At 47.8% G+C, this 1,153,433-nt stretch overlaps 5 protein-coding genes, 1 long non-coding RNA gene and 1 other non-coding gene across 22 annotated transcripts; 2 read left to right on the forward strand and 5 right to left on the reverse strand.

The window, feature by feature from the left end:
* Positions 1 to 102,543: 102,543 nt before the first annotated feature.
* NTN3 (netrin 3) lies at positions 102,544 to 197,414 on the reverse strand. The gene is made up of 7 exons (XM_030545676.1): positions 196,939 to 197,414; positions 172,860 to 173,871; positions 155,444 to 155,632; positions 137,662 to 137,811; positions 135,577 to 135,630; positions 108,099 to 108,173; positions 102,544 to 104,725 (listed from the first exon to the last, which is right to left on the reverse strand). Exons 2-7 carry the CDS (start codon positions 173,824 to 173,826, stop codon positions 104,397 to 104,399), a joined length of 1,764 nt encoding a protein of 587 aa, XP_030401536.1. The 5' UTR covers positions 173,827 to 173,871; positions 196,939 to 197,414; the 3' UTR covers positions 102,544 to 104,396.
* A 53,906-nt stretch (positions 197,415 to 251,320) lies between these two features.
* Positions 251,321 to 253,650, reverse strand: LOC115642172 (noggin-2-like). The gene has a single exon (XM_030545623.1). The coding sequence runs from the start codon at positions 252,439 to 252,441 to the stop codon at positions 251,797 to 251,799; it is 645 nt and encodes a 214-aa protein (XP_030401483.1). The 5' UTR covers positions 252,442 to 253,650; the 3' UTR covers positions 251,321 to 251,796.
* A 92,300-nt stretch (positions 253,651 to 345,950) lies between these two features.
* On the reverse strand, positions 345,951 to 940,145 carry LOC115642174 (ankyrin repeat and fibronectin type-III domain-containing protein 1-like). Of its 11 annotated transcripts, none has more exons than XM_030545633.1 (24): positions 940,079 to 940,145; positions 826,578 to 826,711; positions 732,680 to 732,873; positions 717,848 to 718,077; positions 492,603 to 492,643; positions 420,483 to 420,611; positions 374,989 to 375,190; positions 374,011 to 374,236; positions 370,640 to 370,834; positions 370,280 to 370,393; positions 368,864 to 368,961; positions 365,173 to 365,263; positions 362,974 to 363,081; positions 361,649 to 361,748; positions 360,882 to 361,014; positions 359,420 to 359,539; positions 357,628 to 357,843; positions 356,622 to 356,788; positions 355,987 to 356,137; positions 354,924 to 355,092; positions 353,115 to 353,281; positions 351,662 to 351,872; positions 349,596 to 350,251; positions 345,951 to 347,131 (listed from the first exon to the last, which is right to left on the reverse strand). In XM_030545633.1, exons 2-24 carry the CDS (start codon positions 826,667 to 826,669, stop codon positions 346,844 to 346,846), a joined length of 4,098 nt encoding a protein of 1,365 aa, XP_030401493.1. In that variant the 5' UTR covers positions 826,670 to 826,711; positions 940,079 to 940,145; the 3' UTR covers positions 345,951 to 346,843. The 11 variants fall into 11 exon arrangements, with proteins under 11 accessions (XP_030401493.1, XP_030401489.1, XP_030401492.1 ...); XM_030545629.1 differs by lacking the exon at positions 940,079 to 940,145 and adding an exon at positions 771,624 to 771,881 and having other exon boundaries at positions 826,578 to 826,636; XM_030545632.1 differs by lacking the exons at positions 826,578 to 826,711; positions 940,079 to 940,145 and adding exons at positions 771,624 to 771,881; positions 773,326 to 773,527 and having other exon boundaries at positions 349,596 to 350,248; positions 374,029 to 374,236.
* On the reverse strand, positions 720,970 to 721,051 carry TRNAS-GGA. Its single transcript has one exon. It is a non-coding gene; the product is annotated as a tRNA-Ser (tRNA).
* A 43,958-nt stretch (positions 940,146 to 984,103) lies between the features above and the next one.
* Positions 984,104 to 999,964, forward strand: TEDC2 (tubulin epsilon and delta complex 2). Of its 5 annotated transcripts, XR_003998174.1 has the most exons (11): positions 984,213 to 984,343; positions 986,049 to 986,147; positions 987,166 to 987,221; positions 988,033 to 988,693; positions 989,633 to 989,686; positions 991,602 to 991,686; positions 992,084 to 992,192; positions 992,456 to 992,557; positions 995,203 to 995,417; positions 998,836 to 999,055; positions 999,144 to 999,964. XR_003998174.1 is itself a non-coding variant. In XM_030545622.1 (10 exons), the coding sequence occupies exons 1-10, from the start codon at positions 984,159 to 984,161 to the stop codon at positions 999,165 to 999,167; spliced, it is 1,431 nt and encodes a 476-aa protein (XP_030401482.1). In that variant the 5' UTR covers positions 984,104 to 984,158; the 3' UTR covers positions 999,168 to 999,964. The 5 variants fall into 5 exon arrangements, 2 of the variants coding, with proteins under 2 accessions (XP_030401482.1, XP_030401481.1); XR_003998176.1 differs by lacking the exons at positions 984,213 to 984,343; positions 999,144 to 999,964 and adding an exon at positions 984,104 to 984,184 and having other exon boundaries at positions 995,342 to 995,417; positions 998,836 to 998,922; XR_003998175.1 differs by lacking the exons at positions 984,213 to 984,343; positions 998,836 to 999,055; positions 999,144 to 999,964 and adding exons at positions 984,104 to 984,184; positions 993,641 to 993,850 and having other exon boundaries at positions 995,203 to 995,286.
* A 36,658-nt stretch (positions 999,965 to 1,036,622) lies between these two features.
* Positions 1,036,623 to 1,064,900, reverse strand: LOC115642184. The gene is made up of 4 exons (XR_003998178.1): positions 1,064,888 to 1,064,900; positions 1,061,554 to 1,061,559; positions 1,055,757 to 1,055,762; positions 1,036,623 to 1,036,730 (listed from the first exon to the last, which is right to left on the reverse strand). It is a non-coding gene; the product is annotated as an uncharacterized LOC115642184 (long non-coding RNA).
* A 53,384-nt stretch (positions 1,064,901 to 1,118,284) lies between these two features.
* On the forward strand, positions 1,118,285 to 1,146,226 carry LOC115642186. Of its 2 annotated transcripts, XM_030545673.1 has the most exons (3): positions 1,118,285 to 1,118,393; positions 1,134,741 to 1,135,176; positions 1,135,667 to 1,136,399. In XM_030545673.1, exons 2-3 carry the CDS (start codon positions 1,135,153 to 1,135,155, stop codon positions 1,136,381 to 1,136,383), a joined length of 741 nt encoding a protein of 246 aa, XP_030401533.1. In that variant the 5' UTR covers positions 1,118,285 to 1,118,393; positions 1,134,741 to 1,135,152; the 3' UTR covers positions 1,136,384 to 1,136,399. The 2 variants fall into 2 exon arrangements, 1 of the variants encoding a protein (XP_030401533.1); XR_003998179.1 differs by lacking the exons at positions 1,134,741 to 1,135,176; positions 1,135,667 to 1,136,399 and adding an exon at positions 1,145,668 to 1,146,226.
* The last annotated feature ends 7,207 nt before the right edge of the window (positions 1,146,227 to 1,153,433 follow it).

A 1,153,433-nucleotide genomic window follows, 5' to 3' on the forward strand; every position in this document is an offset into this window, starting at 1 on the left:
GAAGATCAGGCATCTCCCCACCACTCGCATCCTCACTGGGGCCGTAAGACTCATCGTGAACACTTGTGTCTATGTATCTCAGGAGAGCTCCTCCCTGTTTAGATAGAAAAGCTTCCTTTGCTTGCTTTCTTTTTCTGAATGCTGCCCCAGAGGGGCGTTTTCTTCTTTCACTCCTGACTGCTGTTCTGTGCCAGCTATAGTGGCTCTCAACACCAAATTGAAGGGGACAAATAAGCAGGCTGGTTGCAGGATCCGAGTGAGGGAAGATATCAGCGTCTTAAGGACCTAATTGGCTCCTACTACTTCAGTTGACTGCCTGTTGTCCTCAAGTGGGTTCAGGGAAGCAGCAGGAAACAGGAAGCTCCCTGAGAAGCTGGTGTTAATCAGTCCAGGCTCCTGGGGGTGCTAGAGAGGTACATAAGAGGCTCCTCCTTTTCTCTCTCCCTGCAGCTCCTGGTGCTTTCTGTTATTCCCTCTCACCTTTTCTCCTGCCTGTTATATCTCTTGTGCCCTCCTTCCTCCAGCACAGCACTCCACCGTCTCTGTGCATCTAGAGCAGAAAAAATACATACGCACCACCAGCAGACACAATTTTCTACACTCTGAGTTCTAGTGGCAGCCTCCCTCCCAGGTCTGGCACCTGAAGCGGCCACCTCAGTTTGCCTCATGGTAAGGCCAGTCCTGCACATAAAGCATTTGTCTTGCCCAGGATTGGTTCTGTTTCACCCAGTAAGGCTGGACTTTGGTTTCTATAAACCTTCCTCTTCACCTGTTGTTTGAAATCTCCTTATGTGTCTGAAGCCCATGATTATGGGTTATCTGCCCATTCACTTGCTTCCTCTGAATCCATTGCCTGCGTCAGCAAGAGCAGATAACAAAGACTCACCTAAACTAACACCACACGGCACAGCAATAGCTAGGTCTCCACCCCAGCCACCCACTGCCCGAGCCCCCCCTCCCCCAGTCAGCCCTCTCACCACTCTGCAATCTAAACAACCCACTCACCCACCTGGAAATATCACCTCAGAAGGCGGGACTGACAACTTCCCTCAAGTCTCTGATTGGTCCAGGCACCCTATTTAAGCCTGACAGAAGTGCCATGAAGCATCTGTGCAACTGGGTAGACAGCCCACCCAGTTGTAGTGATGGACCAGCCTCTCAGCTCTCCTCTGGACTTTGACTTTGACTTGGACCCCCAGCTTGTGCCCTTGGACTGTGATCTCGACCCTTGGCTTCAGTACTTGGACTCTGCCTCCTACTTCAACCCCTGGCTTTGGTACTTGGATTCTGACCCCAGTTTTTGACTCCTGGTTTTAGTGCTTGGATTCAGACTCCAGCCTTGACCCCTGACTTCTGAACTTGATCCCCAAACTAAGGTCTTCTTGGACTCTGTCCCTGACCATGAGGCCTGACTGCCCAAGCCTCAGTTGTGACATCCTACTGAGATAGGAACTTGAAGGGTCAGGAGGATGACAAGCCACTGGGATTTGGCCATGGGAGCTAGAAGAGATGTACCAGGGTGGAGAGTTGCTGAGGTCCCCACCTCAAGTGAACACTGTCCAATTCCCCCAACACTCACCCCTCTTTCCTGCTGCAGATAGGCCACTCACTCACTGGGAAGAAAAGAGTGCCTCTCACAAAGAAAGCAACACAGTGGAAATATCAGTGCTGCTCACAGAGAGGGTGGTGAAGGGGGAAAATAAATCAGTGGTCCTCACAGAGATGGCTGACTTGATAGGACAGCAGCAGAAGTTCACCTATCTTGAGAGTCAAAACTTTATTAAGCTGGAGAGAAAGAGAGAGAGAGAGAGAGAGAGAGAGAGAGAGAGAAAAGCCAAATGTCTGAGTCTCCAGTAAAATATCAGAGAGTCTGGTAGGTAGGTCTGAATGTGGGGTGCAGGGAATGGGAATGGGATGATGATGCAGAGATGGCAGAGGGGTGCATAGAATGAGAGCAGGGCAGGGAGACACCAGCAAGCAGCCAGAAAGTAGGAGAAATGTGGGGACAAGAAACCTTAGCTGGAGTGGCTGGCATGGAAACAGAGAGCGCTGTTGTGCAACATGGAAATGGAGTAGTATGGATGTCTGTATGTGTGTGTGTGTGAGAGAGAGAGGAGGGGACTCTACAAAGTTGTACATTTCTTTAGATAATGTTTTAAAGTTTAACACTGAAAAGTAGCTCACTGCCTTGCTCTCCAGGTCTTCTGTGGCTGCAAATGCTCTGGAAGCATTGGGGTGAGAGAAAAGATGACTGTGTATAGTGGTCTTTTCTGACCTCCCTAGAGGAGATCTGGGTACTTAGATGAGCAAGAATGAAACAATAAAGACTCAGATCCTCAAAGATATTTAGGCACCTAATTTGCATTGATTTCAACTTAGACCACCCTGCTTCTTATTTTTTGCTGTGTTCCTTTGACCCTGTCTTTTCTTTGGCCTGCTTGGACCATGTCTTCTGAAGCTATTGCCAGCTGGCACCTAAGAAGATTCAATTGCATAGAGATGCTGAACTGTCCCTTTGCTGGATGTGCAAAGACCCGAAGACTTTCATAGGAAACATTTGCACACGTGTGCAACGTGCATGAGGGTAATGTTCACAATGCACATGATTGTCTCCTGCCGAGTAGTTATGTGTCACTGGTTGCTGGGTGTGTTTCCTCAGTGCACTGACAGGTGGCAGTAAAGTCCCTGCAAATGGAGAGGCAGCAGGGCTGTGTGTCTCCTTGACTGAGAATGCTCTGTAGCTTCCTCAAGCAGACCTGGAAATGACCATCCAAGGTGGTGACAGCATAGGGAGCTGTTCTGTGCATTCCGTTTAATCAGTGTTCAATTGTCCTGTAGGCCATCCTGCTTAGAGATAGAGGAGAAGGGGGTATGTGTGTGAAAGTCATGTGTTAAAGGGGCTGCTAATCCATCATCCCAGATCCTTTAAATGAAACCTTAATATCTGCTAGAGCTCCTTACACTTCTTACACATCACTTTGCCCTGCTGGCCTAACCACTGAGTTGGCAAATCCCCCATGTGCCTGCTGCAGCAGGTCTGCCTCTGTCAATGGCTTTGTGTTTCTGTGCTAGAATCCTGAATCTAAATCCCTTTGAATTTGGGAGGGCTGTTTCTGTTTTGAATCACGGGATTGAACCTGCCCTATGGCTTTAATTCTGGCCTGGACTTAAAATGAGAAGAAGGTCAATTTTCCTCATTCTACTTATAAGTGTTCTTGTGAAATGTCAGTCCAAATTGATGAGCACAGCTCATGAGATTTCCGTATCATCAAATCTCAGTCTGAACACTGACCCTCATCTGGACCCACACCCAACCAAAAGTTAACCTGGGACCAAACTCTGTCCATGGTTCATTAGATAGTATATGTGTATGGGCATGAGTTGGTATATTTGGGTGTTTGCACTTGTGTCTACTGTAGGCGTTTTGCTAAATGTTGGTCTGCGTCTATTAGCAGCTGTGTGTCTCTGTGTATCTTAGTGTTGCATGTTTGTGGACCTGTGTGAGAGTCTGTGGATCTGTGTGTATTACTGTATTTGGGTGTTTCTATGTAGAGACAGGGCTGCCCGGGGGTGGGGGGGCAAGTAGGGCAATTTGCCCCGGTCCCCACAGGGTCCCCCACGAGAATATAGAATTCTATAATATTGCAACTTTTTTTTTATGGAAGGGGCCCCCAAAATTGCTTTGCCCCAGCCCCCCTGAATCCTCTGGGCAGCCCTTTGTAGAGAGGTGTTCACAGGACCTTGTCAGTGTCTCCTCAGGCAATTCTCCCACCAGTGGCCTAACAACAGGACCACTCTCAAGGCTAGCAACAGTTGAAGCATTAGTGTCAACCGGCTGCTGGTGTTTCTACCACTGTGTCATCTAACCTGGGTCATTGAGATTAGACCAGTGCTGGGCATATTCCCTAAAATTCTCTATGCAGACAAGGCCTAGAGGCACAGGGGCATAGGTGAAGATCCCTTCTCTCTCTTTTAGGGGAAGTGGGAGCTGCCTGCCATGCTGGTGTAGTGCAGGTTCACCTCTCCTCGGGGGTGGGGGCACCTCCCAAGTCCCCTGGAACTTGGATTTCACAGCTGAAGTTCTAACAGACCCCATTCCCTCTCTCACGCCAGTGATATAGCTGCTCTCTGTATCTCTGACTCCATCCCGTGTTCAGCTAAAAAGGAAATCTCCCTCTCCACTGAGCAAAAAGATTTGTCCTTCATTCAGTGTTTCAGCCCCTTCCCCTCTCATCTCCACTGACTCACGCTGCTGTCACTGAATCACTCCGGCTGCTAGAAATGTTTCTTTCCACACACTGAGCAGGGGCAGATTGGAGGAGGTGATAGCAGGGACCAGCTGTGGAGGACTGGAGTGACACTGATAGCTCACTGACAAGTCCCTGTCCAGGAGTTCAGCTGTTGGAATTCAGTCTCTTAAGTGCTCAGTAAAGATGTATGCAGATTCACTGGTACGCACCTGTCTACAATATATGCACATGTATGTGCACACAGTTACACATGTAAACAAATCAGAAAAGCATATAGACTATGCACACATCTATGTATTCATGCTCCAGCGTGGACAAACACATCAGATGATGCAATGCATTGGTAGACATACTCACCAACACACACGTGCTCTTACACATACCACAGATACATGTCAGTCCAGGCTGCTGATCACTTTCCTTAAAGCTTTAACACTGAGCTCTGGACTCTGCTTCAGGGAGTTGGGTTTTTCACTCTCTCATCTGCGTTTTACATGAATTGATTAGGCTGTTCGCTAGTTTCTGGGCTGCACAATGGGACATAGCGCCTTTTGCCTCTAGGTCACTAGTTGAAATCCAGACCTCATTCAGACCGATGAGGTTTTTGCAAGATTGTCACTGCAACATATCATCAAACACCAGCTCAGTCTGCTCCGTGATGCCCTCTTGGACACACCAATACTCTCCTGATGCATGGGAACCTTGGTGGAAACCAGCAGCACTGTCAATGCGAGGCTTTCCTTGCCCTTTTCAGGCTCCCTAGGTATCTCTATTACTAACAAACTCAATCTCACCCACAGAGAATATCCCATTTTTTCTCTTTCTTTGACATGGCACAAAGAAAATGGGTGATGCAGGCTAGCGGTTTCTTCTGAGATTTTCTTCTTGGGATCAGTATGTGTCAGAAACTGACTGAGAAGGGCCTTGGTTGATGCTTTCTGCCATTGCCATTCTCCTGTCTCACACAAACCAAGAAAGGGTGAAGCAGGGCGTAGCAACCTGCATGGAGCTCAGAGGGAGGAGCACAGGTTGCAGGAAGGAAGCCTTTGGAAGAGGCACCAGGAACTCAGTCTAGGCACACATAGCTAGAATTCTAGCTACAGTTGCAACATCTCTGTAAATAGTTTTCTTAATAAACAGCTGGTTTAGAATCTGGAGACCTCCATGTTATTAACCAGCACATGAATATGAAACAGAGTGGCAGCCGGCAGTCTAGTGAGATCCAGGCCAAGGAAAAGAATGTGATTAACAAGAAAACCAGCCACAGCAAAGCAAACCAGCATCAGGGAAGGACTCATCACCAGCAATGGTGGATTTTCAGACAAAAAGCCTTGCACTAGCACAGATGCAAGAATTGAATCCTTATCCAGAGCTGGCTAGGGAGGGTTAAGATGAGCAAATGATGACACATCTTTTTTACTATTGCATTGGGGAAAAAGCATGAGACACTATTGCCAGGAATAAAGTCCAAAACATTGGAACAACTGATTAAGGTGTTTGATGAGTACTGTGAGCCCAGACAGAATGAGACTGTAGAGAGAGAGACCATTTTTAACTCAAACCAAGAAGCAGAAGAGGGAATAGCTTGTTTTATTATGGAGCTGAGAACTCTGGCATCCACATGTAACTTTGGAGACATAAAAGCCTCACTAATCAGAGACAGGATCATTTGTGGGACATGTGATTCCAGCTTACAGGAGAGACTGTCGAAAGAAACAGAACTAACTCTAAAGAAATGCTTCTAAATAGCAAGAGTAGCTGAATTGTCCAGAGAAAGGATCAAAACAATGACCGCTGCTAGTGCAGAACAAGTACACAGGTTAAAGGAAGCAGAACAGAGATGGACTGGCCAAGAATGCAAGCATCTGGGTCCAGTTTACATATTGGGGAAAGCAATATGAAAGCCACCGAGGAAAATTGCCAGTCTCTGGGCAATGGTGTAAGGGGTGTGGGAGACAGAGCCATTATGATCCAATGTCACTGCTACTCTGGGAAGAAAAAATAAGCAGTATGCACAGTGAGTGAGGGCATGGACACTGCCCGGGGAGAGAAGAAGATTGGCAATATCCACACACTGCAAAAGGCTGCCAGCCATTCAACTATCATATTTGCAACTATCCTGTTAGATTAATGACCACTGTGATTCCAGTTGGGTTATGAAGATATGAAGACAGCTGCAAAGTAACTCTACCTATACTGATAAACATCAATATTAGATTGGAGAAATGTAACTAAATGCTGGTTATGTGCTATAAAACATTCTAAGGTCAGAGGGCAAATGCAGGCTTTTGATAAGCAACCCTAAATATGGAGACATTATCACCTGGAGATTACATTACTTGGCATATGAGGGTACTACCCACTGCTGGCAGCAGGGCAGCACAAGCCATGGGTTTGATTGCAGTGCACCTCCAACATCCTCAACATGACAGGAGGGAGAATAGTCTCTGCAGGCCCTGTCCAGCATTGTAACTGAATACTAGGATGTATTTCAAGAAGATGGGCACCTGGAGGGAAAGCTGAAGTTAGCAATAGACCCCCAGGACAGTCTATGAGACTTTTGAAATGCAGCATTCCATTAGCTCTTGTGGAGCTTCTGAAGAGGGGACTGGCAAGCCTGCAAGGAAGAGGCATCGTTTCACTCACGGAAACTAGCCTGGCATGGATCAGCAGCCAGGTAGCGGTGAGAAAACCTCAGGTAAGCTGAGGCTTGGCACTGATCCAACACACTGAGCAGGGCACTGGGAAGACCTGTTGACCAAACTGTCAAGGGCAAATGTGATTGTTGTTCTGATGTCAAGTATGGGTTCTGGGTATTGTGCCAGATGAGCCACCAGCCGCCTGACAGTCTTTGCCAAGCACCTTTTGGCAGGTACCGCTGGGTACAAAGGCTGCTGGGCATCAGCCCAGCCACAGAGATGTTCCAACACAAACTGAACCAGACGCTAAAGGGGTATCAAGACTGCAACTGGTGACATTCTGATTGTAGGAGCAGGAGATGTCATGGAAGAGAACACCCAGGACCATGATACCAAGCTGTGACAACTGCTACACAGGTGCCAGAAGCAGAGTATTGGCTGAATGTCGGCAGGCTGAAGCTGAGGAGAACTGAGGTCCCTCTACCAGATGTCTGTGGTATCCAGAGAGATTCTGGTCAGATCCTGAGAAGCTGAGAGCCATTCAGGAAATGCCCAAACCAAAGCATATGAAGGGAGTCCAGTGATTTATAGGGATCAAGAACTGTCTAGCTTCTGGGCACACCTCACAGAAGTGTGTGAGCCTTGAGACAGTTAACACACAAGGATGCAGTGTCAGAATGGCTATAGACCCAAGAACAGACTCTGGAAAGAGTAAAGAAGAGCAGAAGTGAATCACCAGTGCTAAACACTACAGCCCTGCAAAGCAACCAGAGCTATGGAGTGATGCCATGGAGGCCTAGGAGCAGCAGTGATTGACAACCAGCAGCCCATAGCATTGGCTAGCAGGGCCCTGACAGATGCAGACAAGGGATATGCTCAGATACAACAGGAGCTCCTGGCTGTGCTATGTGGAATGGAATGGTTCCATCACTATGGTGTGATTGGAATAATATAGACTTGGTGGGGTAGCTCACATGACTGGAGCACAGTCATGGATGGGTATAAACTGTTGAGGAAGGACAGGCAGTGAAGGAAATGTGGAGGAGTTGCACTGTATGTAAAAGAGCGGTATGATTGCTCAGAGCTCCAGTATGAAACTGAAGAAAAGCCTGTTGACAGTCTTTGGGTTAAGTTTAGAAGTGAGAGCAACAAGGGTGATGTTGTGGTGGGCATGTGCTATAGAGCACCAGACCAGGAGGATGAGGTAGCCAAGGCTTTCTTCAGACAGTTAACTAAAGTTTCCAGAACACATGACCTGGTTCTAATGGAGAACTTCAATCATCCTGACATCTGCTGGGAGAGCAATGCAGCAGCGCGCAGACAATCCAGGAAGTTTTTAGAGAGTGTTGGGGACAATTTCCTGGTGCAACTATTGGAGGAACCAACCAGGGGGCTTTCTCCTCTTGACCCGCTGCTTACAAAAAGGGAAGAATTGGCAGGGGAAGTAGAAGTGGGTGGCAACTGAGCAGCACTGACCATGAGATGGTTGAGTTCAGGATCCTCACAAAAGGAAGAAAGGAGGATAGCAAAATATGGACCCTGGACTTCAGAAAAGCAGACTTTGACTCCATTAGGGAACTGATGGGAAAGATCCCCTGGGAGGCTAATATGAGGGGGAAAGGAGTCCAGGAAAGCTGTCTGTATTTTAAAGAAGCCTTATTGAGAGCACAGGAAAAAACTATCCCGATGTGTGGAAAGAATAGCAAATATGGCAGGGGACCAGCTTGGCTTAACAGAGAAACCTTCGGTGAGCTAAACACACAAAGTTTAAAAGAAGTGGAAACCTGGTCAGATGTCTAGAGAGGAGTATAAAAATATTACTCGAGCATGCAGGGGTGTAATCAGGAAGGCCAAAACACAATTGGAGTTGCAGATAGTAAGAAGGGTTTCTATGAAAATGATCAGGGGGCTGGGACACATGATTTATGAGGAGAGGCTGAGGGAACTGGGCTTGTTTAGTCTGCAGAAGAGAAGAGTGAGAGGGGATTTGATAGCAGCCTTCAACTACCTGAAGGGGGTTCCAAAGAGAATGGAGCTTGGCTGTTCTCAGTGGTGGCAAATGACAGAACAAGGAGCAATGGTCTCAAGTTGCAGTGGGGGTCTAGGTTGGATATTAGGAAACTCTATTTCACTAGGAGGGTGGTGAAGCACTGGAATGGGTTACCTAAGGAGGCGGTGAAATCTCCTTCCTTAGAGGTTTTTAAGGTGAGGCTTGACAAAGCCCTGGCTGGGATGATTTAGTTGGGAATTGGTCCTGCTTTGAGCAGGGGGTTGGACTAGATGACCTCCTGAGGTCTCTTCAAACCCTAATCTTCTGATTCTATGATCAGTTCCCTTTGGGCACAGGCTGAATATGCAGTCTGAGTCATTAGAAAGCAGCATGGAAGCTACTGCTGAGTGCACCCATGTTCTTGAGATTCCAGAACTATGAGGTGAGGGTAAAGTACTGCCCTGCAAAGCCCAGATACACGGAGCAGGGCTTTCAGAGCACAACACGGATAGCTTCATGGGACAGGGGATGTAGCATGTTGATAGGCTCTAATACTGTCACATTTCAGAAGCGAGGCTTCAGGCAATCCAACAAAGCACTGAACAGGATGGATGCTACAGGCAGGAAATGATCATATTGCAGGGCTAGGCAGACTGCAGGGAGCAAGTGTCACAGGAGCTTACCTCTCCTACCACGGGAGGGATAAGCTGTGTGTGCAAGATGGGATTTTGTTTAGAGGATTTGGCAGTAATCCCAGCAGATTTAAGAGCTGACAGCATGTGATGGCTCTATGCTTCACACCTGGGGATAGACGCAGAGTGGAAATGAAGTTCATTGCAGACGGGGTGGCCCAGATCCTTAGCTGGGGCAACTTGCCACAGCTTCACTGGAGGCAAGGCACACAAGCTGAGGATCTGGTCCAGCCTATCTAATTCCCTCCAAACAAGAAGCAAAGCATGCACGGAGCATCACTTTGTGGTGCAAACCCTCCCTATTGATCCCAGACCATTTTTTGTCCCCCAGCTCTCCCCGTTCCATGCCACAGATGTGTTTGCCCAAGATAGTTACCGAGCAATTTGCCGTCAGTTATAGAGGATGGGAGAGCTGGGAAAGATTTCCTTCTGGCTTTCTCTTAACTGATTCCAACTTGTCCCAATTACAAACTTGGAAGCATCTCATTAGTGGGAAGTGAGGTCTCCGGAAAATTGAGATTGTGGAAAGATTTCTCCCCAGTGGCACAGAGATCAGGGTTGGCCAGCAAGCAAGTGGGTTAGGTGCTTATCATCTGAGTGTGTTTGCTGCCTATTTGACACTTTCCCAAATTTCTCCCTGGGGACACCCAGGCGGAGTTGTGCAATCCTGGTAGATTCAAAATTTCAATACACAATCCCTTGGTCACTGCCTGGGCACATCCCTCGTCACTGTGCTCCACTCTGCTCAGAGATGAGGCAGGGATGGTTTTCATTTCCTTGGCTGAAACTCTTTCCCCACACTCTTGCCCCCCCAAATGATTTTGATTTTAACCAAAAGGAGGTGGAGATGGGAGGGTTGGAGATTTAAGGGCAGCTTTCTGGGTGAGTTAGATGGTAAGCATTTAGAACCACAGCTACTCCCCTACAAACACAAGTGCCTGGAGTGAGGACAGCGAAGATTACATATTAATATAATAGCAAGTAGGCAGAGTGTGGAGAGGAAAGCTGGCTGTAACAGGGTGGCCTTGCCCATTAAGGCCAGGAGGCCTGGGGCCCATCAGCCCTGTTCAGCTAGCCCTGCATTGCTACACCTGCACCTGAGAGGAGCAAAACCCAGCAGCTGAGGCTTGACGGGGAGGAGAGCAGACTACTCTTACCTGGGGGCAGGAAGCCGAATGAGGTCCAGGAGCTTTCTGAGGATTGTGGCTGGCCAGGACTCTCTGTTGGAGGATGGGCTAGAGCCCAGGTATTTGTTGGTGGGCTTTGAGACAGGCTGTTGCAGCTGAGGCCTGCTGTAAGGAAAGGGGATTGGATTCCAAATGCAGCTGGGCTGAGGATTCCTTTGTTTTGTGCTTCTCTTGCACTTTATCTACAGGACTCTGTGACCCTGGATGGGGTTGAATGCTCTGAAGTGTCTTGGCCAGATGGTGGAGTCCTCCCTCTGGCTGGAGTAGGCTGACGAGCATGGTGGGGAAGCTGAGGCAGAGAGCTGCAGTGCCACACTATGCTCCAAGGGGGAGCTTTGGGCTAGTGAGTCCTGTACAGTGGCCTGGTGGTTACATCTGGCCCGGCACTCAGGAAAGCTAGGTTCAATTCTCAGCTCTGCCTGTGTGAGCTGGGGCAAGCCATCTAGTCTCTGTGCCTCAGCGCACAGTTCAAATGGGGATAACAATAAGGTGGTGAGCTCTTTGGGGCTGGTACTGTCCCTTGCTATGTTTGTGAACAGGACTGGCCTTACCATGAGGTGAACTGAGGCGGCCACCTCAGGTGCCAGACTGCGGGGGGGCACCACTAGGACCCAGAGTGTAGAAAATTGTGTCTGCTACTGGTGCATATGTATTCTCTCTGCTCTAGATGCACAGAGATGGAGTACTGTGCTGGAGGAAGGAGGGCACAAGAGACGTAACAGGCAGGCAGGAGAAAAGGTGAGGGAATAACAGAAAGCAGCAGGAGCTGCAGGGAGAGAGAGGAGGAGAAGCCTCTTATGTATCTCTCTAGCACTCCCAGGAGCCTGGACTGATTAATACCAGCTTCTCAGGGAGCTTCCTGTTTCCTGCTTCTTCCCTGAACCCACTTGAGGAGAACAGGCAGTCAACTGAAGTAGTAGGAGCTAGTTAGGCCCTTAAGACGCTGATATCTTCCCTCACTCAGGCCCTGCTACCAGCCTGCTTATTTGTCCCCTTCAATTGCGTGTTGAGAGCCACTATAGGTGGCACAGAGCAGCAGTCATGAGTGAAAGAAGAAAACGTCCCTCTGGGGCAGCATTCAGAAAAAGAAAGAAAGCAAAGGAAGCTTTTCTATCTACGCAGGAAGGAGCTCTCCTGAGATACATAGACACAAATGTTCACGATGAGCCTTCCGGCCCCAGTAAGGATGTGAGTGATGAGGAGATGCCTGATCTTCCAGTTATTCAGAGTGCAGCTACTGCAGCATCCATATCTCCATCTCAAATGGATGTAATCATGCACATTCCTGAAGAAAAGTGCAAGAAACAGCTGCTGCTGAGTTTAGTTCCTTCAGTCTAGATGATCCAGAACTGTGGACCTACTTGAGCAGTAGTCCAAGGGACTTCCTTGTACTGCATGGGCTACAGCAAGTGAAAAACTTCATGTTCCCCAAAGACAATGAAAATAGAAGTTTCCATCCAACACATTACTGGCGTGAAATCCCCAATGGTGACAAAGTGGAGAGGCCATGGCTTATGTACTCAAAAACCAAGAATGCTGCATACTGTTTATATTGCAAACTCTTCCAGTCAAACGTTCCAGCCATACTGGGTTCTACAGGAACAAAGGACTGGAAAAATCTGGCTAGAAATCTGTCATACGATGAGAAGGCAGAAAAACACCAGAGAGCATTCCATAGGTGGAAAGAGCTTGAGATGAGACTAAGGTTAAAGGCCACCATAGATGATCAGCATGAAGAGAAGATTGCATCAGTGTCTCTTTACTGGCAAAATGTTCTGAAAAGGCTCATTGGAACTGTGAGAATGCCCTGCCTCCCCTCTCCCCAGAAGATGCTGGAGGAAGGAAGCGATGCAGCTGTCCTGTGGTATGAGAGGAATTGGGTCTGTTAGCCACTTGCTGACGGGGTAGTAGGCCAGTGGGCCTCCCCCCAGAGAAGACCTGAAGGAAGGCAGGGTCTTGTTAGGTGAGGGGCAGTGTGTAGGTCTAATGCCTAGCAGGGCTTCTGGGAGGCCTGCGTTGGTTCAGATCAGCATCCCAGCCACACGGAGCAGCTGTCAACAGGAGCATTTGAGCATTTTCATGTTGGTCACCGGGAGAGTTAATGCCAGTATCTCAGAACTGATCCCCTCACATGAGAAGTCATTTAACTCCCTGTCAGATCTCACGGACAGCCTTCTGGCAGCCACCCCTCCCCCGGCCACCTGCTTACATGGGGCACTGTCACTGAGAATTACTACAATGCCTTGCAACTGTTCACGACTGATAGCCCCCCATCTGTGCCCTCCTCCCAGAAGCATCTGGGCACTGGAGAGGCCTCTGCCCTATCCCACCAGGAAGATCCCTACCTGAGAGGGCAAGAGAGGCTGTGCCCACCCCACCTGGTCATGCAGCTCTCTCCTGCTCAGCTGGCCTGGGGCACGTGTCTCTGTGTGCATGCTGTGGGCTCTGTACTGAGCCCTATGCATGTTGCTCTGAAAACCAGAAGGTTAATCCAAATCTGTCCCAGGGCAAGGCCCTGTGCTCCTAACTGTGGTACCTATGGCTAAGTTGCAGCACAAGCCTCCCATTCCCTTGATGCCCCCACCTGATAACAGGCTCAGGTAATACTTGGGATTCAGGAGGGAGCCAAGCATCTGTAGAGGGGATACTGTGGGAACAGAGGACTGGAGGAGGTTACCATGGGAATCCAAATCTGACACCTGAAGATGATGCAAAATAGAGGCAAGTCCAGCTCTCCATGGGCTCCCTGCCAGGAAATTGGCTGGTACTGACTCTGACTCAGTGTGGACAAGAGACCCTAAAAAAGGCGGTCCCAAACATTTTACAAGGGTGACCTACCACCTGTATTTTATCTCTTTGGGGGACCCATCATGACTCTGCTTCCCCTAGCCCCCTTGCTCTCGCTCTCCTGGCCCTGCCCATTTCTGCAGCCCAGCCAGCCCTCTCTTCTCATGGCTGGGCTGCATTGCTATCGGCAGCTGACTGTCTGCTAGCTGGCTCCAGCGCCTTCCTCTGTGCTGCTGCTACCCAGGCCCACTCCCAGGGGAAGTGAGAGAGGGATCCGGGCAGTGGCAGCAGCAGCCTGTCCCTGCCCCATGCATGCTCTGGGGTGGTTCCTTTGCATTGCTGCTGCCCAGGGGAAGTAAGAGCGGGGGGAGGGGGAGTACCAGGTGACCCACCTAGACCCTTTCTGTGACCCATTGTTTGGAAAACACTGCCCAAGCACAGTGTCTCATTCTTTCCTTGTGCTCGCCTGTTGGTCTGTCTCCACCACCAGTGGTCTTTTGTTTTAAACTTACATTGGAAGATTTTCGGGACTGGGACTGCCTTTTTCTTCTGTGTTTGTACAGCCCCTTGCACAATGGGGTCCTGCTTCATGAATGGGGCTCCTACTGTGCCACAAATTGCTACTAATTAATTGCAGAGCTAGCTACTGTTCTGATGCCTGACAGTTGCAAACCCTGCACTAGAGTCAAACAGGGCCCTAGAGAATAAGGAAGCAAAGCATAGGAGCAAATTATTACCTTGATTCAGGGGTACCTATAGCTCCTTAAACTTGGTGGAAAAGTATATACGTGGCTCTGCCTCAAGTGCCCTGGCAAAGTACCACAGGATGCTGTGGCACTGGGGAGAAGATATCTCCTCTCCAGCCTTGTGCACTGTCAGAATCCACTGCAGGTGGGGGGTGGGGAAGAGTTTGCCTGTCATCATTAGTGATACATTATCACCATGCATTATCACTCTGGCACTATGGAAATAATAAATAGTTATAATAATTTAAGTCCAGATTGTACCATTGCTTAGGACAGCCTGTGGCTGGGAGAAGGAAAGCTGGGCAAATGGCCCCTCCTGGAGTTATTGTCAACCAAGATCAGAGCCCCCTTATGCAATCCCTGTAGGTGAAGAGAGTCCCTGCCCCTATATAGACAAGAGTGCAGAAGCAGTGGCAGGGACTCGCCCAAGGCCAGTGGCAGAATGGAGACTAGAACCTAGCTCGGCAGTCATAGAATATCAGAGTTGGGAGGGACCTCAGGAGGTCATCTAGTCCAACCCCCTGCTCAAAGCAGGACCATTCCCAACTAAATCATCCCAGCCAGGGCTTTGTCAAGCCTGACCTTAAAAACATCTAACGAAGGAGATTCCATCACCTTCCTAGATAACCTATTCCAGTGCTTCACCACCCTCCTAGTGAAAAAGTTTTTCCTAATATCCAACCTAAACCTCCCTCACTGCACTTGAGACCATTGCTCCTTGTTCCGTCATCTGGTACCACTGAGAATAGTCTAGATCCATCCTCTTTGGAATCCCCTTTCAGGTAGTTGAAAGCAGCTATCAAATTCCCCCTCATTCTTCTCTTCTGCAGACTAAACAATCCCAGTTCCCTCAGCCTCTCCTCATAAATCATGTGCTCCAACCTCCTAATCATTTTTGTTGCCCTTCGCTAGACTCTTTCCAATTTTTCCACATCCTTCTTGTAGTGTGGGGCCCAAAACTGGACACAGTACTCCAGATGAGGCCTCACCAATGTCAAATAGAGGGGAATGATCACATCCCTTGATTCTGCTGGCATGTGTCCCATGCCAGTGCTTTAACTAGTGAACTCTTCTGCCTCCAAGACTGTCCCCTCCTAGGATTGTCCTCCCTTTAGAAACATGAAGCTCTATCAGATGGTGGCCACCTGAACTACTGTGACCGTTGGACTGGTAATTGGCCCAAATGTGCCTCTCTTTCCTCTGGCCTGGTCCTCCTTGGTCTGTTAATCCACCTGTTGCATCTTCTCCTATGTGTGGACAGTGCAGTCTGGGGCCCTGGTTGTCTGCTCTGCTCGTACAGTGGGGCTCTCTTGACACCCGTGCAACACAAAGAATAGCTATGATGGCCTGTGCAGATCTCAGAGGCACAGGGTGACTTCTCAGAGGCCCTGTCTCCTGCCCTGACTGCCCACACCCTAGAGGAACTGTGTTTCAGGCACTTTCTGCCATCTGTGGGGCTCCAGAACATGGAGCAGTCTTTTCAGAAGAGATAACAGCAGCTCCACAACTGATGATTTCACTCTGGAGGTTGATGGAGGGATGATGTGTGTCCAGCCCATTCTAGTTATGACTTCTCCCCATACACCAAGCCCCTGACACATACCGGGTCCCACACAGGGGATGGGATAGGGGGCCTGAGCTGCAGAGTCTACTGACCCTGGAGTCCCTGCAGCAGCGTTAAGACTTGCATTGACCTAGAAGTCTGACCCACTTTATTGAGCTTGTATGCTCCTACTTAGGCTCAGGGGCAGCTCTAGGCACCAGCAAAGCAAGCACCTGCTTGGGGCAGCCCATTTGCAGGAGCAGCAGGGATCCAGCATAGGAGCTGAGAACCAACAGGGGGCCCTGGGAGCTATAGTTCCTTGGTTAGCTCCCTCCCTATAGAACCAGCCCTGGAGCAGGGAAAGAACTACATTTCCCAGCATTCCCTTGGCCATGACCAACAGGAATGGAAGCGGGAGGGAGGGAGCGAGCTATGACCTCATGCTGTAGCCTGCTGTGAATGGAGAGCTGCCCTGTGAAGGGTAGCGGTACCATATTTTAACAATCAAAAAATAGGACACTCTACAGGGAGGGAGCGTAGCCGCACCCTGCCACCATCCACTCCCTCCGACTGCCCCCCACAGAAACCCCAACCCATCTGATCCCCCCTGCTCCCTGTCTCCTGATCACCCCCTCCCGGGACCCCTGCCCCTAACTGCCTCCCAGGACCTGACCCCCTATCTAAGCACCGCTGGTCCTTGTCCCCTAATTGCCCCCTCCTGGGATCCCTGCCCTTAACTGTCCCTTGGGACCCCACCCCCTATCTAAGCCTCCCTTCCCCCCAACTGCCCCCTCCTGAGACCCCCCCCCAACTTCCCCCCTAGGACCCCACCCCCTACCTGTCCCCTGACAAACCCCTGGGACTCCCATGCCTATCCAACCACTGCCTGTCCCCTGACTGCCTCCTGAACCCCTGACCCATCTAACCTTCCCTTTTCCCTGCCCCTGACTGCCCCCCCAAACCTCCACCCCATCCAATCCCCACTGCTCCCTGTCCCTTGACTGCCCCCCCTAGAATCCCCTACCCCTTCTCCAACCCCCCAGTCCCCTTACTATGCCACTCAGACCAGCGTGTCTGGCTCCACGCAGTGCCAGACACGCTGCTGCATACATGCTGCTTTGCTCCCCCACAGAGCCACAGCCCCCACCCCAGCACCTGCCTTCCAGATTTGAATACCTCAAAATTCAGGCGTGCTCAAGCTCAGTTTGGGCAGCTTGCATTCATTTCTCCCAAATCAAATATCCTGATCCACTGTAACTAGCTGTAGAAAAAGTAGAATAAAATTGAGCAAGAAATGCTTCCCAGTGGTTATTAGGACTGGAATTGCTATTTTCAACAGCCATTGCCTTTTTGTTTGTTTGTTTAAAAGGAAGACGGTGATATTGCATTGGCAAATTCCCCATATAAAGAAAGAGTGGAACAAAAGAATAAAAAAGGCACCTCAACTTTTCCTCATTTATGTAGGGTAGTCTTATAATATGCATCCAAATATCCTCCAAATCACACAAGCTGAAAATTGTTCCACTTTACTGCAGTTCTGTAACCCTATGGGAACCAGTCCTGTCTGTGATCTGTGCACATCTAAAATTCCTGCTGAATGACCTGCCTTGGGAGCGAGTTACCAGTGACCCAGGGCTGTGGTGGAAGGAGGGTGCAGGTGGCGGGGGGAAGAGCCCAGGGCCGGCGGCAGGAGGTGTGTGTGGGGGGCAATGCAGGGGGGAGCCCAGCAGCCAAAATTTTGTTTGCTTGGGGCGGCAAAAAACCTAGAGCTGTCCCTGCTTAGACTGTGAACTGCTTGGGGCAGGCTCTGCGTCTCGCAGGGGGCTGAATGCTCCATTCAGAGCTACTCTGTATGCTGGGAGGCTAACTGGCCCCTCCCCATAGCACAGAGCTCAGGACCAGCTCCCATTAGGGTGGGCAGCATCCATAAGCCAGGTGAGCCTTGCGACCGGAATTCCTGTGCCCATGGCCTTACAGGTGCAAATATAGGGTCATGCCCCGCAGTAAAACACAAGGCCACAGCCTCTGTTTGCCCAGAGCTGGGAGTTAATAAACAGCGGGATGATTTAAAGGTGCCCGGGGGGCAGATGGAGCAGCCACATGCTCTCCCCACCCCTGGCGCCCCACTCTCTGGCCAGCTCCAACTGCTTTGTTCCCCTTCCTCCACAGCCTCATTTATTACCCCAGGGCATTCATCGGCCTTGACAGATGCCTTGCAGTAAAGGCAGCCATGATCGATAATCGAAGACAATGGGTTGGGAGGGGCCGGGTGCTCGCTCATGAATAGGCATGAGTCTGTGAGGACATGAGCTTCCTTGCTTTGCAAAAGGAGTCGATTGTGTGGCAGGCTTTTAAAATTCAGGCTTGGTTGGCCTGTCTCCCACCCACCACAGAAACCTATGAGGTGGTTTATTTATTTAATTATCCCCCCACCCTCTCCCTCCCTCTCTCAGTGACAGACCTGGTTCTTTTCACTCCTCGTCCACCCTCTTTCTTTCTTTTCTTTTTTGATCTTCCTTCCTTTTCCTTCTCTGTGTTTTTTTCTCTCCCTGCTTTTGTAAGCAGGGCCATGACGAATGGCGGAGAAAGGCTGGTGCTGTGAGAACCTGGCGCTGCCATTGAGTGAGGGGTGCTGAGCGCTTTCTGCCTTGCTTGGGGGGGTTTGTTTGTGAATTTCATCTGGAGGCTCAAGTGTGGGGGAGGGGGAGCAGTAGAGCTAGGCTATAGAAGTGGCTTTCTTTCTATGGTGATGGGGGGTGTTTGGGAAGGAAACTGGGACCCCTGCGCATAGACAGTGGGGAGTCTTTTAACCCTAGCATTCCCCAGAGTAGGGGGCATTGGCTGGTCAGGTGGAGCTGCTCATGGAAGGAAAACTACGGCTCCCTTGCTGGGATTCAGCAGAGCATTCGTTCTGCCACCCATCTTTGATAATCCCAACACTTCTTACTAGTCACTGTTGGACAAGACTGGGGTAGGGGGAAGCATGGAGCGGGGGGAGTAAGGAATCAGATCCCACCAGCAGCTGCAAAACCCAGGCTGATTTTGTGCTGCATATGCAGCAGCATCTTGCCAAGGAGCTGAGAGCCTGCTTTTGAGTCCTGGTCCTAATTGCGAAAGTCCTCTCCATTGGCTGGGGTCTAGCTCAGAGAATACCTTTTTCTATGCGACCCACCAGTGCAGCTGAGGCAGGTCCAAGGGTCAATCTCTTGGAGTCTGGGACTGCTGAGTGCTGTGTCCTCAGCTGTGGAGTTCACCTCCACCACTGCTCAGGAGCCACCTGGCTTCCACAGAGAGCCAAGGCTGCAGCCTCACTAGTTGCAGCTCAGTGGGAGAGTGGCAAGTTCAGTGAGGTGGGGTTGGATGTTAGTTACATTCAGCTGGCCAGATTCAGTGGGGTGTGCCACTGGAGTAAGTGTCATGCTGGTAAGTGAGTGTGAATATGCCTGAGGGAGTCCAAGTCTAGAGTAGACCTCATTTCTGCTGTGCTGTGACGCATTTACACTGATCAGTAGTGGGTGACCAGACACCAGGTGGGACCAGCCCCTCGGGAATGCCATTGGCATGGGGAGCAGGCACTGCACTGTGCGATTTAACCCCTGGCCTTGGGAGAAGGCATGGCTAGAACACGCTGCACTCAGACCACGGCCGGCTCCAGGTACCAGCTTATGAAGCAGGTGCTTGGGGCGGCAACTCCAGAGCGGGGTGGCACTTTCAGCTATTCGGCGGCAATTCGGCACAGGGTCCCTCACTCCCGCTCAGAGCGAAGGACCTTCAGCTGAATTGCCGCAGATCGCAATCGCGGCTTTTTTTTTTTTTTTTGGCTTCTTGGAGCGGCAAAACCCCTGGAGCCGGCCCTGACTCTGACTGTTCTTGGCTCCCCACAACCCCTTGAGGGTCATCATGGCTGATCTGCGTTTAAGTTGGAGCAGTCCTGAGGCTGCTCTAATTTACACTGGGCTAGTGTTTAGGCCCTGGAAAAATGGCTTATAGCCTCCCTTGCCTCTTCTCCCCATTCAGTGTGCCTGCCACAAGGGTGGAGGAGCAAATAATCAAGGTCCAGGAAACTTTTCGTGTAACCTGTGTGCTGGAGGGAAAGAGGATGGGGTAAGATATAGGCCTTAGACTTGATCTAGGCTCCTGTCTGAATCTGCCCATCAGAGGAACACCAAAGGAAGTGGCATAACCTGTGGTGGGATGGAGATGATGATATTTTTAATTTTAGTGTGCTGTTTATTTGACCCCCATCACTGAAGTATCTGAGCACCTCCCAATCTCTAATTTATTTATCCTTGCAGCACCCCTGGGATTAGGGCAGGGTTAGCGTCCCCATTGTACAGGGAGGGAACTGAGATACAGAGAGACTAAATGACTCACCCAAGGTCACCTGGGCAGTTGGTGGCAGAGCAGAAAATTGAATCCAAGCTGATCCAAGTCCCAGGCAAATGCCCTAATCACTGGTCCATTGTCCCTCTCTAACTGATAATGCCTAAATCCTGAGTAGGCATTGGTTAAATACCCTCTCAACTGCATCGTGCTGCACACAGTTTTGGGCACCACAGTAGGCGAAGCAATTCTCTGAAGGGAATTCAGTGAAGCCTGAGGGGCTGGGTTATAAGAGAAGAGGACAATAACGCTGTATGGCTTAACCACACAATGGTGCCATTATGGCAGGATCTGGAGGTTCCACACTCCCAGGGAGGAGAGGAATTGTTCCCTAGCATGCTCACATTCTGCACATGGTACCAACGATCCCCTGGCTTCTTGAGCTGGTGCTGACTTTGTCACTTGATAACCTCAGCTCTTGTGGAAAGAGTAACCAGCTGCTGCATTTCATTCCAGAGGTGGCTGCCTTTCAGCAGTGGATAAAGTGACCCTGTCATATAGTCTGTATGGCCCAGATCCTCAAGGGTATTTAGATGCCTACCTACTAACTGGAGTGAGGCAGCTAAATACCTTTGAGGCTCTTGCCCTGTCCCTGTTAAGGCCCTGCTTCCTCCCCTACTGACGTGGGTGGGAGCGTTTCCATTGAGTGTGATGGGAAGCAGCTGTGTTCTGAGGACCCCATTCTGCAAACCCTTACTACTGTGGGTAATGCTTACTACCCAGTGCCACCCTGGCGGCAGAGGGTCTGCAGTCCTTCAGGGAACCCTTTGGGCAGTAGTGAGGACTTGCTGTGCTGGGTCTGTGGACCTGTGCCGGCGGCTTCAGGCCCCAGCACGCCAAGCGCATGCTTGGGGCGGCAAGCCGCGGAGGGCACTCTGCAGGTGCCATGAGGGCAGCAGGCAGGCTGCTTTCAGCGGCGTGCCTGCAGGAGGTCCGCCGAAGCCGCGGGACCAGTGGACCCTCTGCAGGGCTGAGCTGCATATCCCCATGCTCTCGTCCCCATTGCAGGGCTGAGCTGCATGTCCCCGTGCCCTTGTCCCCACTGCAGGGCTGAACTGCATGTCCCGTGCCCTTGTCACCACTGCGGGGCTGACCTGCGTGTCCCATTCCCTTGTCCCCACTGCATGGCTGAGCTGCATGTCCCATTCCCTTGTCCCCACTGCAGGGCTGAGCTGCATGTCCCCATGCCCTCGTCCCCACTGCAGGGCTGAGCTGCATTTCCCGTGGTCTTGTCCCACTGCAGGGCTGAGCTGTGTGTACTGTGCCCTCGTCTCCAGTGCAGGGCTGATCTGTGTGTTCCATGCCCTCATCCCTATTGCAGGGCTGAGCTGTGTGTCCCATGCCCTTGTCCCCCCTGCAGGGCTGAGCTGCATGTCCCATGCCCTTGTCCCCACTGCAGGGCTGAGCTGCATGTCCCATGCCCTTGTCCCCCCTGCAGGGCTGAGCTGCATGTCCCATTCCCTTGTCCTCACTGCATGGCTGAGCTGCATGTCCCATGCCCTTGTCCCTGCTGCAGGGCTGAGCTGCATGTCCCCGTTCCCTTGTCCCATTGCAGGGCTGAGCTGTGTGTCCCATGCCCTTGTCCCCACTGCAGGGCTGAGCTGCATGTCCTGTTCCCTTGTCCTCACTGCATGGCTGAGCTGTGTGTCCCGTTCCCTTGTCCCCACTGCAGGGCTGAGCTGCGTGTCCTGTTCCCTTGTCCTCACTGCATGGCTGAGCTGTGTGTCCCGTTCCCTTGTCCTCACTGCAGGTCTGAGGTGGGTGTCCCTGTGCCCTTGTCCCCATTGCATGGCTAAGCTGCGTGTCCCCTGCCCTTGTCCCCACTGCAGGGCTGAGCTGCGTGTCCCCTGCCCTTGTCCCTATTGCAGGGCTGAGCTGTCTGTCCCATGCCCTTGTCCCTGCTGCAGGGCTGAGCTGCATGTCCCCGTTCCCTTGTCTCATTGCAGGGCTGAGCTGTGTGTCCCATGCCCTTGCCCCACTGCAGGGCTGAACTGCATATCCTGTTCCCTTGTCCTCACTGAATGGCTGAGCTGCGCGTCCCCATGCCCTTGTCCCACTGCAGGGCTGAGCTGTGTGCCCTGTGCAGGGTTGTGCCTCGTCTCTCCTCCTTTGCCCCTTGGGCAGCTTGGAGTTCTGGTTGGTGGCCTGGCAGTTTTCAGGCACAGGAGGGCTCATGCCATATAATCCTGCACAACCTGCCCCCCATCCTCTTTGCCCAGTGGTAAAGGAGACGGCTACTGTTTAATCCCATTTGACAGCTCTTTCATCATCTGCCTCCCTCCCTCCAACTTGGCTGTGGCTCATCCAAGGCTTCTTTGTAGCCATAATCAAAGCCTGGTGAGTGATGGCCAGTCGGGGGAGGGGGGAAGAGATGGTGGAGGAGTGGAAGGAGAGTGAGTAGGGAGGGGGGTCCTGGCAGCCCATTCTCTGGGCCTGGAAGAAGGGCTTGCTGCCAGGATGGCTAGCTCCCTGAGCCTCATCTGGAGGGATAGTCTCCCTTTGTTCCCGCCCCTCCCCATGCTCTGCAGGTGTGCATTGTGGGTGGCAGGGTCCATCAGGGGGGTAGGCTGCCGCCCAGACAGTGAGGAGCAGGAGAGAGATTCCCACAGGCTGGCTGGGCGGGAGGGGACATGGCTTTCCCCACTCTGATTACTTGCTGATGAGTTGGGATGCAGATGCTGTGCTCTGGCAGGACAGGATGGGAACAGCGGGAGCCATTGTCTTCTGGGGGGCGGGGACGTGTCCTGTTTCCAGTGCCTTGCAGACACTGGCAGACTGGCAGATTCTCTCTTTTTCACTACAGCCCCATTTACCTTTGCTGGGCTTGTCCTGCCAGGGCTCTCTGATTTGGGACATGCCAGATCTTTGATCCCGGTGCTACGAAGGAGGGTATCACACTGGGGACCCTTCCCAAGGAGCCTTATTCCTTACAATGCAGTAACTTCATCCTTCCCCAGCTTTCCTCCTCCTCCTCCCACTCATTCCTCCTTCCATCCTTCTGCTCCTGTCTCTTGATCTGCCCTTCCAGTTGCATAGGCAAAGAGACAGGGTCCTTTCTTGGCTCACGCCTGTTGCTCCTTAGCCATTTCTCACCAGATTGTACTACCTACTCCTGGCTGTGGCTAATTCGACACTTACTGCTCGTATGCAACTGCAGGAGCCTGAGTCGCGGACATATCTGCTGGCAGGGAATGTCACGATTGAGCCTGCAGGCACTGTCCTGATCTAGGCTTCTAGGATGTAACCTTATGGTAGACCCCCGCTACTAGCTGGCTCTATGGAAGAGGGCAATTTCCTCCAGACCAGAAGCGTGTTGGCAAGGCAGGCCCTGATCCAACATGAAGTCAGGGTTGTAAGTGCATTCACTGAAGGAGGACACGTGGTGGTGGGAGAGGACATGCCTTCCCAATCTCTCTGCTGACTCCCAGCTGCAGTCCTTTCAGATGAACGCTGGCCGTTGCTAGGGAGAGAGGGCAGGTCAGCCCCTCACAGAGATTCCCCAAGATGAAAACAAATGTCTTTTGTGAGGGCAGTTTAAAAACCTCATTGTGCAGGACACCTTGTTTGAGGCCTGTTTAGTGCCAAGTGCTCTGTGTGTGTGTGTGTGTGCGTGTGTGTGTGTATGCGCGCGTGCAGAGCAGGAGACGCAGCACACTTAGTACATTCTGCTGGTGCTTATTTCAAGAGTCTCTTTCCACCACAGAAATGCTGCCTGGGCAAATTCACTGGCTTCTCAAGACACGTGGCCACAGGAGCCGGAAATCGCAGTTAGCGCAGGAGACTGGGAATTAGAACTCCTGGGTTTTCTTCCTGGCTCTGGGAGAGAGACCTGTGTAGTGGTTAGAGCAGGGGATGGGAGACTGGACTCCTGGGCTTTGTTCCCACCTCTGCTACTGACTTCCCACGTGCAGCTCACTTAACCTGTTTCCCCATTAGTATACCAGGGCTGATCGCATTTACCTAGCTCACGGTGAGGTGAGTGGTGATCGCGCAGGTTTGTTAGTTACATGAAGTTCCTCGGATGAAAGGTAGTGGGGAGCTGCATAGTGTTACTATTGCCATGGGTATATTTTAATGCCTAGAGCATCACCCCTAGGGCAGCAAGACTAGACAAGACGTTACAAACCATCATCTAAAAGGTTGCAGAAGATCATTCCCTCTTTTTTCTCTGAGAGAGGGGAAGGTATCAGTACAATGGGCAGCATCTGTGGTTGATGGATTTTCTTTTCTAGGCTGGGAGTAACTGAATCATTCTTAGTGTCTTTGTGTATTTAGAGCGGTACATCTTCAGGGCCCTTCAGTGGACTCTTGCCACCTCCCCACGACACAGCCTTGAAGTTGTGCCCTTTCCAAAAGATCTCAGATGGAGAAGAAGGGCCAGCCAAGCACTGAACATGTCCAGGGCTCTATGCAAGCAGCCATGAGAGCTGGTGGCAAGGATCTACCAAGCATATAGACCCTGATCCTCAAAGGTAGTTTGATTTCAATGGCAGTTAGGAGCCAAAATACTTCTGAGGATCTGGGCCATGTTACTTACTGACCTCTATGGTTCTGCAGTTACACTAACTGGGGTGAATTTACCCCCATTCTCATGCTTCAGAGCGTAAGCTGATCACCAGCCTGGAGTTGGGAAGAAACTCTCGCTGTCTCACCGAGGGCCTGATCTAAAACTCATTGAACTCAATAGGAGACTTTTCCACTGTCTTCAATGAGGCCATTAGAGTTTGGCATTGCCATTATCTAGCACTCTGAGGGCTTTACACCTCCATCTGGCACTGGATCCTGCCAGGAGACAACACCATCGTGACAGACACTATGTTCCTAAGACAAATTGTCATGCATATGTAAAGCACGGAGCTTTTCCATTTTAACTTTACAAATCTCTAAAAAAAAACAGCAAGGAGTCCTTGTGGCACCTTAGAGACTAACAAATTTATTTAGGCATAAGCTTTCATGGGCTAGAACCCACTTCATCAGATGAATGATGTGAAAAAGACAGGAGCAGGATAAATACATGAAAGGATGGGGGTTGATTTACCAAGTGTGAGGTCAGTCTAATGAGATAAATCAATTAACAGCAGGATACCAAGGGAGGAAAAATAACTCTTGAAGTGGTAAGAGAGAGGCCCATTACAGACAGTTGACACAAAGGTGTAAGTAACAGTAAGGAGAAATTAGTATTGGGGAAATTAAGTTTAGGTTTTGTAATGACCCAACCACTCCCAGTCTTTATTCAGGCCTAATCTGATGGTATCCAGTTTGCAAATTACTTCCAGTTCTGCAGCTTCACGTTGGAGTCTTTTTTTGAAGGTTTTTTTTTTTTTTGAAGATTTACCACTTTGAGGTCTGGTATTGCGTGACCAAGGAGACTGAAGTATTCTCCAACTGGTTTTTGAATGTTATGATTCCTGATGTCAGATTTGTGTCCATTTATTCTTTTGCACAGAGACTGTCCGGTTTGGCCAATGTACATGGCAGAGGCAGAGGGGCACAACTCTGAGAGGCCAATTCTTTATTTTTTTTTCTCTTACTTAATTGGCCTCTCAGAGTTGGTAAGACAACTCCCACCTTTTCATGCTCTCTGTATGTGTATATATATCTCCTCAATATATGTTCCATTCTATCCATCCGAAGAAGTGGGCTGTAGCCCATGAAAGCTTATGCACAAATAAATTTGTTAGTCTCTAAGGTGCCACAAGTACTCCTGTTCTTTTTGTCTTTTTCACTTCATTCATCTGATGAAGTGGTTTCTAGCCCACGAAAGCTTATGCCCAAATAGATTTGTTAGTCTCTAAGGTGCCACAAGGACTCCTCGTTGTGTTTGCTGATACAGACTAACACAGCTCTTCTTTGGGTTATCACATGCGTCAAGACTCAGTGGCTAGGAACACATGTTAGCTCATAAACTTGAGATCCTCTTATCTCAAAGGGCACAGCCCACAATTAGCTTATCTGCTGTGACAGTGAGGAACAGCTCTGGTTATCTAGATGGCTTCCTCATGTTGAAAAGCAGGGGAAAGAGCCCCCTAGAAAAACTAAGAGCAAACTTGTACTCTATGGACAAAGTGACCACACAGTGAATGTGCTTTAGACAAACGAAGTGTATTTAGTGTATTGTAAGAGGGGCTAGTAGCACCATCTATTATGAAGGTTGCCTGACACTTCCTATTATAAGACCCTGTCTTCAATTGCTTATAACTTTGCCAAACTTTCACTGTTTGGCTGAAATTTTCCATGCCGAATGTCTGCCTCTGGCTGAATTTGTTTAAAAATTTTTAGTCCAAATGGTTTGGCCATTTCCAAGAATGAGGGTAGGGAAAAATACATCATTTTGCCATTTTAAAAATTCTGATGACCTTTTCTTTGTAAAGCTCCAGCTCCTGTGCTATGGATCAGCAGGGACTTGCAATTTGGTAAGGCTCTGGCCTTTGTGAGAGGGTTGGGGTTTTTTTTTGCTGTCTCTGTGAAAATCCACCTGAATTTGTCCAAGTTATAAGCCCATAAGCCTTTGAAAAATTGCAGTTTACAAATGCTCACTAGTGACTTGTATTTTAGCAGCTAAAATCTCTTAAGATCCATCCTCATGGAGCATGCTTGAGCCTCGTACAGCTCCTACTGCTAACCAGACCAGCTGGCAATACTGGTACTACTGGGGGGAGGTTAAAGGAGACATTTGCATCCCCAGATGATCTTCAAGGACCCCCAAATTATTGTCAGAAAGGCCAAAATATGTACAAAGTTATCTGATGTTAAGCAGCAGATTGGAGAGTCTTTATCCTTTATATAAATTATAAATCATAGCAAAATATTGACACAGTAGCCAAATTTTGCTTTTTAAAGCTCTTAAAACCCAAGACCCCAGACGACCTGGAAGGTTGTTTTTTAAATAGCAACATTCAGGGGATCCTAAATACCCACAATAATGGGACCCTAGAACCAAGTCTGCCAGCTGGCTTGGGAGTCTGGAAGCCCTGGGGTCTTCAAACCACCCTGGGTAACCCCCTTGGTGAGCCTGCCTTGGAGCTGCAGACTGGGATCCCTGGCAGAGGCTGAGTGAAACTGAGATTCTTGTCAGTTTTTCCTCTGCAATAGCAGGAATGTCAATTTCACTCAGCAGTTGCAGGGCTAGGAGAACACATTTTTCTTTGGAAACACCAAACTGTCACCAAAATGAATTTTTTTTTCTGGAATTTCCATTTGTGAGAAATTTTGGGAAAAAATGGTTATGTTCCTATTAGGAATAACACCTAAATTTTAAAAAATTGTAATTTCTTGCAAACCGGGAATCACCAGTTGAGGCTAGATCTAACCCTAAAGCATACACCTGGGGGTGGGGGGTGGGGGGCTGAATTAAGCTTGCACACAGGCCACCTTCATTCTGGCATTGCTAACTTGTGAATGCTTGCCTTTGCTACCGTAATAACGTTATTTAAATATATTCTCTGTGTGTGTAACTAGAGACACTAGAATTGCATCTTTCATTTATACAGCACCTTTATCACAAAGGGCTTTAGGAGCCACATGTGGGAGTCACTTTGTTTATCCTTGGAGATGGAACAGGGCTTTGTTTAACAGTGCACAGCACAGTGGAGCTTCTTCTGAATCCAGTACTTTATGACCCGCAGCCACTACTGCTCTGGACATACCCTTTACATGTCAATTAGCCCACCGTGGAATTGGTCTAAGCCACCAGGGCTAACATCCATGAAACACTCCACATGAATCTTTATTGACTGTGAAGGGTCATGACCTTACTTCTACACATCTCACCCACAAGATGTCACGTCCAGCAGCAGAGCACCACTGGGGAAACTAACTCAGCAGGAAAATGCACGGTTGGCTGATGTGCCAAGACCATTTCCTCCAGCACCTGGGTTTTCTTTGGAGATCTCCCATCTCATCACAGAACTGCCTAACCCTGTTTAGTTTGAAAGATACCCTTAGGGGGACATAGCTACAGGCCATCCTTCGCTGCTAGCTTGTTAATGAGTATTTGTTCATATTATTGTAGCGACTAGAGGCCCCAGTCAGGACCTGTTGTTCTACATGCTGTGCAAAGACAAGATCCCTGCTGCATAGGTTTGAGGCATGCTCTGTTTGTACAGCACCTACCACAGTGGGGTCCTGCTCCATGACTAGGGCTCCTAAGCACTATGAGGATACAAACAAATAATAATAATGAATGCAGCATCAGCTCCCTGTGCAGCTGCTTCATGTTTTTGGGTATATCTACACTACCCGCCAGATCGGCAGGTAGCGATTGGTTTATCAGGGATCGATATATTGCGTCTCATCTAGACGCGGTATATCGATCCCCGAACGCGCTCCCATCGACTTTGGAACTCCTCCAGAGCGAGCAGTGGTAGCGGAGTCGACAGGGGGAGCCGCGGTCATCGATCCCATGCTGTGAGGACGGAAGGTAAGTCAAAATAAGATACTTCGACTTCAGCTACGCTATTCATGTAGCTGAATTTGCATATCTTACATCGACCCCCACCCCCTAGTGTAGACCAGGCCTTTTTGTCAGGTGTGTCTTTGGCATAACTGGTTCCAGGTATAGCCCATTTTTTTGCTATCAGCCTGAAGGTCAGGTCGCCAGGTGTTTCTTGGACAGCCTCTTTTCCGCTTGCCTTGAGGGTTCCACCACAGTGCCTGTCTGGTGATGTTAGTTGGCTGCTTGCCTGGTGTATGTCCTATCCAACCCCACCTTCTCCTTCTGATTTCTTCCTCTGCTGGGAGTTGACAGGTCCTCTCCAAGAGGTGGATGTTACTGATGGTGTCTGGCCAGCGGATCTGGAGAATCCTTCTGAGGCAGCTATTTATGAAGGTCTGCATCTTCCTGATGGTTGTTTTGGTTGTCCTTCAGGTTTCAGCTCCATACAGTAGGACTGATTTCACATTGGAGTTGAACAGTTGAATTTTTATTGCCAAAGACAGCTCTCTAGAGCTCCAGATGTTCCTGAGCTGTAAGAAGGCTGCTCTTGCCTTACCAATCCTTACTTTGATGTCTGCGTCTGTGCCATCCTGCTGGTCAATGATGCCCAGGATGGCCCAGGATAGAGGACTCTGGATATCTGTTGGTGGCGGCCCATACCCCGATTGGGGTGATGGGCATGAGTAAGTGAGTGTGTCTTTGGCATAAATTCAGCAAGGATCAAATTTGTTGGTGACTCCAAAATTGGAGGTATAGCAAATACAGAACCAAACCACAAAGAGGCCAGGAGAAATTAGAGCAGCAGGGCTTCAGATAACTAGGAGAGATGCAGATTTAGGAAGGGGGTAAAGTCCCACATCTAGATAGAATGCACAGATAGCACAGGTACTGAATGGGGAAGATGGAACCCCACAGCCCTGAATTTGTTTCCATTCTGTCTCCTTAAAACTGTCCAGACTTGACTTCTCCCTCCTGTAACCAAGCACTAGGCTTGTTGCAGGGAAGGTGAGGATTAAGATTAGGATTGAGGAAGGGAGATATCCACAAGAGGGTCACTGTGCCAGATTCTGACCTCAGTGACATTCATGTAAATCCAGAATTCAGTGGCATTTCTCCAGATTTACAATGCTTCCTGGATCTGATCTGACTCCCTTTGAAATCAAGGGGAAGATTCCATTCCTTTTAATGGAAGCTGGATTGGGTTTAAAATGAGATCCGAATCTGGCCCTCTGCCTTAAGAAATGATGACCCACACTATGAAAATGTTTGGGAACCACAGTAGCAAGAGTCAGATCCAAACCCTTTCAATTGACTTCAAAGGGTTTGGAATCAAACCCACTGTCTCTGGCTAGTCTCTTTTGGGGTATGTTTACACTGCAGCGGGAAGCAAGCCTCAAGCCCATAGTGCAGGTCTAGGGGGTCGGGTGGGCTGAGGAGCTGCAGTCTACATGCTGATATTTTTAGCCCACTAGTTCAAGTCTTGCTAGGGTGAGTCTGTTGATCTGGGCTGGAAGGCTCATTCCCAGCTGCAGTGTAGACATCCCCTTCATCCCATGTAGCAGTGTACTGCCCCACTCACAGAATGCCTTCATTGTTAGCAGGGCACCCCGCACTCTGCCCTGTAGGGACCTGTGTGGAATTGCAAAGACTCTTAATAGTCTATAATTTAGACAAGGGTGAAGACTGTTTGATAGTCTCCTCTCCAGCAGACACAGCCATTATTTCATCTTCAACCTGTCTTTCCCCGATAGTCCCCTTACTCTTCATCTCACGGCTGAGCTTGGAGGCTGTTCCTTCTCCTGGGACTGTTCCAATAGCCTAGTCCTTGGGAAATCCCTCTTCTCCAATCTGTTTTATGGCTACTGTTGAATTTTTCATTTTACAGTCAGGATCCAGCAAACAGGGCAGATCCCAGCAGCTGCTGCCCCAGCCTGTCTCTGGGCCATCTGGGCATCACCTTGGCTCTGCCAGTGTTCCCAGCCTTGTCTGCTTGTGGGTCAGCTTCTAGCACAATTGACTGCAAGGTCCCTATGCATGGGGTGTCTTTTGTAAGCCACTGCCCTGTCCGCATTCAAGTCTTTCTTAAAGACTCACTAGTGCTGTGCTGCCTCCAGTGAACAGAGTTGACGTGTATGCATTGTCTAGGATTCCTCTTCCCCTAACTTGTCTGTCCTTTGACTGTGAACTTCTCAGAGCAGAGGCCATCCCTCCTAAGTGTTTGGGAAACTCCTAGCATGTGCTGGGCACTCCTATAAATAATATTACTAGAGAACCATTTGACTATTGCAGTATCCTGTCTCTTGGAGTCTGATCCTGCTGAGTGTTGCCAGAGGCAGCTCAGCACCAAATGGGATTTGGCCCTTCACTTTCATGCTATGATTGGCATGAAGGGCTTTTCAGTGCTGCCCCGTCCGTTGTGCAGCAGCGTTTGACTGTGAGCAAACTGCCTGTGCTGGTGATAGCATGAGAGTCTGTCTCCATATGTCACTGATAGGTCTTGGCTGCCAAACTGAATCCCTCAGGGGCTGTCTGTTACCCTCTCTTGACAGTCATTGCTCTCGTCTTCTGTGTCAGAATTGCTGATGATGATGCACAGGCTCTGATGGTCAGCAATGTCTTTGATGTGTGGGTTACTTGTGTCTCTTTTCTCCTGTCCCATGAGAGGCCAGGTCAACACACAAAGCTGTGCTGATGTCACCACAGGTGGGAAACTACACTGTGCAGCTTTGTATGGACACACAGCATCAGTTGTATGCAGTGTTGGTCCAGCCATGTCAGTCCCAGGATTTGAGAGAGACAAGGTGGGGGAGGGAATATCTTTTATTGGTAAACAATCTATTCCATCATGTATTTAGCTGTGACACTCTGACAGAGCTGGCTCCAGGCACCAGCGGAGCAAGCAGGTGCTTGGGGCAGCCAACGGAAAGGGGCAGCATGTCCGGATCTTTGGCGGCAATTCGGCGGTGGGTCCCTCTTGGAAGGAAGGACCTGCTGCTGAATTGTTGCAGAAGAGTGAAGCGGCGTGGTAGAGCAGCCACCGCTGTCAGGACCTAATTAAAGGAAGGGGCAGGGTCTTTGAACAAGAGTCTCAGATGATGACTCTGGTTTCAAATATCAGCTTTGCCACTCTTCTGGTGTGACTTTGGGCAAAACATCTAATCACTCTGTACTTCAGTCCCCATCTGTAAATGATATTTCCTTTGTGCGTCTCGCCTCTTTAGCTTGTAAATAGAGCTGGGCAAAGTTTTTCAGCTGAAACTTTTTTCAGCAAAAAATGCAGATTTGGTGACACTGAAACTTTTTGTGAATTTGTGTCTGTTTTGCAGAACTGTCTGTGTAAAAAAACAAACAAAAGTCTGAAAAAGACAACTTTACAATTTTTCCATTCAAAGTGACTTTTGGTTTTGAAATTTCCTTCAGTTGTACTTTTAAAAAATTTTAAAAACATTTAAAAATGCTCAAAATCTAAATAAAATGGTTTGTTTCAAGTCAAATGAAACATTTTGTTAGACTTAAAACAGATTTTTTTTTGAGCTTTTTCAATTCACCAAAAATTTTGAAATATTTTAGTTTCTGGATGACTGGAAATAAATTCCATCCCCCTTGATTTTTCAGAATTGCCACTGGACCAAAAACCAGTTATTATCACAGAGCTCTACTTCTAAATTCTTTGGGGCAGGCACTGTCTCATGCTTTCTGTTTGTGCTGCACTTAGCACAATGGGGCCCTGATCTCAGCTAGAGCCAGTGAGTAAGAATCCAACAGTAGTAACACCTCTCAGCACAGGAGTCTGATTTCCCAAGCTGAAGTTGACTTTTGGGTTCTTCCTGGAGTAGGCAGTCACCATCTTTTGCTGGAATAAAGCCACTTTGTATATCATAACTTCACTTCAGTCAATCAGATCCTTCCTCTCTTAAACTTTTTGGGCACTCCTTTCATGGTTCGGGATGTCACCTAGTGCAGATTGCTCCATTTCACAGGTTCTTACTAGGGGTGGGCGTGAGGTATTTGGTCTGTATACAATTCTATTTGCTTTTCCCTCCCTTAATCTTTAAGGGGAAAGAGAATCTTGTTTGGAAGCTAAAGGCTAGAAATGATTTATATGTTCATAAGTACAGTGCTGGCTCCCTTTATTTTGGCAACAGCGTTGTTTGCGTCTTTTGAATCATTCCTTCTCCCAAACCCCTCATGAGATATGAATTTCAAAACAGCCAGGCAACCGGATGGCTTAGGAGATTAATGGCTGGCTTCTAAAGCCCTTTACTTCTGGATCACTGCAAATTGGCTCAGGTTGGTAGTGAGCAGCAGTCTTTGCCATCTAATGGATGGAAATCCAGTGACCTGTAAGAAATGAGTTGGGGGAGTGCCTTGGTCTATAATTTCTAGTAGACAGGTGCTCACTGCATAGAAAACACCATCCTACAGGGCAGTGTTAGCAGCAGGGCTAGGAATGGGCTATGGAGCCAACACTGTTGTGATGTTTCAGCCTGTAGGACTATGTCTTTCTCAGCAAAAATCAGTCTAGCTGGTGGTCAGCACTCTGATGAGCACCTAAACAGAGACAAAATGGATTCCAAATTGCCCCTTCTCTTTGTTAAGTGTCTTGTGCCCATTGCCTTGGCATCTGGGCGTATATTGTAATAGCACCATGCATCCCCATTCGTCTGCCCACAATGAGCAACAGTGCTCTTCCCCCATCCAATAGACCTTCCCCCCCGTGAGAGAGAGATCACAAAACTAGTTGTTTTTTGGGGGACAAAGGGCACCTAGTTTAGTCCTCCACAATCTGCCTAGAAAGGCCACCTAGGTTCAGCTGTGGGTGGAACCATACGTTTAGGTCCTCCAGAAGCTAGAGGGGCTGGGAACCAGGCAGAAGCCAATCAGAGCTCAGCAGGCTGGATAAAAAGAGCTGGCTGCTTCTTAAATTCCAGGGGTCAGTTCTGAGGGAAGCTGGGCTTGGGGGAAGCTGGGCCTTGTCAGGCTAACTCTGACTGTAGGTTTTTGTTGAGTCAGTGATAGACTCTATTGATTACTTTGTGGCAGGTGAGGCCCGGTGGCATCCTGAGCTAGATATGAATTTGGCTGCTGTAGGACGAGGTCAGATTCCTTTGTAAGATGCTCCATTGACTCAGATGGGTCTGGGACAGACACCCGCAGCTGGGTGCCATCAAACTTCTTACTGCACATCAGCCACTAGGCTTCACAGGCTCCCCCAGCATTCTCAGATGGCCCCTGACCAGGAGATGGGGTGGAAGAGAATCCTGCAGATGTCTAACTACCCAGGAGCACCCTGAGATCCATCCCCTCAGACAGGAAGGAAGGGAGCCAGAAAACATATACCAAATCCCATAGGGGGCAATCAATACCTCCTGGTCTGTTGTAGCAAAGGTTGCTGATACAGCTAATAAAAATCAGCACAATCATCTTGATCTTTGTCCAGCACTTAAAATGAGATCATAGATCAAAGTCGCCAGCTGACACTGTCTCCATGCTACACATGTGCCACACTGGTAGGGATCCAGGAAGTCAGAGGACTCTGCATGAAGCTAGGGTCGTTCTGCCATAGTCTTCTGAATAACCTTCCTCTGAAAGGGAAGCTGAAAAGCATGGCAGTAACTGACAAGGGCATTAATGGCTTGAGCCAAGGTCTACTTATTACTTGTTTCAGAGTAGCTGGCATGTTGCTATACTGAAGGCACACAGGGTTTTTTCACTACTCAGTTACTGTTAGCTTCACAATAACCATCCTGCATCTGGTCTACAATCTCGCTTTGTACCCATGTTTCTGGGAATGCTTAGGCCTTGGCTACACTTGGGAACAGCAGTCAATGGCCAGAAATCACATCCCACATGAGGACAAGGGCAAGCCAGGGTTTGCACTCATTGAGCTAATAGGGGTTGGTCCAGAGTGCATGCAGATGAGGCTTAGTTTAGGCCTAAAATGCTGATGAGCTCCCTGCTGTTCATGTGCCCTCTCTGATTCCCAGACTCCAGCTTTGGAGAGAGGATGACACAGTGAGGGAAAGAGAGATTCGGGGTCTTTCTAAGCAAATCTTTGCCCTTGTCTGGCAAGTGGAGAGGAAAATAAACTCCAATGAAGGATCCTTTAACTCTCTCTACCCGAGTGAAAATGAATGTGCATCCCCCATCCCGTTGCCCTGTAAATTTCCCTGACTGTGAAATATCTTCCAGATATAGTAAAAAGATGGATTTGGGGATTTTTTTAAACATCTTTAACTGCTGTGTATATTTCCAGAGAGACGTAATAAGCGCTACAGCTAATTTATCTGTGTCTATTGTAAATATTTTCAGGAGATAGCAGAAAGGATTTCAAACACATGGCTCCAAGGATCGGCACATAGCATAAGCAGTGTCTGAGGGACACCTTTAACCCTTTCAGTACTGCATTCCTTCCTCCCCTTTCCCCATCACGGAGCAGATCCCCCGTACACTTGTGCTCCCCAGGACCTCACTGATGTGCATGGACTGGGGTTTGCACGTTTCACCAGAACATTGATTCCTAGCTTCTCTCTCCCCATTTCTGTGATCTTGTGCTAGGGTAATGGGTGTTTATTGTGGTGCTCAGCCATACACTCAGTACCAGGCCTGCCTGAGGGCAGGCAGCAGAGACTGTGGGCAGTGCGAATCTATTCAGGTTTTCCCTGGGGATCACACAGGGGTTAATGCAAATGGAGCCATGCGAGGAGGCTCTAGTGCTGAAGCACAGCCAGCCTGTTGGCCACAGTATGTGCTCCTCTAAATGCTGCAGTCCAGCACTCCTTAACAGCAACCTGGGATATTGGGTCTGCCCACTGAATCCCTGAACGCTAGTTGGGATGGAGGAGAGAATGCTAGGGGCCAGGCTGTGGTGGACTCTGGGTTGTGTGCTCAGAGGTGAAGGGAAGGAGGCGGCGAGCACACAGAGCCCTTGTGCCCCATAGTACAGGCACAGTCAGCACGTTTTATGGAGCCACTGCTGTAGGGTAGTGACTGACTCTTGGAAAGGAACAAGGTGCAAGTATGGCCATGGTCCCTCCCCTCCACGTATACTGCCCAGCATACCCTACACCCACACAGATGGCCTCAGAGCAGCTGCTCCTGCCTATGCTTCATTGAGTCCCTGGCTGAGTGGGCTCATTCCTCTGCCTGCCCATCACCTGGGCTGGCCTGGAGAGTGGACTCTCGTCCTTCCCTTTGATTAGGAATGACTGAGAAATGCAGGGCTTGAGAGGAGAGCAGGTGGAGAACGCGCAGCAATGCTTCAGTGCCCTGTGTGATTGAGTTGCCCTGCCCCGGCTCCCTGTGCTACACAACTCAGTGGTGCCCTCCAGAAGTCCTGCTCCTTGGGCCCCTGGGCCCAGCATTCAGCAGCAGCTGCCACTGGGCACCCAATGATGGCAGATCAGGAGCAAGGCAGAAGCAGTTAGAGAAGAGCAGCGGCAGCTGGTGTATGGAGCAGGCCAGTTAGGCGTCAAGCTGGAAGGTCTAGGACTTGCTGCTAAGGTTGGCAACTTTCCAGGCAAAGCGAGGGCTAAATGTGGGAGGAGCAAAGGTCTCTCGTTGCACGAGCTGGCCTCAGCAGGGACCACCATGAGGTCCCGTTCAATACAGTTAATGTCATGGTATGCCCAGTGTGTCCTGAAGCCATGCCATCCCCAAGGCTGAACAGGCATGCCACAGGGCTTTCTCTGAACCAGGCCGGGGGGAGGATAAACGTGACAGGGAGCAGGGAGAGCAGGAACTCCGGATTGATTTGATTGTAGCCTGAGCTCCTCAAGGTTCTGTTTTGACTGTTAAAAACCTCCATTCTAAAACAAATCCTCCCCACTCCCCTTTGGAACGTCCCTCTTCACCTTGCCAATCTGCTCTGCCTTTGATCCCTTTTCATTTCTCTTAATTGATGGTGATTTTGCCAAGTTGTCCAAAACTTTGTTTCGCCTGGAATTCTACAACAATAAGCCCCTTTCTCTAGCTCCAGCCACATCTGTCCTGCAGCTTCTTGCTCCCAAAACCTTTCCAGGGGTCAGTGATTTCAGAGGAGTCATAAAAGCCTGCCTAGGCCTCCCTCTCATGACATAGCTGGTCTCTTAGGGCACAGCTGGGCTGCTGCAGCTGGGGTGTCAGCCTCCAAGAAGAACAGACTTTTGGAAGGATCTGCAGTAGGGGGCTTGCACTAGGGAAAGATGGAGTTGGGGGCAGGGAGATGTGTGACGAGGTGTCTTGTTAGAAAGGAATATTGTGAAGTCTGGATTTTCCATGCTGTCTGCAGAATCTCTTCTTATTCGGGATGAGCTTTGCGGTGCAGATCCAGATTGAAAAATTTCTGAGTCTCCAGGGTGCTGCAACCAGGGATTTTGGTGCTAGCCCCCTGTAGATATGTCCCCAGCTGGCAATGTTCTGATCCATATGCAAAGTTCAGGCACATTTGGATCCTCAGCCTGGGATCAAAGCAGCTGGTCTGGGCTCTTTTGGAGATCTACATTCAGTTTGCTCCCTGCATTTCAGGCTCAGGTGTCATCCTGGGCTGGAACTGATTCCAGCTTTGATTATATAGGCACCTTACCTGTACTGGGCCAACAGGTGCAATCCTCAGCCAGGGCTTTCATCTCTTGCGCTTGCATTTACCCAATGGGGGTGAAGATTTGATTTAGCTCAGCTTTGAGGTTCACATGTGACCAGTGAATTTGGTTAATTAATTTGGTGGATTTTCATGTTTGTTAAAATGAAGCAACCATTACCCTAGCACAAGATCACAGAAATGGGGAGAGAGAAGCTAGGAATCAATGTGCTGGTGAAACGTGCAAACTCCAGTCCATGCTACCGACACGGTCCTGACATGCAGCATCTGCTGCCTTTCCTATCCTGGGTCACCACACAATTCCAAGGCTCCTCAATCCTGATCTGCAGTCCCCCTGTTGTTCCAGCTTTGGCTTTCCTGCGCAGATACCAAAGTGCAGAGAAAGGTCCACTGAGAAGAGCCTGAGGCCATAACATTGTTAAATCAATTAAACTAACTTCACTGGGCACATCTGAACTTGGTCACCAGAGGTGAAAGGTCTGTAGGGCATTAATTCATTGTGGTGCTCAATCACTGACGCAGCGGCTTCAGGCTTTAGCTTATTTCCCACTTGTGCTGTGTTGTGTTCTCCAGAATGGAAAATCTGGTTTTCTTTTCCTTCTTCACCTTCTTCCCAGTTTTGCTGCCAGGGCAAGTTCTCCCAGAGTCTTTGTTCCTGGCATACATACACGGGTACATGAGGTGCAATACAACACATGGGGGTGAGGCCTTAGAAAGTTAGTTCTTTTCCATACATTGGTTAGAACTTCACCAACCTTAGGAAGTGACTGTCTTGGACATGAGACAGGGAGTTCACAGGCCAGAGGTGGTACCATTTAGTGGTGATCTCACGGATTTTGGAAGAGGATGGCAAGAAATCAGGAGGTGTTTCGATCAAGAAACAACTTGTTGTTCAGACCCATTCCTTCCAGAGCTACATCAAACTTCGTTTGGAAGTTAATCGCAGAACATTATGTTCAGAGCTAGGCAAACAGAGGTGGTGAGGTCCAGTGAATGCAGCATTGAAAGTGGACTCAGGAAATCTGTGTTCTGTTCCTGGATTATCAGCTCATATCCAGACTCAGGTTGGTCAGCTGTTCACTGGTTGTTTAGTGGCCTCAGTCTGCTTTTTAATAGGCAGCATAGGTGTCTCATCCCACAAACCACCATCACTGGACACTAGTTGGCCTCCTGGTTGGCAGTCCCAGTGGAAAGGCTGAAGACTGAAGGTGGCAGTTTCAGTTAAAGGTTGATATGTATTGTTGGAGTGCAGAAAATTTGCATTGTAGCAGTCCATGCTGTCTGGATCCTTGGCTCAGCAGAGCACTGTGTTCTCTGTCACTCATTCACTTACTGCCTGGAGCTAAGCCTTAAGGATCTCCAGTTCCCATTAGCTCTCATTCTCCATTGCTCTGCATCTTGTGTAGGTATTTACATCAGTGCCAGTGGATATGAAACTCCACCAAACCAGAACTGGGCTGGTGTAAATAACAGCACCAAGTAAAGGGCAATGCAGACTCAGGCCCATTGAGTCCCCCCTCATGGGATTTCAGAGCTCTAGCGGGAACAGGTACACTGCTGTTTTTCCTGCCATAGCACGAGTCCTGGTCTGTAGATCCAGGTTCTGAGACGTGCTGTCATCGGTGGGTGTTCTGGTTTTTTTACAGTGTAGACACACCCAGAAATAGAAGAAACACTGCACCCAACTCATAAGGGAAACAAATCACCATGAAGAGTAGGCAACTGGCAATGCAGCTGTTGGAGTGAAGCGGGATCTCTAGGTTAGCATTGCTTCAAAGCGGAAGGCAGGGAAGATATATAATTTAAGAAGAATGGGTCTTTCACAACACATGGTGGGGTGGAAAGAGGGATCCAACTGAAGGGGCAGGGGCTCAGCTTTGAAGAGTTTGGGAACGCTGCCCTAGGGTGAGAAGGAGAAAAGCACTTTTGGGAGTCTCAAGATGTTCACATTTCCTTGCTGGGTCTTTAGGGTAGACAAGTAGAAGGAGCCGAGAGAGAAAGTGTAAGGAAAACTATGCTTGATAATGAAACTCATGTGAGCCAGTGCGTCCTGAAAAGGGAGCAGGAGACCTTTTAAAAATAAAAAAGGAAAAAAAATTCTTGGAAAATGTGATTTTTTTCCCCAATCTCTTCTTTTCATTACATTATTTCATGTTATTGCAACATATACAAAACAGCGACCCAATGCACCTACTGGCATGGGCCCAAAAGAAAAGCCATAAAACAAAGATAAAAGCACTTTAGCGTGGAACCCAACTGAATAAACAATAAAAGGCAAATGTCTTTGCAGTTTTATATCTCTGCCCTTCCTTTAGTTAGAGTCTTTTGTTACTGTCCTCCCTAGTTTGCTTCTCTACAAGCTACTTGGTGCTCCAAGATCCCCTGGGGCTGGGGTGCCCCCTCCCAATCTAACCCCCCCCAGTGAAGCATCACTGACATCATGGTCTGATATCAAGGCAGTGGCTCTGACGTCACCCCAGAAGATATGGAGACATTGTGTTCACAGAAGAATGGAGAAAGAGGAAGAGGTGATGGGGCAAATGGCCCTGAATGTTTCCGTTCAGCCTCCTAACGAGCAGCAATGTTTGGGACCGAAAGCTGTAAAAATAATTTGGAAGGGGGAAAGCGCAGCTGCTCCTGCGAAATCTTAGCCTTGTTTTCTTTTGGGCTGTTTGCTGAAGTAGAAGGTCAGGGAGCACATGTCCATACATCCATGCTGATGGATGAGAAACTGTCCATCAGGAGTGAGGGACTGGGATGTAATTATTATTGTAACACAAATGTGTGCCGATACAGCAGTTATTGGCCTGAAAGCAGGATGTAGGAGAGAGTGTGCGTTAGAGGTTGCAAGGTATTAAAGAAATATCTCGGCAGCGAGAGGAAATAATACAACACTTCTCTCTTTTGTTTCTTTTTTAAATAGTGGAGCTATGCCCCAAATTTCTCAGCTGGCTTTCCTGTTAGGGCCACCTCCTTGGAGAAATATGAAATCAGAGGTGTGGGGGAACGAGCCACCTGAGAAGAAACCATATATTATGGCCGTAGCTGGCTCCACGGTGATAGTGTCTCCTTCCAGAAATCTGTTCCTGGATTGGGTCAACATGCCCTCGGCCAGAGTGGTGCTGGGGCATCCGATTGGCCTTTAGTTGGGGTGTTGATTGTTTGAACTGTTGTAGCCCTTTCTTAGGGACTGTCTGAAGCTGGTTCCTGAATGCAAAACAAAGGCTGCTTTTCTTTCTTTCACCACCATTTGCTCTGCTTTTCTTAGGACAATCCTTGAGGTAAGAGCCAGCCTGGAAATACTAAAGTCTCCTGCAACCTCAGTGGGTGGAGCTGAAATGCCTCCATCCCTGCTAGTCCACAAGGGGTGCTTTGCATCCACTCTTCTTTTCCCCTCAACTGTGTTAATGGGCTCAGGGGAAGACATGGCTGAAAGAGCAGAGCCTGCCGTGGGGGATCTTGAGGCAGCAGTTGGATCCTCAGACCCCCAGTGGCCATGCAATCCATCTCTCAGGAAAGGTCCCTCTTTTCCTGACCACCATGTGGTCTAGTCTCTCACATGTAGCTCCCCATCGGTGGGCTGGATTCAACTTGTATCAAGGGGATGGCATTTTCCTCTGAAATGCTGCTACCGGAGCACCTACCCAGCAGCCCCAGGGCCGCCTGTGCTCCAGGATGAACTTCAGAGAGAAATGCTACTTTTTCCCTGCAGCCAGTGCTCAGCAACACAACTGAGACAGCTGACATGCTTGGAGCTGCATTTACCAAGCTGAACTGGGAGCCCTTCTGGGCTTTCCATAGTCAGGATCCTGAGCAGGAGTAAAAATTAAAATCGGCCCTGTTCTCTGCAACTGGTGCAACATCTGGGAAGGAAAGGAGGATCCTGAAGGGGAAGAATGTCTGTTTCAGAGCTCCCTTCCTCCCCATCCTGTGGAGCCCAGCTGCCAGCTCTAGACCCAGATCCTCTGGACCAGCCAAGCCATGCTCAGCTCACTCTTGGGTGGAGACAGAGTGACGTTAAGGTAACTTGATGATTCTCTGACTCTGTGCTCTCTTATACTGGCTGCCAGTGGCCCACAGAAGCCATTTTGGCAGCATGCAAGGGCATCTCAGCTACTCCTTTTTTTCCTGATCACATCCCTTTGCCAGAAGTTGAAAGGGGTTGGACCAGGAGCTGCTATGACAGCCCCATGCTACTGGACAATTCTCCTTGGATAGGGGAATGTTTAACCAGCCAGCTAAATCAGGTTTAAATTGGGTTTGTGTGCCAATTGGTGTCTATCCGACTTAATGGACTGGGGAATCTATCCTATAAACAGGCCCAGAGCCTAAGCTGGTGTCAAGCGGTGTAGCTCCAGCGAAGGGGGCATATGCTGAGTTACGCCAGCTGTGGATCTAGCCCTAAACTACTTGCTTAGTTTCTGCAAGACAAAGAGATTTGAGGGTCAGAAGAGATAAGTCTGGTTCAAAAGAGTGGAGCCAAACACCCCAGATACTCTGAAGAGTTTGGCTCTGGATCCATATTTTGCCTCTCTTTGAAAGCTGTCTTTGATTGGGCCACAGAGTAAAGCCAAATGAACAGCTGAGCTCCTGTGGAGCTGACAGAGCTGTTGACCATCTGTGAAATTTATGGCTAGTCCATAAGAAAGACCAGGGAGGTTGGTTTGTCCTTAAAAGTCTCTAAAACGCTATATTCTTGCCTATAAAAAAAGAAAAAATTAGTAATTTTAAACCACAAGCAAATGTCTTACATTCCTAAGCAGTGATGCCCTCTGTTTACCACCGGTATTGTTCTCAATGAGCTGGAACTGTGAAAATGAATATTTTCTTCAACCCCATTTGTTACCATCGAAAAAAGTCAGAGGAAAAACAAAGTCATTCAACAAAATGATTGAATGAGAGAATAACATGCAAGCGTGGAAATAAATCTGTCATGCTTGCAGAAATTGATTTAAAATGATACTTTAATGCAGTCATAATAGTGATTAATAATACTCAGCACTTACTGGGGCTTTAGTTTTGGTTACACACAGTTGTCAGTCAGTTTTTAAAAGAAAATATCAGCGTGCCCCTAAAACACGTGGTCTGGTGAAGTACAGGGGAGCAATAGACGGGGGTACAAGGATCAAAATCCCAAACATACTTGTGCCTTCAGTCAGGTTATCTCCAGGCTCAGTAACAACTCAGACCACACAAGTAAAATGGTGAAAGAACTTTTACTGGTTCCACAATATAACCTACAGCAGAGGAATCTGGTAAGCAGAAGAGACTTACGGCTGCCTACTTTGCTGAAGAAACCTTTCTAAGCAAACTGATCTGTCTGCCAGTGGTGAATCCCCCCCTACAGAGCAAGACAGGTCACATGCACTGGAACTGAAGACAAGTGTGACTTGCAATAGGGGACGGGGCACCGCCAAGGAAGCTCACGCTGCTGGCATCCCAGCTGGCACTGGCAGGGCACTGCTGAGGGCAGTTATATGCATCTAGAGAGACCAGGGAATATAGTTTTCATCATCACCATCAAGGGAAACCTGGGTAACAAACAAGAGGAGTTGGAATTGCTCATTAATGAGCATAAATTGGATGCAGTTGGTATTCCTGAAACCTAGCAAGATGATGTGGGTGATTGAATTGGCTGAGGGAGGACTTCCACGTTTGGCCTAACAAGGAAAGAATACACTTCTATTTAGAGACCCCTATACACTGGGCAAGTATGGTTATCCCTACGATGCTGGAGGGTTAGGCCAACTACAGGCCTAGGTATCCACTGAGAGTCTATTGGGCGTAACGCCTGGGGAATGTTCTTAAAAGTAAGTTAAAACTGCAGTAAAATATTGAGGTTTTGGACTTTCCTCAGTTCTGGTGGATGGACAACTGTACTACTCATGGGCTAATCTCTAGTTCTCACACCAGGAGTAATATTTGTACAGGTGTGTTACAGAGCTCTCACCTGGCTGGGACAGACCCCAGGGTAAGAACAGTCATTAATCATTGCTGAGTTTCACCCAGAGCAATGGCTACACCCCTGACAGAGTAGCTGAGTAATGCCTATTAAAAAGCAATGTGTCCATCCAGAGGAAACTCATCCATTGTGTGAAGGTAGGTAGAAACCAGTGTATGGGACAATGGAGAAGGGGGGAACTCCAACTCAGGGAAGAGTAATGCAGGATGGCTTCACCGACGAGTTACCTCCTGGACTCACCTCCCCCACCCCAACCTGTTCCATCTTTGAGCCCTGGGTCGGAATAGTCCCATGGCAGGGATTTCCCACACAAGTTGCATAGTGGAAGGAAACAGGGTTCTCTTTCCCAGACTGGACCCTAAGCAGCAAGGAGTTTGTCTGCTGGGTGAAGGACCCTCAGCTGCCACCGCAGGGCTAAGCCTCAGAAGCTGAACCTATCAGACTGTGTTACGTTTAACAGAAGTTTTGTAAGATGATAACCTCTATTTATGTTTGTCTGTCCATGTCTTTAGTATTCAGAGCATTGTGCAAATCTCTCTTGCTTCCTTTGCATTTAATTAGCAAAGCCAACATAAGTTCCTGACAGGATGGGGCTGAACCCTGCCTTATTGGAGAGAGGCAGGAGATCGAGGAAAGGACTGACCTGGTCCTTTGGAAATAGAGGAACTTGGATTTGCTGGGACATTATGGTGAAAGCGGCTGAATGTCACCGGTGTCCTGCTCACTCAGTGTCAAGGATCAGAGGGGTAGCCATGTTAGTCTGGATCTCTAAAAGCAGGAAAGAGTCCTGTGGCATCTTATAGACTAACAGACGTATTGGAGCATGAGTTTTCGTGGGTGAATACCCACTTCGTTGGATCATACTCCAATATGTCTGTTAGTCTGTAAGGTGCCACAGGACTCTTTGCTGCTTTTTCAGTGTCAAGGGACTGTTTAAATTCTATACTAAGGCTGGCAAAAGTCCAGGGCGCTACTAAGCTGTAAGGCTCTGGGTTACCTTCCCTGTTATTGGGCAGGCTGCTCTGAACTGGAACCCATGGTCTTGAGATACCAAAGGGTGTGACAATCCCCGTTTTAGCAGTAGGGAAACTGAGGCACAGAGAGGGGCAGGGACTTGCCCAAGGTCACACAGCAGGGTTCTGGCAGTGCTAGGAATAGACTGCAGGGCTCCTGAGTCCCAGTCTAGTGCACAATCCACAGGTGCACCCATGCAGTTGTGTAAAATGTTTACTTCTTGGGCTCACCTGTATAATGGGCCCATGGCACAACCTGTGATCAGAGCCCCCTTCCATTGGGCGTCAGAGCTGGATGTGGCTCCAAGTACCAGAGCTGATACTTGGCTCTATGACAGGCCTCAGCAAAACCCCTTGAGCCATCCCTTTGAACTGCTGGGAAGTTTGGATTTCTTTCTGGATCAGAACTTGGCATTTCTCTGTCCCAGGACTGCTAGGGCGCCAGCTGTGTTCCAGAGTAGAGGCAGCGCCTGTTCTGCACTCCAAGGCTGGCCAGGTTCATGGCTATGATGCCTCTCACAATGGCTGTGCCGCCCATTTGGCGCATGAAGGCTGGTCAACATCCCCAGCTTGGCCAGCTCCCCTCAGCTAATCATCATGTTGAGTAATTGAAAAAGCCACCAAGTGTTGGCTAGCAGCTGTCAGTGATGGCAGGAAGACCAGGCCTGCAGGTGTGTGGTGGGAGCTGGCTGGCTGCCTCTGGCTGTGACGGGAATAGGGTTACAGGTGGGCAGCCCAGCAATGCCAGGTTTGCGAGGAATCCACTCTTGGCCTCAAAAGGATGCATTCTTTAGCAACTAATTAAAAAAAAAATTCAGGGGCGGTGGGGGCTGTGGGCTGGGCACACACCTGCTCCGCGGGGACACAGCCAAGCGAGAAAGAGAGACAGGGACAGGAGGATGCAGGATGACAGTGGGAACCAAGGTGCTGGGAGAAAGCAAGGGGGCCCCAGAGGGCTCATCTGTGAAACTAGGCTGGGGGATGGCAGGTGTAGAGGGAGTTGCACAAAAGGATCAAGAACCGGGATCATATGACTTTGCGGCCCCTTGGGTGACTTCTTCCTTTAGCCAGGCACATCAGTGCCAGGGTGAGCTTCCCCACAGCAGTGTCTGGCAGTGCCAGCTGAATGCCAGCAATGTGAGATTCCCCACAGCAGTGCCCAGCAGTGTCAGCTGGATGCAAGCAGCATGAGCTTCCCCACGGCAGTGCCTGGCCCTGCCAGCTGGATGCCAGCAGTGTGAGCTTCCCCACGGCAGTGCCTGGCACTGCCAGCTGGATGCCAGCAGCATGAGCTTCCCCACAGCAGTGCCCAGCAGTGCCAGCTGGACTCTAGCAGTGTGAACTTCCCCATGGCAGGGCCTGGCAGTGCCAGCTGGATGCCATCAATGGGAGCTTCCCAACAGCAGTGCCAGCTGGATGCCAGCAGCGTGAGCTTCCCCACGGCACTGCCAGCTGGATGCCAGCAGCATGAGCTTCCCCATGGCAATGCCCAGCATTGTCAGATGGACGCCAGCAGTGTGAGTTTCCCCACGGCAGTACCAGCTGGATGCCAGTAGTGTGAGTTCCCCACAGTACTGCCATGCCAGTGCCAGCTTGAACTTTGTCAAGATTAACTTCCCCTTGGCAGCTCCTTTTTTCACAGCTAGTATCTAAGGCTACAGTTACCCCACTATGAGCCTCTTCACCTTGGTGTCTTGTAAATACCATAAGGGCCTCGAGCAGTGTGAGCTTCCCCACAGGCATGCCCTGTCCCTGCCAGCTGAGGGTGTCAGATCTCCCTTCATTTCCTTCTCCACTTGCTCCTCTGAATTCACCCTCCACCTAGGCCAGAAGGAGAAGAGACTCCAAAGCGCTACCTCTTGGCTCAGCTGGGAAAGGGGACAGTGCTCCCACTGCTCCCCCACTGTTATGTATTTGGGGTCAGTTCCCTGGCATTGGCACCAGCTGCTTTGCTCTCTATCTTTATGCCACTCCTTCCCTTTCCCCCTCCGAACAGGGGCTGGGACAGGCAGAAGCCTGTCAGAGTTGGATCACACAGAGCTCACTCTGATCCTTGGAGAGGGCAGCAATCCCTATGGACATGCTGCAGCTGGTCTGAGAGTAGCCCTTAGGCTGCTCTAAGTTACACCTGGAGCCATTTAAGCTCCCAGCCAGCCAAGGAACTGGTCCTTTCTTCCCTGAAAAATGACAACGATGTGAAGAGGAGAAAGCATAGCTGTTATAGAACAGTAATGATGGCGAGGCCCTCGGAGGCTGCCCATTGACTCAGAAATAGCCCTGCCTTTTCATGTCTGCTTCCCAAAGGTTATGTGTGTAGGGAACACTTCCTACTTGTGTAGGAGTTCAATTTGTGTGGTTGTGCATAATACCTAGCTCTTACTGGTAGATCACAAAACACTTTACAAGGGAGGTCAGGAGCATTATCCACATTGTACAGCTGGGGAAACTGAGGAAGAGTTGGGAATATAACCCAGGTCTCATAGGCCTGCTATTGATGGGAATTTTCCTGGCTTATACACTACCCCAGTGAAATGGGCTAGCGAAAGGATCTGAGTCCTCACTCCCACGCCCTTTACCCAGAGGCCTGCCTGACCTCGAGAGTTCCCCTTCTACTCTCCTGTGTGTCAAAGTCCTCATAACTCCAACAAGACTTGGTCCAGGGCCATCCTTAGGCATACGCAGCATAATCAGCTGCGTAGGGCTCCCAAAAATTTGGGGCACCCCTGGGTCTTATTTACAACCCTCCAGCCAGTCAGGCAGCAGTACAGACAGCTGCAGCAGCACAGGAGCCAGTGAACAGAGCTGTAAACAGGGGAGTTTGAGTGGGAGTTTCCAGGGGGAGTTTGGGGGAAGACTAAGGCAGGCAGAGGCACACACAGGCTACTGAAGGGAGTGTGCAGCGTTCTAGCAGCGTCTTGGTGCTTGTTGGGGGTTTGTTTTGCTGTGGGTGGTGGTGTTTTGGGTTGGTTTGTGTTTCCCAGATTTACAGGATTTAGGTGGGAAGCCTATGATAGATACAGAGGCAGCAGTTGTAGTGACCCAAGCAGTGGAAGACACAATGAAGATGGCTGGATGTGGAAGCTGTGGCATGTACATGATCCTGGAGGGGATACCTGAAAAGAGTTTGTGTGCATGTGGGATGTGGACCTGAGGCTGAAGAGGATCCTAACAGGAGCAGGAAGGAATCCACTGATTGTCCTTCATGTGGGAATGAACGATATGGCTAGATTTTCACTGGAACATAACAAGGGACTAGGGAAGATACTTAAGGAAATCAAGGGTCAGGTGATCTTCAGTGTGATTCTACCTGTTCCTAGAGAAGGGAAACAAAAGTGTGACAAGATTATGGCGATCAACAGATAGCTCAGGCAGTGGTGCTATAAGGAGGGCTTTGGGATGTATGGTCACTGGGAAGCGTTCATGGACAGAGGACTGTTCTCTTGGGATGAACTTCACCTGAGTAGGGAGGGAAATAGACTTCTAGGATAGAGGCTGGCACAGCTGATTAAAAGAGCTTTAAACTAGGAATTGGGGGGAGATGGTTGGGAGATATCCAAGTAATCTCCATGCCGGATTTTAACATTGAGAGGGAAGAAAATGAAGCAAGAAAGGATACTGTTGTGAGTAGGAGAATGGACATATGGAGGAAGGGTACTGTAGATACAATTCTAATCGGTGATACTGGTGGTAGAATGTCTGGGTCTAATCGGGTAAAGAATGTGAGTGAAGCCAAACGGCAAGAATTAAGATGTTTGTACACCAATGCAAGGAGCCTAGGTAACAAAATGGAGAAACTAGAATTACTGGTGCGGGAGGTGAAACCGGATATTATAGGGATAACAAAAACATGGTGGAATAGTAGTCATGAGTGGAGTACAGGTATTGAAGGGTATGTGCTGTTTAGGAAAGACAGAAATAAAGGCAAAGGTGGTGGAGTAGCATTGTATATCAATGATGAGGCAGATTGTAAAGAAATAAGAAGGGATGGAATGGATAAGACAGAGTCTGTCTGGACAAAAATCACATTTGGGAAAAAAACTACTAGAGCCTCACCTGAGATAGTGCTTGGGGTGTGCTCTAGACTGATGGGATCTGATTTGGATATGGATAGAGACCTCTTTAATGTTTTTAATGAAGTAAATACTAATGGGAATTGTGTGATCATGAGAGACTTTAACTTGCCAGATATAGACTGGATGACAAGTGCTAGTAATAATAGGGCTCAGATTTCCCTAGATGCAATAGCTCATGGATTCCTTCACCAAGTAGTTGCTGAACCAACAAGAGGGGATGCCATTTTAGATTTGGTTTTGGTGAGTAGTGAGGACCTCATAGAAGAAAAGGTTGTAGGGCACAACCTTGGTTTGAGTGATCAGGGGCTAATTCAGTTTAAACTAAATGGAAGGATAAACAAAAATAGATCTGTGACTAGAGTTTTTGGTTTCAAAAGGGCTAACTTTAAAGAATTAAGGAACTTAGTTAGGGGAGTGGATTGGACTGAAGAACTTGGGGATCTAAAGGTGGAGGAAGCCTGGAATTACTTCAAGTCAAAGCTGCAGAAACTATCAGAAGTCTGCATCCCAAGAAAGGGGAAAAATTCATAGGCAGGAGTTGTAGACCAAGCTGGATGAGCAAGCATCTCAGAGAGGGGATTAGGAAAAAGCAGAAAGCCTACAAGGAATGGAAGATGGGAGTGATCAGCATGGAAAGCTACCTTATTGAGGTCAGAACATGTAGGGATAAAGTTAGAAAGGCCAAAAGCCATGTAGAGTTGGACCTTTCAAAAGGAATTAAAACTAATAGTAAAAGGTTCTATAGCCATATAAATAAGAAGAAAACAAAGAAAGAAGAAGTGGGACCGCTAAACACTGAGGATGGAGTGGAGGTTAAGGATAATCTAGGCATGTCCCAATATCTAAACAAATACTTTGCCTCAGTCTTTAATAAGGCTGTCATAAACAGATAGTTAAGGGTTAATAGAACAGGAGTACTTCATGTCTCTTTTGCCTGTAAAGGGTTAATAAGTTCAGTGAGCCTGGCTGTCACCTGACCAGAGGACCAATCAGGGGACAGAATACTTTCAAATCTTGAGGGAGGGAAGGCTTTGTGTGTGCTGTTAGTTTTTGGTTGTTGTTCACTCTGGGGGCTCAGAGGGACCAGACATGCAACCAGGTTTCTCTCCAATCTCTCCAATACAGGCTCTTATAAGTTCAGAATAGTGAGTACTAGGTAGATAAAGCAAGTTAGGCTTATGTTTGTTTTCTTTATTTGCAAATGTGTATTTGGTTGGAAGGAGTTCAAATGTGTATTTGGTTGGAAGGAGTTCAAATTGGTATTTTGCTGAAAAGATTTTAATTTGTACTGGTATACTTAGGCTGGGAGGGTATTCCCAGTGTCTATAGCTGAAAAACCCTGTACCTATTCCATTTTTTTAATTTATAAAGATAATTTTCACTGTTTTTTCTCTCTTTAATTAAAAGCTTTTCTTGTTTAAGAACCTGATTGTTTTTCTATTCTGGTGAGACCCCAGGGGACTGGGTCTGGATCCACCAGGGAATTGGTGGGGAGAAAGGAGGGAAGGGGGAGAGAGAGCCTAATTTCTCTCTGTGTTAGGATTACTGTCTCTCTCAGGGAGAGTCTGGGAGGGGGAGAGAAAAGGAGGGGGGAAGGTGCATTTTCCTCTCTGTTTAAGATTCAAGGAGTTTGAATCACAGTGATCTTCCAGGGTAAGCCAGGGAGGGGAAGCCTGGGAGAGGCAACAGTGGGGGAAAGGGTTTACTTTCCTTGTGGTAAGATCCAGAGGGTCTGGGTCTTGGGGTTCCCTGGGCAAGGTCTTGGGGGGACCAGAGTGTACCAGGCACTGAAATTCCTAGTTGGTGGCAGCGCTACAGGTTCTAAGCTGGTAATTAAGCTTAGAGGAATTCATGCTGGTATCCCATCTTTTGGACGCTAAGGTTCAGAGTGGGGATTATACCATGACAAAGGCTAATGAGGAGCTTAGGGATAATGGTAAGATATTACCAAGAATATTAAAGGAACTGGCACATGAAATTGCAAGCCCATTAGCAAGAATTTTTAATGAATCTGTAAACTCAGGGGTTGTACCATATGACTGGAGAATTGCTAACACAGTTACTATCTTTAAGAAAGGGGAAAAAAACTGATCCAGGCAACTACAGGCTTGTCAGTTTGACATCTGTAGTATGCAAGGTCTTGGAAAAAAAATTGAAGGAAAAAGCAGTCAAGGACATTGAGGTCAATGGTAACTGGAACAAAATACAACAACATGGTTTTACAAAAGGTAGATCGTGTAAAACCAACCTGATCTTCTTCTTTGAGAAAGTAACAGATTTTTTTAGAGAAAGGAAATGCAGTGGATCTAATTTACCTCGATTTCGGTAAGGCATTTGATAGAGTTCTGCATGGGGAATTATTAGCTAAATTGGAAAAGATGGGGATCAACAAGAAAATTGAAAGGTGGATAAGGACCTGGTTAAAGGGAAGACTACAACGGGTCATACTGAAAAGTGAACTGTCAGGCTGGAAGGAGGTTACTAGTGGAGTTCCTCAGGGATCAGTTTTGGGAAGAAACTTTTTATTACTGACCTTGGCACAAAAAGTGGGCATGTGCTAATAAAGTTTGTGGATGACACAAAGCTAGGAGGTATTGCCAATACAGAGAAGGACTGGGATATCATGCAGGAAGATCTGGATGACCTTGTAAACTGGAGTAATAGTAATAGGATGAAATTTAATAGTAAAAGTGCAAGGTCATGCATTTAATAACAAGAACTATTGTTATAAGCTGGGGAGACATCACTTGGAAGTAACAGAGGAGGAGAAGGACCTCGGAGTATTGGTTGATCACGGGATGACTATGAGCCGCCAATGTGATATGGCTGTTAAAAAGCTAATGTGGTCTTGGGATGCATCAGGCAAGGTATTTTCAGTATAGATAGGGAGGTGTTAGTACCATTATACAAGGTACTGGTGAGACCTCATCTGGAATACTGTGTGCAGTTCTGGTCTCCCATGTTTAAGAAGGATGAATTCAAACTGGAACAGGTTCAGAGAAGGGCTACTAGGATGATCCGAGGAATGGAAAACCTGTCTTATGAAAGGAGACTCAAAGAGCTCGGCTTGTTTAGCCTAACCAAAAGAAGGCTGAGGGGAGATACGATTGCTCTCTATAAATATATCAGAGTAATAAATACCAGGGAGGGTGAGGAATTATTTTAGCTCAGTACCAATGTGGACACAGGAACAGATGGATATAAACCGGCTATCAGGAAGTTTAGACTTGAAATTAGATGAAGGTTTCTAACCATCAGAGGAGTGAAGTTCTGGACCAGCCTTCCAAGGGAAGTAGTGGGGGCAAAAGACATATCTGGCTTTAAGACCAAGCTTGATAAGTTTAGGAAGGAGATGGTATAATGGGATAACCTAATTTTGGCAATTAATTCATCTTTGACTACAAGCGGTAAATATGCCCAATGACTTGTGATGGGATGTTAGCTGGGGTGAGATCTGAGTTACTACAGAGAATTATTTCCTGGGTGTCTGGCTGGTGAGTCTTGCCCACATGCTCAGGGTTTAGCTGGTTGCCATATTTGGGGTTGGGAAGGAATATTCCTCCAGGGCAGATTGGCAGAAGCCCTGCGGGGGGTTTCACCTTCCTCTGCAGTGTGGGGCACGGGCCACTTGCTGGAAGAATCTCGGCACCTTGAAGTCTTTAAACCATGATTTGAGGACTTCAGTGGCTCAGACACAGGTTTGATACAGAAGTGGGTGGGTGAGATTGTGTGGCCTCCATAATGGTCCCTTCTGACCTTAAAGTCTATGATTCTATGATTCTATCCCTGTTCTGACCCTTTCTGTAGGCTCCCACAGCTAGCTGCTGCAGCCTGGTGAGTCTTCCTTCAGAGGGGATCTAGTAACTTAAATGTGGAAAAGCATAGAGCCTGCCAGACCTATTAGCACAACACTGAAACTGTTAAAGAGCCATTCAAGTGGTAATGAAGCCATTTAACAGGCATTTGCCAACCCCCAGGTATATACTGTCACCAGTTTCTGAATTTACTGACAAAAAACAGTTGTGCATTACTCGGCGTCATGGCTGAGGGGTGAAAACATTATCTAAAGTTTACTCAGAACACGTTAGTCAACAGGATCTTAGTTTAAAAGTTGCTTTAAAAATATTTAATTAGACGATTGCTAAAGATTATAGAATCACATCTCTAAAAAATCCTTGCATAGATTTTTAGATGCACAATCTGAGTATTCATCTTGAGCCTTACATGCTTGGATCCTCAGACATATCGTTTTTTTAAATAAATCCTTCAAAAGACCCCCCTTATCTAAAATACACCTTTTAATTTTAATTACTATAGTACAAAAAACGTACTTCCAAAGTCTTCCTGTCCTTTCTGTCCATATCTTTCTCCCTTCACCCCCTGTTGAAGAGAGACTTAAAGCGACAACACCCCTTTCCTTCCAGGTAGCAGGACAGATGACTTTCCCTTTCTTTACTTCTGACTATCAGATGAACTAGTTTTAAGAGTACCCTCCAGAAAAATCAGTACCTAGTAAGATATAAAATCCTTTGTTATGCCTAAAAATCTTTCGAAACATATTTTTTAAAGTTGGTGAAATTTCCTAAACATGTCTATTGTTATGGAGATCACACAAAGTAAACTAGTGTTTCCTTTTTCTAAAAGCAATGAACATTGTTATGAACACACTAAACCTCAGTGACAGATTAACTGGATGTCTTTGTTTCTTTGTTTCAATGAGTTAAATATGTAGTAATCTGGAACGGTCACTTTATGAAGGCTTAAGAGTACATTTAAAATATAAAATCAGCTTAGAAATAATTATTAAGAAAATGTAACACAGAGAAGAGCTGCATATTCCATAATATTTAATGTTGTATTCAGTAGGACAGCTGACTTGCCCTTACTACAAAGTTTTTGCAAATAAACCTCTGACAAGCTTCAGGGTAGATAAAAATACCTGTGAGTGTCATTTTTTATTCTTAAGTTTAGTGCTTTTAATTAGATACCTTCTGCATGGCCAGTCTTCACCATCTGGCATGCAGTAGAAAACTTGCTCCGTTTTCTTTTGAAAAAAACCCACTCTTCTGTAATTTCTTTCTAATGTCATTTACTTCATTTGGGTTCAGGGATTTGGCTGGAAGGGGGTGAGCAGGGAGGGGGAGGGAAGAGAGGCAGGAGACAGTGGGGAGAGGGTGGGGCCTGGGCAGAGTGGGGGTGGGGCCTGGGCGGAGCAGGGGGGAGTATGGGCGGGGTCACAGGCAGAAGAGATGGGCTATGGAGCTGGCCTCCCCACAGGGCTGCTTCACTCACTGCCCATGACAGCACGTAAGAGTGGGTTGGCTCCTGCACACCCAGTGCGCACTGCAGTCTCTTTAGGCAGGGGCCATATTCACAGAGCCAAATGCACCAGCGCTGGGCATTCTGCATGAGGAAGAGGGTATGAGGATCTCTGTGGGGAACTGAGACTCTCTCCCGCCGTGAGGTGAGCCGGGCGGCTTAGTATCTTTGCTGCCTCATCCCTCTCCCCCAGGGCTGCGAACACAGGCTGCCGTCAGGCATGGGGCACCAGTTTAATAATACTGCATAGGACTCATAAATCCTAAGGATGGCCCTGGGTTGGCCCAGGATTCCTGGGAGGCTTGACCTTCAATCTTGTTATGGTCATTCAGGGCAGGGGTTAGGGTATCCCCACTCTAGGGTGCTCTCTCCGCACTGGATGCTTCCCTGACCCACTGATCATTACATACAATTCAAAGCAAATACAATTTATTAAACATCAATCAATTTAAAAAATAATGAAAACATGGAAAAGGTTAAAGGAAAGCACATAACTCTGCCGTGTGGCACGGGGACACCACAACCAGCCATCTCTGGAATGTAAGGGAAGTTCAGTCTGTTCCTCACAAGTCCCAGATCTCCTGCTCAGGCCCTGGCTGTGCTGCCGGGATGCTGCGGGTTGGACACTTGCTCTGGCAGTGGCCACATGCCTTCAGACTCCAGGTGGCAGGGCCCTTCTTCCTGGTGTCAGGCCCCCCGTCAGGGTTACGATGCCCCACAAGTCTGGCCTGCAAGGCCTCTTGGCTGGGGGCGTCTCTCTGCACTGGGCCTGCTGCCCAGGATCCCCCTCACTCTCCTCAGCTGCTCACTGCACATGGCTCCAGACTGCTCCCACGCCAACTCCACTCTGCCTCAGCACTGCTGCCGCTCTGCCTCCAGCCCCCCTAGGCTGCTTTTTGTGGCCCCTCTGGCTCTCGTTGCTGCAGCTCGTCTCCCACCATAGGTCTGCTACTTGGGCTGCTTCTGTGGCTCTACTCCCAGCACTGACCTGTTCCCTGGGCTGCCTCTTTCTGGCTTTGGCTGCCATGGCTCTGCTCCCCAGCTCAGCTCGGGCCCCTGCTCTCTCCTTAGCTTGGCCCCATTCTGTCTGACCCAGGCTACACAGTTGCCAACTTTCACACAGTAAATAAGCACCCTGACTTTCACAATAAGCCAAAAATCAAGCTTATCCCATTTCAAAACAAGACAATCCCTAGGAACCCCAGCACTCTATGTGACTAGATCCCCCCAGCCTGCAGTCTGGGCCTGTGGTGGGCCCACTGTGCACCCCTCTCTCTCTCCCCATCCCTTGCCCCTGCTTGCCGGGAGCCGATAAAAAAGAGAAGCAACAAGCTACAAACCAAACAAGCAACAGGCTACAAATCAAAAACTAGCCAACAAGCAACTCACAAGCCAATTAAGTAGGATGACCAGATGTCCCGTTTTATATAGACGCCTATATAGGCCCCCACCCTCCTTACGTTTTTTCACAGTTGCTGTCTGGTAACCCTACAATTAAGCCAAAAACAAGCCCAATTTCTGCGTGGCTTTTTCGTGGGTTTGGCATGTGTGCCCGGCAATTCCAGCTCCCATGGAGGACGGGACCCTCCCCAACCTCCTGCCTCCCTGATTAGCCTGCCCACCCTGTCAATCAGGCTGACCTGGAGCACAGGCCTCTCCCCATTCTCCCTGGGGACTGTCAGTCCCAGGATCCTGATTTTCCATCAATACTTCCCCTTCCTTTTGGTACTGGGAACTAGCCAACCAAAACACCCACACTGAGTTTTAGTAAGGGGCCAACAGTCCCCTTACACAAAGTTCACACATTATTTTCTGAAAATCAGGCAATTTTCTTAATCATTTTGCATAGAAGAAACATCCTACCACCAGACCCATATTTTGAGTTTTCTCCATCATGATGTAAATATTTCACATGCCGCCTCTGCTTTTAAATGATTTCAGGTGGGAAACACATGTCAGGGGCTGGTGAACACAATGTGCCACAATGCAAAGAAATCATGCCCCAGAGACCTAATGAAATGCTGGTGGAAGTTTTGATGGCCTGATGGGTGGAAAGACAGTGCAGTTCTGCAGGAGATCTGAGTTCTGTTCCCATACTGGATGACTGAGAGTCAGTCATTTGCCTCAGTTTCCCCAGCTGTGAAATTGGGATGATGCTCTAAGATCTATGGATGGAAAGTGCTGTGGAAGAGCCAAGTCCTGTTATATTACCTAAACATGAACCAGAGTTGATATTCTCCATGGGTTCTCTGAGGATACCCCTCTCCATGCAGGCTATGCTGTATGCACCCTTTGCTCTGGAAGGTGGCTTGCATGGTGCATGCTCCAAAGCCACCTTGCTGATTCCACAGGGGAATGTGGACATTGCAAACCCAGGCTGAGGAGCTGGATGCAGCCTCGGGTTCCCTGGGCTGTTAGGGCAGGTGAGAGTCCAGCAGGGGATGTACAGTCTCTCTCTACTGTTGTCCACATGGAGTTGGAGGGCTGCAAGAAGGCAATCCCCTTTCCCCAGATCCACTTTCTGCCCCTCACTCTCCCCTGTCTCCTGCACAGACCAGCAGTTCCCAGATGCCCCAATAGGTGACTAATTGATAGATTAGCACCTCCACTCGGGCAATCTGCTCTCACTTACCAGCCCCAGGTAGCACAAGATTTTATAATCAGCATTTTCTGGGGCTGCATTTTTCTACCTTGCCAGTTCTTGGCTGCATCTTGCCTTCTTGCCTTGCCTGGCATGGAGCTTGGCTGGCCAAGAACAAATGCCCTTTCTGTCCTAGCTGAGGGAAACCAAGGATGTAGCCAGCACTCTGTCTGGGGAAAGCCTGTTAGGTTGGGGCACTTCTCACAACCTCAGCCCCTTCCCAAAGAACCCTGCCTCAGGGCCCAGGGGGTGTGGACAGGGAACCTGCTCTCCCTCAGCATCACAGATGGAATATTAGTCATTGGCCTTTGGCTGCTGATCCTAAGAGCCAATATCCCTTCCCAGGAGCTGGTGGCACTGGAACTAGGGGTGCTGGGGGTGGGGCAGCACCCCCCGGCTTGAAGTGGTTTTCATCATATACAGGGTTTAGGGTTCACATGGGGGGCTCTCAGCACTCCCACTATACACACTGCTCAAGCTCCCTGGGGTGCACACATCTGTATCAGCAATGCCAGCAAAAAGTGCATGGGGGAGGGGGCAGGAGGAAGTGGCCTCAGTCAGCAAAAACAGGAGTTGGGCAGAGTGGCACAGATGCTGATGAGATGCAAGGGCAGGAGCTATGCTGTGGGATCTGGCCCTAGAGCAGGGGGCAGGGTTTGCACTGAGGGATGTGGCCCTAGAGCAAAGGGCACGGGGTGCGCTGAGGGATCTGGTCCTAGAGCAGAGGGCAGGGGAATGCTGTGGGGCCTGGCCCTATAGCAGAGGGCAGGGGGTGTGCTGAGGGATCTGGCCCTAGTGCAGAGGGCAGGGGGTGCACTGTGGGATCTGGCCTTAGTGCAGAGAGCAGGGGTTGCACTGTGGGATCTGGCCCTGATGCAGAGGACATGGGGTGCGCTGCGGGATCTGGCCCCAGAACAGAGGGCAGGAGGTGCACTGTGGGATGTGGTCTTAGTACATAGGGCAGTGGTTGAGCTGAGGGATGTGGCCCTAGAGCAAAGGGCACAAGGTGTGCTGAGGGATCTGGTCCTAGAGCAGATGGCAGGGGTATGCTGTGGGGCCTGGCCCCAGAGCAGAAGGCAGGGGGTGTGCTATGGGATCTGGCCCTAGAGCAGAGGACACAGGGTGCGCTGAGGGATGTGTCCCTAGTGCATAGGGCAAGGATTGTGCCGAGGGAAGTGGCCCTAGAGAAAAGGATACAGGGTGTGCTGAGGGATCTGGTCCTAGAGCAGAGGGCAGGGGGTACGCTGTGGGGCCTGGCCCCAGAGCAGAGGGCAGGGGGTGTGCTATGGGATCTGGCCCTAGAGCAGAGGGTGCGGGGATGCACAGTGGGAACTGGCTGTTGGTTGCTGTCTCTGGCTTTGCAGGAATGTGTTTTACTGAATCATATTGTCCTGATCTACTCTCCCTCCGCCCAGTGAACCAATGATGTCAGGCTGGCTAACATGCCCAGACTGGATTTCTCTCCTTTTCTCTCCTCCAAGTCAGTTGCTCTAGGAAGCTGCAAGCTTTGTGCACTGTTACTCCACCTCTTCCAAGTCTTGCACATTATGAAAGCAAATATGTCAATCATAGCACAGAAACTCTGTCAACTAATTGTGCCCTGTGATTACTCTGAGCAGGAGCTCAAGCCAAGCAAGCATATCACAAGAAACCCATGCTGACTGTGCCATGGAGATTCCCACTAATTGCACCGCTGTGTACTGTAATACTTAGTACATATGCACCATGTTACAAGTTAGACGCCTTGCAGTATTGAGAGAATGAGACTGGGGCGGGAGAGACTGAGCCTGGGAGGTGGGTGGGGAGAGACTGCACTGGCTGGGCAAAGAGCCTGGAACTCAGATGAGGAGCATGGGAGGATAAAGACTGGGACTACCTGGGTGAGAAAACTGGGACTGGGATGAGGAACCAAGAAGAGACAGGACTGGGACGGGGCAGAAGGAAGTAAATCCTGGAGGAAGAGGGACAGAAGGGCCAGTGACCACTAGAGGTCTCTCCTCCAGGACTGGGAATGTAATCCAAGGTTCCTTGGGCTCAGTATCTCTCTGGAGTCAGCAAACGAATGTGAAGTCCACTGGCATAGTGTATGTCTCATCCTCCTCTAGTGTAGGTTCATGTAGAAGATTACAGCCTACTACTGCTATCAGTTATTCTATCAGCTCCAGTGGTTGAGGTCTGTGTGGTGGATCTAAAAGTTCTAACCTGCTGATAACTCATGTGGGCATCAATACGATGCCACATGGTGGAATTTCTGTTTTTTCAATCTGCTTTTTAAAAAAACCCAGGGAATTACAACGAAAAACTATGTGAAAAGGTCATTGAGGCTGCAAAATCAAGCCTGTGCAACACACTAACTGTATTAAGTGAACCCATGTCACACTTAGATTCACGGACATGCCTATTATACTAGTACATGCCAATAATACTATGTGACCATAAGCAAATCATCCCATGAGAACATGCAGTTGTACCATACAAAAATATGCAAATTCCATCCAATGTGCACACAAGGTGATTTTCACTGGGGTACTTCCAGCACTGCCACCCGGCTCCCTCACATCTTCAGATTTTCTGTAAATGAGTCGAAAATCCAAGCTGTCCCTGAGAAGAAATTGGTGGTGGCAGGTGGAAGTCTCCTCTCCTAATTCTGATAAACTAAATTAAAGGGGTGGAAAATTGGTATTTCATGCAAAATGCTGGGAAGGTGAAACCAATTCCAGATGCTGTTTCAGAAAGCCTCCCTCTGACATGATCTGCTGCAGATAAACGCATGGAAGCTTGTATTACAAGCTCAGGTCCAGTCTCCTGCCTTATTGCTATTCTATAAATGGAGCAGATGGGCTCCAAAAGACAGCAGGGCTGCCACTGGCTCGAGCAGAGTGCCTACCTTTGCAGTTCTGGAGGCTGAAGCAGCCAGTGGTAACATGGGGGTTGGGATGGCTACAAAGCTCCATCCCAAGCATCAGGCAGAGCTATGCCAAGTCTCACACAGGGAAGTTTGTTGCATTAAACAGATAGGGACAGGAACCCTGTGCTTCAGGACATAAGCCAGTCTCTAGCTGAGGAGGGTTAGAAATAGCTTATTCCATAATGCACCACTCTGGGGTTTCTTACACCTTCTCCTGCAGCTTGTGCTGTCTGCTATTGGAGAGGAGATTCCAGCCTGGATAATGGGCTGCTGCGATCAGCTTTGGCTTATAGCACTGGGCAGCATGTTGCACGAAGCAATGGGTCGCACTAATTGGCAGCATTAGGCAGTGTGTTGCGTGGAACAGTGCGTTCCATTAGGTACATATTTAGGGCTTCATCTTTCAGGATTTATTTTTAGCAATTTTTGAGTTCTGTGTAGATGTCCAAGAACCAGGGCTGTGGGTGGGCTTGGGAGGTTGGTCTTTCTCTTTGTGTGTACACGTAGTACTGTTTCAAATGGCACTACATCAAAGCATGCTAGGGAACCTTTCATGCTCACCAGCAAGGTCTACAGGGACCAATTAATGTACTACACATTAGTGTGCTTTAGAAATCGCACCACATCTCCACATTACTTCTCCATGTAGCCCTTATACACATGCCAGGGAGCAGTGACATTGCCTGTATAAATAAGCTGGACTGGGAAAGAGTTGAAGTCAGCACAAACTGGGTCACCATTTCTGGTGTTTTTCCAGTGTTTATTGGATAAACACCTATTGTATTTGTTTTGCACTGGTGTGTTTATCAGTTAAAACCTAAACTCAGACACCCTAAGTCTGCTGCATTGGACAGCATGTCATATTAGCTAGTCCCAAACTTTGCTTCATATCATAGTTAACAAGCTGTGCTCCCACTTTGATTCAGCCCCTTTAATGAAATCCATATATAACCACTATAGCCAAAATCCCACTCCGAGCTGCTGTCAAACTAGGTCCAATCTCATAGCCCTGACGTCCACAGAGAGCACTTTAGCATCTGTGCACATGTGATTTTTTCATATCTACTTAGAAAGCATTTTAACCAATGGGAGTACAGCATGCAAATATACTACTGCCAGGTGTAAAATGATAGGCTGAGTTATTTCCGACTTCATACAGTTCCACCTCCTTCCTAAGCATGAACTGTTCATAACTGTGGAAATTAATCTGTTAATTTAAACAAAAATCTTGATAGTTTTCCTCCTATTTCCGCTTTGTTTCTTTAACAGACTCTTACCTCACAATCAAAATGCAGGAGGGAGGGAGTATTTTGAAGATAACATAATAAAACTAGGTTTAGAAACAGACATCCTTCAAATACATGAAACATAATCCATGAAACCCCAATACGGCTCCACATGTCTCAGACCTCAGAAACCACTCTCTCGGGGATGTGATGAGACCCCTTTGTGCAGAGGTGTATTTGTCTTGTCCTGTAGCTCACGTAGGGCTTGTCTGGACAAACTCTTTGTTCATGGCAAACTGGGGTGTAAATCAACTTTTCACAGCCTGCCACACACTAAGGCTACGTGTGCACTACGGGCCGGGGCGTGACCCCAGCTCCTGTCCTGTAGACATACTCATGCTAGCCTAGCTCGCACTGAGCTAGCATGCTATAGAAGTATTGCAGCCATAGCAGCACAGGCTAACTACCCTGAGTGTGCCCCCATGGGGTCAGACGGGTTTGGACCAGGCATGGCTAGCCCATGCAGCTGCTTGCTGCTGCCAGTGCCACTGCGGCTACACTGCTGTTTTTAGTGCACTAGTTCAGTTCAGCTAGCACTAGTGTGTCTGCAAGAGCGGAGAGTGTCACCCCAGCTCCAAGTGTAGACGTAGCCTGTGTAATCCCTGATGCTGCACGCTACAGTTCCCTAGTGAACTTTAAATCTCCTCCCTTTTCAAAGTGCACCAGGCACAATTGTGTAGTGTTCCCTGTCCAACATGGAGCAGAACGCTGTACAAGGGTGCATAGTGTCACTGTCCCCATTTTAAAGATGGGGAAACTGAGGCATTGATTGGCCAAGCCACATAACAAAGACGAGACTAGAACTCAGGTCACTTGCCTCCCAAACAAGGGGTATGGTGCTGTCTTAGGATCAGACCCACACGCCATTTAAGCTGGGTTTGGAGGTGTAGCTCACTGGCCTCTTTTGCGGGCTGGCCTGGGACAGCCCAGCTTTGTCTACCTGATTCCTGGCCCTGTGGAGTTTGCTGCCCTTGCCGCATGCTCCCCATCTGGCTGCTGTTTAGTAAACCCAGCGTGTTGCTCTGCAGGCAGCAGCACACCTGCCCTGGAGCTGGGGACATTGCTGACATTCCTGGCTGCCCGAGCCCACTTCCTGCTCCCCCTTCTTTCTTTCGGCTGCAGACTGTTCTGCTCCCACCTCCCGCCGCCTCTCACCCTGAGTTTGTTTTCTTAGAAGGTGGGTCTGGCACTTGCAAAGCTGAACAATTTCCTGCCCCAGAGAACACAGTTCTTTCCCATTTTGTCTCCTTGCCTTTCTCCACCCTGGCGTGGGATTTTCTGTCCTATATGCTACAGTCTCTCCCACCTGTGACCCCACCTGACCTCACCAGCAACTCTGCTGTGCAGTGACCTTGGGCAGATCACGCCACCCCTCTGGGCCTCATTTTCCCCGGGATAATAAAGCTTCGAAATCTCTGGATGGAAAAGGTTGAGGCTTGTGCAAAGCAGCAGTGTTTAGAAGGGTCAGGCTGGGTCACTTGTTAGAGCAGTGTTTCTCACCCTACAGCCTGCAGCCCAATCAGCACACAGCTGTGGCCCATGTGACATCTTCAGGGCCATACAGGTGGTGTATATATTGTGTGGATGCAGCCCACACACAGAGAGATGCATATGTGGACCCACAATGTCAAAGAGGATGAGAATCACTGACTTAGAGGGAATCCTCCAAGGAGCACTGTGACGCTCTGTATCTCGGGGGAACACCCTGCACTCCCATATTCATCCTTATAATGTGATTGTGTGGTATCCAATGCAAAGTTTGTCATGTCCGGTGCCTTCGGAAGGCTCATGATGCACTGAGGATCGTTGTCATAGTAATGGTATAGTAATTGTTGTTACAGTAATGTTATAGTAATGTTATAGGTTATAATTTCTTTTATATAGAAAATGTCTTTTCATAGCTTAAAATAAGCCCAGGCAAAAACTCTCCAAGAGCAGGGGGGCAGTTCACACCTCATTACGGCATGTATGGGACAAACCCAACCCAGCTCACAGGAACAAAGGACTCTGGCCTAGGCAGCAACAAAAGGATCTGTTGGACTCTGGAGTGAGTCACCCCCCTTCCTTTGGTCAGTTTGGGACTACGATGAGGCAATGCTCACCAGACTCTGAAGCGGGGGGAGAGGTAAAGCCAAGAAAGAAGAAAGAACATGATAAAAGGGAGAGACTTTGCCATGCTCTTCCTCTCTCTTCCATCTCCATCTACAGACATCACCACCAAGCAACTGAAGTGCTGATCAAAGGGGAGAGCCTGGCTGAAGAGTAATCAGCTAGCCTGTGGTGAGAAGCATCTAAGTTTGTAAGGGCATTGGAAGTGTTGAGATCAGCTTAGAATGCGTTTTGCTTTTATTTCATTTGACCAAAACTGACTTCTTGTGCTTTGACTTGTAATCACTTACCATTTACCTTTTGCAATTAATACATTTGTTTGTTTATTCTACCTGAAGCAGTATATTTGGTTTGAAGTGTGTCAGAGACTCCCCTTAGGATAACAAGCCTGGTACATATCAATTTCTTTGTTAAACTGACAAACTCATATAAGCTTGCAACATCCAAAAGGCATAATTGGACCCTGCAATACGGAGGTTCCCAGGGTTATGTCTGGGACCGGAGATATTGGCTAGTGTCGTCTGGTTGCACAATCCAAGGAGCAGCTTACATGCCAGAGGCTGTGCGTGAACAGCCCAGAAGTGGGGGTTCTCACAGCAGAGCAGGGTAAGGCTGGCTTCCAGAGTTGGGGATTGGAGTGCCTAGCAGATCACCGGTCCAGATAACACCAGGGGAAAGTCACGAGCACCCACTGCTGCAGGAGAGTGCTTGTACAATCCAGTAGGTCAATCCCTCTGGATCAATATTGACCCAATGGCCTCGCCTAAGACTGAAGCTTCATGCTTCTAGAGAGCTTACCTTTCAGATGAAATGTAAAACCAAGGAGCAGAAGGGGCCCAGGTGATGGTGCTCAGGAGTGGTGATGGGACTGGGCAGTGGTGGAGCTAGGAAGTGGTCGGTGGGGCTAGGGAATGGGGCAGGGTTGGATGGGGAGGAGAAATGAGGCTGGGCAATAGGGGTGACCAGTGGCAGATGGGAGGGGGATGGACTTGGGCAATGGGGTTGCACAGTAGCAGATGGGGTTGCACAGTGGCAGATGGGAGGGGAAGGGGCCGGGCAATGTGGGTGGCCAGTGGGTGACCACATGTCCCAATTTTATAGGGACAGTCCTGATATTTTGGGCTTTGTCTTATATAAGTACCTATTACTCCCCATCCCCTGTTCAGTTTTTCACACTTGGTGTTTGGTCACCCTACCAGTGGCATATGGGAGGGGGAGGAGACTGGGCAATAGGGTTGGACAGTGGCAGATGGGAGGGGGTGGGGGCCAGGCAATGGGGTTGCACAGTGGCAGATGGGACAGGGATGGGGCTGGGCAGATGGGGGGGCCCTGGCAATGGGGTTGGACAGTGGCAGATGGGAGGGGGATGGGGCCAGGCAATGGGGTTGAGTAGCGACAGATGGGAACGAGAGGAGACCGGGCAATGGGGTTGGGCAGTGGCAGATGGGAGTGGGACGGGACCGGGCAATGCGGTTGGGAAGTAGCAGATGCGTGGAGTGGGTCCACTGAACAATCTCTCTCTTCAGATGTGACCCACACAGGAAAACCTTTGAGCTCCCAGTGCTCTACAGCTGTCTCTCCTTCCACCCATCCCTTGCCCCCTTCTCTCCATGCTCCATCTGCCTGTCTCTCCCTTCTCCCCATCTCCTGTCATCTTGCCCCTTTGCTGTTTGCAGCAGGCTTTGTTGGTTTAAGGGGCAGGTTCCCAGCCTGTGAGTGCCAGGCAGGCGTGGTGCTGCTCAACCATTTCCTCTCCTGACAGGGAATGGGACAGCCTGCCTGCTTTCCAGCTGGCGGCCTGCTTCTCCAGGGCTGGAATGCTGGGGCCGAGGCTGGGTTGTGGGGATTTTTCCTTTGCTTGTCAGTGTGACGGTAGCCACAGATATTTGGAGGTAGAAAGAAAACGCCCATAGGGCAGCAGATGGGAACGCCCTGCCTAAATCACTACAGATTCTGCCCGCCGGGAGAGGAGTGGAGCATGGAGCTGGCCAAGCGACACCCCTCCCTGAGCAAGGCAGCCCTCCTCCATTTGGGGGCCCATATGCAATGAGCCGTTGGTGGGGCTCAACCCCTGGTGGATGGATGGTGCCATCACAAACACAGTGCCAGGGCTTGGAGCTTTGGCTTGGCCTTAGCTTCTACATGATAAGTGCTTGGTGCAGAGCCTCACTGTCCTGAACCCCAGGCTGGGGCCTGGCTGGTTCTGAAATGAGCCCAGGCAATAAATGGTGTGTGCTTTGGGGGTCGTTATCAGTGCTGTGGGACCCAGCAAGGGGAGGGAGCACACTTCACATGGGTGCACAAACGGCCTGCTTCGAAGGGCAGGCAGCAGAAAGGGGCCACACAGAGGTCTGGGGCCTCAGTGTACAGGAGACTCATGTGCCCGTATGAAGCACGTTCCATCTCCCTCCCATCTCTGCAACTGGGAGTCGCCTAGTTCCCATCCCCCATGCTGCCTCCCTGAGCCACACACCTGTCCCTCTCCCGCTGCAGACTCCCCAACTCTAGTGCCCACCTGATACGCTTCTACACTCACACCAAAGCATCCTGCTGTGGGCCCCACTGCTGACTCAGCGAGCCTGGCACTAGCTGCTCCAGGCACCAGGCAGGGAATCTAGGTTCATCCCCCTGGCTCTCATGACTGACAAAGCTACTGAAATAGCGCTGGTGAAATAGGGAGCCCTGTGCCTGCTTCCCTGGCCCCTGGCCACTCCTCCGAATGGTGATGGGGCAACAAGGCTCCTGACTCCCCCTGTGACAGGTAGATCCAGCTGTGTTTCTCTGTGGTGGGGGCATGTTTTACTGACAGTGATGTCATTCCTGGGACACGCCCTCCTCCCCAGCTCGAGTTGCATACCCTCCTGAGCCAGAGGGCTGAAGTGAGGCTGGGGCTGCCGAGACACCGCAGCCAGCTCACCCCTGGCACTTGAACCCACCAACACACAGGACAGGCCAGGGGACCCATTTATTCCTGGAGTGTGGCAGGAGCAAGCAGGCTCCAGGAGGGTGTGGATCACAACCTGACAGCCACTGTTGAGCAAAGACATGTGAGAGGGGGCAGCTGCTCTGCTACTGTCAGTGCACAAAGCAGCATTCCTGCCACCATGGCTGATCTGCTCTCCTTGGCATGACACCAGGTGCTGCTAGGCCCTGTGGCCAAGAGGTGAGGGGATCCCACCTCTCAGGGCTGTGCCCTCTCCTGCCCCTGACTGGTATGTCCCAGTTGGCTGAGATCATGCAGACTGCAGTGCCCTGATGGCAGGTGCTGGGCCAAGAGCTCTCCCTCAAACTTGGTCTGGTCACCACTCCATCTGGACAAAGGGGTGCCCGGGCCACATTTCAGTGGTCGCGTCCCCATGTGCCAGGTCACAATGCCACTCACTGAAATGGCCTGGTCTCCTCTCTGTATGGAGGGTGACTTGGACAAATGTCAGTGGCACTGTGATCATGCAGCCCAAGCAATGCTCCAGCCTGCTGCAGCTTCAGCCGTCCTGATTGAAAGCATTCGGGTCATGGCCCCCACAGCTCTGCAGCCTATGGAACTTTGAGCAAATGCAAAACCTTAGGGGGGCATCTGCCACCCCAGTTAGCAGCACTGCACTCACTCCCGGGGCCCTACAGACCTGCCAACAAACAGGTCCTGTCTGAACACAAGGGCTGGTGCCAAGCTCCTGGCCACACTGGACTTTTCTCAATCAGTGGCTGCTCAGCTATTTCCCTCTTCTTCTCCTGGGCTGTGTTTAATTCACACTTCTCCTACCCTCCAATCCCATTCCCAGATTTGCTGCCCTTTGGGACTCTAGTCCCCATCCCCAGGCCCAGTTCCTGCCTATCCACTGCTTCCTTCACTCCAACCAGGGGGTGTGTTTGATTCTGGGCTTGCAAATCATCCCCAGAACATCTCCCCTTTGTAGCAGCTTAGAGAAGCTCCTACCAGTGATGTCTATGGACCTTGGAAACATGAAATTAGCAATCACTCGGATCAGCTCAGGCCAGGGGTACGGCCCGGGATTTGCCTATCACGGTATTTATCCGGCACCCATTGCTGGAGTGTTTAGCTGCTGGGGGCGTGTGTATCCCATGGACACATTTTAATCCCTTGAGGGCATCACTTCTTATGGTGGCTGGCAAGGCACAGTGATTTTCACAGGACCTTCCATTACCATGCTGTTTGGTATCTCTCTCTACTGGCACTTGCTGTGTCAGGGAAGATGTTGTGGGTGCTGGCAGGTTATCCCTGGGGTTCATGGTGCCAGAAGGAGCTGGTTTCTACAGTCTATTTGTGTGAGACTGTTCTTATAATACCACATTTGAATTGATGATGGGAGAAAAGTAATCATGGAAGGGCAGTCCTCTAGTACTGCTTCTGCTCCCTTTGGAAGAAGCATCCCAGCGCAACCCACAAACTGTGACTAAAGGAGCCAATCCACCTGCAATCCAATTTGCTGGACATGAGAGTGGAGGATGCTTGTGGAAAGGGACCAGGCAGCTTGTGGTGGGGCTCAGTCCTGCAGGAGGTTGCCTTGCTGCTGGGGTTGCTATCCTGAGGGCAATGGATGCCATGGTCAGAGATGCAGGCTTCACCCAGTATATCTTACTTCCTAATGCATGTGTTTCACCATGGGACCTTCCAGGTTAGTGCTGCAGCAAAGGGGAGGACACAGCCTGCAGAGTCCCTGTGACTACTCCCTTTTTCCACCCCCATTCTTTGTTGGAATTCAGATCCAATCTTTCCAGCGGGGCCTGTAGCTCAGAACCAGCCCCTGGATCAACTAGTCATTGGGTTCCCTACAGGTGATATTGGGCAAGATTTACTTGCCTGGGTTATGCAGGGCAGATCAGATGCTCTAATGGTCCCTGCTGGCCTTACAAATGGACATGTCCAGAATGGGCCCAGCCATTGAGGGCAGATTCCGAATCGGATCTGAACTTGGTGGCTCAGAAGATGGGGGTGGAGGGACCCAGAAAAGGTAAGAAATGGACTATGATCAGCTGGCAAAATGCAGAGCGAACAGGAGCAGAGACTCTTTCCTGCTCTGGCCTTCCTCTTGGTCTCTGCTAATATTCTCCCTAACCTGCTGCCAACAGAAACCCTGAAAAATGACACGCCTGTCAGGAAACCTCCAACCTGGGCCAATGGGTTTTTACATATCTGCCAATATAATCCGACCTTATCCAAATAACTATAACCCGGACTCTCCAGCTTTGATCTGGTACTTCAGCTTTCTATTTACTTAATTGTCCCGTCCCCGCTCTGAACGGGCTCTGTGCCCACAGCTGCTGCCTTTGCATTCTTTGGGGCTTATTGAGGGTTGCTCACCTGTTTGCCATTACCCAGAGTGCCCCAGGAGCACGGGGCTGTCTGAGTGCGCCTTGCCCCAGCCAAGCATTCGCCGCGGGGCGACCACCTGCTCCGGAGTTTAAACAATGGCCCTTATATGGTCTGCGTCGGATCAATGCTGCAATCCAGTCTGGACCAGGATTTCCTTATCCTGTGATGCAGAGGTATATGGCTTTCTGCTGAGGGGGAACTTATGGGAGGTGACTCCTTCTGTCTGGTATTTTCCACATACTCAGCCTTCCTCACATCAGACAATGGCTGCTGATTACTAGCTCAGCCAAGGGTTAGCTAGGGCCTATGGCCACCACTTGAATATTGCCCAGGTCCTTTTCATGCTTTTCCTTCTTTTCATCATTAGCCATCCCTTTCCCTCCACACCAAAGGTGGCTGTGGACTCTACTTGGTCTCATACAGCCATGTTACCTGCAGCTGGGAAGCAACTTTCGACATGTCTACACAGCAGTTGAGGGTTATGACTGCAGCATATATAGACCTACCCGACCTAGCTTGGATTAAGCTAGCTTGCTAAAAATAGCATAACCACAGTGGCACAGGCTAGCCGGCTGAGTACAAGCCCTCCTGGGACCCTAGGTATGTACTCGAGTGGCTAGCCCATGCCACTACCATCTGTGCCACTTAAGCTACACTTTTATTTTTCATAAGCTAGCTCGGATATTCCTATGCATGCTGCCCTGACCCTTTGGGTCTGTCAATGACAGCATGGGTGAAGACGTGAATTGGGTGAGTGAAACTGCTGCAAAACAACACAGTTCAGCATCCATTAGCAGCAGCCAGTAGAGACCATCATGGATCTAGTTCAATGCAAGACAGGTCATGCCCATCCATCCTGGCCTTGCAGAACCACCAGTGTTGCTTTATGGCCTAGTGGGTGGGAATTTCCCATAGGATGCATCCCACCCAGATTCATGGTGGGAGTGAACTGAAATTTGATTTGCACGAGCACCCCATAACTAGAGATTGTGAGGAGGAGTTCAGGTTTCCACGTACTTGGCATCTTACAGTATGAATATCCCTGCCTTCCTATGCATGGCAGTTTCACACAAGTCTAGCCGTTTGCTCCCACACCACACCACATGTCCTTTGCGTTGACCTGTGCCTGCCCCAATGCTCAGTATAACTTGCCCTCTGCAGCTTGACTGCATCTTGGCAGCCTGTGTTCAAACTGTTGCTTCCTTGTCGCCTCTGTCCACATCACCAAACAGCTTGGTACAAGTGGCTTAGGCTGGGAATTCCAGGGAATGCTGCTAAACAGCAGTGAAGTATGTAAGGAAGGTCTGCATGAGCTCTCCCCTGACATCTAGTGATGACCTGGGGAAGAAGCCTTCATGAACTGACCTTGTTTGCATAGACATATCCACTCTGCCTAAGTGTACGGCATGATGGGCCTGCCCAAATGATCATGTGATGGGTTCGGTCACAGAGACCCCTTGGGACTGTCACGTAATGTGCTGAAACTACCTCTGAGCCCGTTTTCCCTGATGGCTTGGCACTCCAGAACCCTGTCTTGTTGAGCCAGACATGCTAGCCTGCTGCAACGCAGACCCAGGGTCTGAACCACACCCCCAAAACTGCAGACCTAACTGAACACAGCTCAGCAAGTACTCCTGTTTCCAGCACCCAGACACCCAGCTCCCGATGGGATCCAAACTCCAAATGAATTCATTTTACTCTGTATAAAGATGATTCAGGGTAAACTCATAAATTCTCCACCCTCTATAACACTGATAGAGAGAGATGCACAGCTGTTTGCTCCCCCAGCTGTTAATCACTTATTCTGGGTTAATTAATAAACAAAAGTGATTTTATTAAGTATAAAAAGTAGTATTTAAGTGATTCCAAGTAATAACAGACAGAACAAAGTAAGTTACCAAGCAAAATAAAACAAAATACGCAAGTCTAAGCCTAATACATTAAGAAACTGAATACAGGTAAATGTCACCCTCAGAGATGTTCCAATAAGTTTCTTTCACAGACTAGACTCCTTCCTAGTCTGGGCCCAATCCTTTACCCTGGTACAGACCTCATTAGTTCCAGCTCAGGTGGTAACTATGGCAGCCCCCTTTGTTCTGTCCCACCCTCTTTTATAGCTTTGGCACAAGGTGGGAATCTTTTGAATCTCTGGGCCCCACCCCTCCTTCTAAATGGAAAAGCACCAGGTTTAAAATGGATTCTAGTGCCAGGTGACATGTTCTCATGTCCTGTGAGACCCCAAGCCTCCATTCTTTCTGGCCTGACTCACAGGAACACAGGAAGGCTTACAAGTAAACGGAGCCATTTACAACCAATTGTTCTAGTTAATGGGAGCAATCAAGATCCTAAGCCACCATTAACAGCCCACACTTTGCATAATTACAATAGGACCTCAGAGTAATACTTCATATTTCTAATTTTAGATACAAGAATGATACATTCATACAAATAGAATAAACACACTCAGTAGATTATAAGCTCTGGAATGATACCTTACAAGAGACCTTTTGCATGAAGCATATTCCAATTACATCATATTCACACTTATAAACATATTTCCATAAAACATATGGAGTGCAACATCACAAATCACTTTTGGCTGGTGTTGGATCCCAAGTTGCTTTGTTATTGGGGCAGAGATAATAAAGGATTGCTATCCTTGTTGTGTAAATCAAGGGCAGCAGAACTGTGCTTGGCATGCCCTGATTGAGGGACTCACTCTCAACTAAACTTCACTCACTAGGCAGGGAACAGGAGTGCCAAAGCCTAGTGGAGTTGAAAGAGGGGGTGTGGCTGCTTGAGATGACATTTTGCTCTTTTTCACTATGTAATAACATAGCTGTTTAAGACTCAACAGAGAGTCTTTTGTTGCTGGCCAATAAAGCAGAAATTACTAATGATCAGGTGTAAATATTAGCCCTGTTTTAGTACCCTGTCTCAGTCTCTACTAGCAGTGAAGCTCCCCCACTAACAGCTAAAATCACTGAGGGTGCAGAGCAGCCTGTAGAGTGGCAAGTGCCTGGGCAGGGGAATGAGGAAGGTGCCTTTCTTTCCCCCCACCCTGGGATGAGAGGTGAACTCATGTGGATACACCTCTGAACTCTGGGTCTTCCCTGATCAAGAACAACAACTGTGAGTGGAATGCAGTGGAGGGAAAAGGGAGGGGCACATTAGAGGAACTTTTGGTTGCTGGATTTAAGAACCCGAGGCAAAAGGACATGGCCCAACTTACTCCGGGGTGGGTGTTTGGCTGGTTTTATGCATATGAATCCTGCTTGTGGCATTTTCCCAAGTTAATGCTGGGTGACTTTCATCCTTTTTATGAAAAGTTTCTTTTCAACCGTCATTGCTTGCGACAGGGGAAGTATTGCTTCTCCAAGGTGCTCAGGGGTGGTATGTAATTTCCCCACGTTACTGGGTGGGGCTCGAACTGGCTCTGTGTGGTATTGTTTAAAAGGAACCCCTAGACAGTGAACCTGGCCCTTGTCACTGCAGATGCCACCTGTCAGAATGATTACAGGTGCATTGGCCGGGTTTGAGGAGGGAGTCTATGGGGGAGAAACAGAATAGAAATGGGGACTGTAATTCAGATGATAAATTCTCTGCGGCAGAGACTGTCTCTTACTCCATGTCTGTTCAGTGAGGCCCCAACCTGCTTACCAAGAACCACTGATGCATTTGTTCTTGCCTGAAGCTGTGACAGATCTGAGCCCCACCCAGGATGGCTGGGATAGCACGTGACAGCTTGATTCTAACACACCTAGAACTGAGCTCCCTGAACGGGTGGACATGGTAGCACTTTCCACAAGAGCAGAAGTGTTAGCTTAGGCATGCTTCCCAACTCCTAGGCTGTGTAACTGTGTCCTACTGGCCTAGGTCTCTCTGCTCTGCTCTCAACCAGCAGCAGAATCATCAGCGCTTCCTGTCTCAAACTGTCGGGTAGTGTTGCTGTGTTTCAGGGGTGGCGTTTCACCCCAATGGAGGCTGCATTTCTGTAGTGGGTACTAAAAAATTCTTGAAAACACTGGGCACCTATCTTGCTCTGTGGTGATGACAGTGTGAGATCATGACTGTTTGACCTGGTGTTACCTGATTTAAATCAGATGAACTTCCTGCTGATGAACAGTTCTATGGGGACTTTGCTGTCACATGATGGGGGTGCCCTTTTGTTCACCTGCTAGAGAAAAAAAGTTATCAGAAGGTTGTAGTTGTAGTTCTATAGATACATGTAGACTCTGTGGCCTGAAACCCTGAGAGTAGGGACCTTACTGCTGGCATCTATTGGTAGACAGAAAGCAGAGCAGCCCAGAGCTGCTTGAGAACACCGGTGAACAGGGCTCCATTGGGAAGGGAGCTCTCTGCTGGCATCTGTTGGCAAGCAACTGGAAATGACTGCTTGGGATAGGCCTCATTTGCATGTCAGTGATGGGACAATTTTGGGCATTCTGGTTAAATGCAGTTAAGTTTTGTGTTTGGGGCAGGAGAGCTACACCAAATGTACCTGTGGTGAGGGGTCACTCTGACCACAACCACAGTCAGCCATAGCTGGGTTTAGGAGCTTGGCCAGATGGAAAATTACTTAGAGAATTCTATAATGGGTGGGTCAAGAGTGTGGTCTTTTGGCCTCAAGATGAAAACCTTGTCTGTGTCTCTGGGACCTTGAGATAAAAATATTATCTAAATTATATCTGTTCTTATCAGTTTAATATACTAGAGAAGCTGAGCTGTGAGAGCTATAAAACAGCCTATGCTGTAGAACCCAGGTGATGTTGAAGCACTGGATGTTATAGAGGCAGTACTGATGCAAGTGATGATTGTAGGGTAGTTCAGGCTGAAGTTGCAGAGAGCAGCAGCCTACCCAAGGACCTGTAGTCCAGGCCTCCCTACCCAGCAATCAAAGCTGAAATCACCTCAGCTGGGGCAAGTGGCAGAGCCTCCAGAGTGGGGCAGGGCCAGAATTCTTGGACTCCACCAACCCAGGACAACATACTATGAGTGGGGGAGCTGGGAAGGAAGGATGTGGCTAGAACACACCAGCCACTCTCAGTTGCAAGAGAGGGACTGAGGTTGGGACAATTGTTAAGGCATGAGCACCATGGGTGTGGTGGGGGTCTTACCTAATATTATTAATATATAATGTTAATTGTTAATTGGTTAATATTATGTTTAATTAATTAATGGCTGGCTTTCCCAAGTTCATTTTGTTGTCTCCCTCCTCCCCCTTCCCTAAAGTTTTCTTTGTTTTAAATCCTTGGACTCAGTCTTGTGGATGGGGAAGTATTGCCTATCAGCAGTGTCCAGCATGGTAGAGAGAGTTTCCAAGGTTTCTGGGTGGAGGTTCAAGCCAGTGTTATCTTCATGTTCAGAAGGAACCTCTAGAAAACTGAGCCTGGCCCATTTGGCTGTCAGCATCTCGCACAAGGATGTCTCTCTCTCTCTCTCTCTCTCTCAGGTCAGATTAAAATTTGATTTTAACTCCCCCCCCCCCCAACAGCCACCACATTTGAGCATCTTAAAGGGGATGATTTCCAAAAGCACCTAAGGGTTTTAGGAACGTATGTCCCATTGGCTTTCAGTAGGATTTATGCTCCTAAATCCATTAAGCACTAGACATTCTCCCCTGGAATTAATTCTTAAAGTCACACAAAAATGAGGGCCAGAATGGATGCCCCCTGCTCACACTGTATAGTACCTCATGCCACCCAGTCCCACTGTACCTGTGGGAGGGAGAGCAGCAGCATTCCCGAGAAAGGCAGAGACAGCACAAGGGGCTGCAGTGGTGCCCACAGCTGTATGCCCAGCATGCACCATGGGCAGGGCTGGGTCCAGCTTTTTTGCCACCCCAAGTGGCAAAGAGGAAAAGAAATAAAGCCACAATCGGCGGCATTTTGGTGGCTGGTCCTTCCCTCCGAGGGGGAAGCGCCACCGAATTGCCGCTGAAGACCCGGACGTGCCGGCTGCCCCAAGCACCTGCTTCCTGTGCTGGTGCCTGGAGCCAGCCCTGAGCAGGGTGCCAATTGGGGGACAGGGCTGCTGGGGGGGAGGGAGAGGGGGAATGAGGCAGTTTGCCCTGGGCCCCCTGTTTGAAAGAGCCCAGGAGTTGCAATGTCACCGAGGTATGGCCCAGCAGCCCCTCAAACTGAGTGGCGCTGTTACCTGCTTTCCAGAACAGGAAGTTGGGCCCAGCACCATCGGACAGGATCCAAGCTGCAACAGCTGGGGGAGTGCTGGTGTGAATCAGGTGCTAAATATCTGCAGTTTGGGGGCTTTGGGGAATGACGAAGAAGTGGTTTAGATGCATCACACAAAGAGTTATCACCCACATCCCAATTCACTGGCTAATTCCGCGTGACAGACAGCTCAGCTCAGGAAAGCCTAGGACTGGAATAATAATGGCGGGAAAGTTTAGAATTGAGGAGTATTCGCAGTGGCCATGGTTAGGGTCCCAGGCCTAAAATTACAGTACATTGGCAGAGATGTGACCATATGGCACTGGGAAGAAAGGCCCTGAACAGCAGGGAGGGTGCTATCCCAGAATTCCCTTTGCCCACCCTGGGAGAGTGCTATCCCAGAATTCCCCATGACGTATGCTGGGAGGGTGCTATCCCAGAATTCCCTTTGTCTCATGCTGGGAAGGTGCTATCCCAGAATTCCCTTTGTCCAGGGAAGTCTTTCATTTCTCCAGCCATCCCTGGCAGTTCATTGGAATAGTCATCTGATTAACTCCTGGGTTCTGGTTTTTGACATTGCGGTTCATAATTTATAAGCAGGAGCCACTTGTGGAAAAAAGGAATATTTCACTCGCAGGCAGCCCTGGGTGACTCTCCTGGATGCCCCGGCTCAATGATTGATGGGCACCACATTGTGGGCTAGATGGACCGTGTCCAGAGTTCTGCAGAACAGCCTATTCAAGAGCACACAGCCCTCTGATACCATCCCAAGCTGCTGACAGATGGAGCATGTCCAGTGTATGAAGGATGACCCCTCCAGCCGCTGCGCCTGCTCCACTGCTCTTGCTGTTACCCTGGGGTGTCACGGTAGATGGTGTGTCCAGTTTATGAAGGACATCACCTCCTATGGCTATGCAGGGTTCTCACTGAGGGGCACTCCCTCTCTCGCTCTCTCCCTGCATCTGTTCCACTCGCTCCTGGCCAGATCCTCAGCTAGTGTAAATTACTGTAGCCCCACTGACGTCAATGGAGCTGTGCCCATTTACATCAGCTTAGGATCCGACCTTTTTTCCCCTTTAATTCTATTAAAAAAAGATTAATCCAAGTTCCCTCTTTGTGGGAGTGGCTCAGAGCCCACTGGCTGCCTCTGCCCAAATGCCCAGTCTGCAGTTTCTCATTGATGAATTGCTGATCTGTATCGACTCAACAGAGTTCGCCTGGGGAACAATAAAGAGCTTCTCTCCTGGCTGTCTGGGACTCTTGAAAGGGCCAGGTGCCCCTGGGCAGATGCTGGCATGGGGCAGACAAGACAGTAATAACACAGGACCTCAAACACAGGATGAATGCTTAGCCTTTCTGCAGCATGCAGCATTTCAAAGCACTGTGGAAACATGAAGTAATTAAAGAATTATGCTTCCGCCGACAACCTAGCTCACAGTCCTGAGCCACAGCCCCCTGGCTATTCCAGTGCTGATCCCCCACCTAGCTCTGGCAACACATCAGTCCCAACCCCCTACCCCTCCTGTTAGTCCTCAGGGAGGCCTGATGCAACACCTTGCCATGCTCTCCAGAGCACAATCACTCTTGCACCCCGTCCACAGCCGGCCAGATCTGATGTCTGGTGCAATAAGGGGGTTGGGCCATACCCCCATCCCCTTCTCTCTACCTCTCTTGGGGTGTATTGCACCATCGCAGGCAACCCTGGTCTGTCTTTAATACAAGGGCTGCAATTGTGCTGGGACCCTACAGTTGTGCTGGGCCTTTGCAGTTGGGCTCAATCTCTATGCAGTCACTCCTTGCAACAAGCCCTGCTTCCCTCACTGCAACTCCACGGTCTGGCCTGTAGCCTGTGAGCTCTGTGGAGCAGAGCCCATCCTTTTGCCTTCCACAATGCTGAGCATACTGACCATGTTCAACAAATAGCTGACAGGCCAATGCTGTCTCCCCCATTCCCTTGCTGTTCGGTCACTTGTTCCCAACAGAACCACACACAAAATCAATGCCATGTGTCAGGAAATATTTGCAGCCTAATTACAATGCGCCAATGACTTTCTCATGCAGTTATAACTCAGCCAATGGGAATTTAGCCTGAGTAAGAACTGAGAAAGAACTCCAGGCTTTGGCCCAATAACAATGTTTAACTTTGACACAATGTTTTTCATGTGCAATGCAGTCTACAGACATAAACCTCTGGTAAGAGGTAAGCTGATAGCCAGGCAAGTGGAGGTGAGGAACCAGTATGGATGGGTTATTGGGATCATGTTGTCCTCTAGACATGTGACCGTCGCAACACCCTGACCCAAACACTTGGGTTGCAGTTAACAATAGATGATGCAATGATTATTATGACACCCTGGCACCCCCTTATTCACCACTGTCATATAATTAGGATCTGTTTTGTACAAAGTATGCCTGGTGAGATATCGTTTTAAAAGTCTTGATCTGCTAGACATTAATATCTTCTTGAATTGTATGTGTGAAGTTATGAAGTTTGGCTATGCATGTGTTACTGAAACGTGAGGTTGAAAACACTCACAAGCAGCCTTTCAGGTACAACAGTAAAAAGGCCAAACAATGTTAATGGCTTATTGGGGAAATGCACACAAGCATGAGGATTACCCCAGGAACTGGGTACAATAGCAACCTCTCAGAGATAGCACTACACAATGGGAACTGTTTGACCCAGGTCACAGCGAAAGAACTTTCCAGCTCCAGCAAGTGGGAAGAAGATAAAAAAGGGGAAATGACATCATGATAGTACCTCACTCTCCCTACAGCAACACACCTGGAAACACCTAAGGAGCAAAGACAGAACTGGGAGAATTGATGGTTCCAGGCTAAAGGGATTTCTAGCCTGTGTATGAAAACCTGGGAAACCCAAGATGCAAAGCAAAGACTGCTTGCGCCTTAAGAATCTGTTAGCTTGTTTATCACCAGGGTGAGAATTTGCTAATTCATATCCTACCTATGTAATATGTTAAGCTCAGTTTGTGGTTTTATTTATTTACTAGGTAATCTGCTTTGAACTGTTTGTTATCACTTCTAATCACTTAATGATAGATTTTATTTTATGTTTTAATCTAAAACAGTGTGCGTTTGACTAAGGTGTCTGGGGAAAATCTCATCTTGGTTACCGCAACTGCGCATGGTCCTCTTCATATTGAGGGAGAGGCAGACCAGTTGTTAAACCCATAAACTGGCCAGATTTGACCAGGGCAGGACAGTACTGCTCTGGGGTCCCAGGCTGGGAAGCTGATGGTTAGAGATCCTGCGTATAACTGCAGCTGGGTGTGTCCCTATCTGTATGAATGCTGGTAAAAGTGCAGGCTGGAGGGCTTTGCAATTTGTCACAGCAGCACAGTGCAAGAAGGAGCCAAGGCTGGTGGGTCAGAGGGGTCAGTGGTACCCCAGTTCCAAGTGGCACCCTGTAGGGAACCCGTCACAATTATAACTGGTGGGACTGCAGGATGGAAATGAATTGAAGGAGGTAGCTGTGGAAAGAGCAGGAGGAGTGCTGGGGGAAGGTGAAGATTGTCTGGCTTTGCTCAGTGTCACAATCCCATCAACCACCATGAGCTTTTCAAAGGGCATCAGTGGAAGGGAAGAAGAGAAGTGGTGTGAGTGAGGAAATGAAGGAGAAGAGGTCAGAACAAGACCACTTCTGGGACAGGCTACCAACTAGTTCAGCTCCATGATCCAAACATGCTCACTGCAGCCTTACTCTCTTCCCTTTGAAATCACGGGAGCGCATCTGCTCGCAATGCCTCAAGATCACCTGTTCCTAACTGCAGCTGTATCAAGCACTCCCAAGTTCTGCAACTCCCTCAAGTCAGATGAAGTTGGGATTTCCAAGGGTCAAAACTCCAAGCGAATTGTCCTCATAAAAGCTCAGAGCACCAGGACTTTCCCAGAAAGCTCAGCAGGGTACTATTCTGAACCAAGCCTTGTCATAATCTTAATCCCACCAGCAGGGGGGGCCCCAGGCAGCATCTCCGAAGGGAGCCAATCATGAGGCTGAGGAGGGAGAAGGACAGGAGGAGGGGAAAGAGTGGCAGTGTATGAAATTTAGAAGTTTGACATGTTGACATTTCCCAAGTAGCAGCCAGTCACCCAACATCTGGCTGGGTATATTGCGTCTTGCCTCAGAGCAACTCCAGATGTTCGAGAGACCGATTTTCATTATTTTGTTTCTTTCTTTCATTCTTTTTTCCCCCTCCCAGCCACTATTGACTCACTAAATCAAGGGAGACAGGCTTTTAACTTGCTCAAAAGAAATAAACCACTCAATAGCGAGATGAAACAAATTCTCTGTAACTGAGTGAGCAGATGTGTGTTGTGTGGGGACGGGAATGAGGTGTGAGAGAGAGAGAGAGAGAGACACTCACACGCACACCTCTTAACTTTGTGAGCTGCCCAAGGTAAATCAGAAACATGGTACAAGGACTGAATCCTTGGCAAGACTATATGACCAAGAGAAACAGTGAGGGCAAAGTTAGGAAAGTTTTGGATTTGGAGGAAGAAAGAAAGTGACCAATACACGTCTTCCTGGGTCCAGTGGTGGTCCCCTCTCCAATGTAATTGTGGCCAGTTCTTATCTACTCGCAGTGGCTCAGAGCTGAGGTAAAAGGAGGGATGAGTTAGGTGTGAGGAATATGTTTATCTGAATAAGTAATTTATCACTGATGGGGAGCATGTAGTGATCAGCCAAACAGCAAGAGACATAGAAAAAGTGAAAGGGAGAACAAAAAGTGGGGAGGCAAAGAAATGGACAGTAAGAGAGATGAGTGAGAGAAGGGGGTAGGGAGGATGTGACATAAAGATCCAGGGATACAGAGAATTTTAATATCAGAGGGGTAGCCATGATAGTCTGCATCCACAAAAACAATGAGGAGTCCGATGGCACCTTAAGGACTAACAGATTTATTTTATTTTAAAAAACCCCACTGAAGCACCTGAAGAAGTGAGGGGTTTTACCCACGAAAGCTTAAGCCCAAATAAATCAGTTAGTCTTTAAGGTGCTACTGGACTTCTCAATGTTTTTTAGAGAATTCTAGAAATGAGGCATTTTTGTGATGTTCCCTGACTCCTTCTGGCTTGCTGAAGATATCCCAGAATTCACTGTTTGGTGTCATCATAGAGGCACAAATTTCCATCACACACAAAGTGGTATATGACATGACACAAAACTTCAGGTGTTTGTAATGTCCCAGAGTGGTGCATTCTGGCGTATCTTCAGGAGAAGAACTGTTAGCTCATCTAATCCTTCTCCATAGTCAATGCAGGATTGTTCCCTACAACACTGATTGCTTGAGCTGGACTAGTTTTAAGCGTCCCAAGCAATGGAGCTCCCCATCATTTCCCTGTGGAAACTATTCCACGTTCTAACAGGTATAATTGTTAGAAAAATACCTCAGACTTAAATGTCCTCTTCATTCAGTTTCATCCTAGTTATGCCCTCTCCATGCTCAGTGTTTATACTTTGCATGTACCAGTAGATAGCTAGCATGTTCCCTTTCTTCATCATTTGGCCCAAGCACTGTTGGAACATGGAGTTTACAATAGCCCTGTATTTATTTTGTTAGCGCTTGCAGAGCTCTTTTCAGCCCACTCCTGCTCTACTTAAAAATCTGATGTGCCAAGTGCACTCTGATGTGATGGCCCCAATGTATTGGCATGTTGAATGAAGGCTTCTGAACCTTGTGACAGATGCACAAAACCCTAGAAGGGGGCTTGAGTCTGTTGACATCCTACTAAATTGGCTTAATTGTGAAGAACTAGATTCTGCAACCCTTACTTATTATGTGCGGGACCTTAATCTGCAAGCAGACCTGTCTGAACCAGTGGAACAAGTCTCAGAGTAAGGAACTATTCAAAGTGTGTTAGAGTAGGAGAATCCAGCTCTAAGTTACTTGCCCTAAATCAGTGACCAATAAGGCGACCTATAAGGACTATAAGGTGGATAGAAAGCTGGCTAGATTGTCTGGCTCAACAGGTAGTGATCAACGGCTCAATGTCTACTTGGCAGCCGGTATCAAGCGGAGCGCCCCAGGGGTTGTCCTGGGGCCGGTTTTGTTCAACATCTTTATTAATGATCTGGATGATGGGATTAATTTCACCCTTTCCAAGTTTGAAGATGAAACTAAGATGGAGGGAGAGGTAGATACACTGGAGGGTAGGGATAGGGTGCAGAGTGACCTAGACAAATTGGAGGACTGAGCCAAAAGAAATCTGATGAGTAGTTCAACAAGAACAAGTGCAGAGTCCTGCACTTAGGATGGAAGAATCCCATGCACTGCTACAGGCTGGGGACTGACTAGCTAAGCAGCAGTTCTGCAGAAAAAGACTTGGGGATTACAGTGGATGAGAAGCTGGATAAGAGAAATCAGTGTGCCCTCATTGCCAAGAAGGCCAACAGCATATTGGGCTGTATTAGTAGGAGCATTGCCAGCAGATCAAGTGAAGTGATTATTCCCCTTTATTCAGCACTAGTGAGGCCACACCTGGAGTATTGTGTCCAGTTTTGGGCCCTACACTACAGAAGGGATGTGGACAAATTGGAGAGAGTTCAGCAGAGGGCATCAAAAATGATTAGAGAGCTGGGGCACATGACTTACGAGGAGATGCTGAGGGAACTGGGGTTATTTAGTCTGGAGAAGAGAAGCATGAGGGAGGATTTGATAGCAGCCTTCCACTACCTGAAGGGAGGTTCCAAAGAGGATGGAGCTAGGTTGTGCTCACTGGTGGCAGATGACAGAACAAAGAACAATGGTCTCAAGTTGCAGTGGGGGAGGTCTAGGTTGATATTAGGAAACACTATTTCACTAGGAGGGTGGTGAAGCACTGGAATGGGTTACCTAGGGAGGTGGTGGAATCTCCATCCTTAGAGGTTTTTAAGGCCCGGCCTGACTGGGATGATTTAGTTGGTGTTGGTCCTGCTTTGAGCAGGGGATTGGAGTAGATGACCTCCTGAGGTCTCTTCCAACCCTAATATTTTATGATTCTGTGACCTACCCAGCCTTCGGGAGCAATTCACCAAACAACTCCAGAAAGTGCTCACTGAATGCTGAGAACTTGGGCGTAATATCACATGTGCCAGATGGCCTCCCAAGAGACTTACACCTACTAGAAACATGCTGCAATCCTTCAGCTGTAGAGACCAATCTGGAAAAGACCAAGGCCCACATTTTCAAGTGAGTAGTGATTCTGGGGGGCTCGGTATTTAGAAACCCAACTTGAGACACTTTAAAGGGCCCTAATTTTCTGAGGGTGGGTGCTTAGTATCTTCTGAAAATCAGATCCTGTAAGGTCTTTCAACCTGGGCTCCCATAACTTAAGAGGCCCAAAATTAGGAAAAGATTGAAAACAACTAAAACACGTCAAAACTGTGTTGCTGAGACACTGAAATTGAATGCAGCCTAAATTCTACAAACCTGAACCTCGTAATACATGCCTCAGTGATCTTCAGACTCATTATAAAAGCATCCTGGGAGAAAGATGTGAGGGCCTTCTGTGCTATAACAAAACCACAAATACAGTTCACCAACAAAATACTACTAAAATAATTACGCAGAATAATTTAACCCTTTCCATTCATGGGAGCGAAGTCTGGGGTTCTACTGTGCCAGGCCACTCTGGTCCAAACCCAACAGAAGCCCAGCATGTACTGTTCCATAAGAAATACTTATGCAACTGGAACCCCAGCAACAATGGTTCCTCTTCCAAATCAACATAAATTGAAGAGTTTCTTGTGCCACCTCCACCAAGGCAAGGGACCAGAGAGAGAGAGACCTTGAGCCAGTCGGAACATTCTTCCATTGGAAAATGCTGATTTGCCTAAAAGGAACCAGCTCGCCCATTCAGACCCATCTCATTGCCTGGCGCCTCAGCAGTCCATCTACTGGACTACCTTCGTACCACGGCAATGGTGAATAATGGGTCACTGACTGAGAGTGATTTGGATCCCTTGTAAGCTGGGCACAAGAAAACAAGATGTGTTTTAATATGGCTCAGTGTGAATGTGTACATCTAGAAGCAAAGAATTTAGGCCATGCTTACAGGATAGGGGACTCTATTCTGGGAAACAGTGATTCTGAAAAAAGATTTGGGGCTTGAGGTGGACAATCAGCTGAACATGAGCTCCCATAGCGGTGCTGTGGTCAAAAGAGCGAATATGGTCCTGGGATGCACAAATGCAAGAATCTTGAGTAGGAACAAAGAGGTTATTTTACCTCTGTATTTGGTGCTGGTGTGACAACAGCTGGAATACTGGGCCCATTTCTGGGGTCCACAATTCAAGAAGAAGGTTGGTAAATTGGAGATGGTTCAGAGAAGTGCCATGAAAATGAGTCAAGGATTAGAAAACCTGCTTTCTAGTGAGAGACTCAAGGAGCTCAGTCTATTTAGCATAACAAAGAGAAGGTGAAGGTGTGACTAGATCACAATTTATAGGTACCTACTTGGGGAACAAACATTTGCTAATGTGCTCATCAATCCAGCGGACAAAGCTGTAGCACGATCCAGCTGGAAGCTGAAGCTTGACAAGTTCAGCCTGGAAAGAAGGCGTACATTTTTAAGGGGAGGGTAACTGGCCTTTGGGGCAACTGACCAAGGCTGGTGGTGCAATCTCCATCACTGGCAATTTTAAGTCAAGATGGATGTTTTGCTAAAAGCTCTGCTCTAAGAATTGTTTTGGGGAAGTCCAGTGGCCTCTGTTATAAGGGAGGTCAAACTGGATGATCACAGTGGCCACTTCTGGCCTTGGAATCGATGCATGCAGCTCTAGACACAGGAGGGTGTAAGACAGAAGAGAGAGAAGAGGTCATGGGAGAAGGGCAATCAGAGGGCAAACAGAGGAGTGGTACTGTGATGTTGCACTCCATATGTTTATGGAAATATCTTTATAAGTGTAAATGTGATGTAACTGGAATATGTTTTATGCAAAAGATCTCTTGTAAAGTATCATTACAAAGCATATAATCTACTGTGTGTGTGTCATAAACAGATAGCTAAGGGTTAATGTCTCTTTCACCTGAAGCACCTGACCAGAGGACCAATCAGGAAACCAGATTTTTTCAACTTTCGGTGGAGGGAATTTTGTGTCTGAGTCTTTGTTTTCTGTCTGCCTGCTTTCTCTGAGCTTTGGAGAAGTAGTTCTGCTTTCTAGTCTTCTGTTTCTAAGTGTAAGGACAAAGAGATCAGATAGTAAGTTATATGGTTTCTTTTCTTTGGTATTTGCATGAATATAAGTGCTGGAGTGCTTTGATTTGTATTCTTTTTGAATAAGGCTGTTTATTCAATATTTCTTCTAAGCAATTGACCCTGTATTTTGTCACCTTAATACAGAGAGACCAGTTGTATGTATTTTCTTTCTTTTTATATAAAGCTTTCTTTTTGAGACCTGTTGGAGTTTTCTTTTCTGGGGAATTTCAAGGAAATTGAATCTGTACTCACCAGGGAATTGGTGGGAGGAAGAAATCAGGGGGAAATCTGTGTGTGTTGGATTTGCTAGCCTGATTTTGCATTCCCTCTGGGTGAAGAGGAAAGTACTTTTTGTTTTCAGGACTGGGAACAGAGAGGGGGAGTCACTCTGTGTAGGTTCACAGAGCTTTTGTCTGTGTATCTCTCCAGGAGCACCTGGAGGGGGGAAGGGAAAAAGGATTATTTCCCTTTGTTGTGAGACTCAAGGGATTTGGGTCTTGGGGTCCCGAGGGAAGGTTTTTCAGGGGGACCAGAGTGCCCCAAAACACTCTAATTTTTTGGGTGGTGGCAGCAAGTACCAGGTCCAAGCTGGTAGCTAAGCTTGGAGGTTTTCATGCTAACCCCCATATTTTGGACACTAAGGTCCAAATCTGGGACTAAGGTTATGACAGTGTGTTCATCCTTTTTGTATGAATTTATCATTCTTGTATCTGAAATTAGGAATATGAAATGTAATTCTGAGGTCCTATTGTAGTTATGCAAAGTGTGGGCCATTAATGGTGGTTTGGAATCTTGATGGCTCCCATTAACTAGGACAATTGGTTGTAGATGGTTCTGTTTACTTGTAAGCCTTTCTGAATATGTATGTGCCAGCAAGTGGGTAATGAAGTCTTACAGTGACATGTGATCATGTCACCTGAACTGGAATCCATCTTAAACCTGGTGTTTTTCCAGTTAGAAGGAGGGGTGGAGATTCCCACCTTGTGCCAAAGCTATAGAAGGGGGTGGAACAGAACAAAGGGGGCTGCAGTCATGAGAAATCCCCTAGTTACCACCTGAGCTGGAACAAGGACTGTACCAGGGGAAAGGATTGGGTCCAGACTAGGAAGGAGTCTAGTCTGTGAAAGAAGCTCATTGGAACATCTCTGAGATGAGATTTACCTGTATTCAGTTTCTTAAATGTATTAAGCTTAGACTTGCGTATTTTGTTTTATTTTGCTTGGTAACTTATTTTGTTCTGTCAGTTGTTACTTGAAACCACTTAAATCCTAGTTTTCATACTTAGTTAATAAACAAAAGTGATTTTATTAATAAGTGATTAATACCTGTGGGGAGCAAACAGCTGTGCATATCTCTCTATCAGTGTTCTAGAGGGCAGGCAATTTGAGTGTATCCTGTATCATCTTTATACAGACTAAAAAGGATTTATTTGGGGTTTGGATCCCATTGGGAGCTGGGTGTCTGGGTGCTGGAGATAGGTGACCTGCTGAGCGGTTTTCAGTTAAAGCCTGCAGCTTTGGGGGCATGGACCAGACCCTGGGTCTGTGTTGCAGCACAATATCATGTCTGGCTCAACAAGCCAGGGTTCTAGAGTCCCAAGCTGGCAGGGAAAATGGGCTCAGAGATAGTTTCAGGACATCAGGTGACAGTCCCAAGGGGGTCTCTGTGACCGAACCCATCACAGGTACAAGGAGATGGCTCTCTCTGGGAAGGGAGGAGATCAAGGTGGTGTGGCTAGTGTCAGCAAAATGACTGATTTGAATGTAAATGAAAGTGGCATGCTGCTACATCTCAACAGGAGCAATTCCTTCTGACACTGGTGCTTGTTACAGTGTCACGGATAATGCTGGTCCAAGTCCATTGTATTAACCATGATACACAGCACACATAGTCCTAAACAAGAGTAACCAGGCCAGGTCTTTACACTGAAGCAGTACAAACATATAGGGCCTGATTCTACCCCCATTCCCATTGATTTTACTTTAGTCAGACGGATCACAATGAAGCTACTCCTGATGTACACCAGTTTAACAGAACAGAATTCTCTTCTTACACTGTATACTTTTGATGACTTGAGTGTGGGGCTAGTCATCCACCAATATGCCCCATCAACAGGTAGCTCATGAATGCCCAGTTCCCTACATCTCATGGTCTGGCCCAACTCAGTTGTGTTGCATTTCACTGGGCTAGTTGACTGCGAATCCAGGGACAGACACTGGCGTTTCTGGTTCCTGTTGCTCTAGCCACCTAAAACATCTGCAAAATGTGCATGGCAAGCTGGTGGCCAGTCTGCTGCAGCATAACAGCCTTTTGGCCCAGTAGAAGACACTCTAGAGGATCTCAGTGGAAGCTGGGTTCCAACTAGAGTATAGGGACTCAGTGCCGGAAGTCAGAATAGAAACCAGCAAGTCTGACTCCTAGACCGTGTCTTGGTCCACTGGACCACACCAGGAAGCCTGACTCCCTCTGAGTATCAGACCAGACTTTCTCTGTTAACATCAGTCATACTCCTCCATCAGCTGATAGGAGCTTCAGTGTCTGAGGCTGTACAGCTCTAATGCAAAAGACTTCCCAGTGGGACTCCTGCAGAAAGCATCATCCCCAGCCCTGGAGCGAGGCAGCAGAAGCAGAGCCACAGACTCAGAGCAGCAGACGCTGTAGCTGGGAGGGAGGAAGAACCTGCAACAAAAGTGCCTGGTTTGTTTCCCTGACGGTTGTCCAGCCAGCCCTGGGTGGCTCTAGCTAACCTCTATTTGTGTTGGGGATTTAATCCTTGTTGAAGTTATTGCACTGTAGACAATATGAAGTGATGCAGCTGTGGGGCCAGCTATTTCAAACTTAGCTGACATAGCAGGAAGGCTTGTGGGTAAGGCAATGGCCTATGAATCAAGAGCCATGCATTCGTGTCTCCCAGAACCTCCCTCTATGACTTTGAGTCACGTAGGCCCAGATCCTCAAAGGTGTGGAGGCTCATATTCTCCATTAAAATCTTTGCCCTGGGCTGGGTCCTAGACCAGGATTTTCAAAAGAGATTAGTAATTTTGAGTGGCTCCATTTTTGGGTGTTAATCTTGAGGCACAGTGTGGTGCTCAGCATCCAGGTCTGCAACTGGGCCCCCAGAATCACTAGTCACTCACAACATTGCGGCCTCTCTCTGTGCTCAGTTCCCATCCAGTATAACAAGACACAGCAGTGCAGCGAGGATAAGGTCAGGCATATCGGTGATGCTCACAGATATGCAGTGAGGGGGCTGGATAGTAACATAGATTGCAGCAAATGTTTTTCACCTGCCAGACGCTCCATGTTACAACTATTCCTAAACTAACCTGACCTGGGCAGAGCAGTTGTTCCCTGAAAGGCTCATGAGTGCCGGAAATACCAGGGCTTCACACAGATCAGCAGAGTACAGCGCCAAAGAAACTCGGCACCATTGGTAAGCATGGTGCATTTGTGCCTGGACTCTAGTGCGAGCTGAGGGCACCTCGCAGGCCAGGGCACCAGCTTAGCAAGTTTATGAACCTCTTTTGAAAGAAGCTTTGCTAGAGGAGATTCAAATGCTTGTGCCCCACATAGCAGCTATTTCCTGTCTGCCTTCAGCAGCAGAATACAGTGAGCTGGGCCAGCACAAACCCACACCAGGGCTAGAACTGCTGGCTTTGCAGGGAATGTCCCAAATAATGTCCCACATTGCAGGGCCCTGGATTTCTGCCTCTGTCTCCTCCTAGACCCACTAACCAATGCCACAGACTGGGGAGATGACTGGGGGTGGGGGCTCCAAAGGAGTAAATAGTATATTCTCTTGCAACTGAGCTGGTGCTGGGCCAGCAGAGAAATAGAGCTTGGGCCCGTAAGGTGCATAACCTGGGTGGATGGAGCTTGGCTCTTTGTCTCCCTCTAATGGCTGGACCACATACAGCAGTCGATGGGTCCACTGCTGCTAAGAGCAGTGGCACTTGCTTCTTTAGCTCATGGATTGAGAGTATGAGGCTCCAGGTTCAGAGCCCACTAGTGATCTGTCCATGGACATCATAACACCGGTCCTTGTGAGCTGGATGCATTAGGAGCAGCGAGGAAAGTTTGGCATCCTTCAAGGAGCTACCTGGGAACTACATTTACAATAGGGGCCAGAATGAATCAAGGGGGCCATTTGCTTTTCTCTCCCTCCTATGCTGTTGTGCCCCTCCTGGGTAACCTGTGGGGGTGGAGGGCTGGGAGCAGCTGTCCCTACCCACACTGAAGAGCAGGTGCAGGGGAGATCTGACTTGCCCGGCTTATCCAACTCCTCGCTGTGCTGTGTAACATGCCAGTCAGTCCTTGCAGTGTCACTCTCCTCTGCTTGCAGCGAATGAGTGAGAGATGTCGTTTGTGTTACTGTGGGCAAGAGCTGGGGCTTTGCTCCTGATGAGGCAGACGGTGTCAGAGCTAGCCACCTCTGAGCATTGCTCACTTGGGCTGTCAGAGGGCTGGGTGGAGGGTGAAGAGGCAGGGGGTGGCTGCAGCTGGCCCTTTTCTGTCTTGAAGTGCCCCTTATCTGAGCTTTTGAGGCACCATTAGCAATGCAAACACTAAGCATCCAGGGCCTGCTGTGGCCTAGTGCGAAGAACACAGCACTGGAAGGGGCTGGTTTCTGCTCCTTACTCTGCCACTGATCTGTGGCATGGCTGTGGGCATGTCTCTTAGGCCTAGCCTGTGCTGTGTCAGCAGAGTGGGGCTCTGGTTGGCTCTGAGTCTGTTATGATTCCTCCCCTCCCCTCTGCAAGCAAATGGCCAGGCAGAGGTGGTGAGAGAGTGGAGCCTTCCTCTTCCCACCAGCTGGAGGTGCTGGCCTCGCACCAAGGGGAGGGTAGTCGCACTGCTCCGAGTGCTGCAAAGCCTCTGAGGCATGGTGGCCCCTTGTGCCGGATGAAGTGCTAGAGCACGGCCCTGTTTGGTTTGGCCCCTGTGATGGGGTGTCCACCACACCCAGGACTGGAAGGGGTTAAGGGACCAGGTAGGCCTATTAACTCCACAGGCTGCACTTGGAGGGAAAGCCAGGGAGCAGGGAATTGATGGAAAGAAGGCTTAGCTGGGTAGGAACATGTGGCACCTGTAAAGTCAGGAAGCTGGCACCAGACACAGGCAGCAGTTTCTCCCTCGACTGCAGGAAGAGGAGTTGATCTCGAGAGCTAATCCCAAGATTGACCAGTAGGAGGCGCCACACAAGTGGTTAGTGATGTGCTCTGTCCCAGCCTCCCAAAGTGGTGTAGCCTTGGTACGATTGCACCTCTTGCACCATTGTAGCTGCATCACTGCACCATTAAACTGGGGTAACCAGGCAGCTCTGAGATCTGGCAGTGAAAGTGTGTGCACTGTATTATTTAGTAGTCTGTTGGTTCTATGCACTGTCTATATAGCCGAAGTGGAGGCAATGTAAATTTCACCTCTCCTGAGAGGCCCTTTAATACTTGGATGGAAAATATGCATTTTCATACAGTTCTATTTCACAGAAGTCATTCATCTATTTAAAATGTAGGAGACAAGGTACAAAAGACATTTAGTATTGCAGAACCAGCCAAATCTTCATGAGATTTGAGATGTATGGTATGTGACCCAGTCCCAGTTTAAATCTACTCCATTATTGTAAATTCCAATTACATCATGCCACCTATTTTAAATACCGTGAAAACTGGCTCATTCCTCAAGTATGTTTTATATATTGCCACATCCATTTAAAATAGCTGGGCAGTGCATTTTATGGCACATGTGAAAATCTCTCTCTATTTTTCCATCTGGGGGGGTTATAGGATCTTTCAGAATATTAATAATGGAGCTCAGAGGAAATGTTCGACTTGAAGGCAAGAGCAGAGATTTATGGCTGGTGCAGAGAATGCCAGTGAAAAGTCTGAAAGAGCCCTCAGAAGATAAAGACCTGTGATTTCATCTCATGCGCCCTGCAAGTTAATTTTGTGAAACAGACAAGACTGGAAATTTCCTAGTGTAAGCTGGGTAGGTTATTGAAAAGGGCTTTCTCTTAAAGGTGGTGGACTTTTGCACCAGAAGAAAGGAAAGACTGCTACACAAAGTAGAAAACCAGCCAGCAGCTGCATTCTTTTTGCCATCATTTCAGATGTTTTGATGTCTGAACTGCACCAACTTCCACCTTAGATTGGTAGAATTGAACCCTAGATGTTCATTACCAAGAGCACAAAGCCCTGCTGCGGGAGCTAATGGGACCACTCTGCTGCTGGCTCACTTAGCCCCATTGTGTTACAGAAGCGTGATGCAGCAGCACTGGCTGTTGGTTAGAAAGGCTGTGCTGTCACACGTTCAGTGTTTTCACATCCCTGTAGGATGGAAGGACAGGAGAAGGAGGCTGTGACAGAGTGGACCTTGCGTCACATTGTGTGTGCTAAAAACCCCATTAAAGTTGGCAGCAGTTTTGAGTGAGACATGGGACACCTGAGTCAAGGCATTGGTCCCCGTACCATCAGTACTGGTGAGCTTCACACCAAAGATCACCCCGGCGCAGGTCACCCTCACCCAGATGCTCTCCCAGATGTCAGTTCCCACTAGGGCAGGATCATTCCCTGTCGTGCTCCTGGTCTCCATTCCCACGTTACCGCTCATCGGGCAGGCAGCGATCCTCGCCTAACCAGTTGCCGACTCAGACCAGTGTCAGTCGGCAGACTCAGACCACGATGGCTCCGCCCTGGTCTCTGGAAGGGCAATAGTCCAAGTCAGACAGGGAGTTCAGCCCTCATCAGGGAGTGGTGATTCACAGCCGACTCATGAAACTGAAATGGCACCTGCAGCAATGGCATGGCAGCAGGGACAGTGGCATGCTCAATGGCTGTACTGGAGTCCATGGGGAGTGCCCGTTATGCCAATCCCATATTCCCACCAGTCCTCCCTGGCCACCTTGGACAAACTGCCCCCAGCACTGCCGGCACTGGAGTCAGAACACAGTACTGAATCCTAGGCGGGGGCAGTGCATCAGACTCCAGCACCTAGGGAACCTTCCCCAGAGACAGAAGGGGAACCTGTCATTCCCCAGGCGGTGCATTTGTCATTGTCATCTCCGGACGAAGCAGTGGCAGATCCCTCCCAAATGGTCAGCCCCTCAGATGACTTCAAGGAACACCAGGCCCTCCTTAAAAGGGTGGCTACCAACTCAAACTTAAAAACAGAGGAGGTCATGGAGTAGTCCGACAACCCCTTTAATGTTATATCCTTCTCCACCCTGGCCCGAGTTGCACTGCCTGTGCACCAAGGGGTCATTTAGATTGCCAAATCCCTGTGGCAAACCCCATCTTCCATTCCACCTACTTCTAAGAAGGCAGAAAAGAATTACTACCTCCCTGCATAAGGGTTCAAATATCAGCACTCTCCAGGGGCATCACTGGTTGTGTCCGCTGTTAATGAAAGGGACAGGCGTTGTTAGATGTTCGGCTGCATGTGTGTGTTCTCCCTGTGTGCTGCCCCAGCTCTGCACAGACAGCTGGCACAGCAGACCTTGAGCGAACCACCCAATGACCACGGGATCTGTTAAGGTATGAAGGCACCAGGCCAGGTTTATTGTAGACAAAGCATGATAATAGCACCTGACAGACTCTACAAGGATATTAAGACATGTATGCTCATGACAATGGATGCAGCTCAGTGAATGGAAGGACTTTCCATTCCCCTCTCGGCTGGACAAAGATACTCCCTCTGAGATACATCTTTATACTCTGATACAAACAAGTTATGTATTGCCCCTCTGACATAGTTAGTTACTGCCCCCTGACATGGCTAGTTATTACCCATAACCTTGTACATGTTGGTTCAATCAAAACATCTTTATTCATCACACATCTTTTAGGAGGGGGTCAGTGTGTTCCTGTTATCCTTCTTTTTGTACCATCCTTGATATTGGGATGTTCTGGTACCATTCTTCTGGAATGTATTTGTGTGAGTACTCTGTTCCTAGCACTTCTTAGAAATGTGTGTTTCTGCAATATTAGCCCTGTTCTTGCCAGATTCTGTGAACTTGCAAGCAGGCAGAGCCTGACTTTTACTAACTTTTCTTTATATCAGCAAAGCTTGTCCACTACTTTAGCTCAGGCCTCATACTAGGCATCTGATACCAGGCCTTATACCAGGCTTACACCTCAGGCTGTCTTCCTATTACAACAGGCAGGGCCAAGTCAGTGGCATGCCAGAAAAAAAAATAAAAGCACCAAGAGACTGGACTTATTTGGCAGAAAGATTTATTCAATGGCCAGCCTGCAATTCAGGGTGTCTAATCACTAGGCACTGTTAGGCAGGTACAATTTTAACTGTGGGACTCCCTTAACAAGTTCAAAGTTAACAAGTTCAAAGAGGCCCTCCCACAGTACTGATTCCAGGAGTTTGCCGCTTTCACAACCAGGACAATTGGCTATAGATGGCTTTGTTTTACTTGTAAGTCTTCCTGTATACGTGTGTGCTGGCAAGTGGGTAATGAAGTCTTACAGTGACATGTGATCATGTCACCTGAACTGGAATCCATCTTTAACCTGGTGCTTTTCCATTGAGAAGAAGTGGGTGGGAACCCAGAGAGGGACAAAGGATTCCCGCCTTATGATAAAGATATATAAGTGGGTGGAACAGAACAAAGGGGGGCAGCCATCATGAGAAAGCCCCTAGCTACCACCTGAGCTGGAACAAGAGCTGTACCAGGGGAAAGGATTGTGCCCAGACTAGGAAGGTGTCCAGTCTGTGAAAGAAGCTTATTGAAACATCTCTGAGGGTGAGATTTTATCTGTATTCAGTTTTATTACTGTACTAGGCTTAGACTTGTATGTTTTATTTTATTTTGCCTGGTGACTTACTTTGTTCTGTCTGTCACTACTTGGAACCATTTAAATCCTACTTTCTGTATTTAATAAAATCACTTTTTACTTATTAATTGACCCGGAGGATGTGTTAATACCTGGGGGGGAGGGGCAAACAGCTGTGCATATCTCTCTATCAGTGTTATAGAGGGTGAACAATTTATAAGCTTCATACAGATTAAAACAGATTTATTTGAGGTTTGGACCCCATTGGGAATTGGGCATCTGAGTGTTAAAGACAGGAACACTTCTTAAGCTGCTTTTTGTTTAAGCCTACAGCTGCTAGGGGACATGGTTCAGACCTGGGTCTGGGTTTGCAGCAGGCTAGCGGGTCTGGCTCAAAGCAGGTCGGGCACTGAATTCCCATCTAGGAGGGCAGAGAAAGCAGGGGCAGAAGTAGTGGCACATCAGTTGGCAGCCCCAAGGGGGTTTCTGTGATCCAACCCATCACAGGTGCCACCTCTGGTGATTGTAACCACCCACTCGACCAGGGCACAAGGCCTCTTCAGCAGCCTTTCTGGCCCAAGTGCCTATCCAGGACATCTGTAGGGTGGCCACCTGGTTGTCTCTGCATATGTTCATGTTTGATTATGCACCTATCCAGCAGGCTCGGGATGATGCTGGCTTTGGTAGAGCAGTACTGCAAGCCACTAGACTGTGAACTTCGAGCCCACCTCCAGGGATACTGCTTGTGAGTCACCTAGAATGGAATCGATATGAGCAAGCACTCGAAGAAGAAAAAATGTTTACCTACCTTTATGTAACTGTTTTTCTTCAAGATGTGTTGCTCGTGTCCATTCTATGACCCGCCCTCCTAGAAGGAACTAAGATGGCATAGGGTCGGCAGTGCCTAATATACCAATGCATGAGCGTGGCCCTCAAGGGGGGGCGCCACAGCCAACCCAACAGATACAGCTAAGGCAAAAATCTCTGACAACTGTGCAAGTGGGCACACATACACCTAGCATGGAATGGACATGAGCAACACATCTCAAAGAACAACAATTACAAAAAGGTAGGTAACTGTTTTTTATGATCGGCTATGTCTCATTTTTCCTAGATGACGTGTCTTTGTCCAAGTGCCGTGTCTATGAACCCTCTGCCCGATGTGCTGTACTCCTAATAAACCCAAGCCATCTCATTTCATATTACATGTGCTCTTGGGGCAGGAGAATGGAATGGGCAGTGTTTATATGACAACAGAAAATTCTGCTCTTTGGTGTTTCTGGGAAATGGGATTTGTCTGAGATGGAAGCACAAACCATTTATTTTAATTTCGTGTATGCACCATTTGCTGTATAAACAGAGGGCTTACTTTTACAAATGATTTGTGGTTTGTTATTCCATTAGGATCTGATCCTGCATAATGCTGAGGGCTTCAGAGAGAGATGCTAAGTGACTTTGCAGCTCTCCAAAGTGCTCAATAGCTTCCAGAATCAGATGGTTAAAAATCATTCCCTAGGGAGAAAATGAACATAAGGACTTGATTCCCCTCTTCCTCCACTCAAGAATGGGCCATTGGTAGGGAAATTCAGGATGAAATATACAGGGAGATCGCATCCACTCCACCCTCCATCGGTCCGTTTCCATCTAAAACTACCCAGTAACATCTCAATGTGTCTAACCTGGGTGCTAGACATTTTCTTGGGTTCTATTGCTAGCTTCTTTTATAATGTTAGGAACCTCAGTTTCCAAATTGACTCCTGTCTCTCCACTTTAAACTGACAGTAATATATGTCATAACTAGTGCTGTAAGGCTTAATGAATTAACACTTGTAAAGCACTTTGAGGTTCTTGGATCAAATGTTATCTGCAGTTCGGATGTCAGCTTATTCCACCAGATTTACTCTTTGAACTCCTGTAGCACCTTGCCTGAGGTCAGGGCCTCATGGTGCTGGCTGCACATAGGCATAGGAGGAGACAGCCTCTGTCCCAAAGAGTTTACAGCCTGCCTGACAAGACAGAATTATTGACACCATTGTACAGATGGGAACTGAAGCAGAGAGACACTAAGTAAGTTCACTTAGTGTGGGGAGGGATAGCTCAGTGGTTTGAGCATGGGCCTGCTAACCCTAGTATTGTGAGTTCAATCCTTGAGGGGGCCATTTAGGGATCTGGGGCAAAAAATCTGTCTGGAGATTGGTCCTGTTTTGAGCAGGGGGTTGGACTAGATCTCCTGAGATCCCTTCCAACCCTGATATTCTATGATACAGAAGGGATCTTTGGCAGATTCAATAATTTGAACCCAGTTCAACATCTCAATCCCAGCTAGGGATTGGCTCTAGAGCAGGTTGGGATGAAATTTTTTGAGGGGAAAGGGAGAAAGAGGGAGAGTTGGCCCAAAAATGTTGATTCATCATATTTGAAACCATTCACAAAACAGGGTTGGGACTGACAAATTTCCTGACTTGAAAAAGTCAAGAAAAAAGTTTCCAAGATGTTGAAACATTTTGCTTTGACATTTTCACTAGGAAATATCCCAGTTTTCCAGTTCACAATGACTTGTCATTTTGAAATTTAAGCTAATTAGACTGAAAAACTGTTTAAAAATGTCAAAATAAAAAGGAAACATTTTGATGGCCCTGAAACAAAAGAAATAAATCAGCATTTCAGCTCCTGGATATTTTCAAGATCTGGACTTTTCGTTCTGATTTGAGATGGAGAAAAAGTTGAATTCTTGAAAATATGTGCAGGATTCAAAAAACCATTTCCCAGCAAGCTCCAGGAGGATCCCAGCACCTACCACATTGGGGCTTGCCCATGACTGAGGCTCCTGGAAATACAGTAATACAAATAATAAACAACACACAGGGGGGTGGAGCAGGAGGAGAGTTTAGCATTGCTGAATCTATCCAAGTGAACTCCAAAAGCATGGTGCCCAACCTAATACAAGCCATAGCCAATACCTCCTTTTCTGTAGCCATCACAGGAACTTCCTGGCTATGTCTGCACCTCCCCTGCAACCTCATTCCTGTCTCCCAGAGCAGAGCGTCCCTGCACTGCCACCAGGGCCAGCTTTAGGAAGTGTGGGGCCCAATTGAAACACTTTTGGCGGGGTCCCGGCAGGGATAACTTTAAAAAAAAATGTTAAAAAAGGGGGGGTGCGGGGCTGGTGTTGGCTGTGGGCAGGGGGGTGCGGGTACAGGGGGTACAGACCACCCTGTACAGTAAGTGCCCCCTCCTCCTCCCTTCCCCTGAGCCCTGGGTAGCAGCAGCAGCCCAGGACTCAGGGGCTATTTAAAGGGCCCAGGGCTCCCCTGCTTCTACCGCCTCGGCCCTTTAAATAGCCGCCGGGGACGTGGCGGCTATTTAAAGGATCAGGGCGGCAGAGGCAGCTGTAGCCCCAGTTCTTTAAATAGCCCCCGGAGCCCCTCGCTACCCCAGGGCTCTGGGGGCTATTCAAAGGGTATGGGGCTCCCCTGCTTCTAACCCCCCAGCCCTTTAAATAGCCAGAGGAGCCTGGGGAAGCGGCAGGGCTGCCGCAGATATTTAAAGGGCTGGGGTGGTAGAAGCAATGGGAGCCCTGGACCTTTAAAATAGTCCCCAGAGCTCCGCAGCCCTACTCCAGGGTTCCAGCAGTGGGGCTGTGGTGGCAATTTAAAGGGCCTGGGGCTCCAGCCCCTGCTGGGAGCCCCAGGCCCTTTAAATGGCCCCCTGGGGAAGCTGGACTACCCCAGTGCAGCCACCAGCTCTTGCCAGTAAGCCGTACCGGGGCTTGGGCGCAGGGCCCAATTCAGGGGAATCAGCCTAAATCTGGCCTTGCCTGCCACCCTCAGAAAGTCAGCAGTGATATTTACAGGCAGATGTGCTCCCCAGGCCCTAGCCAAGAGAGAGGAGTAGCAGCTAGCCTGGGAGTGACCAGGATCAGAGCTGGGCTATGAGACAGAGTCCTAGCGTGGGATGGTGGAGGTTCCGACAACTCCATTTCTTCCTTTCTTTTAACTCATTCTCTGCATCATTACAACAGTGGGGAAACCTGCGCAGAAGGAAGCCAGTGGGTTTAACCAGACGGCCACTCCCTGACCCCAGCCATTCCCCGCCTTCAACTCCTCCTTACAAAAACACAGGCAGGCCAGCCAATCAAAATGGTTTCCTCATGTTCCCTGTACACTTGGCCTGATGTAGGAAACCTCCCTCGTTTTGCCACCTGGCCTTCCCTTGCTGCATGTGATTTGACCAAGCCAAAGGGATCTGGAGTGGGAGGAGGGATGAGGTGGCCATACCACTGCCTGAAGAGAGTCGCACCTTCATTGGGAAGATGCAACATTAATTGCCAAACCTGACGAAACACCCCACCCCCCCCAGCAACGCCGCAAGCAAAGCAAACACATTGTCTTCAGCACACGTTATACAATTATATGCGTGTTTAACACACTTGCACTGTGCCTGTTGCATCACCCTCTAATGGCTACTCCACAATTAGGATAACAGTCATTCGTTGCTGCCAGTGCATGGAGGTCTAGAGCAACCATTCTCAAACTTTTGTAGTGGTGACCCCTTTCACACAGAAAGCCTCTGAGTGCTCCCCCCCTTTATAAATTAAAAACACTTTTTAAAATATTAAATACTATTATAAATGCTGGAGATGAAGTGGGGTTTGGGGTGGAGGCTGACAGCTCATGAACCCCCAGGTAATAACCTTGTGACCCCCCAGTTTGAGAACCCTTGGTCTGGAAGGTGCCATGGTATAAGGTAAGTTTTATGGGCATAGACTGGGATTTCAAAGGAGTTAAGCACCCAGATCTCATTGAATTCCAATGGGAATTGGGTGCCCAACTCCATTAGTCTCTTTTGGAAATCCTAGCCTTAGTTAACTAACTTCCTCCAAGATGTCAGGGAGGCTCAGGCTGGCTCACTCTCCATCAGTGTCTCTGGCTTTCCTGTGCCTGGAGCTGTGGGGCACAGTGATCAGTGGGCAGCTAAGTAAGTGATGGGGGTGATGACAGTGGCAAGCCTGGATATACTATCTCATCCTGTGCACAGCAAGAGCAATGCTTCTCTGGGAACAGGACACTGTGTTCTGGTCAGATGGCTCCAGATGTGGAACAAAACCCCAGAGGGAATAAGAGTAAGCCCTATGCCTGGTTATGGAGCAAAATGAAAGAGCTGCTTTCCCCTAGAAGGAACCATTGGTTTCACTCCCAGTGGGCAGGAGACAGTGAGGGTCAGGGAAAAGCAGAAGGAAGACCATAAATCAGTTCTAAGAGTTAAAAGTCTGAAAGAGCACAGAGCCATTTATACAGGTCACTTTCTGAGATTATCTGGGTAAATCTGCCCTGCTGGGCCTCAGGCATTTGTGCACCTCAGTCCCTTCTGTTCTCTGCCTGTGTCACAGAACAGCCTCATCTCCTGAGGGCTGTAATACTTTGGTCTTATTGTTGGCTTTAGTGTGCAAGTGACTGGGTTGTGTTGGTGGCCTGTGACAAACAGGAGGTCAGACTGAATGAGCTGATGGGCCCTCTGGCTTTAAACTCTACACATTTCAGGGCAATCCTTAACTCTAGCTCTGGTGCCTAGATATTATGAAAGGCACATTAAAAATGCTGGTGAGGTTAGACAGACAGACAGATTAGATTAAAAGTATGTTTGCAGTGGTGTTGTAGCTGTGTTGGCCATGACTATTAGAGCGGCAAGGTGGGAGAGGTGATATCTTTCACTGGACCAACTTCTGTTGGTGAGAGAGACAAGCTTTCCAGCTCCACAGAGTTCTGCTTCAGGGCTTAAAAGTAAGACACATCAATAGAAGAGATTCGATTTAGATTAACCAAAGAATATTCACTCATCAGGCTGCATGTAACAAACTAAGCCTGACTTCTCCCCAGCCTGCTGGGCCTTTAGAACCAGGAAGTGGATGGGGGCTGGTGGTGTGACGCACTTGGAATTTCAGGGTTGAATTTTTGAGGCTATTAAGGAAACCTGGTAACTCCAGAGTTAGAGGCAAAATCTGTCATGGATTAAAACCACCTTCAGCACTAGCAGTAAATGGCTGTTCTCAGCAGCCAGAGGCAAGGTGCGCCAGGGCTTTGTATGGAAGAAGTGGCATTTAATATGGACTGGAAGAAGGGTCAAGAAGTGACAAAAGTGAGAAAATTTGCTCAGGAAGCTTTTGAGGTTAATATGCCTGCTAGTCAGTGGCACCCATTATTTTCAGAGTCTGTTTCTAAATAGCTTATAAAGGGTTAATAAAATGTTAATAGGTGGTTTAATAAATAGTCCATCATTTATTACAGATTGTTATACAATCCAACGGGTCAACAGATTACACATAATCATCTGTAACACTGCCTCCTGATTTGTTTATAACCCGCTGTCATACATACCGCTCATATCTGTCACATGCTTATAGCATCTGTTAATTATTTATCCACCTTTTATAAACTTTTTGTAAGTGGACCCTTAATGTAAGTGTGACCAGTAAGCGTGTGCATGCTCCATCCCCTACTCGTATCATCGACTCGCCTCAATGGCAGTTTTCTGTGTGGTTACTGACCAGCCTTTCTTTAAGCTTCACCAAGTGGAGAGAAATGGGCTCTTTGCTGTACCACTTTGAGGTCCGAGCCAGCTTCTCAGTTGTTGTATATTGTTGTAAGTCCATGCAGCCATGCTGATCTACACCAGCTGAGGAGCTGCCCAGGCATTTTTCATAATCAAAGGTGGCATTAGTAACAAAGCTATAGGCAATTTTAAAAATACGACAGCACATTTTCTACTGGTGCAAACTGCCCCAAGTCCAGTGATTGCCATGGAGCTGCACCAATCATTGCCAGCAGAGAGTTGGCCCCAGTGCCTGATTTTGGTTTCACTCATACAGCCATGTCCAGTTACTGAAGGAAATGGGGTTGCACCAGAGTAAAATGCGGGTAAGAATGACCTTCACTCCTGTGCAGAACACCAGCCCAAAGTCTAGGCACCACTCACAGCAGGTAGGACTTAATCAGTGTGCACAGGCCCAGGACTGCATGCACAGGGGTGAATTCCATTCTAAGTGAGCTCAGAATCAGGGCCCTTGGTTTTGATCTTGATGGGATCCCTTGAGCCTCCTCCTTTGGAATCCAGCCAGGGTCTCAGTGCCTCCCACCCCACAAACTCACAGATCTTCCACTGAGGTAAATAAGCACATTTACCCCAGCTGTGCTGAGCACCTGCCTTGTGCTCTGCGAGAGGCATTCTTCCAAGTGGGCCTTACTGGTGCAATTAAGAAGCAGCAGAACCCAAGTCCAGGGTAGGGGATGAGGTGTCATCAGCAGTTTAGCATCAAAAGCCAAATGCAAACTGCAGACTCAGGGAAAGAAAACACCAATTTAGGCAGGCAATACACATTAGATGCGTGTTATTAAAAACAATAATAATAAAAAAAGAAAAAGTACATATCTTATATATGTTACACTATGTTCCATAACATTGGTTGTTATTTTTTTACATATTCAACAGTCTTTCATGGAGATGGCCTGGTCCATAGCCTCCCTCCAATTCTTTTGCTCTGTTGCATTTTGGAAACTATTGACAAGACAGACATGTTATAACCTAGAGGTCCAAAGCTGACCTGAGAAGAAGGACAGGGAGATGGTGTTTCCGGCAGCAGGCTCAGCCCACATCATACCATTCTGGGTGCCCAAACATTGCAACATTTAAGGGCAACTTGCCAGAACACCAAAAACTGTCCTGAATCTTCCCTTATATGGTTGTATGTTTAAATACAAAGTAAAGGCATACAGGCATAGACTGAGAGTCTCCAAGCAGCCTAGGGGCTGTAGATACACCTCTTCAATTAGAGCAGCATCTAACTCCCCTAGACAGCTTTGCAAATGGCAACCATAGCATTTACCTGCTCAGCAAAGGAATATGAGGAGAAATGGCTTGTGGTCTGAGTTCACCAGCTGCCAAACCCTACAGTTTTGTCCTCACCTAGCACTGAGAGAGCAGCAGTGAGCTGTGTTTTAGGCTGGGCTGGATTTGACCCTCAGGCTGCAGTGTGGGCACCCAAGGTTCATAAGCTACAGCAGTGAAATCCACCCCTTGTATAGATGGTCAGCAGGCAGCTTCAGCACCTCAGCAGCCCCACTCAGGGTGTAGGTGCGATTTAAGATGGACTTGTGCCACAGCTCTATGTGGGATGAGTTCCCTCCCCCCCAAAGATACAGCCCAAATGGCATTTAGTGCATGAGAAAGTGAGAACTTCTCTGCAGCACATTCACCCAGGAGCATCCATTCTCAGAGATCATGCAAAACCCACCAAAAAAAACCCCTTCTCTTGGTTTGTGCCTAGCAGCTTCAGAATTAAGCCATTACTGTAACAGTTGCACACTTTCCTGTTTGCTTTGAGAGGGTCTTTGTTGCAGAACAGGAACAGCAGCACACGTGCGCACACAAACAGACGCTGTCTCCCCTATCCCCAAGAAACAAGGGACAGCAAAAGTGACGGAGACTGTGCCCACAGAAGCCAGTAGAACAAGCCTCTTTAGGCTTCAGTGGGAGTTGACCGGGGTCCATCACGCCACTGCAGAGGTCTGTGGGCCTGATTCTCCCCTAGCCTGCAACCTGTCTGCTGCAATGGGGTGTCAAGCACTCCCATTCCTGGGCCAGCTCCTCAGCTGGTGTGAAGTAGAAGTGCTTCTATTGCCCTCCGTGGAGTTATGACAGGCTGCAGCAGCTGAGAGTCTGGCCCATTAGTTGGTTATGGGTTGCATGATCACGTTGCACTAATGTAACTGACTGCACACAGGGTAAGGTGGGGTGGACAAGATTCTGTGGCTCACAGACACTGGAAGGATGGGAAGGTAAAGTCACATTAGGCTAAAGCAGGGAATGGGTGCTCTGTGCATTTTCCCCATAGCTGGCCCCTGAACAGATTGTGTGCCACCCTTGTGCTAGCCGGTGCCTTTTCCCCCCACCTGAGAGCACAGGGGCTGCATGTGGAGCGGGAGGGGACATGACATTTGTTCTCACAATGTGGCTGTAACTCACAGGAACATTTTAAACAGAAAGTACCTGTAACATTTAACGCCAGGAGTGAGCGAGTTCGCTCAAAGCCCTGTCAAGCTGCTACATCAACGCAGGTGACTTGAGGGATGAGCAGTTTCTATGCTATGAATGGGCCAGCGTCACAACTGTGTTAGCGACACACTAGTCTGTTACTTGGCAAGGTGCATGTGGCTATTATGTCAATTACTACATTCAGCGCAACTCTGGGAGCCCTACCCCCCATATCATCACCAGCTCACAGGTTAGTAACCAGGCATTGGGCATTCATGCCGCTCCAGTATTCCCAGGAGCCACATTCTGGAAGACAGGTCTTGACCTCCCACTCCTCACTGCAGTAGGCTAGGCAGCCGTCACACTAGCTTATTCTGCAGTCACGCTTTCTGTGCCCCTTTGCACGTATCAGCAGTAGGTGGGGGGAGTGACACAGGATGGAGGGGGCATTGGTATGGCTCAGAGGCCAAAAATGAGTCCTGAAGGCTGCTAGAGTTTTGTTCTGCTAGAATACATTAGCAGGGCCATAAACAAAATGGGCTTTATTTGTAACCCTACAATAATAAATCACTGTACGGCTCCTTCCCTAAGCATAGTCAGAAATGGCATTGCAGCTGCTTACACCAGGCCTGAGTTGGCCCCATGGTGTAAACTGGTTAGGAAATGACAGGTCCTAGCACAGCAATGGCCTTTTTTTGGTGGGGGGGGGGGAACTCCTGAGGTCAGTTACATCAGTGTAAATCCAGGGTACCTCAGGTGGCTTTAATGGTGTTGCTCTGGAATTACATGGGTGTAAATGAGATCAGAATCAGGGCTTTGGTGTTCAGTGGGTGTGCAAAGTATGTGTTACAGCACACTGTGGGTCTGGTCCTGATGACACTTATACCAGGTAAATGAGGAGTAACTGCACTCAAGTCAAGCAAGTTGCACTGGTGTAAAATTGGTATGAGAGTAGAATCAGGCTGCAGTGTGAACTCATAGGCCCCCCTGGAGAAAAGGGTGGGTTTTATGCAATTGATTTCAACAATTGGCCAGGTTATTGGCATTGTAAGTAAGCATGGCCCAACATGTATGTCCCAAGTGACATGAACTGCTGGGGTGGGGAGAATAGAATGTGATTCAAAGACCATCCCATGATGGAGGCTGAATGTAAATAACGTGAGTAGTGACTAAGTGTCAGGAATGTGCATTTCCACTCTGCTCCATGTACTAATGCAAACACAAGGGTGCGCCTGCTAGGACTGTCTGCAGTGAGAACAGCAAAGGCAGGCACTGGGCAAACTAATCCAGCCAGCACACCTTGCATGACCATTTGCTTGTCCAGTGATTCTCAAACTTTTGTACTGATGACCCCTTTCACATAGCAAGCCCCTGTTATGACCCCCCCACCTTACAAATTAAAAACACTTTTTATATATTTAACACATTATGAATGCTGGAAGCAAAGCAGGGTTTTGGGTGCAGGCTGACTGTTCATGACCCCCCCCCCCCCGGAATAACCTCACGACTTCTGTGGGGTTCTGACCCCGAGTTTGAGAACCCCTGTGCTAGCCTGTCTCTGGTCCTCCCACAGCTCTGCAGTTTTGATTTTCAGCAACCCCTTGTTCTGCCAGCCTTCATGGGCCTTCAGTGCATGACATTCCTGACCTCAAAGAGCTTTGCTAAGCCAATTCTGGGACTTCAGCCAGCTCTGCTAATGTACCTTAATCATGCCCCAAAGCACCTCCCGGTGTTCAGTCCTGATCACCATACAGGTCACCTCAGTCTGGCCTCAAAACACTCTCTTCCATTCCTGAGCTCAAAAACAATTCTGCCAGTATCTTAACCTGCAATGGCCCTGTGCCAGGCCTGGGCCCTCACATAGCTCTGCCAACAAGCCTCGGTCTTGAACTGCTCTACAGCGTAACACCTACCTGAGCCACAGGTGCCCATGGCAATTGGTTTACAAGGATCATCCCACCACACTCTGTTTCCAGGCTGCTCTGCTATCTTGCTGCACCATTTCCTGCCCTCTGAGTAGATCCAATCCAACAGCCACCCAGGCCCACTCTGTGCCCATTTGGAATGTGCCTGTGTCAAGGGACTACAATTCCCTTGCCCTGGTGAACTAGAGCTTCTCACCACAACCACCAGTGCATTAGCTTTGCTTTATCAACCCTGCCCCCTTGAGACTCAGAGGGCTGGGGAAGCATAAAAACACTCCAAGGACTCGATCTTCCTGGGATTTCACCTTCTGCCCCCATTTACACCTCTGCAAAACATTGTCCAAGTCCGAATGGCAGCTTTTCACAGTCCTTTGGCCCAGATGAAAATAATGACACTGGGTGAAAAGCAGGGCAGAATCAGGCCCACTGCTGAATTATGCATGTCAAGTCAGATCCTCAGCTGATGCAAATTGGCTGATTTTCACCAGCTGAGGCTCTGCCCCCACAGACATACACATTTTCTGAGAGGATATAAGAGGCCTTTGGCAGTGACCTTGGCTAAGACCAGTCTGCAGTTGGGGGCTGGTGCATGGCAGCAGTGGCTGAATAAACCCAAAGGGTCTGATTCTCACTGTGTCATGCCAGTGTCATACCAGTGAAATCAATGGTGATGTATCAGCATAAACATGATGTAACTGGCAAATCAGACCCTTTGGTTTTTCATGGAACTCCAGGGCTGGAATCTCCTCATACTGTATGCATCTGGAAATCCATGAGCAAGCCATGCACTCACTCCTTACCTATACCAGTATATAGGTTAGAAGATGGGAATGGGGAAGTTAAACCAGGGAAGTCCTCTGGCCTGTGCTATGCAGGAGGGCAAACGAGATGATCACAGTGGTCTCTTTTGGCCTCATAATCCATGAACTGACACCAGGCCAGTCTCAGTTGCTATGGATGGGAAAGAGACTGAAGAGCTTAGACGAGTCCACACCCAGGTATACTGTAGCTGAGCGAAACGCTGAGGACTTATGCTCAGACACTGGGAGCAGGCAGGGCATGGAGCTTACCACCGAAAAGTAAGAGAAATCAGAAACAATGAGATGCCCACAGAAGAGGGGCCGTGATGGACAGGCCTTTTGCTTATATCCTCTGAGCAACTTCAGACCTAGCAACACTGGGCTCATCCTCCACTTCACTCCTCTTTAAAGGCTCGTCTTTACTGTGTTACTTTTAATCAACATTAAGGACACACACACCCCCAGGCACACCCGGGCCTTCACGCACACAAAGGAAACCACCGCAAATATACATTATAGACAGGAGAGTCTGTTCACGCTATATATATATACAGAGTCTCTTGGGAACAGTCTGAAGAATGTGCATAGGGCGGGGACTTTAGTAAGGGACAGACACAAAACCCATCATGGTTTCAAACACTTCCCCTTCTTCTCCCGCCGCTGCAGTTTCCGCAGGCGCCGGGTCCAAGCATCCCGCCATTGGATGACCAGGCTGTTCTTGTCGGCCATAAGTCCTGGCCGGTCAGTGGGGTTTTCGCTGATCCCCATGACAAGGTATTTTCTGCTGATTTGGATCTTGGGGCACTTGCAGGCCAGGTCTTTCATGTGGATCCACAGGAAGTTATCACCACGCTTCACACGCTCGTCGCGGCACTTGTAGACCGAGAGGACGTTGACAGTGAACTTAGCCCAGTTGGCCACTGTCTCCATGTCTAAGACATTCACTTGGACAACTGGGGAAGAGACAAAGAGAGATGCTGAGAGTGGAGCAAGAGTCAGTGATGATACTCTCCTCCCCGACCCCCTTGTTCTGGCAACAGGCAAATTTCCATAGCTCAATCTTTGTGGGATTGTTTCTGCTCTGACAGGGGAACCATCCACCCTCTAAGAAAACACTCTGTCCTGTTTCATTGCAGCTTCTCGATGGACCAGTTCCACAAGATCTAATTATGTCTTTTCACCACAACACTCTGTGACTTGGCATTAGAGACGCTTGGAATTTTTCCATCAAAACAGTTTTTGGGGATGAGAAATGGCTTTATGATGAAAACAAAAATGCTCACAATAAATTTTTCAGTAAAAAAAATTCTAGTTTTGGAAAAATTTCCCTCAAAAAATGAAAAAAATCACCAACTTTTTTTTTTTTTTTTAATGAAATACTGGAAAATTTACCCCCCCACACCACCTCAGACCAATTTTCCAAAATTGCCAGTGAAAAGTAATTAGCATTTTTTGACCAGCCTTATTCAGCATTGCTATCTCCATGCTCCTTAAAGCAACAGGCCCCCAGGGCACAGCTGACTGTAGTCCAGAGGATGACTGGAACTGCTGAGTGCTCAGCAAAGGCAGCCTTCAGGAGCCTACTGAGGCTCCAAATTCCACCAGCACTGCAGGAGAACAAGATGTTGCTTAATTTTCCTTTTCAGACACACATTGCCAGTCAGTGACATTCACCCTGCTTTGGGACTGTGATATGGTTCTGATATTTGCTGGCCAAACATGATTTCATCTCAGGCCAGGTGCATGAGGAAGGGGCAACACAGTGGCAAAACCAAAGTGGAAAGGCAGTGATTTGGCCCTGGAAGACACAGGGCAGCAAAAAGAGCTGGAAGGCCTGATTCTCCCTTCACTGACATTGGAGTTAATTGGGGTTAATTTTGTTGAGGTCAATAGAGTTATGCTGGGGTAAAACCTGTGTCAAGTTACAGAACAAGGCCACATTAAAGCCTCAGACCTCCCCAACCACAACCCAGTAACGGGACTCCCAACAAGCAGTTTTAGCAGTCACAGATGCTTGGCTGGATGGGCTGTGAGTGGTAGTGGATGTCTGTAGCCTGTGACTCAGGAGATGTGCACTCAGTTCCTAGCTCTGTCACAGACTCCTTACGTGACCCAGAGCCAGTCACTTACAATCTCTCTGTGCCTCAGTTCTCCATGGGGAGAATGATGTTTCCCTGGCTCTCAGGAGTGTTGTGCGGATAAAGTCATGCCTATTTGTGAAGTACTCATATGGGGCCATAGGTACAAATAGCAGCTCAGGGACTGAGGAGGAAAATCAGGGGTCACTCTAAAAGAAATAGCCGGAAAGTACCTGGAAATTCGAATTTTGTGACTCAATGGATATTAACTGGCCTGATAAGAGGGCTGAGGGCCAGAGGCTGAGAAAAAGAGACTTTATCTAGCTCCTGAGAGAGAAGGACCGGGCTGCCTGGGAGCTGGCTGAGAAGGTACCTGAAGTGGAGCAGTGCTGGGGAAGGCCAGAGGAGCTGAGGAGCTCCAGCCTAGTAAAACCTCAGGCTGTAGGCCTTGCTAGAAGGCCAAAAATGGTACTAGGGCTGCAGAGGGGCAGCCCAGAGATAGGCCAAGGCAGCAGATGCTAACCCCCCTTGCTGCTGATGAATGATTTACAGACTGCAGTCTGCTGCAGTGAGAGGGGGCTAGATGATGACTGGCAGTAGCCACTGAGGCAAGGTGGGTTTAGAGGGTTGGGAGGTTCCCCTGGGAGGGGAGACCCAGAGTGAGAGGGTACTGCCGTGGGCAGGACCCCTGGGCAAAGGGCACCAGGGTCTGGGAAAGACATAGGGCCAGCGGCAGGCGAGACACTGGCCTGCAGAGGGTGCTCTGGGCTGGAATGAGCTAATTCCCGAGACAACCAGCAGAGTCTTTGTCCCTCCACAGCTGGCTAAAACAATTTTGAATTTTTCAACACTGAAATGATCCACATTTAGAATTCCTTTTACAGGGGATCTACAAGCTCCCATGAGTCTATTATGGGCACACATGGCACAGGTGGCTAGCTGGAGCCCTTCCACTGCAAGTCATGAGAAACGAAAATGGGTTAAAGTTGCAAGAAAGTCTAGCTGAATGGAAGGGCTGGTTCTGGTGAGCTTTTCTCTCTCAAAACTCACATTCACTCCTGCCTCTTCCCCCACTCCCTGACTCAGAGCCATCTGACAGCCATTTCTATTGTTCTCCACCTTGCCAAAACCATCTTTTCAGATGGAGCCAAGGGTTCCTGTGGAAGATCAATCAAACAGCTCTCTCCAGTGAACCTCCCTCCATGCCCGAGTGTGAATGGCCCCATGTCACAGTGATTAACAACGTGCAGTCAGCATCCGCCCAGCCTGGCCTCACAGTGGCGATTCACATCAGCTTTCTCCCAAGACCCCTCAGATAACAAGAGTATGGAGAAAATGTTCTTTGTAAGGTATCTGGCAGGCAGGGAGGGACAGAGGGGGAGAGGGCATGGAATGGTTTAAAAGGTTTGTTTCAATGAATTTCATGCTGGTGGAAAGGGCCAGACTGATAGCTCTAGAGACCGAAGGTCTCACTTTGCCTCCACAGCAGGTACCAGGTGGGCAGTGGCAGCACTAGCTTCCAGCACTCCCTCACTGGTGCACTTCAGCACTGTTCTAGATGGATGGCCTCAAGGAGTGAGGGGCTCACCTAGACTCCATGTGTGTTTGGGGAAGGAAGGCTTCCCTTGAAGTGTCTGGAAAATTGGCCCCCTCCATTAAATTAAATTAACTCTGAGTAATTCTAGCCCTGACGTCAGGTGCAAATCAGAAAATGAAAACACCAAATTCTCAGATTCCTGCCCACAAGTGCATATTCAAGCCATTGGATGGGACAGCCTTTAATTTTTAGAATCTCTAACAGCTAGCGTGCGGATTGCCATCTCTTACAGTGAGGGTGAGGGTCAGCTGAGGAAAGACGGGATGCGGACACCAGTCCGCCACTGGCCAGAGACCACCATCGGCCATCGAACTACCACCAGATGGCAATGACTTTTGGTCATTGCTGACTTTGGATGCCTCTCTGTGAACAGCTGGATCTCTGGCTAGATTGAGGCCTAATAGGAGAGGAACAGAGGGTGGTGGAAGCTTGGATGGAGTAAACACAGACTGCATTCCCCTCTCACGCCAGAAGGGCACGACCCATGTAGGGTAGGGTGGGATATTCAGACAGAACAGGGTGGACAGTCTAATTCTGCTCCCATCCCAGGACTGGGCTCACCCATCTAAGGCCTGGCTGCAGGTGTCCACTGGCCCTTTTCCTCACTCTTCTTCCCTGCGAAGTTGACTTCAGGAAGGAAGAGCTGCTTACCATAATCCTTCTTGCAGTATTTTTTCATATTAATCTTGTAGTTGCCTTTGGCTGGCTTGCAGTACGAATCACAGTCTGCAGAGAAGGAACAGAGCAAACTAAGCACTGAGTAGTTTAAAACAAACCACATACAAGCAAAACCATAACAACCAGGGGCAAGGAGAGGCTAGGGGAAGTTTGCATCTCTCACCTGCAGCACTGTATGCTGGCATTAACAATGAATCACCCACCTGGGGCAAAGACCAATAAACAGCAATATAATTTCATACAGCAGATTTCAGACAAACTGAATCCTCAAACTCTCTAGAGCTTTTGAGCCAGATCCTCAATTGATGAAGCTCCTCTGACTTCAGCTGAGCTCTGCTGATTTACAGCAGCTGTGGATAATAAAACTGTAGAGCTAATAATAAATAACAGCGGTGGCTGAGAGAAATCGAGAGGCACAGATTTTAAACTCTTCAGACAGGGACTGTCTTTGTATGTGTTTGCACAGCTTCTAACATAATGGATTCTGATTGGGTCTCTTGGGATAACGTAATGAGAACATTAAATAATAATAAGGGAGAAAATGTGTCCTCAGCTTAGATTTGAGATGGACAGTGGAGTAATAGAGGCAAGGTGTCCCATGCGGTAGGAGCAGCAAAGGAGAAGGTTCTTGCACCATCAATAGCTAGATTGTGAGAATGAGGCTGATGCTAGCTAAATAAAGGAGCTGGAAGAGAGGCCCAGAGTGGCCAGATCTTCAGCTGATGTAAATCAGCATAGCTCCATCAAAGCCAACAAAACTACACTGATTTACACCAGCTGAGGTTCTGGCCTCCATGTCTCTTAGGATGTGCTGGAGAAAGTCCTAAAGAAGGAGTTAGAATACACTGTGCCAAACTCATATAATTCCACTGAAGTTAAGGGTGTTACTCCAGGCATGAACTTGGCCTATGTAGAATCCTTTTGACCTGTATTCTGATGCAGTCTGATGCAGGAAGTCAGTGGAACTGTCTGTGGCATGGGATGGGATCAAGCTTCCTCGTAGGTGTGAGGAGGCAGGAGCAATGCAGTTCTGCACATGCCAGTCTCTGGAGTGCTGGGAAACAGAGCTGCAGAGGAGGGAGTTGTAGGAGTTCAAGGAAGAGGAGATGCAAAGGGAGAGGTGGTGAAAGCAAGGCAGGCTCACACAGGAGGCGTGCTGCAGATCTGCAAATATGGGGGATGTGGGAGGAGGAGACTGGAGTTGAAGGTAACACCAAGGCTATGGGTATGGAAACAACAGGAATGGCAGAGTCCAGCCACAGATAGGTACATTTGAAGATGTTCCATCTCCCCACCCAACAGCACACCAACAGTGTAGGAGGCTGCTCTGCTCCAGGAGGTGTTTCCCTGAATAACCTGAACACACTCCACCTCCTGCCCATGGGGGGCATTGTGCTGCTGGGATGTGGCCAGGGAGGTGTCCTTTGTGGACGTGCAGCATCATTCCAGGTCTTTGGCACAGCACAGGGCGTTGCGCTCCCTGATCTGGCCACGTTCCATGAGGCTGGGCTCATGCCATAGGCCTTTTTTATGCCTATTGCTGGAAGCAACAGCTTTGTATGGAGAGCAGAGCAGTTCTGGAACCTTTCTCCCCAACGCCTTTGATCCCAAGGATTTCCCAAAGCAGCCCTCTCTTCATTCCTTTCTGCTGTCACCATCCTTTGAACAGCTCAATTTGTCTCTCTCCACACATTTTGCTTAGGTTGTGCTTTTCTGAGCCCATCTTTCTTCCTCTCTTGCAGATTCTCTGTCCAGCTTGGCTTCATATCCCCTGGGACAGGGCAAGCAGTCAATGAAGTTCTCTTTGTTTGTGGGTTGCCAGAGGGATCGGAGAGAAAGAAACAAAACAAAACACCAACCTCCCCATGCCAACTTCCACAAGAAAAAAGGAAGAAAACCAGAAACACAAATGGACCCTGGATCCTGCTGCTCTCTCCCTTTCCACCCTGCTCCCTTTTATTCTGGCCTTTGTGCTGCCAGCTCCAAATTTGTCACTGATAAAAGCAGCTCAGCACGAAGCTAATTCCCCAGGAAAGGGGAGTGAGTGCTGTCCTCTACCCCAGCTTGCCGTGCCCACCTCGGTTGGGCTTTTCCTGCTTTGCTTTGGTCTCCTCTCCCTTTTTATGTAGGGAAGCACAGAGCCACACTCTGGCAGCTTTTCTGACAAAGAAATTTATGCTGGGTTTTTCCATTTCTCTCCCTTCCCTTTTTGAATGAATCTAGTGCTGACAGAGGATGGCTTGATTGCCCGTCCTGGGGCCTGAATCCCTTTCTTTATTAATAGAACAAATACAGTATGGGCAGCAGCAGTGCAAGCTTCCTGTACATCCACCGCCACCAATGGTTCTGAACTGCGACTCTAAGGCACGGCTCTAGAGAGAGAATAGAGTTTGTTTTCAGCGGCCCATTCAGTCCTCGGCTTCTCTGCTGAGTGGGCAGGCCGAGAGCCCTTGGCAATGCTGGTTTTGGGACATAGACCTTTCTCCCCTGGGAAATGGCCTGAGATGGCCGGCTCATTCCACACAGGCCATGGAGCTGCGGCCAGATGAGGCTGACTTTCTGACAGGGGTGACCTGGGACAGAACTTTATGATGTTTATGCCTTATGGGCACAATTCACCCCTGCACAGAGCCTATTTTCCGGGCTTTAGTGGACTTTTGAGTTCTTGTGCAAGGACTGAACTTCACATTATTTTTAACTGTTTTTGGAGAACTGCTCCGTGCTGCTTCTGATCTCGCTGATACTGGCTTTACCCGTCCTGAATTATTCCAGTGGGCTGAAATCTGCTCTTGGCTAAACTAGTACAAATCTAATCCAACTCAGCTGGTTTACACAGCCATGCTGTAGATTTACATCGATGGAAATAGGAGAGAATCTGACTGACCTTACCTGAGTTACTCCTGATTTACCACCAGGGTTTGAAAGACCAGAAGAAAGTCCATAATGTCATTGCTAATGATAGCAAAACTAAACACAACAACATAACTTGAAGTAGCAAGTCTACCTAAAAATCTGAAGGCTAACTGTGAAAGGAACAATGGGCAGATTAAAAGCACAGGAACTTCTTTGTAGTAGTTTAAGAAATTCTGTGGGTCAGATCCTTAATTGGTGTAAATGACTATATTTGGACTCTTTCGTGAGCTAGTTATTCAAGCTAATCAGTTGGAAAGTCTTGGCTCCTGTATAGGAGTTACACCTCTACCCGGATATAACACGACACGATATAACACGCATTCGGATATAACACGGTAAGGCAGTGCTCCGGGGGGGGCAGGGCTGTGCACTCCGATGGATCAAAGCAAGTTCAATATGACGCGGTTTCACCTATAACACGGTAAGATTTTTTGGCTCCTGAGGACAGCGTTATATCAACGTAGAGGTGTATTTCAGGCCCAAGTGCTCCAGACATGACAAGCAGATTTCATCCCAGCAGTTTGGTTGTGTTTATGATAGAGCCCCACCCCAGAAAATGATTTTCCATTTCACAAAATCTTTGGAGAGCTTGACATTTTTTTTCATCCCAAATGAACAGGAAAAGCCGAAATTTCACAAGTTTTCAAAAAACAAAATTCACATTCCCCCCCAGCTTAACCAAAACGTTTTGTTTTAATTTTGACCATTTATTATTTTTTAAAATGTTTTAATATAAAATAAAATAAATTTCAAAACAAAATGTCTGGAAGTTTTGACAGTTGGAAACATGTTTCCCAAAATGAACTTTTATCAAAATCGATACAATTTTGCAAAAAGATTATTTTCATCATGATGGCATTTCTCAATGGCAAATTGTTTTGATGAAAAGTTTTCACCAGCTCCAGTTTATAGGGCACATGTGAAATGCACCAATTTAAGATACTGCGATTTAGCAACTGCCCTAGCTCTTCCGGTGTGTTAAGGCTGCTTTGTACCATTCTGCTTTAAAGTAGGTTGATTGAATCCTGGGAAGCTCACCCAGTGTAGGTATATAACACCCCCTCCCCCACGTCTCTCCTGCCCTGGTGGGGAGCATGGCTGAGGCAAGGAGGGCAGCTCTGAGACATTACTGTGGGGATGCTCACATGTGGGCTAGGCTAACCTGGGTGCTCAGACTCAGGTACTGATCACCCAGGTTAACTGGGCAGTGAAGCCATAGCGTTGGTGTTCGACGTCTGTCCTTAGGCTTCAAATGCAGCATTCAAGGGACACACAAAGTGCGAGTTTGTCCAGAACAGGATTTAGGGTGAGTCAAGAATCCCACTGCAAGTCTCATAGACTCATAGACTCTAGGACTGGAAGGGACCTCGAGAGGTCATCGAGTCCAGTCCCCTGCCCTCATGGCAGGACCAAATACTGTCTAGACCATCCCTAATAGACATTTATCTAACCTACTCTTAAATATCTCCAGCGATGGAGATTCCACAACTTCCCTAGGCAATCTATTCCAGTGTTTGACTACCCTGACAGTTAGGAACTTTTTCCTAATGTCCAGCCTAAATCTCCCTTGCTGCAGTTTAAGCCCATTGCTTCTTGTTCTATCATTGGAGGCTAAGGTGAACAAGTTTTCTCCCTCCTCCTGATGACACCCTTTTAGATACCTGAAAACTGCTATCATGTCCCCTCTCAGTCTTCTCTTTTCCAAACTAAACAAACCCAATTCCTTCAGCCTTCCTTCATAGGTTATGTTCTCAAGACCTTTAATCATTCTCGTTGCTCTTCTCTGGACCCTCTCCAATTTCTCCACATCTTTCTTGAAATGCGGTGCCCAGAACTGGACACAATACTCCAGTTGAGGCCTAACCAGCGCAGAGTAAAGCGGAAGAATGACTTCTCGTGTCTTGTTTACAACACACCTGTTAATGCATCCCAGAATCATGTTTGCTTTTTTTGCAACAGTATCACACTGTTCACTCATATTAAGCTTGTGGTCCACTATGACCCCTAGATCTCTTTCTGCCATACTCCTTCCTAGACAGTCTATTCCCATTCTGTATGTGTGAAACTGATTGTTCCTTCCTAAGTGGAGCACTTTGCATTTGTCTTTATTGAACTTCATCCTGTTTACCTCAGACCATTTCTCCAATTTGTCCAGATCGTTTTGAATTTTGACCCTGTCTTCCAGAGCAGTTGCAATCCCTCCCAGTTTGGTATCGTCCGCAAACTTAATAAGCGTACTTTCTATGCCAACATCTAAATCGTTGATGAAGATATTGAACAGAACCGGTCCCAAAACAGACCCCTGCGGAACCCCACTTGTTATACCTTTCCAGCAGGATTGGGAGCCATTAACAACTACTCTCTGAGTACGGTTATCCAGCCAGTTATGCACCCACCTTATAGTAGCCCCATCTAAATTGTACTTTCCTAGCTTATCTATAAGAATATCATGCGAAACTGTATCAAATGCCTTACTAAAGTCTAGGTATATCACATCCACCGCTTCTCCCTTATCCACAAGGCTCGTTATCTTATCAAAGAACGCTATCAGATTAGTTTGACATGATTTGTTCTTTACAAATCCATGCTGGCTATTCCCTATCACTTTACCACCTTCCAAGTGTTTGCAGATGATTTCTTTGATTACCTGCTCCATTATCTTCCCTGGCACAGAAGTTAAACTAACTGGTCTGTAGTTTCCCGGGTTGTTTTTATTTCCCTTTTTATAGATGGGCACTATATTTGCCCCCTTCCAGTCTTCTGGAATCTCCCCCGTCTCCCATGATTTCCCAAAGATAATAGCTAGAGGCTCAGATACCTCTTCCATTAACTCCTTGAGTATTCTAGGATGCATTCCATCAGGCCCTGGTGACTTGCAGGCATCTAACTTTTCTAAGTGATTTTTTACTTGCTCTTTCCTTATTTTCTCTTCTAAACCTACCCTCTTCCCGTAAGCATTCACTATACTAGACATTCCTTCAGACTTCTCAGTGAAGACCGAAACAAAGAAGTCATTAAGCATCTCTGCCATTTCCAAGTCTCCCGTTACTGTTACCCCCTCCTCATTGAGCAGTGGGCCTACCCTGTCCTTAGTCTTCCTCTTGCTTCTAATGTATTGATAAAAAGTCTTCTTGTTTCCCTTTATTCCCATAGCTAGTTTGAGTTCATTTTGTGCCTTTGCTTTTCTAATCTTGCCTCTGCATTCCTGTGTTATTTGCCTATATTCATCCTTCGTGATCTGACCTAGTTTCCATTTTTTATATGACGCCTTTTTATTTTGTAGGTCACGCAAGATCTCAAGGGTAAGCCAAGGTGGTCTTTTGCCACATTTTCTATCATTTTCACCTATAACACGGTAAGATTTTTTGGCTCCTGAGGACAGCGTTATATCAACGTAGAGGTGTATTTCAGGCCCAAGTGCTCCAGACATGACAAGCAGAAAAGTCTCTGTTCTCATTCCTTGATCAGGCCTGTATCACTAATGCAGTGGGGCACTAAGGGCCCTGTCAGACCAGCGCCTCACTGGGCCAAGTACTGGCTGTATCTGCAAGCAGACTAACTCTCCGTGGGAGAGAATTCACAACAGTAAGTATCAGAGAGCAGCACCAGTCTGAGGCAGACGGCACTGGGGCTGGTGGCAAGAGCATAGCACTGAATCACATCCAGCCATGGGACGGGAAGTTGTCCAGAAAGCTGAAAGGAGAGGAGATGCAAAAGAAGGAAGGGGCAGTGCTAGATGGCGATACATGGCCTAGTGTTAGTCTGAATACAGAGACCTGGCGAGGTTCCGTCTACACTATAATCTTTATCGGTGTTGGAACGGCATCAAGTGACAACTGTGTTGTAACCAATCCCCTAACTGGGTTGTAATTGTGGCACACATGGGGTTACAAGAGACTGTGATGAGTGACAGTTTGCTAACACCTCTTCCTGCAGTGAGTCAGTAGATTATAGTCCTGGGGCAAAGCCCTGGTTGGGGAGAAGAGGTTCATGAGATGTGCAGAGTGGATGGGAAGAGAAGGAGAGACAGAGCAGGCCTGGCAGCTGAAAGGGCTTTGTAGAAACAGAAGTTAAAGCCAACAAGCACTGCCAGGGAGATCTGGCCTGAGAAAGAGCCATAAATCTGAGCCCTTTTTTTTTATTTATTTTTTGGCATAATAATAATGTTTTTAAGTGCCACAAGATGTAAACTAATCTACTAAGTTAGAAAAACATGTTTCTAGGGAATTGAGCGATTTCTATTGAAGAAACCGGGAGGGTTTCAGAGGAAAAAGCAAAGTGCTTTAAAAAGACTAGAAATTATTATTAGTACTATTATTTGTAAAAGCTATTAAGATTTCCCAAAGATCATTCCCCCTTCACTGTGCCACCCCACCATTCTGTCCCAGTCTCCCTACACACAATGCTGCTAGAAGCTCATCAACTGAAGATTAAGCAGGAACATAACACAGAGGGCTGGGGGCAGCATGAGATGCAGAGGTGGAGGAGAAAAGCTGGCAAGTGGGAGGAATGAGAAATGAGGGGGGAAGTGGATGGGGGAGACAGTGGATAAAGTTTTCGAAAGTGCCATGTTTTTAAAGGCATTTCAGTACTTAAAGATGTAGATAGTCATCTAATGGTATCTTCAAAAGCACCGAGGTGCCAAACTCCCTTGGAATCCCATTTGACTCCTACCTGCATCTTTAAGCACCAAAATACCTTTAAGAATCTGGCTCCAAGTGTTTTAGGATCCCATCTCCCATTATCAGAAGGGACACAGGCACTTGCAAGCCCAAGTTTATGGGCATTTTTGAAAATGGGACTTGCACTTTTGAAGATTTTCCCCAGTGTCCCAAGATAGAAGGAGGAGTGACGGAACAGGAGGCTGGAGAGATGAGAGTGTCTCTGCTCTGGTGAAAACCCTGATTCAGCCACAAGCAGCCAGAATTCAGCCCTGCTGCCTTGGTGTTGCCAGTGCCCCCGAAGTGTAGGCAAGGGTGAGCTGTGCTTCAAACAGAGATGGAACCTGGTTAGCTCAATGAGAGCAAACCCCGCCTTGTCCTTGCCAACAAGTAAGAGGCAGCACCACTGCATACACACTGACTGCTGATCTCCAAGAGCTGCCTTGGGCCTATTCCCAAGTGTAACAAGGCAGGAAGAATTGGGGATGAAATGCAGCCAGAGGAGTTGACAGATGGACCAGAGTGGGAAGGATGACTGAGGAGAGGGAGGCATGAAGCTGAGTTTGGGGGGCAGCCAGAGACCTGGTGTGACAGGTGGGAGATAAAAACAAGAGAATACACCAGACACGAAGCACACAGGTGACATCTTCACTCTCCCTGCAGCCTCCCCACTCAGTCCTGGGTTTTGAAGAAAAAAATAAAAGAAAGAAAAAAAACTGCTCTGGATTTATGGTCCTGATTAATTTAATAAAAATGTGATTATGAAAGAACGGAAATTGTGTTTGGAATTAATAATTTAGGCTTTTTTCAACCTCTGTTTTGTGCCGAGGCACATTCCTAGAATATAAAATTAATTTCTACTTCAATTTATGTAAGAAACTTAAAAAACCCAAGAAGCCCTCATTATTTATCTCTCCTCCTCTCCTCCCCCTTCTACCACATGGCCCGGAGTCTCAGCTGTATTCAAACTATTTGATACTGTTCTAGTCATGGAATGTGGCCTTGAAGTGGGGGTACATATACTTTACTGTCCCTTTGCACTACCAGAGCAGTGTAACTGAGCCGCAGTAAGACACAGGCCCCATGTGGGAGGTTATAGCTGGGTGTGACTGCAGTCCAAGATGACATACTCAAGCTTTTACCAGTGTCACTTATTTTGCTCGGATGGAACTGGAATAAGCACTGTTGGCAAAGGGGCAATTTTGCTAGAGCTTGCGTTGTGGCAGCTTCACTTTTCCAGGCCCCAGGATTCTGCCAGTACAGTACAGTGATGTCAGGCACAAATCCTACCCCTACTGATACAGCTACGTCGGAAAAAGGTTGTAACATAGATCTGACCAGCAACATGGGCGCATAGTACAGACAAGACAAGGAAGAGGTTTTCCTCTCATGGGCACTGCTGTAAATCAGGAGTGACACCACTGAGTTAACTGGAGTTACACTGACAGGAGAGTCAGGGCCTGGGCTTGTCTCTTTCTGGGGTTACTCGTTGTGCTGGGCATGGTGGAGACACCGCTCTGGGACACTGTGCTGCTGACCCTGTGAGAGGAGCAAGAGAAACAAAGGGAAGGGACAGAAGGGTAGAGGAAAGCATGCAGGGTGCAGCAAATCTGTTCCAAAGGCAAGACAAAGAAAGGCCTCAAATCAAGTGGATTTCTGGCCCCAGGAGCCAGGGCTGTGCTACACCCTTTATATCACTCTTGAAGGGTAACCCTATAAAAGTGTCAAGAGAAGTTGGACGGCCATCAGAGGAAATATTTCACAAGCACCTCTCTCAGTTGCCAGCTCTCAGAGCACTTTTTCCTCTTCCCAGCTCCCTTGAAACTTCCTGGACATGGTGTCATACATGCTAAGGGAATTTGGAAGGAGGATCAATTTAAGTCTGACTGGCTCCCCAGATAACATCCAGGTAAAACAGGAACCCACCCATCTGCCTCCCCCCATAATAACTACTAGGGCCGCCCAGAGGATTCCGGGGGCCTGGGGCCATCCGTGGCAGGCGGCTCCGGTGGACCTCCCGCAGGCGTGCCTGCGGAGGGTCCGCTGGTCCCACGGCTCCGGTGGAGCATCCGCAGGCACGCCTGCGGGAGGTCCACCGGAGCCACGGGACCAGCGAACCCTCTGCAGCCATGCCTGCGGGAGGTCCACCGGAGCCGTGGGACCGGCAAGCGGCAGGGGGCCCCCCACGCGGCGAAATGTCTAGAGCCGGCCCTGTTCGGCGGCGGGGGGCCTTTCCGTTCTGGGACCCGCTGCTGAAGTGCCCCGAAGACCCGCGGCGGGGGCCCCCAGGTGGCGAATTACCGCGAAGCGGGACCCGCCGCCGAGTTACTGCCGAAGACCGGGTTGCACTTCAGCGGCAGGTCCCGCTTCGGCGGTAATGCGATGGCGGGGGGTCCTTCTGCCCCGGAGTGGAAGGACTCCCCCGCCAGCGAAGACCGGGAGTGGAAGAAGCTCCGGGGCCCGGCCCTGCAAGAGTTTTCTGGGGCCCACGAGCGAGTGAAGGACCCCGCTCCAGAGGCCCCGAAAAACTCTCGTGGGGGCCCCTGCAGAGCCCGGGGCCTGGGGCAAATTGCCCCTCTTGCCCCCCCCCCACGGGCAGCCCTGATAACCACTCTCTCCACTAGAAAAAGAACATGTAGCTGTGAGCTCGGCATTCCCTCCAGGATGAAGAGGATGTCTGGGAGCTGGGGGACCATCCATGGAGTCAACTGTTGCCAGAGCTGAAGAACAGGTGTACACAAGTGTGTGATGGGGGGAGAGTTGACATTTGGGGAGGGGATGGTATGAGGGAGTCTTGTGGGGAACAACCCCGTTGCCTACTGTGTAGGTGACACTAAGACTGAAAGAACGAACCCTTCCATGTGGAAAGGGAAAGCAAAGCAAAGGGACAGCAGCCAAATCCAATCCACAGCTGACGTTCCCTCTTTCTCCACTGGGTGAGGTATAAATGGGCCCAGTGTAAATCCATCTACATTTCCAGGGTACAGCACGCAGCCCTGCTCCAGTGTAGCTAAGCCACTGCACCGGCTGGGACAGAACTGCCAGGGCAGCTGTGGTGGAAGTGAGGGTGAATGGAGGGAATCCTGGCTGTAGGTGAGGGTGTGGCTGTGGGTGAAGGTAAATGGAGGGGATCCTGGCTGTGGCTGTGGGTGAGGGTGTGGGTAAATGGAGGGGATCCTGGCTGTGTGGGTGGTTGTAGCTGTGGGTCAGGGTGAATGGAGGGGATCCCGGCTGTGGCTGTGGGTGAAAGTGAATGGAGGGGATCCTGGCTGTGGCTGAAGCTGAGGGTGAATGGAAGGGATCTTGGCTGTGGGTGAATGGAGGGGATCCCGGCTGTGGCTGTGGGTGAGGGTGAATGGAGGGGATCCCGGCTGTGGCTGGGGTGAAGGTGAATGGAGGGGATCCCGGCTGTGGCTGTGCGTAAGTGTGAATGGAGGGGATCCCGGCAGTGGCTGTGGGTGAGGGCGTGTCTTTGCATGCATAAGAGGGAATGCTGTTTCCATGGCGTGCTTCCTGCTAGATCCCAACCACTCATGGACCCAGGTCTGGTGGCTGGTAGGGGATATGGAGCCAGCTGGTCTCTAGTGGATACTTCCCCCTAATGCATAGGGCACTACAGTGTAAGTCACTGCAGACAGCCTAAAAGGTGTAAGCAGCCCCTGACCCAGTCATGAGGGATGCTTTTGGTAGCAAAACTCTTGCAGGACCCATGTTGACCCAGCCAGGCCACAGGACAGAGACCAGAGGTCCCCACAAGGCTGCCCCATGGATTCCCTGAACCTTCAACCTCATCCATGGGAGCAAATGCTTTCACCCAAGGAAACTCCAAGACGTGCTGCTCTGCAAGGGAAGCAGCAGCATAGGGCAGAAATTGCCCGACTGTTAATAATAAATAACATGATATTCACATAGAACCATCCATCTCTGGGCACATGACTTACAAGGAGAGGCTGAGGGAACTGGGGTTATTTAGTCTGCAGAAGAGAAGAGTGAGGAGGGATTTGACAGCAGCCTTCAATGACCGGAAAGGCGGTTCCAAAGAGGATGGAGCTAGGCTGTTCTCAGTGGTGGCAGATGATAGAACAAGAAGCAATGGTCTCAAGTTGCAGCGTGGGAGGTCTAGGACGGATATTAGGAAACACTATTTCACTAGGAGGGTGGTGAAGCACTGGAATGGGCTAACTAGGGAGGTGGTGGAATCTCCATCCTTAGAGATTTTTAAGGCCCGGCTTGACAAAGCCTTGGCTGGGATGATTTAGTTGGTGTTGGTCCTGCTTAAAGCAGGGGATTGGACTATGTGACCTCCTGAGGTCTCTTCCAACCCTAATGTTCTATGATTTTACAGCACAACACCTAGAAACTTTCTTTGCTGAGACATGTGCTTCATCAGCCTTGTATTACAGCCTAGCACTTGGGGACTTTGCACATTAACACACTACTGGAACTGCTCCCCCATAGGATAGCACCCAGCTGTCACTGGCAATAAGACATGCCACGCATTGAACTATAGCATGGCCTGCAGGAAACCTCCAGCACTAAGACCTGACAGCACTACAGCACTACAGAAGCTCTAGCACTAAGACACTTGGATCACTTCTGTTATATGTCAGGCTCTGGAATTCCCACCACTGAGACACAGCCACAGCCCCTTGGAGGCCCAAGCCCCAGGACACAGTTCGATACTTGCCACTATCTTACAAGTATCGCAGCTGGACACATCACTCGCTACTGAAAATCTCCAGAATCCTGTGCCAAAATTCTGTGCCTTTGATATGGGGATAAGCGCTCATTGGGTTGTGCTTAAAGTTTCTGTCTGTTCTGTTTGCAAAGAGTGAGCTTTTTCTTTACAGGTCCATGGAAATGAGAGACTCCCAATGCTGGGGAGAACCAGGCACAAGGCAGGCAGATCACGTGCCAATGCCGGGACTGGCAAAAGCTGGGCAGTGGTGCCACAAGTCCATTGGCAGGGTGGGGATGTCCCAAGCAGCTGTGGAGCCTGAGTTGATGCCAGTGGAGACCTGGGGATGCTTTGCACCCACTCACCCACCCAACAGTGCGGAGTTTTCTTATATGTTCTAGAATTTAAGGCCAGAAGGGACTCATGGAGTCTGACCTCCCACAAAGCCCAGACCACTAAACAAAATCACTGCTGAGGTACATCCAATAACCCGGATTAGACTAAAGTATTCCAGTCTCTGGAAACTAAACTATCTTGTGCCATAGGCAGAGATCAGGAGGGAATGAGGTGGCACCAATGCCCAAGGCCCTTGCATGGCAGGGAATACATTTTGTGAGATATCCCCAGATGATCATATCACTAGACCACTAACACTCGCTGTGACGGTCTGCACCTCGGAGGAACATCCTACACTGCCATGTTCATCTTTATAAAATAATTGTGTGGTATCCAATGCAAGGTTTGTCATGTTGGGTGTCTTCAGAAGGCTCATGATGCCCTGAGCATTGTGGTTACTGTAATATTATAGTAAGGTTATAGGTTATAATTTCATGTATGTAGTTATGAGGCTGAATATGTATCCTCATGGCTTAAAATAAGCCCAGGCAAAAACTCTTCAAGAGCAGAGATGCAGTTCACACCTCATCAGGGCAGGTATGGGACAAACCCAGCCCGGTCTCACAAGAACAAAGTACGCTGGCTAGGCAGCAACAAAAGAATCTGTTAGACTCTCGAGTGAGTCATCCCCCTTCCTTTGGTCAGTTTGGAACTACGATGAGGTAATGCTCACCTGACTCTGAAGGAGGAGGGCAAAGCCAAGAGGGAAGAAAGAACATGATAAAAGGGAGCGACATTTGCCATGCTCTCTCTCTCTCTTCCACCTACATCTACAGACACCACACCAAGCGACTGAAGCACTGATCAAAAGGGAGAGCCTGGTTGAACCGCAACCAGCCAGGCTGTGGTGAGAAGCATCTAAGTTTGTAAGGGCACTGAAAGTGTTAAGATCAGCTTAGAATGCGTTTTGCTTTTATTTCATTTGACCAAATCTGACTTGTTATGCTTTGACTTATAATCACTTAAAATCTATCTTTATAGTTAATAAATGTGTTTACTCTATCTGAAGCAGTAAATTTGGTCTGAAGCATGTCAGAGACTCCCCTTGGGATAACAAGCCTGGTACATATCAATTTCTTTGTTAAATTGATGAACTCATATAAGTTTGCAGCGTCCAGTGGGCATAACTGGGCACTGCAAGATGGAGGTTCCTAGGGTTGTGTCTGGGACCGGGGGTATTGGCTAGAGTCATTTGGCTGCACAATCCAAGGAGCAGCTTACATGTTAGAGGCTGTGCATGAACAGCCCAGGAGTGGAGGTTCTCACAGCAGAGCAGAGTAAGGCTGGCTCCCAGAGTCAAGGATTGGAGTGACCCAGCAGATCACTGGTCCAGACAACACTAGAGAGGAACCTCACACTCGCTCATCCCCAAATCCTGCCACCACTTCCCCTGGGACCTGGCCATGGTGCTTGGTAAAGGAGGCCACATGTGGTGAAAGCATGAGAACAGGGTGGGAGCTGGAAAGTCCCAAATTCTAATTCTGGCCATGCCATTCACTCGATGTGAGATCCCAGGGCACTGGACTTCACTTCACTTTCCATGCCTCATTTTCCTTCTCTGTACAGCAGGGATAACAACAGCAGCCTACCTTGCAGGCATGCTGTGATGGTGAGTCACTGACTACAGTGTTTTGAGGCCACTGAGCCAGACTCTGCTTTCACTGCACTCACGTACATATGGAGAGATGTCACTGAAATGACTGCAGATGGAGGCTGGAGTGACTGAGAAGAATCTGGCCCGCACAGCGCTATGTAAGTGCTAAGTGGCATTGTGAAGGAATCCCTGCATTGGCAGTGAGGTACTAGACTCTGCTTAGGTTTCTCTAACACTTAGCTAACACCCCCACTGAATGGTTAATTTCTCCCCTACAGGAAGAACGAGTTGGGTGGAGCTCTTTAACTTTCAGTCGGGCTGTTAGTCTGGGGCTCTCACCTGTATCACAACAAAAAGCTTTACTGAAACACAAGGGGAAAATCAGATTAAAAACAGATGCCAATAAACTGCCTTTTTTCTTTCCTCCCCTCACCCCCATAGACACATTCCCCAGGTCAGCCTCTCTAATCCCCTTTCGCTTCTTCCAAAGCGCATACCTCCCCCCGTCCCTCCTCCATCGCCCTGAAACTTCTTTTTCCACTTAACCAAGTCTCCGTAGCTCAGCTTGGAACTTTCACCACCACCAGGAATGATCTGAATGCATCATGCTCAGCAGGGGGACCCAGTTTTGTGGCACGTATCCAGGTGGGCACTAAAAGGAAATAGCTGCCATTTGTGTGAGCGTGGACAGGAGAGAGCAAGAGTGCAGGGGTGTGTGCGTGACAGAGATTATAGATGAGTTTGTGTGTGTGAGACAGAGACAGAGCAAATGTATATGAGTGTGTATTGGGTGTGTCTGTATACGTCCTGTGTGTATGAGACTGTATGGCTACATGGTGTGCATAGGTGGCGAGTTATATGGGCTCATGGTGCCTGGGCTCCAGCAATATTCAGGGCTCAAGAACCCAGCTCCATCAATGTTTGGGGCCAAGTCTCTCCCGCGGACCTGCCTGCTGCCCCCACGTACCTCCCCCGAGTGTCCCCCAGAATCCACTTGCTGCCCCCGTTCGCCTTTCTGGGTCCCTGAAGCAGAGCGTCTCTGTCTCTCCTCTGCAACTCCATGCTGCTTCCTTGCATCAACTGTGGCGCAGGGTCCTACTGCCCCCCATGCCCTACTGCCAGGGCAGGCTGACCCTGAGCCCGCCCTTCCCCCTCAGACCCTGTCATTTTCCAGCGGGACCCTTTACCAGCACAGCTCTCCCCCCTCCCCGCACGCAGTCACTGCTCCTGCCCCACGCTGGACAAGGGGAAGCCCCATGCCCCATCTCCAGTGAGGCTACAGTGAGGGGCGGCAGCAGGGGAGGAGGCAGACATGTGATGCCAGCCCCCACCCCCGGTGCCTACCACAGGGGAGACAAGGGGGCTTCCTGTACCTAGGAGCACATGCTGTGACAGTGGTGTGAGCTGAGTGGGGTGCAGGGGGCAAGTGGGGGAGACCCTACCCCGGAGTTCGTGGCTGTCTGTGGGGGGAGGGCTGGGGGGAATCTTTCTCTCTGGCCCTTGTTCTGGGGCAGCCTGTCTGCACCCCATCCCCAGCCCTGTCCCACCCCAGAGCCCCCTGCACCTCAACCCTCTGCCCCAGCCCTGAGCCCCCCCAAACCCCTCATCTCCTCATCCCCAGCCCCACCCCACAGCCGTCACCCCTGCACCTCAACCCTCTGCCCTAGCCCTGAGCCCCCTCCAAAACCCCAACCCCTCATCCACAGCCCTCACCCCTGCACCCCAGCCCTCTGTCTGAGCCACTTCCACACCCAAACCCCTCATTACGACCCCCGTCCCAGAGCCCTCACATTTTTACATTATTTTAAAAAATATAAAGTAACTCACATAACGTTGTACTTACGTTCCTGAAAAATGCTACTTTAAGTGAAACAATGTTAAGCAAATCCAATTTCCACGTAAGAATTTATGCAAATGGGGAGCATTAGGTTCCAGGGATTTTTTTTTCCAGACAAAAGACTTTATTTTATATATATGCACAGTATGAGCTTTAAACAAACAATTTAATACTTTACAGAGCAATGATGATTGTGAAGCTTGGTTGAGGTGGTGGAGTCACAGGGTGGGGTATTTCCCAGGGAATGCCTTACTGCTAAATGAGGAACTAGCACTTGGCTGAGCCCTCAAGGGTTAACACGTTGTTGTTAATGCAGCCTCACACTCTATAAGGCAGCAGGAATGGAAGGGGGAGGGAGGAAGACAGCATGGCAGAGAGAGACAGAGACACACACCCTGTGTGTGAGAGAGACTTCGAGACATCAGCTGCTGCCAGCCAGCTCCCTCCCTTCTGAGCCCTGTCGTGTCCCCCCCGCTCTGTGAGATGGGGGGATCAGGAACGGGGGAGGGGGACAACAACACCCCTATTCCCTCTACCCCACCTGCACATAGGGTGACCAGACAGCAAGTGTGAAAAATCAGGATGGGGGTGGAGGGTAATAGGAGCCTATATATGAAAAAGACCCCAAAATCAGGATTGTCCCTATAAAATGGGACATCTGGTCACCCTACCTGCACTGCAAGCAGGAGCAGCTCCAAGGCAGAGGGCAAGAACAGCACACAGCAGTGCGTGGGAGGGACACCTGAACTGCTCAGCAATTGATAGCCCACTGGGCGGCAGCCACACAGAGAACTTAGGGGAGCTGATGGGGGGCTGTTGGCCCACTCTGGTTCCAAACCCCCCACCAGCTAGCTCCAATTGGGCTGCTCTTCCTGCAAGCTGTGGACAAAGCAGGCGGCTGCCAAACAACACTATAAGGGAGCATAGCACAACTTTAAACGAGCATGTTCTCTAATTCAGAGGTTCTCAAACTGTGGTCTATGGACCACCACTGGTCTGCAAGCTCCACTCAGGTGGTCCGCAGATAGTTCCCTCTAAGGTGCACTCCTGGGTGGCTGCACATGAAAGAATGAAGGGCCACCCACCTAATTAGTAGAGCTGCGCAGGCGTGGCTCCTCTAATTAGGTGCCTGGACCCTGGAGAAGATGCACACGTCAGGTGAGGTGGTGGCCTTGTGGGGAATAGACAGTAGGTAGGAGGGGGCAGTGGTGTGAGAAGAGGGAGTTGGGGGAATTTGGGACATGCAGGGCTACAGCGGCCAGAGAAAGAGGCTCAGGGCTGCAGCTGCTGGGGAGAGACCCCCTTCCTTCCCAGCTTCAGCTCTGTGGCTGCTGTGGCAGGGGAGAGACCCCCCTCCTTTCCACCCAGAGTTCAGAGGCTGCTGCGGTGGGAGAGAGAGGGAGAGAAACCCCCACCCTCTTCTTCCCAGTCCCAGCTTGGAGGCTGCTGCGGCAGGGGAGAGAGGGCACATCCATCGCATTAGAAAGATTATACTGATATTAAAATATGAGTTGTGTGCTTTTATGTGTAGAACAAAAAAAGTTAATTATTATTTAGGGGTTTTTTTATATAGCACTTTTATCAAAAGCGCTTTACAATAGTTAGCCAACGGTACATACAACATTTGGAAAGATCATTAAGTGGTCCGCCAAGACCCTCAGCAATTTTCAAGTGATCCATGGAAAAAAAAGTTTGAGAGCCACTGCTCTAATTGTTCAGCAACGTAGCAACAAAACAACGTTAACCAGGATGACTTTACATGAGAAGTTACTGTATATTGGTTTACAAGGCAGGTGTGGGGGAGACTTGGACCTGTTCTGGTCACCACCAAAAGTTATACAAACTTGTCACCACTGATTGTGTGTGTGTGTGTGTGTGTGTGTGTGTGTGTGTGTGTGTGTGTGTGTGTGTGTGTGTGTGTGCGCGCGTATGTATTGTGGGCCTTAAACTAGAGTAATTCCACTCATGTCAGTGCATCGACCCTGGATATACACCAAGGTAAATGAGAGAAGAAACAGGCTCTGTGTATGGGAAAATGTATGGGTGTGTATGAGGGTACACCATGCATGTACTCTGTGTGTGAGTGACAGAGAAAGAGAGGCCATTAGCCAGCCAGCCAGAATTTTTGTGTCTGTGTATTGTATATATTTCTGTGAGTGACAGTAGTATGGGAATATGAAGGAGTGCATGAGACAATAAGTGAGTATACATAAGACAGAAAGTGTGTGAAAGATAGAGAGAGTGTGTGTGTGTGTGTGTGTGTGTGTGTGTGTGTGTGTGTGTGTGTGTGTGTGTGTGTGTGTGTGTGAAAGAGAGCGAGAAAGGGGACCAAACCCAGCCCTGGCACAACTGGGTGTTATTCCCATTAATTTGGAGGGCAGTTGCACAAGCTGCATTTGGCCATGTGAGTGTGTGAGTGAGTTTGCACATCTGGTTTACTTCTCCCTGGTTAAAAAAAAAGACGGCATATTTTGTTTTAAGAGAGATGTAACTTAATTAGGTGTTACGGCTGCAAATCTTTTACTGCTGACTTTGAATTCCTTTAAAGCCCTAGGACGCACTCTGCCAGTTTTTTCCCAATTCTAATGGGGAACAAGCACTGAGCAGAAATTTTTTAAAAATAATAATAATAAAAAGAGGGCCCAGAACATTTTATTCCAGAGCTAGCCTGACATTAAGGTGGAATCAGGGCTCAGGAGCGAAAGCCTGGGTTGCTGGAGAAATTTGGGGACTAGGAGAAGCCAGATGGGCAAATGGAGATCTTAGAGAAAAGCCAGGGCTCAGCCAGGGACAGGAGTGGGGGAGGAAAGGGAGGGGAGCCAAACACCTGAAAAGCAGGAGGCTTGAAACAATGAAACACTGTTAACAGATGCCTCAAAGAATGTGACACACCTGCTGTGAACTGTGCAAGACTTTGGAGACGAAATGAATGGGGGAGGGAGGGTGCATGTGGGGTATTTGGGGACTCACCAATGTTGTGTGTAAATCATCACTGCTCTGAGGTGGGGTGAGTGGTTGTGGGGTCCCTGCACATGCTTCCTGGGTTGTATTGTAGCGGGACACTGGCCCCAAGCAGTGGGTCTGCGGTGTGAAAGTAGATGAATGGGTGACCTTGGGTGAATGGCTGCAGAGGGGAAACACTGTGGGTTTGCTGGCACTGGCTCAGGGAGAGGACAAAGGGGCATTTGAGGGGAATCAGAAGAACCAGTGGAAAAGTGGTAAAAATGAGTGGTGAATCAGGACACCAAGGGCCTGCCAAAGTGCTCAGCTATATGAGTGTTTGCAAGGTGAACCTGTACAATGGGGAAAAAAACAAGGCGACTTTGTGGCACCTTAGAGATTAACAAATTTATTTGGGCATAACCTTTCGTGGGCTAGAACCCGCGTCATCAGATGTATGAAGTAAAAAATACAGGAGCAGGTATAAATACATGAAAGGATGGGGGTTGCTTTACCAAGTGTTAGGTCAGTCTAACAAGATAAATCAATTAACAGTAGGATACCAAGGGAGGAAAAATAATTTTTGAAGTGGTAAGAGAAAGGCCCATTACAGTTGACAAGAAGGTGTGAGTAACAGAGCCAGAATGGTACCAAGCAGTCAGTCTCTAAGGTGCAACAAGTACTCCTGTTCTTTTTGCGGATACAAACAAACATGGCTACTACTCTGAAAGAAGTCACCTATTACAAGACAGGCTCAACAAAGAAAGTAACAGAACACCACTAGCCGTCACCTACAGCCCCCAACTAAAACCTCTCCAGTGCATCATCAAGGATTTACCACCTATCCTGAAGGACGATCCCTCACTCTCACAGACCTTGGGAGACAGGCCAGTTCTCACCTACAGACAGCCCCCCAACCTGAAGCAAATACTCACCAGCAGCTACACACCACACAACAAAACCACCAACCGAGGAACCAAACCCTGCTACAAACCCCGGTGCCAACTCTGTCTACATATCTATTCAAGGGACACCATCATAGGACCTAACCACATCAGCCACACCATCAGAGGCTCATTCACCTGCACATCTAGCAATGTAATATATGCCATCATGTGCCAGCAACGTCCCTCTGCCATGTACACTGGCCAAACCGGACAGTCTCTGTGCAAAAGAATAAATGGACACAAATCTGACATCAGGAATCATAACATTCAAAAACCAGTAGGAGAGCACTTCAATCTCTCTGGTCACTCAATAAACAGACCTAAACGTGGCAATTCTTCAACAAAAAAACTTCAAAAACAGACTCCAATGTGAAGCTGCAGAACTGGAAATAATTTGCAAACTGGATACCATCAGATTAGGCCTGAATAAAGACTGGAAGTGCTTAGGTCATTCCAAAACTTAAACCTAATTTCCCCAGTACTAATTTCTCCCTACTGTTACTCACACCTTCTTGTCAACTGTCTGTAATGGGCCTCTCTCTAACCACTTCAAAAGTTATTTTTTCTCCCTTGGTATCCTGCTGTTAATTGAGTTATCTTATTAGACTGACCTCACACTTGGTAAAGCACCCCCCATCCTTTCGTGTATTTATACCTGCTCCTATATTTTTTACTTCATATGTCTGATGAAGTGGGTTCTAGCCCATGAAAGCTTATGCCGAAATAAATTTGTTAGTCTCTAAGGTGCCACGAGGACTCCTCGGGTTTTTTTTGCTGATACAGACTAACACGACTACTACTGAAACCTGTCACCATACAATGGGGGCAGAGTTGGGCCTGCCGGGCACGGAAGGGGAAAGGTGTGGCAGAGAGGTAACAGGAAAAGTAACAGGAAGGTGTAAGATAAAGGAAGGGTACACTGCCCACCCATTGAATGCACATGGGTGTCAGGTACTCTGCTCTACCACTTTCAGTCACTGACACCTGCTGTCTGACTAAATTCAACCTTATTCTCCTCCCACAGAGACAGGCTCTGGACCTGTCCCTCCTCTCACCTACACGCTGTTAAACCAGGGAACCTCCACTGACTTTAGTGGTACTACGACTTATTTACATCAGTGTACCTTAGGGAAGAATTACCCTTCCCCACCCCCACATCACCTGTATACCTTGCATCATTGCACCTGCAATGTCATGGCAGTTGCTCCATTGGATGGCAGGCGTTTACAGAGTCCAAGGTCAAACAGGACCATTGTGATCAGCTAGGCTGACTTCCTGTATTATGCAGGCCAGAGACATGCCCCAAACAATTCCTGGAGCAGAGCTTTTAGCAAAACGGCCAGTCTCAATTTACAAATTGCCACTGATGGAGGCTTCTCCATGATCCTCAATAAGTCGTTCCCATGGTCAGTTACTCTCACCATTAAAAATTTTCACCTTATCCCCAATCTGAATTTGTCTAGTTTCAAATTCCACCCACTGGATCTTGTTAGACCTTTGTCTGCTAGACTGATTAGCAAATGTTTGATCCCCACATAGGCACTTACAGCCTGGAATCTCATCCCTCCTTAACCTTCTCGTTGTTAGGCTAAATCAATCAAGCTCCTTAAGTGACTGGGATGAATATGGCCCAGTGAGTGTTGTGGTTTCAGTCCTGGTAGAGATCATAAAATCACTGCTGTGTTCAGCATGAATGTCAGCCTCCGCTTGAGCTCGGGGGTGGGGCATGGCGAGGGCCAAGTCTGCCCAACACCTGCCCAGCTCTCAGCCATGGCAGGGTCTGTCCCTTTTCACCAGGGCAAAATTCTCCCAATGACAACAGCAATAAAAATCAGAGACAAGCTTAGATTCGAGTCTGCATTTCCCACCACCAGGAAGGGATGAAGTAATGGAAGGCAACAGGAAGAGGCTTTGCCAGATTGCCCTAGGAACAGGACCAGCTGGCAGGGTTGCCAGGTGTCCGGTTTTTGACCGGAATGTCTGGTTGAAAAGGGACCTTGGCGGCTCTGGTCAGCACTGCCAACCGAGCTGTTAAAAGCTACGGCCTGTCCTGGCATTGTGCTGCGCCCTGGAAGCGGCCAGCAGGCCCAGCTCCTAGGTGGGGGGGCATGAGGCTCTACATACTGCCCCCGCTTCAAGCACCAGCTCTGCACTCCCATTGGCCAGGAACCGCAGCCTAGGAGTGAGACCTGCTGGTCGCTTCTGGAGAACAGTGTGAAGCCAGGACAGACAGGGAGCCTGCCTTAGTCCCATTGTGCCACTGACTGGGAGCCGCCAAAGGTAAGCCCATGCTCTAACCCCAAGCCCCAACTCCATGCACCAGCCTTGAGCCCCCCCCAAATCCAGACCCTCCTCCTGAACCCCAAGCCCCTCATCCCTGGCCCCACACCAGATCTCACACCCCCATCCTGCACCCCAACCCCCTCCCCCAGCCCTGATCCCCCTGCAGCCCTCTGAACCCCTAATCCCAGCCTGGAGTACACACCTGTACCCCAAGCCCCACATCCTCAGACCCACCCCAGAGCCCACACCCCCAGGCCAGAGCCCATACCTCTTCCTGCACCCCAACCTCTGCATCAACATGCAGTCCCCTCCCACACTCCAAATCCCTCAGCCCCATCCCCCAGCCTGGAGCCCTCTCCTGCCCCCAAACCCCTCATCCCCAGCCCCACCCCAGAGCCCACTCTCAAAGCTGGAGCTCTCACCCCCTCCCACACCCCAACTCCGTGCTCCAGCCCAGTGAAAGTGAGTGAGGGTGGGGGAGAACGAGCCATCAATGGAGGGGGCATATAGTGGGGTGGGCGGGACCTCAGTGAAGGGGTGGGGCTAGGAATCAGGCTCCCCAGTGACCAGGTCTGCCAATCTGGTCCTGTAGCTTCTGCACCTGCCTCCCCCTCTCCCTCCTTTCAGCAGCGGTTGGGAGGATCCAGGATTGACAACCTGCATAAGAGTTCCCTCTGAGGCCCAGCCTCGGAAAAAGAAGCCTGAGGTGGACACAGCATGCCAGCCTGGAGGGGTTGCAAAGAGACAACCCCAAGGGGATGGATGCATACAGACTTGAGAGACACTGCCACTGCGGGAAGAGGAACCTGAGTAGAGCAGGGCAGGACAAGAATGGCACTGGATTTTTACTTATTTCATCAAAACTGCTTTGCAGTGAAAATTTTCTGACCACTTATGAACCTGAACTGGATTTCTGTGCCCTCCTGGAATGGCCCATAGGTACAGCTTCAGGGAGAAGCAGACCCCAAACCCAATTCCTGGACTGTCCTGTACTCTAGCTCCACCAGATGTCATGGCCTTGATGTAGCTGGGTTCTCTGGTCTGTTACATAAGAGGTTCACAAAATATTACAGGGGGTTCTCGGGGAAAAATTCCCTAATGGCGGACAGAGCTGTCCCTAGGGACCCCGAGCAGGATGGGACACTGAGAAGACTTAACCTTCAAGACTCCTTATAAGAAATGGAAAGAGAAGTAGATATTTTTTGCTGTTTTTTAAATTAACTAGTATTGTTTTTAAAATTATTATGAAGAACAAGTTTAAGCTTTGTTGTAACGTGTGTTGTTTGCCTGGAGTGCTCAAGACCTGAATGCTTGTGTAGGAGGCACTCTTTGAGTTGGCTTCTTAAATACCTTCCTGCTGTTTCACATCTGATACTCCTTGATGAAACACAGGAGCTTTGTCTTATAACAGGCTTATTCAAAGTGATACAAGCTACGAAAGTGAGATCTTGGAAGAGTGTTGCCATTTTCATAATGCAAAAAAATACTGTAATGATAAATAATAATGAATACATGGTGTGTAATAAACATGTCACAAAAACCAATTTTATATTTCCAAGATCACTGCTTTTATAATTTATACTCAGGTAAAGGAGAAAATCCCTGGAAATACTCATTTTTAAGAGGGGGTTCATGAGACTTGACATTTTAGTGAAAGGGGATCACAGGTTGTTAAAGTTTGGGAACCACTGGTCTATTGTCAGCCTCCCCAGCCAGGAAACACTGTCAAGAATGCATCACAGCCCTTATTATTTGTCTAGTTATACTACACAAGTCACTTGATTTACAGAGAACTGTCCCTGTGCCATACTTGTTGCATGAAATGAAGTGTATTTTATAGACACTATAGGCTAGGCTACAAAAATATAAATGTCACTCCAGTTTGACATTATGCTAATATACTCTGAGCCAGCTCTTTATCCAGGGTAAATCACTGCAGCTCCATTGGAGACAGTGGGTCAATGCCCCAGCTATCGGCGTAGCTCCATTACAGTCAACGGAGCCAGGCCAGTTCACACCAGCTGGGAGTCTGGCCCGGGGAGGTAGCTTCACTAGTCCCTAAAACATGCAGCTAACTCCAGCTCACACTGAAGTGACTTTCCTTGGAAAAATAAAGCAACCAACACAGTCAATTTCTGAAGATTAAAAATAAAGTGGGCAGGTGGGGGCCCCACAGATCTGTGGGACTCAGAAAAAGCCCCCAAAACACTCACAGATTGTTGTTGAAAGGTCCACCCTTGATCCAGGCTGGGAGAAGGGCTTGCAAATACTCCAACAGCCACGAGCCCACGTCAGAGGGAGATGTGCAACAACATTCCAACAGCACTAAAAAGCGACTTCACAGATGTGCTTGGGGGTTGGGGGCAGAGATTACTAACTCCACAAAGGGCTAGGGGGAATCTGCTGGGGAGGGATCACTGTGTGACCAGTTTGGGTAAGGCAGGAGGGGTTGAGGAGGCTGGGAGAGATCACTAAGGATCCCCTTTGTTCTACACCTCCAGACTTCATGTTGTTGAGCTACATCCTCCACATGTACTTGGGGGCCATGACCTGTGCATAGGAGCTCAGGTCATGGAAAGCAGACCTGCTTCCATAGGAAAGCAGAAGTGGCATGAGATAACCTGGCATCTTAACAAAACGGAGGTGCTATGATGCAGAAAGCCAATGCTACCCCACCCTGTCAGGGACTCGTCCAAACACGTGATCAGTACAAGGAGACTCCTGATCTCAGCCAGCTATAGGGGAAGCTCTCGAGAAGGTGGCTGGCTGACCCTGAGAAGGTGCTGAGCAGCAGGAACAGGCATTTGGTGTCGTTTTAGCACCATAATCCCCATGTGTGCTATCGACAGGAGTGGTACCCAGGTAGGATGTCTGCTATTTTCATGCTGAGGTGTATGAGAAGACCAAGGCCTTGAGGAGAATAATATGATGGGAAGAAGAAAAAAGTGTCAGAGACCCTTACACTCTCTTCTTCCTCTGCTCTTTGACTAGCCAATAAGGAACACTACAGATGGATACAGAGTGGTTTGGAGGTTGCTTTGGAGACTATTACTATGGCAATAAACACCTCAGAAATACAGGAGACAGACAGATTAGATGGAAGGATTACATGGGGATGGGGAGAAAAATGTGACCTAAAAACAGTATCTCCTCTACCACAGTGATGAGGGAAGCAAAGAGATTGCTTTACTCTTCCACCACCGCATGCGTCAGGTCACAGCCAGCAGTAGAGCTAGTCAGAAGACTGTCAGCTGGCTGCTATATCAGTCTGGACTTTTTATCCAGACTCAGGCACAAACATGGAAGCACTGCGAGGAGATAGCAGCATGCTTTGTGTAAAAGATTCACCACATCTATCTATCTATCTAGGAGCCTGGCCTGACTGAGTACTGGCCCATCTCAGAGGCACAGTTTCTGAAATTGTTTGAGGAGTCCAAACCACCACCTGGAAATCAAACCTGTGCCTTTCTGGGGTAGTGCAAAGCAGTGGAATTGTCTGGGTGTCTAATGAGAAAGACTGTCAACACTTCCCTTTGAGAGACAATTTACCAGGTCAGGCCTTTGCTCAGGTCATCATCCCTCCATGCTAGCAATGCTGTCAATGCCATCCTATCTCTAATCTCTCTCCTTCGATGCGGATGGGTCCCCTGCAGCAGCATCTCCTCTGCTGCAATATCTGAGACCCTATCCAGGCCTAGATTTCAGATCAAGAATCATAGAATCATAGACTTTAAGGTCAGAAGGGACCATTATGATCATCTAGTCTGACCTCCTGCACAATGCAGGCCACAGAATCTCACCCACCCACTCCTGCATCAAACCTGTGTCTGAGCCACTGAAGTCCTCAACTCATGGTTTAAAGACTTCAAGGTGCAGAGAGTCTTCCAGCAAGTGACCCATGGACCTTCGATGGAGATAAGAGTCCATCATATTGAAGGATGATGTTGTGAGGCCTGAGAACAGAAGGTCTTGCTCTTGCTATCATCAGCCTTTGGCTTGTGGACCATGAAGTGCCACCAACCTGCCCGCAGGATCTAGCAGGGGTGGATGGAGTTCCATTAAAACAGTCCTGCTCCTTCCTCTTAGATAGCTCCTGGAACTGTGATGGACAGCTGTTTCTCCTTGTCAAAACACTCTCCTAGGTTTCCCATAGGTATCAATCCTGTTACGTCTCCTGCTTAACTCAGAGCCGAGCCTCCTGTAGAGGCTGAGAGACATTATGGGTTTACCATGCCATCGCTCTGCAGTTGACACTTGGCTTCTCTCTCCCCTTCCCATCAAGTGTGCACCATCACCCCGTTGTCCGAGCCTCTCAGAAAACAGTGAGGCAGCTGGCTCAAGCCCAGTCCAGGAAGAAAGGAAGCTATGCAGATAGGTGGAGGGAAGCCATCGGAGGAGCTAGCAACAGGAGGCCAGTCCTCCATTTGGAACCATGGCTGTTCATGGATGCTCAGAAATCAGCTGTAGCCAGCAATGCTTTCTGTCTGCTTGGGCAGGCCAGGAGCTCCCCGCTCTCAGGAGAATGCCAGGACAGCAACTATGCCAGGCCCTTGTGTAGGAGTGCAGGGATGTGGGGAGGTACCCACCCGAGGGCCAGGCCCCAGCTGGTTCTGAAAAGAGAACTCAACATGTGTCCCAGTGGTGCAAGCTGATCCATTTCTCAACCTGCCACTGGATGACACAGCTGTGGGACAGATGCCATGGCCTGAGAGCCTTGGAACAAGAACAGCAGACTTGGAAACCACATGTTCCCCAAAGGCGGCTGATGCTGAGGCAAAGAGCACTCAGGGGAAATATCTTGTGTTTGGAGAGGATTAAAGAAACAAACCTTCCTGAATCCCTATGTGAGAAAGCACTAGGTCCCCTCCCTCGAGGGGGTGGGCTGCTCCTGGCCAGAGTGCAGGCAAGCTGATAGGACTTCTGCAAAGTTTCTTTGGTTGGGTTCCAAAAATAAATATGATTTAAAACCTCATTTGCACATTTTATTTTTCACTGGAGAAGACCTAGCTGCTTGCTCTCCACAACCAAGCTGGGCGTGAGGAGACTATTTGGTGTTCAATGCCAGTGCACACTTAAATAAGGGGAGAGTGGGGAGTCTTCTGGGAATGGTAAGGGGAAAATACAATTAGACAGGAATAGCTGCAAGGTGCCCAGATAGTGTTCTTTTTATGCCTTTTGAATCCTGGGATTTAGAGCACTCACCTGCTGGCTCTTCTGTGCTGGTGACCACGGAGGTTGGGTTGATGGCAGGAATCTCTGGAAAAGAAGGGGTGAGATTCTTAAGGAAGGGTGCTTGCTTTCCAACAGCGGGGTTGGTCAAAACCTATACCCCTCCCCCGCTTCTGCTGGTGGAGAGTCTATTGCTAGCAGCAAGAAAGGACAAAGCAGCGTCCCCTGTTGGTTTCCTTTGCTTCTGCCATGGGGACATGCCAGGCACTAAGAGGGAGTGCATCAAAGTACATCCCCCTTGTTGTCCCTGCCAGTGAGGCTAGAGGGAGCCCTGGGAGTCATAAGGTTCTCCAGGGGATAAGCCCAGGAAAAACACCCCCCAAAGGATTCATATAGAGGATTAACAAGCTTCATTCATAGTGGGCGCTGGTTCTTTTTTTAGGGTGAATCTAAAATAACTCTACTGAAGTCAATGAGCCAAGACTGGCATAACTCTGATGATTTCAATGGAGTTAACACCAGGAGGGAATTTCACCCACTATAATTAGGACTGAATCTTGGCACCATTGAAGAAAATGAGAGTTTTACATTGACTTCAGTGCAGCCCTTCTCCAGACTTGCACTGATGCAACCAGGGACAGAATTTGGCCCGGTATCCAGTGAAACAGAGCAAGCCACTCTTTTGTAATCAGCTGGGCAGTGTGAATGTGTTACTACTGCCTGTATGAGGGTACAGTTGGAACTCTTCAACCAGAATTCCTGGCCCTGTGCTGGACGCAGATTCTCCATTAGCTCATGTGGTTGGAAAGGGGGCATTCTGTGTTTCGGGAGCATGAGGCTCTAAGTTCTGTCTCCACAGTTGCCATGAAGTTCCAAGTATCCAAGCTGGCAGCACAGCCACAACCCTGAAGTCCTATGTGGTAACGGATTTATTACAATAGACGTTCTGAGAACAAGAGCAGGACTCACCCATTTCCCCCCACTCCATATGGTGGTGTAGGGCACTCAGCACTGTGCACCAGCCTAATCCTACAAATACCATTGCAAGGTATTGCAATTGCAAATACCATGGTCACTCGTGTTCAGACAGCACCGTCTAGCTCCAGGTTGACTAGCCTAGACCATGCAGAGCAGTGACACGCTGGGAGCCCTGGCAGATAAGTGGCAGTGAAGGACAAGGCCAGTGTGTGCTGTGTCATGTTCTCTATTGGCCTGTGCAGCAGCACTGTCTCCCTGCCTCCACCCTGGCACCAGCCATCCTCTGGAAGAGATGTTCTCTGCTCACGTATCAACTCCTCTTCCTAGCCAGTGCTGCTCTCTGGACAAGAGAGCCAGGCCAGGCATCCACTGATCCTGCTGGGAGAGCTCTGCTGTTACTGATGCAAGATAAAGAGGAACTGGAGGCTTCCAGGAGACCTTTAGAGAAACCAACAGAGCTGCCCATCTCAGCCCCAAGAGCCATTGCTGTGCTCCCTGCAGCACTGAGATCAGCAGGTGGAGAGAGATGCCAGCTAGCTGACTCTGTGCACTACGGTCCCCATTCTGCCCCGTTGTGCTCCTGCAAGGGAGCTGAACGAGGAGCATCCTATTCCCATCAGCATAACGTAGCTGCCACCTTTAATCTCTTCCCACTGCTGGCCTCCCTGGGGCACGGAGTATGGAAAGAATCTTACTGCCTCCCCAAGGCTTCCAGTTCAGCTTCAGTCCAGCACAGCTGTGGGAGCTGGGACACTGGCTTGGCTTCCAGTGCAGAGAGCAGCCATGGGGGAGCTAGATGGAAGAGAAGGAAGTGAGTAGAGAAAACCTCTTGTGCAGAGCTCCCACATAGCTGTGGGGTCATTCAAAAGATGTTCTCCAGCAGTACAGAGCCCCTGAGGGTATGGATCCACTATCATGTGGTGCTCCATGAAGGGCTCCTACCCAACTGCTGCCCCACGCCAGCCCTGCTTAGCTTCTAAGAGCCAATGATCTCACAGTCCCTGGAAGCGGGGAAGCACTTCACAGCCTCAGATAACAAAATAGCTATAAGATCTTGCACTTGTAAAGATGGCAAAGGAGGAACTGGGGCTCTAGAACACACAAACATTGGAACTAGGCATTGTTGACAGCATTACTCACTGATGCAGGGAGCCACAGGTGACCGGCTCTGCTGGTAGCCCTTGGCACAGCGATTGCAGGTGAGCCCTGTCACACCATCTTTGCATGGGCACTGCCCGGTGGTCTGGTTGCAGGTTTTACCGGCTGCACCAACAGGGTGGCAGTCACAAGCTGAGAAAATGAGAGAGAAATAGAAACGCTGCTAAAAGAAAAACAATAGATGTATTTCACACACAACCCTCTGTGCTAAACAGGGCATGTCTCTGATAACAGCCATTGCACACAGACTGAAAATGAACAAAATATTGTTAAAACACCATAAATCCACTGGGGGTATTACTCAGCTCATTTAGACCTTCTTTTCTGTTCATTAACCAAGCCTGATTTTCTATGTATGGGTCTGATGTATTCACTGAAACTTTCAGATAAACAATTTTAAACCGAAGGACTGCTCACAACTAGCTATTCATAATCTGGTATTTGTGGCATGTAACTGGTCACCTGAATCAAATAGTATTGCTGCTATTCCCTGATTGGACGACTGAAGTTTTTACACAGAAGAATAATGAATGGTGACCAGCGATTAATGAAAAGTGGCAGGGATTGTCTCTACAGGTGTTTGTACAAAGAACAGCCCCCCTCCAAACACTTTGGTATGCAGGAGCAGGAGCTCATTTGTGTAAGTGAGGGCATGTGTGTGATGTAAGCATTGCACAGGCTGTTTGCACACACACTAATTTACTGCATAATGAATACAAACAGGGCCGCCAAGAGCCGGTTTGGGCCACAGTGAAAACACTTTTTCAAGCCCCCCAGCAAGGGCGGACCAGCTAAATAGGGCCGACGAAGCTGGGGAAGCTGGGCCCTTGGCCCCCTTCTGGACCACCGGGACCCGGTCATTTGTACCGGCTTCCCCCCCAGCCCCATCTCGTCAGCCCTAAATACAAAGGTAGGACTACAGGGCATTGGCAAAGCTGGGTGGGGCATGGAACTGAAATAGCAGGGGCTGGTGCCGGTCAAGGCTAAAGTGCCTTGACAAAACTAGATAGAAGCAGTTTGCAGAACACATGCCTGCACTACATCTAACACCAACTACAGCTAGCAGCCTATCACTTGGATAAACACATTAGCTCCGGTGACAAAATATAAAGGAGACTGAGTTTTGAAACTCCCCAGAGGATTCTCCTGAGAAGAAAGAGCCTTGAGCAATTCATATGGTGTCATGGGAATCTCAAGGCAGGGTGAAACAGATAAGAGTGGGATGGGCCAGGACTGAATTCTGAAGAATGAATTCTCTTCTCACCCCCTCAGTCAGGTATGGGGGTCCACTGGAGAAGCAGCCTCCAGGATCAGAGAAGCACAGAGCTGGAACTCGCATCTCATTCCAAGCACATGGATCTGGCCAGAGGATGCTCCTACTGTGTGTTTCTTTTCATCAAGGGCTTGGAACAGAGCATGACCTCTTTTCAGTTAAGTCTCCTCAGGTTCAGTCCCTAGAGCTCAGAATGTTTGAATAGGCACTTACAGCTGTCTGCCATCATTTGAGCTTCGGACATCAGAACAGCCAATTTCTCCCACCCCCTTCCCTACCTTAGGGCCAACTTAGCTGCAGCTGCTTCAGAGGACCTTGTGGAACCTGGGAAGAATTTCCACAGGCTCTCCAGCCAGCTGGCCCCATCAATTAGCCAATCAAGAGCTGGGGGGGGGGAGGCAGGGTGAAAGAGAGAGTGTTAAGGCTCATTAAAGGTAACTAATTGCAGCCTTGTGAAAGAGGGGCGGGAGTGAAAAAGGAAGAGGAGAGAGAAAGAAATAAAAGGGTTGGGTTTCAGCAGGGAATTTTTAACTTTGGAAAAAATGTGTAAAAAGCGACCCTGGTTTGTGTCAGAAAAAGGGAAAACCATTTATGATACTCTGCTTGTTTTTATTGTTGGCAAGATGAGTGTACATGCCACAGCCGGTGAGCCCAGCATACTGGCAAAGGGGCAGCAAGCTGGAGATCTGCAGGATGCAGTGCCATGGCCAGTGCAGAGCGGGAAAGAGGAGAGGCAATGCCTGTGTCATCACTGGAGATCCATCCATAACAGTTGCTCAGTGTCTTGTAAGCAACCACAGCTGTGCTGCTACTTAGCTCAATGGTCTGGACTCCTCCTTCCTGCCTTCCAGCTACTCCTGGCCTCTATGCTATCTCCCTCTCTCTGTCTACAGATGCAAGAGAGGAGGTCTTGGAGCCTTGAGCAGTGGGTCAGTCTCAGAGGATGAAAGGTACTACAATGAATGGAACACCTGTGAGGTTGCAACACTTTTGCTGATGCAGCAGGAATTTGCTGAACCAAACCACTGACATCCTCAAGGAGGAAGCTGAGGGACTGGGCTGAAAGCTTCAGTCCAGTAATGCTGCTTGCATCATAGCCATGCTTAGCAACAAGACCCATCTTCTCATTCTTCCATAGTGACGGGGTGATTCTCTCTCAGAGGGGATGAGTGCTAGAACCAGGACTGGAATACAGTTTCCACTTTACACACACACACACACACACACACACACACACACACACACACACACACACACACACACTTCCATAGTCCAATCTCCCCTCATCAGAGGACACAGATAAGCTAGAGTCGGGTGGGGGGTGGGTCTCCTGAGTCTCCTGTCTTCATTGGAAGGACCCAGAGTGGGTCTTTCCCTTTCACTCCCTCATCCCAGGAGCTATCCCCAGGGGATGGAAGTGAAGTTATTCCTTCATGGTTCTTGTTTTCACATCTTCCTCTCTGGCTCTAGAGCCATGGGATGAATCTGAAGTGGGTCTTCTTGGTGCTTCCCAGCACATCTGATCTCCAACTCCATGGGGAGGACCAAAACTGGCTCATTCCCCTATCCCAGCCCTACAGCCACAGGGTTTACTCATTCTGTAGTGAGTGCTTGATGGGAGAGTTGCAGGAGGGAGAGAAGCTGCTACACCTGGAGATGACTGTCCCATCAGCCAGCTTAGGACTCGGGCTGTTTAAGAACTGGGAAATGTATCTAGGTTTCCATCAGTGTAATAGTCAAACGTGACTCCAAAGACAAACAAAAACAACTCCCCTTGTGCCCCCCCAAAAGATGTTATCATTTCCCTAATTTTCACCAGATGGGATCTCGTCGGAGCACAGCATCCCTGCTCACCAGGCCTTCTCATGCTCAGCAAGAAACAAGAGCATGCAGTGCCTAATGTGGAACAGATGCCTTGGTCCTTATCAGATCTTGGCTGGGATTGGAAATGGATGTGTTTCTGGCAAGGGTATTTGGAGGGCTCAGCTGTGATAACAAATGGCAGCAGATGAGGGAGTCCTGGCATGGCATGGGGCCTTCAGAAACACAGGGCCTTTCTTCAACCCTAGCATGTTTGGTGCCAGGACTGTGGGGGCCTGTAATGCCTCACTTAGCAATCTATGGCTTCACTAGCTCTCCCGGAAACATGAGGGAGTCAGCAGAGACCCTGAGAAGACCCCTGGGGCCATGTCCTAGGGGGATTCTGTGTGGGCCCCTGGAGCTGATCTGCAATGTGACACTGACCAGGTCACTGGGCTGGACTATGGGGTAACCCAGAGCCAGGCGCTCTCTGGAGCCAGTCACACACTAGCTCTCACCTCGATCTATGGCTCTGACTAGCCCCTGCCCACACAGCTTCTTTATCATGAGGCTTCAGTCTGCAGTGAACCCAACCCAGCACCTTCCCCTAAACCTCACTGGACATGTCTGAGTCCATCCCTCTCACTGCTTCATCCCGTCTCCCTTTCCATGGCCTCAGCTCTGCTCCAGACTTCCCATGGGGCAGCCACAGCAGCGACACACACGCTCTCGAAGGCAGAACTCTGGAAACTCCCACTGAGACTCAACCACCCTCCACGCCAACAGAGCACCGGAAAATTCCCTTCCACGTGAGCAAAGGGATCTTACGCAGGAAGATTGAGATGCAGGGATGTTAACATCTCATAGACGTGATGCAGGTGGTTAGTTATCAGCTATTTCTCAGTCTAGGGGCTTGACTGATGTCAACAACTACAGAGAGCAACAAACTGAATAACTCATCATGCCAACCCTATGGCTATTGACTCTTAATAGCAATACTACTTTGCCTTTCTCTGTACTAGAGCAATGGGCACTTTCATCTCCTCTCTCAACAGATGCCTGGAATGGCTCAGGTATTTTAAACAACTTTGATGATTCCTGTGGCATCTCTGCCTGTTTGTACAATACATGACTGTGACTATGCTGCAGGGGTATCATAGAAGATTAGGGTTGGAAGAGACTTCAGGCGGTCATCTAGTCCAATCCTCTGCTCAGAGCAGGACCAACCCCAATTAAATCATCCCACCCAGGGCTTTGTCTTAAAAACCTCTAAGGATGGAAATTCCACCACATCCTTAGGTAACCCATTCCAGTGTTTCACCACTCTCCTAATGAAATAGTTTTTCCTAATATCCAACCTAGACCTCCCTCACTGCAACTTGAGACCATTGTTCCTTGTTCTGTCATCTGCCATCACTGAGAACAGCCTAGATCCATCCTCTTTGGAATCCCCCTTCAGGTAGTTGAAGGCTGCTATCAAATCCCCCCTCACACTTCTGTTCTCTAGACTGAATAAGCCCAATTCTCTCAGCCTCTCCTCGAAGTCATGTGCCACAGCCCCCAATCATTTTCATTGCCCTCCATTGGACTCTCTCCAATTTGTCCACATTGTTTCTGCAGTGAGGGGCCCAAAACTGGATGCAATACTCCAGATGTGTCCTCACCAGTGCTGAACAGAGGGGAATAATCACTTCCCTCAATCTGCTGGCAGAGCTCCTACTAATGCAGCCCAACATGCCGTGGGCCTTCTTGGCAACGAGGGCACACTGCTGACTCATATCCAGCTTCTCGTCCATTGTAATTCCCAGGTCCTTTTCTGCAGAACTGCTGCTTAGCCAGTCAGTCCCCAGCCTGTAGGGGTGCATGGGATTCTTCTGTCCTAAGTGCAGGACTTTGCACTTGTCCTTGTTGAACCTCATCAGATTTCTTTTGGCTCAATCCTCTAATTTTCATAGGTCACTCTGGACCCTATCCCTACAGTCCAGCATATCTACCTCTCCCCCCAGGTTAGCGTCATCCATGAACTTGCTGAGGGTGCAATTCATCCCAACATCCAGATAATTAATGAAGTTGTTGAACAAAACCAGCCCCAGGACCAACCCCTGGGGCACTCCGCTTGATACCGCTTGATACCGGCTGTCAACTAGACATCGAGCTGTTGATCACTACCCATTGAGCCCGACAATCTAGCCAGCTTACTAACTACCTTATCCAATCCATAGTTCTTTAACTTGCTGGTAAGTATCAAGTGTTGCTGGGGCACTGGCTGCTTAGCCGTTGGTCTAGAAAGCAGTTCTCCATGTCTGTTTCTATGTCTTTCTTCAAGTTGTGTTTGTATGTCTGGTAACTGCTTAGGTTTATGTAACTGAGGTTTCGTTGGAAGTGATGTCCTTAATCACCTGTCCATTGGCATCCATGCTGGAGAAACCAGTCCTTCTATGCGGTCTTGCTACATCCCCCAGGACTACCTCTTTTTCAGTCTGGGTGTCACGGCTCCTATGGCATCTCTTCTCTTTATTGCTGCAGCTGGCACAAGAGAACGTGGTCAGCAGAAAGGGGGACTTGCCAAGATGCACCTGAGCCAGTCTCTAGCCCCACTTTCTGCCCTTTGGTACTGTAAGCATCTGGCATATGTTGGAGCAGCTCTCAGTGTGGGGAACCTGCCCTAAACATGGTGGTGCCATGACCAAAGGAGAGCAGAGAGGTGCATCATGGTACCTGAGCTGTGCTGCCTGCAGTTTGGCTGGATGTCAGGATCTGGCCCAGAACACTGTATGAAGTCACTCACTTAGAACTAACTAATCTAGCTTCACTTGCCAAGAAACAAATCTTTGCACCTAATGCTGAGCATTTTTTGTGTTTGAGAACTTAGTTGTTACTCCTCAACGTTTTTCACTGGAGAACACTCACCTTTTATGGCTTTATTTAAATTACAGGGATTAATGCATAGCCACAGTTTGTTTGGCTTTTCACCTACAATCACTGACTTAATCCTGTAATTGTTCTGTGTTTTCCAGGCTCTTCTATACTACCAAATTCAGTTTTTACATTGTCTATTGGTGGATGGATTACTAGAGTTACTAGTTTTTCTGTCTTAATTCTCCTTCCAAACATTCTAGACACTGTAATACACTTGGGAATTCTGCTGAGATCCTGTCTGTGCTCTGTGTATGTGGTACTTAAAGATCTTCAAAGTTTGGCAGGCGTTAAGTCCTAACACAGGTAGTGCAGGCCCATTTCATATTTGGACAGTTATTAATAGTAATGGTTTTTAAAACCAATTGTGATGGCTACTTGCCTTTACACTGGACTATCCTGTCCTGAATAAGAAACAAGCTTTGCTTCAGATATCTGTACAGTTTCCTTAGTGAGCTTGTTCTATATTTTCCCTGGAATAACACTAGTTGTGCTCCAGTATCCCAACTAAAAAGCTACTGTTCTGCCATTGCCATTTGACTGCATTTGCCAGTCTGAAGCAGTTTGCTCTGCAGATGTTGTACCTACAAGGAGATTGCCTTGCTTTTCTGCAAGCGTTTGAGCACTCGGGGCTTTAGCTATTTGACAAGCCTTTGAAAAATCATCTTTCCTGTGGCTTTTATGGACCATTTCTTGGATCATGTTCTCATCCACAGCTAGCACAGTTAGCTTTGCCTGCTAGAATAGCTCGTAGTCCTATTCTGATTATTATTTTGGGCTTTCTTTATTGCTAGTTGTTGAAATGCTGCCATATAAACTCCTCTCGCAGTGCATCGAGTTGATTCATTTCACTCATACCTAAAGCTTGGCTTGCAAATGGAAATGGCAGCGAATCAGGAATTCTAGCCCCGTGGTCACTCCTGCCTCCTGACACCTGGAAGCCTTCCCCTGGCCATGTACAGGGTGTAATTTATAAACAGCCTTGCTAGTGCACTAAGCAACATACAGCCCATAGGATCTTGGGTACTCCTGCTCTCGTGTCCATTTCAGCACAAGGCTGAGCTGGAGCGGCTCATTAACTGTGCTGCTCTGTATGAGAATTAGCAGGCAGCTGGTGTGGCAGAGATGTTACAGTTCCTATATGGTGGAAATATTGCTCCATATTATATGTATTAAGATCATACTTCCAGGGCCCTTTCACTGTGCTGAGCACTATATAACCAGATAGATCATTCTGGTTACAGAGAACTTACCAGTCAAATTGACAAGATAAGAACACAGTGGGAGAAAGGAAATAGGATGATCCCTATTTTATAAATGCAGAAAGATGAAGTGACTTGCCCATGGTGCCTGTGGTAGAGCCAGGAACAGGTCCAAGCTCACCTGGGTCACAGCAGAGCGCCTTTACCACAAGACCAGCCTCCCACTTGACACAGACAATGCAGCAGAGGATGACCCGGTGCAAGTGTCCCCTGGCTTTGTCTAACTTTGTGACATTCCAGGGGTGTTTGCAAATTCTGCTAGCACTTCAGGAAATGTAGCTGGCAAAACACCTGCCTTTTGCATGCAGCACATACCGGGATTGCGCATAGGTGGCAAGTTATATGGGCTTATGGTGTCCGGGATCCAGCAATATTCAGGGCTCAGGAGCCCAGCTCCACCAGTGTTTGGGACCAGGTCTCTCCCCCGGCCTCACCTACTGCCCCCATGCACCTCCCCCGAGTGTCCCCCGGAGTCCACTTGCTGCCCCTGCTCACCTTCCCGGGTCCCCAGAGCACAACGTTCCTGTCTCTCCCCTGCAGCTCCATGCTGCCTCCCTGCATCAACTGCTGCTGCAGGGTCCTAGTGCCCCCTGATCCCTACTGCAAAGGCAGGCTGACCCTGAGCCTGCCCTTCCCCCTCAGACCCTGTCATTTTCCAGTGGGACCCTCCACCAGCACAGGCCCCCCCCAGTCTGCAGTCACTGCTCCTACCCCACGCTGGACAAGGGGAAGCCCCACCCCTCACCCCCAGTGAGGCTACAGTGAGGGGCAGCAGCAGGGGAGGAGGCACACATATGATGCCAGCCCCCACCCCCGGCGCCCACCCCAGGGGAGACAAGGGGGCTTCCTGTACCTGAGAGGGGCCCTAGGAGCACATGCAGTGACAGTGGTGTGAGCTGAGTGGGGTGCAGGAGGGAAGTGGGGGAGCCTCCCCCGGAACTCATGCTGCCTGTAGGGTGAGGGCTGGGGGGAATCCTCCTCTCTGGCCCTTGCCCCAGGGCAGCCTGTCTGCACACCAAACTCCTCATCCCCAGCCCTGTCCCACCCCAGAGCCCTCACCCCCTGCATCTCAACCCTCTGCCCTAGCCCTGAGCCACCTCCAAAACCCCAACCCCTCATCCACAGCCCTTACCCCTGCCCCCCAGCCTTCTGTCTGAGCCCTTCCCACACCCAAATCCCTCAATACAAGTCTCACTCCAGGGCCCTCACATTTTTACATTATTTAAAAAAATATACAGTAACTCCTCGTTTAATTTGTAGTTATGTTCCTGAAAAATGCTACTTTAAGTGAAGCAATATTAAGCAAATCCAATTTCCCCATAAGAATTAATGTAAATAGAGAGATTAGGTTCCAGGGAATTATTATTACTTTTTTTGCCAGACAAAAGACTATATTTTATATATATACACAGTATAAGTTTTAAACAAACAATTTAAAACTGTACACAGCAATGATGATTGTGAAGCTTGGTTGAGGTGGTGGAGTCACAGGGTGGGGTATTTCCCAGGGAATGCCTTACTGCTAAATGAGGAACTAGCACTTGGCTGAGCCCTCAAGGGTTAACACGTTGTTGTTAATGCAGCCTCACACTCTATAAAGCAGCAGGAATGGAGGGGGGAGGGAGGAAGACAGCATGGCAGAGAGAGACAGAGACACACACCCTGTGTGTGAGAGAGACTTCGAGACATCAGCTGCTGCCAGCCAGCTCCCTCCATTCTGAGCCCTGTCGTGTCCCCCCCGCTCTGTGAGATGGGGGGATCAGGAACAGGGGAGGGGGACACCCTGACAACAGCACCCCTATTCCCTCTATCCCACCTGCACATAGGGTGACCAGACAGCAAGTGTGAAAAATCAGGATGGAGGTGGAGGGTAATAGGAGCCTATATATGAAAAAGACCCCAAAATCAGGATTGTCCCTATAAAATTGGGACATCTGGTCACCCTACCTGCACAGCAAGCAGGAGGCTCCTGGAGCAGCTCCAAGGCAGAGGGCAAGAACAGCACATGGCAGTGCGTGGGAGGGACACCTGAACTGCTCAGCAATTGATAGCCCACTGGGCGGCAGCCGCACAGGGAACTTAGGGGAGCTGATAGGGGGGCTGTTGGCCCACCCTGGTTCCAAACCCCCCACCAGCTAGCTCCAATGGGCTGCTCTTTCTGCAAGCTGTGGACAAAGCAGACGGCTGCCAAACAACTCTATGAGGGAGCATAGCACAACTTTAAACGAGCATGTTCTCTAATTCAGAGGTTCTCAAACTGTGGTCCACGGACCACCACTGGTCCACGAGCTCCATTCAGGTGGTCCGCGGTATGACAGACCCAGGCCAGTGTGGTACAGGAGTCTGGTAGAGGGCAAATATACTAGTCACTGGCTGAGTAGTTTTCTGTTCCCTGAGTGACTAGAGCAGGGGCTGCACTGGAGTAATCAGGAACCTGCTAGAACCAATTAAGGCAGACAGGCTGATTAGAACACCTGCAGCCAATCAAGGCAGGCTAATCAGGGCACCTGGGTTTAAAAAGGAGCTCACTCCAATCAGGCAGGGAGGAGCCAGAGGAGAAGGAGTGTGTATGAGGAGCTGGGAGCAAGAGGGCAAGGAGCTGAGAGTGAGAGACTGTACTGCTGGAGGATTGAGGAGTACAAGTATTATCAGACACCAGGAGGAAGGTCCTGTGGTGAGGTTAAAGAAGGTGTTTGGAGGAGGCCATGGGGAAGTAGCCCAGGGAGTTGTAGTTGTCATGCAGCTGTTACAGGAGGTACTATAGACAGCTGCGATCCACAGGGCCCTGGGCTTGAACCCAGAGTAGAGGGCGGGCCCGGGTTCCCCCGTAAACCTCCCAACTCCTGATCAGACACAAGAGGAGCTGACCCAGACTGTGGGTTCCACAAGAGGGGAAGATCACTGAGGTGAGCAAATCCGCCAATAAGCGCAGGACCCACCAAGGTAGAGGAGGAACTTTGTCACAGCGGATAGTTCCCTCTAAGGTGCACTCCTGGGTGGCCACACATGAGAGAATGAAGGGCCACCCACCTAATTAGTGGAGCCGCGCAGGCATGACTCCTCTAATTAGGTGCCTGGACCCTGGAGAAGATGTACATGTAAGGTGAGGTGGTGGCCTTGGGGGGAATAGGGAGTAGGTAGGAGGGAGCAGTGGTGTGAGAAGAGGGGGTTGGGAGAATTTGGGACATGCAGGGCTATGGCAGACAGAGAAAGAGGCTAAGGGCTGTGGATGCTGGGGAGAGACCCCCTTCCTTTCCAGCTTCAACTCTGTGTCTGCTGTGGCAGGGAAGAGACACACCAGCCTTTTCCAGCCTGAGCTCAGGGGCTGCTGTGGCAGGGGAGAGAGGGCACATCCATCGCATTAGAAAGGTTAAACTGATATTAAAATATGAGTTGTGTGCTTTTATGTGTAGAACAAAAAAAGTTAATTATTATTTAGGGTTTTTTTTACATAGCACTTTTATCGAAAGCGCTTTACAATAGTTAGCTAACGGTACATACAACATTTGGAAAGGTCATTAAGTGGTCCGCCAAGACCCTCAGCAATTTTCAAGTGATCCATGGAAAAAAAAGTTTGAGAGCCACTGCTCTAATTGATCAGCAACATAGCAACAAAACAATGTTAACCAGGACGACTTTACGTGAGGAGTTACTGTATATTGGCTTACAAGGCAGGTGTGTGGGAGGGATTGGGGAGGAGACTTGGACCTGTTCTGGGCACCACCAAAAATTATACAAACCTGCTGCCCCTGGGAGTGCTTGCCTCCCAGGGGACAGCTGTTAAAGATTCAGCTGAGTGTGCAGAGTCATTGAGCAGAGCTCTCCTGGTGAATTGCATGCTGGAGCTCTTCCCTCTCAATCCCCTTCCTCTTCCTAGAACAATGTAGCCTTCCTTGCCATAGAACAGCAGCAGCAGCCAAGCTGTTTCGAGATTCCTATTACTTCCTCACCTAGCAAGGAATCCTGGTGTTCCCAATAGGTCTGAATTAGCGAGCAGTATCCCTGTCTGGGATCTAGGAACATGGGAATGTCAAAAGCCACTGGGAAGAAGGCCACCTCTGCTCCTTTTCTGCCTGGCTTGTAGGCCCTCAGCAGCAGCACACTGAGCCCTGCAGGATCTGTCCCTAGGAGCAACAGGGTAAGCGAGCAGGCTTCCTTTGTGCATCACGGGCTGCAGCTTGGCCGTAAAATCACAGCAGAATTGCCTCTGAATGGAGACACTTTTCATCAGTTTAATACTCTGCAGTTACGCTCTGTGAGGATAACAGAAGGGACTGTCCCGACAGACTTCAAGCTGTTGCTTTTGCCATGTGGATTAGGCAGTCAAAGCTTTGGCACACTTAATTGGAGGAGACTAGGGCCTCTCATGCTACTCCGCCCTCAGCTCCAAATACAAAGATGCCCGAAAGAGGGCCAGCAGAGAAAATGCTCAGAGTCCCTCCCACGACTCAGTGTGTGGAAATAAATTGCCTGATCCTTTGAATACTCATACTCACGCACACACACACACTGTCTAGAGTCTTCCTGTCTGTCTGACGGGCTCCCACAGCAGCTTGTTTGTGTGTGCACATGTATGGTGCATAGGATAAATAGGACATCTGCAAGGAAGGCACCTAAAAATCCCCAGCAAAGAACATAGGCAGGGTAACAACAGTTCCTGCTTCCACAGTGCCAGATTATGATGACTCCAAGCCACCTCCAGCAGGGCTGGGCAAACTGGTTCAGAGAAGATCAGAGCTCCCCCAACTCTCTGTGCAAGACTCAGATGGAACCATGGAGATTGGAAATAGTTGGCTAACTCGCTTCTACCTTTTCCAATTTAGTGTTCCATCTGCTCTTGCTGGTTTGGGCTGGGATCAGCCACAGAAGTGACAGAGGGCTTTTGGAGGACCTCAATGGCTCAGCTGGAGCTGGAACTAAACTCCAAAGACTTCCAGCCTAGCATGTAGCAAAAAAGTTGGGAGAAGCCTCTGACCCATAAGAAAAGAAGAGCTATTTATAAAAGACATCCTGTAATTAAGGCAAGAGAAGGCCTGATTCTTCTCCTAGTGGATTCATAACAGTGCAAATCTGGAGTAAGAGAGATCAGAATCTGGCCCAGTATCTGTGGTGCTGAGCTAACATTGCCCAAGTCTGCAGTGTCGGCAGTGGACAGCATCCAGGACAGCACTGGGCAGGGAGTTCTACAGAGGGAGCTCCAAGTGGCTGATACAATGGCTCCTCCGTGCATGGGGAGCTGCTGTATTGGCAAGAGAAGCCTGAGGAAGCCAGGCAGAGAGAGAGCTTGAAGTCACATTCTGGAGGGCTTGGCAGGCTAAGGACATCGCTTTCTAGCCTCTGCAGAACTGAACAGCCAACCGGCAAAACGTGGGCCACCGTGGGAGGCAGACACAGCAGTATCTGGAGCTGGTCAGAAGCATAGCAGCAGTGGCCTGGGTAGTGACTGAGCAGATCAAGGGTAGGTGTGCAAAGGGATGAAACAAAGGCAGGAATAAAGCACTGCCTCAGCAAACTGCCACCACCAAAACTTTCACAGGGCTGGAGTGAGAGAGAGAGAGGAGTGGGAGAGAATAGTGGAGCTGGGGAGATTGTGTTGCAGCAACAGTTCCTAGAGATCCCCTCCCTACCCCCCAGAGGAAATGACTCAGGGCTTTTTCGAGAAACCACAGGCTGACAAGTCTGCTGCCTGCCCTTCTGCATTTGTGCTGGGTTGCAATATTTAGGGAATACTTTGCACTCAGAGCTGTTTCCTGGGAAACCATATGGCCTGACCAATACGGCAGCAAGCCCAGAGGCAGGATGAGCAGTGTCTAGAGATGGCAGGAACACAGAGACAATGCAACCTGGGTTTAGATCCCAAAACTGGAGACACTGGAATGAAAATCTATGAGAAAGAGACACTGGGTCCCTTTCATACTAGCTCTCATGCAACAAGATCCAGACACGGTCATCACCACTCTCAGTACCAGCCTGAATCCTGCACCATTGCCCTGGCGTGTATATCCTATGCACACACCCACCACAGGTGGGAGACCTCTGGCAGCAGGGCCCTTGCGAGTGACACTGGCTGTATGTAGAGGTTGGAAATGTGCACCTTCCAGATAGTCCACATTGCCCTCCTCCCTTACTCCTCCTCCTCTTTCTTTTCTGCTGATAACATTTTCCTCCTTTGCATCCCTCACTGCTCCATCCCAAGTCTCTCCATCAGATGCAACTGCCGTTAGCATGTTCCAAGCCAAGACTGACCCTTGCCCCACCCCTATGAAGAGGGGTTGGCAGAAGGGGAGCAGCAGGGAGCCAAGGCCCCTAAAGCAGAGATCTAAACACCCCCTCTTCTGTAAGCCCCTCGGATGGAGGAGGGAAATAGAGAATGGCGCAACAGAAGGGGATATATCCCATCCCCCACAAAGCAGACATAGGGGTTTCCCTCTTAACGAAAAGTGTCACCCAAGTGGGTCCTGAGATCCACCCCAAAGAGTGACAAGTCTCCTGCACCTTCAGCCCCATGTTTGGATTCAGAGCTACAGCCTGATTCTGCAGCCAGCTTGGGCAACACCACATCCCTTGGGATAGCAGGGCACTGATGGTCCAGGAGCATCAGACCAGGGTTAGCTACTCAGCTGTTATGCAGAGCTCTCTCAGGCCCTTGCAGTACTCCCAGAGGAAGAAAATTGCCCCTTGGCAGCATCATGGAGTGGGGGTGCACCACAAGCCACTGGGGCACTGCTCCTGCTCCGATGAACCACGTTCCCTCCCATCACTGCAGCAGGACACTCAGCTTCCTTCTGGCACAAGGTGCTCAACATAAACCATACCCCACTTGGCTCCCACATAGAGCATTTCCAAGCCAAGTCACCAAAAGGTCAATGGTGTCTGGAGCAACCATGAAATCCCCCAGCCACAGGACAGCTGATTTCCGAGGTGAGGCACACATGCACGGGGGTCTTGCCAACTCAGCTGCTCCACTTATTAAAAACGATTCGTTCTCAGTTCCTAATGCCCTGGCTGCAAGCAGGTCTCGGCTCTCTGTGCCAGTGCCAGACTCAGTGGCGCTTTCTGCCACTGCTGCTTTTCACTTTATGAGGTGCTTGTTAAAATGGGGACTTTTCTCTCCATGTTGCATCTGCATTCACACCACTTCCCGAGGACAGGGTGGGATTTTTGTACGTCATGCTCTAGGGATGATGAAGAGGCTACCAATTTGCCCAGCACAACGCGACATGCTCAGCTACCTACCTTCAAATTGTTCTAATCTGCCAAAGAACAGGGGCCAAACGTCTATGTTCTAAACCTATTCTGTTGCTGCAAAACTGCTCCCTCCTCCCCAAAATCTTTAGCAGTCACTGTTTATATGTAGGTTCTACATAAAAACAACGTTTTGTGGTCTGGCACTCCTTTGACTCTGCAACACCCATAAGAAAAATGTTCCTCTGCATCCCCTCTCCAAGCCTGCCTGGCCCATCAGCATGTTCCCATCATAAGACTGGGTCAGGAGTGAAGTCCTTCCCAATATGGATGGTCACCTGCCATGATCTGGCACAGGCATCAAGGTTGGAGAAGAAGAGAAGATCCCAACCTCCCAGGCTGGAGTCCTTTGAGGTGGTGAACTGGCTTTCCCCAGCTACCTCTCGTCAGCCTGGGAACTACTAGTTTGTGTAGGGTGAACCTCAGAGCATTGGAGCCATGCTGGCTTGGATGTCTATCCAAAGCTTTTTCTAAATATGCTGCATCTCTCACATATGGGAAACAAGACTTGAGATCCTAAGTGACCAGCCTGGTTTGTGGCTCTGTATCTGGGCGTGTTTGCTTCCAGAACCCATAAGAAAGGTGGCAGAGGACTAATATGAACCATAATGAGGGGCCTGTTTTCTCAGACCTCAAAAAGGATCTGTTCTTGTTGGGGGGAAGGAGGAAGTTGGTTCTAGATTGGTGCACAAACTTGCTGGGGGCTGGGATGGGGAGACTTATTTTAACCACCCATCCCCTGGGCCCAACCCAGCCCCAAACAAGCCAACGGAAAGGCTCCCACCGGCATGACTGGAAGCTGAGAGAACCCTAAAGCCAGCTGCGAAGTGTGTACTGGCCACTGTCTCGCACTGTGGTGAGTGGAAGAGCATTCCACAGCAGAAAAGAAAGACAAGACAAGGCCTGTGTGCTCCCAGCAGCCTCTCCAACTTGTGCAGAGATGTCTTCTTGATGCCAGCAAGGCAGCCCCACTCCCTTCTTGAAAAAGCTTACAGTCTCCATTAGACACAATCCAGGGGAAAAATCCTGGCTCCATTGAAGTCAATGGCCAAACTCACCTTAACATCAGAGGGGGCAGGATTTCATCCCAGGTAAATAGTGTTCTCAGCAGTGGCCCAGGTGATGACAACTGTCACTTGCTCTGTTATATGAAGCACTCCTTTCCTTGGGAGGACTGTGGTCATGCTGCGTCACAGAGGAAGTGTGCTGTGAGGCAGGTTTGAATGACAACAGCTGGCTGTAGGGCTTTGCCAGAGCGAAAGCCAGGGGGAGGATAGGTCCAACAGTGGGCAGAAACCAGTGCAGATCTGATCCAATTTTCAGTGGTGCTGAGCAGTCTAATGTCAGTTAACAGGAATCATAGAATATCAAGGTTGGAAGGGACCTCAGGAGGTCATCTAGTCCAACCCCTGCTCAAAGCAGGACCAATTCCCAACTAAATCATCCCAGCCAGGGCTTTGTCAAGCCTGACCTTAAAAACCTCTAAGGAAGGAGATTCCACCACCTCCCTAGGTAACCCATTCCAGTGCTTCACCACTCTCTGAGTGAAAAAGTTTTTCCTAATATCCAACCTAAACCTCCCACATTGCAGCCTGAAACCATTACTCCTTGTTCTGTCATCTGCTACCACTGAGAATAGTCTAGATCCATCCTCTTTGGAACCTCCTTTCAGGTAGTTGAAAGCAGCTATCAAATCCCCCCTCATTCTTCTTTTCTGCAGACTAAACAATCCCAGTTCCCTCAGCCTCTCCTCATAAGTCATGTGCTCCAGCCCCCTAATCATTTTTGTTGCCCTCCGCTGGACTCTTTCCAATTTTTCCACATCCTTCTTGTAATGTGGGGCCCAAATCTGGACACAGTACTCCAGATGAGGCCTCATCAATGTCGAATAGAGGGGAATGATCACATCCCTCAATCTGCTGGCAATGCTCCTACTTATACAGCCCAAAATGTCATTAGCCTTCTTGGCAACAAGGGCAAACTGTTGACTCATATCCAGCTTCTTGTTCACTATAACCCCTAGGTCCTTTTCTGTAGAGCTTCTTCCTAGCCATTCAGTCCCTAGTCTGTAACAGTGAATGGGATTCTTCTGTCCTAAGTGCAGGACTCTGCACTTGTCCTTGTTGAACCTCATCAGGTTTCTTTTGGCCCAGTCCTCTAATTTGTCTAGGTCCCTCTGTATCGTATCCCTACCCTCCAGCGTATCTACCACTCCTCCAAGTTTAGTGTCATCTGCAAACTTGCTGAGAGTGCAGTCCACGCCATCCTCCAGATCATTAATGAAGATATTGAACAAAACCGGACCCAGGACTGACCCTTGGGGCACTCCACTTGAAACCGGCTGCCAACTAGACATGGACCCGTTGATCACTACCTGTTGAGCCCGACGATCTAGCCAGCTTTCTATCCACCTTATAGTCTAATCGTCCAGCCCATACTTCTTTAACTTGCTGGCGAGAATACTGTGGGAGACCATATCAAAAGCTTTGCTAAAGTCAAGGAATAACACATCCACACAGCCCCTCTCAAGCACCAGGTCCTAGAATCAATCTACATTAGAAAACTTGCAACAGGGGAACTAAAATGGATCTAGTTATACCAGTGCAACCCCTACAATAGACACACCCAAATCAGTACCAGTTGCACTCAAACCAATGTGATAATTGACTGTATTAATCTAAATCAGGTCGAAAGTAATTTCCACCCTTTTAAGTGTATCTACATTAACAGTTTGCCCTGGTGTAACTAGATCCATATTAAATGAATTTAGTTACCTTGGTGCAAGTTTTCTAATATAGACAAGGCTTTAGATATCTATGTGTGTCTATGCATGGGTGCATAGAAGGATGGGTGCATTAGACATCAGAAAGACAGACTAAACGGATGGACAGATGGATTCCATCCTTATTGCCTGGGCAGCTGAGACTCACACGCACCCATCAGTGAAATCCTGGGAGGAAGACAAGCCCAACCTGTTATTTGTCTCCCTTTTGCTCTCCCTTGTACTTCATCAGCTCAGTGGGAAAACAGCAGAGACCTCAGCCTGCAGCCAGAGGGAGATGACTGTCCTGGTGAATGGAGATTAGAACCAGGCAGGGGCAGCAGGATTTACGGGGCTATATAGGACAAATAGCTGCATTCAGAAGGAATTAAGCAGAGAAAAGGTATGCTCCCTTAGACAGGGCAATGGTGCAGCCAACAGAGGAGGAAAGGGCTGGGAGAGGAGGGCTGAGGGGGGCAGGTCCCCCATGCTGACAGATCCCTTTACCTTTGCAGGCCTTGCGGTCCGTGATGGATTTGCTCATGTCCCGGTAGAACCCCTCTTTGCAGTAATGGCAGTGCCGGCCGGCCGTGTTGTGGCGACAGTTGAGGCAGACACCTCCACTCTTCCTGCCTGAGAGTTTGTACAGCTCCATGTTGAAGCGGCAGCGCCGGGCATGCAAGTTACAGTTGCAGGCTGCAAGAGGAAAGGGGAGAAGAGGATGAGCAGGTGAAAAAAGGGCTCAGGAGCCAGAGAAGAGTCCACTCACCCAGCCTCCAACCCCAGGGCCAGATCCACTCAGAAGATTGCCTCAGCCAGGCTGCAGACTCAGAGCCACTGGCAAAATTTCAACTCAAGGCACTAAGCCAGAGGACGCCGGAGTGAACCACCCAACACAGAATGTCAGCAGACGCCTTGAAAGGGAGGCCCAATTCAAGCTCTTGTACTCAGGTGGTGCAATCCCCTGGCAAGGTAAGTGGGGTCAGTCTTAGCTGAGAGGCCAAGGACTGAATGGGCCAAGGAGCCGAAAGCACGGCGCCTGCATCTCCTAGGCATCCTGTGTGTGCAATGCAGGCAGGAGCAGAATGGAAGTAGGTTGATTGGCTACAGATCAGTGAGTAAGGCTGGAACAACTGGTTCAGATCAAATCAATCTGAGCCTTCACCCTTAACTTGGAAACAAACATTTGGAAACTTCTGCTACATCACTCACACTCACACACTATTTTTCCTTTTGCTCTTATCTGTGCCCTTGCAGGCCACAGCTGTGAACAGAATCTGGAGAAGCCAGAAATCCCATGAGAAAACCTGTTCTCATGAGACCACCCTCCCATTTTGCAAACCAGAGGGAGGTGCTGAACCTTTGGCTTTCCCCCTTCGCTGCAGAGAACAGACGCACACTCAGAGGGGATTGCAGGTAAGGTGTTGTAGGTCCCACGCTGACTCCCTGGATGTATTGTACACCCATTCACCACAGTGCCAGGGAGTCTAAATCAATGTAATTTACATACCAAGAAATCAGGGGGTGTAAGTTACAGCCAGGAGTACCCAGATATTCATCTACCCTCCTGTTAGTTATTTTTGTTGCTCCAGATCTTCCATCCAGCGTATCTGAGCTCCATCAGCTGAGACCTGCTTAGGCGCAGTGGACCAAGCGCAGAAGTGACGGGAAAAGAGGAGGGAAGGAGGAGAGACACACTGGGTGGTACAGGGGGAGAGGGCATCTCTCTGTGCACCACAAATGTCAATGGGAGCTGTGCCATGGACTTCAGCCAGAGCAGGATCGAGATTTGAGGCTAAGGGCAGAGGAGATCTCAGGGAGCCGGGAGGGCATCTAGGTTGGTACAACTATGCCCATGCTGAGGGGCAGGAGGCACTGCAGACTACACCAGTCTAGACTGCCTTAGACTTTCCTCTGACAGTTTGGTGTATTCTTATACAAGGCAGGGACTGTCTTTATGTCCTGTGCTCGTTCAGCGCCTAGCACAAGGGGGCCTAGTCCAAACTAGGGTTCCTGGGTGTTATCACAATACAAATAACAACCACCACCATAGAGATCCAGCCAAAATCTTAAAATCTCTGGTGCCCCATACCAAATTAACCCTTCCCAGCCTCCCTTCACCCCCATCCCGCCCACCTTTCTCCAATGAACCTTGGCTAATGGAGCTTGAATCCAGAGAGAAGAGAAAGGGAGGAACCCCTCTCCGGTGGCTGCTAAATCTCGCCCAAGTCCCCTCCATGGGGTGGAAGGAACAGGTGCCAGCCCTCATCACACCCCCATAAACAGGCTCCCCACAGGAACTTGTCTCCACTTGTGTGGGGGTGGGGGGAGGAGGAAGAGGTGAACAATCAACCCAGAAGGCCTCTGAGGAGCTAGGGGAGGGCAGGGCAGTGCTGGCAGACAAAGGACTATGCAGCAGGCAGAGGGGAAGAGGGTTCAGAAGAAGGCAGCTGCCCAGTGCCTGTTGTCTAGTATAGTTCCCTCCAAGGAGCCGTGATCATTGTCTCACTGCCCATTGACTGGCTCATGCTTTGCTGCTGACGGGATGGCTGAGGAGATGGGGGAGGGGAACAAGCAGCTTGCCTCCATGTGTTCTCCAGATGTGTAATATTCTCTATGCCCTGCTGGGCTGGGTGCTGGGGAGGTCGCTGCTGAGGAGCTGGGGCATGTGGAAGAGGGGGGCGGGAGGCCAGTTCTGCCATAAATCACAGACAAGTGCAAAGTGGATGGTTAGAAGAGACAGCCAGCGGAAAGGCCAGCTGGGCACCTGCCATCCTGCTGCCACAGCCTCTCCCCCCTTGCTGCCAACAGATGGCAGTTGCCCCTGGCACAGAGCTACCCCAGAACAGAAGGCTGACTCTGCTTTGCACCCAGCATCTCAGTGGCAGCACACAGTGTGCTTCTGGGACAGATTGGGAGAACCGGGCCCCAGCACTGAGCCACTTGCCATCCCCTGTGTGCCCCTTGCTCACATGGCTTGTGGCTCTGACCTGCCTGTTACAGAGGGCTACACAGAGGCCTGTATTGCTGATTACTTGAGACTCATAACCCCCCAGGAAGTCATTATTATTATCCCCATTGTAGAGATGGGGAAACTGTGGCATGGAGAGGCTAAAGCCCAGCGCCTCAAAGGCATTTAGGCTCCTAATTCCCATTGGAATTGGTGGAGTTAGGCACTTTGTGGTTCTGGGTATAAGTGGCTTACCCAAGGCCACCCAGTGAGTCAGTGTCAGAGAATGGAGACCAGATTTTACTGCCTAACTGCAGCCTTCCCTGGCAGCTTTCACTTTGAGAGGCATGCCCCACCTTTCTGACCAGCCTATCTGCCCATGGCCATGAGCGGTAAGCCTTCCCCGCTGCCTCTCCTGGGGGCACAGGCAGAGTGGGATTCATTCTGGGCTGCACACACCATCCTTGCCACGTCACCAGATCTATGTCACCATAAGTCCAGAAGAGCCTTTTCTGTGAAAAAAAGCCATGGAAGCACCCCACTCCCTTAGGCTCTGCCCTATTAAAGGCAATAGGGGGTTTGCTACTGCTGTTATGGGGACAGGATTGGGCACCTGAAGTGTAAGGGGAGTTAGGTCTCTATGTTTGTTGCTTCCTGGCCTGTCCCCACAGCCCCTTTCCCCAACACCCCCCAGTCTGGCCCTTTAAAAGGACCACCCACCTTGCACTGGGTTGTGGGTGTGGGGGTGGAACAGCAAAGCTCCGTCTGTTGTTGTGCAGTGCCAGGCCCATTAGGGAGTATGACCAGTGCCAGCTGTGGCCAAGGTGCTGTGGTGGAGAGGAAGGGCCTGGTCTCCAATCTGCTAGCCAGACTGCAGCAGAGGAGAGAGCTGCTAAACTCGTTTTATTTTAGATCTCGCCCCCCACACCACACACATACCCTTTATTTTTTATTAGCCGCAGGAACCCAAAAGGGGGGAGGGGGGATTTCAAATCCACGTGTGTGAGATAAAAAGGAAAAAGTGCTGCCAGTTCCTGTTTAACACTCTCGCAAAAAGATAATGGGAACAAGATTTCCTTTGGCGAAACCCAGCGCCCTCGCCCTCTCCCTCCCCCGCTTCTCTGGGAAATTGAGGCTGGGTGAGAGTTTTTCCAGGCATACTGTGAAATTCATTAACATGTCAGCCCAAGATTTAACTGCTGGGCCTGCTTGTCATTGTGTGAAATTTCCTCTCCTATCCCCCTCCCCACCAGCTCCCAGCTTCAATCCTTTGCAGAAGCTGACAGAAGAGAGCTGGGGAGAGTTAACCCCTCAAGGTCAAACAGCTGCCTGCTGCCTATTGTCAAGGCCCCTCTCCCTTGTCTGCTGCTTTCAGGCCCAGCCTCAGAGGTGGAGAGACACTGTTGAATGGTAGGGGTGGGAAACGGGGATCTGAACCACCCTGTGCCTCCTCCCCAAACCAGACCTCAGTACACCGAGAGCCTTTCTGGAAATGGGAAAAATCTCAGTGACATTTTTCTGCCCCCGGTTGCAGTATTTGCCAGTCCCAAAGTTTCAAAAATCACAAGTCAGCACCCCCAAAAATTATGAGATTGGTTTAAAAATCATAGCTTTTGGGTTGACTCTTGGGTTTTGAGCCATTAGAGCTCATATTTGCTCCACAATCATGAGGGACAGAAACTTACTTTTGTTTTAAACCAAAGGCAAGAGTCTCACATAAGCACATGATTTCAGGAGCTGGGGCTTTAAGAAAAGCATGTGATGACACCACACAAGTGGGGGATACTGTTGTGATTTTTCCTTTGTGCATTTGCTGGGCTTTTGCATTTCCACCTTCTGGGCCAGGACCAGGAGAGAAGTGGCAGAAGAGGGAACAAAGCCGTTCTTACAGCATTCCAGCCTAATGGCACTCTCAAGAGAAAGCAGCTCTCAAGGGCTTAGTCCCATGTGAGGGCTCCTTCCTGCAGCGCTTCCACACTGGTCTTGATTCTGCAGGGCACTGAGTGCTCCAACTCACCCAGAGGCAGCAGGCAGGGTGCTGCAGTGGGGCTCAGCAAACCTTGCTTCTTTTCTGGCTCAGCTGGTGGGTGAGTCCCAGCATCTTGTCTGTGAAATAGGGACACTGATTCTTGCCTCCTTTGCCAAGTGCTCTGAGCTCCGTGGCTGGACAAGCAATAGGTGTTAGGAGGGCGCACAGCATCTCCCAGTTTCTGGCAAGTGGGAAGGAAGCCCATTAACATCAATGAGACTGCACCCAGGGGCTACAGGTGCAGGTCCTGATTCTTCAGCTTCAGAAGGGCCTGATTCTTCTCTCCCTCCCTCTCACCGTTGTCCAGGCCTGATCCAAAACCCGCTGCAGTCAGCACGAGGCCTCTCACCGACTGCAAGGAGTTTTGGGTCAAGCCAATAAACGGGAGGGATGCTGTGGAAGTCAGCAGAGTTGCAGTGGTGGCAAATCAGTATGAAAGGAGAACTGGGCTCCGAAGGCTCTGGGGGCTGCTCTAAACTGAACATCTGACTCGGGCTGAGATCCAGCATTGCTGTTGAAGAAGCAACCTGTCCTCTCGCGCAGGGCCAGCTTTAGGCCAATTTGCCCGATTCCCTAGAATCGGGCCCCACGCTGGCACCTTTCTAATTTTTACTCACCCAGCGGCGCTCTGGGTCTTCGGCGGCATTTCAGTGGTGGGCCCTTGAGTGCCGCTGAAGACTTGGAGCGAGTGAAGGACCTGCTGCCGAAGTGCCACCGAAGACCTGGAGCACCACCGGGTGAGTACGAATCGGGCCCCGCACTTGCTAAAGCCAGCCCTGCCTCGCGCCATCCACATGTCCCCAGAACAGGGTTTGTGACCGTAACAAACCAGGCAGGAATGCTCTAGGAGGAGGCTCCTGCCAACTGAAATCAGGGAGCAGCTGCAATGCTGCCCCCCTAGCTTCAGCCTATCTGGGAGACAGCATAGCCCAGCATTGCTTCCCCATGCGGCACCGTCTACACTGACACTTTGCCACCACTGGCCAAGCAGGGTTTCAGGGCTTGTATGACCCTGCAGGTACAGGACATCACAACCACCTCACCCAGGCAGTGATGGAGAACCAGAGACGCTGCTCACCATTACAGCTACGAACCAGGGGCAGCTCCAGCGAGACACCCACCGCACTGCCAGTTGCTCACACTATAAATCTGAGCTGTGGTGGGGCTGCAGTTGGTTCAGCAATGCCAAGTGCAAGTGCCCCGCTTCCACCCTGCTCCTCGCAAAAGGAAGCCCCATTGCAGTATTCCCCTGGAGGTGGATGGGGCTGGGCTGGGGTGGGAGTGTGGAACAGAGGAGGGGAAAGGTCAGGTAAATAATTGGCCAGTCTTGTCCCATTTCCCTCTCTGCCTCCAGTTTAATGAGTGAGAAAGTATGTGCCTGCGGGCCTGTTGCAATGAAGGGAGAAAGAAGTGACTGGGAGCAGCCTAGGAGACCCAGCAAGTTATTGGATCATCACCCCAACTGCATCCCATTGGCCACATCCTGGCCCTGCAGGAGTTCCTGAGCCCATTTCTGACACTGCCTCAAACCTGAGAGGTCCCACGCAGAGTGCTGGAAACCAGGGGACTTAAAAGCAACGGAAAGTATCATCGACTTTACTGAACTCAACCACCAGTGCTCAGGACCAACAGACTCCCACAGATCTGTCCTGCTGGCTTGCACTGGATCTCCTGTGGCACCTGGGATGGGTTCTCTGGGGAAGGCTGCTCCCTGGGCTGTGCCATAGGCCAGGAATCGGTCCAGGGTGCTCCTCCCCCAGGAAATGACTAGCTTGTACTTTTAGAACAAAGAGAAGATAACGTTCTACTTCCATCCCCTAGTCCCCCACAATTTCACCACTGGTGCAGCTTCACTGGTAGCAATCCCAGGAGAGCGAGTGGAGTCAGGGCAGGAGTATTTGAACCATGCAGGACTAGATGACATGAAGTGGGGTTACTGTGCTGGCCTGGAGCTCTTCCCACAGGCATCACTGGGAAAATGCCCGTAGTGTCAGTGGGAGCTGAGTTAGGCCAATGAGGAGCTCCTGATAATCTCACCCATGGGGAGCACCTACCAGCCCAGCACCTTGGCTACTATATTCCCACCACCTCTGCCGCTGCTGGTGGAGTTGCACAGCTGTTGGCCACAATGGGAAATTCTAGGGAAGAGAGCCTGGCATGGATAAGGCGCACAGGGCCACACTCATAACGGTATTTAGGTGCCTAAAGCTACAGATAGGCACCTAAACAACGTTATCAATCTGGCCCCTAGAGACCAGTGGAAATCCAGCTTGGGAGGCCAGGTTTGAAGGTGGCATGTGGTCCATCTGGGGAACTCAAGTTCCGCAAGATGGTGGCTGTGCTAAGAGAAAGGAATGCCTCATTAGCCGGGTGCACGGATCCAACTGGGGAAAAGAGGAGCGGGCAAAGCTTGCAAAGCACGCTCCTCCCATTCTCAAGCCCAGCCATCCACAGCTTCTAGTGCTAAGCAAACAACCTTCCCTGGGCTGTGTGCTGTGACTGAGAGCTGGGCTGGTGCAGCTCACTGTCTGTCTCACATTAATCACTAATTAAAGGCTTGAGCCTTCCCTGCTGTTTGGGTATTAATAAGAATTTAATTGCACAGTTTGGGGCTAATTACATAGTGCCTTGCTTCCTTCCTTAGACGGTACGCCCCATTGAACAATCATATGATAAATTAAACAATCTCATGATCAATTCATTTGCAATAATAGCCTAATTCAACTTAAACCCCCTCTGTCCCCCTTTCAAGTGTCTTTGGGACACTTTAGCCTTCCCTGATCTAGCTGGAAGCTCCTTTGCACCAGCGCTCCGATGCTCCCAGTGCCATGGCAGGGAGAGTAGCCCTGGCAGTCCCAGGAAGACAATCACTAACCTCCTGCTCTCCCCCGGACGATGCCGTCTCCTTCCAGTACAGATTGGCAACACATGAGCACAAACAAAAAGGGTGGGAAGGGAAGTGTGTCTGGTCATGCAGCCGACACTGGGGACAACTGGGCAAGAAGAGAGGATCCCTTGTTCAGGAGATGATGGAGCCCAGGCTGGCGAGGGAGGGTGGAGCAATCCCTCACTCAGGGAATGATGGAGCCTAGGCTGGCAAAGGATGGGTAGAGGGATCCCTTATTCAGGAGATGACAGAGCCCAGGGCTGGTGAGGGGTGGGTAGAGGGATCCTTTGCTCAAGGGAAGATGGAGCCCGGGCTGGTGAGGGATGGGTAGAGCAATCCCTTGCTTAGGGAATGATGGAGCCTAGGCAGGCAAGGGATGGGTAGAGAGATACTTCACTCAGGGGACGATGGAGCCCGGGCTGGCAAGCAGAGGGGAGAGAGCTCCCTGCGTCTGGGAATTCACTGGGAATAATTATTTAACGGAACAGTCTCAGTGAAACTCTAGAATGGCCAGTCCTGCCAAACCCACAATGGATTCGAACTACGCCCCTGCTTTTGCTGGAGGAGTGCCCAGCCAAGATGCTTGCAAGGCACAGTTGCTACTTCTAGCCTGTGGGAGGGGGAATCTAGACCCAAACACCCCCTTCACCTCCCACCCTAAAGAAATACATTGTGCCTTATGAAGAAAAGTCAACAGCCATGGTTGAGAGCACAATGCAGCTTACCATGGTCTCATGTGAGTGCTTCGGCCATTCCCGCAGTCCCCTGCAGGTCTTTATACACTCACACCAGAAGAACTGACACAAACCTCTCTAAACTCACACAGAACCTCGCTGAGGTTCGGCAAAGCCCGGCTCATTTTTCCCTGCTCTTCCAATTTTGTGTGACTCTGAGAACGACGGGGACCAAGTCCAGTGTCAGAATCCCCGAGGAAAGCAGCTTCTCTGACATTTTTCAACCCCATTTGGCAGGAGCAAGAGGTTGGAAAAGCAGGTGAGCTTGTGGACGCTCAATGCCAACAGTCTGAGGTTCAGCCATCGTTGAACTAGTTGGCTAGTAACCATCTCCCTCCACTGAGCTTTACCTGAGCAGCTCTTGGTGGTGCTACACGCTCCATCACAGTCATTAGCATCTGGCCTGTTCTGGTGGCTACTGTCCTTTCCAAAACACCATGGCCCCTCCTTCCTGTCAGAAGGGGTGGGGCCACCCCTGCTCCACAGGTAAACTCAGCCTCCCCTTGCATTCAGTCCTGCTTCCCTCCTACCACCTGGATCCCATATCTCCAGTCACATGGACGGGCCCAGCACAGGCCTCAAAGGGGCCCTTTTAACTGATCTGAACTTTTTCCAGAGTATCCCCCTCAGAGCCATCAGCAGCAGTCATTACCTAGGCTGGACAGCAGACAGACATGGCACCTAGGATTTAAGGCCGGACACTACAGCTAGAAGCTCTTGGCATTTCTCCCTAATCCCACTCTCCACCCTGGCCTCCAGGGAGCTTGTTCTCTGTGCAACAGCAGCTCTGGAGTTGGAGTAGGCAGCAGCCACCTCTGCCTTCTCCCAGGTTTCCTGAGACCTCTTGCTACTGCTAACCCTCTGGGAGAGCTGCATACAATACAGGCAGCCCCCTGACTTGGGTCCTCCGCCATTGTCTGGCTGTGCTCCCTCCTCTGGCCAGGTAAGATTTATCTTCCAGGACAGAAGAGAGGAGGCAACAGCTTCAGGCTACAAGCCAGGCCTTGTTGTGCTACCCCCTTGACACGGCCAGCAATATTCAGCATGGCCTAGGGCTGGAACAACGGTCTCAGGCCATCTACAATCGCAGTAAGTGCAGCCCTGTGAAATAAAACCCCCAATAACATTTTGCTAGAGCATTTGTGCCACAGAGCTCCAAGCACTTTACAAAGGAGGGTAGTCTCATGATCCCCACTGTACAGATAAGTAAACCGAGGCACACAGGGAGGTGCTGCGACTGTGACCAAAGTCAGTGGCAGAGGTTGGAAGAGAAGCCAGGTCCAATTGACACCCAGTGCAGCATCTTATCCGGACCTGGGGAAGGATGCGCAGACAGGGATCCATCAAGAATTTGGGAGGAGGGCAGTTCTCATGCTCTCAGACCTGCGATAACTTATTCTGTGAAGATGTGGAGGGACCAGAGAGTGAGACTGCGGGCTTTCCCCAGCTCTGGGAAGAGCCTGTTTGCACCAGGGAAGTCTGACTCAACTGAAGGAGCCCCAGACACAAAGCTCCTTTTGGCACACCAGACTAGAGTCAAATCCCCACTATGCTGATCGTGTTTCCTTGCCCCACCTGGGGCAACCATCTTGCATCCTCTGAAAGGAGGCTTGCAAAGGGGCAGAAAGAGTGACTGAGGGGCTCGTTAACTTTCCGAGGCTGTAAGAATGTTTTGGCCCAGCCCCAGTCACAGGCCGAGTCCCTCATGCCTCCAGCACGCTCAGTGCCTAAATCTCCTAGGGACGAGAGAGACACGCCTGGTCAGAGAGGAACCGACCCGAGCCCTTGCTCACCGATGTCATTCCATTGCCCTGCATTCCTGGGGTCCAGGTGGGACAGGAGCCCCAGAACCCTGCAGGAAAGGCAGTTCCTCAGCTGGCTGCAGGCTGGCTCAGCCAGAGCTAGGGAAGAAATCCCGCTCACATCCAGCTTGCCTGCTATTTGGATAAGCTGCTGACCCAGCTCTCATAATGCCTGTCTGCTGATGTGCTTGGCTGAATGCTGCTCTCTCGTGGTGGGTCTCCAACAGCTTTGCTGCTGTGGTGATGGAGGCAGCTCTGAGCCTCCACAGTGGGAAAATTGCTTCAAAAATTCTAATTGGCTTTAAAGCCAGTTCTTCTGTTCAAAGGACCTACAGACAATATAGAGCAGGCTCCAGGCAGCCTGGCCTGTTTTTTCTGAAGGGGAACAAAGCCACTGTAAAGGCTCCAGGCCACCTGGAACCAGGTTTACATTATGTCTCCAACCAGTTTTAAAACCAGTTTGAATTTCTGAGATAGTTTCCCACCTATAGACAGGTGCCCTGAGATGACAGAAAAAGAAATGAGCACAGGATGGAGCTGAGAGAGCTGATGGCTAAGGCAAAGGGTTGTGACTCCAGGAGTTGTTCACAGACACTGGTGTTAGAAATTCATTAGGCCTTCGGCTTCCCAGCAAAGCCCAGCCAGCTTGGCTCTTCCAGGAGAATTTACCATTTCACTGGCAAGTGCTGGGATCAAAGCTCCCCTCAGCTATTATTTCCCTCTTGCTCCTCTACAAACGGAATGGATTCCAATCACCGGAGCAAGGTTTCCCTTCTGTGCTCCATTCAGAAAAGTGCTCCAGCCGTGGGGGCGACAATGGGAACAAGAGCTCCAGAATTACCAGAGAGTGGATCAATTACTTCCAGTGGCTGCATCCCGCTAATCCCCCCCACGCAGCCCTTGGTGTCTGCAGAAGCCCTAATGACAGGTTTAATTCCAAGAGCAGAAACCTGAGGAATGCAGCATCTCATACACGCACGCTAACAATTAAACGTGGGGTGGGCAGGGAAAGCCCAGCAAGAATAATTTGCACTTATTATAACATGATCACTGGGAGGAGCCTGCACACACATTCATACCCCTCTGACTGCCCCCCTCAGGGGCTATTATAAAGAAAACAAAGGCCCCAAGCCTATGAAAATGAAGCCAGCGGATCACCACAGGAGTCTCTTGCGCCTGGAGACCTGACTGCAATCTTTCAGCCTCCAAGGTTATTGGAGGGGCTTCCTTCTCTCTTGGCAATTCTGCCCCATCTGGGATCCACCCAGGTGGGCGGCTGGCAAGTGATGCCCATCAGGAAGTGGCAGGGATCTCTCCCACCTCCCTGCAGCAGAGAGAGTTTTAATCTGTAAGACAGTTCTTTGAATCATGCCAAAGCAGTGTCCTGGGCCTAGTCCCCGTCTCACAGCTTCTCTTTCCAACTTTCACAAGAAACTAACAAACCTTACTGCTGAGCAAGGTCCACACTTGCAGGAAAGAGGGGCGGTTGTCAGCAGGTAGGATTGAATCAGGGACCTCTGGAGTTTAGTGTATGAGCCTCTACTGAGTGAGCGAAAAGCCATGAGGCTGTTAGCTAAGGCTATAGAGCAGACTCAATCTCTCTCTAAGTGGTGTCAGGACAGAGCACCACACCCAGGAAGTGTGTGGATTACATCTGCACAAAGGGGCTGGGCAGGGATGCATGTGCTGGAAAGATGCCAGGGTGTTGGGTGGCAGAGGATGGATTGAGCTGGCACACAGGGGTGGCAGAGATGAACAGGGTGGCTTGAGCGGGAGTGGACTGACCTGCTGCCTGGTGGGAATGGTTCTCTGCAGCTTCCTTAGGCTTTGGCAGAATTTGAGCTTTTGCTTTTATATTTTCAAAATCAATTCTCTAGCCCTGCTCACTGCAAATTAAGAAAACCCTCTGAACGTGACCTTTCTGATGGAGTCTGCAGACAGCCTGAAACAGCAGTACTGAAAGGGGGTGTGATCTGCCTCCATTCATCTCAAAGGTGCTTGATTCTGAAGCCTAATGATGGTAAGCTGAATATCAATATTTTTCACTATTTCCCTGTTGATCATTTTAACATAAGCATCCACCCTTTGGGAGCAGGGGATGATGATTGGGCAAGGTACCACCATGACTGTTTGTCCCCCAAGGGACCCGCTGCTCAGGGCATGGGCAATCACATATGGAGCCTTCCCAGCTGACTCCGACCAATACGGGCAAACTTGTTACCAGCGGATGGCTGTTTAATAGCATGAAATAAGCTGGTGGCTTTCATTCCAATATCCTCAGATCAAAAGCAGGCACCACTGCACCATGGCCCATCCCCCACTGGGCCTCCCAACAGAAGTCAAGGAGCCTTGGAGAGTAAAATACCCAGATATACTGGCACTAGAAAAGGTTCATAAAAGAGCAACTAAAATGATTAGGGGTTTGGAGAGGGACCGATATGAGGAAAGATTAAAGAGGCTAGGACTCTTCAGCTTGGAAAAGAGAAGACTAAGGGTGGATATGATAGAGGTATATAAAATCATGAGTGATGTGGGGAAAGTGGACAAGGAAAAGTTATTTACTTATTCCCATAATAGAAGAACTAAGGGTCACCAGATGAAATTAATAGGCAGCAGGTTTAAAACAAATACAAGGAAGTTCTTCTTCACGCAGAGCACAGTCAACTTGTGGAACTTCTTACCAGAGGAGGTTGTGAAGGCTGGGACTATAAGAGCGTTTAAAAGAACACTGGATAAATTCATGATGTTTAAGTCCATAAATGGCTATTAGCCAGGATGGGTAAGGAATGGTGTCTCTAGCCTCTGTTTGTCAGAGGATGGAGATGGATGGCAGGAGAGAGATCACTTGATCATTGCCTGTTAGGTTCACTCCCTCTGGCGCACCTGGCATTGGCCACTGTCAGTAGACAGATACTGGGCTTGATGGACCTTTGGTCTGATGCGGTACGGCCGTTCTTATGTTCTTATGTTCTCTCAACTTCCTTCCAATTAGGAGAGAGGCAAAATAGTGAGCGCAAAGGGAAGGCCTGAATGTGACAGTGTGCTCTCACTTCCTGCCAGCCAGGACTTGCAGCACATCAAAACCATCTGGAACTATCCCTGGGGCTAATGCTGCAGCATCCCATATAACCTTTCATGTTCCTCCAGGGGGCTGTGTTGTATACTGGGGCGATTTGTGCCCCAGTGGCATGACGTGACATCATGAGTTCCCAGTCTTTATGCCATGGTTTACATTACCTGTGCTGGGCCACTCTCCCTCCCCAGCATGCCAGGGGTGGCAGCGCCAGCACCGCAAACTCTGAGAGGCGATGTGAAACCCCCTGTCCAACAACGGGCAGACCAGTTCGCAGTGCTATCAACGCTGGAGGCCTACACAGCTGCAAAGGGCTTAATGACTCTGACGGTACTTGCCTTGTCACCATGTTGCACTGGCTAAGCAGCAGTTCTGCAGAAAAGGACCTGGGGATTACAGTGGACGAGAAGCTGGATATGAGTCAGCAGTGTGTCCTTGCTGCCAAGAAGGCTAAAGACATATTGGGCTGCATTAGTAGGAGCATTGCCAGCAGATTGGGGGAAGTGATTATTCCCCTCTATTCAGCCCTGGTCTGGCCACATCGGGAGTATTGTGTCCAGTTTTGGGCCCCCCACTACAGAAAGGAGGTAGACAAATTGGAGAGAGTCCAGTGAAGGGCAATGAAAATGATCAGGGGACTGGGGCACATGACTAGCAAGGAGAGGCTGAAGGGACTGGGTTTGTTTAGTCTGCAGAGAGAAGAGTAGGGGGGGGGATTTGATAGCAGCCTTCAACTACCTGAAGGGGGGTTCCAAAGAGGATGGAGCTCGGCTGTTCTCAGTGGTGGCAGATGACAGAACAAGAAGCAAGGGTCTTAAGTTGCAGTGGGGGAGGTCTAGGTTGGATATTAGGAAACACTATTTCTCTAGGAGGGTGGTGAAGCACTGGAATGGGTTACCTAGGGAGGTGGTGGAATCTCCTTCCTTAGAGGTATTCAAGGTCAGACTTGACAAAGCCCTGGCTTAGATGATTTAGTTGGGTAGGTCCTGGTTTGAGCAGGGGGTTGGACCAGATGACCTCCTGAGATCTCTTCCAACCCTAATCTTCTATGAAATCACATTTGGCCTGGAGCATTGCACTGGTACCTTGCTATGTTACAACCCAGCAGTACACGGCATCAGGTGACTTTGGTTCCAGGAGCTAACATTGCTAAGCAGGCACCTTACTCCAGCGCTTTGAAACAGACAACAGCAGGCAGTTCCAGAAGAAGAACTGACCCAGGCTTCCTCCTGAAACTCAAACCCATGTCTTGTTTGAGGTCCGCAAAAACAACGTTCAATTCACATTTCTTTGTGGGTTTGTTTCCACCACTGCATTCCTATGATTCAGCTGGGACGGAAACACCCAAATCATCATAACAAAAATCCATCTGTGAGCCGAGACCAGGTTGTTTTGGGAATCTAACGGGATCTCCTCTTTGCCAGGACTCAAATCACAGAACTTCAGCAAAGTTAGTGGAGCCCAAAGAATCCCTCAATGCTTTCCCCATTTTCTGTGGGCCAAATGAACTCTTAGTCTCACTCCAGCACCTCCCATAAAGTCACAGCCTGAGATGCAGGCCTGAGGGGAGATGGGAGTAGGGGTGCCCAGGTTTAAGGGTTGCCTCCAGAATCTCAGGACTTTTGAGTGTGGAGGCCACAGGAGACACGGCTACAGTTCCACTGCCATGCAAGTGACGCTACAGAAGGAGGAAAGAACCTGTCCAGGCAGACACAAAGACAGTTTCTGAGCCCTACTTCTGCCTGGTTTCACTTAGTCAGAAATGTGTAATTGTCCGTTACAAATCATTTCATGTCATCTTTCTCCCACGTGGTGTCAGCCAAGGAGATCATCATGGACATGGACATTCCAGTCTCCCACCAAAGGCAGGTTCTGAGCTACCCCGGGGCTGGATCTGGCCCTTTGGCAATGACAGCAAGCTGAGACAAGTGGTGACAGCCCCAATGGGAACATTAAGAAAAATGTATTTGTAAACCACCGGCTTGTCTGCTGTGTCTGCAGCAGGTCTTGGAATAAGGCACTCTGCAGATCATCCCTGGTCCTGCCTGCCTGGCTCAGGGCTGGAGTCCAGTTGCCAAGACTCATGCCCTCTGCGTTGGCTTCATCCAACCTTCCATCATGACAGCACCTTCTATTTAGGCTGCCTTTGCCCTGCTACCGAGGCTCAGGCTGGGCCTAGCCACCCGCCAAGGGGCGGCCAGCTAAGCCTCCAGAGGTGTAGGACCCCTAGAACTGGGCTGCAGGAGGATTCGCAGGGGTGGCAGCAAGGGAGTGCCAAGGCTGTGCAAAGTGAACGGCCAGGTGAGCCCTCTCCCTTTAATTGGTGCTAATTGCTTAATTTGTTCAGGCTGGCTGGCAAGATGTCATTGTTGAAAGGCACAGAGGGGAAGGTTTGAGGAGCTAATCCGGCTTTCAGCCGCTAAGCCCTTTGGAGGCGTGTGATGGAGGAGCTCTTTCAGGGCCCTTCACAGAGGGCACAAAGCCTGAGAGGGGAAAGGGAGGCAGAGGGGATGAAGTCGACAGGAAAAACTTTCACACGGCAGCTCTGCTAAGCCGCCTTTGTGTGTGGCGGGCTTGTCAGGGACATCTTAAAGGGCCAGCGCTTCTCTCCCTCCTCCTCCTGGCTTTTCTTTTCTCTATCTTTTCAGTTCCATCTGCCAAAGGACTGACCCCAATGGTGGCGGGGGGCGGGAAGAAGGAACAATCTCCTCAGATATTTCTGGAAGGGATGGCGAACATTACCTGCCTGTGAGGAACCTCTTCAGCCTCCTCTCTCCTGGGGAGGTCAGAGGATACTCTGCTGTCTCAAGCATGGACATGGATGGTCAAGGACCAGCCAAGCAGCTCAATGATGCAATCAGAACCCAGAGGTGAAGGTGGGGGTGGGGTGAGGGGTGTATCTCAGGAGGTTCAGAGTTTGGATTTGGAAAACATCCTCAAAACCCAGATCCTGATCTGAATCCCTCAGCCCCCGAGTCTCTTCTAACTTAACAATCCGCTTTACACTGGCTCCAGTGGAGTTACTCTGGACATATACTAGATAAAATAGATTGCTAGAGCCAGGGTGACTAGCAGAAGCTATTGTTAAGCTTGCATAGTTTTTCTCATTTTTATTATTCTCTTTTCAGTTCATGATTTTCCTAAAGTTTCACCGTTCAGTCCAGAATTGACCAGATTTGGCTTCGTTTGCTTGCTTGTTTGAACAAAACTGATTCAACCAGTTTTGAGACTGAAGGGTGGGGGGGAACACACTAGCCTATACATTTTCAAAACAGCAACTAACTCTGTTCTTGGGAGCCCAGCTTTAGCCACTGACCCACAAACCATAATAAAAGTACTCTTGCAATATTGTTTTGAACAGGAAGTGGGGCTCTGGCACATATAAACAATAAATTAAATATAAAAAAACCTAACAAGCTTCTCCAATGTCCTCTAGACACATTCATTAGCCTCCCAAGTGGCTGCATAATCATATGGTTTTCTCCTCCTCCTTTCCCTCTGGTTCCCCTATGAGACTGAGACTTCAATTCTGATTTCACTTACACCAGAGTTACTCTGAAGTAATCCAATTTATTACACTGGAGTAACTCCTCATTTACACCTAGTGTAAGTGAGAGCAGCATCAGGCCCTGATCAATTTTTAATTGTGTTGTAAAGTGCTGTGCTTGACATTTATGGCATCATTCGAGTAATAAATCGTAACAATAACTTCCCAGGGTACTTTGGTGCTTTTGCATCTGGCTGATTCATGGAAGATGCAAAGACACCTACGAGAATGAAGCATAATAAAGGAGGGGGGAATGAGTTACTTGAGCTTTTCCAAACTTCTAAAAAAGTTGAGGTTTGTTATGAATTTTAGGTGCAGCTCTAGTAGGTGTGATGGCGGAGGGGATTTTTAATCTATCCAGCCCAAAGCAGCTGCTCTCTAGGAGAACCCAAGCGCTGTGCTCAGTAAGAGAGTACTTGCTCTGAGAAGCAGAACTCTGGGCCAAAGTGATCCCTGGTGTAACTCCACTGGCCACTCTGGAGAGGCACTGTTGATGAGTGTGAGCTAGGGGATGGCTACAGTGCAATCATGCGGCTTTGATCAAGCTGGCTCAAATAACAATAGCAGTGAAGCCCTGGGCAATAAAGCAGCAGCGTGAGTACATACCCAGAGTCCCAGCCAGCCTTGTGCAGCCCTCGCTGCCTCAGCTTCCCTACTATTAGTACCCACACTAGCTAGATCAATCCTAGCTCAGGTCTATCTGTATGTGCTGCAGTGTAGACATACCCATAGACAGACAGACATTCATCCCTGGCATTGCTCCATTGATCATTCTGGAGATACCACGTTGATGAGCGTGATTTAGACAGACAGAATGGTATCTGAGTACATCTGCCCCTGCTTCTCTGCACACGCTCCCAGATCTGATTGTGGTGGGCGAGGAAGAGGAGCAATCTCTTACCTAGACACTCGTTGGCCTCCCTGGCGTTGGCCCTCTGCCACGGGCGGTCATAATGGAAGGGTTTGCAGCGGTCGCATTCGGGGCCCTCGGTGTTGTGCTTGCAGTCACACACCAGCTTGCTCTCCTTGTCCTTCATGCAGCGGGAGGCGTGCCCATTGCACTTGCACCGCCCCCCGACCTGGAACTCACCCACAGCATAGTAGTATGAAGACGAGCCGGTCCCGCCATCGTCCTCCTCATTGTCCCGGCCCCCCAGCTCCCGGAACAAATGGGGGCGGCTGAAAATGACCCGGATGTCAGTAGCTGTCACCCAGTCCTGGAGCACTGGGCTGTTGTCGAAGTCTTGGGCGGAGGGCCGTCCGTCCAGCGTGCTGAAGGCAATGAGGCCCCCAGTGAGCGGGTACAGATCTGTGTGGCCATCGGTGCACAGTGCCTCCTGCTCATTTTGCTTGGTGACGGTGGCTTTGTTGGGCTTGCCGTAGATCTTCCGGCACTGGGAGGAGTAGTACTGGTAAGGCACCCAGGTCTTGCCATAATCCATAGATTTTAAAATGGCCGCTGACTCAGGTCGGGCCGAGCAGAACTGCAGGCTGACATAAATCACCTCAAACTTCTTGGCCAGGGAGAGGGTGAGCGTGACGTTCTGAGGGGAAAGGTGCAGGCTCTCGGAGCGCCAGCATGTCATGTTGGAGGCAGTGTTGAGGTCCGTGAGGTAAGATGCCGGGTGGGCTTTGCGGGGGTCTGAGGCGTCGCAGTGGCGAGTGGGAGGCTTCCCACACGTGCTGGAGGCCTGCACTTCCTTCCCAAAGGCAGCATTGACAAACTCGGGGATGCAGCGCCGGGGGGCGCTGTTCTCATCGTAGCAAGGGTCAGATGCAGTTTGCTGCACCACAAAGGGGTTGATTGTCTGGGACAGGCCGAACACACAGGCGGTAAGCAGCAGCCGTAAGAGGTGCAAGAGATCCATCCTCGCCGGACAAGCTCTTTCCAAGATACACAAGCCAAATCCTCCCTAAACATAAAGCAAAGGAGCAGTGAATCACACATTCCAACCCCCAAGGTCTGAGCTCCCTTTTGGCAGGTAGAAACGCAGAGGCCAAACCAGTGTTTGGAGGCTGGCTGGGGGTTATGCCGGTGTCAGATGGCAGAGAACAGCCAGAGCTGATTGATTGGCTATTGCCAGAGCTGGCAAGCATGCAAAGGTCTGAGTCTGATGACATCTCTCCTCTGGGTGCCTTTCTCCCACATTGTAACCACGGAAAGCGGCCAGATCTCGTTTAGATGGCAGGGGGGCAGGGTTCTCAGTAACACTTCATTTATGATTATTTCCCTGCTCCATAAAATAGCTTGACAGACAGCTGGACAGATAGCATATGGGCCTGTGGGTTAAGGGAGGAAGGGTGGCCTTATAGCACAGACAATGGGCTGGGAGTCAGACAGCTCTGGTTCTTTTCCTGGCTCTGTTACAAACTAGCACTCTGACCTCGGCCAAGTCACATAAACTGTCTGTGCCTAGGCTCCCATTAGTAAAGTGGAAGTCAGAATATTCCCCTCCTTTCCGGAGGCACAGTGAGACTGGTGTTTCTAAGGCACTTGGAGACCCTCCTCTAGAAGGTGCAAAAAAATTGCAAAGTATCAGTATGAGAAGAAAACAGTGAGTAACTGCCAGCACTACCCAATATAATAACTTTGGCGACACTTGTGCACTTTGTCATACCAGTAAAGTCATTAACACTGAAGCTAATCATACATTCAGAGCTGCTAAAGGTAGGATCACAGGCCCAGGTCTTCAAAGATCAATGGGAGTTAGGTGCTTAAACACTTTCAAGACTCTTGGTCATTGTGCTCTAGGAAGGGGCTCTCACTAACTGGGGACTGGGCACCTGGAAACCTGGATTCTATTCCCAACTCTGCCATTGACCTGCTTTCAGACCTTGGCCAATCACTTACCCCTCTCCTGGCCTCAGTTTCTCCATCTGTAAAATGGGGATAAGGATACTGCCTTCCTTTAAGGCACTTTGAGAGCTATGTGTGAAAAGCTGTGCATAAGAGCTAAGCCTGATTATTATTAATCACTCTGTTGTTACCTTCACCACTGTAGTGTCTGAGCACCTGCAATCTACGCTAAGCGCCTCTGACAACATGCAGGGATTCTGTCATTCTGTGTTTTGGCCACACTTGTACAGTTAGCCAACAAAACCAGTTTGCATTGCACTGAGAGTCAGTGAAAGCCTAAGAATTCCCAGTGAGGAAGCAGCTCATGCTACACTGGAGTGTCCAGATTCCGATGGGGTGCATCAGCCCAGGTTGCTTTCCTGACCCCAATTCAATGCTCCCCTAGCATTTCCTCACTGTCCATTCACGCTGCTCTGCTCCCATTCCCTCCTGTGCCAGTGTCAATCTTTCAATTACTCCAGAACCTCTGATGTCCTTCTCCCCCCTGCCCCCACCCTGCCCCTCTGGACAATGTGCTCCTGCCTGAGGCAGGGTGAGAATGCAGGGATTTAATTAGCTCCTAATGCGCCCAGGAGGGGAGCCAGCCAGCTTCCAAACTCTATGTCCCACATCAAAGTCAGAGGGGGAGGTGTTAACACACCAGGGCTAAGTAGAGCCTACTGGGCAACCATTCTCTGAGAGAACAGGGCCTGTCCCACCCATTGCAAAGCCAGGGCCAGAGTTTATTCTCTGAATGGGAGGTTAATCAAGCAATTTCCTTTCCTCTTCCCTCATCCTGCTGTTGGCTCTCCTGATAGTCACCCATCCTGGGGGGTGGGGGGGAGATGTCTTCAGGAGAAACCTTTGTGAATATAATGGAATGTCAATTGGGGGTGATATTGTGTGGCATTTTTACACTAGTAAAAGCTTTTTCTGCAAGACCTACATGCAGTGAGTCCAGAAAAGAGTGAGTTTGCTGGGTTAGCTTATTTCACTGGGGACCTAGTAGAATAGAGTGACCAGACAGCAAGTGTGAAAAATCAGGACAGGGGGTGGAGGGTAATAGGAGCCTATATAAGAAAAAGACTCAAAAATTGGGACTGTCCCTATAAAATCAGGACATCTGGTCACCCTATAGAGCTGTGCTGGCAAAAGCACAATTGTGCCAGTAGAAGTTATGCCTCCATTAGGAGGGTTTGCTGGTGTAGCTACCCTGGCAATCTTTTTCTATCTGGCTTTGGTTCTTCTGTGCCCTCCTTATCTATCTACAGGTACTTATCTGGCCACATCACTGCAGTGATCTGAGTGCCTCAGCATCATAACGTATTTCTCCTCACAGCCCCCTGAAGAGGTAGGGACTATAGATGAGGCCTTAGTGAAGCAGCGATTGTGGAGTGCATAGACTGGGGAGAACCCACTACAGCAGGGGAAGCCCAGCTTCTGATGCACAACTCCTCACACCACGTGACGCTAATGCCAGGATCCCTTTCTCTATCACAGTCAAGCTCAGCCACGTGCTGGGCTTGTTTTTAGTGTGGCAGGTTGACTCTAGGCTTGGAAATGTCAGCTAAAATCTCCCATTGGTGCTAACCCTGGGGCAGTTCCATGTTAGCAATGGTGGGAGCCCTACTGTAGACAGGCTACAAGCCTCTGTCTGTATTTTAAGCCCTATGGATATACCTATACTGCAAAGAAAAATGCCCAGAGCCGAGTCTCAGAGCCTAGATCAATTGACTTGGGCTTCCAGGCTCAGGCTGTGGGGTTAAAAACAGCTGTGCAGGTATTCCGGGTTTGAGGGAGCATGAAGGGGAGGAAAATATCAGTGAACGTGGCAGGGTGGGGACAGAAGAGTCATGCAAATTGTGACATGGATGAACGTGCTTGACATGTAGCAACTGTTATGTGTGAGTCTGCCTGTGAGCATGTAGAAAATTAAATCCCATGCTTGGGTGAGCAGGATAGTGAAAATGTCTTATGTGATGTCACAGAAATGACACGCATGCTCATCTAGCTCTCACCTTTGCCATCAGTGGCCAAGCTGAACCAGGGGAAGCAATGGTGGGAAATTTAAGCAGAAACTTTCTATTGTACAGGAGGCCTGTGAAAGAGAAACTTTCAACACATATAAAGGGTGAGCTTGCCCACTCTAAGATCTACAGGAAACCATGGATGGCTAGATTGGCCGGCATTTCAGGACAGGTGATTTGGTTTATTTTACATTTCAGACAAGTGGGAATGACCAGGAACCATGGGGTTATGCATGTAGCTAATCTGTGTAACCACTGGATCTTACCTTCATCCTAAATCTCCCTCCCCACTCCCCAGCTTTTGTTTAGCATGTTCATCTTGTTTCACTCTAGGTTTAATTTCTTCCATGCTGGAGCCATGTCTGTCTGTGTACAAACATACAGCACCTAGCACTATGGGACCCTGAGCCTGATGGAGGCTTTTGGGACCTACCTCAATACAGGCAATATATAATAGTGCTAACAGTGACCTGACAAAACAGTGCAACAGGGCATGAAAAATAGGGCTGTAGTGCAGTGATACTTCATAGACTTTATGCTCAGTGCATATCAACCAATGCTCTGTCATTCCTGCTGCTGTGGCTGCCTAGGATCCCCACTGCATTCTCTGTTACTTCAAGGTCACTGGGGCTGCTGTCCAGAACCAACAGAACATTTTCTGTTACCCTGAGGTTCCTGGACAGGGTCAGAGGTGGCAGATGAAACTGGGAGGGGAGACTGGATGAAAAAAAAGCCAACAAAAGCATCTGCCAAGTTGAAAAGGACAAAAATCCATTGGAATCAAATGTTGCAGCTTCTAAAAGACGAGTATGAATGGGCCAACTTCTACTCTTGGTTATACCAGTGCAGATATACAGTAACTCCACTAGCTTAATGGAGTTATTCTGGATTTACATCCACACAGCTGAGATCAGCATCTGGTATAAGTAGAAATGAAATGGGAGAGAGAGAAATCTCAGTCCTCAGAGATAGATTCTTCCACCCCACATCCTAGAATAACCATGTAACAAGACATCTTGACTTTGTATCATTCCACTAGGACATTGCAACATCCCCCTGTTATGGCTTGAAGATGTGCTATTGGCTTTGAAGATGCAGCAAGAGGCGTTTAAACTCTCAGTGGCCCTGTCAAAACTGTGACTGTCTTAAGAAACAGCAGGACAAGCAACCATGCCACATCCTCAGTTCTGGAAAGACAGCCCTGCCCCAGGGAGCTGATGTTTGCTTCTGCCAAACGTAGGCACTTTCCTCTTAAAAGGAGTTTCAGGAAAACAGAGATGCCAGTTGTGATAAATGAGATGGGGATAGCTCCCTTTTGTGGACACCCAGCCAGCCAGTTGGCTATGGAATCCCTCTTGGTGGTGGTTCTCTGCTTGCTTTACCTGTAAAGAGTTAACAAAGTCCCCCAGGTAAAGGAAAGGGACTTGGTACCTGACCAGAAGAGCCAGTGGGAAGGCTGGAACTTTTCAAAATGGGGGGGGGGGTGAATTTTCTTTTGTCTCTCTTGTGGTTCTCTGGGAAAGAGGAGCAGTTATGCTATGAGAAGCTTTAAGCCAGGTATGACCATAAATCATCAGATCATACCTAGAACTACTTATTTGGAACCCCCAAATGTGTAAGTAGATCAGAAATGTTTAGAAAGATGCGATTAGGTTTATTTCTGTTTATTTCTTATGGCTGGTGGACTCCTCTGTACTAACCCCAGATGTTTTTTGTTTTGCTTGTAACCTTTAAGCTGGACCTCAAGAAGGTTATTCTTGATGTTTAAATTTTGTAAGTGTTTTTTTTTAAATCTAGCAAAAGCCTAAGTTCCAGATGTATTTTCTTTCTTTTTGTTTTTAATAAAATTTACCATTTTTAAAAACAGGATTAGGATTTTTGGTGTCCTAAGAGGTTTGTGCACATGTTAAATTAGCTGGTGGCAACAGCTAATTTCCTTTGTTTTTCTTTCTCAGCTCTTCCTTGGAGGAAGGGTAAAACACTTTGAGGGTACCCCACACCAAGGAATTCCCAAGTGCGCCTTTCTGGTTTCAATGGGTTTTTTTGCATTTGGGTGGTGGCAGCATCTACCCATCCAAGGTCAGAAAGAAACTGTAACCTTGGGAGTTTAATACAAGCCTGGAGTAGCCAGTATTAATTTTTTTAATCCTTGCGATCCCCCACCTTCTGCCCTCAAAATGCCAGAATGGGGAAACAGTGCTGCTCTCACCCTGCAAGTCAGGTCAGAGTATTTATTCAGAACAGTAGGAACTGCTACTTTGCAGAATTTTTCTTTCTGCAGATACACCAAGCACAGGTCAGGACAGTCTTCCCAGCAGGCACTTGGCTGGATGGGTCGCACTCTCCACTGACCAGTCCTGGAGCATGCATGTAGGGGAAGCAAAATCACTTTCTTCCATATTTTGTGTTTTTTGTAGTTTTTAAATATTGTAATTTTATTAGCGATGTAGAAAAGATTTCCCTATATCCTTCCCCCACCCCTGTGTAAACCACTGCACAGCCGGTCCAGGCTTGTCACTTCCTTCTGAAGAATCAAGTATTGGAGGCATCATACTCGATGCTCAACCTCTGATCCAATACGGCAAACCTTACATTGCTAAGGCTCAGACTTCATCTCCTTTCACCTTCTCCTGGACACCACTCCTGACACTCACTCCCACTGAAGAAGGGAGCGAGGCTGAGGACCAAGTTCACATGATCTGGGAGTTTTGCCTTTAAAGAACGGAGCCGGCCCTTTGGAAGGAAGCTTGCTCTTTTCCTAATGCCAAAACCACTAACGGGTTGGGAAGCTCCTCCCGTCCCAGCCAAGACACAGCCATGCATCTGACTACTTTGGAACAGCAGAGCTGGCACTGGACTCCTCACAACTCCAGCCAACAGGAGGAGAGAGGCAGGGAAAGGGGGTTCCAATACGTCACTCGGGATCCCCTCAGACTAATCCCTGGACTTGCCACCTATGTGGTATCTATTTTCAGCAGAAATCCATGTCGGAAGAGAAGGGGCAATTTGCTATGTAAACACTGGGGCCTTCCCATACAATAAGACTCGGCACTTCTATGGGACCTTCCCTGTGAGGATCTCAAAGCACTTCAAACATTACTGAATGCAGCCTGAGACAGCTAAGTGTTGTTACCCCGATCTACAGGTTTGGAAACTGAGGCACCAAAAGATCAAGAATCTGGTTGGCCTCTTCTTGGCATGCAACTCTGCACCCAAATTAACCGAAGGTACCAGTGCCAGTGTGCGTCAGACAGATGGATGCCTAATTGCTTGAATCTGTGCATTCAAAACTGGAGAATCTTTTAAAACACTGACCGATGTGCTATTATGCTATTATGCTATTACCGATGTGCCTGAGGTTACCCACAAAATCTGGCACAGGGCCTGAGCTAGAGGCCAGATCTTCTGACTCCCAACTTGTTCCTTTACCACAACTGTCCTCCTTCGATAGCCCCCTGGGGGAATGAGAGGGGATCTGTCTCCATAATATCCAGCCACAGAGGGACGGAGAGACCTGCCTCCATAACCCAGGCTTGCAGGGGAAAATTTCCTCCCCTGATATCCCATCATGGGAGAGAGAACCAGCTTCTCCTCTATCTAGCTAGAGTATTCAGATGACCCCCTAGTATCAGAGCACCGCACAATCTGTAGTATATTTATCCTCACAGCACCCCTGGCAGGTAGCACACAGCTATTATCCCCATTGGGAAGCTGAGGCATTAAGCAGGTAAGGGACTTGCCCAGGGCCAAACAGGCAGCTTGTAGCAGAGCAAGAAATTGAACCCAGGTCTCTTATGCCCAAGGCTAGTACCCTAGCCACCGAACCATCCTACTCAGCATAACCCATATTGGGGAGGGCAGAGAGGGGCTGGTGGGTATGTGCCACAAATCCCATCCCCAGTCTGATGGCAGGGAAAGGCAGAGGCCTCTTCTCACCCTTGCTGTGATTTCGAGGCAGGGATGTGGATGGGAGGAGGCCAATAAACCAGGAAGTTTCTGTCTAATGTCAGCCCCCCTCCTCCAACTTCACATGTCAGGGAGACTGCAATAGGCTTCTGCAGATGATAGAATCATAGACTCATAGACTCTAGGACTGGAAGGGACCTCAAGAGGTCATCGAGTCCAGTCCCCTGCCCTCATGGCAGGACCAAATACTGTCTAGACCATCCCTAATAGACATTTATCTAACCTACTCTTAAATATCTCCAGAGATGGAGATTCCACAACTTCCCTAGGCAATCTATTCCAGTGTTTAACTACCCTGACAGTTAGGAACTTTTTCCTAATGTCCAACCTAAATCTCCCTTGCTGCAGTTTAAGCCCATTGCTTCTTGTTCTATCATTGGAGGCTAAGGTGAACAAGTTTTCTCCCTCCTCCTGATGACACCCTTTTAGATACCTGAAAACTGCTATCATGTCCCCTCTCAGTCTTCTCTTTTCCAAACTAAACAAACCCAGTTCCTTCAGCCTTCCTTCATAGGTCATGTTCTCAAGACCTTTAATCATTCTTGTTGCTCTTCTCTGGACCCTCTCCAATTTCTCCACATCTTTCTTGAAATGCTGTGCCCAGAACTGGACACAATACTCCAGTTGAGGCCTAACCAGCGCAGAGTAAAGTGGAAGAATGACTTCTCGTGTCTTGTTTACAACACACCTGTTAATGCATCCCAGAATCACGTTTGCTTTTTTTGCAACAGTATCACACTGTTGACTCATATTAAGCTTGTGGTCTACTATGACCCCTAGATCTCTTTCTGCCATACTCCTTCCTAGACAGTCTCTTCCCATTCTGTATGTGTGAAACTGATTGTTCCTTCCTAGGTGGAGCACTTTGCATTTATCTTTATTGAACTTCATCCTGTTTACCTCAGACCATTTCTCCAATTTGTCCAGATCATTTCCAGTTTGGTATCGTCTGCAAACTTAATAAGCGTACTTTCTATGCCAACATCTAAATCGTTGATGAAGATATTGAACAGAACCAGTCCCAAAACAGACCCCTGCGGAACCCCACTTGTTATACCTTTCCAGCAGGATTGGGAGCCATTAACAACTACTCTCTGAGTACGGTTATCCCATTATCAACCCATTTCACAACACAGAATAGACCAGTCATGGCACCACTAGGCATGGAAAGGCCTGTAGCTGTGAAGGCCAGAGGGACCATTTATGGTCATCTAGTCTGACCTCCCGCAGAACACAGATTTGTTGACTCCAGCACCACATGGCATTGTGAGAAAACTGATTAAACTCTGACTAAGCTAATGGGCCATGAGACCAAATTCCTTTGGAAATCTTTCCTGCATCATTAACAAACAATCCATAATGCAACAGCGTCCATCCAACAGCACATCTTCATTACAGAGCAAAAGAAGGCAAAGACGTAACATCTGGGCATAAGCCAAGCAGCAATGATAGATGGATAATGGGGGAGATGACCGGAGCCCTTGTCTATTCATGGCCAGATTTTTTAACATTTGCTCTTTGGTTATTTTGGTTTTTATTCTATAATGTTTTTGTAGAGCAAGTGTCATTTTGGGGCAGTGGCAGCTGGACTCCCCTGGAAAACACTTCCAACCTTAACTCTTTCTAAATGAAGTTTTTGTTTGAATGTATGACTTTCTTTCCTCTGCAAATGCTTTGCTTCGTTACCGCCCCATTGCAATGTTGGAGACCTTTAACATGCCAGAAAAATGCTGGGTATAACTGGAGGCGGGGAGGGGTAACACCTCAAAACCCAAAACATTACCAGCCTGCTAAATCTCCTAGAGTCAGGCACCCTGAACCAAGATGCCTGTCTCACTGTGTCCTTCTGTGTCCTGCCCGCACAATGCACTAGTGTAACTATCCTGGTGCAAACCCCTAATGCAGACAACTGCTCCATCACTACAAAACAAGGTTTGCAGCACTGTGATTTCCCTTGGTAAATTGCTTACTAGCAGTAGATTGGGTGATTGTTTCAGTGCAATAAGGCTGATGTAGTTATAACACCATTGCAAATTTTCCTAATGCAGATAAGCCCCCAGCCTCTCTAACTCCTTCTCTCCAAATTCACTGGGCCTTTGTCAGGTTCTCCCTGGTGCTGCTGCTCTAACTGAAATGTGCAGATGGTCACTGGCTTCTCTGTCAAGAGCATTAGTTTAGCCTGTCTGGTGGCTTCCTTCCCTTTACGGGCACAGTCCGGACTTGCAGCGCTGCTGGGATCAAACAGCAAAAACACAGTGGAAGAAAAAGAACAGGATAATGCTGACTGTAGGAAATACTCCTGGCAGGGCCAGCAGACACAGCAAAGCCGCTAGCTGGTCTGCGACTGAACCCTTGATTTATAGCAGGGCGGCTGCTTCGTCAACGCCTCCCAAGGGACAATGGCTGATCTGAGCAAGAGATGAATTATTGTGACTGTGTGCAATCCACACCTGCTCAGCAGCTCCCCCCTCACACACACACACCTCTAGTCAACACAGTCTCCCCCACTGGAGGCCAAGCACTCATTTCACAGCCTACAAATTCCCTTTAATCACCCCCACTTAATAAGTCTTAAACACCCTGCTGAGTGTTGTGGCCAGCACACACTGGATCATCTGACACCTTGGGCAGGGACTTCAATCCCCTTGAGGCTAATCCAGCAGCAGCCCAGACTCAGTACTCCCCAGCCCAATGCCAGCATCTGCTATTTCAGAGCTCATCTCAGGCCCAGACAGAATGAGGAGAGGAAAGCTGCAGGGAGAGAGAGAGAGAGAGAGAGAGAGAGAAGCCCTGCTGATCTCCCATCCCAAGCTCTGCCAGGAGGGGCAGGATGCTGCAGCTGCTCCTCTTCTGTCCAGTGTGCACTGGGAACTGTCCAGCAAAAGAGCACATGAGATCAGTGCTGAATCCTGATCTGAGGACACTGGAAAGCACCACCAGCTGCTCTTCCTCTCCTTCCAAGCTGCTACGAGAGCTAGGTCCTCTTGGCAGAGGACAATGCACTGACAACCCAGCTCACTACATCTCCTACCCAGCAGCAGAGAACCCCAGTGGTAACTCAGTGCTGGCCTGGCGGAGGGCAGTGCAAAGAGGACTCTTGGTGTTTACAGACTCCTTGCTCTCTGTGCAATAGGCTGTCATTCATTTCTTCCCTTCCTACAAACTAACAAGGCTGTTGCCATTGCACACCTTGCTCGGCTGTGTGCGTATGCCACTGCGTCTGGTCTGCCTGCAGGGTGAGTTACACCATACCAGCTGTCCTGGGATGGGGGAGCTCTCTGGGGAAAGGAGCCATAGCACAGGAAGGAAGCTCCTGTTTCTTCTATACCTGTCATTGTCTCTGAGGTCTTATGTCTTGCCCTCCTCTGATGTTGGACACTCCTTGGCCCCGATTCCAGGTGCAGTTCAACCTATTCCCAGGCTAAGGGGAACCTACTTTAAAAATAATAAAGAATCAACCTTTCCAAATGTGCCTGGCCCTGTCTCATGGAGATACTCCCTTTCCAGCACACCCAGTTATCCCAAAGATAGAAAGCTCACCCTCTTATCCTATGGAGACTCCAGAATATATACACTTAGCCCATCCTGTTCTCCTGTACAGAGAGACCCTAACACACACAGCTCCCCCATTATGCCATGGGGAGAGAATCCAACCCAGATATATAGCACACCCTGTTATCCTATGTGCAGAGAGTCCAAACAACACACCTAGCTCCCGTTTTCTCAATGGAGAGAGACTACCACACATGACTTGTCTGTTTATGACACACCAGCATTCCTCCACTACACCACCAAAAGACCCCAATGCAGACAGGTCACCCTACAAGGCCCTGGAAAGCCTCCCTACATCTCACCCTATTATGCTTCAGTTATTTATTACATTCGGAATAGCTTCTAATAGCAAATTCTTGTACAGGATTCATTTGTTCCCAGATGAGATTATCAACATTTAAATTTAACTCTCCCAATGTATCTTACGTGAGCACACGTGAACACGAGCAGCCAGGAGGAGACTGCTTTAAATCAATGAGTGAATGGAGAGGAAGGACAGTCTTGTGTGTAAGGCACTGGCTGGCAACTCAAGAACTGTGGCTTCAAATCCCTGAGTGACTTTGAGCAAGTTACTTAACCTCTCAGTACTTCAGCTCCCCCTCTGTAAAACAGAGATGACAATCTTTCCTTTCTCCCAGCAGGAGCTGTCTTGTCTCTTTAATTTGTAAGCTTTTGGGGACAGGGCTGTCTCTTGCTCTTTGTTTGCACAGTATCTAGCACTATGAGGCCCCAGTCTCAGTGATGATCTACCATAAAAATACTTCAAAAAAACCAACCTTGCTAATATTTGCAAGCCAGAACCCACCAGCAAACACATCAGTGTGTCTTCTACTGCAAAGACACCTTCATGATTCCAAAACTGCATTACGTGCTGGCAGAGTGCTTTGATTTAAATCAAGGCAATTTAAGTCAGCCATTTAAATCACCAAGTGGAAAGCCTCAATTTAAGTCATTAATCAACTTCTTCATTTGTGCCTCAGGTAATTTTCTAAAGAAAGGTATTTTCTCACTGGTCAATATAACCATTAAACTATGCTGATTTGCAGCTAAATAGAATAGAACCTTTACATGAGATTTTGTACATCTTTTTGCAACATATGAGGGTACACAATAACTATATGCATTTAAGCAATTATATGGCATAATATTTTCAGATTCTTATTAATTGTACATTGTTGGTGTGTTAGAAAATGTTGAATGATATATTGCTTATTTACCGGCTAGTTAACTTTTTGCTCAAGATTAGTATCAGGCTGCATTAGGATAGTAATTGGAATTTAATTAAACACACAAAACAGCATATCAGATGTAGTTGTGATAACCAAAACAAGGCGTTAATACATTACAAGATCTATTATGCTGTGTTTATAAAGCTTGACCTCAAAAGTTAGAATCAGGGGGGAAAATCTCTCTTTATAATGAAAAGCAGCCTTTAATGCAAAGTTTTTGATAGCGGTTCATGGATTCAGCATATTTATTTTAATGTTTTAAGGGATTTTAAAATGTGTAGGCCTTAACATGTTTTGTATTAAATTCAGATTTAATTTTAATCAGGTTTATTATTTAAAGGAAAAATATTATAATTTAAATAACAAAATAAAAAAAAATTGAAATTAAAAAATATTTTTTAAAAATCAGATTTTTAAAAAAAAATCTCTGTTTTTCAACACCACTACCCCTGCCTGCTGTCACACAATATTAGTGCAAAACCAGCCCATAGGTGCAAACAGCATAATCCCTGAGCCACATATCTATGGCTCTGCATCACAATGTAGATGGGGTCCACATGTTCACAAAGCAGCCTAACGTGGTGATATAATCCAGGAGTGTGACACACTTGGAAAAATCTCTGCCAAGGAGAAAGAGAGGCAAGAAGGAGGAATCCATAGTGAACGGTCGAAACTCTGATATGGTGCTGCATCTGGGAGGAGCTGAGCACCCTCCTCTCCCATTAACTCTGATGGGAACTGCCCCCACTTACACCAGGCTAAACTCAGCCTACAGAGAGTAAAATCAGAGGCCTGTTAAACCCCGTATCTATGATAAAAATGTATCCCCTAATTCTGCTCGCAGTTACTCCAGTGTAAATCAACCTCTGCTCTACTGAAGTCACCCTGCTGTCAGACAGGAGTGAGACCAGGATCAGGTCCCTGGCTTGTAATGGGTTTTGGCGGCCTTTGGGATGGAATTAGCTCCTACCAGTGTTTCTCCATCTGCAGCACACCATCCTGGAGCGTCTGGGCCATTTTCAGTCATTCCCGGAGCAATAGGCAGACACGCCACTCATATTATGACAAACCCTTTTGGCAGTAACCCCGGGAGATTCCACTCCCAAGGCTCAGTTTCCACAGCACTCCAAAATAAAGAGGCACATCAAAGAGTCCAACTTAAAAAAACAGATCCGCTAGTGAAAGCTGAAAGAATAAACACAAGCACTAGGAACCAACAACGATTAATAATGGGCCCCAGCGGGTGCGACACAGCCCCACTGATTTCAATGGAGCTGTGCCCATCTACCCCAGCTGAGGGTCTGGCCTGAACTCAGAAACCTAAAAGCCCAGACTGTGGCTGATCCTTATGCTGGCATGTAAGGGGGGTCACAATGAGCCATACACCCCCCATCCAGCAGCCAGCTACAATTGCACTGTGCCAAGGTTCCCGTTAGTAGCAACAGGCTGTGGCCAGGGCCTGACCTTGGACCTTGGTTAGATAAATGTTTCTTGCCCATCTCTCTCATTTTATTGGCTTTCTGAGTCACGCTGAGTAAATATTTTCTCTCCCCTACAGAGGAGCACATGCTTCTGCAACTCATTCAGTGGAAGGGCTGAGGGAGAGAGGCAGGACTGGGGCTGGAAGGCTTGGTGCCAAAACATTTGCTTCAGTTTTGGTTGCTGCTTCTGCCTCTCACTTGTGTCAAGCAATGAGCCAATGCTTGCAGACTAATGTATCAATGTTGCAGAGGCCCCACATGAATTGAAATCATTATCACCATCCCACAGACAGAGACCACACGCACATCATCCAAAACTCACCCCAGGACATCAATGAAAGAGATCTGGGGATTGTGGTATCTGCAGGCCTCACCTGCCTATTGCAGATCACGGCAGCTGCAATCTGCTCCATTTGATACCTATTCAGCGTGACCCACAGACTGCTGGCAAGTTACCAGGGAGGCCCATGGTGGGGAGAAAATTTAGGGCAGCCCCTCCCCCAGTTAACATGTCCAATGGAGACTCTGGAGGTTATGCATAGTAGAAAGGACCTGAATGTGATCTCACTCATACCAATATACACTGTGAGTAATACCACCAGCTCCAGCAAGTGCTTTTACTCCACCAGCGGACAGGCTCTGCAGCCACCTCAGTGAGAGCTGAGTCAGCACCTCTGCGGGCTGTGAGAGCCCATCATTAACTCTTTACCAGGAACAAGCCACCAGTGGATGTCTTGAAAGTGCCCTTTGGAGGCCTGAATTCCCACTACAGTTCCAGCTGGATATTTTCCTTGACTTGCTGTCCTAAACTGCCATGTGGTGTTGCTGCACACTGTTAAACAGGTGCCACAATCCACCCTAGAGGTGGCTGCATTTTAGTGGTAAGTGATGTGATTTCCCCTGCTAGTTTATTTTTTAGAGCCTTGATAGGATTTAAGGTTTAAAAGGAGGTATTACATTTTTACATTAGAAATTAGTGTGATTTTAATAATCAAGTAACTATTCCATTAACACCTAAACACACTGCCTCTTAAAACATTTTATAAACACTAACTGTGGATATCCTTAATCTGCATGTCTTAAGGGAGAGAATTTATGGGGCCAGATTTTGAGCTTGACCTTAAATGGAACTTCTGTTTTACAACCACAGTTATGGGGGTATAAGTAACTGCAAGATCAATGTGTGGCATTTAGATGTCTAACTGTATGTCCACACTAGAGCTGGAAGGTGTAAAATTCCCACTTAAGGAGGTATATCTGCACTAGCTCAGTCCAAGTTAGCATGCTAAAAATAAAAGTGTAGCCATAGAGGTGTGAGTGGCCCAAGTAGCTAGCTGCCCTGAGTACCTCTGATCTCGGATAGGACTGTACTCGGTGCAGCTAGCCCCATCCTGCTGCTCGTGCCGCCGCAGCTATGCTCTATGGGTTTGTCTACTCTGCAGCTGGAAGCCAGTGTGCTAAAAATAACAGAGTAGCCGAGGGGAGCCGGGGGGTGGCTCATGCTAGGCAGCTGAGTATGTACCCAGGGGGTCTAAGGCTGGTACTCAGGTAGCTAGCCTGAGCCACCGCCCATGCTATCCCAGCTACACTGGTCTTTTTAGCACACTAGCTCAAGCAACTGGGGTACAACATGGTGCTTAGTTGTCTGAATGGACAGCACGGTGCCCACAGGCTGCAGGTGCAGACAAAGAACTTGGTTTTAAAGCTCTTTCCCTGTGGGTCAGATTTTCAAAGACAGGTGCAATGGATGAGCCAGTAAAAAAAAACAAAATAAGCTAAGCCACATTGGTATCTGCAAAGGACCTTATGAGGGCACACAACAGGTTAGTGCAAAAGAGACCCTTTGTACATAATCCCTATTGTGGGTCAACAGAAGATTTTGAGCCCAGGACCTACAGCACCAGCCTAGTTGAGCAAAAAGAGCAACTAAATTAGCAGACAGCAGTACTAGATGGTTATCCTCTAGGTGGTCCCACCACTAGAGCGGGGCTAATGTACAACAGGCCAGTCTGTTACATGGCAGGTTTGGGGCTCATTGTGCCATCCGTGGAAAATGTGACCATATCAAATTTACTTTATAGGTAATGGGTGATTGTTAATCAAGACTAATTGAATTAGTGATATCAGCCCAGACTCTCTGAACTCCGAGATGAAAAAGGACTGTCAGATCACCATCCATTCAATGCCCCAGGATTGTTCCCCACAGGGCAGTTTCTACTGTTTTTATGTATTGACAAGAATGAGAGTACAGTGCAGATAAAATGGATCTTTTTTCTCTTGGGGCAATGGGAAAATAAAGCTTCATTCCAGGGGATTTTCACAAGCCCCCTTTTCCAGCAGCTCTCCAGGGAAACACTTTCCCTTATTTGGAATTAGTTTGGAAATGGAAAGTCTGGTCTCCCCTCCTGTAGCACTCTTTTGCTTGCCTGGCACACCCCCGGGGATTAGTTCCAAGGATCAGTGAAGGATGAGCTCGTCTGCAAGCTTCACTTTGCTCCAGCAGAGAGCTAAGATTGTCTGGAGAGGAGGGAGCACGTACGTGCTCTGTTACAGCGTGGCCAGGCCCAGTGCCCTCCAACATGAAGATGCTCAATGACAATCAGCAAGAACGTATCCAGTGGCATTGGCGAGGAGCAGAGGGCCTTTCCAGAAATCTCAGTCACAAGGATGTGGGAATCAGATCAAGGTGGTGGTGGGGAATTCAGATTAAACAAGAAATTGCAGATTAACAGATAGATTCAGAAAGAGCCCATCTCCCAAAGTCCAACTGTACTTGACAGGTGTGGGCACCATCCTGTCACCAGCAAACTCTAGTCCCAGGCAACCCCCTTCCCTGGCACCCAGTCACAGGCCTCGGTGCCACATGGCCCTTCACCCCAGCACCCCGTCATGGGCCACGTGGCACCTGACCCCAGCAACCAACTAGATCTGATTAAACTATTCATTTAAAATAATATTGATTATTATTTCAACCCAGAGTTCAGTTAGAGAGCCCTGCCAAAGGAATCCCGACTCTGGGGGCGGTCTATATTATTCACAAGCATTCAACAACTGACTTTCAACCTCTGTGTTGTTTACCAGCTGTTCACTTTGACCATTCAGGATTAATTATCCACTATTTAGAAGAGATGATTGGTCACCTAGGCCAGATGGTATTGATTCTGCACATTGATTGGATGACTGAAGGTTTTTAAAAAGAGGAAAATAAAAGGTGGCACAGGTGGGAATTTGATTCTGATGTTGAAGGGAGAGGGAAGAGGGGTACCCTGGGGAGTGGGCTAGCAGCAGGTGAGGGACAGAGAAGGGATATTGGGGTCTGTAAGGCAAGGGATAGGCAGTGTCCTTGTGTGGAAACGATTTAGATGTGAGAGCCTGAATGGAGGGGCAGCAGTGTTAGAAAGATAATTAAAAAATAAGGAACAACATATAAATCATCCAAGCCTTCATATGACGACTGCTGAGCTTATCTCCTTCTGCTTGGTTTAGACTGGAGACCTACAGTGAATGTTGCACTTGTTCATTAGGCTTAATCTGGCTCATTATTCAGTGCTGACAAGATCAATGTATGGAGTCTGTCACAGTACGCACCCGTTTTCTGCTTGGAAACAGCAGCTGGGGGAGGAGGTTACATTAGAAGCACAGAGGGGGAAGCAGGGACTGTGAAGAAGGTAAGACTGGCTCTAGCTAAAAGTCCCATCCTGCCCTGCCATGCTCCTCTAGCAGTCCATTGCTTATCCCTGGCACAGCGCCCCCCAGTGGCTCCACAAATCTTCTGGAAAAATTCCAGTTCCCAAGTGAGATGCAGCTGGGAATCAGAAAACAGTTGAGGGTAAAGGTAAAACCATAGATGAGTGTCAACTACTGGAGTATGCCCCATTAATAGGATATGTCTGGTACCAGAACATGCAGGGTGCTGTCTAGTGACTAGTCCATATAATGAAAGAGTCCTTTCTCTCTTGCTCCCACCCTGCTCCATTGAAACACATGGTGAGAAATCTGCAGATTCTGAACTCTTCTTTGTAACAGGGGCTCCCCTTAAGTGGTGATCCCTCTAACACGGGGGGCCAGCCTATTTCACCCACAAGTGCTTTTCACTGCAGAACCGGCCCCTCTGCCCTCCCAACCCCTTTTTGGCTCTGTTTTCTGTGCATGTTTAGCCCAGCGTCAGCTGTGGAATGTTTCTGTCCCCAACCTACAAGCAGAATGTGCCAAGACCAAACTCAGCTCCGGCCACGGATAAATCATTCCATGTGTTGCCAGGATAAAAACACAACTGAGAAAAATGTAAAATGAAAGGAAAAACTCCACACAAGCCAGCGGTGGGGTTTGACATAAGGTGGCAATGCAGATAACAGTTAAACCAAACAAATGGACACTGGCCAAGGAGCTATATGCCTGGGACATCACCAACAGCATGGCTAGAAGAAAAGCTGGTGAGGTGCTCCAACAGTACCCTGAGGAGGACCAGAAAGAGACAGAGCTAATGGCATTTCCAGCACACCCATGGGAGAGGGTTAATGGAATGATCAGTGTGCACAGGGGAGGTTGCTAATGGCACATGAACAGCATGTGCTGTATGTCAGTGGTGCTAATGAGGTTACTGGTGTTTCCTTATGTGCTCTGTCCCTCTGGTCCATTTTTAATTTAAATTTCAGAAATCAATACTATATACATATAAACACACACACACACACACCAATTTTTTTGCTCTTGATTTGGTCACATTCTGCTGATTCTCAGAGTAAAATGGGTCTGGGGGCATCTGCTGTTCACTCCACAAAGCATACATGTATGGACACAAACACTATAATACAGGGAGAACATCCAAGAGACCCTTCCCTGGAACAGGCATTCACAGCATTGGACACTACAGTGCATTGTTGCAGACTAACGAGACAGTATTACACAAGCTGTGTGAAACCACAGTGGCACTACTAAGATATAAGTACAGGTAACACTAAACAGAACTTTATGGTTTAAACTACATAGGCTAGATCCTGATCTCAGTTACACCACAATAAGACATAAGCAATTGCATGTAAATGAGCAGAATTACTCCCAATTTATACTTGTGTTCTTCAGAATCTGGCCTAATTTCTCAGAACTTGGCTTACATAAATTTCAGTCTTGACATGGCGGTGGGAGGAGGGGAGAAAGTCTTCCATAAAGAGACCAGATTTCCTATGTTATCAAAAACAATGGAGAGAAATCCGTAGAGGCCCAAACCTGAACAAAGACAGTCACATATGCAGGGAGAGCTGCCAATGAATGGTTGCTTAAAAGCATTCCTATTATCATTAGGAAGCTGTTTTGCAGAGTTTTTAGAACCACACGGAGAGAAAAGAACTGAAACTAGCAAGATCACAATGGCCATCATGATTTTAACCCTGAAATTCTGCCAACTCAAGCTTTGCTCACTGGACTCCCAGAGTAAAGACACCACACAGAAAGGGCAAGTTGGGATGACTTAGATTCACATACTGAAAAATGTATTCTGTTTCAGGGAGTGACCTAGTCTGCTGTATTCACTGACTAGCTCTTCATTCCAGTGCTTACTTATGTGATTTCTCCCACTAACAACACTCCAAGCCCAGCAGTAGCTATAGAAGACACCTGGAACCACTGTTCTTCCAGGAGCGGAAAGCCGGGATAGCGCGGCTGTCCCGACACTAAACCATTTAGTAATATCTAATGGTGCCCGACTTGTTGCTTTACACGACCTTAATCCTGGCCCAGCCGTCCTAAACCCCTTCACACATTCCTGCCGCATTGTTCCACTCTGTCACGTGCTCGCAGGACTATCACTTGGTATGCAGAGGGCTTTATTACTGCTGATCCAATCCCGACTGCTGGGGCTGTGGGATTCTCACAGTTCTGCTGCACAACTCCTATTGTTTTTGCCCCCATCGCGTTCCGTCCAGGAACAAAGTAATCTGGTTTCCATAACGTTCCTTGTTGCCTTTTCATAACATGCCGGGCACAGATGTTTAAAATAGACTGGATGAATATTTAATATGTTATTAATAGATGACAGCTCTTGGCTGGCTTTGAAAGATAGCTCACGTATGGTATGGGGCGGCATATGACAACGGGTCCAGAAATCTATTTCACTCTGACATGAAGCTGATCTAATGTTTCTCCTTGGTTAATGGTAAGACATTTAACTCTCCTTGTGTCACATGGCTGCGTATTGTGCTTGAGTGCAGGCCAAGTCTGTGAGACTTAGAATAGATTTGATAGATGGACTCACATTTTTACCGTCGTGGGCAAGACAGAATATGAAAAACGCTCTAGCGCCCTGTGCAGAACTTGGGGAAAGGTGAGAAGAGAATGAGGTGCTGAACGAACTCTGAGTACTACCAGCTGCTTGGCGAATGTAGTAATACTTAAGCTTTCCTAGGATGCAGAACACAGGCCCTGCTCCAAAAGCTGCACTGCTCTCAGGCCCTGGTATCAACACTCCAAGAGCTGTACTCACTCAAAGCCTGGATTCCCTGATGCCTGTGAACCCCTGCCCTGAGACCCGTGTCCCCTTGGGTCCCAGAACCTGAGCCCCCTGCCCTGACACCTGTTTCCCCTCAGGTCCCAGAACCTGAGCCCCCTGCCCTGACACCTGTTTCCCCTCAGGTCCCAGAACCTGAGCCCCCTGCCCTGACACGTGTGTCCCCTCAGGTCCCAGAATCCCTGCCTGGAAGCCTGTATCGCCATAAGCTGTGAAACCTGCATCCCCCTGGGGCCCCAGTATTCCCTGCATGAAAGCCTGTGTCCTCTCAGGCCTGGCTCTGGGACTCACACATCTCTTAGGCCCTGAACCTACTTCATGCCTTGTAAAACCCAGCTCTGTGCCCAGCACTAAACCTGGACTCCTCTCAGTATGTGGGGCTCACATCCCCACCCTCCCTTGGGCTCATGCTCAGAAACCTCCCCCTCTCCCCCTAAGTTGTGCTCGGGGATCTATATTCCTCTCAGGCCATATACCCTGCTCCAACCCCCAACCAAACCTTGGTCTCTGGGACCTCCACACATAGCTGGGCTGTTCAACAGAAGCATAAAAGCACATCAGCTCCCTCTGTTTTATAAACGGAATATTGCAGAAAAAAGGCAGTCCTTAAAGTTACCTTTGCGCTTGCATTCAACACTTACGTGGAGCCCCTGTCCCTGTGTCCCAGGCCCCTCTTGCCTATCCCCAGAATGCAAACAGACATGCAGGCTGTGTGTGAGGGAGTGAGGCTAAAGCAACAACCCAGAGTCAGCCTCCATCCATTGCAGGTACACAGGCCTGGTCCCCCCAGAGTCAGATAAACCAAAGGTTGTGATTTTGGAATGATGTTGTTTGACTGGTGCAGCTTTGTGCTTGGACACTCAGGCCAGTTTAAACCCAGCTTACAGCAGTTTAGTTTGCATTGCTAAATTCAGACCTCAGCAACTGACACTGGCATAGCTACATCAGTCAGAGGTGTGAAAACACCCACCCCCCCAGAGCGACACAGCTACCCCAGGAAGTGTAGTTGCAGCTGTGCCAGCAGAAGAGTGCTTCTATTGGCAAAGCTAATGTCCTTCAGGGAGGTGGTGTTCCTTCCCTTGCAGAAGCACTCCTTCTGTCGGCATAGGCTGTGCCTACACAAGGGGGCTACATGGCCATAGGCATGTAGGGCAGACAGAGCCCTTGTCCACACTAGAAAAGTATTACTGGCCACACAGCTAGATCACAACAAACCCTTTGAACAGCCCAGACTGGCGTACAAGCACTTCTACCGGGCTAGCTTACAGGAGTACCCTGACAGACGGTGATTTCTGCCAAAGCACTTCTTGTGCTGTTAGAAGTGCATCTACACTAGAGTTTATACCAGCACAGCTACGTTGGTAAAATAAAAGTCACTCCCCCTGCGCCCAACCAACATAGCGATGCTGGTACAAGCTTAAGACAGGCCTTGCAGGCACAAGATAACCTGAGGCCATGTCCACACTACAATAGCACAGCTAAGGCGTCGGAGTTACAGTGCTGCAGCATGACTCTTCCTACAGTGACAGAAGGAGCTGTTCTGTCACTGTGGGAACTCCACCTTCCTGAGCGATGGCAGCTGTGTTGGCAAAACCATTCTTCCGCTGAGCTAGCTGCATCTACACCCAGGTCATGTCAGCAGAGCTACAACACTATGGATTTTCTCACCCCTGAGTGACATAGCTATGTCCACCTAACTTTTAGGTGTAGTCCAGGCCTGGTATAATGAGTTTTAAATGGCTGTAATAGAGTTCGCACATGGAAGTTGCACTAGCTTAACTGCTCTGATTTAGCTTAGCAGTGCAACTTCTGGGGCTAGACAAGCCTGAAGGGTTTCCTAACAAAACCTGCCCTGGGAGGAGAGGGCCTCCTCTGTGTGTAACTTTACTTGGCATATTTCATTCGTTAGCAGCCACCCTGTGTCTCCCACTGGGACTTCCTCACTCAACCCATTCCACTTGGCACTGCTACAGGGCCAGAAGCTGCAGGCCCCGCCGGAATGGGTGGGCTCTGGCCACCCCACTCTGCAAGCTATCACCCAAGAAGAAAGATGCCTGTGTCCCATCTCCCTGGGGTGCATGCCATGGCGACTTGGGGGCGGATATTGGATCAGGCAAATATATAAAGAAACAAGGGCTTCAATAGCCCCCCACCAAACGTTTCCTCCCAATTTACATCCCATCCCCTGATCAGCTGACTCTGAGTCTCTCTCTCACGTACACCTTCCTTCTTTACTCTGCCAACCCAAACGCCCAGCTCTGCCTTGCTGAGCCCCCCGGCCCAGCTGCAGCGGGCTCTGTCGGAGAAGCTACCTGCCCGAAGGCCTTTCCCTCGCCTACCCGGGGCCAAGGGGGAAGGCGCAGAGAGCAGCAGCAGGATAGGAGGGAGGAGCCCCCAGGTCGGAGGCTGAAGGGCCTGTCCCAGCACCTGCCTCCCGCAGCTAGGACCTCGCCGCCGGGCTCCGCACTTGCAAAGGAACCGAAAATAAAACAAGCAGCCGAGCGCTGGGGAGCCTGAGGCTCGCCCCGGAGCTGGCCCAGGGGAGAGGCAGAGAGACCAGCGCCCCGCGCCCTTCCCCATCCCAGCTCAGGCCAGCTCCGATACCGCAGCCCGGGAACTGCCAGGGGCTCCTGGAGCCGGGGCTCCCCGCCCTCACCCCGGGGCCGCTGGAAGTCCCGGTGCGGTGCGGCTGCTGCTGGCACGGGGCCGGGGCCGGCCAGCAGGACCTGTGGCGGTCCCTCGCCAGGCAGGCTCTGCTCGGGGTCCCGCCCGGAACGCGGGGCTCTAGAGCAGCCCAGCTGGCAAGGTCCCGCCCGGGGTGCCCCGCGTCCAGCCCCTGGCGGCTCTCCAGCGGCTCTGCATCCGGCAGAGCCGGACACCGCCTCCGGCTGCGGCCCAGTTCTGCGGACCGGGCCCCGGAGCTCGCTGCCCCCCGCCTGGCGGAAAGCGGAGCCTGTCACACGATCCGCAGCGCCGGGGAGACAGCCGGCTGCTAGAGCCGCGGCGCGGTAGCGAAGGAGCGGGGCGGGCGGAGACTGGGGAAAAGTTCCATCTCTGCTGCGCTTGCGGAACGGGGCCGCGAACGGATCCCACAGGAAGCCTAGGCAGGGGGAGCCCAGAAGAACAAGGGAGCAGAAAAGCATCGAGGCAAAGGAAAAGCGCATTGAGCGGGGACTTAACTTGGAAAGGGCGGAATTAGCAGGGGGTGCGCGCCCCAGATCGCTAGTAAGCGAAAGAAAAGGGCCCCCTCCCCCAAACAAGCGTCGGAGCATTGGGAACGGACAGGAGACAGGACGCAACCTCGCCCCAGCCCCAGCGTAAGATCTCTCCCCTCTCCTTAGAATGAGAAACGCTGTCAGAGACTCGTAGGGCTGGAAAGCAACTTACTGGGAGCCCGGCAGGTAGACGGTTCCTGGTAGCGCGCGGTTCCCAGCAGTGATGTAGCCGAAGGGGTGTAATTCCAGACGTCAAAGCCCTTTTACACAGACGCGGGGGTAAGATTTTTGTTTATTTATCTCGTGGGGGGGTAAAGCAAAGCCAAGCCCCCGCACGGTGTGGTCTGCAGCAGCCCCTCGCCTGGTCCTCGAGTCCCTTGGCCCTTCTCAAGGTTCTCCCAGCTGCTGCACTCCTCTCTCCTGGATCTCACTGAACTGCTGCTGGGAGGGACGAGAGAAAAAGGGAAGAGAGGAAAAAACATAGGCAAGAGGGAAGAAACTGAGCCCCAGCTGCTGCCTTGAAGCGGAGTAAAAAGGTTTCAATAAATCCAGGGGTTGAAAAGAAGGGAAAAGTCAACTCCCCGAGGAAATCAGAAGCAGATTTCAAGACATTTAATCACATGCAGGGAGGTGTGTGTGTGTGTGTGATGTGGCTTGCCTCCTCCCTCCTACTCCAGCCCTCCCTCTGCTCTCTCTTTTCTGCTCTATTGAGAGCAGGGGCTGCCTAAGCCATCCCCATTGCAAGACAAGGCAGAGGGGAAATGCAGAGGAAATACAGGAGGAAAGCAATGTCAAACGTATTTGGAAAGGAACAGAACCAAGTCAGGCCAGCGAGCTGAAAGGGGAGGCGGATGGCAGAGGGGGAGCAGAGGAGAGTGGACCAAAATGTTTTAGGAGAGGGGGGATGCTAGCAGGAAAGCTCGGCAGAGAAAAGTAAGAGTATGGCAAAACAGAGCATGGGCTAGGAGGGGTGGGAGAGTGCCTCATCTCCAGCTCCTTTGCAAAGGGTGAGAACAGGAAACTTTCCGCTTCACAGGCACTTAGATTCTTGGAGGTTCTAGGAAATTGAAAAAGGAGGGGCTGGCCTGTGGGAGGCTGGGCTCAAGCTAAACACTGGGTCTGGAGGGGACAGTGTCAGCAATGTCCAGTACTCAGCTCTCCTGTGTGGGGTGCATTTCCCAAAGGGGTGGGGGAGGGATGCTGTCACATAACCATCATGGTGCCAGAGGATGCTGCTGTGGCCTTTACGCTTTACACCAGTGAACTGGCCTCAGAGACCTGGGTGATGTACACTGGTGGCCTAGGCCAGCGTCAGCAAAGGTGCATCCACAGACACCAGCAGCAAACTGGGTCCTTAGCTAGAGATTGTCTGATCTCATTTGCATATCCAAATAAGCTGCCTAGCTAAATGACACCCTTTATCTTCATGCACATGACTGGTGCAGGGCTCGGACACAAGGGGAGAGGAAAAGCTGCCATTAGACACTGGTTTCATAGATTCCAAGGCCAGAAGGGACCACCAGGATCAGCTAGTCTGACCTGCACAACACAGGCCAGAGAACTGCCCTGAAAACCACAGAGAGGATTTTTCTTTTTCAATCAGACACCATTTCGAAATATTGTAACCCCCTGTTTTGCCTTCCCAAGAAGCTGACAGGACTAAACCAATCTGTGCCTGGACCAGCCACCCACCCTGATGGAGAAAGCCACCTCAACCACTCTGGAGAGCAGGGAGGGCACTAGTGAGCCAACAGCTCAGGAGGCTGTACGTCAAATGGTAATGTCATGCAGAAAGGGGAGCAGAACCATGCCTCGCATCCTGTCCACGTCCTAGATATGAAGAGATCCAGGATTATCTCCTGAAGCCAGATCTTTCCCTGAGCACTTCCAATTCCCAGAACCTGAGGCTTTGTCAGGTGATCTGGTCTACACACAGCCATTATGGTTATGCCTGGAATGGACTTTACCTATTCTGTTTGATTGGCGTTTCCAGGATTTCAAGTCTAGGAATAAAATTCACAAATCAAATGGTCTCCCTGGCTGATCCACATCCAGGTTTTACCATGATCTCCCTATCCTTCAGCCAGTCTCTAGGTCACCTGTGAAATGAATCCAGGATTCCTGTGTAGGAAAAGGTGAAACTAATTTAATCATCATTTGTGTAAGTGAGGAAATAGAGACAAATGGAAAAGCTGGATCTGGATCATTCATTCACTGAACCTTTTGGTGCTAGTATTCATTTCAGTGGGAGAGCTCACAGCTATACCAAGTCACATTGCCAGTCCCTGCTTCTCCGCACTCATTCTAGGGAATGGTTGCATCCCTGGAATCAGCATGCACACATGTGCGATGAGCCAGTATCTAGAAAGTCTGGGTGGGAGGTAAGGAATGCCACGTGCCAAAGCACTGCTAGTCACCTGCTTCAAGGCCAGCTGGAGGACAAAGGGCACAAATATTCTGCTCTAAAGTACAGAAGCCTCCAGGACCCCATTCTTCTCGTGGCACCAGTCATCACCTGTTGCTTACCCACCTCACAACTGTTCAAAACCCACCCCTCCCAACATGGTAAGAGATGTTTTCAGGAGCAACCATCCAGTGGACCCACAGTGATCAAGCCACAGTAGTACTGACTGAGGATAGAGCCCCCAGCTGTGCTGAGACAGAAGTTCTCAGCAAGGGAAATGCTTGGAAATTGAATGGGCTATTGGAGGGCTGCATCCATAAGCACATTTCATCCATCTCATCAGTGAGGACTAGGGTGACCGGACAGCAAGTGTGAAAAATTAGGACTGGGGTAGGGGGTAATAGGAGCCTATGTAAGAAAAAGACCCAAAAATTGGGACTGTCCCTATAAAATCGGGACATCTGCTCACCCTAGTGAGGACACACCCATGGATATCTACAGGCAGAACTCTGAGTAAAAGGGGGAAGAGGAGTCCTGAGAGCTGGGAAAATTAGTTTCAAAGCCCTGGATGTCAGGTGCTTTGCTGGTCTGTTTCAGGCCAGCCATTTCTCTAGCCCCACCTGGTCTATCCATGGTCCCAAGAGGTGGAAACCAGGGAGCCTTTCACCAGCACTGGGAATAAACCCCTAAAAATAGTGAGTGCTCAGCAGCCTGTCTAGTTCAGCCTTTCATCCAGCTAAGTGGGAACAGGCACCTCAGCCGTGCAGTGAAAAACAGGCTGTGAAGCCAAAAGCACTCAATATGCTCCAAATGCAGGAGCTAGACCATCACAGAGACACACAGGACAGTGTTTGCCTTGCAGTCACACTCACAGCCTTGCCAAAGGTGCAGAGATAAAGGACAGTACTCCCCTGGGGGCTGAGATCCCAATGGAGGTGTGTGTAGTGAGGAGCAGGGGAGGGAATGCTTTCGGTAGGGCTGGAACCCCAGTGGAGTCTCAGAGATATAGAGGTAGTCACAATGGGGCAAAGATCTCACTGAGAAAGCAGAGCCACACAGGGAGCATTCTCTCAGGAGCCAGATGGAGACAATTCTCCCCCCAGGACTAGGGTTGTAGCAATGTGCTCAAGTGTCAGAGTCAGCAGGGAGAATGTGGGGCCCACGAGGCATGGCTGTGATCAGATGTCAGGATCAGTACAGCGAATGTGGGGCCCATGGGGTTCAGCTACACTCAGGTGTCAATGTAAGCGCAGCAGGAAGAATGTGGTGCCCATGGAGAATGGATACACTCAGCTATCAGGGTCAGCAGGGAGAACCTGGGGCCCACGAGGAATGGCTGTGCTCATGTGCCAGGGTCAGCAGGAAGAATGTGCTGCCTTTTGGAATGGCTGTGCTCAGGTCTTGGGGTCAGAAAGGAACATGGGGCACACAGGGCAAGGCTATGCTCAGATGTCAGGGTCAACAGGGGAACATGGGGCAAGTGCTGGAGGAACCAACTAGGGGCAGAGCTCTTCTAGAACTGCTGCTCACAAACAGGAAAGAATTAGTAGGGGAAGCAAAAGTGGATGGGAACCTGGGAGGCAGTGACCATGAGATGGTCAAGTTCAGGATCCTGACAGAAGGAAGAAAGGAGATTAGCAGAATACAGACCCTGGACTTCAGAAAAGCAGACTTTGACTCCCTCAGGGAACTGATGGGCAGGATCTCCTGGGAAAATAACATGAGGAGGAAAGAAATCCAAGAGAGCTGGCTGTATTTTAAAGAATCCTTACTGAGGTTGCAAGAACAAACCATCCTGATGTATAGAAAGAATAGTAAATATGGCAGGCAACCAGATTGGCTTAACAGTGAAATCCTTGCTGATCTTAAACACAAAAAAGAAGCTTACAAGAAGTGGAAGATTGGACAAATGACAAGGGAGGAGGATAAAAATATTGCTCAGGCATACAGGAGTGAAATCAGGAAGGCCAAATCACACTTGGAGTTGCAGCTAGCAAGGGATGTTAAGAGTAACAAGAAGGGTTTCTTCAGGTATGTTAGCAACAAGAAGAGGGTCAAGGAAAATGTGGGCCCCTTAATGAATGAGGGAGGCAACCTAATGACAGAGGATGTGGAAAAAGCTAATGTACTCAATGCTTTTTTTGCCTCTGTCTTCACGAACAAGCAGCTCCCAGACTTCTGCACTGGGCAGCACAGTATGGGGAGGAGGTGACCACCCTCTGTGGAGAAAGAAGTGATTTGGGACTATTTAGAACAGCTGGATAAGCACAAGTCCATGGGGCCGGATGTGCTGCATCCAAATGTGCCAAAGTAGCTGGTGGATGTGATTGCAGAGCCATTGGCCATTATCTTTGAAAACTCATGGTGATCGGGGGACGTCCTGGATGACTGGAAAAAGGCTAATGTAGTGCCCATCTTTAAAAAGAGGAAGAAGGAGGATCCAGGAAACTGCAGGCCAGTCAGCCTCATCTCAGTCCCTGGAAAATCATGGAGCAGGTCCTCAAGGAATCAATTCTGAAGCACTTAGAGGAGAGGAAAGTGATCGGGAACAGTCAGCATGGATTCACCAAGGGCAAGTCATGCCTGATTAACCTAATTGCCTTCTGTGATGAGATAACTGGGTCTGTGGATGAGGGGAAAGCAATGGATGTGTTATTCCTTGACTTTAGCAAAGCTTTTGATATGGTTTCCCACAGTATTCTTGCCAGCAAGTTAAAGAAGTATGGGATGGATGAATGGACTATAAGGTGGATAGAAAGCTGGCTAGATTGTCAGGCTCAATGGGTAATGATCAATGGCTCCATGTCTAGTTGGCAGCCAGTTTCAAGTGGAGTGCCCCAAGGGTCAGTCCTGGAGCCGGTTTTGTTCAATATCTTCACTAATGATCTGGAGGATGGCATTGATTGCACTCTCAGCAAGTTTGCAGGTGACGCTAAACTGGGAGGAGTGGTACATATGCTGGAGGGTAGGGATAGGATACAGAGGGATCTAGATAAATTAGAGGATTGGGCCAAAAGAAATCTGATGAGATTCAATAAGGATAAGTATAGAGTCCTGCACTTAGGATAGAAGAATCCCATGCACTGCTACAGTCTAGGAACCGAGTGGCTAGGCAGCAGTTCTGCAGAAAAGGACCTAGGGGTTACAGTGGACAAGAAGCTGGATATGAGTTGATAGTGTGCCTTTGTTGCCAAAAAGGCTAACGGTATTTTGGGCTGTATAAGTAGGAGCATTGCCATCAGATCGAGAGACATGATCATTCCCCTCTATTTGGCATTGATGAGGCCTCATCTGGAGTACTGTGTCCAGTTTTGGGCCCCACACTACAAGAAGGATGTGGAAAAATTGGAAAGAGCCCAGCGGAGGGCAACAAAAATGATTAGGGGGCTAGAGCACATGACTTATGAAGAGAGACTGAGGGAACTGGGATTATTTAGTCTGCAGAAGAGAAGAATGAGGAGGGATTTGATAGCTGCTTTCAACTACCTGAAAGAGGGTTCCAAAGAGGATGGATCTAGACTTTTCTCAGTGGTAACAGATGACAGAACAAGGAATAATGGTCTCAAGTTGCAGTGAGGGAGGTTTAGGTTGGATATTAGGAAAAACATTTTCACTAGGAGGGTGGTGAAGCACTGGAATGGGTTACCTAGGGAGGTGCTGGAGTCTCCTTCATTAGATGTTTTTAAGGTCAGGCTTGACAAAGCCCTGGCTGGGATGATTTAGTTGGGGTTGGTCCTGCTTTGAGCAGGGGATTGGACTAGATGACCTCCTGAGGTCCCTTCCAACCCTGATATTCCATGATTCTATGATTCTCACAGGGCAAGGCTTTGCTCAGATGATAGGGTCAGCAGGGAGAACATGGGGTGAATGGGGAATGTATACACTCAGATATCAGGGTCAGGACAGAGACCATGGGGCCTATGGGCCACGGAAGCTCTCCAGTGTCAGGGTCAGCAGGGAGAACTGGGGACCCATGAGGCACAGCTACATTCATGTGTCAGGGTCATCAGGGACAACATGGAGCCCACAGGGCATGGCTGTGCTCAGCTGTCAGGGTCAGCAGGGGCCCATGGAGCCCATGGGGTATGACTGCACTTAGGTGTCAGGGTCAGCAGAGCAGGGAGAATGTGGTGCCTGTGGGAACAGCTACACTAAGATATCAGGGTCAGCATGGAGAATGTGCTCAGGTGTTAGGGTCAGCAGGGGACCGTGGGGCACACAAGGCAAGTCTGTGCTCTGATGACAGGGTCAGGAGGGAGAATGTAGGGCCCATGGGGCACAGCTGCGCTCAGGTGTCTGGGTCAGCAGGTTAAACACGGGGCCTACAAGGCATGGCTGCACTCAGGTGTCAAAGTCAGCACAGCAGGGAAAACATGGCGCTCACCTAGGTATCTGGGTCAGCAGGGAAAACCAGGGCCCAATGGGGCATGACTACACTTAGGTGTAAGAGCACAGCAGGGAGAATGAGGGGCCCACGGGATACGGCTGTGCTCAGTTGTCAGGATCAGCAGAGAGGTCCTGGGCCCCATGGGGCACAGCTGCACTCCGTGTCAGGGTTATCAGGGAGAACATAGTGCCCACGTGACATGGCTGCACTCAGTTGTCAGGCTCAGCAAGGACAATGTTGTGTCCACAGGGAATGGCTGCGCTTAGGTGTCTGGGTCAGCAGGGGAAGGAGGGGCTCAAGGCACAAGCCTGTGCTCAGGTGTCAGGGTCAGCATGGATAATGTGAGGCTGATGGGGCACAGCTACACTCAGGTGTCAGACTCAGCACAGCAGGGAGAACGTGGGGCCCACGGGACATGGCTGCGCTCCGACATCAGGGTCAGCAGCAAGAATGTGGGGCTGTGCTCAGGTTTCAGGGAGAACGTGGGCCCATGGGGCACAGCTGCACTCATATGTAGGGTCATAGAAGATTAGGGTTGGAAGAGACCTCAGGAGGTCATCTAGTCCAATCCCCTGCTCAAAGCAGGACCAACACCAGCTAAATCATCCAAGCCAGGGTTTTGTCAAGCCAGGTTTTAAAAACCTCTAAAGATGGAGATTTCACCACCTCCCTAGGGAACCCATTCCTCTGCTTCACCACCCTCCTAGTGAAATAGTGTTTCCTAATATCCAACCTAGACCTCCCCCATTGCAACTTGAGACCATTGCTTCTTGTTCTGTCATCTGCTACCACTGAGGACAGCCAAGCTCCATCCTCTTTGGACCCCCCCCTTCAGGTAGTTGAAGGTTGCTATCAAATCCCCCCTCACTCTTCTCTTCTGCAGACTAAATAACCCCAGTTCCCTTAGCCTCTCCTCGTAAGTCATGTGCCCCAGCCCCCTAATCATTTTTGTTGCCCTTCACTGGACTATTCAGTGCTGAACAGAGGGGAATAATCACTTCCCTCAATCTGCTGGCAATGCTCCTACTAATGCAGCCCAGTATGCCATTGGCCTTCTTGGCAACAAGGGCACACTGCTGACTCATATCTAGCTTCTCATCCATTGTAATCCCCAGGTCCTTTTTTGCAGAACTGCTGCTTGGCCAGTCGGTCTCCAGCCTATAGCAGTGCATGAGCTTCTTCCTTCCTAGGTGCAGGAATCTGCACTTGTCCTTGTTGAACTGCATCAGATTTCTTTTGGCACAATCCTCCAATTTGTTTAAGTCACTCTGAAAGCTCACTAGATTGTCAGGCTCAATGGATAGTGATCAACGGCTCAATGTTGAGCTGGCAGCCGGTATCAAGCGGAGTGCCCCAGGGTCAGTCCTGGGGCCAGATTTGTGCAACACTTTTATTAATTATCTGGATGATGGGATGAATTGCGCCCTCAGCAAGTTCGCAGATGATACTAAGCTGGGGGAGAGGTAGATACACTGGGGTGTACGGATAAGGTCCAGAGTGACCTAGACAAATTGGAGGATTGGGCCAAAAGAAATCTGATGAGGTTCAACAAGGACAAGTGCAGAGTCATGCACTTAGGAAGGAAGAATCCCATGTACTGTGTAGATGTGCAGACTCACCCCTGTGGCACCTCCTGCTGGTGACTCCTGGGAATTAGCTCATTCCAGCTCTGGAGCACCCACTGCAGGCCAGTGATCCACCTGTCCTCTGGCCCCATGTCCCTCCCTGGACCCAGTGCCCTTTTACATGGGCTGCTGCCCCCTGGCAATAACCCTTTCTCTCAGGGTCTCCCCTCCCCAGGAAACCCCCACCCTCTATCCCCACCTCACCTCAGTATATGGCTACTGCCAGTCATTGTCTAGCCCCAAACCCTGGGGCAGACTGCAGTATCAGCCTACTCATCACTGGCAAGGTTGGGTTTGGACCTGCTGCATTGACCTACCCCTGGGCTGCCCTCTGCAACCCCCAGTATCTGTTGACCTTGTGCTAGGCCACAACCTGGGGCTTTCCAGGCTGGAGCTCCTCAGCCTCTCCCCAGCCCTGCTTCACTCCGTCCGGTACCCTGTCTCTAGCTCCCTGCAGCCAGGCCCATCTCCCTCTACAGGCAGGGGGAGACTGCTGCTTCTGGCTTCCCTGGCCTCCTTGTAAGGCCCTGTTGTTCAGTTTGGGTGTGGCCCTAGCTGCAGCCACTTCCTCAGTCAGCTTAGCTTTTCCCTGCCACAGCCCTCCTCCTGGCTGTTTTACGCCCTTCAGAGCAGGAGCGGGGTCCACCCTGCTACAGGCTGGGGACCAATTGGCTAAGCAGTAGTTCTACAGAAAAGGACCTGGGGATTACAGCACTGCCAGCAGATTGAGGGAAGTGATCATTCCCCTCTATTCAGCACTGGTGAGGCCATACCTGGAGTATTGCATCCAGTTTTGGGCTCTCCACTACAAGAGGGATGTGGATAAATTGCAGAGTCCAGCGGAGGGAAATAAAAATGATTAGGAAGCTGGGACACATGACTTACGAGGAGAGGCTGAGGGAACTGGGGTTATTTAACCTAGAGAAGAGAAGCGTGAGAGGGAATTTGATAGTTGCTGTCAACTACCAGAAGGGGGGTTCCAATGAGGAAGGAGCTCAGCTGTTCTCAGTGGTGGCAGATGACAGAACAAGAATCAATTGTCTCAAGTTGCAGTGGGGGGGGGATCTAGGTTGGATATTAGGATACACTATTTCACTAGGAGGGTGGTGAAGCACTGGAATGGGTTACCTAGGGAGGTGGTGGAATCTCCTTCCTTAGAGGTTTTTAAGGTCAGGCTTGACAAAGCCCTGGCTGGGATGATTTAGGTGGGAATTGGTCTTGCTTTGAGCAGGGGGTTAGACTAGATGACCGCCTGAGGTCCCTGCGGGGCAGGGGTCTGCTCAGGTGTCAGAGTCAGCAGGGAGAACGTGGGTCCCACGGTGCACGGCTACCCTCAGTTGTCAGGGTCAGCAAGGAGAATGTGAGGTCTAGAGGGCATGGCTGCACACAAGAGTCAGGGTCAGCAGGAAGAACGTGGGTCCCACAGGGCACGGCTATCTTCACGTGTCAGGATGAGCAGGGAGAATGTGGGGCCCATGGGGCAGGGCTGAGCTGAGCTCAGTTGTCAGGGTCACCAGGGAGAATGTGCTACCCACGGGGCATGGCTACGCTCAGGACTAAGCTGCAGCAAGTGCAGGTGCTGGGTTAGCATAGTGCACTTGAGCAGAACTGGATGCTATGTTGGCCTCTCTGGACAAGGACATAGAGCAAGTGAGGACAAGCTGAAGGACCATACAAGGCAAAGACTCAATGTAGATTACTGCCAGAGATAGGTCTGTTGTAGCTATTAGGTGAAAGTTACTACTAGCTGCTTCCCAGCCCTCTGCCTTTACCCAGCCCCCCTGAGGAAAGACAGTCTGGAATTCCCCAAAGATCCACCATGGTGGCATCCTTCCTGCTTGTGTCATTAGCAAGGCAGGGCAGTAAGCCCCAGAGGCAAGCTTGGGCAAGCTTTCTGCACGCTCAAGGAATCTGCTGGATGGTGCAGCTGGGCTGGCATGCCTGAATATAGGTGTTGGAACTACGGGTGCAGCTGCACCCCCTGGCTGGAGGGGGTTGCCATCATAGAAAGGACTTACAGTTCAGGTCAATGGCTCACAGCACCCCACCATACATTGTTCCAATGCCCCTGTGCCTGAGGATCATTAATAAAGACCCAGAGATTCAGCATGGAGACTCTGAGAGAATCAAATGCTGGAACACTGAGTCCCTCAGAGCTCTGCCCTCCCATGACGTGACCGACGTATCGCTCAGTCCTCACCTCACAGGCATAGGCAGCTGGGAGAGAGAGAGAGAGCACCCTCTGGTTTCAGGCAGCCGCACACTGGCAACTAGGTCCACTGCCCAGCATCGCTAGGGCCCCTTGGTTTCTAACCTCACTCTCCAGTGCCAGCACAATGGGAGCAGTTCAACTGGCAACAGAGGGCAAGACTGCTCAGGGCAGGCGAGTCTCTCCTTCACCAGAGCATGTTGGACGGCACAGGGCAGGCCTGGGGCTCCAGGCTGGCTGAGCGATGGAGGAAAGCAGAGAGTTCGGGCTCATGCACTGAGCCTGTCAGGGCCAAACTTGTCAGATTCTCTCTGTAACAAGCCTGGGCCCTTAGACCTCTACTGCCTGTCAATATAGAATACCAGATAGGCCTTGTGCTAGGCAGCATGTGAGCTGTAACAGTCCCAGCTGCATGTCTGTCACAACATGCAGCTTGCACAAGGGTGAGGGGATTGTTTGTTATGGAAAAACAGTCACAGCCCAGTTTAGAAACAAGCTTTTTTCACCATCTTTCCCACTGAGCCCCTCTCTTTCGCCCTGCAGCCATGCCACAGGAAGCACTGCCCGTCTGTCCCACGCTTGGAATGCTGGCACCAGAGTCCAATTTCTGAGGTGCCCAGATGCTACGGCAAGAAGTGCCATAGGCATGCCCTTCAATACAGAAAATGGGGGTCAGTGGACTAGCTACCGTGAGTGCAGACACTCCGTTGACTGCCATGCAGCTTTCCCTGGGCTAGTCTGCACTCACCTGGCTTGGGGATCTTGACCAACTTGGGGATCCAGTTGAAGAACCCAGCCCTTGAATGTTCCCTGCAGATTCCATCTCAAGTCTGAGTGGGGGGAGGGAGGCAGGGCTTCTGGCAGCTGGGCTTGCTGGGGTGCTGAGTTTGGCCTGCAGAGGGAGGACACTGGACTGTGCTGCTCTCATTGCTCCCTTAGCCAGCACCACATTCAGCCTTCTACCCCTGAGAATGCAGCAGAGCCGGGGCTGAGCAGCTGCTTGGGCCAACAACAGGCCAGAGGAATCAGGAAAACCAGAACGAGGTCTCTTTTGTGAGAGGATGACCTCTACATGGGCATCTCAGTGTCCTGTCCTAAGTCAGGTGGAGCTCAGAGAGGGGAAAGCTAGGGATAATCTAGAGCCAGGCTACGATGGCTTTAGAGGAGGAGGAGGAGAGAGAAGAGCTGAGTAGAGAAAAGGAAGAAAGAGGGGGCTACTGCAAGGGTCGGGGAGAGGGATGAGACCCAGGGAATATATAAAAGTATAAATCCCAAGGAATCAGGTCAGTGAAAGGGGAAAGATGCTGGGGGAAAGCAGGAGAGAAGATGGTGTCCTTAAGTGCTGAGATGACCCATGGAGCGATGGCATGGGGAGGGAGGGGATACTGCAATACCCACACGGACCTGAGTATAGGACTTCATCCCTCCTCTCACTCAGTGGTGGGGAGGTGAGTTTATATGAGCTTAGCTTGCCCTCTAGTGGGCACCTGGGGGATTTTTGTGCTTATCCAGTAAGCTCATGGAAGCCAGGCTGTTAAGGTACCCTATGGCTATCCCCACTAATGGGCAGCCCCATTTTGCTCGAGGAGACGCACGTGTTTGGCATCATGCACAGTGCCCTGCAGACGGAGGTCACCACGGTGTGGGTGACTGCAGGAAAGTCCACCGCGGAGGGAAATGGGTGCAATGGGCAAAGGCCAGCTCACCTCTGATGCCTCTGGGAACTCAGAGCAACTGACGACCCAGAAACATCCCCAGTTCATGAACCCCGCTGGTAAAAGGAGCATACACCACTGCTCCCGGAAACCTTTCCGCTGCTTCTCCCTGCCCACCAGCACTTCCCTGAGGTTTGGGTCAAGTCACCCAAAGCCTCAACCACCTCTATGGCCTGACAAAGCAGGGGCTGCATCATCTGTGTTTGGCAAAAAGCACAGAAATGCACACCAGTGTCAATCTATGGAGAGCACTGCAGTTCCAGCTACCTCTCTGTTGCCCATACTGGCCTTGCATGCACATTTTACAGGCTGGGGGAGAGAGCAGAACCCATACATGAAAGCACCAGGGGCAGAGAAGTCACCTAGTGCCCTCTAGAATCATCCTGAGAAAGAAAAACAGAACCATCTGCCAGAGACAGGCCCTGCAGGCAGGGTGACTACACCAGGTAGGTAACAGTATCACATGCCACTGCCAGGCATCACCCTGCACTTCCCAACACACTTGAGATGCCATGGGAAGCTGACATTGGCCATGTCCTCAGGTCATCAGGCAGGTATATACAAACCGCCCTGAGACATTTCATAGAATCATAGAAGATTAGGGTTGGAAGAGACCTCAGGAAATCATCTTGTCCAACCCCCTGCTCAAAGCAGGACAAACACCAACTAAATCGTCCCAGCCAGGGCTTTGTCAAGCTGGACCTTAAAAACCTCTAAGGATGGAGATTCCACCACCTCCCTAGGTAACCCATTCCAGTGCTTCACTAGTCTCCTAGTGAAATGGTGTTTCCTAATATCCAGCCTAAACCTCCCCCACTGCAACTTGAGACCATTGCTCCTTGTTCTGTCATCTGTCACCACTGAGAACAGCCAAGCTCCATCCTCTTTCCCCATCAGTGGGTTCACAGTTGTGATTTCTGAAATGGAACAGTACCAGGTTTGCTGCAGTTTGGGGCCAGAAACAAGGCAGAAAAAAAGGGAACGTGTTGGGCCCGTCCAGCAGGGTGGGAAATACCAATTCATCAACACGGCAGGTTAACAGTCTCCTTTATAAAGGCACTCTCAGCTAAGGCTGCTGCTGGGTAGAGCCTGTCTTCACCAGAATCTCATGCCTGCTGCAGCTCAGCCTGGAACCAGGACAGAGCCAGTATTCCTGGAGCCTGGGAGATGGGCTCCAAAACTGGCAAATGAACAGGGAAGGCAGGCTCAGAATATTAACATATAATGTCACCTCTCTCACACACACTGGACAAGAAGGATCAGTTGGTTCACATCACAATTTGCCTTAAACAGCCCTATACAACTTTTGGAGGTGCAGGGTAGGGAAGGTGAGTGACTTACTTATGAAAAGACAAGTCACAGACAAGCAGCTGGATCTGGGTCTCACTCACAGCACTATAAGCTAAACTGACATCACCACAGCAAGTGGTACGAGGGGGGGGAAAGAGAGGACAAGTGGGCCCAAGGAAAATGTTGACCTTATGGCTTGTTCTTTCCCTGCAGCTATCCAGAAAACACTAGAGGGAAGACACAGGCAGCAAGGTCAAAGACGTGGACTTCGATCAGCTAGACTTGTTATGGCTATTAGTGGGTGGTTATTTTCAGCGCTGTTGCTGATTATTAAGAGCAGCCTGGCCAAAGGGTCCTTTGCAGAGGACCACGGTGCAAACCTGGTTCTCACAATTATAATAGACAAGCTGGTCCAAGCCATGTTACAACTTAGGTCAGCCACAGCTGACCAGAGCAACTGTTCGTAACCTGGGTTGTCTTGGCACCTAAAAATCTCTATGGAATTTTTTCATCTCATGCCATGGGCCTTGTCTCCAGTCCTCTCCCTGATCTTCCCCCTTATCTAGCTTCCCTAAACTCTGTCTGGCCCAACAGACTCATACTGGAGTGCAGGAAGACCATTCAAATAGCCAGTAGTACGGTCATGACCCTAGTTTGCCACTCCAAAATTGCAGCCAAGATCTTGAGTTATCACATATCTCCAGCATCCCTTGGGAGTACAGGATGTTGACAGAGAGCATTGCACCAGCATTCATGTGTTTGTCTGAGCTCCCTGCATTCACATTTGGGGTCATTCTTCTGCTAAGGGGACACACCCTACCAGGTCTTCATTAGTGGCATAGCAGTACCAGAGCCCAATTTGGAGATCCAGGTATCTTATCCAGGCACCGTGAAGTCATGGGCAATGTCTCACTAGGGTCTGTTCCAATACCTGTTGAAATCAATGGGAATCTTCATTGGAACAGGCCTCTTACTGAGCCCAAAAATGACTCATGGCCACTAGGTGGCCCTATTTCTCCACAGCCAGCTAGATTATAGCCCACTAGATAAGGAAAAGGGATGCTGTTCTGTATTCTGTCAATCTCTCTGCTACATCTTTTCACAGCTGGATATTGCAGCCTGGTTTCTCCAGTCAGCAGGATATGGGAGTCTTTTCACAACTCTAGCAAGGCCCAGAATGGCTTCTTCACTCTGGGAACAGTTCACTTGATATAGGTAATTCATGAAAACTTGTAACTGGGAATGTCCCCAAGTGACACTTGCACTTCAGCCAAAGAAGCCGCTGTATAAATTAGTAAAAGGAAGTGTACTATACAGTCTCTCTCTCTCTCACACACACACAGCCTCCCCCTACCTCCCCCCCCCCACTTGGAGGAGACATTCTGAAAAAATGTGAGTTGCAACTCCCTCTAGTGGCTGGTCCACTACAGGATAAAAACCTAGTACTGCTGTCAGCCAATGGCGTGCACCTTAGCTCACGTGACAGCGGTTTGTGCTGCAGACTCCTCAGTTCAAATGCTGCTGCTGACCCAGACAAGACTACATGTACCTAAGTGTGAAACCCCCTTTTGGATAATGCTCTGCGTGTTCTGTCAGGCTAGGAGCTCTACTGCATAAGGCCGGGGAGGAGGTGTGTTCACATATGCTCAGCCCTGTGAGGAGAGGAGCTGGAAGGATCTGGCTGACGTGACTGAAGGCCAGGTTTTTAAAGGAGGTCAGGTGGCGAAGGATGCAGACAGGTGCCTAAACACTTTTAAAATCTGGCCCCAGTTGCCTAAAACCAGTACCCAGTTGTATGCCCCCCACCACTGGCCTCACTTTGCTGGCACATGAGAGATCTGGATCAGTAGCCTGTTGGCTCATGTATTGCCTGGGAAGGTTGTTGCCTGCATAATGCACCATAGCCAGCATGGCAGGGAAACTGGCTTCAGTCAGACAAAGTGGATTGCTTGAGTCCCTGAGGCTCCTTTGAAAATCCAATTCAAAATTCTGGTCTGGTCCAAATTCTGCGTGGGGACTTGGCTTGGCTCTTGTTTGATGCACACCAAGTCAGCCTGTCATGTTTACAGACCTGAACAGGGATTTTCAAAGAGGCCTCAGGCACTTGCCCGAATCTGCTTGAATTTGAATGGGTCATGGTGCCTAACTCCCTTAGATGCCTTTCTTCATGCAGGAACACTTGGCACAGCTAGATCACTAGGACAACACAGGGCAGACCTGGGGAATTTCTCCCTCTATCCTTGGGAAAGGGCAAAGTAAATATGGGTGCCTGACCAAGCTGACCAGTGCTATTGCAAATATCTGTGCACATGGGTAAGACACTTCAGGCTGGAGCCTTCTTTCACTTATATCAGTGAGACTCAGGAATAGCTCCACCGAAGATAGCAGAGTTACCTCAAAGTCAAATCAACATGAGCTCCAAATTTATGTCCACATGCCAGAGCATTTGCACCTGTGCAAACGTTTCTGACATCATTGCTTGAGAAAAATCTCACCACCACCAGGTCATTTTACGGTACCGCGGTGCAGCACAGCTGGGAAGTGCAGGCAGTGCAGCTCCCCTGGTCAGCTGGTCCTCTCACTGCTCTCCCACAGTGCTGAATACTGCAGCTTGCCCCTGAATTTAGTCTCCTGTGGTAAATCACCAACATCCTGGCAAATCCCAAAGGACACCATCTGCATTGACCTCTGGCAGGGTGCTATCATTGATATAGTTGCATATTCAGTTAATATCCATTGCTGGCAATCTTGTCATGCCACCAACATTTTTGCCACCACCACTCGCCAGCCGTGTAACAGCATTCCCTGATTTGGAATTCATCAGTCTTCCAATCTCATAATATGTCCATACTACAAATACCTCCAAAACCAAACCAGTGCTGATGGAGGCGGTTGCTTGGTTTGGCTTCTAATGTCCTCTGGTTAATCCTAGGCTTTTACTCCAGCCAGAATGAAAGCCATCTAGCAGCTAACCCTTGTGGAGCACATCGACCTCCTTCAGGTCCACCCATTTCACTGCCCAGCAGCGGAAGAGAGTGTGGCACCAAGTACATCCTCAGTTGAGGCCTCTCAGAAGCTAGATCAAATGTCCTCGTTCACATATGACCTGGAAATGAGCCTAACTGGAGAGGAGCCTCTCCATAGGGACAATCTCAGTCTCAAACAAATGGGAGAGCTGGGGGAGGGAAGGGGGCAAACAGAAAGCTCATAAGGAGAATGCAGGGAACAGAGATTAGAGGAAAATGGGAGAAGAAGAGAAAAGAGGAAGAGAAAAAGAAGTGAGCGTGAAAAAGGGAGAATGGACAAAGGAGAGGAAGAAGAAAGGTGACAGTGACAGAAGGAGAAGACAGGAAACAGGAGCGTGAAGGAGGAAGCAAGCAGAAAGAAGAGCATAAAAGGGGATGAGAGAGTTTTGTAACAAACTTAAATTCATTCCAGACAATGTCCAAGGAGCCCTGGCAGCGCAGTTTGAAACAAACCCTGCCTTTGATTTTATTAGTTCATTATATGTTCTTTGGGACAATGATTCACATGTTGGCTGGGTCAGATTTTCCCTTGTGTCACAAATGAAGAGGGGACCGCGAGATGGATTTGTGTGGAAAATATGCCCTCAATTGTTAGGTAGACTGCTTTGTACCACGCAGAGAGCCCTGGAGAATGGTCTCCTGTGCTGCCCAAGGTCTCCAGAAATGTCTGTGTACGCACGCACGCACGCACGCACGCACGCACGCACACACACACACACACACAGAGTCACTCTCTCTCTCTCTGATAGGAACAAGAACCAAAGATATAAACAGATAGGAAAAAGCCACCCTGGATGTTTTGCTTCTTCAGTCCAGAGGAATATTGCTGGTTGGGGGCAGGCTAAGGGCAGGGGTAGGTAACTATGTAGAATTCTGATTAATCTTGGGAGATGCAACCAACAAAAATTCACAAATATCCCAAAATGGAAGGGTCTAGCACTATGCTGTCCATGGCTGTATAACCGCCAGGATCTTCTTTGTCTTATGCTGGACTGTCCCCAGAGCTATACCCCCGGAGCACTCCTCTCGCTGGGCCCAGGATAGGTCTGTCCCAATGTCTGTAAGCCCAGGAAGCCACTGTCCTCAGTAGGCTAGATTCTGATCAGTTACACCAGAGAAAACCTGGAGTAATGCTATTGCACTGGGGCAGGGGGGCACATTTCTCACATTAACTCTCATCTCAACTTATCGGTTGTCGCTGCCTGAAGGTGCAAGGAGCTATTTGGTGGGTTTCACACAGAAGGTTGGTTGGAAGCATTCATGAACATATTCAATACTTTGTCTGAAACCATATCACGGGATGGCACTACAGATCTTCAAAAACCACCAATTACTTTTTTCCAATTTTTAAAAAAAAATATTGTGAAAATAATGATATTTAGAAATTATCAATTTGAAAAATATTTGTTGGTTTAAGGCAAAAGTTGAACTGGAAACCAAAACTTTTAGGCAATTTTTTTCAGGTTTTCATTTCCAGGATGTCATCTAAAAGGCAGAAATGAAACTGTTTACAGCACTAAGCTCCCGAACTGGAACTGTAACAGACTCATTAGCCTCTTTGGGGGACCAGCCACCCCAAGTAGGCGATATAAGAACAGACAAGCAACAGACCCTTGCATGAGCAAAACAAAGAATCTGAACAATCTGAAACTCCTTTCACAATTTATTTCAGAACCAAATGAATTTCAGTTTGGGTCAGTCATAGCACTGCCATGTGACACCAAGTAACCAATCAAAAGATACACCGTGTAATAATGAATAACAAAACAAAAAATGGTCTGTGAAACCACCAGGAGGCTGACAGCTTTGTGTTAAGTTTTCACCAATCACAGTCAGCATGACTGAAAATATTGTCAGTGGTCCCCGCCCCTCATCTGATGTGCACCTCGCAACACCCATTGCTGCAACCGAGGGCTGGGTCTGAATCAGGTGGCTGAAGGTCATCTGACAGCCACCCATAAAAGGCTCCTATGCAGGAGGCATTGCCTTGCTCGCTGCGGGAGAGAGACCAAGGTTTGGGAACATCTCGGGTGGGTTGCACGCCTCAGCCTGCAGAACAGCTGCCTGAGAAGGAGCAGCAGCAGGCGTGTGGTGAGTTTCTGTGAGCAGCGAGAGATGGGGAGCACAGCTGAAGGCCCAGTTAGGAGAGCCAAGCTGATCTTGAGGAGAGTCATGTGGTGGCAGCAATGGGGATGGAACTTGTGCATCACACAAGGCCGATCAGAAGTAGTCCTGGGATGGAGAGTGAGGAGGAGCTGGAGGCCACAGTGGATGGTCACTCCCCTGTCTGGAGCCTGAGGCAGGAGCAGAGTGAATCTGGGCTCTCCTCCTCAGCAGCACCCTCTGGAGGCAGGGTGTATAGAAAGGACCATGTGCAGAAAGAAGGAAGGAACTGCTTGCGCCTAGGAGAGAAGAGGGAACACTTTTCTTTCTCATCAGGTGTTAAACTAGGGGGGGGAGATACATGAAACGTGTGTGTGCACATCCATGGGAGAGTCAGAGGGGAAACTGAGTCCCCGAGTCTGGGACTGGAGAGCCCGACCCTCCCACACAGCACCTTTTTTGGCAGCCTCATAAGAGACACAAGGGACTGAATTGTCACAAAGTCTGAATTATCCTCCTGCCCCAAGAACAAGTTGCTCCAGGTCAATTGGGTGATGAATCCTGGTCATATGTCACCTGAGGTATGTGGTGCGTACACTAAGAAGAGTTGAGACAACAGCTGGCAGGGAAACTTGCCCTGCCACCACTGGAGCTAATCTGAGGATAAATAGAGAACCTGACTCATCAGGATCCTTCACCAGGACTAAATTCACTTTAGGAAAATCAGGGTTTGAAAAAGAGAGAGAGAGAGAGCATTCTTGAGGAAACACTCATTAGGATGGCTCGTCTGGTTGTCATAGTTATCTGGGGGCCAAAGGAAAAGGGTGTGGGCTATGATACACGCCCACAGTAATGCAGAGGGAAACCATTGCAGGATAAAGCTTTAAAACAACAGAAACAGAGAGCTCGTGGTATTTCTTGTGGTCAGTGGGTAAGAATGCCAAGACAATGTGGCATGACAGCAAAAGAACAGAGGGTAAAAGCCTAGTTTTACAATTAGAGGTTTTAGAACATCCGCTGGTATTGATTAACTACACTCATTTTTATTTGATTTTCTTATATGGCCCATACGTAGCATTTTTTAGCTTTGAAGCACTTTACAACCACCAGCTAATTCATACTTGATCTCAGACTAGAGGATTGCAGGGTTGTATCAGCGGCAGGGTGGGGAAGACTCCAGATTGGGGACTCCTGTCACTGGGGTTTCAATCCAAAGAATGATGCTGAATGCTAGTTAAGCTGAACAAGTAAAACATTATTACACATTGTACATGGCTCTGTCTGTGCGACTGAGTTGCCCAACTCCCCCTGTTCCCTGTCCCACTGGGGTCCTGTCACTAATGGTCCCTCTGACTCCAGTTCCACTGATCACAATACTCAGGGGTGGACCCATATAACTGAGTTCCCTCACGTCTTGGTGCCCCCTTGTGGCCAAGCATGGTGTGGCAGCTCTCTCACTGAGCTAGCATCCCCTGCTGATGGCTGCTCTGGCATTGTGGCAGTTCCTCTTCCAGTGACCAGGCTGGAGGTCCGAGTCACCATTCAAAGCCCACCCGTTCTGGGCTCAAAACTGTCCAAATTGAAAGTCCCCAAAATGTCTTTAAACACAAGCAAAAATTCTTCCCGCTCTCGGGCTCTTCCTTAGCCTATCTTCAGCTCAGCTTGTGGCCCCCTTGCTGGACTCAATAACCCTTGTACACCCCCTTTCTTGGGACCCATAGGGGAACCCAGGCCCACCTTCTACTCTAGCATCTGGCCCATAGCCCTGCTCTTTAACCTGTGCTGAAATTTACCCAGGTCTACTTCCTACCCAGCCTTGCAAATTCTCCTCTGGGTGTCTCCAGCTCTTTCCTGCTCAGGCAGGGCCTCCCCCACTGCAACTTGAGACCATTGCTCCTAGTTCTGTCATCTGCCACCACTAAGAACGGCTGAGCTTCATCATCTTTGGAATCCCACTTCAGGTACTTGAAGGCTGCTATCAAATCCCACCTCACTCGTCTCTTCTGCATACTAAATAAGCCCAGTTCCCTCAGCCTCTCCTCATAAGTCATGTGCCCCAGCCCCCTAATCATTTTTGTTGCCCTGCGCTGGATTCTTTCCAATCTGTCCACATCCTTTCTGGGGGGATGAGCAAAACTGGACACAATACTCCAGATGTCACCTCACCAGTGCTGAATTGAGGGGAGGGATAGCTCAGTGGGTTGAGCATTAGCCTGTTAAACCTAGAGTTGTAAGTTCAGTCCTTGAGGGAGCCATTTAGGGATCTGGGGGAAAAGTCTGTTGGGGGGTTGGTCCTATTTTGAGCAGGGGGTTGGACTAGATGACCCCCTGAAGTCCCTTCCAACCCTGATATTCTGTTAATAGAAGGGAATAATCACTTCCCTCAATCTGCTGGCAATGCTCCTACTAATGCAGCCCAATATGTCATTAGACTTCTTGGCAACAAGCTCACGCTGTTGATTAATATCTTGTCTGCTGTAATCCCCAGGTCCTTTTCTGCAGAACTGCCACTTAGCAGCCTGTAGCAGCACATGGTATTCTTTCATTCATCCTAAACTCACCAAAGATTTCACATGATCTGCTCTGGCTGCCTTTGGGTATCCAGGTGATTCTTATGGTGCTAATTTAGAACCTATCTATCTGAGAGACACCTTGCTCCCTGTGCCAGACAACCAAAGTTGTGATCTGCAGAGACACTCCAGTTCAAGCCCCTGATATAGGTGAGAAGGGGTTGCTCATCTATATGGCTGGACGCTGGCTGTGTGGGGCCCATGGGTTTGGAATTTGCTGACTCCCTCTTACCCCCACCCCCAGTGCAAAATAGCTCAAATCTGATTACTTTCAGGGCATGCTAAAAAGCTCATATTTTCCCCCAGAAATGTGAAAACACTTGGGGAAAGAGAGAGAAGAAGGGAGAGAGGGGAAATGCTGGAAAGGATTTGATCTTTACATTTGTTTGGTTTACTGGTAGTGGGTTCTTCTGAGTTGCCTTGCTGCACATTGGGTATTTAGTTTGTTGTCTTTTTAAGGTTTAGCAAGATTGCCTAGAGTGTGTGGATAAGCGTTCTCATTCTTTTTATTGTTGTGTGTACAGCTAAATAAATTAATCCATGACACATGACTAGGGTGTGAAAACTTACAGGTGGCTCTTCTGAATATACACAGGGAGCAGAACATTTTTCAAATTTCAACAAAAGATGTGAACGTTTCAAATTTGGATGGAAAAACAGAGGGAAAAAAATGGACTAAATCATCACAATTTCTTTTCCTGACATCTGACCTAGTGTAGAGTTGGTAAAATGTTTCTAATTTCAAGACATTTTGAAACTTCAAAATTTGGCCAAAAACAGGAACGTTTTTGTTTTTTTTTTAAAAGTCTCAATTTTTCCCTCGTGTCCATAGTCACTTTTCTGAGTGGGCCCACACTGTCAATAAGACAACCATTAGCTGAAAAATCTTGCAGCCATGGCTGAAGACAAATCACATTAGCTGGAAGAAAAAAGCAGACTTTGACTTCCTCAGGGAACTGATGGGCAGGATTCCCTGGGAGAATAACATGAGGGGGAAAGGAGTCCAGGAGAGCTGGCTGTATTTTAAAGAATCCTTATTGAGGTTGCAGGAACAAACCATCCTGATGTATAGAAAGAATAGTAAATATGGCAAGCAACCAGACTGGCTTAACAGTGAAATCCTTGCTGATCTTCAAACACAAAAAAAGAAGCTTACAAGAAGTGGAAGACTGGACAAATGACCAGGGAGGAGGATAAAAATATTGCTCAGGCATACAGGAGTGAAATCAGGAAGGCCAAATCACACTTGGAGTTGCAGCTAGCAAGGGATGTTAAGAGTAACAAGAAGGGTTTCTTCAGGTATGTTAGCAACAAGAAGGTGGTCAAGGAAAGTGTCGGCCCCTTACTGAATGAGGGAGGCAACCTAGTGACAGAGGATGTGGAAAAGGTTAACGTACTCAATGCTTTTTGTGCCTCTGTCTTCACGAACAAGATCAGCTCCCAGACTTCTGCACTGGGCAGCACAGTATGGGGAGGAGGTGACCAGCCCTCTGTGGAGAAAGAAGTGGTTTGGGACTATTTAGAACAGCTGGATAAGCGCAAGTCCATGGGGCCGGATGTGCTGCATCCAAGTGTGCCAAAGTAGCTGGTGGATGTGATTGCAGAGCCATTGGCCATTATCTTTGAAAACTCATGGCAATTGGGGCAGGGGGTCCCGGATGACTGGAAAAAAGCTAATGTAGTGCCCATCTTTAAAAAAGAGAAGAAGGAGGATCTGAGGAACTACAGGCCAGTCAGCCTCATCTCAGTCCCTGGAAAAATCATGGAGCGGGTCCTCAAGGAATCAATTCTGAAGCACTTAGAGGAGAGGAGAGTGATCAGGAACTGTCAGCGTGGAGTCACCAAGGGCAAGTCATGCCTGACTAACCTAATTGCCTTCTATGAGGAGATAACAGGGTCTGTGGATGAGGGGAAAGCAGTGGATGTGTTATTCCTTGACTTTAGCAATGCTTTTGATACCGTCTCCCACAGTATTCTTGCCAACAAGTTAAAGAAGTATGGGCTGGATGAATGGACTAGAGGGTGGATAGAAAGCTGGCTGGATCGTCAGGCTCAGTGGGTAGTGATCAATGGCTCCATGTCTAGTTGGCAGCCGGTTTCAAGCGGAGTGCCCCAAGGGTCGGTCCTGGGGCCAGTTTTGTTCAATATCTTCATTAATGATCTGGAGGATGGCGTGGACTTCACTCTCAGCAAGTTTGCAGATGACACTAAACTGGGAGGAGTGGTACATATGCTGGAGGGTAGGGATAGGATACAGAGGGATCTAGATAAATTAGAGAATTGGGCCAAAAGAAGCCTGATGAGGTTCAACAAGGACAAGTGCAGAGTCCTGTACTTAGGACAGAAGAATCCCATTCACTGTTACAGACTAGGGACTGAATGGTTAGGAAGCAGTTCTGCAGAAAAGGACCTAGGAGTTACAGTGGACAAGAAGTTGGATATGACTCAACAGTGTGCCCTTGTTGCCAAGAAGGCTAATGGTATTTTGGGCTGTATAAGAAGGGGCATTGCCAGTAGATCAAGGGACATAATCATTCCCCTCTATTCGATATTAGTGAGGCCTCATCTGGAGTACTATGTCCAGTTTTGGGCCCCACACTACAAGAAGGTTGTGGAAAAATTGGAAAGAGTCCAGCGGAGGGCAACAAAAATGATTAGGGGGCTGGAGCACATGACTTATGAGGAGAGGCTGAGGGAACTGGGATTGTTCAGTCTGCAGAAGAGAAGAATGAGGGGGGATAATATAGCTGCTTTCAACTACCTGAAAGGGGGTTCCAAAGAGGATGGATCTAGACTGTTCCCAGTGGTAGCAGATGACACAACAAGGAGTAATGGTCTCAAGTTGCAGTGGGGGAGGTTTAGGTTGGACATTGGGAAAAACTTTTTCACTAGGAGGGTGGTGAAGTACTGGAATGGATTACCTAGGGAGGTGGTGGAATCTCCTTCATTAGATGTTTGTAAGGTCAGGCTTGACAAAGCCCTGGCTGGGATGATTTAGTTGGGAATTGGTCCTGCTTTGAGCTGGGGGTTGGACTAGATGACCTCCTGAGGTCCCTTCCAACCCTGATATTCTATGATTCTATGAGGACTCAAACAGCAGCATGGGAATTAAGTGACTACAGGGATTCTTTGGGGAACTAGGTCCAGGGAACTGGACATAAATTGAGACAACTATTCCATACAGGCCTTCAGAACATAGGCAACATAGCTAGAGGAGCCTTACTGGGCATCAGCTAATTCGGGGTATCTATGGAAGGCATCTTCTTTCTTCTGTCCATGATATCTTTGGGTGAGCTTCTAGTGACCACTCTCCTAGTAGATGGAGAGCCTGCTTTGTCAGTCCACCTTGGAATAAAGGGTAGGAATAAATGGTAAATTTTTAGAATGGAGAGGGGTAACTACTGGCGTTCCCCAAGGGTCAGTCCTAGGACCAATCCTATTCAACTTTTTCATAAATGATCTGGAGAAAGGGGTAAACAGTGACGTGGCAAAGTTTGCAGATGATACTAAACTGCTCAAGATAGTTAAGACCAAAGCAGACTGTGAAGAACTTCAAAAAGATCTCACAAAACTAAGTGATTGAGCAACAAAATGGCAAATGAAATTTAATGTGAATAAATGTAAACTAATGCACATTGGAAAAAATAATCCCAACTATACATACAATATGATGGGGGGTAATTTAGTTACAACTAATCAGGAAAGAGATCTTGGAGTCATCATGGATAGTTCTCTGAAGACATCCATGCAGTGTGCAGCAGCAGTCAAAAAAGCAAACAGGATGTTAGGAATCATTTAAAAAGGGATAGAGAATAAGACAGAGAATATCTTATTGCCCTTATATAAATCCATTGTATGCACACAGATGTGGTCTCCTCATCTCAAAAAAGATATACTGGCATTAGAAAAGGTTCAGAGAAGGGCAACTAAAATGATTAGGAATATGGAATGGGTCGCATATGAGAAGAGATTAAAGAGGCTAGGACTTTTCAGCTTGGAAAAGAAGAGACTAAGGGGGGATATGATAGAGGTATATAAAATCAGGAGTGGTGCGGAGAAAGTGAATAAGAAAAAGTTATTTACTTGTTCCCATAATAAAAGAACTAGGGGCCACCAAATGAAATTAATGGGAAGCTTTAAAACAAATAAAAGGAAATTCTTCTTCACACAGCGCACAGTCAACCTATGGAACTCCTTGCCTGAGGAGGTTGTGAAGGCTAGGACTATAACAGAGTTTAAAAGAGAAGTAGATAAATTCTTGGGGTTTAAGTCCATTAGTGGCTATTAGCCAGGATGGGTAAGGAATGGTGTCTCTAGCCTCTGTTTGTCAGAGGGTGAAGATGGATGGCAGGAGAGAGATCATTCGATCATTACCTGTTAGGTTCAATCCCTCTGGGGCACCTGGCATTGGCCATTGTCAGTAGACAGGATACTGGGCTAGATGTACCTTTGGTCTGACCCAGTACGGCCATTCTTATGTTTTTATGTTCACCTTGGCAGTCTCTGCCCAAAACAAAAGGAACGTTCCCATGAAGAACAAGTCCATATAACCCAGAAGAAGAAGGACACTGCTTCTGACTTGTACGTCTTTACTGGCTAATGCATGCTATCACTATAACATTGTCTGAATGCAAGGATGTGATCATGCCAGCAAAGAAGCGTAGGGCAAATAGACCTTTTCTGACTTCCATGGTTTGAAGCTATTGATATGAAGCTCCATTTCCCAGTTGGACCATAACATCTGAGTTGTGGTACATCCAGCATGTCCTGACCAACTCTCACCCACCCACTCCTGTAATAGATCCCTAACCTCTGGCTGAGTTACTGAAGTTCTCAAATCATGTTTGAAGACTTCAAGTTACAGAGGATCCACCATTTACACTAGTTTAAACCTCCAAGTGACCCAGGCCCCATGCTGTAGAGGAAGACAAAATCCCTACCAGGGTGTCTGCCAATCTGACCCAGAGGAAAATTCTTTCCTGACCCCAAATATGGCAACCAGTTAGACCCTGAGCCTGTGGGCAAGACCTACCAGCTACACACATGGGAAAAAATTCTCTGTAGTAACTCAGAGCCCTCCCCATCTAGTGCCCCACCACTGGCAATTGGAGATATTTGCTACTAGCAGTTGCAGATTGGCTACATGCCATTGTAGGAAGTCCCATCATACCATCTCCTCCATGATCTTATCAAGCTCAGTCTTGAAGCCAGTTAAATTTTTTTTTCTCCCACTGCTCCCCTTGGGATTCTGTTCCAGAACTTCACTCCTCTGATGGTTAGAAACCGTCATCTAATATTGAGCCTAAACTTGTTGATGGCCAATTCATATGTTCTTGTGTCCACATTGGCACTTAACTTAAATAATTCCTCTCCCTTCCTGGTATTTATCCCTCTGACGTATTTACAGAGAGCAATCATATCTCCCCTCAGCCTTCTTTGGTTAGGCTAAACAAACCAAGCTCTTTGAATCTCCTCTCATAAGGTAGGGTTTCCATTCTCAAGCACCCTCACACCTTCCCCTCTTAATCACCACAAGCACCAAAGGAGGGAAGGGGCAGGGGTGGCTCAAGGCCCCAGCACGCCAAGCGTGTGCTTGGGGAGGCAAGCCACTGGGGGCGCTCTGCCGGTCGCTGCCAGGGCGGCAGGCAGACTGCCTTCGGTGGCTTGCCTGCAGAGGGTCCGCTGGTCCCGCGGCTTCGGAGGACCCTCTGCAGGCACGCCGCTGAAGGCAGCCTGCCTGCCGGGCTTGGGGCGGCAAAATGCCAAGAGCCGCCCCTGGGAAGGGATCAGCAACTGCAGGACTTTTGCAGTTACATTCTACTGCAGCTAGCGCTGGTGAAGGGACCTTAGATACACCCACAGAGTGAAGTCTATAAAACTAGGATTCTCAAGCTGCGGCCATGGAGCACTTGTTGAGGATCTGCAGATAGCTGGTTAGAATAAACGATTATCAATCTGTTATTATTTGTACAGCAGTTGCGCAGGGTTCCCAGTCACAGAACAGGACCCCCTTGTGATAGGAGCTGTGCAAACACAGAACCAAAACTCAGTCTCTGCCCCAAAGAGCTGGCAGCCTAGGAGTCTGTGCACCAGCAATAATACATGAGGCCTGCTCTTCCTGTTTTTGTTTTTGATCAACTTGTATTAAAAGAAGCTCAGATACACTAAATACTTTCCTAATGTTAATTTTTTTGCATGTAAGCAATTGCTTTTGTCTGATAATAAATGGGAGAGGAGGTGTTCCCTGCTGTGAACCAGCTCCAGAGCTCAGCTCTAGTCTCTGCTGCAAGACCAAAGATGTTGAGGCACTTTGGTTTGGGCATATTTCACACTTAGCAGAATTGCTGGGGAAAGCCAGGAGGTTTTTAAGATGCTCTCTCCAGAACCTGCTGGCATGGTGTGACCTCTGAGAACTGATGGGGAGCTCCAGCCATGCCAACGAGATGACACACCAGCTGGACATGTCTGTCAGGGATATTGTGCCACTACAGTCTTAAATCTGCTGTGCCATCTTCCTCCCTCCATACCTGAAATAGCCAAAAACGGGAACAATGACAATCTCTGCAGCATTGACAAGCATTGAAATGAAAATGATAAATTCATAAGAACATAAGAATGGCCACACTGGGTCAGACCAATGGTCCATCTAGCCCAATATCCTGTCTGCTGACAGTGGCCAATGCTAGGTGCCCCAGAGGGAATGAACAGAACAGGTAATCATCAAGTGATCCTTTCCCTGTCACCCATTCCCAGCTTCAGGAAAACAAATGCTGGGGACACTCAGAGCATTGTTTTGCATCCCTGCCCATCCTGGCTAATAGCCATTGATGGACCTATCCTCCATGAACGTACCTAGTGCTTTTTTGAACCCTGTTATAGTCTTGGCCTTCACATCATCCTCTGGCAAAGAGTTCCACAGGGTAACTGTGCGTTGTGTGAAGAAATACTTCCTCGTGTTTGTTTAAAATCTGCTGCCTATTAATTTAATTTGGTGACCACTAGTTCTTGTGTTATATGAAGAGGTACATTACACTTCCGTATTTATTTTCTCCACACCAGTCTTGTTTTTATAGACCTCTATCATATCCCCCCTTACTCATGTCTTTTCCAAGCTGAAAAGTCCCAGTCTTATTAATCTCTCCTCATATGGAAGCCATTCCATACCCCTAACCATTTTCATTGCCCTTCTCTGTATCTTTTCCAATTCCAATATACCTGTTTTGAGATGGTGTGACTAGATCTACACACAACATTCAAGATGGGGGCATACCATGGGTATATACAGAGACAATATGATATTTTTTGTCTTATTATCTATCCCTTTCCTAATGATTCACAACAATCTCTTAGCTTTTTGGACTGCCACTGCACATTGAGTGAATGTTTTCAGAGAACTATCCACAATGACTCCAAGATCTCTTTCTTAAGTGGTAACAGCTAATTTAGACTCCATCATTTTATATGTATAGTTGGCATTATGTTTTCCAATGTACATTATTTTGCATCTATCAGCATTGAATTTCATCTGCCAGTTTGTTGCCCAGTCACTTCGTTTTGTGAGACCCCTTTGTAACTCTTCACAGTCTGCTTTGGAATTAACGATCTTTAATAGTTTTGTATCGTCTGCAAATTTTGCCACCTCACTGTTTACCCCTTCTTCTAGATCATTTATGAATATGTTGAACTGTCCTGGTCCCAGGACAGACCCCTGGGAGACCCCACTATTTACCTCTCTCCATTCTGAAAATTGACCATTTATTCCTATTCTTTGTTTCCTATCATAGAATATCAGGGTTGGAAGGGACCTCGGGAGGTCATCTAGTCAAAGCAGGACCAATTCCCAACTAAATCATCCCAGCTAGGGCTTTGTCAAGCCTGACTTTAAAAACCTCTAAGGAAGTAGAAAATCTCTATCTTTTAACCAGATACCAATCCATGAGAGAATCTTCCCTCTTATCCCATGACATCTTACTTTGTTTAAGAGCCATTGGTGAGGGACCTTGTCAAAGGCTTTCTGAAAATCTAAGTACACTATATCCACTGGATCCCCCTTATCCACATGCTAGTTGATCCCCTCAAAGAATTCTGCAGATTTGTGAGGCATGATTTCCCTTTACAAAAACCCATGCTGACTCTTCCCCAACAAATCATGTTCATCTATGTGCCTGACAATTCTGTTCTTTAGTTTCAACTAATTTGCCTGTTACTGAGGTTAGGTGTACTGGCTTGTAATTGCCGGGATCGCCTCTGGAAACTTTTTTAAAAAATTGGCCTCACATTAGCTATCCTCCAGTCATCTGGTACAGAGGCTGATTTAAATGATAGGTTTTACATACCACAGTTAGTAATTCTGCAATTTCACATTTGAGTTCCTTAGGAACTCTTGGGTTATACCATCTCATGACTTATTACTGTTTAATTTATCAATTTGTTCCAAAACATCCTCTACTGACACATCCTTCCCAGGGGTAAAGCAGAGAGCCAGTTCCAAGTACCAGTATACAAAGCTCTGCTGTGGACAGCTGATGAAAACTCAGAAGGGCTAACTCAACATGCTGTTTGGTCAAGTACTTGGCTGTCGGGTAAGGAAGAGTTAACATCATAACACTAACAAAGCAGCGGAACTCCATCAAGGCCTTCCAGGCTAGTGGGACAACAGGGTGAGGGCCCTTGGTGTATTAAAGACCCAGCAGAATTAGAGCCAATGCAGCAAATAAAATACAGGCTCTCTAAAGAAGTGTGATTACTAGCGGGCTGACCCCAGAGAGTAAAACTGTAAAGGATACTGGGCCAGATGGACCAGTATCCTTTACAGTATACTGGGAGACCAAAGATCATTGTTATGAGTGCGGCCAGCAGGGGCATTTCCAATGGGATTTCCCCTACATGGATTGCAATTACCAACAGGCATGGGTGGCCAGCCCTCGGGCCCAGAAGAAGGCCCCAGAGAAACTCGGGGTTCCCATGCAGGTAAATGGGACACCTACAATGTCTCTGATTGACTCTGGCTGCAGTCAGACCATCATCCGGCATAAGCTGATCCTCCACTCGAAGGAGAAGGACCCTGAATAAACTTACAGTGTGTCCACGGGGACATGTGCTCGTACTCCACAGCCTGGGCGACACTAGGGATCTCGCAAGGCAACGCGGCCCTGCAGGTTGGCATAGCCCCTAAATTGCCCTACCTGGTCTTCCTGGGGCAGGATTGTCCCTGGTTCCGGGAACTTTTACAAGAATGTTCCCGCTACCTGCCGCTCTGGGAGGCAGAAATGGCTGTGCCGGGGGGACTCCTTGGCCAAGGCCTGGACGACAACCCAGGAGAAGGACCTTCCCAAGACAGGGGGCCCCAACCTTATCCCCCACTAGCAGACTCAGGCACAGCAGTAAAATAAGGGGGCCAAACTACAGAGTTTTGAGCCCAGAGATCAGGTACTAGTGCTATTACCCTCAGCCGAGTCCAAACTCCTCGCTAAATGGCAAGGTGTCTTTGAGGTCACCTGATGGTTTGGACCCATTGATTACGAGGTCCTACCACCCGGGTGCCATTGGGCAACGTGCATTACCACATCAACCTACTGAAGACATGGAAGAGTAAGAAGGCCCATCTCATCAGTCCATACCCATCCAAACCTGAGCTGGGACCTCTTGTTAACAGACCCCCTTGGGGCCAGACCAGTAGCAATGGGTGAGGGACTCATTTAGGCCCAACAGGAGCAGTTGCAGGATGTCCTGTGGGCTTTCCCCAAGGTCTTATTGGCTCATATGGGATGGACAACACTTGCAAACCATCATATCACCACCGTACCGGGACAAAAAGTACCCAACCCTCATAGACCTCTGCCCCAGAGGATGTGGGAAGCAGTGCAAAGGGAACTGGAGACCATAGTGGACCAGGGAGTAATAGAAGAATCGCATAGCGAATGGCGGAGCCCAATAGTCCTTGTCCCGAAACCAGATGGTTCCATCTGGTTTTGCATAGACTTCCAGAAACTAAATGAAATCTCCCATTTCAATGCCTTCCCCATGCCACGGGTGGATGAACTCCTGGAGAGACTAGGGGGCACTAAGTTCCTATCAACATTAATCTGACTAAGGGATATTGGCAAATTCCTCTGATGTTGAACTCCCACCCTAAAACGGCCTTCCCAACCCCCTTTGGCTTGTACCAATTTAGAACGATGCTGTTCGGACTGCATGGAGCTGCAGCCACCTTTCAACAACTCATGGATCTACTGTTGCAGCCTCATGGGTGGTACACTGCTGCCTATATAGACAACATCGTCGTGTACAGCACATGTTGGAAAGACCATCTCCAGCATCTGTCCAGCATGCTACAGACTTAAGGACTGTGGTCTCACAGCAAACCCCACCAAATGCCATCTCGGGCAGCCCGAGGTGAAGTACATAGGGCGAAAGGCAACTTGGGCCCCTAGTGGACAAGGTACAAGCCCTGTGAGATTGGCCCACCCTGACAACGAAATGGGAGGTTCAACAATTTCTGGGCCTCGCTGGCTATTCTTGTTGGTTTGTCCCAGACTTTGCATCTTTGGCTACCCCCCTGACGGAGCTAACGAGGAACTTGCGCCCTCAGCAGGTCCAATGGTCCAATGGTCCAATGAATGTAAGACAGCCCTACAGGTATTGAAGGAACAACTGATGAGAGGACCTGTCGTGATATACTCAGATTTCCAGAAACCCTTCATCTTGCAAACTGATGCCTCTGAAGGGGCCTCGGGGAAGTGCTGTCACAGGAACTTGTTGGGGAGGAGCATCCCGTATGACCCAGGTATAGACCTGAATCGTAAGTTGTTTCCCCTAGAAACCTGTTATTCCACTATTGTGATGGAGGCCTTAGCCATGAAGTGGCCAATAGATGCCCTATAGTACTACCTACTAGGTAATACCTTCCGACTGGTCACCAACCACACACCCCAGCACTGGCTAAATAGTATGAAAGACACTAATCCACAAATCATACAGTTGTACCTGGCACTGCAACCCTATGACCTTCAGGTATTTCACCACCCTGGGACATCTCACGCCAATGCTGATTTTTTTTCATGGCCAGGAGGAGAGGGGGCTGAGGGAGTGCACCAGCCGAGTGCCCTCTTAAGGGGGAGGGTGTGTGACGGGGTGTACTCACCCCACACCAGACAGGAAGAGGTTAACTCTTCCACGCCCCCATGGCCCTACTGGGCATGCTCCAGGTGCAGTGGCTGTATAAAGGCAGGCTGCCCAGTTCAGTTGTGGCTGACCACTGGAGGGGAAGGATGTAGCACTCCACAGAAGCCCAAAGCGCTGAGGCCCCAGCTGGTGCCCAGAAGGGATCGGAGATGCCAGGAACAGCCTCTGCCTAGTAATCTGAGGATGCTCCAACTACTGCCACCAGAACCACAGTAGGAAGTAGTCCAGGGGGGACTAGTCATAGTCCTGGACATAGACAGTGTGTTACACTTGGATCCCCGCTGACCTCAGTGGCGGAACCCTCTGCCAGAGGGCAGCTCATTGCCCTGTGAATCAGGGACTCCGCATTGACTCTGTCCGCTAGGCCTGCCTACCCTGCAGCCCAGGGACTCCTCGTTGACTCTGGCTGCTAGGCCTGCCTACCCTGCAGCCCAGGGACTCCTGAGAGACTTTGGCCACTAGGCCTGGATGTGCAGCGAACCAGGGAACCACTATTGATTCTGACCATTAGGCCTCGAGACCCTGTGAATCAGAGATGCCCTATAGACTCAGGCCACTAGGACTTGACCTCATGAACCAGAGAGTTGCCACTGACTCTGACCAGTAGGCCTTATTACCCTGTGATGCAGGACAATCGTATCAGTATAAGTTCATTGGGCGACCTACCCTGAAGAAATGGGCGCTCAAGGGATGGGGTCTACTCACCCCACCCTGGACAGGGACCCCCACCCTGTCACAGACACAAACAGCTGAATGACACTGAAACATCATGTGAGCCCAATTACTTCATTCTCAGTGTCTGGTGAGAATAACATCTAAAGGGGAATGCAGGGGGTTAATACAAGTAACTGGTCAGTGGTGTGTGCAGGGGGATGCCTGAAAAGGTTAAAAAGCTTCAAGTTCCCAGTTTTTTGTTTTTTTTTTCAGGGGAAGCATGGGCCCAGGACAGAGTATCCAATGGGGGAGGTAACTCTGGAGCATACTTAAGACTGTCAGTTTGTTAGGACAAGGACCATCTTTGTGCTGTGTGTTTGTACAGTGCCTAGCTCAGTGGGGTCCTGGTCTAGGACTAGGGCTCCTGACCACTACAGAAATGCTAGTAATAAATAACACTGAAATATGGAAAGCACATGGGCAAAACAAAAGGGTGCGTCCACTACTCTTAATGGCTTTGATTGAGGAAAACCACTCAGAGCTCCATACACAGCAGTTTAAACCTGATCAGACACAGCCAGCCAGGAGACTGTCTACGTTTGGTAGTCCTCCAAGCACAGATACTCCAAAGTGTTTCATTTCCTCACTCTCTTCCTCATAAGAGCCCTTGGACGTGCAGCCTTACAATCCCATATGGCAACGCACTTCACCATTTGGCCACTAGGTGGGGCTCTCTTTCGCTGAATGAGCTTTCCAAGCTATCCCCAGCTCTCAGGGAGGTAGCCCAGAATTACTCCCTTCCCTGAGACAAATGCAGGGTCAGCTCACGTATTAGGACAGAGCTCTCCAGTCCCCCAGGTCTCCACTGCCCACAAACAGCCCTCTTGTGGGGTGAGCCCCCACGGCTAGACTCAGCCCCCCTTTACACCTGCCCTCAGAATCCTGGGCCATTCAAGACCAAGGAAGTATTCACAGAGAAAGGCCCCTTTCTATACTTGGTGTGTTTCAGGGACTGCCTTCACCTGGGACAAACCTTATCCCCTTGTGTGCCCCTGTGGCTCTGCAGGGGATTGGGCTAGAAGGAAGCTCAGTCTTTTGCTGGACCTTTTTTTTAATTGAGTTCAGAGCGTGCAGACTTGCCCCCGACGAGCCTTGGAGCCAAGCCTTTTCCATCTTACATGCCATTGTGTCCCCTGCTGAACCAAAGGGATTTGGAACTACCCCTGCAAGCTATTCTTACTCTTTGTGTGTCTGGAACACTGAGCCGCCGCCACCATACACCATGAGGTAACAGCGCCAGGGAAGAGATGGGTGGTCAGGGCTGGATTTAATGATAAAGGCTCTGGCGGGAAAGGAACTGGGGGCCTTTAGTGCAACATTCCTAAAAGACCCTCCTCAGCCTAACACAGAGAGCACCTGTTGACCTTGCAGACCCTTGAATGTGCACCTCGGAGGGGTCTGCGGCAGCACTCGGATGGCACATCACCATGGATAGGGTGACCATATGTCCCATTTTGGCTAGGACAGTCCCCTTTTTCAGCTCTGTTCCGGCCATCCCTATTTTTTCACTAAAGCTGGGCATTTGTCCCTGATTTGTGCAGGCAATGCTGCCTTCAGAGTTGTCCCCCAGGGCAGTAGCCCCCTCTCACTCCAGCTGCAAGGCAGAGCAGAGAGAGGCTGCCAGTGATCAGTTCTGAAGGCAGTGCTGCCCACCAGCAGCACGATGGGAGAAATTTGCTGCTGGCAAGCAGTGTTGCTTTCAAACCTGTCCCCCCGGGCAGCAGCCTCCACTCTCTGCCTGGACACTACAGGTAGTTCTTATATCTGGGTCAACCTGGGACTGCTGTCCACTGTTTGCATCACAGGACAGTGAGGAGTTTACTTAAAGGATTGTACCTCAGAGAGGTATAATCCCTCTCCAAGCAGCCTGGTGTTCTGTAAAATGAGTGTGCTGACGCATTAGAATGGTGCACTCCTCCGAGTGTGACTGTAGTCACTGTCTTTGAGAAGGATGCACAAAGAGTACGGTGAGTGACAGAGTGGAGAGCAGAGAGCTGTGGATGCTGCCAGGGGTGTCAGCTCTGAAGGCAGTGATGCCTGCCAGCAGCAGCAGAGAAATTTGCTGTGTACAGGCAACGCTGCTTTCAGAGCTGACCCGCTGGGCAGAAGCCTCACTTGCCAGATGCAAGGCAGAGCAGAGAAGTAAGGGTGACATGGTATTGCCACCATGGGTAGTAGGTTTGTAAAAATGTTGGTGGTGCCCAGAACCCCCCCCCAACTCTGCCCACCCCAAACTCTGCCCCCCACCTACCTAAGGGTCTGGCAGGGGGGTTGGGTGGGCGGAGGAGTTCTGGGGTGCAGGTCCTGGGCTGGGGATCAGGGTGCAGGAGGGGTGCAGGTGCTGGGATGGGGCAGGGGTGGGTGTGCAAAAGGAGGTGAGGGGTGCAGGCTCTAGGATGGAGTTTGGGGGTGGGAGGGAGTGCAAAGGGAGGGGTGCGGGATTTGGGAGGGAGTCTGAGGGCAGGAGGGGGTGTATGGGAAAGGGGATGGGGTGCATGCTCTGGGAGGGAGTTTGGGGATAGGAGGGGGTGCAGAGGTGAGGGCTGTGGGGCTGATGATGAGGGGTTTGGGGTGTGGGAGGGGGATCAGGGTTGGGGCAGAGGATTAGGGTGCGGGAGAATGAGGGCTCGGCCTGGGGCTGGGGTTCATGATGCAGGGGGCTCAGAGCTGGGGCAGAAGATTAGCGTGCAGGGGGATGAGGGTTGGGAATGAGGCTGAGGGATTCATGATGCAGGGGGCTCAGAGCTGGGGCAGAAGATTAGCGTGCAGGGGGATGAGGGTTGGGAATGAGGCTGAGGGATTCATGATGCAGGGGGCTCAGAGCTGGGGCAGAAGATTAGCGTGCAGGGGGATGAGGGTTGGGAATGAGGCTGAGGGATTCATGATGCAGGAGGGGGCTCAGGGCTGGGGCAGAGGATTAAGGTGTGGGGGGATGACAGCTCTGGCTGGGGCTGAGGATGAGGTGTTCATGATGCAGGATGGGGCTCAGGGCTGGGGCAGAGGATTAGGGTGCAGGGGGATGAGGGATCTGGCTGGAGATGAGGGGTTTGAGTTGTTGGAGAGGCTCAGGGCTAGGGCAGAAGGGCAGGGTAAGGGCAACCTGCCTTGCCATTAGTGGTTGGGAGGCACTAGGACCCTGGGGCAGCAGACAGCAGTTCCTGCCGGCTCTGTCTAGGAACCTGCTACTCCGGCAGCACAAGCAGGCACAGAAGAGGCGCGCTCTGCTTTCTTTCAGGCAGGGACGGGGAGGGTGGGGGAGACTCGTGGGGGGGGGGACGCGCAGCGGGAGGGGTGACAGGCGGAGGCCAGGCCACTCCAGGCAGGGAATGGGCAGGGCCGGGGGGAGACCCGCGGGGGCCAGGGTCTGCTCCAGGCAGGGCCGGGGGAGAGACCCAGCTCCAAATATTGCTGGAGCAGAGCCCCTGGCCCTAAATATTGCTGGAGCTTGGGCACCACAAAAGAATATAATCCGCCGCCTATGATTGTCACTCTTACTTCTGCACTGCCTCAGAGTTTAAGCCTTCCTTACTGTGAGGCTCAATGTATACTCCTGGGGGAATTCTGCATCACTGCACAGGTGTAGAATTCATATCCCCCACAGATTTCTTTGCTTCCCCGCAGAAAAATGACTTCTGATAGGGAAGCCACATGAGTGGTCATGTGCTCCTCCCCAGCAGCCCAGGCAGGTTGGTTCAGATGAGGGAGAAGTAAATCACAGCAGGGAGGGGCTGGGCAGTCCTGTCTGTGAGAGAGATGCTCTGTCCCTCTTGCTCAATATTGTAGCACTTTTGACGTGGAGGGGCAGGGCTTAGGGGTGTTTCTGAGGAGGTAGGTGTGGGGCAGACTCTGTCCCCGCAGGCAGAGCAGAATGTAGTAGCCTGCCTGCTTAGTGAATTGTTCCCATTGTCTCTGTGAATCCCCCAGGAGCATAAAAGAGGTATAAAAAAGCTCCTTTACATTGCAAGAGTGTGTAAAGGACAGTATGGCCTTATAAATGCTTTTGGTGATTTAGTGATTAGAGCTGGTCTCAATTTTTGGACTGAAAAAATTTCCTATCAAAACGTGCTCTTGAACTATCTGTTACCTTTCCGGAGATGGTCAATGGCCAATATAAATTGTGAGTTTGATTCCCTAGCCCTTACTTGCTCTTCAGTTGCCTATGATATAACACTGAGCATGTGGCTGCATATTTTTGTTGAATAATAACTAGAAATAAAGGGTCAAACCTAGCTCCATTACTATTAGAGAAAGGGGGTTTGGGGATTTACTCCAATGCGCCCCACTCCCATTCTCCATCCATTGTATTGTAGTTTAAATAAATTTTCAAAATTGAAACCAGTGTGATTATATTGCTTCAGTTTGACAAATAAAATATGCAGAATTTTAAAATATTGTGCATGGAATTTTTAATTTTTTGGTGCACAACTTCTGGTTTTTTGGCTGAGAATTCCCCCATGAGTAACTACAGAATGCTTTGAGCAACTTGACCAGGAGGGTGTATGGAAGCACTAGAGTAATTTTCCTGCTCAGTATAAGGTCAGCAGCAAGATGGTAGGAACCCCATTTATTGATGGGCACAAAACATGGCTCAATGGATTGTCAGCATCAGCAGGGTTGAAGGATGCTGCACGCAGGTCATTGGATGGGGACTAGTGGCAGTGCTCTAATTTGAATGTTGATTTTTGTTGGTTAGCTGCATTGCAGCTGCAGGCTGAAAGCAGCGTGATGATCTCTTCACAAATCCAGTGTTTGCCTAGGAAAGGGAATATAGGAAGGGTTTTTAAAGCACATTTTGTAGTAGGTAAGAGTCCCTGCCCCGAGCGAAACAGGCTGCCTGCCATAGAGGCAGACTGCTGTGCCCAGCTGTTGGGCTGAGCCAGTGTTCAGAGAATGCCTTGTGAAGGAACACTTGCAAATCAATGCTACCCTAGTGTTTCAGATTTACCAGGCCTTAGAGATCTCTGGTGTAAATCCTTTGACTTGGAGATTAACTTGGCCCATAGCAAGGAATTGGTTCAGCAAAACAAGGGCTGTCAGGAGCAGGGTCCCAGCCAGAGGCAGCCTGACATCATGTATCCAAAAAATCTCTACAAGGAGCATAGACAGTTCATTCACACACATGTTCTCCGTTGTCAAGGGCTGGTTATCTTTGAAGTAAGGATGGCAATACCACCATGCAATCCTTCCTTCTGTGCTGCTGCTGGCGGGGACACTGTCTTCAGAGCTAGGCACCTTAGCAAGCAGCTGATGCTCTCCATTGCCCAGCTGTGAAGGCAGTGCTGCCAACAATCACATGATGTTGCCAGGTTATGATTTTGTTCCTTTTTGTGGGGGGAGGGGCTTGTGCATACCTGCGTCCTTGGAAGAATCAATAGTCTGTGTGTAGTTATTTTTTGCTATAAAAATGTCTAGGAGATGTAAGCAGAGTCAGGATAAGCTCTACCCTGACATCTGGTGGAAAGAATTTCAGAGAGTGTATTTGCATAGGCACGCCTACCCTATCCCAGACTGCTGAGCTGTGGGACTGCTTGGTGACAAATGACTCACCCTCAGTTGGGTGGTACATGCTAGACAAGGGACATGGGTTCCAAAACCCAGTGAATTGAGAGAGGCTGGGGACAGGTATCTGTGCCTGGTGGCGCAGTTGCCTTGTGGAGCCAGAAGCACCAGTTCCACCCCCTCCTCTCTCCACTGTGGAATGTCAGAGTTGATTTTTTTATTCCCTCAAGAATCTAAATACAGGTTACTGAGCTGAATTCACTTTGGGCTAATGGTACACTAGCACTGGGGCTCCCCCACTAAGAGCTGACATCACTAAAGAACTGAAATAACTGAGCTGAGCGTGCTGAGTACTGTGCTAACTAGTGGGGGAGCCTGAAGATATACTGTGGAACAGAGCAGCTGGTGGAGTGGAGCAGTTGCGGGGACGGCTGGAGCGGATCACGGGACAGCTGGTGGCAGCAGAGCGGAGTAGCTGTGGGACGGGTGGAGCAGCCCACAGAACGAGCAGCGCCGAGCAGTTTGCAGAGCAGCTCATGGAGCAGAGCAGCTGGTGGAGCGGAGCAGTTCCTGAGGACGACTGGAGGAGCAGAGTGGAGCAGCTGGTAAAGCGGAGCAGTTCGTGGAGAAGGCAGAAGCAGAACCCACGGAGAGGCAGGGCAGTTGGCCCCGGACCATGTAAGGTGCCCCTTTCTATCCAGGCTGGGGGGAGGGACTTCTACAGATAAACTCTCGAACTCTGGGGTGGCACTGACCAGAGACTTTTGGGTTGTTGGACTTTGGGGTGATTGGACTTAAAACCCTAAGGGGAAAAAGGACACTGCCATTTAAACTGTCCTTTAGGGGCACCTTACGTGGTCCGGGGCCAACTGCCCTGCCTCTCCGTGGGTTCTGCTTCTGCCTTCTCCACGAACTGCTCCGCTTTACCAGCTGCTCCACTCTGCTCCTCCAGTCGTCCTCAGGAACTGCTCCGCTCTACCAGCTGCTCTGCTCCATGAGCTGCTCTGCCATCTGCTCGGCTCTGCTTGTTCTGTGGGCTGCTCCACCCGTCCCACAGCTACTCCGCTCTGCCAGCCGCTCTGCTGCCACCAGCTGTCCCCGCAACTGCTCCACTCCACCAGCTGCTCTGTTCAACAGTATATCTTCAGGCTCCCCCACTAGTTAGCACAGTACTCAGTGCTCTCAGCTCAGTTATTTCAGCTCTTTAGTGATTTCAACTCTTAGTGGGGGAGCCCCAGTGCTAGTGCACCATTAGCCCAAAGTGAATTCAGCTCAGTAACCTGTATTTAGATTCTTGAGGGAATAAAAATCAACTCTGACATTCCACAGTGGAAAGAGGAGGGGGTAGAACTGGTGCTTCTGGCACCACAAGGAGACTGCACCCCCAGGCACAGATACCTGTCCCCAGCCCCCTCTCAATTCACAGCGTTTGGAACCCATGTCCCTTGTCTAGCAAATACCACCCAACTGAGGGTGAGTCATTTGTCACCAAGCAGTCCCACAGCTCAGCAGTCTGGGATAGGATAGGCATGCCTATGCAAATACACTCTCTGAAATTCTTTCCACCAGATGTCAGGGTAGAGCTTATCCTGACTCTGCTTACAGAAACATCTGTGTAATTGTAATGAAGACTTCCAAAAACAGTTCAAGTTTTTTTAAAAAGACACTTCAACATTGGACAGCAGCATAGTTATATGTGAGATATGTGGAGCACCTTTCTCCATGGCCCACAGTGGTCGAAATGACATTACCCAGCACTTTCAGAGCAAGAAACACAGAGATGCTGATAAAAGTAAGTGTTTAACACCAAATGTTTCAGGATTTTTTCTGGGGCAAGATACAGAAGCTAAAAAAGCACTGGAGATCCGCCTTTGAGTGCACCGAAAAGTTTGAGTGGGCTCTGCTGAGGAATATACTGCAGTGGGAGCAAATGCAAGACAGCCTCGCTGCACACCACACTAGAATTCCCACCTTAAACAACGTTGGATGAAACTTGTCTCTTTGATGAGTGGTTTAGTGCAAAATCGTCTCCAGTTGTCTTTCAGACTGGAACCATCAGAGAACACCCATCACCAAAAGGTGGCAAAAGATTTTCCAAGAGATGGATTGTACTGAAGTACAATACACAGATCTAGCCAAGGCTGTGGAATTTGTGCTGTCTCTGCCTGGTACTACAGCACCTGTTGCACGTGTCGTTTCAATTGTGAATGATGTGTGGTCTCCTGAAAAAATCACGTCTCAATGTCTTCAACATGCAAGCTGTCTTGTGTGTGCAAGTTAACTTGTCTCTAGACTGTACTGCGTTCAATGACAAGTGGCTGAAAGACAAGCAAATCCTCAGAAAAATAGCATCATCAGAGAAATACAACTGCTATCAAGCAGCTTCACACCCTGAAGAATGGCAAGACTAGGAACAATGTCAGTAACTACTGAGTTTTAAGTTTAAAATATATGAAACCATGAAATAAGTGAACATATATATAAAATATATGAAACTGCCTTATCTTTTTTGCATACTGTAAGTAAACTCCCCTGAGCACTGACCATCTCTTACCGGTGTCCTCTTTTCAGTTTAGGGAATCATGATCACCCTAACCATGGATGGAAAGACAATTCATGTGCTGTGGCCAGTATACAGTGAGTATGTGCTCTCTCTTGCAGGCCCTCATCCAGCCATGATTCTAAGACAGGCCTGCACAACATACGGCCTGTGGGCTGCATGCGGCCTGCGGCGGGGAATCAAAGGGCTCTGGGCTGCCCACAGCCACGGGGAGACCAGAGGTCTTTAAATTCCAGCCGCAGCCGGGATTCAAAAGGCTCTGAGCAGCCCACAGCGGCAGGGAGCCCAGAGCTCTTTAAATGTCAGCTGTGGCCAGGATTCAAAGGGCTCTGGGCTGCCCGTAGCGGCAGGGAGCCCAGAGCTCTTTAAATCCCATCTGCAGCCGGGATTCATAGGGCTTTGGGCTGCCCGCAGCGGCAGGGAGCCCTGAGCCCTTTAAATCTCAGCCACAGTCGGGATTCATAGGGCTCTGGGCTGCCTGCAGCAGCAGGGAGCCCAGAGCCCTTTAAATCCCAGCCGCGGCTGGATTCAAAAGGCTCCGAGCTGCCCGCAGCAGCGGAGAGCCCAGAGTCCTTTAAATCCCAGCCGCAGCTGGGATTCAAAGGGCTCTGGGCTGCCGGCAGTAGCAGGAAGTCCTGAGCCCTTTAAATCTCAGCCACAGCTGGGATTCATACAGCTCTGGGCTTCCCGCAGAGATTCCCGGCTGTGGCTGAGATTTAAAGGGCTCAGTGCTCCCTGCCGCCATGGGCAGCCCAGAGCCCTTTGAATCCCGGTGGCAACTGAGATTTTAAGGGCTCAGAGCTCCCCACAGCTGCAGGCAGCCCAGAGCCCTTTGAATCCTGGTCGCGGCTCCAGCAGATGGGCTGGGGCTGGGACTTAAAGAGCTCAGGCTCCCCTCATTGGCAGGAGCTCTGGGCCCTTTAAATCCTTGCCCCAGCCCCACAAAACTCCGGGTTCCCCCAGCCGCCGGAGCCCCGGGCCCTTTAATTTGCCCCTGACAGCTCCTAGCCACCTCTTCAGCTGGGAGCCCCTGGTTGATTTAAAATCAAGTATCACCACCCCACCCCCAACCTTCCTTTTTGGCCCACAGCTGTTTTGGTGGGGCGGTGCTGGGGAAGGAGGGTTTGTTTCTGCAGGGCTGGGCGGTGCTGGGGTGGGGTGTTTCCACGGGGCCAGGAGGTCCTGGGGGGGGTGTTTCCACGGGGCCGGGGGGTTTCAACCCTCAGCTGTTTTCTTTGGAGTAATGTGGCCCTCGCCGTCTTACGAGTTGTGCAGGCCTGCTCTCAGAGGTGAGGAGGATGAGATTGCCCAAGCTAGAAATGGACTTCCCAAGCAGTGGTTTCTCTGCTGTGGTGACTCGTTCTCCTTTCTTACCAGCTAGAAGTAGCCACACTTGCCTCACTGAGCAACAGAGAGCTGTTCAATGCTGAGTTTTAACAGCCTCTTTCATAAGAGAGAAGACTCACGAAGGAGATACTTCCCCAGCTGGAGAGTTCCTCCTCTGCTGCCCTTTCCTTCTTCTATGGGGATAAGCTGCAGCTTCTCTTGAACCCAGCATTGCATCCGGGGAGAATCAAGCAGCTCCCAAATCATTCAGTGCAAAGTGTCCACAGAGCTGAGCATGGATTCTGACTACCACTGTGGAGCCATGGCTTCTCCAGGTGGAAGAAGAACCACTTGTGCCAGCCCAAACTGCTCCTCAGTAAGAATGGTCACAGCAAAGATAGCACCCACTTTGATTCCAGCAAACCACTGAGTAAGGCATGAGCTGCCAAAGTGTGGTTCATGCCCACAACATTCTACTTCTCTTGTCACTGTTAATGCACAGAATCTGCAGCCCTTGGTCACTACAGCTCCCAGCATGCAATGCTCCATCTTGTTCCAAAGCTTTATGGGTAGGGCCCTACCAAAGTCATGGTTCATTTTGGTCAATTTCAAAGTCATAGGATTTTAAAAATCTAAAATGTCATGATTTCAACTATTTAAATCTGAAATTTCACCACCTTGTAACTGTAGGGGTCCTGACCCAAAAAGGAGTTGGGGGTGGGGTTTGCAAAGTAATTGTAGGGAGTGGGGTTGTGGTACTTGCTAACCTCACTTCTGTGCTGTAGCCCGTGGTGGGGCTGCCTTCATAGCTAGGCGGCTGGAGAGTGGTTGCTGCTGGCTGGGAGCCCAGTTCTGAAGGCAGAGCCACCGCCAGCAGCAGCGCAGAAGTAAGGATGGCAGGGTATTGTATTGCCACCCTTACTGAGAGCTGGGCCCGCAATCAGCAGCCACCACTCTCCAGCCACCAGCTCTGAAGGCAGCAGTGCAGAAGTAAAGGTGGCATGGTATGGTATTGCCACCCTTACTTATGTGCTGCCTTCAAAGCTGGGCCCCCAGCTCTGAAGGCAGTGCAGAAGTAAGGGTGGCAATACCGCAACCCCCCTAAAATAACCTTGCGATGCCCCTGCAACTTTCTTTTGGGTCAGGACCTGCAATTTGAGAAACGCTGGTTTCCCCCATGAAATATGCATAGTATAGGGTGAAAGCACACAAAAGACCAGCTTTCACTGGGGGGGAGACCAGATTTCATGGCCTGTAACGTGTTTTTCATGATCATGAATTTGGTAGGGCTGCTATTTTTGGGTCATGCCATTCCTCCTTCATGGGGGTGCCGCCTAGTAAAGCAAAGGGCAGCTGCAATCTGACACATTTTATGGAAATTATGTGTAGTCCTTGGACTCCTGGCAAATTATTGAGTGAACCTCAGCTGAGCAAAGTTTGGTCAGCCCTGATGTCTGAGAAGGCACCTCCAAATATGATACCCCCCACCCCCACAAAGAACTGCCATTGGATGTTGCAAAGCTGCACACGCAAACATGCACCTTCACTGGCATTATCTTCTTATTAACAGTCAGAACCAGCCTCTCTGCTACCCAAGTGCCTGGAGGAGGATAACCAAGTTTCTGGAGGAGGTATCCGGGGTGGTTGCTGGCAAGGGCATAGGTTCCCTTACATTCCAGAGCAAGGAGGCAAGAGCAAGCTCTGTGCTATGGTGCTGCTTGCAATTTTAAAGCAGTCCAGCTTATGGCCTCATCTAATTTACTTGATGAGATAGTGCCCCTGCCCAAATGAAGCAGATGAGCTGAGCCTGGGGTGACTCCCCCATCCCTCACAAACAGCTTTTGGAGAGAAATGGTGCATTTTGGCAGCAAATGGCGAAGAAGCATGGGAAGCAATATCAGGGGGAGGAAGGCAGCCACTGAGGCTGACGCATAGCTCTCAGCACCACCCTCCTAGAACAACATTCAGTTGCACGTGTATAAACAACATCTTGGATCGAGCCAGCATCCGGGATAACTTGCTCCCCCCCAAATATTGCTACCCACTCTTCCCTCATTAGCAATGGCCCTGGGGTCCCACCTAGTATGGAATAATTGCCCCATCTTTCATGCTGCACTGCCTTCATGCTCCCACTCACACTAAAGGCCCTCTCCCCCTATGTATACCCCATACCCACTCACCCAGAGATCTAGCCCTCACTTGCTTTCCAAACATTATTGCTGCTAATGCTGCTCTCACTGTGACTGTCAGGAGCAAAAGCATAGGGGATGCATTACAATGGTGACTGATTGGCAGGTGGAAACTTCTGGGGACATCAGTGGGGCTGCAGGATAACAGGGCTAAATTGTATGAAAAACTTTATCTTTTCTCAAAAATAGCCTGAACCAAAGCCCACTGAAGATAAGGAGACACTTCGCATTGACTGATTTAGTTGGGGATTGGTCCTGCTTTGAGCAGGGGGTTGGACTAGATGACCTCCTGGGGTTCCTTCCAACCTTGATATTCTATGAATTCCATGAGTTATGGATCAGGCATTAAGGTTTGTACTGTGTGAAGGATCAGTGGCAGAGGTGAATGACTCCTGGCAAATGCCACTCTGGTTGCTACCCAAGGGCCGATAACTGGTTATCTGCTTTCCTATGCTGTCCTGCAAGGCAGACCATTCACCACCAACATTATCACTGGAGAGAGAACATTTGTTTCTATAGGGTCATCTTTATTTCTAGAGCCCTTTGCCAATACTGGCGTGTTATGGGTAGAGGCATAGCTCCCAGGGGCAGCTCTAGGCACCAGCAAAGCAAGAACCTGCTTGGGGCAGCCAGTTTGCAGAGGCGGCAGGGATCTGGCATGGGAGCTGAGAACCAACAGGGGGTCTGGGAGCTGTAGTTCCTTGGTTAGCTCCCTGCCTATAGAGCCAGCCCTGAAGCAGGGAAAGAACTACATTTCCCAGCATTCCACTGGCCACTACCAACTGGAAAGGAAGGAGGGGGACCTCATGCAAAAGTGGAGAGTTGCACTGTGAATGGTAGGGAGACCGTATTTTAACATTCAAAACACAGGACCCTCCACGGGGAGGGAAGCCCCACCCTACCACCATCCACTTCCTCCGACTGCCCCCCACAGAAACCCCAACCCATCCAAATCCCCCCTGCACCCTGTCCTCTATCACCCCCTCCAGGGACCCCTGCCCCTAACTGCCCCCCAGGACCCTACCCTCTATCTAAGCACTGCTGCTCCTTGTCCCCTGATTGCCTCCTCCAGGGACCCCTGCCCCTAACTGCCCCTTGGGACCCCACCTGCTATCTAAGCCTCCCTTCTCCTTGTCCCCAACTGCCCCCTCCTGAGACCCTCCCAACTCCCCCCCGGATCCCACTCCCTACCTGTCCCCTGACAAACCCCTGGGACTCCCATGCCTATCCAACCGCTGCCTGTCCCCTGACTGCCCCCCCGAACCCCTGACCCATCTAACCCCCCCTTCTCCCTGCCCCTGACTGCCCCCCCGAACCTCCGCCCCATCCAACCCCCCCTCCTCCCTGTCCTTTGACTGCCCCCCCAGAACCCCTTACCCCTTCTCCAATCCCTCAGCCCCCTTACCATACCACTCAGACCAGCGTGTCTGGCTCCGTGCAGCGCCAGACACGCTGCTGCATACATGCTGCCGTGCTCCCCCGCGGAGCCCCCACCCACCCACCCACACACACACACACACCCAGCACCTGCCTTCCAGATTTGAACACCTCAAAATTCAGGAGTGCTCAAGCTCAGTTTGGGCAGCTTGCATTCATTTCTCCCAAATCAAATATGCTGATTCACTGTAACTAGCTGTAGAAAAAGTAGGATAAAATTGAGCAAGAAATGCTTCCCAGTGGTTATTAGGACTGGAATTGCTATTTTCAACAGCCATTGCCTTTTTTTTGTTTGTTTGTTTAAAAGGAAGACGGTGATATTGCATTGGCAAATTCCCCAAAGGGAAAGAGTGGAACAAAAGAATAATAAAGGCACTTCAGCTTTTCCTCATTTATGGAGGACAGTCGTATAATATGCATCCAGATATCCTCCAATGACACAAGCTGAAAATTGTTCCACTTTACTGCAATTCTGTAACCATATGGGAACCAATCCTGTCTGTGTTTTGTGCACATCCAAAATTCCTGCTGAATAACCTGCCCTGGGAGCAAGTTACCAGTGACCCAGGGCTGCGGCAGGAGGAGGGTACAGGTGAAGGGGGGGAGAGCCCAGGGCTGGGGCAGCAGGAGGTGTTGGGGGGGCACTGGTGTGGGGAAGTGGGGAGCCCAGGGATGGGGCGGCAGGGGAGTGGGGGGAGGGCACGGAGGGGAAAGGGGAAGCCCAGCACTGGGGCGGCAGGTGGTGTGGGTTGGGGGGGGAGAGCCCAGGGCTGAGGCAGCAGGAGGGTGCAGGGGGGAGCCCAGGGCTGGGACGGGGGGCAGCCAAAAATTTTTTTGCGTGGGGTGGCAAAAAACTTAGAGCTGGCCCTGATAGCTCCATGTAGATCTGCAAAGAGTCTTTGGCCCAGACCTTCAAAGCTATTTAGGAGCCTAACACCCATTTATTTCAATGGGAATCAGGAGCCTAAACAACTTTAAGTATCTAGGTCTTTAAGTGTACACACATTCTGCATAGCCCAGGACAGGTGGTGGCAACACACATGAAAACAGAATATGCAAATATCTAAAGTAATGCAATGAGTCTCTTGAGACCAAATCAACAGAATAAATATTTCAAATGTTTTCATTTATTAAAAAAAATCTACCATTCACCTCTACTAAAGTCCAGCTCAGTAATTTCAGTACCAACAAGCATTGCACCACGTGTATAATATTTTAAGTACAAAATAAGAACCGAGTCATAATACTGCATTATACTACACTGCAGAGTCCCAGATTTACTCCTTTATTTCGGTTAAGCCGTGCTACTCTACTGTACTTCATCAATGATATTGCCCATTCATTTAATATTCTATGTGTCAACATGATGGAATCTTTCTTTGCCAAGAATACTTAGACCCATTTTTCTGTTTGCAAACTGAGCCTGAATTTTGTGAGTGGCCTCATTCTTCACAAGTATTCACTGAACAGTGTGAACAAACAATTTTTAGCCAGTGGGGTGCTTGCAAACTGTTCATTTCAACTGGTCATGAATGATTCACCATAGACTCACAATGCGTGACTGGACTCTTAAAAAGTCACAAGGTTTTGTTTCTTCTCCTTGACTGGCTAGATGAGAATTTTTTAACAGAATGACAAATGAGGGCTAAGAAACTTCTGTATGAATTTTTGGGTACATAATCATTTGAGTTCATGACATATTGGGGGGTTCCATGAACATTTTTTCCACAAATGAACTGGCAGCTGTTCAGACACTTCTGAATAACAAATAATACCTTCCTCCCCAAATAGCAGGGGAGAGAACCTGCTGCTTTTATTTGCCCATATGTTGGCAACAGGTCTGTGACCTGCTCTACTGGTGAGTATGCAGTCGAGTGGGATGACTATATTGTTACGGGCAGCACGTGAGCCACAAGTTGATATGATGGCAGGCAAATTATACACAGAGATATGCAATTACCCAGAATTACAACATATGCAGCCCACTGAGGAATGATTGAGGGTAGGTGGGCAATACACATAGAAGTGGACTTTGCACTTAGGTACCATCTAACACCATGATTCTCAACCAGGGGGATGCATGTTCCTGGAGGACGCAGAGGTCTTCCAGGGGCTACATCAACTCATCTAGATATTTGCCTAATTTTACAACAGGCTACATAAAATGCACTAGTGAAGTCAGTACAAACTAAAATTTCATACAAACAATGAGTTTATACTGCTCTATATACTGTACACTGAAATGTAAGTACAATATTTATATTCCAATTGATTTATTTTATAATGATATGGTAAAAATGAGAAGGTAAGTAATTTTTCAGTAACCATGTGCTGTGACAGGTGTTTTATTTTTATACTTGTAAGCAAGTAATTTTTAAGTGCAGTGACATTTGGGGATACATAAAACAAATCAGACTCCTGAAAGGGGTACGGTAGTATGGAAAGGTTGAGAGCCACTGAGCTAACATACTGGATAAGTTTGGCATGTACCTATCTAGTGGCTGATCTACATAAGGATAAGCGCCTACTACTACTACTAGCCAATTGAATTACTCCTTTAGTTCAAGTAGTAGAGGCCTGTGGCTCTGACATTGAAGGCTGTGTGTTCTAGCCCCATTGATAAGCCAGGCATTCAATGGAGAGCACTTGTATTGCTATAGTTATGGAGCTTCACTTTTAGACCATGTCTACGCTATCGGCTAAATTGACACTGCTGCAATCAATGCAGCAGTGTTGATTTAGTGGGTCTGGTGAAGATACGCTAAATCGATGGGAGAGTGCTCTCCCATCGATTTGTGTATTCCACCTCCCCAAAAAGCATAAGGGAAGTCAGCGGAAGAGCGTCTCCCATTGACACAGCGCAGTGTAGACACTATCGTAAGTGGATCTAGCTATGTTGACTTCAGTTATGTTATTCGTGTAACTGAAGTAGCATAACTTAGGGTACATCTACACTACCCAACGGATTGGTGCATAGTGATCAATCTATCTCGGATTGATTTATCGCGTCTAGTGTAGACACGATAAACCGATCCCCGATCACTTTGCCATCGACTCCTGTACTCCACCGCAGCAAGAGGCGGAATCGGAGTTAACGGGGGAGCAGCGGCAGTCACCCTGCACCATGAGGACGCGAGGTAAGTTGACCTAAGATATGTCGACTTCAGCTATGCTATTCTCGTAGCTGAAGTTGCGTATCTTAGGTTGATTCCTCTCCTCCCCTCCCCCCACCCCATAGACCAGGCCTTAGACTGATTTACCGCAGTAGTGTAGCCCAGCAAGTTGCATCTCTTCCACCACTGCTATAAACTACTGAACACTTGGGTGCTAATAGGATGCATATCCTGCTCACCTGGAACTCTTGGTCTTGGAGTCTCAGAAGAACAGACCTTGTGACATTTCTTGCACTTTCAGTTCGTCTGGAAATACCACGGGAACAGCTTTTCTCCTCATACTTCAGCATCGTTGCAGCAGCAATAATAAAAGCCAATGGGAGGGAGGAGAGATTTGTCCTTTTTTGAACCAAAGAAATGTTCAGGTTCAGTCTGCATTTCAGATAGATTCACAGAGATTATTTTCTTCAGTCCAGTTCACTCACTTGTCTTAAAGCTGAGCCATTGTTTTACATTATAACTGGGCTTCAGTCACATGGCATGTGCTGACTCTAAAAGCCTTGGGCCCTGGACCTGAGAGGCTGGTTCATTGGGCACAGAGGATGAATATAACATGGAAAACTGGGTCAACCTAAAACCCACCCAATGTGGTTTACTGGTCAAACATCATTAACAGAAGAGGATGGGCCAGGATACCATGTTCTGGTGTCACACTGACCTGAGCTAGCAAAGTCCAAGACACAAGGTCTTGGGCTAATGCTGGAGCAAGCAATGGCAAAGGGGAGAAAATAAACTCTTTTCTATCCAATGCCAAAGAGGTTAACAGCCAAGTACTGCAGAACTGGTGTGAAAGTCAAATGTGAGTTTAAAAGAAAGGTTTCTCAACACAGGAGAACTGTATCCAGATCCCAAGGTGAAATAGCAGCAACCATCCAGATCCAAGGCTGCTTTAACAAGATGGACTGTCAGCTGGGGGGGAATGTCTTGATCTGGGAACTCTGGTTAGAAGAGAGAACTTTACCACTGCCCTGGTGAGGGCAGGCAGAAGTACCCTGACATAAGGCTCCTGTACAAGAGAGATCTTTATAAACATACATAAGTTTAGCACTGTTTTGAGCTGTGATTTTCAGGGAATACTATTGGAAAAGGGTGTTTGGCATGCCCACAACAGCCTCTCCCAGTCACTTGCAGTCTTTCCCCTTATATGTAAAAAAGGGTTAAGCTGCTGATCCTCTAGCTAACCACCTCATCCTGTTCAGTCGGCTACGTGGCGCCTCTGAGTTAGTAAGGGGCTTCCAAAACCCCAGAGACTTTGCCATCAGAGTGAGCCAGAAGGCCAGAGCTCCCCCTCAAACTCTTTGTTGTTGTTGCTGCTGCTGCAGAAAACACACTTTGAAATCACACTACATATTCGTCAAGTTCCTTTCACCCTAAACAGACCTGCATGTTAGAACAGTGCATACGGGTGGCGGGCGGGGGTGGAGAAAATGAGAGGATGCAGCAGAGTATGGAAGACCAAAAGCACAGGGCCTATAGGCAATGCGTGGAGGGGAAACAGAGGGGCTCTGAGGGCAATGTGGACTAATCATGGAAATATGGGCCATAAATGCAAGTGCCAAGATATGACCGTGGTTCCCAGGAGTGTGTGTTCCCAGACACATGACTAAGTTTTCCTATGCCCATGCTGAAATGTACCTGTCTATAAGCAAAAGGGACAGCAAGGATGAAGAGGTATTTGCTTAGATCTCAAAGCACTACACATGTGGAAACTGAGGCACAGAGCTGGCCAACGTCACTCATCAAGTTACTGGCAGAGCTGGGGGAAAGAAGCCAGATCTCAAAGTTGGTGTCCTGTACATTGGACCACATAGAAGCATGAGAAAGATTTTACACACTGCCTGTCCCCTAATTGCAAGCAGATACACTAAAAACTAGGCCATATTCCCATCCATCTCTCATGCCACCCAAAATTCCTTCTGATGCCAAGGAGAGATAAGAAGACTGACAGATTTATTTGGGCATAAGCTTTCATGAGTAAAAAAAACACTTCTTCAGATGCATGTGAACAAGTGTTTTTTTTTTACCCACGAAAGCTTATGCCTAAATAAATCTGTTAGTTTTTAAGGTGCCACCGGATTCCTCATTTTTGTGGATACAGACTAACGCGGCTACCCCCTGAAATAAGAAGATTAGTTAATCATCCTGCACACATCTTCATCCCCAGTTCCATGAATGTCACATGTCTACATTCACAGCCTTTCCTTAGCTGCTGAAACCACTCTTGTTAACACAGTGGCAAAACCTTCATCAGAAAATAATAGAGGCATTTGGGCAATGGGGATTGGCAGGGGAGAGCAGGAGTGAGAATGCATTTTTCCTGCAGCCCCACTCAGAGGGACATGAATGAGGGAGTCAAATGTTGTCTGGAGGGGTGTGTCCCCTTATCCCCCCCCCCATCTGGTTAAACTTAAAGACTGAAGCAGAAGCTGCAGGACATTTGGCCCTGACTCCCTTGTATTGGGAGTATGTTCCTGATCTCGGGACTGAGGCGGCCCCTCCAGTTGCACAGCATGGAGGCTTTTAGGCTGTTTTATCCTCTGCAATTAGGACACACACACAAAATCACACCCTTTCCCCTTCCCCCACAACTAAATTCAGCCACAGAGTCCAGGGAATGGTTTATTTCCCAGGTTAGCACAAAGCAGGGTCTCCACATACCCCTGGAATCTGCAGAACAAAACACACTAAGATGTTAAAGGGCCATTTGTAACCAAATCCCAACACACCAGATACTGTTGGGATTATGGCCAAAATATTTTCCCAGAATACCCTCCCCCACCTGCACTCCCCGGCAAAAGACCTCCTACAGATGTTTGGTGTCCACACCACAGATGTCGTTCTTCTTGCAAGATGAGCTGACCCATTCCTTTCCCAAACACCCCAGATGTTTTGCAAGTTGCACTAGAAGTGTTATTTTTTCAGCTCCCTTGAAAGAGACTGGGTATCTGGGGGGGTGAGGGGGGGAACAGCCAACCTGTTTCCCCTCCCATGAGTGGGTTACTGTTTACACGGCTCCTGGAAGATGTCAAGTGCTAAAATCATTATCCCCTTGTAAACACACTCCCTTCTGCAACAGTTTGCACCTATTCCAAGTTTAGCCTCTGTTTTACTAAAATCTGAATCCAGTCCCTCCATGAGTCGCATTGGCCCCACAGAAGCTTGGCGGGCGCTTTACCCCCACCAGAGGAGCCAGGCACTCGCTGGAGGTGGTTTCTAAAAAGCTTGATGGGCCTGATCCAAAGCCCACAGAAGTTCCTGGGAGTCTTTCCACTGACTTCAATGGGCTCTGACTCAGGCCCGCTGCCATTTGCCCACCATCCCAATGCACTTTGCTCAGACGGACAGTGATCAGAGCTTTCCCTGCCTTTGCTGGAGTTCACCGTCAGCATCTCTGCACACTGCTGACATGGCTGCACTAGGGAGTGAGATTTACTCCTCACTGACCAAGACTTTTCCAGAGAGCGTTTTCTTTTTCTTTTTGGTCTTTGCAATGTACTCTATGTCCAAGGATGACAAGTATTTCAAAGAACTGGGGAAGATGCCTCCATCACCACCACCATCTGCAGACTACTCCATGCATGCAGTTGCAGTCCAGATCCTGCCACCAACTTTCCCGTTTTCCTTTTTCCCCCTCTTCCAATGTGGCAGCCCTGTTAGGACCAGATCCTGACCCCAAAGGCAGAACTCCCATTGACTTCAATAGGAGCAGGAGTAGGATCTCAGGGCCCAACTTTGCAAAGTGCTGAGATCCCTCAACTTCCACTCACTTGAGCACCTCACAGGATCATGACAACACCCCTCTGCCTGTAGCCTGCCATCTAGAGGCTGACAATCCTACAAGGAGCTGAGCACCATCTGCGGGAAAGAAGGGCACCCTGCTCACCCTCTGGCAGGATTGGGCCAAATGACGACTTCAGTGGGAGTTGAAGGCACTCAGCACCTCTGCCAGGTCAGTCCCCTAGGAATGTTCCTCCTCCTCCTGACTCGATTGCAAATGACACATTCCACTGGGGAGAGAATTCCCAGTTCTCAACCCACTCGGGTTATTCCTCCAAGGCCCCAGACCAGAGCAACCCCTACTCCTTCCCTCCCCTGCTAATGACTAGCAACAGCTTCAACATTTGCTCTAACACATGGGCTTTTGAATTTTGCCAGGCATTTTAATGGCTCAGGCGATAACCTCTACCCCTTCCTCCACCACTGAGAACCTGAGAAATCTGAAACAGAATCCTAGTGACACAGAGTAAGAGAGAGACCCTGACAAGGCACAGTGAAGAAGGAAGAAAAACTCATGCAGATACTAGACAACTGCTCCCTTCCCAAAACATTTCAATTATCCCTATCAACCATTTATCCCTCTCTTCTGTCCTCCATCTCCCCACCAGGTGCAGAATTTAAATAAAAACAGAGCCTGATCCTCAACCCGTGTAAAGTGGTGCAAGTCTCTTGACTTTAGTGGCGCGATACTGAGCTACACCAGCTCAGGATCTGGCCCCAAGAAACCTAGCACCATCATCTCCTTTCCCAGAACTCTGTAGTGCATAAGTAATTGTTTCTTCAGAGATAGAGTTTATTGCTAAAAGTGTTTTGATCAGTCATAGTTCATATTAACACTGATATGTTTTTAAAGGAATATTCAAGTAAACATTTCCAATATTTTCTGGCATAATCTCTAGTTTTTTTATACACAAACATTAAAAATAAATAAACTGTACACAGAAAATTTCTTTTAACATCTCTACATTACTATATGTATTCCAAAACCAACAAAACAGACTCCACTCTTTCATAACTTTGTACTTTTAAAAAAATCTCCTTTGTAATTAACCAGTAAACACTTTTAAAAAACATAGAGAGCTTTGCAGATCAGTTGAAACATTTGAAGAAGACAAAAATACAGCAAATAGAAATTAAGATCTTCAAGGGCTTCTGTGTTGGTTTTTTGTTGAATCATCTTGACTGGAAATTTCCCCGTTCCCTTTTGCAGGGACGTACTCAGATTTTAGTGGGATGGATTTGAAATGTGGTCCTATGTCTTTAAAATAATAATAATAAAATAATAATAATAAAATAAAATAATAATAATAAACAGCTGCAATTTTCCCCTTCTTTTTAAAATCTCTATATTTACAAGGCTGGTAACTCCCTCTCTCTCTCTCTCTCTGTTTTGTTTTGTTAGAACGCTATATATGTATAAAAATAAACATCTGATTGTAGTGCTTAGCTTTGCATCTGGCCTGCACTGCAGTTCCTTTCAATTTTGCTTTTCCCATTTAAAATACAATAAGCCATAAACAGTGCAAGGGATGTAATAAGGGGAAAGAAATGCACAAACAGATCCTCATGTGAGCGTGTGCCCACCTCTGTGTGTGTCCTTTCAATCTCAGGGTCTCGATGGGAGGGAGGGGAAGGGGGGCGAGTTGCACTGCGAGAGACAGCTAGGTACTGGACTGGATGATGCCTCCTGATGCACCGATCCTCTGAGATCCCGATGCAACGGGGTTGGGCAATGGAGACCGCCCCCTCGCTCCAGTTGGGATCCCGGTGAGTCCGTCCAGGAGCCTGGCACGCCGAGCAGGGGGCACGCCCAGCGCGGCGGAGGCGGCTCCCCAGCGCGGCTTAGCAGGAGCACTTGCACTCCGAGATCAGCGGGTACTGGACCGGGATCCAGGTGCAGTACTTCTGCCTGGACCAGCCTTGGCAGTACCAGCGCAGAAAGGTCTTGGGCACGGACTTGGCCGGCTTGCAGAACATGCCCTCGGGGAAGGAGCAGGACTTTTCGGCGAAGCAGCTGCCCTCCTTGATGTAGCGCGGCCAGAAGCGGACGCCCAGGTCCTTCCAGGTGTAGCGCACGGGGCAGTGGGTGTAGGCCCACAGCCACTGCAGGAACTTCCTCCGGGCCTTCTTGCCTAGCTTCAGGCGGGGCCCCGAGGGGCCCTCGCCCAGCTCCAGCTTCTTCAGCTCGCCGGGCAGCGGCGCCGAGCCCCGGAGCCTGGGCGGGGGCGCGGGGCTGGAGAGGTTCCCCGGCGCCGGGGCGGCCACCGACATGAACGCGGGGTCGAAGCTGCTGCCCAGCTTCTTCCTCAGTGTCCGCTCGTCCAGGTCCTGCTCCTTGGGGTCGTACTCGGGGTCCGGGTGCTCCAGGATGTCCTTGACGGGCAGGTTGTCGCTCGGGGAGGGCCGGAGGCGGAGGTAGGGCTGGCCGGAGCCGCGCTGCAGCAGCAGCCAGCCGGCCCAGAGCAGGAGACTCTGCGGCCCCTTCATGCTCCCGCCGGCGCAGACAGGCCCCGGGCGGCGGCCGGGACTCGCCCCGGGATGCTTTCCGAGCGCTCGCTACTGCCCCGCGCTGCCCCTTGCCAAGTCCAGGGGAGTCATAAATAGGCCGAGACAAAGTCCAGCGAGGCCCGTGGCTTTAAATAGCTCCCCCGGGGCTGCCGGAACTCAGCATCGGCGGCTCCCCGCTGCCGCAGCCGGGCGAGCAGCCCTGCGCCCCTCCGAGCAGCCTCCCGAAGGGCCACGGCGCCTCTCCCTCTCCGCGGCTCGCTCCCTCCCTCCGCTCTGTCTGGCTCCACGAGATTCACAGCGGCCCCGGCTCCATCCCCATGGTGACAGCTGGACTTAGAGCCACGACAGCTTGTCTAGACGCTGGGACAGGGTTTGGCGTGAGACTGGAGCCCAAGAATAAACCCCTCTTTATAGACGGGGAGCCGGGCACAGGGTCCGGCCGGCGGCAGCGAGGGGGAGGGGAGAGTCCTGCACACGCACTAACAGCTGCAGATCTGAGGGGGGCTCCCCACTTTTCCCTTCCCCGCCCCGCGATCGGAGCAGGGGCAGGCGCTTCCTCAGGCGGACACTCAGCGCCGGGCGAGCGGCGCGGAGCTCGCTCCCATGGCTGGGCTCAGGAAGCCGGACTTAGCTCCCGGGGCTTCTCCCCGGGCTCATCCTCCAAGCTAGTCGCTCGCTCGCCCACGACAGGTCCGCACGCGGCTCCGGGCTGTAAATCCCCCGCTGCCCAGGCCCGGGCAGGACGCAGGCTGGTGCTCCGCTCCGCGCCCAGCACTAGGGACCCGGCGCCGTCCTCGGGGGCTCCCTGCCCGGCAAGGGCAGCGCGGGTCGCATGAAGCAGCAGCTCTCGGGAGGGGCTGTGCAGTGGGGCCACAGCACCCCCTGCTCTGCGAACAGCCCGTGGCGAGCCCAAACCCTCAGCGAGCCCAGGCTCCAGCGGAGCTGCCCATTCCCCCGCCCGTCTGCGGGGTGCCTCGCTCACTTCAACGCGCGCTCCGTGCACTGGGAGGGAGCCGCGGGCAGCTCATCCACGCTGGGGGCTGTAGGCTGCGCGGGCGGTCCTGGCGGAGGAGCCCTGCCCGGACCTCGATCCCGCGGCACTGGCAGCCCGACTCCCTTTGCCCGCCTGCCTGCGGCTGCTGTGCCCTGCGGAGCGCTGGGACCCACGTGCCCGCTCCGCTCTGCTCTGCGCTGCCCAGCTGCTGCCCGGCCGCTGCGCACTGCCGAGCGCCCCGCGCGAGCCCAAATTAAATATCCCCCTCGCCGGCGCGAGGTGTCAGCTGGAACTGCCCACCGCTGTCACTTTCCCCACGCTCCCTGATTGACAGCCCCCCGCCTGCGCCAGGGGGTCCGCTGGGTCCTAACGCCCACCTTCACACGCGCAGTCAACCCTTTCCCTGCTGCCGGGGCTTGCAGCAGCTCAAAGATGGACCCGTCAGGACAATATAGGGAACCTCTGCCGGGCCTAGCTAGGTCTCTGCTGGCCGAACTTGCGTCTGGCTGCATGGCCCTCCCGGGCACATTCGATGTGCAGGAGAGCACTGAAAGGGTTAACACGAAAACAGAGGTGTCAGAGAATCCTGCAGAGGCTGCTGGGCGACCACTGGGAGCTGCTGCAAGCACTTGTTTTGGAAAGCAGGGGAACCTGGTGCTTCTCACACACTGCTGTTTTGCAGAGAGATATGGGCCAGCCAAGCAATGGGCGCTTGTGACCCCACTCTTTTTGGAGGGCTCATCATGCATTCGACCTAGCTCTCCCTCTCTGCCAGCGGGGCCACGGGGGTATTACAAGCCAGATCCCTGACCCCTTCCAGCATCAGGACCAGAAGGGAAGCAAGCAAACATGGCATGATTTCCCACCACCACACCCCCTCTTCCACCCTGCAAATTAGAAGGCCAGCCCTGAATGAGGTCACCTTTGGACAGACATCTTGGTGGCTTATGCTGCTCTGGGGAAGTAACTACTGCATGGGATAGCGGTAAGCTATGCTTCGGGTGGGCACATGGGACCAAAAGTCAGTTTCACCTTGTAAATCTGGAGAAAGTCCATTCAATTAAAGAGAATCATTTAACAGCAGCAGACTTTTAGCCATAGTGTTTAGACAACTAGATGTCACAAACACTGCACATTATCCCACACCCAGGGAGTGTTCCTCCAGTTTGTGCAGGCATTTAAACCCTACAGAAAATTGGTTTCTTTCCTTGTGATGTCACAGAACTTTCTTTCTGATATTCCCACACTCCCTAATTAAGGACAAATCCACTGGGTTTTGCCCAACAGGTGTCTTAAATGTACCTCTTTACAGCTCCAACTTGACCACGGGAACTACAGATCACTGAGTTTAGTGGTTCTCAGGTTGTGGCACTTGCCACTTCAGGCAGGTGCAATGTTGAACGATCTGTCAGTCTTCAGGCAGTGATGTCTTTTGTAGCACAGACCCAGTTTCTTTCAGTGTTCCTAGAGACTCCTGTGTTTCTTTGGAGTACATTCAAGCAGGACCACATTTGTGGATGACTCCAGAATTGGAGGAAGGGCAAACACACAAGCATATAGAAGCAAACTGCAGAGGAACCTGGAGATAGTAGAGCTGTGAGGGGGTGCAGATTATGAAGGGAGATTTGGTACCAAGGATTGTAATGTCCTGCCCCAGAGGACAGGAAATAAACAGATCAGATACAACTACGGAGATGTAACAGCCTCACCACCCATCGTTCTAGTGAGTTTGTTTTCAGCTTATCTCCTAATATTGCTTTTTCAAGTAGCCAAGCAGCTGCAGGGAAGGCAAGGTATTGGGATGAGAAGGCTGTTGGGAAAAGTGTCCAAGAGTAGATCTTAAGAAGTGGTTTTCTAATGAAACATCTGAGATGTAGCTGAGAGCCACAGCCAGTGGAGGCCACACTGCTTCTTTCTGCACGGAACATGGATCCCACTTTTGTTTCTCTTGCTAAAAAGCAATAAACACAGGACAGGAGAGAGCGTGCGTGTGCACTGACACATGGTCTACACAGGGCCATTCTGACACTTACAAGCATGTCAGGTGGGAATGGCCCAAGGTTTGAAGCAGAAATTTTTTAGCAACATAAAGTTTTGGGTTGCCATTCTCAGCCTCTGTCACATATGAAAGTGGTGGACAGAGATTCTAGAAGAGGAGCACCTCTGAGCCGGATGGAATCTCAAATGTAATCAGTGCTAATTCTGGTCCTTCCCCTCTCCAGAACTGCAATGCTGCTCCATGGCAGCCCATATCCCCTTCAAAACCTTTTTATCACTATGCACAAAACTAAAATGTGCTCAGTGTAGTGAGTTAGTGTCCACTTTTGACCAGACTGTGACTGCCCTTTCTCCACTGCACAAAATCCCAGTGCACAGTTGCTGGAACATAACCCTCAAGGAGAGTCTTACTCCACAACTGAATGTGATGTATTTGTGGATCTGCAGCACACGAGGGCCGGACCTTGCTCAGAGCATCACTCCAGTTTAAGAGAAACACCTCTTTCCCCCTGGGACCTCCTGGCTTAAAGTAAAGCTTCGTTAAGGCATTTCCTTACCCCCTTTCAATATGGAGGAGGCTAAGGATAAAAACCTCTCATCTGAGACATGTACTCACAACCTTGTAGGCTCAGGGGGTTGGAGCGTGAGGGCTGGTGTATGTCAACATAGTGAAAAACCCAAGCCCTTCTCACCTCCTTAACCTCTGCGTTGCTCTCCACTTACATCAACATTGAACGTGGTCCAAAAATTGGACACACAGCTGGCTCCTCCGTGCTGACACTATGAAAGAACATTCTTGCCCGTGCCCGTCACTCCCTCACAAAGGCATGAGGTAACCAGTCGCCCAGTGGGGCCAAAGCAGGGCAAGTAAGGGAATGGGGTGTACTAGTGAGGCAAATTCTCACCATGCACCTTCAGGAAAGCAGTTGCCCTAGTCAACAGGACATTTGTGGGCCCCATGCAGGATATAAGTTGATCAGAGATGGCTGGATGCAGGATGCATCCAACAAACAAATTAAAAGAGCACTTCCCATTTTTTTTTACTTTTACTCTTCATTCAATACAATGTTAAATTATATAATGGAAGAATGTTTTAAATAAGATTTTTAGGTACAGGGCCAGATACTTAGCTGGTGTACATCAGAATAGGTCTGTTGACGTCAGTGGAGAGACCCAGACTTACACTAGTTGAGGATCTGGCCTCCAGCGTTTTCCAACTAATTAAAATATCATAGAATCATAGAAATGCAGGGCTGAAAGGGACCCCAAGAGGTCATCTACTCCAAAAGCTCTCACCTTTTTCTTTCTGAGGACCCACCAACATGCTATAAAACAGAGGTGGGCAAACTACGGCCCACAAGCCACATCCAGCCCACGGGACCCTCCTGCCCGGCCCCTGAGCTCCTGGCCTGGGAGGCTCACCCCGGCCCCTCCCTTGCTGCTCCCCTTCCCTCACAGCCTCAGCTCACTGTGCCACCAGCACAATGCTCTGGGTGGCAGGCTGCGAGCTCCTGGGGTAGCGCAGCTGCAGAGCCGGGCCTGACCTTGTCTCTGTGCTGCGCGGTGGGTGGCTGTAGCGCCACCAGCCACCGGTGCTCCAGGCAGCGTGGTAAGAGGGCAGGGAGCGGGGGGGTTGGATAGAGGGCAGGGGAGTTTGGGGTAGTGGTCAGGGGGTGGCGGCGTGCAGGGCCGGCTCCAGGCACCAGCTAAAGAAGCAGGTGCTTGGCGTGGCCAATACCAAGGGGTGGCCCTCCGGCCACTATTGGGGCAGCAGGTTCGGGTCTTCGGCAGCAATCCTGTCAGAACGAAGGACCTGCTGCCAAAGAGTGGAGCGGCACGATCGCATTGCTGCAGGATTTTTTTTTTTTTTTTTTTTTTTTTTTTTTTTTTTTGCTGCTTGGGGAGGCAGAAAACTTGGAGCTGGCCCTGGGGGTGTGGACAGAGGTCGAGGCAGCCAGAAGCGGGGAATGGGTTGAATGGGGGAAGGGGTCCCGGGGGGGCAGTCAGGAAGGAGAGGGAGAGTTGGATGGGGGGCAGGGGGCAGGAGTTCTGGGGGCAATCAGGGGACAGGGAGAAGGGGGAGTGAATGGGGCAGGGGTCCTGGGGGGACCATCAGGGAACAGGGTGGGCTGGATGGGGCAGGAATCTGGGGGGGGCCATCAGGGGGTGAGAAGCGGGGGGGGGTCAGATGGGGGCAGGGTCAGGCCATGCCTGGCTGTTTGGGGAGGCACAGGCTCCCCTAACGGGCCCTCCATACAATTTCCAAAACCCGATGTGGCCCTCAGGCCAAAAAGTTTGCTCACCCCTGCTATAAAAGCTCCATGGCCCAGCTGTGCCACAATTGTTTTTCTGCATATAAAAGCCAGGGCCAGAATTAAGGAGTAGCAAGCAAGTACCCCTGGTTGAGAACCACTGATCTAGACCAGCTCCCCTGTGCTGAGGAAGAACTAAGTAAACCTAGATCATTCCTGATAGACATTTGTCTGTCCTGTTCTTAAAAACCTCCCATGACAGGGATTCCACAACCTTCTTTAGAAGCCTGTTCCAGTGCTTAACTCGGGTCTCAAACTGAAATGACCACAAGGGCCACATGAGGTCTAGTGCATTGGCCCGAGGGCTGCGTCCCTGACACCCCCCACCCTCACTGCCCCTGCCCTCGCCTCCACTCCATCCCTTCCATGAGGCCTCGCCCCTTCCCACCCCTTCCCTGCCCCTTTCCACCCCCTTCTCCAAAGTCCCCACCCCAATGCTGCCCCTTCCCTGTCACCAGGGGGTGCAGGAGAGGTGCAGGTGGGGCAGGGAGTTGAGGTGCAGGAGGTGCACAGCGTGCAGCAGGGGGCTCAGGGCAGGGAGTTGGGTGCAGGAGGTGCACAGGGTGCAGCAGGGGGCTCAGGGCAGGGAGTTGGGTGCAGGAGGGGCATGAGGTGCGAGCTCCAGCCCGGTGCCACTTACCTAGAGTGGCTCCAGGGTGGCAGCGGCACGCATTGGGGCCAGGGCAGGCTCCTGGCCCTGCACCGCACCTCTCCATTCCAGGAGGCAGCCAGAACCAGGGCCCCTGGGGGAGTGGGGGTGGACACAGGGCTCCCTGCTGCTCCTCCAAGTACCTCCCACGAAGCTCCCATTGGCCGTGGTTCCCTGTTCCCAGCCAATGGGAGCTGCAGAGGGCAGTACCTTGAAGCGAGGCAATGCAGGAGCCCTCTGCCTCCTCCCCTCTCCCCTCCAGCCCAAAGGGACCTGCTGCCAGCCGCTTAAGGGAGTGGCACAGGGCTTGCAGCGCCATGGGGGGCAATCCCCTGGGCCGGATTAGGCCCACAGGCTGTTTGCCCACCCCTGGCCTGGAGGTAGGCAGAGCAGGGGGTGCGGGGAGCTTGGCGGGCCACACAGAAGAGCCCTGCGGGTCACATGTTTGATACCCCTGGCTTAACTATTCCTACAGTTAGAACATTTTCTTAATATCTAATCTAAATCTCCCTGGCTGCAGATTAAGCCCATTACTTCTTGTCCTACCTTCAGTGGAGGTGGAGAACAATTGATCCCTGTCCTCTTTGTAACAGCCCATAACAGATTTAAAGACTTATCAGGTGGGTCTGACTCTTCCCTGCCCCTAGTCTTTTTTTCTCAAGACTAAACATGCCCAGTTTTTTTAAACCTTTCCTCAGAGATCAGGTTTGTAAACCTTTTACCATTTTGGTTGCTCTCCCTTGGAGTCTCTCCAGTTTGTTGACATCCTTCTTAAAATGTGGTGTCCAGAAATGGACACAGGACTCCAGCTGAGTCTTCACCAATTATAAGTAGAACTGGACAATTACCACCTGTGTCTCACATATGACACTCCTGTTAATACACCCCAGGATATTAGCCTTTTTATATTGTTAGCATCGAACTGTTGACTCATATTTGGTTTAGGAACCACTCTAACTCCCAGATATTTTCCAGAAGTACTGCTGCCAAGGTAGTTATTCCTCATTTTGTTCTTGTGCATTTGATTTTTATTTCCTCAGTATTTTGCACTTGTCTTTATTGAATTTCATCTTGTTGATTTCAGATCAATTCTTCAATGTGTCGAGGTCATTTTGAATTCCAATCCTGTCCTCCAGAGGGCTAGCAAACCCTCCCAGCTCAGTGTCATCTGCAAATTTTATAAGCATCCTCTCCACTCCATTATCCATGTCATTAACGAGAATATTTAATAGTACCAGACATAGGACTGACCCCTATGGGACTCCACCATATACATCCTTCCAGTTTGGCAGCAAACTATCGATAACTATTCTTTGAGTATGGTTTTTCAACCAGTCACCATATAGTAATTTCAACTAGACCACATTTCTCTAGCTTGCTTATGAGAATGTTGTGGGACCATGTGATAGATCTTATTAAAATCAAGATCTATCACATCTACTGCCTCTCACTTATGCATTAGGCCAGTAATTCTGTCAGAGAAGGAAATTAGATTGGTTTAGCATGATTTGTTCTTGACAAATTGACCCTGGCTATTTCTTATAACCCTATTTATTGTTTGATTGCTTAATACTTCATTCCAGTATCTTTCCAGGTATCGATGTAAGGCTGACTGATCTATATTCCCCAGGTCCTCTTTGTCTCCCTTTTTAAAATTAAGAAAGGAACTATGTTTGTCCTTCTCCCATTCTCTGGGACCTCACCTGTACTCCATGAGTTCTCAAAGATAATCACTAATATTTTGGTCTGCTTTAGCTAGTTGCTTAAGTAACCTAGGAAGAATTTCATCAGGCCCTGGAGAGTTAAATACATCTCACTTATCTAAATATTCTTTAACTTGTTCTTTCCCTAGTTTGGCTTGGGTTCCTTCTCCTGTGTTGTTAATATTAATTGCGTTAAGTATCTGATCACAATTAACCTTTTTTGAGAATGGAGCAAAATAGGCATTAAAACCTAAGACCTTCTTGCTGCCATCCATTATTAGCTCTCCTTCCCTGCTGAGTAGAGGACCTAACTTCTTTGCTCTGGGATTGGGTGGGGAGCAGAGAAACAGAGCCACAATGCCTATTTGCTGCCATGCACTTAGACTCAAAGTCTGGGTAGTCTGTATGGAGGTGTAAGGAGAGTTCTTACTCCCCCGTACAGGCACATCATCCTCGTCACAAACTAGCCCTTAATGAAAGTGAGTTAAGGTTGTAAATAATACACATCAGACAGAAGTGTCTTCTTAGAATTCTGCAGTTATTTAAACAATTAAAAATGAAACCCAGGAAATTGTAAGTTAAAGACATCCTGCAAAGGATAAATGTTTGTGTGAGGTTTTTATTTTTACATATAAAGAAGAGCCTGAAAGGTTTTTGTAAAAAAAAAAAAAGAAAAAGAAAAAAAAGGAGGGGGGGAGACCCAACAGAAAATGTTGGGTGATTCGGAGGTTACCTTGTTTTTTCCGGAAGAACTTATGGACAAATGGATTACTGGTAGAAGTACAATATCAGACATGTTATCCATCTGATTAATGGAAAAGGGGATGATTTTTATTCAGTCTATTTAAGCCATTTTCTCTTTTGTTTGGTTTGTTTAATGTTTCTGTTAACAAACATTTTAATTTAAAGGCCCAAATGAACAGTTGGGAGAAAAACTATCGTTGTTAGAAATTCATCCCCACTCCTTCTGCTATGGCGTGAGAAAGCTTGCAGTCCGCAGCTGAGACTGCTACCAGATCTTCCTGCTACATCAGTAAAGATTAGACTTGATATTCCTGATAGTTAAAAGGTTAAAAAAAAAAGCCAAACTTCCTCTCCCCCAATATTTTTTACATGTTCCAGGCCTTCTTTATGCATGATAATTAAGGTTGATTGCCTGGCAAGGCAAAAATGGGAAAGCCATTTCTTTGACTTGTCAAAAAAATACAAAAATCATAATTTTCATTTAAAAGAAAATGGACTAGTCATGGCACATAAGGTTTTAATTAGTGTTTTGTATATTTTCCAGTAGAAATATATTATATAGCTGTCATCAATATGTTTAAAGCATATGAACACCATCAGACATGCACAGGGCTAGTTTATGACTTGTACTACACATCTGCACAGAACCACACTTACCTCTCGTGACGACTTTCCAGACCGTGGCAAAAATACAGCCATAACGATGAAGCCAACCAGAAGAGTACACTCCAAATAATTCATTTGCAGATAAATGTTAAAAAAATAGTTCAGAAGTCTGGAGATTCAGAATAAAGGCACTAGAGAAAGCCTTAAGTCTGACTGGTTCACAGTCTACAGGCTCTTCTTATCCAAGTACCCACTTACCTCCAACTACCCTACAGCAATATCTCCATGCCTCTTCCCACCTCCAGCCTGGGACACAGAACTCACCTGTTCTATTCCAAACACAGCTCTGCCTCCCACAGATGGACCATCAATCTACACATGAACATTCCTCCACTTCAACAGCCCATTGAGGCCTTGTCTGGACTAGAGGAAAAGGTTTTTTTAAATTGAGTTAACTATCTAGAGGGAGGAATTCAGGGCTGGCCAGGTTTCAAGATGTTAAATTGCATCTCCACTAGGTTTTAAGCAGTATTTAAAATGAGGTTAGCTACCTTGAAACTGCTAACTTGTTTCCAGAATCAACCCCTAGGAGTCATATAAAAAATGGAAATAGGACAGGTTATAAAGGATGAATATAGGCAAACAACACAGGAATGCAGGGGCAAGATTAAAAAGGCAAAGGCACAAAATGAGCTCAAACTAGCTACGGGAATAAAGGGAAACAAGAAGACTTTTTATCAATGCATTAGAAGCAAGAGGAAGACCAAGGACTGGGTAGGCCCACTGCTCAGGGAGGAGGGAGAAACAGTAACAGGAAACTTGGAAATGGCAGAGGTGCTTAATGACTTCTTTGTTTTGGTCTTCACCGAGAGGTCTGAAGGAATGCCTAACATAGTGAATGCTAATGGGAAGGGGGTAGGTTTAGAAGATAAAATAAAAAAAGAACAAGTTAAAATCACTTAGAAAAGTTAGATGCCTGCAAGTCACCAGGGCCTGATGAAATGCATCCTAGAAGAATCAAGGAGCTAATAGAGGAGGTATCTGAGCCTCTAGCTATTATCTTTGGAAAATCATGGGAGACGGGAGAGATTCCAGAAGACTGGAAAAGGGCAAATATAGTGCCCATCTATAAAAAGGGAAATAAAAACAACCCAGGAAACTACAGACCAGTTAGTTTAACTTCTGTGCCAGGGAAGATAATGGAGCAAGTAATTAAGGAAATCATCTGCAAATACTTGGAAGGTGGTAAGGTGATAGGGAATAGTCAGCATGGATTTATAAAGAACAAATCATGTCAAACCAATCTGATAGCTTTCTTTGATAGGATAACGAGTCTTGTGGATAAGGGAGAAGTGGTGGATGTGGTATACCTAGACTTTAGTAAGGCATTTGATATGGTCTCGCATGATATTCTTATCAATAAACTAGGCAAATACAATTTAGATGGGGCTACTATAAGGTGGGTGCATAACTGGCTGGATAACCGTACTCAGAGAGTAGTTATTAATGGTTCCCAATCCTGCTGGAAAGGTACAACAAGTGGGGTTCTTCAGGGGTCTGTTTTGGGATCAGCTCTGTTCAATATCTTCATCAAAGACTTAGATGTTGGCATAGAAAGTACGCTTATTAAGTTTGCAGATGATACCAAACTGGGAGGGATTGCAACTGCTTTGGAGGACAGGGTCATAATTCAAAATGATCTGGACAAATTGGAGAAAAGGTCTGAGGTAAACAGGATGAAGTTTAACAAAGACAAATGCAAAGTGCTCCACTTAGGAAGGAAAAATCAGTTTCACACATACAAAATGGGAAGATACTGTCTAGGAAGGAGTACGGCAGAAAGGGATCTAGGGGTTATAGTGGACCACAAGCTAAATATGAGTCAACAGTGTGATACTGTTGCAAAAAAAGAAAACGTGATTCTGGGATGCATTAACAGGTATGTTGTGAGCAAGACACGAGAAGTCATTCTTCCACTCTACTCTGCGCTGGCTAGGCCTCAACTGGAGTATTGTGTCCAGTTCTGGGCACTGCATTTCAAGAAAGATGTGGAGAAATTGGAGAGGGTCCAGAGAAGAGCAACAAGAATGATTAAAGGTCTTGAGAACATGACCTATGAAGGAAGGCTGAAAGAATTGGGTTTGTTTAGTCTGGAAAAGAGAAGACTGAGAGGGGACATGATAGCAGTGTTCAGGTATCTAAAAGGGTGTCATAAGGAGGAGGGAGAAAACTTGTTCACCTTAGCCTCTAAGGATAGAACAAGAAGCAATGGGCTTAAACTGCAGCAAGGGAGGTTTAGGTTGGACATTAGAAAAAAGTTCCTAACTGTCAGGGTGGTTAAACACTGGAATAAATTGCCTAGGGAGGTTGTAGAATCTCCATCTCTGGAGATATTTAAGAGTAAGTTAGATAAATGTCTATCAAGGATGGTCTAGACAGTATTTGGACCTGCCATGAGGGCAGGGGACTGGACTCAATGACCTCTCAAGGTCCCTTCCAGTCCTAGAATCTATGAATCTATAATCCTCCAGACACACTGGAGAAACAGCGCTATCTCAGATCCACCATTATACTGTCAACTGGAGACCTCTGTCAACTCTATCCTCCATTCAAAGTACAAAGCAGATGTAACACTCCCCACACTTTTTCATCTCCTAATAAGACTCAGACACTAGACTATAAGGAGACTGTTATACCTGCACCACATGAAGGCCCACAGAAATCACAGCATAAGATCATTACTACATCTACGTCATACACTTAGGTAACTCACAAGTATATGACATGTTGGGAGGGGACATGGGATAAGAGTGAATGTTGTGGTGGAAACTGTACTATGGATTTTCAGTGTCAAACATTTGCAAGGGAGTGGGTTAAATTTTAACCCTGACTTAGAATTTCCTCCCTTTCAAATATTTGTGCTTCTGTTACTACAGTATTTTAATCAGCCTTTCTTCTTAAGTAAATGTTGTGTATATATAAGCTCCATCACAGTGAAATAATTCACTGACAGTGGTTTGAGCATTGGCCTGCTAAACCCAGGGTTATGAGTTCAATCCTTGAGGGGGCCACTTAGGGGTCTGAGGCAAAATCAGTACTTGGTCCTGCTAGTGAAGGCAGGAGGGGGGCTGGACTTGATGACCTTTCAAGGTTCTTCCAGTTCTAGGAGATTGGTATATCTCCAATTATTATTTATTTTATTCCAATCTCCCCCTTCAGTAGCAGAACTGTTGGTGGAAGAAATCCTCTCTCTGATGCCTTGGGATGAAACCAATTCTAAGGCTGGCCCACCAGCTGGGCTGAGGAGGGGTATTTAAAATGGGTGGTCTGAGAAACATAGCAATAACACACCACTGTGGTGTCTGGGCACTGCACCCCAGCAGCACGATAGGGAGTGCAGTTAAATCTCACATGGTACTTCCCCCATGTTGTCTACATTCAAATATGTCCTCGCAACTAAAGGGCTGATGGAGAAGAAAGTCTTATTTACCTTCTCCTTGGATATGCGCCCTTTCTATAGATGAGGCTACTCTGTGTGCCCTGGCTTACTTTCCTGTCCTCATTGCTAAATAGTTTCCTAGACTTTTAGTTCCTTGTGTCTTTCACTTACTCTCCATCATGGAACTGTTCTCCATCTCCCTCTGTCCCTCCTGCCATTTGTCTCACTAAGCTATGCCCCAGAACGCTTTTCCTCCCGCATCTCTAGAGACAGACATGCACATTGTTTCCTGCTATTCCTATTAACATTCTGAATTGCAGTCTCTTCTTCTATTATTAATTCCTTCCATAGTCACTTGTATTTTGTTTATTTCCAAGACCAATTTTGGCTGCGTTATCTCCAGGCCCTATATCTCTCCAGCCTTTAGTCTTCTTGCCATTCCTTATGTTCTAGCAACTGTTTTACTGGACTGGATATATGGTCCATCTAGTCCTGGATCCTGGATGTTCCAGATGCTTAAGAAGAAAATATGAAACCCCCTAATGCAGTAGTGTGCCCAGGGGGAGGTTTCTTCTTCTCTCCACAAAGGTAGTGGTTGGCTTTGCCTGTAGACTAGACATCCCAGGGGGGCTGCAATGAAACCTTTTCACCTCCCGGTTACTGGTCTGAATCCATCAGTAATGGCCATAAGTCATGCCATCAGATAGCTTATATCTAATAGATTTATGATCTCAGTCCAATTCCTTGTAGGCAGCTTTCCACAGGACAAAAAGGAAAAAGAAAAGACATTTAATCACAAATATGTTTTTTTTGTGCATGCAACCATTCACAAAGCGCACACTGATTATACTGGCCCTGCGCTTTGGGGCAGGTGATCTTACCCTTTGACAGGTTTATTTCCTTAGGAAATACCCAGAAGAATTGGCCCACTGTGCTACACCCTGAAGTTACAGGCCTAGCTCATGCTAAAACATCCACTGAAGTTAATGGGAATGTTGTGTGAGTAAGGTCTATCGGATCAAGTCCCCAGATATTGGGGGAGGGGGAGGCAAACCCTCTTCTCCTAACACAGCTAAAGGAAATGTGCCTAAACAGATTCTCATATTCTTGCCAGCTTTTCAATAATGTGGAACCGAGATTCCCTACCAACATTGGCATGGCATCCTTCCTCACATGTGTTCATATAACACAATGTTGCCACGCCATGTTGCACAAGGTGACTGATGTCAGCACTATTCAAATGGTAGGAGAACTGTTCAGGATAGCTTCTTCTGAAAATGTAACATAGAAAGGGCTGGAGTGTGCCACAAGAATTTAAGGGTAGCGCATTGCTTTGCCACTCCAGGAGCATTCCAGGGAAGGAATCATGGCTCAGAGAATTCTGCTCCCCCCTTGCTCCTGAGGGAAATAATTTTCTGCTAGCTTATATCAGCAACAAATTACTATCCCTATCCCTATCCCCAACCTCCATGCCAGCCAGTGTACCCAATGTGCTGCCCATCCCCATCCAATCTGCACCCACTACTTGCCCATCTGTTCTGAGAAAGGATAAAGGGGCACACAATGCTCCTTCCTCTTGTGCACCTGGTGGCCATACTGGGATGTAAGGGAAGTTCTTGCTTCCCTGTTCAGGCATACAGCTCAAATCACAATCTAGCCCTATGCGTTTAATACACTTAGGTAAAGGCAAAACATTGCTCAATATAGCTACAAGGGATCTCTGTATATTGTAGATGAACCAAAACCCGGCTAAGGTGTTCATCTGGTCTGCATTATCATAGTAGATGAGAACCTCACAATCTTTAATGTATTTATCCTCACAACGCCCCTATGAAATAGGCAGTATTATCATCCCTCTTTTATAGATGGGAAACTGGGGTCCGGAGAGACTAGTGAATTACTGACCAAAGACGTCTACAACAGAGCAGGGAATTGACACTAGGCTTCCAAACCGCAAGCGAGCATCCTAACCCCTGGACAGGCCTTGGTCCAAGAGACCAGTAACACATCATGTTGTTCCCAGTATGATAATGTCTAGCAGAGGGCACCATGTCACTTGGTACTGGAATCCATCAAACCACTGAGCTATGCCTCCTCTCCATGACCTCAGCTATCCTCTCCTACGTGACCTCAGCAGTTTGACACTTGAGTCACCAGCATCACATGGAGCTATGCAGTCTGGGATATCTTACTGCTCAGGCAGCAGAGAGGAAGGAGAGACCAGCCAAACCAATTACACATGTAGAGTTAGAGATTCTTGCCTGCAATGAACAGAAACAGTTGGCCAAACCCGTTTCAAGAAGACAACCATATGCCAGCCTAAGCCTTTGGCAGGGGCAAAACACTGTCTGCTGCAATGGTTATTAACTGATTACCAGCCATGTGGTATGGGGAAACATCCCATGCTGAGAGCCAAACACGTCACTAAATAGTTACCAGTGGGTTATAATCAAGCTGGGCAAAGCCTATATTGTGACTCATACACAGGATGGCCAATATTTGGTTAGTAACCATGGCAGCAAACCATGAATTCCCTAAGCCAGTGGCCTCAGTAGGCCAGATGGTTGTCTCCTATAACCGGGCAGCAATTTTGCTATGCACAACAGAAGCCCTCAGCTGCTGTGTAACTGGGAGGCCAATCCTCTGTCCTCCCAGCAGTCTGTTCAGAAGGATGTCCCAGAGTGCATTGTTCCCACCTGCCGCTGGAACCAATCTGTGTATGCATGCCCTTTGGAATCTCTGTCCTCTGCAGAGGCATTACAGGGCAGCTGCCAAGACTTCCACTGACCTTCAAGGTGACTATGTTGAATCATGCTGCAAGAGTTCCCTTCCAAGGCTTACCTTGCTGCTGTGGCCCCTCCACCTCCATCAGAGGGGTCCTATGCTCAAAGTACCTATCTGACACTAAACTGGGGGCAGCATGAGACCAGAGAAGGCATAGGGCCATAAATGCCAGGTCTACTTCTGTCAAGCCCAGAGACTTCTTTGCACATCAAGAGCCAAAAGCTATAGCCTCCCAGCCCTTGATAGGAAAGCAGGTCACACAGCAGCCAGAGGGCTGCCTCTCCAGAGAGGCCAGGGCTGCCAAGACTTGTGCAGCTCCAGCAGTGACATTTCTCACTAGTGCCAAACAGTCACTCCTCTCCACTGTCAGGTGCCCCTGAGCAGTGAGAAGGATGTGGCGGGAGGCTGGGATGTTCCTCTCCCACCTCACAGAAGCAAGGGCTGGAGGGAGCTGGTGGTGCCTAGGGAGCCTGGTGAAGCTATCGGAGGCCAGAGGCAGTCAAGCGTCTCTAACATCAAGCTAGACATGGACCCAAACAAATGCACAATCTTTGTTGCTGCTGGGACTCTTCCAGTTTTTCCCCTTCATTTTTGTGGGAAGTTTGATAATTCACCTACCCCACAGCTTGACAAACCTAGACTCTGAAAACAAGCTTCAAGGCCAGGGATAAAGGAAATAAAGCAAACTGCTAACACAGCAGTTGGGATGCTCAGCACTGGCACCTGGAGAGCCTGCCTCCTGCTGGATCAGGCGTGCCTGCTTCTGCTACATCGCCTCTACCTAGCAGCTCCATTTGCATGCCACCTCTGAACCAGCAGCCAGCCACTCACAAAGGAACCGTTGCAGTCAGGCCAGGCAAGGAAACATCATCCCATCCTGTATGACAAGTCAAGCTTCTCGGAGTAGCATCTTATCCCCTGCACGGGGAGAGTACATTTATACCACTATTTCACAGAGACAAGGTGTGTGGCTTTCCCATACGAAGGACCTCACTTCTCATTAGGGAGATATCTTTTTATGCTGAAGTATAAACTTCGCGCATTACATACAAGTTACAATTATGGTGCCTGAATTCCAGCTGCTGGCTGCACAACAACCTTGGCAGCAGAACACTACAGGTTATAGCCTGAAGACAAAACTTTTCAATGAAGTGTGCTCACCTCAGCTGCCTGCCTGACCCTGTGTTCTTCACCAGCTTTACTACTGTGCACCAGCACAACTGGACTCTGCAAAAGCTTTGGCTGGCACTTTCCTCCAGCATTCTGCAAGTGTTAGCTGTTTAACCCACTGAGGGTATGATTCAGAAATGTTCTGACAATGTAAGGCTTAGAGCCGTGCCCCAATCTTCATCAGCGCAGACAGGCAACCCAACTCCGTGCAGCCTCCATGTCAACGGGCCAGATCCAAAGCCCACTGAAGTTAAAGGTTGTTTTTCCACTGACTTCAGACCCTTTGTAAGCTAAAGTTTCACCCCTATGAGTTTCTCATAGCAGGACCATGCCGATGTGTGTGTTTTCTCCGGTCATTTGATTCCACATTTACTTGGCTATACAGCACTATGCAGAAGTATGGAAATAAACATAGAGGCTGGGATACTCAATGGAACCTAAAGGAATTATGTGACCAAATCCCACTGAAATTCAACAGGAGTTAGTTGCCAAATTCTCTGTAAGGTCTTTTGAACAATCCTAGCCACATGTCAACACAACAGCATCCTCTGAGGCCCAGAAATTCACTGTGGTTTATAGAATCACCTTCACACCCTCATGAGGCACAATGTACTGCAGAAAGGCAACCAGGCAGAGTGGAGCAGCCTGGCAGGGCATTGAGACATGCCCTGAGCTACCAGCCAAGATCCCAACCCAAACGGGCTACCCTCTTCTAGGATGTGGGGAAGCTGTGAGGGATTAAATGAGTGGGATCCCCCCCTCCCTCGCAATGGCAACACCACTTAAAAATACAAATACCCAGCTCTTATGTAGTACCTTACAGAGGAACTCAGTATCATCTCCATTATACGGATAGGGAAAATGAGGCACAGGGCAGTGAAGTGACTTGCCCAAGGCACCCAGAAGGTTAGCGCTGGGAACGCAACTCAGCTTTCCTGAGTCCCAGTCCAGCACTTGCTCCAATAGGACACACTGCCTGACTCAGCATGTGTGAAGTGCTTTCTACCCAAAGATTTCAATGTCCTTCACAAAGATGGGTGGGTATCATTAGCTTCATGTCACAGAGGTTAATGTCTTGTCTTAGGGCACATGGTGGGTCAGTGGCAAAACCAGGAAAAGAAGCCCAATCACCTGACACCTGCTACCCTGGGTCTGCACTCTAGCCACTAGACCACACTGCCTCCCGCCAGAGCACAGAGACGTCTATCAGGCAAGTAGCGTGTGGAAGATGAGAGAGCAATTTAATTACTCCCAGATTTACCAATTAAGTTTGAACCCAAGTCTAGCCAGTTTCTTATTTTTAAGCAACCAATATATCCCACAAATCCAATCCAAGCTAAGATTACAAACAGACTGAGACAGCAGCTGTTGTCAGTCATCCTCCCGCTCCCGGAGCCCTGAACATTAGCCACGGACAATGAGAAAAGTCTCAGCAGTTCTCGCGAGAATGTGGCAGGACTCAGGGATTCTCTGTTCCCTGGCACCTTGTGCAGTTGTTTGCTGCATGAGAGCAGAACATCACTGTTCAGACTGGGTAGCATTTTGTGCCTACTCTGCACTATTGTAAATCACTGCACAACATGCAGGGACATTGAGAATTAGGACATAGAATCAGAGGAATGTAGAGGTGGATGAGAGCTTGAAAGGTCATCAAGTGTAGCCCCCTGCACTGAGGCAGAGCCAAGTAAATCTGAACCATCCCTGACAGGTTATGTCCTATGGCTACAGCTCTCCTTCCACGAGCAGTGGAGCTCACCAAGGAACAATAGGAAATGTTCTTAGCAAGACTGATGGGTTTATAATATATGGAGATATATCTATCTCACAGAACTGGAAGGGACCCCAAAGGGTCATTGAGTCCAGCCTCCTGCCTTCACTAGCAGGACCACGTATTGATTTTGCCCCAGGTCGGCCCCCTCAAGGACTGAACTCACAAGCCTGAGTTTAGCAGGCTGATACTTAGTTTGCCTGACTATAGCCCACTGTCCCCTGAAAGAGATGCTCCAGCATGAGGCCAGCCTAGATAGAGAAACACAACAATAGCTGATTGCCTTCTGTACCAACCATACCTTGATAGCTACGCCTCCTCTCCACTTCTTATTGAGCTGGGTCTTATTTTCACAGTCAGTTCCTCAGGGTAGCAGCCACGTTCACTTATGTGTCTTGGCACAACTGAACAAATAAGCCAGTAAACTAGAACTCTTCCTAGCTAATAACAATACCCAGCTCTTCCAAAGATGTTTCATCAGCAGATGTGAAAGCACTTTACAAAGGGAACCAGAAACATGACCCCCATTTTACAGATGATAAAACTGAGGCACGAGGAGGTGAGATGACTTGACCAAGTTCCTACAGGAGGCTTATACAGAACTGGGAACAGAATTCAGGTCTCCCAAGTTTCTGTCTAGTGATCTAGGCACACTACCACCTTCATAAGCAGCTAGGTGCTTGTATGGCCCTCATCACTGTCGTGTCTAAACACCTCACAATCATTAGTGGGTTTTATCCTCACAGCCTCTCAGTAGCTAGGGCAGTGCTATTACTCCCATATTACAGACTGAAGCACAGACTAGGGTAAGCGCCTTGTCCCAGGTCACCCAGCAAGTCAGTGCCTGACCTGTTTGGTGCCCTATCCACTAGACCATTCTTCCTCCCGTATCAGTTTTAATGCTTGCCCCCTAACCCCAGACCCTCAAAAAACTCAGAAGATGTGGAGGTGCTCTGCCGCTCTGGGAACCCCTGCAGGTAATATTGACCCCACCTGCTAATTCGGGGTGGGGGTGGGCCTCTGAGGCAAGAGATGTCCTTTGCCCACAGGACCATTCTCTGAGGGCGTCCCTGTAAGGATGAATGCTTCCCCACCCACACGCTGGTTCTCTAGCAGGGGATAGAGATAGCTCCTCCCTACTGCTCATACTCTTGGGTCTCCAGCAGAACGGTGCTCCCCATCTCACACCACTATCTCAGAGAAGGAGACTCCAATTTGTCAATCTCTTTCTGGGATTGAGGTACTCAGAACTAACTTAGCACTCCTGGTGTGCTCCACTAATGCTCCTGAAGCAGGGCTCTTTCACTCTTATTACTTTCCAGGTGCTTCCCCAGTGAACCTCCATCTTTCAGTTTCTACTCCTTCCTTGTAGAACAGAAATCATCCTTAACTCCAAGATTCGTCATATTTTTCCAAGCTTGATTTCACTGCAGGGGTGAGTGGGAAGGGTTCTGCCCAAATATCTAACCTCTCTAATTCCCTTTGTCATATTTGTCTGTCCTCTTTGGTGTTCACAAGGCTTCCCAGTTTAGCACTGTCTGCCAGTTTCAGTACCATGCTGTTTACTCCTTCTTCTAGAATTCTTGATGATGGTATTAAATAAGACAGAACTTAACATCAGTCTCTGTGGTATCCCAGTAGATACTTCCCCATTTATCATCACCCTTTGATTAGGACCATTTCAGTCAATATGAAGGTGTACATAAACAAGTCAAAGTGAATTATTTTTTTAAGTTATGATTTCATGAGATTCTGTATTATACACTCTATTAGAATCCAAGTACATTATATCTTATCACATTCAATTTGTTTAGTCAATTCTGTAATTCTATTCATCTTATTTGGAAAGTTTTGGATTTATAACCCCTAAATTGATTATTGCTTAGCAATATTTTTCACTAACTTGCAAGAAATTAAAAGTTAGATTTATTAGATAATTGTCTTGAACATCCTTCTCTCCTCTTTTGAAGATAAGTACCACATTTTCTTCTCCAATTTTCTGGTGTCTTCTTAGTTCTTCATTAATTTTCAAAACCATTTGTCAGTAGTTCAGTAGCTCTGTCGGCTAATTTTCTTAATACCCTAACATGTAATGTCAATTGGACTGACTGATGTGTTCATGTTCAGATTTTCCAAGTACTCCTCTACCTGCTTTTTAGCAGTAGGTTTTTTATATGGTTGTAGCAGGGTGGTCACCCCACTTTGGCCCTGAAGGGGTTAAAAGCAGCCCTGGAGAGGGCTGTGGCAGGGAAAACCTAGGCTGATTGGGGGAAGCAGCCATAGCTGGGGCCACGTCCCAATCAGGCCACAACTGGCCCTATAAGAGGGCAGAGGGCCAGAGGTTGGAAGAGACCCACTCTCTCTAGCTTGAGAGAGAGAAGGACCTGAGCAGGGTACCTGAGGTGGAGCAGTGCTGGGGAAGGGCAGAGGGAGCTGGGGAGCTCCAGCCTGGCAAAACCCCAGGCTGCAGGCCTAGTTAAGGGCCCACAAAGGGTACTAGCAGGGTACCTGAAATGGAGCAGTACTGGGGAAGGGCAGAGGGAGCTGGGGAGCTCCACCCTAGCAAAGCCCCAGGCTGCAGGCCAAGTTAAGGGCCCACAAAAGGGTATTAGGACTGCAGAGGGGCAGTCCAGATATAGGCAGAGGCAGCTGGTCCAACCTCCACCTTTGCCAATGATGAGTGGCCAGTGCAGTCTGCCCCAGTGAGTGGAGGCTAGATGGTGACTGGCAGTAGCCACTGAGGCAAGGTGGGGATAGAGGGTTGGGGGTTCCCCTGGGTTGGGAGACCCAGATTGTGGGTTACTGCTGAGGCAGAACCCTGACGTAAAAGGGCACCAGAGTCTGGGAGAGACATGGGGGCCAGCGGCAGGCGACACATCAGCTGGCAGAGGGTGCTCCGGAGCTGGAAAAGAGCTAATTCCCTGGAAAACCAGCAGGAGGCGCTGTGCCAGTGTGTCATTACCCCACCACAAGGGTCTTCATTACTTCCTAATTATACAAATGTTTTTATATTTATGTGCTTAGTCCGATTTAGAAAGATCAGTATCTCAGACATTTTTGAATCATCATAAATTTCATCCCCTTCTGCATTCAGCCCCAATTCAGCAAAGCACTGAAGCACATGCTTAATTTTAAATGTGTTTAAACCTACCCCTGTTCATCAAAGCACTTAAACACATGCTTAACCTTAAACATATGCTTCAGTTCTATTGACTTCAATAAGACTTAAGTATGTGCTTAATTGGTTTGCTGAATCAAGGTCTTATTAATTGCCCTATTTCCTCTCTGGAGCTAGGTTTTCTATTGTGATATATTTACAAAAGCCCCTCTTAGTCTTCTTACCTTTTCCAGCTACTATTAATGCATACCTCCTCTATACTGCCCTCATTTTATCTCCTAAGAGCTTTGTCTCCCTTGCGCTCTGACTAAAGCTTCCATTCTTCCTTGAGGCCACACTGGCCTCCATCTTCATTAAGTCTCCCCCTGCTTTTGGCCCAGGGTCTCCACTTGCTTCATTCCTGCTGATGATCATTGCCTTTAGTTTCTGTCCATTTTAGTTCTCGTTGTTTGGTTCCGAGACTTGAGCTGGCATTCAAGTTTCTCTTCCTTTTCCTGTAGAAACCATCTTGAACTTCATGAGTAGTCCTCAGGTTCATCCTTCTTAAATAGGAACCTTGGACCAGTCCCATGTCGGGATGACTTATACCCCTCAAGAGCAATTCCTGAGGCCACTCATTGCTTCTTACTTCAGGATGTCTCCACTCCTGGTGGCCTCTGTTATGTGGCTGGACGCTCTGCCCTTGTTGATGAGGGAGATTTTTGAAAGTATCTAAGGCCTGGTCTACACTGGGGGATGGGGGGAATCAACCTAAGATATGCAACTTCAGCTATGCTGTTCTCGTAGCTGAAGTTGCATATCTTAGGTTGCCTTACCTCGTGTCCTCACAGCGCAGGGTTGACTGCCGCCACTCCCTCGTCGACTCCATTTCTACCTCTTGCCCAGAGTACAGGAGTTGATGGCAGAGCGATCGGGGATTGATTTATCGTGTCTACACTAGAGGTGATAAAGCGATTCCCGATAGATCGATCACTACTCACCAATCTGGCGGGTAGTGTAGATGTACCCTAAGGGATTGATCAGCACAAGTTCAATCAATGGGACTTGTGCCCCTAAATCCTTTAGGTGTTACCCCCATCTGAATGTTCCCACTAGCTTCTATCTCTGCTAGTGGCTACCTCACATTACCTACCTACCTACTCCCTTATTTTTTAATTTACTCTGTTCCTATCTGTACACCTCAGAGATATTTCTCATAGAATAGAATCATACAATATCAGGGTTGGAAGGAACCTCAGGAGGTCATCTAGTCCAACCCCCTGCTCAAAGTAGGACCAATTCCCAACTAAATCATCCCAGACAGGGCTTTGTTAAGCCTGACCTTAAAAACCTCTAAGGAAAGAGATTCCAACGCCTCCCTAGGTAACCCATTCCAGTGCTTCACTACCCTCCTAGTGAAAAAGTTTTTTCTAATATCCAACCTAAACCTCCCCACTGCAACTTGAGACCATTGCTCCTTGTTCTGTCATCTGCTACCACTGAGAACAGTCTAGATCCATCCTCTTTGGAACCCCCTTTCAGGTAGTTGAAAGCAGCTATATTATTCCCCCTCATTCTTCTCTTCTGCATACTGAACAATCCCAGTTCCCTCAGCCTCTCCTCATAAGTCATGTGTTCCAGCCCCCTAATCATTTTTGTTGCCCTCCACTGGACTCCTTCCAATTTTTCCACATCCTTTTTGTAGCGTGGGGCCCAAAACTGGACACAGTACTCCAGATGAGGCCTCACCAATGTGATTCTATGAAGGACATCAGTGACTTGTTACCTTTGTACAACATGCATTTGATGTTCCCCTCACTTTTACTGATGAAAATGCTTTACACTAGAAGTAAAGACTCATGAAGCTGAAGCTGCAGAGTTATTTACCCAAAAGGAATAAATGCTGCAGCACTTTCAGCTACCTGCATGAATGACTGTGGTGTGTGCTCCATTCAGGGTCTTTGTCTTGCGCTACATTCCACACTTGGCCTTGGCACGTTGAGAGGTACAACAGACCAGTCTCCCAGGACCTCTTGGGTTAATGTTAGTTTTGTGTCCCCCCACTTCAGGCTTTAGGCACAAGGTCTCATTCTTTGGGTCAGGACTACCAAGAGATCTGCCATCTGCTGGGGGAGAAGTTCAAGTTTCTGTCTATTCTGTCTCTGGTCTCCTGCCAGAAGCAGATTCTCCAAATCTCACTTGCAATTGGGTCCTCCCAGACAACAAGATCCATCCTGTGTCCTGTCCTGTATGCTGGGTGGTAACATGAAAGGATTCCATGTTTTTACAACTAAACTGGCTCCTTATGAAGAGAACTTGGAGGCAGGTACACAGGTGTAGGAGGGAAAAATGCACCAGAAAGTCCATCTGTTTGCATCTGGGCACCTTCCTCCAAGTGCCATGGAGTTCTTCAAACCAGTTTCTCACTACTCTGTGTTACAGCTGTTGGTGGGGGACTTGTTTCCTCCCTGTTACTGCCACAATTCAGTTGGGTGGCAGCCTGCTGGTCCGCTGTATGCTCGTGTACCTCATTTCTTCTGATGCTCCAGCCTCAGGCCAGCTGATGCTGAGGCTCTTTCTAAGTCGTCCTGGTCCTGGCTTTGGCCTTGTTTGTCTGGGTGTGCTGGCTGTCTGCTCCTGCTCTTCATGTGTCTTCTGTTCAATTCCAGTGCTGTCCTGAATCTGTAGCTACCTTATATGACCCACAGCTGCCGGCTTCTAATTTTCCCTGGGGTGCTCAACCTTTGCTGTGCCCTAGGCCCCACCCCTACCTTCCCCCTTCCCCCAAGCTCACACCCCACCTCTTCCTGCCCCAAATCCAACCCCAGACCTGCCTACCCACTCCACCCCTTCCCCAAGGCCCCCACCCCATTTCTTCCTGCCCTGCTCTGCTCCGTCCTGCTTCTTCCCCACCTCTTTCCATCCCTTCCCCAAGCACACTCCATCCTCACTCCTCCCCCTCCCTCCCAATGGCTTCTGCACGCCGCTGAACAGCTGTTCCCCCTGCATCTCCTGCATGCCATGGAAGAGTTGGTCAGCGAAGGCCACAGGTGGGTGGGAGTGGGGGAAGGGAGGGGAGCTTGGATGCCGGTGGGTGCTAAGCAGCTGCTAATTTTTTTTTCCATGGGTGCTCCAGCCCTGAAGCACCCATGGAGTCAGTGCCTATGACCTGTGTCCCACCTCAGTTTGGACTGTTGTCTTTTGCCATTGCTTTGCAGGGCTCTGTGATTGCTGGGTTCAGACCTGCTCATACTATGCATACTGGACTTTTGTCCTTGGCTCCGTTGTTGCAGCTGCTTGCCTAGCTCAGCGATCTCTTAATGGCTTCTGGGTCCTCTCCTGTCTGTCATTCTTCTTCTGGCCTGCAGCAGATTATCCCTTGCAGGAAGCCTAGTTGGTTCTCCGGCCCATCAATCCCTGTGTTAGGCTACTATCTAGTCTCTGGGAGTGGGAGATATGGTGATGGAGCAACATTGTCAGGTAGGTATCCTTCCTGTCTATTTGGCTTTTGCCATGAGTCTCCTGGCTGTCGTCATTGCCAGCTCTGCCTTCCCCTTGCTTTGAGTACTCAGAGGAAGCCGTCGTGTGCTCAAATGCCCATTCAGTGATGAAACATTTGAATCTGCTGCAGGGTGCTGGGGCCCATGATCTCAGTGTAACATGTTAGGTATGTACCATGGGAGTGTGGGGAGAATTCAGTAAATAGCTTTGGCCAAAACAAAATGTTACAAGAGTCAAACCATCTTGTTTCAGCATCTTCTGTTTGAAACGTTCCTAGTTTTCATTTTGAAATAATGTTTTGCATTGAAATGGCACCAGATTTAGTTTAAATGAAAAATACAAACAAGGGGGGCGTAAAAGCTGCCCTAAAATGAAATGGGAGGAACCTTTTGGGGGAACAAAACATTTCATTTTTGGCCACTGAACGGAAACCTCAATTAGTCACTCAGCTCTATTCACAGGCTTCTGCTAAGTGTGTGCAGAATCTATACATCACTCAACTCCCTTCACATGCTTTGGTCTGGGCATTCCTGAATGGCTCTCAGCTTCTCAGAGTCTGGACAGAATCCCTCTGGAGTTCACAGACATCCAGTGGCAAGACGCTCGGTTCTCCTCAGCTTCAGCCTGTTGGCATCCAGCCCAATACTCTGCTCCTGGCACCTGTGTAGTAGTTGTCACAGCTTGGTATCATTGTTCCAAGTGGCTTCTTCTGTGACATCTCCTGCTCCTACAATCAGAACATCACCAGTTGCAGTCTTGATGCCCCTCTAACATCTGGTTCAGTTTGCACTGGAACATCTCTTTGGCTGGGCTGATGCTCATCAGCCTTCATAACCAGTGGTGCCTTACAAAAGGTGGCTGGTGGCTCATCTGGCTCAATACCCAGAACCCATGCTTGATGTCAGAACAACAATCACTTTTTCCATTGACAGCTTGGGCAGCAGGTCCTCAGTGACTTAGACTCATAGACTTTAAGGTCAGAAGGAACCATTATGATCATCTAGTCTGACCTCCTGCACCATTCAGGCCACAGAATCTTACCCACCCAGTTCTGTATCAAACCTGTGCCTGACCCACTGAAATACTCAAATCATGTTTTAAAGACTTCAAGGTGCAGAGAATCTGCCAGCAAGTGACCCGTGCCCCACACTGCAGAGGAAGGCGAAAAACCCCCAGAGCCTCTGCCAATCTGCCCTGGAGTAAAATTCCTTCCTGACCCCAAATATGGTGATCAGCTAAACCCTGAGCATGTGGGCAAGACTCACCAGTCAGACACCCAGGAAAGAATTCTCTGTAGTAACTCAGATCCCATCCCATTTAACATCCCATCACAAGCCATTGGGCATATTTACCGCTAGTAGTCAAAGACGAATTAATTGCCAAAATTAGGCTATCCCATTATACCACCCCCTCCATAAACTTATCAAGCTTAGTCTTGAAGCCAGATATGTCTTTTGCCCCCACTACTCCCCTTGGAAGGCTGTTCCAGAACTTCACTCCTCTGATGGTTAGAAACCTTTGTCTAATTTCAAGTCTAGCCAGTTTACATCTATTTGTTCTTGTGTCCACATTGGTACTGAGCTTAAATAATTCCTCTCCTTCCCTGGTACTTATTCCTGATATATTTATAGAGAGCAAATCATATCTCCCCTCGGCCTTCTTTTGGTTAGGCTAAACAAGCCAAGCTCTTTGAGTCTCCTTTCATAAGACAGGTTTTCCATTCCTTGGATCATCCTAGTAGCCCTTCTCTGAACCTGTTCCAGTTTGAATTCATCCTTCTTAAACATGGGAGACAAGAACTGCACACAGTATTCCAAATGAGGTCTCACCAGTGCCTTGTATAACGGTACTAACACCTCCTTATCTCTACTGGAAATACCTCGCCTGATGCATCCCAAGACTGCATTAGCTTTTTTCACAGCCATATCACATTGGCAGCTCATAGTCATCCTGTGATCAACCAATACTCAGAGGTCCTTCTCCTCCTCTGTTACTTCCAACTGATGTGTCCCCAATTTATAACAATAGTTTTTGTTATTAATCCCTAAATGCATGACCTTGCACTTTTCGCTATTAAATTTCATCCTATTACTATGACTCCAGTTTACAAGGTCATCCAGATCTTCCTGTATGATATCCCGGTCCTTCTCTGTTAGTAATACCTCCCAGCTTTGTGTCATCCGCAAACTTTATTGGCACATTCGCACTTTTTGTGCCAAGGTCAGTAATAAAAAGATTAAATAAGATTGGTCCCAAAACTGATCCCTGAGGAACTCCACTAGCAACCTCCCTCCAGCCTGACAAGTCACCTTTCAGTACGACCCGCTTTAGTTTCCCCTTTAACCAGTTCCTTATCCACCTTTCAATTTTCATATTGATCCCCATCTTTTCCAATTTAGCTAATAACTCCCCATGTGGAACCGTATCAAATGCCTTACTGAAATCGAGGTAAATTAGATCCACTGCATTTCCTTTGTCTAAAAAATCTGTTACCTTCTCAAAGACAGAGATCAGATTGGTTTGGCACGATCCACCTGTTGTAAAACCATACTGTTGTATTTTCTCCCAATTACAATTGACCTCAATGTCCTTGACTACTTTTTCCTTCAAAACTTTTTCCAAGACCTTGCATACTACAGATGTCAAACTGACAGGCCTGTAGTTACCCAGATCACTTTTTTTTCCTTCCTTAAAGATAGGAACTATGTTAACAATTCTTCAGTCATATGGTACAACCCCTGAGTTTATAGATTCATTAAAAAAATTGTTAATAGGCTTGCAATTTCATGAAATTGCAAGCCTATTCCTTTAATGCCAGTTCCTTTGATATTATTGGATGAAGATTATCTGGGCCCCCTGATTTCGTCCCATTAAGCTGTTCGAGTTTGGTAATATCTACCTCCATATCCTTATTCCTATTTGTCATCCTACCATTATCCCTAAGCTCCTCATTAGCCTCATTAAAGGCTGAGGGTAAGTATTTGTTTAGCTATTGGGACATGCCTTAACCTTAACCTTCACTCCATCCTCAGTGTTTAGCAGTCCCGCTTCTTCTTTCTTTGTTTTCTTCTTATTTATATGACTATAGAACCTTTTACTATTGGTTTTAATTCCCTTTGCAAGGTCCATCTCTACATGGCTTTTGGCCTTTCTAACTTTATCCCACCTGAAGGACAATCAACGGATTCTTTCCCGCTCCCATTAGGATCTTCTTCAGCCTCTGTTTCACATCCCGTATCTTAGAACCTGGCAGACAGTATACCCTTCCGTTCTCCAGATCAGCTCTGGTTACAGGCCTATCTATTCTTCTCAGTAAGGAGTCCCCAATCACGTAGACCTGCCTTTTCCTGGTGATAGTGCGATTCTCCGATTTATCCCCAGTTCCCTCTGGCTGCAAGTCCTCTCGATTCCTATTCACCCTTGCTATCCTCCACAACCCATCCCGTACCCTCCTGGGGTTCATGTTTGTTGTCATCTCCATTGACTTTTCCCCTCTCCTTATAGAGCTAGCTGTTCTTCTCTTCTTCCTTTCCCTCTCACCTTCAGCAACCACCTGCTGTGCCCCTTCTTCATTTTCCAACTCTGCAAACCTATTCCTGAGCTCTATTGCTCCTTCACTAGCCCATCTTTTCCTCTGCCTGGTTTGCTTAGTCACATGCTTGCACTGTCCACTTTCCTCACCCAGCAGTCTCCCCTCAGAGTTCTTTGGTCCTGCTTCCATTTGCAGGTCTGAGCTTTTCCCTTTGGCCTAATCATGTCTTTGCTCCATCATCTGCTTGGACCCCCTTCTAAACTCTACCAGAGTTTCCACCTGCATCTCCAGTCCTCGGATCTTTGCTTCCACCAGCTCTATCAGTTGGCACTTCATGCAGACAAAGCTCTTTTCAGGTACCCCCTCCAGGATCATGTACATACCGCAGCTTCCACATCCAGTCATCCTCATTGTGTCTTCCACTGCTTGGGTCACTACAACTGCTGCCTCTGTATCTGTCATAGGCTTTCCACCTAAATCCTGTAAGTCTGGGAAACACAAACCAACCCAAAATACCACCACCCACAGCAAAACAAACCCCCAACAAGCATCAAGACGCTGCTAGAACACTGCACACTCCCTTCAGTAGCCTGCGTGTTCCTCTGCCTGCCTTAGTCTTCCCCCAAACTCCCCCTGTAAACTCCCACTCAAATTCCCCTGTTTACAGCTCTGTTTGCTTGCGCCAGTGCCGCTGCAGCTGTCCCAGTGCCCTGTTCAGTGTGTTGGGTCAGTGCCGAGCCTCAGCTTACCTGAGGTTTTCTCACCGTTAACTGGCTGCTGATCCACACTGGGCTAGTTTCAGTGGGTGTAATGATGCCTTTTCCTTGCAGGTTTGCCAGTTTCTTCTTCAGAAGCTCCACAAGAGCTAATGGAATGCTCCGTTTTACAAGTCTCACAGGCTGCACGGGGGGTCTATTGCTAACTTTCCCTCCAGGTGCCCATCTCCTTGAAATACATCCTTCTATTGAGTTACATTGCTGGACAGGGCCTGTGAAGACTCTCCCCCCTCCTCTGTCACATTAAGGATGTTGGAGGTGCACTGCAATCAAACCCATGGCTTGTGCTGCCCTGCTGCCAGTAGTGGGTGGTACCCTTATGTGAACTCCCTGTGATGATGTCTCTTGTTGCATGGGTTTCTTCTTGACAGCCTGCATTTGCCCACTGGCCTTAGAATGTTTTATAGCACATAAGCAGCATTTAGTCACATTTCTCCAATCTAATATTGATGTTTATCAGTATCCAGCTGGAACTGAATTGCTTATTGGTTTAATAGCATAGTTGCAAGGATGATAGGTAAATGGCTAGCAGATGTCTTTTGCAGTGTGTCTTTAGAAGATGCAGGGACTCAAAATATAAAGTCACACTGCAGATCTCTGCCTCTTCATGTAAGTCTTTACGTCCTCAGACACTGCATGTAGGGGCTGGACTGATGACTTCTCAAGGTCATTCCAGCCCTACACTTCTATGATTCTATGAACTGCTGGGTTTTTTTCTTTCTGGGGTAGCTGTGGCATTCGGACATAGTGGGTCTGTCTGCCACTGCCCAGAGGCTGGCAAATTGCTTCCATGCCTTTCATGTTGTTTTCCACAGTACATACACTGGACCATGATGCCTGCATTCTTAGCCTGCCTCTGTCCTGCTTCCTTTAACCTGTGTACTTGTTCTGTACTATTGCTGTTTTGATCCTTTCCCTGCACAGCTCGTTTTCCCCTGCTATTTGAAGGCATATCTATCAGGTTTGATCTGTGTCTCTCAATAGTTTCTCCTGTAAACAAATCACATGGCCCACAAATGATTCTATTCCTAATTAGTGAGTCTTTTATGTCTCCAGAGTTACATGTGAATGCTAGAGTTCTCAGCTCTGTTATGTAAGCACCTATTCCTTCTTCTGTTTCTTAGTGTCAATACAAAAAACGTATCACTCTATATAGTTTCATCGTATCTGGGCTCATAGTACTCTGCAGTGTGCCCTTGTTGCCAAGAAGGCTAACAGCATATTGGGCTGCATTAGTAGGACCATTGCCAGCAGACCAAGGGAAGTGATTATTCCTCTCCATTCAGCACTGGTGAGGCCATATCTGGAGTATTGTGTCCAGTTCTTCGCCCCCTACTACAGAAAGGATGTGGGCAAATTTGGAGAGTCCAGCAGAGGGAAACGAAAATGATCAGGGAGCTGGGGCCAGGGCCGGCTCCAGGCACCAGCCAAGCAAGCTCGTGCTTGGGGCGGCAGATTCTAAGGGACGGCATTCCGTACAATCCTAGGGTGGCACTTCTTTTTTTCATTTTTTTTGTTCATTGCTCTGGCGGCCCTGTCAGGGGCGGTGGCGCAGAGGAGGTGAGCACCCTGCTGGGGGCTGGCTGTGTGCTCCATCTGCCCCAGTCAGTGCCAGGTCTGCAGGAAGCCTGGCAGCCCACGTCCTTCCCTCCCCGCTGACCAGAGCAGCACGAAGCCCTCCCAGCAGGCGGCACGGCAGGAGGGGCCGAGTGGTGAGTGCCCTGGATGAAGGAAGCCCTGGCTGCCCTCCTTCCCTCTCTCTTCCCCACTCCTTCCCCCTCCCCCCCCCCGCTAGCTAGGGCACGGGTGCAGCGCAGGGAGTCCTGCTAGCCAAAAGTTTGCTCCCGTTGCCCCGCAGGTTTTGGTTTTGGTTTTTGTTTTTTGGCTCGGGGCGGCAAAAGAGCCAGAGTTGGCCGCAGCTGGGGCACATGATTCACGAGGAGAGGCTGAGGGAACTGGGCTTGTTTAGTCTGCAGAAGAGAAGAGTGAGGGTGATTTGATAGCAGCCTTCAACTACCTGAAGGGGGGTTTCAAAAAGGATGAGCTAGGGTGCATGGGCAGCAAGTTATATACCCACGTGGTGCCTGGGCACCAGAATATTCAGAGCCCAGGGGCCCAGCTCCACCAATGTTTGGGGCCGGGTCGCCCCCCGGGCCCCACTTGATGGCCCCCCACACCTCCCCCGACTATCCCCCGGCCTCCTCTTGCTGGCCCTGGGCACGTCCCAGGGCCCCGAAGGGAACAGAGCGTCCCTGCCTCTTCCCTGCAGTTGCCTCCCTTCAGCAACTGCTGCCGCAGGGTCCTAGTGCTCCCCATATCAACTGCCAGGGCAGACTGACTGAGCCTGCAGTTCCACCTAAGGCCATGTCTACATCTAAAATTTTGCAGCGCTGGTTGTTACAGCTGTATTAGTACAGCTGTATAGGGCCAGCGCTGCAGAGTGGCCACACTTATAGCAACCAGCGCTGCAAGTGGTGTTAGATGTGGCCACACTGCAGCGCTGTTGGGCGGCTTCAAGGGGGGTTCGGGGAACGCGAGAGCAAACCGGGAAAGGAGACCAGCTTCGCCGCAGTTTGCTCTCGCGTTCCCCGAACCACCCTGCAAACCGCAGGGAAGGAGACCTGCTTGCTCGGGGAACGCGAGAGCAAACCGCGGCGATGCTGGTCTCCTTTCCCGGTTTGCTCTCTCGTTCCCCAAACCCCCGAGCAAGCAGGTCTCCTTCCCTGCGGTTTGCAGGGTGGTTCGGGGAACGCGAGAGCAAACCGCGGCGAAGCTGGTCTCCTTTCCTGGTTTGATCTCGCGTTCCCCGAACCACCCTGCAAACCGCAGGGAAGGAGACCTGCTTGCTCGGGGGTTCGGGGAACGAGAGAGCAAACCGGGAAAGGAGACCAGCTTCGCCGCGGTTTGCTCTCGCGTTCCCCGAACCACCCAGCAAACCTCAGGGAAGGAGACCTGCTTGCTCAGGGTTCGGGGAACGCGAGAGCAAGCTGGGGAAGGAGACCAGTTTGATTACCAGAGGCTTCCTCAGGTATGCTGGGATACCTGCTTATTCCACGGAGGTCAAGAAAAGCGCTGGTAAGTGTCTATACTTGATTACCAGCGCTGGATCACCAGCGCTGGATCCTCTACACCCGAGACAAAACGGGAGTACGGCCAGCGCTGCAAACAGGGAGTTGCAGCGCTGGTGGTGCCCTGCAGATGTGTACACCTCCTAAGTTGCAGCGCTGTAACTCCCTCACCAGCGCTGCAACTTTCTGATGTAGACAAGCCCTAAGACCCTTCCCTTTTCCGGTAGGACCCTCCATGAGCACGGAGCCCCCCTCTCCGCCCGCAGTCACCACTCCTGCCCCATGCTGGGCAAGGAGGCAGCCCCATTCCCCACCCCCAGTGAGGCTACAGTCAGGGGCAACAGCAGTGAAGGAGGCACATGCAGCAGCCCCCGGCACCCACCACAGGGAGGCGATGGAGATTCCTGGACCTGAGAGGGGCTTTACGAGCACATGCAGTGACAGTGGTGGGGGTGAGTGTGCTGCTGGGGGGGCGGGAAGGGGGGTGGGAAAGGGGGGCTCCTTCCCCAGAGCTTGCTGCTGCTGGCAGGGAAAGGGCTGGGGTGAGTCCTCCTCTCTGGCCCCTGTCCTAGAGCAGCCTGCCTGCACCCCAAACTCATCCCCAGCCCTGCCCCACCCTAGAGCCCCCAGCCAGAGCTTTCACACACACCCCCGCGCCCTAGCCCTGAGCCCTTCCAACTCCCCAAACGCCTTATCCCCAGTCCCAGCCAGAGCCCTCATCCTCCTGCATTACAACCCTCTGCCTTAACCCCCTCCAGCACCCCAAACCCCTCATTTCCAGCCCCAAACAGAGCCCTCACTCACCACACGGCTACTCTTGCCCAGAGCCCCTCCCACACCCCAAACCCCTCATCCTCAGCCCCAGCCAGAGCCCTCAACCCCCTGCACCGTCTGCCCTGACCCTGAGCCCCCTCCTGCATCATGAATCCCTCATCCTGAGCCCCACCCCACAGCCCTCACCCCAACCCTCTGCCATAGCCCTAAGCCCCCTCCCACAGCCCAAACCTTTCATCCTCTCGCACCCTGTCTGCCTCAACCCTGGGCCCTCTCCTGCATCATGAACCTCTCATCCTGAACCCCACCCCACAGCCCTCACCCCACACCCCAACCCTCTGCCATAGCCCTGAGCCCCTCCCACACCCCAAACCTCTCATCCTCAGCCCCACCCCAAACCCAGCCCCACCCCTGTACCCCCCCAAACTCCCTCCCAGAGCCTGCACCCCCAAACCTCCTCCCAGAGCCTTGAGCAGGTGGGGGGCGGAGTTTGGGGGGGTGGGTTCTGGGCACAACCAAAATTTCTACAAACCTGCCACCCATGCTAGGGTGTTCTCAGTGGTGGCAGATGACAGAACAAGGAGCAATGGTCTCAAGTTGCAGTGGGGGGTCTAGGTTGGATATTAGGAAACACTATTTCACTAGGAGGGTGGTGAAGCACTGGAATGGGTTACCTAGGGAGATGGTGGAATCTCCATCCTTAGAGGTTTTTAAGGCCCGGCTTGACAAAGCCCTGGCTGGGATGATTTAGTTGGGGCTTGTCCTGCTTTGAACAAGAGGTTGGACTAGATTACCTCTTGAGGTCTGTTCAGTTCCAACCCTAATCTTCTGTGATTCAAACACCTTGATCAGTTGTTCCGGTGTTCGGGGGGGTTATTCCTGGCAACCCCAACAAGATAGTCAGAAGCTCTATCTTCATTTGCTCATCTTTATCCCTCATGGCCAGCTCTGGATACAGATTCAATTCTTGCTTCTTTGCTTGTGTGAGGCTTGTCTGCAAATCCATCATTACTGGTGATGAGTCCTTCCCTGCTGCCTGTTTGCTCGTTTCTAACTGCTGCTTTGTTTGCCTGTTAATCATACTAGCGTCCTTGCTGTGGGTCTCACTTGACTAACCGCTGCCATCATGTTTCATGGAGTGCGTGCTGGGTAATAACACAAGACAACTCCAGGCTTGGAAAACCAAACTAGTTCTTTATTAAGATAACTACTTGCAGAGATGCTGCAACTGTAGCTAGAATTCTAGCTCTGTGCACAGAGAATGTATTTCTGATGTCTCCTCCCAACTCTTCCCTCCTGCAACCTGTGCTCCTCCCTCCATGTACCAAGCAGCTTGCTACACATGTCACTGGTCACAGCAGCAACTCGGGTGATCTCTCTACAGCAGTACTGTAGAAACAAGCAATTTTGCCTCTTCAACTGGTTTAACGGATTCTGGAGAGTATCAGAGGATGACTGGTTACAAATAACTATGGGTGTGATCACAGCATGAAACTGGGGGAGAGAACCCTTCCTATCCCTATAGGTTCTTATAGCACACCTGTCACTGGTATAGCTGAGCGCTCCCATGATTTAGGAACACCAATCTGCTGTGTGACCTTAGGCCAGTCTCTTTCCCTCTGTGCCTGTTTCACTGGCCACCCTTTGCCCTCTGTATTAGCTTTTCAGGGCAGACACTGTCCCTTACTATGTGTTTGTTCAAGGTCCACCACAAAGGGGCCCTGATCTCGGCTGCGGCCTCTACACACTAATCAAATACAAATGATCATTATGCCCTGCTTTGCTGGTAAGGAATGTGCTTGTTCATTTTTTTAATTAAATCACGTTCAGTAAAGAAAAAGCAAACTGGGACTTGTTACTTACATAGATGGTTGTTTCTGACTAGGTCAGTTAAGTTCCTTCTTTATACTATAAACTCTTTATCTTGGTTTATTTGGCTTGGCAGATCTTTACTTTTAACTTATAAAGTCTTCACAGATGCTTCAAACAGTTGCAATATAAATATGTAGCGAAGGAGGCAGATTCCTTAATTCTCACCCTCTCACGCCTGGTGTGACTTACAAGACTTTGGTTTCCTCTCTGCACCCAGGACTGGCGCTAGGGGTTTGAGCACCCTAGGCGGACGGCAATTTCGCCGTCCCGCGCGCAGGTCCCGCGGCTCCGGTGGAGCTGCAGCAGTGGTGCCTGTGGAGGGTCCGGTGCTCCGCGGCGAGCTGCTGCAGTTGTGCCTGTGGGCGGTCCACCGGAGCTGCGCGAGCAGCCGACCGTCCGCAGGCACGACTGCAGCAGCTCCACCGGAGCCGCAGAGCACCGGACCCTCCGCAGGCACCACTGCGGCAGCTCCACCGGAGCCGCCTGCCGCCCCCTCTGGCAAAATGGTGTCCACCAATTATTCTGGCGCCGTAGGCGATTGCCTAGGCTGCCTAAATGGTAGCGCCAGCCCTGTCTGCACCCACCCATGTGGGGAGGCAAAAGATGTCTGACAGCATATAGGCCCAGCGGATTGATATGCTCAGGGTCAGCATGCAGCTGTGGGCAATGTTGGTATTGTCAGTACCTGACATCAGGACAGATAAAGCCAGCTGTGAGCAGGCTTCCCTCTCAAGACCTCTCTTTTAGGGCAATAAAAGTTCCTGAGTTCCAGCCAGACCTTAACTCAGGGGATGAAATGAGTCTCCTCACTTAGCTGTATGTGGAGAAAGCAGAGATGAGGCAAGGAGAGAAAATAACCTGGAAAGGAACAGGCTAGATAAATGAGACTTCGAAAACACTTGGATGCTGACAGTGACTGACGAGAGACAGCAGAAAGTGGAGTTAGTGGAGGGAAAGCAGGAAGGGAAAGGCAGGACCAAGGTAGTCTAGGGCGAGGGCAGGGAACTGACAATCAGTAAGAAGTGCAGCTGTTGTGGCAATGAATTAAGGGCACCCAGTGGCATTAGCAATATGGGGGTGTGTAGGGGAGGTAAGCTGCACTGGTCAGCCTGACTGGTGAGCTACTGCTAGGCTGTGGGTGGGGGGAAGGAAAAGTGCTGCCACGCTGGGTGAGTTATGTTTCATAACCCCTACATTTCTGTATTCTTAAATGTACATCTGGGTTGGCTATGTGACCTAGCAGGCAGGGCACTGGCCTGGAAGATAAGAGACCTATGTTCTAGTCTCTGATCTGCTGGATCATGTCACACCTTTGTTTTATGTGTTCGTTTAGATCAGGGATTCTCAACCTTTTTCTTTCTGAGGCTCCTCCAACACGCTATAAATTTCCATACCCCAGCAGTGCCACAACAACTGGTTTTCTGCATATAAAAGCCAGAGCTGGCATTAGGGTAGCAAGCAGGGCAACTGCCTGGGGCCCTATGCCACAGGGGCTCCTGCAAAGCTAAGTTCAGCTTCAGCCTCAGGTGGTGGGGCTCAGGGCCCTGGACTTCCCCCCCATGGGGTGGGGCTTTGGCTTTCTGCCCTGGGCCCCAGAAAGTCTAACACTGACTGTGCTTGGTGGCCCCCCCTGAAACCTGATAGGGAGCCCAGGACTCCTGGTTGAGAACCACTCATTTAGATTGTAAGCGCTTTGGTGTGGGGACAGCATACATACAGCACCTAGCACAACAGGGGACCAATGTCGCTTGCAGCTCGCTGTGCTGCTGTTCTAGACAGGATGATAAGAGTCCCTAGTGTCTGGGTCTCTTTGCAACCAAAATCTAAATTTAATAAAAATGAGTGCTCAGTGGCTCAGGACCAGACACAATTGTGCATGCGCAATGTGGAGTTATTTCCTGGGCCTAGGGAGCAGGTTAACAATTCCCAGACACTATCCTCTCCCACAGCCTCACCCGTCCACCAACAATTTTCAGCACCGAACAAGCCATTTTATTCCTTATGTTAAAGGAGCAAATCTCCAGAACAGACCAGCAAGGCCAGCGAGTCAAAGATGATATGGGGAGAGTAACATCAACATTAAAGATAGCTCAGGTAAGACTGCAGCACAGAGTCACCTTGAAAACAGACTGACTTTTGTTCCCAAGTATCCCAAACTGATTCTGGCCTTTCCAGAGGAGCAGTGCAGAGAGGAAGCTTGGTCAAGGCACTGCAGGGTGACTGGTGTCAATTCCCAGCTTGACCACACATGCCCTATGTGACCATGGGCAAGACCCAGAACCCCAGCTCTTCAGCACTTGCCACCAGGGCCAGACTTTCAACGAAGTTCAACTGCCATTTAGGCACCTGGACAGGGATGGGATTTTCAAATGCACCTAGAAGCCCTTTAAAAACTAGCCATCTGCTCCTAAAGTCCTGGGCTCCTTGGAAAAGCTAGCCCTGATTTCTGTGCTTAAATAGGAGCCAGGCTCTTTGGACAACTTGGTCTTTAAGCTCTCCATGCCTCAGGTCCTCATCTGTAAAACGGATTAAAAATACCATGGCTTCTGTTCCCAGCCTGTTGCTGACCTGCTGCATGACATCAGACAAGCCTCTGCCCCATTCTGCCACTCAGTGCCTCAGTTTCCCCATCCCACCCTTTGTCTGTTTGCTCTGTTCAGAGTGTGAGCACTTTGGCATGTCTCACTGCATGGCCCGGAAATGCATCCCTCTCTACTACAACAAGTTGAAACTTTCTTCCTCTTCTCAACTGTTAGCATCTTCTGTGACTCTAAAGTTCCCTCCCACCCCAGCACCCCTTCCAGCCACACCCGCTTCCAGGAGGGATAACATTTCTTGTTCTGGGTAGATCTGATGCTGTTGAAAGTGCACTGGATTAAGAGCCAGTTTCTCCAGTGCTGGGAGCTTTAGTTTCCACTCAGTCTGGGCCTCGGAGCTCGTGACACTCATATAACAATCCTACCAGCAATGGTCAGGGTTTAGTATAATGAAGAGAGTGAAATCAAGACACTAGGCTCCCATTCTGGCCAGCCCCTCCCCTCAAGTAATACATTTTACCAAAGAAAATCTCTCTCCTCTGCTTTCTCTCCTTTTCTGCACTTTCTCCACCTTCTGGGACTCCGCTCACTGCTCCTCTCTCCATTTCCCCCACCCTGCCTTTCTTTATTACATGCTTCCCCCTCACTCTCCTTTGCTTTCCTTTCTTTCCCTTGCAAGTGCCTGTCTTTTGCACTCCCATCCCCACTCTCTCTTGTTTCCTGCTGCCTTCCCCACAAGGCGCTCTCGCTCTGCTCACCCCCTTCCCAGGCTAGGAGCTACAAATGATTCGATTTTCAGCCCAATTAAGGCAGCCTGTCTCCTGGCTGGGACAGAGAAAAGGTTGGCTCTGGAAGGTGGGAAACGTGCTTTGACAGATCCTGGCGTCTCCAGCGCCCTCCAATGGCACTGCCTGCTGGGTTCCTTTGTTGTTTGCTCCAGGAGAAGGGCCAGGGCCCAGCGGGGGTTGGGGAGGGTCTCTCTTGCCCCTCCTCTTCCCAAGCTGAGCAAAAAGAATTGCTAATTAAGAGGTCTAAATGCAGGCAAAACTAATTCCCTATTCAGACCACTGACGGGTGGAGGGGGAGGCAGGCGGACAGGGAGTTGGAGAGCATGACATCATAGCTTGCAGGAGCTAAAGCCAAGAACCTGGGGAATTAGGTTAACCCTCTCCTCACTGCCCTCTAGGGATGGGCAATGAAACCAAGGAGCCTTCACTACCTGCACCTCCATGGCGCCCTGCCGCCATGTGAGGGGCACCAGGACAGTGGCTCACACACTCCCCTTCAGGGCCCTTGCCAGACAGCTCCTGAAGCACATTGGCACTGCTGGGCACACAGCGTGTCTGTCTCAGAAGAGGCCATGGCTACACTGGCGCTTTACAGCGCTGCAACTTTCTCGCTCAGGGGTGTAAAAAAAACACCCCCTTGAGCGCTGCAAGATACAGCGCTGTAAAGCGTCAGTGTAAACAGTGCCCCAGCACTGGGAGCGTGGCTCCCAGCGCTGCAAGCTAAACCCCATGAGGAGGTGGAGTACGTGCAGCGCTGGGAAAGCTCTCTCCCAGCGCTAGCGCTGCGACTACACTCACACTTCAAAGCGCTGCCATGGTAGCACTCCCGCAGCAGTGCTTTGAAGTTTCAAGTGTAGCCATACCCCCAGGCAGGGCCACGAGTGGAGGAGAAAGCAGTAATGGGCCAATGAAACATGGCAGCTCTTGACCCCCACACCTGCCCTGAATGCACAACCACAATCCCCTCTGTTCTCCCACACACCCCTTACAGACCCAGCTTCTCATCCTCTGCCCCCCCCCACACACACTGTTATCCTGCTCCATCATACGCCTCACCCCTGTAAGCAGGATCTTCATGAACTCTCCCCTGACATCTAGTGATGAGCTGGGGAAGACTTGTTTGCATGCACACACACAGCCTGCCTAGATGCACAGCATGATGGGGTGCTTTTCCCAAATGCTCACCTTTGGCTGGTGTTAGATCACAAGTCACTTTGTTATTGGGGGCAGCGGTAATAAAGGGTTATTATTAGGGCTGTCAAGTGATTAAAAATTGTGATTAATTGTACAATTAAAAAATAAATCACAATTAATTGCACTGTTAAACAATAATAGAATACCATTTATTTAAATAGTTTTGGATGTTCTCTACATTTTCAAATATATTGATTTAAATTACAACACAGAATACAAAGTGTACATTGCTCATTTTATATTTATTTTGATTACAAATATTTCCACTGTAAAAAACAAAAGAAATAGCATATTTTAATTTAGCTAATACAAGTACTATAGTGCAATCGCCTTATCATGAAAGTTGAACTTACAAATGTGGAATAATGCACAAAAAATAACTGCATTCAAAAACAAAACTATGTAAAACTTTAGAACCTACAAGTCCATTCAGTCCTACTTCAGCCAATTGCTCAGACAAACAAGTTTGGTTACAATTTGCAGGAAATAATGCTGCCCTCATCTTGTTTACAATGTCACCAGAAAGTGAGAACAGGCATTTGCATGGCACTGTTGTAGCTGGCATCGTAAGATATTTACGTGCCAGATGCATTAGAGATTCATATGTACCTTCATGCTTCAACCACCATTCCAAAAGACATAAGTCCATGCCTATGACAGGTTCTGCTCGATAATGATCCAAAGCAGAGCGGACTGACGCATGTTCATTTTCATCATCTGAGTCAGATGCCACAGCAGAAGGTTGATTTTCTTTTTTTGGTGGTTCAGGTTCTGTAGTTTCTGCATCGGACTGTTCCTCTTTTAAGATATCTGAAAGCATTCTCCACACCTCATCCCGCTCAGATTTTGGAAGGCATTTCAGATCCTTAAACCTTGGGTCAAGTGCTATATCTATCCTTAGGAATCTCACATTGGTACCTTCTTTGTATTTTGTCAAATCTGCTGTGAAAGTATTCTTAAAACGAACATGTGCTGGGTCATCATCCAAAACTGCTATAACATGAAATATATGGCAGAATGCAGGTAAAACAGAGCAGGAGATGTACAATTCTCCCCCAAGGAGTTCAGTCACAAATTTAATTAATGCATTATTTTAACAAGCATCATCAGCATGGAAGTATGTCCCCTGGAATGGCGGCCAAAGCATGAACGGGCATATGAATGTTTAGCATATCTGGCACGTAAATACCTTGCAATGCCAACTACACAAGTGCCATTTGAACACCTGTTCTCACGTTCAGGTGACACTGTAAATAAGAAGCAGTCAGAAGTATCTCCCATAAATGTAAACAAACTTGTTTGTCTTAGCAATTGGCTGAACAAGAAGAAGGACTGAGTGGACTTGTAGGCTCTAAAGTTTTGCATTGTTTTGTTTTTGAGTGCAGTTATGTAACAAAAAATCTGTATTTGTAAATTACACTTCTACAGTAAAGATATTATACTACAGTACCTGTATGAAGTGAATTGAAAAATACCTTTTCTTTGTTTATCATCTTTACAATGTAAATATTTGTAATAAAAATAATAATATAAAGTGAGCACTGTACACTTTGTATTCTGTGTTGTAATAGAAATCAATATATTTGAAAATGTAGAAAAACATCTAAAAATATTTAATAAATATCAATTGGTATTCTATTGTTTAACAGTGCGATTAATCGTCCTTAATTTTTTTAATCACAGTTAATCTTTTGAGTTAATCACGTGAGTTAACTGCAATTAATTGACAGCCCTAGTTATTATCCTTGTTCTGTGAAACAAGAGGGGCAGAACTGTACTTGGCATGCCCTGATTGAGGGACTCACCCTCAACTAAAAAGCACTCAGTAGGCAGGGATGGAAGGGTGGCAAAATGCAGTGGAGTTGAGCAGGTGTTTGTGCCTGGTGGTGTAAGTACTTCTTAATGGGCCTACACACTGTTTAAGTCTTTGTCTCTCTACTGTGTAATGACAGAGCTAATTAAGACTTAATTGGGAGTCTTGTATTGCAAATCAGTATAGGTTTACTCATTAACCCTGCTATGGGAGAGTGTGTCTCTGAGAGAGTCTGCCCAGCCTGCACTAGCAGTGAGGCTCCCCCACTAACAGTTCAAATCACTGACAGCTGTGTTAAGTGGTGGGACCTCAAGACATCTCACAGGGTGCAGAGGGGCCAGAGGAATGAGAAAGGTGCCTCCCCCCCAAGTGGGAGATGAACTCACTAAAAAGCACTTCTGAACTTTGGTCTCTATTGACCACTAACAACAACTGTGAGTGGGGTGCGATGGAAGGAGAAAGGAGAAGCACATTAGAGCAACTTTGGGTTGTTGGATTTAAGAACTTGAGGTGAAAGACACAGTCTAATGTACTCTGGGGTGCAGGTCTTGGTCCTGATTTTATGCTTATGAATCCTGCTTGCATTGGTTTCCCAAGTTAATGCCACGTTAACTTTCCTCATTTTATTAAAGGTTTCTTTTCTACACTCAGACTCAGTGCTTGCAAGAGGGGAAGTATTGTCTCATAGTGGTGCCCAGGGGATGGTTTGTAATTGTTCCATGTTACTGGGTGCGGGGCTCAAACCGGTTCTGTGTTGTATTGTTGAAAAGGAACACCTAGATTCTGAACCCAGCCCTTGTCACTGCTGACTTCACCTGGCACAAGGATTACACCCCCATTTCTGACCCCCATCCTCTTCCGCTATCTTGTCCACTACCCTATCACCCCATCACACACCTGCCCCATTACTGACTTTACCTCCTGTCCTCTGCCCTCCTTGCTACTGTCCTGCCCATTATACCCCTCATCCGCATTACTGACCCCACCCACCACTATCCTGCCCCATCATATCCCTCACCCGCATTACTGAGCCCACCCTTCTGCTACACCCCCACCCACTGCTATCCTGTCCATCATACCCCTCACCCGCATTACTGAGCCCACCCGTCTGCTACACCCCCACCCACTGCTATCCTGTCCATCATACCCCTCACTCGCATTACTGAACCCACCCCTCTGCTACACCCCCACCCACTGCTATCCTGTCCATCATACCCCTCACCCGCATTACTGAGCCCACCCCTCTGCTACACCCCCACCCACTGCTATCCTGTCCATCATACCCCTCACTCACATTACTGAACCCACCACTCTGCTACACCCCCACCCACTGCTATCCTGTCCATCATACCCCTCACCCGCATTACTGAGCCCACCCCTCTGCTACACCCCCACCAACTGCTATCCTGTCCATCATACCCCTCACCCGCATTACTGAGCCCACCCCTCTGCTACACCCCCACCCACTGCTATCCTGTCCATCATACCCCTCACTCGCATTACTGAGCCCACCCCTCTGCTACACCCCCACCCACTGCTATCCTGTCCATCATACCCCTCACCCGCATTACTGAGCCCACCCCTCTGCTACACCCCCACCCACTGCTATCCTGTCCATCATACCCCTCACCCGCATTACTGAGCCCACCCCTCTGCTACACCCCCACCCACTGCTATCCTGTCCATCATACCCCTCACCCGCATTACTGAGCCCACCCCTCTGCTACACCCCCACTCACTGCTATCCTGTCCATCATACCCCTCACCCGCATTACTGAGCCCACCCCTCTGCTACACCCCCACCCACTGCTATCCTGTCCATCATACCCCTCACCCGCATTACTGAGCCCACCCCTCTGCTACACCCCCACCCACTGCTATCCTGTCCATCATACCCCTCACTCGCATTACTGAGCCCACCCCTCTGCTACACCCCCACCCACTGCTATCCTGTCCATCATACCCCTCACCCGCATTACTGAGCCCACCCCTCTGCTACACCCCCACCCACTGCTATCCTGTCCATCATACCCCTCACCCGCATTACTGAGCCCACCCCTCTGCTACACCCCCACCCACTGCTATCCTGTCCATCATACCCCTCACCCGCATTACTGAGCCCACCCTTCCGCTACACCCCCACCCACTGCTATCCTGTCCATCATACCCCTCGCTCACATTACTGAGCCCACCCCTCTGCTACACCCCCACCCACTGCTATCCTGTCCATCATACCCCTCACTCGCATTACTGAGCCCACCCCTCTGCTACACCCCCACCCACTGCTATCCTGTCCATCATACCCCTCACCCGCATTACTGAGCCCACCCCTCTGCTACACCCCCACCCACTGCTATCCTGTCCATCATACCCCTCACTCGCATTACTGAACCCACCCCTCTGCTACACCCCAACCCACTGCTAATCTGTCCATCATACCCCTCACTCACATTACTGAACCCACCCCTCTGCTACACCCCCACCCACTGCTATCCTGTCCATCATACCCCTCACTCGCATTACTGAGCCCACCCCTCTGCTACACCCCCACCCACTGCTATCCTGTCCATCATACCCCTCACCCGCATTACTGAGCCCACCACTCTGCTACACCCCCACCCACTGCTATCCTGTCCATCATACCCCTCACCCGCATTACTGAACCCACCGCTCTGCTACACCCCCACCCACTGCTATCCTGTCCATCATACCCCTCACCCACATTACTGAGCCCACCCCTCTGCTACACCCCCACCCACTGCTATCCTGTCCATCATACCCCTCACCCCTATTACTGAGCCCACCCCTCTGCTACACCCCCACCCACTGCTATCCTGTCCATCATACCCCTCACCCGCATTACTGAGCCCACCCCTCTGCTTCACCCCCACCCACTGCTATCCTGTCCATCATACCCCTCACCCGCATTACTGAGCCCACCCCTCTGCTACACCCCCACCCACTGCTATCCTGTCCATCATACCCCTCACCCGCATTACTGAGCCCACCCCTCTGCTTCACCCCCACCCACTGCTATCCTGTCCATCATACCCCTCACTCGCATTACTGAACCCACCCCTCTGCTACACCCCCACCCAGTGCTATCCTGTCCATCATACCCCTCACCTGCATTACTGAGCCCACCCCTCTGCTACACCCCCACCCACTGCTATCCTGTCCATCATACCCCTCACTCGCATTACTGAGCCCACCCCTCTGCTACACCCCCACCCACTGCTATCCTGTCCATCATACCCCTCACTCACATTACTGAGCCCACCCCTCTGCTACACCCCCACCCACTGCTATCCTGTCCATCATACCCCTCACCCGCATTACTGAGCCCACCCCTCTGCTTCACCCCCACCCACTGCTATCCTGTCCATCATACCCCTCACTCGCATTACTGAACCCACCCCTCTGCTACACCCCCACCCAGTGCTATCCTGTCCATCATACCCCTCACCCGCATTACTGAGCCCACCCCTCTGCTACACCCCCACCCACTGCTATCCTGTCCATCATGCCCCTCACTCGCATTACTGAGCCCACCCCTCTGCTACACCCCCACCCACTGCTATCCTGTCCATCATACCCCTCACTCACATTACTGAGCCCACCCCTCTGCTACACCCCCACCCACTGCTATCCTGTCCATCATACCCCTCACCCGCATTACTGACTCCAACTCACTTTTTCTGCTCTCTCTTGATACTGATCCCATCCTCTGTATCCTAGCTTCCTCCACCAATCACAGACCCAGCACCCTTCTGTCTTGCCTCTCCTCAGCTCATTCCCTCTCTTGCTGGCATTCCTGCTGTGTAGCACTGCACCTCAAGGTGTCTGTGTCACTCACAGGTAAAAGGCTCTGTTCCCATATACGTACGCTGGTGCTGCTGTCATTGAGAGGGGTATGTCCGGCTGCTCCCCCTGCCCCATCCACCACCCTGAGCCTAGCATGGATTGCATTATGCTATTTATTCTAACACCAAACCTAAAGCACCAGCCTGAGTGTGGGTTTCCTGTTTAGGCCCTATACTATCTACACTGGCTCAGCATGGCAGGCTCTGAAGGGTGGATGTCTGGTGACTAGGAGCTCATCGGGGACTTGACAGAGTGGGTTCAGCTCTCAGCTCTGCTACAGCCTTCCTGAGTAACCTTGGGTAAGTCTCCCTGAGCCTCAGCTCCCCCTCCGTAAAACAAGAGTGGCAATTTCCTACCTCACAAGGGTGTTGTGAAGGGGAAAAGGTGTGAATGAGTGTGAAGTGCTTAGATACCGAGGTCAATGTAAACGCCTAGGTCAACAGACAGGTATGACCACTGTGTAATATTCACGCATTAGGCTCTATGGTAGAGAATGGGCACAGGCTCCGACTCCAGGCTAAGCTTCTACAGCCTGTGCTAGGGCCAGGCAGCACCTTGCATTCAACGGCTGAGAGTCTAGATGTATGCTGAGGTAAGTCTAATGAACTCAAGGGAGTGAAACCAGTGTGGCTAGGTCAGCCTCAGGACATGTAGCTTTTAGACAAGTTACTCTGTAGCAGAGCCGATCAAAGGGGTCTTTGCAAATAAATCATCTGATTAATTGAGCCCTTATTTTGGTTTATGAATCATTTCCATGAGCCAGTTCCAATTTCTGCAGATGTACTGGTTATTTCTAAGGATGCAGACAGTAGTACAGATGAACAAATATTGGCTCTTGGCTCTTTCACAGACTATTTGACTGACAATGACTACATCACTGACTGTATGACTGACATTAAGAGGTGGGACTGTGTGTCAGGGGCTCTTAGCCCTATGCTCTGTCCACACAGTATGCTGGCCGTCTACTTCTGCAGCACCACTAAACTGAGGCTCTCAAAGCGTCAGCGATTACATTATCGACTATTTGCGGTGTGTATCATGTGCTGAGTAAAAAACATGGGAGGACTCCATCATGCTTGCAAAACTAAATCGTCTCTTTATCCTGATAGGGTGACCAGATGTCCCATTTTTAAAGGGACAGTCCCGTATTAAACCCTGATGCAGGTGTCCTGACTTTTTCTTAAAAATGGACAAATTGTCCCATATTTTCTGTCTTCCCCTTCTATCAGTACTGACAGGTCCTGCTGCTGGCCAGATCCCTGCTCACCAGCTGTCCACCCACCAGCATTGAGTGGGGGGAGGGTCCAGTGGCCGACAATGGGGGTGGGTGTGCAAGGCTGGTAGCAGGGCTGGTAATGGGGGTGGGGTCAGAGGGTGGTGCAGAGATGAGCTCTGCAAAGACACCAGCCAGGTCATCCCTTCTCCCTGCTCCTCCTCCCCTGTGGCTGGAAGCAACTCCCATCCCTTCCCTCCCACACAGTGCTCAAAGGCTGCTGCTGGCCACATTCTGGTGTGAACCCTGGCAGAAATCTGGGAGGGCATGTGACAATGTGTGTCCCCCACCCCCCATGTGCTGCCTTGGGAAGGCGTGGCGCCAGGTACCAGGAGAGGTCCCCTGGCGGCCCAGCCAGGCATGAAGGGCAGAGAGTATCAGGCAAGGAGGATCTGGTCGGTTGGTCACCCCCCAATGTGAGAGAGGTGTATGGGAATGTGTGTGTGTCACCCCTCCCCATGTGAACCTTAAAGATAAGAAGGTAAATAAAAAAGAATCCAACTATGCAATATTTCTTTTTAACAGGGGCTCAGTCAACTTGATGTTAATCTGAACATTTGTACTGCATAGTTCTGATTGATTGTCATTGAATTTGCCTTAATATGAGTAATTTTACCGGGTGTTCCATATTCAGCATAGGGAAATATAGTCACCCTACCTATTTACAGAGAAGCTGCAACTAGCATTCCAGCCATGTGTACACAGATTGACTTCCTGGTGCCATCACCTAACTCTTCCCTCCTGCAATCTGTGCTCCTCCCTCCAAGTTCCATGTAGGTTGCTACACATCCCACTGGGCACAGCACAAATTCCTGTAGAAACAAGTTTTTGACAAAACATTTTTCTGACATAAATGCAATGTCACCAAAGTGATGGAAATTTCTCATAGCTAACCTACATCTGCCTCACTTCAGATTAACCCATTACTTCTTGTCCTACCTTCAGTGGACAGGAAGAGCACTTTATCCCTGTCCTCTTTAGAACAGCCCTTAACATACCTGAAGACTTATCAGGTCCTCCCTTGGTCTAGTCTTGAGAAAAGAAAACCTGCCCAGTTCTTTTAACCTCTCCCTATAGGTCAGGGTTTCTAAACCTTCTGTCATTTCTGATGCGCTCCTCTGGACTCTTCCCAATGTATCCACAGCTCTCCCAAAGTGTGGTGCCCAAAACTGGACACAGTGCTCAGAAAGAATACCCCGTGGTGAGAGGATGAGCCACACTCACTTTACTCTCTTTGCTATGTGCCCTGGGATCTCCCCTGAGATAGGCAGACTAGTCCTTGGGCCTACTACCCCCACTTTGTTACTCCATTTACATGCTAGGGTAGCACCACTGATTCCAATGGAGTAATAACCCTGGGGCAATAAGGTGAGGAATCAGGATCCTTGATTTCACTTTTTTCCCTCCCTACCTCTAGGAAATAGGCAAAGTGTTTACACCTCCTACAGGCTGGGGTTAATCTTGATTCCAAGGAGGACTAAGAAATGACTGAATCTTCATTAAAGAGCAACTGCCACTCTTCACTAAAGCAGATTGGTGCCTGAAGGTTACCTATAAATCAGAGTGATGGGTAAATCCAATAGCAATTAGTGTAACAGGATGAATTGCAGCCCGGTTAGGAAGAGACAAATGGTGCCAAACAGCAATCAGAAAGCATGTGGCTGCCAGATAGTTGGGAACGTTCAGGCCCAAGTAGGGCTAGGAGGAGACCTCCAGGTCTCTGGAGAGCTTTGCAGCCGATCAGCAGCTGCACTGAGACTCTCTGTCATGTGACTTAACTGATTTGCAGTCACTCACTCCTCCCTGGATTGGGGTTTCTGGAAGCAGTTTACTGCCTTCAGTGCGGAAGGTGGAAAGGTCTCCCTGCTACCTCCCTGTTGTCAAATTTCCACACAAAAGAGGATGCTGGAAAGCAGCCTCACTCTGTAAAGTGACATTAAAAATGGCATTGTGGGCTTCCATAGTGACTGTCTCTCACGGATTCCGGGTTTGCTTACAATGAAACAAGCTCCCCATGGGACTGGAGTGTCACGCTGGGTTCTTTCTGCCTTGGCCGCCTGGCCAATGGAGATGCACCGGGCCAAGTGAGAGCCTTGCAGCTGGAAGCTACTTCACATTTTTTTGCAGGTGCGCAAGAAGGGATAAACCCCAGCTCTGATGTTTGATGGCTTTAATGCAGGCAGAAAGGGACTGTTGTATCCATTTGGGTCCAGATGGGGATAGTATGCCATGCCCCCCCCCCCCACCTCGGATGCCTGCATCACCGTGCCACTCCTGCAGCCACACATAGCCATTCAAATAAAATCTCATCTCTCTCTGCCTGCTCATGATGCTAACGCTACCCTTCCTCTCCTGTCCAGCACAGGTCACACTGCTACCCCAATGTGCTTTGAATAATGGGATTGCTGAATAGATGCAGAAGATTTTTAGGCTAGAATGGACCACTGTGATCATCTAACATGACCTCCTGCATAGCACAGCCAGAGACCCTCGCCCTCATTCCTGTACCATGCTCTTAACTTCGTGGTTCTCTAGGCCAGTGGTTCTCAAACTCTGGCAAACCAAGGACCCCGATTTTTATTTTAAAATTTTCAGGGATCCCCAAGCCCCCTGCTCAGCCCCAGGCCCTGTCCCCACTCCACCCTTACCCCCAAAGTCTCACCCCCACCCACCTCTTCCCACCCCCTGCTCCACTCCTGCTCTTTCTCTTCCCCGCCTCTTTCCGCCCCTCCCTCGCTCCCTGTCAGCTGTTCCCCGGGGTACAGGAGGCACTGGGAGGGAGGGGGCGGACAGAAGAAGCCCTGACCTAACACACAAAGAGAAAACTCATTGGGGCAGGAACTCTCCTTGTTCTGTGTCTGTACAGCATGTAGCACAATGGGGTCCTGGGCCAGGACTCGGGCTCCCAGGTACTACAGTAACAAACAAGAATGATTATAATAACAATAAAGATCATCAGAGCCAATATAATTTCTTAATGACATGGCCATTCCTACCCTGCATGGGCCAGTCTTTCACTGCCTTGTGGAATCATTCACACAGAGCCAAGTGGGCCAGATTCTGTTCTCATTACACTGGTGTAGAATCCAGAGGTCAGCCCCGGTGAGTGCCAAGTGGGTCTCAGCTGACTACCAGCTCAGAACTCCAGCATTTGACACACAATTAGGCTGGTGTTGGTGATGACAAAAGGCACAAGACACCAGGGAATCAAGCCCTATGACTCCATTTCAAGCCAAACTCTGCCTTGCGCCTGCGTGACAGGAGGGAGGTGTCTGGTGTGCGGCCCACAGCCCATTTCTCAGGTGCTTTCCCAGTGAGCCAGGGCATCAGACCCAGCCATGGCAGAGGGCTACAGATACTCAGGCTTGGGTTTGCCAAAGAGTCTGAGGGAGTTAGGCAGCCAACCCTCCATGGGATTTGAAAATACCAGCCTGAGAGCACATGAACCCAGCACTGGGCTAGTAATGCACAGAAACAAGCCTCTGGCATTTGGGGGGGCGGGGGGAATTTGGGCCCTTGAAACAAAAATAACCTGCTTCCTCCTTGAAGTCCAGGGCTCCAAAGTTTGCTCAGCCCCAGCCCCAATTAAAGAGCCCCATGGAAAAGGCCATAGAGAAAGAGTGAAAGGAACGGTGTTTCCTGCCCAAGGAGATTAACTCTCCAAATTACATGTGAACAGAGAAGGAGGCGAGAGAGGGAAAAGGAAACCAGGCCTCCGCCCCAAGAAAAGCTACTTCATTTAATAAAGGAGGAGTGGGGAGGGGGGAGACTAGTGAAAGAAAATGAGACTGGGGGGGTTGAATTAGCCTTGTCAAACAAGGGGCTTTGCTGTCCCCGAAATACTTCTTTATTGTTCCAATTTTTCATGCTTACTTAGTTCTGAATGCTGCACAAGACAACAGCTCATTATCAGGGGGCTGGGGTGGCGAGTCTAAGGTCCCAGCCTGTTCCCTGCAACTTCAAGGAGATGGAAGGGGGGGGCTTTCTCCTGGGGTGTTCTGTCTCTCCTAGCCCCACTTCTACTGCAGACACTGGGGCTGGGAGGAGCCTCGCATTGACAAGCCAGGGGAAAAGGGTTGCCACAACCTTTGGCACCAGTAGCAGAACAAAAGCAGCTGACCCTGAGGCACTAGCTAATGGGCTGGGGGAAGTTGCAGGGGGAATGCAGGGGAGAGAAGGGTGCCATGAATTGCAGGCTTAATGTAGGGTTCGCCCATCCCCAGGATGCTACTGAGGCCGACCCCGCATTGGCTTCAGGGAAAGGAGCACTGGGGTATTGTAAAGCACACACAAAGCAGAGAGCTGGGAGGGCTGCAATGCAGGGTCAGATACTAAAGGATGTTCCAGCCGATGAGGAAGCCAAAAGACACCAATGCCCATGTGAATCCAGTCTCCATTAGAAAAAAATACATATGGACAGCCTTGACGAAATCCAATGGGATAAGGCATGAGAGGGAATGTAAATGGGTAAATACAGCTTTGGGGTCACCTGTCTATTAAAAAGCAGGATTAAAGCATCCACAGACTCTGACAGCTAACTAGAAATCATAATCTAGGGCTTGTTGTTTATTTTCTCCCTAGCATTTCCAGATCCAATTGGCTCTCTTTACTAGTCAAAACCACTCCAGAAAGAGGTCTCCTAGCATTTGGAGCTAGGGAATGCTGTGGTTGTTCTAAGAGATTCTGCCATCATAAAGCCTGTTGTGACATGCTCGTAACTTCCAAAAAATGCTCCCTTGGGATCAGATGTTGAAGATAGTGGGACACGTGTTCTACAGCTATGACAGGAGCACAGCAGTTACTGCAAACACTGAGGGACGTGCACAGCCAGGAATTGAACCCTTCTCTTCTGAGCACTAGTTTACGGGCTCAACCACAAGATCAGCATTCCTCTATAGGGGCCTGAAGAGAGAAGAAACTTAAAAAAAGGCAGAGGAAGGAATGTTAACACAGGAGAGCAATGAGAGCAAAAGAGGAGATGAGTGTCACAGGGTATTTTGCTTTCCTGTGACTTTTTGAAGGGCAACAAGAACATACTCATAGTATCTCAGGCGTTTGGGATGGCAGCCACTGGCAGAAATGAAAAGAATGTAAGTCAGGAGAATTCTTTAGCCAAGGACAGTGCCTTGGATACAAACAGCACAGTGAGCATGCTGCAGGAACACACAAGGACCAGTTGCCAATTTTATATCTATTTAGTCTTAATTTGTCCACCATGCCTGTCAACAGATCTCTCTGTATACGTTTGTTAAGTGAAGTATGCACAATAGTCAATGGTTCCTCTGTCAGAGCTTTTCATATGTGACTACACTCAAAGGTACCATTCTCGCCTGTAAAATCTATCAAGTACATCAGTGATTGAAAGCTAGGCCGATTCAAAGGCTGCACATGGGTTATTTTCACTTGCACTGTCAGTTACGGTCCAAAACCATTTAGAGACTGCATCAAATTTTTCAGTGAAAAAATGGCCACTTTTTCTAACACAGAAATTTTCACAAAATTATTTTGAATTTCTTAAAACATTCTGGGTTTGAGACAAAATATTTCAGGTGTCATTTACAGATTGCAGTTATCTGTTTTCGGATCTTGGGGACGTAATTTTTCTATTGCCAATTCTGATTGGTTGGTTCAACCACATGGACCCAGATCCTCAGAGCTAGCTGCCTCAATACCTTTGAAGATATGGGCTGCGGTCATTTCATTTCCAAGCTGATATTGTTTGTAAACAACAACAAAAACGGATTGAAGAGAGTGTGAGGAAGTCAAAAATTGGTAAACTCAGCAGAATCAAAACATCTTCCAAATTTTCATATTTCCCCCAACCAGTTCTAGGTATCTGGTTATTGATCCAAATGCCAATGAGATGGAGTCTGGACATAGCAGAAGCGGGGATCACTGTAGCTCAGGCCTTTCAAGAATTTCCTTTTATCATATGTAGGTCAATAGTGATATATGGTGCTACAAGTAAAAGAAGAGCTAGTGTAGTTCAGCTCAGCCCTGAAAGCAACTGCATATCTTAGGAGCATGGGCAGGGAAAAGGCTGATCCAGTTATAAAGCAGTTATTAAGTAGAATCCATGTCATGATTCATAGATTCCAAGGACAGAACAGATCATTGTGATAATCTAGGCTGACCTCTAGTCTATAATGCAGGCCATAGAGCTCCCCAAATTTTTTTCCTAGAGCAGGTCTTTTAGAAAACCATCCAATCTTGATTTGAGAATTGTCAGTGATGGAGAATTCACCAGAACCCTTGGTAAGCTGTCTCAATGGCTAATTACTCTTACCATTAAAAATGTACACCTAATTTCCAGTCTGAGTTTGTCTAGCTTCAACTTCCAGCCATTGGGTCATGTTTTACCTTTTTCTGCTAGAAATGGCCATTATCAAATATTTGTTCCCCATATAGGTACTGTACTTATAGATTGTAATCAAGTCACCTCTTAACCTTCTCTTTGTTAAGCTAAATAGATTAAGCTCCTTAAGTATCTCACTAGAAGACATGTTTTCTAATCCTTTAATCATTCTTGTGGCTCTTCTTTGAACCCTCTCCAATTTATCAACATCCTTCTTGAATTATGGGCATCAGAACTAGACACAAGATTCCAGCAGAGGTCGCACCAGGGCCAGAGACAGAGGTAAAATAACTTCTCTACTCCAACTCAAGATTCCCATTTATGCATCCAAGGATCATATTAGTCCTTTTGGCCATAGCCTCACACCAGGAGCTCATATTCAGCTAATTATCCACCACAACCCCCAAATCTTTTTCAGAGTCACTGCTTCCCAGACTACAGTCCTCCACTATGTACATATGGCCGACATTCTCTCTTCCTACGTGTACACATTCACATTTAGCCATATTAAAACAAATGTTGTTTGTTCAGTGCCAAAATAAAAATCCCTGCAGGTCCCTCTAGAAACAGACCCATTTGAAAGCTCCCCATTTACAATTACATTTTGAGACCTATCATTTAGCCATGCTTTAATCCATTTAATGGTGTGCTCTGCTAATTTTATATCTTTCTAGTTTTTTAATCAAAATTTCACTCTGTACCAAGTCAAATGCCTTACAGAAGTCTAAGTATAATATATCAACACCATTACCTTTATCAACTAACCTTGTAATCCCTTCAAAAAAAGACATCAAATTAGTTTGGCAGGATCTATTTTCCATAAACTCATGTTGACTGGCATTAAATTATATTACTCTCCTACAAGTCCTATATCAGCCACTCCATTATCTTGCCTGGGATCAATGTCAGACTGACAAGTCTATAATTGTCCACATATATTGGCACAAAGTTACCTTTCTGCCAGTCTTCTGATGCTTCCCTGGAGTTCCAAGATTTATTGAAAAATCAAAATTAATAGTCCATGGGCTCCTTGGCCCGCCCCTTTTCAAATTCTTGGATGAAAGTTGTCTGGAGCTGTTGATTTAAAAGCATCTAACTTTGGTAGCTGCTTTTTGACATCCGCTGAGATAACAGTGGAATTGGAGAAGTGTTATATGATATGACTACAACACTGTTTTTTCCCAAATAACAAAAAGAAATATTTATTGAACACTTCTGCCTTTTCTGCATTATTATTGAAAATTCTAACATTTTCATCTAGTAATGGACCAATACTATTGTTAGAATTCTTTTTGTTCCTAATACACTTAAAAACTCCTTCTTAATGTCCTTAACTCTGCTGCCCATAGATTTTGCCTTATCAATTTTCTACAATGCTTAGCTTCTGATTTATATTATTATCAACTTCCCCTTTCTTCCACTTGTTATATACATATATTTTATTTTATAGATGCCTTCACTTCCCCACTAAATCATGTTGTTTTTCTAACCAGTATGGCCTTCTTTTTTGTTTGTATCTTTTAGGGTGTCTAGTAAATTATCATTCACATTTTTCTGATTAAATTCTTCCTCCCAGCTGATTTGACTCATAATTGTTTTCAGCTTTGTAAAATTGTCCCTTTCAAAGCACCAAGTATATATATATATATCACTGGTCTGGACTTTATTCTGTTTGCACATTATAAATGTGATGAAGTCATCATCCACCCTTCCAGGAGCACAGCCAGCATCCTTAGCACTACGATGGCTGTCACTCCATTCACCATCACCATGTCCAGACTGAGATCTGTTCTCATAACAGCTTTCTAGGGGGCATTGATATTAATACTAATAACATCTTAACTAATTATATAGAACCTTTCCTCACAAAGTGCTATGCAAACTTAACAGATGGATCTATGACTTATACCCAGCCATTCCTTCACCCACCACTGAAACACAGCTCCTGCTGACAGCACATAGCAACATCCACTACAACTTAGAGCAGGAATTGAAGGATATAATGCTGAAATTCAGCTCTAAGAGGAATGTCAGTAGGCAGGCTGGAATATGGCCAGGGCACTTCAGCTCTTCCAAGAGAGTCCTGAAACTTTTAATGACTATAAGTGCTCAATCGTCCTGGTCATCACAGCAACAGTGCCTCTGGAACCGCTTAACACCTTGCAGGGACATTGACTCAGTGCAAAACCAGAGGGGATAGTGCCATTTTCTGACCCAACAATGCCATTTGCTGCAGCATTTGAGTTTTCCTCAGAGGTCTTCCAGCCAAATGCTGACCCAGCAGAAGCCTGCTTAGCTTGTGAGACAAAACCACAGCACATGACAGCAGAGAGAGATGAGGAAATAGCTAGGTGATGCCACAAGGACAGCAATTATACCCACAAAGCATTTCCCTTCACTTTCCTATAATAATTGTCCAATAGGTAAAGTATGCCCAGCACCTCAGTATCACAGAGCCCCTTGATGCTATGCTGGGGTACTGGGAGAGTAAGGGCGGTGCTACAGCAGCGCAACACAATGCAATAATTTTGGAAGGTGAGTGAGGTCTGAGTTGTGGAGGACAGTAGCTCTGGGCCCTAATAGTATCTATTGGAACAAGGAGCTTGTTTGATTATACAAATTTTCACCCCAAAAAAAGACAAAACGCCCTGCTCCAAACAAATTTCTACAACCTGAAAAGGGCGGAGAGCTGGAGACTCCATGAAGTCCACTAACAACTTAGCTATGGCCAATATATTTCATGTGGAAGGCACCCAGACACTAGGGTGGTGGGCAGCAGCCGATTGACCTGGAGCAGCAATCCGTGGCCAGTGGGAGCTGTGATCGGCCGGACCTGTGGACAGAGCAGGTAAACAAACTGGCCCGGCCCGTCAGGGGCTTTCCCTACACAAGCGGCAGCCCCTGTTTGAGAAACCCTGAGCTAGATAGCTAGACTGAGCAGTGAGGATAGATAGACCTAAACCAAGATCCCAGGTCCAGGGTTGGATTGGACTTTGGTGCTCAAAGCCATTTGTGTAATGGATCAAATCAGAACATGGAATTTCAACACCCCAAACTCTGGGAAAGATCACTTCTCCTGTGGCTCTTGAGCTCCCAAGCTCAGACAGGTCCCAGGATCTAGCTCTAGGAGTATGAAGTTCACATTTTCCAGAAGTTCAGAGTCTGGAGCTTGGTTTTGCATCCATCCTTACAAGACCAGCGCTACCTTTTCTTTCCTCTCTTTCTCCCCTCTCTGCTCCCCTCCCTCTGCTGTGCCTTCAAACAGTAAGGAACAAATTCCAGGGATTTGGTCTGGGGGGCCCACAGAACGGGGATGTGAGCTGCTCTCCATCTGACTGCGACGGAGCCACTCCCCTCAGTGGAAATTGAAAGCAGAAGCCATGGAGCGGTGACAAAAATCTGCATTACGTTATGGCAACTGTATTTTTTTTTGAAGATTTTATAATACATCGATTTGAAACTTTGCCAATCATCATCATCAAAGTGGTAGAAGCGCCTTCGAAAGAACAATGGTTCTGGAGGGGTGGGGGAGCTCAGAGGCTGCATATTGATGTCTAATCTTTTTTAATGCCAGTTCTAGAGACTGCATGGGATTTTTTTTTCTGAAGTGTAGATACAATTTAGTATGGTAACAGGAGCCAGTAATACTAAAGCCCTAGATAGATACACTGGATTCCATTAGGCCTGGGCTGCAATTTTAACCCACCCTTGCCTTTCTGAGCCCTGCACATTTTAACTCTTCGGAGGGCAGAACACAGGGCAGGGAAGAGGAGTCTGAAAACTAGAACTAGGGGGCCCAAAAGTGAAGCTCAGGAAATGACTGATGGGTTGAGGGGAGAGGAGCAAGAGACGATTCAAACAGGAACAGGGCTCCAGATTCCAGGCTGTGCTGGGAGAGCAAATATAGAAAATGTCTTAATGGGATAGGGCAGCAATTGAATGTCTACCAATAGGCCCTGCTAGCATTCTGCTAATATTACAGGCCTCACTTGGGCCTGATCCAACCCAACTGAAGCCAATGCACAAATTCTCACTGAGTTTTGGTTCAGGCCCATAGCAGCTCTCTCTTTTTGTACCCAGCCAATCAACCTCCCCCCACTTTCTCTGTTTTTCACCTCCAAAAAACTTGTCATCTGAGCCAAATGAACTGTAGGAAGCTTTGTCCATTTCCTGAGTATATGCTCATTGTAGTGCCTTCAACTCCACCACGGAACACATGGAGGGGAAAATGGCAGATCTAACTGGAGCCATCACTCCACCATGAAACACCACCTCATCAGAAGGAAGCTGCAGGTAAAGTGACCTGGAGATGCTAAAATACTCCACAGGCTGTTGAGAAAGGGTAAGCACAGAAAGACTCTTCAAAGATGAGCATCACAGAGTTGTGGATTCTATCTGCACCCACCCTATCTCAGCCGCTAAAGCACTTACAGCAAAGCACTAGCAGATGCAAACAGTTTGTTGCTGATGACATGCAACATTCACTCAGCTTGGTTACTGGGGGCAGGTTTATTATGCACCCATCTCGCTTGCATTTGAGGTTATTATTAGCAGCTACCATTGGTGTCATCAGCTGGAGTGAGGTCCAGGGAGCCCCACTGGACTACAGTAACAGAGGATACCTTTGGTGATTTGGAGACAGCACCACACTGTACCACATCATGCTGCCCCCAGAAGTTCCCTGTTCCCACCTCATCCCAAAGAGTTCTCTTGCAAGAAAGGGCTGAGATGGAGTCATCTTCATCAGTGGCTCTCAACCTTTCCAGACACTGTGCCCCTTTCAGGAGTCCGATTTGTCTTGTGTACCCCCAAGTTTCACCTCACTTAAAAACCACTTGCTTACACAATCAGACATAAAAATGCACAAGTTTCCTCACAGTACACTATTACTGAAAAATTGTTTATTTTCTCATTTTTACCATACTATTATAAACTAAATCAATTGGAATATAAATATTGCACTTACATTTCAGTGTATAGTCTATAAAGCAGTATAAACAAGTCATTGTCTGTATGAAATTTTAGTTTGTACTGACTTTGCCAGTGCTTTTTATGTAGTCTGTTGTAAAACTAGGCAACTTTCTAAATGAGTTGTTGTACATGTTGGAAGACCTCTTCGTATATCCAGGGGTACACAAACCCCTGATTGAGAACTACTGATCTACATCAGTGTTTGTCAACCTTTTTGCTACTAGGGACTGGCTTGCTGCCTTCCTAAACTGTGTCAGGGAGATCTCAGGGACCAGTCCTGGTCCATGGACTGGTCATTGAGAACCACTGATCTACACCCTCCAGCTGACAGCAACAGAAGAGGTTCCTTTGGCAATTTACAGGGAAGGGGCTCTAGTCCTGATCTTTTCTCATTCCCAAGCCAAAGGACCATATCCCATTCGTGAGACTCCTCGAGAAGTTCTTCTCCAGAAATTCAAGCTGGTGACACTAGCCCCTAGACTTCCCTCTGTAAATCCATAAGATTGCTGTATGTCCTTCAGGACACAATCTCCAACTCCACCGGAGATGCCTATGGTTTTAGACAGGTGCAGATCATCACCTGTATAAAGCTCTCCATTTTTGCCTCTCCATGGCACCAGCTGCATAGCTGCAGTGACAGATCATGTAAGAGGACAGGAGACCCATATTTACCCTGGTTTGATGATTGGCTGAGAAGAGCCCACTCCCTTGAGGGGATGTACTTGTCCTTTTAGATCTCCTGCTCTTTGTTCCTACCACTACGATTAAAGATCAACAAAGACACATCACTATTTGCACCAACTGAAGTGGCGACTTTCAGTTCAGTTTGGAGACTCTCCACACCATTCCATCAAGAGGCTCCAGACCTGGTCTGCAGAGTCAGCCCTTTCCTGAGGTCAGGGGAATTCAGCCTTTAGGTGTGTTTAGCTCACGTTTCATCCCACGCTGCCATACCAATGTACCCCCACTCCTACGCTCGCCCACCTAAGCTGAGTGGACAATTCAGCCCGTGTTCATTCAGCCCCGGGCTTCCGCACTCTGTTTCAGCAGTGATCTTTTTCAGGGCTGAGATGTGCTTTAGACCACAGGATTGCCCAGCCTATCTACCTCTCAATAAAGCAGGCATTTCCCCTTTTGAGGGACATGCAGCACTTTGATCCACACTGCTTTCTTCCTACAACCAGCCGAGCGCAGCGCTCTAAACTCAGAGTCAAACTCCTCTCTCAGCTGCAAGGTGTAAACCAGAGCAACTCAGCTGACTTCAGTGTAGTCATATATTTATTTACAACACTGCAGCCGAGAGTAGAATTTGGCCCATTGACTCCCTCGTGTGCTACAACCAGAGCCCAAGAAATTCAAACAGCAGCAACAGAACACACCAGTGTTACAATTCTGAGCCAATTCACTGGCATTCAGCAAACAGCTGATGTTACAATTTCTCATGCCCCATCTCACCCCAGGTTAGGTACATAAAGTCTGGGCCTTAAACCCCAGTTTGGGGCTCACTTACATCAGAGTAAGGAGTAACTCAACTGAAATAAGTGACTTTACACTAGTGTAAAAGAAATGAGAGATCAAAACTAGGCTCTTTATTTGAGCATGAGCACGTTTAGGGTGACCAGATGTCCTGATTTTATAGGAACAGTTCTGATATTTGGGGCTTTGTCTTATACCAGCACCTATAACCCCCTACCTCCTGTCCCAATTTTTCCACACTTGCTGTCTGGTCACCCTAACTGTGTTATGTACTGTTCAGCCTGTGAGCCCTTCTCACTGCCTTGGCATGTGCCATCACCTCATAGAAGTGGAGTTCAGATGCTGGGCTCTCTTTTCTTTGTTGTAGAGCTACAGCCCCCTATATGGGCAACGGCTCATTCCCCCATACCATGGAGAAGCGCATTAAGAATGTCCCACCATGGGAACTGTAAATCCATTGATTAAATCGCCGCACCTTGCTAAGAGTTGCTGCTGAAACCAGTGCAGTGCTCCCCAGCTGAGAAGATTGCATCCCAGTTAACAATGGGCTGATAATTAAGTTTTACCCTTTCCAAAGGAGACCTCTCCCCACCAGCTAATCCCACAAGTAAATAACGTAAATTGACTTTGCCTTGGTCGGTGGGTGAGCTCCTAGCCACCAAGGCTCTATCCCAAGAGGCCTCGATTCTCCAGACAGGAATAGACCCTACTGTGTTTCCGAGCCCCACTCCCTGGGCAGAAGGTGTCAAATGCCTCAGTGAGATGTCAGCTAAACTGGGACCCCAGCTGTCCCTTTTGGAAGCTGGCCCTGACCTGTAAGTATGTGTGAAGTGATTTGGCTAATCCCTCAAGGTGGTCCAGGAAGGCAGCAGAGGAGTGAAGTGGGGAGATAGCACAGGACTCTTGGAGTCACAAAGGAACATCACCCTCTCAGCTGTGCTCATCATGACCCAACTTTCTAGAGCAGAGCTGGGATGGGAGGAGAAAGGGAGACAGGCTCAGATGAATGAGTCAAATGCTCTAGGCTGCCTCCATTCCCAGCCCTGGCCTTGTTCTCCCTGCATTGATCACAGATGTCAGGGAAGAGCTATCATGGCCCCCAGGAATAGCAGAGCGAGGAAAGGGAACTCACCAGAGTCTGCAAACTGGTACGTTCTATTTATCTACCATCTGGGTGACGTACAGTGAGGTGCAATCAGTCCTTGCCAGAGATGAACCTGGGATGGTTCAAATCTGGACGTGACCCTTCCCTCGTTAGGCAGGGCCACATCCAGGTGTTTGGGGTGGGCTCATCACACAGCTGTGCAACAGAACCTGCCAAACCCACCTTCTCAGGTAAAATATAAGCGCCTCAGTGCCCGCGCTCATCCCTAGCATTCCCCAGTGGTGCTGGCACTGGGCTGAAACTGCATCCACCACAGACCTGGGTGAGGTGAGAGGAATCCAGTCCCTAATTATAGTCCTAAGCTTCCCCACCAATGGACCCCATCCCTGACCTACAGGGGTCACCATCTCCTGGTGTGAAAGGAGAATTCCGTTTCCAAGGACTTTCCAAAACTATCCAACCAACAGATGGTCAACTCCTGGGGGAGTCTTCTAAAGAGACTGGGGGAAATTTATTCTCCATGATCTCTCGGCTATGGACTTTCTGTGAGTAAGTAGAACGGACGGCTGGACATAGCCAGAGCTAGAGAGAGTGGGTATGATGAACAAAGGCAGGAGAGCCAGGATTAGGCCATGAGCTACAGGACTTGGTGATACAGAATGACGGAAATGTAACATTAGCGAGAACAATGAAATGAATATCACACCCAGGACAGACGGACAACAACAGGGCATATTCACTCCTCCCTTCCCCACCCTCCTGCTTCAACAAATGGCAAACAAACTGCTAAGTAGCCCCTCGCTTGCTGGCATTTACCTGCAAAAGGAGCTCTGCCTCCACATGCTGCTTGTGAAGGCCGACACCCACCTGTGCAAAGGGTCCTACAGCCACCCGCGGAGGCCTGCTGGACCCTGGCAGGACAGGCAGAACCATCTGGGAGTCACCCCTTTCCCTGGCCACACCCCCTGCATTGGGAGGAAGGGGGCAGGTTTAGCACAGCCTTGCCCCTTTCCCCGGCCATGCTCCCTGCGCTGGGAGCCAAGGGGTCAGGATTAGTACAGCCTTGCCCCTTTCCCTGGCCACGCCCCCTGCGCTGGGAGCTGAGGGGGCAGGTAGCCATGGCAACTCTGCATCACCCCTGCAGGATGAGCCCCTAGGAGACCCTTAAGTCAGCTTTAAGGCAAAGCTGCACAGGAAACCCAACACTATCTCCTTCCCATCTACTGAAACCCTTCTTGCTAGACAGATAGGAACAGGGCAGACACTGAGCATTGCCCAACCATTCATTGGTGTCCTGTCGAGCTGGGACAGGCACGCAGAGCAAAACTAACACCCATACCTCAGTCATGACCCACCCAGCAGCAGCCTGTTAACTATATAATTGCCACGGCACAAGCCTCACAATGGCGTCCTCTCGCTGTGGCATGCTAGATGGAAAGCACTGGACCAAGTCCTCAGTGGCTTCATAGGGATGAGCTAGACAGCTGAGCCATAATTCCTAAGAGAACCGAAATGTGCAATGTGTGGCTGATGTATCATGCATGAGTAGGCACCAGGCATGGGCCTCGAGTCCATTGTGACAAAACAGGTGAAAGACAGAGGGCAGAGGGGCTGTGTTTGTTCTGGGTTCACCTTTGTCAGTATCGAGGCGAAGTTACATGGGGGGTGGCAGGGAGCTCCTCCTCCTTTCTCACGCCTAGCCTTCCTCAGACAGGACATCACCCTAGGAGTACTGCCCCAGCCAACCTTCAGCCTCACCGGGAGCGCCCTGCGGCTGCATGGCCAGCAGGCTGCTCTCCCCTCAGGCACAGCTCCTTGAGGGCAATCGGGGTGTACGGCTGTATGCGAGGGGAGCATTCAGTCCCACCATGATACAGGGCACTCAAAACCCACAATCCACACACCTGCACCCAGGAGGAACCGCAAGACACTGCATGGTGTGCTACAAGAGAGACAGCTGTCCAGCACACCTGCCAAACGTGTACCCCAGCTTGCTGAGGCCGGTGCTGTTCTGTGGCCTTCCTCCCATCAGGGGAGCAGCCACCTCTCTGGGGCTTCATCAGACCGGGGATCCTGCCTGCAACATCACTCACAGCTCAGACTCAGCCCCCAGAGGCTAATAAAGACTGATAAGAAAGGGGTCTGATCCTGAAGCCCCAACCATTTCAATCGGCTTACTCACCTGAGTAATCCTTACACACACGAGGAAGGCTTTGCAAGATCAGGCCCTAGATTTGCACAGGTGTGGATCCCCCCTGGCCAAGGTGTGCAGTCATAACGTTCGTCACCTCCCTGAGCCACTGCTGGAGCAACTCCTTTGCTCTGCTTCCTTTGCACTGTGCGGAGAATGGAGAGGGCCTGTAAAACTCTAGCTAGGGAGTTCCCCTGGCCTGGCAGAATCCCCAGACGGTGCAGAGGCAGAGTAACAGACCGCCTGTATCTCACGCCCCACAGCCCCAGCACAGCGCTCCAGCAATCCCTAGATGGCTAATGTTCTCTTGGAGACCACAGCTGCAGGTTAGAGCAGCATGTAGGCTGCAGTGTGTCCCAGGGCCAGGCAGCAAATCAGCCAGCCCTAATTAACTGTCTAAGACCCCAGCCCCCAACTCCACGGGATGCAGTGGAGCAATTGGGATCACTGTCATTAAATGGACAGGTCTGGCTCCCAGCATGCAAAGCCAGTCTCCCACAGGATGGTAGGCCAGCCAGGAGATACTGATTCCAATGTTTAAATCCAAACACCATCCAGGAGGTAACCCCCTGTAGCAATCCTGGACTGCCCTGCACATCTCTGGGAGGGAAGTGAAGAGCAGGGCTGGGGTCGGCCCCATGGCTGGAGGAAGAACAAGATGTGAAGGGCTGTGACAATGCAGCAAGGGCGCCGTGCATGCTCTGCTACTATGACAGATGGAGCCTGACTCATGGCCTCTATTCAGCTTCAAGAGGGACAGCGTTTGATCTCGGCAGGGAGCCTGCAGCTAACTGCTGCTCAAATGCCGACCAGCACCTCCCCCCAACCTCAAAGGCTAGAGCTGCCTTGGACCCTGCATCCCCTCCTCAGGCAGGTCCCATAGGCCTAACTTCCTCACAGGAGACTAGGGCAGGGTTAGAACTCAACCCCCACTCCCCATGTAAGCTAGGCCAGGGGTCGGTGAGATCAGCCCTACCCATGACTCACAGGGACATGCCAGACTGCTGAGTCTGCAAGGAGATGGTGATTCCAGAGAGCTCCTGGGATTCCCTCCAGCTGCTGTGGGCATTGGTTCCTTCCCACTCACTGCTGGAGGCACAGAAGGGGCCATATCCCAAACAAGCCCCTGGAAAACTGGATATTGGTTCCCCCAAAGAAGACTCACCTTTGCCCTAGCTGTCCTGCTTCAAGAAGGGCTTGGAAGGACAGAGTCTGATGCTAGAGTGTGTCCTACCCCAGGCAGGAATGTCCCTTTCATGATGATAAAGCAATCCTTAGAGCTTGCTCTTTCCCAGCACCTTCCGAGGATCTCAAAGCACTTCAGAAGCCTCCATACTTTAAAACTCATGACAGCCCATTTGTTGGATCAGTATCATTATCACTACTTTGCAGACCAGGAAAGTGAGGCATACAGAGATTAAGGGCCAAATTTTCAGTGGCCAAGGCCCTCGGCTATGTGTGACTCAGCACACCTACCTTTGTGTGGGCAGTTACAATGACTGTGCATGCAAATGGGGATTTAGACATCCAAATACTGCTCTGCATGTGCAGGGATGGCAGCAAGTGCAAACACTGATGCCTCAGGCTGACCTGCCCTCACAGCCATGCCTAGGGTCACCCAGGGCATCTTCACCAGAACCAGGAACAAACCCTATGTCTACCACTAGCCCACATTCCTCCCTCATGTATGACACATTCCCTATCACAACACACACACCCTCCTCCTCTGTGCAGCAGGAAGAAGGGGATCTCCCCACATTGGATGTATGAAGGGGGCAGGGCCTCAGCTGGTGTACATAGCTGATTTACGGGATTTGGCCTCTGATTTTGGGGGAGAAGAGTTAGGGTCAGGCAGGGAGTTGCCTTCCTATCTGTCCTTGCTGCTGAGGAGGATCCAGCAGCTCCTCTCCCATCTTATTACTTGAGCGGAAGATTGTGAGGCCACAGAGGTGCACATGGGGTCATGCCTAAGACTACCCCAGGTTGAACAAAAGCTAAATGGGTCCCAGATCCAAACTCCTGGGTCCCTGGAAAAAACAGGAGTCTCCTCCAAACTGCTTGACCGTCCTCTCCCTTCCCCCTCCACCGCAGTCTCCTATAGTCTGGCTCTGCAGTCCCCAGGGCAGACACAGTGGGTGAGAGCCATATCAGGCCCTATCTTCTCATTGGATCACTCCAAGGGTCCCAGACCCCAGCATCCAAAGACCCTGCCTCCCCCAAGACACCTCTGCCTCTTGTGCCTATCCCCAGTACAAATGCCTGCTCCCAGGCAGGAGCTCTTTGATTTTTCCCTTCTGTTGGGGTGTTTGGGGAAGACCAAACAAGCAACCAAAGAAATAAAAGGGAGCAAGGTCCCTTTAATGAAAAGCAACAGATGGGTGTAGTTGGTGAGTGCTTCCCCCCGGGGGTGGGGGTGCAGGAGACCTTTTAACCATGTCTGCGTGTCTGTCTCTCACTCGGGTCCCTTCTGCTGCACACTGGTGCTGTCTCCCCAGGCTGGTGCCTTGGAACTCATCCTCTCACCAGCCGGGCAGGTCAGCGAGATGAAAGCATGCTTGCGAATCTCAGCCCCTAGTTCCTAGGAGACGGACGTAGCCCCACACCAGCACAGGACAATGGCAGGGCTTGGGCCCTCCGAGTTGTTTTGGGATGATGTCACATCTATCAGAGCAATCATACTAAGGGGTGGGGAACAAACACACACACACACACACAATGAAGCCAGCTTTGATGTCCCGCCAAGGAGTGTGCCTGCTGCCTCCAGCCTCTGCATACCTCCCACCTCTTGGGTGGAGAATGTGTGTGAACGGGCTGGGTGGACAGAGACACCTGCGGTGATCAGCAAGGCAGGTTCCATCCTGTGTATTTTGACTCAAGCTCAGGCTGTGCGGGTGGGGAAAAGCTCCTCTCCCTACACCACTATCTCTCTATGAGACCAATTCAAATTTATACCATGGCCCCTTCACACTACTTATGTAATATATAAGGGCCATACCGTGGGTGCAAAAGTAACATGCTCTTTGCACAGCCAGCGTAGTGTAAAGGGGCCCTAGCGTAAAAGAGAATCAGGACTATTAAAGTCATTGGAGTCACTGCTAATCTACACTACTGCACTGTTCCCAAGCATTCAAATAAACCCAAAGCCCCAGCCTCATTCACACCCCTAAAAATCAACAGCCTGACTCAAAAATCATGAGATTTAACAAATACACACATACATTTAGGGTTCTTGGTGTGATTTGTGCTCTTTTAGGTCACACGGGGGTCATATTTTCAAGCTTTTCTCAACAACCAGGAGGGCTAAATGGTTGACTCTTTTTTTTTTAAATGAAAGTTCAGCCTCTCACTGATTGTCACGTGACTCCAAGTGCTTGGGCTTGAAAAAAAAGACCCAAATATGGCAAGAGCTGGAGTCTTCCCTTATCAAACCCCTGCATTATGGGGTGGGGCAAATGAAGGGGGAGGCTTCCATACCCAGCACTGCTTGCACCCAGTGCCACACTGCCTGCGTTCACTCTAGGGGTGGAGCACGGCTTTAGCCAAAGGGTGGTTTTAGTTCTTTTCCTGGTTGTGTAAGTTCACTGGATAGGCCATAGTCATTCTAAATGCCTGGGGTAAATGGATGCAAATTCTTCAGCAGACTCTGGGCTGAGTTTGGCAGTGATGTAAACAAAGGGGGTGAACCCCCAGTGTGTGTAGAAACTGGTCAGAAAAGGGGGTGTATGGTACGTGTCACCTTGAAGGCATTTGTGAGTCAGTGTGCAGGCAGCTGTGTGCACAGCAGGAATAGCAGCAAATGGGTTGTAACAGTGTGTGCGCACAGACACGGTAACTTCCACTGCAGTGCTGAGCCCAGTCCAGCCATCTGCAGCAGTACTAGGAGCCCTTCCTATTGACTTCATCCCGAGTCACACCTGCATCTGCCAGGAGCTGCCCTGAATCCCGCTAGAGTCCTAGACTGGTGTGAATTACACTCATTGTACACACCTGCTGAATGCCATGGCAGGGCCAGTCACACCCAGCGTGTGACTTACAGCACAGCTGAAGATTGTCAACGGTGGCTAGGCTATGTCTACACTGCATACCTTACAGTGGCACAGCTGTGCCACTACAGCCAGTGCTGCTGTAACATATGCAGCGTAGCTGCTCTTTGACGGCAGGAGAGAGCTCGCCTGCCAGCAAAATAAAACTACCTCCAGTGAGGGGCAGTAGCTTTGTCGGCAGGACAGCCACTGTCCCTATGTCCCTCAGTGGTTCTAACCAAGCTGGAGCTGAACTTGGCAGTCCCCTCTGTTCAGTGCAGACACCCCCTAAGCTCACAGCTCTGGGGATAACATACATTTACTGCTGCCAGAGCCAGGGCAGGGAGCCTAAGAGCAGGAAACATAGTTAATAAGTAGGCCCGACACAAACTTCAGCTACAATATTTGTTTATATTTTTTTAAACGCACTCCTGTTTAAAGTGGTTGTTTGGATTTTTCGATACAAAGAAGTGAAATCATGATGAGACACATTTCTAACTTCTTGCATGTTAGCTCAGGGCTGGGGCCTGACTCACTCACATGAAAATGACTGTAGGCCAGTGATCCCCAAACTTTTCCTCTCCTGTCTCCCCTTACCATTATTAGAATGTGTTCCCCCTCCTGGGCCAGGAGTGGAGCCGTGGCTGGGCCAGGGGCTGTAGCCACGGCCAGGGACCAGGTGTGGGGGCCAAAGGTCAGGAGCGAAGCTGGGGCTGCAGCTGTGGCTAGGGGCTGGGCCAGAGCAGAGCTGGGAGCAGAGTGGGCCTGGGTGGTGCTCCCTCCCCACCCTCTAATGGGGGCTGGCCTGGGAACTGATGTGCTCCCCAGCTGTTCCTCCTTGGCCCCACAGTTTGGAGACAACTGCTTTAGGCTGAACCCTGTCACTGTGCCCAAGTCTGAGTAAATAAGTGTCATGCAGCACAGAACCAAGGGTCTAATCACTCTCTCCCCACTCAGTTCCCACTTTGTGTGGGACGCAGGAGCTGGAGGCCCATTGCTGCAGACACACTAGCCATGCCCCTGCCACAGGCTTATAGGTCCCCCTAAGGCAGTGCCCTGCTGAGAGCAGGCAATGCAGAAATCTCACTCTCTCACATACATGCAGGCTCGATGCAGCTTGCTGGTCTTCCCAGGCCTGCTGTTGAAGCCACAACCCTTTGAATGTGATCTGCATTGTAGCTGACAGCCCCCACCTATTCTAAAAGGCCATGGTGTAGTTCAGGGTCTTTTCTCTTCCCTTCACAACAAGCCCTGGGAACCCTGATGCTCAGTAACCCAGACTGTGCGCTGGCCTCCCTGGATACCCCTGCTCTGAGTTTGGGATCGTAAAAGGGGTTGCTCGTGGCCTGTGCAGGGCAGCTCTGAGGGATTTTTTTCTTTAATTGAAACAAAAATCCAGCCAAACATCTGTTAATAGATTTGCTTTTCTCCCCAGACCAACCCAAACTGAGAGGCATGAACTTTACAAACCTGTTAACAGGAAGGAAGGTAAAATTGTTAGGCAGCCTATGGCCCGTTCTGCATGGAACCTGCATTACTTTGCCTAGGCCAGTTCCCAGAATTGGCATTTCTAGCAAATATCCCCTGTAACCAATCTATGGAAAATGGGCTTTTATTTTCCACAGGGCAGGTCCATTTCTTAGGTGTCTTGGATATCAAACATTCCTGAAAAAACCTGGCGCAAACACACTGAGTTCCTGAGTGGGAGTGAAGGGATGGTAAAGGAAGCCACAGTAAGTCCCATCAGAGCTCCCTTTAGGTGACGGCTCCTCCCCTCCCTGGAAACCTGGCCAGCAGAGATGCAAGATGCCTTTACCAATGCAATTTATTTTATCTCCTCGTCTCTTTTTTTTTATTTTGTGTGTGTCTGGATAAATTTAGTTCCCATAAAAATGAGGGACTGTCAGCACTCTGTTTAGAGCCAACCACAGTGCAGGCAGCTGTTGTGCAGGCCATACACACAAAGCTCTGCCAATGCACCTCAGTCCTGCCCTGCAGCCCTCCCCCACTGTTCCAGGCTGGACCCCCAGCCACCACCCAGGTCTGCCAATGCACCTCAGTCCTGCCCTGCAGCCCTCCACTGTTCCAGAGTAAGCGCCCAGCCGGCTCTGCCAGTGCACCTCAGTCCTGCCCTGCAGCCTTCCACTGCTCCAGGGTAAGCCCCCAACCGGCTCTGCCAGTGCACCTCAATCCTGCCCTGCAGCCCACCCTCTCTGCCCTCCCCCAGCTATTCCAGGGCTGGGCTTCCCTCCAGCTCTTCTAATGCTCCCCAGTCCTGCCCTGCACCCCACACTCCTCACACACACATTTGTTAGAGCTCCAGGGGAGTGTGGCATTAGGACCCTGGGGTGGGGCAGGGCAGGGGGAATATCCTTTGTGCTCCCTCCCACCCCATGCAGCCAGCTCACTTGACATAAAAGAGGCAGGTTTGGGGTTCCCCGTGATGACAGCCTTGGCAGCCTCTTTTCCTCAGGAGCCCCCCCTTTCAGCTGCCTTGCCATGCCCCAGGAGGCATCTCAGGCTCCCCCTGGGAGGAAGGGGAGAACTAAGATGAGGCCATCCGTGGGCAGCCACTGGCCTCTACGACAGCTTCTACCCCTCATTGGGGACAGGGGGAGAGACACGTGGTGGTGGTGGTGGTGGGACAGGATCAGCCCTAGGCATTTTGCTACCTTAGGCAAATTTCAGTACATGTGCATATGCACTGCCCACACCCCACTACCCCTCCCCCCACATTTTAGGCCCATGCACCCATAGCCACACACACAGAGCTCCTCCACATGGGCACGTGCCCAGACACACGCACTGAGGGCCACACATGCTCATCGAAACAGGCCCACACATCTGTGTATGACTAATAATACTGGTGTTGATGGTTCTACTGCAAAGATACAGCCATTTATTTCTAATCTACTGGCCAGGAGATTTGGGTTTGGTCGTGCGACCCAGGGTGAGAACGAAGGGGGCCATACATCCCAGGACCAAGCCTGAGGCCAGACAGGGACAGAGTTAGCCCTGTGGCACGGTAGAACAGCCTCAGGGTTGCAGTGGCTTGCACTCATGGTTCTCAAGGGGCTGTTGAATCACCTGGGGCTCGTTGGGGCAAGGCCGAGGTCTAGATATGCCTCCTTCCCCAGCCACCTACCTCAGTGGCCTGCCATACTAGGGGATCCTCAGCTACCTGGAATAGGCTGTTTTGTAGCACCACCAGAGCAGTGCAAAGGGCCCATTACCAGAACACAAGATACAACTTCTAGGTCTCCTGTCTCTTTCCATCCTCAGCCCCTTTTTCTTCCTGTTTAGCGCCTGCCTGGAGCTGGGTCTCCACTTGACTTTTTGTAGGCAAACTATGGCTGAATTATGGACAAAAATTGGTTTTATCCTCCCCCAACCCCAAATTCCACACACAATGGGTCTTCTCTGGTGCTCACATTCTGCAGGCTGATAGCCACGAGAATGCCCTAGTTTGCAGCCCCCCCCCCCATGATGTTACCACAGCAAAAAAGGCAGCTGGGGCCTATCCCCTCAGTCTTTGTAGAACTGGGCTGGAGGGGCCAGCCTGAGGAAACCCGTTTCAATTGTTCCCGCCATACTAATCACAATGTGTCCTGAGTCAGAGCCTTGCCTAGAGGTGAGAGTGCCATCTTGCCAGTACCAGCTGGGAGCTGCAGCCAGGCATGGTAGGGCCTAGGTAGAAAGGGCAGATTCTAGCCCAACGGGTCCTTCTGAGCCAGGGCCAGATTGTCAAATGGCTTTAGGCTCCTAGTAGGATTTTAAAACATGCCTGAGCAGATGAGGCACCAAGTGCCCATCTATAGGAACCTAAATATCTTGGGCAAATTGGCCCCAAGTACTTTGCTGAATTTGGACCCTGCTTGCAGTCTTCAGCATATTGAAATCGCTGGGAGCCAAGGCATCTGCATCATGCAGAGTCTGCTTGTTACCTGGTTCCTGCTGGTTCGCCCCATGCCTCTTTAAGGTCCAGCTCCTCACATTGCTGAGCTGGGCAGAGAATGAGCAATGGGATGTAAGGAGTCGTGTACATCGCAGCGGATGATCTCTCTCTCAGAGCCGCCGGGGGGGGCAAGAAGGGCAATTTGCCCCAGGCCCCGGGCTCCACAGGGGCCCCCACAAGAGTTTTTTGGGGCCCCTGGAGCGGGATCCTTCACTCACTCGGGGGCCCCAGAAAACTCTTGTGGGGCCAGGCCCCGGAGCTTCTTCCGCTCCCGGTCTTCACTGGCGGGGGAGTCCTTCCGCTCCGGGGCAGAAGGACCCACCACCATCGCATTACCGCCAAAGCGGGACCTGCCGCCGAAGTGCAACCCGGTCTTCGGCAGTAATTCGGCAGCGGGGGGCCTTTCCGTTCAGGGACCCGCCGCCGAAGTGCCCCGAAGACCCGCGGCGGGGGCCCCCCGCCACCGAATTACCGCCAAAGAGCAGGCAGCACTTCGATGGCGGGTCCCGCATCGGCGGTAATTCGCCGGCGGGGGGCCCCCGCCGTGGGTCTTCGGGACACTTCAGCAGCGGGTCCCAGAACAGAAGGGCCCTCCGCCGCCGAACAGGGCCGGCTCTAGACATTTCGCCGCGCGGGGGGCCCCCTTCTGCTTACCGGTCCCATGGCTCCGGTGGACCTCCCGCAGGCGTGCCTGCGGATGCTCCACCGGAGCCGCGGGACCAGCGGACCCTCCGCAGGCACGCCTGCGGGAGGTCCATCGGAGCCGCCTGCCGCCAATGGCCCCAGGCCCCCGGAATCCTCTGGGCGGCCCTGCTCTCTCTTCCTCTAGCTCCACACACAAGGTGCTGCTGCAGATTAGACAAAGGTTCCTAACCATCAGAGGGGTGAAGTTCTGGAACAGCCTTCCAAGGGGAGCAGTGGGGGCAAAAACCCTAACTTGTTTCAAGCCTGAGCTTGGTAAGCTCATGGAGGGGATGGTATGATGGGACTGCATACAATGGCATGTAGCCAATCTGCAACTACAAAAAGATCTCCAATAGCCAAAGGCGGGACACTAGCTGGGAGGGCTCTGAGCTGCTACAGATAATTCTTTCCCAAGTGTCTGGCTGGGGGCTCTTGCCCACGTGCTCAGGGTCTAACTGATATCCATATTTGGGGTTGTGAAGGAATTTAACTCCAGGTCAAATTGGCAGAGACCCTGGGGGTTTTCCACCTTCCTCTGCAGCATGGGACCTGAGTCACTTGCAGGTTTAAACTAGAGTAAATGGGGGATCCTCTGTAACTGGAAGTCTAAACCATGATTTGAGGACATCAGTAACTCAGCTGGAGGTTATGGGTCGAGCCAGCACTAGGCATAAGCAGGCTAAGCAATTGCTTAGGGTCCTCCATTTGCTTTTTATTATGTGTTGGGGGGGAGAAATATTGCAGTTTAGGTCCCCCAACAGGTTAACATCGCCATCGTGAATCTACTACAGGAGTGTGTGGGTGAGAGTCTGGGGCCTGAGCTGTGCAGGACGTCAGACCAGCTCATCGCAATGGTCCCTTTTGGCCTTAGAATCAATGAGGTGGTGTGTCCTAGCAGGATGTTGCAATCCCAACGGGCCAGGGTCTTCTGGCGAGCATGAGCATGACCAGGCATTTTGGACAGCGAGTGAGTATGCTGCAGATAGCAGGCCGTCTAGCCAGGCTGGATGCTGCTCCTTACTCAACAGGAAGCAACACATGCCCAAGAGTGGAGTGCGCCTGCCCTGATCTGCCCCCTCATCTGCAGGGTCACTTTGTCCAGCAGCATTCCTCTCCCCCTGCTCCCCAGCATGGCTCCCACATCTTACAGGTTTTTCTCTCCAGTTTGATTGAAAGAGAACAGTGATTATTAATTAACTGCAGAGCCAGGAGGGGGCACACTGGAGCTTAGAGGGAGGCGGCATCATTAGGCCCTTTGATGGAGCAGATGGCTGGGAGGTGGTTAACGTGCCGGCACTGGAGTGATTTCTCCTGGAAGGAAGGAAGTGTCCTCAGGCAGAAAAAATGCAGAAATAACAGGGTTGGGGTTTTTTGTTGTTGTTTTTTAAAAATAGCTATTCTTTCCCCCCCCCCCCAGCCATCTGGGCCATTCCCAGTTGATGGGAAAGGCAGGGGGAGGGGGACGGAGCTGGGAGAAATGGATATAATCATTTTGGATTTATATCACATTTGCAACATATTAAATGATGGAGGGCATCCATACCCCATGCAATATTATACACAATTGAGCTAGCTAGGATTTTATATTTGCACAGTCACATGTACAATCATACTGTACACATGCACAGGCACATGCCTTGTTTGTAGTAGTGATAGCCACGTGAGAAATTGCATTTTTCACACCCCTTTGATCACCTCATCTGCACTGTCCACTAATCCCTCTCCTTAGGAACATCTTGAAAGGATAGTCCAGTGGTTAGGGCCCTGGCCTAGGAGCTGGGTTCATTTTCCTGATCTCCCAGAGGCTTCTTGTGTGACCATAGGCAAGTCACTTAGCCTCTCAGTGCCTCAGTTTGCCATCTGTACAATGAAGCTAATAGCACCGCTCTGCCTTACAGGGGGTTTGTGAGGATAAATACAATAAAGATTGTGATGTGCTTTGAAATCTGCTGATGAAAAGAGCCATGTATATTTATTGTTCTAACATCTGCACATAGAAAATATTTATTGTTCTAACGACAAAGGGACAGCATTTAAAAAACTACCCCCTAGAGAAAGGTTTCAATGTGAAGACTCCCCCAGCATGACCCTATGCTGAGCCCCAGGGTGGCCAGCATTCAGACACATGAGCCTGACCAGTGTGGGGTCTGATGTCCCACTGTTTGCAGAGCTAGAAACTTTATACTAGTCCCCCAATAAGACCCAGTTCTTGCTTCTCTGAAGTGGGGCCTCTTGGGTTACTATAATAAACATCAAATAGTCATATCAACTGGGGAGCTTGAAATGGCATTATTAATCATATTATTTGATAATGAATAATTATTATTTATACTGAGGGAGTGCCTAGGCATCCCAGCATGGACCAGGCCCCATTGTGCTCGGTGCCGTACGGACACAGGACAGTAGGACAGTCCCAGCCCTGAATATTGCAATGAGAAAAGCAACTTTCACTCTTTCATAGATGCTTCTAAAACAGGATGTTCTAATTTGTCTCTCCCTCACAAGTCTTTGAGGTTGGACTTGGGTTGAGGGGGTTGTGTCTCTGTTCCACTTGAGCATGGCTTTAAACCACCATTAAACCTTCCCTTCTTCTAGACTTGACCCACAGCATAGGCAGCCTTAGGGCTGCTCTAATTTACACTAAACTTTCAGCCTGCCTTCTTCCCCCAGCTATGTTCCCGGCCCCCACACTATGCCACACAGGGCATATACCCCAAGAATCTCTCTGTCACCAGCCAGTCACACACAGGCACTATCAGAACTCTACCTGGCACATGAGTGGTTTGAGTTCTTCTTTAGTGCTACCATGGCAGAGGGGCTGGGGAAGGACTCTTCTGCAGAACGTACACATGTGTGCATCTGTGTGTATCTTCCACTACATTGCCTTACTTCAACAGCTTTGCACGTACGCAGAGACTGACTTGGTATTATCCTAACCATGGCTACTTGACGTAAGGGACTGGATTTTCTTAACATACTTAGTATTTTCATGTTTTTAGGAAAACTTTCAGCCAATCATTCACTTTCCTTTTTTTGGATTTCCCATACTGCTTAGTCCTCATTTGAATTGTAACAGCGGAGCTTATGACTGGCCAGAGGGTATTCCTGTTCCCATCACGTCATTTGTGGACATTCATCCAAAACAAGTTATGGGCCAGATTTTCAGCTGGCATAAATCAGCGCAGCTCCATTGCCACCAGCAGTAAATTGGGCCTTCTGGCTGTTTGGATGTTCAAGATTGTAACAAATAATGGGGGTGAACTGCAATGTGGATCCAGGTCTCCTGCCCTTGCCCAGATTGGAGCTAATGGCATTGCATGGGAGGTTTGTTACTGAATCAGAGGTGAGAGGGTAGAATCTGGCCCTTAGTAGAATCATCGAATCATAGAACTGGAAGGGACCTCTGTTTGCTCTGCACTAATGCTAACAGCACACTTTGGTGCTTTGGAGAACAGAGACACTCAATTGGCCACTGTGGCAGTCGTATGATTTATAAGAAATTTAATAATTGTGCATTAATAAAACATGCAATTGGCTACAAAAGTCACATATGCCTGTATTAAGGAGTATAATAGCAGTTCTAGCTCTGAGCGCTGGATTTCCGTGCAGTAACTGGCATGGAAATAAGATGTATCTCTCTAGATTTAATGGGACAGTTATTGTAGATTAATTAAATACCATTGGACTGGTCAGCCATTGGACTGAGACAGCCGCACAACCTCTCACAACACCCACTGAAGTCACTAGGGCATGTGGGTGTTCAGCACCTATGTAACAGACTGATCCAGAGATGACCATTGACTCACCTGGCCTTTGGATCAGGTTTGAGATGCACACACAGAACAGGTAACATATGTATAGGATGACAACACCCAGCAAAGGTATTGAGGGCATTATAGTGACTACAGCTCTCCAAGATCTATCCTCTATGGAGGTGGGAAACCCAGAGGTTAAAGCTTCTGATCTGGATTCTACTTTTGAGTGTACAGTTTTACTACAGTTAGAACTTCCAGAACCCAAACTTGTTGGAAAATGATAGAAATTAAGGTTTAATGACACACAGCTCCAAATCCTGCCGTCAGTTACATCGGTGTACATCTGGACTGACTTCTCTGATTTTACACTGGCGTAAGTGACAGCAAAATGGGCCTCAAAATCACTAAAATCAACGGAAAGGGAGACTTCAATCCATATGGTCATAGATGTTATTTTTCCAGCATGTCCCCCTGCCTGTGACATGTCTGACTCCGTGGGAGCGCTTGCATGCATTTTCATAGAATCATAGTGTGATGTTGCACTCCATATGTTTCATGGAAATCAGCTTATAGGTGTGAATATGATGTAACTGGAATATGCTTTATGCAAAAGGTCTCTTGTAAGGTATCATTACAAAGCTTATAATCTACTGAATATATTCCTCCTGTTTGTATGTGTGTATCATTCTTGTATCTAAAATTAGAAATACGAAGTATTACTCTGAAGTCCTATTGTAACTATGCAAAGTGTGGACCATTAATGGTGGTTTGGAAGCTTGATGGCTCCCATTGACTAGGACAATTGGTTGTAAATGGTCCGTTTACTTCCAAACCTTCCTGGTTGCATTCAGGCCAGCCCTGGAAGAATGGAGGCTGGGATCTCATAGGACATGTGAACATGTCACCTGATACTGGAATCCATCTTAAACCTGGGGCTTTTCCATTTAGAAGGAGGGATGGGGACCTAGAGAGACAAAAGATTCCCACCTTGTGCCAAAGATATACAAGGCGGTGGAACAGAACAAAGGGGCTGCCAGTCATGAGAACACCTCTGCTTTCCACCTAAGATGTCTGCTGGAACTAACAAGGACTGTACCAGGATTGGGCCCAGACCAGGAAGGAGTCTAGTCTGTGAAAGAAGCTTATTGGAACATCTCTGAGGGTGAGATTTTACGTGTAAACAGTTCCTTAATGTATTAGGCTTAAACTTGCGTGTTTTTGATTTATTTTGCTCGGTGTCTTACTTTGTTCCATCTGTTATTACTTGAAACCACTTAAATCCTACTTTTTATACTTAATAAAATCGCTTTTGTTTATTAATTAACCCAGAGTAAGTGATTAATACCTGGGGGAGCAAACAGCTGTGCATATCTCTCTATCAGTGTTCTAGAGGGTGGACAATTTATGAATGTACCCTGTATAAGCTTTATACAGAGTAAAACAGATTTATTTGGGGTTTGGATCCCATTGTGAGCTGGGTGTCTAGGTGCTGGAGATAGGTCACCTGCTGAGAAGTTTTTAGTCAAACTCTGCAACTTTGGTGGCGTGGACCAGACCTGGGTCTGTGTTGCAGCAGGCTAGCATGTCTAGCTCAACAAGACAAGGTTCTGGAAGTCCCAAGCTGGCAGGGAAAATCGGCTCAGAGATAATTCCAACACATCAGGTGACAGTCTCAAGGGAGTCTCTGTGACCAAACCTGTCACACATAGAATCATAGAAGCTTAGGGTTGGAAGAGACCTCATGAGGTCATCTAGTCCAAACTCCTGCTCAAAGCAGGACGAACACCAACTAAATCATCCCAGCCAGGGCTTTGTCAAGCTGGGCTTAAAAACCTCTAAGGATGGAGATTCCACCACCTCCCTAGGTAACCCATTCCAGTGCTTCGCCACCCTTCTAGTGAAATGGTGTTTCCTAATATCCAACCTAGACCTCCCCCACTGCGACTTGAGACCATTGCTCCTTGTTCTGTCATCTGCCACCACTTAGAACAGTCTAGATCCATCCTCTTTGCTTGAGGATGCCTAAATCTCATTTTCAAAGGGGATTTAGGCACTTAGGAGTCTACTTACCCTTGACTCTCAGTGGGGTTTGGGCTCTGAAGTGCCTAAATCTATTTCTAAAAGGAGATTGAGGTTCCTTAGTCACTCAGTCATTGCAACCCATTCCAGTGCTTCACCACCCTCCTAGTGAAATAGTGTTTCCTAATATCCAACCTAGACCTCCCCCACTGCAACTTGAGACCATTACTCCTTGTCCTGTCATCTGCCACCACTGAGAACAGTCTAGCTTCATCCTCATTGGAACCCCACTTCAGATAGTTGAAGGCTGCTATCAAATTTCCCCTCACTCTTCTCTTCCGCAGACTAAACAAGCCCAGTTCCCTCAGCCTCTCCGCATAAGTCATGTGCCCCAGCCCCCTAATCATTTTTGTTGCCCTCCGCTGGATTCTCTCCAATTTGTCCACCTCCTTTCTGTAGTGGGAGGCCCAAAACTGGATGCAATACTCCAGATTTTACAGCACTTTGCACATGACTTCCTCTACCCCTGCTGTACAGAGCTAGTTTCACTGTTGCTGCAAGTTCCTGGAGGGCAAAGGAGCCAGCAGAAATAGGGGCCCACTGTTTCCAGTGTGTGGTGTTTATTTGGAAGCCAATTATGGCTAAAGAGTAGAAATCAATTTTTAATCTGGGATTTTAAAAATGGCTTCCTGAGCATGATACTGAGAAAACGCCCCTCACCACACAAACTCCCCAGAGCCGAGGGGCAAGATTCATGCTGTGCCAACCATCAGCCTGAGGCTGACCCAAGGGTTCCACCCCCTGGGTGCCTGGCATCCTCTGAGCCACCAATTCCTCCAACAGCCTTGGCACCCAGGGCTGAACTGGCAGCAAGTACTGAGCTTTTGGTCTCATAAACAGTTTTCAGCACTGCAAAAATGGAATATTTCAGGTATTTCATTCCACCTAATCTCATATACTCATTCTAGTGCCGACGTTTTAGGTTTTATCCATTTTAGCATCTAACTGGAACCTGTGAGCCAAATTCTCTGCTGGTCTAAACCGTTGATGACAGTGGAGATCTGGCACCTTACATTTAAATAAATAAGAGTTCACAAAGGACAGCTGTTCCCTGTCCTGTTAACTATGGCTCAGTCCCTGCAGCCCTCCCCAGTCCGTACTCAGCCCTTCAATCAATGGGGGTTCTGCTTAAGTAAGACTAAAGCCCAGATATTTAAAGCTATACCTAACTGCTTGAGGAGCCTAAATCTCATTTTCAAAGGGGATTTATGCACTTAGGACTCTACTCATCCTTGACTCTCGTGAGGTTTGGGCTCTGAAATGCCTAAATCTATTTCCAAAAGGAGATTGAGATTCCTAAGTCACTCAGTCATTGCAACACAACACAGCAACCCTAAACATCTGTAAACATCTGGGCCTAAGGCCTTTGGCTGTGGCTCTGCTGTTCTGCCAACTGATTTTCTGCTGCAACGCCAGGGATGAGTGGCCATGCTCAGGGCACTAATTGCAAAGGTGATCCCAGTGCCTGCATTAGTAAAACACTGGACCAGAGAGACAGCTCTTGCACCATGCTCTAGAACTGGCTTGAGTTGGGATCAGATGGATTTCTGGCAGGAAGCCAAAGTGCCCTAGAGGTGAACTCCCAAGGACCAAAAAGAACTCCTACCCCTGCCAACTCCCCATGCGCACAGTGCAGTAGGGGATCTATGTAACACAGTGGGCCCTCTATGAATTCCAGGGCTCTAGGGCTCAGTTCTCATCAAATTTCAACCTCAGGGGCTTTCCCCCCCTCTTCACAAACAATTCCTCACCCAGAAAAATTAGAGCGATTCCAAATATTTTCAGTGCCTCTTCTATAAAAACCTGCCCCAAATTCCCTTTGGGCTTTGTTGGCTCTGTCCTGAGGGTGCCAAGCCTGGCTGTGGAAGAAGAATGCTGAAGAGCATGCTGGATGCTTTCAAGTCTGTTAAAAAGCTGCCCAAAGGTGATAAATCTAAAGCAACATGCAACTTGCGGCTCTAAGCCCCTCGCCCTTCCAAGCCCATCTCCTGTGGAAGTCAGCTGCTATTGCTGATAGCTGGATTCAATTTATAAAGCACTCGATGGAGACAATCACCAGGGAAGAAGATAAATAATATTCAGATGGAACAATTATATTTAATTGACTGAAATCTATTTGTCTTCTTCTCTGATGATTGTCTCCACCAAGCGCCTTCTAAATTGGATCCAGCTATCAGCAATATTAACTTAATTTCTCCTTCTCATTGGCCCAGCTGCTCAGACCAAAATATTGGACTCAGAATAAACTTTCACTGTTCATCTTCATAACATTTCGGTTGTTCTAAACATGTTGTCCTTCAAGCACTTTTCTTTGCAGACTCGGAAGTAAGCACAGATGTGTTTTAGGTGATTTTTAAATTCTAAGGGCCAGAGCTTTAGCTGGTCTGTCAGCAGCACTTCACTGCAGTCATCAGTACACCAGGCGAGGATCCTGCCAGGAAATGAACAGCAGGCTGTGTGACAAAGTTTCTGTGCAGGCAGGAGTTTGGCATAACCACAAGGGTGAGTGCTGAGCCAATTTGTGATCCTGAATGAAATTCACCCCGTCAGAGAGCTGGCACGAGGCGTATGCACCACTGAACTTTAAATAGGACTTACATGGCGCATATATTGGTGCTTGGCCCAAGGGTAAATCTCACCCACCCTGATTGTTACATTAATCAAAGAGAAAATGTCTTTAAAGTGAGTATGAAACTCGCCCTTGCTAATTTCAGCTGCAAGCTGCCAGTTTCAGCAGCTGCTGCCCTCTGGCCCCTTGGGACAGTTTGCTCACTTGCTCCTGCTCAATACAGGTGCTATGAGAAGCACAGGGGAGGTGGCCTTTACACACGGGTCATGCAGGGCTTCATAGATAATCCAACACCTTGTATTTCACTTAGAAGTGATTTGCTAGCAAACTGAGGGAAGGAGGGCTAGCAGAGGTCTATAGCTATCCACAGAGCAGACAGTGCAAGCTCCCTCCTCTTGCCCTGTTGACATATGTCACCTGTGACTTGGAGGGACCACAGCTCAGGGGAGAAGGGAGTTCAGTCTCTAGGGCCGCTTTAGTGCTTGATCCCTCTGTAGAGTCTGCCAGCAAGGAGGCCAGCCGCGTGAGGACAGAGACCCACCCACCTATTGCAGCGTGACCACTGAACCGCCACGGGAGGAGGACAACTAGGTTACTCCTGACCGGGTCCAAAGCTGACACTGAGAGCCATAGGGTATGTCCATCCATTTCCTTCTGAAATTCAAATAAGTAGGGAAAATGTCTTATGAATATGGGGCCAGATCCTGAGCTGGTGGAAATGGCAGAGCTCCATTGACAACAATGGTGCTATCCTGATTTACATCAGCTCACTGTCTGGCCCATTAACACGAATATTTTCCCCTTGGGGAGGAGTAATGACTTCAGGGCATCCCAGCTTACACTGCATCAGCTCTCCATACAGGCAAGTCCTTCGGTAGCCCTTCAGGCATCAGGGAGTCCTGAATCCCAGTCGCCAAAGGTGTAATGCCTCAGGCACCCAATAGAGGAGAGAGAAATCGCATCCCAAGCTGGTTTTCCCCCAGGGAGCGGGGAAGATGGGAAGCCCCAGGATTCCTGCCTTTGAGTCCTGACTGCAGCAACTGGGAAAAGAGAAGGGTTTGGGTTGCAGAATCCCAGGAGTAAAGGGAGAGTCTGTAGCTCTGCCTCTTGAAAAGCCAGGGGCAGGCAAAGGAGAACTCTCTGGAGACAGCAGACTGGCCTTTAGTAGGAGGTACCTACAAATGCGCTGCACAGCAATGGCAAATGACAGGACCATGGAACACATGGAGAGGCTGTGGGGATGGAGGCAGAGAAACAAAATCCCTCTTGGGTACCATGTTCTAGGCACCCAGAGCTCACAATCATACAAGCAGAGACTTTAAGTTCAGAAGGGACCATTGTGATCACCTAGTCTGTCCTGCCAATCACAGGCCACAGAACCTCACCCACCCACTCCTGTAATAGGCCCCTAAGCTTTGACTGAGTTACTAATGTCCTCAAATCATGGTTTAAAGACGTCAAGTTATAGAGAATCCCCCATTTACACTTGTTCAAACCAGCAAGTGACCCATTCCCAATGCTGCAGAGGAAGGTGAAAAAAAACCAGAGGTCTCTGACCTGGGGGAAAATTCCTTCCTGATCCCAAATATGGTGATCAATTAGACCCTGAGCATGTGGGCAAGAACCACCCAGACAGACACATGGGAAATGACAAATGTGCTAACAACATAACAACAACCACACTGGGTCAGACCAAAGGTCCATCTAGCCCAGTATCCTGTCTGCCGAGAGTGGCCAATGCCAGGTGCCCCAGGGAGAATGAACAGCACAGGTAATTATCAAATGATCCAGCCCCTGTTGCTCATTCCCAGCTTCTGGCAAAACTGAGGCTAGGGACACCATCCTGCCCATCCTACTAATAACCATTAATGGACCTAGCTACCATGAACTTCTCTAATTCATTTCTGAACCCAATTATACTTTTGGCCTTCACCACCAACCCCGAAGAACAAGTTCCTCAGGTTGACTGTGTGTTGTGTGAAGAAGTACTTCCTTTTGTTTGTTTTAAACCTGCTACACCTCTACCCCGCTATAACGTGACCCGATAGAACACAGGTTCGCATATAGCGTGGCAGCAGTGGGGCTCCGGAGGTGCTTTAAAGGGTCCGGGGCTCCGGCTGCTGTGGGGAGCCCCAGGCCCTTTAAATGACCACTGAAGCCCTGCCGCCACTCTTCTGGGGCTGTGGCAGTGGGGCTTGGGCGGTGCTTTAAAGGGTCCGGGGCTCCAGCTGCTGTGGGTAGCCCCGGATCCTTTAAATTCTGGAGCCCTGCCGCTGCTACCCTGGGGCTGTGGCAGTGGGGCTTGCTGGTGATTTAAAGGGCCCAGGGCTCCCCACAGTGGCTGGAGCCTGGAGCTCTTTAAATCACAGCCGGAACCCTGCTGCCCCTATCCCAATATAACGGGGTTTCAGCTATAAAGCGGTAGGGATTTTTGGCTCCCAATGACCGGGGTAGAGGTGTAGAAATTTCATTGGGTGACCTGTGGTTCTTGTGGTGTTTGAAGCAGTAAATAACATTTCCTTATTCACTTTCTCCACACCGTTCCTGATTTTATAGACCTATATCATATTAGTTGTCTCTTTTCCAAATGGAAAAGTCCCAGTCTTTTTAATTTCTCCTCATATGGAAGCTGTTCCATACCCCTAATTATTTTTGTTGCTCTTTTCTGAATCTTTTCCAATGCTAATATATATTTTTTGAGATGGGGCAACCAGAACTGCATGCACATTTCAAGATGAGGGCGTACCATGGATTTATATAGTGGCATTATGATATTTTCAGTTTTATTATTTATATCTCTTTCCTAGTGGTTCCTACCATTCTGTTTGCTTTTTGATTGTTGTTGCACATTCAACAGATGTTTTCAGAGAACTATCCACGACGTATGTATAGCTGGGATTATTTTTTCTAGCATGCATTACTTTGCATTTATCCACATTTAATTTCATCTGCTGTTTTGTCATCTAGTCATTAAGTTTAGTGAGATCACTTTCTAACTCTTTGCAGTCAGCTTTGGACTTAACTATCCTGAGTAACTGTGTATCAGTTGCTGACCATTAATTCCTACCTTTTGTTTCTTGATTTTTAACCAGTTATTGATCCATGAGACTTTCCCTCTGATCCCAGGACGGCTCAGTTTAAGTGCTAGGGCAATGGAGAATTCAGTCCCTGGCGCCCCCCGTGGTGCGTTGTATCCCTAATAACATGACTGAAGTTCCGCCCCCACCTGCACTGGGAATTAGCATAGCTCCTCCAAGGCCATCGATACATCTCCTTTGTTAGCTCATTGGGAACAATTAGCAAGTCACACTCTGTGTCTCTTAGTACAATGAGGGCCCCTGGCAATCCCAGAGGGAGCATATGTAATCAGGGAGATCTTTCGGTTACCCCAAACCACCATTCTGAAGTGTCACAAACTATCTATGAGCCCCAGCTAAACTGCCAGCAGACCTCAAATGCCTACAGCCTAGACATGACCCATACTGAACACCTCGTTTGGTGAAAGAGACACTGGTGGTAGCACAGGCAGAGAGCACATATTGTGTGTTGCTTTACAAAGGACAACACAGAAGAGATAACGTTGACCGAAGTGAGGTTCTTTGGTTTTATCTAGATGGCCAGTGCCCCCAGCACAGCAACCTCATCACCAGCATGAGCTGGTGGGGGATAAATCCTGTCCAGCTTTGGAAGCATAGTACCCCTGATGTCTAGCTGGGATGCTGGCAGCTGGAGTAAATCCTAGTAAGCAAAGAGCAGCAAAATACCCCCCCGCCCGAGACTGATGGAAAGAAACAGTGCCCTGCTGGATTGGCCATAGGTAAGGCTAAGATTCTGTCACTGATCTTTTTAGTAACAGTCACAGACAGGTCACGGGTAATAAAGAAAAATTCATGGAAGCCTGTGACCTATCCGTGACTTTTACTAAAAATATGCATGACAAAATGGGGAGCTGCAGGCTCCCCACATCACCCAGGGGGGCCTGGCTCAGTGATGCAGGGTCCCCGCACTGCCTGTGGCGGCTCCAACTTCAGGGCATCCTGGCTGCCTGCAGCAGCTCCAAGCCAGGTACTTGGCTGCCTGCGGCAGCTCTGAGCTTTGGGGTACCCTGGCGGCTCTGCAGCAGCTCCGAGCTCTGGGGTACCCTGGTGGCTCTGTGGCAGTTCCGAGCTTTGGGGTACACTGGCGGCTCTGTGGCAGCTCTATGCTCTAGGGTGCTCATGGTAGCTCTGTGCTCTGGGGTGCCTGCAGAGGCTGGGACTTCCTGGGAGCCTCACTGCCTGCAGTGGCCAGGAGTTTGGGGTCTCCCCGTTGCCCTGGAGCTCCAGGCACCCCTGGCACCACCCTGGCTTGGAGCTACCTGCAGGGCACCCCTGCCTCCCTCTGCAGCAGGGAGCTTGAGCTCCCACAATTCCCAGATGCCAGGGGCGGCGGGGGACCCTACAGTTCTCAGGCGCTGGGGGCTCAAGTCACAGATTCCATGACTTCTGTGACAAAATCGCAGCCTTAACCATAGGTAAGGTATGAAGACTGTCACTGCCCATAGCACTGAGCTCAACTTATTGCTAAACTATTGGCAGATAGGTGGATGTCTAGGTTATGAAGGACACTGAGGCCCCTAAAGCCATGCTGGGGTCATGGGGAGTTAGGGTTAAAGAGTACAGTGCCTCAAGCAATCCATGGCCACCAGGAATGAAGATGTTGGAAGATGAAAAACGGCCAACTTCCCCAACACTATGGGTGGATAGTGTTATATGGGACATGTCTGGGGCCAGAACCTCTACTTCCACTCCTGATGCAGGTTTACTTTGCTCAGCATTTGATGGAACGGGTGGCCTCTTCAGCGCCATGCTGACAGTAACATGAACTAACAAAGTTGCAGAAGATATATTAAAAAACCTCCACCTACAAAAACATGATTTATTTTGTAATAAATCTCCTTCTGTTTTGTTTTTGATGGGAGATGATGGCTCTGGGATCTGAGGGGCTGGGAGACAGCTCAAGACAGTTCAAATTCCTCCCCCAGGTGCTATCAATTAACGCCTTCATTAAACTCCAAGATCAAAGGCAGCCAAAGCTGGAGCATGATGGAACAACAGAGTTCAGCTCCATGAAGTCACCCACAAGTGGTGACAACTTCAAAAGGGGCTGGATCATGTTGCACCAGCAGGACATGGAAATGGCAGAGCTGCCTGTGCATGGAGGGAATGAGAGAGAGGGCTCTTTCTGGGTCCCCCAGTCCATCAAGGAATGAAAAGCAGGGGGACAACCATGGCCAAGCAGACTTCAGCACACGTGCTCCATAGGGAAGCCACATGACCTAGTTGCCAGAAAGCCACCCCTTGAGCAGCAGCTCAAGGGCCAAGCCCTGGAGTCAATAGTACATTGCCTGTTGATGTCACTGACAGCCTCAAGTGCTCCCAGTGGAGTGTGGGACCTGGAGTCTTGGGGCGGGACAGAGATGGAAAGGGCTTTGGGAAGAAGGCAAAAATTGCTCATCTAGGGTTTCCAAGGAGAATCTTACCTAAAGCACAGGCTTCCCCCGACACTACTCCTTCGGTAGCATCTCAGCTCTGCTCTTGCAGGCTGCATGCTCCCTCAGTCAATCCTGGCCTTCCCTGCACTGCTCCAACATCATTCATTTGTTTCTATCCAGACCACCTAGGGATTCTGCAGAGGGACCAGACGCTGCACAAACACAGAACCAAAAGATGGTGCCTGCCCTAAAGAGTTGACAATCTAAGTAACAGTCTTCAAACTTAATTGCAAAGGAATCGCTCTCTCCTGCAGGTGAGATATCTTCTCCAGGTTCACTTGGTGTCCTGAGCATACCAAACAGACAAGCTCTAAACAGATGAATTCTGAGTCCTTGCCTGTTCTGAAAAAAAGCACCAAACCTGATCTAGAAAGACATGTTTTCCTTTAAAATTCCTTGGTGGAATTCAAACCTCTGCACCAGCCCTGTATGTTAGTGCTCTTATCTGTAGTCAGCTCTCTTTGGCAGGCAAGATAACCCAGATTTGGTGAGACAAACAAGTGCTTCACCCAGGTGAAAGCATGATCCCCGCAAGCTCTGACGAAGCACAGAGCAGGAACTGGTGCCTCTAGCAATGGATCCCTGAGACAGACCCTGGGTGTCCAGGGATGCATTTGAGTGAAATGAAGCATGCAATCTCATGGTCAAGGACCCTGAGAAATAGGTTTCACTTCAGAAGCTGCTGCTGTTGATCAGCTGGCACGTGGCACGAGAGCTGTTGTGTATTACAAGATAGTCACCACCTGACATAGCAGAACTTCTGATGGGACGCTTGCAGCTCCCATCCAAATGGCAGCCTTCTGTTCCACCTCCATGAGCCATACTCCCTTGCCATGACTACCCTGCAGGAGCCCCTATGCCACAGCTATTCCATCTCTGTCAGCTCTGCCACAGCTACTGTTGTACCATCTGTGAGGCCATTACACACCAAGAGGCTGGTTGTCGGTTGTGCACAAAGTTCCCGATGTTTTCAGTGGGAACGGTGGGTGCTCAGTGCACTGAAAGTCAGACCCTTGCTGTGCATGCATTCACTGCCCCCCTTCTTCCACCCAACGCCCACTCACCCCTGCACTCCCATGCACACTGCACACACATCCTAGGAGCACTCCCCCAGGCCAAACGCCTGCATGCAAAGACCTGCCATTGCTTTCACACTGGTTTCTAATTTCGTGCCTACAATCAATGGCTAGTGCCAAACTGCAGGTACAGCTGATAGAATTCTAACATCTAGCTCCCTGATTGCAACTGTAAATGGGTTAGAATTGATTGCACCTACACGTATAGGACATGTTCAGTCTTCATAAGCATTTCCCCTAGTGTCCTGTAATGTACATGCAACACTGACACATACAAATCTGTAACTGCAGCTAGTCCACACAACTAGGGTGACCAGACAGCAAGTGTGAAAAATCAGGACAGTGGGGGGTAATAGGAGCCTATATAAGAAAATGACCCAAAAATCAGGACTGTCCCTATAAAATCGGGACATCTGGTCACCCTACACATAACACAACCCCAGAAATCTTTTCTTTAAAGATACGTGGGCCTATGTTTAGTTTAGTTAAAATTTAGTAGATACTAGCATCTAGTTTGAGTGTCATTGGAGAGCAAAATGCACAGGCAGCGTCAGGCCGGCTCCAGCATTTTTGCCCCCCCAAGCGGTGAAGAGAATTTTTTTTTTAAAAAAAAAAGTCGCGATTGGCGGCACTTCAGCGGCTGCTCTACCATGCCACTTCATTCTGAGGGACCCACCGCCAAATTGCCACCAAAGAGCCAGACGTGCCACCCCCTTCTATGGGTCGCCTCAAGCACCAGCTTGCTGCGCTGGTGCCTGGAGCCACAGTGGTACATGTCAGATCCCATGGAGTGACCTGCAGAGCTTCCTACCCCAGACACACAGTGAGGCAAAGGACCAGCACTCTAGAGCCAGGAATAGGGCAGCAGGCACTGAGGGTACATCTGCACAGCAAGCAGGATCCCATGCTAGTGAATCTTAAGAGCCTCTGGCTTGTGCTACAGCACTAAAAATAGAGGTGCACCATCTTGGGGGGGAGCTCAGGCTCTGAAGATGGGGGGGGTGGGCTTCAGAGCTTGGGTTCCAGCCCCAGCTCCAACATCTACACAGCTGGTTTTAGTGCAACAGTGTGAGCCCCGCAAGGCCTGTGATTTGAGACTTGCTGCCATAGGATCCTGCTTGCTGTGTAGATGTATTCTCAGCAAGCTTCTGCCTCTGAACTTTCCTGCAACAATCCTTAGCTCTGCCTGCAGCATCCTCTGCTATCCTGGTCTGGAGCCCTCACTCAGCTCTGCTGTTGAACCTCACTTTTAATTTGTAACTGTTCTAATCCTGGACTCCCCCAAAGGCTGCACCCTGGCCTAAATCAGCCCTTGCTAGCCTGCTCCCTGTGCCAGTGGGAGGGGCCTTTTGATGCTGATTTCCAGGGACTTTGCTGAGGCCTCCCAACACATTTTGCTTGTGACATACATAAATTATTTGAAGTTGGATCTAGCAAAGTAAACGGCATGGCATGGAATGATATTGTATTTCCTATTGTCATTGTGCATAGTGTATCAAATCGCCTGATTCTACAGGATGGATGTCTTGCAAATGCCTAAGACCATAGTGAAATTTGCCTTTGAAGAGCGCTCTGTTGAGGTGTGGATGCACCAGGAAGCTCAGGAGGAAAAGGGATATTTGACTAGCTAAAAGAGCAGCACTCGAATCCAGTTCAGCAACAGCAAACCCCATCTTCAAGGCAGGGATGTTCAGAGCTACTGCAAGTTTGGCTGGAGATTCCAGTCTGGGATTTTCCTGCAACTGTCTCAGATGAAAAGTGTGTGCTTGGCTAAGCATTTCCAGGCAATGAGTAGCAGAGTCACACGTGCAGCTCTCATCAGGTTTTTGAAGTGTCATCCTTCTGCAAAGCTGCCTTAAGCTTCTGATACGCACAGTCCATTCACTGTCGCATGTGCTTTTGTGGCACTCATAGCTTAGAAGTGGTACAAAAAGAAACAAGATTTTATCATTAGGGTTACTTTAATTTACAGAGCAAACCAAACTCCTTCAGGACGAATCTGTTTGTTCTTCAAAAGAAACTCTCTGAAGCCTGAGTCAGCAAAAGTCTTTGGTATGTGTTTCACGTTAAGCATGTGCTTAAGTTCCACTGACTGGACTTGGGGCCAGAATTTGTAAGTATTAGAATGTATATATGTTCAAGAAGGGTGAGAGTTAAAGGTTGCTTTGAGAAGTTTGGGCCAATCCTGATGTAATTGAAATCTGGAGTTTTGAAACATCTTCAGTGGTGCCAAAATTGGGCTGCTCAATTCAAAATTTCTATGTGGTGGGGAGATTAAAATCTCAGCTCTAATATTTGCATTCACCAGCTTTATTCCACATTGGCTGTGGCTTTCCCGGGAGCCAGTGTGTGTCAGCGTGAGCATTTGGGTGAAATCTGCTTTACCAAGCAAGTACTTTTTGCTTAGCGAGGCCACTCTGCACAGTCCATTCTCAGTGGGCATTGTGCACAGAACAGAAATGTGAGCATCCGGCAATCCCAGTGCCTGATTCACAAAGCATTAATTGGATCAATACCATCTTTCAATTGCATGCACTGCTATTTATAAGTTGCATGGATAAACAATACCATGTAATTGCATAGAGTTCCTACAGGGGCTAGTTCCATAATAAACGTCATACTTGTCCATGTAATAGCAGTCCTGGAACTTCCACTGTATATTAATGGCTGACATATCCCTCCGTCTGCCACATAAAGCCTTTTGAAGGAAGACTTCCATTGACTTCAACTGGCATTGGATCAGGCCGATAGCATCTTCCCAGAGTTAAACTCCATGGCAGTTCCCCAAGGTTTTTTCTATAGGAGGGCAAATCTGAGTCTTCCCCAACTCACCAGAGCTATGGGATGGCGATCGCAAACTAGAGGTACCCAAGAGAGAGAAATGTCACAATGCAGGGACCAAACCTGAACCTCAGATCTAAACACTGTCAGACTTTGGGGAGTTCCAGATCTGAGATCAACAGAATCCTTCTCTCTTCAATGGAACAAACCAGGACCTCAGATGGGAGGGGGAATGTGGGAAAAGTTTTGTTCTGAGCTCAACAGCTCAGGCTCCGCTCTAGTTCATTTATTCCCTAAAAAGGTGAATACAGTCTGAGCAGAAAACTCACAGGGCCACATCTTCAGCTGGCATAAAGCAACAGAGCACCATTCTCTTCAATGGAGTTACACCAGTTTACACCAGCCATGTCCCAGGCCATCAAGGTCCACATGTGGGTGGAAAGATGAAGGAGGAAATTCTGGTTATTGAGGGCCTGCTGCAAATACGGTATAGCTGAGGCTCACATTCTGGACCTCACAGTGTGACAAGTCAATGTACTGAGTGGCTTCTAAAGCTTGCTGCTGACTGAAGTGACATTGACAACAAACCAGTGCCTCCCTAAGTGCAGCTAGTTCTGTGGTGCAGTCTCTATGTTCCTCTGAACCTAGGAAACAGGCTTCCATAGCCCTTGTAAGGCACCCTAGGAGCCTCCAACCACGGGGCAAAATGGATTTGTAATGAATCACAACTGGCAATGCTGCCCCAGTTGGTGGCACCCAGGCCCCTGCCCAAGCTGAAAGTTGGCCTCATTTTGGGATCCCGGAGATGATAGAACCAGTTCCCATTCGACTGTGTCACTGGGTTACAATCAGCAGGAGAATGACAGTGGTTGCATAGAAAGCTTTTCCATGGATTTCAGTGTCTTGTATCAAGTTCTCCTAGCACTTTGGTTCCCCACCGAGACACACTGCTAAGAGCTGTTCCATCTTCCACGTGGTGGAGATTTTAATTAGGCACATGTCATGTAACATGGGTGCCCATCACTCTTTGCTTCTAGGCTTTCACAGCTAACAGGTGGCACTGCCTACTCCAGGGGGGCACACAGCTTGGAGCTTGCAGATGTGCCCTAACCGTAGGCCTTTGTTTCTAGTTGGGTATGAAGACTAAGGTGCAGAGCGGGATGCTGGCTCTGTCAATATCCAGAATACTCTGCCAGCTCAAAGCAGGGCTGATGTCTGAATCCTGGGCATAACTGCAAAAATTTAAGCCTTCCTGCGTATAGACTGCTCCAGCTGGGAGAGAATGATTGTGTGTGCATGTGTCACCAATTTCATCTCATCTGTTTTTTGATCTTGTTACAGAGTAACCCTCTGCTAACCTAGCCCTGACTAAGACTGCTAGAGAGGGTGGGCATGGGAGAGAAGGGGTTCTGGCTGTGTGGGAGGGGTGAGAGAGCGAGAAAGAAGTGTGTGCACATTTGCAGATAATGGCACCAGAAAACTCCACTGGGCTCTTGCTCTTGACTTAACAAACATCCAAGGGGAAAAAATGCTATAAAAGCCAAATAGCAACCCCCTCTCCCTGCGTGGCTCCGGTGTGTGTGTGTATGTATGTGTGTGTCACAGTGGAAAGTTTCTACACCTGCCAGTGTCTCAAGCACCTTGGTGAATGAGCTCAAGTTGGCACAGAGTCAGACAGCAACAAGTGCCAGGCTGGTTCCCACTGAGATGGCCCCGTTGCCAAAGTGCTGTCACCAGCGTCATTAGCATGGAGCATAAGAAAACCTAATGGGGCGAGTGCTGTTAATCCTCCTCCAATGACAGCACTCACCCCCTTCTTCTGCCCAAGATCAACACATCACATGGGGCCTGCTTTAATGACACCACCGGTCAAGCTGAGTTCATGGGAGAACTGGGGGCTGATATGAGCCTCGCTCCTTGCTCTCAGGCAGGCGCCTCCTGAACTGAAGCACTTGGATGGCTCTGAAGGGCTCCACTGATGTATTTATATATTTACGTATGTCTGCGCAGAGCCCATTCCCATGGTGGCAAGGATGAAAATGAACATAAAAGAGTCACCGGCAGAGACAACCAGTTTAAAGCATTGAGGAGAACCATCCTCCTTCTCCCAATTGCAGACTCGGCAGCACTTTGCAATGTTCACAAGTTAATGCTCCCAGCAGCCCCTGGAAGGCAGGTATGGCCTAGACCTGGTTAGACCTTCCCAGCACAATGTTCTTCTGCACAACTACACAATCAGAGAGGGGCTTTTCTAATGTAAAACAAGAAGGTAGAAGGGACAAATGGTCAGAGCACAGACCTGGGATTCACAAAAGCCCCAAGTTATAATCCCTGATTTGACACTCACTTCCTCTGTGACTGTGGGAAAGACACTTAACAGCTCTGTCCCTCACTTCTTTGCCTGCCTCTCAGGGCTCTGAGGATCACTGGATAGTGGACGTGATGGGCTTTGGATAGGGAAAGCACTACCTGTGTTCCAAGTGCTACTCTGCAGAGTGGCCACTGCTTTCTGAAATGGAGCCGCAGTGTGTTTATTTGACCAGGATTATCTGCTATAACGTGACACGGAGAGGTCACTCTGCTTGCGCAGTACCTGGAGCTCTTTGAGATGGGTGCCCCTTCGGGGGCTCCACTCCAGGTACACCCCATGCGGCTTTGATCAGAGTTTTGGTAGCAGTGCCTGTTCACCCTGTGTACTACACATCCTCACTCCCAGCAGCAAGGGTATATAGGGCTGCATGGACGAACCATCCTCAATTCCTTCTCATCTGCCAAATCCTGCAGAGCAAACTCTGAAGCAGAGGACGGGTAGTGGAGCTCCCACATCTCAAAGAACTCCAGTTACCGCATAGCATGAGTAACCCCTCCTCCTTCTTTGAGTAGCGTCCCTAAGGGAGCTCTGCTGCAGGTGACTTCCCAGCAGTATCCTCATCAGAAGGAGGGGGAACTGGTGTGGAGTCCAGTACTGAAGACGCGACTGCATTCCCAAGGGCAGCATCTGATCTAGAAGAATGAACCACCAAACAGGGTTTGGAAGAGGTACGTCTTGACAGTGCAGATCTCAGCATGGGGCCACATTTAAGTAATGCCACAGAGATAGATTGCAAGTTTGTGCAATGGGCTGGCACCTTAGGGCAAGGTTGTGTATTGGCAGATTCATAACAAGAAATAACACGTCCAGAAATCCCCATGGAAAGTCTCTGGGTGAAGATTTTGGACCTGTCAGCAATTGAGATGAACAGCTTGGGAGACTTTTTAAAAGACTTGGTTCTGTTTGATTGGGTTTCAGGGAAAACAATGGAAGATGGATGACTTGGCTGATGTAAAATTCAGAGGACATTTTCAGTAGATACTTAGATATGGACAAACTGTTAGGTATGGAAAAACACCTTCAGCAGTAACTAGAATTCTTTGAGACATCTGTCCCTGTGGATTCTCCACGAGCTACCCCTCTGGTTTGGAGTTCCCTCTGCAGGACTTTGCACATGAGGCAATTTGACTGCGCAGCCCTATATATCCTCAGTATGGAGCATGAAGAGGTGCAGGTGCATGCATGGGTCCAACGGGCACTGCTACCAAAAATCTGTGATCAAAGGAGCATGGGGCACATACACACCTGAGGTGGAGCACCCAGAAGGGACTCTACTCAAAGAAGAACTCAGAGATTAATAATCCTACTCCTTCTTCAGGCTGGAAAACTGGGACCAGTTTTAACCTGCTGAAAGTTGTCCGCAAAGGAAAAAGAAAACGGGCATATGCCTTTTTTTAATTTTCATCAGCAGATTATCTTTAAAATACCATCAGTGTCTCTGGGACGGCTTCTTGGCTGACTACAGTAGAGCTCTATCTATTTACATCAGCTGAGGATCTGAGCTAACCCTTCACCTTGGAACACGACTGTGATGTTTGGTGGTAAAGGGCTTGCACTGCGATGTACTGCTCATCTTCTTGTGTGAGGTACTGTTGGCTTTGCCCAACAAAGCTATTCAAAAGATCACTTAAACAGAGATGGAAGCAGCTAGCCCTCAGAACGGCAGCATGTATAACCATTAAGGCACCAATCCTGTAATGTGGAGTGATGCCTGTGTCCGCATGGAGTCCAATGGGCCATTACAGAATCTGGGCCTAAACTAGGGGAAAACAGAGAGGGGAAGAGAGAGGCACTGTCAACCCAGAAATCATATTATCCTTATCCTGTTACTAATTACACCTTTGATCACTGCAAACAAATAATTTTAACATCTATCTTACTGTTCACCCTTTAAGTTCTGTTTTCCTGTTGCTGTCACTCAGCTTGGGCCTTAGAACTAGATGAATCAGTTTCACTGGAAGTTTACAGTTGTTTTCCTTCTCTGATCCTCCATCCCTACCACAATGCTCTGGTGTGTGGATTTCCAATGGTTCAGACGATGGTTTAATTCCCATGCCAAAACACCTTCCACTGAATTACAAAACAAAACCCCAAAAATTTCTATTCATATTTTGGTCCTACAGACACACACACACACACACACACACACATAATGTAGGCCTCATCTAAGTTGACAGTGTCCTTTTAAACAGTCTGCAGGCTGTGGGAAGTCCAGAGTTTAAATTCAGATCCTCATCCCAGTAACATAAGCTATGAAAATGTGCACTATGCATCAGGCCACAAGAAGGAAAAATGTGATACATTCTCAGCAACACAGCCATCTTTACTACGGACCACAGGAGTTCAAAAAAACAACCTTAGTTAACAAGAGACCTAGTCGCTAACAAAACATCATGCTATCGGACATACAAGAGAGGCCAATCACAATCACCAGAACAAAATGGTAACCAAAAGAAAGAAAACCTAACAGCAGTGCTAAATGCATTGTGGGAAATGCTCTGTAGCAAACCTATATTGGCAACATCAGTGAGTGTCAATATGTGTGCGTGCACACGTGTGTGGGATTTCCTTTTGCCTTTAAAAGAAGTAAAAAGGATGTCCGGCTTTCACACAGCTCCAGTGTTTCTTACACTTTTTTTTTTTAAAGGGGAAAAAATCATTTTGTTCCTAGAACTGTGTGCAATAACATGTTTCTCAAGGTATAGAAACAAGGACAGGTAACAAAACAATCTTCTCTGCAACATCTTTGCAAGCTGCCTCCTTCCCCCATCCACCCTCGCCACGCTGCCTGGAAACCTCTGGCTTCTCCTTCAGGAAATCCCAAATTTAGATTGTAGGAGGGAGGGGGAGAATTATGTATTGTTGCTGCTGTTTCTTTGTGATTTTTTTCGACTCACTCCTCCTCCCTCCCCACAAAATATTGAATTTCAAAAATCCTATTTCAGCTACTGCTCCCCTCAAGACTGTGAGGTCTCCCGTGCTCCACTCTCATCTCTTGCAGTCATAAAAACCAAGTCTTGATGTGTCTTTGGTTAAAAAAACAAACAAACACAAACAAGTAATACACAGCCTAGTGTGATCCTATTCCACCCTGGGGATGTCTGATGAGAGGGTGTCTGAGTAGGAAGGAAGCATTGGAGACGAGCTGTTTGCTCAGTGGAAGTTGAGGTTCCTCTAGTTTACCCTGTCCACTCCCCTCCTCTCATACTGTGGTTGCTGGCCCATACTGGAACAAAAGAGGGGATGTCTCTTTGATTCGGACATAGAACCGCCCCTCAGGCCAGGCGTTGTGGAGAGAGAGGGGTAAGAAGTCGTCGGGCAGCCACTGCTCGGTGTTGTCTGACACGAACACTAGTCCAAAGTGATCCAGCTGATCCTCGCTGTAGCAGAAGGCATCCACGTTGCCCAGCACATTCCGGGAGACCTCGTTCATCTCCAGCACCACCAGCTTCACCACCTCTTCTGCTGACATCTTGGTGGTGATATGCAGCTGTGGAAAGATGGGGCAGAGAGACAGATAGTCAGCGGGGAATAAGAGAACCAGGAGGTGTCACAAGCCCGCAGGCATGAACCAGTGCATCCTGGGCAGATCCTTTGCAAATGAGAGGACCTAGGGACCTAGCCCCAATCCTGCAAATGCTTAGACGCAATGTGAAGCATGTGCAGGATCAGGGCCCTAGCTGGGGGCTAATTCTGTCCTTTCTCGTCCTTATGATGGGGACTGCCCTCTGAATTTTAAATCACTGACAAGCAGCTAACCTCCTCTCAGCTTGGGGTGGTCAACTACTGTGGGAATGTCTACATTGCCAGCTGGTGGTGTCATGGCCAGCTCGAGAAGACATGCCCATTCTAGCTCTGATCCAGCTAGTGCGCTAAGCACTGAGGGTAGCCATGGTGGCGAGAGCAGTGGGAGGGGCTAGCCACCTCCAGTATGTGCTTCCTGTCTTGCATGGTGATGGACTTGGGGCAGCCACTTTGGGGGTGACCCTGTAGTGTTAGCACACCAGCTGGATCAGAGTTAGCATGAGTGCGTCACCTCGTGCTGGACATGACCTCTCCAGCTCCAACTGCAGACGTACCCTGTCAGAGGCACAGCCGGTCCTGAAGGTTTGAAGCAGGCAGCTATTCCCATCACCACAGAGGGCCAAGCTCCCGTTTCCTTTGGCATACTCATGAGAGCTATGCGCAACACCCTGCGGTGCGGTGTGTTGCAGCTCCTCAGACAGCCACTGGGGCTAAGCCAAAGTGCAGCAGCTGAGCACCCAGCCCTGTGTTTTTAGCCTGGCATCCTTGGGGACAGCAGAAAATGCTTTAAAGCCAGCACACCCTGCTTTTCACCACCAAAAGCCATACCAGGTAATTGAGCAGACCCCCAGGGGCCGGCTCAGTTTGCACAAAAAGTGATGGTAATTTTTAAAATGAAAAATAAACTCAAAGAGTCACATTATCCTCTGCTTGTAACGTCCCTACTAGATAAATAGAGAGGATTCATTATCTGCACTCTCTTGAGGGCCAGAAAAACCTGCAGACATCAGTGCTGTCCTTCTCTGCAGTTACAAGAGCAGGAGTGGCAGAGCAGAGCCTGCTCTGTCAGACCCAGAAGAGTGAAAGAGAGACTTTCACAGGGAAAGAGGCTCCATGGGGGGAGGGACAGCTCAGTGGTCTGAGCATTGGGCTGCTAAACCCAGGGTTGTAAGTTCAATCCTTGAGGGGGCCATTTAGGGAACTAGGATAAAAATCTGTCTCAGGATTGGTCCTGCTTTGAGCAGGGGGTTGGACTAGATGACCTCTTGAGGTCCCTTCCAACCCTAATCTTCTATGATTCTATGCCTTAAAGGGAGACAGGCCAGTGCGAGGGACAGAACACAGCCCTTCCCCGCTCAGACTTGGATGAGACTGAGGCTGGAGAAATGGAGTAAGCCTGTGCATGGGAGGGCAGAGGGGTACGGCAGGCTGAAGTCAGTTGATAGAGAAAGCCAGAAAGGGTCATTCAGAGTGGGATTCAAAGATGGGGAGGAAACTATCCTTACAGTGAAAGGAGAATGGTCCCACTTCCATGAGCAAGAACAGACTAGTTGCCAACTTCTTCAAAGCAAGAGAGGAGAAGACCCTTCTCCCCACACAGGGCCCCCCGGCTGATAGCACAGCTACTCGGCCCTGGGGGCTGAGGGAAGGGAGGGGCTAGCTACACAGGATCAACTGGATGACGGGATGGTGACCCAGGATAAAGAGTGAGAACGCTGGGGGAGGATGATGATGATATAGGATAAAGAGCAGGAATGCTGGGGGGGACAATGACCCAGGATAAGCCATGGGATCACTGCAAGGGATGTTGACCCAGGATACACTGTTGGAATGGTGACCCAAGAGAACATATTGCATTGCATCTAACTGTTGAATGAAACAACTCTCTAGCAGCTCAGAAAGGAGGGTGTGGACTATGCAGCAGTGAAGCATTAGAGGAGGAAGGGAGGGAAGATGCATGCCCCTACCGAAATGAGCTCCCTGGACACTGGGTTTCTGCACCAGCCAGCATCTCCACCAACCCCAGCTTCTGGCAAAGCCGCACACATTGGGAACGGCACAGGCCTGTCTACCTGGCCTTTGCTCCTTAACTCTCCTGCCATCTCTAGCACCAAATCAGCCACACTGGCACAGTAAAGGTGGGGTACTGCTGCCGACACAGTGGGTGCCAGCGCCTGTCATCTTGGCCTGCTGGGACGTCAGTGGCCATGCTGCACTGTGGAGCAGCGCTGATGGCAGCAGCAATAGCAGAAAATATTAAGGAGAAAAGCCTCAGTGGGAAGGTTGGACAGAGGCAGTATTCTCAGGCCTAGGGGCAAAGAGCCCCCTCATCAAGTGCTCCCCCCAAGCTCTATTTACATCGCCAAAGCTGGGCTTTATTGTTGCTGTTTAGAGTAGACCTTCCAGCTGCCCTGGGGGTACGGTGATACCTTAACGCTGGTCTCATTGGACAGTCCTGTTTCGTATTGAGGACAGACCCGTAGGGTGGCTGAGCCTGGCTTCTTCCCCCGGTTTGCTATGTGTCCCAGCTCCGGTGGCTCCTGGAAGGTGCGAGTCCATTCTGCTGAGCGTGTCCGGAAGACAGGCTCAGAGCTTTCAACAGCTTGGCTGTGCTCGGGGCTGAAAGCTGAGCCAGTGTCCAGCCTGAGCAAGCTGCACTGGCCCGTCGTCCTGGTTTCTGTTGGGGAGCTATCGACAGAGCCAGGACATGACTTCCTGGTCACCTGGAAGAGGGGTTTGGGGAAATCCAAGCTGCTAGTGCGGACGCAGTAGGCCTGACGCTTCTCCGTGATGCGGAGGAGCTCAATCTGCCGGCTGGGGAGGACAAAGTCGCTGTCATACAGCTCTGGGGGTGGCCGGGGTTCCTCTGGGAGCAGCGGTGGGGCTTTGAGTTCATGGCTCTGCAGGACGTCAGGGGCACTGTCCCTCAAGGTTCGGGCAATTTTTCTGCCACAGCACTCAGGCCCCGAGGAGTAAACCAGGTCCAGCTCCTTGGGGCTTTGGGCCCTGCTGGAATCATAGTCGCTGTCTGTAGCCAGGAACACCTCTGACGAGCCCTCCTCATCCGAGATCCCATGGGAATCTGCTGGGAGTGAAAAGGAAGAGGAGGGTCACCATTTCTCTGAGTCAATGCAAAAGGCCAGTGAAGTTGTCTGATCATGATTTGGAGTTCAGGCAGCAAAAGCCAGAAGGCATCACCCCCCCTACTGTGGGCTGAGATATTTGTGCCTCTACCTTGGGTAAGTAGATTCAGTCAATGTCTGGCTGCAAGGGTCACAAGTGAGCAAATTTATGAGTCTGAAGGCAAGAAATAGCTTTATCCTCTGGGCTTCTGATTTCCAGCTTTTATTGACATTTACTAGTGAAAGCCTGTGTCCAGAATTAAAATCCGAGCCACTAAATATCAGTTTGAACAACCAGAACACTGAACATTTGCCAGGTGGCTTCAGTACTCCATGCTCCCCACTGTTAGCATTGTTCCAACTCCTGGTCCATTCCCCCTACACTGCACAGCTGGAGATGGATCTGTTCACTCAGCATGAGAGCTGCAGAAAAATGATGCTTCCTGAGTGAACATTCCACCCTCCTCCTTGACTTCTAACAAATGACCCTCAGACCACGACACCACTGTGTCTGAGTTCTCAAGGCCCATCTTTGATTCCTCCTTCCCAGTGCTGCTCGTTCATTCACAGGGTCAGTGCCTACTTAACACGGAGCTCACGGTACTCATTCAGCTATGTAAATGCCACCCTGGCTTTGCAGCTGTCTGCTGCCTCTTGCTTTTCAGAGCCCTATGCACGGAGTCAGAGAAATATGCCAAGCCAGCAGAGTAATCTGGATTCTAGCCTTCTCCCTGATTCATTAACTCAACTGTTGGCTAGGTTCTGATTCCAGGCAGCCAATTGCTATGTGGGTCCCCAGCACAGCTCCTCGAACCTTTATCACTGGTGATGGTACTGGAGACAGGATGCACCTAGATTTATTTTCAAGATTCCAGGTGGAGTCTGCAGTGCTGTTACTTAGAGGCACCTGTTATGACTTGTGAGCTGAGCCAACTGGGTATGAAAGCTATAGAAATTGTACTTAGATGATCAGCTGCTTGGGGCAGAGCCTGTCATTTTTGTGTGTGTGCCTAGCACAATGGAGCGCAGATCCATGAATGAGCCTTCTAGGAACCATAATAATAATAAAGGATAATAAAGCATATAGAGCATATGTGGAATAATTAGATACCATCATTACAGAGTCATTTTTCTATTCAAAGCCTTAATGCAAGCATCAGATGGGATCTGGGTAGCAAAACCTTCCACTCTAACCTGACAGGTTTCTATGAAGGATCTGAGAATGCCAGACCCATTAGACTTTGAAAGCTCACCAGTCAGATTTCACTCACAGAATATTTACAAGCAGCTGCAACACTCCCAGTTGTATGATACACATGAACTCACTAGGCAACACCTGGCTAGGTGCTTCAGAACGCGCCAGGATCCCTTACCAGAGTTGAGCTTGCGACTGGTTTCTGGAGATGGAGTGGGGGAGGGGAGGTAGTCCAGATGCGATGACGTGGACTGTGTTTTCTCCTTCATTGCACCGCTGGATTCATTGAGGAACCAGGTGAGAGGCACGCCACAAGATGGCTGCTTATATCGGGCATGCTGCAAGGCATCCATCATCCAGCGCATCTCACGCCAGATCTCCTCCATTTGCTGCCACGGTAAAAGATAAAGAACCCACTTAAAAAAAATAACAGGTCTCTCCCTGGCCCCAAGCAACCACAGGCAAGGTCACACATCCCTGAGTGCACAGGGGCATGATATTGGGATAATGGTGCCAGGAACATCCTCGAGGGGAGTCATTTCGCAGAGGATGTCACTGCTGTTTCATGAGCCCCAGAATCCCTTGGATATAACAGCACGTAGCAATTCTGTAAGGTATTTCATCTGCTGATCTGAAAGCATTTTGTAAAGGTTGGGTGAGAATCTATCTATGCATCTCAGGTACCGAGCTGGCCCCCATCCCAGCATCTGAGAGCCTCACAATCTTTAGTGTATTTACCCTCACAATGCCCCAGGGGGAGGGAAGGGCTGTTATCCTGGTTGTACAGAGGGGAACCGAGACACAGAACAGCTAAATGACCTGCCTGTGGTCACACAGGATATCTGTGGCAGACCAGGGAATTGAACCCAGATCTTCCATGTCAGTACCCTGACCACTGGACCATCCTTCCTCTCCCCTTTTGAAAGAGGAAACTGCAGCACAGAATGGTGATGGTCTCGGGAACCAGGTCAGCAAAAGAGCCAGAACAGAACTCAGCTCTCTTAGCTCCCAGCATGGTGCCCTAAGCACAGCAACATGCTACCACACTCACCTAGTGGCCTCTGCACAGCCTGCCCCATTTGCAAGAGCTCCTTGCTGTGGCGATGGAAACTCTGGAAGCAAAGGCAAGGCGTGCTCTTTGCATTTGCACACCCAGAATGTACTTCCAAAGGCAGTCCCAGCAGGGCAGGTTTCAGGCTTGCCATTAGCATTGTTAATGGGAGCACTGCATCAGAACAGGGTGGCTTGACAGAGCGCCTGCTGCTGCCACTTCCCCTGCAGACCATCACTGCTAGGTCAGAGAAGCACTGTAAAGGTACTTCAGTGCAGGACAGCAGAGCTGATAACTACAATGGAAATGGCCCAGAGCCTCAAAGGTTTTAGACTCCCAATGCCCATTGATTCCAATGGGAGTTAGGAGCCTAAATACCTTTGAGGTTCTGGGCCTGTGAGCTGTAGATGATGCACAGCTGGCAGAGGGAGACCCATGCCAGATCATGCCAACCTAAAGTGGGTAATCTTATGATGGACATGGGAGGTTCTGGACAACCCATACAGAGTGCACAGAATGCTGGCATGGCAGCCCAGCCCTGAGCAGGTCCCACTCACTACGCCCCTCTTCTGTCACATACCTGTATGTAGTCCTGAACCTGCTGGTGTCTCTGCTTAGCTGTGGAGAGCTCAGCATCTGAGAAGGCTTCCCTGAGGCTCTGCTGGGAAAGGAGAGACTCCAGCTCCAGGAGCGCAGACACCTGGCAATACTGGCTGATGAACTCTCGGTCATACGTGAAGAAGTGAACTGGAAAAGCAAACGTCGAGAGGGGAAGGTCAGGCGATGGCGGGAGGGCCACTGCGAAGTGGGAACGGCTGATGCTGTGTGAACAGACTGAACCCGGCAGAGATGCATCAAGGACTCTGAAGACAGGACTGTACACACGTGAAGGCTGAATTCTGCTCAAACTACGTGAGAGGAGGGTGTTCTCCATTACTGAGGGGGAAACCCACAGTTGGGGAAAGCAGGACTGAATGAGTATGGACAAAGGCCCATCTTTTGTTATCACTGCTAACTCTGCAAGAGCTTCCATGCTGCAGCGCTAGCCCAGGTCCCAGTACTGGATTTAGCACTATCTCAGGGAAGTGACATCCTCTATGGAGATGGCTGGAATGGGATGGAGAGACTGGCCCTCCTCACAGGTGTATCTGAGCTGTAATGAGGGGCAGCCATTGTTCTCTCCCCCTGGTGGCTGCCCAGAGGAATGCAGAGAGTCAGGGCCGGTTCCAGGCACCAGCTTATCAAGCAGGTGCTTGGGGCGGCAACTCTGGAGTGGGGCAGCACTTTCAGGTATTTGGAGGCAATTCAGCGGAAGGTCCCTCACTTCTGCTCAGAGCGAAAGGCCTCCTGCTGAACTGCCACAGATCGCGATCATGATTGCGATCGCGGCTTTTTTTTTTTTGGCTGCTTGGGGCGGCAAAACCCCTGGAGTCGGCCCTGCAGAAAGTGCATGACGGGGCTGAGCTGGGATAGCACAGAGATGCAGTGAATGGTAGGTGCAGCAGCTACCATCACTATTCTGCTAGCATCTATCACGCTGCTCTCTGAAGAGCTAGGGGGTGAACAAGCTAGTGTGGTTAGCAGTACAGGCAGCTGGAAAGACCTCAGTCAGCAACATCAAAATCAAAAGCAAATAGCTCATTCTTGTAAGCCCTGAGTGGACCCAGCAGACTGAGCCATTTCAGTCTGCCCTCTTCAGCAAGCTGTGTGGCAAAAGCAGGCTTTGTACCTACAGCAGCTACCCCAACGCCTTGCTTCTCTGGAGCCACAGTCTTGCTTTCTCCCCTGGAGCCCCTGGCTCCTGCAGACACTACAGGACAATCCCACTTAACAAGGACAGCAGGAGACTTTCCCCTTCCACCACACAGGAGAGAACAAGGTGGATCACCGCGACATAGGAGATACCCACCTCTCTATGGGGACCGGGTCAGCACTCCTGTTACCAAGGACAGGCAAGACAACCACAAAACCCGCAACAGTGTGAGTTCCCACCCACTCCCTGGCACCTGAGAAGCTTTGAGAACCCCTCCTGCACATCCTCCTTCCCTGCGGGACCTGCATTCCACCAGACTCTAAAAGCCCCTCTTCCAGGAACTCTAAAAGCCCTCCCTAATGTGGGATCGCTCCTGCCCTGACTGTGGTGGTGCTCAGCAGTGAGGTGACTCTAAACCACTGGAAGACTCCTCCACGCTGGCTTTGTTAGGGCAGGGGAATGTGCCCCTAAGCAGGGGGAAGGCACTGCCTTTCACTGCAGGGCCCAAAGGGTTGCGAAGGGTCTCGTGGGGAAGGAAGGCAGGAGAAGGGCAAGAGGGAGGTGTTCTGGAGCAGTACCATGCAGGTCACAGTCAGATCCAAGATTAGAGGACACAAGAAGCAGGGATGTTCTCACCTAGCTCAAAGATCTGGAGAGGCAATGTGAGGAAGCCAGAGCGAGGGGTGTAGGGGCTGTTCTGGCCCGGGGCAGTGCAGACGTCATCAGATGGAGGAAGCAGCAGGAGAAAGGAGACTTGTCCCCCGAAGTCTAGCACCTCCTGACTGTACAGACGGAAATCTTTAGCCTGCAGCATTCAAAGAAAAAAGGAGGAACAATGCATTATTTCTGCCAGTGTAACCAGAGCAGCTCAAAGTCATCGCCCCTCTTCGTCTTAGGCAGGAATGTCCCAAAGCATGGCTGACGGCAGAGCGCTCCCTTGCACACCGAGCATGCTTTCAGCATCACCACTTCCCATATGACAAAGGCTCCCAGTGGAGGTCCGCACTGACAGGGAGATAATTAGCATCCATCATTTACTCTTCAGGTGCCAGGCTCCATTGCTTTGTTATGCTGTATTACCATCCCAAATCCTCTTTGTTCTGGGATAGCTTGGACACCTCACCTCCTCTGATAGCCTTTGTGTTGCTGATACAAGTTGACTTCCTTAAAGCAAAATCCAAGAGAGAGAGAGAGAGAGACCCTCCACCCACCCCTGCAGTGACCTCAGCCCCAATCCAGCACGCACCTAATGTTAAGCATTAAGAATGCTCACCCACCTATGGACCTTGCTGTATCAAGACCCTGGGTTGGAAATTGAATGGGGGAAAAGAGATCAATTCTCAGTATGCCCCAGTGAGTCCAGCTTCCACCCGTCACTGCGGTGAGCTGAAACAATTCGCCTCAGGCAGAGCCAGGTGCTACTGCCAATCAAAACACAACTGTTTTGTTTTAGATCCAAGGGCAGTTACTTAGGAGGTACCAAACTTGGAGAGTGGCTCCCAGCTCTGTCTCTGGGGCAGGGACAGAGACAATTCAGTTTGTGGGGCAAGGAATACAAAGAACACTTTAACCACAAAGGGACCAATCCCGCCTCCAGAGGCTGAGGTGGCTGGTTTGCCATGGCACAAGCCAGCCGGCTGTGCAGACTACACCTCCCGCCATTCCACCCACACCCCTCAGCTCCCACTTCTACCAGTACCTCTCGCAGTGGGATGTTGACCAGGTTCACCAGCTCCTTAATGGCCCCTTGGAGCTCCTGATACAAGAGGTTCTGGGAAGTCTCAGACTCTGGCTCAGTGGGACTTGGTTCCTCCAAATTGGCCAGGTTCTGTAGCCACTCCCATTCCTCCCTGGAGAAGGAGAGACAATCACAGAGAGAAACCAGAGACTTGCCATCGTTCAGGGCTGCCCACAGCCACATGTCAGTGAGCATGCATTAGCAGGTATGTACTGTGAGCCATGACATTCATCCCTGAAATGCAGCTTGAGCTTCACCTTCCTTTGGGGAGGCATCTGAACAGTAGCCAGCAGCTCCTCACAACAGTCTCCTAGCTGGCGGAAGAGCAAGAGGGAAGAGCACAGGGCCCTGGTTTAAATCTCGGCTACAGGGGATAGCACTAGGTCATGGTTCAATTATAGCTTACAGAGCAGCTGGTGCCTTGGATGTCCCAGGCAGCAATGGATTGGGTTTGGAGCAGAATGTAAAGCTAACGGCAGGGATGATAGTGTGGGAGAGGCAGGTAGTAAAGGTGGGATTTTGGGGTCTTGATTTCAGAAATGATCTTGGTTGGCCAATCTAAGCCACTTAGGACTTCAGCTGCTCTGCATGCCCACCTGGAGATGTTGGGATTGGTCCGTATTTTCACATGGCAAAGGATGTTGGGTAACTGTTCAGGCACCAGCACTCGGATCTGGTCCACTGCGCTGCAGAGCTTCAGATAGGCCAGGTAGAGGCCTGGGGCAAGGGCTTGGCTACTTCTCTGGTGGTAAGCCAGCTTGTCCTGAGGAAGAAGAAGAGGTCAACATAAAGCATTCCACATGGCAGGACTCTCCCTCATCCTCTCTACCTCTATATACAATCGGCAGATGGACAATGGCAGGACTGGGGCTGTCAGGGATGGCTCTGAGGAAACTTGCCCTTTTGGAGTCCTAGGCAGAGAGGGGTGAACAGACCTGGATAAAATAAGAACCAAACCAGGCCTCAGCCCCAGATTGAACTGCATGTGCAGTTTGAATGAGTTCTGTTCAGTCATTTCATCTGCACTTCCAGTCTCCAGCCAGGACCAGCGCACCAACAGCAGAGAACTGGAAGGACTGGCAACCACACAAAAGAGCCTGTTGCCAGATTGTCCGCCTCATGTTGCAATCCCCTGAGATTCAAGAGCCTTGCAAACAAACTTTTTGTGGTTTGCCCGCGGCTAATCCTAGCTGGCATTGACAATGGCTTTGCGTCAGCAGCCTCAAGAGCCCCTGTAAAGGTGCTTGAGGAGATCTTGTTGAGACAGACACATGTCTGAAGGAAAGAGAAAGGAGAGAGGTTGCAGTACAAGAATCAGAGTGTGCAAAGACAAAGGCCAGGCTGGGCCATCACGGAAGGGGAAATTCTTTGCAGAGGTTTGCTAACAGGCTGAGGCAAGAAACAGCTCAGGGAAGCAAAAAGAGCAACTGGAATAAAAAAAGGTAAACAAGTATACGGAGAACTAAACACCACATTGAGGGGACTCGCCACAGACTGCTCAGGAGAGACAGACTCCAGATCGGCTCCTGAGCCTTATTCTTCTAAAACTTCCCATGATCCCTCTCCCCCCTCCAAGCCCTCCTTTGGCATGAGAATGGGCACCTGCATTGTCATCAGCAGCATATCCAGAGAGGTGGGCTCTTCTGGAGAGGAGACGGACTTGCGGCTTGTCTGCAGCTTGGAGAGGGGGACCCAGCGGACGCTCTCAAAAGTCTGGTTGGTTTTCACCTCCTTCAGTGTTACTATCAAGATGTTGCCTTGCTTGTCTTTGATTGGTTCAAAGAAGACCTGTCCCAAGTCCTGGATTCCTAGCAGCCCCTTCATAGACAGAGACATAGATAGGAGACTCATGGAGCAGCACTGACTGACCTGGCTCTCCAGGAAGCTAGCCATGCCATATCCTGAGAGGAGGCTGTTTCTGTGTCTGGGGAAGGGGCTGGAGTGGTGGGTTATGAAGGGCATGGGCATCCTTTTGTCTATCCAGTCTTGGCCAGGGGCATGCATGGAGGACCTTTTCATATACCACCCTACACCCTTCAGCTGCAGCATTTAGCCTGGCGGACTCTGAGAGGATAAAGAAAGCGATAGTGGTCAAGGGTGCTGGTAAGAATGGCGGGCTAAAACCCGAGGTTATCATTAGGGCCCTTCCAAATTCATGGTCCATTTTGGTCAATTTCATGGTCATAGGCTTTTAAAAAATAATAATTTTCATTATTTCAGCTATTTAGGTCTGAAATTTCACAGTGCTGTAATTTTAGAGGTCCTGACCCAAAGAGGAGTTTTGGGAGGGTGGAGGTCGCAAGGTTATTGTAGGATGGGTTGCAGTACTGCTACCCCTTACTTCTGCACTGCTGGTGGCGACGGCACTGCCTTCAGAGCTGGGCAGCTGGAGAGCAGTGGCTGCAGGCCAGGAATCCAGCTCTGAATACAGAGCCGCCACCAGCAGCAGCACAGAAGTAAGGATGGCAGGGTACTGTATTGCCACACTTACTTCTGTTCTGCTGCCTGCAGAACTAGACCCTCAGTCAGCAGCCGCCACTGTCCGGCCACCCAGATCTGAAGGCAGCAGTGCAGAAGGGTGGCAATACCATACCATGCCATCCTCACTTCTGTGTTGCTGCTGGCGGCAGTTCTGTCTTCTGAGCTGGGCTCCCGGCCTACAGCCACTCTCTGGCAACCCACCTCTGAAGGCAGCACAGAAGTAAGAGTGGCAACACCACAACCCCCCTAAAAGCAGCAAAGAATCCTGTGGCACTTTATAGACTAACAGATGCTCTGGAGCATGAGCTTTCGTGGGTGAATACCCACTTCGTCAGACATGCATCTGACGAAGTGAGTATTCACCCACGAAAGCTCATGCTCCAAAGCGTCTGTTAGTCTATAAAGTGCCACAGGATTCTTTGCTGCTTTTACAGATCCAGACTAACACGGCTACCCATCTGATACTTAACCCCCCTAAAATAACCTTGTGACACCCCTGCAACACCCTTTTGGGTCAAGACCCCCAATTTGAGAAATGCTGGTCTCCCTGGTGAAATCTGTATAGTATAGAGTAAAAGCATATAAAAGACTAGATTTCACCAGCGGAGACCAGATTTTATGGTCCGTGATGCGTTTTTCATGGCCGAGAATATGGTAGGACCCTAGTCCAACTTGGATCTCCCAAAAGGCAGTCTACCACACACTAGGTCCTTGTGTTTCGCTAGGTAGGGTAGGGAGTGACTGAGTGTGTTTCATGACATCACTTCCATGTAATACTGCAGTAGGATTCCCAGATCAGAATGTCCCCCTGCTGACATTACTGGATTGGTACAGAAAGTCTGTCTCAATAAGAGATGCCTCACACAGCAAGGCTGTTGGGCCCACTGCTTCTTTCTCATACACCTCCTCTCACCTGCATTTGTGAGATGGCCAGCAGCATCTTGAAGCGCGTCTGCAGGACACAGGAGCAGGATGACTGGGAGACCGTGAGACACTGACGCAGCCACAAGATCTCATCCCACATGCAGGCAACCTGCAGTGTATGGAGCAGAACCATTAACAACACGGCCCCATCTAGGATTTTACACCACGCCCGTCACCCAGGAGACCTGTTCAACCCCCAGTAACGTCAGCACAGCTCAGAGATGAGGGATAGCTGCACACTACAAGAGCAAAAATAAAACATTGGATTTGTGTAGGTCTTGCATAAATGTTGTCCGTGCATTTTAACATCTTTGCAATTGAGGCCTTTTAAAACCTACATCTGGGAAACCCCAGAGGGTGCTCCTCAACAGATTAGAACCATTTTAAGATATGGGAGATCAAACGCTGGGCTTGAACTATTTGGCAGAGTCCCTTTCCACCACTTCAATGCTGCCTCCCGAATATGCTGCACTACAATTGTATCCTGTATGCCTGGTTCTACATGATCCTACGGAAGTGACAACACTGGTCCTTCAACGCTGCTACTGCAGCAAAAGGCAGCAGTGACACAGACAAACACAAGGCTGCTGACAAAGAGGCAGAATATCCCTTCAGAGAAAGGTGGTACAAATCCACAGCGGTGCAGATGGGTGGCAAACACAAGGCGGGGGATCTATGCAGCCACTGCAAGCGGATATGTTATGTTTCTTCTCCATTAAAAGCTTTAGGCATGTCATCAGTGCTTGGGCTGTGTGGAAGCATCTTCCAAGAGGTTTCTCATTAGTACAGAAAGTGAGACGAGCTACAGTCCTGGAAATTGCATGTGCCACTGAGCTCCATCGCCCCAACTGGTGCCAGTGGCTGCCAATTGGAGGTTGGCACTAGTGTATACCTTGATTCACACTCGCTTTACTAGCGTCTCACTGCAATGAGCTCTCCATGGCATTCTATAGCCATGCTGTGTAGAGTACATGATGGTAGCATCACAGAGAAATGCCCAGAGGCAACATCAGGAAGTCCAGGAGCTGCCAGATGTGCGGTGGGCTTAATCCTTGGTGTAAGTCACAGAAGTAGCACTCACTAATTTCATCCGCCTAGGCTGCCACTGAGATGGTGCAACTGTTTTCAGCCCAGCTAAACTTCAGCCCTCAGGACAAACCCAGATCCAGTTAGCTGAGGGTGAAAGAACTGCAGTAGTAAATCATTATGGGGCTACTACATCTACTCAGCAATAGAAATGGAACAAGGCTGGCTTCAGACACTGGCAGGTAAAATCTGAGTCTTTCCTTGATCTTGTTAAAAGAATCCCGCAGCAAAGCACTTACCTGGAGGGTGCACTGCTCTGAGCCCTAATTTCACCAGTGCCTGTATGGTGGCAGTGTAGGAAAGATGGTCTGCAATCACAAGTGCTAGGGCCATAGCATGCAGGACACAGTAGCCACATGTGTTACCTTGGTGAACCAGAGGAAGTCCTGCATGAGTAGGCAGGAGTAGGTGTCATCTATCTCCACCACAGGGATCTGATCCTCATGTGTCACCAGGATGTTGTCATCTTTGTAGAAGATGGAGGTGAGATACAGGCCCCTGTGGGAAGAAAGGAGACAGATTTTGGGGGAAAGCCTGTTATCACTGCGGGGTAGGTTATTTTCCAAAGGTGTCTTTTTCCCAGAAGCAGGGATGACGAGATGCAGGAAAACAGGGAAGGTGTGTGTAACAGCAAGGGGAGAGATTTCCTAAATGACTGTTTTCTGCAGTCTCTCAGAGCTCCACTGTCGCCAGTGCTCAGGGCAAGCCAGCAGCCACTCCCCTTGCTGACTAGCTTATCCCTGAGGATGAGCCCATCTCCTCCAAGAGCAGAAACAGCCTTTTCTATCGAAGCCCAGGTTTTCATTAAGTATTGCTGCTCTTTTTATCATATGCAGGAAGCCACGCCCAGGCTGCTTTACTCCATGACAGTGTGGTATTTGTCTACAATGGGAGACATGCTCCCAGACATTAGAACGTAAGAGTGGCCATACTCGGTCAGATCAACAGTCCATCTAGCCCAGCACTGCATTGTCCGACAGTGGCCAGTGCCAGATGCTTCCAGCTCGAGTGAACAGAACGGGGTAGTTTATTGAGTGATCCATTTGCTGTCGTTCAGTCCCAGATTCTGGCATGCAGAGGTTTAGGGACACCCAGAGGATAGAGTTGCCCCTGCCCTTTCACCAGCACTTACCTTTTCAGAGTCTTTAAGAACTTGCTGCCAGGGTGAAAAAGGTGCTTCAGGCTTTTGGAGACCGAGTGCTTCCTGCTCTGGGGCTGGTTCTTGCAGGACTCTGGAGAACAAGGCAGCATAAAGAACAGTAAATCAGGCTGTGGGGGTGCTATTTGTACAGTGCCCACCACCACAGCATGCTGACCCTGGAAACGCTTAGTGCCAGTGAATAGTGCTGGGGTGACAGTTCTGTCTTTAATCAGAGACCAGGTATGGTGCATGGGTGGTGCAAGCTTCTCCACATGGCCCCAGGTTTGAGTTTGAACCAGTGACCCGTAGGTGAAAGGGCTTTATAGCCTGATACCAGCCCCACTTCTCTGCTAACTTGCTACAAGCTTGTGAGATTTCTGCAGTTTCAGAACTCGGAGCAGAAATGCAGAGGTACAGCAAGAAAGGCTGTTCTGGAAGCCAGCAATATCAGTGATCTCAAAAGAGTCTCTGTGACACACCAGGACTGGGGTGCAGATCTCAATCAGCCCAGAGCCTCTGGATGTTCCTCACCATGAAAGAGAATCTGGTTGAAATCTCCTCCCTCATGCTTTCACTAACTGCCTCCTTCACGTCTTTTCAGACAGGACACTGGCAGTGGCCTCGTCTTCCTCTTTCCTCTGACCCTGCTGATACCAGCAGTGTACCAGTGGTTCCCAGTAGCTCCCTCTGCTAAGCAGCAATGCAAGTGGAGGGCGGCAGGCCCACCCCAAAGTCATCTAACATCTTCTGAATGGGCAACACTCCACCAAGAACAGCACTGTCATGTGCAAAGGAACATGTTGTAGGGAGGGACAAGCTGTATTGATTCTAATGTTAAAACTTAACTACCAGAACTACCCCTCTTGTGCCTGTCTAGTCTGACTTCATCCCTAGGAGCAACTCTTCCTAGCTAGTAGGGGTTGGCTCACGTGCTACCCTAGCCTGTGCTCAGGGCCAGCGCTACCATTTAGGCAGCCTAGGCAATTGCCTAGGGCACCAGAATAATTGGTGGGCGTCATTTAGCCGGAGGGGGCGGCAGGCAGCTCCAGTGGAGCTGCTGCAGTCGTGCTTGCAGACGGTCGGCTCCTCGCGCGGCTCCAGTGGACTGCCCACAGGCATGACTGCGGCAGCTCCACCGGAGCCACAGAGCACTGGACCTTCTGCAGGCACCACTGCGGCAGCTCCACCGGAGCCGCGGGACCAGCGCACAGGGCGGCGAAATTGCCGTCCACCTAGGGCGCTCAAACCCCTAGCACCGGTCCTGCCTGTGCTGTAGAAACCATAAGATTTGCATCGGCCTGCAAACCCGGACTCACCATGGCAGACACAATGCTGGTGCACAGTCTTCACCTGGCTGAGAAGATGATCTAAGGCTTCGGCTTGTCCCCTTCGCCTTGGTGCTCTCCCATCATATTCCCGCCAGTCTATGGGGAAGGAAAGTGACTATTACCCCAATGTAGGTTTGACCAGTGCTAAAGCTGCCTCAGGTTGATGGAGCCTCAGCTACCCCCTTCAAGCTTCACAGCTAATGTTCAGGAACAGCTGTTTCCTTCTATTTTCTATCCCACCCTCTAATGCCAGGTCTCCATTAAGTCACAGCATGCTACATGGCTGCCTCATCTGCCCACTCCATAGGCAGGAGAAAACTACTGTAGTCATGTCATGGGGCAGGGGTCTATGGAGCCTGTGAGAAAGCCTCCTTTGTCTTCTTTTCTCTTGCCCATGGGCCTCTCATGGCTACGCTTTCCTGAGATGGATGGGATGAAGTGAGCAACCCTTGGAGCTCAGTTAGTGATGCTAGCTGGGAGGCATAGCTGCCTAGAGAAAAACAGAAGTCACCAGGGTGGCTCACTGGGCAGGACAAACTACATGCCTTGCATGGAATATTGGGCCAGATCCCCAGAGGATGCAAACAGATGCAGTTCTCTTCACTGGATCCATGCACATTGACACTCGTGGAGGATCAGGACCGATATTTTTTGAAGCTACAGAGTACAGAAGAGGGGAGCCAAGATTCAGTGGAACAATAACACAGATGTTCCTTCCTCTTATGAATAGATGGGACAGGCAGATGCTGGAGCTGGGGAGCCCATTTTGTGACGGCCATGCAAAACCTGCACTGTACCGTGGCAGCAAGTAGGCTTTGGAGACTGATCTTGGGTCATTCTTCAGAGACAGCACAGATCTCTCTTTTGCTCCCCATCTCACCCTGTCTCTCTCTCTCTCTCTCTGGGTCAGTTTGGGTTCTGGAGAAACATTGGCCATCGTTAGCATCCTCGTGCCACCCGCCCACCCAAAAGTAGCTGCGAGTGGTTGAACTAACAGCTGTGGCAGCAGGAGAAGATGACAAATCAAGGTAAAGAACAAGGTCGTGTCTGTTGCTGCTCTTGACTGTTGTTTAAAAATCTTTCCAGTGTTTTCCTCCAGGACTTCCCTGGAGCTGAAGCTTCCTGAGACCAGTCAGTGCTGATAGTACAATGCCCCTAGACAAATAAATAAATAATCCCTCTGGCCAGCTCCAGCTGGTTAGAAGGTGGCAGAGCTGCTGCGCAAGGGGGAACCAGGGCTGACCGTTAGCTGTATGTTAAATTGGTTTAAATCCCCCTGTCTGGCACACTGCTGTTTTCCATGGAAAGTTCAGCTCTGTTAACTTTGGCTGGGACTTGGCACTATTTTTAGGAGCTTTAAAAACACCCAGGGAGGTGCCAGGCTATATTACACTGGGAACGAGAGGGATCTGTATACAGGGGAGTAATATTAAAGAAGATAAAAATAAACAAATAGTCTGTTTAACTTCAACTGGATTAATACATACCTGCTATATCGATATGCACACATATAATGCAAACACACACACACGCGCACAACCTGATTCTCATTATGCTAAGGCAGCTTTACATTGCTCCTGCACTGTAAAGAGACTTTAAAGTGAGTCTAAATGTAATTTAGACTCACTGCCAGAACAGCCATTTCAGAGTAAATGGTACTCAGATGCACTATCTATACACATTACTGTACATGTATACACCCATTATTATACACACATAGCAGAATGCAGATCCAGTTATTTATACACATGTTCTATATACAGAGCTACATCTAGATTTATATAGAGATCAACATATATTTATACACACATTATACATCCACATCCAAATCTCTCTATATTATTATACACACAGATCTACAACTGGATCTAGTTCTCTACATTATTTCCATATACAGCATTACACATACATCTCAAGATCTAGAGGTAGATAGATATCTAGATTCTACTTCTGATTCACCATAAAGCTGCTTTGCACTGCTTAAAAAGTGTAAAGGGGCCTTAAAGTGAGTGGAAGTCATTTGCTCCCACTTTCAGGCCCTTTTTGCCTGCCAGAGTGGTGCCAAGTGGCCTTGCTATAAGTGGGAGTCAGGCCTGTAAAATCCACAACCACTCTCAGAAGTCTAATCCAGTGCACACAAGGCAGGCAGCAGCTCCCATATGCACAGTCCCCCATGCTCGTACTTACTGGAGGGGATAGCAAAAGGTGGCACTGAGGCTTGCGGGGGTCCCCAGCCCTTCATGTTGTAGGCCGACACCTGGACATAGTAGGCCGTGCCCTGCAGGGGATGGGGAAGTAAGCAGCAGTAAATATGACTGGGAAGTCTCACAGATACATAGCATCCCACTGCTCCCAGCACTTGTAAAGGAGGAGGGTTCCCTGCAGCCTTCCTTCCCTTGGAGCATCTCCATGGCATTATCCACCCCCTGCTCCTGCTACACAGAGGAGAGTGCCGCAAGCTGGGAGGTGAGGGGCCAAATAAACGACATAGCCTGCAATCATCCGTGCTCATGCAGAAGCAGCTGCAGAATGGACAGCTACGGCTCATGCCATGAGTTTGTGGATTAAGAGCTTTGGGTTTTTTGGGAGGTGGATGGACGGACCAGTGCTTTCAGTGCTCATGAAACGGACGATGGTGGCTCTGGTTAGAGTGGGGCACAGTGGGCCAGATTTTAGGCACCTTGTGGGATTTTCCAAAGCCCCTAAACCCCTTTGGCCCACTGTGTTAATGCCCTTCCACTCTGACCTGCAACATCCCATTGGTATTGCAGCTCCATCACTGGCCATCCACCCTGACTCACAGCACTGCCTCCCTTTCTAGTCCTACACTGCCCTGCAGCTCTGTTGAAGACTTTCCCATCACTACCTACAATACTCCTTCCTTCCTCCTGTCTCAGGCCCACACACAGCTCTGACAATGTGTTTGATCCTGACCCGGCTCTTTAGTCCTGTACCCTTCACTCAGCTCATTCAATCACACTCAACCTTTCCCTGCAGCACCCCCTATCCCAACCCAGAGCCCCATCTGACTCTGCTAATGCACCTCAACCCTGCTCTGCAGCTTCCCTTGCTATTCAAGCCTAGGAGCTGTATGGAGCAGAGATGACCAATTATGCCAGACTGTGAGTGATTTAGGGTACGTCTACACTTGCAGCAGAGTGTAGAGTACAGGCACCAGCTAGCACAGGCGTAAACAGTACATGGAGAGGTAGGCTTAGGTGAGTAGAGTGCTCTATGCACCTGAATGCTAGGATACGTACCCTACATGCTCTCCACATGCCCAAGCAATGCCTCCCCTGCCACAGTGCTATTTTTAGCAGTGCAGTGTCCCCGCGGCCTCCCCAGCCACCGGAGCCCTTCCCCAGGGCCTCCCCAAATGCCGGAGCCTTTCTCTGTGGCATGTAATTACACACAGTGCATGTACACTACATGCTGTCATGAGCGTAGACATAGCATTATAGTGAACTTCTGTGTCTAGCTTTAACGTCTAGCTCCTCCTGCTCAAACTCCCCTCCCACTATAAAATTGTCTTACACCAAGACAGTAACTCCATCCATTCACTGCAGGAGTGTCTCTCATGATCTCTCTGCCCCCCTGATGAGGAGTCTCCAATGGTCTTTTCACTTCCTCACCCCTGCTCCAGATAAGACTACTGCACTCAGGCTGGGGTTTGTGTGAGAGACTTGGCACGTTGGCTTAAAAGCTACATCTCTGACTCAGCTGCCACGTTTCAAGTTCGTCACTGAGCCGCACTTCTCAGAGCCATAGTTCCCGTGTTTGCTTTCTGAACTGCTCCATAACACCCTGGGAAGGAGACAGCTAACAGGCAACATGGGCCCTGAAGGGTTTCAGAGGCATTGGCCAAAACCAGGCCAGAACCTTGGTAAGCACTCGGAGATGGAACCGGAGGCTGGTTTTCGTCCCCAGTTAGCTAAGGGCGTGGTTCTCAACCAGGGTATGCATACCCTGGAGGTTCACAGAGGTCTTCCAGAGGGTACAGCAACTCCTCTAGATATTTGCCTAGTTTTACAACAGGCTACATAAAAAGCACTAGCGAACTCAGTACAAACTAAAATTTCATACAGACAATGACTTGTTTATACTTTTCTATAGACTATACACTGAAATGTATGTACAATATTTGTATTCCAATCAATTTATTTTATAATTATATGGTAAAAATGAGAACATAAACAATTTGTCAGTAATAGTGTGCTGTGACACTTTTGTATTTTTATGTCTGATTTTGTAAGCAGGTAGTTTTTAAGTGAGGTGAAACTTGGGGATATGCAAGACAAATCCTTTTCCTGAAAGGGGTGCAGTAGTCTGGAAAGGTTGAGAGCCAATGAGCTAAGGAGTTGGTGAAAGAGTCTGATCTTTGCAGGTGGCTGAGGAATTGGCCCATGATTTGCTGGCTAGTAGGAGCCTGGGTAGAGATAGGAGCAGGGTGGGAGACAGGGGATAAATTAGAGGCTTAGTGAATGAACCTATTTTCCCTCCTGCTTGGGGATCCTGCATGCCTGGGAATTCCCTCCTCCCCATTCCCTCACCATGCAAAGTAGCCAAGGCTGTGCCATGGAAGATAGATCTCTCCAGTCCCCTCAGGGTCTAGGGGTTATATGGAAGATGCCACTCATAAGGGTAAACTGGTGGATCCCATCCTGCCTGTGAACAGGGATAAGCCATCCCCTCCGGGGGGGCGGGGAGGGAGGGGGGATTGGGGAGAGATGAGTCACTTCCCCAAACTGCTAGCAGCATGACAAAGAGCAGGAGTCCTGCATGGCACTAGGGCTGAGGAGCTCATTGATCTGGAGTGCTGTCCCCAGGATCTGCAGCAAATGTGGCTTCATGGCTGGCCAGAAGAAAATCAGAACCAGCATGCCTTCTGGCTTCCCCCTCCCTGGACAGTGCTGCTCACTGTCTCTGCTCCCAACAGTCCTCTAGCTGCAATGGAAGTGGCAGCAGATTTGCACTGCCACGACCTCTTCCCCCAGTGACCTTTCCACCCCCAGGGGCCTGTGCCTTACACTGGTATAGACCTTGCACTGAACCTAGCGCTGCGCTCTTAGTCCAGAACCATTCCCCAGCACTAACAATGACTCCTGCACTCGCTTCTTCCATTAACCCTGGGCCCTGCACCTAGTAGTGTCAGGTAGGGAAGATCACTCCAAATATATGTGTTCAAATATGCATAATGGCGTACGGGGCTGTGCTGTTCTGTCTTTTGGCTTTTTAAGGTTCCTTCTCCTTTGTCTTGTCTCTTGGAGAAAAGCACCACGGGTATTTGTGCAAAAGAGCAAAGGCTCAGTACCTTATTTGTGGGTACAACTGGCAGCCATGTTTTTGGGGAGCCAGAGAGGCATGTATCCACATGTGAACTCATAATTCAAAACTGCGGGTGGAAGACGCACCTTGCCTCTCTTTGGAAATTTTGCCCCAAACTGACTAAATATGGCACCTGTAATACAGAACCCCGGGAGAATGCACTCACCACACGGCTGCTTGGATCTGCAGGGGGCTCTGTGGCTCCCAATGTGGTGCCACGCCCACAGGGCACAGTACGGGTAATCCCTGGAGAGGGCACATATGGGGTTTTGTGCAGGGACTCATTCAGGCTGAAATTCACCTCAGTCCAGAGGGCCACACAAAGGTGACTATCACTCTGAGTGGAGCCAGGTCCCTGCAGGGAGTAATCCTGGAGAGGGCGATGCCAGCTAAAGAACAGGCTGCGGCCTTGCTCAGCTGCCCTCAGATGACTCTAGTACTGCCCCCATCTGGGTAGGGCAGCTCTGCCTGGGGCCCGTCACCCCTCTTTACCGCTCACACAGCCTTGTTGCCATGACTCAGAGTGAAGGGATGTGGTGCCGTGCTCACTTACCGACATGAGCCCCTGGATGGTGAAGTGCAGGTTCCTTAGCTTGTCGATCACCACTTCCCCGAGGAGAGGGGAGAAAGTTGGGGAACAGCTCCACTCAACTGCAAACAAAGAGAGCCCCACGGCCTTGTCAGTCATTGGGAGGCGTTCGTGAACAAGGAGAGGGATGTAGCGCTTGGCAGGCAGACTGGACTAGCTTACAGTGCCAGGCTGCCATGGACGGTACAGCTGCTGTAGGGGGATTGACTATGAAATCAAAGAACTAGATATAGCCAGGCCAGCTGCGTATGCTGCAGAGATGTCTGAGAAAAGGCACAGCGGAGTGAATGGGAGAAAGTATGATATGGATCGGAAATCAACTGCCTGGAGAGCCCCCAGGCATTTGGCACAATACAGGCGCTCCGCGGGCTCAATTGTATTTCTGTACATAGCAGAGACTGAGCATAGAGCATTTGGGGAAAGAGATGGAGAGGCAGACAGATAGGCTAAATGGACAGACAGACAGACGAGTCCGGAGATAAAAAGAAAGATACATGGACCAGACAAAGGCAAGAGAAAGGAATAGAGGAAGAACAGATAAAGTAGATTAAACATCAGGATTTGGTGGTGCCTGGTAAAAGAAAACTCTTGTGAAAGCCAAAGATATTAGAGGACACACCAGATTGAAAAGGAGGGATCGGAAATCCCTCTGCAGGAGCAGGTGCTAGCGCCAAATGGGCCTTGTTCCTGTGGGATCCAGAGATCAACCCGAGGAAGAGAGAGGGTTGCAAAGTTCAGCTCCAGACCCAAACTTCTCCTCTGTCTGGGTGTGTACGAATCCTGGTTCAGCCCAGAGTAGGTTCGGGCCAGCTGCAAAGTTCAAATATACAGACAAACTTCCTGACGTTTCCAGGGTTATTGGACCAGGGTTTTGCTAGGGGCCCATCCTGAGTTAGAATTTGAGATTCCCTCGCACAGGCTTAATCATGTCATTACAAACGTTTTCCTATGGACATTCATGCCCATTAATGCCCAGTGTCCGGTATCAATTAGTAGTGGCTGGAAAGGGATCATTCAGCAATAACCAGGCTGCCACGCAACTACCCTGTGGATTTTTATTCTTTATCAACAGTTGTGTCGAAGAAGGAGGGAGGGAGGCAGAAAAACCTTTGACTCAAGCCATAGCAGAGTTCACTGGTCTGCAGTGAAATCACACAGGCTCGGATATCACTGTACAGATGGGGAGGGGAAAATGACTCACCCCAGGTCCCTGAAATTCACTGCCAGAGCTGGGAATAAAACTCAGCTCTCCTGACTCCCAGCCTGGTGCCCTAACTATCAGACCATGCTGCCTTCTACCCCTGAGCACGGGAGCATTGGGCCTGCCCTGTTCTGGCATTCTGTAGGGGCCACGGGCACGCGGTTCTCCCATGGCCTCACCTTTGTATTTGGTGACAACGGCTGAGTTGATACTTAAGGGCTCCCCGAAGGTAACCTGCACAGAACTGCTGCTGGCCACAGACAGGTGCACATTAGCGGGTGGGTCCGGCGCACCTAGGAACAGAAAGGACAGGAGTAGGTACAGCAGTGTTCAGTCATGGGGATGCTCAGGGCGGAGTGCACTCTGCTGTGACTATCTGGGAGAGTATCAATCTGCAGCTCCCATGGCAATCCCCCCAGCTCCGTGCAACTCTCTTCCCAGAGTTCCACTCCCCAGCCATGCATCACTTCCCACCTGCTCCCTGTGCTGATGCTTGTCATCCCCACCCCGTGCCACGTGCAGGTCCATGGGGCACTCACAGGCATGCTCAAAACCAGCTTTCATGCGCTTGTAAAGCCGGTAGCGCCACTCCCAGGACTTCAGCTGCTTCTCCTTCTCTGAGCAGTCAGTGTTGGGCGTCTCATTTGCCACCTGTGCTGTGAACTCGTTGACTCGCTGCTCTGCCTCCCGCACCAGCGTTGCCAGATGCAAGGCACGGCTCTCCAGGCTCATGACTGCCAGGGGCAGAGAAGCAAGAGGGAAAGAAGACAGGGCAGTTAAGTCCAGCCCACTGCACGCAAACCCCCAACATGTCTTTGATTCTATGCTGTGCCCTGTGCTCCTCCCTTATCTACACTGTGATATGACCATCAGCTACTTGGCCTGATTCACAGCCTCCAGGCAGGTCATCGGCAATGGCCATGACCAATGCCCCAGAGCTACCTGGGTTCAAATCCTCACTCCCATGCACACAGCTGGAGTGAGTGGGCTTTGAACAGGGCTTTAGGAGGTGATGCCTATGGTGCCCCTACAGCCAGGAGATCCATGTAGTCACAGATCTACTAGCCAGGCTGCCTTCCCGTCCCCACCCCTTGGTGTAGTGTTCCAGACTAGTGCTCGTGTCCTTCTCATAGGCTGCTGGAGCTGGCCTATGGCTCCAAACTAAAGCCTTCTGGAGAGAAAAGGGTTGCTGTCTATTCCCAGGCACTTGGCCACTTCCCAGGGCAAGCGGCAGAGTGAGCACCCTTGAGCCTGTTCCCACCAGCTCCCCTGGCCCCACTACACAAACTCAGCTGGCTTGGAGAACTGGGATCAGTGTCTGAATGGCTAAGTGCTGATCAGGACTGACTGTGATCTCTGACCTTCTAAGATTCACCCACCACTATGCAATGTGCCTGCTCTGAAATACCCCACAGTCCAGGAAAAGTAAGAGTCATGCTGTTTGTCTGCAGAAAGCAACTGTGATCATTCTTCTATTACTCCCTTAAAACACGAAGCCAACCCCCTTCCCTGCCGCTAGCAGGTATTTCCTCCTGCTCAGAACAGAGGCTGTTGTAGGAAATGAGACCTCCATCAAGCCAATCAGATGAGTCAACAAGCTGCAACACAACCTGCCTTCAACCCTCCCACCTGTGAGAGTGATTTGGCTTTCCACATGGGATGATACCTTCCGATATTCACAGCTGCTCTAAGCCATGTCCATCCTTCCCAGGGGAGCCTACAGGCTTTCCTGACTCCACTGGAGGCAAAGGAACCGGGCTGTCTGTCTGAACTCCTGGTTTCTGTCTGCTCTTCTGCCAGCTATCCCCACTACATGCTGTCTGCATGGGCCCACTCCCAGCCCAGTCCGCAATACAGCATAGCCTCGTTGCTGGGGGACAGAATATTCCTCTATCCCTGAAGGCAGACTGATAAACATAACAGGGAACCCCCTTGTACAGGGCATAACAGGGCACCCCCTTGTACAGATTAAACTAAGCAACTTCATTTAAACAGGGGAACCTCATTCCCCCATGGCACTGGACAAACCGTTCATGGCTCTTGTCATAACTATAAAAGGAAGGGAACAGCCCTCCTGTGCACAATACTATAAAATCCCTCCTGGCCAGAGCCACCAAAATCCTTTTACTTGTAAAGCGGTAAGAAGTTCAGGTAACCTGGCTGACACCTGACCCAAAGGACCAATAAGGGGACAAGATACTTTCAAATCTTGGTGGGGGGAGGCTTTTGTTTGTGTGCTCTTTGTTTTTGAGTTGTTCGCTCTTGGGACTAAGAGGGACCGGACATCAATCCAAGCTCTCCAAATCTTCCTGCACAAGTCTCTCATATTTCAAACTTGTAAGTAACAGCCAGGCAAGGCGTGTTAGTTTTAACTTTGTTTTCTCAACTTGTAAATGTTCCTTTTTGCTAAGAGGATTTACCTCTGTTTGCTGTAACTTTGAACCTAAGGCTAGACGGGGTTCCTCTGAGCTCTATGAATCTGATTACCCTGTAAAGTTATTTTCCATCCTGATTTAACAGAAATGATTTTACCTTTCTTTCTTTAATTAAAAGCCTTCTTTTTAAGAACCTGATTGATTTTTCCTTGTTTTAAGATCCAAGGGGATTGGATCTGGACTCACCAGGAATTGGTGGGGGAAAGGAGGGGGGATGGTTAAATTCTCCTTGTGTTAAGATCCAAGGGGTTGGATCAGTGTTCACCAGGAACTTGGTGAAGAAGTCTCTCAAGACTACCCAGGGAAGGGAGTTAGTATTTGGGAGTGGTGGCAGCAAAACCAAATCTAAGCTGGTAATTCAGTTTAGAGGTTCACACGCAGGTCCTCATATCTGTACTCTAAAGTCCAGAGTGGGGAAGGAACCTTGACAGTTCTTTATGGGACACTCAATCCCCACACCTCTATGCTGAGCAAACAACACAGGAGGTCTTTACCCACCAGCTCCTTTATCTGGCAGAGACTCTGAGATCACAGGAGATCCAGGAGAGGCCAAGAGGATCTCCTAGCTTCATCTTCCCACCCTCTGCTGTACAGAGCACTCCCCTTTCACCTCACCAAGCAGCTGTATGTGGCCAGCAAAGAGTAGCAAGTGGCAAGCTCTGGGAGTGGCACTGCAAAGAGACTTTCACTTGCCCCTCCCTCAGGAAACACATGCTGCCAGTCTCAGAAGGGCAATCACCTATGGCAGAAGGGGTACATAGGCCTCCTCCTTTGGCCTCCCCCAGTGCCATCACCAGCCTATTTTAAATTCCTACTGTGCTCTCTTTAGAAACCCACATGCTCCCAGCTCAGCCTGTCCTGCAGCCCTTGGCTGTCCATTCCACAGGAAGGCCTTACAGAAATCTCTCCTGAGCACTCCTGCTGTCTGGTTCCCTCCTAGTTTTAGATCAAGTCCCCGAAACCAGTGGCCTGTGTCACCCCAATGCAGCCACCTTCTCGCTACCCTCAAGATCTCACATGTCTCCCTTTGCACCACTCCTTGCACTACAAGCCTCCTCCCATCAGCCTTCCCCAGATCCTCACTGCCTTCTTTCTTTAGGTCAGTGGAACAGAGTGGAATCTCAAAGAGGAAGACACTGGCCCAGGTACTAGGGTGCCTAGATGCTATGGTAAGCAGAGCTCCATTAGCATCTAAGGCCACGTCCAGACTACCTGCCGTATCGGCGGGTTAAAATCGATTGCTTGGGGATCGATATATCAACCCCAATGGAGTTCCAGAATCGACACGGAGAGCCGCGAACATCGATCCCGCGCCATCTGGACGGGTGAGTAATCCGATCTTAGATATTCGACTTCAGCTACGTTATTCACGTAGCTGAAGCTGCATATATAAGATCGATTTCCCCCCCCTACTCTGGACCAGTCCTAAGACAGCACGTGAGACACAGCAGAGCAGAAGAGGGTGAGAAAAATACCTTGTAATGGTGACTTACAGTGTGGACTCTCCTTGGCTCCAGCCTGCAGCAGCATCCTGGCAATGGGGGCATTGTTGGTCATGATGGCGATATCCAGTGGCAGCAGCCCCTCACTGTTTGGGGTGTTAAGGTCCAGCTCCTCTGGGCTGTACTGTTTTAGCAGCTCCTGCACCCTCTCCAGATCCTGCAGCTCAACAGCCTCAAAGAGAGCTGCATTGCTCTGAAACTGCAATGACACAAGAAATGGGGCCCACTGAGCCTAGGCTGCTGGGCATTGCAGCCTCATCCCACTTTCCTCACTGAGATTTAGCTAGGCTCTATTCCAAGTCATTACACGGGATTCTCAGCGTATTCTGCGCCAGGTGGATGGAAAGCCGAGCCTCACACCTATCCACAAAACAGACTCTGAAAAGGAAGTAGGTATGGAATGGGATCTATTGCCAATCTCTACCAGAGAGGCTGATCCTCGACATCACAACACCCTTAGGAAAGGGGATCGTTATCCACAGCTGTTCTATGCCTAACACAGTGCACAGAATCCTGGTGGATTTGTCAGGCACCTAGGCCTGTACTGATTGGTTTGTATTACTGTAGCCACGAGGAGCCCCAGCCATGGACTGGGACCCTACTGCACTAGGCATGGTACAAACAGAACCAAACGACGGTCCCTGCCCCAAGGAGCTGACAATACTAATCTTTTGTTTTAAGAAAATGCAAATGACCCTATCCCGAGGAACAATTCAGGACTGGATTGACCTGCTCCAGGAGGGACAGAATTTACTGCAGCTCACCCTCCACCCCTCCAGATATCCAGCCAGCTCTGTTGCTGGGGTGTGTGCACAAAGGATGTGGCACCGCCAGGGTTCTGCCCACTCACCCCCGCTTGTCTCTGCCACCAATGGAGTCACACCGGGGTACACCGAGCATTACCACAGGGCTGCGTTTTGGTATGAACATCCGCAAGCCCAGAGCACTCACAAGATAGGCCTTGCGTAGCTTCTCCTTCTCACTCCTCCCTGGCAAGCTGCCCTCATCGAATGAAGTGTAGTTAACGCGGAACTTCCCCGAGAGGTTGCGGTAAAGCCTCTTGGCGGCGTTCGGGGAGGAGGGCCCTGGTGGCTTCCTGGCCTGGGCCAGCTGAATGTCCCGCATCTGCTGCGTCATCTTAGGCAAGGAAGACCTGGCAAATGGAGGAACAAGAGAGAGCGAGATAATGATACACAATGTAGGAGGAGCAGCTGGCAGAAATCTGGCCTGTAAACACTACCAGGAATGTCAGTGGGTCTATGTTGGCCCCATCATCATCACAGCTTCTGGGAGCCTCACCTGCGCCCATGAACCTATATAACACCATGGGGAAGTATTAGCCTTGTAACGGGATGGTTACCCTGCTCCTGCCCTGAAGGGCTTAAAACAACCCTGGGAAAGGGCTGTGGCAGGGGAAAGGCCGGGCTGATTGGCAAAGCAGCCACAGATGCAGCCAGTGCAGTCAGGGCCCAGCTGGACCTCATAAGAGGGCGTTGGGCCAGAAGGACAGAGAGACTCTCTCTCCAGCCACTTAGAGAGAGAGAGAGAGAGAGAAGGACCTGGCTACCTGGGAAGCTGAGAAGGGTACCTAGGGTGGAGCAGTGCTGGGGAAGGGCAGAGGGAGCTGGGGAGCTCCAGCCTAGCAATGCCCCAGGCTGCAGACCGAGTTACAGGCCCACAAATGGGTACTAGGGCTGCAGAGGGACAGCCCAAAGATAGACAAAGGCAGCAGGTCCTAACCCCCCTTGCTGATGATGAGTGGTTAACAGACTGCAGTCTGCCCCAGTGAGCAGGGGTTAGATGGTGACTGGCAGTAGCCACTGAGGCAAGGTGGGGATAGAGGGTTGGGGCTTCCCCGGGGTGGGGAGGCCCAAATTGCAGGGGGAAGAGCTAATTCCCAAGACGACCAGCAGGAGGTGCTCGGCTGGTGAGTCATCACCTGGCCACAGGCCTCCTCCCACAAACATGGGATGCAGACAGATTACTCAGTGTCACACGGGAAGGTTGTGGCAGAGCCTGGAGTTGGATCTAGATCTCCTGGGTTCTTGTCCAGCACCTGGATCACAAGCCTATCTTTCAGTATTAGGGTAGGATTTTCAAAAGCACTCAGTGTTGGTCTAAATCTGCTCTGTCTTCAAAGAGAGAAGTAGTTAGTCAAGTGCTGTGCACTTCTAAAAACCCATCCACTGAGAATCCATCTATTTACAGTGATTTATTTACCTATCTAGACATTTTCTGTCAAATATGGTCAAGTTTGAGAACACGCAGCCTGATTTCCCTTCTCTGTTTACACTAGTGTAGCTCCATTGACTTAATCAGAGACACTCCTGATTTACACCACTGAGGAAGAGGAGAATCAGGCCCAAGATAGACAAATGAGTCATAGTGAGCTAATTTTTAGTAGACTCTAATTAATTTCTGCTTTTAAAATTAATTTATATTGTATCACTTGGTGTTTGAAAATGAAACAATAAAGGATCTCAAGTTAAAAGCACCACATCCAAAAAGACACGTTTTTTCCTGACTAGTTGTTTCCACTCACATGGTAGAATTTAAATGGAAGAGAAGTCCACCAATTCATTTCAGTTGGAAGTCCATGAAATTTGCAAATGTTTTAATCAATGATTTAGGGAGGGGTGGGAATAAATGCTCCAAGATTCCATGCAAATAAGCATCCAGAAGTTTGGATTCCTATTAAAACATCTAGAGTGCTAAACAGGACTAACAAATTGGGTGAGATTTTGTGCCAGATTTCCATGACTTTCCTGTAGGGTCAGAACCCAGAGAGGCTGAGAAAAGTGAAGATTAAAAGATTTTTTTTAAAAAAGAGAAAGTTATATAAAAGTATAGGAAGTCTGAGTAATTTTTATCTGCCCATCCCTCCCTTTAACTCCAAGGTGCTGCAGTGTCTAATGTCTAGTCTTCTGCTGGTCAGCATGGTTCCTCTCACTGCAGTAGAAATTAGTACCAGAAAGGCAACAGAAGCTGAACTGGTTGAGGCCTAGAAGGGTCTGTCTCCAATGCATCAGGGAGGGAGCCTCCCAACCTGGATAGACAGACATGTATTAGCTACAGGGGCGGCTCTAGACATTTCGTCACCCCAAGCATGGTGTCATGCCACGGGGGGCGCTCTGCCGCTCGCTGGTCCCACGGCTTTGGTGGACCTCCCGCAGGCGTGCCTGCGGAGGGTCCTCTGGTCCTGCGGCTCTGGTGGACCTCCCGCAGGCATGCCTGCGGAGGGTCCACTGAAGCCACGGGACCAGTGGACTCTCCGCAGGCATGCCGCCGAAGGCACCCTACATGCTGCCCTCCCAGCGACCGGCAGAGCACCCTCCGCGGCATGCTGCCCCAAGCACATGCTTGGCGTGCTAGGGCCTGGAGCCGCCCTTGATTAGCTTGGCTTGAGTTAGTGCACTACAAACAACAAAATGGATGTTATGGCCTGGGCACTGGCTCGGGCTAATCATCTGAGTACAGACCCGGAGAGAGGGCAGGCACAAGTGCATGTAGTTAGGTGCAAGCACATGGGCAAATACACTGAAATATTTTCACTGGAGCAATCTGACAGCTGAAAATTGAGAATGCACATGCATGCAGTTGCATGTGCAAAATATGGCATTTACTGAAAAGCCTGGCAAAAGGGGGTTGTGCTCAGTTACCCCTTCATCCCTCATTCAGTGAAGGTGAAAGCTTTTATATAATAAAACTTAAGGAACTGCAAAGATCCCAAATCATTCAAGGAAAACTCCAGTGATCTTAGACTTTGTAGCTAAGTAAGTGGCAAGGACCCAACTGTGCCACTTTCATTCAACTTGAGGAGAGCCTCTGTCTGTAAAGTCCTACAGAAATCATCAGAGAAACTGCTTGTAGAAAAAAGTGCTTTTCTCAATAGGGTTTGGAAATACCTGTCATTATTCCAGCCTCTCACTGGGAGATAACACTTCTAATGAGACTTCTAAGGCCATGTCTACACTAGGAGCGCTCTGCCTGTACAGGAGTACTGGATACTACACTGGCAAAGCGCTCCTACTGTGAATGCTGCTATATTGGCAAAGCTGCACTTAGCTCTATATAATAAAACTGCCCCCAATAAGCGAAACAACCTATACTGCTAAAAGCACAACTTTGCTAATATAGCTGCATCTACGCAAGGGACTTCTGCCAGCACAGTCAGTGATCAAAACCCTTTGCACAAGGACTGATGTAGGCTATGCCAGCAGAAGTAAGTCTGTAGTATAAACGCAGTCTAAGTAAGGGCCAACTCTGATGATACAGAAGGGGAGCGAAAGAATCTGTTTTGCTGTTAGAAAACACAGACTGGGACATTTAAAAGTCACTGTGAACTAGGCTCTTTATTAGAATCATAGAAGATTAGGGTTGGAAGGGACCACAGAAGGTCATCTAGTCCAACCCCCTGCTCAAAGCAGGACCAATCCCCAGACAGATTTTTACCCCAATTCCCTAAATGGTCCCCTCAAGGACTGAACTCACAACCCTGGGTTTAGCAGGCCAATGCTCAAACCACTGCACTTAAGAGTTGATTTAATACCCTGGGACATTAACCAAGCATCTTTAAAACAACTATTACCTTCCAAACAACTATGAAGCACTCAGGTTTCCAATATTTTCAAATGGCCAAGCTGAGTTAGGCAGCCTTTTTGTGCATCAGACGTTCAAGGAAAGCCAGTGTGGGTTGACTGAGGACTGCAGGGCCAAGTCCCAAACTAGTTAAGATGAACTGTTCCTTTTTATGATGGAGACATCTCAAAAGGATTTTTCTTACTCTTCTCTGCAATCAGAGCTAGTGATCAGAATGTCTTTTTGTACCCCACAGCTTGTCCGATATGGGCATGCTTAGCAATTATAAACACAGTTACATATGCAGGCAATTTGCTCTGAGAATCAGCTTCTCCTTTGATTACCTGGCAAGTCCTAAGCTCTGGATTTTGTGTGTTCCCGTATTACCAACTCCAAGCCATCAAAAAAAAAAAAATCCTGAGTCAGGCCCAAAAATCAGGAGATTGGCTTAAAATCAAGGGATTACTAAGAAAAAATAAATTGTGAAGAATTTTTTTTTGTTTTTGCCTTCTGTTTATTGAGCCTTTTGGATTCACATTTGCAAGCTTTTCTCTCCAACCACAAGGATTAGAAATTTACTTTGAGTTAAACGAAATCCAAGATTTTCACATAACATCATGACTCCAGGAGCTGGGGCTTTAAGAAAACACCAAATATTGCAAGACTCACAATAAAATCACAAGTGCTGGAAATACTGAGTGTTTTCTTGTAACTCCTGAAAACACATCTTCTTAAAGTGATGGACCTATAGGTGGAATTTTCATAAGTGACATGTGGGTGAAACAAGGACAACTGAATTCTGGACTTGGCAGCTAAGTAAGTGATTTCTTTAAAAAAAAAAAAAAGGGAGGATAGTCTTTTGGCTAACACACAGGGACTGTGAATTAGGAGTGCTTGATCAGTTCCCTGCTCTGTGTGACTGTGAGCAAGTCACTTCATTGTTCTGTACCTCAGCTCCCCGCCTGTGAAATGGGGACAATAATACTTCTTTAGTCCTACTCTTGTACTGTCTTGTCCATTTAGATTGTAAGCTCTTCAGGGTAGGGACCATCTCTGGGTGTGTGAGGAGGAGGAGGGGGGCAGGTTCTTGGTTCTGCTCGCAGGCTAAAGGGCTCTGTACGGAAGCATGTGATCACAGTCCGTTTGCTCTGCTAAAAACCAGCCTAAAGTGGTTGGGAGTAAAGTGTTTTTAGGGAGCAGCCTGTTTTGTCTCTCTGTTTTGGGGTTTTTGTATGCTATTGTTCTAAATTCTAAGAAATAAAGTAGTGTTACATTGTAACCTTCCAGCAAGAGTATTTATATTTCTATCTAATTTCTTTATGTGTATGTCAGGAAGACATGGACAAATACCAATTTTTACTTTTACGGAGGCAAAAATATTAATTACTTTAAGATTAATCATTGTCTTTCTTAGCCTCCTTTAATCCTTCACAAACTGCTACATTATAACTTGTTATTCGCCTCTAAAAGTCATTACCTAGATGCCTCGTTAGCAGAGTAAAAATGTCTTTCCTCCCCTCTAACACGTGATCAACGTGTATAAAATGGCTGGGATTTACAGATCCTTTTAATTTTGGACTATGGGATATCATTGGAATTTGGAGATTTCTCTCTTTCTGGACCAGATTCTATCTTTACTCACGTTTTATGTCAGCAAAGCCCATCTTTGATTTCAATGCAAGTTTTCCCTGAGTAGATGCTTTAGGACTGGGTCCTTCACAAATAAGTCATCTGTTATGTGAATAAGTGTTTTTATTAGTGGATCAGCCACAGAGAAAGGGTCTGATCCTACTTCCTTTGCAATCAATAGCCAAACTCCCACTGATTTAACTTAAAGCAGGATTGAAGCAGTGGTATATTTGGTTTCTCTACACTGCACTGGAATGGGTTACCTAGGGAGGTGGTGGAATCTCCTTCCTTAGAGGTTTTTAAGTCAGGCTTGACAAAGCTCTGGCTGGGGTGATTTAGTTGGGGATGGTCCTGCTTTGAGCAGGGGGTTGGACTAGATGACCTCCTGAGGTCCTTTCTAACCCTAATATTCTATGATTCCATGACAGAATGTATTTCATTGTTGCCTCATACGCTGGTATATGAACTGAGAAATGTTGATGCTGAATTTTAACTGATTTTCCATGCAGGTCACTTTATTGGTTAAGAATCAAATTGGGATGAATGTTATAAAGCGTGTGACATGTCTAGCAGGCTATGTCAAGATAATACTCTGAAGATGGAGACACGGAGAGCTGTGAGAGTTATAATGATTGTCAATGAAGCCATCGTCATATATAAGGACATTAATAGCAGCCCTCCTGCATTCACTTGATCATTCTGATTTTTGAGTAGATACTCTGGATTGCAGAATTGTTTTAGCTACCTTACTTTTATTATTGTGCTATTTATAAACTGCAAATGATGGGGAAGTTGGCTGGCTCCTGCTGGTCATGTCATTTGGTTGGGTTTATTCTACAGATTAATAGGTCTGTTTCTGCTCGGGATAGGACTGAGCTGCAACATTCAGATGCCGACCTGGATTCTGCCAGAGCTGGGGGGTGGTTTAGGAGAAAGGCTTTGGTTTGGCCCATTATGGAAATGGACCAACTATGAAATTCTAAGTTGGGTTCAAATTACTTCAACGTTTGGAGTGTCTGCCCCTGCGGATTTGGTCTTGGCCCATCTCTTTGAGCATATATATTATAGTGGTTTGGATCTGTATGCTGTGTCAGCTGAAGGATTGGTTTTGTGTACTATATTGCTGTTGGTTGGGGCGATAGAGGGACCAATGGAGGGGGCCGGCTTATTAAGATGTGCATCTTGGGTGCTTATCTGAGTCAAACTTTGAACAATTGAGATTCACCTATCCCTGTGTGATGAACCCCACCCAACTCCTACCGGACAAACCACACAGTACAAAGGGGATTCTCCGCTCCTCCTGACTACTCCCAGGAGTAACCCACACACTTCCTGCGTGTGGTGCTCTGGCCCATCTAGTGGCACCGAGACCACTGAGAGAGAGAGGTTAATGAGTTTGCTCTACAGCCTTAGTTAAGGGCCGTGTGGCTTTTAACACATGCAGTAGAGGCTCATGCACTAAACTCTAAAGATCCCAGGTTTGATTCCACCCGCTCACCACTGGGGTCTGTTGGTATTACATGTGCATCACTGTTTATCGCTGCTTGATCACCTAAAAAGACGCCTATCCAAAAATACCACACAGGAGAACAACCAGAACAGTAACAGCCTGCCTCTCCCTGAACAAAGCGTCACATCAGTAACATCAACCCTTTCCATCTCAGAGGCCCCAAGACTCTCACACCTCATCTGAATTATCCCACCACATGCCCTCTGGGATTTGTGCTGAAAATTCCAGCTGTTTCTGATCAAGGGGAAGGAATGTGGATTCCACTTCCTGGAGAACAACCTGTCATTGCTGCACATAGGGAGCTCTAATGGGAGTGGCTCTGGCCCGCTGATTGCTATTGTGGCCATGTTGCATGGGGAAAGGATGTAAGGAACACATATGAGAGAAGCTTGCCCCTCTACAGAGGGCCAACTGGAGGCTGAAGAGGGACTTCACCTGGGTCATGCCTAGGTCTCTACATTGGAGTAGATTTCACCTATGACCACCATATCAAGCAAGCTGGTCCCAAGCAATGGGCTAGACCTGGGGAAGTGGCAGAATGTTTTTATTGTATTTTAGGAAAAATAACTAATGAACCCCTGAAAAAATCTGAAGCACACTTCCCCTTGGACAACAACCCTCCCCTCTTATTCTCACATGCATCATCCACTAGCTGCAGCATGAGAAGTCAACCTTGCTTGTGTCTCTTAACCCGGTGAGTGCCAATATCCTCCCACTCCAGGGAAAGAGAATTGAGGGCCCAGTTCTATTCCCACTGAAGTAAATGGTAAAATTCCCACTGAAGTGGAAGCTGGATAGGGCTCTCTGCTCAATAGATCCCTGCAACCTATTTAATTCTGAAGTGTCCATCACTGCAGAGGCCACACTCTGTTAAGGAAAGGTGTGTTGGAGCGAAAGTTACATTTCTTTTGCTGCTGGTTGTGCAGGGTCCAAAGAATGAATGTTACACAAGATCCAATAAGGAAATGGCACAGAGTCCACAGGGATGTTATAGCAGGTACACTTGAAATTGCTGCTAACATATGCTAGAAATTTCACTGTTATTTTCCTTAATTTTATTTGCTTTTAAAGAGATGGAAATAATTTGGAGTTAGGGAGTGGAAGGATGAAACTATATGTTAACTGCCCCAGAACTAAAAAGGGGTCCTGTGCGATATTTATGGGCCATGTGGACTTGGTGAAGAGGTCTTGATTTAGACAGAGCTACGCCTTGCTGTGGAACAGTTATGTGAAAACAGCACACAAGTGTCACGCCCTTAGGGCATGATCAGCCAATAAGAGTTTCTCCTGATGACGTAGCCGGCTCCTACTGGGGAGAATTAGTTTGGAGGGGTTTCTGAGGAGTCAGACAACTGCCCTCTTTGCTCTTGCAGTTTCAATGAAGCTCAGCTAAATTCATCTTGCACTGAATACAATCAGTTCTTGCTTTTAATTACTTGCCTCCAGACTTGTAAATAAAGTTGCTCCAAGCACAACAGAAAGGACACAACCACAACCTGGGACTTTGGACCACTGGCAGCTCTGTATGTGTGCATGTCTGTGTATGTACACGTGTGTGTGCATGCATGACAGCATGGAATGGCAGTGATGTAACACGTAAGTTCATGCACAAATCAGATAATGGTGGGTCACATCAGCCTATATCCATGAAAAGGCTGAGGTCCTTTTAAATGAAGCATGAGGGACGGACAGACAGTTAACCAGTGTAATTTTTTTAATTACAGGCCTCAGAACAGACGTGCAAAAGATCTTTTAACTTCATCTCTCTCTTTCTCTGTAACAAAGTTTCCCTCAAACACAAGCAAATCCACTGGGTACTTCACAATGATGTGGTTTCTGTATATTCCATGTTTATGTTTCCAGTGCTATGTGAACTTGGCCTAGTAAATAGCGTTAATAATTGTTGTAATTATAGGATTTTTAACTGCATTTAATTTAAGGGTGTATCCTCTTAGAGTCTTCAGCAGAGCTAGTCCATTTCAGACAGGGCTGTTTTACTCTGTTAGCAGGGCAGACAGGTTGAGAGCACAATGGAATGAACCAGTTTCTTTCCAAGCCAGACCAGAAGCATAGATGGATGTAATATGAAAGGGACCTAGCATCATGGTATCTGGGAGAGCCGTCTAGGTTCCAAGAAAGAAGATACAGACCTGGCAACCTACAGATAGACCGTGGGCCTTATTATCAGAGAAGCCAAGCAGTCATAACTCCAGCTGACGTCAATAGGAGCTGCAGGTGCTCAACATCCTTGAAAATCAAGCCTTATATGGGTAATGACTTGTCTCCGCCCATATATATGACTACCTATGTCCAGATGTCGCTTGGTGGCTAGTCCAAGCTGCATCCCAGTTCTTCTGCCAGCAGGGTCTGAATCAGGGGCGGCTCTAAGGATTTTGCTGCCCCAAGCATGGCAGGCAGGCAGGCTGCCTCTGGCGATTTGCCTGTGATGGGTCCGCCTCTGCAGGTGTGCCTGCGGGAGGTCCACCAAAGCTGCGGGACCAGCGGACCCTCTGCAGGCAAGGCACGGAAAGCAGCCTGCCTGCCGCCCTCACAGCGCCGGCAGAGCACCCCCCATGGCTTGCCGTCCCAAGCACGCACTTGGCGCGCTGGGGCCTGGAGCCGCCTCTGGTCTGAATGTGAATGGATTGGTGTGAAGGAGTCTCTGCAGGGGCTGAAAATAAAGACTAAAGCAGTTCAATGAACTTGTTTAGCCCTCCCATGTCCTCCACTCCCACCCCTTTTAGACACTGGGCTTGGAAATGATTAGCTCATCCCTCCGCCTGTTGGTGCTGGCAAGAATGGGCAGATTCCAGAACAGAGTGGCAGACATGAGCTCAACACCGTCCCTTCCGTCTGCAGAAGCAGTGTGGGTAGCTCATTACTTAGAGAAGCTGCTCCCTGCTGTCTACAGCCTTACGCAGCACAAAAAATGTTGTGAGGCTTTGGGGAGAGAGAGCAGGCGAACAGGGCATTAACCCTTTGGAAGGTAGAAAACAGACTCTGGGTGGAAAGGATGTGGATAGAGAACTCTCCAGTGGGACAGTCAAGTAAGCTTTTAGGTCCATGCCATAGAGAATGCGCTGCCAAAATTTCCAGAAGTTGTAGCCACCAAATCTATCCATGTTACTTACAATTAACTTGCAACTTCCTTTTCTGATGAGAACAGGATTCATGAATGGGAGGTGTTCCACAGTGCTTGTACTCACCTCTCTGGCCATTGGTTTTAACTCTACTGTCCTGCCCTCAGGTGACCAACCGTCAGCCCCACCCCATACATTCCTTTGCAAATCTGAAAGTCCCTTTCCTGTTTGCTCGGTGATGTGCGCAGTGGTCTCAGTGCATCTTTCCAAGTGGCCATGCCTGCTCCACGCACCAGGCGATCCCCTGCTTGGAGCAATGCCGAGCTGCTGGACCTTACTGGCATTTGGGGAGAGGAGGCTGTCCAGTCCCAGCTGTGCTCCAGCCATAGGAATTATGACACCTACAGACAGATTTCACGATACATGATAGAGAGGGGCCATGACCGGGACACATTGCAGTGCAGGGTCAAAGTGAATGAGCTGCGGAACGCATACCACAAGGCTCAGGAGGCAAACCGCGGCTCCAGTGCTGCGCCCATGAGCTTCTGGTTCTACAAAGAGCTGGATGTGATACTCGGTGGTGACCCCCACCTCCACTGTGAAGACCCCTGTGGATACTTTGTTGGCTTGCGTGCCAGTCGAGAGTGGACCCAGTCAGGAGGAGGCAATCTTGGAGGAAGAGGGGGAGGGGGATCCAGAGGCCAGAGATGCATGCAGTCAGGAGCTCTTTTCTACCCTGGAGGAGCCTAGCCAGTCACAGCAGTCGGAGTTGGCAAAGCGCAAACAGGAGAGGATGCCCCTGGTAAGTGGATCTGATTTTGGGAATTGCTGAAGCGAGTTGTTGGGGGCAGGAAGGTTGGAGAAAGCAGGCTTGTTTCCTACCTCATGCCTAGCCTGAGCGGTGGAACAGGTTGTCGATACACTCCCTCACTTCATGGGAATCTCCAGGAAACTCTTGTGGAGATACTGGGCAATCCACTGCTGCAGGTTCCTCGGCAGAGCTGCTTTATTTCTTGCCCCATTAATGATAACTTTCCTGCGCACTTTGCCATCATGGGTGAGGGGACCATTGCTGCACACAGGCTAGCCACATAGGCACCAGGACGGAAGCTGCAGGCTTGGAGAAGACCCTCCCTTGATTCCCTGCTCACCCTCAGCAGTGAGATATTTTCCATAATGACCACCTCCTGTGGAAAGGGTGGGGACAGGAATGATTATCAGGCCCACCATACCTGGCTCTCCCCAAGTGCCCAAGAGCCACCTGCCCAGTGTACAGCAGGGTCCAGGAACAGAGATTTACCCTGCCCCTGCAGCTACTCACCATTTTGGGGATCTTGTGGCTCATGTGTGCTTGTCTGGGGTGAGCCAGTTAGTGACAGGTGTCTGAATACCAGCTGTGTTTTAAAGCACTGAAACAGTGTTATCTGTGTTGCAAAAATACTGCTTCTGTAAAATGTTGCATTTAAACTTCACAGAGATGACTTTGGGAGCCCACTCTCCCTCTTTGTTATTGGTGGCAGAACAGCTGTGCAGAATTAGAAAGCGGCCAAGAAGAACTAAGGAGGACTTTCTGCATGAGGTTATGATGCACTCCGCGGCTGAGAAAAAGAATTGAAGGAGTGGCAGGAAAGCAAGAAGAGGGACCAAAAAGAGAACGTGGCACACCAGAAAGAAGCCACGGAGCGGCTCTTAACAGCTATGGAGTGCCAAGCGGACATGCTCCAGGCGATAATAGCTCTTCAAACCGAGCAGCTCTGTGTCCGCCCTCCTCTGCAGCTGCCGTCGCAAAATTCTTTCCCATGAGCCCCTCCTCCAACACCAACACACTCTTATCAACCTCCCAGCTCCACTCTCTACCCGCAGCATTCCACTCCTCCCTCCTCACAGTCCAGCACTGTGAACTCCCAATATCCATTGCACTCAACACCCATCCCTCTGCAGTTTAGCCCTGCTGAAGTACAGTATCCGCTGCATTGTACTCCAAAGAAGAAGGTTGGGTATGATCCCTGGACACAAATCTGTAGCCATCCCGGGATCCCTCCTCCTCTTGAGACTTCCCCCTCCCTGCTGATGATTTTTTTCGTTTGACTCTCTCCTCTGGCTGTTGTCTTTCAGTAAAAGAATTGTGTTTGTTTGAAAGCAATCTTTATTCTGTTAAGTGAAGGCAAAAAGAGCACTGCAAAGCAACATACAATTATGTTAAGGCCCCTTCTTGCATCATGAGCACCAGTCACCTCCTAGCATTACAAGCACTGCAATCCCGAGCATAACAACAAATACTAGTGGCTTTCAGCTTCAAATTGCTGCCTCAAAGCATCCCTGATTCTTATGGCCCCACGCTGTGCCCCTCTTTGGCTGGTCTTTGGCTGTTCAAAGTCAGCCTCCAGGTGCTGAGCCTCTGCGGTCCAGCCCTGAGTGAAGCTTTCACCCTTCCCTTCACAAACATTATGGAGCATACAGCATGCGGCTACAAGAATAGGAATATTGTTATTGGCCATATCCAGCTTCCCCTACAGGCATCGTAAGTGGGCTTTTAAATGGCCAAATGCACACTCCATAGTCATTCTGCACTTTCTCAGCCTGTTGTTAAACCGCTCCTTGCTACTGTCAAGTTGCCCCGTGTATGGCTTCATGAGTCAAGGCATTAAGGGGCAAGCAGGATCTCCCAGGATCACAGTGGGCATTTCAACTTCCCTTACAGTGATCTTCTGGTCAGGGAAAAAAGTCCCTGCTTGCAGCTTCTTGAACAGGAGAGTGTTCTGAAAGATGTGTGCGTCATGCACTTTTCCGACCTGCCTGCGTTAATGTCTGTGAAATGCCCACGATGATCCACAAGCACCAGGAGAACGATTGAGAAATACCTCTTCCGATTAATGTACTTGGTGGCTAGGTGGTCTGGTGCCAGAATTGGAATGTGCATGCCATCGATCGCCCCTCCACAATTAGGAAAGCCCATTTGTGCAAAGCCACCCACAATGTCACACATGTTGCCCAGTGTCATGGTCTTTCGGAGCAGGATGTGATTAATGGCCCTGAACACTTCCATCAGCATGACTCCAACGGTCGACTTTCCCAAGCCGAACTGATTAGCGACTGATTGGTAGCAGTCTTGAGTAGCCAGCTTCCACAGGGCAATTGCCATGAGCTTCTCCAGTGGCAGGGCAGCTCTCATTCTCATGTTCTTGCACTGCAGAGCTGGGGCAAGCTCACCACACAGTCCCATGAATGTGGCTTTCCTCATGCGAAAGTTCTGCAGCCACCACTCGTCATCCCAGACACGCATCATGATGTGATCCCACCACTCAGTGCTTGTTTCCTGAGCCCAAAAAAGGCATTCCACTGTGGTCAGCACCTCTGTGAATGCCACAAGCAATCTCGTGTCATAGCTAGTATAAGTGGCGAGATCAATGTCACACGCCTCCTGCCTTTGTAGTTTAAGGAATAACTTCACCATCACTAGTGACGTATTGGTCAGTGCTAGGTCAACAGCTCTGGGATCCATTCCTGCCGCCTGAAAGAGGCAGGGCAGGGTGCATAGTACACAAACCATTGAAAGATGGCGACAAATGTGGACAGAAGCACAGGGATTGCTGGGATGTGAAGCAATGCATCACGGGGCATTGGGACAGGACCCAGGATGCCCAGTGACCCCTTCTACCTTCCCACGAGTCTTAGCGAAAGAGGTGCTTTGTGGGATAGCTGCCCAGAGTGCACCGCTCCAAACAGCGCCGCAAGTGTGAACACGCTATTTCGCATGCAGCTAGGGATTTTGCAGCGACACGTGACATCACCTGATACTGAAATCCATCTTAAATCTGGTATTTTTCCATTTAGGAGGAGGGGTGGAGACCCAGAGAGACAAAAGATTCCCACCTTGTGCCAAAGCTATAACAGGGGGTGGAGTAGGACAAAAGGAGGCCAGTCATGAGAAAACCCCTGCTTACCACCTGAGATGTCTGCTGGAACTAACAAGGACTGTACCAGGGGAAAGGATTGGGCCTAAACTAGGAAGGAGTCTAGTCTGTGAAAGAAGCTTATTGGAACATCTCTGAGGGTGAGATTTTACCTGTAAACAGTTTCTTAATGTATTAGGCTTAGACGTGAGTATTTTTGCTTTATTTTGCTTGGTGACTTATTTTGTTCTGTCTGTTATTACTTGAAACCACTTAGATCCTACTTTCTGTATTTAATAAAATCACTTTTTACTTATTGATTAACTCAGAGTATGTATTAATACCTGGGGGAGCAAACAGCTGTGCATATCTCTCTATCAGTGTTCTAGAGGGCGGACAATTCATGAGTTTACCCTGTATAAGCTTTATACAGAGTAAAACAGATTTATTTGGGGTTTGGATCCCATTGTGAGCTGGGTGTCTGGGTTCTGGAGATAGGTGACCTGCTGAGTAGTTTTTAGTTAAAGTCTGCAGCTTTGAGGGCATGGACCAGACCTGGGTCTGTGTTGCAGCAGACTAGAATGTCTGGCTCAACAAGGCAGGGTTCTGGAAGTCCCAAGCTGGCAGGGAAAATGGGCTCAGAGGTAATTCCAGCACATCAGGTGACAGTCCCAACCTGTCACAGGGGGCTTCTCTGCTCCATCCTCAACCCTCCCACCCTTCCCACCATAAGGATGGAGCAGCTCTGGAGAGATCAGGCCCACCTAAGCCTCTGTCTCTCTGGATGCTCCTCTGCTTTCCCCTTGCAAGCGATTTTGCATAAACACTGCAGCCATCTAGCCTGAGTTGTGCACATACCACAGACAAGACCAGGACTTGGGAGTAATCCCAAAACCACTGGGAAGGCAGGGTATGCACACTAGATGTGCGCAGAGTAACAGACAGCAGAAACCCTACCCCACTGTGCAACTTCTGGCTTCGTTTTTATCAAAGGGTTCTCTCCGGCGTAAGCAAACCACAAGTATAAAGGTTGAGACATTCAAACCAAAAATTAATGCACCATTTAGTGGTGTTTTATTGGACACCAATAAAAACCCCAGAGAACCTTAAGAGCACCAGCTCAATAGGCTAAATAGCTTTGAGCTGGATTCCGATAACCTCATGTCATACTGAATAACACCTAACTCCATGAGTAGTCCCGGTGACACCAATGAGATCATTCCTGGGCAGTACAGGGGTAGTCAATGTGCATAAGGGCATGTGAAAATGTCCCCTGCCATTTAGCTTTTTAGGCTCTCCGGTTGGAAATCCTGTCTTGGAAATGTGACAGTTCTGGGCCTGATTATCAGAACCTGGTCCCCTTTGTACACAGACAATTTTGCATACACCTCCACCCACTTCCCATGTGCCAACACCGGCATATGCAAGTGACAGTTTCTAACACTTGTAGACACTGGTGCTGGAATTCCAGAATGGAATTGAAAACTGCCCATACATCTGGGAACCTGGGGTTTAGGCACACTGGAAATCAGGCCTAGGGTTTTGTCTCATACACACTTTCTCCTTTCCCATTAGGCAAAATTGTCTGGTTTTTGTTTAGAATGAAATAAAAATTAACATGCCTGTTTTGTTTAGCAATAACAACTTCAACTTATATAGATATAGTCATGTCAATACATTTTTGTTCGTGTTTCAGAATAGTTAAGGATGTCAGCCCAGCCCAGGGAGAAGTGTTTGTTAGTTCACTGCCACTGCAAAGCCAGCAGGAGCAGCACAATGGACTGCATTTTTGTAGGGTCTACAGAACTAGTAGCAATTGCTTATTGTTTTATCCTAGTTTGTTATTTGTATAAGGCCCCTGCTGAGGTCAGGGCCCCGCCATGCTTGTGGTCTGCAGACACATAGTAAGAGACAGTCCCTGCCTCGAGGATTCCACAGTCTAACTAGCTAAAGGCTGAGAGGGGAACCAAGAGATGCAGGGAGGTGAAATGACAGACTCAAGGTCACACAAGGCAGTGGCAGTTTTATTTCTCAGTGACAGACTGGTAGATTTGAAAACGAACCCCAAACAATTTGTTATCAGGAATACACAAGCTTATTTAAACTCTAAGGGCTTCGGTCTGTTTCCTACTGGAAATCTGTACCCTTCACTAAGCCCGTGGTTATGCTTGGCATTCACTGGTCCCCTTGTTTGAGGCTGGCCACAGAGAATCAAGGGACTTATGTGGGGGAGAGGGGGAATTCAATACAGTGGCTGGGAAGCAAGTTAGGACAGCCTGGCCAAACCAGTCCCAGCATAAAGGGTGTGCAAGTTACCTTCCTTTCAGCCCATGTGCTGCATGCAAGCATGTAGCAGGGCAAGCATGAATCAAGCCCTAACCAGTCACGTCCTCACATGCCTAGGCAGGGTCCCACTGGCAGGACGGCATGGAGCGTCCTCACATAGGTGCTCTGCCTGGTCCAGGGATGCATGCTTTCCAGAGTTCTCCATCCAGCACATTTAACCAGCACTGAAGTCATTCAAAAAACTAATACACTGGTCCTAAACTCTGAGACTCTTTGAGGTATTTTGAGCCATCAGTCTGCTATGGGCCTGATCTCCACAACGTGCACTGCTTCACTGAGACAACAGTAACTTTGGGAGCGTGGGGCTGGAACACATTTTGCTGCCATATGATAATGCAAGTGCCCAAATTCAACACTGTGGTTGGGACTTTTCAAATGAGCCTAAGAGGCTGCTGAGACCCCCACTAAAGTTCAATAGAAACTGGACCTTTCATTCCTTCAGCCTCCTTTGATTCTTCCTGTCACTGCCATCATCAGGGCCTACTCTGTCTGTCATCTACTCACACGACAGCAGATCACAAGAAGTGCTAACATGCACACACTGTCTCTGTGCACATGTTTATATACCCGGGTGCGCCAGTGACCAGTAGATAACACTGCTTCCAGCATGCTGGAGAATTTCTTTGCAGTGATAATGACTAGGCACTATATGAAACAGCCAGATCTTTTTTTCAGCTTGACAGCGTTAATAATATTGTCCATCAGTGGGTTCTTGTTACAGCCCGGCACTGGCTGACAAACCGGCCCTATGCTGCATTTTCTCCTCAGGGCAGCTCCCTCAATCAGCCTTTAAGGGTGAGGGAAACCCCAGAGTCTCTTGCTGGCTCCATCCAAAGATCTGGGTCAGACAGGAGATGCAGCAGGAAAGAATTAATGTCAAGGTGTCAGGCCAGATCCTCAGCTAGTGTATAGCTCCACCAGCTTCAGTAGAGTGTTGCTGACTTATTCAGCAGAAGATCTGGCCTGTCATTTCTGGGCTGTTCTGAGATTGGCATAAGTGGGAGCCATTGCCTGCAGCGACTGCTGCTTGGTGCAGAGGGAACTGGAACAGCACTGAGCACAGGCAGAGCTCCCACACCATTCCCTACAGTGCCTCCTGCTGGGAAAGGCTGCTCATGATAGACAAGGGGTGCTTCTTCAGATACTCCCAGCTGTAAGTCTTGGCTTGGTCCACTTGGTTGGCCTGATACAGGTGAGAGCTGCCCCCCAGCCAGAATTCACCTATGCTCCCTACAGCGCATCCTGCTGGGGAAGACTAGGCCTGAAGGAGCTGGGTGCTCCCCACACCCAGCACCAGAGCAGCCCTGGCTAGAAGAGACCAGCACCTATGTATTGTAGCTATACATAGCATCCCCACCATCACATAGTAGAGAGGCTAAGATCTCCCCACTGCATTCCTCACACCGCCAGACTCTAATTGCTGCTCAGTATTAAATATCCGAGTGAGGAAGCCTGGGGTAAATGTTCTTGTTATGGGAACATCCAGTGCTGAGGCCCTTTAATTACATTGGTTTGGTTGGTTTTTTACTAGTTGTGCTGTGGGATCCCCTCCCTGACCAGAGAAAAACATGCTAAATATGGCTGGTTTTAATGTCCACACTGAAACCCGAATCGCGGCACCAGTCTGGCTGGATATGGTGCAACCCAGGGCTACCAGGGACACACATTCCAACCCCTCCACTGCACTCACTCAGATCCATGCTAAAAAGCAAAAGCATGCCTCCTCCTCTGCATGGCTGAGAAGGAAACAGTCTCCAGCTCCTGCTCGCTCTCATTCAGTATGCTCTACATCCCAGCACTAGCACAGCTCCAAACAAAGCCACCATCCATCCACTGCTTAACGTACCTGGCCAACCACTCAGTCACTTCCCTCTTCATTATAGACCCCAAGCCCCTCCTCGTCCCTTGCCACTATCCCATCCCATATCGTTCCCCTCACAGACACCAATCCACCTTCTTGCCCCCATCCCATCCCCCTCACAAACCCCAGCCCCCTCCTCGCTCGTTGCCACTATCCCATTCCCCATCATTCCCCTCACAGACCGCAACCCCCCTTGCCACTATCCAATCCCCTATCATTCCCCTCCTTCTCCAATCCCATACGTATCTTTCATCTTGATGTGTCCCCCCAACTCTAGGTTACTTAAAAAGCATTTGAAAGGATGCTGTCAGGCTTTGAATGTGGCTTTGTTTGGTTGTTCGTTTTTGTACTGAAGTTCTACAATTGTACTGGGAAGGAGTCCTAATTGAGGCTGCAATTGGAATTACAGTATGTGATATTGTTTTATTTAGTTATTTATTTAGGAAGGGTTTTAACTACAGTGTAATTAGGCTGGCGAGTGTTTTTTTGCTCTGAAATGGAACCTAATGGAAACAGAACTAAGCAACAAGTACAACTCATCCATTCCCACCCCACCCCACCCCACCCCACCCCCCAATGTAAGTATATGGTGAAACATTGTAGTTCCACAATTGCCTTGGGGCCTTCAGAATGGCTACAAACTGAGGCTCCGGCCTGATGAAAGGGCCACAGCCCTGGGTCACCTGTGATGGCACTGGCTAAAGCCTTGGATACCAGGTATTCAGGTACCACAGCCTAGACAGAGACAGACAGGCAGCTGCCTGAACGCCTGCTCTGCATTATAAACTGTGCTTCACCCCTATCCCCAGCATGCCAAAATAGGTTTCAAGTGCTGCATAAGGAAAGTCTGGCCTGCCAGCACCAAGGTGGCTAAATCAAAACAGCTGCACATAAAACATGGGAGGTAGTGGGTGGGCAGGAAGGGAGGTGGGAATTCTTACACCTGTTCCAGGAAGAAATACTACCCTGTCAGCCTGCTGGGAGGAAGCACTGCTTTGTGTTGGTAAAGGACATGAGCAAACTATGCTCAGAGGAATGTATCAAATGCAGGCACCGAATCATTAAGAGCCTGATCCAAAGACAGTTGAAGTCAAGGGAAAACAAACAAACTCCTTCTGGCTTCGATGGACCATGGATGAAGCCTGAAATGAGCAGATTCACAGTGAGGGCTAAAGAGATGAGTTTGGGAAGTCTCAGCTGGCTGGTCACCACCTGGATGCCACATGCTAGAAGGAGTTCAGAGGGAGGCATAAACTCATTAACCTACAGCTCAGTTTCTTCCCCTGGCCTGGGTGAGGGGTTTGAGACACAGTTCTTAAAAGCAGGATGGGAGAGGCCACTGGAGCAGGTTGTTGCAGGAGTTGCTGTGGTAACACAAGCCTGCTTGGAGCCGCCAGCTTAATCGGCAAGTCTTCCTGGCTACAGAAGGTGCCACGAGGGATTGCGCTGTGAAGACATGCAGCTGGCCTGAGCCATTCCTAATGCCTTAGACAGGTTCCTGAGACTTGGCCTAAACACAAGGGACCCCAGATGAGATAATGCTACTGATGATACCAAGACCACCTTGCATTTGCATGAACTCAGCAAACTCTGTCCCTTTCTCTATCAAATAGGTTTAGAATATAACAACAATACTGCCTAATTCTTACACTGTGCTTTTCATCTTTAGCTCTCCAAGTGCTTTATAAAGCAGGTCAGTATCTTTATCCCCATTTTACAGAAACAGAGGCACAGAGAAGTAAAGTGACTTGCCCAAGATCACCCAGCAGGCCCATGGCAAAACCAGGAACTAAAAGTAGGTCTCTGAATCTCACTCCAGTGCCCTTTCCACTTGGCTATACAGAGTAGAAGGCCAGAGGAACCTACTGATCTACTGTTAACGTTCCACAAATACCAAACAATGAAAACGCTCATAGGTGTTACTGTGTCAAATGCATATCTGGTGTCTCTCCAGTGGCACTAGACCCAGGATGTACTTTGTACTTTGAGGCACAAAGTATCACTAGACTGAAAGCTCCCTGGGGCAGAGACTGTCTTCTTTGTTGCTTGTCTGTACAGTCCATAGTGCAATAGGGCCCTGATTCTTGATTGGTGTTCCTGGGCATTAATGTAACACTAATTAATAAAATTACAACAACATAGGGGGCATTACGCAGCACACCGACCATACTGTTAAATAGATCTTTTTGCAACAAACTTCTCTACAGCTAAGTGTCTATTTGTGCAAAGGATCTGAGTCCTGCAAGACCTCGGTATAAACAGGATTGCACAGGTTATACAGCGCCTGGATTCACTGTTCCCCCAGTCTTTCTCCATTTAAACTTAAAACGTTCAGTTTAAACCTCCCACCAACTGATGCTTCCTCATCTCTCCATTCTTTCCACTTGATTTTGTCATGCTCTCATCCCCAGGAACAGTGGCCCGCTTTGGCTATTTAAAAAGCAGCATTGACAGGCTGTTCTGGGAGTTCTGGCTCATGCTTCTTGGTGCTGAAATACCTCAAGCCCGGTGGCTATACAAAAGAAGCAACTGCTGCTGGGGAAGAACACTCCAGCTTCAACAAGGACACTGAGTAAGAGGAAAGACGCCCCTTCCTAGCATCACTTACACAAAACTATGCTCAAAGAATGTTACAGTTGTGATGTAAGACACTTGCAAGTTAGGAAATGCCAGAATGAAAGCTGCCTGTGAACTTACTTAGGCCACCTTCTGTGTTCGCATGATGATCGCCTTGGTGAACATCACACAAAGCCTGTGGCAGAGCTAGGGACAGAACCCAGAAATCCTAGATTCCAGCACAATGCCTTCAACACAGGAAAACATTCGCTTCTCTTCTTGTAACACTTTGCCTCACTCATCATCCTGTGCACTCCACAAAGCAGGAGTCTGGTAGAACATTTTGTACATGATTAAGGCCTGTCCACACTTAAAACTTGGATTGACATAACTATGGTGCTCAGGGGTGTGAAAAATCCACACATGGAGTGACATCACTATGCCGACCTAACCACCGATGTAGATGCAATTAGGTCAATGGAAGAATGGGGGTGGAATAAGAGGTGGAGTTCCCACAGTGATGGAAAAAAAGTCCTCATTGCTGTAGTCCCTGTTTACACTACAGGGTTACCATGGCATAGTTACAGCGCTGTAGCTATGATGCTTCAGTGCATGTAGTGTAGACATGGCCTTATATTGTCCATAAGTAACGGCTGCATGATGAGGCACACACACCGGGAGCTCAAAACTAAGGTTGCATAGGCAACATTCATTCTGGCATTCCTAACTTAAATGCTCAACTTTGCAAGCTTTATGCTCTTTTAACATGACTTTGTATATATGTAAGTCCCGCCTGTCCTCAACAGAATTCTGAACCCAGGACCTTTAGAACCACAGATGATCTAATGTTCCCTTCTGGCCTTAAACTCGATGACTATGACACAGCACAGATCTCTATCATTTGGGCTAAAAGACCCACTGGCAGCACTAGTGGGTTATCTGATCTGTGGTCCAGGCAAAGTAGGTGACAACAAATATTTTGCCAGTGGCTTACACAAGTATTTGCTAGACAGAAGAAAGCTGGAAAGCTGATTATGCTCCACATCAGAAGTCTTTGAAGAGAGACTGAAAAAAACCCAACATTTTAGCACTGGCAAAGCAACCTATTTCCACTGGCTCTCTGCTGAAACATTATGTAAAACATTCTACCTGAGGCAGAAAGCAAGCATGGGAAATATCAGCCCAAATAATTCAAGTTTGACAAAGGTATAAGCCTCTGTATGCAGGAGCTTATAGTGGAAAATGCTGGACAACCTTGACAACTGGTGTCTACCAGTTCTGTCTAAAATAACTGAGTGTGTGTTGAGAGAGAGGTACAGTCCCTGCCCTTTCTCCTCTGTATGGCCACCCCCTTCTCAACAGCATTCGGCGCAGAATACCCTGCTGGAAGAGGGCTGATATATTGTTTAGCTAGAGCAAAGAATGGTGAATTGGTGGCGGGAGCTATCAGTCAGAGGTCAACAGCTGCAGTAGGCCTAGGAGCATGAAAGAGAGCAGTTTAGCGGTTGGCGGGGGTGGTGTTATTGCAGAGCTCTCCATTGTTAGCCCTAACTTGTCTAGGTTTAGTGCAGCTAATGAGGTGCTGTAAGCACTGTTAGTAGATGTAGTCCCACTAGGCAAGTGAATAAACATGTGTGCTCAGCTAATCAATTAGAGACCAGCCCAGGGCCAGGCCTCACACTTAGTCAGCTTTACAGCATCATCTCACCCTGCTCAACATCAACAGTATGTTTCAGGCCAACAGAAAAGGAGAATGCAGACATACTTCTGCAGACAGAGGAAAGGGAAGCTGGGGTGCATCATGCATGCAGGATACCAGCTAATTTGGAAAACAAATCCTGCACTGCTGTAGGACTTAACAAGGGCATGAATGGCTAATAGGATCCTATTAGCTCCTATGTGAGTGCTTCAGGGAAAAGCCTTTTCAGTCAGAGATGCAGCAAAGAGGTTGTCTCTCATTATTGTTATTTATTATTTGTAGTGCAGTAGCACTAAGGAGAAGCAGGATCCCATTTTGTATGGTGCTGTACAAACACAGAACAAAAAGACAGTCCCTGTCCCAAAGAGCTTTCAATCCAAGTGCTGTCCCAGTGGGTCTCTTATGATCTCACCTATGGTGCAGAGATCAGAACTGCTCAGCTGTCTTCTGGGATTCTCCACAATACCCATGAGATCAAACGCTTGCACAGAGGTCTTGGCTGGGTGTTTCAAAATCACCTGCTTGACCTGGGTGCCAGTGTTCCCTCTCTGCTATACTCCTGCTCCTGGGGAGGCCTGGGAGGAGCTGCGTAGGGCCCCAGAATAGCTATGGACGGCCCAGAACACACACACAGACACACACACAGAGACACACACACACAGTCTCCCTCACACAGTCCCCCCCAACGCACACAACACCAGGGCTCCCTGTATTTGGTCACTTTCCCCACCTGGACTGTGCTGTGAGGTGAGCATCAGCACTTGTTAATTATCCCTTATTTTAATATTAGGGCTGTCAAGCTATTAAAAACATTGATCACGATTAATCGTGCTGTTAAACAATAAAAGAACACCATTTATTTAAATATTTTTGATGTTTTCTACATTTTGAAATATATTGATTTCAGTTACAATGCAGAATACAAAGTGTACAGTGCTCACTTTCTTTTTATTACAAATATTTGCACTGTAAAAAACAAAAGAAATAGTATTTTTCAATTCATCTCATACAAGTACTATAGCACAATTTCTTTATCATGAAAGTTGAACTTATAAATGTAGAATTATGTACAAAAAATAACTGCATTCAAAAATAAAACAACGTAAAACTTTAGAGCCTACAAGTCCATTCAGTCCTATTTATTGTTCAGCCAATCACTCAGACAAACCAGTTTGGTTACAATTTGCGGAGTTAATGCTGCTCGCTTCTTGTTTACAATGTCACCAGAAAGTGAGGTGGTTGAATTCAGGATCCTGACACAAGGAAGAAAGGAGATTAGCAGAATACGGACCCTGAACTTCAGAAAAGCAGATTCTGACTCCCTCAGGGAACTGATGGGCAGGATCACCTGGGAGAATAACATGAGGGGGAAAGGAGTCCAGGAGAGCTGGCTGTATTTTAAAGAATCCTTATTGAGGTTGCAGGAACAAATCATCCCGATGTGTAGAAAGAATAGTAAATATGGCAGGCAACCAGCTTGGCTTAACAGTGAAATCCTTGCTGATCTTAAACACAAAAAAGAAGCTTACAAGAAGTGGAAGATTGGACAAATGACCAGGGGGAGTATAAAAATATTGCTCAGGCATGCAGGAGTGAAATCAGGAAGGCCAAATCACACTTGGAGTTGCAGCTAGCATGATATGTTAAGAGTAACAAGAAGGGTTTCTTCAGGTATGTTAAAAATGAGAAGAAAATCAAGGAAAGTGTGGGCCCCTTACTGAATGGGGGAGACACCCTGGTGACAGAGGATGTGGAAAAAGCTAATGTACTCAATGCTTTTTTTGCCTCTGTCTTCATGAACAAAGTCAGCTCCTAGTCACTGGGCAGCACAGTATGGAGAGGAGGTGACCAGCCTTCTATGGAGAAAGAAGTGGTTCAGGACTATTTAGAAAAGCTGGACGAGCACAAGTTCATGGGGCTGGATGCGCTGCATCCGAGGGTGCTGAAGGAGTTGGTGGATGTGATTGCAGAGCCATTGGCCATTATCTCTGAAAATTCATGGTGATCGGGGGAGGTCCCGGATGACTGGAAAAAGGCTAATGTTGTGCCCATCTTTAAAAAGGGGAAGAAGGCAGATCTGGGGAATTACAGGCCAGCCAGCCTCACCTCAGTCCCTGGAAAAATCATGGAGCAGGTCCTCAAGGAATCAATTCTGAAGCACTTAGAGGAGAGGAAAGTGAACAGTCAGCATGGATTTACCTAGGGTAAGTCATGCCTGACTAACCTAATTGCTTTTTATGATGAGATAACTGGCTCTGTGGGTGAGGGGAAAGCAGTGGACGTGTTATTCCTTGACTTTAGCAAAGCTTTTGATACTATCTCCCACAGTATTCTTGCCAGCAAGTTAAAGAAGTATGAGCTGAATAACTGGACTATAAGGTGGATAGAAAGCTGGCTAGATCATCGAGCTCAATGGGTAGTGATCAATGGCTCCATGTCTAGTTGGCAGATGGTATCAAGCGGAGTGTCCCAAGGGTCAGTCCTGGGGCCAGTTTTGTTCAATATCTTCATTAATGATCTGGAGGATGGGGTGGATTGCACTCTCAGCAAGTTTGCAGATGACACTAAACTGGGAGGAGTGGTAGATACGCTGGAGGATAGGGATAGGATACAGAGGGACCTAGACAAATTAGAGGATTGGGCCAAAAGAAATCTGATGAGGTTCAATAATGATAAGTGCAGAGTCCTGCATTTAGGATGGAAGAATCCCATGCACTGCTACAGATCAGGACCAAGTGGCTAGGCAGCAGTTCTGCAGAAAAGGACCTAGGGGTTACAATGGAAGAGAAACTGGATATGAGCAACAGTGTACCCTTGTTGCCAAGAAGGCTAACGGCATTTTGGGCTGTATAAGTAGGAGCATTGCCAGCAGATTGAGGGACATAATCATTCTCTTTTATTCGGCATTGGTGAGACCTCATCTGGAGTACTGTGTCCAGTTTTGGGCCCCCCACTACAAGAAGGATGTGGAAAAATTGGAAAGAGTCCAGCGGAGGGCAACAAAAATGATTAGGGGGCTGGAGCACATGACTTATGAGAAGAGGCTGAGGGAACTGGGATTATTTAGTCTGCAGAAGGGAAGAATGGGGGGCAGATTTGATTGCTGCTTTCAACTACCTGAAAGGGGGTTCCAAAGAGGATGGATCTAGACTGTTCTCAGTGGTAGCAGATGACAGAACAAGGAGTAATGGTCTCAAGTTGCAGTGGGAGAGGTTTAAGTTGGATATTAGGAAAAACTTTTTCACTAGGAGGGTGGCGAAGCATTGGAATGGGTTACCTAGGGAGGTGTTGGAATCTCCTTCCTTAGAGGTTTTTAAGGTTAGGCCTGACAAAGCCCTGGCTGGGATGATTTAGTTGGGGATTGGTCCTGCTTTGAGCAGAGGGTTGGACTAGATGACCTCCTGAGGTCCCTTCCAACCCTGATATTCTATGAATTTATGAAAACGGGTTCACATGGCACTGTTGTAGCTGGTGGTGCAAGATATTTACGTGCCAGATATGCTAAACATTCATATGCCCCTTCTTGCTTCAGCCACTATTCCAGGGGACATGCATCCATGCTGATGATGGGTTCTGCTCGATAATGATCCAAAGCAGAGTAGAGCGACGCATATTTGTTTTCATCATCAGAGTCAGATGCCACCAGCAGAAGGTTGATTTTCTTTTTTGGTGTTTTGGGTTCTGTAGTTTCTGCATCGGAGTGTTGCTCTTTTAAGACTTCTGAAAGCATGCTCCACGCCTCGTCCCACTCACATTTTGGAAGGCACTTCAAATTCTTAAACCTTGGGCCAAATGCTGTAGCTATTTTTAGAAATTTCATATTGGTATCTTCTTTGCATTTTGTCAAATTTGCAGTGACAGTATTCTTAAAACAAACATGTGCTGGGTCATCATCTGAGACTGCTACAACATGAAATATATGGCAGAATGTGGGTAAAATAAAGCAGGAGTTATACAATTTTCTCCCGACAAGTTCAATCAGAAATTTAATTAATGCATTATTTTTTTTAACAAACATCATCAGCATGGAAGCATGTCCTCTGGAATGGTGGCCGAAGCATGAAGGAGCATACGAATGTTTAGCATATCTGGCATGTAAATACCTTGCAACGCTGGCTACAAAAGTGCCATGCAAAGGCTTGTTCTCACTTTCAGAAGCGGGCAGCAGTATTTCCCATACTTGTAAACAAGCTTGTTTATCTTAGCGATTGGCTGAACAAGAAGTAGGACTGAGTGGATTTGTAGGGCTCTAAAGTTTTACATTGTTTTATTTTTGAGTGCAGTTATATAACAAAAAAAATCTACATTTGTAAGTTGCACTTTCACGATAAAGAGATTGCACTACAGTACTTGTATGAGGTTAATTGAAAAATACTATTTCTTTTATCATTTTTACAGTGCAAATATTTGTAATAAAAATAATATGGAGTGAGTAGTGTACACTTTGTACTCTGTGTTGTAACAGAAATCAATATATTTGAAAATGTAGAAAAACATCCAAAATATTTAATAAATTTCAATTGGTATTCTATTGTTTAACAGTGTGATTAATCAGGATTAATTTTCTAAACTGCAATTAATTTTTTGGAAGCAAGGAAGCATGATCTTGGGGCTAAGCCACTGATGTAGGACTCGAGGGATGTGGATTCAGTTTCCGCCTGCCACAGACTGCCTATGTGACCTTGGGCAACTCACTTGGAGCCCATCTATAAAATGGGGAGAATACACTTTCTTACTTACCAAGGTGTGCTGTGGGATAAATACACAAAGGCTCAGGAGGTGCTCAGATAATATGGCAAAGGGAGCCACATAAATACCTAAATACAAAGTGATGTCATGTTACAAACACACAGATACAAACAAGGGGGCTATTAAGTAGGTAAAGTACAGAGAGCCAGAGGTTTGGTAAGCTACATGTCAGTTAGTGGGGGGGGTCCAGGTTAGTATAACTTCGCTCTCTCCTTAGTTGCTTTTCCTGCTATATCTTTCTCTTCTGGTCCCTTAGCATGTAAGTTACATGACATGCACTCCTATATACTCAGTTACTGATGTGTAATGTACAGCTCCTCACACACTGAATTTGGCCCTGCTTCTTTTATTTCTTGCAGTTCACCCTGAGATTTGTGTGTGCCCACCCATCTGGTGCAGAAGATGCACACTAGAGGACAGCTGCCAGAGAGAGGCACCCGACAATGCATCCGGCCCAGCCACCATGGCTCAGAACGCCTGGAATTCCTTGGGAAGTGTTCACAGTGCTGAGGAAGAGGAGCTCGTGTCTGGATGACACTCCCAGGTAATAATCACACCTGGACCTGGCACAGCTTTACAAATGTCAATCCATTCTCACAACCCCAGGAAGGTAAGGAAGGCTCACTGATCCCATTTTACAGAGGAGGAAACTGAAGTACATAAAGAGGAAGTGACTTGCTCAATGCCATACAGCAAGTCAGTGGCAGAGCCAAGAATGGAACCCAGGAATTCTTGCTTAACCCATACTCCCTCATGCACACTGTCATCCAAAGCCTCTCCTTGAGAGGGGTCCCTGGATAAAACTCAGGAGGTTGGCACCTTTAGAAACTAGCTGACTGGTCTGAATTTGGTACAAGACATCTATTGGCTGATCAATGGCCTATGCAAAGTGAATTGGTTACCTCAGGGGAAAGAAATACTCACAGCAAGTGCACCTTCAACAGTTCCTTTGTGGGCAGTGCCAGGAGAGACCAGAGGCCGAACGTGCCATGAGGAATAAACTATTCTCTTGCCCCTCAAGGTGAGGCCTCTAGGCACACTGGTATGTGTGTTAAGAGAGAAGCTTACACAGTTGCACTGTGTTGTAGAGGACAAAGTGAGCACTTTGCTGTTCCAGGCTGTCAGTCAGTACCTTGCACCAGCACATGGAAAAGTGCAGCCAAAGCCACAAAATATGCATCTGTTTGAGCTCCCATGCAGAGTGAAGAGACCCATTACATACTAATGCATTTAAACCCCAGGAACAGTGAATCTTAACGTGTGTTTCACATCCGTTTTTTATCCAAAAGTTGGAAGGCTACTGCCAGTTTAATCATGCTGATGTGTTAAATCTGCAGTCAGGCTGCCATGTTCCCAGCACAGAGGAGCAGGAGGGTGAGAGATATTGCGGTCAGACTTAGGGCGGGCCTGCCGGTGTTCCTGTGAAGCATGACATTCTTGGTCTCAGCGTCTCCAGATCATAGGCTAGGAGGGAAACAGCCAAAGATAAGGCCCATGAAAAACTTCACATTTACAGGAAAGAAGCACATTTCTGCTTGCGACGTGCCTTTTGCAGCGAATGACCTGTGTAAAGCAAAGGCCAGAAAAACACTGAGGGGACAGGATCTCTTGGCAGTATTAGCATAGAGTAGCTTACAGAAAGGGAGGCAGCTGCTCCCACTGATTAACCTTTTCCTTTCTTGTTGAGACTTCAGCTATGCATCTTCAAGCCAAGTTTTCTGTTGGATAGATACTGGACGTAGACAAGGAAAAGGGAAGTAAGTGTTAGCAAATGGCAAAATGTTACCACAGGGAAACTTGACCACAATACTCCTATTCATACACAACCTTGCCTCCTCATACATTTCATGGATCCAATTCCAAACTGTCCCCGTAGAGTCTGATTGTGCAAAATGCGAGAAGCCTATCGTGAGGACCTCTGCAGCCACACTGCCTGGGAAGCCCCAAGAGGCAGGATGCAATGGCTTTGCTTTGGCCTGGTTATCAACTATACCACAAATCACTTAGTCTCAAATTAGTATAATGGTGAACTGTCCAGAGGCACAGGGCTGAGCTTTATTAGATAGCTCTGTAACATCAGGACCAACGGGCTCAACTAGCCACTGATATCTTGTGGAGAAAATGTGCCTTCCCCAAGTGACATTTTTGCCAGGATCCCAGTATTCTTGATGTCTGTGAAAGACTCCAGCTGTTTGCAGTCCCTGTAATGACCACACTGGAATCTATTGTTGATCTCCCCCATTTCTGGTGCAGGCATTGTGCACTGTGGAAGATTTCACCCTCTCTGATTTCTCTTCAATACTACCTACTTCCAGGACAATTTGGAAGCTCTACAGTTCTCAGCCAGGCTCCCTTCCAGACTGAGGAGTTCAGGTGGATAATTTGCTCCATTTCTGCCCAAGAGTCAGTTTTCTTCTGACCTCCTGTAATACAAGTAGGACACACAGGAAAGCAAGTCTCTGTTTCTTGGCTTCAGTCACTCAACGTGGGCTGGACTTATGAATGGTTAATTCCCTCTGTCATATGGCAGGTGTTGGAATCCTTTGGCTCCAATGTCTGCTGTTATAGTGACATTTAAAACCCAAATAAGCACACAATTTGCTTTAAGAGTACATTTGCTTGAAACTCCACAGACCTGCAGCAAACAACAGACACACTTGGGAATTCTATTTCAGTTGCCTCTTCTCTCACTGCCTCTGGCAAAACCAGACATTTCTAGATGCCTCTTCTTCTCAGCACATAGCACACAGAATAAAGGTTTCTGTTGTAGGAAAGATGCCAGTGGACAGAACAACAGTTTGGGGGAAAAGGAGACATTTTTTAGTCTCTGCTTCCTGGGTAGCGTCAGTTCCAGAAGTGTAAGCGGTACTGGGCATAACACAGACAGGGAGTCACCAGAAATCCTAACCTTGGTGCTTTTTGTAAGATCAGTGGCAATGTTTGCTAACAACTCTGGTGTTTGATCCCAGATTAACAAGATTTAAGAATAAATTCTAGACAAAAAATGCAGGAACTTCAATGGTCTTGAATGAGTAATGTGAGTTCAGGACCTGCCTGTACCTCAGTAGCAGGGCAGGGTGAATGGGTTTGCTCACAGGGGGTTCCCTGTTATCGAGAATGGCAATTCTTGCAACTCTACATCCAAGCTATTGCGAAGGCCAGGGCATTCAGAGTCTCTGGTAATGAATGGTAACCGAAGGGTCTGGGTGGGTCAGGAGGCAGATTCCTAGCTTTGATTTGGGGTTGGGTCCAGCTCTAGCACTCTTAGGCCCCTGATAGAAGGGTGAGGGCTTACTTGGAATTGGAGGCATTGCTACCCTCACTAGACAGCGACGGCGTCTTATGGCTGAACATTGTTTTATTGAATTCTGAAGAAAAGGAGAACCAGAGAAAAGTTGTTTAAAATACTGCACCGATGTTATAAAATGTTCTGTATTTCGTAAATAAAATCTTTATACTAGAAATATTTCTCCAATGAGTGTTTTCTCCTAAACTAGTACTGTCTGGGCGGTTCCAGGAGATGACTGTCCATGAGGACGACTGACGATGGGGACTTGCTGCACAAGTCCTCCCTAGCTTGCCAGCTGAGCAGGGGAGAGAATGCAGAGCATCATAGTATGGAGACAGGTGCGCCGTCACTCCACCTACTTCCCACCCGCACTAGCTCTGCTGCTCTTTGAACGGAGTCCATCAGGATGTAAATGTTCCCAAGACTTCCCCTGCACTGAGACAGTCATGCTGGCCCTAGGAATCTTTCAGAGCACTTTGGTTTTTGCACAGATGTGGTGGGGTGTTCTCCGCACACCAGCACTGAAGGGGTTAAGGTGACAAGAGAGCCAATTAGCCATACACTGCACCTGCTTGGCAGGAACATAGCCAGGAGTTAAGGCTGAGGGGCAAGGAGCCTGCCAGAATGTGAGCCTGCAGTCACACTCCCTGATACAAGGGGCAGAGTAGGAGCCTGACAAAGGCAGTGTAGGAAGCTGTCCAGGGAAGGAGCAGTGAAGTCCAAGAGAGCATAGACCTCAACTGCTGGTTTGAAGGTCCCTGGACTTGAACCTGGAGTAGAGGGTGGGCCCGGTTCTCCTACCAGCCACTGCAGGAGTGGCGCAGTCAGCCCAGTAGATATGGAGACTGCATGAGACTTTGTGGAAAGAGACTGGTGAGACCCCGGAATGGGAGGACAAGTGTGATTTGGCCAGAGGGCTAAGCCTGAAAGGAGAGGTGCTGCAGCTCCTGTGAGAGAGGGACTGTGGAGTGAGTGACTGAGGCAATGGGCTAAGTGACTGCAGAATGGGGTGCAGAGAGTGGTGAGCTAATTCCCCAGATGAGCCACAAGGAGGAGCTGCTGAGCAGTGAGTTGCAGATCTCGTTACAGCAGAGCAGGTTAAGTTCACCTTTGTGTAGCGGGCAGGCAGAAGAGCAACATAGGTGGTGCAGAGTTGCTGTGCTGGTCCATGGGGTGAACCTTACCCACAGCGCTATACAAGAGCTTCAGATGCCAGGACTGACCCTGGAAACACCTACATTCCCTAGTGAGGACAAACCTTCCGGATACTTAGGTCACCCTTCAAACAGGCCCTGGGACTACTTCAGGAAGGAGATGGTTGGCCATATTCTAACCTCTTTTATACGCATTAAGCCCCACTGATGTTGATGAGTGTGCGCTGGGTGTGACTGAGGGCAGGGTTTGCCCAGCATCCTGGTCACACTTCCAGGAGTCCCATGGGGGCAAGGCAACATTCACTGCTTCAAGGCTGAGTTCTCTGCAAAATGCTCTTTGTACAAAAGAAAAAAAAAGGTGGGTGGTCTGACCATTTGCTAACCAGAAATGATCCATCAGCTGCAGCCCAGACAGCTTCCCCAGCAGGGCAGTGGCACAAAATATCCCACTCCCTCTGCACCTCTTGTCTGTTCTGCACAGGCACTGCGGGCCAAGAGAAGCGGAAGATGGGAGCCAGGGAAGGAAAAAGATACGGAGGTAGTTGGAGGTTGAAGGTGTGTATGAAAAGTGGAGTGGGAAGAGGAAGGTGGAACATCGCAGTCACGTGGGGATTAAACACTCTAGTGACATGGTCTGCTGCAAATACCAAATACATGTCATCCCATCCCCTCCTCACCCTCCAGCTGCCCTAGTATTTTAATAGTGTATCAAGGAAGGTGTGAGGCACTACAGAAACACTGGAATCAAGGGGTGAGGAGAGGAGAATGGGCACATGGATTGGGCCTCAATCCTGTAAGATGCTGAATATCCTCCACTTCCATTGGCTTGGACAGGAGTGGCAGGTGCCTGATCGGGGCTCTGGCGAAGAGAAACCTGATGCTGAAAAGGAAAACAAACCACCCAGACAAAACCCAAGCAAACAGGCAAGATGACAGAGACCAAAGCGCACTGGGGATAATGGATGAGCTTCTTGAGACATATCCCCAGCAGGGGTGCGTGACGACATCAGCAACCACCTGAGAAGAAGGAGAGTGGCCAGGAATGGGCAGCTGACATTTTTAAACTCTCTTCCCTGCTGCTTGCTTTTGATAACTAGGATGGTATGTTTCTGTTTTCTAACTAACACAGAGGCCCACAAGCCGTTTTAAGCTGGCCCGCAAGCTGCACCAGAGGCTTGGCCCTGCTCTGGCGTTCCGAGCGGGATGCTGGGTCAGGGCTGCACCACGTGGCTCCAGAAGCTGGCATGCCCCACTCCGGCTCCTATGTGCTCCATTGGGAGCTGCAGGGGCGGTGCCTGCAGATGGGGCAGCGAGCAGAGCCACCTGGCTGCACCTCCACATAGGAGCCGGAGAAGGGACATGTCACTGCTTCTGAGAGCCGCCTGAGGTAAGCGCTGCTCGGAGCCTGCGCCCACTGGCCTCTGCACCCACTGGCTCCCCCACCCCCATTGGAGAATGTCCACTCAGCCCCAATTTAAATGCCAGCCTTTGGTCGAAATGACTCCAGTATTGGTGCTTCTCATCAAGCTTTGACCTCACAACTGAAGTTTTCAAAAGCCACAGCTGTGATCTGGCACAGTTGCAAACAATGGAGGGCAACATTTACTACACAGGTAGGGCCTGAATCAAGTGAGTCTCTCCAGCCTCCTGGTTTCTAACCTCAGCATATTAAGATTAAGCAGCAACTGTCTGACTGTACAAAGAGAACACTATTAAGTGGCTCCATCACATCACTGAAGGGTGCTTTCTCACAAGCATTCAGCACCAGCTTCTATCTTGCATACTGCTGCTTTATTCACCCTGGGAGAATCTCCCCCCACCCCCCACCCCCAGACAATGGGACCACACACTAGAACTATGCAGTACTTAATCCTTAAGTGGGACTTGTAGTGCGTTGGCCTTGTGTGATGGTCCACAGCACAAGGCCTAGTTTCACTTGCTGGGCTTAAAATACAAGCTGAGTTTATGAAAGCATCTCACAAGTCACCTCAAGATTCTCCTGCTTCGCCCCTCCCCAAGCTAATGACTGGAGCAAACAGAGGGAAAGAAAATGCTGGTTTGAATCCCAGAGTACATTTTATTCAATGGCATTCATGACCCTGTTTCTCTGAGGGCTAAAGTTCTATGCTGAAAAAAAAAGGAGGGGGGGGGGCATTTCAGCTCCTATGCTTAACTCTTTGCTGGAAACAGGAACGTACAGAACCAACATGGTGCAAACTGTGACTTGTTTGCAATTTGTGAATGATCTGCAGGCGATGGATTAGCTGTTGCAGAAATATGTGCATTATTTCAAACAGCATTTACCTTTGAGACTTTCATGCTGTGTTTGCAGACAACTTTGAAAACAGGATTGAAGGTGATTTTTATCAAATAAATTATTCATTGCAAATTATTTACTAATGACCGAGCTTGCTTTTCTCTGGGTACCTTTATGGGCCACCTCACTACAGGATGTGAACACCCCTCACAGTCATTAATGAATTTATCCTCATAACATCAGGAAGGCAGGGAAGTGTTATCCCCATTTTACAGAGGGGGAATTGAGGCTCTGCAATTAAGGCCCAGGTTCTCAAAGGTATTTCAATTCCTAAGTTCCATTGAAATCAGTGGAAGTTAGGAGCCTAAATTCCTTTGTGATCCAGGTCTAAGTGATTTGCCCAAGGTAACAGAGGGAGTCTGGGGCAGAGCTGAAACCAAATCACCTGGCTCCTACTTCAGTACCTTAGCCCCAGAGGTTCTCAATCTGGGGGTTCAGAACAGGGGTCAAGAGGTTTGCAGCTAGACGGAAGGGGACCCTGGCTAGATGGGAGGGGATTCCAAGGTGATCTTGGTATGGAAAATGGTGTTCAGTAGGTAAACAGCTAACCTTGCTGCCTTAACGTAAAGCCCCCGCTTTCAGTGAGTGGTGAGAGGAGGGAGAGGGAGTTCAGCACTAACACAAGAGCCTCCATGGTTTCTGGACTGCAGTTCCTCTTTCCCACATTTGTTTAACACAAACCTAGTTTCCAGGAGCCTGATCCTGAATCGCTTATTAAGGCAAAACTCTGTTGGAAAAGCCAGTCGGAGTGTAGCCGGAACGAAGAGCTCAGGCTCGGGCCCTACAGTGTGTTAGCATTTGGAAATCCTGAGCTGCACAAAGCAGCATTGCACACTGGAGCAGACCGCAAGTGCAGTGTCAAAGTCCAATTCCATACAGCTAATTCAATAAGTCACAGATACCATTACTTCATAAGTCAGAGAGACTCCAAAGTTATTAGGAGAATTGGGAGGGGGAGAGGAAAAGTTGAAATGGAGAAGGGAGAGAGACAGGGAGGGTGGAGAGGGGGGAGCTAAGACAAGCAGCAGAACAAAACATCCCATAAATCATGAGAAGTTGCTGAAATACCAGAACAAATGACCCCCTAGCTTGGCCATTGTTCCTGAGTGATGGCTTAAAACGCTCCCAGTCGAGACAAAGTGCCTCCAGGTTTGTTTCAACACTATGCCTGCCCCATTCAGAGCAGTGCATGCACTGCTCAGCATGATCAGCAGCCCTGAGATTCTGGGGAAGGCCTATGTGGTTTAGGAATAGTGGCTGAGATTTGCAAAGCCATTCTCATTAATTGAATGGGCTCTGGACATCCTCAGCTCTAAGCCTGCTTGGAAAATCTCATGTGACAGGAACACTCCCACCAGTCACAGGTTAAACCAAAGCACCTGCACCAGGGCTGGATTACTCAATAGGCAGACTAAGCACGTGCTTAGGGCACCAGCAAAGCAGAGGGCACCAAAAAAAAGAGATGATTTTTTGAAAAAAAATTGACATTTGATATTTCAAAAAAAGCACAGAAGTAATCATCATGGGAAAAATCAGAACTTTGTTAGACTTCCTTACACTCCACTCCACACTCTTCCCCTGTTGTTCTGTTCTCTTTTTATTTACTTATCCCCACCTGTAACTGATCATCCTACTCCTGGTGGTAAAACAGGTGTGGATGTGTCAGAAACTGAACCTGCTCATGCCTCAACACACCGATGGGCAGTTCTTAAAACATATTTGGGGAATGATCATGTGTTGAAATCTCTTTCTAATACTCGCTGGGAGGCACATGCAGTGCCAACAAGTGCAATTCTGGAGTCCTACTCAAAGATTGCGCATACAGTAGAAAGTGCAGCTGAAGACCAATCACAAAAGGGAGAAACTATATGAGAGGCAGAAAACACTGCAAAAAAGATGCAAGAACTAGAGTTTGTATTCATATTGACCATGTGGAATGAAATTTTACAATACTTTTACCACACAAGTCAAGCTCTCCAAGAAAAAGAATTGGATTTGAAAACATGTGCACACCTTTATCAATCATTAGCAGACCACTTACACACTTTGAGGAATGATTTCGAAAGATTTGAAGACATATCAAAAGATATCTTGCCTGATACTAACTACAAAGAAGCCCAGTTCCACAAGTGAACCAGGAAAAAATAAGCAAATGATAGCAGTGCAACAGAAACAGCATTGAATCCTAGAGACAAATTTTGCGTATCTACTTACTATGCTATAATTGATACACTTGAAACTCATATGAAGAGGAGAGGTGAAATGTACAAAGAAGTATCAAGTAGATTTTCTTTTCTAAATGATATGGACTTATCTGATGAACACTATTCACAAGGTTCCCAAAAGCTAGTTGACTCATACCCTGTTGACTTGAATATGAATCTCTGCGGAGAAGTACGGCAGTTCCACTGTTATATGCGCGCAAAGTTTAATGAAACAGGAAAAATGAAATTCAGTCACATTGATCTTCATGACACAATATTGAAAGGCGGAATGCAATGTGTATTTCCAAACATAGAGATCGCACTACGTATTTTTCTAACATTGATGATTACTAACTGCTCTGCAGAACGTTTTTTCTCAGCTGAAAAGAATAAAAAACCCTCAGAGACAGGGCTGGCTCTACTGTTTTCGCTGCCCCAAGCAGCGCGCCGAATTGCCGCCGTGGAAGGCAGGGCAAGTCTGTGTGCCGTTAGGGCGGCATGTGCGTGACTCTACTTTCCCCTCAGCCCCGACCTCCTCCTGCCACCCGTGTGCCCCAACTCTCCCACGTCGGACGGGGCACTTAGTGGGGTGACATGCGGATCCCAGCGCATGCCACTGACTTGTCAGGCCCGAGCTCAACCTCCCCATGACAAACTCTCAGAAACCCTCCACCCCACCCACTCGGTGCCGTTGCAACTCATCTGACCAGCGCGCCCGGCCATGGGAGGAATGTTCTGGCTTCAGGAAGGGCCAGCCTGGAACGGGGCAGGGAGTGGTACCCGGCCCCCGGGGGGAGCTACATGGGGGTAACATGTCCCCCGCCCCTCTCCCCGTCAGGCCCAGGCTGCCAAAGGGGACGCCTCTCCCTCCAGCCGTACCCGGGCTGGGTTGACCTGTACTCTGTGAGGCTGCCGTGGGTTGGCCCCAGCCGGCCACCCACAGGCGCTGCCTGAGTTACACAGGACCCTGGCACTCTCCCGATTGAGCTGCGGCCCAGCGCCGGTGCATGTGGAATGTCTGCGCTCCTATCTCCATGGACCCTGCTCGGTCCACTGGGGACGGCTTGGGAGGAGCCGGCTCTGAACCTGACCCCAGACCCCACCGGGCTGGATGCTTGCAACTGGCTATGGCAGGGGTATTGTGTTAGGCTCTGCAGCCTCCACTGCTGGCCGCCAGGGCCAGCTCTACTGTTTTTGCCCCCAAGCAGTGTGCCGAATTGCTGCTGTGGGTGGCAGGGGCAGTCTGTGTGCTGTTAGGGCAGCACGTGCGTTTCCGCAGCGGCGGCAATTCAGCCGCAGCTTCTGTCTTCAGATGGAAGAAAGAAGCTGTGCTGCCACGGACAGATGAGCATAGAAGCTGCTGCCACCGCCGAAACGCACATGCCACCCTAACGGCACACAGACTGCCCCCGCCATCCAGCAGCAATTCGGCATGCTGCTTGGGGGCAAAAACATACAGACTGCCGCTCCTTGTAGATTTCCGCCCCAAGCACCTGCTTGGGATGCTGGTGCCTGGAGCCGGTCCTGCTCAGAGAACAACAACGTGTCAGGACAGACTTGATTCACTTTCCCTATTGTGTATGGAAGCGGACATGCTTCGTCGAGTCAGCTTCGATGAACTTATCCAGAATTTTGCAATCAGAAAATCTAGAAAGAAGCTATTTTAATTTCAGCATAAGTGTAAGTTTTGTGTTATTTCAAAAAATAAAATTTTATTTTACGATATAGTATTGTTTTTATTTTGAATTACATATGGGAGGGCACCATAATCATTTCAGGGCTTAGGGCCTCTAAAGGTCTTAATCTGGCCCTGCCCTGCACATACTCCAGACCCACACATATGCCCCTCCCCATCCCCTCTTTAATTATCAAGGGCTGTTCTCTTCCCCCCACTCTAGTTATTTTTTCCCTCTCTTTGGCTAAGGTCTTCTTAGGAGCTTGAAAATTAAACAAGTTTAAGTCTCATCTCACTTAACCTTGTGTAAATCAGGAGTATTAGGCTATGACAATGAAAACACACTGGTCACTTCCATGTTGAGTGTGAGTCACTTTCACATTCTGGTTCTCATGCCTCAGCCCAAAGTTGCAGTTGTGGAGGTCATATACTGCAAGGGAATATTTAAACCCAAAGAGAAAGTCTATAGCATTACAAAATTTGAAACTGCATCATAAAAATGTTTCCATTAAAAGCCTTTTGCTTTTTAACCAAACTTAAAACTTGGGCCTGATCTACCTGCCAACAATAATGCAATGACAGCTGGCTCCTCTACGGTGCCTGGAAAGGGGCTGGTATTGCAGAGACACACTGCCCCATGCTGGAGCTCCGGGATGCACCTTGCCAAAAGCAGGCCTGGTATCTCTAAGGGCTCTAGTGCAGAGGGAGCACAGTCACCCTTTTTAGGTCCTACCCACACTACAACGTTCAGGGTCAGCTATACTTGCCAGAAGCTAGTGCTTTTGTGGATGCTAGCCCTGCACAGGCCTTGTGCTCAGCGGAATGCACAATATGCAAGTCTACCTGGTCTCTGTGTAGAGGCATAATGGGGAAACCTTCTTGCCTCTTTTCCCCAGTCATACGGGACAGGCACAATCCAACCCTCTATAAGCTTCAACGTCTAGGTTTCCTTATTATCCTCATTTTACAAACAGGGGGAACTGAGGAAGAGAGATTAAGTGATTTACCAATGCACAGCCAGGAACTGAACCCAAATCTCCTGTTCTTCTAATCACTAGACAACATCCTGTCATCGGTGATCCTTCAACTGCTTGCAATGGGCTGCCAAAATGCAGAGCAGAGATACATGGGAAAGTGTGGAATGTACAGTATTTTTACTAAAAGAGCTTAGAATAAGCTAGTCTCACAATACATTACAGTGAGGCTCCCCAACGTGAAAAACGTGAGAAAGAAGTGGAGAGAAGGGGGGAGTGATTAGAAAAAAAGGGAAAGAAACAAATCGGGGAGATATGCAGAACAACCAGAGGAAATGGGCAGGAAAGGAAAAGCAGAGAGGAAAGAGAAGCAGAAAGAAGCCAAGGTTAAAGAAAGAGACAAGTAACAAAGAAAAAACGGAAAAGGAGAGAGTGAATTAACAAAAGATGAACCAAATCAAATGGAACTGAAAGATACAAGCTCAGAGCATGAAAAAAAGAAGAATTGAACGAGATGAAGCTGAGACAAAGGCACTAGAATTTCTGATGAAGTCCCTCACAAGAGGGTGTTAAAGAGACAAGCTGAACACAGACTTTGTTATGGATTAAAAGCTGGTTAAGAGATGATGTAAAATAGAGAAATAACTGATAATTTCTAAGTGTGCAAAAAACTGAAAGTGATCTGTGGCAAAGCGATAAAATTGGTGTTTTGGGGAAGATTTCTGCTTGTTTTTATTTAACCTTAGAAATATCAAGAAAGTCAAATTTTGTCATCTCCAGTTTGCTAGAGAACTCATTGAAGGGGTTAGAAGTGGGATGTTTATTTTCTCAGTCCTTACTTGAGTAGGAGAAAGTGCTGATCTTTAACAAAGAGACCTTTTCTCCCATGTGTTGCTTGGTCACTGGAGTTAAACAGGTATTATAAACAAACAGAAATCAATGAATTATAAACCATCTCACTGAAAATCCCTTCCTCTCTCAATTTCCTAGCTTTCACTCTCTTGGAACCTGTGATACCACAATATTACAATTTCTCCAGCTGCCCATACAATCTTTCAGCACAACAGACCTGAATTTCTAATATAAGAAATAAGCAGGGAAAGAATAATTTTAAAAATAAAAACACTGTTCAGGCCTTCTTCATATATCCTACAAAAGCCACTACATGGATATTCCACTCTCTGCATTACCCCTCCCCCTGAACATCAGACTGCCCCACAACCAGCCTGGCCTCTGAAGCATTAAGTGTTGGGATCTGCCAGGAGCAAGATCCCAAATGAGAAGGACCAGCGGTCTGAGGCAGTATGGCATATTCATAGGTCCCTTACAGAAGGAACTTTGTGGGACCAGCTTAAAAAAACAGCCTAAAAAAGTCTAATAATGAAGTACTTATATTAGTAAATAACATATGAATGAAATAAGTGTTTTCTCAACACTTCACTCCTCACCCCCTTTTTCTCAACAAGTAGAACATAGCAGGCATCCTGTAGTTACAGCTAAACTCAGGAGCAAAATCTTGTTTCATTTGCTTTTTAGAGGACATAAATATGTGCTGCCTAAATAAAGCGTGTACTGTGCCACAGGACCAACATGGACTATTGATGTTTTGCATCTCATGGACACAGGGCAAAGGGAGGCAAGCGAGCTGGGTTCTAGACCCTCCTCAGACGCTGACTGCCTGTGTGATCTTGGGGGCTAATCACCAAGGGGCAAATATTTAAAGGTATTTAGGCACCTAATGGAATTTTCCAAAGCACTTAGGTGTCTAGCTCCTGTTGAAATAATTGAGTTTTAGAAACCTAAATTCCTTTGAAAATCGGCACTTGGGTCCCTTTTCTTCTGGGTGCTCAGCTTCTCACATTTAGGGCCTGATTTTCAGAGGAGCTAAAGAACTGTGGCTCCTATTGTGGGTGTTCAGTAACACTGAAAATCTAGCCGTAAGTGGGCTGTAGCCCATGAAAGCTTATGCTCAAATAAATTTGTTAGTCTCTAAGGTGCCACAAGTACTCCTGTTCTTTTAGCCGTAAATGGACATTTCAAATCAGTGGTCCTCAAAATTTGAAAATTTTAGCTTCAGTCTCCTGGTGCCCCATTTTCCGCATCTGAAGAATGAGGATGAAAACACTTTTGTACCTGATGGAGTGCTGTGAGAGGTAATCAATGGATTGGATATCTACCAATATATGTATTATTATTTATGTCACCAGAACAAATAAGAGCCTGCTCTTGGACCCCACTTGCAAGGTGACCCCCCTCACACACACACACACCCCAAAAAGAGCCTGCAGTTTTGATTTACAAGTATACATTAGATACTTGTGCATAAAACTGAGGAGTGTGAATGTACATATCCAAGCACTGACAACGTGGGTTCCAGTCCTGCAGACCCCAGGTCCAAGCAAAACCCCACTGACTGGGGAAACTAATGGAATGATGACATTACAAAGCCAAGCGAGTGAACGCCTCCTTTGCAGGGCCTGGCTTTAGCGTACAATGCGTTACCTCCACACGTGGTCCACATTTTCGAATGGCCATCCACTCGGCCTGCAGGTGTGTGTCCATCCCCAATATTGTGCATGTGAGCACCTGTGCACACCCTTTTCCAGCACCAATCTCAATCCTTAGGTGATGGGTTTAAAATGCTATTATCTGCACATGCCCACTTTAGAATCTCTCGCTGGTGCATGTTAGTGTTAGTGCTGAACAGTGTGCATGTGGGTGTCCGCACAGGCATCCTGAGGTTTTGAAAACTTGGTTACTTATGTTTGAAAGTAAATTAAATTCTTATACTGGAACAATATGCCTACTGTAGCTCCTGGATTTCCTACTGAACCAGAACAACAACGGAAGCGGTTAGTAGAAGATCCAAACAATATCCTCTGAAAACATTAAGATGGTTAGGGGCTCAATTATGGCTCTGTTACAATAGATTGCTCCCCAATAGGGGGCGTTATAGTATGATAGTATGCTTCTGTATATACCCAGGCTTGGCAGAATTCGATTTTTAGGTTATAATTTTGATAGATAACATCGATGTTTATTTTAAGCATTTCTTCTATTTTTCTCAATTTAAATTTTTAATGTTGCACAAAATTATGGGTTTTAAGCATCTTCCTCTATTTTTATTTATTTAAATTGTCAGTGTGGGAAATTATGCAGGGGGATCAGACAATTATTTCATGACAGTAGAGGCTGAGATTCAAAAAGTTAAAACTTTACAATCATTAAAACATAAATTGTCAACATCATGTCAAAACATACAAAGTAAATGTCCTTATATCAAACTCTAACAAGTTCTCAACCACCATTTTTCTTACATTACCTCTGTACATTTCAATTATTGACAGAAATATTTTTTGTCAATTTGTGTGTGTGGCGAAATCAATGTTTGCTGATATTTACCAATACAAATCTAATCATTCCAAGCTTATGCATAGGGTAATATCTTTGAAACCTGTAAAGAAGTTCTTGATGAGAGAAGTCAGAATATGTGCAGGAATGAATGAAGCCTGAATGTTGTGCTGTCTTAGACCACTTTCTTTTTACACTTGACTATTGAACACTAGAGCTAGGTGAAATTTTTTGGCCAAAAATGTTTTTTCAGCAAAAAATGCAGCTTCAGCAACACTGAAATGTTTTGCAGATGAATGCTGGTTTTGTTGAGTTGTTTCAGTCAAAACCCCTAAGCATGCAAAAATTTTGAAAAAATCTATTCTGTTTTGACATTTTTCTAAATGAAATGTTTCAATTTCCTGTTTCAAAACGACTTTTTGTTTTGTAACTTCCTTTAATTTGAATTAAAAATACAACCCAAACCATTTTAAAATGGACAAAATCAACACAAAATATTTTGTTTGACTCAAAACAATTTTTTGATTTTTGGATTTTCCGAACATTTTGAAAAATTGGTTTGACCCAAAACATTTCTTTCCCCCTCCCCAGGGACTTGCAAGCCCCATTATTCACCCTGCTCAACTGAACACTTGTGAACCTTGGCCTCCCAAAAGAAGAGGAAGAAGCAAAGTGCCCCATTGCGATGCCTGAGGATGGGGTGCCTTGGAAAGGCATAGCACCTCCCTCTAGAGGCCTGGGAGAAGAATAAGATGTTTAGCCCTTAGCTACACCTTCACAAGGGAAGTTAGTGCTTTCCTACAGTATTACCAGCCTGACCTCGAGAGCTGGGCCTCCCCTGCCTAGAAATGGCCCATGGCCTCATGCTGCAGTATGCTGCCAGCAGTGGTCAATGGCTGCCTCCACCCCCTTTGCTCTGGCAATGCTGGGAGTCAGACAATGCCTGATCTCTGTGGGCGCATTGTGGTGGGTTGACAGGAAACACTCACAGCATACCTGTGCAGAGAGGAAGGTGTAAGTGAGCCACAAGTGTTGCAAACTGCTGGGTACAAACATGAATGGAGGATGATTGTTACACTCCAGTGAGGTTACATTCAGCCATTAGAACTTCCGACAGGTGGGATAACATTAGAAAAATTCTCATTTTGAGCCACAGATTGTCTATCCTTGCTCTCCAAAGTGCTTGTGTTTGGCAAGTTTTACCTGAAGGTGATTATTCCTCACTAAGGATTTGTTTCCAGGCTGCCTCACAAAACCCTGTGAAATATTTATTATTGCCAAACAAACATGAGACAGTTGGCTCCCCCCAGCACTGACAGCTGAAGCTGAAATATACTCCAGAGTGAATGTGGAAACTCAGTAAGAATTAAATGGTTAAAGATGACCAGCAAAGGGGGATGGGTGGGAATTGGGCTTGTGCCTTTTTTGCTTCTTTATGCCGGAAAAAGGGCAAACTGGGTTTTTTGTTTATCTGTTTTTTGGCTTGTACATTAGAAATTTAGGTCTTGTCTAGTTTGGAAGATTCCATGGTGGTTGAAGGATGGAATGATGACATCAGAAGAGCTATGAGAGTGACTGTTGAGCAATTGGAAAGGAAAGGGATTTTTAGTTAGGTTGTTTAAAACTCTATGGGTTTTGTTAATACCTATTTAACGTTGATGCCTAATTACCATTATGGAGAAAGGCAGCCTATCTGAAGGATTCAACACTCCTTCCGTTAAGGAGTTAGAGCTTAGAATAAATGGCCCAGAGTTCTCCAGCAAAAGCAGGGGAAAAACAGATGACATTCCTAAGGAATTTTTTTTTAAAGTTCTGATTTCTTTATCCAGTTCAGGAATTAAAAAAGAGGCACAATTCTCATTTTGAGAAAAATCCTTCCTTAATGCTGAGAGGATTGAGCTATGAGCGGACTCCAAGACTATCTCATCAAGACACACAAACCATGGATAAATTATTTCCATCTCAAACGGGGAGCAGTCTCAGAATAAAGCTGGCAGTTTAGCTCAAGCTGGAGCACAGCATGCGGCGTCTCTGGGGTTCTGTGCATGTATCACACCTACAGAACACCACAATAATAATATTTTGCACTGACAGAGTGCAGGTCACCCAAAGATCTCAAAGCACTTTACAATGGGAAGGAAGGATCATGACCCTCATTTTACAGAGGAGGAAATGAGGCACTGTGAAGTGAAGTCACTTACCTAGAGCAAGTCCATGGCAGAGCTAGGAATAGATCCCAAGTCTCCTGACACCTCGCGCCATGCTCTAACCATCAGACAACCCTGCCTCCTAGAATTGCAGCCTGGTCCAGTTTATAAACATTAGGTGGGTGGCTGACTGGCTGATAAGTGCCAGTTGCACTGATCCCCTGACAGCTGGTGAGGGAGGCTGGGTGGGGCCTGCATGTGGAATGAAGGGGTGGAAGCTGTGGGCAAAGAGCTCCATGTGGTTTCAGCTTCCTGCTCCACCCCTCCAGAGCTCCTAAAGGAGGGAGAATGCAAAGGTGTCTAGAGACTGTTCGAGCATAACATCTCCTTTGCCTGGTTTCCTGGCTTCTCTTTAGCTCCAGCCAGCTCCAGCCAAAGGACTCGGCATTGGAGCCTGGATCCCTTTGTTTTGCAATAATACCAGGCAGGGAGTTTGTTTATTTACTCAGAACAAATAATTGTCTTAATTAAAAGTTTTTGCTGAAGCTGTATCCATCCCACATAGTTAGCACTCATCGTCTGCCTCCCACACAGCTCCCGGAGCATGCTCGCTGCTCCCCTAGAGATACATTCATGGACTAGCAGGGCAAACAGGAACCCAACACTGACTCCCAACCTTGCAACGCTTCTTTTAGCCCCTCCCCTCCCCAAGTCCCCTCTCCCCACAAGAGCAGGGAGCTGTCTTCCTTTGGCACCTTTAACCCTCACCATCCTCTGTGTCCCATCCTGGGAAGGACTAGCAGCTTTCTGTGTCCTATACCACTTAACTCCTGAGGCCAACCTCTGCTACCGGGGCCGGTTCGGGCGGGGGTGGGGGGAAAGGGGCTCTGCCTTACTTGCTACAGGGGCCTGTTGGGGGGGGGTCTCTGTCTCACACACTACAGGGGTCTGTGTGAAGGCTCCCTGTGCATCACACTCTGGAAGGGGTCTATGATGGGTGAGTCCCCTCTGCCTCACACTGGGAAGGGCCTGTTGAGAGATGGGGGGGTCATCCTTGCCTCACAGATGCTGGAAGAGGCCAGTCATAGCATCCCCTCTGCCTCACATCACTGGGGAAGTGTCCGAGACCCCATTGAGCCGCTCCAGCACAGGCTGGGAGATAGTGGCTGCACCCCAGGTCTGTACTGCAAATGTCTTTCACGGTTGTCTCTGCTAGAGGGTATAGTCCAGTGCTGGGAGGAGGAGTGCGAATGGGTAGCCTCCCACTACCCTTTCTGTACATCCCTGACATCACTCAGCACTAACAGACAACAGCAACTGTGGTGGGGCTCAGACAACTCCAAAGAGCTCCCTGCACTGCAGGGATCTCAGCAGAAAGCTGAGGGCTGGGGTCCAAAGCTCCTTTCCTCTCAGCCCTGCCCTGCAGCTCTTACCATTCAATGCTCAGAGACCTGGGACGGAATGCAGGCAGCTCAGCTGAGGCATACTCAGCTTTCCTCCTCTTCTCCTGCTTCTGCTTAACTGACAAGCGGTGGGCAAACTTAGAGAGGCTGCTTTCCGACCTGGGGAGGGGGAAAGGAGAGGTGTTAACTTCACTGCAGCACCTTAGGGACCAGAGGCAGGTTCAGGGCAAGGCAGAGGGATGCTCACAGGAGGCAGGGGTGAAGAAGCAGAAGGCTCAGAGTCAGGCGCGGCTCTAGATATTTTGCCACCTCAAGCATGGCATGCAGGCTGCCTCCAGTGGTTTGCCTGAGGAGGGTCCGCTGGTCCCATGGCTGCAAGAGGTCCACTGAAGCCGCAGGACCAGCGGACCCTCCGCATGCAAATCGCCAGAGGCAGCCTGCCTGCCACCCTCTCAGTGCCGGCAGAGCGCCCCCCGCGGCTTGCCGCCCCAAGCATGTGCTTGGCGTGTTGGGGCCTGAAGCCACCCCTGCTCAGAGGGGGTAGGTATGAAGCAGCAACAGTTTTAGAATTGATTTAGTTGGACAAATTCTATCATTTGCATCTGCACAGCCCTACTGATGTCAGCAGTACTGCATGGGTATAATGGAAAAGCAGGTCTTGGCTCTGTAGCATCAGGCATAATTCTATCCACCTGGATACAAACAGAGAGTAAGAGTTGTTCCTTTCATCCCTAATCAGTGAAGGAGAATGTGTTACTGAGCCCTGCCGGGAGCAGAATGCAGTTACCTAAACCAGAGAACAACAGTATGGTGAGCAAGATGCACCCCTATCTGCAGAGCAATTGCTGCTCAGCATCTGAGAAATCCTTCTCATGGTGAATCTGCAACCCTGACAGCACGAGGTTCTAACTCCGCATCGGTTGCAGTTTCCTGCTCAAGCAGAAATACAACAACCCTGTAAAGTGTGAATGTTTTGCTTCAGTGTCGATCCGGAGAGTTTCCGTGATGGACAAGGCAGTGGCAAAGGGATGGAAACTGGCTGCTCTGGGATCCCCCCATTCTGCCTGTTTCACTGCTCGGCAAGATGGTCAGCCCAAGCCAGAGGCTCAGCAACCTCCACAAAGAGAAGCAAAGGCAGCTGGGAATGGTACACGTGAAACTTCTGTCACAGCCACACTCCCATTCACAAAAAGCCCAGAGCGCTTGTACATCCCCAGTTTGGGATTGGAAACACTAAGCAGCTTTCATTCTGGGGGCTGATCTGGAAATAAACCCACCATGGAGACATTTTGGAATAGCAAATAGAACTCATTTATCTACACATAAGTTCAAATGTCAGGTCTTTGCACTGACCATGCCCCTCTCCCGCATGGATGGAAAGTAACGGGCCAAGGTGGCAGCCACTCAGCAATTTTAGAGAACAGCATCTCTGAGGATCCATGACCAAGATGTAACTGCATCCTCTCTGCTACATTACAGTCCCCAGGAGCCCCCAGCACTGAGAAACCCCTACATCCCCTCTGCACGTTACAGCCCCTGGGAACCTCTAGCACCGAGACACCCTTGCATTGCTGCTACTATATTGCATCATAGAATCATAGAAGATTGGGATTGGAAGGGACCTCAGGAGGTCATCTAGTCCAAGCCCCTACTCAGAGCAGGACCAACACCAACTAAATCATCCCAGCCAGGGCTTTGTCAAGCTGGGCCTTAAAAACCTCTAAGGATGGAGATTCCACTAGGTAATCCATTCCAGTGCTTCACCACCCTCCTAATGAAAAAGTGTTTCCTGAGACCATTGCTTCTTGTTCTGTCATCTGCCACCACTGAGAACAGCCTAGCTCCACCCTCTTTGGAACCTCCCTTCAGGTAGTTGAAAGCTGCTATCAAATCCCCCCTCACTCTTCTCTTCTGCAGACTAAACAAGTCCAGTTCCCTCAGCCTCTCCTCATAAGTCATGTGCCCCAGCCCCCTGATCATTTTCATTGCCCTCTGCTGGACTCTCTCCAATTTGTTCACACCCTTTCTGTAGTGGGGGGGCCCAAAACTGGACACAATACTCCAGATGTGGCCTCACCAGTGCCAATTAGAGGGGAATAATCACTTCCCTCGAACTGCTGGCAATGCATTACAATACTCTGGGAACCTCCAGACCCAAGACATAACTGCATGCCCTCTGCTATGCTACAGTCCTCCTAACCTTCAGCACCAAGTCCCTACTCCCCTTTTGATCCAAAAGAAGACAAGAATAAGTAAAAAACCTCAGCCCTCCCTCAGGCTAAGCTGCAGTTCACTTCTTCAGAGTAGACTCCTCTTCATGGTTCCATGGCACTGCTCCCTGAAGCATGCCCAGGCAAGAAGAAGCCAGAAAAGCCAGTGTGAGGTGCTGAAATGGGATGGTGGACATTGCATCATTCGATCACCGCTCTTACTGGGCATGTCAGAAGCAGCATCAGCAGGCTCCCCAGAGGGGTCCCACAAGTCTTCCTCATCTGCTGGTAGCCACTGCCAGTCTGAGACATTTTCTCTGTGTTTTACTCTGTTTATTCTGCTCTGAAATGGGACTATCCTCAAACTGCCTCACCAAACCCATATGATCTGCACACACAGAGTCTCTGCCGCTGACTTTTGTAACTCAGATGTGTGGATTTACTGTTTTTCCTCTCTGTTAGCCCTCCAAAAAAAAGGAAGCTGCAATCTAGTTCTGCCAGCACATCATGAAGGTCATTCTCAAATAAATTCAGCCGTTGGTTACTTCTGTGCCACTCTGTCTTCCCGTGGAGCTCATCGGTATAAACTGAGAGCAGAATTTGAGGATTGTGGGGCTCTAGAGATGTAGCTCAGGGTAGAATTTGTCCTGCAGAAACTTTATTACTGGCATCCACTGATGACGCACAAGTCAGAAAAGACCCACGTTGGCTTTCAGATCCCAAGTTCAGCTTGCCTGGCTGGCAGGGCCTAGCACCTCAGCCAAACCCTCCACCCTTCCTTCTTCCTTCTGAGCATCAAGCAACAGCATTTGACATTTAAAACCCTAAAATGTACTGCTGTCATTATTAGTGCTAATGAAACCAGGGCTCCACTGCACCTGGCATGCACATTGCGAGAGAGAGTCCCTGACTTGATGAACTTACAATCTAAACAGACAAGGCAGAGCAAGGATACCCAGGGGTACAGAACTGAAGTGACTAGCCCAAGCTCAATGGCAGAGCTGAAAGTAGAACCCACATATCCTGACTCCCGGTCCAGTACCCAATCTGCTATGCCACACTACTTCTCCAGGAACAATCAATCTTCTCTCTCTTAACAAGAACGCTGCACTGATGATGGACAATGTCCTGCAATAGCTTCAAACTTTTAACAGTTCCCACTCTCTCCTCCTTCTTCTGTGCTGTGTGTATGCGGTGGTGGGGTGTGTGTGGAGTGGGGAGAAAGAAAAACTGGGACACAAGACTAATGTGGAAAAACCAGGGAATGTGACAAGTCTGGCTGCAAAGGTGTAAACCATATGGACAGAGGCCCTGGCTATCTGACACATCTGAATGAGAACCACCCGCACGGATCTGCACAGCAAGGAAACAAACTTCAGCCTGTTCATATGTGTATGCAGTGTAGCTGTAGCTGTGCCGATCCCTGGATATTAAAGAGACAAGATGGGGGAGGCAATATCTTTTATTAGACCAACTTCTGCTGGTGAGAGAGAGAAGCTTTCAAGCTACACAGAGCTCTTCTTCAGGTCTGGGAAAGCTACTCTCAGTGTCACAGCACCGTGCATTTTGCTGTGATGCTGGGAGTACCTTTCCCAGCCCTGACAAAGAGCTTGGTGTGGCTCAAAAGCTTGCCTCTCTCACCAACAGAAATTGGTCCAAGAAAAGATACCACTTCCCCCACACCATGTCTCTCTAATCTGCTCATATGGCATTTGTATCAGTTTGTGCATCTATATATTTTTTAAAGTAATACATTTCTCAACTGACTTAAATGGAACAAAATACCCTCAAAAAAGGTATTTCTCAGAAATGTGAGCTCTCTGCCTCTCTTGCTGTACAATAATTAAACAGACCATGAATGGCTAGCCTTTTTTCCAGATATATTTTAAACACAGACATCTTCAATGCATTAACTCTGGTTATTGATTTATTTTTCAGTTTACAAATTGCTGTTGCTTGGGACAGGGTGGAGATGGTTTTTTGGAAGGAAAAGACGTCTTTGTAAATTTCACCACTGGGAAAGAGTCGGTCAGACCTTCTGGGTCATTCTTTACAATTTAAAAAAATCAATTGCTTTGATGTAAGGGATGGCAGTTTGTCTTTTTAAAAACACAGATTTTTCTCAATGCTGAATAAACCGCTGGGGGAGAAGGAGTTAGATTAGGAACAATTTAAGCATCTCATTAAGTCTGTCTAATAGAACGCATTGCACAAACAACAGTGCTGTCATTAAACACTCTCCTTTGATCCCATGTCAAAGCTCATATTGTAATGAGTAATATTTCAATTAGCTGAGGCTTGGTAAAGTGATCTCTCATCTCTCAGGCAGTTTCTGTGTTCAAAGCAGAGACAGGGAAAGAGGGAACATGGAAGTAAAGGTTCTGTAGTGAAGGTCTTCAGAAATGGGACATGTTGTACCAAATTCAAGCCTGGCGTAAAGTGGATGTAACTACCTTTGACATCCCGGTTCTTGTGTTGCATTTTTCCCTATTCGGTTTAGCCACCTGCCAGCAAGGTGGATGTTGCACCGGTAGAGTTGCTATCCTGCATCCCCTACCCTTGCCTTCTCTCCCAGCTATCCTCAGCACTCTCTACGGACAGAATGCTGGATCCCGCAAGAGGCTGAGTGCTGTCTGAGTAGTACTGAGCACCTGCAGCTCCCATTGCACTCAATAGGAGTTGAGAGCTTTCAGCACCTATCAGGAAGCACTCATCAAATGGGAGGACTGGGCCCAAAGAACCACAGAGGTAGGAAAGACCCCTCTGATTATCTAGCCCATGTCTCTGCCACCAGAGTAGTGTTCCTTACACTGTACTTCCTAGTGCTTTTTGCTGTCTAGTTTTAAGCGATCTCAAATAATAGGTCTTCTGCCATTTCCCACCAGAGTCCAATAGACCCCACTGTCTGGAGGTTTTTGATGCTATTCAGCCTACATGTTGTTCTTAATTTCATCTCATTATTTCTAGCAGTTCCCCTTGGGACCCTTCAACAGAATTACACTCTCTTCTTGCTGCTTACACTCTACAGTCACCACATTCCCCCAAAGTCACCAGACCAGATCAAGCTGCAACATACATAACTTTTAAAAACTTCTTTCTTCAATCAGTTTCTCTCGACCTCTAGGACTTCTCCAATTAGTCAATTTCTAATGCCCAGAACTGACCACCACTCCCCTCAGAGCCTATCACAGTCACCTTGCTGATCTGCAGCCTGATGCCTTTGCACCCAGAGCCCCAAATTGCACAGGTCTTTTTTGCTGTCATATGGCATTGCAAACATACCTAAGTTGCTGTCACTCTCAACCCTTGGTCACTTTCATCATCACAATGGCACTCTGGGTTTCTCTTTCTTGTACTCTGTATCATTCACCACCACCCTGCCCAGTCGAATCTCATTTCATTATTTTTGGATCATGTTTATGCCTCCCTAGATCCCTTTGGATGATCTATCTATCCAGATATTTATGTAGCCTTCAGCACCTCACAATCAGTAAGGAATTTTATCCTCGTAACACCCCTGTGAGCTAGGTCTCTCCTAACCCCACTTTGCAGATGGAGACCTGAGGCCCAGGGCAAAGTCAAGCGGCTGGAAGGGAAAGCCAGACAAACAATTCCAGTTGGAAAGGCAGCACTCATTTTTAACAGTGAGGGTGATTAACCATTGTAACAAACTACCAAGGGAAATAGTCAGTTCTCCATCTCCTGAAGTCTTTAAATCAGGACCAGATGCTTTTCTGGAAGATGCGCTTTAGCTAAACACAAGTTACTGGGCTCAGTACAGGGGTAATGAGGTGGAATTCTACGGCCTGTGTTAGAAGGCCTTAAAAGCATATGAATCTATTACATGACTTGCCCACAGTGCCTGAACCAGAACTTGAATCCTGGTCTTTTGAGACCCAGTCCAGTGCCCTCCCCACTAGTCCATCTTTCCTGTGCCATCACTGTCTCCTCACTGATACTGATGACCCTTCCCAGTTCAGCATCATCTGAAAATTTCATTAGCATAACTATTTCCAGTTATCAGGCCATTGCAATTCTGGAGGAACATCTTTTCCACAACTCATTAAAGCAAACTCCTGCTTCCTGTGTGGATCTGAAAGTTCCAATGGTATTTTTTCAATTAGAAACCTAGGAGAATGTTACAGTATCATCTGGCTATTTATACAATAGTGGTTTATATAAACTGTACTGCAGTAGGGGGATGAATCATACCTGCTACACTGTGACTATATGCAGATAAATCAGGCAGTTTGCAGTATCCCCATCACTGGAAATGCATAACCCAAGGCAATTAACTGATATGCAGTAAGCAATAGGCAGAAAGGCTTCAGCATCAATTGCTTCAAAGGCTGGGTTACCACCATCAGTCCAATCACCATTCTTCAACTGCAGTGGGCGAAGGCTCTCACTTGTCCCCTGGGGGCTGGCTGGCCTGCCTCCCTCCCTCTTTACAATAAATCTGACTAGATGATCACAGTGGTCCCTTCAGGCCTTGGAATCTATGAACTATAATGTGTGTGGGTGAGAGTTAGTTGCTTTCTTATTACTTTGAAATGAGGACCCCAAGTGCTCTGATACACTGATTGGGAAATTGTCTGATTTCACTGAAGCATCTGTAAATGTCTTGATATCCTCTACTTAAATGCCACTATATACATTTTTGTAGCATGGCCATTTGGTGACTAGTCACCACCAACCTAGCAGTGCAAAGGGGTGGCCCCTATTCCTCCTCTCATGTAGCAGAAGAGAACACCACAGTAATAACAATAAACACCATCAATAATATTTTTATTTCCAACGCACCTTCCATGCAAGGAGCTCACAGTGCTTCACAAACTGACTGAATTAATCCCAACAAGCCCTCTGTGATGTATTGCTGGTATCATGACCCCCAATATACAGATGAGAACACTGAGGTGCTGCATGTCTCAGAAGAAATTGGCATGAATATCATTCTAGCATCTTAACATCAGTTGATCGAGGTGTGCACGAAAGACCTAAAAACAGACAGTTGCTTTTTGTTCAGTGGACTTATCAGCTGCTGAAAGATCAATGACACCCTATTGCTCCCATCAGCGTGGCCAATAGGATTATGCACAACATAATGGCTAGCCTTCTCCAGGGTGTTGCACAGCACCCATATCCATGCCATTCCAGCCGACTCCTACTGCCACAGCTGGCAGTTTTATTCAATGTTTTAAAATGGAACTTCTCAGGCCTCAGCACACGCAGACTAGGATATCATTCAGAAATCAGGAATGGGAGCTGGGTGGGAATGAGGATCAGGAGCGATCTCCAGCTTTTTCATTGCATGGAGTAGTTAGGAACACTTCCCTCTTGCCACTCCTTGCTTTTCAAACCATGTCCCTCTATGAACCTCCGTGAAGAGCTCCAACAAGCACCAGTGATCCACAGACCACAGTTTGAGAATCACTGCCCCCCTCTCTCTGATTGTCAGGTTGCAGCAGAGCTATCACAGATGTGATATTTGAAGGACAACTGAGGCAGGCTTTAGAATAAATTACCTAACAACAGGAAATAATGTATAAACTAAACACAGTGCTGCTGCTGCTGTAATCCAGCCCAGTAATCTCAGTCTCTGTAACTGGTTCCTGCCCCAGCATGTGAGAGTGCCTCTCAAAGAGCCAGCTGGAAATGGGGCCAGGCAAAGCATCCCACACAATGAGTGGCAATTTTACAACTTCCTGCTGGACGCAGTCCTTTAGAGCACATAGCAGACCAGGTGGGTCCTAGCTGAATCTAATCCCATGAAAGGGGACTGAAGTAAGGCACCTCCATTATCCACCAACTATAGAGGAGAAACTCAACGCTTTACTGAATGTCAGCTGTCCTCAGTGATTGCTACTGAATGCCAGTAGAAGCCTAACGTGCCTTCCAGCAGGAGAACTCTGCTTGGCAAGCAAGGTTTGGAATTTCCAGAGCTTCTTCCTTCAGTTCTGCACCTGCAAAGGTTTTGATTTGTTTTCTCTTTGCCTCAGAGAAGCCAATGGAGCGCACACAGAAAACCATCAGATGAAGTATCAACCACAGTGGTGGAAAGAATCCTCTCCTACCTATCAGAGACGGCTGTTCAGTTACCGTGTTGTATTGTCAATCACACCTCCAGGATTGACCATCTGCCAGCCAGATTAAACATGCTCACTGCCCCATTTCAGCTTTTAAATCAGAACATTTCATCCTGTCTACAAAAATATTTATCGGCTGAGGAGAAGCTTGCAGCTATTCACTCCTAATAACACCCGATCTCCCCTCAAAAAAGCCTTTAGTTTAACACGGCACATAACTAAAACCAGCAGAAAACATGATGGGGACATGGGAATTATCACAGCTATGCCCGTGGGGGTGGGGAGGTTCAAAGGCATCACATTTGCTCTCACATAAAAGTATAGCTTCATGCACATAAGTGCACAGCAGGAATGTCACATGGTAAATGTGGCCATCACACCAGCCTCAATGCCTGCTCCTTGACATGACAAAAAGTCACCTGGACCAGGCTAGACACAAACACTGCTGATTGGATCCTGGTGCTGCTATGGCCTTAGTTACAGTCATAAAACCTAGTCTATTTTGATTATTTGTTCTATTCTTCCTACAACTGCTCACTGGTATGGTTCCCTAGCATGAGTGGAGGCAGCAAAGAGAACTCTGAAAGCAGTCTGGTCAAACCCTTCCCCAAAGCAGCGCCTGCTCAGGCTCAAAGCTAGCGTCCTGGTCCTGGCTACTACAAGTAGCGTCTGCTCCCATCCCTGCTCATCCTCTTACAGCCTCTTCTCCTGCACAGCACAGGCAGGGAAGACATTAATGATATTGCCTCAACGCTCAAGCCAGGAAGCTCCTCATCTGACCCAGACAGTGTTCTCTGATTCTAACACCACAATGGACGACTCTTCCAAAATCAGATTGTTCAAGTGAATGCTCACAGGTAGCAGGAGCACTAGTGAGAGAAACAGGAGAGAAACCAAGAAGCACGGTGAGAGCTGGATGCCTTGGTTCTGACATGCTCCTCAGTTAGCAGAGTTTTGCTAAGTTGTCACTAAGATGTACCAGCCCAGGCACAAAGTCAACTCACTTGCCCTTTATAAAGATGATGGCGAATTTTTTTAAAATTGTGTTTGACTCACTCACTAGTCCATGGGAATGGCTGAGTGACATTTGGCAAAGCTCAGTTGAAACCAAAAATATAGTGGGTCCAATTCATCCTAATGGCTTCACTGGGTTTACATCAGAAATGACCTGGGCCCAGGGTGTATTGCCCTAGCAGTATAGTGAGAGGAAAGCGATTAGAAGAGAAATCCCAGCAAACAGACTACAAGCGCAAGTGTGCACCATATCCCAACTACCCTGACAGACCATTCCTCCTGTAACCTAGAACCAGATCATATCTCACCAGCTCACTCCCGTGCTATACCTGCCAGAACGGGCACCTGTTAACGACCACTCCTCCTGAATTCTACACTAGGCACTCATGAATGGGAGACTGGAAGAGTTATTGCAGTTTGTATTTACAGAAGGTCATGTGCTGGATTATACAATCATTTTAGAAAGTCCCAAGTCTCAGGAAGAAACAGGTGTGTTTGTGGGGTGGTAAGCCCAGCCCAGGATACACTGGAAACCATGTGGCCAGCATTCAGGCTCGCTGCAATGGTTTCAGATAGACGGGGGTCCAGGTAGGCAGAACTCACCTCCATGCAGCGGTTACAGAAAGACCAGATAGAGTTTGTCCAATAGCTACAGCCAGACCAGAACTGGTGTAGGCAGCACTCAACCTTGTACAATGCTTACAGACAAGTCAAGCCCTGCAAGACACATACCTATGCTGTGGCAGTAGACAGGCTGGAAAGAGCATGTGCATTTGTGCAATCGAAACTGAGAACCCATATTCCAGGTAGGAAACACTTACACCTGTGCATTGACTAGAGCAAGCCAAAGACAAGCCATGTGCTTATGCAATGGTTATGGTTCACGCAGGCAGCAGATATTCTCGTGCTTTATAGTTACACACAGCACTGTGTGCCAAGAGGCAACACATGTGCTTATAGATAGGCTGAGGTCCTGGGAAGCAGTGCACACGCTGGTGCAATGATTATGAGCAGCCCAGACTCTCTACCACAACCAAAACAGATGAATGATTTTGCTGCCCTCCCACCCCCAAATCACGATTCTGTCACTTAAGGATCCAACTTTCTAACTGGGGTCACTCTGATAGGCACACATGCCTCATGCTGGGATTCAGGAGGACTGATTGCACCTGAGCAGGAAGGGAGAGAGCACTGCTCACTGCATGAGTTTACATTCCAGAGAGATTTGGCTCACCGGGGCTATTTATTTACATGGATACAATCAGAACCAAAAATCAAACCTGACCATTAACAGGGGGAGCTGCTTCCCGTGCAGCAGCAGCCTTTTAGGGAGCCAGGGTTTAACATTCCTCAGGCTTCAGAAAGGAAACAACACCAAACAGCCCTCGACTCAATGAATCTAATGCAGGTGTCTTGCTGCAAAACCCCTCTCACCTGGATGCCCAGAATGGCATGTTCTTACACATGCTGATGTCTTTGAGTGGCAGTGTGCCCTGGGTCCCATTCGCCACTATTCGCTCTCACTGTGGCAAGCTCAGTGCTTGGGGAAAATGTCTCCAACTCAACATCTTGGGGAGTGGGACCCCATGCCAGTGGGCTGCACCACTGGTGGATCCCCACTTAGGAAAGAATGCCAAAAACACACACAAACTGGCTGGCATTGGAGCCCTCTAGGTGAGTGCCTGTTACCCCATTTGCTCACTCACCTGCCAATGCTCCGGTCCCTTTCTTTCAGTCTCTCCTGATTCCCCTTCTTGGAAGGATCAGTTCATTTCAGAAAATGTTTCAAACAAACAAACAATCCTCCCCCAACACACATATGCGCGTGTTGCACGAGCGCTCCGTCCACAGCTAATCACTCATGCTGGGGAATAGCGTCCGTTGGTCCCCTGTCCCACTTGCAACTGCCAGATCCCTCTCGAGCCTATCCTGCCTACACGTTCCCCACACACGCCGGCCCTTCCTTCTCATTCGCCACCTATATTTCTCTCACCCATCACCTCAGTTCTCTCGCTCTCAGCTCGACTTTTTTTTTCAATCTTGTTTCTATAGAAACGAGATTAGCAGAGGGGGATATAAAACAGGCCCATGTGACTCAGATTCCGACACTAAAGAAACTCTCCCTCTCTGTCTGGCTCACTCTCACTGGTGTTTTACATAACAACAAGTCATTGTGCAGACTCAAAAAAAAAAGGCAAAGAGAGAGAGTCAAAAGCAAAGTATATTCTCAGCTCAGCAGCAGGGCCTGTGGGGGAACGGTTGCTAGCTCCCTGCTTCTCAGACACTCGCAGCATAACCTGCAGGAAGTCAAAAAACACTCTTGCATTCAGCTTTTGACCAATTCCACTGTTGGGGGCACATCCAGAGATGAAACCACTTGGCAATAATGTCCTCTTATCTGTGAGATTACCAGCTTCTCATAGAAACCTGGTCTGACAACTCCCTTCCACCTGAAAATCTGGTCACCCAAAAAGATGTTTGTGATGAGAACATAAGAACGGCCATACTCGGTCAGACCAAAGGTCCATCTAGCTCAATATCCTATCTTCCGACAGTGGCCAATGCCAGGTGTCCCAGAGGGAACGAACAGAACAGATAACTACCAAGTGATCCATCCCCTCTTGCCCATTCCCAGCTTCTGGCAAACGGAGGTTAGAGACACCATCCCTGCCCATCCTGGCTAATAGCCATTGATGGCCCCATCATCCATGAATTTATCTAGTTCTTATTTGAACCGTATAAGTAATAAAAAGTTAGTGGACTTACAAGAGGGAACCATTGGTATCCTACTTATTCTGTAGGCACCAATGGCCAACCCCAGCCATTGCATACCATGCTCCTCTCCATGAGCTGCAGTCGTAGCTAAATGAGGCATTGCCTGCAGATGGGTTAGGGACATCAGATCCTGGCACAAGACAGATGGAGGTCTGGGGAGTCTGATCACGTACAAACATTGAGCACAATCAACTTCCACTGAAGTCAAAGGCAGCTGAAGGTGCTCAGCACCTTGCAGGATTGAACCCTGCAGCATATGATCTTCTAAAGCCCATGTGATTCCCTGAGCCTGAAATGCCCTGCATGCAGTTCTTCACCACTGTTACATTCAGCAACAGGTGATGCTCATGAAGCAGCTGATAACTCAGCTGCCTGGGACAGCTGAACTCGTCAGTTTCCATGTTGGTGTGGGATCCCACAGTCGAAGAGTCGATTGTCCAAGTTAATCTTTGGGGGACTTTATTGGATAGCAGACAGCACAGCCCAAAACTCACCCCACCCCGTAGTGTACAACTCCCTTTGGGACACATCATGCACAATGGCCATTGCCTTGCAGAGTTTTATGCACCAAAAACTTCAGGTGACAAAAACGCATCATATTTGTACTACCTTTCTTGTTCCACTCCATCCCCTTCTCCATCATGCACATAGGCCCAGCTCCAGAGCCTACCAACAGTCAGAGGCTGGCATCACACTGCCATATATGTAAATGGGTAGGTTATGTACACCCTGCAAATGTTAAATCAAACCAGCTTTTGGCCAAGCAATGTGTCCCTCCCATTTATTCCATGTGAGCTCAAGGGACTAATGCAGGCCTGTACAACTCGTAAAGCGGCGAGGGCCATATTACTCCAAAGAAAACAGCTGAGGGCTGAACCCCCCACTGAACCCCGCTTCAGTGTCGCCAAGCCCCCCCCTGAAACACAACACACACCCCCAGCGCTGCCCAGCACCCCTGAAATACCCCCCCCCGGCGGAAACAAACGGTGCTTCCCCAGCGCTGCCCCACCGAAACAGTGGTATTGAACCTTGGAAATATGTTCTAAGGTAAAAAAAAATGTCTTTTTGCTAGAAGTAGAATAAGATTTTCCCCCAACTTTGTAATCAATTGCCCTGTTGAATGAATGAGGTCTGACTGAGGAAGGGGCGGAAGGCAGGCACCTCCAGACAGCTACAACCCTTGGAGAGGGGATGGGAGCCAGACCAGATCAGTAGAACAGGTCAGCCACTGACTCCTCGCTCGCCTCCTCAGTCCCCCCACACCCCTGGCTTGCCTATTCAGCCCCCTCCACTGCCTGCCCACTCGTCTCCTCAGCCCCGCCTCCTCCCCGCCGGCTCATCTGCCCCCCTCCACTGCCCCCCCGCTCACCTTCTCAACCCCCCCCACCCCGGCTCACCTCCTCACCCCCCCGGCTCACCTCCTCACCCCCCGCCACTGCCCGCCCACCCCTTCAGCCCCCCTCCCTCACCCGCTGCTTGCCTACTCACCCCCCCGCGGGCTGCACAGTGAGCCCACACGGGCCACATGTCGTGCAGGCCTGGACTAATGCTTATCTGCTGAATTCCGAAAACTCCATCTCCCAGTGATGGCAGTGGCAGTTCTTGGATTAATTTCAGCTAGAACACAGCAGCAGTTTACTAACAAACAGCAACACTACCTGGTAGGTTAGGAGAGAAAGGGGAGAAGAACACTGCATCTAACTGAAACTGCAATGGAAGATGCAATTCAGGTACTACTGGAATGTGGCCAAAACAACGGGGTTACATGTTGACTGTCACAAAAAGCGACACAAGATATTAAATGACAAGAAGCAATCAGGACCTCAGCTTTACATTTCATTGGAAAGACAGATGTCTCTAGCAAAGCAATGTCCCCAACTCCACAATAAGGCACTGGTCTAGAACTGACTTCAGTGGAAGAACTCATCAGCACCACTTCCTGAAATACCTAATTTCCCATCCATTTGCTGACCTGACCCAACCCTGATTAGCTTGTAAGATCCAATGATATCATAGCCTGAGGTCTGGCTGCAGACTATTACATGAAGTGCTTTCTCCTCCTTGTGTGTAATGTTATCAAACTGCACAATTGTCAGAATAGGTGCTGCTTTACCTTGCTGATGTCCTCAGGATAGATTGGCCAGACAGAACAGCAGTTGGCAAACTATATGCAGAAATAGTTGGCCCCAGAGTATTCAGTCAGTACAATCTTCTCAGGGTACCATCTTGGAGGATTTATCAATGTTGTGTCCTGTGTTATAACATATGAAGTTGGGTGGGACTGAAGGAAAAGGAAGCTAAGGGCTTTTGTACCTATATGCTTATGGTGAGTTTGCTATACAATCAAGGAAGCAAGACAGGGCAGAGTAGGATCATACTCTTTAAACTGCCTCAGAAGTTTGGATCAAAAGTCAAATAAGTTTAATGGTCTCACCTGAGTACCTGAGAGAAGCTGGTTCACATCACAAAGTAGTTAATTTGGTGCAGCTAAGCACAGCTGGCCATTTCTGTTCAGAGGAAGTCCCAGACTGAAACAGGATTTACACTGCAGGATAGGAACAACTTGCACTTGGAGACTTCCTGAAGCCCAACAGTAAGTCCAAGGGATGCTGCAAGCTGGGAATTGGGTGCATTGTGGATAAGCTGGGAGGCAGAGGGTGGGACTGGAACGGAGAGAGGAGCAGCAAGGCAAGCCATAGGTGCATAGGGAGAGCTGTGAAGGGCTCATGACTGGATTAGTCGGGTGCTGCAGCTCAGGATACAAGTACAGTGTGTGTATGGGACGCCTGCACTGTTCCTCTCTATACCACCCTTGGCTCCGATTAGGGCTAAAAGTCTCATTTTATGGGCGCCCTAAAGTCACCCCGGATATATCAGTCAGGGTTGCGATGCCATGGTAACACATTAACCCCTTCCATGCTAGCAGAGTGAGCCCTTCAGAGTCTATGAGCATAGAGTAGATGCCCTGCAGCAGTGAACCTACCTGCCCTTGTGTCTATTCACCACGTACCGTGTGATCTGAGCAGTGTTTTATAAAAAGCAGCATATGCCATTATCTCTGTATGGACACACAGCTAGTTAAACTGAATCCACACTGGCCTCTGCAGAGATGGCTAAGTTAGACTTAGGGCTTGTCTACATCAGAAAGTTGCAGCGCTGGTGAGGGAGTTACAGCGCTGCAACTTTGAAGGTGTACACATCTGCAGGGCACCACCAGCGCTGCAACTCCCTGTTTGCAGCGCTGGCCGTACTCCCGTTTTGTCTCGGGTGTAGAGGATCCAGCGCTGGTGATCCAGCGCTGGTAATCCAATGTAGACAGTTACCAGCGCTTTTCTTGACCTCCGTGGAAGGAGGAAGCCTCTGGTAATCAAGCTGGTTTCCTTTCCCGGTTTGCTCTCTCGGTCCCGGAGCCACCCAGCAAACCGCAGGGAAGGAGACCTGCTTGCTCGGGGTTCCGGGACCGAGAGAGCAAACCGGGAACGCCGCAGTTTGCTCTCTCGGTCCCGGAGCCAGCCAGCAAACCGCAGGGAAGGAGACCTGCTTGCTCGGGGTTCCGGGACGGAGAGAGCAAACCGGGAAAGGAAACCAGCTTCGCCGCGGTTTGCTCTCTCGGTCCCGGAACCCCGAGCAAGCAGGTCTCCTTCCCTGCGGTTTGCTGGCTGGCTCCGGGACCGAGAGAGCAAACCGCGGCGTTCCCGGTTTGCTCTCTCGGTCCCGGAACCCCGAGCAAGCAGGTCTCCTTCCCTGCGGTTTGCTGGCTGGCTCCGGGACCGAGAGAGCAAACCGCGGCGTTCCTGGTTTGCTCTCTCGGTCCCGGAACCCCGAGCAAGCAGGTCTCCTTCCCTGCGGTTTGCTGGCTGGCTCCGGGACCGAGAGAGCAAACCGCGGGGAAGCTGGTTTCCTTTCCCGGTTTGCTCTCTCCTCCCGGAACCCCCCTTGAAGCCGCCCAACAGCGCTGCAGTGTGGCCACATCTAACACCACTTGCAGCGCTGGTTGCTGTAAGTGTGGCCACTCTGCAGCGCTGGCCCTATACAGCTGTACTAATACAGCTGTAACAACCAGCGCTGCAAAATTTTAGATGTAGACATGGCCTTAGAAAGATCTGGCTCTGAAACTCCAGCCCTCCCCCGGAAAGTCTTCTATTTAAAGTAGAATAATGGGGTCAGGAAAACTTCCGCCAACAAACTAGCTCTGATATACATAGCTAATTATAGCTGGCATTATCAGGATGCATTACAATTAGCAAGTCAGTGGATACTATCTATTTCTGATCACAGACACAGGGCCCTTAGGTGCACCCGAGGGGGAGGCGAGGGGGGTGGAGGGACGGAGATACCTTACATGTAGGTCTAAAAATGTAGCGCAGCTGTGCTTGAGCATTACGGCAAAGTAGGTTTTAGAATGAGGGTATTTATAACAAGGACCGGAAAATAAACTCATTGCAAAATTCCTATGCAGATCCTGATCTCCATCCCTAGTGTTGTCAATTTCACACCCCTCCAGACCTGGGTGGAGTTCAATGCTAAGACCCTCGCCCAGCTTAGTTTGAATGATTTATGTTAGTGGACAACGCAGCCTGAGGTCTCTAGTACTGCCCTCTTCCTTCTACCTGACTTCCTCACGGCTTGGGTCTCAACTGTCCATCGAGTGAGTCCACAAGCCCCTGCAGGTGGGCACATTACTTTGTTAACAGACATATTGGTTCCTGTCAGTGAAGCCCTTGTGTTGTTACATCTAGGGAGTTAGACATAATCGAGGAAATCCAACTCTGCATTCCCAGTTTGATTTCATTGAATGTAGCCGCCACTCCTGGCTCTAGGGCGTGCACAATGAAAACTGCCCGGTCAATTAACTAACATTGACTAGGGATAGCCTCAGCCCAAGAAAGGACATACAATGACAACCAGAGTTGGCTGAACTTTTTAGAACAAAAAACTTGATGAATTTTTAGAATAAGAAAAGGCAACTTTATGAAAATTGACATGTTTGGCAAAACCAAGTTAGTTTCCATGCAGTTTTCACTTTTTGAGAGAAAAATCAAAAAGAGACATTTTTGTATAATTTCAAATAGAAATTCTCCTTTTGTTTTGGTTTTCAAAAGCCAAACTGAAATTTTTAATATTAAGTCAAACACAAATTTTTGTGTCATTTTCTTTAAAATTTGTTCAGTGAAGAAAATGAGTTTTTCCTAGCAGAAATTAATTTTGGAGGTTCCAACCAGTTCTAAGAATAAGTACCCCCAGCCAGGGGTAAGCAATGCTGGAGGTCCCTGAGATACCAATCAAGTGGGTCCCATGATATATGATCCAAGATTTAGTATACAACTTTTTCTCAAGGCTCTGCCATCTCTAGCACTGTCTAGCCTAGCTGCATCTGTCTTAGCTATTTCTAAGGGTACGTCCAGATTACCCGCCGTATCAGCGGGTAGCAATCAATTTATCGGGGATCGATATATCATGTCTCGTCTAGATGCGATATATCGATCTCCAAACGCGCTCCTGTAAACTCTGGAACTCCACCAGACCGAGCAGCGGTAGCAGAGTCGTCAGGGGAGCTGCAGATGTCGATCCTGCGCAGTGAGGATGGGAAGTAAGTCAGAATAAGATACTTCGACTTCAGCTACGGTATTCCCGTAGCTGAAGTTGCGTATCTTACATCGACAATCCCCACCCCCAGTGTAGACCAGGCCTAAGAAGCCCAGAGCAGGGGCGTTATTGGTGAGTATTATGGGAGTGGTGGATGGAGGCTGGACAGAAGGGGAAGAGGAGAGAAACATGTGATTTGCCTCGCTAGGGCCTAAGTGCTAGGGAAACCCATCCTTATTCTACAGAGGGCTCATGTTGCTTTCTCCACAGAACTCTGAGTCATCAAGAAGCAGCTCTATTCTATACTATGCAACAATGGAGCACAAGCAGTTAAATCCCAGCACACTGCCCCAATGGGGCAGAATCCTTCTGGCTTGCAGAAGCACCCTGCAGCTTTAGGTTTGGCTGTGGCACCATTGTTCTGATCCCAGCCTCACTTCCCCAGGGGAAAATCCTGACTGAACAGCTAGTCTACACCATGCCTGCTTGAGCTCTGCTGAAGTCCTGGGGGAAGCGTGTTTTCACAGAGCCTGGTGCCTTCCACCAAGAACACCATTCTCCAAGTCTCCAGCTGGGTAGTACTAGGGCCCATTAGCACAAGCACATGGGCTGATCCTGGCAGTCACGAGGGTGCATAGGGAGAGAAGTAGCATCACCAGAAATTCTAAGAGGAAAGACAGAGTGAGTGTCTCCAGCATATAGACAAGCAAGGCTCAAAACCACCCGGTGTTGGACACCTGAACTGCCTTGCTGGAAGGAAAACCCCAGAGCTTGGCCTCAGATGTCTGGGCCACCGCACAGAGCCTCAGAGACAGGTGGTGGCAACAAGGCTCATGATGAAGAGCTGAGTGATGCTGATGGGAATGATGGTCCCTGGCAGATTCACTTTGCTGTGAAGTTCAGAGGGAAGAGAACTGTGTGGTGCCCTTTCCAGCCCATGCTGACCCATGGAAGTGAGAGCCGACCCTAGCCCTTTGATTAGCAGCAGGAACAAAGAAGAGTACACATTCAACTGACAACTCCCCATCGCGCCGATTCTCCCTGGGCTTGAAAACCACATCCGCTTGTAGCTGATTCTGGAGCCACCATGAGCTGGATTGTCCCATGCTGACAGAACAGTCGGGCAGAGGAGCAAATGAGGAGTAAGATGGAGAAGCAGAAAAGATGGGGTGGGGAGAGAGGACAGAGAAGAGGATGAGTCTGTATCTGAGCTGGACTGCTGCTGATTGCAAAACTTCTTGATCTGTAGCTGCATAGGCCATCTAGTCAAGCATGCCATGTCTGATAGCAGCCAGTGCCAGCAGCTTCAGAGGAAGGTACAAGAAACCCTACAGTTCTGGGATAACCGGACAAAGTTTCTTTCTGACCCCAAGTTGACTTGTGCTATGAGGGATGAGGGTTTCTCTCTCATCATATTTATTTTCAACCTTTATTATTGTAACTCTGGATGTTTTTATCTCCCTTATAAATGTCCAGACCCTTCCTGAATCCTACTAAGCTCTTAGCCTCAAAGATACATTGTGACAGTGAGTTCCACAGGCCAATGGTACGTTGCATGAAAAACCATTCTTTTAAAATCAGTTTTGTGTTGAATTCCAGGTTCACTCCAAGGCTGTCCATCATCTCAACATCTCCCATTATTCTGCTCAAGAGATGCTCACAGGTGTGGCCTAAACATGCTTAGAACATGGGAAAGGTATACAGGCCCCAAACTGAGGTGTGTAAAACAACGTTATGGCAAGTGCTGCAAATACCAGGCTCCTGCAAGGATGTCCAGTGCACATTCTCCCTGGAAGTGTGTAGTAGGAGAGCTATTTAAAAGGCTTGGTCCTTGAGGGTCAGAGGCAGCCAACATCTGAAGCTATGAATTTTGTCTCACTTTATCCCACTCTAAGTCTCAGTTTCCCTTCTCCCTGGCAATTAAAATGGAAGGGCATCACTTCTCTCTGTCTCTTGTTGCATCACACTTAAAATCACAAGGATACTCCCCCCTGCTCCTCATGCCTCATCTCCAAAGTACAGCCTTTTTGCCAGGGATATCATCTTCAAATGCAGCCTATGTCCCAGAAAAACTGGGATCACCAGTCAGGCTGGCTGCTCTGAAAGAAATACCAGAGGCATTTAGTAGATGAGAAGCTGGCCAAGTATCAGCTGGCCTGTAGCGCAACACAAGCCAAAGGGAACCAGGCCTGGCGCAGCGAGTAGGTGCATGGACTAGCAGCAAGAACTCCAGATCAGAGAATTTAACTTAACCAGCATTTGCAATACTAAAAGGTCTATATGTTGAAACCATGCCTGGGATAATAGACCAAGACAGAATTACACAGCAGAGGAGGCCAATGACCCTTCTGCTTTCTTTGAGGCCTTCACAGTAGGATACTCTGGCCTACAAGGCTCCACAAGCTAAGCAGAAGGAGGATTTGCAACAAAACCTGAACTGATAAGTGGGGATCAGAAGGGATCCTGCAAGTGGTAAGAAATCATCAAACACACATGCAGAACATTTTTCTACTCAGCCATAAAAGGCATTACACAGGCAGTGAGAAGTATCTGCAGGTTGCAAGGAGAAAGTTTTAAGAAGAACCCTTGTGTGTCCAGGCTCTGATTGACTTTTCAACGTTAAAATGTAATTTTGTCAAGGGGAGGAACTCAGCTTCAGTGGAAGAACCCAGGCAAAAGTCCCCAGAGACAGATGAAAGAATGAAGAAACCAAGCCTGTTAGCTACAGCAGCAAGAAAGCTGGAACCTGAGTAGCTTGGCAGCTGCCGGCATGAGTTCTAATGATTTAGCTCCTTTCCCCATTCCTCCGGAATGTGTATTGTGTGCTGCTTCAGTCGTGTACACTGGAGTTCATGCAAGTGTTAGCCAGGAATGGCTGGGAGGGTGGTAATATATTGAAGCTTAGAAAGACAGTGATTTCAGCTCAGACTTCTTGCCTTGTTAGGCATAAGAGGCCTTTTGGAGATTCCTTTCTTTGTTGTTGTCAGCAACCTTTTCCTTTGGAAAAGAGAGGCCAGCAAGAAGGAAATGAACTGACATGCCAAATAGCAAGAAGATTCATTATTCCCAAATCAGAGACTTTGTGCCCACTGGAATGAACAGTGAAGCTTCCACTGATTTCAATGGGGGTGTGTTATACTGCACCTTCGCACTGCCAGAGCGGTGATCAGGGACCTTAGCATAAATGAGAATCAGGCCCAATTGAATTGCTTGGTGTTGCCAACTCCTGAGATTTTATCATAAGTCTCAGGATAGTGTTTTTCATAGAGCCCCAGCTTTGCAATCCTAGGGCTATGTGAGAATCTCCGTTTTCATTTTTTTTTTTTTTAAAAGGAAGTTTCTAGCCCTTGTGGCTGCAGGGAAAGAACTGAAGTCATGACCTGAGTGTGATCTCAAAAACTAGATGACAAATACAAAACACCCAACACGTGTATATAGTTAAAAAATCTTGTGATGTTTCAGCCACTCTCGGGATTGTTGGGGCCTATTATTTGAATGTTTGCGAGTGGCAGTATTATATGGGACTTACTGCAGTGAGCAGTGCTACTGATTCAGGACAGACCCCAAGAGAGGAGGTTCTTCAAGATGTGTTGTCTCTACTTGTATTCCATACTTCGGCATACGTGCACCATATGCCTGAGTCCAGAAGTGTTTCTCAGCAGTGTCCACTGATCCGCACATGCGTCATGCATCCCCTCATGCTTGCAGATGACACAGGTTGTGCAGGTCGACAGCGCTCCAGTGTCCCTCTTACTGCTGATTAGTATAGTCCGCAGCAGCGGGGATGGAGGGCAGATATTGGAATACAGATAGGGACCACACATCTTGAAGAATTTCCAGTTACAGGTAAGTAACCTCCTCTTCTCCGTCACGTGATAGTCCCTATATGTAGTCCCTATGTGAGTGATTAGTGAGCAGTGCGTAGGTAGGTGACAGGATGCTATAGGACATGCAGTCTGAGTACAGCCTGGCCTACAGCAGCATCCACAATCACTGCTTGGGCAACGGTGTAGCGGGATGTGACCACTTGGACAGAGCACCAGGTCGATGCATGACAGATGTCTTGCCACAAGACGTCTGCAATGCTGGTTGATGTGGCTTCTTGTGTGGTGTGTGCCATGACTCTATGAGGCAGCGGGACACTGGATTGTGTACAGCATTCATGGATGGACCTGGAGACCCATTTGGAGATTTGTTGAGAGAAGAGGGCTTGGCCCTTTGATTGGTCAGTAATAGTCACAAATAGTTTTGGCTATGTTTGAAAGGAGCAAGCCCTGTGGAGGTAGAATGCCAGTGCACAGTGGTCGAGGGAGTGTAGGACCCTGTCTGCTTGGAGAGGTGGGAGAGGGAGCACGTTGCCAGTGCCTCGAAGGATGTAGGCTTGAGTATTGGTGGGAAGGTATTGAGTAAACCCTTCATGAAAGGGACCGTGGGAGGGACTGTAAACATGGAGGTACCATCTGCAGGGGAAAGAAAGGCAACAAGTGCTGCCGGGTGGACTCATATAGAACTGAGGGTAAGGCCAATGTTTTGAGATTGAGAAGGTAGTTCAGGATGATAGGTATAAATATCACGGTCAGTGAGTGGTGATGGTCAGGAGTCCACAAGGTGAAGTGTTGGCACTTAGCTCAGTAGGAGGATCTGGCGGATGCCCTCCTGCTTTGGGTAAGGATGTGTCACAGTGGAATGGCATGCTCTATTTACGCCATCCAAATATCAGGCTGTGAGGTGAAGAGGGCTCGGGGTGGGGTGCTGTACCTGGCCCTGATCCTGTGTGAGGAGATCTGGGAGCATTCAGAAGTGGAATGGTGAGTGGGTGGAAAGTCTCAGGAAGTCCATGAACCAGAACTGGCATCGCCAAAATGGGGTTACAAGAATTATGGTAGCTCAGTCCTGGAGGATCTTGCATAACACTTGTGGGAGGAGGAAAATGGGGGTGGGGAAATCATAGCGGAGGTCACCCGTCCAGGGGAAGAGCATCAGCCTGCATATGCTCCTCTATGGCTCCCCTGGAACAACAAAGGAGAAGCTTTTGGTTTTCACAAGTGGCGAAGAGGTCCCATTGTGAGGTACCCCATTTGTGGAAGAGAAATCAGATTGAGTATTTACCGTGTGATTTATTACTGACTTAGATTATAGTGATTACAGAGTTAGTGTCTCCTATCAACATATAGCTCTAAGACATCAGACTATTATGTGTTTCTGATCAGCGATGCAATAGTAGAGTTATGTATAAAACCCATAAAATAAAAAAGCTTTTTTCTTTTAAAGGTGAAATCTTTGCTATTTTGCTGATTTTTATAAAGTCTATTTAATGTTTCCTTTTCTTGTTATTTTAAAATGATAAGATCAAGTAGCTAGTACAGCTAATTCCTTCCTAGCACCAGCATCATTCTTCTGGGCTGAATTTTCCAAATTGGCCATCTAACTGTGTTTTCAATTCATACATCTATCTATACACACAAACTATATGGAATGGATAGTTGTTCCCAAGTTCCTTTTTGCCAGGAAATGTGAGATTTTCACAAGCTGTTGGGAAGGCAAATTTTGAAAATGTGCCCTGGTGTAATTAAAGCTTTTATCATAATTAAAAGATACCAGTGACCTGGGAGAACAGCAAACTTCTGTCTCCTTATATCATTTTAATGGGTGATGGGTGGATTTGCCTGAGCACTCACAGGGTTCAGAATTCCTGTGGTTGCTTTGACCCTCCAAAAGCTGCTCACTAGAGAGCAACAAAGGTTGACCTAGCATGCTAAAAGGCTTTGCCAACCTCAGCACATTTCCCATGTGCCAACCGCATGCCTCTGAACATATTGACCAGATTTCCTCCTACAGAGCAATTCAGTGCGAGTGTGAAGGAGCAGAAAGTAAAGCCGGAAAGAAAAGGTAAAGACTTTATTGCGATGGCAGAGGAATGAGGAGCTGCTGCTGGAATTTAAGGCTGTCACAAAACTGGCTAATCATAACAGAACTGCTAATGCACCTCCAAACTCAACTCCAACACTCCTCCTAGTCCAGTCTAGCCAACAGACCCCTCTGCAAATTGACTTCTGTCCTGACCCACAGCACCCCTGCTGTTTCCCTATGGAGCCCTCAATCACTCCTCTGATGCACCACAGCGCTGGCATGTAGGACCCCTACTATTCAAGATTTACATCAAGGAACAGCTCTACTGATGCATCTTCATCCTGCAGAAACATATGTGTCTTAAAATATTTTCAGTCACTCCCTTAACAGGAAAAACCTTTTGGGGTGTTCTGCTATTGTTTAGTCTGAACCTAGTACTTGCAGTGGAGCCTCTTCTTGTTTTAAATGGCCGAGCGTCCAATGCGCCTCTCAGGAATGGAAAACCTTGTTATTCTGGGACTCCAGTCAGCCAGAGTTTTCCAAGTTCAGGAAAGGAGTGATGTGGTTAAAGTGAGTTGGCCACAGAGCCGCGATGGTTTTCCTTTTTGGACTGGCATCAACCTTCTTTAGTGGACCACACTGCCTAATATAATCAGTCACTATCTGGAACTCAGGGCAGGTGCCAGGAACGTGTGTGTGTGTGTGTGTGTGTGTGTGTGTGTGTGTGTGTGTGTGTGTGTGTGTGTAACTGGACCAGGGAAGGGAGAATAGGTGAGGGACAAGCATAAGAAAAGATATATGCAGAGAAAAAAGAAGAATGTAGTGACCTGGGAAGAGGCTGTGCTGGCCAAGAACTTAAAAAATGGGGGGAAGGCAAAGCAGAAAGGAGAATGTTCTAAAGAAAGCATGGAATCATAGAAGACAAGGATTGGAAGAGGCCTCAGAAGGTCATCTAGTCCAACCCCTGCTCAAAGCAGGACCAACACCAATTAAACATCCCAGCCAGGGCTTTGTCAAGCCGGGCCTTAAAACCCTCTAAGGATGGAGATTCCACCACCTCCCTAGGTAACCCATTCCAGTGCTTCACCACCTTCCTAGTGAAATAGTGTTTCCTAATATCCAACCTAGACCTCCCCCACTGCAGCCTGCTCCTTATCCTGTCATCTGCCAACACTGAGAACAGCCGAGCTCCATCTTCTTTGGTAGTTGAAGGCTGCTATGAAATCCCCCCTCACTCTTCTCTTCTGCAGACTAAATTATCCCAGTTCCCTCAGCCTCTCCTCGTAAGTCATGTGCCCCAGCGCCCTGATCATTTTCATTGCCCTCTGCTGGACTCTCTCCAATTTGTCCACATCCTTTCTGTAGTGGGGGGCCCAAAACTGGACGCAATACTCCAGATGTGGCTTCACCAGTGCCGAATAGAGGGGAATAATCACTTCCCTCGATCTGCTGGCAATGCTCCTACTAATGCAGCCCAATATGCCATTAGCCTTCTTGGCAACAAGGGCACACTGCTGACTCATATCCAGCTTTTCCTCCACTGTACTTAGCCAGTTGGTCACCAGCCTGTAGGGGTGCATGGGATTCTTCCGTCCTAAGTGCAGGACTCTGTACTTGTCCTTGTTGATTTCTTTGGCCCAATCCTCCAAATTGTCTAGGTCACTCTGGACTTTATCTCTACCCTCCAGCATATCTACCTCTCCCCACAGCTTAGTGTAATCTGCAAACTTGCTGAGAGTGCAGTCCACGCCATCCTCCAGATCCTTAATGAAGATATTAAATAAAACCAGTCCCAAGACCAACCCCAGGGGCACTCTGCTTGATACCAGTGTTGATCAGTACCCGTTGAGCCCGACAATCTAGTCAGCTTTCTATCTATAGTCCATTCATCCAATCCATATTTTTTTAACTTGCTGGCAAGAATACTGTAGGAGATCGTATCCAAAGCTTTGTTTAATTCCAGATACATCATGTCCATTGCGTTCCCCATATTTACAGAGCCAGTCATCTCATCATAGAAGGCAATCAGGTTGGTCAGGCATGACTTGCCCTTGGTGAAACCATGTTGACTGTTGCTGATCACCTTCCTCTTCTCCAAGTGCTTCAAAATGGTTTCCCTGAGGACCTGCTCCATGATTTTTTCAAGGACTGAGGTGAGGCTGACCAGTCTGTAGTTCTCCGGGTTCTCCTTCTTCCTTTTTTTAAAGATGGGCACTATATTTGCCTTTTTCCAATCGTCCGGGACATCCCCCAATTGCCATGAATTTTCAAAGATAATGGCTAATGGCTCTGCAATCATATCAGCCAATTCCCTCAGCACCCTCGGATGCGTTAGACCTGGACCTATGGACTTGTGCACGTCCAGCTTTGCTAAATAGTTCTTAACCTGTTCTTTAACCACTGAACACTGCTCACCTCCTCCCCATACTGTGTTTCCCGGGACAGCAGTGTGGGAGCTGACCTTGTTTGTGAAGACCGGGGCAAAAAAGCATTGAGTAATTCAGCTTTTTGCACATCATCTGTCACAATGCAGATGCCATGGAAGAAGAGCTGAGGAGAAGGAAGAAATAAAGGTAAAGAGGGGTAAACCATCACTATGAGGAGAAGAGAGAAGCAAACAGAATAATAAGCATCAAAAAAATTTGGGAAAGTTGCAATTCCCACCCCAGGCACCGTGGCTTCCTGAATTCCCATGTTCACTGTGGAAATGTCCTTTTCTGCTGGTGTGATGGAGGAAAATAATATAAACCAGCCTTATCCCTCTGAAATGAAGTTAAACGCCACTGCAAGCCATTAGCTTAGTCAGGCACACTAATCAAACATATCAGATGACTTCAGATAACCCTGCAGAGGACCGGGCCCAAGGAACTGGCGTATCAGCTGCAAATCCTCTTCGCCTGACACAAGAGGGCTAATGTACCATGTGTGTCTGAACTCATGGCATTACCGTATCTGCCCTGTGGCTATCAATTCACCCATCTCCAGTGTTTGTATCTTGCTGTTGAGAATGAGGCAATCCGCTATGTTGGTGGGCCCAAAATACCACCTGTCTTCCTCTATTTTCTGTTTGCAAAGTCTGTGTGATCATCACTATATTGAATCCAGAGCGTCAAAGCTCATTTTCCCCCCCCACACACAAAAAGGCCAATGCCATTAGCCCAGTGGTGGGCAAACTATGGCCTGTGGGGCCACATCCAGCCCATGGGACTGTCCTGCCTGGCCCCTGAGCTCTTGGCTGGGGAGGCTAGTCCCTGGCCTCTCCCTTGCAGCCTCACCTCGCTGTGCCTCCAGTGCTCTGACCTGCTGTTCCAAGAAGTCTAGTCCAACCCCCTGCTCAAAGCAGGACCAATCCCCAGACAGGGGGGTGGTCAGGGGACAGAGAGCAGGGGCGGTTTGGTGGGGTGGAGGTTGGGAGAGGCGGTCAGGGGACGGTGAATGGGGGGCATTGGATAGGCCTGGGAGTCCCAGGGGACGTATCAGTGGGCAGGGGTGTGGATAGGGTCTGGGGCAGTCAAGGACAAGGATTAGGGGTGGGGAGGAATGTTGGATAGGGGGCAGGGTTCCGGGAGGGGGCGGTCAGGGGCAGGGGTGGCTCTAGGATTTTGCCGCCCCGAGCATGGCAGGCAGGCTGCCTTCGGCAGCTTGCCTGCGGGAGGTCCCCGGTCCTGTGAATTCGGTGGCAGCCTGCGGGAGGTCTGCCGAAGCCGTGGGACCAGCTGACCCTCCGCAGGCATGCCGCAGAAGGCAACCTGCCTGCCACCCTCGTGCTGCCGGTTGGCGTGCTGGTGCCTGGAGCCGCACCTGGTCAGGGGACAAGGAGAGGGGGGGATTGGATGGTTTGGGGGCTCTGAGGGTGGGAGGTCAGGGAGTGAGAAGTGAGAGGGGGTGGATAGGGGGTAGGGGCCAGGCTGTTCGAGGAGGTGCAGACTTCCCTACCCAGCCCTCCATACCGTTTCACAAGCCCGATGTGGCCCTCAGGCCAAAAAGTTTGCCCACTCCTGCATTAGCCCAACGCTAAAACAACAAACTGGCATACTCCAGATATTGACTCTATGGGGCTACTGGCAACTAGGAGATTAGTCCAGAACACAAGCAGTCCAGGATCAGGGAATCTGGAAGCTCTTTTCTCTTGAGGGGCACTTTGCACTCCTCACCCACATCTGAGGACCTGAAAACAAGTTTTGTTTTAATTTTACAAAATATACCTTGCTGCTCTGCTGGAATAAAACCTCCCATCCCCACTCCCCAGAGTTTCTCACAGCTTTGTCTAGCAGTGAGGTCATCGCCGGAATTGATGACATCACATCAGCTTTTACCAGGCAAGTGTTGCCAATTCACAACTTCATCCTTCTAACATTCCCGGCAGGCTCTGGCGAGAGGAGATCTGGAGCTGGGAGGGTGAAAAGCCCTGTTTAAATGTGACTAGCCCCGTTTAAATGCTGCAGGCAAGTGAAAGGTGAATGGACCCATGTGGAAAAGGTAGCTATTCCAATATTTTCCCCAGCATGAAAGTATTTCTTTAAGAGCATTAACAGTGATCCTTTTGGGGAGAAAAGGGGCCAAAAACATGAAATAAAATAATAAAAAAAAGACATCCACTTCTGTACCTTTCCGAAGAGCTACTTGTGTGCCGTATTCATTCACCCTCCCAGTCCAGTCTCCCACCACCCTCTGTCCATGACTGGAACCTCCAGACACCATTTTTTCCCTCCATGGTTGATAAACACAATGGAGGTTTAAGGGACTTGAAGGGATTTGTGATGCAATAAAAACATTCCTGCCTACAAAGCATGAAACCCCAAAAGTTTATAGGAAACCACTGTCTTCGGATGTCTGCATATCTTCAGGCATCCTGGGAGCTGTAGTTCAAAGAAACCAAGAAAGAAAAAAAAGGGGCCGATAATGATAGTTTCTGGATGAAGGCTGTGTGACTATTGGCTCACACATTAAAGACTGAAATTCTGGGATTCCAAGCACATTTCTGCAGCCAACTGAGAGGAGAGCTCCTTGGCGTCTAGGGCATGAGGGATTCCAAAAAGAGAGAGAGGTATGTGTGGCCTTCAAGGCAGAGCAAGGCAGGGGACTCAAATAGCCTCAGATACAAGCTGATCGATGAAAAAGTAAAGAAGCAACTATTTGATGGAACAATTTGCCAAATGAGTAGCCAAGTGCGCTGGGTCAGATCTAGACCTTTCCCCTCATCATGCACATATACAATGTAGCAGGGATGTCGTTAGTCAAATACAATCAGTTCCCCTGAGCTGGAATGTCTGTGCCCTGTGCTGTTTAGTGACTGGAGAAGGGGCTTGGGAATTGAGAGGAATGAGTGCTATGCCAAATTTTAGGAGGGCAGACAGCTTAGAGGTTAGAGAAGGGCCAGGGATTCAGGTCTTGGGCTCAATGCTGGCCCATGTCACAGACTCACTGTGACATCCTGGACAAGTCACTTCAAACACTCTGTGCTTTAGTTTCCCCATTAATCATACCTGCCTACCTGAGAGAGTTTTGTGAGTCTTGGCTAATCAAATGTCTGTAAGGCATGCTGAGAGCTTCAGATAAAGGCCATGCATGCAGCATATGTCTAGTGTCATTACATTGCTACCAGACCTGTTACCTTCATGATCTGAACAAAGGACTGAAGCGTAAGGCAGGTCAATGTAAGGTGTGTTATTTTGATGCAAATGTCTCTTCATGGACAAGAGTCACCTCACAAAAAGAAAATAAACAGGGCACTTAACATGCTCTTTCTTACAAGGCTTCACACATCACAGGAGACACCTCAGCCATCTCCTGTATCCCAAATCCAACCACCAGCTCCCAGGACTCTCTGCCCTTCCCTCACAGACAGAACCGTGCTCACTCTGGGCTCCCTAAAGCTCAAGTCCTAGTAACGGAGCTTGTTGTGAATGGAGTCCCTTCACCTGACGTGTCATTACAGACCGTATGCAGTGTAGTCGTAGGCATGCTGGTCCCAGGATATGAGAGACACAAGGTGAGTGAGGTAATATTTGGACCAGAATTTGGTCCAATAAAAGATATTACCTCAGTTAGCCCATCTTGACAGTGGGCTCGGGAGTGAGAGGACTGAATTTCACGCTGAACTAGCCATGGCAGCAAGAGAAAAGTGAGAAAGAGGAAACACTAGTTGAAACGGAATTTAACAGAAGCAAAGAGCAATATAGCAAAAAAAGCCACAAAGAATTCTTCTGAACTCAGCTCAGTGGAGCACACAAAATATGAACATTAAGGCACCGCATTGACTTAAAAGTGGACAGGAATAAACACAGATGTACACTTCCATTTCCAACCAAATAGTCTCTCGTGTAAACCACGAACGCTTGGCATGGCAGCTCTGGAAGAGTCAGACCATGCTGGGTGACCTTCTAACCAGACTCCTTTCATCAGGGGCCCAGAGCTCACTTCAGATTAGGAGACTGCATTATGGTTGTGCAAGACCACTCCACCATTGGACAATATTTGTCCACCTAACAAGGCACAATGCGGAATTCTGATGACAAATATACGACTTTGCATCGACCGAGTCGAAACCACAATGTGTAGTGTGTTCTGAAGTGCTGGCTGCCAAGAGCTTGAAGCCTTCAAAATTGTTGCAGCTTAGAAACCAAACATTCAACACTGAAAGGTAAACCGGAGATTTTCCCAGGGAAAAATTGTAGTCATGAAGAATCAACAAGGCTTGATTATTCAAATTAGCAATGTCACCACCAACACACTTCAGGCATCTTACTTGCTATCTCTACAAGTCACCAAGCAGTGGAAAGCACGTCATTGCAGAAATCTTGTTTTTCAGTGAAGGGAGGCAGAATGGTCATGTGGTTAACAACATGGGGTTAGGACAGGGGTGGACAAACTTTTTGGCCTGAGGGCCACATCAGGGTATGGAAATTGTATGGCAGGCCACGAATGCTTACGGTTCCTGGCCAATAGAAGCTATGGGGCAGGCGTTTGGGGCAGGGGCAGCGTGCGGAGCCCCCTGGCTGCCCCTACCCATAGGAGTCAGAGGGGAGACATGCCACTGCTTCCGGGAGCCATGCAGAGTAACAGCATGTGCACAGCAGGGCAAGCCCCAGACTCTGCTCCCCGTTGGGAGCTCGAGAACCAGATGCGGCCCCCAGGCTGTAGTTTGCCCACTCCTGGGTTAGGAGATAGACTGTCTGGGTTCTGATCCCAGCAACTTTCTTCAGTGTATGACAGATGTATTGTCACATTGTTAAATACACTGGGGAGGGGTGGGGGCAGCGGGCATGCTCAGATACTACAGTAATGAGTGTGGTATAAAACCTATATAGAACAGAATACACATGAGACCTGGTTTCAAAAGTTATAGGCCCTGCAGCAGGTACTGAACTTAAAGCACCACCCTAACATGGTTCACACTGCGTTGGTGATATTGTTGAGGATATCTGAGAGCAAATGATTTCAAAACTTAGCGAAAGTGACTACTTGGCTATCCTACTGATGAGTCAACCAGTCTCTCTGGCGCTGCATTTTCAAGGTATGCTCCTGGGGGATCTAGGGAAGAAGACTTACTTTTTGTCAAGTTGTGCCAGGATCATAGAAGATTAGAGTTGGAAGAGACCTCAGGAGGTCATCTGCTACAATCCCTGCTCAAAAGCAGGACCAAAACCAACTAAATAATCCCAGCCAGGGCTTTGTCAAGCCAGGCCTTAAAAACCATAAGGATCAAGATTCCACCACCTCTCTAGGTAACCCATTCCAGTGCTTCACCACCCTCCTAGTGAAATAGATTTTCTTAATATCCAACCTAGACCACCCCCACTGCAACTTGAGACCATTGCTCCTGGTTCTGTCATCTGCCAACACTGAGAACAGCGGAGCTCCATCCTCTTTGGAACCCTGCTTCAGGTAGTTGAAGGCTGCTACCAAATCCCCCCTCACTCTTCTCTTCTGCAGACTACATAAGCCCAGTTCTCTCATCCTCTTCTTGTAAGTCATGCCCCATCCCCCTAATCCTTTTCATTGCCCTCCACTGGACTCTCTCCAATTTGTCCACATCCTTTCTGTAGTGAGGGGCCTAAAACTGGACACTATACTCCAGATGTGACCTCACCAGTTCCACAAGAAAGCTCATTTGAGGCATTTCAGGCACCAGCCAAGTGTACAGTAGTGGTATATTGCAATCTGCATGGGTGGCCTCAAGGCAAGAGGAGTAAAATAGTGAGCTGCTTCACAGAGATGCAGAACATCACACTTCATTGCCTTGTTTGCCAAGCTCTTGCTGCCTAGAAAAATGCTTAGCAAAGCTGGGCCTGCTCCATTGTGATGTGATGACTGGGGTCTTTTCCACTAGCAATTTCCCTCCTCCACAATGAAGGGATGTGGCTCTCACCAGGAAAACTGCTGCCCCCGACTCTTCAAAGTCAGAGCAGAAAGGCACATTTTCGTGGATGATTGAAAATCTTGACTTTGCTGACATCTTCAACAGGTACACCTAAGGTGCCTAGACTCCATAGCTAGCATTTGGGAACATCTGTAAGGAACAGCAGCAGGAGCTGGCCCTAGGAGTCTGATAAACAGATAGCTTTGTCAGAACAGAGCTTATAATCATGGGGAAATAAAGAGAGATCCCACACTCTATAATCAATCATACACTTTAAGGGCCCAATCTTCAGGGGGTGTAAAATGGCATAGCCAGTGGAGTTATGCTGATTTGCACCAGCTGAGGTTTTGCCCCTCATTATCTGGGTGACTCTATTACCCAACTTTGCAACCTGAAAGGATGAAGTCCCCACAAGGCAGAAAGGTCAAGACTGTGCAAGCTTTAGCGCATGGAGTCTGGCTCTCCCTGAGCTCTGGACAGAAGTCTGGCCTGAACACCAGCCTCTGCAGGGTCATCTTGTATTTAATAATCAATAAGAACAGCCTCACCAATCAATATGGGTTGGGTTTGGATGATCTCCTGGCCCCTGTGAACTTGACGATGCCCTCTGGTTCTCACTCCTCTGGACTTCTTGGGTCACCATCTGAGTTTGGATTTTCACATCATGATTCTGGGAAAGTAGCTAGTCTTTTCTTAACACTGTCACAACTAGAACATCAAGCTACCACCCCTTCGGCCCTCTCTCAGCTATGGAGTCACAATGTTCCTGAAATGGCTATGTGACGAGATGGGGATTTTCCCTTGTTGTGTTGTGTGTGTCCTGCTGTTTTGCGTGGATGCCGTGTATGACTTATGTGGAGGCTGCTTCAGCTGCCTGCAGGGATGCTATGCTGCCCCTTCGTATCTGAGACCCAGGAGAGGAATGTGACCAGGTGACTCTTGCCCAGGGAAGTGAGACAAAGGCTGGAGGAGGAGCAACGGGCAGAGGCAGAGGCCAGGCAGCTGAAAGAGAGTCGTCTCAGCTGGCTTGGGGTGCAGGGGGAGGACCAGAGCCCTGGCTCTGGGCTCTCCTCCTCCCAAGATGGACTTGGCTGAAAGTCTCTGATTCTGTGCCCTATGCTGTGTTCCTGTTACTAATAAACCTTCTGTTTTATATCGGCTGCCTGAGAGTGACTGCTGATTGCAGAATTGGGGTGCAGGGCCCTCTGGCTTTCCCTGGAGCCCTACCTGGGCAGACTGGCTTGAGAAGTGCACGGTGTGAAAGGGGATGCTGAATGCTCCGAGGTCAGACCCAGGAAGGTCGAAGCTGTGTAAACTTCTTGCCTGGAGACAGTGCGCTCAGAGAGAGGAGGCTCCCCCAGAGTCCTGACTGGCTTTGTAGGGAGTAGTTCCAGAGCATCACCCCAGTGACTCCGTGACGGGCTAATGCTGGCCTCCAATGGCAGCTGTAAAGCAGTTTCCCTGTAGAATCCCACTGCCACTGGCGCCCTTCTGTTGTGTGTACTGAAAGGGGGTGCCTGATCTGCCTGGTAACCCCTTCACTCCTAGCCATGGATCCTTCTGCTGCTGCCCTTACTGACTAACCTGTAGGCCTGGGGTAAAATTTTCAAAAGTGCCTGAGTCTCATTTCTGAACATAACACAGGCACTTAGGAGCCTCCATCCCGACGAGACTCAGGCTCCTACGTGCTCAAGTCATGTCTGAAAATGGCACTTATGTTCCTAGTTCACTCAGGCACCTTCAAAAATGTTGCCTCTGAACCTCTCTAGTTCCTTGGTTAACACTAGTCCTGACCTGCATGCCTGGACTCCCCCCACTTCTATCCCTGAATTGGACAACGGCTTGCTACAGAGCACATCCGATTTTACAATGAAAGGTGGAGCGAGGTGAGTGGACTAGGAAGCAGTAACTATCCAGCTCCAACCAAACCGAGCTCCAGTGGCACATATTCCTTTAACACTCATTATGTCCTGAGTCCCTGCTGCATCATTCGCTCATTCCTAATTCTCTCTTCCCACATGGATCTCTTGCACCTCATCCCTTCAACCACACTGCTGAACCCTATTAACAACAATCTCATTATAGCTGGGCCTCAGCGCAGCACATGAAATGGATGTTTCCTTAGAGACATCCTCAGGAAAGAGGGAAGGGAGAAGAAAGAGAGCGACTGCTATTAGAACTAATTTCTGAAAGGAAAAGCGACCATGTGAAGTCAGAGTCTCTTTCAAGGGCTCAGAGAGACAGCTGTATGAAACCAGGTTTTAATGCAGACCAATTTGCTGTTTCTCTGACGCATTACTGTACTTTCTGACGTCTAAAACTCGGCAACGTGACTGCGTGCTCTCTTTGAATTAATGTTTCTTTTAAGATCAGAATGAAAATACTGTCGTCTGCCTATTGTACCAAAAGGTGCTCCCAGAGCTACTGGCTTTCTCTCTGTGAACCTGGCCAGCGCAGCGAGAGCTGTGGAGCATTATTAACCGAGGAGGAAACAGGGCCAGTGCTGGGGAATGTGATGTTCTTTTGTGAAATCTGTACTAATGTATGTGGAAAAGAAGTTCAGTCCTGATATCAAACTCCTTCAAAAGCCGCAATTAGAGCCCAGACCCATGGAAAACAAAACAGACAAATGAAATAAAAAGTAAAGGGTAAAAATCAGATTTGGATTAGATGCCTTGGGGCATTAGGAACTGATACAGAAGTTTTGATCTTTTGTCCTAGGTCAGTTTACGGTTGCAGGTTCTAACATCAAGTCCATCATTGTAGTACCTGTGCACCTAAATTACAGCTGGGACTCCAGCCGAAGGCAAATAATTAATGATGCAAAAACATCATCATCTGACAGCTGATCAGTGGCTGTTGTGAAATGAGAGTCACTCACAAACATCGCCAGACTGTACTCCAACCCTCGCAAACTGCAGCACACTGCCCCCCCTGGCAACTGACACCCCAATGCAACTGAATCCTGATACCCACAGATATCCCCTGCACTTGGCCCCCTTTGGCTCTTCAGCATTGACGCCCTACTGCAACGTCATCCTGACATACCAGACACCCCCTACTCCCAACCATGTCTCAGAACTCTGACCCACACATGTCTCTGCACACCATACTGCTGCAATGTCTTTACACCCTCTGCTTAAACCTGTGGGAATGCTACAAATTGGGGAGACAGGGATGTTTTCACAAGACTCTCTGGAAATGTTCTAGCTCTTGACTGTCTGCATATGACTATAGGATCCTCCACATAAATCCTGAGACTTACCATAGATAGAAATATCCTTTTAATCTGTTTCCTGACCATTCCACTATTGATATTGATATTACTTGGAAGATGCCCAGATACTACGGTGATGGACAGCAGGGATAAAACCTTACGATAGACAGCTAGATAAATTCCGAAGGGAATAATTATAATATAACTTGTTTGATTTCTTTAATTTGAGACAGTAAATACAACCATTTTAGGATAATGCTCTGGTTTCTCTCCTCACAGTTTATTGGGACAATGCTGTCACATCTCCAACAGAAGGCTCCAGCTCATGGGGACCCCACCCCATGCAGGATGGGCTGAAATGCTAGTCTAAAGTCCCACCTAGCATGCAGTCCAAGCAGCTTCTTGCTGACTGTTGAAAACTGGAACACTCAGAAAATCCAAAATTCTCCCTCCATATCTTGGTTCTGGCTGGGGCATATCACACATCTCCCCATCCTTCTGTTTAACAGCTGATATTCCCCTAACACTCCCACGAACACATACAACAGTTCGAGGCATGTTCCCTATCCTACTTACAGCTGGAAAATTGCTGGGGTTTAGGGTGGAGGGGTCACACTATGAACCTTGCACCTTCAAGGTGCAAGGGGGGGTAATCATATGGACTTGCAGGCAGGATTTCAGATTTGCTAGAATATTGCCTCCAATTCCAACAGCTGATGAAGGGCCATTGCTTTTACAGGCCCTAATCCAGCAAAGCACTTAAGCGCGTGCTTAACTTTAAGCACGAGTAGTTCCACCACCGATGTCAATGTTTCAGTGCTTAAGCGCTTTGCTGGATCAGGTCCATGCTGAGTAAGCTAATGATACCAAACCCACACATTACCAGATAGTAACTTCCCTGGTGTGATCTCCCCCACGGGGGATTCAATTTATATTTGGTGGTAGCCTATATTTTATGAGCATTAAAAAAAATCACTCCTCTCCACAAATAACAAAAATCCTGGGGAAAAAAAAACTATACGGAAAAAGAGCGAGAAGGAGAAAAAAGAGGCTAAGTCCAAAGAGAGTAAAGTTTCAAAATGAAAATGTTAGCAAGCCCATGAGCTCTTGGTGACAGGTAAATTTGCTGCAGGGGACCTCTGAGCACCCTCCAGTCTCTCCCAGCCTGTCTCAGCAGGAGCCTGGTAGGTTGGAACCTGTCAGGATGGATACTCTAAATTAGGAATCAAAACATTCCGTCCTACTTAGCAGAACTATAAATTCAAAGTGAACCCTTGTCTAGGATAGCCAGTGGTCTAAGCAAGAAGACGACAGCTCCTCAAGAGTCCAAAATATACTTGAAACTTGTCTTGAATTACTTTGCACACAGCTTTAAAATGCTTAAAAATTTCCATCTGACCAAGATGCAGAGCAGCAAGAGGGATTCCATTTTCTTCAGTGTAAACCAAAAACAACTGACACAATGAATTTTTCATGGATCAGTTTAACAAAATAAATACAAGGGGAGGGGGCAGAAGGGGGACAGAAAATGTCAAGGCTCTTTTAAAGGGATTTTCAGTAGCATTCATGTCCTGGTCCTGCTGTGAATTGTACCCCCATCTCACCTCCTTCTCCACAGATTGCTTTGTAGTGGCACAGAACACCAGTGGCTTTCGGAGGGTGGTGCTAGCATGGCATCTTACAAGCCACTGAATCTGCTTTTTAAAAAAAAAAAAAAATTAAAATAAACTTACATCTATGTCAATGTCTATAAAGCAAACTGGTGTTGTCATAGATTCATGCAGCCACAATGCAATAAACCTCTAAGACGATGATTCTTGTACAAAGCAGCAGGGCACAGACATGGCCAAACAAACACTGAAAATGACTCCATGTAGACACTGAAAACCAGGATCCTGCCTCACAATGGCATGCCAGCTGAAGGGGGGGAGGAAGGGAATCATACATTGTATACTCCGCCAAAGCCTCTGCCAGAGGAGATCACTGTTGGGGAGAATGGAAGTGAGCTCTAGCTGTAGGAAAGGTCACAGATCCTACAGTCTCAGCCTTTGTTGACACTGGTCACTGTAGAGAACATTATAGGGACTGGCTACTGAGCTCATAGTTGCTCAGATCTGAGTCTACACCAGGCAACAGGGAGCTGTTGAAACTGGTGCAGAGCAATGGCTGAGAGTGGATTTGCAGTTACTTCAGGCCCTCTCTCTCCCATTCCCTCCAGCATCGCTGCAGGGAATAGTGCAGGTGCACTGGTTATAATGGAGCTCTTTTCTACTCCATACTTGGATTTATCCCTTACTGCTCACAATATAGCATCACCTCTAACTGCATGCAGTTCACTGAATAGGGAGGATATATTTTAAATGTATATGAGGGGACCACAAGTAAAGGCTTCTTCTCCGGCAGATAGCTAATGGGAACATATCTGACAAGTTTGTTGCAATTGTTATCTTTACATATATTCGTTTTGCTTTGCAATTAAATTGTGTTGGCTGCTTTCCAGGAAACAGATTTCTGAGCTATCTTTCTCTGTCTTCCACCTCACAGAATCATAGAATATCAGGGCTGGAAGGAACCTCAGAAGGTCATCTAGTCCAACCCCCTGCCCAAAGCAGGACCAATCCCCAACTAAATCATCCCAGCCAGGCCTCTGTCAAGCGTGACCTTGAAAACCTCTAAGGAACGAGATTCCACCACCTCCCTAGATAACCCATTCCGATGCTTCACCACCCTCCTAGTGAAAAAGTTTTTCCTAATAGGCAACCTAAACCTCCACCACTGAAACTTGAGACCATTACTCCTTGTTCTGTCATCTGCTACCACTGAGAACAATCTAGATCCATCCTCTTTGGAACCCTCTTTCAGGTAGTTGAAAGCAGCTATCAAATTCCCCCTCATTCTTCTCTTCTGCAGACTAAACAATCCCAGTTCCCTCTCCTCATAAGTCATGTGCTCCAGCCCCCTAATCATTTTTGGTGCCCTCTGCTGGACTCATTCCAATTTTTCCACATCCTTCTTGTAGTGTGGGGCTCAAAACTGGACACAGTACTCCAGATGATGACTCACCGATGTAGAATAGAGGGGAATGATCACATCCTTCGATCTGCTGGCAAGGCCCCTACTTATACAGCCCAAAATGCCATTAGCCTTCTTGGCAACAAGGGCACACTGTCGACTCATATACAGCTTTTTGTCTATTGTAACCCCTAGGTCCTTTCCTGCAGAACTGCTGCCTAGCCATTCGGTCCCTAATCTGTAGCAGTACATGGGATTCTTCCATCCTAAGTGCAGGACTCTGCACTTGTCCTTGTCGAACTTCATCAGCTTTCTTTTGGCCCAATTCTCTAATTTGTCTAGGTCCCTCTGTATCCTATCCCTACCCGCCAGCGTATCTACCACTCCTCCCAGTTTAGTGTCATCTGCAAACTTGCTGAGGGTGCAGTCCATGCCATCCTGCAGATCATTAATGAAAATATTGAACAAAACCAGCTCCAGGACCGACCCTTGGGGCACTCTGCTTGAAACCGGCTGCCATCTAGACATGGAGCCATTGATCATTACCTGTTGAGCCCGACGATCTAGCCAGCTTTCTGTCCACCTTATAGTCCATTCATCCAGCCCATACTTCTTTAATTTGCTGGCAAGAATACTGTGGGAAACTGTATCAAAAGCTTTGCTAAAGTCAAGGAATAACACATTCACTGCTTTCCCCTCATTCATAGAGCCAGTTATCTCATCATAGAAGGCAATTAGGTTAGTTAGGCATGACTTGCCCTTGGTGAATCCATGCTGACTGTTCCTGATCACTTTCCTCTCCTGTAAGTGCTTCAGAATTGATTCCTTGAGGAATCCACTTCCACACAAAATCAAAGGACTCACAAATTCTTTCCTCTCCAGCTACGGTCACTGTCCCTTTTTCATATCTGTATGACAAGGTCAGTTCAACATAGCCTCACTGCTTCCCCCAACAGCCATCAATGCTTATTTTAGCACTTCTTTTCACACCCACTGATGAACATCCAAGCTCCAATCCAGGACCTCATCCTACTGTATGTGTGGTCCAAAAAATAGAAACATAAGTGCTAAATCAACAGTGATCTCATAAACCACAATGCACATCAATCAAAACTCATGAAGAATGGAGAAAGCCGATCTTAAGCCTGGTGCTAGTGTACTATAAAGAAAGGAAGAGTCAAAAGGTACTGGGAACATCCACTAAATTTCTAGTGAAATTCTACATTGTTGGAGGAACTCAGTAGAAGGTGGGAAGCCTATTATTTCCCCTCTTCCAATGGGAGATATGCTTTTGTTAACCGTTTGCGACCCTAAATCTCCTACAAGGGAAAAGATGCAGGGGTATCAAGAATCAAAGGTCTCCCGCAAAATATAACATTACCACAACCTGAGTTTCAATCGTGTCTTTGGGTCACATCTGAAAATGAGTTTGTACAAGTCTCCAAACTGTCACAGCTTCTTTGTTCAAGTGAGGACCAGAATGGGAAGAGCAGGGGGTGCAGCAGGTCAGGACTGAGGTGCACTCATTCATCAGAATTCATCAGAATTATTGCAGACAATAATCCCTTGTTTGTGCACTTCAACTCTAAGGTATTGCAGAAACTGTTCTCTGGCTTTTGCCTGGCAAAGACTCTAGTGCCTCGCAGAGCTGGGTGGAGGAGAAATTCTGCTCAAGACATATCTCTGCAGGGAACCTTAGTGGGATGTCACTATTGGAGTACGCAAAGTGACAGAATTAAAGGAGTTCCCCTTCCATCTTTAACATTCCCCCAGTGTCATAAGAATTTCCTCTTTGCAGGGATTTACTACCCACAAGATACCAATGTTCTGGATTCTGCGTTCCCTGCCCCACTCGGAAGTGCCTCTCCACCCCCAGCCAATCAATCAGGAAAGGCAAAGAGGGGAAATGAACTTTTTTCTGTTTCTCCAATGTCAGCAGGTTCTCCAAAACAGCACACACACACAATTGTTTTACATCTACTCAGAGTTTAATTCTGCATCCAGAAGCTACAGGGAATGGTAGAGGACAAGTTCTTATAACAACTGCAGGCAGGCCATTTGTTTTTTTAAAGAAAGGCACAAAATTATCCATTTGGCCCTGTGAACACTGCCACTTTTAAACTGGATTCAGGCACTTGTTAAGGTATTTTGCCCAGTTTAGAAGGCTGGTTGCACAGACTGCACCTGTAAAGAATTTAGACCATATTAGAGTCATGTTGGAATGCTAGCTCACAGACTTTGGTGGTAGAGTGGTTATCTGCAAGTGCTAAACCAGTTTGAAAAACACCATATCAGATCAAACCATTTTGCAAAAGGGTGACCATGGCAATTGGTTCAGGTACCCCAGAGCATTAACCTCTGCACAGCCTTCCCAGATGCCAGTGTCTGACAAGTCCCATTTAGCATTCTGCGTTCCTTTGCATTTCTCTCAGTGCCATGGAGTGATCCGTCAGACACAATCTTGGGACCTTTCAGGGGAAGGAAGGCACAAGGGCCTATCCGGGCTCCACACCTTGACTCCCCACCACCCCCTCCATGCAAGGGCCAGGCACAGTAGCAGTCCCTAGTATAGGCGGAGTGCAATGACTCTTCCTCTTCTTACACCCTGAGGAGTGGACATCGTCCCGTGGTGGGAGGGAGGGTCAGAGAGAAGGTCTCATCCCATGGCTCCATCTCACTCTCCACCAATCTGCCAGGTGCGCCAGGGTCAGCACAGCCTGCTTGCTGGGAAACAAGGGCAGTGATTGTGATTCCTGAGGCTGTCTTTCCCAGAAAACCCCCTGGGGCAGTGCATCTCCACCCGCCCCTTCCCCAGCATGGGCCTCTTTGCCTAGCACAATCTGTCCTTCTGTTAGGAAGTATGGTGCAAAAGGGGAATAAAAGCGAGGGCAGGGCCATCTTTAACTATGGGCAGGGGGGAGCAGTTGGGAGGGGGAAATTTGATTACTTTTATTGCAAAGACACTTTTTTTCCCCTTTCCCCTCGGTGTTAGGATGGTGACTAAGGCCAGGAAGGGGATGCAGCAATGATACACACTGCTAATCCTCAGATTTATCTGTCACTTCTGTGTTCTGGCTCCAGAGAGCCAGATTGATCAAACTTTGCTTCTGTGAGCTCCATCCAACTGATTAACATTACTCTCAAGACTTCCACTTCCTCTCACTTTCTCCTCTTACTCTCCGCATAGCTCCAGGCACAGATCATTCTTTTTACTCCCTACCCCCAGCCAGACTTTTTTTAATGAGCTTTTGTGGGGCTGTTTGTTTAAATAAAAGGAGCTGGAAATGAATGGAGCGGATGAGCACCTTATCACAGAGCAGGGAGTGCTGACACTTCTCCTGCCCCAAAGTTAATCGGCTCTGCCCATTATTTTCAGCAAGGGGCCAGAGAGCGACAGTGATGAATGTTGAGAGCTTGTTTACTGTCAGCTCTGTATTGTAGGGAAGCAAGAGATATGCAGCTTGGGTGGTAATTAATCGTCTCCAGAGAAGTCCCCCTGTCACTTCAGTCTGAGGAAATTATAGAAACTCACTGTGTGTTTCAAACCTTTCTGCTACAATATTTACATTTTTTATTAAAGCTACTGTTAAAATATATATATAATACATAGATCGAGAAAAGATTGTCTGTACATCTGGGTATAGTGCTTAGATTATTCACAAATACAAAGTTTGTTTTTAAAGTCATAAAATACATATAGTGCATAATCAGCAATAACTCAAATTTAGGTGAATGAATTTAAGAATACAGTTTAGATATTTAGCATCCATGCATTTGGGTATATTACTCATGAAAAAATGTTATACAGAGAGTTGGTAACCAATGAGTGAAGATTATCCCTCAGTAATTGAGAATTTAGGATAGGATGTCCACTTAGAGAAAAAAACAGTCCATCAGGAAAGTATTTGAGTTACTTTTCTGGCTGCGCTTCTCATCAGCACTCCAGTTCATCCCTCCTGGTATTGCCAAAGTCTGGTGATGTGTTCTTTGTAGACATCCCACAACCACCTGGCATCTGACACCATGAGTTGCCACATCAACCAAGCGTAGCATTGACCCACTCCACATTCTCTTAGCTCTCTCTTGTTACCAGGGTCCCATGTGCCCAGGGCTCCGATGATCAGCATGTGAGAGTTTGTACCTCATAGCCCCTATCTTTCAGGGTGTCAGCCAGAGGGGCATATTTCTCCAGCTTTTGAGATTGGGTGTCGTGGAAAGCCAGGGTCCTGTTTTCGAAAGGTACTGCGATGTCCATCATTACAATCTTCTTCTGGTCTTCGTTGGTGATGACGATGTCTGATTGCAGTTGGCTGTCAGTTCTGGAGATGACGGAGTTCACAGCTACCTTCCCCACAGACAGCAGGATGGCTCTGACTGGGCAATCTTGGATGGTGTTGTGTCGCAGCTGTCAGGCTCTGGAATGGGGATTGCAGCTACGCAAGACATGGGTAGTGTCTCATTGGCATAGCCGCACTTCCTGCATTGCTTGTCCCGATTCCTGTGGTGGACAGCTCTCTTCAGCGGGATGCAGTTGAACTGGGCCCGGTGGATGAAACTCCAGCCGGCAAATCGGGTGAAGCTGCCCCTGGGAAGGAAGCAGTTGCTGGTGTCCCACTCGCAAGTCACCTTGAAGGCCTTGCCCTGATCTGGCTTCCGTTTCAGGTTTTCCACATATTGGCAGCAGATGGCATCCTTCAGGGTCCTCTCCAGCTTGGTTCTGGCTCTTGGAATGATGATGGTGCACTCCGTGTTCTTCACCTGTGGCAGGACTCCCACCGCCTGGCATCCCTCATACCACGTCCAGTGGCAGCCGATACACTTCTCCAGTCATCATGTAGCACTGTGGGCATGAGTCCAGAGTGAAGCAAAGTCTCCCTCGTCTCTTCCAAATTTGCCTTCCAGAGAGCCACTCAGGTTGGTGGCGACATCTTGGTTGGAGGGGGTCCTGGCAATTCGCTTCTTGACAGCATCCTGCAGAGCGCTCTCCATGATGTTCCTCACCGCTGCTTCTGGGCACATCAGAAGGCGTAAGGCATGACTGATCACGGCAACGTTGCACAGATCACCCATTCAAAGGACGTTGGTGCCACCCTGCCTGTGCGGGATGTACATCAGTTCATTGCTGGCCCCTTAGGGAAGAAACATCCACTTCTTCACCAGCTACCAGATGGTGTGGTTTGCCTTGTTAAGAGGTACCTTCGCCAGGGCAGATCCCCTCAGACGAATGGCATATGGGGATTAGGAAGGTGTTCAAGGCATTGATCTTCTGCCACGGTGCCAGTAGGGAGGAGTCGATTCTGGCTACATCTCGTAGGATCTCCATGATGGTATCCTCACGTGTCTGCTGGACACGGAAACCAGTCAGTATGCCAAGATGTTGGTATGCTTGCCTGTCCTCAAGGAAGATCATGAGTTTGCCCTGGATCTGAAATGGCACCGCCTGGACCGAATCCCTTCTTTTGCAATCAGTATGCAGGGATGCACACTTCCTGGCACTGAAGCGGAGTCTCATCCCAGTTGGCAGCCTGGCTTGTGATGTCAAGCATTTGTTGGAGACTCTCGGGGTTGTCTGTGATCAGGACCAGATCGTCTGCGTAGGCCAGGCTATTCACTCTATTGTCATATAGATTGAAACTGCCTAAACTGCTGGAGATCACTCAAATGACAGGCTCCATGGCTAAGTTGAAAATGATAGGGCTCAGAGGACAGCCTTGCTTCACGCCACTATGGATAGGAATTTCAGGTGTCTCTCCTTCCACAGAGCGGATGGTAGTGGTGCAGCCTTCATACAGTTCCCAGACCAGTTGGAGAAAGTTTTCAGGCATCCCGAACTTTTGCAGCATGCCAAAAATGTGCTGGTGGGGCATCAATCCAAAAGCATTAGCCAGGTCGAGCCATGCTATGCACATTGCCTTCATACTCTCCTGGCCATGTGGATGGCAATCTGAAGGACAAAGTTGTGTTCATAGCAGCCTTCACATGGCATGAAGCCTTTCTGGATGGAGCTGATGGTTCCTCAGTTCACCGATCAGTATGTGATCCTAGCTGCGAGGCAGCTCGCATACTCATGGCAGAATAGATTGAGATGGGTCTCCAGTTGTTGGGCTTGTCTCACTCACCTTTCTTGTAGACGAGCACCGTCACAGATTTCTTCCAGGAGCTGGGAGTTCGGCAGAACTATTTGCATTTGTTGAAAACAGCCTTTAGTATCAGGCAACCGAGGTCTTGCTTTTTCAGGAAGTTGTAGCGAATGCCATCTTTTCCTGGGGCTATGCTTTTGTCTTTATAAGTCTGGTCTCTCTTACATTTCCTACAGGGCTGGAAGAGGAGCTGTAAGCCCCTCACCACCTCCTGCCCCATTCTCTACAGCAACCACTGCTGGGAAAGGGAAGCGGCTAGAGGAGCTGTGCCTCCACAGCCAGAGATCCTGCCCCATTACTTACAGTGATGGCTGCTGGATAAAAGATGGGGCTAGAGGAGCTGTGTGCTCCCCCATTGGCAGCAGTTCTACCCTGCAATCCCCATGGTGCCTCTTGCAGGAAGAGGCTGGAGCCAGAGTAATTATGATCTTTTCCAGATCCAGGCTCTGATACACTCCCCAGTGTCACTTGTACAGCATATGGAAAGAAGCTGGGAAGCACGGCCTGCAGCTGAAGCAGTGAGAGACCATTCTGGGGCCTGGATGTGTCTGTGTGGGCCAGACCAGAGGTAGGCTCAATGGTCTGCGAAGAGCTTGGAGACAGGCTCACAAAGCCTTCCTCCACAGAGCACAGCATGAATGCTCCTCAACAGAATACACCACACTAGCCATATTGCTTCAGTGCAAGGATATCAGCTTGGTTGTTTGCCTGGACTTCCTTCCCCTGAGCATGGGATGGAGAGGAGATCCCACTAACAGGGCTGGGAGGGGAGGGGAAAGGAAAGGAGATCCCGCTAACAAAACCAGGAGACGGGGGAAGGAGAGGAGATCCTGCCTACAGGGCCGCAAGAAGGTGCGGCAAGGAGAGGAGATCCCACTAATGGCCACAAGGGAGTGGGGGAAGGAGAAGAGATCCCACTAATAGGGCTGCATGGGGGACAAAGGGGATAAGAGATCCAGCTACCGAGAGGAAGTGATGGAGAGGTGAGAGAGAAGAGTCCCTGCCCAGAAGATGTGAGGGGTGCAGCTGACAAAAGCCCAAGCAAGGGTGAGTGATGGAGAAGGAAAATCGCAGGAAAGCCATGTGCAGAGAGAGATACAAGGCTAGCATGAAGGATGGAGCATACTGAGAAATGCGGTGGGAGTGAGCACATCACCAAAATGCCCATCCCCGAGATCAGATTTGCCCTGCTGAGTCCTTGCCCTGGTGCAAGCCTTGATTCCCTTTGGCAAGTAACCTGCCGCTGGTGGCCAACTGTACTGCAAGTGCTAGGGATCTGGCTCTGCACTATCCCAGCTCTCCCACTTGGGATTTGTCCAAACACATACATAAAATAGACGTAAATAAAAGTTGCCTGAGGTGGTTGTTTGTCTCTGCGCTGGCCGGGCCCCCCCGCCCCATTCGCTGTTTGACTTGGCAGATGATAGCTGGATAATTTATTTCCATTGCAATGAAGTCCTAATTAACTGGAATAAACTTTTTACACTAAGTGTGTTTGTTTAACAAACTGGCCCTTTCAGAGCCTCACCGAGGCATGATTGATGCATTCAAGGGGAGTGGAAACATGCCGTGTGCTTGGACATTAAAGATGCAGCGTCTGGGCAGGCAAGCACCGAAAAGGGCTCTCTCTATGTTTGAACGATTGAAAATGACACCTCTCGTGTCTGGGCTGGGACGGAGCTTTCAGCTCAGCATTTGGGTACAAATAATTAGGTTTTTTATTTACTCCTTGAATTTATTTCGTAGAATTCAATCTCAGGGCAACAGAGTTGACACCAGGAGCTGCTGCAAGCTCTCCCACAGCTCCCCTTTGCATGGCGTGCCACACCACAGTCCCTGGTGGGAGAAGCAGAGATTCGCTGTAGCTGGGAACTTGCCCCTACAACAGCTGCCTCACCCCATTCCCTATGGTGCCTCCTGTTGGGAGAAGGCCTGATCTGCGCAGCAGTCAGCTCCTCCACAACCAGGATCCATGCACCATAGATGGCTAAAGTGGAGAATGTAACATGGAAGTGCAGGCCCTGTAGACCACTGGAACCCATATGGAATATTCCTGTTTGATCACCACAGAAGGTTGTTTAGATCAAGGTGGAGCAATGTATGCTGGGATGTGTAGTCTCTACAGGCCACCTCTTTATTCAAGACAAGGCTAGCTGTGATTGGTGTGTGACAATTAGGTGCATCTTTCCATCTCCTGGCAACTTGCCAAGACAGCTCTCAGTTGATCAAACTCTAGGAGTGCCCCCCACATCCCCCATACCAGTCACTGTCACACTTAGCCTTCTGGAGAATGGGGAATTGGGCAAAGGAAGGAGAATAAAAAACAGGAGGGAGCAAATATAAATTCAGGGAAAGAAAGAGAAAACAAGACAAGACACAGAAAAGGAAAAAGAAAGATCAGAGCAGAGACACGGCAACTGCTTGGGAACATGGACCGGAGGGTACTGGGTGAGGGAATATGAGATCAAACAGAAACAAGTTTGGGAATCGCTGAAGAGTGTCCTGGTGAAGGACAACAAAAGATATTACCTCCGCCACCTTGTCTCTCTCATATCCTGGTGAAGGGCAGCTGAGAAGCTAGGAGCATTCCCTAGCACATGCCTTTTCTTGAGGACTACCTAGATGTTCCTGAGTCAAGCAGGTGTCCTCAGGGCAAAGATGTACAGTTCTTGGCCGGGCAGTGCAAATCTGCCACCTCCACCAGTCAGTGCTCTGGGCTCCCACAGGCAAAGAAAAAGGAATAAGTTAGAAAAGGAAGTAAAAATGGAACTCAGCAGAGTAAACCACAAGAACACAAATCAGATTAGTACAGCACTGTTAAGGCCCAAAGCCTGCAAAAGTTTATGTGCATGCTTAAGTGTATGACTTCAGGGGCTGCAGAGTACAAAGCTGAGCACCTGCATGAGTCTTTGCAGGATCAGGGCCTCAATGAACCCCAAGCTGTAGCAGTATTTCAACTGTTCAGTGGGATGATGGTATGTACAGGGTTGCCACCTATTCAGGTTTTACCAGGACAGTCCAGTTTTTGGCTTCTGTGTCCAGTTGCCATTTAGGGTTGCCAGATGCCTGGTTTTTGACTGAGAATTCAGGTTGAAAAGGGGACCTGGCAACCCTAAATAGCACCTGAACCAAAAGTCTGGTTACCATGGAGCAGGAGGAGGCACGGGTCATTAACACACACCAGCCCCTGCTCAGCTGGGGCTGCCTCTTACCGGCAGGCAGGCTCCTGGAGATGGACGATCCATCAAGAGACAGAGGGAGAGGAGTGAGCAATGGGGGTAGGGCCTTGGGGTGGGGGGGAAGAGGCAGAGAAGAGGGTGAGACCTCAAGGGAAGAGGCAGGGCAGGGGCATAGCCATGGTGGAGGAAGTGGGGGCAGCTGGGAGGGCCTCGGGGGTCCAGTTGCCATTAATTAGAAAGGTGACAACCCTAAGTATGAATAGCTAGAAAATCTGTCTGGCCTTGCAAACAAAGAATCTCTGAAATCTGAGAAGAAGAATCCATTGTGGCTAAGCTCTGCATCATTATATTCTTTTTTCTCTACAGGACACAATCAGAGTAATGCTAAATTGATTTAAGAGCGCACAGTTTTCTCAGATTGTTTCTTAGAGATGATAGAAATGTTTGGAATTAAAATATTTTTAATTTAAAATGGTCTTTTTTTGTTTTTAAACAAAATGTTTCACAAAATCATTTTGTTTTTTTCCCTCACTGTTTTTTAATTTTGGAAATGTTTCAGTAGATGAAAGAATATAGCCTACTAGTTGTTCTTCCACAAATTTTATGTGTTTTCATTTGTTGTTTTTTGCATTGCCAGTTTGGACAAAAATCACAAATTGTTTAGAAAAATCCAATGGGAAAAAATCCTCCGAAATTTGAAACCTAAAAACTGTTCCAAAACCAACAGAAAGAAAAAGATTTCAGAAGGTACACAACTTTAAAAAATCAAAAATCAACCAGCTTTATTGTTTTTTTAGACCATTGGTTTTCAATGTGTGGTCCGTGGACCTCTGGAGACTATGTCTATGATTTCCAAAGAGGTCTGCACCTCCATTTGAATTTTTTTAGGAGTCTTCAGATTAAAAAAGGTTGTAAACCACTGATTCAAACCATTTGAGTTTACTCAGCCTTTCTGAACTCTGTAGGATTAGTCTGTAACAATTGCCTCAATAATCTACATACAGGTCATCTTTCCGTTATCTTTTGTATTGCTTTCCCTTATCCCTTGATCTGTTTAGAGTCTAAACTCTTCATAGCAAAGATCCATGCGATTCGGTGTCTGCCAGAAGCCTCGAACACTTTGGGATATTAAATAAATAAATGATTTGTTTTATTATTGTGGGAGTTTTTTTGTAACGCTGATATACTAATAAAAAAGGTGACAAAATATCATGGTGATTCAAATGAGCACCACAGCCCAGTGATGAGGGAGAAGAAAAGGAAGAGACCATTAAAAAGATCAAAAAAGGCCAGTAGATATTGATGTCTATGCAACTGAAGGCACATGGGCCCTGATTCAGCAAAGCACACAAATGTGTGAGCAATCCCACCACTGAGATCAATGGGGTTGATCACACGCTTCAGATTAATCATGTCTGTAATTAACATTGCTGAATCAGAGCCTTGAACAAGATTCTTTGGTGACTGTCACGTTTGGCTTACAGGTGACTGAACTTCACACCACCTGGCTACTGAGATTCAGTGATTCTCCCATTATAAAATCACACGGTTAGAAAGGACTGCAAGGGTCATCTAGTCTAATCCCCTGCCAAGATGCAGGATTTATTTTGTCTAAACCATCCCACACAGATGTCTATCTATCCTCCTTTTGAAAACCTCCAGTGAAGGAGCTACCACAACCTTCCAAGGAGTCTGTCCCATTGTCCTACTATTCTTACAGTTAGGACATTTTTCCTGAGATTCAATCTAGATCTGCTATGCTCTAGTTTGAACCCATTGCCTCTTGACCTGCCTTCTGTGGTGAAGGAGGGCAACTTTTCTCCATCTTTTTTATGGTAGCTTTTCAAGTATCTGAAGACCGCTATCATGTTCTCTTTTCCAGACTAAACATCCCCTGTTTTTTCAGCCTTCGTTCATACAGCTTAGATTCCATCCCTTTGTTGGGATGGAATACAAACCAGATTATCTTTATTGCTTGCCTCTGGATCCTTTCCAGTTTCTCTACATCCTTTCTGTGCATTGGTGCACAGACAACGCGTGGGGGTAGAGGGAAGAGGATGCAGGTTCACATGCACCCTCCTCTCCCCCTCAGATTTGCTGCTTGGCTTGTATTGAGCATGCTCAGTAACACTGCTGAAGCCAGCTGCCCTCCCTCTGCCCCTCCCCACCACTATTGACAGGCATGGGTCATCTCTGCATTGGTGACCAAAACTTCAGCTGAGACTCAACAAGCACCCAGTAGGGTAGCACTAACACCTCCCGTGACTTGCATGCTATGTCTGTTAATTCAACCTAAAACTGCACTTGCTTTTTTCGCAATAGCATCATATTGCTGACTCATGTTGAGGTTGTGATCCACCACATCTCCCAGAATCTTTTCAGCAGTGCCGCTGCCAAGCCAGTTTTACCTCATTCTGTAGCACCTTCCATTTGTCTTTGTTGAATTTCACTTTGTTGTCTATAGCCCACTTCTCCCATTTATCAAAATCCCTCTGAATTTTAGATCAATGCTCCAAAGTATTGGCAACCTCCCAGCTTTGTGTCATCTGCAGATTTGATCAGGATGCTCTCTAGTCCTACATCCAGGTTATTAATAAAGATGTTAAACAACATCAGACCCAGAACAGATCCCTGTGAAACCCCACTTGAGACCTTCCTCCAATCTGACATCATTCCATTAATCGCTGCTCTTTGTTTGAGGTTGGTTAATCAATTATATATCCACTTAATGATAGTTCTGTCATCATTTAGTTTTATAAAGACCATTTTGTGGAGGTAAGGGAGGAATTTATAACATCTATACAGATGTCTCTATAGACTAACTCCAGCAATATCTGTCGTTAGCTTACTATGATGGGGATTGGTTACATAAAAACCCCCATCAACAAACATCTGATTGTTCTGCTCATCTCAGCCCCAAGTCCATCTGCTGGAAGGGCCATAAGGAACTCAGTGTTTCTGTGCAGTCTGAATTGCTGCACAAAAATCTGAAAGACAAAACAAAAGAGTCTCCGGGTCCCTCGTCTCCCTTTTCACCTACTTCCTCTGGACATCACAGGAATTACTCTGCTCTTCAAAGACATGCTCTGGAATCTCCAGATCTGAATGGCAGTTTTCTGCAGGAGAGCTCACGGTTTCCAGATCTCAATTGTGTACACTCCCTTATGAGGTGACACCATGAAGACGATGAACTTTCTTCTTATTGAGATGTTCCCTCAACCAATTGGTACAGCCTGCATGTCTCCCTACAGTCTACTCAACAGTGCCTAAATTAGTCAGTGTAATCTGCTTTATCTCCCACTGCCTTCCTGCGGCACACAGCTACAATAAAAACATGCTGCAGCAACAGATAACTTCCCCGTTGCCTTCAATGTAAACTAATACTCTCACTTAAACCACTTAAAGTATTTTTCTGTACATTTCTCAGGAACTCATGAGGACTGAAGAAAGCCTGAAGAGACACCATCCCCTGGAGATACCACCCTCCAGATTACATCAGTGTCAGGAAAAAGAGAAGGGAGAAGGTGAGCATTGTAGTAACCCATGAATGGAACATCCAGGTATGGACCTGTGTTTAGGGGAGCTAACAATGGGCCAGCCTTCGCTGGAGGCCCTGCCAGAGAACAGGCACAGGGATAATAAAACACTATTTTAAAAAATAGCTCCCTACGGGCACACACACAAGAAAACCTGTTTTTATGTCAACAAATCATTCAGCCACTAGCTGGCTGGTAATGAAATATCTTACTGAAAGATCAGCTGAGAAGAATTTGAACTGTTTATAATTTTGTCATCACTAACCACCTCCGGCTGTTAGTGTCCGGCTCTCCATGCAGCATTGCACCCAAGAGCACGGGAGAGAGATTATGGGAGTCTGGAACACTCGAATGAAAAGATGCACAGATTCATTGATTCCAAGGCTAGAAGGGAGCACCACGGTCATCTAGTCTTGTCCTCTTTTATGACACAGATCACAGAACTTCCCCATATAATTCCTATTTGAACTAGAGCATCTCTTTAAAAATAATACAGTCTCGATTTAAAACTTGCCAGTGATGGAGAATCCACCACAACCCTTTGTAAATTGTTCCAATGATTAATTAAACTCACTGCTAAAAATGTACATTTTCTTTCCAGTTTGAATTTGTGTAGCTTCAACTTCCATCCACTGGATCTTGTCATACCTTCGTCTGCTAGACTGAAGAGCTGACAACTATTTGTTCCCAATGTAGGTATTTATAGACTGTGATCAAGTCACCCCTTTACCTTCTCTTTGTTAAGGTAATTAGACTGAGCTCTTTGAGTCTCTCTTTATACGGCATGTCTTCTCATCCTTGACTCATTCTCATGGCTCCTCTCCAACGTATCAATTTCCTTGAATTGTGGACACCAGACCTGGACACAGAATTACAGCAGCAGTTGCACCATTGCCAAATACAGAAGTAAAATAACATCTCTGCTCCTACTCAAGACTCTCCTCTTCAGGCATCCAAGAATCGCATTAGCCTTTTTGGTCACAAAAATCACACTGGGAGCTTATGTGCCATTAATTATCAACCATGATCTCCGAATCTTTTTCAGAATCACTATTTCCAAGGATAAAGTCCCCCATTGGTTACGTGTGGCCTATATTCTTTGGTCCTAGGTGTATACACTTACATTTAGTTGTACTAAAACACAAACTGTTTGCTTGTGGCCAGCTTACCAAGCGACCCAGATCTCTCTTTATCAATGACTGATCCTCTTCATTACCACTTCCCCAATCTATGTATTATCTGCATACTTTATCAGTGAACATTTTATGTTCTTTTCAAGGTCACTGATGAAAATGTTAAATAGAAGGGGGCCAAGAACCAAGCCCTGTGTGAGCCCACTGGAAACACGAACACATGAGAGATCTGTGGATGTTCCATTTCTTTCCCTTCTGGACATTATAAACAGAAAATTACCTACCTGTCACTCATGTTCTCTGAAGATGCAGACAGCAGTAGACTGCTGTGGACATGCTTCCAGAAACAGTCCAGGGAGCAATTCAACTAGTTCTAAAGTTCTGAGCTCATGAGCCCATGCTGCAGGGGCAACTCATGCCTCCTCACTTCCAATTACTCTATGCAAAGGCTGTCCCACCTCTCTGATCTGTTTTTCAGCACAGATGGCAAAAAATGGGCAAAATAACTGGTAATTAACAAAGCTGAATCAAAGTGGAAACTACAGAACACTCAACTTTGTGAGGAAAGAAGGTGCATGAACGGTGATCCACAGACGTGTGGATGCAATTTCCAAAGGTAACCCCAAATCCCATTGATCCTCAGTGAGAGCCTGGCACCTAATTAGGATGGAATTTAGTAAATTATTAATGGGATTAAATGATGGGGTTGCCTGCAATAGCAGGGGTTTGAACTCAATGACGCAGGAGGTTGCTTCTTGTCAGAACCATAGTGGCTCCTCTTAAAGCCAGGGACTGGCTGGGACATGGGATGGACCTGTCACCCTAGGGCAAGGTTCGCTAGCATAGAGGGGTGAGGTAAGAAGCAGGGTGGGGGAGGTGGGGCTCCTTGGTGGGAATGGCAGAGGGACCCCCTCAAGGGATGAGCCTCTTGGGAGGGGGTGGGTGTAGGGATTCATAGGCCAGTGCGTTCAGGCTGGTGGGAGGGCACTTCAGAGAGGAAGATGAAGGTTGAGGGGATGGCTGCAGCATAGCCAGGGTGTGGCACTATGGCCCCCTCACTTCATATGGTGCTCTGCAGTTGCTATTTAGAGAACTAAAATTGTAGATAAAAAATTCTCTTGTCTCCAGAGATACCTCTTTTCAGTGGATTCCCATTCCCAGATAGTGTACATATAGGGCTTTTGATACGGTCTCCAACAGTATTCTTGCCAGGACTTAAAGAAATATGGATTGGATGAATGAACTATAAGGTGGATAGAAAGCTGGCTAGATCTCTGGGCTCAACAGGTAGCGATCAGCGGCTTGATGTCTAGTTGGCAGCCAGTATGAAGCGGAGTGCCCCGGGGGGTTGGTCCTGGGGCCAGTTTTGTTCAACATCTTCATTAATGATCTGGAGGATGGGACGGATTGTACCCTCAGCAAGTTTGCGGGAAACACTAAGCTGGGGGGAGAGGTAGGTACACTGGAGGGTAGGAATAGGGTACAGAGTGACCTAGACAAATAGGAGGATTTGGCCAAAAGAAATCTGATGAGATTCACCAAGGATAAATGCAGAGTCCTGCACTTAGGACGGAAGAATCTCATGCACTCGCTACAGGCTGGGGGTCGACTGGCTAAGTAGCAGTTCTGCAGAAAAGGACCTGGGAATTACAGTGGACAAGACGCTGGACATGAGTCAACATATGCCATTGTTACCAAGGAGGCTAATGGTGTTTTGGGCTGCATTAGGAGGAGCATTGCTAGCAGACCGAGGGAAGCGATTATTCCCCTCTGTTTGGCACTGGTGAGGCCACATCTGGAATATTGTGTACAGTTTTCGGCCCTCCCCTACAGAGGGGATGTGGATAAATTGGGGAGAGTTCAGCGGAGGGCAACAAAAATGATTAGGAGGTTGAGGCACATGACTTATGAGGAGAGGCTGAGGGAACTGGGCTTATTTACTCTGCAGAAAAGAAGAGTGAGGGGCATTTGATAGCTGCTTTCAACTACCTGAAGGAGGGTTCCAAATGGGATGGAGCTCTGCTGTTCTCAGTGGTGACAGATGACAGAACAAGTTGCAGTGGGAGAGGTCTATTAGGAAAAACTATTTCACTAGTGGGGTGGTGAAGCACTGGAATGGGTTACTTAGGGAGCTGGTGAAATCTCCATCCTGAGAGGTTTTTAAGGCCCGGCTTGACAAAACCCTGGCTGGGGTGATTTAGTTGGTGTTGGTCGTGCTTTGAGCAGGGGGTTGAACTAGTTGACCTCCTGAGGTCTCTTCCAACCCATATCTTCTATGATTCTAGGGATTTGAACTGCCTCAACTAACCTGATCCAATAAACCTGGCACAAGCCTCTGCATGGGCAAGGCCATAGAAACTTGAGCTCACTCTTGTCAGGTGGCTCAAAAGGAGCTTTGACAAGTCTAATCAGGACCTAAGGCCACGGATGCATCAACAAAGCAGCCCGCTCATGCCTAGCTACCTAGCTAGATGAAACAAAACCCTAAGGGTATCAACCAAGTGTGCAAGCATGAACCCTGTTGATTGTCAGACCTTCACAACTACAACAAAGAACAGAAGGGGACTCACTCCAGGGCTTGGGGCAGTGAAGAATTGGGTGGGGGAAACATCTACACACCAAGCAAGGGGAGTTAGCATGAGATTCTTACTATGGGTGTCTAACTGCTCCGGGATTCCTGCCTGGCCTCACATTGCTAGCACAGCATCCCAAGAGCAGGAACCACTTGAGATGGGTAGCTGTGGAGACAAGTGCCCTTCTAAATGGTATTCTTCTGCATTCTCATTTAACAACAGTGTTGACAGCCCAATTCAGAAAATAGCTGAATATGTTTCCTCCCCTTAAACCGCATGGCTGCGTGGGAGTGTCTGCTGGTAGGGCGTGAGGGAGCATGTTATCTCCCATGCCCAAAGCATCTCTGTGTTGATTCATTGTTTCAAACACTTTGCTCTCTAGCTTTAAGGAGAAGGCAGCCTTGGTTATTTTGTTCAAAAATGCCCATCTTCCTACGTGCAATTCCCTTTTTTATGATTAATGCCAAATTTAGAAATGTGAAAGGACTGCAGCTGGTGCATAGGTGGCTTCTTTGTTGCTCTCAGCTCTGAGCTGGCAGGTCCCTCCTCCCTTAGAATGAGAAGGAAATTTGGGCTTCTGTTCATATCAAGGGGGGCTCTCTCTTATGGCTTCTCTCATGGACTTTAATTCTCCTCTGCATGGCAGGACATTCAGCTGCTATGTTCATTCAGCTACGCATGTCCCCCATACTGCTCCAAACAATGAAGCTTAATTCATCTCTAAAGGACTCCCACCCCCATTCCTGGGATGAAAGTGCAATTCATTTTCTAATTTCATTCAACTCTGCTTCTCCCACACTGCTCTTCTGTAGCAATAATTCTGAAGGGACTGGTGCCTCCATAGCTCAGGGGATAGGTAATTAGTTATGGAGCCTGTCACCTCTGTAAAACTCAACAGAAGATAGTCATGACCAATGAGTTTTATCTGATGAGACCTGCAGTACCTGACATGACTTTGTGGGTCAATGTCCAGTGGACAGGGGAGTGCATCACCATAAATGGCTCCTCATTCAGAAGAGATGCTAAAGACTGAGTGGCCTTTCTTTTCTTAGCAAGAGGCTCTCCCAAGACAGGGGTGAGAGACACTGGTAGGAAGCAGCAAAATAAGCCCATGCTAGACCTTTCTGAAAAGAAAGTCAGTTCCCCAGGCAATCACACCAGCACTAATTCACACATGCACCTACACACATACAAAATTAGGTTAAAAAAAAGATATACTTCTAAGAAATTTAGTCCATTTGTGACAATTGCTGAATAATCAGAACCTGGGCCAAACAGGTTTAAAATTGGACTGAAACTGAGATATCAGAAAAAGCTGCACTGGTTAAATGAAATAATAATAATAAAAAAAACAGTGTTCCTATGGCAACCAATGCAGTAAAAGCCACACATTGCAAAGACACTTAACACATTAAAGGCTGTAGAGAAACGAGTGAAACTCAAACTTCATTTTACCAATCTTAGCCAGAACTGTACAATCCCCAGATGGAAACCAAGAGGCCTTGGCAAACCAGGTGCTTATGATCATTTGATGAGCTCCCCAGACTTAGAGTCACTGTGGTCTACTACTCAGAGATCATAAGTAAATTCCTGGCCCCAGGGAAGCCAATGGGAGTTTTGACATTGACTTCAAGGGGTGAGGATGACTATTTATTATTGGAATTGTGGTAGCACCCACGTGTCCCAGCAATAGACTAGGACCCACTTTGGTAGGCACGGTACAAACACAGAACCAAAAGAAGGTCCCTGGTCCAAGGATCCGACAGCCTAAGTAATTCATCCTATGTTGGTACCAAATAGTTCTGTCAGAAACAGCCCTCTTGGATCTCCTGCCCCGTTAGCTAGGAAGGGTTTAGAGACATACCCCAGTTCCCAACCTCCTTCAATAAGGAGTGAGAGAGAAAAAAAGGAGAGTTGCCTTAAATAGATGACTACATAAACTCTGGGTGAGATTCACCACACTGCAGTGTAGACCAGGTCCAGGCCTACGTACCACCTAAGCGCAACTGAAGCTGGCCCACTCCCCAGGGACGGCATTTCAGCTTCTGAGCTGGGTGGCTGATAAGACACAAAATGTGACCTGGCTTGGCAGGTGACACAAGGATCAGGCAAGGCTGAATGCAGCTCTCAGTTGTGAGATGCAAGAGGCTGAGGAGCGTGCAATAAGCCACCACATATGCTTTGGAGCTTCTTTCTCCACAGAAACTTCCACTCTGTGATCAGAGGTAGCAGAAGGGGCAGGAGGGTTGACTGAACTTCCTTGTCTTGTGTCCCATCAGCAGACAGACAGGGAATGGCAACAGAAATTGCTGGCTCTTGCTGGGGGGTGACGAACTGCTTGCTCCAGGAAATATTTGACTGCAAAGCAAGGAAGTGGCCAGCAGGGCAGCTGAATTAACTCGGCACATGGCAGCAATGCAACACAGACATCCCTGCTCTCCCACGTCCACACCGAAACCGCACAGTCTGCCTGAGATGCTGCTCCTCCCATACATCCCACTCTATGTACCGCTTGGGCCTCCTCTCTCTGGCCCCATGTTTCCTCCCCCTTTACAACAACACTGCACCTCTCTGTTAGAATTACTTCCCATTCTCTTCTTGACCAGCTGCACACAGCACCAGAAGGTACAAAGGATCAGGGTCAATTGTCTGAGCTTAGCAGAGCCCAGGAGTTACCCCCTCCATGTGCCCCAGTGGCACAACATCCCCCCAAAGGGGGCAGAGACACAGGGAGCTACAGACCTGCCCCTTGTTCCCGTGCTATGAAGGATGGTGCAGACTACACACTCCTTGTGTGAGATGGTGAATGGAGGGAGAGCTGGTTCCTCCCTGAGATTTGTCAGCCAGGGGCAATGCAGCTATGCACTGCCCTTTATGCAGCACCACACAGCATCTGCTGGGGACTCCCCACGCTGAGGGTACCCAGAGGGGTTTCTGCTCCCTTTGTCCCACCTGAATAGCTAAATCTCATCTGAAAACTTTCCTAATGTCAAATGTCACTGCTGGGCAGAGACCAGGGCTAAATGCCATCACCTAGCCCATTATGTAGCAGAAGAGTTCCCACAGTGTTGTGATACACTGAGCTTTCTGGCAAAGACTGTGCAGCCTTAACTTTAGTAGCTGCTCCTTGCCACCATTCCAAGGCCAACCTGCCTTGTTCATTCTCTGCAACTGTCCCTTACCAAACTGTCCCTCCACGTACTCCTGTTAAGCCTCCCTCTAGCGCAGATCTGCTCTCTCCCTCTGCCAGCAGTCAACTCCAAAACCACATCCCTGCTGTCACCATGAGTAGCTACTGACTCCAAATTCCTGTTCAGATGTACCCACTAGGAACTTATTTCTACTCCCAGTGTTCAGAGACTTGTAAAATCCCTCTGACCCCTTGTAAATCAGACTCTTGCTCTACTGGCCAGACCCCAGTGTGATGTTGCAGTCTATAGGATTTTATAAATATATGCTAATGAGTGAATATAATGTAACTGGAATATGCTTCAGGGAAAAGGTCTCTTGTAAAGTATCATTATGAAGTTTATAACCTACTGAGCATGGTCATCCTATTTGTATAAATGTATCACTCTTGTATCTGAAACTAGAAATATGAAATATAACTCTGAGGGCCTACTGTAATTATGCAAAGTGTGGGCCATTAATGGTAGTTTGGAATCTTGATGGCTCCCATCAACCAGGACAATTGACTGTGGATGGCTCTGTTTGCAGGCAGGCCTTCATGTGAGTCAGGCTGGGAGGAATGAAGGCTTGAAATCTTTCAGTGACATGTGATCACATCACCTGAACTGGAATCTATCTTTAACCTGGTGTCTTTCCATTGAGAAGGAGGGGGTGGGAACCCAGAGAAGGGCAAAAGATTCCCGCCTTATGCAAAAGATGAGTGGAAGAGAACAAAGGGGCAGCCATCATGAAGAATTCCCTAGCTACCACCTGAGCTGGAATAAGAGCTGTATCAGAGGAAAGAATTGTGCCCAGGCCTGGAAGGTGTCCACTTTGAGGAAAAAAACCTTACTCTAAGGGTGAGATTATCTGTATTCAGTTTGCTTAGACAGAGCTTTGCATGTTTTATTTTATTTTGCTTGGTAACTTACTTTGTTCTGTCTGTTACTATTGGAACCACTTAAATCCTACTTTCTGTATTTAATAAATTCATTTTTTACTTATTATTTAACCCAGAGTATGTGTTAATACCCGGTGGGCAAACAGCTGTGCATCTCTCTCTATCAGTGTTATAGAGGGTGAACAATTTATGAGTTTACCCCATATAAGCTTTCTACAGGGTAAAACAGATTTATTTGGCTTTAGACCCAATTGGAAGTTGGGCATCTGTGTGTTAAGGACAGGTACAATTCTGTAAGTTGCTTCCAGTTAAGCCTGCAGCTGTTAGGGGACGTGGTTCAGACCTGGGTCTGGGTTTGCAGCAGGCTAGCGGGTCTGGCTCAAACCAGGCAGGACACTGAAGTCCCAGTCTGGCAGGGCAGGAAAGCCGGGGCAGAAGTAGTCTCGGCACATCAGGTGGCAGCTCCCAAGGGGGGTTCTGTGATCCAACCCGTCACACCCAGTGAAACAGCTCCTAAGCCTGCTATAGACTTTAAAAGGCCAGCCCTGCTGCTAGGGTACCCTGGATGGCATCGTAAACTTTTTTAAACTTTGTAAACTTTGCCTGCTAAAAAATTAAATGCACGAATCTAAAGGAAACTGGCTGCAGGGAGGGCTATGGCCTGCTGGAAACTGATATCTTATACCAGGGCTCCCACTTGGGGAGCATAGCTCCGGTCTGCCGCCCTTCCCTCCCATATCTGCCCCCATTATACCTGTCACCTCCCAACAGACCCCAATCCCCAAACCCACCTGCTGCTACCCCACCCCATTGTACCCCCACACCATCACAAACCTCAATCCCTGCCCTCCACCTATTCCCATCATACCCTCAGCCCCTCACAGACCCCAATCCCCATCACTCACCCATTACTATGACACCCCCGCCCCCTTCACAGACCCCACAGTCATCTCTGATGGACTGCAAACTTGTGGTGGTGGAGAGGCTTGCGTGGGCTAAAGATCCTCAGAGCTACATTTTCCGAAGCTTTCATATTTCTGGTAGAGTCCCTCTTGGCAAGCAGGTGTGAGGCAAAGCTCCTGACTAACCACAGTCCAAACTTCACAAGACCCCAACAGTGGATCAGTGCTTATAGAGGCCCTTTTAATATTCTGTGGCTATGTAGGCAGATGAGGGCTGTCTTGGACTCCCTTGCCACTGAGTCAGGGTTTTCCTCCTGCCAAGTATCCTGTGGTCACTGCCTGTGCACTGTTTTCCCCATGTTAAAAGATTTTACGTGCAGGCCTCTTCCAAAGGGCTCACACCCGCCTAAAGCCCTGTGGCAACAGAGAAGTGGCGGTGAAGACAGGAGTAGTGATCTTTGTGAGTCTTCAGGTCACAAATCTGCATGCAGGTGGCAGCCGTGTGATGGTCATCTTGGTACAAATCATTGTTGGACAGACTATTGATTAGTAAGATCAGTCATGTACCTGCAGCTCACTCCACCACACTGCAAACACCCAAAGACTAAGCAAAAGCTATACAACATCAAAGCACTTCAGGACCAAGCCAACTGCGAGACGTTCCAGCAACATTTGTCTGAGAAACTCTCTAATTTGCCTGATAACATCACTGACATTCAAGGGTACTGGGAGCAACTTAAAAATACCATTCACAGTGCATGTTCTGAAACCATAGCTCATCAGCACCAAGACTGGCTTGACGAAAACAACGAGGAAATCCTAGCATTAATTCAACAAAAGAACTGCATTCTGTGACTGGCAAAATGATTCCTCTAACCCATGAAAACATGAGGCTTATCACCTGCTCAAAGCCAAAGTCCAAAGGAGGCTACAGTGACATCAAAAATAAGTTGTGGCCAGAGAAAGCCTCTGAGATCCAGGGTTTCATAGACCAGGATGACATAAGAAGCTTCTTTCAAGCAACAAAAGCTATATACGGGACAATCTCCAAAGGCCCAACTGCTTTATGTTCCCAGGATGGCTCCACCATCCTCAAGAACAATGTGGCCATTAAACAATGCTGGAAGGAGCACGTTAAGGGCCTACTAAACCATGAACCCATGGACTCTGAAGACACCATCGAGTCTGTTCAACAATGCTCGGCAATGGAACACCTTGCTGACCCCCATCTTCTGAGGAGGTGTGCCATCACCCAGACCAAAAAAAAAATAAATCACAAGATACCAAGCCCAGAGGGCATCCCAGCTGAGGTTTGTAGAGCTGGTAGAACAGCACAAACTTTGCCAACTTCTCAACAAAATCTGGACCTTTGAAGAAATTCCACCAGACTTTAAGAATATCAATATTGTTACAATATTCAAGAAACGGGACTGTAGGAGACCCCGGAAGACTTTGTCACAGTCTAGTTAGGGCTTACGCTTTCTCAAGGAGAGGTTATTAGCGGATACAGTATACTAGCAGATGCTGCTTGTAACCGGTTAGAACTGCCCTGTGTGGGAAGCCCCGGTGTGTATGAGGAACTGCAGAAAGCCCCTGGCCACAGGCCAGAGGGGGCGGCCATGACTGTTGGAAAGTCCCAAATTGCATTATGTATGTGCTGCTTTCCATGGTATTAGCATGATGTTATAATTGCTGTGGGCCATTGGTTGCGCAGTTGGACTTCGCACCAGGCCGAGCTTTTCCATGCGCTGGGATCCCCATCCCAGTGGCAGCAACACTTGGAGTCCCCATTGCGGGTGTGTCACTTAACCTTAATTAAAGCCAATTAATTCACCTGTGTGTGTGGGCCTTGTCCTTGCAGAGCATCCAGGCACGCAACAGGGACCAATCTTTATGCAGGAACTACAGAGGTATTGCCCCTGTGATGGCTTGGATTACAGAAACCCCCTTGGGGCTGACAACTGATGTGCCAAGACCACTTCTGCCCCTGTCTTCCCTGCCAGTTTGGGACTCCAGAACCCTACCTGGTTGTGTGAGACACACATGCCAGCCACAAACACAGACACAGGTCTGAACCACATCCCACAAACTGCAGGCTTAACTGAAAGCAGCTTAAGAAGTGTTCCTCTCTGTAACACTCAGGTGCCCAACTCCCAATGGGGTTCAAACCCCAAATAAATCCGTTTTACCCTGTATAAAGCTTATATAGGATAAACTCATAAATTGTTCGCCCTCTATAACACTCAGAGAGATATACACAGCTGTTTGCCCCTCTCCCCCAAGTTTTAATACATACTCTGGATTAATTAATAAGTAAAAAGTGATTTTATTAAATACAGAAAGTAGGATTTAAGTGGTTCCAACTAGTAACGGACAGAACAAAGTGAATTACCCAGCAAAATAAAATAGAACACGCAAGTCTATGCCTAATACAGTAAGAAAACTGAATACAGGTAAAACCTCACCCTCAGAGGTGTTCCAGTAAGCTTCCTTTTACAGACTAGTCTCCTTCTAGACTGGGTCCAGCAATCACTCACATCTCCTGCTGTCCTTTGTTCTGGATGACATCTGAAGTGGCTGGAGTGTTTCCAGCAGCACTGCCTCAGGAGGATTCTCAGGATCAGCTGGGAAGATCGATGCACTAACATCACCGTTCTCTCTGCAGCCAACATCAGCAGTATAGAGCCACAGGTCATGAAACACCAACTGTGCTGGTCTGGCCACTGTGTATGTATGCCTGACAGTCGCCTCTGAAGCAAGTACTCTTCTCTCAGTTAAGTTAGGGAAGAAGGGCTCGCAGAGGGCAGGAGCAGCACTTCAAAGACATACTGAAAGTACACCTTAAAAAGGGAGGCATCGATCCAGCAAATTGGGAGGACTTGGCATGGAACAGAGCACAGTGGCGCCACACCATAAACCAAGCCACAGCTCTCTTTGAGGAGAACAGTGGTGCTCAAAAGACAAGAGAAGCGACAAAGGAAGGAAGATAGGGCACAACACTCTAGCCAACCTCGTCTCCTCCAAGATCACATCCGTCACTTCTATGGGAAAATCTGCAGGGCACAAATTGGACTCCTCAGCCACTTAAAAACCCACCAACGAATCCCCTTGGCAGACATCATCCTCACATCGAGGGACAGCTGAAGAAGATCGTAGCCCCCCAAGACTCCAATCTTTGTTCCTACCTGCTGCTATTGTACCCCCATCCCCTCATGGACCCTGTTTTCAGGGAAGATCCTGTCTGCAATGAGCATGCTTCAGCCCAGGGCAAAGCAGGATTTTCCCTGCAATTGGAGCTCTGGGCCAGGCTGGGAGTAGAACTGAGAGTAAATTGCCCCTCTCTCCTGTGCTCTCAGAGCCCCCATCGCTGGGAGGAGGAAGCTGCCTCACTTCTATACATAGGGGAGAAGAACCAGATGAAAGGGGAAGCAGGAGAAGGAGGTTGAGACAAAGAGCTGGAGAGGAGAATAGGACTGAAGGTGGGGGAGCAGGAAACAGATTGGAGTTGGAGCGGGAGGGGAGACAGCCTGTCTGGGCAAGGAAACTGGGACTGTGAATCAGTAGGGTGGAGTTGGTAAGGCTGTGAGAGGGGAGTGGAGACAGATCTGACAAGGAACCAATGTATTGGGAAAGAACTGGGACCGGTTGGGCAAATTGCTGGGGGTGGGTGATAGTGGATGAGAAACCCAGGGAAGGAGATTGGGGCTGGGAGCCAGCGGGGACATGGAACATGGAGGCCAGGGAGGGAGAGTAGAGACAGAGCAGATAAAGAGCAGAGGTGGGTTGGGGGGAACTGGGACAGTTGGTCAAAGAGCCTGGGATTGGGATTATGAATTTGAGGACTGGAGACTGGGACTGGCTAGATGAGGAGAATGGGGTTGGGACAAGGAGCCAGGAGTGGGGAAGAGACAAGATTGGGACTTTTTTTTAAACCTACGAAATTACACACAAAAACTACACTAAAATAACACGATTAAGGTTCCAAAGAGAAGCACTCAAAAGCTAGGAAATGCCAGAATTAAGGTTGCCAGTGCAATCTTAATTCAGCCCCATTGTGTTTTTGCATTATGATCAGGTTTGGGAGGATTAGATTTTTATCGGTCAATATCAATAAATGTCGATTTCACTGTGCACACATGAACCAATGAAAGAATATTTCCATCAATAATAAAACATTACAGAGGCAAAGTAAGAAAAATGGTGCTTGAAAGCTTTTTAGAGTATGATTTAAAGCTATTTACTTTGTATATTTTGACATATGATATTGACAGTTTGTGTTATTTAAGGGTTATAAAGCTTTACCTCTTTGCATCTCATCATCTATTGTCATTAGTTATTGTCTGACCCCTCTCAGTTTCCCACAACTGTGAAAACTGAAATCAATAGAAATTGAAAACAAATGTTAAAAAATAAACATCAATATTAGCCATCGAAATTATAACAAAATAAAAATTGACTTCTGTTGAGAGCAAATAGGATACAATTTTTATCTGCATGATCACATGTTATTTTTAACATGAGATCCCTGCCTCTTTCAGTGCACAGAATGGATGCTGCTCAATTAATGAGCAGCAATTCATTATTCTGTTTTCTATTCATTGTTCACGTTTGTGGCCTCAGGCCTTACTTGCTGCACCCTGTTCAAACCCTACTATTAAAACAGAATTATTGATTTCCTGATAAGCTTTCCTATGTTGCACATCACTATAGTATCTGAGTGCTTTACAAATATAAATTATCTCCCCGTGAGACATGGGTGTGGGATTTGCCCCATTTTACAGATAAGACTCAGAGGCAGAGGGAGGTTAGGGTCAAAAGTATTCAATCACTTTGGGTACACAATTTGAGATGCCAAGGACACGATTTTCAGAGCACTTAGCTGTATATAGCACTTTCCACGCTCAAAGCAAAGCTCCTGTTGGCCGTGAGTGCTCAGCACTTCTGCAAATCAGACCTCAAGGCCTCAGGTTGGGCAACCAGAAAATGAGAAACACACAGTTAGTGACTGTCTGTGAAAAGTTTGGTTTAAGTGACTTGCCCAGCATCACACAGGAACTCTTTGTCAGAGACAAGGTTAGAATCCAGTTCTCCAGGGAAGCATTCAGCTGACTTCACCATGAGGCCATCCTTTCTCTTCCTGCAATCTCCTGCCTCATTTGCTACACACCTTCCAGCTTCTGCAACAAATGAAGCATGGCTCCTACTGGCAACAGTCTCCTTCACCACACAACCCTCATTCATCTTCAGAGCGGGTCCATACCATGCACTGAATGGGGCTAGTCTGTGATCACGTAATTAAAGATAGTATCATAATGCATGTGCTCAAGGGGGCCTAACTAAGATCAGGCAAGAAACCTTAATTCAGGCATTTCTGAACCTTGCAGTGCTTGATTTTGCAACCTTAATGTAGCTTTTTGTAATTACTGATACTACAAGCCCCAACCAAGACCGAGGATTCATTGTGCTCAGCACTGTACATCCACATAGTGAAAGTTTACAATGGAAACCGACAAGAGTCAGGAGAAAGGAAATGTTATTAGCTCCCTGTTACAGCTGGGGAACAGGGAGATTTAGACACGTATATATTATACTTACAGGTTGTGCTTACAGCTCACTTTAATTGAGCTATGTTGGGTCCTGGAGCAGTGAAGCCAAGAAAGCACAGGTGTCAGTGTGAGCTGTACAAGTCCACCTGGAACCCTGTGTAATTACTGGTGGGGCTTGTCTGTGCTGCTGCATCTTCACTGCTCCGGGACCCAATCTAGCTAGATTAAAGCTAGCTCAGGGATTTCTACACGAGCTGAAATTGCACCTTGTGATTATAGTATAGGCATATCTTCAGTGACTTGACCAAGGTCCCACAGCGAGTCTGTGACAGAGACTGGAAATGATCCAAGCTCTTTCAAGTCCCAGTTCACCACCTTACTCACAAGACCATCCTTCCTCTCATGTTGTCTTTCCCTTTCCATCTAACTCCTCCTCCTTACTTTACTGCCTTCCCTTCCCTTTCACAATGTATCCCATTCCTCTCTTTCTTCCCCAGTGCCCAGAACTTGGGAGGAAAGAGATTACAGTGTTAACTCAGCTTCACCCATCAGTGAATGAATGTCCCTGCTGAGTGATTCTCACCCACCGAAGAAAACATTAAATGTAATGTGTGTGTGCTGATATTGTCGTTGTTTTTATTATAATGTCTGAATTATAGAAGAAATGCAAATGAATGTCCCTCACAGAAATACAGCAGCGTTGTTATGACGGAATGTGACGCTTTCAAGGGGTAAATATCCCTTTCCAGGTCCTTTAAAATGCCAGGGTTTTAGAAGATAATAATTCAACAATAAAACTTCACTCTAAGCCAAAACTGCGGAAGTTCTTAGCCTAGGAACAAACATTCTGTCTTTAAAAGACTGGCAAAAGCTATGGAGAGCAGTACTGACGTAACGAACATTGCAAGGCAAAACAAACGAAAAGGGCTTTAAAAAAGTACTTCCAAATGTTTTCTTCTGAGCTGTAGCTAAAAAATGAGAGTTATATAAGAGTATAAGGCTTCAGTGTGAACCTCACCTACGAATTATGTAGACCTGAGAACAGATAAGGAAGAATACTGTCACACCGCCAAGTATCAGCAGCTAAACTACATAAGACTCACATTAAACATAAGAGGTGTGTGAATAAATTGTGCTTAGAAATAACTAAGCGCCTTTACAGTTTGAATTCCTAAGAGCAAGCTCCAGTCTGTCTAGATCTTACTATCGATGGGAGTTACTCTGGCACTGCACTATATTTATTTAGACTATAACTGTAATGCCCTTAGCATGCCCTGCCTCTCAAAGATTTTTCTTAATTACTTATGGAGTACATAAATGCACATTTGCTTTACAAACCAAACCAAGACAGATTCTCTGCAATCTAGGACCCAGATCCTGCACTTGGGAGAGGAAATAGGAAGAGAGAACCATATTTGACAGATGCATGTGACATTGCTTAAATCTCTGTAAGGGGCTCAGGTACCACAGTGATGGGCACAGAACAGAATGCACCCTGTGCAGAGGCAGGAACACAAGAATCCAGATGTGTGGGTGTGGCTGCAGAATTGAGGAGCAAGAACAAAGGGGAGGAGATGAGAATGCATATCCTATTCCAACAAGGAGAATCCAATTGTGTCAGATGCTGAATACTCCCTGACAAGTCCATAGCACCCCCTGCTCACGCTGACTCCAAGGAGTACCCCGCAGAATCAGGCATGTATTGCACAGCCTCGCTAGGCCAGACAGTGCTTTGTCATAGAGATTGTATCTGAAACAGCAACAATGTCAGTGGCAGCAAGCTGGGGTAAAAGTCAATATGGACAGCAGTGATGCTGGCTGTGTGTCACAGCCATGAAGCTGTACCTGTCAAATGCAGCTTTGTTTGTAAGTGTAACACAAATCCCCAGACAACTCACAAAGAATCTTACACAGGACAGCAGGATGCAAATTAACTTGTGTCGTGTCTTATGATTGGTTAGGTCATGGTAAGATATCACAGCCCATTCAGTGAAACACTGAGGTTCTCATAGCTGCCTGGAGGTGAAGCTAAGGATTCAGATCTTTGAGAATTGGCTTAGAAGTCTGGAGATAGGAAAATACATCTTCAATGGGTGGAGAAGGGCATACTCTCTGCGACAGGCAATCATCCCTTGTTCCTTGATGGGATGATCTGTAGGAAGCTCAGGGAGTCCCTCTGCCCATCTATTGGGTTTTCCTGCAGGGTGAGGTTTGGAAGGGGGGCCATGATTTGGCCCCTACATTTAAAAATAATCTCCAATATTTGCCTCCCACATTTCTGATAAGAAGTCTCACAAGAGCATGAAAAAGGTATGCTTTTCTTGTCTCAAAAATCATGTACTCAATGCAACACACAATAGACAAACACCAGAGGATTCTTAATAAGGCTACAAATGTAATTCAAAGTCCTCAGCTGCAGGTGCTTCACTTTCTTCACTACATCTAGCATGGGGTCATAACGCCATGATGGATCCTCAAAGTTTCCAGAAACCTGTGTGACGTTTCAACACCTAAATAAGTGCTTTGATTTTCAAAAGGGCTGAGCACTCAGCAGCTCCACTGACTTTTAAAAATTGTGCCAGCATATGCCTGTTCTGAAGCCAAAGAATTGAGAGCTCCTGTAATTTAGGTTTCTAAATATGGAATTAGGAGCCTAATGTTAGGCATTTCTTTTTGCAAATCTTGGCAATAGACAAATCAAGGGAATGTAGATGGATGGATGAATTGAAGAAATATATACACACACACACACACACCATGAACTGCAAACAGGGTGGATAAAAATCAATTTAAAAAAAATCAGATATCTTTTATTTAAATCAGATTTTTTTGATAAAATGCTTTTTGAGGAAAACCCTATCTAAAGATAAAGATACACTATACCTCAAAGATATCTCATTATGGAATAGGGATTATAAATTCTAATTCTATAGTATGAGACAATATAGTCATGTAATGTTTAAGAAAAGTTTTAAATGAGTTCCAATAGTTCATGGATTAGGGACTCAATCTTATGGGGTTCCAGGGGTTTCTGTATAGATTATTTAGGTTAATCTTTCTATCTACCCAATGGAACTCAGTGCTCAGTCTAGAAGATACCATCAGAGATGCTTAGTTTTGCAGTTATCAAACTGTAGATTTGTGTCTCCAGAGATAACATGCTTGTTAACAGCAAAAATGTTTTAAAATAAATCAATAAATTATATATAGAGGTGAGAAATAAAAGACCTCAACCCTATTGTCCCTCTGCAAATTTGTGTACAGAGAGTCAATCCCTTAACTCTCTCTAAAAGTGCAATGTTTCAAAAGGTTCAATGAATAGAAGATTGTTCAGGGAGGAATAGATTTGGACAAGGAGAAGAAGTTTGGAGATAAATGTGAGAAGGGAGGGACAAGCAGTAGAAACAAAAGTTAAACTGTTTGAGCAGCATATTCCAGAAGTCTTGAGGTCTTTCTGAGTGTAGCCTTCATTGATTTGAGATCTACCATACCATTCTCTTACTAGAAGGGAAAACCTATAATAGCAGCAGGCCATAAAAGAGACCCAGTTTGGGAATATTTTAATGAAGTTCCTCTACCCGTGGGCAAGACAGGCATGCATGCAAAATGCAAAAAGTGCAACAAAGACATGCAAGGCCTGGTTACCCGAATGAAACAACATCATGAGAAGTCTTTGTGGCACCTTAGAGACTAACACGTTTATTTGGGCATAAGCTTTCATGGGCTAAAAACCACTTCATCAGATGCATGGAGTGGAAAATACAGTAGGCAGGTATAAATACACAGGACATGAAAAGATGGGAGTTGCCTTACCAAGTAGGGGGGTCAGTGCTAACAAGCCAATTAAATTAAGGCGGAAGTAGCCTATTCTCAACAGTTGACAAGAAGGGGTGAATGCCAAGGGAGGGAAATACACTTTTGTAGTGCTAATGAGGCCAGTGTAATCAAGGTGGCCCATTTCAAACAGTTGACAAGATGGTGAGAGTATCAGCAGAGGGAAAATTAGTTTTTGTCGTGATCCATCCACTCTCAGTCTTTATTCAGGCCTAATTTGATGGTGTCCAGTTTGCAATTTAATTCCAGTTCTGCGGTTCCTTGTTGGAGTCTGTTTTTGAAGTTTTTGTTGTTGAAGAATTGCCACTTCTAAGTCTGTTATTGAGTGTCCAGGGAGATTTAAGTGCTCTCCTACTGGTTTTTGAATGTTATAATTTTTAATGTCAGATTTGTGTCCATTTATTCTTTTGAGTAGATACTGTCCAGTTTGGTCAATGTATATGGCAGAGGGGCATTGCTGGTACATGATGGCATATATCATGTTGGTAGATGTGCAGGTGAATGAGCTCCTGATGGTGTGGCTGATGTGGTTAGGTCCTATGATGCTGTCCCTTGAATAGAAATGCGGACAGAGTTGGCAATGGGGTTTGTTACAGGGATTGGTTCCTGGGTTAGTGTTAGTGTATCTAAACTTCTACATGTCACAAGGGTCACAACAGTGGTTCCCTTAACTCACCGAGCAATATTGTTAATCTATCCAGCTATACTCTTAGCCCGGCAGAAGAGTCTGTACTATCTCGGGGCCTCTCCTTCTGCCCCACTTCAAAAACAGACTCCAATGAGAAACAGCAGAACTGCAAATTAATTTGACACCATCAAATTAGGCCTGAATAAAGACTGGGAGTGGATGGTTCATAATGCCAACTATAATAAACTTCAGAGCTAAGGATGAACCATTCAAGAAATATATGTTTGCTGACGATGTTTTAAAGAAAATCACACTAGTGAACTGGGGGAAGTCACTCAAGCACTTGGATTCAGAGACTGCTGAAATGATAATCTCACTTTTAACAACAGAAGCTTCTTCTGACAGTGTAGAAAGAACATTTTCTTCCTTTGGACTAATTCATTCCAAATTGAGAAATTGTTCGGGACCTGAAAAAGCAGGAAAGCTTGTTTTTCTTTTCCAGATTATGAACAGACAGGAAAATGAAGGTGAAAATGACCGAGTTAGCTGCAGAAACCAATATTTTCAGTTTCTTATGTTGACCTGGCTGACATAGTCGATTTAATTTTTTTTTGTTTAAATATTTCACTTAACTATTTTAGTTAAAAACAGTTTTAACAAAAACAAACCTGATTTAAAAAAACTTGAATGTTTAACTAAATTCAAAAATTCACATGCTTGTTTTGTTAAAATATTATGTTTGTTGTTGAAGAAGAAAATCCAAAATATATAACATTATTTTAGATAAATAAAACAATTTAAATATCTGTCTGGTGATGTTCTCCTCCTAACACAACATGCAAGAAAATCCTTCAAATATTAATGATTAACATGTTGAATATCTGCTTCAATTACCTTTGGTAAATGAAATAACCAAACAATTATTCATTTTCTGATATAGCTGTAAAACTAATCTGAAAAGTTATCAAAATAAATCACTTTAAAAATGTATAGTGTGTACCTTCTAAAAATGAAACCTACATCTATCTCTGAGTTGTGAAGAATATCTATTAAGGTTATAACAACCAACAAGAATGCACTTTTATGTAGAAATCCATGATTAAATCAAGTCTTCCTGACTAGTGATTTAAATCAAATACACCCTGATAGCAAACAATGCTTGCTGCTAGACACGCCATGATGAAGTCTGAAATTCTACTAGAATTCCAAAGGCGTCTATTCTGATGCTAAGAGTAATCAGACAAGGCAGTGACAGAGGCTGTTGTCTCATGCTCACCACGTATTTTGTACACAGTGCTGAAAAGGAACCTTCTGGAGAATCTCTTTGGAAAGTAACCAGGAGAAATAAATAGTAGAGCAACTCTATTTTTAAAGACATTTCTCCCCAATCCCATCCCCTTGAAGGAGAAAATTCCAGTGCTGTTCCCAAAAGTTACAGCTCACTTCCACAGCTTCCGTCACCAGAAATACCTCAACACTCTGTTTTTGCAGTTTGAAAAAGTTCAGAAGGTTACGAAAAAGGCCAGAGCAGTGATGACAACAGACTATGCACACACAAATGAATGCTTGACATCACAGTGCTGCAGGGCCACAGGAATGGCTCCCTCCCAGTCATGACCGGATGCTGTAAGTACCTCTCCAGTTTGTAAGAGAAGTCGCTCTTATTGAAAGATCACATTGGCAATGCTGCATTTCAAACAGGAAGCCTTCACATTCTGCAGCTCTACAGGTACCTTTCTGTACTGAAAGGCCTTACATGTTTGGTATAACAAGCCAAATTCCATAGAGATGAGAGCTTCGGCTGTATTTCAGTCAGGGGCCCAGAGGTGGAAAATGGTTTAAGGGCTTTATTCACTCTGTCCCATAGGAATGGCCATGCTGGATCAGAGCAATGGTCCATGTAGACAGGGAATGCACTGTTCTGCCAACTGCCTACTCTGTTGCTGGTCCAGTGGTATATTAGGAGAGCCTATGTCTATGACTACTGATACAGTGGCTCCAAAGACTCCTCTCCCCAAATTTTACTCTCAAAAGTGGTGGCTTGTATCAGATGGAATGAGAGGGAAATATTTGTGTCAAAATACTGGCAGTGAAAGCTCTGCTCCAAGACCAGCCACTTACAACATACAGCACCAGAGTCTCCAGACCAACCACACCGTGTTCAGGACAATTCCAGAGCAAGGCGTAGAAAAGGTGGGAAAGACCATCTTTGCAACCCCCTCCTTCTGAGGCCACTGGACATCAGCCTGGACCCTGATGCCAGGCCCAGCAGCCTTGATTCTTCCTGACCTCATCTGAGGATTTGCATATGCCCTGAAGCAAAGTGACTGACAGCCCTTGCAGTGTTGTCCTAGCAAGTGTAATTGCAGAAGCTATTCTTATCCATTGACATGGTTAATCTTAGTGAGATACAGTATTTCTTTCAATAATACGTTGCAATCGTGAATTTCCACTCAGGTGCACACACACACTCTCAAACAGAGGCCACTGGCACTTACTTTGGTTGGAAAAAGTCCTTCTTGTCCGCTGACCCAAGGCTCTGAAAGACAAAAACAGACACGTTTCTTTAAGACCCTTTCATTCACCTGCCTGCCAGGAAGACCTGTCCCATGCACAGAGAACAACTGAAAGCATTCGTGTGTGCACGTAGGAATGGGAATGGCACATGGAGCCTTTCACCCCCAGGGCCTGGATTCAAATTCAACTTCCACCACAAGCCATTGAAAATCATGGATGCCTAATGGCTGCTCAGTGGCTTGTGTGAAGTGAATGGGCGGCAGGAGTCACCACTGGCAGCTGTACTCACTGCCTCCCCTGCAGGGAATCTCAATGGAGACCAAGGACTGAATAGGTCATGCAGACACAACGATCCTCTCACTCCTAGAGGTCAGGTTACAAGCACTCTGCGGGGACGGCTTGCACTGCCATTGCCTCAGTAGTACCAGCCCTGCAGACAAACAGGAGGCTGTGATGCCCCTGGCTGGAGTGGTAACATTTCTCAGGACATTCAATGAGCATGTTGTGCAGAAGGGCGGGAGGGATTCACAAGCTCTGTATTCAGAGAAGCCGAAATGCCACCAGGCCCAAGGTTCATAGATGCAGTTTGACTCACTGTGCATCCTAATCTCCCTTGGCCCCTATCTGGCTGCCTCACCCTGCACCTGAACACATCATGAACTGGTTACTGGATTGTACCCCCTGAGGCAAGGAAGTGCTATTGTCCCCAGGCTACAGAAGGGGAAGTATGGCACAGATTAAGTGATTGACTTGCCCAAGGTTACACAGCATGTCTGAACTGAACTTGGGTCTCCCAAGTCCCAGTCTCAACAACTCAGTACGAACTGTGTAGAACTCCAAGCATGCATCCACAACTGCCAGTAGAAAAGATGATGTGACATACAGAGAGATTCCCATGTGCTATTGTTTTCCAAGTGTATATGGGTTACTGTGGTTTCACCAACAACACCATTTATTAAAAGTTTCACAAAATCCCAAACCACCTGCTCTGAGACAGTCTAAGAACTTTATTTTCCAAAGCAGGTCCTGCCCTGTCTCAGTCTTTCAGAAGGAAAACACCACAGGCTGAATTTCCAAAGGGGCTTGGATTTTCTGCACTGGCAAAGGCAGTGTGTTTTGGCACGCATTCAGCTAGCTTCTGTGAATTCCTATTTGCATGTGGGAGAGAGGGTATGAGAGTGTGTGGGAGAGAGGGTGTGCGTGACAGGTGTGCAAGTGTGTGAGAGAAAGGGAAAGTGTGGAGGTGCAAGTGAGAAGAGGTGTGATTATGTGTACGGTGAGTCTGTACCCACTGTACATGTCCATACATCATCGGATCTTTCCTGGCTACCCCAGCAGCTGATTCGGGGGGAAATACATGCAGACACATCATTCTCGGCCCTTAGAGAAAGGAGCCAGAGACATGTCACTCAAGTCCCAGGCAGGTGAGAAGAGCCCCACATCTAGCTCTCCTCTGCTCTGGGACACATTCCTGACAGGGCAAAACCTCAGGGATGCAAATTAAATGGGGGCAAGCGCTTGCCCTATGTGAGAGATCTGAATGGAGAGGGGCACACTTAGCAAAAACCAAACCTCAAGGACTTCTGGGCAGTGGCCGTGGCCAGACAAGGTGCTGCCAGCAGCACTTCCACCAGCAAACGGCCATGGAAGGGAGGGGAGAGGGGAACCAGCAGAGCCATGCCTAGCAAGCAGATTTTCAGCAGCTGCAGGTATCCCACTCATGCTGAGCTCGGGCAAGGGAGAGACAGCAAGACAGACAGACAGGCAGACCAAACCTTAGCTTCAGCAAGCCCCGCCCATCGTCCCAGTGCTAAGAACCCTCTCCTCCTCTTTGTACTGGCTCATTGCTGCTCTCGCTGCTTGTTTTCTTATTGTCCAGCTCCCTCCTCTCCCCTTTCAATCTTTCTCCTTGCAGAGTTGAAGATGAGGATGGTTTAGCAGGGAGAATACAGCCACCTGCTCCGGGTCGGCAGTTGAGTAGGAGAGGATGTGTGTGCATGCGAGGAGTAGGCTTGAACTCTGAAGCTGGTGTTGTACTTTTACACTATGGTTGCCAGGCAATAGCTAAGGCTAACTCCAAAACAGTGAGAAGCAACTAGTCAGAATACTAATCAATGGAGCAGTAATCACCGCCCCCACTGCATTCACAACACCAGCCTCCTTGCCTCAATGGGACCCACTGGTTGTTTGCACTATTTGTTTGAAAAGCAAGTGGCTACACTGCCTCTATATTGAGAATTTCTAAGCCTTTCAGTGCCTGTCCAAGCACATTGGGTAGGAAGCAATATGCACCCAGCCCCATATAGGTAGGATGTGCTACTGCCCTATTTCCAGCAGACTTTCACTCAAAGCTTATAGACTCACAGAAGATTAGGATTGGAAGAGACCTCAGGAGGTCATCTAGTGCATTCCCCTGCTCAAAGCAGGATGAATACTAACTAAATCATCCTAGCCAGGGTTTTGTCAATCCGGTTCTTAAAAACTTCTAAGGATGCAGATTTCACCACCTCCCTAGGTAACCCATCCCAGTGCTTCACCACCCTCCTAGTGAAATAGTGTTTCCTAATATCCAGCCTAGAACACCCCCCTCCAGCGCCACTGCAACTTGAGATCTTTGCTCCTTGTTCTGTCATCTGCCACCACTGAGAACAGCCGAGCTCCATCCTCTTTCGAACCTCCTTTCAGGTAGTTGAAAGCAGCTATCAAATCCCCCGTCACTCTTATCTTCTGCAGACTAAACAAGCCCAGTTCCCTCAGCCTCTTCTCACAAGTCATGTGCTCCAGCCCCCTGATCATTTTTGTTGCCCTCCGCTGGACTCTCTCCAATTTGTCCACATTCTTTCTGTAGTGGGGGGCCTAAAACGGGACACATTACTGTGGTCTCTTTTAGCCCAATCCTCCAATTTGTCTAGTTCACTCTGGACTCTATCCCTAATCTCCAGCATATCTACCTCTCCCCTAAGATTAGTGTCATCTGTGAACTTCCTGAGGGTGCAATCCATCCCATTGTCCAGATCTTTAATAAAAATATTGAACAAAACTGGCCCCAGGACCGACCCATGGGGCACTCCGCTTGATATCAGCTACCAACTAGACATCGAGCTGTTGATCACTACCTGAGGAACCCAACAATCTAGCCAGCTTTCTGTCTACCTTATAGTCCATTCATCCAATTCATACCTTTTTAACTTGCTGGCAAGAATACCATGGGGGACTATATCAAAAGCTTTGCTGAAATCCAGCTATATCATGTCCATTGCTTTCCCCATATTCACAGAGCCAGTTATCTCATCACAGCAGGCAATCAGGTTGGTCAGGCATGACTTGCCCTTGGTGAATCCATGTTGACTGTTCCTGATCACCTTTCTCTCCTCCAAGTGCTTCAAAATGGTTTCCTTGAGGACCTGCTCCACAATTTTTCCTGGGACTGAGATGAAGCTGACTGATCTGTAGTTTCCTGGGTTCTCCTTCTTCCCTTTTTAAAAGATGGGCACTATATTTGCCTTTTTCCAGTTGTCCGGGACCTCCCCCGATCACCATGAGTTTACAAAGATAATGGACAATGGCTCTACAATCACATCAGCCAATTCCCTCAGCACCTTCGGATGCATTAGATCTGGAACCATGGACTTGTACATGTCCAGCTTTTCTAAATAGTCCTTAACCTGTTCTTTTACCACTGAGAGCTACTCACCTCCTCCCCATACTGTGTTGCCTAGGACAGCAGTGTGGGAGCTGACCTTGTCTGTGAAGACTGACGCAAAAAAAGCATTGGGTACTTCAGCTTTTTCCAAATCCTCTGTCCCATTCAGTATGGGTCCTACACTTCCCCTGACCTTCTTCTTGTTGCTAACATACCTGTAGAAATCCCTTGTTACACTTCACATTCCTTGCTAGCTGCAACTCTAGTTATGTTTTGGCCTTCCTGTTTACACCCCTGCATGCTTGAGCAATATTTTTATACTCCTCCTTAGTCATCTGTCCAAGTTTCAACTTCTTGTAAGCTTCCTTTTTATGTTTAAGGTCACCAAAGATTTCACTGTTAAGTCAAGCTGGTCGGCTGCCATGTTTGCTATTCTTTCTGCACATCGGGATGGTTTGTTCCTGCGACCTCAATAAGGCTTCTTTCAAATACAGCCGGCTCTCCTGGACTCCTTTCCATCTCATATTAGCCTCCCAGGGGATCCTGCCCATCAGATCCCTAAGGGAGTTGAAGTTTGCTTTTCTGACGTCCAGGGTCCGTATCTTGCTACCCTCCTTTCTTCCTTTTGTCAGAATCCTAAACTCAACCATCTCATGGACAGTGCTGCCCAGGTTTCCACACACTTCTACTTCCCCTACCAATTCTTCCCTGTTTGTGCGGCAGGTCAAGAGGAGAAAGGCCCCAGGTTGGTTCCTCCAATAGTTGCACCAGGAAATTGTCCCCAACACTATCCAAAAACTTCCTGGATTGTCTGTGCACTGCTGTATTGCTCTCCCAGCAGATGTCAGGGTGACTGAAGTCCCCCCATTAGAACCAGGGCATGTGTTCTGGAAACTTCAGTTAATTGTTCGAAGAAAGCCTCGGCTACCTCATCCTCCTGGTCCGGTGGTCTATGTTTGTTGTTCTTGGTTCTAAACTTAACCCAAAGACTGTCAACAGGCTTTTCTCTAGTTTCATACTGGAGCTCTGAGCAATCATACCGCTCTCTTACATACAGTGCAACTCCTCCACATTTCCTTCCCTGCCTGTCCTTCCTGAACAGTTTATACCCATCCATGACTGTGTTCCAGTCATGTGAATTACCCCACCAAGTCTCTGTTATTCCAATCACATCCTAGTTGTTCTACTGTGCCGGAACTTCCACTTCTTCCTGTTCGTTTTCCCTGGCTTTTTGCATTCGTGTACAGGCACCTAAGATAACTAGCAGATTGCCCTACTTTCTCAGTTTGAATCAGGAGGCCTCCCCCCTTGCACCCTCCTCCTTGTGTTTCCTCCAGGTATCCCACTTACCTCAGGGCTTAGGTCACCATCCCTCAGCGAAACTACTTTAAAGCCCTCCTCACGAGGTTAGCAAACCTGCCTGCGAAGATGCTCTTTCCTCTCTTTATTAGGTGGTTCCCAACACTTCCTAGCAATCCTTCTTCCCAGAACAACATCCCATGGTTGAAGAATCCAAAGTCCTCTCTCCGACACTACCTGCGTAACCATGCATTTACCTCCACACTTCGAAGGTCCCTACCTGGGCCTTTTCCTTCAATAGGGAAGATGGACAAGAACATGACTTGCACCTCAAACTCCTTTATCCTTCTTCCCAGAGCCACACAGTCTTCAGTGACCTGCTCAAGATCATTCTTGGCAGTATCATTGGTAACCACATGGAGAAGTTGGAAGGGGTAGTGGTCCGAGGGCTTGTTCAGTCTCAGCAGACACTCCGTCACATCCTGAATTCTAGCTCCTGGCAAGCAGCACACTTTGAGTCTCTCGGTTTGGTTGGCAGATGGATGACTCTGTCCTCCTTAGGGAGGAGTCCCCGACCACCACCACCTGTCTCCTCCTTTTGGGAGTGGTGGTACCCTCATCTCTAGGACAATGCATCTCATGCCTTCTGGTCAATGGGGTCTCCTTCTGATCCGTTCCCTCAGATGGCTCTTCAAAATCATTCTCTGCAGTAGTACCTGTGCAGAGAGCCTGAAAACGGTTTCTTACCTCTATCTGCTTAGGGGATAGATGGGTTCTCCTCATTCTTGTTTGGCGATGAACCAGCACAACGTTCATCTGCAATCAGTTTGAAATCTCCTCTTGGAGATGTGCATGTTACCACTCTGCTCTCAGGGAGGCCTCTCCCCACTTTGCATATGTTCGGAAAGCACCTGATTCCAAACCCATTGCTATGGTGATGAGCACCCTAGAAATAAGTCATTCTTCTGGTGCAGTGACCTCAGACAGAAAGTCTGAGCCAGTCACACAAGGCAGCTCCCAGGAATTGCTCTGGAACCATAAATGGAAAGACAAAGAATGCATAACTACCCGGTCATCCATTCTGGGGCAGTGTGGGAGGTGGGGTTGCTTTGCAATGCCCCCTTCAGGGCCATGCATGGCACTGTGGCGCTCCCTGCCTGAGTCTGCCTTGAAACAAAGAGGAAATAAAACAACCTTCAAATGCAACCTTAGCTGTAGCACGTAGGGCCAGGTCCTGGCTTCTGGCTTAGTCTTGAGGCACTGTCCCAGTCTCACCCAGCTCTGCCCCTAAGCAAACACAGGCAAGCCTCTGTTCTTGATTGGTCAGTATGTCCTCCTGCCCTGTGGGAGGACCATCTTTTTGGTTGCCCAGGTTGTGTGGATTTTCCTTGGGTGGCGAATGTCAGGGCACTGATGCTTCCAGCAGAGGTTGTTAATTACCCACTGATAGAAAAGTAGTCACATATAGGCAAATACCCCAGCTAACCAATACTGGAAGAATATAACATGTGTGACAGAGGTTAGTCACACTGCTTAGTGCACAGCTGGAAGGTGCTCAGCACCTACGGTGACAAGAGCACCTACACTGAACATTACAGTACAATACCGCTGCGACCCGGCCAACCAAAGCAGCAGCAGCCCAAAGCCCAAGAAGTCTGTGCACTGTATAGGTAAACTGGATTACCTGAAATCAGCCCTTAGTGCTGGGAGCACATCTTACTGTCCATTCTTAAGCCTTCTAATGGGGAACCTGGTTTTTACCAGTCTTCATTCGTAACCTCATTTTACTAATCAGCACCCTGCAGAACTCATTCTCCTTCTCAACAGCCTTCCCCATCAGCTTTCACTTGCAAATCCTTGTCTTCGCTCAAAACGGCCTTCTCCTAGCAAGCCCGCTTCACTTCCCAATGGTTATCACTGGGAGATGGCCTCATCCAAAAGCACTCCCACCTTACCCAACATCAGCCCCAGTCACATCCCACTTCAACGGCTACATGGTCTTCAGCCAGGGATCGCACCCCCTTGCAGTAAGAGAAAGACTTTCAGAGTGAGCACCAAGTTTTTGCTTGTCCACAGCATCTCCATGAAAGACTCCCATTACTTCTTCAAATGACCATATCATAGGGACACCTCTAGAAGGCACTTTTTGAAATGCTTAATCCACAATAAGGGGCTCAGTCCAATTCCCAGCGAAGTCATAGAATCATAGACTTTAAGCTAAGAAGGGACTTATGATCATCTAGTCTGACCTCCTGCACAATTCAGGCCACAGAATCTCACCCACCCACTTCTGTATCAAACCTATGTCTGAGCCATTGAAGTCCTCAAATCACGGTTTAAAGACTTCAAGGTGCAGAGAACCTTCCAGGAAGTGACCGGTGCCCCACATTGCAGAGGAAGGCTAAAAACCCCCAAGGCTTCTGCCAATCTGCCCTGGAGGAAAATTCCTTCCCGACCCCAAATATGGCGATCAGCTAAACTCTGAGCATGTGGGCAAAACTCACCAGCCAGACACCCAGGAAAGAATTCTCTGTAGTAACTCAGATCCCACCCCATCTAACATCGCATCACAAGCCATTGGGCATATTTGTCGCTAGTAGTCAAAGACAAATTAATTGCCAAAATTAGGCTATCTTATTATACCATCCCTGTCATAAACAGATAGTTAAGGGTTAATGTCTCTTTTACCTGTAAAGGGTTAAGAAGCTCAGTAAACCTGGCTGACATCTGACCAGAGGACCAATAGGGGGACAAGATACTTTCAAATCTTGGTGGAGGGAAGTCTTTTGTTTGTGCTCTTTGTGTTGTTGTTGTTCGCTCTTGGGACTAAGAGGGACCAGATGTCCATCCAGGCTCTCCAAATCTTTCTGAATCAGTCTCTCATGTTTCAAACTTCTAAGTAATTAGCCAGGCAAGGCGTGTTAGTCTTATTTTTGTTTCCTCAACTTGTAAATGTTTCTTTTTGCTGGAAGGATTCTATCTCTGTTTGCTGTAACTTTGAACCTAAGGCTGGGGGGGGCCCTCTGGTCTATAGGAATCTGATTACCCTGTAAAGCATTTTCCATCCTGATTTTACAGAGATAGAAAAGGTAAAAATTTTCTTTAATTAAAAGCTTTCTTTTTAAGAACCTGGTTGATTTTTTTTTGTTTTAAGATCCAAGGGGATTGGATCTGGACTCACCAGGGATTGGTGGGGGAAAGGAGAGGGGATAGTTAATTTCCCTTTGTGTTAAGATCAAGGGGATTGGATCTGGACTCACCAGGGATTGGTGGGGGGGGAAAGGAGGGGGATGGTAAATTTCTCCTTGTTTTAAGATCCAAGGGGTTTGGATCTGTGTTCACCAGGGAATTGGTCAAGTCCCTCAAGGCAACCCAGGGAGGGGATGAAGTTTTGGGGGAACAGAGAGTGCCCCAGACACTGGAATTCTGGGTGGTGGCAGTATACCAGAGCTAAGCTAGTAATTAGGCTTAGAAGTGTCCATGCAGGTCCCCACATCTGTACCCTAAAGTTCAGAGTGGGGAAAGAAACCTTGACAATCCCCATCAATGGGGAGACTCTTATTGACTTTACTGGGAATAAGACTGGGCCCTACCAGTCCAGCTGTCTTTTAGCTAACAGAGACTCACTACCAATTCTTTGGAATAGCAGTTAGTCCTAATATATTAATAATAGTAACAACAACAGTAACAGTACTATCGCCTATATAGCACTTTCACGCTTTCAAAATGCTGCACACATGCTAGCTCAATACACTTCTTGTAGAAGACAGCTATATCCGAAAGAGCTACTTCACCCAGTTATAGGAAACTGGGAATTCCTGACCTCTTGAGTGTGTCTCATCTCTCCTTCAAAGGGAGGTGTCTTTACTGAAATGAAGATTCATGGGTCCCATTTCTGCCTGATTTAAAATCCATCTTCACCAAGAAAAATAAGGATAAAGAGGTTTTGAAAATCAAGGAAAAAGGCGTACCTTGGAAATTTAGTTACTGATTGTACCTACTGGGTTTCTGGGAACTGGGTGGGCAGAAGCCTGCCCAGTGCTAACAGATCGCCCCCCCAGCCTAAAGGGAGGATCTACAGGACCTCAGAACCCAACTGATTTCAGGGGACAGCAGTGCGGTCAGAAGGTCATAAGAAGGGAACCTGATGGGGACACCGAGCAGAGAACCCCGGACAGCGCCCACTGCTCCTCGATGCCAGTAGACACCGCACAGAGGAACTCTGCCCGGATACGTGAACAGACTAAGGATCGGAAACAAGCCCCACAGTCACAGGAGTCCCCATCGGCCAACCTCCTCTCCCTGGTTGTGGTGGGGTGGACACCCACTCCTGCCCTGAAGGGCTTAAAACAGCCAGGAACAGGGCTGTGGCAGGGAAAAGCTAAGCTGATTGGGGAAGTAGCCACAGCTGGGCCATGCCCCAATCAGGCCCAGCTGGTCCCTATAAAAGGCTGAGCCAGAGGCCCAGGGACAGTCTCTCTCTGCATTCAGAGAGAGAAGGGCCTGGCTGCAGGGAGCTAGAGATAGGGTACCTGCATGGAGCAGCGTTGGGGAAAGGCAGAGGAGCTGGGGAGCTCCAGCCTGGAAAGTCCCAGGCTGCGGCCTAGCAGAAGCCAACAAGAACTGGGGGTTACAGAGGGTGGCCCAGGAGTAGGCAGAGGCAGCAGGCCCAAACCTAACCTTGCCAGTGATGAGTAGGCTGATACTGCAGTCTGCCCCAGGGCGTAGGGACTAGATGATGACTGGCAGTAGCCTGATACTGAGGCAAGGTGGGGGTAGTGGGTTGAGGGTTCTCCTGGGAGGGGGAGACCCAGAACCTTGTGGTATTGCCAGGGGGCAGCACTCCAGTTAAAGGGGCACCGGGATCCAGGGAGGGACACAGAGGCCAGAGGACAGGTGGATCACTGGCCTGCAGGGTGCTCTTGGCTGGCAGTGAGCTAATTCCCAGAAGTCACCAGCAGGAGGCACTGCAGGGGTGAGTCCGCACGTCTACACGGATAGAAACTAAGTAAAGGAATATTTGCAAAAGCAGGAATATCTACACATCAGTGAGTCCAGATGACTTACACCTCAGGGTGTTAAGGGAATCAGTTAACATTTGCTTATGTGGCAAAGTACCTGTCTCTCCTCTGCTAGCTCAGTCCTTCTCAGCCTTGGAGACACAGGCTTGGGCAAAGCAAAAGCCCTTCACAGTCGCGCAGGGTCTGGCTGATCCCTTCTCAGTCAGGCCCTTGTTCTGTTGTCCTCTCCTTCTGGGGAGAGTCCAATCTGCCTTGCAAGAAAAGTTTTAGAGTTCAGCTGCCCCTACTCACTGGCAGCTACCCTACTTCTCTCCTCCCCCCTGCTTCCCTGCCAGGGAGGGTTTAAAAAGGTCTCCAGCTATTGGGGCCAGCTGAAACTAATTAGCTCCCTGGTAACCCCTGTTCCAGCTGAACCTTATTCCTCCATGGTTAAGCCTTCTGGGACAAATTACTAGTCCTCTCTTGGTAGCTAAGTGTCCTGAGTTTGCCACATATCCCCCCCCCCCCCCCCGCTCAACACTACGGGGTTGGGCTACTTGGGTTGGAAAGCAGTGCACCCTCGACAGGCCAAACGCATTGCCATGTTGGGCTCCCGACCTGTGTCGCACCGTGAAGTGGAAGGGTTGAAGCGATAGGAACCATCTCGTTACTCTCGCATTTTTGTCCTTGTTTTGGTGCATCCATTGCAATGGGGCATGGTCTGTGACCAGGGTAAACCTCCGTGACAGTAGATAGTAGCGGAGGCTTTCAACGGCCCATTTTACCGCCAAGCATTCCTTTTCCACTATGGCGTACTTCCGTTCCCTAGGCAGGAGCTTTCTATTGAGGAAGAGGATGGGGTGTTCGTCAACTCCGACCATTTGTGAAAGCACCGCCCCCAGCCCTACTTCAGAGGCATCTGTTTGCAGGATAAACTCCTCCCTCCAGTCTGGGGCTATTAGTACGGGGTCTGTGCAGAGGGCCGTTCGCAGATCTGCAAAAGCGGCTTCGGCCTCAGCAGACCATTTTACTATATCTGGGCCCCGAGCCCTGGTCAGGTCCGTTAATGGGCATGCCCTGGTGGCGAAGTGGGGAATGAAATGTCTATAGTACCCCATGAGTCCCAGGAATGCTCGGACCTGTTTTTTCCGGAGTGGTCGGGGCCACTTCTGTATGGCATCTAGCTTGTTGAGTTGGGGCCTCACCACGCCCCTCCCCACAATATATCCAAGGTATTTGGCCTCAGCTAACCTGATCGAACATTTGGAGGGATTTGCAGTCAGTCCGGCCTTTCTCAGGGTATGCAGGACTGCCTCTACCTTTCTTAGGTTCGTCTCCCAGTCGGGGCTATATATGATGACATCATCAAGATAGGCAGCAGCGTACTCCCCATGGGACCGTAACAGTTTGTCCATCAGCCGCTGGAAGGTAGCGGGGGCCCCATGCAATCCAAAGGGAAGAACAGTGTACTGACATAGTCCTTCTGGGGCTGCAAAGGCCGTCTTCTCCTTGTCGGCTTTAGCCAGGGGGATCTGCCAATAGCCCTTAGTAAGATCAAGGTTAGACATGAAACAGGCTTTTCCCAGTTTGTCCATCAGCTCATCTATCCTGGGTAAAGGGTAGGCATCAAATCGGGACACCTTGTTTAGCTTGCGGAAGTCATTGCAGAACCTCATACTGCCGTCTGGCTTAGGCACTAAAACCACGGGACTGGACCATTGACTATGAGACTCTTCAATGACTCCTAAGGCCAGCATCTTCCTGACCTCTTTTGTAATCTCTTCTCTCTTGGCCTCCGGGATCCGGTATGGCTTGATGTGCCCCTTCACTCCAGGTTCTGTGAAGATGTGATGGTGAACCTCAGTAGTCCTGCCTGGCTTTTCCGAGAACACGTCTTGGTTGCATTTGATCAGGCTGACCACTTTGGATCGTTGTTCCGGGGTCAGCTCCAGGGATATTCCTACCAGGTTGGGCTGATTGCCTTAGGGGATGGTGCCCCCAGCGCAGCTACCAGAGCTTCTCTATCTCGCCAAGGTTTCAGCAGATTTATATGGTAGATCTGCTCCTGCTTCCGGCGACCTGGCTGCCGGACCTTATAGTCAACTTCTCCTATGGCTTCGATTACCTCATAGGGCCCCTGCCATCCGGCCAGGAGCTTGCTCTCCGCCGTGGGTATGAGCACCATCACCCGGTCCCCCACCTGGAACTTCCGGGACCGTGCTTGACGATTGTAGTACATCCGTTGCGTCCCTTGGGCCTTCTCCATGTGTTTGCGCACAAGGGGGGTGACTCGGGTTATTTGGTCTTTCATTTGCAGCATATGTTCCACAACGTTTCTCCCTGGGTTCGGCTGTTCTTCCCAGTCTTCTTTAGCCAGGTCCAGTATGCTCCTGGGGTGTCGACCATATAACAGCTCGAAGGGGGAGAATCCAGTGGAAGCCTGAGGAACTTCCCGTACGGCAAACAGTACATAAGGTAGCAGGGCATCCCAGTCTTTTCCGTCGTGGCTAATCACCTTCCGTAACAGGCTCTTCAACGTCCTATTAAAACGTTCAACGAGGCCATCGGTCTGGGGATGGTAGACCGACGTTCTGAGGGTCCGTATGTGGAGCATGGTACAAAAGTCTGTCATCAGTTTAGAAACAAAGGGCGTCCCTTGGTCCGTCAGGATCTCCTTAGGTATCCCTACTCTGGAGAATATCTGGACTAACTCTTTGGCTATGGTCTTGGACATGGCATTCCGTAGGGGAATGGCCTCGGGGTATCGGGTGGCATAATGTAGTACTACCAGGATGTATTGATGGCCCCGGGCCGACTTCTCCAATGGCCCCACTATGTCCATAGCTATTCGTTCGAATGGAACCTCAATAATTGGCAGAGGTACCAGAGGGGCCCTTAAATATGGTCGGGGCCCATGTATTTGGCACTCCGGACAGGAGGAACAATATCGCCGGATGGCCGCATAAATACCAGGCCAAAAAAACCTCTGTAGAATCCGATCGAGGGTCTTATCCATCCCTAGGTGGGCCCCAAATAGATGACTGTGGGCCAGATCCATTACTGCTTTTTGATGCTTCCGGGGGACCAAGAGTTGTTCGATGACTTGCTCTTGGACGCGGACTACTCTATACAGAAGATCTTTTTTAATCATATAATACGGCCCTGGGCCCTTAGTTCTCCCCTCCACTGGGACCCCATTTACCTCGACTACTTCCTTTAAAATGTTGTGGTATATGGGATCATTGGCCTGATCCTGACCAAAAGTCCCATGTGCAGTCCCTATTGGCCCTATTTTGGGGGGGTCTACCTCCGTCTCCCCCTCAGGGACAGCGCCTGGGGAACCCTGTCCAACAATTGGGTTGTAGCTGGCCGACCCAGTCCCGCTGTCAGCTGAGTTCCCTCTTTCCCCTGCCAGTGTAGGCGTCAGGTACCGTGTCAGGATCCTCGTCCCCCTCCTTTTATCAGCCCTCTATTCCCTCCGAGTCTTCCTGGACTTCCCCGGCGGGAAGAACACATCCTGGCTAAACTCGTGGAAGGTGGGGAGAGGGTCCCCGATCTGGGCCACCCTTCGGGTCCCAGGGTCCTTCTTTCCTTCTCCCTCGTCCCCGGGGAGTAGGCCATCAAACCTTAGGAAGTCTCCTCCAATAAGGACAGGGTAAGGGAGTTTCGGGACGACTCCCACTGTCAACTCAGTGGGGTTCCCAAGAACTTCTATGCATACGGGGACGGTCGGGTAATAGCTGAAATACCCCCTGTACACAGGATATTCCCGAGCGCTTGGCCTGGGATAGTTGGCCCGGCCTGACCAGCTTCCCTGAGACCAGTGTGACTGCACTTCTCGAGTCTATTAAAGCTGTGGTCTCTATACCATTCAGCTTAACAGGCCTAGTGTACCTATGGGGGACCATCGTAACCCCGACTAGACTTATTAGCTCGCATGGTCCCACTATATCTCCCAGTTCACACTGCATGGGCTCTCCTAGATTAGGGCATTGGGCAGCAATATGCCCTAATTCACCACAGGCATAGCAGCGGTACCCCCCTCAGGGCAGCCCCCTATTTTTCAGGCTGCTGGGATTTATCCCCTGAGCCTTTCTTCCCCAGTCCTCCAGTCTCTCCGGGACTGCCGGCGGCTCCTCCGCCTCCTGCCTCCCCTCCATTTTCCGGCCTGGAGCTGGGGCAAACCGGGGCCTCGGTGCAGAGGCTGGTCTCCGATACTGGCGCCTTCCTCGCTCGATGGTCTGAGAAAGTTCTTGGGCTGCTAAGTGGCTCTCCACGAGAGCAACTAGATCATCATAAGAGGAGGGATCATTTTGGCGGACCCACCCCCGTATGTCCGGCAGCAACCCTCTCATGTACCTGTCCAATACCAGGGTTCCTACTACCTTCTCCGGCCCACGGGCCTCAGGGCGGAGCCACTTCCGCGCAAGGTATATCAAATCAAATAGTGGGACCTCGGTGGTTTGTCCTCCCGGTACTTCCACTCGTGGAAGCGCTGGGCCCTTATGGCTGGCATCACGCCTGCCCTCGCCAGGATTTCCGCCTTCAGCCGAGGGTAATCCATAGCTGCTTCTGCGGTCATGTCGAAGTAGGCTTTCTGGGCCTCCCCACACAGGAATGGAGCCAGCAGACCTGCCCACTGGTCTTGGGGCCAGGCCTCCCGCAGTACCGTCCTCTCGAACGCGAGGAGATATGCCTCTATATCGTCATCCGTTGTCATCTTGTGTAAGTAGTTGCTTGCCCGTAGCGGCCGGGTCCCCTGGGCTGCGTGTGTCATCGTGGTCAGGGCCTTCAACTGGTTCACTACCTCGGTCAGGGTGGCTTGATCTTGGGCCGCCTGGCTCATCAGCAGCTGGTTGGTCTCCTCTTGCACCCATACGGACTCTCGTTGGGCCGCCACCTGTACTCGGGTAGCCTCTTGTTGAGCCGCGGTGGCCTGCATCAACGCCTTCAGTACATCCTCCATTTCCCCCCCCCCCGCCCCCCAAAATTTTTTATTTATTTATTTTTTTTACCTTGCCCTGTGATGGCTTGCCACCGAGCCTCACTCACTAGTACATCCCACCCCTGACACCACGTGTGGCAAAGTACCTGTCTCTCCTCTGCTAGCTCAGTCCTTCTCAGCCTTGGAGACATAGGCTTGGGCAAAGCAAAAGCCCTTCACAGTCGCGCAGGGTCTGGCTGATCCCTTCTCAGTCAGGCCCTTGTTCTGTTGTCCTCTCCTTCTGGGGAGAGTCCAATCTGCCTTGCAAGAAAAGTTTTAGAGTTCAGCTGCCCCTACTCACTGGCAGCTACTCTACTTCTCTCCTCCCCCCTGCTTCCCTGCCAGGGAGGGTTTAAAAAGGTCTCCAGCCATTGGGGCCAGCTGAAACTAATTAGCTCCCTGGTAACCCCTGTTCCAGCTGAACCTTATTCCTCCATGGTTAAGCCTTCTGGGATTAATTACTACCCCTCTCTTGGTAGCTAAGTGTCCTGAGTTTGCCACACTTATCATACAACTACTTCTGAAGAGTCGTGGAGAGTGGAGGCAGTACTGCATGGCTGGAGAAAAGCAAATGAGGGACTAATCTTAAAAAAAAAAAAAAAAAAAAAAGGCATGACCCTGCTAATTGTTGTTCATAAAAACTTATCTACAATCCCTAGTGAAATAGAACAAATAAGAAAAAATTCTAGTAATGCGGTCCAGTGAATCAGACCTGGACAAGGAACCAGGATTTCCAGCTCTGCCATTGGCCTGCTGAGAACTCTAAGGAAATAATTTCCCCTCTCCGTGCCTCAGTTTGTCCATCTTTAAAATGGGGATAACAACACTAAGCTTCCTTTGTGAAGCTCTTAGAAATCTATAGATGAAAGTGCTTTATAGGAGTGAAGAAACACTATTGTTGTTCACCTACAAGACAATGGAACCAGGAACAATAAACAGATGGGATTACAAAGGATAAATCTCGCCAGATAAACTTGATTTAATTTTTTCACAGAACAACACTAATCTCAGAAGAGAGCCCAGGAGATAGACTGGTCATATTTGGATTGTAGGTAAGTATTTAATATAATGCTCATGGAATGTTACCAGCACACTTCAGATTGTCTTGAGTACAGATGCTGCCAAATATGGTGAAATTTGCCATAAGGACTATAATGGCCAAGCACTGAGTCAGTGGAAGGTGGAATGAAATGAAAAATAGGTGAAATTTAGTCAGGAAAAATGTCCTGATGCTGAGATTAGAGTTTAGAAGAGTCTCCAGAATGGAGAGGATTTTTAAAATCACTCAGGATTTTTAAAAGCTGCCTAGATATAGCACTAAGCAACATGCAGAAGGGACAATTCCTGCCCTCACAGGGAGATGGTCTAGTTGATTCATGTCCAAGTTCTGTGATACCCAACCTGCGCCTGATGACTGAAGCAGACAAAGGAGGAAGCTCCCTGGAATGAAGCCTCTAAGGTTTGACACTTGACTCCCTGGTGGTAGGAAAGATTCATATCCCTGAGGTGGGCATGAAATGATCTGGGATTTAGACCCTATACTTATATCTCTCATTATATTACTAGGCCATCTGCTTTCTTGTTTCTATGAAGACTGGTGTAAAAGCACAGCCAGGTGCTGAAGAGGGGTGGTGCTGGAGGAAGCAGATTGCCTCTCCTAAAATAACTCCAGAAGCCACTGAGGTTCTGGCTGACCTGTCATTCCTGCAAAGCAAGCTGGAGCCCAGGAGAGAAGGAAACAAGGAATGGAGGGTGGTGACAGTGAGTTAAATCAACAGCTCCCAGATCCAAGCCCCACTTCACAGTTCCTCACCACTCTGGATGAGTCACCTGGAGCACAGCCTTGCACATTTCTCCTTGTTTGCTCATTGCATTGATGACTCAGGGTTTAGGAAGCACACTCTAAATCCCCTAATGAAATAATGCAGAGGAGTCAGTTTTATCGTGCTCGGTGTATTTCTAAACATATATTTTTTAGATGATGCTCAAGTCTGTTTCTAAAGCTCATCAGCCTCCAGAGATAGGGAAGAGAATTCCTTGCTATACAGAAACATTTCAGCATGATGGAAGGGGCCTCTTAAGACAGAGGAATAGCAGCCCAGCCCGTCTACCAATCCCCCAGGCATGGAACAGGGAGAGTGAGCGTGACAGACTTAGAGGTGGAGGTGCTGCGGCCGGAGACATTGCACATGCTCCATCTCCTTGTATCCCAGCACGACGATGCAGGTGGTGATGCTGTGCTGTTATAGACGTTCTCCATAACCTGGCTACTCTCCATTTCCACATTCTCCAATAAGGAGCTAGGAACACTATGTTGTTGGAAGGCCTGTCCTTCTCAATGTGGATCTGTTCTATCTTCCAACCCTAGACAGCTCTGTCTCCTCCTCAGCCTTACAGATCACCTTGGGGAACAGCTTACCTAAAATCAATGAAGCAGCAAAAGAGGAGACTAAGGCTTGGTCTACACACAGTTTTTGGACCAGTATAACCATGGGGTTAGGGGTGTAATTGTTTACCGATACAGTTATACTGGTATAACCCCAAGTGCGGCTATAGTTATACTGCTATAAAGATGTCTAACCTCAGTATTGCTTATTCTCCTTTTCATACAGGAATGGCTATATTGCAAAAGCACCTTTATACCCAGTGCAATTGCATCCTTGTTAGGGGATTGTACAACTTTAAATATATAGCACCGATATAGTATCAGAGGGGTAGCCGTGTTAGTCTGGATCTGTAAAAGAAGCAAAGAGTCCTGTGGCACCTTATAGACTAACAGACATTTTGGAGCATGAGCTTTTGTGGGTGAATACCCACTTCGTCAGATGCATGTAGTGGAAATTTCCATGCATGTACTGGAAATTTCTCCAATGCATCATCAGGGACCTACAGCCCATCCTGGACAATGATCCCACACTTTCACAGGCCTTGGGTGGCAGGCCAGTCCTCACCCACAGGCAACCTGCCAACCTGAAACATATTCTCATCAGTAACTGCACACCGCACCATAGTAACTCTAGCTCAGGAACCAATCCATGCAACAAACTTCGATGCCAACTCTGCCCACATATCTACACCAGCGACACCATCAAAGGACCTAACCAGATCAGCCACACCATCACCGGTTCATTCACCAGCTCGTCCACCAATGTAATATATGCCATCATATGCCAGCAATGATCCTCTGCTATGTACATCGGCCAAACTGGACAGTCGCTATGGAAAAGGATAAATGGACAAAAATCAGATATTAGGAATGGCAATATATAAAAACCTGTAGGAGAACACTTCAACCTCCCTGGTCACACTATAGCAGACCTTAAGGTGGCCATCCTGCAGCAAAAAAACTTCAGGACCAGACTTCAAAGAGAAACTGCTGAGCTTCAGTTCATCTGCAAATTTGACACCATCAGCGCAGGATTAAACAGACTGTGAATGGCTTGCCAATTACAGAACCAGTTTCTCCTCCCTTGGTTTTCACACCTCAACTGCTAGAACAGAACCTCATCCTCCCTGATTGAACTACCTCATTATCTCTAGCTTGCCTGAATATATATACCTGCCCCTGGAAATTTCCACTACATGCATCTGATGAAGTGGGTATTCACCCACGAAAGCTGATGCTCCAAAATGTCTGTTAGTCTATAAGGTGCCACAGGACTCTTTGCTGCCAGCACCGATATAGTTAAAGAGATACAACTTTCTAGTGTAGGCAAGACATATAGTGACAGCAGGAGAAAGCTGGTTCCAGATATGACCGATTGCAGCACAAACAGCTTTGGTGTTCCTATCCTGATGTGACTGTGGAAGGTAAAAGAGTTGATTTTTCTCCTACCCCACAGCTTCCATAATGTGTTGGATAAAGGACATCTCTGTTACACATTCAATGCCTGGTTCCACCTCTAAAGTTAAGGAAGTGAGCAGTCACCCAAGAGATCTTCTAGAGAAACAAGAAAACTGGACTTACCATTCCTGATATTTCTAAGTTAAAACAAGAACTAAAAGATTCAGGCTTCTTTTTATTCTCCATAAAAGAACAATAGCAAGGGCACAAACTCAACTTTTCAAAATCCTTTTACTCCCAATGCCGTTCAGACCAGCTGTGCAAACACACTGTCACATTCAGAGCTGGGCAACTACTGAGCACCCCCAACCCTCTTGCCCAGTAAGATCGTCAATAACAAAAGAATATACATAAACCTAAGTCAAGGAAATTGTCTTTTTCCTGAAGCTGTTATGTGTGACTGGCACATCAGCTGCTGTTGCTAAACTCCCTTCTCGCTGCATCCCACCCTGTTTTGTAGAGTACCTGGGGGAAGAGGATCATACCCCAAGTTTCAAGGCCGAGCTTTTTAAAAAAATATCCCAGAAAGCCTTTGCCAGGACTGGCGCATCAGTTAAAGGATGTGCTGAACCAACTGACCTCACTTGTACCTGATGAGAATCAGTGCAATGTGTTGCACAGATGAAAATGCAAAACTTTTCAACAATAGCTCTGAATTCCAAAATTAAGCACGGATCTACAAGAGTTTCAAAATATATTGCATGTCGATGGGCTGAAGCAAAGTCTGGGCTGGTTTTTGTTTTGTTTTTTGAAGCCCTGCTTCAAGGCAAACTGCAGATACTGTAGACATCAAATTCATTGTGCTTTTCACTCAATTAAAAGCTACCATGTAGTCTCAGCTATCTTCTTCTGGGCAGTGGCGTCAATACAAGAATAAACTATTAATGAGCCTCAGGAAGCTTTGTACAATTTAGAAACTACCCCAAAATAATCCCCAAGAGACAAGCAGCTGCTGCAGGTGACAGTTTTCTAAGTCAATTTTTAATTGGCCCAGTAACTCATAGGGTAGTCACTGCCTGTAGAATCAGAGAGGAGAGACAGAAAATGGATGTTATTTTTCCAAGCTATGAGAGGATCTGACAAGAGACTGTTTTGGGCCAATCTCAAAAACAAAAACCCAACCCCCCTCCCCCGCAACACTGTTATAAAACTCTCATCTACCTCTTATCTCCTTGAGGGATTTCTCTCCCATCTAGAGCTGCCATTCATTCTCCTGTGGCTGCTTAGGATTCAATACTAAGAGCTTTATCCTAAGCCATGCTGGACTCCTTTGACTCTCGCTGACTTCAACAGCTGCAAAGGGTGCTCAGCCCACTGGAAGCATCAGGCCCTAGGCACTGAGACATATCCTATCAGCCTGTGGCATCTCCCCCATGAACACTGGCAGTCTGTATTTAAAGCATGCCCACTACACAGCTCAGTATACCTGCAATGTGCTGCATCAGGAGCTGATACCTGACTCTCCTAAGGGCAATCATACCCCCATGCCTCAGGGTGCAAACTGATGGTTTGCAGGGCTTAAAAGGAATTTCCCTCCACTTGGCCCATAGCAGGCTGTAGCGGGGCACCTGCCCCACTCCCTCAGAACAGGGGTTAAAAGCAGCCATGGAGAGTGAGAGCAGCTGAGTGAGTAGCTGACCACAGGTGTGGCCAGATCAATCTGGGCCCAGCTAGCCCTGATAAGAGGTCTTTGGGCCAGAAGCTGAAAAAGTCCCTCTCTAGAAGTGGAAAAAGAAGGACCTAGCTGCCTGGGAGTAGGTTACCAGAGGTAGAGCAGTACTTGGGAAAGATAAGGGGAACTGAGGAGCTCCAGCCTGAGAAACCCCCAGGCTGCAGGCCTTGCTAAAGGCCCAAAGCAGGTACTGGGGTTGCAGAGGTGCAGCCCAGGGTTAGGAAAGGCAGCAGGTCCAACCTCCCCTTGCCAGTGATGAGTGGATTACAGACTGCAGTCTGCCCCAGTGAGCGGGGGCTAGATGATGACTGGAAGTTGCCACGGAGACGAGGTGGGGATAGAGGGTTTGAGGTTCCCCTGGGAGGGGAGACCCAAAGACTGAGGGGTACTGCTAGGGCAGAAACCTGAGGTAAATGGCATCAGGGTCCAGGAGGGACACGGGGCCAGCAGCAGGCAAGACACTGGCCTGCACAGGGCCCGCTATACGCTGGAGAGCTAATTCCCAGGACAACCAGCAGGAGGTGCTGTGCCGGTGAATTGTCGCCCTGCTACATAGGCAGAGCACTTGGAAGGTTTTTAGCCTTCCTCTGACCAGGGAGTGATGGATCCTGGAGCAATACGGACCCACACATTATACACACTCCTCTCACGTGCTTAATCCTTTATGGGTCAGGCACAGCTCAGAGATTAAAGGACTGTAGCATTCCCACTATGCTCACATCTCACTTTACACACAGCCAAGCTTTGTTCTGCTGGCTCTACAGCTCCTAGTCCCAGCCCACTTCTTCTCCTCCCCATCCCAGCCATGCCTCCTCACTACCCCCATTGGGAGAAGGGCTGGACAGCATGCTCCTGCACCACTGTATCTGGCTGGCTCCCTAAGGCCAGCCGCTAAATTAATGTGGCTCACCTGCCATTGCTTAGGGTAACCCTGCATGTGGACATCCTCTCATTGCTGCTGTGCCTCTCCAAAATTGTGCACAGACCTGGGCTTTGTGGGCTTAACGGTTAATAAGACTCTACCTCTGAAGCAAAAAGTATTGGCTGCTGTAGGAATCAGGACACCAGGCTAGATGAGCCATTAATCCCTTCTAATGAAGCAAATCTTTGACCAGCTCATACTCTGAGTGTTAACTGTAATCCCACTACATCACCTTTGAGAGTCAGTTCTGTCCCTGGCAAGAATCCGTGATTTGTTCTGTGCCTTGCATCTCCCAGATCATCCCTCATGGGACTGCAGGCCTTTGCTCAGGTGTCAGGAGAGCACTACACAAGGATGGCCAACATTTTCCAGCACAGGGGCCTAGAATTGGGCAGTTGAGGCCCAAACAGCAGAGGCTTGATTTTCAAAAGGTGCCAAATACCCTGAGAGGCCACTGAGTTCAGAGGGGACTTGTGTGTGCTCAGCATTGTGTGTTACACTGAAGAAGCACCTGTAGTCCTGGTGCCAGACATACACCCATGTGACTCCACTTGCCTTCTCCTTCAGTGAAAGGATCATGAGAGGGGATGGATGAGCCACCAGAGAATAAGCACAGCCAAAGAACGATGCCAACGCTCTAATATTTTCATTTTTCAGCGCCTAGCTCATCCCAGCATGGCTCCAAGAGAGGATCTCACACTTGCCTGTGAATACTGACTGATGCTGGACATGCGTGGGTGTGCATGTATTAGTATTTCCCTGCCTGGTGTCTGCCACAAGCTGAAATGTGTTTTGAAAGTTGAGAAAAATCCCTTTATCCGTTTCTGAATTTTGGAAGTTGTGGCTACAGTAAAAATGACTGAAGTTTGTAACTTAGCCTGGAGATTGTGTTCAATAAAAATTAGGGCATTTGCTAGGCTTCTCCTTATAGAAAAGTCCTATACGAATGTAATAGAGAATAATATCCCTGCTATAGAATCCGATTTGTTGGGTCAAAGAATCAATGGAACAAACACCTCTCACTATAACAGTCTACAGAACTGTAGAGTAATTTCTATGGAATCCTATTAGTTTCACCCCTATTCAGTTCTGTAGGACGTATCCAAAAAGGGTCAAAAAGAATGGATTTTATTTAATTAACCTGTGGACATCTACAAATTGTATAGTGAACAAAGCAGACTTCCCTTTGTGGCTCCCCCTTAAAGACCTCAGCATATGTATTCCATCATTTAAATAAACAAGTCTCTAATTTCATCTGGCTTTCAAAACCACCAAGACTCACTAACCATCAGAATGATGGACTGGGGCTCGCCAGTATACCATACTGCCTGAGTGATGTGGCCAGGTGGTGTCCAGATATGCAGCCCACTCTGGCTTGGGACTTGAAGGGATGTAACTTTATCCTGGCAGGACACTGACTTTATCCCCTTCTCAACCTTCCCAATGCCCCCCTCAGTTCCTTGCAGGTCACCCTAAATGAAGGGACGAATTTACTCTAACCTGACCATCCTCTCCAAAATTCCCTTTATGGAACAATCCAAACCTGAGAAGCAGAAGGAAAAGCTGTAGTAACACCCTGTGGGAATCAGGTAATATCAGATACATTTCAAACTTGCCCCAAAAGAAATCCAGCATTTCATTCTCCTTCATCAAAACCAGAACCTGCCGTTAAAGCTATGTTTAGATGCCTTCCTAACCCCACCACCTCACTGCAAGAGGAATGTACCCCCAAAGCAAGTGGACACCCACAGTTTGCTGGCTAAGGTTACCAATGGCTGAATGTTGCTACTGAACATTTAACCTCTCGCTTGGCCAGGACCAAAAGCAATTTTAAAACTTGGACTCTCTCTGGGAGGTGAAGCTTGGAAGTAAATCTGCTGCTGTGTGAAATGCCCTTCATCTTCTCCCATCTTCTTGACTACAATTCTGAAGGTTGTGGGTTTGAGTCTCACCTGATCTCACACTGAAAGGTCACCCAGCTACAAAATGAGTATCTGACCCATCTGCTTAAGGAAGTCAGAAGTGATGTTGGCATCACCACTCCCTTGTATACTGGTGGCAACGAAACGGAGGTGCCTGTGTCAGCCTGATGAGCTCAGGGGAAAATTTAAAAAAAAAAGAAAAAAAACCTACTTTCTCTGGAAGCATTAGCCTGATTTGTACTGTTAGTCTTGGGAGAGAGTGCATCTCTGATTCTTCCAGCTCCTCAGTTTTCATTGGCCTATGGTGATAGAAGTGAGTGGCACAGAGCCACCACGCTGCCACTATGCCATCTAAGGATGTGCCTCAAAAGCAGGGTATCTGTCCTATTGTGTTAAGCTTATTTGTGTACAGCTTGTCCAATTGGCTCTTACGGGACAGCTGTATATTATTACTGGTTTATAAAAAATAAATAAATCTTTACTAAAAGAAAGAAGTTAACTTTCCATGGGCACTTTCCATGGCGTACATATGCAGCTTGGGAATCATGCAGACTTTGGATCAAAAAAGAAGCTCTCTCGGTCAAGGAACTTGTAAACTCTGCTAGCAACCTCACTGGAGCTTGTAAGCTCTGTGGGCTCAACAGCATACAATTTGATTCTCACACACACCTTTTTCCCATTTCAAGCTGTCTTTTTTATTTTAATCTATGAAATTAAATGCATGAAATTATTAATGCAACATGAAGGTTACACATTTGAAATGTATTAAGCAAGGAAATGGTACTAACGAAGGTTCATCGGTAACATTTACAAGGGTTATCTTACACACATTCCATTTTCCACATTAATCCTACAAACTACTAGAGTAACTTTACACACGTTGGGAAAGTTATGCAGGTGCTTAGGTGTTTGCACAATTAGGCTTATACGTATACTTTATCTGACCATGGGAGGCAAGTTTGTAGAAATTTTGGTGGTGCCCAGAACCCGCCCCCCAACTCCGCCCCCTCAAACTCTGCCTCCACCTGCCTAAGGCTCTGGGTGGGGTTTCAGGGGGGAGGTCTGGGGTGCAGGTCCTGGGCTGGGGATTAGGGTGCAGGAGGGGTGCAGGTTTTGGGAAGGAGTTTGGGTGCTGGTGCAGGCTCCAGACTGGGGCAGGGGGTGGGTGTGCAGGAGGGGGTGAGGGCTGCAGGCTTTTGGATGGAGTTTGGGTGCAGGCTCAGGGCTGGTGGTGGGGGTGTAGGAAGGGGTGGGGGTGCAGGCTCTGGGCTGGTGGTGGGGGTGTAGGAAGGGGTGAGGGGTGCAGGCTCTGGGAGGGAGTTTGGGTGCTGGGTGCAAGCTCTGGGCTGGGGGTGCGTGTGCAGGAGGGGGTGAAGGATGCAGGCTTTGGGATGGAGTTTGGGTGCAGAATCGGCTGGGAGTGGGGTGTAGGAAGGGGGAAGTGGTGCACACTGGGGCAGAGGATCAGGCTGCAGGGGAATGAGGGTTGGGGCTGAGGATGAGGGGTTCATGATGCGGGGAGGCTCAGAGGTGGGGCAGAGGCTCAGGGTGCAGGGGAATGAGGGTTGGGGCTGAGGATGAGGGGTTTGTGCTGCGAGGGGGGCTCAGAGCTGGGGCAGCGGATTAGGGTGCAGGGGGATGAGGGCTCTGGCTGGGGCTGAGGATTCAGGTGCAGGGGGTGAGGGCTCTGGCTGGGGATGAGGGGTTCATGATGCGGAGGGATGAGGGCTCTGGCTGGGGATGAGGATTAGGGTGCAGGGGGATGAGGGCTCTGGCTGGGGATGAGGATTAGGGTGCAGGGGGATGAGGGCTCTGGCTGGAGATGAGGGGTTTGGGGCGTTGGAAAGGCTCAGGGCGAGGGCAGAAGAGCAGGGTAAGGGCAGCCTGCCTTGCCATTAGCAGATGGCAGGCGCTAGGACCCTGAGGCAGCAGACAGCAGTTCTGCCGGGAGCCTTTCTCTGGCAGCACGAGCAGGCAGGGATGCGGCTGAGGGGGGATGCAGGGGGAGGGGTGGAAGGTGGAGGCTGGGACCCGCTCCAGGCAGGGATGCAGTGGGGCGGGGTGGTGGTGGGAGACCCGCCGGGGCCAGGACTCGATCCAGACAGGGCTGAGGGAGAGACCCAGCTCCAAATATTGCTGGAGCAGGGCCCCCAGCCCTGAATATTCCTGGAGCCCAGGCACCTCGAGCCCATATAACCTGCCACCTATGTATCTGACTACTTGTGTCATAAAACGTTAACCATAAAAGCACACGAGATGTGCAATATGGCTAAGTTAGCATTGCTGTTGGAACTTGAAATTTTGTTCTCCCTGACTTTGTGATTTCAGCTGTGACACCTTAACTGCTTGGCATTTCACACGCACATTTTGTCATCTCTGGGCATATTGACCCATACATGTTAATCTTGGTTCCAAGGTAAAGATACATATTTCATCACTGAAGAAGGTGGCAGGGGAGGAGAGAAGAGAAAAGAAAAGAATGACAGAAAATAGGCTTGGAGCAGTGTGGTCAGCTTTTAACTCCAAGGGCCTGTCGTTAATTACACCTTGTTCTATAGTGTTACTTTAAACTCTGCATTACAATCCCTGTCCCCTTGTTGTGTGTCATTCATTTTGACAGCAAGTCTGCCTGCCATCCTAACTAATTACAGTGCAGGGAGGTAAATTACTGGGACCCTTCCCTTCTGCAGGCTCCTCTCAATCAGCTGCATGCTCCTGAGTGGCAGATGATCCAATGCAGTAGCTCCGGCTCCCCATTTCTTGGGGAATCATGGGGAGGAGGAGCTCCCTCTTCGGGAAGGTGGCACGGAGTGTCAGGGAAGCAGGCCTCCATGAAGTTAATGCAGATCCAAAGATCAGGCAATTTGAACTGTCCTCCCAAGGTAGCAGATTTCCCCTCTATCCTTCGGCCTCAAACCTGCATGTGCAGCCTCGGGAGTTGGCTAGCTTTGAAATCGTTCTATTGAGGGACATTTGGAAGTAGCTTGTCCGTGCACACTGAGAAGCATACACTGCCCTGGCTCCATGAACAATCAGAAGGCCCAGATCAAACCTATTTCCCCAAATCATGCTGACTTTCTGTATGATTTAGGCTCTTGTCCCTTCCCTGCTCTCTCTCTGCACATTACCTACCTTCAGGGCATGTCACACTCAGAAAAACCATAGGGATGGACATCAGGTCAAAGGGACTACTACGCCAGTGAGTCTGCCTGGCCCAGCTTAGACTAAACAATAGCAGAGCCTACAGTTGCCACTGTCACATGGAGCCCCACATCCCCACCCCATGGCCAAATACTGGGCTGCAATTTGGTGCTAGTCAGCCACTCTGGGGGAATGTCTATTCTATTCTACATATATCTTTATACCATGCTCATCACTGTGGCACCTGAGCATCTCCAAGTAGCACGTTAAGCAACATGACTACACATCCGCCATGCTGGGTGCAGTTATTATGCTGTATACATACACATGTGTTATACACATACAGAGAGAGACAAACCCATCACTATATGTTTATGTTAGAGAAGGTAGGTCAAAGAAAACACTCCTTGCATTTGGAGCAGAAGTTGGTGGGGTTTGGTATGGTCCTTAGTTCCTACCACAGTATAGGATTGACCTCTAAGAATGGAGGCCAGACTATACCCACTCCAAGATAGCGTCTCCACTGCCCCAGTTCTGCAATGGCAAATGCCAGGCCTAGTGCTGCAGTGCGAGCCCCTTTTAAAATGGTAAAATTAGCAAAGGTAATACAAAGCCAATTCTCCAACTCATTCAGGGAACGTGAGCATGCCTGTGTGTGTGTGTATGCACGCCCCCCACACCCCCGTAGGCGACAATCCTCAGAGAACACACACAAGTCTCCAAAGCTCACTCTGCTCTAGGAGATTAGAGCATGAGGTTCAACGTGCAGCATGATATATTTCTGGGCACGGCCTTTCTGAGTTATCTGCAAAAGACTCTGTGCATAAGCTGTGGGCCAGGCTGACTAGCTTTCGCTGAACTGGAGAAGGACGCATCCCTCTTTGAGACATAAAGGAGGCATAGTCATCATTCCCCAGGGCCTGATTGCTATACATACTGGATGGGTGGTCAAAGACTCTGCCCCGGGGAGTTGGACTCCCCCTCGGGATCAGTTTAGCCATCTGAGGTTGCGGAGTATAGCAGCACTGCAGAACTATTATAGGCTCAGTGCCAGCATTTGAATCACTGACCTTACTACTCCTGTAACAAAAGAGTCAAGGACAGAGGATGTCAGATTCCTCTTTGAACAATGATCTGACCACACTGGTGAGTGGCTCTCCCACACATACTAATAGAGCTCTGGCTGTGGGTTTCACTGGAAGCATGGAGCCATTTATAGGCCCAACATAATCTGGCCTTCTTATGGCACATCGACCAACCATGGCCTGAAATACCACAAGACGACCACGTATCACATTATGACCCTATAAGGGGCTCCCTGCAGTTATACAAAGTCTGTGTAAAATGTAAATACAAACATACATCCCTCCTTGGAACCAAAAACTCACCAGAAGACCCTATGCATATCCCTCACAGTACGGCACAGATTATTTTGATATGATCTTCACTTACTGAGATATTGCAGCAAGATGACCAAAGCTTATCTTCAAACACAGTTAATTGAATGCTGTGCTTAAATCCTTAAAATAAAAGAAATTCTGCTAGATGGGCTCCTACGAGACAGCGCTTTAGAGAGTGCACTGTATTTGGAAATTCATGTCTTAGCCCTGGCGTAAAGAATCGACTCAGAAAAGTGATAGTAAAAATGGACCCTATAAACTCACTATTTTTCACATCTAATTTACTCTGTCAGTAGCAAGGGAAGAGATGATGTTTCTGACCGCTTTCAGCTCAGCTTGGGATCAGAAAACTAACCTGTGTTCTTCCTGCCACTTTCAGCATGGCCAGTGATAAAGTTTATGTAATCACAATTTAACTGACTTGCCAAGGACGCGGGAAGCAAAAGAGAATCCAATTCAGACTCCATCTCTGCATCAGCTTTGTAGTGTTCTAACAGGAGTAAACACTTGTTTTGGTCAGTAAAGTGAGCATGTGTGATGCTGACTCAGGGGCAGCAAAAACAGTGGTAAGAAGATGCTATTTATACAGTCTCTTTATGGATTATACCCACCTTTCAACTTTCAACGAAGAGACCTGCTCATGGCTTGCACCTTAATATTCCATTCTAAGCAGCGTTTTTCACATGCAGTCGCTTTGTAAAAATAGCTCTCTTAGGCCTCAAATTTCTCATGTTTAGTCTCAGGCCAAAATTAAGTCTCTTTAAAACAGGGTCTGAAGTAAATCAGCCAAAGCATTTTGGAGTTATAGGGCTCTCAAAAATTAATATGTTGCAGACTTTTAGGAGTAGAATCTAACATATTTCATTCACTCAAAAAGCCACAAGTCTTTTATGAACTTCCCATGCACATAGACCTTCATTATTTATTATAATTATTATTTACTTGTATTACTGTGGTGTCTACAAGTCCCTCCCTCCCCCGGAGATCAGGGCCTCATTGTGGCAGGCACTGTACATGAGAAATAGCACACAAACCAGTTCTGAAGAGAAAAAAAATGTCTAAAAATAAACAAGGTATTAAAAGTGTCATTGCCAAGTGATGGACGGTGATACCTCAACAGCTGTAGCAACTGGGGAGTAAAATCCTGATCTCATTGAGGTCAATGGTACAACTGCCATTGACTTCAATGGAACCTGGATTTCACCGTGTCCGTCAGTAAGTCTGTGGAGGAAAACTTGAAATTGCATCCACAGATATTTCCTCACTGCCTTCAAAGAGTTCACAGTAACAGGCTATTATCTGCTTAGTCACACACAATTATTTAAATCTATCAAGAAAAGTCCTACAGTAAAAATGTGAATGTCTTGTTAGAGGTGACGTTTTAAATATGTAACGTCAGGAAGTTCTCAATTAAGTTTCTCATACTTTGCTAGAAGATTCCCTTGTAGCTATTCTGAGGGTTAAGGAATTCTGAATTATTCCAGACTCTAGAAGATTTAAATTGATAGGGAACTGAAAGGAGAGAAATAAATCTTATTAAATATAAAACACACTACACCTCCCCAACAGGGTCTGAGCATCTCTCACAACATGGGATGGAGATGTGTCGATTGTGCCGAATATGAAGTCACTGCTACGCTCCTCTCCTTCCAAGATTACCAACACCAAAGATATTCCATTCTGTCATTCCAACCAATACCAGTACACTCACTGATTTTAATTTTTGCTAAGTCATTAGGGACACCTGTCTGGATTGAAAGTAAACAGGACAAAATCGTGCATTCAGCCACTGAACGAGAGAATGGCTTATTAGACTAGCTATTATATGGGCTCCAACCACCATTAAATATTTAGGCATCAAACTGCACAAAGGAAGCACAAGACATACTAGAGAATAATTGGAGTACATTATAAAAAGTCTGGAGGGGAAAACAGATTTTTGGAACATGTTCTCAATTTCATTAATTGGGAGGACAGCCTTGAAAAAAATATTCCTCCCCAAATCATTATCCATTCTTCAGAGTGGATCATATGAAACCAGTTATACAAAAGCATAAATTGTATTTGGAATGGCAAGAACCCCAGAATAAAGCTAGAAACTCTGATGTTCCCATATAAAGATAGGAGACAGCTATCTGTTCCAAATTTTCAAGTTTTCTACTGCGCCAATTCAAATTCACTACATACCAAAATGGCCATATAAAAAGGACTCCACCCATGAATCTTAGAACAAGCAATAATCCCCCCAAATATCAATTTAATGTATGGGGACACAAAATGAATCAAGAATGTACTTACAATACTAGCAACTCATTAACTACAGGGCAAAAAGCACTAGAGAGAGTACAGCAGAATCTCTCTTTAAAGTAACTCTGTCATAATAAAGATCAGATTGAAAAGGAAGATTTCCACACACACAACTCCCTAGATTATGAAAATGGAAATATTTTTTTAAAAAATGTGCCCGTCATTATTTATACTGTTTATTTTTGCATTTCTTAACTGGAAGGACGAAAAGAGCTTTTACTCCTTTTCATTTTTGTTCACAGTCATTTTTCTAGTCACTTTCATATTCAGGTTCTCAAGAACTAGCACAGTCCTGGGAAATTTAAATATTACTATTGATTAAATGTTGTGGATACACAAAACCTGTGCAGAATTTACATATTAGGTCAAATTTGACCTGACTCTGTATTTTTAATCCAGAAATGACTGTATGGGATAACCCTGACCGCAACAAGAAGTTTGTTGAGTTGGTGATAGAAATAATGGAATAGCATATAGTGCATTTTTGTACAAAGTGTCAAACCTTCTGCATATACAGGCAGGTAGTCCCTTTACTACAAATGAGGTAGAAGATGGATAATAGCCAGTTAGACAGACCTCTGCAGATACGGCACATCAAAAAAAAATGGGACCCTATTAAACCATTTCTATTACAATCATGACCCTTGTTGCTGCACATAAGGTAAGTGGGACTGGCACAGGACTGGCCACAACAACTGTGGTGAGGAGCAGACGACAGAACATATGGAGAAGGGGAATCACCCAACTCCTAGGTCTGATTGTGGCACTGCTTGCGCAGGAGTGCCAGTGAACAATGTGGTTCTGAAATTCTCTGATGAGCTGGTCTCTCAAACACACGGAATAATTAAAAATACAGGTTCAGTGAGGATCTTCCAACTATTCCCTCGGATTTAGAAATCATGGGCAAGTATAGCTGTATGGCATATCTAGTATGTTACTGTTCCAACAACACTCCCACCCAAGCAGCCCATCTGTCTCTCAGTCAATCACCTCTGTGCCTTCCTCACGGCCCCATATGCATGGCACGACCTCCCTGAGCTTATTTGCAAGGCCCCTATTGTGTCCATGTTTAAGTCCCACTTCTGCCCTGTTGCCAGTACATTACATCATGTTGTCCGCAGCAAATATTGTTGATTTATTAAGGGTATGTCTACACTACGGGATTATTCCGATTTTACATAAACTGGTTTTGTAAAACAGATTGTATAACATCGAGTGCACGCGGCCACAGTAAGCACATTAATTCGGTGGTGTACGTCCATGGTCCAAGGCTAGCGTCAATTTCTGGAGCATTGCACTGTGGGTAGCTATCCCGTAGCTATCCCATAGTTCCCGCAGTCTCCCCCCCATTGGAATTCTGGGTTGAGACCCCAATGCATGATGGTGCAAAAACAGTGTCACGGGTGATTCTGGGTAAATGTTGTCACTCATTCCTTCCTCCGGGAAAGCAACGGCAGACAATCATTTCGCGCCCTCTTTCCCTGGATTGCCCTGGCAGATGCCATAGCACGGCAACCATGGAGCCCGTTCAGCTTTTTTTTACTGTCACCGTATGTCTACTGGATGTTGCTAACAGAGGCAGTACTGCAGCGCTACACAGCAGCATTCATTTGCCTTTGCAAGATAGCAGAGACGGTTATCAGTTGTTCTGTACCGTCTGCCATGCCATTGTAAATTGGCAACGAGATGATGGTTATCAGTGGTTCTGTACTGTCTGCTGCTGTCATGGGTGCCCCTGGCTGAGGTCGGCCGGGGGTGCAAAGACAAAACTGGGAATGACTCCCCGAGTCAATCCCTCCTTTATGGTATCTAAAAATAGAGTCAGTCCTGCCTAGAATATGGTGCAAGTGTACTAGAGAACCAGTGTACCAGAGAACCAGAGAGCACAGCCGCTCCTGTCAGATCCCGCAGAAATGATGAGCTACATGCCATTCTAGGGGGTGCCCCTGCAACAACCCCACCCGTTGCTTCCCTGCTTCCCCAACCCTTCTGGGCTACCGTTACAGTGTCCCCCCATTTGTGTGATGAAGTAGTAAAGAATGCAGGAATAAGAAACACTGACTTGTTAGTGAGATAAAACGAGGGGGAGGCAGCCTCCAGCTGCTATGATAGTCCAGGCAGGACATTAAACAGTGCGGGAGAGAGGAGCCCAGCATCCCGCTGCTATGATAGTCCAGGCAGTACAGACTCTTTTCTTTACACAGGAAAGGGAGGGGGCTGATGGAGCTCAGCCCCCAGTTGCTATGATGAAGACGGTTACCAGTCATTCTGTACCATCGACTGGGAATGACCAGGAGTCATTCTTATTTTTACCCAGGCGCCCCCGGCCGACCTCACCTGAGGCCAGCCAGGAGCACTCACGGGCTGATGATGACGACAGATAGCAGTCATATTGTACCGTCTGCCACCGGGGAGGGGAGAGGAGAGGATACTGCTGTTCACTGCCGTAGCATCGCGTCTACCAGCAGCATGCAGTAGACATAGGGTGACATTGAAAAAAGTCAAGAAATGATTTTTTACCCTTTTCTTTCATGGGTGGGGGAAGGGGGGTAAATTAACGAGCTATACCCTGAACCACCCCGGACAATGTGTTTGACCCTACAGGCATTGGGAGCTCAGCCAAGAATGCAAATACTTTTGGGAGACTGCTGGGGACTGTGGGATAGCTGGAGTCCTCAGTACCCCCTCCCTCCCTCCATGAGCGTCCATTTGATTCTTTGGCTTTCCGTTACGCTTGTCACGCAGCACTGTGCTGTGGACTCTGTATCATAGCCTTGAGATTTTTTTCAAATGCTTTGCCATTTCGTCTTCTGTAACGGAGCTCTGATAGAACAGATTTGTCTCCCCATACAGCGGTCAGATCCAGTATCTCCTGTATGGTCCATGCTGGAGCTCTTTTTGGATTTGGGACTGCATTGCCACCCGTGCTGATCAGAGCTCCCTGCTGGTCAAACAGGAAATGAAATTCAAAAGTTCGCAGGGCTTTTCCTGTCTACCTGGCCACTGCATCCGAGTTCAGATTGCTGTCCAGAGCAGTCACAATGGTGCACTGTGGGATACCGCCCGGAGGCCAATACCGTCGATTTGCGGCCACACTAACCCTAATCCGATATGGTAATACCGATTTCAGCGCTACTCCTCTCGTCGGGGAGGAGTACAGAAACTGGTTTAAAGAGCCCTTTATATCGATATAAAGGGCCTTGTTGTGTGGACGGGTGCAGCGTTAAATCAGTTTAACGCTGCTAAAATCGGTTTAAACGCGTAGTGTAGACCAGGCCATAGAAAATCCCTTTTGTTGTCTTCCTTCTCTGTCCTTTTCCTGCCTATTCATCTTTCCAATGTGAGCTCCAAGGGGCAGACACTCTCCTGCCTTCTATGCCTGGAAAGCACCTGGCACATTGTGGACACTACTAAAAATAAACAACAACTTAGTTTGATGGATAGAATCTTCAACCAGTCAGCAAAAAGAGCTGGAATACAGACCTGCTCAAACAATCAGAACCGATATACAGGGTAAACTAGGTCAAGTGGCTAATGGTCTCCATTCAAGCTAGACACTGACTAATCCACTATACGTCTCTTTTAACATACCAGTTCTGTTACTCAAGTGACACTCAACTTTTCAAATCAGAAAAAAACAAGATGCTGTTCCAAGTGTAAAGCTACAGCTAGGTACATTTTTTTCACCCTTTGCTGTGAATGCCTAAAAGTTCATAATTTCAGGGAGGATGAGACTGATATTCTTTCACGTAAAATGAAGGACAACAAATTCAACTTCTTGTGCTGGTCACAGCAGTAGGCAGTTCATGTTTGTGCAGCATTTGGCAGCTCTGAAGTGCTACTTAAGCCCTAAGCAGGGCCGGCTCCAGGTTTTCTGCCGCCTCAAGGGAGAAAAAGAAAAGCCATGGCAGCGCGATCGCGCTGCTCCACTCTTTGGCGGCAATTCGGCGGCAGGTCCTTCGTTCCGACAGGGACTGAGGGACCCGCAGCCGAATTGCTGCTGAAGACCCGGATGTGCCACCCCAATAGCGGCCGGAGTGCCGCCCCTTGGTATTGGCCGCCCCAAGCACCTGCTTCTTTAGCTGGTGCCTGGAGCTGGCCCTGGCCCTACGTGTTGTTATTGCAACACATCAAGCTACTGCTGCTGGCAAAAAAGGATAAACGATTTTGCATGAGGGGAGCTTCCACATTCCATCCACTTCTGGATAAAGGCAACATTTTGAGGTTCAGCCAAAGAAACTATATTGAAGAAAAGGATAAATATGGATGCATTTGTAAAGGTTTCTTTGAAGCTGACAAGTACTGAGACCCTAGTAAAGAAGGAATGCCAGGTTTTGATTGCCATGCACACTCCTATGTGAGATGGAAAATGTAAGGCTCTGTGAAGCATTTACGCCTCACCTGGGTGGTATAGCCATACAGAGCTCCTGTGTGCCTGCTATGCCCTCAAGAAATGGTCTCCACAACAATGCTGTCAGGCTGAGACATGCCAGAGACAGTATGGCTGATTCACAGGGTTCCAAAATCCTGAGTCAGGCCCCAGGAAATCATGAGAAAATCAAGATGGGATTTTATTAAAAATAATAAACTTGTGCATACTCTGTATTTGCCTTGTGGATTTGTTTGTTTGTTCAAGCCTTTAGGGGTCAAGTTTTCACGCTATTCTCTGTAAGCAGGAGGCCAGACACTCATTTTTTCATTTTTATGAAAGCAGACCATCTCACATTATCACCAGGAGCTAGAGCTTTAAGAAAAACATTAAATATCACAAAACATAATAAAATTGCAAGAGTTGGCAAAACTGCTAAAGAGAGGCCATAGGAATCTACGTTTCCTGAAAACCTGTGACCTCAGCACCACATGCAACTGGCACATAGGGGCAGTGGCTGCTATTTCTACCCATAAGTCTTGGCTTGGGAAGGAGACTTCATCTGACATAGAGCCAAATTACTCTTTTCTATTCAGGTTCATACGCTGTGCCTATTGCTATGGTATCTGGCTCCATGCAAGCGGAATGGGTAGTATTCTGAGCGCTTTGACCTTGAAAATGCTGATACAGAACTGACAAAGTTTAATCATTGTGCACAAATGAATTTAACCTCTTTGTCCCTACTTTTAGTTTAGCTTTAGTCAAGCTTTCTTGTTAAAAAAATTCAAATTCATGAATTCATGTCATGATGTCAAAAGTATAAATATTCCAATAGATTACTGTATGATATTTATCTAGAGTACCCAACCCTTAAAGAGTGATTTTCATCAGTAGATCTCAAAGCATGTTACAAAGAAGGTCACTATCATCCACATTTTACAGATAGGGAAACTGAGGCATGGAGCAGGAAGTGACTTGCCCAAGGTCAGCTAGTAGCAGAGATGGGGCAAGAACACAGAACTCCTGTATCCTACTCCAGTGCTCTATCCACCTTTTCATTCATCTTGCTTCATTTAACATACACCCACCTTTCCATGTAGGGGCAGAGAGCTGGATTTAGTTTATAAAGAAAGTAAGTAGTAAAATCACTCTCAATGCTCACAGATTATAGTTTCTCTAAAAAGCATCAGATGGGCATCTTTCGTGAATCATGTATTCAGGATTCTTTACACCCCCAGGAGATTGGTTGTGGCGAAGAAAAATAAGACCAGTGCATGGGAGGACAAAAATCAATAGAGAAATGTTTTTGTCAAATGAGTAGTTGTGACTGCTTTCTTCCACTGCATGCCAATAGAGACTTAACAAGAAGAAACAAGGGGTGAAATCGAGACTCCACTGAAGTCAATCACAACACTCCTATTGACTTCAGGGGAGTCAGGGTTTCACCCAAGGACCTCAGTTTATATTCACTCTCGGCATGCAAGTGCAATAATAAAAAGACTCTTACGGCCTTGCTTGACAAGCGACACATACATAAGCATTCTGCTGACCCATAACTGCCTCTGGGCTGGAAGGTGGCACGCACTGTACACAAACTCCATATGCAGTCTGTACTGCTTACGCTTTCAGGGCTCTGCAGAACTCCACCCCCTACCTACACATCTTCCTTCCTCGTGCCTACCATGTCCCACACCCTGCACTCTGTCTCCTTCACCTGCTTCTAACTTCATCTCTGCCCACAGCTCTGAGCAGCCTCCGAATTAACACTGGCTACGAAACAAACAGGAGCAATCATTTATTCTGTGGCTGTTTCAACTGTAGGGGGCACATCCCATGCTGTGCTTTCCAGCTTGTGAAACAGGGGTGTTTCCAGAGGCGGTTACCCTGATTCTCAAATGGATTTCCACGGAAATGGCGTTTCACTCTTTCAGAATCCGAGGCAGCACTTCTCTTTCCCCAGCTGGCTACTGGCATCCCCTGAAAGGCAATAGCTGCCCCGGCATGCAAGCTTCAGCTGAACTATGCGTTGGTTACCAACACAGCCCACTGTGCATGGCAGGAAGCGGCCATGTTTGTTCCTCTTTATTACTCAGGCTGAGGGGCAGACCTGGATCCAATGGAGCCTGTATCCTCAGAAGGTGATTCCCATTTCAACAGCATTGCAACCAACTCCATTAAGATCCTGTCAAAATAGGCCTGATCCAAATCCCATTGAAGTCAGATCATAGAGTAAGATGAGAGGTCAGTGTTGGGAGAGAAGGGGGTTATCAGATGGAAATCACTTTCCACACTATCTGCATTCCACCTCCACAATTTTTCTAATGCTTATAACTGATCTAAACTTGTTCCAACGGAGCTTATCCTCACTGAGGTCTATGTCCAGAGGAAGTTAGACATTGGGACAAGAAGCCATTTTTGCCTTATGTAAGGAATTCTTTTTAGCGTCTGAAAAAATACAATCGTGACTATCTCAAAACAAAAGAAAACAAAAGATATCTGGGGGAGTTGTAATGGCAGGTGGTGAGCATGCTCCTCTCTAGACCTGTTTGACAGGTGATGACTGCTCTGTGACTGCAATCGTGAGCTGATGTGCATGAGGCATGGGTCCAGGGTTGTGCCCACACCCCTTCCAGACACATGCCTTCTGGGGCTGGAGCACTGGCCAGCTTCCTTGCTTGGGCTCCAGGAGTACAGCCATCCAGATTGTGCTGCCTCCTCTTTGGCTGCATTAAGCTGGGGGAGAGACAATCACTCCCTCTTCTCCCTTCTAGTCAACTCACATACGACAGCCACAATTTGGTCCATAACTGAGAGTAGCCTGTAAACAAGCTGGCATATGTGTATCTGCACTGCTGAGGCCTACAGGGCAGGATACCGGAGCTGCTCAACAGTTGTCAGGTTCTAGCTCCTGAAACTACCCCATTACATTGCTGCACCTCGGGGTCTGAACATCACCTGTTCTATTCCCCGGGGCTGCCACTCTGCAATGACAATCATGGGAGCTATGCTCATTCCTGTGGGCTGGGCATCTCTTTGAAACCACAGAGATGGAGAAGCAGGTTTTTCTCTGCTGTCAAGACAGAGACCTGATGTTGAAGCTGCTGGCTGGTTGGCTGGCTGGCTCTCTTGGGATTGTCCGTGTTCAGTTCTAACAGAGCGCACATATTCATTAGGAGTGTTAGATGGCAGGGCTAGGCTGTTTCTTTTATAAATCAGTGTTTTGTCTTCAGTTTTCAGAATGGAATGGGATTCTCTGAAAACTACACTGACTTGCAAATTTTGTGCTGAGACTAAGGCAGGTAATGTGCTGCACTCCGCATCAATCAATTCCGAAACAGCAGGAACAAAAACCACTTTCTACCACACTCCTTCCTGCTGCCACCACGGCCAGCTCTGGGTCATCTGTGCTCTACTGCACTTGCTATTTCAATGTGCAGCAGAAACCACACAGACAAGACAGGAAAGAAAGAAACCAGACTCTTTGGGAAATGGGATGGCTCACGAGATGAGTAATCAGATGGAGAACCTTTTGCCTATACTCCAGTCCAGGTTAGTAGTAAATGAAAGCCAGTGACACTGACCTGTCTCCCAGGGGCGCTGCCAGGCTGAATTCATTAATGTCTGTGATGCACTATGAGATCCTCACATGCAAGGCACCTCAGAAATGCACAATATTCCCATCTGCCAGCTGGTCACCGGGGACTGGCCCTTTAACAGGATTAGGTCCAGCTTAAACCGAGACTGATCAGCCAAGTATCAGGTGATTATAAAAGCTGCTGGTGCTAGTGGGGAGTGAAAGCTACAGCAAGCAAGCTGGCTCTTGTGGGAGGCCTTGGAGCAGGGTGACTCTCAAGCAAGCAGCTGGTAAAACTGGAGCCTGTAGGGAATAGACAGGCCCCAGGTAGGGGGAAGGTATGAGTGATGTCTCTACTAGTTTTCTGTGGAAGTAAGCAAGTGGAAGCACTGAGAAAGGGGCCTGAGGCAGACACGGGATGTGGTGTTCATAGAAACATAGGGTTGGAAGGGACCTCAGGAGGCCATCTAGTCCAACCCCCTGCTCAAAGCAGGACCTAATCCCCAACAAAATCATACCAGACAGAGCTTTGTCCAGCCTGACCTTAAAAACCTCTAAGGAAGGAGATTCCACTACCTCCCTAGGTAACCCATTCCAGTGCTTCACCATCCTCCTAGTGTTAATCACTCCTGGGCTGGGGAGACAGGCCAGCAGCTGACAGAACCTTTTGCTGGCCTACCTGAAATATGTTGGTGGTCTCAATCCCATTCCTCATTGCCATGGATCCACATAACCAACCAGCCTTACTGTGGGCAATCTAAGCAGGAGGCCAAGGATTACATGGATGATGGAGACAGCTTCCCTCTGACACCTCTAGGTGCCCCTTCCATGCCAAGGCTGAAAGCATGGGGCAGCTGTGCCTGAAGATTGCACTGCTATTGCCTATACTTGGATCTGTTCAGTGGACAGAGAACTTAATTCATTTTCCAGAGCTCTCAGATCTGGGATCTACCAGATCTGGGATCTGACACTCAATTCACTTTAATGTGGGCCCCTGAACATAACTGAGAACAAACATTTTACTTCATGCAACCTTTCAGTGTAGCACGTCAAAGCAGGGAAGCAGCCAGAAGTCCCCTTCCTGGACATTCAGAAAACTCTGCTGTCAGGAGAAGAATGAAGATGTAACTGACAATTCCAGGGGTAGGTGTCCAGCTGTCTCCTTTTTCCAGCAGGGCCAGCCACCTTGGTTTAACAAATAAACCCCAGCACACCTAGACATGTATGCCTGGGGAGCAGAGGAGCACTGGCTGAAAGGAAAGGAGCATGCCCAGAGGTTAGAACAGGGGAGTTGGCATATGGACTGCAGAGTTCCATTCTTGTTTCTGCCTTTGCCATGCCATGTGACCTTGCTCACTTATTGTTTATTCATATTACATTCACACCTAGAACCAAGATCTGGGACCGAAAGCATAAAATCTAACTACACAGAGTGTACGTGTGTCATTACCTGCATTGTACAATGGGGAATTGAGGCACAGAGATGAAGTGACTTGACCCAACATCACCCAGGAAATCAGCTGCAGAGCCAAAAACTGACCTCAGGCCATCTGGTCTGGCTATACAGCATACCCCTGTGGCAGTGAGTCTCAGCCTGGATCTACAGACTTTGACTTATGCTATGGCACTAAAATAGCCATGTAGGTGTTTGGGCTTGGGCTGGAGCCGAGTTCTGGAACCTACCCCCATCCCCAGGCTTCAATGTCCAAACATCCATGTGACTGTTTTTAGCACCATAGTGCAAGCCCCACAAGCCGGAGTCTGTACAGATGGGCTCTGGGACTGGCTGCTGTGAGGTTTTTGGGTTTGGTTGTTGTTTTTTTGCCATGAAGACATGCCCTTAGTCCCAATCTAGAGCCTCAGCCACAAGACCATCCTTACACTCAAATCATTAACATGTTGATGCCTCAGTTTACCCATTTGTTACATGAGGGCATAATACTACCTACCTCATAGGTGTGCTGTGAGGCTAGTTAATGTCTGCAAACTCCCTCAATACTGGAGAACCTCCAGATCCAAAAAGCTATTTAAATATACAGTATTGTTATAGGCAGTGCTAGTAGCACCCCTGACACCTCCCATTACAAAGACTCTGTTTTCAAATGCTTATAACTTTGCCAAACTTTAATTGTTTGGGCCAAAATTTTCCATACTGGGTGTCTGCCTCAGACTATTGTGTTAGAAAAATTCAGCTGAAATGGTTCAGTTGTTTCCAAGAATGAGACTCGGGAAAAACATTGTTTTTACCATGTTAAAAAATGTGCTGGCCATTTCTTTGAGACATTCTAGAGCCCCTGTTCAGACCAAGGACTTGGTGGCGGGGGGAGAGGGGGGAACAGGGGAAGATGGCATTGGTGTCAAGGAGCTGTGTTTTCAATATATAAAGTGCTCTGTAATGCTACAGAGTCTGAAAACTCACACCCCAGGTGTCTCCAATTGGGCACGCAAAACCACTAGACACTTTTGACCCTTCTCTCTCTCTCTCTCTGCATCTGGATAACAGCTCCCCCTTGCCTTGGAGGGGCTCGTGAAAACACAGAATATTTGTGAAGAATTCAGATGCTATAGTGATGAGTTTCATAGCAAAGCCCATGAAGAAATGAATAATTCTGTACTCAGAGCAAGGTTTGAATAGTGTGCAGGAAATATGGCTTTGGGCCATGCACAGACCAATGAAGAGAAAACAAAATACTAAATAGCTGCTCATTCAGTGAACACAGTCCATCCTGTGCACTGAATGAAGCAAGAATCCTGTGACAAAACAGTGTGTGATCATGTAATTAAAATTTATCATAATGCGTACGCACAAGGGTCCCAATTAAGATTGCACAGGCAACATGAATTCTGGCATTTTCTATTTTTTGAGTGCTTAACTTGGCAAACCCAATAATGTTCTTTTCATGTAGTTTTGTGTGTGTGAGAATAATTACAAATTTGCATACCATCTCCCTCTTTTCTTCCTACCCTATCCACTTCCTTGAGAAATCAAACCAACATATAGCACAGGGGATTCCTGCCAATATTCTTGACAGCAACTGGCAGAAAATTGGGCCCAGATGCCTATGATAAACCTGGATTCAACCTCTTCTCTTCTCCCCCTGCCTTTCTTGGGTTACTTTTTATTTTTTCGTGGGGTGAGGGAAGAAACTCAAGAAAGAAGAAGTAGGGAATAGGAGCAAGAAAGTTGCAACATAAGAGACACAGGGGAAAAAAAAGTTTAAAAGAAATCCCAGTAGAGCTGTGGAGAAGAAGAAAGAGCCCAGACGAGCCAGGCAAGACAGAGACAGACAGAAAGCAGGAAAAGCCTAACTAGAATGGAGACAGAGATACTACAAAATCACAGTGACATCATGCGGGAGTCAGAGTGGTTTCCAAAACAACTCCAAACTTCAGAAGAGAGAGAAAATGCATGAGAAATGGAAATGAGATGAGCCTCTATTCTTAGAGAAAGCTGGAACCAGAGCTTGACAAGTCTGCAGAGCCAACTAAACCAGCTCCAGTCGTCCTTTTTGGTTTTAATTGGCGGAGCGTGCTCTGGGAAGCGGGCAGACGGGGAGACAAAGGTTACTGCATGGTTAGGCAACATCTGAAAGGAAATTCTTTATAGCATTTTCCCAATCAACGTGTGCAATAAAATTACAATCCCCCAAAGCCTTTCTGCAAAGGCCAATACCGGACACCCCCAGAAAACACAGCCTCAGCAAAACAATGAGCAGCGCCCGAGACAGACGCACAGGGAAAGTAAATACTAAATAGATAGAAACCATACATGCAGAATAGTTCTGATACTTGTCATGCTTCTGCCCCAGCCTGTTCAGATTAGTGGGTTTGCAGTTGGGTTTTCGAGGGGGATGGAAGCCATGGAGTGCAGAGATGCTTATCAAGGGTGAAATTAAGTTCGTTTGGAGTTGGAGAGGGAGCAAAGTGAGAAGAGGAAAGGAATAAGGGGGCCCAATCCTGCAGGGTACTGAACATCCTTCACTCCAGGAGCTCCTGGATGAACTCAGCCCCTGGCAGGATTGGGCCCTAAATGAACAAAGCTAACACTAGTTAGCTGGTTTTCTCAGGCAGTCAAAGGATCCATCATCTCCTGCTTATTACCCCTACTCCACCAAACCAACACTCCCCCAAGCCCATTACTGCAATAGGGAGGCAAAATCAGGCATCCCACAGACACTCCCGAAAATGGAGGGCAATGCAAAACCAGCTGGACTGTTTGAGATGGAAGTTTTGTCACAGTGGGATGACCTGGTAATTGAGCAACTCCTGTTGTCCTGGATGGGCCAATTTACCTTCCTGCTGGCACAAAACATGGGGGAATGTGTATCTAACAGAGCTGTGTGTTACAGAGTGCTTGTTTCTCCTTTAGCTTGATTCACAAAGAATTCTCCATGGGGAAAAATCTGGTAGGCTGGGTTCTACCTCTCATCCCGCTGATCTGCCTTTGGAAATTCATTTTATTGCCTTGCATCCAGGGTGGAGTCAAAATGGGATGGCAGGTCTCATCCTCCCAGGAGACTGGCTTCCTGGATAAGAGCTGAACATACCTGGGGGCCAGCTGGTCTGCTGCAATGTGCTCCTGGAGACTAGCTGGCAAACTACTGATTATGCACGAGTGCCTGCTGCAGCAGGAGCAGCAGGTAGCATGCTGTGCTGTGCATGTGTGACAGAGAAGCTGCCAATAATCCTCGAAACTTGCAGGAGGCAGTTGCAGCAGACAGGCTGACCAGCTCTTTTCTCTCTGGGTCCTTGGTGCTGAGCAAAGGTGAATTCAGGCCATGATGGCCCGTTTGCCTGCATGCATCATGTTGCACTCCCCTCAGGCTAACTGTAAGGAGTTTTTAGGAAAGAGGACATGGGCAAGATGCTTGCCATGCCTGACAAAACTCTGTGATCATTCCTGCTGGCCAGATCCTCTCCCCTCGCCTCTAAATTGGAGCTGTCAGGCAATAGGGCCAAGGTGCTGCAGGCAGTGTAGGATGGCAAGTTTGCCCATGTAGCTGTTTTGCAGACTTCATTACTGCAATTATGGGGAGAGTTCTTGGGAATGGAAAAGTCAAACCCTCAACAGGATGCAGATCACAGCCTGTAAGCTCTGTGACTGCAGTCGCTGCTGGTACAGAGCATCCTGCAGGAGCTGCACTATGTGGCAATGTGGCAAAATTCCCTTCTGCATGCACTAGAATGAATTAGTGCACAGCAAGCCAAGCATTCAGCTCACAGGGCAAGGTGTGCATTAGCAACTGCCTGCACCTGTCATCCACAAAGAGGCCCCATTCTTAGATCCTGATTTATAAGTCATCACGTTTGCTTTCCTACCTTGGGGTGAGGAGGGCCTGAGTCATCTGCAAGAAGAAACTAATAACTGAGCATGGGAGATGGGCTCACCCATACATCAATCAGCATGAATCACTGGCTTTCCTGCCTGCACAATGTATTGTCACGGCACTGAGTTAGTACAGCTGTGCAGGTTGACTAGAACAAGGGGGCAAATGAAAAGAAAATGCAATAGAAAAAAAAAATGCCATTGGAGAGAAAATGGTGCTTCTTCCCACTCGTTTCCTTGGACATTCTGAGGACCTTGTAAGAAAGACCACAAAGGCTTCCAGCAAAATCATTGGCAAAAGACATGCGCTGGCAACCTCGCTTTTCACCAGACTTTCCACTCCAGCTGTATTTTCCCAAGCAGGCTAGAAAACAAAACCTCAGGCCCAACAAGATGCAGTCCGAGGAGGATTATTCTGGGTGCAGCACATCTCATGGGGAATGCACTTTCAAATGTCAATTTTCTCCTTTCTTAAAAAATCCCAACAATTTATGTAATTCTCTTTTGAAAAGGTTCCCTTGACATATTTGCATCCTAATTTTAATACACACACCCTCCCCCCACAGCCCTTTCGCTTTCCCAAAACAAATCTCCATCCTATTTTGCCATTAAAGGACCTTTTCAAAGCTGGTGGTTATTCCATTTCCGCTTCATACCTAAGGCAGCTGGTCACTGGATTAAGGAGCTCAAGTCATTTCCCACCCACCACTAGAAAAGTCAAGCAATCTCCATCTCTTGGGAAGGCGCAAACCACTCCCTCCTCAGAGCCAAAAGCCCAGCCTGTCCTGTCTTCTCTGCCCTCCCCCCCCCCCCCCGGTTCCTGGGTGCCAAAAGCCCCAGCTGTCCCTAGCCTAGTAGTCACAGCCTCCAGCTTCCCCTGGGATGGCTCCCACAATCCACTCCTCAGCCACCAGGAGAAAGAATCACTGCACACTGGGAAAGCTGAAGGCAGTGTAAAATAAATTCCATTTCACAGCAAAATAAAGACAACAGGATTCTGCATGGATGGTGTTATTTGTTCCACATTTAATTCAGTCACAGCCTCCACTACCTAGTTTCCTGAATTCAGCACCAGGATGCTGCAGAAAGCATAGGGGCCTTCCCAGTACAAGCTATCTCAGGCACTTATCCTGTCCTCATCACCATGGCAGCTGAGCAATTCACATCCTTTAATGTATTTATACTGACAACCCCCGGTAAGGCAGGCAGAGCTGTTATACCCTGGTGCAGGGGGGAAACTGAGGCACAGAGCAGCTAAGTGATTTGCCTAAGATCACACAGGAAGGCTGCGGCAGAGCAGGGGATTGAGGTCTCCCAAGTCCCAGGCTAGTGCCCTAACTACTGGACTATCTAAAGAACTAAGCCATGTACACCATCTACCTGCTGTTTCTTTCTGGGTAGATGGTAAATGGGGCTGTACAGTACAATTTGATTGTCTGAGCAGAACAGGAAAGCCATGTCATATACCTTCTTGCATATCCACCTACCCCTCAAGACGTGGTGCTCTGGCAAGTGGAAGAAAGACAGCTGCTCCTCCAAAGTTAAGATACAGAAGGACCAGGTTGGAGAATAATGGAAAGAATATTATAATAGCATTCTCTGAATTGAGAGCGTGCCCTCAGCTAGAATACTGCATCCTAAGCAGGTCAGCACATCTCGAAAGTATCCTGCAGAATTAGAGACGGTTCAGAGAAGTGTGATGACAATGATTGGGGCCTGGGAAAAGTCTCCTATGAAGAGAGTTTGGAAAGACTGGGATTTGTACCTTAGAAAGGAGATGAATGAGAGGCAATATGATAAAAGTGGTAAAGTAACAAATGGGATAGAGAAGGGAGAGCAGGAGCTTCTATTCTCCCTGTCTCATAACTCAAGAACAGGGGGGAAATCAACAAAACTGAAAGGAAGCAAATTCACAACTAATAAATAAATATTTTTTCAGTCAATTCATAATTAGCCTGTGGAACTCACTGCCACAGGATGTCATGGAGGCCAAAAATTGAGCAATGTTCAAAGGGAGATTGGACATGTATATAGTTAACAAGAATATCCAGAGTTAGAACAGTTAATACCAAACAAAGCTTCGGAAGCGATACAAATTGCATGCTTCAGGACTCAGAGCAATATCTAACTATTAGGGATTGAGATGAAACCTTTAATGGGGAGCAAATTATCCCACATCTGCTAACTGCGGGGTTCTTACATCTTTCTCTGACACATCTGCTGTTGGCCACTGTTACAGACAGGCTACTGGACCTGATGAACCATGGGTCTGATCCAGTCTGGCCCCTCCTATGCAGTCAGGCAGGCAGGGTGCAAATGTACTCTGATGTCACCAGAGAGAGAGAGAGAATTTTTCAGTGAAGGTGTGATGGCGTGTGCACCCCATACAAGCCCTGAGTGGTGTTATGTGGTATGGAAGTGGCCAATTAACCTCACATGCAGCCAGACATAGAAAGGACCTAACTACAGAAAAAACTCAGCTAGGACAGGATTAGGAAGCCAGGAAGTGAGAGCAGGAGGAGGCTACAGGGAGGGGGCCTGCAGTCACTCTCCAGAGGAAAAAGGAGTAGGACAGGCACAAGGAACATAAGAACATAAGAACGGCCGTACTGGGTCAGACCAAAGGTCCATCTAGCCCAGTAGCTGTCTACCGACACTGGCCATGCTAGGTGCCCCAGAGGGAGTGAACCTAACAGGCAATGATCAAGTGATCTCTCTCCTGCCATCCATCTCCATCCTCTGACGAACAGAGGCTAGGGACACCATTCTTTACCCATCCTGGCTAATAGCCATTTATAGACTTAACCACCATGAATTTATCCAGGAAAAGATTCAGAGGGAGAATAAGCCTTGGAATCCTATCCTGGACTAGGGAGTCTGGCAAAAAGTCAAGAGTAGCCAGGAGAGCAGAGGATGTGCCAGTTACAAATCCAGATTGAGACCAGGAGATAGAAAGGTGGGGTAGGAAGGAACCCAGGGAAACAACAGGGATTGAGACTGAGCAGCCCAGGATTGCTAATATTAGGGTCCCAGGGGGTTCAGGTAGGCTCAGATTCCCCTACCAGCCACTGGGAAGTGGCACAGGACCCAGAGCAGGTACGGAAACCAACTGAGGCACATCTAGAAAGCTTGTCCAGTGGGACTTAGATAGCCCAGAAAGGGGGACTGCATAGGGACCTGGCCAGATGACTGTGTCACGAAGAGAGAGAAGGACCACAGCGTGAGCGACCAACAACAGGAGGCACCATACGGGGCAAGAGCTAATTCCCAGACCTAGCCAAACGGAGGCTCACCTGTGGTGAGTGAAGCCCTTCACAAAAGGCTATACAAATATTTTGTAGCATGGTGATCACATGTGCAATTCTACCAGCAAGCCAGTCTTCACGGCAGTGCCTTATACATCTTATTCCTGACCTCCCATACAACCGTTATTCCAGTTTTATGCCCATACACAACAGACCTCATTGCCAGGGGACCTAAAGCAGACCTGTTGTAAACATAGGAACTGCAATGCCAGTATGCCAGGCTAGGATGACAGTGCCTAAAGGGACCCCATTGTTTTAGCACTCAGCAATCAAGGAAAAGAGGCAACCCCTGACCTGAACGGCTGGTGGTCCACCTAGTTCTGGATCCTGTCTATAACAACAGCCAGCACCAGATGGCTCCAGAAAAAGATGCAAGAAACCCTGTAATGAAAAATTATGGAATGGCCTAGCCAGAAGGGATGTTTATTTCTAACCCCGCCAGTTAGCAATTGGCACATGGTCTGGAGCATGAGGGATTGTCTCTCTTTTATGTTTGCTTTCTACCTTATATATCTGTGGATGTTCTCCTTATCCATATGAATGTCTCATCCATTGCTAAAACCAACTACACTCTTGGATGATCTCTCACAGCAAAATAGTTTCACAAGTTAATTAATCATTGTATATAAAAAAGGATTTCCTTGTATCAGTTCTACACTGGCTACCTTTCCGCTTTGCTGGATGACTCAGTGCTGGGACCCCATGCACATGGGGTGACCATCTTTTCAAAAGGCAAAAGTGGGAGACGCGGCCCCTTCCCTGGCCCCGCCCCTGCTCCTTCTTTTCTCCTCGAGGTCCTGCCCCCCGGCCAGGCCAGAAGCCAGAACTGGGCCATGGTAAGAGACCCAGGGAGCCCGAGCTGCTGTGGGGAGTCCCAGACCAGGGATGCTGGAACAATGTGTACAGTGGGGGTGCGGAGAGCCATTGAACCAAACTGTAAACCCTGTCATGATGGAAACCACTTCAAGCCATGGGAAGCTGCCACAATCATAACATCCCTAGTTCCAGCACCTATGCCCCAGAACCTTCACCTGCCTGAGGCAGAGGCCCAAGAGCAGCCACTGGCCCATATGCCCATCCTCCAGGCCACACCACCCTGGGCAGGTAGAGGGTCTGGGGCTCCCCCCAGTGACTCAGGCTCCCTGGGCAGCTTTTATGACAGCCTGGCTCCAGCTTCCTGCCAGGCCAGGGGGTGGGGCTTCAGGGGAAAGAGGAGGACCAGGGGGAAGGGACTAGTGATGAGAGGGGCTAAAGCCCAACTTAGCCCCCTCTCCCACACACCAGGAAGAGGCTGGTGCTGCCCCTGAGCCTCAGGCAGGCGCAGAGCAGCGCTCCAGGGAATCTGAGATAAATGCTGTTCCGGAGTCATTCAGCCTGGGGCTAGGACTGGAACTCTGCATTTCAGGACTGTCCCACCCAATTCAGGATGGGTGGTCACCCGATGCACACAGCTCTGCCAGTGCCCCTTCACCCTGGCCTGCAGCACCTCCTCCTATTCCAGTGCCAACTCCAGCCATCTCCCTCCAGCTCTCCCAATAAATGTGGGTTGTGACCTAGAAAATTCTCTGATATTTCATTCCTAGGGCCCCTCTGAACAGACTGACAGTTGTGCCAGACTGCGGTGGTTCTGTCCTGTTGGGAAACCTTCCATAGGGAAGGTGACTACTGAACTTATTACCATGTGTTACCCAAACCAGGAATTTTGCGTTGGCCTCCAGAAATGCAGCTAGCACACTAATCCCACTGAACCATTGAGTCTAAAAAATTAGGTCACCCAAGTTTTCTCAAATAAGGCTTTAATTTAACTCTAATAGCATAGTAACTATATGTTAAATAAACACCAACTGATTATTAAGAACATATTTATTGAGGCTTGGCAGACATGTAATAAGATATGCACGTATTACATAGCTGTGAAGCCATATTAAATATGCTCCTAATGACCAACTGGTATTTATTTAACATTCAATAACCATTGCAATGAGATGTCTCTCTAGATTTAATAAGACAGTTATTGTATGCTAATTAAATTCCCGTTGATTATCAAAAACATATTGAACTGAGGTTGAAACCAGTAAGAACTATATGTTATTACGCAACTGCTAAACCTCAAATATCTTCTTAATATTTAATTGGTATTTATTTAACATACAATAGTTGTCCTTGTAAGTTTGCAGCTCAGTGTTTCTAGAGACCAAAGCTTGTTGCTTCTACAAATGATTTCATTGTTGAGATAGTTTGACCAATAAAAATAAATGAGGGCAGTGGGAGGCTTACTCCTGTGTAATCCGACCTATGAAAGCTCAACGTCCAGTACACCCACTTCTAGAGCGCCTGCTGGGTGCTGGGAACGCCACTGGCATGCCTGCACAGGAAGCAAGATATCTGGAAGGCTGCCCTCATGTGGTTAAAAATCTAGGCACTCAGGGTGGATTCCTGCAAGCCGCAGAACATTCATAGTGTAACGGGCAGACATAGCTTGGCTTTGCATCAGAGATGGTGGTGAGGCCTTAGTGCTGAGGAGCCATGAAGGGAGACTCCTCATGTGGCAATCCCAGTTGCAAAATTTCAATGGCTTCTTACTGGCTGCACTTGGCAGGTAGGCTTTGTAACACTGCAGTGGTCCTCATCTACTGGTTCCTCCAACTGAACCCCAATAGAGACCAGTAGAAGACTGTGATGGAGTCTACTGGAATTTATCACTAAGATCCAAAGCCCCTGTGTGCTGTGAAGCCTACAGCACCCAGTATTCCCAGGGGGTCCCCCATTCAAGTACTAACCAGGCCCAACCCTGCGAAACATGGATGTGGAGGAGACAGAGTAGTGGCAGGCCAGGGGTGTGGCCAGTTGTCTATGAGCTACCTAGATCCACTGGCCCAAAAGCAGAAGCTCAGGAGGAACAGCAGCCTGAGGGCACTACTGCTGTAGCGCCCGTCCAGTGCATATGGTGCCAGCTGCAGCACGGAGCTAAAGACTCCAGTCCTCAGGCCTAGAGTCCCATGGGCAGGGGCAGAGAGCGATAACTCAGTCTGGGCACTCTTTGAAAGCTGCACCACTGGGCAGCTGATCTTTCCAGTGTCACTGGGGGGATGGGAATGGGAAGAAATGAATCAATATCATGGGGAAAGCAATGAGTCAGCAGCATGTTGGCACCTGTGACAGGACCCTTCCAGGTGCTTTTTGCAAATACCTAAGGCAAACCCTATGCTAGCAAAATATTATAAATACATATGCCTGTGCACATGCAGGCTGCACAAGAAACCCACTTAAAAATAGAAATGACACAGAATGAGTGAAGATAAAAATATTGAGAGAGGAAATCCAAAGCATCTTTTCCTCCCTTCACTCCTCTCCTGGCCTCAGTCAAGTTGGTGTAACTGGGTTTAGACTGTGAGCTACATACTCTGATCCTGGAAGGTGAGTCAAGGGTCTGGAACTTGAGTTTGGCATTAGGCAAACCCGATGGCAATTGCATTCTGAGCTCATCTATCTCATTCTGAGGAACTTCAAAGTGTCAGTTCCTGGTTTTGCAGGGTTGTAATGGGGTGTACAGAGGAAGCTTCATAAATCCGAAAGTGATCCTCTCGCTGGTTCTGTGGCTGGATATAGCTTGGAGAACCAGAGGTTTACCCCAAGTTATGTCCCAGGATGTAAAAGGGGAGTGAATCATTCTCCTGACATGAATGGCATACCAGAGCAGTAAGAAAGCATTCCCACCATCTGACAAGGCTTTTCGATGTGTGTGGGGTTTCTAAATATCCCTCTTGAACATGCATCTTTGGAGGAAAACCTCTGGGTTACTCAACATTACTGAAAACAAAGAGATCCTTGGAGTCACATAATTTTAATCAAAGGAAAATGTTACAAGGAAAACTTGGCTGGACGCCTTTTCAGCTTGTGGGTAGGCTACTTCCCAGCTTCATTCTGCACATGCGCAGGGCAGGAGGAGAGTGAGGGACATCTCCTTTTGGGGGAGGAGAGATGGAATAATCCCCAAAACATGAAGCCGTAAGCAAGCATGTTTCCCAAATACACCTTTGTCCAGATACAGACCACACACTATGTAAAAGTCCCAAATTACCCCTGCCCTGGGTTTGGCTTTATTAACATAGTAATTAACAATAATCAAAGCAAAAGTTCATCTCAAACTTTCCCCCTAGGCATGGCTGCTCCTAGGACAACTCTTCAAGTCCTGGCTGGACTGGCACTGGCGAGGACAGTGCAGATCTCTTTCACCCACACCCAATACAAAATGGGGAAGCCTGAAGCTCCCCGGGGGGCTGTGCTGGTGAGTCAAATACCACCACTTAGATTTTAAAACCAAGACAAAAGACAATAAAAGAATCTGAAATTAGATTTCCCTCCAGTTCTAATGATCTTATTTATTCTGACAGCAGTTCACATTAAATCCACAAATAGCAGCATTGATAAATAGTAGCAACCAGTACTGCAAGCAAAACAAAGACAAAGTGGGAATACCGTGGGCCTGATCCTGCGTGTCCCTGCAATGCCCTCTGCCCTTCATTTGGAGGGTGCTCATTTCTCAGTATGTTTGAATGCATCATTCTAACAAGTCTCTTAGCAGAGTAATCTGGCCATGGGATCACGCTAGCCACATGGGATATAACGCTGGGGGTTTCAAAGGACCCCAGTGGAGCTGGTCGCCCGTCTCCCAGTGGAATTGAATGGAAAGTGTGGGCCTAACTCCTTAGCTCTCCTTTGAAAATTGACTGCAGGATAAGCAAAGGTCTCTATGGTCTAGCAGACTCAAATGTCAGAACTGCCAAAATATGTGATCAGAAACTCAAATCAAATCATAATGATAATAATAATGCTGACAGGCAAATGGCAGAGTCTTATCTACTGAAAGTCAATTTCTGCTACTTATATTTGAATTCTTAGATGCCCTCTGCTTTCACCCCAGCTCTTCCCTTCCCCATCAGATGGTCTAGTGCACTGTTGATCAGCACATGCTAAGGGCAGGGAAGGGGGTCTCTGGAGATCCTCCCTCCACTGCTGTAAGGGGAGGAACAAGCAAGCTCATCTTTATAAACATTCAGTGTAATTATGCTGTGGTTTCTCTTTCTCCTTAGGCTCAATAAAAAAAACATTCAACATTCTCAGTCCTTATGCAAGCAAATGCCTCACTACAGTCAATGGGCCAAGTTCTGAGTGGTGCAGAGCATCTGTATTTCCCATTGACTTTAATGGGGGAATAACAGTCCTCCAGATCTGGCCCACTGGGACTAAGCTCTGTTCGTTTTACCTACGTTTACAATCAAGCATCCATCTGGCCTTACTAATAAATGATGACACAGAAGCATCCTCCTACCCAGACTAACGGTATACCCTGTGCACGTTTTCTTGTGGGTCCTTTCTCTGCACATCCCTGTCTCCGAGCTTCCTGATCTGTTTCAGACAAAACACCTTGGACCACAGCATGGAAGAGTGCTGTGGGAGCAGATGGAAGCAAGGCATGGGAGAGAGGGTACAGTCTGCTCTTAAGAGATGGCTTCCTGAATTTACTAATGGCAACAAACATCAGAAGCCTGTGGAAGTACAGATTCAAGGGAGGGCACAACAGTTATTGAGATAGGAACATCAGGTGGTTAAGGCACGAGCATGGGATCTGGAAGATCAGAGTTCTAAGCCCAGATCTCCTGTGTCACTTTGGGCAAGTTACTTATGTCTGCGTGCCTCGTTTTCCCCAGCAGAAAACACAGGGAGAAGAACCCAATGGCAACCAAACTCACAAGGGTGTAGCAAGGCTTAACTCATTAATGTCTGTAAGTCACCTTGAGATCCTCCAATGGATGTGCTATCTAAATCCAATGCTGTTATTATTTTAACGTGCTGAGCAGACGGAGACCAGAAATCAAAGCCACAGCTGAGTAGCCTGGTCAGAGACTACCCTGGCTCCACAAGGGGTAGCAGATGTATCAACTGCTGAGAAACAACAACTTCCTTTTTTCTTGCGTTTCTCCCCGCATTAACTGGGGTTTAGTCTGGGCTTCCTATTACGTTTGCAGCCAGCCCTTCTGGAGACAACTACATCCTTCATGTTGGTTGAGTATGAAATGTATAAACCCACAGGTGATTTTGTTTATTTTGATCCCAATCTTTCAATCACTCAAAATTCTGGGAAGATGAAGGTATGTTACTGGGATGAAGTTTTCAATCAAAAACAAACTCCAGACTGTGTGACAATTGGTTGTAAAACCAGCCAGTTGAAAGGAAAGGATTCTTTCCTGCCTTTATATCTTACCTTGGAGTTGGCATTCACTGCCTCTCTTGTCATGTATTTAACAGGAGCTCCCAGGGACGATAATGATGCATACAACTCCTGCGATATTTGCAGGGAAAGTAAACCCACATGCATGCACTCAGTTAGCCCTCAACACAAACTTGATACTGCTCTGGAATGTAGAAAATTGCAAACGATACTTTAATGCCACAATCATTCAAGCTTAACTTCAGCCATGGGAACTACTAGGATATACAGAGAGAGAGAGAGCATATCCAACAAGTCATGCTATTAGAAACCATGTTATATATATGAAAACTTCAAGTTAGATATAGTCATCCCTCACTTGTCTCCACTGAATGAGGCAAGGAATGCCATTCGAATGTACAAGCTAATAGACCCAAGGTCAGCAGAAAGCGTACAGCCCCTCCACAGGTACTGACATACTATGGAGACGGCAGAGAGACAGTGAAACACGTAGTCTCATGAGGGTGAGTATATGGGAGAGGGAAAGTGTTGGAGAAGGGAATCTAATCTCTCTGCTTAAAGGAATTCCACTGCTCATTTCAGTGCACTATTACTCCTCCTCTTGGGCAAGGCACAAGTTAATGAGTTTGCAGATTGGAGAGGAACCATTTAAGTTCAAGCCAAGAGACTACCATCCCGAAGTATCACTGAGGAACACAAAGCCTGTGAAGAGTAGCTCCATGCCAATTTCGTAGTCTATGAGCCCATGCAAAACAGTTTCAGAGGTTCCCTAGCAGGAAGGAGCTTTTTGCTGAACACCAACCTGCTAATTTTTCTTCTAACAGATTCCAGTTAAATCCTTATCCCAATACCATCCACATTCAGCTGCTTTGACTTTTATTACGGGACCAGGACCCTGATAGCTCAAGATCTTTTAAAACACCTTTGCACCTTCCTCCAGAGTTGCATTGTGCACCAATCAGCTGCAGACAGGACTACAGTCAGTGGCTATCTGATGCGTAGCAATTTCATCCAATGACTAATACAGGAGACACAAGGGAACAAAATAGACCCAAACAAATAAACCTGTTAGCACACTAAAAATGCCACAGAGTTGTGACAAACTAACAAATGGAATATCCCACCCATAAGGAGACTGGCTCTTGCAGCTACTCAAGGCACTGCTTAAGGAGCTAGGCTTTAAACCCAAACTCTCAGAAGGAATTCTGGAGTCAGGTTTAATACAACTTTGTGCCGCTGTCCCTTCTGCTGAGCCAAAGAGTTAAGATCTGAAAGAGTCAGCAGTGCCAGAATGAGGGCTGGTCAAGTTTCAGAAGCTTCCTGCTCTGGTTTCAAGTCTTGTCTTCCTTCCTTCCTTCCTTGCTGTCTCCCTGTGTAGTCAGTATTTCCGGAGGCCAAGGAGTAAAGCAATTTGCCTCATCATCATTTTCAGGGAGGTAGTCTCAGGTTTTAGCTATCATTCTCCAAAAGAAAAGGGGCTGTGCTAGACGGGTGCCAGCTAAAGGCAGATACCGTCATTCCACTTCTTGGAAAATTGCTGTACTCCTGACTCCACCCACTCACCCTCCCTGCAAATGGTCTGAAATTACCCTGGTGCTTAATAGCCAAAGCTCCAAGCAGGGCCGGCTCCAGTGTTTTTGCTGCCCCAACCGGCAAAACAAAACAAAACAAAAAACGTGATTGGCGGCACTTCGGCGGCAGGTCCTTCCCTCCGAGAGGGACCGAGGAACTCGCTGCCGAAGAGCCGGACGTGCCGCCCCTTTCCGTTGGCTGCCCCAAGCACCTGCTTGCTGCACTGGTGCCTGGAGCTGGCCCTGGCTCCAAGAGATCTGGATCTTGTACATTTCCTTATAGCCCCTCTCCCAACTCCACCCCAAGCCCAACTGAGAACAGACAGAGGAAAGGGCAGGAGGAAAAGAGACACTAACATGGAGGAACTGCTAGGATCCTCCTTTATATCTGTGCCATTATTCACACTGCCGCCCTCCCCCGAGGCTTAGAATACCATCTGAGTTCTTGTCCACCAAATGACCCCTCTTCCTTTCAAAACCACTTGTTCCAGGAATCCTTCTCATCTTCTTATCCTTGTGCATTATCTCTCCACATCCCCTCTTCCCTAAAGTATTGGGGTTTGGCTATCTCAGGGTACGCCAGCACTACGCAAACAATACCAGCACAGCTATGGCACTGGCATAACTCATAGCGTAGCTGCAGCCCACAGCAACAGAAGGGATTTTCCATCAGTGTAGGAACACCACTGCCCTGAACGATGGTAGCTACATAGGTGGAAGCATTCTTCTGTCGACACAACCACACTTACCCTGGGAGCTAGATCGGCACAGCTACCTTGGACAGGGGTGTGGATATTCCACATCCTGACCAACGAAGCTATATTGTCCTAACTTTTAAGCATAGCTCAAGCATCAGACTAAACTCTTTGGGGCAGGGAAAGTGCCTTTTACTCTATGTTTGTTAAGTGCCATGTAATTTTACAGTTATAAATAGCAAATCTGTGCTCTGCTATCTAACACCTGGAGGGAGCAATGAAACAGGACAGAAGCTCATAGCTCACTTTAATGTGTGGATAAGACAGTAGGGCAATGGTCAAAGGGAGAATCTATTCAACTCTGTGGGGAAGAAAATTGTCAGCATTTGACCTCCAAAAGAAGAAAGAGGAGAACCCATGTACCCCCAATGCAGACAGAGGTAAGAAACCATTTTCAGGCTCTCTGCACAGGTACCAAGGAGGAGCATGGTTTGGAAGAATCATCTGAGAGAAGGGATCAAAAGGAGAGCCCATCGACTGGAAGGCATGCGATGCATTGTCTTAGGGATCAGGGTTCCAGGACCACCACTCCCAAGAGGAGGAGATAGGTGGTGGTGGTCAGGGACTCCCTCCTACGGGGGACAGAGTCATCCATCTGCTGACCAAACCAAGAGACTCGAGAAGTGCGCTGCTTGCCTGAAGCTAGAATTCAGGATGTGACAGAATGTCTGTCGAGACTGATCAAGCTGTCGGATTGCTACCTCTTCTTACATCTCCATGGGGGCAACAATGATACTACCAAGAATGACCTTGAGCAGGTAACTGCAGACTGTATGGCTCTGGGAAGAAGGATAAATGAGTTTGAGGTGCAAGTTGTGTTCTTGTCCATCCTTCCTGTTGAAGGAAAAGGGCCAGGTAGGGACCATTGAATTGTAGAAGTAAATGCATGGTTGCACAGATGGTGTTGGAGAGAGGGTTTTGGATTCTTCAACCATGGGATGTTGTTCTGGGAAGAAGGATTGCTAGGAAGAGATGGGATCCACCTAACGAAGAGAGGGAAGAGCATCTTCACAGGCAGGCTTGGTAACCTAGTGAGGAGGGTTTTAAAGTAGGTTTCAGGGGGATGGAGACCTAAGCCCTGAGGTAAGTGAGGAAGTGGGATACCGGGTGGAAACACAAAGAGGAGGGTGCAACAGGGGGAGGCCTCCAGATTCATACTGAGAAAGTAGGGCAATCAGCTAGTTATCTTAGGTGCCTGTACATGAATGCAAGAAGCCAGGGAAACAAACAGGAAGAATTGGAAGTCCTGGCACAGTAGAAGAACTATGATGTGATTAGAATAACAGAGACTTGGTGGGGTAACTCACATGACGGGAGCACTGTCATGGATGGGTATAAACTGTTCAGGAAGGACAGGCAGGGGAGGAAATGTGGAGGAGCTGCACTGTACGTAAGAGAGAGGTATGATTGCTCAGAGCTCCAGCATGAAACTGGAGAAAAGCCTGTTGAGAGTGTTTGGGTTAAGTTTAGAAGCGAGAGCAACAAGAGTGATGTCATGGTGGGCGTCTGCTATAGAGCACCAGAACAGGAGGATGAGGTAGACGAGGCTTTCTTCGGACAACTAACAGAAATTTCTAGATCACAGGCCCTGGTTCTCATGGGGGACTTCAGTCACCCTGACATCTGCTGGGAGAGCAATGCAGCAGTGCACAGACTATCCAGGAAGTTTTTGGAGAGTGTTGGAGACAACTTCCTGGTGCAAGTGCTGGAGGAACCAACTATGGGCTGTGCTCCTCTTGACCTGCTGCTCACAAACAGGGAAGAATTCGTAGGGGAAGTAGAAGTGGGTGGAAACCTGGGCAGCAGTGACCATGAGATGGTCAAGTTCAGGATCCTGACAAAAGGAAGAAAGGAGAGCAGTAGAATACATACTCTGGACTTCGGAAAAGCAGACTCTGACTCCCTCAGGGAACTAATGGGCAGGATCCCTGAGAAGGCTAATATGAGGGGAAAGGGAGTCCAGGAGAGCCGGCTGTATTTGAAAGAAGCCTTATTGAGGGCACAAGAACAAACCATCCCGATGTGCAGAAAGAATAGCAAATATGACAGGTGACCAGCTTGGCTTAACAAAGAAATCTTCGGTGAGCTTCAACACAAAAAAGCAGCTTACAAGAAGATGAAACTCGGACAGATGACTAGGGAGGAGTATAAAAATATTGCTCAAGCATGCAGGGGTATTATAAGGAAGGCCAAAGCACAATTGGAGATGCAGGTAGCAAGGAATGTGAAGGATAACAAGAAGGGTTTCCACAGGTATGTTAGTAAAAAGAAGAAAGATAGGAAAATGTGGGACGCTTACTGAATGGGGGAGGCAACCTTGTGACAGAGGATGTGGAAAAAGTTAAAGTACTCAATTCTTTTTTTGCCTCAGTCTTCAGAGATAAGGTCAGCTCCCAGACTGCTGCACTGGGCAACACAGTATGGGGAGGAGGTGAGCAGCCCTCAGTGGTGAAAGAACAAGTTAAGGCCTATATAGAAAAGCTGGACATGCACAAGTCCATGGGGCCAGATGCAATGCATCCGAGGGTGCTGAGGGAGTTGGCTGCTTTGATTGCAGAGCCATTGACCATTATCTCTGAAAATTCATGGTGATCAGGGGAGGTCGCGGGCAACTGGAAAAAGGCAAATATAGGGCCCAGCTTTACAAAAGGGAAGAAGGAGAATCTGGGGAACTAAGACCGGTCACGCCTCACCTCAATCCCAGAAAAATCATGGAGCAGGTCCTCAAGTAATCCATTTTAAAGCACTTGGAAGAGAGGAAGGTGATCAAGAACAGTCAATATGGATTCACCAAGGACAAGTCATGCCTGACCAAACTGATTGCCTTCTATGATGAGATAACTGGCTCTGCGGATATGGGGAAAGCGGTGTATGTGATATACCTTGACTTTAGCAAAGCTTTTGATACAGTCTCCCACAGTATTTTTGCCAGAAAGTTTAAAAAGTATAGACTGGATGAAAGGACTATAAAATGGATATAAAGCTGGCTAGACCGTGAGGCTCAGCGAGTAGTGGTCTAGTTGGCAGCCGGTATTAAGCAGAGTGCTCCAGGGCTGGTTTTGTTCAACATTTTCATTAATGATCTGGATGATGGGATGGACTGCACCCTCAGCAAGTTCGCAGATGACACTAAGCTGCGGGGAGACGTAGATATGCTGGAGGGTAGGGATAGGGTCAAGAGTGACCTAGGCAAATTGGAGGATTGGGCCAAAAGAAATCTGATGAGGTTCAACAAGGACAGGTACAGAGTCCTGTACTTTGGATGGAAGAATCCCATGCACTGCTACAGACTAGGGACCGAATGGCTAGGCAGCAGTTCTGCAGAAAAGGACCTAGGGGTTACAGTGGACAAGATGCTAGATATGAGTCAACAGTGTGCCCTTGTTGCCAAGAAGGCTAACGGCATTTTGGGCTGTATAAGTAGGGGCATTGCCAGCAGATCAAGGGACATGATCATTCCCCTCTAATTAACATTGGTGAGGCCTTATCTGGAGTACTGAGTCCAGTTTTGAGCCCCACACTACAAGAAGGATGTGGAAAAATTGGAAAGGGTCCAGTGGAGGGCAACAAAAATGATTAGGGGGCTAGAGCACATGACTTATGAGGAGAGACTGAGGGAACTGGGATTGTTTAGTCTGCAGAAGAGAAGAATGAGGGGGGATTTGATAGCTGCTTTCAACTACCTGAAAGGGGGTTCCAACGAGGATGGATCTAGACTGTTCTCAGTGGTAGCAGATGACAGAACAAGGAGTAATGGTCTCAAGTTGAAGTGGGGGGAGGTTTAGGTTGGCTATTAGGAAAAACCTTTTTACTAGCAGGGTGGTGAAGCACTGGAATGGGTTACCTAGGGAGGTGGTGGAATCTCCTTCCTTAGAGGTTTTTAAGGTCAGGCTTGACAAAGTCCTGGCTGGGATGATCTAGTTGGGGACTGGTCCTGCTTTGAGCAGGGTGTTGACTAGATCACCTCCTGAGGTCCCTTCCAACCCTGATATTGTATGATTCTATGATTTCACAGGTGAAAAGTTACCAGCATTCAACAAGAAGTGCTCTGTACCCCTCTGACTCTAAAAAGGCACAGAAAGTCAGAGACCTTCAAGCCATCTGGCCTGGCTATGGAATACATGAAGCAGGACTTTCAGATAGCCTGTCCAATCTCTGCCCATCTGATTCCTGCTGCCGGGAAGGAGTCTGAATAATGCTCTCACTCCAACAACTAGAGAACAAGAAAATCATGTCTCTCACCATCAAATTTCACAGTTGTCCTTGACCAGGAAACCAAGGAAAACGGAAAACAAACCCCAAACCAAACCAAATCAAGCTATAGCAATCCAGACAGTGATAGGGGCTGGAGGAAGACTTTGGGCCACGTTTGGTCCCATACAATGCACTTCATAAAACAGTCTGGCTGCTGACACACTCTGTACCTAAATCCCACTGTACTGTCTGTTCCCTGTCTGGCTAAGCCCAGCCTGGGGGTACATTGACACTGCAAGTGATGAGCTGTAATCTAGTTAGTCTGGGTAACAACAGTAGCACAGATGTAGCAGCACGAGCTTCAGCATGGCCTAGCAACCAGAGCAAGCCCACTACATAGCCTGGGTGTCAGGATGGAGGGTCTGTGTCTGCACCTGATCAGCGACGGTATTTAGGTGGCTTGCTCTTAAGCTCAGCAGTAGCAGCAGAGAATAAGCAGCTGCTCAATGCACAAGCCTGCAGATTCTCTGTCTCCCTGTGCTCACCTCACTCCAAGCCCTGCTTCTGCCCTGCACCTGATTTTCCTGATTCCAGGTAACCCAGTTGTGGCCTTTGGGCCTGATTTCTGGCTCCAGTTCTGTTGCAATCCTTGGCTCTGGCATTCAGTCTCTGATTCCTACTTTGTGCCCCACATGTTATTGGCTGTGCTAACTAGATTAAAGTTAACACAGGTGTGCGCACCATGCTGCAGACACACCTTCACTCGCATTGTGGACATACCCACAGACAGAAAGGAAAAAGGGTTCTAAGGTCTTGAGTCTGTGTTTTCCTCCATGATATCTCCACAAAGGATCACACTTGTCCCAGGCACTGCACCACTGGTCTACCCTGCTGGATGCAACAGTAAGGCAGAGGCAGACGCTTGCTTGTGCTAACTCATTGCTTCATTAGAAGCTAGCAGGTTGTTTCACAATATAACTCTAGATGAGACACTAGATCACCTGGAACAGGAAGTGTAAATTATATATAAATCTGGTATGATAGGCACAGGAGCTGGGGGTAGCAGGCCTAGGGGTTAGAGCACTGGACTAGAACTCAGGAGACTAGGTTCTAGCCCAAATTTCCTGCCGAACAGCTGTGAGACTTTGGGCAAATCATCCTCTCTTCAGACCTTCCATCTTCCATGACATCTCTCATCCAACAGACAGAAGCACAGATCCAAGCTACTCAGTCATGAACAATAATGCTGCTGGATCAGAGATATGGCTTATCTCGGCCTCAGAGAAAAGAGAGAAAGACTTTGATGCCCATTCATACCCTTGGGTTCTACTCAGGCTTTCAGCTGGGGTCCCAGTTAGTGAGGGTGGTTTTGTCTGACATGTGCAGCTGTCTAGTGGAAAGTGAAATATGACCAACTAACTCATTCCACACTGTGAAGGTTACAAGATCTTCTTTCATCACTGATTGGAGACAGGATATGAAATCAGTACCTTAGTGATGAAAGGCTCCATGTCTCATCTTCAACCTCCCTAAACTATCCAGTACTCTCGTTGCTTTTATTTTAACAGTAGGTTTCACACACACTAGACTCATTGGAATCAATGTGACTTGGGGTCGTTACTAACAGGCGATGTTGCTTGGTATGGATCAGGGAAAGGATGGACAGCACTACACACCAACCCTACTCTTGCTAGTCTCCATTATCAGCAATCTCCATTATCAGACATTGCCTGTCTACTGCCCAGAGCTAATAACTTTGCTACCTTAATCCCTCAAAGCCAGGCATAGCTTTCCTGTGGGTTGCCACTTTTCAACAGAAATTCCTCTCTCAGCAGAGTTCCTGTGGGGTGGTTTGGTTTTTTTATGTTGTCTATTGTGGGGGAAGAGAGAGCAGCCCCCTTCACTGACCAGAGCCGAGTATCACGTCTTGTAATGAAAAAGGGTAATCCAAGCTGCGGTTCACCCTTCATTCCTCGCGGCTCCAGCTCCCCAGCCAAAACAAAACCAATATTTTCTTTTTTTCCCCCTTGAGACTAAAGACAGAGAGACGCAGAGAGAGAAAGCTACAGTACTTAGCAGTAGTCAAGTTGGATGAGAATCAGCTAAACTAATCCGGCTCCTGACACTGGATTCCAGCTGTGTCCACTACAGGCAGTCACTGCTGGCAGGCTGTTACTCCAGTGCAAATAACACCCACACAAACAGGGTATACACAGAATGGAGTGCTACAGGGAGAGCACAACCCAAACCTCAGTCAGCTACAACCAATTACTGCCTTGAACAGCAGCAGATGCTGCTGACCTCTGAGAAACAGAAGACGACAGGGTCGGTTCTGGCTATATACACTGTACACAGGCACATGTAAACATAGGTCTGATCTTCACAGGTGTAACTGGTGTAACTCTCGGCTGGTGTAAACTTCCAGAAAGCACTGGTGATTTACATCAATTGGGGATCTAACTCCACCTTCTTTAATGGAGTGAAGCTGGTTTACACCAGCTGGGGATCTGGCCCATTGATGTCAATGGAGCGTATCTGATGTGCACCAGCTGGGGAGTTCACCCTCACAGTCTATAGGTTTCTGAAAGTTCCCATAGAGCAGCAAGCAACATAAAAAGCAATATCGCTACTGCGATAACATCAGTCACATTAACATCGCTCCGTGGACACATCAAGAGCCATGCAGCTTTCTGAGGAATATGGAATGTAAACTGAAAACTTTCTCAAACACAAACCGTACATCATATTTTCAAACTCAACAAATGGGCTACAGTACAAGAAAAGGAAATTCCACCCTGAGGTTAGGGGGAAAGCTCAGCTCTGGCAGCTTATGTTCCCAAGCCGAAGGAATTAGTGTATAGTCTCGTTTGACATGAATGCTAATCTGTTATCTTTGGACATCTTTGCATTGTTTATAAAAGACGAGATGAGACCCAGCTGATTGCTTGGCAAATGCCCTGGCTGGGCAGGTAACCGATATAACCACATGGGCTGTGATCCCTTTAATTTGTTCTCAGAAAACCCCATACAGTGATCACTGCAAGTGCCATTCTCTTTGCTGCCCACAATTACAGCAGGGAATCCAGAATGGGACTTCACAAGGGGAGCCGGAAGGCTGGGTTACTCACCAAGAATCTCAGTCTGGGCAGAAGTGATGGAAATCCCAGCCCAGAGTAAAGGTAAAGCAGCAGTGGCAGGGCAACAGCTGTGAGCACAGAAGAATGAACACAATGAAGGAAAGCAGAAAGGGGCAGAATGCTGGGAATCCAAGTGTGTAGGCCGGGAAGGCCTGGCTTGCAGGCCAAGAATCTGAAATCCTGAACAAATAAAAGCTGTCAAAAATTTCAGAGAGGGATGTTCCTCTCTCAGTGAGGAGGGGCAGTTTAGCTAAATGGCAATGTTTAAAGTATTTGCTAGTTTCTTAAGAACTTTATCATAGCAACAGCCTTGGCTGAGGGCACACAGCATGTCCATGAGAGAGGTGAAGTCCCAAGAGCCCGGGTCACATCTCAGGCCCAGTATGAATTAAAGGGCTGTGTGACTGGCAGAAGTGGAACCAGGAGGCTGCTACAGGAGATAACCCAATAGTTAACCCAATATTCCATGCCTCCACACTATAACCTAGCTAGCAGAGCTCCAGGTATAGCCCTCCCTGGAGGTTCACAACGATCTTGTCAAGAAGTTCGGAGAGTTTCTCTAACAGCCTGAAAATGTCATGCTGTTCTTGCATTGTTAATGACTGAGCTGCGACGCCGCTCTCGTATTACACTGATACAGGGAGACACAATCCCTGTCCTAAGGTGCTTACATTAGAAAGAGAAGATGCAGTGAAGCCTAAAAGAAGCACACCTATGGGGAGCCAACCCTCAAGCAAAGCAGAGTTTTTTAGGAATGTGTGGACTACAGCTGGTGGGTTAATGCTATCGAGGGATTTCCAAGGGAAGAGAGCTGATGGCTGGAGCACAAAGAGAGGCAGTTGTAAGGCAAAGGGGTAGTATGAATGAAGGTGCACAGACAAGAGTGGCAGGAGAACAAATGAGGCTATCGGAGTGAGCTTGAGACACACACAGGTGGTGGAAGGAGGAGGAGAAAATGGGTCCTAGTTGAAAGCCTTGAACTTTTGGCCTCATGCCTCCCAGCATACCAAGATGTGGAGATATCTGGCATGCACACATGCGTCATGCTTCTATGATAGACCTTGACACAGCGGGCACCATTAAAAAGTTGACTTTTATCACACCATGTTATTTGTCTTTCCCTTGGTTTCTGTGGTATTCCACACACTTTGAATGGGAAATACAGCAAATGCCTTGGTTGAGTTAACTGCTGCGAGTGGTAAAAGTCCAGGCTTCAATGGTGCTCACTGCACACCCACACACACTGTAAAACTCTGTCCAAGTGTTGTGACTGCATGCTCTTTTTCCCTCTTGTCTGGATTTCCTGCTATCAGGTGATCACAGAAAGTGCAACAGCTCCAATGACGTAGCAACTCTCAACTTTCCGGACCCCTACAATCTCCAATGTTCATCAGCAGTGCAAAGATTATGGTAGTTACAGCTGTTCTGAAGCACTGCCCAAAACAGCTTTGAATCCTGGCACTTTTCAGTGAATCAGAACTGAAGTTACATGAACTCTTAGCTTTGACCTGTACCAAAAAGACCTAGAATCTCATGGTTCTCATCTGTTTTCTTTGTTCTCAAGCAGTCATCAAAAGGAGAGACATGGTGGGTTCTCTATTCACACCGTATGTTGCTTTGCAGTAAGATTATGAACTTGCTGTAGGATTGACTGGGTGAAATTTCTAGCCTGTGCTACACAAGTTAGCCTAGGTGATTGTGATGGTCCTTTCTGGCCTTAAAACTTATAACTCCCTGATATTCTAGGATATCCAAGTGACAGGTAATTTTATACTCCTTCTCCACCTCCCCTGAGGTGCAGGGGGCGCCATTAAAGCCTGGACATTTACCACCTACAGCAGTTAAACTGACATCCTCTGCATTGCCCAAGCAACCCTGACTCCAAAGCACGCACGCACTAGAGCTTCTCAACAAAAAGGTCCTAAGAATTTTTTTAACATGGCAAAACTATGTATTTTCCCCAAACATCATTCTTGGAAATGGCTGAACTGTTTTGGCTGAAACTTATTATCAAAAATTTCAGCCCAAATGGTTAAAGTTTGGCAAAGTTATAAGCCACTGAAAAAGCAACTCCACCCACAATAACTACGTGCATTACCATGATATACAGTGCAACCAGGACCCTTTCTCTGAGCAAGTTCCTGAAAAAGGAATGGATCTTCCTCTTCACCTACTCTAGTGTTACCTGTGGTATCAGGAACTATACAATGATTCATACAGGGTATCTGCCTTATTTATAATTCTTCCTGTGAAAATATCTAGGTGTTTAGTGAGTCAGATCATCAGCTATGAAGACTGCTACGTAAGCAGAAAAGATATTATAATCTTCATAGCTAATTACAAAGATGAATAAAGAATTTTCCATTGTGATAAAACCTGTCTTGAATGCAATAAAAAATAAAAATTAACAATCAAATTGGGAACCATCAGCCTGGAGAAGATGTCAGGTGATATATAGGAAATACGTCTTGCATGATCTCAATAGGCGGGAGTTCTGTGATTTGCAAAAAATTAAAGGTAAGTTTGATTTTGTTTTTAAATGTGGTTAATTGAATCCTAGATAAATTACTTGTAAATTAACTATTTAAAAACAAACCTGTTTTAATTTGGAAAATAAGATTTTCTATTTAATATGATGGTGCCATGTATAATCCCGTACATAATCTACTACCTAGCAGTAAATACACTGTGATGAAAAGCCAGCAAATAGTCAGGTTCTCCAAGAGACAAAGCAGCAGCATTCTTTAAACAGATCTCAGACAGGAAGAGATATTTCTACAGCCCTAAGGGTCCGTAAAATGTCATAAAAGATGGATTCCATTGAATAACACAGAGAATCTGGAAAGACAACCTTCACAGATTCAAAGATTCCCAGGCAAGAAGGGTCTGGCCTCCCATACACAGACCAGAGAACTTCTGCAAAACAGTTCTTAGAGCAGATCTGTTAGAAAAACATCCAATCTTGATTTCAAAATTGCCAGGGATGGAGAATCCACCATGACCCTTGGTAAAGTGTTCCAGTTATTAATTAACCTCACTGTTAAAAATGTACAGCTTATTTTCAAACCGAATTTGTCTAGTTTTGACTCCAACCATTGGATCGTGTTATAGCTTTGTCTGCTAGACTAAAGAGCCAATGATCTAATATTTGTTCCCTATGTGGGTACTAAAAAACTGATCAAGTCACCCCTTAACCTTCTCTTTGTTACGCTAACTAGACTCAAGGAGCTCAATCTATTCCTATAAGGCATGTTTTCTAATCCTTTAATCATTCTTGAGGCTCTTCTTTAAACCCTGATTTATCCATATCCTTTTTGAATTGTAGATTCAAGAACTAGAAACAGTATTTCAGCATCAGTTGCACCAGTGCTAAATACAGAGTTAAAATAGCCTCTCTGCTCTTACTTGAGATCCCCCTGATTGCGCATTCAAGGACCACATTGACCCTTTTGGCCACAGCCTAGCACTGGGAGCTCATTTTCAGCAGTTGACCACTTGATTTTTTGCAGGTGCAAGTAGGGTGACCAGATGTCTCGATTTTATAGGGACAGTCCTGATTTTGGGGTCTTTTTCTTATATAGGTGCCTATTGCCCCCCACCTCCTACCCTGATTTTTGACATTTACTGTTTGGTCACCCCAGGTACAAGCGGCATTTTAAGGGAGCATGATTATAAAAACTGATTGTGAAGTTTATTGTATATATGTCTTGTTTAGTAAATATTTATTTTGTTACCGCATTATATGTAATAATTGCTGTTTACCTTCTTAAGCACAGACTGTGATGCTGAGACAGAAAACAAAAGAGAGAAAAGGCTGGCTATTTTCCCCTGCGGTGCCAATCTTAGCAAGTTGTACAAAGGTGAAAGAGTTAATATCTTTCCCAGTTCTTGCCCTGTTATTCAATACATTATGGACTTTGAAAAGTCATATTACAACCTAGCAGTTCACAGGTACTAAATGGAAAATAGAGATATGCAGAAATACACACACAGCAGAACGCAGGACCCGCTCAGCTACAATTTACAAATTACTGCACAGAAATTCATTTCTCAGATTCAGTGTCCTCCCCCAACTCTCCCATTCAGTGCAAAACTTCTTTGTTCATTATTCAGACTAATGCTACAGTGAATCCTTAAATCCCATTCAAGAATGAATTATAAAAGAGGGAAGAGGAGCTACAATTTTTCTCAGGCTTCAACAATTCTGATGCTCTTAGATCAGGGCACAAGGGGGCATGAAGCTGCTTTACAATACAGCGAACTTCTTCCTGCAATGCTTTTTCTGCTGGTGTGAGCCAGGACTCCCACCATGTGAGCCTTCTTCCCAGTAATGCCCAGTTCATGCCAGTCACAACTCCTGTAGTGTGGACTTTCCTCACAGCAGTGCCCCATCCATACCAGCCAGAACTTGTGCAGCGTGAGCTTTCCTCACAGCAGTGTCCTGTCACCCACCAGCAAAGAGTTCACAATGCTTATTACACAGGCCTCTTTTTCCTTCCCCTCTCCCCCCACCCCATCTCTATCCTTCACATTTTCCCTTCCTTGATTACAAACAACAATTGGGCTTTGCCTGTTCAATCCAGCTTAGGATCTGTCCCTCAGCCTCTTGCCCCAGATCATTTATTACAGGTACAAAGACAGAAGGCTACATATGAAGCATCCTACAGCTCTCCCTCTACTAAGCTTTCCACTGAGAGGAGTATGACACAGAGGCCCATTGGTGCCTACTGGCAAAATGTTCACTGTTCTTTACAAGCAACTTCTGTGCCAGACCTGACAAACTCACTACACCCAATACACTACTTTCATGGTATTTATGCATAAAAGGTAGCATGCGAGGTAGCTACTGAAAGCACTTTTGCACTAGTGACACCTCTCACATAGAAAGCCCCTGAGTGCTACACCCCCTTATAAATTAAAAACACTTTTTTATATATTTAACACCATTATAAATGCTGGAGGCAAAACAGGGTTCGGGTGGAGACTGACAGCTTGCGACTCCCCCATGTAATAACCTTGCGACCCCCTGAGAGGTCCTGACCCATAGTTTGAGAACCTCTATTGTAACTTATCAATACTTGTAAGTTTGGCAAGATGAGTGTACAGGTAATATTTAAAGAATAATGTAACTATAAGGAAAATTATGCCCTTGTGAATTTGGAATAAAAGTTAGTCACCCGGGAATCATATATCTTGGTGATGGCCCATTCAAGCAGGGGCGAATTGTCACCTCTCCCTGGGTAAGCAGTGATGTAATGCAAGGCTCAGTTGTCCACCCTTGCCCCATCTCCGAACAGGCAACTGAAAATGGTAATACCATGAAAGACAACGGCAAACAATTGCAATCACTTGGAGCTAAAAAAGAAGCATTACAAACAGGCTGGGGGGTCGCCTTGTCTGTGAATAAAGACAAGACTGATTCAGCACGTGACAGGGTGGAGAAAGGTCTACATCCATTCACTGAGGAGACCTCTTCTTTAGTGGTGGGGGGATGTCATGAAAGATGGAATCTAGGCTCCTGTGAAGCCAGCCAGCCCTGCAACAGGCTGATCTCTGGGGTGGAAGGACCTACTCTATTAACACACAGGCCCTAGTTTGTGGGTCATGATTTTGTTTTACATTGTAACCATTTGTTTCCACCCTCTTTTTTTCTAGTACAGTCTCTAGTCTCTCATAAACAAATCTTTGGTTTGAGATAAGTGCTCACAAGCGCCGTGTATCATACAGGAGCGGTGGTTTAAGGTCAAACTGATAAACTGGGGCAGACAGATCATTTGGAGCGAAGCGTCTGAAATTTCTGTGAGGAGCCTGTGCCAGGGATGGATATCCCAGGGGAACGATTCCAAGGGATTCGGGGATTGCGGGGCACTCCTGTTAAACTGCAGGGCAAAGCCAGGGCTGGCATAGTCTGGAGGAGAGGGTTTGAGTGGCTAACAGGCTGGTGGTGTCAGAGAGCCATCCACCACAGGAAAACTTCCCTTATGCTGGAGGCAACAAGGTGACTCCCATGCCTGGGTACTCCAGTAGCCATCCCAAGGAGCCAAAGGTGGTCACACACTAGGCCAGAAGTTCTCAGCTGTGGTCCGCAAGCTCCATTTAGGTGGTCCACAGATATTTCCCTCTAAGGTGCATGCCTGAGCAGCCACACACGAGAGAATGAAGGGCCATCTAGTGTGGCTCCACTAATTAGGTGCCTGAACCCTGAAGAAGAGGCACATGTAAGGTGAGATGGTAGCCTTGTAGGGAATAGGGAGTAGGTGGGAGGGGGCTGTGGGGTGAAAAGAAGGGGTGGGGGGAATTTGGGATGTGCAGAGATGTGGTGGCCAAAGAAAGAGGTGACTTTCCCCAGCTCCAGAGCTGTGGCTGCCAGAGAGAGATGGTCCTTCTTCCCAGCTTCAGCTCTGTGGCTGCTGTTGTGGGGACCCCTTTCCTTCCCAGCCCCAGCTCGGAGGCTGCCACAGTATGGGAGAGAGGGAGAGACCCCCTGCTCCTTCCCAGCCCCAGCTCAGGGGCTGCCATGGTGGAGGAGAGAGGGCACATCCATCGCATAAGAAAGGAAAGACTACTGATATTAAAATATGAGTTGTGTGCTTTTATTTGTAGAACAAAAAAATGTTAATTTTTTTTCTATAGCACCTTTATCCAAAGTGCTTTACAATAGTTAGCTAACGGTACATACAACATTTGGAAAGATCATTAAGTGGTCCGCTAAGACCCTCAGCAATTTTCAAGTGGTCCACTGAAAAAAAAAAGTTTGAGAACCACTGCATTAGGCCTTCCTCTGAACCCTGGCGAAGCTGTACCAATGGGAGCCCCACAGGGAGCACCTAATGTGAACAAGGCTCTCCTGGCCACCAGCCCTGGCTCATCCTGTTCAGAGTGCTCAAGAGCCCTGGTGGTAGCAGCCGGGCCTCCACCAGTGTTCCTGGATTGCTGAGAGCTGCCGCAAGGCTGGCAACAACGAGAGGCTTCTCAGACCAGAAGACAGGCTTAGAAGGCTGCTGATACACATGCAGGCCTGTCATTAACCAGGAAACAGAGAAACCAACTATGAGTTGGGCTACGCAGTTTGGTCTCCAGCTTCTGCTCCCCACCCGACTTCAACAGGCCGGGTACCACTTTCCAGATCTAAAGAGCTGTGGCCAAGAGGTGGCTTGGAATAACCTAAATCACCTCAGCATTTTGGCCTCAAGAGAGTAACTCTAGCCAGGATTGTTCACTACTCCTTCAATATCCTTCTGCAAAGCCCAGTGCATAGTAGTCCCCAGTTCATAAAACATACTACAGGAAGCAATCCTACATTGGCAGGGGAGTAGATTCAATGACCTCATAGATCTTTTCCAGCTCTAATTTCCTGGATTCTAGCTAAGCGCCACGCAGCAGCTGTTTGCATGACTCCAGCACAACAGCGAGTCTAACCACCAGCTACAAAACACTAACATCAGACTTTTCACAGAAACCTGCCTTCCCTCCAAACAAAACCCCCATCCCCCAAAACGGCACCTCTCTGGGGAGTTCGAATCCAGAGGCTGAAAAAAATACGAGCTGCTCCAAAGTAAGGGTGGAGAGGCAGGCTCCCAAGCAATGGCCTAATCCCCTGAGACGCTGCCTGAAGTTAGAAATCCCAGGACATTACAGCATTTGTTTCCCTTCAAAGTTTCCTCAGAAGCACGGTGGGCTTTACAAGCCATCCTCAGCTGCAGTTGTCAGCCCCAGTGGAATTTCCAGATTGCCACTGGTCTATTCCTGACTGCTTTAGTGTTGCCGCTTACAGACCGAAGTCACTCAGAGCAAAGCTTCGGAGGGGAAATCTCACCACTGCTGCAAAGGTCACGGACACCTTCCCACCCCCATCTGTCTCAGAAGTTTGGGACAGCCTCTGCAAGGGTACCAGGATTTATTTCAGCACGGCGTCTTGCTTACAAAATTACTGCAACAGGATCACATCCATTCAAATATAAATGCACTGCAGAGATTACCACCACTAGCTAGCGCATGTCGCTCTGATAGGTCAATAGGGAACGATGAGATGCTGAGAGGCTAGAGGGAGAAGGCTAGGCAGAAGCAAACGGGCAGGTTCGGAGAGCAGGATCTGATTATTTTCTAGAGGGAGCACTTACAAACCAGAGAGAAGAGGAAGCCTGAGAGCCTCCTGGCTTACCTCAATATGACTCCCATTGACTTCAATAGAGCTGCTGCCAATTTACACAGGAGGCAGTGAGGGGAGAACTTGCCCAAGGGAACTGACTGTGGTGCCCAGAAGCAGGCTCCAGGATGGTGTGAGCAGCCTGCGGGAATAAAGGGACCTGATTCTCCTCTCACACAGCCCTGAATCTGGAATAACTCCACTGATGCCAATGGAGGGACACCCATGCGTGGCCAGAACAAGTGAGAGGACACGCAGGCTAAGGGAGAGTCTCAAGAGGAAGAGTGCAGTGAGGAGACAGGCAGTGCCACCTGCAAACTTGTGGGGGGGTCCATTCTCAGGGTCAGGGGAAGGAGGGCCCAAGCATATCCGGCAAAGGAGCTCGCCAGGCGAGTGTGTTCCAGAGCCATATTTCATTGCAGCTCCTGATGTGTGAAATGTGTCCTCAATTTGTTTTAAAAGACAAAATGAGCGAGCTGGATTCTCACACCCACAACGAAGACAACAAGCAAAGCCCTTTAAAAGCAGGCGCCACACATACTACGAGCTGCCTTTTTCTAATTAAAGATGTCTTTTCTAGTTCGCTGGGACTGGTAGTGGTGGGGGAGGGAGGGGATCTCTGTGGGAGCTCCAAGTGCAGCACTTCACTTATCAGCATGCTCCAGCTCTGCCATTCCCCACCCAGCACCCTGGTGTCTTTCACTGGCACCTCTTTCCTCAAGGGTTTCACCGTTCATTTGGATATGCACATGGTGCTGGGGCAGAGCGGGCAGGCATGGGAATCATACCCAAGTCATTCTCAGCCAATTAACCCCTCCAGAGGGCTGTTCTGGCTCATCTAGCATTTGGAAAAGAGGGGGCTTCATCTGTTTCTAATCTCACCCCTCGCGGTAGCTGTCACCATGGGTTTGCTGTCAGGGTAAAGATGCCTTTATGCAGCCTCCAGTCGAAGCAGCAAACATTTTATTTTAGCAACACTTAAAAACAAGGCTAAAGGAAAGCTGGAGTAGCCTATGCCGCCGCAGCTATTGCACCTCTGCCAGTGTACAGACACACACAGAGCCAGGTGGCGTATGCACCCTTGGGATGCTCGCTGCCCCATCGCTCTAGTCTGCTTGCCAGCTTAAAGAAAATGCATTAGCTGAGAAACATCTTATCATAGGTTGTAAGCATGCAATTCCAGACAGCAGCCAAAGGTATCTCCATTGGGAAGGGGTACAAAGGACTCCACCCTACACTGCATCTTCCCACCAAAACTGAGAGGAAAATGGTGCAAATACGGCAGGGGAGCTATCAGTGCTTTCACCAGCTAAGGCAAGACTGCTGGTCTGTGAGCAGCATGCCACAGCTCAGGGTGCTAGGACAGAGCTGCAAGCCATCCCAATGTAAACATCCCAGATACAGCATGCTTCCCCATCCCCTCCCCCAAAACCACACAGCACCACAAGAACCACAAAAATGCATCTTCTCCACATTGCAGTCTCTCTCTCTCTCTGAAGGGCACGTGGAGCTGCTGGAGGACCAGTTAGTTGCTCAGCTGACTACTCTCACCGTCTGGAGACTGGCCAGCTTAAAAGCATAAAATCAACCATTGAAACCCATTATATCTACAGCAGTTTATCTTTAATGCAGTCTAAGTTTCTGACTTCCCTCCATTATGATTCAGTTAAATAGTTTCCTGTTGAAGCCAGTGCTGCCATTCTTCTGGCAGAATGCTCGTTCTTGGCAGGCAGCTCCTCCTCCGAGCTTCCAGAGCACTGACATCGCCACGCTCTGCTATCACAACAGCTGTGAGGTCATAAAGGAACGCGCAGTTAGGCTGGCAAGTCTAACACGTCGCAGGCAACATGATTTGGGAAAGATGTGGGGAGAGAGGACACTGATGCTGCAGAGAAGATGCCAGTGATTGGAGAAGGCATATGCTCCTGTGTGATACACCTTATGAGCAGGGACCCACTATCTCACTAGTTGAGGACAGTCCTGCTAAGGGTAGATCTGCAACAGGATGGGAGACTTCCAGAGAAAAGCCTGGAATGGTGCTGGCAATTCAATAGGCAACATTTTTCCACCAGTGCCAGTACTGAGCCTACATCCCAGGGCTGTGCTGATGAAGGGTCTGTTTTTTGGAGAAGACATTAAAGGAAGATTCTGGCTCTTTTTCATGGAGGAACCCATGGTGTTTTCTGTGTGCTGGAGTCTATGATGCAGTGTGTTCCATGAATGATATATGTGCTGGTTTTCCATTCTCCTAAGCATTCATCTGGCTGCTGTATTGAAGATGCCAGCATTCTAGGGGTTAATAGTCTGACTGCAGATGTAGCTTCACTTCAATTTTATGTTATGTGCCTCATTTACACAGAATCGGAAGAGAAGTGAGCACATTACACTCTACATTGCCAGGATCAACTGCAAACCAGCATGTAACAGTCTAATGAAACCCCTTGGAGATAGGGTCAGCCCCTGATGGTTTGCAGCCCAGCAAAAGAAATGTTTTCAGTGCTCCCCTTCCCTCCCCCAAGCAGACCAGCACAGTGATGTGGAGCTTCCCGGATGCTAATTTGACACCCCCCAGGGCAACTGCCCTGATTGTCCAACCTTGCCTGCAGAATCGTTAGGTGGCCTAATGACATGGTTAAGGTACGAGACTAGGATTTGAGAGACCTGGGTTCTGTTCCTGGCTCTGCTACTGGTTTGCTGGATGACCTTGAGCAACTCACTTCCACTTTCTGTGCCTCAGTTTCCCAGTGGCTGGAAGTTGAAGCTAGACAAATTCAGATAGGAAATAAGGCATAAATTTTTAAGTCTGAGTAATTAGCCATTAGAACAATTCACCAAGATCCATGGTGGATTCTCCATCACTGACAATTTTTAAATAAAGATTGGCTGTTTTTCTAAAAGATCCACTCTAGGGGTGATTTGTGGCAGGTCTCTGGCCTGTGTCACCCAGGAAGTAAAACTAGCTGATCACAGTAGTCCCTTCTGCCCAGGGACTTTGTGCAATTGTAAAATGGGGGTAATGATACCTCCTTTGTAAAGCCCTATAACAGCTGTCAATGCAAAGAGCTATACAAGAGCCAGGTAATATCATTATCCTGGAGCTACAGGTGCTGGCAAAATACAAATAACAATGGCAGAGGTCTATACCTGCTTGCCTTTGCTCAAGCCAATGGCATCCTCGATTTAACTCACACATCAACCATTACGACACTAACTAGCATGAATGTTCCCTTCCATCTCCATTTCCACCCAAGCCTCCAACTCCTTTTTTCATTTGCTTATGCAGAGTCCAGCCAGTGGCAAACCCACCTGTTCCAGCTGACAAAGGGACCGAAACATCTTACAGCTGCTGGATTCTCTACTCCCCCCCCCACAAGCGTTACGGCATAGGGTGATGTCAGGAAATTGGGGAAATGATCAGTGTTTGCATGGGTCTTCATGTGGGGGTCTGTTTATCCCTGAGGAGAAGCAGGCTGGGAGATCTAACAAGCTCCAGGCCCTGAGGAGGCAGCCACTCAACCCAGCTACACATTCTTTTTCAAACCTCCCTTGCATTTTCTCCTACCAACTGTATGTGAACATACACATACAGAAAGCCTGCAGTGTATTTCACCGAGCCATCCGAGTGCTTGCAGTTGAACAAGCCTTTGCCCTGTAAGACTGAATCAGAACAGTAGCAGTTTTGTTGGGCCCGGGTATCTTTATATGAGTTCCCCACCACCATCAAGGCTGTGGGTTGTTTTTAAAACACACTTTGTTTTCTCAGTCTCAGTGCACCCATGCCAAGTGCTCAATCAAAATGCACCTCTATGCTAGGCCGCAGGGAATATGGCCTGGACTGTTTCCCTCACAGGGTTAAATATGACTTCTATCTCTGGATATGTCTACACTGTAATCGGGGGAATGTGTGATTGCAGCACATGTAAACATATCTGAGCTAGCTTAAATCAGAAGTACCAACAGCAGCGAAGCAGAACCAGCATGGGTTTCAGTGTAGGGTGCCTGGATAGTTACTCAGGCAGATAGGTGGCAATGAAGTCAGTTTACTGCTAGCAGTACATGAGCTAGCTAGTGCAGGTATGTCTGTGTGTACTGCAATCACCAGCCGCAGTGCAGACATACCCTCTGCCTAGAAAGAGAGCACTCCCACACCACAGTGATGTAGCAATAACTAACTCTCGGCTCCTATATCATCCCAGCCACGTGGATCTCAATGCATTCCTCGCAGGGTGTGGGGGTGTGTGTGAGAGCAGCATTATCATCCCCAAGTTACAGAGGTTCAACCTCTTGTCCCAGAACACACAGTGAGACAGTAGCTGAGCTGGAGAATGGAAGCCCCAGCCCATGCCGGGTATCTCACCGAACGTCTGCTGATTCAAGCTAAGGTTCAGGGTAGCTGTGTGCAGCCTACCCCACCTCGAGCCATGACTTCCTCTGCACTATCAAACCAGAGAACCAGGCTAGGAGATCAATAGAAGACCTGTTAAGAACATCCAGGTGCCACTGGATGCAGTGTGGGTGATCAATGGGGACACACTTTCCTCCAGATCTGCACTGAACTAATTATGTCTTTCCCTTGAGTGAAGAGATGTTGGACTGCATAAGGTGCCACCTTCCATATAAGGTCCAAAGCTCTGAAACACAGCATTAAAACCCAGTGGCACCTATTGCAAAAGTGGAAGTGCTGGCCACAGTGTCCCTAAATTGCAGGGAAACTGATTGTCTACCTAAATGTCCCCTCTAAGTTTCACACAGAGACAATGGGGACGGGGCTGGGGTTTTTTTTCATTCCCTTGGATTCACACAAATTGTGAGGACAGCACCCAATTTCTCCAGAGATAGTAGCACTACAATCCCTTGAACCTTTACAATATTTGTAGAACAAAACAGACAATGTAGACTTGCATATATCTGTTCTCTTCAGGTCTCTACATCCCTGAGAGCTCCAGATTAGGCCTAGGGTTGCCAGGTATCCAGTTTTTGACTGGAAAGCCCAGTCAAAAAGGGACCCTGGCAGCTCTGGTCAGCACCGCTGACTGGGCCATTAAAAGTTCGGTTGGCAGGGCTGGAAGGCTCCATACCTGGCTCCACACGGCTCCCAGAAGCGGCAACATCTCCTTCTGGCTCCTAAGAGGAGGGACGGCCAGGGGGACTCTGTGCTCTGCTCCCACACCGAGCGCCGGCTCTGCAGCTCCCATTGACCAGGAACTGCGGCCAAAGGGAGATGCAGGGGTGGTGCCTGCAGGTGGAGGCAGCGTGCACTACGCAGAGCCCACTGGCCTGCGCTATGCTTAGGAGATGAGGGACATGTTGCCACTTCTGGGGAGCCCCCCCCGAGGTAAGCATTGCCCGAAGCCTGCTCCCCACATCCCAATCCCCTGCCCCAGCCCTGAGCTCCCTCCGCACCCAAATTTCCTCCCAGAGCCCATACCCCCGCCCGCACCTCTGACCCAGCCCTGAGCCCCTCTCTGCACCCAAACTCCCTCTTGGAGCCCGCACTCCAACCTCCTGCCCCAACCCTGAGCCCCCTCTCCCACACCCAAACTCCCTCCCGGAGCCCACATGCCACACACACACTGCACCCCAACTCCCTGTCCCAACCCAGATCCCTCTCCCACACCCTGAAACGCTCATTTATGGCCCCACCCTGGAATGCACACTCCCAGCCCGTACCCCCTTACTCTCCAACCCCCTGCCTCAGCCAAGAGCCCCCTCCTACACTCCAAACTCTTTGGCCTCCTCCTGCACCCCAAATTCCTCATTCCCAGCCCCACCCCAAAGCCTGCACTCCAACCCCCTGCCCCAGCCCAGAGCCCCCTCCTGCAACCAAAGCCTTTCATTTCTGGCCCCACCCCAGAGCCCATACCCACAGCTGGAGCCCTCACCCCCTCGTGAACTCCAACCCCCTGCCCAGCCCAGTGAAAATGAGCGAGTGAGTGAAGGTGGGGGAGAGCAAGCAACAGAGGGAGGGACCTGCACGAGAAAAAACATCGGGCAGGTCAAGAACCCCAGAAGAAAGGGCTAAAAAATAGAGGCCTGGTGGCAAATGCTGTCAATTCCTGCCTGCCCTGCCTACTCCCCAAGTATCAACCTCCCACGCCCAACGAGAATATTAGAATGAAAAACTATTTAAAAACCTGGTTTGCACTTATGTCAGCACAGCTACGTTATCAGGGCTGTGGGAGAAAACCACATGCTCCAGTGATATAGCTATGTCAATAAAGCCCTCCGTGTAGCTACAGCTATGTGGACAGAAGAATGCTTCTGGCAGCACAGCTAATGTAATTCAGGGACGTGGTGTTCCTAAACTGGCAGAAAATCTCCTGCAGCTACGCTCCAGTGCTATGCCAGCATAGCCAAGGCGAAACAGGCTGTGTCTACACTACAGAGCCTAAGTAAAGAAATGGAACATGCTGCCCAAGGAGGTAAGAATAAAACTTCCCAATAAGAAGAGAAGGCAGGCTCCTGAAACCACAGTGATGTAAATGGGAACACTAGAGAGAGCATAGATGTATGTGTGCTGTGGGATACACAAGGGATCTACAGAATGGGCACCCCTACTAGAAAAAGAAAGTAGGGGCTTACCATGTGGTAGCTGACATGCAGTAACTAACACATGGTAACATCTTAGCAGGGACAAGACTGCTGTAATTTTAGCACGTGTTACAGGTCACTAAGGGTATATCCACACTGCACCAACAGGTCCATGGCAGAGCCATGGCTCACTCAAGCCCATGAGGGGTCACAGAGCCCGAACTCCAGCCCCAGTGGGAATGTCTACATTGCTATTTTGAGGCCCACAGCCCGAGCCTCGCAAGCCTGAGTCAGCTGACCTGGGCTCAGAGACTCATTTAATTGCAGTGTAGCCAGACCCTAAACGTCTTCTCAGTTAGCTACCATGTGGTGAAAACACAACTTTTCCCCCTTTGCTGAGGGACTTTCACACTCTAAAGTTATTCAGGGCAAGGGACAAACTTTAATTGTGAGTACTGTACAGAGCCAAGCATATTGCCAGTGCTGAACAAATCAATACTAATGTACTCAGACCACACCGTTCCATGATGGGAGGTGCTGCCAACTCTCAGGGTTTCAACTCATCTCACAATATAGAGCATTACTCTTATACCCCGCTTCCTGCAGCACATTATTATGTAGGACTCTCAGCATCTGATAAAAAAGGAAGTTTCTAGCTTTCATGGTTGCAGAGAAAAGCTTGAAAACGTGACCCAAGTTCAAACTAAACTCTCAAACCCTGAAAGCAATAAGAATCCAAAATGTATTAAGTTTTCATAAATGTCATGATTTTTAAGTCAATCTCATGGTTTGGAGGGCTGTCTCATGATATTTGAGCACCAGTGTTTGCCAAAACTGCATGGATCATTGTGCCATTTGTATGGGAAAAAAAGAGAAGTGTATAATGCATATGCATGCATTGCACACACATTACAATTCAGGAAGAAAGCATGACAGGGCATGGGAATATTGGACACTGCCACTCACACCTAGGCTGCGTCTACACTACAGACTTCTGCCAGTAGAGCTATGTCGCTCCGGGTGTGATCCCTGATAGAGAGCTGTGATGGCAGAAGCCCCAGTGAAGATACAGTTATATTGGCAACACTACTGCACTTTTACCAAGATAACTAGTTGTGCTCCTGGGGGTGGAATTCCTGTAATGGTACAGAGGGCAGCTTTGCCTATATAAGTATCCACAATAGAGTAGTATTCTTATACTTGTAAAGAACTCCTAGAATAGACACCTAGTGTACAGGTAACCTTAGGGTCCTTGCCATTTATTTGACTCTAATTACAAAATGAGAAGGAAAAAGATCTCTTGGGTCGTTAAACTCCCCAGACAGGATTGCTCCTTAACCCATAATCTCCTGTATGGTGGTTAAATTCTCCAACGCTCAGCCTCATTATAACTGACTCAAGTGACGGGGCTTCCACAGATCCCCTTGGAAATTACTCCACAGTTCTCACGCCACTTCACTCTCTTTTTGCTCAGTTTCATCCCATTATTCCTATCAGTTATACCCCAGTTCAGCACCCTAAACCCATGTGCTTTGTGTCTACCACAAGAGACTCCAGTACAATATCTAAGCACCTCACTTATGGAGCTTTTAACCAGTACTGTACATACAGGCAAGTGTCTGCCCTGAGCACTGTACATAGAGGTGGAGGAACCATCTCAGGGCATTACTGCTGGTAACAACTCGCAGCTGCGGGGATCTGCATCTCTGAGGGTATGTCTACATTACAGAGACTGTGCCAGATAGACCTATTTACGACAGAAGGGGGCTTTCCATTAGTGAAGGAAAACTGCTTCCCCAAATGACGTTAGCTATATTGACTGAAGCACTTTTCCATCAACATAAATAAATCTACGCAGGAGGTTATGTCGGCATAGTTATGTCAGTCAGGGGTATGGGTTTTTCCACATCCCTGACCAAGGTAATTATGCCAATATAATTTTCAAATGTAGACCAAGCCTGAGGTCTGGCCTACACCTAAAGCTTAGGTGTACCTAGCTACAGTGCTCAAGGCTGTGAAAAATGTCATGTCCTGTGAGACGCAGTTAGGTTAACCCAGAGGTCCCCAACCTTTTCATCTGGTGGGCGCCAGACGAAGGATCGTGGCAGCAGTGAAGCATCCGCTGAAATGCCGCTGAATTTTGGCGGCGACGCCTCTCGATAACATCATTTGTTGGTGGCAAGCGGCGTCATAAGGAGGTGTCGCTGCCGAAATTCGGTGGCATTTCGGCGGATGCTCAACCGCCAGCCAGGATGCCGGCACATTTACATGGCGCCCGTGGGCACCGCGTTGGGGACCCCTGGGTTAACCTAACTCCCACTGGAGCTAGGTCAATGGAATAATTCTTCCACCAACCTAGCCAGCGTCTCTGGGAGAGTTGGAATAACTACATCAATGGAACAGCCCCTTCTCTCAATGTGGGAAGCATCTACACTACGACGGCACAGCTGCAGTGCTGTAGTGCATGCAGGGTATGTAATGCAGACATACCCTGAGTCACTGGGAGTTTTGCTGCTGATTTCAGTGAGTGCAGGACTGAGCCCTTTATTTCAAAACATGGAATGGCTGTGGCAACAGAACAAGAAGCTGTGATCAGCGAGCACTCTGACAGGCAAAGGCAGTAGCCTGGGCTTTCTAAAATACTGCTGTGGGCGGCAAGCAAACCAGAACTAAAGGAAAGGCTAAACCCAGGCTGTGAACATGCAGATTTGGGGTGTGGGGCATGAATGCACCCTTGGAATTTCCCAGTGGATTATGTTGTCTTTTCCCCAGGAAGAAAAACAATTGTATAGCCCCACTAGCTGGGACTAACGTGCCTTTGCACTGTTGTCTTGGGTCTGCAGACAAACAATAACACAAAGAGGTGTGAACCACCCTGTTCAGCTTCATAAGGTGTTAATTTCCAGGCCTAATTATGACCACTTAATATGTCAACACACTTAAACAAGGCAAAGTTCTGAACTGGCATATTTTTGTACGCACAGTAGGATGCGTTTGATCCTTTTGCCCACACTGTAGCACGTGTTCTGGTTTTGTTCCTTTTAGTTGGTTATTAGATCGTATAGAGACGATACAAACACTCAGACTGCTTTTTTAATATAAAGCTTTGTCAGCATGGTTCAAATGATACCTCCTTTTTAACGTGTGTCTAAATGCAAGAAATTTTACTAACAACAGGTTATGGTTGCACAAGTAAAATACTATAATGTCAAGAAAGGGCAAAAGATTCAGTGGCATTAATGCAGCAATGATATATAGCCAGCATGGTTTATAGTAATACATCCAGGTACACATTTAATCAGAAAAATAAGACTTGAAATTACTGCAAACGCACAATGTGGCCAAGTTTACCTTGTTCTAGGAAGTTAGGGCAAGATCCTTAACTGGTGTAAACAGATGGATCTACACTTTTTAGATCAGCTGTGGATCTGTTCCTTCCATTTTTGCATTTCCTGACTCTTTTTTAAAAATGCGTCATTGATGTGTGTCGTTGAAATGTTTCACTGGGGGTTAGATTAGATGACCATTGCCAGTCCTTCTAACCCTATGGCTCTATGCTCAGTAAAGATTTATTTTCATAGAGAACTGCTTTGTTTCTAAAGGGAAAAAAATCAGAGGATGATAAAAAATATCCCTGTAGCCATTTAGTGCCCTGACCAGTAGAACTTCTCATGGTGTCTGACAGACTTTCCAGAACTCACAAATGTTAAGATTCAGAATTGTCTATATCACAACATGTGCCAACAGTAGAGCAAAACTCTAAGAGCTGCATAATATTTTTTTGCTTCTAAAAGGTTTGTTCTTAAACTATTCCAGCAGAACACATTTTAATCAATGATTGCTTCATTTTATACTAGAACCTTGTGTTTTTGTTTTTCCATTGGCAGAAAGCAAGAGTGTGTAACTGCATTTCTGCACGTAGGTCATAAATGGGCCTGAAATCTGCAGATAAGGGGCTTGATTTCTGCAACCCTTGCTCACGCTGGTGAGCAGTTCCACAAGCCATCCCACTTGTGTCAGTAACTGCTGACCAGTATGTGTAAGAGTCATGCAATCTAACCCAAGTTACTTAGTTACTATAGCTTTGTTCTAACAGTAGTCATGTCAGCACTAGATTACTCCCTCGGTAACCATGTCAGCACTTTAACTAGACTTTCTTTACAATGGAAATTCACATAAACTATACACACTACTTAAACGTCTCCACATTTTGCTGTTAAATGTTCCCCCAAGGGAGACTGGGTGGCCTCAAAGGATTGGCAATGAGCAGGGAAGATGAAATTTGCACATTAAGCTGATTTAGGATTTCTCTGTGGATTTCCCATATGTTTCTGAATAGTTTAGGCATTCACTTTAAAGAATGTAGGTTTCTAGCTCTACTGTCTGTGAATCTAACCTTCCAAACACACACAGCAATGGTAAGGTCTTCCTGAGCTAGCAGTCTGATGCACACTGACAGCAGCCAGTTACTGCCCTGTCTCGAAGCCTCCTCCTTTGGGGAGAATTACGTTGGAGGTTATATATCAAGACAGCCATGGCCAGATTTACAGTCCTTAGCCATCTTTGATCCCTGAAGGCCAGGGAATGATAGAAAGACTGTTCTGGTCTTGCTTGACAATGGACCCAGAAATGCAATATTGCAATGCAGTGCAAGATGGGAGCTTGTCTCCTAGAAACTCAAGCTAATTCCCTCTAACCTCCCTGCAAGGGCAGTAATGGGGTGACCTTGACTGCACATCCCTAATGTACCACGCAGTTTGCATGTGGGCGATCACTCTCTGTTTGGGGAAACAGGATCCTGTTTTTGCCATAGGTGAAGTCACTGTAAAAACAACAGCAAGACAAGGGGCCATCACACCTGGAGCACATCTGCTTGTCCGTAGGTCAGTCCCCAAACCTGGCCTTCCGCCTGGCAGAGTGCTTGCTCCATTGCTCCTAAAGCACTCAGTTAACAGACACATGCTCTTGTGTGCACAGGAATCATTCACATTCATGGAGTGAAAGTGAGCTCCAAGTGGGGCAGCAGCTGGGATGCACAGATGCAAAGGGGTGGCTGACTTCGTTCTTTGAAGGCAGGAGCATGCTCCATCTGATTATAGCTGAGATTTTCCTGCCAACATGTCTCTCCTGGTGCAAGTGCAGGCAACCCCATAGTGGAGATGGTTTTCTGTAGGTTGAGGGTCTGGTTCTCTGTTCAGGAGAGGTACCCAACAATGGCAGGTGAGATTTCAGCATTGGGGAAGGGACGTGTTTCATTGTGGCTTTCACGGTGCATCTCATGCGTATGATAAATAAGTGTGGTTAGAGAAAAGGAAGAAAGAGCTTTTACCAGCACATCCATTCAGCAGGACAAGATCGAGGGCAGGAGGCGGGGGGTAGAGAGAGAGAGAAGGGAACTGAAAAGGTGGTGAGAACGGTCTGGGAAAGCAGATGACAAATAGCCAAGTGATTTCACTTCAGTTGGCCAGTCTGGGGAGCAATCACCCTGCCTGCTCACTGGGGGTATGAAAGGAGAAACCCAATCGGCTGTTAACCCTGGAATGCGTGGAAATGACAACTGTGCATAACTGCTGGGGAATCTACACCCGGTGTTCAGCAATCACCCGGAATTGCACAAATAATTGGAATGTTTCGTGCATGAGCTCACTCATGGGATAATACCCTCACATGATCCCACCCTGCAGGAATTCACTGCATGCTCAGTAGACTCAAGGAAAACACTATTCTTCCCTGGCTCCCTTCCCTCCCTCCCTTTGCAAACCCCCAGCACCCACTTTGCTTCAACGTGTGTATTATATGCTTGGGGCACTCATGTCAGGCTCCAGAAACACAGAAAACCCAGGACAAAATCCCATGTGTTCCCATCTCGCAACAGATAAGGCCATCAATAACTTCCCAACACAGGGTAGCACTGAGCGCAGAGTGGGTGAGGAGATCGGCTCGAGGCAGGAAGACACTACATTTGGGAGGCAAATCCACTAGGAATGGAGATGGGGAGGCTGTCGAACTCCCACATTTCCAACAGTAGAAACTACTTGTTTCAGCTCCTTGGATTTGCAACAAAATCTTTCTAAAGGCAAACAGTGAGGATACAGGGACATCATTTCTAATTAGTCAACAGAGCGGCCGCTATTAAAGAGGAAACATCAGTTTTATCAACTTGTCTATGTCTGCACACTGCAATGTTACATGCCAGTGAGAGAAAGGTATTCTAACTCTCCCCTCTCTGCCGCCCCTTCTCCCCTTTCTCAGCCTTGCCAGTTTAGACTGTAAGCTCATTGGGACAGGAACTGTCTCTTACTGCATGTGCCCAGCACAACGGATGTTTACATTTTTAACGCTGTAGGACAATTTGGGTTACAGTGTGCACAAAAGACAAAAAATCCAATTGTAGCTCCGCATGACTGAAAAGGGAGTTCAGAAGGGCCATTTGGTCATTTTGCCCCTCTCTTACAAGGGCCAAGCCCTACAGCCACTGAAACTGATGGTAAAAATTCTGTGGAACAGAGCAAGACTTAACCTAATGGCCAAGGGTTAGTGGTGGGCCTGGGAGTCAGGCCTGTCACAGTGATGGAGCGTAGGTCAGTCTTCAAGCAGGGATGCTCCCTGCTGGTTGTAGCTTAGGGAAATAGGAAAACCCAAACCAAACACATCTGCCCCCTGAATGGCTGTCTCTGGCATAAATTTAAGTGCAATGAAACCACCAAACTTGAAGGAGAAGCTAATTCCTAGAAGGCCAGATTCAACCTGCAAAGGGACCTGCAGAGACCAGAGTGCTGGGGACTGCTAGTAATGAGGAGCAATACAGCCCTAATGCAAGTCATGTTCTGCACCCAGGGAGACAGGGATAAGGAGCCCAAGTATGCCATGAGGGGAACGTAGCTGAGCAGCTGTGCTTATTGCACTTGAGTGAGTTCATTTTTAGCTTGTGAAGAAGCCAGGACGGGCAGGGAAGGTGTCCCTAGCCTCCATTTGCTGGGAGCGGGCAACAGGGGATGGATCACTTGATGATTACGTGTTCTGTTCATTCCCTCTGGGGCACCTGGCATTGGTCATTGTCGGCAGACAGGATACTGGGCTAGATAGACCATTGGTCTGACTTAGTAAGGCTGTTCTTATGTTCCATAGTAAAGTCCTAACTGATTTCCATATAACAAAACCTAATAGCAGCAGCAGGACAGGGGTGGGCTCAGAAAGCTGGAAGGGGAGGTGGCAACAGCAAGATTATATTTAAGGCAATACAGCCCCTATGCAACACAGAGAAGCCATGGCCACACACCCCTACAACTTCAAGGGGCACCCTCCCTCTGAGCAGAAAGGCAGGTGCCACTCAGCCTTTAGGGTGTATCTGCTCAGGTGGGATGGCCAGGACTGCTGAGCTCTTCTCCTCCTGCCACAGACACAGTCCTCTGCTGGAGTGATGGTAGTGGATCCCCAAGAGCATTGGGGTTTTAGATTAATACCCCATTGGGAGGCGCGGGGCAATTCTCCCCTCCCAGAGCTATCACTGCAGGCTACCTGCACTCTTAGTTGTCTGCACTATTTACACCTATGTCACATTTTCACACTGTTCTTCATGACCATGAGGGCTAGAAACTTAGTTTTATTTTTTAAATGAGTGCAGAGATTCTGATGTGATCCCAGGAGTTGAGGAGCAGGGACCCCAGTGCCCAAACCTGTGATGCCTTCATCTGAATCCAGCTCTGAGTCAGCAATTTGGAAACATCCAATGTGACACAGGGGAACAGAAGATCTCTGAGATGCTGCAAGGGAAAACCAAGCAATACAAGAGTCTTTGGGCAATGTTGGTGATCACAAAGCTAACCACTGACTGAATCAACTACAATCCAACATGGTGTGAGCTTCCCCTCACTCCACAGCTTTGCCAATGCACTGTTCTCCAGTCCTGACCTGCATGGCATTCCCTGCATTGCCGTCCTAGGCTCCCTCACAGCTCTGCCAATGTACCTCAGTCTGGACATGCAGCATTCCCTGCTCCTCCAGTCCTGGGCTCCCCACGCATAGTTGCGTTAGGTGTACCACAATGCTGACATGCACCACCTTCTGATATACCAGTCTAAGGTGCTTCCTCAGTTTGTGGTGTGGATGATCGTCCTATGTAAAAGCACAGCTGATGGGGAAGTGCGACTCAATGGCAGCTTGCCCAGCAGGGGGCAGAGCATTTATTACAAAGGTCAGATATTTTTGATTTTTGGATGTAATTCTGAGCTTTTTTGAATTGCATCCAAAAGAATGAGAAATCTCTTACCTTTGAACTAAATGATCCGTCCTTTCTGCAAGGCAATCCATAGCTGAATCCTTCCTCTCCAGTGGCTCAGCTTTGGAGCCTCTGATGACACTCACTGAGTGCCTGGAAATGCCAGGGCAGGAACAAAATGAGACAGCCAGCCCTAAGTCATATACGAGCTATTTTGTAAGGCAATGCCTATTGCCAAGGCACATTCTGGAAATGTAATGCCAGGTCTATCATATGCCTGGGACTGACTGAGTGGATCTGGTAAAAATACAGAAGTTGTAATGTTGATGAGACCTTAACTGGGCTCAACAGGGTCCATTATGTTGGACACTTACATAGTTCTTCTGCTCTCAGAAGCACAGAATGTTAGGCCAGGGAGCCCCCATTATAAACCCGGCAGAGGAGTGGGGCACAGGGAGCTCCTGGCTCCTCTTCCACCCTCTGTTGCTCCAGTGTGGTGTTTATCCCCCTCTGCTAGGAAACATGACATTGTACTGTTCCCTGCAGGCTAACTGCTGCTTCGCATAGAGAGGGTCGCTAAGGGGAGAGGGACAGAACACACCAGGGCAGGCATGGGAGTGGGAAGGGGGATGAGAGAGAAACATCTAGGGGGTAGAATGAAGCCAAGGAAGGGAAAACTAAAAGCAAACCAAAGAGAGAAGGGGGGAAGCAATAGAAAAAAGACAGAAAACAGAAGTAGGCCGGGCAGAGCTGAAGGGGGCAGATGCCAATCTATCCCGAATGGGGGTACTCTAAACAAAACAGACTTCTAAACTCTGTGCCCAGCATTCATTTGTTATAAATCATTCTACTCCCCCTACCCGCACACCCTGGGATAGGGGACGGGGGGGCCAGAGGTGCTGATTTCAGTGTGCTACTGTTGACCCATGGTGCAAATCCCAGGGTGGGCTCTGCATTTGTCCAGATCTGGCTCCCTAAGACATACCTGTTTGTTAAACCCAGGATTCCCAGCCTATGCAGGAAGGCCCTCATGAACAGTGCTATAAGGAAAGCGCCACCATGACCAAACCAAACCAGCCGGGATCCCTTTGCAAACTGCAAAGCAAGTGAGGCAAGGCAAAAAAACACAGTAAAGGTGCTTCAGAGCACTGGGGTAACCTGACACCAGCCTGGCTAATGAAGGGCCAGGGATTTCTGTATGGGGGAGGGGATAAAACCCCAGAGAGCTAGTGGAGGCAAACAGAGCAGCACCTCTGGAAACAGCAGCAGGTAAAGTCTCCAAATCCTCAAAGCTGTTTTCAGTCCAACACATTCCCTTTAACGAAACCCATGCCAGCTTTTTCTTAACATGCCATTGCTCGGATTCCAGCCACATGCCAGGAGATGCTGCAGTCACGGCTTTCCATGACTCTCCCAAACCCAGACGCAAGGAGACAGAGTTACCAAAGTCTCCAGAAGGCCAGACAGGTGGGGAGAAGCGGGGGGTGGGGGGAGATAGAGAGGAGGGGAGAGTGGACACAGTTTGAACACAGCAGGACTTTCTGCTGCAGTGCGACACCTAAAGGACTCTGCATGGCTGTGACTGCACAGATTTTTAGCAATGTTTCCCAATTATCAATACAGCACCGTAGCGATGGTGAGGGCACTAGGACTTTTTGTAGGTGCAGGTATTTTAGGCACTGTGACATATAGCCCTGCTCAGAGAAGGCTTAAAGCGGCTACAGATGCCTCATCTACATAAACACTTACGTGGCTGAACTGGTTGGCAAAACCTGAGACACAGAGACAGCCACTGAGAGAGAGAGAGATCGTGAGATCAAAAGAGGTTAGATGGTGAATGGTGTCCGGTGATCCTGGGCACATGGTCAGAATGGCAGCACCCAAGATTATAAATCTCACAGAGTGGGAAGCCAGAATGGAGTCAGATCTGGTGCTGCTTTAGCCTCTCCTGATGAAATGAAAGATGGGGTGCAGGAGACTGCATGCTGACTAGACTATGCACAGAGATGCACCGACCTGCATTTCACATGAGGGCACCTGTGTGGACTGGGTGAGCAGACACACGCTCCATTCAAACACACACATACTTCTAATATTTTAGGGGAAAAACAGAATCAGAACAGAGGCTCTGTCTTGTGGTGTCTGCAGCTTACATGTCCCGGAGATTCTGTATTCCTGGCTCTGCCACTGATCTGCAGTGTAACCTTGGGCAAGCCACTTATTGCCTGATTTTCAGAGGTGCTTGAGTATCCCCAAATCCCACTAAAGTCAATGGGAGCTGTAGGAGCTGAGCCTTTTGAAAAAATCTAACCACAATTAACCTTTCTGTACTTTACATTCCCCAGCTTTAAATGGGGATAACAGCAATGACCCCTGTTAAAGGGCTTTGGACATACCAGTAAGTGTCAAGTATTAGCAGGCAAAATAATTCCAGCGTAGCCTGTTGTTTAAACACTATGCCCTGTGACAAAGTGAGGGGCTCCTCTCAAAAAGTTCATCGCTTGGGGTCTATACTCAAGCATTTGCATATTCATCGGAGCTCTGGGGGGCCATTCACGAAGGCAGGAAATCTCAGGAGAACAGCTTCTCACGGGCTTTTGGCACTTCACTCTGGCAAAAACCTGGAAAGGGAGAGATGGCTAAAGGTTGGGTGGGGGTGGGGATGTGGCATAGGCACTGGCCTGGGAATCAGGAAAATCGGGATTCTGTTTTAGGCTCTGCTACAGACTCCATGTGTCTTTGGTCAAGTCTCTTCCTCTCTCTGTGCCCTCTCTTAGTTTCCCATCAGTAAAATGGGAATAACAACAGTTCCTGTCTGTCTGTCTTGACTATTTAGACTGCAGACTTTTCAGGGCATGGTCTTTCTCTTACTGAGAATATATACAGCACCCTGCATAATAAGGTCCTGATTTCAGCTGGAGCCCCTACATGCTACTGTAATGCAAATGATTAGTAATAATAATAATAATGAAATAAAGGGACAGAGGGAGGAAGTTACCCAAAACTTCAGACCCTCAAGAAAGAATGTGCAGGTGTAGGGGGAACAATGTAGGTTTGATAGAGTGGGTTTTCTTTAATACTTTATTTTACATTAAGTAATTTGTCAGCACCACACTCCTGAATATTTTACCTTAAAGGTAAAAACCCCATTAATGTATGTTGCACAACAAAAACAGCTAGGACACAAAAGCTAAGGTTTGATCCTACAAGCAGATGGATCCATGAAGCCAGACCCCATGCTTCTGTGCAGAGCTCCACAGATATCTGAGAGACATTATAGGAAAGGGCAAGGTCCACTTACCACTATTGTATCTGAAACTAAGCCTGCTATAGCAAGCAACTCCAGAACATTGCACATATGGAGTATTTTCTTTTCCTTCTTCCCTTGTTAAAAGTGTTGCTAGAAGCATTTCTTTTTACGCTGTTAAATCCTTTATGCTAAAGTCATATAGAACTTAACAGGGTGAAATGAATAGGGTTGTATAGAAATTCTTTTAATAACCTATAGTACACCTCTACCCTGATATAAGGTGACCCGATATAACACGAATTCAGATATAACATGGTAAAGCAGCACTGGGGGCGGGGCAGCGTGCTCCAGCGGTTCAAAGCAAGTTCGATTTACCATCGTTCCACCTATAATGTGGTAAGATTTTTTGGCAGTCAAGGACAGCGTTATATCGGGGCAGAAGTGTATTTAATTGATTAGGGAATCTTTTCCACGGTTTTTTAACTGTCTTACCAAATTCCATCGCATGAGTGTATTTCTCTATTCAATTCCAGCAGATGGTTCAAAACAACTTTTAGAAAGGTTATAGGGCCAGATCCCCAGCTGGTGGAAATCCACTGACCTCAAAGAAGCTACACTGATTTACTCCAGCTAAGGATATGCATCATCATTTTCTTTTAAATTCTATGGACATTTCTATACTGTCTGTAGCTTGTACAATGAAACTCAGGTTGTAGATTTTAGAGTACATGTTAATTAATAAAAGGGGCCTTACAGATACAGATATAATTCTGAACAGCATCTTCCATAGAAAAGATCCAAGTGTTTCACAGCCAGCTATGGTCTATACAAAAACTATTTGTGGCATACACCTCAGTACATCTACCTGCAGCCCACACTCCCTTTACTCTCCATTCATCTCTTCCTTTGCTTTCCTCAGCCCAGGGATTGGTTTTTACAAGATGCTAAAAGGGCAACCGCAGAACATGCTCTGACACAAATCCCTACTTTGGATTCACTTGCACCTGGAAGCCCAGGAGGGGATACTTGGAATACATGGGCATTCAGACTGAAATACAGCCCCACCACATGTACTTGCTTCACTTTCCCAGAGATCACCACCACACAGCGCAAACATCCCAGACGCTGGGATGGGAACCACGTTGTTTCCTGGGTAATCCCTTTGCTGACCCAAACACCCAACAGCACTGATGGCCTGGAATGAAGCTGAGCACTGCCACCAACTGGGAGGAAACGAGGAAGCCATGCCAATCACTGCTACGTGGGGGGACAGCCAGGTGATCGTTTGGAGAGGCGAGGAGGTCTCAGAATGAATGGGAGGCAGCAACCAATGCTTAAATGCCACAAAAGAATTTTAACAATATACACAACCAAGTCACTCATTCTTCGGCAGAGCTAAAATGTAGCCTTGCAAAACTCCACTCGCCAAGAGCAAGGGATTTTTTGGGGGGTGGGCAAGTAAAATATCATGAATATACTCCATGATCATTTTCATAAGGGGGTTGAGTAAATTCTGGGCTTGGCCTTGTAAATTATTGTGCTTCCAATGCTGATCTTTGATTTCACAAAGCTGGGTACAGGTGTTGCAAAGAGTGGCAAGAGGATGTGCAATCCTCCTTGCATATGAAAGTCAATAGACACTGCTTGGAAGAATTTCCAGACTTAGGTGCATAGCATGTATGCATATCCACCTGTGGAGTACACATAGGGACCACCACTTGAAGACGACCTGAATCTTGCACATACATTTCTAGAATTAGAATGAGTTCCATACAATAAACATCACACAGAGTACATATAATACACATAGAAACAGTACGTAGTATCTGTATAAATGCTCACACTTGTGTGTGTGTGTGTGTATATAAAAACACATGTATGTATGTATAAAGCATACATGAAGAACTCCATACATGAGTTACTACAGGGAAAGGTGATCAGAAAACCCTGCCTACTAACTGCATGGACTGTCCCTCTGCTATTGAAGCCTATATTTCATCAAGCATGCTGTGTATGCAATCTGAGTTCAAGGAGCAGAGAAAGCATTACATAGTTCATGTGCATTGTGGGGAAGGCAAGAAAAAGCACATGCAATCCCAAGTGAAATGTATGTTGAGGAAGCAGAGAGAGAGAAAGTAGGGGAGACGTCGCTGGGTTACAAACGGGGGAAGGAGGGAAACTTAGCTTGCTTCCCCAGCTAGCAGACCCCCATTTCTAACACCTCACTTTCGTCTGACGAGGTTGCATCAGCTCCTGTGCTAGTATTTATAACTGTTTTTAAAACCTGATATTCCATTTCCAGTAGCTCCATGGGGGTGAACTGAACTTGCAAGGCCCCTAGCCAAGCAGCTGCTGCCAGCGTGATCCCTCTTTCCCTTCACATCCTGCTCAGAAAAGCTCCCCACAGTCAACCTGGTGCCACGGCTTACTGGCATGGTCTCTTTAATTAGCTGGCCAAGGCACGAGGCAGGCCTTCATTAAAGAGATAGCTGATTGAAGTCTGGGGGCAGGGAAGGAGGAGGGGGGCATTGTTTGTGTTTTAAACTGTGCTACTTAATTCAATTGTCTCTGTGTTAAGGCAGCTTCCTTGTTTGCTTCTCCCTTCAGACCCCTCTCGCCAGAGCATTTCCAAATGTTAAAAAAAAGCCAAAGTAGCTATTTTTAAACCAACAAATATGGGCGTGGGGGGGGCACAGAGAGGGGGGAGTCCTTTTCAGACGCTGAGTACTCTCATAAGTGCTATTGCCTTTAGCTGCAATATTCCTAATGCAATTCCAACACATGCTATTCCCTGCAATAGAACTGTGAGCCAGGGTTGTTTGAACACCATCCTCCATAATGATTCCTGCAGGGACCGAATTAGCTCTGAGCTCCCCTGCAACCAACATATGGAAGCAGATCTCCACAGCTTCCCTGCTAGGTCTGGAGTGGATGTGATCTCCCCACAGCCTGCTCATTTAAGCTGCAAGTAGCAGAGACTGAGCTGCATGCTCACCTCTCAGCCAGTGCACCATGCCATGTTCCCCAGAGGCTGGGTTTTCCCGCACAAGTTCTCTAATGGGAAAAGGGTCATGTAGCTGGGAATGCCACATTCCCGAGTGGATGGGTGTTGGGGATGAGATGCTCCATGGAGGGACCCGTTCTGATCTGTCATGACTCTTATTGTGGAACTCCAGGGGCTTCTGCTGTAGCTCTTACCAAAAGACAAAATTCAGTCACCCGGGATTATAAATACAAACGATCTGATGAAAAGAGTGAATCTTCTGGGCAGTAGCATCAATCACACACCTACTAAATCTACAAAGCCACCCCTTGAAATAGCAGCAATTTATAAACTCTGACATCACAGGCAGTTTTGAAGCTTGGCTTTAGCACATAACAGGGCTATGTCTCCACATGACAGCAGCCCTCCATTCTCACTACAACAATCCCACCTCCAAAACCCCATTCCCAGTGTGTTTCCAACAGTGACTCTGTCTCGTCCCAATACAAATTGCCTGATTCTCAGGCGGTAGAGAGAGGAGAACTGTGATTACTGCGTGTGGGCCTTATAGAAAACTAACTTCACCAAAAAAGAGGTTTCCAGAAATTGCATTTTCTTCTCCAATCCTTCTGCCTTCACTAGAAAGTCTGGAGAATCCTATCCCAAATCTAAGTGAAGTAGCGTAGCCTAGAGTTAGGAGGAGGAATAGGGAGCCAGGACTCTTGGGTTGTATTCCAGACTCTGCTACTGACTCAGTGAGTTACCTTGGACAATTTCTCCATGCCCCCGCTGGAAAGAGGGGAAAACAGCATTTGCCTACCTGACAGTGGTGTTGCCTACACGACAGTATTATTTTGAAAGTACTTGGAGATCCTCAGATGAAAAGTGCATTAACTATTAATACGCCTGTAATTCTGGAAGCTCCTACCAGACCAATTCCAATTCCATGCACTCCATCTTGAGTCCCACAGAGAGAACAGTTTGTCTTACTTTTCTTATCTCTTTTTCAATAAAGAAATATAATAAACGGTGTAATCTACAATGCATTCTCCTGGTTAGCAATATTTACCTCTCCTGGCTCTTCTATTCTGACATATATTAACATGGCCCATAATATACTTGGCACACACTTAGAATTCAAAACCAATAAAGGATTGTGATAGAAAAAAATCTAAATCTGATTCTAATCTATTTCACCAAGTCTCTGCTACTGTAATTCCATTGACTTTAGAGGAGTTACTCCTGATTTTCACTGGTGTGTCACAGAAAAAAATTACACCCACTATTCTGTAACATGGTTCCATCTCCTGATGATACCATCACACTCATGATTGACAGATGACAGTTTAAATGGGAGAGACAGAACTAGATAGCTCACCCCACACAACGCCTGATGTGCTCCTCATGTCCACCCTCAATCACAAATTTCTTCACACAAGCCCTAAGAACACCCCTACCTCACACCATAAACCACCAGGGGTGGGGTGGGGGAATTGGGAGGGAAAGTTACTTACAAGTATAATACTTTATAATGAAGGGATAATCTCTGTTGCTTTGTAGTATATGAAGCAATAAACAGCTGCTGAGATTGATTAAATGCAGAAGCAAAGCTGAGGCCTTCCATCAATCACAAAAGAGCATTTATTTTGAACACCCTACAAAGCAGGAGGGATAATAGCTATTATTCAAGAAACCATAACATGGAAAAAGAACAGTTTGTTTCCTGTCCCCTCAGGAGGGTCTGACAGTGATGGACTGCCTGTCTCTCAGACTGCCTAATAACATGCACATTGAAGGCTAGGCTGAATGACTGCAGCAAACTCTTGGAAAGAAGGTCTACAATGTGAAAACTAGCAGGAGTGACTTCAGATGGCAAAGAGTGATTGGCCAGTTCAAAGTGCTAGTGTTATTTGCCAAGGTGGGGCTGGCATTCAATTTCTCTTACTTAAGACTGGCTGAAAAGCCTCTTTTGGGGCATATTTTCTTTTTAGTTATATTTGGAGCGGGAAGAGTCCCCGAGAAATGAACACGTTGGCTAGATGGTCTTGCCCGAGCGCCAATGGACATTTGACTAAAACTTTGCCAGGCAAAGCAGGTCCTCAGCTATCCAATTCAGAAATTCTTATCCTTCTCATCAGCACCTTGCTGCAAAACATACTATGCCAGTCAGTTAATGCACTCACTGCCAAGGATATACCAGTGTGACAGATTTTTGTTACCAATTTACCTGGGGTGTTAGGTGATCAGGCTGAGGCCACAGGATGTTTTGGGGAGGAGATGATCTTGGGGTGTGACACCAAATGCATGGGAAAGGGGTACAGATGTACAAAAGAGGGACCTGGTACAGTAATATTTCACTCATTTCACACCTGCTCACATTTTACAAAAAGAGATTGGGAGAGTGCAGAGAGTGTAAGGACAGAACATACTCATTACAGCAGCTACAGTGCATGTTAGTGCTCATGAAGATGCACAGGCGCTAAAATCATGAAGAACAAAATCCTCTATTTGGCCACAGCACAGGTATCTCATCTGCAGCAGCAGTGCAATCTTCTACCTCACCTCTTTAGAGGTGAGCTCAGACTCATTAGCCCACTTAGTTCTTGGCTCCTCTACTGTGAAAATGAACAACCATGCCAACTGTGGCTGAAGTATCTAATCACATATGAACTGGACCAAAACCACCATTTAATTTCATGTGGACCCAACTGCTGATAAATGAAAATGACTTTCATTTCACTACCACCTTGGGGCAGGTTTCAAACTAGCTACCTACAGGAAATAACCCTATTACCAATCTCCCGAGTCATCCAGTCCCAGTCTTGTTTTTCTGGACTCTTTACAGTTTGCACCTTGGCTCCTGTCAGTTCCTGTCCTGTGTAGATATGGGCTGGAACAGAAAGACTTCCTCTGTGACATTCAAGACTTGTGAGCTAATATTAGCTTAGGGAACTTTATTGTCACTGTCTTGTGAGCCTATGTAAGAATGTAGGCAGATGCTCAGGAAAGACGAAAAAGAAAGGCAAAGCCCAGTAATGTTTCAAAATATTGCACAATGTCATTTGGAATAAATGTTAGTGATGTTTCTGATCAGGAAATGGTTTTGCAGTAAAATCTCCATTGCTATCATACAAGAGGCAGCTTCAGAGTAAGCATGGGTAACTTCTTCCATCTAAGATGCTAATTGCTCCAAACCTGAGTTCCTTTTTCTCAGTGCAGCAGAAAGGTTATGCTGTTCTGTGTCCTGTCACCCCCCTAAGGCTTGCAGGTGGATTTGGTTGTGGTTCTTTGCACAGAGCCCAACACAATTCTCCAGAAGTAGTGTCAATAACACTGTAGCCGTCCATTTAAGAGGCATGGATGATGAATTCACTGGCCATGAGGTTAGAAGCTATAGGGCAAGAACTCAATCAGGAACAGATTGAAAACATTCTCAAGACCCCCATCTTGGCCAGCCTTAGTTTGACAGTCCAAAGGTACACAGACCCAATGGACAAAATCCAAAAAAATTAGAACATAATTTTCACTTGTCTGGGAAATTATCTTCTCTTCTCACTGCCTCGGATTCCCTCATGCTAAAGCGAGGTCTAGTAGGTAAAGCCCAGGACTAGGAATCATGAGACAGTTTCTGACAATGACTTGATGACCTTAGACATGCTACTTCACGTCTCAGTGCCTCGATCATGCCTAGCTACAATCTGCCTAGCTACAGCATGGTGATATCCCCACCTACCTCAGGGATGCTGAGAAGTTTAATGGATTAATTTTTTTCTGCAGTGCTTTGAACGCCTTGTCACTACAGAACTGCAAGGTAGAATTACATTATTAATAAGTGGGATTTAAGAACATTAACCTTTAACAATTTCAAAATTCACCAAAGTAGTGTAAATTGCAGTCATGTTCTAAGGCCAAGAGGTGCACTCCCAGATATCTATTTAAGGAAATGGTATATGAACGTATGTATTATACCAACAGTGACCTTTGCTAGTTACCAGACTGCTACCTAGGTAGTAGAGTTTTGTTTGTACAAGAATAATACCTAAGCAATTATTTTATTTCCAGTTAGTCCCCTGCGTTATAGGCATCATCGAAACAATTCCTTGCTACAGCTGTAGAAGACAAAAGGCAAGAATAAGTAGCTTTATTCAAACAAACAACAACTAGGCCGAATCCACTGTGAGTTTTACAAGTTTGGATAAATTTGGTCCTTCATCTTCACAGCAAGGTGGAGACCAAACTGTGGGCATCACTAAGTAATCATAAAATCATAGAATATTAGGGTTGGAAGAGACCTCAGGAGGTCATCTAGGCCAACCCCCTGCTCAAAGCAGGACCAACCTCAACTAAATCATCCCAGCCAGGGCTTTGTCAAAACTGACCTTAAAAACCAATATGGATGGAGATTCCATCACCTCCGTAGGTAACCCATTCCAGTGCTTCACCACACTCCTAGTGAAATAGTTTTTCCTAATATCCAACCAAGACTTCCCCCACCTCAACTTGAGACCATTGTTCCTCCTTCTGTCATCTGCTACCACTGAGAACAGCCTAGCTGCATCTTCTTTGGAAGCCCACTCCAAGTAATTGAAGGCTGCTATCAAATCCCCCCTCACTCTTCTCTTCTGCAGACTAAACAAGTTCCGTTCTCTCAACCTCTCCTCGTAAGTCATGTGCCCCAGCCCCCTGATCATTTTCAGTGCCCTCCACTGGACTCTCTCCAATTTGTCCACATCCCTTCTGTAGTGGGGGGACCAAAACTGGACGCAATACTCCAGATGTGGCCTCACCAGTGCCAAATAGAGGGGAATAATCACTACTCTTCACTGCAACATCTTCTATCTACAAGGCTCTGCGGCCACTCAGGATACGTCCACACAATTTTTAGCCCCATAGCGCAAGCCTGAGTCACTTGACCCGGGCTCTGAGACTTGCTGCCACAGGCTTTTTGTATTTTTATAGTGTGGACGTACCCTCAAAATTGCCCATGAGTCAGAAAGGAATGCAAATCTTGTTTCATTGTTTCTTTGTGCTCCCCGTCTGTTGGTAGCCTCTTGTGGTCTCTTGTCTTACACTCAGACTGTAAGCTGCCTGGAGCAGGGACTGTCTTTTTGGCCTGTGTTTGTTCAGAGCCTGGCACAATGGGGTCCTGGCCCACAACGGGGCTCGCAGGCACCACTGCACTACAAATACATAAATAACCATACTTGCTATGGGTGCATCAGAATCTGCTATCCTCAACAGAAGACTAATTCACTCACTAATAAAAGCACCCTGTTCTCAGCTTCAGGCTCTATGTTGTGTTTATGGTGGGAGTTGAAACATCCTAAGCAGAGAAACCTTTACTTTTTTTATCATCACATTGAATCTTATAAACCCACCTGCTTACAAAAAAACAAACCCAAGAAACCCCTCACAAACCCCCATGTTATCAACAGGCTCTTCAGAATGAAAGACAAATTTAAAATACTTGTGGTGGGGCGGAGGGTTTGGAGTGAACTAGCTCTTGATTGGAGAGAACTGGCTGGATCTAAAGGGTAAAGTCTTTAATGGGGAGGGAGAGGCTGTGCAGTGCTTACAAGAGATAATGTAAGTTTCCTCCAGCAGAGCATCTAAAGGCCAGGAAGCCCAATGTGAAAATGTCAGAATAAAAACAGGGCTGAGCAGCTGCTAAAGACATAAATATAGATCTAAAACCTGCAGGTTGAAGAGGACTGCACACAGAGTTAGCACAGAGCTAGCACATGACTGCAGACAGCACAGGCAGACAGGGGGAGCGACAGCCCACACTGCTCAGCACAATGCCACCAAACATGCTAATGCCAGCACAATGTCTAGGCAAACATGCTAATGACACCATGGTGGAAGTGGAACCTTCCAAAACAACCTCTGCAGCACAGGAGTCAAGAAAGATCATTAATAATGAAAATACCAGAGAAAGAGTGCAGCACAATACCTCTGTAAAGTTAAACATTCAAAAGCATTTCCTCAGCTTCCCCCTGCCATAGGCAATTAGTCAAACGAAAGGCCTCTCCGCTCCTGGCATCCCAGGGATGGTACTTTCTGGTCCCAACACACCAGAGTTTGGAGGAAGGCTAGGATAGCTCTCTTCCTTCTTCATATAACAACGATTTGAAAGATCTTTGAGTGGGAAGGGAAGCCCTGATGGATCACGTCTTCCCTCTTCTCAGCATGTCAAGCAGCCATCTGCAAATTTAAGGCCTCAAAACATCCAAGAAACACAAGTTTAATACTCACACACAGTTAAATAGATGAACCAGACAGCTTTGGGAGAGAGCATAGCCTAAAGGGTAACAATGGCAAGGGATGCTCTCCAGGCTGGGTTCAATTGTGCAAGAAATCAGCTAACTCCAGCTACACAACTAGTTCAGGATTGATACTTTATATTGAAGCAACATGAGCAACCCAAGGCCGGACACACTCCTCTGTTGGTTTGGAGGCCACGAGTACATGGATTGCCATTCTGGATTTGTGCAAAGCCCACTGGCAACTTCCTAGAGCAGGGTTCTTGCTCCTTCCTCTGAAACATCTGATACTGGCTGCTGCCAGAGACAGAACACTGGGCTAGATGGATTACGGGTCTGATACAGTCTGGCAATTCCTTTGTCCCTAGAACAGAGGACAGACAGACACATAGCCCATGTAGACAGAGAAATCAAGCATTCACAGCACAAATTGGACATCCTGCAGTAAGTAACACCCTCCAGGAAGGCTTTACCCATCAACAATGTGCTCCTAGATCTGGCTAAGATGGTGTGGCAGACATCTGCCACTATTTAGCCCACTTATAAATGGGTGGATCAGAAGAATCCTTATGTCCCTCTAAAGGATTCAGATTTTTTGTTCTCCCACTCTCCACCTAACTCCTGGGACACTGTAAATGAACAGGGTAAACAGCACTTCTCTATGTCAACCCCATATGACAAAAACCAGAAAAGACTGGATCTCTTTGGGCGAAAGGCCAATTTGTCAGCAACGCTGCAATTCAAGATTGTGAACTATCAGGCGGTCATGGCCAAATACAATTTTATGAATTATAACAGATTCACAGCTTTTATTGAACACCTACCACAAGAACACATGGAGCAATTCCAGTCCACCATCTATGAGGGCCAATTATTTGGCCAGACCTGCTCTTCAAGCATCCTTAAATACTTCAGACACTGCTGCCAGGTCCATCTCCATGGCAGAGGTTATTTGCAGGGCACCATGGCTCCAACTCTCATGCCTCCTTGTGCCAGACACTGAGCGTATCTAGGGGACCACCCTCAGTTCCTTTTCCACCCAGACGTTCCATAAGGAGTGGTCCAAAGCAGGAGAGCAGGGAGTGGAGCACCCACAGGGACACTCATCTTGAAGAACCGCAGCTCTTTGAGCAGCGTCCCTGTGGGTGTTCCCCTTTAGCTGCCTCCCAAGCAGTACCCCAGATGGAGGAGGGTGCTTTAGAACTGGGTCCAGAACTGAAGGCATTGCTGCAGAACCAAGTGCCACATCAGACCTGATAGCATGGATCAGGGCGTAAGATTTCAAAAAGTACATACTGAAGCCCATGTAGCGGCCCCACAGATCTCAGACACTGACACATTGTTCAGTGATGACACAGGTGTTGCCTGTGAGCTGGCTGAATGTGCTATTGCCCTTTGTGGGAGATGAACCCCTGCAGTTCATAACATGTGCTAATACATCCAGATATCCACCTCGATAGTCTCAGAGCAGAGATCATGGACCCCTTGGATCTATCCATGAAGGGCATGAAGAGAGGAATTTGAAGAGCATCAGCTACCCTCTTTATGAGGTCTTGAAATGGTCGAAAATCATTGACCATGGACGGAAGCAGAGGCAAAACTGCCTCATCCAGAGACAAAGATCAAATGTGTGTTTGAGGGGTGGCCTCCTTATCCATCCTGGCTTCCTGGTCCTCCAACATCTCCTCCTGTGAGTGGGGGCTGGTTGTAGAGAAGAAGGCTGTACAACTCTTGCCTCCCTCTGAAATGGTACCAGTGGTTTGGCAAAGTGTTGCCAACAGGCAGCCCAACAGTCCCAGAATGGCTACGGGGGTGGGGACATGGGGTTGGCTCTACCACTCTTGATAATGAGCCCAATCTTCCCTGTGACTGTCAGAGAATGAATTCCTGAAGGGATATGTGGGAGAACCCCAAACTGACTGGAAGTCTCCTTCACCCTTCTCCATCTTGTCCAAAGGAGGAGCACCGGCAGAAAATGGGGGACAGCCCTGCAGTATTCGAGGACAGTGGTATTTATGAGGAGTGAGGACTCCGGTTCATCCATTGTTGACAGGTCCTTTGTATATTTAAATTCTTGTGGTATCGAGTTGGGGATTGGTACCAACGCTGTAGCCAAGTAGCCGAAGTTGACAGTACCATCTATGTGGGTGTCCCAAATCAGACACTGATGGTGGCTAATGCCACTGCTTGCTGGTGCCGAGGGTGCCACATGCATGGGCACTGATGGCTGGGCTGAATGCATAGGTACCAGCAGCTGGGTTGAACTCAACAGTGCCAGTCCTGACTGTCTGTATTTGTCCTCTTTCTTGATAGGAGGCATCAAGAACTTATCAGAGACATCTCTCTCCTTCGAGCTCGGGGACTTTGTGATTCTGCTGGTGCCAGAGGGGGATTCTGTGACACTGCACCCCATATTCTTCACAGTGATATTATGATATGATTATGGCATAATTATGATGCATTTTGTACAAGATGGAACATGTAAGGTGTCACTGGAAAAGTTATGATTTGCTGAATATGATTATCCTACCTGTATGCATGAATCATTTTTGTATCTGAAGATATAATATTGACTATGTATCTGTATTTCAAATGTAGTTACACTTGATAGTTGGTCGGGAAGGGCCTATTCAGGGCAATGAGCCAGTAGGGAAAACAATAGGCCTCAGGAGAAGCTTGTCTTCCACCTGGTGAGCATTCCTGAGAACACTCTAGACAGCCTGTAAGTAATGGCTGCTATGACTTTACAAGGACATGTGACCAGGCCACATGATTCTGGATTCCATCTTGGGATGTCAGTATTTTTCCACAAACTGGTCTGGGAACCAAGTTTTGAAACAAAGGGTTCCCGCCATATGCTAAAGCTATATAAAGCAGGGAGTAACATTTGGGGTTCTTCACTCTCTACACAAGAAGACTCTTGGAAACTCCCAAAGAACAAAGAATGAATTGGAGGAAGTGCTGGACCCAGGCTAAAGGGATTTCTAGCCTGTGTATGAAGACCTGAGAAACCCTACGCTATAAAGCTAATGCAGCTTATGCCTTAAGAATCTACAAGTCTGCCTGTATCATCAATTAGGCTGAGAATCTGCTATTTGTATCCAATCTATCTAGTATATTAAGCTTAGGTTCCGTTTTTGTTTATTTGCTAGGTAATCTGCTTTGATTCGTTTGCTATCACTTATAATCACTTAAAATCTATATTTTGTAGTTAATAAACTCCTTTTTGTTTTATTCTAAACTAGTGAGCTTTGACTGGAGTGCTTGGGGAAAATCTCTGCTTGGTTACCACAAGTGTGCATTGTTCTCTTCACATTGAGGGAGTGGTGGACCAGGTATTATACCCATATATTGACCAGATTTGACCAGGGCAGGATGGTACTGCTCTGGGGTCCTAGGCTGGGAAGCTGGTGGTTAGAAAGCCTGCAGGTAACTGCCACTAGGTGTGTCTCTACCTGTGTAAATGCTGGTGAAAGTGCAGGCTGGAGGGCTTTGCAGCTTGGCACAGCCATACAGTGTGAGAGGAAGCCCAGGCTGGTGGGTCAAGGGGCTCAGTGGTACTCTAGTTCCAGGTAGCATGCCGTGGGGAACCTATCACAGAGCCTTTTGAGTCAACAGTACCAAGTTGAGAGATCGAGGCTTCACAGACCGTGGATCTTGCCGGGGACCTTGACTTTTCTGAAGCTGGCTCCTTAAGGTGAGACTCCATGCTCCCTTTTCGGAAGCCTTCCCTGAAGCCTTTGAAGTCTTCCCTTTCTTAGGGGACGCCTATGCAATGTTGAAGGGGCGCTGATTCTGTCCAGAAACAGATGGGCGGGAGGGAAGTGTCCTGACCTGACTCAGAAGCTGGCCGAAGAGTCTGTGGCATCATTACCAGTCTGAGTTTCATCTCCCTGTTCTTCCTTGCTCTGGACTTGAGGCTTCCTCTCTGCTGCATTTTTTACACGGTGACTGGCCTGTTAAAGGGATGCTGTGTGTTTGTGATGAGGCTCCTGGCCAGTGATGACATGCCCCACACCTTCAGTCCCATCCTGCCATGGGAAAGGGCCTCTGCACCACCACTATCACAGCCCATTTAATTAGGGAGAGGAGACTGAGGTATAGAGAAGGGGTTGATCTGAAGTCAGGTGTGACGCAACCTCACACACACACACACACACACACACACACACACACACACACACACACACACACACACACACACACAAAGTGGGACCAGCTGGTCAGCTTCCTATTCCTCTGCACTTGCCTCTCATTCGGCTTGTGCCTGGAAACACAAGCTTCCCTTCTTGGCATGTCCTTTTTAAATCCTTCCCCAGGATTTGCAGGCTTCAGGTGCTGGACTTGTGCCTCTACCTTTCTAATGGGGAGAGATTTGGTTCCGTTCCTAGACTGTTGCCAAGGAAGACCTTTCCTGTTCTGCCCACTCCTTGGTAAGGCAGACAAACAAGTCAAGTAAACGGGGCCTGACACCCTATTGGCAGTGCAGATCCAGGTTCAGTTCTTGCTCTGCCTGTGTGAGGAAATGAGTTTCTCCTTGGGAAAGGCCCTGATTCAGCAAAGCACATTCTTACAGATAAGCATGTGCGGAGTCCCTGTGACTTCAAGGGGACTATTCCCTTGCTTGAAGCACAGCATATAGTAAGTGCTTTGCTGAATTGGAGCTTTAATCACTAAATAAACTCTCATTGCCAGAGGAGCATCAAGGGACTCTGCTGGGCCAGATGACAGGGGAAAACAGCAGCACTCAGACCCTCCTCTCTGTTAGCACAAGGAGGCCTGAAATTTTGTTCTTCGGCTCAAGGGAGACCTCACCATAGCTTAGTTTGAGATCTTATGCTCCTGAGACAGCCAGAACATCTGGAAGTATTTTGAAGAGGATCCCTATAATGCTCTACGGTTTTCACAGCTTTCCCACTGCACCAGATGCTGGGGGTGTTGGTGCCAACATTGTACAACAGTTTCAGCTAGCTTCAAGCAAGAATCTTCCATCCCAGGCAGCTGTTAGCAGGTAACTCCTCCACGAGCAAGGCAGGAAAAGACCTTGTTCCACAGACACTTCAGTGGCTAATGAGCAACTTGGAGACTGAACCACATTTTTAAGCAGGTGGCCTGCACTTCTTGAGAGCAGCTGCTGGTACCAATTACCAACAATCATTTTTGGTGCCCTCTGATGTTCCTTTCTTCCCAGACATCTTGCTGCCCATTCATACACCCAGAGCTCTGTCCAAATAACCCACACTCATATACAGAGAGGGTCCATCTGTGCACCTGACTTAGGCTGGTGAGCATCTACTCACCTAAGTAGGCCTATTTACTTCAATGGGGCTACCCTAGTAGGAATTTACTAACATAGGTAAAAGGAGAAAACTATTGGGCCCATATAATTTGCTCGTTCCCAAATTTTATTAACCAAAGATTTTAAATTGTGACCATCTTCACCATGTTTACTGTAAACCCCCTGGGAGCAACCCTGCAGTGCAGGCTATGGAAATGCATTCTACTGTTGTGGATAATTTTAGGTCTAAGGAGCGTAGATTCAAATTCAGAAACCAAGAGACTACAAAGCCTAACCTCTACCAAGGACCTGATCCAAAGCTCACTGGAGCCAATGGAAAGACTTGCACTGATTTCAACAAGATCAAGATCGAAAACACCCAGGGTGAAATCCTGGCCCTGCTGCCATCAATAGGAACACTCCCCATGGGGCCAGGATTTGATTCCCAGGCTATTTCCATGGTGGGTTATCCAGAATTGGTCTGCACACATAGGCTTGGGAAATCATATCACCCATGTGACTTGCCAACAGGACTCCCTTAATGAGGGCACTCAAATAGCACAGGGAGGGCCGCAGTAGGCATCTGCACAAAGACAATTATCAGGTAGAATCTCTGCCTCTGTACTGTAAGCCAGCTCTGAACAGATGGACTCTAAGTCACACTCCATACCCCAAAACTAAGACCTGAAAATAAATCCAGGAGGAAAGGGACTGAGGTCTAGCTGGACACAATTCTCCTGAAAAGCTGCTGCCTAGGGCTAAACATATCACATCTATAATGCTTTGAAACAGCACAAAAGGAGAACTGCATGGCTGCATTACAATTATTCTTCATCTGAGGTGCCACTTCTTTCAGTCCAAGGTAAAATACATGTGGTGCTGCTATTTCTTCTGTCTGTAGGATTCTTGCATAAGAATCTTTTATCCACCTTGCTGCAGTTTGCTTGAATGCTTGGTAACCATCCACAAGAGTAAAAATTGTGCTTAGATCTGCAGAAATCCTGGGTCTATGACCTGAGTCAATCATTCCTTGATAAGGGATAGGCAATCTAATCCAACATCTGGGTAATATTTCAGAACTCTGTGGACATCAAGCAGGTGCTGCCTTGGGGAGATATTAGTTGAGGACTGAAACTAGATAGCGCTATGCCTGATCAATCACAAAGGGCAAGAGGACCTACCAGAAAAAGACAGGAGACATTAATAAACGAATAATACCACCTAGCACTTGTAGAGTATCTTAGTGCCAGCTGATCATGGTGACAAGCCACAGAGAGATTAAAGGTGCAGACTGCCAGTTCACCTGCTCTTCTGGCAACACAATAGCTATCAGCAGAGAACTCCAGGATCAGGAACCATAAGGAAATGGTGAGGGATTAGAAGAGATTTACAGAACTAAGATCATGCTCCAAGGGGGCACCAGCTGGGTACCAGACAGTATTTGAATCATCCCTCTTGGAAAACATCTAAAGCATTGCATAAGGGAGTTGTGCAGGCTTCACTTCCTCCTGTTTGCCCCAGAACCAAGAGTTTCTTCCAGACACAGCAGTTGCTCCTAGGATCTAAGCATAGATCCTTAAGGAGGGCAGCAAATGACTCCCTGGCTCATTATTATTATTATGTGTTTGTTTTCCTTCTTGTGTTGGTAACTAAACCAACAGGGCTAGAGTTTCTAGATGTGGGCATGGCATGTGACCCTGCATCAGTAAGTCTGGTCTCTGGGGAAGGAGAATCGGATTGCCTTGAGACAGCTGAATGAGGGGTCCGCATACCATGATCTGTGTGGCCAGGCCAGAGCTCTCTCTCCCTTCTCGCTGCCCTGAACACTATGTGCACCAGAGCTATGGGAGGAAAGGTACAACCCACTCAATGCCTCAGACAGAGCAGAGAAGACAGGGCGAGCTGACACAAGATACCTGCCTGCTGCAAAGGTGTAAGCCTTCCTCTGCCCCTTCCACATTAGGTTCCCCTGCTCTGCTCCCTACTGTGATGTACCTCCTAAGGAGGCAGGGCTGATGCTGCCAGGATGCTCCCCAGCCAGCTGGGCAAGTGGGACCCTTTGGAGACCAGAGGGAGGAAGTGCAGAAACCACTTCCCACCAGTCTCAGCTCTTAGGAACAGAGAAGGGGGAATTGCAGGGCAGGAATCTAAAGCAACAAACCAACCCACGGAAAACAGGACTACTGGAAAGCCAGGTGGGCACCAGTATTGTGAGCACTGTGACATCTAACCTGGTTCTGAGCAAATCTGTCCCAAACAGGCCTTCTAATGCTGACAGCTGCTCATCCCTTCCCTACATAATGCCTCCATTACCACTGCACCAGTGGGAAATATTCTGAGATTAAACAAGGCCTTCAATACCAGAGTGTTGAGTTACACTAGAGAGGCCCTGTAACAGGTGGAAGAGCTAACAATTTAAACCAACAAAAAATGTTTATTTATATTATGCCAGTGCACAGATCGGGGCCTCACTGTACACACACAACACTTACATCCTGTAGCCCCTGCCCCAAAGAGCCTACAGTCTAAATAGACAAGACAGACAAAAAGAGTGGGAGGGGAAACTGAGGCCAGGGGAGAGAAGTGACTTTCCCAAGGTCACACAACAGGTCAATGGCAGAGCTGGGACCAGAACCCAGGTCTCCCAGACTTGCACTCTCGTGCCCCATCCACTGGAACACGGTGTCTCAAAAAGCAAGAGCTTAGATTGTGAGGACCACAGGAAAAAACTGCAGTCACTGGGGATTTGGATGGTTGCTCGGATAGCGCTGAAGGATGAGAGTCCTCGCAGGTTAAACAGCATGCTACAGACTGTAGCCATTTTAGTCAGCAAGTCTAGAGAGGAGAAAGCAGCGGCTGGGCTCAAGAGCAGCCCTCCCCTTGCTCCTGTGTATCGCTGCTTGCTGAGCATACGCGCGTGTGGGAGCAGCATGTGGGTGTGATTTCATGTGGATAAAATTTCATGTGAGAAGTCACAGGTGCAATAGGGAATCAAACCCAGGATCAAACACACCTCGCCAGGCAGGGGAAAATCTACAGGCTCAACACACACCCAGTTCAACCCAGAAGGTCACAAACTGCCAGAGTCCCCATGAAAAGCTGGGATATTATTTAAAGCAGTTCATTTGATCTCCAGTTATTAGACACCAGCCTAGCCCTCCCTGACCACAGACTACGCAGACTAATACCATCAGAGAACTTCTGTTCCAAGGGGCGGGGGACTGGGCGAGATGAGGGGTGAGGAGTGTGTTTTGCTTGTAGCATGAGGCTTGTCTTGTTGGTTTAGATTTTGAGCCTGTGGTCTGCTGAGCAAACCACAAGTATTATATCTACCCAAGGGTTTCAGTTTTCATCATCTCCTCCCCTCCTGCCTTTCTTTTTCAGGGTTCTGACTGGGCTGTGACACGTGTCAGCTCGGTGCAAATCGCTGACCCGGCTTTCCAGAAGATTGTAGTGAAGTGAAACAAAACCATCGCCAACCTTTCTCCCCCTACGTGCTACCATAAAATAAAGGAGTTCAAAAGAAACACACATGGATGCATGTCACCATGTCCCTGTTGGAGTCCTGCCCCTGCATTAACCAATTCCCTGCTGAAGGACACAGGCATGAAAATGTGCCTAGATCCAATCTGGGCCTGAGATACAGGCAAGGTTGTTACACTCCACGGGCTGCCATCTGAAGCTGCTGCCTAGGATGCATTTGTGCATTCTCAACAGAAATGCAAGGGTTAAACTGTGCTTCTTCCCTTCCTCCCCCAGATGTGCATGTCCCACTCAGTCCAGAGGGCAGGCAGAATGCACCCCAGGGCCAAATAGGTCTGGGGACGAAGTACGAGCACCTCACTCCTCATGGCACCACAAACACAGAGGAAGGGTGGGATCCTTCCTACAGCCCTGGTTCACACCAGCAGCACCAGAGATCTCAGCAAGAGAGCCAGAGCTGCAGGGCTGAGCCCTACATTCACATTTCCAGCCATGCTCATTTTCCCCATCAATCGCCAAGGAGCCCCACAGCCTCCCTTCACCGTTGGAAGCCTGGCACTTCCACTACAGGGCAAGAGGGGGGAGTTTAGAGATGCCTTGTTAGACTGAGCTTCCCCCCCTGCCAAAGTCAATGATTAGTCCCCGGCCCATGAGCCTGCCTCCCTTCCTCTCAGGGCAGATCTTTTGCATGCCTGTGACCGAGTATTCTCCGATGTCGTAGACAGACAACAGCAGCACATGTCAGGGGACGAATCCATCTGGCAGCTGTTACAAGTCAACCCCACTAAGAAAGACAGGACCAAGCACCAGTGACTAAGAGGCCCCGTGAGCATGAGTATTGGACTCGGGAGCTTCCTGTATTCTATTTACTCCTGTCCTGAGCAGGGCTACCAGCTCTGGCTGAGGCGATGCTTGGCAGGATCCAGGGAGAGGCCACAGGCCACACCCACAGTTTGGAACCCTAGGGAGCCAGGAATCCCACACACGCAGGACACCCAAAAGGGATGAACCCCCAGAGAACTGGAGCGCAAATTAACAAGGGAAAAATTAGCCAGACTGAATTATAAAAACAGGTGCCCTGTTTCCATTTTCACGTCTCCACTCCTCTCATTCCTCTCCCTCTTCTCCTTTTCATCTTCCGCCCCCACTTCAACTCTTTTCTGTCTCCTCTCCCTCCTCCTCCTCTTTCTGCTCTCTCCCACCTTGCTCTCTCCTCCTCCCCTTGCTTCTTCTTTTATTTGTATTAGGGCCTCATAGACTCATTGACTTTAAAGCCAGAAGGGACCATTATGATCATCAAGTCCAGGAGTCTCAGACTCAATTTACCTTAGGGCCAGTGCCAATCCTCAAATTCTCCCAGCGGGCCAATAATGTCACTCATGCCGCCCAGAACCTGCCCCCCAAAACTCCGCCCTGACCACCTAAGGCTCTAGGAGGGTGTTTGGGTGGGGGAGGTGGTCTGGGGTAGGGGATGGGGGTTCAGGCTCTGGGAGGGAGTTTGGGTGCAGAAGGGGTGAAAGGTTGGGTCGGGGGTGCAGGCTCTGGGCTGGAGTTTGGGTGCTGGGTGCAGGCTCTGGGCTGGGGCAGGGGGTGCAGGAGGAGGGCGTGGGGTTGCAGGCTCTGGGAGGGAGTTTGGGGGCTGGGAAGTGTGGGAAGGGGGTGCGGGGTGTGGGGAGGGGGTTTGGTGGCAGGAGGGGGTATGCTGGAAGGGGTGGGGGTGCAGGCTCTGGGAGGGAGTTGGGGGTGCAGTGCTTACCTGGGGCTCCAAGACGGGGTGGGCCGGGGGGGGCCTCTGCAAGCTGCTGCCGCCAGGCACCGTCCCCGCAGCTTCCCATTGGCTGCAGGGGCGCTCAGGGCAGGGGCAGCGCGCGGAGGCACAGCCCTGCCCTGCCCTGGGGCCGCAGGGAGGGGCTGGCAGGCACTGGAACAAGCAGGCAGATGCTGCTCAGCTCCGCTGCACTGCCAGGGCCTGCGGGTGGTGGTGGGGGGGAGCACCCAGGGGCGGCAGGTGGGGCAAAGGGAGAGACTTGACCCCAAAACTGCTGGAGCCCCGCGGGCCACACCAGGGAGATTCGCAGGCTGCAGATGGCCCACGGGCCAGGAGTTTGAGACCCCTGATCTAGTCTGACCTCCTGCACGTTGCAGACCACAAAACCTCACCCACCTACTCCTATAATTGGCCCATTACCACTGTCTGAGTCCTCAAATCTTGATTTAAAGACTTCAAGTTACAGAGAATCCATCATTTGAAGCCCAGTTCAAACCAACAAGTGACCCATGCACCATGCTGCAGAGGAAGGCGAAAAACCCCCAGGGTCTCTGCCAATCTGACCTGGGGGAAAACTCCTTCCTGACCTCAAATATTGTGATCAGTTAGACCCTGAGCATGTGGCTGAGACTTACCACCCAGACACCTGGGAAAGACTTATCTGTAGCAACGCAGAGCCCTCCCCATCTAGTGTCCCATCTACAGCTGCTGGAGATATTTACTAACAGCAGTCACAGATGGGACATATGCCATTGTAGGCAACCTCATCATACCATAAATTTATTAAATTCAGTCTTGAAGCCAGTTAGGGATTTTTGCCTCCACTGTTCATCTCCCTCACCCTACTGTTTATCCCTCTAACATATTTATCGAGCACAAACATATCTCCCATCAGTCTTTGTTTGGTTAGGTTGAGCATCCAAGCTCCTTAAGTCTCATCTCATAAGATAGGTTTCCCATTCCTCTGATCATCCTAGTGGCCTCTCTCTGTACCTGTTCCAGTTTTAATTCACCTTTCTTAAACATGGGAAACCAGAATTGCACAAAGTATTCCAGATGAGGTCTCATCAGTGCCTTGTATAACATTCTTAACACTTCCCTGTCTCTACGGAAATACTTCTCCTGATATATCCTAGGACTTTATTAGCCTTTTTTTCAGAGCTGCATCGCATTGGCAGCTCATAGTCAACCTGTGATCGATCAATAATCCCATGTCTTTCTCCTCCTCCCTCTCCTTCGTCACTTCAAACTGATACATCCCCATCTTACAGTAAAAAATATTTGTTGTTAGTCCCCGCATGCACGACCTTGCACTTTGCACTATTAAATTTTATCTGATTTCTATTACTCCAATTTTTGTTGTCATCCAAATCTTTGTGTCTATCTCTGCATGACGAGCTGGGACTCATCACTGCAGTGCCTCCTGCTGGCTATCATGGGAATTAGCTTTGTTCACCAATGCGCCCTCCTTCTGGTGGTGCCTTGCTGCCTTCACTTTTGTTCCAGGACCTGCGCCACTCCCAGGACTGTGGGGTCCTCTTCAGTGACAATGTCTTCTGGCTGTGCCACACACTATGTTTCCCCCTTCTGGGGGACCTGCAATCTCTGTCCAGTCACTCCTTCAGTGGCTACTGCAGTCCATTGTCTCGGGGCCGCTTTTTATGCAGCTCCAGCACCCTCTTCTGCCCTTACCTCAGGGCCTCAGCCTGCAGGCCCTAGCAGCCAGCCAGGAGCTCTCTCTAGCTCCGCCGGTCCCTGCTTGCAGCACTACTTTGTCCCAGGTGCTGGCATTCCTTCTTCCTGCTAGGAGCCTGGTCTTTGCCCCTCAAGCTCCCATCCACTACCAAATTCTACTCTGCTCTGTAGCCCTTCTTATATGAGCCTGTCAGGCCATGATTGGCTGTTCCTCTCAGGCTCTTTCTAATTGGTTTCCTCTGGTGCAACCTCCCTAGGGCAGCTTTTAACCACTTAGGGCCAGTGTGGGGCAGATGCCCCATCACACTCTGCCTTTTGTATTTTACAGTGCCCCCACCACACTCAGGTGTACAAACATACACAGTACAGGAAGGCAGAAACAAATGGAAATATGGCCTCTTATTATGGAGACACACACACCATCTCACCATAGGACATACAACTGTCCAGGCCTGAGAGGTATGATTGAGACGAACATGAAGTTGAGACTTTAGAAAAAGCAATAGAATGTTTACAGGCTGCGTCTGCTCTGAGGATGTTCTGAAATTCTCTCCGTCAGTCTAGCATTAGTGGGAGCACTCACGTAAACCAGCCACCGGCATTTTTACCCACTGTGTCATGTAATCCTGCTCTTGGCAGGCCTAAATGACCTGATGGTAAACACACCAGCAGCTGGCCTAGACGAGCACTCCCAGCATTGCTAGAACTAGTAACCCTCAGTGTAGGGAAGTTAATTCACTACCAGTCATGCTCCTTTTATCGCCTCTTTCCAGAGTTCAGCATTTTCTGCATTTCTGTGGTTACGCTGTGTGTGTCTGTGTGAGGGAAGAGAGAGATCAGCAATACCAACCCTGTGCTTCAGGATCAAAGCCAATCAGTAACTTCCTGAACTTCCCCCATAGGCATGAGACCTCCAAATTGACCAGCATGGGGGTTTACACCTTCCTCTGAAGCATGTGGTACTGGTGACTAGACAGGATACAGGACTAGATGGAGCCACTGATCTGGCAACAACTGTGTGGGGGTCTATTTACCTATTTATTTTTGTAAAGAAAGTGCCTGGAGGAAAGTAAAACCACTTCGCCAATACATCAGAATTCCCCAAACCCTCTGAAGAATGCATGAGAAGACACTCTTGCATAATGAAGGTTGCCCCCCACAGGGTATCTTGAAGTGTCCCTGCCTGATGAAGTTGTATGGATTTGCACTGCCCTCTGAAGGTCTGTGTGCAGCACCATGCTTGTAAGTGCAGCTGATTATTTCCTCTAGGTTTAAAATCTTCCAGTTAAAATCATTACATGTGCACTGAGAGCCATAAGGATGAGCACTGAGGTCTGTCTTCTGCCTACAGCCATGGTCAAATGCCAACAGTGAAGGGTTCACAGTGCTGATAGAGACTAGCAAGAAAAGACGGTTACTCACCTTTGTAACTGTTGTTCTTCGAGATGTGTTGCTCATATCCATTCCAATTAGGTGTGTGCGCGCCGCGTGCATGCTCGTCAGAAGATTTTTACCCTAGCAACACTCGGTGGGTCGGCTGGGCGCCCCCTGGAGTGACGCCGCTATGGCGCTGGATATATACCCCTGCCGACCCAACGGCCCTTCAGTTCCTTCTTGCCGGTTACTCCGACAGAGGGGAAGAAGGGCGGGATTGGAATGGATATGAGCAACACATCTCGAAGAACAACAGTTACAAAGGTGAGTAACCGTCTTTTCTTCTTCGAGTGCTTGCTCATATCGATTCCAATTAGGTGATTCCCAAGCCTTACCTAGGAGGTGGGGTCGGAGTGAGATGTTGCAGAATGCAAAAGTGCTGAGCCAAAGGCTGCATCATCTCTGGACTGTTGAACCAGAGCGTAATGAGAGGCAAAGGTATGTACCAAAGACCAGGTAGCTGCATGGCATATCTCCTGGATGGGTACACGAGCCAGGAAGGCAGCAGATGAAGCCTGGGCCCTGGTAGAATGTGCAGTGAGGCGGCTCGAGGGAACATTAGCCAAGTCATAACAAGTACGGATGCAGGCCGTCACCCCAGATGAAATCCTCTGGGAGGAGACAGGTAGGCCCTTCATTAGGTCCGCCACCACGACGAAGACTTGGGGCATTCTACGAAAGAGTTTTGTCCACTCGATATAAAATGCGAGCACTCTACGAACATCTAGGGAGTGCAATTGTTGCTTCCTTTGTGTTGAGTGTGGTTTCGGAAGGAAGGAAGGAAGGAAGGAAGATATCCTGGTTGACATGAAAGGCTGATACCACCTTAGGGAGGAACGCCGGGTGTGGTCGCAACTGCACCTTGTCCTTGTGAAACACAGTATGTGGTGGGTCCACCATGAGAGTCATAACAAGTACGGATAACAAGTCATAACAAGTACGGATGCAGGCCGTCACCCCAGATGAAATCCTCTGGGAGGAGACAGGTAGGCCCTTCATTAGGTCCGCCACCACGACGAAGACTTGGGGCGTTCTACGAAAGAGTTTTGTCCGCTCGATATAAAATGCGAGCACTCTACGAACATCTAGGGAGTGCAATTGTTGCTCCCTTTGTGTTGAGTGTGGTTTCGGAAAGAAGGAAGGAAGGAAGGAAGATATCCTGGTTGACATGAAAGGCTGATACCACCTTAGGGAGGAACGCCGGGTGTGGTCGCAACTGCACCTTGTCCTTGTGAAACACAGTATGTGGTGGGTCCACCATGAGAGCCCAAAGCTCGGAGACTCGTCTGGCTGATGTAATGGCTACGAGGAAAGCTGTTTTCCAGGATAGGTATAGTAGCGAGCAGGTTGCTAGTGGCTCGAATGGGGCAGACATAAGTCTGGATAGAACCAGGCTGAGGTCCCAGGTTGGGGCAGGGTGGCATACCTGGGGGTATAGGCGCTCCAAGCCCTTGAGGAACCATAGAGTGCGAGAACACTGAGCGGCCACTCTCCCCTGGGTGGAAGGCAGAGATAGCCGCCAAGTGCACCCTCAGTGATGATATTGCTAGGCTCTGCTGTTTGAGAGACCAGAGCTAGTCCAAGATGGTGGGGATCGGGACCTCGGTGGGAGTAATGTTTTGCGTTTCGCACCAGTAGGAGAAGCGTTTCCACTTGGCCAGATATGTGACCCAAGTGGAAGGTTTCCTGCTACCCAGGAGTACTTGTACTGAGGCAGAGCAACGTAATTCTGATTGGCTTAACCACGCAGCAGCCATGCCGTGAGGTGAAGGGACTGCAGGTCTGGGTGGTGAAGTCTGCTGTGGTCCTGAGTTATGAGGTCTGGGCGAAGAGGCAGGGTAATTGGGTTGGCTATTGACAGGTCGAGCAACATGGTACACCAGTGCTGCCTGGGCCACGCTGGAGCGATCATCATTAACCGAGCTCCATCTCTGCGGAGCTTTAGCAGGACCCTGTGAACCAGCGGGAATGGTGGAAAGGCATAAAGCAGTTGTCCCATCCATGGTATCAGGAAGGTGTCTGAGATCGAACCCGGGGAGAAACCTTGAAAGGAGCAGAACATCTGGCATTTCCTGTTCTCGTGGGAAGCGAAGAGGTCTATGCGGGGAAATCCCCACTTCCGGAAAACAGAATGGATAACTTCCGGATGAATCAACCACTCGCGAGACAGGAAGGATCTGCTGAGTTGATCTGCCAGAGTGTTCCGAATGCCTGGGAGGAAGGACGCTACCAGGTCCATCGAGTGGGCTATACAAAAGTCCCACAGTTGGATGGCTTCCTGACAAAGGGGGGAAGACCATGTCCCTCCCTGCTTGTTTATGTAATACATGACCGTTGTGTTGTCTGTGAACAGTGAGATACAACAGCCTTGCAAATGCTGTTGAAACGCCTGGCACGCAAGGCGGACTGCTTTCAGCTCTCGGACACTGATGTGCAAGGCCAGCTCCTGAGATGACCAAAGGCCTTGAGTGCGATGGTGTCTGAGGTGAGCACCCTAGCTGAGAGATGACACGTCCGTTGTTAGGGACATAGAAGGCTGGGGCGGATGGAATGGCATCCCTTCACACACCAGGGAGGGCGTCAGCCACCAGTTAAGGGAGCGTATGATGCTCGGGGGAATGGTGACTATCATGTCTATGGTGTCTCTGCTCGGGTGGTATACCGAGTTGAGCCAAGATTGGAGGGGACGGAGGTGTAGCCTGGCGTGTTTGGTCACGAAGGTGCAGGCAGCCATGTGACCCAGGAGACCGAGACACGTGCATGCCAAAGTCGTCGGGAAGTTCTGTAGGCCTCGGATAATTGTTAATATCGCCTGAAACTGAGGCTGAGGTAAGCAGGTTCTGGCAAGATTGCAGTCCAGAATGGCCCCAATGAAGTCTATCCTCTGTGCGGGAACCAGAGTAGATTTCTCTGTGTTGATCATCAGGTCTAGACGAATGAATATGTCCTTGACGATGCCCACATGATAGGAGACTTGTGACTCTGAGGTCCCTCAGAGGAGCCAATCGTCCAGATACGGAAAAATGTGTATCCGACGGCGGCAGAGGGCGGCGGCGACTACAGCCATGCATTTTGTGAATACTCTTGGGGCTGTAGAGAGGCCAAACGGTAGGACCATAAACTGGAAATGCTGACAGTTGGCCACAAACCGGAGGTACCGCCTGCGAGGAGGATAAATGGCGATGTGAAAATATGTGTCCCTCATGTCGAGGGCGGCATACCAGTCTCCGGGATCCAAGGACGGGATGATGGTCCCCACGGATACTATGTGGAACTTCAACTTTATCATGAACTTGTTGAGTTCTCGCAGGTCTAGGATAGTCTGAGACCTCCCTTCACCTTGGGGATTAGGAAATAGTGGGAATAAAACCTCTTGCCCCTTTCGTCATTTGGTACCTCCTCTATGGCTCCCATGGCAAGGAGCAACTGCACCTCTTGTAAGAAGAGTTGCTCATGAGAGGGGTCCCTGAAGAGGGACAAGGATGGAGGGTGGAAGGGGGGGGGGAATAAACTGGAGGTGGTACCCAAGTTCCACTGTGCCTAGGACCCAACGATCTGAAGTTAGGAGGGACCATGCAGGGAGGAAAAAGAAAGGCGGGTGGGAAAAGGAGGGAAAGGATCCTGGAACGTAACTGGTACGCCGTCCTCGGGCGTAACTTCAAAAGTTAGGTTTTGGCCCCGTAGGTGGTTTAGAGGGACCTTGATTTTGGCCCCCTTGGGATCCTGAAAGTCCTCTACAGCCGGCCCTACCCCGCCTTCTACCTAAGTCCTGCCTTTGTCTAGGCAGAGGGTATGGGCGGTGAGGCTGGGGACAGAAAGGCCTGCGCTGAGTCTCCGGCGTGTGCATGCCGAGAGAACGCATGGTGACCCTGTTGTCCTTCAGGCTTTGTAGCCTAGGGTCCGTCTTTTCAGAAAACAGCCTCGACCGTCAAAGGGCAGGTCATGTATCATATGCTGAAGTTCTGGCGAGAGGCCTGACACTTGGAGCCATGAAATGTGCCTCATGGTGACTCTTGAGACCAGAGTCCTGACTGCAGAGTCAGCTGCATCCAACGAGGCCTGGAGGGAAGTTCTCGCCGCCTTTTTCCCCTCCTCCAAGAGGGCTGCAAAATCCTGACGGGAGTCCTGGGGGACTAGCTCCGTAAACTTGCCCACCGCCACCCAGGTGTTGTAGTTGCAGCAGCTAAGCAAAGCTTGCTGATTCGCCACCTGGAGTTGGAGGGCCCCTGCAGAGTACACCTTACGGCCCAGTAAGTCCTAGCCTCCTTCGATTTTGGCGCCGCAGCTTGCTGGCCATGGCATTCCCTCTCATTGATGGATTGTACAACAAGGGAGGAGGATGGACGTACAAGTACTCGTACTCCTTGGAGGGCACCATGTACTTGCGCTCAACTCCCCTGGCAGCGGGTTGAATGGAGGCTGGAGACTGCCAGATGGTATTAGCATTGGCCTGGATCGTCCGGATAAATGGTAAGGCCGCTCTTGTGGGGGCGTCAGCTGACAGAATATCCACCACTGGGTCCTCTATCTCCGGAACCTCCTCTGCCTGGAGATTCATATTGAGCGCCACATGTCTCAGGAGGTACTGGTGAGCCCACAGGTCAATTGGAGGAGGGCCCGTGGAGGATGTCCCTGGCACCGCCTCATCAGGAGAGGACGAAGATGAAAGGCCAGGGACAAGTGGGTCCTGTGTGGCCTCATGGACCTGGACGCCCTCTGACTCCCTAGGTAACTCAGACTCTGGTGGGGGAGCTGGCACTTCCTCCGTAGTGGGAGGAGAGGGGCGGCTGATGGTCGCCTCCGGCACCCGGTGCTCCGATGCGACAGAGCGAGATGGGGTTAGAGGTACACCTTGGGCCGGGTGATATGCCCAAGGCGTCCAGAATGACCAGTGATGGGGGCCTTGATCTTGGGCCTGGGTCTCGTGGAAGATCCTAATGGGCACATCGGGGTCCCGGTCCTGTGTATATGAACTGTCCACCTGGGACGACACGGATGGGTGGCGGGATGGCCAAGGAGGGGCTGAAAAACCCTCTCTGGTTGTTTTTGCTTGATGAGGCCCTGGGGATTGGTACCGGGAGCCATACCGGTACCGGGAACCGGATTGGGACCTACAACCGGAGCGATGCCAGGAGGTCGACCAAGATCTCGAAGCTCGGGGTCTGGATCGGCTGCGAGAGTCACGGTGCCTGAAGTGGTGCCGGGAGCTGGATCGGTACTGAGAGTACCGGGCCCGCAAACGGGACGCTGATCTGCGCCGCAAGTACGACCGGTACTGAAGAGGTGATTGGTGCCAGGACTGCGAGCGGCATTGGGACCGGGATCGGTGACGAGACCGGGAACGCCGGCAGGATCACCATCACGAGCAGTGCCGTTCTGCGGTGCCAATAGAAGGTGGTCTTATCAGGGCAGGCTTGCCCACAGACTGTATGACCCGCACCGGCGATGCCGAGGGTTGAGGCAGCGCAGACTCAGTCATTGCGATGAGATCCCTCGCCGTGAAGAATGTCTCCGGCGTGGAGGGAATCGTGAGCTCAACCACTGCTCTTGGCGGGGAGCTTTCAGGGACCAGACTTGACGGACCTTGCGGGACCGGAATCGATGGTGCCAAGGTAGTTTGTGCCGTGACAGGTGTAGGAGCCAGGCGGTCTGATCTATCCGGGTGCTTCAGCTGCAGCGCAGAGGGCACAGAAGCAGCGGAAGTCTTAGGCCTCTTCACCCTTGTGGAAAGAGAGCGGTGCCGAGGAGGCACCAGTGCCGGAGATGGTCAGTGCCGAGGGATCTTAGCGGTGCCGGCATGATCCGGTGCCGAAGAGGTGCTTCTGGCAATAGATTGTCCAGCGCTCAGTGCCGAGGGCGGAGGAGTCAGAGTTGCCTCCATCAGGAGCTGTTTGAGATGAAAGTCCCGCTCCTTTTTTGTCCTCAGCTTGAAGGCCTTGCAAATGCGGCACTTATTGGCGAGGTGAGATTCCCCGAGGCACTTAAGGCACGAGTCGTGAGAATCTCCTGTTGGCATTGGCTTGTGACAGGCCAAGCACGGTTTGAAACCAGGTGAACCGGGCATAGGCCCCAGCACCGGGTGAGGGGAAGGGGCTAATCCCCAAACCCCTCTTAACTATATACACTAACTATGTAAAGAACTACTAAAAAATAACTGTAAGTATAGAAATTTCAACTATATACACAAGAATAACGAGAAAAACTACAAGTAGCTAGGGAAGTGGAGGTCAGCTAAGCCGTGCTCCACTGTTCCAACGACTGACATGGGCGGTAAGAAGGAACTGAAGGGCCGTTGGGTCAGCAGGGGTATATATCCAGCGCCATAGCGGCGCCACTCCAGGGGGCGCCCAGCCGACCTACCGAGTGTTACTAGGGAAAAAATCTTCCGACAAGCGTGCACGCGGTGCGCACACACCTAATTGAAATCGATATGAGTAAGCACTAGAAGAAGAACCTAGCAACTGTGATTCATGCGTCTGACAGCTTCAGATGTGATGACTGTAATTCCCTCTGCCTAGGTCTGGTCAAACAAACATGATCAGAGGCTCCAGCATGTACAACACAGAGCAACTGATCTCTTAAACCAGACTGTCCACCAAGAGCACATCACACCAGGGCTGGCTCCCTGTTTGCTTCAGGATCCAGTTCAGGATCCCTGTCCTAATCTTTAAAGCCCTCAGTGATCTGAAACTAAGACCCTCACTCCAAGACCCCACTCTCCATTCACCATCTAACAGCACTGTACTCATTAAAGACTCAAACTGCCAGCTCATGGGATGAAATCTTCAGAAACTGGAAGCGAGGGGTGAAATCCTAGCCTCTCTGAAGTCAATGCCAAAACTCCCACTCATGTCACTGGGGCACAATTTCAACCCAGGAGTTGATAGCGTAGAATCTTCACCTATGGAACTCCCTGCAACAAGAGTTATGATCTGATCCAGTGCAAAACTAACCCTTTCACAGAGGACTACACAAAATAACAGAAGCTGCAGACAGATGATGAGGGGGCAGAGCAGGTAGAGGCAGGAGAAAGAAAAGCAAAATTTTAAAAATACAAATATAAGCAGCTGCACATGGTTATGCAAAGTATTGAGCATGGGCTCGCTTAACTCTGGGGTCACTGAAATTAGTCACATGCCTAAAGTAAAGCACACCTGTAAATCTTTGCAGGATGGCAAGAGCAGCATCTATCTGAAACCAATGTTATGTTTTCTGTATCTCAATGATGTCTTCAGTGACTAGATGCCAAAGTGATCAGGAGTGCCTTAGATTAGAGCAGGGCAATGAAAGATGATCCATTACTGCAGATTATAGGTATTTTTTCCCTTTTTCTTGCAAGGGATTTTTTTCCAAAGAGTTAAGTTCTGTGAGGTGCGCCCTGTGATTCACTCAGCACAATGCACACAGCAGGTTGATGCAAAATCCTCTAGAGACGTGGCGACAAACCTGTCTGAGATCACACAGAAAATAAGTTTCTACATTTCAGGGCGCTTTGTCCACTTCTCAAAATCACCCCACAGTTTGGGCAATCACTGGGACACTCCTCCCCGGTTAGCTACACAGTAGGCATAGGAAAGAAGGTAAGGTCATTACCAAAATGCAGACAGAGATGCACATAAACCCAGAACTATGGAGACAGCAGGTCACTGGTGAGGAGCACGGTATGAACATAACATAAGAACGGCCGTACCGGGTCAGACCAAAGGTCCATCTAGCCCAGTATCCTGTCTACCAACAGTGGCCAATGCCAGGTGCCCCAGAGGGAGTGAACCTAAGAGGCAACGATCAAGTGATCTCTCTCCTGCCATCCATCTCCATCCTCTGACGAACAGAGGCTAGAGACACCATTCCTTACCCATCCTGGCTAATAGCCATTCATGGACTTAACCACCATGAATTTATCCAGTTCCCTTTTAAACACTGTTATAGTTCTAGCCTTCACAACCTCCTCAGGTAAGGAGTTCCACAAGTTGACTGTGCACTGCGTGAAGAAGTTCCTTGTATTTGTTTTAAACCTGCTGCCTATTAATTTCATTTGGTGACCCCTAGTTCTTGTATTATGGGAATAAGTAAATAACTTTTCCTTCCACTTTCTCAACATCACTCATGATTTTATATACCTCTATCATATCCCCCCTTAGTCTCCTCTTTTCCCATATGGTGCTATGTATGGGAACCCTGCAGTGTGATAACAACAGTACTGAACTCTGACATGGTGCTTGTCATTTGTACATCTATACAGGCTTTACAGAGGAAGATTCACAGCACTGGGCTGCCCAGGAGCGTCCAGGTTGAGTTTGAAGTGTTGGTTATGATTTATAAAGCCCTAAATTGCCAAGGAGAAGACTACATAAGGGAGTCACCTCTCACTCCATACCATACTGCCACAGCTATGAACAGCGGGTTTGCCCATCCCCCTTATTGGAAAAGACAGGGTGCAGCTGGTAAGGTGTTTTCTGTGAGGGTTCCAGGACCCTGTAACTAGCTCCCTGCTTGGTCTGAAATACCCCCAATTCAGCATATTTCATAATGCCAGGTGGGCATCTGTTTGATAGGGTTTCTGGAGAGAGCAGAGGGTTTGCCTCCCAAAATGATAAAAGAATGGAAAGGATTTTATGTAAGTGGCTCGTTGGCTGGCAGAGATCTTGTTGAAATAATTATTTTAATGCTTCTATGATTTTGTTCGGTTATTAGTGATGTGTGAGGGCACCTAGAGCACCCTTTTAAGTATTTTAAATCTAAATATAGAAATATAATTAAAATTATCCCTATTTTACAGATGGGGAAACTGAGGCACAGCATTGTGACAGGATTTGCTCATCAGTGACAGAGCTAGGAACAGAATCCAAATCTCCTAACTCCTAAGTAATGCCCTATCCACTAGACCACACTGTTCTAGGCTCAAGTCTAGTCTCTCACTTTCATGAGCAGTGATATTCAACAGGAAAACAGGCAAGAAGAGAAATGGAAACTGGTTTGGTGGGGGGAAGCGGTATCCATAGTGGGATCAGCAGCAGTAGGTGAGAGAGAAAGAGCACGCCCATAGGACAGCTTTATCCAGCTGTGGTTCTGCCGCAAACAATTTTTAACTGGTGAAATAATGCAGTCTATTTCTATTTTTTAAACATGCATCTGACGAAGGAGGTATTCACCCACGAAAGCTCACGCTCCTATATATCTGTTAGACTATAGGGTGCCACAGGACTCTTTGCTAGTTTTTAAATAATGTTTTTAAAGTTTAAAGCTGAAGGCCTGGACGTTGCTGGATTCAAGACTTTCCTTATCAGAACAAGAACGGTTCACCAATAGAGTTTTCAAGCATAGCTACTTGTAACCGGGCGCGACTCACCCCCGCGGCACCTCCTACTGGTCGCTTTGGGAATTAGCTCAAATTCCAGCTCAGAGCGCCCTCTGCAGGCCGGTGATCCACCTTTCGGCTACTGGCCCTGTGTCCCTCCCTGGACCCCGGTGCCCCTTTTATGTGGGGTTCTGCCCCCTGGCAGTAACCCCTTCCTCTTTCTTAGGGGTTTCCCCTCCCTGGGAACCCCCCACACTCTATCCCCACTTTGCATCAGTGTCTTGGCAACTGCCCAGTCATTGGCTAGCCCCACGCCCTGGGCAGACTGCAGTATTAGCTTCTCATCATCAGCAAAGGGGGTTGTACCTGCTTCCTTGGCCTACCCCTGGGTTGCACCCCACAACTCCCAGTACCTCTTAAGCCTTCTGCTAGGCTGCAGCCTGGGGCTTTCCAGGCAGGAGCTCCCCAGCTCCTCTGCCTTTCCCCCAGCCCTGCTTCATCCTAGGTACCTTATTTGGTTCCCTGCAACCAGGCCCTTCTCTCTCTGAACACAGAGAGAGACTGTCTGGTCTCCTGGCTTCTCTGCCCCTATATAAGGGCCTGCTGCTCAGCTTGGGGCATGGCCCCAGCTGCTGCCACTTCCCCAATCAGCCCAGCCTAAAAGGCTGCTTTCTCCAGCCCCAGCCCTTATCCAGGGCTGTTTTAACCCCTTCTGGGCCGGAGCAGAGACCCACTCTGCTACACTACTGAACAAAACCACTGGTCACACGTCCAACAAACCCCCTTCAACTAGACCTACAGGCACCAGTTTTCACAAGCAAGTTGCAATTTTGGGTGTGTCTCAATTTCTAACGCTCTCTGAAGGGACCTATTTTCACATGGTGGCTGCTCAGTGCTTGAAAGCATCTCAAGTTGGGCACCCAGAAACTGAGCTACCAAAATAACTTAGTCATTTGGGTATATGCAGGATAAACAGGTCAGAGCTCTTCCACGTGCAAAACCCTGCATTTGCAAATCAAGTACGAGCATGCAACCAAGTGGTTGGGAATGCAATTACACAGAGTCTGCATGTACAAATGCCAACTGCATGCACAAATACAAAGATTTGCATGCAAATAGATACCCATACAAATACTGCAGTCTGATCCTATTTGGCCCGCTCCTTGATTATTCTTTGTTTGTAGGACAGCAGCACCCAGAGGTCCCTGAGCAAGATCAAGGCGTAATTGTGCTGGGCACTGTACAAATATAAAATAAAAGTTCTCTGCCCCCAAAGAGCTTGCAATCTGTGGGTCAGATCCTCAGCTGGAGTAGCTCCCACAATGAGGATATGGCCCTGTATGCTTGATAAAATATCTTTATCCCCTTCTACACGTTTCAGAAGGGATTGTTTTCTGCAGTTGATGCTGCCTCTTACATTGGGCCCTTCAGCATTCCTTTCCCGCTACACCATTAGGAGAATCAAGGAGCTGAGGGTGGAGCTTGTGGAGTGACACCAGCCTGAGTGACAGCTGCAGCATAAATAGCAGTGTTCTGTTCTATAAACCTAAAAAATATTTCACATGAGCAAGGAGGGGAAGTGTGAAAAAAGAATGTATCAATTTTTGTTTGAAAAATAGCTTCTCCCTTCGCAAAGAAAGGGGCACTCTCTTTAGCACATCCTCTCTATAAAGAAGCTGGCCCATCAAAGAGGGCTGTGTGTGCTTTTTCGGCTTTAAGCTAATAACCAGATATTGCAGCAAGGCTGCCTGTAAAAACAGGGTTGAAGTAGAGCATGCAGTAGGGACTGCAGCCTTCCTGAAAGCAGCGTGGAAAAACGACCCCATGGCTCACACGTTTTTATTTTCTCAGAAAACTTTGGAGTTGAAAGGTGGTCTCAAAGGTTGGCATGTTTAAAATAACAGCTTGGAGAAGTCTGGAGGGAGGGCGGGGGAGGGCACGCAGAATAGAAAGGACACTGCTCTTAAGTGTAAATGAGATTCTGTGTTCCTCTGAGCTGTGCTGCCAGTGGGGGAGCATTGACAGGGAGGCTGGATGCAAAATAAAATTTTAAAAAAGTGCCTTTGTTGGATCCTCCCTCTTTCTCCTGCCTCCCACCTTCCCTGAACACTTCTGGGTGGGCTGCTGGTTTAAACTGAGCCCTTTGTGTTTAAGGCACAGTTCAAACCCACGCTGGGTGAGGGCAAGGGGTTGGATTGCCATGATTTACTGGAACTCTGGCAGGCCTTTAGAGGGGAAGGGGCGGGGGGCAGAATTTGAGGTGTGTGCTCCAACAGCTCTCTGTGTCACACAGATTGGGGATGTAGGGGACAGGTCACCAGCACGCATGTGTGTCTTTGGAGAGGCAAGGCTGACCTAGGATAAATGCATCGTTTTCTCTCAGTGGCTCATGTACAGTATGTCTAAATATATACGTTACAGAAAGTGTGGAGTGATTTATTTTTGTTATTGTTGGTCTAAAATTATACCAGCTGAAATGTCACTGGTGACTTATAGGCCTCTCCGGTCACACACAACAGTATCAAAGATATGCCATAAACCAAACATGAACGAGCCCAGAGATGGAGCTTACACCAGGGGACCTGGCTGCCAAGTGCAGAAGCCTCAATCCAGTAGCCAACCTGTAGGGTGATCTAATCAAACTGTATGGCAAGCACTTCCTCATTTATCTGCCTAGCCAGCTGGCCTCAATCAAGGAAAGGGTGCCAAGGCCCCAGATCCATCTCAAATTGGGAAGGAAGAGAGGTCCATGTCAGGTACTCAGATGAGCATTTGGACACCATGAGCCCGATAGCCCTCAACAGTAGGTGCTAGCTAACCCCCACAGGCAATTGGCAGTCACATATACCAGTCCCAAAGGGGATTTCTACCACAGCAGCAAAGTTCCCTCTGCTAGAGGGTCCTCATCACACCAGAGCACCAGATAATCTCCTGCCACTCCCTCAGTTTTGGCCCTGTGTCCTCGACTTCCATCATGGCGGTTGGGCCGGAAAGCCAAACCTGAGCAGCACTGAAACCTCCATACACCATGCACATTCTCACTTCACTTTTGATCCCCTCTCCCATCATGTCAGTGGGCCAGCAAGGCCAAACCTGAATGAGAAGTTGGACAGCCAGTAGTCCGCTCCTCCAAACCCACTGCTGTGGGGCCAGCTCCTGCACCAGGGCTCTTCCCCGGGGCTTATCCGAACTCAGCCACTTCTAGCAGCCTCGTGCCCGCTCAGGGATGGGAAGTGACACAGCACCTGAGCAGGCCAGGCTGCCTGGTGCAGATTCAGCGATGAAGTGGTGGCTCCACAGGGACTGACAGTGTGTACCAAGGGAAACATTTCTGGGGATGTGCCTGCAAACAGCAGGAGCTGAATTGGGGACCTCGCACCTGAGCTAAACCACCAGGCTCTGTACCTGACTTAGATCCTCCGTTGATCAGGGATTTGTAATTGACATTGACCAATGGCTTTCATCTATAGTAAAGGCAGCTAGTCTGGTAGCAGGAACAAGGGGTGGAGGGGGAGGAGCGGGGGGAGAGGTTTCCCGGTTGGAGACAAGGCCTAAAATGCTAGAATTTCTCTAGTCCAGCTCATCTCTGCTAGTGAGGTACTATCTCCCAGAGGCAGAGCCATACGGGAGTTATTAGGCCTTTCATCATGTGTGCAGATGGATGCCATAAAATAATGAAGGCGCCATGTATTTTTATACACACGCGCACACAATCTCTTCGGTATGGCTTTCTAGGATGCACTTCCAAATTTATTTTTTGATGAAAAAAATATGAACGAGGAAAAAAAAATTTAAGAAGGCTATTTCTTCTCCAGCTTTTTTGTGTAGCAGCTGTTGTTGCCATGCTGTCATCTTTGTTGCTATGTATTTCTCTCCCCTTCACCCTTTGTGCATGTGCCAGATAGTGACTGGAAAGTTCAACACACTTCCTGCTATTGGCCGAGATGTTTCTATGGCGGGTGCCAACATTTTGTTTTGACTCATGGTGTGCCATCCATAAGCTGCGGGCAGGTTGAGACCTTTCCCGTGCTAGGCAGGAAATACTATCAGGTGGAGGGAACTAGGGCAATTTCAAAAATAGGAGGGAAAATCTATTGGCCAATAATAGACATGCAATGGAGATATGCTTAGGATGATGTTGGGGCCAGAGTGTCACTTCGCCTTACGTGCCCAGCCGGGGAATCAGGCGGCATGAGGCCACATACTCCCTATGTGGTCAGCTGGTTCCAGAGCAGCGGTAGATCACTCTTCCAAATCACTATTTTCTCTCCCGTGCAAGTGAGAGGACAGGGGCAGGGAATGAGCGGCGCATCTTGACTCACACCTCACCCACCCTAAAGTGCCCACTTGTGCAGCTGAGCCAGTACAACAGAGGAAGTGATTTGCTACTGGTCTAGAACCCCTCTGGAGCAAGGGAGGAGCCAGAAAGAGAGTTGACACGCTCAGAATCACAATTCCCTCCCTGGTTTTCTCCTTCAGTAGCACAGCTACATGCCAGCCCTTATTTAGGGCAGACTGCAAAGTGACAACCCTGCTCACTGACTATACATTTTTGATGTACTAGGCAAGCAGGTAATTTTAAAAGTACATTGGAGGATAAGTTTTAAACCCGGGAAATACGTAGTTCACAAATACAGGCCTTGTCCCTGCAATCAGATGTGCTAACCTGGAGCCCTGCTCTGGGGACCCAGATTAGCCAATCTGATTGCAGGACTGGAGCCCTTTCTGACACAGACACAGATTATAAAATGAAGCTGTTTCCCCAAACTTAACATCCACCAGTGCAATATCTGAAATAGCTCTTACATGCATAAACACACAAGGTAAATAGAGAGCTATGTCTCAGTTGTTTGCCCAAGTTATATATCAGGACACAGTCAACGTGGGATTTATCTGGCCATAAGGTTCTGTTCTGACTAATGACATATCACTTCTCACTGCTACAGTCTGCCATGCCACAAACGGAGTTTTATTACTGCTGCTCAAATGAGTCAGAGAGATGCTGGCATCTCTTTCCATTTTCCACTTTCATGCGATACATTTTATAGCATTGAGTCCTGTCCACAAGGCTCTGTTCTAGGTGGCCCCTCCTGCGTGCATGTTATCAGGAGAGCAGAGAGCCAGCTGAAATGTGCAGCACCTCCCAACTCTGGAGCCTATGATGCAAGCTCCCAAAATGTTATCATCAATCTTTTTAAACCTCTGCATCTCACTAAAGAAAGCAGCTGAAGCCCCTCCTCGCTGGAGAAGGAAGGCTGCATGTATTGATGATTTTAACAAGTGGAGCACATGGCAGCTCTCCTCCTTTTGCACAGTGTAAAATTGGCTTTTAAGAGCTTACAGCCCTGCCATGACAGACACACAAAGCTCATATTAAGAAAGGAGTGAAGGACAGAAAGAGCAACACAGTGAGTGTTAAGATCTATGAGTGCAAGTATGGCAGAGCACAGGAGAAAGACAGGGAAAGCAAGGGAGAGAAAGATGATAAGGGCTGGGATTTCCAGAGCAACCTAAGCGAGTAAGGAGCCCAACTCATTTATTAGGATGTATGTACTGAACACCCACAGCCCCTTTGAAAGTGATAATTTAGAATTCTAATCTTAGGATTTAGGAAACAGGAAACCCACCTACTCCTGCAGGTGGGAGCAAACAAATATGGAAATGTTGTTCCTGTTAAGATGAAACTCACAGGAATTCAATGTACATAATAATCCAAAGAACAACAATACAGAAGACATTAGTGTGTCATCTTTAAGGCGGTTTGGAAGATCATCATGTCCTGAGGACCCAGATTGAGCATACTCTTCAATTGAAAATATTCTGAATTGGTCCTCTCTTGTGGGGAAATTTGCCCCTTTGTAGAGAGCCATGCACCATGTAAAGGTCGCCAGTAGAGCAACCTCTACACAGGATTTCACCATTCTGGAACAATACCCTGCCCTGGTGTGGGGACTGACTCAATGAGCTAACAGGTCTTTTCCAGCTCTTATTTTTATCCCAAACAGATCCTCACTGAATGGTCTAGTGCTGCCTTCCTGTTTTATACATACCTTTTGCTCATCTCAGTATTTGAGAAGTTTCTAACCTAGCATGATCAAAGGTTGAGTCTACTCTAACTTTCCTACTACACCATGGATATGTCTACACAGCAAAAGCTTGCACGGGCTAGTAACAGTAGCACTAAAGACAGTGCAGCATGGACCTCAGGTATGTACTCAGCTTGCTAGCCTGCTCTGAACCCCACCCTGAGCGGTCTATACTGCTACTGTTACCCATGCCAGCTGGATTCAAGGTAACTTGGGTAAGCAAGCCTGTACATGTAGCACTCATCTAGGAGTGTAACGTGATCAGCTTTTGCTGTGTAAACATACCCTGTGTTATATACATTGCAGAACTCACACAGCTTGACTTCTGAAGTGTGGCTGATTACAGTGTCTATGTATGAGCTCTGATTCTGTTCCATGGTAAATCCAGCCACTCAAAGACTTCACTAGTGTGAGCTTCACCAAAATAAGCCTTCATCTCCCAAAATGTATGCCTAATGGAGATGCCTTCTGGGATTGGAAGAACAGCCCCTGGTTTGGGCACAATGAATAACAAGGAGCAACCCAGCCTGAGAGACCATTCACATTCAAATCCAGCTTTTCATCTGAACTCATCCAGTTTCTTGGTAACAAGTCACTGAAGTCATTGTCAGTATGGTATCTGAACCGTGCATGTATATTAAGTTTCATCAGAGCCCCACCCTGTAAGTTTATTTCTTCTCTGAGCACACAGCTCAATAGACTTTCTCATGTCAGATGTCCATAAATTAATACACTGGCAATCAAACATGTTGCAAAGTGAAAAAAACCCTCTAGTCTACTCAAGGCCTCTTTGCAACAGTAGGCTAATGATTCAAGTCTGCTTTTACTGTGCATTAGCCAGTCGGTCCCATAAAATGGTGACTGTGTTATAACACCAACTTTTCTCATAAAACAAAATCTCTAGCTGCATACATATCAGCTTATCCCATGGAAGGCTCAGCAAAGGCATCTAGAGCATTTTTATTAGGGAAAACAGCTGGTACAACCCTCCCAAGTTCCAGTATCTCTCCCCTCAACCTAAAAAAGTGCCAAATTTTAGGTACTCCCACTTCTGATGAGCCTGGTCCTTTGGTGCTTCCTTGTGAAATGCTCCCCAGTTGAAAAGAGCAGTCACTTCCAGCACATGTTCAGAGATGGGTTGCTCGGGGTGACAATTGTGCTTCTCAGCTCAATGCAGAAGATCACCACTGATGCCCAAATGTACTGGAGCTCCCCTAAGAAAATCTGTTATAGTCTTTGACTTCACATGGGATATGGATGGTGACTAACACACACAGCCCCAAATCTGTACAATTTAAAGTATTTTATTAGCCTTATTGTTCTTGATAGTTTGCTCATTGTATTACAAAGGAGGTAGAAGCCTGACAATTTCAAGAAAAAACATTCAAACTGCTTACTCAGCAATGAATTCTAATTGTTTTGATTTCTTCTCTCCTTGGGATATGAGGGTGTGGAATTTAATGCTTCCTCTCCACCTGTATCCCACACATGCACCCACCCCCTCAGAAATCCAGAGTTCTAATATTAAACTTCACAAGACATCCTGGATCATTCTTTATTTCTCTCTCTCTTTCAAATACTTGCACACACATTTTATTTTATGTAAGAGGCAGGAGAGATGTTTGAGTTTCATCTACAGAAGGAAAAATTAAGGCAGCAAAATCTTTACCCGCAGATCATCTTTAAAGTTTTTGGTTTTTAAATTGCTCCTCTTTATTAGTCCCAGACAGAAATCTGAAGCCCCCTTTAAAAAAAGATATATAATGATTTTCAAAGCCATGTCACGTAATTAATGTCACATTTATCTCTTCAGCTGTAGAGATAAAAAGAAGCCATTTATCCATGCCCGTGTTATTTTTGTTCTCCTTTAAATCCAGCATTAAAAACCAAAGGGGGGGGGGTTGAAAAGAAGACAACCCTTTGACTCTCCTTTACCCCACACAATGATGTTTTTTTCCCTTCATTGCTCAATCTAACGGAGGGTGGCAGATGGTTAAATATCCATTTAGCAATCTCTCCCTCTCCTTCCTTGCAAAGGTTCCTTTCTATCCCAATTGCTCTCCCCCACCCCAACCTAAGAAACCTTGTATGTTCCACTGAGGAAAATGGAACAGCTAGAAATAAAATTCTGCTATGAATTTCTCCTCAGCTGAGTAAAAGCCCAACCTTTTACAGTCTACTGCGAAGCAAAAGAGAACTCATGCAATAAAAAAGGGTTACACATATTATACAAAACACACCCGTGCACACACACACTTTCCACCATTAGCCACTGGTTTGACTCATATCATATTGCATTCTATTTCATTTAAAGGTACATGGTCTACGTTAAAAGGATATTTAGAACCATATCCTATGCTAGTATCGCTGATAGTATCTTAAAAGTATTAGCACTGAAAGAATTTGTAACATCGATTTTTCTTTTTTCTGTTGATGCTCTTTTTTTTACCATTAGTATTCCATTGAGAAGACTGATCATTCTCAGTTTGTGGGCTAGATGCTCATCTGGCTTTCACTTTCAGGTTTTCAAGAGGTAATGCTATTGCCTAGTGTTGTAACATTTAGAAACACAAGAGTGACCAGACGGGATCAGACCTGGGGTCCAGCCAAACCAGTATCCAGTCACTGTCAGTAGCCAACATCAGCTACTTCAGAGACAGGCCCAAGAAACCCCGCGGTGGACATTTATAGAACAGCCAGCCTATAGGGGAAGCTGTGAATTACCAGTTGGCTTATATCTAAATGCATTTACAATCACTGGAATGGTTATGTTAAAACATTCGCTGCCTGTTTTCATTGATGTCCTTTTGTTACATAAATGAAAATATTTCTTTTAACATTATATTTTTACAAAGCCTTTTACAAAACTTTTTTTTTGGTCCTGTAGGGACCATCGGTAGATATGGTTTCAGTGATCAGCTAATGAGTAGGTGAAACTGTAGCCCAAGGCCCAGTTTGCTTCAGCAGCAACAGCAGCACTTACCCTATCTTGTACAACCAGGAGTTACAAAAGTATTAAGTAAGAGATCTTAGGAGCACTAGCACCTTTCAGATACGAAACTCAGGGCTTGAACAACTTACCAGCTCTTTGGGGCAGAGACTTATTTGCTTATGACTTTGAGGTGCTACCAGCATATGAATGTTAAATAAAATACGAATACTAACCAGAGGACTAAACTGACTAGCCCATGGAGGATACAAAAGACAAGCAACGCCCAGATGGGAAGGTCAGCTCTCACTGTCTTAGGGCTTCTGTTCCAGCTTTTAGGGTAGTGCTGAGGTTTTAACAAGGTGCTGTCCCCTAGACCCTGCATCAGGGCTTCACTCCCTGTAGATGTTGGAAGGAAGGAGCTTTTTGTTCCTTCTCCAGAGCCTCCTGGGTCCTGTGGCAGAGGGGGAGGAATCTATTGACCTTTTTTACTTTAGCGCGATTACTTGTGTTGCTAGAGTTACACACGTTTAAGTACTTTACTGGATCAGGGCCTAAGTGCAGAGTATCTTTGCGTAGTTTAAACACACGCATGTTGTTAATTAATTGGCAAAACCCATACACTTAACAGTGTTTGAAAAGCGACTGCAGCTTGTTCCCCGGGAACTAGAGTTCCTCAAAAGCATCACCTCCCCAGATCCACTCATTTAGATGCTCAGATGGTGCATACTACCTAGCTCCACTGAAGTCAATGGAGTTACACTAGAATACACCAGCTAAGGATCTAGCCCTTTGTGTGACATGCTGAGCTGTGCAGGTCTAGCACCTTTTCATACAACCAGTGGGCCCACGCTGTGCTTGCATGCCTTGATGCACTGCTCCAGTTATTGGTAGGGAATGTTTTTTCCTTCAAGAAAGAGCCAGTGAAGACGCTCATTCTTCAAGAAAAGCCAGCAGCACAGGCCCTCCAGAAGGCAATGGAAATCAAACAACAAACATGAGCATCACTCTACCAAAGTAGACATCAGACCCAGCCTTAGTGTCAACAAGATGGCAAAAGTATGTACTGAGCTCCAAAACTTGAGAGAGCAAGCAGAAGAAATCAAGCCTTGGAGGAACGGAACTCAAGACAAGCCCTTTTGTTCTGTGCTTTTATTTGAACATGTAGCCAGTTCCCACTCACTCTTTAAAAAAACTAAAAAAAACCATGGAAATTTTGCATAAACTCTTTTTGCAGAGACTTTAATAAATGCATAAGACAGGAAAAATCAAAGTAGTTTAACTCAGTCGTATTGCTTGCGCTGTCCGAACCAGTAAGGCATACTGCAATTGACACAGAGTACTCATAGACTCATAGACTCATAGGTCAGAAGGGACCAATCTGATCATCTAGTCTGACCTCCTGCACAAGGCAGGCCACAGAATCCCACCCATCCAATTTTATAACAACCCCTATCCCAGGATCGAGTTATTGAAATCTTCAAAATTGGTTTGAAGACCTCAAGCTGCAGAGAAACCACCAGCAAGCGACCCGTGCCCCACGCTGCAGGGGAAGGCGAAAAACCTCCAGGGCCCCTGCCAATCCGCCCTGGAGGAAAATTCCTTCCCGACCCCAAATATGGCGATCAGCTAAACCCTGAGCATGTGGGCAAGAGTCACCAGCCAGCACCCAAGAAGGAATTCTCTGCAGTAACTCAGTTCCCATGCCATCCAACATCTCCCCGCAGACCATTGAGCAGACCTATCTGGTGGTAATCCAAGATCGATTGCCCAAATTAACAATCCTATCATAACATCCCCTCCATATACTTATCAAGCTTTGTCTTAAAGCCAGGAAAGTCTTTTGCCCCCACTACTTCCCTCGGAAGGCTGTTCCAGAACTTCACTCCCCTAATGGTTAGAAACCTTCGTCTAATTTCAAGTCTAAACTTCCTAATATCCAGTTTATACCCATTCGTCCTCGTGCCTACATTAGTACTAAACTTAAATAATTCCTCTCCCTCCCTAACGTTAACCCCCCTGATATATTTATATAGAGCAAGCATATCCCCCCGCAGCCTTCTTTTGGCCAGGCTAAACAAGGCAAGCTCTTTGAGTCTCCTTTCATAAGGCAGTTTTTCCATTCCTCGGATCATCCTTGTAGCCCGTCTCTGAACCTGTTCCAATTATAGTTGCTGTGGGAAACAGATCTTAGAATTTCCCAAGGAGTGTTTAAGTTCTTGGCTATCGTATTGCCTTTATTTCTGCTTTTTTTTTTTTTCCTCTCCCCAGCCCCAGGAATAAAAATCACATTAAACTGAGGAGAATCATTTGATAAGGTAACTCAGGCATGCAGAAGAGTTAACAGATTCTGGATTATATTTTAAAACCTGAATTTTAAGCATAATCACTTATAACGGGTTCATAGGTGGCATGAGGAGAATGGTTATGGTTATATAAAAGCCCCATAATACCTCTTTAAGAAGAGGTGCTGGAAGAGTCTGACTGTGGTTCACAACACTCACACTCTAAACATGCGTCAAAGACAGCCTCAGAACCCCAAGTGTGTTCTCCAATGCATAGACAAACGTATTCAGGACTCATTAAAGCTGGAGTAAATGATGCCATTGAGCTCAAATGAATGAGAGAGGGTAGAGACATGGACACACACGCAACCTGTGGATTCTGCTTTCACACTGGTTCAAAACTGGTGAAAGCCAACTGACTTAAAACTTGGAGTTATTCCTGATTTAAACCAGTGTATGAGAGGTAAGCCAAGTCCACACTACAAACATGTGACACTAAAAACTGAGTTTTCCTTATTTCTGAGGTGAGTGTATCCCCAGTCACCAAATTCCGCTGTGCACCTCCATCAGAGTTGTTTGACCACTGCACACTTCCTCAGAAACAAGGAGGATCTGCCAACAATCTGTACCATTATCAGAGATGCTGTTGCTTAGCAACGTTAAAATAGCCATTCCTGTATTGCCCATAACTGTCCACACTAACTAGTTTCGAGCTCATAATCTGCCCAACCTAACACAGGGCCAGTTTCTGTCCCCCATATTCCCATGGATAGTACCTCCCTCCTCCAGCAGCCTGGGGCCGCTCACTCACAGAGTCAGGGACTTAATGCGAGCAAGACAGACAACCATCCAACCCAGCATTAGATGGGTTAGGGTTCAGCTACTTGATACTGTGTCAGGCACTATAGCCACGGGCACCATAGCAACTCTCCCACTCTTGGAGGGTACATCTACACGGCAAAATAAGACCACTGTAGCAAGTCTCAGCTGGCTCAGGTTCAAGAGATTCACACTATGGAGCTAAAAATAGCCATGTAGACACTCAGAGCCTGGGCTCCATCCTGAGCCAAAAACCCAGTGAGGGGGGAGCGTACACACATATTTAGCACCGTGAGCCCAACTCAGCTGACTCAGCCTTTGAGACTCGGTGTGGTGGTGGTGGTAGTGGGAGGGTGGGGTTGGGACTGTGTAGACGTACTATGAGGGACACCCCATTCAGGCTTGCCTTTCTCCACTTACCTGCTTCCATGCACTCCACTGCTCCCCTCTCAATCTTTCCCCCACCCTCAACTCTGCTCCTTCTGCCATTACTCATATCCATCCCTTATCCCCTTCTCATTGTCTAGCCTTCTCTAACTTTATCTCTTCTCTCTGACAGCCGTTGCCACAAAAACAGTGCAATGTCCAGTCACAGCCTTGCCCCTGAAAGGACAGTTCACGCCGAGAGCTCCTTCTGCCAGCTCCTCTTCGGCATTGCTTGATTTTTATCAGCTACTTAGTTTCCACTGAGCTGTGGCAGGATCCTCTCCATCCTGATGCAGGATCTCTCTCAGATGACCAGTTTCTCCTTGACCAATTGGATTTCACAGCTGTTCTCAAGACTGAGAGTTGTGATCCTGGAATCTGGCCATCCCATCCTGCTCTGTCCTCTGTCTCCACGTGCCTTTCCATCTGTCATCATGGGAGAGGTCTGCACCTATGCCACAATGGTGTAAAGTGCAAGGCAACAGAGAATCAGGCCCACAATCTCGCAACCTGGGCAATTTTCTGCTTAAGGGAATCTTGGCACAATTATCCATGCACACTAATAGCACTTAAAGTGCTGCTCTGTTTGGAAAAGCATCTCACCTTCTGACTCAATAGACCAATTACACATGCACATATCAGTGTCAGAGCTGCTGACTAGAGTGACTCAGTTAAGGTTTCTCCACTTTTCACTCCCGTTAGCCTCATAGATACAGCGCAGCTCTTGGAGAGGGAGCTGGAGCCCATTCCTTCTTGTGTGAATACACTTCAGCTCGGGGACAGACAGCTGGAGTCTATTTCTTCTGGGACATCAACACAACTGTTAACTAATTTGCCGCCATCACATTGTTCATTCTGTTCCTTTCCCCTACCCTTTGTCTGTCTTTATTTAGATTGTAAGGTCTTCCAGGCAGGAACTATCTACCCCTGTGTTTGTACAGCATCTGACACAATGGGGCCCCATTCACAGTTTGTCACTAGGTACTGCCAAAGTAAACACGATTAATAAATAAATAAGAATTGCCAGTTGGTTCTACTTGTGCAAACCACAGGGAAATCAGATAGCATAATTTGGCTTACAGATCCTTGCTTACCAATGATGGTTAGCACTGGAAAATAGGAGCCATTTGTTTCTCCAATCTCTTGGTGCGTTTCCAAAGCTGGCAGTTAAACATGGAGCCCACACTGCCATTTTTAGTCGATGTTCAAAACAGAATTGCACTTCAACAAATAATAGTTGGTGGACTGTGGATTTCGTTTGTTTGTTGCTGGCCTTCCTTTGACACATCCTGCAATGATCACTGCCAAAGGCTAGATCACAAACATAATATATCAGTAACCTGATCTTTAAAGGCAAATCTTATGTCCTCCATAACTCTGCTGCTAAATCTAAGCAGCGACCAGAAATAAGTGTTGTATGTTATTTGACTGCCATCTAAGTAGGGTGTGGGAAGAGAAAAGGGGAGAAGTATTCTCTTCAAGCAACAGTAGAAGACAGACTAATAGAAAGAAATGATCCCAAGGAGGGGTACACAAAAGCTCCTACTCATGCTGGGACTCGGCTCATGTTATCACCAGTTGCCCCTGAGCATGATCCAAACTTTGTGCCAGAATTCCATTCATGGCCTCTGAGAGGGCCATTTGGGGCTCTGTTTTCGTAACTATATCCACACGGTGAGGGGACTCTCCAGCCTCTCTGAGTCAGGCTGCTCCCCTCTTTGAGTCCTTTGGAGTGGGACTCTTGCTATGGTTCCCTTGGTGTGGGAATGACAAAGAAACCCTGTATTTGGCTTCTTTTGTCCCTTCAGACTCCATCAGGGTGACTGCCTGCTATCCTGGGCCCAGCCCCATTACAAAGCCAGCACCGGCATCCCTTGAAAGCAATAGTCAGGGGAAATGCTAACAGCAAGCCTAAAAAAATATTTCCTAAGTCTAGAAATCCAACCATGAAAAGTCCATTCACCATCTATGATGCTATCACAAATGTGCTGTAATCTGACCAAACCATCTCCCTGCACCGAGTCAGACAGTCCCCTCCAAAGCCAGGGCTGGGGTCATCAGCCAGATAATGTCTCAAAGGTTTACTCTTCACCACCCACAACATACCTGGTATGTGGATAAATAGGGGGATTCAACTACTAGTCCTCCCAATGGAAACTGGCAGTTCGCCCCCTCCCCCAACTCCAGGTTCAAAGGCACAACACACTAATCCCCAGACGGTCCACTTATCCCTTTATTTGTTGAATGAAGTTATTTATATGAGAGGGTTTGCAGAGATACCGAGAACTCATTTGCAGGGACATCCTGTAGCAATAATCCTTTTATCTATTTATTTATAGAAAGATATTTATGCAGGATAAAACACCCGCTGAGATGCAGCTACCCAGCTTACACATTGGCTGTGCTGATAGAAGCAGCTCTACACAAAGCTTCTAAGGGAGGAGAAGAACTCAAAGCAATACATACACAGACATAGGGCTCTATAGAGAGGCAGTGTAGTTCCGTGGATTAAGTGTGCATCTGGGGTCCTCGGTTCTAGCCCTGGCTCTACCTTTAGTTACTATGTAGTCTCAGGCAAACCACTGAGATAAAGAGAGGAAGTCTCCCCATCTGGGAAATGAGGGAGATAATACTTTCTTAATTACAGCAATGTGGTCTAGTGGATAGGGCACTGGACTGGGTCTCAAGAAACCAGGATTCAATTCCTGCCACTGGATGGGTGATCTTGGGCAAGTCATAGAATCACAGAATATCAAGGTTGCTCAGGAGGTCATCTAGTCCAACCCCCTTTCAAAGCAGGAACAATCCCCAACTAAAATCATCAATCATGTCACAGCCCTTCTCTCTGCCTCAGTTTCCCTATCTATAAAATGGAGATAATGATTCTGACCTCCTGTGCAAAGTGCTCAGATCTACAGAGCCAAAGCACTAGGTATTATAACTTATAATTACACGGCAGATCTGAAAGCACTTTACAAAGGGAGGAAAGTAGTATTATCATCCCCATTTTACAGCTGGGGAAACAGGCACAGGAAGGTGAAGTGATTTAGGCAAGATTACCTAGCAGGTCAGTGGTAGAGCCAGGAAAATAACCCAGGTGTCTGGACTCCCAGTTGAGTGTCTTATACACTAGACCAGGGGTGGGCAAATTTTTCGGCCCAAGGGCCACATTTGGGTATGGAAATTGTATGGCAGGTCATTAATGCTCCTGAAATTGGGGGCTGGGGTGTGGGAGGGATAAGGGCTCCGGCTGGGGGTATGGGCTCTGGGGTGGGGCCACAAATGAGAAGTTCAAGGTGCAGGAGGGGGCTCTGGGCTGGGGCAGGGGGCTGGGGTGCAGGGGAAGGAGTGAGGGCTCCAGCTGGGGGTTTGGGCTCTGGGGTGGGGGTATGGGTGGGGCTGAGGGGTTTGGGGTGCAGGAGGGTGCTACGGGCTGGGACCTAGGGGTTCGGCGGGTGGGAGAGGGATCAGGGCTGGGGGTTGAGGCATGGGAGGAGGTCAGGGTCCGGGCGATACTTACCTCATGCAGCTCCCAGAAGCAGCAGCATGTCCCCCCATGCAGCTCCTACATGGAGGTATGGCCAGGTGGCTCTGCGTGCTGCCCCGTCCGCAGGCGTCACCCCCCCAGCTCTCGGAAGCAGCGGCATGTCCCTTCTCCGGCTCCTACAGGGGGTGCAGCCAGGTGGCTCCGCACACTGCCCCGGCCACAGGAGCCATCCCTGCAGCTCCTGTTGGCCGCGGTTCCCGGCCAACGAGAGCTGCAGGGGCAGTGCTTGGGGCGGGGGCAGCATGTGGAGCCCTTTGGCTGCCCCTACATGTGGGAGCCACAGGGGGGACATGTCACTGTTTCTGGGAGCTGCGCGGAGCCACAGCATACGGCTGGAGTGCTGGAGCGGGACAAGCCCCAAACCACACTCCCCGGTGGGAGCTCGAGGGACGGATTAAAACATCTGATGGGCTGGACACAGCCCGTGGGCTGTAGTTTGCCCACCCCTGTAGTAGACCAAGCTCTTTGTCCTCCTTCCTATTGGTATTATAATTTTAATACTCTACAGAAATCCTGTGCATGAACTTAATTGCATGACAATTAGCTGGTCTCCAAGGAGTAGCTGCACTGGCTTTGGCATTGGCTTATTCCCTTAGTCTAGTTTTATTTCTAATTTAGCTAGCATCTGAATTTTAATTTTTCCCCTTTAAAGGAGGGATAAGCCCGAGCCAAAATGCCAGATCCACACACCCTTGCCTATGGGACAAGTTCTGAACCAGAGCCAAACTCTTTATACTTCCTCCCTCTTTCATATCTTTCAGACATTTGTTGTGACCCCACCTTCCCTGAGTTGTCACGCAGCCACCCTACAGCTATTTAGCTCTTTTAATCTTCCTTCCTCCACCAGTTTTGCTGTTCTTTTCAGAACACACTCCAACTTCCTGACAATACAATGTCAGGACCAGAACCGCACCAGTTCTAATGTAGGCAGGGCGCAGGAGGAGTTACCGCCCTGTCGCGAAATCCAGCTCATGACACCATAGTAAAAATGCTGTAGCCCTGTCTACCAGTGCTTAGCAACATTGCAGGGCTACAAGAATCTGACTTTCCTCTCACAGATGCACCTAGGGAGAATGGTGGGCTTGGCAGACTCATTGTAGTCATCCGCCTGCTGCTAGAGGTGCTGCATGCTCTCCACTGTGGGCAAAGCATGTACCAGTGCCTCCCCATTCCCTCGTATTCAAGCAAAACATACCTCCCCCCTTTGCCAGAAGAAGGAACTCCAAATAGCCAAAAGAAGGAACTCCCCTAAATTCTGTACATGCAGCCATGGGAGCCTCTCTAGTGGCTGCCCCTCTGCTGCACAGGGTGCAAACACTAACAGAATAACAGCCCTTAACTATGTCTTTGCTAGAATCTGAATGTGAGTTTTTTCTTTAATGCTCCTTGCTGGGACTGTGAAGGGAAGGCACATTCATGTCACAGGCTCCCTCTCCTGGTACAGCATGAAGCAGCAACAACTGCAGCCTTTCAGAAAGCAAACCCCAGCAGCAAGGAGCTAAAAAATTATCCCTCCTAGGAAGGCTGGGAGCAAGCAGAGGAGCCTGAGTAATTAAGAAGGGACACTTCTCTCCCCAGGAAGCAGCAGAGCACAGGCCCCATATCACTGGGCACACTGCTAGCCCTGTAAAAGAGGTGCTCACTTTCTGCCCAATACAGAGGCACTTGGAGGTGGGTAGTTTCCAAGATATATCAGAATGGCAGGCTTGGCAGCAAGGTATGCTGGGAAAGAGAGAAATGGATAGAAAACAGCATCTTTCTATCAGTATCATGAGCAAAGGGTTGTTTGTGAGCCTCCATAGCGAGGAAAGGAGAGCCTAAGGAGTATGTCTGACACAGACCTGAAACTGGCTGGTGAAGCAACCTTTCAGTCAGAGGGGTCTCCCATATAATTTCTGAAGTCTGTTGTCTGGGAGACCTGATTACACTGGACCCCTCAGGGGACAGTTTTAGACTCATCTAGTTCTGTTGCCATTGACTCAGATAATGAGGGAATGGAGGAGAGAATGTTGGGAGTGAGCTGGGGAAGTGCACCACTGAAAACCCCAAGGCACGGCCAAAGGGGAGAGCAGTTCCCACAGTGAAACATTCCAAGGAGTGCATTTTAAGGCTTCCCTTAGACATAACGCACTGGGGGAGCAAAGGGAACATGCTCTTCTCTTCAGCCACACACACACACGCAGACTCACTTTTTCTCTTCTTGTTTCTATCCCCACTCAAGGACACCTACATCCTACTGATTTTCCTCTCCATGCCAAACTTCTTCCCTCCACCTTGACTAGGAAAATACCTGACATGAGGAAATACAGAAGGAAAAAGACATGGCTAGATGCGTAGTGGAGCAGCGATGTGACTGGGGAAGGCTGTGCATCTGGAAAGAAGTAATGGCATGGCTTTGCAATTCTATTCTGTTAACTGGATTGGAGTTTTCATCTTTCATCCATGGTGGAAGTTACTCCCTTGTATTTCCCCTGCATCATCAGAAAGAATTTGTGAAGAAGGTATTTTACTCTGAAATGATATCTCCTGCAGCAGGTAAAGAAATAGTGAGTTTGGGGAAACTGGGAAGAGAAAGTAATGGAGAGGCTGGAGCAGGAATCTTTAAAGAGCCATTTGGTGGTGAGTCAATGCATCTTGCTGGCCATCTATATTAGGGCTAAAATTAATACTTAGCTTTTCATCAGCAGATCTCAAAGTGCTTTACAAAGAAAGGGAGTTTCACTATCCCCATTTTACAGATGGAAAAACTGGGAGCAGGAAGTAACTTGCCCAACCTCACTCAGTGGGCCAGTGAATCTAGGTTTCCTGAGTTGCAGTCCAGTGCTCTACCCTCTAACTTCCACCTCTATGGACTGGTAGTTAAGACTGGGAAGTGGAAGCACTGTTATCCACGTCAAGCATTTAAAAGATATGAATCAGGCCCTCCAAAACCATGAGATTGGCTTAAAAATAATGAGATTCTTTTAAAAAATGCATTTTGGTTCTTTTCATTTGCTTCTTGGTTTAACAGCCTTTGGGGTCCACTTCAGTTGTGTTGTTAACCTTGTCTCCACAACTGTGAGGGCTAGAGACTTTTCTTTTGTAAATGGAAGGTGAGATTCTCCCACATCCACATGATTCAAGGAACTGGGGCTTTAATAAATTAATCCAGTATCACAAGACTCGCATTAAAATCATGAGCATTAGCAATGCTGTGTGAGTTTATTTTCACTGCCACAACCTGTGTGTGACCTTGAACAAGTGCTTTCACCTTTCTGAGCCTCATTTCGTCCATCTACAGAAAAGGCTTAACATTTATCTACCCCACCTGGGTGATGTGAGGCTCAGTTAGTATTAGAGCTCCTTAGATAAAAGGCACAAAGGGATCAGTGTCCCATCTGACATAGAGGTCCTGGCTAACACTCCAAACAAAGACTGCACTGCTGGAGGTGCTGTACTCGATCAGTTTTGTAACACTGATCTTTGCACTGAGCACATGCCCATGTTCCCCTAGTCCAGCATCACATGTAGAAGCCAGGTAAGGCCATGCTACTACCACCACCCCCAACCTGAAACATGCTCCATCTCCCAGCAACCCTGCTCACCACCTTTCTCTGAACACACAAACTCAGATCACGAGAAGGAGCCATGCAGTCCCACAGCAGCACTCGTGAAAGCACTGATACACATAGGAAAAGACTAAGCACAAACCAGCGTCACATCACTTACTGTGACCCCAGTTTCACCCCTCCTGGAAGGTCAGTATTGTGGTATGGCTGGAGCGGTCACAGTGTACTTGCTTTATAAATAATTTTCCAGTAAAAAGTGAGACACATATTTTTGGGACATTGGTACTGGTAGCCAAATTAAAACCCAACTTTACTGTTAGCCCAGTCTATTTATACTGACTTGCGGTTACTTGAACTAATCACAGCAGCAGCTGCAGAGGCACAGAAAATAAAACTATGTGGTTCCAATCCAGGCATTATCTTTTCAGTGTTACAAATCAGTCCTGCACCCTGGAAGTAGGTGGTGTGCTGAAGCAAAGGTTATTTGTTTGGGGAAGGGACAGGAGAGAGAAAAATTAACCTTTATTATACACCAGTCACTCATATTCAAGAGCTAAGCTTCTGTACCTGTACATACATCAAAGGGCCGGAAGCTGAAGACGACACTGACTGGCAGCCACTGTGACAGCATTCCCAGGAAGTCCTGCCCATTGGGGTTGGTGCTTCCTCCTGCTGCTGCTGGAGAGAGGCATCAATGGCAGAAATAGACCTGCTAACATGTCTGAAATTCTGTCAGGGTAATTCTCTTTAATTAGCTGGGGTTTAGCAATTGCCAGAGGGGATGCAGATACCTGCTTTGGGCACATAATCATGCTAATTGCTCACTGCACATCAGTGAGTCCCTACTTTGTAAACAAACAAAAAAAAAGAAGTGTCATTGCAGTGTAAATAGGACCTCCCTTGTTCAGGACTCATAGTAATAGCATGGTGCTTGGTTTGTGAACCCTGGAACGCACCAAGAGTGAATCCATCCTGCTGGGATCTGACCTTATTGTTCCAAGGTATCTAAGATTTTTAGAACTGCTTCTGAGCCCCTAACCCTAATCCATCAAGTGAAGTAATCTCTTCACCCTCACCACCACTTTGCCATTCTCTCTGCTCTACTGCCTTTGCCCCAGTTGCTCTACCGGCTGCACAAGAAGTCCTCTAGCTCCCAGGTCCTTCTCCTCTACTCTCTAAGGAGCAGCAGTTCAGAGGCTGATGTGCTCTTCACTTCTCCCCACTCCCCCCTCCTGCGCAGATTCATACCAAGGAGATATGGCTTCCTTAGCTCATGAGCGAGAACCTCTCCCCACTAACTTCACTGCTGGAGAAGGTGACAGGCAAAAGCCTGCTCCCTCCTGTAAGCAAGATAAGAAAGTCTGTAAATGCTTTACACATCCACTTTGCCGCCAGACAATGGCCAGGACAACCAAGGGCTCTTACATGCAGACTGGATTTGCCCAGAGGAGCCCTGGGATCTGGGTTGGCGGGGAGGTGATCATGCCTGAAGCACATGGCTTCAATGTCACAGCAAGGCACTTGAACATGTTGCATGTTGCATGAGGGCCAGTCTACACTGGAGATAAAGCTGTGGCCATCTGCTTGAGCTAGCATGCTTCAAGTAGAAGTGTAGACGCAGCGGCCTGAGAGACTAGCTGTCCGAGTACACACCTACGGTCTTGGATGGAATCAAACTTGGCTGGCTAGCCGCTTCTACCGCAACAGATACACTTCAATTTTGACATGATAGCACGAACGGAGCTGGCAATTGCACCCCCAGCTTCAGTGCAAAGCATCCAGGAGCATCAGTTGGGTGTTAACCTTCAAACAGACATAGCATTAAAATCTTGCAGAGTCCCACTTTACTTGCACCTCTCGCGGGCAGACACAGAGATGGTGCCTCCAGACATCCTGCAAAAGGTCGCCTACTTTTAAAGCACAGGATTCAACAGACTCTTCCAGTAGCACATTCCAAAGTCAGGGTCCCCCTGCTCAAGTTAAATGACAAACACCAGTGAAACTGAACAGTGAACATCCACCACCAACATATGCGAGCACTTCTGCTGCCCCCTCCTTGCTGGACCATAGCACTCCCACTGTTACCCCTCCCTTCCCACTATGAGGCACATTTACCCAGGGGTTTCACCATATATTCCCAGCTATCTCTTCCCCAGCACCCAGGTCCTAACCCTGAAACCGGTTCAAACTTTTCAGTGAAACAGAGGGCTAGCTGACTGACCTCCCAAAAGCTGCCAGCACATTTCCCTCCTCAGTACCTTCCCACTCTGCCAGTCTGGAGCTTGCGTAAGAAAGCTCTTCTCAAGGCTTGCAGGAGGGACACTCAGACAAGTTAATACTCCCTACCTGCTCTGTCCTCTGCTTCAGAGGACACAGACCCTGTCCCTGACACAATGGTCCAGACACTCCATTCCTAGGAGCTGAGCTGTTTGCCACAGCTTATTAATAAGTGAATGCGCAGTGAGAGAGTGTCTTAAGAGGACCAAAGAATCCTGTGGCACCTTATAGACTAACAGACATTTTGGAGCATGAGCTTTCGTGGGTGAATACCCACTTCCTCAGATGCATGTAGTGGAAATTTCCAGGGGCAGGTATATATATGCTAGCAAGCAAGCTAAAGATAATGAGGTCAGTTCAATCAGGGAGGATGAGGCCCTGTTCTAGCAGTTGAGGTGTGAAAACCAAGAGAGGAGAAACTGGTTCTGTAGTTGGCAAGCCATTCACAGTCTTTGTTCAATCCTGAGCTGATGGTGTCAAATTTGCAGATGAACTGAAGCTCAGCAGTTTCTCTTTGAAGTCTGGTCCTGAAGTTTTTTTGCTGCAGGATGGCCACCTTAAGGTCTGCTATAGTGTGGCCAGAGAGGTTGAAGTGCTCTCCTACAGGTTTTTGTATATTGCCATTCCTAATGTCTGATTTGTGTCCATTTATCCTTTTCCGTAGAGACTGTCCAGTTTGGCCGATGTACATAGCAGAGGGGCATTGCTGGCATATGATGGCGTATATTACATTGGTGGATGTGCAGGTGAATGAACCAGTGATGGTGTGGCTGATCTGGTTAGGTCCTGTGATGGTGTCGCTGGTGTAGATATGTGGGCAGAGTTGGCATCGAGGTTTGTTGCATGGATTGGTTCCTGAGCTAGAGTTATTATGGTGCGGTGTGCAGTTACTGGTGAGAATATGTTTCAGGTTGGCAGGTTGTCTGTGGGCAAGGACTGGCCTGCCACCCAAGGCCTGTGAAAGTGTGGGATCATTGTCCAGGATGGGTTGTAGATCCTTGATGATGCGTTGGAGGGGTTTTAGCTGGGGGCTGTATGTGATGGCCAGTGGACTCCTGTTGGTTTCTTTCTTGGGTTTGTCTTGCAGTAGGAGGCTTCTGGGTACACATCTGGCTCTGTTGATCTGTTTCCTTATTTCCTCGTGCGGGTATTGTAGTTTTGAGAATGCTTGGTGGAGATTTTGTAGGTGTTGGTCTCTGTCTGAGGGGTTAGAGCAGATGCGGTTGTACCTCAGTGCTTGGCTGTAGACAATGGATCGTGTGATGTGTCCGGGGTGGAAGCTGGAGGCATGAAGGTAGGCATAGCGGTCGGTAGGTTTTCGATATAGGGTGGTGTTAATGTGACCATCACTTATTTGCACTGTGGTGTCAAGAAAGTGGACCTCCCGTGTAGATTGGTCCAGGCTGAGGTTGATGGTGGGGTGGAAGCTGTTGAAATCGTGGTGGAATTTTTCCAGAGTCTCCTTCCCATGGGTCCAGACGATGAAGATGTCATCAATGTAGCGTAGGTAGAGAAGGGGCGTGAGTGGACGAGAGCTGAGTAAGCGTTGTTCCAGGTCGGCCATAAAGATATTGGCATATTGTGGGGCCATGCGGGTGCCCATAGCCGTGCCACTGATCTGGAGATATATATTGTCATCAAATTTGAAATAGTTGAGTGTAAGTATAAAGGCACAGAGCTCAGCAGCCAGTTGTGCTGTGGCATCATCAGGGATAGTGTTCCTGACAGCTTGTATTCCATCTGTGTGTGGGATGTTTGTGTAGAGAGCCTCTACATCCATGGTGGCTAGGATGGTGTTTTCTGGGATCTGACCAATGCATTGTAGTTTCCTCAGGAAATCAGTGGTGTCACGGAGATATCTGGGAGTGCTGGTGGCATAGGGTCTGAGTAGAGAGTCCATATATCCAGACAGTCCTTCAGTGACAGTGCCAATGCCCGAGATGATGGGGCGTCCAGGATTTCCGGGTTTGTGGATCTTGGGTAGTAGATAGAATAACCCTGATCGGGGCTCTAGGGGTATGTTGATTTCTTCTGGTGCTAGTGTAGGGAGTGTCCTGAGTAGATGCTGTAGTTTCTTAGTGTATTCCTCAGTGGGATCTGAGGGAAGTGGCCTGTAGAATTTGGTATTGGAGAGTTGTCTGGCGGCCTCCTTTTGGTAGTCAGACCTGTTCATGATGACAACGGCACCTCCTTTATCAGCCTCTTTGATGATAATGTCAGGGTGATTTCTGAGACTGTGGATGGCATTGCGTTCTGCACGACTTAGGTTGTGAGGCAAGCGATGTTGTTGTTCCACGATTTCTGCCTGTGCACGCTGGCGGAAGCATTCAATGTATAGGTCCAGACTGTCATTTCGACCCTCAGGAGGAGTCCATGTGGAGTTCTTCTTCTTGTGCTGTTGGTGGGAGGGCACCTGTGTATCAGTGCACTGTTCAGTGTTGTCCTGGAAGTATTCTTTGAGTCGGAGACGGCGAAAGTAATCAAGCAAGAGGGAGAGTAGGGTAACCAGAAAGCAAATGTGAAAAATTGGGATGGGGGTGGGGGATAATAGGAGCCTACATAAGACTAATGCTGCCAGTTCAGCGAAAGGGAATATTTTGCCAGGAGATCAGCTTAACATACGGACAAATAGGTGTTGCTGTGGTGATGAACATCAAATGAACATTCGTTTCGGGGAGAGGGAAAACAGCACAGATACAGTTTATCCTACCAAATATTGTATCTTAGAAGCAAATGATCCTGAAAAATTGAATAAAAAAAATAAAAACCCATATCAAGAAACACTGGGAGTGCCAGATGGCACCAGACCTGTTGTCCACCTACTCCAGTATCCTGTCACTAAGGGTTTGTCTACACAGGAATGTGAATCCAAATTAACTTTAAAAGTGAATTAGTGAAACTGAATTAAATCCCTGTGTGGATGCTCTTCCTCTGAATTAAAGTAGCCTTAATTCAGTTAAGGCCACTTGAATTCTGAATAAGAGTCCACATAGGGATTTAATGTCAGTTAGCTAATCCACGTTAAACATTGATTCAGATTTACTTTCCAGAATGTCACCATCTATACAAGCCAGCTACTTCAAACAACGGTGCCAAGAAACCTTGAAGTAGCATTTATGGAACAATGAGTTCCAGGGGAAGTTCCCTCCTGACTCCCATGAAATGGAGGTCAGCTTGTGCCCTGATGCATGAGGTTTATAGCCCTTCACAAACTTTTTTTTTAACCTTTACTACTGTGTCTCTGAATATTCTTGCTATCCATGTAACTATCTCAGTCTTTTGTGAATCCTGCTAAGCTCTGGGCCACACTGAGATCTTGTGGCAGTGAGCTCCACAGGCTAATTGCACAAGGTGTGAAAAAGTGTTTCCTTTTATCAATTCTGATTTCAAATCACTTTTTAAAAAGGCACCCAAATGACTCTATGGCAGAAGTTAAATAATAACCCATAGCTTTTTATATATATAAAGCTTAATGTGTTTTACACAGGTAGGAGACAATCTTTATCCTCGTTGTACAGATTAGGGGGGGAAATGGTTATTTACTTTCTCGTAACTGTTGTTCCTCGAGATGTGTTCGTGTCCATTCCAGTCAGGTGTGTGTGCGCACACATGCACGGTAGCCAGAAGATTCTTCCCTAGCAGCATCCAGCGGGTCAGGCCTGGGCGCTCCCTAGAGTCATGCCTTCATTGCGCTCAATATAGATCCCTGCCGACCCGCTACCCCTTCAGTTCCTTCTTGCCGACTACTCCAACAGAGGGGTAGGAGGGTGAGTATTGGAATGGACATGAACAACACATCTCGAAGAATAACAGTTATGAGAAGGTGAATAACCATTTTTAATTCTTCGAGTGCTTGTTCATGTCAATTCCAATCAGGTGACTCACAAGCCTAAGTTCAGGAGGTGGGATCAGAGTCTTCCACTGATTGGAGCACCGCTCATCCAAAGGCTGCATCATCTCTGGCCTGCTGGGTAATCGCATAGCGCATGGTGAAAGTGTGGATGGAGAACCACGTCGCCACTCTATAGATTTCCTGAATGGGGACCTATGCCAGGAACGCTGTTGATGAAGCCTGCACCCTGGTAGAGTGCACAATGACTGGAGGTGCAGGAACCCCGTGCAGCATTCACGAATGTCAGACGTGATCCATGATTAAATGGGTTGTGATGATACCGGCAGACCTTTCAGTCTGTCTGTCCACTGCCACGAATAACTGGACCAATTTTCTGAACAGCTCTGTTCTCTCGATGTAAAAGGCTAGCGCCTTGTGGACATTCAGTGAGTGAAGTCTCTGCTCCCTGCCAGTGAAGTGCGGCTTAGGATAGAATACCAGGAGAAAGATGTCCTCGTTGATGTGAAACTGTGACACAACCTTCAGTAGGAAAGCAGGATGATGCCTGAGCTGAATCTTATCCTTATAGAACATAGTGTAAGGAGGCTCGGATGTTAAGGCCTTGAACTCAGACACCCTCCTGGCTGAGGTTATCGCTACCAGAAATGCCACCTTATAAGAGAGGTAGAGCAGGGAGCATGTCACAAATGGTTCCAAGGGTGGTCCCATGAGCCTAGAGCAGACCAGGTTGAGGTCTCAGGTAGGGACTGGCTGACGGATGTGGGGGTACAGTCTGTCGAGCCCTTTTAAAAATCGGCTGATCATAGGGTTAGCAACCACCAAGCAGCCCCCCGCACCTGGATGGAAGGCTGATATGGAGGCTAAGTTCACTCTTATTGAAGACAACAAAGCAAGAGAGATGGCTGAGGATGGTGAAGGGGACCCCTGAGCACACCTCCTGAGGGTCTACCCACCACAGGAGGGAGTTGAGGACTGGGCGAGGCAGGGTCACGCTCTTGTCCAAGCTGTCCCAGGCTGGGCGATACACTGATGCGAGCCACACCTGAAGAGGTCGAAGCCGGAGTCTGGCATGTTGCACCATGCAGGTACAGGCAGCCATGTGTTCCAGAAGCTATAGGCAGTTTCTTGCTGTTGTAGTGGAAACCTGTCTGAAGCCTCAAATGATGTCGGCCAGGGCCTGAAACCTAATTTCTGGCAGGTATTCCCTGGCTTGAGTCGGATCCAGTACTGCCTCTATAAACTCTATCCTCTGGACCGGGGACAGAGCCGATTTTGCTTCGCTTAGAAGGGACCCAGGTTGTTGAAGTTGGCTCTGATGAATCTGACCTGAGCTTCCACTTGGGTCCTGGAGTGGTCCCTGATCAGCCAGTCATCAAGGTATGGAAATACCTGGTGCCTGCGCAGGAATGTAGCAATGACTGTCATGCACTTGGTGAAGACTCGAGGTGCTGGTGACAGGCTGAATGGAAGGACTGTGAATTGGTAGTGGGTATTGTTCACCACAAACCTGAGGTACTTTCTGTGAGGCTGAGTAATTGTGATATGAAAATACATGTCCTTCAAGTCAAAGGTAGCATACCAGTCTGCTGGATCCAGCAAGGGGATGATGGAGGCCAAATAGACCATGCGGAAATTGAGTTTCTTTATGAACTTGTTGAGTTCTCACAGGTCCAAGATGGGCCTGAGGCCACCTTTGGCTTTCGGTATTAGGAAATACCAGGAATAGAAACTCTTGCCCTTCTGCTCCTGAGGAACCTCTTCCACTGCCCCTGGCGACAGGAGGGAGTGAACCTCCTGTATAAGGAGTTGCTCACAAGAGGGATCCCTGAAGAGGGGGGTGGAAGGGCAGGACAGCACAGAATTGGATGGAGTATAGCCTCTCTACCATGTGGAGCACCCAGTGCTCCAAAGTAATACAGGACCATGCATGCTAGAAAGGGGATAGTTGGGACAAAAAGGTAAGGCAGGATGGATCCACATCTCGCTCTGGTGCACCGTCCTCGACCGCACCTTCAAAAGGCTGGTTTGGCCTCTGAGGCAGCTTGGATTGTCCCGAGCCCAGGCCAGACGGTTAACATGGCCTTCTCCTGCCACTCCGATTTCTTCTTCTGGAGTCATCATAGCAGTTCTGATGACCAAACCATTAAGGAGGCTATGGACAGAAGTGTCTTTGTTGAGTTGAAGGTGTATAGAGACCCAGGGACCTGAGGGTGGCTCTGGAGTCTTGAAAGCTGTTAAGCCTTTTGTTATTTTTTTCTGAGAAGAGAGTCTCACTCTCAAAAGGCAGGTCCTGAATGGTTTGCTGTACCTTGTAAGGGAGGCCAGAAACCTAAAGCCATGAGCCCATTCTCCTAGCCACTCCTGTGGCCATAATCCTGGTGGCCGCATCTGCCCTGTCAAATGCCATCTGAAGGGACGCCCTTGAGATCAATCTTCCTTCCTCAACCAACGCTTAAAACTCGGCATGGGAGTCTGAGGGGAGCAGCTCCGTGAATTTGGCCATCGCCTGCTGACGATGGACTGCTGATTGGATATGCAGAGCTGCAAACCCCCAGTGGAGTAGAACTTTCTTCCATAATGGTCAAATCTTTTTGCCTCCTGATTCTTCAGGGAGGGAGCTTGGAAGCCCTGACGCTCACGCTGACAGCATCGACCATAAGAGAGTCAGGTGTGGGATGAATGTATAAATGCTCGTAACCACTGGACAGCACAAAATAGCATCTTTTGTTGCGCTTACCCATAGGGAGCAATGAGGCTGGGGTCTGCCACAGTTTTTATGGTGTCAGAGATGGTCTTTATGAGGGGCAGGGCAATACGAGTAGGTCCAGAGGGGGCGAGGATGTCCACCATTGGATCTGCATCCTCCACTACCTCCTCTGCCTGAATGCCCAGGCCTTGGGCAACCCTCCACAGCAATTGCTGCAGAACCCTGTTGTCCTCCAAGGTTGGGGATGTCACTGTGCCTGCCAATGCCTCATTTGGTGAGGATAAAGAAGAGACTCCTGTGCGGGGTGGCTTCTCTCTTCCTTCTGCCCCACGGTACCTCGGTTTCTTGGGCTAGTGCCAACCCAGATAGTGTCACAACCCTCAGTGTAGGGGCTGCATACCCTGAAGCAGGCACCACCAGTGTGAAAGTGCCATTAGTGCCGATGCCATTCTCAATGTTGGAGTCACTGTTGGAATCGCCACCAATGCCAGAATCGCCGCCGGTGTCAGTGCCACCGGGACCTATGGGCTTGGTGCTGGCTGCGCCGGAGGTGCCAAAATGGTAGCACCAGGTGGTAATGTGCCTATACCCAACCTTGCCAGTGCTGGCGGTGCTGGTGGGGGAATAAATGAGGCTAAGGCCACCAACGTTGCTCTGGAATGAGACCCTTGGCTGCAACCTTGGCTTTGATGAAAAGCCCAAGGAATCCAAAAGGGCCATTGTGCCGGGGACTGCCATTGGGCTGGACACTGTGCTGGGTAAGGGTGCCGGTTCTGAGTTGATGTGGACTGTCTGCTCTCCTATCCTCTGGGACTGACAGAAGCCTGACTCCAACTCTGAGGGGTCTGAAAATGATGACCATAGGCACCCGTGCTTTTGCACCAAGCGCTCAGGAATCGGTGTGGCTGGGTGTGCTCTGCTGCTGGGGAGAGGCGCGGTGGGGTCAGAGATCGGCAGGCCATCATAGTGGGCTTTCCCCTTGAAGGAGCCTGGTGAGTGACCAGTGCCAGTGACTTATCCCGTCTGGGCAGAGAGAGCAGTGCCAGCAGTGTAGCTAGTGGGGTGCAGGGGAAGCAGCTGCTTCACCTCAGCACATTTTCAAAAAAGCCCCGCCTTAGGTGGGGTACCATGGCGCCAGAGGCGGGGCCCACGCTCCGCTCTGAAGCTTGGCCTGCCCGGCTTCCCCCAGCATGCTGCATACCCTACCCCTGCCGATCAGTTGTGTCTCCCAGCAGAAGGGAGACAGCTGATTGCACAGCAGGGAGGGGAGAGGAAGAACTGAGCTCCAGCAAGCTAGGCTCCTGCAGGCAGGCTTTGCCATCTTCCCCTAGTGTGCTGCATAAACCCTGCCCCCTCCTTGCCTCGCGATTAGCTGTCTCCCAGCAGGAGGGAGACAGACAGATAACCAGTGAGGGGAGGGGAGGGGAAAAGAACTGAGCTCCAGCAAGCTGGGCTCCTGGGGAGGAGGATAGGCTGGTGCCTTGGGGAAGAAGGCGGTCGTCGGGGCATGCCCCTATAGGGAGCAGGGGCACTCACCCACCAGTCAACTATTTATGGGGCCCATTGGGGCCCACAAGCCATCAGCTGTTCAGCAGGGGCAGTAGGGTAGCTAGTCGGGGAGTGCGAGTGCTTGCTGTTTAGCTGGTTTTTGGCCACCAGCCAATCAGCGAAGGGAACTGCTCCTGGAGCAAGGGGCTGAGCAGCTGAGAGACCCCACCTCTTTCTCCTACCTGCTTCTTGTGGCACTGTAGCAAGTGTGCTTTCTCTGGCTCTGCAGCAGCAGCTCCTAACCTCTCACCCAACTAAAGGCAGCCAGTAGCAGCAGCTGGTAAGTGTATTTCAAAAGGGATCTTTCTTGTGGTGCGGGTGGCTTGGGGGGGACTGGAAACCCTCCAGGTGGCTGTGAGAGCCAGCACCTGGCTGCTGGTGGGATGGCCATCTGCATGGTTGGGGGCAGGGGGCTCAGCCAGAGGCATCTCCAAAAACATCCCCTGCACCCGGGCAGCTGGACCAGGACAGGCATTGGTGGTGGGGGAGGCACATCCCCTCGTCTTCTGTGGGGTCTGGTGTTCCTGCTTGCCCTCCCTGCCCAGGCAGAGAAGCCTGCCTCTCAGACACAGTGGCAATGTAGTGTACTTGGTTCCCCCTCCCTGGCATCTGGGTGACTGCCTCTTAGGGGATGAGGGGTAGAAGGGAAGAGGCAGTGGGAAAGGGATAGGGGTGGAGGGGTAGGAGAGGAAAACAGACTATCAGGGGAAATCTTCATAGCAGTACAATCTCTGCCTTGGGGGTGTGGATGGAATTGTCTCCTAAGGGAAGGCTGGAACGAACTATCTGCTATTGCAGTATGTGTTTAGTTTAGTCCATGTGCTCTGGCAAATACAAGTCCAGGCACCATTTGGGGGGCAGGGAAAGGTAGCCTGATTTTCCCTCTCCTATCAGGGGAAACCTGAATTGTCTCCTAGGGGAAGGGCTTGTGATCATGTTGGAAGGAGGGGAAGGCACTGCTGAGTCCCAGGGTTGAGTAATTCTCTGGTGATGGTGGTCATTAAGTTACTAATTGTCATTCATTTGCTGCACACAATGGCTGGTGATGGTTGTTTAACATCCACCCAGCCATTTGGTCAATGCCTTGTTTCTTGGGAGTTGCCTTCTGTAACTTCTCTAATTTCATCTCACTCTCCTGTGAGTACAAATTCTGGTTCTAAGGACCTGGATCCCATATTGCCTTGCACTGGGCTTAGGAATTAGTTCCCTGACATTCAACTCCTCCTATTGTGGCAGTGTAGATCCTGCTGTTAATACAGCTATTTGCAGGTGCCCTTGTGTTTAGCTGAAATTTGGACTCAGTTTAGTGGGGACGGACTCAGAGACTGAGAGCTAAACTGACACTACTATCCTAATGTGTGGATCCCAGTGTGCTTGTACTGTGAATTTTTGGCATGCACATTTGGCTGTATTTATCTCATTGTGCTGATAGTGATACTTCCTTGGTGTGATGATGACATTATGCTAAGATCAGCAAAGAGTGCTGCGGCACCTTATAGACTAACAGATGTTTTGGAGCATGAGCTTTCATGGGTGAATACCCACTTCGTCGGATGCTGCTTTTACAGATCCAGACTAACACGGCTATCCCTCTGATATTATGCTAAGATGAATCGTGAAAATAGTGTCCTGGTGTGATGGTCACTCCGTGCTGTTCATGTGAATCTTGCATTTTTGTATGCTGGGTTGGTGTAGCTCTGTTGTTCCCAGGAAATTAGAGCCACAAGGTGGGTGAGATAATATCTTTTACTGGAGCAACTTTTGTTGGAGAGAGACACACACACACAAGCTTTCGAGCTTTCATGGAGTTCTTTCTTCTTCCTGAAGAAGAGTTCTGTGAAATCTCAAAAGCTTGTCTCTCTCACCAATAGAAGCTGGTCCAATAAAATATTTTACCTCACTCACCTTGATATATATTAATGCCCCCCATATTACCTCACCCAGCTTTCCAGGAGTGAGTTTTCATGATGACATGGGACGTGCTCTGACTGGTCCTGACTTCTCTGTAACAGCTCCTCTAGCTTGCACTGCAGCCCAGTACCTGGGGGCTGGGTGCCTGCAGTGCTGAGACTCTGTGAGATGAAGGACACACAGACCCAGCTGGGAAGGGAAGGGCACTCCTTCTTGGCCTCTCTCTCTCTTGCTTCCTCCTTTTCCCAAGTACCTCATGATGCATAGAGCCAGCGTGGCTAGCTGCTGCATTGGAGAGTCTCCCAGTGCAGCCCCCCACCCCCTCTCCCCCATGTGAACCCCCAACAGACCCTGCCCACTTCTGTCCAATTGTCTCTTATACGGGAGATTGTGTTCCCCCAGCTCCTGTGTGCTGCCTACTTCCAGGGGCCACAGATTGCAGAGCAGCCCCCTCAGGAGAGATGAAAGGGGCTCTCCCAATGGGTGCGTGTGCAGACCCCCGGAGCACTGCTTTGTCTGGTTATATCGGGTCACATTATATCGAGGTAGAGATGTAATTTGATATGTTGGGTGACGCCTTTTTTTTTTATGAGTTCACTCCCCCTGATGTCAGAACCTGGCTACGCCACTGAGCAGTGCGTGAGGTGAAGCAGTTCTTGGGACACCTCAGATGCCTCTGTTTGCAGTTCACAGAGGTGCAGCTCACGGCTTGGCTTCAGCGAGTGAGGAGGGTCTTGTCATAAACAGATAGTTAAGGGTTAATGTCTCTTTTACCTGTAAAGGGTTAAGAAACAGGGAACCAAACACCTGACCAGAGGATCAATCAGGAAACAAGATACTTTCAAATCTCGGTGGAGGGAAGCCTTTGTTTGTGTTTGTTTATTGCTTTTAGTTAGCTATTTTTAGTTTGCTTGTTGCTGCACTGGTGCTCATTGTTCCTGCTTTCTTGTGCTGGTGCGCCCTCTTCTGTTTACTGCCTGAAATGCTATTTCTCTGCTGCCTGCTTGGGGTTGCTTAGCAACAGAGTCTTTTTTAACTTTTCTAAGTAGCTATTCGGGATAGAGTAAAAAAAAACAAACTCTTTCATTTGCAGATGTGTTTTGCTGGTCTCTCTTGACTCACAGCTGGAGTCCTTTTGTTTAACAAAGACCCTTGTTAAACCTTAATCTCTCTGCCTTCAGTATACTCAGAAGGAAGAGAGAAAGAAAAAAAAACCCTGCAGACTTGCTTTTAAAAACCCCCTTTTCTCTGCTTATAAGCAGCTAGCAGAGAAAAAAGAAAAATAATAATCTTACTGGCTTTTGCTTTTAACTCACTGGCTTTTGGATTCTTATCCCAATGCTGTATACCATGTCATAGTATCTTTCCCCAATCTGAACCTTAGAGTCCAAAAGTTGGGGTACCAGCATGAATTCCTCTAAGCTTAATTACCTGCTTAGATCTGATAAGCTGCCACCAATCAGGAATTCCAGTGCCTGATACACTCTAATCCCCCCAAAACCTTCCCTGGGGACCCCCAAGACCCAGACCCCCTGGATCTTAACACAAGGAAAGTAAACTCTTTCCCTTACCCGTGCCTCTCCTAGGATTTCACTCCCTGGGTTACCCTGGAAGATTACCGTGATTCAAACTCCTTAAATCTTAAAACAGGGAGGAATGTCCCTTCCCCTCCCTCCCCTTCCTCTCTCACCCAGAGGCAAAACAGATTCAAGCTCCGTGAATCTAAAACAAAGGGATTCCCCCTTTTTCCCTCCCTTCCCCTTCCCTTTTAAGTAAAGACTCCATTCCCTTGAGCCTCAACAAGGGGAAAAATCAGACAGGTCTTAAAAGCAAAACTTTTAATAAAAAGAAAGAAAAAAGGTAAAAGTTATCTCTGCAATTTAGATGGTAAAAGTTACAGGGTCTGTCAGCTTATAGAAACTGGAGAAAAAGCCTCCTCCAGCAGAAATACAATTTAAAATACTTTCAGCCAAATATACATTAAAACTCTACCAGCCAGATACACATTTGCAAATAAAGAAAACCAATTTAAAAGACTATAACTGCTTGTTCCTTAATACTCACTATTCTGAATATATAAGAGACTGTAGCAGAGAGATTGGCAAGAAACCTGGTTGCACGTCTAGTCCCTTCCAGGACCCAGAGAGAACAAAGCAAAACCCAAAAAACACAAACAAAGGCTTCCCTCCACCGAGATTTGAAAGTACCTTGTTTCCTGATTGGTCCTCTGGTCAGGTGTTTGGTTCCCTGTTTGTTAACCCTTTACAGGTAAAAGAGACATTAACCCTTAACTATCTGTTTATGACAGGTCTGGATTCAACTGCCCCTCTATGCGAGCAGGAGTCAGTGCAACCGTCATTGGTGGAGCAGTACTAGTGTGGCCCAACTGGAATCTAACAGTGGCAGGCTCCTTAGGTCTAGAAGGGGAAGAGCGACCCTCTCCGACCTCTGCTTCTTTTGCGGCACCGGCGACTGTGAACACTGCCTGCATGTGGCATGTGAAGGTCACGCAAGTGGAGCCAGGACGGTGCCATGAGTCCTTATCCTCACTCAGCACCAGTACCTGTGCTGACGGTGCTGGAGCGCTCCGCACTGAGGAGGAGGTACTTGGCGCAGGGTCCGTCAATGCAGGGTCGGCCTGGGGGTGGAGTGTTGCCTCCATCAGCAGGACCGTCAGATGCTGCTCTCTATCCTTTAAAGTTCTGGGCCGAAAAATCTTACAAATGGCACAACCATCCTGCTGATGGCCCTCTCCTAAGCAACTTAGACACGAGGTGTGAGGATTGTTTCTGGGCATACATTTGCCACAGGCTTCGGAGCCCAGAGACCCCAGCATGCCCCGGTGCCCGGAGAGAGTAGGAAGGGATTCCCCCCTAACGGAAACTTAACTAACACTAATGAACAACTAACTATTAACTATTAATGAACAATGGAGATGTAATGGAGAACTACGGTTTGTAACTTGTCCTTTAAATCGGCTTCTGTACCCAATGACTGGAAGATAGCTAATGTAACGCCAATAGTTAAAAAGGGCTGTAGAGGTGATCCCGACAATTACAGACCAGTAAGTATAACGTCAGTACCGGGCAAATCAGCTGAAACAATTTTAAAGAATAAAATTGTCAGACATATAGAAGAACATAAATTGTTGGGCAAAAGTCAACATAGTTTCTGTAAAGGGAAATCATGTCTTACTAATCTATTAGCATTCTTTGAAGGGGTCAAAAACGTGGACAAGGGGGATCCAGTGAACATAGCATACTTAGATTTCCAGAAAGCCTTTGACAAGGTCCCTCACCAAAGGCTCTTATGTAAATTAAGTTGTCATGAGATAAGAGGGAAGATCCTTTCATGGATTGAGAACTGGTTAAAAGACAGGGAACAAAGGATAGGAATAAACGGTAAATTTTCAGAATGGAGAGGAGTAAATAGTAGTGTTCCCCAAGGGTCAGTCCTAGGACCAATCCTATTCAACTTATTCATATTTGATCTGGAGAAAGGGCTAAAAAGTGAGGTGGCAAAGTTTGCAGATGATACTAAACTGATCAAGATAGTTAAGACCAAAGCAGACTGTGAAGAACTTCAAAAAGATCTCACAAAACTATGTGATTGGGCAACAAAATGGCAAATGAAATTTAATATGGATAAATATAGTAATACACACTGGGAAAAATAACCCCAAACTATATATACAATATGATGGGGGGTAATTTAGCTATAACTAATCAGGAAAAAGATCTTGGTGTCATCTTGGATAGTTCTCTGAAGACATCCATGCAGCGTGCAGTGGCAGTCAAAAAAGCAAACAGAATGTTAGGAATCATTAAAAAGGGGATAGAGAATAAGACTGAGAATATATTATTGCCCTTATATAAATCCATTGTATGCGCACATCTTGAATACTGCGTACAGATGTGGTCTCCTCACCTCAAAAAAGATATACTGGCATTAGAAAAGGTTCAGAAAAGGGCAACTAAAATGATTAGGGGTTTAGAACGGGTCCCATAGGAGGAGAGATTAAAGAGACTAGGACTCTTCAGCTTGGAAAAGAGGAGACTAAGGGGGGATATGATAGAGGTATATAAAATCATGAGTGATGTGGAGAAAGTGAATAAGGAAAAGTTATTTACTTGTTCCCACAGTATAAGAACTAGGGGACATCAAATGAAATTAATGGGCAGCAGGTTTAAAACAAATAAAAGGAAGTTGTTCTTCACACAGCGCACAATCAATTTGTGGCACTCCTTGCCTGAGGAGGTTGTGAAGGCTAGGACTATAACAGGGTTTAAAAGAGAACTGGATAAATTCATGGAGGTTAAGTCCATTAATGGCTATTAGCCAGGATGGGTAAGGAATAGTGTCCCTAGCCTCTGTTTGTCAGAGGATGGAGATGGATGGCAGGAGAGACAGCACTTGATCGTTACCTGTTCTGTTCATTCCCTCTGGGGCACCTGGCATTGGCCACTGTCAGAAGATAGGATACTGGGCTGGATGGACCTTTGGTCTGACCCAGTACGGCCGTTCTTATGTTATAAGAAAACTGCTAAATGCGCTTGCAGAGAAAAGAGCACAGGGAAGTTCCAGATAACCATCACTGGTGGAAAGGAGGAACTGAGGGGGTGACGGGTCGGAAGGGCTCTATATTGAGCGCAATGAAGGCACGACTCCCGGTGGTGCCCAGGCCAGCCCGACAGATGCTGCTAGGGAAAAATCTTTTGGCTAACATGCATGTGCACACACCTGACTGGAACTGACATGAACAAGCACTCGAAGAAGTGGAGGCACTGGGATGTGAAGTGCCTTGCTCACAGCCACCCAGTGAATGACTGGAGGAGCGGGAAAAAGATCTCAGGTCTCCCAACTCAATGGCCTGTCCACATCACAGTGCTGGCCCCAGACAAACAACGCACTGCTGTCCTGAAGAGCTTTGTCAACACAAGCACCATGAGGATCTACAAGGCAAAGCTCGTTTGGCGCTGATGGGGGCTGCTGAGACCATAATCAGGGGTCTTATGAAGGAGATTGGGAAGTGACTGGCTAGGACGCTGTGGTTTACAACCACAGTAAGGGTGAGCACAGCTTTCCCATGAGGGTCCTAGCATCAGTGCTTCCCCACTCTGCCTCCAACTGCCCTCGCTATGTTCCTGCAGATTCTTTAGTGAGAGAAGAGAGTCGCAACCTTTCAGGCCTGGAACAGCTGTAATCAGTGCACTGAGATATCAGGCCCTTTTCTCTATCCATACTGGCCTGGCAGAGTGCAGCTGTATCTGTGGCTTCCAAGGGCAGAAGGTTGTAAACCCAGGCTGTCTGACAGTCAGAGACAATCTCCTTAAAGCCAGCTTTCTCCATCCTTGCATTCTGAAACCAACATCTGCCTATCAAGGAGAGCAGTGTTTTTGCAAACCAAGGATTTTGCATCTTAAAGCAGACGTGAGTGAGCCCTGTATCTGCCAGAAAAAGAGGAAAGGGAAAAATGGAGACGGGGACAGCAGAATCTGCTTTTGGAAACTTGATTTAAGCCAATAAAGCTGAGCATTTTGCAGATGAGAGGATTTTGCATTTCCATTTGGAAGTCTGCGCGTGGCTAGTAGGGTGACCAGATGTCCCAGTTTCATAGGGACAGTCCCCATCTTCGGGGGGGTTCTTATATAGGTGCCTATTACCCCCCACTCCATCCCAATTTTTCACACTTTCTATCTGTTCATCCTAGTGGCTAGTAACAGGGCAATGTATTTAAAGGAAGTAGCAGGATTGGGAGGAGGGAGGGAGGTTGAAAGTGGAAGGAGGAGGAAGGCACCATGGGCAACTCCACATTTTGGATTGTGAAACTTGTCAGAAAAGAGGGGGCGGTTTTTCCTAGCACTTGGAGCTGGGTGCTGCAGAGCATGTGACCTTCTGGGAAGTTTTGTGTTTAACACCAGAGTAGGATGCTGAATGAAGGGTCACATTATTCACCCAAAAGAGCTGGGTGCCTGCCAGCCGGCTCAGAGCTATCTTTTCCCCCCTTCTAAAAGAAAGACCAGAAAGGGGGTTGGGGGCAGCGAATGAATGTGAGTGATGGAGGAGGAAGGAAGGACTCTGAAGAATCTTCAATAGGTTGAAAAGAAATCCCTTTTAAAAAAAAACCAAAAAAAAAAAAAGCCAAGAGGAATGTTAACCCTTCTGGTACCAGGATGGTTAGGAGAAGGGTGACTTGGCTGTTTATTTCATAGTTCCAGAGGCCTGAGATGCACCATCCTTCCGCAGTACCTGAGTCCTAAGTGAAATCTTATGCAGATTAGTAAAGAAATGCACCCAACACTAGGCACCAACACCTGACTCCAGAACAATCAGGAAGCATCCAAACCTACTAGACAAACTTGAGGGCTCTGACCATACAGGCTTCTAACCAAACAAGCTTCATTTCAGAATGAACTGCTACCATAGTCACTTCCAAAAACTGTTTGTCTCCTGCCTCCACAAAAAAAATGCACAGGCATTTTCTACATGACAGCAGCTTCCAAGACCCCTCCTGTTAGAATGTGATCTTTGGCCCGAGCTGTAAATCGAGCTGACTCATGCCTTGTCTTACACAGGATCCATGCAAAATCCTTGAGTTTTACTGAGCCCTGAAAAGTGGGAGGAGCCCCATGCCCCATCATAGCACTGAATCCCCATTCGTTTTCTGAAGGTGAATATCAATTGGGAGAGGGAGGAAGGAGAGGATAACAGATAGAGCAGAGAGACATCCCCAGGGTTAAGGCTAGGAGTGATGCCAGGCACAGCAACTGTATTGCCTTAGTAAATCTACAGTACCCTTTCACTCACAGTTATAGAATCAAATTAACATTACAGCTAGAGTTTGGATTTCATGCATTCCCATGTTCTTGAACTTCTCCAACTGTCTCTGTATTGAATGTTACCATTTCCAAAGGTGGATTTGTAATGGCTTCTTCACTTTTGTCCTGGGCAGGTGGATTAAGTGTCTGAACAAAAACCTCACTCTCCCTGCAGTGACAAAGGAAAACCTGTGCAAAGCACAGAACAGAAGAAAATATAGTTTTAAACACCTATAGCAGTGCTTGGCTCATCCCTTCCACCCCACTGCATGTTTCATCAGTAACCAACTCGACTGCAGCCTACGGCTGTGTCACTTGCTATAGACAAAGATATGATGCCCTGCTATCCACTGCAGGCATCCACTAGGGTTGCCAGCATCCCCAGGGGACTTTGCGCTGAGCACACATACAAAAGAGATTATTGGCCATTTAGGACAACAACTCTGAGCGCTAAACAGATTTAGCCCTTCAAGCCCTCCCCTCCCATGAAGCAGGGAGTTCCAAGGATCCAGCCCTACCTCTAGAAAATGGATCCCCTGCACACACAATGACCTCAATACAACTTCTCCTTATCTCTGACCCCCACCCTGCGAAGGCCTGGCATTGGCACCATCACTCCTCTGTACATGGATGGTTGAACTGCCAGAAAACAACTGCTCCCATGACTGCCCAGAGTTGTTAGCCTCTCAAGAGCCTCTTCTGCTGCTGCTTCTCTTTCCCGTGCCATCACAGACACTCCAGAGCAACAGACCACAAAGTCACCAAGAGAAACCACCCCACAGCATTACTGCAAAGAGAAGACTGGTTAAAAAGGGTCAGCTAGGAAACATTTCCCCACAACACTGGAGTTTCCCACTGGGGACATTTATCATGTTATAATAGTTCACAGATGACACTAAGCTAGGGGGAGAGGTAGATACACTGGAGTGTGGGGATAGGGTCCAGAGTGACCTAGACAAATTGGAGGATTGGGCCAAAAGAAATTTGATAAGGTTCAGCAAGGACATGTGCAGAGTCCTGCACTTAGGATGGAAGAACCCCATGCACTGCTACTGGCTAAGCAGCAGTTCTGCAGAAAAGGACCTGGGGATTACAGTGGACAAGAAGCTGGATAGGAGTCATCAGTGTGCCCTTGGTTGTCAAGAAGGCTAACAGCATATTGGGCTGCATTAGTAGGAGCATTGCCAGCAGATCGAGGGAAGTGATTATTCCCCACTATTCGGCACTGGTGAGGCCACATCTGGAGTATTGCGTCCAGTTTTGGGCCCCCCACTACAGAAAGGATGTGGACAAACTGGAGAGAGTCCACCGGAGGGCAACAAAAATTATAAGGGGGCTGGGGCACATGACTTACGAGGAGAGGCTGAGGGAACTGGGCTTGTTTAGTCTGCAGAAGAGAAGAGTGAGGCAGGGAATCTGATAGCAGCCTTCAACTACCTGAAGGGGGGTTCCAAAGAGGTTGGAACTCGGCTGTTCTCAGTGGTGGCAGATGACAGAATAAGAAGCAGTTACAGTGGAGGAAGTCTAAGTTGGATATTAGGAAACACTATTTCACTAGGAGGGTGGTGAAGCACTGGAATGGGTTACCTAGGGAGGTGGTGGAATCTCCATCCTTAGAGGTTTTTAAGGCCCGACTTGACAAAGCCCTGGCTGAGATGATTTAGTTGGGGTTGGTCCTGCTTTGAGCAGGGGTTTGGACTAGATGACCTCCTGAGGTCTCTTCCAAACCTAATCTTCTATGATTCTATAATCACAGAATCATAGAAATTCAGGGCTGAAAGTGACCAAGAGAGGAGTCCAGCCCCCTGTGCTGAGGCAGGAACAAGTAATCCTTGACCATCCCTGACAGGTGTTTGTCCACCTGCTCTTAAAAACCTTCAGTGACGGGGCTTCCACAACCTATTCCAGAGCTTAACTATCCTTATCATTAGAAAGTTTTTCCTAATATCTAACCTAAATCTCCCTGGCTGCAGATTAAGTCGATTACTACCTCTCCTCAGTGGACACAGAAAACAGTTGTTTGCCTTCCTCTTTATAACAGCTCTTAACATATTTGAGAACTTATGAGGTCTCCCCTCAGCCTTCTCTCATCTAGACTGAAGATGTTCAATTCTTTCAACTTTTCCTCACAGGTCAAGTTTTCTATACCTCTTATTTGTGTATCTCTCCTCTGGACTCTCTCCAGTTTGTCCACATCTTTCTGAAAGTGACAGCATTCCAGCAAAGGCCTCACCAGTGGCTACATGGCATGCAAAACCCATTCCCTTCTCCCTATATTTTCCATTAAGCACTGGGGGGAAAGGACATACACAGTCCCCAGGCAGACCACTAGCTGTCATTTAACAGACCAATGAATAGTTGCTCACAGTGTCACAGCAAAACTGCACTTTGCTAATAGTAGGTTTCACCCTACAGGAGATACATGTCTTTGCATTTCAGATGGAAACGCCTATTACAAATTAATAAGGCCTATGTCTTCAGGAACCTAGTGATTTTTTGCCCCCCAAAAACCAATCTGCTCCCAATTATACAAGCTGACTGTAGAGGACAGTAAGCACATGGGATTGCTTCCTACTTATGCTGAAAGCTCTTCAGAGCAGTGATTGTCACTTAATTGCATGCTTGCACAGTGCCTAGCACAATGAGGCAAGAGCCTCAAAGTGCTAAAGCAGTACATCTAAGAAAAAATTGCTTAGCCCTACTGTTACACTGGCCATGTCTACACTACAAAGTTAAGTTGACTTTATGTAAATCAACATCAAGCCTTCAATTTAAGCAAGTCCTTACTAGCAGGGCTTGCATCGACGCATGGAGTACTGCACTGTGGGTAGCTATCCCTCAGTGCACATAGCCTAGTGGAATTTTGGATTGGGCGTGCAATGCCTTATGGGACCAAAACATTGACATAGGCGGTTATGGGAACATGGAGTTAGCCTCCCATGATGCACTTACCTATCTACCTATCTACCTCCCTGAAATCAACGGCAAACAAACCAAGTCTTTTTTGCACCTTTTTTTGTAAGCCTAGGTTACCTATCGCACAATAAGCAGGGACCCTGCTCAGCCTACACTGTTGTGAGCATTACAAACACCTCGTGGCTTGTCCTGCAATATTTACACAGGTGATACAGGAGCCTTCTTGCAGAACAATGTGATGCCACGCAAGCAGCCCTCCTGGAAGACATAGATCGGAGCAATTCGCAGTTGCTAGCAACAGTCACACATCATCTTAACATGGTTGAGCACTGTTTCTGGGACCGTATTGTTATGCAACTCTGGGATGACAAGTAGCGGCTGCAGTACCTTTGAATGTGTAAGAACTCTCCGAAGAGTTTTCCCCAACCTTGAAGAGCAGCGATGAAAGCTAAAATGAGAGCTGCTCTGAGAGTTGAGAAGCGAGTGGTGATAGCTATTAGAATCAAAACAGCGTCTTCAGTTACAGAGTAAGTCATTACCAGACACAGCCATCTTCATCTTTCAAGACGTAAACTGAGCCCAGGAAGAAGTCCTGCTACATGACTTCATAATTGGCTCACAGCATTAGGAAGTTCTGAAGCTCCCTATACAGGCCACTGTCAGATCAACAAACTGGACTATACAGACCACTGCTGTCTTCCAGTTGATCAGTTGCTGTGTTTCCTATAGGAATATCTATATAGCTAGTGCTGAAAGGCCTTTATTTTTTCTTAGATCACCCTAGCATCCAAAGCCCCCATAAGGATCAGGGCCCAAATTGTGCAAGGTGCTATAAAGTAAAGTTATAAAAAAGCACAAGGATAATTAACTCTGGGAAAGAAAACCAACTTGCTCTTTTGTAGACTATGGGCTAATCTTCCTTAGTATAAGTAGAGGCATTGCCAGCAGACCAAGGGACATGATCATTCCCCTCTATTTGACATTGGTGAGGCCTCATCTGGAGTATTGGGTCCAGTTTTGGGCCCCACACTACAAGAAGGATGTGGAAAAATTGGAGAGAGTCCAGCAGAGGGCAACAAAAATGATTAGGGGACTGGAGCACATAACTTATGAGGAGAGGTTGAGGGAACTGGGATTGTTTAGTCTGCAGAAGAGAAGAATGAGGGGGGATTTCATAGCTGCTTTCAACTACCTGAAGGGAGGTTCCAAAGAGGATGGATCTAGACTGTTCTCAGTGGTACCTGATGACAGAACAAGGAGCAATGGTCTCAAGTTGCAGTGGGGGAGGTTTAGGTTGGATATTAGAAAAAACTTTTTCACAAGGAGGGTGGTGAAGCACTGGAATAGGTTACCTAGGGAGGTGGTAGAATCTCCTTTGTTAGATGTTTTTAAGGTCAGGCTTGACAAAGCCCTGGCTGGGATGATTTAGTTGGGAATTGGTCCTGCTTTGAGCAGCGGGTTGGACTAGATGACCTCCCGAGGTCCCTTCCAACCCTGATATTCTATGATTCTATGAGTCTAAGTTTCCCAAGCTAGAACAACCATGACTCCTGCATGCAATGCCACTGAATACCTTTCAATGTTGTCAAAAGGGGAGATGAGGAAAGACTGACTGACCCCAGGACCAGAGGTCAGTCAGAGAACAGACATGCCATGCTATTCTTGAGTTCGAACTGATTACAACATCTTAGGACCTGTCAGTTTCCTAGAGGGGACATAAATGTTTTAGTTGCAGCAATAAAACATTTTGCATGAAACAGGAATTTATCATAATCTCATTGACCAGACTTCCGTGCTTCTTCAATTGTAAGGACTATTACCTCTGACATCTGGTAGGATGTGACAACATAAGGATAGCGAGTTTGTCATGCCCGACCAGATTAATGCTCCACACAGTCTGAAAGTGGTTAGTAGCCGGTACATTACAGGGATTTTTTTTTACCCCTCACCTTGCTTTTCTCTAACGTACGTGCATCATCTGTGCAATAACAGTAATCCCTAGCTATCTAAAGCTTTTCATCTGCAGCTCTCAAGCACTTTCCAGGGGAGGTCAGGGTCATTATCCCCATTTACAAATGGGGAAACTGAGGCACAGTGTGTGTGGGGGGGTGGGGGGGAAGAGACTTGCTCAAAGTCATCCAACAGACCAGTACTGGGAACTGAAACCAGGCTTCCTGAGTCTCAGTCTAGTGTCCTGGCCGGTAGACTATACTCCACATACAAGGATAGGAATGCCTTCCTGACTGCCCCACATACGAAACGACCTTATGCCCTGAAGCATCACATTTGAGCATTGCTAGGCTGAGCAGTTCTGCCACCATAAGGACACACACACACTGGCAGGCAAAGAGACCAAAAGGACTCACAGGTATGAGCAGAATGGATCCTAAGTGATACAAAAAGAGGGCTTAGACTATACTTAGAGGCACAGCTCCATGCACGACAGGAGTGGTGCGTAAGCTGCTGCATCCCAAGAGCAGCACCTACAAAAACTGAGTTCAGACACACCCCTCTGAACCACATTTCCTCTAGAGCACTCCCTTTTCATGAGCCCTTTGGGGATTACTCCCCCAACAGCTCATCTTCATTCAACTCTTCTAATCAATTAATAGGGGGTAGCCAGGGCAGCCCCTCTCCCTCTATCTCTCCACTCTTTCCAAACCCACTTGCTCAATAGGAAAAGCATAGCAGCCCTTAAGACCCACAAAGGAGACCTGGGAATCCCTATCCCCCTGATGGTAGCAGGAGTGCAGGGTGCAATCTAACTAGAGAGATTCATTATTAGGGACAGGAGAATTAACTGGCCTAGATAAAGCCCCATAAACCCCCATCTGAAATGGGAATCTTTTTAGAAGTTTTGTAGGGCATTATCAGCTTTTCCCCATTATTTCAAACTTTCATTCTTCTCTGCATTTCCCAGTTGCAGTTGGAATTGGAAAGAAGTGCCAAGATACCGCCAGAAAATCTGTTTTCAGCCCAGGCTGAGGCAGGAAGTACTGGAAATCCCATAACAAAGCTGCTTCTCACAATATTTTGAGCCCAGTTTTCCAGACCCAAAAGATTCGCACAGTTGCATGTGCCTTAGGTAAGTGCCTAAACAACTGGGTGCTTTCTGAACTGAACCTGGAACGTTTTGAGATTCACCCATCAATTCAAAACTGAAACTAGTTGAAATTGTTGCTGTATACTGGTGGCTTAGTACTTTCCTCAAAGTCATCTTACAGATGCCAGACCTAAACCTTTCATAAATATTTTTTTATTTTAAATTTAGCTGGATTGCACCAGAAGATGCTGGGTTTAAAACAAAACAAACAAAAAAACACTCCTCCTTCTTTCAATGTGATTGTTTCCCCTACACAGTTTTCTTGGGGCTTTAGTGAAAATTTTCCCAATATAGTTTTAATTGTTTTCAGATCATGATCAAATCCACATCTTTCTCACAAAACAGATAGCTCCCAGGCTGGATAAACCTCACTAATCAGCTCAGTAATTCGACTGCTACAAGCCCTCCAAAGAATTGCATACAGTAGAAAAAGCACAAAGAACCACCCCAAGCTCCTTCCAGGCCTTCAATCACACTACCAGGCAGTTTTGTCCTATGGTGCAAAAACCAAGAACTCGGTCATGATACTGTGGTGCAATAAGGGGACATTTTCCCTTTTAACCTAAAGTTAGCCCTGGGGTATTTTTTGCAACCTGGAACTAGGCTTTGGAGGACATGGGACACAGGCTGCCAAAACCAGGACTGGTCATCTTACATTTAAAGCACATGATATGTGGCAGCAAGGTATTAATAGTGAGGGACATGCTAGAAATGTAAAGACACTGAAGATAAGATAGAGTATGCAGACAGACAGACATCATCTATTGAGTTAAGGACGGAGGACTAACTTTAGCTCAGAACCATTACCATTCTTTTAAAATGCTCTTTAGTAGGGGAATTTCCTTTGTTTGATTTTAATATAGCTTATAAAGAGAGGGGGAAATTCCTGCTCAGATCTTTCAAAAGAGCCACAGTCAAGGCCATTTATTATTGACCCAGACGGACATAGTGACTCATCTTACACGCAAAAACATTGCCAGCAGAACATCCCCAGTTGTGTTTCACCTTAGTGAGACCTGCCTGGTGGAACTCTGGAGGCATCTGTGTGGTTGAGAACGGAGGAGGTTGCAAGGGTGTGCGAGAGTGTGTGGATGTGCTGATGACTAAAAAGCATTACTCAGCATGAACCACCAGCCAGTCCTGCTACACGGAAACACTCTCTTAAAAGACATACAAAGGATCTTTACTGTAAGGCCCTGTGAGCCTTATGGAACCCAGTGAGCCTCACTGAAATCGCCTATAAACCAGCTCCTTTCAACACGCATCATAAATTGCTGGGCCATTTGAAACAAGGTGGTCCCCAGCTGTAGCCTCAAGGCAGAACCCTCTACCATGTGAGTTGGAGGTTTAATTTAAAACTTTCTCTAAACAAAATCAATATTATGGACTAACATGAGTCCAGCAAATCCTCTGTGAGAAGACAACACTCTGAGGGCCAAATCCTCAAAGGTGCTGAGCACCCACAATCTCTGCTGAAATCGCTGCTCAGCACCTCTCAGAAGGTGGCCGCATTTGCGTGTCAGGATTTCCCCAGCCCAGCAGAAATGGATCCCTAAGGTGTCTGTCTGACTTAGCAGGAATGCGCTGAGGAGAAAAAAAGAGTATGAAAGGAGGTCTGGTGACTAATCACTGTGCACAGGATAAGCAGAGGCAGCAGAATGACCAGATCTCTCCTAACAAGGGGAGGACGACTCCAAACTCTTGTCGGTGAGGAGAAACAGTGACTCCTAGTGGGGAAAACATTGCCGCTTTATTAAACAGTAACACCCTTTTGTATAACACTGTCACAACCTCACAGGGTGGCCAAATACCACCAGAATGTAGGGTGATCAGACAGCAAGTGTGAAAAATCAGGACAGGGGTGGGGGGGTAATAGGAGCCTAAATATGAAAAAGACCCAAAAATCAGGACTGTCCCTATAAAATCAGGACATCTGGTCACCCTACCAGAATGAGAGTTTTCCAGAGGGGCCTGGGAGCACAGACCTCTAATGACAATGGCAAGTAAGCTTCCTACATCAAATCTTATAGAAAAGTCACATCGAATTTAATGGAAAAAAAATTAGGCATCGTGTTTAGTGGGTGGGGCACTGAACGGGAACTCATGAGATCTGCGTTTCAGTCCTGGCTCTGCCACTGACCTGCTGTAGGCAACTCCCAATCTTTCATGTATTTATACCTGCTCCTGTATTTTCCACTCCATGCATCTGATGAAGTGGGTACTAGCCACGAAAGCTTATGCCCAAATATATTTGTTAGTCTCTAAGGTGCCACAAGGACTCCTCGTTGTTTTTATAAAGAATAACGTAGCAGGTCTTTTGACCATCCTGTAAGATACCCTGCTATATCTGCTATAAAATTCTGTGGACCAAAGCCACCACTCTCTATTATAGGCTTTTAAAGTGATTTCTAAAGAATCCTATTAAATTTCTACAGAATCTGTTTTCATCCCTGCATAAAATTCTATTGGACTTTTTCATAAGGCAAGTTTCATAAATGGGTTCACCACAAACCAGCTAGTAATTCTGAAACACCAGTTTCAAGGAATTCCATTTTCCACAGACACTATTTGGCCACTTCATTCCAACATAGGGTTCCAATTCAGGTGTCGTCTCTCTGGAGAAAAATGAAGGCTGTGTTGACACTGGGATTACTGCCCCCACCTCTAAAATCTCCCACCATTGCTACCACCAGTTCAGCTCTACAGCGGCCACTAGCAGTGGTGGGAATGTTCACATAGACAGAGCACAGGCATTTTAACCACCAGGTCATTTAGCCATGCTCAAAGCAAGTCTACTCAATGTAATGCTTAAGGCTATGTCTGCACTTACAACGCTACAGCAGTAGTACTGCAGTAACACTTCAGAGTACACACTTCAGCAATGGCAGGGCTTCTCCCATCGCCGTAGTTCATCTACCTCCCTGAGAGGTGGCAGCTAGGTCAACAAAATAACTTTTCTGTCAGCCCCTTGTGTCTACACCAGGGGTTAAGGTCAGCAGAGCTACTTCTCTCAGGAAGATGCATTTTTCACACACAGACCCCGAGAGATGTAGCTATGCCGATATAACTTTTCAGTGTAGACAGCCCCTAACTCAATGAAAACTACCACCATTTTCTCTGGGATTATCACTGGTGAAGCTGAACCAATAGTAGCAATGATGGGATTTTTTTTTCCTGAAATTTCCCATTGTAGGTAAGTCCCAAAGGCCTGATTCTCAGATCTTAAACAAGCCCTAAAATGAGCAGTACATCTAATAGCTATCTATTGCACATACATGTATCCAAGCACAGATACCTTTAAGAAGAAAAATAAAGCACATGCAGTAATTCAGATCTAATATACTGTTGATTTTTTTCCCACTTTTTTCCTCCCTGTACTGTGCAACATGTTTTTTTAATTTGGTGTCTGGATTTCCCTCAGTTATGCAAGTCTTTAACCAGGAATTCACAGTTGGAGGAATTGAGAGAGGAAAAAAAACCACTTTTCCTATTTTTTCTGGTACCAAATCCTTCTGCAGGTCCATTTCCTTCTGGTCTGCTTGCTTTTCTAGGTCTACCAGCATATTTTAGGTAATGAAATGCACATTTTGCTGGTCTGCTTTAATATATCCAGAGGGACTGGGGTGGTGTGGGTGTGTTTGTTTTAAACTTAGGGATGTCGTAAAGCCGTTGCAATGGCATGGAGATGGGAAGATAAGACATGGCAGGCAGAGCCTGTTTAGTGGGTGGTTGTGGTATTAACATTTATCCCATAATTGAAGGAAGGCGTGACAACATGAGGAGAGCAAACCACCATAATGTTTCCTTATGAGGCACACACTGAACCCTCTGACAGCGAAGACCACCAGACATTAAGCCTTCTGCACAACGCTTGTTTGTAGCAAAGGTAGAGAATTCTCCTACAAGCCAAGCTCCTATAAAAAGGACACAACAAAGTCTGCGCTATGGCATCCTCGTCACTGTAAAGCCCTTCAGCTGTACTGCTGCTCCTGAAATAAAGACATTATAATCTGCCTACTATCTTCTGGCAAATGTGCTGCAACCTGCATGTGTGGCACACCATGCAATGAGCCATGTACACCACATGGGAACTCACATGCCCATATAGCAAGGCATGCGCCTCAGCTACTGTGCTGAGGCTGTGCTCCTTTCTGACCTCACCTCTGCTGGTGTAAATCAGGAGTAACTCCATTACATTGAGTGGGGTTACTCTAGTGTAAGAGCACTGTAAGCAAAATCAGAATCAGGCCCACTGTTTACAGCACCTCTGACACCAGGTCAAGGACCTACCTCAGGTTTGGCATCTTCCTACAGTTTTCTAAATTTCTGATGCAAAGAGGCTCCTCCTCTGAACCCAGATAATGGAGGAGTCTGAACCCAGGGTATGCTTACCTAGGCAGAGCTATCACAGCGCTGCACTCACTGTGCAGTGCTTTTGCTACTAGGTGTACTACCACTTTTTAAAAAAAAAATTGAGTATTTTTCTGACTCAAAATCAAAATTAGGCTCACAAAACTGCAAGAAAGGATCTACCGGCCTAGACACAATCAACTCACTTGACAAGGAACAAAATAAAGATATTTTATGTGCCCATACAAAAACTAATAATTAAAAACGCTCCTCATCCTGGTGGAGTGGGCAAGTTAAATTTTGCAAAGCCATAAATCAGCAAGTAAACAGGCACAAACTGCATTCTAAATCCATACACTTGTTAGACCAGGAGTTATAAAACGGGTACAAGCAAACATTGAGACCCCTGTTCAGAAAAGCGTTTATACATAAGCTTAGCTGTGTGCTTAAGTCCTTTGCTAATTAGAATGGACTGGAGTCCTGTTCTGTTCTACCCATATTCTAAGCTAAAGGACAATGTTGGCGTAGGAACAACTGGGGATAAACTGGTCATGAATCAGTTTGTGCTGGAAATTAGAAGAAGGTTTCTAACCAACAGAGGGGTGCAGTCCTTCCAATAGGAGCTGTGGGGGCAAAGAATTTAATATGTTTTAAGACAAGCTTTACAAATGTATGAGTGGGATTGTTTGATGGGGTTGCTTGTGGTGATGTGGGATGCATTTGGCAGCCCTGAGGTACCCTTCAGTTCGTATCTTATGTTCCTAAAGTCTCATGCTTCAGGGCTTCAGCTGGTCACCAGCAGGAGTCAGAAAGGGAATTCATTTCCCTCTCCCCTGCATACCTCACTCCCATATATCAATGTATTCCGTATTGTTGTTGGATTGGTTGGTTGGCTGGGTTTTTTTTGTCTCCTTCCTCTGAAGCATCAGAGATGCCCACAACTGGAGATGGGACACTGCACGGGGTGGATCGGTGCTCTGAGGTGGTACTGAGAATTCTCTCTCAGGTGCTTGGCTGACTGGTTCTTGCTCACAGGCTCAGAGTCTAACTAACCATGGGGTCAGGAAGGAATTTCCCCCCAGCTTAAATTGGCACAGACCTTGGAGGGCAGGGGTTGCCTTCCTCAGCAGCAGCACAAGTCATCTGCTAGGATCATCTGGATACCTCTTGCTTAATCAATTCCCTGCCACTGCAGAGTCCTCAAGGCTCTGGTGCACCTTGGTCCCTCTGTACTGCCTTGGCACATAGTAGTTTAATCTCCTAAAGGCTGTAGTAGCTTGGTCTAATTCTGGTTGTTGGCTTGGTCTGTGGGAGCTGGGTGGTATTCACAGCCTGTGATATACACAGCATCAGACTGAATGATCTGGTGGTCCCTTCTGGCCTTAAACATCTGACCCTGGGACTTGTACTGCCCTCACCATCCTAGTAATCCCACTGAAGTCAGTGGGACTTAAACACTGAATAAGGATAGGCTGCTATGTCAAGGGAACTGGAGGATGGGAAGGAACTGCAGTTAGAATACGGGTGCTACCATGGTCTCTTTATTAGGCTTCAATAATAAAAGTGCTGTGTGAGTGTGAGTATGAATTAAGCACTTGAGACACTTGTATCACTACAGGGAGCTTGCTGCAGTGTTTGAGCAGTGATAAATTCTGCTGGGGATGCAAGGTGGATTACAGGACTCCAACGGAGGGAAAGCAAGGTTACATAAGAACATAAGAACGGCCGTACCGGGTCAGACCAAAGGTCCATCTAGCCCAGTATCTGTCTACCGACACTGGCCAATGCCAGGTGCCCCAGAGGGAGTGTACCTAACAGGCAATGATCAAGTGATCACTCTCCTGCCATCCATCTCCATCCTCTGACAAACAGAGGCTAGGGACACCATTCCTTACCCATCCTGGCTAAAAGCCATTTATGGACTTAGCCACCATGAATGTATCCAGTTCCCTTTTAAACCCTGTTATAGTCCCAGCCTTCACAACCTCCTCAGGTAAGGAGTTCCACAAGTTGACTGTGTGCTGTGTGAAGAACAACTTCCTTTTATTTGTTTTAAACCTGCTGCCCATTAATTTCATTTGGTGACCAGTAGTTCTTGTATTATGGGAATAAGTAAATAACTTTTCCTTATCCACTTTCTCCACATCACTCATGATTTTATATACCTCTATCATATCCCCCCCAGTCTCCTCTTTTCCAAGCTGAAGAGTCCTAGCCTCTTTAATCTTTCCTCATATGGGACTCTCTCCAAACCCCTAATCATTTTAGTTGCCCTTTTCTGAACCTTTTCTAGTGCTAGAATATCTTTTTTGAGGTGAGGAGACCACATCTGTACACAGTATTCGAGATGTGGGCGTACCACGGATTTATATAAGGGCAATAATATATTCTCAGTCTTATTCTCTATCCCCTTTTTAATGATTCCTAAAGGTGCTGTACTTTGGAGTCTGTGAGTAAATCAACAGACACTGGGATCAAAATCGATACTCTTCTGGCCAGGGGCATGCTGTATACTGGCTAGTCAGCAGGTTTCAAGCAAGGACCTGTTCACATACAGCTCCACTTTAGTTTTGTATATGCCCCATTTTTCATATACAGAAATGATCACATGGTGTAAGACTGTCATTGCACCTGATCATGGGGCAGTAAGCACAGCTTTCCTGTGTCTGTCTGGACTGCCAAGTCTGGGGTGGGAGGACAGAGGAACTGACAACACCCATCACAGAAGGTGATCCACGTACACAAAGACCTTGCCAGAGTGGTTGACTAAATGCTGCAGGCTGACCTAGTGCCTCTATTCACAAAAACACCCCTTTACAGAGCCTCAGGGTCCAGCCACACTTGGAGCTGGGGGGGGAGGCGAGTCCCAGCTCCAGCAGACACACCTGTGCTAGCTCTGATCCAGCTAGCATGCTAAAGTAGCATGTCGCTGCAGCGGCACAAGCATCAGCAAAGCTTAGCCGATTGAGTATACACCCATACGAGACACTAGGCACATATTCGGGCTGGCTAGCCCCTCCCACAGCTCACAGCTACACTTGACTATTAGCACAGTAACTCAATCAAAGTTGGTGAGGGTACGTCACCTCCAGGGAAACATACACTCCACAGCTCGAAGTACACATGCACCCTTAGCTGCTCAACTCCTTTAGACACCTGGGTTCAAGAACTGGGACTACAGTCCGAAATGAATTCCTTACTGTCATAACCTTAGTCCCAGATTTGGACCTTAGCGTCCAAAATATGGGGGTTAGCATGAAAACCTCCAAGCTTAGCTACCAGCTTGGACCTGGTACTTGCTGCCACCACCCAAAAAATTAGAGTGTTTTGGGGCACTCTGGTCTCCCTGAAAAACCTTCCCTGGGGACCCCAAGACCCAAATCCCTTGAGTCTCACAACAAAGGGAAATAATCCTTTTTCCCTTCCCCCCTCCAGGTGCTCCTGGAGAGATACACAGACACAAGCTCTGTGAATCCAAACAGAGTGACTCCCCCTCTCCGTTCCCAGTCCTGGAAACAAAAAGCACTTTCCTCTTCACCCAGAGGAAATGCAAAATCAGGCTAGCGAATTCAACACACACACAGATCTCCCCCTGATTTCTTCCTCCCACCAATTCCCTGGTGAGTATAGACTCAATTTCCCTGAAGCAAAGAAAAACTCCAACAGGTCTTAAAAGAAAGCTTTATATAAAAAAAGAAAGAAAAAATACATACAAATGGTCTCTCTGTATTAAGGTGACGAAATACAGGGTCAATTGCTTAAAAGAATATTGAATAAACAGCCTTATTCAAAAAGAATACAAATCAAAGCACTCCAACACTTATATTCATGCAAATACCAAAGAAAAGAAACCATATAACTTACTATCTGATCTCTTTGTCCTTACACTTAGAAACAGAAGACTAGAAAGTAGAAACTACTTCTCCAAAGCTCAGAGAAAGCAGGCAGACAGACAACAAAGACCTCAGACACAAAATTCCCTCCACCCAGAGTTGAAAAAATCCGGTTTCCTGATTGGTCCTCTGGTCAGGTGCTTCAGGTGAAAGAGACATTAACCCTTAGCTATCTGCTTATGACACTTACCTTACACCAACCTCGTCTCTCTGCAACTCTCCATCAGGGGACAGACTGTCGCCCATAGTGGCCTCCCTTTTTCCTTCTTCCTTTTATGCTGCCCACGAGAGAGAGGCAGAAAGGGAATAGACATGATTCTCCAGAAACTTTCCCCCCACCAATACAGCCTCTCTGAAGCTGACCCTACCCAGAGATGAAGGGGAAATGATGGACAAGGGTTATAACGCACTAAGATTATCAATCATACAAAATCTATTGATAATTACCATTTCTGTGCCTAAGGCAGAGCCAAAAAAGAAAGGTAAATTCAGCTGAAGTAGATAGATATTCTGTCTCATTTACTTGCTTTATTTCCATTAGATGCTGCTCCAGATGTTATTGTTTACGGTGGGAGGGAGGGTTGTTTTTCCTTCATTCTTATACTAACGTCTGTGCACAGGAATGAGTCTCCATCGATCCATCTACTCGCCTCTATCTTCGCAACTTCAGGTTTGTAAGTTGGATTGTATGAGTGCTAAGCACAGTCGAGGGGATTAGAACAAAATTGCAGGTGGTTTGTGATTGGTTTCCATGTATATTTTATTACTCTCATAGCTGTTTGCAGTGTTGTTGTAGCCATGTAGGTCCAAGGATGAGACACACACAAGGTAGGTGAGATAATATCTTGGTCCAGTAAAAAAAAAATTATCCCACCTACATTGCATCTCTTATTACTCCCTCATATACATTAATGAAACTTAAGATAGTCAAATGATTGCTAGCATTTTTTTTGCAATCTGGGCGTAGATTCTTCCTACTTTGTTTAGGGGTCTCACTGCAACGCAGTGAGTTGCCTTCTCTGGTTAAGGCTATGACCTTCGGAAGATGCATTGTCTGACAACGTAACTAGCTTAGTTAAACTGCAAGATATTAACATTGGTGGATTAGTGATGGGGGTGGGTGCTAGTCACTGTTCGAGTCTATGTCATTTTCCAGCAGCTCCTTTAAGGGCTTATTAATTTGGAATGAATTTTGCCATAAAGTATATCATCCCCTTGTCCCCTTCACCTTGCATTTCAACTCTTGATTTATTTTATCTTATCTGGATCAGCTATTACACCAATTTTGCTCTGTTTATGGCTCATAGAGGCAGCTTCTGTTGGACCATTTATTTCCTTTTTTAAATTTCAGTGGTAGGTATCTTCCTTGAGATTTCTGCCAAACGTGCCTAAGAGTATATCTACACAGCAGCTAGAACAGGGCTTCCTAGTGTGGGCAGGTAGGCCTATGCTAGTTCTGTTCAAGCTAGCGTGCAAAAAATAGCAGTGTGGCCATGGCAACACGGGTGGTTGCTCAGGGTAGCTGCCCAAGCCACTGCAGCCACATGCTATTTTGAGTGCGCTAGTTTGAACAGAGATAGTGCATGTCTGTCTGCCCATGGTGGGAAGCCCCCTCCCAACTGCTACATCTAAGACAAACCCTAAGTCTTTCCCTGTGCTTGTGACAGTCCTTAGCCCAAATTAAAACATCATCCATTATAACTAGAACACCTGTAATCCTTCAAATAGTTATGGAATTATTCCTTAAAAAAATACCTCAGGAGCAGAACTAATATCAAACAGCGTTTGCTTACATTTGTTAGTCTCCAAATGAGGTATTAAAAGTCACTAGCTCAGAGCTTGACTCATCTACTTTTACTTGTAAGAATGCAAATCCCACTTCTAATACTGAGAATATTTTTGCTTCTGAGAGTTTAGCTGCTGTTTTGTCAACAATTTTTATTGATTTTTACTGAGTAATTTTTAGTGGCTTCATTTAAATCACTCGGATAAATGCACAGCCTTACTTTGTCTGGATTTCAATTACGAACATAGAATTATCCCAGTTTCTAGGCTGTTCTACCTTTTGAATCACAGAATCATAGAATATCAGGGTTGGAAGGGACCTCAAGAGGTCATCTAGTCCAACCCCTGCTCAAAGCAGGACCAGTCCTCAACTAAATTGTCCCAGCCAGGCTTTGTCAAGCTGGTCCTTAAAAACCTCTAAGGAAGGAGATCCCACCACCTCTCTAGGTAACCCATTCCAGTGCTTCACCATCCTTCTAGTGAAAAAGTTTTTCCTAACATCCAACCTAAACCTCCCCCACTGCAACTTGAGACCATTGCTCCTTGTTCTGTCATCTGATACCACTGAGAATAGTCTAGATCCATCCTCTTTGGAACCCCCTTTCAGGAAGCTGAAAGCAGCTATCAGATCCCCCTTCACTCTTCTCATCTACAGACTAAACAATCCCAGTTCCCTCAGCCTCTCCTCATAAATCATGTGCTCCAGCCCCCTGATCATTTTTGTTGCCCTTCACTGGACTCTCTCCAATTTGTCCACATCCTTTCTGAATTGGGGGGCCAAAACTGGACACAATACTCCAGATGTGGCCTCACCAATTCCGAATAGAGGGGAATGATCACATCCCTCGATCTGCAGGCAATGCTCCTACTTATATAGCCCAAAATGCCGTTAGTCTTCTTGGTAGCAAGGGCACACTTCATATCTAGCTTCTTGTCCACTGTCCCCTAGGTCCTTTACTGTAGAATTGCTGCCTAGCCACTCGGTCCCTAGTCTATAGCAGTGCATGGGATTCTCCCCTCCTAAGTGCAGGATTCTGCACTTGTTCTTGTTGAACCTCATCAGATTTCTTTTGGCCCAATCCTCCAATTTGTCTAGGTCCCTCTATATCCTATCCCTATCCAGCGTATCTACCATTCCTCCCAGTTTAGTGTCATCTGCAAACTTGCTGAAAGTGCAATCCATGCCATCCTCTAGATCATTAATGAAGATATTGAACAAAACTGGCCCCAGGACCAAACTTGGGAGCACTCCGCTGCCAACTAGACATGAAGCCATTGATCGTACCCGTTGAGCCCGACGATCTAGCCACCTTTCTGTCCACCTTATAGTCCATTCATCCAGCCCATACTTCTTTAACTTGCCCTCAAGAATACTGTGGGAGACTGTATCAAAAGCTTTGTTAAAATCAAGGAATAACATGTCCTCTGCTTTCCCCTCATCCACAGAGCCAGTTATCTCATCATAGAAGGCAATTATATTAGTCAGGCACAACTTGCTGTTGGTGAATCCATGCTGACTGTTCCTGATTAGTTTCCTCTCCTCTAAGCGGATCAGAATTGAGGACCTGCTCCATGATTTTTCCAGGGACTGAGGTGAGGCTGTAGTGAGGCCTGTAGTTCCTCAGATCCTCCTGCTTCCCTTTTTTAAAGATGGACACTACATTAGCCTTTTTCCAGTCATCTGGGACCTCCCCTAATCACCATGAGTTTTCAAAAATAATAGCCAATGGCTCTGCAATCACATCCGCCAATTCCTTTAGCACTCTTGGATGCAGCACATTCGGCCCCATAGACTTGTGCTCGTCCAGTTTTTCTAAATATTCCTGAACGACTACTTTCTCCACAGAGGGCTGGTCACCTCGTCCCCATGCTGTGCTGCCCAGTGCAGTTGTCTGGGAGCTGACCTTGTTCATGAAGACAGAGGCAAAAACAGCATTGAGTACATTAGCTTTTTCCACATCCTCTGTCTCTAGGTTGCCTCCCTCATTCAATAAGGCACATCCTCTGTCTCTAGGTTGCCTCCCTCATTCAGTAAGGGGCCCACACTTTCCTTGGCTTTCTTTCTGTTGCTAACATACCTAAATAACAAATAAATATTTCCCTGCTTTTCCATATGATCAAGTCCAGTTTTCCTTTATTATCAGATCATGCAAGTGGAATTTTTCATATCAGACGAATCACCATGTGGTATTATTTATTAAGTGTCCACTGTGCATTCTGCTCTGTAAATGACACTGAATTAACACAGTCCCTGCTCCTGAAAGCACAGAGCCTAAGGCAAAGCACTTAAGCATGTGCTTAAAGTTGATCCTGCGCTTATGTCCCACTGAAATCTATGTTACATAAGTATGTGCTTGAGCCCGTCCCTGAATTGGGGCCTAAAAGAATTGGGTTCCCCTTCCAGACATTGCAGCCGGGGAACACATTTGGAAATGGTGTCTGATGAGATCAAAGGGCACTTTCATACTATAAATATTAAATAAAATGCTACACTCTCAGGGGTATCTGCTCACAGGGCATCTTCACTCCCAGAATAAGAGGAGGGCAACTCTTTGTGCAGTTCTCGGCAGAAGAACATTATTCCACAGGCAGACCCTGCTGAAGAAGAAACTATCAATTATGAAAAAATAACAGCAAAAAATTGACTATTAATCCCCCTAAAATTCTTCGAATGTACAAGATTTTAGTGAGTTTTAACTATATGGGAAGCATTTTATCTTTTTTTTTCTTGTATCCGATTCTGAATTTTATGCCTCATTACTTGGACTCACTTAAAATCTCTCTATCATTAATAAACTTGTTTTATCTAAACCAGTGTGCTCAAGTTGAAGTGTCTGTGTAACTCCATTTGAGGTAACAAGTTGTGAGCATACTATTCCCTTAAAGAAACAGAGGACTTAACATATTTGTTCTGTCCAGGAGAGAGTTGGACAGTACAGGGCATACATTTCTGGGGGAAGATGTGAGACTATGCATGTGTTGGGGTCAACCTGCAGCATAACCAAGGCGAGTTAGAGTCAAGGTGCAGCTGGCTGGCTGCAGCACACACAGATACGGCTGGGAATGACTTGCATGCTGGAGGCTACAGCAGCAAGGCATTGTAAAGGGCACCCTAGGTTAGAGGGCAGAGGTGACACAGCTACTCATTGGTCTGGATTGTACACTGATATCTCACAGCTCCCAACAGTTCAGGGTAGGAAGTAAAGAATATTTTATCCAGCTGAATTTGCAGGGTGTTTTTGGGAGGCAGAATGAAGGGAATCCTCCAGTTAAGAGGTCAGACAGCACACTGAGGTTAGCACTCACCTACTCCTGCAAGAAGTGTCACACAATCTTTAACAACCCTAAATGGTCAGGGCATCAGTTTTAAGTCTCATCCAAAGAGCTGTTGCCTCCAACAACAAAGTTCCCCCTAAGGATACACAGAGGGACCGAGTCCATACTGACTGAAGAGTACCACCCCTGAATCACCAACACCAATTCCAGCAACATTGTTTTTTGCATCTAAGTGCCAAGCAGGCCCAGTGCTCCTCACTGAAGCTTGGGAGATCTGACTAGATCACAGCTTAAGGAGGTATATTCAACCATAAGAAGAAGTGATCTACAACCCAATCACACTGTCGCACAGCATGTATTATTAATAATGATTATACTACCTAGCTCTTCTACAGTACTTTTAATCACAGTTCACAAGGTGCTTTACAAAGGAGGCCTGTGTCATTATCCCCATTTTACAGGTGAGAAAACTGAGGAACAGAGAGGGACATGCCCACGGTCATCCAACAAAGCAGTGGCAGAGCCAGGAATTAAAGCCAGGTCTCCTGAGTCCTAGTCCAGTGCCCTATTCACTCAGCCACACCATCATCTTTGCCTTTCTGCACAGTTTTGATCCCAGAGCAGTAGGAGGCAGACTTGGGGTTTAAGAATCTCTCTTCACATTCCCCCCACAGAACAGCCTGCTTTCTCATTCTCAAGTTATGCAACCATTGCTGCTTGTCAGCAGTCTTCAGAACAGCTCAGTCCCCCTACTAGTCTGTGACTGTGGTGTTGACCCAGAAGTGGGCCTCGGCCCCCTGAAGGTCATCTATACATACAGCGTTCTGGCACCGGCTTTGGCAACGATGCAGTATCAACACCACAACCTGCATCTGATCAGGCGCACATACTACCACAATATCCAGCCTACCCCACTGCCTCAGACCTGCTTTTCCTCAGCTCCAGCACAAACATTTCATGACAAGCAAGAATCAAGAGCTGAATATTTATCTTAGCCTCCATTTTGTGAAGACAAAGAGGAAATGGTGCTAGCACCAGAGGATTCATGGGATTTCCCTAGGAATTACAGCAGCTAGATGTCTTCTCGTATGCAGCCCTGGGCTCCCCAGAAGGCCTTCTGAAACTTCCCAGAAGCCACTGCTTCCAGGATCTGTGCCAGAAACTGCAGGATGGGTATCCAGAGGGTTGTGCAGTTGCGGTAGGTAGCATAGTGTGCATGCAGGGCAAAACTCCGAACAACCAGCACATAATGCAACATAGCTGTCCAGACTCGCTGTGCCACAGCTGCTTACAGAGGGCTGTCCCACTAAGTGAGTTACCAACAGTTCCAATGCTCTAGTGTAGTCAAAGCTGGTGCGAGACAGAAGGGAAGCACCCAGTCTGAGGAAGAAATAATTCCATGGCAACAGACTGATGTCATCAATGGAGGATTAAGACTTTGCTGCAAGATCAAGTAGGAGGGGAAGCAGGACTGAGGGTGGATGAGAGGGAGGGAGAGAATTTAAAAACCACAGATCTACTAGAGCAGTAAAAGGAATGATATGGAATAACGGAGGCACAGGAAATTGCTTTTTATGCCCATCTTCTCTTTTCTTCAATTTTTCTCCAGCATCAAACTCCCTATTCAACAGGAGATTTGTATACCATTAAAACAACACGGCACATTTAACACTGTTCCTTCCTCCCCATCCCCTCCAATGAAATAACAGGACTGGAAGATTTGGCCATCTCCCTGCAGTCCCAGCGTGAAAGTGCAGCAAATCCATGTCACACAGAGAACCTTTGAAATGGAGCAAATGCTAATGGGAGGAAAAAATGATTATTTTATTTCTAAAGATCATGTCCTCTATAGCTTTAATTCATTTCAAACCCTCCAGCACTGGACAGCCACAAGTTTAATCATTGTAGCAGTGTGCTGGTGCAAAAGCACCTAATTATCCCTTGCCCAGTCAGCTCCAATCAGGGGGAAACAAATTGGGGCTGATGGAAAAGGTCTGATGCTGGTCTGAGGATTGGCAACACCTGCTAGTCTGACAAGCCAATAAAGCCTGGGAGGGAGCCAGAAGGCTGGGGGCAGCCAGGGAGAAGTCAGTCAGTGAGGGAGGGAACTGGAGGCCTCCTAGCTGAAGGCTGACTCAGCCTGTAAAGGAAGTGACTAAACCTGTAAAGCTTGTATATAGATAGACGCTGGTGGTGGGATAATCTTAAGTGAATAAAGACACGCGTGTTGCACAACCCTGAAGCATCTCTGAGCCTTACTGGGGGCAGCAAGCAGGCCCCAGGAAGAGAGGCAGGGCGTGGACCCTGTTACAATCATAAATATGCAAATTAGCCACAAATAAGAAGTTTCTAAATACATCTCGGAGACTCAGAAATTAATTTTGCCTCCCTGCCTTTCTCCTGTTGTATTGAAAGGAGGGGGAGGGAATGAGCTTTACTGCCATGCTCTGCACGGCCCTCCTGTAGCTAAGGCAATGCAAAGATGATGCTCCCATTTATTCCCAGACATGGAATCAAATACCAGTGCATGCTCCCTACTTCGCAGGGGAACCAAAAAGCCACTTCTGAGTAGAGAGAAAGAGAAGAGGTAGCAGCTAGAGAGATGGCAAACGGAAAACAGAGAAGGAAAAGCAGGAGAGATTGCTAGAGCATGGGAGAGTATGCAGATGAGGCAGCAGAGAAAGAGGGTGAGCCAAAGCAGCTGAAACAGCTAGAGTAGGGAGGGAAATCAGCATCTGACCCAGTGCAAAAAGATCAAACCAATTGCTTGGAATTGTTCATTTCATTCTGAGTTTGGCCCAGGCTAGAGTAGGAAGATAGACTGCTCTTAATAGGGCTACCTGGGATTTTAAGGAACTGAAATACACACCAAACAGAGAGGCAGAGGGAGAGCTTGAACCTAGCAAGCACTGGAGCTAATAGTTATATTTACCATTAAATATAAAATCTTTCAGAATTGGGACCCTGTGTACAAGAAACTGGGCTGCCTGAGAAGCTAAATGCCACTTTCCAAACTTCTAGCACTCGCTTCCTCCCGGTCTCTGGTATTTTCTACCCTGACATCAACGCACACATTGATATGCTGAAAGATTTATGTTCAGAGGAGAGCAGGGGGTGAATTGCACTCAATATAGAATTGTGCAAAGCTCTGCATGTCACTTGAAAAGATAGCTGGGAAAAGGAAACAAGAGTTGGTCGGAGTCTGCTGGGGCTGGCTGGAGCTTTGGGAGGTGTTTGTGTTTTAAAGGGACTGAAGGGGGAAGATAATTTTAATCTCTAAGAATAGACAGGGAGAATGAGAGACATGAGCCACCCTTCTTCATGAGCATCTGTTGCTATACAGCATCTCGCCCCAGCTGGGGAGGGAACGTAACTACACCAGTGCTATATTCCAGAGCCCTCCTGGATGGGAAGCAAGCAACACATGGGAAAATTCATTACCTCGCTGCTTCCAAACCATTTTCCAGAGCCCCAGGCCCTGGCGGGCACTGCAGCAGAGAGCTGCTTGAACAGGGCAACAGTGCCTGGGAAACAAGCTTTTGGGGCAGGGGGGCAATGTGTGCCTTTAAGCCCCTGGGTACACTTCTGAAGGAGAGCAGAGGCCTCGTAGCAGCAGGAGGCATAGAGGCTGACTAAGCCAAAGTGCCTCCCAAGAGCACACCCTCCTTTTCCCAAAATGGAGTGTGCTCTTCTCCCTCTGTTGGGCCAGTGTGAACAAGTGTGTGGGGGATCATGGTCTCATGCATCTTCAATACTTCGACAGCTCCAGCAGCAGTGTGATCAGCAGGGCTCAGAACAGCCTGCACTTTCCATACCAGTTTTGCCTGGTTGCTGCAGGGGAGGAGGGCGGGCATGGGAGGGCATTAAGTATTCAAATACACTTGTTATAGCAACACAGATATCTGGTAGGTCCCTCCCTTCTGCTTTTACCAAATTGGGTCTGCCTGCACATACTTGATCTTCACACGAAATTATGATAACTAAGTTACTCTCATCTTCACTCTCCTCCATAGTGAGCACCCCAGAAGGAAAGCGATGGAGAGGAGCAGCCAGATGTTCAACAGTATCTATTCCCTGTTCCAAACCAGATGCACAGACCTCAGGCTCCCATAGAGATCTGGAGCGTTTGGATCCAGGTTTTGGGTCTGGTCTGCCTGTATTCAAACCTTAGCTAAGTGGAGGAGGCACACCGCAGATAGCCAATTCTCTCTCCTTCACAATTTCTGGCACATGCCCCATATAACATAAGCCAACATCGGCTGCAAATGGACAGTAACATTTATATTTTCAGAAGGGGAAGGATTCTTGAGGCGCACGTCTTGGGAACCCAAATGGCACTTCCTAGAAGAGTAACACAGAGCCACTGTCTAGGGGAAATGATGTTCAACTGAAGCAGGCCCATGACTTACTAGAGATATTTCGAGACACCAAAGTCCTCCTATCCCTGTCCAAAAATATTTTAGGGGTCTTCAAAGAAGCTGTCAAATGGCTTCAATGTGTACCCTAAAAATGTGATGACATGACATTTGTTTTAAAATCCAGCTTAACAGGTTTATTCCGATACTATTTGATCTTGAGTTGACTGCAGAAGTATCTGAAAAATAAAAGGGGTGGGGGTACTTCTAAATCAGTTAAATCATTTTAAAAGCAACTTAGGGGGTGGGGGAAGTGGCTTTTTGACCTCACAAACTCCCCTCCTGGAAGCAGGTTTCAAACCTAACACTGTCTGCCCCGCTCTGGTGTCATGCCACATTCTGAGAATGCCTCGGTTACTGAGGCGGTATCATCTTCACAGGAGCGCAGCATGGCTAACTAGTCTCTCAGCAGCCTGGGAGACGGAAGTCTCTAATGCAAGCGAAGATGCTGGCAGCCAATACCAGGAATGCTCTCCCGCCTCTGCAGAAATAGCTCCACATAAAGTTTCAAAATCTAAACTCACTCCATGCTAAGGAAACAGTTCATCAGGCAGCCCTTCTACTCCACCCTGAGAGGGGACAATCTCCATGTCCAAATCCCCTCCCCACAAGTCCCTAACAGGGAAGAGGAACTCCACACGTCTAGATCCTACAGCCCTGCTCTGCGAGGGAGCTGTTCCCACACCTACAGCACACCAGCTACCCTACACTGGGAGAGGGTGCTCTACTTCTGCACTCCAGAGTCAGTTGGGAATTTGCTCTGTTCAGGTGCAAGGAAGCCACCTGCATGGAAAAAGAGCTGCCTAGATTTGGAAGTACTTAATGGAAGCCACAGTGCAATTCTTCATTTTTAGAGGCTAGCCCCAGCCCCTAAAAATTTTGCAAATAAGATTTAAAAAGAGAGAGAGAGAGAGAGAGAGAGAGAGAGAGAGAGGAAAGGGTGGGTGGGAGGAATCTCTCCCGAGACAAAGAAAGGATGTGTGACTTTTTCATAGATTCATCACCAAGGCATTTCCCAATACAAGACTCTCTCCTCGCTGGCTGCCATTGGGGATTTCAAAGCAGTCAGTAGTGGACTGTTGGTAAACTGACTTCACTCATGTAGATTTACAATGCAGGGATTTCACAGTGCCCTTCACTTTACTCCTCTTGCAACTGGAGCCCCAGTAACTCCTACTGCTGACCAGAAAAACTATACCAGTTTTGTGTTAACTGTCCCCCTCCCTCACCTCACCTGCAAATATAAACTAATCAGACAGTTTAACCAACACCAGACTCCATGCACCAGGGACTGGCAGAGCTCAGGTGGGAAGGAAGCAGTTTATGTGAAGATTCCAGTTAATTAAAACTTTGACTCAAAAGTGAGGGAGGTCCCATTCTCTAGTGGGAAACAGGCAAAAATGCATTCCTTCTCCCACTCCAACACAGACATACAACTAAATCTTGTGCCTCTAAAAAAGCTCTCTGCTTTATAATCTATGCATAGATGAGGACAAGCTGAAAGCAAGAGCTATATGTGTTGGGTAAGTACAGCCTGAATTAGGTATTTCCAACACTGAGTTTATATAACGTGCATATTACTGACGGGGACACCACCACAGTAAGGCCCTGTTCATGTTCTAGTTTGTAACTGGACAGAGACAGCATTACTTGACTCACTCCAAGTAACACAGCTCCATTTGAGTCCCCTGACAGCATGTCTGCCATCACACCTACACCTGTAGTACTGCCTAACCAGGTTTGAAGAAGTGCATTTTGAGAAAGTCAGGTCAGGTATGCCAGATTGGTTCAGCAGGAAACAGAATGCCTGTAGCTCTGGTCTGTCCTACCACTGGGAGAGAGAAGGATGGGGCCTGCTGAACTGGTTACAGGTCTCTAGGAGGGGCCTGCTAGCTCCCAGAGTTACTAACTTTTTTCCATGGGCTGCAGTGATACCACACAATCACAGAAATGCAGGGCTGGAAGGGGCCTCAAGGAATCATTGAGTCCAGCTCCCTGCACTGAGGCAGGACCAAGTAAATCTAGACCTGGCAGGTGTTTGTCTAACCTACTCTTAAAACCCTCCCATGATAGGGATTTCACAAGCTCCCTTGGAAGCCTAGTCCAAAGCTTAAGTATCCTTGTTTCTAGAAAGTTACCATGCCACTAACTAGTTGCAAACTGGGTTAAAAGCTGCAGTATGGACAGGCCTAGGCCAGTGTGAAATGCTACAGCATTGTTTTCCTGCGTCTGCAGGATGCCCAAAAGAGAAGTGTGGACTGCCTCATTTATCTCAGTGAGCATTAACTCCGAAATCTAAAGATGCTCATTGAAATGTCAACATCGTTAATTCCAACAGAAACATCCTCCCAATGTATTTAAAACCTACCTCCCCACACTGACCTCCCCTCCTCAGCAACTTCCACAAATGCAGTTGATGCACTACACAAATTTGCCGCAAATCGAAAACTCAAATCATGGGGACAGCTTAAAATAAATTCAATATCAAAATAAAAGGGAATGAGAATACTCGGATTGAGCCGTTCACTTTCCCATTTAATTAAATATAAATTTCAATTGTTTTTATTTAAATAAAGCCCTTGCCCAATTTTCATTTTGACCCACCAGGGTGCTGTAGAATTTAAAACCACTTCACTGGGAAGCACACGTGACTTTGTGCATTATCTGCGTGGAACTGAAGTTACCCAAGATAACTGTCCTCAATATTTCCAACACCAGAAAGGACAAACTTAAACTATACAACCAGAAAATCTGAAGCCCAATGGATGGCATCTCAAAGCATTTACCACTTCAAGCACCGCAAGTCTTGGCAGTCCCAGCCCCTCCAAATTTTCAGTCCTCCCATTGTCTAGTAGGGGCATCATTACAGAAAAAATCGTGGGGTGAGAGGGAGAGAAGTTGGGTCGGCATACAGAACATTAGGTGATTGCAGTCTATCCTGCAAAGTCAGGAGAGGGGAGCATTTAGACCCATGAGAGTTCTGCAGAGTGCAATTCCTCTCCTCTCTACGCCACATAGAAAATGATGTCCCTATTGTCTAGCTAGTCCTAACTCAAACCACAACAGCTCCCTCTTTGCCTCATGTTGGCTCTGCTAAGAGCCACCATCCCGGAGGTGGCCAAATTTACTGACTGTCCGAGCCATGTATGACAATCTTCAAAAGTTTGAGAGCCAGGGTGCACCTGCTGAAGCCCCGAGCCCTGGGAAGCACACTGTGCTGGGCTCAAGCCCCGAGACCCTCCCCTCTCCACTGGGCAGAAACTGGAGACCACATGGGGGGAGGGACACATGGGGTCACATCCCCTCCCAGATTTTTGCCACAGTTTGCTGGCCCTGCTTGGTCATATGGTGCTGCAGGGCCCCCTCTCTGCATGGCAGCTGCTGGAGCTGGCAAGGCGAAAGCTGCAGTTGTGGGGAGAGGCAGCAGCAAGAAGCTGGGAGCTGCAAGGAGACCCACTGCTTTTGCTGCTGCTTCTCCCCACCAAACTAAAGCAGCGGACCCTCCCTGCATCTCCCAGTTCTTTGCCATTGCCTCTCCACAAGGAGCTAACACCTGAGAGCTTCAGGGAGGGACCACTGAAGGTAAGAGGGGGCAGGCCATCCTTACCCATACGCAAACTACATATACCTTGGGCACAAGCATCCTTCCCACCCCCCGCGTTGGGGCTGAATAGGGCACCACAATGTCTAGGGATGGCCCTGGGGGGGGACAAATCTTTAAATTGTGCTCCCCCCTCTCTCAGCAGGCACCAGTCATCTCTGGCAGAAGTCCTGAGCCTTCTCCACGCCTCAGTCTGGTAGGCAGAAAATGGGGGCATGGGGAGCTCCATGTGCTACACTTGACCTGTAAAAGAGCCACATTCAGCTCACAAGCCGCAGTTTGGCCACCCCTGCACCAGACTTACACCTTCATGGAATGTAACCAAAGCACACAAGGAGCATGGAAGGCTCTTACTTTCCAGGTGCAGTTGCGTACAGCTCCAGGAACCATGATCTCATTTTTAAAAGTGAAGACTGCAGCACAGAAACCCTAATACAGGAACTGACCTTCCAGTGCCAGGCACAGAGTTCCTAGGGGATATTCTCAGTGGATCAGGCTCTTTGGTCCTGAAACATGTTGCAAGCACTGTGAAGACTCACCTGCACTCAGAAAATGTACTCCCCAAAAGTTCCCCCAGGACAACCACCAAGTTAGTGACCATACGAACAGAAGCTCTAGCGTAGATGTGGCTCCTGCCACCTCATTCCTTTTCACCCCTGTGGTAGGTTAAATCAGTTCAGCAGGTTTCACTACCATGGTGGTCAAGGCATTGAAAGTCAGGGCAGCAATGCTAATGCTGATGCAGCTGAACTGGTGGGACCAGTGGGTATTTGGAGGGTATGATCCCCTAATGTAGACACTGCCCAGAACTAACAACTTATCAATTAGCTTGGAAGGAGAGAACACCAAATGTGTATCTATCCTTCCCCACAAGAGGAAATGGGGCCAGAGTCACTACAGAAATGGACAAACCCACCTCCCTTTCTGCCTTTACACTGTACAGTCCAGCTCCTCACACAACAGCAAAGTAGAGGAAAGCTATTTTAATGGCCTTTTTTTTTTTTTTAATTCCTTAAAGAAACTGCAGCAAATCCCAGCACAGAGCAAAATGGCCACTTCAGTCCTGCTTGGAGGCGGGGGGGGGAGAACCTTCAATGGAGGGGGAGGTTAGCAGGAGGGTGGACTTTGTTATTCACTCCCCCCCCAATTAACATTCCATTGGCATTGCACTACTTTCTAGGAACAATAACTTTTGGGGAAGGGGAGTGGTTGTGGGGGTGTTAGAGAACAAGCTGGATCCATAAAAGGCGACACGTTCCTGTCCTAAAAGAGGTAGCATTTAGGTATTATGGGAAAACTAAGAAAAAAGATCTAACCTCCATAGAAAGAACCTACAAAATACAAACTCTTGTGTCCTTACACCAAGTGTATCTTCCTTTACTGCAGATTTAAATATCTTCTGTATAGGTCTTGATTACAGAAAGAGAGAGATGGCTTTTCCTAGTTTGTTTATAAAGGTCTCCAGTGCAGGGTAATCAAAAATACTTTGGCCAGATTCTCAGCTGGTGTCAATCGGCATAACTGCACTGCCTTCAATGCAGCCATGCTGATTTACATCAGCTGCGGAAATGCTCCAGCTGGGTTTTAAAAACAAGCAAAACCAAAAGCTTTTCTGTCTCTTTTCCACTTTTTAAGGTTTCAGTTTGCTTCTTAATCTCTCATCATGTATTACCTCGGGAATGACAGGTGCTGAAATGTGACCTGCAAGGAAATGCACACAAAAGGAGAAGAGCTGGATGGCTTACAAGGGGGAAAGAATTACTTCACATGACTGTCCCTTGGATAATTAGTGAGGAAGGAGCCGTTTGGTGGTTTATGGCTCTATGGACAATCCCTGCATTAGGGATAAACAGCACTCAAACATACTTTTGGCTTTTTTCCCAGTGGGTTTCTTGCTGCCCCTAGGAAATTCCTGGGCCTCTTGCTGAGGCTGGCCCGTCACTCAAAGACAGTAAGTCATTCATTCATTTCCTTTGGAGAAGGAAAAACCCTTTTTCGTACCTTTGTCATTCACTTTTGACTTCAATAAAAATGTTTACAGCACATCTGAAAACCACAGTTGTTCTCACAGCTTCCTAGATGCTCTCTGGCAAGCGTGCTGCAGTGTGCCTAACCTAGAAAACTGAACAATACATTTGTATGCCCATGCAGCACAAAAACTATATACTACACCCTGCAAAACAACCCAACTGCAGGCACTTACCGTTGGGAAATAACAAATGCAATGGGACCCCTCTGAAGTATGAGTTCTCAGCCAATCTGCACGCCCTGGGAACCCACACAGAGCACACAGATTGAACTCACCTCTCATTGGTCCACCTGAGCCCAGAATTTATTAACCTTCTGGGATGCTGAAGGGTCCATCTTTTTATTTTGAATATCAGAGGGAGGGATAGATTGATGAAGTGGCTATAGGCAGAGAGATTTGATTTGGCAGTTTGATATGTGAACATTCAGGAGCTGTGCATTGTATACCAATAACTCTGAACTGAATAGAGAATGAGTCTGCTGTTATAAAAAATCTAATAGATTAATAGATAGCAAGTTCATGAACACCTGAGCATTTATGCTTGCAAATCTCTATTTCAGCCATATAGTTTAAGAGCCTTCTGTGAAAAGTTGGGCCAAAGGGACAGATTGTCTAAGCTAGCCATTCAAAATACATTTTCACATGCCTAATTATGCATACAAGTGGCAGAGGCATACACAAGAGTAAGATGTTTGCATGTACACGTGGCTAGTTAGGAACTACACTGGCCATAGGTTGCCCCAATATCTGATTCACGCATAGAAGGTATTTATATAGGTAACTTGAGAGTGAGCAACTGCTGCGCTCGGCTGTGTGTGTGTGTTCTTAACTTTTACAATTTGATCCAAAAGGTCTCAAAAAATTGCTACCTTATTCCCCCCAAAAGGGGCCAATATCTTGTCACTTTTAAAAAAGACATTAGTTCTCTGTGGTAACATGGAATGTCCTGTCATTAAATCCTTTCTAGTTACATCTATAGGTTTGTAAACTGAGCTGTCTCAGTAAATAAAAATTGCTGGTCTCATCTTTAAAGCTTTCAGTGCACCTCCAGGAATCAGAGAAAATGCACAACTGAAGACACCCATTAAAATCTATTGATCCTTAATTGCAGCCAGCTTTTACTTGTATATACTTTAAATGGAAGTACAGGTTACTTGAAACAAATCAGGGCCAAGTAATTCAATTCATTCATCAATAACACATATTAAGACTTGCAGCTCCATAAAGGTAACTGAGCAGAGATTTCATAGCTCCACCAGCCAGAATACCTAGTTCATTCAAATGTGTCTGGGTTCTCTTCCTTATTATTCTACTGATTGCTGTGAAGCATCCCACAAGTCCCATAACTTCCATGTACCCTAGTTTTCCCATCTATAAGAATGAGGCTGATAATAGCAATCTCACAGAGTGCGGTGTAGCTGTGTATGGTCTTTGTAAAGCTCTTTGAGGTCCTCGGCAGAGAGGGATTAGAGCAGTGCAGGATAGTAATTATTCTTGTTACAAGAAAAGATCTGTGTCAAAATTCATCCCTTGTCAAACCAACATCGGGCACAAGGATTTCATTTCCTGACTGTTTTGGGGTGCTGATCCTCTTACTCTAGCATCTGGGCTACGACAACACATAGCAACCATCCACCAATGATCTATTGTTCCATAGCTGGTACTCCGGGAAACACACTGGAGGTATCCAGCTTATTAAAATAATAGTGAAGCAGTTAAATAATCGTTCAAGCAAAAGCAGAAATCGTAAACAGCTGTTTGGAAACTTTCTTTCTGTGGTATAATGAGCCATGAAGCGGGTTTGTCACTGGCTTCGAAGTCCAAGAAAAGAAGCCATCTATGAGAACAAGCCAGACAGTGAACACTGGGACCAACCCATAGGCGCCAGAGATGGGGTGCCAAAGGCCATTGCCCCCCCATACTTGTTAAACAGGGAGTACCATGCCCCCCCCCACATACACACTTGGCAGACACGGAACAAGATGGTCCTGGCCTGCCTCTCGGCCTCTGACTGGAGCTGGGCGGTGTAATGGAAGAGCCCTTCCCCACTGGCCTGACAGGAGCAGCCAAATCAAATTTGAGTGAGTGGCGTTGCAACCTGGTGCATGGTTACTCAGACACTGGCCTCAGACACTTCAGCAGCCCTTCCAGTGCCTCAGGCCAGCTACTCGTAAGGAAAGCTCTTCCGAGAGATGGAAGAACTATGAACCAAAACACAATCAGGGCAAAGCTTTACCCAGAGCACCATGTTTCTATTCATGTAACAGAACAAGTGTATTTGATTGCTTCTCAACAAAGTGTAGCAACTGCCATAGCCAGAATGTTGGGATAGATGATCAGTCCCAGAATGTTATTCCAGTGGTCCTGAGAGAGCCCCAAAACCTTGTCCTCTCTATTACGTAGGGATTATTTTGCAAGACCTGACATTTAGGCCCAGACAATAATGTTATGGTCCAAATAGCCTTTAATCATCAGAAGCCCCTTTCAAACTCAGCCTTGGCTCCTTCTCCAAAACAGCATTCCTCTCCCATTTCCTGGGAGGACTCCACACATCACTCAGAGCCTCCCAATGAGCAGCAGAGAGGATGCAGGCTCCTGCCCAGAATAGAGTGGCAAGGATGATGATGACAATAGCAGCTAGGCCTCTTTTTCCACTGAGCCAAGGGCAGCTTGGGGATCTAGGTGACTTGGCCATCTATAGGGTGAGTACTGGGCATCACAGAGGAAAACGTTTCCATTTTCTCCCCTAAATAGTTCATCTGAAGAAATATCAGAAAGCTCTTGATATTCATGTTCTCACACTGGTAACAGGGTCCTAAATGCTTAAGACAGCTCCAGTTACCTGAAAGGATTCTCTCTGGAATGATGAGGTGATGACGGATGGAGTAAAGTCCACGAAAATATAAGCACAACTCTGCTCATCTTAACCTGGCTTAGGGAGGCTTTCTTTCCCCCAACCCTGCCTAGCAAATGGCAATCACATGGCAAGATCTGGAGCTTCTTCCTCACCTCCTACTGGAAGCCTGGAGGCTTCAGCAAAGTCATGTCCCTGGACACTGATTCTTAAAGCAAGTGACTTCATTGCCATCTAAAGAGCATCAGGAGAATTTCTCAGATAACTCTCACTCCGGGAGAATAAACACACCCAAGGGGGTTAAGGAAAGGAATTGGAGATAGACTTATTCTGTAAAACATTTACACATTATTTCAAACACCTGGATGGCAGGGAAATACAACATGGATGGACAGACAATGATGTAATTTTCTGCAATCTGAAAGCAAAAGATCTCTAAATTTCCAGCATCATTCATTATTAAATAAATATTCATTCTCTTCCCAAAGCATTAATTGTTATAATTTATTTGTATTTCTCTAGCACCTCAGAATTCCAGTCAAGGATCAGGACCCCTCCTGCTAGGCACTGAGACAGACTTCCAAAAGCACTGAAGTCAATGCTGTTTGTGCCTTAGAAAATCCCCCTCGTACAAACAAGTGACCCAGGAGACTGGCTCAGCTTCAGACAGAGTAAAGTCTAGGCTTTAAAGCAAAGGAAATAGGAAAAACATGCTAATAGGATCCTTCAGGTCACACATGCCTCCACTATAATCAGCATTCCCTCCCTCAGCAACACACTCCTTGCCATGTTTAATGAGGTCCCAGTGCTTCCCCTGTCCTCCCCAAGTAACTCCTGCTGGAGAGGAGTCGTCTTTTGTTTCTATTTTTGGAGTAAAAACGCAATCAAAGTAAAGAGGGAAACAGCTGTTAAGTCTCTGGATATTTTTTTCTCCTTCAAAACCTGAACAAGGCTGTTGCTGCTGTCAGGCTGGACACCTGACCTGGGATTTCATCTGGTTCCCACTGCAAATGTTCCATTTAATCTCTTTAATCATCAGAAGCCCCTTTCAAGCTCAGCCTTGGCTCCTTCTCCAAAGCAGCATTCCTCTCCCATTTCCTGGGAGGACTTCACACGTCACTCAGAGCCTCCCGGTGAGCAGCAGAGGGGATGCAGGCTCCTGCCCAGAATAGAGTGGCAAGGATGATGATGACAATGGCAGCTAGGCCTCTTTTTCCACTGGGCCAAGGGCAGCTTGGGGATCTATGCTATGCTCTTTCACTGGCTGCAAATGTGTTCCCAGTCTGCTCCACTCTCCCTGCTCCACAACTTTAGGGACAAAAGCCAGTTCAGACCTTGTGGCAAACCCACCTTCCCCCTACCATCAAAAAGAAAAATGTCTATTGTTCTTAATGACCCAGGCAGGGTGTGTGGATTAGAGAGAGAGGAGCATGTCCCTGCATACACATGCCAGAAGACCAATCAGGTACAAGGTAACACAAATATGATTCACTGACCCCTTATGCTCTGAATGCAAGACTATTAGCTTATGTAATAGAGTTTTGGTGTTCTCTGCTGGTTGTATGGCACTGGTAGAGGGGCTGTTGTAAACAGACAGATGTAGGGAGGACAACTGAGAGATGGTTGAACTCTGTTCATAAGGACTACATAGGGCTGAAGCTGCTACCTCCCAGTTCCAGGAGGGGAGAAAGGGTGGTAAGATTTCCCCCAGAAGAAGCTTGGTTCAGACACAGCATTGGGTCTGGAGCAAAGTCCCTCCTGCCAGTCTCAGTTTTATAGCTGAGGTTCCATAGAGCCAAACAGACAGCAGCAAGTCAGTGTCACAGCCTAAGTGAGAACCCGGGAACCAGAATACTGGCTTTACAGTGTGCAGACAGGATAAGGAAATAGATTGAGATGATTATCAGTGAACATGCTGGCACCTCGCTATGTGAAAGTTGTTTGTGTTGGAAAGCGGATTGCAGACACAGTGCTAAACTCCCATTATGGGGACAACTGAAGGAAGACGCAGTGTGGTGGAGGGCTAATGAAAAGCAGAAAGTGCTTGATTAAAGTTTAAGGTCAAATGTGCCTGTGGTTCTCCCACTAATCCTACAACAATCAGAAAACCGAACATTCCAGACAGGGGCGGCTCCAAGCACCAGCGCACCAAGCGTGTGCCTGGGGCAGCAAGCCACGGGGGGCGGCCTGCCGGTCGCCGTGAGGGCGGCAGTCAGGCTGCCTTCGGTGGCTTGCCTGCGGGAGGTCTGCCGGTCCTGCGGTTTCGGCAGCAATTCGGCAGTGGGTACATTGAAGGCGCGGGACCGGCGCACCTCCCGCAGGCATGCCACCGAATCCACGTCACCAGCGGACCTCCCATAGGCATGCCACCAAAAGCCGCCTGACAGCTGTGCTTGGGGAGACAAAATACATAGAGCCACCCCTGATTCCAGAGGGCTCTACCATTTTCTTCGCAATTGATCTATTATGAAAAGTGATGGAGTATTTTGAACCTGGATAGCGCTTAGAGCCTCCCCCGTGAGCGAAAGGGTGGCTAAAATAAAGCCCTTCTTTTAAGGGGGAGAGGGGAGGAAGAGAAAAGCCAGCCAAACATGCTGCTACTCAGCTTCTCTGAGTTGCTGTTCCACAGCAAGCATAGTGCTAGAGAGACCTCTTGCAGTGCACAGCTGCTACTGCAGCCACAAGACTAGATTTAAACAAAACACAAATAATGGTTCTGAGCAAAAATAATAATAATAATCCCCTTTTATGAACCAGTTTTAACTTATAAAATAGACTCATCCATCAGCTCTAAACCACCTAAACCACACACAGACATTGTATGTGGCAAGCAGACAAGATTATTATACACACAACCACACAGACCATTGGATGTACAGAAACATATTACATACACCCGTTTACCCTTACAAACGCTGGCCCTGATTCTGCAATTGGAGCCGTATGATAGACCCCTGAGTCTGCAGGAAGCCCCACTGGCATCAAATAAACTCTGCATAGCAACAAGTACCTCCATATGTGAATCCACTGGCAGGAAGAGTATACATAATGACTACACTACTATAACTCAACCACTACTTCAGGGCACCTTGCCAGACTCTCTGTGGCCCCAGGCTGTCTCTGGTGAGTTCGGAAAAGGCTTAGTTTTGATGGTTCAGTGCACTTCATTAGTGACATCAGATCAACCTGTATTTTGTGTGTGTGGGAGGGTGTATTATGTGTTTTTTTGACAGCAGGAATGTTTGCCCCTAGAACATTGGTGTGGTGTGTTCTATTTGGTTTTTCTACAGGTCCAAATAGATAGGAAATTGTGTGAACCCCTAGCTCAGATCTCTAGGGAGAGCAGTTGCAAGACAGCACAGGGACTCGAGCAACAGAAGGAAAGAGAAATAGAGGAGGGTCCATATTGGGAAGGGAAGGAGAGGTGCAGGGATGCTGATGGAAATATAGAGAACACGAGTATTGCCTGTCTCTCATTTTCAAAGAATTGTTAAGTCTGAGATCCTTTGTTTGGTGCCAGGAGAAAGTGGGAGTCAGACCACCGTGCCCCCAGATTTTAAGGAGCTGAGGATGCAGTCAAACCCTGATCACCTGCCTTCCCTAGTGCTGGTGCCCTCAAGCAACCAGACTCTAATCTTGTTCCATGGCTTGAGGTAGAGCTCAGCTTACCATCACAAAACTGAGGACCCTTCATCTGTGCACTTATTCCTGCTCGGAAAATTACAGCCATCTCTTAAGACACTAGCATAGGCTTTGGTCTTAGAACAGCAGCTTCATCAGTGATCATAAGACAGTAGAAAGGCTGTAGCCCTCTCATGGACAAAATCATCCCCTTGCAACCAAGCATGACAGACAGACCCATTGGTATATGCTGTATTGGTGTACCCTTGGATTAATCCAGTTCAATGCATCTACAGAGGCGTCTGCATTGGTTTAGCTGATCCACTAAAAACTGGTTTAAGGGAGGCAACTTTTCTCACAAACACAAGGCCTGAGAGGTAGATGTCTAGCTCTCAAACACAGGTGAGCTACTGGAGCACAAAGGTCAGAAAAAACACAGAACAAATATGTGAGATTTTTCCAGGGTACATAAGTCCCATTTTTCAAAAGTGATTTAGGAGCCCAAATCCAAAGTCAATGAGATGTGGCCTCCCAAGTCATTTCTGGGAATGGGACTCAGGTGCTTTCTGAACTTTTACCCAGTGTCCATACACACAAGTGTGAGCCACCCAGGCTCAGGTGGACACCTCTCCACAACTGAAGCCCAGCCTCAGCAGTTAAAAGCTCCTCTCCTTCTCACGGCCTCCCATCACTGGCCTGGCGTGGCTGCTCTCTGGTCAGCTTTTAGAGCCCAATAAAGAGTCACATTCTACTTCATTTACAGTGAGAAAAATCATTACACTTACTTCAGACATATGCTGACATAACAGAGTACAGAAGCTGACCCATAGCCTACATTAGACTGTATGAAGTATCAATGGGAGACATACCCCAGTGGACATAAAGCACCAAACATATCAAGTTCACCTTCAAACAGGTAATCTTTTGTCCAATGAAAAACTGTGAAACTTTTTTTTTTAAATTGTAACTCTTTTCTGACCGCTTCCCCACTAAATTTAAACATTAGAAAAGTCCGCTTGATGTGAACTGGACAGGGGTGGGGGCGACGGTGTTTTCAAATACCTAATGAACTAAAAATGACATCACAGGGACTTAATATTCATAAGAACTCAGTCAGCTACTTACAAGAATCCAATTGGGCCAATTCTGCGGTGGTTAAGTAAATCAGTATTTTCTCTGAGAGCTGCTATCTTGTGTTCTAATAACTAAGGTTTTAATTCAAAGCTATAATAAGTTATGAAAGTAACCTTAGAATGTGAACTTAGTGTAAAATAATGGCCTAATGTCTGCCTGAGTCTGCCAAAAGCCTGAAGCTATAAATCATAGAACTTTGCATAATCACAACAGGACCTCAGAGTAATACTTCATATTTTGAGAGGCCACCTAGTCCAGTCCCCTGCACTCAAGGTTTAATGATGGCAATTGAAATGTCAAAATTGTTTACTATTTCCACTGATGATTGAAACAGGAAAGAAAGGAGAGGAACAATACTGTTATAAAGTTTTTGTTCTGCAGCCAAGTGGGAGGAGCATGATTTGGGGGAGAAGCTTGGGAGACTACCATGTTTTTCTTCTCAACACAACCCAACACCTGATATTTACGTAGTTTGTGTATTCCATACTTTTTGTTATTTATAAAAAGCCTCTTAGAAGTGTGAAATTGACCTCACTTTCGCTAATAGTTTTGTTCTTGTCTATTTGCCAGACTCCACTGATTTCCTCTCCTTGTTCTAAGGTAGCTCAAAACCTGGCTCTCACTCAGCTGTCCTTGTTTTATTCACCAGCATCGCCAATAAGATCAGTAAATTTGGTCCATTAAATGTTAAATTGGTCCAGTAAATAATGATGCAGAGCCAGCAGAGGAAGCACCAATCATTGTGGGTTTGCAGGGAAATTATGGTGGTTTTTAATTCTTATTCCATTTTGAAACAAATCCCAGTTTGTATAACTTGTTTATCTAGGTCTAAGTGGGGACCCAAACCAAAATGCACCGCACCCTTTTATAACACCTTTGGACAATTATTAGCAAAAAGTAAATGTTTGTACTTCTACCCAACCTACAAAATGGCAACACTGAAATCAAAATCATAGTGAAATATACCTCTTGACCACAAATACCTTCTATTTTCAAGCATAGAGACCTGTGGCTAGTGCATATTTATTTATATATGGTGCTGTCAGGGATTATTCTCTCAATCCACTGAAAAACTGTACACAAATTGGTCTCAGATTGCAAGATTTTCCCATTTGTTACAGCCAAGTCATCCATTATTGCAATACATTTTTGCCCTTTCACCTGGCTTTATTTTAAAATTTAGATCTAGGTTTAAGCAGCTTTGCTCTCCAAATTCTACTATGAATCATACTGGTAGGTAACTCTTCTCAGAATGTCCTATGAAAGTGACAGCAGCACTTCACATAGCCCCTTCCGTACAGCAGTGGAAGAAATCTGAAGCCATTCCAACATTAACCCACACAGTCTACCCTCTCTCGTCTTTGTTCTAGTTAGTGAGCAGGGGAAATTAGACAGGGTGCTGTTCCTCAGTAAGAACCTGAACTGGATCACAGAATCACAGAATATCAGGGTTAGAAGGGACCTCAGGAGGTCAACTAGTCCAACCCCCTACTCAAAGCAGGACCAATCCCCAACTAAATCAACCCAACGAGGGCTTTGTCAAGCCTGACCTTAAAAACATCTAATGAAGGAGATTCCACCACCTCCCTAGGTAACCCATTCAAGTGTTTCACCACCCTCCTAGTGAAAAAGTTTTTCCTAATATCCAACCTAGACCTCCCGCACTGCAACTTGAGACCATTACCCCTTGTTCTGTCATCTGGTACCACTGAGAACAGTCTAGATCCATCCTCTTTGGAACCCCCTTTCAAGTAGTTGAAAGCAGCTATCAAATTCCCCCTCATTCTTCTCTTCTGCAGACTAAATCATCCCAGTTCCCTCATCCTCTCCTCACAAGTCATTTGCTCCAGCCCCCTAATCATTGTTGTTGCTCTCCGCTGGACTCTTTCCAATTTTTCCACATCCTTCTTGTAGTGTGGGGCTCAAACTCGACACACTACTCCAGAAGAGGCCTCACCAATGACAAATAGAGGGGAATGATCACTTCCCTAGATCTGCTGGCAATGTTCCTACTTATACAGCCCAAAATGCCATTAGCCTTCTTGGCAACAAGGGCACACTGTTAACTCATATCCAGCTTCTCATTCACTGTAACCCCTAGGTCCTTTCCTGTAGAACTGCTGCCTAGCCACTCGGTCCCTAGTCTCGGTCCCTAGTCTGTAGCATGGGATTCATCCATCCTAAGTACAGGACTCTGCACTTGTCCTTGTTGAACTTCATCAGATTTCTTTTGACCCAATCCTCTAATTTGTCTAGGTCCCTCTGTATCCTATCCCTTCCTTCCAGTGTATCTACCGCTCCTCACAGTTTAGTGTCATCTGCAAACTTGCTGAGGGTGCAATCAACACCATCCTCCAGATCATTAATGAAGATGTTGAACAAAACCGGCCCCAGGACCGACCGCTGGGGCACTCTGCTTGATCCTGGCTGCCAACTAGACATGGAGCCATTGATCACTACCCACTGAGCCCGACGAGCTAACCAGCTTTCTATCCACCTTATAGTCCATTCATTCAGCTCATATTTCTTTAACTTTCTGGCAAGAATATTGTGGGAGGCTGTACCACTTGCTAAAGTCAAGGAATAACACGTCCACGGCTTTTCTCTCATCCACAGACCCAGTTATCTCATCATAGAAGGCAATTAAGTTAGTCAGGCATGACTTGCCGTTGGTGAATCCATGCTGACTGTTCCTGATCCCTTTCGTCTCCTCTAAGTGCTTCAAAATTGATTCCTTGAGGACCTGCTTCATGATTTTTCCAGGGACTGAGGTGAGGCTGACTGGCCTGTAGTTAGATAGGTCTCCATGTCAAGTTTCTGACTCTGGAATTTGCTTGTTAATTTTCTGACTCCCCATGGGTCTGCGACAATCTGAAAGGCTGACTGCCAGGAGCACTGATACCAAAAAACGGTAATTCCAGTTCCATGAGTCAAGTCTATGAAAGAGAACTGTGGTGTTTAGATGTTCCTTGTAATTATCAGAACTGGGAGCACTGGCTGTTGGGAGTCTGAAAGGACAGGAAATAGGAAAGAGGGGGGAGGAGTTGAGGAGGCAGACTGAGAGTTACAGAGGGTGCGCAGCAGCAGCTTGGTAAAGAGGTTTCCACTTTAAAAATAAAGTCTTGTTGAAGTTTGTTAGTACCTTGCCTGGTTGTTACAACATTTTGGTGACAAAGATGGGATCTTCTGCCTCTGAACCCACCTGCACCCTTTCTGCAAAGCCCAGGAAAGCCTCCAATTGCTTTTACTATCTGGATCCATATGTTTGAGACTTATCTGCTTGCAATCAGTGCTACAGAGATTTCTGAAGAAAGAAAGCGTGCTCTGCTAATCTATCATCTTGGAGCAGAAGGGCAGCCTGATATATTTTACACTTTTCCCCTTGCAGATGATAAATATGAGACTACACTCACTTCGTTAAAGAACTTTTTTGTGCCAAAAGTGAATGTAGTAGCTAATCGCTACAGATTTCGCCAGCGTGAGCAGAAACCAGGGTAGACTATAATGCAGTATATTGCTTCCCTGAGGAGTCTGATTGTAACTTGTAACTTTGGGAATATGGCAGATGAGATGATTAGAGACCAGCTCATTGAGAAAACAACCATGCTTTGTGTAAGAGAACACTTATTTCTAGAACCACAACTTACACTAGAAAAAGCAATAACCATTGTTACTCAGATTGAGTCAGTTACAGCTGAAGCCAAAATAATGAGCAGAGATACAGGAGGCACAGTCCAGGCTGTGACTCCTTTGCAGAAAAGTTCACTATCACTGCAGACAAACAATCGCAAGAGGAAAACTAATGAAAAGCCACTGAATCAGCAAATTCAAAATACAGTAATAGCATGCTTTCGTTGTGGATCCCCACAACACCTTGCACACTACACAGGATGGCCAGCAAAAGTAGCTCAGTGCAATCATTGCAAAAAGATTGGGCATTTTGCTAAAGTATGTTGCAATAGCCAGTTCAATCAACAGGTGCATGCAGTTACAATACCAAATGTTACTGTGCTGAGTATAGACAAAATCATTACTGCACATATTCCAGAACAGATAAAATGCACTGTAAATGTTTCTGCCATACCCTCAGGAAAATCACACTCTATTCAGCTAATGTTGGACACTGGCTCAGCATTATCTATACTACCCGATTCCATCTATTTGCATTACTTTAAAGATGTGCCTGTTACTGAACCCCTACTTCACTTGGAGTGCCATTTGAAAAACAGTATTCTGGTACATGGCTGCCTGTCAGCAATAGTTACTTTTGGTGATTGCTGTGTAACTGCAGAGTTCTACATTGTCGACAAAGGCACTCCTATCCTTGGCAGACATTTATTGGCTGCTTTAAATCTCAGGTTAGTTAATGGACGAATTGATCTTCCTCAGCAAAGCATTCTTCCGGTACACACACCAGTTTTAGCTGGGACCCAACACCAGGTTGACGAGAAACTCAGCTGTGCTTATCAGTTTCACATAAATTTAAAATGCGGAATAATGTGATGCCTGTACAACAGAAATTATGGTGCTTACCATTTTCAGTCAGGGAAGCTGTTTCAGAGGAAATTAGAAAACTTGTTCAAAAGGACATGACTGAAGAGATTAACTCCTCGGAATGTATTTCACCTATAGTAGTGATGCAGAAGAAGGTGGAGGCATTCGCCTTTGTGTGGACTTAAGGGAGCCAAATAAAGCTATTGTGATTGACAGCCATCCTCTTCCTCACATAGAAGTAGTATTTGCATAACTCCGTGGAGCAAAGGTGTTTTCTACTTTTGGTTTGCAGAGCACATACCACCAGGTTATGTTGCATGAAGACAGCAGAGACCTCATGGCATTTATTACACATGAGGGACTATTTTGTTTTAAACGTGTTCCATACGGTCTCGCATCAGCACCAAGTGCCTTCCAAAAAATGATGTAATTGATTCTGAAGAATCAACATGGAGTTCAGTGCTATTTGGATGATATTATCGTGTTTGGAAATACTACTGAGGAGCATGACAATAACCGGCAGTCTGTACTAAACTGCATCAGCAAAGCAGGCCTCAAGCTCAATAGTCCAAATGCAAATTTAGACAAACTGAACTCTCCATTCTAGGACATACAATTTCACAGGCTGGACTAAAACCTGATCCAGATCATATCCTGGCAATTTCAAACGCTCCTCCTCCAATAGATTTGTAAACCTTACGTTCCTTCTTGAGTCTTACCTCCTGGTATGCAAAATTCATTTCCAATTATGCTTCTGTCATTGAACCGTTACAAGAATTACTACAGAGAAGTTCAACCTTAGTGTAGACAAAGGATGCACAAGCTAGTTTCTAAATGGTGAAAGACTTGATTGTACATAGTCTAGTACTTGCACTATTCAGTTCTGCATTGCCCACAATTGTAACTACTGAAGCTTCTGATTATGGACTTGGGGCTGTCCTCACACAACTTCATGAGGACAACACAGAAAGGACTGTTGCATTTGCTTCAAGACACTAAGTAATGCTGAGAGAAAATATTCTACAGTTGAAAAAGAAGCACTTGCTTATGTTTGGGCTACTGAAAAATGGAGAACTTACCTGTGGGGCCGCACATTCAAGTTGTGCACAGACCACAGCCCTTCCACAACGCTCACAGCCAGAGTCAAGGAGCCAGCTTCTGTAGGGTCAGACTCCTACCAACACACTGGACATAGCTGATCCTGGCAGGCACTGCGTGATTGCTGGCACTCACTGATGGGCGGATGGACAGAGCTAAGCTCTGACTTGACCCAACAGCAGCCAGAGCTCGCTGGCTGCTCAACACAGTCCACTTCCGCAGTTGTACTTGGTCCTGTTCCCTGCTCTTTCCCAGCCTGCTCTTGCCCCCCTTCTCTATTCTTGATACCATTGGCTCTGATCCCTGGCTCCACTTCCCAACCACATCCTCAGCTCACCCCATTGGCTTTGGCATTCAGCTGCTGACCTCTGGCTCAGACTCTCCGCTCTGTTCTTCACTATGCCCCCATGTCTCTGACCCTGATCCATGACTCCAGCCTAGCTTGGCTGTAACTTCCGGGCATGGCTAACCCCATGGCTCTGACCATTCGGGCCAACCACCCACATCTCAGTCATTTCCCTCACACATACACACACAAAATTTCACACCATCAAGGTTTATAACTGGCATGTTCTATCACATTGTACAGTGCAGTGTACATGAATAGATTAACCCAAGAGATGTGTTTCAAAGGGCACTCCCCAAAACACCTCACACTTCTAAAATATGTTTGCCTATCAGAAGCTTGAAAAATTATTGATGATGTGTCACAAAATTATTTCTTCACATTATGAACGTGAACACTGGCTTGTTGCTGTAGGGTTGCTCATAATCACTAGGCTACATGCACTGGTTTGTTACTGTAGGGCTGCTTGCAATTACTAGACTACGTGCATTGATTTAGAGATTCCAAGGCCAGAAGGGACCACTGTGATCCTCTAGTTTGATTTAGATAACACAGGCCAGAGAACTTCCCCAAAGTAAACTTTTTTGAACAAGAACATAATTTTAAAAAAACACTGCAGAACTCGTCAGCCTCGCTTTCCTCAGTATGCGCTGGGAAGAGGTTGTAAGGGCGGGGCAAGGGGAGAGACAGAGAAAAGAGGGTTACTCACCTTTGTAACTGTTGTTCTTCAAGATGTGTTGCTCATATCCATTCCAATTAGGTGTGCGCGTGCTGCGTGCACGTTCGTTGGAAGATTTTTACCCTAGCAACACTCGGTGGGTCAGTTGGGTCGCCCGCTGGAGTGGCACCGTTATGGCATGGATATATACCCCTGCCGACCCAACGGCCCTTCAGTTCCTTCTTGCTGGTTACTCCGACTGAGGGGAAGGAGGGCAGGTTTGGAATGGATATGAGCAACATATCTCGAAGAACAACAGTTACAAAGGTGAGTAACCATCTTTTCTTCTTCGAGTGCTTGCTCACATCGATTTCAATTAGGTGATTCCCAAGCTTACCCAGGCAGTGGGGTCAGAGTGAGACGTTGCAGAATGCAAAACTGCTGATCCAAATGCTGCACCAACTCTGGACTGCTGAACCAATGTGTAATGTGAGGCAAAGGTGTGAATCGATGACCAGGTAGATGCCCAACATATTTCCTGGATGGGAACATAGGCCAGGAAGTCAGCAGATGAAGTCTGAGCCCGAGTAGAATGGGCGGTGAGGTGGCTAGCCGGAACATGAGCCAAATCATAGCATGTACGGATGCAGGATCTTACCCAAGATGAAATTCATTGGGATGAGACCGGTAGGCCTTTCATCCGGTCTGCCACAGCTACAAAGAGCTGAGGTGACCTTCGGAAGGGTTTTGTTCTCTCAATATAAAAGGCGAGAGCCCTGCGAATGTCTAGAGTGTGCAGCTGTTGTTCTCAACGCGATGGGTGCAGCTTCGGGAAAAAGACTGGGAGGAAGATGTCTTGATTGACATGAAAGAAGGACACCACCTTAGGGAGGAAGGAGGGGTGAGGTTGCAGCTGTACCTTGTCCTTATGGAATACCATATACAAGGGGTCCGCTGTCAAGGCCCGAAGCTCAGATACTCATCTTGCCAAAGTAATAGCGACGAGGAAGGCTGTCTTCCAGGAAAGGTACAGCAGCGAGCAGATGGCCAGTGGTTCGAAAGTAGCACCCATAAGATTGGCTAGCACCAAGTTGAGATCTTAGGTAGAGGTTGGGCCTCTGACTTGAGAGTACAAATGTTCCAATCCCTTGAGGAACCTTGAAACTATGGGGTGAGAGAAGATCGGCCATTTTCCCCTGGGTGGAAGGCGGAGATGGCTGCCAGATGCACCTTTATGGAAGAGACCGCTAGGCCCTGTTCTTTCAGGGACCAGAAGTAATTCAGGACAGTAGGAACGGACACCTGCTTGGGGACTGAGTTACGCTGAGTGCACCAGCAGGAGAAACGCTTCCACTTGGCCAGATAAGTCATCCTAGTGGAAGGCTTCCTACTGCCCAAAAGCACCTGTTGGACCGAGGCAGAGCAACGCAACTCAGACTGGCTCAACCATGCAGCAACCATGCTGTGAGGTGAAAAGACTGCAGATCCGGATGGTGAAGCCTGCCGAAGTCCTGTGTTATGAGATCCGGCCACAGTGGCAGGGGAATCCGGTCTGCCACTGAGAGGTCGAACAACATGGTGTACCAGTGCTGCCTCAGCCACGCTGGAGCAATCAGGATCAGGTGGGCACTGTCCCTGCAGAGCTTGAGTAAGACTCTGTGGATGAGTGGAAATGGTAGGAAGGCATAGAGTATGTGCCTCTTCCACGGGATCAGGAATGCATCTGAGAGGAAGCCCAGGGAGCGTCCCTGGAAGGAGCAGCACACCTGGCATTTCCTGTTCTCTCAGGAGGCAAAGAGGTCTATGTGGGGAAACCTCCAGTTCCAGAAAACAGAATGGATGATGTCCGGATGAATCGACCACTTGTGAGACAGGAAGGATCTGCTGGGGTGATCCGCCAGAGTGTTCTGGACTCCTGGGAGAAAAGACGCTACCAAATTGAATGAGTGGGCTATGCAAAAGTCTCAGATGGATGGCTTCTTGACAAAGGTGGGAGGAGCGTGCTCCGCCCTGCTTGTTTATGTAAAAACATGGCCGTTGTGTTCATGAACATTGATACACCACGGCCTTGGAGATGGTCTCGAAACACGTGGCATGCTAGATGGACCGCTCTCAGCTCCCGCACATTGATGTGCAAGGCCAGCTCTTGAGGCGACCAGAGGCCTTGAGTGCGAAGGCCCTCAAGGTGGGCACCCCAACCCAGAGATGACGGGTCCGTGGTTAGGGCCATCGAGGGTTGTGGTGGATAGAATGGCATCCCTGCACAGACTAGAGTGGGGCTTAGCCACCAGGTTAGGGAGCCCAGAACCTTCCGGGGAATAGTGAGCACCGAGTCCAGGCCGTCTCTGCGTGGTTGGTATATTGAAGCAAGCCAGGTTTGAAAGGGACAGAGGCGTAGCCTCGCATGCTTGGTCACGAAGGTGCAAGAGGCCATGTGACCTACTAGGCTGAGACAGGTGTGCACCGACGTTGCCGGGAAGGTTTGAAGACCTCGAATAATTGAAGCCATTGCTTGAAAATATGACTGCGGGAGGCAGGCTCTGGCCAGATTGGAGTGCTGATGGTTGACCACAAAATGGAGGTACCGTCTGTGTGGTGGGTAAATTGCGATGTGGAAATATGCGTCCTTCATATCGAGGGCGGCATACCAGTCTCCCAGATCCAGGGACGGGATAATGGTCCCCAGGGTTACCATGCGGAACTTCAGCTTTATCATGAATTTGTTGAGTCCTCGCAGGTCTAGGATCGGTCGTAGACCTCCCTTTGCCTTGGGGATTAGGAAGTAGCAGGAATAAAACCCCTTGCCCCTCATGTCTTTTGGCACCTCCTCTATGGCTCCCATGGCTAGGAGCGATTGGACCTCTTGTAAGAGGAATTGCTCGTGAGAGGGGTCCCTGAAGAGGAACGGGGAGGGAGGGTGGGAAGGCGAGGTTGAAACAAACTGGAGATAGTATCCCACTTCCACCGTGCACAGGACCCAACGATCTGAAGTTAGCTGGGACCAGGCAGGGAGGAATCGTGAGAGGCAGTTGAAAAAGGGAGGAGAAGGATCCAGTAGAGCAACTGGTGGGCTGCCCTCAGGCGTCCCATCAAAAGTTCTGCTTGGGCCCCGCTGGTGGTTTAGGAGGCGCCTGATTTTGACCTCCTTGAGGGCCAGACTGTCTCTGACGATTCCCTCTACCACACCTTCTGCTAAAGTCCTGATGTGGCCTAGGTGGGGCGTTAGGGCGGTGTGGCTGGGGCCAGAAGGTCCTGCGTTGGGTCACTGGTGTGTGCATACCCAGCAAGCGCATTATAACGCGATTGTCCTTCAGACTTTGCAATCTGGGGTCAGTTTTATCTGAAAACAGGCCCTGGCCTTCGAAGGGCAAATCCTGAATAGTTTGTTGTAATTCAGGGGGAAGGCCTGATACCTGGAGCCAGGAGGTACGCCTCATCATCACTCCTGACGCCAGAGTTCTGGCTGCAGAGTCCGCTGCATCCAGAGAGGCTTGGAGGGAGGTTCTTGCTACCTTTTTACCCTCCTCAAGTAGGGCCGAAAATTCTTGACGGGATTCCTGGGGAAGAAGCTCCATAAACTTCCGCAAGGACACCCATGTGTTAAAGTTATATCTACTTAGGAGGGCTTATTGGTTTGCCACCATAAGTTGGAGGCCCCCGGCCGAGTATATTTTGCAGCCTAGGAGGTCCATGTGTCTAGCTTCCTTTGACTTAGGAGCCGGGGCTGCTGGCCATGACGCTCCCTCTTGTTCACCAATTGCACCACTAAAGAGCAAGGAGGTGGGTGAATATAGAAATATTCATACCCCTTTGAGGGGACCGTATATGTTCTCTCTACTCCCCTTGCTGTAGGTGGAATCGAGGCTGGGGATTGCCAAATGGTATCCACATTAGCCTGTATGGTGCGGATAAATGGAAGAGCCACTCTAGTAGGTGCATCAACCGATAGGATGTCCACGACAGGGTCCTCTATTTCAGGGACCTCTTCCACCTGTAAGTTCATATTCTGAGCCACTCGTCTCAAAAGGTTTTGATGGGCCCTGAGATCAATTGGTGGAGGGCCTGAGGAGGATGTTCCCGCCACCGCCTCGTCAGGTGAGGAGGAGGAGGAGAGGCCCAGGACCAGGGGGTCCTGTGGGGGCTCCTGCATTTGAGGAGCATCATCTGTGTCAGGTGGAACCTGGGTGTCTGCAGATGGTATCGGAGCCTCACCCGTACCCGTGGAGGGGGGGCAGCTTACTGTCATCTCTGGTACCCGGTGTTCTGACGGGGCCAATCGTGGAGCCACTGATGGAGCACCTCAGGCCTGGTGATATGCCCACGGTGTCCAGAAGGACCAGTGATGAGGCCCTTGCTCGTGGCTCTGGCTCTCTGGGAATATATGGCTGGGGATGTCAGAGTCACGCTCTTGAGGATAGGATGCGCTTCCAGCCTGTGATGACACCGATGTGTGTCTCGATGGCCACAGCAATGCCGATAGACCCTGGGAGGGCGCCACTGTTCTGGATGCTTGATCCCAGGGCAGTACCGGGGAGCGGTACCGGCACCTATAACGGTACCGTGAGTGAGACCGGACCTTCTACCATAGCGGCGCCAGGAGGTCGACCGGGATCTCGAGTCCCTTCGTCTGGAGCGACTGAGGGATACACGGTGCCGAGAGCGGTGCCATGAGTTGGATCGGTACCGGGAGCATACGACCAGCAAACGAGATGTTGAACGGTGCTGCGAGTGTGACTGGTACCATGATGGAAAGCGGTGCCGGGACTGTGAGCGGCGCTGGGAGCGGGAATGGCATGGTCAAGAGCGTCTATGAGACCATGATCTTGAACGATGTCTCTCTGTTGGACCAACAGAAGGCGGCCTCACCAGAGCCGGTTTTCCGATGGATTGTATGACCCGCACCAGCAGTGCCGGGGGTTGAGGCCATGTCGGCTCCGTCATGGCAATGAGCTCCCTTGCCGTGGAGAAGGTCTCCGGTGTAGAAGGGAGGGCAAGCTCAACCACAGCATGAGCCGGGGAGCTGTCAGGCACCGGACTCAACAGCCCTTGTGGGACCGAAATCTACGGTGCCGCGCTCAGTGGAGCCGCAATCGGCGGTACCACAGTCGACGGTGCTGTGGCAGAGGACGGTGCTGGACGAACTGTCTTCGAAGAGCGCTCCTTCTGTGGAGCTGAAGCAGCTGGAGCGCTGTGTTGCTTCCTGGGTCTCGGGGACAGGGAGCGGTGCCGAGCAGATGTCGGTGCTGGTAGGGGTCGGTGCCAGGGCTCCTTCTTGGTACCGGAGCGGTCTGGGGCCGAAGGGGTGCTCCTTACAGAAACAGTCTGTTGGGCGCTCGGTACCGACGCTACAGGACTAAGTGCTGACTCCATGAGGAGCTGTTTCAATCGAAAGTTCCGCTCCTTCTTCGTCCTTGGTTTAAACGACTTGCAGATGCGGCACTTATCAGTAAGGTGGGATTTCCCTAGGCACTTGAGGCAGGAGTTGTGGGGATACCCTATTGGCATCGGCTTTTGGCACACCGAGCACGGTTTGAATCCTGGTGCCTTGGGCATGGGCCCGTACCGGGGTGGAGGAAAGCCCCAATCCCCCCTTAAACTATACACATTAACTATAAATACAACAACTAATACTAACTATAACTACAAGAACTTGAACTATACACACAATATACAGCCAAGAACTACGAGTAGCTAGGGACGTGGAGATCAGCAAAGCTGCGCTACACAGTTCCAACGACCGTCACAGGCGATAAGAAGGAACTGAAGGGCCATTGGGTCGGCAGGGGTATATATCCGGTGCCATAACGGCGCCACTCCAGGGGGCAACCCAGCTGACCCACCGAGTGTTGCTAGGGTAAAAATCTTCTGACGAACGTGCACGCGGCGCGTGCACACCTAATTGGAATCGATATGAGCAAGTACTCGAAGAAGAATTACACGTACTTTGAAAACTTCTATCAAGGTGGGATACAAATTAAGGTAGCTTAACGTTTGGGTCCACTCTCCCTTAGCTAAATAATTAAACCTTCAGTTTGGTTGGTCTCTCGCACAGAGTTGGTACCCACTGTTGTTTCTGCAGGATCACCCTCATCGTACATTCATGGATCCCAACATCCCTCTTGGAGTCCATGAAATGTCGCTCTTGATTCCAGTCACAAACTCCTTCAAATACCACAACAGGCACAGAGAGCCAACAGCAATGAGTGCCCAATAGACAAATGAAAGCATCAGAAAAAGTCTCTCTAGCCTAAACATGACAGGAGTGACAGGAGGCCTTTCTTCACCCAGCTCACTTTAGCTTCTGTAACGGGAGGAAAATATAAGGCCAAGGTAGTATTTTCTGAAAGGAAAATAAATTCTTCCCCTTGTCTGCTCTCAGCTTGCTGTGAAATATCACAGTGGTTCGAAGCATTGCTCCATCCAGCATGTCCCCTGGCTCCCCTAGGGAGTTATAGATTGCTCTGGTATTTATCTTTGCCATTCACACCTGCATACATTACATGGGCTGTCATTCCCAGTTTGATCTGGAGATGGACTGGCGTTTCTGAGGCCAATGCAACCACTTTGGTAATTTTCTCTCAATGTCTGTCTCAGCCAGTCTGTCTCCTATTCTCAGATCCCTGTCACACTCTCTCTCACTTTATCTCCCTGTCACTCAAACACTGTTCCTTTCTTTCTCCTGTCACACATCCTCTTGCTCTACTCACTGGTGTTCCCACCAAGGCCCTCAGCCTTCCACCTGTCCTTATCTCCTCCTGATTCAGGACAGATGCACAGGGAGGACAAGGTGACAAACAAATCCACTCAAGTGAAATAAAAGCTAGTTCTACAGTGTAGCCTCTCCCATGTTGATTGTTCGGTGAGTAAAGAGGCTCTGGGCCATGCCTAGACCTCAGCAATGCTCATGTATCTCCTGTTATTTTTAACGAGGGCCAAAGGCGTGTCCCCATGGGCTGAGTTGGGCTTGAAGGTTCCACCTGAAAAGCCAGGCTCAGAACTCCACTCCCAGAATGAACAAGGTGGTAGTGAACAAGGTGGATTGGACAGAGCTCAGGCTGGGGCCACATGGCGGAAACAAAAGGGCAGATCCAGTGTGGTTACCTGAACAAAACAAACATATAGTGTGCTTAGGGCACGTCTACACCACAATCAGGAGGTATGATAGTGGGCTGGCTAGCTTACGTAGCAATAGCAGTGAAGCCACGGCAGCACAGACTTCAGCGTGGGCTACTGACTTGAGTAAATACCTGGGTTATTGGGGGAGGCTTGTACAGCCTGTGCTGAATCAGTTTAGAGTCAATTTACAATGGCTAAAATACACTGCAGGGCCGTGGGTGTAGGGGCCAGACATGTTCTGCCTCTTTTTGAAAATACACCTCTACCCCGATATAACACAACCCGACATAACACGAATTCAGATATAACACAGTAAAGCAGTGCTCTGGGGGAGGGGACGGAGGGGGCGCTTCACCCTCCAGCAGACTAAAGCAAGTTCGATATAATGCGGTTTCACCTATAACGCGGTAAGATTTTTTGGCTCCCGAGGACAGTGTTATATTGGGGTAGATGTGTACCCATAATTAAGAGAGAAACAGACAGACACGCTATTTAAACTAAAGTAAGGAGAATTTTAGTTCAATATTTTGAACAGAACTTGTGAAAGTTATAACATCAGCATAGTAGAGTAGCAAAATCACCTTCAGTTGTAGAGTTGTTTCACAATGCATAATACAAATACTGGGCACTATGAGGTGGTTATGTCTGTCATGTTGTTTCACTTCTTAGAATCTGGCTGTATTTGATATTCTGAGTTTTTATTCCAGTTTTGTTTGACAAATCCAGAGCTGCGGTATTATGACAAAAGAAAAGCCAGAAGCCTACGACTCTAAATGAATCATGAATGAATGAATCTGCGAGCTGAATGTATCCTAGAATAGATATTACTAGCCTTATCTATATAAGATATGTAGATATGACTTCAATAAAAACATTAGTTATAATAGCGGAAAGTGCTTTATTTTCCCCCCACTCTGTATACATTTAAAATGTAACAAAACATCCCAATGTGCCAGGATCCATCACCCCAGAGACTGAGCCCAGTGCAAAGGGATTTGGAGACTGGGTAAATACCCCAGCTAGGATTAGCACAGAATATGGCTGCCTTTGTCGGTGTAACTCCAGGGACTGGGGCCCTGGCAGTGCAAACCACAGCACAATGGGAGGAGCTCACAGCTTTGCAAGGTAGCCAGAGTTTTTGCTTGGTGATGAGGCCAACACGTGGGTGGCACTTGACTGGAAGAAGACAATTCCCTGTCTCCTTGATGCAGCCTCCATCATCAGGGCTCCTGTAGGGGAGAGGTGTTATCTTCTGCATGGGCATAGACAACTACAGGCTTGTGGGGAGGGAGCCCCCAAAAATGTGCTGATCAACATTAATAAAGGAAACAGTGCGGGCAGAACAGAAGCTCATTTATCTCACTTTATTAACTGTGGACAAACATAGTCATGGCCCAAAGCTACTCATTAAAAGCCATATTCAACTGCTGTTACCAGGGCCAACTCCAGGCACCAGCTTATCAAGCAGGTGCTTGGGGCAGCAACTCCGGAGAGGGGCGGCACTTTCAGGTATTCGGCGGCAATTCGGCAGAGGGTCCTTCACTCCCGCTCAGAGCGAAGGACCTCCCATGGAATTGCAGCAGATCGTGATCATGGCATTTTTTTTGGGGGGGGGGGGCTGCTTGGGGCAGCAAACCCCCTGGAGCCAGCCCTGGCTGTTACTGATTATTTGATTGGGGGGCGGGGGGTAGAGTTAAAAACAGTTGCCTATGCCCCTGTTCTGGCAGAGCGTCCAGAGCATGGAGACCAAGTTGGCAAAGAGGTTGGGTATGTTACACCTCCCAATGCCAGCAACTAGAATCTCATCTACTATCTCTATTTACACAGCATCAGAGACACTGAATAAACTTACCATACAAATTAGACTGTATCAAACTTGCCACACAACCACCACCTCACTGTCTCCTTTGTCCCTTTTTTACTGTCTTTCTTAGCATCCGTTTTTCCCACCACCTAACTTTTTTCCCTCCCTTTTGTCCTTTCCAAGTCTCCCCTGTCTGCCCTTGGTGGCCTCTCTTCTCCTCTCCTGCCCTGTCTAGGTATTGTTTCTTTTCACCACCTCCATTTGTTCTGTCTGGGTCCTTCTCCCCTACACACGGCTCCATTCAGCCAGAAGGTCAACTCTTCTCTACTCTCCACACCAGGGCCAAGACGGCTAGTGCTAGAAACAGCCCTGGTGCATGGCCTACTTCTCACCCTCTACCCACCAGCTGTTCAGTGAGCCAGGAGCAACTCATTAATGCGGGGCTGGCTATAAAGAGCTACTGCAGACTGGTCCAGAGCTGCTACTAGCTCTCTAGCTAGAGCACGTGAGAGAAGAATTAATCTCTACTCCTCACGTCCCTCAGTCAGGTCAGTTTTGGGTCGACATATATGCTTGTCCACGCCTGATGGCAGCCCTGGGACTGAGCCATTATCTATTGTGCAATGTGTGACCTCAAAACACACACAGGAGCCAAACAAATTTTAATCCTGCATATCAGCAGCTGAGGGACTATGGAGAGAATGCGCTGGCCCAACAGCAGGTGTGAGACAGCAAGTGGTATGCAGGTCAGGATCGCCAAAGCTACACAGGGGCTCCCAACTGGAACAGCAGGGAGTGAGGCAGGGCAGAACCGGTGATCAGGAACAGTCAACATGGATTCACCAAGGGCAAGCCATGCCTGACCAACCTGATTGCCTTCTATAATGAGATAACTGGCTCTGTGGATGTGGGGAAAGCAGTGGATGTGATATATCTTGACTTTAGCAAAGCTTTTGATACGGTCTCCCACAGTATTCTTGCCAGCAATTTAAAGAAGTATGGACTGGATGAATGAACTATAAGGTGGATAGAAAGCTGACTAGATCGTCAGGCTCAACGGGTAGTGATCAAAGGCTCCATGTCTAGTTGACAGCCAGTATCAACCGGAGAGCCCCAGGGGTCGGTCTTGTGGCCGGTTTTGTTCAATATCTTCATTAATGATCTGAATGATGCAATCAATTGCACCCTTAGCAAGTTTTCAGATGATACTAAGCTGGAGGGAGAGGTAAATATGCTGGAGGGTAGTGATAGGGTCCAGAGAGACCTAGACAAATTGGAGGATTGGGCTAAAAGAAATCTGATGAGGTTCAACAAGAACAAGTGCAGAGTCCTGCACTTAGGACGGAAGAATCTCATGCACTGCTACAGGCTGGGGACCGACTGGCTAAGCGGCAGTTCCGCAGAAATGGACCTAGGGATTACAGTGGATAAGAACCTGGATATGAGTCAACAGTGTGCCCTTGTTGCCAAGAAGACTAATGGCATATTGGACTGCATTAGTAGGAGCATTGCCAGCAGACAGTGATTATTCCCCTCTATTCGATACTGGTGAGGCCACATCTGGAGTATTGTGTCCAGTTTTGGGCCCTCTACTACAGAAAGAGAGAGGCAAATGTGGACAAATTAGAGAGTCCAGCACAGGGCAATGAAAATGATTAGGGGGCTGGGGCACATGACTTATGAGGAGAGGCTGAGGGAACTGGGCTTATTTAGTGTGCAGAAGAGTGAGGGGGGATTTCATATCAGCCTCTCAACTACCTGAAGGAGGGTTCCAAAGAGGATGGAGCTAGGGCGTTCTCGATGGTGGCAGATGACAGAACAAGAAACAATGGTCTAAAGTTGCAGTGGGGGAGGTCTTGGTTAGATATTAGGAAAAACTATTTCACTAGGAGGGTGGTGAAGCACTGGAATGAGTTACCTAGGGAGGTGGTAGAGTCTCCATACTTAGAGGTTTTTAAGGTCAGGCTTGACTAAGCCCTGGTTGGGATGATTTAGTTGGGGTTGGTCCTGCTTTGAGTAGGCGGTTGGATTAGATGTCCTCCTGAGGTCTCTTCCAACCCTAATCTTCTATGAGCCAGGTGTACTAGCAAACTGGGGGCGGGGGGGTAGAGGGGAGGAGGAAGAAGAGCTGTAAATTACTTGCCACTTCATACTTGGCTCAAGTCAGTCTTAACCGTTGTTCACATTCACAGACTCTAAGATAACAAATGATTTATATTAGCGCACAAGATGTATATTAATTTCATAGGCAGTGTCAAGGAGTTTTCCTGATTTTAGTGGCAAAGATGCAAGCAGACCATTAAACAGCACAGAATGCAAGCGTTGCTATTGGGGTGAAAGCTCTGAATAATAGGAGCAACCTAGCCCTCCAACAAGTTTACATTTCCCAGAAAAATTCCTACTGCTTCTCAGCGATACAGTCATTCTACTTGCACGTGGTGGTTTAGAGAAATGCAATGGAGGATAGCTGCCAAGAGGCATGCCCTTACAGCGTGAAAGCAGGCAGCCAAGTATACTGCGAGGCAGAGTTCATCCAGGGAGAATGCCCAGGAAATTGAACTATAGAATGAGGACTTGGAAGCAAATTAGCACGGTTTTGCTCAGATGGTGCACAAAAACGTGTCATTGATTTGCTGTTTGTCTGGTTTTGAACCCTGCTAAATTGAATGAGAATTGTATGCCCTTGAGCTGCTATATCCCCATCAAACCAATGAGACAGCTACTCCACTTTTACATCTTTATTACTTATTTGAAAAGACCAGCCATGGGCTAAAAATGTAAGACACCCTTTTCATGTAACAACAGGTATATAAATGGGGATACCACGCCAAGATGCTTGTTTCAGTGATTCATTATCTGGTCTATTTCAGAGATTCAGGCTTAATTCTCCACCATGCCCAAGTGGAAAGATCCCCCACGGACCATAAGTCAGCTGAGAACTGGGTATATCAGAGCCTAGCTCTGCCTCCTCCCCTTCCCTCACATGTTCTGTCTCCTCCCTGCCTCAGAGAAGCCTTTGCCTTCCCTTATGCCACACAGTAGGTTCCAGCACAGTAGATGACAGATGCAGAAGGCAGCAGAACTATCACTGCCAGCTTTGCACTGGGGAGATTCCTTTGGCTGTTTCAAGTTCACTCTGTGCTGCATAAGCAGAGAGCCGTCCCTTTAGGTCTGTAATACCAGAGACGGATAATGGTGTGATCATCTTAGACCAGGTTTACCTCCTCTATCACCACTAACCTGCTACTTTGTTTGGCTTTGGGAGCAGAGCAGATCTATTGCATCTCTCCACCAGATACCAGGTTCTCCTTAGCAGCCCAGCTTTTGGTAACTACAGTACAATCTGGCTAATCCACACTTCACTCACTACCATAAAAAAAAAAAAAAAAAGATTTCTCCCCGCTTTTAGCAGACATCTCACTGCCGCATGCTCTTATTTCACTGCTTTTACTACGCACACAACAAAACACTTACTACTACACTAGGAACTATTATTATAATTAAAAAGACACTTGTAAAATAAATTAATAAAGTACATTTTGTCTGGCGCTACTCATGCTTGTTTATTATGATTATTGTGTTGGTTCACTTACTTGCTAATTTGCTAAATGGAGTGATTCAGTGATCTCTCCCACTCAGTGTCTGTTACCAAGGCTTGTTCTGCTGCCTGTTGCACTCCTATGAATAAGCTGCTATCTGGCTAAAGTGTCATTTTATTTATTATGAGGATTATTTGTTAGGGTTTTTTGCATTGTTTTTTCATAACACTCATCAATGAGTGATAGATTGCTCAGTTGCTGACTATTTGCCAGAGTACCATTTGGTGTAATTAAATGACACCCGGTATATATATTTTAAATATAACTTTGTATTTTACCTTCTCAAGAGAGACATTCAAAATGTGCTTTGCGAAGGTTAGGACAGCATGTGCTCAGTTCCAATAGGACACCTATTGTGTTGCTCAGTCACTTCAGTTATACATTTGACCTGCTCGCTTTATGGCTTAAGCCTTAAATTTCCCTTTTCGTTTTAGTTTTTGTTACACAAAAATAAAGGGAACAAGCAATAACTAACTGTATGTTTGCTGAGGATTTCTGGAACAATGTAAGCATAAGATATTTTTGCAGCAGTACAGAAAAAGAATTAAATCTAGTAGGTCAATTTTACACCTGGTGTAAACTGGAGACAGTGGAATTACAACAGATTAATTATACCCCAGCTGTCAAAGTGCAATAATATGCCATACCTTTCAATACCTCACTGTACACAATACAGCATACCTTCCTAATACCCCACTGTATACACTATTTTCAGAGCTTGTAACTTATAAGCCCCTGTTCAGTATCCATGTATTGTACTAGAAATAATATTGATGTATCCATGTAACACTCAGCCACTGCAGAGATGGGTGCAGTAAAACAAATTACAATTCTACACTGGGGTTCCCAGTTGAGGGTACAGGCCATGAGACTGCTGCTTAGTTACCAAAACTCCAAGATGGAATCTCCTTGTATCACATGACTCACTGTTACTGTAAGGTTGCAATGTTTCTATGTGGAACTCTGCTTATTTCATTTCCATAATACTGTTCTGAAGTCCATCAATAGTTGAGGGACTTTTAGATTGCTCTGGACTCTGTAGGAACGGGAAAGCTACTTAAGCTTACATGGAATACAATGACCCTGCCTCCCTTCAGCACTTTCCTTGAAACAAAAGTCTATCATGCAGCAAGTTTCCCTCTTCCCTATTGACCTCAGCCCCATTGGTCTGTTTATCCAATTCCTGTGTCTTGTCAGGGATCCTAGATTGTAAGCTCTTTAAGGCAGAACGTGTCTTTGTTCTTCTCGGTGCTACGCTGCTCAGCACAAGAGGGCCCCAAGCCCTGGTTGGGGCAGGTAAGTGCTACTACTGCCATACATAATACAAAATAATATTAATAACAAATACTGATTTTAAAAAAGTAAATCACTAAGCACGAAGCCAGTTTGGCCACAGCTCCTCATATCTCACCTGTTTGAAAGCCAGTCTCCCTGTGCCTTTGATTCATTCAGCTATCTCATTCTGTCCAGACACTGCATGGGGCACACTTTGTGCTGCAGATGGTGGCAAACAGTTGCCACCAGGTTACCCCCGTATCCAACACACTTGCTGGGACAAAGCTGTTTTCTTTAACCCATAAGCCAGTTAAACATGGAAATCTCAAAGGCATTGAAGCATGTCAGTCTAAGGGTTTATGAAGTTCACACCATGCATGCACACACCTGCCATCAAGCAAGCCAGCTCACCAGCAGTTTAGGAAGATAATGAAGGATTATCTATGTGTTGACACTCAGGATCGCTGCACACCTGTTGTGTACTTTGCACCTGGTGGGAGAGAGCAGCTAACAGCACTTTGTCTTTATCTTTTCTTGGTAAACTCTTTGCAGTGAAAGCATTACCATCAACGCTACTTTCTGTATTTCCAATGTGAGCTGGAAGTGGCTCTCTTGTTACATAGCTATAGCAAGACCACCAAAATACTACTATAGGAATAGGGGATATATGCTGTAGACCTACAGCAAACCAACTTAATGAAGTGCCACATCGGAATGTGCTGTTAAGGGCATACTGTGAAAGGAGGCATCAGCTAAACATGCTGTACAGCTCTTCCAGCATTAGATACAAATCACACTCCCAGCAAAACAAGCAGAGGAATTTGTGGCTTTCTGAGGAGCCTAGGGTCAGCAACTGCTTCTGTCTCAAGGCTAGGAGAGAGGGTGAATAACAAAAACCAAAAGACATTGCTGAAAAACACACCCACAGCCCTGCTTACTATACAGTAGAGCAATTTCCCCTCTTTAAAGCCTATACCTGAGGAAAGAATCAAATGTGGGGATATGATGTTGACCCTGTCTAGACTAGGAAATAGGTTGTATTGAAAAACATGATAGTTCAAGCATGTTAGCTAGGATGCTTTTAAACACAGCCTATTTTCCCAGTTTAGACGTGCCCATTCAGAAAAGGGGCAAGGAAACAAGGAAGAGGCACTGGGCATGTTAGGAAGTCCCGGTTCAAACCACTTGAGCATCCAACCAGAGAACTCAAATACATACATTCCAAAACAGAGAACTCAGCTAGCCTTGAGCTGCTCTTGTCAACCCCAATAGTAGGGGCCTTAGCAAAGTGAAGTTCACTTGTCTGCAGACACGACAGCACGAACAGAAAATCCCTGGGAATTGTGGTCCTACCATAATTAATCATGTGAGGGAGGAAATCCAGGGTATTTTGATTTCAACCTGGGATTCTGGGATGGCAATGAAGTGAGTGCGCATTTGCCCTGGGCTACCACTACATACACACACACTATCCCACTCTTTTCCTAGAAGCCAGAGAAGTACTCGGTGCTTCTCTTTGTTTCAATTTTTAAAAAAAACACTGAATTCAGTGCAGATAAGAAGTGCCAGACTGACTGGCCTAGAGGTCGAGTCGTTTACAGCACTGACAAAGGACTTGGAAATCCTCTAAGGATGCCTTACAAATACAGCACAAGCTGCTGCAATGCAAACTTCCTACCCATTGCACTGCCACTGTGACTCACCTTAAACTGGGTGGTCGCCTCTAGGACTGAGGGGTGTTGGGCTTCCACGCCTCGTTCAGTTTTTGGCCTCTCTGTTGAGGATACCAACAAGAGAGACTGTCTTGTGATGGGGGCATCCGCTAACAGGGAACTACCAAGCTATACAGCAATTCACTCCTGAGCTTCCCGCAAGGATCTGCCGCTGCTGGGGAAGGCATGGGAAATACAACCCCTGGCTTTCTCTGACAACACTCTGCAATTTTCTCTGCTTCCTCAGCCAAGGCCACTGTGTTTGGTAGCCATGCCTGATGGGAGCCATCCGCACTTCACGCCAGCACCAAACTCAAAAGAATGACAATTTCCCTCAATAAACACAAAGACAAGAGAAGCAGGAGGAGGGATCACCATGCTCTTCAAAGCACAGCCCCAGCAAGATCCAATTCTCCTCCTCCTCAGGACTGTAGGCACAGATAAGCCTCAAAGGCCTTTTCCTTCCAAATAAAGTGAGAGCAGGGAAAAGCACCTGTGAGCGAAAGTGGAGCCCACTGGGCAGGAAATGAAAGCCAGCCCCTTGCCCATCACCTAGTAAATCAATACAACATGCACCATGGCTTAGAAGCCTGCACGATGCAATTGTGACAATCAGCCAGCAAACAGGACCCTAATGGAGTATCCCATACACAGCCAGGGAGCTGGTGGGGAGCAGGACTTCCAGCTCCTTGGTCAGAGCCATGTTCTTTTTGTTTGTTTGCCTCAACTGATTCACATCTTTAGAAAAGGGGGAGCAACTCAAGGAGGTCTGTACAAGTCTGAAAGCCAAAGCAATCAAAGGTTCCTCACTCACCCCCTAAGGCCAACACTTCACTAACATCACACAAGCCTTTAAGGAGTTAAAGGGAAGGGCTTATTTAAAAGAAGAACCCATCCTGACAATCACAAGAAAGGGAATTCATTTAAAATTCAAATTATGCAAATTAAAATAATCTGTACAAGTGGTCCCTCATTTGACAGCAGTGGAACTAACTGCATGTTCTGCTAGCTGGCTCCATGACAGAGAATCGTAGCCTCTGGGTGCAAGAATCTAGCAACTGAGCCTTCACCTCAGCGCACTCCACAGGTGGTACTTTGCAATCACCTCAAGGAAGTGGGGGCAGAAAGAAACCTTATTGATCCCTGGGGAAAGCACACTTCTTCTGAACAGGTGCGGGAGGGGGGTTGATTTATCCTGGTGATGGTGAAGTTGCCTTGACTTTAATAGATAATATCACCTGATTTTTCATTGGACAGCTCAAAGCATTTTATAAAGGAGGTGACTATCATTATCCCCACTTTACAGATGGGGAAACTGAGGCATGGCACAGGGAAGGGACGTATCCAATGTCACCCAGCAGGCCAGTGGTAGAACCAGGAACAGAAGCCAAATCTCCAGGATCAAGTCCGGTGCTTTATCCACCAGGCCACACTGCAATTCAAAGATTATTTAGCAACACAGATACCATCCCATGCACATTCCTGCCACTTTGGAGACAGCACTATGAAGCCCAAGACACTTGTTCATTCTCAGTAATGAGCTTCCCATTTTATTTTCCTTGTAGAAACCCTGATGTCCACAGCAGAGTCCTGTGCTATGCAAGAGGTCAGACTAAAGGATGACAATAGCCCCTTCTGGCCTTGGAATCTATTAATTGATGTGGCTGGAATGCATTAAACACTTAAGATGACCACGGTTACTGTTGTATACAGTGGCTTAAAACTGTTTAGACCCAGTACTTAGTACCAGGAGTATGTACTATAGGTCCCTGGGACACTAAGTGTTCCCTCTATACCTACTGTACCTCCCCAGTCCCTTCTCTACTGGATAGCACATTCTCAAGCAATCCTAGTAGAGCCTAAACCTGAGTTACCACACCAGGATCACAGATGCTTCCCAGAGATAGAAATGGGAGCAACTGCATCATGTGGCAGAAGCATTTCAGGCTGATTTTTAATACAAAAAGAATGAAAGTCAGTAATTAAACATTAAAAACTGGATAGCAGTAGCAATACTGAAAACTCAATCAAGTTTTGATGGGAGACTTTACTAAGAAGTCCCAGGTGTGCAATCACAGAAAAATTAAAACCATCTCCTATCATCTGATGTTTTATTGTTCCTCAAAACAGATGGAGCAGATCACAGACCTTACAGACGTGAAATCACTCTACCTACCCCTGAAATGCAGCCCCTGCTGAGGTAGGACACAGGAGCTGTTAACTTCACACAGCAACACAACACAACAATTTGGAATAGAAAGTGAGGACAATACCATGTAGTTTGCGGGGCGATTGTAGGTAGATGGAAGAAACTGCTGAACCTTGATTGCAATTTGAGCTTAACACGAGATGTAGCTTTTTTTTGCAAAATAGTTAAGGACATCACAGTCTATCACCAGTTGTCAGGACCTTCGCTTTAATTTGAAAGATGGCATTGTCAGCTGCGAGTGCCCCCTAGCACCACACTGGGGCACTGGTTCTGGACTGATGCAGAACCTACCTAATAAATCACCACCACCATTTCCCGCAGCTGGGATTTCCTCTGAAGTTCCCCATTCAAGCACTCCCCCAGGCAGGATGTCCCTACTATCCAGTTAGATCCATTGAGATCACAGCCCATAGCAATATGCTTTTTGGATATTAAGCAGTTCAGAAAGGAAATAATGAGAAAAAATACCTGGCAAAATCCCAATACACTCCTGGATGGACAATGCGAATCAGCTATGTTGGCTTGCCACTCAGCTTTAAGGGCCTGATCCTGCTTCCTTTGAAATCAAAGAAAAAAATCCCATTGACTCCAATGGGCAGGATCGAACCTTAAAACAGAATGAAGGGGTGAGAGGAGAGAATGGAACTGACAATTGGTGCCACTGGCACCCATTATGTCTCACCAGAGACATGTGCGCCAGGTAAGAGTTCTTTCCATTCTGTCTAGTGTTATGGAGCATTTCTTGACCTTGGCACAAAAGAAGGAGGTGCCCTTCCCATTAGAACAATTGGGCAGGGGGTGGGGGGCAAGAGTTTTACAAGTAGATGTCCTGTATCTGATAATGCTAGCTTTTCTATAGCACTTCTCAGCAGGAGAACTCAATGCGCTTCACAGTTTTAATGTATTTATCCTCACAACTCCTCTATGAGACAGGGCAGCGCTATTATCCCCACTGTATAGATGTGGGAACGGAGGCACAGAAAGGCTAAGTGACTTCTCCAAGGTCAGACAGCAAGGCTGTGGCAGAGCAGGGGATTGATCCCAGATCCCAGTCTGCGTCGGTGCCCTAAGCACTAAATCTGAATCTCTAAATCAGATGCACGTTTCAGTCGGAGTTTTGAAAATTAGCCTGCTCATACAGGTGCCTAAGCAGGATTTATTTTTAAGTCTTTCTTGCCAGTCTTCTTAAGAAAAAGGCATACAAAAACCCACTGCTCTAGAGGAAGCCCTACAGAAAAAGGAGCAAAGCTGCTCATGGTGCGAAAATAACTTGCTTTTGTTTTCAGAACAAGCAATCTGAGCTAATTTGAAAGGGGAAAAATCTTTCAACAGAAAAAAAAAAACCCAACAGCAGGTTCCAGAAGGAGTAATAAAAAGAATGAATGCACCCAGGATGTGCCATGAGGCCTTAGACCATGTCCCATATGGACCGTGTTCTGCCTCTGGCATTTGCCACCACCTGCTATGCTACAGAGCCAGAACTATCAGTGAGAAGGCAGGAAGGAACAGATGGTCAAGGGCACTGGCGTCTGTCACATCAGAAACTCAGGCCACCCTGTTGTGAGGTACTTCAATGTTTTCACAGTCAAGAGCTCCGGAGCGCTACCCGCTTGTCATAAGCCAGGAACAGCAAGACCCAAGGGCACAGAGGAATCTCTATCCCAGAGACTCTTAAAGGAGTTTGCTTAATATTCCATGCCCACGTCTGGCTAGTATCACAGTCCCACTGCATTTATTACTCACGCTGCTAATGCAGAAGGCACTATACTTTGTTCAGGGTAAACTGATCTGATCTGGAAAAGCAAAAGGTGCCTCTGATACAGGAAAAGCCTCCAATATTTCCGTATCAGTCTCTTCATAATCACCTCTCCTTCACTCACACTCTGATGTGCGCACAAAGCTAGAGGTGGGGAAACTTGTATGGCTTAAAGGACAAAGAAGTCGGCAGAGAAAAGAGATTCTATTTCTTACCCCACAACAGAAGAGTCTCCCTCTAAACATGTCTTTACAGTTACTGCTAAGAAACCTTGCGCTGTTTATGCTGGTGCCCACAGCAGCTGGTTTCAGCCGGTTCCTACCTCTAAAACAGCACAACCCAGAGACTTAAGTTTATTGCTTGTGGTTCACAGCACTGGGATCTTAACAGGCATCCATAAAAATTCACTGCAGGCTTCCGCTTCTATCACCATATGAAAAAGCAACAACCCATAGATAAACTCAGAATTGTCATCCCAGGAGATGAAAGAGAAATCACATTTTACTGCCCATCCAAACACAGGGACACACGTAATGCAGCAGAGATGTGCACACACAACTGGGAGGGAAAAAATCCTCTGCTGGGATCTCTCAGGAATGCTTCCAAGCCAAGAGTGACTGTGGATCGCCCCAAGGAAATGAGGTTATAAAAGCAGTTCCCAAGAAAACATGCTTATCCATGGAAGAACAGAAGCAAGATCAGGTCTATCACCAGAAGGAGCAGCTCTTCCTCTTGGCTAGAGGAGAAGAAAAGTTACCAAGCCCCCTGCTGCAACAAAAGACTCTGAAAACCACTGGGGTGAAACAACAAAAGTTACACAATTATCACAGGTGCTGAGCACTGCTCTGCTCTCTCTACCTCACTGTCTGTAGGAGCTCGGAAACCCCCTTCCAGTCCTCACATTCTTTCTCATCATTTCCATGCCCACATCAACTCCAGCTTCAGCAGTGTTGAATTTCACTGCAGGGTTACCCGAGCCCCTCATTACAACCCTGAGGCCAGTAATGAGCCAGGGAGACAGCTGTATCAATGTCCATATCGGGTGTCGCTCAGAAAGAAAAGCAGCAAACCCATTAAACTTTAAACAGAAAACTTCCACTAACTGCCTCATGTCCTGGCTGGTGCTGCTCCTGTGTCCTCTTTTAATCACTCTCAGAGGACTGACTCCTAGGCAAAGTGCTACACTCTGCCCCCTGCCCCTCATGGTGCCAAGTCAGAAGCAAAGCTAATGCAAGCGGTTTGGTTTACTTGGGGCGGGGCAGGGGAGAGAATAGGTTGCTTTCTCTCTGTTAGTCTTAGTCTTCAAATGACAACAGCAGACCCCAGCTTTCCTCCCCACCCCTAAGCCCCCTTTTAGATGGAGTTAATTTATTGCTTATGGAAGCGAATAAATAGCAACACTGAAATTGGAATAGCAGAGACAAGTCACGTGCAAGATCTATGTATGCAACCAGCCAATGCAGCTTCATCTTCACCTGGCGATCCCAGTTCTCAGCTCCACATAGCTCTGCCAATGCACCATGCAGCAGCACGTCCAACATTATGACAGTCCCAGACATGCACCTACATCTGTCAAGGTGCCTCTAGCCTGACCTGCAGTACTGTCTCCTTTTCCAGGATCTGCCAGCGCTTTTCACTCCTAACCCCACCCTCCTGTTCTTCAGTCCCCCCAACCCTCACTGCATCCTCTGCTATTTCAGTGCTAGGACCACATATAGCTCTGCTAACACATCCATAGGTATTTCTATCTTCCTGGTACCTCCTCATCCTGTCTGTTCTGATCTGCTGCCCCTGCTGTTATGCCAGGCCTGGATCCTTTTTTAAGCAGAGACTACCACAAGGCCAAACTGCATGTTGAGGATTAAAGACTGGAATGAGAACACAAGCCCATTTTTATTTGAGGCCTAAAAAATAAAATCAAGATTTGAATGGCAGCTTCCAGAGGTGACGAGATAGCATGTTACCACACTGCATTACCCAGCCTAAGCAGGAGCTGTCTCTGACGAGCAGGGGCGGCTCCAGGCCCCAGCACGCCAAGCGCGTGCTTGGGGCAGCATGCTGCAGGGGGCGCTCTGCCAGAGGGTCCGCTGGTCCCATGGCTCCATGCAGGCATGCCTGTGGGAGGTCCACCAGAGCCGTGGGACTGGTGACCAGCAGAGCACCCCCCACGGCATGCTGCCGTGCTTGGTGGCAAAATGTCTAGAGCCGCCCCTGCTGATGAGATCTTTTCTTTTAACAGTAGGGATTTAAAAACCTGACAAACGAGACAAATCAGTTTTGTGGCGTGATTTTGCCAAACTGCAGACGATGCTACTGCCATCTGTTTGACCAAGCTGGGGAGTCAAACTATTTTTTAACATGTTTTGAATAAAAATAAACCATCCAGCATGTCACTGTTTTTGAAAATGTGTGCACATGTGCAGGTAACCTTCAATACAAACTATGGGAATTGGGGGGGGGCAACCCCTCCCATCAAGTACTCACAAACTGCCTCCTGAGCTTGGTTTTGACACGATCAGCCTTTGTCTCCGACGGGTGGAGAGAGTAGCTGAGGGAGCTCAGGTGGTTGTCCATAGACAGGCTTTTCCTCATGTAGAAGGAGTGTGTCCGGAAGTGGCTGAATGGGGCCTCGTCCATGGCAGTGCAGAGCTGGGGCCGGGGAGTGGTATCCCCAGGAGGCTCCACACAATCGTCTTCCAGTTGCCAGGCCTCCCCTGTAGGAAGGGAGACAGAAATCCAGCATTAGAAGGGGGCAGGAAGCTGAAGGCATGGCATTTGGCTCCCACATCACAGCTAATTCTCTCCCTTCCCCACGAAAGTGCTGCAAAAGACAGCAGGATTTGAGGGCAAGGGAGCATAAATGGGGCACTGATTGGGTTGGGATGGAACCTCGGGACCACAGCTGATCCAGTGGGAAGCTTTAAGAGGAAGACAAAGCTAGTAATCATTCTAAATACACCCAACCTTATAGACTCTGGGTGAAATCCAGCCCAGCAGGGAGGAGCCCATGCCTAGCCTATGCTCTCTGCTTATGTCCCACCCAGGGTAAGGGGCGCATGGGCCCTGCCTTGGCTCTCCGCAAAGGGTGAATCTCCTGATATGTCATTTGTTGCTGCATGTCAGGTGACCAGCTCCCCATAAGTCAGAAGGTTCCATGTACGGTGTTTTGGAGGATGCCGCTCGCTCTCAGCCACCAAGGAACCAGAACAAAAAAAAAAGCCATTGCCAAATCAGAGATGGAAAAAACAGGCCATTCTCTAACCCACCCTGCAGGCAGTGAAGGACTGTTCCCTGCAGCATGTTTACTAGGGCTTTGTGCACTGTATTCTCTAATGAAAGGAGCGGAGGTATGGTCTTGTACTTAAAGCACTAGACTGGGACTTGGCTCTAACTGTGACACCTTGGGCAAGTCACTAAGCCTCTGTATGCCTCAGGTAACACTGTACAAGAGAGACAAGGTGGGTGACATAAAAGCTTCTACTAGACCAACTTCTGTTGGTGAGAGAGAGAAGTTTTTGAGCCAAGATACTCCGACCGTCACAGCAAAATGCAAGGTGGAGCAGATTGTTTAGCATAAGTAGTTAGCACACGTTGTAACAGACCTTGAATGGTCCCTTAACACCTCTGCAGTCCATAGCCCAAAAAGAAGTGGTTAGTGGGTTACAGATTGTTGTAATAAGCCAGAAATCCAATGTCTCTTTCAGTCCATGATTTTTAGTGTCTAGCACAGTAATGAATTTAACTACTGAGGAGGAGAGGGATAGCTCAGTGGTTTGAGCATTGGCCTGCTAAACCCAGGGTTGTGAGTTCAATCCTTGAGGGAGCCATTTAGGGATCTGGGGTAAAAATCTGTTTGAAGATTGGTCCCCCTTTAAGCAGGGGGTTGCACTAAATAACCACTTGAGGTCCCTTCCAACTCTGATATTCTACTTAAAATTAAACAATCTGTTCCATCTTCCATTTTGCTGTGATGCTGGGAGCACATTTCCCAGACCTGAAGAAGAGCTCAGTGTGTCTGGAACACTTGTGAAAGATGGGACATGGTGAAAAAGAGAGAGCCTCCCACAGAGGAAAACAAATTTGAAAGACCAAAAAGAGTAGATACTTTTAACAGGCTTGTTTATTTCAGTGCAAAAAAAAAAAAAAAAAAAAGGTAACGAAACATGCTGTTAAATGCCTTTATAACATCACTGTTCTGTTATGCTGTAAACAGCTTGGCTATCACATGTATTTTCTCGCCAAACTTGTCTTTTTACATTTGGCACAGTGATTTTTTCTCTGCTTCCCATGCCCCCTGTTTTTCCCAACCCAAACCATAATAATTTACTTCTTAATAATAATAATTAAAAAATAAAACTTGCTCAATTCCAATAAAAATAAAGTTGCCAATTATTAGGCATTAAATATAAACAGAATGATTCTCCATCAGAAATTCTCTCCTCCTGTTAGTCATCCCTCCTGCAAAGATCATTCGTATTCCCCCTTTGGAGACTTCAAAGCCTTAGACCAACAGTGCTCTTGCCCTTATAAAGGCCAGGAATAAGGGCAAATCGCTTAAAGTTCTACCAGAAGATGAGCCCCTGAGGTGAAAACCAGCCACAAAACAGCAACAAACTGGATTGTTGTTTACATAGGTTTTTCTCCACTTCGCCTTTGCTGCATGCCCTGTGTAAGGGACAGCAGGCAGCTAAATGTCTCAGAGCAGACTTGGGATGGAGTTTCATATGAAGCTAGCAGCATGAGAGAGAAGATATACTGTCTAAAATCTATTGCTGCCCAAACTGTGTCCAGCTATTCTGGTGTCTATTGTAACAAGCAAGCCTGTTCCCTAAGCCCCTAGACTTGTTTAAAGCAGAAAGACGGTGCATGCAGTGCAGAGTCCTGCCACTGAATTAGAGCACACAACCAGAAACTCAGCTTGAAGAAGGGATGCTTGGGGAGAGGGGAGGTTAAAATATTAACTATGAAACAAGCTGAAGAGCAATACATTCCATTTTTAACACCCATTTTAAATTTAATAAGCTGCTGCTGCTCCTCTCCAACTGTCAACTCATACAATACAGGAACCTCTGTTTGAAAGCTGTGATTATTCAACGCATAAACACATCAATCTAAGCCCAGATTCAGACTGCCACTGTATAATATTGTTCTGGGAGAGAAGCAGGAAATGGCATGACAAAACAACCAAGCTGAGGATACACAAAAGAAAAGCCTCATTTTTTAAGGCAGACCCCAACAATTTCAATTTACCACCTGAGCCATGCACAGAGGAGAGCTAGCCTGGGTCTCCTTGCAAGACTACCTGTCCTTTTCAAACACATATGGGGAGGCCAGACTAGCGGTATGACAAGTGACACACTGCTGTTAGGCACAGTTTGCACTCCTCTCCACACCTCTGCTAATCATAGACTATTAGAGTTGGAAGGGACCTCAGGAGGTCATCTAGTCCAACCCCCTGCTCCAAGCAGGACCAATCCCCAGATTTTTACCCCAGTTCCCTTAATGGCCCCCTCAGGCATTGAACTCACAACTCTGGGTTTAGTAGGCCAACGCTCAAACCCCTGAGCTATCCCTCCCCCCCAAAACTGAAGAACCACAACTTCCTCCATAATTGGCAGGATTCAAACCTGCACAGGGAGACTCCAATGGATTTCCAATCCATCACCTTAACCACTCAGCCACAACTACTTACAGCAGAGTAAGACCTTCCCCACCCAATCCCTGTGTGTCCACATCTTGGCGGGAGGATAGGGGGAGAGGAGGAGCTGTATGCCTGGTGTACGTGCCTTTGAGTGGTGGAACCTTGGCTAGGTGGGAAATAATCTTTACTCAAATAATGAATCACTCATCACCTGCAGCTCCCTTGTAGCCAAGTTCTGTGCCCCTAAAGTAAGCTTGCAGCACACCCTGCTATTCAGTTCCTTTGCCCCCAATGCAGCTCTGCCCTGACTGTTGGTGCCTGCTGCTTCAGAGTACTTCAGTTTAAAGTGATTGAATCTGGTTACCTACAACCTCTGTTAATTTCAGGGAATCTAACTGTGCTGTAAAGACAAAATAGGAGGATTGCAAAAAATGGGGAACCAAGATCCACTGAAATGTATCCATTTTGGAGAAACTCCCCTGCTCTCATGTTCCAAAGCGCAGGGAAATAGGATTAAATGGCATGGACTTACTGAGCCTGATTCTGGGTTCATTTACATCAGTTTTACACGTTTTTCTCCACTTGTCCTTTGCTACATGCCTGGTGTAAGGGACAGCAGCCAGCTGCATGTCCTAGAGCAGCCTTGGGATGGATTCGTGACTTCCCTCCCTGTTCCCCACATTCTCCTCGAGGAAGTGATCTATGCCACCTTTTTATTTGAGTAAAGATTATTTCCCACCTAGCCAAGGTTCCACCACTCAAAGGCACGTACACCAGGCATACAGCTCCTCCTCTCCCCCTATCCTCCCGCCAAGATGTGGACACACAGGGATTGGGTGGGGAAGGTCTTACTCTGCTGTCCCCACTGAGCTCAATCATGTTGCTCCTGATTTACACTAGTGTAAATCATATCCCCTACAGCATGGAGGGCAGGAAGGGCTGGTGGCCCCAAGTATGATTCCATCTGAGACTCTAGGTACATGCTAGAGCAGCTAGCCTCTCCCGCCACTCGCCCCACCGCAGCTGCACTGTTATTTGTAGCTTGTACAACTACTGAGCTGGAAACAATACCTCCAGCTCCAGTGTACACAGACCCTGAGGCACCAAAGTACATAGACAGGTTCTCAGTAGAGCTCAGCACAATGTAAGCCCAGTGTGGAATGCGAGGAGGCAGAGGAAGAGCTAACAAACGGCTACAGCCCCCTTCCTATGTAAGGCAGGGGGAGCTGCAGAGCTTGGAAGCATAAATCCCTCTTGATGTGGGACAGAGGGAGTTCGGGAGATTAGACATAAAACATGGAGACAGCCGCCTTTGGTGCAGGACAGAGCTGATAGGGTTTAGGGACAGCCCCCTCCCATGGCAGAACCAAGGAAAGACAAGACCAAAATCAATTTCCCTCCAAAGACACAGAGACAACAAGTAAGGACAAGGAAGCCATGGTAGGCCCAAGAGAAAGGAAACTCATTCCCCAGAGACAGGCTGCTGGGAGTGTGAAATCTCGCAGAGTGCTACAGAATGTGATGCCAGGGGTATAATCATTTGGACTCAGCTGGAATTATCATGACCCACTTCTAACAGCAACTGTTTGTCCAGGTCTGCATCCTGCTATATTCCAGTTCTCATGGCCATGAGGAATTTCCCAGCTAGTCCAATAGCCAGGGAGAGAGCACAGCTCCATCAAGGGTTCCACGGATAGACAGGAGTGTGCCCAGTGCTTGTCACGGATCTCTCTCGCTCCCCTAGACAATGCCTCATCGGATTAAACTTTACAAATTAAGGGAAAGGAAACTGAACAAAACTGGATCCCTACAAAGCCCAAAGCTGGCTCGGCAGGAAAGTTGGCTGCCTCCTGGGCTACATTAAAACAGGAAGTTGCTTTTCAACAACAGGAAGGCTCGCTTACCATTTCTCTCCATTGAAACAATTCTGCATATCTGTCTGGCCTGCAGTCTTGGTTTAACTTGTTCATTTTTTGGTGGAATCAGGTGCCCTACTCCATTTTCCCTCTTTGAGGCCCCCTGCACGGGACCAACTTTCCAGCCAAGACTGTAAAAGACCTCCCTATGGAGCCAGACATCACTCGCACAGAGGTCTCGGCATGTCCTGGGCATGTCCCCTCCTTCAGCCCAGGCACTCGCTCCAAAAGCTGGATGGAATCACTGACAGTTTGAGAGTGAAGGGCTGAGGAATATACTGGCTGGCCAAAGAAGGCTGGAGCATCCTATTGGACTAGAAAGTGATTCTGTCCTGTCATCTCCCTGGGAAATTCTTCCCAGCCAATGTGAACTACGGGCTTCCTGACAAGCCAACCCACCAGACTGACTTTTTGCATGCTGCGGGATACCTCTGGTTATCTGGAGGAAGTCTTGGCTAGACAACTTCAAATTGATCGGGCTGATAACACAAGCAAGACAAAATGGTCTAAATCATTAAAGCTGGTGGTGTTAGGTGGAGAGTCAGAGCTCTTAGGCTCTATTCCCATTTCTGGTGATGACTCGGTGCGATCTTGGATAGGTCACTTAAATCTCTCAGTGTCAATTTCCCCCATCTATAAAAAGATAATGATACTAGCATACCCATAGGAGTGCTTTGCTGTGAGGTTCAGTTCAGCGCATTAAAGTTTGCAGAGCACTCTGATATTAGTGGACAAAAGGAGCTCTAAGGCCTAATTTATTAACTGTTAACCTTGCCAAATTGCAATTCAGATTAGCGTACCAAGAATCCAGTCACCGCAAAGGGAAGTTTCTCTCTTTTTTTTTTCTTCCCCCTCATCACTATTGTACCTTTCTGGGCTCAGTGGGTACCTAATTAGCCATTTCCCACTGGGTGCCACAAAGCCAAAAAAGCAATCTGACCAGAATACTACAGCTCTCAATACACTGACTAAAGGGTATCTCTCTGTTCTATTTCATATGAAGTATGAAAACTCATGCCATCACCAGAAGAACTGAGCATCTTCCAACAGTGCATAGAGTGACCTGACTAACCTCTCTCCTGCATGGTTCGTTCTCTCTTATCCCTTCCTCAGGGCGGCAATTCCGTGTGCAGTGGAGTGTTTGGTTTTAGGTTGTAGGGATTTTTTTTTAATGTCCAAGCTGCTCTGTATTTATGTCAGTGAAGGCAGGTAGAAGAAGTGTGCCTGGCAGTTTGAGAAGAAGATGGTGAGGTTTGTGATGGTCGTTCATGCCTGAGTTTGTTTTACAGAATCAGACTGGCTCCCAAGAAAGCTCCAGAAACTTTATTTTGTGGTAAAAAGTTCCCCTGGACCTGAGGTGAAGCTGTTGGACACAGTCCTCACTCTGGAGTTTTAGAGGATCTTTTACATATCCTGGGGCCAGGCCATTGAGGTCTTTGAAGATAAAATCTCTCTTGTGCACAAATGACTCCTGCTAGATACTTCACTTGCTTCACTGCCCAACAAAGACTGTTTATCCAGCTAAACCACAAGAAGTCTGTGCATGTGAACAAATGCCAGTTGATGACTAATGAAATCCTGAGGACTGGCAGAGCATAACCAACTACTCTCAATTTCAGTCTGTTTATAAGCTACTTTATTTTCCACCTGGGAGCACTGACCTCATGAGGATCACTTCCCCTTTATCAACCTTTAGCTGGGGAGGTCTTCCTCCAGGCACCACCATTGCAGGGAGAACTTATAGATTTGAGGGCCTGAGAGGAAGACTCAGGTGCTCACGACAGAAGTCAGTATGGGAGGACAGCCTAAATATGGCGGAGGATGGCGTGGATTGCACCCTCAGCAAGGTTGCAGATGACACTAACCTGGGAGAAGTTGTAGATATATTGGAGGGTAGGGATAGGACACAGAGGGACCTAGACAAATTAGAGGATTGGGCCAAAAGAAATCTGATGAGGTTCAACAAGGACAAATGCAGAGTCCTGCACTTAGGACGGAAGAATCCCATGCACTGCTATAGACTAGGGACAGAGTGGCTAGGCAGCAGTTCTACAGAAAAGGACCTAGGGGTTACAGTGAATAAGAAGCTGGATATGAGATAATAGTGTGCCCTTGTTGCCAAGAAGGCCAATGGCATTTCGGGTTGCATAAGTAGGAGCATTGCCAGCAGATCAAGGGATGTGACCGTTCCTCTCTATTTGACACTAGTGAGGCCTCATATGGAGTACTGTGTCCAGTTTTGGGCCCCACACTACAAGGATGTGGAAAAATTGGAAAGAATCCAGTGGAGGGCAACAAAAATGATTAGGGGGGCTGGAGCACATGACTTATGAGGAGAGGCTAAGGGAACTCGGATTATTTAGTCTGCAGAAGAATGAGGGGGATTTGATAGCTGCTTTCAACTACCTGAAAGGGGGTTCCAAAGAGGACAGATCTAGACTGTTCTCAGTGGTGGCAGATGACAGAACAAGAAGCAATGGTCTCAAGTTGCAGTGGGGGAGGTTTAGGTTGGATATTAGGAAAAACTTTTTCACTAAGAGGTTGGTGAAGCACTGGAATGGGTGGAATCTCCTTCCTTAGATGTTTTTACGGTCAGGCTTGACAAAGCCCTGGCTGGGATGATTTAGCTGAGGATTGGTCCTGCTTTGAGCAGGGGGTTGGACTGGATGACCTCCTGAGCTCCCTTCCAACCCTGATATTCTATGGACATTGATATCATGAGAAACTGAGCCCCAGTTTCTGTATACTCAGGAGAACCAGTCCAAAGGAATGGTGCCATTTATAAGCTTCTGTTTGCACATTACGACCTAGGGAACTAGCAATGCCAGCAAGAAAAACACAGAGTTCAGAGCATAAAATCTGAACCAGGGCTTGAGGAAAGATTCCACTGTCAGTTTGCAGAGGTCTGGAAGTGGGGATTATATATTTTAGAAATGTACGCATGCTGGGGGAGGGAACAATTTTCTCTGGGTTGCATTTAGTGCTGGACTGGTAACACTGGAAAATGGAAGGCCCTGTTTACGATGAAGTTTTTAGCAAATTCTCCCATTATGTAGTTGCCCCTGTGCAACTCCACCAGCGTTAGCAATGGTGGGAGCACTAATATACACTAACGATCACTAAGCCTGCTGGGTCTGAGCAGCATTAGATAACACAGTGGCCACTGCATATTAGGGCTCCCACCGCTGCTAGCAGGTGGAACTGCAGCAGGATTAGCTCAACGGTGGGAGAATGTGACAAAATGATCAGGACAGATAAAGGCCAAGGTGCATTGCAAACCTGGCAGACGTTTGTAACGGCAAATTGTGTAGTGCCGCCTCAGTCTAGGATTGATGGGAGAGGCTTGTTTCTCTGCCAAGACTGCTGACGAAGCTGCTAATTAGTTCCAGCCACCGTGATGTTTGTTATGCTGTAAACATTTAGTCTACTATGAAAGAGACTGACACCCCATTTCATTTTGCAAGGCCAAAGGCTCATCAAATGGTGGTGACATTTGCTTTGGTCCCTTCTGACCCAGACTGTAGCTGATGCAGTGATCCAGAGTCAAAAGGCTCTTTATGCTCCTGTCACGGAGTGTGGGGGAGTCCGGCCCTGCACCCCTCTTCCTGAGACCCACAGTGACTCTCAGCCAGCCAGTAAAACAGAAGGTTTATTGGACAACAGGAACACAGGTTACAGCAGAGCTTGCAGGCACAGTCAGGACCCCTCCACCGAGTCCATCTGGGCTTTCAGGGTGCTTGGATCCTAGCTAGGATACCCTGAATTCTGCCCATCCAGCCCCAAGCCCAAACTCAAACTGCTTCCCTCCTGCCACTCCCTTCCTTTGTCCCCTTCCCGGACAAAGGTGTTGACCTTTCCCCTCCCTTACCTAGCTCAGGTTACAGGCTCTGGCATCGTCCATCCCCTAAAGTCCTCCCCTGCTCTCCCACTCCCCACACAGACAGTCCCTACTGCATCACATCTCTCCCCCCTTCGAGACTGAACTGAGCGGGGTCACTCTGCCCAGTGACCTGGGGAAGATCAGGGTCCCCTCTCCGGGACAACGCATCCGCTGTCAGGTGGCACTTCCCTTCACATGGACCACGTCCATGTCATAGTCCTGCAGGAGCAGGCTCCACCTCAGGAGCTTGGCGTTGGCTCCTTTCATCTGGTGCAGCCAGGTCAGGGGAGAGTGGTCGGTGTACACGGTGAAGTGTCGCCCAAAGAGATATGGCTCTAGCTTCTTAAGGGCCCATACCATGGCCAGGCATTCCTTCTCGATGGCCGCGTAGCTTTGTTCCCGGGGTAGCAGCTTCTTACTCAAGTACACGATGGGGTGTCTCTCCCCCTTTTCATCCTCTTGCATTAACACCGCCCCCAGTCCCGTGTCTGAGGCATCGGTGAACACCATAAAGGGTTTGTCAAAATCTGGGTTTGCCAGAACTGGGCCACTAACCAGAGCCTCCTTCAGCGCCCGGAAAGCCTCCTGGCACTGCTCAGTCCAGATCACCTTGTCTGGCTTCCCCTTTTGCACAGTTCAGTGATGGGGCCGGCTATGGCACTAAAGTGGGGCACGAACCTTCGATAGTACCCCGCCATCCCAATAAAGGCCTGGACCTGCTTTTTGGTTTGGGGGGCAGGCCAGTCTCTGATTACCTCCACCTTGGCTGGTTCCGGCTTCAGGCAGCCGCTCCCCACCCGATGGCCCAGGTAAGATACTTCAGCCATCCCCACCTTGCACTTCTCAGCCTTTACTGTTAACCCAGCCTTTCGGAGTCGGTCCAGGACTTGTTTAACCTGGGACATGTGGTCCTCCCAGGTCTGGCTGAAGACGCAGATGTCGTCAATATACGCCACGGCGAAACTCTCCATCCCCCTCAGTAGCTGATCCACCAGGCGCTGGAAGGTGGCCGGTGCTCCCTTGAGGCCGAAGGGCAGGGTCAGAAACTCATAGAGCCCCAGAGGGGTGATAAGGCCGATTTCAGCCTGGCATCTGCGTCCAGCGGCACTTGCCAGTAGCCTTTGGTAAGATCCATGGTGGTGAGGTACCGAGCACCTCCCAGCTTGTCTAGGAGCTCGTCAGGCCTGGGCATAGGGTAGGCATCAGATACGGTGATGGCATTGAGCTTTCGATAGTCCACACAGAACCGGATTGACCCATCCTTCTTGGGAACCAGCACCACTGGCGAGGCCCAAGGGCTGGAAGACGGCTGGATCACCCCCAAAGCCAGCATGTCCCTGACCTCTCTTTCAAGATCCTGGGCAGTTTCACCAGTGACCCGAAAAGGGGGGCATCTTATAGGGGGATGTTACCCGGTCTCCACCCGGTGGACAGTCAAATTAGTGCGTCCAGGCTGGTTGGAAAACAGCTGTCGGTATAGATGCAGCACCCCCCTGATCTCAGCGTGCTGGCCTGGGGTCAGCTGATCAGAGAGGGGAATCGCCTCCAGGGGGGAACCCGCTTTGGTCCCAGGGAATAGATCTACTAAGGGGTCATCTCCCTGCCCCTCCCAATGTCCACACACGGCCAACACCACATTCCCCCTGTCATAGTATGGTTTCATCATGTTCACATGGTACACCCGACGGTGATGTGCCCGGTTTGACAGCTCCACCACACAGTTTACCTCATTCAGTTGCTTGATAACCTTGAAGGGCCCTTCTCAGGCGGCCTGGAGTTTGTTTCTCCTCACGGGGATGAGAACCATCACCTGATCTCCGGTGGCGAAGGCACGGGCCCGTGCCGTGCGGTCATACCAGACCTTCTGCCTCCTCTGGGCTCGGGCCAGATTCTCCCTGGCCAGGCCCATGAGCTCGGCCAGTCTTTCCCGGAAGGTCAGGACATACTCCACCACTGACTCTCCCTCGGGAGAGGCCTTCCCCTCCCATTCGTCCCTCATCAGGTCTAGGGGCCCCCTTACCCGCCTTCCATACAACAGTTCGAAAGGTGAAAACCCGGTAGATTCCTGGGGCACCTCCCTGTACGCGAACAGCAGGTGAGGTAAGTACTTGTCCCAATCCTGCGGGTGCTGGTTCATAAATGTTTTTAGCATCATCTTCAGCGTCCCGTTGAACCTTTCTACCAGCCCGTTGGACTGGGGGTGATACGCTGAGGCCCAGTTGTGCTGGACCCCACATTTCTGCCATAAGGACCGGAGCAGGGCCGACATGAAGTTGGACCCCTGGTCCATTAAGACCTCCTTGGGGAACCCCACCCGGCTGAAAATTGTCAGCAGCGCATCTGCCACTGTGTCTGCTTCGATAGAGGACAAGGCCACCGCCTCGGGGTAGCGAGTGGCAAAATCCACCACCACCAGGATGTATTTCTTCCCTGACCGGGTCGTCTTGCTGAGGGGTCCCACTATGTCCATGGCCACCTTCTGGAAAGGTTCTTCTATGATGGGTAAAGGCCTCAAAGCCGCTTTCCCCTTGTCCCGGGCCTTCCCCACCCTCTGACAGGGGTCACAGGATTGACAGTACTGTCGGACATGGGTAAAGACCCCCGGCCAGTAAAAGTTCTGTAGCAGCCTCTGCCTGGTGCGTCGGATTCCCTGGTGCCCTGCGAGAGGGATGTCATGGGCCAGGTACAGCAGCTTGTGACGAAACTTCTGGGGAACCACCAGCTGCCTCCTGATCCCCCATGACTCTACTTCCCCTGGGGGAGCCCATTCTCGGTACAGGAACCCTTTCTCCCACAGGAACCTCTCCTTGCAACCTCTCCTCATGGTCTGTACCGCACTAAGGTCAGCCCGGTCCCGGTGCTTCCGCAGGGAGGGATCTTTCTGCAACTCGGCCTGGAACTCAGCAGCTGGGACAGGGATGGGGACCGGCTCTTTCTTGCTGGCTGGGTCTGAGGCCGCAGCCTCTCTGCACTGTGCCCCTGGGCATTCCCCGCTCCCTGGGTTAGGGTCCTGCACCTCGGGTCGAGTATCTTCCCCGTTGTCGGGGTGCAGTGCCCTTTGCCGACTCTGACTACGAGTCATGACCAGGGCACTCTGGGTGTTACTAGGCCAGTCCTCGAGGTCCCCTCCCATTAACACGTTAGTGGGCAAATATTGGTGTACCCCCACATCCTTGGGGCCCTCCTTGGCCCCCCATTTCAGGTGTACCCTTGCCACGGGCACCTTGAATGGGGTCCCGCCCACGCCCATCAGGGTCAGGTAGGTGTCAGGCACCATCCGATCTGAGGCCACTACCTCGGGTCGGGCCAGCGTCACTTCTGCGCCCGTGTCTCAGTACCCAGTGACCTTCCTCCCATCTACCTCCAGGGAAACAATGCACTCCTTCCGGAGGGGCAGCCCCGCGCCCACCCGGTAAACCAAAAACCCGGAGCCTGGAGCATCCACAGGTGGTACGTTGCCAGCCCCCCTTTCCTGGGAATGTAGCCCCTCCTCCGATTGGGTTTTTACCCAGTCCACCCTCTGCGGGTTGGGTCTGCTTGGTCTGTCCCTGAGCTTGGGGCACTGGGCCCGTATGTGACCTCGTTGGCCACAGCGATAGCAGCCAATGTCTCGTGGGTCCCCTTGAGTGGGTCGGAGGGACCTGCCGCTGGATGTTCCCCTTTTGGGGGGGTTCTCCATAGGACCCCGCTGGGAGGTCCCATGATGACTCTCTCTCTGCGTTGAGGCAGGCTTGCTCCTTCGAGACTCCTCCCTGCCATCCCCTGCCCGACTGTCCACAAATTGGTCGGCCAGCTGGCCTGCGTGCTGTGGGTTCTCCGGCTTCTGGTCCATCAACCACAGCCTCAAGTCGGACGGGCACTGCTCGTACAGGTGCTCCAGTATGAATAGGTCAAGCAGGTCCTCTTTAGTTTGGGCCCCAGCTGTCCACTTGCGGGCATACCCCTGCGCCCGGTTGACCAGTTGTAGGTATGTGACCTCACGGGTTTTACGCTGGCTCCGGAACTTTTTCCGGTACATCTCAGGAGTCAGCCCAAACTCGCGGAGCAGGGCCTGTTTGAACAGTTCGTAGTCCCCTGCCTCCGCCCCTTTCAGTCGGCTGTACACCTCTACGGCTGTGGAGTCCAGTAAGGGGGTGAGAACTGCAATCCTGTCTGCAGGGTCAACCCGGTGCAGCTCGCAGGCATTCTCAAAGGCCGTCAGGAAGGTATCTATGTCCTCCCCCTCCTTACGCCGGGGCAGCAAGTGCTTATCAAAGCTCTTTGTAGGCTTGGGTCCCCCCTCACTCACCGCAGCCAGGGCCCCACTGCTCGCCAGCCGGGCCAGCTCCAGCTCATGTTTACGCTGGTTCTCCTTCTCCTCCCACTCACGCTGGCGCTGGTTCTCCTCATGTTTACGCTGGTTCTCCTTCTCCTCCCGCTCATGTTCACGCTGTTTCGCCTTCTCCTCCAGCTCTTTCCTCTTTAACTCGAATTCCTCCCGTTTCAGCTCCCTTTCATATTCCAGCCGCGTCCGCTCCATGGATGCCGAGCGTTGCCGGGAGGATCCCCTGCTGGGGGGTGAGCTTCGCTGGGCAGATCCCCTGCTGGCCGGGGGTGTCACGGTGCCCTCGGTATACGCTGGGCTCCTCCCCGCCCTTCCCCTAGGCCTAGGAAGGGGGGGTCTCGGGAAGCCCTCGTCCGCCGGCTGACCACTCCCAGCAGGGACAGACACTGGTGCCTGCGCTGCATCTGCCCGGCTGCTTCCCTCAGAGACAGGGCTCCGTTCATTCATGCGGTCTCCCTGCTCCAGCTGGGCAATCAGCTGGTCCTTCCTGAGCCTCCCTGGGTGCAGCCCCCTCTGCTTGCACAGCTCCACCAGATCACACTTGCGCCGCTTGACATACATCTTCCTGCTGGCCACTCACAGGCCGGGGTGCTCGCCGCTCCCCACGGTTTCCAGGGGGACCCCTAGTGCACCAGCCCTTCTTGAGGTCACCACCTCTCTTCCAGGGTCGAGCTGCAGACTCCTTCGCCCCTGGGACCGCTCGCTGCAATCCCCCGGGGGACCCTGTTACTGCAAAGTCCTTCTCACTGGGCACACACTCCCAGATCACCCCTTCGTTTTACTGCTCCCCAGTCACTTACTGCAGGAAGCGCCATCCACGGGGTGCAGTATGTCCCGCCGCTGCCACCAGTTGTCATGGAGTGTGGGGGAGTCCGGCCCTGCACCCCTCTTCCTGAGACCCACAGTGACTCTCAGCCAGCCAGTAAAACAGAAGGTTTATTGGACAACAGGAACACAGGTTACAGCAGAGCTTGCAGGCACAGTCAGGACCCCTCCACCGAGTCCATCTGGGCTTTCAGGGTGCTTGGATCCTAGCTAGGATACCCTGAATTCTGCCCATCCAGCCCCAAGCCCAAACTCAAACTGCTTCCCTCCTGCCACTCCCTTCCTTTGTCCCCTTCCCGGGCAAAGGTGTTGACCTTTCCCCTCCCTTACCTAGCTCAGGTTACAGGCCCTGGAATCGTCCATCCCTTAAACTCCTCCCCTGCTCTCCCACTCCCCACACAGACAGTACCTACTGCATCACATCTCCATTACCAAGTCACTGAGCCTCTCATTTGGTTTTCAGACTTTTCAATGCATTTCTACCACCAATATACTAAGGGGGGGGGGGGGGAAGTTGTCTGAATAGGTTGAAAGGAATGCTAAGGAATGGACAAAGCAACAAGGGTGATTATGATTTTTACTGTGATAAATCCCATGGTGGCTGGTTTCTTAAAGAGGCTTATTTGGAGGGGGGTTGGGAAGAATGTTTGTTAGGATTTTAAAAACCTCCTCAAGACTGAAACATGCAAACACAAGAAATGCAGACACACCAACATTTACTGAAACTCACCAGCAGAGGGCACGGTGCACCCTTTCTGACAATCCGAGGCAGAGCGGTTCTTGTACTGCTTCTGCTCTGGCATCTCCTCCCTATACAATTTTGAATCCAAAAGAGGAACCCTGCTGAGGACAGGGGACTGAGGAATGCTGGGAAGGGTCCTTGACTTTCCCAGGAGAGGCCTCTGCAGTTTTCTATCCAGTGATCTAAAAAAACAAACAAACAAACTAGGAAACAAAGTCCATGTGTATGGACATTTCAGCACATGAGTGGAGCATCATCACATCTCAGTCGCATACTCCACTACAGCTCATTAGCGCCACTGGAGCAGACAACCACCAGGTGTATTTGTTTTGCCCCATTCAGCTCCGCAACCCAAGGATGTCACTGATATCTTAGCCAAGTATCTTCCCCTTTCTCTTCCTAGCAGTGGGTTTTAATTAAAGGCTGTAATTTCGGATGTAAATCACAATTAACGTTAAGGAAAATAGTGGTTATAAATTCTAGTACATACCACCAGCCCCACCCCCACACTCGCCCCCCCTCCAAAGTACAGGATAATCAAAACTAACCAAATACATAAACATAGGGCTTGGGATTAGAGATGTGTGAACTGGTTTTGGGCAAGGGACTCACCCAAAACCAGCTTCTGAAATCTCAGAGATCCAAACAATTTTTGGAGGCTGAAAAAATTGGGGAGGAGAGATGGGGAATACACAGTTAGTTTTAACCATCTCCCCCCACATCTCTACATTTCCTTGTTTCATCCAGTAGCTAAAGTCTCACGGGATAGTGTTCTTGCAGTGTTCCTAGCCTGACCAATACCAAGACACCTCAGAAATCTCACTGAAAGACTCTAGACCCAACTCTCCCCCCCCCACACACACACACACAAAAAAGAACAAAACAAAGACGTTTGGATGGATTTCAGATGAGCATCCACATTTGCACATTCTTACTCAGACAAAAGCTCCAGACCGGCAGAGGTTTGCCCATCCCCACTACATACATTTTTTTTTTCCTTTTTGCAAATGCGACTACAGTCCCTGATTTGTGCTGGGATTAGATGTAATTTATGGGCAAACACCACCACCATGGCCAGAGGGGAGCTGCAAAATATTACATTAAATTCTGCAGAATATTAATGTATCAGGCACTGGGAGCAGAGTACCAGGCATAGGTAGCACTGAGCCTGGTCTGAAGTCAAGAGAATCTTTTCATTGACTTCTGTGGGCTTTGAATCAGTACCTAGTGTGTACAAGTCTTTTCCTGGAGAGGCCAGGGTGCAAATGTGGCTTAGGAGAGAAATTAAATTAATTCAATCTGCATGTAGTTCACAGTGCGTGTTTGTTTTACAAAACTACCACTGGGGACTTTGCAATGATCATGCCACTATATGCAGAGCACAGCTGAGGTGCACAGACAGAGCTGTAGTTTTGTACAGCCGCAGCCTGCCAGTTCTAAACAGCATCCTTGACACTTTGCTAACCTTCACATTGAAACTTAACATGTTCAAAAAGTCAGAAGTTTAATTCGATGTTTTCTTATGTGAAACACCTCTCTCTGGAACACACTTTATCAGTACAAAAGGGTTGCAGATTACCATACTGCTTTGCTAAATGAAGAGGTTCTGTCCTGGTATTTTAGATTTTAAAACATTCAGTAGTTTTGCATTTACATCTCAGTGCTTTTAAATGCACCAGTTTGTGGCTTGGGATTCAACCAGAGAGAGATGTTAGTCTTTGAGATGCTCACAGCTAGATGTGCCCATAACACCACCAGGAGATGAATCGCACTTTGGGTGGAGAAGGGAGAATTCCCACCCTAGAGAAGCCTGTTGAGGGCAATGAGTTATACAGAAGGAAATGAAGAACAAAGGTTATATACAGCAACCAGGGACTTATTTTTGTTTTAAATCTGGACAACAAAATTAAATTCCAAGGAACACCCTGCTTTGTGGACTCACCAGCGCCCACACAGTTCTGCCAGCCTTACTAATAACTGTCAATTAACACTGCTTAGTACTAGGAAATCACAGCTAAGCAAGACAGGCTAGGATGCTGAGGATTATCAGCCATGCCACATCCCATTAGTGCAGACCCCTGATGAGGGTGCAAAGTGCAAGTAGAGAAGCCAGAGTCAACTCTATTACAGCCTACAAATAGCTGCTGTTTGGCTTTTTGATTGAAGGAAGAGTGTACAATCAAAGTTTGACAAGGGTGGAAAATCCTTCTGCCTGCAGATGGGGAATTAGCCAGGAGCCCAATGACAACAGCATCAATTCCAGCCACTGAACAGCTGAACAAGCGTAAGATGCAGCACACAGGGAGCCACTGCAGGGCTAAAGGAATGGATCACAAGCTACAAAGGGGAGTGGAAGTAGCTTACGAGCCCTCTAGCACAATACAGTGAGAACCCCACCAAGCGGAGAAGAGGGAGGACAGTTGAGCCACCTCCCCACAGCAACAATTCCATTTCATTCTCCACCCACCCAACCCCCCCCCACACACACACACAGCCAAATTCCATGGCCCTTCTGTTTAGGATAGGGGAGTACAGAACCCTGAAAAACAACTATCTAATAAAAGCAGCAAAGAATCCTGTGGCATCTTATAGACTAACAGATGTTTTGGAGCAAGAGCTTTCGTGGGTGAATGCATCCGATGAAGTGGGTATTCACCCACGAAACTCATGCTCCAAAACATGTTAGTCTATAAGGTGCCACAGGATTCTTTGCTGCTTTTACAGATCCAGACTAACATGGCTACCCCTCTGATAACTATCTAACAAAGGCCACCAGATCTGTTCCCTGTATGTACTCAGGGTCGGGGCAAAACACAAGTCATACCTCAGGCTAATGCTATAGTGAACACAAGAAGACGAAGAACACCACAAAGAAACAAACTCTGCCCACAGAGGACAATCAATTACACCTGTGCCCTGCACTGAATCCAGCAAGGGCAGAATATATTACCAGTAATGCACGTGAGCAGCAAAGGATGCAGCTGTAGCCCCCAATTCCAAGGTGAGTTTGCAGGCTTAAAGGTGTGCCTAAACTGCAGTCGAGAGGTGCGACTGCAGTGCATTGCTAGAGTGTACTCCTACCTAGATCAGCGCTAGCTCAGTATGTCTATATGTGCTACCATCACACCTCACGGCTGCTGTGTAGACATACCCTGCATTTTAGGCAAACCGGGCCAGATGCTCAGCTGGTGTAATTTTGTGCATGCTAGTCAAAAGAACTCATCTCAATTTACACACATGGAGGATCTGGTTCACAATCCTTTTACTTGTAAAGAAATCTGACCTGGAAGGCGAAACAGAACAATCACCAAACTGCAAACTGCCACGTACAGAATAGCACTGCACTTTTAGTACCGCCATGTCACAGAGATGCAGCTTCAGCAACTGACAGCAACACTGGGGATCTCCAAAAATGCAGCACTACATCTGGGCAGCAGCCCCTGGGACCTCAGGGTAACAGATAATGCAGCGTTGGTTCTGGGGACCACCCTGGGGGACCTCTGGATTTGAAGGATTTTAGTATTCGGTGTGTCTACAAACTGTAGATTTTAAATAATTCACTGCACATTCTGTAGGCTCCACCAGAGGCTGGGCATCCCCAGTGGATGACTTTTCCAGCAACTGCACAGTGCCTTTGCTATAAAGCAAAGGAACCAAATGGAAGTAAGAAAGCGGGAGGGTAGAATAGGAGAGAATGTTAATATTAGTTAAAAGAAGGTTGAGACAGATCCAGAGAGATGCTGAGCCCCTCCTTATAAGGTGCTAAGTGCCCTTCACTTCCCTTGATGTCAATGGGAGCTAAACTCAGTCAGCACTTTGCAAAATTAGCTCCATCCTTTGCACGCACACATCTCTCCATGGAAAATGCCTTCCTGCTAACTCAAGCTTCTGATTTTGGTCTCATCTTGCACTAAAGCCACTGTGCAAAGGTAAAGAGAGAGAGACAAAAACAAAAACCTCTCTCTTACCCTTGGAAAAAATCAATTCAGCAACTGCAAAAATGCAGCACACAGCAGAAAAGGCTAGTTATACAATAGGCCCCAATAAACTTCCAATCGATTTCAGTGATTTCCCAGAGTTCTACCCAACAGAGCACTTTATACTTTAACATCCTCACCTCTCTTCCCATCCACCCAAAAGACTCTCAAAAACTAACGTTCAAAAGAGACGAAACTTTAAAGATGCAAGTTTGCTCAGGGAGGAGAGGGGAGTCAACTGCTATCCACATCGCCAGTTCTTAGCTTCTCTCTTATATTAAATTCACAGGCAAGCTGTTAGCTCACGTCTTCTCTCCCTCTTTTGGCTTCAGTCGGAGTTCACTCACAGCAGAGTGAATCAGGAACCAGCCCACCAAAGGGAATGGAGTTACACCACATTTAGACCGCTCTGAGATGAGAATCAGGCCTGTTATCTAGAAATATGAACAGGGGGAGCAGCTGCAAATACAGGTATGTCTATACCAAAAATGTAAAAAGGTTAGCTAGCAGGCTGGAGGCTGTGCTGCTGTGTCTTCAGGGCTATTTTAACCAAGGTTAGCTAAGCCAAGTTAAGAACGCACCTTTTTTGTTGTTGTTGAGTGTAGACATAGCCTATATCAACCTCAGCTTTACTGCTGCCCCAAGCCCCGCTCACCTCCTCTAAGATTTGCAATCTGAATGTAGATTGTGGTAGTGTCCACAGTGCACTGGGTGATTCCCCAAGTCAGAGGAAGCCATTGCCTGCGCTGGAGAGCTCACAGCCTGAAAAGACAATGACAAACAAGGGGGAGGGGAAAGGGAGACAACAAGCCAAATGATCGGGTTATGATCAACTTATGTCCTGTCCTATTCAGTTCTTATGTTAGGCCCATCACTATGGTATTAAGCTCCCCAACTCCCCCCACCCTAGCAATCCCCAGCTTCAATCCCAGTGTCAATACATCCCTGCCCTCCTAATGTTCACGTCAATAGGAAGTTCACTGATGAGAAAAATGAGGTAAATAAGCAGACATTTTAACCTGCTAGTTGTTTGTAGGTGTCTTAGAAGAAGCAAGTCTCAAGAAGAGATTTAAATGACAGGGTGGCTTTGCAAACCAAACCAGATCAAAAGGACGTTCTCGCTCGGATTCAGGAAAGCATAGGTTTGAGTTCATCCCTCTTCAGGACAGCACTTAGGGATGTGCTTATCTTTCCATATGTGTTTGAGGCCTGTTCTTGTCAATGGGACTGAAGCCCCTTCAGAGCTGAAAAGGGATGCTTTCCTGAAATGGGGCCTCTATGCACAAGGAAGAAAACATGGAGAAAGGTATGAGAGAAGCAGATAAATGAGGCATTGAGGTTGACGTCACTGGCACAACAGAAAGTGTGGTGGAGAGAAGGTGTCAGGAGAGATTGGTTATGACCAAGGACTCTGTACCCTGGGCTGTGCGGTTTTAGATATGTAATTATAACACCCTTAAAAGGAGGTGTAACTTGGCAACCTTATCTTAAACTCTGCAGGGTTTTTGTCTGGATTCAAGAAGGACTAGAGATGCTCTAAGTCAGGGTGAAATGGCACTTTTATTTTAAGCCTCTTTTGGTGGCTTGGTGACCACTACTTCTCAGCTTGTTCTGCACTGATAGGGTTCTTCAAACCTAGGGCCCAGCAACTTGACAGGACATTTTACAATATTTAATGGATACAAAGTAAAGAACTAAACACCCTGCCCTAAAGTACTTATCATCTAAGAGTGCAAATGCAAACATTTACAGTGGGCAAGGAGGAGAAAACACCCACCCACATGGTGACACATAATCAATTCTTTTCCAGCACAAGTTTGTACAGATGCTAAGCTCTTTGAGCAAGGACTGTATTTTTGTGATAGGTTTGTACCACATCTACCACAATGGGGCACCAGTCTCAGCTGGAAGCCTCTAGATGCACAATACAAACAAACAGTTAATAAGTGTACAACAACAACAACTTTGGGAAGGGAAGAGGCAGGAGAGCATGTATAGAACATTTTGGCCTCCTCGGTTGTCCCCCAAATCACCTAAAGCAAAGTCACACTTTGTGGTACGCACAGTACTTTACCCTCATCCCCTAAGTGTGCTAACCCTTTGTGCAGTCCACTGGGATTGGAAATAGGCAGACTCTCAGTGAAGGACATAACTTGGGCTGTCCATGGCTTTGGCATGGCTCAGGTCCCATCTACACCACACACGTTCATCAAGTTCACAGAGAGTTGTGTATGGAGAGTGGGGAGGCTGAATGCATTGGGAAGGCTGATTAATGTAGTTATTTTCCAGAGAAGCTGGATTATTTTTAAGGGGGAGTTGATGTCTCAGGGGATGTGGGACACACACAGAGACACTGGGTAGTGGGAAGGAGCACAGAATGATTCGATCGAACGGGGATGGGGAATATTGTAACCATGAACCTGGGAACTCCATACAGCCCCAAGAAGGGAGAAACTAAGAGGCCCCATCCTGTCAGGAAAACAGGGGACAGTACCACAAAGCCACACTATCCCCATAGAATAGCAAGGGGCATGCCTCCATGAAGACACCTGCTTATCCTCCTTGCTATACCCTCTAGGGAGGAAGATAGCGCAGGTCCCTGGGCCCTTCCCCACGTCAAAGATACTGCAGATAAAGGGGCCACTTGTTAGGGAGGGGAGGTTGGGTAGGGATGGGGGGCCCTCGGTGTCGTTATGGCTGCTCAGCTGAGCCCTCAACACATCTTACACACCATCTGACATTGACCCAGTTCCTAACCGATCACCTAAATGTCCCAGAATGCACTTGTTGAAACACCACTTCCACGTCTCCAGTCAGAGCCCCAGTTTCTTGGAACTGTTGGCAATTCTAAGTATTCCAGACAGCCATCGTGGAGCTGCCAGATTACAGCCCAGAAGCTGACATACACTTCACTTTGACACTCCAACAGAACTGTGTTTCACTTCTTCTCCGTGCCTGTTCGTCTTCTGCATCCGTCCTGCACTGGCTGCCTGAACAAAGGAAATAACCTCGCAGAGCTACTGGATGAGCAACAAGCTTTAGAGCACTCACAATGCAGAGCCCTGCAAACCTCTGCACTGCCACATCAGCCACTGCTCCTCACTTGAATGGGTCGTTTTCTGCCTCAGCCGGCGCTTTGTTTTTAAGTCGCAGTGATAGTAAAGTCTCTTTAAAAGCTAACAGATGAGCTGAATTGAAATGCAGGATTCCAGTTCACCAACACACTTATCGGTTAAAAACTGCTCCTCCCACATCTCTCTCCAGACTGGTGCAGCTTCCAACACACCAGGCCAGTGCCAACCACAAGCAAGTGGGGTCACTCCTGTGCTACTCTGGAGTCTAGTCTACATTATTTAATTTATGTAGGACACTGACTAACAATGAGGAGACAACACTAGCACCAGTGCTCAGTGTTGCAACAAGGCACAAGTAGCGTTCTGCCCTGAGAAGCTTACAGGACAGTATGCCGATGAGACAAGGTTCACTGGGAGAGCCAGCTCGGTGTACCAGTGTTTGCTGCTCACTGCCGAGCCCCGCTGCCTTGGCACACCCCATCCTAAGAAGATGTCCTGCTGGAAAGGAAGAGCAGCAAGAGTTGTTCCTCCTGCACCTACAGGGCGAAGAGCCAGGAGAGGCCAATCAGAGACAAGGGCAGATAAAAACGGCTGGTTTTGATGGGAGACTAGAGTATTAATCAAGATTTAACTACAAATCAGTCTATTAGTTGGAGATATTATGTAGCCTTTTTATTAAATCACAAAAACTTTTTGCAGCATTGACTCCACAGGGGGTGGGGGAGGAAGATGTCCTTAAAACGTGTGCTGAGTAGTTTATTCTATCAATAATGGAAAGCAACTATGCAAATGTCAATTTAAAAATGTTCATTTGCTCTAGCATCTCAGGTTGAGGGCCTAGATTTATGTTGGTATGCCTTGCTGGAGACATGGCCCGTGGCTGAGGCACTGGACTAGGGGTCAGGACACCCAGGTTACTCTGTTCTCAATTCTGCAACTAACCTGTTTGCATGACCTTAGTCACGTCATTTCACATCTCCAGTGCCTCTGTTTCTCCATCCACCTATTATAGGTCTTGCCTTAAAAAAAGACTGCAAGCTCTTTGGGCGGACCCTGTCTCCCTACAATCCATGCAGCAAGACCAGCCAGTGATTGCAGCTTGAGGAGACAGACCCGAGCTGGCTTTAACCTAGCTAGCTCTGGTACTTTGTAGCAGTGAAGCTGAGGAAAAGCACACTGCAGCACAGGCTGGCCCAACAATAATCATCCAGGGTGCCAGGTGGGTTCAGACAGCCCAGGCTGAAGCGCAAGCGAGCCGCAAGTAATTACCACTCTGGTGCCTGCACTAGCTAGATTAAAGCTAGTTTGTTTTATCTACTGAGCTGCAGTCACCCCCATAACTGCAGTACAGACAGAGGGTTTGTTTGTACAATGCCTACCACACGGAGGGCCCAATCCTGGGTTGAGACCTCTAGGCCCAAATGAAATATAAATAATCCACAATAATAAAATTCCAGGAGCCCCACTACCAACAACAACATCATGTCCCACAACTGAGTTGCCCTGGGTTCCTTTCTTTATCTGAGGAGTAGGCTCTTTCCAAGGGATTATGGTCCTCAATTCAATCCAGGTTGGAGAGGACATGCTGGACTTCCAATATTGAGGGATTTCTAATCATGGCCAAGAACAGCGCCAGCAGTCCCCAACTTCAGCCATTATTTTATCTTCTGATACTGTGTGAGGCGAGAAGCTGCAGCAATAGTCCTTTCTGGTGTTTTTAAATAACAACAATAAATCTACCCCCAGGTGCAAGGAGTTCAACAATCTGACAGTTATTTTTAATATATATTTTATATATTAAACATAATACATTATAAATTTACAACAACCCAAAGCCTCTTTAAAACGCTTTACTAAATAGCAATCCTTCCAATGTGGTGTAGGAGGTAAAAAAGTTGATGGAGAGATAGAGTTTGTCTTAACACAAGACCTGTGGAATTAAAAAAAAAACCACCAATATGCAGCTTTGACTCAAAAAAAAATTGTGTCAAGCTAGAAGAATACCTTCCCCAAGCACTGTGATGACTAGTAAAATGATTTCCACACCGAATGGTTATAAAAAGTTTTGCTGCCTGCCATCTCCCTTGATTGAAGTGCATTTCTCCAGCAGGAGCCATCTTCCTGATGCAGAACAGCAGCCAGGGGAAAACAAAAATGCACTCTGAACTGAAAAATTTAACTCTGCTAGAAAATTGAATTTCAGCTGGGAAAGTTTAGAAAAAGCTTCTGTGACCCGGGGGTAAAGCACAGTATGTGTAATTTAAATCACAAGATGACTGGAGGGAAGTGGGAGGAGGGACGACTTTGGCAAAAATTTATTTCAAAATAGGAACATTTGGGGGAGGAGTGACAGCTTCCTGCATGTCTCCTCGCTGTTCCCTTTGCTCTGAGTTTGTTCATACATACACTGTTGAGCAATCGTCAACATGGTTTCTGTAAAGGGAAATCATGTCTTAGTAATCTGTTAGAGTTCTTGAAGGGGTCACAAACATGTGGACAAGGGGGATCCAGTGGACATAGTGTACTTAGATTTCCAGAAAGCCTTTGACAAAGGTCCCTCATCAAAGGCTCTTATGTAAATTAGAGCTGTCATGGGATAAAAGGGAAGGGGGTCTTTCAATGGATTGAGAACTGGTTAAAAGACAGGGGAATAAAGGGTAGGGAATTAATGGTAAATTCTCAGAATGGAGAGGGGTAACTAGTGGTGTTCCCCAGGGGTCAGTCCTAGGACCAATCCTATTCAATTTATTCGTAAAATGATCGGGAGACAGGGGTAAACAGTGAGTGGCAAAAGTTGCAGATGATACTAAACTGCTCAAGATAGTTAAGACCAAAGCTGATTGTGAAGAACTTCAAAAAGATCTCACAAAACTAAGTGACTGGGCAGCAAAATGGCAAATGAAAATTTATGTGGAACTATACATACAAATAGATATGCGGGTTAATTTAGCTACAACGAGTCAGGAAAAAGATCTTGCGTCATCGTGGATTGTTCTCTGAGATGCCCACGCAGTGCGCAGAGGTGGTCAAAAAAAAGCGAACAGGATGTTGGAATCATTCAAAAGAGATAGAGAATAAGACGAGATATATTATTGCCCTTATATAAATCCATGGTACGCCCACATCTCAAATACTGTTTACAAATGTGGTCTCCTCACCTCAAAAAAGATATTCTAGCACTAGAAAAGGTTCAGAAAAGGGCAACTAAAATGATTAGGGGTTGGGAGAGGGTCCCATACAGGAAAGATTATAAGAGGCCAGGCCTCTTCAGCTTGGAAAAGATGAGACTAAGGGGGGATAGATAGAGTATATAAAATCATGAATGATGTAGAGAAAGTGGATAAGGAAAAGTTTTTGCTTATTACCATAATACCAGAACTAGGGGTCAACAAATGAAATTAATAGGTAGCAGGGTTGAAACAAATAAAGGAAGTTCTTCACACAGCGCACAGTCAACTTGTGGAACTCATTAACTGAGGAGGTTGTGAAGGCTGGGACTATAACAATGTTTAAAAGGGAACTGGATAAATTTATGGTGGCTAACTCCATAAATGGCTATTAGCCAGGAAGGGTAAAGAATGCTGTCCCTAGCCTCTGTTCATCAGAGGATGGAAATGGATGGCAGGAGAGAGATTCACTGACCATTGCCTGTTAGTTCACTCCCTCTGGGGACACCTGGCATTGGCCACTGTCGGTAGACAGATACTTGGGCTAGATGGACCTTTGGTCCTGACCCGGTACGGACCGTTCTTATGTTCTTATACAGCCACTGGCAAGGAATGTTCTCCTAGTGTGAGGCCTCATTACTGACCTTACTAGTAACCCAGGCTCTGCTGTGGAATTTCTGTAAGGCGTGATGCTAAGGCAAGGTGATCCCAGGGTAGACAGGTTGTGGAGCTCTCTCCATGCCAGCATGCATGGAAGGGCAATGGGCTTTCAGGAACAGCATAGCAAGTGGTTGGTTTGGGTGGGGACTAACATTAAAAAGGTCTTAGAGCGTTTGTAAACTAGGGGCTGGAAGAAAAGCTGACAGGTGCAGAGGAGCACGTGGTTCGGACAGAGGCATCACTTAAGGGAGGATCTATTAATGGAGATTCTCTATGTCCTAGTAAGAGGGAGGATGGAAGATGATAAAATATTGGTAGGATCATGTGAGAAACAGTCAAATGAAAAGAGGTCTCATTCAATACATCATGTAATGGCAGACAGGCTACAAAGTGACAGTTTTTAAAGTGCTTATATACAAATGCTAGAAGTCTAAATAATAAGATGGGTGAAAGAGTGCCTCATATTAAATGAGGATATTGATATAAAAGGCATCACAGACACTTGGTGGAATGAGGATAATCAATTGGACACAGTAATTCCAGGGTACAAAATATATCGGAAGGACAGAACAGGTCATGCTGGTGGGGGAGTAGCACTATATGTGAAAGAAAGCATAGAATCAAATGAAGTAAAAATCTTAAATGAACCACTGCATCATAGAATCTCTATGGATAATAGTCCATGTTCTAATAATAAGACTATAGCAGTAGGGATATATGACTGACCTCCTGACCAGGATGGTGATAGTGACTGTGAAGTGCTCTGGGAAATTAGGGAGGGCTATAAAAATAAAAAACTCAATAATAATGGGAGATTTCAACTATCCCTGTATTGACTGGGTACATGTCACCTCAGGACGGGATGCAGAAATAAAGTTTCTTGACGCCTTAAATGACTGCTTCTTGCAGCAGCTAGGCCTGGAACCCACAAGAGGAGAGGCAATTCTTGATTTAGTCTTAAGTGCAGCATAAGATCTGGTCCAATAGGCAGGGCCAGTGCAAGGATGTTTTGTGCCCTAGGCGAAACTTCCACCTTGCGCCCTTCCCCCCTCGCATCTCCGCCCTGAGGTGCCCCCTCTGCGGCAGCTTCCACCCTCTGCCCTGAGGTGCCCCCTTGCTGCAGCTACCCCACCCCCCATCCTCCGCCTTGAGGCACCCCCCCACCCCAGCTCACCCGTGCTCTGCCTCCACCCCAAGCACGCCCTCTCTGCTTCACTTCTCCCGCCTCCCTGGCTAGCGGCGCCTAAGCTGATCGGCGCTGCAAGCCTGGGAGGCAAAAGAAGTGAAGCAGCCACGGCGTGCTTGGGGAAGAGGCGGGACAGGGGTGAGCTGGAGTTCCCCTGCGTACCGCCCCCTCCTTACTTGCTGCAGGCGGCCCTCCCCGCGCTCCCCTGCCCCAGCTCCCTCCACCTAAATGCTGGTGGCGACCGGGTGGCCGAAGACCTGGCCGGCGTGGTCGCTGCCGAAGAAAATGGTGCCCCCCAAATCCTAGAGTCCTATGCGACCGCCTAGGTCGCCTAAATGGTTGCACCGGCTCTGCCAAGAGGTGAATAGATCTGGACCCACTTGGTAATAGTGACCATAATATAATTAAATTTAACATGCCTGTGGCAGGGAAAACACCACAGCAGCCCAACACTCTAGCATTAAACTTCAGAAAGGGGGACTACACAAAAATGAGGAAGTTGGTTAAACAGAAATTAAAAGGTACAGTGCCAAAAGTGAAATCCCCACAAGTTCCATGGAAACTTTTAAAGATACCATAATTGAGGCTCAACTTAAAATGTATACCTCAAATTTAAAATCATAGTAAGACAACCCAAAAAGTGCCATTGTGGTTAAACAACAAAGTAAAAGCAGCAGTGAGAAGCAAAAAGGCATCCTTTAAAAAGTGGAAGTTAAATCCTAGTGAGGAAAATAAAAAGGAGCATAAACTCTGGCAAATGAAGGAATAATATATATAATATATATAATTAGAGAGGCCAAAAAAGAATCTGAAGAACAGTTAGCCAAAGACTCAAAAAGTAATAGCAAAAATAAATAAATAAATAAAAATTAAGTACATCAAAAGCAGAAAGCCTGCTAAACAACCAGTGGGGCCACTGGATGATCGAGATGCTAAAGGAGCACTCAAGGATGATAAGGCCATTGCAGAGAAACTAAACGAATTCTTTACATTGGTCTTCACAGCTGAGGATGTGAGGGAAATTCCCAAACCTGAGCCATTATTTTTAGGTGACAAATCTAAGGAATTGTCCCAGATTGAGGTGTCATTAGAGGAGGTTTTGGAATTAATTGATAAACTAAACAGTAATAATTCACCAGGACCAGATGGTATCACCCAAGAGCTCTGAAGGAACTCAAATGTGAAATTGCAGAACTACTAACTGTAGTCTGTAACCTATCATTTAAATCAGCTTCAGTACCAAATGACTGGAGAATAGCTAATGTGATGCCAATTTTTAAAAAGGGCTTCAGAGGTGAGCCGAGCAATTACAGGCCCGTAAGCTTGACTTCAGTACCAGGGACACTGGTTGACACTATAGTAAAGAACAGAATTGTCAGACACATAGATGAACATAATTTGTTGGGGAGAGTCAACATGGTTTTTGTAAAGGGAAATTATGCTTCACCAATTTACTCAAAATCTCTGAGGGGGTCAACAAGCATGTGGACAAGGGGGATCCTGTAGATATAGTATACTTACATTTTCAGAAAGCCTTTGACAAGGTCCCTCACCAAAGGCTCTTAAGCAAAGTAAGCTGTCATGGGATAAGAGAGAAGGTTCTCTCATGGATTGATAACTGGTTAAAAAATATGAAACAAAGGGTAGGAATAAATGGTCAGATTTCAGACTGGAGAGAGGTAAATTGTGGTGTCCCCCAAGGATCTGTACTGGGACCAGTCCTATTCAACATATTCATAAAAGATCTGGAAAAAGGAGTAAACAGGGAGGTGGCAAAATTTGCAGATGATATGAAACTACTCAAGATAGTTATGTCCCAGGCAGACTGCAAAGATCTACAAAAGGATCTCACAAAATTTGGTGACTGGGCAACAAAATGGCAGATTAAAATCAATGTTGATAAATGCAAAGTAATGCACATTGGAAAACATAATCCCAACTATACAAATAAAATGATGGGGTCTAAATTAGCTATTACCATTCAAAAAAGAGCTCTTGGAGTCATTGTGGATAGTTCTCTGAAAACATCCACTCGATGTGCAGAGGCAGTCAAAAATGCAAACAGAGTGTTTGGAATCATTAAGAAAGAGAGAGATAATAAGACAGAAAATATCCTATTGCCTCTGTATAAATCCATGGTAATACTGCGTGCAGATGTGGTTGCCCCATCTTAAAAAAAACATATATTGGAGTTGGAAAAGGTTCAGAAAAGAGCAACAAAAATTATTAGGGAAATGGAACTGCTTCCATAGGAGGAGCAATTAATAAGAATTTTCAACATGGAAAAGAGACAACTAAAGGGGGATATGATAGAGGTCTATAAAATCATGACTGGTGTGGAGAAAGTAAATAAGGAAGTGTTATTTATTCCTTTGCATAACACAAGAACTAGGGATCACCAAATGAAATTAATAGGCAGCAGGTTTAAAACAAACAAAAGGAAGTATTTCTTCATACAATGCACAATCAACCTGTGGAACTCCTTGCCAGAGGATGTTGTGAAGGCCAAGACTATAACAGGATTCAAAAAAGAACTAGATAAGTTCATGGAGGATAGGTCCATCATGGATGGTGTCCCTAGCCTGTTTGCCAGAAGCTGGGAATGGGTGACGGGGGATGGATCACTTGATGATTACCTGTGCTGTTAATTCCCACTGGGGTACCTGGCATTGGCCACTGTCGGAAGACAGGATACTGAGCTAGATGGACCTTTGGTCTGACCCAGTATGGCCGTTCTTATGGGGAGGATGCTATGGGATGTGAAAGGAACGTGCAGGATGTTTAGCACAATGGTGTGGTGGCTGCTACTGCTTTAGGGCTCTAAATCACATGGGAAACCTCAAACCCAGCACAGACCAGTCTGACTTTAACCCATCCACCAAAATCTATTCCAAACCACCTCTCTGCCAGTGAACAAACTGTACCTGACACCAAACACCTCAACTTCTTTCACTTCAGCAACAGATCCTGTCTAAATGTCAAAACCATTTGTAAGAGACAACTGTAAGGACCAGCAAAATAGCAGCAGCTTCCCAACATAGGTGGGACTGATCACCAGGCATAAGCACAGCACTCGGGGATAATATGCATATGATGCTGAACTCAATGGCCGTAACTTTTTGGAAGAACTTAACAAAAAGTAAAATCAAGTTAACCCTGGAAAGGGCAGAAGCCTGCCCCATGCACCCAAGCACTCTACATTTATTTCAGCTACTGGGATAGGTCCCAAGATCACCGAGCTGCTGCTGGAGCATTGAGGAACATTGAGGAGCCAGTAAGCAGTGCTCCTCCCTCTGAATTAAGGTCCTACTGTAGGGCCAGTGACACTTATGCTACTGGAGACAGGTCAGATGCAGAAGTAGGTTCTAGTGTTAATCCCTGCACTTGTAGAGCAATTTAATCTTCAAAGCACTTTATAAACAAACACAAGCATCACAACATCCCTTTGAAGGAGGTCTGTGTCATTACCTGAGCCATTTACAGATGAGGAAACTGAAGCAGCGATGGTAAGTGACTTGCCTGAGGCCAAGAATCAGTGGCAGAATAGAATTAGAGCTGAGGAGTCTCTCACTCCCAGACATGTGCTCTCACCATAGACTGCAGTTCTTTTGGTCCTGATCACTTCTAGCCATTCTATATCCCATGGTACTTTTCAAAGAGATAGAGGATTAGCTCTGGTGTCCTGCCCAAATTCCAATCTGGGTAACTGCTTTCCTGCCTCTATAAATAAATATTCTGAAGTTTCAATCACAGATATGATTTTTCATTTGCACAGCAGCATTGCTGTGCTCTGTTAAACATCTGCTAACATGGCTGCTTTTCAGTATCAGAGGGAAGCGATGCATACTGTGGATTGGTGTGCATATAACAGCCAGGTTTTCACAAGCACTTGGCAATCATTTAGGCACCCAAATGAAGAGAACAATGTGAGCTGCTGGAGGCTGAGCTCTTGTGAAAGTCTGGCTCCAGTTTGGGAAGTCTGGATAATGTTATGGGATCCTTGGTAAGAAAGCTGCTATATGGCATCAGTGCAAGCTATACTACAGTTTGCCTCCTTCCCATTCAGAAACACCCTGTCATCATTTGGACTCCACAGGACACCCTCAGCTAGGAAAGGAAAAATGTCTTCCAGGCCCAGATCATTCTCTGCTGTTGTTCTAATACTCTCACACCCTGCCAACTGGTTTGTATTGCTGAGCCAGATGCACACCTCTTCCAATGTCAGCATCATGCACTGACCTGTCAGGCAATGATATTGTCCAGGACTACCTGAGGCAATGTGTTTGACAGAAAGGTGGGATTCGTTTGTTTCCACTTGTAATGCAGAAGCAGGTGGACATGCTGGGAGAAGAATGAATTGGGTCAGAGACAGGTGCACCCAGCAGAACATGGGACTCTCCTGCCTGAACAGGAAGGCTGTTAAGCACAGAGCTATAAACACTATTAAGTAGCTGAGGAAAGGATTAATACACAGAACTCAGAACCAAGCTTCCTGGATTTTAATCTCAGCTCTGCCACTAAGACACTATGCAACCCACAGTAACATCCCTTCATCCCGCTGTGCCTCAGTTTCTCCATCTGTAACAATGACATAAATATACTGATGTACCTCACAGGTGGGTTTGAGAGTCTAATGTTAGTGAAACCATAACCCAATAGCGAGTGAGTGTTGCAGGTGCCTGTCTCCACCAATCCACAGAGGATGTGAGCTGCTACAGACCTTTAGCTCAAGCTGTAGCAGCTCTTGCTTTTCATTCTGAAGGTCTCAGGTTCAGCTCCTGATGTGTCAGCCAAAGTGGCAGTCATCACATAAACATTTTCATACTCTTGGATAAAATGTGCTATTAGTGCAATGTTTTGTTATCAGATGCAGTTCCAGAACGCTGAACACTAGCCTGGCCTCACGTGCCAGTCCAAACACAGGAGCTTCATGCCTCACAAAGGCATCACCTAATTCATGGAACATCACCTAGCTCATCCTCCTATCTCACGCAAGAGTATATTCAAAATTGATCCATCCCTCAGATTTCATGGATGACCTCAGCCATTCTAACTCTTTAAAACAATACTTCACTAGTGACAAGTAGGAGACCAAAAAGTCTGGATTTGTCCACATTGTCACCTGATCTCTGTGCTCCCAGCTTTCCTGCTCCTCAACCTCTCGTGCCAGGAACAGCACGATTGACTGACAGGAGCCCAGGGCACAGAGAAACATGCTGAGATATAGTAGGAAATCTGAGAAACATGTCCTGACACTTGTTGAAAAATACCTTCTCCTTTCGATTCACTAATTCTCAACCTATCTGACAAAAAGAAATCCTCATTGCACTAATCTCTGGGCGGTCAGGAACCACGACCAAGCAGGTACTTCTTAATCTCACCTTGCTCTCCAGACCATCAGTTAGATTCCTCACTGCTTTGCAGTCTTCATTCTCACTTAGGAAAGCACCATAGCCATCAATCATCATTTCCCTCCACCTCTCCCCCTCCTTCCTTCAGTCTTGAACCAAAGTTGTTAGGGCTTATCCATGGGAACCACAGTCCCCAACTGCAAATTGCATGGAACTTTTGGCGGGCATCCACTACATTCTTGCTGAATAAATATGAAGTGCTTTGGTAAATCAAATGCATCCATGCCAATAATGTGAAAGCAAAAACAGAGAGACTTGGTTTCCCACATACTTGATACTCAGAACAAGCAGTGGATGGTGTCATGTTCAGGCTATCAGTCTCCACTCTGAGGCTCTGATATCCAAGAACCCAGACTCCCCTACCTTTAAAGGAATGAAAATAGAGAGCATACAGGTCTCCAACTGGCCTGGGCAAGGCAGAATTTTTTTTTCCAATCATTGGGTTTTCTCCACTGGATGGACCCAAGAACAAACTGCATCTCTGATGGGGAAGCTCTGGAAACAAATGCAAGGCCAACAGATGGCTATCTTGAACCCAGGAAAGATACAGTTAGCTTCTGTGGTTAAATCTTCTTGATGGTAATCAAGTCTGAAGGCAGAGGTGGAACAGGAGCCATAGGAGGGGAGCGGAATAGTTTGGAAACCTGAACATCTAACACATTGGAGTTCCAGAGTTTAGAACTTCACTAAGGCCCCAATCCTGCAAGCAGAACCATACAGGCAGATCCCTGTACCTGCATGGAGCCCCGCTGGCTTTAATGAGACTCACACCACAGGTGTCTAACCGCCGTAGTCCTCTCTGCAGGATCAGGGCCTAAATCCATACCATTGGGTCAGGGGCGGCTCTAGCTTTTTTGCTGCCCCAAGCACGGCATTCAGGCAGCCTTCGGCGGCTTGCCTGTGGGAGGCCCCCAGTCCCGTGGATTCGGCGGCTTGCCTGCAGGAGGTCCACCAGTCCCACAGCTTTGGTGTACCCGCCACCAAATCCGCAGGACCGGCGGACCTCCCACAAGCAAGCCGCCAAAGGCTGCCTGACTGCAGGGCACACCCCTGCGGCTTGCCACCCCAGGCACGTGCTTGGAGCACTGGTGCCTGGAGCCACCGCTGCATTGGGTGTCCATTACTCAGAGATGTACACATCCCTAACTGAGGCTCAGAATCAACACTACTAATTAATCTCAGGCCTGGGTCCTCCATCCTACTAATAATCAAGATCAGCAAATGAATATATCCAGAGAGCAATGCCAACAGCCCTATTGTGGGCTTTCCCAATTCCTGGACCAGAAAGGATGGTCTCATTCCAGGAAGAGAGAAGGAAGGTGTTTGTGTTGCTTCTCCAGGCTAGCTGATCTCAGAAGCAACATGAATTGATGCCAGCCTGTTTACATGAGGAAGTCGGCCCTGGCAATATTCTGAGGCTCAGAGAAGCATGGTTTTAGTAAGTGTTTCTATATAAAGTACTTTATCTGCAGGAAATGTTTCCCCAAAGTCAGACAGACAGAGTGAGTTAGATACAGGGCTAGGAGTGGGACTGCTGATACATCAAGAACACATCAGCTATTAAAAACCAGTTAAAGTATTAAGGGAGACCATGAAACATTGTTTAATACTTCAAGTTATTCCCACGTTGCCGCAGGTACTTATCCAAGTGAGAAGGCACAACCCCTCCCCTCAGGACAAATAAAGCATAAGATAAAAACAAAACAGTATGAACTTCTCCAAATATTATTCTCCAGAAAAATATTTAGTAATGTATAATAGTATCACAAATTTACAGCTGGGGAAACTAAAAACACAGAGAAGTTAAGTGTCCTGCTCATGAGCACAAAGCAAGTGGTGTTAGCCACAGGACTGCAAGTCAGGTCTTGTGCTTCCTAGTTCCACAATTCAATCATTAGACTGCAACACTTCTTGCAATAGATAAATTGTGGATTGGCTCCCAAATTTCTACCAGTCGCTCGGTTCTCTGTTTGCCCCTGAAAGCTTCAAAGACAACTTAAAGGAAACATAAGTAAGTCTGATGAGAAGTATTGTGGCTGGAATTTAAAAGAGTTAGCTAATTTAAAACAGATATGTTAGTAATGTCATTCATGATATTTACTTAGCACCTTTTCTCTAAAGATGCTAACACACTCATGCCCTACGTAGTGATTACACACACACACACAAACATATACACAGAGCACATCCAGCAGAAGTGCATTCCCTTAGCACAATGCCATATCACTGGATCACTAATGACTCAGAGGAAAGACTATCACTAAGGGCTTGTCTACATTGCCCGTTGGATTGGCGGGTAGCAATCAATCCAGCGAAGGGGTCGATCTATCGCATCTAGTATAGACACGATAAATCGACTGCTGAGCTTTCTCCCGTCGACTCCGGTACTCCACCAGAACAAGGAGCACAAGTGGAGTCAGTGGGAGAGCTTCAGCTGTCGACTTACTGCACTGAAGACACTACGGTAAGTAGATCTAAGTACATAGACTTCAGCTATGCTATTCATGTAGCTGAAGTTTCGTATCTTAGATCCACCCCGCACAGTAGTGTAGACAAGCCCTAACTCCCTCAACATCACTTTTTGCTGCAGCTGCTGTGTTTTACTTGGAGAGATCACCATTTATGAGCATTAGCAGCATTGCCAATTCTCATTGTTATCATGAGTCTCATGACATTTGAGAGCCCCAGCAAAATCCCAGCCATGGCTGCTTTCCTTATTTAAAAAAAAAAAAAAAAAAAAAGTCCCTATTCCTTGTGGATATGGATAAAGCTTCAAAACACGAAAACTAAAGGCTCAAAAACTATAAGGCAAATAAACTCCCCACGCCTCCAAATTTACTTAAAACAATCTCATAATTTGGGAGGGCCTAAAAAAATCAAGATTTTTGAATGCTTGGGATTAGCAATACTGTAGCAGTCACAGAGGAGCCAGCTAAGATTATAGAAAAGATTTGATCTCCTGCTTCAGGGCAAAAGATGATTTTTTGTAGAGAGCTCAGGCAGGGTTTGTTTGTTTTTAACCTTCATAGACAGCACGGCACAACTGGACATGTGCACATGGGGATTTTTTTGTCTGCCTCTGAAGCATCAGAGACTGGTCACTGCCAGAGATGGGAGACCACAGATGAACAGTGATCAGAGCTGTTGTGACAGACTTTATGTTCCCTGTGTTTTACAGTGACCTACTATGAGAACTGCTTTTAATGAAAGTAACTGATACACCTACAGGTTGAAAATGGTGCCCTTTTGTGCAAGTGGGAATCCCTGTCACAGCAGCAAATGGCATGCACTTGTCTCTACTCTCCTGGGCGGGCTGGGGGTTAATGCATTTTATTTGTTTTAGAACCAAAAAAGAAAGAACGAACAATTCAAAAATACTAAAGACTAAGCTCAGACCATGCAGCAAATTCAATCTTTTATCAGACTTCATCTTCCCTAACACTAAACCTTATCAGCTGAACACAGAGGTAGCACAGGAGCCCTTGAACCACGTCTGTCCACTCCAAGGTTTGTCAATTACACAGGTCTTTTAACAACATTCATTTAAACCCAAACAGGACAGTGGTGATGAAGTCCCATATCTGTCAGCAGTTCAGATCTGTCTCGTGTCAGCAGCAACCAAAGATTTTCACCAACAGGCATAGGATGGCTTTTTGTTAGTCTCTAAGGTGCCACAAGTACTCCTGTTCTTTTTATAGGATGGCTTGTGAGCGAGGTAGTGGCTTGGGTCTGCTTCCTATTGGGCAGATTATCACATCACAAAAGCCAGCATTACCTTGCAAATTTGCTGGCAGCCTTAGAAGAGGGAGCCAAAGAGGATCATGCCTGGAGGTGGTACCTCTAGGTCTTGGCAAGCTCTAATCCTGTCTCTGTTGTACCAGACTCTGGCCCCGATTACCAATTAACCTTAAGGCCTCCCTGCAGCCCCTTTACACTAGCAGGGGTTCTCTTGACAAGTCTCTCTGCTGAAGGGTTCTCCTTGGATGGTGCAGAACTAGCATAAGGGCTGTCTGCTGGCCCTGCTTTCAGCCCCCAGCCAAAGGGGTGTGTCAGGGGCCACAATAAGCTGCACTATGGCTATGGGAAGCACTGTAAATTACAGCAGACTTGAGGCTGCTCTAACTTACACAGTGGGCCAGGCAGGCCACTAGCTGCCCCAGAATACATGAAGCATAAAAGGTGATTTAAAGCACAATCAGAGGGACTGAGAATTGGAACCCTAGTTCTTCAGGGCTCACAGTCCAGCCCCTTCTGCTGTCACTTACATATTTTGTAAGGGAAGAAACAATCGCAAAGTTTTGTAGAATTCTATTAGCCATATGAACGATACTCCATCCAGAGAAATCATGCCAGATTTCTACAGTAAGAGAATAAGAGCAGGCACATACCCCACACCTATTTCATTCAAGACAACAAACTATTGTAATTTTTAAAAGCTAACATTCTTGCTTGCTTTGCAGCCTTCCACTAGCAAGCACTAAAGAAACTAATCAATGTGCCAAATGAAAGCCATTTTTTTTGCAACTGTCCTCTCAATGTATTTATCGTTCCTCTTGCACAGATGCTGCATATGGATTCGCTCTTCTTCCTCCTCCTCAATGCAGCTTAATGATGAGAGATGCAATTAAATTAATCCCAGTATCAGTCTCCTTCCGGGAAAACACACTGCCCCACACAACAAGCCAACACCAAAGCAAACAGATTCACTCTTCTCAAATGGCACAGGAAAGTAGTTTTAATTATTTTAACGCCCTTAATTTAGGGAGAAGAGGATGACTTAGTAGCATCTGGGGACACCTTCCAAAAGCAGGGGAGCCAGGACAATAGCATCTCATTTGTCAGGAAGATGGTGTCCCAGAATGATCAGAGAGATATGCAAGGGAGGAAAGAAACATCTATGGAAGCAGGCGAACAAGGAAGAAGTAATAGAGGCCCAGCAAGCAAGAAATCCCAGTAGTGGCTGCAGGCATCAGCACTATAGACTGCCAGGATGTGGAAATTTGAGCCAGAGAGAGGTGGTGTCCATCCAGTTCTGCACAGGGAGGCTGCAGTAGAACTGGATTGTAGCAACACTCTGAAGCTTCATCTGGCACCATGTGGCAAGATGTAAAGGTGCTCCAGAATATAAGGGGTTCCTGGAAAGAGGAAGCTACAATGAGAGAAGAGGGCTTTCCCTCCTTCCAGCTGGCAGAAGCGGGAAAATACTTGGGTGATTATTGCCCAGCAGTCTGAGTTATGTGTTGTTGTTCGAGTTTGTATTTTTGGAAAGAGAGCAAGCCCTGAAGAAAGGGATGCGAACAGTTCTGCAGCTAAGTGTTCTGCATATTCTGCATAGCTAAGACTATGGACTGCACCGTGTCTCCTGGACAACAAAGCAAACCATCTGAAGGAGTTGCCCTCAGAAGCTTCACAGAAGACAGGGTTATTTCTCAAAGGGGAAAAAAAAACCCACCACCATCTACCCATTCTTCTATCCAGAAATCCCCCTCCCTGTCTCTGTAAAACTTTGACATTTAGGGGAGTATCCTCCAACCAGAACCCCTAACAAAGAGGTTAGCATTGACATCCCAACTCTGAAATTGTTTCTTTCTCTCTCTGCATACAAGACAATGGTGTGTGAGGACAGTGTTTCCCATGCATACCCACCCACCCAGCTGTGCCTCAGTGACTGAGCAGTGGGTGAGTTAAGAATCAAACATGCTCTCTAGCAACTGTGACTCATGAGCCAAGATTTCCTGCTGAAACAGAAGCAAATTTTCTCCAGTCACATTACGTGTCAAATTTCCCTTAATACCAATATAGCTTTTCCTCTCTCCTGCTACCTGCAGCCTTTTCCACATTATCATCATCCTGCATTCTGAAGGGGAAAAATAAACTACAACTCCCCCCGTTCCTTCTTTGACAGGGTTACTGGCCTAGTGGATGAGGGGAATCAGTGGATGTGATAGATCTTGCTTTTAGTTAGGCTTTTTTCACAGTGCCACATGACATTTTCATAAGCAAACTAGGGATATATGCTCTAGATGAAATTACTATAAAACAGGTGCAAAACTGGTTGAAAAAGTAGTTATCAATGATTCACTGTCAAACTGGGGAGACACAGCTAGCAGGTCCTGCAGGGGTCAGTCTGGCTCTGGTACTATTCAATATTTTCATTAAGGACTCGGATAATGGAGTGGAGAATATGCTTATAACATTTGTGGATGGCACCAAGCTGGGATGGGTTGCAAGTGCTTTGGAGGCCAGAATAAGAATTCAAAATAACACTGACAAATTAGAGAATTGTTCTGAAATCCACAAGATGAAATTCAATAAAAACAAGCTTAAAGTACTTCATTTAGGAAGGAAAAAATCAAATGTACACCTACAAAATGGGAAATAACTAGCTAGGTGGTAGCACTGCAGAAAAGGATTTGGGAGTGATAATGGGTCACAAATTAAATATAAGTCAATAGTATGATGCAGTTGCAAAAAAGGCTAATATTCTGGGTGTATTAACAGGGAGTTTTGTATTTAAGACACAGGAGATAATTGTCCCACTCTATTCAGCTCTGGTGAGGCCTCAGCTGGAGTACTATTCTGGGCACCACACTTTAGGAAAGATGTGCACAAACTGCAGAGTGCAGAGAAGAGCAACAAAACTGATAAGAGGTTTAGAAAACCTGACCTGTGAGGAAAAATTAAAAAATTGGGCACCTTTAGCCTTGAGAAAAGAAAACAGAGGAAATCTGATAACATCTTCAAATCTGTTAAGGGCCATTATAAATAGGACAGTGATCAATTGTTCTCCATGTCCGCTGGAGGTAGAGCAATAAGTAATGGGCTTAATCTGCAGCAGGGAGATTTTGATTAGTTACACCTCTACCTTGATATAATGCTGCCCTCGGGAGCCAAAAGTCTTACCACATTATAGGTGAAACCGCGTTATATCGAACTTGATTTGATCTGCTGGAGTGCATACCCCCGCCCCCCTGGAGTGCTGCTTTACCGCATTATATCCAAATTCATGTTATATTGGGCGGTGTTATACCGGGGTGGAGGTGTATTAGCAAAAACTTTTTAACTAGAAGGGTAGTTAAGCTCTGGAATAGGTGTCCAAGAGGTTGTGGAATCCCCATCACTGGAGGTTTTTAAGAACAGGACAAACAGCTGTCTAGAATGGTTTTGGTCCTGTCTCAGCAAAGTGGGCTGGACTAGATGACTTGAGGTCCCTTCCATCCCTACATTCCTATATTAATATGATTTAAGATAAATGAAGGGAACTTAATGTTAACTATAACAATTACAAATGGGCCGTACCCACAACACTTGGACTTAGACTGCAAACTCCCCAAAACTGGAGCAGGGAATTCAAATATGGAGTTTTGGGAACAGCATGAAGTTCAGATCTAGGCACCCAATGTTTTAGGGCATGTGGGCCTGGATCTTGTTTGTGCCCACTTCTATAGTAGGTACTTAACTTGGAATATTGTTGTTCCTACAGCACCAAAAGTATGGTGGGCTCTGAGACCATGTACTACTGGGGACACTTGTAATAGGATGCCTGGACTATTTAATTTATGCCACGTCTCTCTGATAGCACGTTAATAGGTCAACACGATCACAGAAAATTACAGCAGGGAAAAGGTCTGTTAGATCATAATAGCCATATCCCTGGGGACAGGCACAGCAGGACTGTGACCTGCAATATGTGCTATACTCAGACACTTATACACATGTACGTTAATTATACCACCAGAGTATAGTTCATAGAGGATCATAGAATATTAGGGTTGGAAGGGACCTCAAGAGATCATCTAGTCCAACCCCCTGCTCAAAGCAGGATCAATCCCCATATCCCTAAATGGCCTAGTTGTTTGTTTGGCTGGTCTTTCTTGGATACAGAGCCAAGCATTTGGCACAGAACTTCACAAGCTGGGCCCACTTCTCTTCCCTCATCAGTGTTCTAAGTGTGTAACTCAATTACTTTCCTAAGTGTTAGGCTAATCTAGAAGAAAAATAGCATTCATTAGCATAATCACCAACCTGCACCTGGAGAACAGCCAGGCATACGCTCTGCAAGTTTACCTGTGCCAAGTACGATTCTAGCCAACAGCAATCCAATCTTATGCATCTCTATAATAGGTTTCCTCCTTGACCCAAACCATGTGAAAGCTGAGACTACCAAAGAAAGCACTAAAATCACCGACTCATCTCAAATGGTGACTTAAATCCAAATTTAAACACAGATTTCCAAAGATGAAAAGCCAGTTGCATTACCCATTCTTCTAACCTAGTGTTCCTTGGGAGGATTCACTAGAGTCAGGGATTCCACATATTGGTGTCGATACAGGAGTCTTAAGATCAGCATCTGTAAGATGTCAGCTACGGGCAGGTGAAGCACAGGCCTAAAGCGAGTTTGAAAGGATACGTTCCTTTGGAAGATGGCATTCTCTAGTTCATCCCTTCTCTAAATTTCTTTCTGCTGGATTGAAACTATTGAGTGATGCAAAACAACAAGAGAAAACAGCCAGCAAGGAAAAAAGCCTCAGAGCTAAAAGCTTCTTCTGGTTTAATATGCAAAGCTCAAGCAGCTCAATCAAGAAACCAAAGCTAAATGTCATTTTCTCCCTTGGCACCATCACGCTGTTTCTAAAATAGAACAGGTTATGTCTAGTGGTTTGTCAAATTCCCAGGGTCCTGGAGATCGAGTGACTGTAGAGACTGACAAAGAGGGAGCATGGGTGACTTTTCACCTAGTACCTCACCACCAGCACCCAACAAATTAACAAATAACTGCTGTGAGACAATCACTTTGCCTCAGCCAAAAGAAGGGCTGTGCTCTGTAAGTTTCAGTACTGTGCCAAAGCCAACATACAGCAGTATGTAGAGAGAAGGAAAGGTGTATGTATGTATATATATATATTATATATATATATATATACACACACACACACACACACCTCTACCCAGATATAAGGTGACCCAATATAACATGAATTTGGATATAATGCGGTAAAGCAGTGCTCTAGGGGGGCGAGGCTGCGCCATCCAGTGGATCAAAGCAAGTTCAGTATAATGCAGTTTCACCTATAACGTGGTAAGATTTTTTGGCTCCTGAGGACAACATTATATTGGCGTAGAGGTGTATATGGAGATTTACTTATCTCCTAGAACTGGAAGGGACCCTGAAAGGTCACAGAGTCCAGCCCCCTGCCTTCACTAGCAGGACCAAGTACTGATTTTTGCCCCAGATCCCTAAGTGGCCCCCTCAAGGATCGAACTCATAACCCTGGGTTTAGCAGGCCAATGTTCAAACCACTAGGTATCCCTGCTCCCCAAAGGGCTACAGAGAAGAACATGTTACCCCTATGTCTGCAGCCATACTTCTGTTTTTGAAGCAATAAGCCTCACCCAGCAGAATGCAAGTCATGCGGTGAGAACTAAGTAACCTAGCTGCATGTCAGGCCATCGCCCTATTCCTTATCCAGCTGCAATCAGAAATGCCAAACCAGGGGCTTAGCCATCTCCAGGTTTCACTTTGTAAATCTAAAAATAGGCATAACAGAGGTACCTAAATAACAACAGTCTGCTTTCCAAAGATGTTGGACATCTGCTGTTTTCATTAACTTCGATGGGATTCCTGGCTGTCCAGCACTCTGAAAAACAGACCATTTGTAATTAGGTGCCTACATGTGGAGTTAAGATCCTCACCGAAGACCTCCACGCTTGAAAATCTTGGGCAATGTAGGAATCAGCCTGGTGTATTTATGTACAGCAATAGGAAAGTGCTGCCGACACTGAGATTCTGATGTGTTACACTCGGCCCATGAATGATAAGAACCGTTTCTGCTGCCCCTCACGAGGTGAGGTGACTGGGTGCGTGCTTGCCATATGGTACCTCCTGAATGAATCATGCATAAAAGCCTCTGAGACTATTATCATGAGGCGTGTAATGTATTTATGCCAGTCACTTCTTTATTTAGAGACTGTATCTAAGGTGTGAAGCTGAGGGCCTGACCCTCTCTTAGTTATTGTCCTTTGTACAAGGGCTGAGGGTAAAGCCCAAAGTCTTGGACAAATTCTCACTCAAGTAATTATTGTCTCTCTCTCATAATAGGTATCATTTGTTGCATACTGCCAATACACGCAGCAGAGGGGATGCAATCGCTGCCTTGTGCAGCTTAAACTCTATTGTGACCATCAGTGAGGGTTTCAAGGATATTATAAATTTTAAGTTACTATGTTAATGTCAGTCACTACATGAATAATAATTTGGATTAAAGAGTCTGAATTTGCTCACAATGCACCACAAAACAAGAAATCCTTTAAAATATTTTTAAGCTCACATCTAATATAAAGGAGGAGGGGAAAACAGTCAAACATTTAAAACTCAATTTCTTCTTCATTTTACAAGCTTTCTTATTCCCGCTCTCTTTGTATAGGAACACTGAAAGGGCAAACAACCTCTGTCTTGAAAGTTTCTTACATCAAATGTCCTTTCTGGGAAAAACAGCCACTCTGGGGGAGCTCTGCAGCTCGGTTGTTAAAGTCTGATCCTGTTTCTTTAAGAGAAATACACATCAAGGGGAAGAGAAAAAGATGGGAAAATAAAGCTTCTGTCTCCAATGCTTGCGCTGTCAATTTCCGGGATGCCGGGATGGAGATCACAGGCACAACACATGACACACAGCCCAGTTAGCCACTACTGTACTCCAGCTTTACTTGCCTGCTTTATGAAATCTTTTGCTAGCTTGCACCTATTTTCCTCTTGCAAGTATGATGAAGACATAGCTTTTAGGTTGCCCAGCTGATCCCAGCAAAATTACATTTGTCCTGACTGGTTAAAGTGGATTCAGATTTGACACCAGGCCCAAAGGGAGGTAGCGAAGGCAGAGATGGACTGAGGACAGAGTGGAAATGGACGCACAAGGGGGAACAGCTGGATCTGAGGCTCACATCTCAGCAATTGCTCAGGACGTTGCCACAGGTGGGGTAAGAGCATCTAGTTCCCTCTCCTCATCTGGTCAGAACTTCTTTCAGCATCAGGAAAACAGAGGCCCAATGGTGTGATGGGCCCCACTGTGCGGTAGTGATGATCAGGACAGGGATACCAAAGCTGGTTGAGGTGGAGATGGATGCTGCTGCTGCATACTCCTCAGAAAGGCCAGCCCAAATTTTCCAAAGTCACTAGTAATTTTGGGCAACTCTATTTTTGGATACCCAACCTGAGAATGCTTGTAAGGCCCCTAATTTTCAGAAGGCAAGTACTCAGCAAAATGTCAATAGCCCCTCTGTGGGTACTCCCTTTCATCACCCCTTTCATCATCTCTTGCTATAACCAGGGCCGGCTCCAGCTTTTTTGCTGCCCCAAGCAGAGAAAAAAAAAAAAGAAAAAAGAAAAAAGAAAAACCCGATTGAGCTGCCACTGAAGAGGAAGAGAGGGAGCGAAGGACTCGCTGCCGAATTGCCGCCGAAGACTGAAGTGGAGTGGTTGAGTTACTGCCGAAGACGAAGATAGGGACTGAAAGACCCGCCGCCAAATTGCCACCACAGACCCAGACATGCTGCCCCAATAACAGATGGAGTGCTGCCTCTTTCTATTGGCCGCCCCAGGCACCTGCTTCCTTCACTGATGGCAGCCTCGGAAATTCCCAATCAGTCACTCTGTTAGTGGAAACAAACTCAGTGCACAGCATTCCTTTGTCTCCATTCTGTGTTGTCTTGAGGCAACAAGTTAACATTACAGCTGAAATGACATCATCACCTTTTACTTACTTTGGACAAGTTAAGATTTTAACCAAGGACAAGTTTCAACACAACAGCTCTACACAAACAGTGCAGTTCAGCTACACCATGCACCCAGTAAACAGAAAATTCAGAGTTTCAAGGTTTTTGGCCTACATGAATTTCCTCTATAGCTTCAATTGCAGTAGGCTTCTTAATTTACTACCCTCATACTGTTGTAGATGTTAAACAGCTGCAAGTAGAGGAAGGCTGGTTTTGTGATTAAGATCACAGAATTACAGAAGTGTAGGACTGGAAGGGACTTTAGAGGTCATCTTGTCCAGGGGTTCTCAAGCTCTTTCTTTCTGTCCCCCTGCCTCCAACATGCTAGAAAAACTCCAGGGGCCAGCGGAGGAAAAGGGGACTTGGATTGGGGGGGGAACTCAAGGTGTAGGGAGAGGGATAGCTAGGGATTCTGTGCAGGAGGGCTCCCCTACAGTTGCTCTTCCCTGAGCACTCTGCCAGCCACAAAGCTGGGTCCCCCGCACCCGAGTGGCTCTTCCCGGCTGCATGAGCAAAAGGGGCTTGGAGCTGAGGAGCAGCTTCAACCCCTGGCACCATCAGCAGCAGGAGACAAGGGAACACTGCAGCAGCCTGCTCCATGGCACCAGCCAGAGCAACAGCTACTCCTCACTGTCTGGCTCCGGCTTCCAGCCTCCCACTTGGCCAAGGGGCCCGGACAGAAGGGCGGGTGTGGAGCTGCCCCTGGTACTGCACTGCTCTTGCACTGCAGTTGGGTGGGGGGCAATGCCCTCTATGCCCTCCCCCCAACTCCACCCATGGGCTCAGGGCTTCTGCCCCATGGGGAGCACTGGGGCTCGAGATTCAGCCCTGCCACTCTCAACTTCAGCCTCATGTGGGGCACTGGGGCTTGGGCTATGGGTTTCAGCTGTGAGACCCCACAGACCTCATGAAAGGGCTCACGGACCACCCAGGGGGCAACAGATCCCCAGTTGAGAACCACTATCTAGTCCACTCCCCTGAACCCAAGGCAGGACTACGTAATAACTAGACCATCCCTGACAGGTGTTTGTCTAACCTGCTCTTAAAAACCTCCAATGATGGAGATTCCACAACCTCCCTAAGACAGGAGTGTGCACAAAAGGGACGGCAAGCAGGGGCATGCTCCTCCTCCCCCCCAGTAATCGACAGGAGCACAGAACTTGTTCAGCACCAAGGCCGGGGCAGAGGGAGAGAGTCCCTTGGGCTCCAGTGGGAGCTGACAGCTCCTCCAGCCCAAAGCTGTGGCAGGGGTGTAGAACGCATCCCTCTAAAAGCAGTGACATTTAAATTCCTGCACACACTCCTGTCCCTAGGCAATTTGTTCCAGAGTTTAACTATCCTGTCAGTTAGGAAGTTTTTTCTAATGTCCAACCTAAACTGCCCTGGCTGCAATTTAAGCCCATTGCTTCTTGTCCTTTCCTCAGAGGTTAACGAGAACAATTTTTTTCGCTCCTCCTTGTAACAACTTCTTATGTACTTGAAAACTTATGTCCCCTCTCAGTCTTCTCTTCTCCAAACTAAACAAACCCAATTTTTTCAATCTTCACTCACAGGTCCTGTTTTCTACACCTTTAATCATTTTTGTTGGTCTCTTCTGGACTTTCTCCAATTTGTCCACATCTTTCCTGTCAGGTTGCCAACTGTCTAATCACACAAACTCAAATACCCTTGCTCTGCCCCCTGCTCCGCCCCTTTTCTATGGCCTTGCCCCGCTCACTCCATCCCCCCTCCCGTTGCTCGCTCTCCCCACCCTCACTCACTCTCGCCGGGCTGGGGCAGGGGGTCAAGGTTCGGCAGGAGGTGCGAGCTCTGGGCTGGGGCCGAGGGCCTCAGCATGTGGGATGGGGCTCAAGGCTTAGCCTAGCGCAGCGGGTTGGGGTACAGGAGGGAGTGCAGATGCTGGAGGGAGCTCAGGGCTGGGGCTTGCAGTGTGGGAGGGGTTGTGGGGTGTGGGCTCCAGGCTAGGGCAGGGGGTTGGGGTGCAAAAGGGGGTGTCGGCTCTGGGAGGGATTTTGGGCACAGGAGGGGGCTCAGGGCTGGAGCAGGCAATTAGGCTGTAGGAGGGTTGAGGGACGCGGGCTCCAGCCAGGCGGCGCTTACCTCGGGCGGCTGCACAGCAGGCCTAAGGCAGGTTCCCCCTTTCCCCCCCAGGGACGTACCAACCACTTCCGGGAGCAGTACAGAGCCAGGGCAGATGGGAGTTTGCCTTAGCCTCACTGTGCTGCTGCATTTTAGCAGCCTAAAATCTCCAGGTTTGGCTTCAGTAACCTCCGGGAGATAGAGCCCAATTCCAGGAGACTTCCAGTGAAACCTGAAGGGTTGACAACGCTACTCTCCTGAAATGTGGCACCCAGAACTGGACACAGTACTCCAGTTTAGGTCTAATCAGCATGGAGTAGAGGGGAAGAAATACTTCTCATGTCTGGCTTACAACACACCTGCTAATACATCTCAGAATGATGTTCGCTTTTTTGGCGGGGGGGTGGGGGTGTGCAACAGCATTACGCTGTTGACTCATATTTAGTTTGCAATCAACTATGACCCCCAGATCCCTTTCCACAGTACTCCTTCCTGGGCATCCTTTCCCATTTTGTATGTGTGCAACTGATTGTTCCTTCCTAAGTGGAGTACTTCGCATTTGTCCTTATTGCATCCTATTTTCTTCAGACCATTTCTCCAGTTTGTCCAGATCATTCTGAATTTTAATCCCGTCCTCCAAAGCACTTGCAACCCCTCCCAGCTTGGTATCATCCACAAACTTTATAAGGAGTACTTGTGGCACCTTAGAGACTAACAAATTTATTTCAGCATGAGATTTCGTGAGCTACAGCTCACTTCTTTGGATGCATAGAATGGAACACACAGACAGGAGATATTTATACATACAGAGAACATGAAAAGGTGGAAGTATGCATACCAACAGGAAGAGTCTAATCAATTGGGATGAGCTATCAGCAGCAGGAGAAAAAACTTTTGAAGCGATAATTAAGATGACTCATAGAAGGTGTGAGGAGAACTTAACATAGGGAAATAGATTCAATTAGTGTAATGACCCAACCATTCCCAGTCTCTGTTTAGGCCTGAGTTAATTGTATCTAATTTGCATATTAATTCCAGTTCAGCAGTCTCTGTGGAGTCTGTTTTTGAAGTTTTTTTGTTGCAAAATTGCCACCTTCAAGTCTGTCACTGAGTGGTTAGAGGGGCTGAAGTGTTCTCCCACTGGTTTTTGAATGTTATGATTCCTGATGTCAGATTTGTGTCCATTTATTCTTTTGCGTAGAGACTGTCCGGTTTGGCCAATGTACATAGCAGAGGGGCATTGCTGGCACATGATGGCATATATCACGCTGGTAGATGTGAAGGTGAATGAGTCCCTGATGGTGTGACTGATGTGATTAGGTCCTATGATGGTGTCACTTGAATAGATATGTGGACAGAGCTGGCATCAGGCTTTGTTGCAAGGATAGGTTTCTGGGTTAGTGTTTATGTTGTACGGTGTGTGGTTGCTGGTGAATATTTACTTCAGGTTGGGAGGCTGTCTATAAGCGAGGACTGGCCTTTCTCCCAAGATCTGTGAGAATGAGGGGTCATCTTTAAGGATAGGTTGTAGATCTTTGATGATGCGCTGGAGAGGTTTTAGTCGGGGGCTGTAGGTGATAGCTAGTGGCGTTCAGTTATTTTCTTTGTTGGGCCTGTCCTGTAGTAGGTAGCTTCTGGGTACTCTTCTGGCTCTGTCAATCTGTTTTTTCACTTCAGCAGGTGGGTATTGTAGTTTTATGAATGCTTGATAGAGATCTTGTAGGTGTTTATCTCTGTCTGAGGTATTGGAGCAAATATGGTTGTATCTTAGAGCTTGGCTGTAGACTATGGATCATGTGGGTGTCCTGGATGGAAGCTGGAGGCATGTAGGTAAGTATAGCGGTCAGTGGGTTTCCGGTATAGGGTGGTGTTTATGTGACCATCGCTTATTAGCACAGTAGCCATGCTATCAGGGGCTCGATCACCTGCACATCTACCAATGTGATATATGCCATCATGTGCCAGCAATGCCCCTCTACTATGTACATTGGCCAAACCGGACAGTCTCTACGCAAAAGAATAAATGGACACAAATCTGACATCAGGAATCATAACATTCAAAAACCAGTGGGAGAACACTTCAACCTCTCTAACCACTCAGTGACAGACTTGAAGGTGGCAATTTTGCAACAAAAAAACTTCAAAAACAGACTCCAAAGAGAGACTGCTGAACTCGAATTAATATGCAAATTAGATATAATTAACTCAGGCCTAAACAGAGACTGGGAATGGTTGGGTCATTACACTAATTGAATCTATTTCCCTATGTTAAGTTCTCCTCACACCTTCTATGGGTCATCTTAATTATCACTTCAAAAGTTTTTTTTCTCCTGCTGCTGATAGCTCATCTCAATGGATTAGACTCTTCCTGTTGGTATGCATACTTCCATCTTTTCATGTTCTCTGTATGTATAAATATCTCCTGTCTGTGTGTTCCATTCTATGCATCCGAAGAAGTGAGCTGTAGCTCACGAAATCTCATGCTGAAATAAATTTGTTAGTCTCTAAGGTGCCACAAGTACTCCTGTTCTTTTTGCGGATACAGACTAACACGGCTGCTACTCTGAAATTTTATAAGTGTACCTTCTATGCCATTATCTAAATCATTGATGAAGATATTGAACAGAACAGGACTCCGAACTGATCCCTGCGGGACCCCACTAGATATGCCATTCCATCTTGACTGTGAACCAGTGATCACTACTCTCTGGGAATGGTTTTCCTGCCAGTTATGCACCCACTTTATAGTAGTAGCTTCATAGGTAGTATTTCCCTATTGAGACCTAGGCTCTGCTTCCTGCATGACCTTGGCAGGTCACTCTACCTCTTTCGCTTCAGTGCCTCCTCTGTGACATGTGGCTAATGACACTTTCCCACCTCACAAAAATGTGGTGAGGAGAACTTAATTAATGATTGTAAAGGGCTCAGATACTCCAGGGATAGGGAGTTTTAAATATTTCCTTTACTATGGCAGTATGCCTATGCTCAAAACAACTGGGGTGGAACCCTTTCCCTTCATCCAGAAGCCAAAGAATATTGTCCCTGCAACACAGTCTGCAGCTACAACAGCTTACGAGCTGTGGTGCTAATCCAGAGCTCCTGGCCTGGTTAAGCATAAAAACTGTTTGCAGCAGTTTATTCATTCCCATATTCTGGCATTATGTAGAGCAGGATGAAAGTTCATACATTGGGCCAGGTCCTCACCTGATGTAAACCAGCAATCCTTCAGTGAAGTCAATGGAGCTACGCTGATTTGCACCAACTGAAAAATTGGCCTATTCACTCCTTTACTCTTTTCACAGTTATTGCAGCCACCGTGAGAAACTAATTGTACACTGAGGTCTGACATTTCTGGACTATGCACACTGACACTCCCTTCATAGTGTCCATGCCACTCCCTGTTCTCGACGATGTTACTACTCAAGGGCACTGGGCTGACACACAACTAAACATTCACCTCTGGAGATCTGGCTGGCCATCTGATTTATAGGAAAACCGCCACTATAAAGCCCACGTCACTGCACACAGTTGGCAGTCTCTGTCTAGGATTGGAATAACAGAGGCAGCTGTAAGTCAGAACAGAGGTCTGTTGGTGGGACTGAGACAGCAACAGATGCTGCAGATCACAATTGAGGTACATTGGTGGTAATGTGTGTAGGAAACTTGTATAACACCTACTCACATCATGCACTGCTTTAGCAGGACTGAAACTGGAAAAAAAATAAACGGAGTGGTCCTGTTCCAAGCATACATGTGAACCCTGCTAACCTATCCTCAGTCCCTCAGTTTCACCAATGCAACAGATCTAGCTATGCCTTCCAAATTATGTTTTACATCTGTGGGCATAATTTTAAAACGCAGCACTTAAGACAAGACACCCAAACAAGACACCCCAACCATAAATATTTATTAACGTCTCTACAGTCTCTTGAAAATGAAGAGTGCCAAGTTATGTCTTACATGGCTGCTCAGATTACCAAATCCCTCTTAGTGGACTCCCAGTTTTAATATTTATCTGGTTCCTATTGGTCCCAGGTGGTTTTGGAACAGCACAACAGATCCTCTGGCTCCTTCAGAGCCTAGAAGAAAACAGTAAGTAGCCAGCAGGATTCTAATACAGTCTACTAAAAATTCCACTACAGAGGCATGTAAAGTGGGCATTTTTGAACTTTTGTGCTAATCTGAGCATCCAAATATGGGATCTGGACATCCTAGCTACATTTCCATTACATTAATTTGCCAGTGTTATCATCCTGCTATGAAATAAGCATAGAAAAAAGCATAACAGAGCTAGAAAAACTACCATATAGATTATCCATTGTTGTATGCAGTGTTGTTGCAGCATGTTGGTCCCAGGATATTAGTGAGACAAGGTAGGTGAGGTAATCTCTTTTATTGGACCAAATCACCAACAGAAGTTGGTCCAAGAAAAGGTATTGCCTCACCTACCTCGTTTCTCTAACAATATATAAGACAGTTAGATTCAGGTGTCTCCCAGTGCATCTGAATCTGTTTCCTTTGTCTCATATCTTAGATCTCTGATGCTTTCTACACAATCAGATATCAGAGGGGTAGCCGTGTTAGTCTGGATCTGTAAAAGCAGCAAAGAATCCTGTGGCACCTTATAGACTAACAGACGTTTTGGAGCATGAGCTTTCGTGGGTGTATTCAGATATGTGGCTCTTGGTGTTGTAAGAGTAGATAGTTGTATTCTGGAGATGGCATTTTTAATTTTTTTCTTTCCAAAAGAAAGGAGGTTGGAAAAATCAGGCAAACTAACACCCAAGCAGTTTGGGTAGAAAGTGACACTTTAGAATTAAAGTGTTTCATGCTTAATCAGTCAAAATTTTATTTTTGCTTTTGTAATCAATTACATCTAATTATGGGAAGAGTGAGACATGTATCAACACCAGGTGCACAAAGAGGGGCTGAAAATCCAGTCTTGCAGCATGTGGAGTTGATTACACCCTGTGCATAGGAAATGTAAGCTGCTACTCAAGCCCATTTCTCCACCCCCTCACAGGGGTAGTATGTCAATCCTTCTGTCTCTCTCTCTCTCTCTCTCTCTCTCTCTCTCACACACACACACACACACACACACACACACACACACACACACACACTGCACTGCTGTAAATAATAATGGAGACACAAGACAGAAGAATCAGGTGCAAAGACAAGGAAAGCTGGATTCCCTTTGAGTCAGTTCCATAAGGTTCCATTTCCTCACTGGTATAGGCCTGGTTTACTCCTATAAGTTTTGTCCGCATAGCTATGTCTGCTAAGTGTGTGTGTAGAAGGGAAATCACATCTCTAACAGACAGTGCTATGACAGCAAAAGCCCTAGCTTAGACACAGTTATACCATCAAGAGAGCCCTTTTGTCAATACAGCTTATTTTGTTCAGGCAACTGGTATATAGGTATCCCAGCCAACCCTTTCTAGCATATGCAATATCACAAAGCCAGAAAGGAATCTTTTGTCTCTCGCTTGAGCGTCCATGTGGGAGACACCCTCAGAAGACAGAATTCCCCAGTGCCCTAGTTCTCTGCATGTCGAAGCTTCAGAAATCCATATCACTTGTGGTTGTGTTCCCCTTACATGGGGGGTCAACAGGTTGGACAGCAGCAAGACATAGGGAGATCAAGGTGTCAGAGGGACATAAGAGGTGTTCTCTCCATGGCAGAAGCTTGTTCTCCATGAAGCACACAGTTCATGTACCAGTATGGTCTACAGCATGTGCAAAATTTCCCAGCACTTGCAAACAAACTCTTTCCCTCAAACCTGGGCTCCCCACAACCCACGTCTGAATGGACACTGTAAAGAAATGCAGGTAGAAAGCAGATTTAACCTGAATTTATCTTTGGGGATTGTAATCAGATTCATTCCAGTCTCTTCTTAATTTCACAATATCCTGCTCACCTGCCTATGGCAGCAAGCCTCCCGGCCTGGGTTGGCCAACTTGTGCGAGCAAGATTTGTGCTAGCACTCTAAAAATAGCTGTGTAAACAGCACTTTGAAGTTGCGATGCTAGAGCTCAGGCTCTGAAGCCTAGGGAGGGGTCTCACTGTCTCTCCTGCAATGGTAGAACAGAGAATTCCAGAAAAGGGAGGAAGTGTATAAGAGAAAAAGAAAGACACAGTGACCCACAATGATAGGGTGATTGAAAACCTTTCATCTAATCTATGTACATGTGCAGGTACAGAAACAGCCGGCACAACTTCTGAGCAGCAGACTGGAAAGGAAATTTTAAGAGATAATATAATGCTATTTAATTTTATAAACATGCCATTCGTCCAGCACTCTCACTATGACTGAACTGATACAAAAGGAATGGAGAGAGAGAAAGAGTATAGCCCTAAATTAGTGCCCCACCCTGCATGAATTGCTTCTCTTTGGGTCTGGAAGCACTCAAGTGATATGTTCTGCTATACAAATCTGCCATCCATCACAAGCGCTCTCTCTAAAAGGAAAACACCACATACAGTTCAGAAGGTGAATTGTGGGGATGGACACTGTTGAACAGAATGTCACTGGTGTCTACATTTCCACTCCCCCCAAAAGCAACCCTTTCACTGAACCATGAGGGCAAACATCCCTAGCAAGAGGCATCAAAGACCCTGTTAGAACTCGCCTGCCAATTGCTCATATGTGAATGGAAAAATAAGCTACACAAAGCATTTTCCCAGCAATAAGAATCAAATTCACATGCCACCATACATGCTGGGGTGCTGGGGATGGGGCAGCACCCCCTGGCTTGAAGTGGTTTCCATCATATACAGGGTGTGCAGTTTTTTTTCAATAGCTCTCAGCACCTGTACTATACAAACTGTTCCAGCATCCCTGCAAGCCACAAAACAAAAGAGAAATCTTACACATCTGGAATGCTTTGGCATCTTTAAGCATGATCTAAAGCACCCCCAAGGCTGGATTCTCTCCCCAAAGATAAGCATACAAGTGTATAACGACTGTTATACCCTACACTGGCAATCCCTGAGGCTTATTAGAGAATATTCCATGAGGTTAATGGCATTGGATTTGTTTTCTTTCCATTCTCACCAACTACTGTATGTCTGGAAACAAGAGACTCCATTAAGGTAGCTGCCACACACATACCCTCTTTGAACTTAGACTGTTCAACAGCTCGTCGTCCTTTGTGTAATATCCTGTTGTGGCTCCCAATGCTTGGAGTCCCAGAAAATGGGCCATTTGGCACCCATAGCTTTAATGTTGTGTAGTAGGGAGAACAGGTGAAGCAGTTTAATATAAAAGGAAAGAACAAGAAAAAAGACCATGTATGTGTGCATGCAGTAAAGGATCAGGAAGACTGAATGTCCAAGTTGTGCCTACATCTACAATACACTTTCAGCAGGGAAGCAGACACCAGTGCTCTATACCTTTCAAAGGCATCCCAGATGATGGAATAGTCAATTGTGCTCAGATATCCCATGAAACAACACAGACACATATACCCCATTTACAAAGGTTTCCCCCTCAGCCCCAAGCCCTGGTGATAAAACAGATGAAAGCCTTCCCTGGCCGCACAACTGCCCACACTAACACAGGCAGATGCATCAGGAGGGAGTGGTGGACTTTTTTTCTCCCGGTACCTGCATTCGGTGACACTACAGCAGTAGCTGCCGCTTCGACGGCCACTCTGACGGTCTGAGCGGAACTCATTCCTCGACTTCCTCAGGCTGAAGTACTCCGTAAGCTTCCCGAATGAAGACATGGCACCAGCAGTGTCCGAGCATTTGCACGCATACATCCGTGTGCCCTAGTCTGAACACACAGTCACACATGCTAGAGCCAGTGCGTGTTCACTACCCCGTGCATTTCACCTTTGGGGGAGGGACAAGGAGGGAGCACTAAGAGAGTCGGAGAAAAAGAGAGAGGACAAAGGAGCAGTTTAGAGAGGTCCATGTTGCATGCTGATATTTTTCACATTTAAAAAGAAGAAATAAAATCCAGTGTGTATTTATCCAAAAAGCAAATACTGGCAGAGGGAGAGCTGCTGAGTTTTACTGCAGCTGCCACCGAACTGAATTAAGGAAAGAAAAAAATAATCCCCTCTGGAAAGAATCCCTCGGTAATGACGGCATATATCTCACTGCTCTTGCTGTGAGCAGCAGCTCACCAGACACATGCTGCCCCATCGGAAATAGAGGGATTTGGCCTCTAAGGATGCCCACGAGGTATGTAGGAGGCATCCAAGATCTCAGTTTCATTTTTTCTTGAACAAGAGAAGTGGGGAGACTTAGTGGTAGATGATAATACACACACTCCAAAGAACCAGTGTGTCTACAGGCATTTCCAAAAGGTCCATCACCATCATGTCTGGGCACTGAAATAAACCCAACCAAGTACGTGGAAATGGGATCCCTTCTTATTTTTCTTATAGCTATTCAGAGTTTGTAAGCCTGATGCTAGCTTGGACGTGGGGAGAGGACAACAATGAGACCTGGGGAAAACTCACTTCAGCCCGTTAGCAACAACACATTAAGTCTGTGAAAATGTAGCCAGGAGAAAGAATATTTGTCAGAATATAAAAAAGCAAATAATGTGCTTAGGATCGTCAAGAAAACAACATTGACTCCTGGCAACTCAGCCAACTGCCTTCACATCCTTTTGATCCCTCGACTGTGGTTGCCATATTAAAAATAAAACATTAATTGCTGTTTCTCTGCCCACAGCTATCCGTTGCAAACAGAACCCACTTGCAATAAAGGATGGGCATCCAGCACTGCAACCCTGCTATGCATTTTTCTACTTCCCGATTAAGACTTCTGTTCTCTTCTTCCTTTTCACGAGACTCTCATTCGCTCCTCTATCTGGATCAAACATCGAAAACAGCAGTTAACCACCAAAGGAGAAGCTAATAGATGCTCCCCGAACACAGTACAGGTGCTGGAGGTGAGACAACCTAAGACCTGCCTGAGAACAGCTATACCATCCCTGTCACACTCCTACACAACAATCAGCTTACTTGCAATTCTTTAAAAGCAACTGTCCTCTCTGTGTTCGGGCTTGTCTGTATTTTAACATCTCTGTTTCCTGCACCTTGACTCTGGGGACCGAGATTATTCTAGCAAAAATAAAATAAATGATAGAACCTGCTTTCCCCTAAGCAAACCTGTGCACAAAGCAGAAATCACCAGTACAATCCCCCTGCCTGATCCACCATCCGCTGCGCTGGCTGAGATGCCTGAACATTATTACAGCAGGAATGGGGGAGGGGAATCAAGGGGAGAAGAGAGCAGGAGGCAAATAAATAAATAATCAACCCAAATGAATCCGATGTGCATAAAGCACCTGCTGGCTCCTTTCAGCCAAGCAGCTTTGGGAACATCCGTTGTGGCAGCGGCAACAGCAGCTCCAGCTCCTCTGCAGTCTCTGAATGAATCTCTGTCCCTTTCTCTCTGGCTCCCAGTAACATGCCTCGCAGCAGGTAGAAAAGCCTTCCCGGTACCTTCTCGCTCCCATTAATACTGAATGAGCTCAGAGGGTAGGCTCAGGAATCTATTCACTTCTCAGGATTACAGCTGGGGAATCTATTCTCCCACACACACCCGTCAAAAACCAGCTCCACCTCTGCCTGGATGGTGCAGGAATTTTTTTTCAAGTCAATTCACTTGCTGAGAGAGGGACTGAGACAGAGCGTTTGTTATCTCTCTCTCTCTCTCTCTCACACACACACACACACACACACAGAAGGAGCACTCTGTCTGCCCCTCTTATCAACTGCCAGATTACCACCCTCAATGAAATGTAATACTTCAAATAAATAAAGTCTAGGAGAAACAGAATGGGGGGGGGGAATTGGGAGGGAGCAGCTTATAGGGGAACCAAAAAATAAAAGAGACAGACAGACACGGAAAGGGACAACTATTTTCTCTGCACTGAACATGAAAGCTGTCATATGCCTGCTCTTTCTGGGCAGATGCAGCTTGCGGAAAGCAGGCAGACCTTTAGAGGATTATGAGAACTGTTACCTGGTGCAGAAGAAATTATCTTCTATTGAACTATGTAAAGGGCAAAGGGGGGAGGGGATGGGTTTAAAACAACACACACATTCCCAGGCAGGCTCAGGAGAGAGAAGAGAGAGAGAAGAACATCAAGATGAGGTTAATTTGATACTTTGAGACCCCTCTCATCCTCATCCTCCTCCACGCTAGCTGATGAGAGGGCAGATGTGCAACACAGGCCTCTCAGGGGAGCCTTGCTCAACTGTCTGCACTCCTCATCGGCATGGCTGCAAGGAGAAATGCTCCCTCTGGTATCTCTCTAAGTGTCGTGTGTGAGGCAGATGGGCACCCCTCTACATAATACACTGCCTAAAGCAGGGATGGGGTCAACTCTGGATGTTTCAATGATCTGGCTTGAAATCACAGCAGGAAAACATGCCTGTGCCAACCCACTGGTCGCACAATCTACTACCCCATGAGGGTTTCAAACTAATCACACCCTCTCCCCAGACCAGCCTGGGTTGGGAGGCATAGCCAAGGGAGCCCAAAAGTGTACAAAAGAGGGTAGGCGGGGAGAGAATTGCTTTGCACTGCTCTCCAGCAAACCCATCCAGTCGATGCTCTGGGTGTCCCAAACCTCTCTTTGCCAGAAGCTAGGAGTAGATGACGGGATGGATCACTCAGTGATTGCCTGTTCTGTTGACTCACTCTGAAGCACCTGGCACTGGCCACTGTCAGCAGACAGGGTACTGGGATGGATGGACCATTGGTCTGAACCAGTATAGCCACTCTGATGCTCAGATTGACCCAAGCCCCAGCATTCCCCTCAACAAGAGATGGTGCAGCACAGCGAGGTTGGGGGAGGCACAGCCCCCAGACAGGGCTGCCAACTCCCACAATCCTCCCTGGAATCAGGGATGTCAACTGTGGCTGGAGCATCTGGCCAATGTGAAAGACCTTCCCCCTCTCCGAAATTTCAACCCTTCCTGGGGGAAAATCCCCAGTGATTGGCTGCCTCCCCCATTGCCCCGCCTCCTGGGGACAGGCAACCAATCAGAGCTTCTGCAGGAGACAGGCAAAGCTCTCCATCCCACACCCACCAACCAGGAGCCAACACCAATCTCACAGAAAAGCCCAGCAGTTCAAGACAACTCCACTTCATGCCCCCCGCCCGTCAATCCTGCACTTCTTGGGAGGAGCAGGAGGGCTCCTCTGTCCCCTTCCCTGTAGCTCCTGCCTGGGAAGCGGTAGAGGGGGTGGCAAACCCCTGGAGCTGCCCCTCCATGCCTGAAAGCAGAGATCCCTGCTGCCTGGAAGAGAGGGTGAAGGACCCAGGAACTGCAGGGGGAGCAGAGGAAAGACTGGGAGGGCAGAATTGATGTAGGGGTTGAGGGGAGCTCCTGCACCTTACTTTATGCATTTGAGAGAGCTGAAGCCACTAACTGCCACACATGGGAGAGGGGGGGAGGTAAAAAATCCAGACAGGCCAAAAATGTATAATCGAAAAATAAAATCTCATGTTTTGCGGGGTCTGACTCATTTTTGAGCTGTTGGAGCTGGCAATACTGCATAAGGTAAATCCAATGCTGCTAACCACCCGGATTTTATCATGAATGCTGGGATATCATGAAGGCTAGGACTATAACAGGGTTTAAAAGAGAACTCCATAAATTCATGGGACCAGTTAAGTCCATTAATGTCTATTAGCCAGGACGGGTAAGGAATGGTGTCCCTAGCCTCTGTTTGTCACAGGGTGAAGATGGATGGCAGGAGAAAGATCACTTGATCATTATGTGTTAGGTTCACTCCGTCTGGGGCACCTGGCATTGGCCACTGTTGGTAGACAGGATACTGGGCTGGATGGACCTTTGGTCTGACCCAGTATGGCCATTCTTGCATTCTTATGAATCTCACACTACTTGGGAGCTTTTTTCTTAAAGTCTCAGCTCCTGGAATCAAGACTCTCAGCTTTCATTTATACAGAAAATACGTTTCTAGCCCTCATGGTTGCAGAACACCACTTGAAAATAGGAATCCTAAAGGATGTAACATCAGAGAGCAAATGAAAGGAAACTAATGTTTCTTATTTTAAAATCTCATGATTATTTGGGGCCTGACTCATGATTCCGGAAAGCTTAGGGCTTGCAATGCTTTGATTTTGGACCAGAGGGGAATTAAACACCCTACTCATCTCTAGTAGTTTAAATGAGCATCTCCTTCTAGGGGGGTTCTAGAAACCTGCTCCCTTTTTCTGTCCTCACCAGACAAAAATGTAGGGCATACAGAAAGAGAAAGATGACTAGCTAGTCAGTCTCACAGAGTTCAAGGCTAGAAGGGACCGCCAGATCATCCAGGTTGACCTTCGGTCTCTCACAGGTCACCAACACCATCCAGCATCTGCACACTAAATACAACTGTCAAAACTAGACCAAAAGAGCCCAACTAGACCAAAACAGGAGACTAGACTGTTATGTGCCATAAGTAGAGAATAGCAGGGAGATAGGTGCAATGTCCAATGCTGCCACCATGGCAGGGAAATGACTAAGTGAGATGCCCAATGCTGCCATCACGGCAGGGAAATGTCTAAGTGAGATATACCCTGCTAATCCTGGCACGCGACCTGCATCCACACACTACAAAGGAAGGTGAAAACCCCCAAGGTCACTGTCAATCTGGGGGAAAATCCCTTCCCAACCCCACAGAGGATGATCAGTTAGACTCTGAGCATGTGAACAAGAACCAGCCAGCCATATATCAGAGAGAGAAGATTCTCACTCCCACCCTGCAAGCTATGGGACTACCCCATCAAATAGCCCATTGCCAGCCATGGCCATCCCTGATGCTTGAGAGGAAGGAGCCAAAAAAGCCCCCCGCAACCCAAAGACACTGGGGTTAAAAAATCCCTTCCTGACCACTACAGTGACTTGCTGATGCCCTGAAGTATAAGATTTTAGGGACATAAGACATGAGTTGGAAGGGATCTCCCAGGGCTGCCAAATCCATCTCCTGTACCATTGGTAACCCTATCATACAATGCCCCTCATGAATCTGTCAAACTCTTGTAAAACAAATTATATTGTTTGCCCTCAAAATTCCTACTGGGATGCTGTTCCAGAATCTCACCCCCTAGAAACCTTCTAACTTCCAGCCTAAATTTGTCCAGGGCCAATTTATACGCATTTGTTTCAGTGCCAACATTATCCTTTAGCTTCAATAGCTCTTCACTCTCTCTGGCGAACAGATGAAATGTCATTCTAGCTCCTTACACTAGGCATCTCTAGAAGAAAATCAGGGATGAAGTAACTCCGTGCAGCCCTGGGAGGTAGCAGACATATGAATGTACTGCTCAGTGTCCTGAGCTCTAAAAGTGTAAGAAAGGGCAACAATGCAGAGCCATGTGTATGTAGTGTAAGATTATACATTTGGTAATTTATGTGCACCAATTTTTTTCATTCCACCCATTAGCCCAGAAACTGTCCTCCCAAATGTGGGCCCCTGCTCCAGGACTTTCATAACTTCCCCACTTCCTGGCTGCTTCTTTCAGCCTCTTCCCAGGTTCTCTCTTTCACCCTCCCTGATGCCTTGTGTGCTTTCCCCACTGCAGAATTCTAATACCTCCAGGGATCCCTTTTCACATCTTTCCAACAATAAGCATTGAAAAAGTCTTCCAGACACATTCTGAACACATCCACACTATGTATCTATCCAGGAATGTATGCCATTCATTCATACTTCATATCTGAGCCTTATGAAGTATCACTTGTCTTTGCCTCCAATAGTAAAACTGGTTCTCCCTCTACAATTTTAAAAAGAACGGGAGAATCATTAAAAACAACTGTTTGATATTTTATGTTTGTCACGAATGCAATATTATTTGCTTTGCTTATAAACTCTGGGAGAACAACCATTTTCAATACAACATTCTAGCATTTGGCCTTTCCATTGCAACTGGGATCTTTGCCAAATGTCTGTTTGCAGTAGCAGCCCATTTACGATGGTATTTTCATCTGTTCTAATTATATGTCTGGAGCACCTTTCAGTTACTGGCACCCCCTTAGGGTTGAATGGGCTGTTAGGGCAAACCTGCCTCAGTTTCCCCTTTGCTTGGCCAATCATCATTTAGTCCCATGTCTGGCAGCTCCTTTCTATGACTCCAGCCCTCTGGTTGGGCCATTAATAGTCTCCCCTCTTGGCACAGTAAAACGTCTAGTGAAATGGAAGGTCACCAACATTAGTGAATGGTTGACAGTCTCCGGACTCTTGGGGTTTGGACCCCTTTTCTCTGCAGCCTTCAATATTCTCTCTGTTGGGGTTGGTAGGGAACCCAGGCCTACCCACTCCTTTGGGTTCCAGTCCAGGGACCCTATATGAAGCAGATGCAACCAGTTTCTCTTAGTACCTTACTGCTTCCCTGGACTGCTTTCTACCAGACGTCTTTTGTCAGCTATTTTCCAGACCCACGCTCTGTGAGCCTCTTTTTCTGGAAAAAAAAAGGTCTAGGCAGCTTCCCACCAGTCTGCAGCTGAAAGACCTGCTTTTAGAGGTTCCTCAGATTCCTGGGCACCCATGCCTCCCTTATAACCCGCAGTCTTTTCCTCTCCCCAGATGTCACAAGGCCACTAGTCTAGTCCAACTGTGGAGTGAGCTCATCTCCCTGATGACCCTTTAGCAGCTGGAACAGTATGGGGTCTGTACCCGAATTCCTCCATCCACTAACAAATACTACTCCCTACACTATCCCACTAGTGGGAATATGTAGAGGACACTCTGAAGAAGAAATGGAGGTTACTTACCTGTAACCAGACTTCTCTGATATGGACTGTGCGTATTCACAGTCCGTCCCACCTCCCACCTTCTCCTCCTCTGCAGAGTCCTAATTAGCTCTTAACTACTGACGTGGTAGAAGGAACAGAGACAGCCAGTGGCGTCATGCCCCCTTTTATAGCCTCGCTCTCAGAACATGCACAAATGCTGAGGAGAGGGGTAGGAGGAGAGGTGCGAGTGCTCTAGTGGGCACTGTGACCAGAGGTTGCCACTGTCCATGCTAGACCAGTTGGCAAGAGCGGAACTAGGCAGAGTCCATCACTAAGAACTCCGGTTACCTCTCCTCTTCTTGTACAGAGGGTATGGATGGAGAGTGAAGGAACCAGTTATATGGTTTTAAGTCTGTCAAGGTTTTTTCCCCACTCTGAACCTTAGGGTACAGATGTGGGGGACCTGCATAGACCCTTCTAAGCTTAATTACTAGCTTAGATCTGGTAACATTGCCAACACCCAGAATTGCAGTGTCTGGGGCACTTTCTGTCCCCCCAAAACTTTCCCCTCCCTGGGCTGCCTTGAGAGGCTTCACTAATTCCCTGGTGAACATAGATCCAAACCCCTTGGATTTTAAAACAAGGAGGAATTAACCATCCCCTCTCCTTTTCCCCCACCAATCCCTGGTGAGTCCAGACCCAATCCCCTTGGATCTTAAAACAAGGAAAAATCAATCAGGTTCTTAAAAAGAAAAAGCTTTTAATTAAAGAAAGAAAAGGTAAAAATCATCTCTGTAAAATCAGGATGGAAAATACTTTACAGGGTACTTAGATTCATATAGCCCAGAGGAAACCCCCTCTAGCCTTAGATTCAAAGTTACAGCAAACAGAGGTAAAAATCCTTCCAGCAAAAAGAAACATTTACAAGTTGAGAAAACAAACATAAGACTAACATACCTTGCCTGACTACTTACAAGTCTGAAACCTGAGAGACTGATTCAGAAAGATTTGGAGAGCCTGGATGTATGCCTGGTCCCTTTCAGTCCCAAGACGTCTGTAGTATGTAAGGTCTTGACGTCTGTAGTATGTAAGGTCTTGGAAAAAATTTTAAGGGAGAAATTAGTCAAGGATATAGAGGTCAATGGTAATTGGGACGAATTGCAACGTGGATTTACTAAAGGTAGATCATGCCAAACCAATCTGATCTCCTTCTTTGAGAAGGTGACGGATTATTAGATAAAGGAAATGTGGTAGATCTAATTTACCTCGATTTCAGTAAGGCGTTTGACACGGTTCCGCATGGGGAACTGTTAGTTAAATTGGAAAAGATGGGGATGAATGAAAGTTGTAAGGTGGATAAGGAACTGGTTAAAGGGGAGACTCCAGCGGGTCGTATTGAAGGGTGAACTGTCAGGCTGGAAGGAGGTTACTAGTGGAGTCCCTCAAGGATCGGTTTTGGGACCGATCTTATTTAACCTTTTTATTACTGACCTTGGCACAAAGAGCGGGAATGTGCTAATAAAGTTTGCGGATGACACAAAGTTGGGGGGTATTGCTAACACGGAGAAGGACAGGGATACTATTCAGGAAGATCTGGACCACCTTGTAAACTGGAGTAAGAGTAATAGGATGAAATACAATAGTGAAAAGTGCAAAGTCATGCACTTAGGGATTAATAATAAGAATTTTAGATATACGTTGGGGACGCATCAGTTGGAAGCGACGGAGGAGGAGAAGGACCTTGGGGTATTGGTCGATAGCAGGATGACTATGAGCCGCCAATGTGATACGGCTGTTAAAAAAGCAAATGCGATTTTAGGATGCATTAAGCGAGGTATTTCCAGCAGGGATAAGGAGGTTTTAGTACCGTTATATAAGGCGCTGGTGAGACCCCATCTGGAATATTGTGTGCAGTTCTGGTGTCCCATGTTCAAGAAGGATGAATTCAAACTGGAACAGGTCCAGAGACGGGCTACTAGGATGATCCGAGGAATGGAAAACCTGCCTTATGAAAGGAGACTCAAAAAGCTTGGCTTGTTTAGCCTGGCCAAAAGAAGGCTGCGGGAGGATATGCTTGTTCTATATAAATATATCAGGGGCGTTAACGTTAGGGAGGGAGAGGAATTATTTAAGTTTAGTTCTAATGTAGGCATGAGGACGAATGGGTACAAACTGGATATTAGGAAGTTTAGACTTGAAATTAGACGAAGGTTTCTAACCATTAGGGGAGTGAAGTTTTGGAACAGCCTTCCGAGGGAAGTAGTGGGGACAAAAGACTTATCTGGCTTCAAGACTAAGCTTGATAAATATATGGAGGGGATGTTATGACAGGATAGTTTAATTTGGGCAAGTGATCTTGGATTATCACCAGATGGGTCTGCTCAATTGTCTGCGGGGAGATGTTGGATGGGATGGGAACTGAGTTACTGCAGAGAATTCCTTCTTGGGTGCTGGCTGGTGAGTCTTGCCCACATGCTCAGGGTTTAGCTGATCGCCATATTTGGGGTCGGGAAGGAATTTTCCTCCAGGGCGGATTGGCAGGGGCCCTGGAGGTTTTTCGCCTTCCTCTGCAGCGTGGGGCATGGGTCGCTTGCTGGTGGATTCTCTGCAGTTTGAGGTCTTCAAACCAGTTTTGAGGATTTCAATAACTCAGTCCTGGATTAGGGGTTGTATAAAAGTGGATGGGTAGGGTTCTGTGGCCTGCCTTGTGCAGGAGGTCAGACTAGATGATCATATTGGTCCCTTCTGACCTATGAGTCTATGAGTCTATGAACAACAACAACACAAAAAGTACAAACAAAGACTTCCCTCCACCAAGATTTGAAAGTCTCTTGTCTTCCTATTGCTCCTTTGGTTAGGTGTCAGCCAGGTTTACTGAGCTTCTTAACCCTTTACAGGTAAAAGAGACATTAACCCTTAACTATCTGTTTATAACATGCCCCCCAAATTTTAGACAGTGTGGAACCACACTGGCAGTGATTTCTTCCTAAAACGTTAGAATAAACAGATTAATAAAACACATGCACCTTTACATATACTACTAATTATGTAAAGCTACAAGACTTTTTACATTTCAAGGACAATTTTTAACCAGTTGATTCTGGGAAACTTTCACGGGAGAGTGCATCAGCTACTTTATTAGAAGCCCCTGAAATGTGTTGAATTTCAAAATCAAAATTTTGGAGAGCTAAACTCCATCAAAGCAGTTTTTTGTTGTTTCCCTTGGCAGTATGAAGCCACTTTAGCGCAGCATGGTCGGTTTGTAGCTGGAAATGCCGTCCCCAAACGTATGGGCATAGCTTTTCCAGGGCATACACAATGGCGTAGCATTCTCTTTTACTGATTGACCAGTGGCTTTCCCTCTCAGACAGTTTCTTGCTGAGAAACATGACAGGATGAAATTCTTGATCCGGTCCTTCCTGCAATAAAACTGCTCCTACACCATGCTCGGACGCATCTGTGGTTACTAGGAATGGTTTGTCAAAGTCTGGGGCCCTTAGCACAGGGTCAGACATGAGTGTTGCCTTAAGCTGGGTAAAGACCTTCTGACACTCATCAGTCCACTTAACTGCATTTGGCTGGGTCTTTTTGGTCAGGTCTGTTAGTGGGGCAGCAATTTGGCTGTAGTGTGGTACAAATCGCCTGTAATATCCAGCCAAGCCTAAGAAGGATTGGACCTGTCTCTTTGACTTTGGGACAGTCCACTTTTGGATTGCATCCACCTTGGCCTGTAGGGGGTTTATTGTTCCTTGACCCACCTGGTGTCCAAGGTAAGTCACTCTGTTTTGGCCTATTTGACACTTTTTAGCCTTAACAGTTAGTCCTGCCTGCCTGATGCGCTCAAAGACTTTTTCCAGGTGTTTCAGGTGTTCTGCCCATGAATCAGAAAAAATGGCCACATCATTGAGGTAGGCAACTGCATATTTTCCCAATCCTGCTAGGAGACCATCTACAAGTCCTTGGAAGGTGGCGGGTGCATTTCGCAGCCCGAAAGGAAGCACATTAAATTCATACACCTCTGCATGGGTGATGAAGGCTGACCTTGCTTTGACGGATTCATCTAGCGGTACTTGCCAGTACCCCTTGGTTAAGTCTAATGTAGAGATGAACTGGGCACGTCCCAATTTCTCCAATAGCTCATCGGTGCGTGGCATTGAATAGTTGTTGGGACGAGTTACAGCATTTAGCTTACGGTAGTCCACGCAAAAGCGTATTTGCCCATCCGGTTTGGGAACTAGAACCACGGGAGATGCCCATGCACTGTTAGAGGGGCGGATTATACCCATCTGTAGCATGTTTTGAATTTCTCGTTCTATAGCAGCTTGAGAATGAGGAGACACTCGGTAGGGTGGGGTTCTAACTGAGTGAGCATTACCTGTGTCAATGGAGTGGTATGCCCATTCGGTCCGTCCTGGGGTGGCTGAGAACAATGGGGCGAAGCTAGTGCACAGCTCCTTGATCCGTTGCCGCTGCAGACATTCCAGGGTGGTGGAAAGGTTTACCTCTTCCACGCCACCATCACTTTTTTCTTTGTAGTAGACACCTTCAGGCCACTCAGCGTCATCTCCTCCCTGGGTTGTAAACTGACAAACCATTAAGTCTCTGGAATAAAAGGGCTTAAGAGAATTAACATGGTACACTTTAGGCTTCAGGGCTGAGGTGGGGAATGCTATGAGATAGTTAACAGCTCCTAGGTGCTCTTGGACTGTGAATGGCCCTTCCCATGATGCTTCCATCTTATGGGCCTGTAGCGCCTTTAAGACCATAAACTGGTCCCCTACTTTGAAGGAATGCTCTCTGGTATGTTTATCATACCAGGCCTTTTGCTCTTCCTGAGCATTCTTTAGGTTTTTTTTAGAAAGGGCTAAAGAGTGTTGGAGGGTGCTTTGTTGGTTGCTTACAAAGTCTAGAATGTTAGTTCCTGGAGAAGGCGTATATCCCTCCCATTGCTGCTGTAATGGCCCCTTAATCTCGTGGCCATACACAAGTTCGAATGGTGAAAAACCGAAACTGTGATGTGGTACAGCCCTGTAGGCAAAAAGCAACTGCTGCAACACTAGGTCCCAATCATTGGAGTGTTCATTTACAAATTTATGTATCATGGTCCCCAAAGTTCCATTAAACCTCTCCACCAGGCCATTGGTTTGATGGTGGTAAGGGGTGGCAACTAAGTGATTCACCCCATGAGCTTCCCACAGATTTTTCGTGGTCCCTGCCAGGAAATTAGTTCCCAAATCTGTAAGGATGTCGGAGGGCCAACCTGCCCTGGCAAAAAAGTCTGCTAAGGCCTGGCACACAGTTTTAGCCCTGGTGTTGCTTAGAGCTACTGCTTCTGGCCATCAGGTAGCAAAGTCCATGAAAGTCAGTATGTACTGCTTTCCTCTGGGAGTCTTTTTTGGGTAAGGACCCAGAATATCCACAGCTACTTGCTGAAATGGGACCTCAATTATGGGGAGTGGCTGGAGAGGGGCTTTGACCTGGTCTTGGGGCTTTCCCACTCGTTGGCACACCTCACAAGACTGGACATAATTAGCAACGTCCTTGCCCATTCCCTTCCAGTGGAAGGACTTCCCCAACCTGTCTTTGGTTCTGTTCACCCCAGCACGGCCACTGGGATGATCATGGGCTAAGCTTAAGAGCTTTCCCCGGTACTTAGTTGGAACTACCAACTGTTTTTGCAGATGCCAGTCTTCCTGGTGTCCACCAGAAAGAATCTCCTTGTATAAAAGTCCTTGTTCTACAACAAACCGGGATTGGTTAGAAGAGCTGAGAGGCGCGGGGTGCTTCGTGCCGCCGCCTAAGCTTTCTGAAGGCTGTCATCTGCTTCCTGCTCAGCCTGGAACTGTTCCCTTGAGGCTGGAGACACTAGTTCCTCCTTAGACTGTGGACTTGGGCTTGGTCCCTCTGGAAGCGATGTAGGTGATGGGGTTGTTTTCGTTGATTGTGAACTGCTTTCCGCTGGTGCACTATGTGATATTTCAGGCTCTGGCTGAAACTCTTGGGTAGGGTTGTCTGCTACTTCTGCCAGTCCAGGCCCGCTGGTGCCCTCTGGTGTTGGAGTTGTAGATGGGTTTGCAAGCGCTGGCATCAGTGCTGGCAACGGTTCTGGTGCTGGTTGCTTTTCCAGTTCCGGTTCTGGGATTGGATGCACTATGGCTGTTGCAGTCGTTGGCAGGGGATCCGGTTCCACCACCTCTGTCTGGGTCTCTGGTAACACAGACAGGGCCCTTGTGGATGGCTCAGGAACAGGGATGGGTGTGGAAGCTTGCTTGGCTTGGCTGCGTGTGACCATCCCCACCCTCTTGGCCAGCTTCACCTGGTTGGCCAAGTCTTCCCCCAGTAGCATGGGGATGGGATAATTGTCATAGACTGCAAAAGTCCACATTCCTGACCAGCCCTTGTACTGGACAGGCAATTCAGCTGTAGGCAAGTTTAAAGATTTTGACATGAATGGGCGAATTGTCACTTGGGCCTTTGCGTTGATGAATTTGGGGTTCACTAATGATTGGTGGATAGCTGACACTTGTGCCCCGGTGTCTCTCCATGCAATAACCTTCTTTCTGCCCACTCTCAAGGTTTCCCTTTGCTCCAAGGATATCTGAGAGGCATCTGGGCCTGGGGATCTTTGGTGTGATGGTGGTGTAAAGAACTGTAATCGGTTGGGGTTCTTGGGGCAGTTGGCCTTTATATGTCCCAGTTCATTACATTTAAAACATCGCCCAGCTTACTGGTCACTGGGCCGAGGTGGGTTCCTGGAGACTGGTGAGGTGGGACAATAGGATGTCTGGGGCTTTCCTTGGGTTGTAGGTGGGGTCTTGGGTTGCCCCCGGTGATAGGGTTTATTTTCAGTTTGCCCTCTCTGATATTCGCTCCCCTTGCTAGTAGCTTTTTTCTTTTCTGCCACTTCCACCCATCTGGCTCCAAACTCCCCCGCCTCGGTTACAGTTTTGGGTTTCCCATCTAGGATGTACCTTTCTATTTCCTCAGGAACACCCTCTGAGAACTGCTCCATTTGCATTAGGAAGGACAGCTCGTCCAGAGATTTAGCATTTGCTCCTGATATCCAGGCATCCCAATTTTTCCCAATGGGGTAGGCGTGTCGGGTAAATGGCACATCTGGTTTCCACCTTAGGTCTCTGAACCGCAGACGGGCATGCTCAGGTGTTAGCCCCATTCTGATTCTGGCCTTGGTTTGAAAAAGATTATAATCGTTCATGTGTTCCTTAGGCATTTCAGCCGCCACCTCTGCTAAGGGTCCACTGAGCTGTGGCCTCAGCTCTATCATGTACTGGTCTGCAGAGATGCGGTACCCAAGGCAGGTCCTTTCAAAATTTTCTGAGAAGGCCTCAGTATCATCACCTGCCTTGTAGGTGGGAAATTTTCTGGGATGGGAAACAGTACCTGGAGAAGGGTTGTTAGGGTTGGCTGGTACATCTGGCATAGCCTGTGCTAAGTTCAGTTCATGCTTTCTCTCTCTTTCCCTCTCTTTCATCTTTTTTTGTTTTATCTTCATCTTTTTTTTTATTTTCAGTTTTTTAATTTTATTTTTATTTTGTTTTTGTTTTATCTTTATAGCTCTTTTGTGTTCAGCCTCTTTGGCTTTCTCTTCTCTTTTTCTCATCTCCATAGCTCTCCTGCGGTCAGCCTCTTTGGCTTTCTCTTCTGCGTCCAGCCTAGCCATTTCTAGTTTGTTAACTGTTTCACTGGTACTCATTTTCCTGCTTTCTTGTGCTAGCCACACCCCCCTTTGCAGCTCACTGAAACCTGGGATGCACTCAGCAGGGCTGCTTGATTAACAGAGGCTTCCTAACTAGCTATACCCGAGAGGTAGAAAGAAAGAAGACAATTCAGCTTGTAAATTCCCTTTTGCTGGCTGCTTGCTCACAGCTTGAAGCCTCCTCTTAACAAAGACCGTGGCTAAAAACTTAACACCTCTGCCCTCAGGCTGCTTTCCAAGCAGCTAGAAAGGAGAGAAAAAAATTCCCACTGGCTTTTGGTTCCTAAAAATCCCACCGCTACCACCAAGTCAAGGTTTTTTCCCCACTCTGAACCTTAGGGTACAGATGTGGGGGACCTGTATGGACCCTTCTAAGCTTAATTACTAGCTTAGATCTGGTAACATTGCCAACACCCAGAATTGCAGAGTCTGGGGCACTTTCTGTCCCCCCAAAACTTTCCCCTCCCTGGGTTGCCTTGAGAGGCTTCACTAATTCCCTGGTGAACATAGATCCAAACCCCTTGGATTTTAAAACAAGGAGGAATTAACTATCCCCTCTCCTTTTCCCCCACCAATCCCTGGTGAGTCCAGACCCAATCCCCTTGGATCTTAAAACAAGGAAAAATCAATCAGGTTCTTAAAAAAAAAAAGCTTTTAATTAAAGAAAGAAAAGGTAAAAATCATCTCTGTAAAATCAGGATGGAAAACACTTTACAGGATACTCACATTTATATAGCCCAGAGGAAACCCCATCTAGCCTTAGATTCAAAGTTACAGCAAACAGAGGTAAAAATCCTTCCAGCAAAAAGAAACATTTACAGGTTGAGAAAACAAACATAAGACTAACATGCCTTGCCTGGCTAATTACTTACAAGTTTGAAACCTGAGACTGATTCAGAAAGATTTGGAGAGCCTGGATGTATGTCTGGTCCCTTTTAGTCCCAAGAGCGAACAATAACAACAACACAAAAAGTACAAAGAAAGACTTCCCTCCACCAAGATTTGAAAGTCTCTTGTCTCCCTATTGGTCCTTTGATCAGCTGTCGGCCAGGTTTACTGAGCTTCTTAACCCTTTACAGGTAAAAGAGACATTAACCCTTAACTATCTGTTTATGACAAAGTCATATAATCTCTCTATATTCTGTAGCTGACAGCAGCCTGCTAGATCCTTGTTGTAAGTTAGAGAATTCAGAGGACTAAAATGAGAGGCTTGGACCAGCTGGTACCTTTCCCCCTCCTCCCCACCCCTCCCACCAGACAACACCAGGACTGACCAAGACCTCTCCCCTTCCCTCCCACTAGATAGACTCCCTGAGACCCATCTCCCTGCTTCCCAGAACCCTGGGCCACTATCTCCTCACACTGCCTCCAATACCTCTTCCACTCCCAGCCCACTCCAGAAGAAGGGATGGCAGCTCGGCAAGGACAGACATGTGCCACACTGCAAAGCAAAAAGGAAGAACCATCCCCCCGACCCCAGACATACACACACACACCTCTCGGAACATAACCTTTACTACTTGTCAGCTAGCCTGGGCCCCCTCATTAAGAAGACCCAGGTTGCGCCCCTGGGAAAGTTATAGGTGCCAGGGAGTAGAAGAGAATAGTAGAATGCACAGTATGGAGACCAGAGCCATAGGACAAGCATGTGAGGCTAGGGCAAAGAAAGAGGAGGTGGAGGAACAGGAGAGAAGCAAATTACAACAGAGCTGGAAGACAGGAAAGAAAACATGAGAAAGCAGAAGAGATGACCACAGAAGGAAAGCTACAGAAAATCCATGGTCTTTGGGTATGTCTACACTGCAATTCAAGCTGTGATGCTCAAAAATAAATATCCTTTTAAAAAATTAGTTATAAACTTTTTTGATTCTTAAAAAAAGTTCAAGTCTGAGTTTTGAGCCATGTCATTTTCCCATTCTAGAATCAGCCAGGGAAGGTGCTCCCTCCTTGTCCTGCCAAGTTGAAAGTTGGAGTTTGCATCACCTGTTGACAAATGTGGTTTAATAGTTTCAGTGCTACAAAAGGGAACAGAACACAGCAAGTGAACAAATGGCTAGGAAACATATATAGTTCTAAAAGGAAATGCTCTTACTTCCATTTCTAATGACTTTACACATATGCAGTGATTATATTGGCAAGAAGACTTCCTTCTTTTTCACCAATTCGAAATGTTTGCATCTATTCTTGGCTGTAGGCACATTACACAAATTAAAATCCACAACATGCTTGATGAACTGCCCATACTGTATGCAAAAAACAGTGGCTTGATGTAACAATCACCCCTCAACAGGCCATGGTACATTCCTCAACCAGCCCACTCCCCAAATGCCCAAAAGAAAACCTAAGCTTTACAATATAAACACAAGATTATCAAATTCAAGCTCTGTGCTACCCAGAGGGGAGTGAGTTCACTTCCAAAACAGAGAACCCCAACCTGAAACAACCCTGTCAACAGCCCCCTCTTATTTTAACTAGGGGCTGACAGCTCGAGCACCTCTATTGATTTCACGTGAAGCAGCATCTCAGAGAAAGAAGTGGTCTCTTAGATAAGCAGGTCCACGACAACTTAGGGCTTCTGAGGTTACAATAAACTCCACTAGCAATATATTTACATCCAGCGCAGACTACAGTGTATCAGCGTAATGTGATCTTTGCATGTGCACGATTTAATAACCAAGCAGCATTTTCAGATTAGCTCAAGCTGTATCTTAATACAGAACCCATTAGCGAACCTTTCTCAAGGTGGCAAAGGCATGGAATGGGTAATTATTTCCAGTAGCATCCAGAGGCCATTATCAGCACCCAATTGTGCAAGACAGGCCTTGCTCTGAGCCGTTTACAATCTGAGAAATGGATAATGGTAGCAAGGGTCTCATCCCTGCGGAAAGGTCTCTCCACATTAGACAGAAAGGGACACTCCTGGCCATGACTGCCACCACAGCATCCAGAAGCAGTCCAGGATGTAATAAAACTCCTAAAAGTTACAAACCTGTTAAAATCTCTTTGGAGCAGCCACTTTGTGTATTCCATATGTGTACAGCACCTAGCAAAATGGGGTCCTGGCACAAGACTAGGGCTCCTAAGCAACACAGTAATACAAGTAACCATTAAAAATAATTGACACCGCCGCTCCCTCATTGTTCTGGAAATCATCTTTGCCAATCCTTCCAGCTGATTCCCCTCATCATCTCCTCCATTTTGCCTACAGTGCGTCATAGCCATTCAGTCCTCCTCAGGCTGACACTGGTCATCTAGGATCACCCAGGATTTGCACCAAAAGGTGCAGTAAAACATATGCTACAGACAGACAACACAGACAGCTACAGACAGACAACACAGCCTCCTTAGTAGCTCTGCTAGTGGCCTTGTATCTAGGTTGAATGGGAGCAGGGTCGGCTCCAGGCCCCAGCATGCCAAGTGTGTGCTTGGGGCGGCATGCCGCGGGGGCGCTCTGCCGGTTGCCGGGAGGGCGGCAGGCGGCTCCAGTGGACCTCCCGCAGGCGTGCCTGTGGATGGTCCGCTAGTCCCGCAGCTCTGGTGGAGCATCCACAGGCACACCTGCGGGAGGTCCACCGGAGCCGCGGAACCGGAGAGCAGCAGAGCGCCCCCCGCGGCATGCCACCGTGCTTGGGGCGGTGAAATGGCTAGAGCCAGCCCTGAATGGGAGAGATGAAAAGCTGGACCCCTTCCCTTCCTCACACAAGCATGTATTTATCTGTACACACATTCCCTTCACCTCCTCGCATCACCTCCTTGCCTAGTAGCTTAATTTTGTTGTTGTTAAAAGGGGAATAATTTGGCATTATCTGATGCAACTTCAGTACCAACAGATCACGGGAAGGTCTGGATGCATGGGGGTTGGGTGGATGGGGGAGCAGCTCCGCATACAGTGATCCCTCTTCCTGCAGCTGAGGAGTGATGGGTGCAGGAAGTGGGGGATGGGGGGATTTTGAAGAGCTTCCTGCAGCCTGGGGAGAAATCCTGGGGTGGTTCAGACCTGGCCCTAGATGCCGTGCAGGGGAAGAGGAAGTCTCATCCTCCACAGCCCAGCCAGGACTAGCAGCTGAGCCCGGCACAGGATAGGAACCACCAGCCAGGTCTTCCTCAATCCTGTCCCCTGCCCCACAGTGATTTACCTCTCTGCCAGCTGCCCTGGGCACCCAAAACATACTGTCGGGGAAAGTTGCATGACTGGTCTTGTTGCTTCCCCGTCAGAAAGTCATTTTTCTGTGGGGCAGCAAAGAAATCTGTGGGGGACATGAATTCTGTGCATCTGTAGGGGCGCAGAATTCCCCTAGGAGTAACTATAGTGCCCGAGAGGAAGGCAACACAGCACTCCTCTCTAAGTCAGTGCTGAGGCAATGACCTACTATGGTGGTAGGGGGTGCTGTGCTCTTGCGAATACTTAATTGACCACAGGTACTCATGACTTTTTTTTTTATTAATATTTTATCCCCACTTCATTTCTTATATGAGTTGTGGTGTTCTCTTGGCATCCTATCCAAATTCTAATTTCCCTGTGTTCTCCTAACAGTTTAAACCGACTCTCATGCATTTCCTGTTTAAAACTTGAATAGTATTGCTGTGTGATGTGAAACAGTTGCTATGTTTCACTCCAGACTGGGCTGTCTCTCTGTGTTAAGTGCAGAGATTTTTTTAAATTTTATTTTGGGGGTGGGGGGATTAATTTAAAATATTGTGTCTCTATAGTCATTAAGTAGAGCACTCTGGAATCTTTAGGCATGAAGGCACTATATATACATATGTAGAACTACTATACACAAGGGCCTTATGAACTGATTAAACTGGCCTTCCGGGTTGCTGCGACTTGTGTTCTCTGCTGTCACTTGGGACAAATTAGGTGTGATTTCTCACAATCCCTATGTAGGCAGAATTGGGGAGCACTGTGGAAGCAGCATGTTCAGCCCCTGGGAAAGGCACAGAAACACCTTCTAGAGGATGTGGCTACACTGTAGGGGGTCAGAGAAAGAAGTCCGACACAGACCTCTCTGCCTGGGGCAGAAGATGGTGGATGCCCAGAGGATATTTGAGACAAGAATGGGGCAGAGAATCAATGATTTAACATTGTTTTAATTGAACTTTTAAAAATATTTAATTACATTCATATAATTTAGACTTGTTTAAAATATAAACTTGGATGTATAGCCACCTGCCTCCAGAATGGAGCTCACTAAAAAATCACAGCAGGCTTTTTAATATATAAACCCATTACTGAGCAGAACAGGGCTGGCTCATCGTACCAGTGGCATTGTTGGTATTTTTAACCCAGGTTTCTGGAATGCTAACAAAACATCACGGTGTGCTGCTGGCATCTTTTTCCATCCTAAACATAAACAGAAGCACCACAGGCATACATGTGGCCTCTCTAATCCTTATCACCTCTACGCAGTGCAGGCAGCTTTTGACAAAATGCTTTGTGACAGCTTGGGTGGCCAGAGCTGACAGCAGTGGTACAAAGTGCTCCCTTTCTTAATGTCAAGTCAGGCTGGAGGAGGCACCTTTCCTGAGCTCCAAGCACTGCAGCCCGAGCCATCTCTGAAACACATTGCATTGAGCTATGGGGATGAGGCAGTACATCTAGGTACAGCAGAGGAAACCCCATTGCTGTATTAAGCGACTGCCTCCTCTTTGCAGTTCTTATGCACATGAAGCTCAATGAGGAAAGCAAGACGCCATTTGTATATTTCCTTCCTTCAGGCTCTGTATGCAGAATCCCTGACCAGATGTCACAGTCCTAAACTAATGCTTCTACAACAGGTGAACCAGGTCTGCAGGGCACAGTTGCTTAAAGAAGCAAGTCCAACAGGGAAAAAATTAAGTAAAAGTAGCACAGAAGACTGTGAAACACAGAACATACAAGCCATTCAACATTTCTTTGATAAAATCCAGGTGACAAGGCTTCTGACAGTTTGAAGAAGAGTGCAGGAATATTGAATTATTTCAAATGTAAAAAAAAATTTCCTGCATCATTAGGTGTTATAGCTAACAGTCAAATAGATTTATTCATTACAACCTAGAACACCTTTTATGAGCCTTAAAATGCAAGCTGATCTCTACTGTGCCAACATCCCCTCTGTCAGAATCCACATATTTAATTAGATCACTGAATATCCTACATTTTGGTGTGTAAAAGATTCCCTCAAGTCTGATCCTCTTTGGAAAGGCGCACACGTATTGCCTGGTACGAAAAGAAAGAAGTGACTGACTTCAGCCTACCTACAACCCTGGAGTGGCTGCTGCTGGCTTTTAGAGACCTATGAAACAGTGTGCCCTTGTTGCCAGGAAGGCTAACGGCATTTGGGGCTGTATAAGCAGGGGCATTGCCAGCAGATCAAGGGACGTGATCATTCCCCTCTATTTGGCATTGGTGAGGCCTCATATGGAGTACTGTGTCCAGTTTTGGGCCCCGCACTACAAGAAGGATGTGGAAAAATTGGAAGGAGTCCAGTGGAGGGCAACAAAAATGATTAGGGGACTGGAGCACATGACTTATGAGGAGAGGCTGAGGGAACTCAGGTTATTTAGTCTGCAGAAGTGAAGAATGAAGGGGGATTTGATACCTGCTTTCAACTACCTGAAAGGGGGTTCCAAAGAGGATGAATCTAGACTGTTCTCAGTGGCACCAGATGACAGAACAAGGAGTAATGGTCTCAAGTTGCAGTGGGGGAGGTTTAGGTTGGATATTAGGAAAAACTTTTTCACTAGGAGGGTGATGAAACACTGGAATGGGTTACCTAGGGAGGTGGTGGAATCTCCTTCCTTAGAGGTTTTTAAGGTCAGGCTTGACAAAGCCCTGGCTGCAATGATTTAGTTGGGGATTGGTATTGCTTTGAGCAGGGAGTTGGACTAGACGACCTCCTGAGGTACCTTCTAACCCTGATATTCTATGATTCTATGAAAGTACAAGCACATTTAGCACAAACATACAGGCTGTTGTGTCAATTTGTGATCATACACCAGTGTAAAGTTGAAGCAATGCAGTGAACTCAATGCAGTTACTCTGAATTTACACACCAGCATAAGAGCAAAATGCAGTCCATGTACCTTACAGCATAACTTCAGGCAACTCAATTTAGCTGACAATTACTCAAAAAGACATCTCTTCTTTGAGAACCACATAAACGCAAATCCACTGCCGAATTAGTGATATATATAGTTCCATGAGTACAACACCGAGGAAAATGCTTACCTGCTGGCCGTTAGTAATAAGATGCCTTATTTGGCACAACTCAGTGGAAGATTAGCACTGAAATAGCCAGGGCATATATGCATTGGCAGAGCTAGGATGGAAGCTTGCAAAAAGCATGCCTGCACTTTGCACTCCTATAACCAGTGTTGTCCAAACTTTCACTCATTAACATTGAAAGTCACTCCAAAAGAAAATGAAAGCAGAAGTTAAAAAGCGTGTGTGGGTTTTTTTGATGATGGAAAGCACTATGCAAGTGCTAAATATTAAGAGTTATAATAAAAAGTATAGAGTACTGGATGCACTATAATTTCAGTTCCACCAGGCATTTCCACTTTAATTATCAGTTATATTGTACTATGTATGAATTTCAGAGCTGGTACATGGTATTACAACAGCCACATTAATTTACTAATTTGCCTAGTGTATCATTGACAAGTCGCTGGAACAGAATCCATGTAGTAAAATTAGTACCCTATAATTTCAGCAGCAAACAGCAGCAAATCCTGCTGTAGCATGGTCCAAGTTATAGTTACAATGGCACATTCTAACAGAAAGAGCACTGAACTGTGCAGGGAAGACTTCAGAGCCACACAATTACCTAGTAATTTGAGCCACTTTCCTACACATGAAACAAATCCAGACATCCTGAAGATGAGTAAGATGACTATCACAGCAATATCTTCACAACACTGAACTCTCCTTTCTGAATGCTACCCTCTGCCTTTGTTTTCTGTGGAGGTATCAGCACTGCACCACCAACCACACGCCTCCCCTGCACTTCCCAAAATACCTGCATAAGAGGGCTCATCTCCTGACCCACTGCTCCTCCATGGTACAAAGAGTCCAGTATGGCGTGTACCCTTTGATACAAATGAATATTTATGGCCGAGATCAGCTCAAAATTCATTTTCGTGAAGAAGCATTCAGTGAGGGTGCAAAGGCATCATTTGATATAAAACAGAAAGAAAAGGAGAACAAGAGGGGAGTCAGCATTCACAGTGCTGTACAGCAACAATGAGTAACTGGATCCAATCAGCATGGATGCCCACAGCAATCCATCAGCGTTTAGTCCTTGCCAGTGGGGTAAAAGGAGACTCTACTTTCCTTCTCAACCCCAGAGGTCACTGGGAATGAGCTGCTGCTCTCCCTTGCCAGAAAGCTCTCACCATAAAAAGTTATTTCATCTCCACTTGAAAGGGATCTTCTGGTCTGCAACTTTGTACAGTTGCTATCAAGTTACTCTGCAGATGATCACAGTTCAAAGCAGGTGGGTCCCTTCTTCCTTCCCCTCAAACAATGCATACGCAACTAGTTCAGCCTTGCAAGGGAGAGAGGAGGTCAGCACAAAAGCCAAATGAGTTAGCAGCAGCTAAAGTGAATAAATGGGGGGTGGGGGGGGCAGGGGCAGGGGAAATGAGAAAGGTTTTGGTAACTAGAGAAGGAGGAAAGTTGGTCCCTTTAAAAATAGAGGGGAAGATGAAATTAATAGCTCTCCAATCTTTGAGACACTACGCTCCTTTACAAGAAAAGAAGTTTGCACAATTAGGAAGTAATGAAGACTTTGTAAAGCAGCACTGACCAGATGAAGGGAAGGGAAAAAACTGAACCCATGAGCTAAATCCTGCTCATTACTTTACATGAGTAAAGCAACCAAGACTTGTCCCAAACTACACAACCCAGTTGTACACCAGCATTGTTTGTCAGAGAAAACAGTTCGCTGCTTACTGAACCACGAACAATGGTTTCAGAGAAATTATGGCAAATGGAGGATGTTCTGCACTAAAGGAGGAGTCAATGTGGTAAAAAGAAGTTAACAAAGGAAAGGGAAGTGATCCTGGCCATTACTATTCTACAGACTATCTACAGTCCCCAGAAAAACAACAGAGTCAGCATTGAGAAAGAAAGCTAAGCATCTAGAGAGTAACAGAAAACAACAGAAATAAACTAGCTGGATTAATAAAAAATTATTTGTGCCAATCTTAATTTTTGATAGGCTTCTCTGCTATTCTCAGGTCTCCGATCAGTTCCTCTTCCTCCCTGTCAATCAAATGTACATCCAAGATGGCTCTTCTGGTTAGGTTCTCTTCCTTCTGGGGATCTGGAAGTTGATTTCTGCATAATTTAGGAACCACATGCTACAGGTATCTGGGTAGCTGATGTTGCCTACAAGTATTGTTTCCTGTGCTTTCGAGTATCGCCGAGGAATTTTTCATCCTCACTTCACCCATCCCTATCCCTCACTCCTGTCCTGATGGTCTGCAGCAGATGGTTTCTATCATTTCCCCATCAGTTTCCAGTCCTTGTACATAATCCATAGGATTTCATCACCACAATTCTTTATTGACCACTTGCACCTTTTTGAGATTCAGCTCAGAACCAAAGGGTTAGGCCAGGGTTTCTCGAACAGGGGCCGCCACTTGTGTAGGGAAAGTCTCTGGCGGGCTGGGCCGGGCCAGTGTGTTTACCTGCCCCGTCCACAGGTCTGGCCGATCGCAGCTCCCACTGGCCACGGATCGCTGCTCCGAGACAATGGGAGCTGCTGGAAGCGGTGGCAAGTAAGTCCCTCAGCCCGCGCCACTTCGAGCAGCTCACATTGGCCCAGAACAACGATCCGCAGCCAGTGGGATCCGCGATCGGCTGGACCTGTGGACGGGGCAGGTAAACACATCAGCCCGGCCCGCCAGGGGCTTTCCCTACACAAGCGGCGACCCCTGTTTGAGAATCCCTGGGTTAAGCTGACATTTGTATCCCCAGTTTCAAGTTGGAAAGGTATATGCTGGAGAAGTGAGATGCTGACCCTCCAACCAGCATACAGTTACATTAGGACTGTAGCATTTAGACACCACAGTGACTGGCACCTTAGAAATTCTATCAATTATATTACCATATCCCTCAAAAATTCACCATTCTTCTTTTAAAGGCTCCATAAAGGGATCCCCTGAAGGAAGGCGGACTAGGTTGCTCTGTCCCTCTCCCTGACAGGCGTAGGGATTTACAGCCTTCTGTTTGGGGGGGCAAGGAGGACCTCTTAGGAACCTAAGGGAAGCATATGGTGAAGGCTGTGGCAGTGCCTAGTTTCCAGCCCAAAGTGGTGAAGGACATACCGGCTCTCCAAGCATGGGGCTTTGATATTTTTATTCTCTTTTCATTACTGAGCTCTCATTCTCTAAAGCTGGCTGGTCACCATCTCCCTGCCTTTTTATTTCCTGCCAAGTTCTTCTCTCACCTAAACATCAGCCCTTCTCCAGACCTAGAGGGGAAACGAAAAAGGGTGCAGAATTTGTAAGTTTCAGCCTGGGAATAAAAATGGTAAAGCAGGGAGCCTGTGTACTAGCTTGAACAGTAATGAAAAACCCCAAACACCTTGAAATACTTCTGTTTAAAGGGTCATTGTCAGCTCATGCTCTAGCTCAGAAAGAAGTTACCAGATTGATGCAGACGTTAGAGAATGAGGTTCTCTAGACTGTGTTATGAAGGAGGTCCTCTGCCCAGTGGCATACAGTGCCCTTCCAGGGTTTCAAGTTCAGCAGAACTCAAACCTCTGAAAAACAGGAACTAAAAAGAGTTAAGGTACCCGCCAACACCATCTTCACTCTGCCACCTGGAGCTGGCAAGCACCACTGGGAGTTATGTGCCTGCCCTCCAGCTGCACTCACTGTGTTAGGTGTAGCTATATGGAATGGTGGGAGGATTAGCTGGAGAAGTTTGGCAGAGCTGGGATTGTGATATGAGCAGATCTGAGAGGCTCTGATCTTCATAAGAGATGGTTCTGCAGAACAGCACCACCCCAGGTTCCTTATTAGTGTCTTGGTGGTGGGGGCTGTCACGGAGTCACCGGGCGATGCTCTGGAACTGCTCCCCACCAAGCCAGTCAGGACTTTGGGGAGCCTCCTCTCCCTTGGAGCAGACTTGTTCAGGGCAAGAAGCTCACACGTCTTCACCTCCTGGGTCTCTCCTTGGAGCATTCAGCTGGCACCTTTGCACGGGGGGAGGGGGGCCCAGGCCATCAGTTGCTAGGAGACAGCGTCAGGCATTTAGGTGCACTGGCCCTTTGCTCTGCCAGATACTTAAGAACTGCCTAGGGGACACTGAGGCACCAACACAGTATTCAGAGAAAACATTAAGAACATTCCCAGTTCGTCACAGGGGCACAGTTCTGTGTGTCTGAAACTCACCATGGTGGGAGGGGAGAATTTAAATGTTGTTTGTTTACTAGTCTCTCAAGACTGGCTCACTTTCCATTTTTATCTTCTTACCCCATTTTCTCAGCTTTCGGCCCTTTTATCCCTGTAGTGGGGGAGAGGCAGAGCTTTGAACAATCTATTTCCCTTTGATTGATCAGGTTTGAGCCAAGGTCTGCAATAGGGATATTCCACCAGCCAAACTAATTACCAGAGGGAATCTACTGCAATGCCAGCTGAACTAAACAGAGCAGACAGTTTCTAACTCTACAAATTGACACTGTGGAATATTAAAAAGCTATAGTATGAACTAGTCAATAAACATCATTAACTGCTGGTCACAGGAGATCGCTCACAGATTGACTGATGTAGTAATACATTTCTAAAACTATATCAGAAAATAGGTCTCCTCTCTCCATCCCCTGACCACTGCAGGGAAAAGAACCAGAGCAGGCTGATAGGAACTCACCAAGAATGGCTGACTGAGCAACAGTGCTGTAGCGCCCACAGGAGTAAATCAGTTTATCAATGTGAATATTCCCATCTAAATGGAGGAGAAGAAGGGCATGCCTGTGATGCAGTACAGCCCTACCTGTCTGAGTACAGCCAAGGCTTCCTCTCCCTACAACACACGCACACCCTACACCCATACTGCCTATTGAGACAGCCAAGTATCTTCAAATAAGGGGCTGCTTTAGATATGAAACCAATGGCATTGAAGCTGCAATGCTGTTCCCAGGTTCAGTATTCCAACACATCGAAGACAGCTGCAGGAGTTAAAAAATGGAGGATGAGTAAATGGTCAAAAATCCCAACAGGCCGACAAACACACCTGCCAAAGAAATATCTTCAACAGGGTGATTCACCCTAGTGCACACAACACCACGTGCCATTTATGTCCTCAGAACAGATCTCCAGTGGTCTCTGGACAGGGATGATTTCACCTCCAGAAACCCAATGGAACCAGAGTAAAAATAAGGCCCTTTCACATCAGAAATGCTCCCATCAAGCTAGGAAGTGCTGGCATTTGAGTGAGGAAGCTTGTATCCCCAAGGAGCCAAGAGACCAGTGGGCTCCTGATTTCCATGCTCAGCAACGTTGCTACAAATTGAGAGGGTTAGTTATTGCCTTGGGAACAGCGCTGGCCTGCCTGCTGATATGTGGCAATTTGTTAAAGTGGCTGCTCATGCACTTAAACCTGGATCTTGAAGCATCCGCATTTATTACACTCCCTCCGGACCCTGAGCTTGGCATCGCCTTCAGTCAGGATTAGCACATTACAGCAAGAGGGGAGTTTGCTAGCAGGTCCTAACAGTGGCTCAGGAGGGAAGATATGCTAACACACCTACCTCATCATCAGGGAGGCATCACATCACATCACATTTGATACAATATACACACATCATAAATACTAACAGCACTTTACTACAGCCTTCTGCAAACTAAGAAATAAGCTCCCTGGGCAAGAGGACAAAGCACCTTAAAAGCAGAAGCTTCCTCGTCCACACTGACAATTATGGGATAAGAAAGCAGCAGAGCGGAAAGTCCTTATGGCCATGGGTGGCTTTACATCATTTTTGAGCACCCAAGCATCTCTGTTATAAGAATGCTAGATGAGATCACGTGTGCGTACACACACGCACACATACAATTTCTTATTACTGTTATGACACACAGGCAAGATATGCCTTCTGGATTCTCCAGCAGGTCACGTGCAGCCCTATGGAATAGGGATCTGGCTACTCGATTACATAGAATATCAGGGTTGGAAGGGACCTCAGGTCATCTAGTCCAACCTCCTGCTCAAAGCAGAACCAATCCCCAACTAAATCTCCAAATTGCCCCCTCAAGGATTGAACTCAAACCACTGAGCTATTCCTCCCCTCCATGCCTACTTCATCTCCAGCTTGGACCACTGGAACTCACTCTAGCTGACACTTCTGAGGGCAGCCACAAAATACTGCAGTTCATGCAGCAGCTCACCTCCTGGGCAGGGTAGAAATTCACAGGCACATCAAACCAGGCCTCCATGCTCTCTGCTGGCTCCCCATTTATTCCCAGGCCCAATTCAATGTCCCAGTATTTAACCAAGCTGTGACTGACCCAAGGCAGGGCTCTCCCAGAGCCCACTTCCCCATCCACGAGCCATCACAAGAATTATGTTCAGAGGTGTTGCAACTTTCAAGATCCAGGATGATGCAGTTGAGAACTGGAAGCAGAGAGATCTCATGGGACATCCCTAGGCTATGGACTACCTGAGCAGAATAATTCAGAGGAAGCCTACACCCAACAGACAACAGGGGAAAATGCAAAGCACCTCTTGCATTGGTTCTCCTGCAGTAAGCAGCTCAAAGAGAGCTGTCACTATTTGTGTCTCTCAGGGTACTTCTTCACTGCAGAGTTAGCCAGGTCTGGTTAACTCTTGGTGCCCCTAGAAGGGCATCTCTCTCCATTATGCACATGCATACACTAGCAGCAGCCTGACGAGCAGAGTACAAGCTCCTCACTTTTAGTTTCCTTTTGCCCTTTAATTATGTTGCCTATACACTATGGTAACTGACCCCTCAAATATTGTAACAGAACAGAGTTAGATTAGACAAGACAGAATAAAGGCAAAGCCAGATTTTAATGAACAGAAGATGTCAAAATCCCATCCAGCTTGCATCCAATACCCAAATGTTTAAAACCTCAGCTCCAGATCCCTCCTGACTGAAAGTGACTAATGATTCCCTGTGGTTTCCCTTGCAAGCTTCTGTTCTCTACAGAGACCTGCAAATTTACTCCACTTCTGATTTTTGGCAGGATTTAGAAGCATCCACACTCAATCCTTGGATGTAGGCAGTAAGAGCTGCCTGTTGATCTAGCGAGGACGGCTGTGGCCCTTTTACAAGAGCGCTGAAATGTCTGCTCACACACACTCACCAAAACCACAAAGCCTTCCACCCCTAGTGAAAAGAGCAAACCATTACGTGAGAGATAAAACACACAGAGATACAAGTTAAAGGGGCACTCAGACAGTTACAGCTTAAAGATACAGAAACTGTAAAAATCTACTGTCAATAAAAATGTCGTTTCTTCCTTTTAAAGCCTTCCCTTGCAGCGACTGTAACACTGCAACCTGATGCTACTGCAGCAGCGGGAAAACATGAAACTGACTAAGAATAAGTTAGAAACTAAAGTGAGTCTGATTAACCAGCTTCTCCCCCCCATGCATTTTAACAGCTGAAAACAAGGACCAAGCTAGCAACTGTGACCCACCAGCTCTCTGCAGAACAGCAGCATGTGCCCTCTGCACCATTTGGCAGACCACAGACCAGGCTAGTCTATTTTCATTGCCCAAGCTGAGAAAAATGCAAAGAGCATGTCATGAGTAGGACTATTAAAAATTAAAAGCGTTATATCTTTTAATTCAGTTGTAATCTGAAGTTTCATAAGTGCCGACTTCTACTTTTCCCTGGGGGTGCTCCACTCCCACTCCACCCCTTTCCTCAAGACTCTGCCCTCATTCTGCTTCTTCCTGCCCCCCTCCTGAGTCCCCACCCTTGTTCCACCCCACTCCAGTCTGGGCAAAAGCAAACTCTTAACTCCTGCCTCTCTAACCATCCCCGAGTAAGTCCCCCGTCCTTCCAGTGGATGGGCAGACCCCCAGTCTGCACCATTCCCAGGGCTCTCATTTAGGGAACCAGATGTGCATTCAAGGGCAGAACTTGGCCTAAAGGTAACTTGTTCAGGATGCCTTTTTTATGTGTGTGTGTTGGGGGTGGGGGGGGTTGCTTGCAGTCATGCTAATTCCTTAAGCCATCGTTGTACAAGGTCTCCTTATAGCCCACCCACTGTACAATCTAGCAGTCTGGGCCGTTCCTGTGTACAAGCTGCCTAATGATTTGGGAGAAATAGTGGCACAGCTGCTTTGCTTGCAACTCTTTCCACTTCAGTAGTGACATTCTGCAGAGGTCTGTTCCCCTTTGATGATAGCAGCTAATCTAATCCTAGCCATCATGAAACAATTAACCACTGGGTATCCCCCACCCCATGTTTTGAACAGGACTTTCTTGCAGGTGTGTGTATGAGCCTGTTATTATTTGTACAATGGAAGCACTGAAAGGCCACAGTCAGGCAGCAGCACCCCGCAGTGCTAGGTACAGTACAAATATTTTAAAAAGAGGCAACCCCAGCCTCAAAAAGTTTCCAGCCTAGGTAACAACAGAACCCAACAAGGGGACCAAACAAAACTGGGGAGCTGGGGCGAACGGAACTAGCAATACAACAGTACCTCAGCACAATGAGCATGTCAGCCTGAATGGCTGCCTAACTAGCCACTCTCAGCTGGTATTGCCTTGGAGGCCTCTCAGCACAGGTGAGTTTTAAGGAGGAGTCTTAAGACTTAAGAGGAATAAGGTGGTACCACAGAAGCTTGGGCCAGAAGGGTGGTAACAGTTATGGGACAGGCTGATGGCCAGGCAGTGAAAGCTGGGAGTGCTGGCAGAGCAAAGGCATGGTCAATGGCACAATGAGTAAATGGAGCAGCAGAGCAGAATGATGTCAGCTTAAGGGCCTTTAAGGTGAAGACAAGGAACTGAGCATCTCCCTCTTCAGGGTGTAGCAAACTATGGGGCTCTTCTCCTCTCCACATAAAAGCTAAGCTCCACAAGTAGGGATACAGTAGAAGACAACACCCAACATATCCTAGAATGTCCATTAGGTCCCCCCATTTCAACGACTTAGCAGTTCAGACTAACAAAGCAGGTGGCATCTTAAACCATGCTAGGTATCTCATTTTAGTTAACATGTTTCCTAACACCACTTAGCGCCTAATGTAGGCAGGGTCTGACACATTAAAGCCACATTAGCTTGTTATGGCCAACCCTAGAGAGAAGCTTATTTGCCTAGTCTAGACAGGGTCAGGCTGTCACTCCTGGAAGTGGACAGAGATGCCCTGAAAATGGACTGTGTATTGAAGAGGTGGGGAGAGACAGGAGACTGGGAATGGAGCACAGAAGGCCCTGTGCATCCCCTTTTTGTATTACTCTGGAAACTGGATACCATCTCCACAAGGCACCCAGCTAAGTCATCGTAATAATACACTGCACTGAAAATACCGACAATAAGAGGGCTCTTTCATTTAGCAGCCAAAGACATAATAAGAGCCAATGACTGGAAGCATAAGACAGCAAACAAAGAAGAATTAACCACTAGGACAACTTACCCTCAGTGACGGTGGATTCTCCATTATTTGGAGACTTGAAACCCTGCCTGGATTCCCTCCTAACAAATGCAGTTCAACCGCAAGTTGTTGGGCTAGAGACAGGACTCACTGGGTGGAATTCCATGGCCTGTGGTATGCAGGTCATGCTAGATGATCATAATGGATCCTTCTGGCTTTAAAATCCATAAAAAGTGACCAGTTACAAAGCAGGGCAAAGGAGTGAGGCAAACCTGCCCAGCCTGAAAAGCATTCGAGCCTCGTGCAATATCTATGGAGGGACAGAGAGCATGCGCACACGTATGAGCAGGCCATGGTAAGCTTCCATCCCAAGCACTAGCTTCATGTCCCCGATTTACCTCTTCTGCAGGTCACTGTCCCTGTAAATATATATCAAAGGCAATTGCCAACACAGTCAACAACTGCACTGCTGGTTGAGAATGAAAAATGAATGAGGCTTTCCCCAAATTGCTTATCCTCTTGCAGAGAGGGACAAGAGGATAGGAAAAAAGACAAGACAAGGTGTAATTCTATATGTAGGACCATCCCCCTCACATAGCCACCAGTGCCAAGGACATAACCTAGATGAAAATGAAATAGACTAACCTGTTTGGGATTGACACAATGGGATAATACAATCTGTCCCCTTCCTCCCACAACACCACGGAATCCTGCTCTGCAATATACCTGCTATTCTAGTCCAGAGGCTCCCTAAAGCACCTCACCCCTCACCTACAACCACCTCTACCACCATCCAATAATCAAATCCTGCATCCCCATGCTTTATCTGCATCCTCTGATTCTGACCTGTCTCACCCCTATTATCCCAGTCCCAGGCCTATCTGGAGCAAAGGTCGTTTGCAGTCATACCCAACTGCAAAGTGGGTTTTGTAATATGGACAAAATCCATTAAGGTCAGGAAACCAAACTGATTTCCATTTGCAAATGAGATTGGAGCTCTGAACTCCAGGGGCAGGAGAGGGGAAGGAGTATGTCTTTACACAGCTGGTTAATTTCCCAAACAGCCATAGGAGTGATATGATCAAGAGTCTTAAAGAACTCTCAGCCCCAGAGCAGTTGACTTGAAAAGGCTTCTCAGATAAAATCACTTCCAAGCTACATGGGATTCCACGAAGATCCACAACTCTGAAGCTCATAAGGTAGCAGGTAGTTCGGAGAGTAAAGCTGGAGAGGCATGTGAGATCGAGCTAGAATTAGAACAGTTCACAACAATCACGGAACACCACATTTGAATTTCCTACACCATTTATTTCATGCCACATAGATCACAATTAATGAAACTCTAATATTATTGTTCTAAATAGGCACAATGTGGACAACAAACTTCTTCCCTCCCTCCTCCCACACAGAGGACTTGATTTTATCATGCAGGATCAGAACAAAGCAGACTGCTACCACCAAAGCATGCCTCCTAGAGGATTCCTTCTCGAATAGGTCCAGCTATTCCAAAAGGGTAAATTCTCCAGTGTGGCATTAGCGCTCTCCAAAAGACCAATAGAAAGCACATGGAAACCTGAGCGTACTCCCTCAACAGCTTACCGGATTAAAGATTTAATGCAATGCATCCCTCTGGAAGAAATTATATAGACTATTAGGAAAGATGTGCCCCTCGTCTGATGAAATCTAGCAATCATTTCAGCAATATATGCAAACTAAATAGACTCTAGATGAGAGGAAAGCTCCTGTTGCTCGTACAAACACTGTGTGACTACAGGAATCAATGGGTAAAGCTGGCAGTGTAAAGCGTGTAAGGACACAGCCCCTGTATTCAGTTCAGCTGCATGGACGTGCTGCAGGTAAAATGTCACACTGAATGCTTTGTGGGGGGAACCAGAAAGGGTTCTGTGATTCTGGCACCAGATGACAATCCTGTGGTGCACAAAGAGGCACAAAGACACCCCTGCTCTAACCTATCATAAATCACTCAGGGGAGGCTGCAGAACTGTGCATTTTTAACACTTTCATAGTCTGTCAGTTTAAATGGAAGTTTTTGGCATTTGACAGGGAAGGCACTTTCGGTGTGGGAGGGCGGAGAGAAGAAACAGAGAGGTTTTTCTGAGTCAACCCAGGTTCTTTCCTCTTTGGACATCACCAGAAGCAATAAACACTCCACAAGCAATACTGCACCCTCATAGTTACATCTGTGCAGTCCCAGTGCATCTACACCTACATTTCTCAGACTGACCAGTGATTCGGGGAGGCCAACTCAAGACACCTTTAGATTTCCAGAAAGCATTGAGAATCAGGAAAATCAGGCCCCTTAGAGAGTCTTGCGTTGGGCACCCAGAATTACAAGCCACTACTAATAATTCACAAGAAGAAATGAACCCCAGCTCCCTCTCCCACAGCTGGGCTCAGTGCAGGGCAGAATCAGCTGAAACTTATTCTCAGGCATTAAAGAGAACAGATCTGCTGACTACACACAGGAAGGAGAGTTAGGAGAGGCTACCCCAACACTCTTCTTTCAAAGAGGAGCGATGCTTTCGGACTGGACTTTCAGCAAATCAAGCATGTACCTCCTGGAAGTCCCAGTGGGCATGGTGGATGAAGACATAGCATTTCTCCACAGAGGAGGATTCAGTGGCAGGGATTGGGGGGGTAATACAGTTAGGAACGATGGACAAAAGGCTACCCCTCATATATGCAGCGTCTGACCTTCAATGAAGCTGAGGAGGAGTCTCTCTGCCTCCATATTACAAAGGAGGGTGGTTGTCCCATCAACTGAACGTGGAAGCCAGGTGTCAAAAGACTGCAATTGATTGCCAGCTCTGCCAGGGATGCCCTGCATGACCTTGGCCACGTCGCTGCCCCTCTCTATGCCTTAGCAGTGACTCATGAGTAAAATGAAGATGTCAGTGTCATACCACCTTTGTAAAGCTCTTCAAGATAAATGTAAAGCTGCCACACTTCTCTCCACTCCTAACACCATCAGTCTGGTGAAGAGAAGCCCCCTATCAATCCAGAAAAATTCCTGGAACCCAATGTTGAGGCAACTCTATTATATCCAGTGAATAAAATACAGACAAAATCTGGATCATACTGACACCTGCAGCTCCCATGGAAGCCAATGGATATAAGTGAAAATCAGGCCCCAAACCTCTCTCTTTCAGGACGGCAAACAAGTACAGAGTTTGCTGGGAAAAGGCGCCAACTGATACAAAGCAGGGGCTGCTTCACTCAGAGTGGACCAGTCAACAGCTCATGTTAAAGTGCTATTACTTGTCAGCAATAACTAACTCAACAGAGCATTTTTTCTGTGATGGGGCACTGCCTCTTTCTGATGAAAATGGAGTTGCATTGCAGTTGTCAGAAGCAAATTAACTACCGCTGACTCAGTTTGGATCACATCTTCAGAGATCGTTCACCTTCACTGTACCAATGGAAAATAAAATACACAGATAAAAGAAAACAGACCCGCTGAAAGAATGCACTTGGCAGAGCTTTGTTTATTTGAAGACTGTGCACTTTTGTACTGCAAAATCATCCCAGCAGCTACATAAACCATGAAATTTTGATACATAGACAGCATCCATGAGTGTCAGAGCTGGGATCTGTAAATTCATTCCATTCAGATCAAAGGTGCTTGTGGGATGGACTCTGGACTCCTGAAGTGTGGTCCATAACTACCCTTTCACCATAACTACAGGCTGATGGCAAAGCTATCTACATGTTTTGTTCTTGTTTTGTTTTTTATATTGTCTGTGAATTCAAACAGCAAGCAATTTCTATTCATTCACAGCCTTCTGTGCCAGTCAGGATGCCTGGAGTTAGTGTCTGAAGCCACTTTCAGAACAAGATGTGAGGGTGGAAGAGGGACATTATCTATGGGAGGCAATCTGAGCCACACACCCCTCATCACCTTCTGTATTTCTGGGCTGCCTGTTTCAGAGTCATCCTGCAGTGCCTGTCTCTCTCAAGCCTTTCATTTGGTACTTTTTTCATTTTGTAAGACTGTGAAGTTTCAGTACCATGTGCTGAAGCCATCATAGGGCACAACTGAAGGTGGACTTATACCAGGGAAGGAGATTAAAGCTAAAACTCACTGCCACTTTGATCAAGGATATGGAGTCCTGAGATTTCTGAACTCCAAGGTTAGCCAAAACTCTGATGGGAAGAGTTGAAAAGGACAGAAAAAGGCAGATCTGCAAACTCTCAGCTAAGATGTCTCGGCACAGAGATGCTGGCTCTTGTAATTCACACGGGAAAGTCAGGCAGCCTTTACTTGCTTTGCACTGAGGGTTAGGTTCTCTCAGAATTGTAACCACCAGCCAGCTGGCCCTATCACCTCCAGTGTTTCAGGTTATGAATCTGTGAAGCTTCCTTTCAACAGCTGGACTGTTGAACTTTTCAACTTTTCTCAGGCCCCCTTAGAGGACAACCCTTGACATAGCTAGTGGGAGTAGGAGGTTATAACCTCCCCACCACAATTCTAATTGTTTTCCATTTACATGCCCCTTTAAAATCATCTGCAGCGGGTCCCTAAAATGAGATATGTCCTGTGACTAAACCTAGCCTGTCATTAATGAGTTTGTTTACCATTTAACTCCAAGACTCTGCTAAAAGCCAGCATTACAGACTGTATCAACAAGACTCCCATCTGCTATGGGCTGGAAATGGGAAGCATCAAGTGTCTCGTAACCCCTATATAAAAGCTATTATCAGTCTCTATGGATCAGGGTGATAGATGGTGACAGAATTTAGAATGCACCAAACTGCATAATCTTTAGTGAGTTAATTAAAAATTGCTGCTGCAGTTTTATCAGCACTGTTACCAACACAACAGCTTCAGGGAAGGAGAGGGTGGTAAAGAAAAGGCCAATCTGTCACTAGTGCAGTGCTAACTAGGGAATATAGCATCAATAGTGACAAACAGATCTAAGGCCCTAGAGTTCAAGGAACATGTTCCCCTCTGCACTCGCAAGGAGATCCATGAATTTGCAGCCAGAGAAATGGGTAATTCCTGACAGGCGCAATGACAGCAGCCTGCATACAACAGCTCAGGTTTAAAGGAATAAAAAAATACTTAAGAAATTATAGCATATCAGTATAGGTCTACCAAGAAGGAAGAATGAAGAAACACTCAGTTCTGCACATTGGGCAACACATCACAACCTCTGAAAGTCCACTAGCAGCCAGTAGTAGGGGAAACAACCAGATACCCTCCAACATCTAAAAGGAGAGATATAGGTACAGTGCACGGCCCCACTCCTGTAATCTGATCACTGCAGACAGACCCCAGAGTTTGTACAGAGTCCCACTGACTTCAACAGGACTTAGTGTGGGCACAAGGGTCTGCCTCAGTGGATCAAATTGCAGGATTAAAGCCCCACTATGCTAAGCAAATCAGTGCTCCAGCAATGCCTGGCAGTAGCCGGAGCACATAAGAAAACTACTTCTTCGAGATTAGAAAGGGTAGGACAAAGTGAGAACTGCCAAAAGTCAAGCTGAGTTAGGTCTTGCAAAGGAAATTAAAACAAAGAGTAAAAAGCTCTTTTAACCATGTAAGTAAAATAAGAACAAGGAGAAAAATGGGGCTGCAATGCAGTGAGGATACAGTCAAGATTAAGGATAATCTAGGTAATGGCCCATAAACTAAATACTTTGCCTTGGTTTTCAGTATGAATAACAACATGGGGAAAAAGAAGGATGGCTAATGGGAATGAGTGTATAGAAATAAAAATCACCACATCTGAGTTGGAAGCAAAACTTCAAGAGCTGAGTACACTCAAATCAGGGAAACTAGATAACCTCCATCCCAGAATACTGAAGAACTGACACATGATATTGCAAGTTCAGTCACAAAGATTTTTAATACATCTATCAAATATATAGCACCTATTTATGTGAAAGAGGAAAAAAGTGAAAAGTGATCCAGGCAACTACAGACCTCTTAGTCAGACCTCAATAGCAAGTATAGCTTTAGAACAATTTTGAAGAAAGAAATAATTAAAGACATAGGGTTAAACAGAAAATGGGATAAAATGCAACATGGGTTTGCCAAAGGTAGATCATACCAGGCCAGCCTGATATCTTTCTTTCATAGGGTGACAGAAATGCAGCGGATCTAATCTATCTGGACTTTCCCATGTCAAATGCTTTACTGAAGTTATTGGTTAAACTGGAGAAGAGATGGGGATTGTAAAGTGGGTAAGCAACTAGCTAAAGGGGAGACAACAGGTTGTACTGAAAGGAGAACTATCAGGCTAGAGGGCAGTTACTAGTGGAGTTTCTCAAGGATGTGTCTTGGGAGCAATTCTATTTAACTTTTTCATTCATGACCTTGGCACAAAAAAGTAGGAGTGTTCTGTGAAATTTGCTGATGACACAAAGTTTGGAGGCATTGTTAACATAGAGAATATCATAAAGAAAGACCTGGATGATCTTGAGGACTAGAGTCATAGACATGGGATGAAATTTAACAGTACAAAATGCAATGTCATGCACTTACGGACTAATAATCAGAATTTCTGCTATACACTGTGGGTTCATCAGTTGAAAACAACAGAGGAGAAGAAAGACCTAGAGTATTCCTTATCTTGTGATTGACTGAGCCACCAACGTGATGCAGCCTTGAAAGAGGCAAATGCAATCCTGGGATGTCTCAAGCAAGGTATTTCCAATAGAGATAGGAAAGTATTAATGCAACTGTACAAGGCACCAGTAAGATCTCACCTGCAACTGTGTAGAACTCTGGTCAACATGTTCATGAAAGATTAATTCAAACTGGAACAGGTGCAGAGGAGAGCTACTAGCATGAGGAGGGGAATGGAGAGCCTGTCTTAGAAGAGAACACTAAGAGTTTGACTTGTTTAGCCTAGCAAAACGAAGGCTGGGAGGGGATATGATTACTGTCTATAAATACCTCACAGGGAAAACACCAGGGAGGGGAAAGAGCTATTTAAGCTAAAGCTTCTTAACCTGTGGGTCATGCTGCAAAATCAGGTTGCCAGAATGTGTCAAAGGGTCATGTGGGAGGCCCCAGGGGAAAGGGGGATTAGGTCCTGCCCACTAGGGGGTGAGAGGCATTCTTGGGGGTTGCAGAGCCTGGGCTGCATTCACTCCTCCAGCCTTAAAAAAGGAAAATGCAATCCTGGGAAGGGAGGCTCTAAGCTGCAATGTAGACATGCCCTCAGAAACCCCATTGCCTCCACTTGGCTACTGGCAAGGACTTATCTGAACAAATCATTTCATAAACCAATCTATTATTTTCCAAAGCAGAGAGGAGAGTGGCTGGCAACATTTATATTCACTGCATGCCTCCCAGTTTGGTCCCTTCGATTTCTTAACTACTGCCTTTTGGTTTTCTTTTATATCCAGTTCTGTAATCCAGGGGGGCAGATAATACAGGAAAGGGCATAATATGGGAGGGGGGAGAGAGAGCTCAGTGGTTTGAGCATTGGCCTGCTAAACCCAGGGCTGTGAGTTCAATCCTTGAGGGGGCCATTTGGGGGAACTAGAGTAAAAATCTGGGGATTGGTCCTGTTTGAGCAGGGGGTTAGACTAGATGACCTCCTGAGGTCCCTTCTAACTCTAATATTCTATGATTCATTACACTTCACAGCCCTGGTGAGCAAATTCAGCTCCCTTGCTTTCTCTAGAACCAGTCAGGTAGCAGCCCACTCCCTCATCACTAAGCATTCCTGAATCAGAGGAGAGGAACTGGGATTTCCAAAACATGCACTAGCTCTACTAAGGGAGAGCAGGTCTCAGGGGCAATGAGCCATCCCACAGCAGATGCTCTCCCTCTGATCTACCCATCTTGCTTCTATTTTTATATGCTCATACATCATCTCCCTATGGAATGATTCACTTTAAAAAACAAAAATCATTAAAATGGTTATCAGTCTAAATAAGAGGCAAATCAGAAAAGAAATATGGCTTTCGGAGCAGAATCGGCAATAAGTGTGTGTTGGGGCTCTGGAGGATAAGAATGATATTCAAGCATAAAAACCTACAGGAAGTGAGAATCAAGTTAAAGGAAGTGGGAAAGTGCCCAGCCAGCTCCCTGAAGCCTTGTATTACCCAATTGTCTCTACAGGTAGAGTCCACATTCTATGGCAAAACCAGCCAGAAGCAGAACTGCTCTTGACAGCTGGGGAAGTCCCCTGAGCCAAGATCGTAGGAGCTGCTGCCCTGGCAGCGTGTTCCCAGGCCACAAAAGCCTTGAAGTGTGGGACTGCCTAGCCAGCATGTGCAGCAGCCCAAGTCATTTGTCAAACATAAAAATCCACCAACACGTGGTAACAAAATGTCTCAGCCAGGAGAAGGAGGGAGGGAGATGGAGTGGTCAGCTGAGCGGGCTTCTGTGCTCACCCAGACAAAGCATGAGTCAGTGAGCTGTAGGCACATCCCCCCCACTTGTACTCCCCAGAGCCAAAAGCTGAATTCCGTCCCCATTGCTCACAAGACAGGAAGTAACAATAGTTGTGATCAAGCTAGTCAAGGAATAGGGCCTCTGCCTGAAAGAAGAGCTGGTCCACTTCAGGAGCCACACCCAATGTTGGGTAGAGAGGAGGCAGAGACTAGCATAGAGTGAGGGCAGGGGTGCTGCACAGACACTCACTGCTGAGAGTAGGGAAGTATGTGCCAGGGCTGCCCAGTCAGCTCTGGAGTGAGAGAGGCAGTTCTCCGAGCCATATGGACATCTCCAGCCGGAGAGTTGCTGGTTCTCCTCACTGCCTGTGTCAGGGACCAGGAATAGAAATCCTGCTGCAAAGCTGAGAGCTCCTTACTCCCTCTTGCACTACAGGAATTCGTCTTAAGAGCCTGCTCTTCTCACTCATTACTGTTCAGGTTAGGAGAGTGCAGCAGCACCCTCTTGTGTTCACAGCTGTGTCCTCATACCAACATCAATGTCAGCAACAAGGGCCACAGCTGGGGTACACACACAAATACACACCCTCCCTGCCCCCCACCATCCCAGTTTTCCCTCTTCCTCTCAATTCCCCCTCTGTGATTCAGCATTCCTCTGCCATTCCATCTGCCCCCATTTCCTGCCACATCCCACTCGCATTCAGCAAACTGTGCACACTGAGCAAGGCTGTGCCACAATATCTGCTGCACAGCTCTGTCCACCCTCATGGCTGCTGATCCCACCTCCAGCAACAGAGGGAGAAAATGAAGGGTGGTATTTGAGTCGGCCCTCCCATCCCCACCAACTACTGTATTAGAAATAAGCCATCAGCAGGAGGGAGGTGCACCTAAGATTTGCCATCTCTGGATAAAAGTGGCTAACTGAAATATCCACGTCGCCAGCACCTAAAAGGGTTATGGAGCTCTGGTGATGCTTCGGGACCTTTCTAAAGGATGGCTACAGAATATCTATTCCATAGACACTTAGACACCATGTTCACAAGCCTAGTATAAGAACCTGAATGGAAGAGAATCCTCTGCTAAGAGTTCCTGTCAACTCCAGGCTTCTACCCCTGGAAGGTGTTCCTTCCTTTTGTCCACACGTCGGCCTTTCTTCTCCAGCCCGCTAGATGCTGTACATAGGAAGGAGAGCCTGGCTCATGCTCACACTGAACAGGTGACCCCCGACTGATCACCATTGCCATCAATACCTAGCCCAGCACCGGAGGGGATGTAACTAGGTAGAAGAATGTGCTTGGTAGTAAAAGACATAACAGGCCACACAGTTAATGTACTTTCATTCTTGTCTTCTGGTCATAGGCCTGGTATACACTACGAGTTTAGAACTGTTAAATCGAATTAACCCTGCACCCATCCACATAAGGAAGCCATTTACTTCGACATAAAGGGCTCTTAAAATCGATCTCTGTACTCCTCCCTGACAAGGGGAGTAGCGCTGAAATCGACATTGCCAGTTCGAATTAGGGTTAGTGTGAATGCAATTCAACAGTATTAGCCTCTGGGAGCTATCCCACAGTGCACCACTGTGAACGCTCTGGACAGCAATCTGTACTCAGATGCACTGGCCAGGTAGACAGGAAAAGCCCTGTGAACTTTTGAATTTCATTTCCTGTTCGCCCAGCATGGAGAGCTGATCAGCACAGATAAGCATGCAGAGCTCATTAGCACAGGTAACCATGCAGTCCGAGAATCGAAAAAGAGCTCCAGCATGAACCGTACGGGAGGTACTGGATCTGATCACTGTATGGGGAGAGGATTCCGTGCTAGCAGAACTACGTTCCAAAAGACCAAATGCCAGAACATTTCAAAAAATCTCCAAGGGCATGATGGAGAGAGGACACAATATGGACTCAGTACAGTGCCGCATGAAAGTTAAGGAGCTCAGACAAACGTACCAGAAAACCAAAGAAGCAAACGGATGCTCCGGGGCAGAGCCACAGATATGCCGCTTCTACGCTGAGATGCATGCAATTCTAGGGGGGGCTGCCATCACTACCCCACTCCTGACTGTGGATTCTGAGGAGGGGTTACTCTCATCCATGCCTGAGGATTTTGCAGACAGGGAAGATGAGGAGGAGGAGGAGAGCACACAGCACACCGTTCTCCCCAACAGCCAGGAACTTTTTCTCAGCCTGACTGAAATAGCCTCCCAATCCTCCCAAGGTGGTATCCCTGACCATGAAGCCAGAGAAGAGACCTCTGGTGAGTGTACCTTTGTAAATATAAAACATGGTTTCAAAGCAAGCGTTTTTTCATAATTAATTTGCCCTGAGGACTTGGGATGCATTCACAGCCAGTACAGCCACTGGAAAAGTCTGTTAACGTGTCTGCGGATGGAGTGGAAATCCTCCAGGGACATCTCCATGAAGCTCTCCTGGAGATACTCTAAAAGCCTTTGCATAAGGTTTCTGGGGAGAGTAGCCTTATTCCATCAACCATGATAGGAAACTTTACCAAACCATGCTAATAGCAAGTAATCTGGTATCATTGCATGACAAAGTCTGGCAGCATAAGGTCCTGGTGTTTGCTGGAATTCAAGCATCCGTTCTTTATCTTGCTGTATTATCCTCAGGAGAGTGATATTGTTCATGGTAACCTGGTTGAAATACAGAAATTTAATTAAGGGGACATTCAGAGGTGGCCGTTCCTACTGGGCTGTTTGCCTGTGGCTGAAAAGAAATCCTCCTCGCAGTTAACCAAGCGGGGGGAGAGGGGAGGGCAGGGGGCATTGGCGCTGAGCTGTTTGCATTTGGCTAGCAGGGATCTTCCCTGATACCAGGTTGGGGGAGGGGTAAAGCGATCATCCCAGAGAATTGGATGCGGGGAGGGTTAGTTTGGTTTCTGCTGCTGCATGTTAACACAAAAACCACAGCACTCAGTGGGCTTTGCTTGGTATGGGAAAGGAGGGTGCTGCTTTTATGAAGGTTGCAGAACCCAAAAGACAATGGCTTACCATGGCCGCATGCAAGCTGAATTCTGTTGCCCGGCCTTTCATCTGTGATCTCTAATACCAAAGCCACAGGCATTCAATATTAAGATGTAAAATGCGACCTTGTACCGAAATCACATGTGCTATGTAATGTGAGTAGTGTTGTTTACCATGAAAGAGTATATCCATTGCTCTGTAAAATGTATCTTTTAAATACTTCTCTCCCTTTTTTCCCTCCCACAGCTGCAAATTTTTCAAGCCTCCCTCCTCCGTCCTGAAGGCTATCTCAGATAAGGCGGCGAAAAAACGCACACGCGATGAAATATTCTGTGAAATCATGCAGTCAACCCGCAATGAAAGAGCTCATCTGAATGAGTGGAAGGACACAGTATCACAGTACAGGAAAGCGGCCAATGAACGTGAGGACAGGAGGGCCAAACGTGAGGACAGGAGGGATGCTCAAGATAAGAGGTGGTGGAAGGAAGATCAGAGGAGGCAGGATGCAACGCTGCAGCTACTGCTGGATCAAACGGACATGCTCTGGCATCTGGTGGAGCTTTAGGAATGGCAGCAGGATCACAGAGTGCTGCTGCAGCCCCTATATAACTGCCCTCCCCCATCCCCAAGTTCCATAGCCTCCTCACCTAGATGCCCAAGAACGCGATGGGGCGGGGGGGCCACATGCACCCTGCCACTCCACTGCAGTGGACAGCCCAAGCAACAGAAGGCTGTCATTCAACAAGTTTTGAAGTGGCCTTTTCCTGCCTTCCCTCCTCCCACACACCACCTGGGCTACCTTGTCAGTTCTCTCCCTATTTTCATAATCAATTAATAAAGAATACATGGTTTTTAAACAATAATGACTTTATTTCCTTTGAAAGCAAGCTGTGATCGAAGGGGAGAGGGTGGGTGGCTTACAGGGAATGAGTCAACCAAGGGGACGGTTTTTCATCAAGTTGAAACAAACAGAACTTTCACAGCCTAGCTTGCCCAGTCATGAAACTGGTTTTCAAAGCTTCTCTGATGCGCACTGCTTCCTGGTGTGCTCTTCTAATCACCCTAGTGTCTGGCTGCGTGTAATCAGCAGCCAGGCGATTTGTGTCAACCTCCCACCCCACCATAAAGGTCTCCCCCTTACTCTCACAGAGATTGTGGAGCACACAGCAAGCAGCAATAACAATGGGAATATTGGTTTCGCTGAGGTCTGAGCAAGTCAGTAAAGTGCGCCAGCATCCCTTTAAATGTCCAAATGCACATTCTACCACCATTCTGCACTTGCTCATCCTGTAGTTGAAAAGCTCCTGACTACTGTCCAGGCTGCCTGTGTATGGTTTCATGAGCCAGGGCATTAAGGGGTAGGCTGGGTCCCCAAATATAACTATAGGCATGTCAACATCCCCAACAGTTATTTTCTGGTTTGGGAAGTAAATCTCTTGCTGCAGTCCTTTAAAAAGATTAGTGTTCCTGAAGATGCGAGCGTCATGAGCCCTTCCTGGCCATCCCACGTTGATGTTGGTGAAACGTTCCTTGTGTTCCACCGGTGCTTGCAGCACCATTGAAAAGTATCCCTTGTGGTTTATGCACTGGCTGCTCTGGTGTCAAGATAGGGATATGGGTTCCTTCTATCACCCCACCACAGCTAGGGAATCCCATTGCAGCAAAGCCATCCAATATGACCTGCACATTTCCCAGAATCACTACCTTTGGTAGCAGCAGCTCAGTGATTGCTTTGGCTGCTTGCATTACTTGCATCACAGCAGCCCCCACAGTAGATTTGCCCACTCCAAACTGATGCTCAACTGACCGGTAGCTGTCTGGCACTGCAAGCTTCCACAGGGCTATCACCACTCGCTTCTCAACTGTGAGGGCTGCTCTCATCTTGGTATTCTGGTGCTTCAGGGCAGGGGAAAGCAAGTCACAAAGTTCCATGAAAGTGCCCTTATGCATGCGAAATTTTTGCAGCCACTGGGAATCGTCCCACACCTACAACATTATGCAGTCCCACCAGTCTGTGCTTGTTTTCCGGGCCCAGAATTGGAATTCCACGGCATGAACCAGCCCCATTAACAACATGAACTCTAAAGCCCCGGGGCCCGCGGTTTGAGAGAATTCTGTGTCCATGTCCTCATCACTCTTGTCGCCATGCTGCCGTCGCCTCCTCCTCGCCTGGTTGTCCAGGGTCTGGTCCAGCATAAACTGCACAATAATGCGCAAGGTGTTTATAATGTTCATGACTGCTGCATTGAGCTGAGCGGGCTCCATGATTGCTGTGGTATGGTGTCTGCACTGAAAAAAGGTGTGAAATGATTGTCTGCCATTGCTCTGATGGAGGGAGGAGTGACTGACAAGACGGCTTACAGGAAATTAAAATCCACAAAGGCAGAGGCTTTGCATCAAGGAGAAACACAAACAACTGTCACGTAGAATGGCCCCCTCAAGGATTGAACTCAAAAGTCTGGGTTTAGCAGGCTGTTGATTTCACAGAGAAAGGGGGGAGCAAATGAATACAAAACAAAGCTGGTCTATTTCTTGTTTTGATCCACTCCATCTATCTTTTACATCTTAGGCTGGAAGCTGATGGTGCAGTATGACTGCTAGCCATCATCGTCTCCTGGCTGCTCGCCAGAAGATGCTGCATTATGACCGCTAGCCCTCATCATCTCCTGGGGGCTCGGCAGAAGATGGGATATGACCTGGCTGAGTCACCCCCATCTCTGTATGACGACGATGGCTTTCGGTCCTAATGCACCATCTGCTGCCAAAAGGCAATGAGCTGCTGTTGTGTAGCAATGCAGTCCCACATCTGCTAGCACCCAGGAGACTTACGGTCGCAGTCACCTGTGCGGGATCCATGCTTGCCATGGTATGGCATCTGCACAGGTAATCCAGGAAAAAAGGCACAAAACAGTTGTCTGACGTTGCTTTCATGGAGGGAGGGAGGCAGGGAGGGAGGGAGGGAGGAAGAGGGGGTCTGATAACATGTACCCAGAACCACCCACGACAATTTTTTTCCCCATCAGGCACTGGGATCTCAACCCAGAATTTCAATGGGCAGGTAAGACTGCGGGAACTACAGGATAGCTACCCATAGTGCAACACTCCAGAAGTCAACGCTAGCCTCAGTACTATGGACCCACACCGCCGAATTAATGTACTTAGTGTGCCCACATGCACTCGACTTTATACGTGTTGCCAAAAATCAAATTCTGTAAAACCAGAGTAATCCCGTAGTGCAGACATACCCATAGGAATGCGCATGGGGTGTGCCCAAGCACACCCTATGCAGGGTTGGGCAAACTACAGCCTGGATCCAGCCCCTCAGGGCTTTGGATCCGTCCCGCAGGACTTTGCCCCTTCCAGGGGGGCCCTGCAGCGCCATGGGGGACAAGGGCTCCATGCGTTGCTCCAGGCACCACACCCCACAGCTCCCATTGGCCAGGAATGGGGAACCGTGGCCAATGGGAGCTTCGGGGGAGATACCTGGAGGCATGGCAAGGGCAGCTTGTGGAGCCCTGTGCCCTGCCCCAGGGACCATGCAGGGATGTGGTGAATGGTGCGGCATGGGGCCAGGCCAGGGCAGGCAGCCAGGGAGCGCAAAGCTGCCACCCCGACTTGCTTTAGGTAAGCGGCACCAGGCCGGACCGTGAACCCCTCCTGAACCCCACCCCCCAACTCCCTGCCCTAAGTCCCCTGCCTGCATCTCGCACCCCAACTCCCTGCCTGCACTCCGCACTCCTCCTGCACCACAACCCCCTTCCCTGAGCCCCCTCATATACTCCGCCCCCCTTCTCTGCCCCAATCCCCTGCCCTGAGCCTGTTCTTACGCACCGCACCCCCTCCTACACCCCGCACTCCCTCCTGCACCCCAACCCCCTGCCCCGGCCCTGCATACAATTTCCCCACCCCGATGCGGACCTTGACCCAAAAAGTTTGCCCACCTCTGCCCTAATGTCTCAACAAAAAAAAAGTGGCTTTATGTTTTAATTTAATCGCACAATACGCTCTTTTAGTTTTAAAGTATGGATTGTTGTATTATGCAATAAGCACCGTATTGCATAATATAGATGTTGTAGAAATGTATAGAAAGCCCGCGTTCGCTCACAGCACGCGTCCCTTCTACTGCGGTGCTGCATTACCATTGGTCCTCCCCTCCCCCTCCGACTACTATTCTAGAAAATTCTTTGACCTATATAAGCAGCCGTGTCAGGCGTGCCCAGCGCAGTGACTACAGTGTTTGTAATCTTTGTCACATGTACTCTACTGAAATAGCATAACAAGTCCATGGCTTTACGTTTTAATTCAATCGTATGATACTCCCTTTTAATTTTAAAATATGGATCAGTACGTTGTTAAGATAAGAAAAGAAGCAGACAAACTGAATTATAATGAATGTGCTGATAGTAGTGCAAATACCTCGGAGTCCTCGGTTAAGAACTTACATGAAGATAATGCCGCCACCAGTTCCAGTGCGTGCAGTAAACTGAGTAATGGCCAACAGAAACAGACTTTGTCTCTTAGTTCAGGTCACTGTAGTTCCTATTCAAAGCCATCAAACATTCCATCTGATGACTCGGTCTGTGATATTCCAAAAAACAGATTAGAACGCCGGTCTCAATTATCTAGAGGTCCTTATCAGCATAGATTGAGAATGTTTCCTAGAAGTAAAATAGGGAATAAACAAAAAAGTTTTCAGTCTGATTGGTATGGAAAGTATAGGTGGTTAGAATATAGTCCATCAAAGGACGCAGCATTTTGCTTTTACTGCCATTTCTTCTCCTCTAATGATGCAGCAAACAAAGATCACACAGATCCAGCATTTATTGATAAGGGATTCAGAAACTGGCATAGAGCTAATCAATGTTTTTAAAACCACCAACTGTCAAAATCTCAAGTGTTGATCTGTTCTTCATGGTCAAGTTTTAATGAAGGGAAACCTATTGATGTATTGTTGGATGAGGGCAAGCAGGCTTATCTGTCTAAACAAGAAGAATGGTGCCATAACCAAAGTGTAACGGAGTGACTGACTGACATTGTTCTGTGTTTGGCGAAAGGTGGGAGACCATTCAGGAGTCACAGTGAAAAAGCTGACAGTTTTGAGAAAGGTTTATTTCTAAGTCTTGTCAATATGCTCCAAAAATATGATCCCATAATGGCAAAGCATGTGCAACAATCTCCTCGAAATGCTACCTATCTGAGTAATCGCATCCAAAATGATTTAATTGTGGCCTTGCACAACGTTGGGCAACAAAAGATTGTGTCTTCACTAAATGGAAAAATGGTCTCAACAATTGCTGATGACACTACTGACTGTGGACACCATGAGCAGACTCCATTGTAGTGCGGTATTTTGACAATGAAAAACATAGTCCAGTTGAACACTTTGTGACTATTAACAGTTGACGCTCAGTCTATTTTTGAGCAGTTAAATGACGTCCCTGGCATTTTTAAAATTGACTCATCATCAGTGATGTCTGTCTGTTTTGATGGCGCATCTACTATGTCTGGATGTACTGCGGGAGTTCAAATTAAATGTAAAGAAAGAAACAGTGAAATACTCTATGTAACTGCTATGTGCATTGTTTGAACCTCGTCCTAGTAGATGCATGCACTTCAAGAAAACAAAACAGGACTGTCTTTGATTTTTTTGGTGTTATTCAGACTCTATGCCTTCATGGAGGGGAGTCCTGTGCGACATGCAGTAATGGAGAAGATTTCACAAGAAGTAGGATCCCAGTTGAACACTTGGAAGTCACTGTCAAACACAAGATGGGCATGCTGAGCAGAACCAGTGGCTGCTGTAAAACAAAACTACTCTATCATTTTTATAAGCTTATAAGAGATTATTGAAACAACTCCCCTTGCTGACACTAAATTAAAAGCCAGGGGCCTTATTCATGAACTAAATTCATTCAAGTTCATCTTTGTCCTTCACACGATGCACCCTATTCTCCAGATGGTGGTAAAAGTGAGTGAGGCTCTTCAAGCTCCAGATCTCAACTTACTTACTGCAATGACAGGGGTGAAAATCTTGCGTAACTCTTTGGCTGCGATGAGAAGTGGCCCAGAATATTTTCAATCTATTTTCAATGACTGTGAAAATGTGTGTAGAGAATAATATATCGATTCCCCCAGTTAAGAAGAGAAAAACGTCCACTCGTATTGATGACACGTTTGAGTCCCAACATCACTTTGACACAAAAGAGGAGCAGGAGAGAATAACTTAATTTTACCCACTCCTAGACTCAGTGATTACCGGCATTGACCAGCGATTTGAACAGGAGACTTGTAAAATTGTGACTGCAATGGGAAAACTGCTGAGCTTAGACATTGGCAGGGATGATATAAGAATCATTGCCAACAAATTTAAAGTGTCCTTGGATGAGCTGGAAGCTGAAGTCGGATTGCTTCGGGGTTATGATGGATCTGTTCCTAGAGGTAGCACTACGAACATCACTAGAGACTGGCTTGATTGGCTAAAGGAATCAGATCAGTCTTCCATGTTCCAGGCCTTTTACAAATCTATTCAATGCTCTGCAGTCTTATCTGTTACAAGCTGTTCATGTGAAAGATCCTTTTTGAAACTAGCACATGTAACTAAGACTAAGTTGCAAACTAAGAAGTACAATATCCCAACAGTGCCTCGACTCACTCATGATTTTGTATATTGAACAAGAATTGGCTTCGTCAGTTAATTACAATGATGTGATTGAGGAATTTAAATCCAGAACACCTGGTGACCGATGTCTCATTCTCTAGGACAGGAAGATGAAGAAACCTTAATCTGTTTTGGTCAGTTTGGGTTAGCTCATTATCTAGTTAAAGATAAAGATCATGAAAATTGACTGTATCTTTGTATACGCCTGGTTATCACTATAGCAAAAATTTGGTATTTTATGTCTCAATTTTTAAGTAAAGTTTAGTTGTTAATTTACAAAAAATTGAGTTTAGTTACGTTTTAGTTTCTTTAGTTGGTTTGATGAATAAAAATAAATGTCCTTTATGATTGAGTATTCAATAAATGTTCGCCTCTTAAAAATAAATATAGAAATAAATAAAATTCCCTGGGTGCACATCCTAATGAAATGTGCTGCACATGCCTATATTTCTGGTCAGGAACTCTCTGAATACTTGCCCTTTGGAAAGAGCCTCACTGTTTCATTAAACTCTTCCTCTGGGCTGAACCAAAGCGTGCCCTACTCCCTCACGAACATGACTACAATATCTCCCTCCCCCTTCGGACAGGGCTTGCACCCACCTAGGAAACCAACCCTCCCAGGCAGTGACTCTGGGGAGATGCTGAGGCACTACAACGACAAGTGCCTAGCATGGACCTGATTCCTCCATCGCAGGACATAAGGCATTCCCAGTGATTTCCATGGAGCTGTTCATCCCAAAGCAGAACAAGGCTCTGCATATAAGGGGGTGATGAGGGGACAGAGGGAGATTCAGTCCCTGTGAGAAGCCACCTATTCAGCTTTTAAAATCCAGGTGTCACCTCCAAACAGAAATGAAGCCAAGCTGCAGAATGATAAGACTCTTGAGGTGTGACTCTACCACTGCACTTGCTGGATAAAACCTGGAAAATCTACTCATGCATACATATCAGTTTTTCTCTGTCATCTAAAGGCAGAGGGATGCCCCCTTCGTTCACTTGGCAGAGGCCTGCGTTTCTGGGGCAGAGTGACTCCAGGTGATCCAGGGCTGTCTGCGAGTCCAGAGCCACGTATTATTAAAGACCAATGTGCTGGACTGTAGTACCTCCTGGCTGCACTTATTCCCCTGGATGAATATTTAAAGGATGCACGTACACAGAGACATACTAGCAAGAGAATCACCACAATGGCTTTTGCCATGGGATTATCACAGTTCCAAACTGTGCTCTAACTAGGACAGCTCTTAGGGGACTCAAACAGCAGATGAGGCTGAATATTTGAAAGTCAGGATCAGCTCATGACTACAAATCCAGAGAGATTACAGAAACAGCTCATTTGGCTGGTGGACAGCAAACACACATTGCTGATCTGCGTGAACAAGACAGGAATTGAAGTACAACAATCCATCTATTGAAAGGCTCCCCACCCCAGCCCATCTGCAGCTCTCCTGATGACCAGGGAAGAGACAAAGGCAATATTAGCACATCTCAGCTTTGCCAACACAAACAAACCAGTTTTATATATTTAAAAGGAAAATCAGATCATTCAAGGGGCTGGAATTTGTACTCTGAGGCTCCCCTACTCACCTTCACTATGAGGTCAAATGATCAGACATAGCCCAGAACAATGGGGAGCAACATTCATATTTGGATTGTAAGCCAAAAATGGACTGCTACCACCTCTCCCTTTGGGCTCACTAATCTTAGACCTTATCAGACTTAATCACTAACCACCATTAGGATGTGACATGATTACAAAAGCCTGTATGTTTTTTAAAAGCACGCGTATTTTTAATTACATGTACCTGCTTTATGTGTACATATGTACATGCTTATTACACAAATGAAGCCAGATATGTGGAGGTGACATCTATATGATAAATGAACTTAGATGTGCCTATGACTGCCTCAGCTGGTTTCTACACCAGTCCATTGCTCCAGGGACATATTCCAACATTCCAGGATGGGCAAGATTCAGTCATAAGCTACTGACAGCTTCTGTTGACAGGAAAGGACATACTTTAAATTCAATATTTCATGTTTCCACAGAGCTAGCAAAAGGAGCTTTGTACAATTAGAGAGGGGAGTTTCCCAGGATTCCCAGTTCCCCCCAGAACCCTGTACTTGCTTCCAGCCCTGGAGGAGCTTGAAATAATAGACTTTAAAGTTGTGACAGGGAGGGAGCAGGAAGCCAAGGGCTCGAAGTGGGGGCCCATGAACCTTGACAGCACAAGATTCAGGTCCCAAAGAGGAACTGGGTCCTGGATATGCAGGTAATAGCACTCCAGAACTTTCAGGAACCGCGCCATCAACAGATGGGCAAAGACCGATCTGCCTTGGAACAGTGGGTAGAATGCCGAAATGGCCGCCAGGTGTACCTTGACCAAAGATTGTGACAGGACTTGGAGCTTAAGATGCAGCAAATTGTCCAGGATGCCTTGCGGTGGGGCCTCATCTGCATGAATGTGATGATCCAAGGCCCAACACATGAACCACTTGCACTTCATAGGAGGGAGGAATAGCTCAGTGATTTGAGCATTGGCCTGCTAAACCCAAGGTTGTGAGTTCAATCCCTGAGGGGGCCATTTGGGGATTGGTCCTGCTTTGAGCAGGGGGTTGGACTAGATGATCTTCTGAGGTCCCTTCCAACTCTAATAATCTATGATTGTATGTACAGTATCTTAAATGGCCTTGGTGGAGGGTTTCCTGCTAGCCAGCAGAACCTGCTGGAACACCACCATTTGTCCCCACTAAGCCACGCAGTAGCCAGGCTGTCAAATGCATCTGAACTTGGTGGCGCTGCAGCAGATTGCCGTGGATCTGGAACAGCACATCCCGTCAAAGAGGCAGCTGCAGTGGGGTGGCTGCCGAAAGACTCAGCGGCATGTTGAACCATTGTTGACGAAGCCATGCTGGGGCTATGAGGATGATTTTTGCTTTGTCTTGCTTTACCTTGAGCAGGATCCTGTGGATTAACGGCACCAGCGAGAAGGCATTCATCAGTGCTCCTAACGATGAAATCAGGGAGGTATCCACCAGGGAACACTTGTCCCTGCCCTGTGAGAACACAACGTGTGGCACTTTCTGTTCTGCCGGGATGCAAACAGGTCCACCTGGGGAGTTTTCCACCTGCAGAAGATTAGGCTGACCAGCTCCGGATGGAGCAACGATTCGTGGTGAGATGAGAAGGTCCTGCCGATAGAATCTGCCAGGATGTTCTTGGTTCAGGGCAGGTGGGTGGCTACCAGATGAATGGCATGCTGCACACAAAAGTCCCAGAGGCCAAGGACTTCCTGACAAAGGACTGAAGACCTGGTACTGCCCTGCCTGTTGATGTAATACATTGCAGTGGAATAGTCTGTGAGGACTTGCACTACCTTACATTTCAGGTGGGGCAAAAAGACCTGACAAGCCAGGCAAACCACTTTGAGCTCGCTGATGTTGATATGAAGGACAAGATCGTTGCGGAGCCAGCAGCCCTGGGTGTTGAGCTCACCCAGATGGGCTCCCCAGCCCAGATCCGACACGTCTATGACAGAGATGGGATCGCGAAGGGGACTCCCTGCAGCATCGACCTGGGATCCCGACACCAATCCAGAGACAGAAGGATGTGGTTCTGCACAGTGACCACTCAGTCCAGGGGGTGCCTGCTGGGGGTGTAGACCGAGGCTAGCCACACTTGCAGAGGCCATAGATGAAGATGGGCATAGTTGAAGTATGTGCAAGAAGCCATGCGGCTCATCAGTAGGAGGCACATGTGGACCGTGGTGAGAGGGTGGCTCTTTGTGTGTGAGATTAAGCTTGACATGGCCTTAAAACGCGCTTCCATAAGGAAGGTCTTGGCCCACGTGGAGTCGTGGACCATTCTGATGAACCCTATGCATTGGACTGTCATTAATGTGGACTTTTCTTTGTTTATTAACAGGCCCAGGTCGCTGCAGGTGGACCACACCAGATCGAGGCTCCTGCACACCTGCCCCAGAGACCTGCCCTTGATAAGCCAGTCACTGAGATTTGGGAAGATCTGGACTCCTTGACATCTCATGTAAGCCACTACCAGCACCATGCATTTGTGAAAACCCTGGGGGCTGAAGACTCATAGCAGCGAGCCAAAGACCTGGGCCAATGCAGAGACCAAGAACGTGGTGGCCCCAAGCTCTGTCCTGGCTCTGGAGACTGGTGGCACTCACTTGTCTTGTGTGAGGCCTTGCCAATGGGCTTGCCCTCTCGGGGAGCCACAGCAGGATCCACTGCCCTGCATGGTGCCATCTGCAGAGGGGGCGCTCTCCGCTCTCTCGGTGCCAGGAGCTGGCAGAGTGTCGACTGTGCTGTCGAATTGAGCCCTTTACTGCTCCCCAGAGTCGGTGATGGATCCTTTCAGGAGGAGGAACTCCCCGGGGACAAGCCCTTCTGAAGGTCCTGAGGGGGCACAAGGCCTAAACAGAGTCCTTTGCCTGGAGCCCCCTGGTTGGGCTTGCTCGGTGCCATCTTCTTAGGTTTCTTCTTCGGCACCAGCAACAGGAGTCAGTGCCGGGAGGAACCTAGTGCCGGAGGTGTGCTCCACACTGAAGTAGAAGCACTAGGTACCACATCGGGCCACTCCGGTTTCAAAGCTTGGTGCAGGGCAGTCTGCATCAGGAGGGCCCTGAGACATATGTCGCGCTCCCTCTGAGTCCAAGGATGAAAGTTTTTACAGATGCGACAGCACTCCTTTATGTGGGATTCCACAAGACAGCTTAGAAAACTATTGTGTGGGTCACTAACAGGCATAGGCCGGTTATGTGGAGCACAGCTTAAAACCTGGGTACCGGGACATACCTCATCTGGGACAACATCCGCTGGGACACTATCTAACGAACACTTAACAGCTACTTAACAACTCACAGACAAGGGTTACACTATTTACAGCTAGAAGCACAAGGCTGAGGTAGAAGAAAAACCGCTGGCCACTTGCAAAACAAGGGACAAAGGCGCTCAGACTGACCACCATGGGCAGTAAGAAGGGACTGAGAGGGCGTAGGGCTGGCAGCGCCTGATATACTGCAACATGAAAGCAGCACCCCAGAAAGCGCCACAGCCTGCCCTACAGATACCACTAAGGCAGAAGTCTCTGACATCTGCGCACATGGGTGCGCACACACCTAGAATGGAATCAACGTGAGAAAGCAATCAAAGAAGAACAACTTTATCTGCAGACAGCCAGTTCCACCTTTCAGAGTCTGAATGTATGTGCCTGGAAACTCACTCACCACAACTATTATATCTTCCAACAGAAAGCAGAATCTACGTTCAGAAATTTACTCCCAAGAACACACAGAGATTCAATACTCCCACGTGTTCTCATTTGGCATGAAGCACTAGGACAAGCCTCTGCAGGATAAAGCCCTGCTTCTGTTATCTCCCCCATGTAACACTCACCTGAAAGGAACAAACTGGTTTATATCATGTCAGAGGGAAGCTGCATAACAACTTGCTATTGCTCTCAGCAATCCGACCAAGAGCTCCTCATGTGTCAGCAGGGGAAGAGAGAATATTGAAGGAATGAAGGTCCTAACTCACCCTTCCACAAGGTCTGTACTTCCCCTCTCCTCGGGGTCTGGATTCACAGAAACTGGAACCAGGTTCTTGCAGACAGAAATATCATGGGCCATGACGCAGATCCAAGCTTCACCATAGCTAGACACACTTCACCACTGCAAAGGAAAGAGAAGGAAACCACCCCCATTAGCAAAAAAAAAGTCAGCATGTGCTGGTCTTCAGCATGTGGCCAAGATACTAGCAGCATCAAGAACTTCCAATTGATACACCTTTACATGTCTCTTCTTAAAATGCCAGTGTAGCACTCAGACCTTGCCTACTAAGGACCTGAACAGGCAGAACCCATGCAACAAAACAGGAAGAAACAGGACCAAGAATATTGGGAATATTTATCCAAATCTACCACCCCACAATAAATGCTCCCTTCTCTATTTCCACATAAAGCAAGAAGCAGCCCATGCTCTGATGCTTAGCAGCTTCAAGTTTACATACATGGGTACGCAACTGTGAAGATATATACCAGGGGTTGGCAACCCATGGCACGCAAGACAATTTTTAATGGCACGCGGGGCGGGCTGAGCTGCTCAACCTGCCACCACTCTGGCGCTTTCTGCCACCAGCTCCTGCCAGACGGGGACCATCTGCCAGTCCCACTGAGCACCCACTGCCGGCCTGGGAGAAGGAACACCAGGCTGGCAAGGGGCTGAGACCTTAGCTGGTAGGAGCCCGTGACTGAAACCCCAGAGCGGCGGCTGGCGGATCCGTTCAGCCTGCAGCCGCTCTTGGATTCCCGCTGCTGGCCCCTTGCCAGCCGGGGTCCCCCCTGCCGCAGCCCCACTCAGCCCCCACTGCCAGCCTAGGGGAAGGAACCCCAGGCTGGCAGGGGGCTGAGACTCCAGCTGGCAGGAGCCCGCGGCTGAAACCCCAGAGTCGCGGCAGGCTGAGCTGCTCGGCCTGCAGCGCTCTGGGATTCCCACTGCTGGCCCTTTGCCAGCCGGGGTCCCCCCTGCAGCAGCCCACTTACCTTGCACAGGCGCCCTTCCAGACAGGGTCCAGGCCTGCAGCCCTGTGCAGCCCTGCTCAGCCCTACTGGGGCCAGCTCACTCACCTCAGCTGCCAATCTGGGGTTCCAGTTGCTGACCTCCTGCCAGCCTGGTCTAGCTCTCCAGCCCTACTCAGCCTGCTTTCTGGCCTGGAATCCCTGCAGGACACCCTGGGCTCTTCTCCTGGCCTCGGATCACTGCTCTGCAGCCTCACCGCTGTGGCCTGCTGTGGCCCACTGTTCCCAGCCTGGGACAGTGAGGGTTGCACACAAGGGAAGAAGGGGTGCAGCTCAACACCCTCATCTTAAAATTGCTTATCTCAGACCACACTGCGTTTGATCTTGTGCCTGCCTTCTATCGCCATTTTTTTCCCCACTGAGAGTTGAAGGGAACATTTGACAAAATGGCAGCTCCTAAGGAAGTGAAGCTAGATGTCCAATCATTTCAGCCTGCTTGGTCAGACGCATTTGGGTTTATTGAAAATAAGGACCGTGCTATTTGTGCTTTCTGTTATGAAAGTGTTGTTTGTCGCATGTCAAGGGTTCGACGACATTTTGAAACGAAGCACGAGAAAACTATTCTTGATGAAGCAGACAAGACTGAATCAATCAAAAAGGCAGTAGCAGCCTATGAGAAGCAAAGTAGTGTTTTTAAAAGCTTAAGTGTAAGTAAAAATCATGCTATAGAAGGAAGTTACAAGATTGCACAGTGCATTGCAAAAAAACAGAAAGCCGTTTACAGATGGGGAATATATAAAAAGTTTTTCTCAGCAGTTTAGAGATTTTGTTCAATGATTTGCCAAATAAAGGTACAATCATATCTAGAATAAAAGAACTGCCCATCTCTGCCAGAACAGTTGAGAGATGCATAAATGAAATGGCAGAAAACATTAAGGAAAAGCAAACGACTGCATTGAAAGACACAGCAGTGTTTAGTGTTGCAGTTGATGAAAGTGTGGATATAAACGATGTTCCACGTTTGGCAGTTGTTGCAAGATACTGTGCTTCCGATGAAATCCAAGAGGAACTTTGTTGCCTAAAACCCCTGCATGGCACAACAAAGGGGGAAGATATACTGGAAAGTTTTGTAAACCATTTTGAAGAACGAGGAGTTGATATCAGAAAAATATTTTGTGTAACAACAGATGGTGCTCCTGCCATAGTCGGAAAACAGAAGGGATTTGTAAAGTTGCTTGAAGATCAAATTGGCCATCCGACAGTCAAATATCACTGCATCATCCATCAAGAAAACCTTTGTGCTAAAATTTCTAATTCAGAGCTTAATAATGTGATGAATACAGTGGTGCGAATTGTGAATTTCCTTATTGCTCGATCTGCTTTGACTCACAGACAATTTCAAACACTGCTAGAAGAGATGGACAGTGCTTATAACGACATCCCACTTCACAGCAACATTCGGTGGCTAAATCGTGGCAAGGTTTTGGTGCACTTTGTAAACTGTTTTGATGCAATCAAAGCCTTTTTGTCGGAAAAAGAACAAAACTACCCTGAACTGGATGATGACAAATGGCTGTGTAAGCTCATGTTTCTAACTGATATCACTGCTCACCTAAACGAACTCAACCTCTGTCTCCAGCGTGCAGGGCATACAGTTCTGGATCTTTATGAAGTCTGGAAAGCATTTGTTGTGAAACTAGCAGTTTCTTCCAGAGATATTCAAACTTCTACTTTCCGCTATTTCCAACTTATAAAAGAGCTATCAACACGTTGCACTGTCAATGTCGATGAGATTGGGAAGTACATGCAAGAACTGTAATCAGAATTTTCTGACAGATTTCAAGATTTCCAGCAATTTGGCCCAATGCTTTCTTTTCTAATTAAATCTGAAAAGTTCAACGAAAGTGACTTGGATTTGTCTGTATTTCAGTGGATGGGTGTTGAAGATTTCGAAATGCAACTCATTCAGTTAAAAAGCTCAGAATTGTGGACATCAAAGTTTGTGGATCTCCGGAGCGCACTTGAAGCCACGAGAGAGATCATGGGGCCTCTATTCTGACCTGCTGGACATCCCTTAACTGTTTGAAGAAAATTGCATTTGCAATGTTTTCAGCATTTGGATCCACATACCTGTGTGAAAAAGTATTTTCACACATGAAATCTATCCTCTGTCCCTCTCGGAGCCGGTTAACAAGTGATCACTCAGAAGAATGTGTGCAGCTTAAAGTATCCAAATACCTGCCAGACATTGGAAAACTCAGCAAGGAAAAGCAAGGGCAAGGATCACACTAAACTGATAAGATCTGCATTTTAATTTAATTTTAAATAAAGCTTCTGAAACATTTTGAAAACTTTGTTTACTTTACATATAACAGTAGTTTGGTTATATACTATAGACTTATAGAGAGACCTTCTAAAACACATTAAAACATATTACCAGCACGCGAAGCCTTAAATTAGAGTGCATAAATGAAGACTCGGCATACCACTGCTGAAAGGCTGCCAACCCCTGTTCTACCCAGTATCCAAAGAAGACTCATGAACTGCCTCTAACCCACACAGAGAAAAACAATCCATTAAGAGTGAATTGATAAACTGGTTACCCTATTGGGAAAAGAAATTAACAGAATAGAAATCTCTCTCAGAGCTATATCTGCCAATCTGTCACTAATGGAAAGCAATCAGGTCTGAACTGTGAGAAATAGTAATAAAGACGGTAAGACCACCACAGGGAGTCAGGAGAGCATGAAGTCAGGAGAGAAATGTGACCTATGCCTCCAGCAGAAGTAACTGCTTCTCAAAGGGTATGTCTACACTATGGGATTATTCAGAAATCGATTTTTGGAAACATTGTATAAAGTTGAGTGCATGCGGCCACACTAAGCACATTAATTCGGTGGTGTGCGTCCATGTACTGAGGCTAGCGTCAACTTCCAGAGCGTTGCACTCTGGGTAGCTATCCCATAGTTCCCACAGTCTCTCCCTCTCATTGGAATTCTGGGTTGAGATCCCAATGCCTGATGGGGCCAAAAATTTGTCACGGGTGGTTATGGGTAAATGTCGTCAGTCAATTCCCCTCTCCATGAAAGCAACAGCAGACAATAATTTCGCACTCCTTTCCCTGGATTGCCCAGGCAGATGCCATAGCACGGCAACCATGGAGCCCGTTCAGCCTTTATTCACTGTCACCGTATGTCTACTAGATGCTGCTGACAGACACGGTACTGCAGCACTACACAGCAGCATCCCCTTGCCTTTTGCAAGTTAGCAAAGATGGTTACCAGCCCTACTGTACTGTCTGCTGCTTTGCAAGTTGGCAATGACAGTTACCAGTCATACTGTACCATCTGCTTCTGTCATGGGTGCTCCTGGCCAGCCTCGGTGAGGTCGGTCGGGGGTGAATGGACAAAAATGGGAATGACTCCCCAGGTCATTCTCTTCTTTAAGTTTTGTCTAATGGAGAGTCAGTCCTGCCTGGAATACCAGGCAAGCCTACTAAAGAACCAGAGAGGCAAACAGCCGCTCTGGGTCAGAGCCCCAGACATCCTGCAGAAATGATGAGCTGCATGCCATTCTAGGGGGTGCCCCTGCAACAACTCCACCCATTGCTTCCCTCTTCCCCCATCCCTCCTGGGCTACCGTGGCAGTTATCCCCCTATTTGTGTGATGATGTAATAAAGAATACAGGAATAAGAAACAACACTGACTTTATTGCCTCTTCAAGCAGAGATCAAAGGGGGGAGGGGAGGGCATTTGGCTTACAGTGAAGTAGAGTGAATCACCATTCTGCACTTGCTCAGCCTACAGCTGAAAATGGAAATCTGTGACAAGCACTATGATAGAAGCACAGGCAGGACTGAATCTCCATTTCTGTGTGAGCCTTTGGTTGACACTGGTAAAATACAAAACGTCCCAGGATATGTATGTTGGGGGACAATTCTAAACGGCAGCTTAATTTTTTTATTTACAGCAAAATGTAGAGGTCTAAGTATCTGATTGTGAGCCTTGGTAGCAAGGAGTAGGCTGGGGTAGGCATGACCACGCAGTGCTGCTGACTGGGAGAGCAGCCTGAGGCAGAAGCCTCCAGCTGCCATGATATTGTAGGCAGGAGTGAATCTCCATTAGACAAAAACTTAAAGAAGAGAATGACCTGGAATCATTCCCATTTTTGCCCAGGCGCCCCCGGCCGACCTCACGGAGGCCAGCCAGGAGCATTCATGGGACAATGACGACAGATATCAGTCCTACTGTATCATCTGCTGTCCGCAAGGCAAGGCAAGGCAAGGGAATGTTGCTGTGTAGCACTGCAGCACCGCGTCTGCCAGCAGCATCTAGTAGACATACGGTGAAATTGGAAAAAAGGCGAGAAACCATTTTTTTCCCTTTGCTTTCATGGGGGGGTCGGGTCTGACGACAGATAACCTGAACCACCCACGACAATGTTTTTGACTCTTCAGGCATTGGGAGCTCAGCCCAGAATTCAAATGGTTTTCGGAGAATGCAGGAACTGTGAGATAGCTACAGTCGTCAGTCGCCCCTCCCTCCCTGAGCGTCCATTTGATTCTTTGGCTTTCTGGTATGCTTGTCTCAGCTCCTTAAATTTCATGCAGCACTGTGCTGAGCCCCTGTTGTGGCCTCTGTCCATCATGGCCGTGGAGATTTTTTCAAATATTTTGGCATTTCGTCTTTTGGAACGGAGTTCTGATAGAACAGATTCATCTCCTCATACTGAGATCAGATTCAGTATCTCCCGTATGGTCCATGCTGGAGCTCTTTTTTGATTCTGGGACTGCATGGTCACCCGTGCTGATCAGCGCTCCATGCTGGGCAAACAGGAAATGAAATTAAAAAGTTCGCGAGGCTTTTCCTGTCTACCTGGCCAGTGCATTCAAGTTCAGATTGCTGTCCAGAGCGGTCACAATGGTGCACTGTGGGATACCGCCCGGAGGCCAATACCATCGAATTGCGGCCACACTAACCCTAATTCAAAATGGCAATACCGATTTCAGCGCTACTCCTCTCGTCGGGGAGGTGTACAGATATCGATATTAAGAGCCCTTTATATCAAAGTAAAAGGCTTCGTTGTGTGGACGGGCGCAGGGTTAATTCAGTTTAACGCTGCTAAATTCGAGATAAACTCGTAGTGTAGACCAGGCCAAAGAAACAAGGAACAAGCTCTTCAAAGAATGTAACCAGGCAATACCATGATGGGCCCTCAGTTTGGTATGCCCTACTGCTGAAAGGTGCTGAATCTGGAAAGACTCTACATACTTCACACATGCGCTGAAGATCTTGCAAATCCTCTCCATCAAAATTGATTTTTTTTTGGTCTATTATGCTCTGCCTCACTTTATGAGGCATGTGCATCAAGTGCTGCTTTGCCTGTAAAGGAATATCCTTCTCTGATAGCTCAGGGATTTCTATCCTTTGAAAAGGACAAGGGAGATTGTACACTGGCTCCAAAGAACTGGAGGTGATATGTTGGTTAAAAATTCCAGTGGCTATCATTTCTACACTACTGCACCAACCGGTGCTATCCCTACTGGAGTCACACCAGTGGTGAATCAGGGAGTTCTAGGACAAAAAGGCTAGCATAGACAAAGCCTTTGCTCCATATGGGATAATAGCTGTAACTACAGGCAACCATCATTACTACAAGATCAAGGCAGTATTTCATGGAATTGCTTTTTCTGCCATATCATAATTCTGTTCTCTGTATCTTCACAGCTTTCTTCTCCAAGTGCTTCACCTTCAGCCGTCTGCTTCCACATCAAAGCATGCACGATGTCATTCCATTGCCCTGTTTCTGTTGTCTCTTACCAAACTGTAGCTCTCTAAGAGGAGGTTGCATGTCTTTTAGCATCACTGGAATATAGACTATTGAAGGATGGCTGGGAAGGAACTCTCTAATTCCAGTCTGACTGTTCTGTAAACTTAGGGTGACCAGATGTCCTGATTTTATAGGGACAGTCTTGATTTGGGGGTCTTTTTCTTATATAGGCTCCTATTACCCCCAACCCCTATTCCGATTTTTCACACTTGCTGTCTGGACACTCTATGTAAATTCCAGCATCTGAACAAGGCAATATGTACATTCCTTGAAGAACCACAACAGAGTCGGTGACCTACAATACAAATGACACATTTGCCCCATTAGGGCTCGGCACAAGTGCCACCAAAGATTGTCTGGATTGCTCAGTCAGCCATGCTTTCTATGCCAGAATCTATTCTTATTTTATTTTAGCCGGACTCCTCTATAGCATTTCTGTGAATGCACAGGACAAAAGGGAAATATGTTTCTTGCAAACACTCCATTATCTTCTTTCCCACTCTGACTATGGGTTTGGGTTAGAGAACCTTTTCTGCTGCTTGAAATACATTCTTCACAAACGTTCAACCAAATAATTTCCACTGGAAAACTGCAGAAGACAGAACTGCCTTTAGGTTTCCACCTGCTAATTACCGTAACAGCCATACCTTTCTTTTTGCTAGTGATTTAGAGGTCACAGACCTGGCCAAATATTTCAGACTCAGGTCAATATATCTGACAGGGAGAAAGATGCCAGGGAAATAATATTCATCATACAGCTAACAGAACCATCCTTAAGCGCTCGACAAATATTTCAGATCACTACCCAGGAAATAACTGCTTTGACAAATCATGTGGAGGACACTGAAGTGTGCAGAGTAGCTGTTTACGCTTTATAATTTACCATAAAAGTGACCTGCAAAGGAAGAAAAATTGGATGTGTGTCCATTTGGGGCTTTTTCAACTACATACTATTAATACTCAGAAGGCTGGAAAGAGTTGGTTTCATTATCAAAACAACATTTCCCCCGCTCTTTTAGTTTTTAGATTTTAAAATGTCAGGAATAACAAGCTCTATCTTGTCTAGTTTTGCTGGAGGTCTAGAAAAGTGAAGTGGGAGTATTCTGAGCCTGCACATGAAGGAACAGAGCTGGTGGATCTTTCACAAAGAAAGGTTTTCTCCTACCTGTTTCTCCAGGATTAGAGTTAAAGAGTTTATAAAGAAAAGAGACCAAGAAAAGAACAGATAGATTGAGATAACTTCACTCACTCTGAGAAACGGATCCCCACACAAGCAGTCCCATTGAAGTCAATGGACTACGGTGAATAACTGCTCATCAATGTGATCCAAAGAGTTTCAGTTGGTCTTACTAAAAATCTCTTCCTCTCAATAGATCTGGTTTTAGTCTGTTCTGAGGTCACGAAGTCACAATCTCACTAGTCCTCCAGCAAAAAATACCAGAAAAATCAGGCCTGATGTGGCCAGGGTAGAAGACAAGTTTATTTTTAAACGGGTTTTTCTTCCCCCGATATTATAAAGAAACAAAAAATTCCCAAACTTCCCCCGCCTTTCACCAGGTCACCTGTAAGCAAGTATTCACCCTCCTGTCAGCTTGTTCTAAAGGGGAAGAAGTCCCCTCCTCCAAGATTGTTTAAGTGTCCTACAGATTACCCACTACAGGTGTCTTAGGAGGCAATGTATCAGTCTAGGGCTGCTTATCAACATAAACAGCTTGTCTAAGCATCTCCACTTTGTGATGACACTCGAGGCTATTTGTCCCAACTCCTTGATCAGGAGTGTGTAGCTGACAAGCTTTGAGGAGCTCTTCAAGTGATATTTGTCAAAGGACGAAGTTTCAGATAAGGTACTGGGGTTGAGGAATGCCTCTCTGAGGCAAAATTGTACTCCCCTCCTATTGTCCCCAAAACCCCCCTCCCTAATCTAGCCTCTCAGTCTCACTCCCACAACCCCGCTCCCACAACCTGCCCATAGTGACATACATCACAGCAGTGTTCACTCTCCTTCCTCTGAAGTATCAGGGATAGCCACATCTGCAGATGGGGCATTACAAGGGGTGGGCAGGCTGTGAGTGGGCACTGAGCGTTCTCTCTCTTGGGTGCTTGGCTGACTGGTTCTTGCTCACATGCTCAGGATTAGCAGTGACCTTTGAGGGTTTTTGCCTTCCTCTTCAGCGTGTGGGTGCAGGTCACTTGCCAGGATTAACTGGGTTTATCTGGCTTAATAATGTTGCTGCGATTGTAGGGGGCCTCGAGTACTGGTGCACGTCGGTCCCTCCTATTCTCTGCCTGTGATCCATAACAGTCTAGTCTCCTGTGGACTGTGGAGATCTGGCCTAATTCTGGTTGTTGAGTTCAGTGTGTGGGTGCTGCGTGGTCCTGATGGCCTATGATATGCAGATGGTCAGACTGGAGGACCGGTGACCCCTCCGGGCCTTCAACTCTGTGATTCTGAGTGTGGCGGCTACCACATCCTCCCTCAGCCTCCCCTCTAGCTTTTAAATCCTGCCAGTCACCCACCCATCTGACCAGCCAGATGAGCACAGTGCCAGGGAACTGGCCTGGCTGCCAATTCTGATTGGAAGGCAGAGGTTATACAGAGATACAGATTTAGGTATAAACAAACCAAAAGTATTGCTTTGCACTTTTCTAGCACCCTCCATCAGAGGGACTCAACCACTTTATAAACATTGAGTTCAACCACATGATACTAATCATCACCACCCAAAAGCAACACATATTTCACTCTGTAAGCCTTCCTCAATCACTGGGACAACCAAACTGACTTCTTGCTCAGAGGAAGAGAAGGAGCTACACCTTCTTTTCTACACCCAGCATTTAAGGATAAACTGGGCAGATGCTTCCTCCCCACTAATATCAGTAAAGCATTTCGGCACCTCCAGAGAAACACCAGATGTAGGTCTGTTGTGAAATATTCCAGACGCAGCACTCAGAGTGATCACTTCCATTGGTGCTGGAGTCAAGACAGATGGAACAATTTTGTTCCACTCACCTCCCCTACCTCATATCTCAGATACATGGCCGCTGCTGTAGATCTGAGGATTCATCTTGTGAATCAGAAATCCCATGTTATCTGTTGCTCCATGAACAGAAAGCAAGAAGTACATTTCCCTCAATGAACATTGAGATGCAACATGTCATTAGTGTATCGGAAGGCAATAATTTTACAGTATCTGGCTTTATAGACTATCACTTCACAAAGTGGTTCAACAGGACAATAAACCCCGATGAGGCAAGAGACAGAATTCAAATTCACCCTAACCTCTTCCCCAAAAATGACAACAAACGTCACAATAATTCAGTCTAAAGCAACAGTCTGTGTTGAAGTGCTTGTACAATCCCATGCTAAAGGGACACTCCTGTCTCATTCTGTGCATGGGTTCCCGCTCAGCTCCTTGGCAGAACGCCCTTAGACCTGGGTCAGCACTAAAAGTCAGCGGCTTTTTCCATGAATTCAGAAGTCCATAAACTTGTGAAAATATGTGCACCAGGATAATGCATCCTTGAAGAAATGCAATTGTAATGGGGAGTCTGTGTCTTCGTGTCCTCCTTGTGGCTGCTTCATGTGAGGAGGTTAGAGTTTAGCACAGCTGTGAGCTAACAATTACTCAAACTGTCACAGCTGATGCTTTTAGCACTAATGGCCAGAAGTTCAAACCCCATCGATAGCCCAATCAGGGTCAGTTATACAAATTCTCAAGTACGGGAATATTTTCTACTGGATATGGCCTGGTCACTGCTTTGAATTGCTCATAATCTCGTTAATTTTAAACCAATTTATTTTAAATTTGGTCAATAAAAATTATGTGCGTGCAAGAGTCAAGCTTAAACAAGTCATTTTGAGTTCTCTGTCTGAAAACATATGGCCTTTTAAAAATAAAAGTACGGAAAGTGTGTATCAGGACAAACAGCTCATAAATGACTGCGGGAATTGTCTTCAAAGAAAAAACATATTCTCCTTTGGCCAGAGACCAAACATGGATAATGTGAGTCCCAGATGAGAACTTTTTGTATGTAGTTCTGAATTAATCCCCAAAAGCATTTTATAGACTTATCTACAGTCTTTGCCATGCAATGGACACTATGACCACGAGGAGGTGATGAAAGATATTCATTCGCTGCTACAGCGTTCAGCTGCAAACTTACAAATAAGGAAACATAACAGGAGTAGCACCAACTATTGCAGTGGTCCTGTCTCAGAACATCTGGCAGAAATTGGCAAGGGGCAGAACTTTCCATTCCAAGATTTGAGACACATAGATCTGAACTGCCATCTATGGTTATCTGTGTAGAGCAGAGGGTCACATATGGTCCATAGAGAGTTGGCTTACTACATGGTGCTGATTCTCCTCCACAGCTAGACATTGAAAGTTTCCCTACTATCATTTATCCATGTAAGCCACAGATGTAGCTGCCACAGGGATGTTATACAATTGTATATAAGAGGGACAGTGACAAAAGGTAGAGCAAGTGGAGTCAGGCAATGATGAATGGGAGAGGAGGCGGGGCCATGTGCTCACAGTCGAGAAGGAGGTGATGCTAGACAATGGAGAATGGGTGGAGAGACATCCATGAGAATGTATTTCAAGATGATGTGATCCACATTGCAAAGAACATGGAGCTGCTCTGTTGCTGTTTATGTATGTGATCTGGTAATTAGGATGCTTACTACATACATATACTAGTTCAGTTTAATAGCAGGCTATTAGAAAAACAAGGACGAAGAAAAGACAATGGGTCCAGACAAGGTACCTCAGGGCGGATTGAGATGCAATGCCTGAGCTATTAACTGGGAAGATCCTACCTCCTTGACTCAAGCCAATTTACACAGCTTGTTTGGTTTGTGCTGGGCACCAACAGATCAAAAGGACAATGAACAGTTTCAAGTCTCCTCTGTCTAGAGAGGAGATAGTTGTTTGGGAGCTGTTGGCAGGGAACAGACTGACACACACTCAGAAAGAGACACCTGCTTGAGGTCTTAAGAAGACAAACCTTTCTAGGCTTCCTATACAAGGTGGGGAGAGGTGGGCTTAGATAAAAAAAGAGACATGGGCATAGAACTTTTGTTTTGAAAACCCATTTTGCTTATATTATCCTTTGTTCCTACCATTAAGGTTGCACACCTCATTGGTTTGAGAAACTTGCTTTGAATCACTGTATTTACTGGTATTTACTGGTCACAAGCTGCCAAAGGGAAGAAACCACAGGTACCCGAGCCGTGTTGGACACATAGGGGTAATAAACAGGCAGGGGTGGCATGTTTGTAGAAATTTTGGTGGTGCTCAGAACCCACCCCTGCCCAAACTCCTCCCCCGCAAACTCCGCTCCCCCACCTGCCCAAGGCTCTGGGAGACAGTTTGGGTGAGGTGGGAAGTCTGGTGTGCAGGCCCTAGGCTGGGGCAGGGGATTGGGGTGCAGGCTCTGGGAGGCAGTTTGGGGATGGGAGGGGTGAAGAGGGATGGGGTGCAGGGGTGAGGGCTGTGGCTGCAGATGGGGGGTTTGGAGTGTGAGAGGGGCTCAGGGAAAGAGTAGGGGTTTAGGGGGTGAGAGCTCTGGCTGGGACCTGGATCAAGGTGTTTGGGTTGCTGGAGGGGCTCAGGGCGAGGATAGAAGGTTGAGGGTGCGATGGGGTGGTGAAAGCTCTGACTAGGGGTGTGGGCTCTGGGGTAGGGCAGGGCTAGGGATGAGTTTGGGGTGCAGGCAGGCTGCTCTGGGAAAGGGACCAGAGAGGAGGACTCCCCCCAGCCCTTTTCCTGCCGGCAGCAGCAAGCTCTGGGGGAGGAGCCGCCCCTTCCCGCCCCCCCAGCAGCACACTCACCCCCACCACTGTCACTGCAGGTGCTCATAAGGCCCCTCTCAGGTCCAGGAATCTCCCTCGCCTCCCCCGTGGTGGGTGCCGGGGGGTCTGCATGCGCCTCCTCCCCTGCTGTTGCCCCTGACTGTAGCCTCACTGGGGGCGAGGGATGGGGCTGCCTCCTTGCCCAGCATGGGGTAGGAGCAGTGACTGTGGGGAGAGGGGGTCTGTGCTGCTGGAGGGTCCTGCCGGAAAAGGGAAGGGTTTGAGGGGGAAGGGCAGGCTCAGAGTCAGTCTGCACTGGCAGTGGGAAGGGAGCCATTAGGACCCTCTGGCAGCAGTTGCTGCAGGGAAGCAGCATGGAGGAGACAAAGACAGAGATGCTCTGCTCCAGGCCCGGGAAAGGCAAGCGGGTGGCGGGGGCAGCAAGTCAGGGCCATGGGACACTCGGGGGGGAGCGGGGTGGTGCCCCAGCCCCAAATTTGGTGGAGCTGGGCCCCTGGCTCTGAATATTGCTGTGCCCGAGCACCACGTGGGTATGGAACTCGCCACCTATGTAAACAGGGCAATTCACAGAGGACACTAACTCAGGGCCCTGTCTATGAGTGGGAGAATCACAGGTACCTGCCCCAGGTGAAAGCCCTGAGACCTGAGGAGGTGCACTTAGAGGTCAGAGGGGGCAGCTAGCTCTGTAACTCTGACATACACTATAAAGTTGGAGAACTGCTGGTTTGTAGAAGATGCATCCTGTTAGAGGTGAACTGGTGGTTAACAGCTGGGAGAGAGAATATAGTGGCAGCACCAATATCCTCGGCCAGATCTTGATCTACTAGAGACTGACATCACACAATCCATGCAAAATATTTTATTAAGATTGACAGAACTCAGTATATGTCCCTTCCCTCCCCTGTCATGACACTAAAAAGCAAGATGTCCTAATTTCACTCCCAGAGAAAAGGAAAGAGGAACGCTGAGATGGAGAACACACTTTGCATTCACACCAGGCTGCCAGTGCATATGAATACCTCAGCAGGAGCTGTTCCTGATCCACTCACCTGCAGGCCTGCCTACACAGCAGCTGTAGCAATGTCCTCTAAAGAACAGCATAAGCCCCAGCTCACCCTGCCTGGAATGAGCCATGTAAGAGAAGAAAGAGACACAGCAAGGAGGTTAGTGGTATGGGGAGAAGAGTTAGAAGTATGCATAGTTAGCCTAGAATATAGAGACAGGAGGAAACCCAGAGCCAAGGACACATCTGGAACGGACTTCAGGTCAGGGCCCAGCCTTGTATGTTGAAATGCAAAGAGAAGGGAGGGAATTCTGGTCACACCAGAGGAGTCATTCAGAGCCTCAATGTGAAATTCAGGAATAAGTGAAGCAAAAGCTCCCCAAACTCCCAAGTCACCAGCATCTCTGCAGGACTAAGAGAAGCAGAGCAGGGAGGAATTAAATTAACAGCTCATGGGAAGGGGTTTTCCCTCCTCCTACAGAGACAGCAGTTCAGTTCATGCCACGTCTAGTTGTCAGCCATGGTGATGTGCCCTCCGGGTCTACAAGAGAGAGTTTACAGCTTATCTTGACTCCTTGGCACATGGACCACAAAGCTGGGCAATGGGAACATGGGATGAACATCAACATCAGCAATTACAACAAGGGAAAAATCACCGACAATGTCTATTTAAACAAGCTGAAAATCATCTGTTCTCAGCTGCTCCCTCTATATGTAATGCATCCCAGCAGGAACACACATGTACTTCGGAGTTCATTCAAACTTCAGTGTGTGCTCCAACATGCCGTTGGCCTTGTTAGCAACGAAGGCAAACTGCTGATTTATATCCAGCTTCTCGTCCACTGAAATCCCCAGGTCCTTTTCTGCAGAACTGCTGCTTAGCCACTCGGCCCCCAGCCTGTAGCAGTGCATGGGATTCTTTCTTCCTAAGTGAAGACTCTGCAATTGTCCTTGTTGAACTTCATCAGATTTCTTTTGGCCCAATCCTCCAATTTGTCTAGGTCACTCTTGACCCTATCTCTACCCTCCAGCGTATCTACCTCTCCCCTCAGCTTAGTGTCATCTGCAAACTTGCTGAGGGCGCAATTCAGCCCATCGTCCAGATCATTAATAAAGATGCTCAACAAAACTGGCCCCAGGACTGACCCCTGCTGTACTCTGCTTGATACTGGCTGCCAACGAGACATTGAGCTGTTGATCACTACCTCCTGAGCCCGACAATCTAGCCAGCTTTCTATCCACCTTATAGTCCATTCATCCAATCCATACTTTTTTTAACTTGCTGGCAAGAATACTGTGGGAGACCATATCAAAAGCTTTGCTAAAGTCAAGATGTATCACATCCACCACTTTCCCCATATCCACAGAGCCAGTTATCTCATCATAGAAGGCAATCAGGTTGGTCAGGCATGACTTGTCCTTGGTGACAGCTGCAGCAGCACAGGAGCCAGCAAACAGAGCTGTAAACAGGGGAGTTTCAGTGGGAGTTCTGTTGGAGGAGCAGGTTTGTGTAGTTTGTAGTTTGTGGATTGTAGTTTGTGGATTGTATTGTGTAGTTTGTGGATTGTATTGTGTAGTGTGTGTGTGTGTGTGTGTGGAGGCTGCTAGGGGCAGTGTGCTGGGAGAGCAGCGGAGCCCTGATTAGGGGGTGGGGCTTACCTGATTAGGGGTCCTATATAAGGAGCCAGCCAGTCAGGCAGCAGCACAGGAGCCAGCAAACAGAGCTGTAAACAGGGGAGTTTCAGTGGGAGGTTGCAGGGGAGACTAAGACAGAGGAACCGACAAGCAAGTCAAGGGATAGGGTGGTGGTCTGGTGCCTGCTGGGGGCTTATGTTGTGTTGACTACCAGGCATCAGGTGGGAAGGCCATGACTGATACAGAGGCAGCAGTGAAAGACACAATGAGGATGACTGGATGTGGAAGCTGCGCCATGTACATGATCCTGGAGGGGGTGCCTGAAAAGAGCTTTGTCTGCATGAAGTGCCGCCTGATAGAGCTGATGGAAGAGAAGATCCGAGGACTGGAGATGCAGGTGCAAACTCTGGTTGAGCAGACGATGGAGCACAGACACGAGGGGGCTGAAGGGATAAGCTCAGATGTGCAGATGGAAGCAGGACCAAAGAATTCAGAGGAGACACTGCTGGGGGAAGAAAGTGGACAGTGGAAGCATGTGACTAAGAGAACCAGGCAGAGGAAAAGACGGGCCAGTGAAGGAGAAATAGAACTCAGGAACAGGTTTGCACAGTTGGAAAATGAAGAAGAGGCACAGCAGGTGGTCGCTGAAGGAGAGAGGGCAAGGAAAAAAAGAAGAGCTGATAGTCCTGCAAGAGGAGGGGAGGAGTCAATGGAGGCAACACCAAATATAAGCCCCAGGAGGATTGCAAGGGGGAATAGGAAATCGAAAGGACTTGCAGCCGGTGGGTGCGGGAGATAGACCAGAGAAGCACACTGTCACCAGGAAAAGGCAGTTCTACGTGATTGGGGACTCCTTACTGAGAAGAATAGACAGGCCTGTGACTAGAGCTGATCGGGAGAACAGAAGGGTGTGCTGTATGCCGGGTGCTAAGATACAAGATGTGGACCTGAGGCTGAAAAGGATACTAGCGGGAGCAGGGAAGAATCCGTTGATTGTCCTTCATGTGGGAACAAATGATACTGCTAGATACTCTCTGGAATGTATCAAGGGAGACTATGCCAGACTGAGGGAAGACGCTTTAAGGAAATCGAGGCTCAGGTGATCTTCAGTGGGATTCTGCCAGGTTCCTAGAGAAGGGCGACAAAGGTGTGACAAGATTATGGCGATCAACAGATGGCTCAGGCAGTGGTGCTATAAGGAGGGCTTTCGGATGTACGGCCATTGGGAAGCATTTACGGACAGAAGACTGTTCTCTCGGGATGGACTTCACCTGAGCAAGGAGGGAAATAGACTTCTAGGATGGAGGCTCGCCGACCTGATTAGAGAGCTTTAAACTAGAAATTTGGGGGAAGATGGTTGGGAGATGTTCGGGAGATCTCCACGCCAGAATTTAACCTGGAGAGGGAAGTAAACAAAGTAAGAGGGGATACAGCCAGTGGACAGAAGATTGGCATAAGGAGGAAGGGTAATGTAGATAACAGACTAACAGGTGATGTTGGTGGTAGATGTCCGTGCCTAACAGGGTACAGAATGTGAGTGAAGCCAAATGGCAAAAATTAAGATGTCTGTACACTAATGCGAGGAGCCTAGGGAACAAAATGGAGGAACTAGAGCTACTGGTGCAGGAAGTGAAACCAGATATTATAGGGATAACAGAAACGTGGTGGAAGAGTAGTCATGACTGGAGTACAGGTATTGAAGGCTATGTGCTGTTTAGGAAAGATAGAAATAAAGGCAAAGGTGGTGAAGTAGCATTGTACATCAATGAGGAGGTTAACTGTAAAGAAATAAGTGATGGAATGGACAAGACAGAGTTTGTCTGGGCAAAAATCACACTGGGAAAGAAAGCTACTAGAGCCTCCCCTGAGAGAGTGCTTGTGGTGTGCTACAGACCGCCGGGATCTGATTTGGATATGGATAGAGACCTCTTTAATGTTTTTAAGGAAGTAAACACTAATGGGAAATGTGTGATCATGGGAGACTTTAACTTCCCAGATATAGACTGGAGTACAAGTGCTAGCAAGAATAGTAGGGATCAGATTTTTCTGGATGTGATAGCTGATGGATTCCTTCACCAAGTAGCTGAAGAACCAACAAGAGGGAATGCCATTTTAGATTTGGTTTTGGTGAGCAGTGAGGACCTCATAGAAGAAATGATTGTAGGGGACAACCTTGGTTCGAGTGATCATGAGCTAATGCAGTTCAAACTAGATGGAAGGATAAACAAAAATAGATGTGGGACTAGGGTTTTTGATTTCAAAAGGGCTAACTTTAAGGAATTAAGGAAATTAGTTAGGGAAGTGGATTGGACTGAAGAACTTGTGGATCTAAATGTGGAAGAGGTCTGGAATTACTTTAAGTCGCAGCTGCAGAAACTATCGGATGCCTGCATCCCAAGAAAGGGGAAACAAACCATAGGCAGGAGTTGTAGACCAAGCTGGATGAGCAAACATCTCAGAGAGGTGATTAAGAAAAAGCAGAAAGCCTACAAGGAGTGGAAGAAGGGTGGGATTAGCAAGGAAAGCTATCTTAGTGAGGTCAGAACATGTAGGGATAAAGTGAGAAAGGCTAAAAGCCAAGTAGAGTTGAACCTTGCAAAGGGAATTAAAACCAATAGTAAAAGGTTCTATAGCCATATAAATAAGAAGAAAACAAAGAAAGAAGAAGTGGGACCGCTACACACTGAGGATGGAAAGGAGGTTAAGGATAACCTATGCATGGCCCAATATCTAAATAAGTACTTTGCCTCAGTCTTTAATAAGGCTAATGGGGAGCTTAGGGGTAATGGAAGGATGACAAACGGGAATGAGGATATGGAGGTGGATATTACCACATCTGAGGTAGAAGCCATACTTGAACAGCTTAATGGGACAAAATCGGAGGGCCCAGACAATCTTCATCTGAGAATATTAAAGGAACTGGCGCATGAAATTGCAAGCCCGTTAGCGAGAATTTTTAATGACTCGGTAAACTCAGGGGTTGTACCATACGACTGGAGAATTGCTAACGTAGTTCCTATCTTTAAGAAAGGGAGAAAGAGTGATCCGAGTAACTATAGGCCTGTTAGTTTGACATCTGTAGTATGTAAGGTCTTTGGAAAACATTTTGAAGAAGAAAATAGTTAAGGACATTGAGGTCAATGGTAATTGGGACAAAGTACAATGTGGTTTACTAAAGGTAGATCGTGCCAAACCAACCTGATCTCCTTCTTTGAGAAGGTGACAGACTATTTAGACAAAGGAAATGCGGTAGATCTAATTTACCTCGATTTCAGTAAGGCATTTGACACGGTTCCACAGGCGGAATTATTAGTCAAATTGGAAAAGATGGGGATCAATATGAGAATTGAAAGGTGGATAAGGAACTGGTTAAAGGGGAGACTCCAACGGGTCGTACTGAAGGGTGAACTGTCAGGCTGGAAGGAGGTTACTAGTGGAGTTCCTCAAGGATCGGTTCTGGGACCAATCTTATTTAACCTTTTTATTACCAACCTTGGCACAAAAAGCGGGAATGTGCTAAAATTTCACGGATGATACGAAGCTGGGGAGTATTGCTAACACGGAGAAGGACCGGGATATCATACAGGAAGATCTGGATGACCTTGTAAACAGGAGTAATAGTAATAGGATGAAATTTAATAGTGAAAAGTGCAAGGTCATGCACTTAAGGATTAATAATAAGAACTTTAGATATACATTGGGGATGCATCAGTTGGAAGCAACAGAGGAGGAGAAGGACCTTGGGATATTGGTAGATCACAGGATGACTATGAGCCGCCAACGTGATATGGCCGTGAAAAAAGCTAATGAGGTTTTAGGATGCATCAGGCGAAGTATTTCCAGCAAAGATAAGGAGGTGTTAGTACCGTTATATAAGGCGCTGGTGAGACCCCACCTGGAATACTGTGTGCAGTTCTGGTCTCCCATGTTTAAGAAGGATGAATTCAAACTGGAACAGGTTCAAAGACGGGCTACTAGGATGATCCAAGGAATGGAAAACCTGTCATATGAAAGGCGACTCAAAGAGCTTGGCTTGTTTAGTCTAGCCAAAAGAAGGCTGAGGGGGGATATGCTTGCTCTTTTTAAATATATCAGAGGGATTAATATTAGGGAGGGAGAGGAATTATTTAAGCTTAGTACCAATGTAGATACAAGAACGAATGGGTATAAACTGGACACTAGGAAGTTTAGACTTGAAATTAGACGAAGGTTTCTAACCATTAGAAGAGTGAAGTTCTGGAACAGCCTTCCAAGGGGAGTAGTGGGGGCAAAAGACATATCTGGCTTTAAGATTAAGCTTGATAAGTTTATGGAAGGGATTGATCTTTGATTATCGCCAGATAAGTATGCCCAGTGGTTGGTGATGGGATGTTGGATGGGATGGGATCTGAGTTACTGCAGAGAATTCTTTTCTGAGTGCTGGCTGGTGAGTCTTGCCCACATGCTCAGGGTTTAGCTAATCGCCATATTTGGGGTCGGGAGGGAATTTTCCTCCAGGGGAGACTAGCAGAGGCCCTGGAGGTTTTTCGCCTTCCCCTGCAGCGTGGGGCATGGGTCACTTGCTGGTGGATTCTCTGCAGCTTGAGGTCTTCAAACCACAATTTGAAGACTTCAATAACTCAGGCATAGGTTAGGGGTTTGTTATAGAAGTGGATGGGTAGGGTTCTGTGGCCTGCTTTGTGCAGGGGTTCGGACTAGATGATCACATTGGTCCCTTCTGATCCTAGAATCTATGAATCCATGAATCCATGTTGACTGTTCCTGATCACCTTCCTCTCCGGCAAGTGCTTCAAAATGGATTCCTTGAGGACCTGCTCCATGATTTTGCTGGGGACTGAAGTGAGGCTGACCAGTCTGTAGTTCCCCAGGTTCTCTTGCTTCCCTGTTTTAAATATGCGCACTATATTTGTCTTTTTCCAGTCATCCGGAACCTCCCCCAATCACCACAAATTTTCAACGATAATGGCCAGTAGCTCTGAATCACAGCAGCCAACTCTCTCAGCACTCTTGGATGCATTAGATCTGGACCCATGGACTTGTGCACGTCCAGCTTTTCTAAACAGTCTTTACCTGTTCCTTCACTACTGAGGGCTGCTCACCTCCTCCCCATACTGTGTTGCCCAGTGCAGCAGTTTGGGAGCTGACCTTGTCTGTGAAGACTGAGGTGAAAAAAGCATTGAGTACTTCAGCTTTATCCACATCATTTGTCACTAGGTTGCCTTCCTCATTCAGTAAGGGTCTCATACTTTCCCTGACCTTCTTCTTGTTGCTAACATACCTGTAGAAACCCTTCTTGTTACCCTTTACATCCCTTTGCTAGCTGCAACTCCAACTGTGCTTTGGCCTTCCTGATTACATCCCTGCATGGTCTAGCAATATTTTTATACTCCTCTCTAGTCATCTGTCCAAATTTCCACTTCTTGTAAGCTTCCTTTTTGAGTTTAAGCTCACCAAAGATTTCGCTGTTAAGCAAAGCTGGTCACCTCCCATGTTTGCTATTCTTTCTGCACTTCGGGATGGTTTGTTCCTGTGCCCTCAATAAGGCTTCTTTAAAATACAGCCAGCTCTCCTGGACTCTTTGCCCCCCTCATATTAGCTTCCCAGGGGATCCTGCCCATCAGTTCCCTAAGGGAGTCTAAGTCTGCTTTTCTGAAGTCCAGGGTCCATATTTCGTTACTCTCCTTTCTTCCTTTTGTCAGGATCCTGAACTCAACCATCTCTGCTGTCTAGGTTGCCACCCACTTCTAATTCCCCTACCAATTCTTCCCTGTTTATAAGCAGCAGGTAGAGAGGAGCACGGCCCCTAGTCGGTTTCTCCAGCACTTATACCAGGAAGTTGTCCCCAACACTCTCCAAAAACTTCCTGGATTGTCTGTGCATTGCTGTATTGCTCTCCCAGCAGATGTCAGGGTAATTGAAGTCCCCCATTAGAACCAGGGCCTGTGATCTGGAAACTGTTAGTTGTCCGAAGAAAGCCTCGTCTACCTTTCCTTCTGATCCGGTGGTCTATATCACACGCCCACCATGACATCACCCTTGTTGCTCTTGGTTCTAAACTTAACCCAAAGACTCTCAACAGGCTTTTCTCCAGTTTCAAACTGGTGCTCTGAGCAATCATACAGCTCTCTTATATACAGTGCAACTCCTCCACCTTTCTTCCCATACCTATTCTTCCTGGACAGTATATACCTATCCATGACCTGTTCCCATGGTGTGAACTGCCCCACCAAGTTTCTGTTATTCCAATCATGTCATATTTCCTTGATTGTGCCAGGACTTCCAGTTCTTCCTGCTTGTTTCCCAGGCTTCTTGCGTTCATGTACATGCACCTAAGATAACTAGCCGATTGCCCTACATTCTCAGTATGAATCAGGAGGCTTCCTGTCTTATACCCTCCTCCTTGTGTTTCCTCCCAGTATTTCACTCCCTCACTTATCTCTGGGCTTAGGTCATCATCTCCTGGTGAACCTAGTTTAAAGCACTCCTCACTAGGTTAGCAACCCTGCCTGTGAAGATGCTCTTCCTCTCTTCATTAGATGGATCCCATCTCTTCCTAGCAATCCTTCTTCCTGGAACAGCATCCTATGATCGAAGAATCCAAAGCCCTCTCTCCGACACCACCTGCGTAAACACGCATTCACCTCCACAATTCAATGGTCCATACCTGGGCCTTTTCCTTCAATAGGGAGGATAGATGAGAACACAACTTGTGCCTCAAACTCCTTTATCCTTCTTCCCGAGCCACGTAATCTGCAGTGATCTGCTCAAGGTCATTGTTGGCAGTATCACTGGTACCCACATGGAGAAGTAGGAAGGGGTAGTGGTCTCAGGTCTTGATCAGTCTGGGCAAACACTCCGCCACATCCTGGATTCTAGCTCCAGGAAAGCAGCACGCTTCTCGAGTCTCCTGGTCTGATCTGCATATGGATGACTCCATCCCCCTTAGGAGGGACTCCCTGACCACCACCACCTGTCTCTTCCTCTTGGGAGTGGTGTTCATGGAACCCACATCCCTAGGACAAGGCATCCCATGCCTTCTGGCTGATGGGGTCTCCTTCTGATACCTTCCCTCAGAGGGCTCTTCCAAATCCTTCTGCGCAGTAGTACCTGTGCAGAGAGCCTGAAAACGGTTTTGCACCTCCATCTGCATTAGGGGTACAAAGGTTCTCCTCTTTCTTCTTCTGGAGGTCACATGCTGCCAATATTCTTCCCCGCTCTACACTGCACTCTCTGAATCTTCAGCACGTTTTGCTTCCAGAATCAAACCCTGACTTCTATCCAGAAAATCTTCATTTTCTCTGATGCAATGCAGGGTTGATACTTGATTCTCTAGTCCTCTAACCTTCTCTTCCAATATGCAGACCAGCTTGCACTTCATATAGATGAAGTCACTTCTGTCCTCTGGGAGAAAGATACACATGGCACATTCTGAGCTGGTCACAACAACAGATCCCTCACTATTCATGTCTTCCTTCTAAGAAGCTCCTCAGATGTTGTATGTACTGCTCACAGGAGCCTCAAAGGCAAACATGCTCTGTGTGAACTCCCAGGCAAACTTCCTCTGTTAATGATAAGCACCCATCCAGACCTCTGAGTGTTTCTATTACAACTTACATTCACAATTATTAATTCACTTCCTCGTGGCCCCAGCATTCTCTTTGTCCTTGTCTCAGGACTTCAGCTTGCAAACCCTAGCAGCCACAAGGAGCTGTCTCCCACTCCCCTGGTTCCTGCTAGCAGCACTGCTCTGACCAGAGTGCTGGCAGTTCTTTCAGCCCTCCAGAGACACAGTCTTTCCTCCCTCGGCTCCTAGCAGAGAACTGCTTTCTTCTGCCCTGCAGCTCACCTTTTATATGTGCCTGCTTGGATGCTCCCTTCAGCCCTTCTCTGATTGGCTGCCTCTGGTACAACCTCCCCAAGGCTCTATTAACCCCTTTTCTGACGGTGAGGGGCAGCCACCCCATCACAGCATCTTTGCCAAACCAACAGAACCATCTGCAGCTAGGGCACAAACGATATGCTTGCATCAATGTGGAGAAGAAAGGATTGCAGTGCCAGAGACCACAGAGGGAATCCCACACATCTGTGTCTCACCACCCACCCACATACCCTTTGCTACCTTAGCAAAGCCCAGGTAGGACTAGATCAGTGTCTATTCTAAAACATCACTCTGTTTGCAGAGATAGAGATACTGAGAGAACTGCTGGCCCCACTTCATCAACACAGCTGTGGAAGAGTCATACGCTGCTTTGACCCAGCAGCCACCACCATCCTAGTATCTTTACTGTTCTGCCAATTTTTCACTCCATTTCTTGCTTCACCACTGTGTTCTGATAAGAGACTGCAGAGCACCAGGAGATAGACTCAATTATCTTGTTTTGACTTCCACAGGAAGCAAATCCTTCATGAATTTAACACACCAACGAATAAATAAGATGACAAGACGCCAATTTCACCATCTCACTTATCTGATCATAACCCCACTTTACAGGGCACAGTCTCAGCACAAGGTGCAAAGCTATCGCTTCTCTGCTCTCTTTAGTGCCATCAAGAATTACAGATCTGGAGCCCCATACATCAACTTCAAGATCCACCTTAAAAACCACCATTTATTTATCCCTCCTAGGATATGGCATCAGTAGTCAAAAGGGGAAAAGCTAGTGTGCATTTGCCTGATTAATTACTAAGAATGTTAGTTCCCCAAGGAAGACAAATGCAGGGACTACTGAAAATTTCACCCTTAACAATGACAGCACTACGACAGGTACTACTCCAGCTCACTGTCCTCAGGATGCAGAGAACAAGAAGAGGCAGAAGAAGAGAGGAATAAATATCTGTTTCTCTTTTCCTTCAGAGACCGTGGGTCATGCCTGACTGCTTGCTAAGCGGATCATCAGCTTGGGGTGGATAGATTCAGGAAACTCACCTCAGGTGGAGATTAACATGTTAAAAGATAATGGATTTATGAGCCCCGGCTCCATTAAAAAAAGAAGATAAACAAAAAGGAAAGGAGGCAGGCCATAGCAATCATTCTCCCTAAGGCCCAGTTACACCCAGGGAGTAATGGAGTGGAATAAACAGGACTAGCAAACGTAAATCAACACAGCCTTATACAATAAAAACAGCTCTGTAAATGCACACAGCGATCTGCCTGATAAAAACACCATTAACCCCTCAGCTGTTAACATCCTACCTACCAAGTTACCTAAAATTTCTTTTTGTCCCTGGGCAATAGAAATGACCCAAGACTGCGAGTGGAAGCAGCCTTTCCAAAGAGAACATCGGGAGAACTGCATATTCCTGGCAGCTAGAGAGAGAGAGTGATCTGATACTCATGGAGCTCCCCTTCCAGGGATCAGTTCCACTTATTATGGAACATGCCAGCTCATTATTATTTGTATTGTGAAAGCCTCAAAAGGCCAAAGATCAGAGACTCATTGAGCTGCCTCTTGTATACACACAGTGAAGATAATCCCTGCAATAAATGCTTATAGTCTATGTAGGCTCCAGTGAAAGCCAGATCAGACCCTGAAATAATACATTTCACAAATTAATGGAGTTTAGCATTGTAAACCATAACACTAAAGCACCTCTTCAAAAGAAAGCTCATAGCCATTGCATATGGGAATTATAAAAATGTATGGCATCAGGAACAGAGGACTTGCTATACAACATGAAAATTAACCCTTTACCCGACATGCTTGTTTTTGCTTAGCCAGTTTCTAACCCATAACAGAACTTTGCGTCTCACCCTAAGGGTATGTCTACACTACGGGATTATTCCAATTTTACAGAAATAGATTTTTGGAAACAGATTGTATAAAGTCAACTGCACGCGGCCACACTAAGCACATTAATTCGGCGGTGTGCATCCATGTACCAAGGCTAGCATCGACTTCTGGAGCGTTGCACTCTGGGTAGCTATCCCATAGTTCCCACTGTCTCCGCCACCCATTGGAATTCTGGGTTGACATCCCAGTGCCTGATGGGGCAAAAAAACATTGTCACTGGTGGTTATGGGTACATCCTTCCCCTCCCTCCGTGAAAGCAATAACAGACAACCATTTCGTGCCTTTTTTCCTGGGTAAACTGGGCAGATGCCATGCCACGGAAAGCATGGAGCCCACTCAGCTCAAGACAGCAGTCATGAACATTGTAACAACTTGTCATTATCGGGCAGTCTATGCTGAACCAGGACCTGAAAACCAGGCGAGGAGGAGGCGGCGACAGCAGTGAGGCAACAAGAGCGATTAGGACATGCCACATGGACACAGGTTCATGCCGTGGAATGCCAATTCTGGGCCCGGGAAACAAGCACAGACTGGTGGGACTGCATAGTGTTGCAGGTGTGGGACAATTCCCAGTGGCTGCAACAATTTTGCATGCTTAAGGGCACTTTCATGGAACTTTCTGACTTGCTTTCCCCTGCCCTGAAGCGCCAGAATACCAAGATGAGAGCAGCGCTCACAGTTGAGAAGCGAGAGGCGATAGCCCTGTGGAAGCTTGCAACGCCAGACAGCTACCGGTCAGTTGGGCATCAGTTTGGAGTGGGCAAATCTACTGTGGGGGCTGCTGTGATACAAGTACCCAAAGCAATCACTAAGCTGCTTCTACCAAGGTATTGACTCTGGGACATGTGCAGTCATATTGGATGGCTTTGCTGCAATGGGATTCCCTAACTGTGGTGGGACAATAGATGGAACCCATATCCCTATCTTAGCACCAGAGCACCAGGGCAGCCAGTACATAAACCACAAGGGAGGCTCAGGCAAATCGCTTGTCCGCTGATTATGCGCAGGCAGACACTAGGGCGATTAGAAGAGCACACCAGGAAGCACTGCGAATCAGAGAAGCTTTTAAACCAGTTTCATGACTGGCCAGGCTAGGTGTGAAAGTTCTGTTTCTCCTTGATGAAAACCCGCCCCCTTGATTGACTCATTCTCTGTAAGCAACCCACCCTCCCCCTCGATCACAGCTTGCTTTCAAAGGAAATAAAGTCACTAGTTGTTTAAAAATCATGTATTCATTTATTAATTTATTATAACGAGAGGGAGAGAACTGACAAGGTAGCCCAGGTGGGGTTTGGGAGGAGGATAGGAGGAAAGGAAAAGGCCACTAAAAAATTCAGAATAATGACAGCCTTTTGGTTGGGCTGTCCACTGGGGTGGAGTGGGAGGGTGCACAGAGCCTTTCCCCCTCCCCCCAGGTTCTTATATGTCTGGGTGAAGAGGCTATGGAACTTGGGGAAGGCGGTTATACAGGGGCTGCAGCGATACTCTGTGATCCTGCTGCCATTCCTAAAGCTCCACCAGATGCTGGAGCATGTCCATTTGATCCCATAGTACCCTCAGCATTGCATCCTGCCTCCTCTGATCTTCCTACTGCCACCTCTCATCTGGAACATCTCTCCTCTGCTCACGTTGGTCCCTCCTGTCCTCACGTTCACTGGCATCTTTCTTGTATTGTGATACTGTGTCCTTCCACTCATTCAGATGAGCTCTTTCACTGCAGGTCGATTCCATGATTTCAGAGAACATTTAGTCTCGCGTCCGTTTTTTTCACCGCCTTATCTGAGATAGCCTTCGGGACAGAGGAGGGAGGCTGGGAAAAATTTTCAGCTGCTTGAGGGAGGGAAAAAAGAGAGAGAAGAATTTAAAAAGATACATTTTACAGAACAATGCTTATACTCTTTCACAGTGAACAACACTATACACAGCACATGTGATTTCGGTACAAGTTCGCACTTTGCATCTTAATGTTGAGTGCCTGCGGCTTTGGTGTTAAAGATCATAGATGCAGGTCCAGGCAACAGAATTCGGTTTGCATGCGACCATGGTAAGCCATTGTGTTTGCAGCGCCCTCCTTTCCCACATACCAAGCAAAGCCCGTTGAGTGCTGCGGTTTTCCTGTTAACATGCAGCAGCAGAACTAAACTAACACACATACACCCATTCATTCTCTGGATGATTGCATTATCCCTTCCCCCACCACGTAGCTTGTATCAGGGAAGATCCCTGCTAGCCAAACGCAAAAAGCTCAGCGCCAATGCCTTCCCACCCCGGCTTGCTAACTGCTGGGAAGGATTTCTTTTCAGCCACAGGCAAACAGCCCAGTAGTAACAGCCACCTCTGTCCCCTTAATTAATTCCCATATTTCAACAGGGTTACATGAATGATATCACTCTCCTGAGGATAACACAGTGAGATAAAGAACGGATGTTGCTTGAATGCCAGCAAACACCGGGACCATATGCTGCCAGGCTTTGTCATGCAATGATACTAGATTACTTGCTACATGCATGGCGTGGTCAAGTTTCCTATCATAGAGGACAGAATAAGGCTGCACTGCCCGAAACCTTCTGGAAAGGCTTTGGAGTACCTCCAGGAGAGCTTCACGGAGATGTCCCCTGGAGCATTTCCGCTTCATGCCCAGACACGTTAACAGACTTTTCCAGTAGCTGTACTGGCTGCGAATGCACCCAAGTCCTCAGGGCAAATTATCATGAAAAAACACTGCTTTTAAACCATAGTTTATATTTACAAAGGTACACTCACCAGAGGTCCCTTCCATGGCTTTATGGTCTGGGAATACTGCCTTGGGAGGGTACTTCAGTCAGGCTGAGAAAAGATCTGGCTACTGGGGAGAACTGAGTGCTGTGTGCTCTCCGCAAGCTCGTTCACCCCCTCATCATCATCTTCCCTATCTGCAGAATCCTCAGAAATAGCTGAGATTACCCACTCCATCGGAATCCATGGTCAGGTGTGGGGTAGTGGTGACGGCCCCCCCAGAACTGCATGCAGCTCAATGTAGAAACCGGCATGTCCTGCGGCTCTGACTGGACCTTCTGTTTGCTTCTTTGGTTTTCTGGTAGGCTTGTCCTGAGCTCCTTAACTTTCACACGGCACTGCAGTGAAGTCCCTATTGTGGCCTCTTCTTCAATCATGCCCTTGGAGATTTTGTCAAATGTTTTGGCATTTCGTCTTTGGAACGTAGTTCTGCTAGCACGGAATCCTCTCCCCATACAGCGATCAGATCCTAGACCTCCTGTACGGTCCATGCTGGAGCTCTTTTTCGATTCTCGGAACTGCATAGTTACCTGTGCTGATGAGCTCTGCATGGTCACCTGTGCTGATCAGCGTTCCATGCTGGGCAAACAGGAAATGAAATTCAAAAGTTCCCGGGGCTTCTCCTGTCTACCTGGCCAGTGCATCCAAGTTCAGATTGCTGTCCAGAGCGGTCACAATGGTGCACTCTGGGATAGCTTCCTGGAGGCCAATACTGTCGAATTGCAGCCACAACTAACCCAATTCAAATGGCATTGTCCAATTTCAGCACTACTCCTCTTGTCAGGGAGGTGTACAGAAATCAACTTTAAGAGCCCTTTATATCGAAGTAAAGGGCTTCGTTGTGTGGACGAGTGCAGGGTTAATTCGATTTAAACTCTGCTAAATTTCGACAAACTCGTAGTGTACACCAGGCATAAGATGGTTAGTTTCCTTAATAACCATGTGTGAGAGCTTTAGAGCTGGATTCTCACCATTTGACAACTCAGCTCGGGGCCCATGCCTCCTGATCTCGGTCCATTACAGTTCAAGATAGTTCATCTTTAGGGCAGGCTGGGAGGCCCATCTTTTCTCCCTTGTCCATCCAGAGATGGATAGGGCTCGGTAGCAGTGTACACGAGACTCTGGGGAGGTTTCTTTGGAGGCGTTTCATTATAAACTATTCTATTGATGTTGCATGTTTTTTAATCTTGGAGTTAAAGACAAGCATATTTTATTATTCTATTTTTAAAGAGGTTGTCAAGAGATCCCAGAGCTTTGGACAGAGCTTCTGACCTTGCAGTATACTGAACATTTAAACCAAACAAACTGGTTCTCCTTTCCTCACTATTTTGATCCCAGCCTAGAAGAACACTATGGATTGGACTGTCTTTTAGATACCTGTCTGGCAACCAACGGTGCTATCTTAATATATTATCCTCACACTTCTGCAAGGCAGGACAGAACTGTTATTGCTATTGTACAGACGGGTACTGAGGCACAGAGAGATTGAGGGTACATCTACACGGCAATAAAAGATCAGTGGCACTGTCATGGATGGCCCAGGTCAGCTGATTCTGTCTCATGGGACTAAAAATTGCTGCATAGATGTTCATGCTCAGGTTGGAGTCTGGGCTCTGAAACCCCCAAGGGGGAGGGTCTCAAAGCCTGGGCTGCAGCCCAAGCAGCAACACTGTGCAGTGCCGCACCAGCTGAGACTGAGAGCCACAGGATTTTTAATTGTCATGTAGACATACCTTAAGGGACTTGCCCTGTGGAAAAGCAGGGAATGGAACCTGGGTCTTCCAAAGGCCAAGCTAGAGCTATAACCACTGGACCATCCTTCCTTTTCTTTCCAAACTTTGTGAAGCCTGTGCTAATTTGGCCCTATCTTACCCCATTATATCTCGAGGACTCATCACTATGCTCTACTGTGACAAACAATGTGCTACTAACGTAAGGTTCACTGATGTGCAATTCCCAGGATTCCCCCAACCATCTTTCTCAAAGACACGTTTATATTTGCTACCTTCCACTTCAGCAGCGGGTTTTAAAGGAGAGATTGTACATTTTTCTTCACACATCAGCCACTTTCTTCATAAATTCCTTCCAAACTCTGGGATGAATACCCTCTGGATTTGGGGACCTGTTGCTATTTAAATGTAATAAAAGGTCACAGCTCAAATCAAACAAGATAAACAGCCTAAGAGTGGCTAGGTCACTTCCCAAGCCACAGGTAAACAATACAAAAAAATGTGTACGCAATTCCCTAGGCCCCTGTGGGGAGACAAAAAGGCAAGTGAGCACTGGCTGCTTGGCCTCCTGGAACTCAAGTACAACACTCTTCTCTACTGGGCTTAAATCCAGGCACGGCACAAGCAAATTGAGTCTGGAGGTCTCAGTTCAGTCCAATATATTTTTGTCTGACTTAGGAAACTGCACCATAGTTCTAGAAAAACTAGCCCTCTTGGGTAAGGAAAAACAAGAATTATAATTGCAAGGTATGGTGCAGTTCTTAATGGGGGGGCAACGGCAGATGTTGAGGAGCAGGATGCAGCACTGGAATAATAGGGGTTCTTCAGGTAAGTATTGAGGGGCATTGGCAGAAATGGGTATTGGCTCAGAACCAGAGTAGCAGGCAGTGCTGCCAGTTAGGAAAGATCTGTGTGTGGGTTCAGAACAGGAAAAGGTAGAGAGTGATAGTACATTTTATTTCTATGGTTCCCGGCTAACACTGGCATTCAAGGAAAATGTAAAATATTCAACAATCCACTTAAGAATGTAGCAGTTAAAACCTTTAAAGTAATAAGCAATGCATCATGCCAAACTCTAAATACACATCCTGGCACCATGCCTACCAGACTGGGCGTCAGGAACATTCCAAAAGGAAGCAAATATAAGCAGCACCCATTCTATGTCTGCTTAGCCCCAAGGCAAAAGAGTCCCCCTCCCTCTGATTCAAGAGTGTAAAGCAGTACAGTAGCTAGGACAGTACAAGAAGGAATGAAAGGCAGACACAATGGCAGAGCTACGTAGGGGCCCAGAGATGGACTAGAAGGGATGAGTGCAGGTGAAGATTGAGGTGCACTGAAAAAGATTTTGATATTGGATCCAGAAGAGGTCGATGTTATATTTACAGCATGGGTCTGCTGCATGTGCAAATTCGCAACCTTTTGGGATATACTTATCTCAGATCTCTATCAACCCAAGCCACCATTTATCATTAAATTTTACAACCAGAGTTTTACAGCTATGTAATTTATTTACATGGGGAAGATCCACTCAAATGCAGCACCTGTTTTTCAGAGCAATTCAGCTCTTCTCATCAATCACTGAGGGGGCTTTGGGTTTTATCATTCTTCCTCTTTATCTATGTGTTTTACAGTGTGTTTCTTTCTGCTTGCATGAGATTGAAATAAACTACACTTTCATCAAAGCTAACAGAATTGTGGCATGCCAGGAGAAGGTTCCAGAGCACCTTACCAGTTGCCCTGTGAGGAGGGCAGCATACATCAGCTCTTTCCCCTACCCCACACCTATGTTCCTCCCTCCACACCAGACCTTACCCCGCTTTACACACAGCTTTTGCGCCAGTGTAACTACTCCAGTTAGGAGAGTAATTTGATGACCAAAACAGTAACACCAGAACAACCCCTAGTATGGGCACAGTTATAGCTGTAGAACAGTTCCTTATTTAAATTTAGTAGTATAAATTTCTGGTATATGCCCCTTTATATACAACTGCATCCATCTGGGGGGGTGGGGGAGGGGTTGCAGCACATTAACTACACAAGGCCTAAGCTGTAAGTACAGTTTAGGATTTTAGGTTTTAACCAATAAAACAGCCGATAAAAAAATATGTAATTGGTGTTTATCCAAGAAATACTAGAAACAGTTACTCAACTCATGTTGGCATCACCCCTTTCCTAGTGCAGTTTGTTTATACAGGTGATGTCACTGCTCCCTGGCTTGTACGTACAGGCTTGTCTACATGGAGCTAGGGTTGTCAGGTGTCCAGTTTTTGACCAGAACACCCAGACAAAAAGGGACCCTGGTGGTGCTGACTGGGCCATTAAAAGTCTGGTTGGCACGGGGCTGGCAGGCTCTTTACCTGGTTCCGCACTCCCTAGAAGAGGATACATGTCCCTCAAGTCCTAGGCAGAGGGGTGGCCGGGGGGTGTTCGGTTTTGTGTGATTAGAAAGTTAGCAACCCTACATGGAACAGTAACATGGAACAAAAGGGTGAGATTTCTAAAGCCCATTAATTGGCCTGTGTATACCCAGCTAATGCACACTAAAGGTTCCCAATGCACTTCAGCGTACTGCTATTTGAAATATACCATGTGCACATACAAAAGGAAGCACCCCAAAAATCCTGATTTTTGACATCTACATGGAACTAAAAAATTGCTAAAATAAACCCAGGAAATGAAATAAACCCAACAAAACCAGAAGCCCGAGTTATAAGCCACCCCTTAGGCCAAGAGCACTACTCTCATCATTACTAGCCGGCACCTGAGCTACTGTTCTTCAGCTGTCAAAGGCTACCATCCCTGGGGGCCCTTGTCATGTTAAAGCAGACTCCATTGCAAGGCATGTAGCAACTTCCGCTGTACCTCTCTTCTAAGTCAGCTGAAGGCTGACCTGCAGCCCGTCTTGTTTTTCTACTCCTGGACCCACTGACAGCACTTCAGTTGCACGCTGATGCTGACCAGTAATACCCAGCTTAGTGTACTGGGAACATGCAGCCCTGATAAATCAATCTGTGTGAGGCTTTGCAATAGGAGAAAGTGGACTAGGCCAAGATCATCACACATGCATCACCTGCGAGTCAAGCTAGCCTTGAAGCTAAATCCCCAGCTATGAAAGGCAAAAGAATTACTTAGCTGCACCAAGCTGCTTTTCCTTAGTCATATTAACCAGACCCAGTGGCAGGGCTGTGCATAGCAGAGGGAATGCTCCCTTAAAGCGCTTAATCAGTTTTAAAAGAAACCTACAAAACTTCCTCCATCATATTACATTTCTGAATTGGTGTTTTTAGAATCATAGAAGATTAGAGTTGGAAGAGATCTCAGGAGGTCATCTAGTCCAACCCCCTGCTCAAAGCAGGACCAATCCCAACTAAATCATCCCAGCCAGGGCTTTGTCAGGCTGGGCCTTAAAAACCTCTAAGGATGGGGATTCCACAACCTCCCTAGGTAACCCATTTCAGTGCTTCACCACCCTCCTAGTGAAAGAGTTTTTCCTAATATCCAACCTAAACCTCCCCCACAGCAATTTGAGACCATTGCTCCTTGTTCTGTCATCTGCCACCACTGAGAACAACCAAGCTCCACCCTCTTTGAAACCCCCCTTCAGGTAGTTGAAGGTTGCTATCAAATCCCCCCTCACTCTTCTCTTCTGCAGACTAAATAAGCCCAGTTCCCTCAGCCTCTCCTCATAAGTCATGTGCCCCAGCCCCCTAATCATTTTTGTTGCCTTCCGCTGAACTCTCTCCAATTTGTCCACATCCTTTCTGTAGTGGAAGGCCCAACACTGGATGCAGTACTCCAGATGTGGCCTCACCAGTGCCAAATAGAGGGGAATAATCACTTCCCTCAATCTCCTGGCAACGCTCCAACTAATGCAGCCCAAAATGCTGTTAGTCTTCTTGGCAACAAGGGCACATTGTTAACTCATATCCAGCTTCTCGTCCATTGATATCCTTGGGTCCTTTTCTGCAGAACTGCAGTCAGTCCCTAGCCTGTAGCAGTCAGTCCCCAGCCTTTAGCAGTGCATGGGATTCTTTGGTCCTAAGTGCAGGACTCTGCACTTGTCCTTTTTGAACCTCATCAGATTTCTTTTGGCCCAATACTCCAATTTGTCTAGGTCACTCTGGACCCTATCCCTACTCTCCAGCATATCTATCTCTCCCCCAGCTTACTTGCTGAGGGTGCAATCCATCCCATCATCCAGATCATTAATGAAGATGTTGAACAAAACTTGCTGGCAAGAATACTGTGGGTGACCCTATCAAAAGCTTTGCTAAAGTCAAGATACATCATGTCCACCACTTTCCCCATATTCACAGAGCCAGTTATCTCCTCATAGAAGACAATCAGGTTGGTCAGGCATGACTTGCCCTTGGTGAATCCATGTTGACTGTTCTTGATCATCTTCCTCTCCTCCACGTGCTTCAAAATTTATTCCTTGAGGACCTCTTGGGTCAAAGTCCCTCTACACAGGACCATTAGACCTTGTCCCTGGTTCCCAGTGAGACAGCCACAATCAGATGGAACATTCAGCTCCTGGAACAAAACTTCCCAGAGCTCTCTGGCAAGGACCCCTTGCCTGTGAGATTCACTCACTGCAGCAGTCTGCCAGCACCCAAATCTAGCAAGTTCTACCTGCTTAATAATGAGGCCTGTAAGTTAATTACACCACAGCAGGCAGGATCTTGCATGTCTAGAGGAGTAAATAAGGGCTACAATCTTACAGAGTCATTGCCAGAGGCGACTCGGCTTAGAATTTGCTTAGCATTGGTTTGCAGGCAACAAGGTGACATGGGCCCAGAGAAATACTGTACAAAATAGAGAAATGGGTGTCCTTGCAATGTCTTTTTTAAAGTTGTTATCAGAAATTATCTTTATTACCTTCCTCTTTTCCCTTCCCCCTGCCAGATTTTCTCTTCTTTTTTCATCCAAATTCCCTCCCACTCCATCTCAAGCAGCTGTTAAAAGAACATACAGGAGGTAAGTCGCACTAAACAGTACTCAGCACTTCTTATCCTTGGATCTCAAAGCACTGGACTAGGCAGTGATGTATCAGCATCACCATTTTACTGGCTGAGGAATCGAAGCACAGAGAGAGGAAATGATTGGCCCAAGATCACACAGCAAATCAATGGACAAAGTGGAACTAGACCCCACGTCCCCCTGTTCCCAGTCTGATGCCACATGATCCACGTGGTCCCCATGACATAAATTCTCCTTTTGTTCTGCTGTTGAGCTGCTTTCTGGATGCAGACAGACAGAACAGGCATATGCACCACTGAATTCCAACTTATGCCCTAATTTAAGTGGGTCTTTTGTGCAGAAGTCAGCATGAGTCCTGCTGTGCAGCACCACAAGTGTAAATTTCACCTTCTATAAGTAGTGCCCTGTCCTTTGAGAGGTAGAAAGAGGGAGGGGTATTTGATTTCCTTCACACACCCTCCCTCACCATTTCTCCTCCTCATCTTCCTCCTGACACACACCGCACTCCCACCCCTCTACAGTGATCTCAGGCATAGAAAGGTTATGCTTAAGTAGATGATGCCACAACTTTCATTTTAGAAACAAGAGGATCAGTTCCAAAATTAGTCCAGCGAAGAGATGATAAGGAAATATAGAAGGAACCAGAGGTGAATTGTATAAATAGCAGCATTGTCCTCCCTAAGCTAGGCGGGTATCACATATCAAATATAAATTCGCACACACAGGAATGGAAACTGCTAATTAACTCCCATCTGACAGTTTCTTATCCAGCAATTATCATCTGTCCAAACAAGCTGTGTAAATATGTTCTATGCTACCATTAAAACTGGCAACAAATCATAGCCTTACAACACAAACAGTAGAAATGGCAGTATTTCTGTAGGACTGGAACGTCACCTGCTGATCACAGAACATGACCCACATCTCCTGCTCACTTGCTAATGCTTTATTTACAATGCTCAGCTGAATCCCATTCCAAAGGTGTGACGAGGAGCTTGCAATATAGTGCACCCCACCAGCACACGTCTCATCAGCCAGAAACAATAAACTAAAGGAAGGTCCCTTTGGAGGGTCTGTAGTCCAAGTTGGGTTCAAGCTTATTCTTCAGCTGAAGATCTGGGCCTTAACATTTGTGAAAGTAGAATGAATTATATAGTAAGAATAGAAAGGATTAAAGAAATGTTGTCTGTACCTTTAAGCAAAGTTGTTGGAATGTTGCAACCAGGTGTCAGGAATACAGACATTAACATAGAACAATTGCACCGTTTAAGGGCAATTGGTGAAGCATTAGCCTTAGATCATAACAGTTAGTAAGGAAATAGGATATGCATGCTGTGCCCCAGGTGAATTTTACTGTTTTGATTTCTTTGTCCCTTTGTCTAATTCCCGCTCTTTTATCTATATAAATAAGACTGTTTGGGCCTTGCATGGCCACTCACATATTCTGAATGTTATTGGCGGAGCGCTGCGCTAATAAACAGAGTGGTCTGACAAATTCTGAGTCCTGATTCTAACTTTGACAATTTGGAGGTTCCATCGAGATGGCAACCATCTTCACTGGGGCTGTGTGATTCCTGACCGTTTGTGTAGGACAACCGTGGCAGCCGGCACCTGGGCACTTGGCCCAAGCGGTCCTCCACTAGAACGAAAAGGCGCACGACCACAGTGAAGTCTACACCATCAAACCTGTTGGTTCCCACTTTGCTCTGGTAGGGATCCCAGGATCTGACATCAGGATTCTGGTCAGGTAATTATCTCTGTGTTTTGTCCGGACCGAGGACTGTCCTGTCTCTGTGTCTATCCGTCCTCCCTGTGGAGTGTCTGGGGGCCGTCACTGTCTGGGGATCGGCCGACCAAGGGGTTCCTGTCCCCGCGGTCTGAGTGAGTGAAATCTGCACAATCGCAGCCGCATCACACCTTGGGTAAAACCCTTAGTGTGAAAGCAAGGGCGATTGAGGCAGTAGCCTGTGGGCTCCTTTTGTGTGTTGCGCTGGGCATCGCTCTGACGAACCCTAATTTCCTTCTTGTGTGATTGGTGTGTGAAGTCCTCCTGCATGGGTAACCAGAGGTCTAAGCCAGGGCAGTTCCCTAAAGGAACTACGGCTCATTTTATGTATTTTAGGAAAGGTCTGGACTCCTGTAAGTTTCTGGAAAAATGGTCTAGGCTAACTCAGGGAGATCCCAAAACTCAGTGGCCACTGTTAGGATCTTGGGATAAGGATCGAGTAGACGTCTTAAAAGAAAAACTCGGCCAATCTAAAACTAAATTGGCAAAAGGAGAGGTCGATTGTTTCATGCAATGGTGGGAAGAAGCAAATCGCAGATGGACAGAATCAAAACTCGCCTCTCCCAAAGATTCAAATGATAAGTTAAAATCTTTATTGGAAACCTCCTCTCCCACCACTAGACCGAGCGCTCCCCTTTACCCTGTTCTCCAAGCAGACCCTCCTTCATACTCCTGTCTCCGGGTGGGAAAAGACGAAGAAAACCCCTTGCTAGATTCCGGGGACGAGGATGAAGAAGACCATTAATTGGCCTGGCAGCCTTGCGTCGAATCAATAGACGGCCACCCACGCCCCCAGCTCAGGAACAACTGTTACCAGATCTCCCAGATCAGGAACAATTCCCAGAGATCTCCAGTTCAGACCCATCTGGACCATCCGGTACTGCCGAGGCCCATTCCTCTGGACTAACTCTGCCTCGTAAAAGCTCACGCTTGGGCCTTAAAAATATCCAGGTTCCCCTCCGAATCCTGCATACTGGGGGCCAGGACGGGGGTCCCACTTGGAGCTATAAACCCTGGACTCGAACTGAGCTCCTTTCAATTATAAAAGACTTTCCAAAGCCCCGAGAAAATCCTACCAAATTTGCAGAGGAATTTTTGTTAGTGTGTGATACCTATGAACCCTCTGAGGCAGACCTCCTGCAGCTGTGCAAGCTACTTGTAACAGCCCCTAGTGAGCACGATAAATGGCTCACAGCAGCAGATTGGCTCGCTGCTGACCGCCACTCTACTTTGCCAGACACTGGTCCTAATGCTGAATACCGAAAAAAGTGTAAGGAACGAGCTAAAAATCTATTTGAAGCCATCCCTCAGGTATGGACTCCTAAAACCAACTGGACTGCCATAAATAGCTGTAAGCAACGACAGGGAGAAAACCCGGGCGACTATCGCACCCAGCTAACTGACATTTTTCTGCAACATTCTGGTATACAGCAACCAGATACAAATGGACAGGGCGCCCTGGCTAGTGCATTTGTTAATGGCCTCCTGCCTGCTATTGGCAATCTGCTAAAACGAATAAGTGTTGGATGGGAGACCGAAACCATGGACAAATTGCAAACAGTGGCAGAGCACTGCCAACGTACTTTAAAAGGAAAGGAAGAGCAATCAGCTCAGCAATTAATGGCCTTGCAAATACAGCATTATTCAGGGCAGGGCAAACAGTACCGGGGACGGGGAAAATACCGGGGACGGGGAAAATACCAGGGACGGGGACGGGGACGTGGTCATGGGAGGGGACAGAGAACTGGATTTTCCGGTTATGGGGATGTTTGTAATTACTGTAAACAGCCGGGACATTGGAAGAATGAGTGTCCAAGCCGGCCTGGTAACTCTGTGAGCAACCAGTTAAACCCCCTGCCAGCACAGCCAGTCAGCCCCCAGCCTTACTTTGCCCCACAACAATGACGGGACACCGGGGAACCTCAGGAAATTTTAGCCCCTTTACTACCTCTCACTCCCACGGGTGAGTGTGTGTTAACTATCAATGATCTTTCTCTCCCTTTCCTTGTTGACACGGGAGCTTCGCTCTCTGCAGTTCGTACTACCAACCTGCCTGAGGTTCCCCGCTCCGGAAAAACCGTGTCCGCTGTGGGCATTACAGGAGTCCCAACCCCTTATCCCCTTTCAAAACCTCTACCGGTCTAGGTTGGTCCCCTTTCTGCGGATCATGCCTTCCTTCTCTCTGATTCCACTCCGGTAAACCTTTTGGGTCGGGATCTGTTATGTAAGCTTGGCTGCACCATATACTGTTCCCCAGATGGGGTCTATTTACAAATTCCCCAGTCTTCCCTGAGTGATTCTGTAGCCTCCCTGCTGTCTGAAACGTCCCTTTTTACTCCGGTCCCTTGTTGCCCACTGGTCCCGTCCCTTGAGCACCTAATTTCGCAGGTCCCATCCTCTCTGTGGCCAACCCATCCCTCTGAGGTGGGCCGCTTAAATACTGATCCTGTCTGCATTACTGTTGACTCTTCCAAACCCCTGCCTCACCTATCTCAGTACCCTTTAAACCCTGAGGCAGAGGCTGGCATTTCTCCGGTCATAACTGCCCTGCAGGAGCAAGGCATTATTGTTCCCTGTTCCAGTCCCTGTAACACTCCTATCCTCCCCGTTCGAAAAGCTGATGGCAAATCATGGTGATTTGTTCAGGACCTACGAGCCATTAATTGTATTGTCATACACGTTTTTCCTGTTGTCCCAAACCCAGCAACGATCCTGGCTTCTATCCCACCAGCTGCAACTCATTTTACTGTTGTTGATTTGTGTTCTGCTTTCTTTTCTGTTCCGGTTCACCTTGATTTCCAGTACCTCTTTGCCTTTTCCTACAGGGGACAGCAATATACATGGACCACGCTCCCTCAGGGGTATACAGAAAGTTCATCTTATTTCTCCCAGGCATTAGCCCAAGACCTAGCTGACCTTGTTTTCCCATCTGGGTCCACTCTAGTCCAATATGTAGATGATATGCTCCTCTGTTCCCCCTCGTTATCTGCCTCAGAAACTGATTCTTTAGTGCTCCTTACTGCCCTAGCAAACAAAGGTCACAAGGCTTCTCGCTCTAAACTACAGCTCTGTCAAACCTCTGTCACATACCTTGGTTTTCTCCTCTCCCAGGGTTCCCGTACGCTTTCTCCTACCCGCGTCCAGGCCATTCTTAGCTTTCCCCGACCCCGCACTCCACGCCAGGTCCGAAAATTTTTAGGCATGACTGGATTTTGCAGGCAATGGATTCCCCAATACGCCTCCCTTGCAAAACCTCTACAGGAACTCACTCGACTCTCTGTGCCTAATCCCATGCCATGGCCACCTGAAGCAGACTCTGCCTTTGTTTCCCTCAAACAAGGTTTGGCTTCTGCCCCCGCTTTAGGGCTGCCAGATTATTCTAAGCCTTTTACCCTTTTCTGCCATGAACAATCTGGATGTGCACTTGGAGTTCTCACTCAGGTGGACGGAGGCAAGAATCGCCCAGTAGCTTATTTCTCTGCCACTTTGGACCCTGTGGCCCAAGGCCTGCCCCCCTGCCTGCGTGCTGTGGCTGCTGCAGCACGCTTAGTCGAAATGTCTGAATCCCTTGTCCTTCGCTCCCCCCTTACCCTCATAGTCCCTCACTCTGTAGAAACTCTGCTGTTACAACGCAATACAAGCCACCTCTCCTCCGCTCGCCTTACCAGGTATGAACTTCTACTGCTGTCGGCCTCATATATCACTATAAAGCGCTGTTCTCAGTTAAATCCTGCCACTCTCCTTCCTTTGTCTAATGATGGTGATCCTCATGACTGCCTTGCAACTGTCTCTGCTATCACCATCCTGCGCTCTGACCTTTCTGATGTCCCTCTCCCTAACTCTGACCTTGTTCTGTTTACTGAAGGTTCCTGTTTTCGAGACAACCAAGGTCGTCTCCTTGCAGGATACACTGTAGTGTCACTCTCTGAAACCCTAGAAGCTGCACCTTTACCTTCTGTAACCTCAGCACAAGTTGCTGAATTAGTTGCCCTCACCCGTGCCTGCTTTTTGGCAGAGGGACGCTCCGCCACCATTTACACTGACTCCCGCTATGCTTTTGGGGTTGTACATGACTTTGGTACCCTCTGGCAAGCTCGGGGTTTCCTTACATCTGCCGGTACCCCTATTAAGAACGGCCCCTATATTGCTGCTCTCCTGTATGCAGTTTTACTTCCCTCTGCCCTGGCTATTGTTAAGTGCCCTGGCCACTCGATGGCAGACACTGATGTTGCTAAGGGTAACGCGTTTGCTGATGCCTCTGCTAAACATGCTGCTACTATAGAACCTTCCCCAGATGCATTTCTAGGTTCCCTCTCTGTTTCTATACCACCACCGTCCCTCACCGACCTCACTCTGCTCCAGGACTCTGCTCCAGAAACCGAAAAAGATTCCTGGGTTGCCCAGGGTTGCTCTCTACATCCTGATTCCCTTTGGCATTCGCCCACTAGTACCTTTGTAGCCCCCTTTTCATTCTACCCATCGCTGGCCGCCCTGCTACACGGTGTTTTGCATGTCAGAAAGGAGGGAATGGTGTCTGCTCTAACTAAGGCAGGATGGTGGGCTCCCCATTTCAGCTCTTTTGCAGCCCGCCACTGTGCCACCTGCACCACTTGCCAAAGCCACAATATTGGTAAACCTGTAAAAGTGGCTCAGGGATTCCGGGGCTTGCCCCAAGCACCCTTCTTGCATTGGCAACTTGATTTTGTACAAATGCCTAAGTGTCAACGATTTGAATTTATTTTGGTTATGGTATGTTTATTTTCTGGTTGGATTGAAGCCTTTCCTTGTCGCAAGGCTGATTCGCTGTCTGTTGCTAAATGTTTGCTAAACCATATTATGCCTGCCAAGGGAATTCCTGCCACTCTGTCCAGTGACTGGGGTACACACTTTACCGGACAAATTGTTCAACACCTGGATCGTATATTACATGTCACACACCTGCTGCACTGTCCCTACCACCCACAAAGTGCAGGTACTGTGGAAAGGCGAAATGGTGTACTTAAGAATAAACTTGCTAAAATTTGTGACTCCACAGGGTTAAGCTGGCTAGCAGCTTTACCACTAGCCCTTATGGAAATGCGATCCACTCCATCCCAAAGGCATAAACTGAGTCCTTTTGAAATCGTTATGGGACGCCCTATGCGAACTGTGGCTACCATTACTCCAGTCCCAGACTTGAATTTGACTCACAGTACGCTCCTTCAATACTGCAAGGGATTAATGCAAGCTGTAAGTCACTTCCATTCACAGGTTCGAGCCGCCTGGCCGACGGAACCCACCTCTGACGCCTGCCACAACCTTGAGCCAGGTGACTGGGTCTATGTACAGCATCACCATCGAAAACACGCCTTGGAACCTCGGTGGAAGGGTCCTCATCAGGTACTGCTTACTACCCAGACAGCTGTTAAGCTATCCGGCATTGCAGCATGGATACATGCTACACAGTGTAAGAAGACACCCACCCCAGCGAACCAATCAACACCTCAGGACTGCGCAGAGTCAATTTTGACTCCAGAAGAAGACATAGAGGAACAGCCTGCAATACCTTACAATCTACGCTCTCGTAAGGGTTGCCAGAAGCAGACGACGACCTGAAGCAAGGCCCAAGAAGCAGCAGTAGTGAGCCAAGCACCTGCTGCCTGGTGGACATAAAACTGTGAGTGCGGTTCCCTCAGTTGAGGTTGTCAGAACCAGAAGGGCCTTGCCTCCAACATGCACCTCTGGTGGCGCCTGTTCCTCGGCTGCTGGTATCTTAAGGTCTGGGGAGTCCACAATGACAATTCTTTTATCCAGCAGCAAGTGTGGATAGCTCAGACCCTTAATATTTCTAAATGCTGTGTCTGCAGCCGCATCCCAGCCCACTCTCAAGCTGGTGTTCCTGTCCTGGCTATCCCACTGAATTCCCCAGACCTTACTGGAGGACCTCGTCCATTTAACAAAATATGGAACAGCAATGACACTTGGGAAGCAGTGGGAATAAATGTATCTAAATGGATAAGTGTGGTGGAGGGGAAAGGTCATTGGTGTTGGGTGTGTAATGGGACAGGGCTGGATCTGGGAACAAGCCGTTGCCTTCAGCATATTGTGGCAAATGGTGTATGGGATTATTCAAACAAACTAAGGAGTGGCGGACTGGGTATGGGGATATGAATTTTTTCTCAACCTGGGATCAAACAGAAACATCAATCCCATGTTCCCCCTACAGTAATCTTAGTAAAAATAATACAATCTTCCAATGCCATACAAATACTACCACTCCTCGTAAGGAGGATTACCCTGTGCCCTTTGGAGGATATTACTCCTCATTTGCAGATACCTATGTAACAAATGGATGCAATCGACCCTTCCCGGCCTTAATAGGTCATCATTGGGTTTGTGGAACCAAAGCTTATACTGTATTACCAGCTAACTGGTCAAGTATCTGTTATCCTGCCCAACTCTTCCCACAATTCCGGGTACTAGAGTCCCTCCCACGAGAACGCCTCCATAATTTCAGGTGAAAAAGATGGGACATACTAGATGCCCAATGGTATACACATAACATAAGCCCGTTAACTTGGAAAGAGGCCATTGGCACTTCCTTTATCCCACTTGGGGGAGTAATACACCACGCAAAAAGACTCCTAAGGTTACAAGCAGTGATTGAAATAATGGCAAATGAAGCCGGAGAAAGTTTAAAAACCCTGGCCAAAGAAACAGGGGTAATCAGACAGGTTGCCCTCCAAAACCGTCAAGCATTAGACATAGTGCTGGCGGCCAAAGGAGGGACCTGTGCTCTAATTGGAAAATAATGTTCTGTGTTTATACCTGACAATACCAATGAGGTAATAGATCACGCTAGCCACTTAGAACAAATCGCATATCTTCCTCATGAAGAGCTGAGTTCTTTATGGAAGTGGCTAAGTAACCTGTTCAATTTCTCTGGCATAGGAAACTGGTTGTTTCAGGGAGCCCTAACTATCCTGTTTGGAATCTTAGTGATTTTTGTATGCTTTCAGTTAATCTCCTGTTGTATCCAGAATTCTGTCATCCAGATGACTGCCCCAAAACAGAGTGCTAATATGATGATTTTGAATATCGCTGATGAACTAAGAGATAAGGAACGGTTAATTTGTGGAACTCAGTAAGGGTTGGTCATTGCGTACGCCTGACCAAAAGGAGGGATTGTGAAAGTAAAATGAACTATATAGTAAGAATAGAAAGGATTAAAGAAATGTTGTCTGTACCTTTAAGCAAAGTTGTTGGAATGTTGCAACCAGGTGTCAGGAATACAGACATTAACATAGAACAATTGCACCGTTTAAGGGCAATTGGTGAAGGATTAGCCTTAGATCGATAACAGTTAGTAAGGAAATAGGATATGTATGCTGTGCCCCAGGTGAATTTTACTGTTTTGATTTCTTTGTCCCTTTGTCTAATTCCCGCTCTTTTATCTGTATAAATAAGACTGTTTGGGCCTTGCATGGCCACTCACATATTCTGAATGTTATTGGCGAATAAACAGAGTGGTCTGACAAATTGTGAGTCCTGATTCTAACTTTGACACATTTTTGTTGGTTGTTTTTAAAAGGCGGCTCAAATCTCTGCTCTGCCAAAGATTTCCTGTGTAACTTTGGACAAGTCACTTAGGCCTGGTCTACGTGAGGAAATTAGGTCGGTATAACTACAGAGCTCAGAGGTGTGAAAAACCCACACCCCTAAGCACTGCAGTTAAACCAACCTAATCCCCCATGTAGACAACACTGAGGGCTTGGCTACACTGGAGAGTTGCAGCGCTGGTGGTGGCTTTACAGTGCTGGAACTCACTCACCGTCCACACTTGCAAGGCACATACAGCGCTGTATCTCCCTGGCTACAGCGTTGGTTGTACTCCACCTCGACCTGGGGAATAACGACTATAGCGCTGATGCAGCGCTGCTCTGCCAGTATGGCCACCAAAAGCGCTGTTATTGGCCTCCAGAGGTATTTGGAGGTATCCCAGAATGCCTGTTCAGCCACTCTGCTCATCAGCTCAAACGCTACTGCATTGGCCTCAGGTGACCAAGCGTCAGACCCGCTCTTTAAATGCCCCAGGAATTTTAAAAATCCCCTTCCTGTTTGCTCAGCCAGGTGTAGAGTGCAATCAGTGAATCTTTCCAGGTGACGATGGCTCCACATGGCAAATGAGCCCCAGCATGGAGCAATGGCGAGTTGCTGGACCTCATCAGTGTTTGGGGGGAGGAAGCTGTGCAGTCTCAGCTACGCTCCGGCCGTAGGAATTACGATACCTATGGGCAGATATCAAGGGCCATGCTGGAAAGGGGCCATGACTGGGAAACCAACAGGACTCCACTGGCCATCACATACAGTCCCCTGCTAAAACCCCTCCAAAGCATCATCAGGGATCTACAACCCATCCTGGACAATGATCCCACACTTTCACAGGCCTTGAGTGGCAGGCCAGTCCTCATCCACAGACAACCTGCCAACCTGAAACATTCTCACCAGTAACTGCACACTGCACCATAGTAACTCTAGCTCAGGAACCAATCCATGCAACAAACCTCGATGCCAACTCTGCCCACATATCTACACCAGCGACACCATCACAGGACCTAACCAGATCAGCCACACCATCACTGATTCATTCACCTGCACGTCCACCAATGTCATATACGGCATCATATGCCAGCAATGCCCCTCTGCTATGTACATCAGCCAAACTGGACAGTGTCTATGGAAAAGGATAAATGGACACAAATCAGATATTAGGAATGGCAATATACAAAAACCTGTAGGAGAACACTTCAACCTCCCTGGCCACACTACAGCAGACCTTAAGGTGGCCATCCTGCAGCAAAAAAACTTCAGGACCAGACTTCAAAGAGAAACTGCTGAGCTTCAGTTCATCTGCAAATTTGACACCATCAGCTCAGGATTAAACAAAGACTGTGAATGGCTTGCCAACTACAAAACCAGTTTCTCCTCCCTTGGTTTTCACACCTCAACTGCTAAAACAGGGCCTCATCCTCCCTGACTGAACTAACCTCATTATCTCTAGCTTGCTTGCACATATATACCTGCCCCTGGAAATTTCCACTACATGCATCTGATGAAGTGGGTATTCACCCACAAAATCTCATGCTCCAAAACGTCTGTTAGTCTATAAGGTGCCACAGGATTCTTTGCTGCTTTTACAGATCCAGACTAACACGGCTACCCCTCTGATATGTGGCACCTTAGAGACTAACAAATTTATTTCATCATAAGCTTTCATGGGCTACAGCCCACTTCTTCGGATGCATAGAATGGAACACACATTTAAGTTAGATTTAATATAATAACTGTTTCATTTGTTTGGCTCCCCTTCTAAGGTTGTATGTACCTGGCAATAAATAACTTTCATGGTTAAGATGGTTGCTTCCCTCTCTCACATGCTCTACCCCACCCCTCGCCCTGTGGGTGTTTTTTGGCTTCCCCATTCGTTCTGTAGCAACGCTCCTTATACCTAAGCTAAAGATCCCTGCAGTGCCAAAAATCCTGTGGGAGTTGCTCATCAAGTGGGTTACTACCAGAACAATTCTAACGTGAAAGTGGGGATAGGGACATGCTGAACCTGAAGCAAATGAAGGTGGCAGCTTGGAGATGATGTTCTACCCAGCCTGCTGAGTCCAAGGGCATATGAGGGTGACTGCTTGGAAGCGCTGCTCGACCCTGCCTGAGTCCAGGGACATATAAGAGGTCAGCTTGAGAGTGCTGATTAACCCAGTCCTCTTAGGGTATGTCTACACTATGAAATTAGGTCGATTTTATAGAAGTCGATTTTTTAGAATTCGATTTTATACAGTCAATTGTGTATGTCCACACTAAGCGCATTAAGTCGGCGGCGTGCATCCTCACTACCATGGCTAGCATCGACTTACAGAGCGTGCACTGTGGGTAGCTATCCCACAGTTCCCGCAGTCTCCGCTACCCAGGAGAATTCTGGGTTAAGCTCCCAATGCCTGATGGGGCAAAAACTTTATCACGGGTGGTTTTGGATATATGTCTTCAGGCCCCCCTCCCTCCCTCCCTCCTTCTGTGAAAGCAACAGCAGACGATTATTTCGCGCCTTTTTTCCTGGGTCCCATCTGCCGGACTCACTCAGCCCACTGCCTGCCTGGATGATAGGAACCCCAGGCCGGCAGCTGGCTAAGCAGGGCCGACGGACGGAGCCCCAGACCGGTAGTGGATTGAGTGACTCAGCCTGGTGCCAGTCTGGGGCTCTGTCCACCAGCTCCTGCCAGCCGGTCTCCCGCTCATCCCTGCTCAGCTGACGGACCTCAGTGAGGTCAATCAGGGGTGCCTGGACAGACATGGCTATCCTCCTCTTAGAGCACCAAATGGGAGTGACTCCAGGTCATTCTCTTCTTTAATTTTCATCTCATGGAGTTTGTCCTGCCTGGAATATCATGTAAGCTGGAGGCTTCTGCCTCAGGCTGCTCTCCCAGCCAGCAATACCGCACGGTCAAACCTACCCCAGCCTGCCCCTTGCTCTCATGGCTCATGAAGCCTGAACAGTAGTAAGGAGCAGTTCAACTTGTGGAATGACAAATCTAGAATGAAGGATTGCACTCTATGGGCCACGTTAAGATTATTTCAGAGTCCTAGATAGCATTTACTCCCTATAAAAGCCTTCATGAAAATTTACCCCACCCCTAACAAAAATGTTAATATATCAGAGCAGCTGAACGGGTAAGGAACCCAAGACTATAACTTAGAGAGATCTTCCATATTATTTAACTCATAATTGATATAATTCAAAGTAAAATTTCACAGCGCAGTCTAATCTAAGACTAAAAATGCAGGAGGGGAGTCAGAAAAAGGGAACAATGACTTGTTTCTGGCTGGTTTTGAACCAGGTATGTTTGGCATGTTAGGTGAACATGATCACCAATACACTAAGGGGCTTTTGTGTGTTAGGTGAACATGATAACTATGACACTACGGGACTTCTCTTTTTTGCCACAGTCTTTGCCGAATGTACAGGAATGTTTTCTCCAGCTACAGAAGCTACCTAATGCAATGTCTATGTCTATGGCCTTCTTGTTCACAAAGTGGTCATGCCCCCACCCAAGGCTGACACACGGCGGAGTGCATGTGACACAGCGACCTGGCTCAGGCAGGATCGCTAGTGAGGAATGATACTTCTGTCGTTAAGCAAACACAGCAATTCTTTCCTGGCCTCTGCCACTGAATGCCTCCATGCATTATGCTGTGCCCTATCTGTGCAGGAGGACTGCATGAGCTCGGAAAACATGTTATCACAAGTGTATTTTTTTTGCCTTCTAATCTATGATAACCTCTGGGATGGAGATGATGGGGGGAGCTTAGAAACATTCTGGGGGGACTGCGTGGTCACGTGAGCTGCCGAGTGCTGCTGAGTTCGCCATGCTGGCCCAACTGGAAGTGAAATTCAAAAGTTCCCAGGGCTTTTTCTGTGTACCGGGCTAGTGCATCTGAGTTCAAAGTGCTGTCCAGAGTGGTCACAATGGAGCACTTTGGGATAGCTCCCGGAGGCCGATACCATCGAATTGCATCCACACTACCCCAAATTCGACCCGACGATGTTGATTTCAGCGCTAATCCCCTCGTCGGGGAGAAGTACAGATATCGATTTTAAGAGCCCTTTAAGTCAACAAAAATGGCTTCGTCATGTGGATGGGTGCAAGGTTAAATCAATCTAACACTGCTAAATTCGACCTAGTGTAGACCAGGGCTTAGATGCACTCTGTTAATGTGTGCATATGTGTGTGTGTTCGTCTGATTCTGTAACATGTGTTTTCACAAGAACTAGGAAATTGCTTGTCAATCATCTAAGAATCACAAGGAATCCAGTATGCATCTTGCCTCAGTCAAGAAGGAGTCTACTAAACCATTTACATGTCAGGTGGGATAAATACTGTGAATGTGCTCAAGCCTGGTCAGACCTGCATGGTGATAATTGATACATTACTGAATCATTTCAATAGCACCTATCAAACAAATCTGATAACATGCCCACTGAAGCAGAGTTCCACCCCACCCAGCCCCCGCTATAAGTATTTTATAGATAAAAAGCACATAGAGAGTGCAAGAAAATACTGTGCTCAGCAGTCAATATTACAAGGAAACAGGATGATGGACAGCCTACTTCTTGCAGCACCAGTTCCACACCTTAGCCCAACCTCAAGAATGCACTTCAGTCAAGATCTGGCTTCCCTGTTCATGTATCTGAACAATCTGCATCATTTGCAAGAAAAGGGACTGATCCTTAACCGTGGCCCGTAAACAATAGAAGGATCCAATAGTCCAGGCAGAAACCATAGATCAGGAAAGTTAAAAAGCCATGTAGAGTTGTATGTGAACAACAGTGTTCTGATTCTCTTTCAAGGACAAAACTGTGTGACAGCTGAAGTCCGATACCATAAAACCAGTTAGAGAGACTACACCAAATTTTGACAAAGTCAGCAGATAAGGATAAGCCTACTTGTGCTGAGCAGACCTACAGCAAAACCGGCAAGATTTTCTGTGCCACTGTCATCCATCAGAGGCTCATTGTAGACTGGGGGTCTGGCAGATGACAGGACTTACCCACCGATTCACTGAGCTTGTAAAAAAAGCACAAAGATCTCAATGCTTCAAATGACAGGTAAGTGATACATTGTATAGACAGCCATTTTCATAATCATTTAAGACACAATCATGGTAGAGACAATTGGAAATTTAATCATCACAGCATTTTCCTAACCTTTAATTTTGCAGCAAATCTTGATTACAATGTAAAATATGAACTCAAAACATAGAAGCAAAACTCATGCCTTACAACTACAATAAATGTCCTCGTGGAGAACCCTAGTTTTAGAACTCAAAGTTTTTGTATTAGAGTTGACAGACTGAAATATCATCTGAAATGTGACTTTCCTCAGTTCACTTTTCATACACCCACCACAAGAAAGTCAGCGAGATACTATATGCTGATACACTCCTTATCAATCAGGGAAAGGTACAGATAGAGAGACATCTCTAAGTGAAGAGGAGCAAATTCATTCTCAATAACAAGCTGCACTAGCATCCCATAAATCATGAACAATAAGTACACCAGCTCCTGATGTGCAGTCAGTTAGGACACTGTATAATGCCGCATTGATCATTAAGAGCACATTGGAGAACAGTCCTGGAATGAGTCGTCCCTGGCCACCATCATCAGTCAATTTAACTGTTGATGCTGCTAAGTCTGTCAGGTCAGTTGATCCTTACAATTTGATCGCCTAGATTAATGGAGCATCAGAGGCACCAATGCTGGCAAGTCACATGTTGATCTTCCAGATGATATGGACCCTTAATTTCATATAACTTTGCCAAGACACTGTTTACTGTGCATCCAAGGGTGGAAAACAGACACCTAAATACCTCTGCCTTGGATTTACAATTAGACACTTGAAAAGATCAACTCTAATGGTTTCCATACTAAATAAACTGAGTATCAGAGGGGTAGCTGTGTTAGTCTGGATTTGTAAAAGTGGCAAAGGGTCCTGTGGCACCTTATAGACTAACAGACGTATTGGAGCATGAACTTTCGTGGGTGAATACTCACTTCGTCGGATGCATGTAGTGGAAATTTCCAGATGCAGGTATTATATAAGTCTTGACTGTAAAGAATGTGATACATATTTTTTCATGAGAAACATGCTGCTAAGGACTACCAGTATGTGATAATTAGGAGCCCAGTTACATGGTGCAGCCTTAAGTCACAACTGCCAATCAATTTGTTCACAGCGAAGAACATCTTGAGAGGCCTGCCAATGGGGGGAGGGCAAAAGGGGAAATTGCCCAGGGGCCTGGATGATTTAAAAGGGCCCTGGAGCTCCCAGCCACCGCCAGCAGAGCTAAGGCAGGCTTCCTGCCCCACCCTCGCTCTGTGCCGCTCCCAAAAGTGGCCAGAATGGTCCAATGGTCCGGGGAGTGGCCACGCACTACCCCTATCCCCAGCACCAACTCCACAACTCCCACTGGCCAGGAACTGAGGCCAATGGGAGCTGCAGGGGTGGTGCCTGCAGGCAGCAGTGTGCGGAGAAGTCCTGGGCCACCCACCCAGGAGCCACTGCCAGAGGGATGTGCTAGTCGCTTTTGGGAGCCGCTCGAGGTAAGCACTAACCCCCTATCCCCAGCCCAGAGCCTGACCCCACACCCACACTCCCTCCCAGAGCCCAACCTTGTATCCAAACTCCCTCCCAGAGGCCGCACCCCGTCCCAGAGCCTGCACCCCTCACCCCCTCCTGGACCCAAACTCCCTCTCAGAGTCTACACCTCGCACACCCTCTCTGATGTTACTGACATGAACTGTGACCGTATAGATCATTGTTGCAGTCAAGATCCTATAGTTGAAACAAATCTTGTACAAAGAGGTCAAGTAAAGCGTCTATGAAAAGGTTGTAATTTGCTGGTTATGATTATGATGTCTGCACGTGTGTATTATTTCTGTATTTAAAGCTATGAATATTGGCTATGTGCTTGTATCTCAATGTGTTTCAGTCTAAGTAGCATCAGTAAAGCACTTGATTAGCTTCTTAAGAAAGCAAGTGCCCAATCAAAAAACACTTAACTGACAACAGACCTTGGGAGACTCCAATCCACATCTGAGGAGCCTTCCTGGGAACATTCAAGGTAGCATGTGAGCAATGGCTGCTGTCAGCAAACTGAATGATGCATGGATATGTGACTTCTCCATGTGACTCCAAACTCCATCTTGCTGGTGTGATTTTCCACAGTAAGAACAAAGGGGTTTCCTTCCACATGGCAGAGGATATAGAAGGCCCTGGAAATGCCTCAGTTTTGTCTTAAATCCTGCTTCTGACCTCTGGAGGAACTATGCTTGAAACTGAAGCTCTGAATAAAGTACCGAACAATCCATCCAAGCTGGGATGTTCGTACTAGAGACTTGATGGGATTAATGCTGATTTAAACCAATCAAGCCTGAAAAAGGCCTGAGCTAAGAACTTTGCAATTGTTGTATGTATTTGATTCCATTTAACCAAATTTAATTCTCATCTATATTTCTTTCTTTTTATGAATAAACATTTAGGTTGTAGATTCTAAAAGATTGGCAACAGCGTGATTTGTGGGTAAGATCTGACTGGTATATTGACCTGAGTCTGGGGCTTGGTCCTTTGGTATCGAGAGAACCCTTTTTCTTTTATTGCGGTATCTGTTTTCATAACCATTCATCCTCATAAGGAGTGGTGCTGGTGGTGATATTGGGAATCTGGGAGTGTCTGAGGGAATTGCTTGTATGACTTCTGGTTAGCCAGTGGGGTAAAACCAAAGTCCTCTCTTTGGCTGGTTTGGTGGGTGCCTTAAGGTATGTCTACACTACGGATTACACTGATTTTACAGAAACCAGTTTTTTAAAACAGATTGTATAAAGTCGAGTGCACGCGGCCACACTAAGCGCATTAATTTGGCGGTGTGCGTCCATGTACCGAAGCAGGTGTCGATTTCCAGAGCGTTGCACTGTGGGTAGCTGTCCCATAGCTATCCCATAGTTCCCACAGTCTCCCTCGCCCCTTGGAATTCTGGGTTGAGATCCCAGTACCTGATGGGGCAAAAAACATTGTTGCGGGTGGTTCTGGGTACAGCCTCACTCCTCCCTCTGTGAAAGCAGCAGACAACTGTTTCGCACTTTTTTTCCTGGGTGAACTGTGCAAACGCCATAGCACAGCAAGCATGGACCCTGCTGAGCTCAAGATAGCAATCATGGATGTTGTAAACACCTCGCACATTATCGTGCAGGCTATGCTGAGCCAGGACCTGCAAAACCAGGCGAGGTGGCGGTGGCTATGGCAGCGCGGCAATGAGAGTGATGAGGACATGGACACAGAATTCTCTCAAACTGCAGGCTCCCACGCTTTGGAGATCCTGCTGGTAATGGGGCAGGTTCTAGCCATTGAACGCCAATTTTGGGCCCGGGAAACAAGCACAGACTGGTGGGACCGCATAGTTTTGCAGGTTTGGGACGATTCCCAGTGGCTGCAAAACTTTCGCATGCGTAACGGCACTTTCATGGAACTTTGTGACTTGTTTTCCCCCGCCCTGAAATGCCAGAATACCAAGATGAGAGCAGCACTCACATTTGAGAAGCGAGTGGCAATAGCCCTCTGGAAGCTTGCAATGCCAGACAGCTACTGGTCAGTTGGGAATCAATTTGGAGTGGGAAAATCTACTGTGGGGGCTGCTGTGACGCAAGTAGCCAAAGCAATCATTATGCTGCTGCTACCAAAGGTTGTGACTCTGGGAAATGTGCAGGTCATAGTGGATGGCTTTGCTGCAATGGGATTCCCTAACTGTGGTGGGGTGATAGAAGGAACCCATATCCCTATCTTGGCCCTGGAGCATGAGGGCACCCAGTACGTAAATCGCAAGGTGTACTTTTTAATGGTGCTGCAAGCACTGGTGCATCACAAGGGAAGTTTCACCAACATCACAACTAACCTAGTAAGGAGGGCTTTAAACTAGGTTCGACAGGGACAGGTGACCAAACCCCACAGGTAAGTGGGGAACAAGACCTGGGAGATGGGTCGGAAACAGAAGGGAGCACGGGCTATAATGGCAGAGAGAAAGGAGGGTCAGGGCAAAGCTGGGAGGCAAGATCAAACCAGTATCTTAGATGCCTATATACAAATGCAAGAAGTATGGGTAATAAGCAGGAAGAACTGGAAGTGCTAATACATAAATACAACTATGACATTGTTGGCATTACTGAAACTTGGTGGGATAATACACACGACTGGAATGTTGGTGTGGATGGGTATAGTTTGCTCAGGAAGGATAGACAGGGGAAAAAGGGAGGAGGTGTTGCCTTATATATTAAAAATGTACCCACTTGGACTGAGGTGGAGACAGACATAGGAGATGGAAGTGTTGAGAGTCTCTGGGTTAGGCTAAAAGGGGTAAAAAACACGGGTGATGTCATGCTGGGAGTCTACTACAGGCCACCTAATCAGGTGGAAGAGCTGGATGAGGCTTTTTTCAAACAACTAACAAAATCATCCAAAGCCCAAGATTTGGTGGTGATGGGGGACTTCAACTATCCAGATATATGTTGGGAAAATAACACCGTGGGGCACAGACTATCCAATAAGTTCCTGGACTGCATTGCAGACAACTTTTTATTTCAGAAAGTTGAAAAAGCTACTAGGGGGGAAGCTGTTCTAGACTTGATTTTAACAAATGGGGAGGAACTCGTTGAGAATTTGAAAGTTGAAGGAAGCTTGGGTGAAAGTGATCATGAAATCATAGAGTTTGCAATTCTAAGGAAGGGTAGAAGGGAGTACAGCAAAATAGAGACAATGGATTTCAGGAAGGCGGATTTTGGTAAGCTCAGAGAGCTGATGGGTAAGGTCCCATGGGAATCAAGACTGAGGAAAAAAACAACTGAGGAGAGTTGGCAGTTTTCCAAAGGGACACTATTAAGGGCCCAAAAGCAAGCTATTCCAATGGTTAAGAAAGATAGAAAATGTGGCAAAAGACCACCTTGGCTTAACCACGAGATCTTGCGTGACCTACAAAATAAAAAGGGGCCATATAAAAAATGGAAACTAAGTCAGATTACAAAGGATGAATATAGGCAAATAACACAGGAATGCAGAGGCAAGATTAGAAAGGCAAAGGTACAAAATGAGCTCAAACTAGCTATGGGAATAAAGGGAAACAAGAAGACTTTTTATCAATACATTAGAAGCAAGAGGAAGACCAAGGACAGGGTAGGCCCACTGCTCAGTGAGGAGGGGGAAACAGTAATGGGAGACTTGGAAATGGCAGAGATGCTTAATGACTTCTTTGTTTCGGTCTTCACTGAGAAGTCTGAAGGAATGTCTAGTATAGTGAATGCTTACGGGCAGAGGGTAGGTTTAGAAGATAAAATAAAAAAAGAGCAAGTAAAAAATCACTTAGAAAAGTTAGATGCCTGCAAGTCACCAGGGCCTTATGAAATGCATCCTAGAATACTCAAGGAGTTAATAGAGGAGGTATCTGAGCCTCTAGCTATTATCTTTGGGAAATCATGGGAGACGGGGGAGATTCCAGAAGACTGGAAAAGGGCAAATATAGTGCCCATCTATAAAAAGGGAAATAAAAACAACCCAGGAAACTACAGACCAGTTAGTTTAACTTCTGTGCCAGGGAAGATAACGGAGCAAGTAATTAAAGAAATCATCTGCAAACACTTGGAAGGTGGTAAGGTGATAGGGAATAGCCAGCATGGATTTGTAAAGAACAAATCGTGTCAAACTAATCTGATAGCATTCTTTGATAGGATAATGAGCCTTGTGGATAAGGGAGAAGCGGTGGATGTGATATACCTAGACTTTAGTAAGGCATTTGATACGTCTCGCATGATATTCTTATAGATAAACTAGGAAAGTACAATTTAGATGGGGCTACTATAAGGTGGGTGCATAACTGGCTGGATAACCGTACTCAGAGAGTAGTTATTAATGGCTCCCAATCCTGCTGGAAAGGTATAACATGTGGGGTTCCGCAGGGGTCTGTTTTGGGACCGGCTCTGTTCAATATCTTCATCAACGATTTAGATGTTGGCATAGAAAGTACGCTTATTAAGTTTGCAGACGATACCAAACTGGGAGGGATTGCAACTAGTTTGGAGGACAGGGTCAACATTCAAAATGATCTGGACAAATTGGAGAAATGGTCTGAGGTAAACAGGATGAAGTTCAATAAAGAGAAATGCAAAGTGCTCCACTTAGGAAGGAACAATCAGTTTCACACATACAGAATGGGAAGAGACTGTCTAGGAAGGAGTATGGCAGAAAGAGATCTAGGGGTCATAGTGGACCACAAGCTTAATATGAGTGAACAGTGTGATCCTGTTGCAAAAAAAGCAAACGTGATTCTGGGATGAATTAACAGGTGTGTTGTAAACAAGACACGAGAAGTCATTCTTCCACTTTACTCTGCGCTGGTTAGGCCTCAACTGGAGTATTGTGTCCAGTTCTGGGCATTGCATTTCAAGAAAGATGTGGAGAAATGGAGAGGATCCAGAGAAGAGCAACGAGAATGATTAAAGGTCTTGAGAACATGACCTATGAAGGAAGGCTGAAAGAACTGGGTTTGTTTAGTTTGGAAAAGAGAAGACTGAGAGGGGACATGATAGCAGTTTTCAGGTATCTAAAAGGGTGTCATCAGGAGTAGGGAGAAAACTTGTTCACCTTAGCCTCCAATGATAGAACAAGAAGCAATGGGCTTAAACTGCAGTAAGGGAGATTTAGGTTGGACATTAGGAAAAAGTTCCTAACTGTCAGGGTAGTTAAACACTGGAATAGATTGCCTAGGGAAGTTGTGGAATCTCCATCTCTGGAGATATTTAAGAGTAGGTTACATAAATGTCTATTAGGGATGGTCTAGAAAGTATTTGGTCCTGCCATGAGGGCAGGGGACTGGACTCGAGGTCCCTTCCAGTCCTAGAGTCTATGAGTCTATCAATGTGGGATGGCCAGGAAGGGTTCATGACGCTCACATCTTCAGGAACACTACTCTGTTTAAACGGCTGCAGCAAGGGAATTACTTCCCAGACCAGAAAACAACAGTTGGGGATGTTGAAATGCCTGTAGTTATCCTGGGGGACCCAGCCTACCCCTTGATGCCATGGCTCATGAAGCCATACACAGGCAGCCTGGACAGTAGTCAGGAGTTGTTCAACTACAGGCTGAGCAAGTGCAGAATGGTGTGAGAATGTGCATTTGGACGTTTAAAGGCGTGCTGGCGCACATTACTGACTCACTCAGACCTCAGCCAAACCAATGTCCCCTTTGTTATTGCTGCTTGCTGTGTGCTCCACAATCTCTGTGAGTGTAAGGGGGAGACCTTTATGGCGGGGTGGGAGGCTGAGGCAAATCACCTGGCCGCTGATTACGTGCAGCCAAACACCAGGGTGATTAGAAGAGCACACCAGGAAGCACTGTGCATCAGAGAAGCTTTGAAAACAAGTTTCATCACAAGCCAGGGTACGGTGTGACTGCTGTGTTTGTTTCCCCTTGATGACCCCCCCCCTTGATTGACTTATTCCCTGTAAACAACCCACCCTCCCCCTTCGATTACAGCTTAAGAAAATAAAGTCACTATCGTTTAAAAATCATGTATTCTTTATTAATTCATTATAAAAAGAGGGAGAGAACTGACAAGGTAGCCCGGGTGTGATTTGGGAGGAGGATAGGAGGGAAGGAAAAGGCCACTAAAAAAATTTCAAAGTAATGACAGCCTTTTGGTTGGGCTGTCCATGGGGGTGGAGTGGGTGGGTGCACGGAGCCTCCCCCCACGCATTCTTACACGACTGGGTGAGTAGGACGTGGAACATGGTGAGGGTGGTTATACAAGGGCTGCAGCGGCACTAGATGCCGGAGCATGTCAGTTTGATCACGCAGCAGCCCCAGAGTTGCATCCCGCCACCGCTGATCTTCCTGCCACCACTTCTCATCTCAAGCGTCCGTCCTGTCCTCACGTTCACTGGCATCTTTCCCTAATTTGATACCACGTCCTTCCACTCATTCAGATGAGCTCTTTCATTGCAGGTCACTTCCATGATTTCCGAGAACATTTCATCTCGCGTCTTTTTTTTCCCGCCGCCTTATCTGAGATAGCCTTCGGGATGGAGTAAAGAGGCTTGAAAAATTTGCAGCTGCATGAGGGAGGGAAAAAGGGAGAAAAGTATTTAAAAAGATACATTTTACAGAACAATGTTTATACTCTTTCACGGTGAACAACACTATTCACCTTACATAGCACATGTGATTTCACTACAAGGTCGCATTTTGCATCTTAATATTGAGTGCCTGCAGCTCTGGTGTTAGAGATCTCATAGACGCAGGTCCGGGCAGCAGAATTCGGCTTGCATGCAGCCATGGTAAGCCATTGTCTTTCGGCTTCTGCAGCCTTCATATATCCAGCGCCCTCCTTTACCAAATAGCAAGCAAAACCCGTTCAGTGCTGCTTCTTTCCTGTTAACATGCAGCAGCAGAAGTCATGCCTCCATCCAATTCTCTGGGATGATCACTTTACCCCTCCTCCCACCGCGTGGCTGATATCATGGAAAATCACTGCTAAACATCCCCCTCTCCTCCCCCACCGCGTGGCTGGTAGCAGGGAAGATCCCTGCTAGCCAAACGTAAAAAAGCTCAGCGTCAATTACCCACCCTCCTTCCCCCCACTTGGCTACCTGCAAGGAAGGATTTCTTTTCAGCCACAGGCAAACAGCCCAGTAGGAATGGCCATCTCTGTCCCCTTAATTAAAATCCTGAATTTCAACCAGGTTACCATGAACAGTATCACTCTCCTGAGGATAACACAGCGAGATAAAGAACGGATATTGCTTGAATGCCAGCAAACACCGGGACCATATGCAGCTAGGCTGTGTCATGCAATGATACCAGATTACTTGCTACATGCATGGTGTGGTCAAGTGTCCTACCATGGAGGACAGAATAAGGCTGCCCTGCCCAGAAACCTTCTGCAAAGGCTTTTGGAGTACCTCCAGGAGAGCTTCACGGAGATGTCCCTAGAGGATTTCCACTCCATCCCCAGACACATTAACAGACTTTTCCAGTAACTGTACTGGCTGCGAATGCATCCCAAGTCCTCAGGGCAAATTAATCATTAGAAAACACTTGGTTTCAAACCATGTTATATGTTTTCAAAGGTACACTCACCAGAAGTCCCTTCCATGGCTTCATTGTGTGGGATAGTGGCTTGAAAGGGCTGGGAGGGTAATTCCGTCAGGGTGAGAAAAACTCCTGGCTGTTGGGGAGAACAGAATGCTGTGTGCTCTCTGCAAGCTCATCCTCCTCTTCCTCCTCCTCATCTTCCCCGTCCGCAGAATCCTCAGCCATGGCTGAGATTACCACCCCCACCTCGGAATCCACGGACAGGGTGCGGTAGTGGTGGCTGACCCCCCGAGAACTGCATGCAGCTCAGTGTAGAAACTGCATGTTGTTTGCCCTGCCCCAGACCTTCCGTTTGCTTCTTTGGTTTTCTGGTAGGTTTGTCTGAGCTCCTTAACTTTCACACGGCACTGTACTGAGTCCCTGGTGTGGACTCTCTGCATCATAGCCTTGGAAATTTTTTCAAATGATTTTTCATTTCATCTTTTGGAACGGAGTTCTGTTAGCGCGGAATCCTCTCCCCATACAGCGATCAGACCGAATACCTCCCGTGCAGTCCATGCTGGAGCTCTTTTTTGATTCTCAGGAGACTGCATTGTTACCTGTGCTGATGAGCTCTGTGTGGTCACCTGTGCTAGTGAGCTCTCCACGCTGGCCAAACAGGAAATGAAATTCAAAAGTTCACAGGGGTTTTCCTGTCTACCTGGCCAGTGCATCCGAGTTCAGATGGCTTTCCAGAGCAGTCACAATGGTGCACTGTGGGATATCGTCCGGAGGCCAATACCGTCGAATTGCGGCCACACTAACCCGAATCCGACATGGCAATACCGATTTCAGCGCTACTCCCCTCGTCGGGGAGGAGTACAGAAATCAGTTTTAAGAGCCCTTTATATCGATATAAAGGGCTTCATTGTGTGGACGGGTGCAGGGTTAAATTGGTTTAACTCTGCTAAATTCGGTATAAACACGTAGTGCAGACCAGGCTTTAGTAGTGAAGGAGCCCTAGCCTTGGGCTGTGACTGCCCTGCTCTAAGCAATTTGTCCTGAATTGATACTCTCAGTAGTGTCCCCCCAAAGGCTGCTTTGTTACACCCTCCTGCACCCAAACTCCTCCCCAGAGCCTGCACCCTGCACCCCCTTCCCCACTAAACTCCCTCCCAGAGCTTGCACCCGGCACCCTCTCCCCCACTCAAACTCCTTCTCAGAGCCCGCACCCCAACCACCTGCCCCAGCCTGGTGAAAGTGAGTTAGGGTGGGGGAGAGTGAGTGACAGAGGCAGTGGGATGGAGTGAGCAGAGGGCGTGGCCTCAGTGAAGGCAGGGACGGGGCATGGCCTCAGGGAAGGGGCGGGGCAGGGGGCAAAGCAAGGGTCTCCGGGCGGGCACATGGAAGCCCCGGCTGTGCCAGAAGCGTACACCTAGCAGAACAGCCAGCAGCTCGCTGGGCACTGGCCAGCACAGTCACAGCACTGTCCAAATGTCAGGCGGACCACGTCCGTGTGGGCATGGCTTTTGTGTACATGGGGGCCCACTGACTGTTCTCCCTGGGGGCCCAGAATTGCTATCAGCAGGCCTGCTCCTCGATGATCTCACAGACCTTGGGAAAAACTTCACATTTTAAGATGCAGCATTCTTTGTGCTTGAGAAAGGTGTGTCCATCTGTATGACCAAGCTCCATCACAGTATGCCAGGGATGCCCAATACAAGGTGATCTGCCTAGCATGATCTTGGCTGCCTGCAGAGAGCATGTCACCCGCATATGGTGCCCTACATCTACACAGCAAGCTGCGAGCAAATTACCAGGCTGCTAGAATGAGGCACTCTCTTGTTAACAGTATGAATGTTCCTTCCCTGCTGGCCATAGATGGCATGTAGAAAAAACAAGGAGCTTGCCATCACCTGCATGACAAGAAGTCAAGCAACAGAGAGTATGTTGCAGGCCATGCATTGTGCATGCAAGCACGTGAAATGTCAAACAGGGAGACATTCCTGTCTTGCTGCTGGGCTTTCCTGCCCAGACTCTGCAACTGTCAAAAGTGCGAGAACATTGACAAAAAGGCTGCTGAACCTACCACTCACAATGACAACATGTCAGATTAGAGTGACTTTGATGACCAGGATGTTGTGATTGTCAAACTGAGAAATAAAAATTTATTTTACTCTGGGAATAAGCACTACAGTGTCAATAGCAATACATATAATTCAAAACAAACATTGCACTTGAATGAGAAAATACAATTTTGATTTATATCAATAATTATGTCAATTCAGACCAGTCCAGATAAGCTGTCGCTTATAAATATTTGAGAAATAAATGCCATATGTAAAGGGGATGCCAGTCAAAAGGTTCATGTTTTACTTTTTTTCAGAGTTGTTGCTGAGGAAAATATGCTAGCTGTCTAGGAAAATAGTAATATTTTAGATATTTACATAGAAAAATGCATCAGATTGATTTAATTTGTCATTTCACATAGTTAGGCTGGTTTACAAACACTTCTCTTGAGGGTAAATGGTAACATCATCCAGCCTACAGTGAAAGGTGAGTATTACCAAGAAAAAACAAACCAACAATCTTCTGGAGATGGGGTAATGCCTTGACCTATATTTACAACCAAAATATAGACATGGTTATTTATTGTACATTATCTGTTAGACTGATGATTGTAGAAAGTACTGATACATAAAACACCCCAGCAGGGCAAGAACTTTTAGTTCTTTAGCACGTTTTATTGTCCATAAATATTAAAAAATAAAAAAAAATTCATACAAACTGGCTATTTGCAAGATTTTTTTCTTGTACATGGCTTCTAAGTTCCTCAATCCATTCCATCTTGCTTTTCATAGATGTACATTTCAATCATTTTCAGCTAACATGTGCCTTGGCAGGGTAAATATTAATGAATTTCTGTACAAGAACCCTTTATCGGTATGGTGTCAAAAATGGTAACTTTGGATGTGCTGTGACAGAAAATGGCAGGAAATCTTGTGGAGAACTTTTAACACAAGGTCTTTCAGGTTATTGGATATATAAACATGCAGGGAATAAGTACAGACCTTGTTGCTGGGCCGAAACTCATTTTCTAAGCACAAAAATGGACCTCACATACAGCCTAAAATGGACCCTAACCGTTCCGTGGAACGGCATTGACTTAACTGGGACTAGAGATGGCCATAAGCACCTGTTCAGGTACATCCCTTTGCAGGATGAGGCCCCCCAGACTCTAATTCTGCACTCACTGGAAGGCTTTGTGCATGCGAGTCATCTCACTGAGTTCAAATGAGTCCAATGGGATGACTCACAGGCATGAATTCCCTCATAAGTCTAACTGTTGGCAGGATCAGGGCCTGACATTGTACATTCTTCTGTGCAAAGAATTTGCTGTCCTTTCCTGTAAAGCTCCCAGCTCATTTTTTGTGCTATATAACTAATAATAGAGAGTGAAAACAGCTATGAAAACCAGTGAAATTGACCAGCCTAGTTTAGTTTCAGTGAAACAAGCAGTACAAGTAGCACACAGAGAGAAGAAAAGAAAATGAGACTTGAAAATTTCTCACTTGCAGTAATATATTGGCTATTAACCAAAAAGCTTCATTTAAACACCAGTTAAGATCACTACACGTAAACAGTGTCTTTGCTTCTCACGATATTTACAAAAACACAAGAACTCCAGTAGAAAGAAATCTGAAGCAACAAAATGAGACCAAAATTTTCCAATGTGAGTGCCTAAAAACACAGGTGCTTAAACTTTACCCACACACATCTTTGATCAGGGTCCAAATCCAGCTTTAGACACCAACAGAAAAGTGAGTTGATTTTCTGAGGTGCTAAGCACCAAGAGCACTTACTTCAGTGGGCACTCTAGGTGCTCAGTGCCTTTGGGGAAAAACATAACAGGCCACTTATTTTAGGTGACTAAAGCCTGACGTGAGAAGTCTTCTATATTCTGGAATGCACTTACACACACGCTTAACTTTCCATATGTGTGTACGTGCATTTCTGAATGAGCACTGACTTAACCCTAACTTACAGGGTTTCTTGAACTGTAGACTAAATATGGGTGTATGTGCCTAGCACCAGGCACTCACACTGGAAAATTCTGACCCAAATAGCTAAAGAGATCATAAATCTTACCCTGCACACAAAATTAATGCACATACTATTCACAGTTAGTAGAAAGAGAGGCATGTTCCATCACAACATGACGACCACAATCCAAACTCATGGATTTTTAAAAAATATATTACCACCTTGATTTTATTATGCATATATTGCCTTTTAAAGGCATACAACTACATGGGAAATGTCAACTAAAATATATTTTTCAGTTTACAGAAGGATGTATGGCGATTGTAATTTTTTATTCTGAGAATAGTTTTGTATGATGTAGCTTAAATAGGAAAAGAGGAACACAAGTTATGGGGACTTGAATTTGAGGTTGATCAGGATATCTAAATGTGTCATCAACATGTACATCTACTGAGCCCCATTCTGAAAACTCATAAGAACACTTAGACAGGATCTCATATAGGACCTGAGCTAAAGCCCATTGAAGTCAATGGAAAGACTCTCACCATCTTCAGTTACATTGGATCAGGCTCTTAAGCAGTGGGACTCCGCACATGAGTAAAGTTATATATGCTTAAATGTTTGCCAGATCAGGCCCATAATTGTTGCTTTTTCAGGAGGATTTTTTGTTGTTTAACGTTGAGATCCCTGATGAAGGAAGAGTGCTCTGTTGAGCAAGAGTTGTGATTTACTTTGTATTTGATATGAATAATGTGTTTAATGTTTGTTATGTGAGCACTGTAAAAGTTATGATGCCCTTAACTATTCATTTCCTCACTTTTAAGTGCTTGGGTTTTGTAAATAATGCAACAGGTGACTATACTGTTCTTCCTTGTCACTTAGCAACCTTCACTGATTCTTTTCTTTTTTAATTGTTTGTGATACTTCCTAGGTTTTCCTATTTCTCTCTGTTCTGTATAAATAAATGGAATTTTTTATTTTAAATAAAGGGGATTTAAGTACATCAGATTATTAAATTAAAAAGAGTGAGCTGGCAAAGTCAATGATGGATGCAAACCAACTTTTACATTCCCTCCTAGTTTTCAAATTCTGGGCGTTAGGGGGAGGGGGAGCAGGGAATATCATCTGAATACACTGCATCACCCCAGCACCCTTCCTTTGGCCAGTGAAAGACTTCAACAAGGGCAGTCATAAAATATATTGTCCACTTGTTGCTTCTTTTCTCCAACAGCTTCAATGAGAGAATCAAACTCAGTTTCAAATAATGGCAATTTCTTTGAAATTTTACTATTCCTCTCCTTGAAAACAGCCTGTTGCACAAGACAGTAAGAATCAATCTGCATTGCAAGAGCACTTAACACCATGGAATGTAATTGTTGCACATGGATTAATAAGCAGGAAAGAGACAGTCAGTAAAATCTATGTTCTGGATTCGGTGCACTGATAGACGCAGAGAAACAGGATCAAAGGCCTCGTCCAGACTAGGGGAGGAAAATCGATCTTAGATACGCAACTTCAGCTACGTGAATAACGTAGCTGAAGTCGAATATCTAAGATCGAATTACTCACCCGTCCAGACGGCGCGGGATCGATGTCCGCGGCTCTCCGTGTCGATTCCGGAACTCCGTTCGGGTTGATGGAGTTCCGGAATCGATGTAAGCGCGCTCGTGGATCGATATATCACGTCTAGACTAGACGCGATATATCGATCCCCAAGCAATCGATTTTAACCCGCCGATACGGCGGGGTAGTCTGGACGTGGGCAAAGTTGCGGATCCTACTCCCACTTAAACAATGAGGAATCTTTGTGGCACCTTAGAGACTAACAAATGTATTTGGGCATAAGCTTTTGTAGGTTATAACCCCCTTCATCAGATGCATGGAGTGGAAAATACATATATTTACATAAATATACAGCATATGAAAAGATGGGAGTTGCCTTACCAAGGGTGGGGGGGGGTCAGTGCTAAGTAGGACAAATTCAATCAGGGTGGATGTGGCCCATTCCCAACAGTTGACAAGAAGGTGTGAGTATCAGCAGAGGGAAAATTACTTTTTGTACTGACCCAGCCATTCCCAGTCTTTATTCAGGCCTAATTTGATGGTGTCAAGTTTGCAAATTAATTCCAGTTCTGCAGTTTCTCGTTGAAGTCTGTTTCTGAAGTTTTTTTGGTTGAAGAATGGCCACTTTTAAGTCTGTTATTGAGCGTCCAGGGAGATTGAAGGGCTCTCCTACTGGTTTTTGAATGTTACAATTCTTGATTTCTGATTTGTGTCCATTTATCCTTTTGCATAGAGACTGTCCGGTCTGGCCAATGTACATAGCAGAGGGGCATTGCTGGCACATGATGGCATACATCAAATTGGTAGATATGCAGGTGAATGAGCCCATGATGGTGTGGCTGATGCGGTTAGGTCCTGTGATGATGTCCCTTGAATAGATATGCGAAAACCTACTGACCGCTATACTTACCTACGTTCCTCCAGCTTTCATCCAGACCACATCACAACATCCACTGACTACAGCCAAGCCTTAAGATACAACTGCATTTTCTCCAATCCCTCAGACAGAGACAAACACCTATAGGATCTCTATCAAGTGTTCTTAAAACTACAATATTGACCTGGGGAAGTGAAGAAACAGATTGACAGAGCCAAAAAGGTACCCAGAAGTCACCTACTACAGGACAGGCCTAACAAAGAAAGTAACAGAATGCCACTAGCCATCACGTACAGCCCCCCAACTAAAATTTCTCCAGTGCATCATTAAGGATCTAGAACCTGACAATCCCTCACTCTCCCAGACCTTGGGAGACAGGCCAGTCCTCGCTTACAGACAGCCCCCCGAACCTGAAGCAAATACTTACCAGCAACAACATACCATACAACAGAAACATTAACCCAGGAACCAATCCCTGCAACAAACCCTGTTGCCATCTCTGTTGGCATATCTATTCAAGGGACACCATCATAAGACCTAACCACATCAGCCACACCATCAGGGGCTCATTCACCTGGCATCATGTGCAAGCAATGCCCCTTATAACAAGGCCAAAAATAATGCTTTAAAATGTAATTGCATTGCAATCTTTATTCTGCAGAGGCTACCACCTTCCATTACAGAAGTCAAGCTGTTTTTCTCCTTTAAACATATTACTTTATTCTTGACATCTCTTTTAAAGAAGGCTTTAGGCGGCAACACAATGACTCAAAAAACTTGCTATATTCTCCTGTGGCTCCTATGTCATGTTCACCTGGGGCCTGATCCGAAGACCACTGGGATTTATTATACTTCATACGTGACTCTGTGTTTGTCATATTTTTGTAAACCCACATTCATGTTATGACACTGGCAGACCAGCCAACCTGTGTATGACCCATAAAAACTTAACAAGACATATTATAGTTGTAATCAAGACAATCCACTTATGTATGGGTATCAAAGAAATGTTAATTAGGTTAGCAATCCTCAATTCATTCACTTTGTATTGACAAGAATCCAAGAATATAGTAACTCCTTGCTTAATGTTGTAATTATGTTCCCTGAAAAATTCTACTTTAAGTGAAACGATGTTAAGCGAATCCAATTTCCCCATAAGAATTAATGTAAATGGGGGGGTTAGGTTCCAGGAAAAAAATTTTTGCCAGATAAAAGACATTTTATCTCTCTCTCTCTCTCTCACACACACACACACACACACACACACACACACACACACACACACACACACACACACACACACACACACACACAGAGTATAAGGGAAATTTTTTTCACCAGACAAAAAATCTATATATTATATTGATATAGATATACACACAGTATACATTTTAAACAAACAACTTAATACAGTTTACAGCAATGATGACTGTGAAGGTTGGTTGAGGTGGTGGAGTCAGAGGGTGGGATATTTCTCAGGAAATGCCTTATTGCTAAATGATGAACTAGCAGTTGGCTGAGCCCTCAAGGGTTAGTTAACACATTGTTGTTAATGTAGCCTCACACTCTATAAGGCAGCACGAATGGAGGGAGGGAAGACAGCATGGCAGAGAGAGACAGAGAAATACACCGTGTGTGAGAGAGATGCACATTGCCCCTTTAAGTACACTGACCTCACTCTAAGTACACTGCCTTTTTAAGCAGATCAGCAAGTTGAGACAGCAGCTTCTACCAGCAAGGTCCCTCCGTCCTGAGCCCTGTCATGTACCACCTCCCCACAGCTCTATGAAAATGGGGTAAAGGAGCGGGGGGCAGGGGACACCCTGACATTAGCACTCTTTTTCCGCCACTCCACCCCCGCACAGCAAGCAGGAGGCTCCCGAGAGCAGCTCCCAGGCAGAGGGCAGGAGCAGCACATGGTAATGTGGGGAGGGACAGCTGAACTGCCTGGCAATTGATAGCCTGCTGGGCGGCTGCAGCACAGGGAATTTAGGGGAGCAGGGAGATGATGGGGGGCTGCTGGTCCACCCTGGTTTCAAGCCCCCACCAGCTAGCTCCAACGGGCTACTCTTTCTGCAAGCAGTGGACAAAGCAGGCACCTGCCAAACAATGTTATAAGGGAGCATTGTGCAACTTTAAAAAAGCATGTTCCCTAACTGATCAGCAACATAACAATGAAACAACGTTAACCAGGATGACTGTAAGTGAGGAGTTACTGTAGTTGTTCTGTGTATTTGTCTGTGTTTACCTGTATCTTGTTAGAAGTTAACCATGTAACCCAATTATCTTGTAATAAATGTCATGTTTTAATTGCCTTCTATTATGTGTGCGTCTTTGTTCAGTTAACTTTAAGACCAAAGACATGAGATACTGCAGGAAACTAATAATATTATCTACATTGTCTTCTGCTTAACTATCTATGTTATAATGAATGGCTGGTTGTTGTCTTATAGTGTAACTAGATTACCTGTATATGCATATTTAATAGAAGATTAACTTCAAAGCGAAGGTTTCAGAATAGCAGCCGTGTCAGTCTGTATCCGTAAAAAGAACAGGAGTACTTGTGGCACCTTAGAGACTAACAAATTTATTTAAGCATAAGCTTTCGTGGGCTATAGCCCACTTCATCGGATGCATAGAATGGAACATATAAGAAGAGTATATATATACACACATACAGAGAAGCTAAGAGGCTAATTAATTAAGATGACCTGTTATCAGCAGGAAAAAAACTTTTGTAGTGATAATCAAGATGGTCAATTACAGACAGTTGACAAGAGGTGTAAGAATAGTTATACGGAAAAAGATTCAAGTAGTCTAATGACTCAGCCATTCCTAGTCTCTATTCAAGCCAGAGTTAATGGTATCTAATTTGCAAATCAATTCAAGCTCAGCAGTTTCTCCTTGGAGTCTGTTTTTGAAGTCTTTCTGTTGCAAAATTGCCACCTTCAGGTCTGTTACTGAGTGGCCAGAGAGGTTGAGGTGTTCTCCCACTGGTTTTTTGAGCGTTATGATTCCTGATGTCAGATTTGTGTCCCCTTATTCTTTTGCGTAGAGACTGTCCAGTTCGGCCAATGTACATGGCAGAGGGGCATTGCTGGCACATGATGGCATATATTACATTAGTAGATATGCAGGTGACCAAGCCCCTGATGGCGTGGCTGATGTGATTAGGTCCAGTCACTTGTGTGTCACTCAAATAAATAGCCTCTGAGAGTTGGTAGGACAAATCCCACATTTTCATGTTCTCTGTATGTGTATATATATCTCCTTAGTATATGTTCCATTCTACGCATCCGATGAAATGGGCTGTAGCCCATGAAAGCTTATGCTTAAATAAATTTGTTAGTCTCTAAGGTGCCACAAGTACTCCCGTTCTTTTTGCGGATACAGATTAACACGGCTGCTATTCTGAAACTTATCAATGGTTGTGAAACCCTCGTTTCTGTATTGTTTTATCTTTATGGCCCCCACTTTTCTATTGTTAATCTGCCTAGTTCTTTAACTGTTTGTCTGCTGTATAATTAATTTTGCTAGGTGTAAATTAATTAGGGTAGTGGGATATAATTGGTTAGAGAATTATGTTACAATGTTAGGATTGGTTAGTTAAATTTCAGTAAAATGATTGGTTAAGGTATAGCTGAGAATATTACTATATAAACTGGGGTCAAACAGGAAGTGGAGGGGAAATTGGAATCATACTTGCTAAGGAGGGGGAACAGGAATAGGGAACAGGGACACAGACAAGGCTCTGCAACATCAGAGCTGGGAAGGGGGTCAGGGGGTAAATGCTCTGCGGCATCAGAGCTGGGAACAGAACACTGGGGAACAGACTATCACCATACAGAAATAAGCCCGACTGGTGTGAAGGGCTTTGGAATATGCTTGCTTGGAAACTAACCCCAATAAACATCTCATTGTCTGAACTTCAGACTTCTGGTCTTTTGCTGCTTGCTGTCTGGGTGACAAGAACCAGGGAAGTGGGAGGATTGAGGGAAAGCCCTCTAACATCTTGGTGCCGTGACTCGGATGCATCATGCTGGACAGGTAAGTAGCAGCCATGTAAATCTCCCTCCCCAGCTATCGGCATAGCTGCTTGGAAGGGGTTATGGCTATTGGATATTAGGAAACACTGCAATGGGTTACCTAGGGAGGTGGTGGAATCTCCATCCTTAGAGGCTTTTAAAGCCTGGCTTGACACAGCCTTGGCTGGGATGATTTAATTGGTGCAAGGTATTGGACTAGATGAACTCCTGAGGTCTCTTCCAATCCTAATATTCTATGATTCTATGGCAGGCTCTCATGATGGTAGTTGCAGGTCCTTGCAAGCTTGGGTAATGGTCTTTTTGGATAAGGGGATATGGAAGAATCAGAGCCCATTCCAGGTATGGAGGTGTGATAAATGAAGAGGAGGAGTTCCCTTTTATGGACCGAGCCAGCCAGTTAGCTATATAATCCCTCTTAGTATATGTTCTCTATTTGCTTTACCTATAAAGGGTTAAAAGTCACTGCAATGCATAGGTAAAAGGAAGTGAAAGGGCACCTGGCCAAAAGAGCCAATGGGAAGGCTAGAACTTTTTAAAATTGAAACAAGACTCCTTTTTGTCTGTTGTTGTTGTTCTCCGGAAGAGGCAGACAGGGCTGCAGTTATACTGTTAGAAGCTTTGGGCCAGGTATGAAAAATCATCGGTATCATATCTAGAAACTACTCATTTGAAATCCCAGATATGTAAGTAGATCAGGAAACGTCTAGGAAAACGTGATTAGGTTTCTCGCTTTTATTTCCTTATGGCTTGTGGATTCCTCTGTGCTAACCCCAAATGCTTTTGCTTTGGTTTTAACCTTTAAGCTGGACCTCAAGAACATTATTCTTGATGCTTAAGCCTTGTGGTGGTGGTGGTTTTTATTTAATCTAGCAATAGCCTGAGTTTCCAGATGTATTTTTTTTTTAAATAAAATTTACCTTTAAGAACTGGATTGGAGTTTTGTGTCCTAAGAGGTTTGTGCACATGCTGTTTAATTAGCTGGCGGCAACAGCTGATTTCCTTTGGTTTTCTCTCTCAGCTTTACCCGGGGGGCGAGGGGGTGAAAGGGCTTGAGGGTACCCCACAGGAAGGAATTCTGCACCTTCCTGGGTTCTCAAAGGAGCTTTGCACTTGGGTGGTAGCAGCATCTACCCATCTAAGGTCAGAGTAAAGCTGTATCCTTCGGAGTTTAATACAAGCCTGGAGTGGCCAGTACTAATTTTTGGAATCCTAGCGAGCCCCCACCTTCTGCCCTCAAAGTGCCAGAGTGGGGAATCAGATTTGACAGAGGGTCAACATGGGATGAGATTAAGAAGGAAATGGGAGCAGTGTTAGGGGACCCAGAGGGATGGGGGGTTGGCTAAGGAGCCCACCCTCCTTGGTAAATTGGTAGCAGAAGGAGGTCCATGCTTATGGGGACAAGATGCCTTCCAGGGAAAGGAGGCACTTAAGTCTTCTTTTAATAGGTTTGAAGTAAAGGCAGCATTATGGGAACCTCCCAGTAATCTTTCAAGTTTGGTGCTACTCCAGAAAAGGCTACTGGAGGATTATAAATTAGAGTTAAGGGTAGTTAAAGATGATTTGGCACAACAGGGTTTGGAGTCAAAAGCAGAGTTAACAGACAACCTTAAGAGACAGGAGCTGGGACTTGGTCCTAGGGGAGTGGAGAAAAATGGGGAATGGAGGGGAAAAAGTTTCAAGTGAAAAACAGCAGGGTTTGCAGGGGCGGGTAACAATCCCCACTCTTCTCCCAGAGCCAGGATAAAAACTTGGGGGTAAGGGTTCCCAACTGTTTAAACTTAAGGAGCCCTACCCTTTGCTCAGAGCTAACTATATCCTTTTCTTCTTCTTCTTCTTCTTCTTATTTAGTTATTTACTTATTTACTACAAGTTATTTACTTGTTCCCATAATAAAAGAACTAGGGGCCACCAAATGAAATTAATGGGCAGCAGGTTTAAAACAAACAAATAAATAAAAGGAAGTTATTCTTCACATAGCGCACAGTCAACCTGTGGAACTCCTTGCCTGAGGAGGTTGTGAAGGCTAGGACTATAACAGGGTTTAAAAGAGAACTAGATAAATTAATGGAGGTTAAGTCCATTAATGGCTATTAGCCAGGATGGGTAAAGAATGGTGTCCCTAGCCTCTGTTCGTCAGAGGGTGGAGATGGATGACAGGAGAGAGATCACTTGATCACTACCTGTTAGGTTCACTCCCTCTGCAGCATCTGGCATTGGCCACTGTCAGTAGAGAGGATACTGGGCTGGATGGGCCTTTGGTCTGATCCTGTACAGCCATTCTTATGTTCTTTTTCTTCTCCTCCTCCTCAGTTTGCTTAATTTGCTGCTGTTAGCCTGTACTTTAAAATAACTTCACAGGGTTAAATTGGTTGTTTTCCACTCCACCCCCCTCTCTCATACTTTTAGTTTTTATGAGTTTTAATGGAGGGTACTTTAGATATTCATGAGAAATGTTCGGGTTTTTTTTAAAAAGCACGAGGGAAGTCTGATGGATTCCATTGAAATTATTAGAGTAAAAGATCCAGGGGCAACCATGGTGATAAAAGTTTTTTACTGCCTTTCTGAACAATCTCAAGATAAAGACGGCACAGGGTAAAAGGCAGTTGTTTGCAGAAATTAATACTACAGAGTGTAAGGGGAATTTGGAGAGAAGTAAATGGTTGGGAGTTGTGGAAATGTTAGAAGGTAACGGTTGTGAAGATGTTTAAGAGTTACAGTTGTGGTATTACAAGAAGGAAGTTTTTGATTTTGTGGTAAAACCCAGTTATGTAAATGTAACTATTTGTGCAACTCGGTACAGTCACATTGGGTGGAACCCTGGTACTTAAACAAATTATACAAGGGGATCAGGTGGCTACTAACACCACTATGTTTTTGTCCCCAGGAACCTTTATAGCTATTCTAAGGTAAAATGGGCCCTTTTCCCACAGAAATAGTCTGTAAAGAACTGCTGCAGGCAGCAGGCAGCCAGATACTCTGATCTATATTATTTGACTATTGGACGAGTTAATCAAAATCACTAAAGAAAAGTAAGGGGTTTCTGTTGGAAATTAACTTGACTGTCTCCGATTGTACAAGATGGAAATGTAATTTGGATACAGTAGTGTAAAAATAATAAAAGCAGTGCAAGGGGTGTTGGGCAAAAGAGAATTTGTGTGTGTGAATCTTTGTGTGTAATTATGTGAGGTTTTTGGGACCTAAACCAACATTCATGGTTTGTAAAATCCTGTTTGTAGGTTTAAGATAACTTGGTTTTATTTTGTTTTTTGTTTTTAATAAAGAAAAACAATGGCACTAAATTCATTTGAATCTTTCATTCAAAGTTGCAAAACTGACCAATACTTTTTACCAGACACGGGTAACTAGTGTTGTTTGGCTTTGGTATTTAGCATTTAAACCTTAAGGTACCTCAATGCTTTAGCATTTAAACCTTAAGGTACCTCAATGCTTTATAAAGTTTAATATGTTTTTAAATAAAGACTAAAGTCATGGCTGTGGTGGGAGGTGGCTGGGGCCAGGGGATGGGAGAGACATTCTGTATCTTTTTTGTGTGTGCACAGGAAAGAGAGAAGGAAAAGGGGAGCAATGTTGGGAAAGCGGAGCCTTGGGGTGGGTCTGGGTAATCAGACTGTTGCTTTGGTGGGGGGTGCATGAGAATTCTGTGGGCACCGGGTAGGCAGTTACACCTTGTATGAAAGTTGATGGGATTAATACAATGTTGTGGAGTTGAACTGTGGAGGGGGTGTGCATTTTCCCAGAATATGTGCAGTGTGTAACATAGAAGGGGTAGAAGAAATGCAAACAAAACATGCTACTTAATTAAAATCCTATTAGAGCTCCAAAAGGAGCCACAATAGGTTGTGTTGTTTTTTTTTTCAGATGGCTGTGTGTGTGTTTTAGAAGCAGGAGTTAAAAGTGAAAAGTAATCAGAACTCTGGTGGAAGTTAATTGTGTCCCTTTTAAGACAGCGTCTCTAAGCTACTAAGAGCTTGGATCCAAAAGCAAGCCAGAAAGCATCTGCGTGGATGCAAGTTACCTAGCTAATAGGTGAAGGAGAGAACTGCCCATAAATGGCAGCACAAAGGAGTTGAAAATAATAAAATATACCTGGCCAGTAAACAAGCTACTTGTAAGCAAGAAGACTCTGATTATGGCCCTCGAGGAAAGGGAGGTGGGAAAACAAGTCAAGCCTGGAAATAAGAGGGAACAGGTTAACCGCATGGGTGTGTGTGTGTAATCCAAAGACAGATACAAAAGGAGTCTGCTTACATGCACAACATCCCTACCTTGTAATTTACCAAAACCCCAAGGATATAATTAAATTAAAGCCTACGCAAAGCTTTCAGGAGGGTAATGAACACGCTGACCTCAAAGACTAATTGTCTAAATAAAAGGCATGATATAACAAGATACTTATAAACACCCACTGGTATTAGATTTGATGCTGATGTTATTGTTAGTTCATATGGCAATAACGCTTCTTACCTATTACCTGTGAATAAACTTACAGCTAGGCACAGCAGAGAAACCATTACAAACGTGGTCTGTTGTACAAGAAGGGAAACTCATGAATTTCATAAATGAACAGTGGGATAATTCACGAGCCTGACTACAGAACAAAACAAGAACAGTGTGGAGGTAATTCTTCTGTTTTTCCTGCAATTAGCAAAGAGATTTATAAAAGGCAATAATCTGTCCCCACCAGGGGGCTGGGAAATGTTTCTTTTGTTTTTCAGATACTCTACAAGCAAGCTGGCATCAGCTGAAGAATAACCCAGAGCACCCTGGGTCTACTCTCACAACAAAGGTTGTGTTGTGTGTTTGTCTTGTTATTACCATTATTTTGATGGATATTGTACAAAGAGGGTGTCATAAACAGATAGTTAAGGGTTAATGTCTCTCTTACCTGGAAAGGATTAACAAACAGGGACTCCAAACACCTGACCAGAGGACCAATCAGAAGACAAGATACTTTCAAATCTCATGGGAGGGAAGCCTTTGTTTGTGGGTTTGGCTTTGTTCTCTCTGGGTCCTGGACAGGACTAGAGGTGCAACCAGGTTTCTGCCAATCTCCCTGCTACAGTCTCTTATCTATTCAGAATTGTGAATAAGAAAACGCGGTCATAGTCTTTTAATTTGGTTTTTTTTTTTCATTTACATATGTGTACTTGCTGGAAGTAGCTTAAATTGTGTTTCTGCTGGAGAAAGTTTCTTTCTATTGTTTATAAGTTGAAAGACCCTGTAACTTTTTACCATCTAAAGTGCAGAGATAAACCTTTTACTTTTTCTTTCTTTCTTATTAAAAGTTTTGCTTTTAAGACCTGTTTAATTTTTTTTTCCTCCTAGTTAAGCTTCAAGGGAATTGTGTCTGTACGCACCAGGAAATTGGTGGGGAGAAGGGAAGGATAAATTTTCTCTTTGTGTTATATTCATGCAGCTCGTATTGCCTCTGGGTTAGGGGGAAGGTAACACTCCTCTCGGTGTGGTGATTCAAAAAGTTGAATCAGGCGATCTCCTAGTGTTCCCAGGGCGGGAAGGAGCTGGGAGGAAGAAGAGAGGGGGAAGGGAATGGTTTATTCGCCTTTGTTGTTAGACTCAAGGAATCTGGGTCTTGGGGTCCCCAGGGAAGGTTTGGGGGGGACCAGAGGGTATCAGGCCCTGGAAAATTCCTGATTGGGGCAGTATATCAGACCTAAGCTGGTAATTAAGCTTAGGGGAATTCATGCTAGTACCCATATTTTGGACGCTAAGGTCCAGAATTGGGAATTATACTTGACAGAGGGTTAACACATGTAGCAGCAAAAGTCAACACAAGGTATGACCTGCCTGGGAAGCTCAGTCTACCCAAGCTGGGAAATCAAGTGCAAATAAAAAGGCACAAAATGGGGGTTAAGAAGGACGATGTATAAATTGTTACATGCATATTACAGGTGGACCTACAGAGGGGAAACCAAGGATTGCCAGGCCTGGAATGGAACAATCATTGTTGCTAATCACAATTGTCACTATTGTAAGCCCAGCCCAGATCTCGTGATGTGAAGTGGCAAAAGAAGGGAACACGTGGACTGTGACATACCCAAGTTTTGGTAATAAGACAGATAAGGACCTTAAGGATCTACCTATAGAAAATTGTACCGCTGATCCCCCCACAGGAATTTGGCAGTCTCGGTATGTGGTGTACAGATTGGAAGGGGAGGGGTCCTAACCTGATGGAGAATATCAAAATGATCAGGAAATATTGCATGGTATTTCTTAGGATATGTCATGATCAATCACAGTGGGAAACACAGTCATCTGGACATTTGGTTTGTCATGGAGAGCCCAAAACAAAACCCATATAACCCTCTGGTTTCCTGGGGTGTTTGGGTTATGGAATCCTAAAATTAGGGCGTGATGTTACCATATGTACTCATAATGGTAACTGCACAGAGGAAAATCCCTGGATGTGCAGTTGTTATGTACACATTACACTGGACATACAGTCTCCCTGGGATGCTGGGTACGACAATTTAGCCACTTTGCAGAATGTACCGCTATAGGTAATATGGATGCCAAGCTGGAAGAATCCTGATCTAAGCTGGACGCAGCCTGGAGCCAGAAATACTTCCTGATGGGCAAATGTGCAGGAGCCACTGTGGAAGCAGGTGCAACTGGCACTTTTCAATGTGTCTTTCCAGTCCATAACATGGGTGGTACACCCCCGAGAATGGTGGGTTAACCGGGTACACCCCAACTGCAGTACATACATAGAAGAGTTGAAGCAACAATTTAATTGGTGGGTGAGGGGACATGCATGGAATTGTTGCTGGAAAAGGGATTTGTGGGCAGCAGGAAACACAGGGTTGGGTGTATGAAATCTGGGGGCTGTTGGGTAACTAAAAGTAATTGATAAGCCAAAATGTGAAATTGCAGCAGCAAATCAATGAGCTACTCGCACCAAAAGCTGTCTGCAATCGCAATGGGATGGAAAAGTGCAGGAAAAGTGAATCTGTGGCTAACTCAATGGACAGGAAACCTCATGACATGGGTGGAGGATGGCTTCAAAAGGCTAACTTGGCAGGGGGAGGTGTGTATGGAGATACAAAATGCTCAACTCTGGAGCTAGCACCAATTGTGTTCATTCGTTATAGTGAGTGAACTTTGTTAACAGTCACCATCACATGAGAATTTCAAAAATAAAATACTGTCTACTAAATGCTATTATTTGCTGACATAGCAGTAAGGTAAAAAACAGATTTCATTTGGGAAGCTGCGTGGGCTAACAGAGCACTAATCTGAGACTCAGAAGGCCTGGGCTCTATTCCCGACTCTGCAGCAGGTCTCATGGGTGACTTTGGTTAAGTCACTTCACTTCTGTGCCTTGGTTTCCCCATCTATAAATGGATATGATAGCGATCTCTTTTGTAAAGCACTTTGAGATCTACAGATGAAAAGCACTAGATAAGAGAGTCAGGTATATATTATATTGTATTATGTGAAAACAGAAGCTGTCATCAGTGATCAAATAAAGTTTAGTGAAATCATGCATTCAATAATTTTAATACATTTCAAATCTTTTGATCCAAAATTCTCTTTGCCCCTTCCACCTGCCCACTCATTGTTTGTACAACTCCTAAAAATGCATGAATAAGTCACAAATATACATGGATTTCATCAGGTTAAGTATAAAATATGTGCAAATCAGATTCTCCATTACATATTATGTTGCAATAACAGTTAAGTATTAGGGCACATAGAGCTCTTGTATTGATGTCACTTAAATCTAAGTAAACACAAAAAATAAATATTCACCCAGCTCCAATGATCAGTCACCTCCCGCTGTCTGGTTCATTCAGTCAAGAGCATGCATCACCAATCGCTGCCTTGGTAGTAAATGCAGCAGGGCAGTCAGCAGCACTAGACAGACCTGCAACATGTGCTGATGGTGCACTTTGGATCTCTCAATGACAGCATCCTCCTTTTATTTTATTTATTCATTAACTATTGTTTATTTGTTTTAAACTGTCCTGGACACAAACTCACCCAACAGAACACAGAAAGCAGTATACCCAAGCTGGGAAACAGGCTCTTGGCAACAGAACAACAAACTATGCAACACCGGGGGAAAGGAGGTGGGCGGGGTATTGTTTCCGTGATGGTTCTAGGCAGTAGCAGTGGCAGACTCAGGTTTGTGTTTAACATTCAGTGTGTATATCCCAAAGAGCCAGTACACTTTTTGAAGTGGCCACTGCACACCCTCTTCAGAGACCATTTTGCCCACATCCTCAAGTTTCATCTGCTTCAATCAGTTGAAGCTTCACTCTTACTGGTCACGAATAAGGCAGGATCCAATATCCTCATTGGTTGCTGCATAAAGAGCTTCTGCCCCTCCCAGCCTAAAAGGTAGACTTCTGAAGGCAAGTGCAATGGCTTCTCCACTTCAATAAACACTTTGGGCTTGTCTACATCACAAAGTTGCAGCGCTGGTGAGGGGGTTACAGCGCTGCAACTTAGGAGGTGTACACATCTGCAGGGCATCACCAGCGCTGCAACTCCCTGTTTGCAGCGCTGACCGTACTCCCGTTTTGTCTCGGGTGTAGAGGATCCAGTGCTGGTGATCCAGCGCTGGTAATCAAGTGTAGACACTTACCAGCGCTTTTCTTGACCTCCGTGGAATAAGCAGGTATCCCAGCATACCTGAGGAAGCCTCTGGTAATCAAGCAGGTCTCCTTCCCCGGTTTGCTCTCGCGTTCCCCGAACCCCCGAGCAAGCAGGTCTCCTTCCCTGCGGTTTGCAGGGGGGTTCGGGGAACGCGAGAGCAAACCGCGGCGAAGCTGGTCTCCTTCCCCGGTTTGCTCTCGCGTTCCCCGAACCCCCGTGCAAGCAGGTCTCCTTCCCTGCGGTTTGCAGGGGGGTTCGGGGAACGCGAGAGCAAACCGCGGCGAAGCTGGTCTCCTTCCCCGGTTTGCTCTCACGTTCCCCGAACCCCCCTTGAAGCCGCCCAACAGCGCTGCAGTGTGGCCACATCTAACACCACTTGCAGCGCTGGTTGCTGTAAGTGTGGCCACTCTGCAGCGCTGGCCCTATACAGCTGTACTAATACAGCTGTAACAACCAGCGCTGTAAAATTGTAGATGTAGACATACCCTTTGTCAACAGCTCAGCTGGACACATCCATTTCCAACAGTTCAGTCTAAGCCATCTCCCTTTCCTGAGCTATCTGGGGGCAGGGTAGCTCACCTAGGTGTCTTAAATATTGGTGAAGGGGTTTTCTGCACCACCAACGCAAGCTTCACTGTCTTGTCTGAAGCCTCCCAAATACCCTAGCATTCAACATTCCTGGCCTCTTTGCATTTGATTGGTGACACACAATCAGTCCTGACTTTCAAGTCAAGCTTGGCAGCCTGCATCCTAAAGACTTGGCTTGTTATCTCCTTAGCAGACTGGCAGCACAACAGGAAAATCTGCCCATTTAAAATACCACACACACACCCTCCCCCCACCCCAGACTCTCTTTGCAGCCTGTTTTTCTGAGGATCATTTGCAGCGATGACTACAGGATGATCACTGGAACTGTATTAACTGACCTTTGTTTGGGTCTCCCACCCTGAGGACAGGCACAGCAAACTGTGTTCAGCTAAGACAGCAATTAACTGGGTGGGAGAAGGATGCAAAGACAGGTCTATCAAGAAGCATTCTGGCGGAACCCACCCTTGTACACAGGTGATGAGAATAGGTGAATAGCTTCTGCACTGGGAGAGATTTCAACAGAAGTGAACTTCTCCCTCCACATGCAGGGAGAGGGGAGTGGCGTGGCATGGGTGACACCTCCCCCCAGCTGTGTAAAAAAAAGAGGCACAAGGAGGACAGCACACAACCCCACCACCTCCTTCCCAGCAGTAAATCAGCAGGGATAATCTCAAGACCCCCCTGCCTGGTGCTCGCCTGGTCACCCGCCTGTCGCAAGACACCCTCGCCTCCTCACACCCCCAGGACCTCCCCTCCCCCCATGAGATACCCCCCCACTATTGGTTCACTGCTCGCCTCCTCACCCCTGCACCTGCCTGCTGCTCGCCTGCTCACCCCCCTGCCAGATCTCCATCCACCCACCCCGCTGCTGGCTTGCCGCTCACCTCCTCATCCCCACTCCATGACCCTTCAAAGTTGGACTGCATTTACAAGGAGTGCCTCATGTTCTGGGGTGGTGGGTAGGTGGAAAAGGAAGATGTGTGACTGATTTTATTTCTTGGCTGGAGTTGTATCTTCAGAGTGGGGATTTCTTGCCATCAAGTTCACCTGTTCCCGTGGGTGGCGGGTGGTGGTGGCCCAGCCTCTTCCCTTCCCTGCTTCGTCTCTTCCCCGAGGCTTCCATTGCCTGCTGTTGCTGCTGCCTGCCTGGTAAGTCTTCCTCCACTCCATGCCCCCCCCTTCTCTGAAGGTCCCCTGTCCACCACTCGCTGTTGGCTCATCCCATCCCTTCTCGCTCCCCCACCCCTGCAGTGGAAGGGAGGTGAGGAGGGACACCACGAGTGACGGGGACCTTCAGAGAATGGGGGGGCATGGAGTGGAGGAAGACTTACCAGGCAGGCAGCAGCAACAGCAGGCAATGGGAGCCTCGGGGAAGAGACGAAGCAGGGAAGGGAAGAGGCTGGGCCACCACCACCCGCCACCCACGGGAACAGGTGAACTTGATGGCTAGAAATCCCCATTCTGAAGATACAACTCCAGCCAAGAAATAAAATCAGTCACACATCTTCCTTTTCCACCTACCCACCACCTCAGAACATGAGGCACTCCTTGTAAATGCAGTCCAACTTTGAAGGGTCATGCTGCCCTTCACCCTATTTTATACAGGAAGGGTTAAAGTATCCTAATGGTGAAAATGAGGACTGACTACCTGGACCCCTACATTCTATTTCCAGTTTACAACCTTGGCAAGTCACTCAAGTCCTCTGTACCTCAGTTTCCTCATCTGTGAAGTGGGAACAATTAGGTAAACCTAGCTTTGCAATCCTGCTGGGAGTAATTTAAGATTTGTCAACCATTTTGAATGAAAGGGGAAGTTGCATTATTACTGCACTCTCTTTTGGTTTTCCTTCTCTTAACAGAACACACACACAATACTGTTGTAAAGAGAAAATGCTGCTTATACTCAAATAAAAATTCACATTCTGCCCATCTCCCCTGTATTTTTTTTAATAGTACAGCTGTCCCACTCCTAAGATGGCAACCAATCTGATTTCTTCTCTCTCTCCTTCTATCTGAAAATATCCCTCCTCTGATCAGCTTCCTACAGCAATGCCACCTTCTGATCCCAACAGCCTGGTAAAGGTCCCACTGAACACACCCCAAATAGCAGTAGAAAGGAAAAAACCTACATACTATGTAGTAGCAAGACATGGGGGAGTGAGTGTGAAGCAGAAGGGAAGGAGAGAAATAATTAAAGAGAAATAGAAATCAAAAAACAAAACAGCACATCCAGGAGCCAGAACGAAGACTGCCCGTACTGATAACCGCTCTCGCTTCGTCACAGGCTGATTTGTCAGCCATTTTAAGGAGGAACAGCCTGTCTCTCTGCCATGGGAAAAAACAGCTCTGTGGTTGTGTTTTTTGTTTGGGGTTTGAGTTGGACAGAGAAAATCTGTTTTCCTTGGCTCTGCCAAATCACCAGTGTCCTCCTCTGAAGGGGCTTTTACCACAAATAGGCATGCTCAACTCCCCTTAGACAGCAGGGGTCCAGGGTGGGAAGGATGAAGTGGGGACTAGAGGAGAGTGTTCTGTGAGAGGGAAGTAGGGGAATTCATTGTCTCCTGACAGTGGATGACTGGATTTATTGTGAGAAAGAAAGATTCACAACCCACAGAACTGCACTGTCCACAGCGTCAGAATTCTCATTCCTCCTCCCCCCGCCATGCAAAAGCCCCACTGAGTTCAATGGATTTAACTGAACCCTTGACCCTTCTCAAGATTACCTCAGGTCCATCCTCCTCCAGTCAATCTTCAATAACACATATTCTCCTCTGTGCAATTTCCATTCTCTGGAACTCTGCACCTCAGGTCTGAGAGCAAAACTGTGCTGAGAAGTGAGCCCTCCTTGCTAACCTCATTCTGAAAACCCTGACTTAGTCACCTCAGAGAACCAGGTTATAACATGGTTATCCAGCGCTTTAGCACAGGTTGGCATCACAGAAATGTAGGACTGGAAGGACCTTGAGAGATCATCTAGTCCAACCCCTGCACTCCAGGCAGGACTACATAATAACTAGACTGTCCCTGACTGATGTTTGTTTAATCTGTTCTTAAAAATCTCCAATGATGGAGATTCCACAACCTCCCTAGGCAATTTGTTCCAGTGCTTAACTACCCTGACAGTTAGGAAGTTTTTCCTAATGTGCAACCTAAACTGCCCTTGCTGCAATTTAAGCCCATTGCTTCTTGTCCTATCCTCAGTGGTTAACGAAGACAATTTTTCACCTTCCTCCTTGTAACAACCCTTTATGTACTTGAAAATGTATGCCCTTGCTCAGTCTTCTCTTCTCTAGACTAAACAAACCCAATTTTTTCAAATTTTTCTCATAGGTCAAGTTTTCTACGCCTTTAATCAGTTTTTGCTGATGTCCTCTGGATTTTCTCCAATTTTTCCACATCTTTTCTGAAATATGGTGGCCAGAACCGGACACAATACTCCAGCTGAGGCCTTATCAACATGGAGTAGAGCCAAAGAGCTACTTCTCATGTCTTGCTTACAACACTCCTGCTAATAATATCATGATCCACCGTGCTTACATATGTCAGGAAGCAAGCGCACTGGAACCTGATCCCCTAATCATAGAATGTACGGCTAGAAGGGACCTCAAGTGGTGATCCAACCAATCTCCTCATGCTGAATCAGGATTAAGTATAATTTAGTTGAGCTGATTTTGGAAAGGTCCTATTTGGAAAGTAGCTAACAATAATATGCATCACTTTTGGGAAAAATGCATTCATCTTATTTTTAAAAAAAAACTAAATATTCAGCTGTTCTTCAGAAATGTTAGTTCCACCATAGGTATTTTCTTAGTGTCTTTCTCTTCCTTGCCCGCTCTATTTAAAAAATAACAGGCTATGAGTTTACCCCTTTCACTGGTTCTGTCCATCCAGGAATCAACTACTGAGTTACTGCAACTTGCTGAGGAATAAGTCAATGGACACTCATGTTGGGTTTTTTGTTTTTTTTTTTAAAGACCCAAAGCTAAGGAATACAAAAATACAACCAAAGGAGGAAAACATATGAAATGATTCAAGGTTCATTTCAAGATAAAACAAGAATTTTGTAAAAATTCTCACTGCAAAGTTTAGCATCAATTATTTGCCCTCAAACATTGAGGTAACAGTAGGTATGCGTGGAACCACAGTAAAGGTGGGTGTAAAAAGAACACTGGATCTTGGAATGAGATTCACCACAGAGGCAGATGGTAGAGGTTTGATTATGAAAGAGAACGTCTTCTCTCTTTGCAGAAAGATAAGTGACATGTGTTACAACTGCTCAGCATCTATCCAAGCCCCAGCAGAATCCTGTATTGGGTGAACTTCAGCACAGCATGCTGAAATGGGAATAGTCAACAACCCCGTCACCAGCACCCTCCTCATGTACAGTTAAAACTGGAACCTTCAGTACCAACCCCTTCAGATTGCAGGAGGAAGAGCCTCTTGGATCTTCATTCCTAGATCTCAACATGCCTTCATGGTATGGGTTTCAAGGCCAGAACTAGAACTGGAAGGGAGTTTCAGTATTCAGTACACATATAGCCAAAATATCCCAAGAACAGCCATTCTCAGGAAGATTTGGCGTCAGGAGACAACCTTAGATGAGCAATGCCACGGCAGATGGTAGAAATCATAAGAGGTCTACCCATTGAAAGATTTCTGCTGCTTTTGAGGTTAAACATTGCAAAGACATCCACCACTAGCTCTGTGCTGTCTAATCCAAACCCTAGCCCCAACAGGGCCTCGAATCCACACTCCATGCCTCTTCCAGATCCCAACTCCCACTGCCTTGGTTCCCTAGGAGGCAACATTTTAAACCTTGTTTAAAAGAATGTATTAAACACGTCTTTGAAAAACATTAAAAAAAATCTATATTAATATCCAAGAATCGCTCTTGGTTTTTCTCAAGGTTTTTCAATCCTTCTTCACTAAACATACCAAACAAAAAATGGATGCCACTTAGTCTCATCCGGACATTAGAAGAGAGCAGTCGTTAAGTTAGGTACTGAAAGGGTCCTTACCTAGAAAGCAGGAAGCCACCTTCAAGATACTCAAGAACAATTGGTACCTTGTATTTTCTCCATGCTTCCCTTGGTACGTTTACTGACTTACACACACAAACACACACACACAAACACACTCACCCCCCAAGCAAAGCATGCAAAGGACCACCACAATGCTGGCTTTGCTCCTCCAAGCTCATCTAATGTGCTATAACGCTTTGCCTTTAAAATTCTGGTCCAACTCCCAGTATGGAGAGATCATCCAGAACTAATGCAGAATACTGTACCGTGCCCGTGAATCATTACGACAAGTGAGGCTTTGGAGTGGGTACTAGTGGAGGGGGTCCTGGGGAGGAGGTGGGGTGGGGTGATTCCTATGTTTCAATATTTTTAGTGTATTTTATGCTTTTTTTGTTCAAATCAATATTGCTAGAAATACTTTAAATTGCACAAATAGGACTTTTAAAAAAAATAAATGAGCAAAGGTCTATCATTTAAAATTAATTAATTCAGAACTGAACTATTAACAGAATAAAAAATCAAGCCACATACATGGCTACATTTATTCCCAAGTAATTTTAAAGAACCTCTAATGCTGCAAGATAAGTTAATCACACAGTCCATTCATTTGCAATAGGGTACAAAGGTTAACTTTCACTTAATTACAATTAATTTTAATTTCACAGGAATAAGGAAAGCACATTATAAGATTCCCTCTTGACATATCTTACAGACGAGGAACATTAGTTCTTTATGCTTCTTCTTCCCTGCCCCCTATGCACATCCCATCGCCCATCCTTCCCCCCTCCGTTAAGCAGGATATACCTGTGATAGAGTGTGTATTCTGGAAGAGATGAGATGACATCACAGGACAGTAGGAATGGAAACAGGAATAGTGTACAAGGCTAATTTTTAAACTTCTGCAGTGCTCCCCAATAAAGGAGTGGGGGGGGGGCGCAAAGGGTGGATACATACAAGACCACTGCAAAAAGAGAGTAGTGGACAACTTACACTTGGTGACTCATAATGCTGATGGGTTTCCATGCAAGAAACAAATAAGACCATGTTGCAACAAGAAGGCACAGGATAGCAAGCCAGATTTCTGCCATGCACATGTAAAGGAGAGACAAGGACAAGACAACACAGAATCACAGAAACATAGGGCTGACAGGACCTCAGCAGGTCACCAAGTCCAGACCCCTATACTGAGGCAGGACCAAGTAAGTCTAGATCATGCCTGAGAGGCTTTTGTCCAACTTGTTCTTAAAAACCTCTCGTGATGGAGTAAACCTCATTTGGAAGCCTACACCAGAGACGAACTACTCTTGGGGAACATAAGAATGGCCCTACTGGTTCAAAGGTCCATCTAGCCCAGTATCCTGTCTTCCAACAGCAGCCAGTGCCAGGTGCCCCAGAGGGAATGAACACAACAGGTAATCAAGTGATCCAACCAGTCGCTCATTCCCAGCTTCTGGCAAACAGAGGCTAGGGACACCATCCCTGCCCATCCTAGCTAATAGCCGTTGATGGACCTATCCTCCATGAATTTACCTAGTTCTTTTCAGAACTAGATAAATTAGAAAGATAAAATTAGTAAGTTATTCCTAATGTCAAACTCAAATCTCCCTTGCTTAATATTAAGCCTGTTACTTTCTTGTTCTACCTTCAGTGGACACTGAAAACACCTAATTCCTGTGCTCTTTGTAGCCCTTAACATATATGAAGACTTATCAGGTCCCCTCTCAGTCCTTTTTTTCCCTCAAGGCTAAACATGCCCCATTTTTTTTTAACCTTTCCTCACAGGTCAGGTTTTCTAAACCTTTTACCCTTTTTGTAGCTCTGCTGTGGACTCTCTCCAATTTGTCCACATCTTCCCTAAAGTGTAGTGCCCAGAACTGGACACAGTATTCCAGTTAAGGCCTCACTGACGCTGAGTAGAGTGGGACAGTTACCTTCCATGTATTACACACACACACACACACACACCATTCCTGCTAATACATCCCAGAATAATACTGGCCTTTTTCGCAACTGCATCACACTGTTGAATCATATTCCATTTGAGAACTGCTATAACCCCTTTTCAGCAGTACTGTACTTCCAACCCTTCCCAACTTGGTCTCATCTGCATATTTCATAAGCATCCACTCCACTCCATTATCCAAGTGTCAGAGTTCCCTCCCCACTCTGAGGTAGAGATGTGGGGAGCCGCATGAAAGACCCCCTAAGCTTATATTCCACCAGCTTATATTAAAAATTTCCCCAAGGCACAAATTCCTTTCCTTGTCCTTGGATGGTATTGCTGCCACCACCAAATGATTTAAACAAACATTTAGGGAGGGGCCACTTGGAGCCCTATTTCCCTCCCAAAAAAATATCCCCCCAAGCCCCTTCACCCCCTTTCCGAGGGAGGCTTGAGAATAATATACCAACCAAATAGGCTAACAAAGTGAGCACAGAACAGACCCTTGGATTTTTAGGACACTAAAATCAATCAGGTTCTTAAAAAAAGAACTTTATTATTAAAAAAAAAAAACAAGTAAAAGAAACACCTCTGTAAAATCAGGATGGAAGATAAATATTTTTATTACCCTGTAAAATTAAAACACAGAATCCCCCTCTAGGCTCAAATTTAAAGTTACAAAACAGGAATAAACCTCCCTCTTGCCATAGGGAAAATTCACAAGCTAAAATAAAAGATAGTCAACACATTTCCTTGCTATTACTTACAATTTCTATAATTTTAGATAAATCATTTCAGTGGGAGCTGGATTACCTGCTTGGTCTCTCTCTTTGTCTCAAGAGGGAACACACACAAACGAGCAAAAACAACCCCCACCCCCAGATCTGAAAGTATCTTCCTTCCCCATTGGTCCTTCTGGTCAGGTGCCAACTAGGTTAATTGAATTGATTAACCCCTTACAGGTAAGTGATTCTGTACCTCTGGCCAAGAGGGATTTTATATTACTGCATACATAAAGGTTGTTACCCTTCCCTTTATATTTATGACACCAGTCGTTAATGAAAATATTGAATAGTACCAGATACAGAACTGACTCCTGGAGGACCCTATTAAATATGTCCTTCCAGTTTGACAGTGAACCATTGATAACTATTCTTAGAGTGCAGTCTTTTAACAAGTTGTAGTCTGGATGAAATTAGAAGGTGGATGCACATTTCCCTAGTTTGCTTATGAGAATGTCATGTGATGCTGTGTCAAAAGTCTTATTAAAGCTAAGATAATAGGATCTAGTATAGGAAGTGCAGGTTAACCAGACTGCCACAGGAGTAGGTCTTGCAGAGCTTCCACAGTAACTAAACAATTCAGTTCTCTGCCCCAATTCTTGTAAACTAATGGCCAAACCAGCTCCTACCGAAAACAATGGAGCAAGGATTGGGCCCCTTGAAGGTCAGTAAGGGTATGTCTACAATACACACTAAGCCCATGTTCTGACTGAGGTTTGAGCCCAAGCCTACCTTCCGTCCACACACAAATCAGTCTGACTTGGGTCAGCAAGCACTCGGGACCTGGGTCTTAGGACCCTGAAGGATGCATGGGTCAGAACCCAAGTCCTACTGTGACTCAGGTCCAAATCTTGTCATTTTGAAGCCTGGACATAGCTCAAGCCACAGACCCAAGTCAGATGGTCTACATAATGCAATATGGATGCATTAGCATGGCTGAGAGATCCGGGTCCAGCAACTGTAAACTCAAGTTTACAATGGAGTGTAGACATTCAAGTGCAGGCTTGAAACACCAAGTCCACAAGCCAGGTCACACAGAACCAGTTTTACAATGCAGTGTAGACACACCCTTTGTCACAACAAATCTTGGCAAACCCTTCGCACACATCCTACCACCAGTCGAGAGGTGCACATCAATAGTCTAAGAACAGCTCATTCAGGGGTGCTGGAACAATTTGTATAGTGGGGGTGCTGCATCACAATGGAAACCACTTCAAGCCAGGGGGTGCTGCTGCACCCCCAGCATCCTTAATTCCAGCGCCTCTGAGCTCATTGCTAGCCAAGTACAGAGCTTTCAGTCCACATTTTACATCACTTAATGGGATGTTTTGCTGCATTGCCTTCCAGTATGAAAAACTCCCCAGTGAAAGGCTAAGGAAAGAATCCAGGAAAGGTCACAGACACCTAGCTGCAACTGTTTTGACCTTTTCCCCCTTATTTCTCTCTCTCTCTCTCTCTATTTAGGCTCCCTGAATTATTCAGTCCCTTTGTCTCTCCTCCAATTTCCCATAAGCTCAGCTCTCTTTTCCCATACCCAGCTACCAAACCATCTCCCTCAAATCATGATATGGAGCCCCACAGGTCTTCACAGAGAACCCCACAAAGCTAGTTGTGACATTGCACTCTATATGTTTATGGAAATATGCTTATAAGTGTAAATATAACATAACTGGAACATGCTTTATGCTAGATATGCCATGCAACATCTCTTTGCAAAGGTTATGATCTACTGAAAATATTCATCCTATTTGTATGCATGTAACATTTTTATATCTGAAGTTATGAGTGTTGGCTCTATCCTTGTATTTGAAGTGTTTGCTGTAGGAAACAAATCAGGGAGGTTTGGCCAACATATTGTGAAGGGGCTATTCAAGTAATTGGGAGTACTTAACTACAATGGACTCTGGGAGACACCAGTCCACATCTGAACTTTCCTGGGAAAGTTTAAACTAACATGTAAACAATGGCGTCACCCATGGACTTGTGACTTTCACAGTAACAAAATGAAGTTTGTAGCCACCTGGGCTTTTCCACAGAAGAACAAAGGGGTTTCCACAAGAGAGAGAACATAAACGGCCCTGTAAGCCTCTCCATTTTGTTTTCAGCTGGCTCAAGAGAAGACCTCTCCACCCCAAAGAGATGCCTCAAAGAAACTGGAACAAAGGACTGTAACTACAGGAATGTGAGTGATTGCTGAACCCAGGCCATAGACTACAATATTGGTCTGAAAAGGATTGTACAGGTACACCTAGGGTGAGAAGTTATTATCTGTAACTAGAACCTTAGTGTATTAACCTTGTGTGTTTTTTGTTTTGTTTTGCTTGGTAACTTACTTTGTTTTGTCTGTTATTACTTGAAACCACTCAAATTCTACTTTTTATGCTTAATAAAATCACTTTTGTTTATTAATTAACCCAGAGTAAGTAATTAATACCTAGGGGAGCAAACAGCTGTGAATCTCTATCAGTGTTATAGAGGGCAGACAATTTGAGTTTACCCTGTATATGCTTTATACAGAGTAAAATGGATTTATTTGGGGTTTGGATCCCATTGGGAGTTGGGTATCTGGGTGCTGGAGACAGGAGCACTTCTTAAGCTGTTTTCAATTAAGTCTGCAGCTTTGAGGACGTGTTTCAGACCCTGGGTCTGTCCTGCAGCAGGCTTGTGTCTGGCTCAACAAGGCAGGGATCTGACAGGCCCAAACTGGCAGAGAAAATGGGCTCAGAGGTAGTCTCAGCACATCAAGTGACAGTCCCAAGGGGGTCTCTGTGACTGAACCAGTCACACTAGAGTAGCAGGATAGACACCTCGTGGCTGGGCACAGCAGCATGTCATGAAGTGTGGGGAAGTCAGGGTCCTGCACCCACCACTTCCTGCAATTCACCATGACTCTCAGCCAGCCAGTATAACAGAAGGTTTAATAGATGACAGGAACACAGTCTAAAACAGAGCTTGTAGATACAGAAAACAGGACTCCTCCGTCAGGTCCACCTTGGGGGCTGTGAAGGCCAGACCCAGGTTCTGGGCCTTCCACACATCTCCCCAGCCAGCTCCAAACTCAAACTCCCTCCAGCACTCTCCCCCAGCCACACACCCCAGCTCCTCCTCCAGTCTCTGTCCAGTTTCCCGGGCAAAAGGTGTCACCTGGCCCCAACCCTCTCCTGGGCTCAGGTTACATACTGGCCATCAAGTATCATCCCTCAGTGAAGTCACACCCTTATATCTCACCACCATCTAGTATTAATGCAGACAGTAAACTAGTAAAACTCCCATGCAACATCACCAGGTTAATACTCCGTAATCCATCACACAACTTTCCTCCTCTGGTGCCACCTAGTGCTGGTCCTGGGTGGTCCACCTCTTCTCAGAACACAGCCTTCTGGCCAGCTCATTGATTTAGCTCTCCACTCCCTTTTGAGATAACAAAGACCTTGTGTCACGCCTCTAGCCCCAGTGATCATTATACCTTGCTCACAAGACTCTGAATTGTCCTTACCTTCACTCAGGAGCGTTACACCATCTTCCCAGGGACTGGTAGAGGAACAGAAACCTGCCCTCAATACTGGGCTACAGTCCAGGGACCCTAAGATGAGCAGCCAAAGTCTGCTCCATCAGACACCTTGCTGCTGCTTCCTGGATCCCTTCCTACCCTTTCCTCGGGCCTTTTTCCCAGCCCCTTCCTGTGCTTTCTCTAAGGAGAAACACCTCTCCATGCTTCTCCACAGAGATCTAGTCATTCCCCTTGTGTCAGGGTCAGCCATGGGCCCTTGTGCCAATCCTGTGGAATCTGGGTATCCCTGCTTTCTAGTGTCCAAAGAGGGACTGCAGAGTTCTTCCTGTGGGCCCTTCCAACTTCACACCAAACACCTAGGGTTGCCAACTTTCTAATAGCACACAATGGAACACTCTTGTTCCAACCTTACCCCAGCCCTTCCCTGAGGCCCCACCTCCTGCTCACCCCATCAACCCTCCCTCCATCACTTGCTCTCCCCCACCCTCAGTCACTCGCTCATTTTCACCTGGTTGGGTCAGGAGCTTGGGGTGCAGGAGTGAGTGAGGGCTCTGGCTGGGGGCACACAAGGGGACACCTAGCTGGGGCAGAGGGGTTCAGAATGTGGGAGGGGCTCTGGGCTGAGGCAGAGGATTGGGGTGTGAGAGGGGGTACTGGCTCTGGGCTGGGGGTGCAGGCTCTGGGGCAGGGCTGGGGATGAGAGGTTTGGAGTGCACAAAGGGGCTCAGGGCTGGGACCGAGGGGTTCAGAGTGTGGGAGGGGGCTCAGGGCTGGGGCAGGGGGTGAGGAGTGCAGACTCTGGGCAGCACTGACCTCAGGCAGCTTCTGAGAAGTGGCTGGCATGTCTCTCCGACTCCTAGGCAGAGGCGTGGCCAGGTAGATCTTCGTGCTGCCCAGGCCCGCAAGCTGGGAACTGCGGTCAATGGCAGCTGCAGAGCCAAGGCTCGGGATGGGGGCAGCGTGTGGATCCCTTGTGGCTGACCCTACACCTAGGAGCTGGAGGGACATGTTGCCATTTCTGTGGAGCCGCACGGAGCCATGTAGGGAGCCTGCCAGCCCCAAGCCAACTAGACTTTTAACGGCACAGTCAGCAGTGCTGACCGGAGCCACCAGAGTCCCTTTTTGTCTGTTTTTTTTATAAGAACACCCAGTCACCTGGCAACCCTACAAACGCCCCATATGTTTTGCTGTCATTGCCACTTGGGCTTCCTGACTAGGGCAACCCACCTCTGCCCCAGAACCCTCTAGATCTGGCTCCAGCCTTAAGGCCTCCCCGGTCTCACTCAGACTTTAACATGAGAGAAAACTCCCAGGTCCCTTCCTCCTGTGTCACCTCCCTGGCCCTCCTCAGGCAGCTCTCCCACTGCCTTGTGTCTCTTCCTTTAGAGGGTCCAGCTCCATCCCAGCTGGGTTTGATCACCATTATTTCGAACACCAGGTGTCATCCCAGAGCTCAGACTCTTGTTAGTATTTCTACTATTTCCACATTTTCTGTTACTGTTTTCCCCTCTCACTGAGAAAAGGGCCCACTCTGCCCTTGGTTTTCCTCTTGCTTCTAAAGTATCTGTGGAATGTGTTCTTGTTATCCTTTATGTCTCTAGCTAGTTTGATCTCATTTTGTGCCTTGGCCTTTCTAATTTTGTCCCTACATACTTGTGTTGTTTGTTTATATTCATCCTTTGTAATCTGACCAGTTTCCACTTTTTGTAGAGCTCTTTTTTTGAGTTTCAGATAATTGAAGTTCTCCAGTTTAAGCCAGCATGGTGTCTTGCCATACTTCCTATCTTTCCTACAGAGTGGGATAGTTTGCTCGTGCCCTTAAAAATGTCTCTCTGAAAAACTGCCAATTCTCTTGCACTGTTTTTCCCCTTAGACTTGCTTCCCAACTCCCAGAGTTTACTAAAGTGTGCCTTTTTGGAAATTCATTATCTTTACTGTGCTGTTTTCTCCCCCAACCATTCCCTACAATCATTAATTCTACCATTTCATGATCACTTTCACCCAAGCTGCCTTCCACTTTCAAATTCTCAACCAATTCCTCTCTATTTGTCAAAATCAAGTCTAGAACAGCCTCTCCTCTGGTAGCTTTCTCCACCTTCTGAAATAAAAAATTGTCTCCAATACATTCCAATAACTTGTTGGATAATCTGTGCCCTGATATGTTATTTTCCCAACAGATGTCTTGCTAGTTGAAGTCTCCCACCACCATCCTAGCTATCCTGGCAGAAGTTTACAGTATAGACTTGGTCTTAGTTAAACCAGTGCATCTTTGAATACAGGCAAGACCTTAGGTTCATGCCCAATAAAAGGGAAAGACCCAGTCTGTCTCAGTAACAGCGAAGCTCCAGCTTGACTGTTTGTGTTAAATATCTACCAGCTCATCTGCATAGCAGCTGGTCTGCAGGCTGAATAGCATTCTATAAATGTATAGGAACAAGCCACTGCTTTATAGAGATAAAAGATACAAGCATTTTTGTTTGTTTTATCTTCACCTTTAATCTGAACTACCCTTTTGTGCTGACACTGTTAATGACGCCTCCGGGTCTTGACCAAGTCAAGTAAACTAGTGATTTCATCGCTGCTTCCTTCACCTAAATGTCTCAGGAGACACAAGGGCTTCCCTTGGGCAGGCATAGCATCCTCAAGCACAGCTGCATCGCCTCCATTTCCTTCCTCGACCCAGACCTCCGGTTTGCATTCAGCATCTGTAATCCTGGAGCGATTCTTAACCATGAACTCTCCTTCTTCCTCCCGCACCCATCTTTTATCAACACAGCTGCAGATTTGTCACTAGCAAGCCAGCCAATGTAAATGGGGCAGGGACAGCAAAAAACCACCAGCCGCTCTCTCTACAGGGCACGTACTTAGAGAGAGACTCTTTAATTTGAGGCTCTGGCTACAGTATAGATCATACAGCACCAATGCAGCTGTGCCCCTGTACGCTCTCTGTGTAGTCGCTCTAAGCCAAAGGGAGAGACACATTAATCCACCCCTAACGAGCAGCGGTAGCTACATCACCAATATACAGTCCAAACCAGCACTTAGCTCAGTATAATTTACATTACTCAGGAGGTGGCTTATTCCCACTCCTGAGCGACATAAGTTATACCGCCAAAAGTGGTAGCGTAGACATAGCCTAGAGGTCTGTACTGTTGGGCCTTACAGTTCTGCTGCTGGTCTGGCGATTTTACCCAAAGACAGATATCTGCCGTCACCAATACTGCTAGATAAGATGATGGCTCTACTTCTGCTGAGACACTCATCCAGGGTGGGTAAAAACTGAAGATTTTTTTATATTTAAATAAAAAAATTCCAGTTTCAATTATAAAGTTTTTCTTTTTAAAAACCTGTTTAAGATTAAATCTGAATTTAATACAAAATATGATATGGCCTAAACTTGTTATAATGTAGTTGAAACATGTCTAGATATGAGAATTTTATGTATCCAAAACATGTAGGGTTGTTTTGTTGAATAAAAGTGCGTGTTTTCTGCGTTTTGTTAAATTCCAGTTACCACACTAATGCAGCTTGACAATTCATGAGCAAATAGTTAATTATCTAGTAAATAAGCAATAGATCATTAACCATTTTCTAATATACTAAAAATGTACACAATAAGAATCTGAAAATATTAAGCTACATTTATTTATGCAATTAAAGTTCCTTATCGTGTACTCTCATAGGTAGCAAAAATATGTACCTAATATCACATAAAGGCTCTATTTAGTTGTAAATGAACATATTTTAACGGTTTCATCTACTGATGAGAATGCATCTTTCTTTTAAAAATAACTGAAATACAAATGAAAAAGCTGATTACAACTGATGATTTAAATCAAGGCTTTCCACTTGATTATTCAAATCATGATTTAAAATGCCTCGATTTAAAATCAATCCACACTGGTTGGAATGACCACATTATTCACAAGCAGCAGAGACACGTATGCAGGTATTTCCAATGAGTTACAAAACCTTTATATCTCAACATGCCATCAAGTTTATCCTCACACAAGCTTGCACCAGAGTAATTAACCAGGTTAGTTAAATGAGTGAAAACCCCTCTGTGGACACACATATTGCAATAACATGGGTTACATCATTTTAGCTTGTCACTGTAGAGATAAGCTAACCTGATAAAAACCAAGTTTAAACTGATTTAAGAGTGTCCACATACAATGTTACACGGATTTATCATGTCAATTTAAAAATCACTACTTCAATTAATCAGTATTACTGTGCAGACCAGAACATTGCATAAAGTGTTTATGCCTTGTTTTTGAAAGTTTGTTAGGATTTAACTATTATTTTAATTGGTATAATTGTTTTTAATCCTGCTACTTTTTAGGCCACGTTGCCTTGGTTACCACATACAGCCTTCAGAGGAACAGAAATATTACAGCATATTTTTAGAACTGCTAAAATATAGATCTCAATGGACTTTACTGCACAGACTTCTTCCTGCCTCATAACACAAGAACAAGGGGACAGTCACTTAAATTAAAAGGTAGGAAATTCAAAACAGATAACAAAAATCCTTTTTCACATGATGAGCAATTACACGGGAACTCATTGCCACAGGATGTTGTTGAAACTAACAACCTGAGATTCATAAAGGGACTAGACATTTCTAAAAACATCAAGAATATCCAGCGTTATCATAATTAGTGACAAACATTCTGGAAGGGATATTATAACTCAAGCTTCAGGTGTTAAGCCAATCTCTGACTATTAAAGACCATAATGGAAATTAATCTGTTGAGCAGATAACCGTACAGTAGGCTGATGATGGAGTGGTTACAGCTTTCTCTGAAGCATCTGGTGATGATCACTATCAGACAGGACACTGAACGAAATGGACCTCAGGTCCAATCCAATATGGCAATTCCTATGCAACAATGTCATAAATTTAAGGTCCAGTATATCACAATCTACCAGTGCTACACACAAATGCTCTCTCATTGCTGGTATCCCACCTCTCCAATGGCATAGTATATACATAGATATTTATGGTTCAGGATATCTGACCATAGACATATTAATTCCTGGAATAGTGGTACATCAAATATTCTTGCATCAAGTTGGGCCACATTGGATGAGGTGGACTGGGAAAGGAGGAAACATTAATATGTCCGATTTTTTTTAAACAAAAGTTTCCTGTCTCATGTGCAAACACCCTTAACCAATATAAGCACCTTTATACTAGTATAATTGCATCTGCTGTGGGAGTGGGTTTAACTATAGTTAAAGCAGTACAATTTATGTGTAGACAAGTCAAAGACAGGTGATTGAGGATGTGATAATCTTCATGGAATGCAGCACTTAACACCTACTGGTGGATATTAAGTACTGGATTCATCAGGGATTAGAACAGTGGAAGTTTCATTACAGGAGGAGCACAAATCCACTGAAATGCATATGAGCAACTGGCAACTGCCAAATGGCTTCACTATAATTGGATTCCTTAGAGCTCACAGTTACCTCTAGAGGATTCTCTCTCTCTCTCACACATATACAGCTTCAATTATTTGAGGATCCATAGAAAAAAATGCAGGTAACATTACCAACAAGATCTCTCTCTTCACTCCACCATTCACAGGCAGTTTTAAACAAAGCACCAGAGTCCTAACCTGACCCAGCCTGTTCAAAAATTCTCTTCAGAGCTTTCAGCCTTTCTTCTCTTCATTTTTCTCAATAAGCTTTCATAACACAGACACACAGTGTTAAAGGAGCAAGTTTCCATGACAGTAAAATCCCTATGGTTGGATTTGCATCTCTTAACACGTATGACTTTTGCCATGCAGTTAACTGGTATTGTCTCTTTCCAACGGATTATTACTGGCATGTCTGCTTCTACAGGAATCACAAACAGCCTCCTATAGACACCTCAAACTTAGGGGGCAGTAACAGTGTGGGCTTTGCAGTGTTGGGGGCTGCTGAAAAACAGATCAGGAAAATCTCACTGTCCAGCAGTCCAGTCTAGACAAGTGACATTTCACTACTTATTGGACAAACAAGATCCTGGGTGAAGCGACTGACCAGCATACCCACTCTGAGGCTGAAAGTGGCCTTCAGACTTGATTTCCTTGTAAACCCACGGAAGAGAAGTTCATCCCATTTTACACTTCAGAGCCCACGTCCAGACTAACCCGCAGCATCGGCGGGTTAAAATCGATTGCTCGGGGATCGATATATCGCGTCTAGTCTGGACGCGATGTATCGATCCCCGAGCGCGCTTACATCGATTCCGGAACTCCATCAACCCGAAAGGAGTTCCGGAATCGACACGGAGAGCAGCGGACATCGATGCCGCGCCGTCCAGACGGGTGAGTACCTCGATTTTAGAAATTCGACTTCAGCTACGTTATTCACGTAGCTGAAGTTGCGTATCTAAAATCGATTTTAATACCCTAGTCTGGACATGGCCAGAGACAGCTCACAGACATCAGTAACATACTCTGTTCCTCAAATTCAGTCTGGGGTGCAAGTGGGTGAACTTAACTAGAGAAGGAATTTACCAGTGTAGCAGGGTATCCAAGCAAACAAAAAGATAAGTGTTCCACTGGAGCCGGATCCTGGAAGAAAGATTCTCAGGAGTTTTCAACCTGGAGAGGGGAAAAGAAGATTCCAGCAAGAAACTCTCCCCTTCAGAAACATCCCTGAGATATCTACCTGAGACACAGACGGTGACCCTATATATACTTACGAACTTCCCTGAGCCAGCATTCTCAGCTACTGAAATTCTAACTGGTGTTTTAAAGTCCGAACCTCCTAACTCACTTTTCACACCCAGCAGAATCAGAAGAGGACACAAAGGGCAAAGCCATAGCACTAGCAAGAACTATTCCATACACCATCCATATTTACACTGCAGTACCGTTACGCCTCCTTCACTCCTCTGCCTGTGGCATGTCAGCTAGCAGTGATCAGCACTGTGCACTGCTCTAGGGGAAAGCGAACACTCCACAACACTTAGCTTTGCTTTGAAGAAAATATGAACTATGCTTAGCTCTGCTTTGGCTTTTCTTAGTCAGTGCACCCTGGTAAAGGGGATCTTTCCACTGATGCAGCTGCTTCTCAGCACTTGACTGCGGCTTACATAGACTGCAGCTCACATAGACATATCCAAACTAGCTTTGATCCAGCTAGTTCAAGTACGGGACCAGCGCAGCCACAGCAGTGTGGGCTAGCAGCCCTGAGTAATTATCTGGGGTTCCAGATGGGCTTGTGTAGTTCACATTGAAGCCCCCGCTATCCCGGCTTCACTGCTTTAGTACCCAGGTAACTAGACTGAAGCTAGATCTGGAATTTCTACTCAAGCTACAATCATCCATGACTGCACTGTGGACATGCCCTCTGTGACCAGTTTACAGAGAAATACTATATTTTAATATCAGGGGGTAGCCATGTTAGTCTATATCCATAAAAACAAGGAGTCCGGTGGCACCTTAAAGACTAACAAAGCTTTGCCTCTCCTGGAATTGACACCTCCTCATCTATTATTGGGAGTGGACTACATCCACCTTGATCGAATTGGCTTGTCAGCACTGGTTCTCCACTTGTGAGGTAACTCCCTTCTCTTCATGTGTCATTATATAATGCCTGCATTTGCAATTTTCACTCCATGCATCTGAAGTAAGGTTTTTTACCCACGAAAGCTTATGCCCAAATAAATCTGTTAGTCTTTAAGATGCCACCAGACTCCTTGTTGTTTTTATGTTTGAATAGTAAAGATTCAACCTGCACTGGTTAAAGGAAAAGAATTTCTAAAATGATAAGGAACCAAATTCAAGTTCCAGGTGTTCAAAACCAAGAGATATTCTCCTCCTGTTTTACCCTGTAACTAGTAGGGCAGGCAGCTACATGCAAGATTGGGAGCCTTCTGATGTTGTCCTATGACACAGCCTTAGCGACCTTGGAGGTTTCATCTCGGTAAAATAGGGTAGGACTTCAGAATGAGCATTCACAGGCTTGCCAAGATAGAACAGTCACCTAATTCCTAGAAAAACAGTTTAATCAATTCTCTTGGCCCTGGTCTACACTCGAGTTTAGGCCGAATTTAGCAGCATTAGATCGATTCAACCCTGCACCTGTCCACACGACAAAGCCATTTTTGTCGACTTAAAGAGCTCTTAAAATCGATTTCTGTACTCCTCCCTGATGAGGGGATTAGCGCTGAAATCGACATAGCCGGCTCGAATTTGGGGTAGTGTGCATGCAATTGGACGGTATTGGCCTCCGGGAGCTATCTCAGAGTGCTCCATTGTGACTACTCTGGACAGCACTCTCAACTCAGATGCACTGGCCAGGTAGACAGGAAAAGCCCCAGGAACTTTTGAATTTCATTTCCTGTTTGGCCAGCATAGTGAGCTGATCAGCACAGGTGACCATGGAGTCCCAGAATTGCAAAAGAGCTCCAGCATGGACTGAATGGGAGGTACTGGATCTGATTGCTCTATGGGGAGAAGAATCTGTGCAGCAGGCAAGCAAAGAATCCCTTCTCCCCAGCAAGCAGGAATTGTTCATCACCCTGGAGTCAATACCTTCCCAACCCTCCCAAAGCAGGCTCCTGGACCATGAAGCTGGAGAAGGCACCTCTGGTGAGTGTACCTTTGTAAATATAATACAGGGTTTATAAGCAAGCTTGTTTAATGTTTAATTTGCCCTGAAGACTTGGGATGCATCCGCGGCCAGTATAGCTACTGGAAAAGTCTGTTAATGTGTCTGGGGATGGAGCAGAAATCCTTCAGGGACATCTCCACGAAGTTCTCCTGGAGATACTCTAAAAGCCTTTGCCATGCAGCAGGTGGAGGCCCATTCCTGCTGAGCTGTTTGCGTTTGGCTGAGAGGGATCTTCCCTGATATTAGCCACGTGGTGGGGGCGGAGGGGAGGATGAAGCACATGTGCTATGTAACGTGAATCGCTTGATTCAGTGTGAAATAGTCTTTAGAGAACAAAGAGAAATGTATCTTTTTAAATACTACTCTCCCTTTTTTTCCTCCCACAGCTGCAAATGTTTCTACACTCCCCGTCATCTCCATCCCAGAGGCTAATGAGTCTAATGTGGGAGCAAACGGACATGCTCAAGTGTCTAGTGGAGCTGCAGGAAAGGCAGCAGGAGCACAGACCGCCACTGCAGCCCCTGTATAACTGCCTGCCCTCCTCCCCAAGTTCCATATCCGTCCCACCCAGACGCCCAAGAACATGGGGGGTGGGGAAGGCTATGGGCACCCAGCCACTCCACCCCAGAGGATTGCCCAAGCAACAGAAGGCTGGCATTCAATAAGTTTTGAACTGTAGTGTGGCACTGTCCATCCCTCCTCCCCTCTATCCACCACCCCACCCGGTGCTTCCCTCCTCAACCGCCCCTCCCGGGCTACCTTGCGAGTTTTCCCCCTATTTGTGTGATGAATTAATAAAGAATGCATGATTTTGAAACAATGATTTTATTCCCTCTGAAAGCGGTGATCGAAGGGGGGAGATCAGCTGGCTTACAGGGAAGTAGAGTCAACCAAGGGAGCAGATTTTCATCAAGGAGAAACAAACAGAACTGTCCACACCGTAACTGGCCGCCAGATGATTTGCCTCATCTCCCCCTTACTCTCACAGATGCTGTGGCGCACACAGCAAGCATCAATAACAATGAGAATATTGGTTTCACTCTGGTCTAACCTAGTCAGTAAACTGCACCAGGGAGCTTTTAAACATCCAAATGCACATTCTACCACCATTCTGCACTTGCTCAGGCTATAGTTGAACAACTCCTTACTACTGCCCAGGGTGCCTCTGTATGGCTTCATAAGCCAAGGCATTAAGGGGTAGGCTGGGTCCCCAAGGATAACTATAGGCATTTCAACATCCCCAATGGTAATTCAACTGCGAGGGCTGCTCTCATCTTGGTATTCTTGAGGTTCAGGGCAGGGGAAAGCAAGTCACAAAGTTCCATGAAAGTGTCCTTACGCATGCGAAAGTTTCGCAGCCACTGGGAATCATCCCAGATCAGCAACACTATGTGGTCCTACCAGTCTGTGCTTGTTTCCCGGACCCAGAATCAGCATTCACAGCATGAACCTGCCCCATTACCACCATGATGTCCAAATTGCCAGGGCCCGTGCTTTGAGAGAAGTCTGTGTTCATGTCCTCATCACTATTGTGATCGTTCTGTCATCGCCTCCTCACCTGCTTTTGCAGGCTCTGCACATACTAAGCAAGGTGTTTACAATGTCACAACAGCAGCGGTGAGCTGAGCGGGCTCCATGCTTGCCGTGATATGGCGTAGGCAGGAGAGCAGAGTTGCAGTGGAAGCGGTGGATGATGATGGTTAGCACCACCCACTTTTCACAATGAAGAATACACATTCCCAGGAGTCCATGACAGACAACCCTGAGAAATTCGCTATCGAGGCAAGAGCAGGATAGCAGAGTTGCAGCGGAAGCAGCGGATGACGATCTGATGCCACGAGAATAGATATTTATAAAGAACAACGAGAGGACCTGCGAGGTGGATTCATGACACCAGGAGAGCAGAGTTGCAGCAGAAGCAGTGGCTTGATGACGATGGTTAGCAGTTCTACTGCACCGTCTGCTGAAAGCAGTATGGCGTCTGCACAGAAAAAAGGCGGGAAATGATTGTCTGCCGTTGCTTTCATGGAGGAGGGGCGACAGATGATGTACCCAAAACCACCCGTGACAATGTTTTTGCCCCATCAGGCATTGGGAGCTCATCCCAGAATTCCAGTGGGCGGCAGAGACTGTGGGAACTGTGGGATAGCTACTCACAGTGCAACGCTCCGAAAGTCAATGCTGGCCTCGGTACTGAGGATGCACTCCGCTGACTTAATGCACTTAGTGGGGAAACACACAATCGACTGTATAAAATAGCTTCCTAAAAAAATCGACTTCTATAAATTTGTCCTTATTTCGTAGCGTAGACATATCCTTGAACTAATTCAACTGAATAGAGACCTCCTGAGTTGTACTGGAAATGAAAGCAGCAGTCCTTCACTGAAACAGTATTTCCTAGAGCATGGTAAAATGCAGGAGACACGGTGGCTAACTGCTAGACCAAATCCTCCATTTATACCATTAAGGACACTGCCAAGGAAAGGACACAAGTAGGACTACATATGACTCACTTGCAATGAAATACATACCAAAGACCCAGATCGAAAGCCCATTTAAATCAGTGGGCTTTGGATTGGACTATACAGTAAATTCCACTTGTAAATTGGGGCAGGGGAGAGAAGGCAAAGCAACAATCCTGGTAGGTCAGTGGCACACACTGATAAAGGGCCATGTGGCTCCCACAATTATATCAGCTTTTAAAGACTAGAAAGGAGAAGAATATTAACAAAAACATTAATACCCCGCAATCAAAAATTTCTATGAAGAACCATACACCTTGCAAGTGAGAAAGCAGAATGACTCTTCTTAAGCAATCTCATATAAGTTCCTTAAACTCCCCAAGGAGGGAGTCAAAGTGCTGGTCTCCTCTGGAGTTACAAGATGACAATGACCATGGGGGTAATTTTTAAAGAGACATGCCATCAACTTTAAAAAAAAATGGAGAAACACAGACTACCCAGGGCTGGCTCTAGGCACCAGCCCTCCAAGCTTGTGCTTGGGGCGACACTTTCTAAGGGGTGGCACTCCACCCCTTTTATTTTTTTGCTTGGGGCGGCATTGCCGGGAGCTGGCCCTGGCACAGCCATTCGCTCGAGCCGGGATCCATGCCCCCTGCCCAGCCCGGCGGCGCCCTGCACAGTCCACTCTGGCAGGGAAACATGGTGCCGCCAGGAATGGCAGCGGCAACAGGACCCCGCCTCCCTCCCTCCCCGGCTCCTCTCACGCTCTGGGAGCCCCTCTCACCACTGCCGCAGCCCGTGCTGGGCTCCCCCTCCCTCCTCGGCTCCTCACATGCTCCGGGAGCTCCTTACACAGCCGAGCCCGGGCTGCGGTAGTGGCGAGAAGGGCTCCCAGAGTCAGGGCCGCCCGGGCGGGGAACAAGTGGGGCAATTTTCCCCAGGCCCTGGGCCCCTCAGGGTATGTCGGAGGCTCCCCCCACTTCCGTCTTCCCCCATCCCCCAGTGTCTCAGCTGGTAAGGGGGCGGGCTGTGAGCTGCAGCCAAGCGGTGGGAACTCAAGTCCCGCTGGAGATACCACACCGCTGCAGCGCTGTCGTGGAGAGAGGGTAAGTGGCATGGTAAGGGGCCAGAGCCGGAGCCGGGCACCCCCCGACACCACCACCCCCCAGCCCTGACCCCCAGCTCCGAGCCCAGCCCCTTTGAGCCGGGCACCCCCCCATCCCATCCCCCACAGCCCTGACCCCCAGCTCCAAGCCCAGCCCTTCTGAGCTAGGCACCCCCCGACCCCATCCCCCCAGCCCTGACCCCCAGCTCTGAGGCCAGCCCCTCTGAGCCGGTCACCCCCTGACCCCACCCCCCCCACAGCCCTGACCCCCAGCTCCGAGCCCAGTCCCTCTGAGCCAGGCACCCCTCGACCTCATCCCCTACAGCCCTGACCCCCAGCTCCGAGACCAGCCCCTCTGAACCAGGCACCCCTCGACTCCATCCCCCACAGCCCTGACCCCCACCTCGAGGTGGCAACAGCCCATTGGCACCAACCATCACCCTCACCCAGCAACAGCCCATTATGTAATTGCAAATGTATACATATCAGTAAAGCATTTAATGTTTTTAAATAATTTATTTGGTGTATTTTCAAATTATTAAAAATTAATTTTTGAATGTATTTCACTAGTTATTTTTTACATTTCCAAATACATGTTACTATAGTATTGAAACTTTCTTTTATGGAAGGGGCCCTTGAAATTGCTTTGCCCCAGGCCCCCTGAATCCTCTGGGTGGTCCTCCCCAGAGTGTGTGAGGAGCCGGGGAGGGAGGGAAACGGAGTCCCCTGGAGCCAAGCCTCAGCTGTGGTGGCGGTGAGAGGAGCTCCCGGGGTGTGAGGAGGTGAGCGGCCAGCTGGGCTCGTCAGTGTTGAGCAGCGAGAGATCCTCGCCTTCCCGCACGCCACGGCTGGGCCAGGGCACCGTGAGGCTGAAGAGCAGCAGGTCCAGGGGGCTCTCCAGGTCCTCGGCCGCCAGCATGTCGGGGGTGAGGGCAGTGAGCACGAACCAGGACCGGCTCCAGGCCCCAGTGCGCCAAGCGCGTGCTTGGGGCGCATGCCGCGGGGAGCGCTCTGCCAGTTGCCAGGAGGGCAGCAGGCGGCTCCGGTGGACCTCCCGCACCATTTGGGGCAGAAAAATGGCTAGAACCGGCCCTGGCACGAACTGATCCACCTCGGCCACCAGCAGCACTGTGAAGCCCAGGGAGGGGGTCGTGTTCTCCACGCCGCCTTGCAGCCGCACGGCCACCTGGAAGTACTCCCGCTCCGTGCCACCCAGCAGCTCCACCCGCATGGGGACAGAGTCGCAGCTGGGCCAGGGCTCGGCTGCAGTGTGCTGGTAGCGGATCCCATACTTGGGGCGGGGGGAGCCCAGTGCTGGGGCAGCAGGGGATGTGGGGCGGGGGGGCACACTGGTGGGCGGGAGGGCAGCCAAAAATTTTTTTGCTTGGGGCGGCAAAAAACCTAGAGCCGGCCCTGCGACTACCCTAGTGTTACAAGTAGCACCTAAAGAAATGATATTGGAGGAAGGTCTCTTTGGAGATACAGTTTGCGCATTTAGCAGCACTTTGCATCTAGTCACTCTCATTGTTTCCCTTATGTAGTCATTTTCCTGTTTGTGTGGGACTCAGACAACAAGAGGAGAGAGAAAAAGGAGTTAGAAATTTTTAGATATGAAAAGGTGATCGTAAAACCACAGAAATTGGCAGGGGGAGGGCCTGAAACTGCTTTCAACTAACTTTTCGAAGTTGTTCCTTTAAAGAGTCAAAGGCCTGATCATTTCTGAGTGGGATTTTAAAAATTCCTGTCTCACCAAGGCTGCTCTGGATGTACAATGCAGCTTTCCAGAAAGGAAAGTCCCCAAAGCAAGCTGCATGATTAATTTTCAAACCAGAGAAGCCCCCTGAAAAAAAGTCGTCAGTCATACTGTCCCATCTCCTTACTGTGGACATTCCAGTAGCTACTGAATACTCTGGCCACTTCAGCTAATTAGCGCAGATTAGACTGACTATGTTAGGGGTATTAATGCTTAGTTAGTTACAGGATAACCCTATAACAGGGATCGATAACCTCTGGCACGCGCCACGGTGCTGACCCTGGTGGGCTGGGCCGGTTTGTTTACCTGCCATATCCGCAGGATCAGCTCCCACTGGCGGCAGTTCACTGCTCCAGGCCAATGGGGGCTGCGGGAAGCAGCGACCAGCACATCCCTTGCCCCGCGCCACTTACCACAGCTCCCATTGGCCTTGATCACCCAGTGGGAACCGCAATTGGTCAAACCTGTGGACGCGGCACGTAAACAAACCGGCCCGGCCCGCCAGGAGCTTACCCTGGCGGGCTGCATGCCAAAGGTTGCCGATCCCTGCCCTATAAGAATGTCAAGCAACTTCTGCATCTCCTGACCTTTTCACATCTGAGAGGCAGCCAGGACCGGTGCTCTCACTGAGCCCAGAGAAAGCACTGAGCAAACGAGGAATAAACTGTTCAAAGTGTTGGGGTGGTTTTATCTAGGTGACATGGATCTATTCCTCACCAAAAGCAGTTCTCATAGTAAATGGATATGACTTCAGCCACTCTGAATTAGAAGTGGGTACCAATCAAGGCTGCCCTCATGATACAACTCTTCACTGACTAAGCACACGGCTTTCCTGGGATGCAAGAGGGGACACCACCAGACAGGACATTAATAAGATGATTCGACACAGAAGATATTTTTGAAAATTGTACCAGACTCTGCAAATCTGATTGGCTATTATCCATTTAGGAATTCATCAGGTTTTCACACTATAACTAATAACCCTGAGAAAAGGCCTAGCAAGGCCAGACTGATAATTCTGCAGTGCTCTCATACTCTCCCTCTACACCAGCCACAATACAAAAGTATCAGATACCTTGGAGTCAAAATCCCCTCACATGTAAAGGATTTGTGCCAGGGTAACAATCCCTGTCTAATTATTAAAATAAAGAGACGTCTCTCCAGATTATACTATTTCTCCTCTGGCCCTTTGAGACGATTAGCCTGATTAAATGGTAATTTTGCTCAGCTACATTGTTACATGCAAATGCTGCCTGTAGTTCTAAACAACCGAAATAGCCTTGCAGAATTCATATGGAATGCCTGTGTAACAATTCCTAAGCGATGAACTGTCCCCATTGATAAAGAAGGTTCTACCTTCCCAAATCTCAAAAATATGTAACATGTCATGTCAACCCAGGAGACTGGATTAGGGAGATGTACACCCCACTGTAACGATACAGCATAGGACTGGTACATCAACCCAGCTCCCTGGTGCAGGCAGCATTCCTCCCAGTTTCACAGACTGCAAGAAGCATTGGGCCAGATCCTTTGGACAGGTTAGTTATGTGGAACTGCAGACAGGCCTGTAACAGCGACAGGGAGGTTCCAATGCTATCTTTACCCTAAATTGGCCAGGCCCACCTGAAGCTCACAACTGATGCATTTTCAGAAAGAGAAGGACAAATGTGGAGCAGATCTCTTTCGGAGCGCAGGTATTCACTCTTTCAAATGACATTTTACAAATTGATCATGACTTCTGTGTCTGTAAGGCATCTGGCACATTGGGGCCCCTGGACACTACCACAACACAAACAACAATACACTGCCTTTCTGCAGCACCTTCTAGACAAATAACGTCCAAGCACAATTCCTAGCTAATCAGTAGCAGTCAGATTTGCTACCCTTCAGGATCAATAATTCTTGATGCTGGCGCCCTGAATTTCCTTCACAGTGACCTTCAGTAGAAGGTCATTTGCTTTTCTGGACCGATCCCAGTCCCAGAGGGAACTGTGTGACTGCAGCCTTCCAATTCTATCAATGCATCAGCATGGGGCAGGCAAAAGGGAACCCCATTCATAAATAGTGGTGTTACCTAGCAGCTCTGTGTTTTTGGGGAACCAGGGAGCAGTACCCAGCCTGTCTGACTCATCAAAGACCTTCCCTCCCCCTCCTGCCCCTAGCCTCTGCTTGAACCAAATCTGCACCAGAAGAAAGACTTACAAAAAGCAATTAAAAGGCAGTGGGAGAACACCTAAACCACTGGGATAAGGATGACACGATTAAGGAAACTCCCCTAGCCTCATTTGCATCAAAGGTGGGAGAAGGAGGCATCTCCATCAGCATATAGAATGGAGAACAGAGATTCCAAGCAAGAAACCGCACAGAATTCTGGGACCAAAATAGCATGGAAGCACTGCATGATGGGGGATTTCTGCTCCAGATGTTAATGAACCTACACCTGCCCACACCCAGCTCAGAAGTTATCAGACCAATTCTAGTAATGAATCCTCTATTGGTATCCAAAATAGTGAAGCTCCCCAACTGCAATGTGAGCTCCCTCCAAGGAACATTGCCCATAGCCTGGAATGATCAGCTCCCATGGTCTAGCCTGAACAAAACAACTTTGATATACTCCCTTGTTTACACACAAACAAATCTAGTGTTCTCCCTTGAACCATTGTTGTTTCTCTACAAAATCCCCTACCCATGCTCAAGTAACTGGTCTGATGCCTCGATACAAAATCTGTATCAGTTCCATTGGGATTTCATCTTTCATGCTGGGGGCTCTGCCTGTCTCCAACACTCTGGACCCTCAGCTACCACCACCACCTGGGAACCCAATCAATCCAAGCAGAGTGGTGAGAAACCAGCTCTCTCTCTCTTAAGTCCTGTTTAGCCTTCTGACCCTGACTTGTGTGATCAGATATAGTTTTATAAACCTTTTATAATCAATTTAAGTTAGATTTAATATTATAACTGCTTTGTTTGTTTGGCTCCCCTATGTTTATTACCCGGCAATAAATAACTTTAATAATTAAGCTGGAGGCTTCTCTCTCTCTCTCTCTCTCTTCCTTCCACTCCCCCATGGGTGTTTTTTGGTTTCCTCATTCACTCTGCAGCAATGCTCCTCATACCTAAGCTAAAAGATCCCTGCAGTGCCCAAAAATACTGTGGGGTTTGCTCATCAAGTGGGTTGCTACCAGAACAATTGTAACGTGAAAGTGGGGATAGAGACGTGCTGAATCTGGGACATATGAAGGTGGCAGCTTGGAAGTGCTGCTCAACCCAATCTGCTCAGGCGTGCTCTATTCCAGTGCAGGGTCCAGGGCGTATGAGGGTGACAGGTTGGAGGTGCTGTTTGACCCAGCCTTCTGAATCCAAGGGCCTATGAGGGTGACAGCTTGGAAGTGCTGCTCGACCCTGCCTACTGAGTCCAGGGACATATAAGGGGTCAGCTTCGGAGTGCTGATTAACCTGGTCCTCTCAGCTGTGCTCTGGGTGTGTGTGTGTGTGTGTGTGTGTGTGTGTGTGTGTGTGTGTGTGTGTGTGTGTGTGTGTGTGTGTGTGTGTGTGTGTGTGTGTGTGTGTGTGTGTGTGTGTGTTCGTTCATCTGATTCTGGGGCCGGAAGAATCCAGCCCTGGGGAATCTAGGTCCTGCAGGATAGCTCCATTGGGAGGGAACTTGCAGCAGGGAGAATTAGAGCTCCATATGAGAACACAAGTGACACAAGCAGTATATTGATAGAAGTACAGACCCCTCAACCCCTAAAGAGGAACCTCAAAGTAATGCACAAAGCTGGTAAAAGTGGAACCAAGAACAACCCTAGAAGGATTAATTGGAGGCCTGTGTTAAGTGCCTTGCAAACAGTTAGTGCTACACAGATAATGCAATACAGATAGATACTCGGTGGAGTCTTACCGCCAGTGGGACAGTGTAGATGGCAGCTTCTGATGCTCTGCCAAGCAAATCACTCTTTATTCCATAGTCATGAAGTTATTCCATCCAGTGAGCACAAGATGCCTCCAGGTCACAACCAGAGGTGTGCTGTAGATATGATGGAATAAAAACTGGGTTTGATATTACACTTTCCATGTACCCCAAAGCACTTTACAGACTATTGAGCTAGAAACTAAAAGTGCCATAACTACGCAGGCAAATGCAGCAGCTAGCTGGAGCTCAGCTAGACATCACAGAGTGCTTTGGATATCAGAAGCTCTTATATTGGTTGCTAGAGCAGGGACCAGGGGTGTTGGGGAGGACAAATTGTATCGCATCCAATTTTGCACCCCTCACTACAGAAAGGATGTGGACAAATTGGAGAAAGTCCAGCGGAGGGCAATGAAAATGATCAGAGTGCTGGGGCACATGACTTATGAGGAGAGGCTGAGGGAACTGGGCTTATTTAGTCTGCAGAAGAGAAGAGTGAAGGTTGCTATCAAATCCTGCCTCAACTACCAGAAGGGGGGTTCCAATGAGGAAGGAGCTAGGCTGTTCTCAGTGGTGGCAGATGACAGAACAAGGAGCAATGGCCTCAAGTTGTAGTGGGGGAGGTCTAGATTGGATATCAGGAAAAACTATTTCACTAGGAGGGTGGTGAAGCACTGGAATGAGTTACCTAGGGAGGTGGTGGAGTTTCCATCCTTAGAGGTTTTAAGGCCCGGCTTGACAAGCCCTGGCTGGGATGATTTAGTTGGGGTTGGTCCTGCTTTGAGCAGGCAGTTGGACGAGAAGACCTCCTGAGGTCTCTTTCAATCCTAATCTTCTATCACTCTATGAAATGGAAGCTATACAATGTCACAGTACAGAGAACTAAGAATTGTATGGAAGGAGGGGGTAACCTTACCTCGTGACCACCAATGAAGTCAATAGTTTTCCCATTTTCTTTTTCAGATACTTCACTGTAATGACCTTGGAGCACTCAGTAATGGAAGGACATTAATGAAACTACATTCTTTCAAGGTTAAAGTAGGCAGAGCAGAGGGGGCATGAGGTGATTGAATAATAGGCTAAGTCAGATGAATTGGAAGCAACCCTCATAAATGGGGGGAGGAGAAAAGGGACATAGGGAAATAATTTGTCAGCATCCTTTTAAATTGCATACCAAGAGTCACTTACTGCCCTCAGTTCCCACGCTGAACACTTGCATCAATGGGAGTTGCACTTGTGGTCAGCTTTGGGAATGCTATAGGATTTTCAAACCACACCTGAATTTTGGCAGGGTCTCATAATCAGCTGGCCTTCCTTTTGTTCTAGTTTTAAGAATTTCATTTTTCATCAATTTGATTTCAATTACCACTGTTAAGGTCTTTCCACAAGGGCTCAGTAAGGACAGTAGCCCATTGCACCTCTCTCTCTGGGCCTAAAAATTATCACCTGAGCAAAAGTACAGTCCTTAAATACTATTAATTTCTCTCTCAACCTGCCATCCCAGTTCCATCATATGTTCACTCTGAAACAGAAAGACTAAGTCTGAGGAGCATAGAGTTTTGTTTCACCTAAATAGGCTCCACCAGGACTATTTAATGTAATTTAATTTCAAGGCCTGAAAAATCCAATTCCCAAATAAGAAGCTTTTGCAGGTGAACAAAGGGAACTAAGGCATCAATTGTCTCAAAATATAAGCTTTCGTTTCAAAAAAATGTTTTTAGACATTTTATTTGAGTGCCGGAAATTAGCAATGTGAAGAGAATGGAAGCTGATGCAACTCTGTCTTCCCAGTCTGCAACCGTCTTCCCAGCTTCACTGCCTCTGCTGCTGCTCCTAGCTTTGTCCAGCAGCAAAAATGAAACTGACCATGACAGCTATCAGTTTCCCTGATATCAGGGAGAACCCTAGAAAAGCAGCGAAACTGTCAAGAATCACATCTATTTAATGCTGCTTCTGCTGTTCAGGAAAGCTCTCAGCAGAAAACGTGGCATGAACCTGTGCCTCAGAGATGGCTGGGGACCCTCCCCCTCAACTAGAAGGCATCTGTTAATTTTTTCAAGCTCTGCAGTATTATGGACACATCTGACTTGTGATTCCTTCTCTAAGAGCCAAGTGCTTTCATCTTCACATGACAGTTAAATGGGGAAATTCATGCAGTTTCAAGATGATCTCAATATCTCATAAAAAGTAGTATTAAGCCAGCTCTAAAAGGAACTCCCATTCAGCCTTGCTTGGATGACTGGAGCATTCCTGGTGACATGAGGCTTGTATACAAGAGGTGGTTTCTATGCATAAGGAGGGTGAGGCATAGCTAAGTGCATCTCTGATCTTCTTCTCCCACCCCTCCTGTACTGCCTAGCCCCAAGAATTCATATTTCTCACACACAGACACACACACACACACACACACACCCCTTCTAGGCCAAGGGAAAGATATACTACAAGGTGTACACCTAGAGAGTAGCTTGTGGGGCTGGGAAAACACTATCACCTGAGGATCGGGAGGGAATCAGAAAAAGTTAGACGAGAGTATCAGCAAAGATGCAAATACATATGAAATGTGATGCAGTGGAAACAACATCCCCGAACACTGAATCCCACCTTGGCAAATTAAACTCATTTTGATATTAGTTAAATGCCCATGATACATGTGCTATTGTCTTTTAAAAAGGGAAAGGATGACAAACATGAAAGGGGATCCCACCCCTGAAAAATTAATGTTTAAACCATCAGCCAAATGAAAGCTAACAGGGGGCTGCCATAACACTTGAGATTCCAGGTCTTCAGTCGGGCAACTCACCAGCTACAATTCTAGATCTCATCATGCCCTGGTTCTCTCAGCCAGCTCCATTAAAAGCCATTGTCCATTTAATTTTTGTTATTAGTTTTCTATTAGAAATGATGTGTCCCCATCCACCTGCCCCCCATCCACATTTATATATATAAACCTGTTACGGATCCTCCTGATCTGTTGCAGAACAGTGGATAAATATTTCCTTCTCCATGTAAAAAAAAAATACAGAGTATTACAGAGCTGGTGTCCATTCAAAACCCTGCAGTATGCTACAGCAGTCCATAATATGAATGATGCTGGAAGGTGGACAACTATAAAAAAGTTGCAGCGCTTCCACAACTGACAATAACTAGACTCTTTAAAATTAAATTGTTAAAGCTAATAAGGTGAATTATTCCTCAGATTATAAATCACTGGAAGGAAAGGGTTTCTAATTAAAAAATACTGATTGCCTCAACAATTGTTATGCCAGGGATATCTTCTAGCTATTGATTTAATCATCCCTGAGGGATACACAAACACTAACAGTCCCATGATTTTTTCACATGACTGAATATGAAAATAACAGTTTGTTCCTTCCTACCAACATCAGCTGGCATTTTTTGTTTGAGGAAGCTATTATTATTTGCACGGCACAGGGATGCTAGGTGCTTTACGTGTGAGAAAACTCTTCTCTCTGGGAAAACACATGGGTTAAGGTGTCACATCACTTATCCTACAGATGCTCCTGTTTCTTCCCCAAGATTTGTTATCCTCAGCTAAACCATATGGCCCATTCCCTGAATGGTTTCATCCTACTGGCTTTTACTGATGCACAAGTGATATCTTCTCCACCTGTGCAGACACTGCAGCACTATCTGGACATACCCAATGCTGCAAATTTCGTACTTCTGGGGAATGTTTGGCTGCCTCTTCGTGGTTATAAGAAAAGAGACTGGGGGGGAGTTGCTCTCTATGGATGCAATGGAAAATGTCACACCCTCGAACTCCAACTAGGCACAAAACACATGCCCACAAACTTTTCAAATACATTACCAAGAATGTTCTTGGCAAGAGCTTCTTTTCAGTTACCCATGCTGGCTGGGCAAAAGCCATAGCTAGACCCATCTCTGGCTCTATGGGGAGAAAGACTTGACTCAGTGACAGCTCCACCATTTGGGGCAGGTTGGGGACAGAAGGGAGGCTACCAAGTAAGTTCCGAGTTTCTTAAACATGGTAATAAAAACTTTATAGAAGTGCAGAGTAAGGGAAATATATTCTCTGAGCAGAAAAAGTGGGTGTGATACAACTAAGGGAAACCCAGGATTAAACCATACAAGGCAATGTTCTTCAGTCACGTTGATCATTTCTAGGGTTACGAGTTCGAAAGGAGTAAAAATATTTACAATACAAAGGGGGAGGAGAGAGAAAGAATTCTCTCCTTACCTAAATGCAGTAATTCTCACCCAGTAATGAAGACAGTTTGAAAAGGAGAGGGAAAAGGGCGAGATAATCCCTTCCTGTCATGATAAAGGTTCTGTAGAACTTGAACAATGTTTCTTGTCCAGATGCCGCAGACAAGAGAATAGAAATGTTGAATTACGCAGTATACAGGACTGGCATGAATAGGAGCAGAGGTTGCAAAATAACTGATTGTTCCTTTAGCACCCCATTGTACTGAAGCACATGCCTAACTCCAAGCACTGATGCCAATGGGATTTCTCATGTGCTTGAAATTAAGCATGTGTTTAAATACCTTACTGAATCAGAGCCTAAGGGAACAACAAAGCTCTTAAGAATTCTCTGCTCCCTCTTCTGAAAGATGTGTAAAGATCTTCTTGACTAAATCCAAGAATCAGCCTCTTTAAAAGAAAGTCTAAACACATTCTACTACTAGGAAAGCCACTTCTGTGGTTTTGACTGGCTAAGTTTCAGTTTCACCTGTTTGAGAACTTCTGCTGGCTGTCCCTCTCAGACAGACCCTGAAAACAATCCAACTTCAAATGAAAAAGCAAAAGGCCAGCACAGGAACCAGACAGAACTAAACACTTCATCACACTGGGATACAGGGTAAACTTTTTATCACCCTAAGATCCACAATTCTCCTCCACACAAGACACCCAAAAAAAATATATCACACCCACTCACAAGAAAGAGAAAGCAGCCTGCTGGAAGCAAACATTACTGCACAGCTGTCTCCTCACCAGAACTTGCATTTTATAGGAAAATCCTTTTTAAAAAAATTAAGCCCCAACGATGGAATTAACCTGTCAGATGAATAAAAACTCCAGTTTGCTAAACAATGCATTGTAATTATCAAGGACCTCTTGAATAAGCCATTCAAACGAACAAATCTGCTGTGAAGCCAATTTTAGTTACACTGACAATGAAACCCTCCTTAAAATGAAAGGCCTAGCAAGAATAAAGCTGTTCAAGGAACAAACTCACTGCACAGCCTGCGCCATGACTTCTACATAGAGGGATCTGTGGGGCTTGCCTTCACTCCTGGGGGGGGGGGGGGGGATGATGGGGTGAGAAGCTATTTCAAGGCAGATTCTTTTCATGCAAAAGGGCTGAAACTGAACAGCAAAACAGCATTATAAGAGCATTAAGTAATCCTATTCCTGCAGTTAGCGTTTTGCTATCCAATTAGCTAGTCCAAGTGTAAGAGGAAAAGTCTATTCCAAAACCAGAAGATATTTTGCAAGGCATGGCCTATTGAAATACGGGTACCACGGTTTGAAAAAAATTCAAAATAAAGAAATGGATGCCAGAGCAATGAAACAGTAAATCACTGTACCAGGACCAGAGGAATCTGTGTTTGGATTGAGAATCAGGGAATCCACATTAGCACTTCAGGTGCAGAAGAGTTTGGAAATTCTTTCTGCTGCTCTCCCTTCTCCCTTTCCAACTCTTCCTGTTGCTGTTGGAGGCATGTACCCCTTTTCTCCCTCCCCCCCAAAAAAGAGTCAGAAATGCTTTTTAAAAAAAACATGCTGTAAAATTCTGCCAACGCCTCCCTCCCTGTTCCTCATTAAAGCAGACAGCCTCGCTCACTTGTTCCGCTGCCTAGCGAACGGGATGTTCTCCCACCGCGTAGTCTGGGCTGGGAAGCAGGAAACTTGTCCTTCCACAAGAACCCTTGCAAAGCACAGACCTGATGCAAAACCAAGTGCATGCAAGCTTGGCGCTCCTATCTGCACTGGGTCTCCAGAGCCAGTGGTCTCACTCGTCCCTGGGGTAACTGCCTTGGAAGCAACGGGTCCAGGGCGAATCCGTCCCCCTTGTTTCCAAGGGATCAAGCAGCAATTGCCCTGCCTAGGTCTGTGTCTCTGCAGCACAATCCGGCACGCGCACAGCACGGAGAGCGCCACGGGATTTCCAAGGAGCTAACACGTCCGCTAGCCCGACGGAGAACCACCCTCCCCCGGGCGACTCGGGGCTGCGGCCGCCGGCTGAGCTCCGGTGAGGATGCGTTAGCGGCAACAGGAGGAGAAAGCAGAGGCTGGCTCTGCAGAAGCTGCCTCAGCCGGGCCAGGCACAGACCCGGCAGGGATCGGAAACACTGCCCCAGGCTCTCCCTTCTCCTCCCCGGCCCGCTTCCTGGGGCCCCTTGGCTGCAGGCTTCTGAACTGTCCCGCGCCAGGCTGGAGAAGTAGGGGGTCCCAGAGCGAACCCTCCGCCCCCCAAAGGCATGTCCTGGCAGTGCTTACCCAGCCACGCACGCACCTGCGGGGCTCCCTCGCTGCCCGGGTTACCCACGCCACACGACCACCCCGCACTGCCCACTCCCCTGAAGCCACCCCCAATGGCCCAGCCCCATGCAACAGCCTCCTCCTTTCACCCAGCCCCTCACTGATGACCCCTGCCCAGCGCCCCCGCACCCACCTCCGTATATCTCCTCGGCCCCGCACAGTCGCTCCTTGCCTGCGCCTCTGCACCCCGCGGGGAGGAACCCACTGCCCTCGGGGGACCAGCAGCCCCTTACCCGGAGTACGGAGAAAAGGCGGGGGCGGGGGCAGGAGGCGGGGACGCTGCGGGCTCCCGCCGACAGCAGGACACACAGCGGCTGTCGCCATGGCCCGGCCTCTCTCCGGCAGCGCGGCCAGCGAGAGCTGGGCGGCCCCACCCAGTCCCGCTCCTGCGAGCGGAGGGTGCCGCTGGGGGCGAGGGCAGCAGAGCCTGAGACGGGCCTGGGGGGCAGGTCACTGGAGAGCCAAGAGCCGGGGAGGTGGGGCCAGGAGCCACTGAGGGGGGTGGGGCGAAGAGCACTGGGAAGGCCGGTCACTGCGGGAGTGAAGCCAACAGCTGCTGAATGGGACCGGTCATGGAGGAAAGAGCCACTGAGTGGGGCAGGTCACGGGCAAGAGCCGCTGGGGGGGGGCGGTCACGGGGCGGGGGAGCTACTCAGGGGGGCTAGTTATTGGGAGATGGGGCTAAGAGCCACTCGGTGGGGCACGTCATTGGAGGGAGGCAAGAGCCATGGAGGGAGGCAGATCATGGTGTGGGTGAGGCCAAGAACCATTGAGGGGGACCAGTCATGTGAGGACCAAAAGCCACTGAGGGGGGCAGGTCATGGGGTGGGTGGGGCCAAGAGCCACTGAGGGAGGCAGGTCATGGAGAGGCCAGACCACTGGACAGGAGCCAAGAGCTGCTATGGGGGACAGTCACTGGGGGGCAGGAGCCACGGGGCAGGGGGGAAGTCACTGGGGAGCTGGGGCCAACATCCACTGAGGAAGGGAAGTCATGGAGGGGGCCAAGAGCTGCAGAGAAAGGCAGGTCATGGGAGGGTTGGGGTCAACAGCTGCTGAGGGAGTCAGGTCACTGGTGCATGGGGCCAAGAGCCACTGAGGAGGGTTGGTCACTGGGAGCAGGGGCGGCTCCAGGCACCAGCACGCCAAGCATGTGCCTGGGGTGGCAAGCCATGGGTGGGCACTCTGCCAGTTGCCACGAGGGCGGCAGGCAGGTTGCCTTCGGCGGCATGCCTGCGGAGGGTCCACTGGTCTCGCGGCTTTGGCGGACCTCCCGCAGGCATGCCAAATCCACGGGACCAGGGACCTCCCGCAGGCAAGCCGCTGAAGGCAGCCTGCCTGCCGTGCTTGGGGTGGCAAAATACCTAGAGCTACCCCTGACTGGGAGGTGGGTCCAAAAGCCACTGAGGGGGCCAGGTCACTGGGGGGCCAAGAGTCACTGAGGGGGACAGGTCACTGCGAGGGTTGGGGCCAACAGCCACTGAGAGGGGCCTGTCACTTTGGGGGGACCAAGAGCCGCTGAGTGGGGCAGGTCATGGGATGGTGAGGCCAAGAGCCACAGAAGGGGGCAGGCCACTGGGGAAGTGGGCCAAGAACCACTGGGGGGTGGGGCAACAGCCACTGAGGGGGGACGGTCACTTGGTGGTTGGGGCTGGTCATTGCTGGGGGGCCAAGAGCCACTGAGAGGGGCCGGTCATGGGGGTATGGGGACAAGAGCCACTGAGGGGGGAAAGGGTCACTTAATGTTGTGAGGGGAAGACTTACTGCAGGTAAGGGTCGCTGAAGGGGCTTTTGGAGAGTTGGTGTGGGGTTGAGGAAGCTGTAGGATCAAGAGCCATTGCTGGGAAAAAGGTGCTGAGTGAGGATTTGCTGCCTCGCACCACAGGCCCACCCATCTCCTTGCCTCTTGACCACGGCGCCCTGGGTGGTCGCCCACATTGCCTGTTCCCTAAGGCCGCCCTGTGTGTGAGAACCTTTGTTTTTGCATTTCCCAGCTTTTGAGTGTTTACAATTGTAACCCCAATGTCAACTTTTGTATTAGTAGGAGCAGGAGGGAAAGAAAGAAAATGAGAGATGTACTAAATTAAATGTTACTTTAATCATGTAAAATATTATGCTAAGACATATACAAGTAGCTGAGTTTATGTACTGTATGTTTATAGACACAAAATAGACACCCCACATGCACAGTATTGTACCTTTGTGATCTACATGCATCTAACTACGAAGCACGTCAGGGCACAGGCACAAGCACTGTGGTTTCAAAGAACTGGGGAATCCTGACACCCCACTAAACACCTACAGGATAAAAGGACTGCAGTGCTTCCACTCTATTGCTTTCAACCTTTCTTTAGCCATAGCTGGCCCTCCACATCTTCCCTCCCTTCCCAGTCCCTGCTGGCCAGCACTCCACTACTTGACTTGCTAGCTGGAATGCAGCTGCAGTTCTTGGCTAGCTAGCTGTAGCGGCTACCACCTGCCATGCAGCGCAGCTCACAGTACCCCAGTTCTCCAGCACCTGCTATACTCCATGGTACTCCCATTCCACTCCTACCCCACAGCTATCTGGGAATTCACACACACACACACACACACACACACACACACACACACACACACACACACACACACACACACAAGTTTCAGTCACTTATGACCCTGAACCACCCATCCCCAAAAATTCCCACTGAACTGCTGCAGATTCTCCCCAACACAAGCATACCTGCACAAAATATTCTGAAAAACAAAGGAATAAGGACAAAGAGACTAAACTGTTTCTGATTTGTTTCACGGGTGCTGCTCTATATCTCTTTGGGCTTTGAGAGCTAGTGATTAAAAGCATTTTAGAACAGAGAGTATATTATTGAAATGCTGCTGCATCCCTCCTCTTAAGTGTTAGTGCAATGGGGTGTTGTGCCTATCCCTTCTATCTCACTGAAAGGTGTTCTAGCTACTCTTTCTCACCAATGCAGTGAGGTGGTGTGAAAATGTGTTCTGCTCGAAGATAAAGTTGCTCTTGGTTATGCCAGTGTAAATCCAGATTAGTTGCGGAGTTACTTCATCCTTACGCTGGCATAAATTAAAGCGGAATCAGGTCCTTTTATCTAGCCTCTTCATCCCAGTCCAGAGAGCTGCTCACCCAGCTTTTCTGTTTCAGCCCCATTCAGGGGTTCATCTGCTCCAGCTGCAACACTGATGGGATTTATCAGGCCAAAGCAGGCTACCTCAAAGCAGTTCCCACTTTGGCCAGCCATGCTCCCCCTGTCTGCTTGGGACTATCTGAGGAAGTCACAGGATGTGATTTTGGGGTGGGAATTGACGAAGGGTATAATTCCAGAAACTACTTTAAGAAAAAGATTATTCTATGAGGAATCCAAAGGGTATAAGACTCCTAGTACTCTGAAGGGTATTTACATCAGGGAAGTAAGACAACTGGGAATCCTGTTTTTTTGCAGTTCTTTTCTCATACATCCCTTCATGCTCGACTCCAAGAATTGTACTACAACTCAAACAATGACAAGCTTTGTGGGTAAATAGGTTTTACTATCTATCTGAGGATTTTATATCCCTGCCAATCACTAGTAATGTAACTAAGTAATGAGTCTAACATCAGATTTAAATCCATGACTGAGATTAAGAGTCTCATGGCCTACCAACAGAGCTACCCAGAATCATTTGATGATATAAATGTATATAGTATGAGAGGGGTAGCTATGTTAGTTACACAGTCAGGAGCTCATTCACCTGAACATCTACTAATGTGATATATGCCATCATGCCAGCACTGCCCCTCTGCCATGTACATTGGCCAAACTGGACTGTCTCTATATAAAAGAATAAATGGACAAAAATCAGACATCAGGAATGGTAACATACAAAAGCCAGTAGGAGAACACTTCAATCTCCCTGGACATTCAATAACAGATTTTAAAGTAGCCATCCTTCAACAAAAAAAACTTCAAAAACAGATTTCAAAGAGAAACTGCAGCGCTACAATTCATTTGCAAACTTAATAACATTAATTTGGGCTTGAGTAGGAGTGGCTGGCTCACTACAAAAGCAATTTTCCCTCTCTTGGTATTGATACCTCTTCATCAGTTATTGGGAGTGGACCACATCCACCCTGACTGAATTGGCCTTGTCAACACTGGTTCTGCACTTCATGTGCCAGTATATTTATGCCTGTATCTGTAATTTTCACTCCATGCATCTGAAGAAGTGGGTTTTTTACCCACAAAAGCTTATGCCCAAATAAATCTGTTAATCTTTAAGGTGCCACCGAACTCCTTGTTATAAATATATATGCATATGTACAGCCTCAGGGATGTCCTGCTAAATCTTGCCATAGCCTCCAGTAGGCTACAGGACTGAGACCCTACAGGACTGAGAGGGTATTTTTGGGACTTGGTAGGAATGGCATGGAGTTCCCACTTGCACCTCTCTCCAAGCCATTGTCATCTTCACATTTCACATTTGACACAATGCACATACACAAACAACACACAAAGAAAAGAGTATGCCCAAATAATTTTTTTAGTCTCCAAGGTGCCACAAGTACTCCTCGTTGTTGTTACTGCAGATAAAGTGACTGCTGTGCATGAAAAAGAAAACAGAAAAAATCCTGGACCGGCCTGTATCTGGCAGGGATGCAGTGGCACATGCTGAGCTCCATAGCCAAAATGCTCTAGACAAGTGGTTATCGAACTTTTTTCTGGCGACCCAGTTGAAGAAAACTGTTGATGCCCATGACCTAACGCAGCCAGGGATGAGGCGTTTGGGGTGTAGGAGGGGCTCAGGGCTGGGGAATGGGTGGGGTGAGGGGTTGGGGTGCAGGAAGGGGCTCCAGTTTTGGGGAGGTTCAGAGCTGGGGCAGGGTATTAGGGTGCAGGGTTGAGGCACAGGCTTACCTCATGCGGCTCCCGGGCAGCAGGGATGCTAAAGCAGGCTTCCTGCCTGTCCTGGCACTGCAGACCGCACTGTGCCCTGGAAGTGGCCAGCAGCAAGTCCAACTCCTAAGCGGAGGCGCACAAGCAGTTCCACGCAGCTCTTGCCCACAGGCACTGCATGCCCAGCTCCCAATGGCCGGTTCCCAGCCAAAGAGAGTGCAGAGCCAGTGCTTGGGGTGATGGCAGTGCGCAAAGCCCTGTGACCACCCCACCCAGGAGTCGGACCTGCTGCTGGCCGCTTCTGGGCCGCAGCGTGGTGTCAGAATAGGTAGGGACTAGCCTGCCTTAGCCAGGCAGCACCGCCAACAGGACTTTTAATGGCCTGGTCGGCGGTGCTGACCAGAGTCACCGCGACCCAGTGCCTTACATTCTGTGACCCAGTACTGGGTCATGACCCGCAGCGTGAAAACCACTGTTCTAGGCACACTCTGAATAATAAATTTCTTTCCTTTATGAGCAAGTGAATCCTTGAACTAAGGGACCAGGCCCAGGGCGGGATTCACTGGGTGGAAATTTCTTACCTTTGGCTGAGTGGAGAGAGAGTGAAGGGGCTGCTTTAAGCACATGCTTATGTTCCATGGAAATTAAAGTTAAGCACATGCTTATGAGCTTCCCTGAGTAGGGATGCTTTCCAGAGCTAGAACTCTGAAGTGTTTTATAATCATTGATTGGTTAAATTTCACAACACTTCTCTCGGGTGTAGCGCCCCTCTCCACCTGATTACCTCCTTTAATGACAATCCGCTTACAGGTTCTGATGGACAGGTCTGGGTTCTTTTGGATCCTGCCACCCACTCAGGAGGGTGAATCTTTTTTCTTTTTTGTTAATGAAGTTATTTGGCGGTGCCTCCACTCCCCTCGCTCCTTCCTGGCAGGGTCACCAGGGCAGCTTGGGCGGAAAATTCTAACTGCAGAGGAATCCCCACTTACTTGCCAGATAGTTGGAGACTTCCAAGAAATAACACAACACATAAAAATATATTCAACACAACAATTATATTAAACAGGCAAAAAATACAGCATAACAGGGTGAAACTATTTTTAGGGTTATCAGTGCCCACACTTAAAATACCCGTGACTTGATGTAACAAGTGTAAATTTAGTGTCCTGTTGGTATGCGTACTTTGCTGGGGCCCTTGATGACCTATAAAATTCTCTGCAGTGGTTTAGTGGTGTGGCTGACTGGGTTCAGTACAGCCCAAAGGACCCACAAGTGGGAGGAGGTGGTGAATCCCTCCACAGGTGTAATAAGCAGTAGGTTATAAAATCCTCAAACCCTTACTTCCTGGCTTGAGGACACAGTTCAGGGAGTAGAGGGTCCCCAAAACAAATTCCCTGACTAACTAACTAAAGACAGTGCACTCACGAACTCCATGAATGATCTTCAGGTTTGAAGATGACGCTGGACTCCTCAGTCACTGCAGAGGCGCTGCGGTCTGCTGGCAGGGATCCTCCTCAGGCAGAAATCAGGCTGCGTTGGTCCCAGGATCTGCCCTCATCACAAAGGGGCGCAGGGCTCAAGGTGTAGGTTATACAACTACCCTAACATCCAAACTGTAGCCTCCTAGCCCACCCTCCAGCCACACATGCAGCAGGCAGCAGCCCTGGACTAGCAGAGCTGACCATGTGGTGACTAGTCTCACCAGGGGCGCTGGAGGTGAACCCAGCCTGGCTGGAGAAATTTCTCAGCAAATGCTACCAATTGGGAATCATGTGTAGGGAAGGAAAAACCCAGCTGAGGGATCTGCGGTCGGGTACCTAGAGGCCAGTTCGCAGGGGGAACCCTGCTTGCAGGCCTAGGACTCACCAGCTCCCCACACAACCAGTCCTGCCTTGGCCCTCACTGGCTCCCGCCTCTTCAAAATGGCTTCTTCCATCTCCTCAACTCCCTATTGGTTGCCGAGCAGACTCTGAGTTTGCCTTGGCTCCTCCTCCCTGAGCGGCCAGCAGACAGAACTCGAGGAATCTATGTAATCTCCTTGGGGATTACACAAGTACCCATTTTTGGAGTGGGTAAACTGAGGCACATAGCAATGAAAGTGAGGCGGTTTGTTCAAGGTCACAGGATTCAGTGCTAGATATAAAAATAGAATCCAGGTGTCCTGACTTCTAATCTCCTGCTGTGACCACTAGGCAACACTTCCTCCCATAGAGACACATCAGACAAGTTCAGGCACTTCTTATTATGGGCTATGGGTATATTTGATTCCTGCTTACATTCTTAAGTCAATAGAAACACCCAGATTATTTTTCTTCTCATACCTTTGAAAACTGCATTGTTGGAAATCACAAAAGTGTATCTGAAGATCTGGATTGGCTGGCATTTTGAAGTCATCCTTGCCAGAAGTACTAGTTGTCAACAGGGGAAGATGGAGGCATCCCACCAAATACATTTTCCCATGCTGGAGATTTCTGTTATCTAGTATTTCCATGTCATCACATTTCTGCTTACAGCTAAAATAAGTGGGTCTCAATCTTGTCCTCTGTGCATATTCATCCACACCACAATACAATTCAGAACAACAGATAGTCTGATAAGGAGGCTCAGAGCTGGAAGCATAGGGATTCATAGGATTGAGGAGCATTGGCAGAACTATAAGGGGGAAAACAGGACAGAATAGCAGGGATCTGGAGACTGGGTCTTCTCCAGCTTTTCTAAGCTATGCAGTCAAGGACTAGAATAGCAGCAGAGTAGTTTGGCTCAGGATGGAGGTGCAAATCTGTGTGGAGAGGCTAGGAATGGCATAGCAAAGAGGTGCTGCAGCTCAGCACTGAGGTGTATTGGCAGACTTACAAAGCCTGAGTGATTGGGGGTGGCGGTGCCTGATAGAAGGAAGTCAAAGAACATCAGCATCTTCTTTGGTGCTCAAGCTGGTATCTACCACAGTCAGCAGTGACCAAAAGAACAGTAGTAGTATTATTCACTTTCACACAAGTCTTCTTGTCTTTCCAGCAAGAACCTTTGAGCTCTGTAGAGCTCTCCATTCTGCTTGATTAATGGCAAGTTGCTGCTGGGAAGAGTGTGGCAGCCTGGTTCAGATATCACCAGCACCCACTGCCATTGTAACATTATTCTCTTGTTCAGGCACTCTCCCCACAGAGTATGCAAAAGGGCCCTTGTCTTCTCTGTAACTCAGCTGTAAAACGATGGGCGATGAGAAAAATGATTAGTGATTAATTCCATAGTCTCCTCCTCCCTGGTCTCATTGAGCTCATACAAACAGCAATTATTCTATGCTGGGAAGCCAGCAGTAGCAGCAACAGTTTTCATAATCTGGTACTTTTTCACAGTTGGGATGCCAGGCTATGATTTAATCACGTGAACACAGATGAGCAAGGAATAGTAATACCCCTTATTATTGAAATGGTACAAGCATAGGCCAAATCCTGCTCTACCCAGCACGGCACTGTCACAAGGATCTTGCCACACAGGCTGGGCTAAAACACTACACAGTGGATAGACATTGCTGCTCCACTGAGGTGAAGATTCGTGCATGCCACCGTCTGCCAGCCAGGCCTTTTGCTGCTGATGGGTAGCACATATATTAGCTGGGTTGGAGGGCTGGCCATAATCCCTAACCTGCAGACCACACCCATCTAGGGATGTGATTGACACATTAGCCAAGACAGCTTCCCAGCAGGCTTCTGTGTGAGAAGGAAGGATCCTGCCCTGCAAAGGGAGAAACTGCGCCCCATGCCAATTTTTTCTCTGAGAAACTCCCCAAAACCACAAGTTTAAATCTCTGCAAAGTCATTCGGCTCTTCATCCTTCCAATGGAGATTGTTTGAGTTCACTGCAGTTTGCTGTTTGAGGAGCTTCTAGATGAGACCAATATTCTGCCTGTTTGCCCTTGACTATCCCAGTTCTGTTGTGAAAATGTGCTATGTGTAGCTGTTTGTTGCCCTCCCTAGAGGTGGCTGGATTTCAGTGGAGCTGCATGTAAAGTACATTGTGTCCAAAGTGAGCACTGTGGGCTCCTCTGGAGTGAAAGATGCACATAAATGTAAGCTGTTTGTATTCCAGAAGACTTGGTGGCCTAGGTGAAATGAGCTGAGTGGTCTCCATCAGATTCTTTGCAAACAGATGTTTGTACAATTGGTACTAAAGCAGTCCCATTATTGTTAATCTCAGCAGACAGTCCAAGGACTGAGTGGCCTGTGGAGATGGAGCTCCTCTGTGATCAGAGTTAATACACATTACTGTTGCATGGGAGAAGCACTGTCTGTGTCGGGGATAAATATGGGATTGGATAAATATTGGATTTCACTCTTCAGATCTGTTATACTAGCACCTTTCATCATCATTATATTCATCACAAGATAATAGCCCCAATGATTAGTATCTCTCTGTTAGGCCTGGTCTACACTATGAATTTAGGTCGAATTTAGCAGCGCTAAATCAAATGAACCCTGCACCTGTCCACACAACAAAGCCATTTACTTCGACATAAAAGGCTCTTAAAATCGATTTCTGTACTCCTCCCCGACGAGGATTCAATTCAACAGTTTTGGCCTCCAGGAGCTATCCCACAGTGCACCATTGTGACCGCTCTGGACAGCAATCTGAACTCGGATGCACTGGCCAGGTAGACAGGAAAAGCCCCAGCAACTTTTGAATTTCATTTCCTGTTTTCCCAGTGTGAAGAGCTGATCGGCACAGGTGACCATGCAGAGCTCATCAGCACAGGTAACCTTGCAGTCCAAGAATCGAAAAAGAGCTCCGGCATGGACCGTATGAGAGATACTGGATCTGATCACTATATGGTGAGAGGATTCCATGCTAGCAGAACTACATTCCAAAAGACGGAACGCTAAAACATTTGAAAAAGTTTCCAAGGGCGTGATGGAAGGAGGACACAATAGGGACTCACTACAGTGCCATGTGAAAGTTAAGGAGCTCAGACAAGTGTACCAGAAAACCAAAGAAGCAAACGGACGGTCCAGTGCAGATCCACTGACAGGCCGCTTCTACGCTGAGCTGCATGCAATTCTAAAGTGTGCCAGCACTACTACCCCACTTCTGACCATGGATTCTGAGGAGAGGTGTCATAAACAGATAGTTAAGAGTTAATGCCTTTTTTACCTGTAAAGGGTTAAGAAGCTCAGTAAACCTGGCTGACACCTGACCAGAGGACCAATAAGGGGACAAGATATTTTCAAATCTTGGCGGAGGGAAGTCTTTGTTTGCGCTCTTTGTTTTTGGGGGTTGTTCGCTCTTGGGACTAAGAGGGACCAGACGTCAGTCTAGGCTCTCCAAATCTTTCTGAATCAGTCTTTCATGTTTCAAAATTGTAAGTAACAGACAGGCAAGGCGGATTAGTTTTATTTTTGTTTTCTCAACTTGTAAATGTCCTTTTTTGCTGAGAGGATTTTACCTCTGTTTGCTGTAACTTTGAACCTAAGGCTAGAGGGGGTTCCTCTGGGCTGTATGAATTTGATTACCCTGTAAAGTATTTTCCATCCTGATTTTACAGAGATGATTTTTACCTTTCTTCTTTAATTAAAAGCTTTCTTTCTAAGAACCTGCCTGATTTTTCCTTGTTTTAAGATCCAAGGGGATTGGATCTGTATTCACCAGGGAATTGGTGAAGTCCCTCAAGGCCACCCAGGGAGGGGAGAGTTTTGAGGGGACAGGAAGTGCTCCAGACACTGAAATTTCTGGATGATGGCAGAGTTACCAAATCTAAGCTAGTAATTAAGCTTAGAAGTGTCCATGAAGGTCTCCACATTTGTGCCCTAAAGTTCAGAGTGGGGAAGGAACCTTGACAAGGGGGTACTCTCAGCCATGCCTGAGGATTTCGCAGACGGGGAAGATGATGATAAGGAGGAGGTGGAGGGCGAGCTTGCGGAGAGCACACAGCACTCCATTCTCCCCAACAGCTAGGAGCTTTTTCTTAGCCTGAATGACATACCCTCCCAACCTTCCAAAGGCAGTATCCCAGACCATGAAGCCATAGAAGGGACCTCTGGTGAATGTACCTTTGTAGATATAAAACATGGTTTAAAAGCAAAAGATTTTTAATGATTAATTTGTCCTGAGGACTTGGGATGCATTTGCGGCCAGTACAGCTACTGGAAAAGTTTGTTAACGTGTCTGGGAATGGAGCGGAAATCCTCCAGGGACATCTCCATGAAGCTCTCCTGGAGGTACTCCAAAAGCCTTTGCAGAATATCTGTGCAGGGCAGCCTTATTCCGTCCTCCACGTTAGGACATTTTACCACGCCATGCTAGTAGCAAGTAATCTGGTATCATTGCATGACAAAGCCTGGCAGCGTATGGTCCCGGTGTTTGCTGGCATTCAGGCAACATCCGTTCTTTATCTCGCTGTGTTATCTTCAGGAGAGTGATATCATTCATGGTAACCTGGTTGAAATACGGGAATTTAATTAAGGGGATAGAGGTGTCCATTCCTATTGGACTGTTTGCCTGTGGCTGAAAATAAATCCTTCCCTGCAGTTAGCCAAGCAGGAAGGGGAGGGAGGGCATTGGCGCTGAGCTGTTCGCGTTTGGCTAACGGGGATCTTCCCTGATACCAACCACGTGGTGTGGGGAGGGGTAAAGTGATCATCCCAGATAATTGGTTGGTGGGGTTAGTTTGGTTTCTGCAGCAGCATGTTAACAAGAAAACCACAGCACTCAATGGGCTTGGTATGGGAAAGGAGGGCGCTGCTTTTATGAAGGTTGCAGAAGCCAAAAGACAATGGTTTACCATGGCTGCATGCAAGCCGAATTCTGTTGCCCAGCCCTGCGTCTGTGATCTCTAACACCAAAGCCACAGGCACTCAATATTAAGATGCAAAATGTGACCTTGTACTGAATTCACATGTGCTATGTAATGTGAATAGTGTTGTTCACCGTGAAAGAGTACACACATTGTTCTATAAAATGTATCTTTTTAAATACTTCTCTCACTTTTTTCCCTCCCGCAGCTGCAAATTTTTCAAGCCTCCCTCCTCCATCCCGAAGGCTATCTCAGATAAGGTGGTGAAAAAAATGCACACAAGATGAAATGTTCTCTGAGATCATGCTGTTGACCCGCAGTGAAAGAGCTCATTTGAATGAGTGGAAAGACACAGTATCACAGTACAGGAAAGTGGCCAACGAATGTGAGCACAAGGAGGGATGAACGTGAGGACAGAAGGGACGAACGCGAGGAAAGGAGGGACGCTCAAGATGAGAGGGAGCGGCAGGAAAATCAAAGGAGGCAGGATGCAATGCTGCAGCTACTGCAGGATCAAACGGACATGCTCTGGCATCTGGTGGAGCTTCAGGAATGGCAGCAGGATCACAGAGTGCTGCTGCAGCCCCTGTATAACCGCCCTCCTCATGTTCCATAGCCTCCTCATCCAGACGCCAAAGAACGCCGGGGGGGGGCAGGCTCTGTGCACCCTGCCACTCCACCCAAGTGAACAGCCCAAGCAAAAGGCTGTCATTCAACTAGTTTTGAAGTAGCCTTTTCCTTCCTTCCCTTCTCCCCTCCTCCCACACCCCACCCAGGCTACCTTATCAGTTCTCTCCCTATTTTTATAATCAATTAATAAAGAATACATGTTTTTAAAATTGTAGTGACTTTATTTCCTTTGATAGCAAGCTGTGATCAAAGGGGGGAGGGTGGGTGGCTTACAGGGAATGAGTCAATCAAGGGGGCAGGTTTTCATCAAGGAGAAACAAACAGAACTCTCACACCATAGCCTGGCCAGTCATGAAACTGGTTTTCAAAGCTTCTCTGATGCGCACTGCTTCCTGGTGTGCTCTTCTAATTGCCCTGGTGTCTGGCTGCACGTAATCAGCGGCCAGGAGATTTGCGTCAACCTCCCACCCCTCCATAAATGTCTCCCTCTTACTCTCACAGCGATTGTGGAGCACACAGCAAGCAGCAATAACAATGGGAATATTGGTTTGGCTGAGGTCTGAGTGAGTCAGTAAAGTGCACCAGTGTCCCTTTAAACATCCAAATGCACATTCTACCACCATTCTGCACTTGCTTAGCCTGTAGTTGAACAGCTCCTGACTACCAGACTATTGTCCAGGCTATCTGTGTATGGCTTCATGAGCCAGGGCATTAAGGGGTAGGCTGGGTCCCCAAGGATAACTATAGGCATTTCAACATCCCCAATGGTTATTTTCTGGTCTGGGAAGCAAATCCCTTGCTGCAGCCATTTAAACAGATTAGTGTTCCTGAAGACATGAGCGTCATGAACCCTTCCTGGCCATCCCACATTGATGTTGGTGAAACGTCCCTTGTGATCCACCAGTGCTTGCAGCACCATTGAAAAGTATCCCTTGCGGTTCATGTAGTGGCTGCCCTGGTGCTCCAGTGCCAAGATAGGGATATGGGTTCCATCTATCACCCCACCACAGTTAGGGAATCCCATTGCAGCAAAGCCATCCAGTATGACCTGCACATGTCCCAGAGTCACTACCTTTGGTAGCAGCTGCTCAGTGATTGCTTTGGCTACCTGCATCACAGCAGCCCCCACAGTAGATTTGCCCACTCCAAATTGATTCCCTACTAACCAGTAGCTGTCTGGCATTGCAAGCTTCCACAGGGCTATCACCACTCACTTCTCAACTGTGAGGGCTGCTCTCATCTTGGTATTCTGGTGCTTCAGGGCAGGGGAAGGCAAATCACAAAGTTTCATGAAAGTGCCCTTATGCATGCGAAAGTTTCACAGCCACTGAGAATTGTCCCACACCCGCAACACTATGCGGTCCCACCAGTCTGTGCTTGTTTCCTGGGCCCAAAATCGGCGTTCCATGACATGAACCTGCCCCATTAACAGCATGATCTCCAAAGCCCCGGGGCCCGCAGTTTGAGAGAATTCTATGTCCATGTCCTCATGACTCTCATCGCCACGCTGCCACCTCCTCCTCGCCTGGTTGTCCAGGTTCTGGTTCAGCATAATCTGCACCATAATGTGTGAGGTGTTTACAATGTTCATGACTGAGCGGGCTCCATGGTTGCCGTGGTATGGCATCTGCACAGGTAACCCAGGAAAAAAGGCACGAAACGGTTGTCTGCCGTTGCTTTCACGGAGGGAGGGAGGGATGTTTTTTGCCCCATCAGGCATTGGGATCTCAACCCAGAATTCCAATGGGCAGGGGATACTGCGGGAACTATGGGATAGCTACCCACAGTGCAACGCTCCAGAAGTTGACTCTAGCCTTGGTACTATGGACGCACACCACCGAATTAATGTGCTTAGTGTGGCCACGTGCACTCGACTTTATACAACCTGCTTCCAAAAATCAAATTCTGTAAAATTGGAGTAATCCTGTAGTGTAGACATACCCTTAGCATGGAATTTGCCTCTCTTTAGCCCTTCTTATTCCCAACCCATAAGGCTGAATCACACGTCCTTGGTGAATCTGCCCTAGGGTAACCAGCAAAAGGAACCTGAGTCTTAAAAATATCAGCTTGTTCTCAGCACAATCACGTCCCATTGTGGGCTCCCTTCTCAAAGGCATTTGCCTTCAGTGATCAGTGCAGCAATGTACTGCCTCTGACACAAGGTACACAGCAACACTGGCTCTTGGCAGGGTTAGCAAGCTGCAGCTGCTTCACCAGCAGCTCTCAACAACCCCATGCTCTCCTCAGCACAGTCTGGGGCACCCTGCTTTCCGTGTAGCAAGGATGAGCCTCCTACCTATCAGTCTTGAATCTGGAATGAATCTCCCAGCAAGGTCACAGTTTTCAATGTCATCCAAATTTTTTTTGCTAGATCTATTTATATCCCTGAATCTTAAGAGCCTTTTTTGTTTTTTTGGCACACGCTGTCCTTGATTTTAAATGAGGCTCTGATTTCTCTGGCACCAATCTGAAGTTCAAAGGGGGATTTTGCATTGAAGGGCAGGCAAAAGTAGGGCAATTTGCTTGATGTGAAAGAAAAGCCTGCCACGCACCAGCCTGATAGCGTGTGTCAGTTTAGAGAAGGGAGACCTATTTTAAGAAAATTAGTGAATGTCCATTACAATTATTATCATACCTTAAACACAGGTTCTATTGGTCACAGTCAAAGACTGCAGCCCAGACAGTGACAATAGCTCATCCCATGAGATACACCCACTCAGCTTCCAGTGACAGCTATTCCCCACGCCCAATATAAAATGGCTGTATGCTTTGATGCCTCACTATCTTCCCTCATCACAAAGGCTTCCACCTCCAATTCTTAACAGCTAGCTGACCGAGGTGGTGCTTAACAAAGACATCTACTAACGCTCACATACATGGTACATCAACTGATAGTATTTGTTTTTGAAAAGTGCAGATCAAGGAGCTGATGTGTTGTACCTTCAGGCTGTGCCTTTTGTTTTGATTTGAGATTTTTTAATTAACAATTTGTAAAGTCAGCTTAGTTCCTCTGAAAGGTTCTGACAGCCCTAGAGAATTAGCTCTCTATTTATACACAGACCAGGTACAGTATGAGCTCAGCACAACAGCTCAGACCACTGGAGGGAGCTGGGAAGGTACTATAGTTAATTATCCAGGTTCACTCATTTCTAGATTCTCTGCTAAGACTGCTAATGAGGGTGCCAATTGTGATAATGGCTTTTGTGATGTTGACCGTTGTCCACAAGAAAGTGGATGGAGGCCATCAACTTGTTTTACCTAGGCAATAGATGCCATCACTATCAATTTGAGCTGGGTTTGAAATCCTGCCCTAGAATTGAAAGGCTCCACACCACACTAACAAAGATGATGATATGAAAAAACACACCAGACTTATCAGGGATTCTTGCAGCTATACACTAGATACCATCCTGTGCAATTTGACACAATCCCCATTACCTTTCCTTCATAGACCAGTTGAATTAATTTTGCATATGAGGTTTTGTGAGACATGGCATCAACTGCCTTACTAAAATCCAAATATATTACATCAACCATTTATCTAAGAGCCACTTCTATCCCATTCATCGCTCTCCTATCTCAGCACCTATATTCCCTTCCTTTCATAATTTTATAATTAAAAAAAGAAAAGCAATTAAAAGATGTTCTTAATACACCCATGCTTCTCCTAGCTCATAGTTCTGATAATCTTTAGGGTCATCACCTTGTAATCAGAACCAAACAAGTGGACCCACAAACCCCCGTGGTGTCCCGTTTACTTGGGTACACAGATGTTTAGAGATTTCCTCCCTCTTCACATTTGTTCCATTTCATTAAGGATTGAAGTTAGATTATTGGGCAGTAATTGCCAGTCCCTCTTCTTTCTTCATTGATTCTTGAAACCATATTTGTTTCCTGCCACTAATCCCCTTGACTTTTGTCAGCATTACAGAGCCATGAGGCCCCAAATAAGATAGGGCCCCATTGTGCTAGGTGCTGTGCACACACAAAAATGTGAAATAGTCCCTGCCCCCAAAAAGCTTGCACTCAGATTCAGCAGACAAAAGGTGGGAAAATGGAGGCACAGAGTGAGGAAGAGACTTTTCCAGGGTCACACAGATGGTCAGTGGCAAAACTGGAACCTAGGACTTCTGATACCTAGCCTCACACATCAGATACTTCTCAAAGGTAGCTTGGTCCATTTGTGCAGATTTTTACATCTTCCAAGCATTCCCCTCTCCCTGCTTCTTGCCATTTAGTATCTTACAAGGACTTTATTACATTCTAATTGTCCAACAAGATTTCCTTTATCCCCCAGGTTAAAGACTGAGTTAAAAAGCAGGGCCCTATTCCTGCAGTCAGATTTATGCGAGAGGATCCTTACATCTATTGTGAATCCCACTGACTTCAGTGGGGCTTAAGGGACTACCAGGGGGGATTCAATTTCAGGATCGGGGATCAGTGCCATCATGGGTTTCATCCCTTTCGTTTATCATTGCTTTCACTCTGGTATATCTTTTCCCCTGATGTGTCTTTTAAAATCCTTCTTATTCCCCAGCATCACTTTGGCAGCTGTCAGTCATTTTCACCACATTGACCTTACCCCATTGTTCCTTCCCACCTTGTCTATTTCTATTTCCTGTTTTGTTCTACAGGAGATTTCCCATTCCAGGCTGAAGTTCCCAAGGAACTCTGACTCAGCATGACTCTAGTTGCTCTAATCTACATTCCCCTCTCTTAACTTTGGAATAGCCAGTGCCCCATCAAAGGAAGCTTGCAAACACTAAGGACCACATTTTTAGTGCGACATTTTAATTTGTAACAGTTTGAGAGTGGAGAATGCTCAGTTCCTCTGAAAACTAGGACCAAGGTGTGTCAAGCGGAGCATCCAAAACCAATGCACTCAAAATCAGAGGCCTCTTTTGGAAATTTGGGTCTAGCTGCCGGCTGTCTCATGCTCCTATTCATGTCTTCATGCAGAAATAACAGTGAGACCCGGACTAGGAGAAAGAAATCTGGGTGAGGATTTGCCTCCCATGGAATTAGGTATGTACTGCTTTGAGAATCTAGCTGATTCACTGAAATCGTTAGTTTTAATGCTGTTGGTTGGATATCGTAGAAGCCACTGAATGCAGCCACTATGTGCCTCCATGATGTTCTGTCCTGAGCCAAGTCTGGCATGTTATGGTGTAAGATGCCTGTGAGAGACAGGTGTCAGATGACGTCATTCAGCCATTCTGTTTAAGGTCTTCCGGGGGTGGTCTTTTCCCTCCTGTTTTCACTGGGACAAAGTAAAAGATGATTCTCACAGGGAAGTTGGGAAGATTCGGAACAGATGACTGTACGATGTTAGGGAGTATTGGGAGACCATTTGAGAGAGTGGGATCTGTTTAGTTTGAAAATGGATCTCTTAATTCAGCTTGAATTCATACCATTTTCGATCATTTGAAGATGCTTCTTCTCAATGAAGTCCAACTTCTTTTCAATCTTGACAGTAAGGGCCATGTTTGAGTTGAGTCCCATAGGTCAGATACTGACCACCACAGCATTATATATCTTCAGCTCCATTTCTCTACCTATCAGGGTGTTTGGTTTGTGAAAGACATTCTTAATGAGACACCCATTACTGATGATGCTTTTGCAGTGTGGATTTAAAGTTCTTTCTCTAGGCTGCCCATGTTTTCAACAACAGAGCCGAGGTTGTTGAGTCTTGACCAGGCGGTCAGCCACTAAGAGGCTGGAGCCTGCAGTGTATTTGAAATCTCTGACTGGAAGAATTTTGGTTTTTACCCCCCAAAATTTTCAGGTTGACTTTTGCCGCTGAGCTTTCCAGACTTTAAATACTGCAACTAGCTCATCCATTGATTCGACAACTACACTATGTTGTCAGCAAAGTCGATGTTGGAGAGGTTCTTATCATCAAGGCGTATGGCTAAAATGCATTTACTTAGTGTTTGGTCAAGCATGTAGTCTATGACAGTGTTGAGGAGTTCTGGGGTGGCAATGCAACCTCACTGAATGCCCAGCTTAATTCAGAAGATGGTTTCTTTGGCATTTACAAGAATACAGCTTGAGGAGTTATTCTACAGAGCTTGTCGGAAAGGCCTGTTAATTTCAAAATCAGCCAAAGTGATTCCCTGTCAACAACGTCAAACATGGCCTTGATATCTACAAATGTAATGTGAACTGGTGCTTGAATTCTCATGCCTTCTCAGTATGCCAGCACGGTGAAGATTTGCTCCACTGTGGAACAGCCAGGAGTGAAGCCAGCTTGTTGTGGTATTCTCTAGCTCATTAAGATAGCAGCAGCTCAGGCCAACGAGACAAAAACAAAAACTTTCCCAGGGATAATAGAAAAGTAATGCTGCAATTGTTGCAATAGTCTCATTTGCTGCTCCATTCTCCAGATGACACCGAACAGCATCTGCAGCCACAAAAGACTAGCTGGTCCAGCACTTCTTAACAGTGCCACAGGAATTCCACCAATTCCTGCCATCTTGTTTCCCTTAAGCTTCCTTACAGCTTTATGGATTTCACCAGTAGTGAATTCCCCTGGACCATTTTGTGCAGAATGGGTCAACTCCGCAGGGGCCTTTATATAAGGGTCCAAAGAAATTTGGGGTGCATTTAGCAACTGGCTGACATGCATAGGTGGAAAGGACCATCTGTGTAACCCCCTACTCATTCTCCTGGCACCTCAGCCTCTGCAGATTCCCAGGAAAAGGGGGAAGAGTACCAGGGAGGTGACTGACACCTCTTCCAAGCAGCGCACTGATCTTGGAAGAATGATTGAGCCATTAAGACAAATGTGAGATCATACTGTGATCCTTGGTCTTTAATTAGCCAGCTCCACTAGACAGAGCCAGTTCTGCAGTCTACTTTCCTCTCAATGTGGGAATCAGGTAAGGATTTCACTCAGAACTCCCTGAGTGCTGTGAGGAGATGACCCCTCTCTGTGGATGATTTCAGTGGTACAGGGTATGGGCAATGCTACCATCAGCATCTTCAGTCACAGGTAAAAGGCCATGACAAAGGCTTCTGGCCCCTGTTTATAATGGCGAGGGAGACAGTGTATGTCAGGGCTAATTCTTGCTTCTGCCTATGACCAGTGTGATGGGTTCCCCCCGAGATGCCACTTGGAACTGGGGTACCATTGAGCCTGCCTGACTCACCAGCCTGGGCTCCCTTTCACACTGTGGTGCTGTAATAAGTTGCCAAGCTCTCCAAGCTTGCTCTTTCACCAGACTACACACAGAGAGGGATGTACCCAGTTGCGGCTTCACACAGATGCTGAGATCAGCTCTGCATGGGAAGGCTCAGCTAAGGCACCTCCGAGTTGCTACAGCACGCACCCCCTCTGGAGTGTAAACCCAAAATTATACCATCTTGCACTGCACAGGGAACTGTACAGCATAAGTTCATAAAAGTTGCCTCTCCCTCAGTGTGGAGAGAGATATGCAACAGCTTTCTGCCCCAAGTTAAAACCACACACTGGTTTTAGACAAAACAAAACAAGTTTATTAGCCACAAAAGACTGTAAGTGATTGTAAGTGATAGCAAACGGATCAAAGCAGATTACCTTAGTAAATAAACAAAACCACAAACTGAGCTTAACACACTAGATACGTAGGATATCAATTAGCAAATTCTCACACCGAGTGATAAACAAGCTGGCAGATTCTTAAGGCACAAGTTGCCTTAGCTTTCCCAGATTTTCATACATGGGCTAAAATTCCCTCTAGCCTGGGACCATCACTTCCCACAGTTCAGTCCTTGTCCCTCAGGTGTTTCCAAGTGTGGCGTTGTATGGAGAGTGAGGTACCATCATGATGTCATTTCCACCCTTTTATATCTTCTTCCCACTTGCTGGAAAGCTTTTTTGCTGTGACCTGGGTCAAACAGTTCCCATTGTGTAGTGCTATCTCTGAGAGGTTTCTACTGTACACATGTAATAGGACGGCATTTGGTGGGACCAAATACCAATACCCCAGTAAAAGAAAAAAAAGGTTCTCCCGATCCCAATGGACCAAGCCCAAGACCCAGGTCAATATACCAGTTAGATCTTACTCACAAATCATGCTGTTGCCAATCCTTTAGAATCTAAAATCTAAAGGTTTATCCATAAAAAGAAGGAAATATAGATGAGAGTTAAAATTGGTTAAATGGAAACAAATACATACAATAATTGCGAAGTTATAGTTCAGGCTTGTTTCAGGCTTGATGGGATTAATGCTGATTTTAACCAATTAAGTCTCTGGAGTACAAACACTCAGCTTGGATGGGTGGTTCCATCCTTTGTTCAGAGCTTCAGTTTCAAGCATAGTTCCTCCAGAGGTCAGAAGCAGGATTGAAGACAAAATTGAGGGTTTTCCAGGGCCTTTTATATTCTCTGCCATGTGAAAGGACCCCTTTGCTCTTACTGTGGAAAATCACAGCAGCAAGATGGGGTTTGGAGTCACATGGGCAAGTCACATGTCCATGCATAACTCAATTTGCCGGCGGCAGCCATTGCTCGCATGCTACCTTGAACATTCCCAGGAAGGTTCCTCAGATGTGGATTGGAGTCTCCCACCGTCCATTGTCAGTTAAGTGTTTCTTGATTGGGCACTTACTCAGAATAGTCCTTTCTCAAGAAGCTGACCAAATGCTTCACTGATGCTACTTAGAATCAAACACATTGAGATACAAGTACATAGCCAATATTCATAATTTCAAATACAAAAATGATACACACATACAGACAACATAATTATAACCAGCAGATTACAACCTTTTCATAGAAACCTTATTTGACCGCCTCTATACAAGATTTGGTGCAACTATAGGACCTTGGTTACAACAATGATCTATATGGTCACAGTTCATGTCAATAACGTCACAACATAGTTCCTGGAGTAATCCTTGTGCTTGTGTGCATTTCCTCAACAAGCCATTAACATTGTTTGGCTTTTTTACTGTTGTACCTGAAAGGCTGCTTGTGGGTGTTTTCAACCTCAGCATGTTTTAGTAACACATACATAGCCAAACTTCATAACTTCACATATAATGATACACATACAATCTAATGAGATATTGTCTAGCAGATAAAGACTTTTAGAATGATATCTTACAAGACATACTTTGTACAAAACAGATTCTAATTACATGATAGTGGTGAATATTGGGGTGCCAAGGTGTCACAACCAGCATTAGGGAACGGAAGCTATGGGTATTTCTTTATGTGCGTTTACATTTACTAAGGAAGGGTTTCATGCGGCTGGCCCCAGCAGTGCCCCTGGCTGGCAGCGGTACCTAGCTGAGAGAGGTTACAGGCATGCCATTCCAATAGCAGCTGCAGCCACTTCCTTCCCATTGCACAGTTATGGAAGTCTTGGATCCCAGGCTACATACTTCCCAAGCTGACATAGTGAAATACTCCTGAGAGCCCTAGTTAAAAATACCTTGAGATGGGAAAAAATTGCCCCTTGAAGTTAATGGGAAAGGTTTAGGTTTGCTTTTTTTAACCTGATGGGGAAAGACAAACTGTTCTTAGACTGAGAAACTTTGACTCTCTGTGGTAAAGATGCTGATGTTTGAACATTCCCCCTAGTGAGCACGAAGTCAGATAGCAGATATTTATTTATTTGTATTCCAGTAGGACCGAGACATCTCAACCAAGACCAGGGCCCCTTTGTGCTAAGTACTGTACATATCCATAGCAAGAGAAGCCTAAACAAACAAGGGCTAGCAGAAAGGCTATGTTATTATTACCTCCATTTTACAGATGGGAAACTGAGACACAGAGATGAAGGGCCTGATCCAAAGTCCACTGGCTTTCCCATTGGAGTCTTTCTATGGATTTCAATGGGCTTTGGATCAGGCCCTAAATGACTTGCCTAGAGTCACACAGTGAGTCAGAGGCAGAGCCAGTATCTGAACCCAGATCTCATTGCACACAAGTATGGTTCCTTTCTAGTCCTTGAAGTCTCATCCCTTCTTGTTGCTGCAGAGTTCATGTTGCCATGGCTGGCTGAACAAGCTGACAAAATAGTTGGGGATTGGCTGTTCTGGCTCTCTCTGCTTTGGGGCTATCTCCCACTCTGAAGAATCAGCACTCCGCTCTGAAGAATCAGCCCTCTGCTTCCCTCAGTACACACAGTGTAACAGGGGCAGTGAGAAAATGACCCTGGCTACCATTCCCTCCCTTGCACACTTCTGAGCAACAGTAGCAGCCTGCAGCTTTGGGTGAGCTTGTGACATTGTCTATGATAGTGAATGTATCATAGTCTATGATAGTTCCAAAAAGGACCTGACTGACATCCCTGGAGAGTGAAGTCACCTTACCTCTCCCTCTCTGCCCATCCTCACATCTCAGACCCTCTTCCTGCTTCTCTCCCTGGATGTGCTGCCACCAACTGCAATACAAAACCGAAACTTATTTCCCTCCTGTCTCATCTGTACTTCCTCTCTCTTCTATAACAAACTCAGTGCCAGGTTCAACTCCTATCCTTCTCCACATGCCCATATTTGTTTGCCACCCAGTTCTCCCTCAACAGCATCTCTAAAACCTGCCCTATTCTCGCCATCCCCATCCACAAATGCCTTGTCTGTGCCTTGATTATCTCCCCAACTCACCTCTGTCACCTCTTCCTCCCCACTTCTCCCCTCACTCTTCACTATTCACTAATACAACTGTGAAAGCTGCCTCCCTCTCCAGCTGCTCAGACCACATCTCTTCAGATCCTTCACCTTATGCATCAAGCACAAGCATCTAGTCTTCCCTCTCCAGGTCTTGCACAGCTCCACCTCTGTGTCTCTTCTCTCCTCTCTTCCCTTCTCACTTCCTTCGCTTCATTCAAGCATCCCATCTCCTTAGTCCATTTCCTCCCTTCTCTTCACACCATCATCCATGCTCCCCTGTGCACTAGGAGCAATCTCTCTTCTCTTGGATGCCAGCTGAGCACCCTTCTCTGCACTCAAATCAAGTTTCTTCCATGAAGACTTCCAAAGTCAGAACTTTTCAGCATAGGTGCTGGAACTAGGGGTGCTGGGGTGCTGCCACATCCCCTGGCTTGAAGTGGTTTCCATTATATACAGGGTTTGCAGTCAGGGCTGGCTTTAGGAAATGCGGGGCCCAATTCGAACAGTTTCGATGGGGCCCCGGCAGGGATGACTAAAACAAAAATTCCTTAAAAAAAACCCTTTCATTTCTTCCATGTATTATTTACTTTCCATGACTATATAAATAATAACAAAATTATATATTACATACGTTGCATCACATATTAATTAGCTGATTTGCACTTTCATATTAGGAAAATAATTTGTTTTGATAGTTGTATAACTGATTTACTTCACTAATGTTTATTTTATTAAAATTTATAAAATATTTCCTTATTAATATAAAATTGCCCCCTCCTTCCCCCCTGAGCGCCATCCAGCCCTGTGGAAACAAACCCTCCTTCCCCAGCTCTGCCCCGTCAAAACAAGGTTGGGGGGGACGGGAAGAAATGGCACACATGGGATGACTAGATCACAGCAGTAAAATAGGACCTGCCCCCTCCCTGCTCAGCCCCACCATCACACCCCTCTTCACCCCCTAGCCCCCTGCTGGCTTGCTGCATCCCTTCTAGTCAGTCCTCCACCCATCACTCGCCTCCTTTCATCTTCTCTCTCCACTACCAGAAACCCCCATGCCAGCCCCTAGAACTCCTGCTGACTGAGTGCTTGCCTCTTTGCCCACCCGCCACTTGCCCCCTCACCTCCCCCCAAGTATAAAGCCTCATTCAAAGACCCAGGGGTTACTATATTACTGCACACACCAGTCAATCAATGCAGTTGTAGATAAATCTCTGCATTATGCATTTTTGTATAACTTTTATATGACTTTGTATTGAACCTTAGTAATATGTTATAGCAGGCCCCAAAGGTAGTGTAATTAAGGTAAAAGAAAAGTGTCTTTTTGCTAGGAGTAGAATAAGATCCTCCCCCCACTTTGTAATCAATTGCCCTGTTGAATGAATGAGGTGTGAATTAGGAAGGTGTGGAAGACAATACCTCTAGACAGCTGCAACCCTTGGAGAGGGGCTGGGAGCCAGACCAAGGAGAGCTTTGCCCAGGCTGAGTGGGACGAAGTTTGGGCACTGAGTGCAGGCTCTGGGCTAGGGCACGGGGTGGAGTGCAGGAAGGGTGGAGGGGTGCAGGCTCTGGGACAGAGTTTGGGGGCCAGAGAGGGGATGGTGGTGCGGGTGGGTGGGAGGGGAGGGGACTGCCATCACACGTGGCTTCCTTCCTCCTCTGCTGCCCCACACCATAGCCTCGGTGGGGAATGGGGCTGCCCCTTGCCCAGTGTTTGCAGGAGTGGTGGCTGGGGGGAAACCCAGTCAAACTCTGGTTTTACTCTTTCGTTGATGGGTCACTTTAACCCCTTACACACCCTTTCCCGCCTCTCTCACTCCGCTTTTCTACTGGGCTTGTTTCATCTAGCTTTTTGTGGAGCTAGATGAAAACCACAAACCCCAGTTACAGCAACAGGCTGGAAGACTAGACTGAACCCACCATCCAGCCTAGTCCATCCCAGAGCCCAGGACTGAGGGCAAATGTCCCCACACCCCCGGGCCATCTGTTTCCACTCTTGGCCTCTCCCAGCGCTAGCAGTGATTCTGTGTGGCTGCATCAGGCGGGATTTCAACTGGACCCCTCCCCGGCTAAATTCAGCCGTTTTGCAACCACTCTGCACCGTTTTGCAACCACTCTGACCAAGAGCACCTTCCTTCCCTGCCCTAGAGCTGCTGGATGGCTAGAAAGCTGAGCTGGGCATTTGATTGATCTGGAATATTATCATGTCCCCCCTCAAATAACCTTAATATCCACACAGTTTTTGGGGGGGAATAGCCCCCACCCCAAGCTGGTCTAATTTATTGTTGTAGGGCAAACGAAGGAGCCATAGTTTAATGGAAATATTCAACCCCTACAGCGGTCTTGCAGCAGGGAAAGCAGAGTTGATGGGAAGGGAACTGGTTTGGATAGGAGCCCCAGTCCCCTTCCTTTGCAAAATAATTTGGAGAGGGGAATCAGATCACTCCGTGCCTCAGTTTCCCCTCGGGGGGGAGATAAGTCTCAGCCTGCCGTGCCGTGTTGCAGACCTTTCGCATTCTCCCTTCTTGATGTATTTGATTTCCTCCTCCAAACCTCCCTCTCTCTCTCCCTGGAGTTCACAGCACTAAGTACCGGCTCGGGGCTTTTTTCCTGGGTTACATTACATGATTCCGACTTTAGTTTTGAAACAGACACTGGCAGGCACAAACTCACCCTCAAACAGCAACACCACCGAAAACCACAAAACCAACCCAATATTACAAACCTACAGGGAATCACAGGGTCAAACACTCACCATTGGAAGCCCCAGCAGCTGCTCAGGTGACTGAGGTCCACTGTAGAGATTCCTGTCTCCCACCAGACCAGAAACTCCCTCCGCGTCTCCTCCAGGTGAGTGCTGGGGGGAGGGCAGGGAAGGGGAAGGAAGGCTGCAAAGCACATGTGCCTTCTCCCCCTTCCTCCTCCTGATCTGCAACACCCATGCGGCTGCCTCTGCCTCAACCGGCCAGCAGCCAGCGTCTCTTGTTGCTTAGCAGCAACAGCTGCTGCTTCCCGGAGACGCAGAGCTTTGCTTCCAAGAGAGACGCTGCGGCCCGGGGTCCTCAGGCGGGGGGCCCAATTCGGGGGAATCGGGCAAATCGGCCTAAAGCCGGCCCTGTTTGCAGTTTAGTTCAATGGCTCTCAGCACTCCCACTATACACATTGTTCCAGCACACTTGTATTTCAGTGGTGAAAAACTACAAATAATAAATGTCTGAAGAACTAGGCAAAAACAAAGACAAACAAGCCAAACTCTGCTAACATCTATGATCTGCTAAAAACCCAGGCTCCCTGCAAGGTTGGGACTCTCTGCTGCTGTCTCAGCCATTCCACACCCAACCTCCCTCCCTCTCTTCCTCCAGAGTGTGTGATCACCCAGTCATTCTATTAGAGTGTAAGCCCAAGGCAAGGTCCTTGGGTCACATCTTCAGTTGCTGTAGACCAGCAAGAAGCTGGAGTTATGCTGGTTTGCAGCAGTTCAGGATTTTGAATTATCTGTAAAGCTCTAGGCACATATAAATGAGGCCAAGCTTCCCCTAGTCCTGTGCCTCAACTCTCACCTAGGAGAGAGAAGGGAGTTCAGGGTCCCTGGCTGGTCAGTGCCATAGCCATACTCATGCCAATAGTGACCACTGTGCAAACACTCTGTATTTACCTCTAGTGGGTATGTTAAGCCTGCAGCCCCACTCTCCAATAGGAGTGTTAAGAACTGTCCAGCCCAGAAGTAAAGGCTGTGTGGAGGAACAGCTCCCTCAGGGGCTATTCCAGTCCCTGATCATAATGGGTCACTCCTGTCCTGGGGGAGGGGGAAGGGATTTGGGTTTGTCTTGGTCCCTCCCTGTATGTGATGCTGCTCTGGAGCTGCCATGCTCCTGTGTACACAATTGTGTGTGTGACTTTGTTATAAACAGATAGCTAAGGGTTAATGTCTCTTTCACCTGAAAAAAAGTAACCTGAAGCACCTGACCAGAGGACCAATCAGGAAACAGGATTTTTTTAACTCTGGGTGGAGGGGAGTTTGTGTCTGAGTTCTTTGTCTTCTGCCTGAATCTCTCTCAGCTTTGAGAAGTGATTTCTATTTCCTGCTTTCTAATCTTCTGTTTCCCAGTTGTGAGTACAAAAGATCAGATAGGATTTATATGTTTTTTTTGTATTTACATGTCTATAGTTGCTGGAGTGCTTTGAATTGTATTCTTTTGAATAAGGCTGTTTATTCATATTTCTTTTAAGCAATTGACCCTGTATTTGTCACCTTAATACAGAGAGACCATTTGTATGTATTTTTCTTTCTTTTTTATATAAAGCTTTCTTTTAAGACCTGTTGGAGTTTTTCTTTAGTGAGGAACTCCAGGGAATTGGGTCTGCAGCTCACCAGGGAATTGGTGGGAGGAAGAAGTCAGGGGAAAACCTGTGTGTGTTAGATGTACTAGCCTGACTTTGCATTCACTCTGGGTGAGGAGGGAAGAGAGATTGACTCTCGGTAATTCTGTTCTCCAGGCTGGGAACAGGGAGGGTGGAATGCCTCTGTTTAGATTCACGGAGGTTGCTTCTGTGTCTCTCTCCAGGAACACCTGGAGGGGGGGGGGGAAGGGAAAAGGTTTATTTCCCTTTGTTGTGAGACTCAAGGGATTTGGGTCTTGGGGTCCCCAGGGAAGGTTTTTGGGGGGACCAGAGTGCCCCAAAACACTCTAATTTTTTGGGTGGTGGCAGCAGTACCAGGTCCAAGCTGGTAACTAAGCTTGGAGGTTTTCATGCTAACCCCCATATTTTGGACGCTAAGGTCCAAATCTGGGACCAGGTTATTAACAGACTTGTTCCATTGCTTCTCAGCAGTCAGTACTGAGTTCCCGCTGTCCTCGGAGCTCTGTGCCAGGATTGTCCCCAGGAGCCACTGCTGCCCATCCCAGTCCTGTGCCTCTCCCTTCCCAGTGACACTCCCTTGGGTACTAACTCCACTTTCTCTGCTCCGGGGTTGTTTTCCATTGGAGTAATGACTGGAGACAGAGGGAGAAGGAAAATCCAGTGGGGCATAGTGTATGATTGGGGTCAGAGCAGTTGTGGAGTTTGTCAAGCTACAACCTCCCTTCCCAGGGAACAAACCATTTTGTGTTGAGAAAGGGAAGAGGAAGGGACAGGTACCCAGCAAAATATATTTATATTCTCATTGTAATTAGGCAACTGGGGAAAGAGGAAATCATCTGCCCTGCCTGGTCCAATGCTCAGCCTGCCACCGTTCTGGGGTTTTGGCCGCCGGCTCCGGCCATTTGGGGTCTCAGCCCCCTGCCAGCCTGGGGTTCCTTCACCCAAGCCAGCAGCGGACGCTGAGTGGGACTGGCAATGGGACTCTGGCTGGCAGGAGCCGGAGGTGGAAAGCCCCAGAGCAGCGGCGGGCTGAGCAGCTCAGCCCACCTGTCATGCCATCAAAAATCGGTGCGCATGCCACCTTTGCCGACCCCTGACATAGACAGTACAATAGGAATCTCCATTGCACCATTCACAGATTCTTCAGGGAGTCTCTTCCCACCCATAATGCCATGAAACAGGTGCTTCTGTGAAGAAGGACCTTTAATGAGGGAGTTTAAACGATGGGGGTCCTCATGTCTCCATCTGGCTGCACTATAAATGATCAGTGAGAGACTCCATTGACAAAACCACATAAACACAGTAATCATGTGGGGACTCTGAATACATGACTAGCTGCACACAACCTTCTCCCCATCTGTTCGGATAGAAGGTTCTTAGGGAAGGGACTTCCCCTTGATGTGCAGTAAGACTTCAGCTTTGCCCAAGGGTCTGGATGGCATGTTAATTGGATCATTTGTAACATACTCATTCACCAGGAAAGAGACTAATTTCACTCCTGTATGAGCAATGTAAAACACGGCTGTTTGGTTTTATGGGGGCACACGTGAGTGAGGCTCAGCTGCATTGCTTCAGCTTTGTTATATGCTGCTATTATAGCACATCTGATAGCTGGCTCTGCAGCATGGCCCGAAGTCAGCAAAGCTCAAGGGAGTCCCAAAGCACCCTTTTTGCAAGGACTTCCGTGAATTGTTACAGATGTTTTAGAAACATCATGGCCAGCTCTAACCTCTCCAGCTTTCATTGCCTCCAGTCTCTCTCTCTCCTTCTCTCTCTCGATCAGAGCAGCCTCTTTTACAGTATTGATCTCATCATTAAACTGGGTTTACCAGCACTACGTAAGAGGCCCAAGGGCTAGAGGATAGCTGGATCACCCCTAAAGCCAGCATGTCCTTGACCTCTCTCTCCAGGTTCTGGGCTGTTTCCCCAGTGACCTGGAACAGGGAGCATCTTACAGGAGGATCAGCTCCTGTCTCCACCTGGTGGACAGCAAAGTTAGTGAGCCCAGGCCAGTGAAGAACAGCTGCTGGTAGGAATCGAGCACCCCTCAGATCTCTGCCTGCTGGGCAGACGTTAGCTGGTCAGAGAGGGGAATTGATTCCAGTGAAGGGCCGGTCCCTGTCTCAGAGAATAGATCCACCAGGGGATCATCTCCCTGCTCCTTCCACTGGCCACACATAATCAGTACCAAATTCTCCCTGTCAAAGTACGGCTTCATCATGTTGACATGGTACACCCGGTGTCTGTGAGCCTGGTTAGACAATTCCACTAAATAGTTCACCTCATTCAGCTGCTTGATGACCTTAGAGGGCCCATCCCAGGCACCTTGTTGTTTGTTCTTTCTCAAGGGAATGAGAACCATCACCTGGTCCCTGGTGGCATAGGAGCAGGCACGTGCTGATTGGTCATACCAGACCTTCTGCTTCCCTTGGACCCTGGCTAGATTCTCCCCGGCCAAGTCCATGAGCTCAGTGAGCTTTTCCCACTGATTCTCCATCAGGGAGGCCTTCCCCTTCCATTTGTCCCTCATCAAGTCAAGGGGTCCCCTCACTCTCCTCCCATACAGCAACTCGAAAGGAGAGAATTCCCAGTATGGCCAGAGGGCCACTTCCCAGTATGCGAACAGCAGATGGGGTAAATACTTGTCCCAGTCCTGTGGGTGCTGGTTCATACAGGTTTTTAGCATCATCTTTAGGGTCCCATTGAACCTCTCCACCAGCCCACTGGATGGAGGGTGATACGCTGAGGCCCAGGTGTTTCAGACCCCACACTTCTCCCACAAGCACTGGAGCAGGGTTGACATGAATAGGGAAATATGTTAAGTTCTCCTCACACCTTCTATGGGTCATCTCAATTATCACGTCAAAAGTTTTTTCTCTCCTGCTGATGATAGCTCATCTCAATTGATTAGACTCTTCCTGTTGGTATGCATACTTCCACCTTTTCATGTTCTCTGTATGTATAAATATCTCCTGTCTGTGTGTTCCATACTATGCATCCGAAGAAGTGAGCTGTAGCTTACATTCTACCAACAGCTCCCATTGGCCTTTACATTGCATAGATATTTTCACCTTCTTGTCTTTTGTAAATAAACCTTTTGCTGATATTTTGCATAATCATCATTGTACATTTTTCTTTCAGGATTTGTGATAAGTCATGATAACCTGCATTGTTCCAGTGCATGGTATTAGGAAATGGAACTACTGTTATAGGTTTTGATAGTTTAGAGCCCCATCCTGCAGCCCATAGACACTTGAGGATTTCCATTTCTACTCATGTGACTAAAGGCTGCAAGACCAGGTCTGTAATGACTGAAGATTTATGGTTATGTGAACACATTTGATGTCTTTGCTGTATTTATCCTTAGATATCTAATGTGAGTGCATGGAGGCTCACTAGCCCACAACTCAAACATATGGGATTAATAGTGACTTGTGGGTGCTCAGCACCTCTGAAAAGCAGGCCATTTATTTCAGTGCCTCATTATGGATTTAGGAGCCTAATTTTAAGCACCTAAGTTTGAAAATTAGGGACAGTGTGTACTTCATATGTAGTTCCACTGGGTTTTTTTCCCAGAGCTTTTTTATTACCAGGGGTCTTATGCAAAATAAATTGTTGCTCTAGGTGCTTTTTCTAATCTCCTGATCCTGCTATTATTCAGTGTTAATTTTTCTTCTAGGTAAGGTGACTATAGCTGTGGATTCTTGCTTTGAATACATGCTTTCTGTAGTCAATGTCAATTTCCATCCAGCTAGGCTAAAAAGAATCTAATATTTCTGTTTAGCTGAAACTTAGATTTTCTATAGTTTAATCCCTCTGTCTGTATCCAAGCCCTATTCAATATTTCCTACTTAGGGAAAAAACCCATTGACTAGTATGAGGAATAGAGCAGTGAACACCAAAGCGGAAAGGCAGTGATCAGCCTGTAAATGCCAAGTTGCCTGGCATCATCATCATCACTACATATTCTCAGAGTACATAGGGTATAGCTGCAGTGGTGTTTAGCGCAGGGATGGAGAAGTCAGGACTCCTGAGTTCTGTTCCCAGTTCTGCAAACTGACTTGCTGTGTGACCTTGAACAACTGTCTTGATCTCTCTGAGCCTGTTACAAAGATATACTTCATTAATGCTTGCAGGACGCTCATATGCTGCAGTGCTGGGGGGCTGCAGACACAGAATAAATAATGATGAATGAATACTCAGTCCAAGAGAATGACTGGTACAGGCTCGGTAATACAAGGAGTGGTTTAACCCTGAGGCAGGAGGGGAGGGTATGCCACAGCACTGGAAGCATGAAATGTCTATGCATTCAGTTTCCCTGCTGGAATTGAGAGCTGCCATAAGGGCCTTCTATAAAACATCCTCGCAATGAATGGGAGTTGTAGTAAGAAGAGAGCCTGAGGCCTGGTCTACACGATGGGGTTAGGTCAAATTTAGCCGCATTAGGTCGATTTAAAAATGAATGCGTCCACACAACCAACTCCGTTCCGTCGACCTAAAGGGCTCTTAAAATCGACCTCCGTACTCCGTCCTGGAGAGGGGAGTAGCACTAAAATCAACTTTGCTGGGTCGAATTTGGGGACGCAAATCTACATTATTGGCCTCCAGGAGCTATCCCAGAGTGCTCCATTGTGACTGCTCTGGACAGCACTTTGAACTCTGATGCACTAGCCAGGTACACAGGAAAATCCCCAGGAACTTTTGAATTTCACTTTCTGTTTGGTCAGCGTGGTGAACTCAGCAGCAAAGGTGACCATGCAGTCCCCTCACAGAATCTGGCAAGACCATTCCTAAGTGCTAAGCACAGATGATTCACACAAATTCATCCTGATATCAAGTAGTACCAGAACATCCCGATATCAAGGATGGTACAGAAACATTCCCCAGGGATAATGGGAATAACTGACCCCTCCTAAAAGATAAGGTCTGGATGACAGTAAGTAATAAAGATGTTTTAATCAAACCAACATGTACAAGACAATGGGTAATAACTAGCCACATCACGGGGCAGTAACTATGTCAGAGGCAGTGCTAACTTGTTTGTATCAGAGTATACAGATGTATCTCAAAGGGAGTATCTTTGTCCAGCTGAGGGAGGAATGGAAAGTCTCACTATTCACTGAGCTGCGTCCATTGTCACAGGCATACATGTCTTAGTATCCTCATCTGCCAGGTGCTATGACTGTGCTTTGTTGACAATAAACTTGGCCTGGCACCTTTGCCCTGTAACAAATCTTGTGGTCATTGAGTGGTTCACTCGAGGTCTGCTGTGCCGTCTGTCTGCACAGAGCTGGGGCAGCACAGAGGAAGAACACACACAGGCAGCCGAACATCTAACCACTGGAGTGCTTCCTGGATCAGTGCCACAGGGCCTGTAGTCTGATGTTCTGGAGGAGTCACACGCCTGTCCCAGCTAGTGCAGAAAGGAATTTGTTTTACGTTTTTGGACAGCCAAGGCTTGATCTAAAACCCATTGAAGTCAATGGCATAGCACCACTTGATTTCAGTGGCTTAGGGCCAGACCCCATGTCCATTTCCTAGATTATAGCAGTCTGGTCTTTTTTTTAAAATGCATAAATGTCAACAGTTTCCAGGTGTGTTTAACAGGATCATGTAATCCTCTCATCTTCCATGTAATGCTCTTGAATACAATTTCAATACAAAAGGACAACTCAGTTATAAGTAGAATTTTGCCATCTAGTGGATTGTTATAAAATTGCACCCAATGATAAATCACAACCAGACAGCAAATGTAGCCTTTATCTATGCCATAATGGCACACTGTATCAAGATGTGCTACGTAACTTTCCCTGCCTCGCTTACCCTCCACCCCCATATCCTTTAACTGAAACTACCATTTAACTTTTTTCATAAGAAATCCATGTCAATAGCTCTGCCAAACAAAAAATGTCATCCATCTGGAGTAAAGGCAGACAATCTATAACTTATTTCAGTCAAAAACATCTTCAGGGATATTTGTAGTTTGCGCCAAAACCAGAATTTTAGAAGGTCTCACAATTCCACGTTAAGGCCTTACTTGGCCAGCAAACAAACCCACTGGAAACTGTGCATAAGCAAACCGCAGTTTTACTGAGGGCTTGTCTACATCAGAAAGTTGCAGCGCTGGTGAGGGAGTTACAGCGCTGCAACTTTGAGAGTGTCCACATCTGCAGGGCATCACCAGCGCTGCAACTCCCTGTTTGCAGCGCTGGCCGTACTCCCGTTTTGTCTCGGGTGTAGAGGATCCAGCGCTGGTGATCCAGCGCTGGTAATGCAATGTAGACACTCACCAGCGCTTTTCTTGACCTCCGTGGAAGGAGGAAGCCTCTGGTAATCAAGCTGGTTTCCTTTCCCGGTTTGCTCTCTCGGTCCCGGAGCCAGCCAGCAAACCGCAGGGAAGGAGACCTGCTTGCTCGGGGTTCCGGGACCGAGAGAGCAAACCGGGAACGCCGCGGTTTGCTCTCTCGGTCCCGGAGCCAGCCAGCAAACCGCGGGGAAGGAGACCTGCTTGCTCGGGGTTCCGGGACCGAGAGAGCAAACCGGGAACGCCGCGGTTTGCTCTCTCGGTCCCGGAGCCAGCCAGCAAACCGCGGGGAAGGAGACCTGCTTGCTCGGGGTTCCGGGACCGAGAGAGCAAACCGGGAACGCCGCGGTTTGCTCTCTCGGTCCCGGAGCCAGCCAGCAAACCGCGGGGAAGGAGACCTGCTTGCTCGGGGTTCCGGGACCGAGAGAGCAAACCGGGAAAGGAAACCAGCTTCGCCGCGGTTTGCTCTCTCGGTCCCGGAACCCCGAGCAAGCAGGTCTCCTTCCCCGCGGTTTGCTGGCTGGCTCCGGGACCGAGAGAGCAAACCGCGGCGTTCCCGGTTTGCTCTCTCGGTCCCGGAACCCCGAGCAAGCAGGTCTCCTTCCCCGCGGTTTGCTGGCTGGCTCCGGGACCGAGAGAGCAAACCGCGGCGTTCCCGGTTTGCTCTCTCGGTCCCGGAACCCCGAGCAAGCAGGTCTCCTTCCCCGCGGTTTGCTGGCTGGCTCCGGGACCGAGAGAGCAAACCGCGGCGAAGCTGGTTTCCTTTCCCGGTTTGCTCTCTCGGTCCCGGAACCCCCCTTGAAGCCGCCCAACAGCGCTGCAGTGTGGCCACATCTAACACCACTTGCAGCGCTGGTTGCTGTAAGTGTGGCCACTCTGCAGCGCTGGCCCTATACAGCTGTACTAATACAGCTGTAACAACCAGCGCTGCAAAATTTTAGATGTAGACATGGCCTGAGAAAAGCAGCTGTGTCAAAGTGGCACCTTCCTGCTCCACTCATCCACCCTCACCCCACCCCCCGAGTGTGTTCACAATCGTATCTGCTGACTTTGCTGACTAAAGTAAGTTTTAACTACTTATTACTCCTGTTAACACTGCAGAGTCCATATGGTCATGAGACAGTAAGCTGGATTCTATATAGGCACATGCATCACCAGCAGAATGGCTAACAGTTCTGATTGCTACTGTCTTTATTGTTACTGATGCACAAGCCAGGAACAACCCAGCATGACTCTCAGGGCTTGTTTACACTGGAGAGTTGCAGCGCGGGTAGTGGCTTTACAGCGCTGCAACTCACTCACCGTCCACTCTTGCAAGGCACATACAGCGCTGTATCTCCCTGGCTACAGCACTGGTTGTATTCCAACTCGACCTGGGGAATAACGACTATAGTGCTGCTGATGCAGCGCTGCTCCTCCAGTGTGGCCACCAAAAGCGCTGTTATTGGCCTCCAGAGGTATTCGGAGGTATCAGAATGCCTGTTCAGCCACTCTGCTCATCAGTTCGAACTCTACGGCCCTGGCCTCAGTGACCCACCCTTTAAATGCCCTGGGAAATTTTAAAAATCCCCTTCCTGTTTGCTCAGCCAGGTGTGGAGTGCAATCAGTGAATCTTTCCAGGTGACCATGGCTCCACGTGGCCAACGAGCCCCAGCATGGAGCAATAGTGAGTTGCTGGACCTCATCAGTGTTTAGGGGGAGGAAGCTGTGCAGTCTCAGCTGCGCTCCAGCCGTAGGAATTACGATACCTATGGGCAGATATCAAGGGCCATGCTGGAAAGGGGTCATGACCGGGACACGCTGCAGTGCATAGTTAAAGTGAAGGAGTTGCGGAGTGCCTATTGCAAAGCCCGTGAGGGAAATCACCCACTCCGGCGCTGCCCCCACGACCTGCCATTTTTACAAAGAGCTGGACGCGATACTTGGAGGTGACCTCACTACCAATCCGAGGACCACGATGGACACTTCAGAGCGGGGGGAGGAGGAGGAGGAGGAAAGCGAGAGTGAGGGTACTGGGGTGGGGGGAGACACCTCGGAGTCCCTGGAGGCATGCAGCCAGGAGCTCTTCTCAAGCCAGGAGGAAGGTAGCCAGTCGCAGCAGTTGGTACTTGGTGGAGGACAAACAGAGGAGCAGGTTCACAGTAAGCAGCTTTTATTTTCATGATGGAAATTTTTTGGGAGAGGAGGGAGGGTTAGGGCTGCATGCATGCATGCCTAGATGTGGAATAGCCCATTGATGTGGTCTATCACGTTGCGGTAATCGGCCTCGGTAATCTCTTCAAAAGTTTCAGCCAGAGTGTGGGCAATGCGCTTGCGCAAGTTTATTGGGAGAGCCACTGTGGTCCTTGTTCCAGTCAGGCTAACGCGTCCGCGCCACTGTGCCACGATGGGTGGGGGCACCATTGCTGCACACAGGCAAGTTGCAAAGAGGCCAGGGCGGAATCCGCATTGCTGCAAAAGACCCTCTCGCGCTTCCCAGGTGACCCGTAGCAGCGAGATATCTTCCAGGATCAACTCCTGTGGAAAATGTTGGGATAGTGTTCAGTGTAGGTACCCCCGGCAGCTGTTTGCTTTCCCCAACGCACAGAAACCCCAATACAGCCCTGAACCAATCATTCCCCCTTCCCAGGTGACCCGCAGCAGTGAGATATCTTCCAAGATCAACTCCTGTGGAAAATGTTAGGATAGTGTTCAGTGTAGGTGCCCCCTGCAGCTGTTTGCTTTCCCCAACGCACAGAAACCCCCGAGGACAGTAGAGCCCTGAAGCAATCAGTCCCCCTTACTCACCATTTCGGAGCTCCCTGGGTTATGTGCACTCTCTTTGGGATGAGAAAATTATGCTATTGTGAAGACTGTTACACTCCTTAACTGTGTGGGAATAACTGTCTGGTATAAACAATGCTCCCTCTGTTAAGTGTTGCATTTTTTGCCTTTACAGAAGCAACCTTGTGATCTCGGCTGCCCGTGTTATCAACGTCTCAAAGACTACAAAACCTCCGGAAGAAGCCGCGAAAAAGAAAAGAAGACATGCTGCAAGCAGTTATGAAGCACTCTGTCACAGAGAATCAAAAAGTGCAGGACTGGAGGGAAAGGGAAAGCAGGATCCACGAGAAAAACGCAGCGGACAGGAAGGAAAGCACAAAGCAGATGATAAACATCCTGGCGCACCAAGCAGACTCTATCCAGGCACTCGTAGCCATGCAGGCAGAGCACTATCGTGCCCGCCCTGCCCCGTCCCAAAGCTCTTTCCCTTGTGCCCTAATGTCAGCTCAAAACCCCCTTCTCCTGCATCCAGGTTCTTACCAACACCAGCTGCCTCCAACACCTGTACGTTTACCAACCAGCCCTGAGAACTATGCCCCTTACCCTCTGCACTCAACCCCCATCACCATGCAGTATAGCCATCCTGAAGTGCAGCAGTCATTGCACAGCATTCCAGACAGGACATATTCAATCCTGTGACTGTACAGTTCCCCACCCCACCTCCCTGCCCTTTTAGGTTCCCAAAAAGTTGTGTGTCTGTCAATAAAGTATTTTTCTTCTCAATAAATTAATTCTTGGCTTTGAAAACAGTCTTTATTATTGCAGAAAATCAAAGATACCTTAGCCCAGGAAAGAAACAGGCACTGCAAATCATCTTAGGAAACACAGATTCCTACTAACATTCTAACCACTGCACTTCACTCCCGTACAAGGCACCAAATATTACTGTTGGTTTTCACCCTCAAATTCCTCCCTCAAAGCATCCCTAATCCCTGCAGCCCTGTGCTGGGCCTCTCTAGTAGCCCTGCTCTCTGGCTGTGCAAATTCAGCCTCCAGGCGTTGAACCTCGGAGGTCCATGCCTGACTGAATCTTTCACCCTTCCCTTCACAAATATTATGGAGAGTACAGCATGAGGATATAACCGCGGGGATGCTGCTTTCCCCCAAGTCTAGCTTCCCATACAGAGATCGCCAGCGCCCCTTTAAATGGCCAAAAGCACACTCCACAGTCATTTGGCACCGGCTCAACCTGTAGTTGAACCAGTACTTGCTCCTGTCAATGTTCCCTGTATATGGTTTCATGAGCCAAGGCATTAACGGGTAAATGGGGTCTCCAAGGATCACAATAGGCATTTCGACGTCCCCTACTGTGATCTTCCGGTCTGGGAAAAAAGTCCCGGCCTGCAGCTTCCTGAATAGGCCAGTGTTGCGAAGGAAGCGTGCATCATGCACCTTTCCGGGCCAGCCTGTTAATGTCAGTGAAAAGCCCACGGTGATCCACAAGTGCCTGGAGAACCATGGAGAAATACCCCTTCCGATTAACATACTCAGATACTAGGTGGGGTGGTGCCAGAATAGGAATATGCGTCCCATCTATCGCCCCTCCACAGTTAGGGAAACCCATTTGTGCAAAGCCATCCACAATGTCCTGCATGTTCCCCAGAGTCACGGTTCTTCTTAGCAGGATGTGATTAATGGCCCTGCAAACTTGCATCAACACGATTCCAATAGTTGACTTTCCCACTCCAAACGGGTTCCCGACCGATCGGTAGCTGTCTGGAGTTGCCAGCTTCCAGATTGCAATAGCCACGTGCTTTTCCACCGGCAGGGCAGCTCTCAATCTTGTGTCCTTGAGCCGCAGGGTGAGGGCGAGCTCAGCACAGTCTCATGAAAGTGGCTTTTCTCATCTGAAAGTTCTGCAGCCACTGCTCGTCATCCCAGACTTCCATGATGATGTGATCCCACCACTCAGTGCTTGTTTCCCGAGCCCAAAAGCAGCGTTCCACGGTACTGTGCATTTCCGTGAATGCCACAAGCAGTTTCGTGTTGTATGCGTCACACGACCCGCTATCATCATTGGACTCCTCATCACTTTGGATCTTAAGGAATAGCTCAACCGCCAAACGTGATGTGCTGGCGAGACTCGTCAGCATACACCTCAGCATTTCGGGCTCCATTTCCCACAGAAATCGCGCTGCACAGAAACCGTTGAGAGAGTCGAGATGGTGCCAAATGTGGACAGAAAAACAGGGATTGCTGGGATGTGAAGCGATGCATCACGGGGCGTTGGGCCAGGAAGCAGAATGACCCACACCCTCCGCCTCCTTCCCACAATGCACGGTGCCAGAATGGGAAGAGGTGCTCTGTGAGATAGCTGCCCATAATGCACGACTCCCAACACCGCTGCAAATGCTGCAAATGTGCCCACACTGCAGCGCTGGTAGCTGTCAGTGTGGCTACACTGCAGCGCTTTCCCTACACAGCTGTACAAAGACAGCTTTAACTTCCAGCGCTGCACACATGCAAGTGTGGCCAAACCCTCAGATCCCAGGGTGAGCTTGCAGAGCGAGGAGTTAGCAAAAACAATCTTTATACTTGTACCTGGAGCAGTCTTGATCTGCAATCCTAAAATGGTGACAATGATGTTGGCCATCTCATGTGATTTTATTGTGAATCTCATGATATTTTGTGGTTCTTTTAAAACCCCAACTCCTGGAGCCATGTGATTATATGAGAATCTAACTTTTACTTTTACGCAAACGAAAAAAGTCTCTAGCCTTTATGGTGCAAAGAAACCATGAAAATGTGAAGTCTGAAGGCTCAAACACTAGACAGCAAAGAAAATGAACCTAACATTTATTATTTTTTAAAATCTCATGATTTTTCAGCCTATCAGGATTTTTTGCTGAGCCTGACTCATAGTTTTTGAATGCTTGCATTGGGCCAGACTGAACAGCCAGCATTAGTCATTATTTTGATTAGCACTGCACTTCACTGCGTGCCCCTCCATAATAACAAACACATTTCTAATAAAAACCCAGCAGCAAACTGCTGTACAGAGTGACTGTGCTGTGAGGTAAAACCCGGTCCCCTCAGGTCTTAAACCCGCCTTCCATAGGCCAGAAAACAGGGCTCTGAAGAAGAGAAGTAACTAATTGACAACTGGCTCAATTTCATGAACTTACGGCACAGAGGTCAAAGGAGCTTAGAATCAGGGACAGAACAAGGCTTCTTCCTGACAGTAGCACTCTGATGCGGACTGAGGGGTGCAAATGCAGTTCACAAACCAGAGTTCCTCCTTAGGGGTGCTGAAGAACCAGCTGAGTTCTGTCCCCTGCTCTACTAGCACAGAGCCCTCTAGCAGCTCTACCAGGGCTCCCTGGTCACTGATGCACAGCTGATTGTAGAGGTGGCCCTGAAGCAGCCCTTATCCAACATTGTATTCAGCATAGCCACTCTGACTGCCACAGTTTCATTGTTAGCCAAGCAGCCACTACACCTGGGTGCAGCATGAGGCCCTAAAGAAGTTTTGGCTTTCCCAGCCATCCCCAATTCATTTGATTTGCAGCAGGGAAGTGGCATGCTGCTCCCAGCCATTGCTGAAGTGACTCAGACCCAGACCCTCCAAGGTATTTAGGTATCTAACGCCCAATAGAAATCAATGGGAGTTAATTCTTTTACTTCTGACACCATGTTAAGAGCCGATGGAAAGAGCTACGCCAAATGCAATGCACGAAAGCAGTGCTACAAAACCCAGAAGCTATGTTACATATTCTTGTGGGCCATCTCCTGGCACTTTCTTGACTAACTATTTACATACAGACAGACACAGAGCACTCCCATAATCGGTGAGGGAATGGTTTGGATCCTCTATTTATTCATTCAGATTAGAGCAAGAAGGAGCACTCTCACTCAACGAGGATGCAGAGCTGTGAGGGAGCTGCTTACCAAAGCCATGGGTGGGGGAGGATGGAGAACTGGGCTCTCTTCTGCTCCTTTTAGCTTTAACCCTGGCACTTTCTCCACCAAGCATGGTGGGGTGCATGCTCTAAGACCATTAGATGGGAGTAGCAGTTGTAGAGTCATTCCACAGCCTAGCAGTAGCATTTCTTCATCATGGCATTTCCCTAGCACCAGGCCTAGTTCTAGGTTGGGGCGCTAGGAAGAGGATTTTAGCCCACAGAGCGTCTTAGGATGCCACAGAGAAAGCTGCTCTATCAGTCATTGAAACATAGCAAATAGCAGTACTGAAGGGAACAAAAACTGCCCTCTCCTGGATTGGCTTGGTTGGCTTTGTGAGCCGTAGGGGGCCATATACTGAGTGGAGGGTGGCTTGAACCAGCGATCCCTTCTTTGACATGATGTTCTGCTTTGACATGATGCCGGCAAAACTAGCTTGTCAATGGTTAGGCTGCTGGTGTGTTGAGACCGCGGCCCATCCTGGGGACCAACACTGTTGCGTAGTTTCCTTGTGCTCCCCGTCTATCTGTATCCACATGCTGTTGTCTTGGGTCTTACACTTAGATTGTCTGTTTGCTGGGCAAGGACCAGCTTTTTCTTCTGTGTACGTACAGCACCTAAAATGATGGGTCCTGGGTCATGTGTGAAGCTCCTAGGCGCTGCCACAATACACATATATAATAAAATAATAATAATAAATAGCAGCTGGGGAACAACAGGACAGCTCATATAAGGGGTGCAGCAAAGCCTGGCTTTCTGAGTTCCCCCTGGGTGGCCTGTGCAATGGTTCTTTGGGCACAGGGCAGTTGCTGGTGTTTGCATACTGGGAATCCTGCTGCTTTTCAATGACGTGGGCTGGCTGTGCTGTGGGGTTGGCTCTTTCACATGGGGTTTCACAGTCAGTGCTCCTTCTAATTTTTCCCACCCACGTGTGGAAAGAATTTTGTTCTGTGCACCAATACGGAGGTGATGTGTAACACGTCACCTCTATATTGTGCACATAACAAAATTCATGTGGGCCGAGGAGTTCAGAGTGTGAAAGGGAGCTCGCGGCTGAGGCAGAGGGTTGGAGTGCAGGGGGGGTGAGGGCTCCGGGCTGAGGCTGGGAATGAGGGACTCTGGTCTGGGGCAGAGGGTTGGAATGTGTGGGGGGTTGAGGGCTCTGGATGGAGGTGTGGGCTCTGGGGTGAGGTTGGGGATGAGGGGTTTGGGGTGCAGTGGGGCTCCCCAGGGCTACAGTGGGGAGAGAGGACTCCCCCCCAAGCTCTCTCTCCCTGAAGCAGCACGTAGGTTGAGGGGAAGAGGCGCCTCTCCCCCAGCCGCGGCAGGCCCAGGCCAGGCTGGGTTGTGGCCAGGGGAGGAATGCAGCTGCAGGTCCAGGGCTTGGGGAGAGGCATCTCTTCCTGCTGCTGCCCTGAGCACCTGTGTGGCACTTAATAGGCAGCCACGCAGTTTACAGGGAATTTAACTCACAGTGTATGGCAAATGCATGGCCCTCTTATGGGACCCAGACAGCCCCGCTGGGCTATATCGGGATGGGGCAGCCCTGCTATGCTGTTTCAGGGTTGGTGCATGTAGTGCCAGGGCTCCATCATCATTACTGCATGGAAACAGACTTCTGATCTGGTGCTACTCAGGGCTTATTCACAAGGAGACTCTCTGGAAAATTAATCCCAATTAACTAGAGGCGTAAATTTAAAGCAGATTAGTTAAATTGTATTAAACCCTATAGTGAATTAAGCTAAATGTGAATTAAGACCTCTTTAATTCCAAATAAGAGCACCTACACAAGGGTTTAATGGGGTCTAAACAACCCACTTTAAAATTCACACCCTTAGGCCATATCTACACTGCAAAATTATGTTGACCTAATTTACATTGGCATATAGCCACCTCAGCCATTAAATTGCTCGTGTGCACACACTTGGCTTCTAGTGTCACCAGTGCACGATCTCACCAGGAGCGCTTGTTTCCATTGTACTGTCAGCGTAGGCCCGGGGAATTGTGCACTCCTGAAAGCCAGTAACAGTTGATGTAAACAACACACTGTCTACACCAAATTTTTCCATCACGCCCTCCTTACCTGTAATGGAGCCTGTCTGCACCACCTTCCCCGGGGAACAGCAGTTTGGAGCCATGATCGGGGCCCAGGGCAAAGCCCAGGGCTGCAGCCAGGAGTGCAGTTGGGCCCAGGACCCGAGCTGCGGCTGGGAGTGGGGCTGGAGCAGAGCTGGGAACAGAGCTGAGCCGGATGGTGCTGCCTTCCTGCCCCCTCTGGGGGCTGACCTGGGCCCCACCGCTGCCTTCAGACATTTCTCTGCACCTCCCAGTTAGGGGACCACTGGTCTGCACTGACATTGCATCACCCCAGCTACAAGCTTATTAAGTTTGCAGATGATACCAAACTGGGAGGGATTGCAACTGCTTTGGAGGACAGGGTCATAATTCAAAATGATATGGACAACTTGGAGAAATGGTCTGAGGTAAACTGGATGAAGTTTAACAAAGACAAATGCAAAGTGCTCCACTTAGGAAGGAACAATCAGTTTCACATATACAGAATAGGAAGAGACTGCCTAGGAAGAAGTACGGCAGAAAGGGATCTAGCGGTTATAGTGGAACACAAGCTAAATATGAGTCAACAGTATGATGCTGTTGCAAAAAAAGCAAACGTGATTCTGGGATGCATTAACAGGTATGTTGTGAGCAAGACACAAGAAGTCATTCTTCCGCTCTACTCTGCGCTGGTTAGGCCTCAACTGGAGTATGGTGTCCAGTTCTGGGCACTGCATTTTAAGAAAGATGTGGAGAAATTGGAGAGGGTCCAGAGAAGAGCAACAAGAATGATTAAAGGTCTTGAGAACATGATCTAGGAAGGAAGGCTGAAAGAACTGGGTTTGTTTAGTTTGGAAAAGGGAAGACTGAGAGGGGATATAATAGCAGTTTTCAGGTAACTAAAAGGATGTCATAAGGAAGAGGGAGAAAACTTGTTCACCTTAGCTTCTAAGGATAGAACAAGAAGCAATGGGCTTAAACTGCAGCAAGGGAGGTTTAGGCTGGACGTTAGGAAAAAATTCCTAACTGTCAGGGTGGTTAAACACTGGAATAGATTGCCTAGGGAGCTTGTGGACTCTCCATCTCTGGAGATATTTAAGAGAAGGTTAGATAAATGTCTATCAGGGATGGTCTAGACAGTATTTGCTCCTGCCATGAGTGCAGGGGACTGGACTCGATGACCTCTTGAGGTCCCTTCCAGTCCTAGAGTCTATGAATCGACATTGACAGGCAAGGGGGTGAATAGTAGGGTTGAGAGGCACTTATAGCAGCTACTACAACTAGGGGCTTGTCTACACTACCTCATGGGGTCGACCTAAGGTACGCAACTTCAGCTACTTGAGTCAATGTATTTAGATCTACTTAGGGTGGTGTCTTCACCACAGTAAGTTAACAGCTGACGCTCTCCTGTCGACTCTGCTTGCGCATCTCGTTCTGGTGTGCATGGGAGAGCGCTCTGCTGTCGATTTATCAACCCCGCTGGATAATCACTGTGTGCCGATCCGGCGGGTACTGTAAACAAGCCCAAAACGCAAGACCGCTTACATCGACCTAACCTGTAGCGCAGTAAATTCAGAGTCGCTCCCCTACGTGCCCCATGTAGACGTACCCCCTTTGGATCCCCCTGGCAGCGCGCTGTAGGGCGATGACCCTGCCCCCGGGCCAGGCGCCCCTGCTCCCCGCTGCCCCGGCTGTGCTGGCACCCGCTCCCTGCCCGGCGAAGGGGATACTGACACTTGCGGCCGGAGGAGGCAGCGCGCAGCTGCGGCCCGGCCTGCGCTAGGCGGAGCTAGCCCGGCAGGGCGGAGCTCGCGGCGGCGGCAGTTTGCAGGAAGCAGCGGGGAGCGAGAGGGGGTTCCGCGCCCGCCCCCGCCGCAGCATGGTGCCGGCCGGCCGTGCCCGCAGGTAGGGGCGTGCGCGGCCCTGCGCAGCTTGCACCCCGCAGCTCCGGGTCCAGGGCTGTGTCTCCTCCCTAGCGCTGTGGGCAGGGCCGGGCAAGGCCTCGGTGTGCAGCGGGCTGGCAGGGTCCTGCGAGACTAGCAGTTGCGGGTCCCCAATGGAGAGGTACCGAGGGGGGCTGGCAGGGTCCTGGGGGCTAGCTAGCTGGGATCCCCAAGGGAGCGGTATAATGGGGCTGGCGGGGTCCTGGGGGCTAGCTAGCTGGGGTCCCCAAGGGAGCGGTATAATGGTGCTGGCGGGATCCTGGGGGCTAGCTAGCTGGGGTCCCCAAGGGAGCGGTATAATGGTGCTGGCGGGATCCTGGGGGCTAGCTAGCTGGGGTCCCCAAGGGAGCGGTATAATGGTGCTGGCGGGGTCCTGGGGGCTAGCTAGCTGGGGTCCCCAAGGGAGCGGTATAATGGGGCTGGCGGGGTCCTGGGGGCTAGCTAGCTGGGGTCCCCAAGGGAGCGGTATAATGGGGCTGGCAGGGTCCTGGGGGCTTGCTAGCTGGTGTCCCCAAGGGAGCGGTATAATGGGGGTGGGCCTGGCAGGCTCCTGCGGGGCTAGCTGGGGTTCCCAAGGGAAAGTAGGGGATGGGATGTATTGTGTTCCAGAGCTGGGCTGATGTAGATTGAATCGGGATGGAAAGTTCTTGCTGCACCAGGCGAGGGGGAGGCCTTGAGGATCTGTATACCCAAGCGGGGATGTGGGGGAGAGAAAGAGCTGCCTCTGCTTATAGCTGTATTCTTCCTTCTTTAATCCCTATGGAAGTCCCTGAGGGGAGATGCAAGCCCCCCATTCCTTCCCCACATTTGAAGGCTTATAGCAAAAGCCTTGCTCTCCCCTCCCCCTCCCTCAGTATTGCTGTCCCCAAGTGCTGAAATGCCATGAGCCAGGCCTCAAAATCATGCGACTGGCTTAGAAATACAGAATTTGGGGTTCTTTGCCCTCTGTCACATTTCCAAACTCCTCTCCACACCTCTGAAGATTAGAGACTTTTTACGAAGGAAAGCTGTGATTCTACTGAGAGGCAGTGCAACTGGAGTGGAGTCCTTTGTACCCAAAGAATTAAGTAATAGTGCATGTTTGTAGATCCTGATGCCCAGCTGTTCCTCGCTCAGTGGAACTACGTGTAGGGGGTGGAGAAGGGCTTCTTGAAGAAGCCTTAGAGGCAGTGTTCCTAGTAAAAACAACAGGAAGTCTGGTGGCACCTTAAAGACTAACAGATTTATTTGGGCATAAGCTTTCGTAGGTAAAACCCACTTTGTTCTTAATGGTTATAGCAGGGTGTTGCAAGCCAGGACTCCTGTGTTTTATTCCTGATCCTTCCAGTGGCCCTGAGAGAGTCATTGATGTACCCAGCGGCAGCTCCAGGCACCAGTGCTCCAAGGTCCCCGGTCCCGCGGGTTCGGCAGCGGGTGTGCTGAAGCCACGGAACCAGCTGACCTCCTGCAGGCAAGCCGCCGAATCCACGGGACTGGGGACCTCCCACAGGCGCGCCGCTGAAGGCTGCCTGCCTGCCTGCCTGCCATGCTTGGGGTGGCAAAAAAGCTAGAGCCGCCCCTGGATGTACCAAAGATCACACGGTGCCTGGGAGGTTGAATTCACGTTCATATGGTCCTTGGAGAGGAGCAAAGCCCTGTTGTTATGGTTAAAATGTTTTGTAATTGTTTTCAATCCACCCAGAAGGACTGGCAGTCCATGGTTTCCCCAAGTGCCTAATCTGGGATGGATGCAGATGGGTTAGGTAAGGCAGCGTGCAAAGCAGGAGACAATGGCATTTGTAATGCGATAAGATGAAAGTAAAACCTAACTGTGGTTCCATTTCCAGGCTGGTTTCCATTCTCAGTCAGGCCCTGGAAGACTGTGCTGAGCAAAAGAAGAAGCTAGAGGACAATCTAACACTGTGTCGGGCCCTTCTTGGAGACTGGTGAGTCGTCAGTGGGTGGCAAAAGATGACTGAAAGCTGCTAAAGATACCTGCATTGCTCGATGCCTTGTAGAGGCAAGGAGGGAGCATAGCCTAGTGGCTAAACCTCAAGAGCAGGAGTTGGGAGAGCTGGATTTTATTCCCAGCTCTGCCATTGAGACTCTGTGTGGTAACGAATTGTGTTTCACCGGTATCCTGTCTCTGATGTCATAACGCTAATAGCTTTCTGGTTGTCCAGAGAATCTTCTAGAAAAACAAGGCAGACCTTGATGTCTAATGTAAGAATATAAGCTGAAAAAAAATTCTTAGAGAAGGTCATAAAGGGTTGGGGTTGTTTGTCCATCATAAATAAGAAAAAAAAAAAAAGTGGGCACAAACCTACTTCCTTTTTCCCTTTAATGGATTCCATTTTGGTGCCCTGGGTCATGGAAGTGCGTGCAGGACTTGTGCTAAAAAATCCTTTGTTTTTGTGCATATTCTTTCACAAGCTGCTTTAAAAAAAAAATCCTCAGCATTCTAGTACTGATTTCACAGCATTCTGACTTCCTGTGAATCGGGCACAGCCTTGTGCTTGTCATGCAGCCAATAATAAAACCCTTTGAGTTGCTACAGTAGCAGGTAATAGTCCCCTGCTCCGGAGCTGTGCTTTTCTGTTTTCATGGATATGCTTTTTGTGCTTGTGAAGAGATTGCCCTGTATTGCTGGCCTGAATGAAGCATTAAGCAAATATCTCCCTCCCCAGTCCTGACCTGAAGCGCCTCCTGCTGTTCGTGTCCTATGTCTTTTCTCACCCCCAGCTCTACCAATGCAATACTGTCCAGTGAACGGTGCTTCCCTGCAGAAGAGATGGGAGGACTGGCTAAAGGGTTGTGTGTGCTGTGGGCTGTATAGTGTCCCCTGAAATTCTCCTGCTGGCCAGGCCCTGCTCAAAGGATAGGGGGAACTTACATCATTGTTAACCCTGGCTGTCAGAGTACAGTCACATCCTTCATGTGTTCTGTGTTTGTTTCCCCCTCCAGGAAAGTGCAAACTCCTGAGAGTCCGAAGCCAGAGAATGGTCCAAAGAGTGACCAAGGTGAGCCTTTTCTTCTTGCCATCTCTGTGTTGTCTGTTCTCGGTCTGGCCAGTGATGATCTAATCTGCTTCTTGGGAATTCCTCTGATGTTCCCTGCTAAGAAGAGGCCTGATTCTCTTCTGTGCCTCTGTTGACTTCCATGGATTTAATCTGGATTCACACCTGGGTAACTGAGAGCAGAATCCAGCTACGGGTCTTGACACCACAGCTGCAAACCTGAAAGGGACGTCTGTGTATGTCACCTGTTTGTGGAAGGGTTGGTCACTGTGGAGAGATGTCAGGTTCTGCACGGTTGCCATCCATCCTGACTCTTTCAGGAGTTTGCCAACCCGAGACTGCAGGAGTGTAATGAAAAGTCCCTCTGCTTCCTTGTTATAGACCAGTGGTCCCCAACGCAGTGCCCGCTGGTGACATGACATCTATATGCACCTGCGTACTGTCCAGCGGACAAGCATCTGCCAAAATGCTGCCAAGAAGCAGTGTCATCCAGAGGCATCGCCGCCAAAATGCCGCCGAAAATCAGCGGTATTTCGGCAGCGACACCTCTGGATGCTGCTGCTTGTTGGCGGCATTTCGGTGGCAACGCCTGTTGACGTTGCCGCTTTTTGGCGGCATTTCGGCAGATGCTCATCCATTGGCCACGGTCCTCGGTGGCTCATTGTCTGGCACCTGCCAGACGAAAAAGGTTGCGGACCACTTATAGACTATGACCTCCTCTTATAAATCCAGAGGAGTGAGCCAGTGTAGTGAGGAATGGGGAATGAAGGGGCTTGGTCAGTATGGCTTCCTGATACACCTTCTGCTGTTATAGAGAGTGAGCCTTCGCCTAAGGAACTGGAGCAGCTGGAGCTGCTGAACAAAGCCCTGGAGAGAGCATTAAGAGTCCGGAAAAGCACCCTGCGAAATCCTCTGGAGGCCCTAGGAGCTGCAGAAGGAAAGAAGGGAACAGAGAAGAAACCTGCTACCAGTGCTGTTAGAATGCAGCAGGCACCCTTGTCTAAAGAGAGTGTCCCTAAGACCATCAAGGTGACATCTGTGCGCAAAAAGGCTTCCTCTTCCAAAAAGTTCCCAGCCTATATGCTGAAAGCTCCATACAGGACTGATCCTGTGAAAGCACCAACCAGTCACAGCTCCAGGGCTCCAAAGGTGGCTGGGAAGGGCTCGACTAAAGGGTCTGCCCTCCAACAAGTGAGGAAAACTGTGTCAGCTGCCAGTGTTATTCAGCAAGGGTTCTGTGCTGCTGCAGAACCACCTGGCTCACCCAGCTCTCCCCTGCACCAGCAGCAGAGCTCTTCTTCCTTTGGAGGCTCTGCTAATGGCGAAAACTCAGCAGCTGTCATCCTACAGGGAGTCGATCCAGAGAATGATTGTCGTGGTTCCTTGGCAGAGTCTCCAGTGACACAGAGCCATACAGCAGGAGATATCCCTGTGGGGAGCACCGTGGGGAGCACATTCACTCTCCAGGAAAAGGGGTACATTCTCATTAGCAGGCACTAGGAATCTTAGTTTGTTCAGTATTCAAACTCTATTTCTCTTCTCAGCTCGTCCCCACAGGAGCTGATCATTCCTAGCATTCACTGGGGCCTAGTTCTGTGTCATTGCTGCCCCCAGTGACACAGAACTAGAGGTGGGCAAACTACGGCCCACGGGCCACATGCGGCCCGCGAGACCCCCCTGCCCGGCCCCTGAACTCCTGGCTTGAGAGGCTCGCCCCCAGCCCCTCCCCTGCTGTTCCCCCTCCCCCGCAGCCTCAGCTCGCCCTTCTACCAGCGCAATGCTCTGGGCGATGGAGCTGAGAGTTCCTGGGGCAGCCATCAGGGGGCGAGAAGTGAGGCGGGGGCAGATAGGGGAAGGGGGCCGGGCCACTCCCCCCAATCGGCCCTCCATACAATTTCGTTAGTGAGAGATTTCACTGTGTCCATCCCTCATTAACATGCAGTGGCAGCTCCCTTAGGCTTGGACAGCCTTCACCCTGCAGCTGCTGGTAGATCCTGTTTCCAAGTCTGTGTTCCAGCTTATGGGATGGGATCACCATGGGGTTTGGACACATGCACAGAGCCTCTCAGCTCCAAGTGGCCTGCCTCCCTGTTTCTCAGAGTGATGGTGATGGATAGTCTTCTCAAGCTGCTCAGTGGTCACTCTGAGCCGTGCAGATCCTATTCCTTCAGGGCTCGCTGGAGATGGTTGATTGGGCAGCTTGGGGTATGCTTCGGCTGGCTGGTGCTGTAGTTGTTCAATGCATGGGGGATTCAGTCTCCAGCGTGGTCAGGCTGGCTCTTTTCACCAGCACTAAATTTGTTGCAAATGTAGACTTCGCTATCCTCACGTAAAAGATTAGGAACAGGGTCCAGTGTCCTGATCCTGCTCCGCTGCTCTTTGGCAGTCGTTACTGTAGACTCTCTTCTTTGCAGGTCTTTGTTGAAGCTACCGCTTCCCTATAGGAAAGCCTATTCCAGGAACTCCAGGTAAAGCTATGACCACCACTCCTACTTGGGATTCTTTTCTGGTGGCGAGGGAGGTGTAAAGGGAGGGGCCTGGGCTTTGCAACCTGTTGGAGAGGAAGCCTAAAAAATGCTGCAGCATTTGAGGGGCATTGGCAGAGCTGTGTGGAAAGCCTGAGATTGGAATAGCAGGGATTGCTGCAGATCATCTTGAGGGACCTTGGCAGAGCTGTGCATAGGAGCTTGCATGGAGCCTGCCAGTGGGGGTACACTGTCACTTCCAAGGGCACGAAAGCTTATGAAATTCACCCCAACATTTTAAAAATATGAAGAATTCCCAGGAAAGTCATGGTCTTTAGCCTGTATATAACTTTGCAGTGGGGCAAATTATTTGCAAATACTCTGGCATAGAAGTTAGAGACCATCCCTTCGTCTGATTTTCTACTACCCAAACAATGGGGCTCTGACCCATTTCCTTTGGGAGATCATTCCACAGTTTAGTAGAACCCACTGGGGTGATGTCTGACTTGATGCTCAACGTAAGTAGGACTGGAAGAGTCACCGAGTCCAGTCCCCTGCTATTGCAGGCCACTTGTCATGTGAATCTGTGAATTTATCAAGCTCCATCTTAAAACTAGTTAGGTTTTTCCAGAACCTCCCTCTTCTGAGGGCTAGAAACCTGTAATTTCCAGTCTGAATTCGGCCAGATACACATGTTTGTTCCTAACATTGCACCTAGTGAGTGTGTAGTGTCCCAAACAATTTCTGCCCTTCTTGGGAACTGGCACCTTCCAAATGCTTGCAGATTATCAATAAGTCACCTGCTAGTCATCTCTTAGCCAAGTACATAGATTTCCCTAATTTTTTTCTATGCAATTTTAGTCTCTTTACTGCTTCTTTGAACTTACATGGCAAAGTGAAAATAACCTACCACGTTAGCTCTACATTCCCGAAGTTCCCTTACAGGGAAAATGCATCTAACGGGGTAATATCTATTTTTTCCTATTCCATTAACCTTGCCGTTTCTCATTACAACTTTCCTCTGAAAGTGCAGCTTTAAAATGATCCGTCTTGACAGAGCTAAAACTTAATCTAGGAGTGGGACACACTAGCCCGGGGTAGGCAACCTATGGCACGCGTACCAAAGGCGGCACACGAGCTGATTTTCAGTGGCACCCACACTGCCCGGGTCCTGGCCACCAGTCCGAGGGGTTCTGCATTTTTATTTAATTTTAAATGAAGTTTCTTAAACATTTTAAAAACCTTTTTTACTTTACATACAACAATAGTTTAGTTCTGTATTATAGACTTATAGAAAAGGATCTTCTAAAAACGTTAAAATGTATTAAGGCAAAACCTTAAATTAGAGTGAATAAATGAAGACTTGGCACACCACTTCTGAAAGATTGCCGACCCCTGCACTAGCCCATGGTTCAGCCAGCCACATACTAGATAGTTATTTTAAATGTACTGCTGCTATCCCTCATTTTCTGCGGTAGGTTTCTGGAGCGTAGCTGAAATACTTAGTGTCATGTGGCCATATTCTTGTAGGTGGTTGGGTCAGTGCAGAATTATGGAGACCTTTTGTAGGTGGAATATATCCCACTGTCAGCTCTCCTCCTCCATTCTTTGTACAAGGCACTGTGTTCCCAGGAGACCCCTCGAACACAAGATTCCTGGGATCTGTCTGCCCCCCTTGCTGATGTCCATTATAATGTGCCTGGAGCACCCTAGTGGAGAGGCGGCACCATCACACCTCTTCCCACACATGCTGTCCTGCCATAACAAGCTGAATTAGAGAAACCTTGGAAAACTTTCATCTAAGGAGAAGCTGGTAGAAATCATACAGGTTCTCTGGGGAATGTTATGCCGGGTGCAGGAAGATGTTTCCTCTGTGTGTATAATCCTCCCCCTCCCCCTGCTTGTCTTGAATTTTCAGACTGTGGGAGAAGTGTCGTCTGTGCCAAAGCAGCTCAGCCACAGCTGCTGCAAGGAGTTGCTTTCTAGAGAGAATGCAGGCGACCGTATCCTTTTTTACCTCTCCTGCCCCTTTAGATGATGGCAGCAGCCGCATGGTGCAGCTTGATGGCATCCTCTTCAAACCATCAGAGAGGTACCCTGTCTCCCAGGAGCTGTGCCTGTAACAGAAAGAGTTCCATTCCCACTGCAGATCTTCACTGTTTGGAGAAACTTGAGTATTTTAATGCAGACGAACTGAGCCATCAGTAAACACATTTAGACATCCTTTCTCTCCCCCACCATCTCCATTCTCTGCAGTATCGTCATGTGTGCTGCTTGCCCTTTACATGTGTCCTGGAATCCCAAAGAACTCTGCTCTGGGCGTGAGGGTGGTGACTGAAGGAAGGGGTTTGCCATGCTCACACCTGGTTCTTAAGGAAACGCTCCTTAAGCTGCTATAAGTTTTGTTCCTCTGCACCAGCTTTTAGTCCTGCAGAGATAGAAGAGGAGGTGATGGTCCTACGTGATGCACATTCTCTCCTGAGCCAGTACATGGAAGCTGAGACCACAGGTAAGAAATGCACTAATGGCAGCTGAAATTATTTCCCCACCTGCCTGTGTCTTGCCAGGTGTACTCAGCTGTTTGTGGCTTAAGGAGACCAGAGCAATGGAAGGGGCAGGTGATAGTCCCTTTCCCTGCTTTGGAATAGTCAAATATGGTACCTTTCACTTGCTGGTGTGGGGTTGGGATGTTACTGAATTACTGAATAGCGATGGTTCTGTGTAACTTCATACCTCCGGGCCTGCTAGTTTTCCCCTCCGCTTCTCCTCCAGGCCACCCAACGTGGGAGAGAGAGTATGAATGTCTCCTGACCCTGGAAGGCCTGCAAGACACAGCATCCCAGTGTCTGCACAAGCTACAGCTGCTGCAAGCAGGTGAGGCCAATATCTGCTGTAATGGTCAAGAGTCTAAGCAGCTTGCCCTGTTTGAGCAATAGTTTGATGCTTGTGATTAGCTTGAGACCCAAGTCGTTAGATAAAATGTCAAAGATGCAGCTGAGAGAGGAGGAACTCATGGACAGGGTGTTAATATTACTGGTGGGTTAAAGAGACTAGTCTAGTATTATGGATATGATTTTGTCACAGTAAAATTATGCATAATTTACAGCACAGTCACAGTAAAAAAAAATTTTCACGCTATGGTCACAGCAACAAAATAATTGTGTAATAAGGGAATGTGAACATAAATATGCATTTATGAATTCAAACAGTGCAATGTTTCTGCTAAACAGTTTAATGCAATATAGTTTTATTTTCTTTGCAGAGGTAAGCTATTTTAGAATTTTTAATTTTTGTACAATACTTTTTTCAAACAACCATAACAGGAAAGTGTTTGATTTTATAACAAAATAACTTTGTGATCCTTTTTGGTTAATTTCCATTTACACACGGCTGTGATTTTCGTCCAAGTTATATATTGAGCGTGTCATTTTTGATGCGACATTTCTCATCCCTGAGCACATTATTGAAGATGAGAATGGTCTTTCTGTGTCCACACTGTTGACTGATGCTGTTAAGCATCACAGGGTAACCACTGCAAGAACTGGAAATCAGGGTTTCATGCTTTTCCAGACCTGTAAAATGTCATCACTGCTCAGTTCTTGAAATGCTTCCCAGTAAGTCCAATATACTCTCTGAGCTGAAATATTGTCTTCATACGGTAAGATATTTTCAAATGTTGTGGCCTCAAAAATGTTTAGGTGTTTTGCTTGATGTGGCTGAAATGCATGGCGTGCCCTGAAAGAAGTGTCAGTAGGTTGGCAAAAGTGGGAGATTGAGACAGTTTCCGTGTACAACTTAATTTTTTTGACTTTTCTAAAAGTGCAGGTTTTGTTGCTGGATGTTGGCACGTTTCAGTGCAGCTCTTGGCCTCCAGCGCAAGGTCGCATGTGCCATTTTTCACTTGATGAGCACGAACTGTGGGCCCTTCATAAACCATGAGAGTATTCATGATTTCAGATGCAGACTTCTTAAGAGCCTCTAATTCTTCAATAACGGCTGCAGATTGGCAGAGATCAACAGTCTCTTCCACCTGAACTTCTCTGACCAGTCTCCTTTGTGTAAGAAACAAAACAAAAACCGCACCCCACGAAACGTAATCCTCAGCATGTGCAAGGTTATAAAGACGTGCTTTTAACCAGCTGTTCCATCTGGTTATGATTGGGGCTGGTGAGTTTCGAAGACTTTTCCCTTATTCCATTAAAAACATGTGAAAGCAAGCTTTCCATGCAGGGCAAGCAGGTTTATTTCATTTACTTTTAAAAATATTTTCCTTCACAGTTTGCCAAAAGGTTAAGCAAATGTTTCCATGCATGTCAGGTGTACAGCATTTAAAAACAAAGGTTTCAAGCCTTGACCTCAAGCTTTCCCCATGTTTTTGGCATTATCTGTCACAACTGCAGTGCTGCGATCAAACGGTATTGGGAATTTCTCAACAGTTTCCCTTATTACCTAGCTTGCTATTTTAAAATTAACTGCTTCCAAAACCTCATAATTCAGCAAAGAACCTTCTAGCTTGTTGTGTTCACCTTCAGCTGAAGTATCCGCATTGCCACTGCTGGTTGGGAAGGGGAGAGCAAGAATAATAAGCCCATATCTGTCTTCAGCATCAATAGTTTCATCTGCTACAATGCCGATCCCTTCAAAGGCTTGCAACTTTTCTTTTAATTCTTGAATGTGATAGTCAAAAACCTTGAGTAAGTAAAACTTTTAAAAACTGGTCTGCACTAGAGCCGGTTGAATACTAAAAGCCTTCCCAGTGTTGGATTGTCAAGGGTAAGGAAAAGGCTTCTGTTAATTTTAACAGCTCTGTAACTGTTTTCTTAAGTTTTGTTTTCTGTTTTCCTCCACTTCTAAGGCCTCTCATTTGTGCTTATGTGTTGCACTTTCTAGATGCTTGTCACAACAAGTCTTTCTGGTAAAATCAAGATGTGTAAAATATTTTTTCTCCGCTTACCCCAAAACATTTCATGAATTTCACTGCTCATTGCTTAGTTTTCCTATTTTACTCTTATTTTGTTGCTGTTGTCCTGTTTACTGTTCAAGGGTTCATCTGCTCCAACCACTTGACTCCTTCACTGCTGCTGACACTGCCAATAATTTTTAAGCCATGATCGTTTTCTGTTTATGCAAAACGTGTTTGCTGTCTTTATGGTCAAATAGAAATACATTGCAAAATTCACAGGTTCCATGACAGTGGTGACCACCTGTGACATCATTGTATCCTTATCTATCATTAGTGGATTTAAATCTCTGGTTGCAATTGAAGCCATTGCAGCAATTTGTCACAATCATCATCAGTCTCTGTTTAGAAAGGACCTGGGACTGGACTAGTAAGGGAGGTTGCAAGTCAGGAGGGAGGTGCACTGGCCACCCTGTGTAGCGGAAGCTTGGCCTGTGCCTGGTTCTATATATGACTACTAGTCCATCATTTTTTATTTTTATAAACACTAAATTAATCCAAAATTCTGGAAAAGCAAATGCCACTTGCTGATTTTATTTGTACCCTCCCACCCCAATAGCTGCGGAGTCCCAGGTGGTGGTACACCCGGCAGACTGTACTCACTGTGTGGGGACCTCCCCTGCAGATTGTGCTCCACTCAGAGGACGAAGATGTGGAGACACGGGTGTCCTGGCAACACCTCTCCTTTTTTACTCCAGCTTCCAGGAGCTGAGGGACATGGCTGCCTTGAAACTGCAGGTGCTGATGCTGCGCCAGCAAATTGACATACAGAAGGTAACTCAACAGCAGAAATACATGGTGATATATACCTATTTCATAGAACTGAAAGGGACCTTGAAAGGTCATTGAGTCCAGTCCCTTGCCTTCACTAGCAGGACCAGTTTTTGCCCCAGATCCCTAAAGGGCCTTCTGAAGGATTGAGCTCACAACCCTGGGTTTAGAAGGCCAATGCTCAAACCACTGAGCTATCCCTCCCAGGGAGAAGGATAGCTCAGTGGTTTGAGCATTGGCCTGCTAAACCCAGGGTTGTGAGTTCAATCCTTGAGGGAGCAACTTAGGGATCTGGGGCAAAAATCAGTACTTGGTTCTGCTAGTGAAGGCGAGGGGCTGGACTCAATGACTTTTTGAGGTCCGTTTCAGTTCTAGGAGATAGGTATATCTCTAATTATTTTTATTTTATTTATTTATTTATTTTATTGGGGGGGGAGGGAACAGCAGCAGCACAGTTAGTTCTCGCAGCAGCTAGTTCCCAAGCCATGGGGTTTGCTCAGCATGTCCATGTCCTGTCCTTTCACGCTCTGATTCATTTCAAAGATGCATTCATTGTTAAGGCCAAAAGGGACCCTTGTGATCATCCAGTTAGCTCCTGCATAACCCAGGCCATAACTTCTGATTGAACTAGAGCATTAGAGAGCGGAGGTGGATGAGGCAATTATTGGACCAACTTCTGTTGGTGAGAGAGACACGCTTTCGGGTTTGCACAGAGCTGTTAGTCACGGCTGGGAAATGTGCGCAGACAGTCACAGCCAAGTTACAAGGTGGAACGGATGGTTAGCATAAGTAGTTAACATGCATTTAAAGGTACCATTCAAGGCAATGTCCTGTTAACACCTCTCCAGTTATTAACTACTTGTGCTAAACAATCTGTTCCACCTCGTGTTACTGTACCTGCTGCTGTACCTTTCCCAGGCCTGAAGAAGAACTCAGTGTAAACTCAAAACCTTCTCTCTCTCCCCAGCAGAAGCTGGTCCAATAAAAGATGTTACCTCTACCACTTGTCTCGCTAATATCCTGGGACCAACATGGCTGGACCAACATTGCAGGAACTAGACCATGTTTATTAGACTTTGTTCTTTTTTTAGTTTGTTGTGGGGGAGGGGTGTTGGCTTCCCCCCCCCCTCCCCTTAATACTGCTGTTGTAGGGAGAACATCATCCTCGTCTATTCTTTATCTCACATTAATAGCTAGAGACCCCATTGGGGGCCATTGCCTGAGTTGTGCACCTGAACTGTGATCTTCCGCATCAGCAGTCTAGCCCCTCCTGTGGGGCCAGAGAGGAGCACTATATTCACGTTCCTTCAGTCTCAGGCTGCCCTGCTATTGACCTTGACCTTGCTGGTCCACCAATAAGAATGAGAAGAGAGATCAATGTCCACACCAGCTCAGAGCTAGGTGCCTTCGGCACAAAGGGTTGCCCATTGCGCTGAATTATTTGCAGTGGTTTAGCCGTACAGACTCCATTCCCCAGGACTGAACTCTCACTTAGAACCTCCAGAATGAGCTAAGAGCCCTCCAACCAGAGGTGAAGTGTGAGGGTTTAGCCATTAAGGCATCCCCTGTGCCATCCTACTGCTGCACTTTGACATGCCAGTCACCTGAGCTGAGTGAGGGACATGTTGGAAAAGAAACGGTAGCAGAGCAGGAAACCTTCATGAGCAAAGGGAGAGTTAGGCTATGTCTACACTTGCAGAGTTTTTGCGCTGTCAGTTTCAACAGTCGGGGCAGCTCTAGGTATTTTGCTGCCCCAAGCACAGCAGACAGGCTGCCTTCGGCGGCTTGCCTGCAGGAGGTCCCCGGTCCCGCGGATTCGGCGGCACACTGGAGGAAGTTCGCCGAAGCCGTGGGACCAGCAGAGCCTCTGCAGGCTTGCCGCCAAAGGCAACCTGCCTGCCACCCTCGCGGCGACCGGCAGAGCGCCCCCTGTGGCTTGCCGCCCCAGGCACACACTTGGCATGCTTGTGCCTGGAGCCACCCCTGTCAAAAATGATAGTGAATCGGTGGAAGAAGAGCTCTGGTTTGTGTACTCACTTCCACAGGCTGCGGAGAGTGTTTACATTTGCAGCACTTCCATCACAGATGAGAGCAGCACAGTGAGGGTAGCTATCCCACAGTGCAGCTCTCTCCCAAACACGGATCAGCTTCTGTAGCTCAGCATTGCTCCAAGCAGGAGATCGTTTGCTCCGTGGAGCAGGCATTGTCACCTGGCCAGATAATAAGTGAGCACTTGCCAAGAAAACAGGAAGGGGAGTTTGAGTTCCCTGGGCTTTACATGGGGAGGGCTGGATGTCTGTTTACCTGGCATCAGAGCAGCAGAGCCGCTGGCCAGAGTGGTCACCTAGGCACTGTGGGATTCCTGCAGAGGCTGAAAGCTCTATTAACAGGAAGAAGTGTCTTCACTGGCACATCATCGCAAAAGCATCACTGGTAAGAACTGTTCGCCTCTCATGGAGGTAGTTTTCTTTTTGTAGCGAAACTTCTGAGTTTCACCGCAAAAAGTCACGGGCAAGTGTAGACGGGTGAATGCAGCTGTTGTTTTAGCACTCCCTCACATACTTTAGACCTGCCATTTGCATAGCTTTGTACATGGGTGGATTTCAAAGCTCTTTCCAAAGGCTCAGACATTCTCACTGTAATGAATGGAGGCTGAGACACAGAGGGTAAGTGTGTCTTGTGCAGAGTCAGACAACTCTGGAGCTAGAATCCAGGAGAGGGCCATTGTGTGGGAGTGGTATAGAATCATAGATATCAAGGTTGGAAGGGACCTCAGGAGGTCATCTAATTCAACCCCCTGCTCAAAGCCAGACCAATCCCCAGACAGATTTTTACCCCAGTTCCCTAGATGGCCCCCTCAAGGATTGAACTCAAAACCCTGGGTTTAGCAGGCCAGTGCTCAAACCACTGAGCTCTCTCTCCCCCTGTATAGCCATGTGTGGTGAAGGGTAAGTAGTAGTATTTGTACCATGCTGCCCTACAAGGTGTGTTAGACATAGGGCAACTGTGAGTTACTCTGTGGTGCATCCCCAATGAGCAGAGAATAGACACTTTGAATGTTAAAGCTGACAAAAGAAATCCATCCTTCAGCAATTTGGATATTGTAAAAGCAGCAAAGAATCCTGTGGCACCTTATAGACTAACAGACTTTTTGGAGCATGAGCTTTCATGGGTGAATACCCACTTCGTCAGATGCTTTCACCCACGAAAGCTCATGCTCCAAAATGTCTGTTAGTCTGTAAGATGCTACAGGATTCTTTGCTGCTTTTACAGATCCAGACTAACATGGCTACCCCTCTGAATATGGATATTATTACTCATAATGCCCTGACTAGCTTTTGCTGCTTTGTACAACCACTTGGAGGCCCTAGAAATGTGCTCAGCCTTTCAACCTGCTGTTGTGGTGTCTGCTTCCACCCAGGTCTTGATAGCTGAGCTTCTCCCCATTCTGGAATCCAGGCTCCCTCATGATGATTCTCCATCTCATCTGTACCGCTCAGTTTACACCCAACTCTGTGAAGGAGGCGAGCGGTTCCCTGTGCTGATGAATGATGAGCTGCCAGACTGACCCTGAATCCAGCCTGCTGTCCTCCCGTCCATCACCACATCCAGAGAGAGAGCCAAGAAATAAACTTTTCCTAGTAATTTTTTTCCCTCTGCCCACTTATCAAACAAAATAATTAAATTTCATGCTGGTGTCTAACTCCATTTCTCTTTTAAATCTTCCAGTCATCATCTCTACCTGATAGCTGAGGGGTTCTGAAGACAAGGGCTTTGAAGTACCACTACCCTGGGGCTTACCATCCAACGGGTTACCATGAATAGTGCAGTCCTTTACCTGGATTGCCTCCAACTGTGATCTTGTCTGATCCACCAAGCTAAGAAGGGCTGAGCCACATGGGTGCTTAGATGGGAGATGTCCATGGAAAACCCAGGTGCTGCAGGAAGTAGTGCTGCTGGAATGGTTTGCTAGGTGGTGCTCTTCCCTCTCAGTACTGAACCAGTACTGTGTGGTGCTGGAGGAGCTGTCTTTCAGAGACTAACCTAGTGTCTGGTCTAGTCTTATGGCACTTGTCATAAGAGTCGTAGTTTTGACCCTGGTGTCCTGGCCAAATTCCAACATGGGTAATTGCATTCTACCTCCCTAGCTTCCCCTTGTATTTTGAATCATATGATATTCTTTCCTTCCTGTCTCTAAACTGAGTGGTGCTGCTGTGCACTGATTAACAGTAACACTCTAGCAAAGAGTGACATGTCTCTGGTTGTAAGCGTTTTGTGATCTAATTGGATGAAAGGAGCTGCCGTGGACATTGTAGCACTATCATCGCTTCTTAGATGTCACCAGCTCTTGTTAGTTTAGGGCACATCATAACAGAACATAATCTGTTTGCTGTAGGGTATTTTCAGTCCCAAGAGAATGACTGACTGCAGTGTCTTCTCCAACATTGAGAAACTTTGGGCAAAATGTGTATGTTGAATCCGCCCTTCCTAAGGCCTTTTTACCCATTGCTGCTGTAGTCAAAATTAACTAAAAATCAGAATTTTGTGTGTTATATTTGAGTCTTTGGGAATAGTATTTTATCTCCTGTGGGTTCTGAGCTCCTGGACCAGCTTTGGAGTTAGTGAGAGGAACATCAGCCAAGAACTGCACTGCCAGTGGTTGTGATCAGTGTTCCCTATAATTTTTTACATCCAGGTGCGGAATGAATTTTGTTACGTGCACCAATATGGAGGTGATGTGTGACACATCACCTTCATATTGATGCACATAACAATACTCATGTGGTGGGGGTGGGTCCCAGGGGTTTGGAGTGTGGAAGGGGACTCAGAGCTGGGGCAGAGGGTTGTGGGGGGGAGTGTGAGGGCTCTGGACTGGGGATGAGGGGTTTGGGATGTAGGAGGGGACTCAGGGCTGGAGAAGGGGGGGGCAGGGCTCTTGGGTGGGGCTGGGAATGAAGGGTTTGGGGTGCAGGAGGGGGCTCAGGCTTGCAGAGGGTTGGGTGCAGGGGTGAGGGCTCTGGCTAGGGGTAAAGGCTCAGGTAGGGCTAGGGATAAGGGTTTGGGGTGTAGAGGGTTGGGTTGAGGGGTTTGGGGTGTGGACTCGGGGGGTGTGGCCAGGGATGAGGGGCTTGGGGTGTGGGCCACCCCAGGGCTGCGGGAGGGAGAGAGAACTCCCCTCAGCCCTCTCCCTGCAGGAGCTCAGGGCAGAGGGAGAGATGTGCCTCTCCCTGTCTGCGGCAGCTCCAGCAGGCCTGGGCCAGGCCAAGAGAGGGGCTCCTCTCCCCCTGCTGTGGCAAGTCCGGGCAGGGCAGGTCCATGCTGGGGGGAGAGGCATCTCTCCCCACCGCAGCCCTGAGTCCTTGCACATGGCTTAATGGGCAGCTGTGTGGCCACACAGCTTAGAGGAAACCTAGGTTGTGATAGTGGGAATTTCTGCTTGAGTCTCAAAGCATTTTACATAAATGGTCTCTTTCAGTCCCCATCTTCCCTTGCTCAGTCCCCACCGTCCTTACAGAAACCATTCCCCACCCCATTAGTTTATCCTTCCGTGACTATGGTTGCTGGAGGGGCCACTGAGATTGCTCAACCAGGGCAAACTGCAGAGAATAAGGAAAACAATCCCCCAAACTGGTAGTTTATTCTTATAATTAGATTCACCACACCAGTAACCAAATGGCTTTTGTAATACTTTACTGGTTACCAAGAAGCTGAAATACAGTTCACTTTAAGCAATCCAGCCTTTGGCTCCCACCCAGACGGTCCCATGTCTATATAGCGAAGGTTACTGAAAACCTTATTCACCATATATAAAATTCTACCAGTCCCAAGAGATTGGACACATGTTACCCACCAGGTCAAAAAATATTTCAGATCTTACATAAATATATGCATACAGGCAATTCTTATTAACTAAATCTAGAATTTATTTTAAAAGGAGAGTTACTGAGATTAAAAGATTGTTATACATGCAGAACTGAATAATGTTCTTAGGTCAGTTTCAGAGAAAAGATGATGAACTGCTGATTTGTAAAAGTCCTCCGAGAATCAGTTCAATAGGTTATAGTGCAATAGTCCATGGGTAGAGTTTGTTCTAATTCTTTCATGAGAATTTGCAGGGATAATCCAGGGCACACCAGGAGGCCTCAGGTTTGTGAGCTGAATTTCCCCTAACAAAAGTTTAAGCAGATCTGAAAGGGTAAGGACCAGGCCTGAAGCTTCCTTTACACCTCTCTAGCAGGCTAATAGCCTCTTAACAGCACGCATCTCAGCAGGGGCCTTCCTGGATGAAGAATAGGCAGTGTATATTGTTGCTTTGAAGTAAATCCCTGTGTCCTGGACACACACAGATAATTAGTTTCATTCATTAGCATAAGGCACTTAACCATTTGAACAGTTCACAGGTAGTTGACTACAAACTTCAAATACACTACTACTAGTTTCATCTAAATGTTAATATTCCCCTTTGATCTCTGAATCAATAGCCCATAGTAGTCACAGACTATCAGGGTTGGAAGGGACCTCAGGAGATCATCTAGTCCAACCCCCTGCTCAAAGCAGGACCAATCCTTAGACAGATTTTTTTTCCCCAGTTCCCTAAATGGCCCCCTCAAGGGTTGAGTTCACAACCCTGAGTTTAGCAGGCCAATGCTCAAACCACTGTGCTATCCCTCCCCCTGAAGTTTAGTATCTATAAGCTAAGTAGATCACATTGTTAAACTTATAACAAGATACAGGTAAATAGACAAATACAAGTAGTATCTATTCTTAATCCCCTAACAATATAGGCCTATGTTTCAAGGGCTTTATTCTATTTAATGTGGCTTTCCTACCTTTTTATAAGGAATGGCCCTGTTTACCCAGAGGCACGCGAGCCATTTTTCATGGCACGCGGGGTGGCCTGAGCTACTCAGCCTGCCACTGCTCTGGGGTTCCTGGTGCTCTCCCCGTGCCAGCCGGGGTTCTTTTCCCCCCCCCGCCGCAGCACCACTCAACACCTGCTGCTGGCCTAGGGGAAGCTGGCTGAGACCCCAGCTGGCAGGAGCTGGTAGTGAAAACACCAGAGCGGTAGTGGTCAGCCCACTGCTGCTCTGGGGTTCTGGCTGCTGGCCCCTTGCCAGCTGGGGTCCCCGCAGCCCCACTCACCTTGCTTCCAGTTGGAGTTCCAGCGCAGGCCCCCTGCCAGACAGGGTCCAGGCCTCCGGCCCTGCTCCGCCCTACCAGCCGCCAGCTCTACTCACCTCAACTGCCGATCTGAGGTCCAGCCACTGACTTCCTGCCAGCTGGTTATCAACTTATAACTCAGAAGCCTGTGTGCAGCTTGAAGTATCTAAATAGGTGCCACCAGACATTGGAAAACTCAGCAAGGAAAGGCAAGGGCAAGGATCACACTAAACTAATAAGATCTGCATTTTAATTTAATTTTAAATAAAGCTTCTGAAACATTTTGAAAACCTTGTTTATTTTACATATAACAGTAGTTTGGTTATATATTATAGACTTATAGAGAGACCTTCTAAAAAATGTTCAAATATATTACCGGCACGCGAAGCCTTAAATTAGAGTATATACATGAAGACTCGGCACACCACTGCTGAAAGGTTGCCGACCCCTGAGCTATAGCTTGTTTGGGTAGTTCTCATAGTCATTTTAGCCAATCTGACCACTCAGACGGCCCAAAACATTTTTGATATGGATGATCTCCAAAGATCCCTGCCCTGCCCTGCCCTGCCCTGGGCTGTCTGTGCTTGTGGCTCAAAGCCCTAGATCTATGTTGCCTGCCATCTCTGCAGTGAAGTCACATCAGTTCAAAGTGGAAGAAAGACATTAGAAATGGCACTGGAGCCAGTGAGAGATCAGGTGATCAAAAGTCTAGAAATCAGCTCTCTGCTAACGATCAGGTGTTAGCAGACTGGTGTTTTGATAACTTAGCAGACTGATGTTTTAATAACTTGATGGAAGACAGTTTTGTTTTCCCTTAAGGGCCCAGGCCTTGTCCACATCATGGGCCAGTACAGAGACTTAGGCCCAGATCCTCAAAGGTAGTTAGGATTCTAACTCCACTGAAATCAGTTGAAGATCTGGACCCAAGTTGCCTACCCCAGTTACTGTGTAAAACATGGAGCACTTCTACGCAGTGCTGTTATGACTCATACTTGTCAATTAAGCATTTTAGCTGAAAAGACAATAACCCTCTGGGAAGCTTAGCTTACATGGTTAACAACACCCAGATTTTTTTTTAACATCAGGGGAGGGCGGGTGTTTATTTTTGTACAAGAGTGGGCCAGTAGGTCTGTGTTCTGCTCGATGCACTTGGCTTTTAATAGAAGTAAAACTGTGATAAAAAACATGCAAGTGGGGGCTTTGTAAATCTTTACCGCACAACGTTCCCTTTTCTACATTTGGCTAGTATTTCGATTTGCCTTGTTTAGATGCCCCAAGCAGTGCAGCATCCAGCCCCTTCCTTTAGACTCTTCCATAGCCTAACATTCATATGCTGCACACCCGGAGCACCTTTCCTCCAAGGATCTCCAGGCACCATGCTCATTTATAGTGCTAGGCTATGTGTAATGTGTACAAATGGCATATTAGCCACTGGGATAACTGTGCCTGTGCCCAGAGGCCATGGGTAATTGATGGGGCCCGGAAAAATGGGTGCCCACACACCTTACCCACGCCAGCCACCTGGTGCTCCTGCCGGGGACCAAGGTCGGGACATGTGGGCTTGCCCTCCTCCCTCCACTTGCCCAGCACTCCAGCTGGGGAGTGGGGTCAGGGTTTAGGGGCTTGCCCTGCTCTGCCTGTTCAGCACTCCAGTGGCTCTCAGGCCACAACCCAGCTCCCCAGCTGGAGCACTGGGTGGGCGTAGTGGGGGGACTGCAGGCAGAAGAGGTGGGAAGGGCTGCCACTTTTTTTGGCTCAGGGGCCCCACAAAACCCTAATCTGTCCTTTTATGTGTATTTTACATATGGGGAAACTGAGGTGCAGAGCGGTTAAAGGATGTTGCAGCAAGTCACTGGAAGAGCCAAGAAGAGAGCCCAGATTGCCTGACTTTCAATGACGTGTTGTAGCGGCTAGATGGTATTCCCTCTACATCCCTAGGAGATCTTCCTATCAGAAAAACAGTCTGCAGTGAGTTAGCTGCCATGTTTGTGGAGTCATGCATAGTGCTTTTGGCATGCTATTACAGGTGAGAGCACTCAGCCCTGCAGATGAGTCTTGGATGAATCTCTGCTTCCAGTGCAGAGTTGCATGAGAGGCAGGGAGCCTGGGCTGGACACAAACACAGCTGGTCGAGCTCTAGATGAAAGTTTCTAACCATCAGAGAAGTGAAGTTCTGGAACAGCCTTCCAAGGGGAGTAGTGGGGACAAAGAACCTAACTGGCTTCAAGACTGAGCTTGGTAAGTTTATGGAGGGGATGGTATGATGAGACAGCCTACAGTGGCATGTAGCTGATCTGTGACTGCTAGTAGGAAATCTCTCCATTGATCGGTGATGGGACACTAGATGGGAAGGGCTCCGAGTTACTACAGAGAATTCTTTCCTAAATGTCTGCCTGGTGGGTTTTGCCCACATGCTCAGTGTCTTTCTGATCGTCATATTTGAGGTTGGGATGGAATTTCCCCTCAGGTCAGATTGGCAGAAGACCTGGGGTTTTTTTACCTTCCTCTGCAGCATGGGGCCTGGGTCACTTGCAGGTTTAAACTAGTTTAAATGAGTGATTCTCTATAACTTGAAGTCTTTAAACCAGTGGTCGGCAACCTGCGGCCTGGGCTGCATGCGGCCTGTCAGGATAATCCACTGGTAGGCCTCCAGAAGGTTTGTTTACATTTACATGGCTGGCTGCAGCTCCCAGGTTCGCCATTCATAGAATCATAGAATATCAGGGTTGGAAGGGACCTCAGGAGGTCATCTAGTCCAACCCCCTGCTCAAAGCAGGACCAATTCCCAACTAAATCATCCCAGCCAGGGCTTTGTCAAGCCTGACCTTAAAAACCTCTAAGGAAGGAGATTCCACCACCTCCCTAGGTAACCCATTCCAGTGCTTCACTACCCTCCTAGTGAAAAAGTTTTTCCTAATATCCAACCTAAACCTCCCCCACTGCAACTTGAGACCATTGCTCCTTGTTCTGTCATCTGCTACCACTGAGAACAGTCTAGATCCATCCTCTTTGGAACCCCCTTTCAGGTAATTGAAAGCAGCTATCAAATCCCCCCTCATTCTTCTCTTCTGCAGACTAAACAATCCCAGTTCCCTCAGCCTCTCCTCTCAAGTCATGTGCTCCAGCCCCCTAATAATTTTTGTTGCCCTCTGCTGGACTCTTTCCAGTTTTTCCACATCTTTCCAATTTTTCCCAGCCAAAAGCTGCGGGAAGTGGTGTGGGCTGTAGGGACATGCTGGCCACCATTTCCTGCAGCTCCCATTTGCTGGGAACGGTGAACTGCAGCCCCTGAGAGCTGTGCACATGTAACCAAACAGTCTGGCGGCCCGCCAGCAGATTACCCTAATGGGCTGCTTGCAGCCTGAGGGCTACAGATTGCCCACAATTGCTTTAAATCATGATTTGAGGCCTTCAGTAACTCAGATGGAGGTTAGCGATCTATTACAAGAGTGGTTGGGTGAGGTTCTGTGGACTGCGATGTGCAGGAGGACAGACTAGATAATCACGATAGTCCCATCTGGCCTTAGTCTATGAGTCTAGTATTTAATAAATAAAAGAGACAAGGGACCCATATAGTCTCATGGAATCCTGAGAGACATGGAGCAGAGGCTGCTGCAGTGTTGCCAAATCACCCTTCAATCACAAGTGCTATGATTGATTTGGTCCTTGTTGAAGGAGCCAGCCTCACAATGATTTGAGTTGCTCCAGTCCTGCCCAGGGCAAACCCCTCTGCCTGGCTGCCTGCCCTGCCTCTGGAGAAGAGCAGCCCACCAGAGCCACTGTGGGAGGCAAACAGAGCTTCCCCCTACCCAGGTGTCTGAGGAGGGGGGGGTAAAAGGGAGCAGAAAGAGCCCCATCTGTTGCTCTCCCCCTGCAATGCGAGGCCTGGGACAGGGGAGATGGGGGTGAAGAGCTGCCCCTCTAGGCCTGTGTAGGGGGAGAAGGGGACCCTGCAACAGGCTGCCCCAGGGCTGGGAGAGGAGGTGGCACAGCCCTGGAGCTACAGGAGGAGCAGAGGCACAATGAAGAACAAGGAGCAGGGTGCATAATTAATTACTGGGCTGGACGGTTGTGGAGCTGGGGGTGCAGTATTAAATAATTGGAAATCTGAGGTTTGGGAAGAAGCTGGAGGCTCTAAGCCATCAGGCAAAAGCAAGCAGCACCAGTATCAGTGGCCCAAATCCCCTTACTCTGTAAATCTGGGAGAGCTGGCGACACACATGGGTGTGGGGCAGGGGAAGTTAAAAACCAAAAGCCAGACCAGACCCCGCAATATAATCTCTTTTCAAAACTCATGACTTTGGGGTCAACCTTGTGGTTTTGGAGAGCTCTGACTGACTGATTTTTGAACTTTGGAGGATAGCAATGCTGGTGCAGCTTTCACTGGCAACACAGATCAAGGATAAATTGCTGGGTGATAAACTATTTTTTACAACATAGCTCCGGCTCCCTCAAACAAAGGGAGCCTGGTGCTGTGGGGGTGGAACTGACACATCTGTCCTCTTCATTTTCAGTCTCGCAAAATGGCTGCCTGGGATTCTCTTTGGATTGCTCTGTGGACTTGTTCCACTTCCAATGACAGCCTGGTCTACCCTTAAAAATTAGAGCAACCTAGCTGTATTGCTCAGGGGTATGAAAACTTCATACTCTAAGTGCTGTCATTAAGCTGCCTGCACCCTGTATAGACGCAGCTGGCTCAGTGGAAGAATTCGTCTGTTGACCTAGCTACTGCCGCTCAGAGCGGTGATTAACTACAGTTGCAGAACCCCCCACAGTGCTGCAGTGAGTAGTGTAGACATGGCCAAAAGTCTCCTACACCCGGCAGAGCTGCATGGACTGAGCTTTCCCTGCAGGAACTCCCCTGCTGTCAGGGGCTGCTGGGATGACAGTGCCACTCTGCAAGTGCCAAGCAACCATAAAGTCTCTAGAGCAGGTGGCAACAGCCGAGTGGGCCTCATGGCTAGAAGGATGGCAGGGGCTGAGGCTGCAGGGACACAGGCTGCCCCCCATGCTGCCCCCTTGGAGTCACTGTTCCCCTTTGTGTTATTAGTGGGACCTCTCTTCTCCAGCTCCCCTTTCCCAGTCTCTCTAAGGGTCGTAGAGGGCTCTGTCTTTGTCTCTCTCTCCAGTTAGTGGCTCTGCTTTGACTAGGCTCCTCTGCAGTCTCCGCTTGGGTGGCAATCGGATCCGCGTGGACAAGTGAGCTTCCCCCTGCCCTCTGCCCCTCGTGACAGCAGCGGACATTTCCATTCTGTGCAAGTCAGCGTTTCATGTGTAGCAGGTCTGCATGGACAGCAGCTGGGGCCAGAGCACATTTGCTTTGATAAAGGCAGGGCGTGATGGTAAATAGACTGAGATCCACTGCCATAGCAGATAGGAAGAAAGCACAGGCCCTATTCTACCTAACATAATGGTGGGGGGAGAAACTAACCTTTTGTGGTTACCTAAGACCCAATCCAAGACAGCTTCCTCTGCACAGTATGGCAGAACACCTATAGAATCGTAAAGTGCTATGTACACATAGGACATTGCCCAATTGTTCTGGGTGTTAGTAAGATCCCCTGATTAAATGTCTATTCACAACTGTTAACATTTTGCCTCCTAAATTAACACTGAAATATGTCAGTGACAGTTACGTCTGTGTGTGCTTTTGACTAGATTTCATGCCTTATTGTTATTTATTATACTTGTGTAACCCTTCTGCCAGGCCGAGTTGATAGCAGCAAGGGGTGGGTTCAATACATAGGGGTCCCCTCCCAACAGCGTAACGCAAAACCAGCTTGAGCTCCCACCCAGTGACCTGGGAAAATCTTACACACATCCCTGGCTGCCTCAGAGAGGCAATACTTCCCCTCTCGCAAGCATGGAGTCTCGGTGTAGCAGAAAATGTTTAATAACACCAGAACTAGAGTTCATAGACCAAATCAAGAGCAAAGACCCAGCCCAGCAAATTGGGCCATGTCCTTTCCCTTTGGTTCTTGAGTCCAGCAACCCAAAAATCACCCAAAGTCCCAAAAGTCCCACAACCCAAAAGTCTCTGTCCCGAGTCAGTGCAGCCCCAGAGTTCAAAAGTTTATCTGTAGAGTTTTACCTCCCCAGTCTGGGTGGAAAGGGGGGCACAGGGTGTTAAGGGGCACCTTACATGGTCCAAGGCCAACTGCCCCTCCTCTCCGTGGGGTGCTGCTTCTGCTTTCACCATGAACTGCTCCGCTTTACCAGCTGCTCTGCTCCTCCAGCCACCCTCACGAACTGCTCAGCTCCACTCACTGTTCGTTGGGCCACTCCAACTGTCCCACAAACTGCTCCACTCTGCCAGCTGTCCCGTGAGCCACACCAGCTGTTCCCACAAACTGCTCCACTCTGCTTGCTGTTCCATGGTCCACTCCAACCCTCCCACAAACTGCTTCACTCTGCTAGCAATATAGCTTCAGGCTCCCACACTAGGTAACACAGCACTCAGTGATTTCAGCTTGTAGTAGGAGAGCCCCAGTGCTTGTGCACCATAGACTTAAAGTGAATTTAGCTCAGCAGCCTACAACTAGATTCCTAATAGAATCAAAATTAGTTCTGACATTCAACAGTAGACCAAGAAAGTAATACAATTAGCATTTAAGGCTCACAAAAGCAACTCTCACTCCCAAATGCAAACACTTACCTCCAGCATCTCTCAGTTCACTGGGTTTTAGAACCCATGTCCCTTGTCTAGCGAGTGCAACTTAGTTGATGGTGAGACCCTCCATCATAAAACAGTTTCATTGTTCTTGATTCACATAATCAGGGTAATGACACTTTATTCCTCCTGCCCCAATAACAGAGAAATGGGATCCCACAGCTGCCAAAGTGACCATTTTGGGCTGCTGTTGGCTCATGCTAGGCAGGGTGGGTGTGCCTATGCAAACAAGATCAGCCCCTGAAGTTCTTTTCCACACTCGCCACAATCCACCACCAGATGTCAGAGTAGAACTCTTCCTGACTCTGCTTACACTAGCATCCATGGTGTGCTTTTGCAGAGGCTGTATAACTACAGAGGGTTTGAGTCTTCTCCCAGTTACTCCAGCGTAAATTAGCAGTTACTCCATGGAAGTCCTCAGTGTTAAACAAGTATAAAAACCATTGTGAACAAATAATCAGGTCCACAAGAAGACATGGTCCCTGCCCCAAGGATCTTACAGTCTAAAGAGACGAATGGCTGAGGAAGAAGTGCCGCATGAGAGCAGAGTGGCCAAAGCAGACATTTGGCGCATGTCTCAATTGTTCCATGTCTCTGTGTGTGTGAAGTAAATTTTAGTCTACTGACACCAAGTGAAAGTCCATCTTAAAATCATATGTAGCTATGAAGAAATTGCAAATGTTTGAGTGACTCAGTTTTTCAGCATAATGCAGAGTAGCCTGCTGTAGTTTAGCTTCAGGAGGAGGACTTGATTTTGTAGTTGCTCATGGCTAAAGTATACCATGACCGTAAAAAGAAACAGCACTGCCACAAAAGGGAAAATTAGGATAAAAAATGAAATGCCAAGCAAAATGTGTATTTGGCACTAGACCAGGGGTGGGCAAACTATGGTCCATGGGCTAGATCCGGCCCATCAGGGCTTTGGATCAGGCCCATGGGATTGCCACCTCCGTGGTGCTGCAGGCCCCATGCCACTCCTGGAAGTGGCCAGCACCACGTCCCTGCAGCCTTTGGGGGAGTTGGGGCAGAGGGTTCCATGCACTGTTCTCGTCTGCAGGCACTGCCCCCCACAGCTCCCATCGGCCAGAAATGGGGAATCGTGGCCAATGGGAGCTTCAGGGGAGGTACCTACAGGCAAGGCCCCCTCTTCCCCAGGGGCCGCAGGGATGTGGAGCTGGCTGCTTCTGGGAGTGGTGCAGGGCCATGCCAGCAGGCAAGGAGCCTGTCCTGGCACCGGTGCGTGCCACTGCCACCCCGGAGCTGCTCCAGATAAGCTGTGCTGGGCCGGAGCCTGCACCCCAAACCCCTCCTGCACCCCGCACCCAAATCTCTGCTCTGAGCTTCCTGCCACACCTTGCCTGCACCCCACCCCCTGCCACACCCCTCCTGCACCTCAATCCCCTGCCCTGAGCCCCCTCCCACACTCCACACCCCCTCCTACACACCAACCCCCTTCCCTGACCCCCCTTGTACACCCTGCACCCCCGCTCTGCCCCGAGCCCCTTCCTGCACACCACATCCCCTCCCACATCCCACACTCCCTCTCGCACCCCAACCTCCTACCCCAGCCCTACATTCATGGCCCTGCATGCAACTTTCCCACCCAGATGTGGCCCTCGGGCCAAAAAGTTTGCCCACCCCTGCACTAGAGGATGGTGCAGTATGGGAAGAAATTGATGGCTGTTACCCATCTTGTTACCCACATGGGTATGAGGGCAAGAGGATAGGGCTAAGAATAGGAAATGGGTTGCAGAGTGATATGTTCTGTTTTTTCCCATTTTGCCCTTTGCTGTAAAGTGCCTTTGTTGTTCGTTGTGAAAAGTGAGGAGTCTGGGGTAGGGAGAGCATGTCACTTTTTCTTTCGCCCTCCCCACCTGTCTCCCTCCTCCCACCACAAAAATATTGTTCAGTGTGACACCTCCCAACACCGTGGTTTTATTTTGAAAATACGATCAACCTCTAGGCTAGGGAGGAGGGGTTGCACTTGCTCACAGAAGCCCCACCCTTACTGTGGGAGATTGGCTGCTGCCAATACCATTCTTTTCGGGTTCCATCGGCACTGCTTGACTGGGGTTGTTAGATCATGGGTCTGGATGTTCATATGGTTGAGACCCTGGATGATGTTAGGCAGCAATGGAGAGTGTTTCTCGGATCTATCACTAAGTGGATGCTGCAACTGCTTGTCTGAAGGAAGCTGTTTGTGGAGTCTTCATGACAGGGCTCCTTGGATGCTCTGCATCTAAAATAGAAGCAGCAATCTGAGTCTCAATAGGAAACAAGGTAGGAGTGGTGGGGAGGTTGACTCCTCACACTGTAAAGGGAACTAATGAAGTGAGCATTATGAGGCATTTTGACTTGAGACATATTGGAATTCTCCTGAGTGATACCTGGGGAGAGAAGGTGTCTTTTGCACATCACTGAGGTGAAAGATGGAGACACCTTCCAAATGGTGTAGTCTGGACCTGAATGTAGACAGGAGACAACAAACAATAACCTGCTTGGGCAGTTTGTCTAACTTAAACATGGGGATGTTGTAATAGAAGAAACCAGTCCAGAGAGGCTGGATGGAGCCAGTTTCTTGCACTGTCCCTCTCTAGCTAGCCCATTGTGTGTGCGGGGGATGAGAGATCATTTGACTACAGCTGAATCCATTTCCAAGTCTGTGGCATGACCATCTTTTTATTACTGACTGTAGTAGGGCAGGAGGGCCTCCCTCCTCTGGGGTGAGTGAGGGAGCGTTACTCACCCCTGGGAGGGCAGAGCCTAAGCCTCACCCCCCTCGCTGGAAGGAGAAGAGCGGGGTCGGAAGTATAAAAGACCAGACCCGCAGCCCATTTGGGGGGAAACCTGCAGAGGGAAAGGACATCCCGCTGGTTCTGGAACAGCTCAAGGCAGATCCTCTGCCTAGTCCAGTCCACGCCCCAGACACGGACGACGACTGGCCTGGAATGCCCTCTGTGGTTTACCTGGAGGAGCCGGACAATGCCTGGACGCAGGAGGTACCCACCCCAGGGGAGGCAGGAAGTGGCTCAGGGACAGCTGCCGTAGGGCTGGCTGCAAAGCCCGGCCCCCCAGGGTCGGCGTGTTGCAGCTGGATCCCCGCCAACTCTGGGGCAGTTAACTCTGCCCCTGCCAGGGCCCTGGGCTGGGACGTGGTGGAGCAGGGAGGGCCCGCATGCCTCTGCCTCCCCTCTGCCCCCTCCGGGGAGCTGACTCTCGTTCCTCTGCAAAGGGCTCTCACTCTGCAGAGGAGTGGCCCCAGCCCCCTCTAGACTGTGTTGTTTACTGGCTGTCTGAGCTCAGCCCAGGCTATAGCCAGCCCCCCTCTAGACTGTGTTGTTTGCTGGCTGCCTGAGCCCTGCAATCCCAGGCCCCAGCCCACCTGTAAGACTGTTTACTGGGCTTGCTGGGGCTCAGGCGGCCAGCACTCAAATAAACAGAGACAGGCCTGGAGACAGGCTATTGCAGCCCTCCAGGGACCTCCCTCCTCCAGGATGAGTGAGGGAATGTTACACTGATCTTGGCACAAAAAATGGAAATGTGCTAAGAAAGTTTGCGGATGACACAAAGCTGGGAGGTATTACTAACAGAGAAGGACTGGGATATCATACAGGAAGATCTGGATGACCTTGTAAACTGGAGTAATAGTAATAGGTAGAAATTTAATAGTAAAAAGTGCAAGGTCATGCATTTAGGGATTAATAACAAGAACTATTGTTATAAGCTGGGGACACATCAGTTGGAAGTAACAGAGGAGGAGAAGGACCTCAGAGTATTGGTTGATCACAGGATGGCTATGAGCTGCCAACGTGATATGACAGTTAAAAAAATAATGCAGTTTTAGGATGCATCAGGTGAGGTATTTCCAGTAGAGATAAGGAGGTGTTAGTACCATTATACAAAGCACTGGTGAGACCTCATCTGGAATACTGTGTGCAGTTCTGGTCTCCCATGTTTAAGAAGGATGAATTCAAACTGGAACAGGTACAGAGAAGGGCTACTAGGATGATCTGAGGAATGGAAAACCTGTCTTATGAACGGAGATTGAAAGAGCTTGGCTTGTTTAGCCTAACCAAAAGAAAGCTGAGGGGAGATATGATTGCTCTCTATAAATATATCAGAGGAATAAATACCAGGGAGGAAGGGAAATTATTTAAGCCTAGTAGCAATATGGACACAAGAACAAATGGATACAAACTGGACAGTAGGAAGTTTAGACTTGAAATTAGACAAAGATTTCTAACCATCAGAGAAGTGAAGTTCTGGAACAGCCTTCCAAGGGGAGTGGTGGGGGCAAAAGACATATCTGGCTTCAAGACTAAGCTTGATAAGTTTATGGAGGGGATGGTATGATGGGATAGCCTAATTTTGACAATTAATTGATCTTTGATTATCAGCAGGTAAATATGCCCAATGGTCTGTGATGGGATGTTAGATGGGGTGGGATCTGAGTTACTACAGAGAATTCTTTCCTGGGTGCTGGCTGGTGAGTCTTGCCCACATGCTCAGGGTTTAACTGATTGCCATATTTGGGGTTGGGAAGGAATTTTCCTCCAGGGAAGACTGGCAGAGGCCCTGGAGGTTTTTCGCCCTCCTCTGCAGCATGGAGCACGGGTCATTTGCTGGAGGATTCTCTGCACCTTGAGGTCTTTAAACCACAATTTGAGGACTTCAGTAACTCAGATATAGGTTAGGGGGTTGTTACAGGAGTGGGTGGGTGAGATTCTGTGGCCTGCATTGTGCAAGAGGTCAGACTAGATGACCATAATGGTCCCTTCTGACCTTAAGTCTGTGAGTCTATGAGAATGAATAATACAGCCAGTGCTGTACCCCTGTTATTTATGTCGATATTACATTTGGTTTCTTTTACTCTGGGTCCACATTAAGAATTGTCAGTGTGCTGTGACTAATGACTTGAAAATGCACAATTGCCTTGAAGAAGTTGCCAAGAGGAAAACTGAAACTTTAGGTAACCAAGAAGGTGCCAGTTGGAGCATTTGGTCCCCCCAGAGGCGTGGGAGCCAGTATGGGACTGTTCAGGAACATGACTGAATGTTTCTGCTAATACGAGGTGTTAAGATTGACCTTGTCATTGCTGGCTTTCACGAATAATATCACATTGAAATGGATGGGGCAGCGCCCATCTCCTAACGCTATTGTGTCAGGCTTTCTGTAAGCCCAGCTGGACCTCACTGACCTGATTTTACTCACAGTGTGGCTGAGATTATTTTCGCAACCCCAAACGCTGAAAATTAAAAAAAAGGAAGGTCTCAAGGAATCAGATGTTGCCTCAAAATATCAAGAACATCAGAATGAAAAGGCTGGCTCTGTGAAAGGCATTCAGAGCCTATAAAACTTGGCTGGCACTTCTCATAAGTTTTTCCATAATTTCCAGGATCTGTGACATTGTTAGCAATGTGCCCTTAGGTACTCCTTCAATATATCTAATAAATAAATAATAATAATAATGATGATAATACAGGGGAGGTAAGTTAGGAGATTGCACTCTGCTTGGGTACGAGAGAGGGTTAGTGGGACACAACAACCTAGGCATGTTTGGAGGTTACAAGCAGTTACTGAAATGCTTCTGAATTGACAAGAAGAGTGAAGCTGGTAAATGTACATGCCCTCTGTGGGCCCAACAAGGAGGCCATGCTATTGAAATCTAGAGGGGGAAACGTGGAGTGGGAGCTGATTGTATGTTCCCATAAAATCCCATTGCTATGCTGTTTGCAGGGGGTTACATTACTGGAAAGGAGGTGCCCCGAGCTGTGATCTCGCTGCACATCAGAGAAGAGTGCTGTATGGAACAGTGTCTGAGGACATTAGGGAGGCCAAGATGATTTCTCTTTGGACACACTGGCCAGGAGGCAACAAGTTGCAATTTCAGTTTAAAGGTGAATGGTTCAGTGAGGAAGTGAGTGGAAAGCAGGCAATTAGAACTACACAGGCAGTCTCTACAGAGAGAAAACTGCCTATGACCAGCTAGGGAGGCTGCAAAGGATAAAACCCGAGGAAACCTAGGACAATCAGACTACTGGGAAGCATGTTAGGAAGGCTGACCTCACCAGGAGACCATGTAAGGAGGAATTGGAGCAGTTAAACCTAACAGAATATAGCTGCTTGGATCTCGAAAGAGGATTGAGTCCTACCAGTTTTGTCAGAAAGAGAAGATAGCAGAGACCCAGAGTACTCTCCAGATCTCTATGGAGATAGAGTGTAGTGAATGAAATTGTTAAGACTGTAAATTAGTACTACCTGGTGAGTCCAGGAGTCCGCTCCAGGGCCAGGGAGGTGGCCATAAGATGGAAGCTGGAGTTAAATCCAAGCAAGACTTCTGGAGAGATTCTGTTAATTATAGATGTGGCTTGTGGTTTGAAAGAAAGCTAGACAATCAGAGTTCTAACTCTGGGTGGGAAGGTTGTTTTTCAGCCAGTGAGAAAATCCAGCTTCTCAGAATGAACCATTGAACCCTGGTTACCAGTACCAGAAAGAGAATGGGGAAAAAACAAAGAACCATGCACTCTGTTCCTTGCTTTAAATCTGGGCTGTCCCATCAGTTGGGTCTTTAGTCACACATTGCCCAGTGGGATTTTGAGACAAGTTCATTCAGTATCTCTTCAGATGGGAGCTCTTGACCTCCATTGCCTCCCTAAATGAACAAACGGGGTGGAGAATGCAATGCACGCTCTGTTGAAGTGAGGACACTTGTTATGGACATGAACTGGGAAGATGAATGGGTCTTTTGCAGAGGGAGAACTCACTGAAAGGTTTAATATGAAATGCTAACAACAATTGCACTCATTAGGGCCAGACACCTTTCCTCTTCCCGCTGGCCTAAGGGTTTATTGCTCCTCAGATCTAGCTTAGGGGAAGAAAGCAGATGAATCTAACAATCATGTATAGCACTTTCCATTTTGGGGAAATATGGCAACTCCTGATGTGGCCCTCTGCACTGTGCAACAACCTTGTACCTTTCTTGTTCAGAACAGTCCTTAGCTCACATCTGTTGCTTTCCATTCTCATAGTGTAGGACAAATGTGTGTGAGCATATCCATAAAGTCCACACAAGCAGAGCCCCAAATACTATATCATGAAGACTCTATCATGAAGACACACACTGAAAGTCTTGAGAGACTAGAGATTGTCTTCTGTAGTTTCAGGTAGAGCATTGTAAAACTTCTGCTTATCACAAGTGTTCTGTGAAAGTCTGTATTATAAAATCTCGGTTGGGGTGGAGAGGAAAGGATTGGCCACCACATAAAAACGACCTCCAAGAAGGAAGCTTCATAATGGGTTTTGAGGTTGTGGTTCAGATTTTAGAGAATAATTTGGTTTCAATATTAAGATACTTAACTAGTTTCAAAGTTATAGTTTGATTAACTTTGGTAAAATTCTTTAGTTGGAATTTATACCCAAACAGACAGACAGACAGCTTCTTTAGGGCATGGTTACACTTGCAGATATAGAACATTGTGAGTTAAATCAGCCCTTGGAGAGCACAATAGGGGAAAGTGCTGCAGTGTATTCACACTGTCAGATTCAAGTGCACTGGCATGGCCACATTAGCAGCTCTTGCAATGCCATAAAGACCAGACAGTGGTGCTGACCAGAGCCGCTGCAACCCAGTGCCTTACATTCCATGATCCAGTACTGAGTCACAACCTACAGTTTGAAAACCACTGCCTTAGATGGTATTAAAGATGGTGATAACTGTCCTTTTGAGGAAAAGAGAAGTGAGTTGAGATGGGCTGGAGCTGCTGCTGCACTCTGATCCTGTTTCATCTCAGGTGGTGGTTGGGATTCAGAGGGAGCTGGTAGGGGTGATGGTGTCATTTGGGTCCTCTCTCTGACCCAGTCTGGTCAGGCTATCTCTCAGGTTCAGGATGATGTGGTCCCAGGAGATAGTAATGGTGGTAAATCTCACTCCAGAAGCCAGTTTCTTTCATTAAAGACCTACAAAGGGACCTTTGTATGTGGAATAGTTCATCCCCTCATTATCTTGTCCACCAATTAGGCCTTGTTTCCAACACACCCATTTTACAGATTTCTGGTTTCAGTCTTTTCTTGTTTACCAGGCATGATCTTAACACACCTTGAGTTATAGCAGGAGGCCTTTTTGTTTGAATTAATTCAGTCTTTCTGTCTCCCTTTTGTATCTTTTCCCTTCATCACTGGTTGTTGTGACATCTTATGAACATTCATTTTATGAACTTTCATGAACTTACCATTTAGGGTAAATTTGTAGATTACAACAGGTAAATACCAGCTGCACAATCTGAAAGCCTGGACAGCTCTCACTAATAAGCCTCTGTTTCTTGCAGTTATAGAATTATGCAATAAAAATTATATAGTTTTATAAGTATAAAAGCAAAGGTTTGCCCCAGCTAAGATGGGGGTGGGATTTTCAGAAGCATTAAAGAGAGTTAGGTCCTCCACTACTTTAGGCATGTTAGGAAATCCTACCCAAAATTGTTTGTCAAAGTGAGAGGACAGGAAACTCCAGCCCTGTTTATAGGGACCAGAGAGGAGTTCCTCTCTGCTCTCTCTGGGGTGATCTGATTGTGTGTGTCAAGGGAGAGGGGTCTGCCAGTTTTGCCCAGGGTTACTGCTGAATTTTTTTGCCTACATACCTAGCATTTATTAAGCAACCAAATGTTGGATTTACCAGTCAGATGCTTTATTAAGAGACAGAAGTAGACTTCTGTATTTTGTAACATTTAAGTACTGCCTAAAGCTAGATTCCTAAATCCATTGGTGGGTGGTTAAGAGAAAGAGGCCTGATCTTCAGGTCAACGGAAGCTGCAGGCACTGACCAAAACTTCTGGAAATCAGTCCACTTCTCTTTAGGTGTCTGGGGAGACTTAGGAGCCCAACTGTGGAAAATGTTGGCCATAAAGGTCTTGATCCAGAGTGATGCTGAGCATCTGCCTCTCCTGTTGGCTTTGAAGGAAACTGTGGCTGTTCAACACTTCTCGGGATCAGGTGTGATATGGACTTTTATGCCTCTGGGGGGACAGAATGAGAGGAGAAAAGAAAACAAGTCTGTATCTGTAATTCAGTTTAATCTAATCTGGGACCACAAATACTAAAGTGCTTTAATTATGATCATATGGTTATTACACAGTTTCACTACAGAACAGAGTTGTGGTTACCTGGGGTTCTCTTACTGTGCACTTCCATATCTTAACAGGTTTGGATTTCTTTTAAGCTTAACCCTACCTCTGAATTTCCTGGGTTTGTAATGCTTGGGTTTTAGGATGATTACATTTGGAATAATTACATAATTAATTCTCCTCCCTGTAGTGTAGTTTGCCTTAAATTACTGATGCATACTCTCAGTCCTAACTCCATTTTAACATAGTTTTTGTCTAGGAATAAATAGTGATAATTGATTAATAATATCAGATGTTTCTACAGTCTTCCATCTGAGGATCATAAAGCCCTTTACAAGTTTTAATAATAGGCCCTATCATTCAACCCTTACAAAAGCTAAACATTCAATGGAATGACTTGAATAAGCAGCCTTTACTCGCTTGAGTGATACGTGGTGAGGCCTTCAGTCAGCACAGTATCCCTAGGAGGTATTATCCCCATTTGACAGATAATTTGAAGTTCTGCAGGTGATGGTTGCACATTGCATTAATGTATAAAGTAGCATTAATCCCAGAAAAGAAACTGCTTTTGAACGTATTAAGATCACTTTTTATCTACTAACATTTAAAAATAATGCACCTCCTCTGAGTCATGCTGAACTGTGCCTGCATATTCATACTGCACGTCATTTGGTATTTTAGACTAAAAAAGCAATATCACACTAATTGCATGCTCAAAATCAATAATACTGTATATGCCAATAACCTCTCTCTGTAATGGATTTAATTGTGACTAGTTGCCTGTGAGATTCTGTAGATTAGCTTTGTTGTTTGCATTTTCATTCAATTTTGAATTTGTAACACTGAAAATAAAATTAGCAATTTTCCCTTGATGCCCTTTACTCAGTTATTTCTCTATTATTGTTGTTCAGCATTTGGTGACTGTTAGGCTGGAATATTGGGTAGTCAAACAACCAGAAAAAAAGAACAGAAAATTTCTTACAGGAAACAGTGAACAGCTCTGTCACTTGCTACATTTTAATGCAGCCTGGACAAGGTATTAGAAAAGATATAGAGGATACAATTTAGCCCCAGGAAGACAGGCTGGATCACCTAATAGTTTTTTTCCACATCTAATTCCTATGATTGCAGGAAAAGTGGATATGTCCTTTCTCTATAATGCATGAATCCATCTTTTCAAAGGCCATCACTAAGTCTGGAGTCAGACAGTGTCTCCCAGTGCTTGGCACCGGGTTACTCTCATTATTTTCTTCTTCACTGTGGTGCACAGTCAGTGATGCTGACAAACAGAACTGAGATGTTCCGACAGAGCTAACCAAGGAGTGTAATGACACGAAGCTGAAAATAGCAGAAAGATTGTCACCTAGCAACTTGTCACCATCTCAGAAGCCTTTGTTGGAGTGGATAAAGGTGACACAGCTGCTATTTTCAGACCTGCATGTCCTGCTGCTGCTGTCTGATTAGTGTGATTTTCTTCCCCTTTTCCAAATCATAGACATTAGACATGGAAAAGACCTGTTAAAGCATCTGAGTCCATCCCACCGAAGACAAGTCCAGGATTGTGCCCAACAGTATAATTCTTCTATGCTTTATCCAGTTTTAAATGGCACTAAGATACCAAGGTGGTAGGCACTATATAATAACCTGAATAGAATACAATTGATTAGAAAAAGCAGCCTTCTCTGCTTCTTTTAGGAAGCTATTCAACTGTTTCTAATCAATCACCCTGTTAGGAAATGTTTCCTGATATCCATCCTACGTTTTCCTTTGCTCAGTTTCATCCCACTTCTCCCTAGTTATATACTTGCTTGGACCTCCCTATACAATCGCTCTTTCCTCCTGGTGTTTTCAACCTTCTGGTACAATAGACAGTTGTTCTGTACCATTTTGATGAATTTTGCCAACTTACATATGTATTACATCCCAAAAACTATGTTAAAAGAACATTAAGTTGGCAAAGTCAAGCCCTCAAAAGGTAGGAAATGTCAGAATTAAGGTTGCCTGTGCAATCTCAGTTTGGTCCCCTTTTGCAGATGCATTAGGATACAGTCTTTATATGACCATATACTATTTTTTCCCACGGGATCTGTGGCTCATTCAGTGCACAGGCTGGGTGGAGCTCATTGAATGGTGAATTATTTTTATCCTCCTTATTCAGTGTGTGGCCCCATGCATTATTTACTGCCTGCCAATTAAACCCTGCCCTGAATACAGGATTTTAATTTCCTGAAGGACTTCCCTATGATACTCTTATCACTGTAGCTTAGTTCTTTCCAAACACGAATGAATTTTTCTTCACAATACCCCTGTGAGATAAGGCGATATTATTATTATCCCCATTTTATGCATGGGGAATGGAGGCTAAAATGGTCCGAAGTTTCCCTAGGACCTGGTTTTTCAGATTACTTAGCATTTTATAGCACTTCACATGTTCAGGGCACAGCTCCCACTGACTTCAATTGCAGTTTTGAGTGCTCAGCACTTCTTCAGATCAGACCCCAGGGTTTCAAGCTGGGTACCGAGAAAAAGAGAATCAAACCATGGCCACTTGTGAGTGTTCTTGGTTTACATTGCCTGCCTAGCGTCTCTGGGGCAGAAGCAGGGCTAGCATCCAATTCAGGATGGCATTCAACTGCATTAACCACAAGATCATCCTTTCCCTTCCTGCAATTGCCTGCCTCAGTCACCACACACCATCCAACTCTGCCACAAATAAAGTAGGTGTTCCGCAGACAACAGCCTTTTTTACTATACAATCCTGATATATTCTGGAGCCCAGATCATCCTGTACACTGAATGAGGCAGGGGCCTGTAGAAAAAATAGTGTGTGATCATGAAATTAAAGGCACTATCATAATACATAGTCACAAGGGAGCCAAATTAAGGGTGCAGAGGCATGCTTAATTTGGGCATTTCCTAACTTTTGGATGCTTGACTTTGCAACTTTAACATTAATGTAGTTTTTTTGGATGTAATTTCCTCTGCTGAAACCCGAGCCCAGTGCACCCTATAGGGCTAAAACTGGATTCCTGAGCCCCCCGGGGGGCTAAAATTGGAGACCTGAACCCCAGCACGTTCCACAGGGCCAAAGCCTGGAACCCCAAGTCCGGATGCTCCCCATGGGGTTAAAGCCCCAAACCCCAGCACCCCACAAGGGGCTGAAGCCCAGAACCCCAAGCCCTGGTGTCCCCTGTGGCCCAGAGCCCCGGTGCCCTCTGCAGGGCTGAAGCCTGGTGCCCCAGCACCACCCATGGGGCCAAAGCCCGAGATCCATCACCCCCTGTGGGGCTGAAGCCTGGAGCCCTGACCCCCAGCACCCCTGTGGGACTGAAGCCCAGTGCCCTGGTGCCCCCTGCAGGGATGAAGCCTAGGCCTGAGCCCCAGCGCCTTCTGCAAGGCTGAAGCCTGGAGCCCCAGCACCCCCTGTGGGGCTGAAGCCCCGAGCCCCAGTCCTCAGCATCCCCCTGGGCTAAAGTCCAGACCCCTGTTGAGGACCACTGCTCTATAACTCTGTGCGGATAAAAAATGTGGATCCACATACAATCCGCCAACCACAGAGACGGTAAACAAAGAAACACAGATATAAAGGGGTTATCCAAAGATTTTCAGGGCTCTCCCAATCTCGATCATGCTCAGTTGCCCTGCGAGGATGGTGTCTGTGCAGTGCAGTCCCACATGGGGGCTGTGAGGAGATGGAGCAAGCTCAGTGCAGATGAAATCTTTGGAGAACCTAGCTGCTGACAAGCCTTTACTGAGCATGTGCACATGGCAATTTCCCCAGGCTTATAGCTGGACAGATATGGCAGATTTTTATAGGAATGGCAAAAGGCACATCCCTAAGAACAGGGCTACCTTCCTGCTGAATTTTAAGTTCCTGCTCCAAAGCTTGGATGCACCAGAGCTCAGTGAAATGTTGTAAGATTTTTTAACATGGGTAAAACAATATATTTCCCTCCTAATCTTGTTCTCAGAAAGAGCTGGACCATTTTGCTATAAACTTTCCAAAAAAAATTCTGCTTGAGGTGCACATCCGCCATAGAAAATTTCAGCCTTAACTGTTTGAGTTTGGCAAAATTATAAGCAACTGAAAACAGGATCTTATAATGGAAAGTGTCAGGCAACCTTAACTCTAGAAGCCTCTACCTGCACCATCTGTAATTTATATTTTAATAGTTTTCACTCGCTAATTCCCTATAGCTCCCTGATCATTTCAGCTTGCTCTGCTCTAAACTCTTGTAAATTTGCCAATGTGCATTATTCTGTGTCTTCTCACAAGGTTAAATAGTGAAAGACTAAGCAGATGCCTGTTCTGTGACATGATCTGGCTGCATATGAAACCCAAAATCACATTGCCTTTATCTGGCTTTGCAAGCATATATTTACTTTATGCTTTACAATCACCCATATCTTTTTGCATTATCAGTACTTAATAATAGCATTTAGCCCTTGACATTTTCAAAGCTATTTATAGATATTAACTAATGAAACTTTCCAGGTTGGGCAGAGATATATTTTATCCCCATTTTACAGATTGGAAAACTGAGGCACATACAGTTTAAGTGTCTTGCCGTAGGCCACACAAAAAGTAAGTGGCAGATCCAGGAATAGAGCTGAATTGTTCCTAATTTCTGGCCCTATATAATCCTGCAAAGCAAATCACTTATTATTGTTTGCCTGAGAGTCTCCTACCAGGTCTCTGTTCAGTATCACAGTATTCTTCTATAGCATGTATCTTTCTATATTCAATCTTACTTAGATAAGAACAGAATGGCCAAACTGGGTCAGACCAATGATCCATCTAGCCCAGTATCCTGTCTTCTGACTCTGGCTGGTACCAGATGCTTAGAGGGAATGAACAGAACAAGGCAATTTTTCGAGTGATTCATCCCATGTTATCCTGTCCCAGCCAGGGGTGGCTCCAGGCCCCAGCATGCCAAATGCTTGCTTGGGGCGGCATGCCACGGAGGGGAACTCTACCGGTCACCGAGAGGGCAGCAGGTGGCTCCGGTGGACCTCCTGCAGGTGTGCCTGCGGAGGGTCTACTGGTCCCGTGGCTCCAGTGGACCTCCCGCAGGCGTGCCTGCGTGGAGTCTGCTGGTCCCCTGGCTGGTCCACCAAAGCTGTGGGATCAGTGGACCCTCTGCAGGCATGCCTGCAGGAGGTACATCAGAGCCGCCTGCCTCCCTCCCAGCGACCGGCAGAGTGCCCCCCACGGCATGCCGCTGTGCTTGAGGTGGCGAATTGTCTGGAGCCGCCCCTGGTCCCAGCTTCTGGCACTCAGAGGTTTAGGGACACCCAGAGCATGGGGTTGTGTCCTTGTCCATCTTGACTAATAGCTATAGATGGACCCATGAACTTATCTAGTTCTATTTTGAACCCAGTTTTATATTTGACCTTCACAACATCCAACGAACTCCATAGGCTGATTGTGTGCTGAATGAAGAAGTACTTCCTTGTGTTTGTTTCAAATCTGCTACCTGTTGATTTCATTGAGTGACTCCTGGTTCTTGTGTTATGTGAAGGGGTAAATACTTTATTTTTGTATTTTAAAATCAATTAACTCAACCATCTCAGAGTCATCCTGGATTTCATCCCCCTCCTCATTCATTAACAGGACTGTGCTGAATCTAAATATTTCTCTCACTTACTATAGTACAAGCTTTTCTTTGCCCATCAAACCTTTGTTCAGCATTAACCCATTCTGCTCTGTTCCTACAAATCTTATCTAAGTCTGTGCAGCCTGCTTGGCGCTTGCCTCATTCCATTTCCAGCTCAGAGTTTTCTATCCTCAGATCTACAAAAAGTAATTTTCCCTCTGTTGATACTCACATCTTCCTGTCAATTGTTGAGAATAGGTCACTTCCACCTTGATTGAATTGGCCTCATTAGCACTGACCCCCTACTTGGTAAGGCAACTCCCATCTTTTCGTGTGCTGTAATATATATATTGCTTACTGTATTTTTCACCCCATGCATCTGGTGAAGTGGGTTTTAGCCCATAAAAGCTTACGCCCAAATAAATTTACTAGTCTCTAAGGTGTCACAAGGACTTCTGGTTGTTTTTGCTGATACAGACTAACATAGCTACCACTCTGATACCCTCAGATCGTTGCTTGGTCTCTTGTGTAGCCACACTGGTTGGTTTCTGTTCCTTGGATTTGGCTTTTACATTCATCAGGAGTAGGTTATTCTCTAAACCAAGCTCCACCATCCTGAGCCAAATCAGGGAGATTATCAGGGTGCTGAAGAGTTGTTTCAATCAGGGAAAGTGCCATAAAAAGGCCATGACCACAAACAGCTCTATCACTGCACCTAATTCCTAATCTGCATTTCCCCTCCAGCTCCAGTCTTGTCCCACTCCATTCTAACCAGGGGTACACCTGTCACTAGAGCCAGGCATAGAGCAGAGGGACACCATCTGAGGGCTGGTCTACACTACGGGAGAAAATCAATCTTAGATACGCAACTTCAGCTACGTGAATAACGTAGCTGAAGTCGAAGTATCTAAGATCGAATTACTCACCTTCCTCATGGCGCGGGATCGATGTCCGCGGCTCCCCCGTCTATTCCGCAACTCCATTCGGGTTGGTGGAGTTACTTAATCGATATAAGCGCGTTCGGGCATCAATATATCGCGTCTAGATGAGATGCGATATATCAATCCCCGAGCAATCGATTGCTACCCGCCAATACGGCAGGTAGTGAAGACGTACGCTCAGTTTCTGCAAGCACAGCCTAGAATGACCCCACAGGGCTTCAGCCTGGGTTCAGTGGGGTTCCTAGTTAACTGGCACAGTCCTGCTCCCATTGAGTGGCTCACTGTTATGTGATTACATAGAGAGACTGTGAAACCTCAAGCTGCATCATGGAGGCCTTTCCTGGCCCCTCACTGGAGGAATGCCGGGGACCTCTGTTTGGTCAGAGCTTCCTATTTAAACCCAAAGAGGGGATCAGGAAGTTGTCTAAAGAGCTGGGTTCTACCTGGCTGGTGGCTGTATTGGACTTTATGTTCTTGTCTGACTCCTGGTGCCTGCTTTCCAGGGGCAGCAGGTTTGTATAATTTTTGGTGGTGCCCAGAATGGGTCCAAGTCCCACCCCACTGCACACCTGCCTTATAAACCAAGAATATCAAATGTATCAATACTCTTTTAAATACGAAAACAACCAAGCACTCTTGGAGCAGTAACCCTCAAAAGCAAATACTTTCTAAAGTTAAAACAAAATGTAGTCCCTTCTTTTGTGATGTTCTTCAGGAGACAGAAAACACTTTTTGTTGTTGTTTGGTGGGGGATGGGGCTGCCCCTTGCCCAGCGTGGGGCAGGAGTGGTGACTGCAGATGGGAGGGGCAGCGTGTCCTAACGTTCGTCCAAGCCCCTGCTGCTCAGGTCCAGGAAGCCCCCTGGCCTCCCCTGTGGTGAGTGCCAGGATGGGGGCTGCCATCACGTGTGCGCTTCCTTCCCTGCTGCTGCCCCTCACCGTAGCCTCACTGGGAATGTGGGATGGGATTGCCCCTTGCCAAGTGAGGGGCAGGAATGCTGACTGCAAGCAGGTGGGGGACAGAGTGTCAGGAGTCTGACACTCATCCAAGACCCCAGACCAGCACCGTAACAAGGGCAAGGCGAGTGAGGCACTCGCCTCGGGCGCGGAAAGTGGAGAGGCGCGGCTCTACCATGATCGGCAGCGCTTTGGCAGCAGCTCTACCGCCGCTGCTGCTTCTTCGGTGGCAATTCAGCAGCTGGTCCTTCTCTCTGAGAGGGACTCAGGGACCCACTGCTGATTGCCGCCAAAGAATGAATGAAGTGGCAGCGGCAATTTGGTGGCAGGTCCTTCCCTCTGACAGGGACTCAGGGACCCACCACTGAATTGCCGCCGAAGAGCCTGGAGCTGGCCCTTGCCTCGGGCGCAAAAATTTCTTGTTACGGCTCTGCCCCAGACTCCAGGAATGTTACCCGGGGTTCTTTCAACCCAAAGCTCTTGGTAATTTTTAGTGTGTGTGAGATAGTGTCAAGAAATAAATCAGGGGGAATGTGGCTGTCTGACCAATAGATGGCTGGCACAAACAGGACAACACGAGTGCTTTCACTTAAAGCTAAACTTTACTTGGTCTCAAGCACTTACACACGTCCACAACAGGTTAGTAAAACACCCTCAATAATTACCAGAGCTAAGTGTGGCTCTCAAGTGGCACAGTGGCAGCCTTCTGGTGGCCAGATCTGACAGTGGGGAACACAAGATGCATCCAGAAGGAGAGTCCAGTCCAACTACCTCAAACTTTTCCCTCTTATTTATACATTAGTAATACAAAGACATATCCCTTAAAGAAAACTTATTAAGCAAGCAGTTTCAACTGTCAAGTAAGAGATTTCCTTCTGATTATTGATTAACCAGGTGTGTTTTTTTCCCAGAGTTTGCAGCACTGATGCCCTAACAGACATTCCTGAGGGCAAATCCTGCTCTTCTAAAATGCCTGTATCAGCAACTTCAACACAATTCTTATCAGGAAGGATTTGGGGTCAGGCTGCCCTTTCTGTGGCACCCAAACCCTCCTCCCGTCCTGCCTTGGTTAAGCTGAGAATGCTGCATGGCCAATTTATGGACTGCTGACTTGGCTGCTTTTAGCAATAAGCAATAGTGGTTTCAGGCACTGTACTGGTTTGCCGAAATCTCCCATTACAGAAAACCCCGTTGGAGACAGAGCCATCTCCTGGTGGGTGTCGGGGGGGGCGGCAGCTTCCATCACGTGTGCCCCTCCTCCCTTCATAGGCACAGCAGCCACCTCAGCCTTCTGCCGGCACCACCCCTTTGTTGTAGCCAGCAGCGGCAGTGGCCCGTGAGGGAATACAGTGCTGAATGTAAGGGCATAGCAGGGACGCTCCAGGGGAGGCACATAGGGAAGGCAGGTGGGGCTGAGGGAGAGACCTGGCCCCTAACATTGGTGGAGCCAGGCCCCCGGACCACCGGGCCCTGAATATTGCTGTAGCATGAGCACCACTGGCCCATATAACTCGCTGCCCCTGTGGCTTTCATGACCTGTCCCTAGTTCCTGATCCTTGCTCCGGCTCTGACATTGTCAGTGCACTAATTCCTTCCTGACTTGCCTCTCTCTCTTTACTATCTGGTTGGTGTACTTGCTGGAAGCTTCAGCAGAGATGCTGAGGACTGAGTAGGCTGCACAGACGGAACTTCTTTGTCACCCATCAAGGTGGTTTCATCAGACCAAGGTGGAGTAACATTAATAGGGCAGTGTAGCTGCTGCCTGTGCCTGTTTGGTGGGCAGAAAACTTAAATCTCTTGGGATTTCAGTGCAGCTCCTTTCCTGGGCACTAAATTTGCTGCTATGAGCCAATTATGTGTCTTTTGGAGATGGGAGTGGAGGAGGAGAAATCATACTGCCAGTGACCAGCTTTTAGTGCAGTGTTCTGTCTGTCTAGGGGTGGAGTGGAATGGATCTGAAGATTTCTGGGTTCCACAGTGAAATTTGGTTAGTTTTGCTGACAACAGGAAATACTGACTTCCTCTTTATGCCAATAAGTCAAAATTACCTTTTCCCACCCATTTAAAATAGGAAATAGAGGACTGGATTCTCATCTCATTCCCATTACTTTTGCACTATCATCACTCCATTGACTTAAATGGACTCACTCCTAATTTACACCAGTATAAATGAAATGAGAATCAGGGCCATTGTTACTGACTCAGCTGTAACATAGAATAATGTAAGTAAAGTGAGTGAAATATTGGTTATGCTTGGAAATTAAAGGGACTCCAGTGGTTTTGTTTCTCTGTAGAAGGCACTGCTGCCCTGCTGTTTCCTTTGTCCTGATGCCTGTTATCCTTCAGCATCCTCCCTGCGCGAGTGTGGAAGGAACAGTCCTGTAGGTCTATCCATCACCATGGCAGATGGGTCAGTGGTGTGGAGGGGCAAAGTACTATCTCAGCTTCTGCAGTGTGAGTCATGCAGTCCCAGCTGCACTCTTCTCTCTGTGGGAAGGGGAAGGAGGACATCTGAGTACATCAGTCTATTTATGCTGCTAAAATTACAGCCCTATGTTGTTGCAAGAGGGGGGCCTGGAGGAAGTGAGCGGAGGGCCCAAGTAAGGCAAGCCCATACAACCCATCTGCAGGATGTTCAGTAACTTGGGGATGTTCTTGAGGTGGATTTTCACTTCTGTGGAAGAGTTGCCTGAGGAAGAATAGTCCATGTGTGCAAACTTGCCATATCAGAGTGGTGATCCAAACCCCGAGAGATACCCTTATACCAACCAATATGTGCCCCAAGAATGCATTGCACCCACTGTGCTGTTTTAATACTGTCAGTCCTTCCCCAAACTATACAATAGCTTAGACTTGCCACTCTGCGCCTTCCTTTGTGACTGACGCTTTCCATTCTGTTATCCCATATCCTAAACTTGTCAGTCCTGGCCCCATATCAAGACTTGTCAATTCATGCCCTTCTCCCACCCCCAGATTTGAGAACTCAGTTCACAGGCATGTGCTCACGTGCGCACACACACACACTCTCTCTGCTGCATTCCAGAATAGGAACTCCACTGTCCATTCACGTCTGGAGACAGCCAACCAAAGTGCACGACCAGCTGGAAAGGATGAAAGAAACATGGGAAGCCCCTCTCCCACTTTCGCCTCCAGGTGCAGTGCACTGTCGTCCTCTGGTTGGCTCTCTCTCCTAAAATTCCTGCATCGAGGAGCTTGGAGGATGGGCCGTACTCCAACCTCCTGATATCACAACATGAGGACATGGCTGTTAGGGGGCTTATTCCTTCACCCTCTCACTTCCCTGGTCTTTCTCGCATGAACAGAGAGCACTATACCCGAAGTCCAAAGGTGCAAACAATTCGATGTTTATTGGGGTGAACTGCCAGCAAGCATGATTCCAGTTTCCTTCCTTAGTGTCCCCCTTCCCAGCTCTGACACAGACAGATCCTTGCCTGTGTCCCTGTTTCTGTTCCCACCCCCTGTTCCCATTTCCCCCTTTAGCAAAACATGATCCCAATTCCCCCTCCCCCATCCCCAGTCCCTGTTCCCACCCACCCCCTTACTTCCTGATTGACTGCAGACTATTGTGGTATCTCATGCGGAGCGAAGAAAATTCACACAGTCAACACAGCTGCAAACAAGTCAGGAATCAGGAATCACTTTATTCTCTTCCACCACCTCCTTATATAGTTAAGTCTGGTTACATAAGAACCAATCATGTGGGCTAACATCATACATGCTAGCAATCTAATTGGACAAGAAGAAAAATCACGCGCTTACCATGCCTCTAATCACGCGATTGGCCAACCGCAACAACGCAATCCCCGACCATACAAAGAAGGATCTACAGCCTCCTCCCCTCTCCTCTCCTGAACCAATCGCTCCGTGTGGAACACAGAGAACAAGCGGCTCGGACCAGCCCCCCCAGCCACAGCCACAGGACTCCAGCTGAGGAGGCAACGGACACCCACCTGTGACAGCTGCCGCCCACCTCTGCCCGCGGAGTGCCCTGCGCAGGGACCCACACCTACCCGAGATCAGAGCAGGAGCGGCGCTGAGCCCAGCCGCCTGGGCTCCCTGCGCTGCCCGGCCGGGCCCCAGCAGCGCCCGGCGTCTGAGCGCATGAGAGGGAGCGAGGAGCGGGGGCCGCGGCCCGAGCCGCTCGCCTCCTCTCCCGGACGGCGGCAGCAGAGAGACCGGCCCGGGGAGAAGCAAGGAGGCAGCGAGGAGGCGGCGGCTCTACGTGAAGAGCCCGGACACAACCCCGGTCCAGCGCCGCACCCGACCAGAGTAGGGAGGATAAGTCCCTACACCTCCCCCTTTCTTTTCAAACAAGGCCGTGGCAATGCGCATAAGACTTTGTCATAATATATAAACAAAACAAGGAGCAAAACAAGAAAAGCAATACAATCATTAATAGATACAACTTAGCATGTAATAGTGAAGTATACCAAGTTGGTTAACCAAAACTATTAAGCCAATCCCAGGGAGGATTCTATCCCTGGGTGAGGTTATACACATTATTCTATAATCAATAGTTGCTCGATTTTACAAAACTGCACAACGTATACTATCTACATCTTACAACTTAACTAATAATTACAAGTTTCTAATTAAAGTCAGGAAAGAGGAAGCGTAGATCCGGGATGGTATCATCGTTTGCCGCTTCTATATCGGGATCGTGTGGTTGCTTATCACGTCGCTGGGTGAGCCACGGTCGAACCCACTTCGCAGGGATCCATCTGGGACCTGTAGTAGTAGAAATACAGGCATAGCCCCTTCCCCATGTTAATAAATCCACAGGACCTTGCCACTTTTGATCTGTATAATTAAACCATCGGACCTGTGGGCGGGGCAATTGGCAATCTTGGCCCATAGCACCAGCAATATGTCGCGTAACTGGTGGGACATTATGGGTTCCTACCTGTAACCAATTAAGCACATATAGAGCCTTTGAAAGGCGAGCATGGGGCGTACGGGACAATGGATCAGCATCGGGGGCAACTCTCCCTTTTTGTTTTAACAAAAGAAGCTTTAATGAGGCATGAGAGCGTTCCACAATAGCTTGGCCAGTGGAATTGCCAGGGACACCGGTAACATGAGAAATTCCCCATAAGGAAAGAAAACGAGCTGTACGACGAGAAATATATCCAGCGCCATTGTCCGTTTTTATGGAAGCAGGAATGCCCATAACAGCAAAGCAGACCTGCCAATGTTTAATAACATCCCGAGAACCAGTACTGGCTAACGCTGTAGCCCACAAAAGTCCTGAAAAGGTGTCCACCGTGACGTGAATATATTTAAGGGAGCCAAACTCAGGAAAAAGGGTAATATCTGTTTGCCAAATTTGTAAGGAGGACAAACCACGAGGGTTAACACCAGAGGCAAGGGAAGGGGGTACAACATGCTGTTGACAACTAGGACATGAGGCCACAAGGGCACGAGTGGTAGCCAAAGGGAGCTTAAACTGTCGGGCTAAGGCACGGGCAGATTGGTGGAAAAAATCGTGCGAAAGGCGAGCCTGAGCAAAGGAGTCAGGGACATGAACTGAACCAACCAATTGGTCAACGATGGCGTTGCCCTGGGCAAGACCATCAACAATACCAGAATGACTGCGAATATGAGTAATAAAATAGGGGCAGGAACGGGCATCAAGTAAATGCCAAAGTCGCAAAAGGGCTTGCCACAGCACAGAATTAGACACTTGTCTCAGAAGAGAACGTTCCAAGCGACATGTCACACCCACAGCATAAAGAGAATCACTAACAATATTAAGAGGGGTGGTGGGCCACTTGACAAAGGCACGAATAATGGCTTGAAATTCCAAAACTTGGAGAGATCCCTCAGCTACGACCAGCTCGTGATGCCAAGCACCGGCCGTATGCCACAGAAGGCCGGCGCGGGCCATCTTGCCACTGGCATCAGTAAATACAGTAAGTCCTTGCACAGGGGAAGATTGTCGCATGACCACTTTTTCTAAGGGAATTGTTACTGACAAAAGGCGATGAGAGGGATAATGATTGGTAAGACGACCAGTATAACTTAACAAAGCAACAGCAAAAGAAACATCATTAGCAAGAATGTGGGAAAGTAACAAAGCATTAAAAGGCACATAAATAACATCAGGGTCAGCGCCCGTAATTGCAACAGTACGGGAACGGGCTGTCACAATAAGTGATGCAATGGCTTCCAATCGAGTGGTAACTGTTTTGGAAAATTGAGAAGATGGAAAAATCCATTCGAGTCCGACGAGAGGATCAGGTAAATCCGGGAGCCATTGAAAAAGTAGCGCCTCCAGGGAGGTATCTCTAGAAAGAATTGCTAGGGATACAGGTGAACCCGGGAGAACACGGCCGGAATACCGAAGCGTGACCTTACTGGCAATAGTGCGAAGGGCAACTTCATGTTGTGGTTGCAAGGAGCGAGGTTCAGCTGGATCACGGCCTCCTTTGAGAAGTTGAAGAAGAGGAGCAAGGTCCTCATTAGAAATGCCACAAAGCCCACGGACCCACTGTAGGTCTCCGACCAGGCGTTGGACGTCATGTAAATTGCGAACAGTAAGATTAATAGTTAATTTCTGAGGTCGCACAATAGAGTTAGTAATGCGCATGCCCAGATAAAAATAAGGCGCCTGTCGTTGAATTTTATCCGGGGCTATTGTGAGGCCAGCAGATTGTAACACAGAAGCAATTTCCAAGATGGCCGTTTCAGTATTAAGAGTTGCTCCAGCAAAAAGAATGTCATCCATGTAATGGTAGATAAGCCATTCGGGATGTGCATGACGGAGCGGCCGCAACGCCCAGGCCACATAAAGCTGGCAGATGGTGGGTGAGTTTTTCATGCCTTGGGGAAGCACTGTCCATTGATATCGTTGAGCGGGCTCGGCCTTGTTCACAGAAGGAACCGAGAAAGCAAATTTATCCTTATCATCAGGATGAAGAGGAATTGTAAAGAAACAATCCTTTAAATCAATGACAAGTAGAGGCCAATCACGTGGGAGCATCGTAGGGGTAGGCAAGCCTGGCTGAAGGGCTCCCATGTCTTTCATAACCGCATTTATTGCCCGCAGATCATGCAAGAGACGCCATTTTCCCGATTTTTTGGGAATAGTGAAAATTGGAGTGTTCCAGGGGCTTAAAGAAGGTTCGAGGTGGCCCTTTTCGAGCTGTTCTTGGACCAATTCTTGTACACGGGCGAGCTTGTAAGCTGGTAACGGCCATTGAGCGACCCACACCGGAGTAGAAGTTAACCATTCCAACTGTAGGATCGGCCGCCCCTCAATGGCCGCTAAGCAAAAGGGGAGTTTTGTAAAACAACCCCCCACTGACTTAAGCAATCACGGCCTAACAGCCAGACGGGAGCAGAAAGAACGTAAGGACGCACCTTTGCTGTTGTAGCAGGGTCCTCGTCATCACAGATTGTAATATAGTACGTACTGATGCGAGTGGGTTGGGTCCCTCCAATACCTCTAACCGAGGTCATAGCATCCTGCAGGGGCCAGGTATCAGGCCAAAATTGAATCGGAACAACAGTGACATCGGCCCCAGTGTCTAAAAGGGCTTCATGTCGGATCTGGCGGCCATCCGGGCCCTGTAGACGCACCATCCGTGAAGGTTTACGTTGGGTTACTGTCATGGCAAAGGCTACCTGTGGAGAATCTGTAGAGCCAAAACCATGGGACCCACGCTCTGTCAGTTTAGTTTTTGGAACGGAGCTTTGGAATGGAATTAACTGGGCAATACGAGTGCCGGCTGCAATATTGACTGGAGGGAAGAGGGCACGGACCATTATTCCGATATTCCCGGTATAATCTGCATCGATAAGACCAGGTAGCACAAAAAGCCCTTGCTTGGACATAGAAGAGCGGCCAATTAAGAGAGCACTAAGTCCGTACCCCAAGGGGCCATTTACTACCGATGGAACAATTTGTACTTTGTCATCTTCTAATGTTACATCTGCTGCGGTGGCCAAGTCCACTCCAGCACTTCCTCGGGTGGCTCCTGTAAGGTATTCCAAACAACCGGCTTGGGGTTGGGGGACTCTTGTGTCTTCGCGCCCCCCCGGCGGGCGCTCCGCGTCCCGTTTCCCTGAAGCGGTGTGCCATCCTTTTTAAAACGAGATCGACATTCAGACGCACGGTGTCCAAACTTATCACAACGGTTACAAGTTCCTGCAAAAGTCTTTGTTGCATTTTCGGTTCCTGCCCGTACATTTTTACTTGGGCAGTCCTTTTTCATATGCCCCGGCTTTCCGCACGCAAAACAAACCCCCGACGGGCGGGAAGGCTTACTGGGCCTCACCAAAGGTCGTAGGGCCACTGCCAACGCTGATGCATGAGCCTTTGCATGTATTTCCGCTCTATCAGTTTCCTCGTACACCGACGCTCTGTTACAAGCTTCCACCATTTCTGTCAGGGAAGCAGTTTTTGGCAAGGTAGCCAAGATACGACGACAAACAGCATTGGCATTTTGTGTAGCAAGATCGAGCCCAACAGCTGTCTTCGCTTCGGCCGTCAAATTAGGGGAGCGGTCTATCGCTTCTCTAAGTCGATCAAGAAATGTTGAATAAGGCTCTGAGGGATCCTGGACAATTTTTGCGTACGGTGGGATCGGTTTACCCATTTGAGGTACATCCTTAAAAGCGGCCAAGGCCAATCCCTGCGACTGTTGTAAAATCCGAGGATCAAGACGAGCTTGCCGTTGCGGGTCCGCATAAACTCCAGTTCCCATAAGCATATCCTGAGTGGCATAACGCAGCGGATTGTCCTCAGACAAATCAATATTGCGTATGAGAGCCATTTCCACACGCTTTGACCAATTATCCTTCCACAATAGCCTTTGAGTGGGTGTTAGAAGCATGTCAGCAAACTTTAACGAATCATAAGGGCACATAGCTTGTCCGATGAACACCTGCTCTATGAGGGACTGTACATATGGATTATTCATGCCGTAGGACATTATTGATTTTTGTGCCTCACGGACAAGTTTCCAGTCCAATGGTGCCCACTGTCGCCTAGCAGGGTTATTCGGGTCTGGTGTAATAACCGGGAAGGCATTAGGTAAGAATTCTCCTTCTATGTGGGCTTCCTTGATAAGCCCATGCCACCGCCGCACCGGATCCGGAGACCCTGGACCCACATCATCAGAAGAATATGTTGATGGCTTATTAATAAAGGGATGGCCAAGTTCCCGCGGTTTGCCCAGAAAGGGGCTATCCCGCTCAGTACATTCCACATTACACCCCCAACGCCCACAGCGACGACAGGGGGTGACAACATCACTCGAGGGTGGGGTTTTATTGGGCGGTTTAGTCTTATAGGCTCTCTGAAAATTAGACAAACCCGGCTCAGACATTTCGTGCAGAGTTTTTAATGTACGAGATTGCGGAGGATGGTCCTCCCCGACCATCTGGGACAATTTATTTAACATTTCTTGCAATTGATAACCCTGCCTTCTGATCTCCTCCTGGAATTCAACTGTCCCTGCATTGATGGCTTCCATTTTTTCCAAGGATTCATCTGAATCCTGAGGGAGCGGGACAGTGCTAGGATCGACTTCAGGCGCACTGGGGGCTAGAGGAATTACAGTCTCTTCTCCCCCAAAGAACTCTCGGGCGCCAACCGGCAACACACAGGGCGGCTCCTCTTTCCGCCGAAAAATATTATTAACCGCCGCCTGCACTTCTGCCTCCGCGGCGAGTGTCTCTACAACCCTTTTTGTTTTGCGCCATGTTTGGCTCAGGGATGGGGCTTCTTTGTCGCCATGCGAGACAGACTCCCACAGTTCAGATCCCACTTGTTCCCAAACGGCTGTATCCAAAACAGTACTTGGGGTAATAAAAAACCCGCGCCTTTGTCCCCACTTCAACAACTGGGACAGCGCGTCGGAGGGAATCTTTTCTCCCTGCTTCTCAGCAGTGCATAACAAAAAGTCATGCACCGTTTTTTCCTCCGCTGACAAAGCGGAACCCATATTTCTTTTTATAATATGCGCGGCCGCTCACCTGTGAGCTCACAACCGTCTCTCTCGGACGACCAGGAGCCGATCTTCCTTCGGTACCTCCTGCCGCGGCCGCTACCTCCGCTTTTCTTCTCTCGAGTGCGCCGACCAGGTCCTGCCGGATCGGATCACGTCGGGGTCACCAATTGTGGTATCTCATGCGGAGCGAAGAAAATTCACACAGTCAACACAGCTGCAAACAAGTCAGGAATCAGGAATCACTTTATTCTCTTCCACCACCTCCTTATATAGTTAAGTCTGGTTACATAAGAACCAATCATGTGGGCTAACATCATACATGCTAGCAATCTAATTGGACAAGAAGAAAAATCACGCGCTTACCATGCCTCTAATCACGCGATTGGCCAACCGCAACAACGCAATCCCCGACCATACAAAGAAGGATCTACAGCCTCCTCCCCTCTCCTCTCCTGAACCAATCGCTCCGTGTGGAACACAGAGAACAAGCGGCTCGGACCAGCCCCCCCAGCCACAGCCACAGGACTCCAGCTGAGGAGGCAACGGACACCCACCTGTGACAGCTGCCGCCCACCTCTGCCCGCGGAGCGCCTTGCGCAGGGACCCACACCTACCCGAGATCAGCGCAGGAGCGGCGCTGAGCCCAGCCGCCTGGGCTCCCCGCGCTGCCCGGCCGGGGCCCCAGCAGCGCCCGGCGTCCGAGCGCATGAGAGGGAGCGAGGAGCGGGGGCCGCGGCCCGAGCCGCTCGCCTCCTCTCCCGGACGGCGGCAGCAGAGAGACCGGCCCGGGGAGAAGCAAGGAGGCAGCGAGGAGGCGGCGGCTCTACGTGAAGAGCCCGGACACAACCCCGGTCCAGCGCCGCACCCGACCAGAGTAGGGAGGATTAGTCCCTACAGACTATATAGTAAAACTTGAGTTCTGCTTAGCTATTCCTTAACCAATCATTTTACTGAAATGTAACTAACCAGTCCCAACATATTGTAACGTGGTTATTTAACCAGTTATATCCTACCACCTTAATTGGTTTACACACAACAAAATTAATTATACAGTAGACAGAAACAATCACAGAACCAGACAAATTATACAGACAAAGAATAGGGAAGTGGAGACTACAGTGATAGAACAATACAGAAATGAGGATTTCACAATCCAGCTATTGATAAGTGAGTTCTTGCCAGACAGGATGCTATCAAACTAAGTTTCCTTTTACATCTTTTAGGCTCTTCCCTTTCTCCGGAGGTGATAGGAATATCAGGACAGGATTGTATTCCTAACAACCCAATAGCACCTTATTTCAATGTGACTATTTTGGAATGTGAGGATGTGACCATACATTTCCCAGTTTATGGCTGGCATCTGCTGCGTAGCTGAAGAACCAGGCCTCAAACTGTCACAGTAAGAGAGGGCCATTACACAGACAGACAGTGATTTTTGATTCTTTCTTTTATACCTCTATAACTAGCTAAGTGATAAGAATACACCTAAATTCTTAAAGTATAGGCCTTTGCAGACAGGCCTGAATATCTATATCCTAACAATGGCATCAAGATGCAAACTGAAAACTCTGGTTTGCAAAGTCACAACTTTGCAGTGCAGCAGCATGGTGTCCCTCCAGAGCTTCACAATGCCTGGTGTCCCCAAAAGCCCCCCTGGAGTTATTTAGGCTTTCTGCACATTGACAGATCCTAGCTTATCAGTTGTGGGATCATTCCAGAAAAATAAGTCTGGATGACAACCAAACCAATGTACACTTTCATCCAGCTTCGAGGAGTTTCACTCATTATTTTATGTGAGGCAGAGGCTTGGTTTTTGACATCTATTCATGCAATATTGGTGCTGCTTTTGGAGCCTGATGGTTGACCTTGGAGCCCAGCACTGAGAATTAGGAGACCTGCATTCTGGCCCCAGTTTCTCCACTGACCCATTGTCTGACCTTAAGTCCTTTAACCTCTCTGGGCCTTGCTTTTCCTACCTGTAAAATTAAGAATACACAGTTTATTTATTTCCTGCTACCTCATTGGTGTGTCATGAGGCTTAATTAATTGTTTGTAAAGTACTTTGAGATCCTTGGATGAAAGGTGTTATAGACACATGAACTATTACCAGTATTATTTGAGTAGGAGGAGTGTGTGTTTCTCTCATTCCTGGCTGATCCTAGGAACAGATTTAGAAGTACTAAAAGGGGGAAAGAAAGTAATTATTTCCCTTTGATAGACCCAAGGGAGCAGGGGCAACTTGAAAGGTGCATTCCAGTTCAAGTAGGAAGGGATTCCATACAAAAACCATGAAGTGTGTGTCACGGAGTGTGGGGGAGTCCGGTCCTGCACCCCTCTTCCTGGGACCCACACCAGTTGTCACGGAGTCACCGGGCGATGCTCTGGAACTGCTCCCCACCAAGCCAGTCAGGACTCTGGGGAGCCTCCTCTCCCTTGGAGCAGACTTGTTCAGGGCAAGAAGCTCACAGAGCTTCACCTCCTGGGTCTCTCCTTGGAGCCTTCAGCATCCTCTGCCCCTCCGTGTGCTTCCCACAGCGAGTCTACCCCAGCGGGGTCCTGGGGAAGCCACCGGGTTCTGCACCCCCACTTTGCTGTCAGACGTGACTCTCAGCCAGCCAGTAACACAGAGGTTTATTGGACAACAGGAACACAGGTTACAGCAGAGCTTGCATGCACAGTCAGGACCCCTCCACCGAGTCCTTCTGGGCTTTCAGGGTGCTTGGATCCTAGCTAGGATCCCCTGAATTCCGCCCACACAGCCCCAAGCCCAAACTCAAACTGCTTCCCTCCTGCCACTCCCTTTCTTTTGTCCCCTTCCCAGGCAAAGGTGTTGACCTTTCCCCTCCCTTACCTAGCTCAGGTTACAGGCCCTGGCATCATCCATCCCTTAAAGTCCTCCCCTGCTCTCCCACTACCCACACAGACAGTCCCTACTGCATCACATCTCTCCCCCCTTCGAGACTGAACTGAGCAGGGTCACTCTGCCCAGTGACCTGGGGAAGTTCAGGGCCCCCTCTCCGGAACAACGCATCCGCTGTCAGGTCGGCACTTCCCTTCACATGAACCACGTCCATGTCATAGTCCTGCAGGAGCAGGCTCCACCTCAGGAGCTTGGCGTTGGCTCCTTTCATCTGGTGCAGCCAGGTCAGGGGAGAGTGGTCGGTGTACACGGTGAAGTGTCGCCCAAAGAGATATGGCTCTAGCTTCTTAAGGGCCCACACCATGGCCAGGCATTCCTTCTCGATGGCCGCGTAGCTTTGTTCCTGGGGCAGCAGCTTCTTACTCAGGTACACGATGGGGTGTCTCTCCCCATTTTCATCCTCCTGCATTAACACTGCCCCCAGTCCCATGTCTGAGGCATCGGTGAACACCATAAAGGGTTTGTCAAAATCTGGGTTTGCCAGAACTGGGCCACTAACCAGAGCCTCCTTCAGCGCCCGGAAAGCCTCCTGGCACTGCTCAATCCAGATCACCTTGTCTGGCTTCCCCTTTTTGCACAGTTCAGTGATGGGGGCGGCTATGGCACTAAAGTGGGGCACGAACCTTCGATAGTACCCCGCCATCCCAGTAAAGGCCTGGACCTGCTTTTTGGTTTGGGGAGCAGGCCAGTCTCTGATCACCTCCACCTTGGCTGGTTCCGGCTTCAGGCAGCCGCTCCCCACCCGATGGCCCAGGTAAGATACTTCAGCCATCCCCACCTTGCACTTCTCAGCCTTTACTGTTAACCCAGCCTTTCGGAGTCGGTCCAGGACTTGTTTAACCTGGAACATGTGGTCCTCCCAGGTCTGGCTGAAGACGCAGATGTCGTCAATATACGCCACGGCAAAACTCCATCCCCCGCAGTAGCTGATCCACCAGGCGCTGGAAGGTGGCCAGCGCTCCCTTGAGGCCGAAGGGCAGGGTCAGAAACTCGTAGAGCCCCAGAGGGGTGATAAAGGCCGATTTCAGCCTGGCATCTGCGTCCAGCGGCACTTGCCAGTAGCCTTTGGTAAGATCCATAGTGGTGAGGTACCGAGCACCTCCCAGCTTGTCTAGGAGCTCGTCAGGCCTGGGCATAGGTTAGGCATCAGATACGGTGATGGCATTGAGCTTTCGATAGTCCACACAGAACCGGATTGACCCATCCTTCTTGGGGACCAGCATCACTGGCGAGGCCCAAGGGCTGGAAGACGGCTGGATCACTCCCAAAGCCAGCATGTCCCTGACCTCTCTTTCAAGATCCTGGGCAGTTTTACCGGTGACCCGAAAAGGGGAGCATCTTATAGGGGGATGTGACCCAGTCTCCAACCGGTGGACAGTCAAATTAGTGCGTCCAGGCTGGTTGGAAAACAGCTGTCGGTATAGATGCAGCACCCCCCTTTCCTGGGAATGTAGCCCCTCCTCCGATTGGGTTTTTACCCAGTCCACCCTCCGCGGGTTGGGTCTGCTTGGTCTGTCCCTGAGCTTGGGGCACTGGGCCCGTATGTGACCTCGTTGGCCACAGCGATAGCAGCCCATATCTCATGGATCCCCTTGACTGGGTCGGAGGGACCTGACACTGGATGTTCCCCTTTTGGGGGGGTTCTCCCTAGGCCCCCTTTGGGAGGTCCCATGACGACTCTCTCTCTGCGTTGAGGCAGGCCTGCTCCTTCGAGACTCCTCCCTGCCATCCCCTGCCCCACTGTCCACAAATTGGTCGGCCAGCTGGCCTGCATGCTGCGGGTTCTGCGGCTTCTGGTCCATCAACCACAGCCTCAGGTCGGACGGGCACTGCTCGTACAGGTGCTCCAGTATGAATAGATCAAGCAGGTCCTCTTTTGTTTGGGCCCCAGCTGTCCACTTGCGGGCATACCCCTGTGCCCGGTTGACCAGTTGTAGGTATGTGACCTCACGGGTTTTACGCTGGCTCCGGAACTTTTTCCGGTACATCTCAGGAGTCAGCCCAAACTCGCGGAGCAGGGCCTGTTTGAACAGTTCGTAGTCCCCTGCCTCCGCCCCTTTCAGTCGGCTGTACACCTCCACAGCTGTGGAGTCCAGTAAGGGGGTGAGAACTGCGATCCTGTCTGCAGGGTCAACCCTGTGCAGCTCGCAGGCATTCTCAAAGGCCGTCAGGAAGGTATCTATGTCCTCCCCCTCCTTACGTCGGGGCAGCAAGTGCTTATCAAAGCTCTTTGTAGGCTTGGGTCCCCCCTCACTCACCGCAGCCGGGGCCTCACTGCTCCTCAGCTGGGCCAGGTCCAGCTCATGTTTACGCTGTTTCTCCTTCTCCTCCCGCTCATGTTTACACTGGTTCTCCTCATGTTTACGCTGTTTCGCCTTCTCCTCCAGCTCTTGCCTCTTTAACTCGAGCTCCTCCCATCTCAGCTCCCTTTCATATTCCAGCCGCCTTCGCTCCACGGATGCTGAGTGTCGCCGGGAGGATCCCCTGCTGGGCAGGGGTGTCACGGTGCCCTCGGTATACACTGGGCTCCTCCCCGCCCTTCCCCTAGGCCTAGGAAGGGGGGGTCTCGGGAAGCCCTCGTCCGCCGGCTGACCACTCCCAGCGGGGACAGACACTGGTGCCTGCGCTGCATCTGCCTGGCTGCTTCCCTCAGAGACAGGGCTCTGTTCATTCATGCGGTCTCCCTGCTCCAGCTGGGCAATCAGCTGGTCCTTGGTGTGTCTCCCCGGGCGCAACCCCCTCTGCTTGCATAGCTCCAGCAGGTCGCACTTGCGCCGCTTGGCATACATCTTCCTGCTGGGCACTCACAGGCCGGGGTGCTCGCCGCTCCCCAAGGTTTCCAGGGGGACCCCTAGTGCACCAGCCCTTCGTGAGGTCACCACCTCTCTGCCAGGGTCGAGCTGCAGACTCCTCCGCCCCTGGGACCGCTCGCTGCAATCCCCCGGGGGACCCTGTTACTGCAAAGTCCTTCTCACTGGGCACACACTCCCAGAGGTTAATCACCCCTTCGTTTTACTGCTCCCCAGTCACTTACTGCAGGAAGCGCCGTCCACGGGGTGCAGTATATCCCACCACTGCCACCAGTTGTCATGGAGTGTGGGGGAGTCCAGTCCTGCACCCCTCTTCCTGGGACCCACAGTGACTCTTAGCCAGCCAGTAAAACAGAAGGTTTATTGGACAACAGGAACACAGGTTACAGCAGAGCTTGCATGCACAGTCAGGACCCCTCCACCGAGTCCTTCTGGGCTTTCAGGGTGCTTGGATCCTAGCTAGGATCCCCTGAATTCCGCCCACACAGCCCCAAGCCCAAACTCAAACTGCTTCCCTCCTGCCACTCCCTTTCTTTTGTCCCCTTCCCAGGCAAAGGTGTTGACCTTTCCCCTCCCTTACCTAGCTCAGGTTACAGGCCCTGGAATCGTCCATCCCTTAAACTCCTCCCCTGCTCTCCCACTACCCACACAGACAGTCCCTACTGCATCACATCGTGCTCCTGCTAAGACTAGGGTATAATTAGTTAGCTGGCTTGGTTTTAAACATGATTTGTCAGCATCATGTCAGCTAGCTCGGTTGCTCACAATGTCTTCAACCCCAATACAATTTTATGTCACTCACATACTCTTTATGGTTCTGGGAACTTTCACTCAGGGATGAAGAGGTCATGTCTTTGGCCTCATTAGGGATATTTAGACAAACCTAGGAGTGTTAGCAGATCCCTAGTCACACACAGAGGGACCTGAACCTTTTGATCTCAAACCATTAGAGCTTTAGCCTCTTGTCTTTAGGAGTTAGGGCAATTTTGGGACTCATCTGTTGGTGCCAAGGGGTGAATCTACCTTCCAGTTAGCTGAGCTGTGGTTCTGTCAACCTCGCTAGCTCTCTTTCCCCCTACCCTCGTCCTTGGGATTATATAAAATTATTTTTGTAAGAGCAGGGGCTGTTCCAGAGCCCACTCAACAATCCTTAAGCCCTGCAAGAATTTCCCTGACTAGTTTGAATCGCAACACATAGTGGCAGCCATAGGAGGTGCCTCCAGCACCTGTGTGCAGAGAAGCTCTGCTAACAGAGTGGCAGAGTCTCCAGAACTGAGTGTGAAGAATGGAAATGTCTCCCTGATCTCAGGAAGGAGGCTCTCTGTCTGTTTTGGATAGAGATGTGCTGGCAGCAAAGGAGTCCCTGGGAATGTGGAATACAGAAACCTGTCCCTGATGCTAGGGACCTCATCAGCTGAGAAAATGGTGTGCTATGCACCGAACTGTGCTGAAAACAAATGTCTTTTTGGTGCCAGCAGGGGGTGCTCTCCCCAAGTGGTGCTGTGGTGCTCTGGAAGCAGAATGGGCAAGTGACTTGAGGGTGTGGATGACAGTGATGGGAAGTGGGGGTGGGGGAGCACAGCTGGCTGCTGCTGCTGAAACATAACTCACAGATTTTTCCTCTTTTCCATTTCCCAAAATTAAATTCAGAAGTTAAATCAAGTCGGGATTGTGGCAGTGAATAGTTGTGGTGAAGAGGGAAAGTGCAGGAGGTAGGGATTTAGCTCTGTATTGCTGCCAGCTCTCTCATGGCCTGCCTCATGTGTTTCCTATCATAGGACCCAATGAAAACCCACTGAAGTCAAGACTCCCATTGATTTCAGTGGGTCTTGGATCAGGTCCATAGAGAGAAAGGGATCAGGCTGCTTAACACTCGTTGGGATTACCAGATATTCTCAACAATGCTGGGGCAGCCCTGTAGATAAGAATCACTACAGAATCCAGCTCCCTTCTCTTAGAAGTATTATTAATTTGAGAGCATTTTCCTTTGTGCTGTTAAAACACAGGGGCTGAACTGGCTTAACGTGAATACCTGTTAAGAACAGCCCAGCTCATCTATCAATGCATTGTCCCTGCAGTGAGCCCCACGCTTTTCCAGCTTGGGTTTTGTCCAAGGAAATATAACTCTTATGATTTCCCTTCCTCCAGCTTGAACGGATCAAATTAAGACTGGGATTTTTTCCCTTTGTAGCGTCAGGGATATTGATGGTTTTAGCAGGTCTGTTCCTAGCACGGTGCCTCTCTACAGAGTTAGCTGAAGGAGGCTTCATTCTTAGAAGGAGAAATCACCACCATGAGGGGTTTGCTTGCTATGGCACTGGAATCCATGACTTGAGCAGAGCATCAGAGATTCCTAAATTGGAACAGCAGTGAGCAATTGGGACAGGGATAAGCAAATATAGCAGCCATTGTGTGCTCAGTGATAGCTCACAGGCAGCCAAGGGTTGCAGAGTGAGAGAGGGAGTGGAGTTTCATGAAGTATGTGCTGCCAGTGGAAGATGCCACACTTGCAGGCTCAGAGGCGGAAGTTCTGTGTTTATTCACAGAGCAGTTACATTTTGGGCATGGGTAGTACAAACTTCTCCCCACATTGCCTCATCAATGTGACTCGACACTGAACTGGAGGAACTGCCTCTCTGGGGAGTGAGGGGGTAAGTCATTCTTCAGGTCCAGACACTCCTTTGTCTCTCTGCAGAGATGGCCTGTAAGTTTCATGTGTGATGTCGATACCCGCCCACTAGAAACTGGATTGATAACAATCAACTCATTTCACTGTGACCACCAACAGCTGTCATCTAGCAACTCCTGGTCACTGTCAGCCAGGGCTCGAACCAACATGGCCCTGGAGGAGAAAGCTCTGTATCCCATTACCTGTCAAATCCTCTGAGACACAATCCCCACAAGAGAGGAAATATCGCCCAGGCCACTGAGGTTACCCTGTCCTCTCTTGAAAAAGTGCCATGGGAGGGAGCTATATACAGCAGATTTTTTTTAAAACTCTCCTCTAATTTTCACAGCTGTTAATGAAGTAGCTGGTGGCCTCTTATGCCACAACAGGATGTTTATGAGGTTGCTACAATAAAACCACCTGATCACATCAGTACTGCCAACTCTGAGTATTCAAAAGGCATGAGTCAGGCCTCAGAAAATCAGAAGATTGGATAAAAAAGAGAGATTAAAAAAAATAACTGTTGGGCTCATTTTATTTGTCTCCTGGTTTCTGAGTCTTTAGAAACACTTGGAGCATGTTTTTAAGCTTTCTTCTGCAATTCTGAGGGCTAGAAATGTACTTTAAAAAAGACGGAAAACTGAGATTCCAACTTCGCCACCTGAATCCACGAGCAGGGGCCTTAAAAAAATCCCATGTCCTGAGACTCATGATCAAGTTGCAAGAGTTGACAACGCTTCACATTAGTATGTGTGGTGGTTTAGTTTAGAGGGGTTGCAAGACCCCTGATTTCTTGGATTGGAAAACAGTATGAAGCCTGACACCATACAGTGGCAAATTCTGCTCTCAGGTACAGCCCATATCCCCCCATTGACTGCAGGAGCGGCACAGCCTGGAACAGAGCAGAATTTGATCCATTGTGTATCTCTGATACCTGCTGTATTATGTCTCTGCTTCACTCTTTGCATGCTAAGCTATCAGTGAAAATGACTAATATCTCTAAACTCAAGTAATTCAAAGATGATGGGGAATGGAGACAGGCAGACAGCGATACAGGCAGGCTGTTCCTGGTGACAGCAGTGACAAAGGAGAAGGCTCTTGCCTCAGATATGGAGAAGGGGCACTGTAAAGACAGGCTGGCTGAGGACAGAGCAGAGAGATGTGATCTATGTAGGCTGGAGCTAGTCCACAGGGAGCTCAAGTACGTTTTTAAAAAGCATATAAAATGCTACTGAAAGAAAACAGACCATATAAAATACAGCTACTTCGACAGCACAGACCTTTCCACATGGGGGTTGGAGGGATGAGTGCAAATCCCACTGCTTTCACGGGAGATTCATTGCTAAGATCACTGCATGTTAGAATAATAGTGGGGAAAACTGGAAGGTCTCAATTATGCTACAAGTCAAGCTATACCAGGAGACCCAGTAACAAGATAATTGTCTCTCTGCTGACTGTTAAAGGCTGGTTCCATTCTGTAGTTTAGCAGGATCTTAATCACATCTCCTAACTGTGCAGGAATCTTAGATTGGTGTGATCTGGGACCACTGACGGTCCTATCCCACTTAACTGCTTTGGGGCACAGCCAGCTATAACCATTCACCCAGGTGGACACTGATGGAGATGGGCCCTAAATCACTTATTCCTGGCATCACTCTGACCAATGACTGCATCTCCCCTTGCCTGGCATGTGCCTGTTTTATGTCCTGCTTTCTCATATTGAGGTGAGTTGCTTATTTACCAAAATAGGGATCAGATATACAGAGGGAAATACAAGATGTGGTGCCTAGGTGCTACAGTGATGGGTGCATTAGACACCCGTCGTGTATAGAGATTGTCTAACTATGGTCTCTTCTTAGAAGAAGGCAGCTGGCCATGAGAGTTGCATCCAGCAGCCTCTGACACTAAAGGGGAGAGCCCTCCGTGAGAGGTAGCATAAGTCAAAGGATAGAGCCTTGGACTGGAAGTCAAAAGAGCTGAGTTGAAATCTTGGCTCAGCTGAAGTCCATAACAAAACTAGCATTGACATGGGGCCAGGATTGGATTCTAGTCCTGGCTCTGTCCCTGATTTGCTCCTTGGCCATGGACAAGTCACGTTCCCTCTCTGCAGCTCACTTCTCATGTCTGTAAAATGCGAATAATGATGTTTACCCTCTTTGGCAAAATGCTTTCAGCTCTACCAATGAAAAATAATATATAAATACTAAGTACCTATAGATTACACCAGGGGTTGGCCACCTTTAGCACATGGCTCGCCAGGGTAAGCACCCTGGTGGGCCCATCCAGTTTGTTTACCTGCCGCGTCCACAGGTTTGGCTGATTGCAGCTCCCACTGGCCGTGGTTCGCTGCTCCAGGCCAATGCAGGATGGCAGGAAGCGGCACAGGCCGAGGGATATGCTGGCCGCCACTTCCCGCCACCCCCATTGGCCTGGGACGGTGAACCATGGCCAGTGGGAGCTGTGATCGACCGAACCTGTGGATGCAGCAAGTAGAGAAACCGGCCCAGGCTGCCAGAGTACTTACCCTGGAGAGCCGCATGCCGAAGGGTGCCAACCCCTGGGTTACACACACACAACTATGTTGAAAGAACATTATTACTATTGCAAAGTCAAGCACTCAGTAGTTAGGGAATTCCCAAATTAAGCTTGCTTGTGCAATCTTAATTTGCACTGCCCCTCCACCCCCTGCTTTGTGCTTATGCATTGTGATACACTCTTTAGTTACATGATCACATACTAGTTTTTGCACAGAACTCCTGTCTTGTTCAGTGGATGGTTACTGCTCAGTTAATGACTGCGCCCCGGCCTGGAGCAGTTGTATGAAACATGCTTTGTGGAGATAGCTCCATACACCATCCCCAGATTTTCATGGGGATGGTGTAAGGCACATCCCTGACACAAAGGCCAACCCTCTGCCAAATTTCCAGTCCCTGCTCCAAAGTATGGGGACACTGAGCTGTTCAATGAAAACACTGACAGTATTTGTTAACATGGACAAACAATGTATTTTTCCCTAGCCCCAGACTCAGAAATGGCTGAATCAGCTTGGCTAAAACTTTCCAGAAAATTTCAGTGTAAGGCAGATACCTGGCATGGAAAATTTCAGCTCAAACGGCTGAAGTTTGGCAAACTTATAAGCAACTAAAAAAGCTATTATAATGGGATGTGTCAGGCAGCTTTAATTACAGCCAGTGCTACCAGTCCCACCTATCATAAAAGTGCATTGACTTGTCTGTTTTGCTGTCTTTTTCTTTACTGGACAACCAACAGAATTAACCCAAAATCATCTTCTGCATTCCCGGAGGGACTAGCACCCAGTATATGTGATCTGTCTTCCTGTATGAATTGTTCCAATATGATTTAATTTTGGAGTCATACCAAAGTTGAAGTGCCAGAGTTCACCGCACAAGCCTACTGGAGTTAGACAGACCCATGGGATGATTTTATATTGAATTTCAGCATGTGAACATGAGGTGAGCTCCTTTTTGTGACTGGTAATATTCATCCAGGTCTAGCTCAACATCCACCCTGTCCCCTGATGAGTCATTCAAAGATATTCATCTAGGAGTAAATTCTTCCAATACCTTGTTTGATCTGAGGGAGTATAACGAGCCCTCTGTAATACTGTAGAGGAAGACAGAATGCAGATTTTATTAGCCTTGCTTGTTACAAAGTTGTGGAATTGCAGGTACAAACAATAGGGGAATAGGGCCTTTCTGAGCTTTTAACAATCGTTTTCCCAGACATAAAGATCTGTCTTGCAATTAAACATGAATACCATTCTGATCTCAGTTACTGGGACTACCTTAAATGAAAGCACAGAGGCTCAACAATGGAATACAGAACTAGCAGCCTGATTCTCTGCTGACTAGTGTCTTGCGGAGTCATTTACACCTGTGTAAAGTAAGTGTTCGTCATCACCATTGAGATCTGAGAGGGTTTTCTACTCATTTTACACAGCTAGAAATGATGACGGTGCAGGTCAGTGGAGAATCAGGTCTCTGGAGTCCTGCCCCTGGATGCCCAGCACTCACTGCAAAAACTAGGATGGATTCTCAGAAGAGGCAGCTGCCTTTTTGATTGTTCCAATATCCTGCTCAGGGATCTGGTCAGAAGGTCTCCAAAATATTACAGTATCTCCACATCTCTCTTGACACTAGTGACCTCGGCCAAGATTCCCCAGGCCAACAGAGCTGTGCTCAGCTTTAAGCTGCCTTTCCTCTCTCTTGCTCATGGAGTTGGTTTGTGATTTGGCTTGGGGAAGTCACAGCAGGCTGAAGGGTCCAGAAATGAATAGGAAGCCAGTGGAGTTGTTTGATGTTGTGTGTCTGTGTTTGGGAAGGAAGGCAGGGAAGGGAGCACTCCGACATGGCCCAGCCTTCCCATTCACATGCAGCTCTCTCTTCTCTATCGTCTCTTTCTGCTTCTCTCCCGGGAAAACACAGACTAACCCAGTGCCCCATTAGCACGATCTACCTGAGAACATAGCAAATAAAAATACAAATAAGATCCTGGTTCCAAACACACTAACTGGGTGGTCAGGCACCCTAGTTCCCCTAGTTCCAGTCTATCGTTTCCTTGTCCCCTTCGGTGAGGAAGTTCATTTTTCCTGGTTAGTCTCCCTGCTCCATTGTATTGGGTACATCTACACTACGGGATTATTCCAATTTTACATAAACCGGTTTTGTAAAACAGGTTGTATAAAGTCGAGTGCACGCGGCCACACTAAGCACATTAATTCGGCTGTGTGCATCAATGGTCCGAGGCTAGCATCGATTTTTGGAGCGTTGCACTGTGGGTAGCTATTCTGTAGCTATCCCATAGTTCCCACAGTCTCCCCCGCCCCTTGGAATTCTGGGTTGAGATCCCATTGCCTGATGGGGTAAAAATCATTGTCGAGGGTGGTTCTGGATAAATGTCGTCACTCATTCCTTCCTCCGGGAAAACAACAGCAGACAATCATTTCGCGCCCTTTTTCCCTGGATTGCCCTGGCAGATGCCATAGCACGGCAACCATGGAGCCCGTTCAGCTTTTTTTTTACTGTCTCCGTATGTGTACTGGATGCTGCTAACAGAGTGTTACTGCAGCGTTACATAGCACTATTCGTTTGCTTTTGCATGATAGTAGAGACAGTTATCAGTCTTTCTGTACCGTCTGCTGCTATTGTAAATTGGCAGTAAGATGACGGTTATCTGTCATTCTGTACTGTCTGCTGCTATCATGGGTGCCTGGCTAAGGTCAGCCGGGGGTGCAAAAGCAAAACTGGGCATGACTCCTCAAGTCAATCCCTCCTTTATGGTTTCTAAAAATAGAGTCAGTACTGCATAGAATATGGGGCAAGTGTAGTAGAGAACCAGAGTATCAGAGAGCACAGCTGCTCTGTGTCAGATCCCACAGAAATGATGAGCTACATGCCATTCACGGGGGATGCCCCTGCAACAACTCCACCTATTGCTTCCCTCCTCCCCCAACCTTCCTGGGCTACCATGGCAGTGTCCCCCCATTTGTGTCATGAAGTTATAAAGAATGCAGGAATAAGAAACAGTGACTTGTTAGTGAGATAAAATGAGGGGGAGGCAGCCTCCTGGTGCTATGACAGTCCAGGCAGGACATTAAGCGGTGTGGGGGAGAGGAGCCCAGCATCCCGCTGCTATGATAGTCCAGGCAGTACAGACTCTTTTCTTTACACAGGAAAGGGAGGGGGCTGATGGAGCTCAGCCCCCGGTTGTTATGATAAGGATGGTTACCAGCCATTCTGTACCATCTACTGGGAATGACCGGGAATCATTCCTATTTTTACCCAGGTGCCCCCAGCCAGCCTCACCTGAGGCCAGCCAGGAGCACTCACAGGCTCATGACAAGGACAGCTAGCAGTCCTACTGCACCATCTGCCACCAGGGAGGGGAGAGGAGCAGATACTGCTCTTCACTGCCACAGCATCGCATCTACTAGCAGCATTCAGTAGACATAGGGTGACATTGAAAGAAGTCAAGAAACGATTTCTTTCCCTTTTCTTTCACGTGGGGGCGGAGGGAGTAAATTGTCGAGCTATTCCCTGAACCACGCCGGACAATGTGTTTGAACCTACAGGCATTGGGAGCTCAGCCAAGAATGCAAATATTTTTCGGAGACTGCTGTGGACTGTGGGATAGCTGGAGTCCTCAGTACCCACTCCCTCCCTCCATGAGCATCCATTTGATTCTTTGGCTTTCCGTTATGCTTGTCATGCAGCACTGTGTAGCCTGGAGATTTTTTTCAAACGCTTTGGCATTTTGTCTTCTGTAACAGAGCTCTGATAGAACAGATTTGTCTCCCCATTCAGCGATCAGATCCAGTATCTCCCATACGGTCCATGCTAGAGCTCTTTTTGGATTTGGGACTGCATGGCCACCCGTGCTGATCAGAGCTCCACGCTGGGCAAACAGGAAATGAAATTCAAAAGTTCGCGGGGCTTTTCCTGTTTACCTGGTCACTGCATCCGAGTTCAGATTGCTGTCCAGAGCGGTCACAGTGGTGCACTGTGGGATACCGCCCAGAGGCCAATACCGTCTATTTGCGGCCACACTAACCCTAATCTGATATGGTAATACCAATTTTAGCGCTGCTCCTCTTGTTGGAGAGGAGTACAGAAACCGATTTAAAGAGCCCTTTATATCGATATAAAGGGCCTCGTAGTGTGGACGAGTACAGCGTTAAATCAGTTTAACGCTGCTAAAATCGGTTTAAACGCGTAGTGTAGACCAGGCCATTGTTTTAGGAACATGATGGATCAGTGGCTTGGTAATAAGCTTATGCAGCCTTTCATCTCTGGGGTGTTGGGTTTTACTCTAGTGCAGGTGATAGTGATCCAATGTTGATCGCCTTCTGGTGGTGTGTACGTGTGCTATATGGAGTCAGACAGGGAAGAGGTTAAATACATTCAAAGGGAACAAGGAAGAAAACCTGCCCTAGGCTGGAGGAGCTGCTCAGCCTGCCAGCTATGAAGAGGCTGAGCAGGTAACTGAGCCAAGGTCTTAAGTCCTAGGCTAGTGCATTAATCACTGTAACATCCTTCCTCTTCTGGCAGGGCTCTCCACCCTTTTGTACCTTCTCCTGGTTCAGCAGCTGCCTTCCCCTTCCTCTGTGCTCTCCTCCCCTTCTCTGCCCAGCTCACTTTCCACCACCTCCGGCCCAGACCCCCAACTGTTCTGTTCACTCCCTCCTTGTATTTGTCCTCCTGTTCCCCCTCTGACGTTTGATTGAGCTCCTTTGAACTTTGGGGAAGTTGTGATCCGGATTCAGATCAAAATCTTCCAGCTCGCTCCTGTCTCTAATTCTGCTCCTCCCCCCCAGAGATGATGATCTAGTTAAAGCAGCTGCTTAGGAGAAACAGATGGAGATGAGACGAACGTTTTTTTCTCTGCTCACCCCAGCCCTGGCCCCTTTCATTCAGAAGAAAAGGAAAATACCCTGCCAATGAGGACGGCTCTGTCCGCTGTTCCTCAGAGGGGGAAGGTTGGTGAGAGAGGGCACAAGGCCTCTATTCAGAGATGACCCACTCACACCCACCCCCCCACCCTCCCCACCCTGAGGCTTCACCCCCTAGTGAGAGCGGAGAATCACTGAAAACGCGGCAGGAATGCAAAGAAGTCTAAGGAAAGGAGCTCTGTACTTGGCTCTCCTCTGTGCTGCTGTCCAGTGCCAAGCTGTGTACGAAGTCCCTTCACTCTTTCATGTCTCTCCATCTCCTTCTGTGCCATGTTTTGCCCGTGACCCACCTCTCTCCTACTCCTTCTTCTCTTCTCTCACTTTCCCCTCTCTTTTCCTTCCCCTCCATAGCCCTCCTCCTCTCTCCTCTCCCCTTTTCTATGTCACCTCTTTCTCCAGCCCTTGTTTTTACTTTTCCTTCCCAGAGTACGGGGGGGTCCTCAGGCATGTTGAGCAGGGTCAGTGCTGTTCTGCCACCAGTTCATGCATTAGTAGGTCTCACATACAGCGATTGTCATTGAAAGGGCACGGCTCAGTGCCCTCACACTGTAGGGGAGCTGAGATCCTTTATGTACTTTTTAAACTGATAGTAACAGCATTTTACTTAAAATTTTAGCACTCGAGAAATGGAGACTAGGAACATTGGTCCCGAGATACTGCAGGCAGGCACTTGGCAAGTTCCCAACATGTCGCTCTGCTTGGGCACCTCACTTCTTATCACTGACAATCCCCTGCTTTTCCAGTCCTGATTTCCCCACACTCAGCTCTGCCAGGGCACCTGAAGCCTGACCTGAAGCTCCCCAAGCTAAGTGCTGGCCCCACCCCTCACAGCTCTGCCAGGGCACATGAATCCTGACCTGCAGCTCCCCAAGCTAAGTGCTGGCCCCACCCCTCACAGCTCTGTCAGGGCACCTGAATCTTTCATTATTGATTTATTTGTATTATGGGAGCACTCAGAGTGCCAGCTACGAGCCCTTCATGGGAGGTGCTGTACAAACACAGAACAACCTGTAACACGCCAGGTGCCTCAGCTCTGGATTCCCAGTTGAGAGTTGTATGAGGTGGTGTGATATGGACAAACCTCCCCTAGGGACTGGTTCAGTCTTCCATTGCCTCCTACTTTTGGTCTTAACATATGGACTTGCCTGCTTGAAATCCTCCTTGGAACTGCAGCAGTGTCAGAAGATTGTTTTCTGCTAGCCCAGCTCAGGAGTGCAGGGCTGTTGATAGTGGAAGGAGAGGGCAGGGGGGAGGGGGATGGAGATGGGGAACACCAGTCCCTAGAGGGAAGACTGAGGGCCTTGTCAACCCCCAAATGCTGTGGTGTGGAACAGGCTCCTGGTGGCACCTAGCAGGAGGAATCCCATGTGCTAGGCTTGAACACTGGAGGGCCATAGGCACTGATTTCACTCCCTTGTATGCAGGGCCGGTGCAACCATTTAGGTGACCTAGGCGGTTGCCTAGGACGCTAGGATTTGGGGGGCGCCATTTTCTTCGGCAGTGACCGCGGCGGCCAGATCTTCGGCTGCCCCGGTCGCCACCGGCATTTAGGCGGGGGGAGCTGGGGCAGGGGAGCGCGGGGAGGGCCGCTTGCAGCAAGTAAGGAGGGGGCGACACACAGGGGAACTCCAGCTCACCTCTGCCCCGCCTCCTCCCCATCACAGTGTGGCTGCTTCACTTCTCCTGCCTCCCAGGCTTGCAACGCCAATCAGCTTAGGCGCCGCTAGCCTGGGAGGTGGGAGAAGCGAAGCAGCGATGGCATGCTCAGGGTGGAGGCAGAGTGGGGGTGAGCTGGGGTGGGAGGGGTGCCTCATGGCGGAGGGTAGGTGGTGGGGAGCTGCAGCAAGGGGGCACCTCAGGGCGGAGTGGGGGAGCTGCTGTGGGGGGGGGCCTCAGGGTGGAGGTTGCAGGGGGAGGGCGCAAGGTGGAAGTTTCGCCTAGAGCAGGAAACATCCTTGCACCAGCCCTGCTCCTGTGGGACGTCCTGCCCTTTGCTAAGTGCCAGGCAAACGATTAACATTGTACAAGCAAATGGGAACTGTGAAAACTCACTCCAAGACGAGTCCCTAGAACCACCCTAGCTGGGGCTCCGGGAACCCGCCCCCCAGCCAGAGCCCCTGAAACAGTTAACGGCTGCACAGGCTCCCTCCCACAGGCATGATCTCACCTCCCTCGTCTGCCAATCCCCGCTCAGCGTTAGGGCAAAAGAGCCGGAGCCAAAGCTCCCAGCGGAAAGCGAGGGGCGGCCCGCGAGCTGCTTGCTGTGGCCCGGGGAGGTGGGCGCGAGTACTGAGCCGAGACAAAGGCAGAGCGTGTAGGACCCGCGTCTCTCCTTCCATTCACAAAGCAGCCCAGCAGCGGTGGCGCGGGGTCCTCCCACGCCCGGCTCTGCCTCCCTCCCGTTGTTTTGGCTGCTTTGCTTTGCTTGCCAATATGATGGGCTGCAAGTCCAACTCGCTGACTTGTCTGCAAGGAGGGAAGCCAGCGCTGCCTCTGACCACCACCACGGACTCCACGGCTACGCTCAATAAGCTGGCTCTGGCCACGGGGGGTACGGAGAAATCCTGGTACCGGTGCATTTTCCCCTTCGGCATCGTCTCCCTGGTCATCGGCGTCGCAGCGACGTGCATCACCTTCATCATCAATGGGCCGCAGATGGACATCGCCAAGGCGGTCTCGGTGGCCACCCTGATGTTTGGAGTGGGCCTGCTGGTGGCGGCTTACATCTGCTGGCGGGCCAAGCGGGAAAGGCAGAGGCAGAGGCAGCGAGAGGAGCCTCTCCCCTTAGAGCAGGGAGCCCTATGATGCGGGCCTGGGGAGGTGCGGAGACCATACCCCAACCGGTAGACCCAGGCTGGTGACATCTCCCTTCTTCCTGCGCCCCATGGGAGAGGTGGGGGGCTCTGTGGGCCACACCAGCGCTTGAGAGCCTGGCTCCTGCCTGCCCTTATTTGCCGCCCGAGCCGAGCCATGTCACCCGCCAGTGCAAGTGCAGCCCATGAAGGATTCCAAGTCACCTCTGCAAGCAGCAGGGAGGCGCGGCTGGCGGCGCAGCAGACTCTCCCGACAAGCTCACTTTCGAAGAGCAACAGGCTCCGGGTGGAAGTGCTGGAACTAGCTTTAAAAGGGCACCGGAGAAAGCGGAGCTGCCTGTCTCCGTGGCCACTCACAGCATTTCTAAAGAGCGGCTTTGTCTCGAGCTGAGAACCGCGGCACTGGAGCTCTGACACCCGCAAGGGACCTGGCTCCATCCAGCTGAAACTTTCCAAGAAGCTGCTGAGCTGGGGCCGAGGCACAGAACTAGTGCCTCCCCTATGTCTCTGCCTTTGTCTCGGGGCATGGGGGGAAGGGGCTGAAAGAGACTGGAAATGCTTGGACTGGTGTCAAAAAGACATCGGTCATGGATCCCAGGCCCCCTTCTCCAAGAGAAACACGACGCCCCGGACCAGAGGCCATTACTGGATTTTCAAAAGGAATGTATGTGACTTGAGGAGTTCCTAGGAAGTTTTAGGGACAAGCAGACGCCATCTCTGTGGTTAGTGGAGACAGGGAGGAGCAGTACACTCAGTGGGCAATGGGGGCAGGCAGTGAACCCCAAAGAGCACCTCTGATGTGGGATGGGAGGGTGGCAAGCGAGGCTGAAACTTGAGGTAGCAGAGTGGTGTGACCATCTCTGCGGAGCGTGGCTTAGCACCGAGAGGAGGGGCTGGGGCCTGGCTGCCATGCCCACCTTGAGGAGCATGGCTGGGGGCACAGGTAGCAGGGCAAGGTCAGAGGAGGGCATGCCCTCCCAGTAGATGCATTGCACAGTAGGAGAAGATACCAGGTTGGTCTGCCCTTCACTGTGGAGCAGGGCTGTGGCATACAGAGAAGGCTTAAAAGCACTGGATCTTCTGTCCAGGCTTAATGTGTCTGTGCTTCACACTGGATGTCTCTCTGGCCCTCTGCTGGGCTGGCCCAGCCACAAGCAATCTGCACTGGCTAACATTTGAACCTAATGCATGATGTAGCTGAACTGACACTGGATCCTAAACCATTTAGCAGGGAGGGGAGGCTACAGCTGCCTGCAGGAGCAAGAAAGCTGAGGATATCCTGGAGGAAGGTGGTCATTTGCTAACATGTTCAGAGTAGATCTTGACAGTGGTAGGAGAGTGAGTATAAAGGGGATATTGACTCCCACTGGTACAGAGCAGTGGCTAGATTGGGACCTGTAGCTGCAGTTGAAGGGGGCAGGAGGGGAAAGGTATTTTACAAACTTTTTTTGAATAAAGAAGCAAGGGACCCAACTCCAACCTGTAGGCTCAGCGGTATAAATCCCTTTAATCTAAACCAACCATTTGTCTTCCCTCCCCGTCACTCTTCTGGGAAGCACCTTCTGCCCCACACCCTTAGCCTAATGTTTCATTCTGGTCTGGTGGGATCTCTGGGGCAGGGTCTGGCCAAACTGCAACAAGGAGGACCACAGTATGAGCTGCCCTTCTGCTTCCCATCTACAGAGGGGGTCACCCATTCTACACTAACCCCAGAGGGCACACTCCTGCAAACAGCCCACTGCAGACTCTTCCCTACAGAGACGTGCCAGAAGCTACAGAGAGTGGCTGCTCTCCTGGCTTTGCAGTAGTTACAGCCTTTCCCCAAACACAACAAAAATGGAAAAATTGAACTAATAAGGACAGGAGCCTAGAAAGGGGACGGGCGGGGCTAAGGAGAGATGGAGGAGGGAACCCATGGTGGCCTTCCTGTGCCTTCTTTTATACTCCCTTCCTAGAAAATCTTCAGCCAAGTTATGTTCCTTTGTTACCTACCCTAAAAATGTTGATGATGGAGAGTAGTGCAGGTTCCAATGGGAAAGAGAGAAGACTGGGAAGAGGACCCTGCCTCCTCAGGGAGAAAAGTTGTTCACCTTAGCCTCCAAGGATAGAACAAGAAGCAATGGGCTTAAACTGCAGCAAGGGAGGTTTAGGTTGGACATTAGGAAAAAGTTCCTGTCAGCGTGGTTAAACACTGGAATAAATTGCCTAGGGAGGTTGTGAAATCTCCATCTCTGGAGATATTTGAGAGTAGGTTAGATAAATGTCTATCAGGGATAGTCTAGACAGTATTTGGTCCTGCCATGAGGCAGGAGTTGGACTTGATGACCTCTTGAGGTCCCTTCCAGTCCTAGAATCTATGAATCTATTAATCTGTTTTGCAAAAGCAGGGAAAGAGATGGTGAATTTTAGAAAGTCTGTTGTCTGTGGGTAGGAGGAGGAATGGAAGCCTGCTGGGTTAACCCCTTCTTGCTTGGCTTCCTTCCAAGAAGTGGACTGCCTTTCTATAATTAAGCTCCTAAAGGCATGTCTGCTTCCTCTCTTTCTGTACGCTGTAATCAAATAGCCCCCAACAGCCTAGTGAAATCCCTGGCATTTCCTGGGCTGCCGGACTGTGTGTGTGAACCACATCTACTCTGCTGATCTCTGGAGAGAGCAGCAGCTTTTAGATTCAGATCTCTTTCCCAAAGTTTGAGGGTGTTTGGATGTGGGGTTCCACTTTGGGCCCATTATAAGAGCTATAAAGTTTGGAACCAAATGTCCACAAAGTTTCAAAGGGGTGTGGATTCACTGTCAGATCCATCTCTAACTGTGGCTTCATTCTGGTGAGATAAAAGGAGAGGCAGCAGAACAGTAAAGGGCAGTTCAAGCTTCTTCAAGGGGCAAGCTACTGAAAGGTAGCAGGTGTCCTGGCCTCAAGCATTCCTACCAGGTACCATTCTTGCCCCAGCCTCTTCATGCATCTTTAGGAATGAACAGAGTGATGGTTCCAACTGCACCAGACTTGGACTGTACCAACCAGTGCCTGCTGCCTCCCACTTATCTGTGTGCAGTGCACTAACCCTTCCTGGAGCTTGCAAGAAGAGAGTCTGGAGCAGCTCCCTTGCAAACTGGAATGCCCCCAGCTGAGTGTGAGAGGCTGAGGCCCAGCCAGGCATGATGCAGGAGAACCTGGGCTCGAGTGCCTGGGAAGTACCACGCCAAGAAAGTGTGACTTTGTGCCCAATGTCCCCTTTGTGCCCATCTGAATGTGGTGTTCTGAGTGGATCAGAATAGCAGTGTTCCATGAGTGAATTTGCTTTTAACCCACTCATCCCTCTCCCACTCCACACACAGAGTTCAGGGAAATCCTAGACCATGTGACTATCCTTCTCCCACAACCTAATCCAGCTGGGAGTCCATATTTTAAAATGTTCATAAAATAGTGCCACCCTCTGTGCTTGAAAACAAAGCCAGGATTCTTCTGACACAAACTAACCCCAGGCAGGAACCCAAGAGTCTAGGTAGTGCAGGACCTGGGGTATATCACACTGTGTGTTGATCTTGCCCACTTGTTTCAGGAGCACCTCAGAGAGCACACCCTGTGCATTAATTCATGTGGAAGAAGGATGGAGCATCAGCCTTAAAAGGCCTCTGATGCCACTGGGAAAATGTTCCAAAGAAGCCATTGGCATTAACCCAGGAAGTCAGTGAAGTGACAGTCACTTAAGTTGAGGCAGACGTTGACCTCTGCTGCTTAGATGCCGTTCTACTTCTGTATCATGCCTTTTATTGAACTCTAATAAACTGTGAAGCTCAAATCACTGTGAATGGCAGCTCTAGCTACATGCTCACTATTATTATTATTACTATTTTTCCTTGCTCTTTAGCTGTAAGGATATTTCTGCAAAGAGGGTTTGTGTTGCTTGCATGTTCATCTGCATTTGCTCTATATTCCTCCAGTTCAGAGCCACCCTATTATGACGACATCCCAATTCTTATGTTGCCATCCGGGGAAACCATGGGTTTGACTGAGCTGATTCTGGCTGGCATTTCAAATTGTGACGAATTCATTCTCTAACCCTTCTAGTTTCAGAAGAAGCCTTTAGAATATGACCCGATGCAGTGTTGTCTGAATCTGAGAAATGTGATTCTCATTAACTCATTTCCGTTAAATGTGAAGCCTTAAAACAACAATATAAATGGCAACATTGTTCATTATTTTGCCCCTGATCATTTAAGCAGAAACATGCAGCTGCTCTTGGGATTTTGGGAGGAGCCTGAGTAGAGTGTGTTTACCAGGCTGACAGTTGTGCGGCATAGATGGTGTAGGAGCAGATGAACTCGCAAACATCTAAAGATCCATTTTACCTAAAGTATCCTTGGTAATTTGAGAGCGCATGAGAGACAATAATAGAGAGAATGGAGGCATTGTGAGCAGAACTGCTTCTAAATGGAATCAGTCCTGAAGTATTCTGGGCAGTCAGTGGCAAATTACTGGCTTTGCTCTTTTGTACGTCACAGTCTTTCTGATCTTAAGATATGGCTCCCTAGTGCTGAATTTCCTCTCTCTTTCCATTAAAGGAAAAAAGATTGTCTTGAAGGCTGCAAGAAGGGGATCATTTACCTGATGAAATGGAACAGTTCTTGTAGAGAGAGTCTGAGCTGGACCAAAAAAAGCCACACTGGGATTTCAGTATAAAAGATAAACATTTCCCCTCCTCTCTCAGCAGTAGTTTTGTTCTCCTGAATGCTGGTGGCTCTTCCCCAGGGCTTTGCATGCTGGGCTGTATTAGGCAGTACAGGGAAACTTTCTCCCCTTTTGGTGTGTTGATTGATTTAGTGGCCACAATAATATGTGACTGAGGAGGTTTGTGTTAAGCACTTAGGCCTTCCAGTGTTTAGCAACGAAATTGGAAGCTGGAATGTAAGGGGCATGTGACCAGCCCTAGGAATGGACAGTGTGATGGCACAGGTTTCCCTCATGCTAAGGATGCCCCACTCACCAGGAGCTGTCTGGCTTGTTGAAATCTTTACTCTAGGAACACCCATCCCTGGGAATGGGGGAAGGGTGGAGCTAGTTGGTTCCCCATTTGGCTGGCCAAGAACTCCATCCCCATTGCATATGTGCCAGTCACATCACAGAGGCTTGAGTGGCCAGAGTCCATGACTGACTGCTTCCCTTTGCAAGTGAGGGATTCTGCCTAGGGCCTCCCATGCCTGCCTTTGCACAGGGAGGGCCCTGTCTGGGTATTTTTCATGCAGTCTCAGTCCATGTGAATCCCCTTCATCTCCCCGTCCCTCACCTGCACATGCATGCCTGTGCACACACACATACACCCTCTACCAGGAGCACTGGTACTGACTGCTGCTGGATGCATAGCTAGGGGGCTGGTTCTTCCAGTATAGAGCATTTTTTGATGGGGGAGGGTGCTTGTGTGCACTGTAATCCCGTTACTGACACTGAAGGGTTGGAAAGCCTCAGTCTGGAGGCCTGCGTTCTATGACTATGACACAGCCCATGTCACTGTGTGAGCCCTACAGAGGAAACCAGGGACATGCCCATAGAACACAGTGCACTCTGCAGGGTGTTGGGTAGAGCCTGCTTGGTAAGAGCCAGGATTAACCTCTTCGAGGTCCAACAGCACTGAGAAGATACTTTTTAATAATAAAGGAATAAAGCTCATGGTTACCCTGTTTGCTCATTCCTGCCTCCCACCTCCCCATACCCCATAGTGCCTGGGAAGAAGACCAAGTAATTTGCTCTGTCAGGAGAACAGAGGTGCCAATTTCTCACCCTTCCTGCTCTAATCCCAGTTCTCGTTCCAGTGTGACTAGCAGCCAGTCAGATCACTCTATTGGAAAGTTGCTTAGAGAGGAGGGTTGGCCCAGTATTTAGGGTGCAAACCTAAGATTTATGAGACTAGGATTCAAACCCCTGCTCAGTCACAGGCTTTCCTGTGTGAGCATGGGCATGTCACTTAGTCTCTCTGCCCTAGTTCCACCTGGGTGCAGCAGTGGGGATAATACTTTCCCACCTCCCCTTTCAGGAAAAATATATTAAAGATTGCAAGGTTCTTGGGTACTACTGTAAGGGGGGGAAGATAAGTACCTCAGCTCAATGGAATTATCTCTTGGTCTTACACCAAGATCTGAGCATCTGATACAATCTATAGTGAGCTCAGCCTGTAGCAGGAGGGAGCAGATTAATAGAGTAATGGCACAGCATGATGGATAAAGACAGCATCCAATTTAATATGTAGGCAGCTGCACTGTCATGCTTTGTCAAGTTTTCCCTGAGGTGGAGAAAGGATCTGCTGCTCACATGCTACTTGGGTTCTATTGGGGGTTGGTATTTTTTGCAGCTATCCCTGGATCCTATACCAGTACTCTAATCTTATCTTTTAGAGCGGGACACACATGCACATTACACAGAGATGTACACACACTACTTCCTGCCTGCCACTAGTGACTCTGACCTGCTGACCCATACCTTGCCTTGCTGTGGAGTGGCAGCAGCTGTTCTCCCCCTGAAGTGCTACATACGCCATCTGACAAAGAAGCCAGAGAAGTTCAAAACTGCAGAGGAAGAAGTGTGGAATCATGGTGAAGAACCATGTTGTAGTGGTTACAGCATATCAAGGGGGCTCAGGATGCCAGATTCTGCCATGCACTTGCGATTTGAGTTTGTACAAGCCACTGAAACTCTCTGTGAGCTGTTGTGTTCATGGCATACACACACAGACACTAGGTAGAAGAAACATGCTGGAAGGCTGCTATGTAATATTGTTTGCTTTCTTATAATTCAGAATGATAAGCACACAAGAACCTCAAAACAGAGCAAGACAAAGTAGGCTACTCTTAAAAGAGAGAGGAACACACCACCCAACCTTATTCCAGGCTGTCTGCAAACTGAGTGCGAAGCTCAGATCTCACGCTTCCCTCCAGAGTCCCCTAGCCTGCAAGCAAAACCAAGAAAACCCCAGAGAATTTAAAGTGAATGATCACAATTTTTCAACATACCACATGCTCCAGTTTCCTTAGCTGTAAGAGGGGGATAAATAACACCAGCCTACCTCATAGCAGGGGTTGTGATGCTTGATTCAATAATAATGATGGTAACCCTGTAGAGAAGGGTTAGCCCATTCCCAATTAAAGAGCACTATCAAATCCTAAAGGGCCCATTTAGACACCCCCAGCAAAATCTTTAGCACCCTCAATCTAGACCTATCATATTTTACAAGGCCTGCAGCCAAGAGCCCCATCAAATCACTCTGCATTTAGCCATGTTCTTAACATCTCCCTTACTTCAAGAATGACAGGTTCATTTCATGCCTGCCTGCTGAGAGCTGGCTGCACAGAAGTGTCTCCTGTGGAATGGCAGATATTTTCAGGTCCAGGTTATGTCAGGGAAGCCGGGTGGGAGTGGGGGGGGGCAGCAGCCACACCTTTCTGCAAGAAACGTGTAGCTGTGGGCAGCACAGGCCCTACGTTTATGCTGCATGTGTACACTGTCCCACACATACACATTTACAGCTTCACATTCAAGGGCCAGTCTGAAGGACACTGAAAAACAAATAGCATCCAGGAGTAGGGGGACACCCAAGTGGAAGGGGAACTCATAGGTACTACCAAACCTAAAGCCCATTTGTTCTTAGTGAACAGGCACTGCTTACTCCTGGCCCTTTAAATTTCAACAGCCATTGCCTAAGAGGCAAGATTTTAAGCAGCAAAGAATCCTGTGGCACTTTATAGACTAACAGACGTTTTGCAGCATGAGCTTTCGTGGGTGAATACCCACTTCGTCAGATGCATGCCAGATTTTTGTCAGATTTTAAGAACATAAGAGCAGCCATATTGGGTCCCTCTAGCCCAGCATCCTATCGTCTGACAGTGGTCAAGGCAAGGCTCCCCAGAAGGAATGAACAGAACAGGTAATCATCAAGCAATCCATCCCCTGTCACCCATTCCCAGTTTCTGGAAAACAGAGGTTAGGGACACCATCCCTGCCCATTCTGGCTAATAGCCGTTGATGGACCTATCCTCCATGAACTTTAGTTCTTTTTTTAACCCTCTTATAGTCTTGGCCTTCACAACATCCTCTGGCAAAGCATTCCACAGATTGACCGTGCGTTGTGTGAATATTTCCTTTTGTTTGTTTTAAACCTGCTGCCTATTAATTTAATTTGGTGGCCCCTAGTTCTTGTGTTATGAGCAGTAAATAAAATTTCCTTATTTACTTTCTCCACACCAATCATGATTTTATAGAGCTCTATCATATCCCCCCTTAGTCGTCTCTTTTCCAAGCTGAAAAGTCCCAATTTTATTAATCTCTCCTCATACGGAAGCCCCTCCATATCACTAATCATTTTTGTTGCCCTTTTCTGAACCTTTTCCAAGTCCAATACATCTTTTTTGAGATGGGATGAACACATCTGCACACAGTATTCAAGATGTGGACATATCATTGATTTATATAGAGGCAATATGGTATTTTTGGTCTTATTATCTATCCCTTTCTTAATAATTCCCAACATTCTGTTTGCTTTTTTTAACTGCCACTGTACATTGAGTGGATGTTTTCAGAGCACTATCCACAATGGCTTCAAGATCTCTTTCTTGAGTGGTAACAGCTAATTTAGACCCCATCATTTTATATGTATAGTTAGGATTATGTTTTCCAATGTGCATTACTTTGCATTTATCAACATTGAATTTCATCTGCTATTTTGTTGCCCAGTCACCCAGTTTTGTGAGATCTTTTTGTAGATCTTTGCAGTCTGCTTGGGTCTTAACTATCTTGAGGCATTTTGAGAAGTATTGTCACCTCACTGTTTACCCCCTTTTTCGGATCATTTATGAGTATGTTGAACTGTACTGGTCCCTGGGGGACACCACTATTTACCTCTCTTCATTCTGAAAACTTACCATTTATTCTTACCCTTTGTTTCCTATCTTTTAACCAGTTACCTCTTATCCCATGACTGCTTACTTTGCTTAAGAGCCTTTGGCGAGGGACTTTGTCAAAAGCTTTCTGAAAATCTAAGTATCAGAGGAGTAGCCGTGTTAGTCTGGATCTGTAAAAGCAGCAAAGAGTCCTGTGGCACCTTATAGACTAACAGACATTTTGGAGCATGAGCTTTCGTGGGTGAATACCCACTTGTCGGATGCATCCAAAACATCTGTTAGTCTATAAGATGCCACAAGACTCTTTGCTGCTTTTACTGAAAATCTAAGTGCATTATATCCACTGGATCCTCCTTGTCCACATGCTTTTTGACCCCCTCAAAGAATTGTAGTAGATTGGTGAGGCATGATTTACTTTTACAAAAAACACGTTGACTGTTCCCCAATGAATTTGTTCATCTATGTGTCTGACAATCTGTTCTTTACTATAGTTTCAGCCTATTTGCCTGGTAGTGAAGTCAGGCTTACCGGCCTGTTAATGCTATGATCACCTCTGAAGCCCTTTTTAAAAATTGGCGTCACATTAGCTATCCTCCAGTAATTTGGTACAAAAACTGATTTACAAACCACAGTTAGTAGTTCTGCAAAGTGGCAGGCCTCCAGGCCTTTGGCTTCCCATGCTGCCATGGCTGGGGCACAAACAGCAGCTTTTTCTCTTAGTCCTTAGATGTGGAGTGAAGGGACATTGGGGTTGGCAACTCTCCTTTGAAAATTTTAAAAATACATGTTTGCTGCATCTCTGCACCTTCAGGTGTGCGCTGGGACTGAAAACACGACAACACCATGAGCAAGGGTGTTCTCTTAGCAGGAAGTGTCTCAAACCCACTATCTTAGGAAATTTCGGTTATGTTGGCAGGAGCTACATTTTAGTGTGGACACTTACAGAGCTAGGTTGATGTAAATTGCTTTACGTTAACCTAACTGTAGTGTAGACCAGGGCTTGCTGCATTAGTTGTTAGCAAACTGGGTTACATATTCAGTTTCCAGTTACAAAGCATCACTTCAGTTATTTTTGGTAGAAAACCAAATAATCATAGTATCAGTTATATAACATCCCCCTTGTCCCAGCTGTGGTGTCTGTAACAATGGAAAGACCCATTTTCATGGTGGAAAGGCAACAGAATTCTGAGAGAAAAGTACTTGGATTGGCCAGGGATGGAGGGATTTGTATCGCTGAAGCTGAGATGAAGTGTTATTGAAAGGGCCCTTGGGGCAATTCCTATGTTTCTACATCTGCACTATGTGGGCTGAGAACAGTAGATTGTCTAGTCTGATATCCCAAGAGTGGCCCATATCGTATGCGCCAGAGGAAGGGGAAAGTGATCTCACAATGGGCAATTATGGAATAACCAAAATCCTTAAATGCCCACCATTAGTGAACATTTCTTCTTGAAGACTTTAGACCTGAAGGACAGAGGGTATGTCTACACTACAGACACTGCGAAAGCCCAGAGATGGCACTGCATCTGTTGTTACAGTGACAGAAAGGGTTTTTCCATTGCTGTAGTCAATCCACCCCCTTGAGCTGCAGTAGCTAGGTGGATGGAAGAATTCTTCTGTTGATCTACTGGTGTCTATACTGGGGCTTAAATTGGCTTAACTAGATTGCTCAGGGGTGTGAATTTTTTACACCCTTGAGCCTTGTACTTAGGTCAGCCTAAGTTTTAGGTATAGACCAGGCCTTGGTCTTACAGAGATAGGTCTACAGTACAGCAGTTACAGTGGCACATCTAGAACTACTGTAGTGCTGCAGTGTAGACACTTCCTATATTAACAGAAGGGATGTTTCTGTTGATGTAGTTAATCCACCTTTCCAAGAGGTGGTAGCTAGGTTGATGGTAGAATTCTTCCATTGACCCAGCTGCGTCTACGTAGGATGTTAGGTCAAACCTAACTACATCACACAGAGCACAAAATTTTTCACAGCCCTCAGTGATCTAGCTAGGTCAACCTAAGTTTTAGGTGTAGAGTAGGCCACAGATTGTAAGACATAAGCAGAGATAGGTCCCAATCATCTCTGACCATCTCTCAAAACTTTGAGACTCTTCTGACTCTGGATCCAAATTCCATGATTCAGGACTAGCTCTAGTTGAGAGCTAGTTGAGAGTAAGTGTCTTTTTTGCTGCTGAATCAAAAAAATGAAATAAAATAAAATAAAAGGAAAAGCAAAACATCTTTGGAATATTTTCTGCTTGGCTGACTAATAGGTTGATGAATAGAATCACCCTTCACAGGCAGTGTAGAGGTGCAGCATTCATAAGGTGCAATTCTACTCCCACCGCTCTCAGGAAAGACCCTGTCACACTTGCAAGGTATCTGCAACAGATATGTAACCCTTCTGCCCCTCTGAGTTGGCAGCAACAAGGGCCGGGTTCAGTATCCAGGGGTTCCGTTTCAGTAACACAATGCATAACCGGCTCGAGCCCCCACCCAGTGACCTGGGACACCCACATATCACACACCCCTGGGCGCCTCTAGGAGGCAATACTTCCCCTCTCGCAAGCACGGAGTCTGAGTGTGGCAAAATCTTTTTAATAAAGGAAGGAATCAATGCGGCATCCCATTGGAGAAACACCACAAACAGGGTTATAACACAAACCATAAACAAAAACCCACCTCCAAGTACGTTTGGCACTGTCCTTTTTCCCTTTAGGGTTTTAAGTCCAATCACCCCAAAGTCCAACAACCCAAAAGTCTCTGGTCAATGCCACCCCAGAGTTCGAGAGTTTATCTGTAGAGGTCCCTCCCCCCAGCCTTGGTAGAAAGGGGCACCTTACGTGGTCCAGGGCCAACTGCCCTGCCTCTCCGTGGGTTCTGCTTCTGCCTTCTCCACAAACGGCTCCGCTTCACCAGCCACTCCACTCTGCTCCTCCAGCCGTCCTCAGAAACTGCTCCGCTCCACCAGCTGCTCTGCTCCATGAGCTGCTCCAGTTCTCCCTGCAAACTGCTCGGCTCCACTCACTCTGTGGGCCGCTCCACCCGTCCCACAGCTACTCCGCTCTGCCAGCCGCTCCGCTGCCACCAGCTGTCCCGTGATCCACTCCAGCCGTCCCCACAACTGCTCCACTCCGCCAGCCGCTCTGTTCCACAGCATATCTTCAGGCTCCCCCACTAGTTAGCACAGTACTCAGTGCTCTCAGCTCAGTAATTTCAGCTCTTTAGTGATTTCAACTCTTAGTGATCTCAGCTCTTAGTAGGGGAGCCCCAGTGCTAGTGCACCATTAGCCCAAAGTGAATTCAGCTCAGTAACCTGTATTTAGATTCTTGAGGGAATAAAAAAATCAACTCTGACATTCCACAGTGGAGAGAGAGAGAAGGGGGTGGAACTGGTGCTTCTGGCTCCACAAGGCAACTGCACCACCAGGCACAGATACCTATCCCCAGCCTCTCTCTCAATTCACTGGGTTTGGAACCCATGTCCCTTGTCTAGCAAGTACCACCCAACTGAGGGTGAGTCATTTGTCACCAAGCAGTCCCACAACTCAGCAGTCTGGGATAGGGTAGGCGTGCCTATGAAAATACACTCTCTGAAATTCTTTCCACCAGATGTCAGGGTAGAGCTTATCCTGACTCTGCTTACAGATATAAAGGAGGGGGCTGAGATTCTGAGTCAACTGCTAAAGTGATCCCTAAAAGATTATGAGGTTAGCCGACTGGGAAGAGCAGGGAACTAGGAGGCGGAAGTCCTGCTTTCTGTTCCTGGACAAGTCATTTCACCTCTCTAGTTTGGTTTCTTTGACTATAAAGTGGGGATAACGGTGCCTCCCTCACAGGGATTTGGTGTGGATGAATTCATGAAGGAAAGGAATGTGTGTAAAGTGCTCTGAGATCCTTATGTGAAAAGCAATGTGGAAAAGCAGAGGGTTAGTGTTAGAATGAAGTTGTCATCTACATGCAGTGGGTCGCTTGAGGTATTTAAAAGTTTCCTAAGGTTAAAGCTCACTTAGTCTCCAATGTATGGGCCCTTCAGGTAGGCATCTTGCCTATAAGGGTGTCCACATATTCTCCTGCTCTAAAATCTCAGCCCATGTCCACCCCATACAATCTTGGTCTGCCCAAGATGGGTCCCAAACACTCAGTCTGCTGCTGGAATCTTTCATCTAGCAGCTGGCTAAGCTAAGGCCGTACTGATTTGTAATTAAAACAGTACCTCTGTTACACAATCAGATCTGGTGTGAAATCCCTAATCATAGTACTCTTGGTCCCTATGCAAAGGTGGAGTGAAAGTCTGCACTTCTCTCTCTGACCCCTTATGCTCATTCTTAGAGAGGACATCTGAGAATCAGTGCTGTGGCCTGGGGCCACAGAAGATGCCCTGGGTGTTTCTACACCTACCATAGACCATTGTCCTTCCCATGCTATACCTGCTCTTCCACATCTGTGGCAGAGCAATCTTTAAACATGCATGCTGCTTACATCCGCAGGCATACTGCATGACATTAGTTCCCATACAGAATATTTCTTTTGGCAGGGAAGGGGTTATTCCAAACTCCTATTGGTCTGAATACAAATGGAGTTTGCAAGTGGATGTGTAGTAACAGTGTCTGGCTGGCAGCTGCACTTCCTTATACCCAGCTGAGGAGTAATGTGCTTAATAACATTTCCAGACATATGGTGCTGAGCTGACTTCATGCCTGTTTGATGTGTTGTTTATTTTCCTGTTTCTTTATGAACATAAGCAGCAAGCCAGCCTAGTTTCTGTTTTTTCCCGGAGTCTTTCTTCACCTGTGTCCTTGTGTCCATCCTCTGAATGTAATCCATCTCTCCATTTCTCGCTCTCAAACTCTTCTCCTACCCTTCCTCTCCTGCCAGCTGCTCTGACACCACTGTTAAAGCTTGTATCTCCAGCTTGTCTGACTGGGGACACAATTCTTGGTTCACAGCATAGCAAAATCCAGCTGACCCTACAGAGAAAAGCAGCCAGAAAAAGCATCCGAGATGGCTGACACAAGGCCACTGCCCGCCTGCAGAAGAAGCTCTTGCTAGCAGCCACCAGCACCAGCCAGCAAAAGAGCTGAGGGATGAGTCAGGCTTGGCTCCCTGATGTCACCAGGGAAAACGAGACTTGCCTGTCTTTGGTCTCTTCCCTTCTAGGTTGCTATGGCATAAGCCCCACTCCCCCTTGCCCAACTCCCATCACATACCTGTATTCTCCCTCATTGGCTCCAGCCTCACCCCCTCTGCTTTTCTACTGCTCCCCCTTTATCCCACATGCCAGTAATTCGAAAGCATGAAGGCGTCACATGGAACAATTTAGAAACATGTACCAAAATAAAACCCCCTCTGACTCATGCAGTACTAACTAAAGCAACCACCCTGTCCTACCTTAGTCCTCCCATCCCTCTGCCCAGTCCTCTTGTCTGTCCTCATTTGCCTGTGATTGGACTTTCAGACCAGTGGGGCAGGAATTCAGGCTTTCATTTACCCTGTAAAGTGCCTAGCACACTTTAGATGCCAATTAAATAATAATGGGGGTGTCCATCGCAGGAAAGAAAGACAGGCTGTGGGAAAACCTGATGAATTAATGTTGAGAAGGGATGGGATGGGAGGGGAAGACAGAGTCTACAGGAGGCCTGGGATATTAAGGGAGTGTCCTATTGCTGAAGCTCTCAGGGCAGTGCCCATGTTTAAAAGACTGCCTCTCATCCTACCAGTATTGCTTGCAGGAAATTTAAAAGTTTCTTTTGGTCTTGCAGCCATGATTATTTGTGGCTCAGATGAAATTCAGAATGGTGTTACACTTATTGTGGCCCTCAGCTGGCTCTTTCCAGGCGAATCAGGTGCGGAGTTGACATTGACAAGACTCTCCCACTGTGAGCACTTCAGAGAAGAATCTTTGGGGCAGGCTGGGTGATGCCTTATCTTTCAAGCTGTGATTAAGATGGACCAATGGGGAGGGTGAACTGGTCACGCATTCCACACCCATGCTCAGCTCTGCTGCCTGGAAAGCACTTTCAGAGGTGTGTTTTCCATCACAAAATGCTTGAACTATGTTGGATTGTCCTTGCACCCTGGCAGCATAATTAACATGCTGTGATGGAGCAAAGCTCTTCTTTTCCCCTGGATGTCATTTGATGGATTGAGGATTTCCCCCTCTGAGATGCTGTGTTGCACCTAACATCCTCCTGCCTGAGAGAAGGCTGGGTCAGAGCCTGTGAAGGTAGAGCAGGAGCTCAGTGTTGAGCAGTGTCAGGCACTATCTTTGCTCTGTTATGATTACTATTAGTTTGTTTGTATTATCACAGGGCGGTAGCCATGGATGGGCCATGATGCATCCAATTAGCACCCAAATCCACCCATAGCTGAATGCAAAAGCCAATGTCCACATGGTTGTAAATCAGGAAAAAGCGGGTGGCTCTTGGCCCATTTGGAAAATGCTGTGTCTGTCAGGGAGTGGTATGCAGCAGCTTGGCTGGCCCCACCACTGCCTCTGCCCAGCACCTCAAACCTCTCCCAGCCCTGCGCAACTCTGGCGAGAACTGGGCCTCGTGCAGGCACTGACTGTCCCTCTCTTGTGCCACAGTGTAACCTGTGGGGCTCTGGAGATCACCCCCATCCACGAGCCAGCACAGACCCTTCTCTGCATCCTGCTAACCACTTGCAATCATTGCTCGTCCACCATAAGTTGGAGCCCACCCAAATTTCACTGATAGCTATGCCACTGTATTATTATAGCACCTAAGAGCCCCAGCCACAGAACAGGACCCCACTGTGCTAAGGGCTGTACAAACACAGAACCAAAAGGCTGTCCCTGTTCCGAAGAGCTTGCAATCTAAGTATCAGACAAGAGACACTGGATGGATTCAGACAGATGCATGAGCACAAGGAAACAGTGAGACCAGATTAGTCAGTATGATTGGCAGTGGTCTCAGCACCCCAGCAGTCTAGCCACTGTCAAGTTTTTGTAAGCTTCAAGGCAGAGGAGAGTTTTAAGGAGGGATTTGAAGGAGTATGATGAGGTGGTTTTGTGGGTGTTTAAAGGGAGATCGTCCCAGGCATGAGGGTTAGCCCGGCTGAAAGCACAAAGGGGCTTGTTTGAATGTGTAACAAGTGGGTAATGGAGGCTGGGATCTTATACCCATGGAAGGGGGCTTGACCTTTGATGGGGTGGGTTAGACCATGAAGAGCCTTGAAAGCAAGGACAAGTTGGATGTGATAGAGAAAAGAGAACCAGTGGAGGGACACAAAGAGGGGTGACATGGTCAAAGCAATAGGCTAGGAAAATTGTCTTTGCAGCAGCCTTCTGAATAGATATGACAGTGGCAGTGTTGCATTTGCTGAGGCCAAAGAAGAAGATGTGGCAGTAATTGAGATGCAAGATGATGAGAGCCTGGATGAGAGTTTTAGCTGTGTGGATGAGTGGGAAAGGCCAGATCTTGAAGATGTCCTGCAGAAAGATTCAGGATACAGGACTCTGCCACAGAACTAAGAGACAAAGACCAGGGCCTGGAATCCCTCTCTTGTACCACAGTGAAAGACACTAAAACACAGATTCTCAAAGGTATTTAGCCACCTCACTCCCATTGAAATCAATGAGACTTAGGTGCCTGAGTACCTGTGAGGATCTGGACCTACATTGGGGTGGGCAAACTTTTTGGCCTGAGGGCCACATCTGGGTGGGGAAATTGTATACAGGGCCATGAATGTAGGGCTGGGGCAGAAGGTTGGGGTGCAGGAGGGAGTGCGGGGTGTGGGAGGGGGTGCGGAGAGGGTGCGGGGTGCAGGAGGGACTCAGGGCAAGGGGTTGTGGTGCAGGATGGGGTGTGGAGTGCAGGACAGGGCTCAGGACAGGGGACTGGGGTGCAGGGAGGGGTGAGGTGTGCGGGAGGGGCCTCAGGGCAGGGGGTTGGGGTGCACGAGGGGTGCAGGGTGCAGCAGGGGGCTCAGAGGAGAAGGGGTGGGGATGCAGAAGGGGTGCAGGGTGTGACATGCGTCTCAGGGCAAGGAGGTTGGGGTGCGGGGTGCAAGAGAGGTTCGGGTTGTGGGCTGTGGCCCGGCGCTGCTTACCTTGAATGGCTCTGGGGTGGCAGCGGCATGCAGAGGGGCTATGGCAGGCTCCTTCCCTGCCCTGGCACTGCGCAGCCCCTGGGGGAGGGCAGGGCAGTAGGCTCTGCGCACTGCCCTCGCCTGCAGGTACCTCCCCTGAAGCTCCCATTGGCCACAGTACCCCATTCCCGGCCAATGGGAGCTGAGGTGGGCGGTGCCTGCAGGCGAGCGCAGCGCGCGGAGCCCTCTTCCCCCCCACACCTCCCAGGGGTCACAGGGATGTGGTGCCAGCCGCTTCCGGGAGCGGCGCACGGCCAGGGCAGACAGGAAGCCTGCCTTAGCCCTGCAGTGCTATGGGGGAGGCAATCTCGCAGGCCAGATCCAAAGCCCTGATGGGCCAGATCTGACCCGTGGACCGTAGTTTGCCCATCTCTGGCCTATATGCTCAATGCTGTGGGATCATTGGAAATGTGCTACATACCAGCCAATTCCCGTTCAACGGGGCACATTCTTACTTCCTAGGGCTTTGTGCTGCTTCGTTTCTCACAAGCGCGCCTCCGGGCCAGCCTCTATTTCTATTCAGAGCATGCACAACAGAATGGTAGGTGACCACATTACAACAGCAATGTAAGGACATTCAGTACAGAGCACCAGTCACAAAAGCCTCAGGTACCAATAGAGGCCTGATTGTTAGCAGTTGGGAACTGCTGTCCTGGCCTACCAAACTGGCCAGAACTAGGAGTGGGTCACTCTGGAGCATGCAAGGATGGGATGTCTTTGTGGGCTGTAGGATGTTTAACCACATGATTCGGTAAAGTGCCTGCTGCTCTGAGAAGGCTGATGCCAGCTGTGCGAATCACAGCAGCAGAGGCTGTGGTAGAATTTCTCAGAAATGTTTTGGACACAGTCTCATACGTGGCAGATGAGTCTGCTGAGCCCCTCACCCGTCTGGGTTCCGGTTTGAAAAGTCACAAGTGAAAGCTACCATCGGGTTACCATATGCTGTCGTTACTGTCAGAAGTGGTTCAGCAGGCGCTAATCCTTCCCTGGAGCAGGGCTGCGGAAAAGGCGGCTTTCTCACTGCGTCACTGACTCCAGAGACCACATCAGAACTTCAGAAAACCCCAGTTGTCAATGCAGCTTGCAAGAAGACTCTTCTAGCTATCTATAGTTTATATAACTTATTGGGCAGTATACGATCTGGGCCCATCTAACTTCTAACTAGCATATCTCATCCTTCTCAGAGCAATCATGTAATTATAATACACTGCATTGCTACATCAACCATCACCCTAGGCAGCAAACCTGCTGCTGATACGGGATGCCAGCAACAGGTTACCCCGAACGGGCGTTGAAAGCAATTGGACTTGCTGTACTGTTTGTACTGTACACAGACCAAAGCCAATCTGAGCAGCATTACCAAGAGCATGAGGGTTACAGCAGTGCCCAGACACCTCAGCCATGCTAGAGCAGTGGTTTTCAAACTGTGGGTCATGACCCAGTACTAGGTGGTGGAATGTAAGGCACTGAGTCGTGGTGGCTCTGGTGAGCAGTGCCAACCAGGCTGTTAAAAGTCCCATCGGCGGTGCTGGCTAAGGCAGGCTAGTTCCTACCTGTTCTGACACTGTGCTGTGCTCTGGAAGCGTCCAGCAGCAGTTCCACCTCCTAGGGGACTCATTGCATTGCCCTCACTGTGAGCACCGGCTCTGCACTCCCATTGGCCAGTTTCCGGGTGGGTGCCTGCAGGCAAGAACCACGCAGAGCTGCTTTCGCGCCTCCACCTAAGAGCTGGATCTGCTGCTGGCCGCTTCCAGGGCGCAGCGTGGTCAGCAGTGCCAGGACAGGTAGGAAGCCTGCCTCTGCACCCCTGCTGCGCTGCTGACTGGGAGCCAACCAAGGTATGCCTGCACTCCAATCTCCTGCCCCAGCCTAAGCCCGCCCCTCTTCCTGCACCCCAAACTCCTCATTCCTGGCCCCACCCCAGAGCCTTCACCCCAAGCCCAGAGCCCTGACCCCCTCTGTCATAAACAGATAGCTAAGGGTTAATGTTCTTTTACCTGTAAAAGGTTAACAAAGGGAACCAAACACCTGACCAGAGGACCAATCAGAAAACAAGATTTTTCAAATGTCAAGGGAGGGAGTTTTTGGGTGGGTGTTCTTTGTCTTGGTTCGGTGGCCCTCTCGGCTCTGAGAGTGATCTCTCTATCTCCAGGCTTTCTAATCTTCTGTTTCCAAGTTGTAAGTACAAGGATAGTAAGACAATAGGTTTATATTGTTTTTTTGTATTTACCTGTGTGTAGTTGCTGGAATGTTTTACATTGTATTCTTTTTTGATAAGGCTGTTTATTCATTTTTTCTTTTAAGCAATTGACTCTGTATATTGTCACCTTGATACAGAGACCATTTTTATGTCTTTTTCTTTCTTTTTATATAAAGCTTTCTTTTTAAGACCTGTTTGAGTTTTTTCACTGGTTAAGGCTAAGGAACGAAGGGAGGGGGAAAATCTCTTTGTGTTAGATTTACTAAGCCTGACTTTGCGTACTCTCTGGGTGAGAGGAGAGAGAGATTTGATCTCTCGGTACTTGTGTTTCAAGGACTTGAAGTAGGGAATATCCTAGAGTACCCAGGGCGGGGAAATCTGGGAGGAGGTAAAGAGGGGGAAGGGAAGTGGGTTATTTCCCTTTGTGGTGAGACTCAGGGCATCTGAGTCTTGGGGTCCCCCAGGGAAGGTTTTGGGGAGACCAGAGTGAGCCAGACACTGAAATTTTCTGGCTGGTGGCAGCAATATCAGATCCAAGCTGGTAATTAAGTTTGGAGGTTTTATGCTAGCTTCTCATGTTCTGAACTCTAGGGTTCAGATCTGAGTAAGAAAGTTATGACATCCTCCCACACCTCAACCCCCTGCCCCAGCCCTGAGCCCCCATAAACCTAGAGCCTCCTCCTGCACCCCAAACTCCTCATTCCTGGCCCCATCAGAAGCCCCCCACCCCAGAGTCCTGATCCCCTCCCATACCCCAAACCCCTGACCCAGCCCAGAGCCCCCTCCTACACCCTGAACCCCTCATTCCCAGCCCCACCCCGCAGCCCTCATCCCTGCACCCCAACCCTCTGCCCCAACCCTGAGCCCTTCCAACACCCCAACACCCTCATCCCCAGCTCACTTGGGTCACAGGCAACAACAGTTTTCTTCAACTGAGTCACCAAAAATAAAGTTTGAAAATCACTGTGCTAGAGGCTTCATTGTGCTCCTTTGGCCTGCAAGGAGACACAGTCCATACCCCGAAAAGGTATACAGTCTGAACAGGCAAAGGAAGTATTGTTATCTCCACTGAGCAGCTTGGCGCAGAATGAGGAAGTGATTCACCCACGGCTGCCCATGGTGTCCACGCACTGGCTTTCAAACCAAGGAGTGTGCCCTCTGGGGAGTGTGACGAGGCTATGGGGATTTGACGAGCAGCAGGTCCTGCCTGGGGGTGCCGTTAGGAGGTAGCTGCCATCCCCTGGCTGAACATGTTGCCCAGGCTCAGGGAGCAGGCTTCTGTCAGGTGCGGGTCAGGCAGGCAGCTGGATCGGAGAAAGGCAGGGTGGCGGTGACAGAGCCTCCCTGGTGGCTGCAGATGGGCTCGCTGGGCTTGGCAGATACGAGACGGGACTGGGCCCCAGTACCCTAGCCTGACAGAGGCGAGGTGGGGAGAGTGAACCTGAGACGCCCCAGCTGCCCCACTTCCTGCAGGCACCTGGCACCCATCCCCCGCTGTCCTCACACATCCAGAACCCTTGCCTCCCATACAAAACACACACACACAGCACTAGCCACCTCCCATACAACCCCCCCAGTGCCTCTCCACAGCACCCCAGCTCCCACACAATCCCCCTGCCCCCACACACCCAGTACTCCCACCTCCCACACTATCCCCCAGCCACCCCACACAGCACCCCCACCTCCCACACAATCCCCCCACCACCCCCACACATAGAGCACCTCCTGCCTCCCACACAATCCCCCCACCACCCCCACACACAGAGCACCTCCTGCCTCCCACAGTCCCCCCACTGCTCCCCACACCCAGCACCCCCTGCCTCCCACACAACCCCCACATGCCCAACACCTGCTGCCACCCACACCATCCCCCCACCGCTCCCACACATCCAGCACCCCTGCCTCCCACACAGTTCCCTCACTACCCTCACATATCCAGCACCCCACCTCCCATACAATCCCCCCACTCCTCTGGATACCCAGCATTCCCCAACTCCCACACAATCTCCCCCATCCTCTTCCCCCACATACCCAGCAGCATCCCCACCTTCCACACTCTCTATATGTCTACACTGCAATTCAGAGCTGTGATTGCAGCATGTGTAAACCAAAAATCAAAGCTAGCTTGAGTAACAATAGGACTCTGCTGGGAACACACGTACATAGCCACTGCCCAGCATGCTTCAAAGCAGGCTCCAGTAACAATAGCAGTGGTCTAGCTAAATCAGAGCTAGCTTAGGTATGTCCACACAGGTCACAGTCACCCCTCTTGATTGCAAGGAAGACATACCTCTAAATGTGAGGTGAGGAATCACAGCTGAATGGTTTGAAAGAAGAGGATCTGGGGCGAACTTTCACTTATATGAGTTCCTAACAGCTCCTTGCACGTTGCCCCACACCAAAATACTATGTAAACAACCATGGGAAGGCGCCTTGCAAGGGCTGGCAGAGTGACACACTTTCTAAGCAGCAACAGATGGTACTAGCAGCTGTTATAGCAGGAGCTGGCAGGGCAGCCTCGCATAAGAGGTTTATGTTTGTTTCTCAGTGTTTTTAGTTTGATTTTAGAGGATGGGAGTGTGATGGTAGCAGGACCCATGCTAACAAGAGAGAGGGGCTCGCAGTGTCCAACGAGTGTGTCAGGCAGGACCCCGCTGCTGGAGGGACAGAGGTTGTGATGATATGTGGCCTCAAAGCTGGGAGATGGGTTCATAATTGGGGATGATGAAAGGACTCTCAGCGCTTCAGGGGAACAGTTTAATGCTGACCTGGGAAGGGTCTCTCTACTAGTTCTTGATACAGGGATGGCAATATGCCCAGTCCATACTCACTGCTGGGTTTATTTGCTTGGTTACACTCTCACACTGGATTAGACTGGTAGTCCGCCTAGGCTGCTGTCTTGTCCCTCAGCAGTAACCAGTGTCTGATGCTTCAGAAGAAGGAAAACTCCTGCCCTCCAAATTCCCCATAATACACCTGGCCCACTGTTCCATTGCTTGGTTTGTGTTTCTGGCAGGTTTGCTGGGTTGTACATTTTGTGCTTAATGAATTTGGCTGCGCCTGCAGCTAGATAGATCATCATCCTGGGGTGACTGAAATACTGGACATTGTCAACATGGATGTTCCCCCACAGATCCCATCCTCAGCCATCTGAAATGCTGAGCACATCAGGGCATAGGGAGAGCTGATAGTACAAGGAACCAAGGGCCTCTGTCCCATAAAGTCACCCTTGACACTGAAATGCTGGTCGTCATGAGCACTGAAGCAAGGTGTCCAGGTGCTCTCTGCACAGACCCTGTTGTGGCCACAGTGAGTGAGACTCTGCCCTGGGGTGTCTGAAATGCTAGTATAGCAGCCCTGATGCAGGGAAAGATCGGGCCACTACATTTCAAATGCTCAGTTCTTCATGACACAGGGGCAACTCTCTTTCCATCTGACCTCTTGTCAAAGCCCTTTTGAAGTGGATTTTATATTTGAACTCTTTACTCTACTCCCCCTCCCCCCGCCCCTTCACTTTCTAGTCCATTTGCTCTGTAACTGTTGGATCTGGTTTGCATGTTATCTTGTTAGAACTGCTGGACAGTGACTTGGCTGGTGTGAGGAGGGTTCAGAGCTAACAGTGCTGGTCACTTGGCAGTGAGTGAGCATATCAGCCATAAATAACCCATCTTCCCATCAGGGAAACACTTAGTGCTTTGCACGAGAATCACGGTACTCTGTCTCCCTCTATAAACATTACCACAGCCTTTCTGCTTGTTTCTTGTTGTTCCCCTTTCTATAACAAGGTGCTTTGACCCCTCTGCCTCTACAGACAACCTGCCTATTAAAGGCAACCAAGTGGGCATAGGGTGAAGCACAACCCAGGCCCTGAGAGCCAAGTGAGACTTGAAGGGACAGGCAAAACTCCAGGATATCTATTTCATGCGTCCAGCTTCCATCCCGGACACATCACACGATCCATTGTCTACAGCCAAGCACTGAGGTACAACCGCATCTGCTCTAACCCCTCAGACAGAGACCAACACCTACAAAATCTCCACCAAGCATTCTCAAAACTACAATACCCGCACGAGGAAATAAGGAAACAGATCAACAGAGCCAGACGTGTACCCAGAAGCCTCCTACTGCAAGACAAACCCAAGAAAGAAACCAACAGGACTCCACTGGCCATCACATACAGCCCCCAGCTAAAACCCCTCCAACGCATCATCAAGGATCTACAACCCATCCTGGACAATGATCCCACACTTTCACAGGCCTTGGGTGGCAGGCCAGTCCTTGCCCACAGACAACCTGCCAACCTGAAACATATTCTCACCAGTAACTGCACACCGCACCATAATAACTCTAGCTCAGGAACCAGTCCATGCAACAAACCTCGATGCCAACTCTGCCCATATATCTACACCAGCGACACCATCACAGGACCTAACCAGATCAGCCACACCATCACTGGTTCATTCACCTGCACATCCACCAATGTAATATATGCCATCATATGCCAGCAATGCCCCTCTGCTATGTACATTGGCCAAACTGGACAGTCTCTACGGAAAAGGATAAATGGACACAAATCAGACATTAGGAATGGCAATATACAAAAACCTGTAGGAGAGCACTTCAACCTCCCTGGCCAAACTATTGCAGACCTTAAGGTGGCCATCCTGCAGCAAAAAAACTTCAGGACCAGACTCCAAAGAGAAACTGCTGAGCTTCAGTTCATCTGCAAATTTGACACCATCAGCTCAGGATTGAACAAAGACTGTGAATGGCTTGCCAACTACAGAACCAGTTTCTCCTCTCTTGGTTTTCACACCTCAACTGCTAGAACAGGGCCTTATCCTCCCTGATTGAACTGACCTCGTTATCTCTAGCTTGCTTGCTAGCATATATATACCTGCCCCTGGAAATTTCCACCACATGCATCTGAAGAAGTGGGTATTCACCCACGAAAGCTCATGCTCCAAAACGTCTGTTAGTCTATAAGGTGCCACAGGATTCTTTGCTGCTTTTCCAGGATATAGTTTCAGATCCATGTGATTCTGACCTTTACTCTTCCAAACCTCATGCTGCTTTCTTCTTACTCAAAGGCAAACAAATCAATGGCAGTGTCAAGAATGCAATGCTGGCAAGCACATCTCCAGTAAGAAGCCAGTGTCTAGTCAGTGGAAAAAAACAGAAGGTTGGTGTAGCAGAGTAATCACCCCACTCCTGTCCAGAGGGTTTAAAAGCAGCCCTGAAGAGGGCTGTGGCTGGGGGGAGGCTGACTGGGGAAGCAGCTACAGCTGAGGCCATGCCCCAGTCAGGCCACAGCTGGCCCTGTAAAAGGGCTGTGAGGCAGGAGCTTAAGAGGCTGCTCTCTCTCTCGCCTCTTGAGAGAGAAGGACCTGGCTGCCTGGGAAGCTGAGAAGGTTACCTAGTGTGGAGTTGTGCTGAGGAAGGACAGAAGGAGCTGGGGAGCTCCAGCCTAGCAAAGCCCCAGGCTGCAGGCTGAGTTAAGGGCCCACAGAAGGGTACTAGGGCTGCAGAGGGGCAGTCCAGAGATAAGCAGAGGCCACTGGTCCAACCCCCCTTGCCAATGAAGACTGCAGTCTGCTCCAGTGAGTGGGGGCTAGATGGAGACTGGCAGTAGTCACTGAGGCAAGGTTCCCTGGGGAGATCCCAGGGGAGGGGAGACCCAGAGAGAGGGGGTACTGCAGTGGGCAGAACCCCTGAGCAAAGGGCACTGGGGTCTGGGAGGGACCTGGGGCTAGTGGCAGGTGAGGCCATCAGCCAGCAGAGGGTGCTCCAGAGCTGGAAAAGAGCTAATTCCCTGGACAACCAGCAGGAGGCACCATACTAGTGAGTCCATGCCCTGCCACAGTTGGAAAGAAAAAAATTTCTCATTCAAGCACCCAAGAGAAGATGTGTGTAAAAAACATGTATGCTTCCCACTGCTGTCTACTGGTTAGAATCAGAACTGTTCAATTGCATATCAGAGAACTTATACTTCAAACTAACCAGAGATTTTCCTTTAGATGAAGTGAAAGAAGCCTCTGTTTTGGAGCAAGTGAATATTTATTCTGTTCCTGTTGTCACATTGAAGTTTGGTGCAGTGTAGTGACAACTATGAAGTCATAGGTGGCCAAACGATTGTTACAACATAAACCAATAGTCCCTGGAGCACCAGTTAGATCCCAAGGACTTTCCTGATGATCCATGGCATGGAACTTGTTCAGAACCAAGGAGAAAGGAATTGAGGGAGTGAGAGGAGAATTGGGTCCATGAAAAGGTTTTTCTCTCTTACGCATTGAGCCACAGAACATTATTTTGTTTTAAATTGGTGAAGCCCAGATATTAACGCCCATGCAAGGAATAAAGATTTTTTAGGGCTTGTCTATGCTGGAAAGCTATTGCAAAATAACTTAAGATGTAAATGTAAAGTGCATTAAGCTATTCTGCACTAAGAGTCCCTTTTTGTGGTTTAGTTTAATGATCTTCCAAAGTTAATTCAGCTACACTTCACAAAGGCAATCTTAGGATATGTTTATGTTGCAATTAAACACCCATGTCTGGCCCATTTCAGCTGACTTGGGCTCATGGGTTCTAGCTAGGAGGCTGCTTAATTGTGGGATAGACTTTCAGGCTCGGACTGGAGCCCAGGCTCAGGGACACCGTGAGGCAGAGTTGGGGTACCAGAGCCCAGGCTCCAGCCCAAACCCAAATGTCTACATTGCAATTAAACAGCCCATAGCCCAAGCCCCAAAAGCCCTAGTCAGCTGACATGGGCTAAATGCAGGTGTGTAATTGCAGTGTAGGCATCCCCTTAGTGTGGAATAAGAATGTCCATACAGGGTTAGTGTGCAATAGCTATTCTGCAATAGCTCTTCCGGGCTATTTTTCCATGTAGACTGTCCCTAAACTGTTGATAAATACCTTGACATTTTGAATGTAAAATGCCAGAGCCCAATAAGTCATGGTTTTTCTGTTGGAGAGACTCCTGGAAATTGTGATTTTTTTTCAGGCAATTTTGTAGAAGGCTCACCAGTTTCCTGAAAGAATTTAAATGATCATGTTACGCAATCCTTGACACTGGGCACAGAAATAGGTTTTTGTTGGAGTGTACACTTCTATTCCTCCCTAGCCTGGAACATTTACAGAGTTACAGAGAAAAACAGTGAGGTAAGGTCAACATTTAACATTTATGTTGGTCGGGGTGTGAAAAATCCACACACATGATGGATGTAGGTATGCCAACCTAACCCCCACTATAGATGAAGCTAAGTAAACAGAAGAATGTTTCCACTGAACTAGCTACTGTCATTCAGGGAGGTGGTGTTCCTGCTCTGATGGAAAAACCACTCTTGTTGGTGTAGGCTGTGTTACACTGGCATAGCTATGGTGATGTAGCGATGCTAGTAAAGTTTCCCTAGTGTAGACACATCCTTAGTTAGACTTCACATCATTACAGATTTAAAGGCACTAGTAAATAAAGCCAGAATTTTGACTCACTTTTAAAAAGAGATAAGCCAGCATACAGTATTCTCTGGGATCTAAATTCCTTTAAAAAACAAAAACAAAAACAAAAAAATCCAGCTACATTATAATTAACCACATTAAAAATAGTTCTCTTATAATGAGACCTAGAACACACGAAGTTAACAAATACTGTTCCCAGAGCTGGGCATGTTCCTCCAGCCATCATTCAGGAAGCCAGTGTAAACCCAAGGAAAGAAAGAAAAAAGCAGGCTGGTGAATTAACAATCTGACAGACAGAATACAACAAAATAGGCTGGGTCATTTTTAAGCTTAGGTGAAGACATCACGACAGTGGTGAGTCAAAAGAATTAGCCATTTTTGAAAACAGGATAGAGAGATTGACAGTGGCCTTTTGTTTAAACTGAAGTGGAATTTACTAATAATGTGCAGGACTGTTCAGTCCTCATTGGCACTTAGGCCTGGTCTACACTATGAGTTTAGGTCAAATTTAGCAGCGTTAAATCGAATTAACCCTGCACCTGTTCACACAACAAAGCCCTTTACTTCTACATAAAGGGCTCTTAAAATTGGTTTCTGTACTCCTCCCCAACGAGGGGAGTAGTGCTGAAATCGACATTTCCATTTCAAATTAGGGTTACTGTGGCCGCAATTCGACGATATTGGCCTCCGGGAGCTATCCCACAGTGCACCATTGTGACCACTCTGGACAGCAATCTGAACTTGGATGCACTGGCCAGGTAGACAGGAAAAGCCCTGCAAACTTTTGAATTTCATTTCCTGTTTGCCCAGCATGAGGAGCACAGGTGACCATGCAGAACTCATCAGCACAGGTAACCATGTAGTCCGAGAATCGAAAAAGAGCTCCAGCATGGACTGTACGGGAGGTACTGGATCTGATTGCTATATGTGGAAAGGATTCCGTGCTAGCAGAACTACATTCCAAAAGATGAAATGCCAAAACATTTGAAAAAATCTCCAAGGACATGATGGAGAGAGGCCACAATAGGGACTCACTACAGTGCCACATGAAAGTTAAGGAGCTCAGACAAGCCTACCAGAAAACCTAAGAAGCAAATGTAAGGTCTGGGTCAGAGCCGCAGACATGCTGCTTCTACGCTGAGCTGCATACAATTCTAGGGGGGGGCGCCACCACTACCCCACCTCTGACCATGGATTCCGAGGAGGGGGTAGTCTCAGCCATGCCTGAGGATTCTGGGGATGAGGAAGATGATGAGGAGGAGGAGGACGATGAGCTTGCGGAGAGCACACAGCACTCCGTTCTCCCCAACAGCCAGGATATTTTTCTTAGCCTGAATGAAGTACCCTCCCAACCCTCCCAAGGCAGTATCCCAGACCATGAAGCCATGGAAGAGATCTCTGGTTAGTGTACCTTTGTAAATATAAAACATGGTTTAAAAGCAAGCATTTTTTAATGATTAATTTGCCCTGAGGACTTGGGATGCATTCGTGGCCAGTACAGCTACTGGAAAAGTCTGTTGATGTGTCTGGGGATGGAGCGGAAATCCTCCAGGGACATCTCCGTGAAGCTCTCCTGGAGGTACTCCAAAAGCCTTTGCAGAAGGTTTCTGGGCAGTACAGCCTTATTCCGTTCTCCATGGTAGGACACTTGATAACGCCATGCTAGTAGCAAGTAATCTGGTATCATTGCATGACAAAGCCTGGCAGCATATGGTCCCAGTGTTTGCTGGCATTCAAGCAACATCCATTCTTTATCTCGCTGTGTTATCCTCAGGAGAGTGATATCGTTCATGGTAACCTGGTTGAAATATGGGAATTTAATTAAGGGGACAGAGGTGTCCATTTCTACTGGGCTGTTTGCCTGTGGCTGAAAAGAAATCCTTCCCTTCAGTTAGCCAAGCGGGGTGGGGTGGGGCATTGGCACTGAGCTTTTTGGGTTTGGCTAGCAGGGATCTTCCCTGATACCAGCCACGTGGTGGGAAGAGGGATAAAGCAATCATCCCAGAGAATTGGATGAGGGGGTAAGTTTGGTTTCTGCTGCTGCACGTTAACAGGAAAACCACAGCACTCAACGGACTTTGCTTGATATGTGGGAAAGGAGGGTGCTGCTTTTATGAAGGCTGCAGAAGCCGAAAGACAATGGCTTACCGAGGCCACATGCAAGCCGAATTCTGTTGCCCGGACCTGCGTCTGTGATCTTTAACACCAAAGCCGCAGGCACTCAATATTAAGATGAAAAATGCAACTTTGTGTCAAAATCATGTGTGATATGTAATGTGAAAGAGTACTCGCATTGTTCTATAAAATGTATCTTTTTAAATAGTTCTCTCCCTTTTTTCCCTCTCTCCTGCAGCTGCAAATTTTTCAAGCCTCCCTCCTCCATCCCGAAGGCTACCTCAGATAAGGCAGCAAAAAAAATGCATGCGAGACAAAATGTTCTTTGAAATCATGGAATCGACCTGCAATGAAAGAGCTCATCTGAATGAGTGGAAGGACACGGTATCAAAGTACAGGAAAGATGCCCTTGTGTAACCGCCCTCCCCCCTCACCATGTTCCATAGCCTCCTCACTCAGACATGTAAGGACACGGTAGGGGGGCTCAGTGCACCCTCCCACTCCACCCCGGTGGACAGCCCAAGCAAAAGGCTGTCATTGTTTTGAACTTTTTTAGTGCCCTTTTCCTTCCCTCCTATCCTCCTTCCAAACCCCACCCAGGCTACCTTGTCAGTTGTCTCCCTCTTTTTATAATCAATTAATAAAGAATACATGATTTTTAAACAATAGTGACTTTATTTCCTTTTAAAGCAAGCTGTGATCGAAGGGGGAGGGTGGATGGCTTACAGAGAATGAGTCAACCAAGGGGGCAGGTTTTCATCAAGGAGAAACAAACAGAATTTTCACACCTAGCCTGGCCAGTCATGAAACTGGTTTTCAAAGCTTCTCCAATGCGCACTGCTTCCTGGTGTGCTCTTCTAATTGCCCTGGTGTCTGGCTGTGTGTAATCGGCAGCCAGGTGATTTGCCTCGACCTGCCACCCCACCATAAAGGTCTCCCCCTTACTCTCACAGAGATTGTGGAGCACACAGCAAGCAGCAATAACAATGGTATATTGGTTTGGCTGAGGTCTGAGTGAGTCAGTAACGTGTGCCAGCGACCCTTTAAATGTCCAAATGAACATTCTACCACCATTCTGCACTTGCTCAGCCTGTAGTTGAACAGCTCCTGACTACTGTCCAGGCTGCCTATGTATAGCTTCATGAGCCAGGGCATTAAGGGGTAGGCTGGGTCCCCAAGGATTTCTATAGGCATTTGAACATCCCCAACAGTTATTTTCTGGTCTGGGAAGTAAATCCCTTGCTGCAGCGGTTTAAACAGATTAATGTTCCTGAAGATGTGAGCGTCATGAACCCTTTCCAGCCATCCCACATTGATGTTGGTGAAATGTCCCTTGTGATCCACCCGTGCTTGCAGCACTATTGAAAAGTACCCCTTGCGGTTTATGTACTGGCTGCCCTGGTGCTCCAGTGCCAAGATAGGGATATGGATTCCATCTATCGCCCCACGACAGTTAGGGAATCCCATTGCAGCAAAGCCATCCACTATGACCTGCACATTTCCCAGAGTCACTACCTTTGGTAGCAGCAGCTTAGTGATTGCTTTGGCTACTTGCATCACAACAGCCCCCATAGTAGATTTCCCCACTCCAAATTGATTCCTGACTGACTAGTAGCTGTCTGGCATTGCAAGCTTTCAGAGGGCTATTGCCACTCGCTTCTCAATGGTGAGGGCTGCTCTCATCTTAGTATTCTGCTGCTTCAGGACAGGGGAAAGCAAGTCACAAAGTTCCATGAAAGTGCCCTTACGCATGCGAAAGTTTTGCAGCCACTGGGAATCATCCCAGACCTGCAACACTATGCGGTCCCACCAGTCTTGTTTCTCAGGCCCAGAATCGATGTTCCACAGCTATAACCTGCCCCATTAACAGCATGATCTCCAGAGTGCTGGGGCCCACGGTTTGAGAGAATTCTGTGTCCATGTACTCATTACTCTCATTGCCGCGCTGCCATAGCTCCTCCTCACCTGGTTTTTCAGGTCCTGGTTCAGCATAGACTGCACGATAATGTGTGAGGTGTTTACAATGTTCCTAACTGCTGTCTTGAGCTGAGCGGGCTCCATGCTTGCCGTGGTATGGCCTCTGCACAGGTAATCCAAGAAACAAAACAGTTATCTGCCATTGCTTTCATGGAGGAAAGGGGAGGATGTACCCAGAACCACCAGCGACAATGTTTTTTGCTCCATCAGGCATTGGGATCTCAACCCAGAAATCCAATGGGCGAGGGAGACTGCGGGAACTATGGGATAGCTATGGGATAGCTACCCACAATGCAACGCTCTGGAAATTGACGCTAGCCTCAGTACATGGATGCACACCGCCAAATTAATGTGCTTAGTGTGGCTGCATGCACTCAACTTTATACAATCGGTTGCCAAAAATCGAATTCTGTAAATTCGGAGTAATCCCATAGTGTAGACATACCCTTTCTGTTGAGTAAAATTATGAACATGGAATGAGATCAGGGCTGTGTGACATTAAGCAAATAAAAATCAAGTACTTTTTAGACTCTATTTATAGAATTATGTTTTTTATTTTCCATTGTCCATAATCCCTACTAAGAAACTTAAAAGTAAAATAACTATCTTTAAAAAGGGGAACAAGGAGGACCTGAGGAATTATAGACCAGTTAGCCTAGCTTCAATAATACCTGGAAAGATACTGGAACAATTTATTGATCAGTTGGTAAGCACCTAGTGGATAACAGCATTATGAGGAATAGCAAACAGGAATTTGTCAAGAGCAATCGCGCCAAACCAATCTAATTTCCTTCTTTGACAGGGTTACTGGCCTAGTGGATGGGGGCAGCAGTAGGCGTGATATATCTTGGCTTTAGTTAGGCTTTTGACACAGTCCCACATGACATTCTCATACACAAACTTAGGGAAATGTGTTCTAGATGACATTACTATAAGGTGGGTGCACGACTGGTTAAAAGCCTGTACTAAAAGAGTAGTTATCAATGGTGCACTGTCAAACTGGGGGGATGTATCTAGTGGGGTTATGAAGGAGTCTGTCCTGGGTCTGGTATTTTTCAACAGGCCTGGGGGCTGGCACAGGGACCAGCCTACCTATGACACGCTCTGCTAAGGAGAATGAGCCAAGTCAGCTCCACCTGTGAATAGTTAGGCCATGTCTACATCTAAAATTTTGCAGCGCTGGTTGTTACAGCTGTATTAGTACAGCCGTATAGGGCCAGCGCTGCAGAGTGGCCACACTTACAGCAACCAGCGCTGCAAGTGGTGTTAGATGTGGCCACACTGCAGCGCTGTTGAGCGGCTTCAAGGGGGGTTCCGGGACGAGAGAGCAAACCGGGAAAGGAAACCAGCTTCCCCGCGGTTTGCTCTCTCGGTCCCGGAGCCAGCCAGCAAACCGCAGGGAAGGAGACCTGCTTGCTCGGGGTTCCGGGACCGAGAGAGCAAACCGAGAACGCCGCGGTTTGCTCTCTCGGTCCCGGAGCCAGCCAGCAAACCGCAGGGAAGGAGACCTGCTTGCTCGGGGTTCCGGGACCGAGAGAGCAAACCGCGGCGTTCCCGGTTTGCTCTCTCGGTCCCGGAACCCCGAGCAAGCAGGTCTCCTTCCCTGCGGTTTGCTGGCTGGCTCCGGGAACGCGAGAGCAAACCGCGGCGTTCCCGGTTTGCTCTCTCGGTCCCGGAACCCCGAGCAAGCAGGTCTCCTTCCCTGCGGTTTGCTGGCTGGCTCCGGGACCGAGAGAGCAAACCGCGACGAAGCTGGTCTCCTTTCCCGGTTTGCTCTCTCGGTCCCGGAACCCCGAGCAAGCAGGTCTCCTTCCCTGCGGTTTGCTGGGTGGCTCCGGGACCGAGAGAGCAAACCGGGAAAGGAAACCAGCTTGATTACCAGAGGCTTCCTCCTTCCACGGAGGTCAAGAAAAGCGCTGGTAACTGTCTACATTGGATTACCAGCGCTGGATCACCAGCGCTGGATCCTCTACACCCGAGACAAAACGGGAGTACGGCCAGCGCTGCAAACAGGGAGTTGCAGCGCTGGTGGTGCCCTGCAGATGTGTACACCTTCAAAGTTGCAGCGCTGTAACTCCCTCACCAGCGCTGCAACTTTCTGATGTAGACAAGCCCTAAATTACCTTGGGGGCTGGGAGGCAGTTAATTAGCTAAATAAACACCTGGGCCTTACAAGAGGGCTGAGAGAGATTAGTCTGGCAACTGGAGCCATAGGGAGTAGATAGGCTCCTGTGGAAGGCCTTGAGCCAGTGCCAACTGTGGGAAAGGTACTCCAGGGAAAACAGCCTGGCATCAATGCTCTAGGCCAGAGTGGAGAAAGACACTCTCAAGGGTACCCCAGAAGTGGGCTGACAGAAGGGCCCAGAGGGGGGCTGAAGAGAAGCCCCAAGGGCAGAAGAATCTTGTTTCTTGGGACTTTTTAGTTTGGATTTCTTGGTTTGTGACATGGCTGAAGGGTTAAGATGCTTATCCAGAACTGAAGGGTGTGGGGAGAGCTGAGGAGACCCTCCTCAGGGAGGGGAACTGAGGTAGGGATTGTCAGTCACACCACGCTCAGTCAGCAGGGATTGCTACAGGGCAGCCATGCCCTGCAACATCAACCTCTTTATTAATGAGTTGGATAATGGAGTGGAGAGTATACTTATAAAATTAGTGGGGGTTACTCCTAACTGGGAGGGCTTGCTACTACTTTGAATTCTAATCCTATTCTCCAAAATGACCTTGACAGTCTAAAAAGTCAAATTCTCCAGTTTATCTTTCTCTCTGGAATGCTGCCACACTATCTGTCCATCTACCACGTTCAGTAGGCCTGGTTTTCAGAAATGGTGAGCACTCTCAATTCCCATTGACTCAGGACTCGAGGCACCTGGCAGTTCTGGAAATCAGGCCCCATGTGTTTATATCACGCCAACTGCTGAGGCATTTACATTGGATTCATCATTAGTACGTTGCTTGACATTTTCAAGGTATCTCACTGCCATTTCCGTGTCTGTTTCACAATGATGGTGATATAGCATTTAGAGTCTAACAAATTTAATTGTACATATTTGCTGTTACAGACTAACACAGCTACTACCCTGAAACCTGTCAGTTAGAGTGTTATTTCCTGAGAATGTTTTCCAGGTGCTTGGAGCTGTTTAGTAGGCATTTTGCAGAAGTCAGTCAGGCTATTAGGTTTCTCATGTGAATCCCATTGAATGCGTTGTCTGTTCGGGTTTTTCATTACACAGTGCTGTTAATTTTACTCTTGATGGAGCTTCTGGCAGTCATATTGAGGAAGTGGATTGTTAGCCACAAAGAGAGTTTGCAGAGTCCATCTCAATTAACTTCACTGCCTGCCTTGAGGGTACTTTTTTGCTCTCTGATTTTACTTGGGATTTAGTTTTGCTTTGTGCAACTTCTATTTTTGTTGGGCTTAAAAAATAGTGTCTTGGTAAATACTTTGTCTATACAAACTACACCCTGTGGGCCACATCCAGCCCATGGGACCATCCTGTCCGGTCCTTGAGCTCCTGGCTGGGGAGGCTAAGCCCTGGCTCCTCCCCCGCTGTCCCCCCTGCCCCGCAGCCTCAGCTCACCGTGCCACCAGTGCTCTGGGCAGTGGGGCTGCCCCGGTGCTCTAGCTGCTAGTCCTGGTGGCATGGTAAGGGGGTGGGGAGCAGGGGGTTGCATAAAAGGTGGGGAGTCCTGGGGGGCAGTCAGGGGGTGGGTGTGTAAATAAGGGTTGGGGCAGTCAGGGAACAGGGAGTGGGGGGGTGGATAGGGGGTGAGGTCCCAGGGGAGCAGTCAGGGATGTGGGGGTCCTGGGAGGGGGCGGTCAGGGGACAAGAAGCAGGATGGGTTGAGAATTCTGAGGGGGGCAGTCAGGGGAAGGAAGTGGGAGGGGGCAGATGAGGGTAGGGGCCTGGCTGTTTGGGGAGGCAAAGCGTTTCCTACCCAGCCCTCCATACAGTTTTGGAACCCAATGTAGCCCTTAGGCCAAGAAGTTTGCCCACTCCGATATAAATCAAAGATTTCAGCCAGTGAGGCCAAGGCTCCAATTCAGTAAAGCTCTTAAGCACATCTTTATTTTAAGCATATCCTGTTGTCCAATTGACTTAAGCATGTTCTTAAGTGCTTTCTTTGCTGAATAAGAATAGGCTTAAGCATATGCTTAACTTTAAGCACATTCATAAGTGCTTTCCTGAATCAGGGCCTAAGTGGGTTAATTCACTAGCCTTCCATGTCTGAGGGCCTATGTTCAAATTCTGATCTGATTACAAGTGTAATAAGTAGAGCTGTTTTGAGAAATAGCATTTTTCCCATGGATTTTTTTTTAAACTTTTTTTAAATAAAAAGCCAAAAACTTTAGGCTCAGAACCCTACATTTTGTCCAAAACCTTTTGATTTAAAACTGAACACTTTTGTTTGGAAATAGCACTGCACCTCATGGGAGTTGTAGTTCAGCTGTATTGTGCCCTCATTTCCATTATGGGCTGGGCTCCCTGGCTAAACTACATCTCCCCTAATGCACCATGGTCTCACATCTCGCTGAGCCACTGTGGTATATTATGGGAGTCCCTGGCCATAACGCTTCATGGGAAATGTAGTCTGACTGGGGAACATTGTTCATAGAAGAGAATAGGAAATGAGTAACCCAAACTACAACTCCCATGAGGCACTTCAGCAACACTTCCCAATCTAATTTTTTTTATTTTTCTGCCAACAGCTGAAAAGTTTGGGAGGGTTGAGGAGTTTAGATTTTTAATAAGTCAATTTTTTTCATGGAAACCAAATGCTTTTCACACTCAAAAAATTCATTTAGTCAAAAACCCAGTTTTCCAAAGAAAAAAAAATTTAACCAGCCATAATAAGTTCATGGGAGCCTCAAGATTTGTCTTCCTACATAATTGAAATAATTTAGTATAATTGGTGGTTCCTGTGCAAAAGAGATGAAAAGTGAGGACAGCAGTGGGCATTGTAGCTTAGGAGCTGATTGCCTTGATGGAACTGTATAGAGGGTCCAGAACTAGATTAGTGAAGGATTCAGAAGCATAGGCAGAGCAAAGTGAGTGCCAGGACCAGAGTAAGCTGAGATAGGGCATGGGTGAGGATGACATTGAACTGATAGAGGTGCTTGGTCCCGTTTTCTGCTGATATTAAAGACAAAAGCAGATCCTCTTTTGTGTGCTAATCACCACTAGCAGCAGAAGTTGCCATGAATTAAATTGTCACTTCATGCATTACTCATGTGGTTTAGTTTTAAAATAAAACCCAGTTGACTGTATACATCTAAGAATTTCTGTGCATGGTGTGTGACAGAGCAGGGTGACCCCTTCATATAGTGCTTTAAAAAGAAAGCATGTGATCTTCCTAGGGACTATGTACATGGTATTACTAAAAGTACCTACTATACTACCTTTACATAGGAAAACAGGGCTTCAGAGAATAGATCCTGGGACTTTATCAAAATCAGATGGACATCATGAGAATGGGCATCATGAGTCCAACAACATCCCACCCTATGAGAGCCGCTAACGCCAAAGGAATTCTCAGTGACACTGGATCCTGCTGTGAAGAAGCATGACCAGCTCTGAAAAGGAGGTATTGCCTCTCGTGGCATAAAACTGATTCCATATACGGGCAATATAACACATTAGTCTGCCCCTTTAAGAGCCATATTGCCCAGGGATAGCCAGCCCTGTCTGACTATCAGGCCCTAGCTTTCCTGCAACAGAACAGATGCTCCCCAGCTGGGCCTGATTAGGCAGACACAATATGTGGAATAAGAAATGAATGAAGAAGGAAATTAGGGTGAGAGGGAGTCCCAAGCTAGAGAGGTCAAAATCAGAGAGTTTGAGAAGTCTAGATCATTCAGTCAGCAGCAGGAGGAGGAGGAGTGATGGGGGTGGTTTACCTGCTGACTTCTCCAAGCCAGAGAGATCAGTAGAGGGCTGGAGAAAGCTGAGGGCCAGGGGAGCAGTGAGGGGTTTGCCTGCTGCCTGATCAAGCCAGAGAATAGACAACACTGAGAATGTGTTGGACCCACACTGGAGAAGAAAGGACTGGAGAGTTCCTGCTGGGAAGAGGAGGGATGCATTCCAGCTAGACAGTGCTGGGGTGGAGATTCGGGGGTGGGGGGAGCTGGTGTACACAGGCTAGGACAGAAGAAGAGCCATGGGACTGGCAGAGGGTGCTGGAGCTGAATATGTGCTGTGTTGGTGGGCTGCATTTTGGGGCTCTGGGGACTGTTTAAATGCTTTTTATGTTAATAACCTAACCTTTTTATGTTAATAACCATGTTGGGGTGGTATTGTCCACCGGAAAGCCTCTTGTGGAATTCCCTGATAAGGGAACACTGAGACAGGATCCCTACAAATAACGGTGTCTGCCAATGGTGTGGCATTGCAGCGTGTTCAAGGACAAAGAAAAACTGTCACAGGCAAGGAATTTCCTGGTTCATGACACTTGTTAGGCATGATCTACTAGAATCCATTCACACTTTCACCACCTGTAAGCCAAGTGGCTACCCCAGCCCACAGGAAACAAGTATGGTCTGGAACATGAAATATTCTGTATTTATAAGGTGCTCTGAATTGAAGAAGCACACAAGTCCTCAATGGCACCCAGTGGTTATTTGGCATAACTGTACCAGAGATCATACTTTGTTTGACACAGCAAGCTCAGTCTTCAACTGCCTGAAAGGCAGGGAGGGAAGCTCCAGGCACCAGCACACCAAGCGTGTGCCTGGGGCGGCAAGCTGCGGGGGGGGTGGTCTGCCGGTCGCTGTGAGGGTAGCAGTCAGGTTGCCTTCGGCGGCGTTTCTGCGGGAAGTCCACCGATCCTGCGGTTTTGGCAGCAATTCGCTGAAGGCGCGGGGCCAGCGGACCTCCCATAGGCATGCCATCAAATTCGCGTTACCGGTGGACCTCATGCAGGCATGCCACCAAAAGCTGCTTGACTGCCGTGCTTGGGGCAGCAAAATACGTAGAGCTACCCCTGCTGAAAGGCAGGACAAAAGTAGCTTTATGCCACTTTCCTGCCATGTCCTCTGAACCTAGGATTGGCCAGGTGCTGATTCAGCCCCCACTGCAACATAGAGCAGCCTCAAAGTTGCTCTAAATGGTGCTGGGTTGTGATGGCCCCAGGGGCTGCTGGGATGACTGGGAATCACTGTAGTGCAGCATGCCCCACCTATGCCCACTTGTTATTAATTATTATTATTATTATTATTATTATTATTACTGTAGCTCTTAGCAGCCTTAGTGATGGGGTAGGACCCCATTGTGGTTGGAGCTATATCGTCCACTCTTGTCCTGGCACGCCACTGTGCTGAGGTGCAAAGCAGGAATGGGTGGCATAGAGTTCAGCTGCCCATTGAGGTGTGTGAGAGAGAAGTATTGACTGCATTGTTCCACTTTCCCTTCACCCCCTCAATGGAAGGCCCTCTGCAGGGGTCAGGCATTGTGTGTTTGGAAGGGGTGAGCATGGCTCCTCTCTCTAGTATTGTTTCCCACACCCCTCCTTTGGGCCATACCTATGTAGGGCAATGTTGAACCACTCAGCACTGTCATGCACAATGAGGGTTGCTGCACACAGTCCTATCCCTCTCCCATGAAGGTGTTTGAAAGGAAAGCTTTGGAAGCCATGCTGCCATGGAGGCCAGAGGGGGAAGGAGCAATCCAGTCTTCCATGTGGAAGGCCCCAGCTTCTGCAGATCACCCAGGAATCAGGATCTCTGGGCTTTGGGTGCTGTATCCACTTCCATTTCCACAGGAGGGGACCCCTTTCCTCTCTCCCACCCACAATTTGGTGGAAACACCACAAGTGCAAACTCAGTGTCCTGTACTCTACAGGGGTTCTTCCTGCGTCGGGGACGATTTGGCCTTGGTCTTCAGCATTGTGGCATTCTGGAGAGCATCGATCTTGTTTTATGTTATACTCTATAACATATACTCGCATGTATAGCGAGAGAACTTGCAGTAGTGTACACACTGCACTGTGTGAGGGCTTCTGGGGAGTTCCAAAGTTCAAGTGGCCATGAGAACAAGCATTAGGAGCCAGAGACAAAAGTGAAGCCCTGGAGTGTGTACTAAAAGTCAACTGTGAAACTTTTCCATCTGTTTTCTCCACTTACTGCCTGTCCTAATGTGTTTTAGATAAATGTTTTGTCCAGCCACAAACTTCTCTCTCTGTACTTCTGATAATTGAGACCTGAGAGCTTTTCAAGCTCTTTTCTTGCAGAGGGAGAAATTAAAATTATTTCTCCCATCACTGCAGGACACATTACTATTCTTTGGTGAATGCCAAGAGCACACTCGGCACTGCACAGTCATAGTTTAAGGCCAGAAGGGACCATTAGATTATCTAGTTTGACTGCCTGTGTATCACAGGCCAGCACCCATGCACTAAATCCAACCTCCACAATGAGACCAAAGTATCGCAGTCCACAGGAGATGAGACTGTTCTGCGCCACAGGCAGAGAATAGGAGAGACCAAGGTGGATCAATGCCAGAGGCCCCTGTAATGGCAGGGAAATTATTAGGTAAGAGGAAGACACAGTCCCTGCTCCTTGGAGCTTATAAAAGAAGAACCCTATACTGTCATATGGAAGTCAATGGAAGCTTTACTGTTGAATGTAGGAATGGTCTGACTGGATTGGATCACGCTTCATCTAGTTCAGTATCTTGCCTCTGACAGTGGCCAGAACCAGATGCTGCAGAGGAAGGTCCTAGGGATCCTCAGGAGGCAGTTATATACCTGCTCATCAGGGGCGGCTTTCGCTTTTTTGCCGCCCCAAGCATGGCAGTCAGGCAGCCTTCGGCGGCTTGCCTGCGGGAGGTCCACGGTTCTGCAGATTTGGCAGCATGCCTGCAGGAGGTCCACCGGTCCCGCGGCTTCAGTGTACCCTCCACCGAACTGCTGCCGAATCCGCAGGACTCGCGGATCTCCCGCAGGCAAGCTGCCGAAGACTGCCAGATTGCTGCCCTAGCAGGGACCGGCAGGGCGCCATCTGCCCCACTGCGATTTGCCACCCCAGGCACGTGGTTGGAGCTCTGGTGCCCGGAGCCGTCGCTGCTGCTCAGGAAGAAATATTCCTTATAACCCAATCAGGCAGAGGATGATTTATGCCCTGAAGCATAATGGCTTCCATCTTTTCCAGCCTATTTAAACTCAGACTAATGTAAATCTGCATCTTTTCATTCTCTTTGTAAATGTCCAGTCCTTTTCTGAGTCCAGCTCTCTCTTGTGGCAGTAAGTTCCACCAATTAATTGTGTTTGTGAGGAGTTTTTCTTTTAATCAGCTTTAATTGTGTTGCCTTTCAATTTAATTGATTTTTCCCCTTGTTCATATATTATAAATCTGAGGAATAGAATTACCTTATATGCCATCCCTTATTTTGTATATCTTTATCTTACCTCTTCTTATTCTTCTCTGTCTGCTGACCTCAGTGGGAGCAGGTGTGCTTCATAAACATGCTGAATGCCTTCTACAAAATGTTGTGTACCCTCAGCTTCCAATAGTGTCAGAGTTGAATGTACAGTACTCAGCACCTGTAAAGTTTTTAAATGTTCTCCCTCTCTCGATGGGTGGCTGTAAAGTATTGGTAAAATGCTTGGTATGTTGTGAAATGATGTAACATCCCCACAAAATGCTGCCTGCCTATTTGTGTAGATTGAGGTTTTTTCGATGGGTGAGTGAAAGAACTTTCTTTTTTTCCATCACATGAACTCATAGTAAGAGTGAGTAAAACGATTTTGTTCCTAGGCTGGTAAATGCTACATGGTAGAGTTTTTTGCCCCATAGCTAAATTAATTACAATCCTTTGTCTCAGAGAAGAAGCTAAAGAACATAAGAACGGCTATACTGGGTCAGACCAATGGTCCATCTAGCCCAGTATCCTGTCTTGGCAGTGGCCAATGCCAGGTGCTTTAAAGGGAATGAACAGGGCAGTCATTGAGAGATCCATTCCCTGTCGTTCAGTCCCAGCTTCTGGCAGTCAGAGGCTAGGGCCATTCAGAGCATGGGGTTGTGTCCCTGCCCATCCTGGCTGATAGCCATTGATGGGCCCATCCTCCATGAACTTATCTAATTCTTTTTTGAACCCATTTATACTTTTGGCCTTCACAACATTCCCTGGCAACAAGTTCAATGGACTGAGTGTGGCCTTTGTTTGTTTAAACCTGGTGCCTATTAATATCATTGAGTGACCCCTCTGGTTCTTGTATTATGTGGAGGAGTAAATAACACTTCATTATTTACTTTCTCCATACCAGTCATGATTTTATAGACTTCTATCATATCTCTCTCCTCTTACCCCCGTCATCTCTTCTCCAAGATGAAAGGTGTCAGTCTTTTAAATCTCTCCTCATATGGAAGCTGTTCCGTACCCGTAATCATTTGTTTTGCCCTTCAGTGTACTTTTTACAATTCCAAAGCCTTAAAGTCTGCCCGTGGAGTGGTTGTGTGTTCCATCTTGTGGCCACAATAACCTTAATTATAGAAGAATATAGCAAGACTGGAGAGCGAAAAACAAATTGCTTTGCTTGTGATCCAGCAGGAGTCCCTCAATGCTCCCGATAGTCAGTCTTGTATATTAACATCAATGTTTATCCTTCCACAGGACTAGATTATAAAAATAACTCTGGTAACATGAATGTTCACACTGGAGCAAAACAGTACCCCAGTTCCAATGGCTCAGGCTGATCCAGAGAGGAGCAGAGCACCCATGACATGAATGGGGGTTACCACTGCTCAGCACCTCTCAGAATCTGGCCATTTATGAACAAACGTGCAGGTTCACCCACCAAAACCAGCAGGAAACCAATCTTTAAAAGAAAACTCACCATGGCCTGCTCACCCCAGCAGACTGAAGTTTACAAGCTAGGAAGCACTTGTTACTATAAACTGAGAAGGGCACCCTATCTTGTTAAAGGGACATTGTCAGAGTTTAAGCCCAACACATATCCCCATACTAAGAGAAATGCATTTGCAATTTATTTTTAAATGGCACTGAGACAGATCACCCCCTCTGGAAATAGTTCCAGAGGTGAAACTGTGGGACAAAAACCTCTGGAGCTTTCCTATGATTGTTACAGCAGGAGGCAGATAGGGTCAGCATGTCTGTCCCATGGACACAGGAGTCCCAGACAGAGCTCCTAAAAAATAAGTTGTTTGCACCCTTGAATCATAGGCAACTGCTGTCCACCATGCTCTAACCACTATGCAGAGTGCCAAATTTTGGGGAAGGTCCACATGGCAGTTCTTTAGGATATACTCCTAATTCACTGGTATGTTTTACATCAAAAGTAGTTCTTGCTTTTGCTCAGGAAGGAATCAAGTTTCCAGAGCTGGTAGAGTGTCCCTGAGGAAGGCCAATAATCACAGATATCAGAGGGTAGCCGTGTTAGTCTGGATCTGTAAAAGCAGCAAAGAATCCTGTGGCACCTTATAGACTAACAGACGTTTTGGAGCATGAGCTTTCGTGGGTGAATACCCACTTCCTCAGATGCATCTGAGGAAGTGGGTATTCACCCACGAAAGCTCATGCTCCAAAACGTCTGTTAGTCTATAAGGTGCCACAGGATTCTTTGCTGCTTTTAATAATCACAGACTAGCCTCCTTGCAAAAAGAGACGCCCTGTGATATGAGGTAAGTGGGAGCAGGCACCGAGGGAGGAACAGGCCACTAGTGAGAGAGAGGGATTCCTCCAGGGACCAAACAGAATGCCATCCTTCACAGATGGGCCTAGGGAACCCGATTCTCACAGGCTGAACAATGGCCCAAGAATGAAGAAGGCTCTGACCAAAGTGCATGAGGGAGCCAAAAGATGAGATTTCAGCTGAGCCTGAAGCCTGTGCAGAGAGATGAGGGCCTTTGCCCATGATCATTCCCAGGTGTGCTGCTTTGCTGGCCAGGTAGAATGGAGGCAGGGCTAGAGCCGTAGCTTGTCCACGTCCCCTTTGGAGTGGGTTATGCCCCTGCGGTTGTTAGAAGAAAGCAGACCATGCACCTCCCGCGGAAAGGGGTTGCTGTGGTGCCTGGCTGTTGCACACAAAGACCAAGCAATCCGGCCTTTTGTCTTCCCTCAGCCATAAGGTCACATGTGTTCTTCCCTTTGTCATAAACAGATAGCTAAGGGTTAATGTTCTTTTACCTGTAAAGGGTTACCACAGGGAACCAAACACCTGACCAGAGGACCAATCAGGAAACAAGACTTTTTCAAATCTGAGTGGAGGGAAGTTTTGGGTGTGAGTTCTTTGTTCTTTGTCTTGGGTCTGACTCTCTCGGCTCTGAAAGTGATTTTTCTATCTCCTGCCTTTCTAATCTTCTAATTACAAGTTGTAAGTACAAGGATAGTAAGACAATAGGTTTATATTGTTTTTCTTTTGTATTTACATGTGTGTAGTTGCTGGAATGTGTCAAATTGTATTCTTTTTGAATAAGGCTGTTTATTCATTTTTTTTCCTTTAAGCAATTGACCCTGTATGTTGTCACCTTATGCAGAGACTATATTTTATGTCCTTTTTCATTCTTTTTATATAAAGCTTTCTTTTTAAGACCTGTTGGAGTTTTTCTTTAATGGGGACTCCAGGGAATTAAGTCTGCAGCTCACCAGGGAATTGGTGGGAGGAAGAAGTCAGGGGGAAAATCTCTTTGTGTTAGATTTACTAAGCCTGACTTTGCATACCCTCTGGGTGAGGGGGAAGAGAGATTAGCTCTCTTGGTACTTGTGTTTCCAGGACTTGAAACAGGGAGGGTAGAATCCCTTTGTTTAGATTCATGGAGCTTGCTTCTGTATCTCTCTCCAGGAACACCTGGAGGGAACACCAGGGAGGGAACACCTGGAGGGGAGGAGGGGGAAGGGAAATGGTTTATTCCCCTTTGTTGTGAGACTCAAGGAATCTGAGTCTTGGGGTTCCCCAGGGAAGGTTTTGGGGAGACCACAGTAAGCTAGGCACTGTATAATTCCTAGCTGGTGGCAGCAATTACCAGGTCCAAGCTGGTAACTAAGCTTGGAGGTTTTCATGCTAACACCCATATTTTGGATGCTAAGGTCCAGATCGGGGAAAAAATGTTATGACACCCTTAGCTAAAGAATTGCACCTCCTTCTTTGCCAGTGGCTTGCGGGGTGATTTTTCTGCCACCGTTTTCTGGACAAAGGCAAAGCCTCTGGGCCTGAACAGGGTTCTGAGCTGTTTTTATTTAACAGCACTTGAAGGACATTAATTCCTATCACAGGCCTTTCCACCTGTGGGGCAATCAGCAAGCAAGAGAGCAGGCTCCCATTATGTGTTTAATTATGTATGTACCCTTGTTGTGTTGGTGGCTGTTGTTGGCCTGGTGAATTATGTCCTTTACCCTGCAGTGAGGGTGGAAAGCAGGGCAAAAATCTCTCAGCAAACAGGCAGGGATTTTATTACAACTTCTGTCGTGTCAGAGAGAAGCAGGAGCTGAGTCACTGCCAGGTACAGCCAGTGACTGTGAGTCACCATCCTAACCTTCCTCATCAATAAGATCTTGTGCTTTCCCCTCCAGTGCCAATGCTCCTTCTATGGCCTTTGCACAGATGGCCTCTCCTCTCCACTCACAACCATGCATGGATTAACTTGGCCATGTTTTCTCTTCCCAGGGGAGATTGTTTGGGCTCTCTTGGGTCCCTTTCAGTTTTAGTTTCCCTGAGTCCCACCTTCAAGTCACAGCATCTGCCCTTTCAGTGGGGGAGGTCTGTATGCAGTTCCCAGTGGGGTCCATCTTCCCCAGTATGGAAGTTACCAGACAGGTCCTTCCAGGGTATCACAAGGTCTTCCCTCCCTGACTCAACTATGTGCAGTCCTGCTCATGTGGGATCAAACTAACAAGACCAGGGTCCTGCCACATTGCTGGTGTGCCAAATATGGTCATCCTGAGCCACATTCTGCCAGAGAACCTGTCGCTGGTTCCTTCCAATCACAGTACCTGGAACCCAGGTACTAAGGTGATGGTGGCATTAGCATGAGTCTGCAAGACCATCATGTGCATGGGGATATATTTACAAACTGGGGGAGGGGCCACATTAACATCCAGGGAACAGACACAGGACAGGATACAAATTGTCTATCTGTGGTGCTTATCTGGTCCCCATTTCTGGATTATCTGAGTGCCTCACAAATGGTAATCTATTTATCCTCCCCACACCCCTGCAAGGTAGTGCTGTGCTCCCTAGTCTAGAGCAGTACTGAGGCACAGAGAGATTATTACTTACCTGAGGCTACACAGGGAATCTGTGGTGAAGCAGAGAACTGCACCCAGGTCCCAAGTCCTAGGTTAGTGCCCTAATCACTGAATCAGCTTTCTGATTCCTATTGACCTAAAAAGCTCAATGTACCTGGCACCTGCCTCTCTTTGCTGGCCATATTGTGCCTATTGCAATCACTGAAAGCTGTTCACCTGGTTCCTGCTTGGCTTGAAAGAGGGAGGCTGGCAGCTAAGCATGCTCTGTGTGGGGCCTGGAGCTTTGGAACCTGTTTCCTTCTGCATCTCTGGTCTGAAATGGCTCATGTGCATTGACCTTCAGGGAATGCCGCAAGACAGAGCTATGCCTGAGTTCTCGGAGAGAGAGGGATGTGGTGAGGCTAAGTTTTATCCTGCTGATTTCTATTTCGAGCTACTGTATTTTTAAATTGTCAAATAGCGAAGGGGAGGTATCTTTATATATTCAGAGAAATCTACATAAGTATTGCCCCATCACACTTCTCACTACGCAAAGGACAGGGTTCCTGAAAATTACCTTCTGGCCAGAAAGTTAGATAACCAAATAAAACTAGCAGTATACACTGAACATTATAAAATGGTGCATTGCAAAATGTATCCACTTCTGCCCTTCTCAGCCCACTGCAGGGTGACTGACGGCTCTATCAGCCCGTCCCTGTCTGTCTGTAACAGGGTGACCTGCCTCCTACAGTTGGAAGGCCTGGGACCAGGAACCATGACCTGGAAGAAAACATAAAATCATCACCAATAACAGTGGTGCCAGAACCAAGGGTGCTGGGGGACCATAGCCTTCCCACTTTGGCCTATCCACTTTTTGCTGGGGCAGACTGAGCTCCCTTCCCTTTCTCTTCCCCCTGAGGCTCCACGCCCCCCAGCCAGGCCAGTGTGGAGCCTAGCCAGGAAGCCCGGGCAGCTGTGGAAGCTTGCGGACCCTCCACCTGCTCCCAGTGCAGGCGGAGTGAGCAGGGCCATCTTTAGGATTCATGGGACCCTAGGCAGTATTATTAAACTGGTGCCCCTATGCCTGACAGCAGCTGAGCTGGGAAGGGGAGGGACAAGACAGCAAAGGATACCGAGACGCCCAGCCTGCCTCATGGTGGCATAGAGTCTTAGTTCCCCTCAGAGACACCCGTACCCTCTCCCTCACGCAGAATGTGCACCACTGGCGCATTTGGCTCTGTGAATACAGCCCCTTCCTAAGGAGACTGCAGTGTGCGCTGGGTGCGCGGGAGCTGACTAGGGTGACCAGCAAAGAATCCTGTGGCACCTTATAGACTAACAGACGTTTTGGAGCATGAGCTTTTGTGGGTGAATACCCACTTCGTCAGATGCATGTAGTGGAAATTTCCAGGGGCAGGTATATACATGCTGGCAAGCTAGAGATAATGACATCCAACGCATCATCAGGGATCTACAACCCATCCTGGACAATGATCCCACACTTTCACAGGCCTGGGGTGGCAGGCCAGTCCTCGCCCACAGGCAACCTGCCAACCTGAAACATATTCTCACCAGTAACTGCACAGCACACCATAGTAACTCTAGCTCAGGAACCAATCCATGCAACAAACCTCGATGCCAACTCTGCCCACATATCTACACCAGTGACACCATCACAGGACCTAACCAGATCAACCACACCATCACCGGTTCATTCACCTGCACGTCCACCAATTTCATATATGCCATCATATGTCAGCAATGCCCCTCTGCTATGTACATCGGCCAAACTGGACAGTCGCTACGGAAAAGGATAAACGGACACAAATCAGATATTAGGTATGGCAATACACAAAAACCTATAGGAGAACACTTCAAGCTCCCTGGCCACACTATAGCAGACCTTAAGGTGGCCATCCTGCAGCAAAAAAACTTCAGGACCAGACTTCAAAGAGAAACTGCTGAGCTTCAGTTCATCTGCAAATTTGACACCATCAGCTCAGGATTAAACAAAGACTGTGAATGGCTTGCCAATTACAACACCAGTTTCTCCTCCCTTGGTTTTCACACCTCAACTGCTAGAACAGGGCCTCATCCTCCCTGATTGAACTACCTCATTATCTCTAGCTTGCCTGCATATATATACCTGCCCCTGGAAATTTCCACTACATGCATCTGACGAAGTGGGTATTCACCCACAAAAGCTCACGCTCCAAAACGTCTGTTAGTCTATAAGGTGCCACAGGATTCTTTGCTGCTTTTACAGATCCAGACTAACACGGCTACCCCTCTGATACTTGATAGGGTGATCAGATGTCCCAATATTATTGGGACAGTCCCAATATTAGGGGATTTGTCCCACGTCCCGAACTTACCTTGGTCGGGACGCACTTTGTCCCGATATCGAGGGGAATGCGGCAAGCCGGCACCGTTGGCGCCACTCACCTCTCCTCCTGGGAGGCCCTGGGGCAGCGCAGCTGAGCTCCTGGCATGGCGGCACCAGCCTGCCGGCCAGTAGGACTCTGCAGAGTGCAACCCTGCCCCAGGCACACAGAGGGGGCAGGAGGTCTCTGCTCCGCTGCATGCTGCAGCGGGGCGGGGCTTGTAGACGCAGGGAGCGGGCGCCAGCGGAAAAGAGCCCCCTCACCACACCTTCAACCTTACCCGCATGACCCTAGCCGCCACAGGGACCTGTGCTTCCTGGGAGCCACTCCAGGTAAAGCACTGCTGGGACTCACCCGGCTGGCCCACTCTGGCAGATCCCTCTGGGGGGGGGGCTCCTGGCCAAGCAGGTGTGAAACGCAGCGGCGAAAGGGAGGGAGTCCCGGCGGGAGGGTTTGGGGCGGAGAAGGGAGCGGGGCGGGCTTGGGGAGGGGAGGGGCAGGGAGACCAGCACACCAAGCCACGTGCCTTTCTCCCTGTCTGCAACAGATTTGGTTTTATCTTTATATTAAGGAGCAAGTCACACCGAGTCCAAATCAATCTGCAGTGAGCACAACTCCTGAGTAAGAACATGAAAAAATTTATACCATCACTTCTTGGAGTAGTACTATGCTATGAAGTTTTACTGTGCCCTTAGGAAAATGTCTATTTGAATCTGTTTCTTGAACTGAAATATCGCACTGCTGTGTATGCTACATTTCTGAGCTTGAAATAAAACCATGATAAATTTTTCCTTTCAAAGGAAAACTAGAGTGATTAGTTCCAACACCTTGGATAGCTATATAAATATTTATTAGACACAAATATATCAAAATTACTTTTCTTCAGAAATAACTACCATTCTTTCCTTGGCTTTATAGCTCTGATATTAATGATACCTAAAAAGATTGAATAAAACTTTTCTTCCTGACTGGTTTTGAAGAATTCTGAATGCAAAATGTTGGTCACTTTGTGGCTAGGTGGATTCTTCCAGGTTTTAGGAATCCTCTCAAATACCCCATGGCCAAAAAAGTCACCCAAGTAGTAGTACGTTGATGCAGTCTCTGGAGTCTAGAAATATTTTTATTTCACCTCAGAAATAAAGTACAAAAATACATCTGATTTTTATAGTAAACGTTTTGTAAAAGATTTCAGGTAGATTTTTTTTTATTATGTATAAAAAGTTAAGTGGCATAAAATTCATCAAATTGCATTTAAGTATTTTTAAGATCACCTAACTGTCTTGGTGCAATACTTACCATTTTGGCTTTCCTAGATTGAGAATCTCCCTTCATATACATAGTTAGCTTTATAAATATATTTAAAAACACTTGGATTTTAAGAGAGAGAATATAATCCCTCACCCAGTGCTCTTTGATTAAACCTTAATTTCCAACATATTTCCCTTATGTATTGGAACAGTAATAATGGTTTTCACCACTATATGTCCAGACAGTTACATCACACTCATCACTATATTTTTAAATATGTATAGCATTTTTCTTCAAAGAATCTCAAAACATTTTACAAGGTTTATATACTCACAATACACCTGAAAAGTAGCTAAGCATTATTAGATCCAGTATCCCAAGCACAAAGGGGCTAGTTAGAGAGACTGTATTATTGCTGTATTACAAAGAATAAATCATAATTATATAGATGAGGAAAGGTAAAGTAATTTCTCCAAGACCACATAATAAATCAATGGCAGAGCCAGAAATGGATTTGAGGAGCCCTGATTCAAATTTTCCTTTTCTAACCACAACAGCCACTATTGGGGGTGAGGATTTGCCTTATGCTTTCACTTAAAACTTGTGGAAACAAAATGAACCAATTCTCAAGGAAAGGAGGCACCTGCCTCTGCACATGCTGATTCTACACCGGGCAGGCTGGGACTGAGCACTGCTAGGCTGCTGCCCTGTTCACTTACCCACATTAGCAAGCAGAGATTGCACCTGGCAGCGTACATCTGCTTAATGTAAAATTTTGCATAGAAAATTAGTTGATTGGGAATGTCCCATTAAACTCGACTGTGATCAATTATCTACTGGCGTTTTTGTTTTTTCAGTTTGTTTTCCGGTGTAACGCATATTTACGGTAGTTTACAGTTCTGAACCACAGTGCATACCATAGGACAAACTACAGTGGGCACGTAATAACACGTAAGAAGCACAGAGACTGCACAGTTGTTTTCAGTGGCTAGCTATCTAGCTAACAGTCTTCAGCTGAAAACCCCACCGGAAATGGCAATGGCCTGGGAGGAGTCAACTACCAAAAAACAAAAAAGACAGTGCAGGTACAGGACAGAATGGGAAGCCATTTACACCTGGATTCGGAAATCCTATGAATGTGATTCAAAAGCAGGAAGGAATTTACCATTTGCCTTGGTGGTGAGTCTGATGTTAAGCATCATGCTGAATCAAAAAATCATGGACAAAACACCCAGGCTCACAAGAGCAATACCCTGGTCTCACATTTTTTCAGCAAGCCAGATGAATCCTTCAATAACAAGGTTATCGCTGCTGCTGAGCTAACTCAAGTTTACCACACAGTAGTCCATCAACACTCCTATCGCTCATGTGACTGTGAACTTAAACTGGCACCTATCTTCTATTCAGATTCAACAATTGCAAAGCACGTCAGCTGTGGCCGGACTAAAGCAGAGGCATTCATCAAAAATGTGCTGTCACCACTCTCAACAGAATTTTTAAAAGACCTCAGCAAGCCAGATGGTCCCTATTTCTCAGTTGCCACAGATGCATCTAACAAGGGCAATGTGAAAACTTTCCCCTTATCACTGAGATACTGGACACCTGTACATGGGATCCAAGGTAAACTGTTAGACTTCTATGAGCAAAGCGAAGAGACCGCAGAGGCAATAAGCAACACATTACTTGAAAAACTTGCAACACACATACTAGACCTAAACAAAGTGTCTTCCTACTGTGCTGATAATGCAAACGTGAATTATGGAAAGCGACAATCAGTGTACCAGAATTTAAAAAAACAAAATAAAAATATCTTGCCAGCAAACTGCCCTGCCCATGTTGTGCACAACGCCGTCAGACATGGTAGCAATACACTACAAAGTGACATTGAGACTCTGGTGATTAAAGATGTTCAATCATTTCAGCAGTTCTGCTAAGAGAGTAGCAGTACTGAAGGATATGTTTGACTTTGTGGATATGGAGTATGCCACTTTACTGCGCCATGTTCCAACGCGCTGGTTGAGTCTTTTCCCAGCTGTAAACAGGCTTGTAAATATGTGGCAGGCTGTTAAGTTCTACTTTGTTTCTCTGGGCAGTGAGAAGTGTCCAACATTTCTATGGATGCTGTTCTCAGACAGGGAAAATGGTGAACAAGGTGAGGGGCCTAGCAAAGTTGAGGTTCATCTGTTTTTCCTCCAGAATGTCCTGAAAATCTCAATGATACTGTGCTCTGTTTGGAAAATGAGAGTATGACAGCATATGAACTGTATGCCATAATGAATACTCTGAGAATTAAACTTCAGCAACGGAAAAATGACCTATTCTTTGGCGCCAAAGTTGAAAGTGCATTAACTGAGATGCTGCCTGTCACTGCTGCATGTCTCCAGAAAGACTTCATGACATTTTACGATGTGTCGATCCTATATTTGGAGAAATGGTTTGATTTTTCAGCAGCTGGCTACTTGTTCAATATCCAGTGCCTGAACATCAAAGTTAATAGGGTATTCGAATTCAAGGATCTGCTTGCAGCCGTGACAGCTGTAAACCTTCAGAGAACAGTGGATCTCGATCAGCTCTATGATGAGTACTGTATCATCAAAGACATCAACTCCAAGTTGGAGCCTGGAAACTTTTCAGGTGGGGAACTCTGGTCTCAAGTGCTGAGAAACAAGGACAGTAGCACTGAATTCCTGAATATGGCAAAGTTGGTGTCATATGTGCTCAGTATACCCATAAGCAATGCATACTCAGAACGTGTATTTTCAATAATGATAGGTGCCATGGACTGATGTCCGGAATCGAAGCAGCATAGACTTGGTGCGGAGTAAAACCCTTGTCAAAATGAATTTCCGGATGAGTTGCAAGGACTTCTACAGTTTTTTGATTGCCCAGAAGCAAGTTATGGCTATAGCAAAGTCAGCCAAAAAGTACTAGAGTTCTGGCATATCTGAGAGATACGCAAATTGGGAAGTTGATTTATTGACTGAATAAAAATTCCAGCCCTTTACCCCTGTTGTTTGTTTAGTGTACAAATAAGTCTGTATGTTTAAATATGTATTACAACTAAGTCTATAATTTAGACTCACTGATTCCAGACCTCTGTGATGTAGTTTGCTTTAGCTGTCAGTGGCTGAAGCTGGGACTGAAGGCAGGACTGGGGACCTCCCCTCTGTGACTGCAGCTGGAGCCAGAGCTAGGATCAGGACCCTTCACTCCCCTGCCCTGCAATTGGACTTCACTTTGCACAGCAGGGGCCGTACTATCCCTCTCGCAGCTTCCTAGGCCTCCCTCTCATGGCTCTGTTCACGTGTGTCATCATCGTCATCTCTTCCCCTCCCTCCCCCCCGCTCGCCCAATGCGTCCTGATATTTCACTCTTGCAATCCGGTCACCCTAGAGCCGACCCACTCTTACCTGCTGTCATGGGCAGTGGGTGAAGCTGCCACTCTTCTGCCTGTGGGCCTCACCCATACTCCAATCCTGCTCTGTCCCAAACTCTGCCCCACTCTGCCTAGGCCCTGCCCTATTCCCACTGTCTCCCTCCTCTCTTTCCTCCCCCACCCTACTCACTCCCTTCCAGCCAAACCCCTGAACCCAAATGAAGCAAATTACATTTGAAAAAACCCAACTCTTCTGCAATTTCTTTCTAAAGAAAATGGAGCATGTTTTCCACCGCATGTCAGATGGTGAAGACTGGACATGCAGAAGGTACCTAATTAAAAGCACTAAACTTGGGAATAAAAAATGTCAGTCACAGGTTTTTTGATATGCTCTGAAGTTTGTCAGAGATTTATTTGCAAAAACTTTGTAGTAAGGGCAAGTCAGCTATCTTGCTGAATACAACATTAAATATTATGGAATGCATGATGCAGCTCTTCTCTGTTTTACATTTTCTTAATCAGTATTTCTAAGCTGATTTTATACTTTAAACATACTCTTAAGTCTTCATAAAGTAATCATTCCAGATTACTACATATTTCATAGAATAATAGAATGGACCTCCGGAGGTCATCTAGTTCAACCCCCTGCTCAAAGCAGGACCAATTCCCAACTAAATCATCCCAGCCAGGACTTTGTCAAGCCTGACCTTAAAAATCTCTAAGGAAGGAGTTTCCACCATCTCTCTAGGTGACCCATTCCAGTGCTTCACCACCCTCCTAGTGAAAAAGTTTTTCCTAATATCCAACCTAAACCTCCCCCACTGCAACTTGAGACCATTAATCCTTGTTCTGTCATCTGCTACCACTGAGAACAGTCTAGATCCATCCTCTTTGGAACCCTCTTTCAGGTAGTTGAAAGCAGCTATCAAATCCTGCCTCATTCTTCTCTTCTGCAGACTAAACAATCCCAGTTCCCTCAGCCTCTCCTTATAAGTCATGTGCTCCAGCCCCCTAATCATTTTTGTTGCCCTTCATTGGACTCTTTCCAATTTTTCCACATCATACTTGTAATGTGGGGCCCAAAACTGGACACAGTACTCCAGATGAGGCCTCACCAATGTCAAATAGAGGGGAATGATCATGTCCCTTGATCTGCTGGCAATGCCCCTACTTATACAGCCCAAAATGCCGTTAGCCTTCTTGGCAACTAGAGCACACTGTTGACTCATATCCAACTTCTCATCCACTGTAACCCCTAGATCTGTTTCTGCAGAACTGCTGCCTAGCCATTCGGTCCCTAGTCTGTAGCAGTGCATGGGATTCTTCCATCCTAAGTGCAGGACTCTGCACCTGTCCTTGTTGAACCTCATCAGGCTTCTTTTGGCCCAATTCTCTAATTTGTCTAGGTCCCTCTGTATCCTATCCCTACCCTCCAGCGTATCTACCACTCCTCCCAGTTTAGTGTCATCTGCAAACTTGCTGAGAGTGCAGTCCACACTGTCCTCCAGATAATTAATCTTGTGTCTGACGAAGTGGGTACTCACCGACGAAAGCTTGTGCTCCAATATGTCTGTTAGTCTATAAGGTGCCACAGGACTCTTTGTTGCTTTTTACAGATCATTAATGAAGATATTGAACAAAACCAGCCCCAGGACCAACCCTTGGGGCAGTCCACTTGATACCAGCTGCCAACTAGACATGGAGCCATTGATCACTACCCACTGAGCCCGACTATCTAGCCAGCTTTCTATCCACCTTATAGTCCATTCATCCAGCCCATACTTCTTTAACTTGCCGGCAAGAATACTGTGAGAGACTGTATCGAAAGCTTTGCTAAAGTCAAGGAATAACACGTCCACTGCTTTCCCCTCATCCACAGAGCCAGTTATCTCATCATAGAAGGCAGTTAGGTTAGTCAGGCATGACTTGCCCTTGGTGAATCCGTGCTGACTGTTCCTGATCACTTTCCTCTCCTCTAAGAGCTTCAGAATTGATTCCTTGAGGACCTGCTCCATGATTTTTCCAGGGACTGAGGTGAGGCTGGCTGGCCTATAGTTCCCCGGATCCTCCTTCTTCCCTTTTTTAAAGATGGGCACAACATTAGCCTTTTTCTAGTCATCTGGGACCTCCCCCGATCACCATGAGTTTTCAAAAATAATGGCCAAGGGCTCTGCAATCACATCCGCCAACTCCTTTAGCACCTTCGGATGCAGCACATTCAGCCCCATAAACTTGTGCTCGTCCAGTTTTTCTAAATAGTCCTGAACCACTTCTTTCTCCACAGAGGGCTGGTCACCTCCTCTCCATACTGTGCTGCCCAGTGTAGCAGTCTGGGAGCTGACCTTGTTCGTGAAGACAGAAGCAAAAAAAGCATTGAGTACATTAGCTTTTTCCACATCCTCTGTCACTAGATTGCCTCCCTCATTCAGTAAGGGGCCCACACTTTCCTTGACTTTATTCTTGTTGCTAACATATCTGAAGAAACCCTTCTTGTTACTCTTAACATCTCTTGCTAGCTGCAACTCCAAGTGTGATTTGGCCTTCCTGAGTTCACTCCTGCATGCCTGAGCAATATTTTTATACTCCTCCCCGATCATTTGTCCAGTCTTCTACTTCTTGTAAGCTTCTTTTTTGTGTTAAAGATCAGCAAGGATTTCACTGTTAAGCCAAACTCACTGAAACAAAGACATTATTTTAAATTAATCAGTCACAGAGGATGTGGGTGTTCATAACAATGTTCATTGTTTTTAGAAAAAGGGAACACTAATTTACTTTATGTGAGCTCCACATCAATAGACATGTTTATGAAATTTCACCAATTTTAAAAAATATGTTTCCAAAGATTTTAGGCATAACAAAGGATTTTATATCTTACTAGAAACTGATTTTGGTGGAGGGTTCGCTTAAAACTAGTTCATCTGATAGTCGGAAGTAAAGAAAGGGAAACTCATTTGTCCAGCTATCTGGAAGGAAAGGAGTGTTGTCCTTTTAAGGGCTCTCTTCAACAGGGTGTGTGTGTGTGTGTGTGTGTATGTGAGAGAGAGAGAGAGAGAGAGAGAGAGAGAGGTGAGAAAGGGATGGACAGAAAGGACAGGAAGACTTTGGAAGCAAGCTTTTTTTCCTATAATAATTAAAATTAAAATAACGAGGAGTATTTGTGGCACCTTAGAGACTAACAAATTTATTTGGGCATAAGCTTTCATAAGTTAAAACCCACTTCATGAGATGCATGGAGTGGAAAATACAGTAGGAAGATATGTATAACAGTACATAACCAGATGGGAGTTGCATTACCAAGTGCTAACGAGACAATTCAATTAAAGTGGGCTATTATCAACAGGAGGAAAAATCACTTTTGTAGTGGTAATCAGGGTAGCTCATTTCAAACAGTTGACAAAAGGCATGAGTAACAGTAGGGGGAAATTAGAATGGGAAAAATACTTTTTATAGTGACCCATCCATTACCCGGAGGAGCGCTGCCCGGACCTGCCTCGCGCCCATTACCCGGAGGAGCGCTACCCGGACCTGCCTCGCGCCCACTACCCAGAGGAACGCTGGCCGGACCTGCCCCGCGCCCACTACCCAGAGGAGCGCTGCCCGGACCTGCCTCGTGCCCACTACCCGGAGGAACATCGGCCTGACCTGCCGTGTGCCCGATACCCCGAGGAGTGGCCTGAGCTTCCCCACGACCGGTACCCGGAGGAGCCCATGGTCTGGGACCCATCAGACGATGCCGGCAAGAACCAGGTACCCAGAGAGGGGGAGGTTGGAAGTAGCCCGGGGATAGCCGACCCTGGTTTGGCTCCGGAAGAGCCCGAACCCATGTCAGTGTGTTGCGGCCAGGATCCCCACTGACCGCAGCAGGCCTTGACCGCTGCTAGGGCCCCGGGCTGGAACGCAGTGGAGTGGGAGGGCCTGCGTTCCCCCTGCCACCCGTAACCGGGTGGCAGACTCCCCCTCTTCCCGCCTTTGCCACTGCTCTGCCCTGACCCAAAGGGCCAGTGCTAATTAGACTTGTGTTTGGTGCCCCGCCCGAACCCAGGGCTGTTCCCCGTTGACTTTGCCACTGCTCTGCCCTGACCCAAAGGGCCAGAGCTAATTAGACTTGTGTTTGGTGCCCCGCCCGAACCCAGGGCTGTTCCCCGTTGACTTTGCCACTGCTCTGCCCTGACCCAAAGGGCCAGAGCTAATTAGACTTGTGTTTGGTGCCCCGCCCGAACCCAGGGCTGTTCCCCGTTGACTTTGCCACTGCTCTGCCCTGACCCAAAGGGCCAGAGCTAATTAGACTTGTGTTTGGTGCCCCGCCCGAACCCAGGGCTGGGCCCCGTTGACTTTGCCACTGCTCTGCTCTGACCCAAAGGGCCAGAGCTGATTAGACTTGTGTTTGGTGCCCCGCCCGAACCAAGGGCTGGGCCCCGTTGACTTTGCCACTGCTCAGCCCTGACCCAAAGGGCCAGAGCTAATTAGACTTGTGTTTGGTGCCCCACCCAAACCAAGGGCTGGGCCCCTTTGACTTTGCCACTGCGCTGCCCTGACCCAGAGGGCCAGAGCGAACTAGACTTGTGTTTGGTGCCCCGCCCGAGCCAAGGGCCCGGACTGATACGGTGTTTGCTCAGCCCCTGCTAGAGACCTGAGCCAGAACTATTACTGCCCGGCCTGTCCAAGGGCCTGGGCTGATACTGTGTTTGCTCAGCCCCGCTGGAGGCCTGAGCCTGAACTATTGCTGCCCGCCCTGTCCAAGGGCCGGGGCTTATTGACTTTGAGAGCCCCGACCCCGGCTAGAGGGCCAGGGCTCTACCCTGTTTACAGACGCTGTACCCCGCTCAACACCTGCCGAGGGCTAAGCCTACCCGGACTGCGGCGCACAAGGAGGCGCCCTGGCTCCCCGCCGCGCCTGAGGGGGACGAGCCTCGACACAACCGGCTTACAAGGCCCTTGAGGAATTCCACCAGGATTTCAACAGTTTGCACCCCACCATCAACCTCAGCCTGGACCAGTCCACACAAGAGATCCACTTCCTGGACACTACAGTGCAAATAAGCGATGGTCACATAAATACCACCCTACATCGGAAATCTACTGACTGCTATACTTACCTACAGTATGGCTGTTCTTTGTTCATTATTAGCTAATGATCAGTAGCTGGTCTTTGTGAAGAGAATTTGATGCTTTCAGGTCATTTCCTAATGGGCAAGTGTCCACACCGTAACTGGTAGTTAGCATCATCTGTGCTGTCAGTCAAGCAAAAAGCCCAGGTTAAGGAATCAGAGAGTGACCTATCTGTTCACTTCAGGGTGCGTTCTTTCCATGCGAGGTCAAGGGGCACCTGCATGCATGAGGAAGCTTTTCCAGCCCCTATCTGTGCAATACCTGTTCTGAGGATAAACAGATGACTCCTGTCTGCAGGCCAGCACCTTCTGGAGCGTTAAGCTGACTTCAGGTCTCTTTTTAAGGATAAAACAAACAAGATGAAGCAATACAATTTTGCAAAAGAAAAACTGCAAGTTTAACACAGAAATTATTCATTGTCTTTATTATCTGTCAGGAACCTGAGGATCAAATATGACACCAAACTGTGTGTCAAACCTGAAAGCCTTACATTCTTTTTCTTTTCTTAACTTGCTTTTTACTGAGGCAAACTTCCAATGGCTTCAGGCTCAGGTTTATTGTTACAATTTTTATCCCAAAAGTGCCCAAAACACTTCTGAATTTTTATAGGCAGGAACAGGGTCGCCCAGAGGAGGGAGCAAGTGGGGCAATTTGCCCCAGGCCCCGGGCCCCTGGGGCGGGGTCCTTCACTCACTCTGGGGGACCCGGAAAACTCTTGCGAGGTCCGGGCCCCCGGAGCTTCTTCCGCTCCCTGTCTTCGCCGGCGGGGGGCCCTTCCATTCCGGTACCTGCCTTCGAAGTGCCCCGAGGACCCGCGGCAGGGGCTCCCTGCTGCCAAATTACTGCTGAAGACCTGGCTGCATTGCGGCAGCAGGTCCCGCTTTGGCAGTAATTCGGTGGCGGAGGGGCCCCGCCGCGAGTCTTCGGGGCACTTTGGTGGCGGGTCCCGGAGCGGAAGGACCCTCCGCCGTCGAATTACTGCCGAAGCGGGGACCCCCACCACCACCGAAGACCCCAGGCCCCCAGAATCCTCTGGGCAGCCCTGTGCAGGAATCACCTAGCACTGAAATACAGTGCCCCCTCCCCACGCAGGGGAGAAACAGAGCAGCACACAGCAACACTGCAAACAGTTTAGGACAGGAAGTAAAGAATAATATAGTTCTGGAGTAATACTGTAATGGGGTATGTAGGTACATGTAATAACCCAGGTTGGAATTTTGCTCTGACACTGGTATGCTGAAAAGTGCCATGGGATCTTGTGATTGGTGACCCCAAATGCTCAGGACCTCTGGTTGGATCTCATCCAGAAGGCTGCTCTGACAGCAGCACAGCACTGTCTAAAGCCATAGTGGTGCTGAGTCTGTACTGAACCAATAATGGAAACTTCTTCTCTAAATCCTCATGCTTCCAGGAAACATTGGAGGTGGGCCCAGCCTGCCAGACAGATTTTATAAATTGGAATGCCAATCATATTTTGTTATAGATGCCTCTCAGATGCGGCTTGTGTCTGTGGGTGAGTCACTCCTAACTCAGAAACCTCCCCGAGCCAGGAGAAAAATGGTGCTCTGCTTGGACAAGTGAAAGCTAATGGGTTAACACCATAGCTTTATGGTATTATAACATTTGCAAAGGCAGTATAATAAAATAGCTGTAGCACAGGAAGAATATCAAGAGACTTTACAAGACATGAAGTGTGCCCTGGCAACACCTGAAATGTCTAGACAGTGGTATCCGTTGGTTCACAGTTAGGCAGGAACTCAGACTTGTATAGTGTCATGAGGAGAGGACCTCTGGATAGCTAGAGTATTTCGATGCCAGGGGAGCCTTGTGATATGCTAGTCTGGCTAACGTCCTGTGACACTGCTAATGAGGTGACATGCTTGGAACCCAAGACTCAACTTCTGTATCCAATGCAAGAAACCTCAGATCTGGTATGAAGTCCCAACTCACTTCCCACCTGACTGCCATCCAAAGAATTGAGGACAGAGGAATCTGGACAACTCTCCTATGGCTGATATGGTGAATCTGGATACTGGAAGGCTGCTCATCCTCTTCTGAACTCTCCCCACAAGTTGATTCTCTGGGAGAGTTCGTCTTTCTTTGCCTATCCTAGGGTCTGTCTCCACTGTGACTGAAATGATGTGCGGCTTCCACCCTGTTCCAAACACAATTAACATGTTGTAGTGGATCAAGCTTCTTGTTTTTATTCACAAAAGGAACCGCAAATGGCTCATTGTTTATTTATTTGTATTATGGTAGTAACCAAAGGTAGCAGTGAGATTGGGGCTCGATGTGCTAGGCACAGCACAAACACAGCATAAGAGACTGTTCTTGCCCTGAAGAGCTTACAATCCAAACAGACAAAACAGATGAAGGACAGATTACAAGGATGCCATTTACAAGGAGAAACAACACAAAACTTTGCCCTACCCTTTTCCCCATGGTTGGCTGTTCCCAGAGTTCCTCTCGAAAGGCTGTTCAGACCACACTCTAGATCAGGGATAGGCAATCTATGGCACGGGTGCCAAAGGCGGCACGAGAGCTGATTTTCAGTGGCACTCACACTGCCCAGGTCCTGGCCACTGGTCCAGGGGCTCTGCATTTTAATTTAATTTTAAATGAAGCTTCTTAAACATTTTAAAAACCTTATTTACTTTACATACAACAATAGTTTAGTTATATATTATAGACTTATGGAAAGAGGCCTTCTAAAAAGGTTAAAATGTATTACTGGCACGCGAAACCTTAAATTAGAGTGACTAAATGAAGACTCGGCACACCACTTCTGAAAGGTTGCCGACACCTGCTCTAGATCCTCTGTCTCTCTAGAAAGACACTTCCCACCTCCCTCATGTCCAAATGAGCAATGAGTCAGCTGCAGTAATGAGTCAGTGAAACACACTTCTAATAGGGTCTTTGTCTGCCAACAGAGCGGGGGCTTCAGTCAAACACTACCAGCCTGTTATATCATGGTATTAGCAACAACTATGTTTCAGCTGTTTTATCTAGTGAGGTCCCTGGCATTGGTTTCCTTTACCAATAAGAAGAGGGCTTTTCTTTCTTTAGCCTAACTCTCTAGATCTAGACAGTGTAGCACAGTCTGATAACAGTGCTCTAATACCATTCTCAATCCCTGTTCAGGGCAGTCAAGAATACCATGTTAGCTGTTTCAATAGCCTTAGAGCTCTTCTGTTCCCTGGAGGCTTCCCTCTCTGTTTCAACCCTTGCTCTTTCACTAATGAGGGTCCTATTCTAAGCCATTTCAGCTGCAGGTTTCCTCTCCCTATAGAGACTTAGCTGTACAGTAACTCCTCGCTTAACTTTGTAGTCATGTTCCTGGAAAATGCAACTTTAAGCGAAACTATGTTAAGCGAATCCAATTTCCCCATAAGAATTAATGTAAATGGAGGGGTTAGGTTCCAGGGAAATTTTTTTCACCAAACCAAAAAATCTATATATTTTATAGATATACACACAATATACATTTTAAACAAACAACTTAATACTGTTCACAGCTATGATGATTGTGAAGCTTGGTTGAGGTGGTGAAGTTAGAGGATGGAAGAGGAAGGGATATTTCCCAGGGAATGCCTTGCTGCTAAATGATGAACTAGCACTTGGCTGATCCCTCAAGGGTTAATATTTTGTTAATGTAGTCATTCACACAAGGCAGCATGAAAATGAGAGAGGGGAGACAGCATAGCAGACAGAAACAGACACACACCTTGTGTGTGGGAGAGAGAAAGAGATGCACACTACCCCTTTAAGTAAGCTGACCCACTCTTAAGTGCATTGTCTTTTTAAGTGGATCAGAAAGTTGAGAGAGCAGCTGCTTCCCAAACTCTCTCTGTCTGTGTCCCCTCCCTGCTCTATATGGAGAAGAGGGGGTAAGTGGCATGCAGGAGCAGGACTGGGAGGATGTGGACAGGACTCCAGGGCAGCCTGGGGAGGTGGCACTGCCGTCTCAGAAAGCCACTGTGACTGGCAGCCAGCCCAGGACCATTGTGTGTGTGACCCCCACTTTCCTCACTGGGTTACTCGGGAGCAGGCAACACTCGCCTGATGTTGTTGACATTAAAGAAGATCCTCAGTATCCCAGTGGTGCTGTTGGATAGGTGAGAATCCTCTGTTCACTCCTCTGCTGCAGTTCCTTTACTCCCAAAGGAATTTAAAATTGGTGGTGCCTCCACCTGGCTGGCCCCTGTATACATGCAATGCCTTGGGAACCTCCAGGAATCAAGCTATTCTAATAATAAATAATAATGTAATCTGTGGCATAGGTGTAACTCAAAAATACCAATTATAAATTATATTCAATATACTTAAATTAGAGTTAACACACCCTTACTTAACAACTTAATCAGGGTATAACAGTCTAAGATTATATGTCACTATTAATTTAAATCCGCAGGGGGCAGTTGAATAAAATCAATTAAATACAGCAGGGGTCGGCAACCGATGGCATGTGTGCCAAAGATGGCACGCGAGCCAATTTTTAATGGCATGCGGCTGCCTGCTGGGACTTCGCGTGCCATTAAAAATCCTGCCACCGCGGCAAGACGCGGGGTCCGCGGTCCCAGGCCGGAGCGCTGGCCCGAGCATAGCAAGCTGCCGCCCCCTCCCTCGCCATCCCCTAGAGCCCTGCCGCCGCGTGCGCAGAGCTGCGCTCTGGGGGCTGGGGCTAGGCGCTCCTGCGGGGCAGCGTTTGGCTCCGTGGGGAGGGAAAGACACTCCACGCTCATCTGGAGCCCTGCTGCCATGCGCACAGTGCTCTGAGGCAGGGCAGGGCTCCAGATGAGCGGAGAGCCTCATGGTAAGGGGGCCGAGTCCGGGGCCGGCGTGGGGGGGTTGGGTAAAGGGTAGGGGCAGTCAAGGGACAGGGAGCAGGGTGGGTGGGGGGCTGTCTGGAGGGGGTGGTCAGGAGACAAGGAGCTGGGGGGGTTGGATGAGTCGGGAGTTCTGGGGGATCCTGTCAGGAGGCAGGGGTGTGGAGAGCGGTTGGGGCAGGCAGGGAGCGGGGGAGGGGTTGTATGGGTCCAGAGTTCTGGGGGTCCTGTCAGGGGGCGGGGAGCGGTTAGATAGGCATGGAAGTCCAGGGGGTCTGTCTGGGTGCGGGGGTGTGGATAAGGGTTGGGGCAGTCAGGGGACAGGTAGGGCGTAGGGTGCTAGGGAGGCAGTCAGGGGATAAGGGGCAGGGGTCCCAGGAGGGGGTAGTCGGGACAAGGAGTGGGGGGTTGGGGGTTCTGGGGCTGGCAGTCACCCAGCCCTCTGCCCTGAGCCCTGACCCGCCCTCCCACACACACACCCAGCCCTCTGCCCTGAGCTCTGCACCTCCACACACCCCAAGGCCCCTGCCCTAAGCCCTGTACCACCCAGCCCTCTGTTGACTCCTTCACCTCCCCCATGTCCCCAGCCCTGACTGGCACCCCCACACATACCCAGCCCCCCTACCCTGACACGTGCTCCCCCTGACATGCCCCCAGCCCTCTGTCCTGATTCTTGCACCCCCCACATCCTCAGCCCCCCACATCCCATGCACCCCACACATCCCCATCCCCACCCTGAGCACCAAACGGGAGCCCATACACCCCCACTCACAATCCCACCTGCACCCCTCACACCAAATTGGAGCTGCCCAGGTGAGTGCCCCCACACCCAAACCTCCTGCCCCAACCCTGAGCCCCCTCTTTCATTCTAGCTCCTGGTCAGACCCTTCACCCCCAGCCCTGTGCTCAGTCCACTCCCACTCTCAGCTCAGTGCAGAGAGAGGAAGAGAATGGGCCAGAACCCAGGAGAAGGTAGGTACCCACTGTGTGTGGGCAGGGCTGGGACCCCAGACCGGCACCGGGCTGAGCGGGTCCGGCAGCTGGGATCCCAGCTGGCAGGAGCAGGATGGAACCCCTGAGGGGCAGTGAGCTGAGCCACTGCTGGTCTGGAGTCCTGGCTGCTGGCCCTGCACAGCCCGCTGCTGGTCTGGGGTTCTCGCTGCAAGATCCTTCCCAGCTGGGGTCCCAGCCGCAGGCCCCACTCAGCCCACTGCCTGCCTAGGTGAACAGAACCCCAGACCAGCTGTGGGCTCAGTGGGCTAAGCGGGCCGGTGGCGTAAGATCAATATTTTAATTTAATTTTAAATTAAGCTTCTCAAACATTTTGAAAACCTTGTTTATTTTACAATACAACACTAGTTTAGTTATATAATATATAGACTTGTAGAGAGAGACCTTCAAAAAAATATTAAAAGTATGACCGGCACGCGAAACCTTAAAGTAGAGTGAATAAATGAAGACTCAGCACACCACTTCTGAAAGGCTGCCGACCCCTGAAATACAGTAACTCCTCAGTGACCGTTGTAGTTATGTTCCTGAAAAATGCGACTTTAAGTGAAACGATGCTAAGCGAATCCAATTTCCCCAGACGAATTAATCTAAATGAGGGACTTAGGTTCCAGGGATATTTTTTTTACCAGACAAAAGACACGTGTGTGTGTGTACACACACACACACACACACACACACACACACACACACACAGTATAAGTTTTAAACAAACAATTTAATACTGGTACACTGTGATGATGGTTGTGAAGCTTGGTTGAAGTGGAGGAGTCAGAGGGTGGGATATTTCCCTTACTGCTAAATGATGAACTAGCAATTGGCTGACCCCTCACGGGTTAACTCTCTCACTCTACAAGGCAGCAGGAATGGAGGGAGGAGGTAAATGTGACAGAGAGAGATGAGCATTTCCCCTTTTAAGTACACTGCCTTGTTAATCAGATCAGCTTGCTGAGACCAGCTGCTGCCAGTTCCCTCCGTCCTGAGCTCTGGTGTGTCCACCCTGCTCTATGGAAGATGGGTAAGTGGGGTGCAGAAGCAGGGGGGAGGGGGACACCCTGACATTAGCCCCCCTTTTCCTTGCCTCTCCCCCCACACAGCAAGCAGGAATCTCGGGGAGCAGCTCCAAGGCAGAGGGCAGGAGCAGCACATGGCAGTGAGGGGAGGGACAGCTGAACTGCTGGCAATTGATAGCCTGCTGGGTGGCTACAGCACAGGGAACTTAGGGGAGCGGGCAGCTGATGGGGGTCTGCCAGTCCACCCTGGTTCCAAGCCTCCACCAGCTAGCTCCAACAGGCTGCTCTTTGTGCAAGCGGTAGACAAAACAGGCGGCTGCTAAACAACATTAGAAGGGAGCATTGCGCAACTTTAAATGAGCATGTTCCCTACTTGATCAGCAACGTAACAATGTTAACTGGGATGACTTTAAGTGAGGAGTTACTGTATAGTATACAGTAATAAATGAAACTTATATAACTAACAGTTACACTGCCACCATTTACCCGACCCCAGAATGTACACTCCTCTGGTTTTCAGAGTCCTAGACATTTGCTGCATGGGCACGCTTGAAGATCTGCAGCTGGAGACAATACTCCATTGGTTCTGTGTATCAATCCAGCCAAGGCAACAATCTGCACAACCCCTCTGACGACTGGAGCTGGCTGCACCAAATGTCAGCAGCCCTGGGTCCTGGTTCGGTGGGCAGATCACTCTGCCTCTCTTCAGACTCAGTCTCTCTGCTGTGCCCCTTTCCTTGCAAGTACTTTCCCAAACAAGAGTGGGTTCACTGCAGGCTCATCCCAGTCAGCTCTAGGCACAGCAACGGTCTCTGCTCTGACCCCAGTGAAGCCACCAGCAGCCTCTGAGGCTCCCCTGCTCAATCAAAGCCCCTGCAGGCTCTCAGCAGCAGCTCCTAGTGTGCACTGAGCTCCACAGCAGCAATCTCACTCCTTTTCCCAAAATGGAATCCATGGCCTGCTCTCCCTGCATGAGGAAGTCTCTCCCTCTTTTTCAAGGCATCATGGGAGTTATAGTCTCTAAGGCTAGATTGCAGCACACAGGCTTTTCCTCTGGAACACTCCCAATAAAGTTCAGAGGCCCCTCTAGTAAAGGGTACCTATATAACACTGACAGACCCCGGTCGCTGGCAGGAAGGATAGAACAGGAGATCTCTGGAGCTTAATGCATGAGCCTCTACTGCATGAGCTAAAAGCCAACTGGCTCTTAGCTAAGGCAGTAGAGCAGACTCATTTAACGATCTCTCACTCTGTGTGGTCTCGGTGCCACTAGATGGGCCAAAACACCATACCCCGGAGGCGTGTGGGTTACTCATACATGTGCACTGTGGCTAGATTGCTGGGAAACTGTTAGTAGAGTCGACCAATGTGCGTGGAACTTGCAACTCTGCCCTGGCTGGATCTCATTCAAGGAGCCATCAGAGCTAAGTTAGGGCCCAGACTAATGTCTCCAACTCCCAGAGTGAACAAAGATCCTTTCCAACACACACAATCAATTCCTGCAGAAATTGCAGACAGCCCGGAGAGGTGTTGCGCTGGAGGAGCCTGGCTCCCTTAGCGCACTCCTGCCCCTTCCTATGACATTGCCTTGGCCATGCCAGGGTAGAAGTGGCACTGCTTGTTTTCCATTTGCTTTGCATGAGAACACCAGCCAGAGGTCATTTTCCTGTGGCTTTTGTGAGTTTTCCTGCTAGCCAAGAGCTGCAATGGGAACAATGGACAGTAACTGGTGGAGATGAGGCTTATTTCATTTCTGTGGTCGAAGGGCGAGGGGATGAGAAAAGGAGATGCTCTGGTCAATTATTATCAGGGCAGCTGTGACAACACCTCTTGAAAAATTCTTTTCCCTTGTTAGCCTCTTTTGGGCTTTAGAAACCGCTACAGATTGTAGTTTTCCCCTTCCCCTGCTGCAGCTGGCCAGGTCTGCTTTGCACTTGCTGATCTCGCTAGTGGATCTGCCCCCAGAGTCTGGCAATTACAAGCTGGTCCAGACAGACAGCTCCTCAGTATGCCATTTTCCAGCTGTGGGTGAGGGTGAGCCATCAGACAGCTCCTCCCCAAGTTCTGAATTACACTCACCGGGCTGTTGGATCTGGAAACCTGCCCCTCCCACGCTCTGGGTGACTCCCTTTCCTTTCCTCATTATTTCCCTCAGTGCAAGGTTGGTAACTTTGGAGCTCAGATGGGCTGGAGCATGTTGCTATACTCAAAGGGACATGAGCAACTTGAAATGCTGTTAGAATCAAATTGTTTAAAAGTTGTTTCAGGCCCAACAACTGTCCCTGCCAAATAGTTATAGTTTTACAATCATATTATCCTTCTTTGAAATGTATTTTTTCTTTCCCATTTTTGTTTGAAGCCCCAGTCAAACAGGGGAAGTAGTGAAACTGACCAGATACAAATTGCTGTCAAGTGCACTAAGTAAACAAGCTGAAAGCATGGAAGAAAGAAAGCATTGTTCTAATCAAAGGCTGTTAGATCTTGGGGCTCCAGCATAGATCATTGATATTTATGTGCATTTATATCGCACTCATCACTGCAGAACAGTCTGCTCCTGCCTCCCGGGCAAGAGCAAGTCTTGTTTATAAAACAGTCAAGCTACAGGTTGCAGTATGATGCTTAAGTACATTTGCAGGATAAACAAAGCTTAAGAGAATTCTGGGTTCAGGGGCCATTAGAAAGCACTGCAGCCTTTTATCTCATCTGTGTTTCAATCTTTTTCAACTCCAGGTGAGTGCATGCAAGGGTGTTTCAGTTTTATTCCTGTCATTTTCTCCAGAGTTCCCTGACATGCAGGGATGCTAATATTTAGATTTGAGCAGGAGGAAGAATTTTACTGAATATGTAGAAACAGTACAGTATACTTTGGTAAAGGGAGGAGATCTGTAGATTTTGTGATAGAACACTGGAAATCAGCAAGTGTGGTCTACTACATTTAGAAATGCAGATTTCTTGCCAAATATTCTATGATATTTTTAGAAGGCTTTCTTATTTATTATTCAAACAGCATCCAAAGTCTGCTAGACACTTTATTTACAAACAAAACAGACACAGTCCCTACCCTGGAGAGCTTAGAATCCAATAGATGTGATGCAGTGGGTGAAAGCAATGAATAGTGGGGTAGAAGCATAGTGAAGGGAGAAAGGTTTACAGTATACAAAGTTGCTCGGTTACTTAGGTGTGTTATAGGCACTTCTTGGTGGTTCTGTATACGGTGTGCGCCTATCTATGTATACGCACACATGCATAGCATATGGTATATTTTTAACATTGTGATATTAAAGTGACACTACCAATTTGAAAATCACAATATTGGCTGAAAGTGCTGGGTGAGATTCCTTGCACCGAAGAACTTACAATCTAAATAGACAAGGCAGACCCAGGGTGAGAGAAGCTGTAGAACGAACTGGCAGAATGAACAAAGTGATGACAAACTGTTAATCTCTCTAATTTTTTAATGAAGCACTTTATAGGAAAATAACACATATCTCCTAATATTTTATTGCTTTTCTGTTTGTACTTTGAAATTTAACTCTGAAGCTTTTGGGGATGGTGTGCCAGTCAGATGACTAGATCAGCTATACATTCATAATCTTATCTCCTTGGCAAAATCCTAAACTCCTTCCTCAGGTTGGACTCTGTCATTTCTGAGGCAAAACTTCAATACATATTGATTCAAGGCTTCAGGATTTGACTTTCACACCCTTTTAGATCTACCTCAATCTAGAGCATTTAATCTTTTCCCTAGTGAGCATCTGGTAAATGTTTACAGTCCCATTCATCCAACCAGGCATTTCTAGTATGCCTTCCATGAAGCAAGCTGATGGTCAATATCTCCCTATGACCAAGTCAGTTTTTTTCCATCATGCCTGGAGTGTGTGCTGTGTACAAGAAAGTGTTTTCCTGCCATGATTAGGGTAGCTGTGTGGGGAAAGCTAATGTAGAGAGGAAGGTCTTACATTTCATTCTGCAGAAAGAGAGCTCTATAGGCAGTCTAGTATCTGGTGGAATGGAGTTCCACAGCCATATTCCAGCTGCCAAGGATACTGAATTCCAAGCCCTTGTAACTCTCTCTCTCACCCAGCTGTGACCCCAGGAGCTACCATGGTAGATCAAGATGACAGAGACAGGGCCCAGACTAATGAGGGCCTCATGACTTGGGGCAGGTCTTTAAATCGGATGCAGTACTGGAGAGGGATGCAGGACTGGAGTACTGGGACAATGTTGTTAAGAAAAGAGACTGTATCGTCTGGAGCTTATTCATGGGTGGCACTTTCATCACGAGGTCTAGCAGGTTGCAATGGAAGTGCAACACACTGTATGGAAGATCCCTCAGCAGGCTTTACGTCACTGGGCCCCGGCTAGTTGCTGACAACTCCTACTGGAACACTCCCACCCCACCCACCCCACATCCTATGCCTTCTCCCACTGACACCCAGCCAGATCTGAAACCACTGTACCCTGAGCCTGCTGTGATACATCATTCACCAGGCACAGAGGAGTAGAACAGAACAAAGGACTGTCTGACACATGGGGAGTGAAGCACTACTTATCAGCCTTCTTGGGAGGACAAACAGCAACCTGAATGAAGCAGAGCCAGTCACAGAGGCCCCTATGCTCCTATCTCCAGAGATACTCCCTACCATTCTTCAGGGGAGGGAAGCTGGAGGACAGCCACTTGCTGATTGCTGTGTATGTGAATCTCCAGGGGTTTCCATTTTCATAGGAAAGGAAGCCCCCAGTCAGGGCCTCTTCTTGTACTGCCTGCATGAGGCCCCTGAGACCTGCAGCTGTTAAATGTTTGATTTATCTGAGCTGATTAAGACCCCTGAAGTCGCTCTAGAAGCCTTATGGAAGTTGTAAGGCTGTGGGTTTTCTCTTTCGATGTGTGCTGGTAAAGAAGGAACACCCAAAGAAAACAGTTACTGTGCAGTCTTTGTTTACTCTTTCCTCCAATTACGTGTTTCAGTTGCAGCACAGTTATCTTAGGAAGCAAGATGAGTTCATGTGAACTGGTCAAAGGCTGTAACCAGAGACTTGATGACGAAAGTGCAGGCTATTACACTCTGCTCAGTGAAACCCTATTATATTTGTGTCAGAAACTGTTCTCCCTTAGCGTACAATGAATAGAGCAAGGATCCTGCACTCCCACTGATATCTGCAGACTAATATAATTCCTTAACTTTTAAATAGCATCTGTTCTCAGCACAAGCCTGCTTAGTGACGTTACTGTCTCACAGACATTTGTACTGTTATGGAAGCTTTGACTGTTACTAGCTGGGCTTGGGGAAATGGCTGGCCTGATTTCCCATTCCTCAGGACTGAGGCCACAATTTCCCCCCTTTCATCCTCTGAAATGCAGGTGACAAGAAGGTTTTGAAATGAGAGCAGATCAAAGAGGATATATGCAGATATGAAGTGCACATTAGGGGTGAATGGACAGTGTTGGCCTGAAGTTTCTATTGGAAATAGTGTATTCTTCACTTCCTGTCCTAAACAGTTGTCATGCTGCAGTGCACTATTAAACAGCTTCGTTTCTGTGTTTCACCCCAGAGGTGAATGCATTTCACTGATGATGGATGAAGTCATTCCTGTAAAGTATATATATTTGTAAAGTGCTCTAGAATCCTTTGAAAAACAATGCTGGTGCAATTAATATTATTAGCTGCTGGGCTGTACCACTTTAAGGCTAACTCAAGGGGGAGAAAACATTCTTAGTTTTAATAAAATAAACGTATTTCACCAGCTATTCTAATCTCCTATTTAAATGATTTTTAATAAAAATATATGGTGTCCAGTGGGTCTCCTTGACTGTATTATAAAGTATCTTCACAGTTCATCTGGGACACATCTTTTCTTCACAAATCTGTGGCCAGAACAGTGAATTTTTTATTAATCTCCTCTCAATGCATTGATTTACTCTTGGGGTACTGTGTGCATTTATACTTAGTTCTGCAGGTTTACGGGTGCTCCCCTCTTATATTCCACTTGGTTTCTCACTGCGGATAGATATCCCGCCATTTTCTGCATGAGTACTTGAGACACCCCTGTCATAACATTTCTTCCCAGATCTGGACCTTAGCGTCCAAAATATGGGTGTTAGCATGAAAACCTCCAAGCTTAGTTACCAGCTTGGACCTGGTATCGCTGCCACCAGCTAGGAATTATATAGTGCCTAGCTCACTGTGGTCTCCCCAGAACCTTCCCTGGGGGACCCCCAGACTCAGATGCCTTGAGTCTTACAACAAAGGGAAATAACCCCCTCGCCTTGTTTCCTTGTTACTTCCTCCCAGGCTCCCCTCCCTGGACAACCCTAGGAGATTCCCTGCTTCCAGTCCTGGAAACACAAGTACCGAGAGATCTAATCTCTCTTCCCCCTCACCCAGACGGTATGCAAAGTCAGGCTTAGTAAATCTAACACAAAGAGATTTTCCCCCTGACTTCTTCCTCCCACCAATTCCCTGGTGAGCTGCAGACTCAGTTCCCTGGAGTCCCCACTAAAGAAAAACTCCAACAGGTCTTAAAAAGAAAGCTTTATATAAAAAAGAAAGAAAAAGACATTAAAAATAGTCTCTGTATTAAGGTGACAATATACAGGGTCAATTGCTTAAGAAAAAAAGTGAATAAACAGCCTTATTCCAAAAGAATACAATTTAAAACATTCCAGCAACATGTAAATACAAAAAAACAATATAAACCTATTGTCTTACTATCCTTGTACTTACAACTTGGAAACAGAATATTAGAAAGCCAGGAGATGGAAAGATCACTCTCCGAGACGAGAAAAAGAACAGACCAAGAACAAAGGACTCACACCCAAAACTTCCCACCACCCAGATTTGAAAAAGTCTTGTTTCCTGATTGGTCCTCTGGTCAGGTGTTTCAGGTTATTGTTGTTACCCCTTTACAGGTAAAAGAACATTAACCCTTAGCTATCTGTTTATGACACGCCCCCCAAATCACAGACAGTGGGAAACGTCACTGGCGGTGATTTCTTCCTAGAACTTTTGAAGAAACAGATGAATACAACACATACACGTTTACATATACTACTAAGTATGTAAACTACAAGACTTTTACATATGACAGACAATCTTTTAACCGGTGTATTCTGGGAAACTCTCACGAGAGAGTGCATCAGCTACTTTGTTAGAAGCTCCTGAGATGTGCTGAATTTCAAAATCAAAATCTTGGAGAGCTAAACTCCAACGAAGAAGTTTCTTGTTGTTCCCCTTGGCAGTATGAAGCCACTTTAGCGCAGCATGGTCAGTTTGTAGCTGGAACCGCCGTCCCCAAACATATGGGCGTAGCTTTTCCAGGGCGTACACAATGGCGTAGCATTCCTTTTCACTGACTGACCAGTGACTTTCCCTCTCAGACAGTTTCTTGCTGAGAAACACGACAGGATGGAAGTTGTGATCCGTTGCTTCCTGCATGAGAACTGCTCCTATACCATGCTCAGATGCATCTGTGGTTACTAGGAATGGCTTGTCGAAGTCCGGGGTCCTTAGCACCGGGTCAGACATGAGCATCGCTTTAAGTTGGGTAAGGCCTTCTGACACTTATCAGTCCACTTAACTGTAGTTGGCTGGGTCTTTTTGGTCAGGTCAGTCAGTGGGGCAGCGATTTGACTGTAGTGTGGTACAAATCGCCTGTAATACCTGGCCAAGCCTAAGAAGGATTGGACCTGTTTCTTTGACTTCGGGATAGGCCACTTTTGGATAGCATCCACCTTGGCCTGTAGGGGGTTTATGATTCCTCGACCCACCTGGTGTCCCAGGAAAGTCACTCTGTTTTGGCCTGTTTGACACTTTTTGGCCTTAACAGTTAGTCCGGCCTGCCTGATGCGCTCAAAGACCTTTTCCAGGTGTAGTAGGTGTTCGGGCCAGGAGTCTGAAAAAATGGCCACATCATCGAGGTAGGCAACTGCATATTCTCGCAGTCCTGCTAGTAGACCATCTACCAGCCTCTGGAAGGTGGCGGGTGCATTTCGAAGCCCGAAAGGAAAGACATTACATTCATACACCCCGCATGGATGACGAATGCTGACCTTTCCTTGGCAGGTTCGTCTAGCGGTCCTTGCCAGTACCCCTTGGTTAAGTCTATTGTAGAGATGAACTGGGCACATCCCAACTTTTCCAATAGCTCATCGGTGTGTGGCATTGGATAGTTGTCTGGACGAGTTACCGCATTTAGCTTACGGTAGCCCATGCAAAAGCGTATTTCCCCATCTGGTTTGGGTACCAGAACCACTGGAGATGCCCATGCACTGGTAGATGAGCAGATTATACCCATCTGTAGCATGTTCTGGATCTCCCGTTCTATAGCAGCTTGGGCGTGAGGAGACACCCGGTAGGGTGGGGTTCTAATGGGGTGAGCATTACCTGTGTCAATGGAGTGGTATGCCCGTTCATTCCGTCCTGGGGTGGCTGAGAACAATGGGGTGAAGCTAGTGCACAGCTCCTTGATTTGTCGCCACTGCAGACGTTCCAGGGTGGTTGATAGGTTCACCTCTTCCACGCCACCATCTTTTTTCCCTTCGTAGTAGACACCTTCGGGCCACTCAGCATCATCTCCCTGGACTGTAAACTGACAAACCTGTAAGTCTCTGGAATAGAAAGGCTTGAGAGAATTAACATGGTACACTCTGGGCTTTACTGAGGAATTGGGAAATGCTATGAGGTAGTTCACAGTTCCCAGGTGCTCTTGGACCGTGCATGGCCCTTCCCATGATGCTTCCATCTTATGGGCCTGTTGCGCCTTCAAGACCATAATCTGGTCTCTTACCTTGAAGGAATGTTCTCTGGTATGTTTGTCATACCAGGCCTTTTGCTCTTCCTGAGTATCCTTTAGGTTTTCTTTAGCAAGGGCTAAAGAGTGTCGGAGGGTGCTTTCTAGGTTGCTTACAAAGTCCAGAATGTTAGTTCCTGGAGAAGGCGTAAACCCCTCCCATTGCTGCTTCACCAACTGTAATGGCCCCTTAACCTCGTGGCCATACACAAGTTCAAATGGTGAAAACCCTAAACTGGGATGTGGTACAGCCATGTAGGCAAACAGCAACTGCTGCAACACTAGGTCCCAATTATTGGAGTGTTCGTTGACGAATTTACGTATCATGGCCCCCAAAGTTCCACTAAACCTTTCCACCAGGCCATTGGTTTGATGGTGGTACGGGGTGGCAACCAAGTGGTTCACCCCATGAGTTTCCCACAGTTTTTGCATGGTCCCTGCCAGGAAATTAGATCCTGAATCTGTAAGGATGTTGGAGGGCCAATCTACCCTGGCAAAAATGTCTGTTAGGGCCTGACACACAGCGTTAGCCCTGGTGTTGCCTAGAGCTACTGCTTCCGGCCATTGGGTAGCAAAGTCCACGAAAGTCAGTACGTACTGCTTTCCTCTGGGCATCTTTTTTGGGAAAGGACTCAGAATATCCACAGCTACTCGCTGAAATGGGACCTCAATTATGGGGAGTGGCTGGAGAGGGGCCTTGACCTGGTCTTGGGGTTTTCCCATTCTTTGGCATACCTCACAAGACCGGACATACTTGGCAACGTCCTTGCCCATCCCCTCCCAGTGGAAGGACTTCCCCCATCTGTCTTTGGTTCTGTTCACCCCAGCATGGCCACTGGGATGATCATGGGCTAAGCTTAAGAGCTCCCCCCGGTACTTAGTTGGAATCACCAACTGTTTTTGCGGCTGCCATTCTTCCCGGTGTCCACCAGAAAGAATCTCCTTGTATAAAAGTCCTTGGTCTATAACAAACCGGGATTGGTGAGAAGAGCTGAGAGGCAGTGGGGTGCTCTGTGCTGACGCCCAAGCTTTCTGAAGGCTGTCATCTGCTTCTTGCTCAGTCTGGAACTGTTCCCTTGAGGCTGGGGTCACCAGTTCTTCCTCAGACTGTGGACTTGGGCTTGGTCCCTCTGGAAGCGATGTAGGTGATGGGGTTGTTTCCATTGCTGGTGAACTGCTCTCCGCTGGTGCACCTGAGGGTATTTCAGGCTCTGGCTGAGCCTTTTGGGTATGGCTGTCTGTTGCTTCTGCCAGTTTTGGCTCGCTGGCGCCCTCTGGCGTTGAGTTTGAAGATGTGGTTGCAATTGCTGGTGCTGGTTGCTGTTCCAGTTCCGGGCCTGGGACTGGAGGTGCTGTGGCTGTTTCAGTGGTTGGCATGGAATCCGGGTCCACTACCTCTGTCTGGGTCTCTGGTAACACAGACGGGGCGTCTGTGGATGGCTCAGGAACAGGAATGGGTCTAGAAGCTTGCCTGGTTTGGCTACGTGTAACCATTCCCTCTCTCTTGGCCCGCTTCACCTGGTTGGCCAAGTCTTCCCCCAGTAGCATGGGGATGGAATAATTGTCATAGACTGCAAAAGTCCACATTCCTGACCAGCCTTTGTACTGGACAGGCAGTTTAGCTGTAGGCAAGTCTACAGCTTGTGACATGAAGGGGTAAATTGTCACTTGGTCCTTTGAGTTGATGAATTTGGGGTCGATGAAGGATTGGTGGATAGCTGACACTTGTGCCCCCGTGTCTCTCCACGCAGTAAACTTCTTTCCACCCACTCTCAAATTTTCCCTTCGCTCCAAGGGTATTTGAGAAGCATCTGGGCCTGGGAATCTTTGGTGTGATGGTGGTGTAACGACTTGCACTCGGTTTGGGTTCTTTGGGCAGTTGGCCTTTATATGTCCCAGTTCATTACACTTAAAGCATCTTCCAGCTGACTGGTCACTGGGTCAAGGTGAGTTACTGGAGACTGGTAAGGTGGAAGAATAGGGTGTCTGTGGCTTTCCTTGGGTTGTAGGTGGGGTCTTTGGTTGCCCTCGGTTGTAGGGTTTATTGTCGGTGTGCCCTCTGGGGTATTCATTCCCCTTGACAGTAGCTTTCTTGCTTTCTGCCACTTCCATCCATCTGGCTCCAATCTCCCCCGCCTCGGTGAGATTTTTGGGTTTTCCATCTTGTATGTACCGTGTTATGTCCTCAGGAACACCATCCAAGAACTGTTCCATTTGTACGAGGAGGTGCAGTTCGTCTATGGATTTAACATTGGTTCCTGATATCCAGGCCTCATAATTCTTTCCAACGTAGTAGGCGTGTTTGGGAAATGACACATCTGGTTTCCACTTTTGGGTCCTGAAACGCCGACGGGCATGATCCGGGGTTATCCCCATTCTGTATCTGGCCTTGGTTTGAAACAGTTTATAATCGTTTATTCGATCCTTTGGCATTTCAGCCGCCACCTCTGTAAAAGGTCCACTGAGCTGTGGCCTCAATTCTACCATGTACTGGTCTTCAGGGATGCTGTACCCAAGACAGGCTCATTCAAAATTTTCTAAGAAGGCCTCGGTGTCATCACCTGCCTTGTAGGTGGGAAATTTCCTGTGCTGTGGAACAATCATTGGCTCAGGGTTGTTAGGATTGGCTGTGTTTTGTTGCTTAGCCTTTTCTAATTCCATGGCCTGTCGGTGGGTCTCCCTCTGGAGTTCTATCTGTCTTCTGTAGGCTGCCTCTTCTTCTTCTTGTTTCCCTCTGTGGGCCGCCTCTTTGGCTGCTTGTTCTCTTTTGTAGGCTGCCAGTTTGATGTTTTCTTCCCTTTCTTTCAGCTCCACCTCTTTTTCTCTCTTTTCCAGTTGTCGCCTGTGGTCTGCTTCTTTGATTTGTTCCTTTGCCTCCCTTTTTTCCTTGGAAGTCATGGTTCCTGTTTTCTTGTGTTGAGGTGCCCTCTGGTGTTTAAATGTAAAGTAAACCAGAAAAACCACTTTATTTGCATGTGTATTGTGCTGGGTACTTGACTCTCAATCGGAGTGCTATTGTATACAAAAGACCCTTTGTCACAGCTTAATGGTTCCTTGCTTAATATGCAAGCCAAAAACTGCAAGAGAGAGCAGAAAAAAAATTCTCTCTGGCTCCTTTTAAAATCAAACCTTCTCTGCTTAAAAGCCCCTAGCAGAGAAAAGAACAATATAATATTCCTACTGGCTTCTGGATTCTATCTTTCCCACAACGCTGCACACCATGTCATAACATTTCTTCCCAGATCTGGACCTTAGCGTCCAAAATATGGGTGTTAGCATGAAAACCTCCAAGCTTAGTTACCAGCTTGGACCTGGTATCGCTGCCACCAGCTAGGAATTATACAGTGCCTAGCTCACTGTGGTCTCCCCAAAACCTTCCCTGGGGGACCCCCAGACTCAGATGCCTTGAGTCTTACAACAAAGGGAAATAACCCCCTCCCCTTGTTTTCTTGTTACTTCCTCCCAGGCTCCCCTCCCTGGATGACCCTTGGAGATTCCCTGCTTCCAGTCCTGGAAACACAAGTACCGAGAGATCTAATCTCTCTTCCCCCTTACCCAGACGGTATGCAAAGTCAGGCTTAGTAAATCTAACACAAAGAGATTTTCCCCCTGACTTCTTCCTCCCACCAATTCCCTGGTGAGCTGCAGACTCAGTTCCCTGGAGTCCCCACTAAAGAAAAACTCCAACAGGTCTTAAAAAGAAAGCTTTATATAAAAAAGAAAGAAAAAGACATTAAAAATAGTCTCTGTATTAAGGTGACAATATACAGGGTCAATTGCTTAAGAAAAAAATGAATAAACAGCCTTATTCCAAAAGAATACAGTTTAACACATTCCAGCAACTACACACATGTAAATACAAAAAAACCAATATAAACCTATTATCTTACCATCCTTGTACTTACAACTTGGAAACAGAAGATTAGAAACCAGGAGATAGAAAGATCACTCTCCGAGACGAAAAAAAGGAACAGACCAAGAACAAAGGACTCACACCCAAACTTCCCTCCACCCAGATTTGAAAAAGTCTTGTTTCCTGATTGGTCCTCTGGTCAGGTGTTTCAGGTTACTATTGTTACCCCTTTACAGGTAAAAGAACATTAACCCTTAGCTATCTGTTTATGACAACCCCCTTTTCTGAATTGTGCACCACAATCTGGAAAAGAGCACCCTTCCACCCACCTGCCTTGGGCTACCAGACAGAGCACTGAGAAGTCTACATGAAAAGCCATCTAACCTCTCTGGGTCCTAAGCCATTGAGCATCCTAGTGTTCTGAAAATGAGAGGATCTCCTCAGTGCCGTAAGTGACTGGCCATAGGATAAACCTTTCACCTCCAGTTTACCAGTTGGAGAGAAAGAATGGCCTTGTGATTAGGGTTGCCAATTTTGGTTGGACGTATTCCTGGAGTTTTCATCACATGATATAAACTTTAATTCAAGATTAATCTTTATTTCCTGGAGACTCCAGAGTAATCCTAGAGGACTGGCAATCCTACTTCAGATAAACGTGCTGGCTTCACACTCAGACCATCTGTGTTCAATTCCCAGCTCTGCTGTAGGCTCCCTGTGACCTGGGGCAAGTCCCTTTGGCCCAGGTCCTTGAAGATATCTAGGTGCCTAGCTCCCTTTGATTTCAGTGGGCATTAAACAGCTAAATACCTTTGAAGATATGGACCTTAATGCTTCTGTTTCCAAACTGCAAAGCCTTCCTTGGTCTGCTTAGAATGTAAGCTCTTCAGTGCAGGGCCTATTTCTTGATGCACATCTGCAATAGTGCCTAACACGGTGAGGCCCTGATTTCAGCTGGGGTCTCTCAAGGTGTGTCTACACAGCAATTAAACACCTCTGGCTGGCCTGGGTCAGCTGATTCAGGATCACAGGGCTCAGACTGCAGGCCTGTAAATCTGCAGTATAGATGTTTGGGTTGGAGATGAAGCTTGGGCTCTGGGACCCTGCAGGGTAGGGAGGGCAGAGCCTGGGCACCAGCCCAAGCCCAAATGTCCACACTGCAATGTTTAGCCCTGCAGCCCAAGCTCAGCTAACCATGGCCAGCTGCAGCCATGACACGGGTCTTTTATTTCAGTGTAGATGTACCCTAGGTGCTACCACACAAACAATTACTAATAACTGTTCATATGGGCCTGGGTTGCTAGTGAATGAAAGTCCTTGCTCCTGGGTGAAATGATCTGGTGGATCTCAGCCAATTCCTAGTGGACACATGTTCATGTCACAATTGGCACTAGTTGGTAGCCCCAGCAGATGGGTCATGGAGAACACACCATCTTCTCCCTTTCCCAAGGTTAGGATGAGTCACATTGGTGATAAATGACATAGGGCGAGCTTGCTGCTTCGTTAAACTTACTTACAATTTTGTAAGACTTCACAGTACAAGAGGGGGGAGAAAAATGAAAAGTAGGAGAGAGGAAGCTAAAAAGATCGGCTAAAACATTTTCCACGGCTCCTTTGATTAAAATCATCTCAACCTCTAACAGGGATGGAATAAAGGAGAGCAGACCAGCTGCGCATCTCTGTCTCCATTTTCTCTCACTGGATTTCCTGGAAAAGCTACCATTAAATTAATCATTACCCAATTACCCAAGGCCTTTGTGTGGTAACATTTTAGTCTTGTGTAAACTACTTACCAGACAACTTTGGTGAGAGGAGACCAGGAGGTAAAAGACATGCATTGTTGACTTCCCCCCATGATTAGATCTTTTGCTGGTGCTGCTGTCGTGACTGGGCTCCTTTAACTGATCGCTGTGGGAATCATCAAAGGAGAGTGATTTATGGAGGATGGGGGAAAGGTCTCGGTTATAGCTTTTGTGGCTGCACATAAATTGCCAGTGCAGGGCCAGTTGGCAGCTGCTCAGTGATTCCTTTTCTTTTTCTGGAGTTTGGTTTCTTGTGCCCCAGAATCTAAGCTTTCATTCAAATACAAAAATTAACTCTCTAGCTCTTAACGGTTTGCAACCTCCCCCCCCCCCAAAAAAAAACCCCAAACCAAACTAAATGTAAATTGATATAATAATAATTAATACCTAGGTCTTTAGCACTTTTCATCTGCAATTATACATATATTCAGCTACAAGAACTCTAGAAAATAGCTTTGAGATGTGCTGAACTGCACCTAGTTTGGTCAATGGGTGTTAACACTGGAGCCTCCTAATGTCAGTTAAAATGTCAATGGTCCAGCTATTTCACTGTTGATCAAAGCACACAAGAAAGGAGAGAGGCAATCATATCAGGAAGAGCTCTGCATTCTACTATGCATGGCCTCAGAGCCTCACTCAGGAATAGCCAAGCTCACTGGGCCCACTGGACCATTCAAGCCCAGGAAGGGAGAGCCAAGCCAACAAGACCGATTAGCAGCCTTATGATCATATTTACAACAGCTGCACAAATTTATTTTGGCATCTCAAGTGGCAAAGCTTAGTTTGTGGGTGCACAACCAAGTCCTCCCCTCCTCCCCCCGCATTCTACCCTTACTTGGAACAAATGCATAATGGATACTAATAGACTAAAGGATGTTCATTGTACTCTAACCCTATCTTCCCCATGTATTAGCCATTCTACCTTACACAGCTGGTTCAGAGAATGCTGCCAAGCCTGCAACCACATAATACCTGCAAATGCTAGTGTGATTTTAGCTGCTTACAGTCTACTATTAGTTAGTATGCGGTATAAATGGCTTTGTTCCACCAAACTCTGCAGTGATAACTTTAGGCTCCCAGGGAATCAAGACACAAACACATCAGTGCTAAACACATTATATATCACTTACTCCTGTGTGTAACTGAGTCCTCACCCTTCCTTAACCCTGGCAGCACAGTGTTTGGAACAGGTCCCATGCTAGATCTTGGGCTTTGCTGCTGGGGTGGCCCAATGAAATAGTTTCACTAGTGCTCCACATTCGCTTGGCCCGTGCCTCTTTGTGCCACATCTGAAAAACTAAACAGGCTTGGTCTATTCTTTGATGGAAGACCTCTAAGGAAACGCAGGTGCTACGTGCAGTCGTGTTTGTGACTCATTAGCTGGTGTTCTTCCCTCTGAATCAGAACCAAGTCAATTCCCCAGCCTGCTGTTAGAGGGCATTGTGCTGTGGAGAAAACATCTTTCTGATGATGAAACAAAAAAACTGATGTCCTAACTGCTTGGGGTTATGTTAACGTACTTTCCCAAGAGTAGGCTGTTAATCCCAGTGCTCTGGCTAGATTTCAGTCTGCGTGGTTACATTCTGCCTGCGTAGATTGTCCCGACAGTTTCAATTGGATACAGCAGGGGTTCTCGTGTGTTTTTCCATAGCGTGCACACATCTCACTAGAGAGACTTTCTCATGGACGACTCCCTTCTCATATGTGATTGTGCGCACCATCTCCCCCACCCTCTATAATCTCAGACCATCCCAGTGATGACTACAACAATTAGTTATACGATACAGTGTCACTCTGATTATTCCATGGATTCTAGCATCTTTGAATGCAGTGATTGTTTTGTCCATTTTGATTAAAGTTAAGCATGTTGCCCGTCCCCCCTCCCCTGGCCTCTACTCTTTTTCTCTCAGCAGGAGACATGGAAGGGAGCCAACACCATGTGTCCAGCCAGCTGTCCGAGGATCATGGGTGGTCCATGGACTAGACAAACTGTGGGACATGGGCTTCTTTTTGATTTCCTGCCTGTAGTGGTGGTGTATGCGGACACATACCAACTGCAATTCGCACCCGGGGGGAATGAACGGAGTCTACAGTTTGCACAGCTTTTTCAGATCCTCCAGCACAAATGTTGTCAGGTGGTGCCCAATAGGAAATGTACCTGCTATATAACTAGTGATGATTTTAATAATGTAGTGTCTGTATCCCCTAAAGCTGGATTCTCTTCAACTAGGCGGCACGTAGAGGAGCTGCTTCTATTTGCATGGTGACAGGGTTCTACTGAAGGTTTGGTTCAGAGTCACTAGCCCTACACTAGGACAGCTAATGGACATGTATGCAAGCCCTGAGGTATCTGAGCACTTCCAGATGATATTGATCTACTGAAATTGTTACTGTCTGTACATGTGTAACAAAATGAAACATTGTTTAATATAAAATATGTGTTCTTTAGCAGATGTTGGGGGGTTGAATACCCTGCCCTTCCCAAGGGAGAGGGGGTCTTGGCTACCTCATGGGGTTGAGAAACTGTGGCATGAGATAAAAGTCACTGACAAACTTCTGACCCTCCCCCAGATCCTGGCACACACATGGGAGGGCCCCTACCCTTATTCTCACCCACTCCATTTTACCACCTCCTCCTATTCCCTCATCCCTACCCCTATTATCCCCTTTGCATCAGGTCCAAACCCCTCTCCCCATCCTCTGCTTCCAACCCTCCTCTCCTCCCAGCAAGCATGCACATGTGTAATTTATTTTCAGAAATAGTTTGAGCTTCTTCTAAATTATCTGCTGTACTCAAATTACATTCTCCCACTCCCCCTTGAAAAAACCCTGCCAGAGACCTATTTTAGCATCATGGCTTGGAAGCCTCCCTGAGGACACCATCCAGGAGATCCTAGAGGACGCTGCCAAGATCGACACAACCCTGCTGGCGCCGTGGCAGAAGTTTAACGCCCTCAACACTTTCCTGATCCCCCGCATCGCCTTCGTCTTGAGAGGTTCCGCCATGGCAAAGGTGCCCCTCAACAAGGCAGACAACACCATCCGGCAGCTGGTTAAGCAGTGGCTGTCCCTGCCCCAGAGAGCCAGCAATGAGCTCATATACATTGCCCACAGGCACGGTGGTGCCAACGTCCCCAGCATGGGTGACCTCTGCGACATAACGGTCGTCACGCACGCCTTCCGCCTCCTGACGTGCCCGGACGCCATGGTAAAGAATGTCGCAGCGGTCACCCTACGCACTGTCATCGAGAAGCGAATTGGCAGGCTTCCCTCCGTCCCGGATGTAGCCACTTTCCTGAGCGGCTCCCTGGACAGCGAATTCACCCGGGACGGGGGCGACATCGCCTCGCTGTGGTCCCGCGCCCGCAACGCCACGCGCTGGCTGGGAAAACGACTGGGCTGCCGCTGGGTATGGAGCGAGGAACGACAGGAGCTGGGAGTCCTGGTGCCGCGGATCGAGACGGAGGGCAACACCATCGTCAGCTCCAGAGCCAGAGGCCTGCTGGAGAAGTTACTGAAGGCCGCTGTCCATGGCTCTACGTGGACACCTTGAGGAAAAAACCCGACCAGGGCAAGGCCTTTGAGGTCACCAGCAAGTGGGACTCCAGCAACCACTTTCTCCCCACGGGTAGCTTCACCCTTTTCGCTGACTGGCGGTTCATACACCGCGCCCGACTGAACTGCATCCCGCTCAATGGAGCCGTCCACCACAGGAACCGGGACAAGCGCTGCAGGAAGTGCGGGTATGCCCTGGAGACCTTGTCCCACGTCCTGTGCAGCTGCAAGCCCCACGCCAGAGCCTGGCAGCTGCGCCACAACGCCGTCCACGACCGGCTGGCGAAGGCCATTGACCCACACCTGGGTGAGATCGCAGTCAACCGCACCATCCCTGACACCAACAGCCTGCTGCGCCCGGACATCGTCGTCACGGACGAGGAGCAGAAAAAGATCATCCTCATCGACATGACGATCCCGTTCGAGAACAGGACCCCGGCCTTCCGCAAAGCCCGAGCCTGTAAACTCGAAAAATATGCCCCCTTGGCTGACACCCTGCGGGCAAAGGGCTACGAGGTTTACACCGACACCCTGATCGTCGGGGCGCTGGGTGCCTGGGACCCCTGTAATGAACGTGTACTTAGGGCCTGTGGGGTGGGCCATCGCTATGCACGGCTCATGAGACGTTTGATGGTCTCGGACACTATCCGGTGGTCTAGGGACATTTACACAGAGCACATCACCGGCCACCGCCAATACCAGCAGTGAGCCGGCGTGGCTTCATGCACCCACGAGGGGGAGGAGGCCTATAAACCCCCCCTACTGAACCATATCCCCTGTGCCCTAAACCCACCGAACTGGATTCCACCATGCGAGGGTCATCCTGTCCCCATTACCCAGCCCGCTTACTTATATCCATGAGTGCGTGTAACCCACTGTATGAGTGATGTACCCTCATTGCTTCCTTACTGCTTCTTGATCCCACCCACCGTACACCCCGCATTGGGGACCTTACAGACTGTATATATTATGTGCTAACCAATTTCCAAATACCAGCATCCCCTGTACTCTGTATGTTACCCCCAATGACCAATAACTGATGCTTCAAACTCTTAGTATCATCTTTATTTAAATATTCTCTAATAAACTTTTAAATCTGCCCTGGCCAGCTGTAGGTCAGGGCCAATGGCTCCTGTACAGCACTATTAGCCAGCCTGGTTATATGAAAACCTCCATGTTTGAAATCCTTTTAGCTGCTCAGTGAGGTATGTGCATGGTAGGCATGCACCCACTTAGCAAGCCAAACTCCTTTTTGAAAACCTTTTTTAATTTTGCTCCCTCAAGGGGTTAGTGGGTGTTATGCACTAGCTAGGGTAAATGTCAAGCGACTGAGCCCATTTAGAGCATGATCAAAGCCGTGGTTTGATCCTCAGGTCTGTGCAAAAAACTGTTGATAGAACCTGTCAACTTTAAGAAACTCTGTTTTCCTCAGGGATCTGTGTCTTGGGAGCCCCTTGCTTAAATGACCCTAAATGTGGACCACTAACCCTGCCCTGCACCCTCATGAGACATATCACATTTCCAAGCAAAGTGGACTTTAGAGTACTTAGAAGAATTGACCTGTTAAACAGAACGGAGTTCTCAACTTAACTATAGCACAGCTAGTGATTCACTATAATTCAAAGCTGGATTTGTTTTCTGACACAGTGTTAATTAGCTTTCTTCTTTCACTCTGGTAATGAGCAGACATCTCCATAAGGAAGACCTCTTGTATACATTGCCTATCATGAAATAGTGTGGGCTAAACCCAGATCTATTACTAAGAAGAAAACAAACCAAAAAGAACCTCTGTTAAAAAAAGAAAAAACCTTAATTGTGCAACATATAGAACCAAAAAGGCACAAACTAAAGGGTTTCTTTCCCTTGCAGTTCACCTTTCAACCAATTGATTATGGCAGCTGCTGTTTGCTGGGAATGAAGCTGTCTGGCCTCTAAGAGAAGACAGACAAAGACAGAGTTAACTGTACAGATGTTTGGGATTACCGGCAGGGAAAAGACTATGGTCATCTTCTGAGCATTTGTCTTCACTGCGTGTGCCCCTAACTTGAGTCCTGTCCATACACAAACCCTCTTACCTAGAGTGTGTTGATGCTTGCTTCTAAGTCACGTTGGCTGCCCCAAGAGGAGATTTAGGTTAACGCTTGAGTGAGTGCAGCTTGTCAGCTATTAACACAACAACTCTGTAGCATGGATACAGGCTAGTGCCACTCAAGTGCTCCTAGTCTTCCAATGTCTTCCCACAATTCCCCCATGTGTCCAGAAAGGACAGACAGGTTCTCCCACAATTCACTGGGAAAGAGTTCATATGGCAACTCAACTTATAGCAGCGTTAAGAACCATGGGATATGCCCCCAAGAAATCCTAATGCACACAAGCGAGTGCAGTCAGGAGCAGCTCTATGGTTTTTGCTGCCCCAAGCACAGGAGGCAGGCGGCTTTCGACGGAGCGCCTGCGGGAAGTCCGCTGGTCACGCGGATTTGGCAGCGCACCTGTGGAAGGTCTGCCAGTGCTGCACCATCGGCATCCCTGCCATCGAATTGCCACTGAAGCCGTGGGACCAGCAGACCTCCCACAGGCGCGCCGCCAAAAGCTACCTGCCTGCTGCCCTTACAGCGACCGGTAGGCTGCCCCCGGCACACGCTTTCTGCGCTCGTGCCTGGAGCCACCCCTGAGTGCAGTGTCCATGTGGCCACAGCAACTCCAGCTGCTCTCATGCAAGAGAGGCCAACTCAAGAGGAGTCACTGGAGAGTAGAGAATTTGAGTTAGCACTGCAATGAAGACAGCTGGTGACTGGTGAGGGCCAAGTGGCACAGAATGATCTAAGCGAGATGTCCCACTTACAAAATGGAAAAGATTGTGACAAGAAATTGGGGGCCACATCACATGCTGAAACAGAGAAGGTGGGGATTAAGCATCTCCAGACTAAACTCTCTTCCTGTGAACAGGCGCACACACAGGGGTGTTCCTAGTCTGTATCAGTCCGTGCCCTACCTATGTTATACGGACAAAACTATACAGGATCTTTTCAGAGGGCAAGACAAAGATGCCACATTTATTATGATGATAATTTGATTTATGACCAATAACTAATATTTTAATCCTTATACACACACATTATACCTAATACCTATACACACACACACACACACACACACACACACACACACACACACCCATCAGATGTTCTGCAGCTGCTGCATAGTTACCAGTCTTGGACATAGCTTGAGTTCGTGGCTTGATTTTGCAGCTTGGGTTCATAGCTTGTGGCAGCTGAATGGCCAGGAAAGCCGGGCACAAGGACAAGCTGAGTCTCTGTTGGGCCTTCACCAATGCCCTTCCATGTTGGCAGCAGAATGTTACCCTCCAAAGTCTTCCATCTCACCCATCCTTTTTGTAGGCTTTAGTTTGAATCCAGAGTCTATAGGTCTTGCTGTGTCACTGCCTCTGGGTTTGGTGATTGATCACCCGTCAATTGCAGGTGTGACTGTCAGCCTTGGACCAGGCTTTGATCTTCCTTCTATTGTACCTTTTCTTTTTAGGGTAGACTCTTCTTAGGCCATGTCTACATCTAAAATTTTGCAGCGCTGGTTGTTACAGCTGTATTAGTACAGCTGTATAGGGCCAGCGCTGCAGAGTGGCCACACTTACAGCAACCAGCGCTGCAAGTGGTGTTAGATGTGGCCACACTGCAGCGCTGTTGGGCGGCTTCAAGGGGGGTTCCGGGACGAGAGAGCAAACCGGGAAAGGAAACCAGCTTCCCCGCGGTTTGCTCTCTCGGTCCCGGAGCCAGCCAGCAAACCGCAGGGAAGGAGACCTGCTTGCTCGGGGTTCCGGGACCGAGAGAGCAAACCGGGAACGCCGCGGTTTGCTCTCTCGGTCCCGGAGCCAGCCAGCAAACCGCAGGGAAGGAGACCTGCTTGCTCGGGGTTCCGGGACCGAGAGAGCAAACCGGGAACGCCGCGGTTTGCTCTCGCGTTCCCGGAGCCAGCCAGCAAACCGCAGGGAAGGAGACCTGCTTGCTCGGGGTTCCGGGACCGAGAGAGCAAACCGGGAACGCCGCGGTTTGCTCTCTCGGTCCCGGAGCCAGCCAGCAAACCGCAGGGAAGGAGACCTGCTTGCTCGGGGTTCCGGGACCGAGAGAGCAAACCGCGGCGTTCCCGGTTTGCTCTCTCGGTCCCGGAACCCCGAGCAAGCAGGTCTCCTTCCCTGCGGTTTGCTGGCTGGCTCCGGGACCGAGAGAGAAAACCGCGGCGAAGCTGGTCTCCTTTCCCGGTTTGCTCTCTCGGTCCCGGAACCCCGAGCAAGCAGGTCTCCTTCCCTGCGGTTTGCTGGGTGGCTCCGGGACCGAGAGAGCAAACCGGGAAAGGAAACCAGCTTGATTACCAGAGGCTTCCTCCTTCCACGGAGGTCAAGAAAAGCGCTGGTAACTGTCTACATTGGATTACCAGCGCTGGATCACCAGCGCTGGATCCTCTACACCCGAGACAAAACGGGAGTACGGCCAGCGCTGCAAACAGGGAGTTGCAGCGCTGGTGGTGCCCTGCAGATGTGTACACCTTCAAAGTTGCAGCGCTGTAACTCCCTCACCAGCGCTGCAACTTTCTGATGTAGACAAGCCCTTACTTTGTTAGGGCTCTTGTCTGCATCTTCAGCCAGTGGTGTTTGAACTCTATTTCATCAGGACAGGCTGGGGCTGGAGGTTGATTTCATCATCCATACATACCTCAGTCACACATCTAAACTAAACTAATAAGAGTACAGCAGGATTTGCAAAAATGAAGGTTGGAGGAAGCTTTTACAAAATGAAGTGATCGTTTTAAAATGGGGTTTGAATTACTATATGGCAAACAGTGAACAGAAGTTACAATGTAGGCAAGTGTAATAAACCATGAACAGAAGTTACAATACTGAAACAGTGCAAGTCTCAGTGATTTAAGGGGGAATTGGACTGATAGTGAGACTTACAAAGGCAGCTGACTGAACAGCTATGGCTCTTAACAAGCATTTTTATTGTCAATTAGCCAGTTCTTAGGGTAACTGGTTTTATAAATGAAAGTTGTTTCATTCATAAAACTTTACTTATGAAGTTACATTAATAAAGTGAACAATTAAAAACAATTTCATTCATCAGTTCTACACCTGTCTGCATTTGTGTGCTTGCCTATGCAGACATTGGGGTGCAGAGAGGGCCTAAAATTATGTGCATGAAAATCACTTCTTCCTCTCTGACATAATGTCAAAGGAAGAGGCCGCCAATCTGCATACTTTGTAGCTCTCTAACACCTTTCATCCAAGGATCTCAAAGTGCTACACAAACACTTTGCTTACATGATACACAATTGATCCATGAAGCTCATTGCCACAAAATATAATTGAGACCAAGAGTTTAACAGTATTTTTAAAATCATTAGACACACACATACATATCTATATCTATATCTGGATGAGAACATCCACAGTTACATTAGAGAGAACTGAACATAAGAGAAGGACCATAACCCCCCCTGCTTCATATTGACAGGGATTAGGAAGTATATGCCCCTCTCCCAGGATCATCTACTAAAGGGTTTTGATTGGCTGGTTGTTAGGGGGTTGGGCTTTGGGGTTTTTTTGGTTTTTTTTTTGCATTTTCTGAAATAGTTGGCACTGGTCACCGCCAGAAACAGGGAACCTGACTGGTCTGATTCACTATGGCAATTCCTCTTAATGATCTAAGGCAGTGTTTCCCAATCTTGGGATGCCGCTTGTGTAAAGGAAAGCCTTTGGCAGGCTGGGCCGGTTTGTTTACCTGCCACGTCCACGGGTCAGGCCGATTGTGGCTCCCACTGGCTGCAGTTCGCTGCTCCAGGCTAATGGGAGCTGCTGGAAGTGGCGCAGACTGAGGGTAAACAAACTGTCCTGGCCCACCAGGGTCTTTCCCTACACAAGCAACATCCCAAGTTTGGGAAACACTGATCTAAGAGTACATCTACTGGAGATGGAAAGTGTAAATTCCCACTCGAGAAGACATACCTGCGCTAGCTCTGATAGGGCTACCATGCCAAAAGTAGAAGCATAGCTGAAGCAGCATACTCAGGGCAGCTAAGCCCTCCTGCCACTGCAGTTATACTTCTAGTTTAGCTCATTATGCTTAAGGAAAATGATTTTCCCAGTCACACAGTAAGAAAGAACCCAGGAATAGCACCCAGGTCTCCCAGGTTCCAGTCAGTGTTTTAGCCACAATATAATCCTTCCTGTCAGGTACTGCTCCATCTTATAGCACACTGCTGATACTGGCCCTGTCCTTGGTTCTACTTCATGCTACAGAACTGAATGCTCCTTTAAAAGGCAATCTGTGAATATGCAGTACTGCTTGCAATTCAAACAGGTGTCCTCAGAGGTGAATATGAACTGATTATTAAAGCACTGAAATGCGAACCCACAGCAACATTAATAAACTTGCCTGAGAACAGATGGAGGAGGAGGAAAAGATCTGCCTACCTGCTCTAGACAGTTAGGCTCTGTTATATGTATGAAGACACAGAGACTTGCAGGGATGTCATTGGAAAGTGGAACACGATAGAGATCTTTAAAACACACATCACCATCAAATCAAATTTCTGATACTTCTGCAGGAGAGTGTGATACAGCTCTGGGAAGCAGTGGGTTAATTATGCATGCAAAGCGAGCTCCTGGGAAGGATGCTGAGAAGGAAGGTAGGCACTAAACAGCACGCTTCTGAGCAGAAGGGCAGCAGCATTCTCAACAAGCTGGCGAATCAAAATTACTAATCAGAAGTGAAATTAAAGCAATTACTGTGTTCTTCGTGTGTATACACCCTGCACAGCTCATAAAGGCTAATAGAGTGTGGTGCAGGGCCCTGACGGATGGGAAATTGCTGGTTTATCACTAGGGAATGGGTAATTTCCTAAGACAGCCGTCAGCTAATGACTTTAACACACTCTTCTGAACATGGTTTATACCAGCTGCAATTTTGTAGGAGCTGCTCAGTAAAGCTAATCTGGTTTATGAAGTCATTGTTCCCAGCTTGCACCAGGTCAGTGGCCAGAACAAGCCTTTTATTTAAAGTAATATAAACAACAACAGTGCTGCTTAAATGAGGCCTCTCATGACATTGTTTCATGTGTGTGCCTTTTGAGAGGCAAGGTGAGTGAGGTAATAGCTTTTACTTTTACTAGACCAACTTCTGCTGGTGAGAGAGACAAGCTTTCACACCAGCTCTTCCTCAGGTCTGGGAAAGCTACTCCCTGGGTCACAGAAAAATGCAAGTTGGAATGGATTGTTGAGCATACGTAGTTAGCACACGTTTTAAGGAGCCGTTCAAGGTAGAGGGGCCCGTTAACACCTCTGTAGTCATAGGACACAAAGAGGGTGTTAGTTGTACCACCTCTTTGTACAGATTGTTGTAATAAACCATAAATCTGAACCCACTAACCCCTGAACAGCTCTAGGTAAGATCAAAAGCTTTTCTCACTCACCAACAGAAGCTGGTCCAATAAAAGATATCACCTCACCCACCTTGTCTCTCTAATATCCTTGGAACAACATGGCTACAACTACACATTTTACAGCACTGGGCAGATGGCCTTCTAAAGCAGGGGTCCCCAACGCAGTGCCCGGGGGCCGCCATGTTAGGATATAGATATTCAGGCCTGTCTGCAGAGGCCTATACTTTAAGAATTTAGGTGTATTCTTATCACTTAGCTAGTTATAGAGGTATAAAAGAAAGAATCAAATATCACTGTCTGTCTGTGTAATGGCCTTCTCTTATTGTGACAGGCTAAGGCCTTCAGCTAAGATGTAGTTAGACAGCCATAAACTGGGAAGCGTATGGTCACATCCTCACATTCCAAAGTCACATTGAAATAAGATGCTATTGGGTTGTTAGGAATACAGTCCTGTCCTGATATTCCTATCACCTCCAGAGAAAGGGTAGAGCCTAGAAGATGTAAAAGGAAACTTAGTTTGATAGCATCCTGTCTGGCAAGAACTCACTTATCAATAGACACAGTTGGAAAACCCTTATGTCTGTATAGATGTAGTTGTGAAATCCTCACTTCTGTATTGTTTTGTATGTTTATTTGCATGGTCTCTGGTTCTGTGATTGTTTCTGTCTGCTGTATAATTAATTTTGTAGAGTGTAAACCAATGAAAGTGGTGGAATATAATTGGTTAAATAACCGTGTTACAATATGTTGGGATTGGTTAGTTAAATTTCAGTAAAATGATTGGTTAAGGTATAACTAAGCAAAACTCAGGTTTTACTATATAGTCTACAGTCAGGCCTTGGCTACACTGGCACTTTACAGCGCTGCAACTTTCGCGCTCAGGGGTGTGAAAAAACACCCCCCTGAGCACTGCAAGATACAGCGCTGTAAAGCCTCAGTGTAATCAGTGCCGCAGAGCTGGGAGCCCGGCTCCCAGCGCTGCAGGCTACACCCATAGAGGATGTGGTTTACGTGCAGCGCTGGGAGAGCTCTCTCCCAGCTCTGGCGCTGCGACCACACTCACACTTCAAAGTGCTGCCACGGCAGCGCTTTGAAATTTCAAGTGTAGCCATACCCTCAGTCAGGAAGTGGAGGTGGGGGGAAATGGGAACAGGGACCGGGGATGGGGGAATTAAAATCGTGTCTTACTAAAGGGGAAAATGGGAACAGGAACGGGGACACGGGCAAGGCTCTGGGGTGTCAGAGCTGGGAAGGGGGACACTAAGGAAGGAAACTGGAATCATGCTTGCTGGCAGTTCACCCCAATAAACATTGAATTGTTTGCACCTTTGGACTTCGGGTATCGTTGCTCTCTGTTCATGCGAGAAGGACCAGGGAAGTGAGAGGGCGAAGGAATAAGCCCCCTAACACGCCATGGCGCCTGCTGGGGCATCTCAGTGCACCCACGTACTGGCCAGTGGCCAAGAAGCCTCCGAAATGCTGCCGACAAGTAGCGTCATCCAGCGGTCTCACCGCTGAAATACTGCCAAAAATCGGCGGCATTTCGGCAGCGATGCCTCTGGATGATGCTACCTGTCAGCGACATTTCCACAGTGACACCTATTGACATTGCCACTTGTTGGCAGAATTTCGGCAGATGCTTGTCCGCCGCCATGGTCCTCCGTGGCTCGTCGTCTGGCGCCTGCCAGACAAAAAAGGTTGGGGACCACTGTGCTAAAGGGTACCCATTGCCCAGACCATGGTGGGATTCCATCCTGGGGGATCACCTGACACTTCCTAGAGTTTCCAGGGTAATCAAGGTTTGTGTTAATTCATTCTCTGGTTTCCCCACAGAGATTCATCAGGAGACCTAAGACTTGCCCTGAAGAACTCATTGAATTTAGGGGCTCTCTCCTCAAAGCCTCACCAGGGCCCTGTAACCAAGGAGCACTTGAAAGGATTGCTAAGCCACTAAAGGAGCATTTTTGGCTGAGCACTTTGTAGATTAACCTCAGGCTACCCTCCCCTTTGAACTCAATGTGTTTTATTTCCTTCTTGGGATCTGCTTTCTGCAGCAAACTTTAAATGGAATCAGGAATGCTTCTACCTTTGGGGAGGTTTGATCTAGAGCCCGGTAATGGGACTGGGATCTCTCAGGATCCACTGCCAGAATAGCAGGAGCAGGTAAAATGTATTTTGTTGCGGGCGGGTTTGGTGGGTAGAAAAACCAGACTGTGTTCACTTGCAGGAAAACACCAAATCTCTCCTCAGTTTGTCATAAATAGAATTTCAGCAGTGGAAAGCAAGTTTTTCTTTTCTTTTTAAATAAATGTTTTAATATTTAAATTTAAGCTAGGGATAGAAAGAGATTTGGTGTCTATTCTAACAAGAGTTAATGTATTTTTATGTGGTTTAAGCAAGATTTGGTTTATTCTTTTAGTGGTAAAGATTATGTCTGAATTCTGTTTATATATATAATATATTATAATATATAAATATATATAATATTTGTTTGTTTGTTTAGTAGCATGGGAGAATCTGTAACTTTCAGGATTTAAGGTTTGTGGGTGGGAGTAAGATAAAAATGCAACAAACAATGTAGGAGCCAGTAGTGGTGGGAGTGGGTATTGTGGGGTGGAATGTGAGAGGGATTAAAAAATAGTCCTGCACAGGGCTCTAATTTGGTCCAAAACACGTCAAACTGAAAATGTACAGCTAGCGAGTGGCTTCCCAGCGAGCAAGGGAACAAAGGAAGCCAGAGGAACACTCTGCTAACTATAGCTTCTCCGAATACATGAGTCAGAGGAGTGCTAAATTTTCAAATGCGGGCAAGAGTTGCCAAAAGCCAGTGGATCTGAGTAGAAAAGGGGGAGGGGAGCCACACTACTTAATCTCTTCATTGCTATCATCTGCTATAACTTCTGTGCTGAGTGAAGCTGAAGAGGACAATCAGCATCAGGGGGGTTCAGTGCCTATAGGGTGACCAGATGTCCTGATTTTATAGGGACAGTCCCGATGTTGGGGTCTTTTTCCTATATAGGCTCCTATTACCCCCCACCTCCTGTCCCGATTTTTCACACTTGCTGTCTGGTCACCCTAAGTGCCTACACTGTGCATGCACTTCCAGAGGCAGGGGTCAGTGCTTGGGGCAGCACCAGCAGGATGGTTGGCTCAGTGACTCCAGTGAGGGAGGCGGTAGCAAAGCAGTTAATTCAATACCCTGCCTTCCAACATTCTCACCTCAATAGTTATTTGCCTGTCCTGAAACAGGGAGCGCAGTGTGCTGGAAAGGTGTCTAGTTTCACCACAGTGCCTGTAACTGGCTCTGCATACTCTGCTGTTTGTGGACTATTTGTGATTCCTTACAGCCATACTCAGCTGGGAGTCACAGCCGCTGTCCCTACGCCTGCACAGTCGCCTTCTTCATTTGCAGAAGCAAACCCATTTGGCAAAAAGCTGGGCTTGATTAGCAAACTCACTCTCCAGCTCCATGCCAGCATAGCCTGCACTTAGGGCACAAAAGCCTTCATTTAGCTTCATTCAACTCATTCCATTCAGTGACAGAGGGTTCCCAGCAGACAGAGCTGGCCCTAAAAGCACTGGCACTAGTTACTTGGAGGTAAAAACAGCGCTTCTAATGCTCAAAGAAGTGGTAGTCAGACCTCCTGGTTCTCTCCTCAGCTCTGCCACTGACTCACTACACAGCTCTGGGGCTAATCACTTACCCTGTCTGTAGCTCAGTGGCCCCGAGTCTCTGAGTCCTTCCAACAACTCCCTGACAGTGCTGCCTGTTTCCCCACATGATAGCAGGACTCCCAGCCAGGGCCAGATTAACCCCGCACCGGGCCCTAGGCAAACATACATTTCTCCTGGCCTGGTGCCATGGGGAGAGCCCAGATGGGGTGAGGAGGTGGGGTTGGTGAGCTAGCCGACCCCTCACTCACACCAGATCGTAATGCCCAGAGTGGGGAGCTGGTCCCAGCCCTGCGGGACAGGAGTGGTCGCTGCAGGATGAGCATGGGACAGGCTAGCTCTGCAACCCCCCATGCCTCCCCTCCACACTGGGCTGGGATTAGGGTTGTGGTGCCAGGGCAGAGGGTGCTGCTAAAGCATTGGTTCCCCCTCAGCAGGGCAGAGACACAGCGGCCGCAGAGGAAGAGAAGGACACTGGTCTCTGATTTTGGGGATCCCTCATGAATTTGGACCCTAGGCATGTGCCTAGTTTGCCTGTAGTTAATCCAGCTCTGCTCCAGGCCACAGTCTCTTTACACTCAGCTATCAGTGCACTGAGGCAGAAGCATCCCAGGGCAGCTTGCTTTGAGAAGCGTAAACGGCAACAGCCTTTGTTTTATTATTGAAGATCCTGCTCTCCCAGATGCCTCCCTCTCGGACTGCCTGAGAACACTCTATGCTGGCATCTCTTGGGACACTAGATAGCTGAGGGAAGTGTCTGCATAGCATCTTTGCCCGGGGCTGCACATCTCTACCCAGTTATTAAAGATCAACACCACTTCTCTGACATCTGTGGAGAACTGTTGCTGGCTAGGGAGTAGTGGTTACAGCATGCCACAGCTGATGATGAGGTTACCCATCACATAGCCAAGGCTGGCTCTGCATTTGGAATGCTGTCACAGCACCAATGGAACAATAAGGCCATCAAAACAAGCACCAAGTTCAATGTCCATCAGGCAGCTGTGCTAACAATGCTTCTATATGGTTGTGAGACATGGACAATATCACCACCACATGAGGAGACTTGATCAGCTCCAAATGCACTGTCTTCAATCTGTTTGCAGGGTCAAATGGTGAGGCAAGACTCCCAATACTGAAATCCTTAATTGTTGTTGGATGTTTGGCATTCAAAGCATGCTCATAAAAGCTCAGCTGTGTTGGTCTGGCATCTCGAGAATGCCCAGGCCATATTTTATGGTCAGCTAACGTAATGCTCCTCTTCTCATGGTGGACGGCACAAACAAGATAAAGATGCACAGAGCACAATGGAGGCAGATTTGTCATCACTAACCTCTGTGAAGTCAGGCACCTTAGCACCTCATGTGGAAAAACATGACCAGCACAAAGCAAGGATACAACAGCCTGCAATGGTCACATAGACAAGCCTGTCTGTCCCACAGTTCAATTCTCACATTGGTCTGACCTTGAATTTACATGTTCACCTATAGTGTTTGCTGGATCCTCATATGTTGACATGAGACTCCATCATTTTCTGAAGCTACAATCCCATTTTCAGGGGCAATGCTTTGGAGATTGGGATAGAGAAAGCAGAAGTGACTAAGCTGACAAGGTAGCAGAGATAAGTAACAAACCTTTCTATACAACTAACAGCCTCCATATCCCTGTATCGCCTTTATTTGGAGGTATGCGCTTCTTGCCACTAAGATCTGCTGATAATTGCGTGGAAAAGCAATGTAGGATACGTCTACACTGCAATCCATGGTGCAGCTGCTGCTTGGGTTGGCACACCACGCTAGCACGGCTAAGAATAGCAGCATAGATCTGGTAGCATGGGCTTCAGCAACACAAGTACACACACAGGGTCCCCAGCATGCTTGGCCAGCCCATGCTGCCACATCTACAATTCTATTTTTAGCCGAGTGTAGTGGGTTAGCGGTGGCTCCTCCACCTCTGGGTCAGTGGGAGGCCACTCTGCCTCACTACACCGTGCTAGTACTGGTAAAGTTAGTGTAGGTATGTCTACCCAACCTGCAGTTGCAATTTTGGCACAGGGCAGGGGCCCTGGACCTGCTTCATTTACAGGGGCCAGGCAGCCCCTGGTGCCAGGAGCCTTGCTGGTTATTTCCATTAGGAGGAAAAATGAATGAGTCAGGTATTCTTTTGTACAACCCTATCTGTTCACCAAGGATGTGCACAAAGTCCTGTTTCCCTGACCTCAGCAGGAACAAACAACTGAAGACAGTTTCCTTGTTTAGAATCCAAGCCTGCCTTTCCAGCCAGTACTGTGCCCAAAAGCAGCTGTCTCTGGGCTTCCAACCAGGCCACACTCACCACTGCTTCTCTTGCTGGCTGGCTGTTGGCTTTCTCCTTGCGTTTTGCCTCTGATGAACACAGACACACACAGAGCTGCAGCCAGGTCCCATGGCTTAGCTGCTGCCAGGGCTGCCTCCAGGGTTTTTGCTGCCCCAAACGGCGGGGAAAAAAAAAGCCGCAATCGCGATTGGCGACAGCTCCACCATGCCGCTTTCTGGTTCGGTGGCACTTCTGCAGCAGGTCCTTCCCTCCGAGGAACCGAGGGACAGCCACCGAAATGCCTCCGAAGAGCCTGACGTGCCGCCCCTTCCCCTTGCCTGCCCCAAGCACCTGCTCGCTGTGCTGGTGCCTGGAGCTGGCCCTGGCTGCTGCTCAGGGCCTTGCCATGCTGGGCAGTGCCTTGAGCGGTGGTTTCCATTGTTCCAGCTATCACTAGACGAAAGGTCATTTAATTGTCCCTTCCATTTAGCCCAAATGAAAGCACTTCACACAGCCATCTGCTTTAATTAGGTCTGTGACTGATGAGAGGTAATAGCTTTTAGTGGACTGTCCTCTAACCAGATGTGGTGGTGGTCTGAGGGCTCTGCACTTCACTGATGAGGCTGCCGCAGATTGGCTCGGCAAGCTCTGCATTCAGTAAGAAGACTGGACTAGCTACCGTTGGTGAACGAGAGAAACTCTCGAGTCTCCAACATAACATTACTTTACAGACACAGAGGTGCTCAGATATTTTGATAATGGTTGCCATAGACTGTGTGCAACCCAGACAACTGAACTTCAACCAGATCTGCCAGTTGCAGGTGCCAAAAGGAAGGCTGGATATTAAAAAACCCACCCAATGCGTAGCTGTCATAGCAGTGCGAAGGGTGATGCAAACTGCTCGATAGGACCCACATTTTTCGCCTGCTGGAGAAACCTCTTCCTCCTGACTATGAGATGAACTAGTTTTAAGAGAACCCTCCAGCAAAATCAGTACCTAGTAAGATATAAAATCCTTTGTTATGCCTAAAATCTTAGGAAACATATTTTTTAAAATTGGTAAAATTTCATAAACATGTCTATTGCTATGGAGCTCGCACAAAGTAAATTAGTGTTCCCTTTTTCTAAAAGCAATGAACATTGTTATGAACACACTAAACCTCTGTGACTGATTAATTTACTACATATTTAACTCACTGAAACAAAGACAATATTTTAATCTGGAATGGTTACTCTATGAACGCTTAAGAGTACATTTAAATATAAAATCAGATTAGAAATACTGATTGAGAAAATGTAAAACAGAGAAGAGCTGCATCATGCACTCCATAATATTTAAAGCAGGACAGCTGACTCGCCCTTACTACAAAGTTTTTGCAAATAAATCTCTGACAAACTTCAGAGCATATCAAGAAACCTGTGACTGACATTTTTTATTCCCAAGTTTAGTGCTTTTAATTAGGTAATTTCTGCATGTCCAGTCTTCACCATCTGGCATGCAGTGGAAAACATGCTCCATTTTCTTTAGAAAGAAATTGCAGAAGAGTGTTTTTTTCAAATGTCATTTGCTTCATTTGGGTTCAGGGATTTGGCTGGAAGAGGGTAAGCAGGGAGGGTGAGGGAAGAGAGGAGGGAGAGGGCAGGGCCTAGGCAGAGTGGGGGTGGGGCCTGGGTGGAGCAGGAGGGGAGGGCCACAGGCCGAAGAGATGGGCTGGGGAGCTACCCAGCATGCACTGCAGTCTCCTTAGGCAGGAGCCGTCTTTGCAAAGCCGAATGCACTGGCACCGGGAATTCTGCATGAAGTAGAGGGTCCGGGGGCTCTGCGGGGAACTGAGACTCTCCACTGCCGTGAAGCTGGCTGGGCGGCTCGGTATCCTTGCTGCTTTGTCCCTCCTGACGCGGGCTGCGAACCCAGGCTGCCATCGGGCATAGGGCCCCATAAATCCTAAGGACAGTTCTGGCAGGAGGCACTAACATACTGTGCTGCAGTTGCTTCACAAGTGCTAATCACTAGAACAAACCCAAAAAAGGGTTACACCGGGCAGACAACTGTTACACTCCACCCACCTTTTTGCATGATTGCATTTACCATCCGACAGAGAGGGCACAGAAATAATTAACTCCCAGCCAAGGGATACTCATTGGATACATCACATGAGAAATCCACAGAGCCTCACCGGAAAGGAAGACTCTCAAGAGATCAGTTACAGTAAACAACTCAAGAAAGATGTATCAAGAAAGGAGATTAAAACATGGTTTGTTTTCCCAAATGAGATTTTAGAAATGTCTCTGCTTTAATTCAACCCTAGCTGCGACTGATGCTGGTGTCTCTCTTAGCAGGGAGTAGACACTTCACTAATACATATTCAGAGGCAGGCCTGCTGGGAACTAGACTGAGACAAAGAAAATGCAGCTTAGCATTGAGACTGCAAGAGAAAGGCAGAGACTTCCACTGCTGTAATTAATCCAAACCAGAAAAAGTGACAGAACTTGCTTTGAAAGCCTCTTGCCTTGTGAATTCAGATGGAATCAGCAATTCCTGCATCTTAACTAGAGCGAATCCAAAAGTGGGGGGTTTCCTTTCAGAAAATTTGGAAAAAATGAAACATTTTTGGCCAAAACTGACCATTTTTGGTCATTTCAGCTGAAACCCAAAAAATTTCAGCTGAAAATAAAAAAGGTTTTGTTTTTTTGACAAAAGTCTAAATGAGGGGGTTTGGTTTTTGGTTTTTTGCCAAAAAACTGAAAAATAGTTTCAAAGGAAATTTTTTAACAAGCCCTACTTCATCTGACTGTTAAAATGACAGCCACCCATTCTGATGCTTGAAAATGTGTGAGTGATTTACTCTTTGCAATTAGATGCAGCAGTTAGATTTTCTATTACATTTCAAAGGCATTTATGCTGAGAAAGCATAACACCAACAACTGTATATTTTATATAAATCATTATGTGCTTGTGGGAAGTAAAAGGAGACAAAGAACAAAAGTGGAGTGTTTTCTTTCTTTTTGAGAAAGGCCTGAAAGTTTTTTGTTTTTTAAATAAATCTGCTTCTTTTTGCTTTAAAAATTCAGGTCTTGTCTGCCCTGTAAAACTCTAACTGGAGAACTAGTGAAATTTTGACATCACAGAAGTCAAGGGAGTGAGGCCCAGATAAAGGTAAAGTTACACATGTGCATAACTACCACCAGTCAGACCTGTCTTCACCCCAGGCCCCGTGGACATTTTTATCGGGCCCCTGCCCCGTGGACCCAATCGGCCCCCTCACCCTTTCACTGCCAGCCGGCTGCATGATCTGCAGCCGGTTTTGTTCCAGACCGCGCCACGGAAACATCTGTACTCGCTCGTGCTCCATACCCTTCACTACCTCACCCTCGCATCCCGCCCCGATACCAAATGGCGGGACCTCCTGCCGCCTCTCGAGGGTGAGGAGCCCCGGTGGGCCAGCTTGTACTCTGCCCTGGTCCCGAGGCCCGCCGGGGATATCAGTTGGAGGCTCCTTCACGGAGCCGTGAGCACGGGCGTGTACTTGGCGCGGTTCACATCTGTCCCTAGCACCTGCCCTTTCTGTGGTGAGAAGGAGACCTTGGCACACGTTTATTTGGAGTGTGCCAGGTTGCAGCCCCTGTTCCGGCTC

Source organism: Gopherus evgoodei, unplaced genomic scaffold (assembly GCF_007399415.2).
Source record: "Gopherus evgoodei ecotype Sinaloan lineage unplaced genomic scaffold, rGopEvg1_v1.p scaffold_38_arrow_ctg1, whole genome shotgun sequence".
In the NCBI taxonomy this organism is placed as follows: Eukaryota; Metazoa; Chordata; order Testudines; family Testudinidae; genus Gopherus; species Gopherus evgoodei.

Coding starts and splice junctions, on each gene's coding strand:
- NTN3 (XM_030545676.1), bottom strand. CDS start 173,826: ATGGATCTCTTGCACCTCTTACGGCTGCTGCTTACCGCCTGTGTGTTC. Junction 155,633..172,859: donor GGAGGCCAACGAGTGTCTAG/GTAAGAGATTGC, acceptor TTCCTCTTGCAG/CCTGCAACTGTAACTTGCAT. Junction 108,174..135,576: donor CAGCACAGAAGAGCCAGCAG/GTGAGTGCTCTA, acceptor CCTTCTCTGCAG/ACTGTGATTCGTACTGCAAG.
- LOC115642172 (XM_030545623.1), bottom strand. CDS start 252,441: ATGAAGGGGCCGCAGAGTCTCCTGCTCTGGGCCGGCTGGCTGCTGCTG.
- LOC115642174 (XM_030545629.1), bottom strand. CDS start 771,781: ATGTATGCGTGCAAATGCTCGGACACTGCTGGTGCCATGTCTTCATTC. Junction 361,749..362,973: donor CCAGCATTGTGTCTGCCATG/GTGAGTCCGGGT, acceptor CTTGTTCTCCAG/AGTCCTGCAAGAACCAGCCC. Junction 355,093..355,986: donor TCAACATCCCACTGCGAGAG/GTACTGGTAGAA, acceptor TGAATGCTGCAG/GCTAAAGATTTCCGTCTGTA.
- TEDC2 (XM_030545621.1), top strand. CDS start 984,159: ATGGTGCCGGCCGGCCGTGCCCGCAG. Junction 984,185..986,048: donor CCGGCCGGCCGTGCCCGCAG/GTAGGGGCGTGC, acceptor TTCCATTTCCAG/GCTGGTTTCCATTCTCAGTC. Junction 989,687..991,601: donor GCCTATTCCAGGAACTCCAG/GTAAAGCTATGA, acceptor TTGAATTTTCAG/ACTGTGGGAGAAGTGTCGTC.
- LOC115642186 (XM_030545673.1), top strand. CDS start 1,135,153: ATGGACATGTATGCAAGCCCTGAG. Junction 1,135,177..1,135,666: donor ACATGTATGCAAGCCCTGAG/GTATCTGAGCAC, acceptor AAACCCTGCCAG/AGACCTATTTTAGCATCATG.